The 1,150,868-nt window shown below is 44.7% G+C and overlaps 31 protein-coding genes, 9 long non-coding RNA genes, 48 other non-coding genes and 2 pseudogenes across 146 annotated transcripts; 54 read left to right on the plus strand and 36 right to left on the minus strand.

Annotated features, from left to right (window-relative positions):
- Nucleotides 1-26,101: 26,101 nt before the first annotated feature.
- Nucleotides 26,102-29,599, minus strand: LOC123609386 (annotated as a pseudogene).
- A 22,301-nt stretch (nucleotides 29,600-51,900) lies between these two features.
- On the plus strand, nucleotides 51,901-52,379 carry LOC123607913. The gene is made up of 2 exons (XR_006716972.1): nucleotides 51,901-51,969; nucleotides 52,336-52,379. It is a non-coding gene; the product is annotated as an uncharacterized LOC123607913 (long non-coding RNA).
- A 16,382-nt stretch (nucleotides 52,380-68,761) lies between these two features.
- LOC123609387 (olfactory receptor 2W1-like) lies at nucleotides 68,762-82,990 on the plus strand. Its single transcript, XM_045500400.1, has 3 exons — nucleotides 68,762-69,757; nucleotides 77,229-77,252; nucleotides 82,723-82,990. The coding sequence occupies exons 1-3, from the start codon at nucleotides 68,844-68,846 to the stop codon at nucleotides 82,988-82,990; spliced, it is 1,206 nt and encodes a 401-aa protein (XP_045356356.1). The 5' UTR covers nucleotides 68,762-68,843.
- A 45,181-nt stretch (nucleotides 82,991-128,171) lies between these two features.
- LOC123609669 (olfactory receptor 2W1) lies at nucleotides 128,172-129,268 on the plus strand. The gene has a single exon (XM_045500845.1). The coding sequence runs from the start codon at nucleotides 128,306-128,308 to the stop codon at nucleotides 129,266-129,268; it is 963 nt and encodes a 320-aa protein (XP_045356801.1). The 5' UTR covers nucleotides 128,172-128,305.
- A 54,813-nt stretch (nucleotides 129,269-184,081) lies between these two features.
- Nucleotides 184,082-185,084, plus strand: LOC123609670 (olfactory receptor 2W1-like). The gene has a single exon (XM_045500846.1). The coding sequence runs from the start codon at nucleotides 184,122-184,124 to the stop codon at nucleotides 185,082-185,084; it is 963 nt and encodes a 320-aa protein (XP_045356802.1). The 5' UTR covers nucleotides 184,082-184,121.
- Nucleotides 185,085-220,758: 35,674 nt separating this feature from the next.
- LOC123609671 (olfactory receptor 2W1-like) lies at nucleotides 220,759-221,844 on the plus strand. The gene has a single exon (XM_045500847.1). The coding sequence runs from the start codon at nucleotides 220,789-220,791 to the stop codon at nucleotides 221,749-221,751; it is 963 nt and encodes a 320-aa protein (XP_045356803.1). The 5' UTR covers nucleotides 220,759-220,788; the 3' UTR covers nucleotides 221,752-221,844.
- Nucleotides 221,845-277,906: 56,062 nt separating this feature from the next.
- Nucleotides 277,907-298,852, minus strand: LOC123607916. 5 transcript variants are annotated; one of them, XR_006716979.1, is made up of 4 exons: nucleotides 297,938-298,852; nucleotides 285,090-285,892; nucleotides 281,982-284,875; nucleotides 277,907-278,115 (listed from the first exon to the last, which is right to left on the minus strand). It is a non-coding gene; the product is annotated as an uncharacterized LOC123607916 (long non-coding RNA). The 5 variants fall into 5 exon arrangements; XR_006716981.1 differs by having other exon boundaries at nucleotides 284,741-284,875; nucleotides 297,921-298,852; XR_006716980.1 differs by lacking the exon at nucleotides 277,907-278,115 and having other exon boundaries at nucleotides 284,591-284,875; nucleotides 297,853-298,852.
- Nucleotides 279,766-290,279, plus strand: LOC123607914 (zinc finger protein 311-like). 4 transcript variants are annotated; one of them, XM_045497160.1, is made up of 7 exons: nucleotides 279,766-280,249; nucleotides 280,661-280,944; nucleotides 281,235-281,304; nucleotides 284,773-284,849; nucleotides 285,186-285,312; nucleotides 285,670-285,774; nucleotides 288,279-290,279. In XM_045497160.1, exons 2-7 carry the CDS (start codon nucleotides 280,936-280,938, stop codon nucleotides 289,661-289,663), a joined length of 1,773 nt encoding a protein of 590 aa, XP_045353116.1. In that variant the 5' UTR covers nucleotides 279,766-280,249; nucleotides 280,661-280,935; the 3' UTR covers nucleotides 289,664-290,279. The 4 variants fall into 4 exon arrangements, with proteins under 4 accessions (XP_045353116.1, XP_045353117.1, XP_045353115.1 ...); XM_045497161.1 differs by having other exon boundaries at nucleotides 280,827-280,944; XM_045497159.1 differs by lacking the exon at nucleotides 279,766-280,249 and having other exon boundaries at nucleotides 280,284-280,944.
- On the minus strand, nucleotides 298,298-298,379 carry TRNAL-AAG. Its single transcript has one exon. It is a non-coding gene; the product is annotated as a tRNA-Leu (tRNA).
- Nucleotides 298,850-304,687, plus strand: LOC123607915. Of its 5 annotated transcripts, none has more exons than XR_006716974.1 (6): nucleotides 298,850-299,073; nucleotides 300,398-300,507; nucleotides 301,484-301,648; nucleotides 301,999-302,153; nucleotides 302,270-302,466; nucleotides 302,941-304,687. It is a non-coding gene; the product is annotated as an uncharacterized LOC123607915 (long non-coding RNA). The 5 variants fall into 5 exon arrangements; XR_006716973.1 differs by having other exon boundaries at nucleotides 302,028-302,153; XR_006716977.1 differs by lacking the exon at nucleotides 302,941-304,687 and adding an exon at nucleotides 302,766-302,917 and having other exon boundaries at nucleotides 302,028-302,153.
- On the minus strand, nucleotides 302,338-302,409 carry TRNAE-CUC. The gene has a single exon. It is a non-coding gene; the product is annotated as a tRNA-Glu (tRNA).
- TRNAF-GAA lies at nucleotides 302,831-302,903 on the plus strand. The gene has a single exon. It is a non-coding gene; the product is annotated as a tRNA-Phe (tRNA).
- Nucleotides 304,688-313,602: 8,915 nt separating the features above from the next.
- TRNAM-CAU lies at nucleotides 313,603-313,675 on the plus strand. The gene has a single exon. It is a non-coding gene; the product is annotated as a tRNA-Met (tRNA).
- A 2,118-nt stretch (nucleotides 313,676-315,793) lies between these two features.
- On the minus strand, nucleotides 315,794-315,866 carry TRNAK-UUU. The gene has a single exon. It is a non-coding gene; the product is annotated as a tRNA-Lys (tRNA).
- Nucleotides 315,867-317,695: 1,829 nt separating this feature from the next.
- On the minus strand, nucleotides 317,696-317,768 carry TRNAM-CAU. The gene has a single exon. It is a non-coding gene; the product is annotated as a tRNA-Met (tRNA).
- Nucleotides 317,769-318,207: 439 nt separating this feature from the next.
- TRNAL-AAG lies at nucleotides 318,208-318,289 on the plus strand. Its single transcript has one exon. It is a non-coding gene; the product is annotated as a tRNA-Leu (tRNA).
- A 3,670-nt stretch (nucleotides 318,290-321,959) lies between these two features.
- Nucleotides 321,960-322,031, plus strand: TRNAQ-CUG. Its single transcript has one exon. It is a non-coding gene; the product is annotated as a tRNA-Gln (tRNA).
- A 283-nt stretch (nucleotides 322,032-322,314) lies between these two features.
- TRNAL-CAA lies at nucleotides 322,315-322,420 on the minus strand. Its single transcript has 2 exons — nucleotides 322,383-322,420; nucleotides 322,315-322,360 (listed from the first exon to the last, which is right to left on the minus strand). It is a non-coding gene; the product is annotated as a tRNA-Leu (tRNA).
- Nucleotides 322,421-329,230: 6,810 nt separating this feature from the next.
- LOC123607919 lies at nucleotides 329,231-333,066 on the minus strand. Of its 3 annotated transcripts, none has more exons than XR_006716983.1 (4): nucleotides 332,962-333,066; nucleotides 331,528-331,605; nucleotides 329,810-330,029; nucleotides 329,231-329,494 (listed from the first exon to the last, which is right to left on the minus strand). It is a non-coding gene; the product is annotated as an uncharacterized LOC123607919 (long non-coding RNA). The 3 variants fall into 3 exon arrangements; XR_006716985.1 differs by having other exon boundaries at nucleotides 329,781-330,029; XR_006716984.1 differs by lacking the exon at nucleotides 329,810-330,029.
- Nucleotides 332,727-349,620, plus strand: TRIM27 (tripartite motif containing 27). Its single transcript, XM_045497163.1, has 8 exons — nucleotides 332,727-333,259; nucleotides 334,278-334,373; nucleotides 336,752-336,982; nucleotides 342,930-342,952; nucleotides 344,745-344,860; nucleotides 344,992-345,024; nucleotides 346,560-346,586; nucleotides 348,035-349,620. The coding sequence occupies exons 1-8, from the start codon at nucleotides 332,840-332,842 to the stop codon at nucleotides 348,628-348,630; spliced, it is 1,542 nt and encodes a 513-aa protein (XP_045353119.1). The 5' UTR covers nucleotides 332,727-332,839; the 3' UTR covers nucleotides 348,631-349,620.
- Nucleotides 349,621-355,707: 6,087 nt separating this feature from the next.
- On the plus strand, nucleotides 355,708-355,813 carry TRNAL-CAA. Its single transcript has 2 exons — nucleotides 355,708-355,745; nucleotides 355,768-355,813. It is a non-coding gene; the product is annotated as a tRNA-Leu (tRNA).
- Nucleotides 355,814-360,220: 4,407 nt separating this feature from the next.
- Nucleotides 360,221-815,319, plus strand: LOC123609414 (zinc finger protein with KRAB and SCAN domains 4-like). 3 transcript variants are annotated; one of them, XM_045500449.1, is made up of 7 exons: nucleotides 360,221-362,988; nucleotides 363,203-363,498; nucleotides 808,514-808,741; nucleotides 810,341-810,488; nucleotides 811,550-811,632; nucleotides 812,661-812,784; nucleotides 813,694-815,319. In XM_045500449.1, exons 2-7 carry the CDS (start codon nucleotides 363,430-363,432, stop codon nucleotides 814,554-814,556), a joined length of 1,515 nt encoding a protein of 504 aa, XP_045356405.1. In that variant the 5' UTR covers nucleotides 360,221-362,988; nucleotides 363,203-363,429; the 3' UTR covers nucleotides 814,557-815,319. The 3 variants fall into 3 exon arrangements, with proteins under 3 accessions (XP_045356405.1, XP_045356406.1, XP_045356404.1); XM_045500450.1 differs by having other exon boundaries at nucleotides 360,221-362,955; XM_045500448.1 differs by lacking the exons at nucleotides 360,221-362,988; nucleotides 363,203-363,498 and having other exon boundaries at nucleotides 808,128-808,741.
- LOC123609522 lies at nucleotides 371,314-371,744 on the plus strand. Its single transcript, XR_006717790.1, has 2 exons — nucleotides 371,314-371,423; nucleotides 371,516-371,744. It is a non-coding gene; the product is annotated as an uncharacterized LOC123609522 (long non-coding RNA).
- Nucleotides 378,076-378,148, minus strand: TRNAR-CCG. Its single transcript has one exon. It is a non-coding gene; the product is annotated as a tRNA-Arg (tRNA).
- LOC123609540 lies at nucleotides 382,377-385,321 on the minus strand. Its single transcript, XR_006717813.1, has 2 exons — nucleotides 385,078-385,321; nucleotides 382,377-382,887 (listed from the first exon to the last, which is right to left on the minus strand). It is a non-coding gene; the product is annotated as an uncharacterized LOC123609540 (long non-coding RNA).
- On the plus strand, nucleotides 385,678-385,749 carry TRNAA-AGC. The gene has a single exon. It is a non-coding gene; the product is annotated as a tRNA-Ala (tRNA).
- Nucleotides 392,659-392,730, plus strand: TRNAA-AGC. Its single transcript has one exon. It is a non-coding gene; the product is annotated as a tRNA-Ala (tRNA).
- Nucleotides 396,505-396,576, plus strand: TRNAA-CGC. Its single transcript has one exon. It is a non-coding gene; the product is annotated as a tRNA-Ala (tRNA).
- TRNAA-AGC lies at nucleotides 400,279-400,350 on the plus strand. Its single transcript has one exon. It is a non-coding gene; the product is annotated as a tRNA-Ala (tRNA).
- TRNAF-GAA lies at nucleotides 406,336-406,408 on the plus strand. The gene has a single exon. It is a non-coding gene; the product is annotated as a tRNA-Phe (tRNA).
- Nucleotides 408,647-408,718, plus strand: TRNAA-UGC. The gene has a single exon. It is a non-coding gene; the product is annotated as a tRNA-Ala (tRNA).
- Nucleotides 418,307-418,379, minus strand: TRNAK-UUU. The gene has a single exon. It is a non-coding gene; the product is annotated as a tRNA-Lys (tRNA).
- TRNAR-CCG lies at nucleotides 422,670-422,742 on the plus strand. The gene has a single exon. It is a non-coding gene; the product is annotated as a tRNA-Arg (tRNA).
- On the plus strand, nucleotides 428,199-428,270 carry TRNAA-AGC. Its single transcript has one exon. It is a non-coding gene; the product is annotated as a tRNA-Ala (tRNA).
- Nucleotides 431,462-431,533, minus strand: TRNAA-CGC. The gene has a single exon. It is a non-coding gene; the product is annotated as a tRNA-Ala (tRNA).
- On the minus strand, nucleotides 433,989-434,060 carry TRNAA-UGC. The gene has a single exon. It is a non-coding gene; the product is annotated as a tRNA-Ala (tRNA).
- TRNAT-AGU lies at nucleotides 437,645-437,718 on the minus strand. Its single transcript has one exon. It is a non-coding gene; the product is annotated as a tRNA-Thr (tRNA).
- On the plus strand, nucleotides 438,646-438,718 carry TRNAF-GAA. Its single transcript has one exon. It is a non-coding gene; the product is annotated as a tRNA-Phe (tRNA).
- On the plus strand, nucleotides 439,150-439,222 carry TRNAF-GAA. Its single transcript has one exon. It is a non-coding gene; the product is annotated as a tRNA-Phe (tRNA).
- TRNAF-GAA lies at nucleotides 439,804-439,876 on the minus strand. Its single transcript has one exon. It is a non-coding gene; the product is annotated as a tRNA-Phe (tRNA).
- On the minus strand, nucleotides 450,140-450,211 carry TRNAA-AGC. Its single transcript has one exon. It is a non-coding gene; the product is annotated as a tRNA-Ala (tRNA).
- Nucleotides 452,171-452,242, plus strand: TRNAA-AGC. Its single transcript has one exon. It is a non-coding gene; the product is annotated as a tRNA-Ala (tRNA).
- On the minus strand, nucleotides 452,703-452,774 carry TRNAA-AGC. The gene has a single exon. It is a non-coding gene; the product is annotated as a tRNA-Ala (tRNA).
- On the plus strand, nucleotides 462,307-462,378 carry TRNAA-CGC. Its single transcript has one exon. It is a non-coding gene; the product is annotated as a tRNA-Ala (tRNA).
- TRNAK-UUU lies at nucleotides 466,921-466,993 on the minus strand. Its single transcript has one exon. It is a non-coding gene; the product is annotated as a tRNA-Lys (tRNA).
- On the plus strand, nucleotides 472,053-472,124 carry TRNAA-CGC. Its single transcript has one exon. It is a non-coding gene; the product is annotated as a tRNA-Ala (tRNA).
- TRNAA-AGC lies at nucleotides 486,829-486,900 on the plus strand. The gene has a single exon. It is a non-coding gene; the product is annotated as a tRNA-Ala (tRNA).
- Nucleotides 494,128-494,201, plus strand: TRNAT-CGU. Its single transcript has one exon. It is a non-coding gene; the product is annotated as a tRNA-Thr (tRNA).
- TRNAA-UGC lies at nucleotides 497,564-497,635 on the minus strand. The gene has a single exon. It is a non-coding gene; the product is annotated as a tRNA-Ala (tRNA).
- TRNAA-UGC lies at nucleotides 501,363-501,434 on the plus strand. Its single transcript has one exon. It is a non-coding gene; the product is annotated as a tRNA-Ala (tRNA).
- Nucleotides 503,655-503,726, minus strand: TRNAA-AGC. Its single transcript has one exon. It is a non-coding gene; the product is annotated as a tRNA-Ala (tRNA).
- Nucleotides 515,168-515,249, plus strand: TRNAS-GCU. Its single transcript has one exon. It is a non-coding gene; the product is annotated as a tRNA-Ser (tRNA).
- On the plus strand, nucleotides 520,347-538,776 carry ZBED9 (zinc finger BED-type containing 9). Of its 6 annotated transcripts, none has more exons than XM_045500414.1 (4): nucleotides 520,369-522,216; nucleotides 531,657-531,804; nucleotides 533,108-534,591; nucleotides 535,662-538,776. In XM_045500414.1, the coding sequence occupies exons 1-4, from the start codon at nucleotides 521,797-521,799 to the stop codon at nucleotides 537,576-537,578; spliced, it is 3,969 nt and encodes a 1,322-aa protein (XP_045356370.1). In that variant the 5' UTR covers nucleotides 520,369-521,796; the 3' UTR covers nucleotides 537,579-538,776. The 6 variants fall into 6 exon arrangements, with proteins under 6 accessions (XP_045356374.1, XP_045356373.1, XP_045356370.1 ...); XM_045500413.1 differs by having other exon boundaries at nucleotides 520,371-522,216; nucleotides 533,108-534,603; XM_045500415.1 differs by having other exon boundaries at nucleotides 520,372-522,216; nucleotides 533,108-533,142.
- Nucleotides 550,069-550,142, plus strand: TRNAT-UGU. Its single transcript has one exon. It is a non-coding gene; the product is annotated as a tRNA-Thr (tRNA).
- On the plus strand, nucleotides 559,808-559,880 carry TRNAR-UCG. The gene has a single exon. It is a non-coding gene; the product is annotated as a tRNA-Arg (tRNA).
- TRNAI-UAU lies at nucleotides 571,841-571,933 on the minus strand. The gene is given in 2 exon segments: nucleotides 571,841-571,876; nucleotides 571,896-571,933. It is a non-coding gene; the product is annotated as a tRNA-Ile (tRNA).
- Nucleotides 577,719-587,109, minus strand: LOC123609452 (epididymal secretory glutathione peroxidase-like). Of its 2 annotated transcripts, none has more exons than XM_045500521.1 (5): nucleotides 586,893-587,109; nucleotides 583,830-583,983; nucleotides 580,977-581,094; nucleotides 579,819-579,918; nucleotides 577,719-578,330 (listed from the first exon to the last, which is right to left on the minus strand). In XM_045500521.1, exons 1-5 carry the CDS (start codon nucleotides 587,097-587,099, stop codon nucleotides 578,067-578,069), a joined length of 843 nt encoding a protein of 280 aa, XP_045356477.1. In that variant the 5' UTR covers nucleotides 587,100-587,109; the 3' UTR covers nucleotides 577,719-578,066. The 2 variants fall into 2 exon arrangements, with proteins under 2 accessions (XP_045356477.1, XP_045356479.1); XM_045500523.1 differs by lacking the exon at nucleotides 586,893-587,109 and adding an exon at nucleotides 585,871-586,835.
- On the plus strand, nucleotides 598,381-615,472 carry GPX6 (glutathione peroxidase 6). 3 transcript variants are annotated; one of them, XM_045500530.1, is made up of 6 exons: nucleotides 598,381-598,615; nucleotides 599,255-599,440; nucleotides 607,034-607,187; nucleotides 612,686-612,803; nucleotides 613,292-613,391; nucleotides 614,543-615,472. In XM_045500530.1, the coding sequence occupies exons 2-6, from the start codon at nucleotides 599,405-599,407 to the stop codon at nucleotides 614,747-614,749; spliced, it is 615 nt and encodes a 204-aa protein (XP_045356486.1). In that variant the 5' UTR covers nucleotides 598,381-598,615; nucleotides 599,255-599,404; the 3' UTR covers nucleotides 614,750-615,472. The 3 variants fall into 3 exon arrangements, with proteins under 3 accessions (XP_045356486.1, XP_045356487.1, XP_045356484.1); XM_045500531.1 differs by having other exon boundaries at nucleotides 598,381-599,440; XM_045500528.1 differs by lacking the exons at nucleotides 598,381-598,615; nucleotides 599,255-599,440 and adding an exon at nucleotides 603,423-603,583.
- Nucleotides 626,359-626,432, plus strand: TRNAT-CGU. Its single transcript has one exon. It is a non-coding gene; the product is annotated as a tRNA-Thr (tRNA).
- Nucleotides 629,739-629,811, minus strand: TRNAM-CAU. Its single transcript has one exon. It is a non-coding gene; the product is annotated as a tRNA-Met (tRNA).
- On the plus strand, nucleotides 630,765-630,846 carry TRNAL-AAG. Its single transcript has one exon. It is a non-coding gene; the product is annotated as a tRNA-Leu (tRNA).
- Nucleotides 633,011-633,083, plus strand: TRNAM-CAU. The gene has a single exon. It is a non-coding gene; the product is annotated as a tRNA-Met (tRNA).
- Nucleotides 635,339-635,412, plus strand: TRNAT-UGU. The gene has a single exon. It is a non-coding gene; the product is annotated as a tRNA-Thr (tRNA).
- LOC123607891 (olfactory receptor 2B11-like) lies at nucleotides 641,825-642,769 on the plus strand. The gene has a single exon (XM_045497138.1). The coding sequence runs from the start codon at nucleotides 641,825-641,827 to the stop codon at nucleotides 642,767-642,769; it is 945 nt and encodes a 314-aa protein (XP_045353094.1).
- ZSCAN23 (zinc finger and SCAN domain containing 23) lies at nucleotides 646,295-671,627 on the plus strand. Of its 13 annotated transcripts, none has more exons than XM_045500479.1 (8): nucleotides 652,723-652,855; nucleotides 658,693-659,176; nucleotides 659,416-659,566; nucleotides 659,883-660,508; nucleotides 665,878-666,085; nucleotides 666,902-667,015; nucleotides 670,016-670,536; nucleotides 671,554-671,627. In XM_045500479.1, the coding sequence occupies exons 2-5, from the start codon at nucleotides 658,769-658,771 to the stop codon at nucleotides 665,926-665,928; spliced, it is 1,236 nt and encodes a 411-aa protein (XP_045356435.1). In that variant the 5' UTR covers nucleotides 652,723-652,855; nucleotides 658,693-658,768; the 3' UTR covers nucleotides 665,929-666,085; nucleotides 666,902-667,015; nucleotides 670,016-670,536; nucleotides 671,554-671,627. The 13 variants fall into 13 exon arrangements, 12 of the variants coding, with proteins under 12 accessions (XP_045356427.1, XP_045356431.1, XP_045356435.1 ...); XM_045500480.1 differs by having other exon boundaries at nucleotides 670,016-670,064; XM_045500477.1 differs by having other exon boundaries at nucleotides 670,016-671,627.
- ZSCAN12 (zinc finger and SCAN domain containing 12) lies at nucleotides 676,599-695,145 on the plus strand. Of its 3 annotated transcripts, XM_045500441.1 has the most exons (5): nucleotides 677,000-677,130; nucleotides 677,579-678,034; nucleotides 683,542-683,707; nucleotides 686,136-687,270; nucleotides 693,815-695,145. In XM_045500441.1, exons 2-5 carry the CDS (start codon nucleotides 677,624-677,626, stop codon nucleotides 693,978-693,980), a joined length of 1,878 nt encoding a protein of 625 aa, XP_045356397.1. In that variant the 5' UTR covers nucleotides 677,000-677,130; nucleotides 677,579-677,623; the 3' UTR covers nucleotides 693,981-695,145. The 3 variants fall into 3 exon arrangements, with proteins under 3 accessions (XP_045356396.1, XP_045356397.1, XP_045356395.1); XM_045500440.1 differs by lacking the exons at nucleotides 677,000-677,130; nucleotides 693,815-695,145 and adding an exon at nucleotides 676,599-676,705 and having other exon boundaries at nucleotides 686,136-688,031; XM_045500439.1 differs by lacking the exon at nucleotides 693,815-695,145 and having other exon boundaries at nucleotides 677,001-677,130; nucleotides 686,136-688,031.
- On the plus strand, nucleotides 700,593-711,296 carry LOC123609503 (annotated as a pseudogene).
- On the minus strand, nucleotides 712,340-725,655 carry LOC123609411 (zinc finger protein with KRAB and SCAN domains 4-like). The gene is given in 9 exon segments (XM_045500442.1): nucleotides 712,340-713,984; nucleotides 715,140-715,263; nucleotides 716,256-716,338; nucleotides 717,400-717,547; nucleotides 719,051-719,130; nucleotides 719,133-719,315; nucleotides 719,318-719,504; nucleotides 724,373-724,426; nucleotides 725,554-725,655. Coding segments are annotated over 9 exon segments (1,800 nt in total). The 5' UTR covers nucleotides 725,632-725,655; the 3' UTR covers nucleotides 712,340-713,121.
- Nucleotides 726,713-737,630, plus strand: ZSCAN31 (zinc finger and SCAN domain containing 31). 2 transcript variants are annotated; one of them, XM_045500433.1, is made up of 5 exons: nucleotides 726,713-727,216; nucleotides 733,721-733,833; nucleotides 733,958-734,417; nucleotides 735,319-735,469; nucleotides 735,962-737,630. In XM_045500433.1, the coding sequence occupies exons 1-5, from the start codon at nucleotides 726,713-726,715 to the stop codon at nucleotides 736,735-736,737; spliced, it is 2,004 nt and encodes a 667-aa protein (XP_045356389.1). In that variant the 3' UTR covers nucleotides 736,738-737,630. The 2 variants fall into 2 exon arrangements, with proteins under 2 accessions (XP_045356389.1, XP_045356390.1); XM_045500434.1 differs by lacking the exon at nucleotides 733,721-733,833 and having other exon boundaries at nucleotides 727,115-727,216.
- Nucleotides 742,498-778,904, plus strand: LOC123609455. Of its 4 annotated transcripts, XM_045500526.1 has the most exons (3): nucleotides 742,498-743,093; nucleotides 777,071-777,392; nucleotides 778,165-778,904. In XM_045500526.1, exons 2-3 carry the CDS (start codon nucleotides 777,298-777,300, stop codon nucleotides 778,763-778,765), a joined length of 696 nt encoding a protein of 231 aa, XP_045356482.1. In that variant the 5' UTR covers nucleotides 742,498-743,093; nucleotides 777,071-777,297; the 3' UTR covers nucleotides 778,766-778,904. The 4 variants fall into 4 exon arrangements, 1 of the variants encoding a protein (XP_045356482.1); XR_006717778.1 differs by lacking the exons at nucleotides 742,498-743,093; nucleotides 778,165-778,904 and adding an exon at nucleotides 777,601-777,949 and having other exon boundaries at nucleotides 776,694-777,392; XR_006717780.1 differs by lacking the exons at nucleotides 742,498-743,093; nucleotides 778,165-778,904 and adding an exon at nucleotides 777,612-777,949 and having other exon boundaries at nucleotides 776,694-777,392.
- On the minus strand, nucleotides 749,719-778,701 carry PGBD1 (piggyBac transposable element derived 1). Of its 4 annotated transcripts, none has more exons than XM_045500429.1 (6): nucleotides 778,588-778,701; nucleotides 774,568-774,961; nucleotides 773,070-773,226; nucleotides 754,989-755,085; nucleotides 749,897-751,537; nucleotides 749,719-749,854 (listed from the first exon to the last, which is right to left on the minus strand). In XM_045500429.1, exons 2-5 carry the CDS (start codon nucleotides 774,952-774,954, stop codon nucleotides 749,983-749,985), a joined length of 2,196 nt encoding a protein of 731 aa, XP_045356385.1. In that variant the 5' UTR covers nucleotides 774,955-774,961; nucleotides 778,588-778,701; the 3' UTR covers nucleotides 749,719-749,854; nucleotides 749,897-749,982. The 4 variants fall into 4 exon arrangements, with proteins under 4 accessions (XP_045356385.1, XP_045356384.1, XP_045356383.1 ...); XM_045500428.1 differs by having other exon boundaries at nucleotides 774,568-774,968; nucleotides 778,588-778,698; XM_045500427.1 differs by having other exon boundaries at nucleotides 774,568-774,968; nucleotides 778,460-778,631.
- Nucleotides 784,685-793,132, minus strand: ZSCAN26 (zinc finger and SCAN domain containing 26). 3 transcript variants are annotated; one of them, XM_045500453.1, is made up of 4 exons: nucleotides 793,051-793,132; nucleotides 789,974-790,453; nucleotides 789,534-789,651; nucleotides 784,685-786,001 (listed from the first exon to the last, which is right to left on the minus strand). In XM_045500453.1, exons 2-4 carry the CDS (start codon nucleotides 790,391-790,393, stop codon nucleotides 785,109-785,111), a joined length of 1,431 nt encoding a protein of 476 aa, XP_045356409.1. In that variant the 5' UTR covers nucleotides 790,394-790,453; nucleotides 793,051-793,132; the 3' UTR covers nucleotides 784,685-785,108. The 3 variants fall into 3 exon arrangements, with proteins under 3 accessions (XP_045356409.1, XP_045356408.1, XP_045356407.1); XM_045500452.1 differs by having other exon boundaries at nucleotides 792,869-793,118; XM_045500451.1 differs by having other exon boundaries at nucleotides 789,917-790,453; nucleotides 792,869-793,052.
- NKAPL (NFKB activating protein like) lies at nucleotides 800,885-802,426 on the minus strand. The gene has a single exon (XM_045500488.1). The coding sequence runs from the start codon at nucleotides 802,311-802,313 to the stop codon at nucleotides 801,105-801,107; it is 1,209 nt and encodes a 402-aa protein (XP_045356444.1). The 5' UTR covers nucleotides 802,314-802,426; the 3' UTR covers nucleotides 800,885-801,104.
- Nucleotides 805,488-806,911, minus strand: LOC123609539. The gene is made up of 2 exons (XR_006717812.1): nucleotides 806,555-806,911; nucleotides 805,488-806,077 (listed from the first exon to the last, which is right to left on the minus strand). It is a non-coding gene; the product is annotated as an uncharacterized LOC123609539 (long non-coding RNA).
- Nucleotides 815,320-834,388: 19,069 nt separating the features above from the next.
- On the minus strand, nucleotides 834,389-842,639 carry ZSCAN9 (zinc finger and SCAN domain containing 9). Its single transcript, XM_045500482.1, is given in 6 exon segments — nucleotides 834,389-834,609; nucleotides 834,611-835,110; nucleotides 836,635-836,733; nucleotides 840,207-840,354; nucleotides 840,533-841,039; nucleotides 842,534-842,639. Coding segments are annotated over 5 exon segments (1,266 nt in total). The 5' UTR covers nucleotides 840,950-841,039; nucleotides 842,534-842,639; the 3' UTR covers nucleotides 834,389-834,507.
- Nucleotides 842,640-850,692: 8,053 nt separating this feature from the next.
- Nucleotides 850,693-850,774, minus strand: TRNAS-GCU. The gene has a single exon. It is a non-coding gene; the product is annotated as a tRNA-Ser (tRNA).
- Nucleotides 850,775-864,172: 13,398 nt separating this feature from the next.
- Nucleotides 864,173-896,936, minus strand: LOC123609406 (zinc finger protein 883-like). Its single transcript, XM_045500432.1, has 5 exons — nucleotides 896,588-896,936; nucleotides 885,858-885,865; nucleotides 873,334-874,587; nucleotides 872,619-872,766; nucleotides 864,173-865,806 (listed from the first exon to the last, which is right to left on the minus strand). The coding sequence occupies exons 3-5, from the start codon at nucleotides 873,733-873,735 to the stop codon at nucleotides 864,218-864,220; spliced, it is 2,139 nt and encodes a 712-aa protein (XP_045356388.1). The 5' UTR covers nucleotides 873,736-874,587; nucleotides 885,858-885,865; nucleotides 896,588-896,936; the 3' UTR covers nucleotides 864,173-864,217.
- LOC123609536 lies at nucleotides 874,506-876,650 on the plus strand. The gene is made up of 2 exons (XR_006717809.1): nucleotides 874,506-874,597; nucleotides 874,952-876,650. It is a non-coding gene; the product is annotated as an uncharacterized LOC123609536 (long non-coding RNA).
- Nucleotides 883,944-904,627, minus strand: LOC123609454 (zinc finger protein with KRAB and SCAN domains 8-like). The gene is made up of 3 exons (XM_045500525.1): nucleotides 903,609-904,627; nucleotides 901,981-902,094; nucleotides 883,944-884,189 (listed from the first exon to the last, which is right to left on the minus strand). The coding sequence occupies exon 1, from the start codon at nucleotides 904,625-904,627 to the stop codon at nucleotides 903,818-903,820; it is 810 nt and encodes a 269-aa protein (XP_045356481.1). The 3' UTR covers nucleotides 883,944-884,189; nucleotides 901,981-902,094; nucleotides 903,609-903,817.
- ZKSCAN8 (zinc finger with KRAB and SCAN domains 8) lies at nucleotides 883,944-946,229 on the minus strand. 7 transcript variants are annotated; one of them, XR_006717772.1, is made up of 10 exons: nucleotides 927,255-927,317; nucleotides 926,595-927,103; nucleotides 925,855-925,993; nucleotides 922,921-923,012; nucleotides 922,508-922,631; nucleotides 920,179-921,919; nucleotides 912,406-912,553; nucleotides 903,609-904,685; nucleotides 901,988-902,094; nucleotides 883,944-884,189 (listed from the first exon to the last, which is right to left on the minus strand). XR_006717772.1 is itself a non-coding variant. In XM_045500446.1 (6 exons), the coding sequence occupies exons 2-6, from the start codon at nucleotides 927,009-927,011 to the stop codon at nucleotides 920,958-920,960; spliced, it is 1,734 nt and encodes a 577-aa protein (XP_045356402.1). In that variant the 5' UTR covers nucleotides 927,012-927,103; nucleotides 946,100-946,229; the 3' UTR covers nucleotides 915,651-920,957. The 7 variants fall into 7 exon arrangements, 5 of the variants coding, with proteins under 5 accessions (XP_045356402.1, XP_045356401.1, XP_045356400.1 ...); XR_006717773.1 differs by lacking the exon at nucleotides 883,944-884,189 and adding an exon at nucleotides 897,232-898,402 and having other exon boundaries at nucleotides 901,981-902,094; XM_045500446.1 differs by lacking the exons at nucleotides 883,944-884,189; nucleotides 901,988-902,094; nucleotides 903,609-904,685; nucleotides 912,406-912,553; nucleotides 927,255-927,317 and adding an exon at nucleotides 946,100-946,229 and having other exon boundaries at nucleotides 915,651-921,919.
- TRNAE-CUC lies at nucleotides 940,441-940,514 on the plus strand. The gene has a single exon. It is a non-coding gene; the product is annotated as a tRNA-Glu (tRNA).
- A 3,228-nt stretch (nucleotides 946,230-949,457) lies between the features above and the next one.
- ZSCAN16 (zinc finger and SCAN domain containing 16) lies at nucleotides 949,458-995,932 on the minus strand. 5 transcript variants are annotated; one of them, XM_045500466.1, is made up of 6 exons: nucleotides 994,370-995,932; nucleotides 993,369-993,487; nucleotides 979,321-979,776; nucleotides 979,045-979,192; nucleotides 968,785-969,721; nucleotides 951,308-951,781 (listed from the first exon to the last, which is right to left on the minus strand). In XM_045500466.1, the coding sequence occupies exons 2-6, from the start codon at nucleotides 993,375-993,377 to the stop codon at nucleotides 951,436-951,438; spliced, it is 1,896 nt and encodes a 631-aa protein (XP_045356422.1). In that variant the 5' UTR covers nucleotides 993,378-993,487; nucleotides 994,370-995,932; the 3' UTR covers nucleotides 951,308-951,435. The 5 variants fall into 5 exon arrangements, with proteins under 5 accessions (XP_045356419.1, XP_045356422.1, XP_045356420.1 ...); XM_045500463.1 differs by lacking the exons at nucleotides 968,785-969,721; nucleotides 979,045-979,192; nucleotides 979,321-979,776; nucleotides 993,369-993,487; nucleotides 994,370-995,932 and adding exons at nucleotides 958,953-959,091; nucleotides 960,528-961,159; nucleotides 961,331-961,419 and having other exon boundaries at nucleotides 949,458-951,956; XM_045500462.1 differs by lacking the exons at nucleotides 951,308-951,781; nucleotides 993,369-993,487; nucleotides 994,370-995,932 and adding an exon at nucleotides 981,274-981,495 and having other exon boundaries at nucleotides 968,300-969,721.
- Nucleotides 992,625-993,020, plus strand: LOC123609546. Its single transcript, XR_006717819.1, has 2 exons — nucleotides 992,625-992,735; nucleotides 992,982-993,020. It is a non-coding gene; the product is annotated as an uncharacterized LOC123609546 (long non-coding RNA).
- Nucleotides 995,933-997,290: 1,358 nt separating the features above from the next.
- ZNF165 (zinc finger protein 165) lies at nucleotides 997,291-1,004,042 on the minus strand. 3 transcript variants are annotated; one of them, XM_045500468.1, is made up of 4 exons: nucleotides 1,003,965-1,004,042; nucleotides 1,000,526-1,001,009; nucleotides 1,000,105-1,000,240; nucleotides 997,291-998,271 (listed from the first exon to the last, which is right to left on the minus strand). In XM_045500468.1, exons 2-4 carry the CDS (start codon nucleotides 1,000,934-1,000,936, stop codon nucleotides 997,367-997,369), a joined length of 1,452 nt encoding a protein of 483 aa, XP_045356424.1. In that variant the 5' UTR covers nucleotides 1,000,937-1,001,009; nucleotides 1,003,965-1,004,042; the 3' UTR covers nucleotides 997,291-997,366. The 3 variants fall into 3 exon arrangements, with proteins under 3 accessions (XP_045356424.1, XP_045356425.1, XP_045356423.1); XM_045500469.1 differs by lacking the exon at nucleotides 1,003,965-1,004,042 and adding an exon at nucleotides 1,003,234-1,003,648; XM_045500467.1 differs by lacking the exon at nucleotides 1,003,965-1,004,042 and adding an exon at nucleotides 1,003,142-1,003,648.
- A 17,674-nt stretch (nucleotides 1,004,043-1,021,716) lies between these two features.
- On the minus strand, nucleotides 1,021,717-1,023,100 carry LOC123609438 (olfactory receptor 1F12-like). Its single transcript, XM_045500505.1, has one exon. It carries the CDS (start codon nucleotides 1,022,761-1,022,763, stop codon nucleotides 1,021,822-1,021,824), a length of 942 nt encoding a protein of 313 aa, XP_045356461.1. The 5' UTR covers nucleotides 1,022,764-1,023,100; the 3' UTR covers nucleotides 1,021,717-1,021,821.
- Nucleotides 1,023,101-1,069,608: 46,508 nt separating this feature from the next.
- Nucleotides 1,069,609-1,070,708, plus strand: LOC123609450 (putative olfactory receptor 2B8). The gene has a single exon (XM_045500519.1). It carries the CDS (start codon nucleotides 1,069,609-1,069,611, stop codon nucleotides 1,070,539-1,070,541), a length of 933 nt encoding a protein of 310 aa, XP_045356475.1. The 3' UTR covers nucleotides 1,070,542-1,070,708.
- A 16,387-nt stretch (nucleotides 1,070,709-1,087,095) lies between these two features.
- Nucleotides 1,087,096-1,088,028, plus strand: LOC123609388 (putative olfactory receptor 2B8). The gene has a single exon (XM_045500401.1). It carries the CDS (start codon nucleotides 1,087,096-1,087,098, stop codon nucleotides 1,088,026-1,088,028), a length of 933 nt encoding a protein of 310 aa, XP_045356357.1.
- A 22,785-nt stretch (nucleotides 1,088,029-1,110,813) lies between these two features.
- On the plus strand, nucleotides 1,110,814-1,111,752 carry LOC123609447 (putative olfactory receptor 2B8). Its single transcript, XM_045500516.1, has one exon. The coding sequence runs from the start codon at nucleotides 1,110,814-1,110,816 to the stop codon at nucleotides 1,111,750-1,111,752; it is 939 nt and encodes a 312-aa protein (XP_045356472.1).
- A 21,022-nt stretch (nucleotides 1,111,753-1,132,774) lies between these two features.
- LOC123609389 (putative olfactory receptor 2B8) lies at nucleotides 1,132,775-1,133,716 on the plus strand. The gene has a single exon (XM_045500402.1). The coding sequence runs from the start codon at nucleotides 1,132,775-1,132,777 to the stop codon at nucleotides 1,133,714-1,133,716; it is 942 nt and encodes a 313-aa protein (XP_045356358.1).
- Nucleotides 1,133,717-1,145,763: 12,047 nt separating this feature from the next.
- On the plus strand, nucleotides 1,145,764-1,146,783 carry LOC123609445 (putative olfactory receptor 2B8). Its single transcript, XM_045500513.1, has one exon. It carries the CDS (start codon nucleotides 1,145,845-1,145,847, stop codon nucleotides 1,146,781-1,146,783), a length of 939 nt encoding a protein of 312 aa, XP_045356469.1. The 5' UTR covers nucleotides 1,145,764-1,145,844.
- Nucleotides 1,146,784-1,150,868: the final 4,085 nt, after the last annotated feature.

The following is a 1,150,868-nucleotide window of genomic DNA, read 5'->3' on the forward strand; positions in this document are numbered from 1 at the left end:
CTGGAGTGTTTCATTTGAGAAGAATGTGAATTACCACAGATCATAAACTGTGAAACATCAGGGATGGAGTGTCACCTGCACCAAGCTCCAGGCACTGGTGTTTATTGTCGATATGACTTTCTTCCCCTTATCTTTGTGAAGTGTCAGGAAAACCAACAAATACCAATGGTGAGAACACATACCAGCAATTAAGGTGTGACAACACCACTAAGGCTGGGAGAGAACAAGGCTTAGAGCCACTGGGATGCCAGATCTGTTCACTCTCATCTCACCAAGATAAATTTTAACATCAAGTGAAAAAGTTCAGATGGAATTAGAAGGCTCTATCAAAAATTATCCCATCACCTGCCTTCTAAAGTTTTTCCTGGTCATTTATAAGAATACTAGGTTCACATATGGTCTACATCCTATAAGGTCAAGTTAACAAGAATTAACTAATTCTTTAAATTGATCATTAGACTTCTGGGAAGATGGCAGAGGAAGAGGACCCTAAGTTTACCTCATTCCATAGATATAACTACAAAAGACTTACATCAGTGTAAAAAATGCAGAAAATGCCCCAAAGACTGGCAAAGAAACTCAACAATTAAAATGTAGGAGAGAGACTGAATCAAAGATGGTAGAGAGGGTGGAGATGCAGTTGGGAGGTAAAAGGACCCGCAGGATTGTCTGCAGAAGGGAAGAATGCCAGTGGCAAAGAGAGGGGAGAGAGACAGAAACAGGAAGAAATAGAAAAATTAAACAGACTGATTATCAGCAAAAAAATTGAATCAGTAATTGAAGTGCCTGCATGGTTCAGTCAGTTGAGTGTCTGACTTTGGCTCAGGTCGTGATCTCATGGTTCATGGGCTTAAGTCACATGTCAGGCTCTACACTGTCAGCATTTGGGTTCTCTAACTCCCTCTCTCTCTGCCCCTGCCCCACTTGTTCTCGCTCAAAAATAAAAATTAAAAAAAAATTTAATTGAATCAGTAATTAAAACACTACTTGTAAGACAGGAGTCCAGGACCAGAAATAATTTACAGCTGAATTTTACCCAACATTTAAGAAGATTTAATACCTATTCTTCTCAAAATATTACTAAAAATAGAAGAGGAAGGAAGGCTTCCAAATTCATTCTGAGTCCAGCATTACCCTGATACCAAACCCAGATAATGAAACTACCAAAAAAAGAGAACTACAGACCAATATCTTTTATGAACATAGATTTTAAAATCCTCAACAAAATATTAGCAAACCAAATCCAACAGTACATTTTCAAAATCATTCACCACAATCAAGTGGGATTTATTCCAGGGATGCAAGAGTGGTTCAATATTTGCAAATCAATCAACGTGATATTTCACATCAATTAGAGAAAGAATAGAAAACATATGATGATTTCAATAGATAAAGCATTTGACAAAGAACAACAGCTGTTCATGATGAAAACTCTCAACAAAGTAGTTCTAAAGGGAACATATCTCAACATAAGAATGGCCAATATGAGGGGCGCCTGGGTGGCGCAGTCGGTTAAGCGTCCGACTTCAGCCAGGTCACGATCTCGCGGTCCGTGAGTTCGAGCCCCGCGTCGGGCTCTGGGCTGATGGCTCAGAGCCTGGAGCCTGTTTCCGATTCTGTGTCTCCCTCTCTCTCTGCCCCTCCCCCGTTCATGCTCTGTCTCTCTCTGTCCCCCCAAAAATAAATAAACGTTGAAAAAAAAAAATTAAAAAAAAAAAAAAAAAAAAAAAAAAAAGAATGGCCAATATGAAAAACCTGCAGCTAACATCATACTCAATGGGGAAAATAGGAGCGCTTTCTCCTAAGGTCAGGAAGAAAACAAAGGTGTCCACTCTCACCACTTTTATTCAATATAGTACTGAAAGTGTGAGCCACAGCAATCAAACAACAAAAAGAAAGAAAAAGGCATCCAAATTGGTGAGGAAGTAGTAAAACCTTCTTAATTTTCATATGGTAAGGTCCTATATATAGAAAATATAATACAGCAGAAAGAGAAATTAAGAAACCAACCCCAGGGGCACCTGGGTGGCGCAGTCGGTTAAGCGTCCGACTTCAGCCAGGTCACGATCTCGCGGTCCGTGAGTTCGAGCCCCGCGTCGGGCTCTGGGCTGATGGCTCGGAGCCTGGAGCCTGTTTCCGATTCTGTGTCTCCCTCTCTCTCTGCCCCTCCCCCGTTCATGCTGTGTCTCTCTCTGTCCCAAAAATAAATAAACGTTGAAAAAAAAAATTAAAAAAAAAAAACATATTTAAAAAAAAAAAAAAAAAGAAACCAACCCCACTTATAGTTCACCAAAAATAATAAAACACCTAGGAATAAACCTAACCAAAGAGGTGAAAGATCTGTAGTCTGAAAACTATAAAATGATGTAAGAAACTGAAGATGACACAAAGAAATGGAAAGACATCCCATGTTCATGGATTGGAAAAAAAAAATATTTTAGCAATATCTATACCCCCTAAGCAATCTACACATTTAATGGAATCCCTATCAAAATACCAACAGCATTTTTCACAGAATTAGAGCAATCCTAAAATTTATAAGGCATGACAAAATATCCCAAATTAGCCAAAGAAATCTTGAAACAGAAAAGCAAACTTGAAATATCACAATTCCAGGCTTCAAGTTATGTTACAAAGCTGTAGTGATCAAAACAGTATAGTACTGGTACAAAAATAGACACATAGATCAATGGAACAGAATAGAAATCCCAGAAATAAGCCCACAACTGCATGGTCAACTAATCTTTGACAAATCAGGAATGAATATCTAGTAGGAAAAAGACAGTCTCTTCAACAAATGGTGTTGGCAAAACTGGGCGGCTGCATTAAAAAGAATGACACTGGACCACTTCGTCTCACCATACACAAAAATAAACTCCAAATGAATGAAAGACCTAAATGTGAGACATGAAACCATAAAAATCCTAGAAGAGAGCACAGAAAGTAATTTCTCTGACATCAGCGGTAACCATATTTTTCTAGACATGCCTCCTGAAGTAAGAGAAATAAAAGCAAAAATAACCTTTTGGGACTACATCAAAATAAAAATCTTCTCCACAGTGAATTAAACAATCAACAAAACTAAAAGGCAACCTACGGAATGGGAGAAGATATTTGTAAATGACATATGTGATAGAGTTATTATCTAAAATATATAAAGAACTTATACAACTCAATACCCAAAAAAACAAATAATCTAATTAGGAAATGACCAGAAGACATGAACAGACATTTCTCCAAATAAGACATACAGATGGCTGACAGACACATGAAGAGATGCTCAACAGCACTCTTCATCAGGAAAATGAAATCAGAACTACATTCAGATATCACCTCACACCTTTCAGAATGGCTAAAAAGAACACAGGAGACAACAAATGTTGGAGAGGATGTGGATAAAAAAGTATTGTTGGTGGGAATGCAAACTGGGTCAGCCACTATGGAAAACAGTATGGAGGTTACTCAAAAAAATTTAAAAAAAATATTTAACTACCTTATGTTCCAGTAATGGCACTACTGAGTATTTACCCAAAGATTAAAAAAAAAACACTAATTCAAAAGGATATAGACACCCCATGTTTATTGCAGCATTATTTACAATAGCCAAATTATTGAAACAGTCGAAGTTTCCATCAATATATGGATGGATAAAGAAGTTATGATGATTATTCAGCCATTAAAAATGATGAAATCTTGCCATTTGCAATGACATGGATGGAGCAAGAGAGTATAATGCTAAGCGAAATAAGCCAGTCATATAGAAAAATACCATATGATTTCACTCATATCTGGACTTTAAGAAACAAAAGAAATGAACAAAGGAAAAAAAAGAGACAAATCAAAAAAACAGATTCTTAACTATAGAGAACTGATGGTTACCAGAGGGGAGGTAAATGGGGGAATGTGCAAAATAGATGAAGGGGATTAAGAGTACGCTTATCTTGATATGCGCTGATTAATATATGGGATTATTGAATCACTATATTATATACTTGAAATTAATATAATATTATATGTTAACTATAATGCAATTAATGTTTAAAAATACACCTTTTGGGATGAGCACTAGGTGTTGTATGGAAACCAATTTGACAATAAATTTCATATAATAAAAAAAAAAAAAAAGAAAAGAAAAAAAAAATTAAAAAAAAAAATTAAAAAAAAAAAATAACACACTAAAAATAAATAAATAAATAAATAAATAAATAAAAATACAGAGATGGAGACAAACCATAAAAGACTCTTAAATACAAAAAACAAACTGAGGGTTGCTGGAAGGGAGGTGGGTAAGGGAGTGGGCTAAATGGGTGATGGGTATTAGGAGGGCAGTTGTTGGGATGAGCAATGGGGGTTATATAAAAGAGACGAATCACTGGGTTCTACTCCTGAAACCAATACTACACTGTATGATAACTAACTTGAATTTATGTATGTATATACATAAATGTATGTAAGTATGCATACATACAAACAAACAAATTGATTTTTTTTTGAGAGACAGAGCACAAGTTGGGGGAGGGGCAGAGAAAGAAGGAGACACAGAATCCAAAGCAGGCTCCAGGCTCTGAGCCCTCAGCACAGAGCCCAATGCAGGACTTGAACCCAAAAACCATGAGATCAGTACCTGAGCCAAAGTCGGACGCTTAACCAACTGAGCCACCCAGGCACCACAAACAAATTGATTCTTAATGTGATCTTCATTCCCCTGGTACAGGGATAAAGGTAAAAATGCCAGTGGCTTGTAGAAAGAGGAATCTTTTTGGGTTACATGACGGTAAAATGAAAGATCTGAATCTCCCCCAATTACAAAAAGAAAAGTTGGAGAATATTGAGTTTTCTTTCCCTTGTACATATTCAGAATTTGAAAATGAGTTTTGTGCATCTGACAAAATGAAAGGAAGATAGAGGACAGTAGTAGTCATTCATGGTGATGACCCATAATAATCACCCCCCAAAAATTTTATGTATAGCAGATCTGAGTTTGCTTCATGTACCTTTGCTGACACTTCTATCCAAATATCCACTTCTCCTACAGGGTCATTCCATTTTGGACTCATCAATTTTGTCTTTATCACAGACACTCATCTTCCTCCAGGAGGGAAAGGCTACAAGAAATGAAAAGGAGCAATACCAGATCTTTAGAAAGCTATATCCTCATAAGTTTCTCTGGCTAATCCTAAAAGTAGGATTTTCCTACTTTTACCTGTTGTCTCCTGAGAAGCATGAATATTCTCTGTTTTCACCTCTAGATTTCCTGTTCCTTACACCAATGTGGTTTCAGGAAGTCACATTTTCATTACCAGATGTGAGTTTCATCATAGGCTCCACCCCTCCAATGTTGTATAATCTCATCTGGGGTGCAGATAAGATACATCTGCCTGGAGTTGACATCCAATACTATATTTTTCTCATATTGGAAGGGTGAGATGCATCCTCCTGGCTATCAAGACGAATATGCTGCAGGCTACAGAACCCTGCACTACTTGGCATCACTGCCCATATGTTTGGCCATGCTCTCATATTGATGCCCTAGACTCAGATTCTGTCCTACTGTAAGAATACAATGGCCCTTAGGGCTTTTGTCTTCACACCCTTATTATCCTTGGGTCCCTCTTTCTAACTCTCATCTCCTATAGGTACATTGCATGTTGTCACTTGACCTTTCATTATATCAGCTACTAGAGGAAAGAAAATCTTCAGTGTTTATATTTTCCTACTGTGTCTCTCCCATTCTACCACAAGATGATAGATTATTGATAATGATAGATAAGTAGTAAACAATAGATAAATAGATGATTTATAGGTGATAATGGTATATAGATGATAAATATATAGATAGTGATTGATAGATGATAGATGGATGATAGATGATTGATAGACAATGATAGATAATTATTGATAGATAGAAGAAATCAATAGAGCATATTATAGACACAGATCTCTCTTCAACAAACAGACTTCCATTGCCAAGACCAGGCAGACTCCTTATTGTCTTCTATGTAAACATCACCCTCAGTATCAATACCCTCATCAATACATTGAGAAACAAGGATGTAAAACTGCCCATGAAGATAAAGCTTGAGAAAGGGTAAGTGTCCATTTTGAGAAACAATTTTAAATCTATGCACAATATATATCAACTGATTTAGAATGAAGATAGTTCTGGGAGTGACCAAATAAATAGGGCAGGTGATGGCATGCTTATGCATTAGTATAGTATTCCTGAGTTGATTGTCCCTCACCTACTCCCAGGGACTCTAAATTATCCACTGTTCAGTAAGGGACTCTACTTCTGGACATTGCAATGACCTGCATGTATAAAAACTTGCCTTTACTGTAAATACTGGATTTTTCTGTTTTGACTCTGCTGTCAAGACAAATTCTTTAAGCCTGAGTGAGGGATAGAAAAGCTATTGAGAAGACAGACATAATGTACAATAATCAAGTATTTCTAGATTTATATAAAGTTACTACCTCAGCTTGAACCCTATTTTCCCATATCTGTTTTCCTACTCAGTCTTTCATGACAGCACCCAATGTGCTCCTGCCTTTAGCCAAAGAAGAAATCACAAAGGAAATTACTTAGTATTTGAAGCAAAATAAAAATGAAAGTGAAAACTACTGAAATGTGTGGGATGCAGCTAAATCAGTGGTTAGAGAGAAATTGATAGTTTTAAATGCTTATGTTGTTTAAAAGGGAAATGTCTGATATCAGTGATCTAAACTTCTACCTTAAAAGGCTAAAGAAGGAAGATAAGATTAAATAAAAAATAGAATAAAGGAAATAATAAATATAAAAGCAGATTTGTGAAATACAAAACAAAACTATTAAAAATAACATATGATACCACAATTGGTACTTTGAAAAAGATCAATGCAGACAATCTCTAGCTAGACTGATTAAGAACAAAGTGGAGGAGATACAAACTACGGGATCAGAAATGAAAGGGATTAGTACAGATCTTATAGAGATTAAAAGGATAATAAGGGAATATTATGAGCAATTAATCTGACATCTAAGGTGAAATTCATAGATCCTTTGAAATATATTAATAACCAAAAGAGATTCAAAAAGATATTTAAAATCTTAATACTTTGATACTAGTGAAAGTAGTTTAAGTTTTAATTTAAAATGCTCCCACAGGGGCGCCTGGGTGGCTCAGTCGGTTGGGCGGCCAACTCCGGCCCGGGTCACGATCTCGCAGTCCATGAGTTTGAGCCCCGTGTCGGGCTCTGGGCTGATGGCTCAGAGCCTGGAGACTGCTTCCGATTCTGTGTCTCCCTCTCTCTCTGCCCCTCCCCCATTCATGCTCTGTCTCTCTCTGTCTCAAAAATAAATGAACATTAAAAAATTTTTTTTTAATTTAAAAAAAAAATAAAAATAAATAAAATGCTCCCACAAAGAGAACTATAGGTCTGTATGTCTACACTTGTGAATTCTATTAAACATTGAAGAAGAAATAATAACAATGCAAAATAAACTCTTTCAGAAAATAGAGAATTCTTGCCAAGTCATGTAATGAAGCCAGACTTAAACTGGTATACAAACCATTCCAAGACATCACAAGAAAAAAAAAAATACTGCTTAACATCACTCATTATGTTAGACAAAAAAAAAAATCTTACCCAAAGATTAGCTAATGAAGCCCAGCATAATACTAAAAGGACAGTGAGCCATGATCAACTTGGATTTTTTCCCAGGAGCCAAATTAGCTTAATTTATGAAAATCAATTGTGAAATTCGCCATTTAATAGAATAAAGAAGAAAAAAACACAAGATTACTTCAGGAAATGCAGAAAAATCAGTGGACAAAGTGTCACACAGTTTCATGATAAACACTCTCAATAAACCAAGAATAGAAAGAAACTTTCTGAACCTGATAGAGGACATCAATAAAATACAGCTAATAACATCATTATTGGTAAAAGACCGAATACTTTCCCCTTAAGATTGCAAACAAGGCAAGAATTTCTGCTCCCAGTTGTTAGTAACCCAGACATCATAGCAGGTGAAACAGGGAAAGATAAAGAAATAAAAGGCATAGCGATTGGAGAGATAGAAATAAAAGTCTTTATTTGTGGATGACATGATCATGTTCTTAGAAAAGTCTTTATTTGTGGATGACATGATCATGTTCTTAGAAAATGATCTATGTAAAAGCTACCAAAAATAAAATGTGCATTTATCACAGTCACAGGATACAATGTCAAATTTTTTAAAAAACTCAATTCCAGAGTAGGAGTTAAAATGGTGGAGCAGTAGGGGGACCCTAGGCTTGCCTCATCTCTCCAACACAGATAGATCAACATCAAATCATTTTGAATACTAGGAAATTGATCAGAGGATTAAGAGAACAATCTGCATAACTAGAGAGAGAAAAGGAGGCAGGTGGAAGGAAGGAAACCCTTTTCTCATAGAGGAGGAGAGAGGGGAAGAGAGAGCAGCGCATCATGTTCATGCCAGAAAAGCACTCCCCTGAAACCACTGGCTGGGGGATTGAGAGAAACAGACTATGGCAAGTTTTTTCAAACAGTGGAACTGAATTTGGGAAGTTTTAGGAGTCTGCACCATTCTTCAGAGTCAATCCGGGTGAGCAGCTGTGCTCCTAGGGAGAAGGAGGGTGGAGGCCTGGAGGTGGAGAGTGGACAGCATGGTGTGGGGATCCCCTGGGTTGTACTAGAAAAGAATGGTTCTGCTTCCTGCTATGCATTTGGAAGAGGTTATACTGCCTCTCCAAGGACAAAAAAAAAACTCTAAGGCGCCTTTGAGTAGTCGTTCAACGGCAGGAGACAGAAGCACATGCAGAAAGCATATAACCTGGTCGCAACTTTTCTCTGTGCTTCACCATAAAATCCTGGCCCCTGTACAGCCCTGTGATTGCTTTTCAGGGACAGGAAAGCACCAGACACAGCAATGCGAGCCTATTCTCTGAAGTAAAGGAGCAGGCCTGTGACTTGCCGGGTCCTTTAAATTTTGGAGTTTTGAATCCCAGCAATAAAACACAGGACACCTATCGTCCTGGGCATGTTGATATTGCAGGAAGAGAAAGGTTGAAGCAGAGATCTGATGGAAGCCTGAGACAGAGGGGGGAGATTATTCACTTGTCTGTGAGGATTCCCTGAACAGCAGTGGATGTAATGTCCCCTCCCAGGGATAAGAGAGCAGTGTGACACCATCTTCTTCTGACACAACACAACAGCCAGACTTCAATGAGCAACACAGCACCCTCATTAGAGGCTGGAGCCAATTATACCAAACCCCACCCCCTGTGCCCTGCATAGGCATTTCTACTAGGGAAGGCCTGACTGTGACCCACTACAGTGGGCATCTACCTCAGAGGACCAACACAAGCCCCCCCCCCCCCCGCCCCGGTCCACATGCACCAAGTCTACAGATCATGGAGTGCTCCAAAGCATCCGCTTCAGTTCTGATAGAAAGAATCAGGCTTCTTTCTTTCTTTCTCACTTTCTTTCTTTCTTTCTTTCTTTCTTTCTTTCTTTCTTTCTCTTTCCTCTTTTATTCTTTCTTTTTCTTGAGAATCAAGCTTAGTTTTTTTTTTCTGTGTGTTTGTTTTTTTGTCCTTTTTCCTTTTTTTTGATAAGTCCTTTTGTTAATCAGGCTTATTTTAACAAACAAAGCAAAGAATATCTAGTTAAAGGCCCAAACACTCCCCACTTCAAGCAAGGAGGAAACCTGCAGAGGACTGACCTGGGGGAAAGAGCAGCCAATCACAATAGAAGAGTGCACACAACATACATCAGAAACACTTCCTGAAGTGCCAGGCTCTGAACACTGTATGACCCCTTCCTAATACAGCATTACTCTCAGGTGCAGGAAACATAACAATCTTTCATAACATGCAAAAGACAGAACTCTAGACAAAATGACAAGACAGGGGAATTCTCCCCAAAAAAGAGATCAAGAAGAAACCACAGCCAGGGATTTGCTCAAAACAGATATATGCAATATATCTGAACAAGACTATAGAACAATAGTAATAAGAACACTAGCTGGGATTGTGAAAGGCATAGAAGACACCAGAGAAACCATTGCTGCAGAGATAAAAGACTTGAAAAATAGGCCCCCAAAAAAGTTATAATGGAGATGCAAAACTGATGGGATGTAATCACAATGAGAATGGAAGTATGCGAACAAATAGGTGACATAGAAGATAAAGTTATGGAAAATACTATAGCTGAAAGAAGAGAGAAAGAGAACTATTAAACACAAATATAGACTTAGAAAACTCCGTGATTCCATAAAATACAATAATATCCATATCCTAGGAGTCCCAGAAGAAGAAGAGCAGGAAAAAGGGGAAGAAGGTTTATTTTAACAAATTATAGCTGAAAACATTCCTAATATGGGGACAGAAACAAACATTCAAGTCCAAGAGGCACAGAGAACACTCCTCAAAATCAACAAAAATAGGTCAAAATCAAGATCAATATATTTCATAGTGAAATTTTTTAATGTAAAGATAAAGAGAGAATTCCTGAAGCAGCTAGGGACAAAAGGTCCTTAACCTACTAGGGTAGAGACATATGGTTAGTAGCAGACCTGTCCACAGAAACTTGGCAGACGAGAAGTGAGTAGCATGGTATATTGAACATACCAAACAGGAAAAAATATGCTGCCAAGAATTCTTTATCTATGAAAGCTGTCATTCAGAAGAGAAGGAGAGAGAGAGTTACCAAGACAACAAAAACTAAAGGAGTTCATGAATACTGAACCATATCTGCAAGAATTATTTAAAGGGAACCTTGGAGCACGAAACAGAGATGTAGATCAACAATATAGAAGGGAATAGACAATCTACAGGAACAGCTACTTTACTGGTAATACAATGGCACTAAATTCATATCTATCTATAATTACACTAAATGTAAATGGGCTACATGCTCCAATCAAAAGACAAAGGGTATCAGAATGGATTTTTTTTTAAAAAGACTGATTCACATGCTCTAAGAGATTTATTTTATACTCAAAGACACCTATACATTGAAAGTGATGGGGTGGATAACAATGTATCATGAAAATGGACTCCAAAAGAAAGCTGAAGTAGCCATACATATATCAGACAATCAAAGACTGTATTAAGAGATGAAGAAGGGCACTCTGTCATAATTAAGGGATTTATCCAACAAGAAGACCTAACAATTGTAAGTATTTATGTGCCTAACTTGGGAGCAGGCAAATATATAAATCAATTAATAACACACTTAAATAAATTCATTGATAATAGTACAATAATAGTAGGGAATTTACACTTACAGCAATAGACACATAACTGAGGCAGAAAATCAATAAGTAGACAATGGCTCTGAATGACACGCTGGACCAGATGGACTTAACAGATATATTCAGAACATTTCATCCTAAAGCAGCAGAATCATATTCTTGTTGATTGCATATGGAACATTCTCCAGAAGAGATCACATAGTGGGTCACAAAACATCCCTCAAATAGTACAAAAAGATGAGATCCTACCATGCATATTTTCAGACAACAATGCTATGAAATTTGAAGTCAACCACAAATACATAGAGTTTAAAGAACATCCTATTAAAGAAAGAATGGGTTAACCAGGAAATTACAGAATAAATTAAAAAATACTTGGAATCAAATGAATATGAAAACACAACAGTCCAAAACATTTGGGCTGCAGCAAAGGCTGTCATAAGAGGGAAGTATATATCAATCCAGGCCTTCCTAAAGAAGGAGGAAATGTCTCAAATACACAACCTAACATTACACCTAAAGGACAGGAAAAAGAACAGCAAATAAAGCCCAAAACAAGCAAAAATGGAAATAATAGAGATTAGAACAGAAATAAATGATATATAAATTTTAGAAAACAGTGGAACATATCATTAAAGAAGGAACTACTTCGTTAAAACAGTTTTGAAAATTGACAATCCCCTAGACTTATCAAAAAGAAAAAAGGGACCAAAATAAAATCACATAAAAAAGAGGAGAAATCACAACCAACACTACAGAAATACAAATGATAAGAGAATATTGCAAGCAATTATATGCCAGGAAAGTGGACAATATGGAAGAAATAGATAAATTCCTAGAAACATATAAACTACCAAAATAAAGCAATAGAAAATTTGAACAGACTGATAACCATCAAAGACATTGAATCACTAAACAAAAATCTCAAACAAGAAAAGTCCAGGGTCAGATGGCTTCCCAGAGGAATTCTAACAACCTTTAAGGAAGAGTTAAAGCCTATTCTTCTGAAACTGTTCCAAAACAAACACACAGGAAAGAGGAAGATGGCGGCGTAGGAGGACGCTGGGCTCACCGCGCGTCCTGCTGATCACTTAGATTCCACCTACACCTGCCTAAATAACCCAGAAAACCGCCAGAGGATTAGCAGAACGGAGTCGCAGGAGCCAAGCGCAGACGAGAGGCCCACGGAAGAGGGTAGGAAGGGCGGCGAGGCGGTGCGCGCTCCACGGACTGGCGGGAGGGAGCCGGGGCGGAGGGGCGGCTCGCCGGCCAAGCAGAGCCCCGGAGTCTGGCGGGCAAAAGCGGAGGGGCCTGACGGACTGTGTTCCGACAGCAAGCGCGACTTAGCGTCTGGGAGGTCATAAGTTAACAGCTCTGCTTGGAAAGCGGGAAGGCTGCAGGACAAAGGGAGGGAGAGCTGCTGAGCCCCCGGACAACAGAGCTCAGTATGGTGGGGAACAAAGGCGCTCGCCAGCGCCATCTCCACCGCCCATCCTCCAGCCAAAATCCCAAAGGGAACCAGTTCCTGCCAGGGAACTTGCTCGCTCCGCCCAAACACCCAACTCTGTGCTTCTGTGGAGCCAAACCTCCGGCAGCGGATCTGACTCCCTCCCGCTGCCACAGGGCCCCTCCCAAAGTGGATCACCTAAGGAGCAGCGAGCTAAGCCTGCCCCTCCTGCCCCTGTGCACCTTGCCTACCCACCCCAGCTAATACGCCAGATCCCCAGCATCACAAGCCTGGCAGTGTGCAAGTAGCCCAGACGGGCCACGCCACCCCACAGTGAATCCCGCCCCTAGGAGAGGGGAAGAGAAGGCACACACCAGTCTGACTGTGGCCCCAGCGGTGGGCCGGAGGCAGACATCAGGTCGGACTGCGGCCCCACCCACCAACTCCAGTTATACACCACAGCACAGGGGAAGTGCCCTGCAGGTCCTCACCACGCCAGGGACTATCCAAAATGACCAAGCAGAAGAATTCCGCTCAGAAGAATCTCCAGGAAATAACAACAGCTAATGAGCTGATCAAAAAGGATTTAAATAATATAACAGAAAGTGAATTTAGAATAATAGTCATAAAATTAATCGCTGGACTTGAAAACAGTATAGAGGACAGCAGAGAATCTCTTGCTACAGAGATCAAGGGACTAAGGAAAGGTCACGGGGAGCTGAAAAGCGCTTTAAACGAAATGCAAAACAAAATGGAAACGCCGACAGCTCGGATTGAAGAGGCAGAGGAGAGAATAGGTGAACTAGAAGATAAAGTTATGGAAAAAGAGGAAGCTGAGAGAAAGAGAGATAAAAAAAATCCAGGAGTATGAGGGGAAAATTAGAGAACTAAGTGATACACTAAAAAGAAATAATATACGCATAATTGGTATCCCAGAGGAGGAAGAGAGAGGGAAAGGTGCTGAAGGGGTACTTGAAGAAATTATAGCTGAGAATGTCCCTGAACTGGGGAAGGAAAAAGGCATTGAAATCCAAGAGGCACACAGAACTCCCTTCAGACATAACTTGAATCGATCTTCTGCAAGACATATCATACTGAAACTGGCAAAATACAAGGATAAAGAAAAAAATTCTGAAAGCAGCAAGGGATAAACGTGCCCTCACATATAAAGGGAGACCTATAAGACTTGTGACTGATCTCTATTTTGAAACTTGGCAGGCCAGAAAGAATTGGCACGATATCTTCAGTGTGCTAAACAGGAAAAATATGCAGCCGAGAATCCTTTATCCAGCAAGTCTGTCATTTAGAATAGAAGGAGAGATAAAGGTCTTCCCAAACAAACAGAAACTGAAGGAATTTGTCACCACTAAACCAGCCCTACAAGAGATCCTAAGGGGGGATCCTGTGAGACAAAGTACCAGAGACATCACTACAAGCATAAAACATACAGACATCACAATGACTCTAAACCCATATCTTTTTATAATAACACTGAATGTAAATGGATTAAATGCGCCAACCAAAAGACATAGGGTATCAGAATGGATAAAAAAACAAAACCCATCTATTTGCAGTCTACAAGAGACTCATTTTAGACCTGAGGACACCTTTAGATTGAGAGTGAGGGGATGGAGAACTATTTATCATGCTACTGGAAGCCAAAAGAAAGCTGGAGTAGCCATACTTATATCAGACAAACTAGACTTTAAATTAAAGGCTGTAACAAGAGATGAACAAGGGCATTGTATACTAATTACAGGGTCTATCCATCAGGAAGAGCTAACAATTATAAATGTCTATGCGCCGAATACCAGAACCCCCAAATATATAAAACAATTACTCACAAACATAAGCAACCTTATTGATAAGAATGTGGTAATTGCAGGGGACGTTAACACCCCACTTACAGAAATGGATAGATCATCTAGACACACGGTCAATAAAGAAACAAGGGCCCTGAATGATACACTGGATCAGATGGACTTGACAGATATATTTAGAACTCTGCATCCCAAAGCAACAGAATATACTTTCTTCTCGAGTGCACATGGAACATTCTCCAAGATAGATCATATACTGGCTCACAAAACAGCCCTTCATAAGTTTACCAGAATTGAAATTATACCATGCATACTTTCAGACCACAATGCTATGAAGCTTGAAATCAACCACAGGAAAAAGTCTGGAAAACCTCCAAAAGCATGGAGGTTAAAGAACACCCTACTAACGAATGAGTGGGTCAACCAGACAATTAGGGAAGAAATTAAAAAATATATGGAAACAAACGAAAATGAAAATACAACAATCCAAACGCTTTGGGACGCAGCGAAGGCAGTCCTGAGAGGAAAATACATTGCAATCCAGGCCTATCTCAAGAAACAAGAAAAATCCCAAATACAAAATCTAACAGCACACCTAAAGGAAATAGAAGCAGAACAGCAAAGGCAGCCTAAACCCAGCAGAAAAAGAGAAATAATAAAGATCAGAGCAGAAATAAACAATATAGAATCTAAAAAAAACTGTGGAGCAGATAAACGAAACCAAGAGTTGTTTTTTTTGAAAAAATAAACAAAATTGATAAACCTCTAGCCAAACTTCTCAAAAAGAAAAGGAAGATGACCCAAATAGATAAAATCATGAATGAAAATGGAATTATTACAACCAATCCCTCAGAGATACAAACACTTATCAGGGAATACTATGAAAAATTATGTGCCAACAAATTGGACAACCTGGAAGAAATGGACAAATTCCTGAACACCCACACTCTTCCAAAACTCAATCAGGAGGAAATAGAAAGCTTGAACAGACCCATAACCAGCGAAGAAATTGAATCAGTTATCAAAAATCTCCCAACAAATAAGAGTCCAGGACCAGATGGCTTCCCAGGGGAGTTCTACCAGACGTTTAAAGCAGAGATAATACCTATCCTTCTCAAGCTATTCCAAGAAATAGAAGGGGAAGGAAAACTTCCAGACTCATTCTATGAAGCCAGTATTACTTTGATTCCTAAACCAGACAGAGACCCAGTAAAAAAAGAGAACTACAGGCCAATATCCCTGATGAATATGGATGCAAAAATTCTCAATAAGATACTAGCAAATCGAATTCAATGGCATATAAAAAGAATTATTCACCATGATCAAGTGGGATTCATTCCTGGGATGCAGGGCTGGTTCAACATTCGCAAATCAATCAACGTGATACATCACATTAACAAAAAAAAAGAGAAGAACCATATGATCCTGTCAATCGATGCAGAAAAGGCCTTTGACAAAATCCAGCACCCTTTCTTAATAAAAACCCTTGAGAAAGTCGGGATAGAAGGAACATACTTAAAGATCATAAAAGCCATTTATGAAAAGCCCACAGCTAACATCATCCTCAACGGGGAAAAACTGAGAGCTTTTTCCCTGAGATCAGGAACACGACAGGGATGCCCACTCTCACTACTGTTGTTTAACATAGTGCTGGAAGTTCTAGCACCAGCAATCAGACAACAAAAGGAAATCAAAGGCATCAAAATTGGCAAAGATGAAGTCAAGCTTTCGCTCTTTGCAGATGACATGATATTATACATGGAAAATCCGATAGACTCCACCAGAAGTCTTCTAGAACTGATACATGAATTCAGCAAAGTTGCAGGATACAAAATCAATGTACAGAAATCAGTTGCATTCTTATACACTAACAATGAAGCAACAGAAAGACAAATAAAGAAACTGATCCCATTCACAATTGCACCAAGAAGCATAAAATACCTAGGAATAAATCTAACCAAAGATGTAAAAGATCTGTATGCTGAAAACTATAGAAAGCTTATGAAGGTAATTGAAGAAGATATAAAGAAATGGAAAGACATTCCCTGCTCATGGATTGGAAGAATAAATACTGTCAAAATGTCAATACTACCCAAAGCTATCTACACATTCAATGCAATACCAATCAAAATTGCGCCAGCATTCTTCTTGAAGCTAGAGCAAGCAATCCTAAAATTCATATGGAACCACAAAAGGCCCCGAATAGCCAAAGTAATTTTGAAGAAGAAGACCAAAGCAGGAGGCATCACAATCCCAGACTTTAGCCTCTACTACAAAGCTGTCATCATCAAGACAGCATGGTATTGGCACAAAAACAGACACAGAGACCAATGGAATAGAATAGAAACCCCAGAACTAGACCCACAAACGTATGGTCAACTCATCTTTGACAAAGCAGGAAAGAACATCCAATGGAAAAAAGACAGCCTCTTTAACAAATGGTGCTGGGAGAACTGGACAGCAACATGCAGAAGGTTGAAACTAGACCACTTTCTCACACCATTCACAAAAATAAACTCAAAATGGATAAAGGACCTGAATGTGAGACAGGAAACCATCAAAACCCTAGAGGAGAAAGCAGGAAAAGACCTCTCTGACCTCAGCCATAGCAATCTCTTACTTGACACATCCCCAAAGGCAAGGGAATTAAAAGCAAAAATGAATTCCTGGGACCTTATGAAGATAAAAACCTTCTGCACAGCAAAGGAAACAACCAACAAAACTAAAAGGCAACCAACGGAATGGGAACAGATATTTACAAATGACATATCGGACAAAGGGCTAGTATCCAAAATCTATAAAGAGCTCACCAAACTCCACAACCAAAAAACAAATAACCCAGTGAAGAAATGGGCAGAAAACATGAATAGACACTTCTCTAAAGAAGACATCCGGATGGCCAACAGGCACATGAAAAGATGTTCAGCGTCGCTCCTTATCAGGGAAATACAAATCAAAACCACACTCAGATATCACCTCACGCCAGTCAGAGTGGCCAAAATGAACAAATCAGGAGACTATAGATGCTGGAGAGGATGTGGAGAAATGGGAACCCTCTTGGACTGTTGGTGGGAATGCAAATTGGTGCAGCCGCTCTGGAAAGCAGTGTGGAGGTTCCTCAGAAAATTAAAAATAGACCTACCCTATGACCCAGCAATAGCACTGCTAGGAATTTACCCAAGGGATACAGGAGTACTGATGCATAGGGGCACTTGTACCCCAATGTTTATAGCAGCACTCTCAACAATAGCCAAATTGTGGAAAGAGCCTAAATGTCCATCAACTGATCAATGGATAAGGAATTGTGGTTTATATACACAATGGAATACTACGTGGCAATGAGAAAAAATGAAATATGGCCTTTTGTAGCAACGTGGGTGGAACTGGAGAGTGTGATGCTAAGTGAAATAAGCCATACAGAGAAAGACAGATACCATATGGTTTCACTCTTATGTGGATCCTGAGAAACTTAACAGAAACCATGGGGGAGGGGAAGGAAAAAAAAAAAGAGGTTAGAGTGGGAGAGAGCCAAAGCATAAGAGACTGTTAAAAACTGAGAACAAACTGAGATTTGAGGGGGGTGGGAGGGAGGGGAGGGTGGGTGATGGGTATTGAGGAGGGCACCTTTTGGGATGAGCACTGGGTGTTGTATGGAAACCAATTTGACAATAAATTTCATATATTAAAAAAAATTAAATTAAATTAAAAAAACACACAAACGAACAAACAAACAAAATAAAAACCAAGAAAAGGAAATGGAAAGAAAACTTCCAAACTCATTCTGTGAGACCAGCATTACCCTGATTCCCAAAACAGACAAAGACCCTACTAAAAACCAGAAACACAGACCAATAACCCTGATGATCATCAAAGCAAAAATTTTAAACAAGATTCTAGCAAATCAAATCCAAGAGTACATAAAAGAATTATTCGCCATGATCAAGTGGGATTTATCCTGGAGTGCAGGGGTAGTTCAATATCTGCAAATCAATAAATGTAAAATACCACATTAATAAAAGAAAGGATAAAATTCATATGATGATCTCAATAGATGCAGAAAAATCATTTGACAAAGTAGAGCATCCTTTCTTGTTAAAAATACTAAGTAAGTAGGGAAAGAAGGAACATACCTCAACATCATAAAAGCCATGTATAAAACACCCACAGTTAATATCATCCTCAATGGGGGAAAACTGAAGCTTTTCTCCTAAGGTCAAAAAATGACATTGATGTCCACCCTAACCACTGTTGTTCAACATAGAACTGGAAGTCCTCACCTCAGCAATCAGACAACACAAAGACATAAAAGTCATCCAAATCATCGAGGAGGAAGTCAAACTTTTCCTCTTTGCAGATGACATGATACTCTACTTGGAAAACCTGAAAGACTCTACCAAAAAATTGCTAGAACTGATACATGAATTCAGCAAAATCACAGGATATAAAATCAACATACAGAAATCCGTTCCATTTCTGTATACCAATAATGAAGCAGGATAAAGAGAAATCAAGGAATCAATCACATATAGAATTGCACCAAAAATCATAAAATCCCTAGGAATAAACCTAACCAAAGAGATCACAGATATGTTAAATGTCTATATTACCCAAAGCAATCTACACGTTCAATGCAATCTTTATCAAAATAACACCAACATTCTTCACAGAATGAGAACAAACTAATTTAAAATGTGTATGGGGGGCGCCTGGGTGGCGCAGTCAGTTAAGCGTCCGACTTCAGCCAGGTCACGACCTCGCGGTCCGTGAGTTCGAGCCCCGCGTCAGGCTCTGGGCTGATGGCTCAGAGCCTGGAGCCTGTTTCCGATTCTGTGTCTCCCTCTCTCTCTGCCCCTCCCCCATTCATGCTCTGTCTCTCTCTGTCCCAAAAATAAATACACGTTGAAAAATAAATAAATTAATTAATTAATTAATAAATAAATAAAATGTGTATGGAACCACAAAAGACCCTATATAGCCAAAGTAATGTTGGAAAGAAAAGTTAAGCAGGAGGCTTCAAGCTCTATTATAAAGCTGTAGTCATTAAGGCAATATGGTACCGGCACACAAAACAAAAAGATACATAGATCAATCAAACAGAATAGAGAACCTAGAAGTGGAGCCATAACTATAAAGTCGACTAATCTTTGACAAAGAAAGAAACAATACTCAATGGAAAAAAGACAGTCTCTTCAACAAATGGTGCTGATAAATCTCGACAGCAACATGCAGAAGAATGTACCTGAACCACTTTCATTCAGCATACAAAAAATAAATTCAAAGCGGAGGAAAGGCTTAAATGTGAGACTAGAAACCACCAACATTTAAGAGGAGAACACAGGCAGTAACATCTTTGAATTTGGCCACAGCAACCTCTTATTAGACATGTGCCACAGACAAGAAAAACAAAAGCAAAAATGAACTCTCGAGACCTCATCAAGACAAAAAGCTTCTTCACAGTAAAGGAAATGATCAACAACACTGAAAGGCAACCAAAGGAATGGGAGAAGATGTTCGCAAATGACATATAGGATGAAGAGCTAATATCCAAATATAAAAACCTCAAACTCAACACCCAGAAAACAAACAACTTAGCTAAGAAATAGGCAGAAGACATGATTGGACAATTTTCCAAAGAAGACATCCAGATGGCTAACAGACACATGAAAAAATTCTCAACATCACTCATCATCAGGGCAGTACAAATCAAAACCACAATGAGATAGCACCTGACACCTTTCAGAATGACTAAAATTAACAATTTTGTAAACAACAGATGTTGGCAAGGATGTGGAGAAAAGGGGAACCCTCCTACACTGTTGGTGGGTGCAAACTGATGCAGCCATTCTGGAAAACAGTATAGAGATTCCTCAAAAAGTTAAAGATAGAACGACCCTATGACCCAAGCATTGCAAAATTAAGTATTTATCCAAATGATACAGAAATACAAATATGAAGTGGTACATGCACCCAAATATTTATAGCAGTTGATATATAGTTCTATATCAACCATAGCCAAATTTTGAAGAGCCCAAATGTGCACTGAGTGATGAACGGATAAAGAAGTGGTGTATATATATACAATGGGATATCAGTTGGCCATCAAAAAGAATGAAATCTTGCCATTTTCAATGATATAATACACCACTGTGTATTATGCTATGCAAAATAAGTCAGTCAGAGAAAGACCAATAACATATGATTTCACTCATATGTGAAATTTAAGAACCAAAACGATTATCATATGGTGAGAGGAGAAAAAATAATATGACATAAAAACAGAGAGGGAGGCAAAACATAAAGGATTCTTAACTATAGCAAAAATACAAAGGGTTGCTGGAGGGGAGGTGGGTGAGAATGGGTTAAATGAGAGATGGGCATTAGAGAGGGTACTTGTCATAAGCACTGGGTGTCATATGTAGGTAACTAATTACTAAATTCTGCCCTTGAAACCAATACTACACTCTATGTCAACTAACTTGAATTTAAATAAAAGCTTGAAAGAAAAAAATAAAAATAAAATGATTAAACAAAATGAGATACTCAATTTTATTTCCATGCCACTCACAATGACATTTGGATACATTCGCATCCAAAAACATGGGATGAATTTTGCAAGATATGTACAAGATCTGTACAATACAAATTTCAAATGATTCTGAGAGAAATTAAGGTGTAAATAATTGGAGATATGAGCCTTGTTCATGGATCAGAAGATCCAATATTGCCAAGATGTCAATTCTTCCCAAATCGGTCAATAAATGCAATGCAATCCAAATCAAAATGCTAACAGGCTTCTTTTTAGAAATAACACACTGTATTTCACTAAGGTTAAAAACTTAACCTTTGAAAGACACGATTACAAAAATCATACCATAGCCTAAAAAAATATATTTACAAAACATCTATCTGATAAAGGACTTGTGTCAATAATATATAAATATATCACTTAAAAACTCAACAAGGAAGATGAATGACCCAATGAAAAAAAGATAAAATATTTTAACTAAAACTCCACAAAATAAGATATATCAAGTACATGAAAAGTTAGTGAACATCCCCAGTCGTCAAGGAAATGCAAATAAAAATGCAATAAAAAAGTAACCCTCATACCCTGTAGGTAAGAATGCAAACTGGCGCAGCCACTGCAGAAAACCCTACGGAGTTCCCTTAAAAAAAGACTTACCACATGAACCAGTAATTCCACTACTGGGTATTCACCCAAAGAAAATGAAAACACTAAATCAAAAAGATATATATGCAACCCTGTGTTTATTGGAGCTTTATTTATAGTAGCCAAAGTAAGAAAGCAACCAAAGTATCCATCAATAGATGAATGGATAAAGAATATGTGGTTGGTATAGATAGATTAGCATTATATAGATGATAGGTATAGACGATAGATATAGATACAGATACAGATGATATAGATAGATATAGATTATATAGATATAGATGATATATAGATATGTCACAATGGGAAATTGCTCAGCCATAAATAATAATGCAATTACCATTAAAAAAAAGAATGAGACTGCCATTTATGAGAACATGGGTGGACCTAGAGAGTATTATGATAACTGAAATAAGTCAGACAAAGACAAATACCATTTAATTTCATTAATATGTAGATACAAGAGACAAAATAAATGAACAAACTAAGGAAGAGAGAGAGAAACCATACGAACACACTCAGATACAGAGGACAAACTAGTTGTTGTCAGGGGGGAGGTAGGTGGGGATGGATTAAATAGATAAAAAAAAGATTAAGAGGTATAAACTTCCAGTTATAAAATAAATAAGCCATGGATATAAAAAGCACAGCATAAGAAATATGGTCAATAAGATTGTAATAACATTGTTTGGTGACGGATGATAACTACACTTATCTTAATGAGCATTGAATAATGTATAGAATTGTTGAATTATTATGCTGTACACCTGAAACTAATATAATACTGTATGTTCATTATACCTTAATTTTTTAAAACCCACAATGAGATACAACTATAAACCTACTAGAAAAGCTAACAGAATAAAGGTTGACAATACCAAGTGTTACAGATAATGTGGGCAGTTGGAACTCACGTATACTGCTCTTTGCAGTGATCATGGTACAGACCCTGTGAAAACATTCTGACAGTTTCTAATAAATGTGAACATATACTAAGGACATGATCCATCAATTCCACTACTACACATTTACCCAAGTTAAATGAAAATTACATGCACACACAAACACTTGTCTACTAGTTTTCATAATAGTATTACTCATATTAACCAAAAAGTAAATACTCCCAAAAGACTATTATCAGATATAGTGGATATAGTGTACATTATTCATACAATGGAATTCTAGCCATCACTTAAAAGGAAGGAGCTACTGATACATGCATAAATTTCAAAGACATTATGCCAAGTGAAAGAAGCCAAACTCAAAGATTACACACTGTATCATTACATTTATATGACATTCTAAAAAAAAAAAGTCAAGGGGCACCTGGGTGGCGCAGTCGGTTAAGCGTCCGACTTCAGCCAGGTCACGACCTCGCGGTCCGTGAGTTCGAGCCCCGCGTCAGGCTCTGGGCTGATGGCTCAGAGCCTGGAGCCTGTTTCCGATTCTGTGTCTCCCTCTCTCTCTGCCCCTCCCCCATTCATGCTCTGTCTCTCTCTGTCCCAAAAATAAGTAAACGTTGAAAAAAAAAAATTTAAAAAAAAAAGTCAAAACTATAGTGAAAGAAAACTGATCGCTGCTTAAGGCTGTAGATGGATGAAGAGAATTAATTGCAAAGAGCACAGTGTTCTTTTGGGAGTCATGGAAACGTTCTGTGTCTTCATTGTGTGATATTTACATAATTATACATTTGTCAAAACTCATTGAACTGTACATTTAAATGGATGGATTTTATTGTATGTAAATTACACTTCAATAGACTTGAAAAAAGACAGCCATTTATCTGCTGAAAGGCTGGAGTAGGGGAGGCTGTGTGGTTCAGTGGGTTGAGCGTCCAACTCCTGGTTTTGGCTCAGGTCACGATCTCGTGGTTTCATGAATTCACATCAGGCTCCGCACTGACACTGTGGAGCTGCTTGAGATTCTCTCTATCTCTCTCTGTCTTTCTCACTGCCTCTCCCCTTCTCATGCTGTCTTTGAAAATAAGTAACTGAAACTTTTTTTTTAATAACAGAAAGGCTGGAGCACTACATGAGGTATTCCAACTGGTAATATTTCCAGGGAGGCAGGAGGAGTCCATGTTTTCATATTTTATAAAGTTTGTGTGATATGTAAAGAGATCCCATCACATGACTTAATATTAAAATTATTATTTAATAAAAATTCTGTTACATGCATGAGCCTTGTTGTGGATGGGTTCAGGGATTCTACCTTCTATCAGTGATTCTGATATATATATCAGATATATATATATATATATATGTGTATGTGTATATATATATATATATATATATGTGTATGTGTATATATATATATATGTGTATGTGTATATATATATATATATATATGTGTATGTGTATATATATGTACATATACACACACACACACACATTTTTAAGGTCTTTTTAAAAGTAGAAAAAGAAAAGAAGTCTACCTGTGCTGTATTACTGGAGAGTCTCTCCCACCCATGACTCATCAGTATTATTATTTACCACTAAGAGTCATAAATTAAAGGATATGGGTCAATTTTCTTTTTAACATTAAAAGAAAGAATAATGATGTTTAAAAGAAAAGTTTTAACGTACCTTCAATATGTTATTAGTAAAGCCCAATCAAAACAAATTAAATACATATTGGTTTCTTTGGTTTTACTGAATAGTATCATCTTCCTACAGGAATTACAAATGGGTATTTATTTTTCAAGATTTATGGCCAAACTCCTTGTTTTCTTTTAAATTTCATTTATTTAGGGGTGCCTGGGTGGCTCAGTCAGTTGAGCGTTCAACTTTGGCTCAGGTCGTGATCTCTCAGTTCGTGAGTTCTAGCCCCACATCGGGCTCTGTGCTGACAGCTCAGAGCCTGGAGCCTGCTTCAGATTCTGTGTCCCCTTCTCTCTCCGCCCCACCCCTGCTTGTGCTCTGTCTCTCTCTGTCTTTCAAAAATTAATAAACATAAAAAAATTAATTTCATTTATTTATTTGTTTGTTTACTTATTTTAATATTTTTGACAAAGAGAGAGGGGGAGGAAAGGGGCAGAGAAAGAGAGAGAGAGAGAGAGAGAGAGAGAGACAGAGGATACAAAGCGGGCTCTGAACTGAGAGTGGAACCCCCAACATGGTGCTCAAACCCACAACTGTAAGTTCATGATCTGAGCTGAAATTGGACACCCCTTGTTTTAAACTTTTGAAAGCTACCCTAATTTATTAGCACTGTTCACAGTGACAAATTAAGTCATATAATGATACTTTATTTTTTTATCTTACATTGTTATTTCTCCCACCAGAAAATGAGTTCTATTCAGGAAAAAAGAGTGTTTTATTCATCTATTTTAGCAAAACCTCTGAAATCTAGAAGATATTTAGCTATTAAAGTAAATGAATAAATGAATGAGTAGATGAATAATTGGTTGGGTGGACAAATGAACTATTTTGAACAGATATATCTTTATATTGTTCAATGCAACAAGCATATAGACCCATAGAATAAAACACTATAATATAGTATCTTGAAAAAATATGCTTTAACTAAAGAATTGTCATACATCTTGTCACCATTTTGCTAAACTGAATGCCTGTCAATGACCAAAAACTCAATACATGTATATCTTTACCATAGTGCTCCATCTTTTTGTAGATATTATTGCTTAGTCCATAATTTAGCATATTATTATGTTTTATTTATTTTTAAAGTTTTTATTTATTTATTTTGAAAAAGAGAGAGACAGTGGGGGATGGACAGGAAGAGAGAATCCCAAGCAGTGCAGAGCCAGATGTAGGGCTTGCACTCATGAACCATGAGATCATGATTTAAGCCAAAGTCAAGAGTTCAATGCCTAATTGACCTGAGCCACCCAGGCTCCCCTTAACATATTATTTTTAAAAATAATCCCCTAGGGGTGACTGGGTGGCTCAGTCAGGTAAGCATCCAACTCTTGATTTCAGTTCAGGTTATGATCTCCCCATTTGGTGAATTCAAGCCTGCATTGGGCTCAGTGCTCTGTGGAGCCTGCTAGGGATTCGCTCTCTCCCTCTCTCTCCTTCTGTCCCTCCCCCACTTGTGCTTTCTCTCTTTCTCTCTCACATTGAATAAATAAACTTTTTAAAAAGTCCCTAATTTCTATGGACACTAAATATGGAATTATTAAAGATTGAAGTGTTACAAATCAAAAAAGTTACCTTTAGATAATATTTTAGAATTAGTCAATAAAATGTTTCCAAAGTTAGGACTGAACTTTCGTCTATGCTTGCTGGGTTGTAAATTAAAATAAGTATCAAAGAAAAGGGAAACCACCATCCAAGATGGACGAGACTGAACAAAAGTTGCAGGATAAAAATCGTGTTCTATCACATCTCCCACTCCCATCCCGCTAGTCTCCTTACATCTTTGTTTTTGAGAGTGTAGATTAGAGGGTTGAGGCTAGGTGTGACAACAGTATAAAAGAGGCCAATGAACTTGCCTTAATCTTGAGAACTTCCTGATGGTGGCTGCAGATGTATGTGCATGATTGGAATGAAAAAGAGGGACACAACTATAAAATGGGCTCGACATGTCTCAAAGACTCTCTGAAGTCTGACTGATGACTGCATTCTAAACACAGCCAGGGCAATGGCATCATATGAACTGAGAATAAGGATGAGTGGTATCAGAACGAAAATGGAGCTCATGATCAGGAGGGTCAGCTCGTTAGCACGGGCATCAACACACGATAATCAGAGCAGTGCTGGAACTTCACAGAAGAAATGGTCCACCTGGCGATGTCCACAGGGGGGGACCCAGAAGGTAAAGTAGGAATGAAGTGCTGAGGCGATAAAGCCACTGACCCAGGAAGCCATAGCAAACAGGTGGCTGAAGCAAGCGTTCATGACCATGGCATATTGCAGGTGTCTACAGACAGCTGCATAACGGTCATAGGACATGAACACCAGGAGGACGCACTCTGGTTCCCAATGCGAGGACAAAGTAAAGTTGAGTCATGCAACCAGCATAACAGATGGTCTTTTCTGGGCCCCAGAGATTGACCAGCAACTGAGGGATGGAGCTGGTGGTGTAGCAGAGATCCAGAAAAGAGAGGTTTGAGAGGAAGAAGTACATGGGAGTGTGGAGATGGGCGTCCAGGTATGACAAGACAATGATAAAGAGGTTGCCTATCAATGTCGTCAAGTAGAACATCAAGATAAGCACAAAGAGAATTACTTCCAGATGAGGCCAATGAGAAAAACCTAGTAAAGTAGCCTTCAGAACTTATATGATTTCCCATCATCATTCACTGTTTCCCAGTACCTGAAGAAAGAATCATAAACTCAAAGGCTGCTTACTCATTGTTAAACACTGGCCAGTAGACTGGGGGAAAAGTATGCCATTTCCAAAATGCTCTTGTTTCAGTAACATTTTTATAGTTTTTATGTTCATTCAGATGTTTCTCCCTGTTGTGGACACGATCAATAACTTCTCAAGTGAATGAGTTCATTTTATGAATCCCTAAGGTAGTATTGGATAAACAAAGATTGAAGATTATGTTCCATAGCCAAGAAGACAATTTTCATGAAAAATTACCTTTTTAACAAAAAACTTTCAATTTATCCCTCTTTTATGTATTTTCAGGCTACTTCCAATTTTGTGGTTTCAGAGAAAGGAATATCTCTACTCTTAAAAATCCTACATAAATGAGAAATTACCATGAGATGAAAATCAACTCAGTAACAACTTTAAAATGTTAATATTGGGTGAAAAAAATAAATTTCAATTGCATTATGATTATAGGAAGAACAAAATATTCTTATTCATTCATGTATGTTAGCAACTTATTTTTTGACAAAAAAGAAATAGCATCAACTGGAAGTATAAACAAAGGCACAGTGTGCACACACACACCCAAAAATGAGCATTCACACTATGAGCTAAGCCAAAGGTCTTAATCCTAATCGAGAAGTGAAATAACGTGGGGGATTTGGTGATGGAATGCTTCCGAACATAAATGAGACTACAAATAATTTTGAAAGACCAAAATGAAATTACAGAATTGAAGAAAATTGCAGAGGAAGCAAAAGAAAAAGGGAGGGTGTTTGGAGTAGGAAAGTGGACAGGAACCAGTGGTGCTTGGGACTGAATGTGTGTGAATCCCAACCTGTGAGGCATGGACAACAGCTGGAAACACTATTTCCACAAAAATTTCACATGCTCTAGAACAGCAGCTAAGACATTTGAACTCAAAGTTATAATTTATAATTATTCCACATTAGGTTTTCTATAATTTCAAATTGAGCTTCTGAATAGAAAACTCACTGATTTTTAATAGGAAAATATATATGAATATTGCATAAAATCCAGTCATTAGTTTACCTTGTGGCTGTTATTTTGTGAAAAATAAAGTTAAGAAACTCCACTGTGCATTAATAGTTTGGTTTTCATTTGCTTATTTTCTCTTGTGTGTTACCAATCTTTCATTGAAAAAATTAACACTTTACTATATAGTTGTTGCTAAAAGACATAGTCTCCCACATTTATATGTTCCCAGATAGCTTTGCCCTGCTATGTCTCCCCTCACTCTCTGACAGAAGACAGCAATCACAAATTCAGCCAGAACAGACCCGCATGCAGTCTTTTGAAGACTTTTACTAGCTCAAATATTGTAATCCTAGCACTTGAAAAAAATGCAAGGGATGTCTAATTGGTGAAGTTACAGCTGGAGAGATAGGAACACTGAATGTGGCCCAAGATTGTTAAGATCGATTCTCAAGTATATCTATACACCATTTTATATTATTCATAATGTAATTGTCATTAACCTCACAAGGAATGGGGGAAATTTTCCAAGGTATTTCTTTTTTATTTCCCTAAAATGAAAGATAATACACCACAAAATATTTTAACTCAAATGCCGTAGGTGTTTCCTCTGAGGTAGGCACAACTGTCTTGCATTACAAAGAAAGCTGCCTGAGTTCCTCACTACATTAATTAAAAGAAGGCAGCGGTTGTGTAACATTTCCTAAACTGCTATACCAGTCATTGTTCAGCATTCTCCTAGAAGTGAAGAGGAATAAGAGATAAGGAGCAAACTATCCATAATTCAAAAAAAGAGAAATTTAGAGATTTATGGCTTGATTTTCTTCTTAGTGGAAAAGAGGGACCTATCAAAGGCAGCTTTAGAATTGTGGAATAAAATATCTCTCTATGCCTTTAAATCAAACATTATAGGGAAAATGGGTGGCATAGCACTCTCTTCTCACCCCAGTGTCACTAACAGGCATTCTCCTAATTCCTTTCATGTCTGTGACTTTGAACTAAACCTAGCTCTTATGCAGTGCTCTCTCAGCTTTTCCATACTGACCTTCCTGTATTTGTCCACTCTCCCCACTGTTCTCTTTGTGGTCTATGCTTTACCATTTACAAACCAACAAGCTCTCTAGCTGTCATGCAACCTGAGAACATCGACCTAACTGTCTTCCTATACCAACTGTGCTAATGTTCAAAATATAACCATGGAAAGCAAAGTCTAAAACAAACTGTAGTTATCATCATCACAGAAAAGAAAGCCTGGGCTTGTCCAGAAGATGTGCTTTGAGCAGAATGCAGGAATGCGTTAGGGCATTTAAGGTATCAGGGTATGAAACCCTTATCCCAGAGCAAATAGGGCCTTTAAGGAAACAAAATGAATAATGTGACATTATTTCCTTGACTGAGACCATGGGGAAGACAAATTCCAAAATTGCAATTAATACCCTTCAAGTAACTGTCAGTTAGAATGGTGTGATGTTCACAAGATAAGACTCTTCATAGAAATGCCTTGAACATGATGTTGCCCTTTTACTGGGACGCCACAGAAGTTATCACCAACCAACCGGAAAAAGGTGCTTTGAATTGTATTGTCAATGAAAGGAATGGATTCTGGTGATTCACCTGATTTTTCCCCTGCTCCCCATGGCGGTAAAGCCCAAATTTACCAGACAACTGGCGAGAAGTAAGGGAGATTCAGGAGCCATGAAACAGAAAAGCTGGAATACATTAAAACTCACCTTTTCCTTATTAACCTGGTACTTACTCTTTGAGAGCCAACCTACACCATTTATGCCTTCCTGATTGTCTTTAAGATTCAATTACAAGTTCATGCCAACAAAAGTTGAGAAAATCTATGTAAGACCATTTAGAGCCCTAAATCCAGTCCTTCCCTCAGCTTAGAGGATAACTGCCATGTCTATTCTCAAGCCAACAGAACTCTGGTATTTCATTCTCTGGAGAGGTCTCTAAACTACAGGTTGCCAGGCACATACCTTAACTAAACCCTAAACCTAACCCTAACCCAAACTCATAATTCCTAATCCCTAATTGAAATCCTAACCTAAACCTAACGCCTAGAGATGTCTTTGAACTACAGGATACCAGACACATAGTATAACTCTGGGGTTAACACTAACACTTTCCTTAAACTTAGCCCTAAAACTTACCCTAACCCTATATATATGAGTGGGGAAATGTGGTATATATAGATAAAATGGAATATTACTCAACCATAAAATGAATAAAAGCTTGCCATTTTCAATGATGTGGATGGAGCTAGAGTATTATGCTGAGCGAAGTAAGTCAATCATAGAAACACAAATACCATATGATTTCACACATATGTGAAATTTAAGAAAAAAATGACCAAGCAATGAGAGAAAAAAGAGAGAGGTAACCCAAGAAGCAGACCCTTAACTATAGATAACAAACTGAGGGTTATCAGAGGAAAGGTGGGTGGGGAATGGGTTAAATGGTTGATGGAGATTAAGGAGGGCACTTTTTGTGATGAGCACCTGGCATTGTACAGAAGTGTTGAATCATTACATTCTACACTTGAAACTAGTATTCCACTATATGTTAACTAACTGGAATTTAAATAAAAATTTGAAAAATCAAAAATAATCCAAATAATCTCTCAAACCTTTTACACTGAACAAACAAGTTATCTCTACCATTTGTTTATTATTTCAAACATCATCCATTAACAACTTTCCTTGGCTTCCCATTAAAATCCCTGTGTCAGGAAGGAATTTTCATTTCCTGATAACTAATCACACTGTTAATGCTGTGGCCTGTTTTCTGTATTGCATGTCAACTCATCTGAGCCTAGCAGGAGTCATACACATTCATTTACAAGTCTTAGGTTTGCATCTCCCTTATCCCCTCCAAACTCTAGCAGTGTTTTAGTTCTACAATGAACCAAATTTATCTCACTTGCCTTTCACATTTGAACTCTGTCTGTGTGCATTTGGCTTTATACACTGGCTTCCAATTCTACACTGGTTCTTACATGCCCTCCCTAATAAAGATAGCAAACACTTCTAGTGCACTTAATAGGAGTTAGACTATTTTAAACACTTTACATATATTGACCCTTTTAATCCTCACTGCTACCCTATAAGGAAGGCTAGTCTAATTATCAACTTCTCAAGATGAGGAAATCAGGGTACAGAGAACTTAAGTCACTCATCCACTACCACCATGTGAGCAGTGGTGGCAGCATTTGAAACCAAGTATGCTGGCCCCAAAGTTAGAACTCATTGTGGCTTTGATGTAATATTAAAGATCAGCCAAACACGTTTTGCAAATATACGTGAAAGACAAACTATTGCTATACAAAGCCATGTTCCATTAATGTAAATCATTAGAGTCTCCTGTGATTTTATGGAGAAAATATGTAATATTCTGTTTGCATAAGGATAGAAAAGTGCAATATATTTTGTTATGTATGTTACATTAGGATTACACAATATTAATCTCAAAACTTATTTCATTTTAGAATTTAACCAATTTTATTAATATTTGAAAACTTCCAAACTCATTCTATAAGGTCAGCATTACTTTGATTCCAAAACCAGACAAAGACCCACTGAAAAGGAGAATTACAGACCAATATCCCTGATGAATATCAATTCACAAATTCTCAACAAGATACTAGCAAATCATTACCAACAATACATTAAAAGAATTATTCACCATGATCAATGGGATTTATTCCTGGAATGCAGGAATGTTTAAATATCTGCAATGAATCAATGTGATGTATCACATTAATAAATAAAGGTTAAGAACTACACAATCCTCTCAATAGATGCAGAAAAAGATTTGACAAAATACAGAGTCCTTTCTAGATAAAAACCCTCAAGAAAGTAGGGATAGAAGGAATATACCACAACATGATAAAAGTCATGTATGAAAGACTCACAGATAATGTCATTCTCAATGGGAAAAATCTTAAATCTTTTCCCATCAGGTCAGGAACACATTAAGGATATCCACTCTCACCACTGTTATTCAACATACTACTGGAAATCTTAGCCTCAGCCATCAGACAACAACAACAAAAGTAATAATGAAAGGCATCCAAATCAGCAAGGAAGAAGTAAAACTCACTCTTTGCAGATCACATGATACTCCACCTAGAAAACCTGAAAGACTCTACCAAAAACCTGCTCTAATGGATACATGAATACAGCAAAGTCACAGGATATAAAATCAACACAGACAAATCAGTTCCATTTTGATAAGCAGCAGAAAGAGAAATAAAGGAATTGATCCCATTTAAAATTACACCAGATCAGGAGCTCCTGGGTGGCTCAGTCAGTTAAGAGTCTGACACTTGGTTTTGGCTTAGGTCATGGTCTTGCGTTTTGTGGGTTCAAGTCCTGCATCAGGCTCTGTGCTGACAGTGCAGTCTGCTTGGGATTCTCCTTCTCATTCTCTCTCTGCCCCCCCCCCCTGCTATCTCTTTCTTGAAATGAAAAAATACATGCAAAAACAATTTAAAAATAAAAATAAAATTACACCAAAACCCATAAAATACCTAGTACTAAACCTATCAAAGAGGTCAAAGATATGTACTCTGAAAACTATGGAAAGTTTATGAAAGAAGTTGAAGAAGACACAAAGAAGTGGAAAAACAGTCCATAATCATGGATTGGAAGAAAAAATACTATTAAAATGTCAATACTACCCAAAGCAATCTACACATTCAATGCAATCCTTATCAAAATACCACCAGCATCCTTCACAGAGCTAGAACAAGCAAATCTAAAATTTGTATGGAACCAGAAAAGACCCAAGTAGCCAAAGTAATGTTGAGAAAGAAAACCAGAGTTAAAGGCATAACAATTCCAGACTTCAAGCTGTATTATAAAGCTGTAATCATCAAGGCAGTGTGATACTGGCACACAAAAAAAACGGACACGTAGATTAATGGAATAGAATAGATAACCCAGAAACGGACCCACAATGATGGAAAACTAATCTTCAACAAAGCAGGAAAAACTATCCAATGGGGAAAAAAAATCTCTTCATCAAATGGCATTGGGAAAACTGAACAGTGGCAGGCAGAAGAGTGAACCTGGACTCCTTGCTTACAGCCTACACCAAAATCAACTCAAAATGGATGAAAGACCTAAATGTGAGACAGGAAGCCATTAAAATCCTAAAGAAAACAGGCCACAACCTCTTTGACTTTGGTCATAGAAACTTCTTACTTGACATGTCTCCAGAGGCATGGAAACAAAAGCAAAAATAAACTATTGGGACTTCATTAAGATAAAAAGCTTCTGCACAGTGAAGGAAACAATCAACAAAACTAAAAGGTAATCAACGGAATGGGAGAAGATATTTGAAAATGACATATCAGATAAAGGTTTAGTATCCAATATCTGTAAAGAAGTTATAAAACTCAAATCCCAAAATAATAATAATAACAATAATAATAATAATCCAGTCAAGAAATGGGTAAAAGACATGAACAGACACTTTTCCAAAGAAGACATCCAGATGGTTTACAGATACATGAAAACATGCTCAACATCATTCACCGTCAAGGAACTACAAATCAAAACCACAATGATATACCACCTCACACCTGTCAGAATGGCTAAAATTAAGAAGTCATGCAACAACAGATGTTGGCGAGGATGTGGACAAAAGGGAACCCTCTTACACTGTTGGTGGGAATGCAAGCTGGTGCAGATACTCTGGAGAACAGTATGGAGGTGCCTCAAAAAGTCAAAAAAAAATTTATTTTAAATTAAAAGTAAAAATTACATTACTATGTACTTATCCAAAGGATACAAAAATGCTGTTTAAAGGGGGCACATGCACTGCAATGTTTATAGCAGCGCTATCAACGATAGCCAAATTGTGGAAAGAGCCCAAATATCTACCAACTGACAAATGGATAAAGAATATGAGGTATATACACACAATGGAATATTATTCAGCCATCAAAAGAATGAAATATTGTCATTTGCAACAATATAAGTGGAGCTAGAATGAATTGTGCTAAGCGAAATAAGTCAGAGAAAGAAAAATATAAGGTTTCACTCATATGTGGAACTTAAGAAACAAAACAGATGAATATATAAAAGGGAAGGAAAAATAGAGGAAAAACAGAGAGAGCATCAAAGCATAAGAGACTCTTATATACAGAGATCTAAGGTTTGCTGGAGGGCTTGGAGTGGCTAATTGGGTGACGGCATTAAGGAGGAGCACTTATTGGGTAAACACTGGGTGTTATATGTAAGTATGAATCACTAAATTCTATGCCTGAAACCATTATTATACTATAAGTTAACTAACATGGCTTTAAATTTTTAAAAATTATATAAATATTTTATATAGTTTTATATAAATCTATGACATTTATATAATGTTACAAAAACATTACATAATAACATATAAGCATTGTATAATAAATATTATACATAAATATTATATTGCATATAAATGTATATATAAACATTATATAAAAATATATACCTAAATATGTGCAATATATGCATATATTAAATATAAACATTACATAATGTAAATAATGTAAAGTATAATGTAAAGTTTATATATGTATATGAAATAAACTTTATATTATAATTACACTTGATCACCTGTAGAACAGTCACCTGTCCCATCCTTCTCTTTCCCTGATACCTTTCATAAATAAGCACCCACTCTGAAATATTTTGGCTGTTTCTTTTGACATTTAACTATTTCCAAATAATACACTCAAAATTCTAATTATTCTTTTGTTTAGATAATATCTACTAAATCCAACCTGAGCAGGCCTATAAACTTCTTTTCCTTTATGTATCCTGTAATTAATTAACAAGCACACTTACTCTCCTCAGTGACAACATCCTCCTGTACGTGGGTGCCATCTTGGAACCTTCCTCCCTTAGTCATCATCCTAAAATTATTTTCCATTTTTCTTCTGTAGCAGTCTGTGTGAGTAGATCCCATACCTTCTTCTTGTGAAGCATTCTCTTTTGGTGATTTTCTTTGCTGTGACAAATATAGGTTGTATTCCATGAATGTCTGGTTGAGAGAAGTGTTTTCCAATTGTGCACTGATCCTGGTTTCCTGATCAATAGGTTGCAGACAGAGCAATATGTTCTTGAGTTCAGCAAACCTGGTGACAGCTTGCCATTACTGCCAGTAACTCTCCTGCCAACATGACATCACCAAAGAGTCAGAGCAATATTCCAGTAATGGAACCCATAGACATACAGATCTACAACTTACCCTATAAAGAGTTCATAATTTAAGGAAATTTGATGTGCTACAGGAAAACACAGAAATACAAGACAAAAATCAGGAAAACAACATATGAACAAAATAAGAGTAGCAAACATATGTATCATTAAAAGAACCAAACAGAAATTCTGGAGCTGAAGAATACAATAAATGAAATAGCAATAGAGAGTATTTACATCAGATAGATAAAAGAGAAGGAAGAATCCATGATTTGGAAGATAAGAAGTTTGAAATTACTGAGTTAGAAAAAAATAAAGAAAAAATAATGAAAAAGAGTGAAGAATGCCAGTGATCTATGGGATGCCATCAAATGAAACAATGTACAAATTAGTGCAGTTCCAGAAAGATAAGAGAAGGAGAAGGGAGAAGAAAGCTTATTTAAAAAATAATGGCTGAGAAATTCTTAAACCTGGGAAGAGATTTGAATATGCATATTCATCAGGCTAATAGGTCACCCCATAATTTCAATACAAAATTATCTTCTTTAGTCACTGGGGTTACTCAGTCAGTTGAGCACCTTGTTCTTGATTTCAGCTTGGATCATGATCCCAGAATCATGGGATCAAGCCACAACTCAGGCTCTTCACTGGGCATGGAGTCTGCTTAAGGTTCTCTCCCTCTCTACTCCTGCCCCTCTGCCCCTCCTGTTCTCACTCTAAAATATTTCTTAAAGTTAAAAAATTATCTTCTCCTAAACACATTATAATAAAACTGTCCAAAATCGAAGACAAACAGAGAATCCAAAAAGCAAGGAAAAAAATGGTAACCTACAATGGAACCCGCATTAGGCTACCTGCAGATTTCTCAGCATAAAGTCTGTAGGCCAGGAGAGAACAGGATAATATTGTCAAAGTGATGAAAGAAAAAAAACAGCTAAAGAATACTCTGAATACTCTGTACACCAAAGTTATCCTTTAGAAATAAAGACTTAAAGACTTCCAGAAAAACAAAAGCTGAGGGAAATCATCACCACTAGACTTGCCTTCCAGATAAAAGTTATTCAAGCTGAAGTAAAACAACACTAATTAGTAACATGAAAACATGTGAACATATGCAGCACACTAGCAAAGGTAAATATAAATTAAAATTCAAAATACTCTAATAATGTAATATGGAGGAGTGTTATTAACCACTTAACTATAGTAGAAAGACTAAAAGACAAGACTATTAAAAATAACTATAGCTACTATAACTTTTTAATAAACAATACAAAAAGCAATAATTTTTGACATTACAGCACAACAGGAGAGAAAAGTGGTAAAGAGTTTTTTGCCATTGATGTTATCAGCATAGAGTGTTTTCTATAATATATACACATATATATTTATATAATATTTATGTACATATATATAATGATTTATGTAAGCTACCTAGTAACTGCAAAGCAAAAACCTATACTAGGTTTCCAATAAATCCAATAGATAAAGAGAGGGATTCAAAGCATATTGCTACGGAAAATCATCAATTCACAAAAGAAGGCAGCAAAAGAGGAAGAACGGAACAAGATAATTACAAAACAGTTGGAAAACAGTTAATGAGATGGCATTAGTAAGATATTACTGATCAATAGTTACTTTAAATTTAAATGAATTAAATTCTCCAATCAAAAGATACAGAATAGCTGCATGGATTTAAAAAACAAGATACAGATACAGAAATATGCTGCTCAGAAGAAACTCACTACAACTTCAAGGGAACACATACATTTGTGAGAGGATGGCAAAAGATGTTTCAAGCAAAAGATAACCAAAGAAAGCAGTATATACTGATATCACAAAAATATAAGCTTTAAGCTAAAAATTGTCAAAAGAGACAAAGAAGGTCATTATATAACGATAAATAATCAATTCATCAGAAATATACAAATTGTAATAGGTGTACATCAGAGCACCTAAATATATAAAGTTCATGCTAACAGAACTTAGAGAAGAAATTAAAGAACAATACAATAATATTGTGAAGTTTAATTTCCCATGCTCAGCAATGGTTAGATCATCAGACAGAGAATCAATAAAGAAACAGAAGATTTTAACACATTAGACCAAACGGACATAACTGATATACACAGAACATTCCATTCAGCAACAAGAAAACACACATTCTTCTCAAGTGGAGATGGAATATTTTCTAGGACAGATCATACAGTAGGACACAAAACAAGTCTCAACAAATTCAAGAAGATAGGAATAATATCAAGTATATTTACTGACCACAATGGTATAAAAATAGAAATCAATAACAGTAATAAAGCTGGAAAACTCACAACTACATGGAGATTAAACAACACATAGCTGGATCAAATGGATCCATTGGATTGAAGAAGATATCAAAGGGAAATTTAAAATTTATCCTAACACACAAAAAAGTGGATTTGTACATACCAAACCTTATGTAACAAGAGCAGTTCTGGGAAGTTTATAACAATAAATGTATAGATCAAGAAAAAAAGAAAAATCTTGAATAAAAACCCTAAATATATACCTCAAAGAACTAGAAAAAGAAAAACAAATTAAGCACAGAGTTAGCAGAAGGAAGGAAATAAAAATTAGAGCAGAAACAAATGAAATAGAGAAAATGAAAACAACATAAAAGATTATCAAAACTATGAGTTGGTTCTCTGAAAAGATAAAATGGACAAACCATTAGCTATATTAAGCAAGAAAGAGAGAGAGGATCCAAATAAAGAAAATTAAAAATGAAAAGGAGTCATTCAACTGATGCCATAAAAATATAAACAATCATAAGGGACTATTACAAACAACTATACACCAACAAACTGGACAAACTAGAAACATACAATCTCCAAAATTTAATCATGTGGAAACAGAAAATGTGAATGAGCCAGTAACATGATTAGAAGTCCTAGCCAAAGAAATAAGACTAGAAAAAAAATAAAAGGCATCCAAATCAGACAGGAAGAAGTAAAATTATCTCTTCTTGCAAATGACATTATGTATACAGAAAATCCTAAAGATTCCACCACAACTTTGTTTGGAACTAATAAACAAATTCAGTGAAGTTGCAGGATACAATCTCAACATACAATTATCACTTGCATTTCTATGCACCAACAGTGAATTATAGTAAAAAGCAAGAAAATGATCCCATATACAATAGCATCAAAAGCAATAAGATACTTGCAAATAAATTTAACCACTGTAAATCATTTTCACGCTGAAAACTCTTAAGACATTGATGAAAGAAATTGACAAAGACACAAATAAGTGGAAAAACATGTCTTGCTCATGGACCAAGAAAATAATAAAGTTAAAATGTCCATAATACCCAAAGCCATCTATAGATTTAATGCAATAACCCCCTAAATTCCAATGGCATTTTTCATAGAAACAGAAAAAACAATTCTAAAATTTGTATGAAAACCCAAAAGACCCAGAATAGCTAAAGCAATCCTAAGAAAGAAGAACAAACTATACTCATCTCATTCCCTTATTTCCAACTATATTATAAAGTTACATGGATTTGATTATTATTCAAAGTGAATCAGTATGTGTATGGAGTTATCTCGTACTACTCATACATTAAAAAAAGGCAAATTTGGTAGACGACTTACAAATTTGGAAGGCAAATATTCCCAATGTGAGTATGAAGCTCCAACACATTTTTAGATAATGCATGAGGCTGTCAGTATTGGATGGTGGGGTGGGTGGAACTGGAGCAAGAGAAGGCTCTACAATAGGTCCAGGCTGTGGTACAAGGAGAACCATCACATGACAGCTATGACTAGGGAGGCCATATTCTCCCAGTTTATGCATAATTTTCAATATTGTTCCTTTTTCTGCTCAGAAGTGGACTACTTTACCTAATAAATTATATGGTCACGCTGACTGTGTCCTAAGAAATTACAAGGCCCGCCAGAATCTGTGGAACAAGAAGGCTGTGTGGAGTCTCTGCCAAGCTCAAGCGGGGAGATGTGAGTGAATGCTGACAACAATTCTCTACGTGAAAAGGGGCTTCTAACTTACTGTTCATCTCTGCTCAAAGAAGCTGATTATTATACACCACAAAGTAACTAGATAACTCAATTTCCTACATTGAAATGAGTGTTACCCGATCTACCAAAATCATAAAGTTGGACGGACACTCCAGGGGACGTTTCATACTTAAATATGAATGTCACCCATAGGACCAGGCCTGAACAGAACAGAACATGTAATTCATTTGGGGATGGTGCTCCAACCCACTTTTAGACACAAGTGAAATGCATGTTCCAGGCTCAGACCCCTGTGTTGTCTTACAGATTTACTGCTTCTACCTCAACCACACACACAGGCTTAGGAGATATTCCCTGTGGTGTGAGAAGTTCTCTATTAAAAGTGGACATAGGATTGAAAGATCCAGACTTGGTTAAAATTGAGACAGCATTAAAGTAGACTGTTAACTGAATCTAAGGTTTAGCCTTGCCACCATTTCATTCTTCTTGAATACACACCTACCCACACTGCTCAAATTACAAAATAAAGCACAATATCATCAATACAGCAGAAACATCATGTTTACTCCTGCCCAATTACAGTAACCCTTCTCAGACATGATCACTATTATTAAATTCATTTTATCTTTATTTTATTTATTTATTATTTATTTATTTATTCTTTAATATTTAATACATATTAATGTATCCTTACACCATATAAAATAAGATGTTACAGGTACTTAAACTTGAAGTGCGTGGCAATATATGTATTTTTCTGCAGCTTGTCTTTTCAAGCCCTGTTACACAGAATAATTATGCATTAGAGATCATTGTGGTCATTATCTATGGAATGTGCAAAAACATATTGCCCCTTTTAGGACCTATTTCTCACAGAGGTTCCTACCAAATTCTGCACCCGCTGCCATTCTGGGGGAGTGAATGATGCTGATTACTGACAACATCTGAGAACTGAGGTGGCAGCAGCTCAGGGGAGCTCCAGCAACCCCACTGCTCAGGGTAGGGTCAACAAGGGTCAGGACACAGGGAGGGGTGACCTACACACTTGGCATTCAACAATAAATACTTCTTAATTGCTTCTTTCTTCCCTGAAAGAGATAACCCCAGAGATTACATCGCTGTGTGAACAGAAATGAAATATTGGAAACTTCAACAGCTGACTGAACAGGGGGACAAAATATCTCTTCAGGTCTCTCTTCTGAGTATGAAAGAGTCCATGGAGACCAAGAGAAAATGAGCTCCTCACTTCCAGTCCGTGCATTAAGCCAGCTCAATAATGAGATCCCAAGGGTCTGCCTTCCTACTTAGGAAGAAATGTATACTTTGAATATCTCCCTAACTACATGTCTAACTTCAAAAAGAGTTCTCTTTAGCCAGGTCCCCAGAGATGTCAACACCATTCTAGGAAAAACAATGAGCAAATTCAACAGGTCTACAATTTCTCAGAACACAATGGGACCACTATCAATAAATCAAACAAAAGTGCCTTGGCCATACCTCACTACCCTTCTAGATCACAACTGCCTTATGGGTAAATAAGATAGCGAATCAAGGATTAATTTTTAAAAACTCTTTAGTTTTCACTTAAAAGACAGTGAAAACACAAGAAAAGATGGAAGGGACCAAAATCCTGGAATGCTTTTTATTTTCAGTATGGTTGACATCCATATTATATTAGTTTTCAGGTGTACAACCTAGTGATTCAGCAATCATGTACATTATGAAATGCTTACCAAATAAATGTAGTCACTATCTGTCACCATACAATGTTATTACAATATTACTGACTATATTCCCTCTGCTGTATTTTTCATCTCTGTGACCTATGTATTTATAACTGGAAATTTGTGCCTCTTAATCCCCTCCTCCTATTTCACCCATTCCCCTACCTGCCCCTCTGGCAACAAACTACCAGTTTGTTCTCTAATATTTATAAGTCTCCTTCTGGTTTTGTTTGCTCATTTTGCTTTTTATATTGAAATCTTTCCATTCACAACAACATGATTGGACCTAGAGGGGAAGACACTAAATGAAATAAGTCAGACAAAGACAAATACCATATAATTTGACCTACATGCAGAATTCTATTTATATTACATTCATACATGCATCAACCATACAAGGCATTGCCTGAACACTTAAACACTCATATATTTTTTGTATCTACTGTGTCTTTTAAATGTAAAACAATGCACTTTTTACGGCTGAGTAATATTCCACTGTTTGTGTTTTTGCGTTTGTATGTATGTATATACACACATACATGCAACATCTTTATCCATTCATCTATCGATGGACACGTGGGCTGTTTCCACATCTTGCTTTTATAAACAATATTACAATAAACATAGGGACATATGTTAGTGTTTTTCTTCTCTCTTTTTGCACATGTGATGAGCAGTGAGTGATATATGGAATTGTTGAATATTGTACGTATGAAATTAATGTAACACTGTATATTAACTATCTAGACTTGATAAAATAAAAGTGTTTATGTTTTCTGTGGGTGTGTACCCAGTAGTGAAGTTACTGAATCATATTCTATTTCCATTTTTAACTTTTGAGGAACCTCCATAATGTTTTTGACAGTGGCTGCACCACTTTGCATTCCTACCAGCAGTTCATGACGATTCCTATTGCTCCACATCCTCACCAACACTTATTTCTTGGCTTTTTTATTTTAGCCATTCTGACAGCGGAAAGTGATTTCTTATTGTGGATTTAATTTGCATTTCCCTGATGGAAATTTGTCCAATGTTTTTGAACATCTTGACATGTGTCTGTTGGCCATCTGTATGTAATCTTGGAAGAATATCTATTCAGGTTCCCCACCATTAAAACAATGGTATTTTGCCATTTACAACATGGATGAACCTAAAAAGTATAATGTTGAGTGAACTAATTCAAACATCATATGATTTCACTCATAGGTGAAATTTGAGAAACAAAATAAATGAACAAAGAAAACAAGAGGAAAAAAGACTTCTAAATACAGAGAACAGACTGGTAGTTGGCAGAGAGAAGGTGGGTGGAGGGATCAATAAGATAGATACAGGAAATTAAGAATACACTTCTGTTGAAAAGCACTAAGAAATGTGCACAACTGTTAATTTATTATATTGTACACCTGAAACTGACAGAACACTGTATGTTAATTATGCTTTAATTTAAAAAGGAAAACAAAACCAAAAAAATAAAACCGTGAACTTTTGTGTTTTTTTTATTTTTTTTTTTAATTTACATCCAAATTAGTTAGCATATAGTGAAACAATGATTTCAGGAGTAGATTCCTTGGTGCCAGTTACCCATTTAGCCCATCCCACAATCCCTCCAGCGACCCTCAGTTTGTTCTCCATATTTATGAGTCTTTTCTGTTTTGTCCCCCTCCCTGTTTTATATTATTTTTGTTTCCCTTCCTTTATGTTCATCTGCTTTGTCTCTTAAAGTCCTCGTATGAGTGAAGTCATATGATTTTTGTCTTTCTCTGACTAATTTCGCTTAGCATGATACCCTCCAGTTCCATCCATGTGCTTGCAAATGACAAGATTTCATTCTTACCGATTGCTGAGTAATTCTCCATTGGATATATATACCAGGTTTTCTTTATCCATTCATCCATCGAGAGGCATTTGGGCTCTTCCCATACTTTGGCTATTGTTGCTAGTGCTGCTATAAACATGGGTGTGCATGTGTCCCTTCAAAGCAGCACACCTGTATCCCGTGGATAAATGCCTAGTAGTGCAATTGTTGGTCGTAGTTCTATTTTTAGTTTTTTGAGAAACCTCCATACTGTTTTCCAGAGTGGCTGCACCAGCATGCATTCCCACTGCATTCTCAATGCAAAAGAGATCCTCTTTCTCGGCATCCTCGCCAACATCTGTTGTTGCCTGAGTTGTTAATGTTAGCCATTCTGACAGGTGTAAGGTGGTATCTCATTGTGTTTTTGATTTGTATTTCCCTGATGATGAGTGATGTGGAGCATTTTTTCATCTGTCAGTTGGCCATCTGGATGTCTTCTTTGGAGAAGTGTCTATTCATGTCGTTTGCCCATTTCTTCACTGGATTATTTGTTTTTTGGGTGTTGTGTTTGAGAAGTTCTTTACAGATTTTGGATACTAACCCTTTATCTGATATGTCATTGGCAAATATCTTCTCGCATTCTGTCAGTTGCCTTTTAGCTTTGCTGATTGTTTCCTTCGCTGTGCAGAAGCTTTTTATTTTGATGAGGTCCCAATAGTTCATTTTTGCTTTTGTTTCCCTTGCCTCCAGAGACACGTTGAGTAAGAAGCTGTTGCGGGCAAGATCCAAGAGGTTTTTGCCTGCTTTCTCCTCAAGCATTTTGATGGCTTCCTGTCTTACATTGAGGTCTTTCATCCATTTTGAGTTCATTTTTGTGTGTGGTGTAGGAAGGTGGTCCAGGTTCATTTTTCTTCATGTCACTGTGCAGTTTTCCCAGCACCACTTGCTGAAGAAACTGTCTTTATTCCATTGGACATTCTTTCCTGCTTTGTCAAAGATTAGTTGGCCATACGTTTTTGGGTCCATTTCTGGGTTCTCTATTCTGTTCCATTGATCTGAGTGTCTCTTCTTGTACTGTACCATACTGTCTTGATGATTACAGCTTTGTAGTATAGCTTGTAGTCTGGTATTCTGATGCCTCCTGCTTTGGTTTTCTTTTTCAAGATTTCTTGGACACTCAGGTTCTTTTCTGGGTCCATACAAATTTTAAGATTATTTTTTCTAGCTCTGTGAAGAATGCTGGTGTTATGTTGATAGGGATTCCATTGAATATGTAGATTACTTAGGGTAGAATCAACATTTTAACAATATTTATTCTTCCTACCCAGGAGCATGGAATGTGTTTCCATTTGTGTCTTCTTCACTTCCTTTCATAAGCTTTCTATAGTTTTCAGCGTATAGATGTTTCACCTCTTTGGTTAGATTTATTCCTAGGTATTTTATGTTTTTTTTTTTTTGTGTGTGCAACTGTAAATGGAATCGATTCCTTGATTTCTCCTTCTGTCGCTTCATTGTTGGTGTAGAGAAATGCAACCAATTTATGTGCATTGAGTTTATATCCTGCAACTACGGTGAATACATGAATCAGTTCTAGCAGTTTTTTGGTGGAATCTTTTGGGTTTTCCATATAGAGTATCATGTCATCTGTGAACAGTGCAAGTTTGACCTCCTCCTGACCGATTTGGATGCCATTTATTTCTTTGTGTTGTCTGATTGCAGATGCTAAGACTTCCAATACTATGTTGAATAAGAGTGGCGAGAGTGGACATCCCTGCCTTGTTCCTGACCTTAGGGGGAAAGCTCTCAGATTTTCCCCATTCAGCATGGTATTAGCATTGGGTCATTCATATGTGGCTTTTATGATCTTGAGGAAAGCTCCTTCTATCCTTACTTTCTTGAGGGTTTTTATCAAGAAAAGATGCTGTATTTTGTCAAATGCTTTCTCTGCATCTATTGAGAAGATCATATGGTTCTTGTCCTTTCTTTTATTGATGTGATGAATCAAGTTGTTTTGTGGATATTGAATCAGCCTTATATCCCAGGTAAAAATCCCACTTGGTCATGGTAAATAATTTTTTATTGTGTTGTTGGATTCGGTTGGCTAATATCTTGTTGAGGAATTTTGCATCCATGTTCATCAGGGAAATTAGTCTATAGTTCTCCTTTTTAGTGGGGTCTCTCTGGTTTTGGAATCAAGGTAATGCTGGCTTCATAGAAAGAGTTTGGAAGTTTTCCTTCCATTTCTATTTTTTGGAACACCTTCAAGAGAATAGGTGTTAACTCTTCCTTAAATGTTTGGTAGAATTCCCGTGGAAAGCCATCTGGCCCTGGACTCTTGTTTTTTGGCAGATTTTTTATTACTAATTTGATTTCCATACTGGTTATGGTTCTGTTCAAATTTTCTATTTCTTCCTGTTTCAGTTTTGGTAGTGTATATATTTCTAGGAAGTTGTCCATTTCTTCCTTATTGCCATTTTATTGGCATATAATTGCTCATAATATTCTCTTATTATTGTTTTTATTTCTGTTGTGTTGGTTGTGATCTCTCCTCTTTCATTCTTGATTTTATTTATTTGGGTCCTTTCCTCTTTTTTTTTTTTTTTATCAAACTGGCTAGTGGTTTATGAATTTTGTTAATGCTTTCAAAGAACCAACTTCTGGTTTCATTGATCTGTTCTACTGTTTTTTTGGTTTTGATAGCATTAATTTCTGTTCTAATCTTTATTATTTCCTGTCTTCTGCTGGTTTTGGGTTTTATTTGCTGTTCCAGCAAATAAATTTGCTGTTTTATTTCCAGTTCCTTAAGGCATAAGGTTAGGTGTGTATCTAAGATCTCTCTTCCATCTTTAGGAAGGCCTGGATTGCTATGTACTTTTCTTTTATGACCCACTTTGCTGCATCCCAAAGGTTTTGGGTTGTGGTGTTATCATTTTCAATGACTTCCATATACTTTTTAATTTCCACTTTAACTGCTTGGCTGGCCCATTCATTCTTTAGTAGGATGTCTTCAGTATCTGAGTATTTGTTACCTTTCCAAATTTTTCTTGGAGTTGATTTCGAGTTTTATAGCATTGTGGTCTGAAAATATGCACAGTATGATCTCGATCATTTTGTACTTACTTAGGGCTGATTTGTGTCCCAGTATGTGGTTTCTTCTGGAGAATATTCCATGTGCACTGGAGAAGAATGTATATTCTGCTGCTTTAGGATGAAATATTCTGAATATATCTGTTAAGTCCATCTGGTCCAATGTGTCATTCAAAGCCATTGTTTCCTTGTTGATTTTTTGGTTAGATGATCTGTCCATTGTTGTGAGTGGGGTGTTGAAGTCTCCTAATATTATGGTATTACTATCAATGAGTTTCTTTATGTTTGTGATTAATTGATTTATCTATTTGTGTGCTCTCACATTAGGCACATAAATGTTTACAATTGTTAGGTCTTCCTGGTCTATAGACCACTTGATTATGATATAATGCCCTTCTACATCTCTTGATACTGTCTTTATTTTAAAGTCTGGATTGTCTTGGGGCGCCTGGGTGGCGCAGTTGGTTAAGCGTCCGACTTCAGCCAGGTCACGATCTCGCGGTCCGTGAGTTCGAGCCCCGCGTCGGGCTCTGGGCTGATGGCTCAGAGCCTGGAGCCTGTTTCCGATTCTGTGTCTCCCTCTCTCTCTGCCCCTCCCCCGTTCATGCTCTGTCTCTCTCTGTCCCAAAAATAAATAAATGTTGAAAAAAAAAATTTTAAAGTCTGGATTGTCTGATATACGTATAGCTACTCTGGCTTTCTTTTGTTGACCATTAGCATGATCGATGGTTCTTCATTCCCTTATTTTCAATCTGTAGGTGTCTTTTAGGTCTAAAGTGGGTCTGTTGTAAACAGCATATAGATGGGTCTTGTTTTCTTACCCATGCTGTTACCCTGTGTCTTTTGATTGGAGCATTGAGTCCATTGACATTTAGAGTGAGTACTGAAAGATATAAATTTATTGCCATTATGATGCTTGGAGAGGTCGAGTTTCTGGTGGTGTTCTCTGGTCCTTTCTAACCTTTTGTTTCTTTTGGTATTTATTTATTTATTTATTTATTGATTTATTTATTTATTTATTTATATTTTCATCTTTTCTCCCCTCAGAAAGTCCCCCTTAAAATTACTTGCAGGGCTGGTTTAGTGGTCACAAACTCCTTTAATTTTTGTTTGTCTGGGAAACTTTTTATCTCTCCTTCTCTTTTGAATGACAGGCTTGCTAGATAAAGAATTCCTGGCTGCATATTTTTCTGATTCAGCACACTGAATATATCCCACCACTCCTTTCCGGCCTGCCAAGTTTCTGTGGATAGGTCTGCTACAAACCTGATCTGTCTCCCCTTGTAGGTTAGGGAATTTTTTTCCCTTGCTGCTTTCATGATTGTCTCCTATCCTGAGTATTTTATGAATTTGACTATGATATGCCTTGCTGATGGTTGGTTTTTGTTGAATCTAATGGGAGTCCTCTGTGCTTCCTGGATTTTGATGTCTGTGTCTTTCCCCAGGTTAGGAAAGTTTTCTGCTATGATTTGCTCACATAACACTTCTACCCCTATTTCTCTCTCTTCCTCCTCTGGGGCCCCTGTGATTCTCATGTTGTTCCTTTTTATTTTTTTTATTATTTTTTTTTAATTTTTTTTTTCAACGTTTATTTATTTTTGGGACAGAGAGAGACAGAGCATGAATGGGGGAGGGGCAGAGAGAGAGGGAGACACAGAATCGGAAACAGGCTCCAGGCTCCGAGCCATCAGCCCAGAGCCCGACGCGGGGCTCGAACTCACGGAACGTGAGATCGTGACCTGGCTGAAGTCGGACGCTCAACCGACTGCGCCACCCAGGCGCCCCTGTGTTGTTCCTTTTTAATGAGTCACTGATTTCTTTAATTCTTAAATCGTGCTCTTTTGCCTTAATCTCCCTCTTCTTTTCTGCTTTGTCATTCTCTATAAGTTTGTCCTCTATATCGCTGATTCTCTGTTTCTCTATATCGCTGACATCCATCCATCCTTGTCGCCGCTGCATCCATCCATAATTGTGGCTCAGTTATAGCATTTTTCACTTCATTCTGTCTATATTTTACTTCTTTCATCTATGCAGAAAGGGATTCTAATCTATTTTCGACTCCAGCTAGTATTCTTATTATCGTGATTCTAAATTCTGGTTCAGACATCTTGCTTGTATTTGTGTTGGTTAAATCCCTGGCTGTCATTTCTTTGTGCTCTTTCTTTTGGGATGAATTCCTTCATTTAGTCATTTTGAAGGGAGAAAAGGAATTGATTAAGTAGAAAAATTAAAATTAAAAAAATAAAATTTCAATTTACCCTACCCTTTCAATTTGCCCTACCCTACCCTAGTTTTGTATAAATTATTCCATTGATGTACATTTTATCTGACACCTGATATTGCACACTTTTAAATATTGCTAACTGAAATATCATAAATGCTATCAAGCTGTGACCTTTGTTTTTATTTTCCTAATAACTAATAATTGAATATATCCTCATATACTTTCTGCTATGTGTAATTGTCTTTCTATGAAAAGCTCATTTGTATCTTCTGACAACGAGTCTATGTCATTGTTTCTCTGTTTCTCTCATTTTTTTAGGGGTCCTTATAATTGCTTTTAACTCTCTGTTGTTGTTTGTGTTCTCTGCAATATTTTCTCTCATGTTGTTACTTGCCATTTTACTTTAAAATGGGTCTGTTGGTGGCCACAATTCCTAAATTTAAACATGGAAGCAACTTTTAATTAAATTTTAAGAAATATTTTCCCCAAACTGAGAAAGATTATCCATATATTTTCCCTAAAAAATTTAATGTTGTACCCTAAATACACCTGGAATTAATTAATGTGTGGGGAGGAGTGTGGGCATCCAAATTTGTTTTTCCATCTATGTGACCAAATTTCAGTTTAATTCACTAAAATATTTTTTCTTTTCCATGGAAGCCTTTATATTTCTTAATTATATCAAACTCCTGCGTGCGTGTGTGTGTGTGTGTACATGTGAAGGTGCTGATATGTTTCTGGGTCTTCAGTTCTCCTCTACTGCTTAGTGAGTCTTTTCCTACAACAATGCCACCTACTGTCAGTTATTATATGTTTATTATAAATTTTTATATCCGGTATGGCAAAAAATTCCTCCTTGGTAATCTTCTTGCCATTTTTAAGTTAAAGAATAATTGATGTATATTAGTTTCACGTGCATACAAAATTATTTAATATTTGTAAATGTTGGGAGATGATGATCACAACAATAAGTTAGTGAACATCCATCCATCATGTCTAGTGAACATCCATCCATCATGTCTAGTGAACATCCATAGTTACAAATTAATTTCTATTTCTTGTGATGAGGATTTTTAAGATCTACTTCTGAGCAACTATCAAATATGCAATATAGTATTATTAACTACAGTCACAATTCTTTAACTCAGATTGCAATGAGTTAATTGTTATTTAACAGTTTTTAACCCTCTTTGCTTATTTCACCCAAACCCATGTTGGAAATCACCACTCTGTTTTCTGTGTCTGTGAGCTTTTTTTTTTTAAGATTTCCCACAGTGGTGTGGTCATATGGTATCGGTCCTTCTCTGTCTGACATATTTCACTTAGCATAACACCTTCAGTAACCATCCATGTTGTCACAAGTGGAGAAATTCCATTTTTAAATGGTGGAATAATTACATTTTTACATGTAATACCACATTTCCTTTATGAACACTTATGTCTTGGCTATATTGGTAAATAATGTTGCAATGAACATGGGATGCATATATCTCTTCAAATTAGTGTTTTAATTTTTTTCAGATAAATACCCCAAGTATTTTTCTAAGTAATCTCCATATGGTCTTCCATGGTGCTTCAGCAGTTTTACATTCCTACTAATAGTACGCAAGCATTCTGCACAGCTAGGAAGCAGGGTGTTCACTCACATGTTCCCAATTTCCCCAAAGTAGAAGTCACTGACTGAGAAAATCTCTTTTGTTGCTGAGCCCTTCCTGTATGGAATAGGTGTGACCTGAGGAGTAAAAGGAAGCTGTTCCTCAGGGTGTCAATCTTGAATTGGTCTCTGCTTTGATGGTGTGCTGGGACTTCTCTGCTGGACTGCCAGGGTGCACAAAGGCACTGTCATCTGTTGGTTGTGTCACAGTCAGTGTTCTTTGTGGGAAGATGGTAGAAAGTTCCTATTTTGCTATTTTGTTGATGTCCCACTTCTGATTCTAAGAATTTTAAATTTCAACTATATTTTTTCATTTGTGAGTTTCAATGCTCTAGTAAGTGATAACTTGTCTTTAAGAAACATAGTTGAAAGGCCCCTTTCCCATAAGGCCAGCAGAAACCTCTGCACGTGCCATGTCTCCTGACCATAGAGTTCTGAAAGTCTTCAGTTCTAGTGGAAATAGCATCAGTCTCATTTAACAAGCAGACCAGAGAACACCTAGTTAAACTTGCCACACTCTGATTAGGGTCCAAACAGTGTATACTGCAGGCAAGGAGTGCCTCTGCAGAGGACTGAGCAGAGAGATAAAGCAGCCAAAACACAGCAGCAGAGTTCATGTAGCACACACCAGAAATGCTCCCTGAAGTGCCAGGTTCAGGACACTATTTAACCTCTTCTTCACAAAGCCATTACTCTCAGGAGTTGGAAAGAGAACAGGCTTTTTAACACACAGAAGTATGCAGAGACCTAAACATATTGCCAATATGGAGGAATTCACCCCCAAGGAAAGAACAACAAAGGTCACAGAGATGTGATCAAAACAGATATAAATAATATGCCTGATGGAGAATTTAAAGCAGCAATTATAAGTATATTCTCTAGCTTGAGAAAAGGATGGAATATTTCAGAGAGACTATACCACAGAGATAAAAGAACTAAAAAAAAACAATCAAAAGTGAAAAATGGAATAACTGAGTTTCAAAACTTTCTTAGTGTAATGAGCACAAGGAGGGAAGAAGCAGAGGAATGAATAAGTGATATAGAAGATATAATTATGGAAGATAATGAAACTGAAAGGAAGGAAAGTAAAATATTAGATCATGGATGTAGACTTAGGGAACTCAGTGACTCCATAAACCATAATAACATTCATATCATAGGAGCCTCAGAAGAAGAAAAGAAAGTACAGGAGCAGAGATAAGTACCTTAACGTGGGGAAGGAAACAGACTGCCAAATTCAGAAGGCACAGGGAAGTCCCATCAAAATCAACAAAAGCAGGCAAACACCAAGATATATTTAAACTTTCAAAATATCGCAATGAAGAAAAAAATGCTAAATGCAGCAAGACAAAAGAATTCCATAACTTAGAAGGGAAGACCCATGAGGCTGGCTGAAGATCTCTCCACACAAACTTGGCAGATCAGAATGGAGTGGCTTGATATGTTCAGTGTGCCTAATGGGGAAAATGTGCAGCCACGAATATTCTATCCAGCAAAGCTATCATTCAGATCAGAAAATGACAAGTAATCCAGTTAAGAAATGGGCAGAGACTAGAATAGACATCTTTCCAAAGAAGACATCCAGGTGGATAACTGACACATAAAAAGATGCTCAACGTCACTCATCAGAGAAATACAAATCCAAACCACAATGAGATACCACCTCACAACTGTCAGAAGTGCTGAAATGAACAACATAGGAAACACCAGGTATTGGTGAGAATGCAAAGAAACCCACTTACACTGTTGGTGAGAATGCAAACTGGTGCAGTCCCTCTGGAACCATATAGAAGTTCCTCAAACAGTTAAAAGTAGAACTACCCTACAATACAATGCCTGTACTACTAGGTATTTACACAAAGGAATAAAAAAACCTGATTTGAATGGACACATGAACCCTGATGTTTATAGTAGCATAATTTGCAATAGCCAGACTATGGAATGAGGCCAAATGTCCATCAATTGACGAATGGGTAAAGAAAATGTGGTATATACATATATAATGCAGTATTAGTCATGAAAGAATGAAATATTGCCATTTACAATGATGTGGATGGAACTAGAGTGTATTATACTAGGCAAAATAAGTCAGCCACAAAAAGAGAAATATCGCATGGTTTCACTCATATGTGGAATTTAAGAAACAAAACAGATGTCTCTATGGGAAGGAAAATAAAAGAGAGAAGGAAGGAAACCATAAGAGACTTTCAACAATAGAGAACAAACTGAGGGTTGATGAAGGGAGGTGGGTGGAGGATGGGCTAAATGAGTGATGGGTATGAAGGAGGGCATTTGCTATGATGAGCACTGGGTGTTATATGCAAGAGATGGATCACTAAATTCTACTACTGAAACTAGTATTACACTATATGTCAACTATCTAGAATTTAAATAAAAATTAGAAAAAGAAAGAACGAAATCTTGCCACTTGCAATGATGTGGATAGAACTAGTGTGTTATGCTAAGCAAAATAATTCAGAGAAAGAGAAATACCATATCAGTCATATGTGGAATATAATCAACTTGATTAATGAAAATGGGGGAAAAAGAGAAAGGGAAATAATAAAAGAGACTCAATGATAGAGAACACACTGAGTGTTGCTTGAGGGGAGCTGGTGGAGGGTGGGGTTAAATGGGTGATTGGCATTAAAAAGGGCAGATGTGTGATGAGTACTAGATGTTGTATGTAAGTGATGAATCACTAAATCTTACACCTGAAACTATTACACTGTATGTTTATTAAGTTTAAATAAAAATTTGAAGGAAGAAACAAACATACAAAAATATAAATCAGGTGATATCATTTTAAACTGTCCACTGACTTCCAGTCACTTTAATGCATTTTTTATCCAATCTGATTTTTTATCTATCCCCATTTTTTATCCATTTAATGTTTTTTAACCTATTCTGATACTTTTTAGACAAACTAGATTTTAAAACAAAGACTTTAGCAAGAGCAAGAGATAATGATGGGTATTGTATCATTATTAATGGGTCTATCCATCAAAATCTAACAATTGTAAATATTTGTGCCCCCAAGTTGAAAAACCCAAATATATAAATCAATTAATAACAAAAATAAACTCATTGATAATAATACTATAGTAGTAGGGGACTTTAACAGTCCACTTATATCAACAGACACATGATCTAAGCAGAAAATCAATTGGAAACAATGGCTTTGAATGACACACTGTGCCAGATGGACTTAACAGGTATAATCAGAACATTTCATCCTAACGTGTCAGAATATACATTCTTCTTGAGTTTAAATGGAGCCTTCTGCAGGATAGATCACATACTGTGTAACAGTTAGGCCTCAGCAAGTATAAAAAATCAAGATCATACCATGCATATTTTCAGGTCACTTGAAGTCAAATACAAGAAAAAGTTTGGAAAGCCATCAAATATATGGAGATGAAAGAACATCCTCTTAAGAAATGGATGGATTCGGGGTGCCTGGGTGGCGCAGTCGGTTAAGCGTCCAACTTCAGCCAGGTCACGATCTCGCGGTCCGTGAGTTCGAGCCCCGCGTCGGGCTCTGGGCTGATGGCTCAGAGCCTGGAGCCTGTTTCCGATTCTGTGTCTCCCTCTCTCTCTGCCCCTCCCTCGTTCATGCTCTGTCTCTCTCTGTCCCAAAAATAAATAAACGTTGAAAAAAAAATTAAAAAAAAAAAAAAAAAGAAATGGATGGATTCAACAGGAAATTAAAGAAGAAATAAAAAACACACGGAAGCAAATGAAAATGAAAATGCAACAGTCCAAGCCCTTTGGGATACAGCAAAGACAGTCCTAAGAGGAAAGTACATTGCAAGTCAGAGCTATTTCAAGAAACAAGAATGGTCCCAATTACGCAACTTAAGCTTACACGTAAAAGACCTAGAAAGCAAACAGCAAAAGAACCTAAAGCCAGCAGATGAAGGGAAATAATGAAGAAACAAATTAGACCAGAAATAAACAATATAGAAACAGGGAAATGAAAAAAACAAAAACCCCAGAGGAACAGATCAATGAAACTAAGAGCTGGTTCTTTGAAAGAATACACAAAATTGATAACTCCCTAGCCAGACATGTAAAAAAGAAAAGAGAGAGGACCCAAATAGATAAAATCACAAATGACAGAGGGGTGCTTAAGTGGCTGTCAATTGAGCATCTGACTTCAGCTTGAGTCATCATCTTGCGGTCCGTGAGTTACAACCCTGCGTTGGGCTCTGTGCTGACGGCTCGGAGTCTGGATAATGCTTCAGATTCTGTTTTTCCCTCTCTCTCTTCCCCTCCCCCACTCACATTCTGTCTGTCTGTCTCTCTCTCTCAAAAATAAATAAACAGTAAAAATTTTTAAAAATTAAAAAAAAATCTCAAATGAAAGAGGAGAGATCTGACCAACCCCACAGAAATACAAACGATTATAAAAGAATTCACTCATATGTGGAATTTAGGAAACAAAACAAATGAACATATGGGGTGGGGAAAAAAAGTAAAAGGAAAGAAACAAACCATAAGAGACTCTTAACAATAGAAAAGATACCAGGCTTCCTAGAGGGAAGGAGGGTGAGGGATGGCCTAGATGGCGATGGGTATTAAGGAGGTCACTTGTTATGATGAACACTGGGTGTTGTATGTAAGTGATGAATTACTGAATTCTACTCCTGAAACCAATATTGCACTGTATGTTAACTAAAATTTAAATTTACAAAACCTAGTTTGTCTAATTATCCAGCCTTCTTTTTATATCCATTACCATGGATATGGTTCCTTTCCCCTCTCTTTCAATCTGGGAGTGTCTTTAGGTCTAAACAGCATTTCAATGGGCCTTGTTTTTTAATCTATTCTGATACCCTATGTCTTTTGATTGGAGCATTTAGTCCGTTCACATGCAGAGTAATTATTGATAGATCAGAATTTTATGCCATTGTATTACCTATAAAGTTGATGTTTCTGGAGATTTTCTATGTTCCTTCCTAGTGTTTATTGCCTTTTGGTCATAACTTCATAGTCAAAGGTTCCCCTTTTATATTTCTTGCATGCTGGTTTAGTGGTCACAAACTGCTTAGTTTTGTTTTGTTTTTCTGGGAAACTCCATCTCTCATTCTATTCTCAATGAGTACTGCTGAATAAAGTATTCTTGGCTGCATATTTCCCCCTTTCAGCATGTTGACTATATCATTCCACTTCCATCTGGCCTGTCAGGTTTCTGTGTAGAGGTCTGTAGCTAACCTGATTTGTCTTCCCTTTTAGGTTAATGATTTCTTTTCTCTTACTGCTTCCAGGATTCTTTCCTTTTCTCTGTATTTTGCAAACTTTCCTATGACATGTCTTGGTGTTGTCTGGCTTTTGTTGAATTTGATGGGAGCTCACTGTGCTTCCTGAATTTTGATCTGTTTTCATTCCTAGATTAGGGAAGTTTTCAGCTCTAATTTGCTCAAATAAACCTTCTGCTCCCTTTTCCTTCTCTTCTGAAAATCCTATGATAGAAATGATATTATGCTTTATTGAGGCAATGATTTCCATAAGTCTACATTTGTGATTTAACATTTTTCTTTCCCCCTTCTTTTCAGCTTCCTAGTTTTCTATAATTTTATCTTCTATATCACTAATTCATTTCTCTGCTTTGTCCATACTTGTTATTACAATCAGTCAGTTTTCCATATCTGTTATAGCATTTTTTATTTTGGCCTGACTAGTTTTTAGGTCTTTTGTCTCTGTTGTAAGGGATTTTGTAGTATCTTCTATGCTTTACTCACACCTAGATAATATCCTTATGATTGTTGTTTTAAATTCTGAGTCAGACATATTTCTTACATCTGTTTTGATTAGATCTCTGGCCATGATCTCTTTTTATTCTGTCTTTATCTATGAATTCTTTCATCCCATCATTTTGTCTAGGTCACTGTGTGTGTGTGTGTGTGTGTGTGTGTGTGTGTGTGTGTATGTATGTGTGTGTGTGAAAACCTGTTATGTTTCCTGCTCCTGAGACTAATGGTTATATTATGAAGAAGTCCTTTAGTATCCAGGTCCTGGTGCTTCAGGAAATGTTTCAGAGTGCACTCTGCTCTTGTGTTTTGGCTTCTCTTTCCCTTAGGTCAGTTCTGTGCCTGCAGGGTTTCTCCTTGCCTGCAGTGGGGAGTATTTCGCCTGGTCTGGTGTGTGATGTGTTTATTATGTATGCTTTGGTTTGCTTGTTAAAATAAGCTTAATTATATTCCCTCTACAGCCATAGCTTTACAGCACCCTAGAGTCAGTAGACTTGGTGAGTGGGAGGGGTTTGTGGTGGTATTCTGGGGGAGGGTCCTACTGTGGTGGTTTGCAGAGCAACTTGCCTTAGTAAAGATGTACCTGCAGGGCATGGGTTAGGGAGGCAATGCTTGTAAGTGTTCCCAGTCTCCATGGGGGGTTCTGTGTTACTCACTAAAGTCTGTCTGTGTTGATGGTCCAGGGGGAAAATGACATTGCCCTGCTTCTCATTCCTGGAATGGGGAATTCACACCCAACACCGTTCAAGAAACCTTTACAGAAGAGTAAACAGTCTCCTCTTTTGCATCCCCATCTTGAAAAGTCTATTTTTTCCTGATTAAAAGTTCATTGCGGGGAGGAGCCAAGATGGCAGAACAGCATGGACATTTTTTGTGTGTCTCACATCCATGATATACAGCCAGATCAACAGTAAACCATCCTAAACACCTAGAAAACTGATTGGAGGATTAACACAACCTGAGCCACAGAATTCAGCAGGTACACAGTGCAGAGAGGTGAACTTTGGGAGAGAGAAGATGGCGATGGGCAGGGAGCTGCTTTTGCAGGCAGAGAGTGGACAGAGACTGGGGGGAGGGGGAGAATACAGAAAAAAGCACCCCTTCCCAAAAGCAGTTGGAGAGAAAGTGGAAAACTGGAAACGGCCATAGGGACTAAATTAAAAAGGGAGAAAGGAGAGGGTTTAAATTCCATTAAGACTGTAAAAAAGGGGAGCACAAAGTCTGAAACTCCACAGCTCGATACGTGACAGTGCTCTGGTGGGAAGGGTGAATGCCCAGGAATAGAGTGGGTCCAGGAGGTTCTCAGGCCACACAGGGAAAAGCAGTTCCTCTGCTGGAAGGACATTTGGTAGAGAGTTTTGAGACCACCTGGTCCCAGCAGACACCAGAAAATGGCCACATTCGCTGGTGCTGGAACAAGGTCATTAAGGGTGAAGCTGAGTGCCAGATGTGTGTTGTGATTTTTCCATAATCCCTGAAAAGCTGCTACTACACTGTCTTGTGAACTTTTTCTGGGGCGGGCTGGCACCTGGCTGCAATCTTGGGCTCCAGCAGCAGCAGGGTCCAGCAAGTGTTCCTGGGTGGGGCGACATTTGGCCATTGCTCAGTGAGACCATCCCACAGAGGGGCGGAATGGGTCAAAGCCACTGTCCTTCGGAAGTAAGGGGCTGGGGAAAACAGCCGCATCTGAGACAAAACTTGGGAGAAAGGTACTACCTGGGGCCTGGTCACGAAGAGTGAAAAAGTGGGGAGTGGATGAAAGCTGAAAACAGAGGATGGGTGTGCGATTGTTGATCCAGGAGAACAGACTGGGTAGCTGGGTGGCGCCTTTTTCACCTTTCCTGCTCATGCGCATATGCACCTAAGACCACCACAACAATCCACCCCAGTAGGCTAGCAGCGCCATCTAGCGGAGAGTGGAGCCATTACACTGAGCCCTGTCCAACTGGGCTGACTTCATTCTTCAAGAACACAAGTCTCACCACTGGCTTAGTTTATGCACTATAAAGTGCTACATAGACTGACTTCTAGCGGAAAATGAAGCAATTTCAGTCCTACTACTAAATGTTAGCAGGTTCATCTATTAAATTTTCTTTTTTTTCTTTTTCTCTTTACACTTCTTTTCTTTTTCTTGAATACAGAAAGAGAAAAAATCATTTTTATTTTCAATTTTTATTACAAATATTTTTCTTTAATTTTTATTATTATATTTTTTACTTTTGTGTAATTTTTTTCAAATTAGATTTTACTTCCATCATTTTACTTTAGTCTACTTCAGTGTATTCACCTTTTAAAATTTTCAAACAATTTCCTTTTTTTCTTTTTCTTTTTTTCTATTTTTGTTCCTTCTCTTTTTCTTGAATGAAGAAAGAGAAAAACTTTATTTTTACTTTCAATTTCTTTTAAAAATATTTTTCTTTAATTTTCTTTACTATATTTTTTGTTTTTATGTAATTTTTTTCAAATTCTATTTTACTCCCATCATTTTATTTCAGTCTACTACAGTGTACTCACTTTTCAAATTTTCAAATGATTTCCTTTTTTTAAAATCTTTTCTTCTCTTTTTTGTTTCTTTTCTTTTTCTTGAATACAGAAAATGAAAAAATTCATTTGTTTTTAATTGTTATTAAAAATATTTTTCTTTAGTTTTTTTCTACTATATTCTTTACATTTGTGTATATTTCTTCAAATTCTATTTTACCCCCATCATCTCATTTTATTCAAATTCTCCAATGATTTCCTTTTTTTTCTCCCCCCCCTTTTGTTTCTCTAGCTGTCAAACCACATTCACCACCCAGACCAACACAACTAGGACCTAGCATCATTTATTCGATTTGTGTGTGTGTGTGTTTAATTTTTTTATTTTAATATTTTTTAAATTTTAATTTTTTTAATTTTAACTTTTCTACCTCATTAATTCCTTTTCTCCCTTCAAAATGACAAAACAAAGGAATTCACCCCAAAAGAAAGAGTTACAAAGAAACGACAGCCAGGGATTTAACCAACACAAATACAAGCAAGATGTCTGAACCAGAATTTAGAATCATGATAATAAGAATACTAGCTGGAGTCGAAAATAGATTAGAATCCCTTTCTGCATAGATGAAAGAAGTAAAATATAGACAGAATGAAGTGAAAAATGCTATAACTGAGCCACAATTATGGATGGATGCAGCAGCGACAAGGATGGATGGATGTCAGCGATATAGAGGACAAACTTATAGAGAATGACAAAGCAGAAAAGAAGAGGGAGATTAAGGCAAAAGAGCACGATTTAAGAATTAAAGAAATCAGTGACTCATTAAAAAGGAACAACATGAGAATCACAGGGACCCCAGAGGAGGAAGAGAGAGAAATAGGGGTAGAAGTGTTATGTGAGCAAATCATAGCAGAAAACTTTCCTAACCTGGGGAAAGACACAGACATCAAAATCCAGGAAGCACAGAGGACTCCCATTAGATTCAACAAAAACCAACCATCAGCAAGGCATATCATAGTCAAATTCATAAAATACTCAGGATAGGAGACAATCATGAAAGCAGCAAGGGAAAAAAATTCCCTAACCTACAAGGGGAGACAGATCAGGTTTGTAGCAGACCTATCCACAGAAACTTGGCAGGCCGGAAAGGAGTGGTGGGATATATTCAGTGTGCTGAATCAGAAAAATATGCAGCCAGGAATTCTTTATCCAGCAAGCCTGTCATTCAAAAGAGAAGGAGAGATAAAAAGTTTCCCAGACAAACAAAAATTAAAGGAGTTTGTGACCACTAAACCAGCCCTGCAAGAAATTTTAAGGGGGACTCTCTGAGGGGAGAAAAGATGAATAAATAAATAAATAAATCAATAAATAAATAAATAAATAAATAAATACCAAAAGAAACAAAAGGTTAGAAAGGACCAGAGAACACCACCAGAAACTCGAACTCTCCAAGCATCATAATGGCAATAAATTCATATCTTTCAGTACTCACTCTAAATGTCAATGGACTCAATGCTCCAATCAAAAGAAATAGGGTAACAGAATGGATAAGAAAACAAGACCCATCTATATGCTGTTTACAAGAGACCCACTTTAGACCTAAAGACACCTACAGATCAAAAATCCAAGAACACAGTAGAACGGATCAGTGAAAGCAGAAGCTGGTTCTTTGAAAGAATTAACATAATTGATAAACCACTAGCCAGTTTGATCAAAAAAGCAAACAAGGGAAAGGAAAGGACCCAAATAAATAAAATCAAGAATGAAAGAGGAGAGATCACAACCAACACAACAGAAATACAAACAAAAATAAGACAATATTATGAGCAATTATATGCCAATAAAATGGGCAATAAGAAAGAAATGGACAAATTCCTAGAAACATATACACTACGAAAACTGAAACAGGAAGAAATAGAAGATTTGAATAGACACATAACCAGTATGGAAATCGAATTAGTAATAAAAAATCTGCCAAAAAACAAGAGTCCAGGGCCAGATGACTTTCCACGGGAATTCTACCAAACATTTAAGGAAGGGTTAACTCCTATTCTCTTGAAGGTGTTCCAAAAAATAGAAATGGAAGGAAAACTTCCGAACTCTTTCTCTGAAGCCAACATTACCTTGATTCCAAAACCAGACACAGACCCCACTAAAAAGGAGAATTATAGACCAATATCTCTGATGAACATGGATGCAAAATTCCTCAACAAGATATTAGCCAACTGGATCCAAAAATACATTTTAAAAAAATTATTTACCATGACCAAGTGGGATTTACACCTGGGACACAGGGCTGATTCAATATTTGCAAAACAATGTGATTCATCATATCAATAAAAGAAAGGACAAGAACCATATGATCTTCTCAATAGATGCAGAGAAAGCATTTGACAAATACAGCATCCTTTCTTGATAAAAAAAAACGCTCAAGAAAGTAAGGGTAAAAGGAGCATACCTCAAGATCATATAAGCCATATATGAATGACCCAATGCTAATATCATCCTCAATGGGGAAAAACTGACAGCTTTCAGGAACAAGGTCAAGAACAAGACAGGGATGTCCACTCTCACCACTCTTATTCAACATAGTATTGGAAGTCTTAGCCTCAGAAATCAGACAACACAAAGAAATAAAAGGCATCCAAATCGTCCAGGAGGAGGTCAAACTTGCACTCTTCACAGATGACATGATACTCTATATGGAAAACCCAAAAGATTCCACCAAAAAACTGCAAGAACTGATTCATGAATTCAGCAAAGTTGCAGGATATAAACTCAATGCACAGAAATCGGTTGCATTCTTATACACCAACAATGAAGCAACACAAAGAGAAATCAAGGAATCGATCCCATTTACAGTTGCAACAAAAACCATAAAATACCTAGGAATAAATCTAACCAAAGAGGTGAAACATCTATACACTAAAAACTATAGAAAGCTTATGAAAGAAATTGAAGAAGACACAAAACAATGGAAAAGATTCCATGCTCCTGGGTAAGAACAAATATTGTTAATATGTCCACACTACCCAAAGCAATCTACATATTCAATGCAATCCCTATCAAAGTAACACCAGCATTCTTCACAGAGCTAGAACAAAGAATCCTAACATTTGTATGGCACCAGAAAAGACCCCGAATAACCAAAGCAATCTTGAAAAAGAAAACCAAAGCAGGAGGCATCACAATACCAGATTACAAGCTATACTACAAAGCTGTAATCATGAAGACAGTATGATACTGGCACAAGAAGAGACACTCAGATCAATGGAACAGAATAAAGAACCCAGAAATTGACCTAAAAACGCATGGCAACTAATCTTTGACAAAGCAGGAAAGAGTATCCAATGGAATAAAGACCGTCTCTTCAGCAAGTGGTGCTGGGAAAACTGGACTGTGACATGCAGAAGAATGAACCTGGACCACTTTCTTACACCATACACAAAAACAAACGCAAAGTGGATAAAAGACCTCAATGTAAGATAGGAAGCCATCAAAATCCTCAAGGAGAAATCAGGCAAAAACCTCTTTGATCTTGGCCCCAACAACTGCTTATTCAACATGTCTCCGGAGGCAAGGGAAACAAAAGCAAAAATGAACTACTTGAACTTCATCAAAACAAAAAGCTTCTGCACAGTGAAGGAAACAATCAGCAAAGCTAAAAGGCAACCGACAGAATGCGAGAAGAGGTTTGCCAATGACATATCAGATAAAGGGTTAGTATCCAAAATCTACAAAGAACTTATCAAACTCAACAGCCAAAAAACAAATAATCCAGTGAAGAAATGGCCAAACGACATGAATAGACACTTCTCCAAAGAAGACATCCAGATGGCCAACTGACAGATGAAAAAATGCTCCACATCACTCACCATCAGGGAAATACAAATCAAAACCACAATGAGATACCACCTCACACCTGTCATAATGGCTAACATTAACAACTCAGGCAACAACAGATGTTGGCGAGGATGCGGAGAAAGAGGATCTCTTTTGCATTATTGGTGGGAATGCAAGCTGGTGCAGCCACTCTGGAAAACAGTATGGAGGTTCCTCAAAAAACTAAAAATAGAACTACCCTATGACCCAGGAATTGCACTACTAGGCATTTATCCAAGGGATACAGGTGTGCTGTTTCGAAGGGACACATGCACCCTCATGTTTATAGTAGTACTATCAAAATAGCTTAAGTATGAAAAGAGCTCAAATGTCCATCGATGGGTGAATGGTTAAAGAAAATGTGGTGTGTGTGTGTGTGTGTGTGTGTGTGTGTGTACACACACATACACAATGGAGTATTACTCGGCAATCAAAAACAATGAAATCTTACCATTTGCAACTACATTGATGGAACTGGAGGGTATTATGCTAAGAGAAATGAGACAGTCAGAGAAAGACAAAAATCATATGACTTCACTCATATGAGGACTCTAAGACAAAAAAACAGATGAACATAAGGGAAGAGAAACAAAAATAATATAAAAACAGGGAGGGGGACAAAACAGAAGAGACTCATAAATATGGGGAACAAGCTGCGGGTCGCTGGAGGGGTTGTGGGAGGGGGGATGGGCTAAATGGGTAAAGAGCATTAAGGAATCTACTCCTGAAATCATTGTTTAACTATATGCTAACTAAATTGGATGTAAATTTTTAAAAAGTAAAAATAAAATTAAAATTAAACAATAACAAAAAAAGAAATCAGTTGCATTCTTATACATTAATAGTGAAGCAACAGAAAGACAAATAAAGAAACTGATCCCATTCACAACTGCGACAAGAATCATAAAATACCTAGGAATAAACCTAACCAAAGTTTTAAAAGATCTGTATGCTGAAAACTATAGAAAGTTTATGAAGGAAATTGAAGAAGATACACAGAAATGGAAAAACATTCTGTGCTGATAGATTGGAAGAATAAATATTGTCAAAATGTCATACTACCCAAAGCAATCTACACACTCAATGCAATCCCAATCAAAATTGCACCAGCATTCTTCTCGAAGCTAGAACAAGCAATCCTAAAATTTGTATGGAACCACAAAAGATCCCGAATAGCCAAAGCAATATTGAAGAAAAAAAAGCGGGAGGCATCACAATCCCACACTTTAGCCTCTACTACAAAGCTGTAATCATCAAGACAGTATGGAATTGGCACAAAAACAGACACATAGATCGATGGAATAGAATAGACTCCAGAATTGGACCCGCAAATGTACGGCCAACTAATCTTTGACAAAGCAGGAAAGAATATCTAATGTAAAAAAGACAGTGCCTTTAACAAATGGTGCTGGGAAAATTGGACAGCAACACGCAGAAGAATGAAACTAGACCACTTTCTTATACCATTCACAAAAATAAACTCAAAATGGATGAAGGACCTGAATGTGAGACAGGAAACTATCAAAACCCTAGAGGAGAAAGCAGGAAAAAACCTCTCTGACCTCAGCCGCAGCAATTTCTTACACGACATATCTCAAAAGGCAAGGAAATTAAAAGCAAAAAATGAACTATTGGGACCTCATGAAGAGAAAAAGCTTCTGCACTGCAAAGGAAACAATCAACAAAACTAAAAGGCAACCCATGGAATGGGAAAATATATTTGCAAACGACATATCAGATAAAGGGCTAGTATCCAAATATATAAAGAACTCACCAAACTGCAAACCCGAAAAACAAATAATCCAGTAGAGAAATGGGAAGAAAACATGAATAGACACTTTTCTAAAGACACCCAGATGGTCAAAAGGCACATGAAAAGATGCTCAACATCACTCCTCATCAGGGAGGATGAGATCAAACCACACTGAGATACCACCTCATGCCGGTCTGAGTGGCTAAAATGAACAAATCAGGAGACTATAGATGCTGAAGAGGATGTGGAGAAATAGGAACCCTCTTGCACTCTTTGTGGGAATGCAAACTGGTGCAGCCACTCTGAAAACAGTGTAGAGGTTCCTCAAAAAATTAGAAATAGATCTACCCTATGACTCAGCAATAGCACTGCTAGGAATTTACCCAAGGGATACAGGAGTGCTGATGCATAGGGGCACTGGTACCTCAATGTTTATAGCAGCACTTTCAACAATAGCCAAATTATGGAAAGAGCCTAAATGTCCATCAACTAACAAATGGATAAAGAAGATGTGGTTTGTATATGCAGTGGCACACTACTTGGCAATGAGAAAGAATGAAATATGGTCTTTTGTAGCAATGTGGATGGCACTGGAGAGTGTTATGCTAAGTGAAATAAGTCAGGCAGAGAAAGACAGTTACCATATGTTTTCACTCATATGTGGATCCTGAGAAACTCAACAGAAGGCCAGGGGGGAGGAGAAGGGTGGGTAGTTACAGACAGGGAAGGAGGCAAACCATAAGAGACTCTTAACAACTGAGAATAAACTGAGGGTTTTGGGTGGGTGGGGGAAGGGAAAATGGGTGATGGGCATTGAGGAGGGCACCTGTTGGGATGAGCACTGAGTGTTGTATGGAAACCAATTTGACAATAAATTTCATGTAAAAAAAAAAAAACTAGGTAATGCCTATATTCCTTCAACTTTATTGATGTCTTACCCACTAAAAAAAGTTCAATTAAATGTGTTAATTATTATCAATAGGATTTTCAATCTTCAATAGTGAATTTAATACATAAATAAATTTATCTCTGAAATTAATTTCCATGGAGGAAATCTAAAGAATAAAATAAATACAAGATGAAACCCAATGTCTGTAGGAAACCTTTCTTAAAATAGTTATTTGGATAAGCCTTTGACCATATTTCAAGATTTGTTAATTACCTCTGTGGGCACTAGTCCCCATGGTCTACACCATGTACACATCCTAGCCTTCATGTCCTACATAAACACTTCTTAGAGCACACATATACCAGAGAAGGGCGCTCCTTGTTTAACTGGGCAGAGATCCACCTACAAACGTGTCTCACAGGAGTCCTCACTAAAAGACTAGAAATATCCTATTAAAAACATTTAACAAACCAGATTCATGAACTTTTTCACCAGTCCCACATCTAGTTTTTCTCCAACATCCACATTAAATAAGACTTCACTGAATCTTCGCTCAGCTGTTGCATTTAAACTCAAATGTGGTTGTAAAGTTAATACAAGAAAGCGGTGACTCATCATACTTCATGGACTCAATAACTTCCAAACAAGAATCCTTCTGTTTACCTGTGAAATGAAGGCTCATCGCTATGGGAACAAGGGTATCTTTGGGCTACATAAGAACATGACAGCTGTGAATCCTTCCCTCCTGAAATGTAAATACATTCCAATTTTATTTCTAGTTATCTCTCCACATCATTACCTTCAAATTATGTTCAAATATGTGTGCTTCATTTGTCTTAACTTTTACAGAACAAACTAAATGTAAGTTCATGCTATGCTATTAGAAACTGAAATCCATACCATGGAAAATGAAAACGTATTTCAGTAAAAACATAGCACTCCTCTTTTTAAACATCTGTTTTTTCTACTTGTGCTCTCTCATTTTTAATATCACAATGACTTTTAAATTAAAATTACAATAAGAGCTAAAAGTTGAGACCATGGATTAAACCAATATGGAAAATGGTTACAAGCATAAATGAAAAGTCCTATATTTTGATTCACTACATTAAATTACATAAGGTGTAATTTCTGGCTTGACACTTTCAATAAGGAGAGCTTGGGCCTTATGTGACCCAAAGCTTAAACTGAACCAATAATGTTTTTCACCTGCTAAACCTACTTAATATATATTTTGGAAACTGTGTGTGCATCATGGATGCTCACTGCTTTCTTCAATGATATAGCACATATGCAATACCGTGTTACTTCTCAACTAACTAATTGAAGGCATTTAATAAACCATGGTGAGTCCAATGGATAGCAACCAGAAAAGCATGGTAATTAAACTTCATACAGTGTAACAGCTGACAACCATCTATTAAAAAAATATATAAAAAACAACATATAAAAAATTCTAATGAGCCAAACTAAATAATATTGTCTAGGGATGCACGATTGGGTAATCACACTATTAAAATACAAGGAGGTGATTACTATAAACATGAGGATAATGGATATTTTGGGGGACAAGCAAGGGTAATGATTGGGACAAGACACAAAGAAAAGCTCCTGGGGTTCTTGGAAAGGTTCTATTTCTTGACCTGCATGTTGGTTATAGGAATATTCACCTTAATTCAGTGAGTTTTTGCTTTTTTCTGTATCTATGTTTTACTTTATAATAAAACTGTTTTTTAAGAAGCCATGTTGAATTCACCCATTCCATATTATTTCCAGAATAAATAAAAACAGGCAGTGCCTTGGTGTTAAAGAGGCATCTCTGAGCTCAACATAAGGAGAAAGTATGAGCCCTTGTTAAAGGACAGTTAGGAAGCTATGAAAACAGGAATTGTGTGAATATTCAGTAGAAAACCTCCTTCATAAGACAAAAGACTAGATAATGGTTTCTGAGTCTATTTCAACTCTAAAATTCTATGGCCTTCTCATTCCCAACACTATCCCAACCTGATGTGGTCAAGAAAAGCCGACTGCATTTTGTAATCAAGGCATTTGGGAAGCTTAAGTCCCCTGTCCTCTTCTACCTAGGAGTTTATCAGTTTAGTATGTACATTGTTTGTGGGTACTTTTGTGTACATGCGTGTCTGTGCATTTAAAAACTATGCAAACAGAAAATTTTAAGCATTCCATTTTAGGTCTAGACCATCATGGTAAAATTACCAGTGGGAAAAATGAAGAGAGTAAAGAAAAAATAAAACAATAATAATTTGTGAGTAGGTGAATACAATGTTAAAATTTTAGAATTAAATGTGAACCAAGCACAGTTGCTAGTTTTTTCACAAATACTAGTCCTAATAACCTCCCTTTGTTGAATATCATTACTTTCGCTGAATATATAGAGAAGCTGGTGTACAAACACATTACATAACTGGGGCGCCTGAGTGGCTCAGTCGGTTAAGCGTCTGACTTCAGTTCAGGTCACGATCTCACAGTCTGTGAGTTCGAGCCCTGTGTAGGATTCTGTGCTGACAGCACAGGCCTGAAGCCTGCTTCGGATTCTGTGTCTCCCTCTCTCTCTGCCCCTCCCCTGCTCATTCTCTGTCTCTCTCTGTCTCAAAAATAAATTTTAAAAAAATTAAAAAAAAAACACGTTACCTAATTGTCCAAGGACTCATTACTTCCAAGTACTAAAGCTGGGATTTGACTGACACTAAGCTCTGAGTCTACATTCTGTGCAGTTAAGCCTTATGCTCAACTTAGGTGATATCCTACCATATACAAATGTCACATTCATTATTTAAACTAAATTTCCATTTCCTAGTGAGAAAAAATATATTCCTATTTCTTACCACTTGGTAATAACAGCTCCTTCATCATGATTATAACATTTTTAGGTTCTAACTAAAATGCTTGTAACAATGATATACTGTATATAATTTGCTTATTTTGTTTTAATATCTGCAAATAAAGATTATTTTTCCTTGGTTCCAAACACACTATGAATATAAAAACATTAGTTCTGAAGTTCACAGTCAGAAATTATCTACAGAAAAAATTATAAATCAAAAATTAAAAATTAAAATAAATTAGTGGGCTAATTCAGTCATTGAACATTCCAGCTATTTAATGATATGATAAAGTCTTCAAAGAGTGAAATGTATGTATACTTTATCCCTTTTCTATATTCTTTCAGAATTGAAGTGAATTTTTACCTATAGAGTTCTGAAGCAACCAGAGGATCAACTCATAATATTGGTAAATTCCATAGGAAAAAACAACTTGCTGATTATTTAATGAACTGCTTTTTGTTCAAGTTACCTATCTGCCAATCCTGCTGAATGGCCCGGTGAGTAGGAGCTAACACAGGTTGTTGATGTGTGTATGTAGTAACCAAATGTTTCTGGAATTAGTTCAATTTTTAACTCTGCAACAAATCAGTAAGTCTATTTAAGAGGTATAATAGCAGTAATGAAAGATATTCTAAGAAATACAAGGCCACTGTACATGTGAATAATGGTTAAAAAGAAGGATTTTTTTTTCTTGGCAACAAAAACACATTCACAAAAAAAAAGGACTAAATACTGAAAAAGTCCAAAATTGATACAGGAACAGCAGTGTCTGAAATGTTGAAGAGGAGGGAAATATTAGGAGGAGATTGATGGTGAGGGTGAAGATAATGTCTGGAATGCAGACATATGCAAGTGATTATGGAAAGTGACTCTACTACCAAATGGTGGAGTTTGTCACAATAAAATTGCTCATTTAATGTTTTACCTCAAACTCCTCTCCTTTGATAAGGGAAAAATTTGTCATGATCAAGTAATACTTACGTCATGATTTAAAGAAGGAACAACTCAAACTATGTTCCACTCCTAAATTATATCATTAAATTTATGGATTTATTGCTTACCCAGAAAACATGGAAACATAGGTATAATGGCATATTAAGCCTTTTCAATGATTTGCAATTCGGTGTGAATGGGTTTACCATATTATTTTTATATTTTTTTTAATTTTTAATGATCATTTATTTCTGAGAAAGAGAGAGACAGAGAGATAGCACAGGAGTGGGAGAAGGGCAGAAAGAGGGAGACACAGAATCTGAATCAGGCTCCAAGCTCTGACTTGTAATCACAGAGTCTGATGCAGGGCTTGAATTCTCAAGCTGTGAGATCATGACCTGAAGTCAGACACCTAACCCAGTGAGCCACCCAGGCACCCCTACCATATTATTTTCAGAACCACTCTGGTTATGATTACAGAGAGAGTCTTTGAGCACTGACACAGAGGTGTTAAGTGTTCTTCATGGGAGAAAGCACACAACAAGTGAATTTGGATACTCACGGAAAATTTGAGAGAGTTTAATTTCTACCTAAGGCAGACACTATTTTTTATTACCATGGTATTGTCTCCTAGACTTTCATAAAGAGCCATGGACACAAACAATGGAAGTTCAATAACAGATTTCATCCTGCTGGGGTTTTCTGATTGGCCCCAATTAGAACACATCATCTCTGGGATTGTCTTCATCTTCTATATTGTGACTCTGGTAGGAAACACAACCATCATCCTTGTATCTAACCTAGACAGCCAGCTCCATACTCCCATGTATTTCTTCCTATCCAATTTGTCTTTTCTGGATCTCTGTTATGCAACTAGCATCATCCCACAGATGTTGGTTAATCTATGGGGTCCAACAAAGTCTATTACCTATGGAGGATGTGTGCTCCAATTCTTCTTTGCCCTTGACTTGGGAGCTACAGAATGTCTTCTCTTGGCTGTGATGGCCTATGACCGCTATGCTGCTGTTTGTCAACCTCTTTACTACACAATAATAATGCACCCTCAGCTTTGCCAGAAGATGGTGCTCACCGCCTGGTTAGGTGGTCTTGGTAGTGCCTTCATTCTTTGCTCCTTGACTTTGAAGTTGCCAAGATGTGGGCACAGGGAGGTCGATAATTTTTTCTGTGAGATGCCAGCCTTGCTCAAGATGGCTTGTGTCTACTCAAAAGTAATGGAGGCCATCGTCTTTGCTCTTGGAGTGATATTACTTCTAGTACCTCTATCACTAATTCTCATCTCCTATGCAGTTATCACTCAAGCTGTCATGAGGATCAAGTCAGTGGCAAGGTGGCGTAAGGTTCTTAATACATGTGGTTCCCACCTCACAGTAGTAACTCTTTTTTATGGAACAATCATTTATATGTACATGAAGCCACAGAACAGCACATCCCAAGACGAGGGGAAATTCCTTACTTTCTTTTACACAATCGTCACACCCACCCTTAACCCTCTGATCTATACTTTAAGAAACAAAGATGTAAAAAGTGCAGTAAAGAGAATACTGTGGGTAGAAAAATGGTCATCAAATTTATGAGTTACATGGAAGAGAGATAAAGAAATAATATTGACTTTTACCAACAGAAGATGAATTTATGCTTTTATGCAAAGAGGATTTACTGGGTGTTTACCTTGTACCAAGGTACATACCTTGTAAATAAGTAGAAAGTGAGAGATACAGACATTTAAAGAAAATTCAATTTATATACTTGAAAAACCTTCAAGACTAATCTGTAACTACAGATAAATAAGAATATAATTATGAAAAGTGTTTAAGTACAGTAGTAAACATATGTACAAAATATTAAGAAAATATTTCACATGGAAATTTATTTTAATGTAGGATTACACTGGGCACTGATTTTTTTTCTTCCCAGACTTGCCACTTTTATGGGAAATAACCTTCACTTTCATCCACCTGACACTGCCAGTGGGGTCTTTGTGGTGTAGACCAACTGCCCACCAATACCTGTTCCACCTTCTTCCTTAAGTTCTAATTGGTCACAGGGCCGCCATCCTAAATATCACATTTCGGAGCCTGCCCTCCACCAACACAATGTTGGGAAAGCAAAGTGTGCAACCCCTGGGTTATCTTCTCAAATACGAAGCCATTTACTCTCATCCTTCCTCCTGTTCCTGCAGGCTGGACTGTGAATGTGGAGGGTTTCTCTTTTTGCCAAAAACCCTAAGAGAGAATGGAACAATAAGATGGAAACAGAACCATCCCATCAGTAGAGAAATGCTTCCAGACTATTACAAGAGAAAAATCTTCTAATTATCTTATATTAATGAAGTCACTTTATTTTGGGGTTTCTCTGTTAGAGAAACTTAACTTTTACCCTTCATGGCCTGATAAGGAGTTGTGGCTTTTTCTTATAAGGTAGTGTTGGTCCTTGGACGAGCATCAACAACATCACTTAGCAATTTATCAGAAAACACATGCTTAGGCCCACCTCAGACCTACTGAACAAAACACAGGATGGCCCCAGCAACTGATGTTTTTTAACAAACATGAGAGGTGATCAGGCTAAAGTTTGAGAACCACTATTACAGAGAATAGAGAGACATCGAGTCTCTAAACCAAAAATTAATGTTTTATAGGTTTTAATTAATTTCCTACCTATAGACGGGTCAAAGGAAGGGGTAATGTTTTCTCAATGTTCTTAGATAAAAGAAATGGAAGACATGAAATTTTGCCTAAATGAAATCATTACAAAGTGTTATTCTTTATTTCATACTATCTTCTTGCTCTTTGGTTTTATAATGTTCCTTCTTTTATTGAATCATTGTGACAGTAGATAGTAATTTTTTCAAAGGGGCTTGATGCTCTTATTTCAAAAAACAAAAATTTAGCATTCATGTTTTTCCCACATTTTTTAAACTTTATTTTATTGGCAAATATATTCAAGCTCTGAGGATATGTATGTTGAAGAAAAAAAATATTTCCCTTCTCTGTAAGTTGACCATTTCAGAGATAGGAAATCCTCTACATGTGAGAGTCCTCACATTTACTATGCCCTTGTTTTGTGATTTCAAGGTCAAGTAAGCCACTCCATCTATCTGGAGTATTTGGGTGGGGCTAGATGCATTGTAAGGGTTAGTGATGTTTTCTCTCCCATCCTTAAAACTTCTGGTTCCCAGGTTTCCACGGTGAAAACTCTACACCTTTATTTTAAAATTTTGATTACCTTTTAGGGTGTAACTTTAAAATTGCCAGGTGTGTAAGTCTTGCAACCCATGGAGCTTAAACCCTGTAGTTGTAAAAGTCAACAGGTTGGGTTCAGGGAGACTCCAAAGGCGGTGGGGCTACTCTTGGAGAGAAGGCAGGGAAAACAGCCTGAGGACATACATCTTGGAAACAGAGACTTGCAGAGAGTCTGGGGCACACTGTGGGGAGATTATTTGCTCCTTTTGGAGCATGCCCAAGAGAGGCAGCATTCCCAGAGAGACACCTCCAAGAACAAGGAAACTGACAGGAACCATTTCCTCCCCATGTCCCTCAGTATGAGCACAGGGCCATCTGTGGGATTGTGGGATTGTGCCTTCAGTCTCTACCTAACTTGCTTACAGAAATCCCAACCAACCCCATGCTCTGGTGGAACTGTCCTTCCCAGGCATATTTGCCTCACTCCTAGCATGGCAAACACCCTCCCCCAGAAGACTGGCCCAAACCCCTGTCGACACCATGTCTCCCATCATGAGAGTTTTACAGGGCATCAGTTCCAGCAAGAGTGGCAACAGGCTTCATTTCACAAGCAGATCAGAGGGTGGACAAAGCACACTTTAAAGACTCCCTGAAGTGCCCAGCCCTGAGGAACAAGGGACACAACACTGCAGGACACTACAAGACCTCATCTTCCTAAGTCCATTCCCTCAAGAACAGCACTCATAGCTGACTTTCCTAACACAGAAAAGCAAGCTCAGAGACTTAACAAAATGAGAATACAGAGGAATTTGTTCTAAATGAAAGGACAGGACAAGGCCATGACCAGACAGTCAAATGAAACAGATATAAGTAACATGCCTGATAGAGAATTTAGAGTAATGATCATAAGGATACACACTGGACTTGAGAAGAGTGTAAGACATGAATGAGGTCACAAACACAAGGTAAAGAATAACAGCAGAGATAAAGGGCTGAATAAATGAAAATGAGAAACACATTTGACCAAATGAACAGCAGGATGGAAGAAGCAGAGGAGCAAATTAATGACATAGAAGACAAAGTAATGGAAAGTAATAAAGTTCAACAAAATAGAGAAAAATAATTGTACAAAATAAGAATAGATATAGGTAACTAAGTGACTCCATCAAATGTAATAATATTTATATCATAAGAGTCCCTGAAGAAGAAAAGAGAGAAAAGGGAGCAGAAAATTTATTTAAAGAAATAATAGCTGAAAACTTCCCTAATCTAAGGAAGGAAACAGACATCCAGATCCAGGAGGCACAAAGAAACCCCAACAAAATCAACAACAGTAGATCTATACCAAGACATATCACAATTAAAGTGGCAAAATATAGTGATAAAGAAAAAACTTAAAAGCACCAATATAAAAGAAGATAGTTACATACAAAGGAATCCTCTAGGCTATCAAAGCATTTTCTAGGAGAAACTTTGCAAGCCAGTAGGGAGTGGCATGATATATTCAAAGTGCTCAGTGGGAAAAATCTAAAGCCAATGATATTCTATCCAGCAAGGCTAAGATGCAGAATAAAAGGAGAGATAAAGAGAGAGAGAAACCAAGAAATAGGCCCTTAACTATAAAGAACAAACTGATGGTGACCTGCTGATGTGGTAGGGGGAGATATGTAAAATAAGTCTCAGGGATTAAGGAGTGTACTTGCCATGAGGAGCACTGGCTGATGTATGGAATTGTTGAATCATTATATTATACATCTGAAACTAATGTAACACTGTATGTTAACCATATTGGAATTTAAAGTTTTAATAAAGAAAACCCTAAATCCCCAATTTAAAAAAGACTATTAGAAATAATAAATAGGTCATAGAGATTAAGGAGTGAACTTCTTGTAATGAGCATAGCATCTTATATGGGTGTTGAATCACTGTATTGTACACCTGAAACTAATACTACAATGTATGCTAACAACCTAAATGAAACATAAAAATTTTTCAAAATAAAGCAAAACTCATAGCCATTATTTAATAAAAATAAGAAATAATAAATGAATTCAGAAAATTTCAAGATAAAAAATTAATATACAGCAATTTGTTGTTTCTATGTATTAATAATGCTCTAGCACAAAGAGTGATTAAGAAAACAATGCCATTTACAATTACATCCTAAGAAAAAATTTCTAGAAATAAATTTAAATAAGGAGTTGAAAGACATATACTCTAAAAACTGTAAGACATTTGTGAAATAAATTAAAAGCAACACAAACAAATGGCAGTTATCCCATGCACATGGATGGGAAGAATCAATATTGTTCAAACATCCATAATCTAAAGTCATGTACACTTTTAATGTAATATCTATGAAATTATCGATGTAATTTCATAAAACTAGAACAAAGAATCTTTAAATTTATATGAAACTATGAGAAACCATGAATAGTCAAATAATCTTGAGAAAGAAAAACAAACCTGGAGGTATCATAATCCCAGGTTTCAAACTATACCACAAAGCTACAGTAATAAAAATAGTATGGTCCTTGGCACAAAACTAGACACATAGATAAATAGAATATGATAGAGAGCCTAGAAATAAACCCATGATTATATGGCCAAATAATCTACTGCAAAGGAGACAAGAATATACAATTGGGAAAAGACAATCTTCAATACATGGTGCTGGGAAAACTGGATAGCTACGTGGAAAAGAATGAAATGAGTCATTTTGTCATACCATATACAAAAAGAAAGACAAAATAGATTAAATTACTTAATATAAGACCTGAAACCACAAAACTGCTAAAAGAAAATATAGGCAGTTAACTCTCGGATATCAGCCTTAGCAGTATTTTTCTAGATCTACCTCCTCAGCCAAGGGCAACAGCAACAAAAATAAACAATTGTGACTAGACAGCTTTTTCCCAGTGAAGGAAACCATCAACAAAACAAAAAGACAACCTACTTAATGGTAGAAGATATTTGCAAATGATATATCCAATAAGTAGTTAATAACCAACATATTAAAAGAACTTACACAACTACACACACACACACACACACACACACACACACACACACCCATTTAAAAAATAGGCAGAATACCTGAGTAGACATTTTTCCAAAGAAGATACTCATGGCCAACAGACACGTAAAAGGATGCCCAATATCGCTCATCATCATGGAAATCAAAATCAAAATCACAATGAGATATCACCTCACAACTGTAAGAATGGCTAGTCTCAAGATAAGAAATAACAAGTGTTTCTAAGGATGTGGAGAAAAGGAAACCCTCATGTTCTGCTGATGGAAATATAAACTGGTGCAACTACTATAGAAAACAGTATAAAGATTCGTCAAAAAGTTAAAAATAGATATAATGGATGATCCTGTAAATCTACTTCTGGGTATTTATCTAAAGAAAACAAAAATACTAATTTGAAAATATATATGCACTCCTATGTTTATAGCAGCCTTACTTACAATAGCCAAATTATGAAAGCAATCCAAGTGTCCAGCAATAGATAAATGGAAAAGAAGGTATGGTACATATACACAATGGAATATTACTCAGCCATTTAAAAAAATGAAATCTTCTCATTCACAACATAGATGGAACTAGAGGGTGTTGTCATCAGTGAAATAAACCATGCACCCAAAAACAAATACCATATGTGTAATCTGAAAAACAAAACAAATGAATAAACAAACAAAAAATAAAAACAGGCTCCTAAATACAGAACAGACTGACAGTTGACAGAAGGCAGGGAGGTAAGGAGATGGGCAAAATGGGTGAAGAGGATTAAGAGATACAAGCTTCCAGTTATAAAATAAATAAGTCATGGCGCTGAAAAGCAGAGCATAGGGAATATAATCAAAAATATTGTAAAAACTTTTTTGGTGATAGATGAAAACTACATTTATCACACTGAGCAGTCAGGATGGCTCATGTCATTGCAAATGGCAAGACTTCATTTGTTTTGATGGCTGAGAAATATTCCATTATATATATGAAACCTTTCTCCATTACATCTCAAAAGCTTTAAGAAAGAAAAATAAATCATGCTTTATAGAACAAATGTGTCCTTTGTAGAGGACTAATCCCAGTGCTTCATCGATATATTTATATAATATTTCTATGAATATAATAAAATTATATAAGTAAAACAATAAAATAAAAGTGATCATTCAGAATGTAGGATGTTCCATACAACAATTTGCCTGGACTCTTTGAGAAGTCAATGTCATGAAAGAAAAAAGCAAGCAAATTGTTCCATATGCACAATATCCAACAGAAATAATCATGTAAAAACAAATGCAAGCCACATGTGTATTTAAGTTTTCTGGTAGTCACATTTAAAAAGGAAAATGGGAGGAGGAGTTAAGATGGCAGAGCAGGAGGGGGATCCTATGCTTGACTCGTCCCTCAAACACAGCTAGATAAATCATTCCAAATACCCAATAAATCAATCTGAATGCTGAGAGAACAAGATGCAGAACTAGTGCTAGAAAATAAGCCATGTCATGGAAGGTAAGACACGAGCAGAAGTGATTCTGGGGAGAAAAGGATTGGGTGTGGCAAAGGGGAGTAGGCCCTGATCACAGAGAGAGGAGAGAGGAGAGAGAGAGAAGTAGCATGCAGAGAATGGCACAAGGAAAACTCTTCCCCAAAACTGGTAAATGGGAAAAGAAGAGGGGCTGACTACCATAAGTTTTCATAATCAGTGGAGCTCAGAATCTGCAGTTTTAGAAGGCTGCACAGTCACCAGTTTCATACCTGGCGGGCTTAGTAGTGCTCCTGTGGCAAGCAGGACAGAGGTCCGGGAATGTACAGTGTGGTTTGAGGATCCCCTGCGTCATACTGGGAGACAAAGACCTCCTTCTTGGAGTGCCTTTGGGAGAGGTGGCATAGCCTTCCAGGGGACAGAAGAGCTGGCAGGCAGCAATGTGTTGTTCTATTCAATAGAATAGGAACAGAGACACCTGCTGAGGACAGCAAACCTTGGTTCTGGCTTTTTGCTGCACTTTACCATAAACTCTAAGCCCCTGCATGATCCTATGACTGCTTTTCTGGGACATGCAGGCACAAGCCACAGTGTGGCGAGACCCTCCCCAAATGCCAGTCTATGCTGCTCAGGTTCTCTAAAATTTGGAGTCTTGAAACCCAGACAAATGCCTGATGTAAAACAGAGGAGTACAGTGCCACCTGGTAAGCAGACAGCTTGGACACAGACAGGTGAAGGCAGGAATTTGACCAAAGCTGGGGACACAAGAAGAGAGATTGTTCACTCTTCTGTGAGGGTTTCCTGAACAGTGTTAGCACAAACTACCTCCTGGGTGGGGAGAGAATGAGAGAGCCAGGCAACACCATTTTCCCTCCACCCATCAACACTGAGAGACTTCAGTGAGCAACACAGCTCCCCCAGTGGAGGCTGGAACACACAAAGCTGCGCTCCCCTCATCCCGTGCCCTGCATGTGCATCTTTACTAGGGCAAGTCAGCCTAAGAACCAACAGAATTAGCATCTCCCCTAGAAGACCAGCAAAAACCCCTTGCTTGTACCAAGTCTGCTGATCATAGGGGGCGGCAAAGCTTCAGCTTTGGTGGGAATAGGATAGTCTTATTTTTAACAAGCAAACCAAAACACAAATAGTAAAAATGCCACACATTGGACCAGGTCCCAATGCTCCCCATTGCAGGCAAGGAAAAACTCTGCAGACAGAGGACTGACCTGAGGGAAAGAGCAGCCAAAACACAAGAGCAGAGTGCATACTCTAAAGCAAGTCCTGAAGCACCTGGACAGCAAGGGCCACTTCTTAATATAACTATTACTCTCAGGAGCAGGAAATATAACAGATTTTCTTGGCACACACACACACAAAAAGTGATCCAGACAAAATGACAAGATGGAGTAATTCACCCCTAAACAAAGAACAAGAAGAGATCATGGCCAGGGATCTACCCAAATAGATGTAATATGCCTGAACCAGATTTTAAAACAACAATCTTAAGGATAAAGCATAGAAGAATATATGGAGTCTCTTGCTTGAGAGATGAAAGAACTAAAAACTAGTCAGGTCCAAATAAAAAATATATATATACTATAAGCAAGATGCAAAACTGACTGCAGGTAGTGACCACAAGAAGCGATGAAACAGAGGAATGAATCCATGTAAAAAAGATAAAATTATGGAAAACAGTGAAACTGAAAAGAAGAGGAAAAGCATAGGATCATGAATGTAGACTTAGGGAACTCAGTGACTCCTTAAATCATAATAACATTTGCATTATAGGAGTCCCAGAAGATGAAGAGACATAAAAAGGGGAAGATGGTTTATTTGAGCAAATTATAGCTGAAAACTTCTCTAATATGAGGAAGGAAACAGACATCAAAATCCAAGAGGCACAGACAACTCTCCTCAAAATCAACAAAAGCAGGCCAACACCAAACTATAATGTAGTTAAATTTGCAAAATATCACAAAAAAAGTAAAAGTCCTAAATTCAGCAAGACAGAAGAAGTCCCTAACTTACAAGGGAAGACCTATGAGGCTGGCTGAAGATCTTTCCACAGAAACTTGGTAGGTCAGAATGGAGTGGCTTGATATGTTCAGTGTGTCTAATGGGGAAAATGTGCAGCCAAAAATACTCTATCCAGAAAGGCTATCATTCAGAACAGAAAATGACAAGTAATCCAGTTAAGAAATGGGCATAGGGGTGCCTTGGTGGCTCAGTTAGTTGGGCGTCCAACTTCGGCTCAGGTCATGATCTCGTGGTTCATAGGTTTGAGCCCCATGTCGGGCTCTGTGCTGATGGCTCAGAGCCTGGAGCCTGCTTCAGAATCTGTCTCCCTCTCTCTCTGCCCCTCTCCTTCTTGCACACACTTGCTCTCGCTCTCTCAAAAATAAATAAAAACATTTAAAAAAAAAGAAATGGGCAGAGACAAGAGTAGATATTTTTCCAAAGAAGATATGCAGATGGCTAACAGACAAATGAAAAGATGTTCAACATTACTCATCATCAGAGAAATACAAATCAAAATCATGATAAGATATCACCTCACACTTGTCAGAATGGCTAAAATTAACAATACAGGAAACAACAGATGTTGGCAAGGATGCAGAGAAAGGGGCGCCCTCTTTCACTGCTGGTCGGAATGTAAACTGCTGCAGCCACTCTGGACGGAGAATAGTACAGAGGTTCCTCAAAAAACTAAAAGTAGAATTACCCTATGACCCAGTAATTGCACTATTAGGTATTTACACAAAGGATACAAAATACAGAGCTAAAGGGGTACATGCACCCCAAAGTTTATAGCAGCATTATCAACAATAGTGAAACTATGAAGTGAGTCCAAATGTTCATCGACTGACGAATGAATAAAGAAGATGAGGTATATATATACAATGGAATATTACTCAGTCATCAGAAAATGAACTATTGCCATTTGCAATGATGTGGATGGAGCTAGAATGTATTATGCTAAGCAAAATAAGTCTCAGAGAAACACAAATACCATATGATTTCACTCATATGTAATTAAAAAAACAAAACAGATGAACACATGATAAGGGGGGAAGAGAATAACGGGACACAAACTACAAGAACCTCTTAAAAGTAGAGAACAAACTGAGGGTTGATGGAGGGAGGTGGGTGGGACATGGGCGAGATGGGTAATGGGTATAAAGAAGGGCACTTTTTATGATGAGCACTAGGTGTTGTAAGTGAATCACTGAATTCTACTTCTGAAACCAATATTGCAATGTATGTTAACTTACTGAAATATAAATTAAAAAACTACTGGAAGGCCTGAGTGACTTAGCCAGTTAAGCATCCAACTCTTGATTTCAGCTCAGGTCATGATCCCATGGTCATGGGATTGAGCCTCACATTGGGCTTACTGCAGAACCCGCTTGGAATTCTCTCTCTCCCCCCACCCCTTTCTCTCTCTCTGTCTCTCTCTCCCCTTCCTGTCTTGTTTTCTCTTTCTCTTTCTCTCTCTCTCTCTAAGTAAATAAACATTAAAAAAATATTGAAGTAAAAAAAAAATAGAACTACCACATAATCCAGCAATTGCACCTCTGGGTATTTATCTAAAGAAAGCAAAAACACTAATTTGAAGACATATATGCACCCCGTGTTCATTGCAGCATAATTTACCAATACAGCCAAGAAGTAAGTGTCCACTGATAAAGAAAATGTGGTATGACATGTTCCATAGATTATTATTCAGCCATAAGAAAGGATGAACTTTTACCACTTGTGAATACATGGTGGATCTTGGGGATGTTATGCTAAGTTCAATAAGTCAGACATAGAAGACAAATACCAGGGGCGCCTGGGTGGCGCAGTCGGTTAAGCGTCCGACTTCAGCCAGGTCACGATCTCGCGGTCCGTGAGTTCGAGCCCCGCGTCAGGCTCTGGGCTGATGGCTCAGAGCCTGGAGCCTGTTTCCGATTCTGTGTCTCCCTCTCTCTCTGCCCCTCCCCCGTTCATGCTCTGTCTCTCTCTGTCCCAAAAATAAATAAACGTTGAAAAAAAAAAATTAAAAAAAAAAAAAGAAGACAAATACCATATGACCACACCTATGTGTGAAATCTTAAATAAATAAATAAATAAATAAATAAATAACAAGCTTATATACACAGAGAACAGAGTAATGGTTGACAGAAGGGGGGGGGGTGAAGTAGGTGAAGGGGGTCAAAAATTGTTATAAAACAATTAACTCGTTGGGATCTAAGATCCAACATGGTGATGACTATACAGTAGTTAATACTGTACTGTATATTTGAACATTGCTCAAGAAGTTGATCTTAAAGGTCCTCATCCCAAGATATAAAAATTATTTTGTAACTATGTATGGTGATGGATATAAACTAGATTTATTGTGGCGATCACCATCTTGCAAGATATACAAACATTGAATTATTATGTTGTGCACCTGAAACTAATATATCTATTGTAGCTCAACTTAAAAAAAAAAGAGGAATGGCAAGACACTTCCAAAGAAGAATATTCAGGTAAAATCTCCTGCCCTACCAGATATCAAGATTTATAATAAACATATAATAAGTGACACTAGGTGGCACTGATGGAGGAAAATACTCACTGAGCAGTAGATCAGCTGCACCCTCATGCGCACACACACATATGCAGGACTTTGATATATTCAAGAGATATGATGGCATCACTGGGGAAAGAAAAAATATTTCAATAAATTAAACTGGAATTTGGTCACATATATGGAAAAAACAAATTTGGGTACCCACGCTCTACCATACATGTAAATTAATTCCAGAGGTATTTATGTTAAGACTTTAAGGCTTTTATAGAAAATTATACGTTAATATCTTTCTGACTTTGGAAAAGAGAAGAATTTCTTAAACATGTGTTTTCTAAATGTGATAGAATTTTCTAATTAGAAATTTTAAAAAATTCTGATCAGCAAAGACTTTTTTTATAGTAAAACACCAAGAAACAAACAGTAAATTGCAGGGTGCCCAAACAACAGGGAGTTAAAAGGAATTATAAGTACTCCTATAAATTAATAAGAAAAAAAGAGAAGCAGTGCCATAGTACACTTATCAGAATCTACAAATGGGTTTTTTATAGAAAGACAATTATACATAGCAGTAAGTATATAAAGATGTGGTCAATCTTAGTAGTTATTAGGGAAATGAAAATAAGGCCACAGCTAAATAGCATTTATAATCTTTCATTTGGCAATGATTTAAAAGTCCACAGGACCAGGCATTGGAGAAAATGTAGATCAATGGAATAATTGATACAAAGCTAGGGTAAGATAAATTGATAGAACCACTCTAGGGGAAAATGCCTTGTCAAATTTGCTTATTCCATAACTAGCAATTCTTGTCCTATGCATACATCCAAAAGACCTTCTTGCATACATGCCCCAAGAGCCATAAACAAAATTATTCATCCTAATGGTTTTCATATAAACAGCAAGTTGTAATCAGTAAAAATGGCAGTCAGCGAGTGAAGAAACAAAATAATTATAATATATTCACACAATAGAATATTATACAATAATGGTAATAAATGAACCACAGTTACACAAAAGATTTTGGATAATCTCAGTGACAAAAAGTTAGGTGAAAAAAGGAAAGTACCAAAAGCACATATAAGATATGACACCATTTGTGGAAGTTCAAATAAAGTAAAAAGTTTTTAATTTTTTAATGTTTATTTATTTTTGAGAGACAGAGAGTGTGTGCAAGTGGGGGAGGAGCAGAAAGAAAGGGAGACACAGAATCCAAAGCAGGCTCCAGGCTCTAAGCTGTCAGCACAGAGCCAGATGCAGGGCTCGAACCCATTACCTGAAATAAAGTCTGGTGCTTAACTGACTGAGCCACTCGGATGCCCCTCAAATAAACTAAATTTTAAAATACATGTTATTTAGGCATTTTTGTATGTATGTGAGTGTGTTAATATATAAATTATATTCCAAGACAAGTGTGTCATGAACACAAAATTCCAGATCTTGATTTCTCTGGGGGTCACATAGGAACTTGAGAGAGCATAAGGCAGAGAGGTTGCTTTAAGCCATTAGCAAATCACAGTTCTCGAGTTGAGTTGTAGGCTAAATATGTTCATAATATTAATTTTAATTCATTAAAAATGGAACAATGATATGGCTCATGAACCACAGAATTATGACTATTCCATAATTTTTTAAAAGAAAATATTTTCTTTCCTGCACACACCACACCTAGAGAGTTGCCTTATTTCTCTACCTTAATTGATGTCTTACCCACTGAAAAACACAAAGTTCAATTAAATGTGTTAATTTTTGGAGGTGGGCTAAGATGGAGAAGGAGTAGCACTATCTTAAGGTTGCCTCTTCCCCAGAACAGCTAGATAAATACCAAATCATTCTGAACACACAAGAAATCAATTGGAAATCTTTGGGAACAAAGCTGCCCATCTACAAACAGAAAAAAAATGGCACATGGAAAGTAAGAACTGTGGAGAGTTAATTTGTGGGACAAAAGAGCCATGGGCACTGAAGAGGGGAGGTATCCTTGATCATGGAGAGGTGAGATAGGCGTGAAGAAAAAAGACTGAAAACACGTGCAGGGGACTGCGCAGAAAACTTGATGGGAGTTAGAGGACAGGGCTTCAATACCTCCAGGTTTCCATAAACATCAGAGCACAGAGTCTGAAGTTTCTGAGGTCAGCATCTGGTGGTGCTCCAGCAAGGAAGAAGGGAAAAGGCCCAAGAATGGGCAGTGGTCTGAGGATCCCCAGGGTTGCACAGGGAGAAGCAATTGCCCTGCTTGGAGTGCATTTGGTAGACGTGATATACCTCACTGTAGGCAAAATCCCTGCTTTTGTAATGCCATAGAGCTGCACCTGCTTATGGATGGGGGTGCCATAGAGCTTCCCAGTCTGGGCACCAGTATAGGAACAAAGACACAGTCTGAGGGCAGCAAACCCTGGCACCCGTTATGTTTTGTGATTTACCATAAACTGGGAACCGCCTCTGCTGCACCATCACATGACAGCTTGCTGGGACAAGCCGGTACTGACAGCACAGCCAACCCTCCGCCAGGGTATCTGCATGGTTCCCAGCCAGGAGTCTGATGTTTGGAGTTTTGGAACACAAGCATAACTGAGATGAAATCTAGGAGGGTGGCATTACCTGGCAAGCAAACATCTGGAGACAGAAAGGGTAAATGTGGGGATCTGACAAAAACCAAGGACACAAGAGAGGTGATTAATCATGTGCACCTGAGGGCACAGACTTCTAGCTCCAGGGACTAGAGAGCAAGGCGAAGCCGTTTTCACCCCTAGCCCAAAAATGATTGACCCCAGTGAACTGAACAGTGCCCCAAGTGCAGAAGGAACCAGATTCACCAAGCCCCACCCCCTGTGACCTGCAGGCCCATCTCCACTAGGGAAAGTCCACCTAAGAATCAGAGCAGCAGGCCCCTCCCCCAGTAGATCAGCACAAATCCCTTCCATGCATTGTTTACTGAGTGCTGCAAAGCTTCAATTCTAGGGGAAAGAGGATTTAGCTCCCTTTGGTTTTTTATTTTTTGTTTGTTTCTTCTTTTATTTGTTTCAGTTTCTGTTTTAGTTTTTCTTTTTCTCTTGAATACAGAAAGAGCTACTTTTTTACTTTATTTTTTTTATTTTTAATCTTTTTTCTACCAAGCTTCTCTTAAAGCAGACAAAAACACACCTGAATGTAGTTTCTTTTATTTTTTAAATTTTTATTATATATATTTATATTATTTTTTACAAGAAGGGGGAATTCACCCCAAAAGAAAGAACAGTAAGAAGTCAATACAGGGAATGTGTGTAGAAATATATTTAAACAACAATTGTAATGATTCTAGCTTAGCATGAAAAAAGAACAGAAGACATTAGAGAATCCCTTACTGCAGAGATAAAATCTACTCACCCCAAAATATAAAATGCTGTCAAGATTCAAATCCAAAATGATGCCAAACAGAAAGGATGGACAGTGCAGAGGAATGAATTAGTGATATAGAAGATAAAATTATGAAAAATAATGAAGCTGAAGAGACAAAGCAAATGGATCACAAAGGTAGACTAAGTGAACTCAGTGACTTACTAAAATGGAATCATATTTGTATCATAGGAGTCCCAGAAGACAAAGACATAGAAAAATGAGGTTTATTTGAGCAAAATAGAGCTAAAAACTTCCTTAATATGGGGAAGAATATAGATATCAAAATCCAAAAAGCAGAGAACCCCCATTAAATTCAACAAGAGCGGCCAAGATGGTGGAACAGCATGGAAGGTTTTTTTGTTTTTGTTTTTGTTTTTCTTTTGCATCTCGCATCCCTGAAATGCAGCCAGATTAACACTAAACCAGCCTACATACCCAGAAAACCGATTTGAGGGTTAATACAACAATCTGTACAACGTGAACCACAGAATTCAGCAGGTACATGATGCAGAGAGGTGAACTGGGGGAGAGAGAAGCCACGGAGGGCAGGGAGCTGTTATTCCTTGTGGAGAGAGGACAGAGATGGGGGGAGAGTATGGTAAAAGCGCCCCGACCCCCAAAAGCAACTGGAGAAAGTGGAAAAGTGAAAACAGTCACAGGGACTGAACAAAAAAGGGAGAAAGGAGAAAGGAGAGGGTTTAAATTCCATTAAGACTATTAATAGGGGGAGTGCAGAGTCTGAAACTCTGCAGACTGATACTGGAAGTGCTCTGGTGGGAAGGGTGAATCCCCAGGAGCAGAGAGTGAGGTCCAGGGGGTCCTTGGGCCACACAGGGAGAAGCGGTTCCCTTGCTGGGAGGACATTTGGTAGGGGCTGTGCAGCCTCCCCAGGGGCAAAGGTCCCAGTGGACCCTGGAGAGCAACCACATTCACTGGTGCTGGAACAACGTTGTTAAGGGTGAAGCCTGGTGCCAGATGTGTGTTGTGATTTTCCACAATCTCTGAAATGCTGCTGCTACACAATCATGTGAACATTTTCTGGGGTGGGCTGGTACCTAGCTGCAGTCTCTGGACATTGGCAGCAGCACAGTCCCGCAAATGTTCCTGGGGGCATGCCGGCACCCAGCCATTTCTTGGTGACATCCTCCCCCAGAGGATCTGAGTGGGTCAAAGCCACAGTCCCTCTCAAGTGAGGGGTTGGGAAACACAGCCACATCTGAGATAAAACTCAGAAGGGGGGGTGCCGCCTGGCAGGCTGATGGCTTGGTCACAGACAGTGTGGAAGCACGGAGTGGACAGAAGTTGAGACAAAGGAGGGGTGTGCAATTGCTGATCAAGAAGAACAGAATTCCGATATTAGAAACTGGGTAGCTGGGTGACACCATTTTCACCCCTTCCGGGCATGCGCATACATGCCTACAAGTGCCACAACAATCCAACCCAGTAAACTACGCAGCACAATCTAGTGGAGAATGGAGCTGTTATACTAAGCCCCACCCAACTGGGACAACCTCACTCTTCAGGAACAGAAGTCTTACCGCCTGATTAGTTTATGGACAATAAAGTGCTTCATCGTTTGACTTCTAGGGGAAACCGATGTGATTTCTATTGTATTTTGGACGGTTCACTGGACCATCTATTAAATTTTTTTCTTTTTTGTTTCTTTTCTTTTTCTTGAATACAAAAAAAAAATATTTTTATTTTCAATATTTATTAAAAATATTTTTAATTTTTTCTATTTATTTTGTACTTTTTGTAAATTTTTAAAATTATATTTTACTTTTGTCACTTCATTTTATTTCTTTCATTGTATTCATTTTTTCAAATATTCAAACGTTTTACTTTATTTTTCCTTTTTTCTCTAATTAAGCTCCTTTCAATAACCAGAACAAAATACACCAATGATATAGCATCATTTGTTTGATTTTTTGTGTGTGTTGTTTTTAATTTTTTTATTTTAATTTTTTTTTAACCTTATTAATTCCTTTCTTCCTTTAATATGATGAAATGAAGGAATTCACTCCAAAAGAAAGAGGAGGAAGCAATGAAATTCAGGGACTTAAACAACAGAGATACAAGCAAGATGGCTGAACCAGAATTTAGAATTACGATAAGAATACTAGCCGGGTGTGAAAATAAACTAAACTCCCTTTCACTGGAGATTAAAAAAAAAAAAAAAAGTAAAAGCTAGTCTCGATGAAATAAAAAAAAATGCTATAACTGAGCTGCAATCTCATGTGGATCCCACCGCAACAAGGATGGATGAGGCAGAGAAGCAAATTAGAGATATACAGAACAAAATTATGGATAACTATGAAGCAGAAAAAAAGAGGGAGACTAAGGCAAAAGAGCACGATTTAAGAATTAGAGAACTCAGGAGAGACAAAGTTTCCCAGACAAACAAAACTTAAAAGAGTTTGTGACCACTAAGCCAGCCCTGCAAGAAATTTTAAGAGGGACTCTCTGAGGAGACAAAAGAAAAAAGAAAAAAAAAGCAACAAAGATTAGAAAGGACCAGAGAAAACCACCAGAAACTCCAACTCTACAAGCAACATAATGGCAATAAGTTCATATCTTTCAGTACTCACCATAAACATCAATGGACTCAATGCTCCAATCAAAAGACATAGGGTAACAGAATGGATAAGAAAACAAGATTCATCTATATGCTGTTTACAAGACACCCATTTTAGACCTAACCACAGCTTCAAATTGAAAGTAAGGGGATGGAGAACCATCTATCATGCTAATGGTCAACAAAAGAAAGCTGGAGTAGCCATACTTATAGCAGGATCCCAGAAGAGGAAAAGAGATAAATAGGGGTAGAAGGGTTATGTGAGCAAATCATAGCAGAAAATTTTCTCAACCTTGGGAAAGACACAGACATCAAAATCCAGGAAGCACAGAGGACTCCCATTAGATTCAAAAACTGACCATCAACAAACCATATCATAGTCAAATTCACAAAATACTCAGGCAAGGAAAGAATCATGAAAGGAGCAAGGGAAAAAAAGTCCCTAACCTACAAGGGAAGACAGAGCAGGTTTGCAGCAGATCTATCCACAGAAATTTGGCAGTCCAGAAAGGAGTCACACGATATATTCGGTGTGCTGAATCAGAAAAATATGCAGCCAAGAATTCTTTATCCAGCAAGGCTGTCATTCAAAATTGAAGGAGAGATAAAAGTTTTCCCAGACAAACAAAAATTAAAGGAGTTTGTGACCTCTAAACCACCCCTGCAAGAAATTTTAAGGGGAACTTTCTGACAGGAGAAATGATGAAAAAAAAAAAAAAAAAAAAAAAAAAAAATATATATATATATATATATATATATATGAAACATTAGATTAGAAAGATTAGAAAGGACCAGAGAAAACCACAAGAAACTCCAACTCTACAAGCAACATAATGGCAATAAATTCATATCTTTCAGTACTCACTCTAAATGTCAATAGACTCAATGCTCTAATCAAAAGACATAGGGTAACAGAATGGATAAGAAAACAAGATCCATCTATATGCTGTTTACAAGAGACCCACTTTAGACCTAGAGACACCTACAGATTGAAAATCAGGGGATGGAGAAACATCTATCATGCTAATGGTCAACAAAGAAAGCCGTGGTACCCATACTTATATCAGACAATCTAGACATTAAAATAAAGACTGTATCAAGAGATGCAGAAGGGCATTATATCATAATCAAGAGGTCTATAGACCAAGAAGACCTAACAATTGTAAACATTTATGCTCCAAATGTCGAGTGCCCAAATATATAAATCAATTAATCACAAACATAAAGAAACTCATTGATAACAATACCATAATAGTAGAAGACTTCAATACCCCACTTACAACAATGGACAGATCATCTAAACAGAAAATAAACACGGAAACAATGGCTTTGAATGACACACTAGACCAAATGGACTTAACAGATACATTCAGAACATTTCATCCTAAAGCAGCAGAATATACATTCTTCTCCAGTGCATATGGAACATTCTCCAGAATAGACCACATACTGGGACACAAATCAGCCATAAGTAAGTACAAAATGATTGAGATCATACTGTGCATATATTCAGACCATAACGCTATGAAACTCGAAATCAACCACAAGAAAAAACTTGGAAAGGTAACAATACTCAGATACTGAAGACATCCTACTATAGAATGAATGGGCTAAACAAGCAGTTAAAGAAGAAATTTAAAAGTATGTGGAAGTCAATGAAAATGATAACACCACAACCCAAAACCTCTGGGATGTAGCAAAGGCGGTCACGAGAGGAGAGTATATCGCAATCCAGACCTTCCTAAAGAAGGAAGAAAGATCTCAGATACACAACCTAACCTTACACATTAAGGATCTGGAAAAAGAACAGCAAATAAAACCCCAAATCAGCAGAAGACAGGAAATAATAAAGATTAGAGCAGAAAACAATGCTATCGAAACCAAAAAACCAGTAGAATAGATCCATGAAACCAGAAGCTGGTTCTTTTAAAGAGTTAACAAAATTTTGGGGCGCCTGGGTGGCGCAGTCGGTTAAGCGTCCGACTTCAGCCAGGTCACGATCTCGCGGTCCGTGAGTTCGAGCCCCGCGTCAGGCTCTGGGCTGATGGCTCAGAGCCTGGAGCCTGTTTCCGATTCTGTGTCTCCCTCTCTCTCTGCCCCTCCCCTGTTCATGCTCTGTCTCTCTGTGTCCCCAAAATAAATAAACGTTGGGAAAAAAAATTAAAAAAAAAAAGAGTTAACAAAATTTATAAACCATTAACCAGTTTTATCAAGAAGAAAAAGGAAAGGACCCAAATAAATAAAATCAAGAATGAAAGAGGAGAAGTCACAACCAACACAACAGAAATAAAAACAATAATAAGAGAATATTATGAGCAATTATATGCCAACAAATGGGCAATAAGGAAGAAATGGAAAAATGCCTAGGAACGTATATACTACCAAAACTGAAACAGGAAGATATAGAAAACTTGAACAGACCCATAACCAGTAAGGAAACAGAATTAGTCATCAAAACTCTGCCAAAAAACAAGAGTCCAGGGCCAGATGGCTTTCCAGAGGAATTCTACCAAACATTTAAGGAAGAGTTAACACCTATTCTCTTGAAACTATTCCAAAAAATAGAAATGGAAGGAAAACTTCCAAACTCTTTATATGAAGCCAGCATTACCTTGATTCCAAAAACAGAGAGAGACCCCACTAAAAAGGAGAACTATAGACCAATTTCCCTGATGAACATGGATGCAAAAATCCTCAACAAGATATTAACCAACTGGTTCCAACAATACATTAAAAAAATGATTCGCCACAACCAAGTGGGATTCATTCCTGGGCTACATGCCTGGTTCAACATTCGCAAATCAGTCAATGGGATACATCGCATTAATAAAAGAAAAGATAAGAACCATATGATCCTCCCAATAGATGCAGAGAAAGCATTTGACAAAATACAGCATCCTTTCTTGATTAAAAAAAACGCTCAAGAAAGTAAGGATACACGGCGCATACCTCAAGATCATAAATGCCATATATGAATGACCCAATGCTAATATCATCCTCAATGGGGAAAAACTGAGAGCTTCCCCCTAAGGTCAGGAACAAGACAGGGATGTCCACTCTCGCCACTCTTATTCAACATAGTATTGGAAGTCTTAGCCTCAGTAATCAGACAACACAAAGAAATAAAAGACATCCAAATAGGCCAGGAGGAGGTCAGACTTGCACTCTTCACAGATGACATGATGTTCTATATGGAAAACCCAAAAGATTCCACCAAAAAACTGCAAGAACTGATTCATGAATTCAGCAAAGATGCAGGATATAAACTCAATGCACAGAAATCGGTTGCATTCCTATACACCAACAATGAAGTGACACAAAGAGCAATCAAGGAATCTATACCATTTACAGTTGCACGAAAAACCATAAAATACCTAGGAATAAATCTAACCAAAGAGGTGAAACATCTATACACTAAAAACTATAGAAAGCTTATGAAAGAAATTGAAGAAGACACAAAACAATGGAAAAGACTCCATGCTCCTGGGTAAGAAGAACAAGTATTGTTAATATGTCCACACTACCCAAAGCAATCTACATATTCAATGCAATCCCTATCAAAGTAACACCAGCATTCTTCACGGAGCTAGAACAAATAATCCTAAAATTTTTATGGAACCAGAAAATACCCCAGATACCCAAAGCAATCTTGAAAAAGAAAACCAAAGCAGGAGGCATCACAATCCCAGACTTCAAGCTATACTACAAAGCTGTAATCATCAAGACAATATGCTACTGACACAAGAACAGACACTCAGATCAATGGAGCAGAAAAGAGAACCCAGAAATTAATCCACAATCATATGGCCAACTAATCTTTGACAAAGCAGGAAAGAATATCCAATGGAATAAAGACAGTCTCTTCAGCAAGTGGTGCTGGGAAAACTGGACAGTGACATGCAGAAAAATGAACCTGGACCACTTTCTTACACCACACACAAAAATAGACTCAAAATGGATGAAAGACCTAAACGTAAGACAGGAAGCCATGAAAATCCTCGAGGAGAAAGCAGGCAAAAATCTCTTTGACCCCAGCCCCAACAGCTTGTTACTCAGCACATCTCTGGAAGCAAATGAAACAAAAGCAAAATGAACTGCTGGGACCTCATCAAAATAAAAATCTTCTACACAGCAAAGGAAACCATCAGAAAAACTAAAAGGCAACCGACAGAATGGGAGAAGGTATTTACAAATGACATATCAGATAAAGGGTTAGTATCCAAAATCTACAAAGAAATTACCAAACTCAGCACCCAAAAAACAAATAATCCAGTGAAGAAATGGGCAAAAGACGTGAATAGACACTTCTCTAAAGAAGACATCCAGATGGCCAACCAACAGATGAAAAAATACTCCACATCACTCATCATCAGGGAACTACAAATCAAAACTACAATGAGATACCACCTTACACCTGTCACAGTGGCAAACATTAGCAACTCAGGCAACAACAGATGCTGGCGAGGATGTGGAGAAAGAGGATCTCTTTTGCATTCTTGGTGGGAATACAAGCTGGTGCAGCCACTGTGAAAAACAGTATGGAGGTTTCTCAAAAAACTAAAAATAGAACTGTCCTACGACCCAGCAATTGCACTACTAGCCACTTATCCAAGAGATAGAGGTGTGCTGCTTTGAAGGAACACATGCACCCCATGTTTATAGCAGCACTATCAACAGTAGCCAAAGTATGGAAACATCCCAAATGTCCACCGATGGATGAATGGATAAAAAAAAAGTGGTATATATATATATACAATGGAGTATTACTTGGCAATCAAAATGAATGAAATCTTGCCATTTGCAACTACATGGATAGAACTGGAGAGTATTAGGCTAAACGAAATTGGTCAGTCAGAGAAAGACAAATATCATATGACTTCACTCACATGAGGACGTTAAGAGACAAAACAGATGAACATAAGGGAAGGGAAACAAAAATAATGTAAAAACAGGGACGGTGACAAAACAAAAGAGACTCATAAATATGGAGAACAAACTGAGGGTTGCTGGAGGGGTTGGGGGAGGGGGAATGGGCTAAATGGGTACGGGGCATTAAGGAATCTACTGAAATTATTGCTTCACTATATGCTAATGTGGATGTAAATTTTAAAAAATAAAAAATAAACTTAAATTAAAAACAAAAACAAAAGAATATTCTAATGAGATTTGTAAAATATATTGAAAAAGTCTACAGCAGAGCTGGGAAGATGGCGGCGTAGGAGGACGCTGGGCTACCGCACGTCCTGCTGATCACTTAGATTCCACCCACACCTTCCTAAATAACCCAGAAAACCACCAGAAGACCTGCAGAACGGAGTCTCCAGAGCCAAGCGCAGTTGAGAGGCCCACGGAAGAGGGCAAGAAGGGCGGAGAGGCGGTGCTCACTACACAGACTGGCAGGAGGGAGCCAGGGCGGAGGGGCAGTCCGCAGGCAAAGCAGAGCCCCTGAGTCTGGCTGGCAAAAGCAGAGGGGCTGGACGGAGAGTGTTCTGACAGCAAGAGGGACTTATCATCTGGAAGGTTATAAGCTAACAGCTCTGCTCAGAGAACGGGAGGGCTGGAGGACAACGGGAGGGAGAGTTGTTGAACCCTGGACGACAGAGCTCAGCTTGGCGGGGAACAAAGGTGCTTGCCTGCACCATCTTCCTCGCCCATCCCCCACCCAAAATCCGAAAGGGAACCAGTACCTGCCAGGGAACTGGCTTGCACCACGCAAACACCCAATGCTGTGCTTCTGCGGATCCATCCCTCCGGCGGGTCTGACTCCCTCCCGGTGCCGCAGAGCCCCTCCTGAAGCAGATCTCAGAAGGAAAAGGGAGCTGAGCCTGCCCCTCCCACACCCATGCACCTTGCCAATCCACCCAGGTTAAAACGCCAGATCCCCAGCACCAAAAGCCTGGCAAGTGCAAGTAGCCAGTCGGGCCACGCCACCCCACATTGAATCCTGCCCCTAGGAGAGGGGAAGAGAAGGCACACACCAGTCTGACTGTGGCCCCAGCAGTGGGCTGGGGGCAGACATCAGGTCTGACTGCGGCCCCACCCACCAACGCAAGTTACTCAAGACAGCACAGGGGAAGTGCCCTGCAGTTCCGCACCACTCCAGTGATTATCCAAAATGACAAAACGGAAGAATTCCCCTCAAAAAAATGTCCAGGAAATAACAACAGCTAACAAACTGTTTTTCCCCATTGAGGATGATATTCTTTGTGGCTTTTCATAAATGGCTTTTATGATGTTTAAGTGTGTTCCTTCTACCCAGACTTTCTCGAGGGTTTTTATTATGAGAGGATGCTGAATTTTGTCAAATTCTTTTTCTGTGTCGATTGACAGGATCATATGGTTCTTATCTTTTCATTTATTAATGTGATGTATCCCATTGTTTGATTTGCGAATGTTGAACCAGCCCTGCATCCCAGGAATGAATCCCACTTGATCATGATGAATAATTCTTATATGCTGTTGAATTTGATTTGCTAGTATCTTGTTGAGAATGTTTGCATCCATATTCATCAGGGATATTGGCCCTTAGTTCTCTTTTTTTTTTGCTGGGTCTCTGTCTGGTTTAGGAATCAAAGTAATGCTGGCTTCATAGAATGAGTCTGGAAGTTTTCCTTCCCTTTTATTTTTTGGAACAGCTTGATAAGGAGAGGTATTATCTCTGCTTTAAATGTCTGGTAGACCTCCCCTGGGAAGCCATCTGGTCCAGGACTCTTATTTCTTGGGAGATTTTTGATAACCAGTTCAATTTCTTTGCTGGTTATTGGTCTATTCAAGTTTTCTTTTTCTTCCTGTTTGAGTTTTGGAATTGCATCGTGCTTAGGAATTTGTCCATTTCTTCCAGGTTGTCCAGTTTGTTGGCATAGAATTTTTCATTTTATTCCCTGATAATTGCTTGTATTTCTGAGGGATTAGTTGTAATAATTCAATTTTCATTCATGATTGTATCTATTTGGGTCATCTCCCTTGTCTTTTTGAGAAGCCTGGCTAGAGGTTTATCAATTTTGTTTATTTTTTCAAAAAATAAACCCTTGGATTCATTGATCTGCTCTACAGTTTTTTTTAGGTTCTATAGTGTTTATTTCTGCTCTGATCTGTATTATTTCTCTTCTTCTGCTGGGTTTGGGGTGTCTTTGCTGTTCTGCTTCTATTTCCTTTAGGTGTACTGTTAGATTTTGTATTTGGGACTGTTCTTATTTCTTGAGATAGGCCTGAATTGCAATGTATTTTCCTCTCAGGACTGCCTTCACTGCATCCCAAAGTGTTTGGATTGTTGGATTTTCATTTGTTTCCATGTATTTTTAAATTTCGTTTCTAATTGCCTGGTTGATTGATTCATTCTTTAGAAGAGTGTTCCTTAACCTCCATGCTTTTGGACATTTTCCAGACTTTTTCCTCCAGTTGATTTCAAGCCTCATAGCATTGTGGTCTGAAAGTATGCATGGTATGATCTCAATTCTTGTATACTTATGAAGGGCTGTTTTGTGACCCAGTATGTGATCTATCTTGGAGGATGTTCCATGTGCACTCAAGAAGAAAGTATATTCTGTTGCTTTGGGATGCAGAGTTCTAAATATACCTGTCAATTCCATGTGGTCCAATATATCATTCAGGGACCTTGTTTCTTTATTGATCCTGTGTCTGGATGATCTATCCATGTTGGAAATGGAGTATTAAAGTCCATTGCAATTACCACATTCTTATCAAAAAGGTTGCTTATGTTTGTGATTAACTGTTTTATATATTTGGGGGCTCCTGTATTCGGCGCATAGATATGTATAATTGTTAGCCCTTCCTGATGGATAGACCCTCAAATGATTATATAATGCCCTTCTTCATCTCTTGTTACAGCCTTTAATTTAAAATCTAGTTTGTCTGATATAAGCATGGCTACACCAGCGTTCTTTTGACTTCCAGTAGCATTATAGATAGTTCTCCATCCCCTCACTTTCGATCTGAAAGTGTCCTCAGGTCTAAAATGAGTCTCTTGTAGACAACAAATAGATGGGTCTTCTTTTTTTTCCTTCTGATACCCTATGTCTTTTGGTTGGAGCATTTAGGCCATTTATATTCAGTGTTATTATAGAAAGATATGGGTTTAGAGTCATTGTGATGTCTGTAGGTTTCATGCTTGTAGCGATGTCTCTGGTACTTTGCGGTTCTTGCAGCATTCCACTCACATAGTCCCCCTTAGGATCTGTTGTAGGGCTGGTTTAGTGGTGATGAATTCCATGAGTTTTTGTTTGTTTGGGAAGACCTTTATCTCTCTTTCTATTGTGAATGAAAGACTTGCTGGATAAAGGATTCTCAGCTGCATATTTTTTCTGTTCATCACATTGAAGATTTCCTACCATTCCTTTCTGGCCTGCCAAGTTTCACTAGAGATATCCGTCACGAGTCTTATCAGTCTCCCTTTATATGTTAGAGCGTGTTTATCCCTAGGTGCTTTCAGAATTTTCTCTTTATCCTTGCATTTCGCCAGTTTCACTATGATATGTCGCGCAGAAGATCAAGTTTTGTCTGAAGGGAGTTCTCTGTGCCTTCTGGATTTCAATGCCTGTTTCCTTCTGCAGATCAGGGAAGTTCTCAACTACGATTTGTTCAAGTACACCTTCAGCCCCTTTCTCTCTCTCTTCCACTTCTGGAATCCCTATTATACAGATATTGTTGCACTTGATTGCATCACTTAGTTCTCTAATTATGCCCTCATACTCCTGGATTTTTTTATCTCTCTTTTTCTCAGCTTCCTCTTTTTCCATAATTTTATCTTCTAATTCACCTATTCTCTCCTCAGCCTCTTCAATCTGAACTGTGGTCGCCTCCGTTTTATTTTGCAGCTCATTGAAAGCATTTTTTAGCTCCTCCTGACTGCTTCTTAGTCCCTTGATCTCTGTAGCAATATATTCTCTGCTGTCCTCTATACTGTTTTCAAGCCCAGCGATTAATTTTATGACTATTATTCTAAATTCTTGTTCCGTTATATTGCTTAAATCGTTTTTAATCATTTCTTTAGCTGTCACTACTTCCCGGACTTTCTTTTGAGGAGAATTCTTCCGTTTTGGCATTTTGGATAGTCCCTGGAGTGGTGCAGGACTGCAGGGCACTTCCCCTGTGCTGTCTGGAGTAACTAGTGTTGGTGGGCGGGGCTGCAATCAGACCCGATGTCTTTCCCCAACCCACGCTGGGGCCACAGTCAGATTGGTGTGTACCTTATCCTCCCCTCTCCCAGAGGCAGGACTCACTGTGGATTGGTGTGGCCCCTGTCTGGGCTACTCGCACACTGCCAGGCTTGTGGTGCTGCTTTGACGGGATCTGGCATATTAGCTGGGGTGGATCTGCAAGGTGCACAGGGGTGGGAGGGCCAGTGTCAGCTCGCTTTTGCTTTTGGTGGTCCCCTGTGGGAGGGTCCCTGTAGCACCAGGAGGGAGGCAGACCTGTTGGAGAGATGGATCCACAAAAGCACAGCATTGGGTGTTTGCGCAGTGCAAGCAAGCTCGGTGTCAGGAACTGGTTCCCTTTGGGATTTTGGCTGGGGGATGGGAGAGGCAGCGGGCACTGGCCAGTGCCTTTGTTCCCCACTGAGCTGAGCTTTGTCTTCCAGGGCTCAACATCTCTCCCTCTCCATGTCCTCTTGCCCTCCCGCTGTCTGAGCAGAGTGATTGACTTATAACATTCGAAATGTTAAGTTCCACTGGCTGTCAGAACTCACGCAGTCTGGCCCCTCCGCTTTTGTAAGTCAGACTCGAGGGCTCTGCCTTGCCGGAAGGCTGCCCCTCCACCACCCTGGCTCCCTCCCACCACTCCGTGTAGTGCGCACCACCTCTCCGCCCTTCCTACCCTCTTCTATGGGCCTCTTGTCTACGCTTGGCTCAGGAGACTCCATTCTGCCAGTCTTCTGGCGGTTTTCTGGGTTATTTAGGCAAATGTGGGTGGAATCTAAGTGATCAGCAGGACTCAGTGAGCCCAGCGTCCTCCTACAACGCCATCTTCTCTCCTGATCCACTACCTAAATGCTCCTCGACTTTTTTTTAATCTCTCTTTATCTCAGCTTCCTCTTTTTCCATAATTTTATCTTCTAATTCACCTATTCTCTCCTCTGCCTCTTCAATCCGAGCTGTGGTTGCCTCCCTTTTATTTTGCACCTCATTTATAACATTTTTAGCTCCTCATGACTATTTCTTAGTCCCTTGATCTCTGTAGCAATAGATTCTCTGGTGTCCTCTATACTTTTCAAGCCCAGCGATTAATTTTATGACTATTATTCTAAATTCTTGTTCCGTTATATTGCTTAAATCATTTTTGATCAATTTGTTAGCTGTTGCTACTTCCTGGAGTTTCTTTTGAGGAGACTTCTTCCGTTTTGTCATTTTGGGTAGTCCCTGGGGTGGCACCGAAGTGCTGCAGTCAGACCCGATGTCTGACCCCAGCCCATGCTGGGGCCACAGTCAGATTGGTGTGTACCTTATCTTCCCCTCTCCAAGGGGCTGGATTCACTGTGGATTGGTGCGGCCCCTGTCCAGGTTACTTGCACACTTCCAGGCTTGTGGTGCTGCTTTGATGGGATCTGGCATATTAGCCTGTGTGGATCTGCAAGGTGCACAGTGGCAGGAGGGGCAGGCTTAGCTCGCTTTGCTGTTGGTGGTCCCCCACAGGAGGGGTCCTGCAGCAGTGGGAGGGAGGCAGACTCGTCAGAGGGATGGATCCACAGAAGCACAGCATTGGGTGTTTTCACAGTGCAAGCAAGTCCAGTGATGGGAACTGGTTCTCTTTGGGAGTTTGGCTGGGGGATGGGAGAGGGAGATGATGCTGGCCAGCACCTTTGTTCCCCTGCCAAGCTGAGCTCTGTCTTCCCGGGCTCAACAACTCTCCTTCGCGGTGTCCTCTCACCCTCCCGCTCTCCGAGCAGAGCTGTTGACTTTTAACATTCCAGATGTTAAGTACCACTAGCTGTCAGAAATCACGGAGTCCGACCCTCCTTTTTTGCAAGCCAGAGTTCAGGGGCTCTGGCTTGCCAGGCTGGCTGCCCCTCCACTGCCTGGCTCCCTCCCGCCAGTCTGTGTAGTGCACACCGCCTCTCCACCCTTCCTACACTCTTCCGTGGGCCCCTTGTCTATGCTTGGCTCTAGAGAGTCCATTCTGCTAGTCTTCTGGTGGCTTTCTGGGTTATTTAGGCAGGGGTGGTTGGAATGTAAGTGATCAGCAGGACAAAGTGAGCCCAGAGCCCTCCTATGCCACCATCTTCCAAAAGACTCATTTTAGAACCACTATCCAAAAGTCTTGGAGCAGGAGAGGAGTGTCTCCAGAGGAGGACAAAGGCTCTGCCTCCTCCTCATTCTGCAACTTCAGATAGGAAAATTGTTTGGCCTGGGCTAAAATATCTGTGGACCCCAGGACTGCTGCAGGTCAACAATTCCTACTGGAGAAAAAAAAAATCTTCTAGTTAACATGGCAGATAGTAAGGGGACCCTACACTTGACTTGTCCCTCAAACACAACTGGATCAACATAAAAACATTTTGAACACCTAGGAAGTCAATCTGGGGATTAACAAACAATCTGCATAATTTGAGGAGAGAACGTGGCAGGTAGGTGGTGCAGAGAGGTGAATTGAAGGAGAGAATAGCTGTAGTGCCACAGAGGGGAGGAAGCCATTTTTCTGGAGAGGAGGAAAGACAAAGAGGTAGAGAGAGAAGCATATAGTGTTTGTGCAAAAAAGCACTCCCCCTGAAAGCAGCTAGAAAGAAAGACTGAAAAATTGCACAGGGGACTGCACAAGAAAACTGCTCCCAAAAACCATTAATGGGGGAAAAGGGGAGGATTACAATACTGCCATTTTTTTATAAACAGTGGAGCACAGAATCTGAAGTTTCAGAGGTCAGCCCCCAGTGGTGCTACATCAAGGAAGCAGGGCAGAGACACAGGAGTGGGCAGTGCAGTCTGAGGATCCCATGAGTATCACGGGAAGAAGTGGTTCCCCTGCTTCAAGTAAATTTGGCTGTGGTGATATGGCCTCTCCACAGGAAAAAGAGCCAAGGAGCACCATCAAGCCACACGTTCACTCGTCACTCATATAGGAACAAAGAAACGGGATGAGGGCAGCAAACCCTGGAACTGGCTGTGTGTTGTGACTTACCAAAAATTATGAGCCATTGCCACCATTCAATGGAGTGACTGTTTCCTGGAATAAGCTGGCCCTGGCCACAGAGTGGTGAGACCCTCCCTAGAAGATCACTGTGGGTCCATACCACAAGGGTCTCTGAAGTGTGGGGTTTTGAAACACAGCCATGCCTGAGATACAACTCTGGAGAGAGGAAGTGCCTGGTAGGTAGACAGCTGGGACACAGGGGGAAGATGGGTAACTGACAGAAGTGGGGGACACAGGAGGGATAAGTGATAGCATGTCTGTGAGGGCACCAACTTCCCATTCCAAAGACTAGAGAGTATGGGGCGCCTGGGTGGCTCAGTCGGGTAAGCTTCTGACTTCGGCTCAGGTCATGATCTCATGGTTTGTGAGTTCAAGCCCCGCGTCGGGCTCTGTGCTGACAGCTCAGAGCCTGGAGCCTGTTTCAGATTCTGTGTCTCCCTCTCTCTCTGACCCTCCCCCGTTCATGCTCTGTCTCTCTCTGTTTCAAAAATAAATAAACGTCAAAAAAATTTTTTTTTAAAAACCAAAGACCAGAGAGTAGGGTGAAGCCATTTTCACCATTAGCCCACCAACAATGATCTGGCCCCAGTGAGCTAAACAGCAACACCAAATGGAAAACAGCTGTTACACCAAACCCTGCCCCATCGTGCCCTCCAGTCACATCTCCATCAGAGTGAGTCAGCCTGAGAATCAGAGCAGCAGGCCCTTCCCCAAAAGAACAGCATAAATCCCTTACACCAGCTTGTCTACTGACTATAGACTACTCCAAAGTTTCAGCTCTAGGGGAAACTGGATCTAGCTTCATTTGGGTTCTTTTCCTTGTTCATTTGTTTGTTAGGTTTTTGTTGTTGTTGCTTCTGTTTTTTTTTTTTTTTTTTAGTTTTTGATTCTTAGTTACAGAATGAGCAAATTTTTATATTATTTTATTTTATTATTTTATTATTGTATTTTTAATGTTTTATTCTTTCTATTTTCTCTTTTTTCTATTAAGCCTCTTTTACCAAGCAGAACATAAGACACCTACAATCTAGCTTCCTTTATTTGATTTTTAAAATTTTTCCCTTTTTGAATTTATTTTATTTTCTACTCTCCCATTTATTCTTTTTCCTTTTTTTTTAAATTCTCAAGTTAGTTAACATACAGTGTAGTTTTGGCTTCAGGAAGAACCCAGCGATTCATCTCTTCCATATGACACCCAGTTTTGATCCCAAAAAGTGCCCTCCATAATGCCTACCACCCAGTTACCCCATCCCCCACCCACCTCCCCTCTAGCAACCTTCAGTTTGTTCTCTGTATTTAAGAGTCTCCTACAGTTTGCCTCCCTCTGTTTTTATCTTATTTTTTCCTCCCTTCCCCTATGTTCATCCGCTGAGTTTCTCAAATTCCACATATGTGGGAAATCATATATCTATCTTTCTCTGACTGACTTATTTCGTTTAGCATAATACCCTCTAGTTCCAACCATGTTGTTGCAAATGACGAGATTTCATTCTTTTTCATCACCGAGTGGTATTCGATTGTATATATATACCACATCTTCTTTATCCATTCATCATCAATCAATGGACATTTGGTCTCCTTCCATAATTTGGCTATTGCTGGTAGTGCTGCTATAAACATCAGGGTGCATGTGCCCCTATGAATCAGCACTCCTGTATCCTTTGAATAAATACCTAGTAGTTCAATGGCTGGGTCATAAGGTAGTTCTATTTTTAATTTTTTGAGGAACCTCAATACTTTTTTCCAGAGTGGCTGCACCAGTTTGCATTCCCACCAACAGTGCAAAAGGGTTCCTCTTTCACTGTGTCCTTGCCACATCTGTTGTTTTCTGAATTATTAATTTTAGCCATTCAAACAGGTGTGAGGTGGTATCTCATTGTGGTTTTTATTTGCATTTCCCTGATGATGAGTAATGTTGAGCATCTTTTCATGTGTCAGCCATCTGGATGTATTTTTTTATTTGTTTTTTTTATTTAAATTCAAGTTAGTTAACATATGCTCTAATAATGATTTCAGGAAAATAATTTAGTGCTTCATCACTTACATATAGCAACCACTGCTCATCCCAACAAGTGGTCTCCTTAATACCCATCACCCATTTAGCCCATCCCAACCAACACTCTGCCAGCAACCCTCAATTTGTTCTCTGTATTTAAGAGTCTTTTGTAGTTTGTCTACCTCTCTGTTTTTATCTTATTTTTTCTTCCCTTCCACTATGTTCATCTGTTTTGTTTCTTAAATTCCACATGAGTGAAATCACATGGCATTTCTATTTCTCTGACTGACTTATTTCGCTTAGCATAATACCCTATAGTTCCATCCATGTTGTGGCAAATGGTCAGATTTCACTCTTTTGATCTTTTAATATTCCATTGTGTGTGTGTATATATATATATATATATATATATATATATACCTCATCTTCTTTATCCATTAATCAGTCTGTGGACATTTGGGCTCTCTACATATTTTGACTATTGTTGTTAGGGCTGCTATAAACATTAAGATGCATGTGACGCTTCAAATCAGCACCCCTGCAACCTTTGGATATATATCTAGTAGTACAATTGATGGATCATAGGGTAGTTCTATTTTTTAACTTTTTAAGGAACCTCCATACTGTTTTCCAGAGTGGCTGCACCAGTTTACATTCCCACCAGCCGTGCAAAAGTGTTTCTCTTTCTCTGCATCCTCGCCAACATTTGTTGTTGCCTGAGTTATTAATTTTATCAATTCTGACAGGTGTGAAGTGGCATCTCACTGTTGTTTTGATTTGTATTTCCCTGATGATGAGTGATGCTGAGTATCTTTTCATGTGACTGTTAGCCATATGGATGTCTTCTTTGTAAAAGTGTTTATTCATGTCTTTTGCCCATTTCTCCACTGGATTATTAGTTTTTTGGATGTTGAGTTTGGTAAGTTCTTTAGAGATTTTGGGTACTAACCCTTTATCAGATATGGCATTTGTAAACACCTTCTCAGATTCTGTTGGTTGACTTTTAGTTTTCTTGCTTGTTTCCTTGGCTGTGCAGAAGCTTTTTATCTTGATGAAGTCCCAAATACTTCAGTTTTGCTTTTGTTTCCCTTGCCGCCAGAGACATGTTGTAGTAAGAAGTTGCTGCAGCCAAAGTCAAAGAGGTTGCCTGTTTTCCCCTCTAGGATTTTGATGGCTTCCTATCTTATGTTTAGGACTTTCATCCATTTTGAAATGGACTTTTCATCCATTATTTTTGGATGTGGTGTAAGAAAGTGTATGTGGTGTAAGAAAGTGGTCCAGGTTCATTCTTCTGCATGTCGCTATCTAGTTTTCACAGCACCATTTCCAAAGAGAGTGTCTCTTTTCCATTGGATACTGTTTCCTGCTTTGTCAAAGATTAGTTGACCATATATTTGTGTATCCATTCTGGGGTCTCTATTCTATTCCACTGACGTATGTGTCTGTTTTGTGCCAGTACCATACTGTCTTGATGATTATAGCTTTGTAATACAGCTTAAAGTCCAGAATTGTGATGCCTCCAGTTTTGGTTTTTCTTTTTCAACTTTACTTTGACTATTCGCAGTTTTTTCTGTTTCCCTGCAAATTTTAGTATTGTTTGTTCTAGCTCTGTGAAGAATGCTGGTGTCATTTTTATAGGGATTGCATTGAACATCTAGATTGGTTCGGGCTGTATCAACATTTTAACGTTTGTTCTTTCAATCCATGAACATGTAATGTTAGCCCATTTCTTCGTGTCTTCTAAATTTCTTTTATTTTTTCTATACTTTTCAGCATACATATCTTTTATCTCTTTGGTTAGGTTTATTCTCAGGTATTTAATGGTTTTTGGTGCAATTTTAAGTGGGAACAATTCCTTGATACCTCTTTCTGCTGTTTCATTATTGGTATACAGAAATGCAGCTGATTTCTGTACATTGATTTTATATCCTGAAACTTTGCTGAATTCATGTATCAGTTCTAGCATGTTTTGGTGGAGTCTTTCAGGTTTCCCATGTAGAGTATCATGTCATCTGTGAAGAGTGTGAGTTCTACTTCTTCCTTGCTCATTTGGATGCCTTTTTTTTTTTTTTTTTTTTTTTTTTTTTTTTGTCTGACTGCTGAGGCGAGGACTTCCAGTCCTATATTGAACAACAGTGGTGGCACATAGATGGATCCTGTTTTTTTTTTATCCATTCTGATTCCCCATGTCTTTTGATTGGGAATCTAGTCTATTTGCATTCAGAGTGACTGTTGAAAGATATTAATTCAGTGCCATCGTGTTATCTGTAGATTCCGTGTTTCTGGTTACATACTCTAGTTCCTTGTAGTCTTTGCAGCTTTCTGCTCAGAGAGTTCTCCCTTTAAATTTCTTGCAGGGCTGGTTTAGTGCTCATGAACTCCTTTACTTTTTGTTTGTCTGAGAAAGAATTTATCTCTCCTTCTATTCTGAATGACAGCCTTTCTGCATAAAGAATTCTTGGCTGCATATTTTTCCTATTCAGTACATTGAATATTTCCTGCTACTCCCTTGTGGCCTGCCAAGTTTCAGTGGTCTACTATTAACTTTATGTTTCTGCACTTTTTGGTTAAGGACCTTTTGCCCTAGCTCCTTTCAGAATTCTCTCTTTATCCTTGTATTTTGCCAGTTTCACTATGATATGTTGTAGTGTTGACCTGTTTTTGTTGATTTTGAAGGTAGTCCTCTGTGCCTCTTGGACTTGGATGCCTGTTTCCTTGCCCAGATTAGGGAAGCTCTCAGCTACAATTTGTTCAAATAAACCTTCTGCCCCTTTTTTTCACTCTTTTTCTTCTGGGGCTCCTATGATACAGATATTATTTCATTTCAAGGAATCACATAGTTCTCTAATTCTCCCTTGGTGATCTAGTAATTTCCTTTTCCTCTTTTCAGCTTCATTATTTTCTATAATTTTATCTTCTATTTCACCTATTCTCTCCTCTGTTTCTTCAATTCTTGCTGTGACTTTATCTAGCTTATTTTACATCTCAGCCAGAGCACTTTTTAAATTCATCCTGACTAGTTACAGGTCTTTGATCTCTGAAGCAATGGTTTCTCTGGTGTCTTCTATGTTTTTTCAAGTCCAGCTTGTAGTCTTATGACAGTTGTTCTAAATTCTTGTTCAGATATATTGTTTGTATTTGTTTTAAGCAAGTCTCTGTCTCTGGTTCCCTCCTGATTTTTCTTTTGGGAGAATTCCTGCATCTTGTCCTTTTAACTATGTTTCTATCTTTTGCATGTTTTAAAAGCATGATATGTGTCCTGCACCTGAAAATACCACTATATTAAAAAGGAATCATACACTGTATAGGTCTGACACTCCAGGAAGTGTTTCTTGTGTGTGCTGTGTGTACTCTTCTGTTGCATTTTGGCTGTTCTAACCCACTTGTCAGTCATAAGCAGAGCTCCTCCTTGCTTGCAGTGGTAGACTGCTTGGATCTTTAATTAGGTGTGTTTAGATTTGTTTGTTGAAGTGACCTTGGGGGAAAAGGGGGGGGGGGTGTGGAAGCCAGATCCCATAAATAGTGAAAAAAGAAAGGGGAGAAAAACAAGAACAGAGAATCAAAAAACTATAAGGCTGATTCCAAGCAAAGAGAAAGGAAAAGAAACAACAACAAAAGCAGAAGATAGGGGAAAAGAAGAAAAAGTATATAATTAAAAAGCCTGATCACAAAATAAAAATATATAATAAGAAATTACAGGGGAACCTGGGTGGCTTTGTTGGTTAGGTGTCTGACTTTGGCTCAGGTCATGATCTCACAGTTCGTGGGTTCAAGCCCCACGTCAGGCTCTGTGTTGACAGTTCAAAGCCTGGAACCTGCTTTGGATTCTGTCTCCTTCTCTCACTGCCCCTCCCTGTTTGTGCTTTTGCTCTCTCTCTCTCAAAAATAAATAAACATTTAAAAAAAAAATTTTAATGACCAAAAAACAAAATCAGATACTGTGAGTCTCATTCAAAAACAAAAAAAGAAGACGGCAGGGGGGAAAAAAGTTGTCTGTTTGTCCCTGGGGATGGTGGCTGTGCTAGTCTGGAGGAGAAGCCAGCTCTGTCAGTCAGTCTTCTTCCAGTAAATAAGAATTTGACAGTAACAGAGGGGCGAGGTTTGGTGTAAATGTGTCCTGCCTCCACTAGGGGCCACTGTCCTGCTCTCTAAAGTCCCACCATGTTGGTGTTAGGTGGGGGGGAGTCACCCCAATCTCTCCTCCCTGTACTGGGGATCTCAGCCCACACTGTTCATGGAACCTCACAGAATAGCAAAAACAGCTCACTCTTCTCCGCAATTCTTTTGAGTGTCCTCCCTTGCTGCTGGGCTGGGATTCAAAGCACCAAGTCTGAAAGGACCCAGCAAGGTGCAACTCCACTCCAGAGTAGAGACTCTCCACCCTGCTGAAGAAAGGCCTTTGGCTCTCACATGCAAGGTCTTTTGTCCCTGGGGAGGCAATAAACCCTCTTTCCAAAGCACACCATTTAGGAAAGGGATCGTTCTCTCCCAGTGCACCCAATCGCTATAGTACACTATGCAATCTGGGGCCATTTCCTTCCCCAGGAGCACATGCCACAGCTCCACCCCAGAGAATGTCATGCACTTCTAAAATCTGGGACTTTCAGCTCCAAAGGCTGTTCAGCTCCATATATATATATATATATATATATATATATATATATATATATATATGGAACACTCAGTACTTCTCCCTCCCCAGTCCATGGTTCAGAGAGATTTTCCTCTTGTTCTAGCTTGATGCTGCACTTTCACAACCCCTCTTTCTCTCCCTTTTCTCACCACAGAAAGGGTTCCTTCCCTCAGTAGTTCTGCCACTTTATCCCCCCCAATTCACATACACACACCTGAATCCTGTCGACCTGGCTCCTTCAAACTGTGGAGATCCTTCTTCGAATCTTCAGGTCTATTTCCTGGGTGTTCAAGTGATCTGACCTCAATACAGCTGTGTTTGAGGGACAAGGAAAATACAAGTCTCCCTTACTTCTACACCATCTTAACGCCCTTCAGATTTTTCAAAATTCTTTAATGTTCATTTTATCCTATTTTTTTCTTCCTCTAAAGTGAGAAGATGGAGGAATTCACCCCAAAAGAAAGAATAACAAGGGATGATGGCCATGGATTTGGTCAATGCAGATATAAGTAAGATCTCTGAAACAGAACTTAAAACAACGATTATAGGGATACCTGCTGGGCTTGAAAAACCATACAAGACTTTAGAGAGTCCGATTCTGCAGAGATAAAATAAATAGGATCTAATCAGGTCAAAATTAAAAATGCTATGACATAAATGCAAACACAAATTGAGGCCATAAAAATGAGGATGGATGAGATAGAGGAGCAAATTAGCAGATAAAATTATGGAAAATAGTGAAGCTGAAAGAAGAGGGAAACAAAGGTCAGGGATCATGAAGGCAGACTTAGAGTCTTAGTGATTTATTAAAATGTAATAACATTCATAGCGGCACCTGAGTGGTTCAGTGGTTGAGTGTCTGACTCGGTTTTGGCTCAGGTTATTATCTCAGAATTGTGGGATCGAGCCCCACATCGGGTGCCTACTTAAAATTTTTCTTTCTCCCTCTGCCCCTCTCCTGTGCATGGTCTCTCTCTCTCTCTCTCTCTCTCTCTCCCCCTAACATAATAAATAAATAAATAAATAAATAAATAAACAAACAAACAAACAAACAAACAAACAAAAGATGAAGAGAGACCAAAAGGGGCAGAAAGTTATTTGAGAAAATTATAAGTGAAAACTTCCCTTATCTGGGGAAGGACAAAAGCTTCAAAATCCAAGAAGCACAGAGAACACCCTTTAAAATCAACAAAGCCATCCATCTCCGAGACATATCATAGTCAGATTCACAAAATATATAGACAAGGAAAGAATTCTGAAGGCATCAAGGGGGAAAAACTACATAACCTAAAAAGAAAGAGAGATTCAGGTTCATAGCAGATCTGTCCATGGAAACTTGGCAGGCCAGAAAATGGTAGCAAGACATATTCAATGTGCTGAATTGGCGGGGGATGCATCCAAGAATACTCTATCCAGCAAGACTGTTATTCAATATAAAATGAGAGATAAAGTTTCCCAGACAAACAAAAACTAAAGTAAATGACCACTAAACCAGTCCTGCAAGAAAATTTAAGACAGACTCTTTGAGTGGGAAAAAAAAGAGCAAAGGAAACAAAGACTGGAAAGAACCAAAAAGCATCACTAAAACCACCAACTCTATAGGCAATGCATTGTCAATAAGTTCATATCTTTCAACAATCACTGTGAATGTAAAGGGACTAAATGGTCCAATCAAAAGACATAGAGTATCAGAATGTATAAAAAAAGGAGAGGAGTCAAGATGGTAGAGAAGTAGGGAAAACAAAACTTCCCTCATCCCTCAAACAGAAGTTTTGAGGTCAGAGCTACAGGAATTCCAGGAATCCAGGCTACAGAGTGCCAAAACATCTTCACAGGTGTATGGAGACAGCTTGATGTTTCAGAGGTGTGTGTTTGTGAACTGGAAGATATGAAATGAGCAGCGTAGTCACAGAGGAGGGGAACTGCTTCAGTGGAGAGACAAAAGGAAGAAAAGAGAGGCTGAGGAAGTGTGAGATTGTATTTGGACAAGAGAAAAGTTTCTCCAGACCACAGAGGGGGGGACAAAAAATATGGAGAGAGCCAATTTCTAACTTGTAAACAGGCTTAGGAGTGAAGATCAGAGTTTTCAGGGTTACAAAAATTTCTCTGGACCAGAGCCAGCTGTTCGTGCACATCTGGGAAAAGGGGAGCCAGCCTGGGGCTTGGTAGGGATCTTGGGGGCTCACTGATCAAGAGAGCAGCCCCCTCCCTTGAGCACTGAGGGAAGAGCGTATATTGTCCCTCCAAGGACAAAAGACCCTGCAAACGCCAGCCAGAGGCCCTTTGTCAGCTGGGTGGAGTAGTACTTCCCAGAACCAGCAGGATCTGGGAAGGATCCCTTAAGACATGGAGTTTTGAATCCCAGCCAAACACCTAGAGATGCAGGAGACTGTGGAGCAGGACAGACCTGCAACCCATGCTATCCTGTAAGGGTCGCCTAAACAGCATGGATTGGGACACCCCATCCAGGGAGGAGAGATTGCACTATCACCATTTTTGTCCCCATCACCAACATGGTGGGGCTTCAGGGAACAAGACAGCGACCGTCAGTGGAGGCGGGACCCACTTACACCAAACCTGTCAGTCCATGCCTGGTAAGGGCTTGTCTACCCGAGGAAGATTGACAATGACTGAATCTAAAAGCAACTCTTTCAGACCAGCATGTCCACAGGTTCCAAGGCACAAACAGACAGCTGTTGTACAGTTTTGCATTTTCTGATTGGATTTTTTGTCAATTCTTATTATACATATATTTTCTTTCTTTCTTTCTTTCTTTCTTTCTTTCTTTCTTTCTTCTGGTTGTTTGTTTAACTGGGCATTTTAATTCTATTCTTTTTATACCTTTTCTGTATCCTTTATTTTCCTCTCTCTCTCTCTCTCTCTCTCTCTCTCTCTCTGGATTAAGTCTTAGCATTTCTTTGATTCTCTGCCTGGACTTCTTTATCTGCTCTTGTCATTTCTCTCTTGTATGGGATAAGGATTCTTCCACTCTTTGCCCTTTTCATTTTTTCCAGAGTTACTTCAAAGAACAAATCAAGTCCAGGACCAGATGGCTTCCCAGGGGAGTTCTACCAGACGTTTAAAGCAGAGATAATACCTATCCTTCTCAAGCTATTCCAAGAAATAGAAAGGGAAGGAAAACTTCCAGACTCATTCTATGAAGCCAGTATTACTTTGATTCCTAAACCAGACAGAGACCCAGTAAAAAAAGAGAACTACCGGCCAATATCCCTGATGAATGTGGATGCAAAAATTCTCAATAAGATACTAGCAAATCGAATTCAACGGCATATAAAAAGAATTATTCACCATGATCAAGTGGGATTCATTCCTGGGATGCAGGGCTGGTTCAACATTCGCAAATCAATCAACGTGATACATCACATTAACAAAAAAAAAGAGAAGAACCATATGATCCTGTCAATCGATGCAGAAAAGGCCTTTGACAAAATCCAGCACCCTTTCTTAATAAAAACCCTTGAGAAAGTCGGGATAGAAGGAACATACTTAAAGATCATAAAAGCCATTTATGAAAAGCCCACAGCTAACATCATCCTCAACGGGGAAAAACTGAGAGCTTTTTCTCTGAGATCAGGAACACGACAGGGATGCCCACTCTCACCGCTGTTGTTTAACATAGTGCTGGAAGTTCTAGTATCAGCAATCAGACAACAAAAGGAAATCAAAGGCATCAAAATTGGCAAAGATGAAGTCAAGCTTTCGCTTTTTGCAGATGACATGATATTACATGGAAAATCCGATAGACTCCACCAAAAGTCTGCTAGAATTGATACATGAATTCAGCAAAGTTGCAGGATACAAAATCAATGTACAGAAATCAGTTGCATTCTTATACACTAACAATGAAGCAACAGAAAGACAAATAAGGGAACTGATCCCATTCACAATTGCACCAACAAGCATAAAATACCTAAGAATAAATCTAACCAAAGATGTAAAGGATCTGTATGCTGAAAACTATAGAAAGCTTATGAAGGAAATTGAAGAAGATTTAAAGAAATGGAAAGACATTCCCTGCTCATGGATTGGAAAAATAAATATTGTCAAAATGTCAATACTACCCAAAGCTATCTACACATTCAATGCAATCCCAATCAAAATTGCACCAGCATTCTTCTCGAAACTAGAACAAGCAATCCTAAAATTCATAAGGAACGACAAAAGGCCTCGAATAGCCAAAGGAATTTTGAAGAAGAAGACCAAAGCAGGAGGCATCAAATCCCAGACTTTAGCCTCTACGACAAAGCTGTCATCATCAAGACAGCATGGTATTGGCACAAAAACAGACACATAGACCAATGGAATAGAATAGAAACCCCAGAACTAGACCCACAAACGTATGGCCAACTCATCTTTGACAAAGCAGGAAAGAACATCCAATGGAAAAAAGACAGCCTCTTTAACAAATGGTGCTGGGAGAACTGGACAGCAACATGCAGAAGGTTGAAACTAGACTACTTTCTCACACCATTCACAAAAATAAACTCAAAATGGATAAAGGACCTGAATGTGAGACAGGAAACCATCAAAACCTTAGAGGAGAAAGCAGGAAAAGACCTCTCTGACCTCAGCCGTAGCAATCTCTTCCTCGACACATCCCCAAAGGCAAGGGAACTAAAAGCAAAAGTGAATTACTGGGACCTTATGAAGATAAAAAGCTGCACAGCAAAGGAAACAACCAACAAAACTAAAAGGCAACCAACGGAATGGGAAAAGATATTTGCAAATGACATATCGGACAAAGGGCTAGTATCCAAAATCTATAAAGAGCTCACCAAACTCCACACCCAAAAAACAAATAACCCAGTGAAGAAATGGGCAGAAAACATGAATAGACACTCTTCTAAAGAAGACATCCGGATGGCCAACAGGCACATGAAAAGATGTTCAGCGTCGCTCCTTATCAGGGAAATACAAATCAAAACCACACTCAGGTGTCACCTCACGCCAGTCAGAGTGGCCAAAATGAACAAATCAGGAGACTATAGATGCTGGAGAGGATGTGGAGAAACAGGAACCCTCTTGCACTGTTGGTGGGAATGCAAATTGGTGCAGCCGCTCTGGAAAGCAGTGTGGAGGTTCCTCAGAAAATTAAAAATAGACCTACCCTATGACCCAGCAATAGCACTGCTAGGAATTTATCCAAGGGATACAGGAGTACTGATGCATAGGGGCACTTGTACCCCAATGTTCATAGCAGCACTCTCAACAATAGCCAAATTATGGAAAGAGCCTAAATATCCATCAACTGATGAATGGATAAAGAAATTGTGGTTTATATACACAATGGAATACTACGTGGCAATGAGAAAAATGAAATATGGCCCTTTGTAGCAACGTGGATGGAACTGGAGAGTGTGATGCTAAGTGAAATAAGCCATACAGAGAAAGACAGATACCATATGGTTTCACTCTTATGTGGATCCTGAGAGACTTGGCGGGAACCCATGGGGGAGGGGGAGGAAAAAAGAAAGAAAATAAATAAAAAGGTTAGAGTGGGAGAGAGCCAAAGCATAAGAGACTCTTAAAAACTGAGAACGAACTGAGGGTTGATGGGGGGTGGGAGGGAGGAGAGGGTGGGTGATGGGTATTGAGGAGGGCACCTTTTGGGATGAGCACTGGGTGTTGTATGGAAACCAATTTGACAATAAATTTCATATATTAAAAAAAAAAAAAAAGAACAAATCAAAGCACACCTTGTGGAAGGTCCAAACCCTCACAACAAGTGGGAATAAAGCAACCACAGACATTAAACAGACTACACAAAACACACTCCAAATACACGTCCTGAAGTGCCAGGCCTTGAACAGTCTATGACCCCTTTTTAATATAGTAGTACTCACAGGTGCAGGACACATAACAGAAATAAACAATATAGAATCTTAAAAAAAAAAACAGCAGAGCAGATCAATGAAACCAAGAGTTTGTTTTTTGAAAAAATAAACAAAATTGATAAACCTCTAGCCAGGCTTCTCAAAAAGAAAAGGGAGATGACCCAAAGAGATAAAATCATGAATGAAAATGGAATTATTACAACCAATTCCTCAAAAACACAAGCAGTTATCAGGGAATACTATTAAAAATTATATGCCAACAAACTGGACAATCTGGAAGAAATGGACAAATTCCTAAGCATCCACACACTTCCAAAACTCAAACAGGAAGAAATAGAAAATTTGAACCAACCCATAACCAGTGAAGAAATTGAATCAATTATCAAAAATCTCCCAAAAAATAAGAGTCCAGGACCAGATGGCTTCCCTGGGGAATTCTACCAGACATTTAAAGCAGAGATAATACCTACCCATCTCAAGATGTTCCAAAAAATAGAAAGGGAAGGAAAACCCAGACTCATCCTATGAACCCAGCATTACTTTGATTCCTAAACCAGACAGACACCCAGCAGAAAAAGAGAACCACAGGCCAATATCCCTGATAAGCATGGATGCAAAAATTCTCAACAAGATACTAGCAAATAAAATTCAGCAGCATATAAGAAGAATTATTCACCATGATCAACTGGGATTCATTCCTGGGCTGCAGGACTGGTTCAAGATTCGCAAATCAATCAATGGGATGCATCACATTAATAAAAGAAAAGATAAGAACCATATGATCCTGTCAATAGATGCAGAAAAATCATTTGACGAAATTCAGCATCACTTCTTCATAAACACCCTTGAGAAAGTCGGGATAGAAGGAACATACTTAAACATCATAGAAGCCATTTATGAAAAGCCTACAGCTAATATCATCCTCAATGGGGAAAAACGGAGAGCTTTCCCCCAGGAATCAGGAACATGACAGGGATGTCCACTTTCACCACTGTTGTTTAACATAGTGTTGGAAGTTCTAGCATCAGCAATCAGACAACAAAAGGAAATCAAAGGCATCAAAATGGACAAAGATGAAGTCAAGCTTTCACTTTTTGCAGATGACATGATACTCTACATGGAAAACCTGATAGACTCCACCAAAAGTCTGCTAGAACTGATACATGAATTCAGAAAAGTCACAGGATACAAAATCAATGTACAGAAATCAGTTGCATTCTTATACACTAATAATGAAGCAACAGAAAGACAAATAAAGAAACTGATCTCATTCACAAGCACCAAGAAGCATACAATACCTAGGAATAAACCTAACCAAAGATTTAAAAGATCTGTATGCTGAAAACTATAGAAAGCTTATGAAGGATATTGAAGAAGATGTAAAGAAATGGAAAAACATTCCATGGTCATGGATTGGAAGAATAAATATTGTTAACACATCAATACTATCCAAAGTAATCTACACATTCAATGCAATCCCAATCAATGGGGAAAACCTGAGAGCTTTCTCCCTGAGATCAGGAACACGACAGGGATGCATTTCACCAGCATTCTTCTTGAAGCTAGAACAAGCAATCCTAAATATTGTAAGGAACCACAAAGGACCCCAAATAGCCAAAGTAATTTTGAAGAAGAAGACCAAAGTGGGAGGCATCACAATCCCAGGCTTTAGCCTCTACTACAAAGCTGTAATCATCAGGACAACATGATATTGGCACAAAAACAGACACATAGACCAATGGAATAGATTAGAAACCCCAGAATTAGACCCACAAAAGTATGGCCAACTAATTTTTGACAAAGCAGGAAAGAATATCCAGTAGGAAAAAAAGACAGTCTCTTTAACAAATGGTGCTGGGAGAACTGAACAGCAACATGCAGAAGGATGAAACTAGACCACTTTCTTACACCATTCATAAAAATAAACTCAAAATGGATAAAGGACCTGAATGTGAGACAGGAAACCATCAAAACCCTAGAGGAGAAAGCAGGAAAAAACCTCTCTGAGATCAATTGCAGCAATTTCTTACTTGACACATCCCCAAAGGCAAGGGAATTAAAAGCAAAAATGAACTATTGGGGCCTCATGAAGAGAAAAAGCTTCTGCACTGCAAAGGAAACAATCAACAAAACTAAAAGGCACCTGTCAGAATGGGAAAAGATATTTGCAAATGACATATCGGACAAAGGGCTAGTATCCAAAATCTATACAGAACTCACCAAACTCCACAACAGAAAAACAAATAGTCTAGTGAAGAAATGGGTGAAAACATGAATAGACACTTCTCTAAAGAAGACATCCAATGGCCAACAGGCACATGAAAAGATGCTCAATGTCGCTTCTCATCAGGGAAATACAAATCAAAACCACACTCAGATACCACCTCATGCTGTCAGAGTAGCTAAAATTAACATATCAAGAGACTATAGATGCTGGCGAGGCTGTGGAGAAACGGGAACACTCTTGCACTGTTGGTGAGAATGCAAACTGGTGCAGCCACTCTGAAAACAGTGTGGAGATTCCTCAAAAAATTAAAAATAGATCCACCCTATGACCCAGTAATAGCACTGCTAGGAATATACCCAAGGGATATAGGAGTGCTGATGCATAGGGGCACTTGTACCCCAATGTTTATAGCAGCACTTTCAACAATAGCCAAATTATGGAAAGAGTCTAAATGTTATCAAATGATGAATGGATAAAGAAATTCTGGTTTATATACACAATGGAATACTACGTGGCAATGAGAAAGAATGAAATATGGCCTTTTGTAGCAACGTGGATGGCACTGGACAGTGTTATGCTAAGTGAAATAAGTCATAAAAAGAAATACAGATACCATATGTTTTCACTCCTATGTGGATCCTGAGAAACTTAACAGAAGACCATGGGTGAGGGAAAGGAGAAAAAAAGGTTAGAGAGGGAGGGAGCCAAGACATAAGAGATTCTTAAAAACTGAGAACAAACTGGAGGTTGATGGTGGATGGGAGGGAGGGGAAAGTGGGTGATAGGTATTGATGAGGGCACCTGTTGGGATGAGCACTGGGTGTTGTATGGAAACCAATTTGACAACAAATTTCATATTAAAAAAAGAAGTTGTGATTTATATATACAATGGAATACTACTTGGCAATGAGAAAGAGTGAAATATGGCCTTTTGTAGAAACGTGGATGGAACTGGAGAGTGTTATGCTAAGTGAAATAAGTCATACAGAAAAAGACAGATACCATATGTTTTCACTCTTATGTGGATCCTGAGAAATTTAACAGAAGACCATGGGGGAGGGGAAGGGGGAAACAAAGTTACAGAGAGGGAAGGAGGCAAACAATAAGAGACTCATAAAAACTAAGAATAAACTGAGGGTTGATGAGGGTGGGAGGAAGGGGAAAGCAGGTGACAGGCATTGAGGAGGGCACCTGTTGGGATGAGCACTGGGTGTTGTATGGAAACCAATCTGACAATAAATTTCATATTAAAAAAAAGAAATAGCAATTCCTCTGCTATTTCCAAATAAATTCATTTTGCTAGCAAAGTAAAAAAAAATTAAATAATAAATAAAACAAGGAGTGTAACAAGAGATGAGGAAAGGCACGACATCATAATTAAGGAGTCCTTCCGTCAACAAGTACTAACAATTGTAAATATTTATGACCCTTATATATTATATATTATATAGATATAATATATGTAATATAAATATTTATATATTTGGAACACACAAATATACAAATCAATTGGTGACTAACATATAGAAACCCATTGATAATAATACAGTAATACTAAGGGACATTAATACTGCACTTATAGCAATGGGAAGATCATCTAAGCAAAAAATCAATAAGAACTCAAAGGCTCTGAATGACACACTGCACCAGATGAACTTAACAGATATTCAAAACATTTTATCCTAAAAGCAGAATACATTTTTCTTGAATGTACATGGAACATTCTCCAGAATAGATCACATACTGGGTAGAAATCAGCCCTCAACAGGTAAAGATTGATATCATGCCATGCATATTTTCAGATCACAATACAAAAAACCTAGAAAGCAATCACAAGAAAAATTTTGTTAGCACTCAAATACATGAAGGTAAAAAAAAATCCTACTAAATAATGAATGAAAATTAGAGAATAATTTTTTTAATACATGAAAGCCAATGAAAATGAAAACACAAGATCAAAACCTTTGAGATGCAGGCAAGGCAGTCCTAAGAGGAAAGTACATTGCAAGTCAGGCCTATCTCAAGAAGCAAGAAAGGTCTGAAATACACAACATTACATCTAAAGGAGCTAAAAAAGGAGCTGCAAATAAAGCCTACAGCCAACAGAAGGGAAATAATAAAGATTAGAGCAAAAATAAATGACTAGAAACAAACAAAAAAAAACAGAAGACACCAATGATACTAAATAATGGTACTTTGAAAGAATAAAGAAAATTGAGGGTCGCCTGGGTGGCTCAGTCAGTTAAGCGTCTGACTTTGGCTCAGGTCATGATGTCATAGTTTGTGAGTTCAAGCCCCACATTGGGTCTGTGCTGACAGCTCAGAGCCTGGAGCCTGTTTCAGATTCTCCCTCCCTCTCTCTCTCTGCCACTCCCCTGCTCATCCTCTTGTCTCTGTCCCTCTTTTTCTCTCTCTCTCTCAAAAATAAATAAATATTTAAAAATTAAAAAAAAAGTATGAAGAAAGTTGAAAAACCCCTAGTCAGACTTATCAGAAAGAGAGAGGATCCAAATAGACAAAATCACAAATGAAAGAGGAGAAATGACAACCAATCACACAGAATTCTCAGTGAATTATTGAGACATCATCAACATAAATAGCTTCTCCACAATGAAGGAAAGAATCAACAAAACTAAAAGGCAGCCTACAGAATGAGAGAATATATTTCCAAGTGACATGTCAGATAGAGTTAGTATCCAAAATCTACAAAGAACTTATCAAACTCAACACCAAAAAAACAAATAATCCAGTGAAGAAATGGGCAGAAGACATGAATAGACACTTTTCCATTAAATAGCTAACAGATGCATGAAAAGATTCTCAACATCATTCATCATTGGGGAAATACAAATCAAAACCACATTAAGATACTACCTCACACTGATCAGAATGGCTAAAATCCACAACTCAAGAAAAACAGGTGTTGGTGAGGATGCAGAGAAAGGGAAACACTTTTGCACTACTCGTGGGAATGCAAACTGGTGCAACCACTCTAAAAACAGTATGGAGGTTCCTCAAAAAACTAAAAACACAACTACCCTACAATGAGAAATTCTATTAGAGTATTTACCCAAAGGTTACAAAAATATGGATTCAATGGGCACATGCATCCCAATGTCTATAGTAGCATTATCAACAATAGGTAAACTATGGAAAGAGCCCAAATGTGGTAAAATGATAAAAAGATGTGGTATAAATATACAATGGAATGCCACTCAGTCATCAAAAAAATGGAATCTTGCCATTTGTAATTACATGGATAAAGCTAGAATGTGTTATGCTAAGTGAAATAAGCAGTCAGAGAAAACAAATACCATATGATTTCACTCATATGTGGAATTTGAGAAACAAAACATGATATGGGAAGCGGGCAGAGGAGAGAGGAAAACAAACCACAAGAGACTCTTAACGATAGAGAACAAACTGAGGGTTGATGGAGGGAGGCGGGTGGGAGATGGGCTAGATGGGTGATGGGTACTAAGGAGGGAACTTGTTGGAATGAGCACTGGGTGTCGTAGGTAAGTGGAATCACTGAATTCTACTCTTGAAACCAATAGCACACTGTATGTTAACTAACTAAAAGGTTTTTTAAAAAGAATCTTCGTATTTTGGGTTTTTTTTTCTCTTTTTTTCCATTCCCCTATGTTCATACACCTTTGATCACTACATCTTTGTAAGATAACTTGAAGTTTGTAATTCTGAGGCCTCCAGCTTTGCTTTTCTTTTTTGAGGGATGCTTTTGAGGGATACTGGGGTCTTTTTATGTTTTCATACAAATTTTAGGATTGTTTGTTCTAGCTTTGGGGGAGTGAATGATGCTGATTACTGACAACATCTGAGGACTGAGGTGGCAGAAGCATCGAGGGGATGGCCCAGCGGCCCCACTGCTCAGGGCGGGGTCTATAAGGGGCAGGACTTGGGGATGGGGATGACCTACTCACTTACCCTTCAACAATAAACAGTCCTTAATTGTCTCTTTCTTCTCTGAAAGAGGTGACCCCAGAGATTATATCACTGTGTGAACAGAAATGAAATATTGGAAACTTCAATAGCTGTGCTGAGCATGGGACAAACACCTCAGGACTCTCTCCTGAGCTTGACAGAGCCCATGGGAAACAGAGAAAATGAACTCCTTACTATCAGCCCCTGTACTCAGCCAGCTCAATAATGAGATCCCAAGGGTCTACCTTCCTACTTAGGAAGAAATGAATACTCTGAAAATCTCCTTGACTACATTTCTAACTTTAAATAACGAACACTGCTCTTTCACCAGGTCCACGGAGATATCGCACCATTCTGGGAGCAAGGATGAGCAAATATAACAGGTCTACAATTTCTCACAACATAGTGGGACCACCATCAATAAATTAAACCACAGTGCCATGGTCATTTCTCACTAGGCTTCTAGATCCTAACTGCCCTCAATAAGGGTAAATAAGGTAGTTATTCAGGGGTTAATGAGCAACTCTGTTTTTTTTGTTTTGTTTTGTTTTTTGTTTTTAACGCTTTATTCATTTTTGAGACAGAGAGAGACAGAGCATGAACGGGGGAGGGGCAGAGAGAGAGGGAGACACAGAATTGGAAGCAGGCTCCAGGCTCTGAGCCATCAGCCCAGAGCCCGACGCGGGGCTCAAACTCACGGACCGCCAGATCGTGACCTGAGCCAAAGTCGGCCGCCCAACCAACTGAGCCACCCGGGTGCCCCTATTTTTTTAAGTAGAGGACAGAGAAAAGGCAAGGAAAATACAAGTGATCAAAACTCTGGAATGCCTTTTTTTTAAGTATAGTTGATATATAATATTAGCTCCAGGTGTTCAACATAGTGCTTCAACAATCATATACATTATGAAATGATCACTATTTTAAGTGTATTCACCATCTGCTGCAATACAATGTTGTTACAATATTATTGAGTGTATTCCCTCCACTGTGCTTTTCATCTCTGCGACCTATATATTTTGTAACTGGAAGTTTATACCTCTTAATCCCCTTCTCCTCTTTCACCCATCCCCCTACCAGCCCTTCTGGCAACCACCAATTTGTTCTCTGTATTTGTAAGTCTATTTCTGGTTTTGTTTGGTCTATTGGTTTTGTAGATTGATATCTTGCCATTCACAACATGGATGGACGTGGAAGGTATAATGCTACATGAAAAAAGTCAGACAGAGAAAGGGAAATAACATATTATTTCACTTAGGTGCAGAATGCAGTTTTTATTGATTAGATTCATTCATCCATCAATCATAGAAAAAATTACATGAACATTTACACATCCATGTATTCTTTTATCTACTCTGCCTTCTAAATTAAAACCATACAGATATCACCCCATGCCAGTCAGAGTGGCTAAAATGAACAAATCAGGAGACTATGCTGAGAGGATGCTGGAGAGGATGTGGAGAAATGGGAACCCTCTTGCACTGTTGGTGGGAATACAAACTGGTGCAGCCGCTCTGAAAAACACTGTGGAGGTTCCTCAAAAAATTAAAAATAGACCTACCCTACGACCCAGCAATAGCACTGCTAGGAATTTACCCAAGGGATACAGGAGTGCTGATGCATAGGGGCACTTGTACCCCAATGTTCATAGCAGCACTCTCAACAATAGCCAAATTATGGAAAGAGCCTAAATGTCCATCAACTGACGAATGGACAAAGAAATTGTGGTTTATATACACAATGGAATACTACGTGGCAAGGAGAAAGAATGAAATATGGCCATTTGTAGCAATGTGGATGGAACTGGAGAGTGTTATGTTAAGTGAAATAAGTCATACAGAGAAAGACAGATACCATATGTTTTCACTCTTATGTGGATCCTGAGAAATTTAACAGAAGTCCATGGGGGAGGTGGGGGGAAAAAAAGAGGTTAGAGAGGGAGAGAGCCAAAGCATAAGAGACTCTTAAAAACTGAGAACAAACTGAGGGTTGATGGGGGGTGGGAGGGAGGGGAGGGTGGGTGATGGGTATTGAGGAGGGCACCTTTTGGGATGAGCACTGGGTGTTGTATGGAAACCAATTTGACAATAAATTTCATATTAAATAAATAAATAAATAAATAAATAAATAAATAAATAAAGTATAATATGAAGCTAAAAAATAAAAATAAATTAAAATAAATTAAAACCATGGACTTTTTAAATGGCTGAGTAATATTTAATTGTATCTTTGTACGTTCATACATATCTATACCATCTCTTCTTCATAAATTCATCTATTGATGGACACTTGGGCTGTTTCCATATCTTAACTATTGTAAAAAATGCTACAATAAACATAGGAGTGGACTTATGTTTTTGAATTAGTGTTTTTGTTTTCTTTTTTAGGCACTTGTGATGAGCACTAAGTGATGTATGAAATTGTTGAATCACTATATTCTACACCTGAAACTAATGTAACACTGTATGTCAACTATACTGGAATTAATGAAATAAAAAGTGTTTTTGTTTTCTTTGGGTAAATACCCAGTAGTGCAATTACTGAATCACATACTACTTCTATTTTTAACTTCTTGAAGAATCTTCATACTACTTTTCACGGTGGCTGCACCAGTTTGCATTCCCACCAGCAGTGCCTGAGGGTTTTCTCTACACTCTCACCAACACTTGTTACTTATTTTTTATTTTAGCCATTCTGACAGTTGTAAGGTGATATATTATTATGATTTTGATTTGCATTCCCCTGATGATGAGTGACGTTTCAGCATCTTTACATGTGTTTGTTTGCCATCTGTATGTCATCTTTGGGAAAATATCTATTCAAGTTCTCCACCATAAGAAATGGTATCTTGGCATTTGCAACAACATGGATGGACCTAGAGAGAACAACGCTAAGTGAAACAAGCCAAATACCATATGATTTTACTCATATATGTAATTTGAGAAATTAGTTTCCACATATGAAATTCCACAAATGAAAGTCAACTTCCTGGATTACTCAACTGATGACAATAGTTGAGAAAAGACATGGAAATAATTCTGTATGACTCGAACATTTTCTCTAAAACTCTATGCAGTGCTGCTGCTTTGCAATAATTGATGAAGAGTTCAAGACTCTTCACAGGCTAACCCTGGGCTTACTAACCACCTAATGCCACTTCTTGTGACTTAATATATACTCTGCTTAATTATTTCCCATTCTTCAGCAGTCAGCTGAAATACAATATCTCCATGAAACTGTGACCCCATAGATTCAAATAACCTCTCCAACTGCTTTGTATCCCAAATGGCATTTGTGTGTGCCACTAAAAGAACAATTCTCATTTTTCAGCTTTTATTATTATTATTTTAAAACATTTTTGTTTCCTGCCATATTGTGAGCTCTTCAAAGTTGGGATAGTATCCTCTTTACATCCCTTTTGGCTTCTAACACAGTGTAACTTATATCAAATGACCTTTCACATAAAGAATTACCATAATACTCTGGGATAAATACTGATTTTAGGGGCACCTGGCTGGCTCAGTCATCTAAGTGTCCAAATCTTGATTTCAGCTGAGGTCATGATCCCACAGTTAGTAGATCTGAGTCCCATGTCAGCCTCTCCACTGACAACATGAAGCCTGCTTGGGATTCTCTCTCTTCTCTCTCTCTCTCTCTCTGCCCCACCCCCACACTCACTTGATTGCTTTTTCTCTCTCTCTTAAAATAACCTTTTTTTAAAATACTGATTTTAACTAAATCATCAGTTAATTCATTGTCAATTCATACTCTTCTCCAGCTCTCTGTCCAGTGTTCTTCAACATTAGAAGCAAACTTATTACAATTATCCATTGTATACATTCTCTATCACATCTGCCAAGCAGGTTATATAACTCTCTCAATTCAATATAAACTAGATCATTCAACCAAGGGCAATGCAGAATCACTTTTTTAAATATTGTGAAAAAATGACACTTTCAGATATTTGGGGCCAAAGTAAATGTCTTTTTCTTCTAAGTGTTAGTCACAAACTGCAGGCTACTATGGAAATTCTGAAATAATCAGGAGAGTTTCTTTTGTGATTTTCTGATAATAATTACAGTGTGACATGATAGTAAATCCACTCTTCTGATATAATGCCAAAAAAGTGATTATTCTCTATTATTTTATTCTATGCAGTTGTTTATGCAATTTCTTCCTGTCATGATTGTTTTTATTCCATTCCCATAAGTTATTGCTGTTTTATAGCAAATGTATAACCACCAAATTCTAACAAGGTTGAAATTTCCTACAAATCTTTGATAATCATCTGATCCTTCGAATCATAGACATAATGCAAAGGATAGAGAGTGGACACTTATGAACTCTAGAGGCAAAACTTGATTTTATACGATAGCAAATATTCCAATGAAAAATTAAAGTATCTTTCAAACAAATTATAAAGACTCGATGATAAACGCAATATCATTTTTTTGCTTTATCCTTAACATCCACACTTAAGGATGAAGAATCATTGGGAAAATGCAAATCAAAATTCTGTGGGAAATGTCCATCAATGTAGTGTATATATACAATGGAATATTATTTGGCCATGATAAAGAATTAAATCTTGCCCTCTGCAATGAAGTAGTTGGATCTATAGAGTATTATGCTAACCAAAATAAATCAGTCAGAGAAAGACAAATACCACACAAATTTACTCATTTGTGGAATTTAAGAAATAAAACAAAGGAGAATAGTCAAAAAAAGAGTAAGAGAGAGGGAAACCAAGAAACAGATTCTTAACTATAGAGAAGAAACTGATGGTTACTAAAGGGGAGGTGCATGGGGGGTAATTACACAGGTGATAAGGATTAAGAGTACACTTACCTTGATGATCAGGGAATAATATATGGAATCGTTAAATCACGATATTGTACACCTGAAACTAATATTACACTGTATGGTAACTAACTGGAATTTCTATAAAAACATTAAAAAACGAAAAAAAATACACAATTATGAAAATTTATGCAAATGGTGCTGGGAGAACTGGACTGTGACATGCAGAAGAATGAAATTGGACCATTTTCTTACACCACACACAAAAATAAATGCAAAATGGATAAAAACCTAAATGTGAGACAGGAAACCATGAAAATCCTAGAGGAGAAAAGAGGCAACAACCTCTTTGACCTCAGCCACAGCAACTTCTTGACAAGTCTCAGAGGCAAGGGAAACAAAAGCAAAACCACAATGAGATACCACTTTGCAACTGTCAGAATGGCTAACATCAACAACTCAGGAAACAACAGATGTTGACAAGGATGCAGAGAAAGAGGAATCCTAGTGTACTACTGGTGGGAATGCAAACTGGTAGAGCCACTCTGGAAAACAGTATGGAGGTTCCCCAAAACATTAAAAATAGAAATACCCTATGACTCAGCAATCCCACTACTAGGTATTTATCCAAAGGATCAGGAGTGCTGATTCATAAGGGCATATGCACCCCAATGTTTATAGCAGCAATATCAACAATAACAAAGTATTGAAAGAGCCCAAGTTTCCATTAACTGATGGACAGCCATCGAAAAGAATGAAATCTTGTCATTTCCAACAATGTGAATGGAACTACAGTGTATTTTGCTAAGCAAAATAAGTCAGTCAGAGAAAGACAGATACCACATGATTTCACTCATATGTAGAATTTGAGAAATTTAACACGATCATAGGGGAAGGGAAGGAAAACAAGATAAAAATGAGAGGGAGGCAAAACATAAGAGACTCTTAAATACAGAGAATAAACTGAGGGTGGATGGGGATGAGGGGGCGGGGTTGGGGAAAATGAGTGATGGACATTGAGGAGGGCACTTGTTGTCATGAGCACTGGGTGTTATACATAAGGGACGAATCAGTGGATTCTTCTCCTGAAGCCAAAACTACACTGTATATTAACTAACTTGAGAAAGAAAATAAAAAGATGTTGTGTGTATATATATATACATTGAAATATTACTCGGCAATCAAAAAGAATTAAATCATGCCATTTACAGGAATGTAGATGGAACTTGAGGGTATTATACTAGGTAAAATTGGTCAGAGGAAGACAGATACCATATGATTTCACCCATATGTGGAATTTGAGAAATTTAGCAGATGAACATAGAGGAAGGCAAGGAAAAATAGATAAAAAACATAAGGAGGCAAACCAAAAGAGACTCTTAAGTACAGAGAACAAGTTGAGTGTTAAATGGGAGATGGTCATTAGGGAGGGCAAGTGTTGGGATCAGCACGGGGCATCATACATAAGAGATGAATCACTGGGTTCTACTCCTGAAGCCCAAACTACACTGTATGTTAACTAACATGGGAAAGAATGAATGAATGAATGAATGAATCTTATAGGTTAACATCTACTGTAATTCTAGTCTTTGAAATGCACATTTAGCAGGGAATTTTATCTGTAACGCATTTACTACCTAGAGAACAAAAATCTGAATATACAGTTCCTCATTCCCCTGTCCTAAAGCTTTCCTTCATGTTGGCATAACTTTTGCATCTATTCCATTTCTCCTAATGAAATATCAGGATATGGTCTAATTCTCCAACCTCTTCATGAACTGTTTTTTCTCTGCCACTTTACAGACATCAATCGGATGCAGGTCAATGGTTTAGGAAATCTTTCTTCGTGATCTGGGCTTTCAGGAAACACTGGGAAATTTTGCTCCCTTCTTAATCTGAATTAATGCTTTTAAAATGTGCCTCTAGGACTAAGGCCTATTTGCTGGGGTTTTTTCAGTCAGAATGAGTAGCAAGAATCTGTGACAGGTTTCATCACCTTACGTGAAGTCACGTGTTCAAGAAGGTGGAGTCCTCCTGTCCAGAATGAGTTTTTAACCTGCTTGGGAACAGCAGAATTCACAGAATTCACAGCCACGCTGCAGGAAAGACATGAGGGGGCAGCAGTGCTGGACAGCACGTGCTTAGCTTTTGCACACGTTGTGGGCTCCTCACTGGTCAAGAAGCAGCATATCGGGAGAACTGTCTCTGGATCATAGTAACGTCCATCTTCAACCTCTCTTGGAAAAGAGTGTGTCTGGGTTGGTAAAACAATTGGGGGAGGTAAGGGAAACTGAACTTAGGGTTATATGCACTGATTCCTCTGGTTTTCTTTCAGAATTCTTACAATAAATCAACATTGTAAATCTCTTCAGAGAAATTCTCCCTTTTAAGCTCTATTATGGAAGATTAAATCTATTCTCCACTAGAAGAGGAGGACATGAAACTCTTTCTTGGTGTGTGATTTCAGACATTTTGATCCAGCAGAAATGTAATGGGGAAATGTAGGTTAAATTGGAAATGAAGCACTGAAATACAGTATTTTATGCAAGAGGACTGTGCACATGGGAAGGAATCAGATCTGTCTCTAAATCTCATGGTGTGCATGAAAAATTATTTGAAGACTTCCAATGTCAGGGTTTTAATAGGCAGAAGGATTTTTCCCCTTTCTGAATTAATCTTTGAAAGGCATAGCGATAATGGAAATAGCTAAGGAATTAACAGCATGGCATTGACTTTCGTTTTCCAAAAATTTTCATTTTTGTTTTCATATAATTTTAACTGAGGTTCTGTCTTATTCAGAAGTCAGGAACTATTACACACACCAACTTGTCTGTTGATATAAATAAGTATTATTTATTCATCTCCCTGCTCAGACATTATAGACCTATAAAGATGTGTGGCAGTGTGCAACACATTTCAGAGAGTTATTTTTTTATCCAATTTAGTCAATGTCAGAATCCAGGCTTAAACCAGGATTCTTGAAAAACCAATTCTTTTTTATGTTTATTTTTGAGATAGAGACAGAGTGTAAGTGGGGGGAGGGCAAGAGAGAGACGAAGAGACAGAATCCAAAGCAGGTTACAGGCTCTGAACTGTCAGCACAGAGTCCAATGTGGGGTTTGAACCCATGAACCATGAGATCAGACACTTACCTGACTGAGCCACCCTGGTACCCCTTGAAAAGCTAATTCTGAGGGAATCTCCAACTGACTCTCTCAACTATCTTAGCCAGTATAATCAGTTGCTTCTAAACATTTCTACTTTTGAATCATGGCCACAGTTTGAGGTATTTTCTTCATAATATCCAGCAAACTATTTGAAATGGCATAATAAACAGATAGCATACTGTATATATTTGTATTATATCTACACACACACGCGCGAGTGCACACACACACACACACACAAAGGGAGACAGGGACACTAGTTTGATATTTACTTGTTAATTTTCAATAAGTATTTTCCCTTAGTTATTTTTTTTTTTTGAGAGAGAGAGAGCATGAAGGGGGAGTGGGGCAGAGAGAGAACGTCAAGCAGGCTCTATGCCCAGCACAGAGCCTGACGTGGGGTTTGAACCCAGATTCATGACCTGAGCCAAAATCAAGAGTCAAACACCTAACTGACTGAGCCACCCAGATGCCACTCTTATTTATTTTTTTTAATTTTTTTTAATGTTTATTTATTTTTGAGAGAAAGAGAGAGAGTGTGAGCAGAGTAGGGGCAAAGACAGAGGAAGACACAGAATCCGAAGCAGGCCCCAGGCTCTGAGCTGTCATCACAGAGCCTGATGCAGGGCTTGAACTCGAGAACTGTGAGATCATGACCTAAGCCAAAGTTGAAGCTTAACCAACTGACCCACCCAGGCACCCCCGTTATTTTTTAGTAGAAGCTTTCTGGATGTTACTATGGCTTCAGCAGTAAGAAGTTGTATTTTTATATTCAGTGATAGCACACTATGGAGAACTAGTGATAATCTGTTCAATTGTTAAAAATTTGGGCTGTTCTGATATCCTCATGCATGTCTACAGGAGGGAGCTCTACCTGTATCACACTACTGAATAAGGCTGAGCTCATTATTCCTTAGAATAGAAACTAATGTCTTAAATTACTTTTCACCAAACTGAATGTACCTATTATTTGTTACCATATAAATCACAGATATTTTCCACTTGTCTGCCACCTTCTCTCCTCCCATTAGGTAACTTCAAAAACACCAACGTAAGTTTTAATGTAAAAAAAAAAGTGCTAACTAATAACTTTAAGTGATTTTACACTGTTATTCATAGTATGATAATTGTTCTTTTGTTCAACAATTATGTATAAATATGTGGGAAAGTTAAATGGTAGATAGATACAGATAGACAGATACATAGATACACAGATATTGGATAGATAGGTATTGGGGGAATGTTTTAGGCAGCATGGAGAGCTATCAAGCACACTTTCTTAAAGATTGCAAAGTATCATTAGAAGCTGTTAAACTTTTACCTACATGGCACATTATAATTTCTCCTTATAACAATTGTACTAATATTTATAGAGATACGCTATGCTCTAAGCAGATTCATGACTAAGTTAATCTTGACCGCAAGCAGTTTTGTTTTTCTTATTTTCACAATAAGAAATCTGGGGCGCCTGGGTGGCTCATTCGGTTAGGCGGCCGAATTCAGCTCAGGTCATGATCTCGCGGTCCGTGAGTTCGAGCCCCGCATCGGGCTCTGTGCTGACAGCTCGGAGCCTGGAGCCTGTCTCAGATTCTGTGTCTCCCTCTCTCTGACCCTCCCCCCTTCATGCTCTGTCTCGCTCTGTCTCAAAAATAAATAAATGTTAAAAAAAAATTAAAAAAAAAAGAAAGAAAAAAGAAATCTGAGCCCAGAAGTGCTTGGTAAATTGTCTGGGAGAAAACTCTTAAGTAACTTGCAGAGACGTGAAGAAAAACTCTTCCTATGCTTTTAGGCTCTGGGATACACTGGCCATCTGCAGATACCCCTTTCATGACATACGATGTCAAACAAAAAAAAGATATATTCAGAGTAACCCTCTTTAAGCAAGAAACATTCAGAGCCGGACAAAAGAATGAGCAGGATTACAAAACAAGTAGAAATCCAGAAAAGGGGACGTGTTCCAAGGGCTTCTGATGGAAATGAGTTTACGTGTCGAACTGGGAGGAAGCCAGGAGTCCATGTGTGTAAAGTGACTTCTGAGATGAGAATGAGGCCTCGTGTATGTCCATCCAGGAATCTTAAAGGACTGGCGTGTTTCTTCAATGTAACAGAAAGGGGCCCGCAAATTGAAAAGCACATGGATGATGTGATTGATTTTATTGAATCTTGTGACAATGTAAACAACAACAAAAAAGACTGGATGAAAGGAGTGAAGACAGCAGCCAGAATCTAGAAAAGAGGCAATGGGGGTACCTGGGTGGCTCAGTTGGTTAGGCATCCAACATGGACTCAGGTCATCATCTCAGGGTTCGTGGTTTCAAGCCCCGTGTCTGGCTCTGTGCTGACAGCTCAGAGCCTGGAGCCTGCTTCAGATACTGTCTCTTCCTCTCTCTCTCTCTCTCTCTCTCTCTCTCTCTCAAAACTAAATAAACGTTTTAAAAAATGTTTAGAAAAGAGACAATAGTAGTTTAGAACACCATAGTGATTGTGGAAGCTTCTTAAAAGTGAGAGGGTAGTTAAAATACAACTTGCATTAAAATTTACCATTTCAGTGATAAGTTAGGTATTGGGATGAGAGACATAAAGGTGCCAAAGATAAAAGGCCATGTCTCCTACGTGAGAAATCGCTACACCAACGGTATTACTCACTAAGATATGAAAGAAGAGGAACACTCTTTTCCTCATTCTGACATTAGCAAAATAATTACATTTTATAGGCAAATTTCCTGACCAAAAAAATAATGTGTTCACTCTATCAAGCAAACAAGATGGGTAGAGAATCAGAGGGTCACATCACTTTAGAACCAGATCCTTTTCAACCTTGCAAATTTACATGTGACAAATTTTACCAAACTCTCCAAGGTCACCTAGATTAAAATATAATATTAAACCCAACACCATAAAAGTATCTACAACAAATACCAGATTACTTGGCTATAATATTTACTTTGACCCATTATTTTTGTAATAATTAACATAAATTCTTTCTCTTTTTTTAGTTCTGTATTTAGTTAAATTATGTGGTCTCTACTGATCAATTTCTCCTTCTCCTTCTTCTTCCTTATTCCTCCTCCTGTTCCACATCATCATCCCCATCCTCCTTTCCCTCCTTCTGCTTTTCTCATTCTAGGATTTAGACACTGAAGGACGATGGGCCAAAACAATCACACTTCTCTGCACGGTTTTATTCTGCTCGGCTTCTCGGACCATCCCAAACTGGAGATGGTCCTATCAGGAGTTGTCACTCTCTTCTACTTCATTACGTGGGTGGGTAACACAGCCATCATCCTTGCATCTCTCCTGGATTCCCATCTCCACACACCGATGTATTTTTTCCTCAGGAACTTATCTTTCCTGGATCTATGTTTCACAACCAGCATCATCCCTCAGATGCTCGTTAACTTGTGGGGACCTGACAAGACCATCAGCTATGTGGGCTGTGTCACTCAACTCTACGTTTATATGTGGTTGGGTTCCACTGAGTGCCTCCTCCTCGCTGTTATGTCCTATGATCGTTTCACAGCTATTTGTAAGCCCCTGCATTATTTGGTAATCATGAACCCACATCTCTGTCTCAAGATGATATTCACAGTCTGGAGCATTAGTTTGGCCAATTCTGTATTATTATGTACACTCACCCTGAATTTGCCTCGATGTGGAAACAACCTTCTGGACCATTTCTTGTGTGAGTTGCCAGCTATGGTCAAGATAGCATGTATAGACACCACAACAGTTGAAATGTCTGTTTTTGCTTTGGGCATTGTCATTGTCCTTACACCACTCGGCCTTATTCTTATATCCTATGGCTACATCGCCAAAGCTGTGCTGAGAATAAAGTCAAAAGAAGGCCAACAAAAAGCAATTAATACCTGTGGATCTCATCTCACTGTCGTGTCCATCTTCTATGGAACTATTATCTACATGTACCTGCAACCAGGTAACAGTGCCTCCAAAGACCAGGGAAAGTTCCTCACCCTCTTTTACACGATCGTCACTCCAAGTCTTAACCCACTCATTTATACCCTGCGGAACAAGGACATGAAGAATGCATTGAGGAAGCTGGTGAGAGTCGACTGTGAATCTACAAAATCAAAGAGGAACCAGAAATCGTAGAATCGTATTACCCTGGATAAGGCAATGAAATACATTTTATAATTCTCTTTATTTGCTTCATTCAAGTACAATTAACACACAGTGTTATATTAGTTTCAGGTGTACAATATGACTCAACAATTCTATACATTTATCAGCGCTCATCACGTGTAATCTTTTTAATCCCCTTTATCTATTTCACCCACCTCCTCACTCACCTCCCATCTAGAAATTACTAATTCCCTATATTTAAGAGTCTGTTTTTTAATCTCTTTCTTTTGTTTGTTTATTTGCTTTGATGCTTAAATTCCACATATGAGTGAAATCATATGGTATTTGTCTTTCTCCAACTTATTTCACTTAGCATTACATGCCCTAGCTCCAACCATGTTATTGCAAGTGGCAAGATTTTGTTCTTCTTATGGCTGATAAATATTCTATTCTGTTTGTTCTATCTTCTGTATCCATTCATCAATTGATGGGCACTTGGGTTGCTTCCATATAGTGACTATTATTAATAATGCTGCAGTAAACAGGGGTGCACATATCTTTTCAAATTAGTGTTTTAGTGGAATTACTGAATCATATGGTACTTCTATTTTTAGTTTTTCAAGGAAACTCCATAGTGTTTTCCACAGTGGCTGTACCAATTTGCATTCCTACCAACAGTGCATGAGGATAGTAATTCCTTTGACATCAGCCACAAAAACACTTTTTGAAATATGTCTCCTCTGACCAGAGAAACAAAAGCAACATTAAACATTAAACAAACATTAAACATTAAACAAAACTAAAAGAGTTTGCACAGCAAAGTAAACAATAAACAACACAAGAGGGCAAACTACTGAATGGGAGAAGATACATCTAAATGATATATTCAAAATGTATAAATAACTTATACAACTCAACACCAAAAAAAATCTGATTTAAAAATAGGCAGAGTACCCTAATATACCTTTTTCCAAACAAGACAGATAGATAGCCAACATACATGAAAAGATGCTCAACATCACTAAGCATCAGAGAAATGCAAATTAAAACCACAATATGAGATTACCTTACATCTGTCAGAATAAGTAAAATCAAAAATGCAAAAAATAGCAAGTGTTGGTAAGGATATGGAGAAAAACGAACCCTCGTGCATTGTTGGTGGGAATCTGTCTTCAATTTCTACTGAGGCAAGTAATCCCTAGATCATAGAGACAATTAATAGAACAGTTGGTGCATATGAATATTCTGTGGATGCAAACAATACTATACCCATCCTACTGAGCTCTTTTATGACTCTAACCATTTGCATATCTTGAGGGAAAACAGGAATTTTTATATTGTTTGCAATATAACACAAAGAGGCTCTAAATATAAACTTGAATGTATATGATTTATGCTAAAGACCGATAGGAACTGTTTTGTTTATCTGGTTTTGTATTTTCTATGCTAGTGCTTTCATCCTCAGAAATATAGACTTGAATGGGTGGCTTCACTTACTTTGTGGGGAGCATATAACATTGTAACGTACAAATAATGACTTTGTAAATCAAATCTCTTGAGATGCCATACAAACATTTATCAATATTCTGACTAAATCGGTCTTTGTTATTGAAGTTATTTCTCACAAGAAAGTGAGAAGAAACAACTTAAAGGGCTTAAAAGGTAATAAAACAGTCTTATTCATTACTTATTCATTCATGAAACATTTATTCCATGATTGTCTCAGTCTCAATGGATAAAGAATATGACTCTTACGAGTTTAGTTAGGATATGACTTAGCTCTATCTATAGAATCATGGAATTTATGTAAAGTTTGAGAAATGTAGATTTGTAAATTTGTCTGTAGTGGACTTTCATAAAATGAATAAATCGTTTTATTTCCATTTATCATAATACAGTAGTTAGCTTTTTATGGGAAAATTGGATGACTTTTTAATTGAATTTTGATATTTTCTGTGATCTGATACCTTTCTCTAAAAGACCCCATTATTTAATCATTGCAATCAATCACATATATAATATTTTCTTCTCTGTCACTTCACAATTCTCAAAATGTAAAGAGGAGGGATCACTGGATAATTTTTACTTTCCCACTCAGAATAACACAGAAATGCCTCACATAAAACATAATATGAGGTAGGATGCTGTCAATGTCCTTTCATATACACAAATCTCTTTCATAGGTGCTTCCATAAACAGTTCACAAGCCCACAAAAAGGTCCACAGAGAGGATATAAGTTCTATGGACCTGATGTACACAGTCTAGCCACCTCACTCAATACACTTATATTTGGGAAGTTTGTTCTTACTCTTCACAAGAATCTTTAATAATGTTAGGAGAAATATTGTCATTTGCTAACTTCAATAATAAATACATCAAAAACAGATGAGCAATGGACTCTTAGGAAAACATTACATTTTATACCTATAATTGTTTGTTTTTATGTGTATCTCTAGTTCTTTTTTTCCTTTGCTTAAGTTTCTTCTGCATTAGTCCTGCAAAATACACCAATATTTTAGATAATTAATCTCCCTTTATTTCCTTGAAAGAAGTGTATATACTCAGACCATTATGTTAAATTAGAATGAATCCCTAAAATATATTGAGCCCCTATAATATAATGAGTACTTCTATAAGCATTCAGGGAGATGCCTCTCCAGGAACTAAGAAACTGGCCAACATTTCCGTTGCCCCATCCTTCAGCATAGACACAGAGCCACCTATGGGAAACAGCACCACATGGGTGCTGGCTGCCTAACTTGCCTCACCAAGTCCCATCCCTCTGTGCTTTGGCAGGATGGTCCTTCTCAAACAAGCTGGCCTCAGCCCCAGTGTGGCAGGCCCCTCCCTCAGAGGTCCAGCATGAGCCACCACATCTCTTGACCAGAGAGATTTGCAGGGCCTCAGTTCTCATGGAGCTGGTGTCAAGTCTCATTTCATAAGCATACCAGATCCCACCACACCAGATCACCACATTCATGCCAGGGATCAAATGGTGCCCACGGGAGGCAAGGAGAGCCTCTGCAGATGACTGGCCTGAAGGTTAGAGCAACCAAAACACAACAGCAGAGCACACACAGCACATACTGAAGACACTTATCTAAATAAAGCCCCAGGCCCTGGGCTTCTACACAACCTCTTCTTTATAAGGACATTACTTTCAGTAGCAGGAGACATAATGATTTTTCTAACACAGAGAAGGAGGCAGAGACTTAGACAAAATGTCAAGATAGAGGAATTCATCCTAAATGAAATAACAAGATAAGGTCACAGCCAGTGATCTAAGTGAGACAGATATAAGTAACATGCCTGATAGAGAATTTAAAGCAACAATCATAATAGCCACTGGGATTGAGGAAAGAATGGAAGGCATCAGGAAGCCCCTTACCACATAGATAAAATAGTTAAAAAAAGAATCAATCAGAGAAGAAGAATGCAATAAATGAGATGGGAAACAGGTTTGATGAAATGAATAGCATCCTGGAAGAAGCAAAGTAATAAATAAGTGACAATAGAAAATAATGGAAAAAGAGTGAAGCTGAACAAAAGTGAGAAAGAATTATGGAACATGAGAATAGACCTAGAGAACTCAGTGATTTCATCAAAAGTAATGACATTTGTATTATAGGAGTCCCAGAAGAAGAGAGAGAAAAGGGGGCAGAAAGTGTAGTTTAAGAAATAAGAGCTGAAAATTTCCTTAATCTGTGGAAGAAAACAGACATCCAAATCCAGGAGGCACAGAGAACACTCATGAAAATCAACAAAAGCACGCCAATACCAAGATATATTCTAATTAAATTTGCAAAATATAGTGATAAAAGAAAAATCTTAAGATCAGCAAGATAAACGAACTCAAATTATAAGGGAAAACGCAGAAGGCTAGCTGGAAATTTCTCAACAGACACTTGAAAAACTAGAGGGAGTGGCAGATAATGACCCCACTAAAATGAATTACAGAGCAATACCCCTTATGAATCTGGGTGAAAAATTCTCAGCATGATACTAGCAATTCAAATTCAACAGTGCATTAAAAGAACCATTGACCACGAACAAGTGGGAATTATTCCTGTGTTGCAAGCCTGGTTCAATATTCGCAGATTAATCAACATAATGCATGATATTAATAAAAGAAAGGATAAAAACCATATAATTCTCCCAAAATGCAGAAAAAGCATTTGTCAAAATACAGCATCCTTTCTTGATTAAAAACTCAAGAAGTTAGGGATAGAAGGAACATACCTCAACATCTTGAAGGCCATATATGAAAGACCCACAGCTAATATTATCCTCAATGGTGAAAAACTGAGAGCTTTCCCCATAAGATCAGGAACATGACAGGGATGCCCTCTCTCACCACTGTTGTTCAACACAGTACTGGAAGCCCTAGTCTCAGTAATAAGAAATCAAAAGGAAATAAAAGGAATCCAAATTGGCAAGGAAGAAGGCAAATTTGCACTCTTCACAGATGATATGATACCCTACATGGAAAACTCAAAAGCCTACACCAAAAAATGGCAAGATCTGATACATAAATTCAGCAAAGTCATGGGATATAAAATAAACAGAGAAATCAGTTGATTTCTATACACCAATAATAAAGCAGCCAAAGAGAAATCAAGGAATCAATCCCATTTATAATTGCACCAAAAACCATAAGATGCCTACGAATAAATCTAACCAAAGGGATCAAAGATCTGTGCTCTGAAAACTATAGAAAGCCTATGAAAGAAATTGAAGAAAACAGAAAGAAATGGAACAACATTCCATGCTCATGGATTTGAAGAACAAATGTTGTTAAACTGTGGATACTACCCAAAACAACCTACACATTCAATGCAATCCCAATCAAAATGAATCAATATTCTTCTCAGAGCTAGAACAAATCTAAAATTTGTGTGTAACCACAAAGGACCCTGAATAGCCAAAGTAATGCTGAAAAAGAAAAGAAAGGTGGAGGCATCACAATTATGACTTCAAGCTCTATTACAAAGCTGTAATCATGAGGACAGTATGCTACGGGCACAAAAACAGACACATGGATCAATGGAACAGAATAGAGAGCCCAGAAGTGGATGCACAAATGTATGGCCAACTACTCTTCAAGAAAGCAGGAAAGAGTATCCAAAGGAAAAAGACATTCTCTTCCGCAAACCGTGCTGGGAAAATAGGACAGGGACTTTCTAGACCACTTTCTTTCACCCTACACAAAAATAAATTCAAAATGAATGAAAGGCCTAAATGTGGGGCAGAAAATCCTCAACATCCTATAGGAGAAAATGAGCCTCTTTGACTTCGGCCATAGAAACTTCATACAAGACACGTCTCCAGAGGCAAGGAAATAAAAGCAAAAGTGAATTATTGAGACATTGTCAACATAAATAGCTTCTCCACAATGAAGGAAACAATCAACAAAACTAAAAGGCAGTCTACAGAATGGGAGAAGATATTTGCAAGTGACATGTCAGATAAAGGGTTAGTATCCAAAATCTATAAAGAACTTATCAACACAATACACCCAAAAAACAAATAATCCAGTAAAGCAATGGGCAGAAGACATGAATAGACACTTTTTCAAAGACATCCAGATGGCTAACAGACACATGAAAAAATGTTCAACATCACTCATCATCAGGGAAATACAAATCAAAACCACAATGAGACACCACCTCACACCTGTAAGAATGGCTAAAATTAACAACACAAGAGACAACAGGTACTGGTGACGATGTGGAGAAAGGGGAACCCTCGTGCACTGTTGGTGGGAATGCAAACTGTTGCAGCCACTCTGGAAAACGGTATGGAGATTCCTCAATATACTAAAAATAAAACTGCCCCACAATCTAGAAATTGCACTACTGGGTAATTACCAAAGGATACAAAAATACTGATTTGAAAGGGTACATGCACCCCAGTGGTTATGGCAGCATTATCAACAATAGCCAAACTACGGAGACAGCACATATATCTATCCCCAGATGAATGGATAAAGAAGATGTGGGGTGCGTGCGTGTGTGTGTGTACACATTCCTCAGCCATCAAAAGGAATTAAATCTTGCCATTTGCAATGACGTGAATGGGGTTAGTATGTATTATGAGAAGTAAAGTCAGTCTATCAGACAAAGACAAATACCACATGATTTCACTCATCTATGGAATTTGAGAAACAAAACAGATGACCATATGGGAAGGGAAGAGAGGGAAACAAACCACAAGAGAGTCTTAATGATAGAGAACAAACTGAGGGTTGATGGAAGGAGGTGGGTGGGAGATGGGCTAGATGAGTGATGGGTATTAAAAAGGGTATTTGTTGTGATGAGCACTGGGTGTTTGTTGTAAGTGATGAATCACCGAATTCTACTCCTGAAACTAATATTGCACTTTATGTTAACTAATTTTTTTAAAAAAAACGCAAGCCTCTATAGTGTGTTTACTTTTCTCCCCCCCCCCCCACCCGCTTTCCCATATATTCATACTGCTTTGATCACAACAGCTTTGTAAGGTAACTTGGAGTCTGGAATTGTGAGGCCTCCAGCTTTGCTTTGCTTTTTTGAGGGCTGCTTCAGCTATCTGGGGTCTTTTTATGCTTCCATTCAAATGTTGGGATTGTTCCAGCGCTGGGGGAGTGAATGATGCTGATTACCTACAACATCTGAGGACTGAGGTGGCAGCAGCATTGAGGAGATAGCCCAGTGGCCCCACTGCAGGGTAGGGTCCACAAGGGGCAAAACTCAAGCAGGATGATGACCTACTCACTTAGCCTTCAACAATAAATAGTCCTTAATTGTCTCTTCCCTGAAATAGATGACCCCAGAGATTACATCACTGTGTGAACAGAAATAAATATTGGAAACTCCAATAGCTATACGGAGCATGGGGACAAAACACTCCCCAGGTCTTTCTTCTGAGTATGATAGAGTCCATGGGGATCAAGAGAAAATGAGCTCCTCACTGTCAGCCCCTGTACTCAGTCAGCTCAATAATGAGATCCCAAGGGTCTGCCTTCTACTTAGGAAGAAGTGAATACTTTTCCCTAACTACTTTTCTAACTTTAAACAACAAACACTTCTCTTTCAGCAGGTACACAGAGATATCACACCATTCTGGGAGAAAGGATGAGCAACAGGTCTACAATTTCTCACAACATAGTGGGACCTCCATCAATAAATCAAACCACAGTGCCATGGTCATTCCTCACTAAGCTTTTAGATCATAACTGCCCTATGAGGGTAAATAATGTGGTTATTCAGGCATTAATGAGCAACTCTGTTTATTTTTAACTGAGAGGAAAGATAAAAGGCAAGAAAAATACAAGTGACCAAAACTCTGGAATGTTTTTTTAAACCATAGTTGACATGTGATATTAGTTTCAGGTGTTCAACATAGTGATTCGACAATCATATACATTATTAAATGCTTACCATGCTAAGTGTAGTCACCATCTGCCACAATACAATGTTATTACAATATTATTGACTCTATTCCCTTTGCTGTACTTTTCAGTACATGTGACAGTACATGTGACATATTTATTTTTTTATCTTAATCCCCTTCTCTTCTTTCACCATCCCCCTACCAGCCCTTCTGGCAACCATCAGTTTGTTCTCTGTATTTATAACTCTTTTTTCTGGAATCATTTGTTCCTTTGGGTTTTTAGATTGAAATATTGCCATTCACAACAACATGGATGGACGTGGAGGGTATAATGCTACATGAAATAAGTCAGTCAGAGAAAGACAAACAACATATTATTTCACTTAAGTGCAGAATGCGATTTGTATTGATTAGATTAATTCATCCATCAATCATAGAATTACCTGAACTTTTACACATCCATGTATTTTTTTTATCTAGTCTGCCTCCTAAATCTAGGACCATACACTTTTTAATGGCTGAGTAATATTTCATGGCATGTATATATGTTCATACATATCTATACCACATCTTCCTTACCCACTCATCTATTGATAGACGCTTGGGCTATTTCCATCCTTGACTATTGTAAAAAAAAAAGTGCTGCATTAAATATAGGGGTGGACATATCTTTTTCAATTAGTATTTTTTTCCTTTTCTTTTTTTTTTTTTTGCATTTGTTGTGATGAGTACGGATGATGTATGGAATTGCTAAGTCACTACATTGTGCACCTGAAACTAATGTAATCCTGCATGTTAACTAGACTGGATTTAATGGGGAAAAAGTATCTTTGTTTTCTTTGGGTAAATACTCAGTAGTGCAATTACTGGATCATATGCTATTTCTATTTTTAACTTTTTGAGGAAACTTCATAATGTTTTCCACAGTGGCTGCCCCAGTTTGCATTCCCACCAGTGATGCATGAGGGTTCCACTTTCTCCACATTCTCATCAACACTTGTTATTTCTTATCTTTTTTTTATTTTAGCTATTATGTCAGTTGAAGGTGATATGTCATTGTAGATTTGATTTGCATTTCCCTGATGTTGAGTGATGTTTGACCATTTTTTACATGTGTCTCTGGCACATGTAAAGATCTGTATGTCATCTTTGGAAAAATATCTATTCAAGTTCTCCACCATAAAAAAAGAATGGTATCTTGCCATTTGCAACACCAGGATGGACCCAGAGAGAATAACGTTAAGTGAAACAAGTCTAATGCCATATGATTTCACTCATATGTGGAATTTAAGAAACAAAACAAATAAGAAAAAAAAGGAGACTAAAAAAAAAAAAGACTCTTAAGTACAGAAAACAAACAGGTGGTTGCCAGAAGGAAAGTGAGGGAGGGGATTGGTGAAATAGAAAAAGGAAATTAAGAGTACACTAATCCTGAAAAGCACTAAGAAATGTACAAATTGTTGGATTATTATATTGTACACCTGAAACTAATGTAACACTGTATGTTAATTATATTTTAATTAAAAAGGGAAACAAAACAAAAGATAAAATCATGGTCTGAGCTGAGATTGAGAGTCAGACACTTAACCAACTGAGGTACCCAGGAGGCCCTAAAACCATGAATTTTAAAGCAGGAAAAAAATAGACTTTTCAACAGACCTGTATCTTCTGTGTGTGAGTAAATATTTTGGTAGTGCCAAGATTGTATCTTAAATAAAGCACACACAACCTAATAGAAACTATCCTGAATTTTATCATCCAATTCTTATTTGCATCCAGCACCCCAAAAGTTTTGGTGTTTGCCCTTTGAAAAACAGTTCAATTTTTTAAATTTAAATGTTGTTGTAAAAAGGGCACTATTATACCTGCTAAATATTTTATATGTTGCAAGAAATCAGTATGGGGATGTGTTGAGTTCTGTGGTGGTCTTCCTATGAGATAAGAAACCTGAGTTTCTAGCAAGCAAAGATGTCGGGAAGTCAGTGGGGGTGGGGGGGGCATGTCAAAGACAAAATCTCAGGCCCCATTAACCAGATTAGTTGGTTACATTAAATTGAATGGGGGGAGGGCCCTTGGGTGGCTCAGTTGGTTAAGGGTTCAACTTCAGCTCAGGTCATGGTCTCACAATTTGTGAGTTCAAACCCCATGTTGGGCTCTGTGTTAACACCTCAGAGCCTGGAGCCTGCTTCAGATTCTGTGTCTCCCTCTCTCTGCCCTTCCCCTGCTTGCATTCTCTCTCTCTCTCTCAAAAATAAATAAACATTAAAAAATGTTTATAAAAAACAACTGAGTGGGGGAAATGAGATTTAAAAATATCATTTACCTTGTGGAATTCAAATTATTTTGTGGCCAAATCTAAATAGAAAAATCAACTAAATTTTTAAGTTTACTTTTGAAACTTTATCTCCTTTTAATACATACAGGGTTTTTTAAACATTCAAATTAGAAAGTGAAAATGAAAGTCCCACACCCTCAAACCCTAGTCTTATGTCCCAAAGACAACCATTGCCATTGTCTGCATAGGTACAGCATGTCCTGCGCATACACTACAAGAGGAAGCACACCACATATGGAGATCTGCAAGTTGGTTTTAATTACCTTATCATGATATTTGGTCATCTTCCTTATCACTGCTCATTAATCAACTTTATTCATTTCTAGGAGTTTACCTACATATATTTGCATGTTCCCATTGAAGATTTTGATCCGTCCCCATTTTTTCACATTATAAGCAACACCAAGCTCACGGTTTTGTACATCATGCAGGTATGTCTATAAAATTATTTCCTGGAAGTACAAATATTCATGATTAAAATCCTTGTGTGTTTCTGTATCTGATAGATGTTAAGAAATTGATCCTCATATGCTTACATCAATCACATTCTGGCATCTCTCCCAGAAAGCCTGTTTCCTCATGGTCTCTCAAGCCTAGCTTCTCCCCACTGCCTGCTCTAAAATACCTGCCAGGAGGACCCAAGAAAAACAGAGTCTAATCGTCTTAGCTTACAAATCAATTTTAAGAGAAATAGAACCCAGTTACACATGCTTGAGGGCTATTTATATTTCCTTTTCTGACAATAGCTTACACCTGACCCTTGCCCACATCTCCTACTGTTTACTGCTGGAATACACATAACTGGTTTGAAAAGTCTTGTTATTTATTAAGAAAAATTGGTCCATGGTTTCTTACATTTTGTAATTTTTTTCTTTTTGAAACAGCAGCATTAACTACAGATTGTATTTAACTGTTGCACAGGATCATATATTTTTAATGGGGAGGGAGGATGGCTATTTTTTTAATGCTTATTTACATTATTTACATTTGAGAAAGACAGAGCACATGAATGGGGGAGGGGGCAGACAGAGAGAGAAGGAGACACAGAATCCAAGGCAGGCTTCAGTCCCTGACCCGTCAGCACAGAGCCCAACCCAAGGCTCAAACTCACAGAGATCATGAACTGAGCCAAAGTCGGATGCCCATTGAGCCAACCAGGTACTCCCATTATCATACTTTTTCTATGACTTTCCCCTTAAAAATTTTTTCTCTGTTATTATTCTGATAACATCTGCAAAACAATATCTTTTAAATGCAGAAAGTTTGTGATTATTTCTGCTTCAGAAAAAGAAGTGTGTGAGTGTTAGCTATAAGTTTTAAATGAACTGTTTGAGGGTAAGGGAAAATATTTTTAAATGGTAAAGCAGACACATCAATGAGGTTGATTAATGTTGTGAGTTTAGTGTCCTTACCACGATATTAAATATTTGTGTCCTTCTTAAAGGCACCCACATGGTCCCAAACCTAGAGGTTTGACCACCCCCCTGAACCTGGTTTGAACATGTGACATGTTTTGGCAAAAAGAACTATAATAAATGTGATCCAACCACAGGTTTCAAGAGCACTTGCACACTTGGGGCCTCCTTTCTTGTTGTACCTAAACCCAGGGACCACCAGGGTTTGAATGAGCCCAAGCCAAGCTCAAGAGAGAGGACAAGGAGGGCCACAAATCTACATGCCTTCCAAAGTTCATCCTCCCAAAGGCAGCCCACACCCAATAGCTGGTCAAAGAGGGTATAAAAGACCAGACATTTCTGCCCAACACAAGTCTGATAGGACATTTTAGCACCAGATATTCCCATGGGGTAGGGCCAAGGCTATTACTGAGCCTACTTAACAGTGCAAATTCTCCCTCTGTCCAATTCTCTTCCCTTCCACAATTCCCAGGCCCTCCACGTGTCTTGTATACCAACTACACCTCAGAGTCAGCTTCCTGGATTACTCAGTTGCTGACAACAGTTGAGAAATGGCATGGAAACAATTCTGTATGACCCAGACATTTACTCTTAAACTCTATGCAGTGCTGCTGCTTTGAAATAATTGGTGAAGAGTTCAAGACCCCCCATGGGCTAACCCTAGACTTACTAACCAACCAATATCACTTCCTGTGACTTAATATATCCTTCACCTCTTTCTTTCCCATTCTTCAGCAGTCAGCTGAAATACCACACCTCCATGAAATTGTGATCCCATAGATTCAAATACTTTCTCAAAAATCCTTTGTATCCCATATAGAATTCTGTGTATGCCACTAAAAGAACAATTCTCATTTTTTAGCCTTTATTATTATTTTAAAACATTTTTGTTTCCTGCCATTTTGTGAGCTCTTCACAGTTGAGGCAGTATCTTCATTACATCCCCTTTGGCTTCTAATGAAGTGTAACATAAACCAGATGACCATTCAAATAAAGAATTGTCATAGTACTCTGGGATAAATACTGATTTTAGAGGCACTTGGGCGGCTCAGTCATTTGAGTGTCTTAATCTTGATTTCAGCTCAGGTCATGATCTCACAGTTAGTGGGTTCAAGCCCCATGTCAGCCTCTGTACTGACAGCACAGAGCCTGCTTCAGATTCTTTCTCCACCCCACCCCCCCATGCTTGCTCTTCGCTTGCTCTCTCTCTCAAAATAAATAAACATTTTTTTAAATACTGATTTTACCTGAATCATCAATTAATTCATTTTCGATTCATACACTTATCCATCTCTCCTTCCATCTAGTGTTCTTCCAACATTAGAAGCAAATTTGTATCATTCAATATGACATCTGCCAAGCAGGTTATATAACTCTCTCAATTCAATATAAACTAGATCATTCAACCAAGGGCAATGCAGAATCACTTTTTTAAATATTATGACAAAATGACACTTTCAGATATTTGGGGGGAAAGTCAATGTTTTTTCTGCTAAATGTTAGTCACAAACTGCGGGCTACAATGGAAAATTCTGAAATGATCAGGATGGTTTCTTTTATAGTGTCCTGATAATAATGATAGTGTGACATGTTAGTAAACCCACTCTTCTGATATAATGTCATAAAAGTGATTATTCTCTATTATTTTGTTCTATGCAATTGTTTATGCAATTTCCTCATGTCATGATTTTTAAAATTCCCTACCCATATGTTATTGCTCTTGTATCTTTACAGCAATGTAGAAACACCAAGTTCATTCCAACCAAGTTGAAATTTCCTATTAATCTCTGGTAATCACTGATCCTTAAATCATAGACATAATGCAAAGGATAGAAAATGGGTATTTATTGGGGCGCCTGGGTGGCGCAGTCGGTTAAGCGTCCGACTTCAGCCAGGTCACGATCTCGCGGTCCGTGAGTTCGAGCCCCGCGTCGGGCTCTGGGCTGATGGCTCAGAGCCTGGAGCCTGTTTCCGATTCTGTGTCTCCCTCTCTCTCTGCCCCTCCCCCGTTCATGCTCTGTCTCTCTCTGTCCCAAAAATAAATAAACGTTGAAAAAAAAAATTAAAAAAAAAAAAAAAGAAAATGGGTATTTATGAACTCTAGAGACCAAACTTGATTCTGTATGATAGCAAATATTCCAATTAAGTATTAAAATATCTTTCAATAAATAAATTGTAAACTAGATGATGAATGCAAGGTACAGTTTTTTTGAATTATCCTTAACATCCACACTTAAGGCTGTAATATCATTGGGAAAATGTAATCAAAATTCTGTGGAAAATGTCCATCCATCAGCTAATGAACAGATAAAGATGGGGTGTATATATATATATAGGAATATTATTTGGCCATGATAAAGAAGGAAATCTTGTCATCTGCAATGATGTAGATGGAGTTAGAGTATTATGCTAAGTGAAATACATCAGTCAGAGAAAGACAAATAACATATAAATTCACTCATATTTAAGAAACAAACATTTAATAAATGAAACAAAGGAGCATAATGAAGAGAGAGAGAGAGAGAGAGAGAGAGAGAGAGAAGCAAACCAACAAATAGACTCTTAACTATAGAGAGGAAACCGATGATTACAAGAGGAGATGTGGGTGGGAAGATGAGTAACACAGGTGATAGGTATTATGAGTACACTTATCTTTTTTTTTTCAATGTTTATTTATTTTTTTCAGGGGGACAGAGAGAGACAGAGCATGAACGGGGGAGGTGCAGAGAGAGAGGGAGACACAGAATCGGAAACAGGCTCCAGGCTCTGAGCCATCAGCCCAGAGCCCAACGCGGGGCTCGAACTCACGGACCGCGAGATCGTGACCTGGCTGAAGTCGGACGCTTAACCGACTGCGCCACCCAGGCGCCCCATGAGTACACTTATCTTGACAAGCACAGGGTAATATATGGGATTTTTGAATCACTATATTGTACACCTGAAATCACACTGTATGTTAACAGAGATTTCAATAAAAACGTTAAAAAGCTGGGGCACCTGGGTGGCGCAGTCGGTTAAGCGTCCGACTTCAGCCAGGTCACGATCTCGCGGTCCGTGAGTTCGAGCCCCGCGTCGGGCTCTGGGCTGATGGCTCAGAGCCTGGAGCCTGTTTCCGATTCTGTGTCTCCCTCTCTCTCTGCCCCTCCCCCGTTCATGCTCTGTCTCTCTCTGTCTCAAAAATAAATAAACGTTAAAAAAAAAAAGCAAAAAAAAAAAAAAAAACCCACATAATTAAGAAAATTTATGCATATAGTGCTGGGAGAACAGGAAAGCAATATGCAAAAGAAAAAACCTGGGCCACTTTCTTACATCATACACACAAAAAAATGCAGTGGATGAAAAACATAATTGTGAGACAGGAATCTATCAAAATCCTACAGGAGAAAATAGGAAACAACCTCTTTGACTTTGGCTGCAGCAACTTATTACATGACCTGTCTCCAAGGCAAGGGAAACAAAAGCAAAAATGAAGTATTAGGACCTCATCAAGACAAAAAGCTTCTGCACAGCCAAGGAAACAATCAACAAACTAAAAGGCAACCAAAAGAATGGGACAAGATATTTGCAAATGGCATATCTGATAAAGTGTCAGTATCCAAAATCTATAAAGAACTTACCGAACTCAACACCCAAAAAATAATCCAGTGAAGAAATGGGCAGAAGACATGAATAGAAACTTTTCCAAAGAAGACATCCAGATGGCTAACACACACATGAAAAGATACTCAACATCACTCATCATCATGCAAATACAAATCAAAACCATGAGATAACACCTCACATCTGTCAGAATGGCTAAAATTAACAACTCAGGAAACAACAGATGTTAGTGAGGATGTGGGAAAAGGAGGACACTTTTGCACTGTTGATGCGAATGCAAACTGGTGCAGCCATTCTGGAAAATACTATGGAGGTTCCTCAAAATATTAAAAATAGAACTACCCTATGACCAAGCAATTCTGCTACTAGGTGTTTACCCAAAGGACAAAATGTGCTGATTCAAATGGGCACATGTAACACAATGTTTACAGCAGCACTTTCAACAATAGCCCAATTAGGAAAAGAGCCCAAATGTCCATCAACTGATGAACGGATAAACGTGTGGTATATATATACAATGGAATATTACTCCGTGATCAAAAAGAATGATATCTTGCCATTTGCAACATCATGGATGGAGATAAAGAGTATTATGCTAAGCGAAATAAGTCAGCCAGAGAAAGACAAATATATGATTTCACTCATATATGAATTTACAAAACACAATAAATGAACATAGGTGAAGGGAAGGAAAAACAAGATAAAAATAAAGGGGGAGATAAACCATAAGAGACTCTTAACTCCAGAGAACAAACTGAGGTTGATGGAGGGGAGGTGAGTGGGGGGATGAGCTAAATGGATGATGCATATTAAGCAGTGCACTTGTTGGGATGGGCACTGGGTATTATATGTAAGTGATGAATCAATAAATTCTATTCTTTAAATCAATGCTACTAGTTAAGTATATATTAGATAACTTGAATTTAAATTAACAAAAAAACATTTACAAATATATCAAGAATAAAATTCTTAGAAATAAATTTAAATATGGAGAGAAAGGAGGAGCCAAGATGGCTGAAGAGCATGGAAGGTTTTTTTTGCATCTTTCATCCCTAAAATACAGCCGGATCAACACTCAACTATTCTGAACACCTAGAAAACTGATTTGAGGATTCACACAACAATCTGCACAACCTGAACCACAGAACTCAGAAGATATGCGGTACAGACAGGTGAACCAGGGGAGAGAGAAGCTGGGGGGGGGGGGCAGGGAACTGTTTTTGCTTGATGAGAGAGGACAAAGACAGGGAGGAGAGTACAAGAAAGCATCCCCCTGCAAAAAAGCAGCTGGAGAGAAAAGAAAAAGTACAACTTCTTACTCAACAAGTCTCTGGAGGCAAAGGAAACAAAAGCAAAAATGAACTATTCATCAAAATAAAAGCTTTTCACAGGGAAGGAAACAATCATCAAAACCAAAGGCAACTGATAGAATGGGAGAAGATATTTGCAAATACATGTAAGATAAAGGGTTAGTATCCAAAATCTACAAAGAACTTATCAAACTCAACACCCAAAAAATAAATAATCCAGTGAAAAAATGGGTAAATGACATGAAGAGACACTTCTCCAAAGAAGACATCCAGATGGCCAACCAGCACATCAAAAGATACTCAACATCACTCATCATCAGGGAAATACAAATCAAAACCACAATGAGATATCATCTCACACCTGTCAGAATGGCTAACATTAACAACTCAGGCAACAACAGATGTTGACAAGGATGAGGAGAAAGAGGATCCCTTTTGCACTGCTGGTGGGTATGCAAACTTGTGCAGCCACTCTGGCAAACAATATGGAAGTTCCTCAAAAATCTAAAAAGAGAACCAGCAATTGAACTAGTCGGTATTTACCCAAGAGACAAGAGATGAAAGTGTGCTGTTTCGAAGGGGCACGTGCACCCCAATGTTTATAGCAGCACTTTAGACAATAGCCAAAGTATGGAAAGAGCCCAAATTTCCATCAACAGATGAATGAACAAAGAAGATGTGATATATGTATGTATGTATATATATATATATATATATATATATATATATATATATATATCTCCAATGGAGTATTACTTGGCAATCAAAAGGAAAGAAATCTTGGCGTTTACAACCACATGGATGGAACTAGAGGGTATTATGCTAAGCGAAATTAGTCAGAGAAAGACAAATATCATGACTTCACTCATATGAGGACTTTAAGACAGAACAGATGAACACAAGGGAAGGGAAGCAAAAATAATATAAAAACAGGGAGGGGGACAAAACATAAGAGACTCTTAAATACAGAGAACAAACTGAGGGTTGCTGGAGGGGGTTGGGGTGGAGGGATGGGCTAAATGGGTAAGAGGCATTAAGGAAGACACCTGTTGGGATGAGCACTGGGTGTTATGCATAGGGGATGAATCAATGGACTCTACTCCTGAAACCATTATCGCACTATATGCTAACTAACTTGGGGATATAAGTAAGTAAGTAAGTAAGTAAGTAAGTAAATAAACAAACAAACAAACAAACAAAGAAGAAGATGTGGTGTGTGTGTGTGTGTGTGTATACATACAATTGAATGTTACTCAGTCACTTAAAATAAATGAAATCTTGTCATTTATAACATAGATGGACCTAGAGTGAATTATGCTAAATGAAATAAATCAGACAGTAAAAACCAAACACCATATGATATCACTTGTATGTGGAATCTAAAAAACAAAACACAATTAACAAAAAAATGAACAAGCAAAAAGAGGAAACAGACTCAAAAATACAGTGAATAATGTGACAGTTGCCACAGGACAGGGAGATGGGAAGATGGGCAAAATAGGTGAAGAGGTTTAAGAGGTAGAAGCTTTCAGTTATAAAATAATTAAGTCGTGGGGATGAAAAGTACAGCACAGGGAATATGGTCTAAAACATTGTAATAACTTTGTATGGTGATAGATTTAAGTACACTTATCATAGTGAGCGTTCCATAATGTAAATGATTGAATAATCACTATGCTATACACCAAAAACTAATAATATATATTGGCTACACTGCAATTTGAAAAAAATATTTAAAAAAAATCAAATGTATAAAACTATTTTAAAGATGCAATAGTCATGGCAAAAATGTAAAAGTCAGATCCCAGAGGCCACTGAGTTACTCCTGGAAAGAAGACAAGCGAGAAACCCAGAGGCAGACAGCACAGAAACAGAGGTCTGAAAACTTCCTGGGGTCACAGTGGGGAGATTATTCTCTCTTCTTGGACTGTTTCCCTGAGAATTCACAAAGATGCCGCCCTGGGTACAAAGGAGAATTCCAGCACAATTTCCTTCCCCCGCCCCTCGGCATACATATAGATCCAAGGGCAGTGGGCAGCACAGCCCCTAAACTGGCTGCCTAACTGACTTACACCAACTGCCAAGCCCCTGCACTGTGGCAGGACTCCCCTCCCCAGTAAAGCTTGCCTCAGTCCCAGGATGATGGGCTTCTTACCCAGAAGACCAGCACAAACACTGGCCCACAACACACCTCCTGACCAGAGAGCTCTGCAGGGCTACAATTCTACTGGAAGTAGTATCAGGTCTCATTTAACAAGCAGGCCAGAGCACACCTACTTAAAACTCACCACACTCTGGCCAAGAACCAAGTATTGCCCACTGTGGGTATGGAGAACCTCTGTAGACTGGCCTGAAGGATAGAGGAGCCAAAACACAACAGCGGAGTGAACACAACACACACTAGAGACACTCATTGAAGCAAAAACCCCTGGACACTACATAAATTGTTTCTTCATAAAGCCATTGCTCTCAGGAGCAGGAAACATACCTGGGTGTTCTAACACAGAGAAGACAGAGACCTAGACAAAATGTCAAAAAGGAGAAATTCATACCAAATGAAAGAATAAGATATGGCCACAGCCTGAGATCTAAGTGGAACAGACATAAGTAATACAATGGACAATTTAAAGCAACAATCATAAGGATACTTGCTGGGCTTGAGAAAATAATAGAAGACTGCAGGGAGGCCCTTACTGCAGAGATAAAGAGTTAAAAAGGAGTCCAAATGAAGAATACAATAACTGAGGTTCGAGACGTACTTCACGTAAAGAACACAAGACTGGGAGAAGCAGTGGGATGAATAAGTAACACAAAGACAAAATAATGGAAAACAATAAAGCTGAACAAAAGAGAGAAAAAGAATTATGGAATATGAAAATAGATTTTGGAAACTTGGTGAATCCATCAAATGGAATAATATTTGTATTATTGGAGTCCCAGAAGAGGAGAGAGAGAAAAGGGGACAGAAAATTTATTTGAGGATATAATAGCTGAAAACTTCGGTAATCTGGTAAGGAAGCAGACATCCAAACTGAGCAAGCACAGGGCACTCCAAACAAAATCAACAAAATCAGGCCAACTCGAAGATATATCATAGTAAAATTTGCAAAATATAGAGTTAAGGAAATAATATTAAAAGCATCAAGGGGAAATAGTCCCCAACTTATAAGAGAAAACAAATAAGATTAGCAGCAGACCTCTCCACAGAAAATTCACAAGCCAGAAAGCAGTAGCATGATATATTCAACAGGGTAAATGGGAAAAATAACAACAGCCAAGACTATTCTATCCAGCAAGGCTATTATTCAGAATATAAGGATAAATAAAGAGTTTTTCAGACAAACAAAAATTAAATGACCACTAAAACATCACTGCAAGAAACATTAAAGCAGACCCTTTGGGAAAGAAACACCAAATAAGACAAAGACTAGAAAAAAACAGAGAAAAGCTCCAGAAACAATGAAATAACAAGAATACAATAGCACTAAATTCACACCTATCAATAGTTACTCTGAATGTAAATGGATTAAATGTTCAATCAAAAAACATAAGGTCCCCGCCCATCCCCCCAGCCAAAATCCCAAAGAGAACCAGTTCCTGCCAGGGAACTTCCTCGCTCCGGGCAAACACCCAACTCTGTACTTCTGCGGAGGAGCCAAACCTCCGGCAGCGGATCTGACTCCCTCCCGCTGCCACAGGGCCCCTCCTGAAGTGGATCACCTAAGGAGCAGCGAGCTAAGCCTGCCCCTCCTGCCCCCGTGCACCTTGCCTACCCACCCCAGCTAATACGCCAGATCCCCAGCATCACAAGCCTGGCAGTGTGCAAGTAGCCCAGACGGGCCACACCACCCCACAGTGAATCCCGCCCCTAGGAGAGGGGAAGAGAAGGCACACACCAGTCTGACTGTGGCCCCAGCGATGGGCTGGGGGCAGACATCAGGTCGGACTGCGGCCACGCCCACCGACTCCAGTTATACACCACAGCACAGGGGAAGTGCCCCGCAGGTCCTCACCACGCCAGGGACTATCCAAAATGACCAAGCGGAAGAATTCCCCTCAGAAGAATCTCCAGGAAATAACAACAGCTAATGAGCTGATCAAAAAGGATTTAAATAATATAACAGAAAGTGAATTTAGAATAATAGTCATAAAATTAATCGCTGGGCTTGAAAACAGTATAGAGGACAGCAGAGAATCTCTTGCTACAGAGATCAAGGGACTAAGGAGCAGTCACGAGGAGCTGAAAAGCGCTTTAAACGAAATGCAAAACAAAATGGAAACGACGACGGCTCGGATTGAAGAGGCAGAAGAGAGAAAAAGGTGAACTAGAAGATAAAGTTATGGAAAAAGAGGAAGCTGAGAAAAAGAGAGATAAAAAAATCCAGGAGTATGAGGGAAAAATTAGAGACCTAAGTGATACGCTAAAAAGAAATAATATACGCATAATTGGTATCCCAGAGGAGGAAGAGAGAGGGAAAGGTGCTGAAGGGGTACTTGAAGAAATAATAGCTGAGAACTTCCCTGAACTGGGGAAGGAAAAAGGCATTGAAATCCAAGAGGCACAGAGAACTCCCTTCAGACGTAACTTGAATCGATCTTCTGCACGACATATCATAGTGAAACTGGCAAAATACAAGGATAAAGAGAAAATTCTGAAAGCAGCAAGGGGTAAACGTGCCCTCACATATAAAGGGAGACCTGTAAGACTTGTGACTGATCTCTCTTTTGAAACTTGGCAGGCCAGAAAGAATTGGCACGAGATTTTCAGTGTGCTAGACAGAAAAAATATGCAGCCGAGAATCCTTTATCCAGCAAGTCTGTCATTTAGAATAGAAGGAGAGATAAAGGTCTTCCCAAACAAACAAAAACTGAAGGAATTTGTCACCACTAAACCAGCCCTACAAGAGATCCTAAGGGGGACCCTGTGAGACAAAGTACCAGAGACAACAGTACAAGCATAAAACATACAGACATCACAATGACTCTTAACCCGTATCTTTCTATAATAACACTGAATGTAAATGGATGAAATGCGCCAACCAAAAGACATGGGGTATCAGAATGGATAAAAAAACAAGACCCATCTATTTGCTGTCTACAAGAGACTCATTTTAGACCTGAGGACACCTTTAGATTGAGAGTGAAGGGATGGAGAACTATTTATCATGCTACTGGAAGCCAAAAGAAAGCTGGAGTAGCCATACTTATATCAGACAAACTAGACTTTAAATTAAAGGCTGTAACAAGAGATGAAGAAGGACATTATATAATAGTTACAGGGTCTATTCATCAGGAAGAGCTAACAATTATAAATGTCTACGCGCCAAATACCGGAGCCCCCAAATATATAAAACAACTACTCATAAACATAAGCAACCTTATTGATAAGAATGTGGTAATTGCAGGGGACTTTAACACCCCACTTACAGAAATGGACAGATCATCTAGACACACGGTCAATAAAGAAACAAGGGCCCTGAATGAGACATTGGATCACATGGACTTGACAGATATATTTAGAACTCTGCATCCCAAAGCAACACAATATACTTTCTTCTCGAGTGCACATGGAACAATCTCCAAGATAGATCATATACTGGCTCACAAAACAGCCCTTCATAAGTTTACCAGAATTGAAATTATACCATGCATACTTTCAGACCACAATGCTATGAAGCTTGAAATCAACCACAGGAAAAAGTCTGGAAAACCTCCAAAAGCATGGAGGTTAAAGAACACCCTACTAACGAATGAGTGGGTCAACGAGGCAATTAGAGAAGAAATTTAAAAATATATGGAAACAAACGAAAATGAAAATACAACAATCCAAACGCTTTGGGAAGCAGCGAAGGCAGTCCTGAGAGGAAAATACATTGCAATCCAGGCCTATCTCAAGAAACAAGAAAAATCCCAAATACAAAATCTAACAGCACACCTAAAGGAAATAGAAGCAGAACAGAAAAGACACCCCAAACCCAGCAGAAGAAGAGAAATAATAAAGATCACAGCAGAAATAAACAATATAGAGTCTAAAAAAACTGTAGAGCAGATCAACGAAACCAAGAGTTGGTTTTTTGAAAAAATAAACAAAATTGACAAACCTCTAGCCAGGCTTCTCAAAAAGAAAAGGGAGATGACCCAAATAGATAAAATCATGAATGAAAATGGAATTATTACAACCAATCCCTCAGAGATACAAACAATTATCAGGGAATACTATGAAAAACTATATGCCAACAAATTGGACAACCTGGAAGAAATGGACAAATTCCTGAACACCCACACTCTTCCAAAACTCAATCAGGAGGAAATAGAAAGCTTGAACAGACCTATAACCAGCGAAGAAATTGAATCGGTTATCAAAAATCTCCCAACAAATAAGAGTCCAGGACCAGATGGCTTCCCAGGGGAGTTCTACCAGACGTTTAAAGCAGAGATAATACCTATCCTTCTCAAGCTATTCCAAAAAATAGAAAGGGAAGGAAAACTTCCAGACTCATTCTATGAAGCCAGTATTACTTTGATTCCTAAACCAGACAGAGACCCAGTAAAAAAAGAGAACTACCGGCCAATATCCCTGATGAATATGGATGCAAACATTCTCAATAAGATACTAGCAAATCGAATTCAACGGCATATAAAAAGAATTATTCACCATGATCAAGTGGGATTCATTCCTGGGATGCTGGGCTGGTTCAACATTCACAAATCAATCAACGTGATACATCACATTAACCAAAAAAAAAGAGAAGAACCATATTATCCTGTCAATCGATGCAGAAAAGGCCTTTGACAAAATCCAGCACCCTTTCTTAATAAAAACCCTTGAGAAAGTCGGGATAGAAGGAACATACTTAAAGATCATAAAAGCCATTTATGAAAAGCCCACAGCTAACATCATCCTCAACGGGGAAAAACTGAGAGCTTTTTCCCTGAGATCAGGAACACGACAGGGATGCCCACTCTCACCGCTGTTGTTTAACATAGTGCTGGAAGTTCTAGCATCAGCAATCAGACAACAAAAGGAAATCAAAGGCATCAAAATTGGCAAAGATGAAATCAAGCTTTCGCTTTTTGCAGATGACATGATATTATACATGGAAAATCCAATAGACTCCACCAAAAGTCTGCTAGAATTGATACATGAATTCAGCAAAGTTGCAGGATACAAAATCAATGTACAGAAATCGGTTGCATTCCTATACACTAACAATGAAGCAACAGAAAGACAAATAAAGAAACTGATCCCATTCACAATTGCACCAAGAAGCATAAAATACCTAGGAATAAATCTAACCAAAGATGTAAAAGATCTGTATGCTGAAAACTATAGAAAGCTTATGAAGGTAACTGAAGAAGATTTAAAGAAATGGAAAGACATTCCCTGCTCATGGATTGGAAAAATAAATATTGTCAAAATGTCAATACTACCCAAAGCTATCTACACATTCAATGCAATCCCAATCAAAATTGCACCAGCATTCTTCTCGAAACTAGAACAAGCAATCCTAAAATTCATATGGAACCACAAAAGGCCCCGAATAGCCTAAGGAATTTTGAAGAAGAAGACCAAAGCAGGAGGCATCACAATCCCAGACTTTAGCCTCTACTACAAAGCTGTCATCATCAAGACAGCATGGTATTGGCACAAAAACAGACACATAGACCAATGGAATAGATTAGAAACCCCAGAATTAGACCCACAAACGTATGGCCAACTCATCTTTGACAAAGCAGGAAAGAACATCCAATGGAAAAAGACAGCCTCTTTAACAAATGGTGCTGGGAGAACTGGACAGCAACATGCAGAAGGTTGAAACTAGACCACTTTCTCACACCATTCACAAAAATAAACTCAAAATGGATAAAGGACCTGAATGTGATACAGGAAACCATCAAAACCTTAGAGGAGAAACCAGGAAAAAACTTCTCAGACCTCAGCCGTAGCAATCTCTTACTCGACACATCCCCAAAGGCAAGGGAATTATAAGCAAAAGTGAACTACTGGGACCTTATGAAGATAAAAACCTTCTGCACAGCAAAGGAAACAACCAACAAAACTAAAAGGCAACCAACGGAATGGGAAAAGATATTTGCAAATGACATATCGGACAAAGGGCTAGTATCCAAAATCTATAAAGAGCTCACCAAACTCCACACCCGAAAAACAAATAACCCAGTGAAGAAATGGGCAGAAAACATGAATAGACACTTCTCTAAAGAAGACATCCAGATGGCCAACAGGCACATGAAAGATGTTCAGCGTCGCTCCTTATCAGGGAAATACAAATCAAAACCACACTCAGGTATCACCTCACACCAGTCAGAGTGGCCAAAATGAACAAATCAGGAGACTATAGATGCTGGCGAGGATGTGGAGAAACGGGAACCCTCTTGCACTGTTGGTGGGAATGCAAATTGGTGCAGCCGCTCTGGAAAGCAGTGTGGAGGTTCCTCAGAAAATTAAAAATAGACCTACCCTATGACCCAGCAATAGCACTGCTAGGAATTTATCCAAGGGATACAGGAGTACTGATGCATAGGGGCACTTGTACCCCAATGTTCATAGCAGCACTCTCAACAATAGCCAAATTATGGAAAGAGCCTAAATGTCCATCAACTGATGAATGGATAAAGAAATTGTGGTTTATATACACAATGGAATACTACGTGGCAATGAGAAAAAATGAAATATGGCCTTTTGTAGCAACGTGGATGGAACTAGAGAGTGTGATGCTAAGTGAAATAAGCCGTACAGAGAAAGACAGATACCATATGGTTTCACTCTTATGTGGATCCCGAGAAACTTAACAGGATCCCATGGGGGAGGGGGAGGAAAAAAGAAAAAAAAAGAGGTTAGAGTGGGAGAGAGCCAAAGCATAAGAGACTGTTAAAAACTGAGAACAAACTGAGGGTTGATGGGGGGTGGGAGGGAGGAGAGGGTGGGTGATGGGTATTGAGGAGGGCACCTTTTGGGATGAGCACTGGGTGTTGTATGGAAACCAATTTGACAATAAATTTCATATAATAAAAAAAAAAATAAGGTGTCAGAATTAATTAAAAAACAAGACCCATCCATATGCCGCCTACAAGAGAATCATTTTAGGTATAAAGAGACCTGCAGATTGAACATGAGGGGATAGAGCAACAGCTTTCATGGCATCAAAAGAAAGCCAGAGTAACCATACTCATATCAGAGTCACTGACTTTTAAACCAAAGACTGCAACAAGAGAAAGAGAGGGGCACTACATTATAATAAAGGGGACAATGTACCAAGATCTAACAGTTGTAAATATTTATGCTCCCAATGTGGGAGATTGCAAATATTAAACAATAATAACAAAGATGAAGAAACTCATTAACAAAAATACAATAATATTAAGGGACTTTAACATCCCATTTACAACAATGGACAGATCATCTGAGCAGAATATCAACAAGGAAACAATGGCTTTGAATGACACATTAGACCAGATGAACTTAACAAATGTATTCAAAACATTACATATTAAAGCAACAGGATACACATTCTTCTCGAGTGTACATGGGACAGTCTCCAAAATAGATCACATACTAGGTCACAAATCAGGCCTCAACAACTACAAAAAGATTGAGATCATACCATGCATATTTTCTTACCACAATTCTATGAAACTTGAATTCACCCACAAGAAAAACCACAAACACAGGGAGGTTAAGGAACATCCTACTAATGAATGAATGAGTTCACCAGAAAATGAAAGAAGAAATTTAAAGATACATGGAAACAAATGAAAATGAAAACATTATGGTCCAAAACCTTTGAGATGCAGCAAAAGCAGTCCTAAGAGGGAAGTATACAGCATCACAGGTCCATGTCAAGAAGCAAGAAAAATTTTAAATACACAACCTAAACTTACACATAAAGAGCTAGGAAAAAAAAAACAATAAATGAAGCCTAAAGCCAGCAGCAGAAGAAAAATAATAAAGGTTAGGGAAAAAATAAAAGATACAGAAACAAAAAACACAGAGTAAAACAGATTAATAAAACTGGGACCTGGTTCTTTCAAATCACTCTAGCCAGGCTTATCAAAAACAAAGAGAAAGGACCTAAATAAATAAAATCAAGCATGAAGAGAGATCACAACCAATATCACAGAAATACAAACAGTTATAAGAGAATACTCTGAAAAATTACATACCAACAATTTGGGCAATCTGGAAGAAATGGATAAATTCCAAGGAACATATAAATTACCAAAATGAAACAAGAAATAGAAATTTTGAACTCTCCAATTACCAGCAAAGAAATGACATTCAAGGCACCTGGGTGGCTCAGTCATTAAACATCTGACTTCAGCTCAGGTCATGATCTCACAGTTTATGAGCTAGAGACCCTCTTTGGATGACCTCATTCCCCCCATTGAGCAAAACAAGAGCCCCACTTTGGGTGAGCTTCTCTCTCTCTCTCTCTCTCTCTCTCTCTCTCTCTCTGTCTCTCCCTTCCTCCCTCCCTTGTGGAATTCTCTCTCTCTCTCTCCCTCCCTCTTTCTCTGCCCCTTGCTCACTTGTGCTCTCTCTCTCTCAGAAAAAAAAAAAGAAAAGAAAAAATTAAATCAGTAATCAACAATCTCCCAACAAAGAAGAGTCCAGGGGCTGATGGCTTCCCAGAGGAAATCTATACAACATTTAAAGAAGAATTAATACCTAATACTTGGGAACTGTTCCAAAAAATAGAAATGGAAGGAAAACATCCACTCATACTAGGAGGGCAGCAGTGCCTTGATTCCAAAACTAGACAATGGCCCCACTAAAAAGAGCATTACCGACCAACATCCCTGATGAACGTGGATTTAAAAATTCTCAACAAAATACTAGCAAATAAATCCAACCATACATTAAAGAATCATTCACCATGATCAAGTAGGACTTATTACTAGTTTGCAAAGCAGGCTCAATATTCATAAATCATTTCAACATGATACAGCACATTACTAAAAGAAAGGGAAACAACCATACGGCCTTTAAATAGATTCAGAAAAAGCATTTGACAAAATACAACATCTATTCATGATTTTAAAAATCCCTCAACAAAGTAGGGATAGAAGGAAACTTACCTCAACATCATTAGGGCAATATACAAAAGACCCACAACTAATATCACCCTCAGTGAGGAAAAACTGAGAGATTTTCCTCTATGGTCAGGAACAAGACAGGGCTGTCCACTCTCACCCTTGTTATTTAACATATTACTGGAAGTCCTAGCCTCAGCATAAGACAAAAGAAAAGAAAAGAAAAGAAAAAAGAAAAGAAAAGAAAAGAAAAGAAAAGAAAAGAAAAGAAAAGAAAAGACATCCAAATCTGCAAAGAAGTCAAACTTTCACTATTCACGAACCACATGATAATCTGTGTAGAAAACCAGAAAGATTCCACCAAAAAAAATTGCTAGAACTAATGCATGAACTCAGTAAAGTTGCAGGATATAAAATCAATGTACATAAATCTGTTGCACTTCTATACACCAGTAATAAAGCAGTCATAAGAGATATCAAGGAATCAATCCCATTTACAATTGTACCAAGAACCATAAGATACCTTGCAACAAACCTAATTAAGGAGGTAAAAGATATGTACTCTGAGAACTATAGAATACTGAGGAAATAAATTGAAAAGGATACAAAGAAATGGAAAAACATTCCCTGCTCGTGGATTTGAAGAATATTGTTAAAATGTTTTACTATCCAAAGGAATCTGCACATTCAATGCAATGCCTATCAAAATAACACTAGAATTCTTCACAGAGCTAGAACAAACAATACTGAAATTTATATGGAACCACAGAAGATAACAAATAGCCAAAGCATCTTGAAAAAGATAAACAAAGTTATAGGCATCAAAACAGTATGGCACTGGCACAAAAACAGACACAAACTTCAATGGAACAGAATCAAAAACCCAGAAATGGGTCCACAAATATATTATCAACTAATCTTCAACAAAGCAGAAAATAATATGCAATGGAAAAGACAATCTCTTCAACAGATACTGTTGGGAAAACTGGAGAGCAACATGCAGACGAAAGACACTGGACCACTTTCTTACACCACACACACACAAAAATTCAAAATGGATGATAGACCTAAATGTGAGACAGGAAACCATCCATATTCTAGTGGAGTAAACAGGCAGCAACCTGTTTGACATCAGCCAACGCAACTGCTCACTAGACACATCTTTAGAGACAAGGGAAACAAAAGCAACAATGAACTATTGTAACTCCATCAATATAAAAAGCTTCTGCACAGCAAAGGAAACAATAGACAAAACTAACACACAACCAACAGAATGGGAGAAGATATTTGCAAACAGCATACTTGATAAAGGGTTAGTATCCAAAATCTATAAAGAACTTATCAAACTCCAAAACCAAATAATCCAGTGAAGAAATGGACAGAAGACATGAATAGACACTTTTCCAAGGAAGACATCCAGATGGCTAACAGACACATGAAAAGATGCTCAATATCATTCATCATCAGTGAAATACAAATCTAAAACACAATGATATACCACTTCATACTTGTCAGAATGGCTAAAATTAAAAACACAGGAAACAACAGATTGTGGCGAGGACGTGACAAAGTGGAACGCTTTTAACACTGTTGATAGGAATGCAAACTGGTGGAGCCACTGTTTAAAATAGCATGGAGTTGCCACAAAAAGTTAAAAATAGAACTAGCCTACAATTCAGAAATGCACTATTAGTTATTGATCCAAAGGATACAAAAATACTGATTCCAGTGGGCACCAATTCATCTCTCAGGGGTTGAGAGAGTAGGGTGATGCCATTTTCCCCCTGCCCATCAGCACTGACAGAGCATCCCAGTGGAGGCTGGAGCAGCTTACAAGCCCCACCTTACTGAACCTGCTGGTGCATCTTTACAAGAGCAAGTAATCTGAGAATTAGCACAGCTGGTTCCTCTCCCCAGAAGACCAACAAAAAAAACCCACATGCACGAAGTCTACTGATCATAAGGTGCTACAAAGCCTAATTTCTAGGGAAAACAGGATCTACCCTTTTCTAAAAAGCAGACCAAAACACGTGTACTGAAAACTCACCACACAGTGGACCAGGTTCAAAAACTGCGCACTGCAGGCATGGAAAAACTCTGCAAAGGACTGGTCTGAGGGAAAGAGCAGCCAAAACACAACAGCAGAGTGCACACAACATACACCAAAAAAAAACTTCCTGAAGTTCCAAGCCCTAAACAGTATGACCTCTTCTTAATATAGCCATTACATTCAGGAGCAGGAAATGTAATATCTAGACAAAATGCCAAGATGGAGGAATTCATCCCAAAAAAAAGAACTAGAAGATATCACAGCCACGGATCTAATCAGAACAGATATAAATAATACATCAGAACTAGAATATAAAACAGCAATCATAAGGATACTAGCAAGGCTTCAGAAAAGTATAAAAGATGCTAGGGAATCTCTTTCTGCAGAGATAAAAGAACTAAAAACTATTCAGGCTGAAATTAAAAATGCTGTAACTGACATGCAGTGACATCAAGGATGCATGAAGCAGCAGAATGAATCAGTGATATAGAAGATCAAATTATGGAAAATAATGAAGCTGAACGGAAGAGGGAAAGAAATATGTTAGATCACAATGTAGACTAAGGGAACTTGGCAACTCCTTAAAGCACAATAACATTCAAATCATAGGACTCACAGAAGAGAGGAAAAAAGTCAGATTTATTTGAGGAAATTATAGCTGAAAACTTCCCTAATCTGGGTGAAGAAACAGCCATGCAGGGACATCTAGGTGATTCAGTCAGTTAAGCATCCAACTCTTGGTTCTGGCTCAGGTCATAATCTCATGGTTCATGGGTTTGAGCCCTGTGTCATTCTCCCCAGATGGCAGCACAGAGCCTGCTTGGGATTCTCTTTCTCTCCCTTTCTTTTTATACCCCTCCCCTGCTTGCACTTTCTGTCCCTATCTCTCCAAATAAAAAAATAAACGAATGAATGAATGAATGAATGGGCCATGAAAATCCAGGAAGCACAGGGAAAAACCACCAAATTCAACAAAAACCAGTCAACACCAAGGCATATTCTAGTACAATTTGAAAAATACAGAGATAAAGAAAGAATCCTGAAAACAGCAAGAAAAAGGAAACCCCTAACCTACAAGGGAAGACAACTCAGGCTATCTGTATATCTCTCCACAGGAACTAGGCAAGCCAAAAGGAAGTGACAAAATATATTCAATGTGCTGAAAGAAAAAAATATGCGGCCAAGAATCCTTTATCCAATAAGGCTGTCATTCAGATTAGAAGGAGATATAGTTTTCAAGACAAACAAAAAATAAAGGAGGTTGTGACCACTAAATCAGCCCTGCAAGAAACATTAAAGGGGACCCTTTAAGTGAGTAAGAAAGACCAAAAGCAACAAAGACTAGAAAAAGGAACAATGAATTGTAGCCGCACACCAAAGAAAAAGTTCTCACACACTTAGACTAAGCAGACATGCAGGGTTGCCTCTGCCAGCGAAGTAGCAGCAGCAGAAAACTGCACATAGTCTTTATTTCATGCTCGTCAGGTATAAACATCAAAGAATGTTAAAGCATAGGAAGAAAAAACAAAGAGTCTCCAGACATAGATCACACACATCTGGTGTTTATAGGAAAGCATGCAGGGAAGGTGTGCAGTTTCAAAGACTGATAGGCAATTACAGTGGGTCTGATTCCTAACTGGCTCCTAGGGGATCATGGGGCTAGGTTCTCATAATGCTATTGCGTCCAACAGCCTTGAGACCAGAACATTGCTAATGTTTCAGCAATTACCCAATTCACTTTCCCAGAGCTTACAATACACTCTCTAGAAATAACTCCACACAAAGTATCTCCAGAAACAGTGACTTTACTGGTGATACGATGGCACTAAATTCTTATCTACCAATAATTACTATGAATTTAAATGGACTAAATGTTCCAGTCAAAAGATATATGGTATGAAAATGGATAAAAAGAAAATAAGACTCACTTATGCTGCTTAAAAGAGACTCATTTTACACCTAAAGTCACCTGCACATTAAAACTGAGGGATGGAAAACTAACTATCATGCTAACGGACATCAAAAGAAATCCAGAATAGCCATACTTCTATCAGACAAACTGATTTTAAAACAAAGACTATAACAAGACATGAAGAAGGGCATTCTATCATAATTAAGGGGTCTACCCATCAAGATCTAACAATTGTTAATATTTATGCCCCCGTCTTGAGAGTGCCCAAATATATAAACCAATTACTAGAAAATATAAAGAAACTCATTGATAACAATACAATAATAATAGAAGACTTTAACATCACACTTACAGAAATGGACAGATCACCTAAGCAGGAAATCAATAAGGAAAAAATGGATCTGAAAGACACACTGCACCAAATGGACTTAACAGATATTCAGAACAATTTATCCCAAAGCAGCAGAATACACATTCTTTTGAGGGCACGTGGAACATTCTCCAGAATACATCGCATACTGGGTCACAAATCGGACCTCAACAAGTACAAAAAGATTAATATCCTACTATGCATATTTTCAGATCACAATGCTATGAAATTTAAAGTCAACCACAAGAAAAAATTTGGAAAACCTAAATACATGGAAGTTAAAGAACATCCTACTAAAAAATGAGTGGGTTAATCAAAATCTTACAGGAGAATAAAGGCAACAACCTCTTTTACCTAAGTTTCAGCAATCCTTATTAGACATATCTCTGGAAGCAAGGGAAATAAAAGCAAAAATGAGATACTGGGACCTCATCAAGATAAAAAGGTTCTGCACAGTGAAGGAAACAATCAACAAAACTAAGACAACCAATAGAATGGGAGAAGATATTTACAAATGACATCAGATAAAGGGTTAGTATCCAGAATCTATAAAGAAATTATCAAACTCAACACCCAAAAAAATAATAATAACCCAGTGAAGAAATGGTCAGAAGTCATAAATATACACTTCTCCAAAGAAAACATCCAAACGGCTAACAGACATCAACTCATCATTAGAGAAATGCAAGTCAAATGAAATATCACCTCACACTTGTCAGAATGGCTAAATTGAACAACTCAGGAAACAACAGATGTTGGCAAGGATGTAGAGAAAGGGGAACCCTTGCACTGTTGGTGGGAGTGCAGCCACTCTGGAAAACAGTGTGGAGTTTCCTCAAAAAATTAAAACTAGAACTATCCAACAACCCAGCAATTGCAGTGCTAGGAATGTATCCAGAGGATACAAAAATGCTGATTCGAAGGGGCCTGTGCAAACCAATGTTTACAGAAGCACTATTGTCAATAGACAAAGTACGGAAAGAGTCCAAATGTCCATCCACTGATGAATGGATAAAGAATATGTGGTGTGTGTGTGTGTGTGTGTGCGTATATACACACACACACATACACAATGGAATATTACTCAGTGATCAAAAAAAATGAAACCTTGCCATTTGCAATAACATGGTTAAAACTAGAGTGTATTATGCTAACCAAAATAAGTCAGGCAGAAAAGACACGTATCACATGATTTCACTCAAATGTGGAATTTAAGAAACACAACAGATGAACATAGGGGAAGGAAAGGAAAAATAAGATAAAAACAAAGAGGGAGGCAAACCATAAGAGAATCTTAACTCCAGAGAACAAACTGAGGGTTGCTGGAGGGGAGGTGTGTGAGGGGTGTGCTAAATGTGTGATAGGCCTTAAGGACAGCACTTATTGGGATGAGCACTGGTTGGTATATGTAAGTGATGAATCACTGGTTATACTCCTGAAACCAATACTACACTCTACATTAACTAATTTGATTTCAAATAAATAATTTTTTTAAAAAGAAGAAATTGGTTAACCAGGAAATTAAAGAAATTTAAAAAGCATATGGAAGCAAATGAATCTAAAACCTATGGGATGCAGCAATGGTGGTCATACATGGGAGGTACATAGCAACACAGGCCTACTTGAAGAAGCAAGAAATGTCTTGAATATACCACTTAACCTTACACCTAAAAGAGCTACAAATGGAACAGCAAATAAAGCCTAAATCCAGAAGTAGAATGGAAATAATAAAAACTAGAGTAAAAATAAATGATATAGTAACAAAAAAAAAAAGTAAAACAGATCAACAAAGCTAAGAGCTGGTTCTTTGAAAGACTCAATAAAATTGACAAACCCCTATCTAGACTTATCAAAAAAAAAGTAGAAAGAACATAAATAAATAAATTCATGAATGAAATAGGAGAGATCACAATGAACACCACAGAAATACAAACATTTATAAGAGAACACTATGGAAAATTACATACCAACAAACTGGGCAACCTGGAAGAAATGGATAAATTCCTAGATACATACAAACTACCAAAACTAAAAGAGAAAGAAATTAAAAATTGGAACAGACTCATAACCAGAGAGAAACTCAATCAGTAATCAAAAATCTGCCAACAAACAAAAGTCCAGAGTCGGATGGCTTCCCAGGGAAACTACCAAACATTTAGAGAAGAATTAATACCCTTTCTTCTCAAACTATTCCCAAAAACAGAAATGGAAGGAAAACTTCCAAACTCATTCTAAGAGGCCAGCATTACCTTGATTCCAAAACCAAAGACCCCACTAAAAAGGTGAATTACAGGTCAACATTCATGATGAACATGGATACAAATGTTTTCAACAAGATACTAGCATATCAAATCTAATAGTACATTAAAAGAATTACTTGCTCCCAAATGGGATTTATTCCTGGGCTGCAGAGCTGGTTCAACATTCACAAATCAATCAACATGATACACCACATTAATGAAAGAAATGATAACAACCATATGATCCTCTCAACAGATGCAGAAAAAGCATTTAACAAAATACAGCATCCATTCTTTTTATTAAGATTTTTTTTGAGAAAGAGAGAGGGACACAGAGGATCCAAAGCAGGCCTTGAACTGATGGCAAGGGGCTTGAACTCACGAGCTGTGTGATCATGACCTGACCCAAAGTTAGATGCTCAACTGACTGAGTCACCCAGTGCCCACAGCATCTGTTCTTGATAAAAACCCTCAACAAGTGTAAATATATGGAAAATAACTCAACATCATAAAGTCCATATATGAAAGACCCACAGTTAATATCATCATTAATGGGGAAAAACTGAGAGCTTTTCTTCTACAGTCAGGAACAAGAGAGAGATGTAGTAGTCCAACATACTACTGGAAGTCCTAGCCTCATCAATCGACAACAAAAAGAAAGAAAAGGCAACCAAATCACCAAGGAAGAAGTCAAACTTTCACCATTCATAGATAACATGATACACTGTAGAAAACCGAAAAGACTCTATCAACATATTACTAGAACTGTTACAGGATTTCAGGATAGTCATAGAATATTAAATCCATGTGCAAAATCTTTTGGATTTTTCATACACCAATAATGAAACAGCAGAAAGAGAAATAAATGAATCAATCCCATTTACAATTGCACCAAAAACCACAAGAAACCTAAAATAAACCTAACCAAAGAAGTAAAATATCTGTACTCTGAAACCTACAGAGAGCTTATGAAAGAAACTGAACAGAACACAAAGAAACGGAAAAACATTCCAGCTTATGGATTGGAAGAAGAAATATTGTTAAAATGTCTATACTACCCAAAGTAATCTACACATTTAATTCAATCCCTATTAAAATAACACCAGTGCTTATACAGAGCTAGAACAAACAATTCTAAAATTTGTGTGGAACCACAAAGGACCCCAAATGGCCAAAGCAATTCTAAAAACAAAAAGAAGAGAAAACCTGGAGGCATCACAATCTGGACTGCAAACTGAATGAAAAAAGCTGTAGTCGTCAACACGGTATGGTACTGGCACAAAAACAGACATATAGATCAATGGCAAGAAGAGAAAAACAAGAAATGGACCTATAACCATATGGTCAACTGATCTTCAAAAAAGCAGGAAAGAATATCCAATGGAAAAAAGACAGTTTCTTCAGCAAATGGTGCTCGGAAAACTGGACACCAACAGGCAGAAGACTGAAACTGGACCACTTCCTTACAGCATACACAAAAATAAATTCAAAATGGATGAAAGACCTAAAGGTGAGACAGGAAACCATCAAAATCCTGGAGAAGAACACAAGCAGTAACCTCTTTGACATCAGCCATAGTAACTTCTTACTAGACACGTCACTGGAGGCAAGGGCAACAAAAATGAACTAATGGGAGCTCATCGATATAAAAAGTCTCTGAACAGTGAAGGAAACAATCTATAAAACTAAAAGGCAACTAACAAAATAGGAAGATACATTGCAAATAGCATATCTGTTAAAGGATTAGTATCCAAAATCTATAAAGAATTCTCAAACTCAACACCCTAAAAATAACTAATCCAATTAAAAAGTGGGCACAAGAGATAAGCAGACACTTTTCCAGAGATGACATCCAGATGACTAACAGACACATGAAAAGGTGCTCAACATCACTCATCATCAGGGAAATATAAATCAATATGATGAGACACCATCTCACATCTGTAAGAATGGCTAAAATTAATACAGGTGACAACAGATGTTGGGGAGGATGTGGAGAAAGGGAAACCCCCTTGCATTGTTGGTGGGAAAGCAAACTGGTGCAACCACTCTGGAAAACAGTATGGAGGCTCCTCAAAAAGTTAAAAATGGGAGTGCCTGTGTGGCTCAAGTTGTTAAGCATCCAACTCTTGATCTCAGCTCAAGTCTTGATCTCAAAGTCATGAGTTCAAGCCATGCATTGGGCTCCACACTGGACATGGATAAAGAAGATATGATATATGATATATGATAGATTAGATATAGATATAGATATAGATATAGATATAGATATAGATATGAGAGAGAGAGGGAGGGGGGAGGGAGGGAGAGGGAGAGAGTATTACACAACTATTAAAAAGAATAAAATCTTGCCACTTGCAACAGCATGGATGCAGAAATGGAGCATAATACTAAGTGAAATAAGTCAGTCAGAGAAAGACAAATAGCATAGCATATGATCTCATTCATGAGAGGAACCTAAACAAAACAAAGGAACAAAGGGAATAAAAGAGAGACACAAACCAAAAGATAAAAGAAAGACTCTTAACAGAAAACAAACCGATCGGTGCCAGAGGGGAGCTGGGTGGGAAGACGGGTGAAATGTGCAAAGGGGATTATGAGGATATTTATCGTGATGAGCATGGAGTAATATATGGAATTGTTAAATCACTGTATTGTACCCCTGAACTATTATGGCACTGTTATAACTAATAAACAGAATGGTGACCATACTGTTTTTAAGACACCAAAAAATAAGTCAGAAAAAATATACATTATTATCAAAAGATTACTATATATCATCTCAGTGGGTGTGCACTGATATCATCATTCCTCTGGACTGGCACATAGTACTGGACATGCAATGTCCCTGCAGATTAAAACCGATTTTGGGGCGCCTGGGTGGCTCAGTCGGTTGAGCGTCCGACTTCAGCTCAGGTAATGATCTCGCGGTCTGTGAGTTCAAGCTCCACATCAGGCTCTGTGCTGACAGCTCAGAGCCTGGAGCCTGTTTCGGATTCTGTGTCTCCCTCTCTCTCTCTGCCCCTCCCCTGTTCATGCTCTGTCTCTCTCGGTCTCAAAGATAAAACATTAAAAAAATTAAAAAAAATAAAACCGATTTTGACCAACATAGACTTTTGCCTAATTGTAAAATAATTCCCCAAATTTATTTTTCTCCCTCTGAAGAAATACCTATTCAAGCATATTAATCACATCCACATTTTTCCGTTTACCTCTGTTTAGGGCCTTGAGAACTGACACAAGTAGACCCACTCAAAGGCCCTATGATTCCTTACAGAGCGACTGAACTCCAGATTATCTTCACTGACGATTTTTTATTTAAATTCCAGATAGTTAACATACAGTGCAATATTTGTCTCAGGTATAGAATTGAGTGATGGATCACTTACATACAACACACATTGCTCGCCACAACAACCGTCACTGATGAATTTTAAAACTGTATTTGATCCTTTCGCTCCAAGATAGGACTTCTCAGAGAGGCCTCCTCTGACCAGAGACAACCCAACCACGACACTCTCCATCCTCTATCAACACCATCTGCTCCCTGCCGCGCTTCCTTAGCACTCATCATAAATGATTTCACTGCACTTGGTGTTTATTTGTTCATTGTCTGTTTTCCCCAAATAAAATTAAGATCTGTGGAGGCAGCGACTTTTCTGAATTGTCTGTTTTGTTGATTGCTATACATCTATTGCTTGTCAAATGTAGGTGCTCAGTATTTGGTGAATTGATTCATTCAGTTAGAGTGGTAAATAAGAGAGAGAAAACATATTCTTTGGGAGGTTTTTTTTTAAAGTTTCTTCATTTTTGAAAGACAGAGAGAGACAGAACACAAGTGGGGCTGGCGCAGAGAGAGAGGGAGACAGAATCTAAAGTAGGCTCCAGCCTCTGTGCGGTCAGCATGGAGCCTGACGCAGAGCTTGAACTCACAAACCATGAGATTATGACCTGAGCTGAAGCTGGACGCCTAACCAACTGAGCTACCCAGGTGACCCTGGGAGTTTATGTTTTCATTATAGGAAGATACATGTTATGGTATGAATCTTTGTGTCCCCCAGAAATTCATGTGTTATGTTTTCACTCTTATGCGGATCCTGAGAAACTTAACAGAAGACCGTGGGGGAGGGGAAGGAAAAAAAAAAAAAAGAGGTTAGAGTGGAAGAGAGCCAAAGCATAAGAGACTCTTAAAAACTGAGAACAAACTGAGGGCTGATGGGGGGTGGGAGGGAGGGGAGGGTGGGTGATGGGTATTGAGGAGGGCACCTTTTGGGATGAGCACTGGGTGTTGTATGGAAACCAATTTGACAATAAATTTCATATATTGAAAAAAAATTTTTTAATGTAAAAAAAAAAAAGAAATTCATGTGTTGAAATCCTAACCCACAATGTGAAGGTGTTAAAACGTAAGGTCTTGGGGGCTGATTAGGTCATAAGTCTGGAGTCCTTGTGAATAAGATTAGTGCCCTCATAAACAGGACCCAGAGAGCTTCCTTAGCCTTCTGCCCCATGAGGACACAATAAGAAGACGGCCATCTACAAACCAGGAAGTGGACCTCACAAGACAACAAAACTGCTGGTGCCCTAGTTTTGCCCACCTGAGTCATAGCATTTTTGTGACAGTAGCCCAAAGAGACTAAGACAATACATTTTTTAAGTTTTTTAAAATATTAAATGTATTGTCAAATTGGGTTTCCATACAACACCCAGTGCTCATCCAAACAGGTGCCCTCCTCAATGCCCATCACCCACCCTTCCCTTCCTCCTACCCTCCATAAACCCTCAGTGTATTCTCAGTTTTTAAGAGTCTCTTATGGTTTGGCTCCCTCCCTCTCTAACTTTTTTTCCTTCCCCTCCCCCACGGTCTTCTGTTAAGTTTCTCAGGATCCACATAAGAGTGAAAACATATGGTATCTGTCTTTCTCTGTATGACTTATTTCACTTATCATAACACTCTCCAGATCCACCCATGTTGCTACAAAAAGCCATATTTCATTCTTTCTCATTGCCAAGTAGTATACCATTGTTTATATAAACCACAATTTCTTCATCCATTCATCAGTTGATGTACATTTAGGCTCTTTCCATAATTTGGCTATTGTTGAGAGTGCTGCTATGAACATTGGGGTACAAGTGCCCTTATGTATCACTACTCCTGTATCCCTTGGGTAAATTCCTAGCAGTGCTATTTCTGGGTCATAGGATAGATCTATTTTTAATTTTTTGAGGAACCTCAACACTGTTTTCCAGAGTGGCTGCACCAGTTTGCATTCCCACCAAAAGTGCAAAAGGGTTCCAGTTTTTATTTAAATTCCAGTGAGTTCACACACAGATTAATGTTAGTACATTAGTAGGTGTACAACATAGCCATTCAACACTTCCACATAACACCCGGTGTTATCTTTTTTCCTTTGTTTTATTTCTTAAATTCTGCATATGAGTGAAATTACATGGTATTTATTTTTTTCTCTGACAGACTTATTTCACCTAGCATTAGATTGTAAATGGCCCCTAGAGTAAATGGCTTAAAAAAAAAGCAAAAAAGGGGAGGGAACAAATAGAAAGTAGACAGAAAAGCTTATTGATTTAGTCAAATGACTTCAAAAGACATTATATTGTTCGTGTAAGGCAAAAGCACCTGCTTTATAATCTGAGTTTGTCCATTCCTTGACAACCAGCGAGAAATTTTTCAAAAGTTGAAGAATCCATATTTCTCTTATGTGTCCAGTGTAGCAAATCTATTGTTCTATAATCACAGAATAAGGAGCAAGGGACAAGGAAATCACTGTGTGGAAATGTAATATGCAAGTACATATATATATATATATATATATATATATATATATATATATATGTGGTAATTTCTATACATTTTTGTTTTTCATTTTCTGAACTCAAATTTAAAGAAGTTTTTTTTAAATAATAGGGGGAGCTATACAAAACTAAAGGAGAAGAGAACTCAAAAATGAAATTGAGATCTTTAGTCAAAGTGACTATTTTCAAGTATCTGTATGTTAAATTTTTAATAGATAAAACTGCCACTGACTGATTTTATATTTCTTTTTATCATCGTTATTAATAACAGTACTTATAAAGCATATATACCCAAATGTATACACTACATACATATATATGTGATATATATATACATAGTACTAAAGGAAGTGGCTGGAAGGGGGGAAAATGTTTACCAGATATTTTGTCAAATAGTGGTATGGGCTCTTCCAAAATTGGTAAAAGTCAGTGTTTTCATACCATCAGACCCTTTAATTGACTTAGTAATAGCTAATACTTATTGGAATGCTTACTATGTGTCAACAAATATTGTAATATTTTACATGTGTTAAATCTCATACTAATCCTTTAAAAATGTATTATTTACTATCCCCCTAATACATAGGTAAGAAATCTTAGGCACTTAAGAAAAGTTAAGTAATTTTCCCAAGTTCACACAAGCTCATAACTAGAACCAAAAAACTCTGGTTCTATCTCCTTCACACTGTACTATATCTTGAGCATGCTTACTATCATACAAAAGCAGACAGTAACATTGTTTTATTATTCAAAGATGAGAAATCATCACATTTAAATATGTATCATGAGTCAATTTGTGCTCATGTATTTTGTTAAAGTAATTATTAGTGGTATGTAATTTAATTTATTATCATAAACCAGCCCATAAAAATCTTCAGATTCATATGCGCTTCAGGGTCCTGGGTTTAGATAGTGACCTCAGACACAATGAAACTGTCATGGACACTGAAGTATGTGAGTTACTTATCATGGATATCAAGAAAAAGGCACATGAGAACTGAATAAAGATATAAATCTTGGATCTTCAACTTATTGTGTAGGGCTGTACAAATTTGCATCTTCTCTTCACCCATTACTGTTTCAACTTGGCTATCAGACATAATAGTGATAGGTAACTTAAGATATTTGTTCCAAGAAAATTATTTCCAAATCAACGTATGTGCTATTAATAGTAAGAGTATCTTATAGAATTTCTTTTTGATCAGGCATTTTTATTCTATTCTTTTTCCACCTTTTCTCCTTCTACTTCTTCTTTATTTTCCTTTCTCTTTCTCTGGTTTTTTGATTCTCTATTTGGTCTTCCTTTTTTCTCCTTTCACTTTTCTCTATTTATGGCATGAGGCTTCCCCCAACTTTTCTTTTTCTTTTTCCAGGGTTACTTCAACAAACAATACAAGTACACCTGGTTAAAGGTCCAAACACTCCACCACTACGAACAAGGAGGAGCTCTGCAGAGAATTGACCAGTGACATAGAGCAGCCAAAATGCAACAACAGAGTTCATGCAACATACACCAAAAAGTACCAGGTCCTGGACAGTGTGTGACACCTTTTAATATATTAGTAATTACAGGAACAGGACACAAAACAACCTATTAAAACATGCAAAAGACAGAAACTTATCCAAAATGACTAAACGGAAGAATTCTCCCCAAAAGAAAAAAAAGGAAGAAATCTCAGGCAGAAAATTGCTCAAAACAATATATAAACAATATATCTGAACAAGAATTTAGAATAACACTTATTAGACTAATAGCTGGGCTTTAAAAAAGCATAGAAGACACCAGAAAAACCCTTGCTACAGATATCAAAGACCTAAGAACTAGTCACAATGAATTAAGAAATTCTATAAGTGATATACAAAATAAACTAGACAAAGTGACAGCAAGGATGGAAGAAGCATAGGAGAGAATAGGTAAAATAGATGAAAAAAATTATGGAAAATGATGAAACCAAAAAAAGGAGGAAAAGAAAATTACAAGACCATGAGGGGAGAACTAGAATCTAAGTGATTCAGTGAAATTAAATGATAGCTATATCATAGAGTTCCAGGAGAAAAGGAGCGAGAAAAGAGGAAAGAAGGTTTATTTGAACAAATTATGGTTGAGAACTTCCCTAATCTGGAGAAGGAAACAGGCACCCAAGTCCAAGAGGCACAGGGAACTCTCTTGAAAAGCAACAAACCAGATTAACACCATGACACATCACAGACAAACTGTCAAAATACAAAGATAAAGACAGAATTCTGATAGTAGCCAGGGACAAATGGGACTTAATCTACAAGGGTAGACCCATTTGGGTAATAGCAGACCTGTTCACTGAAACTTGGCAGGTCACAAGGGAGTGGCAGGAAATATTCAATATGCTGAACAGGAAAAATATGCAGTCAAGAATCCTTTATCCAACAAGGCTCTCATTCAGAATAGAGATAAAGGCTTTCCTGGACAGACAAAAAATAAAGGAGTCCATGACCACTAAACAAGCACTGCAAGAGATACTAAGGGGGACTCTGTGAGTGGAAAGCAGCAAAGACTACAAAGGACCAGAGACATCACTGCAAACACAAAACCTACAAAGAACACAATGGCACTAAATCCATATATTTCACTAATAACTCTCAATGTAAATGGGCTAAATGCCCCAATTGAAAGTCATAGGGTATCAGAATGGATATAAAAAACACACACAAGATCCATCTATATGCTGTCTACAAGAGACTCATTTCAGACCTGAGGAACCTGCAGGTTGAAAGTGAGAGGATGGAGAACCATCTATCATGCTACTGGAAGTCAAAAGAAACCTGGGGTAGCCATACTTAGACAATCTAGATTTCAAAACAAAGATTGTAACAAGAGATGAAGAAGGGCATTATATCATAATTAAGAGATTTATCCATCAAGAATAGCTAACGATTATAAGTATGCCCCCAACATGATAGCACCCAAATGTATAAATCTACTAATCACAAACATAAGCAATCATATTAATGATAATAATACTATAATTGTAGGTAATTTTAATACTCCACTTACAGAGAGATTATCTAGACACAAAATCAAAAAGGAAACACTGGTTCTGAATGACATACTGGACCAAATGGACTTAATAGATGTATTCAGAAGCTTTCATCCTAAAGCAACAGGATACATATTTTTCTCAAGTGCACATGGAACATTCTCCAGAATAAATCACATACTGGGTCACAAAACAGCCCTCCAAAAGTACAAAAAGATTGAGATTATATCATACCATGCATATTTTCAGATCACAACACTATGAAACTTGAAATCAACCACAAGAAACAAATTTGGAGAGCCCCCAAATACATGGAGGTTAAAGAACATCAAATTAAAAAGTGAATGAGTTAATCAGGAAGTCAAAGAAGAAATTTAAAAATACATGGAGGCAAAAGAAAATGAAAACACAAGAGCCCAAACCCATTGGGATGCAATAAATGCAGTTCTAAGAGGAAAATACCTTGCAATTCATGCCTATTTCAAGAAGCAAGAAAGGTCCCAAACACAACCTAACCTTACACGTAAAGGAGCTAGAAAAACAGCAGCAGATTAAGCTGAAACCCAGCAGAAAGAGGAAAATAATAAAGATGAGAGCAGAAATAAATGATATAGAATAAAAAAAAACAGTAGAACAAATCAATAAGGCTAACAGCTGGTTTTTTGAAACACTAAACAAAATTGATAAACCCCTAGCTACACTTCTCAAAAAGGAAAGAGGACCCAAATAAATAAAATCTCGAAAGAAAAGGGAGAGATCACAACGAACACCACAGAAACACTATTAGAGAATACTCTAAAAAATATATGCCAAAAAAATTGGACAATTTGGAAGAAATGGACAAATTCCTAGACACTCACATACTACCAAAACTCAAACAGGGAAAAAAATAGAAAAAATTGAACAGGCATATAAGCAGAAAAGAAATTGAATCACTTCTCAAAAATCTCCCAACAAATAAGAATCCTGGGCCAGATGGATTCTCAGGGAAAATCTACCAGACATTTAAAGCAGAGTTAAAACCTATTCTGCTCAAACTGTTCAAAAAATAGTAATGGAAGGAAAGCTTCCATACTCATTCTATGAAGCCGGCATTACATTGATTCCAAAACCTGACAAAGACCCCACTAAAAAGGAGAATTACAGGCAAATAGCCCTGATGAACATAGATGCAAAAATTCTCACCAAGATACTAGCAAATAGAATTCAACAATACATTGAAAGAACTATTCACCATGACTAACAGGGATTCACTCTTGGCCTGCAGGGATGGTTTAATATTCACAAAACAATAAATGTGATATACCACTTAATAGGGAAAAAAAAGATAAGAACCATATGATCCTGTTAATAGATGCAGACAAAGCATTTGACAAAATACAGCATCTTTCTTAATAAAAAACCCTCAAGAAAGTCAGGATAGAAGGAACAGAACTTAACATCACAATAGCCGGGGAGGTCTGGAGGAAGATGTTGGTGTAAGAGGATGCTGGGCTCACCACGTACTGCTGATCACTTAGATTCCACCCACATCTGCCTAAATAACCCAGAAAAACACCAGAAGACTAGCAGAACAAACTCTCCAGAGCCAAGCATAGACAAGAGGCCCAGGGAGGAGGGTAGGAAGGGCAGAGAGGCAGTGCGCGCTACACGGACTGGCGGGAGGGAGCCAGGGTGGTGGAGGGGCAGCCCACCCAGCAAGGTGGAGCCCGCGAGTCTGACTTGCAAAAGCAGAGGAGCCAGATAGAGTGAGTTTTGACAGCCAGAGGGACTTATCATCTGGAATGTTATAAGTCAAAAGCTCTGCTCCGAGAGTGGGAGGCCTAGAGGACACCAGGAGGGAAAGTTGTTGAGCCCCGGAAGACAGAGCTCAGCTTGGCGGGGAACAAAGGCACTGGCCAGCGCCATCTCCCTCACCCATCTCCCAGCCAAAATCCCAAAGGGAAGCAGTTCCCGTCATGGAACCTGCTTGCACCGAGCAAACACCCAACGCTGTGCTTCTGTGGATCCATCCCTCCGACGGGTCTGCCTCCCTCCAGTGCCACAGGGCCCCTCCCACTGTGGACCACCAATGTCAAAGCTAGCTGAGTCTGCGTCTCCCGCCCGTGTGCACCTTGGGGATCCACCCTGGCTAATAGGCCAGATCCCATAGAAGCAGCACCACAAGCCTGGCAGTGTGCAAGCAGCCCAGACAGGGGCCACACCACTCCACAGTGAGTCCTGCCCCTGGGAGAGGGTAAGATAAGGTACACACCAGTCTGACTGTGGCCCCAGCAGTGGGCAGGGAACAAACACCAGGTATGACTGCGGCCCCGCCCACCAACACAAGTTACTCCAGACAGCACAGAGGAAGAGCCCTGCAGTTCTGCGCCACTCCAGGGACTATCCAAAATGATGAAGCAGAATTCTCCTCAAAAGAAACTCCAGGAAGTAGCAACAGCTAACGAATTTATCAAAAACGATTTAACCAATATAATGGAACATGAATTTAAAATAATAGTCAAAAAATTAATCACTGGGCTTGAAAAAAGTATAGAGGACAGCAGAGAATCTACTGCTACAGAGATCAAGGGAAAAAGAAAGTCAGGAGGCACTAAAAAATCCTATAAATGAGGTGCAAAATAAAATTGAGGCGACCACAGCTCGGATTAAAGAGGGAGAGGAGAAAATAGGTGAATTAGAAGATAAAATTATGAAAAAAGTGGAAGCTGACAAAAAGAGAGATTTAAAAAAATCCAGAAATATGAGAGGAGAATTAGAGAACTAAGTGATGCAATGAAACATAATAATACCCATATAATAGGAATTCCAGAGGAGGAAGAGAGAAAGGGGCTGAAGGTGTACTTGAACAAATCATAGCTGAGAACTTCCCTGATCTGGGGAAGGAAAAAGGTATTGCAATCCAAGAGGCACAGGGAACTCCCTTTAGACGTAACTTGAATTGATCTTCTGCACGACATATCATAGTGAAACTGGCAAAATACAAGGACAAAGAGAATTCTGAAAGCAGCTAGAGATAAACATGCTCTAACATATAAAGGGAGACTGATAAGACTCGTGACGGATCTCTCTACTGAAACTTGGCAAGCCAGAAAGGAATGGCAAAAAGCTTCAATGTGATGAACAGAAAAAAAAAATGTAGCCGAGAACCCTATATCCAGCAACCCTGTCATTCAAAATACAAGGAGAGATAAAGGTCTTCCCAAACAAACAAAAAATTAAGGAATTCATCACCACTAAACCATCCCTACAAGAGATCCTAAGGGGGATTCTGTGAGGGAAATGTTGCAAAGACTTCAAAGTTCCAGAGACAACACTACAAGCATGAAACCTACAGACATCACAATGACTCTAAACCCATATCTTTCTGTAATAACACTGAATGTAAATGGACTAAATGCTCCAACCAAAAGACATAGGGTATCAGAATGGATAAAAAAACAAGACCCATCTATTTGCTGTCTACAAGAGACTCATTTTAAACCTGAGGACATCTTCAGATTGAAAGTGAAGGGATGGAGAACTATCTACCATGCTACTGGAAATCAAAAGAAAGCAGGAGTAGCCATACTTATATCAGACAAACTAGACTTTAAATTAAAGGCTGTAACAAGAGATGACGAAGGGCATTATATAATAATACAGGGTCTATGCATCAGGAAGAGCAAACAATTATAAATGCCTATGCACCGAATACGGAAACACCCAAATATATAAAACAATTAATCACAAACATAAGCAACCTTATTGATAAGAATGTGGTAATTGCAGGGGACTTTACTACTCTACTTATAACAATGGGTAGATCATCTAGACACAGGATCAATACAGAAACAAGGGTCCTGAATGATACATTGGAAAGATGGACTTGACAGATATATTTAGAACTCTGCATCCCAAAGCAACAGAATATACTTTCTTCTCGAGTGCACATGGAATCTTCTCCAAGATAGATCACACACTGGGTCACAAAACAGCCCTTCATAAATATAAAAGAATTGAGAACATACCATGCATACTTTCAGACAACAATGCTATGAAACTTGAAATCAACCACAGGAAAATCTGGAAAAACTCCAAAAGCATGGAGGTTAAAGAACACACTACTAAAGAATGAATCGGTCAACCAGGCAAATAGAGAAGAAATTTTAAAATATATCAAAACGAATGAAACTGAAAATACAACAATCCAAATGCTTTGGGATACAGCGAAGGCAGTCCTGAGAGGAAAATACATTGCAATCCAGACCTAAGTCAAGAAACAAGAAAAATCCCAAATACAAAATCTAACAGCACACCTAAAGGAAATGGAAGCAAAACAGCAAAGACACCCCAAACCCAGCAGAAGAAGAGAAACAATAAAGATCTGAGCAGAAATACACAATACAGAATCTAAAAACCTGTGGAGCAGATCAATGAAATCAAAACTCTGTTTTTTGAAAAAATAAACAAAATTGATAAACCTCTAGCCAGGCTTCTCAAAAAGAAAAGGGAGATGACCCAAATAGATAAAATCATGAATGAAAATGGAATTATTACAACCAATCCCTCAGAAATACAAGAAATTATCAGGGAATACTATGAAAAATCATATACCAACAAACTAGACAACCTGGAAGAAATGGACAAATTCCTAAGCACCCACACACTTCCAAAACTCAAACATGAAGAAATAGAAAACTTGAGCAAACCCATAACTAGCAAAGAAATTGAATCAGTTATCAAAAATTTCCCAACAAATAAGAGTCCAGGACCAGATGGCTTCCCAGGGGAAATCTACCAGACATTTAAAGCAGAGATAATACCTATCCTTCTCAAGCTGTTCCAAAAAATAGAAAGGGAAGGAAAACGTCCAGACTCATTCTATGAAGCCAGCATTACTTTGATTCCCAAACCAGAGACCCAGTAAAAAAAGAGAACTACCGGCCAATATCCCTGATGAATATGGATGCAAAAATTCTCAACAAGATACTAGCAAATCGAATTCAACAGCATATGAAAAGAATTATTCACCATGATCAAGTGGGATTAATTCCTGGGCAGCAGGACTGGTTCAAGATTCGCAAATCAATCAATGGGATACATCACATTAATAAATGAAAAGATAAGAACCATATGATCCTTTCAATCCATGCAGAAAAAAACATTTGACAAAATTCAGCATCCTTTCTTAATAAAAACCCTCAACACACTCGGGATACAAGGAACATACTTAATCATAAGAGCCATTTATGAAAAGCCCAGAGCTAATATCATCCTCAATGGGGAAAAAATGAGAGCTTTCTCCCTGAGATCAGGAACACGACAGGGATGTCCATTCTCACCGCTGTTGTTTAATATAGTGTTGGAAGTTCTAGCATCAGCAATCAGACAACAAAAGGAAATCAAAGGCATCAAAATTGGCAATGATGAAGTCAAGCTTTCACTTTTTGCAGATGACATGACTCTATATATAGAAAACCCGATAGACTCCACCAAAAGTCTGCTAGAACTGATACATGAATTCAGCAAAGTTTCAGGATACAAAATCAATGTACAGAAATCAGTTGCATTCTTATACACAAATAATGAAGCAACAGAAAGACAAATAAAGAAATTGATCCCATTCACAATTGCACGAAGAAGCATAAAATACCTAGTAATAAATCTAACCAAAGATGTAAAAGATGTGTATGCTGAAAACTATAGAAAGCTTTTGAGGGAAATTGAAGAAGATATAAAGAAATGGAAAAACATTCTGTGCTCATGGATTGGAAGATTAAATATTGTCAAAATATCAATACTACCCAAAGCTATCTACACATTCAATGCACTCCCAATCAAAATTGCACCAGCATTCTTCTCTAAGCTAGAACAAGCAATCCTAAAATTCATATGGAACCACAAAAGGCCCCGAATAGCCAAAGGAATTTTGAAGAAGACCAAAGCAGGAGGCATCACAATCGCAAACTTTAGCCTCTACTACAAAGCTGTAATCATCAAGACAGCATGGTATTGGCACAAAAACAGACACATAGACCAATGGAATAGAATAGAAGCCCCAGAACCAGACCCACAAAAGTATGGCCAACTATTCTTTGACAAAGCAGGAAAGAATATCCAATGGAAAAAAAGACAATCTCTTTATTAAACGGTGCTGGGAGAACTGGACAGCAACATGCAAAAGGATGAAACTAGACCACTTTCTTACACCATTCACAGAAACAAACTCAAAATGGATAAAGGACCTGAATGTGGGACAGGAAACCATCAAAACCCAAGAGGAGAAAGCAGGAAAAAAACTCTCTGAGATCAATTGCAGCAATTTCTTACTTGACACATCCCCAAAGGCAAGGAAATGAAAAGCAAAAATTAACTATTGGGACCTCATGAAGATAAAAAGCTTGTGTACAGCAAAGGAAACAATCAACAAAACTAAAAGGCAACCGACATAATGAGAAAAGATATTTGCAAATGACACATAGGACAAAGGGCTAGTACCCAAAATCTATAAAGAGCTCACCAAACTCCACAACCAAAAAACAAATAATCCAGTGAAGAAATGGGCAGAAAACATGAATACACACTTCTCTAAACAAGACATCCACATGGCTAACAGGCACATGAAAAGATGCTCAACGTCACTCCTCATCAGGGAAATATAAATCAAAACCACACTCAGATATCATCTCACGCCAGTCAGAGTGGCCAAAATGAACAAATCAGGAGACTATAGATGCTGGCGAGGATGTGGAGAAATGGGAACCCTTGCACTGTTGGTGGGAATGTAAACTGGTGCAGCCGCTCTGGAAAACAGTGTGGAGGTTCCTCAAAAAAATTAAAAATAGATCTACCCTATGACCCAGTAATACCACTGCTAGGAATTTACCCAAGGGATGCAGAAGTGCTGATGCAGAGGGGCACTGGTACCCCAATGTTTATAGCAGCACTCTCAACAATAGCCAAATTATGGAAAGAGCCTAAATGTCCATCAACTGCTGAATGGGTAAAGAAATTGTGGTTTATATACACAATGGACTACTACGTGGCAATGAGAAAGAATGAAAAATGGCCTTTTGTAGCAACATGGGTGGAACTGGAGAGTGTGATGCTAAGTGAAATAAGCCATACAGAGAAAGACAGATACCATATGTTTTTACTCTTATGTGGATCCTGATAAGTCCATGGGGTAGGGGAAGAAAAAGAAAAAAAGAGGTTAGAGAGGGAGGGAGCCAAACCTTAAGAGACTCTTAAAAACTGAGAACAAACTAAGGGTTGATGGGGGGTGGGAGGCAGGAGAGGGTGGGTGATGGGTATTGAGGAGGGCACCTTTTGGGATGAGCACTAGGTGTTGTATGGAAACCAATTTGACAATAAACTTCATATATTGAAAAAAATATAAATAAATAAATAAATAAATAAATAAATAAATAAATAAATAAGTACAGACAGCAAACTGAGGATTGATGGGGTGTTAGGGGAAGGGGAAATGGGTGATGGGCATTGAGGAGGACACTTGTTGGAATAGCACAGGGTGTTATACATAAGAGATGAATCACTGGATTCTACTCCTGAAGCCAAACAACACTGTATGTTAACTAACTTGAGATTACATACATATGTACATACATACATACATCTTATAGATTAACATCTACTGTAATTCTAGTCTTTGAAATGCACATTTAGCAGGGAATTTTATCTGTAACGCATTTACTACCTAGAGAACAAAAATCTGAATATACAGTTCCTCATTCCCCTGTCCTAAAGCTTTCCTTCATGTTGGCATAACTTTTGCATCTATTCCGTTTCTCCTAATGAAATATCAGGATATGGTCTAATTCTCCAACCTCTTCATGAACTGTTTTTTCTCTGCCACTTTACAGACATCAATCGGATGCAGGTCAATGGTTTAGGAAATCTTTCTTCGTGATCTGGGCTTTCAGGAAACACTGGGAAATTTTGCTCCCTTCTTAATCTGAATTAATGCTTTTAAAATGTGCCTCTACGACTAAGGCCTATTTGCTGGGTTTTTTTCAGTCAGAATGAGTAGCAAGAATCTGTGACAGGTTTCATCACCTTACGTGAAGTCACGTGTTCAAGAAGGTGGAGTCCTCCTGTCCAGAATGAGTTTTTAACCTGCTTGGGGACAGCAGAATTCACAGAATTCACAGCCACGCTGCAGGAAAGACATGAAGGGGCAGCAGTGCTGGACAGCGCGTGCTTAGCTTTTGCACACGTTGTGGGCTCCTCACTGGTCAAGAAGCAGCATATCGGGAGAACTGTCTCTGGATCATAGTAACGTCCATCTTCAATCTCTCTTGGAAAAGAGTGTGTCTGGGTTGGTAAAACAATTGGGGGAGGTAAGGGAAACTGAACTTAGGGTTATATGCACTGATTCCTCTGGTTTTCTTTCCGAATTCTTATACAATAAATCAACATTGTAAATCTCTTCAGAGAAATTCTCCCTTTTAAGCTCTATTATGGAAGATTAAATCTATTCTCCACTAGAAGAGGAGGACATGAAACTCTTTCTTGGTGTGTGATTTCAGACATTTTGATCCAGCAGAAATGTAATGGGGAAATGTAGGTTAAATTGGAAATGAAGCACTGAAATACAATATTTTATGCAAGAGGACTGTGCACAAGGGAAGGAATCAGATCTGTCTCTAAATCTCATGGTGTGCATGAAAAATTATTTGAAGACTTCCAATGTCAGGGTTTTAATTGGCAGAAGGATGTTTCCCTTTCCTGAATTAATCTTTGAAGCCATAATGATAATGGAAGCAGCTAAGGAATTAACAACATGGCATTGACTTTCATTTTCAAAGACTTTTCATTTTTCCTTTCATATAATTTTAACTGAGGTTGTGTCTTATTCAGAAGTCAGGCACTATTACACACACCAACTTGTCTGTTGATATAAGTAAGTTTTTTTTTATTCATCTCCCTGCTCAGACATTATAGACCTATAAAGATGTGTGCCAGTGTGCAACACATTTCAGAGTTATAGTTTTCTTTTATGCAATTCAGTCAATGGCAGAATCCAGGCTCATATCATGATTCTTGAAAAGCTAATTTTTTTAACATTTATTTATTTTTGAGAGAGAGATAGAGCACGAGGTGGGGGGGTGGGAGGGGAAGAGAGAGATGAAGACACAGAATCCAAAGCAGGTTACAGGCTCTGAACTGTCAGCACAGAGCCCAGTGTGGGGCCCAAATCCACAAAACATGAGATCATGACCTGAGCCAAAGTCAGACGCTTAACTGACTGAACCACCAAGTGCCCCTTGAAAAGCTAATTCTGAGGGAATCAACAAATGACTCTCACAAAATAACTATGTTAGCCAGTATATTCAGTTGTTCTTCTAAACGTGTCTACTTTTGAATGTTGGCCACAATTTGAGGTATTTTCTTCATAATATCCAGGAAACAGATTTGAAAAAGCATAACAAATATCATACCGTATATATTTACACAATATCTACACACACACACACACACACACACACACACACACACACACAAAGGGAAATAAGGACACCAGTTTGATATTTACTTCTTAATATTCAATATGTATTTTCTCCTAATTATTTTTTTTAGATAGAGAGCATGAAGGGGGAGTGGAGCAGAGAGAGAGAGAATCTCAAGCAGGCCTCAACCCCAGCACAGAGCCTGATGTGGGCTTGACCACGGGATCAGGACCTGAGCCAAAATCAAAAGTCAGACACTTAACTGACTGAGCCACACAGGTGCCACTCTTAGTTAATTTTTTAAATGTTTATTTATTTTGGAGAGAGAGAGACAGAGTGTGAGTGGAGGAGGGGCTGAGAGAGAGAGAGGGAGACACAGAATCTAAAGCAGGCATCAGGCTCCAAGCTGTCATCACAGAGCCCAATGCAGGGCTTGAACTCAAGAACTGTCAGATCATGACCTGAGCTGAAGACCCAGGCTTAACTCACTGAACCACTCAGATGCCCCCTTATTTTTTAATAGAAGCTTTCTGGATGTTACCACGGCTATAGCAGTAAGAAATTGTATTTTTATACTCAGCGATAGGACACTATGGAGGATTACCAATAGTCTGTTCAATTGTTAAAAATTTGGGCTGTTCTGATATCCTCATGCATGTCTACAGGAGCTCTACCTGTATCACACTACTGAATAAGGCTGAGCTCATTATTCCTTAGAATATAAACTAATGTCTTAAATTACTTTTCATCGAACTGAATGTACCTGTTATTTGTTACTATATAAATCACAGATATTTTCCACTTGTCTGCCACCTTCTCTCCTTTTTAATGTAAAAAATAATGCTACCTAACAACTTCATGTGATTTTACACTGTTATTCATAGTGTGGTAATTTTTATTTTGTTTGGAAATTATGTATAAATATAATTTATAAATAATTATAGGTAGATGGTAGATAGATACAGATAGATACATAGATACACAGATACTTGGATAGACAGGTATTGATGGAACGTTTTAGGCAGCATGGAGAGAGTGGAGAGCAACAGACATCAGACACACTTTCTTAAAGATTACAAAGTACCATGGGAAGCTGTTAAGTTTTTACCAACATCATACAATTTCTTCTTATAACAATTGCAATAAGTAATATTTATGGAGATATGCTATGTTCCAAGTGTTGTTTTAAGCAGATTTATGATTCAGTTAATCTTGACCCATAGCAGCTTTGTTTTCTTTATTTTCACAATGAGAAGTCTGAGCCCTTCTGGGCTCGGTAGCAAACACCTAAATTACCTGAGAGACATGAAGAGAAACTCTCTACCTATGCTTTTAAACTCTCAGCAAGGGGCATCTGGGTGGCTCAGTCGGTTCAGCATCCGACTTTGGCTCAGGTCATGATCTCACAGCCCGTGAGTTCAAGCCCCGTGTCGTGCCCTGTGCTGACAGCCAGAGCCTGGAATCTACTTCTGCTTCTGTGTCTCCCTCTCTCTCTGCCCCTAGCCCACTTGCATTCTGTCTCTGTCTCTCTCAAAAAATAAACATTAAAAAAAAAATTTTAACTCTCAGCTATACTGGCCCTCTACAGATCCCCTTTTCATGATATAGGATATCAAACAAAAAAAGATAGGTTGAGAGTATCCCTCTTTAAGCAAGAAACATTCGGAGCTGGACAAAAGAATGAACAGGATTGCAGAAGTAGAAGTTCAGAAAAGAAGGGGAAGGGTTCCCAGGGCTTCCAATGGGAATGAATTTAACATGTCAAACTGGGAGGAAGCCAGGAGTCCATGTGTCATGTGTATAAAGCAACTTCTGAGATGAGCATGAGGCCTCGTGCAGATCCATGCAAGCATGGATTGGGGTATTTCTTCAATGAAACGGAAAGGGGCTAGCAAATTAAAAGAACATGGGTGATGCGACTGATTTTATTGAATCGTGTAACAATGTAAACAAAAAAAAAAAAAAAAAGGCTGGATGAAAGGAATGAAGACAGGGGCGCCTAGGTGGCTCAGTTGGTTAAGCGTCCGACTTCAGCTCAGGTCGTGATCTCGCGGTCCGTGAGTTCTAGCCCCGCGTCGGGCTCTGTGCTGACAGCTCAGAACCTGGAGCCTGCTTCTGATTCTGTGTTTCCCTCTCTCTCTGACTCTCCCCCCATTCATGCTCTGTCTCTCTCTGTCTCAAAAGTAAATAAACGTTAAAAAAAAATAAATCTAAAAAATCTAGAAAAGTCTAGAAAATCTAGAAAATCTAGAAAAGAGATAACCGTGATTTCGATTAGGGTAGTGACTATGGAAGCTTCTTGAAAGTGAGAATATACTTAAAATACAACTTGCATTAAAATTTACCATTTCGGCGATAAGTTAGGTATTGGGATGAGAGACATAAAGGTGCCAAGGATAAAAGGCCATGTCTCCTACATGAGAAAACGGGACATCAGTGGTGCTACTCACTAAGATACAAAAGAAGAGGAACACTATTTTCCTCATTCTGATATTGCAAAATAATTACATTTTATAGGTAAATTTGCTGACCAGAAAAATAATGTGTTCATTATATCAAGCGAACAAGATTGGTAGAGAATCAGAGGGTCACATCACTTTAGAAACAGATCCTTTCAAACTTGCAAATTTACGTATGAAAATTTTCAGACCTTGAGTTTAAGAGTAATATCTCCAAGCTCACCTAGATAAAAATATAATATTAAATCCAACACCATAAAATGATCTACAACAAATACCAGATTACTTGGCTTTAATATTTACTTTCACCCATTATTTTTTAATTATTAGCATAAATTCTTTCCCTTTAGTTATGTGGTCTGTACTGACAATTTCTCCTCCTCCACTCCTTCTCTTACTCCTCCTGCTCCTCCTCCTCATCGTCATCCCCATCCTCCTTCGAACCTCCTTCTGCTTTTCTCATTCTAGGATTTAGACACTGAAGGACGATGGGCCAAAACAATCACACTTCTCTGCACGGTTTTATTCTGCTCGGCTTCTCGGACCATCCCAAACTGGAGATGGTCCTATCAGGAGTTGTCACTCTCTTCTACTTCATTACGTGGGTGGGTAACACAGCCATCATCCTTGCATCTCTCCTGAATTCCCATCTCCACACACCGATGTATTTTTTCCTCAGGAACTTATCTTTCCTGGATCTATGTTTCACAACCAGCATCATCCCTCAGATGCTCGTTAACTTGTGGGGACCTGACAAGACCATCAGCTATGTGGGCTGTGTCACTCAACTCTACGTTTATATGTGGTTGGGTTCCACTGAGTGCCTCCTCCTTGCTGTTATGTCCTATGATCGTTTCACAGCTATTTGTAAGCCCCTGCATTATTTGGTAATCATGAACCCACATCTCTGTCTCAAGATGATAATCACAGTCTGGAGCATTAGTTTGGCCAATTCTGTATTATTATGTACACTCACCCTGAATTTGCCTCGATGTGGAAACAACCTTCTGGACCATTTCTTGTGTGAGTTGCCAGCTATGGTCAAGATAGCATGTATAGACACCACAACAGTTGAAATGTCTGTTTTTGCTTTGGGCATTGTCATTGTCCTTACACCACTCGGCCTTATTCTTATATCCTATGGCTACATCGCCAAAGCTGTGCTGAGAATAAAGTCAAAAGAAGGCCAACAAAAAGCAATTAATACCTGTGGATCTCATCTCACTGTCGTGTCCATCTTCTATGGAACTATTATCTACATGTACCTGCAACCAGGTAACAGTGCCTCCAAAGACCAGGGAAAGTTCCTCACCCTCTTTTACACGATCGTCACTCCAAGTCTTAACCCTCTCGTTTATACCCTGCGGAACAAGGACATGAAGAATGCATTGAGGAAGCTAGTGAGAGTTGACCGTGAATCTACAAAATCAAAGAGGGACCAAAAGTCATAGAATCGTATTACCCTGGATAAGACGATGAAAAACATTTTCTAATTGTCTTTTCTTGTTTTATTCAAGTGCAATAAACACACAGTGTTATATTAGTTTTAGGTATACAATGTGATTCAACAATTCTATACATTTATCAATGCTCATCACGTGTACTTTCAATCCCCTTTATCTATTTCACCCATCTCCTCACTCACTTCCCCTCTAGAAATTACTAATTCCCTATACTTAAGAGTCTATTTTTTATCTCTTTCTTTTCTTTGCTTGTTCATTTGCTTTGATGCCTAAATTCCACATATGAATGAAATCATATGGTCTTTTCTTTCTCTGACTGACTTATTTCACTTAGCATTACATGCTCTTACTCAACCATGTTATGGTGGATTTTGTGGCAAGATTTTGTTCTTTTCATGGCTGAGTAATATTCCATTATGCATATACCACACCTTCTTTATCCACTCATCTATCAATTGACACTTGGATTGCTTCCATATCTTGGCAGTAAACAGAGGGTGCCTATATCTTTTCAAATTAGTGTTTTTACTGGAATACTGGATCACATGGTGATTCTTTTTTTAATTTTTCAAGGAAACTCCATAGTGTTTTCCACAGTGGCTGTAGCAATTTGTATTCCCATCAACAGTGCATGAGGATAGTAATTCCTTCGACATCAGCCAGAGAAACATTTTTTGAAATATGTCTCCTCTGATAAGGACAACAAAAGGAAATTAAACTATTGAGGCTACAACAAAATTAAAAGGGTTTAAACAGCAAAGGAAAAAATCAACAAAACAAGAAGGCAAACTAGTGAGTGGAAGAAGAAATATTGAAAAGTTATATCCAAAATATATAAAGAATTTACACAACTCAACACCAAAAATCATCATCATCATCATCATCATCATCTGATTTTAAAATGGGCAGAGGGCTTGAATATGTGTTTTTCCAAAGAAGATGAATAGATAGGCAACACACATGAAAAGATGCTCGACATCACTAAGCATCAGAGAAATGCAAATTAAAACCACAATAAGAGATCACTTTACACTTGTCACAGTGGTTAAAATCAAAAATGCAAGAAATAACAAGTGTTGGTGAGAATGTGGAGAAAAAGGAACCCTAATGCACTGTTGGTGGGAATCTGTCTTTAATTTCTACTGAGGCAAGTAATTCCTAGGTCATAGAGAGAATTAACAGAATAGTTGGTGTATATGAACATTCTGTGGATGCAAACAATACTATACCCATCCTACTTAGCTCTTTTATGACTTTCATCATTGGCATATCTTCAGGGAAATTGGGACATTAGGAATTTTTATTTTTGTTTGTAACGTAACACCAAGAGGCTATAAATATAAATGTGAAGACATGTGATTTATTCTAAAGACCCATAGGAAGTGTTTTGTTTATCTAGTTTTTATTTTCTATGCTAATGCTTGCATCTTCAGAAATATAGACCTGAATTGATGATTTCATTTACTTTGTGTGGTGCATGTAACATCATAATGTACAAATATTGTACATCAAATATCTTTTGATGCCATACAAACATTTATCCTGAATAATAGGTCTTTGTTATTGAAGTTATTTCTTCTTTACCATGACACAAGGAAGTGAGAAGAAACTAATTAAAGCATTTAGAGGTAATAAAACTGTTTTATTCATTACTTATTCACTCATGAAACATTGATTCCACGCTGTCTCAATCTCAATGACTAGCTTGAGTTTAGTTAGGATTTGCCTTAGATATCTAGAGAATCATGGATTTGTGTAATTTTTGAGAAATGTAGATTCATACATTTTTATGTAGTGGAATTTCATAAAATGAATAACTTTTCATTTCCAATTATTGTGATATAGTAGTTAGCTTTTTATGGTGAAATATGATGACCTTTTAATTGGCCTTTGGTATTTTCTGTGATCTGAAACCTTTCTCTATAAGACCCTATCATTTAAGAATTATAATCAATCACATATATAATATTTTCTCCTCTGTCACCTCATAATTCTTGAAATGTGAAGAGGAGGAGTCACTGGATAATTTTTACTTTCCCACTCAGAACACAGAAATGCCTCACATAAAATATAACGTGATGTAGGATACTGTCAATGTCCTTTCACCCACATCAGTCTCCTTTACAGGTGCCTCCAGAAACAGTTCATCAGCCCACATAAAGTGTCAACAGAAAGAACATAAGTTCTGTGTCCCTGAGGTACACAGGTCTGGCCACCTCACCCATTATTCTTGTATTTTGAAAGTTTATTTTTAGTCTTGGCAAGAATCTTTAACTAATAACATTAGGATAAATATTAAGTCATTTGCTAACTTCAATATTAAGTACACCAAAAGTAGACTAGCAATGGACTCTTAGGAAAATATTATATCTTATACCCATAATTGTTTGTTTTTATGTGTACCTTTAGTTCTATTTTTCCTTTGGCTTAAGTTTCTCCTGCATTAGGGCTGCAAAATAAACCAATATTTTAAATAATTAATCTCCGTCTTATTTCTCTTGAAGAATTGCATCTTCTCAGACCATTATGCTAAGTTATAATAAATCCTTAAAATATATCGAGCCCCTATAAGTTAATCAGTACGTCTGTAAGAATTCAGGGAGACACCTCTCCAGGAACTAAGGAGCTGATCAGTGACATTTCCCTCCTCCTCCCCTCAGCATGAACACAGAGTCGCCTATGGGAAACAGAGCCACATGGGCACTGGCTGCCTAAATTGACTCACCAAGCTGCACCCCCCTGTACCCTGGCAGGATGGTCCTTCTCAGACAAGCTTGCCTCAGCCCCACTGTGGCAAGTCCCATCGCTCAGAAGTCCAGCACAAGCCACCACATCTCCCGACCAGAGAGTTCTGCAGGACCTGAGTTCTGGTGGAGCTGGTGTCAGGTCTCATTTAACAAGCCAACCAGAGCACGCCTAGTTAAACTCAGCACATTCAGACCAGGGACCAAACACTGTCCGTGGGAAGCAAGGACAGTCTCTGCAGGCAACTGGCCTGAAAGACAGAGCAGCCAAAACACAACAGCAGAGCACGTGAAGCACATGGTGGAGGCACCCCCTGAAGCTTCTACGTGACCTTTTCTTCCTGAGGCCATTACTCTCATGAGAAGGAGACATAAGAACTCTTCTAACACAGAGAAGAAGGCAGACTTAGAAAAAATCACATGAGAAAGAATGAAATCTGGCCATTTGTAGCAACGCGGGTGGAACTGGACAGTGTTATGCTAAGTGAAATAACTCGGGCAGAGAAAGACAGATACCATACGTTTTCACTCGTATGTGGATCCTGAGAAACTTAACAGAAGACCATGGGGAAGGAGAAGGGGGAAAAAAGTTACGAGAGGGAAGGAGGCAAACCATAAGAGACTCTTAAAAACTGAGAACAAACTGAGGGTTGATGGTGGGGGGAGGGGAGGGTGGGTGATGGGCACTGAGGAGGGCACCTGTTGAGATGAGCACTGGGTGTTGTATGGAAACCAATTTGACAATAAATTATATATTAAAAAAGAAAGAAAAAATGCAAATGAGAGAACAAGATAAGGTCACAGCCAGTGATCTAAGTGAGGCAGATGTAAGTAACAGGCCTAATGGAGAATTTAAAGCAACAATCATAAGGATATTCACTAGTTTTGAGAAAAGAATGGAAGACATCAGGGAGACCCCTACAGCAGAGATAAAAGAGCTTTAAAAAAGGAATCAATGAGAGAGGTAGAATGCAACAAATGAGATGGGAAACAGGCTTGATGAAATGAAGAGCAGGTGGAAGAAGCAGAGGAATGAACAAGTGATATGGAAGAGAAAATAATGGAAAAATAGTGAAGCTGAACAAAAGAGAGAAAGAATTATGGATCACAAGAATAGGCTTTCCCTGTAGGGAACTCACTGATTCCATCAAATGTAAGAACATTCATATTTTAGAAGTCCCAGAAGAATAAGAGAAAAGGTGGCAGAAAGTGTAGTTCAAGAAAGGAGAGCTGAAAGCTTTCCTAATCTGGGGAAGGAAACGGACATCTCAATCCAAGAGGCACAGAGAACTCCCATCAAAATCAACAAAAGCAGGCCAACAACAAGACATATTCTAATTAAGTTTTCAAAATACAGTAATAAAATAAAAAATCTTAATAGCAGAAAGATAAAAGAACTCAAATTACAAGGGAAACCCCATAAGGCCAGTAGCAAATTTCTCAACACACGCTTGGCAAGTCAGAAGGGAGTGGCATGATATATTCAAAACCATGAATGGGAAAAATATGCCACCAAGAATATCCTATCCAGCAAGGCTATCAGTCAAAATAGGAGAGATAAAGAGTTTCCCAATCAAAAACCAAAGGAGTTTGTTACCACTAAACCAGCCCTGCAAGAAATATTAAAGGGAACTCTTTGACTGGAAAGGACAGACCAAAAATGACAAAAGCAAGAAAGGATCAGAGAAAATCTCCAGAAACAATGACAAAAGAAATAATGAAATGCCAATAAATACCTACTTATCAATCATTACCTTGTATGTAAATGGACCAAAATGCTCCAATCAAAAGACATAGGTTTGTGGCACCTGGGTGGCTCAGTTAGTTAGGCATCTGACTTCAGTTCATGTCATAATCTCACGGCTCATGAGTTCAAGCCCCGCATCAGGCTCTGTGCTGACAGCTAAGAGCCTGGAGCCTGTTTCAGATTCTGTGTCTCCCTCACTCTCTGCCCCTGCCCCGCTTGTGCTCTCTCTCTTTTGGAAATAAACATTAAATTTTAAAAATTTAAAAAAGGAGGGGAGCCTGGGTGGCTCAGTCGGTTGGGTGTCCAACTTCAGCTTAGGTCATGATGTCAGGATTCGTGAGTTCGAACCCCGTGTTGGGCTCTGTGCTGACAGTTTGGATCCTGGAGTCTGCCTCAGATTCTGTGTCTCACTCTCTCTGTTCCTTCCCCACTCATGCTCTGTCTCTGTCTATCTCTCTCAAAAATAAATAAAGCTTTAAAAAATTTTTTAAAGTTAAAAAAAGAGAGATATATGTTGTCAGAATGGATGAAAAAATCAAGACCCATCTCTATGCTACCTACAGGAGACTCATTTTAGACCTAAGACACCTGCAGATTGGATATGAGTGGAGAAACATCTATTATGCAAACAGAAACCAAAAGAAACCAGAGTGGCAATACTTACATCAGACAAGACTTTTTTAATCTTGTATTGTTTTTATCCTGCTCTGGTATCATGGTAGTACTGCCTGCATGGAATAACTTTAAATATGTTCCCCCTCTTCCATTATTTGTAAGATTTTGATAAAGATTGTCATCAAACTTTTTTTAATGTGTGTTAGAAATCACCAATGAAATCATGTGGTCTTGTGCTTTTCTGTGCTGGGAGATTTTTAATTCCTAATTCAACTTTCATTCTTCTTATTGGTCTAAGATAATTTCCTATTTCTAGGCTTCAAGATCCTTGATTCAATCTTGGTAACCTCTGCATTTTTGGAAATTATCTGGGTTATTTTCTAAGTTATCTGATACTAATCTGTCATCACACTATGTATTTCTCTGGTTATCTGTTGTATTGTTTTCTCTTCCATTTCTCATTTTAATTTTCAAGTCTTCTCTCTTTTTTATTAATGTAGCTCAAGCATTGCCAATTCTGTTTGTTTTGTTTTGTTTTTTGAAAAACTGGTCATTACTTCCAAAGTTATCTTATTGTTTATTCTGGTCTCTATTTTATTTCTGATTTTTCTTTGTTATTTCCTTCCTCTACTGAATTTCAGCCAAGTTTTACTGTTTCTAGTTCCTTGTAGTGTGATGGTAAGTTGTTTATTTCAACTTTTTTCTTTTTTAAGTTTATTTTTATTTATTTTGAGAGAGAGACAGCAAGTGGGGGAGGGGCACAGAGAAAAGGAGGCAGAATCCCAGGCAGGCTCTGTACTATCAACACAGAGCCCAGTACAGAACTCAAACTCACAAACCATGAGGTCATGAACAGAGCTGAAATCCAGTCACCCACTTAACCAACTGAACTACACAGGCACCCCTGAACTGTTTTTCTTAACACAACTATTTATAGCAAAAACTTCACTCTAACATCTGCTTTTGCTGCATCCCATATGTTTTGGAATATTGTGCTTTCTTTTTATTTTGTTTTCATACACATTTTGCTTTGCCATTTGATTTCTTATTTGGCCCATTGTTTGTGCAGTAGTGTGTTGTTTCATATTTACATATTAAATATTTACGATTTATATTGTAGATTTTCAAGCTTGGTTTTATTATTGTACTTTAGTTTTGTACCATTGTGGCTAGAAGATATAGCTGGTATGATTTCATTCTTCTTAAATTTGTAATATTTGTTATGTCTTTTTTTATGCAATTTAACCAGGGAATTCTTGTGTGTGTGCTTGCAAAAAAATGTGTATTCTATTTTTCTTGGAAGGAATGTTTTATATGTATCTTTTAGAACCATGTATTCTGAAGTATGCTTCAAGTAAAAATGTTCTTATTTTAAAAAACGATAACTTTAGCTGAGAATACTCATTTAAAATAATGCGTACCAGAAGGGATGCGGGTGGTAGGATGGGTGAAATTGGTCAAAGGGATTAAGAGTACAGTTACCACGATGAGCACTATGTCATCATGTATTGAATTGTTGAATCACTATTTTATACACCTGAAACTAATAAAACACTGTATGTTAACTATATTGAAATTAACATAAAAACCTTAGGAGGGAGCCAAGATGGAAGAACAGCATGGAAGTTTTTTGTGTGTCTAACGTCCATGAAATACATCCAGACCAACAGTAAACCTTCCTGCACAACTAGAAAACTGATTTCAGGATTAACACAACAATCTGCACAACCTGAACCGCAGAATTCGGCAGGTACACAGTGCAGAGAGGTGAACTTGGGGAGTGAGAAGACGTGGAGGGCAGGGAGGTACTTTCGTGCAGTGAGAGGATGGAGATGGGGGGGGGAATACAGGAAAAGTACCCCTCCCCAAAAGAAGCTGAGAGAAAGTGGAAAATTGGAAACAGCCACAGGGACTAAACTAAAAAGGGAGCGAGGAGAAAGGAGAGGGTTTAAATTCCATTAAGACTGTAAACAAGGGGAGCAAACAGTCTGCAACTCCGCAGCTTGATACCTGGCAGTGCTCTGGTGGGAAGGGTGAATCCCCAGGAAAAGAGTGGGGTCCAGGAGGTTCTTGAGCCACAGAGGGAAAAGCAGTTCCACTGCTGGAAGCACATTTGGTAGAGACTGTTGAAGCCACCTGGTCCCAGCAGACCCCAGAAAATAGCTACATTCCCTTGTGCTGGAACAAGGTGGTTAAGGGTGAAGCCTGGTGCCAGATGTGTGTTTTAATTTTCCATAATCCCTGAAAAGCTGCTGCTACACTATCTCATGAACTTTTTCTGGGGCAGGATGGCACCTGGCCACAGTCTCGGGACATCAGCAGCATCACGGTCCCACAAGTGTTCGTGGGAGCAGCTGGCATTTGGCCATTGCTCAGTGAGACCCTCCACAGAGGGGTGGATCGGGTCAAAGCCAGTCCTTCAGAAGTCAGGGGCTGGGGAAAACAGCCACATCTGAGACAAAACTCAGGGGAGAGGTACTGCCTGGGGCTTAGCCACAGACAGTGAAAAAGCAGGGAATGGATGATAGCTGAAGACAAAGGACAGGTGCATGATTACTGATTGGGGAGAACAGAGTTCCGATACTAGAGACTGGGTAGCAGGGTGACGCCATTTTCACCATTCCAGCACATGCCCATAGGCACCTACGAACAACACAACAATCCATCCCAGTAGGCTAACAGCGCCATCTAGTGGAGAACGGAGCCATTACGCTAAGCCCCGCCCAACTGGGCCAACCTCGCTCTTCAAGAACACAAGTCTCACTGCCTGGTTAGTTTATGGATTATAAAGCGTTTCATAGACTGACTTCTAGGGGAAAACGAAATAATTTCAGTCGTATTTCAATCTGTTAGCAGGTCCATCTATTCAATTTTCTTTTTATTCTCTTTTTCACAACTTTTCTTTTTCTTGAACACAGAAAGAGAAAAATTCATTTTTATTTTCAATTTTTATTAAAAATATGTTTCTTTAATATTTTTTTACAATATTTTGTACTTTTGTGTAAATTTTTTCAAATTCTATTTTACTTCTATCATTTTATTTTAGTCTACTACACTGTATTCCGCTTTTCTAATTTTTGAATGATTTCATTTTTTTCTTTTCTTTTTTCTCTTCAGAAAAAGAAAAAAACTCATTTTTATTTTTAATTTTTATTAAAATATTTTTCATTAATTTTTTCTACTATATTGTTTACTTCTGTGTAGATTTTTTCAAATTCTATTTTACTTCCATTATTTCATTTTAGTCTACTTCAGTGTATTCATTTTTTCAAATTCTCAAATGATTTCCTTTTCCCCCCTCTTTTCTCTAATCTATCAAACATCTTTCAACACCCAGACCAAAACATACCTAGGATCTAGCATCATTTATTCATTTGCGTGTGTGTGTGTGAGTCTGTGTTTTAAATTTCTAATTTTAATATTTTTTAATTTTAATTTTTCTACCTCATTAATTCCTTTTCTCCCTTCAAAATGATGAAATGAAGGAATTCACTCCAAAAGACAGAGCATGAAGAAACGACAGCCAGGGATTTAACCAAAAGATACATGCAAGATGTCTGAACCAGAATTTAGAATCACGATAATAAGAATACTAGCAGGAGACGAAAATAGACTAGAATCCCTTTCTGCAGAGATAAAAGAAGTAAACACTAGTCAGCATGAAATAAACACTGCTACAACTGAGCTGCAATCATGGATGGATGCTGCAGCAGCAATGATGCATGAGGCACAACAGAGAATCAGCAATATAGAGGACAAACTTCTGGAGAATAATGAAGCAGATAAAAAGAGGGAGATTAAGGCAAAAGCACGATTTAAGAATTAGAGAAATCAGTGACTCATTAAAAAGGAACAACATCAGAATCATAGCAGTCCCAGAAGAGGAAGACAGAGAAATAGGGGTAGAAGAGCTATGTGAGCAAATCATAGCAGAAAACTTTCCTAACCTCGGGAAAGACACAGAGGTCAAAATCCAGGAAGCACAGAGGATCCACATTAGATTCAACAATAACCGATCATCAACACGGCATATCATAGTCAAATTCACAAAATACTCAAGCAAGAAGAGAATCATGAAAGCAGCAAGGGAAAAAAGTCCCTAACCTACAAGGGAAGACAGATCAGGTTTGCAGCAGACCTATCCACAGAAACTTGGCAGGCCAGAAAGGAGTGGCAGGATATATTCAATGTACTGAATAAGAAAAACATGCAGCCAAGGGGCGCCTGGGTGGCGCAGTCGGTTAAGCATCCGACTTCAGCCAGGTCACGATCTCGCGGTCCGTGGGTTCGAGCCCCGCGTCAGGCTCTGGGCTGATGGCTCAGAGCCTGGAGCCTGTTTCTGATTCTGTGTCTCCCTCTCTCTCTGCCCCTCCCCCGTTCATGCTCTGTCTCTCTCTGTCCCAAAAATAAAATAAAATAAAATAAAATAAAATAAAATAAAATAAAATAAACGTTGAAAAAAAAAAAGAAAAACATGCAGCCAAGAATTCTTTATCCACCAAGGCTGTCATTCAAAATAGAAGGAGAGATAAAAAGTGCCCCAGACAAACAAAAATTAAAGGAGTTTGTGACCACTAAACCAGCCCTGCAAGAAATTTTAAGGGGGACTCCCTGAGAGGAGAAAAGATGAATAAATAAACAAATAAATAAATACCCAAAGCAACAAAGATTAGAAAGGACCAGAGAACACCACCAGAAACTCCAACTCTAAAAGCATCATAATGGCAATAAATTCATATCTTTCAGTACTCACTCTAAACGTCAATGGACTCAATGCTCCAATCAAAAGACATACAGTAACAAAATGGATAAGAAAACAAGATCCATCTATATGCTGTTTACAAGAGACCCACTTTAGACCTAAAGACACCTTCAGATTGAAAGTAAGGGGATGGAGAACTATCTATCATGCTAACGGTCAACAAAAGAAAGCCACAGTAGCCATACTTATATCAGACAATCGAGACTTTAAAATAAAAACTGTATCAAGAGATGCATAAGGGAATTATATCATAATCAAGGGGTCTATCCACCAAAAAGACCTAACAATTGTAAACATATATGCGTGAAATGTGAGAGTATACAAATATAAAAATCAATTAATCACAAATATAAAGAAACTCATCAATAGTAATACCATAATAGTAGGAGACTTCAACACCCCACTCACAGCAAAGGACAGATCATCTAAACAGAATACCAACAAGGAAACAATGGTCTTGAATGACACACTGGACCAGATGGACTTCACAGATATATTCAGAACATTTCATCCTAAAGCAGCAGAGTACACATTCTTCTCCAGCGCACATGGAAGTTGTCCAGAAGAGACCACATACTGGGAAACAAATCAGCCCTCAGCAAGTACAAAAAGATCGAGATCATACCATGCATATTCTCATACCACAACGCTATGAAACTTGAAATCAATCACAAGAAAAAATTTGGAAAAGTAACAAATACTTGGAGACTGAAGGACATTCTACTAAGAATGAATGGGCTAACCAGAAATTAAAGAGGAAATTAAACAGTATATGGAAGCCAATGAAAATGATAACACCACAACCCAAAACCTCTGGGACGCAGAAAAGGCGGTCATAAGGGGAAAGTATATAGCAATCCAGGACTTCCTAAAGAAGGAAGAGAGATCTCAGATACACAACCTAACCTTACGCCTTAAGGAGCTGGAAAAGGAACAGCAAATAAAGCCCAAAACCAGCAGAAGACAGGAAATAATAAAGATAAGAGCAGAAATTAATGCTATTGAAACCAAAAAACAAAAACAAAAACACTAGAACAGATCAATGAAACCAGAAGCTGGTTCTTTGAAAGAATTAACAAAATTGATAAACCACTAGCCAGTTTGATCAAGAAGAAAAAGGAAAGGACCCAAATAAATACAATCAAGAATAAAAGAGGAGAGATCACAACAAACACAACAGAAATAAAAAACTATAACAAGAGAATATTATGAGCAATTAGATGCCAATAAAATGGGCAATCTGGAAGAAATGGACAAATTCCTGGAAATATACACCACCAAAACTGAAACAGGAAGAAATAAAAAATATAAACAGGCCCATAACCAGTATGCAAATTGAATTAGTAATCAAAAATATGCCATAAAACAAGAGTCTAGGGCCATATGGCTTTCCAGGGGAATTCCATCAAATGATTAAAGAGTTAACACCTATTCTCTTGAAGCTGTTCCAAAAAATAAAAATGGAAGGAAAATTTCCAAACTCTTTCTACAAAGCCAGCATTACCTTGATTCCAAAACCAAACATCCCGCTAAAAAGGAGAACTATAGACCAATTTCCCTGATGAAAATGGATGCAAAAATCCTCAACAAGATATTAGCTAACTGGCTCCAACAATACATTAAAAAAATTATTTACCACAACCAAGTGGGATTTATACCGGGGATGCAGGGCTACTTCAATATCTGAAAAACAATCAATGTGATTCATCACATCAATAAAAGAAAGGATAAGAACCATATGATCCTCTCAATAGATGCAGATAAAGCATTTAACAAAATACAGCATCCTTTCTTGATAAAAACCCTCAAGAAAGTAGGGATAGAAGGATCATACATCGAGATCATAAAAAGCCATATATGAAAGACCCAAAGCTAATATCATCCAAATGGGGAAAACTGAGAGCACTCTCCTAAGGTCAGGAACAAGACAGGGATGGCCACTCCCACCACTGTTATTCAACATAGTATTGTAAGCCCTAGCCTTTGCAATCAGACAACACAAAGAAATAAAAGGCATCCAAATTGGCCAGGAAGAGGTCAAACGTTCACTCTTCACAGATGACATGATACTGTATATGGAAAACCCTAAATATTCCATCAAAAAACCGCTGGAACTGATTCATGAATTCAGCAAAGTTTCAGGATATAAAATCAATGCACAGAAATCGGTTCCACGCCTATGCACCAACAATAAAGTAACAGAAAGAGAAATCAAGGAATAGATCCCATTTACAATTGCACCAAAAACCATAAAATACCTAGGAATACATCTAAACAAAGAGGTGAAAAATCCATACACTGAAAACTATAGAAAGCTTATGAAATAAATGGAAGAAGACACAAAGAAATGGAAAATGATTTCATGCTCCTGGATAGGAAGAACAAATATTTTTAAAATGTCAATACTACCCAAAGCAATCTACTTATTCAATGCAATCCCTAACAAAGTAACACCAGCATTCTTCACAGAGCTAGAACAAATAATCCTAAAATTTGTATGGAACCAGAAAAGACCCCAAATAGCCAAAGAGATCTTGGAAAAGAAAATCAAAGCAGAAGGCATCACAATCCTGGACTTCAGGCCATACTACAAAGCTGTAATCATCAAGACAGTATGGTGCTGGCACAAGAACAGACACTCAGACCAACAGAACAGAATAGAACCCGGAAATGGACCCACAAACGTATTGCAAACTAATCTTTGACAAAGCAGGAAAGAATATCCAATGGAATAGACAGTCTCTTCAGCAAGTGGTGCTGGAAAAACTAGACAGCCACATGAAGAAGAATGAACCTAGACCACTTTCTTACACCATACACAAAAATGAACTCAAAATGGATGAAAGACCTCAATGTAAGACAGGAAGACATCAAAATCCTCGAGGAGAAAGCAGGCAAAAACCTCTTTGACCTTGGCTGGAGCAACTTCTTACTCAACATGTCTACAGAGGCAAGGAAAACAAAAGCAAAAATGAGCTACTGTGACCTCATCAAAATAAAAAGCCTCTGCACAGCGAAGGAAACAATCAGCAAAACTAAAAGGCAGCCGACTGAATGGGAGAAGATATTTGCCAATGGCATATCAGATAAAGGGTTAGTATCCAAAATCTATAAAGAACTTCTCAAACTCAACACCCAAAAAACAAAGAATCCAGTGAAGAAATGGGCAAAAGACATGAATAGACACTTCTCCAAAGAAGACATCCAGATGGCCAACCGACACATGAAAAAATGCTCAACATCACACATCATCAGGGAAATACAAATCAAAACCACAATGAGATACCACCTTACACCTGTCAGAATGGCTAGCATTAACAACTCAGGCAACAACACATGTTGGCGAGGATGCGGAGCAAGAGGATCTCTTTTGCATTGTTGGTGGGAATGCAAGCTGGTACAGCCACTCTGGAAAACAGTATGGAGGTTCCTTAAAAAACTGAAAATAGAACTACCCTACCTCCCAGCAATCGCACTACTAGGCATTTATCCACAGGATACAGGTGTGCAGTTTTGAATGGACACAGGCACCCCCATGTTTACGCAGCACTATCAACAATAGCCAAAGTATGGAAAGAGCCCAAATGTCCATCAATGGATGAATGGATAAAGAAAAATACACACACACACACACACACACACACACACACACACACACACAATGGAGTATTACTCGGCAATCAAGAAGAATGTAATCTTGCCATTTGTAACTACACGCATGGAACTAGAGGGTATTATGCTAGGTGAAATTAGTCAGTCAGAGAAAGACAAAAATCATACGACTTCACTCATATGAGGACTTTAAGAGAAAAAACAGATGAACATAAGGGAAGGGAAACAAAAATAATATAAAAACAGGGAGGGGGACAAAACAAAAGAGACTAATAAATATGGAGAACATACTGAGAGTTACTTGAGGGGTTTGGGGAGAGGAGAGGGGCTAAATGGGTAAGGGGAACTAAGGAATCTATTCCTGAAATCATTGTTGCAGTATATGCTAACTAATTTGGATGCAAATTTTAAAAAATAAAAAATGAAATTAAAAAAAAGAAATTAAACATAAGATTGAAGAGGGTACCAGTTGGGATGAGCACTGGGTGTGTATGGAAACCAATTTAACAGCAAATTTCATATTTAAAAAAAAATTCCCCAAAATAAGATTCCTGGGCTAGGTGGCTTCCCAGGGGAATTCTAACAAATATTAAAAGAAGAGTTAATACCTATTCTCCTCAAACTGTCCCAAAAACTAGCAATGGAAGGAAAACTTCCAAACTCATTCTATGAAATTAGCATTACCTTGATCCCAAACCTGATAAAAACCCCACTGAGGAGAATTACAGACCAATATCCCTGACGAAACTGGATGCAAAAATTCTCAACAAGAAACTAGAAATTTAATCCAACAGTACATGAAAGAAGTATTCACCATGATCAAATGGGATTCATTACTGGGCTGCAGGTCTGGTTCAATATTCATAAATCAATCAACATGACACATTACACTAAGAGAAAAAAGGATAAGAACCATATGATCCTGTCAATAGATGCAAAAAAAGCATTTGACAAAAACAGCATCCTTTCTTGATAAAACCCCTAGAGAAAGTCGGGATAGAAGGAACATGTCTTAACATCATAAAAGCCACATAGGAAAAGTCCACAGTTAACATCATCCTCAATAAGGAAAAACTGAGAGCTTTCCCACTAAGACCAGGAACACAACAGAGATGTCCCTTCTCACTGCTGTTGTTCAACATAGCACTGGAAGACCGAGCCTCAGGAATCAGACAATAAAAAGAAATAAAAGGCCTCCAAATAAGCAAGAAAGAATTCAAACTTTCACTCTTCACAGATAACGATACTCTACATGGAAAACCCAAAGACTCCACCAAAAACTACTAGAGCTGATACATGAATTCAGCAACGTCACAGGATGTAAAATCAATGTACAAATATCAGTTGCATTTCTATACACCTATACTGAAGCAGCAAAGAGAGATATCAAGGAATCAATCCCATTTAAATCTCACCAAAGAGAGCTTCTGGGAAGATGGTGGAGTAGGAGAACGCTGGGCTCACCTCCTCCTGCTAATCACTTAGATCCCACCCACATCTGCCTAATTTAGCCAGAACACTGCCAGAAGACTAGCAGAACAGACTCTCTGGAGCCAAGCATAGGTGAGAGGCCCACGGAAGAGGGTAGGAAGGGCAGAGAGGCGGTGCATGCTACACGAACTGGCGGGAGGGAGCCAGGGCAGTGGAGAGACAGCCAGCCCACCCGGCAAGGCAGAGCCCCTGAGTCTGGCTTGCAAAAGCAGAGGGGCCAGACGGAGCATGTTCTGACAGCCAGTGGGACTTAACATCTGGAATGTTATAAGTCAATAGCTCTGCTCGGAGACTGGAAGGGCTAAAGGACACCGGGAGGGAGAGTTGTTGAGTGCTGGGAGACAGAACTCAGCTTAGCGGGGAACAACGGCGCTGACCAGCGCCATCTACCTCGCCCATCCCCCAGCCAAAATCCCAAAGGGAACCGGTTCCCGTCATGAACTTGCTTGCACCACGCAAACACCCAACGCTGTGCTTCTGCAGATCCATCCCTCCCACAGGTCTGCCTCCCTCCCGGTGCCACGGGGCCCCTCCCCCAGCAGACCACCAAAGGCAAAGCGAGCTGAGCCTGCGCCTCCCACCCCTGTGCACCTTGCAGATCCACCCTGGCTAATATGCCAGATCCCATCGAAGCAGCACCACAAGCCTGGCACTTTGCAAGTAACCCAGACAGGGGCCACCCCACTCCACAGTGAGTCCTGCCCCTAGGAGACAGGAAGATAAGGTACACACCAGTCTGCCTGTGGCCCAAGTGGTGGGCTGGGGGCAGACATCAGGTCTGACTATGGCCCCACCCACCAACGCAAGTCACTCCAGACAGCACAGAGGAAGAGCCCTGCAGTTCCACGCCACTCCAGGGACTATCCAAAATGATGAAGCAGAAGAATTCTCCTCAAAAGAAACTCCAGGAAGTAGCGACACCTAACGAACTAATCAAAGACGATTTAAGCAATATAGCAGAAAATGAACTTAAAATAATAGTCATAAAATTAATCGCTGGGCTTGAAAAAAGTACAGAGGACAGCACAGACTCTATTGCTACAGAGATCAAGGGACTAAGAAGCAGTCAGGAGGAGCTTAAAATTCTATATATGAGGTGCAAAATGAAATGGAGGTGACTACAGCTCGGATTGAAGAGGCAGAGGAGTGAACAGATGAATTAGAAGAGAAAATTATGGAAAAAGAGGAAGCTGAGAAAAAGAGAGATAAAAAAAATCCAGAAGTGTGAGGGGAGAATTATAGAACTAAGTAATGCAATCAAATGTAACAATATCCATATCATAGGAATGCCATAAGAGGAAGAGACAGAGAAACGGGCTGAAGGTGTACTTGAACAAATCATAGATGAGAATTTTCCTGATCCAGGGAAGGAAAAAGGCATTGAAATCCAAGAGGCACAGAGAACTCCCTTCAGACGTAAATTGAATCCATCTTCTGAGAGACATATCATAGTGAAACTGGCAAAATACAAGGATAAAGAGAAAATTCTGAAAGCACCTAGGAATAAACACACTCTAACATAAGACCCATATGACTAGTGGCAGACCTATGTACTGAAACTTGGCAGGACAGAAAGGAATGGCAGGAAATCTTCAATGTGATGAACAGAAAAAATATGCAGCCAAGAATCCTTTATCCAGCAAGTCTGTCATTCAGAATAGAAGGAGATAAAGGTCTTCCCAAATAAACAAAAACTGAAGGAATTCATCACCACTAAACCAGCCCCACAAGAAATCCTAAGGGGGATCCTGTGAGACAAAGTACCAGGGACATCACTACAAGCATGAAACCTACAGACATCACAATGACTCTAAACCCATATTTTTCAATAATAACACTGAATGTAAATGGACTAAATGCTCCAATCAAAATATATAGGGTATCAGAATGAATAAAAAAAAAAAAACAAGACCCATCTATTTGCTGTCTACAAGAGACTCATTTTAGACCTGAGGACACCTTCAGATTGAAAGTGTGGAGATGGAGAACTATTTATCATGCCACTGGAAGTCAAAAGAAAGCTGGAGTAGCCATACTTATATCAGACAAACTAGACTTTAAATTAAAGGCTGTAACAAGAGATGAAGAAGGGCATTATATAATAATTACAGGGTCTATCCATCAGGAAGAGCTAACAATTATAAATGTCTATGCGCTGAATACGGGAGCCCCAAATATATAAAACAGTTAATCACAAACATAGGCAACCTTATTGATAAGAATGTGGTAATTGCAGGGTACATTCAGACTCTACTTACAACAATGGATAGATCATCTAGACACAGGATCAATACAGAAACAAGGGCCCTGAATGGTACACTGGATCAGATGGACTTGACAGATATATTTAGAACTCTGCATCCCAAAGCAATACAATATACATTCTTCTCAAGTGCACATGAAACCTGCTCCAAGATAGATCACATACTGGGTCACAAAACAGCCCTTCATAAGTATACAAAAATTGAGATCATACCATGCATACTTTCAGACCACAATGCGATGAAGCTTGAAATCAACCACAAGAAAAAGCCTGGAAAACTTCCCAAAGCATGGAGGTTAAAGAATATCCTACTAAAGAATGAATGGGTCAACCAGGCAACTAGAGAACAAAGTGAAAAATATATGGAAATGAATGAAAATGAAAATCCAACAATCCAAACGCTTTGGGATGCAGCGAAGGCAGTCCTGAGAGGAAAATACATTGCAATCCAGGCCTATCTCAAGAAACAAAAAAAGTCCCAAATACAAAATCTAACACCACACCTAAAGGTAATAGAAGCAGAACAGCAAAGACACCCCCCAAACCTAGCAGAAGAAGAGAAATAATAAAGATCAGAGCAGAAATAAACAACATAGAATCTAAAAAAACTGTAGAGCACATCAATGAAACCAAGAGTTGATTTTTTTGAAAAAATAAACAAAATTGATAAACCTCTAGCCAGGCTTCTCAAAAAGAAAAGGAACGGGATAGAAGGAACATACTTAAAGATCATAAAAGCCATTTATGAGAAGCCCACAGCTAGCATCATCCTCAATGGGGAAAAACTGAGAGCTTTTTCCCTGAGATCAGGAACACGACAGAGATGCCCACTCTCACCGCTGTTGTTTAACATAGTGCTGGAAGTTCTAGCATCAGCAATCAGACAACAAAAGGAAATCAAAGGCATCAAAATTGGCAAAGATGAAGTCAAGCTTTCGCTTTTTGCAGATGACATGATATTATACATGGAAAATCCGATAGACTCCACCAAAAGTCTGCTAGAATTGATACATGAATTCAGCAAAGTCGCAGGATACAAAATCAATGTACAGAAATCAGTTGCATTCTTATACACTAACAATGAAGCAACAGAAAGACAAATAAAGAAACTGATCCCATTCACAATTGCACCAAGAAGCATAAAATACCTAGGAATAAATCTAACCAAAGATGTAAAGGATCTGTATGCTGAAAACTATAGAAAGCTTATGAAGGAAATGGAAGAAGATTTAAAGAAATGGAAAGACATTCCCTGCTCATGGATTGGAAAAATAAATATTGTCAAAATGTCAATACTACCCAAAGCGATCTACACATTCAATGCAATCCCAATCAAAATTGCACCAGCATTCTTCTCGAAACTAGAACAAGCAATCCTAAAATTCATATGGAACCACAAAAGGCCCCGAATAGCCAAAGGAATTTTGAAAAAGAAGACCAAAGCAGGAGGCATCACAATCCCAGACTTTAGCCTCTACTACAAAGCTGTCATCATCAAGACAGCATGGTATTGGCACAAAAACAGACACATAGACCAATGGAATAGAATAGAAACCCCAGAACTAGACCCACAAACGTATGGCCAACTCATCTTTGACAAAGCAGGAAAGAACATCCAATGGAAAAAAGACAGTCTCTTTAACAAATGGTGCTGGGAGAACTGGACAGCAACATGCAGAAGGTTGAAACTAGACCACTTCCTCACACCATTCACAAAAATAAACTCGAAATGGATAAAGGACCTGAATGTGAGACAGGAAACCATCAAAACCTTAGAGGAGAAAGCAGGAAAAGACCTCTCTGACCTCAGCCGTAGCAATCTCTTACTCGACACATCCCCAAAGGCAAGGGAATTAAAAGCAAAAGTGAACTACTGGGACCTTATGAAGATAAAAAGCTTCTGCACAGCAAAGGAAACAACCAACAAAACTAAAAGGCAACCAACGGAATGGGAAAAGATATTTGCAAATGACATATCGGACAAAGGGCTAGTATCCAGAATCTATAAAGAGCTCACCAAACTCCACACCCGAAAAACAAATAACCCAGTGAAGAAATGGGCAGAAAACATGAATAGACACTTCTCTAAAGAAGACATCCGGATGGCCAACAGGCACATGAAAAGATGTTCAGCGTCGCTCCTTATCAGGGAAATACAAATCAAAACCACACTCAGGTATCACCTCACGCCAGTCAGAGTGGCCAAAATGAACAAATCAGGAGACTATAGATGCTGGAGAGGATGTGGAGAAACGGGAACCCTCTTGCACTGTTGGTGGGAATGCAAATTGGTGCAGCCGCTCTGGAAAGCAGTGTGGAGGTTCCTCAGAAAATTAAAAATAGACCTACCCTATGACCCAGCAATAGCACTGCTAGGAATTTATCCAAGGGATACAGGAGTACTGATGCATAGGGGCACTTGTACCCCAATGTTCATAGCAGCACTCTCAACAATAGCCAAATTATGGAAAGAGCCTAAATGTCCATCAACTGATGAATGGATAAAGAAATTGTGGTTTATATACACAATGGAATACTACGTGGCAATGAGAAAAAATGAAATATGGCCTTTTGTAGCAACGTGGATGGAACTGGAGAGTGTGATGCTAAGTGAAATAAGCCGTACAGAGAAAGACAGATACCATATGGTTTCACTCTTATGTGGATCCTGAGAAACTTGGCAGGAACCCATGGGGGAGGGGGAGGAAAAAAGAAAAAAAAGAGGTTAGAGTGGGAGAGAGCCAAAGCTTAAGAGACTGTTAAAAACTGAGAACAAACTGAGGGTTGATGGGGGGTGGGAGGGAGGAGAGGGTGGGTGATGGGTATTGAGGAGGGCACCTTTTGGGATGAGCACTGGGTGTTGTATGGAAACCAATTTGACAATAAATTTCATATAATAAAAAAAAAAATAAAATAAAAATAAAAATAAATTAAAAAAAAAAAAAAAAAAAGAAAAGGAAGATGACCCAAATAGATAAAATCATGAATGAAAATGGAATTATTGCAACCAATCCCTCAGAAATACAAGCAATTATCAGGGAATACTTTGAAAAACTATATGCCAACAAACTAGACAACCTGGAAGAAATGGACAAATTCCTAAGCACCCACACACTTCCAAAACTCAAACAGGAAGAAATAGAAAGCTTGAACAGACCCATAACCAGCAAAGAAATTGAATCAGTTATCAAAAATCTCCCAACAGGAGGAGGGAAGATGGTGGCGTAGGAGGACTCTGGGCTCACCGCGCATCCTGCTGATCACTTAGATTCCACCTACACCTGCCTAAATAACCCAGAAAACCGCCAGAGGATTAGCAGAACGGAGTCGCCAGAGCCAAGCACAGACGAGAGGCCCACGGAAGAGGGTAGGAAGGGCGGCGAGGCGGTGCGCGCTCCACGGACTGGAGGGAGGGAGCCGGGGCGGAGGGGCGGCTCGCCGGCCAAGCAGAGCCCCGGAGTCTGGCTTGCAAAAGCGGAGGGGCCTAACGGACTGTGTTCCGACAGCAAGCGCGACTTAGCGTCTGGGAGGTCATAAGTTAACAGCTCTGCTCGGAAAGCGGGAAGGCTGGAGGACAAAGGGAGGGAGAGCTGCTGAGCCCCCGGACGACAGAGCTCAGTTTGGTGGGGAACAAAGGCGCTCGCCAGCGCCATCTCCCCGCCCATCCCTCAGCCAAAATCCCAAAGAGAACCAGTTCCTGCCAGGGAACTTGCTCGCTCTGCGCAAACACCCAACTCTGTGCTTCTGCGGAGCCAAACCTCCGGCAGCGGATCTGACTCCCTCCCGCTGCCACAGGGCCCCTCCTGAAGTGGATCACCTAAGGAGCAGCGAGCTAAGCCTGCCCCTCCTGCCCCCGTGCACCTTGCCTACCCACCCCAGCTAATACGCCAGATCCCCAGCACCAAAAGCCTGGCAGTGTGCAAGTAGCCCAGAAAGGCCACGCCACCCAGTGAATCCCACCCCTAGGAGAGGGGAAGAGAAGGAACACACCAGTCTGGCTGTGGCCCCAGCGGTGGGCTGGGGGCAGACATCAGGACTGACTGCGGCCCCGCCCACCAACTCCAGTTATACACCACAGCACAGGGGAAGTGCCGTGCAGGTCCTCACCACTCCAGGGACTATCCAAAATGACCAAACGGAAGAATTCCCCTCAGAAGAATCTCCAGGAAATAACAACAGCTAATGAGCTGATCAAAAAGGATTTAAATAATATAACAGAAAGTGAATTTAGAATAATAGTCATAAAATTAATCGCTGGGCTTGAAAACAGTATAGAGGACAGCAGAGAATCTCTTGCTACAGAGATCAAGGGACTAAGGAACAGTCACGAGGAGCTGAAAAGCGCTTTAAACAAAATGCAAAACAAAATGGAAACGACGACAGCTCGGAATAAATCTAACCAAAGATGTAAAAGATCTGTATGCTGAAATCTATAGAAAGCTTATGAAGGTAATTGAAGAAGATATAAAGAAATGGAAAGACATTCCCTGCTCAAGGATTGGAAGAATAAATACTGTCAAAATGTCAATACTACCCAAAGCTATCTACACATTCAATGCAATCCCAATCAAAATTGCGCCAGCATTCTTCTCGAAGCTAGAACAAGCAATCCTAAAATTCATATGGAACCACAAAAGGCCCCGAATAGCCAAAGGAATTTTGAAGAAGAAGACCAAAGCAGGAGGCATCACAATCCCAGACTTTAGCCTCTACTACAAAGCTGTCATCATCAAGACAGCATGGTATTGGCACAAAAACAGACACATAGACCAATGAAATAGAATAGAAACCCCAGAACTAGACCCACAAACGTATGGCCAACTCATCTTTGACAAAGCAGGAAAGAATATCCAATGGAAAAAAGACAGTCTCTTTAACAAATGGTGCTGGGAGAACTGGACAGCAACATGCAGAAGGTTGAAACTAGACCACTTTCTCACACCATTCACAAAAATAAACTCAAAATGGATAAAGGACCTGAATGTGAGACAGGAAACCATCAAAACCTTAGAGGAGAAAGCAGGAAAAGACGTCTCTGACCTCAGCCGTAGCAATCTCTTACTTGACACACCCCCAAAGGCAAGGGAATTAAAAGCAAAAGTGAATTACTGGGACCTTATGAAGATAAAAAGCTTCTGCACAGCAAAGGAAACAACCAACAAAACTAAAAGGCAACCAACGGAATGGGAAAAGATATTTGCAAATGACATATCGGACAAAGGGCTAGTATCCAGAATCTATAAAGAGCTCACCAAACTCCACACCCGAAAAACAAATAATCCAGTGAAGAAATGGGCAGAAAACATGAATAGACACTTCTCTAAAGAAGACATCCGGATGGCCAACAGGCACATGAAAAGATGTCCAACGTCGCTCCTTATCAGGGAAATAGAAATCAAAACCACACTCAGATATCACCTCACGCCAGTCAGAGTGGCCAAAATGAACAAATCAGGACACTATAGATGCTGGCGAGGATGTGGAGAAACGGGAACCCTCTTGCATTGTTGGTGGGAATGCAAATTGGTGCAGCCGCTCTGGAAAGCAGTGTGGAGGTTCCTCAGAAAATTAAAAATAGACCTACCCTATGACCCAGCAATAGCACTGCTAGGAATTTATCCAAGGGATACAGGAGTACTGATGCATAGGGGCACTTGTACCCCAATGTTTATAGCAGCACTCTCAACAATAGCCAAATTATGGAAAGTGCCTAAGTGTCCATCAACTGATGAATGGATAAAGAAATTGTGGTTTATATACACAATGGAATACTACGTGGCAATGAGAAAAAATGAAATATGGCCTTTTGTAGCAACGTGGATGGAACTGGAGAGTGTGATGCTAAGTGAAATAAGCCATACAGAAAAAGACAGATACCATATGGTTTCACTCTTATGTGGATCCTGAGAAACTTAACAGAAAACCTTGGGGGAGGGGAAGGAAAAAAAAAAGAGGTTAGAGTGGGAGAGAGCCAAAGCATAAGAGACTCTTAAAAACTGAGAACAAACTGAGGGTTGATGGGGGGTGGGAGGGAGGAGAGGGTGGGTGATGGGTATTGAGGAGGGCACCTTTTGGGATGAGCACTGGGTGTTGTATGGAAACCAATTTGACAATAAATTTCATATATTAAAAAAAAAACCTCCCAACAAATAAGAGTCCAGGACCAGTTGTCTTCCCAGGGGAATTCTACCATACATTTAAAACAGAGATAATACCTATCATTCTCAAGCTATTCCAAAAATTAGAAAGGGAAGGAAAACTTCCAGACTCATTCTATGAAGCCAGCATTACTTTGATTCCTAAACCAGACAGAGACCCAGCAAAAAAAGAGAACTACAGGCTAATATCCCTGATGAATATGGATTCAAAAATTCTCAACAAGATACTAGCGAATCGAATTCAACAGCATATAAAAAGAATTATTCACCATAATCAAATGGGATTCATTCCTGAGCTGCAGGGCTGGTTCAACATTCGCAAATCAATCAACGTGATACATCACATTAATAAGAGAAAAGAAAAGAATCATATGATCCTTTCAATCCATGCAGAAAAAACATTTGACAAAATTCAGCATCCTTTCTTAATAAAAACCCTCAAGACACTCGGGATAGAAGGAACATACTTATACATCATAAAAGCCCACAGTTAATATCATCCTCAGTGGGGAAAAACTGAGAGCCTTCTCCCTGAGATCACGAACACGACAGGGATGTCCAATCTCACCGCTGTTGTTTAACATTAAGTTCTATCATCAGCAATCAGACAACAAAAGGAAATCAAAGGCATCAAAATTGGCAAGGATTAAGTTAAGTTTTCACTTTTTGCAGATGACATGATATTATACATGGAAAACCCAACAGACTCCACCAAAAGGCTGCTAGAACTAATACATGAATTCAGCAAAGTCGCAGGATACAAAATTCATGTACAGAAACCAGTTGCATTCTTATACACCAATAATGAAGCAACAGAAGAAAAATAAAGAAACTGATCCCATTCACAATTACACCAAGAAGCATAAAATACCTAGGAATAAACCTAACCAAAGTTTAAAAGATCTGTATGCTGAAAACTATAGAAAGCTTATGAAGGAAAATGAAGAAGATATAAAGAAATGGAAAAACATTCCGTGTCCATGGATTGGAAGAATAAATATTGTTAACATGTCAATACTACCCAAAGCTATCTACACATTCAATGCAATCCATATCAAAATTGCACCAGCATTCTTCTCGAAGCTAGAACAAGCAATCCTAAAATTCATATGGAACCACAAAAGGCCCCGAATAGCCAAAGGAATTTTGAAGAAGAAGACCAAAGCAGGAGGCATCACAATCCCAGACTTTAGCCTCTACTACAAAGCTGTCATCATCAAGACAGCAGGGTGTTGGCACAAAAACAGACACATAGACCAATGGAATAGAATAGAAACCCCAGAATTAGACCCACAAATTTATGGCCAACTAATCTTTGACAAAGCAGGAAAGAATATCCAATGGAAAAAAGACAGTCTCTTTAACAAATGGTGCTGGGAGAACTGGACAGCAACATGCAGAAGAATGAAACTAGACCACTTTCTCACACCATTCACAAAAATAAACTCAAAATGGATAAAGGATCTGAATGTGAGACAGGAAACTGTCAAAACCCTAGAGGAGAAAGAAGGAAAAACCTCTCTGACCTCAGCTGCAGCAATTTCTTACTTGACACATCCCCAAAGGCAAAGAAATGAAAAGCAAAAATGAACTATTGGGACCTCATGAACATAACGACCTTATACACTGCAAAGGAAACAATCGACAAAACTAAAAGGCAACCAAAAGAATGTGAAAAGATATTTGCAAATGACATATCGGACAAAGGGCTAGTATTCCAAGTCTATAAAGAGCTCACCAAACTCCACACCCGAAAAACAAAGAATCCAGTGAAGAAATGGGCAGAAAACATGAATAGACACTTCTCTAAAGAAGACATCCAGATGGCCAACAGACACATGAAAAGATGCTCATGTCCCTCCTCATCAGGGAAATACAAATCAAATCCACACTCAGATATTACCTCACTCTAGTCAGAGTGGCTAAAATAAACAAATCAGGAGACTATAGATGCTGGTGAGGATGTGGAGAAACGGGAACCCTCTTGCATTGTTGGTGGGAATGCAAACTGGTGAAGCCACTCTAGAAAACATTGTGGAGGTTCCTCAAAAAGTTAAAAATAGATGTACCCTATGACCCAGCAATAGCACTGCTAGGAATTTACCCAAGGGATACAGGAGTGCTGATGCACAGGGGCACTTGTACCCCAATGTTTATAGCAGCACTTTCAACAATAGCCAAATTATGGAAAAAGCCTAAATGTCTATCAACTGATGAATGGATAAATAAATTGTGGTTTATATACACAATGGAATACCACGTGGCAATGAAAAAAAAATGAAATGTGGCCTTTTGTAGCAATATGGATGGAACTGGAGACCGTTATGCGAAGTGAAATAAGTCATACAGAGAAAGACAGACACCATATGTTTCACTCTTATGTGGATCCTGAGAAACTTACCAGAATACCATGGGGAAGGGGAAGAAAAATAAAGGTTAGAGAGGGAGGGAGCCAACACATAAGAGATTCTTAAAAACTGAGAACAAACTGAGGATTGATATGGAGTGGGAGGGAGGGGAGAGTGGGTGATGGGTATTGAGGAAGGCACTTGTTGGGATGAGCACTGGGTGTTGAATGGAAACCAATCTGACAATAAACTTCATATGTAAAAAAGAAAAAAAAGAGACTCATTTCAGACCTGAGGAACCTGCAGATTGAAGGTGAGAGGATGAAGAACCACCTATCATGCTAGTTGATGGCAAAATAAATCTGGGGTATACATACTTCTATCAGACAATCTAGATTTCAAAAAAAAAAGACTGTAACAAGAGAAAAAGGGCATTATATCATAATTAAGGTGTCTATCCATCAAGAAGAGCTAACAATTATAAATATGCCCCTAACATGATAGCACCCAAATATATAAATCAATTAACCACAAACATAAGCAATCTTATTGATGATAATAATACTGTAATTATAGGTGATTTTAATACTCCACTTATAGCAATAGACAGATTATCTAGGCAGAAAATCAATAAGGAAACACTGGCTCTGAATGACACACTGGACCAAATGGACTTAACAGATATGTTCAGAAGTTTTCATCCCAAAGCAGCAAAATACACATTCTTCTTGAGTGCACATGGAACATTCTCCAGAACAGATCACATACTGGGTCCCAAAACAGCCCTCAAAAAGTACAAAAAGATTGAGATCATACCATGGATACTTTCATATCCCAACACTATGAGACTTTCAACCACAAGAAAAAATTTGGAGAGCCCCCAAATACATGGAGGTTAAAGAACATCCGATTAAAGAATGAATGGGTTAATCAGTAAATCAAAGAAGAAATTAAAAATGCATGGAAGCAAATAAAAAATGAAAACACAACAGTTCAAACCTGTTGGGATGCAGCAAATGCAGTCCTAAGAGGAAAATACTTTGCAATGCATGTCTATTTCAAGAAGCAACAAAGGTCCCAAGCACAACCTAACCTTACACCTAAAGGAGCTAGAAAAGCAGCAGTAAATTAAGCTAAATCCAGCAGAAGAAGGAAAACAATAAATATGAGAGCAGAAATAAATGATATAGAATAAAAATAAAACAGTAGAACAGATCAATGAATCTAACAGCTGGTTTTTTGAAAGAATAAACAAAATTGATAAACCCCTAATCACACTTCTCAAGAAAGGAGGACCAAAAGAGATAAAATCATAATGAAACAGGAGAGATCACAACTACCACCACAGAAATATCAATAATTATTAGAGAATACTATAAAAATTATATGCCAACAGGAGCACCGGGGTGGTTCAGCCAGTTAAGCATCCGACTTCAGCTCAGGTCATGATCTCACAGCTCTTGAGTTCGAGCCCCACATTGGGATCTGGGCTGACAGCTCAGAGCCTGGAGCCTGCTTTGGAGTCTGTGTCTTCCTTTCTCTCTGCTCATCCCCCACTCACTCGTTCTCAAAAATAAATAAACAAAAAAAATTTTTTAATTATATGCCAACAAACTGAACCATTTGGGAGAAATTGACAAATTCGTAGACACTCACACACTACAAAAAGTCCAATGGGAAGAAATATAGAATTTGAACAGGCATATAACCAGTGAGAAATTGAATCAGTTATCAAAAATCTCCCCACAGGGGCGCCTGCGTGGCTCAGTCAGTTAAGCATCCAACTTTGGCTCAGGTAATGTTCTCATGGTCCATGGGTTCAAGCACTGTGTTGGCCTCTGTGCTGACAGCTCAGAGCCTGGAACCTGCTTAAGACTCTGTGTCTTCCTCTCTCTGCCTCTTCCCTTCTCACACTCTGTCTCTCTCTCTCTCCAGAAATAAAGAAACATTTAAAAAAAAATTTTAAGCTCCCAAAAAATAAGAGTCCTGGTCCAGATGGTTTCCCAGGGGAATTCTACCAGACAATTAAGCGAAGTTAACACCTATTCTTCTCAAACTGTTCCAAAAAATAGAAATGGAAGGAAATCTTCCATACTCATTTTATGAGGCCAGCATTATATTAATTACAAAACCAGACAAAGACCCCACCAAGAAGAATTCCAGACCAATATCCCTCATGATCCTGGATGTAATAATTCTCAAAAAGATACTAATAAATAAAATTCAGCAGTATATTGAAAGAATTATTCACCACGACCAACTGGGAATTGTTCCTGGATGCAGAGATGATTCAATATTTGCAAATCAATCAATGTGATACATCACATTAATAGAAGAAAGGATAAGAGCCATATGGTCCTGTCAATAGATGCAGAAAAATCATCTGACAAAATATAGCATCATTTCTTACTAAAAGCCCTCAAGTAGTCAGGATAGAAGGAATATACCTTAACATCATAAAAGGCATATATGAAAGGCCCACAGCTAATTTCATCCTCAAATGGGAAAAAACTGAGAGCTTTCACCCTGAGACAGCAAACATGACAAGGACGTCCCCTTTCATCACTGTTGATTAACATAGTGTTGGAGGTGCTAGCCTCAGCAATCAAACAACATGGAATAAAAGGCATCCAAACTGGCAAAGAAAAGTCAAGCTTTCACTTTTTGCAGGTGACATGGAAAACCCAAAAGACTCCATCAAAAAGCTTCTAGGATTGATACATGAATTCAGCAAAGTCACAAGATACAAAAATCAATGAACAGAAATCGGTTGCACTTCTATACACTGATAATGAAGCAAAAGAAAGAGAAATCAAGAAGTCAATCCTTTACAATTGTGCCAAGAACCATGACATACCAAAAAATAAACCTTACCAACGATTTAAAAGATCTGTATGTGAAAACGATAGAAAACCTATGAAAGAAATTGAAGAAGACACAAGGAAATGGAAAAACATTCCATGCTCTTAGATTGGAAGAACAAATATTGTTAAAATGTCAATACTACCCAAGCAGTGTACAATTCAATGCAATCCCAATCAAAATTGCACCAGCATTCTTCTCAAGGCTAGAACAAACAATCCTAAAATTTATGGAACTACAAAAGACACCAAATAGTCAAAGTAATGTTGAAAAAGAAAACCAAAGCGGGAGGCATCATAATCCCGGACTTTAGCCTCTACTACAAAGCTTTTATCATCAAGACAGTATGGTATTGGCACAAAAACAGACACACAAAACAATGTAACAGAATAGAGAAACCAGAATTGGACCCTCAAGTGTATGGACAACTAATCTTTGACAAAGCAGGAAAGAGTATCCAATGGAAAAAACGCTCTCTTTAGCAAATGGTGTGGGAGAACTGGACAGCAACATGAAGGTGAATGAAACTAAACCACTTTCTTACACCATACACAAAAATAAATTCAAAATGGATGAAATACATAAATGCAGGACAGGAAGCCATCAAAACCCTAGAGGAGAAAACAGGCAGCAACCTCTTTGACCTCAGTTGCAGCAACTTCTTACTCAACACGTCTCTGAAGGCAAGGGAAATAAAAGCAAAAATGAACAATTGGGACCTCATCAAGCTAAAAATCTTCTGCACAGTGAAGGGAACAATCAACAAAACTAAAAGGCAACAGATGGAATAGGAAAGGTTATTTGCAAGTGACATATCAGATAAAGGGTTAGTATCCAAAATCTATAAAGAGCTTACCAAACTCAACACCAAAAAAACAAATAATCCAGTGAAGAAATGGGCAGAAGACATGAATAGACACTTTTCTAAAGAAGACATCCAGATGGCCAACAGACACATGAAAAGATGCTCAAGGTCACTCATCATCAGGGAAATACAAACCAAAACCACACTGAGACAGAGTGGCTAAATTAACAACTCAGGAAACAACAGGTGCTTGGTGAACATGTGAAGAAACAGAAACCCTCTCGTACTGTTGGTGGGAATGTAAACTGGTGTCGCTGCTCTGGAAAACAGCGTGGAGGTTCCCCCAAAAATTAAAAATAGAACTACCCTACAGCCCATCAATTGCACTGATGGGAATTCACCTGACAGATTTTTTAAAATGCTGATTTGAAGGGGCACATGCACCCCAGTGTTTATAGCTGTGCTATCAATGAGAGCCAAATTATGGAGAGAGCCCAAATTTCCACCCATTGACATATGGATAAAGAAGATGTTGTTTAGGCATACAATGGAATACTACTTGGCAATGAGAAAGAATGAAACCCTGCCTTTAGCAACAACGTGGATGGAACTGGAGGGTATTATGCTAAATGAAATAAGTCAGTCAGAGAAAGACAGATATGTTTTCCCTCATATATGGAACTTAAGAAACTTAACAGAGGAACATGGGGGAAGGGAAGGGAAGGGGAAAAGAAGTTTCAAACAGAGAGGGAGGGAAGCAAACCATAAGAGACTCTTAAATACAGAGAACAAACTGAGGATTGATGCGGGAGGGGAAAATGGATGATGGGCATTGAGGAGGGCGCTTGTTAGGATGAGCACTGGGTGTTGTATATAAGCGATGAATCACAGGAATTTACCCCCGAAGTCAAGAGCACACTGCATACAATGTATGCTACCTAACTAGAGAATAAATTATGTTTAAAAGAGAGAGAGAGAGAGAGAGCGGCAAATCACAAGAGACTCAAGTACAGAAAACAATAAGAGAGTTGATGGGGGGTGGATGCGCACTGGGTGTTGTATGCAAGCGATGAATCACGGGAATCTACCCCCAAAGCCTAATTAGACAATGTTACTAACTAGACAATAAATTATGTAAAACAAAACAAACAAACAAACAAACAAAAAATAGAGAGTGAGGCAAATCATAAGAGACGCTTAACTACAGAGAACAATAAGAGAGTTGATGGGGGGTGGATAGTAGAGTGGGCTCATTGGGTGATGGGAATTAAGGAGGACACTTGGGATGAGCACTGGGTGTCATATGTAAGAGATGAATCACTGGGTTCTGCCCCTGAAGCCAAAACAACACTGTATGTTACATAACTTGACAATAAATAAATAATCTTATAAGTTAACATCTACTGTAATTCTAGTGTTTGAAATGCACATTTAGCAGCGAATTTTATCTGTAACACTTTTACTACCCAGAGAAAAAAATTCTGAATATACAGTATCTCATTTCAGTATCTTATAGCTTTCCTTCATATTGGCATAACTTTTCCATTTATTACATTTCTCCAAATGAAACATCGGGATATGGTCTAATTCTCCAACCTCTTCATGAACTGCTTTTTCTCCACCACGTAACAGGCATCAACTGGATGCAGGTCAATGGTTTAGGAAATCTTTCTTTGTGATCTGGACTTTCAGGCAACACTGGGAAATTTTGTTCACTTCTTAATCTGAATTAATGCTTTTATAATGTGCCTCTAGGACAAAGACCTATTTTCAGGGTTTTTTTATTTTTGTAACATTTGTTTATTATTGAGAGCCAGAGAGAGACAGAGCATGAGCATGGAAGGGGCCAAGAGATGGGGAGACACAGAATCTGAAGCAGGCTCCAGGCTCTGAGCTGTCAGCACAGAGCCTGACACGGGGTTCAAACCCACAAACCATGAGATCATGACCTGAGCCAAAGTCAGACGCTTAACTGACTGAGCCACCCAGGTGCCCCTGCAGGTTTTTTTCAGTCAGAATGAGTAGCAAGAATCTGTGACAGGTTTCATCACCTTACGTGAAGTCACGTGTTCAAGAAGGTGGAGTCCTCCTGTCCAGAATGAGTTTTTAACCTGCCTGGGGACAGCAGAATTCACAGAATTCACAGCCACGCTGCAGGAAAGACATGAGGGGGCAGCAGTGCTGGACAGCGCGTGCTTAGCTTTTGCACACGTTGTGGGCTCCTCACTGGTCAAGAAGCAGCATATCGGGAGAACTGTCTCTGGATCATAGTAACGTCCATCTTCAACCTCTCTTGGAAAAGAGTGTGTCTGGGTTGGTAAAACAATTGGGGGAGGTAAGGGAAACTGAACTTAGGGTTATATGCACTGATTCCTCTGGTTTTCTTTCCGAATTCTTATACAATAAATCAACATTGTAAATCTCTTCAGAGAAATTCTCCCTTTTAAGCTCTATTATGGAAGATTAAATCTATTCTCCACTAGAAGAGGAGGACATGAAACTCTTTCTTGGTGTGTGATTTCAGACATTTTGATCCAGCAGAAATGTAATGGGGAAATGTAGGTTAAATTGGAAATGAAGCACTGAAATACAATATTTTATGCAAGAGGACTGTGCACATGGGAAGGAATCAGATCTGTCTCTAAATCTCATGGTGTGCATGAAAAATTATTTGAAGACTTCCAATGTCAGGGTTTTAATTGGCAGAAGGATGTTTCCCTTTCCTGAATTAATCTTTGAAGCCATAATGATAATGGAAGCAGCTAAGGAATTAACAACATGGCATTGGCTTTCATTTTCAAAGACTTTTCATTTTTCCTTTCATATAATTTTAACTGAGGTTGTGTCTTATTCAGAAGTCAGGCACTATTACACACACCAACTTGTCTGTCGATGTAAATAAGTATTATTTATTCACCTCTCTGCTTAGACATTATAGACCTATAAAGATGTGTGACAGTGTGCAATATATTTCAGATTTATGTTTTTCTTTTATCCAACTAAGTCTGTGGGAGAATCCAAGCTTCAATCATGATTCTTGAAAAGCTAATTCTTTTTTGTTGTTGTTGTTTATTTATTTTTGAGAGAGAGAGAGCACGAGTCGGGGGAGGGTCAGAGAGAAAGGAAGACACAGAATCCAGGCAGGTTCCAGGCTCCAAGCTGTCAGCACAGAGCCTGATGTGGGACTTTAACCCACAAACCACGAGATGATGACCTAAGCCAAAGTCAGACGCTTAACTGACTGAGCCACCCAGGCACCCCTTGGAAAGTTAATTCGAGGGAATCACCAAATGATTCTCAAAATAACTATCTTAGCCAGTATAATCAGTTGCTTCTAAACATTTCTACTATTGAGTCATGGCCACAGTTTGAGATATTTTCTTCATAATATCCAGGAAACAGATTTGAAATAGCATAACAAACAAATAGCATACTATATATATTTATACTATATCTACAACCACACACAAAGGGACAAAGGGGCATCAGTTTGATATTTGTTAATTTTCAATATGTATTTTCTCTTGGTTATTTTTTGAGAGAGAAATCATGAAAGGAAGAGTGGGGCAGAGAGAGAGAGAATCTCAAGCAGGCTCCATGCCCAGGACAGAGCCTGATGTGGGGCTTGACCCCGGGATCATGACCAGGGTTAAATCAAGAGTCAGACCCTTAACTGACTAAACCACACAGATGCCACTCTTAGTTATTTTTTTATTTTTTTTTAATAACAGATACAGAATATGAGTGGAGTAGGGGCAGAGAGAGAGGGAGACACAGACTCTGAAGCAGACTCCAAGCTCCAAGCTGCCCGCACAGAGCCCGACGCAGGGCTTGAACTCAAGAACTGTGAGATCATGACCTGAGCCAAAGTCAGAGGCTTAACTGACTGACTCACCCAAGTGCTCCCATTATTTTTTAATAGAAGCTTTCTGGATGTTACTATGGCTTCAGACACTAAGAAGTTATATTTTTATATTCAGTGATACCACACTATGGAGGACTACCAATAATCTGTTCAATTGTTAAAAATTTGGGCTGTTCTGATATCCTCATGCATGTCTACAGGAGCTCTACCTGTATCACACTACTGAATAAGGCTGAGCTCATTATTCCTTAGAATAGAAACTAATGTCTTAAATTATTTTTCACCAAACTGAATGTACCTGTTATTTGTTACTATATAAACTATGGATCTTTTCCACTTGTCTGCCACCTTTTCTCCTCCCATTCAGGTAACTTCAAAAACACCAGCATACGATTTTTTTTTTCAACATTTATATTTATTTTTGGGACAGAGAGAGACAGAGCACGAACGGGGGAGGGGCAGAGAGAGAGGGAGACACAGAATCAGAAACAGGCTCCAGGCTCCGAGCCATCAGCCCAGAGCCCGACGCGGGGCTCGAACTCCTGGACCGCGAGATCGTGACCTGGCTGAAGTCGGCGCTTAACCGACTGTGCCACCCAGGCGCCCCAACATACGATTTTAATGTAAAAAAAATGCTAACTAAAAACTTTAAGTGATTTTACACTGTTATACATAGAATTATAGTTGTTATTTTCTTCAAAAATTTATGTATAAATATGTGAGAAAAGGCAAATGGTAGATAGATACAGATAGACGGATACATAGATACACAGATACTTGGAGAGAAAGGTATTGGGGGAATGTTTTAGGCAGCATGGAGAGAGCGGGGAGCAATAGACATCAGGCACACTTTCTTCAAGATTACAAACTATCATGGGAGGCTGTTAAACTTTTACCTACATGGTACATTATAATTTCTTCTTATAACGATTGTAGTAACTAATATTTATGGAGATGTGCTATGCTCTAAGCAGATTTATGATTCAGTTAATCCTGACCCCAAGGAGTGTTGTTTTCCTTATTTTCACAATGAGAAATCTGAGCGCAGAAGTGAAGGAAAACTCTTCCTATGCTTTTAGGCTTCAGGATACACTGGCTGTCTGCAGATCCCCCTATTCATGATATACGATATCAGACCAAAAATAGATAGGTTCACAGTAGCCCTCTTTAAGCACGAAACATCTGGGCTGGACAAGAGAATGTCCAGAAAAGAGGAAGGGTTCCCAGGGCTTCCAATGGGAATGAGTTTGACAGGTCGAACTGGGAGGAGGCCAGGAGTCCATGTGTGTAAAGTGACATCTGAGATGAGAATGAGGCCTCGTGTATGTCCATCCAGGAATCTTAAAGAATCAGAGTATTTCTTCAATGTAATGGAAAGGGGCCAACAAATTATAAGTACATCGATGATGTGATTGGTTTTACTGAATCTCGTGACAATGTAAACAAACAAACAAAAAAGTCTGGATGAAAGGAGTGAAGACAGCTGCCAGAGTCTAGAAAAGAGACAATGGGGGCACCTGGGTGGCTGAGTCGGGTGAGCATCCTACATGGGCTCAAGTCATGATCTCAGGGTTTGTGGGTTTGAGCCCGACATCTGGCTCTGTGCTGACACCCCAGAGCCTGGAGCCTGTTTCAGATACCATCTCTTCCTTGATCTCTGCCTCTCTTGGTTCATGCTCTGTCTCTGTCTCAAAAATAAATAAACATTTCAAAATTTTTTTAGAAAAGAGACAATAGTGGTTTAGAAAACCAGAGTGATTGTGGAAGCTTCTTTAAAGTGAGAGGATAGTTAAATCATAACTTGCATTAAAATTTACCATTTCAGTGATAAGTTAGGTATTGGGATGAGAGACATAAAGGTGCCAAGGATAAAAGGCCACGTCTCCTACATGAGAAAACGGGACACCAACGGTGCTACCACTAAGATATGAAAGAAGAGGAACACTTTTTTTCCTCATTCTGATATTGCAAAATAATTACATTTTATAGGTAAATTTGCTGACCAAAGAAAGAATGTGTTCACTATATCAAGCGAACAAGATTGGTAGAGAATCAGAGGGTCACATCACTTTAGAAACAGATCCTTTCAAACTTGCAAATTTACGTATGAAAATTTTCAGACCTTGAGTTTAAGAGTAATATCTCCAAGCTCACCTAGATAAAAATATAATATTAAATCCAACACCATAAAATGATCTACAACAAATACCAGATTACTTGGCTTTAATATTTACTTTCACCCATTATTTTTTAATTATTAGCATAAATTCTTTCCCTTTAGTTATGTGGTCTGTACTGACAATTTCTCCTCCTCCACCTCCTTCTCTTACTCCTCCTGCTCCTCCTCCTCATCGTCATCCCCATCCTCCTTCGAACCTCCTTCCGCTTTTCTCATTCTAGGATTTAGACACTGAAGGACGATGGGCCAAAACAATCACACTTCTCTGCACGGTTTTATTCTGCTCGGCTTCTCGGACCATCCCAAACTGGAGATGGTCCTATCAGGAGTTGTCACTCTCTTCTACTTCATTACGTGGGTGGGTAACACAGCCATCATCCTTGCATCTCTCCTGGATTCCCATCTCCACACACCGATGTATTTTTTCCTCAGGAACTTATCTTTCCTGGATCTATGTTTCACAACCAGCATCATCCCTCAGATGCTCGTTAACTTGTGGGGACCTGACAAGACCATCAGCTATGTGGGCTGTGTCACTCAACTCTACGTTTATATGTGGTTGGGTTCCACTGAGTGTCTCCTCCTCGCTGTTATGTCCTATGATCGTTTCACAGCTATTTGTAAGCCCCTGCATTATTTGGTAATCATGAACCCACATCTCTGTCTCAAGATGATAATCACAGTCTGGAGCATTAGTTTGGCTGTTTCTGTATTATTATGTACACTCACCCTGAATTTGCCTCGATGTGGAAACAACCTTCTGGACCATTTCTTGTGTGAGTTGCCAGCTATGATCAAGATAGCATGTATAGACACCACAACAGTTGAAATGTCTGTTTTTGCTTTGGGCATTGTCATTGTCCTTACACCACTCGGCCTTATTCTTATATCCTATGGCTACATCGCCAAAGCTGTGCTGAGAATAAAGTCAAAAGAAGGCCAACAAAAAGCAATTAATACCTGTGGATCTCATCTCACTGTCGTGTCCATCTTCTATGGAACTATTATCTACATGTACCTGCAACCAGGTAACAGTGCCTCCAAAGACCAGGGAAAGTTCCTCACCCTCTTTTACACGATCGTCACTCCAAGTCTTAACCCTCTCGTTTATACCCTGCGGAACAAGGACATGAAGAATGCATTGAGGAAGCTGGTGAGAGTTGACCGTGAATCTACAAAATCAAAGAGGGACCAAAAGTCATAGAATCGTATTACCCTGGATAAGACAATGAAAAACATTTTCTAATTGTCTTTCCTTGTTTTATTCAAGTGCAATAAACACACAGTGTTATATTAGTTTTAGGTATACAATGTGATTCAACAATTCTATACATTTATCAATGCTCATCACGTGTACTTTCAATCCCCTTTATCTATTTCACCCATCTCCTCACTCACCTCCCCTCTAGAATTCCCTATACTTAAGACTCTATTTTTTTATCTCTTTCTTTTCTTTGTTTGTTCATTTGCTTTGATGCCTAAATTCCACATATGAGTGAAATCATATGGTCTTTGTCTTTCTCTGACTGACTTATTTCACTTAGCATTACATGCTCTTACTCAACCATGTTATGGTGGATTTTGCAGCAAGATTTTGTTCTTTTTATGGCTGAGTAATATTCCATTGTGTTTAAATACCACATCTTGTTTATCCATTCATCTATCAATTGGCACTTTGGTGGCTTCCATATCTTGGCTATTGTGAATAATGCTGCAGTAAACAGAGGGTGCCTATATCTCTTCAAATTAGTGTTTTTACTGGAATTACTGGATCATACAGTAATTCTATTTTTAATTTTTCAAGGAAACACCATACTTTTTTCCACAGTGGCTGTGCTTGTTTGCATTCCCACCAACAGTGCATGAGGATAGTAATTCCTCCGACATCAGCCACAGAACACTTTTTGAAATATGTCTCCTCTGACCAGGGATACAAAAGCAAAGTTAAAGTATTGAGACTACAGCAACATTAAAAGGGTTTCCACAGCAAAGGAAACAATCAACAAAACAAGAAGGCAAACTAATGAATGGGAGAAGAAATATCCAAATGATATATCCAAAATATATAAAGAACTTACACAACTCAACACCAAAACAAACAATCTGATTTAAAAATGGGCAGAGAACCTGAATAAGTGTTTTTCCAAAGAAGATAAATAGATAGGCAACACACATGAAAATATGCTCAACATCACTAAGCATCAGAGAAATGCAAATTAAAACCACAATAAGAGATCAGTTTCCACCTGTGAGAATGGCTAAATTCAAAAATTCAAGAAATAACAAGTGTTGGTGAGGATGTGGAGAGAAACAAATCTTCATGCACTGTTGGTGAGAATCTGTTTTTAATTTCTACTGAGGCAAGAAATTCCTAGATCACAGAGACAATTAATAGAATAGTTGCTGTATATGAACGTTCTGTGGATGCAAACAATACTATACCCATCCTACTTAGCTCTTTTATGACTCTAATCATTGGCATATCTTCAGAGAAAAGGGTCATTAGAAATTTTTATTTTTGTTTGTAATATAACACGAAGAGGCTCTAAATATACACTTGAATGCATATTATTTATGCTAAAAACCCATAGGAACGGTTTTATCTAGTTTTTATTTTCTATGATAGTGCTTGCATCTTCAGAAATATAGACCTGAACAGATGGTTTCATTTACATTGTGGGGAGCATATAAAATCATAATGTATAAATAATGATTTTGGACGTCAAATCCCTTGTGATGTCATACAAACATTTATCAGTATCTTGAGTAAAGGGTCTTTGTTATTTATTTCTTCTTTATCATTATAAAAGGAAGTAAGAAGAAACAAATTAAAGGATTTAAAAGGTAATAAAACAGTATTATTCACTACTTATTCATTCATGAAAAATTTACTCCACGACTATCTCAATCTCAATGACTAGTGTGAGATTAGTTGGGATTTGACTTAGACCTATCTATAGAATCATGGAATTTATGTAAATTTTGACAAATGTAGATATGTAAATTTTCATGTAGTGAATTTCATAAAATGAATAAATCTTTTCACTTCCAATTATCATAATATATTAGCTAGCTTTTTATGGCAAAATGTGATGACTTTTTAATTGAACATTGATATTTTAAGTGATCTGATACCTTTCTCTAAAGACCCCATTATTTAGGGTGCCTGGGTGGTTCAGTCAGTTAAGCAGTTAAGCATCCGACTTCATCTCAGGTCATAATCTCACGGCTTGTGGACTGGAGGCCCACGTTTAGCTGTGTGCTGACATCTCAGAGCCTGGAGCCTGGTCCAGATTCTGTGTCTCCCTCTCTGCCCCTCCCCTGCTTGCACTCTGTCTCTCTATAAAAATTAACTAAACATTTAAAAAAATTTTAAGACCCCATTATTTAATAATTGTAATCAATCACATATATAATAATATTTTCTCCTCTGGGGGCACCTGGGTGGCTCAGTGGTTTGGTATCCGACTTTCATGGTTTGTGGGTTTGGGCCCCACATTGGGCTCTGTGCTGACAGGTCAGAGCCTCTAGCCTGCTTTAAATTCTGTGTCTCCCTCTCTCTCTGCCTCTTCCCTGCTTATGCTCTCTCTGTCTCTCTCACTCTCTCTCAAAAATAGATAAACATTAATTTTTTTAACTTAAATAATATTTTCTCCTCTGACACTTCATAATTATTGAAATGTGAAGAGGAGGAGTCACTAGATAATTCTTACTTTCCCACTCAGAACAACACAGAAATGCCTCACATAACATATAATGTGATGTAGGAAGTTGTCAATGTCCTTTCATCCACACAAATCTCCTTCACAGATGCCCCCAGAAACAGTTCACTAGCCCACATTAAGTGTCCACAGAGAGAACATAAGTTCTGTGGCCCTGATGTACACAGTCTGGCCACCTCACCCATTACTCTTGTATTTGCAAGGTTTGTTCTTACTCTTGGCAAGAATCTTTAACTAATAACATTAGGAGAAATATTAAGTCATTTGTTAACTTCAATAATAAGTACACCAAAAATAGACTAGCAATGGACTCTTAGGAAAACATTACATCTTATACCTATGATTGTTTGTTTTTATGTGTATGTCTAGTTCTAGGTTTCCTTTGGCTTAAGTTTCATCTGCATTAGGGCCACAAAATACACCAATATTTTAAATAATAATTAATCTCCCTCTTATTTCTCTGAAAGAAGTGTATATACTCAGACCATTATGTTAAATTATAATAAATCCTTAAAATATATCGAACCCCTGTAAGATAATCAGTACTTCTATAAGCATTCAGGAATACACCTCTTCAGGAACTAAGAAATTGGCCAGTGACATTTCCCTCCTCCTCCCCTCAGCATAAACACAGACACACCTATGGGAAACAGCACCACATGGGCTCTGGCTGCCTAACTCTCCTCACCAAGCTACGCCCCCACTGTGCTCTGGCAGGATGGTCCTTCTCAGACAAGCTTGCCTCATCCCCAATATCGCAGGCCCATCCCCCAGAAGCCCAGCACAAGCCACCACATCTCCTGACCAGAGAGTTATTTTTTTAATATTTATTTATTTTTGAGAGAGAGAGACAAAGTGTGAGTGGGGGAGGGTACAGAGAGAGAGGGAGACACATAATCAGAAGCAGGCTCCTGGCTCTGAGCTGTCAGCATAGAGCCCAAAGCGGGGCTCAATCCCATGAACCATGAGATCATGACATGAGCCAAAGTCAGATGCTTAACTGACTGAGCCACCCAGGCATCCCATAGAGATTCTGCATTGCCTCAGTTCTCGTGGAGCTGGTGTCAGGTCTCATTTCACAAGAATACCAGAGAACACCTAGTTAAACTCACCACATTCATTCCAGGGACCAAATGCTGCCCATAGAAGGCAAGGAGAGCCTCTGAAAGTGACTGGCCTGAAGGATAGAGCAGCCAAAACACAACAGCAGAGTACATGCAGCACACATTAGAGGCACTCCCTGAAGCTTCTACAGACCTCATCTTCATAAGGCCATTACTTTAAGGAGCAAGAGACATAATGGCTTCTCTAAAAGAGAAGAAGGCAGACTCTCAGACAAAATGCCAAGATGGAGGAATTCATCCCAAATGAAAGAACAAGATAAGGTCACAACCAGTGATCTAAGTGAAACCAATATAAGTAACATGCCTAATGGAGAATTTAAAGCAACAATCATAAGGATATTCACTAGTTTTGAGAAAAGAATGGAAGACATCAGGGAGACCCTTACCACATAAATAAAATAATTAAAAAAGAATCAATCAGAGAGGAAGAATGCAATGAATGAGATAGGAAACAGGCTTGATGAAATGAACAGCAGGCTGGAAGAAGCAGAAGAATGAATAAGTGATATAGAAGAGAAAATAATGGAAAATAGTGAAGCTGAACAAAAGAGAGAAAGAATTATGGATCACAAGAACAGACTTAAGGAACTCAGCGATCCCATCAAATGTAATAACATTCATATTATAGGAGTCCCAGAAGAAGAAGAGAGAGAAAGGGGGCAGAAAGTGTAGTTACAGAGCTGAAAACTTCCTTAAACTTGGCAAGGAAACAGACATTCAAATCCAGGAGGCACAGAGAATTCCCATCAAAATCAACAAAAGCAGGTCAACACCAAGATATATTCTAATTAAACTTTCTAAATATAGTGATAAAAGAAAAATCTTAAAAGCAGGAAGATAAAAGAACTCAAATTACAAGGGAAAACCCACAAAGCTAGCTGGAAACTTCTCAAAAGACACTTGACAATCCAGAAAAGAGTGGCATTATATATATTCAAAATCCTTAATTGAAAAAATCAGCCACTAAGAATACTCTATCCAGCAACGCTTTCATTCAGAATAAGAGAGAGAGAGTTTCCCGGACAAACAAAAAGTAAATGAGTTGGTGATCACTGAACAAGCCCTGCAATAAATATTAAAGGGGACTCTTTGAGTGGAAAGGAGAGATCAAAAGTGACAAAGGAAAGAAAGAATCAGAGAAAATATCCAGAAACAATGACAAAATAAGTAATAAAATGCCAATAAGTACCTATATATCAATCATTACTTTGAATGGAAATGGACTAAAATGCTCCAATCAAAAGACATAGGTTGTCAGAAAGAATGAAAAAAAAAAACAAAAAAAACAAAAAAAAACAAGACCCAACAACTGTATGCTGCCTATAGGAGATTTATTCTAGACCTAGAGAGAGTGGAGAAACATCTATTATGCAAATAGAAACCAAAAGAAAGCCACAGTGGCAATACTTAGATCAGACAAACTAGACTTTTTTGATCTTGTATTGTTTTTATCCTGCTTACCGGCTACATGGAATGATTTTGAATCTGTTCCCCCCTATTCCATTATTTGTAAGATTTTGATAAAGATTGTCATTAATTATTTTTAATGTTTGTTAGAAATGACCAATGAAATCATGTGGTCTTGTGCTTTTCTGTGCTGGGAGATTTTTGATTCCTAATTCAAATTTCATTCTATTATTGGTCTAAGATGATTTCCTATTTCTTGGCTTCATCCATGATTCAATCTTGATAACGTGCATTTTGAGAAACTATCTGCATTATTTTCTAAGTTATATGAATTGTCAGTATATAATTATTTATACTAATCTGTTATCACACTTTGTATTTCTGTGGTTATCTGTTGTATTGATTTCTCTTCCATTTCTCATTTGCGTCTTCTCTCTTTTTTCTTGGTTAATGTAGTTAAAGCACTGTCAATTTTGTTTATTTTTTGGAAAAACTGATCATCACTTTCAATGTTATCTTATTGTTTATTCTGTTCTTTATTTCTGATTTTTCTTTGTTATTTCCTTTCTCTACTAAGCTGCTTCTACCTTTTGGTTCCTTGTTGTGTGATAGTAACCTGTTTGTTTAAATTTCTCTTTTTTTAAAGTCTATTTTTATTTGTTTTGAGAGAGAGATAAAGAGGAAGTGGGGGAGTGGCAGAGAGAAAGAGGTATGCAGAATCCCAAGCAGACCACACGCTATCAGCGCAGAACCCAATACAGGGTTTAAATTCACAGTGAGATCATGACATGAGCCAAAATCAAGACTCAGCCATCTAACCAACTGAGCCACCCAGGCACCCCTGAACTTTTTTCTTAACACAAGCATTTATAGCAAAAACTTCACACTAACATCTGCTTTTGTTGCATCCCATATGTTTTGGAATATTGTTTTCTTTTTCTGTGGTTTTGAGACACATGTTGATTTGCCATTAGATTTCTTATTTGGCCCACTGCTTGTGCAGTACTGTGTTGTTTCATATTTATATACTAAATATTTAATATTTACATTGTATATTTTCCAGCTTTGTTTTATTATTGCTCTTTAGTTTTGTACGATTGTTCCTGGAAGATATTCTTAGTATGATTTCATTCTTCTTAAATTTGTAATATTTGTTATGTCTTTTTTTATGTGATTTAACTAGGGTATTCCTTTGTGTGTATTGAAAAAAATTGTGTATTCTATTTTTCTTAAATGGAATGTTTTATATGTATTTTTAGAACCATGTATTCTGAAGCATGCTTCAAGTAAAAAATATTTTTCAAAAAAACTAATAACTTTAGCTGAGGTTAATCATTTAAAATAACGCATACCAGAAAGGAGGCAGATGGGAGGATGGGTGAAATAGGTCAAGAGGGTTAAGAGTACACTTATCATGATACGCACTCTGTCTTAATGTATGGAATGGTTGAATCACTATATTGTACACCTAAAACTAATAAAATACTGTATGTTAACTATATTGGAATTAAAATAAAAAGCTTAAAGAGAAAGAAAGAAAGAAAGAAAGAAAGAAAGAAAGAAAGAAAGAAAGAAAGAAAGAAAATGAATATTAAAAACAGCTCCCCAGAATACACCACCACAGATACAAAATCTACAGATAACATGAAATCTACAGACAACACTGTGCCAATAAATTCATATCTTTCAGTACTCCCTCTAAATGTCAATGGAGTAAATGCTCCAATCAAAAGACAGAGGGTTACAGGATGGATAAGAAAACAAGATCCATCTATATGCTGTTTACAAGAGACCCATTATAGACCTAAAGACACCTTCAGATTGAAAGTAAGGGGACAGAGAACCATCTATCATGCTAATGGTTGCCAAAAGAAAGCTGGAGTAGCCATACTAACATCAGAAAACCTAGATTTTATTAAGTTTATTTATTTGTTTTGAGAGAGAGACAGAGCACACGAGTGGGGGAGATGCACAGAAAGGGAGAGAGAATATCAAGTAGGCTCTGTGCTGAGAAGCTCTGTGCTGGAGCTCAATCCCACAAACCATGAGATCATGACTGAGATGAAACCAAGTGTCGGACGCTTAATTGACTGAGCCACGCAGACGCCCCCAGACAATCTAGATTTTAAAATATACACTGTAACAAGAGATGAAGAAGGGCATTATATCATAATTAAGGGGTCTATCCACCAAGATGATCTAACAGTTGTAAACATTTATGCCCCCAACGTGGTGACACCTAAATATATAAATCAATGAATCATTAACAAAGGAACTCATTGATAATACCACAATAGTATGGGACTTTAAAATCCCTTATAGCAGTGGACAGATCATATAAACAGAAAATCAACAAGGAAAAAATGGCTTTGAATGACACACTGGACCAGATGGACTTCACAGATATGTTCAGAACATTTCATTCTAAAGCAGCATAATACACATTCTTCTGGAGTGCACATAGAACGTTCTCCAGAATATAACATATATTGGGACACATCAGCCCTCAAGAAGTACAAAAAGATTGAAATCATACTGTGCATATTTTCAGACCACAATGTTATGAAACTCAAAATCAACTACAAAAAAAAAATTGGAAATACAACAAACACTCAGAGACTAAACAACATCCTACTAAAGAATTAATGGGCTAGCCAGGAAGTTAAAGAGGAAATTAAAAATTACATAGAAGCAAATAAAAATGATAACACCACAGCCAAAAACCTCTAGGATTCGGTGAAGGCAGTCATAAGAGGGAAGTATATAGCAATCCAGGCCTTCCTAAAAACGGAAGATAGGACTTAGATACACAAGCTAACCTTACACCTTAATTAGCAGGGAAAAGAACATCAAATAAAACCCAAAACCAATGGAAGATGTGAAATAGTAAAGATTAGAGCAGAAATCCATGCTACTGAAACCAAAAATACAGTAGAACAGATCAATGAACCAGAAACTGGTTCTTTGAAACAATTAACAAAATTGATAAACCATTAGCCAATCTGATCAAAAAGAAAAAGGACTCAAATAAAATCAAAATGACACACAAGAGATCACAACCAACACTACAGAAATACAAACAATAAAAGAATATTATAAGCAATTATACACCAATAAATTGGGCAATCTGGAAGAAATGGACAAATTCCTAGAAACATATAAACTACCAAAACTGAAACAAAAAGAAATAGAAAATGTGAACAGACCCATAACCAGTAAAGAAACTGAACTAATAATCAAAAAATTTCCAAAATCAAGACACCAGGGCCCGATGGCTTCCCAGGGAAATTGTACCAAACATGTAAAGAAGAATTAACACTATTCTCTTGAAGTGTTCCAAAAAATAGAAATGGAAGGAAAACTTCCAAACAAATTCTACAAGACCAGCATTACCTTGATTCCAAAACCAAAGACCCCACTAAAAAGAACTGCAGACCAATTTCCCTGATGAATATGGATGCAAAAATGCTCAACAAGATACTAGCCAACTGGATCCAACAATACATTAAAAGAATTTTTCACCACGACCAAGTGAGATTTACACGTGGGCTGCAGGGGTGGTTCAATACCACGAAACAGTCAATGTGATACATTACATCAATAAAATAAACAACAGGAACCACATGATCCTCAATAGATGCAGAGAAAGCATTGGACAAAATACAGCATCCTTTTTTTTGGTTTTTTGAGACTAGTCCCCATTATCTGCCTGCTGTCTGTTTGGAATTAGGTCCGTGTGTCCACTCTTTTTGCTTTTCTCATATATATATTATATTATATGATATGATATGATATGATATGATATGATATTATATTATATTATATTATATTATATTATAAATTTATTGTCAAATTAGTTTCCATACAACACCCAGTGCTCATCCCAAAAGGTGCCCTCAATACCCATCACCCACCCTCCCCTCTCCCGCATCCCTCCATCAACCCTCCGTTTGTTCTCAGTATTTAAGAGTCTCTTATCGTTTGCCTCCCTCCCTTTTTTTTTCTTCCCCTCCCCCATGGTCTTCTGGTAAGTTTCTCAGGATCCACATAAAAGTGAAAACATATGGTATCTGTCTTTCTCTGGATGACTTATTTCACTTCACATAACACTCTCCAGTTCCATCCATGTTGCTACAAAAGGCCATATTTCATTCTTTCTCATTGCCACATAGTATTCCATTGTGTATATAAACCACAGCTTCTTTATCCATTCATTAGCTGATGGACATTTAGGCTCTTTCCATAATTTGGCTATTGTTGAGAGTGCTGCTATAAACATTGGGGTAAAAGTGCCCCTATGCAACAGCACTCCTGTATCCCTTGGGTAAATTCCTAGTAGTGCTATTACTGGGTCACAGGGTAGATCTCTTTCTAATTTTTTGAGGAACCTCCACACTGTTTTCCAGAGCGGCTGCACCAGTTTGCATTCCCACCAACAGTGCAAGAGGGTTCCCGTTTCTCCACATCCTCGCCAGCATCTATAGTCTCCTGATTTGTTCATTTTAGCCACTCTGACTGGTGTGAGGTATTATCTGAGTGTGGTTTTGATTTGTATTTCCCTGATGAGGAGTGACATTGAGCATCTTTTCACGTGCCTGTTGGCCATCTGAATGTCTTCTTTGGAAAAATGCTTGTTTATGTCTTCCGCCCATTTCTTCACTGGATTATTTGTTTTTCAGGTGTGGAGTTTGGTGAATTCTTTATAGATTTTGGATACTATCCCTTTGTCTGATATGTCACTTGCAAATATCTTTTCTCATTCTGTCGGTTGCCTTTTAGTTTTGTTGATTGTTTTCTTTGCAGTGCAGAAGCTTTTTATCTTCATGAGGTCCCAATAGTTCATTTTTGCTTTTCATTTCCTTGCCTTTGGGGATGTGTCAAGCAAGAAATTCATGCAGCTGAGGTCAGAGAGGTGTTTTCCTGCTTTCTCCTCTAGTGTTTTGATGATTTCCTGTCTCACACTCTGAACCTTCATCCATTTTGAGTTTATTTTTGTGAATAGTATAAGAAAGTGGTCTAGTTTCATCCATCTGCATGTTGCTCTCCAGTTCTCCCAGGACCATTGGTTAAAGAGACTGTCTTTTTTCCATTGGATATTCCTTCCTGCTTTGTCAAAGATGAGTAGGTCATACGTTTGTGGGTCCAATTCTGGGTTCTCTGTTCTATTCCATCGGTCTATGTGTCTGTTTTTGTGCCAAAACTGTACTGTCTTGATTATTACAGCTTAGTAGTAGAGCTAAAGTCTGGGATTGTGATGCCTCCTGCTTTGGTCTTCTTCTTCAATATTACTTCGGCTATTTGGGGTCTTTTGTGGCTCCATACAAATTTTAGGATTGCTTGTTCTAGCTTCAAGAAGAATGCTGGTGCAATTTTGATTGGGATTGCATTGAATGTATAGATTGCTTTGGGTAGTATTGACATTTTGACAATATTTATTCTTCCAATCCATGAGCATGGAATGTTTTTCCATTTCTTTGTACCTTCTTCAATGTCCTTCATAAGTTTTGTATAGTTTTCAGCATACGGATCTTTTACATCTTTGGTCAGGTTTATTCCTAGGTATTTTATGCTTCTTGGTGCAGTTGTGAATGGGATCGGTTTCTTTATTTCTCTTTCTTTTGCTTCATTATCGGTATATAAAAATGCAACCGATTTCTGTACATGAATTTTGTATCCTGAGACTTTGCTGAATTCATGTATCAGTTCTAGCAGACTTTTGGTGAGTCTGTCGGGTTTTTCATGTAGAGTATCACGTCATCTGCAAAAAGCGAAAGTTTGACTTCATCTTTGCCAATTTGGATGCCTTTTATTTCATTTTGTTGTCTGATTGCTGAGGCTAGGACTTCCAACACTATGTCAAACAACAGTGGTGAGAGTGGACATCCCTGTCGTGTTGCTGATCTCAGAAGGAAAGCTCTCAGTTTTTTCCCATCAAGGATAATATTACCTATGGGCTTTTTATAAATGGCTTTTACGATGTTTAAGTATGTTCCTTCTATCCCGACTTTCTCGAAGGTTTTTTTAAGAAAGGATACTGAATTTTGTCAAATGCTTTTTCTGCATCGATTGACAGGATCATACGGTTCTTATCTTTTCTTTTATTAATGTGATGTATGCCATTGACTGATTTGCGAATATTGAACCAGCCCTGCAGCCCAGGAATTAATCCCACTTGATCATGGTGAATAACATCCTTTCTTGATAAAAACCCTCAGGAATGTAGGGATAGAAGGATCATACCTCAAGATTATAAAATCCATATATGAAAGACCCACCGCTAATATCATCTCAATGGGGGGAAATTGAGAAATTTCCCCCAAGGCCAGGAAAAGACAGGCATGTCCACTCTCACCACTGTTATTCAACACAGTATTGGAAGTCTTAGCCTCAGCAATCAGACAACACAAAGGAATAAAAGGCATCCAAATTGGCCAGCAGGAAGTCAAACTTTCACTCTTCACAGATGACATGACACTCGATATGGAAACCCCAAAAGATTCCACCAAAACACTTCTAGAATGGATCCATGAATTCATCAAAGTCGCAGGATACAAAATCAATGCACAGAAATCAGATGCATTCCTATACACCAATAATGAAGCAACAGAAGGAGCAATCAAGGAATCGATCCCATTTACAATTGCACCAAAACCCATAAAATACCTAGAAATAAATCTAACCAAAGAGGTGAAAAATCTATGCACTGAAAACCATAGAAAGCTTATTAAAGATTTGAAGAAGACACAAAGAAATGGAAAAACATTCCACGCTCATGGATTGAAAGAACAATTGTTGTTAAACTGTGGATACTACCCAAAGCAATCTACATATTCAATGCAATCGCTATCAAAATAACACCATCATTCTTTACAGAGCTAGAACAAAGAATCCTAAAATTTGTATGGAACCACAAAAGACCCCAAATAGCCAAAGCAATCCTGAAAAAGAAAATCAAAGCTTGAGGCATCACAACCCCAAACTTCAAGATGTATTACAATGTTGTAACCCTCAAGACAGTATGGTACTAGCACAAAAACAGACACTCAGATCAATGGAACAGAATAGAGACCAGAAAAAGACCCACAAAAATATGGCCAACTAATCTTTGTCAAAGCAGGAAAGAACATTGAATGGAAAAAATGACAGTCTCTTCAGCAAATGGTGCTGGAAAAACTGGACAGTCTCATGCAGAAAAATGAACCTGGACCACTTTCTTACATTATACACAAAAATAAACTCAAAATGGATGAAAGACCTAAACATAAGACAGGAAGCCATCAAAATCCTAGAGGAGAAAGCAGGCAAAAACCTCTTTGACCTTGGCCGGAGCAACATCTTACTCAACACCTCTCCGGAAGCAATGGAAACTAAATGAAAAAAGCAAAAATGAACTATTTGGACCTCATCAAAACAAAAAGCTTCTGCACAACAAAAGAAACAATCAACAAAGCTAAAAGGCAACCAATGGAATGGGAGAAGATATTTGCAAATGACACATCAGATAGAGGATTAGTATCCAAAATTTATAAAGAACTTCTCAAACTCAACACCCAAAAAATAAATAATCCAGTGAAAAAATGGGCAAAAGACATGAATAGACACTTCTCCAAAGAAGACATCCAGATGCTTAACAGAAACATGAACAAACGCTCAGCATCAGTCATCATCAGGGAAATACAAATCCAAACCACAATGAGATACTACCTCACACCTGTCAGAGTGGCTAAAATTAACAATTCAGGCAACAACAGATGTTGACGAGGATGTGCAGAAAGAGGATCTCTTTTATACTGCTGGTGGGAATATAAACTGGTGCAGCCAATCTGGAAAAAAGTATGGAGGCTCCTCAAAAAATTAAAAATAGAACTATCCTACAACCCAGCAATTGCACTACTAGGTATTTATCCAAGGGATACAGGTGTGCTGTTTTGAAGGGGCACATGTACCCCAATGTTTATAGCAGTGCTATCAGCAATAGCCAAAGTATGGAAAGAGTCCAAATTTCCATCAACAGATGAATGCATAAAGAAGATGTGAGACACACAATGGAATACTACTTGGTGATTAAAAAGAATGAAATATTTCCATTTGCAATTACATGGATGGAAGTAGAGTATATTATGCTAAGCAAAATTAGTCAGAGAAAAACAAATATATGATTTTGCTCATATGAGGAATTTAAGATACAAAACAGATTAACACAAAGGAAGAGACGCAAAAATAATATAAAAACAAGGAGGGGACAAAACATAAGAGACTCTTAAATACAGAAAACAAACTGAGGGTTGCTGGAGGGGTTGTGGGTAGGGGGGTGGGCTACATGGGTAAGGGGCATTAAGGACGACACTTGTTGGGGTGATCAATGGGTGTTATACACAGGGGACGAATCACTGGAATCTACTCCTGAAATCATTATTGCACTATATGCTAACTAACTTGAATGTAAATTAAAATATAAACAAACAAAAGAATTCCCTATTTTCCTGTCACCTCTTCCACTAATTTACTAAATGTGGCTTCACTATCTTTATATTTTCTTTCACATGGGCTAAAACTATCCTGAACAAACAGTAAAAGTCACCCGTTGCATGGGAAGGGTGGGGAAACATTCCAAAAAGGGGCAATGCTGGATGTCAGTCTCTCACATGAAGCCAGAGGGTGCCCCAAAGTAAGCACATGATGAATCTGATTGACAAAATTAATTTTATGCTTCCTGACTCCAGTATTACAAATAAAAATGGAAGACCATACACATAACCAAGGTTCACAGCTCTTTATCAGTTTGGAAAAACAACATTGCATAATATAAGAACATCCAGCCCCAAACCTGAGTGCTAAGTTACTTAGCACTAATAAGTGCAACAAAGAAGGACTCCTCCAAAAAGTAATGAGTAAGTCTGATTTGGAGGAAATAGAAACGTATTCATGAAGTACATGGCACTTGAGCTGAACTTTTCTCTAAATCTGAATTTTGCAGACAATATCCAGGTAGAAAGACTGTTGCAAAGCCAGGGACATTAAAAAACCAGCATGGATGGTTTCTAGAACAAAGAGTATAAATAAATAGATCCAGGGAACGAAAGTGTGTTGCTACAGGGAGGCAAGATAGAACAATCAATCAATCAATCAATCAATAGGAAATGCCTGCTGTGTGGATGGCGCTATGCAAAAATCATCTCATGCGTTAGAATCTTGTATGGTTAACATTTGGGAAACATTGTTTTTGCTTTATCAAAGAAAGAAATATATTCAACAATATTCTTTCTACTAGAATCTTTCACTAATCAACTAGCTATGGCTGAAAATGAGTACAAATCAGAAAAAAGTAAATCAATGGCCTTTCAACACCACCGAACCCAAACATACATGTGAAACTCATTTTATGTAACTTGACATTATATAAATAGTCAGATTGACATGAATTTTCAGGTGTATCTACTTTTTGTTTCTGCAAAGAAAGACAAATATATCTGGTTAGTAGATATATTTCTTAGAAGCAATGTACCACAATAATCAAGCATCAGCATACTTAGATAAATGTCAATTAAATTACTTTAAGTACCAAATATTGAACATGTCAGAAATTTTGACAGACTGGAAATATAAAGATAAATTTTAAGAAAATTTTCTTCTAAATAATTCCCAACTTGTAGAAGACTTAAATATATGAAAAATCTGTTAATTTTTTCACTCTGGTCTCACATATATGTCAAAAGATAAATGAGGCTCTTCTCTTCTTAATAAATGATGAGTATGAAATCTAAAAATTTTTGAAATGGCAATATATTTGGTGTTCAACATGGAGACTGTAGTTGTCCTATGAATTCTTTCCTATGGAGTGATTTGCAAGAACTTCTCAGTTCCCTACTACAGACCCCTCAGTGATTCATCAAGTTAATTTTTTGTCATTAAGACAGTTCGGAAAGGAAGACACGTAGATATGTTATCACATATACTGAGCTTCCAATGAATAATAAAATGTAAATTGGGGGGAGGAGTTAAATGGAAGAGAAGTAGGGGAACCCTGGGCATCCCACCTCCCTCAAACACAGCTGTAATGGAGTCAGATCACTTGGAACACCCAGGAAACTGATCTGAGGACTGGCAGAAGGATCTCGACAGCTGGAGGGAAACAGCTTGGCATGTGTGAGGTGTGTGGATGTGAGATGGGGAAGAGAATACAGTGGAGTGAAGGAGGGGAGGGAAACTTTTCCAGGTTCCCTGGAAAAGGGAGAGAAAGAGAGGGGTTGAGATAGTGTGGCATCGAGTTAGCACAAGAGGAAAACCTGTCTTGACCACAGACTGGGGAGCAGGAAGTACTGAGTGTCCCATTTCTTTTTTGCAAACAAGAACTGGAGCTCAAACTCCGAAGTTTTGGAAGTGCATGACTTTCTCTGGAGCAGAGCTATGGCACGCACTCCTGGGGAGGAGGGAGCTGGCTCCAGAATGTATAGCGTGGTGTGACAATCTCCATGGAGCACTGGGAAAGAACAGTCTCCCACCTGGAGTATTTTGGAAGAGGGTTTATTGTCTCCCCAAGGACAAAAGACCCAGCAGGTGCCAGCCCAATGCCTTTCATCAGCAGGGTGGAGAGGCTCTAATCCAGAGCAGGAGAGCAGAGCTATGCCCTGCCAGGTCCTTTAGGACTTCCGGTTTTAATCCCAGCTGAGAACCAAGAAGGCACAGGATCACTGAGGCCCAGGACAAGCTGACCTCCCTCACTATTCTGTGAGGGCTGATTGAACAGCAAGGGTTGAGATTCCTGTTGTGAGGAGGAGAGATAGGGGTGTCGCCATTTTCTCCCCAACATCAACACGGTGGGACTTTAGAGACAACACAGCGGCCCCCAGTGGAGGCAGGACATGCTTACGTTGAATCCCTCCCCTCGGAGTCTGGCAACTGTTTTTTACTGGGGCAAGACTGAAGCTGACCCAAACCAGCCAGCCTCTATCCAGACCAGCCTGGTCACAACCCCCAGGCACCAGTAGACAACTCTCTTTTACCTCACTCTTGTTTTTTCCTTTTGGAATCAGGCTCATACTTTCTGATTTGTATTTTGTCATATCATTTTATCCTTTTTCTTTAATCAAGCTTTTTTATTCTTTTCTTTTTCCTTCTTTCCTCTTTTCTTCTGCTTTGCCTTTTTTTCATTTCTCTTTTCTGTGAATCAGCCTTATAGTTTTTTTATTCTGTTTGGTTTTTTTGGGTTCCCTTTCCTTTTTCTCTTTTTATGGGATTCAGTTTCTTATGCCCCCTTTTTTTTTCTCCCCAGGGTTACTTCAACAAACAAATCAGGCAAACCTAGTTAAGGTCCAAACACTCCATCACTGCAAGCAACGAGGGGCTTTGCAGAGGACTGACCAGTGGGAAAGAGCGGCCAAAATGCAACAGCAGAGGCACAGTACACCAGAAACACTTCCAGGAGTGCCAGTTCTGGACAGTGTATGACCTCTTTTTAATATAGTAGTACGCTCAGGTGAAGGACACATAACAAGATTTTGACACACAGAAAAGACACAAACTTAGCCAATATGACAAGATGGAGGAATTTTCCCCAAATGAAAATTCAGGAAGAAATCACAGCCAGAGCCTTCTTAAAAACAAATATAAACAGTATATCTGACCAAGAATTTAGAACTACAGCCATAAGTCTACTTGCTGGGCTTAAGAAAAGCTAGAAGGTGGGAATGCAAGCTGGTGCAGCCATTCTGGAAAACAGTATTGAGGTTCCTCAAAAAAAACTAAAAATAGAACTACCCTATGACCCAGCAATTGCACTACTAGGTATTTATCCAAGGGATACAGGTGTGCTGTTTCGAAGGGACACATGCACCTCCATGTTTATAGCAGCGCTATTGACAATAGCCAAAGTATGGAAAGAGCCCAAATGTCCATCGAAGGATGAATGGATAAAGAAGATGTGATATGTATGTGTGTGTGTGTATATATATATATATATATATATATATATATATATATATATACATATATATATACATACATATATATATATACATATACACAAACACACACACACACACACACACACACACACACACACATACACACACAACGGAGTATTACTCGGCAATCAAAAAGAATGAAATCTTGCCATTTGCCAATGAGAAAGAATGAAATATGGCCTTTTGTAGCAACGTGGATGGAACTGGAGAGTGTGATGCTAAGTGAAATAAGCCATACAGAGAAAGACAGATACCATATGGTTTCACTCTTATGTGGATCTTGAGAAACTTAACAGAAACCCTTGGGGGAGGGGAAGGAAAAAAAAAAAAAAGAGGTTAGAGTGGGAGAGAGCCAAAGCATAAGAGACTGTTAAAAACTGAGAACAAACTGAGGGTTGATGGGGGGTGGGAGGGAGGGGAGGGTGGGTGATGGGTATTGAGGAGGGCACCTTTTGGGATGAGCACTGGGTGTTGTATGGAAACCAATTTGACAATAAATTTCATATATTGAAAAAAAAAAAGAAATCTTGCCATTTGCAACTACATGGGTGGAACTGGAGGGTATTATGCTAAGTGAAATTAGTCAGTCAGAGAAAGACAAATATCATTATGACTTCATTCATATGAGGACTTTAAGAGACAAAACAGATGAACATAAGGGAAGGGAAACAAAAATAATATAAAAACAGGGAGGGGGACAAAACAGAAGAGACTTATAAATATGGAGAGCAAACAGAGGGTTACTGGAAGGGGAGTGGGCTAAATGAGTAAGGGGCACTAAGGAATCTACTCTTGAAATCATTGCTGCACTATATGCTAACTAATTGGGATGTAAATCTAAAAAAGTAATAAAATTATTTCAAAAAAGAAAAGAAAAGCTAGAAGATACCAGAGAAACCCTTGCTACAAAGATCAAAGACCTAAGAAATAGTCAGGACGAATTAAAAATGCTATAACTGAGATGCAAAATAAATTAGATATAGTGACAGCAAGTATTGAAGAAGCAGAGGAGAAAATAGGTGAAATAAAAGATAAGATCATGGAAAATAATGAAGCTGACAAGGGAAAAATAATACTAGATCACAAGAGGAGACTTAGAGAAATAAGTGAATCCAGGAAACAAAACAATATCCATATCATAGGCATCCCAGAAGAAGAGTGAGGAAAAGGGGCAGAAGGTTTATTTGTACAAATTATAGCTGAGAACGTACCTAATCTGGGGGAGGAAATGCATCCAAGTCCAAGAGGCCAAAGGAACTCCCTTCAAAATCATCAAAAACATATCACATATGATAGTGAAACTGGCAAAGTACAAATATAATGAGAATTGTATGATGAGAATTCTAAAAAGCAGCTAAGGACAAAAGAACCTTAACCTACAAGGGAGACACATAAGATTGGTAGCAGACGTATCCATTGATCTTGGAAGACCAGAAGGAAGTGGCAGGAAATATTCAATGTGCTGAATAGGAAAAACATGCAGCCAAGAATCTTTTACCCAGCAAGGCTGTCATTCAGAATAGAAGGAAAGATACAGACTCCCAAACAAAAACTAAAGGAGTTCATGACCACTAAACCAGCCCTGAAGAAAATTCTACAGAGAGGACGATCTGAGTGGAGAAAAAAAATAAAGGCCACGGCAGCAAAGACTACAAAGGATCAGAGAACATCACCAGAAACACGAAATCCACAGAGAACATAATGGCTATAAATTCATATCTTTCAATAAACCTCTGAATGTAAATGGACTGAATACCCCAATCAAAAGATACAGAGAGTCAGAACAGATTAAAAAAACAAACAAAAACAAAAAAACAAGATCTATCTATTTGCTGCCGACAAGAGACTCATTTTTGACCTGAGGACACCTGCAGATTGAAAATGAAGGGATAGAGAACCATCCATCACGCTAATGGGCATCAAAGAAAGCTGGGGTAGCCATACTTATATCAGACAAACTGGATATTATTTTTTTAATGTTTACTTATTTTGGAGAGAGAGAGAGAGACTCAGAGCACGAGTGGGGGAGGGGCAGAGAGAGAGAGGGAGACACAGAAGCCAAACCAGACTCCAGGCTCTGAGCTGTGAGCATAGAGCCCAACACGGGGCTTGAACCCACAAACCATGAGATTGTGACCTGAGCCGAAGTAGACAGCCCAGGCGCCCCGAGACAAACTGGATTTTAAAACAAAGATTGTGGGGCGCCTGGGTGGCGCAGTCAGTTAAGCGTCCGACTTCAGCCAGGTCACAATCTCGCAGTCCGTGAGTTCGAGCCCCGCGTCGGGCTCTGGGCTGATGGCTCAGAGCCTGGAGCCTGTTTCCGATTCTGTGTCTCCCTCTCTCTCTGCCCCTCCCCCATTCGTGCTCTGTCTCTCTCTGTCCCAAAAATAAATAAACATTGAAAAAAAAATTTAAAAAAAAAAAAAAAAAAAAAGATTGTAATGAGAGATGAAAAAGGGCATTATATCATAATTAAGGGGTTTATGCATCCAGAAGAGCTAACAATTGTAAATATTTACGCCCCCAACTTGAGAGATTTCAAATATAAATATCAATTAACCACAAAATTAAACTCATTGACAATAATACCATTATAGTAGAAAACTTTAACACCCCACTTACAACAATGGACAGATCACCTAAGCAGAAAATCAACAAGGAAATAATGCCTTTGAATGACACACTGACCGGATGGACTTAACAGATATATTCAGAATATTTCATCCTAAGAGGCAAAGTGCACATTCTTCTCGAGTGCACATGGAACATTCTCCAGAATACATTACATACTGGGTCACAAAGCAGCCCTCAACAGGTACAAAAAGATAGAGATCATACCATGCATATTTTCAGATCACAACACTATGAAGCTTGAAATCAACCACAAGAAAAAATTTGGAAAGCCCTCAAATATATAGAGGCTAAAGAACATCCTACTAAAGAATGAACAGGCAAACCACAAAAGTAAAGAAATTTAAAAATACATGAAAGCAAATGAAAATGAAAACCCAACAATCCAAACCCTTTGGGATGCAGCAAAGGCAATCCTAAGAGGAAAATACATTACAATTCCAGACTATCTCAAGAAGCAAGAAAGGTCCCAAATACACAACCTAGCCTTACACCTAAAGGAGTTAGAAAAGCAGCACCAAATAAAGCCCAAAGCCAGCAGAAGGGAAATAATGAAGATTAGAGCAGAAATAAATGATATAGGATCCAAAAAAATAAAGGTAGATCAATGAATATAAGAGCTGCTTTTTAATTTTTTTTAACATTTATTTATTATTGACAGACAGAGACAGAGCATGAGCATGGGAGGGGCAGAGAAAGAGGGGGAGACACAGAATCTGAAGCAGGCTTCAGGCTCTGAGCTGTCAGCACAGAGCCCAACACAGGGCTTGAACTCATGAACTGCGAGATTATGACCTGAGCTGAAGTTGGACGCTTAACTGACTGAGCCACCCAGGTGTCCCTAAGAGCTGCTTTTTAGAAATAATAAACAAAATTGATAAACCTCTAGCCAGAGTTCTCAAAAAGAAAAGAGAGAGGGCACAAACAGATAAAATCATGAATGAAAGAAGAGAAATCACAACCAACACCACCCAAATACAATTATAAGACAATTCTATGAAAAATTATATGCCAACAAACTAGACAATCTGGAAGAAATGGACAAATTCCCAGACACCCACACAATTCCAAAACTCAAACAGGAAGAACTAGAAAGTTTGAACAGACCATAACCAAAGAAGAAATTGAATCACTTATCAAAAACCCTCCAACAAATAAGAGTCCTGGGACAGATGGCTTCCCAGGGGAATTCTACTACACATTTAAAGCAGATTTAATACCTGTCCTTCTCAAGCTGTTCCAAAAAACAGAAATGGGAGGAAAGCTTCTGGACTCTTTCTATGAAGCAAGCATTACACTGATGCCCAAACCAGACAGAGACTCCACTAAAAAGGAGAATTATAGGCCAATATTCGTGATGAAAATGGATGCAAAAATTATCAACAAGATACTACCAAATCTAATTCAACAGTATATTAAATTAATTATTCACCATGACCAACTGGGATTCATTCCTGGGCTGAAGGGATGCTCAATATTTGTAAATCAACCAATGTAATATGTCACATTAATAGAGGAAAAAGTAAGAACCATATGATCCTGTCAATAGATGCAGAAAAAGCATTTGACAAAATACAGCATCCTTTCTTAATAAAGAAAAACCCTCGAGAAAGTCAGGATACAAGGAACATACTTAAACATCATAAAAGCCATTTATGTAAAGCCCACAGCTAATATCATCCTCAATGGGAAAAAACTGAGCGCTTTCACCCTGAGATCAGGAACACGACAGGGATGTCCACTGTCACCACTGTTGTTTAACATAGTGTTGGAAGTCCTACCTTCAGCAATCAGACAACAACATGGAATAAAAGGCATCCAAACTGGCAAAGAAGAAGTCAAACTTTCACTTTTCGCAGATGACATGATACTCTACATGGAAAACCCAAAACCAAAAAGCTACTAGGACTGATAGGTGAATTCAGCAAGATACAAACTCAATGAACAGAAATTAGTTGCATTTCTATATACCAATAATGAAGCAACAGAAAGAGAAATCAAGAAATCAATCCCATTTACAATTGCACCAAGAACTATAACATACCAAAGATAAGCCTAACCAAAGATTTAAAAGATCTGTACGTGAAAACTATAGAAAAACTATGAGAGAAGTTGAAGAAGACACAAAGAAATGAAAAAACATTCCATGCTGTTAGATTGGAAGAACAAATATTGCTAAAATGTTGATATTACCCAAAAGGTCTACCCATTCAATGAAATCCCAATCAAAATTGTACCAGATTCTTCTCAAAGCTAGAATAAACAATCCTAAAATTTGTATGGAACTACAAAATACATTGAATAGCCAAAGTAATATTGAAGAAGAAAACCAAAGTGGGAGGCATGACAATCCCAGACTTTAGCCTCTACTACAAAGCTGTGATCATCTAGACAATATGGTACTGTCTCAAAAACAGACACATAAAGCAATGAAACAGAATAAAGAACCCAGAATTGAACCCACAAATGTATGGCCAACTAATCTCTGACAAAGCAGGAAAGAGTATCCAACAGAAAAAAAGACAGTCTCTTTATCAAATGGTGGTTGGAGAAGTGTACAGCAACACACAGAAGAAAGAACCTGGACCATTTTCTTACACCATAACACAAAAATAAACCCAAAACGTATGAAAAACCTAAATGTAAGACAAGAAACCATCAAAACCCTAGAGGAGAAAACAGGCAGCAACCTCTTTGACCTCAGTTGTAGCAACTTCTTACTCGACAAGTCTCTGAAGGCAAGGGAAATAAAAGCAAAAATGAACAATTAGGACGTCATCAAGATAAAAAAGGCTTCTGCACTGCAAGAAACCATCAACAAAACTAAAAGGCAACCAATGGAATGGGAGAAGATATTTGCAAATGACATATCAGATAAAGGGTTACTATCCAAAATCTATAAAGAACTTACCAAACTCAACAGCCAAAAAACAAATAATCCAGTCAAGAAATGAACAGAAGACATAAATAGATGCTTTTCTAAAGAAGACATCCAGATGGCCAACAGACACATGAAAAGGTGCTCAACATCACTCATCATCAGGGAAATACAAATCAAGACCACAATGAGATACCACCTCACACCAGTCAGAGTGGCTAAAATGAACAACTCAGGAAACAACAGATGCTGGGAAGGATGTGGAGAAATAGGAATCCTCTTGCACTGTTGGTGAGAATGCAAACTGGTGCAGGCACTCTAGAAAACAGTATGGAGGTTTCTCAAAAAAATCAAAACTATAATCACTCTACAACCCAGCAATAGCACCACTAGGAATCTGTCCAAAGGATATAGGAGTGCTGATCCATAGGGGCACATGTATCCCAATGTGTATAGTAATGCTTTCAACAATAGCCAAATTATGGCAAGAGCCCAAATTTCCACCTACTGATGAAAGGATAAAGATGTGGTTTTTATATACAATGGTATACTACTTGACAATGAGAACAAATGAAATACTGCCATTTGCAACAACATGGATGGAACTGGAAGTATCATGCCCAGTGAAATAAGTCAGTCAGAGAGAGATATCATATGTTTTCACTCATATGTGGAACTTGAGAAACTTAACAGAAGACCATGGGAAGGGGAAGGGGAAAAATAATTTCAAACGGAGAGGGAGGCAAACCATAAGAGACTCTTAAATACAGATAACAAACTGAGGGTTGAAAAACAGGGGCCGGAGAGAGGGGGAAATGGCTGATGGGCATTGACGAGGGCACTTGATGTGATGAGCACTGGGCATTGTATGTAAGTGATGAACTACGGGAATCTACCCCCAAAGCCAAGAGCACACTGTATACACTGTATGTTAGCCAACGTGACAATAAATCAAATCTTTTTTTTTTCATTTTTTTTAACATTTATTCATTTATGAGAGACAGAGAGCACAAGCAGGGTAGAGACAGAGAGAGAGGGAGACACAGAATTGAAGCAGGCTCCAGGCTCCGAGATGTCAGCACAGAGCCCGATGAGGGGCCCAAACTCACAAGCTGTGAGATCATGACCTGAGATGAAGTCGGACGCTCAACCAACTGAGCCACCCAGGCGCCCTAATTCATATTTTTTAAAAATTCTAAATAAATTAAAAAGCACTTCCCCAAAACCAATGACTGGGGAGTCATGAGGAACTGACTATTGAAAGTTTTTGCACAGTGGAGCTGAAATTATGAGTTTTTGGAAGTCTGTACAATTTGCTGAAGTAGATCTGGGCAAATGGTGGTGTTCCCGGGGAGAAGTGGGGGTAAGCCCATGGACAGTGGACAGTGAGGTGTGGGGATCCCCTGAGTTTCACTGGGAGAGAATGTTCCCCTTCCTGGAGTGCATTTGGAAGAGATTATATTGCCTCTCCAAGGATAAAAGACCCCCTGGCAACATTGAGTGGTCATTCAATAGCAGGGGACAGAGGTGCACACAGGGGCAAATAATGTGGTCGCAGCTTTTCTTGTGCTTCACCACAAACCCCAGGAGCCTGCGTGGTTGTGCAACTGCTCTTCTGGGATAGAACAGTACCAGGCACAGTGCCCTTAGGCTCTCTTCCAGACGGGAACAGGTCTGCGCCTTGCCAGGTCCTTTAAGATTTGGAGTTTTGAATCCCAGTCATGCGCCAGAGAAAAAACACTGGAAGGCTGTCAATGGCTCAGGAACAGAATGGTTGAGAGCAGGGATCTTATGAAACCCTGGGACACAGGAAGAGAGATTGCTTGCTTGTCTGTGAAGGCTACCTGAGCAGTGGTGGGTGTGAGCTCCCTTATATGGAACAAGAGTGGGGTGATGCCATCTTCCCAATGCAACCCCATGCCCACCAGCACAGTTGGACTTCAACGAGCAACACAGCACCCCCAGTCAAGGCTGGGGCCACTTACTACAACCTCCACTCCCCTTGCACCCTGCAGGAGCACCTTTACTAGGGCCAACACAGTGGGCCTCTCCTCCATTGGACCAACACAAGCCCCCTCAAGGCATGAACCATGTCTACCAATCATAGAGTGCTCCAAAGCATCAGCTTCAGTTTTGGTGGAAATAGGACCAGGATTTGTGGGGTTTTGTTTTGGGGGGAATCAGGCTTAAAGGTTTTTTCAATTTTTTTAAGTTTATTTATTTGTTTTTGAGAGAGACAGAGACCATGTGAGTGGGGGAGAGGCAGAGAGAGAGATTCCCAACCAGGCTCTGTGCTGTCAGTGCAGAGCCCAATGCTGGGCTTAAACACACGAAACCATGAGATCATGACCTGAGAGTCAGAAGTTTAACTGACTGAGCCAGCCAGGTGCCCCATGGCTTATAGTTTTGTTTTTTATGTATCTTTTAATGTTTATTTATTATTGAGAGACAGAGAGACACAGAGCATGAGCAGGGGATGAGCAGAGAGAGAGGGAGACACAGAATCTGAAGCAGCCTCCAGGCTCTGAGCTGTCAGCACAGGGCCTGATGCGGGGCTTGAACTCACAAACTGTGAGATCATGACCTGAGCTGAAGTGGGACACTTAACTGACTGAGCCACCCAGGTGCCCCATATAGTTTTTTATTCATTTGTTTCTTCATTTCTATTTCTCGTTTTTTGGGATCAACCACCTCCTTCTCCCTGTCTCCCTCCTCCTCCCCCTCTCCTCCTCCTCCTCCCCCTCCTCCTCCTCCTCTTCTTCCTCTTCCTTTTCAGTTTCTTTTTCTTTGAAACCAGGCTTATAGTTTTTTGTTTGTCTGTTGGTTTGGGGTTTTTTGTTCCTTTTCCTTTTCTCTTTTTTTTTTTTTCCAGATTAGGTCTTTTTTTTTAAATCAGGCTTATTTTAACAAACAAATCAAAGCACATCTAGTTAAAGGTCCAAACACTCCCCACTGCAAGGAACTCTGTTGAGGACTGGTCTGGGGAAAAGAACAGCCAAACACAACAGCAGAGTTAAGCATACATCAGAAACACTTCCTGGGGGCGCCTGGGTGGCGCAGTCGGTTAAGCGTCCGACTTCAGCCAGGTCACGATCTCGCGGTCCGTGAGTTCGAGCCCCGCGTCGGGCTCTGGGCTGATGGCTCAGAGCCTGGAGCCTGTTTCCGATTCTGTGTCTCCCTCTCTCTCTGCCCCTCCCCCGTTCATGCTCTGTCTCTCTCTGTCCCAAAAATAAAATAAAAACGTTGAAAAAAAAATTTTTTTTAATAAAAATAAAAAAAAAAAGAAACACTTCCTGAAATACCAGGCCTTGGACAGTATATGGCCCCTTTCTAATATAGCAATACTCTCAGGAGCAGGAAACATAAACTAACACTCAACATAACATAACATAACATAACATAACATAACTCAAAAACAGAAACCCAGATAAAATGACAAGATGCAGCAATTCTCCCCCAAAGAAAGATCAAGAAGAAACAGCCAGGGATTTGCTCAAAACAGATATAAGCAATATATCTGAACAAGAATTTAGAACAATAGTCATAAGAATACTAGCGGGGTTTGAAAAAAAAAATAGAATACACCAGAGAAACCCTTGCTACAGAGATGAAAAAAAAAAAAACCTAAAAACTAGTCAGGACATAGTTAAAAAAACATGCTATAAGTGAGATGCAAAACTGACTGGATGTAATCACATTGAGGATGGAAGAAGCAAAGGATCAAATAGGAGATAGAGAAGATAAAATTAAGGAAAATAATAAAGCTGAAAAGGAGAGGTGGGGGGAAGCTATTAGATCATAATATAAACTTAGGGAACTCAGTGATACCATACAGCACAATAATATCCATACTATAGCAATCCCAGAAGAAGAAGAGCAGGAAAAGGGGACAGGAGGTTTATTTGAACAAATTATAGCTGAGAACGTCCTTAATCTGGGAAAGGAAACAGGCATTCAAGTCCAAAAGGCACAGAAAACTCCCTTCAAAATCAACAAAAACAGGTCAACACTAAGACATATCATAGCGAAACTTGCAAAATACAAAGATAAAAAGAGAATTCTAAAAAGTAGCTTGGGACAAAAGGCCCTTAAACCACAAGGGGACACATATAAGGTTAGCAGCAGACCTGTCCACTGAAACTTGGAAGGTCAAAGGGAGTGGCAGGAAACACTCAATGTGCTGAATAGGAAAAATACACAGCCAAGAATCCTTTATCCAGCAAGGCTGTCATTCAGAACAGAAGGAGAGATAGAGAGTTTCCAAGACAAGCAAAAACTAAAGGAGTTCATGATCACTAAACCAGCCCTTCAAGAATTATTAAAGGGGACCCCTTGAGTGGGAAAAAGAAACCAAAAACAACAAAAACTAAAAAGGAATAGAGACAATATATAGGAACAGCAAATGTGCATGTAATACAATGACATTAAATTCATATCTATCAATAATTACTCTGAATGTAAATGGACTAAATGCTCCAACCAAAAGACACAGGTTTTGGAATAGATTAAAAAAAAAAAAAAAAAAAAGGTCCATCCATACACTGCTTACAAAAGACTCATTTTAGACCCAAAGACACCACCAGATTGTAAGTGAGAGGGTGGAGAACCATTTATCATGCTAATGGACTTCAAACAAAAACTGGAGTAGCCATAGTTATATCAGACAAATTCGATTTTCAACCAAAGACTGTAATAAAAGATGAAAAAGGGCACTATATAAAGGGGGTCCATCTATAAAGAAGATTAACAATTGTAAATATTTATGCCTGCAATTTAGGAGCAGCCAAATATATTAATTAAAAACAAACTTAAAGAGAAGAAGGAAGATGGCGGCGTAGGAGGAGGCTGGGCTCACTGCATCCTGCTGATCACTTAGATTCCACCCACACCTGCCTAAATAACCCAGAAAACCACCAGAAGACTACCACAATGGACTCTCTGGAGCCAAGCATAGATGAGAGGCCCACAGAAGAGGGTAGGAAGGGTGGAGAGGCGGTGCGCGCTACACGGACTGACGGGAGGGAGCCAGGGCAGAGGGGCAGCCCACCGGCCAAGCAGAGACCCCAAGTCTGGCTTGCAAAAGCGGAGGGGCCAGATGGAGTGTGTTTGGACAGCAAGCGGGACTCAACATCTGGAAGGTTACACGCTAACAGCATTGCACGGAGAGCAGGAGGGCTGGAGGACAACACAAGGGAGAGTTGTTGAGCCCCGGACGACAGAGCTCAGCTTGGCGGGGAACAAAGGCACTCGCCAGCGCCATCTCCCTCGCCCATCCCCCCGCCAAAATCCCAAAGGGAACCAGTTCCTGTCAGGGAACTTCCTCGCTCCACGCGAACACCAAACACTGTGCTTCTGTGGATCCATCCCTCCGGTGGCAGGTCAAACTCCCTCCTGGTCCCCCAGGGCCCCTCCCGAAGCAGATCACTGAAGGAAAAGCGAGCTGAGCCTGCCCCTCCCACCCCTGTGCACCTTGCCGATCCACCCAAGCTAATACGCCAGATCCCCAGCACCACAAGCCTGGCAGTGTGCAAATAGCCCAGAAAGGGGCCACACCACTCCACAGTGAGTCCTGGCCCTGGGGGAGAGGAAGAGGAGGTACACACCAGTATGACCATGGCCCCAGCGGTGGGGTGGGGCAGACATCAGGTCTGACTGCGGCCCCGCGCACCAACGCAAGTTATTCAAGACAGCACAGGGGAAGTACCCTGCAGCTCCGAACCACTCCAGGGACTATCCAAAATGATGAAATGGAAGAATTCCCCTCAAAAGAATCTCCAGGAAATAACGACAGCTAACGAACTGATCAAAAAGGATTTAAACAACATAACAGAAAGTGAATTTAGAATAATAGTCATAAAATTAATCGCTGGGCTTGAACACAGTATAGAGGACAGCAGAAAATCTATTGCTACAGAGATCAAGGGACTAAGAAACAGCCAGGAGGAGCTAAAAAATGCTATCAATGAGCTGCAAAATAAAATGGAGACGACCACAGCTCGGATTGAAGAAGCAGAGGAGATTATAGGTGAACTAGAAGATAAAATTATGGAAAAAGAGGAAGCTGAGAAAAAGAAAGATAAAAAAAATCCAGGAGTATGAAGGGAAAATTAGAGAACTAAGTGATGAACTAAAGAGAAATAGTCTACGCATAATTGGTATTCCAGAGGAGAAAGAAAGAGTGAAAGGTGCTGAAGGTGTACTTGAAGAAATAATAGCTGAGAACTTCCCTGATCTGGGGAAGAAAAAAGGCATTGAAATCCAAGAGGCACAGAGAACTACCTTCAAACGTAACTTGAATCGATCTTCTGAGCGACATATCATAATGAAACTGGCAAAATACAAGGATAAAGAGAAAATTCTGAAAGCAGCCAGGGATAAACGTACTCTAACATATAAAGGGAGACCGATAAGAGACCGATCCGTGATGGATCTCTCTACTGAAACTTGGCAGGCCAGAAAGGAATGGCAGAGATCTTCAATGTGATGAACAGAAAAAATATGCAGCCGAGAATCCTTTATCCAGCAAGTCTGTCATTTAGAATAGAAGGAGAGATAAAGGTCTTCCCAAACAAACAAAAACTGAAGGGATGAAGGAATTCATCACGACTAAACCAGCCTACAAGAGATCCTAAGGGGGGATCCTGTGAGACAAAGTACCAGAGACATCATTACAAGCATGAAACCTACAGACATCACAATGACTCTAAACTCCTATCTTTCTACAATAACACTGAACATAAATGGACTAAATTCGCCAACCAAAAGACATAGGGTATCAGAATGGAAAAAAAACAAGACCCATCTATTTGCTGTCTACAAGAGACTCATTTTAGACCTGAGGACACCTTCAGATTGAAAGTGAGGAGATGGAGAACTATTTATCATGCTACTGGAAATAAAAAGAGAGGTGGAGTAGTCATATTTATATCAGACAAACTGGACTTTAAATTAAAGGCTGTAACAAGAGAAAGAAGAAGGGCATTATATAATAATTACAGGGCCTATACATCAGAAAGAGCTAACAATTATAAATGTCTATGCACTGAATACAGGAGCCCCAAATATATAAAACAGTTAATCAAAAACATAAGCAACCTTATTGAAAAGAATGTGGTAATTGCAGGGGACTTTCATACTCTACTTACAACAATGGATAGATCATCTAGACACAGGATCAATACAGAAACAAGGGCCCTGAATGATACACTGGATCAGATGGACGTGACAGATATATTTAGAACTCTGCATCCCAAAGCAATACAATATACTTTCTTCTCAAGTGCACATGGAACATTCTCCAAGATAGATCACATACTGGGTCACAAAACAGCCCTTCATAAGTTTACAAGAATTGAGATCATACCATGCATACTTTCAGACCACAATGCTATGAAGCTTGAAATCAGGCACAGGAAAAAGTCTGGAAAACCTCCAAAAGCATGGAGGTTAAAGAACACCCTACTAAAGAATGAGTGGGAAAACCAGGCAATTAGAGAAGAAATTAAAAAATATATGGAAACAAACGAAAATTAAAATACAACAATCCAAACACTTCAGGATGCAGCGAGGGCAGTCCTGAGAGGAAAACACATTGCAATCCAGGCCTAACTCAAGAAACAAGAAAAATCACAAATACAAAATCTAACACCACACCTAAATGAAATAGAAGCATGAAACAGCAACGACACCCCAAACCCAGCAGAAGAAGAGAAATAATAAAGATCAGAGCAGAAATAAACAATACAGAATCTAAAAACCTGTGGAGCAGATCAATGAAACCAAAAGTCTGTTTTTTGAAAAATAAACAAAATTGATAAACCTCTAGCCATCCTTCTCAAAAAGAAAAGGGAGATGACCCAAATAGATAAAATCATGAATGAAAATGGAATTATTGCAACCAATCCTTCAGAAATACAAGCAATTATCAGGGAATACTATGAAAAACTATATGCAAACAAACTGGACAACCTGGAAGAAATGGACAAATTCCTAAACTCCCACACACTTCCAAAACGCAATCAGGAGGAAATAAAAAGCTTGAACAGACCCATAACCAGCAAAGAAATTGAATCAGTCATCAAAAATCTCCCAACAAATAAAGACTCCAGGACCAGATGGCTTCCCAGGGGAGTTCTACCAGACGTTTAAAGCAGAGATAATACCTATCCTTCTCAAGCTATTGCAAAAAATAGAAAGGGAAGGAAAACTTCCAGACTCATTCTATGAAGCCAGTATTACTTTGATTCCCAAACCAGACAGAGACCCAGTAAAAAAAGAGAACTACAGGCCAATATCCCTGATGTATATGTATTCAAAAATTCTCAATAAGTTACTAACAAATCGAATTCAACAGCATATAAAAAAAATTATTCACCATGATCAAGTGGGATTCATTCCTGGGATGCAGGGCTGGTTCAACATTCGCAAATCAATCAACGTGATACATCACATTAATAAAAGAAAAGATAAGAACTATATGATCCTTTCAATCCATGCAGAAAAAGCATTTGACAAAATTCAGCAGCCTTTCTTCATAAAAACCCTTGAGACACTCGGGATACAAGGAACATACTTAAAAATCATAAAAGCCATTTATGAAAAGCCCACAGCTAACATCATCCTCAATGGGGAAAAACTGAGAGGTTTTTCCCTGAGATCAGGAACACGACAGGGATGCCCACTCTCACCACTGTTGTATAACATAGTGTTGGAAGTTCTAGCATCAGCAATCAGACAACAAAAGGAAATCAAAGGCATCCAAATTGGAAAAGATGAAGTCAAGCTTTCACTTTTTGCAGATGACATATTATACATGGAAAATCTGTTAGACTCCACCAAAAGTCTGCTAGAACTGATACATGAATTCAGCAAAGTAGCAGGATACAAAATCAATGTACAGAAATCAGTTGCATTCTTATACACGAATAATGAAGCAACAGAAAGACAAATAAAGAAACTGATCCCATTCACAATTGCACCAAGAAGCATAAAATACCTAGGAATAAATCCAACTAAAGATGTACAAGATCTGTATGCTGAAAACTATAGAAAGCTTATGAAGGAAATTGAAGAAGATATAAAGAAATGGAAAAATATTCCATGCTCATGGGTTGGAAGAATAAATATTGTCGAAATGTCAATACTACCCAAAGTATCTACACATTTAATGCAATCCCAATCAAAATTGCACCAGCATTCTTCTCAAAGCTAGAACAAGCAATCCTAAAATTCATATGGAACCACAAAAGGCCCCGAATAGCCAAAGGAATTTTGAAGAAGAAGACCAAAGTGGGAGGCATCACAATCTCAGACTTTAGCCTCGACTACAAAGCTGTAATCATCAAGACAGCATGGTATTGGCACAAAATCAGACACATAGACCAATGGAATAGAACAGAAACCCCAGAACTAGACCCACAAAAGTATGGCCAACTAATCTTTGAAAAAGCAGGAAAGAATATCCAATGGAAAAAGATAGTCTTTTTAACAAATGGTGCTGGGAGAACTGGACAGCAACATGCAGAAGGTTGAAACTAGACCACTTTCTTATACTATTCACAAAAATAAACTCAAAATGGATAAAGGACCTGAATGTGAGACAGGAAACCATCAAAACCCTAGAGGAGAAAACAGGAAAAGACCTCTCTGACCTCAGCTGTAGCAATTTCTTACTTGACACATCCCCAAAGGCAAGGGAATTAAAAGCAAAAATGAATATTGGGACCTCATGAAGATAAAACGCTTCTGCACAGCAAGGACACAATCAACAAAACTAAAAGGCAACCAACAGAATGGGAAAAGATATTTGCAAGTGACATATCGGACAAAGGGCTAGTATCCAAAATCTATAAAGAGCTCACCAAACTCCACACCCGAAAAACAAAGAATCCAGTGAAGAAATGGGCAGAAAACATGAATAGGCACTTCTCTAAAGACATCCGGATGGCCAACAGACACAAGAAAAGATGCTCAACGTCACTCCTCATCAGGGCAATACAAATCAAAACCACACTCAGTTATCACCTCATCCCAGTCAGAGTGGCCAAAATGAATAAATCAGGAGACTATAGATGCTGGAGAGGATGTGGAGAAACGGGAACCCTCTTGCACTGTTGGTGGGAATGCAAACTGGTGCAGCCGCTCTGGAAAACAGTGTGGAGGTTCCTCAAAAAATTAAAAATAGACCTACCCTATGACCCAGCAGTAGCACTGCTAGGAATTTACCCAAGGGATACAGGAGTACTGATGCATAGGGGCACTTTTACCCCAATGTTTATAGCAGCACTCTCAACAATAGCCAAATTGTGGAAAGAGCCTAAATGTCCATCAACTGATGAATGGATAAAGAAATTGTGGTTTATATACACAATGGAGTACTATGTGGCAATGAGAAAGAATGAAATATGGCCCTTTTTAGCAAAATGGATGGAACTGGAGAGTGTTATGCTAAGTGAAATAAGCCATACAGAGAAATACAGATACCGTATGTTTTCACTCTTATGTGGATCCCGAGAAACTTAACAGGAACCCATGGGGGTGGGGAAGGAAAAAAAAAAGAGAGAGAGAGGTTAGAGTGGGAGAGAGCCAAAGAATAAGAGACTCTTAAAAACTGAGAACAAACTGAGGGCTGATGGGGGGTGGGATGGAGGGGAGGGTGGGTGATGGGTATTGAAGAGGGCATCTTTTGGGATGAGCACTGGGTGTTGTATGGAAACCAATTTGACAATAAATTTCATATGTTTAAAAAAAACTTAAAGAAATTCATTGACAATAATATAATAATAGTAAGGCAGAGGTGCCTGGGTGTCTCAGCCACTTAAGTGCCTGAGTCTTGATTTTGGCTAAGGTCATGATCTCATGGTACATGAGATCAAGCCCCACGTCAAGATCTGCACTGACCGCATGGAGCCTACTTGAGATTCTCTCTCCCTCTCTTTCTGCCTCTCTCTCTCTCTCTCTCTCAGTTAAATAAATAAACTTAGAATTTTAAAAAATAGTAGGGAACATTAACACCCATCTTACAGCAATGGACAGATTATTTAAACAGAAGATCAACAAGGAAACAATGGCTCTGAATGACATACTGGACCTGATGGACTTAACAGATCTATTTAGAACATTCCACCCTAGGGGCGCCTGGGTGGCGCAGTCGGTTAAGCGTCCGACTTCAGCCAGGTCACGATCTTGCGGTCCGTGAGTTCGAGCCCCGCGTTGGGCTCTGGGCTGATGGCTCAGAGCCTGGAGCCTGTTTCCGATTCTGTGTCTCCCTCTCTCTGCCCCTCCCCCGTTCATGCTCTGTCTCTCTCTGTCCCAAAAATAAATAAACTTTGGAAAAAAAAAAAAGAATCTCTTAGAACATTCCACCCTAGAGCAACAGAATATACATTCTTCTCAAATACACATGGAAGATTCTCCAGAATAGATCACACACTGGGTCACAAATCAGGCCTCAACAAGTATAAATAGATTGATATCATACCATGCATATTTTCAGATCACAACACTATGAATGTTAAAGTAAACCAGAAGAAAAAAATTGGAAAGACCTCAAATACATGGAAGTTAAAGAACGTCCTACTGAAGAATCAATTGATTAACCAGGAAATTAAAAAGAAATTTAAAAACACATGGGGGGCGCCTGGGTGGCGCAGTCGGTTAAGCGTCCGACTTCAGCCAGGTCACGATCTCTCGGTCCGTGAGTTCGAGCCCCGCGTCGGGCTCTGGGCTGATGGCTCAGAGCCTGGAGCCTGTTTCCGATTCTGTGTCTCCCTCTCTCTCTGCCCCTCCCCCATTCATGCTCTGTCTCTCTCTGTCCCAAAAATAAATAAACGTTGAAAAAAAAAAATTAATTAAAAACACATGGAAGCAAGTGAAAATGATATCACAACAGTCCAAAGTCTTTGGGATGCAGCAAAGGCAGTCATAACAGGAAAGTATATACAATACAGGTCTTCCTCAAAAAGCAAGGAAAAGGGGCGCCTGGGTGGTTCAGTCAGTTAAGCGTCCGACTTCGGCTCAGGTCATGATCTCACGGTCCGTGAGTTCGAGCCCCGCATCGGGCTCTGTGCTGACAGCTCAGAGCCTGGAGCCTGCTTCAGATTCTGTGTCTCCCTCTCTCTCTGACCCTCTCCCATTCATGCTCTGTCTCTCTCTGTCTCAAAAATAAATGAACGTTAAAAAAAATTAAAAAAAAAAAAAGCAAGGAAATCCTCAAATACACAACCTAACCTTTCGCTTGAAGGAGCTGGAAAAAGAACATCAAATGAAGTCCAGCAGAAGAAAGGAAATAATAATTTAGAGCAGAAATAAATGATATAGAAATTTAAAAAAACAGTAGAATAGATCAATGAAACTAGAAGCTGATTCTTGAAAATAATTAACAAAATTGATAAGCCCTAGCCAGACTTATCAAAAATAAAAGAGAAAGGACTCAAATAAATAAAATCATGAATCAAATAGGAGAGATCACAATTGACACCAGATAAATACAATTATAAGAGAATATCATGAGCATTTACATGCCAATAAGTTGGGCAATCTGGAAGAAATGGACAAATTCCTAGAAACATACACTACCAAAACTGAAACAGAAATAGAAAATTTAAACAGACCCACAACCAAAAAATAAATTAAATCATTAATTAAAAAAAAACAACAACAAAGGGGGTTCCTGGGTGCTCAGTTGGTTGAGCAGCTCGCTCTTGATTTTGGCTCAGGTCATGATCTCACAGTTTGTGAATTCAAGCTCTACATCAGGCTTGGTGCTATGCGGAGGCTGCTAGGGTCTCTCTCTTTCTCTCTCTCTCTCTCTCTGCCCCTCCCCTGCTTGCTCTCTCTCTCTCTCTCTCTCTCTCAAAATAAATAAATAAACATTAAAGAAAATCTCCCAGGGCATCTGGGTGGCTCAATCAGTTAAGCATTCGACATCAGCTCAGGTCATGATCTCACAGGTTCATGAGTCTCAGCCCTGCCTCAGGCTTTGTGCTGACAGCTTAGAGCTTGGAGCCTGCTTCAGATTCTGTGTCTCCCTCTCTCTATGCACCTCCCCTGCTCACACTCTCTCTCTCTCTCTCTGTCTCTCTCTCTCTCAGTAATAAAACATTTAAAAAATTAAAGAAAATCTCCCAACAAAGAAGAGTCCAGGGCCTGATGGCTTCCCAGGAAATTCTACCAACCATTTAAAGAATAATTAATAATTATTATAATATATCTTTACTAATCAATACCTATTACTCTGAAACTGTTCCAAAAATAACAGAAATGGAAGGAAAACTTCAAAACTCACTCTACAAGGCCAGCATTACCTTGATTTCAAAACCAGACAAAGACCCCTCTAAAAAGAATTACAGACCAATATCCCTGATAAACCTGGATACAAAAATTCTCAACAAGACATTAGCAAATTGAATCCAACAGTATATTAAAAGAATTATTCACCATGATCAGGTGGGATTTATTCCTGGGATGCAGGGCTGGTTCAATATCCACAAATCAATCAACATGATATACCACATTAATGAAAGATAAGAACTATATGTTCCTCTCAACAGATGCGGAAAAAGCATTTGACAAAACATGGCATTGTTTTTTTGATAAAAACCCTCAAGAAAGTAGGCATAGAAGGAACATATCTTAACATCACATAGGCCATATATGAAAGACCCACAGCTAATACCATCCTCAATGGGGAAAAACTGAGAGCTTTCTCAGTAAGGTCAGAAACATGACAGGATGTCCACTCTTGTCACTGTTGTTCAACATAGTACTGGAAGTCCTAGCCTAAGAAATCCTACAAGAAAAAGAAATAAAAGGCATCCACATCAGTAAGGAAAAAGTCAAATGTTCACTCTTGGCAGACGACATGATACTCTATGTGGAAAACCAGAAAGACTCCACCAAAAAATTGCTAGAACTCATACATGAGTTCAGCAAAGTGACAGGATACAAAATCAATGTACAGAAATTGGTTACATTTATATACACCAATAATGGAGCAGCAGAAAAAGAAATCAAGGTATCAACCCATTTACAATTACACCAAAAACGCTAAGATATCTAGGAATAAACCTAGCCAAAAAAGGTAAATAATATGTAAATTTATGAAATAAATTGAAGAAACTCAAAGAAATGGAAAAACAGGGGCTCCTGGGTGGTTTACTCAGCTGAATGTCCAACTCTTGATTTTGGCTCAGATCATGATCCCAGGATCATAAGATCAAGCCCTGCGTCGGGCTCCATGCTGAGTGTGAAGCCTGCTTGGGACTCTCTCTCTCTGCCCCTCTCCCCCACTCACTTTATGAAAGAAAGAAAGAAAGAAAGAAAGAAAGAAAGAAAGAAAGAAAGAAAGAAAGAAAGAAAGAAAGAAAGAAAGAAAAAGAAAAACATCCCATGCTCATCGATTGGAAGAACAAACATTGTTAAAATGTCTATACTACCCAAAGCAATCTACACATTCAACTGAATCTCCACCAAAATACCACCAGCATTCTTCACAGAGCTGGAACAAACAATTCTAAAAAAACTGTATGGAACCAGAAAAGATCCTGAATAACCAAAGTAATGTTGAAAAAGAAAAGCAAAGTGAGAGGCATCACAACTCCAGACTTCAAGTTATCTTACAAAGCTGTAAGCATCAAGACAGTATGGTATTGGCACAAAAACAGACATACAGATCAATGGAACAGAATACAGAACCCCGAAATGGACCCACATCTATATGATCAACTCATCTTCAACAAAGCAGGAGAGACTATTCGATGGAAAAAAGACAGTCTCTTCAACAAATGAGTGTTGGGAAAACTGGAAAAACATGCAGAAGGATGAAACTAGACCACTTTCTTGTATCGTTCATAAAAATAAATTTTAAAATGAAGGACTTAAATGTGAGACAGGAAACCACCAAAATCCTAGAGGAGAAAACTGGCAACAACCTGTTTGACCTCAGCCACAGCAACTTCTTACTTGGCATGTCTCTGGAGGGAAGGGAAACAGAAGCAAAAATGAACTATTGGTACCTCAGCAAGATTAAAAAAGAAAAAGAAAAAAAGAAACCTGCACAGCGAAGGAAACAATCAATAAAAGAAATATGCAAATGACATATCAGATAAAGGGTTTCTGTTCTCTCCCTCCCCCCCCCCCCAAGTAGAAGCTGGGACAATCCCTCTACGTCTTCACCCAGAGGCTTAGATTTTTCCCTGTGCCAGAGTCCTAAGTAGGGGACCCCTGCCTAAGCTACCCTGACAAGCCCAGTAAGGGCCAGACCTTCCCAGGCCTCTTATGGGGAGAAGGGCTTTAGGGATGATGTCCTGGACAGAGGGCCCCTGCCCTATTCACTGCAAGTAGAAACCAGGTCCACATACAGGCTCTCCTGCCTACGGTCCATGAATAGTTCCAGGCTTTGGGGTTTAAGCAAGTTCTGAGGACTCAGGGACTGTGACCCAGGAAGCACCCAAACACTGACCCAAGCTGCAGACTCAAGAGACCGGCCTGCTTGTCCCGCTCTTGACTGATAGTGATGTCCAGAGAGAGCTTTGGGAGTGGGGGAGGGTAAAGACAGAACTATGAAGCCTGGAACTGCTGAGAACAGGAAGTTCGATCTCCATAGCAACTTTTAAGAATGAGGTGTGAAGGGGCACGTGGGTGGCTCAGTCAGTTAAGCTCCAACTTTGGCTCAGGTCATGATCTCACGGTTCGAGCCCTGTGTGGGGCTCTGTGCTGAGCCTGGAACCTGCTTCAGATTCCGTGTCTCTGTCTCTCTCTGCCCCTCCCCTGCTCATGCTCTTTGTCTCTCAAAAATAAATAAAACATTTAAAAATTAAAAAAAAAAAAAAAAAAAAAGAGCGAGGTGTGAATCACCCAAAACTGTGAATCACCCAAAAGCCAACACTGATAGTCTGCTAACATTTTCTGTTAAAGAGCCAGATAGCAAATATTTAGAGCACTGCAGGCCACCCTGCTGTAGCATGAGAGCAATGCATAAACAAATGAGCCTGGCTATGTTCCAGTGACATTTATGGGCACTGAAACTAGAATTTTCAGGGTGCCTGAGTGGCTCAGTCGGTTGAGCGTCCCACTCTCGGCTTCGGCTCAGGTCATGATCTCACGGTTGTGTGGGTTTGAACCCCAGGTCGGGCTCTGCACTGATAGCACTGCAGAGGCTGCTTGGGATTCTCTCTCCCTCTCTCTCTGCCCCTCCCCAACATGCACTGTCTCTGTCTCTCTCAAAATACATAAATAAACTTAAAAAAATTTTTAAGAGCTTTATCATTTTCACATGTCACAAAATACTGTAATTCCTTGGATTTTGCTCAACCATGTCTACGTCTTTAAGACGCAGAAACCATTCTCAGTTTGGAGACCATATAAAAACAAGCAATGTTCTTCCTGCCCTAGGGAATAGGGCGGCTAGTGTCCAGCTCACAGCAGAGTGGGGGTCCTTCAGGAACAGCGAAGGAGTGGTTTCCAGCCACTTGAGGACAACGCGATGTTCATTCGGGTCTGTTTTTAAATATTTAATGTACAACATCTAAAAATCAGTTCTCGCCGCCATCCTTTGGAAGACTTGCTCTAGCTTCTTTTCTACTAGACTTCCAGAACTCTCCTCACTGGCAGGAGGTTCACCGCCCTTGCGGGACCCAAGGAAATGGGATGGCATTTTCAGGCTGGATAACTGGAGAATCCGAGGCTGATGCCAAAATCTGCGGCAGCCCGCTCCACCCGTCCACCCGGATGTAGGCACAGCATCACGGGAGGAGGAGAGAGCTAGAATTAAAATCCCAGGAGAGATATGAAGGTGCCATCTCACTGGACTAGGGAGGGAAAATCCAGTTCTGTTCCATTTGAGCCGAGGACCATACACTCCTTCCTACAAACGCGGGCAGCTCCAAGAGCTGTATCAGCACAGTCAGCAGCGGGATTCGGGGAAGAACCTCAGCTGGGGGGCTTTGCCTCTACCCCCCCCCCCACCCCAGGACCACTACCCATTTCACGGTTGGCCTCCTCTCGCCGATTCTTCCCCAAGAAGATCAACCTGGGGGTGTGGGGGGAGCCAGCATCCCACATCCAGCCCGCCTCTGTCCAGGCAGCACGTCGGGGACCGCTCCTCAGGACAGGCCTCCCAGAGGGACCCGAATCTCCGTGAACACCCATCTGAGCCCCGGGGCGGGGGCTGCCCTGCGTGATCTGCCCACTGGCAGCGTGGCTCTGGACAGCCCTGCAACCCGAGGCTCCGCCTGGATGTCAGGCCGTGGGCCTGCAGGGACCAGCAGGAAGAGGGCCACGTCCACAGGTGCGCGTCACGAAGGAGCGCGTGGCCCCAGGGGAAGAAAAGTGGCAGCGAAAAGGCGAGCTGAGGCTCGGGTCGGAATCGGGACGGTGAGAACAGCCAGGTGCGGGCGGAGTCGGTCCTGGGGCGACAGGGCAGCGCCCACCTGCCCGCTGGGCGGTCTCCTCACCTGTCGGCCAAGAACCGTATTGGGACTGAGGGGCAGGGACGGAGGAAGAGCAGAGGAGGAGCGGCCGCACGCACCTGCCACAAGCACCTGCCTCTGGCCCCACGCACCTGCCGCCGGCCATACGCACCTACTGCCTGGCCTCACGCACCTGCTGCCTCCAGCGCTTCCCACCCGCACCACCTGCTGCACGCACGCACCTGCCACAGGCCACACAGCCCGGCCGCCGGCAGCTCCTCCCGCCGCTCCCCACCCCCACCCGAGGCGCCTGCCGCAGAAGTTCGCGCCCACGTCTCCATGGCAACGTGGGGCCAGCACTTCCAGGACCACCGGGCGGACCCTGCCAGGCGCTCCCGCACTACAGACCGAGCGGTGCACCGGCTGCGTCCTGCTTGCTGATTTGGGGCTGTCACCGCTCTGAGAACAGATTAGCTGGAGTCTGAAATTTGTCTTCTTCGGTGTGGGAAGAGAGAGAACAAAGAAAGAAAACAGAAGCACGACTTAATCACAATTACTTGAATGTCGCTCCAAATGCAGAGGTCTTGAAATGTTCACTCCTGCATCCCAAGCTCTGGGAACAGGTGCTGAAGAAACACTTGTAAAAGAATGAATTGAAATGGGTCTGAAACAAATTGCTGGAAAGCATCTTTGACTAATATCTGCATTTCCCTCTTCTCAGTGGCTTTATTTAAGAGAACCAGTGTTTCATACATTTAAATGTGCTCTCATTCTTAGGATTATGAAGATCCACAGCATACATTATAAGTAGGCTGTATTTTCCAAAATATTACATTTCCAGCATATGGTATTTTTCTATATTTTCATTATGTTCTGTTTCAGTGTGATCAGCAGCACAAACTTGAACAGAACATATTCCACGTATGTAATAAAGTTAAGCCCAAAAGATAAAAGTTTGAGGAAGTAGTAATACTTTATAGATTTTTCTTTCCCACACTAGAATATGAACTTCCTAACACATAAATTATGAGATATTCTATTTTTAGAAGGGGAAATAAAGAAATGTATTTCTAAGTGCCAATATAAACAAAAGAAATCCATAAAATCAAAGCTAAACAAATACTTACCAAAGCTCTGAGTTGAACTGTAAAAGTAATAAGGACAATTAAGAGAATTATTAGAAGGAAAATGAAAAAAGCCTGTGACAGTTGTTAAAATCAAAAACAAACTGGCCAACCTTGAAAATTCCCTGTGCAGATAAAACCAGTTTAGTCACACAAGCAATTACTAGCTTGGCCTGCATCATTTCTTGCTTACGCCTCTGGGAATATAAGCAAAACGTAAACTGTTTCCCAAGGTTGATGTCAGGTAACCACTAACCAATTACCTATCATTTAAGAAAATTATAATATTATAACCAATCCCTGTGAAAAATAATCACTGCTTTCTCACTATGTAGGCTGCTTCATAGCAATGTACCCCTGAGCCTCATTCCATGCTTTCGTTTAAGTGCTTCTGGTTTGTAACATGTCTTTTTAACAAACTTTTACTAATTTCTACTGTGGTGATTCATTGGTTTTACTTTGGCTATTTCTTTCCATTTTTTTAAGGTTTATTTATTTTTGAGAAAGAGAGACAGAGCACGAGCGGGGAGGGGCAGAGAAAGAGGGAGACACAGAATCCAAAGTAGGCTCCAGGCTCTGAGCTGTCAGCACAGAGCCCAATGCAGGGCTCGAACTCACAGACCGCAAGATAATGACCTGAGCCAAAGTCGGACGCTTAACTGACTGAGCCACCCAGGCGCCCCTACTTTGGCTATTTCTGAACTCTTGCCACAGTTAAAAAGAATGAGCTGAAGCTATATTTCATGAAGGATAAATCTAAAAACCATAAAGTTGAGTACAAAGTATATAGTTACCCCTATGAAGTATTCTTGCCAAAAACATTGAACCTAAATCAAATTCAGCCCTTCAAACTTAAAAGATATGTACAGAGTGAAACTATTTGTATAAACTTTGTAAAACATGTAAATTATACTATATGACATTTGTGGCTATGCACATATGTACTACAAATATACAAACGTGCATGGGAATAATATCAAAATCAGGATAGGAGTTTACCTGAGAAGGAAAGACGGAGTAACCATGAAGGAGCAGACAAAGGGATTTAATTGTATTTGTAATATTTATAACTTAAGCTGGATATTGTTCCTAATATTATTTTCTGTATGCCTGAAATACTTGCCAAAAGCCCCAAAAGGAAATGAATCTGATAATTTCAACAGATGGCAAATGAGCCACAGAATTACTTAACATCAATCAGGCTTCTATTTCTCCATCAAAGAGCATGACCTTGAAATTGGGAATGGTAAGACAAACATTAACATAAGGAAATTAAATATCAGACAGTAAAGGTATAACTATTTGCCTTGAATGAGTGCAAGTCTTCATACTGAGATAAAATCACTGGAAGGATCCTGAATGTCAGACAGATTGGCAAAGGCACCCCTGGAGGCCACTGTTAAGAAGTTTCACTGATGCGCGACTCAAAGGGGAGGAGCCAAGATAGCGGAACAGCATGGAAGCATTTTGTGTGTCTCACATCCATGAAATACAGCCAGACCAACACTACACCGTCCTATACACCTAGAAAAATGATTGGAAGATTAACACAACAAGGTGCACAACCTGAAGCACAGAATTCAGCAGGTACGTGACACAAAGAGCTGAACTTGGGGAGCAAGAAGCCATGAAAGGTAGGGAACCCCTTTTGTGGGCAGAGAGAGGATGGAGACTGCAGAGGGGGGGAGCATACAGGAAAAGCACCCCTTCCCAAAAGCAGCTGGAGAGAAAATGGAAAATTGGAAACAGCTGCAGGGACTAAAAGGGAGAAAGGAGAAAGGAGAGGGTTTAAATTCCATTAAGACTGTAACCAAGGGAGCGCAAAGGCTGCAACTCCGCAGCTCCATACCTGGTGGTGCTGTGGTGGGAAAGGTGAATCCCCAGGAACAGAGTGGGGTCCGGGAGGTTCTCGGGCCACATGGGGAAAAGCGGTTCCACTGCTGGAAGGACATTTGGTAGAGACTGTTGAAGCCACCTGGTCCCAGCAGACCTCACAAGGCGGCCACATTCACTGGTGCTGGGGCAAGGTCGTTGAGGGTGAAGCCTGGTGCCAGATGTGTGTGGTGATTTTCCATAATCCCTGAAATGCTGATGCTACACTGTCTTGTGAACTTTTTCTGGAGCAGGCTGGCACCTGGCCACAGTCTCGGGGCACCAGCAACAACAGGGTCCAGCAGGTGTACCTGCGTGCAGCTGACATTCGGCCATTGCTCAGTGAGAACCTCCCGCTGAGGGGCGGAACAGATCAAATCCACACTCCTTCGGAAGTAAGGGGCTGGGGAAAACAGCCACATCTGAGACAAAACTTGGGAGAGAGGTACTGCCTGGGGCCTGGTCACGGAGAGTGGAAAAGCGGGGAGTGGAGGAGAGCTGAAGATAGAGTACCGGTGTGCCATTGCTGATGCGGGAGAACAGACTGGGTAGCTGGGTGGCGCCATTTTCACCGCTCCCACGCATGCGCATATGCACCTACCAGCCCCTCAACAATCCACCCCAGTAGGCTAGCAGCGCCATCTAGTGGAGAGCAGAACTGTTACACCGAGCCCCACCCAACTGGGCCACCTTCACTCTTCAAAAACACAAACCTCACCGCCAGCTTAATTTATGGACTATAAAGAACTACATGGACTGACCTCTAGGGGAAAACAAAGCAATTTCAGTCCAACTTCAATCTGTTAGCAGGTTCATCTATTCAATTTTTTTCTTTTTTTTCTTTTTCATTTTTCTCTTTTACAATTCTTTTCTTTTTCATGAATACAGAAAAACACTCATTATTTTCAATTCTTATTAACAATATGTCTTTAATTTTTATTACTATATTTTTTACTTTTGTGTAAATTTTTTCAAATTCTACTTTACTTCCATCATTTTTTTAGTCTACTTCAGTGTACTCACCTTTCCAAATTTTCAAACAATTTCCTTTTGGTTCTTTCTTTTCCTTTTTTCTTTTTTCATTTCTTTTCTTTTCCTTGAATGCAGAAAGAGAAAAACTTCATTTTTACTTTCAATTTCTTTTCAAAATATTTTTATTTAATTTTTATTACTATATTTTTTGCTTTTATGTAATTTTTTTCAAATTCTATCGTACTCCCATCATTTTATTTGTCTACTACAGTGTATTCACTTTTTCAAATTTTCAAACGATTTTTTCTTTTCTTTTTTCTTTTTTCATCTTTTTTCTCTTTTTCATTTCTTTTCTTTCTTCTTACATACAGAAAACAAAAAAATTCATATTTATTTTTAATTTTTATTAAAAAATATTTCTATAATTTTTTCTACTATATTCTGTACTTTGTGTATATTTTTTCTTTTTTTTCCTTTAAATTTTTTTTTTTAATGTTTATTTATTTTTTGAGACAGAGAGAGACAGAGCATGAATGGGGGAGGGTCAGAGAGAGGGAGACACAGAATCTGAAACGGGCTCCAGGCTCTGAGCTGTCAGCACAGAGCCCGACGCAGTGCTCGAACTCACGGACCGCGAGATCATGACCTGAGCCGAAGTCGGCCGCTTAACCGACTGAGCCACCCAGGCGCCCCTGTGTATATTTTTTCAAATTCCATTTTACCCACATCATTTTAGTCTACTTTAGTGTATTAATTTTTTCAAATTTTCAAATGATTTCCTTCACCCCCCCCTTTTTTTTTCATTTCTCTAATCTGTCAAACCATTTTCAACACCCAGACCAAAACACACCTAGGATCTAGCATCATCTATTCAATTTTTGTCTGTGTGTGTTTTTAATTTTTAATTTTAATATTTTTTAATTTTAATTTTTTTAATTTCAATTTTTCTACCTCATTAATTCCTTTTCTCCCTTCAAAATGACAAAACGAAGGAATTCACCCCAAAAGAAAGAGCACAAAGAAACAACAGCCAGGGATTTAACCAACACAGATACAAGCAAGATGTCTGAACCAGAATTTAGAATCACAATAATAAGAATACTAGCTGGAGTCAAAAATAGATTAGAATCCCTTTCTGCAGAGATAAAAGAAGTAAAAAATAGCCAGAAGTAAATGAAAATGTTATAACTCAGCTGCAATCATGGATGGATGCAGCAGTGGCAAGGATGGACAAGGCAGAACAGAGAATCAGCAATATAGTGGACAAACTTATAGAGAATAACAAAGCAGAAAAAAGAGGGAGATTAAGGCAAAAGAGCATGATATAAGAATTAGAGAAATCAGTGATTCATTAAAAAGGAACAACATCAAAATCATAGGGGTCCCAGAGGAGGAAGAGAAGAGAAACAGGGGTAGAAGGGTTATGTGAGCAAGTCATAGCGGAAAACTTTCCTAACCTCAGGAAAGACACAGACATCAAAATCCAGGAAACATAGAGGACTCCCATTAGATTCAACAAAAACCGACCATCAACAAGGCATATCATAGTCAAATTCACAAAATACTCAGGCAAGGAGAGAATCATGAAAGCAGCAAGGGAAAAAAAGTCCCTAACCTACAAGGGAAGACAGATCAGGTTTGCAGCAGACCTACCCACAGAAACTTGGCAGTCCAGAAAGGAGTGGCAGGATATATTCAGTGTGCTGAATCAGAAAAATATGCAGCCAAGGATTCTTTATTCAGCAAGGCTGTCATGCAAAATATAAAGAGTGATAAAAGTTTCCCAGACAAACAAAAATTAAAGGAGTTTGTGACCACCAAGCCAGCCCTGCAAGAAATTTTGAAGGGGACTCTCTGAGGGGAGAAAACATGAAAAAAAAAAAAAACACACACACACACACACACACACACACACATATACCAAAAGCAACAAAAGATTAGAAAGGACCAGAGAACACCACCAGAAACTCCAAATCTACAAGTAGCATAATGGCAATAAATTCATATCTTTCAGTATTCACTCTAAACATCAATGGACTCAATTTGACAATAAACTTCATATATTGAAAAAAAATAAACATCAATGGACTCAATGCTCCAATCAAAAGACACAGGGTAACAGAATGGATAAGAAAACAAGATCCATCTGTATGCTGATTACAAGAGACCAACTTTAGACCTAAAGAAACCTACAGATTGAAAATAAGGGGATGGAGAACCATCTATCATGTTAATGGTCAACAAAAGAAAGCCACAGTAGCCATACTTATATCAGACAATCTAGACTTTAAAATAAAGACTGTATCAAGGGATGCAGAAGGTCATTATATCATAATCAAGGGGTCTATCCACCAAGAAGACCTAACAATTATAAACATTTACGTGCCAAATGTGGCAGTTCCCAAATATATAAATCAATTTATCACAAACATAAAGAAACTCATCGTAGTTGCCATTTGCAACTACATGCATGGAACTGGAGGGTGTTATGCTAAGTGAAATTAGTCAGTCAGAGAAAGACAAAAATCATGTGACTTTACTCATATGAGGACTTTAAGAGACAAAACAGATGAACATACGGGAAGGGAAACAAAAGTAATATAAAAACAAGGAGGGGACCAAACATAAGAGACTCATAAATATGGAGAACAAACTGAGGGTTGCTGAAGGGGTGGTGGGAGGGGGGATGGGCTAAATAGGTAAGGGGAATTAAGGAATCTACTCCTGAAATAATTGCTTCACTATATGCTAACTAATTTGGATGTAAATTTTAAAAAATAAAAAAGAAAGTTAAAAAAAAAAATAAGTTTCACTGATGCGCAAGACTGGCAAATATCCAAATTTTCAAAAAGTAAAAAAGGTGAACTGTGGAATTAACAGGCTGAAAAGTTTGAAATGAATCCCTGACAAAGTTGTCCTGATTATTTCAGATCATTTATGATCAGTTGGGTTAACCAAGAACAGATAGTGTATATAAACTCTATTTCAATTGCACTATGTTATTAGAGTCCTGTACTAAGGGTCTGCTGTAGAAGTAAAGTATCTTCACATCAGCAAAGGCTATGGCAAATGTACCCTGCGAATATATGTGAATTGGACGTTTAGGACTCTTAAGTAGATTACTATTGGGAAGAATGGACACTCAGCCTGGAGGTTAATAGGACTCTTAACTAGATTACTATCATCAGGAAGAATGGACACTCAGCCTGGAGTTAAACAGGACTCTTTTTTTTTTTTTTAACAGGACTCTTAACTAGATTACTATCATCAAGAAAAATGGACACTCTGCCTGGAGGTTAATAGGACTGTTAAGTAGAATACTATCATTAGGAAGAATGGACACTCAGCCTGGAGGTCAATAGGACTGTTAAATAGATTACTATAGGGAAGAATGGACACTCAGCCTGGAGGTTAAGTGACCACACAGAGCATCCTTCCTGCACCTCTTACTCAGTACCTTTGTACAGAAGGCCCTGAACTCAATCACAGAATTAGGGACTTCGTCTCTTTAGGAATAAGTCTAATCAAACTCAATTTCCTTTAGAGAAAGAGGATAAAATGTTACTAAATTGGAGGAATCAAGGAAATATTTTTGTATAATGATCTTTATTTAGCAATTATTATGAGCCAGGCATTTTCCTATACAATATATTGCATTTTCATCCTCACAATGAACTTGTGAGTGAAGTGTTTATTGTCACTACTTTATAGATGCAGTAATTGCAATGCTAAGGAGTTAAGTGGCTTGCCAAAAATATCAAGCTAGTGAGTAGCAAAGCCATTAATCAGGTCTTCTAAGATGGTACCATTTCTGCAATTTCACTTTTTAACCAGTATGTCAATTGTTTCTAACCTCCTTTGGCTTTGAATAAACAGAAGGTCTGATTGGGTGGGAGAGGCTGTGTTTACATTCAAAATAACCCAGGTTTGAGATCCAAGACTCTGGAGTCATGAGTTTCTTTTCTCTTCTTTATCCTCCTTTGTAGTTTTAAACATATTGTTGATCTCTTGGGCCTCAGTTTTCTTTTTCTTTTTTTTTATTTTTTTTTAATGTTTTATTTTACTTTTGAGAGAGAGAGAGAGAGAGAGGGTACAAGCAGGGGAGGGGCAGACAGAGAGAGACACAGAATCCAAAGCAGGTTCCAGGCTCTGAGCTGTCAGCACAGACCCTGATGCGGGGCCCAAACTCACGAACGGCAAGATCATGACCTGAGCCAAAGTCAGACACTTAACTGACTGAGCCACCCAGGCGCCCCTGTCCTCAGTTTTCTGAAGTGTGAAATGAAGGCATTGTACCCAGTGATCACTATGATATCATCCAGGCTTGCAAATCTATTATCCTAATCATGAAATTTGAGGCCAGACAATGTGTTAAATTATTTCAATACAGTATCTCAGTTAATCATCATGACAACTCCAAAAACTAGGCACTTACACTGGATCTATTTTGCAGATGAGGAAACTGAGGCATGAGGTATAATTGGTTGGGATGTCACACACACATACCAAGTGGATTAACCTGAATTCAATCCCATAATTAAATAAATTTGATTTCGGGGCGCCTGGGTGGCGCAGTCGGTTAAGCATCCGACTTCAGCCAGGTCACGATCTCGCGGTCCGTGAGTTCGAGCCCCGCGTCAGGCTCTGGGCTGATGGCTCAGAGCCTGGAGCCTGCTTCCGATTCTGTGTCTCCTTCTCTCTCTGCCCCTCCCCCCTTCACGCTCTGTCTCTCTCTGTCTCAAAAATAAATAAACGTTAAAAAATAAAATAAAATAAAAATAAATAAATAAATTTGATTTCATTTTAATATGCTTTAAGTGAAGCTAATTGTAACCATTCACAAAGATATGCAATCATTCACCCCACCAAAAGGAACCAAGACTCTTGGAGTAATGACTGATACCTTGGAGAAATGAAGCAGGAAATATACAAAATAAGCCTGAAGTATCTTGTCCTGCCAGAAAGTAAAAAAATTATCAAGGACTCTTAGAGTTAAATGAAAAGGACACAGGAGACAAAATAAAGGCACTCCCATCTGCCAAAGATGGAATGATCTGAACATCAAAAATAAAGACTGCAAATGATTAAAACTCCTTCAGTATTTTTTTAAAAAATTGATGCATTTGTGGCAGGGGGCCAAGATGGCAGAACAGCATGGAAGTTTCTTTTGCATCTCTCATCCCTGAAATGCAGCCAGATCAACACTAAACTATCCTGCACATAGAAAAGTGATGTGGAGATTAACACAATAATCTGCATAACCTGAACCACAGAATTTAGCAGGTACACAGTGTGGAGAGGTGAACTAGGGGAGAGAAAAGCCGCAGAGGGTAGGGAGCTGTTTTTGCTTGTGAAGATAGGACACAGACTAGGGGGAGAATACAGGAAAAGCACCCCCCCCCAAAGTAGCTGGAGAGAAAATGGAAAAGTGGAAACAGCTGCAGGGAATGAACTAAAAAGGGAGAAAGGAGAAAGGAGAGGGTTTAAATTCCATTAAGACTCTATAAACGGGAGAAGCGCAGAGTCTGAAATTCTGACGCTCGATACCTGGTGGTGCTCTGGTGGGAAGGGTGGATCCCCAGGAACAGAGTGCTATCGGAGAGGTCCTCAGGCCACAGGGGGAGAGGTGGTTCCACTGCTGGAAGGACACCTGGTAGAGGCTGTGTGGCCTCCCCATAGCCAAAGGCCCCAGTGGACCCCAGAGAACAACCATGTTCACTGGTGCTAGAACAAAGATGTTAAGGGGGAAGGCTGGTGCCAGATGTATGTTGTGATTGTCCACAATCCCTGAAACACTGCTGCTACACATTTGCATGATCTTTTTCTGGGGCGGGCTGACACCTGGCTTCAGTCTCTGGGCAACATCAGCACGATGGTCCTGCAAACGTTCCTGGGTATGGGCAGGCACCCAGCCATTGTTCAGTGAGACCCTCCCACAGAGGGTCAGAATGGGTCAAAGCTGCAGTTCATCAGAAGTGAGGGGTTGGGAACCAGCCCATCTGAGATAAAACTCGGGATGGAGGTGCCACCTGGCAACCTGATGGATTGGTCACTGACCGTGTAAAAGCAGAGTAGACAGAAGCCGGACACAAAGGAGGGGTGCGTGATTGCTGATCGGAGAGAACACAGTTCCGATACTAGAGACTGGGTAGCTGGGTGACGCCATTTTCATCCCTCCTGCACATGCGCATACACACCTACAAGCGCCACAACAATCCACCACAGTAAGCTAAACAGCGCCATCTAGTGGAGAACGGAGCTATTACAGCAAACCCTGCCATACTGGGCCAACAGCCCTCTTGGGGAACACCACAAGTCTCTCCACCTGCTTACTTTACAGACTATAAATTGCTTCATAGTTTGACAACTAGGGAAAACAGGATGTAATCTCAATCATCTTTCAGTCTGTTCACTGGTCCATCTATTCACTTTTGTTTCCTTTTTCTTTTCCTTTTTTATTCTTGATTATAGAAAAAGAACAAATTTATTTTTATTTTTATTTAATAAAAAAGATTTTTCTTTCATTTTTTTACCATATTTTTTCATCTTTTTCTAAGCTTTTAAAATTTTATTCTACTTTTATGATTTCATTTCATTCTAATTATAGTACTCATTTTTTTCAAATTTTCAAATGTTTTCCTTTTTTCTTTTCCTTTCTTTCCCTTTTTTCTCTATTGTAACAAGCTTCTTTCAACAACCAGACCCAAACACACCTACAATCTAGCATCATTTATTTCATTTTTTTTGTGTTGTTTTTAATTTTATTTTATTTTTTTTTACTTTAGTAATTCCTTTTCTTCTTTCAAAATGATGAAACGAAGGAATCCACCACAAAAGAAAGAACAGAAAGAAGTGACAGCCAGGGACTCATCACAGACAGCACGAGATGTTCTGAATCAGAATTTAGAATCACGAACTAGCTAGAGTTGAAAATAGATTAGAATTCCTTTCTGCAGAGATAAAAGAAGTAAAAGCTAGTCAGGATGAAATTAAAAATACTACAACTGAGCTGCAATCTGAATGGATGCCACAGTGGCAAGGATGGATGAGGCAGAGCAGCAAATCAGTGATATAGAGCACTAACTTATGGAGAATAATGAAGCAGAAAAACAGAGGGAGACTAAGGTAAAAGAGCATGATATAAGAATTAGAGAAATCAGTGACTCATTAAAAAGGAACAACATCAGAATCATAGGGGTCCCAGATGATGAAGAGAGAGAAAAGGTATAGAAGGTTTATGTGGGCATACATAGCAAAAAACTTTCCTAACCTGAGGAAAGACACAGACATCAAAATCCAGGAATCATGGAGAATTCCCATTAGATTTAACAAAAAAAAAAAAGAAAAGAAAAGAAAAGAAAAAAAACAACCATCAACAAGGCATATCACAGTAAAATTCACAAAATACTCAGGTAAGGAAAGAATCATGAAAGCAGCCAAGGGGAAAAGAGTCCTTAACTTACAAGGGAAGACAGATCAGGTTTGCAGCAGACCTATCCACAGAAACTTGGCTGGCCAGAAAGGAGTGGCAGGATATATTCAATGTGCTGAATCAGAAAAATATGCAGCCAAGAATTCTTTATCCAGCAAGCCTGTCATTCAAAATAGAAGGAGAGATAAAAAGTTTCAAATACAAACAAAAATTAAAGGAGTTTGTGACCACTAAACCATCCCTGCAAGAAATTTTAAGGGGGACTCTCTGAGAGGAGAAAATACACAAAGAAAAAAAAAGCAACAAAGCCTAGAAAGGACCAGAAAACATCACCAAAAACTCAAACTCTACAGGCAACATAATGGCAATAAATTCATATTTTTCAGTACTCACTCTAAATGTCAATGTACTAAGTGCTCCAATCAAAAGACATATGGTAACAGAATGGGTAAGAAAACAAGATCCACCTATATTCTGTTTACAAGAGACTTATTTTAGACCTAAAGACACCTTCAGATTGAAAGTAATAGGATGGAGAACCATCTATCATGCTAATGGTCACCAAAAGAAAGTTGGCATAGTCATACTTATGTCAGACAGCCTAGATTTTAAAATAAAGACTGTAACAAGAGATGAAGAAGGGCATTATATCATAATTAAGAGGTCTATCCACCAAGATCTAACAATTGTAAACATTTATGCTCCAAAAGTGGGAGTACCCAAATATATAAATCAATTAATAACAAACATAAAGAAACTCATCGATAATAATACCATAATCATAGGGGACTTCAACACCCCACTTACAACAATGGACAGATCGTCTAAACAGAATACCAACAAGGAAACAATGGCTTTGAATGACACTCTGAACCAGATGGGACTTCACAGATATATTCAGAACATTTCATCCTAAAGCAGCAGAGTACACATTCTTTTCCAGTGCACATGGAACATTCTCCACAATAGATCACATACTGGGACATAAATCAGCCCTCAACAAGTACAAAAAGATCGAGATCATACCATGCATATTTTCAGACCACAACGTTATGAAAATCAAAATCAACCACAAGAAAAAAATTGGAAAGGTAACAAATACTTGGAGACTAAAGACCATCCTACTAAAGAATGAATGGACTATCTACGAAGTTAAAGAGGAAATTTATGGGGCGCCTGGCTGGCTCAGTTGGTTAAGTGTCCGACTTCAGCTCAGGTCACGATCTCACGGTCCGTGAGTTTGAGCCCCGCGTCGGGCTCTGGGCTGATGGCTCAGAGCCTGGAGCCTGCTTCCAATTCTGTGTCTCCCACTCTCTCTGTCCCTTCCCCGTTCATGCTCTGTCTCTCTCTGTCTCAAAAATAAATAAACATTAAAAAAAATTTAAAAGGTCATGGAATCCAATGAAAATGATAACACCACAACACAAAACTTCCTGGACACAGGAAAGGTGCTCATAAGAGGAAAGTATATAGCAATCCAGGCCTTCCTAAAGAAGGAATAAAGACCTCAGATACACAACCTAACCTTATGCCTTAAAGAGCTGGAAAAAGAAAAAACAGCAAACAAACTCCAAAACCATCAGAAGACAAGAAATAATAAAGATTAGAGAAGAAATCAATGCTACTGAAACCAAAAAAAACAAAACAAAACAAAACAAAACAGTAGAACAGATCAATGAAACCAGAAGCTGGTTTTTTTAAAGAATTAACAAAATTGATAAACCCCTAGCCAGTTTGATCAAAAAGAAAATGGAAAGGACCCAAATAAAATCAAGAATGAAAGAAGAGAGATCACAACCAACACAGCAGAAATACAAACAATAATAAGAGAATATTATGAGCAATTATACGCCAATAAAATGGGCAATCTGGAAGAAATGGACAAGTTCCTAGAAACATACAAACTACCAAAACTGAAACAAGAAGAAATAGGAAATGTGAATAGACCCATAACCAGTAAAGAAATTAAATTAGTAACCAAAAATCTTCCAACAAACAAGAGTCCAGGGTTGGATGGCTTTCCAGGGGAATTCTACCAAACATTTAAATAGTTATCACCTATTTTTCTGAAGCTATTCCAAAAAATAGGAATGGAAGGAAAACTTCCAAACTAATTCTACAAAGCCAGCATTATCTTGATTCCAAAACTATACAAAGACCCCACTAAAAAGGAGAACTACAGACCAATTTCCGTGATGAATATGGATGCAAAAATCCTAAACAAGATACTAGCCATCCAGATCCAACAATACATTAAAAGAATTATTCACCACGACCAAGTGGGATTTATATCTGGGATGCAGGGCTGGTTCAATACCCACAAAACAATTAATGTGATATATGACATCAATAAAAGAAAGGACAAGAACCACAAGATCCTCTCAACAGATGCAGAGAAAGCATTGGACAAAATATAGCATCCTTTCTTGATAAAAAAAAATACCCTCAAGAAAGTAGAGATAGAAGAATCATACCTCAAGATCATAAAAGCCATATATGAAAGACCCAACACTAATATCATCCTCAGTGGGGAAAAACTGAGAGCTTCCCTCTAAGATCAGGAACATGACAGGCCTGTCCACTCTCACCACTGTTATTCAACACAGTATTGGAAGTCTTAGCCTAAGCAATCAGAAAACACAAAGGAATAAAAGACATCCAAATTGGCCAGCAGGAAGTCAAACTTTCACTCTTTGCAGATGACATGACACTCTATATGGAAAACCCAAAAGATTCCACGAAAAACTGCTAGAAGTAATCCATGAATTCATCAAAGTCGCAGGATACAAAATCAATGCACAGAAATCAGTTGCATTCTTATACACCAATAATGAAGCAACAGAAATGACTATCAAGGAATTGATCCCATTTACAATTGCACCAAAAATCATAAAATACCTAGGAATAAACCTAACCAAAGGGGTGAAAAGCTATACACTGAAAACTATAGAAAGCTTATGAAAGAAATTGAAGACACAAAAAAATGGAAAAACATTCCATGCTCATGGATTTGAAGAACAAATGTTAAACTGTCAATACTACCCAAAGCAATCTACATATTCAATGAAATCCCTATCAAAATAACACCAGCATTGTTCACAGAACTAAACCAAACAATCCTAAAATTTGTATGGAACCACAAAAGACCCTGAATAGCCAAAGCAATCTTGAAAAAGAAAACCAAAGCAGGAGGCATCACAATCCCAGACTTCAAGCTATACTACAAAGCTGTAATCATCAAGACATTATGGCACTGGCACAAAAACACTCAGATCAACGGGACAGAATAGAGAACCCAGAAATGGACCCACAAATGTATGGCCAACTAATCTCTGACAAAGCAGGAAAGAATACCCAGTGGAATAAAGACAGTTTCTTCTACAGATGGTGCTGGGAAAACTGGACAGCCACGTACAGAAAAATGAACCTGGACCACTTTCTTAAACCATACACAAAAATAAACTCAAAATGGATCAAAGTCCTATACATAAGACAGAAAGCTATCAAAATCTAGAGAAGAAAGCAGGCAAAAACATCTTTGAGCTCGATCGCAGCAACTTCTTACTCAACACATCTCTGGAGGCAAGGGTAACAAAAGCAAAAATGAACTATTGGGACCTCATCAAAATAAAAAGCTTCTCCACATCGAAGGAAACAATCAGCAAAACTAAAAGGCAACCAATGGAATGGGTGAAGATATTTGCATATGACATATCAGATAAAGGGTTAGTATTCAAAATCTGTAAAGAACATCTCAAACTCAACACCCATAAAATAAATAATCCAGTGAAGAAATGGGTAAAAGACATGAATAGACACTTCTCCAAAGAAGACATCCAGATGGTTAACAGACACATGAAAAAATGCTCAACATCACTCATCATCAGGCAAATACAAATCAAAACCACAATGAGATACCACCTGACACCTGTCAGAATGACTAATATTAACAACTCAGGCAACAACACATGTTGGCAAGGATGTGGAGAAAGAGGATCTCTTTTGCACTGCTGGTGAGAACACAAACTGGTGCAGCCACTCTGGAAAACAGTATGAAGTTTCCTCAAAAAACTAAAAATAGAACTACTTAGGTAGTTCTATTGCAATTGCACTCCTAGGTATTTATCCAAGGGATACAGGTGTGCTGATTCGAAGGGGCACATGCACTGCAATGTTTATAGCAGCACTATCAACAATAGCCAAAGTATGGAAGGAGCCCAAATGTCCATCAACTGATGACGGATAAAGAAGACGTGGTATATATGTACAACGGAGTATTATTAAGCAATCAAAAAGAATGAAATCCTGCCATTGGCAACTGCGTGGATGGAACTAGAGTGTATCATGCCAAGCGAAATTAGAGAAAGACAAATATCATATGAATTCACTCATATGAGGACTTTAAGACACAGAACAGATGAACACAAGGAAAGGGAAGCAAAAATAATATAAAAACAGGGAGGGGGACAAAACATAAGAGACTTAAATACAGAGAACAAACTGAGGGTTGCTGGAGGGGTTGTGGGAGGGGGGATGGGCTAAATGGGTAAGGGGCATTAAGGAAGACACTTGTTGGGATGAGCACTGGGTGTTATACATAGGGGATGAATCACTGAAATCTACTCCTGAATCCATTATTGCACTATATGCTAACTAATCTGGATGTAAATAATTAACTAATTAATTATGAAGAAAAAAAGGAGAAAAAAAAACCGATGCATTTGTAGTGATATTCAAAAAGAGAGAACCAAAAAAAAGTAGTTATCAATTGCTGCATAACAAAGTACCCCCAAAATTCAGAATCAAACATCAAATGTTTATTACCTCACACAGTTTCTGCAGATCAGGAATCTGAGAGCAGCTCAGCTGTTGGCTTTGAGTCTGTGACCCGGGCTGTAGTCATCTGATGGCTAGACTGGGGGCTGGAGGATGCACTTCTAAACTCATTCAAATGGCTGTTGGCGGGGGTTTCATTTCCTCACCACGTGGGCCACTCCTCGCAATGTGACAGCTGGCCTCCCTCAGAGTGAGTGATCTGAGAGAGAGGGAGAGAGAGATCAAGCTGGAAGCCACAGTCTCTTTTATAACTTAACAAAACATTAGAAGCAACATAACATCACTTCTGCCATATTCAACTGGTAAGACAAACCAGTTCTGGTACAATAGGCACGGGAGCTACACAGGAAAAGAATCCTGGAAGGGTTCACTGATAGCCATTTCAAAGGATGGCCAACACATGGTCATGGCACCTAGGGCAAACAACTATTTACTCTGAATACTAGCAGTTAAATTAAAAAGAAAGTATTTATTTTTATTCCTGTATGGTTATTTCAGCATAATCAAATCACCCTGAATTGATAGGCTGAGAGAAAATCCTTCTTTTTAAAGAAATTTCTGTTCATAAATGTGACAAGACCTCTGGACTTAGAAAAATCACAATTCTGCAACCCCTGATGAAATGGTTGATTTAGGCAAATATCGGTAGGTGAAACCACCAAACGAAAGATTGATAGGGAACTACACATGGACAGACACAACAATCAAGAGCTGCACTCAGTGAACAATCTTAGCATCACAGAGTGTGGAACAAGTCAGACATTATACACCTCCCAATATAAAGCAAAAAGAAGTACATAGCCCCACCTAAAAATAATTCTTACCCATAAAAGTAAACCAAACTTGAACCAAACTTTTAGAGCTAACAGGAAATACAAGGCTAGAGTAATAAATGAAGATGCAAATAGACAAAACCAGCAACATGTGAAACATTTAGGACAAATACCCAATTTGTTCAGGGGGCATGGAATAGAAAATGGAAGAAGGTACTATTCTAGATCTAAATTAAAAGAAAATTAAAAGAACCAAAAAAAAAAAAAAAAAAAAAAAGCATGTAGACTTTGGATCTTGATTAAAAAATAAGCATGCTTTACATATTTGGACAAGTTTAGCATGGACTCAGTATTTAGTGGAAACCAGGAACTTGTTAGGTGGGATAATGGCATTGTAGTTGTCAGAAAATGTCCATATTTTTTAAGAAATGCATTCTGAAAGAGAGGGAAACAAACCATAACAGACTCTTAGCCACAGAAAACAAAGAGTTGACGGAGGGAGGTGGGGGATGGGCTAGATGGAGATGGGCATTAAGAAGGGCACTTGTGATGAGCACTGGGTGTGTATGTAAGTAAGTGATGAATCACTGAATTCTACTCCTGAAACCAATACTAACTACACTGTATATTAACTAACTAGAATTTTAAAATTTGGGGGAGAAATGTATTCTGAAAAGCACAAAATTGAAAAAGCATCTTTGGGTTTTGCTTTAAAATATTTTCGCATGGAAAACGGCAGGGAAACAGACCAAACCAGAATCCGAATCTTATTTATTGTTAAGTCTGAGTGATGAGCCCATTCGGGTTCATTAGTCTTCTCCCAACGTTCTCCCAACTTCCAACTAGGCTTAAATTTTCACAAGGAAGTTTTTAAGTTTTGAAAAAGGGCATTCCATTATTTATCTCGTGATCTGGGTTCCTAATTAAGTGACTTTTTCACCTAGTTCTGTCTCCAAATTCCCGCGAAATCATCGCCGGCCACCGCCCAGGTCGCGGCCTCTGAACGCGCGTGGCTCGAGGACGCATGCGCGAGGGGCCCCGCGCGACTCGGAGCCGACTTCCCACCAGCGAGTGGCGCTTCCTAGAACGTCGCCGGAAGTGGTTCCGGAGGACCAGAAAGCGGAGTTAGCGCAGGTGCCCGGGTCTCTGGGCGCCTGGAGACACCTGGGCGAGGAGAGTGGTGCCTCCACCCCGCGCGGGGCGGGGACGCAGCGGCGGGCTTTCGAGCCGCCCCAGGGGCGGCCCCAGGGTTGTGGCCAGGTCGGCGAGTCTCTCCCACACACACCTGCCCCGCCCCGCCCCGCCCCGCCCCTGGTTCCTGTGGCCCCAGCTGCCCGGCGCTCGTCTTTGTCGCCCGCGCCCCTGCCTGTATTCACTCTCTGAGCCGCGGGCGCGGGTGTAGACGGGGATTCTGCGAGCACGGTGGGCAGAGCTCAGGTGTTAGCGGGGCACGTGGTGTGCGCATCCTAGCCCCGCGCGTCGCGGCGGGATGAAGAGCTGCTGAGCAGGCGAAGACGCAGCGAGTGCGGCGTCGGGATCCGGGGAGCACAGAGCCCCGGGGTGTGTCTTCTCGGGATACCTTAGGAAGCTGGGGGGGGGGGGGGGGGGGGCGGAGCGCCAGTGCAAAGGCCCTGCGGTGGGAGAGGGTGGACCTGGGAGGGGAGTCGTGGGACCGTGTAGATTACACCGCTTTGTGCGCCGCTGTGTATGAGTAAGGCGGACACTGGACACCAGGGGTTTTAGGCGGAGCGGAACTCAGCCGCCCAGGTTGTAGACAGGCCTCTCTGACTGCGGTACTGAGAAGAGACAGGCGGGAGACCCCGAGAGGCGATGCGGACCAGGCGGGAAGGGAGGAGGCTGGATTCCCGGGCACGCGACATCCCCAGCTGGCCTTCCCGTCCTGAACCCTCAGTGGCTCCCCCTCTTTGCGGTGTTCAGCTTCCTCCCTGTCCCTTGCCCTCGAATACGCAGGGAAACAAGGTACCAGATGACAGCGAGGCCAGTGCTGCTGACAGGCCCCGAGTCCAGGGCAGGTTTTGACGCATGAAGCCCAATAGCAGCTGCCCTGGGGGTCCGCGGGGGCCTCTGGCGGGCACCACCAACACGTGTGTCCCAGAAGGCCGCTGGCGTCCCCCAGGCCACGTCAAACCGTGACGTCCGGGCAAGGCCAGAACTGACGGCGGGAGCCTCGCCCAGCCAGCGAATGACCTGGCCAGCGGTGGAAGACCACAGAAAGCCAGGGAAGGATGCTGGGGGTGAGAAAAGGAGGGTCTGCAGCATGGGGGGGGGGGGGGGGGGGGGAGGGGGAGTAAGGTTTTCTGCTGTGAAGTATTGCGTTTCCTGGATGGCCTGGCGACCACCTAAGCTTTCCAGTAACAGACAGTAATGGGATGCCCTTTCTGTCTCTCCTCAGGGACGAGTCCCTGAATTCCTCGCCCCTCTTGATATTTCTGGGAGTTGACGTCCACGGACAAACCTTCATAGCTGGCCAGAGCTTTTTCCCCTCCCTCCTAACCTCCCGGAGTGTTTCCGTGCCTTGTGACAGGTGATGCTGTCAGACGGGAGTTCCGGACCACACCAGCGGGCCCCTGATGCCGAGCTCCTGCAGGAAGGAGGTGAGGCGCACAGGAGGCTGTGCCAGGGGCCCTGGCAGCTGAAACGGAGCAGGGGCATGGTGGGTAGGGTGCTTCCTGGGGCCTGGAAATCTCCTTATTGAGCATTTATTGGAAGTCTTCTATTTTTTCTATACTAGGCTTGGATCAGTATTGAGAGAAACTAAATTATTCAGTTTCTGCCCTCATCTTAAATCAAATTTGGAAAAAATAATAAAAGACTCTACAAAGCCGGAGATGCCTGGGTGGCTCAGTCAGTTAAATGTCCAACTCTTGATTTCAGCTCAGGTCATGTGTGATCTCATGGTTTGTGGGATCAAGCCCCACATCGGGCTCTGAGCTGACAGTACTATGGAGCCTGCTTGGGATTGACTCTTTCTCCCTCTCTCTCTGCCCCTCCCCTTCTGTCTCTGTCTCTCTCAAAATAAATAAACTTAAAAAAAAAGTTTTTTAAGGTACTTCAGAGCAGTTTATCAAGGAAATGGAATGCATTCAATCACTTGTTTTATGTACAACTTGACACATATGATAAATAGCATATATGTGTGCATAAAACTTAAATAATTTAGTAACTCCTACCCCACCCACCAGTTTTACCAACGTTTAAATTTTGAGTGTATGTAATTTTACTTCTGTAACCTTTTTGGAACCCTGAGATTTTAAAGGTATAGAATGAGTACCTGGAAACAACTGGCCAAGAAGGAGCAAAGGTCTTGTCGTGAAGCTTTGGGAAAATGAGAGTCTGGGTTTAGAAATGCTCTTTGATGGGACATGTGCAGAGGAAGGTGGACAAGACTGTATAGACGTGGCTGCTGGAAGTAAAACCCAGGGCCTGGCGTTTAGCAATTCTGGAGTCCTACAGGCAGACCCTGAATGGCACCGACCTTTGGACAGAGGACGAGGCACCAGGCACCTCAAAAGTAGGCTTTTAGTATTTATTATCTACAACGAAAAAAAAAGTATGTTATTGGCACTTCCAAATGAGAAATCCTGACATTTCTACTGTATAAGGAATCATAAGTGAATCAGTCTCATCCCAGATACTATCTGTGCCCAGCTTTAACAAATAATTTTGTTATGGACTGAACGTGTCCCCTCAAAATGCACATGTCCCTGAACCCCTGTGTGATGATATTGAGAGGTGGGTGGGGCCTTGGGAAGAAATGAGGTTTAGATAAAGTCATAAGGATGGCAATGAAGAGAGGAGGGGCCCAGAACTCTGTCTCTCCCATGTGAGAGGAGAGGGACGGAAGCCAGGAGGGGCCGACACCTGGGTCTGCACGTCCAGCCTCCAGAACTGAGAGAAGTGAGCCAGCCAGCCCGGGGTGTTTTGTTAGGGCAGCCTGAGCTGACCAAGGTAGTTTCAGGTCGTGAGCACACAGCCTGTGTCCCAGATTCATTTTTAACTTGAGGGCAGAAACTGACCTTTCAAAATCTAAAGCTAAAAAATAAAGCCTAAGAATCACTGTGGTGACCAGGGACTGGGGAGGGAGAGACACAGGCAGGTTGTGTGATGCATAGAGAGTTTAAGTTTTGCAGGATGAAAAAGTTGTGGAGATGACTCACATTGTGTGTTTTCAACACTGCTGAACCATACACTTAAGAATGCTTAAGATGGTAAATTTGGTCACATATTCTGTGCCACAGTTCAAAAAACTTTGGGGGCACCTGGCTGGCCCAGTTGGTGCAGCCACATGACTTGGACTCAGGGTCGTGAGTTCAAGCCTCCCATGGGGCACGGAATCTACTTTAAAAAAAAAAATAGCATGATGAACACTTTTTTAAAAGAAGAACCACTATGACTTAATGACTATCCCAATCTGTGAAGAAGATATAGTCAAAATCCAACGGGGACGTTTCTGGAGGGGACTTTGGGCCAAATAGGGCTGTGCTTTGTCAAAACTCAGCCAATGGTACACTTACGACTTGTGTATGTATGTGTATATAAATGTGTATGTAAATTTACTCAAAAACAAGAATGTAAACACATACTGAACCCCAGTTAATGATACATGGGAGAAAGTGTTTTGGGGTAAAGTTGCTCATGTCTTCGTTACTTTGAAACTCAGCAAAGACGAGTGGGCTAGTGAGACAGACAGAGGTTTATTGCAAACATTAATTGTGGAACATGAGTGGGGAGTATGTGGATGTTTACCACACAGTTCTTTCAGCTTTTCTGTATATTTGAAAACATTCACAATAAAATGTGGATTGAGGGGCAGCTGGGTGGCTCAGTCGGTTAAGTGTCTGACTCCAGCTCAGGTCATGATCTCACAGGTCATGGGTTTGAGCCCCAAGTCGGACTCTGTGCTGACAGCTCAGAGCCTGTCCCTGCCCCTCCCCCATTCACGTCCAATCTCTCTCTCTGTCTCTCAAAAATAAACATTAAAAAAAAGAAGAAAATAAATAAAATGTGGATTGAACAAAACACCGAGCTGGGAGGTTACATTTTTGATGTCATGAGGATCCTTGCAGAGCAGACCTGCCTCTGCTGTGAGCCCAATGGGTGTGGGACCATGTGCAACCAACAGTCACAGAATGCGTGGGCTTGTAGGTGAGACACGGAATAAGAGAGCAGGTACCATGAGGACTGAGACACAGCCCAGGTCTAAACCAAAGAACAATGTTCTTGGGAAATTTCTCTGGGAAGAAACCAGTTTGCTCCTAAATTGAAGTTTTGGCAAAATTGGAATGAAATTTTGGGGACCTAAGTCCACAGGGTGATCCTAGAGTCTTATCAGTTGGTGACCAATCTCCCTGGTATCTTCTGAAAGAGACTGCTCAGACTCGGATTGGGGATGTGTTGAAGAACTTTCTAGAAAGGTTAGTCACTGCAAACACAAGCTAAGGAAAGGTGGAGCTGGTCCCTGAGGAGTGAATTAGGGCTCCCTAGCCAGCTATGTGGGCCGGCCGAGGTGGAGGGCCGAAGTGCCCTACGGGCTGCCCCAGACACCTGGACACCACATGCTGCATACGCTGCGTGCACTGCAGCACGGTGAGGGGACGGTGGCTCCGTGCCAGGAGCTAATGGGAGACTCAGAGTTGGGACACGTGCTGCTTCTCTAATAAGAACAAGGGAAAATGGCCCGAGGTAGGCCAGCTAGTAAGTTACCTAAAGGAACAAGCTGTGGGCCAATCCCCATCCGTCCCCATCCCTACTCCTTCTGGAGGAAGTGACCTCAACACTCAGATCCTGGAAGGTCATCGAACCAGCCAGGAGTCAGTGATGTGGGCTTGGGGACAGGCGAGGTTATTCTAGGATGAAGAGCGACCACAGAAAACCACGTTGTAGGTGAGGGAGAGCAAGCATTTACCGTCAGCATGGCTGTGTGCCATGGCCTGCTGCCCAAACTGGAAACAGGCTGGAGAAATGAGGGGAAGGTGTGGTCTAGACTTGCACGTTAGGGAAGAGGAGGAAAGCACAGGGTCTCGTCAATACCGTGCCAAGTTGACTCATTTCTCTTCCCTCAGCCCTGCGGGCTCCTCAGCATCCTGCCTTTGCCAACGACGGAAGCCACGGAGACCGGCCAGGAGCAAATACCACACCGGTGAGTGGGGCCCAGGCGAGCCCTTCCTGGAAATACAGCACCACGTCCTGAATACGGCCTCGTTTTCACTCGCTCCCTGACCCACCCACCCCCCCCCCCCCCAGTCCAGGCATTCCACTCACAAGGAACATTTTGTTGGATGCCACACCATTCGTGGATTGTTCCCGGTCATGATTTTCGCTGTGCACAGCCTGTGCCCCCTTCCACCGCAACCCCAAATATATGTGGAACAGTAACCACCTTTCATTTCTAGAAACCTCCTGAGAATCCCTTCTTCTGCGTCTGTTTCCTGGGGACTGGGGTTTCCTCCGGGTCAGCGGGAGCATATCCTTGCAGGACGCGGTGACGTTTGAGGATGTGGCTGTGTGCTTCAGTAGCGGAGAGTGGCAGTGTCTGACCCGCGCCCAGAGGCACCTGTACACTGACGTGATGCTGGAGAACTATGGCAACATGCTGTCGGCTGGTGAGGACACCCCGTGCTTGGCTTAGTCCTTTCTCCTGTCCTTACTCTTTACTTGCTGTCTATTGACGTCTCCGGGCCTCCCAGTGAAAGTCAGGGCCCTCATTCTTGCCTCGCAGCCACAACGGGGAAAATACAACCAAGTGACTGCTTCCTGGGGTCTCCTCCTCTGCCCTTCTGAGCGTGACCTTTCTGAGGTCATCCCTACATGCTTGCTTACGCGTTGGCAGACCCCCCCAAGTACACCCTTTTCTCCCCCCTGCTCACACTCTCCTCTGCAGTGGGAGCAGAAGGGTCAAGGCCGGGTGTTGGGACAGAGGTGATCTGCTATGCACACTGACTTCCCTTCTCCATGAACAGGCCTTGCCTGCCCTAAGCCACCCCTCATCTCCCATCTGGAGCAAGGGGCCGTGCCCTGCGCTGAGGACCTGCAGGACTGGGGGTTCCTGACCTGCTCCTTCCCAGGTGAGTGACGGGGAAGCTCCAGTCACCAGCCGTGTGCCGTATGACAGCTGGTTCTAGTATGTTCTTAGTGCTGCGTCATCCATCCTCAATCTCCTGGAGGAAGTCCACTTAGAAAACCCTAATGGAGAGAAAACAAACAGCGGCAAATCGGACAATTATCCTGTCATTAATTGCTTCTGTGCACCCTAACAGGCCCCTCTGCAATGTGGTCCTCTGAAAGGCTCCAAGAATCGTCTCCCTTCTGTGGATCAGTTGCTCCAGTGCCCAGAGAGCCTCCAGCTTTCCTTCAGGACCTTCCCCATATTGGGCTTCTGACCCTCCCTTTCCCTGTCCCCCTCACACTTCAGCTCTGAGCCCTGAGGTGGATGCACACAATGCTCACCTGGGTGGTCTGGCCACAGACACAGGCAACACCTCCCTTAGGTGTCGTGGCCAGGATTTCAGCCCAGGTGCTCCCACTCCAGAGCTGCAGACTTCACCCCCGTCTGTCCGGTTCACTGTGGAGCGCCCCGAATGGAGCTAGGATTTCAGGCTAGATGCTCCCACTCCAGAGCTGCAGGCTGGTTTACTGTGGAGCACCCCCGAACTATTTTATGCGGAGCAGTGGCGTGATAAGACCTTATTCTTTGAAAAAAGATTTTGGAAGCAGAGTAGAACACAGATGGTGGGGCTGCAGTGAGCAACCCGGAATGACCTGATGACCCGGCCCTAGAAGCAGAGGGCACAGGTCAGGGCGGGGGTCATGGGAAGACTGACAGCAGGAGGAGTTAACCCCTGCTGGCTTCTGTAAACACACACCTACTATCGGACTACTCATACTACTGGTACCACTTGGGCATGTCAGCCCCCTGTGGGTCTGCCTGCCTCTGTCCCTCCGCCCCTCCCTCCCTGGCCCACTTTCCTTCCCAGTGGCTCAGTCCACGTGCCCACGCCTTCCCTCCCCTGAGCGGCTGGGGCTCTGGATATAAGTGCGAGCCCAGAGGCTAGGGAGGAGTCCAGGGAGCGCGGGCCCGGAGTCCAGGGAGGAGTCCAGGGAGCCGGGCCCAGACGCAAGGGAGGAGTCCAAGGAGCACGGTCCGGAGTCCAGAGAGCAGGCCAGGAGTCCAGGGAGCGCGGGCCCAGAGTCCAGGGAGGAATCCAGGGAGCCGGGCCCAGACACAAGGGAGGAGTCCAAGGAGCACGGTCCAGAGTCCAGAGAGCAGGCCAGGAGTCCAGGGAGGAGTCCAGGGAGCGCGGGCCCGCAGTCCAGGGAGGAGTCCAGGGAGCGCAGGCCCGGAGTCCAGGGAGGAGTCCAGGGAGCGCGGGCCCGCAGTCCAGGGAGGAGTCCAGGGAGCCGGGCCCAGACGCAAGGGAGGAGTCCAAGGAGCACGGTCCGGAGTCCAGAGAGCAGGCCAGGAGTCCAGGGAGCGCAGGCCCGCAGTCCAGGGAGAGCGGCCCGGAGTCCAGGGAGGAGTCCAGGGAGCGCGGGCCCGGAGTCCAGGGAGGAGTCCAGGGAGCCAGGCCCAGACGCAAGGGAGGAGTCCAAGGAGCACGGTCCGGAGTCCAGAGAGCAGGCCAGGAGTCCAGGGAGCGCGGGCCCAGAGTCCAGGGAGGAGTCCAGGGAGCGCGGGCTCGCAGTCCAGGGAGCGCGGGCCCGGAGTCCAGGGAGGAGTCCAGGGAGCGCTAGCCCAGAGTCCAGGGAGGAGTCCAGGGAGCGCAGGCCTGGAGTCCAGGGAGGAGTCCAGGGAGCGCGGGCCCGCAGTCCAGGGAGGAGTCCAGGGAGCGCTAGCCCAGAGTCCAGGGAGGAATCCAGGGAGCCGGGCCCAGACGCAAGGGAGGAGTCCAAGGAGCACGGTCCGGAGTCCAGAGAGCAGGCCAGAGTCCAGGGAGCGCGGGCCCAGAGTCCAGGGAGGAGTCCAGGGAGCGCGGGCCCGGAGTCCAGGGAGGAGTCCAGGGAGCGCTAGCCCAGAGTCCAGGGAGGAGTCCAGGGAGCGCAGGCCCGGAGTCCAGGGAGGAGTCCAGGGAGCGCTAGCCCAGAGTCCAGGGAGGAATCCAGGGAGCCGGGCCCAGACGCAAGGGAGGAGTCCAAGGAGCACGGTCCGGAGTCCAGAGAGCAGGCCAGGAGTCCAGGGAGGAGTCCAGGGAGCACGGGCCCGGAGTCCAGGGAGCGGGGGTCCGGCTTGGGTCAGCGCCGGCCCAGACCCCCCCCCTCCCCCGCCCTACCCCAGCAGCAGTCATACCGCAGACAGGCCCCACGGGGGTAACTTGCACAATGTCCGGGAGGGACAGGGTTGAAGGCTGCGTCGCCTGCCTGAGGTGGGCAGGCGTTTGGATTTGCCACTCGCTTCTCTGGAGAGTCTGGGGAGCGAGCAGTGTGCAAGGAGCGAGGTGTGCAAGGTTTATTCAGTGTGAACAGCGCGGTACTTGGGAACTTGCCACTACCGAACCCGCCCCAGCCTTTGGCGGTCAGATCACCCGGTCCTGACCCGGCTCCACTCGCCCCGGTGTTTGCTTCCTCTTTTCAGTGTCGGCGGACCACACGCGGCCTGAGAACGGGGACCGCCGCGGGCCGGAGGCGAAGCGTGTCCTGGAGCGCGGAGGGGTCTGGGTCCCGGGGCCTGGGTCCCCGAGGAGGTCGCCAGGAGCGGACGGGGGGGCTGGCCGGCCCGCAGCGCGCAGCGCCCGCCCAGCCCAGGGGCCCCGGCCGTGCGCCCAGTGCGGGAAGAGCTTCCGCGGCCGCTCGGACCTCGTCCTGCACCAGCGCGTGCACTCCGGGGAGAGGCCGCACGCGTGCGCCCAGTGCGGGAAGGCCTTCAGGACCGGCGGACAGCTGGCGGCGCACCTGCTCACGCACACCGGCCAGAAGCCTTTCGGCTGCGCGCAGTGCGGGAAGGCCTTCGGCAGCAGGGCGGCCGCGTGCCGGCACAGGAGGGAGCACGGCGGGGACAGGCCGCACGCGTGCGCGCAGTGCGGGAAGGCCTTCGGCAGCAGGGGCCGCCTGCGCCGGCACGCGCTGGTCCACAGCGCGGAGCGGCCGCACCGGTGCGGCGTGTGCGGGAAGGCCTTCGGCCTCAAGCACTGCCTGACCGCGCACGGCCGGACCCACACCGGGGAGAGGCCGTTCGGCTGCGCGCAGTGCGGCCGCGCCTTCCGCGGGAGCTCCGACCTGGCCAAGCACGCGCGCGTGCACTCAGCCGAGCGCCCGTATACGTGCGGCCAGTGCGGCCGGGCCTTCCGCCGCCGCTCGGACCTCCGCAAGCACGCGGGGGTGCACGCGCGCGCGGGGCCGGCCGGGTCCCGGGGGGCCACCGCCCCGGAGAAGCCCTTCCGGTGCGGCGAGTGCGGCAGGGCCTTCCGGCACGAGTGCCGGCGCCGCGCCCACGAGCGGGGACACCGCGGGGACAGGCCGTACCCGTGCGGGCTGTGCGGCAAGGCCTTCCAGGACCGGCACTGCCTCACCGTGCACCAGCGGGTCCACACCGGGGAGAAGCCATTCGCCTGCCCCCAGTGCGGGAAGGCCTTCAGCGGCAAGTCCAACCTGACCGCCCACCAGCGGGTCCACACCGGGGAGAAGCCGTTCGCCTGCGACGTGTGCGGGAAGGCCTTCCCCCAGAGCTCCGTGCTCACCCAGCACAGGCGGATCCACACGGGCGAGAGGCCCTACCCCTGCGGCCAGTGCGGCCTAGCTTTCCGCCAGCGCGCGGCCCTGCTCGGGCACCAGCGCGTCCACACCGGCGAGAGGCCCTACGAGTGCGAGCAGTGTGGGAAAGCGTTCCGCGTGAGCGCCAATCTGACCGGACACAAGAAAAGAATCCACCCGGCGCGCGGAACCCACGAGCTGGACGGCACTTTGGGGGCAGCCCTCGGCCCAGGATCGGCCTCGCACACCCTGTCGGCCGTCGGGGACTGACCACCAGCACCCGGGGTTCCGCACACTGGTGCCTCCCGGCTCTCGGGCCCCCCCCCCGACTGGGATCCCCAGAGCCCGTCCTGACCCGGCGGCTCAGGGACTCGCTTCCAGGGCGTTGCCCAGTAGCCCAAGGCTTTGCCGCGCGTCAACTCGCTTAACCACAGAACTGCCCTGTGGGATGAGGAAGCGAAGGCAGGAAAGGAGGACACTCGCTCAGGATCACTTCACCGGGCGGTTCTGCATCGACGCCCCCCCACCCCACCCCTCCACGCTCAGACTCGCCCGCACCACGTCTTAGATGCGAAGCCACAACTCAGCTCAGCGCCCACCGTGTTCTACCTGATGAAACAGTGACCATTTGTTAGCAAGGCTTTTCTGTGCTGTTGTAACTTAAGGGCTGAGTGGTACTTCCCCTGTGGGGTCAGGAGGGGGAAGGAAGGCAGATTTAGAAATCAGACGTAAGCAGGGTGCACTGCTCAAGTAACAGTTTACATGGGAAAGGGCACAAAGCCCATCTCACTTTCCTATAAATACATCAAGATGTCAACGTGTTCATTTCTTAAAGATTTGCTGTATTTATTTGTGATGGATGAAACGCTCTTTCAACTGTCTTAGACATTTGTGGCTATTTTTTCACATTTTTCAATATCTCTTTATACTTTTACCCTTCAAATGTCCCAAGTACTTTCTACAAACAGAATTAAGACCCACGGTGAATAAGGCTGTCAGAGACTGAAAATCCTAGAAGATGCTCATGTCAACATCATTCGCATAATGACCATAACTGAGAAGTAAATGTAGTTCTAAAGTTCCTCAGCTCCTGGGGCGGGCGGGGGGAGGGGACAAGATGAGCAATGGGCTCTCCAACATTTCTCAAAGGTGTTTTACACGTTAAAGTTTTTCAAGTGTATTTTTGAGAGAGACAGCGTGAGTGGGGGAGGGGCAGGGAGCGAGGGAGAGATCATCCCAAGCAGGCTCTGCACTGTCAGCACAGAGCCCAATGTGGGGCTCAAACCCATGAAACCGTGAGATCATGACCTGAGCCGAAACCAAGAGTCTGACACCTAGGTGACTGAGCCACCCAGGCGCCCCTAAGTTTTTTAAAAGACTGACTTTAGGAAAGGCTGGCTGGGGTGGCTTTTTTAATTAAAGACTTCTCAGTTTATGATATGCTAATATCTTTTCTAAACCTTGAAAGAACAATAAAAAAATTGCTTTCCAAAACTGACCACAGTCCTGTTTGAAGCATCTTAGTGGGCTCCTGTATCACAGAAAATGTTTTGGGAAATGGTTACAGGTTATCTAATACTGAAGGACAAAGTGTCCAAGAGATGCAATTTTCTAGTAACAATACGGTTTATCTTTAAAAAGGATGGATTGAAACATTGTTCCTTAGGCTCAGTTTCTACAAAAAAAATTCTTTTTATTTATGCGGCCATTTCTTACATCGTTTATTAGTGAAAGCCAAGATGAAAACATTAAAGACATAACTCAATGACATTGTCTCTATGGAGGAGAAAATTCTGGATACGTGGCTTCTGGGTGAGAAAACATGACCTAAGGACAGAATTCACGGTATGTCTGGAGCACTGGCAGTGGTTTTCCAATAATTTTTTGAGTCTGAGGACTGTTTGTTTGATGGCCAACAAATACCAGCAGACTCTCCCCCACATGTGCACACATGTTGTACTTTAATGCTCGATGGCAAAATATCATGCTTTCCTGGAAAATCTGAGGTTTTGTTTTTCAAGCAGGTACCTGCTCTTGGAAAATGCACATACATGTTCATAACATTTATTTCTGCACCCACACGCTACGGTGTAGAGTGGGATTTGGGGCTCAAAGTCCTCAGCCCAACTTGAGAACCTGACGGGGCAATCCTTCATCTCCCTTCTCCAATGAGTTTTAACAGAATCTGGCAACAGGACAAATCCCGTTTAAGTTCTGGACCGTCCTCGAGCGTGGACGTTTTGTGTTGTTGACTGGAGAGCTACATTTCAGACACCAGTTAACCACAGGGCATGGCCAGCCTGACAATCTGTTGTGAGAATTCAGAGGACTCTGTATGGATGAGCCCAAATAGAAGCCTTCCAGACTCACCCTCACCCATCCATCTTCAACATGACTATGTTTTCCTAGAATTCCGCTACGATCCTGACACCTGCTGGAAAGACTCTCAGTCCTGCAGTGAGAAGCTCCCATTACTGGCTTAAACTCCAGGAATCTCCTGGTGTTTCCTGAGCATTAAAATGAATATAGTGAAGAAACACTGAAGAAAGTTCAGATACTTTACCTTTGGGAAAAGTCTGTACATTTAAAAAAGGTCTGCCATAAGGTAGTAGGTTTGGCCTGAATGATGTGGAAGGAATTCAAAGGTGAGCAGCAAAGCTGAATAGCAAAACATGTTAGTGTTAAAACCCTAAGATTCTTGTAACTAATTCTGAGGAGTTACCAAAACTGCAGTTATTGATTTAGTTATAATTTACTTAAAAACTCACCAGGTAATAGTTTTCTAACCTAATTACATTCTAAATGCAAAATCTGAGAAAAATTTCACACTAAACATTGATATAACGAGATTGTTTTCACCTGATCTTCACAAAGGAAGTAGAGAATGCCCACTTCACTCATTTTTCAAAAGAAGTAAGATACAGTTTTCAGATTTAAAATCACCCATGTACAGAAATGTCTTTCTGTAGCTTTTTTTTTTTTTTTTTTTTTTTTTTAGAGAGAATGAGAATCTTAAGCAGGTTCCACATTGACATGGGGCTCATTCCCACAACCCTGGGATCATGACCTGAGTGAAAATCGAGTCAGATGTTCAATCAACTGAGCCTACTCCCAGGCACCCCCTCTTTCTGTAGCTTCTACGTGTGGGTGCAGTTCGATGCCCTGGGATCATTACAGAGCAATATTAACCCACTTCTCACAAGATACTCTTTCAAAATCTTCAAGACAAATCAAACACTTCTTTTTCCACCAGACAAAATGCCTGAAATTTCTTTAGTGCTTTCTCACGAAGTTTATTTTTAAATGTTCAAGAAACCTCAAAAGATTCCTGGAGTTCAAGCCAGGAAGCGGGGTTTCTCACTGTGGGACTGAGAGTCAGCAAAGGATCTTTCAAGCAGGTGGCAGGACCCTAGCAGAATTCTAGGAAGACACAGTCACGCTGAAGAGGGGTTTGGGAGGGTTAGGGTCTGGAAGTCTTAGCCTCCCCTTCTGTTCCATTGGTCGACTGCCTATCCTTACACCAATGCGAAACTGGTTAATTACCACAGCTTTATAATATCTTTTCATCTGGTAGACGAAGTCCTATTTCTTTTTCTTCAAGACCGATTTGACTGTTCTTGGCCAAGACTATACTTGTTCATGCATCGGAAGACTCGGTGTTATTAAAATGTCACTTCCCAAAATTGACCACCACATTCACTGCAACCTAAATAAAAATCCCAAGAGTGCATTTTTGTGGAAAATGGCAAACTGATTCTATAATTTATATTGCAATGTAATTCTTAGCCAAGAATTTGCCTTATGAAAGGCAAATTTTTATCCTTTTACAAGTAAATTTTGGATAATATTTGTATACCCTCAGGTCAAGAAAAGATTTCTCAAACAAGGGACCAAAAAGGTTACTTTCAAAGAAAAATTTCTGATAAATTCGACTAGATTAAAATGAATTTCTTTCATCAAATTCACCATAAAGAAAAGGAAAGTACAATTTTCTCAGGAATTGAAAAAACATTTTGAACTCACATACTTGGGCAAATAATTGTCATCCAAAATATTTTAGGGTTAGTCACATGAACTGCCATATTTAGAGGTTGAATAGTGGCAGTTTAATATGGGTTGACCTTATATAAAAACTCCTTTAAATCAGTAAGCAAAAGACAACCTCAAAACAGGCAGAAGGCACGAAGAAGCATTTCACAGGAACCAGAGTGATGACCACACACAAAGGATGTACGGTCTCCTAACCAGGGACCCTGAGCACAGTGACGGCTGTGAGACTCCGCTAGGTTGAGAAAGATAAAACGGACCTGACCGAGTTTTGGCAAGGACGCGGAGTTGTGGTACTCACTGGCCACGCTGAAAACGGATGCAGGCACACTGGGAAACAAGCAGGCTCTCCTGTAAAGCTGAACCATGCCCTCCGATTCTGTGGTTCCATTCCTAGGAACGCGCCTCGAGAGGGTCCTGCGCGTACGCACCGAGAGCCACGTGCAAGGATCTTCACAGCACATCTGCCCATAGTAGCAAAACCCCGGGAGCAACCCAGTGTTCACCAACGGTAAGTAGGAAAACAAACGTTGCCCGATTTAAGTAATGAGTATGTCACAGAGGTGAACGTGCCCACGAACACGGGTAGAGAGCGGACGTTCTTGTCGAACGGGAAAGGCAAGTCCCATAAGACAACATGCAGTTTGGTACCATTTTCACAAGGTTCAAAAACATGGAAAACAAAATAATACTCTGATTAGTGATCTATTCATAAGTGTAGATTATTTGTTTAAATAAAGGAATGATAAGGAGTCAGTGACAAAAGGAATCAGTGATAGGGTAAGAGAGAGGTTCATAGTTGGTGTGAACATCTTAGTAATGTTCTAGCCCGGGCCGGTCCGACAGAGACAATGTGCCAGATCTGTGCTCGCATTCCTAAAACTTACAATTGAGAAATAAATTCACAAAGCCAAGTTGTCCCAAACATACTTAAAAGTTTTCCAATAACAGAATGCAGAATTGTCTTTTAAATTTAACTTTTAAATAGTTAGAATTAAAAATTCAGTTCCTCAGTCACACTAGCCACATTTGAAGTGCTCCGTAGCCATAGGTGGCCAGTTGATACTGTGTTGGATGGTACAATTCTAGATTTTGAGTGACAAGTTCAAAAGTGCTCATTTTAATATTGCACTTCAAAATTTTTATACTTGGATATCTTTTCTAATGTATAAAATATAATAAAAAGAAAGCAAAAAAACCTAGAGGAGCAGTCTGGGGATCCCAGTTAGAAGTTCCAAAAGAACAATAAAAACAGACAGGAAATTATCAACATAATCACGTAAGAAAATTAGTTCCTAGAGAGAAAGCCCTGCCTAGCACACAATTCAATGAACAGCAAAACATCTACACCAAACACACCAATGAGAAATCACAAAATCCTGTGCATAAAAGAGAGACTTCCAGAGTTTTCAGGCAGGAAAAAAAAAAAAAGTTAAATACAAAGGAGAAGAAAATAAATTAGCTTGGGAATAAACAAGAATCGCACTTGAAGATGACAGACAATAGAGCAATGCCTTCAAAATCCTAATGGAACATGTTTTTAACTTCAATTTCTATACTCAAAGGATTAACCCACTAGGAGGTAAAACAGGTATCTTAAAGACAGGAAAGGTCTCAAAAACTTTACCTCACATGCTTATTTCATCATACACTCCGCCCAAACAAATCAATAAAATAAATCAATCAATCGAATAAATAAATATCCAAAAAGCAAACTTGCAAAAGGAAGCAGCCAAGGCAAACCACGGACCCCGGCAGCAGCCGATCCAGATCAGCGAGGCAGAGAAGGCTAAGAGAAAGATCTCCAGGGAAAAATAGTAACTGATGCATTGGCTACTTGGGAAAGAGTATTTAGGAGTGTCACTGTTATTTTGAAGAATTAGGGGGAAATATCCAATAGTGGCAGGAAACGAATCCAGTGAAAACATAAGGTAACTAACAAATCCAGTATGATCCAATTGCACGAGATGGCAAACATCAGATATCTCATCAATGGCGTCATCATTTCATACCTGTTTCAGTAGGAGAAAGTGCACAGTACAGAGAGGAAGGAAGACAGAAATCAGCCGTGGGATAGGTGCACAAATTCCAAAGCAGGAAGAGAAGACAAGTGTTTAAAAGGACAAGGATGGAAAGAGCAACAGGAGGATGATGAGTGTTTGGCTGACCCCTGACGGACTCCTCACATCCGGGTCCTTTTGCAGAACTGTAATCCCTGGATTTGAACTGCAGCTTGTACTTATGTGGTACAATCTAAACACTAACATGTAAAAGTGAAAGCACTAATTTCTCTTTTCTCTGCCGGTTGACAACATGCATCTATCAAGTCTGATAAAGACACAGATTAGCCTGTCGAAGCACAAGAGACGTAAGAGATGTAAGCTGGGCAAAACTCTACCTCCACTCTCTCAGGACCCTTACCTGGCCCGACATAGGGCAGGAACCAGACAAAAACACACAAACTGACCTCATGTAAGTTTTACACAACACATGAACCCTCCTAAGGAAACGAATATCAAACCAGTGGCAAAACTGAAATGCCTTTACATTAGGTTGGACAGAGAAGCAATTGTGGAAAGGAAACTAAAATAGGTGAGGCTGAAGGAAAAATTATTTTAAGGAGGTCTGTGCAGAATTCTCTCAACTTCAGCCTCCTGCCCTCCATGATAAGAATGCTACTTTTGGGTTGGGATATAAGGTGGACATCTTCCACATACGGGTTTTATCTCCTTTCCAGAAGAAAAAAGAGAGGGTCAGAACACCCTTCTTGCAGCTGTATTTGTAAGTGCCTTTAGCTCAAAATAATTCTCATGGCAAAGAATTATTCTACCACCCTACAGAGGCAAAGGACATTTTATTTCTCACCGTAACAGCAAGAGCCAGGCTCTCAGCCTCTACAGATTCCTCAAGCACCAGCTCCCACAGGGGTGACTCAGATGGGCTGAGACGGATGCCTGCACACACAGTGGGTAGCCACCCTGAGCACAGGGAGCTCAGTATGAACGTCTATCCTTTGCACAGATGGAGACACTATCTCTATCTTCCCAGGCCGTTCTTTATATGAGTATCCTTGAAAGACAGTCCAGGAGAAAGGGCAGTTACTGCTCTGGGGGATACTAAGAAATATATAGTTGGTCTTTGTCCCCATTTCCTGACATAGCTCCTAAATCCCTTGGAATTTCCTGGGTGCCAGGAGCCTCTTTTGTTCTAACATGGCCGTGTTGGTAGGTTTCAGAATGGGACTAGTCGCTAGAAAGACCAAGCCATAGTTAGAAGCCTAGAACTTTCAGCCCCAACCCCCATCCCCAAGCTTTCCGGGAGGGGAGAGGGGCTAGGGATTATAATCCATCATCCCTACATGATGAAACCTTCATAAAAACTCCTAAATGACAGAATTAGGAGCGCTTCCCAGCTGACGAAGGCCTGGAGGTGCTGGGAAGTGCCCCACCTGGCGAGGGCAGGGCAGCTCCGGATCCCCCCACCCCGTGCCCACCTTGCCCTGTGCATCTCTTCCACTTGGCTGTTTCTTACAGTTGTTTATAATAAACCAGTAAATGAAAGTCAGATGTGGGCCTGAGTTCTGAGCCATTTGAGCAAATGATCAAACCTGAGGAGGGAGTCTCGGGAACCCCTGATTTGTAGCTGGTCAGTCAGCTAGAAGGGAGGTCTGGGGCCTGCAAATGGCATCTAAAGCAGGGTACAGTCTTGTGGGCCTTATGGGTGTCTGCAGAAAATCGGAGATTGGTTGCTGGGGAGTGAAATCGGTACAGACACAATGCACGCAGAAACGGAGAGTCTGGTGAAAAACTGCCTCTTGTCCCAGCAGTAGCCACTGGGAACAGTGTGGTGTGTGTCCTTCCATCCAGCCTGAGCCCCTGCTATTCTCTAACTTCTCTGTTGTCCTAAATCCAGAACTTCAAAGTCCACATGCGAACTCTCTTTTTAGGTAGACATGTTACCACATTTTCGTAATGACTTATGTAATGCTTGTGAACCCCACTGGACTCTAAGCTTCATGGTGGAGGCGGAGGTTCTCTGAGCTCTTCTCCACATCCCCTCCCTAATACTAACCCTGTAGCTGATAGGAGGCAGAGGGAGGCCAGGGAAGGCATCCAGGAGAAAACAGCTTCCACACTAAGGACTAGAAGATGAAAAAGAGGCCTGTGTGCCTAAGATCTGCTCAGAGCAGGGAGCCCCCAAGCGGCGGCGACGTGCGGCGCAGCTGAGCAGAAGCAGAAAAGCACGCAGAGGGGTGGGGATCGCCTCTAGAAGTAGCACTCGGCGCTGGATGGCACCCGCCGCAGGGGGGCACTCGGCGATGGGGGCACCCGGCACTGGGGGTACCTGACGCTGGGGGGCACCTGCGGCTGCGGGGTACTCGCCACTAGGGAGCACCCGACGCTGGACGGTACCCGACGCTGGGACGCACCGGACGCTAGGGGGCACCTGGAGCTGGGAGGCACCCGGCGCTGGGACACACCTGTCGCCGGATCGCACCTGGCGCTGGCGGGTGTGTCCGCAGTCATGGGACCAGTACCCCCTCCGCGGGGGTCTCTTGTCGGATCTGCACAGGGTTCCAGACACGAGACAGCCGGCTGCCGGGGCCTCAGGAAGATCCGGGGCCATTCTGGACACATCTTATTCCTTCACAGGCGTCGGATGATGTGCCTCGAGATACAAAGGGATGCCGGAGTCTGTCGTACGGTCCTTCGTTCGTACTGAGGACCGCGAGAACAAAAGCACCTCCTGGCCGGGCTGCGGCTGTATCCGGAGTAAACACGAGTCAAAGGAGGAGAAAAAGGGGCCTGACTCAGGACGGGGCAACGGTCCACACTGTGCGTGAAGAAAAAGAAGCCCTGGCAGCGGTGGGATTCGAACCCACGCCCCCGAAGAGACTGGAGCCTTAATCCAGCGCCTTAGACCGCTCGGCCACGCTACCACTTCCGGCGCAGATGCTCCCTCCCGGCCCCCTAGAAGCGTGAACAGCAGCCGCCGGAGACTTCCGCCTCGCTAGGCCTCCGCCCTCTGACCGGCAGCCCGCCTCCCTCACTGCGGGCAGGGACCAGGCAGTCCCTGAGGAGCCGGGCGGCGGTGGCGTAGCAGTCTCTGTGTCGTCACAGAGCAGATCGGCTGCTAAACTGCGCCGCGTCTGCTCTGCGCAGGCGCGGGGCTGGCATGACCCGCACCTTTAACGAAGGCAGTTTAGTCCTTACGTGAGAATACGCTGAGGGCATTTTATGTCAGAAATAAGGTCGCAGTAAAGTTAGCAGCTGCAGTTTCTGTTTGATCTGCCTTTTAGCTTCAAAACTTTCACGGAGTGTGTTTGCGGACATTCCAAGGAAGCCTAGCCTTTGGTACCATTTCCCACACTCGTTCCTGGAACTCACCGCACGTTCCCGCGACTCCCGTCACTGCCGGAAGCCGCAGACGCGCGTGCTCTCGCGGGGATGCTTGTGCTCTCGCGCTAACGCGCGTCGTCTCGCGGGACATGCGCTGCAGGGGATGCGCGTACTCCCGCGGTCCTGGAGGCAGAGCTGTGGTGTCCTGGCGCGCAGGCTCTGGCGGAGCGGGTGGCGCCAGTCCCCTGGTGGGTGCCGGACCCTGGTTGTGGCCACATCCCCCCATCCTCCGAGGTCAGCATCCACGGCTCTCCGCTGTTCACACGGCCTCCGCCTCCTACAGAGGTCACCAGCTGCGCCTTACAGGGTCAAGCTGGAGCACCTCCCAAATAAGCGTGGCGGGCACACTTCACCTCCCCCACAGGAGCCCCGGGGCACCCCTGGAAACACTAGTTATTTTACCGGGGTTTGGCTGGACCGTCATCCTTGAGAGAGACCTGCGTAGACTCGGGTACGACCAGGCAGGTGTAAGGCGCTGAGGTTGGCTTGTGCAGCAATAACGCCCCTTGGAAATGTTGGCCTGATAACCTGCTGACAGAGTCCCAGCAGCCTTCCCAGGTGCGCCAGCGCCCACACCTACTGTCCTTGACAACGTGTATCCACCTGGACAGGAGTAGAATATTCCAGATGGCGGAATATTCACACTACGGATGACAGGACCCTCTCCGGCCAGACCCAGGAGCCCCATACTCCCAGCCAGGCACGGGGTGTCTTGTTTTAAGTTGTGGTTAAAAACACATCACGCACAACTGAGCATTTTAACCGTTTATAAGGGTAGAGCTCAGTGGCGTTAGGTACGTTCACATCCCGCTCCTTGCGTTCTCTGTCTCCTTTCCATTTTGTAAACAACCGGGGGATCACAACTTGCCCAGAGAGCCCCACCCGGTGCGGGGGTGCCATCCCATCGATGGGGCTGGGTCATGTTTGTCCCTCTTCCTTTCTCCTTTGAATGGAGAGAAGGCGGCGCATGAAACAGCCAGTGACTGTGGAAGGAGGCTGAGGATTTCCCTTGGGAAGCAGGTGGGAGAGGGAGGGCAGGTGGGTGATTGATCAACGAAGTGTTAGTGTGGCTTCAACAAACAAATGTATGTCACAAAGTGACTCACTAGTATGTCCTCATCCTTAGTTGCAATACTGTAGTAATTACCTGCAAAACTTCTTCAGGAAAATGACTAAGAAAAAAGATTATCAAGAGAGCAGAAGCAACATAGTCACCCTCCGAGCTAAAGCCTCACTTTCCCTGGTCCCACGATATATCCCAAGCTGCGAGCCCCCTTCCTCACCTGTGGTGTCTGCTGCCCTCACCTGGGCTCCCTGCCCAGTGCTCCCTGAATCCCTCGCCACGACAGCAGTGTCCTCTCCACCATCAGGACTGTGTACTCCCATGCGTTTTGGATCTCCTGACGCGATGGCCAGAGCTTGGTACAGACCCACCACTTTGTGACCATATTTAATGCTTAGAGACACAGAGCAAGAATACCATCCTGCTACATGTTCGTTGATTCAGTGCTTCACCAACTTCACCTTGATCCATCCAAAAACTGATTTCTCTCTCTAGTGTTTGCATTCCTGCATGATGAACTCAGAGGGGAAAACAGAAGGATGAAGTAAGCTGAGAGAGACTATATCAACAAGTGGACAACGACAGGCTACCCAGTCATTCAGCAAGTATTGACTGCTAGCTACAGAGGATAGTTTGCAGGGAGGGGGACAAAACATAAGAGACTCTTAAATACAGAGAACAAACTGAGGGTTGCTGGAGGGGTTGTGGGTGAGGGGTGGGCTAAATGAGTAAAGGGCATTAAGGAGGTCACTTGTTGGGAGGAGCATTGGGTGTTGTATGTAGGGGATGAATCACTGCATTCTACTCCTGAAATCATCATTGCACTATATGCTAACTAACTTGGATGTAAAACTTTAAAAAACATATATATATCTCATTAGAAATAAAAAAGTATAGTTTGTCAGCTTCCAGTATATACGAGGCTATTCTGTGTCGTTCTGCCTAATGTTTCACAGGAAATCAGCCCTCTAGGCCTGAAGGTAATTGCTTCCTGAGCAATCTTTTCACGTTCTCATATTTTGTCTTCTCTATATGTAGCAACAATCTTTGCTTCATTTCTTGTTATATTTATTTTTAGGGAGCAGTCTGGGTGGGAGCCCTGAATGTGCTTAATGTCTTTTTTTTTTTTTTTTTTTAACTTTTCCACATAAAGCTAATTAGATTAGGGACAAGGGACTCTTCTTTGAAAGCTATATGGTTTTTCTCCTGTTATAAGCTGTTACTTTTTCTCCATGGAGAAAAAAATTTCCCTAATCTGTATCTTAGCACAGTAGGTTCCGTTTGCTCTCCAGACTGCTACCTGTGGGTTTTGGGTTTGTATATATAATCAGTGCCAAGCATAGTGCCCAGGTCTATGGTAGACAAACTTATTGGACAACTTAATCTTACATATGTGTCAAACTTTATTAACTGAGGGAGGTATTGGCAGGATGACAAAGGACTGCCCCAGCTCACAGAGGTTTGGGGATTTCATGACTTTATATAGAGGGGAAGGAGCGGGAATGTGAAACTAATCAGAAAAAGAGAACTGCTTCATTTAACATGATCATTAAAACATCGTGTCCCCACCTGTTGGTACAGTGAGATCGGGGCACCACGACCTCGTGTGGCAGCAGAGAGGCCACTGTGCGTGGAGCTCGAGAAATGAGGAAACAAGCACTACAACGTGGCTGCGATCTAGACGAGCCGAGTAAGAAGACTGGTGCCGCAGCGGGACAGACGGGACTTCACCGTCGGCTTCCCCAGGTGTGCGTTCAGGGACGCGGCGACCCCTCGTGCGTCCGTCCCGGCAGTTCCTCAGGCAGCTGTTGCCACCGACGTCCAGGGGGACAGGGCGTCCCGGGGGGCAGGGCCGCGGCGGGGGACAGAGCGTACGGGGGAGGGGAGGCGTCCAGGGGGCCACAGGGCGTCCAGAGGGACAGGGCATCCAGGGGTCAGAGCCACGGCGGGGCTGGGTGTCCGGGGCTGGGGGCTGGGGCAGGGAGGGGCAGGACGGCTGCCAGGAAGGCTTGTCCGGGGCGACCCTGCTTGCATCAGCCGCCGCAGTCCTGGGCGCTCGAGGGGGTGGCGGGACACCCCCGCCTGGTGACTTCCAGACCCCTCCCGGCCTCCTGCCGTGGTCCAGGTGCTCAGCTCGTTCAAAGAGCCCCGCAGGTGACCGCTTCCCTCCGAGCTTCCTGGCTCCGGAGCCCTCCCGTGGGGTCGGGGCCGCGGGGCTCTGGGAACCGCGCGGCGCTGGCAGTGCAGCCGGGTGAGCGTTCTGTCATCGTTTTGTTTACACCACGGACTTACGTTGTCATTTTGCACGTGCAACACCAACACTTGTGGAGGGTTGCAAAGATGCCTCACGTGAAAATGAAAAGTTAGTTCTTGTAGAATTGAATGCCAAGTGTACTTGCTCCTGCCGGGCCGGTGCAGGCAGAAAAAAGATCATCTTCCCTGACCGGGAATCGAACCCGGGCCGCGGCGGTGAGAGCGCCGAATCCTAACCACTAGACCACCAGGGATGGTGCTAAGAGACGCTCGGAACAACCCTACAGGCTGGATGCACCTGCCTCCGGCCTGTGAGCCGCTGGGCGACCTCGACCTCGGGGTCTATACCTGCGCGGGGGCGCGCGGGGGGGGGGGGGGGATGATTATGTGAACCCCACCCGCAGGGGGGACGGGGCGCGTGTGGACCCCACCCGCAGAGGGGACGAGGGGCATGTGGACCCCGCCCGGGGTTCATGGCAGAGCTAAACCAGTCCTTAGGGCGGTCTTCATGGTAGCTACCTGGACTGCCTTCCGTGCCCCTCCTCAGAGATCGCGGAGGGATCCCACACGAAACCGTTCCTTTACCTTTGGTTTCCTCAACACGCTTCAGCATGCTGATACGTAAAGACTCCAGTGATAAAGTCGTCTATCTTACAAGAGGACCGAGTGGGCGGAGCCGAAATAGCTCAGTTGGGAGAGCGTTAGACTGAAGATCTAAAGGTCCCTGGTTCGATCCCGGGTTTCGGCAAAGAGATCTGCCTTTTTTTGGAGCCTGTAATAGTTAGAATATTGATTTTTGACCTCAGCAAGTGTGGCAATATCCGTTGAACCGAAAAAAAAAAGAAAAAGGGCGACTTTTTCTGAAAACGTGCAGACCAGGAGGATGGTGCGATAAGGACGCCCTAGGAGAGGCCGGAAGAGAACGTGTAACGGGAGGAGCCAAATGTGCTCAAGGAAAACCACTTCCCTCCCCTCTTCCCTGCGGCATCTGCTTCTCTGGCTGCAGCTCGGCTCCGCACAAACCCGCCCTCTCTTCCCGCCCGCGGACTCAATCTCAGCAACCGGAGCCCGAGGCAGGAGGCCCGAGGCGCTCCTTTCCGCGTCAAGACCCCCTCCCCCACCCCCAGCCCCATTCTCTGCCAAAGGCAGGGACTGCAGGTGTACAGGGGAAAGGGAAGTTTAATAGGAGGAATAGCAATTCCATTTTATTCTCCATTTCACGTCCCTTCCACAAATATTTATTGAGTGAGTGCGCTCCACGCAGCTCTGCAGAGCAAGAGAGGCAGGGAAGGAGAGCACAGGAAAGGTTCCCGGGACAGGGAACTGGCTGAGAATGCACCCCGCCGGGGCGGGGCGGGGAGCGCGGCAGAGGGAGCCCAGACGCTGCCTTAGCCTCCCTAGCCCTCATGCTGACCTGCCCGCTCTGAGCTGGGCCCAGTCTTTGCCTTGCTTCTCAGAGAACAAGATTTCCCTCATTTCCAAGGCAGATTAACACTCGTCTGAGCTTATGACCGCTCGGCCCATGCCATGCTGCCCTGGGTCTTGACCTCTCCCTTACCTGCCTCTTTTCACGGTAGGAATGCCTGAATCTCCATCTTCACACGCCAAACACACACTTGCCCTCCTGCCTTGCCCTCCGGATTCTTCCCGGACTCCCCTTCACCCACCACCACACTCGTTGGAAGAACAGCATTTGTCTCCGCTGCTTTGGTGCATCAGTCCCGCAGTAGCTGAGGTCTGCCCTCAGAGAACATTACCCTGCACTTGCCAGCCTTCAAATGCCTTGGTTCTTTTTTGGCCCTAAATTAATGGTGTGCAGGCTGCACACTGCTGGTGTCCCTCCCTGCCTCCAGCGCCTTCCCTTGGTCCTGGGACTTCCACTCCTGCCATCCTTCTCCCGGCTCTGTCTGCTCCGCTTCTGACTCTCCTCTTCCCCTCCAGTAAGGACCCCTAGAAATGGTTACTTTCCAGGTCCTGACCTCCATCATCTTTGAATTAAATTTTTAATTGTTAGACAACTGTACATTCACATGCAGTTATAAATAAGGCACAGAGATCCCAACCAGGCACCGTTTACCTGGTTGGCCCCAGTGGTGACATCTTGCAAAACTTGAGTGCAATGTCACTAGCAGGTTGCTGATATGATAAAGTCAAGATACAGAACATTTCCATCAGCACTGGGATGTCGACCTTTTACAGCCACATCCACTTTCCTCCTGCCTCCCACCCCCACATATGTGGCAATCACTAATCTTCTTTCCATATCTATAACTGTAATTTCAAGAATGGGACATAAATGGAATCACAGACCATGGAACCTCTTGAGATTGTCTTTTTGCACTCACTATGATAATTCTCCGGAGATTCATCCAGGTTGTTGAATGCATCAATGGTTTATTCCTTTTTCTTACTGAGTAGTATTCTCTGGTGTGAATTTACCACACTTTGTGTGGACTTCCTCCCACTGAAAGACATCTGGGTCATTTCCAGTTTGTTGCTATTATGAATAAAGCTATTATACACCTTTGTGTACAGGTTTTTGTGTAAATATCGGCCTGCATTCCTCTGGAGTAAATACTCAGGACTGCAACTTGGTACTTGCATGTTTGGTTTCTAAAGAAACTGCCAAACTGCTTTTCAGAGTGGCTGTGCCATCACCGGCCCACCAGACGTGTACACAGCCTCATCAGTCTTTGGTGTGGTCAGTTTTACTCTAGCCATTCTGACAGGTACAGAATGATGCCTCGCTGTGGTGGTAATTTGTCTTTCCCTCGCAGCTAATGATGTGGAAACTTTTTTCATCTGCTTATTTGCATTTATGTATCTTCTTTGGTGAAATATCTCTTTAGGTCTTTTGTCCAATCCAGTAAGAACATTTGTGCGCGGGTTTGTGTGTGAGAAGCCCCTGAAAACAACTTGAAGTTCGGGCTTGTTACCAACTGCCTTATTATATACTTGTCACAGCGTGTGAAAGGGCGGGCCTACGCCTGCCAACTCCATCTTGTTCTGTGTCCTTCACCTTGACCACGCCTCCTCCCCTTGAGTAACCGCCCCCCCTCACCTGCCTAACAGGACTGGGACCCTTCCCCAGCTAATCGGCTGAGGCCACAGCCATTACCTCACCAACTGCCCCTAGGCCCCAATAAAACCTTTGTCCTTTTGAAACTCGCCCTCTCTCCCCGGTATCTCACCGCTGTGTCGGTGTAGGTAGGGGATTGAGCTCGAGCTAGCTCCAACAAAGGCTCTTTTGCTTTTGCATGGGACTCGGCTCCCTGGCGATCTTTGGGGATCACGAATTCTGGGCATAACACGTGCAATTCTTATGCAGCTGTATTTACAAAATGTGATACAGCCTTACTGCTTTGGGAAAGGCCCAGGGCACGATGAAGAAATCCCCACGATAATAGGCTGGTCAGAAGAGTTTCCTCCAGTCCCAACTGACTGCACCACCCTCCCCTGCATCAAAACCTAAACATCAAGCATAGGATAGTGTTTAAAAAATAATAATAATAAGACAACAGGCCCCCAAAAGGAGTGGCTTATGCTAAGCACCATGTCACCAAAACAAGACTTAATTAGTTTTGGCTCTTCCAGAGATGGAATCTTAAACCAATCAATCAGGAATTTCCCGATCAGTGTAAGTGAGGTAGTCTGCCTGATAGACACCGCCCCCTCAACAAAAGAAGTTGGTAGCCAAAAAAAAAAAAAAAAAAAAAAAAAGGATTGTTCGGAGCAAGTGAACTTCCCATTGGGTAAGGGGCAGGAGAGTCTTAGGAGGATTACATCAATTCACTTTGTTGGGGGGCGGAGGGTGTTGAGAAGGCCCAAGTGACAAATTACCTCTTTGGTGCTGATCAGAAGATTCCCAATTGACCTGTTGAGACTTTCACTTCCAGAGGAGGCTGGAACTGCAGTCAAGTTCGGTGTTACGCCCAAGTTTGGTGACTTGGCCTATATAACACCATTTGGGGCCTGTGCTTTCTTTTGAACAATAAATATATATTTGGTCTTTATTGTGTTCCTGGCACTGAGCTCCCACACCTCTTGGAATTTCCTAAATTAGAACTACAAAGGTGTGCTTTGTTATGTTAATGAGGTGACTTTTGGATCCCCAGGGGACAGAGACTGGTTGCCAGGGAAACCAATCAGGAAATGCACCAGTTACTAGTTTAGCTCGAGAGAATCAGAGGAACGCCGGACAGGCCGATGGAGGGAAGGTAAAGGTGAGGCGGTAAAAGGAAGGATGACAGACCCACCTTGTGTAATAGCCAGTCTCCAAAGACTGACCTGAATGTGGCACATCTGTCACTGACCGCCCTGTGGGCCGGTCCCAGTGAACCTGGGCTGACCCCCTAGAATGTCATTGAAGTGGCCCTGTGACATTTCTGTAAGAAAGGGCAGTTAGTTAGTCTCTAAGAGGAAGCCTGGAGGCCAGCCTGGAGGAGGCTGTGCACAGCTGTGGGAAAGGTCAGAGTCCTGGCCAGGCAGCACTCCCCGAGGACCCCCATCACACTAGACGGGCGAGGCGGCTACAAAGTGGGTCACAGTTCACACTACTCCTTCATTATAGGACATTAACATACCAAAATCTCCTCCCTAAGGGAGCCAGGACAGGAACCCTTAACCAAATAAGGAGGAAAAGAAGCAACTAGCCCTGCTTCCAAGAAAGCCCTGTCCCAAGTAAGAACATTCCAGCCCCTCCTTAACCGCTGTCAGTAAAAAATACAAACCCAACCCCCGGGGCGCGCAGCTCGCTCTAGCATGTTCCCGCTCTCCCTCTCTCTCTCTCTCTATCTCTCACTCACCCTCTCACATCCCTAGAGTGTACTTTTTGAGGAGGGAGCAAAAGGCAAGCTGACAAGCTGCAAACAGCCCCCCCACCACTACCAACCAGGTGGGACATGTGTGATGTTCCTCGGGCTCTCCTGGATGCCCAAGAACAAAAAAAGGGGGAAAACAAAGGGTTAACTAGAGATCGCAGTCCTGCAGGACGGGAGTCTCCATCAGTTTACAAATGCCTTAGTAACTAACAAGAAAAGGCAATCTTATCCATTGTCTAATCTCCAGAAACCTATAGACTCTGTTTCCTAGAGCCCCAACATCACCCTCCCCTCCATAGTGATGTGGGAACAAAGGCAGAAGGAAATGGCAGGTAGAACTAAGTTTCCTTATAACCTGCAGCCCATTGACAAATACTTGAGAGTAAAACGTTTCTCCAGGAACCCCCTACTGTCTCAATGCTAATGCTTTGCTAGAGGGAAAACCACCACACCAGGACAATAGCTAGGCCTCCAGTGTCCTGTGAATCTTCTCTAGCACATGAAAATCTCACTTGAAACTTCCCCTGTACTTTACCTGCCTCAACACCATAGTGTATAACCAGTCTCTCTTCGTGGTCCTGGGCAACTCTTTCTGCCCACGGGTCCTGTCCCCATGCTTCAATAAAGTCATCTTTTTGCACCAAAGACATCGTCTTCAGGAATTTTTTCTTGGCCGTCAGCTCCAGACCCCACCATCACCGCAAAAACCTCATCACTCTTCACTTTAATAAACTTACCTGCTTGCGTCTCTCGTCCACTGCATTGTGTCTACTCTTGAATTCTCTCTCCTGAGGAGACCCAGAGCCTCAGCGATGTCTTTTGGACAGGCCAAGTGGAGGCCTCAGGGCCCAGGGTCTCCCCAGTTCCCCAACAACAGCTCCAGGCCTGAGGCCTGAGCCATAAGAACCCTTGCAGCTTCTCACTTGGTTTCCTGGAAAGCTCCCTCTCAGAACCCAGTAACCAGACTGTGGGAAAGCAGCCACGTGGCAAGGCCAAGGCGAGGCCCCCCAGGGAGCAGCTTCAGCTGAGTCCTAGTGTTATGGAACCAGGCTGGAACGCTGGTGGAAAACCCAAACAGCACTTGGAGATCTCGGTGGTTCGGAAATTTATTTAACACCGGCGGGCTCAAAGGAGACCATTTCTCCAAAGATCTGAGCCCCGAATGCAAGCGGGAAGGGTAATTTATAGTTGTCAGCCTCCATATCTGTGGAGGTTTTCTCAGACACAGCAAACAGGGCAAGAAGAACCCGGAAGAGGGGTCTCCAAGCCAGAGACCAGAGCTTGTTTTAGTCCCGTTGGCCATCTTTGGCGAAGTACTTTATTCATTTCTCCAACACTAGTAGATCTGAAGCACCAACTGCCCCTGCCAGTCAGGTGAGTGCGCCCTCGGGGACATCCCAGCCCAATCATGCCTGCTGGGGAGGACTGGAGTTCCTGCTCGCATCACATGAAACAATTGCCCAGTCAAGCCCACAGAATCAAGAAAGAGAATAAAATGGGGTTTGTTTTGTTTTGTTTTTGTTTTTAGAAATCGTAGCACATTGCCGCAAACTTAATTGGCTTCAAGCAGCACAAATGTTGGACTCCTGTCGCCCCGGAGTCTGGTGTGGTCCCACCATGCTGAAATCAAGGCTTTGGCCAGTGCATTTCTTTCTGAGAGGCTTTAGACACTGATGTCTTTGTTTTCTGCTGGCTGTAGGCTAATGGCCATTCGCGGCTTCTAAAGGCTCCTAAGAGCCATCAGAGGGGTCCTTCTCAAATCACACCCCTATGACCTACTCTCCGCTTCCCCTGCCACTTTTAAGGACTCTTGTGATCAAGGTCCTTGACCTTCATCACGTCCCCCAAGTCCCTTCTACCATGTGAAATTCACAGCTCCCAGGGATACGTGGATACCTTTGTTGGGGGGCGGGGGGGAGGCATTATTCTTCCTTCCACAAGCCTCTATGCTTTGGAACTCTTGTTTACACTTTTATAGATCATCAGAACACATTGTGAGCTGTGTCTTGACAACGTTCCAGACTTTAAACTTGACCTCAAAGACCATGCGGAGACCAAGAAGTGTCCTTCTGGCCAGAGAGGTCGGTGTAACTGGTATTTTTGCAGGCTGGTCCTGCCAGTACTGTGGGAGCTGGGCCGCAGCTGACACACAGGTGCCTTTATGCAAATTATGTGGCCCACATGGATGGATGAATTACAATAAAGTACCAAACAGGGGAAATGCCAACTCTTTTCAAGGACTCAGGGCTGGGGCCTCTGGGCTCAGCCCAACGTCAGCCCCTATTCACCTTCTCCACAATGGCTTGCAGGACACGTCAAGTGACAGGCCCTGAGTAGAGCACAGAAGAGGGAGAATCCATGGGACCAGGTCGCTGGAGGAACATGGCAAGTAAAACAGAACCGGGGGTTGAAAAGGACAGGAACATGATGATGCCATTCACCTGCCATCACAGCAGCTGGTCTCCTCCAAGGCGATGCTTTTCTTATGAAGATGTGAGATTGGAAAATCAGGGTCTAAACAGAACAACAGGCCCAGTCCACACAGGTGGAGAAATGCCATTGTTCACTGCCACATGGGAGTCCCCAAGGTCAGAAGACAAGTTTGGAAGTGAATGAAAGGAAGCCAACAGAGCTGATGAGGACGTGTTGCTGGGAATCATCTCCTTAACATACTTGAGAACTGGCTCAGAACTGAGGGGTCTCAGCAGGTGGGGAGGACAGAGCAGGAGATTGAGGAGAAAAAGGAGGGGAGAAAAGGATTAGAAGGCAATGACAGGAAGATATTTCAGGATAAAATCTAGGCTAGACTAATTGTCAAAGAGGGAAAGAAATATTCACAATTCCCTTAATCTGAGAACTGTAGTTTCTTCCCCCTTAAGAATCACAGCTTCAGTAAATTTGCCTGCATGATTCTGTCAGGAGCCACCTTCTATACTTCCACCTTCTCCAGGTACATATGAAACTTGTGAGAAAAAGTCCTACCCATGCTGTCTTCTCTTTCCCTGCAGAGAGGATACACCACAGCTTCCAAAACCTCGTTGAGCAAATGGGGCCCAGGTGTGCAAGCGGGATGCTGGTTCCCTCAGCCCTTCCTGCCCTCCAACTCTCCTCTCTCTGGGCTTTTCACTGCTGAAGGTATTCTCTCCCTCCTCCCCTAGTGTTTCTCAAATTTTTTCTAGTAGGATCCGTAATTAGAAACACTATTCACATCACAACCCTTACTTATTTGTAATGCATGCTGACATTTCGCAACCTATTCTTTCATCTAAATTGAAATTCTAGTTGCGATCCACTGAAGTGATTCATGGCCCACAAAGGCGTCACAACCTGCAATTTGAAAAACTCACCACCTTTGACCTTACACTTAAACTTCAAGTACCAACCCAAGATGTAAATTTCAATTATATCTTAAACTGACCACTTCTTGCCTTTCTGGCTCATTTTCTCTTGCCTCCTGGCAAATTATTTAACGTGTCTCTTTCCTCCTCACCTCTACACCTCCTTCCATATGCAGCCCGGGTTTCATGGGTAATCATTAGAATTACTAGCAAGGATAGCCTTCATTTCCTTTCCCCACTCCCAGCCCCTGGACAAATCAAAAACGCACCACCACTTTCTCCAGACTCTGACTATCTGTGGGTCAAGCACACCCCTGACTGTGCTCCTCTTTTTAACCCATTCTAAACCAGACTTCTTCCCCCACTCCACAGAAACCCTGTCATGTCTCCACAGACCCTATGCTGAGAAATCCAGTGGTCAATTCTCAATCTTCAGTTTGCCCACTTCTCAGGAGCATTTGGCCCAGTTGATATTTCCTCTTCACAGAAACACATTCTTCACTTTGCTTCCAGAATACCACACCCTCCCGGTTTTCCTTCTACTTAAACGCAGTTCCTTACTTCCTCATCTTCCCAACCGCTAAAATTTGGAGTTCCCCAGGGCTCTGATGTGAGTCCACATATGTTCTGTATGTACACCCGCTGCCTGCCTGAGCTCACCTGATGACGTGACGGCAAGAACCCTCTGCCCTGATGCTTCCCATACTTAGACCTCCAACCCCATTTCCCACCGAGTGTAGTCAGTCAGTGATGTGACTGATGTCTCCTCCACTGAATGTCTAAAAGGCATGTGCTCACAGATGCCTTGATCTGCTCTCCAGCCTACAGAGCTGCTCCTTCTGCATTTGTCCTCATCTTGATAAACACACAGCAGTAATTTGCTTTTCTTTTATTTGTTTGTTTATTTATCTTCAAAGACAGCAAGTTGGGGGAGGGCAGAGAGAGAGGGTCCATTTGCACTGTCAGCGCAGAGCCCGAAAACACAGCAGTAATCTGAACTTGTGAAATAAAACTTGATTTCAAATAAGTTATACTTTTAGTAAATAAATAAAAAAAGTCCCGTTTCACCTGTTTGGCTGCCCTTTCCTGTGAACATTTTCTTTCTTTCCAAAGCAGTGTTATTTCCCCTCAACACGAGTCTGTGTCTGCATGTGTGTGTGTAAACTTTTGTCACAATCTACATCACACCATCAAACAATGTTGGAGAAAGAGCATACAAATTTCTGTTTTATTGTGGTCCTTTTCGCTACTCTCACCCTCAAAGTGTTTCCAAATTAGAGGACATTCTCACACTTTGAAAGTGAAGGTTTTACAGGAAGCCAGCGGTTCGACATTTTTTCCTATGGCAGATGGCGCACAATAGCCGTCTGGGAGGCACGTGCCTCGGTCCCTTTCTATGAAGCTTCTGCACATTTTGAAGCAACCACACAATGACCATAAAGCTGCAAAAACCACAACAGCCTCAATATCACGAGGAAACAAACACAATTATTTTTTAGCAGTGCTGTGTACAAGGTGTGCAGAACACTTACCAGATAATATCTTTTCATTTGCTTTGGTAAAAAGTTTGTAGGCTAAATAGAATTTGTCAAAATTTACATCTGTGCTTTTTGCCAAATATACAGACAGGCGGGCAAGGTCTAGTTTGTATTTGACCAAGATACCAACAACCATTTGTTTTATGTATCTGGTAATTTCGTTCAATCTACGTACTGACCGAGAAGAAGGTTTTCAATGCCATGATGCAAATAAAAGGCATGGGGGCTGGGGGAAATCTTCTGTCTTGCTGCTGTATTTTGACGCATGGCTTAAAGTGATAGCACATTGCAGACAGCAAGGTCCTCTGTGGAATCAGCTCCAGGCTACGAGGGGCCAGCACGTGGTACTAACGTGTCCTCTCCAGTTCATGCCCCTGCTGCAACCTCTGATCGGGAAAGAGAGCAACCAATAAGATCATGCCTGTTTTTTCCTAGTATTAGACCCCATGCCATTTTCAACTGCTAGTGTCATTTGGGAGGTGAAAGGTCTTTGGTTAGAACGTCATCGGACTTGTGGACTCAGCGTCCCGTGCAGGCCCACACCTCCTCCTCCTCCCCCGTGGGGGGTTCCAGACCCGCTTCTCTAGTGAGGTTCTCCCTGTTTTGATTTCCTGGCTCAACCAGTTGTGCCTGCTTTTTCATTTTAGAGCTTTTCAGCGATGTCTGGGTCGCACTGGGGCTCATACGGCAATCGTTCTCGTTTTCATCACCAGATCTCTTAGAAAACGTGGTCACGCTATTCACAGTCTCAAGAATCACACCAGCATGAGAATGAACAAGTCACTGGGTGAAAGGCACAGCCCCGGGGCACCAGCCTGGCCTGGGGACCCATGGTGGCTGCACCCGTGCTGAGCACAGCAGAGGGTACAGACTTGCCTGGTCGCTGTGTTGCACGCCTGAAACGAGCACCTGTGTGGGTCAACTATGCTTCAATTAAAAGTACTTAAACTGCAGGATTTGATTCCAAGCACGCGAGTTAGGCTACAGGCAGAACACAGCTGCTCCAAAAATGCTCACTTGGCATATTGAAGTCATTCAGGGGGCGTGTCTCTAGAATCCCAAACTACAGCTTGCAGACGGGCAGGGGGACAGGGACTCAGGAGCGGGAGTCGGATGGACGACAGGGGCGGGGAGAGGGGGGGCAGGCACTCAGGTGCGGGAGTCGGACAGACGACAGGTGCGGGGGTAGGACAGAGACTCAGGAGCGGGAGTCGGACGGACGACGGGGGGGGGGGGGACAGGCACTCAGGTGCGGGAGTCGGACAGACGACGGGGGGGGGACAGGCACTCAGGTGCGGGAGTCGGACAGACGACAGGTGGGGGGGTGGGACAGGCACTCAGGTGCGGGAGTCGGACGGACGATGGGATGCGGGGGGCGGGAGGGGGGGACAGGGACTCAGGTGCGGGAGTCGGACGCGCCGCAGCCACCCCTCCCCGGACGCCTCAGCGTCTGGACCGCGCGGCCGGGGGTGGGGGGAGGCCGAGAACGGGCGGGACCTGGGGCTCCTCCTGACACTGGGGGTCGCAGTCGTGTGTGTGCAAGGTGGTCCCGCGGGCGGGCGGGGTCCCCGAGGGAGTTCGGGACAAGCTGGGGCGGGGGGCGCGCGTCCGGGTCCTGGGCCTCGGCCTCCGTGGGCCCGAGGGTTTGGCAGCTCCGGCCGGAGGGCGTCTCCTGCCCGGGGCGGGGGCGGCGCGAAGCTGGGCCACGTGCAATCTGGGTAAAACCGTGCGCCGAGGGCGCCTTGCCACCTGCCTCCTTAGCGCAGTAGGCAGCGCGTCAGTCTCATAATCTGAAGGTCCTGAGTTCGAACCTCAGAGGGGGCAGCTCACTTTTGCGCCCCGGCGGGTGGACCCGAGGTCCCGGGGCCAGAGACAGGGAGGGGGTCTCAGTTTTCCGGCTCCTGGTCCGTCTACACCCGCCACGACTTATCCTCACCTCTTCCCAAGAGCAGGATCTTGTGTCCGAGTCCCTCTGATCTCCGTTCTTCCTTGGGGCAGTGGCCTTTACCGGTGCCACTCAGTGTGTTGCAAACAAGACGGGACGAGGAAACGAAAACCTGACGTTCAGTTTTCCCGGCGAGGCCTGTGGCCTCCTCCCACATACAGCGCGGGTCCTGGCCGCGGCCTCCGGTGTAACCCGGCCCTGACTACTTTCCCGCCGACACGCACCGCGCTGGCCCGCGCTCCACAGACACGCGTGTCCGGCGTTGCCGGGAGCACCCCGCGCGGGGAAGACGCAAGGAAGGGTTCTTCCCCAGGACCTTCAGAGGGAGCGCAGCTCTGTCAATACCTTGATTTTGGACGCTAGCCTCCAAAACGTAATTAGTCACTTGATTTCTGCGAACAGAAAATGAAGCTCTAATTGTGTTAAGGCACGCAGCTGGTGGTGATTCGAGCCGGCAGCCCTAGAAAATTAACACACCACGCCTTCTCGGCCTCTGACCTCCCAACACATCAGAGCACCTGTGTTCTTTTCTTCACAGCACTTACCGCTGACCTGCCTCGTCCTTTTATTCAACACGCATACTATCACCCACCCGTGCCCTTACCCTGTACGCTCCACGAGGGTCCTCCCGATGTGTTTTGTCCACTCCCGTAGCTCCGGTGCGTATACCTCACTACCTGACCATGAGCCCTCGTCAAATAAATCCATGAGTTAATTAGCATTTTAACTCTTTCTGTCTTCCCTCCATATTCCCTACCACTCTCTTACTCCAGGCAATCAACATCTCAAATTTGGATCTTTGCAATACTGCGCACAGGGCACACACCTACTGAAATCCATCCTGCAGGCCACACCTCTCTGGCTTAGTGCTGGGAAAAGACAGGGCAAGACTTGGGTTGTTCCCGCAAAACGTCTGGGCCTCCGAGACTTTGTATTTTGGGAGAGCTCTCTCAACAGGCCGCCGGGATGCAGACTCAACACGGCACATCTCAGGGTCTTCAGGCCCCTCAGCCTCTGGTTCCAGAAGCCTGTATCCCCACAGCTTAACGGATGCACTTAAAGATTTGGGAGACACCAGAGGGCTGGATGGGCTGGATCTTCAGGCAGTTCCTTAGAGAATGATCCTTCTTGGTGCCATCGCTGTTCAGAATCTGTTCCTCTCCTCTGCAGACACAGAAACCATGTTAATTCACCCCAGGGTTTTTCAGGCCTGGAGGACAGACACACTGTAACCAAATGTCAGAGACGTTCCAAGCCAGGGTGTGAACGTATTTCAGCCACATTCGTAGTCGATTAGCATATTCTCATCTATGTAAAGCAGACTGCAGTGGAAATCAAGTACATTGGAAGATTGCTCCATGCATCAGTGATACAAATCAAGTATCAATGACTATGATATCAGGCAATGATGGTCTTGGCCCATGTGGTTGGCCCCAGGGCAGACATGGAAACCCTGAGTTCTGATCATAGCATGCTATTTTCTTAAGCAAGTTTACAATATTACAACACCTCTACAGAATAGTGTACGATACAAGGCTACATGACAGTTCTGTTTAATTTGTATCCTTGTTACCCTTACTGAACTTGAACTGAATATCCAAAAACCTTCCTCAGCCCTTCACTTACAAACCAACTCTTAAGGACACCCGTGCCTCACTCAGGAATCCTACAAACAGCCAACCACATCCTTTACAAAGTGGGTGTAGTAACTACTCCAGCCTTTTTTTTTTTTTTTTTCCACTTAAATGAGACTAATAGGCAAAGATTATGATCCTGGTGCTATGTTCACGTTTGTTCCGTTCACAAAGATCTCAACCAGCCGTCTACATTAGTACAAATCCCAGGTATTCCCACTATCTTTACTTTGTATGGGAGTCACTTACCCATTTTGTTAGCTGAAATATTTGACCCTTGGGGGTGTTGCAACCTACCTAATCTGTCCCTGTTTCTTCACAAAACAAGGCCTTCACAAAGGTGGGGATTGACACCAGCAGACACGCCCGAACAGGGACTTGAACCCTGGACCCTCAGATTAAAAGTCTGATGCTCTACCGACTGAGCTACTCGGGCCCCTGCTGCAAAGTGTTTCCTCCGTGTCCTAGTGTGAAATAAGTGTTTTGTCCAGAGTGCAAACGTCTTCCTTTTTGCTCATTCATTTATTTATTATTTCTAACCCTTCCCTTTAAATTCTGTCCATGTTCCTTTTCCTTATTCCCAACCCTATCTTCCGTCCTTTGAACATGGCTCCAGGCTATTTGTGGCCCCAGGTCACTGGGGAAAAGTAACTTACCAATTATCCACCAAAGACTGTCCTGTGGCTCATTTCTAGGTATGTGTTTATTCATGCCACCATTTAAAGCAGGTTTGCCGTGGTCTTCACAACTTCACCATGATAACATAAAGTGGAAAATGTTAATGGACTTAAATTAGAATAAAGGAATAGAGGCAGAAAATTAAGAAAAAAGTATGCTCACTGTACATAGAGCCCCCCACCCTACCCACGTCTCCAGTTCAGCCGACGGTAAAGGGACGGCACCTTTTCAAGGGGTAAGAGGACACTTCTCCCGGGAAGTGTTGTCTAAACAGAGAATCGGAGGGTTGGTATAAGACGCTGGACAAAAATGTGGCTCCCGCATCCCAGGAAGAGGGAAGAGCACAGCACCTTCAAAGAACTGAAAGCAGACCTGAGGTGCTGGCAGGCAGGGCGGGTAGATGGTGGGGGAAGAAGGCAGGGACACACCCGAGAGGACAGGTCCTGAGGTTATGGCAGGAGTGTAGACTGGAGACCTCACCCCTGCAGCAATGCCTAGGTACTGGGCATTTCAAGCAGGGAGAAACAACCTGATCAGAGATGATCCTGGAAAGCGTATGCTGGCTTCACATAAAGAATGGGCCAGAAGGGGGCAAGAGGTGATGGGGACCCACAGAGGCCATGCAGATTTGGCCTGGTGGCTCCGAGGCAGTAGCAGAACGGTGCAGAGCACGTCCTAGGCCCAGGACTCCAACATGTTGTTCACCTGACTGCATTGAGGTCTCCTGGCAAAGGGGTGGGACCTGTGGGAAGGGCAGAGGCCCAGCCCCAACATCACAGCACAGAGAGCACAAGGGTGGGCTTGAAAGCTGAGAGGGAATGGATTCACAGGGAAGGAAGGACACAGCTTTGCCTGGCACATAGTAGGCTGTCAGTAAACACCTGTTGAATATTTCCTACACAATAGGCTGAGAGGCTAAGGGCAAGATACTAAATTTCAATCGTGTTCATTTTGGTGTGAGTTGGGTGCTTATCTTGACTCTCGAAATATCACTTCAGTGTGTTCGCTTCTTGTCTCTCTGTGGGTGACTTAGAGTCCAGTAAACGTAAAAGAGCAGGAGAAGGGGACAAGGTGGTGAGACCGGGGGCGGAGTGGGTACGGATTCCTGTCTTGTGGGATGTCCCTGGTGACCTAAGCAATTCCAGAAGAATGGTGAGAGAGGACCAACCGGTAATTAATAACAAAGGATTGCACCCCACGGTACACCCCCCACCCCCCAACAGCCCTCCCTCCGCGCCTCCTCTCTGGGCCCCAGAGCCAGTAGGTTTCTTGACCCTGGTCTTTTTGTAACAAAAACAATTGCCAAGCCTATCTGAAAGGCATTTAAATCATGTCCTGGCTGTGTCTGAAATTGGTATAAAAAACAACCGTTAGAATTTTGGAGCATTTGGTTCTCGGTGGAAAGTCACTATTTTGTAACTGAGCGTCACGTGGCCCCGTTACACAGCAGTGAATTGTCCGTCAGTCTTACCAGGCGATTCCCGCGGTTGAAAAAGCACACTTGTGGGAGAAAGGGATGGAGAAGGAAGGCAGACTCGTCCCCCACCCCATCCCCCGCATTGTCGTGGGGTCGGGGAACAAAAGACGTGCCCCCTCTGAGGTTCGAACTCAGGACCTTCAGATTATGAGACTGACGCGCTGCCTACTGCGCTAAGGAGGCGCCTGCCCCCGCCTTTTGCGCACACTCTTACAAACACACCGCAGGACCCAGCTCCTGGGCGGCTCGGGGTCGCGGCTGCGCGGGACAGGGAGGGGCGGGGGTCACGCTGCGGCCGCCCCGGGGCACCTCGTCCGGGCGCGATCGGGGCTTGCGCTCCTTCCTTGGCTGCTGCTGCTGCTGCTGCTGCTGCTGCTGCTTCTCCGCAGCGGCTCCGGGGCCGGACCCGGACGGCGGGACTTGCTCGCTCCTGAGGCCGGGGGGCTCACTCTCTGACGGCGCCTGGCTCCCGCGCGGGTGAAGATCGGACAACGCCAGGAAGGCGAGTGCGCGGGTCGAGCGCGCGACCTGGGCCGGACGGAGGGGGCGAGGGGCACGCGGGAGGGCGGGACCTGCGCGACCTTGAGGTCGGGGAAGCGCGGGCAGCCCGAACCCTCAGGGCGGTAGCGTGGCCGAGCGGTCTAAGGCGCTGGATTAAGGCTCCAGTCTCTTCGGGGGCGTGGGTTCGAATCCCACCGCTGCCAGGATGCTTTTGCTGCTCTGTCCACGTACCTGCCCGCTTCTTCACTCCCCGCTCTCGCCAGAGTCCCCCAACAGGGCATCGGCCCCCAGTCCATGACGACAGTGAGCGAGCCGCACATCGGCTGTGCGGGCTGATGCCCCCCCGATCTCGAGTACCCAACGTGGGGCACACCGCCACGTTACTGCTTTATTTTAGAAATACTTGAGCGCCTTCTTCGTGCGCTGCGTCCTGGCGGGGGCTCCCTCCGCTCCTGCGCGGTCCACTTGCTTCTGCCCTCAAGGTCTCGGCTTGGAAGGCCCTTTCCCCAGGAAGCCTTCCTTGATCTGTCCCTCCAGAATTCCAGCCAGTCAACGAAGGCACGTGAGGAACGGGAGTGAGGTTCCCTGCGCCGGTGCCTAGGAGGGGGACAAGCATTAGACACTTAATGGCCCCTGGATGACACAACTTCCGCAGAGAATGAGCTGAGTGACATTCTAGATCTGCTAGCAGGACAAAGAATGGAATCGAACATACGACCGCACAAGGTACAGGGAAGGACGCGATTCCAACCTTTCAGGGGCTCACAGTGTCAGAGGAGAGACAAGGTGGGGAGGGACTTGTTAGAGCGAGTGCTTATGTGTCTCATGAATCGAATAAGCGGTTTCATGAATTTATGAATGAACTTTTAAAACCCCAATGTGGTAAACACAGTAAAGAAGCAACGCAGCGCGCTGGGGAGGACGCAGCAGGCCCGGGCGTGGCCAGCCTTTCCGCGGCCGGCTTCCCTCATCTGCGCCTGGCGTCTGGTGGCCCACTCTCGTAGGCACGCCCGGGGCTCTTGGTGGCACACTGTGGGCACTTGGTGGCCCGCTCCTGTGCGCACACCCCAGGCACGCTCCGCTGTCGCTCAGTCGGTCTCTTGGTATTTACCAGAACTTTCGGAAACTTTTGTGTAGTTGTCTGCTTTTCCTCATGTGTCATAAGCTTCGTCAGATACACAACCGCATTTCTCTTGCTTCCCCATGTCATGAAAACTAGGTACATGTTTGTGTTAAATTCCAAAGAATACATATATGAAAGAATAACTTGCTAGTTTGTGAGGAGAGCAGGGTATACAGAGCTGAGGACCCAGCTCTGGTAGGGCCATGTGTCCCGAAGGCCCGTTTCTACAGGACACCCCCGGTGAACTGGGTTGTGAGCGGCTGATTACACCACACTGACCTGATCCTTGGGGGTTCACTCTGCAAGCCATTCTTGTTTAGGTCACCAGGGACCAGCTTGCTTCTGGACTGTGGGGCCCAATCATCTCTCCCCTTCCCCAGGTAGTTCCCCTCTGTGTCTTCATGTGTTTGCATCTGCCCTGCAGTATTTGTTAGCCACGCACGGGCAATCCAAGGAAAGGGTGCAGCCTTTTAAATTCCACACTCAAAAATAAACCAACCCCTTGCCTTCTTTTCCAGGTCTTACCCACTGTCCTTTCCTAGGGAATAAATGTGCTAAGGTTGAAAAACCAGTCATTCCTACCCCTCCCCTTGCCTATCCTCAGAATATTCTGGCATCCTTTTAAAACCAGTGGACACTTTCTTTTTCTTTAAGAAATAAGGATGTAGCTCATCCAAAAAACAAAAACAAATAAATAAATAAATACAGGATGCCCCCTGAGCTGGGAAAAAAAAGACGGGAATTATTGGATCTAAACTAGCTTAGACCATCTTTTAAAGACAGGGGACTCATGAAGAGGGAGAGTTATATGTGTGGACACTTACAAGAACTTTACAGTCACCTGGCCACAAGTCCTTGGGTTTCACTGCTTCTCTCTACGCCATATTTAATAAGCAGCTATTTTGTGACAGGCGCCTTGCTTGGCTGGAGATCGAGCAACAGGATGAATTACAGAAAATGACTCAGGGAGTCCTTAGCAACTCAGCCTTGGGAGACTACCAGAGGCACATTGAGAACATGACCAATACTTAATATTTAGGTTGAGTAAAGAGTAATTGGTACCTGAATATTTCATGCTATATATATGATCTCTTTGTTATGTGTTGTTCGTACAGTAAATAATCATGGTATCTTAACAAAGTGAAGATTTTGAAAAATAAGTGAGTATGTCTAGCACGATCATGTCCTTCCTGTCTGTCACCAATGCCTGAGGACGCCTATGTAGGGGTCCACATGAACACTGGAGTGTCCACTGGGAGCCGTGACCTGGCCGGCACAAAAAACAAGCAAAACCAAACCAAACGTGCATCAGTCATCCCCTTTAGGCTTGTCAGATTTAGCCTATGGAGGAATGGGAAAGGAAACCCTCCCGAAAGTCTAACCCTGGGCTATGCCTCTGAGCAGTCATGCTGGCATCCTTTCGTCTACACTTTCAAGCAACAAGAATTGATGAGACTTCTATGCCCTCCTAGACTTGGGGCATCAAAGAGGAACGAGACCGGGTCCGACACGTAAGACATTTTGCAGTGGGAGGACACATGTTCAAATTCCGAGCCCATGATTACAGCTGAGCAGGGAGGTGCCAAGAAAGTCTAAGGTTGCTCCAAAGGCCTTGGCAGGTGTTTTGAATAAATAACTGAGGCTATAGAAAGGAGATGTTATATTTTTCTTTTCTCCCTTTTGAACTGTGAGATCAAAATCCAATTTATTTTTGCATGGATCAGAAATGAAGGCAAACTCAAAACCACCAGAAGTAAGAATATCCTTAGGACTCCGTGCTTCCCCTGACATCGAGGGTAAGAAACCTGGGGGTTCGGCCCAGTGGAAGGTCAGTGCAAGCCCCCTCCCACCACCTGCCCCCCATCTGCCTCTCTTGTATTTGGCTTTTCCATCGCCTTCAGGCTGGAAAGTGTAGGAATTTTTCCATTTGCCAGAAAATGCCTTCATAAATTTAAAAAAGAAAGAAAGAAAGAAAGAAAGAAAGAAAGAAAGAAAGAGAAAGAAATTAGGAGGAAGAGGCAGAGCTTTTGTTTAAAGTGGTGCTTGATTCCTCAAAAAACTACCCTAGACGCAGCAATAGCACCACTAGGTATTTATCCGAAGGATACAGGAGTGCTGATTTGAAGGGGCACATACAGACACCCCAATGTTTATAGCAGCACCATCAACAATAGCCAAAGGATGGAAAGAGTCCAAATGTCCATCAACTGATGAATGAATAAAGAAGACGTGGTTTATATGTACAATGGAATACTAGTTGGCAATGAGAAAGAATGAAATCCTGCCATTTGCAGCAACGTGGATGGAACTGGAGGGCATTATGCTGAGTGAAATAAGTCAGGCAGAGAAAGACAGATATCATATGTTTTCATTCATATGTGAAATTAAAGAAACAAAGCAGAGGAACATGGGGGAAGGGAAGGAAAAATAAGATAAAAACAGAGAGGGAGACCAACCATAAGAGACTCCTAAAGACAGAGAACAAACTGGGGTTACTGGAGAGCACGTGGGGGGAGGGGCTAGATGGGTGATGGGCATTAAGGAGGACATCTGTTGGGATGAGCACTGGGTGTGTATGTAAGGGATGAATTCCTGGGTTCTACTCATAAACTCTACGCTGGGTGCTAAGTAACTAGGATTTAAATCAAAACAAACAAAACTGGTGAAATGGTGTCTCATTTTCAATCGTTAGGACAAGGCCACAGGAGGAAGGTCTCAGATGGATGGTGCAGAAGGCATTTTTCACGTGGGGTTCCATGGTGTAATGGTTAGCACTCTGGACTCTGAATCCAGCGATCCGAGTTCAAATCTCGGTGGAACCTTCCTATTTCCGGTCCTTTTACATGACTTCACTCCCAGGCCTGGACTTTTGCGTTGCTGCGTGGCCAGCCCAGGCACTCAGGGAAGGCCGTGCCCACCGAACAAAAAGCACGCCGAGGGCAGCGAGGTCGCGGGGTCAGTAACCAGCACTGGGGAGTGGGTAAGGGGGTGGGCGGGAATGGGGGAAGTGGATGGGGGGGAGGGGATTGTAAGCGGACAGACTTCACGGGCCGCAGAAGGAAAGCACAGCTCAAACCGAGGACAAAAACGGGAAAAAAAAGCATGTGTCAGAAGTGGGATTCGAACCCACGCCTCCACACGGAGACCAGAACCCTCGAACCGAGGAAGCGAAGCTTGAGTCTGGCGCCTTAGACCACTCGGCCATCCTGACACCCGGGGGTGCGCTCTGCGCGCGAACAGACTCTTTCGTCGTCTCCAGCGCGCGCCCCGTGCGCGCCCCCGGGGTTCAGTGCGCTGTGGGGTGGGTCTCTGGAGGGGAGGAGCTGCGCCCCTTCCTCGGCGGGTCGGAAACTCCGAGCTCCGGTGCTTTGCTCCCCGCCGAGGCTGCGATTGGGGTCCCTCCCCGCGCTCTGCCCTCCCTGCCCCGCGGGTACCCCAGGGCGCAGGACGCTGGCACGCGGAACGACCCCAACTGGCCCTGGCGAAGCCGTTCGTCTACCAGCAGCGCAGAACGGGCGGAGCTCAGCGCGGGCGGGCGAGCGGGTGTAGACCCGGGGAGAACAGCGGCGGTCGGTGTAGACTGCAGCGGGGAGGGGCGGGGCGGGGAAGGTCCAGAACTGCCGGTGGCTTCGCGCGCGGACGCGGGAACCCGGCGCGGCAAGGAGACGCGCCGCTGGGCTCTGGCGCCCCCTGCCCGCAGATCCCAGAGCCCGGGGACAATCCTGTTCTCCCAGAGCCCCGGGGACGGTCCTGTCCTCCCAGAGCCCCGGGGACTTCCCTGTCCTCTCGGGGCTCCGGGGATGGTCCAGTTCTCCCAGAACCCCGGGGACGGTCCTGTCCTCCCAGAGCCCCGGGGACGGTCCTGTCCTCTCGGAGCCCCGGGGACGGTCCAGTTCTCCCAGAACCCTGGGGACTGTCCTGTCCTCCCAGAGCCCTGGGGGATGGTCCTCCCGGAGCCCCGGGGACTGTTCTCCTGAAGCCTGGGGACTTTCCTGTCTTCCCACAGTCCCCGGGGATGATCCTCCCAGAGCCGCGAGGACAGTCCTCTCGGGGCCGCGGGGACGATCCTCCCAAAGCCTGGGGACTGTCCTTCCAGAGCCCTGGGGACTGTCCTCTGCGTCCGCCTGGGGCCGGGGCTGGGCTGGGCTGTGCTGGCATCACGGAACAGACCCAGACCCTTGACCCTCAGAGGCCCCGCACCCACGCGGCCAGGTCCCCACATCAACCTTCCCCACCCCAGGGATTCCGCAGCTGGGCTCGTAGTCCTCACTTCAAACAGGAACCATCAGATGTCTGTGAAAATATTTCTGGAATAAAGACAAAACCAACAGGCAGGAGGTGGGACGAGAACTAAGGCGAAAGAAACACCTTCGGGAAACTGGATTTTAAAACCGTAACTAAGTCCCGAGTGACGTAGGAAACAACATTCACGAAACACGGCGAGAAGGGGAGGCGGGCAAAAAATTTAGTGCAGTGACTTCAAAGCAAGGTTGTGGAAAGCCCTGGAAGAGTGTGGTGCACGCGGAAAGCAGGAGAGGCTCCAGAAGGAAGTAGAAGGGTGTCTGCCAGCAGGTGTCAAAACCCTGGGTTGCTGAGGGAGGAAAGGAAAAGATGAAGGGAAGCAGATAAAAGGAAACACAAGGTTCTTTTCCAGAACGGAAGACTGAAATCGGAGATAAAAAGGGACCCGCGAATGGCCTGGGTCCGGCGGGAGGAGAGCCCACAGCACAGAGCAGCCTCGCTACGTACAGCAGCGTCCTCCTGTCCCACCACAGCCGGGCCTGGGCGGTGGCTGGACGTCACCCCCGATGCCTTGACTGTTACTGCTCTCACCGGCAGCCACAAAGGGGCTGAGGGGGCTGGAAACCATACACGAGACAGGAGATTTTAAATTTGGGGGGGGGGAGGGGCGCCTGGGTGGCGCAGTCGGTTGGGCGTCCGACTTCAGCCAGGTCACGATCTCGCGGTCCGTGGGTTCGAGCCCCGCGTCGGGCTCTGGGCTGATGGCTCAGAGCCTGGAGCCTGTTTCCGATTCTGTGTCTCCCTCTCTCTCTGCCCCTCCGCCGTTCATGCTCTGTCTCTCTCCGTCCCAAAAATAAATAAACGTTGAAAAAAAAAAAACTTTGTGGGGGAAAGTCTGAGGACACTTCTTGGGTTGTAACCCTTTGGTCTCTTGCCTGGCTCCCTAAAATCCCTCTCTTTTCAAAACTGTTACGTTGTCTCTACTGTATTATCTGCCTACAAAGTAACAGATGCTTGCAGTCAAAATAAAACACACATCGCAGAAAAATGAAGTTAGAAAGCAGACATCAGTCAGCATCTATGCCTCCTTCCAGTCCTGCTGACCGTCACTCCCTTCTTAATTGGGGTTAAATTTCCCTACGTATTTCTTTAGTGTGTGCACGTGTGTGCTATTGTCTTATGAAAAATTAATTCATTCCACACAATGTACCACAACTTCTTTCTAACATAGCAACTACCAGGGATGTCTTTCCATGTCGGTACACACATGCTTTTTAACGACAGAATAACATCGAGCATGCACCGTAATTTTTAAACTAATACATTTTTGATGATTTTTTTCTGTGCTGCTTTCTTTTTAACTATTTTGGTTCTCCCTTTCTCACTAGACAAAAAAAACACAAACAAACAGGCTAGATTTGAGTAGTAAAATAAACCTGAAAATAGCAAGATAAATGCTGGCTTAGAATGGAAGTGTTCGGACTCTGAGGAATGCACAAACTGTTATCTCCGAATGGAATATCTCAGGCTTCTTTTACTGTTAGAAGAGATTCCAGAGCCTGTTTATAAATGGACCAGTATCTCTCAAAATCAAAGTGTAAATTTCTGGAACAAAACTCACTCCTTTATGCAGGCAAAACCATCACTGAAGTTTGAAGTTTAGAATCGAATACCCATTTCTCTGTGCTGAAAGGGTGCTTCACATCCTTGAGAATTCATTCGTGTCCTTAACACGACTTTTTTTAATTTGCTTTGGATAAGGAAGGTGTGCACGTGGTACCAAACTCAAAAGCTACAGAGGACTTTTCACCCCAACGCAGAAAGGCCCCCAGATTCCTGGGAGTCTGATCACTTCTCTGCAGGGATTTTTGTGGGCCTGGCCAGCCCCCCACCGTGCTGTTTGCACCCCTCCTGGCCCCTCTACATCAGCCTGAGGGCAAAGGACAGAAGGCGAAGAGGGCCGTTCCTCGTGTGTCACTTTTACACGCTGCCCTGAGGTGCTCACCCAAGATGAGTGGTGGCAGTGCAGTACCGGACTTGGGACACTTGGAATACTTGTGTTTTCCTCATCTTGCGTTCACGGTCGTTGTGCAGTAGGGAATCTGGCCTCACCTAAGGAGAGGTCTGGCCCTCATCTTCTCCTGGAAGTAAGCTGTGGACGTAGGAGGTTCCCCTAGGGACAGCAGCCCCTGTGGTCCCCTCCCAGCACCTGCGACAGACAGACAGACAGACAGACAGACAGCGTGTGCCCCCAGACTCAGCGCGTGGCCCACACACTCCTTGGGTTCTCTGCACAGGCGCTCCTGGCTTCGGGATGCAGGACGGTGTTGCAAAATGAAGACACAAGGACAAGACAGGCCCAGGGAGGCTTTGGCCGCAGCCATGTGTCCCGTGCTATTTGGAGTGACTTCAGAGAGATGGGTGAAAGGCAGGAGGCTTCATAAAACTCTGAAATCGGGTCACAGACATTGCTAACTCAGGGCTGGTGGCAGAAACTGCCAGCAGCCATTTTCACCTTCCTCCTTCTTTGCCTAGGAACCCAGATGTTTATGTTGGGCCAGCAAATGTGCCCAGGAAACACTGCCCGTCCCAGCCTCCTTTTGCAGGTGCCCAAGACATTTCAGTGAAAGTTGCCGTGGAGAAGGGCGTTGGGAGTAGGATCCTCGAAGACCCTGTGATGATTTGTCCCAGTTTATCTGGGGCGATGTGATGCGGTGTTGGGGTCTGGGAGCAAATAGTCAAGAAAGAATCGTGAGCCATTTCAGTACAAAAAGGTGGTTTCATGAAAGCACGAGGACAGGACCCGTGGGCGGTTGTGGGGTTGTGAGGAGTCACAGGTTACACACCCTCAGGTTGGGAGGGGGTCAGGGACAGCGTAAGTCTGTAAGGAATTTGGGAGCAAGCTTCCCGGGGCCTTGAGGGGCTAGCTGCTGTTAGGTCACTGACTACAGTGGAGCGACACCTGGGTCCTGAGACCCTCCCGCTGTGTATCAGCGGCCATGAGCCTGGAGGACGATTGCAGGCATATACCTTGGGGGGGGGGGGGGGGTAAAGGAGGTTCCCAGGGGAATTTTATATGTCAAAGCGGATGTTGGCTGATGTCCAGCTAAGGTTGCCTTTTGCCTCCAGCAAAGTAGGAACCTGGGGGCCGCTGAGCTTCCAGAGGAAGGTGGCTGTTTCAAGTACTTGTCGATGGGCTGCAATTGTAAGGAAGTTTAATTTTTCTGCACGTCTTTTGCCTTTGTTCTCCACATCCTGGGACACTTCCTATTCGAATAATGCTTTGTGCAGATTTTTGTGTGAATGTAAGTCTTCATTTCTCTGAGATAAATTCGCAATAACAGACACATTTGAGACTCCAAACCGTAGCAGCCATTTGGTCCCCTCATAGGGGAGGCGCCCCCTGACTGCTCCGTATAAAATAACACCCCCAGGGGCGCCTGGGTGGCGCAGTCGGTTGAGCGTCCGACTTCAGCCAGGTCACGATCTCGCGGTCCGTGAGTTCGAGCCCCGCGTCGGGCTCTGGGCTGATGGCTCAGAGCCTGGAGCCTGTTTCCGATTCTGTGTCTCCCTCTCTCTGCCCCTCCCCCGTTCATGCTCTGTCTCTCTCTGTCCCAAAAATAAATAAACGTTGAAAAAAAAATTTTTTTTAATAACACCCCCATCACTGCTCCCTCCGTATCCTGACTCCTTTTTCATGGCATCTTCCACACGCTGCATTTATTTCTTGGTTTGCTTTTTGCCCACCTTTCTTTCTAGAAGGCAACTCTGAGCACAGAACTTTATTTTGTTCCCTGCAGTATCCTGGAGTCTGGAAGACAGTCAGGCACATCCTGGCCACTCAACAAATATTTGTTGAATGAATGAATGAATGAGCGAATGAGTGAATGAATGAATGAATCCCAGACATCTTTCCATATTCGTGTACTAAGATGTAACTCATTCCTTTGGGTACCTACATAGTATTCCGTGGCGGGTGTGCATTCAGTGACTTCCATCAACCCATCCCCTCACGAAGCCTATTTATGTCGGTTCCAATGTTTTACAAACCCAAACAATGTTCGAATTACAGTCCTTATACAATCCATCATCTCTGTGCAGAGGGGGCAGAAGTGGACTGGATGGTTCAAAGAGTATGTGTATTAAGATTTTTTTAGCCATTGCCAAATTGTTCTCAACGATGTTCTCCCAGCCTACACCCCGCGTTGTCCTAGAATGCCTCATTCTCACCAATACCCAGTATTGCAGTTTTCTAACCTTTACTAATCTCATAGATACAAAGCATCGCATTTTCTCTCATTGACTTTGAGTGAGCTGAACTTTTCCCATGTTTATTAACCAGTTGTTCCTCTTCCTACACTGTCTTCTCAGCGTTTTCTTTTTGTCTCTTCTTACTTATATTTGTGAAAGTATTTTGTCTCTCAAGGAAATTCATCCTTTGTGTTATTTGCTAAAAGTACTTTTTCCTAGTTTTCCTTCATTATTTGACTATTTGCTTGAGAGGAGGGGGAGGGGCAGAAAGGGAGACAGAATCCCAAGCAGGCTCTGCACTGTCAGCACAGAGCCCGCCCTTGGGACTCAAACCCACAGACTGGAAGGTCATGACCTGAGTTGAGATCAAGAGTCAGACACTTAACTGACCGAGCTACCCGGGGGCCCTGATTGCTCAGCTGCTTAAAGGTACTTTCCTGGGGGTGCCTGGATGGCTCAGTCGGTTAAGCGTCCGACTTCAGCTCAGGTCACCATCTCGCGGTCCGCGAGTTCGAGCCCCGCGTAGGGCTCTGGGCTGATGGCTCAGAGCCTGGAGCCTGCTTCCTATTCTGTGTCTCCCTCTCTCTGCCCCTCCCCCGTTCATGCTGTGTCTCTCTCTGTCTCAAAAATAAACAAACGTTAAAAAATAAATAAATAAAGGTACTTTCCTGTACAGAAGTCAGTCGATTTTTACTTTTATGTAACCAAATGTATCCATTTGATGGATGGCTTCTGGGTTTGTGGTCCTATTTAGAAAGACCTTCCTCTAGACAACATTTTTTTTTAATCTTTTTTTTTAAAAGAGCTTTTATTGATTTGTTTTTTAAAATTTAAATCTTTCACTGATCTCAAATATACTTTGGTGTAAGAAGATGAGATTTTTCCCCCAAACAGGATCATTTGTTGAAGGTAGGACACCAGTCTGAACTTTCCCTTTTATCCAAACTGAACTCTTCCTCTGATTTGGGTCCACAGGCCAGCTTCTATTCTGTCCCATTGATCTGGCCATCTATTCCTTAATTATCCTAGCCTTGTGTTTCTCCTGACTGGTCTTTATTTTTATTTTCCAGACTAACTTTGGTGTCACATGCTGAAGGCAGATAAGAGGAGCGGAGGAAGCAGAAATACCTTAGGCATCACCAGGCCCTACTCAGTTTGGAGCCCAGAGAAAGAGCAATCCAAGAAGGGAAGGGGTCAACCCTGTCAAATGCCTCAAAACCTGTAAGGTAAAGACTGAGGTGTCCTCTGGGTTTAGCTAGTATTAGGAGCTCATATTTAGCAGCTAGATTGAGTAAAGAGAGTAGGTAGGAATTTATTTTAAAATAAAATAGCTTAGGGGCACCCAGGTGGTTCAGTCTAATAAGCATCTGACTCTTGATTTCGTGCTTAGGTCAGGATCTCACAGTTCGTGAGTTTGAGCCCCCACATCTGGCTCTGTGCTGACTGGTCCTCCCCTGCTGGCTCCTGCTTGCGAGCATGCTCTCTCTCTCTCTCTGTCCCTCTTTCCCTCAAAATAGAGAAAAAAAGAAAAAGAAAATTGTTTATTAATAAAAACTGTATATTATTAGTTAGGGTTCGTTTTAGTTGCATATGCAGACAATCCAAGTAAGTGGCTTAAATAAGACAGTGGCTTTAGCGGACCAGGAAGCCTGCTGCAGACACTGTGCATTGTGTAAGGACCCAGGCTTAGTCGCCTTCCCACTGCACCCTCCTAGTCGGCTTCTGGTGTTCCAGATTGCTTCCTGGTCCAGGACAGCCGCTCAAGCTCCTATCGTCTCGTGCACATTCCAGGCTGGAAGAAGGAAGGACAAAGGTTAATCCCAGGGTCAGAGGGCAGTTTGTTAGGCTCTAAGGGGAAGCCTGGAGGCCAGCACGGAGGAGGCCATGCCCCGCTGTGGGGAGGGTCAGAGGCCTGTCTGCCCCACTCCCCGAGAAGCCCCAGGTGGCACGCCAGGACAGGAAGCTCCTGGTCAAATCAGGAAGGGAGCCCCCAAACCCTGCTTCCAAGAATCCCTGCCCCAAGCAAGGGATTCTCCACAGCCTCGTTAACAACTGTCAATAAAAGGCAGAAACCCAACCCCAGGGCGTGCAGCTAACAGGCTTGCACCCTGTGTCCTCTGGCTCTCTCCCTACAGGCAGCTCTCTCCATCCATCCCTGTCTCCGGCTCTCCCAACTCTGTCTTCAATAAACTTTCCTGCTGTGTTGCTCGGTCCACTGTGTTGCCTCTTCCCTTGAATTCTTTCTCCTGATGAGACCAAGAACCTTTGGTGACATCTTTGGGCGGGGCTGGGTTGAGGCCCCAGGGCCTGGAGTCGGCCCGGTTCACCTGATAACAACATATCCACAACCAGTTGGACAAGGTAACACTGCCTTCAGGAGGTACTTTCGCACTGGCAGCAAAGGGCCCAGGAAGTGTCTTTTATTGAGCACATTGCTATCTGGAATAAAACTGGAAGGAACGAATGGAGACTGGCTGTAAAATATTATTCTGTTCAGACAGAAAGGCATTCATTAAAATAAATATGTGTCCCAGAGCCCCAAACTGGAGACCAGGAGGTCAGTTTCTTCTGCAGAGATATTTTTACAATCTTTAGTTTTCAATACTTAAAAGTCATTAAAGTTTCGTATAAAACTCTAGATTCCTGCATTCTCTTGAGCTAAAACTTTGGCAGTATGCTGGGCCTGCATTTTCAACGGCAATCTTTGGTGAGATAGGAGAGTATCTCCTCTCTTGGAAGGGACATCTGTCCTACAGTTAGTCACTGTCCCCATTTTGCCTATTGGTTCCTGGTCTGGGCTGCCTAGTAAATTCCCCTCTTGCCTCTGGGCGCCTGGGTGGCTCAGTCCATTAGGCCTCTGACTCTTGATTTCCGCTCAGGTCATGGTCTTGTGGTTCATGGGACGGAGCCCCATGTCCGGTTCTGTGCTGAGCATGGGGCCTGCTTAAGATTGTCTCTCTCTGCCCACCCCCCCCAACTCACACTCTCTCTCCTTTCTTTCTCTCTCCAAATAAAATAATTTTTTTAAAAGTCTCCCTCTTGCCTCTAATAGGCATGTGTATTTGAACACTGGTCCCTTTACAACAGAATAAATAACAAATTATTTTCAGTCTGATTAGAGCAAGTCGAAATAGAGAGCATAGACAGTCTGGAGAGGACTCTCCTCTTTGAAGTACCTTAGGGTCTGGTATCAGTTTCCTATTTATGAAGTATGTTGGGCTGTGTGAGGGCTAAAGTCACTTCCTACTTTAAAAGTATGCTTAAGGGGTAAAATGGGGAAACATTGGGTGGGGGGATGAGAAAAGAAAGAAAGAAAAAAGTATGTCCTGCTTTAGAACTTTGATAGAGAGGTGAGGGTTCCATGCAAGGGAGGTGAAGTCTCCGCCTAGAAAATAGCCAAGTGCTCAGAATCTGAGGTTCTGCGTGAACGTGGGAGACTCACAGGGGAAGAGAGCCGTCAGTGTGCTGTTTGCTTAGGTTACACTCTGAGGAGGGGTAGGATCGGTGAGCAGGCCTGCAGAGGGCTGTGGTGGGCACCGCCTAAGCCCTAAGAAGCTGGGTTGGGGTTGTGGCTTCCTGAGAGGACAGTGAAGGTGTTAGTCTGCGGTGGAGGCCAGAGCGCTCCCTGGAACCTGGTGCCCAACGGTGTGGACAATGTCTGGGAGGCAAAAAAAAAAAAAAAAAAAAAAGGGTAGCTTTGAAGATTTGAGTGAGAAGTGACAGAATGAAAGGGGCATTTGGGGGCTTTTCTAAGGAGGAGTCCCATCCTGGCAGTGTCAGTAGGGAAATTACTGGAAATGCTCAGTCACCTGGCTACTAACTCACCTTAAAACGTCTACAATCTGACAGTGTTGAAATAACTTCGGTCAAGGTGTAACAACGGAAATTAAAATAAAGAGAGGCCTGTAGAGAGAGAAAGCAAGGCGAGACTGTCCGGATTGAATGAAACCAAGAGGATGAGGACAGTAGTGAGGAAAGAGCAAAGGAGACCAGGAAATCCCAAGGTGGGCGCACTTGTCCAGTGGTGACCAGGAAGGGGCAGGCTTGCGGGTTTCTAGCCGATTCTGTGCCCGGTGAGCACTTTTGGTGTAATGGATAAACACCCTTATGGCTAAAACACTAAACGGGGTGGGCTCCCTCCTTGTTGGGCTGTGGTGATCATTCCCATTTCTCCGGAGAGGATGCTGAGGCTCTGGCGGTAAACCCGCTGGCTTGGGAACAGTGGGAAGGAGCCGAGGGGCATGGGTCTGATTCTGTGTTACAGAAATGTTGCCAGCACACAGGTAAGACTTCTTTTCTGGAAACAAAATTGCGAGGGTTCCGGCTGCTCGCATGCTCCAGTCTCCTGGAAACGCCACAACTGTCCTCGCCAACCCCACCCCCCACCCCGGACCCCCACCCCCGCCCCCCACAACTAGGCTGAGGCCGAGGGCCGGGCAGGGACCCTGAGCAAAGCCCGGGTGAAGGTGGGGGGTTCCAGGCTCAGGGAGGGGAGGTCCAGGCCCGGGGAGGTGGAGTGGTCCAAACGTGGGGAGGTGGGTGGAGGTCCAGGCTCGGGGAGATGCGGGGGTGGGTGTCCAGGCCCGGGGAGGTGGAGGCGGGGTCCAGGCCTGGGGGGAGGGGGGTCCAGGCCCGGGTAGGTGTGTCCAGGCCCGGGAAGGTGGAGGGAGTTCCAAGCCCGGGGAGGTGGATGGGGAGGGAGGTGGATGGGGAGGGAGGTCCAGGCCCGGAGAGGTGTGTGGGGGCGATCCAGGCCCGGGGCCGCGGGAGGCGAGGCGCGCACGGACCCGGGGCGGTGAAGGCGCGCGGGATCCCGGCCCAAACCCCGCCCCCGGGCCGCCCCTTCCGCTCGCGCCGGGATCCGCTCGGACGCGGCCACGTAGTCCTGCGCGCCCCGAGCGCCGGCCGCGCGAGTCCGGCCCGCGGCGCCCCTCGGCGGCCCCCCCCCCCCGCCCCTCGCGCAGCCGCGGGACCCCCGCCCCACCCCCTTCCGGCCCCCCGGCCTCACGCCCGCTCGGCCCCGGGGGCGCGCCGCGGCGCAGGGAGGGCGCGGCGCAGGCGGGGGAGGCCCAGCGCGCGCGCGCCCCGGGGTCCCGGCCCGGGAGGCGCCGCCCGGAAGCGGGAGTGGGGCCGCGCCATGGCCTCCGGGAGCGTGGCCGAGTGCCTGCAGCAGGAGACCAGCTGCCCCGTGTGCCTGCAGTACTTCGCCGAGCCCATGATGCTCGACTGCGGCCACAACATCTGCTGCGCGTGCCTCACCCGCTGCTGGGGCGCGGCGGAGACCGACGTGTCGTGCCCGCAGTGCCGGGAGACCTTCCCGCAGCGCCACATGCGGCCCAACCGGCACCTGGCCAACGTGACCCAGCTGGTGAAGCAGCTGCGCACCGAGCGGCCGTCGGGGCCCGGCGGCGAGATGGGCGCGTGCGAGAAACACCGCGAGCCGCTCAAGCTGTACTGCGAGGAGGACCAGATGCCCATCTGCGTGGTGTGCGACCGCTCCCGTGAGCACCGCGGCCACAGCGTGCTGCCGCTCGAGGAGGCGGTGGAGGGCTTCAAGGTGAGGGCCGCGCGGCGCGCGGACAAAGGCGGGCGGGGGGCGGGGGCGGGGGGCTTCCTCCTCCCCGCCTAGAAAATGGCTGAGCCGGACGCGGGCGCCGCAGCCGTCATTTCCTCCGCGGAGCCCCGGCGCCCGCGTGCGGGGGAAGCCGGGGGTCTCCCCGTCCCCCCCCCACCCCCGGGCACTTCCCCGCGGAGACGCGCCCCCCCTCCCTGGACCGAGCGCAGGATGCGCGTCAGACCGCGGGCTCCGCACACGGATCGCTCGCGCGGAGCACACGCGCACGGTGACCGGCAGGTGCGCGTGCCTCCGTCTGCGCGCGTTTCCCCCGTCCCTGGCCTGGGCTCCGGCCTGTTCTGGAAGCTCACGGAAGGCAGCGGGGTCCTTTCCTGCTGGAGGCAGTTGGGAGCCCCGAGGCTCCGGAGTTAGCAGCTACTATGGAGGTTGAACGAAACAGCACGAGTGGGTGGCCCTTGTGAAGCGTCGAGCCAGCACGCTGGCACAGCCAAACAGCCACATGGAAACAGTGTTGAGTGTGACAGTTGTCAGGCTATGTGTGGGGAACGCATGTGCTGTTGTCCGTGTGTTTGAGGGCTGCGGGAAAGGCACACGAGCAATGGCCTGTGTGTGTGGGTGAAAGTGACTACGTTCATGCATAATTAGTCACTAGCCTTTACGGTGCTTTCAGGTACATTATTTTTCGCTGGCGATAACCTTCGAGGAGGCTGCGAAGGTAGTGGTCAGGGCATCTTCTCAGCGTGCGCCTCTGAAGAGCCCCCGCTTACCCCTAAGCCTCCACTCACCTTTCCGCTAAAGGATGCCTTCCTGGGATAGGCAGGCCCCCCGCAGGTTTAAGACACACACACTGACTGCCAAAGAGAGGAGTGACCCCCTGTGCCCTGGGTGCGGTCCCAGGACAGGCTCTAACCAGGGAATGTGGTCTCGTGTGGGTATTAGGCACAATGGCCATGCTGAGGTCTGCCTAATTTCCAACTGTGCCACTTTTTGCTTTTGCCAGGAGCAGATCCAGAACCAGCTGGACCATCTGAAAAGAGTGAAAGACTTAAAGAAGAGGCGTCGGGCACAGGGGGAGCAGGCCCGAGCTGAACTCTTGGTAAGGGAACTTGGAATTCACGGCTGATATCGCCACTGCTGCTCACGGTGTCTCTTGTGAGGCTGTTACCTCCCTTGACGTGTCCAGTCAAGTCATCCAGAACTTCTCGATGCAGATGAAACAACCCCACATGGCAGCTGGGGACTCACCTGGGGAACCCAGGGGTTCCCACATTTGGGAAGAGCTGAGGTTGGGACCCCTGGAGATCTGACCTATCAAAAGTGTAACCTGTTAGTTTTGTGTACATGGGGTTGATCCTTGACGGCACTGATACACGTGGAATTCTTGGCCATGGTTAGCTTCCTTTGGTGCCATTCTGCTGACAGTGGCTTACGAAGTGGCCTCAGCAACCGACTGACGTCCTAATTTGTGATCAAGATGTGTGTGTGTGTATTTTTTAACAGCCAAAACAAAATAAACTAAAAGTACAGACTTTTTTTTTTTTTTTTTTTTTAATATTTACTTATTTTTGAGACAGAGCACAAGCAGGGGAGGGTTACAGGGAGAGCGAGACATGGAATCAGAAGCAGGCTCCAGGCCCCAAGCTGTCAGAGCCCATTGTGGGCTCGGGGCTCGAACTCCCAAACGGTGAGATCATGACCTGAGCTGAAGTTGCTTAACCGACGGAGCAAACCAGGTGCCCCCATAGACTTTTATGATATATACTTCTATATCCACCATATAGGTGCTTGAGTAATTTTTTAAAACAGTAAATAAAATATTAGAAATTCCCTTGGGGTGCCTGGGTGGCTCCATCGGTTGAGCGTCCGACTTTGGCTCAGGTCATGATCTGTGCCGACAGCTTGGAGCCTGGAGCCTGCTTCAGATTCTGTGTCTCCCTCTCTCTTTGCCCGTCCCTGCTCATGCTGTGTCTCTCTTTCAAAAATACATAAAACAATTAAAAAAAAATTTTTTTTAAGAAATTCCCTAGAGGTGCTTACATCTGAAAGGCAAGTCTTAGACTAGTAGAGTCTGGCACCATCTTGTGAAATTTTGTCAGTCCTGGACAGGGAACTTGTTAGGATGCCTTCAGACACCGCCGTTTCCTCTGCCCACACAATCCTCTGAGACCTCAGCTCCCCTTGCTTGAAAATAGTTCTGATGGATGGAGAGGGTCCTAGTGAGCCTGAGTGGACTCAAGTCACCATGCACACAGCCATTGTGTCCCCTGGGGGACGGTTGTCAGAGGGGAGGAAGACCCATCTCTGAGAACCAGGACTCTTGCACATGCTTCTTGGCCCTGACACTAGCCAGTTGGGTAGATGGAGAGAGTGATACGCCCTCCCTGGACCGGTCTGCTCCTCTGTGAAATGGGTAGGCTGGCCTCGTGGTTTTTCAGCAAGGCTGGTACTGCTCTCTCCTCCCCTCCAGTGCTGTGTGGTTTGGTTGTCACTTGAGGAACTGAGTGACTGGGGAGGGGAGGGCAGAGATCCTGAATGTCCTGCAACGGGACAACAGGGTCATGCCAGGCAAACTTGTCCCCCCGCCAGAGTGCCAGTAACAACCCCTTTGAGAAGCACTGAGTCAGTTGCTCTTTAAGGTCTCTTTCAGCTTTAATTTTCCATTTCTAAGGTTACATTGTATCCTTTATATCTTTAAAAAACTCAGTGTAGCTAAGGAGAGGTGTGACCTTGTGGGAAGGATTTAAAACAAGCGTGTGAGCATCACTGTCCCACAGTGAGTGCTTAGGAATGGCGGTTAGTCGGATGCTTCACGAAGGGATAACCTCAAGAGTCTAGCTTAGAAAGCTTCTGTAAAGGGCCAGATACTAAGTATTTTTGGCTCTGTGGGCCGCATCATGTCTGTCACAACTGCTTAACTCTTGTAACTTGACAACAGCTAAGTACAGTATGTGAACGACGGGTGTGGTTGTGTCCCAATAAAACTTTATTCCACAGGAGTAAACAAAGGGAGTTGAGCACAGAGCTTTAAGGGAGGCCTGTCATTGGGAGGTGGGGTAGAGAAGGGAGGGCGGACTGGCTTTGGCAAACAGGTCTGCACCAGGAGGGAACACACCCAGAGCCAGGGAGGGGGTAGTTGATGAACACCCCTGAAGGACAGAAGGAAGGTACGGGTGACATGGGAAGGGCTTCAGTGACGTGGCCAGGGTCATGATGCAAGGAGTAAGTGTTCCAGTCCGTCCCCCGTACCTGACCCGTCACTTCCTGGCAGTCTTTCATGCCTCCCAGCCCCCTGCCAGGCAGGTATGTTCTCCTCTCTTACCTTCTGTGGCTTCTCCGTCACTGCGCGTGCTCCGCGAGAACACTGGGATGGGATGATGGGGGGGGGGGGGGGGCGCTGACAGTCCAGGACAAACACAAAGGGCGCTAGAAGAGAGCCTTCCCTCTCCTCAGTGCCCCTGCCTGTCCCCTGCGCAGAGCCTGACCCAGATGGAGAGGGAGAAGATTGTCTGGGAGTTTGAGCAGCTCTATCACTCCTTGAAGGAGCATGAGTACCGCCTCCTGGCCCGTCTGGAGGAGCTGGACCTGGCCATCTACAACAGCATCAATGGCGCCATCACCCAGTTCTCCTGCAACATCTCCCACTTGAGTGGCCTGATTGCCCAGCTGGAGGAGAAGCAGCAGCAGCCCACCAGGGAGCTACTGCAGGTAAGCGTCAGCGCACCTGTCCACACGGCCCGCAGGGAGCTCAGTGGGTAAGGGTCCTTCGTGGACAAGTGCTGTGATCACAGGCAAGGTTCTTGGCTTCTCTGGGCCTCAGTGACGCGATCGCCTGGTGTAAGGAGGGGTTGGGCCCACATGCCATGTGAAGACCACCCCCGTGCAGTATCTCGTCATTTTCACATGCACACACGTGTGAGCACAGCCAGCAAACGGTCAGCACTGGAGCCGGGGTCATTGGCCCGAGCCGCCCTGGGAGTCAAGCCTGGGGTAGGGCGGCCCCCCAGCCCAGCCAGACCAGGACAGAGCTGGTGTTCACTCCGTGCGTGTGGGTAGTCTGCTCTGGGCCAGGCACTGGTCCAGGCACGGGGTGAATGGTGCAGGGGCTCTCCTGAAATTCATCTCGTGTGGAGGTCGGACAACAACGGAGTGAACAGCGATACAAGAGATGTTGATAAATGCCGTTAAAAGGGAGATGGTGGCCCAGGTCAAGGGTCAGCAAAGTGCTCCCCTCCTGTTTTTCTGTGGCCTGCAGGCCCATTGTGGTTTTTACACTTGTAAGTGATTGGAGACCATCAGAATTTTACTTTGTGGCACGTGAAATTATGTAAACTTCTAACTGTGTCGTGTGCGTGTCGTTGGCACGAAGCCCCACAGCGCATCGTTGCTTTTCACTGCCAGAGCAGAGGGTGTACCTGTGAGACCCACACGGCTCGCAAAAGCAGAACAACGTGCTGTGTGGCCTTTGAGAGCTAGTGTCAGACTCCTGCTTTAGGATAAGAAGGCCTAGCCTCGAACCTTAATGAGCACCGGTATTTCATGGCCAGGGAGCAAAGGAGGACTTTGCAGAGGGAACACGCGGCCAGCGTGTGTGGCAGAACGTGACCAGGAGGAGGGAGGGGGACAGCAGGGTCCCACGCAGTCGAGGGCTGACATCCACCTGGTTTAAAGCCGTGGGCACCACAGATGCTCTTCTGTAGGAACACTGGACAGTGTGGGGCAGGACCCACGTAGGGGACAGTGGTCACTGGCAGGGTGAGGGACACCACAGGGGCGGGTGAGTATGTCGAGGAGTAAGACCATAAGGAGAGGCAGGAAAGTACTTGGAGGTGGGGTGGGGTCGTGGGGCTTTGCGGGGAGGGGATGCTTAAAGAAACGAGGTAAACAGAAGCAGAGTCTGCTGTAAGGATGCGGGTCGGGAACATCACTGAGGCTGTAAATCACTGCTGTCTGCCTGAGAGGGAGGGCAGAAGGGAAAGAGGACCGACGTGTGCATAGGAGTTAGTTCAGGAAGATCTTTGCGGGGACAGGAGGGTGAGGGGAGGATGCAGGCAGGGTGAGGCTGGGCAGGCGACCCTGGTGTCTCTTGTTCTCTTGACTTTGGAAAGCAGGATCCTCTATTGTTACCGAGCAGGAGTTTGGGAAAATGTGGGCTTTGGAGAATGGGGGGAAGGTTTTAAATAATTGTTTCAGAGTCTAGGAAGACCAGGTGCTTTGTGAGACGTGGGAGGGTCACTCGGTCGGGGAACGTCAGTTTATACTGGGGCCAGTCTGCCGTGTCGTGTGACGTTCTTTGAGACCAGACTGCTGGGGTACAGGCCCAGGGGAAGCTGGAATTTGCATGTATCCAGGATTAGGGCTTTATTAGGTGGAGTGGAGAGGTTTTTTTCGTTTTATTGGGAGAGAATTTACGTAAGTTCATCATTTCAACCATTTCTTTTTTTTTGTTTTTTTGTTTTTTATTTTTCATGTGTATTTATTTTTGAGAGAGCGACAGAGTTTGAGTGGAGGACAGGCAGAGAGAGAGAAACACAGAATCTGAAGCAGGGTCCAGGCTGTGAGCTGTGAGCACAGAGCCCGACACAGGGCTCGAACCGTGAGATCATGACCTGAGCTTCACAGAGTCACCCAGGTGCCCCCATTTCAACCACTTCCGAGTGTAGGACTCATGGGGGCACCTGGGTGGCTCAGTTGGTCAAGGATCTGACTCTTGGTTTCAGCTCAGATCATGATCTCAGGGTCATAGGATCAAGCCCTGCATCAGGCTGAGTGTGGAGCCTGCTTGGGATTCCCCCTCCCTCCCTCCCTCTCTCTCTCTCTCTTTCTTTCTCTCCCCTCCTCCTCCTCCTCCACTGCTTGCGCTCTCTCAAAAAAAAAAACTGTACATTCAGCAGTTTTTCGTAAACTCACAGTGTTGTTGGATCGTCACAACTCTGTAGTTCGGGAAGGCTTTCATCATCTCAGAGGGAAACCTTGTATCCATCCGTTGAACGGCCACTCACTCGGCTCTACCCACTGGCGACCGCTAGTCGGCTACATGTCTCGCGGCTTTGCCTGTTAGACTCCGGCGCCTGGAGGCCTTTTGTCTGACTCCTTTCACTTGCACACCTTGTTCTCGGTTCAGCTGTGTCACCGCTGCATTTGCTTTCGCGGCTGGGTAACGTTCCGCTGTGTGGACACGCAGCGTGTTATGTTTCCTCGTGCGGTATTCCGTTCGTGAGTTGGCGGACGTTTGGCGATTGGGAATGGCGCTCTGAACGGCAGCGCCTGACTCGCTTCCCGCCTGGTTGCATCGTGTGATCAGGGGCCACGTTCCGGTCTGAGTGGACGTGCTGCCAAAGCGAGCGCTCGGGGTTTTAAAAGTTATCATTACTTCTTAAGGCGGATGATTCTTGCGAGGACATTTTTGAAAGGATGGATCTGTTGAAGAAAAGGGCCGTGGACATGGAGGAGAGGGACAGGGTCTTGATCACGACCAGAGTGGCTACGGTGGACAGCATGGGAAAAGTGGGCTGAATCTTACTTCACAGGGAACTATTAGAAGCATTCCCCCTGAGGTCAGGCACAGGACAAGATGCCCGCTGTTGCCTGCCTCTACTTAACATTGTGTTGGAGGCTTTTGTTTGTTTTCTCACAATTTTTAAAATGTTTTGTTTATTTATTTTATTAACTTTTTTTATGTTTATTTTTGAGAGAGAGAGACAGACACAGTGTGAGTAGAGGAGGGGCAGAGAGGGAGACACAGAATCCGAAGCAGGCTCCAGGCTCCAAGCCATCAGCACAGAGCCCGACGCGGGGCTCGAACACACTGACCACGAGGTCATGACCTGAGCTGAAGTTGGACGCCCCACCGACTGAGCCACCCAGGCGCCCCTAAAATGTTTTATTTTAATGTTCATTTATTTTTGATAGAGACAGCACAAGCGGGGGAGGGGCAGAAAGAGAGAAGGAGACACAGAATCTGACCGTCTCCAGGCTCTCAGCTGTCAGCACAGAGCCTGATGCAGGGCTCGAACTCCCAAACTGTGAGAACATGACCTGAACGGAAACAGCCAGGTGCTCCCAGAGTAGCAAAATTTTCCTAATTCGATATGCTGTTAGCAAAGATGTGGGAGAGAGAACTCCTGTGCTGGTGGGAAGACCAAGTGTTTGGCAGTATTTAACAAAGTATGTGTGCAATTAGACCTGTACCAAGGGTCCTTGCAGGAATTTACCTAAGTATGAAAATAGGTACAAAAATGCATACACACAAAGTTACACGATGTAACATTGTAATAGCAAAGTGCTGGGAAAAACCCACCTTCCAGACTGAGATTGGTTGAATCAATTCTGCGTGTGTACACGCGGTGGGATAGTAGGCAGCTGTACGGAAGAGGAAGGAAGATACCCATGAGACCCATGCACTGATGCAGTGTGTCCGGGAATGTGTTAAGTGGAAAAGTGCAACATGCAGCATATGCTACTTTCTGTGGCAGAAAAAAGATAATTGAAAATCATGTATCTGCTTATTTTTGCAGAGGAAACCATGGAAGGATAAACAGGTGGGGGAAATGGATGGAAAGGGATAGGGTGAAAAGTGACGGAGACTCTGGCCAAGTCCGAGTTTTTAGCACCAAAATAAATAAGAACAGTGATGGATTAGAGCCTGTTAAAGTAAGAATATATGAGTCCACACTACTAATAAATAGGAGGAAACTACTCTTTCCAGGTGAATGTCGATTAAGTGACATGGGAGGAATTTTGGGGCGCCTGGGTGGCTCAGTTGGTTGAGTGTCCGACTCCATCTCAGGTCATGATCTCAGGTTTGTGAGCGTGGGCCCCGCGTCCCGCTCGCTGCTGTCAGCACAGAGCCCACTTCAGATCCTCTGTTTCTCTCTCTCCCCCTCCCCCACTTGCACTCTTTCTCTCAAAAATAAACAAACATGTCAAAAATAAAATGAACTTTGAAACTAGAAAAGGACCAGTTAACCACCATCATAGAAGTTAATTCAGACTGTCGTTATCAGTGGATGTTAAATCTAAGGGAGGAAGTTTGAGAAAGATTGGAATAGTAACACAATTTCAAAGTATCACTTTCACATTGCTTACTAGTTACAAGAGGAAACACAGTACCTAGCCAGTGATCAAAATATCGCCAGTAAGGGGCCAGGGAATATCATGTGTCTTTAGGAGGATGCACCTGTATACACTCCTCAAGGGGATACAGCCTGGGTTTAATCACGAGGGGAGTGTCTGAAAGACTACAAAGGACAGGCGACATTCTGGCGTAACAACCAGTGTCAGTGTCGTGAAAGCAATGCTGGGGAGCCACTCCAGATGGAAGGTAGTGTCAGGATAGCTGAATGCGGCGAATGGTCCTGGGTTACTAGGGGGAGGGGACTAGCTGTGAGGAACTTTGTTAAGATGAACAGTTGGGGCGCCTGGGTGGCTCAGTTGAGTGTCTGACTTCGGCTCAGGTCATGATCTCCTGGTTCCTGGGTTCGAGCCCTGCGTCGGGCTCTGTGCTGACAGCTCGGAGCCTGGAGCTGCTTCGGATTCTGTGCCTCCCTCTCTCTCTCTGCCCCTCCCCACTTGCACCTTCTCTCTCAAAATAAATCAATAAACTTAAAAAAAAAAAAAAAAAGATGATTGGGGGTGCCTGGGTGGCTCAGTTGGTTAAGCGTCTGCCTTAGGCTCAGGTCATGATCTCACGGTTCGTGGGTTCAAGCCCCGCGTTGGGCTCTGTGCTACCAGCATGGAGCCTGGAGCCTGCTTCAGATGCTGTGTCTCCCTCTCTCTCTGCCCCTCCCCGGCTCATTCTCTCTGTCTCTCTCTCAAAAATAAATAATAAAGATTAAAAAAAAAAAAAAGATGATTGGTTAAAGAAGAATATGGACTGTGGGTTAGATAATTGTTGCATCCATGTTCATTTTCTTGGGCTTGATTACTGCGATTGTGTAAGAAAACATGCTTGTCCTTAGGAAGTACACACAGAAGTATGAAGGGGTAAAGGGTATAATGTAAAGAGTGATCTCAGATGGTTCTGAACATAAATGCGTTCATAGTGATTTGGTGACAAGTGTACATGAGCTATGTACTAGCAGTTGTTCTGTGTATTTTTTTTTTTTAACTTTTTTTTTTCAACGTTTCTTTATTTTTGGGACAGAGAGAGACAGAGCATGAACGGGGGAGGGGCAGAGAGAGAGAGAGGGAGACACAGAATCAGAAACAGGCTCCAGGCTCTGAGCCATCAGCCCACAGCCCGACGCGGGGCTCGAACTCACAGACCGCGAGATCGTGACCTGTCTGAAGTCGGACGCTTAACCGACTGCGCCACCCAGGCGCCCCTGTGTATTTGAAATTATGTGACGATAAAAAGTCGAAGCAAGTTGGACAAGTGAACAGTTGGGGTGCATGGGTGGGGTACTTGACTTGGGAAATTTGATCAAGATGTCCTTGGCCGGTGGGGCGGGAGCCGGACAAAGGAAATGCTGGGACAGCAAATGGTGTGCCTCCTGGTTTCCTTGGCCCGATTTTTAGCCTCTTGACTGGGTTGTGTCCACGTCTCCCTGGCTTCTCACGGGAGGGCCAGCCCATGGTTGGGTTTTCAACAGACATCCCTGAAAGAAAAGCGAAGTTACAACTCCTCACACTTACCTTCTCCTTTCTCTCGTAGGACATCGGGGACACGTTGAGCAGGTACAGTGTTCTCTCCCCCCAGTGTCCAGTCGAGTGCAGGATGGCGTGTCCCTCACACCCCTGAGCCCCGAAAGGAGCCCAGAGCCTCGGAAGGATATCTTCCCCAAGTGACGTGTCCTGCCCGTCTCTGGACTGAGTCACTGTGTGCAGAGAGCCACACGGACCATGGATCTTCTCAGTAAAACTCAGGAATTACTGACAAATTGTGAGGGTGAAGGATGGAATGGTGCTTGTGGTTTGTGAGGACGCGTCTGGGGACCTAGTGAAGGCTCCCAGGGGTCCAGTCGCTTCTTACGGGTTGCAGAGTCCTGTCCCCGCCACCCCTCCTGGTTCCATAATGGGGAGAAGAGAGTGGCTCAGGGTTACATAATTACTGCCCCGTTCCGGGGATCCCGGCCTCATCCTCATTACTCCTGGGCTGTGTCCGTAATGGGGAGTGAGGGAGAGCTCCCTGGATGCCAGGCCAGGAACGAGCAGGGGCACCCCCGTGTGGGCAGGTGTTTGCAGGGCAGACAGTGAGGGCCAGTGGGCTGGGCCTCGGGGACACACTGTTTGGTGCAGGGGCAGAGACTGACTTTGAAGGAGCCGGACGATGAAGCTGCTTGACATGCTGAACGGTGAAAACCTCTGGGGGGCTGCAGCTGGGCCGTGAGGGAGCACTCCCCAGGGGCCCCGAGGGAGCACTTTGGAGCCGCATGAGGGAGCAGTCAGGAGCTGTGAGGGAGCACTCGAGGGGCCCCGAGGGAGCACCCCAAGAGCTGGGGCAGGGCCTCGTGCGTCCGTGGAGTGACTTGGCTGGGAGGCCATGTGGATAGAATTATGTTGGTAAAATTGCGGGTTTTGAGGAGATGGATTAGAACGCGTCCAGTCCCAGCCACGTGGCCCCGGTGATTACGGCCCTTACTTGTTGCTTGTGCTGTTTGGTGCCACAGTCCATCCTGGCCCAACCTAGGGAGAGCAGGTCCTTCAGAGCCCAGCACCTCGTGACGTTCGTGTTTGGGTTTGGCCATGGGAAGTAGGGAACCCAATATCTCATTGGCTCAGGGCTTAAACATGATACAGCGTGTGTCGCCGTGTAAGAGACGTGCCGGTAGGTGGCCCGGGGCTCGTCTGCTGGTTTCCTTGCCTTCGCTCTTCTGTGGTGCCCAAGTTGTGGTCCTGGATCTTACAGTCTCAGGTGGTTGCTGGAGCGCTAGCCAGCCACACTCCTCTTAAAGCAGGCTTCTCAATGGGCACAAGACCCTTCTTCCGTCTCATTGGTCAGAACTCAGCCACAAGGTCACATCTAGACCGGGCAGCCAGGAACCCAGGAAAGCTCGGAAGATGGGAGAAGGGGTATCTGGGAGGCAGTTGGCAATCGGTTTTCACCATAGACCCCCCCCCCCCCGCCAACCCCCGCAAGCAGGGAGCAGAGTGGGCACCTCTCCGAAGATGTTCTCCCCGTGTTTGGGAACCTGAGGGCACTGGGTCATCGTCCACCGTGAAGCTCAGGTCTTGGATGGAGTCTGGTGCTTTCTGGCAAGGCAGCCTTGTGTTCAGTTCAAGTGAACCTTCCTGAGGACAGGCCATTTGAAGATCCCTGAGCTACGTGCTGTGGGGGGTTTGGAATGAGCCAGATGTTTCTTCTGCTCTTGTCGAGAGGATCACAGCCTAGGAGGGGAGCAGGGAAAGAGTTGTGGTGGCTGCTTTTAAAGACCGTTTGCCAATGTAACCCAGGCTTTGTCTGGGATCCTGAAGTTGTGGGGTTGGGGGACGTATTTACTCATTGTTTTGTTTTGTTTTTTTAACTTAGAGCCGAAAGAATCCGGATCCCTGAACCTTGGATCACACCTCCAGATCTGCAAGAGAAAATCCACATTTTTGCACAAAAATGTCTGTTCTTGACAGAGAGTCTGAAGCAGTTCACAGGTAATGCAAGCAGAGAGATCCTCTGGGGGAAATGGATTCATGCTCTGAACATCTGCATATTGCCTGAGGGGAAGATCGATATTCCAGCCAGCTGTGGGATATACACTGAATGTCTTCTTTTCTCCCCTTAGAAAAAATGCAGTCGGATATGGAGAAAATCCAAGGTAAATATGTACATTTACAGGGCTTTTGATGTTGTAGTTTCCTGGGAAGATGAACATCTACTTAAAAAAAATGTTGTTTTAATGTTTGTTTATTTTTGAGAGAATGAGAGACAGAGCACAAGCAGGGGTGGGCAGAGAGAGAGGGAGACGCAGAATCTGAAGCAGGCTCCAGTTTCTGACCTGTCAGCACAGAGCCCCACACGGGGCTTGAACTCACAGACCAGAGATCATGACCTGAGCCCAAGTCGGATGCTTAACCGACCGAGCCACCCAGGTGTCCCATTTAATAATTTTTTTTTTTTTTAATTTGAGAAAAAGAATGAACAGAAACTATGCCAGTTGTACTTGATGTGAGCCGGTATTTAACATTATAACTTCTGCCCGTGGGCACTGCTGCTGACCACGACGGGGGGGTCACATGGCACCTGCAGGGCAATGGCGGGAACAGGGTTTCAGGAGTCAGGCCACCCAGGGCCCAGCTCTGGCGCTTAGGAAGGATTCCACACTGTAGTTTCCTTGTCTGTAATGTGAGGAAAATAGTTCTCACGTCACAAGGCTGTAGAACTAAGTTAGTTACCATTTCTAAAGCCTTTAGAATGGGGCCTGACACATGATAAATCCTGTATTTTTGTTTACTAGATAAAGTGTTTTAGGTATTTAAGAGAAGCCCCTTTAAATGTAAAATTTTCTGGTCACGAGCCACATTCAGTTAGGAGCTGAGTTTATCCTAAATGCTAAAGTTCCTAGGTGGTCTTGTGGGATCCGAAACCCTTATATGGAAGTAAACCCTTTTCTTGTTTATTACAGCTTACAGATCCCCATAGTCTCTGGTGGTTTCCTGTATGACGTATGCTAAGACCTTGTTTGCATTTTATCTTTTCAGATACACACTCTTTTGGCATCTTAGCAACACTTAGGTAGGGGACACCCAGTGTCTTCCACAAGCAGACAGATAGGGAGAAACTCTACCAGAGACTGGAGGATCCCAGAAGTGGTCAGTTCAGTGGTCAGTGCAGACCTGACCTTCCTTGCTGTGGCTCTCCTGCCACTTAAAAGGCTCGTGAGAGCTCATTTGTGAACTTGCTTTGTCCACTGTGAACTGCCTTTCAAGTGAGCGGTCCTGTTCTCCCAGTATGGTGGCGGCTGTCACGCAGCCCCTAGAGCAGAGGCGGCTTGTGGAAGCCAAGAATTCTGCACTGTTTGAACATGGAACCGAGTTTCCCCCTGCAGAGCCAGCTGGCCCACTTTGGGGTGGGGTCCTTGATCTTGGCTCAGTGTGGCCCCATTTGCTACCAGCCTCAGGCACATGGTTATCCTTCCCACCCACAGTTCCCAGCCCCCCTTCCCCTCGGATTCTTGCTTGAACGATGGAGTCACGTGCCCTGTAGAGAACTCTGTGCATGATGGCAGCAGGGATTCTGGGCTGTGTAATGAGGCCACGGCTTCATGGTGACGGTGACCAGAGCCCCTTCCGTTAGGCATTTCTTGGAAATACTCACATGACGTCCATAACTTTTTCTCTCTTGTTCTTTCAGAATTGAGAGAGGCTCAGTTATACTCAGGTAGGTGATGGAGACCAAACTGTATGGAAACAGTAAAAACCCTAAAGCCCAAACTACTGTCGTGAATGATTTGAGAAATTGCCTAAATTTGGGCTCTTCGGGTTATGTGTGTAAAAGTGATAAACACAACCAGATAAAAACCATTGTCTCTATGTGTTTGCAACGTGTTTGCTTCCTAAAATGCCCCAAAGCTGAAGCCAGTGGAGGAAGTGGAGGCCAGGAGCTTGAGAAGCCTCTCCCCCTTCCCACCGTGCCCTGTGGCTCTGCGGCCCAGCCTCGGGACCGCCGTGGGCTTCCGCTTAGTGAGCCCGGCTTTTGTTCTCAGCTGGGGGTCCAGGAATGTCGGGTCCTCCCATCTTTGGGCGGGAACTGAACAAAGCCCCCTCCCCATCACCGGCACTGTCACCCAAGGGTCAGGGGACTGGGTCCCAAGGACCCAGACGCACTGCATCATGGGTGTGTGCTGTCTGCAGTCATGTGCACCCCCCCCCCCCCCTCAGGAAGACAGGTGCTCTGAGCACAGCAGGTCTACGTTCGTTGCTGTTGGCCACTGTGATCCGTATTCCACTGTTTCAGCAGGTTCTAAGCGCATGCCTCGCGTGTGTCCTGCCCTGTCTGACACCACGCAGGGTGCCGTAGAGGGAACAAAAGAGCAGGAGACACTGTTCTGCCCTGGAGTTTAGTGTCTGCTGGGAGGAGGTTCAAGGCACACCCACGGCATGGCAGACAGATGAGTGTGCACAGATTGTTGAACCACGAACCCAGTGTGGGCCCAGGTCATCTCCCCGGTTGCCCATCATGAAGCTTTCATGGGAGTCCTTCAGCCTGCCTGGGCTGTGGTTTGGAGTTTTCCTCCCGAGCAGGATTTGACAGGCGTGTAAGAGCCCCTGGCGGTTCAAAGCGGGAAGTCCCCACACGGCAAGGTGCACCCAGGGATTTGGCATGGGCGAGAAATCATGTCGGGCCTAAGGGAGGGAGAGGGTGATGGCACGGCTGGCTGACAACAACGTTTTGATGAAGATGTGGGTCTTGCACCGGACGTTAAAAAGAGATGACTGGGGTTTTTTGCACGGTTGAGTAAGGATACAAAAGAGTGATTGGAAAGGCGGGCAAATTGGTAACAGGATTGCAGTCCCTTATTCACATACCTCGGATCCCAAAAGCTGTCTGGGAGATTCAGCCGATAATGGGTAATGTGGCTTAAGATGTAGAAGAAAGGGAATGGAGGTAAAACCTCGGCACTTTCGACATATCTGGGCTTGGAAAGGTGATGAGCTAATCCAGAGTCATTTGGGGGATGTTGAGTGCAGGATGAATTTGAGGTGAAGGCAGCCTACAGGGGGCGCTCGTCTTCTCCCCTTGGGGAGCTGGGGGAGAGGCCAGGAGCCCTCCAGGCGCTCTGCGGGCCCGTGGCTCACCTGCCCCTCGCCTCCCCTCTGTCTATGCAGTGGACGTGACTCTGGACCCGGACACGGCCTACCCCAGCCTCATCCTCTCCGATAACCTCCGGCAAGTGCGATACAGCTACCTGCAACAGGACCTCCCTGACAACCCCGAGCGCTTCAATCTGTTCCCCTGTGTCTTGGGCTCTCCGTGCTTCATCGCTGGGAGGCACTACTGGGAGGTGGAGGTGGGAGACAAAGCCAAGTGGACCATCGGCGTCTGCGAAGACTCGGTGTGCAGAAAAGGTGGCGTGACCTCGGCCCCCCAGAATGGATTCTGGGCCGTGTCCTTGTGGTACGGGAAAGAGTACTGGGCTCTCACCTCCCCAATGACTGCCCTCCCCCTACGGACCCCTCTCCAGCGGGTGGGGGTTTTCTTGGACTATGACGCTGGCGAGGTGTCCTTCTACAACGTGACTGAGCGGTGTCACACTTTCACTTTCTCTCATGCTACCTTCTGCGGGCCCGTGCGGCCCTACTTCAGCCTGAGCTACTCGGGGGGGAAGAGCGCGGCCCCACTCATCATCTGCCCCATGAGCGGGATCGATGGGTTTTCCGGCCATGTTGGCGACCATACTCATTCCATGGAGACTTCCCCTTGAGGAGGTGAACTCAGGCCACCGGGGCTGGCGGCCGTGATCCCACCCCGCGCGGCAGGCGGCTTGCTGCCTCGCCGCTTCCGTTGTCTCAGCCGGACGCCCTTAGGCTCCCCAGGTCCTGCAGCGGGACGCGGGGTGTCCACGTTCTCCACCCTCTCCCCCTTCCCGTGCAAATTGTGAGATGTGTTGACACGTGCCAGAGTGCCCAGAAACAAAAGCCGGACGTCCACCTCCGTTCAGCCCGTCCTGGAGGGGAGAGAGTGTGGACGGCCCTTGGAGAGCCGCTGGGGACACTTCACCGGGGCTCCGCCCGGCACCCTCTGTTTTGGCCCCACAAAGCGGTCACGGATATTTGCTGTTTTCTGGGCTGCGGCTCCTTTTTAAGAACCTGGAGAGGAACCACAGGGCCCTGCCAGCATGGCTCCCTCGATCCCGGGTTCTCCTTGGGGAGTCGTACCTCTACCCCGTTCCCATTCTGCCGTAGTTTTATTAACTCCATTAAAGAGGCCTCTGTGTGTTTTGATTAGTTACAGTTATTTTACAGTAACGGTGGGAAATGGCGCCACCTCTGTTATGAGAGAATGTTCTAATCAATGTGCTCTTTGCCTCTGTCTGTTCCGAGGGCTTTGTCTGCTCCCTCCATTCTGACCGGTGCACATCGTCCAGGATAATTTCCTGCCAACACTATCCACTGTCCCCAGATCCCCCTCACACTCCCATTTGTGGACTGACGGTCAGTCATACCCCATCCCTGGAGTGGTTCTGAGGCACTATTCCAGGGATTCATTGACTTTTTGCCTCCTTTTCTCCATTTCCTGTGGGGAATGACCTTTCTCGTATGTGTACCATTGAGGGGCAGCTCTATCCCCACAGCCGTCGGGTCACGAGGCTAAACAGATCACTTCAGCAGGCCCCCACGATGGCTCTTCGTCCTCCTTTCCTTTGGGTATATGCCCCTCTGTTTGAAAATAAAGTGACCATGGATGTTGTTTACATTGTTGTTGCTTTCCGGGTCTTGGTAGGAGTGGGTACAGATGTTGGGGTGGGGTTGAAGGGGTTGGCTCTCGGTGAGTTCCCTATGGGTCCGAGTCCTGGTCTGGCCAGTGTTTTACTTCCACCTGGATGATAAAACAAGTTTGGGTGCCACGTCCCTGCTTCCTAACGGTGCCGAGAGAGCAGTGTCAGCTGTTCACTCTTGTAAGTTCACCAGGAAAGGGTTCTCGAGTCCTTCTCTTTCAAGTTTATTTATTTTGAAAGAGAATGTAAGCAGGGGAGGGGCAGAGAGGAAAGACAATCTCAAGCGGGCTCCGCACTGTCAGTGCAGAGCCCAGTGTGGGGCTTGAGTTCACGAACCGTGAGATCATGACCCAAGCCAATACCAAGAGTCGGACGCTTAACTGACTGAGCCACCCAGGTGTCCTTCCCAAGTCCTTTTTATAGCTGGCGGTGGGATAATGCAGCAATGCTTGGCATAGATCAGAGGGCCCAGAACTTGCTTCCCGGCCCAGAACCACCAACCTAAGCCCTTGGGGGTACAAAGGTCACCACGTACTGAGGAGGAAAGATCTGGCTGAGAGAATAGCTTTGTTCCAGGGACTTGGGTCATTTCTGCTTCTGGACACGGCCTCGAGAAGACAAGCCCTTATGGTCTGTACTCAGTCCTGTTCCCAGCGTTGTTTGGGAAATCCTATAACTAGGGCCTACAGAGAGGGGCTTCGACGAGGGTGTAGGGTATGTATGTGGAGCACCACGAACTAGACAGACCAATGCACAGATAGTTCTTGAATGTTCCTAACAACCCTACAAAGTGGGTACTATTGCCCTTACTGTACAGATGCAGAAACCGAAGCACGGGGTGAATGGCTTACCCCAGACACAGCTGGGAAGCCGTGGAACCGGGACTCACACTAAGATGGAATGCTCGGCCGCACGCACCTGATCGCGGCCCTCTGCACATGTGGATTCTGCTTCCCCGCGTGGGAAACAGAGCGTTGAACAGAGGCCTTAGTGGCGCTGGTCCGTCGACCCGGGGCACCTGCCTTCGGCAGGAAGGGTCTGCAGCTGGGAAGCTGGGTGGGGTCCCCACCAAAATTGCATTCCAGTGTCACTTAATTTAGCCCACTGGGGCAGGGAGGAGGAATACAGGCCCGCCAAGAGGGCACCTGTGGGTATCCAAGAAAGAGTGTATCTGGGGTGGACTGTGGTCCTCACAGCCAGTGCTGGGGCCGTCTGAGGGGCTCGCCGTGGGTCTCATTGGTCCCCAGTAGACCCAGAGCTCCAGGAGCAGCGTCGTGATGCGTTTTTGTTAGCAGCAGCAGCAGCCAGAGCAGTGCTAAGTCTGTCAGATTCAACAAAGCTACTTCCCATGTGAATGCAGATGTGCCCCAAGAGTCAACGATCCTAACCATGCTGGGTGAGGAGTGTCTGAAGACCAGATACCTTACGATTGATTCCCATCTTGTAATGTGAACAAAAGGACCATGGGAGGATACCACAGAGGTGGAGGCTTAGGTTGATATGTTATTAGTTACCTTCCTTTCCTTGTGGTGGGTTCATACGTATTTAAAAATTACTTAAATTTTTACTTAAACAACAACAACAATCCTGCCATTTTGGATAAGCTTGAATGAATCTGCAGATGAGTCTAAATGTACTCATCTGCAGAAAGGTGAGCAAAGCTTGAATTCAGTGAATCAGGATTCGGGGCCCGGTAGCATCCTTTTGGCTCCTATCTGGTTCTTTCCTCAGAACATCCCAAGTTAACACATTAGGATTCCAACAGCCCAGTCTTTAGAGCTTTTGCTGCTCCAGGGTGTTACTGTGTCTGCCTTCAGCTGCTGCTTTTTTCTTTTTTTAAAAAAAAATATTTACTCTATGTTTATTTGAGCGAGAATGAGGGAGAGAGCATGCGAGCAGGAGAGGGGGCAGAGGGAGAGAGTCAAGCAGGCTCCACACTCCACGCAGAGCCCAACATGGGGCTTGATCCCACAACCCTGGGATCATGACCCCGTCAGAAATCAAGTGTCAGTCGCTCTACCCGCCGAGCCCCCCCGGGTGCTCCTCTAAGGTTCTGTGATCCTGGCCTGGCAGTCCGAGAAGAGCATCTTCCCCAAGAGCAGACAGGCCTGCAAGAGCCCAGTTTGGAGAATAAAAGGAAAGTGTGCCCGGCCCCTGCCCTCCAGGATGTGCAGTTGAGAAGATGAGACATACTTGGGGTGGTTACTACCTAACACTTAAAGGAGCCATGGAATTGAAAGCAAACCTCTGTCCTCACAGTAAATGAGCCACTTGTCAGGGCAGTTATCTGTGGTCCACACCCAAGACGCGACGGAAATCACACATCTCTTCCCAGCAAAGAAAAAAACGGAAAAGGTTCTTTCTTCGTGTACTAATGGTGGGTGCATTGCCTCTTCACAAACGAAGGACAGAGATTCTTTGATTCAAACGGCACAATCACCCAGTGTTGGGTACCCCGGCTGAACTGGACTCCCCAGGAAGATACAAGAGAACGTGGCTTCTGTAATAAAGTCAGTTAAGAGGAGAAAAAATAACACGACCAAGAAGTAGAAAGCAACAAAAGCTGATTTGTGGGCGAGGGGACCGAGCGCCGCAGACCTCCCTGTGCAGCCCTGGGGTCCGAGGTGGCTGAAATCCTAGGGCTCCTCTTCCTAGTGGCCCCTTTTCTGGAGGCGGACGGGCTGCTATTCACTAGCTGAGGGCTGCAAGACAATTCTACCTGACCATGCAATCAGATCACTAAAGCTGTGCGCCTCCTTCAGCCCAGGAGTCCCCCCTCCACGCGGCCTCGGTGAGGAACAGCAAGGAAGCCAAGCCAGTGGAGGTGACTGGGGACCTTTGCTAGGGTGTTCATGGAGTAGCTGGATTTCAAACCGCAAACTATAATGGTATTGGCCCAGTTACATTTCCTTGCTCTCCATTGGAGAGAAAAGTGGCTTATTTGCTGGCTTAATTTTACATTGGAAGTCTGAAGTATAGCCAAGGCATGTGAAGGTAACTTTTTGAGGTATACTCCTCTCTCCCTGATTCCTCATTCAGAACACACAGGATTTGTCTGGATAATAGTGGGGGGACAACTGCCAAACCCACTTTGGGGTTTGGGATGCACAACAAGAATGTAACAGAAAAAGAAGATAATTTATTTTAGGGTAGAGATTTCACATTTTTCAACCTACACATTAAAAAAAAAAACAAAAAAACTGGAGCAAAATATGCCAAAGTATTAACAGATGCTTTTAATGAGGTTATAGGTGATTCTCATCCCCACCCCCCATATTGAACTCTTCACTATGGAAACCTTTAAGCACACACAAAAAGTGAGGAAAATACACACTGAACTCCCCATGATACCTCCTAGCTTCAACAACTATCAATTTACGGCCAATCCCATTTCCAATATAGCCTCTTCTGCATTCCTACCCCCATCCCTGTTACTTTAAAGTAATTCTCGGACATGATAATCAGAGAATCAGATGTGTTTCCCAGCGTCACATAAAACACTCATTTTGAGAATGGGAATTAAATTCCGTTTTTCAAATTGGTATAGACCACCACCATCAGCTTTTCTTTTTAGTTCCCTCCACCCTTTAAAATTTTCAGGTCTTTTGAAGTCCCTCTTGTGGAAGATGTTTTCATTAAAATTTAGGGGGGCACCTGGGTGGCTCAGTCAGTTAAGCATCCCACTTCGGCTCAGGTCATGATCTCCTGGTTTGTGAGTTCGAGCCCCACATCAGGCTCTGTGCTGACAGCTCGGAGCCTGGAGCCTGCTTCGGATTCTGCGTCTCTCCATCTCTCGGCCCCTCAGCTGCTCATGCTCTGTGTCTCTCTGTCTCTCAATACTAAATAAACGTTAAAAAAGATTTTAAAAATAAAAAAAAAAATATTTAGGATGGGGGAGTCCTATTGCATAATAATTATTAGTAAATAGTAAAAATAGTTACATGTTTAATTATACCTCACCTTATTCCAGAAAGGACTTCAAGCCATTTAAAAACCAAAATCAAGGTAGCAGCAGTTTAACATGCCATAAAAGGAAGAGAGATAAGGATGGGACAAAAGTGACCAGAAATAACAGTAAATGTATAGCATGATAAAAAGGACCTTAAATATGGACCAGAGTTCGATTTTTAAAGATTGATAAGGGAACCCTGTTAATTGTATGACTCATAGTTTCTATGAAAATTGGCTGAATGTTTAAGGGACTTAATGAGATTAAAAGGTAAAATATAGTGAAAGAGAGGAATTTCTGCCTGGGTTCTTGATAAATAGAAACTGTCACAAGGGTTTATGTTTCTTAGAGTGAGTTTTGCAAATCAATACGGAGAGATGAACACTTCAGTTTGTTAAGCAATGTGAGAACCCTTCAAACACGAACCTTGAACCTCACTCAGAGTTGCAGAATGATGTCCTGTCACCTTTCACCCGTTAAAATGTTTGGTTGTTTAATCAACCCTTTGTTGGCCAGGTTTGCGATATCCAGATGGCTTCAAATTTTCTGGTGGCGGCTGGACAGCATGTATCAAAAACTTTTAAGACTGGATAAACTTTAATCTAGGGACTCCACTTCTAGAAATGTAAGGAAATAATTATGGATATTTGAAAATATTCATCTACACAGGAATGTTCCTTGAAGCGTTTGCTGACGAGAGTGAAAAATTAGAAATAACCCAACGTTGGACAGCACCGGTTTGACGTGGGGTGTCTGCAGTACCTTGCAATTAGGAAACCAGTAACAATCCCAGCTTTTTAAGAGGTTACAACTGCCACGCCTAGCACGTCTAGAATCACTTGTGGGATGACTTCCTTCCCGCGGAACTACAGCTTCTTAAAGTACAGCGAACCTCACACCTTGCAGAGAGGGAAATTAGGAAACCATGTGCTTCTCACTCCCATTTTCTCTTTCACTGTCAAAAACAGGTGTGAAACCAAGAGAGTCTGGGAATCTAAAACAGGGCCTATTAAACCTCAAATTAGTTCTTCTTCGTGAAGAAAAGAGTAACCTGTGCCTCCCAGAAAGAAAAACGTGTGTGGGTTAATACAGAAAATAACCCATCGGGACAAAATGTACTGAACACTCTCAAATCTGTCCCTACTCCCTGAGCTTAGCCCGAAGCGGAGCTGCAGAAACAAGGGTCAGATCCATTTATTGGGCCCCTACTTTGCACTCGGGCACCGTCCTGGACCCGCATCGGGCCTGCCAGGGTTTCTCCGCACAGTTTACCACACCCCCAGGGTCTCTCAGTCCAGCTGCTGGAAAGGGTTTTCGAGCTTGTGGTCCAGGCCCGGAGCTCAGATTACTCCGAGCAAAGCGGAGAAAGCGGGAAAGCCTGCGTGCGGAGGCGTGGCGCTGTTGTCCCCCACCTGGCCGCAGACGCGTGGGGCTCAGATCCCAGCATCCGGGAGCAGCCCGAGGGCGGGGAGGGGCTCCTGCACCCACACTGTCACCCACACCTGCACCGGCTCCCGAACCAACACTCTCATCTGCACCCGTACAGGCACCCGCACCTGCAGCCGTTCAGGTACCCACACCTGCACCCGCACAGGCATCCGCACCAACACTCTCACCCGCACAGACACCCGCACTGTTACTTACACCTGCACCCGCACCTGCGCCCTCACCCGCACAGGTACTTACACCTACACCCGCACAGGCACCCGCACCTGCACAGGTGGGCGCAGGCACTTTCGGAGCCCAACAAACTCCCCGGCGCGTGCGAGCACTGTTGGGGAGGAAGAGGCCGCGCCACGGAACTGAGGTGTTTTGTACGTTGGTTGTTGTTCCTCCCTCTCCTGAAAAGAAAACCAGCAGCGCGCCCGGAGGCTGGGACCGGGCCGGGGGCTCGGGACGCCCGCGCTCCGGCCGGCCGGCGCCCCAGCCGCGTTTACAAGAACAGCTCCTCTCCTCCCGCCCGCTTCCTCTCCCGGCCACAGGTGGCTCTCTGCTCTTCCAGCTGCTGCGGGCACCTCTGACGTCAGCGCTGCCTCCGGCACAAGCGTGTGCGTCACAGACGCGCCCGGCCTGGACATCTACTTCAGGAGAAAATCTCTCCCCTTCCGCAGGGTGTCAGGATGGCCGAGTGGTCTAAGGCGCCAGACTCAAGCTTCGCTTCCCCGCGCTGGGGATTCTGGTCTCCGAATGGAGGCGTGGGTTCGAATCCCACTTCTGACACATCCTTTTTCTCCTCCTGTAATTTTCTACGCAACGGCCTCGACCTGGGAATTATGCATGGAGCTCTCAGAGACCTACAGTATTAAAAATTGACTTAAAATTTTCTCACAGAGGCCGTTAAAACACCGAGAATAGCCAAGGCGAAAGTATCGCGATACTTCTTGAAAGCCGAGTGATTTGGGAGCGGAGATCGCCAGACGTTGGAGCCGCTGAGGCATCGCGATAGATTGGGAAACCGCGAGATTTGGTCCGCGTAGCTGCCGGCGCTGCGGCGCGGGGAGGAGGGCCGGGATGGTGGGGGTGTGTCCTCTTACCCGGTCCGCACCCGGCGCTGCCCGGCGCGCGAGGCCCGCGGACTGCCGCCCGTGCAGCCGTACGCGGGTGCTTCGTGCTGCCCTGCGCTTTCCAGTCGTGGAGCTAGTCTCACGGGTGGACGACGCGTGCGCCCGCGGTCAGGGCTGTGTGCCCTAGGTGCCCTGGGCGCCGCGGCAGCCACACCGCGCTCCTGCATCCCCACTCTGTCCGTACTTGCACGCGTGCCTGCACCTGTGTTCCCGCGGAAACGCGGTCACCGCGCACACTCTCGCGTCCCACTTCACGGACTGCGTGTGAAGTCCGCCCGCTCACGATCGCGGTGCTGCGGGTCTCTGCGTGACACGACCCGTCCTGCTGCCTCTACCGTCCATCCAACAAGTGTTTAATGAATGCCTACTGTGTGCCAGGGGATGCAGCCCTGGTTGGGCCAGTGAAAATACAACATAGGATGGGACAGGGTGGGATAGGATGGGTGGGGCTAGGATAGGATAGCATAGGGTAGGGTTGGTAGGGTAGGGTGGGGTGGAGTGGGGTAGGGTAGGGTTAGGTAGCGTGCCATAGGATAGGGTAGAGTAGGGTGGGGTAGGACAGGAGAAGATAATTTAGAAATAATAAAATTAATTTCTGCCCTTGTGCTTATATTACAGTTAAATGACTTTTGGTTTTGCCTCAGGGACACATTCCAGCCTTGCCATATCACTCAGGATAAGAAGTAAGTCCTGAATGTTGAGGTTAAATGTTTAGTGCCAGGTCTAGAGGATTCATGTCTGAATGGCCATGTGTGTTCCTGTCATTGTGACCACTCATGACTGGACTCATCACAGTATTGATTTTATGCTCATCAGTCAAAATGTGAGAGGCGGTGCAGCTGTAAAGAAAGCTGTTTTTGTGCAACAATAGGATTCCCAGGACATGTCATCATGGACAGGATCCAGCGTTCCCATTTGGAGGGCCATGTTCTGAATGCAGATAGCGGGAACCACATGGTTCAAGCACTACAAGACAGGCTCACTCCCTGCAGTATGACATTAACTGTGGTCAAGAGAAATAGGTAATGAAATATAAAAGCTTAAGCGGGGTGGGAAATGAAACTAATTCTGGCAAGGTGTCTCCTGATTAAATACATACACATACAGCACATCATGTGTCTTACGCACGTATAACCACTGCCCTCATACAATTATTTTTTGCAGGAGGAGACAAATGGATTTCTAAAGACTTTGGAAGAATTTGTAATTTCTGATAGAAAACTGGGTGACTTAGAAAAGGACAGGAAGATAATGTGAGGGGGAGGAGATAGTAGCTGGAAATCTCTAGAAGGAAAAAAAATGATGCTGTTCTCATAAATGACGTTTTATATGCCTAGTATATTGGATCTTAAGTTTGATTTTAGTATGATTACGTGCACCTTCACAGAGCTGCTGGGTGAGTGTGTCTACTGGGTTCCAGGTGTAGACATGAGAAGAAGGAGGAGAGAAAGCCCTTCTTCTAGTTTCAGATCTAAACCATGCTCTTTAGTCTACATTTGCCAGCCACAAGTTGGTATTTTGTTTCTGCCTTTGGTGTATACCCCGTTTCCAAATTGTGAAAAGATTGTGTTCTTAAAAGAAGGTAAAATGGTAACTCTCATACAAATAAAAATGAGTATGTGTCAGTGTAACAACCAGTAAGAAAATTTGAAGTACTACATATTTATAAGCAATCTGGAATGCTGAAGTAAATTTATGAATAGATTTACTTTTTTTTTACCTGTCAATTTCTAGGGCGATGATCTCCTGCATTCCACTGGACACGATTCATTTGCATTTCTGTGAATGAAAATCATTTGCACTGTTAGCGGTTTGCCACAACTGGAAGAGTTGTAAGGTAGCTGCAAATATATGACAATCTCTGTTATGAACTGAATGTGCCCCTCCAAAATCCATATGTTGAAACCCTACCTCCTAACGTCATGGCATTAGGAGGTGGGATCTGTGGAGGTAATTAGGATTAAGAAGTCATAAGGGTAGAACCCTCCAGAATGGGATTAGGGTCTTGGTAAAGAATCCTGAGAAACCTGCTTCCTCACTGTGCTCTTCAGCCACGCGTGGACACAATGGAAAGACTGCCTTCCAAACACAGGAAGGGGCCCTCACCAGAACCCAGCCTCTCGGACCACCCTGATGTGGGACTTTACACCTTCTGGAACCAGAAGATACAAACTTTGGTTAGACAGACCACCTGGTTTGTGACATTTTGCTACAGGAGCCGTGCTAAGACAGGAGTTCTACTCAAGTATCTTGGAAACTTTGTCTCGTCCATTTCAAACTCCTTTCAAAATAGAACACATCCTGCCTTAGCTGGCTAGTACACTCGCGTGGAATTGGGTTTTACAGCTGCATTTATTAAAGTGGAAATAGGCCTTTATTCACCACATCTCAGCAAGCACCTCCAATCTGCAATAATTCTGTAGACAACCAATGTAATTATTTTTAAGATTTTATGTTTAAGGAATCTCTATATCCATTTTGGGGCTTGAATTTTACAACCCCAAGATCAAGAATCTCATGTTCTACCAACCGAGCCAGCCAGGCACCCCAATGTCCTTCTTTTTTGTATGCAATAATAGATGTTCACTGAGCAATTCTACAAAATTTACATTATGTTACATGCAAGTGCTTTATATATGTTTTTCAGGTAGCTTTGTTTCCATTTACACAAGGTAGCCATGTTGTCAGGTGCCCTAGGGAGACCCCAAACCCAGAGGCCTCTGCCCAGCTGGTCCCAGGGATGTTGCTGGAGGATCCGAGTCTTGTCGCAACAAATAATTTAAGGACAGACCAGACACAATGGTTGAACGATGCGAGTAGGAATGTTTATTAAACTGAGCACACCCTCAAGATGTCAGAGCGGGTGAGCTCAAGGAAAGCCGTATGCCTCAGGTTGGGGTTTTGATCTCTTACTGACAGTTGTTGGCTGGGGGGTGGAGTATTTATTACTGGGGGAGGGGGTTTGGGGCAGCTTTCCCCACCTGTTCTCCCTTAGTCGGTCAGGGTTTGCAGCCTCCTTTGTCTTGGGTGCGTCTGGTTTGATCTGGCTTCTTGTGGATTTGTTGTGGCGTGCTGCCAGACCAGTCTTGGACTTCCCCACAGCCGGGCACCACTACCCCTTGGCTGGCCTCCAGGCACCCTGTTAGAGCCTAACCTACTGCCTACTCTAACCGTGAAAACAAGAAAGAAAAGAACAGGAGAGGAAATGCCTAGGACTTTCATCTAATTCAATTATTCAAGGTTTGAAGTCTTTTTTAATTACTTAGTTAATTTTTGAGAGAGAGAAAGCATGAATCAGGGAGGGGCAGAGGGAGAGAGAGAATCCCGAGCAGGCCCCGCACTGTCAGAGCAGAGCCCAACTCAGGGCTCGAACCCACAAACCATGAAATCATGACTAAGCCTAAGTAGGAAGCTCAACTGACAGAGCCACCCAGGTGCTTGAAGTATTAGCTCCACACTAGATGAACTTGAGCTAACAATTTCCTCCATGAAACTTCTGTTTCTCGATTCCTTCCCTCCTGTCCCCTTCCTTTTTCTGCCAGACCCCTGTTAACTCTGGAATCCTGGATGGCCTCTTGCACACTTCAGCTCCTCAAAACTATCTTCCCCAACAAGAAAAATAAAGAGCAGATTAAATAAAGGAAAGGAGATTCAAAATTCCTTGCAAAGGAATGGGTATGGAGGAGGATGTGTTTTCTTATCCAGAATCCGTCTTATATGTCTGGATCTACTCTACTCCCTGTGATGTTCCAGTTTCTGATTCTTGCACGGAATGAGAATTATTCTCAGAAAAGCTTTCACAAAACTTAAAGAATCTCCCACTTGTCATACCCCTCCGTTTGCAAAGTAAAATGGCATTTAATCTACGAGGTAGGACACAGGGAATGCCTGTTAAATGTCTTTTCTTCAGAAACCTCCAAAGAGCCCCTTCCTCCCAATGTTAATGTGACTCCTTGAGAAAACGTAAGATAAACTCCTTGAGACAAGGAACCCAGGATGCAGTTGTACTACAGTGTGACGAGTGCTGGAGGAGCTCGAAGAGAAAGCTTTCTTGAAGTGCTGTGTAAGTGAAGACCTCAGTATAAGGCAGGCAAAGCCTGAAAAGGATCTCGGGGAGTCCGATTTTAGCAGAGGGAACAACATGTACAAAGGCCCAGAGGGACCCAAAGTACTTCAAAATGGTATTTGTGAAGCGTTTGCTGCAAGGATGTGGTGGGGGAAAGAGTTGGGGAGATTAACAGGGACCAAATCATAAAAGAAATCTCTACACCCACTGTGGGGCTCAAACTCACAACCCCGAGATCAAGAGTCCCACTCTCTACTGACCAAGCCAGCCAGGTGCCCCAGAAGGCTTAATTTTGTAGTCTGGACTTCGCAATACTGAGGAGCTCAGTCTCCATGCTGGGGCTGGGTGGGGTCATCTATGTCTATAGTCTGTTATCAGTTGAAAGAATCTGAAAGTGGAATTAGAAGTAAAGTAAATATGTAGTTCCTGAGCTGGAGAAACGTGTTAGAGAGCAGAGTTTGATCTGGACAGCTCAAGGAAGATGTCCTTACATGTTATGAAGGGAATGGGTATAAGATGGGTATTCCTTCCTTTCAGATCAAGAGATTATCATCAGGAAAGGAATCAGAATGAAGCATGAGTTTGAACGGCAGCAAAATATACTTTTTTTGGCATAAGGATTACTTTGAGAAATAGCAGACACAGGAGAAGCCCAGAAAAGAGTACAAGTTACCCTTTTGTAAGGATGTCTTGCTCTCTGTGAGGAAGAGAAGGTCTACCCCGAGTCACAAGAAACAAGAAGGCAGTAACAAACCTTACTCCTGTTCATACCTTTCCTGGTTAGCTCCCACACCTGGTCTCCCTTGCACGCTCTTTGTTCTGTCCTTAGCTGAAGGTGAGATTCCAGCCTGAATTCTCAGCCACCTCTGAGAGTCACTCATTTTTCCCTAGGTCTCTCCCACGTGTACATGAGATATACACATTAATAAACTTGTGTTTCCCCCTCCTTAATCTGTCTTTTGTTACCGGGACGCCAGCCAAGAAGTTAGAAGGGTTGAGGGAAAATTGTGTTTTCCTCCTTTACAAGTGTCAAAATTCTACACGAGCGTTTTCTGGGCGTGTCATCCATATTCATGTACTGGACACTAGGGGAAGCAATGAACATTTATTCGGGTTTCAGAGCCCACGCGAGCCTGGAGAGGGTGTGGAATACGAGATAGACCATCAAGGTGTCAGACTGCAGAACCCGCCCATCGTGGGGCTGGGACAGCACGGCGTCTGGGCACAACTGGAGATTTCTGGCGACAAGCTAAGGTTCTCCCAGCTTCCTGCCTTATTTCCAGCATCAGGGTGCATGCCTCTTCCCAGCACAAAGAAGGGGGTCTGCAGGCGCTCTGGGCCGTGTTGGTGGGAGAAGCAAACAAGCCTGGAAGGACGGGCGCACGGTTGACAGCTGCGAGGCCTGGGGGCGCTCTGGGTGCAGCAAACGCAGACGACGGCACCACCGAGAGCGGGAGGCCGCCCGCGTCCTAGAGAGCCCTCCGAACCTCTAGGTTTTCCCTTGCCGGCTGCTCTAGGACCCACCTCGGCCAGACCGGGGCCGCTGATATTTACTTCCGGCTCCGCGGCGCGCGGCCCGGCTTCCGGTGGGAGGGGCTCTGCCGGCTAGAGGGGAGGGGATCCGGCGTGGAGGGGGCGGACGGAGCGGTGCAGAGGCCTGATTGGGGCCTCGCGGGCGCGCCCTTCCGCTCCGAAAGTCGCGTCCAGGCGGGCCACCGCCCCCTCCTCCAGGCGGGCCGCCCCCCCTACCCTCCAGGAAGCCCTTTCCCCCCACTTCTCCAGGCCATCTCCCCCACCCCTCCCGGTAGGCCCCTCCGCCCTGCTCCAGGCCATCTTCCCCCCTCCTCCAGGCAGGCCACCCCCTCCTCTTCCAGGCGAGCTGCTCTCCCCCGGCTCTAGGCAGGCCATCCTCTCCTCCTCCAGGCAGGCCGCTCCCTACCTTCCAGGCAGGCCACACCCCGTCCTCCAGGCGGGCCGCTCCCCCGCTGCTCCAGGCAGGCCACCCCCTCCTCCTCCAGGCGGGCCGCCGTCCGCCCCCCCCCCCCCCACCCCCCAGCTCCAGGCAGGCCACCCCCTCCAGTGGGGCTCCCGAGTCTATCGGTTGTGTCGCACGGAAGACGCGTGAACCCGAGACCTTCCTGTTTCCCCCGGAGAACAGGGGCCCGGAGTTACTTGGAATTACTGATCATCTGTCTTCTGAGCTCCCAACCTGTAGGGCTGTGACGTCACGGACGTGGGGGGAGGGGGAGGGCCTAGGCCCGGGTCCCCTCGACCCTCCCCACACGGTCCCCGTCGGGGAAGAGAACTGCCCGCCTCCAGCACACCCTGCAGGAACGCGGACGCGGGTGTGGCCACAGGCTGGCCGACCCCGGACCAAAGCCGTCTGCACCCGGAGGGGCCCCAGCGCTGACCTCCCCCCTCTCCCCTCATTGTAACAGTAAATGTCACACCCGGGGTGGAGATCACCGCCAGGGCCCCCGCCTCCGCGCCCTCGCTCTTCACCCCTCTCCCGCCCACCTGTCCTGGGGTGAGCCCACCGTCCGTCCCGCCGCCTCCGGGATGCGGGGCAGCAGCCCCAACTCAGCCGAGCCCGACGCTCCTGGTGGGCCGCGCGGGTCAGCTCCTGCTGCGGGGCGAGCCTAGGGCCCCGCTGGGCAGCGGGAGCGCGTCAGAACCTGAGGGTGTACCTGTGCTGTTGTTGCGTAGACGGGGAGCTCAGCCCCTACACGGAGGTAGGCGTGCAGAGGGTCAGTCCCAAAGCGCAGGTGAGCAAATCCCTGGGGGGTCACAGAGGGAGGGCAGCTAGTTCACCGGGGGCAGGAACAGCAAGAATCTCAGTGTGGGGAGTTCCAGCGTGTGGTCCCTCGTCTCTGACAAGCTTTCTTTGCTTAGGACAGCTCCTCTGGAAATGTTTTTGGTAGCATGCAAGTAATTTTAGCATTTATTTTCTAACTATTTCCGCGGTGTTTCCTGAGTTAGCATGTATCTGGCTGGCATCGAGCTCGCCCCGTTCGGAGCGTTTCCTGCTTCCTCGCAGCTGGAAAGAACCTCGAGGGAAATCTCTCAAGGAGAGTGTAACGGGCCCTGTGTGGGGGTGTCTCAGTGCAGCAGAGCATGAAATGAAGCCAAGCGCGGCTGGCGCTTTGACCCCAAGTTCCAGAGGAGCCCGTGGGGTTTGTGACCCTGAAGGTGAAGGATGAACATGTATGGAAACGAGAATCCAGCATCGGAAGGAAGGAACCTCATTCAGGCAGTTTTGCTACCAAGAGGCGCCTGGGCCCCTGCGAGCTGAGCCGCCAGTGGCTGAGCCCAGAAACACACACCAAGGAGCAGATCCTGGGGCTGCTGGTGCTGGAGCAGTTCCTGACCACCCTGCCCGCGGAGCTCTAGGCCTGGGTGCGGGGACAGCACCCGAAGAGCGGAGAGGAGGCGGTGACTGTTCTGTAAGGTCTGGAGCAGGAGCTGGACTGCATGAGGCCGGCCAGCAGGTGGGGGAGAATGTGAGCTATCCTGGGGGGGAAGGGCAGGGGGTTAGTCTCTGCTCTGGGGGAGGCATCTACCCAGCAGTTGCAGGGTGAGCAGGTTTCAGATTTCTCTAGACAAATGCAGGGCTGCTAGCTTCAGGTTTTGTTCTTGTCCTGCCAGTGTTTTCTGGGATTTTTCTCTAACCTCCCAAGATTCTTCACTCCAACCAAAGCCCTCCGAAGACAGTCGCAGAGTGCAGCGTTGCTTGGGCAAATACCTAGCTGCCAAAAGGAATACAGAAAGTGACCTTTTCAGCCTAGAAATGAACCTTTCTGTTGCAAGTTCAGCTTTCTGAATAGAGGGTTCTGGTGCCCAGTAATGCCTAGAATGTGTGCAGGGACAGAGGCTCAGATCTGGTGCAGTTAGGAGGGACAGTGTGTGCAGCCAGAAGATCAGTCACACAAACAAACCCTCACTAGGACTTCTACACAGAGAAACCAGGCATGGATGGTGGCTTGCGTTTCTTGCTGTTGTTGGGTTTTTTTTTTTTTTTCTTTTGAAGTTTATTTTGAAAGAGAGAGAGAGAGAGAGAGAGAGAGAGAGAGAATCCTAAGCAGGCTCCAAGCCCCACGCTGTCAGCACAGAGCCCATGTGGGGCTCAAACCCATGAACTATGAGATCATGGACTGAGCTGAAGTCAGATGCTTAAGCCACTGAGCCACCCAGGTGCCCCTATTTTTATTTTATTTTTTTAAGGTTTATTTATTTATTTTGAGAAAGAGAGAGAGAGAGGGAGAGCGAGCATGTGCCAGTGGGGGAAGGGCAGAGAGAGAGGGAGAGAGGATCCCAAGCAGTCTCCTCCCACTGTTAGTGCTGAGCCTGATGTGGGCCTCGAGCCCACGAACTGTGAGATCATGACCTGAGCTGAAGTCAAGAGTGGGATGCTTAATGGACTGAGCCACCCAGACGCCCCACGTAATTTTTTTTTTAATCTAAGTTTTGTAGTTTTCTTCATATAGATGTTGCACATAGTGTATTAGATTTATACTGAAGTATTTCATTATTTTGGTGTCAATGTCAATGGTATTGTGTTTTTAATTTCAAATTCCAGTGGTTCGTTGCTGATATACAGGAAAGCAAGTGACCTTCGTTTATGGACCTCGATCTGTCGACCTTGCTATCCGTAGTCACCTTTTAGTTCCTGGAGTAGATTTCTTTTTCTTGACTTTCTGAGACTTTGTGTATGGATTATCGTGTCCTCTGTGAACAAAGACAGTTTTATTCCTTTCTTCCCAACCTCTATACCTTTCATGTCCTTTTCTTGTCTTGTTGCATTAGTTAGGACGGCATTGAATGGGAGTGTAACAGGGGACGTCCTTGCCTTCTTCCCGATCTTAGTGGGAAAGCTCCTAGCTTCTCACCAGTATGTAGATGGAAGCTGTAGGGTGTTTAAAAATGTTAGTTATCATCCTGAGAAAGTTCCCTTCTCTTCCTAGTTTGCTGAGAGTGGTTATCATGGAGGAGTGTTGGGTTTTTTCAAATGCTTTTTCTGTCCATCTTCTCTAGCCTGTTGGTGTGATCAATTATACTGATTCATCTTCAAATGTTAGACCAGCCTTGTATACCTGGAAAGAAGCCTATTTGGTGATGGTGTACAGTTCTTTTTATACGCTAATGGGTTTGGTTTGCTGGTGTTTTGTTGAGAATTTTTGCATTTGTGTTCACGAAAGACATTGTAGTTTTCCTTTCTATAATGTCTTCATCGATTGTGGTATTAGGGTGATGCTAGCCTCTTGGAATGAATTAGGAAGTATACCCTCTGCTTCTGTCTTCTGGAGGAGAGTGTGGGGAATTGGTGCCATTTATTCCTAAAACTTTCGCTAGAATTCACCAGTGAAACTGTCTGGGCCAAGTGCTTTCTTTTTGGAAGGTTATTAATTATTGATTCACTTTCTTTAATAGTTATAGGCCTGTTCAGGTGATCTTTCTCCTCGTGTGAGGTTAGGTGGATTGTGTCCTGGGATTGGATCAGGCTTCTGGTGCCTCCCATCCTGGGAGTTCATTCCCTGCCATCTCCTTCCTGTGTTTTGGCCATGGGATCCCTCTGCAGCCCATATACCTAACTGGTTTCAGGTTCCACTGTTCACGTGCAGTCCTTTGAGACGCAACCCAGGAGCTCCTCCACGCGAGGCGGCGGCGGGGGGCCGGGGTGGGGGGTACCTGCGGGGCAAGCTGAGGGCAGTGCGAGTGTCCTCGGCTGCAAGCATGTGCCAGCTGCAGGGTTCCAACTGGTTCTGTTCCTCATCTTTGTTCAGTAGAGCTGCGGCATACAATGCAGAGTTTAATGGGTTAAGTCGTGTATTAACAATTCCCAGCTGAGCGTCCGACTCTTGATTTCGGCTCAGGTCATGATCCCAGGGTCATGGAATCGAGCCCCTCGTCAGGCTCTGTGCTGAGTGTGGAGCCTGCTTAAGATTCTCCCATTCCCTCTGCCCCCTCCCCCGCTTGAGCTCTCTCAAAAGCCAAAAACATTACAGATAATCCCAGTGTGGGGGTGCCTGGCTCCCTCAGGTGGTAGAACACATGACTCTTCATCTCGAGGTCATGAGTTCGCACGCCATGTCGGTGTAGAATCTACTTAAAAAAATGCACGCGATTGTTCTTACAATAACCATGTGGTAAATAAAAAATACATTTAAAAAAATCTCAGTGTAAACATCAACAAGTCCGTCTCTTGTCCAGGCAAATTACTTGCATTATCACGAATCCTGCTTTGATGTTCTTGCTGACCACGTGGTCACGTGCTCCCTCTCTCTCATTCTGCTGTTTGTTGACATTGCTACTTTCTTTACCCTTTTCCAACCTGACAACCAAGCACAAGCTTCAGGGGAAGACGGTTGAAAGCAAACTTGCTAAATTTTCTCACAACTCAAGAGAATAGCTCCCTTTTAATCTAAACCAGCTCCTTTTTCCAAATTCTCTATTTCTGTCCGTGATGTTCTTGGTCCTCCAGGCTCCCAACCCAGAGGCTTTCCTTAACTCAGTTCAGTCCAACAGATGTCTGTTCAACTTTGTTGAATGTTTGAGACCCTGTGCTTCAGGAGAGGGTGATCATGACTGAGTCCCTGCCCTCCTAGCCCTGGTTTGTAGTTAGACTGGCATGGGATGCCAGCTATGAATTTTCGTCCCAGATCAGCAAAATGGTTGAGGGGCAAAAATAAGTCAACAAATAGTGGGTTAAGAATCTAAGATCTTCAGTGGCTTCAAGTTTGGAGCTATTGCAAAGGCTACCACTAGGAATATCCGTTTGGTGTGCGTGTATATGCGCCTCTGGCTGTGCACCTGATGGTGGGAGGGCTGGTCCCTGATCATAGTAGTACTTGTTGAATAATCTTCCAAAATGGTTCTATTACCAGCAGATGCTTCTACTTTCTCTACAGCCTTATCACTACTCGGTTTGGTCAATCTTTTTACCTTTAGCCACTCCCATGGGTATCTAGTATTATCTCTTTATAGTTATCACACATGTTTCCTTGATGACCAATGAGGATGAGCACATTTTCATGTATCTACTGGCCCTTTGGATGTCTCTCCTTGTAGCATGTGTATCTGGCTCTTTTGCCCATTTTTTTCTGTTAGATTATTTGTCCACAGCTTTTTTAAGTGTCATATACATCATTTAACTCTTTTGTTTGTCTCTGAAAACCGTAAGGGCTGATAAGTTTTTATTAGTCTGTCTTATTATTTTTTCCAAGAGTAAGATTTCCAGTTTCTAAACCTGTTTTGACAGTAGCCAGGTCAAAGGAGAGAGTTTTATGTTCTGGGTCTTCTGGGCTCTCAGGAAAGTGCCAAGAAATGCCTGTACAAGAGCTGTGTTCGGCACGGTGACCTCAGGGCTTGGCGGGGGAAGAGGCGTGAGGGTACTTGCTCCTGTAGAGAAGAGAGAGTGTTGCCATCTTCATAGGGGTCACTGCTATCTGAAGACTCTGGCATGTGAACTAGAGGGAGGGAACATTGGTTGTTAGTGTAGAAAAGTAGATAAAAAGCCCTTCGAGCCAGGGACGGCTTCAAGGAAGATAGATTTTTGAAGAAAATGCACTGTAGCTAACCAAGGCTTTGGGAGAGTGGCCAGTGTAATAACAGCACAAAATCACTATCCCACTCTTTAATCACCCTTCCTGTTCTCAGAGATCACTCTAGCTTTGTCTCTGAACGTGATTCCTGTACATGTTGCTGTCAGAGATGAGATGCCCCAGGGACCCAGGCTTCCTCAACAGCTGTCTCACCTTCCCCATGTTACAGAAACGAGTCTCCTTTTGACCCTACTCATTTTGTGATTTGTGTATGTCCAAGAGTTTGAACCTAGGAAAGACCGAAAGCAAGGATTTCCAGCCATAAGGTGCAGGAAGGGGTAGTTCCATCTCCAAAGGAAAAGTTGAGAAAAAAGGCTGATTTGGGAAAATACGATCACTGGGTTTTGAACAGGGAGAAGGAAACGGAACGTCCTAGTGAAACTGAGCTTTTGACCTCCGCCAAAGTACAAAACTTGAGCTTAAGCAACATTAGGGCTATTTGTGAATATATAGGCAAGAAAGATTAAGCTGTAAGATTTGCAAGCCAGTCAAGTCAACGTAAAGGGAAGGGTAGTGGGGTACGGGCTGCCAGAACACAGCAAGAGACAAGAGACATAAAAGGGAAACCAGTCCTCTGGTTAGAAGCAGGACAGTCACTTCCTGGGAGCTTGTAAATCTCATCTGGGCCTTGTAGCCAGTGGGTCAGTAAGTTCTACCTGACTCCCTTCAAATGTTTACACTCATCTCTGCCTCCTTCGATCTCGAATCACCACCTCCTTGGAGCCCTCCTACATTGTTCATGTGGCCTTGGAACCAGTCTCCCTGTCTCCAGCCCTACCCCCATCCACCTGTTGTGTGGGGGTCCACCTTCCACACCATCACCACAGCGACGGTCGTAAAACCCAGAGCCAATATCATGTACCGCCTCAGCATCTGCCGACGGCTCAAGACTCTTCATGTCCAGCCTCCTCTTCCAGCCTCGTTGCCTTTCCCTTTCCTACTCAGTCTGTACATCTGTTGTCCCAAAGGACCATTTCCAGAATGCCCTGGTAACTCTGTGCATACGTTCCATCTGGAAGGTTCTTACGTCCCATGTCTAACCATCCGTACTCATGTTTTAAGACAGCCCACTCAGACTGTGCTTCATGGAGCTTTGCGGTCGATTGTCTCAGAGTTAGATCCCTCAAGGGCTCTAACCCTCCCCTTCGTCACAGCACCCGCCATATTGCATTGTACCTGCATACTTACCTGTGTGTCTCGTCCCTCCCAGAGCATCTTCTTGTTTGCTCAGGTACACAGCAAGGAACAGTGCAGGCTTGGTGCAAGCCACTATTCAGGTGTAATACAAATAATTGTGGCATCCTAAAAACCAAGAGAGTTTCTAGAAATATCGAGTAACATTTCTTAATCTTTTCTAATGTTTTGCTTACACCACCAGGCGGGTCGTGTGAGGATTCAGCCAACTGCTGGGTGGTGTTGGACAAACACACACCAGGGCACCAGAGAGTGAATCCTCCTTAAATTGTGTACCCTGAGTGCCTCACTTGCCTCACCCCTGCTCTGATCCTGATATGAGTTGAATTTCTGAAGGATGAATGAGAATTGAGAAAGCAGAGAAAACAAATATGGAAAGGCACAGTCGAGGGGGTTGCGATGCTTTCCTGAAGCTGGAAGTCTCTGAATGTGACTAGAAAGAGGGGGGAGAGAGATGAAGCACCAGAGAGGCTGAGTAAGGGCTGAGCTGGGGGCGCCCGGCTGCTCAGTCGGGAGAGCACGCGACTCTTGATCTGCAGGTGTGAGTTCAGGCCCCACGTTGGGCCCAGAGCTTCCTGAAAGAAGAATTGCATTGTAAGGGCCAAGCTAGAGTCTTGTCAGATGATTAAAAGCTAGAGTCTTGTCAGCCAGCAAAGCAGGCTGGAGATAGGATGGCAATTGATATTCTGTGTCTGAGTTGGTAGTGACAGGTAGGGCTTGTGGCAAACACAAAAAGACATGCTCCATTCACGATCAACGTCACCCCCCCCCCCCCAAAAAAAAGACAAACAGAAAAAAAAAAGCACCCACTGGTATGTGGGCCAGAGCTTCCCTGAAGCCTTCCACAATTATGTGCCTGGTGTTCGCCCTCGGTGCCTCTGAAGGCCGGTCACAGGGGACCCTGTTCCTGGTGTTTGCCCTCGGTGCCTCTGAAGGCCGGTCACAGGGGACCCTGTGCCTGGTGTTTGTCCTCGGTGCCTCTGAAGGCCGGTCACAGGGGACCCTGTGCCTGGTGTTTGTCCTCGGTGCCTCTGAAGGCCGGTCACAGGGGACCCTGTGCCTGGTGTTTGTCCTCGGTGCCTCTGAAGGCCGGTCACAGGGGACCCTTGAGGTTTTATACGAAGTCCTCCATTGCGTCCTTTCCTCTCCCTGACATGTTCTCATGTCTAAGAAGGTTTGCACAATCATGGAAGCTTTACCACTCTCCTCGTGTTCACAGTGGCCTCTCTGCGGCGTGGATTTGCTCATGTGAAACACACAGGAGCATGCATGTGCCTCGTGAGCCAGTGTCTGGAGAGTGCCGTTGGGTCCTCACAGTCGTCACAGTACCGGCCCCCGGGGGCGGGGGGGGGGCGGGGGGGGGCATCATGACCCTGCCCACACGGGACGATTTGTTACCACACTAACAAATTTATTAAGCGCAAAGTACTTGTTAATGTAACTATTCTGTTCTATATAAAACTATAACACGGTGTTGAATTTCTCAAGGTTACCTCTCTCCAGGAGATACAGTCAATGTGCGCAACTTCTTTGTGAAATGGCCTTTTTTCACCTTTTTCACTTTACTGCGCTTCTTTTATTTATTTATTTTTTAATGTTTATTTGTGAGAGAGTGGGAGTGGGGGAGGGGCAGAGGGACAGGGAGAAACAGAATCCCACGCAGGCTGCATGCGGTCAGCACAGAGCCTGCCACGGGGCTCAAACCCACACACCGTGAGAAATGACCTGGGCTGAAGTGGGACGGACGCTCCAGTGACTGAGCCACCCAGGCTCCCCGGGCTGCTGCTTTTAAAAGGAGCTAAGGGGGGCGCCTGGGTGGCTCAGTCGGTTGGGCGCCGACTTCGGCTCAGGTCATGATCTCGTGGCCCATGAGTTCGAGCCCCGCGTCGCACTCTGTGCTCAGAGCCTGGAGCCTGTTTCAGATTCTGTGTCTCCCTGTCTCTCTGACCTTCCCCCATCCATGCTCTGTCTCTCTCTCTCTGTCTCAAAAAATGAATAAACGTTAAAAAAAAATTTAAGAGAAGCTAAGAAATATGAATCTCTCTTCCAAAAGGGAATCAACTTTTAATTAAAAGGAAACTGCAGAGCAAGTCACATGAAACAAAACACTTTGTTTCTTCAAGCAGTAAATCGGCCGCCTCTGTGCTCACATTCGGAGCATTGCCACCTTCTCGTCTGTTTATTTGGGGCATGTTTTGGTTGTCACAGTGACTGGGCTGTGCCACTTAGGTTTTGGGGGGGGGGGGTCCGGAAATTCTTCCTGTTGCGGTATCTTATCTGCCACGTATTGTGTATTGTACCGGCACTTGAACAGAGGAAGAATTTCTCCACCCAAAAGGCTGCCTCTGGTCCCTTTGGAAAACACTGAAGTAAAGAACGGGGCGTCTTTCCAACGCAGGGAGACAAAGGTTTGTTCCTTAAACTAAGGTCAAGTTACAAGCAAGCTTAACTGTGCTCTCTTCTTTACCAAAAGTGACGCGCTGCTTTGAATGCCACAGAGTGGGACGAATCCGTTAGAGACGACACGACACACACCACGAGGCTCACGTGGCTCCGATGCCGTGGCGGCCGTGTAAGTGAACCCCAGTGTCAGCCCGTCGGTGCCTCCTCACTTTGCTGCTGCTCTGGTCCGCGGCCCTCCTCAGCTGCTGGGGGCCTTCCTGGCTGCCTCCGTCCTCACGCCGCCCGAGTCAACCCAGTTGTGCTTCAGTAAAGTCTTAAAATGTTTAGTATGCCTCCGTTTGTCTGTTGTCCGGCGCGAAGAGAAGATCACGTGTGTCCTGCACCTGAAATGCAGACCCGTTGTGTCTGCAGAGAGATCACAGCTTGTAATAAGTGTGGAAAGTCACAGCCTCGGTGCTGGTCGTTGTCCCTCGTGGGAGCGTTGTCAGTCAGCCGTCGCTGACGTTGGTTTTCTCTTCGATGAAACTCAAGCCGAAATGAATTTACTGAGGCAGCTTTTCACTTGTTTTCCAGGCAAAGCCGCCTCCTTGTTTCACCCCCGCATTTTCAGACGGCACAACTCCTGGTGTGAGACTTCGGCTGCAGAGCCCCCCGCAGCGGTGAAACTAAAGATGGTCTGGATGCCCTCCAAACTCATACGCTACACAGAGCTTTGCTTAGAGCCCATCGTCCTGTCACCCCTGTGAGCCTTTCCTGGGGTCCCCTACGACCAGGCCCCGTGCTCCGCTGGCCTGGGGACAGAGAAGCATGTGGACACGGGCAAACGGGGGAGGGTGAGTCTCTTCGCTCTGCCTGCGGGCGCGTGGGGACCGTGTGAAGGTCCTCGGGGAGACCGCTGCAGAAATAGCCCTCCTGCACTCCCCACCTGTTGTGCTGTCTGTGCACGAGGGTGCAAGATGCCGCTGCCAGTCTCTCACACACACCCTGACCCGCAAGCCCCTTCTGCACCCTCCGGTGTCCCCCGTAGCACCCTGTGGATGTTACCGTCATAAGTTCCCTGGGCTCTGTTCCTCTGTAGGTCAACGTCCTTGAAGAAGGAGTCCTGTCTTTCATTCATCTGCAAATTCTCAGCGCTGAGCATATGACCCGGAAAATGGTACCGATACACGTTCACGTTTCCTGCCCTGCGTCTAACTGGTCCTGAGGTTTACTCTCTCCTGGTGCTTGGATCTGTCTCCTCCCCGCACCCCCTCCCCCGGCAGGGGGGGTCACAAGATCCCTGTTTAGCTCCAATTTCAATGTCGATTCCTCTCAGCTCCCGTACCTCATTGTCCCCAGCTCATTGGCACACTGAGCTGTCGTCCCCTTAGACACCTGTTCCAAATCTTTGGAAATTTATTCTAACCTGCTTGTTTGAAATACGACCCTCCCAGCTTAACTATCATTTCATTCAGTACAAACTTATTACAAATAAAACTTCCCCTCCCACAGCAAAGCTCAGTCTAGTTCACTCAGGGTAGACTCAGTGTTGTCTAAGTAGCAAAATGCAGTTACGTGTAATATTTTATTTACAATACTCTGTGTGGACATTGGAAAGACAAATATTGGACAATACTTGAAGTCATCTTATATGATGAAAATCTCCAAAAGGGCAGAAGGCCGGGCCCTTAGTTTTTACCCCAAGTGACCTTTGTTTTGAATGCTTTTTGTTCTGTGTAATCTGAGACTACTTTGCAACCAGTTATTTTGAATAGGATTTGATATGTTTTAGTTAAATATAAAGCTGTTGGTCGGAAGTACACCTTTTTTTATTATAATCATTAACATCTGACGTATCAAAGCAAAAGAAAAAGCATTTTAAATATCAGAACTGAAAAGCACGTGACCAAGAATAAAAACCCTTAAACTAAGTATATCTAATTTTGTGGAAACTTGTCGCATGGTCTGCTTTTTTCTCCTTTCCTTACAGATGCATGAAAACATCATCACATGCATTTTTGGTGTTTATATTGAAAAACCAGTGTCCTCTGCTGATAGAGCCTTTCACCTTTCTTCTGTCTCGCCCCTTCCTCATTCTCTTTATGTATGTATGTATCTACCTACCTACCTACCTACCTACCTACTTAGCAGCCTCTGGAACCCAACATGGCACTTAAACCCACAATCCCAAGATCAAGAGTCACACACTTTCCCACTGAGCCAGCCAGGGGCCCCTCTTTATCCTTTAGAAGAATAGACCTCTCGGCAGAATGAAAATTTAGAAAAACTATGAATTGGGGTGGACAGGGCTTTAGAACAACCCATGGATTTTGAAAGAAATAGTAGTCATTCTCTCTGGAGGCCATCAGTGTTCCCAGCATTCAACCCCAGATCAGTTCTCTATATTTCCTTGGGTCTTTACACAGAGCAACTTGCCTGTAAATTAATCCAGTGGACTTGGGCAAAGCCACGTGGTTGTTGAGTGAGCGTAAACAAAGTAGGCGAGCTCAGGCAGTGGAAGACTCCTGGGAAAACCACAGTACAAGCGTCCAAACTTGATCTCCCTCTGGGTCATTAGGCCAGATTTCTTTCTTTCTCTTTCTCTTTTTCTTGCTTTCTTTCTTTGTTTCTTCCTTCCTTCCTTCCTTCCTTCCTTCCTTCCTTCCTTCCCTCCTTCCCTTCCTCCCTTCTTCCCTTCCTCCCTTCCTTCTAGTTTATTTATTTTGAGGGTGAGAGTGCAAACCAGGGACAGGCAGAGAGCGAGGGAGACAGACAGAATCCCAAGCAGGCTCCACGCCATCAGTGCAGAGCCTGACATGGGGCTTGAACTCATGAGCTGAGAGATCATGACCCGAGCCGAAATCAAGAATTGGGATGCTGAAACCACTGAGCCACCCAGGTGCCCCCAGGCCAGGCTTCTTTAGTAGAGAATTCAGCTAAGTCCTTTGTGCTGGGATCATTCAATTTTTTAAATACATTTGATGTGGAATTTATTGAAATGGGACAGTACTCCTATTTTAACTCCATTTCACCCAATTTTATTATGGACATCCCCCTTTCATGGAACATGAGATGAGAAAGAGATTGGCTCACCACTTCAAACAGCATGCTCTTCCTCAATATGATAAAGAGCATCTATAAAAAACCCACTGTGAACATCATCCTCAATGTTGAAAGACTGAAAAAGCGTTCTCCCTAAGATCAGGGATGAGACAAGGATGCCTTCCTCAACACTATGCTATCCAACATTGTACTGAATGTTCTAGCCAGAGCAATTAGACAAGAAAAATCAATCTAAGGTGTCCAAAGTGGAAAGGAAAAAATAATACTGCCTCTATTCACAGGTGACATGATCACAAAGAATCAACAGGAGGTAATAAGTGAACTCAGAAAAGTTGAAGAGTACAAGATCAACACACAAAAATCAGTTCTGTTTCTGTACACTAGCATTGAACAGGATTCCCTAAAGAAAACTAAGAAAGCAATCCCAGTTATAATAGCATTAAAGAATAAAATACCCGGGAATGAATTCAACCAAGGAGGTGAAAGATATGCACATTGAATTCTATAAAACATTCCTGAAATTAGGATCCAAAGAGGATGTCCTGTGTTCCTAAATAGGAAGACAATATTGTTAAGATGTTAATACTACCCAAGTGATCTACAGATCAATATAATCTCTATCAAAATTCCAACAGCTTTTTTTTTTTTACAGAAAAGAAAAAGCTATTCCTCAAATTCATATTAAATTTCAACGTGAATTGCTGAAGCAATCTTGAAAAAGAAGAACAAAGGTGGAGGACTCACACTTCCTGATTTCAAGGCTCAGTAAAGGCTAAGGCAACCAATACATTACCAGTATGTGGTACTGGCATAAGGACAGACATACAGACCAATGGAACGGGATTGAGAATCCAGACTAAAAACCAAATAATCCAAGTAAGAAATGGGCAGAAGACATGAACAGACACTTCTCCAGAGACATCCAGATGGCTAACAGACACATGAAAAGATGCTCAACACCACTCATCATCAGGGAAATACAAATCAAAGCCACAATGAAACACCACCTTATACCTATCAGAATGGCTGACATTAACAACGCAGGCAACAACAGATGTTGGCGAGGATGTGGAGAAACAGGATCTCTTTTGCATTGTTGGTGGGAATGAAAGCTGGTGCAGCTGGAAAACAGTATGGAGGTTCCTCAAAAAGTTAGAAATAGAACTACCCTAGGATCCAGTAATCACACTACTGGGTATCTACCAAAAAAATACAAAACCCCTAAATCAAAGGGATATTTGCACCCCTATATTTGTTGCAGCATTATTATAGCCAAAGTATGGAAGCAGCCCAATGTCTGCCAATAGATGAATGGATAGAGGATATGTCATATGTATGCACAATGGAATATTACTCAGCCATCAAAAACAATGAAATCTTGCCATTTGCAAGGACCTGGATGGAGCTACAATGTATTACACTAAGTGAAAAATAGCATATGATTTTACTCATATGTGGAATTTAAGAAATAAAACAAATGAACAAAGGCAAAAAAGAGGGAGAGAGAGAGAGAAACCAAGAAACAGACTCTTAATGTAGAGAACAAACTGATGGTTACCAGAGGGGACGTGGGTGATGGCGATCAAGAGTACACTTATGATGAGCACCAAGTAATATATAGAATTGTTGAATCACTAAGCTGTAGACCTGAAACTAATGTAACACTACATGTTAACTATGCTGCAATTAAAATAAAAATGTTAATTAAAAAAGAACTGAGAGTCTAGGGGCACCTAGGTGGCTCAGTCGGTTGAGCGTCCGACTTCGGCTCAGGTCATGATCTCACGGTTTGCGCCTCCCCTGCTCTGCCCCTCCCCGCTTGTGCTTCACCCCCCACCCCGCCTCTCTCTCAAAAATAAACATTAAAAAAAAAAAAGAAAGAACTGAGAGTCCAGGATCAAACCTCTAGGTTTATGGCCAAGTGATTTTTTTAGGATGAATATTTACATATGTATATATTTTAATGTTTATTTATTTTTGAGAGAGAGAATGTGAGTGGGGAGGAGCAGAGAGAGGGAGACACAAAATCCAAAGCAGGCCCCGGGCTCTGAGCTCTCAGCACATAGCCCAACGCAGGGCTCAAACTCATGAACCGTGAGCCGAATTCCGACACTTAACCTACTGAGCCACCCAGGCACCCATTATTTTTTCAATTGTGAATTTAAAGCCCATAAAATTTACCATCTTAACTGTTACTGCTGTTCAGTAGAGTTAAGTATACCCATATTGTTGTGGAACAGATCACCGGAACTCTTTTTATCTTGCATAATTGAAACTCTACAACCATTAAACAACTCCTCTTTCCCCCCCCCACAGAATGGTAACTGCCATTCTATTTTCTGTTTCTATGAATTTGACTATCTTATTTCTTTTTTTACGTTTATTTATTTATTTTGAGAGAGACAGAGAGAGCATAGGAGGGGCAGACAAATAAAGAGGCAGAGAGAGAGAATCCCAAGCAGGCTCCATGCTGTCAGCACTGAGCCCAACCTGGGGCTCAAACTCACCAATCTCATGACCTGAGCCAAAATCAAGAGTCAGACGCTCAATCGACTGAGCCACCCAGGTGCCCCCTGCATTTGACTATTTTAAATACTTTATGTAAGTGGAATGATACGACATTTGTCTTTTTTGGTGACTAGCTTATTTCACTTAACAAAGCATCCTCAAGGTTGATGTATGTCTAGCCTGTGACAGGATTCCCTTCCTAAGACTAGGTGATACTCCACTGTAAGTATCACATTTTGTTTATTCATTTATCCTTCCAAGGACACTTGGGTTTCTTTCACCTCCTGGCTGTTGTGAATAGTGCAAACATCTCTTTGACACCCTGCGTTCGCTTCTCCTGGATATACACCCAGGACTGGAATTGCTGGATGATATTTTTAATGCTTCTGTTTTTAAGTGTTTTGAGGAAACTCCGGGCTGTTCAGACCCATTTGCGGCATTTGTTCACCTGTTGAAACTGAAGCCATCTCGGCTACACTAGCAGGAGTTGATCTGGAGGACAGTTGGGTCTGGGATAAAAGCCTTTGGTGGCTTCTCTCTGAGATCATTGTTTGGGAGATGGTGGAGTTATGTGCCTGGCAGCTAATGACAATCTGGAGAACCCCGATTTCAAACCACGTTTGGAGCCACGGTCATAGGGAACCCTAGTCAGAGATCTTGTTCCCAGAAATGCAACTCAACCTTACCCCTTTTCATTGATACTTTAGTGAACCCCTCCTCCTCCCCCAACGAAACTGTTCAGTAATGTCAGCTTGGGGAAGACCAGGAACATGTTCCTGGATGTCCCTCCAGGAACATCCCGCCTGAGGAAGCCCCGTCCCTACCCTTGATCTCAGCCTGACGCTCATCCCTTCCCAGGGCTTGCAGTAGTTGTGGTCACTGTGTTTCTGTTCACCTGATGCCACGTGTTGGGTCTACTGGAAAGAAAGCTCCGAGGACGCACCCGCTCCCTCCGCCTGGTTCTTTCTGAGGCACCTGTCACCCAGCAAACATCTGCAACTGTCACCCCAGAGGACACTGCCCTGTCAGCCCGCGGACACCCGCCGGTTAAAGGAGGAGGAAAAGTCTACCCGCCGGGCTTGAAGCATCACCCGCGGACGAAAACAGCGACCACGAAGGGACTCGAACCCTCAATCTTCTGATCCGGAATCAGACGCCTTATCCATTAGGCCACGCGGCCAGCTGACAGGCCGCCCCCGCCACGTTCGACACAAAGAGTAAGTGGCGCGGTGGGGAGGGGTCCTTGCGGACGCGAGCTCTGAGGATGCTGCGGGGGAGGGGGGGGGGAGCGCACGACCGCAGGGCGCACACCTGACCGCGGGGACCGCGGGGATGCGGCGGCTTGATGGCGCGGACGGGTGCGGCCGTCACCTGCCGGGACCCGCCCGGGGCGCGGCCTGGGGGCCCCCAGGAAGGCCGGCCGCTGGGTTTCCGCGCGCTCCGGAGAAAGGAGCGGGCCTCGGGGACTGGCGCGCGTGGCTGGTCCTGGGCGCGCGATGTCCCCGCTCCGTCTGCGGCCTCATCCACGGTCAGGGCTCGGGAGGAAGCTCGCGGTCACCGGGAGGGAAGGGGGGAAGGGTCTCCCGCCGGCGTCTCCCGGCTCTCCGGTTTCTCCGCCGCGTCTCCCCTGCAGGTGGGCGCGGTGCCCCTGGTCGCCCAGGCCTTCAGTCACCATCTTGGGCGCGCCCACTGTGGGGGCCGGACCTGGGGACGCGACCCGCGGCAGGTGCGCGGCGGGGCGGAGGTGGGGGGGGGGGGTGGTGGCCCGAGGGGGCTCGGGCCCCTCGCTGTCACTAGCACGCGGCGCTGTAGAAACGCAGACACCACACCCCGTTCGTTTCAGGAAGGGGGTGAGGGGACGAAAAGGTGACCCCCTTCGGGCCTCAGTCTGGACACGGAACGGACCAGTAGGTGGACAGGAGGGACACACACGTCTTTCGTGTCAGTTTGGGGTCACCTGGGAGCCTTCACAGGGAGAGGAGGAAACCGCGGAACCTGAGTGTTTCTAGGCCGGGTTCGACGAAAAGGGGGCCAGGTGGGGTGGGAGGACAGGCAGAAGGCAGGAGGTCGGTGGGCAAGTTGGGGAAACTCAGCCAGGCCCGCTTGTTGGGCTCCTTCCTGAGTCCCTCTGGCTCCTCAGGTGAGGGCGCTCCTCTCGGCACAGAGAAGGCGCCTCTCACTCGATGGGGTCTTTACCTGTTTGGAGGGTGGGGGTCAGAGTGACCTTCCTGCTTCTGCCATTTTCTCAAACTCCTTCAGCTGAAGATCCCAACATGCCAGGATGCCTCATTTTGGGGTAAGGCCCTGAACCCCACGGTGCGAAAGAGTTACAGTTCCTGTTCACCAAGCATTGTCACTCTAAAATATGTATTTCTGCAAGGGGTGGGGGCCCTCAGTCAGTTACTCTGGGAGCAGGGCCACAAGAAAATAATTTCCGCGACTCTCAAGATCTAACCACAGAACTCCAAACCAGTCCAGTGCTCGGCCGACTGAACTGCTTCAGTTACTAAGAACATCGTATGGACGCTTTGCGCAAGTAAGGTGATCTTTGTGTCGATGGGCTTCCGAGCGGGCTAGTCATGATCAGGGAAAGCTGGCCGAGCCCTGGGGAAGGCCGCATAGACCGAGAAGAAGGAATGCATCCTTTGTTTTCATACGCCGAAGTAATAGTTGGGCCCATTTGCCACAAACCGCCCTGAAAAAAATCTTCACACGTTCTCTCTAAATCTACTGGACCCTAACTTCTGTCTCTCTTCCTTTCCCCTCCTTTGCCTCATTAACAAATTTCCCATCCCCCATCCATAATTAGAAATCAACGTATTTGCAGGACCTTGGTGTTTACACTCTACAGAGGGGGAAAAGGAGGAACGAAAAGAGAAAAAAAAAGGGAAAACATTCCTACATAATAGTATTTACATCTATAGTATCTTTCTTTCTGTCTGATCCCAATTTGATAAGTCACATGGCTGCACAAATTTCCGGCTTTTTTTGGCCATGACGTACCCATTAGTCCTTAGGTAGGCAGGGGAACGCTGCTTTCCCCCAAAACAGAAACCTGGTTTCAAGTCAGAGCTTTACTCTGAAGGGGTGATGGGGGGGGCAGGTTGGGGACAGACTATAGCCCTGCCAGTTCTGTTATGGCCCAAATGGCAGAGACGAAACCATCTGACACAATATTCTAAGACCGAGGACGTGCTAGAATTCATGATTCTAGTAAAAATCTTTGGGTCAAAGAGTGAGAATACAGACGGAAGGAATCTTACCACCCCTGGCAAACAAATTTACAAATTTGAAGGTGGACTGCAGATCCCAGCTGGAAATAAGTTTTGCATGACAATTAGGTAGCAGTCTTTGGAAACAGGTGGTGGCTGTCCAGAGGAGATAACATTACATTTCGGAAGTCTAAACTCTTCAGGGGATTCGTCTGGATTTTTATCTAGACATTACATACATCATCCCTTCCCCAATTTTGTATTTTTTATTTCTTTCTTCCTTCCATTATTCTTGTACTTGGTTAGACTAGACCGACCACAGTTTTCCTTAAATATGATGTTGGCTTTGGATGCATATGGATGATCTTGTTTCCATTAAGAAAACATTTGCTGTTTAGTTTCAGGATACAGTAGAAGCATAGAAGAAATCTTCTCCAACCTGCCTGGGATAGCTTTAGGTTTCTGATTTTTTTTTTCCTTTTTAGTCACCGTGCTGCACATCACATGCCAGGACTTACTGATCTTATAACTGGAAGTTTATATCTTTCTCTCCCTTCACCCATTTGGCTCCCATTCTGGCAACTACTGATCTGTTCTCTGCATGTATGAGGCTTTTCATTTGTTTTGTGTTGTTTTAGATTCTACATGTAAATGAGATCATACGGTATTTGTGTCGCTGTGTCTGACTTACTCTACTTGGCATAATGCCCTCGAGGCCCATCCATGTTGTCACAATGGCAGGATTTTATTCTTTCTTTATGGCTGAGCAATACTGCATTCTGTGTGTGTGTGTGTGTGTGTGTGTGTTTGTGTGTAACACATTTTCTTTATCCATTCATCCATCGATGGACACATAGGTTTTTTCCCATATCTTGTATTATTGTAAATATTGCTGCAGTAAACATAGGGGGCGCAGATATCTTTTCTATTAGTGTTTGTGCTTTCTTGGACACATACCCAGAAGTGGAATGGCTGGGTCACAGGGTAGTTCTATTTTTAATATTTTGAGGAACCTCCATACTGCTTTCCAGAGTAGCTGCACTAATGTGGGTTTTGAATTTTTCCAAATTCCTTTTGTTACCTGTTGGGATCACGTCATTTTTTTTCTCCTTCAAGCTCTTAATTCATCTTAGTAATTGTTTTTTTCCCCCTGATGATAAATCATGCTTGTGTTCCTGGAAAAATAATTTGTTTGGGTCAACATGGTGTTTGTGTTAACATGCCTGTATTTTATTCATAATTTTTGCAACAGTACACATGAATGAGATTGGTCTTTGATTTCCTTTTCATTCAGCTTTGGAAAGTTTTGGAGTAAGGGTTACCCTAGCTACCGTAAATGAATTGAAAACCTTACATTTCTTTTTCTTACATTTTTTTTAGTACACTGCAAAAAAGCTTAAACGGTATTAGAAGTGTGCATAACATTGTTCCAAAGCCTGCCCTCGTTTTAGGTGACCACACTGCTTTTCCTTCACCAGCTCCTCAAGGATTTCTGAAAACCGTTTAGTATGTCCTGAACATGTCTGGGGTTCTGTGCAGGATTTGGAGCTGTCTGAGGCTCCTGCCAGAATGAGCTGGGGATATTTAGGATCAGCTCAGTTTCCCTGAAAACACGCAATTTCAAACTTATTTTCTTTCTGGGTTACAGAACTGTCCAAGAAGAAATTGTTTCATGTTGGACTACCTCAGCTTTGAGAAAGTCCATCTCTAGCAGGAAAAGACAGTCACAACTGAGGTCAGGATGCTGACATTCAAATTGGCCTCAGGACCTTATCTTGCTAAGCCGTACTGGGCACCAGGAAGGGGTGTGGTCCTAATGGTACTAATACTGTCTTCTCTAACACAGTCTAACAATTAGTGTATCTCGGCCACAAATAACTCTTAACAGCAGGCTAGGTTAGAAGGCAAAGGTGTTGTGAGCAGGACTGAAGCTTGTAGAGGGAAGCCCCAGCCGGGTCCGAGCCCAACACCTTAGCCATGTGGTCATCACAGCGTCCGATGTCTCAATTCCTTATGTATCTATATCAATCATAACATTTTGCTTCAACATCACAATGTTTTAGGTAAACAGGTGTGATTTTTAAAATTCATTGAGAGGGGCAGATCCATGTGTTATGAGACCTAAAGCTCATATATAATATCAGGGATCACCTTTAAGAAAAAAAAAATTGTACTTAAAACGATGAATACAAAGTCAACGGTGAAAGTAAATATTTATTTAGAATAAGAGCATAAATAGAAACAGATCACAAACTTTAAAGAACTGATGGATTCCACAATCACAGAGTTAGCTTACTGATATACCTCTATAATATGTTTCTCCTACACTGCTTCGCTGCATTATTTTTATTACCTTTCATATAACAACAATTGTGTCATATTATTTTCTATAGGGGGAAGTAGATAACTCAGCCTTTCCTCTAACATGGCTGGATTATTTTGTAAGACATAATTTGGAAAAGGATGTTTTCAGCCTCACAACTGATTGTTAGCAAGGCCAAGCACACTTATTTGTCGAATTGTCGTTCACACTGGGAAGTCCTTGAAGCTTTTTCACAGTGAACTGCCCTTCCCACTCTCCCACGCAGCATGGGAAGAGAGGGAAGTCCTTGGTGAGTGAGGGCTGAGGTACCAGAAGCTCCCAGGAGCCTGACAGCCAAGACCTCCAACTCTTGCTGCTTCGAGATCATGGCTCATCCTGGCTTTTCTGGTGTTTAAAAAATGATTAAAGAAGACGAGTTAGGTGATACAAACAAACTTCAGTGCTTCATGAAGTGGACAGTCTCCTTTCAGAGAACTGCAAAATGGGGTTAAAGGTAGAGGAAGCTTTTATAGCATAAAGAATGAAGAACAAGGAGGAGAAAACAAGACATTCCTGATTGGCTGGGGCCGCGTGGACCTTGTCTGGAGAGAGAAGGCTCAGTTGACTGGGCGCTGGGCAGTGGCAGACTGGATACTCTGCGGTTCTGGTCAAGCAGATCATTCACAGGGACACGGAAGTTACCTATGTTTTGCAGACGTTTACAGACGTGCCTCCCCCCCCAGCCTCCCACCACCAGGAGTGGCTCCAACTTGGGCCTGGAAAGCTATTTCAACAAGTGTTTACGTAAGAAGGACATAATAGAGAAGTCACTTGGAAGAATTCCAGGACGACCCGAATCCCCTCAGTACCTTAATATTTGCTGATACTTGTAGAGATGCAGAAAAAGAGTCCAAATAAATACAATCAGGAATAAAAATACCTGTGGGGGGATGGGCTAAATGGGCAAGGGGCATTAAGAAGGACACTTGTTGGGACGAGCACTGGGTGTTACATGCAGGGGATGAATCACTGGGTTCTACTCCTGAAATCAGAATTGCACTACATGCTAACTAACTTGGATGTAAATTTAAAAAATAAATAAATAAATTTTTTTTTTTTAAATTTTTATTTATTTTTGGGACAGAGAGAGACAGAGCATGAACGGGGGAGGGGCAGAGAGAGAGGGAGACACAGAATCGGAAACAGGCTCCAGGCTCTGAGCCATCAGCCCAGAGCCCGACGCGGGGCTCGAACTCACGGACCGCGAGATCGTGACCTGGCTGAAGTCGGACGCTCAACCGACTGCGCCACCCAGGCGCCCCAATAAATTTTTAAAAAGAACTAAAAATACCTAATTATCTGGACAGGGATTTGTAAGAATTCCCTTCTCTCTTCCCTTCACGTGGAGCTGGAGTAATGGAGGCACAGGTATGGGTAATCATTTCAGCCTAGTTTCCTCCTTCCAGCCTTTGCAAGGACCTTTCCATGAGCAACTTCTACGTGGGGTTGGCTCTCTCAAGCTGAGGAAATTTCTCTTACAGTAAAACAAAAAGACACAGAAATGGAAAGCGAATAAATTCAGAGATGATTCCAGGTAGTTCAACAGCCAACTAATAGGAATTCTAAACAAGAGAAGAAAGGGAATGAGAAAAAAGAAGAAAAGAAGAAGGAAGAACAAAAGGGAGAAGATTATCAAAGAAATATTTTTTTTCTTTGGACAGAATTCTTTTTCTTTTGATGTGGACAAAGACGCCCCCATCAGTCAAGCTATGTGTGTGTGTTTCTAAGTGCACGCTATCTTCTCAAGCCCACCAAGACTCTAATTCCTGTCCATTCACTCTCCTTGTCAAAAGGTCCCATCCTTCCCATCCGTCGCCTCTGCTGGTTTAGGCCTTGAACACTGCTCCGCCCAACAACCGCCGGACAACCTCCTTCTGTAGAGCAGGCCAGAGCAGGGTTGAACGGCAACCGTGGCTCTCCCTCGTCCCCCAGTTCTGTTCGGATTTGTTGTTAGCCGGCAGGTGCGAGTACCCCGGGCCAGCCATAAATGTAGAGTCTCCAGGGCCAAGCCCGATTTCGTAGCTTTACGCCTGGAGGAGAAAGATAATTTGCATGTCCACGGATAGAACCTGAATCTCGGCTCCTGCAATAAAATATGCTTAGATGCTTACATTCAGAAACTTCGTGTTTTGTTTTGTTTTGTTTCCTGAGAACCCTGCAAAGCATACCCACTTATCTATACTTGTCTCTCCTCATCCTCTGCCCCAGGTCCCCAGCTCAACACGCTGAAGACACGCGAGCTCCCGGGGTCGGTATTCCCCGCTGCCCCGGCGGCCCCGGCCGAGGCAGGTGCACCCCCACCCCAGGACCCACGTCGCGGCAGCGCAGACACACGGTTGGCTTCCCTGCCTCGCTCGGGAAAGACGCCCACGTGTGGTGACCGAGCAAGCAAGTGCAGGGGAGGGGGGGGGGGGAGGAGCCGTTCTCCGGAAGCGCAGACTTAGGGGCCTTGGAGGGGAAGCAAATTCACCAAACATAGGGACAGGCACGCTCGGCGAACACGTTCGCCGGGCTGTGCAGAGACGTCTTTCTTACCAAGAGTGGCAGCGCTCTTCGCGGTAGGGGCCCCCGTCCAAACCCTTCGTGCAGCTCGTGACCGGGAAGGTCAAGAGCCCCCCGAGTCGGCAGCGCCTCGAGTGTCCCCAGCGGGAAATAATCCACCCGCGGGGCGGCGCACCAGGACCCACACGGCGGAAGCGTGCACACCGCCGGTCCAAGGGCCGATTCAGGAAGCCGGGTGTGCAGACCGAGCCCCCTGGACGCGCCGGCCCCGCGCTCCTCGCAGTCGGTGCGGCTCGGGCCCGACAGGGCGCTGCGCTCCGCCCGCTCTGCCCGCGTCCCCGGCTCATCTCCGGGCCCCTCGGGTCCTGGGGGGGTCCTGGTCCCCTCATTGCTCCTCCCCCTCGGCCCTAGGCCGCCTCTCCGGACACACGGCTCCTCCCAGACCTCCGCCTGGGCGCGCAGTGAGGTCCCACACAGGACCGCCGTGCGGCCCGGGTTCTCCTCCCAGCGCGTCCTCGGGGCAGTCTGGTACTGGGCCCGCGCACCCGCCTCGGCGCCGCGAAGGGTTGTGAGCCGCCACCGAAACACGCAGCGAACATTCATAGGCGCATTTCCGGGCCTCTCTGTGTGCGAGGGGGTGTAGCTCAGTGGTAGAGCGCGTGCTTAGCATGCACGAGGCCCCGGGTTCAATCCCCGGCACCTCCACTTTTGAAGACGCAGGTTTTGCTCCAACAGCTCTCCGGCCGCCTCACCATTCATTAAAACGTGTTTGCGCCTCTCTCTTGTCTCTTTGTTTTCTTGCAGTCCTCCGAACTCACATGAAAAACAACGAGAACCACCCGACCCCACTCTGCTTGCGGTGCGCGCGCATCTCTGCTCCGGGACTGGGCGTGGCCGAGTCCGCAGCCACCTGCTGGCGGCTTCTCCACCCGAGAACCACCGCAGCAGCGACGACCCGGCGCACCTGCAGCGGCTTCACCTCGCGGTACCGTCGGAGAGCAAGACGCACGCAGGCGCAGCGCACTGGACCCTGTCCTTCCATGCCCTCCTTCTCCGAGCTGCTGGGGCGGACGAAATTGTGCATTCCCAAGACCCGCTCCCAGTCACAGCCCTCCTTCCTCCTTCCGCCCTCTCCTCCCATCCCCTCTCTCTGCTGTCACACCTTTAAAGTCATTCCTGACTTTGAAGAAACTTCTCAAGTATCACGTAAACTTATCACCTAGACAGAAATTCTGTATTGTGTTAAATAAACTCTATCCTTATCTGACTGCCTTGAAGAAACACCTGCTTGGCTGATACTGATAGATGAGTTGAGGGGAATCAGAAAATAAAGAGACAGCCCCATCCCCTTTCTTAGCACCCCCGGTTCCATCCCACATTTTGAAGGGCTTTGTACATTCAACGTGTGAACACCTCAGCACACACTTCTAAGCTTCAAACACTCCACTTGGCAAAGAGCCAGTCCAGGGCCACCTCCTAGGCCTAGAAGCATGCATGCTGATGGCATGGTCTGCCCTCAGAAGGATGGCCTCCGAAAGGGGGCGGGGTTGGGTGACGTCTGTTCAGGCCCTGGAAGAGGGGAGGGTCTGGGCTGTTTTGATAGAGAATTCTGGGAGCCCCCATACATGGAGTGTGGACCCAATATCCACAGGAAGAGACATGGCCAGGAGGGGCCCCAGGACATAATCATCTCTTGCCCATGGTTAAACATGAAACCGAGTGGATGCCCCAGAGTTTAAGGGGATATTTGTGTTTAATCAGACTTTTCCAATGTAGGTCTAAGGTTAACGTTACAGGCTATCTTTTCCAAATTAACCAGTTTCCTGACTCATGTATGTGTGTGTCCTGTAGCGTCTCTTTTGAAAATACAACTTGTACCTGAACCACAGAACCGTGTGCTTAACATTAGATTGTGATAATACCTGCAAAATTAGAAGGTTATGTAGGGGACGCAAAAGATTTCCTCAACCCTCTCAGGGTCCCTGGCTGGGTCTGAACATTAAAAAGACAAAGGCAGATTAACAGGAGAAAAACATACAAATGTACTTAAGTTTTACATGACACCGTGACACGAGAGCCTTCCGAAGGAATGGATGACCCAAGGAAACAGATGTGAGTATGTTTGGGTTGGGTTGGGTGCGCAGTGGTCACCCGTGGAGGGATGTGATAGGTTAAGGAGGCTGAGGTAATCTGGCAAATTGGGGGAAACTTAGCAAGGTTGTTTTTCAGGGGTGTCCCTTTGTCTTTGGAAATAAGGATGCTTCTTTCAGTCACAGGGCGGGCATCTCTCACAGGTCACCTTTTATGACCTGTTTCAGGGAAGAAGGGCGATAGAGGGAGGCCAGAGTGACCTTTTGCTGTTTTCTCAGATCCCTTCAGCTTAAAATATGTAATATGCCGAAGTGCCATATGTTGGAGTAGCATGTCCTGAACTCCATCGGTAATAGGATAGAATTTGTCAGGGAAGAAATAATCTAAACTTTATAGAGTTCTCCAGCGATGTTATACAGTAAAGGTTTGTGAGGATTTTGTGGCATAGGTTGTATTACCTTAGGACTGTTAAATCAATTAAACAGAGAGGCCAGTAGATGAGGGGGCTCTAATGCCTGCTTAAGCAGATTAAAACTAAGCCTGTATATGCTCGAAGGTTCAGAAATAGAAACAATAAGGACAACAAATCACAAACAGCCAACGAGGCTTTAAGCTCTAGCCAGTCGAACGACTTCCTTTCTTGTCTTCTGCTCTGTGTTTGTACCTGCTGTCAGAGGGGCATCTCTAACCACCACAAGCTTGCCCCTAGCAGATCCGAGTTGATTTTTGCTCAAATAAACTAAAAAATTTTCATACGCCTCAGTTTATCTTTTAATAGGTAGAATTTTAGGGTAAAGAAAGCTCTTCTGAAAATGTTGATTTTAAAAAAAACATGAATTTCATTTGTACTGCTTTCTTAGGCTGGAGAATGAAGACAATGAAATGTACGTTTTACTGGGAGAACCTTAAGATTCATCAGAGCTTTAGCATTGTTGTTGTTTGGGGAAGGAGCTTATGATAAATAGACATAGAAAAGATTCGGCCACCCAAGGAGCTTCTTGGGTGTACTTTTCTAAAAATAAAGTGAAGAGCTTGGAGGAATCTGTCCTTGACCTTGTGAGCACTTTCAGGTAATGTGCACATCCATGTTCTGGAGAATGGCGTGGGCACCACCAAATGGCCATCTTGGGAACATCAGAGTCCTTTGCTGTGCATGAGAGTTCTCAGATGGCAATAGCTTTCTTTAATGGTAGATTGTGGTTTTTGATTATGTCCTTCTGGATTCTCAAAATCACACCAAGAAACCGTTTTTACAATGTGGATAGTAGTTTTCTTTTTTTTTTTTTTTAATGTTTATCTATTTTTGAGACAGAGAGAGACAGAGCATGAACGGGGGAGGGTCAGAGAGAGAGGGAGACACAGAATCTGAAACAGGCTCCAGGCTCTGAGCAGTCAGCACAGAGCCCGACGTGGGACTTGAACTCACAAACCGTGAGATCATGACCTGAGCCGAAGTTGGAAGCTTACCCGACTGAGCTACCCAGGGGCCCCTGGATAGTAGTTTTCTAGGGCATTTCCTCTAGCTTCAAAAGTCTAACTCCCCAACATGCTTCAACGCTCATAATTGAGCTTTTTTTCAGATGTGCATTTTCCTCTAATAAATCATTAACATTTTCCAATTTTTAATTAAGTTTCCCAAGACAGTTAAAAATCTCTGTGTTTCTATAGTGGTGAGCGTAGCATAATGTACAGAGTTGTCGAATTATTTGTTGTGCACCTGAAACTAACATAACAGTGTGTGCAAACCATACATCAACTTAAAAAGACATATGTTTCCATATCGTAGCATTTCCAAATCACAGTCTGAAGTCACATGTCCTGTCGGGATAGATGTGAACTCTTAAACCTTTAGCAGGTTAGAACATTAGTCCAGCCATCTGAGTGGATGTTGGGCAAAGGGGTAGGTAGCCTCTTTCGCCCAGTTTGAACAAGTTACAGCACATCCAGCACAAAGTACACCTTGAATCTTTAAGGATATGAATCACAATTGTGCAGGGGGGCTATTAGCACACGGCAGTCAGGACATATCCCCCTTTCTCTGTCTGACAAAGAGATCAGTGGGGCTCCTCAGTAGACTCCTATTAGATAATTCTGGTCACCTCAGTCTCCTTCACCAGCTTGTAAACACACTCATGCCTGACCTCACTTTTGCCTCTGAAAAGCTTTGGCCGTCAGCACCGTCGACAGCCCCCTTGGCATGGGTCCTAATAGGATTCTATGTCAGAACTTCCCCTTTTGTATATCTTTGCTCATACGACCCACGTTTTCGTAGCTTACAGACACTGGTGAATCAGAGGAAGGTTTTTCTCTCAGTGCATCCCTCCCCCTCTCCTCTGAACTGTGTGTAGTTCTAAGCTTTCCCCTGGGACAGCCACCAAGTACACTGTCCTCGCCATGGAGCCCGGGGGCTGCAGCCCAGAGGATAACTGAGGAGACCAGCAAATGCACCAGCGGGAGACCAACAATTAGCTTTCCCCTAGCGTGGGACTCAAGCTCACCACCCCGAGACCAAGAGTCTTCTGCCCCACCAACTGACCCTTGCGCAGCAAGGCGGTTCCTCGCCTCCTTTGAACCATGCCTCAGGCCACAAGCCTAGAGGACCAGCTGGGATTTAAATCAGAATCAGCTCGTAGTGGTTTACAGGAAAATTGAAAGGCAACAGGACTCTTGTCATCTATGATTTTTTTTTTTTTTTGACTTTTTGGTTAAAACAGCTGCATAGAACCAAGTAAACTATACAGAATCAACGATTTGCTCTTTCTCAAACTATTTCACCCTCTACTCTCATTCCTGACTTTCAGCAAATGCCCAGAGAAACAGGCCCCGGATTTCTGTCCTCCGTATTATCAAAGTCTTACTTGTTCCATATCATGACTTCATTTCTCATAACTCCAGAGTCCCCTACAGCCAAGAGAATCAAAGTAAAGCGGAATGGGAGGGGCGCTTTAGAATACAGGAGGATTGTGACACCAAAAAATGGGACAAGAAATATTACGCTGAGAAGTGTCTGTCAATTCTTATTTTACTGAGCGCTTTTAGTATATTTGTATTAGTTTTTTTCTTAAAGCTTATTTATTTTTGAGAGAGAGAGAGAGAGAGAGAGAGAGCCAGAGCGTGAGTTGGGGAGGGGCTGATAGGGAGACAGAGACACAGAATCCAAAGCAGGCTCCAGGCTCTGAGCTGTCAGTACAGAGCCTGACATGGGACTTGAACCCACGCGCTGTGAGATCATGACCTGAGCCAAAGTCAGACACTTAACCAACTGAGCCACCCAGGCACCCTGTTTGTGTTAGTTTATTAGAGCTGCTGTAACAAATTACCACAAACTTGGTAGCTTAAAACAACAGGAATTTATTCTCTCACAGTTATCTAGGCTGGAAGTACAAAATCAGGTGTCAGCTGGGTTATGCTCCCTCTGAGCCTCCTTTGCCTCATCTTCCTTTCCGGCAGCTCCCGGTACCCCCTCCACTTCCAGTCTCTGCCTGCATCGTGGCAGGGCCTCCTTTTCTCTGTGTGTCTCTGTCTCTGACATGTTTTCCTCTTCCTAGAAGGACATGAGTCAGAGGATTTAGGGCTCGTCGTATTTCAATATGATCTCCTCCTAACTAAATGCATCTACAAAGACGCTATTTCTAAATAAGGTCACATTTTCAGGTTCCAAATGGACACGAACTTTTGGAGGACACTATTCAATCCAGTAAAATATTAAACATACGTTGTCTTTTGTCAAATGCTTTTTCTGAACCTATAGAGATAATCATGTATGTTTTTTCCCTCCTTTTCTCTATCAACATGATGGTCTGTATTAGTGTTGTTAAAGATAAGCCAGAGCTGATTAGTAGCTATAATAGCAGGAAAAACAGACTTTATTCAGGAACATTGTAATAGGGGGAAAGAGGCCTCAGTATAGAACTCTCGATTCCAAATACAGTGTTTGGCAAGTGGGAATTTATAGCCAAGAGTGGGGTGGGGGTTCATCAGTGGTTAGGAAGTTCCCAAGAGGAAACATCAGGGGTAAGGAGGGATTGGGGCTGAATGGTCCTAACAGGATTCTTGCTGGAAGTGGGCCACAGTGACCCTATGTCACCTGGGGGATGGCGGAGGATAAGGGGCCCAATTAGACATGGAAGGTGATCGGATACGGAGGACGGGGGACACCTAGCTAACCCAACTAAGGACTCTTACAGAAACTGGACAACACAGAGATGAAAATCAAAGACCCAAAGCCAAAGCCTCGTTGAAAAGGAGAGCAAGGGGCCCTGCCTAGACTTGTGTGGAGAAGGGAATCTTTGCCGGTATCTTTCTTAGTAATGAGTGCTCTGTGCATTTCTGGAACAGCCCCCAGTTAGACATCCTGTATTATGTGAGATAGGCTTATAGTTTTAATTTTTGGTGCAAACTGAAAAAAGTGGTTAATATTATACTCACTCTATGCACCGAATAGGAAGTTTTTCTTCTTTTTCTATGCTTTGAGGAATCTAAGTAGCATCATGACTTTCTGATATTTAACAGTTTGGTAGAATTTGCTTGTGAATGTATTTTTGCCTGATGCCCTTTTGGGGGGCGTGCCTGTTCGACTACTTTCTCTCTTTTTCTAGAGTAATAGCCTGCTTGCCTCCCGTCTGTACAAGGATTAACTTGGATATGATATTTACAAAATCCACTTCATCTAAGTTTTTAAATCATTTGCTGAACTGTGCTACGATGCTTCTCACGCCTTTAAAAGCCCTCTTGTTTTGATGGGGACTTGGCTGCGGTCCTGATTTTCTCTTTTCTTAATTAGGTTAGCTGGAAGTTTGACTCTTCTGTTGCCTTTTCAAATATCTAGGTTATTAGTTCCACTTTTTAAAAGTCGTTATTTTCTGCATTCGTCTTTATCAGCGCTCCCTTCTTTTAGTTTATTCCGAGTCTTCTGGTTTATCACGCTGTTCGTCTTCCAACGTCCTAAGCCGAGACTTTGGTGGCTTATTCACTGTTGCCAGCGTCCTTCTAGCCTCTAATTGGAGAGGCTGGAGAACCACACCGTCTCTACCCAAAGAGCCACGTCCGCACCGTCAGCCTCGCAGGTGCACTCCTGGGGCTGGAGGGAGGGGCGCGGCGCCTGCCGCCCGGGCGGGGGGGGGGGGGGGTGAGGCGGGGGAGGGCGGCAGGTGCACCGCCCGCGCGGTCTCCCGGGAGGACCGGCCCCGGGGCGGCGTCTGCGCGCCCCCCGCCTTTTGCACCTGCCCTCCTCGGTCGCCTCCCTGCGCACGACTTCCGGCAGCCGGGAGAGCGGGAAAACGAGAGCGCGGACGCCCGGGAGAACGCGTTTGCCGCGGCCTCGCGGGGCGGATCCGGGGCTCCCACGGGCTCTGGCCCGCAGCGCGCTTCGCTCGTCTCTCCGCGGAGCGAGCCTCCGTCCCGGCTGTGAGGTTGCGGAGCCGCCGCATCAGGCGCCGCGGACCGGCCCAGGCAGCCTCCGGGAACCCATCGCCCGCGCCTGCGCTGCCCTTGAATAGCCTCCCGGGAGGACGCTGTTCCTGCGGGGGTGTAGCTCAGTGGTAGAGCGCGTGCTTAGCATGCACGAGGCCCCGGGTTCAATCCCCGGCACCTCCACTTTTGCTCCGGGTCCCTCCTCACCCATACGGTGGGCGCGGGGACCCCGCCTCCATTTTGCAGCTGTATTAACCGCGCGGGAAAGGAGAGGCGAGGACGGAGAGGCCGACTGGGGGAAGGGCGCGGGCTCTCACACGGTCTTCCTAGCCCCCCTGCTTCCGGCCGCGGTGGCCGCGCCCACAGCCCTCGGCGCGGGTGCAGCGCCGCCCGCAGGCGTCCGCGCAGGGTCCCCGCGCCCCAACACGGGTGCCAGCCGAGTTCCGCCTGCACCCCTAGCGACCCGGCCCGAGGCAGGTGCGCCCCCATCAGTGCGGTCCTCGCACCAACCGTGGTGGCCCCTGCGAGCTGATGAGAAACGCAGAACGTCCGCCCCCGCGCAGACCCGCTCAACCACGACCTGGATCCCCAAGCGATTCCTTTGGGAATCGCCGGGTTGGGTGATTTGGGAAGCTTTGGGAAGCGCCGGGTTGGGTGCTGGGACGTGGCTCAGGAGGGTATACATTTTAAGTGCATGCCTGTATTCTAATCTTTTCCCGATTTCCTATTCCAATGTAGGAGATACAGTTGCAAAAATGTACTTCTATTGTCGAACCATTTGTGCGGCCTGATAATGGACCTTGTTCTCTCCCATGGTAATATAATACTAATATTTTCTGAATCAACATACATAATTGAATTCGAGGTGAAGTTTCTTTTTCCTTTTAATAAACATTTGCAAGTTTTGCAATCAACACTGTGCTAACTTCCAATATGTGCCGGGAACTTTGTGTCCGTCTTTGTGCTCAGCAACATTTAAAATAGCATAGTATCTTGTAATCATTTCCATACTCAGAGCTGCCTCGTCCTCATCAAATCTTTAAGAGCTTTGGTATTAATACCAAAATTAATAATTTGGCTAATGCCAAAGTCCCCTTTCGTGTACTAAGCCCTGCGATAGATTTTGAAGATCCCTAACCCTTAGCTACCACAATGGAAGTGCGGGCTGACGGACCGCTCAGGTATCGGGACTCCTGGTTCCCCGAACAAACATAATGTCAAAAGTTTCCCTGTGAAGTGACGAGGAAATTTTTTCTTTTTCTGTTTCGTTACGTTATTTTTTGCGATTAGGGAATTTTCAAAGGAGAAATAAGTTCCGAGGATAATTCTTTCTCAAGTTAAGGTGTCTCGGCTTTGGGATTTACCTCTCCATAAAAGATTCCGAAGTAGTGCTCAGGAGCCAGACTTCCTTAAAGCGAACGATCGTTCTCTTTCTGTTCTGCTGTCATGTTTTCCCTCCTCTTGTTTTCAAGGTACAGTTTTACAGTGTCTTTCTGCCACTCGTACCCACCGTGTCAGGAGACTGTGGGAATTCACGAAGTCACAAAAAGAAACAAGACAAAACACGAGAAAGAATATCTTGAATTACCACGACTGCCTTTCTGTATTATATTAGGGCTCAGCCCAAATGTGGGGGCGGGGGGAAGGGGAAAAAAAGGAAAAGGGAAAATAATGCTTCCTTCCTTCCAACCATAGACTTCTCCATGGAAACCCACCTCTGGGATTTAAGGGAGAAGAGAATATAGTGAAAAGGTCAAGAGCTTAGTATGAGAACGCTTTAGAAAATATTGGATGGAAAATTTTAAATTATCAAAATAAATAAAATAAAAATAAAACATTATAAAAATAAAACAATAAAAACAAATAACGTGCTGCCTGAGCTGTCTGAGGTACTTCTTTGAGAGCAAGCTGTGTCTAACTTTGACTCAGAATAAGACTGACTCATTTTAAAGTACACTGTAGATGAATTTTGGAACTTCAACCTTGTTTTATTTGGGTGTTCTATCTCAACAAACTTATCTTTTGTTTAGCTTTCTCAGGGAGAAATTACAGATTAAGGAACTCTTAGAGGAAAGGCGACTTGGCCATGTGTGGGACCATCTGTGAACGTGCAGGAGGCAGCAGTTGGGTAGGACCATGGGCTGCACAGGAATGTGGGAGCAGACATGATCCCTTAGGCCGTGTAGACACTCTCACTGAAAGGGCAGTGCTTCAGTTTTTTCACAGGCACATTTAATTGGAGAAAAAGGATGAGTTAATCATTTACTACCTAGTGTAGAAAGTTTCTTCACATTCAGTCAAGATAGGAGACTTATTAGAGCAGTATAACTAATCTTCCTTGTCCATGTTACCAAGGTGAGACATTGTAAACACACACGGATCCTAAGTGTGGACTGGAATTCTGGAGCACAAAAGCTCCCCACATAAAAAACCCACTCCTGCTGGCCTGCCACCTTTTTAAAAATGGCACCCAAACAGTTACAATGTTTCCACCTGTCCTAGATGCACTGGAAATATGCTTCATGTGTCTTCAGGGTCTGAGTTCTACTTTATGAGATAAATGGTTATTTCACTAGAAGAATCATGTTTGAAACATCCTACTATCTCCCCCGGAATAGATATTTTCAATCATGCGGTGGATGGAGAGTCTGAATGTTGTCAAAGGACACTGATTAACAATTATGCCGTTCAGTGTACCTTGGGGCAAACAGAAAAAAGAACCCCAGCCTCTTTGTGAATCACTTGTAGTACTCTTGCTGATGTCTAGGTTTCTCCAGGAGCGATTTAAGGGATAATTATGGATGATCCTGGGAGTTTTCACAATTGTGTTTCCACACCATCGAACAGCCTAGATAATATTCCAGCCATCCTCTTACACACACACACACACACACACATGCACATACCACCACGTACCAGAGCTTGCAGAGTTCGGTGGGGGGCACTTCTCAAGCACTCGAGTCCAGTGCAACCTGCCACTTGTGTTTCCTTCTGTCTATTCTAGCAGCCCCACGAACCAGCCAAGAGAGAAATTCTGCCAAACCAATAATGTCCTTTCAATTTCAAGAGGCTCAGTGACACACTTACTTAAAAAGATGTAAAACGAAGAAGAGGGAATACCAACTAGGAGCCTGGTGTCAGGAAATGAGTCTTTCTGGGTCTCCCATGGAAGTTTCAAGGCCGCAGGGCTAACCAGTGTGAATCGTAGGGTTCAGGGTCAGTCTGGGAAGAAGTCTCCCCCTCAGAATCCCGCCCCCAGAACCATCAGTAAACGAGTTCCTGAGTCCACATCTCCCAGGACACTCAGCTCTCCTTCTGCTATTATACTTGTTCTGCTCACGCCCACCCACCCCCACAGTCAGGTCTGGGCACTGGGCGGGGTTCGCCGTGCTGCACCCCCAGGCCCACCTGAGAGACGGATCCCTTACCTTCCACGTGCCCCGAACCACACCCACCCCTTCCTCTCCACGCCCCACCCCCCATTCTCCGGAAGATCAAGGACCACACATCTCTGGGTTGAAAGACGGGTCCCTTCGCGCGTCTCCGTCTGGGTCTCGCTCTGTAAACCCAGTAGGTCCCTATCCCTGTGCGGCCACCGAAGCGTTATTACCCTGGACGCCCCCTCCGGCCTGCTCGGTTGCCCTCAGGCTGTGATAAATCCGACTCTGAAACTCCGAAAGGCCTGTGGTATGGATTCCCACCCGGGTTTTCCCAAGAAAATCATGCCCTGCCCTGCCCTTCCCCGTGGAGCGGACAGCAAACAGCAAGACGCGTTCAAGCCAGGGAAGAGCCGGCCACTTTTCTGACAAGCGCTTCCAATATTCTGTGCCCCCCTTTCGAGCTCTGTTTGCTAAAAGGCTAGTCCCTCCGCCCCCAGCCCCCCCCCCCGCCCCCGTCCCCCCACACCTGCGGCTCCTCCACCCCATGGAGACAGGTGCGGGGGACCTGCGGCGGCCGGGGGGTGTAGCTCAGTGGGAGAGCGCGTGTTTCGCATGCACGAGGCCCCGGGTTCGACCCCCGGCACCTCCAGCCGCCCCCCACCCCATCCTCAGGAGGTGCAGGTTGCACTATCCTACCTTCTGCTTCTTTACTCCCTGGCAGAATGCTCACCAGAAAACCAACACGTGACCCAAGACGTTGATTTTTACTGTTTAGACCCCACGAGCCTCAAAGCCACAAGAGGCGCGCAGTCGGTGCCCTCCGGCAGGTGTAACGCGTCACTGCGCACGCACGGGCTGAACGCACAGGTGTGCGGCCCGGGGCAGGGGGGGCGCATCCAGCTGTGGCAGCGGCCCCGCTGCTCACCCTGCGGCCGCATCTCCCCACCCCTGCCCCCAGGCCCCGCTGGCCTCCCCCCTCCGCCTCCCTCCTGTAAGGACCCCTGTGATCGGCTGGGCCTACCGCACAATCCAGGGCAAGTTCCGCGTTTCAAGACCCGTCTGTGCTCACACCGGCAAAGACGTTGCTTCCCTCCGCGGGAACGACGCCTGGGCTCGCTGGGAGCCGGGGTTCCGCCTACGACCCCTCCGCTCGACACAAGAAGCCTGCCCCCATAGTAACAAAGTTGTCAGTTCGCCCCGATTCCCACCACTGTTGAGAGCAGGGCAGACGGAAAAAGGAGAAGAAAACCAGAGGCCTGAGGCAAAGTAGTTCCTTTGTTTGTGTGAAGTTTTTAGGAGGAACCACAGGTCTTGTCTCCGACTCCTCCACTTCTGTTCTGTCTCCATCACCCGAAGGTTGACGCAGGTGCTAAGTGGGTGGCCGCTGCAGTCACAGGACAGCACAAAGAGGCCAGAGTCCTGCCAAACATTTAAAAAAAAAAAAAAAATCTGCTTTAAATGACTCAGTAGCCTGCATGGGCCCGACTGCTGGCTCTAACCGTCCGATTTCCTTCCCTCCAATCAGTCCCTTCTTTTAAAATCCCTGCTTACGGACAGCTGGGTGGCCTAGTTGGTTAAATGCTCGACTTTTGACTTGGGCTCAGGTCATGATCTCACGGTTCATGGGTTCAGGCCCCGCATCAGACAGCACGGAGCCTGCTTGGGGTTTTCTCCCTCTCTCTCTCTCTCTGCCCCTCCCCCACTCGCTCTGTTTCTCTCAAAATAAATAAAATAAAAAATAATAAAGTAAAATCTCTACATAAAAGTATACCCAGAAATGTCAGTTAACACCCACCATGCTACTGTGAAGAGGCGGCAGAAAAATACTTTTTGTTTGCGTCAAAATGGAAATTAGCCAAAACAAGAAGACATAGTTGGCAGGTGTCTAAGGCATTCTCGCTGCTGCAAAAGAACAGCCATTTCTTCTACTGCTTCTTGTCCAGACTTCTACTCTGCGTTTTCCAGGCACTGCTCAAAGTTTCTAGTCCACTGATGGCCCCACCAAAGGGCTGTTATGGTTTCAATCCCAAACTACCCGCTCCCATCACTGCCGCTGAATAATAGAGGGAGGAGTGTTGGGTCTCACAGCCTCACTCTCTCTTCCCAGCCAGGCAGGCCCTGCTCCCTTCCCGGCTCTGGAGAAAGAAATTCATCCCTTTCAGATGTCCTTAGATGAGTAACTCACAAGCAAGGAGTGTGAAATCGAAACAGAGCAAAACACCTGCTAAATTCTAACATTCTAAGTTGGCAAATTCACAACTTTGTCTCTGCTTAGCAGTCTTTTCAATACGATGGGAACCACCTGAGAAACACATAGTGTCCAAATGTTGGGATCATTTCAGAGCACCACGTTGCCTGTCCCTCAACAACCAATACATCCCTATCTATCTATCTATCATCTATCTATCTATCTATCTATCTATCATCTATCTATCTATCTATCTATCTATCTATCTATCTATCATCTATCTATCCTATTGAGAGACAAAGGGAGAAAGAGATTATTCTTTTCTAAACTATTTCAAAACCTTTTTGGATGCTGTGTCTTTTTATCCACAATCCTTTTATTGTAAACCTCCGTCATAATCTTTTTATTATACACTTCAGCATGTATTTCTTAAGAGCAAGGACATTTCCTTACCACAGCACAAATTTTGAAGTCAGGAAATTTAACACTGGTTAAATAGTATTGTCTAATATGCAGTCTTATTAGCTTTAATTTTGCTAATAAATTCCTTTATAGAAATTTCTGTCCCAAACTTGGGTCCATTACAGCATCATGTATGAATTTACCCTTTAGTCTTTTTTAAATCTGGAATGGTTTCTCACACTTCTTGTTTTTCATGAGATCAACATGTTCCCCAGTTAATGTTGTGATTAGACTAGATTTGGGTTGTGAATATTTGGGGGGAATGTCACAGGAATGATGTCTCTCTGCATCACACCAGGCTTATTAGTCATGTTTGCTTTGATCACTTTGTTAAGGTTGTGTTTACCAGGTTTCTTCCCCTTAAGATGATCATTCTCCCCCTTGTAATTAATAAACCTGTAAGGAAATACTCTGAGACTATATAAATATTCTGATCATCATCAAAATTTTACCTATGCTTTTAACTGACTTATGAATTTTGCCTGACTCTATTATTGTTCTGATGGTGGCAAAGTGGTGATTTTCTAACCTTGTTATTAATTCTATTATTACTTCACACCCCACTGTAAGGAAAACTTTCCCTTCTTCCATATTGATTTAACTATCCAAGAATTATAATCACTTGTCATTATTCATGCTGGAAGTGTCTCTGATTTGACCAGAGAGAGGCCCTTCAAGTTGGCCTCTGGATCCTTTTGAACTGCCCCCTTCATTTCTAAGCACCTACATTATAGCACAGAAAGATATCTCAGGTTCATCTTGTACTTTCCCTGGTCCAGTCCTAGAGTCAGTGATTTCTAAAAGTATCTGGTTCCTTTGAGTGGGGAATGGTATTTAAAAAGCAAGATAGTGGGCTAGCATTGCTTTTTGTTACAGAAGTATCATGTCTTCTAGGCCCTGTTAGCAGACAGATCTGGGGGGAAATGACAGATTTATATACAGTTTCATACTGATGGCTCTAATTCCTGTCCAGTGTCAACAGGACTATGCCTTCCTTTCTTCCTTCTGTAACGAGAGAGGCTTGATTTCCAACACCAAATATGTATTCACTTTTCCAATCACACAAATTCACACACACACATAAAAATAAATAAAATCCACACAAAATATCACAATTGCTATACTCTTACACACTACAAAAAATAATAATGATAACCCTGCTACATAAAGGTTAAGATTCACTTTTTCTGTCTTTACAATTAAAACAAAATACGTGTAAAACATTTCCTTGGATCTGTTCTTCCTCTGTGTGGTTATGCTATGTTCAATTTGTTTCTGTTTGTATTGAGCTTTAGAGTCTTTGGACACACACTTGAGGGAGTCTTAATTTTTTTTTATTTTTTTTTTTTTACTATATAAAGCATTGATGTATCCAAGAGTCAAAGGATACCGAAAGTAATACTGGGAAACCCCGCAAGAGAACGTCGTGTCCCAGGATGCACCCAGGTGGTGGACTGGAAGAGCTGCGGGCAGTGGGATCCCAGGGGGAGTGGACTCTGGCAAGGGCTGCTCATGAGCTGACCGTGAACAAGGAACTGAAACGCCTTTTTTCCGGGGCAGCCGAGCCTCAGAGGGGATGTAGTGTGTGGAGTATAGAGAGGACGGAACTAAACATAAAGGCTTGGATGATTAACCCTGAGACTCAGGCAACTGCAGTTACAGTAGGGTCATGAAAGGGCTTCAGGGCCTAAGTGGGAGCGAGGGGGTGTAGCTCAGTGGTAGAGCGCGTGCTTAGCATGCACGAGGTCCTGGGTTCAATCCCCAGCACCTCCAGTTTTGTTCTACCGCTGCTCCAAATATCTCCGTGAAACTACTTGCTGCCGCCCTCATCTTAACCCCTTTGGGAAGCAGGGAGGGAGGTGGCCGAGCCGATTCACTGAGGTTATTTGCTGTTGATTCTGTTATTACCCAGTCTGCAAGCACTCTCAGCGATCACCAGCACCTGGGCCCCATCAGTGTGCTACAGGAGCCAGAGGGTAGTGTTGTCAGGTGAGCCTGGGAGACCCCAGGCCCTGAGCCCTGACCCAGCCATGGAAAAGATGTCGCATTCAAGGGGAGACACCACAGTAGAGGAGGGGTACGAGCAGGAACGTTTCTTGAGATGTGAGAGCGTGTGAGCCCAAGGGGTCGGGGTTTCTGTTACTAACAGTTGTTAACAAGGGGGTGGAGAACCCACTACTTGGGGCGGGGATTCTTACAAGTAGGGTTTGGGGGCTCCCTTCCTTATTTGACCAGGGGCTTTCTGTCCTGGCTCTGCCACCTGTGATGGGGCTTCTCTGGAGTGAGGCCGGATAGGCCTCTGACCCTCCCCACGGCTAGCCATGGCCTCCTCCAGGCTGGCCTCCAGGCTTCTTAGGGCCTAAATAACCTCGTCTAACAACAGCAGTCCTTCCAACCGTGCGGCGTCTGGTTGTGGGACCTGGAAGCACTCGGCATGGGGTCTGTGCGGCCCAAGGGAAGAGCCATGTGGGTCTGGATCAGAGTTAAGCACTCCTGCTGTCCTGTGGGTCTACAGTCCTACCTCCTGCCCAACCCGGATGACTTATACAAGCCAAGTCTACACGGCTTGGAAACTTGCACGCAAACCTTCCTAGGTTCACGGCCAGCGGTTGATGGCTGATGTGCAGGTGGCCACCGCTTCTGTCAGAGACTCTCACACTCTGGGGCTTAGTGACAGAAAAGCCGTTAAACTGCAAAGGATGATAAGTGTGGACACGACAGTGGTCCCCTGTGCTGAAATCGGGGCGCCCCGGGGCGTTTCCGTCTGTAAAGGCAGACACCGAGGTCCTGGGGCCAGGACCAGTCAGGGGACGCTCAGTTCTTTGTTCCCGCAGAAGTTAGGAGCTCTTCTCCCCACCGCAACACCATATATGTTTTTCGGCCTCAATCTCCTGAGTCTCCAGGGCCACCCTCTGTCTCTGGAACTTTCCAGAGTTCCGGATTCTGATGTCAAGGCGCCTCAACAGAAGCCCACAGGAGGACACGCCATCCCGTCTTAGAAAATCAGTCACCTGGGGCGCCTGGGTGGCTCAGTCGGTTAAGCCTCCGACTTCGGCTCAGGTCACGATCTCGCGGTCCGTGAGTTCGAGCCCCGCGTCGGGCTCTGTGCTGGCAGCTCGGAGCCTGGAGCCTATTTCAGATTCTGTGTCTCCCTCTCTCTTTGACCTTCCCCCATTCATGCTCTGTCTCTCCCTCTCTCAAAAATAAATAAATGTTAAAAAAAAAAGAAAAGAAAAAAGAAAATCAGTCACCGAAGGAAAAAGCAGGCGAGGTTCCAAGCATCCAGAGAGCAGAAAGGCAGCCTCCTTCTCCCTCTAGAGAAGCCAAGAGACCAGCGACCTTCCAGAAAACTCCCTCACCTTTTCCTACCCGTCTACGCAGGGTGGTCACCCACCTTCAGCTGACTCACCCGCACCGCCCGCGTGCTGGCCCGAGGACGGGGTGGCGGCCGCGAGCATCAGCCCTGTTGGGGCCCCGGGCTCCCCAAGGCCGAGCCCCGCTCTTCGGACGCCTGCTGAGGCAAGGGCCGGCTGTGAGAAGGAAAGGAGCGCGTCGCAAACGCCAGAAGCGTTTCTTCAGGAGAAAGTCGGGTTCCAATACGCTTCTGAGGGTTGGAAATAAGCGGGCCAACAAACGAGAACATGCTTACCTTTTGCACGTCAGGCAAAACCTTACAAAGCACGACGCTTGCAGCGTCTGGGCTGTGCCGATCCCAGGGGCGCGCGCGGGACCTGCCCCCACCGCGTCCGCGTACTCCCGGACTCCCCGCAGCTCCCGAACTGCGACCACACGTCGGTCAGCCTCGCGCGGCCTCAGAGCGCGCAACCTGTCCGGCCAGAGGCCCAAGGAGAGGTGAGGCTCCGAAGCCACCAAGGTCCGAGGCAAAATGGGCCACATCCCCTCCGGGACAAGCCCGCGTCCCTTGAGAGAGAAGGCGCGCCTCTGCGGCCTCACACCGGCAGGAAGCTGCGGAGAGATGCGGGCGTCCACTAGCCGCTGCACCTGCCCGCAGATGCTGTTCCTTCCCAGGATGCTTTTCCTTGCGCTCCTCCCCTTCGGCCCTGCCCAGCGCCCGGCCCCTCCCTGCCTCGACCCTCCGCCCCCGCGGTGTGCACTCCAAGCCTTCCCCGCAGTCCAGCGCATCCCCGCGTCCCTACCCGCCCGCTTCGGTCTCCGTGCTGACTCCCGTCCACATCACTTTGTGCTTTTCTTCCTTCCCCGCGCTCCCACTTCAGGCCGAGCCCGGGCCTGGTTGGGGCGACGTGCGGGGCTGCGGGTAAACCCTGAGCAGGTAATGTTTTCTGTGCTGGGGAGAAGCAATCGGTAAGAGGGCCAAAATAGTTTGGGAGATTATCATCCCAAACCTTACGTCCAAATGTTACACTCCTACCAACTCTTGGCTAAAGGCAAAAAAAAAAAAAAAAAAAAAAAAAAAAGCCTGGACGGGGAGACTGGCGTTTGAGGACCCATGCAGACACGTAGGGTTTTTTTTTTTTAATTTTTTTTTTCAACATTTATTTATTTTTGGGACAGAGAGAGAGACAGAGCATGAACGGGGGAGGGGCAGAGAGAGAGGGAGACACAGAATCGGAAGCAGGCTCCAGGCTCTGAGCCATCAGCCCAGAGCCCGACGCGGGGCTCGAACTCACGGACCGCGAGATCAGACACGTAGGGTTTTATTGAAATTCACTCCTTCACTGTATTTCCTGGTTCCAGAGAAAACTGTTCCCGAAATTCTGAAAACCGCGGAGACCGTTGACAGCAGTGCGGGTCCTGGCGCTGTGAGTTGTTGGGGAGCTTCTAGTGCTCACAGAGGGCAGCAGCCCGGAGCCCGCAGGTTGAAAAGCACCGGGGAGACAGGAGGTACTGGAGGCAAGGAGGTTCGCAAGGACATCTTTCCTTCTTTCTTCTTCTCTTGTTACACAAATCGAGGCTTCATTATAAAGTAAGATGCATAAACCTTAATGAACGAGCTTGATGGGCTGCGACTATGCAGACGTCCCGGTAACCAGCACCCCCGGTAACCAGCACCGCGGCAACCAGCACCCCAGGAACCAGCACCCCGGCAAAGACCCAAGACCCTTAAGCTCCCGGAGCTTCCCCCTCTTACCACGATCCGCTCTGCTTTCTGACCTCCACCACCAGAGATGTGTTTTTCTCCTGTTCTGAAATAGAAATAGAATCATACGATACGTACCCATTTGAGTATTTCACTCCAGTTTTAAAACAATTAGATTCGTCCATAGTGATGGTCGTGGAAGTTTTCGTTGCCCCCTAGGCGTTCCTTCGGACATCACGAGATAACACCACAAGGTATTGATTCCCTTCACTGCCGGAGCACATTTGGAGGGCGCCGGGTGTTGGCGGAACGTCTAACGTGGCCACGAGCACTCCTGCCCATGTTCATGTCGTTCTAGTGTAGGTGAAAAATTGTCCCTTTTCCCCTTCTGGATTCTATGCTGGTCCAGTAATTAACGTAAGACTTCTAAGATAATTAGGAATGCTTCTAAACTCTACATTTGTACTCTTAATTCAAGTTCTTCTCTCAGTTTCTCAAATAACTGGGTTTATGCTAATGTTCTGTGATTTAAAACAGGTGTGGGACATGTGAGTCGTGCACTGACAGAAAATGACAGAAAATGTAGTTTTAGCGTTCATGAGCAAACGCAACAGCACTTAACAACATAAATTAATGTAAGACAAATTACAGGGGAAAACCAAATTTAATTCTTTATATATGAGAGCCCCATAGAAACATGAAACTCGAAGGAGTGACAAGACAAAGGGGTTTGGGCTTGGGGTAGTAAACGTGGAGAAGTAACGAGGTTCGTTTATCCGACTTTCTCTGCCCTAAATCCCCTGTCTCTGGTGCTGGGATGCTTTGTGCCCTCTTGGTACAGGGGACACTCATCTGCTTTCGGGGACCAAGGAGAATCAGAGTGCCCTCACACCAGCTGTTTCTCAAGTCCCTTTAGTTCAAAGTAATCAAGATGCCAACATGGCAGATTTCGGGGTGGCAGTTCTGCACCCCTCCACAAGGGAAATACTCATGCGTTTCTCTTTGGCACACGCACAGGTGTGGTCTCGGGGCCACAGGTCATATGCATATTTAGTTCCAGCCAATATTTCTGGGGGCGCCTGGCTGGCTCAGTTGGTGAAGCCCACGACTCTTGATCTCAGGGTTGTGACCTTGGGCCCCGCTTTGGGTGTAGAGATTAGAAATGAAATCTTTAAAAAATTTTTTTCAAATAGTTTCCCGGCGCGGGTGTGCGTGTGGCTGGAAAGCCTGGTCAGAGATGCCTGAGACTTGTAGCTGCTTTGCACCCTCAGCAGAACCTGATGCTGGTGAGGAGGAGTATTTCACTGTTTTTAAATTTGAATCTCCCTGCTAGCAAAAGACGTTGAGCACCTTTTAAATCGCCTGCTGGCTAGATGGGGATCCTCTTTTGTGAAGTGCATCTTAATTTGCTCTTTCTTTTCGAGGTTTTAGTCTTTTTCTTAGTGTTTTGCAGAAGTGCTTCACATATGCCAGGTAAGAGCATTTGTAATTTGTAAGTATTGAAATGCCTTCTGAGACTGTGGCTCATCTCTTCCTAACGCGGAGAGGGCTTGACAAGCTTTCAAAGAAGGGGAAAGAAGAAACGAAGGGGAGAGACGTTGAGGACACAGGAGAGAGTTCCATCCGGCGATCTCTGTGGTTTTTCCGTGCAGGAAAAATGCCCTGGGCCTTTGGCGGGGCGGGGGCCCTGGGAGGGACTGATGGGGAGAGTGGTCCTCGAGCAGAAGCGCCGAGCAGAAGCGCCGTTATCTGGCCTGCCTTCCTCTTACACTTCTAGCACGGGGTCCCGTCCAGAGGTTGAGGGCACGGCGGCGTTTGACACGGTGGAGTTTCTGTCCTTGAAGACTCCTCAGAAATGTGGCTCATGTTTCCGGAGGGTGAGGGCATTTCTGCGGTGAGAGGTGTGGCTCAGGGGGGCTCCGCCCTTTCCTAGTGAGCGGGTTGGTACCCACGCTCTCGCGTCTACCTGTCTGTCTCCGGCACTCCAGTACTCCTCTCCTTTGAACAACTCGTCTTGCAGGCTGTGGCGCAAGGGAGGGCCTCATCGGCCTCAACCTGCGCCCTGGGTCCGCGCCCGGGGTCTCTCCCTGGGTCTCTGCCCGGGGTCTCCGTCCAGGGTCTCTCCCTGGGGTCTTTCCCTGGGTCTCCGCCCAAGGTGTCTGCCCAAGGTCTCCCCTTGGGTCCCCGCCCAACGTCTCTACCTGAGTCCCCGCCTGGGGTCTCCCTCGGCCGCCCGCAGTGTCCGCTCCGGGAAGCCAGGGAGGAAACACCGGCTCGTCCGGATTTCCTGAACCCCGAGCAAGAAGCCAGTCACCACCCCACGTGCCCACTAGCCCTGTTCCTGCTGCTCGGCCCCTGAGGAGCAAGACAGAGAAAGGACCGGAGAAGACTCGGTAATTCCGTGTTGAATTCCCTGCATCCCCGAGAGGCGTTCGCGTCGTGGGGAACCCCAGGCGACCACACAGGGAGCACCTGCTGACCCGTTTCTACCCGCCCCTCCTCCTCCAGCTCACCCGCTGCCTCCGAAGGCCTTCTCCTCGCGCAGGGTTTCTGGGAGCCCTCCCCCCCCCCCCAACTCTCGGGGAAGCGGATGCCTGCGAGCAAAGTGGGAGCGGACCCGTTGGGTGTGGGGGGGTACTCTGGCCCCGCGATGCAGACTTTACCAATTGGAGAATGACTAAAGAAGGAACCTTCCAGCAGCCGAAATAGCTCAGCTGGGAGAGCGTTAGACTGAAGATCTAAAGGTCCCTGGTTCGACCCCGGGTTTCGGCAGCTTGGCTTTTGCCCCCGCACGTGGGGGAGGGCGGGGGCGCGTTTTTGTCACACTCTCTTGGTTCCTATTCACTGAGGTCTTGGATGAAACGTTAACCGACATAGCGAATATTTCATTTAAAGTTTTACACCCTAAGAAATTCCAATATGTTACATGCCATTACCCTTACAACTCATTTCTGTCTTGATGGGTGTGTGTGTGTGATGTTTTTAATCCACACAACAATTGCAGGGGGGAATCTGCAGAGAAAAAACCCCTGCAATGTTGTAGTAGAATGTGTGTGGTGTGTGCTCGTGTATGTGCAAGGACAATTCTGCAACCAGAAAACGAGAGCATCCATTATTATGTGGATATACGTGTGCATAAAGAACTTATACAACGCAACACCGAAAAACCAAATAATCCAATTAAAAAAATGGGCAGAAGACATGAAGAGACTCTTCTCCAAGGAAGACATCCAGATGGCCAACCGACACATGAAAAAATGCTCAACATCACTCATCATCAGGGAAACACAAATCAAAACCACAATGAGATACCCCCTTACCCCTATGAGAATGGCTAACATTAACAACTCAGGCCACAACAGATGTGGCGAGGATGTGGAGAAAGAGGAACCCTCTCGCACTGCTGGTGGGAAAGCAAACTGGGGCAGCCACTCCGGAAAACAGTATGGAGACTCCTCAAAAAATCAGAAATAGAACTACCCTACGACCCAGGAATTGCACGGCAAAGTCAGTTGGAGAGAGACAAATACCATATGATTTCACTCAAGTGTGGAATATAAGAAAACAAAACAAATGAACAAAGTGGGGGGGGGGAGACAAACCAAGAAACAGACTCTTGACTACAGAGAAGAACTTGATGGTCCCCAGAGGGGAGGTGGGTGGGGGGCCGGGTAGAACAGGTGAAGGGGATTAAGAGCACAGCTGTCCTGATGAGCAGTGAGTAATGCATAGAACTGCCATATCCCTATATTGTACCCCTGAAACTGATTTAACACTGCATTATCAACCATACTGGAAATAAAAGAAAATAAAGGAAATAAAAGTTCCATGGGCCAAGTGAGAGAACTAGTCTGCCAGACAAATCTTATTCCTCCAATTTCAGAAAGGACTCAGTCATTTTAGGAATATTGGCAAAAGCTCATACATGGGGAAACCAGAATGCGAAACACTTAACCACTAGAAATCTGGTACCAGGAAATGGGATTTCTCAGCATCTTCTCATGTAGTTCAAAGAACACAGTCTTAACCAGGATAAGTCCCAGGGTTCAAGAAATGTCCAGGAGTGAACGCTAGTGAGCACACTCTTCGGTCTTTATCTGGCTTCTCATTCTTGGGTCTCCCAGTGACTCACAAACCCAAGGCTTGAAGCCCAGGTGATCCTGAGTTGGCCGTGTAGCATCCTCACAAGTGCGCTGCATGTATCTCGAATTTAATGTGAGCAAAGCTAGCTCATGTTCCTCGTGTTCCCATCCTCCCCCCTCCCTCCATCTCCAAAAGAATTTTTATAACCTGTTTTCTGCATTTCTTCTGTTTGATAATGGCATGATGTTTCCTATAAATAAATAGATAATTTTTCCCTTGACCCTTAAATCTTGTGTCTCTTTACCTTTGGTCTCACTCTCACAATCCAACATTTCTCTCCATCCCCAAAGCTGTTTCCTTCATGCCTAATGAATGCCCTTTGAAAAAGAGATTTTGGACAATTGGCAGGGCCTCCTAAGTTTGAAGAGAAACGGCCCTTTAAGTGAAATGCTGAATGCATCACTCTAGGGTTTCCTTTTAGGGTCGTGATGCCTTTTCCCTATTAAATCTGATACTTAATATTCCAATGGAGCAAACAAGAAATATTATGAACCATTTTAGGCCGGAAAATGCTGACTTTCCAAAGCCTTGTGTCTCAGGGTAAGACATATCTGAAGGAAAGCGACAGAGCTGAAAACTGGGGCTTGATTACTTCCTTGGCAGGAATGGGAGAAGGAAACTGCAAACACGTGTTGAAGCCACAGGAGACACTTCTTGGCTATCACGGACACGTTTCCAGTGTCTTCCTTTCCATCTCAAGTTCTACACTCTGAAGAATCACTGCCCCTCTTTGGTTCCTGAAGGTCTCCTGCTCAAAGCAGCCGCGGGAGCCCCGTTAACACTGAACCGCCCCAACAGGCAGGAATCAAGGGCCTCAGAAAACAAAACTTATCTCCAGATAATCGTTAGCAACGAGCTCTCCCGGAGGGGGGTGTAGCTCAGTGGTAGAGCGCATGCTTTGCATGTATGAGGCCCCGGGTTCGATCCCCGGCACCTCCAAGCTATAGCTTTTTTTTTTTTTTTAATTCTTCAAGAAATACTGATCTAGCACTCCTAACTTTTTGTTCCACTCCTGCACATATGGAGGGAAAAACCTAATGGGTTGTCTTGAATTCTCCCTCATCTCTTGCTGTGAGCCCCCACACCACCCAGGGGGACGGGACCCTAACAACATCCCTTGAACCCGAACAAAAGCGCGCACACAAGGTAGCGGTTCACCGTGGTTCCCACCGTGTACTATTATTAAAGAGAGGGAAATACAACAACGGAGAAGAAACAGCGTCGCCCTACCTACATTTTCTTTGGTTCTTTCTGTTTTCTGGGCCAAACGCAGAATGAGAGCAGCATTACTCCTCTGGCTGCTCTACAGGACCCCCAGCACTTGCGGACCCCAAGCCCTCCGGGGTGAGCGAGCGGAAGGATGCTGGACGACTGGGGGGGGCGGGGGGAGATGGCCAGGGACCTCAATAGGGGCCTTCCAAACATGAAAGAAATAAACGTGGAGCAACGCATTCTCAATCGATATTCCATAATATCTGCTTCCCTACATTTCTTCACTCACCCCGTTTTCACCGTTGTTTTCAATCTCGAAACAAAACATTGCCTGGAGACCTCCGTTAACATCAAATGAAGGCCCTCACGTGAGGAAGTAGGAAAGGCTTTTCCGTCACAATGGGAAAGAGATGCAAAGGTGACAAGAACACAGGTGTGGGCCGCTTCTGCGGGTGAAGGGCGGCCACTTCCTCTGAACTTTCGCCTCTGCTCTGTGTGGCCAGGGAACACCTAGGAGTTCCTGACCCACTGGTGACACCTGCATTAGTCGCTAGGGTCACCGTAACAGAATACCACAGACCCGAGCAACAGAAATTTCTTTTCTCACAGTTCTGGGGGCCAAGATCAAGGTGCCGCAGGGCTTGTTTCTGGTGAGCCCTTTTCAGGAGGCAACAGACAGCGGCCTTCTCCGTTTGCTGTCCCATCGCGTGGCTTTTCCTTCGTGTGCACACGCCTTGTGTCTCTTCCTCTTCCTATGAGAGGCACCCTTATCTCGCTGAACCTTTATCACCTCCCTAAAGACTCATCTTCAGATACAGTCGCTCTGTGCGGTTAGGACATCAACATATGGATTTGGAGATGGGGAGGGGGGACACACAATTCAGTCCCTAACGGCACCTTTTCAGGAATTTCGATGCAGGACGGTTTCAAAACTGCTGCTCTCTGTGGACCTATTTCCTGATGGATCATTTATCTTTGAGAGGGAATTCAATTTGTTTCCAGTCTGTAAGTAACTTTCCGCCAGGCTGGGATGTCCTTCTTTCCAGATTCCGTTCTCCAGTGACCAAATCTACAGCGGGCACTCCCGAGGGGGGCTGCCTGGAGTCTGCCTGGCTGCTGATTGGTGGTGCTCCCTGGGGCCAATTACTTGTTCCAGGATGCCGTTTTCGAGGGGGGTAATGTGGTCATTCCGTGTATTCTGTTTAATCTGAGTGCTTTCTCTAGCACTTAAGCACATGGAGTGTGGGGTGTTGGTGAGAAAGGACCTGGAGAGGGCAGGTGGAATCAGGGTGCTGTTGAGCAGACTTCCAGATTCCAGGTCCAATCCCCCGGACAGTAATTGAGGTGACTTTGTGGGTCCCATCACACAGCCCCTGAGTTTTCTGTGGATGAGCTCCAATGGGCGCCGGGAGACCTGGTCTACCAAAATGCCAGGGGTTCCATCAAACTATTTGGGGGTCTCAGAAAGCCAAACTTGGAGGACTTCTAGCCCTATGGCAAACACCGAAATGTCCTCTCCGTCCCAACTCATTTGGCCAGTCCTCTCGTCTGGGATCAAACTGCTAAAAACTCTACTATGAGTGAATTGTGATTAAAATATCTCCTTCCAGTATGGCTGCTTCTGCAGCGGGCCAGACTTGTTGGCTCGCAGGCCACTCCTCCCTCCAGGGAAGAAATCCTGCGCCTCCCCCTCCCCCTGCTGCCCTCACGTCTGTACCTTGTCCACTAAGCCTAAGTCTCTGCTTGTCCCCCTTAACTCTTACAAGGGCTTCTGTTACGAGGGGGCCGTGACAGGCCCCCCCCCCGTGCCCCCAAGAATCGGACACGGGCAACGCCGGGCCCCTGCGGCAGCGGGGGTGAGATTCTGAGACAGACACCTGCATTCCCGAGGCTTGCTTACATGACAGATGTCACCGCTCACGTCCAGTCCCGAGCCGTCGGCCCTTGGACCCAGCCGACACCGCACACCTGTTCACACAAGGTGCCCGCCGACCGGCACCAGTTACTGCCTTAGGGTCCGCGCCACGGCTTCTACCTCAACACTCACCGTCCAGGAAACACTCGTTCCTCCCGCTGCCCGACGTGCGGACGCCGGCAGACCCGGCTCCCACCTGCAGCTCCTCTCGGGCCGTCACCGCGCAGGCATCAGACCCAGCCGACCCGCCGGCCCGGCCGGGCGCACCGACCCCACCGACCCCGCTGACCCCGCCAGGCGCGCAGACCCCGCGGACCCCGCTGACCCCGCCGGGCGCGCCGACCGCGCCGACCCCACCGACCCCGCTGACCCCGCCGGACGCGCAGACCCCGCGGACCCCGCTGACCCCGCGGGGCGCGCAGACCCCGCCGGGCGCACCGACCGCGCCGACCCCACCGACTCCGCTGACCCCGCCGACCTCACCGACCCCGCGGACCCCGCCGGGCGCACCGACCCCACCGACCCCGCGGACCCCGCCGGGCGCACCGACCCCACCGACCCCGCGGACCCCGCTGGGCGCACCACCGCACCGACCCCACCGACCCCGCGGACCCCGCCGGGCGCACCGACCGCGCCGACCCCACCGACCCCGCGGACCCCGCCGACCTCACCGACCCCGCGGACCCCGCCGGGCGCGCCGACCCCGCGGACCCCGCTGACCCCGCCGGGCGCGCCGACCCCGCGGACCCCGCTGACCCCGCCGGGCGCGCCGACCGCGCCGACCCCACCGACCCCGCTGACCCCGCCGGGCGCGCAGACCCCGCGGACCCCGCTGACCCCGCCGGGCGCACCGACCCCACCGACCCCACCGACCCCGCGGACCCCGCCGACCTCACCGACCCCGTGGACCCCGCCGGGCGCGCCGACCGCGCCGACCCCACCGACCCCGCTGACCCCGCCGGGCGCGCAGACCCCGCGGACCCCGCTGACCCCGCCGGGCGCGCAGACCCCGTGGACCCCGCCGGGCGCACCGACCGCGCCGACCCCACCGATTCCGCTGACCCCGCCGACCTCACCGACCCCGCGGACCCCGCCGGACGCGCAGACCCTGCGGACCCCGCTGACCCCGCCGGGCGCACCGACCCCACCGACCCCACCGACCCCGCGGACCCCGCCGACCTCACCGACCCCGCGGACCCCGCCGGGCGCGCCGACCGCGCCGACCCCACCGACCCCGCGGACCCCGCCGGACGCGCAGACCCTGCGGACCCCGCTGACCCCGCCGGGCGCACCGACCCCACCGACCCCACCGACCCCGCGGACCCCGCCGACCTCACCGACCCCGCGGACCCCGCCGGACGCGCAGACCCCGCGGACCCCGCTGATCCCGCCGGGCGCGCCGACCGCGCCGACCCCACCGACCCCGCGGACCCCACCGGGCGCACCGACCCCGCGGACCCCGCTGGGCGCACCCACCGCACCGACTGCGCGGACCCGCCGACCCCACCGACCCCGCCGACCGCACCGGGCGACTGACCCCGCCGACTCCGCCGCGCGCCTCCTCTCCGGTGCGACGCCGCGACCGTCCGGGGAACACGCGCGCTCGGCTCCCTTCGGGACCGGGAACCGATCTTCTCCCCCCGCACCCCCACCCCGGCCTCTCGCGCCCACTCGCGCGACCCTCCGCTCGCCTTTGTCACCCCCGCCCGCCCGCTTCCGGTGCCCCCGGGGCCCCCTCGCCTACTTCTCGCGCCGAGCGCCCATTCCCCGCCCCCCCAGCCCGGCCTCAGTCCGCGGCGGCGTCTCCAGGCCTCGGCCTGACAAACCCTCTGGTTTTCAGAACCAGCTGCGGCTTTTAAACAGTGTGGGTCCCCGGCCCCCCGACCCCACAGGACCCGGGATCCCCACAAACCCAGTGACTGTCGCACCGCATTCTGGGCGAGGCGGGAAGGGCGCGCGCCCTTGGCTCGGGTTCCCGAAGCAGGTGCGGCCGCCCGGGACGCCCCCCGCCCCCCTCCGGCGCCCTCCCTCCGTCTCGCCCTCCGCGCGTCTCGGAGTCGCGCCCCCTACACGAACCCGAACCCGGGCGGGACCCGCGACGGCGGCCGGACGGCCGGTGACCCCCCCTGCGGTCCGCAGGCAGCGCCGGGAGCGGTGACTCCCTTCTTCCCGCTTCCCGCGGGGCCCCTCGTGCGGAGCGCTCCCGCGGGTCGCGACCTCCGTGGTCGGTGGGTCGGTGCTTTGCAGACACAGACACGGCTTCCTGTGCCAGGGGCGACCGCCCCCGAACCCGGATTTCTCCACTTCAGTCGTTTCGCCACACTTGTTTTTCCTCTTCCCCCCAAATGGAAACACACAAATTACTATTTTTTCTGATTTCAGAATAAGTTGCATATTGTCAGGTCTTCTTTCTAATAGTTAAAATTCTGAAATGTTAGCGTTAATAGCGTACTATGACGTAACACCCAGCTGCACTTGAATTCCACCAATCATTAAAAACAGGTCCTTCTGAGCGACTTTCCCCGCCCGCGTCAGGGTCATGCGCGGCAGGTGGCCGTCTTGTTCTCTGTGTCCTTCCATCTGGGATGGCTCCTCAACCCTTCCTTCCTTTCCTGACGCCGGCGGTTGTGAGGAACTCAAGCCAGTCGTCGAGTAGACCCTTCAGTTTGGGCTTATCTGGTGTTTCCTCATGATTGGGTTCGGGTTACACACTTTGGCAAAAATACAAACGATGTTCGTTCTCAGTGTATCACATAAGGGTTTTTCATTTATTAGTGGCGTTAAGTAAATGTAATGTTTCCCTTCATTCAGTTAGTTTGTAAAATGGGCAGAAATATTTGAGGTCAAACAAGCACTTCATTCCTCACCAAAGTTTTATCCGTCACTTTAAAAAAATATTTACTTATTTTTGAGAGAGAGAGAAAGAAAGAGACGGAGTGTGAGCGGCAGAGAGGCAGAGAGAGAGGGAGACACAGAATCCGAAGCAGCTCCAGGCTCTGAGCTGTCAGCACAGAGCCCAGCACAGGGCTTGAACCAAGAGCTGTGAGATCATGACCTGAGCTGAAGTCAGACCCTGAACCCACTGAGCCACCCAGGTGCCCCCTTTATAAATTTTCTATGGTAATCAATCTTTACCATGATGGTGGCACAATGGTGATACGTTAGATCTATTCTTTACATGTATTCTTTCACATTTATTTCTTTTTAAATTGATATATAATTGACCTATCAAACTATATTAGTTTCAGGTGCACAACATAATGATCTGATGTTGGTATACACTGCAAAATGATCATCGCAGGAAGTCTAGTTATTATAGCCATCGCCACACATAGCTACAGTTTTTTTCTTGTGATGAGGATTTTTAGGATCTACTGTTAGTAAGTTTCATATGTGCAATACAGTCTTGTTACCTGCAGGCTTCCTGAATTACATATAACAGGGCATGAGTGTGCTCTTTGCCTTGCACACAATGTTTACATCTTTAGAAGATGCTCCATTGAGAAACCGTCCAATGCCTCTACAAACACGGGCATTCCAATAGCACTGTGCGTACACAGTCCAGCTACTGTAACAGATACTCAATAAACAGTTCCTATGGTGTTCATGGGGCAAACAGGAAAAACAAAGCCCACGTCCTTAATCTAAATATCGTGAATCCAACCAACATCCAGATTCTTCCGGGTGTAATGCAAAGACACATCACTCAGTAAATCTGGACACTTTCCTAACTGTGCTTTTATGCGACCAGAGAGCTCAGTACATTTCTTGTCCTGCCACCACCAGCATTTTACACACATGCACACACACTCACACGTCAGAACTCGAAGATCTTTGTGTTTGATACCTTTCTAGATTCTTCCTCGGTGAACTCCATCCCTGCTTTCTTATCATCCTGTTTTAACAGCTCTGTAAGTCAGATGAGGGAATTTCTGCCAGACGAATCAGTTTCTGTCATTTTCTGTTCTTTTTTTCTTTTTAAAAAATTTTTTTTAACGTTTTTATTTATTTTTGAGACAGAGAGAGACAGAGCATGAACGGGGGAGGGGCAGAGAGAGAGGGAGACACAGAACCGGAAACAGGCTCCAGGCTCCGAGCCATCAGCCCAGAGCCCGACGCGGGGCTCGAACTCACGGACCGCGAGATCGTGACCTGGCTGAAGTCGGACGCTCAACCGACTGCGCCACCCAGGCGCCCCAGTTTCTGTCATTTTCAAAATAGACTCAATAGTATTTTTACAAATATGCTCAGTAAGCTGAGCCTCCAACTCTTGATTTCAGCTCAGGTCGTGACCCCAGGGTCGTGGGGCGGAGCCCAGGGTCAGGCTCTGCCCTGAGCATGGAGCCTGCTTAAGATTCTCTCTCTCCTGCCCCTCCCCCTCAAATTATGTATATATATATAGCTGTGGTACACACCAGGAATATTATTCAGCCATAAAAAAGGAAATCCTGCCATTTGTGATAACATGGATGGACCTTGCAGGCATTGTGTTAAGTGAAATAAGTCAGAGAAAGACAAATACTGTATGGTGTTACTTATATGTGGAATAAGAAGTAAAGCACCCAAGACACTAACAGAAAGAGATCAGACTTACGGCACCAGAGGCAGGGAGTGGGGGGTGGAGAATGGGGGAATTTGATGAATGTGGTCAAGAGGTAAAATCTTCTGCGGTGCCTAGGTGGCTCAGTCAGTTGAGCAGCCAACTTCGGCTCAGGACATGATCTCACAGTTCCTGGGCCCGAGCCCCACGTTGGGCTCTGTGCTGACAGCTCGGAGCCTGGAGCCTGCTTTAGATTCTGTCTCGCTCCCTCTTTACTCCTCCACCTCACAGGCTCTCTCTCTCTCTCAAAAACCAATAAATATTAAAAAAAAAAACAACTTTTTTTTTAAAAAAGGAAAAAACTTCCAGTTACTAATAAATAAGTACTGGGATATAATAAGTCATTTATAGTCAACTCTGCTGTATGGTATTTTCGAAAGTCATTAAGACGTGATGGGTATTGAGGAGGGCACGTGTTGGGATGAGCACTGGGTGTTGTTTGGAAATCAATTTGACAATAAATTTCATATTTAAAAAAGTCATTAAGACTATAAATCCTAAGAGTTCTTATCACAAAGAGAAACACATATTTTCTTTTTTTTTTTGTATCTATGACATGATGAATGTTAACTAAAGTCATTGCGATAATCATTTCACAATACATGTAACTCAAGTTGTTACGCTGTATGCGTTAAGCGTGTACCGTGCTCTATGTCACGTACATCTCAATAAAACTGGATAAAAAAACTGGGTTTTGGGAGTGCCTGGGTGGCTCAGTTGGTTGTGTGTCTGACTTCAGCTCAGGTCCTGATCTCACAGTTCCTGGGTCCAAGCCCTGCGTTGGTCTCTGTGCTGACAGCTCGGAACCGGAGGCTGCTTTGGATTCTGTGACTCCCTCTGTCTCTGCTCCTCCCCCGCTCACGCTCTGTCTCTTAAAAATAAATAAACATTAAAAAAATAAGAAAAAAGAAAACTGGGTTCTGTTGGCCAATAGTAGTTTTGAGTTCTTCTTTATGCTTGATCATTTCCTGTTCAGTTGTTGTATCAATTATTCTGAGAGAGGTTTTGAAGTTTTCAACTATAATTGTGGATTTGTCTATTTTTCTTTTCTTTTTTTAAAAAAAATTTTAATGTTTATTTATTTTTGATACAGAGAGAGACAGGGCACGAACAGGGGAGGGGCAGAGAGAGAGGGAGACACAGAATCGGAAGCAGGTTCCAGGCTCCGAGCGGTCAGCACAGATCCCGATGTGGGGCTCGAACTCACAGTCCATTAGATCATGACCTGAGCGGAAGTAGGAAGCTCAACAGACTGAGCCACGCAGGCGCCCCTCTATTTTTCTTTTCAATTCTAGCAGTTCTTAGTTTTTTCTTCGCATATTTCACAGCTCTGTGGTTTGGTGCGTGCGTATCAGGGATGACTCTGCCATCTTGGTAAACGTACAATTTTTACCATTATATCATGCCCTTTTTTGTCTCCGTTAATGATCTTTGTCCTGAGGCTTACTTTACTGATGACATAGTTACTCCGGCTGTCCCTCATGACATATCTGTTTTCCCCTCGTAATTTCAGCCTGTCTCTGTATTCATATTTGTCGTGAGCTTCCCGCAGACAGCAGGGTCATGTTTTCTAATCCACCCTCTTAATATCTGTGTTTTGATTGGTGTACCTAGACTATTTATATCTAATGCAATTATTGATACATTAGGGCTTAAGTCTGGCATTTTATTTTTTTGCTTCTGCTTGGTTCTGCGATTTTCGCTTTTTGTTCCTTTTTTTGCTTTTTTATGGACTACTTTCGGATTCCATATTCCTTTATGTGTAGCTTTTGGACTGTCTCTCTTCGCATAGATTCTCAGCAGCTGCTCCAGGACGTACATCATGTGGATTTGCCTTCCCACAGACACCTCGTGTCACCATTTTGCCCGAACTGTAGTAACCTTCCCTCCCTCCTTGTCACTCTACCCTTCCTCATTTGTAATGTACGTGTCTTGGCAATTTCTTTTACATACATTAGAACCACGTCAGACAATGTTATACCTTTTCCTTCAAACTGTCAAACACTAACTTAGAAAGCTCCAGATGATGAAAATTTATTATATTTGCCATGTCTCTTGCTTACAATGTATTTTCTTCCTTCCTGATGCCCAACATTGCTTTCTTTATCATTTTCTGTCTGTTTGGAGAATTTCCTGGAGCCACTGTTTTAGGGTAGTTCTGCTGCGAGCAATTATCTTAGTTTTCCTTGATCTGGAGTATCTTGTTTCCCCTTCATTCCTGAAGCATATTTTCTCTGGATATAGTATTTTGCTTTAGACAGTCCTTTTCTTTCAGCGCTTGAAAAAGTGCCATCTTGGGATGCCTGTGGCTTGTCGGTTGAGTGTGTCCAACTCTTTTTTTCAGCTCAGGTCATGATCCCAGGGTTGTGGGATCAAGCCCCACATCAAGATCTGCAGTGAGCGGGGAGCCTGCTGGAGAGTCTCTCTCTCCTCTCTCTCTGACCCTCCCCTGCTTGCACACTCCGTTGCATACTCTGCCTTTAAAACTAAAAAAAAAAAAAAAAAAAAATGCCACTCTTTCTGGCCTCTATGGTTTCTGATGAAATTGCCACTGTCATTCAAATTATTTTTGTTTCAATTTTTTTTCTTGTTTTTAGAGTTCAGAAGTTTTGGTTGCTCTTCTTTCAGTCACCTGATGACTCTTCTCTAAAATCCCCATAAAAGTGTGAATCTCCAGGCCAGCAATCTCCATAGAGGTGGCGCCTACAAATCAGTGAGTAGACGAAGTTCCAGTCAATGTGCAAGCGGAACCCTTCTCTCTTACACCCTGTGGGTGCTCAGGCCAAAACAAGAGTGGTTACGCCTGAACAGGGACTTGAACCCTGGACCCTCAGATTAAAAGTCTGATGCTCTGCCAGCTGAGCTATCCAGGCTCACGCACCACTTCCTCTCCCTGCGTGTCTAATATTGGTTTGCACATTGGGGCACTCCCTATCGTTTCGGGTCCTGGTTCTCAAATAACATCCTTTGAATTCTTCTCACTGGGAAAAAGTGCCCTTAGAGACACGTTACAATCTCCGGGACCTTTTCCTCTTCTTCTCTCCTCTCTGTCCCCCACCCCCCAGTTGTTCAGAACCAAAGATGCACCGTCTCCTCCAGGAAGCCGGCAGGTTTCAGAGCGGAGGCTCTGGGTTCTAGCCAAGCACCGGCACCTGAATGTTTCCCATTTGCACGCACGCTGCTCACACGGCCCCCGTTTGCACCCTTACACGTCGGAGGGGCCGACCGTGAAGGAGGAAGAGCTTGAAGGCGCATGACAATGTTCCACAAGGGACCCCTCCCTCTGCTGTTGGATGGGACCGCCGCCCCCGCGCGGGGCGAGCAGTCCCAGGGCTGAGAGAGCGGGGACAGCCGCGGAGCGCTGTCGGGTCGGCCTGAAGGCAGCGCCTCCCCCCTTTGGTGGTCGCGGCCCAAAGATTTCAGAAATAGTAGTGCTGACAGAGCGACCTCGTCCTGCCTCGTTCCTCCCCCAAACACCCACAGACAAGGGCGGTAATCAGTCCCGACACGCGCTCAACCGCTGAGTGTCTGCGACGGTGCACCTGAGTGGGGGCGGGGGGGGGGGTGTCTCAGCAAGCAGGGGGCCTGGGCGTCATCCTCCGCACCTGGGGCCTTCCTTCAGGACCAAAGTCCTCCTTCCTGTCGTTCCTGTGATTTTCCCCTTCCTCCTCCTCCCCCTCCTTCCCTCCCCGTCCTCCTCCTCCACTTTTCCCTGTCTCCTCCTCCCTCCTGTCCTCCCCCTCCTCCCCTTCCTCTCTCCTCCCCCTCCTCCTCCCCCCTTCCCCCTCCTCCTCCCCCCTCCCTCCCCCTCCTCCCCGCTCCTCCTCTCCCTCTCCCTCCCCTCCCTCCCCCTCCTCCCTCCCCCTCCTCCCTCCCCCTCATCCTCCCTCCTGTCCTCCCCCTCCCCCTCCTCTTCCCCCTCCCCCTCCTCCTCCTCCCTCCCCTCCTCCTCCACCCTCCCCCTCCTGTCCTCCCCCTCCCCCTCCTCCTCCCTCCCCCTCCTCCTCCTTCTCCCTCCCTCCCCCTCCCCCTCCTCCTCCCTCCCCCTCCTCTTCCTCCCTCCCCCTCCTCCTCCCCCCTCCCTCCCCCTCCTCCCCGCTCCTCTTCTCCCTCTCCCTCCCCCTCCCTCCCCCTCCTCCCTCCCCCTCCTCCCTCCCCCTCCTCCTCCTCCCTCCCCCTCATCCTCCTCCCTCCCCCTCATCCTCCCTCCTGTCCTCCCCCTCCCCCTCCTCTTCCTCCCTCCCCCTCCTCCTCCTCCCTCCCCTCCTCCTCCTCCCTCCCCTTCCTTCTCCCTCCTGTCCTCCCCCTCCCCCTCCTCCTCCCTCCCCCTCCTCCTCCTTCTCCCTCCCTCCCCCTCCCCCTCCTCCTCCCTCCCCCTCCTCCTCCTCCCTCCCCCTCCTCCCTCCCCCTCCTCCTCCTCCCTCCCCCTCCTCCCTCCCCCTCCTCCTCCTCCCTCCCCCTCCTCCTCCTCCCTCCCTCCGCCTCCTCCTCCTACCCTTTTCCTCCTCTCCTCCTCCCTCCTGTCCTCCCCCTCTTCTCCTTCCTCTTTCCTCCCCCTCCTCCCTCTCCTCCTCCTCCCCCTCTGTCCTCCTCCCTCCTCTCCTTCTCCCCCTCCCTCCTCCTCACTCCTCCCCCTCTTCTTCCTCCTCCTCCTCCTCTCCTCCCTCCAAATTCACCATCTCTTCCTGCTTCAGTCTTCTCTCACTGTCTGCTGCTCCTATTGAAAGTAAAGGTGTATCCAAGGGCCTTGGGACCCCTGAACTGTGGTGAAGCCAGCACAGGGAGTGTTGGATTGAGGAGAGGACAGAGATACAGCTTACTGAGGATCCCTCCAGCAGGAGGCAATAACAAGCCAGCTCCACGTAAACCAGCACTTGTACCTTTGGTTCCAGTCTCAGCCTTATTAAAGAGCAAGGCGGAAAGAGAAAAGGCATCAGAGAAAGAGAAAGAGAAATGAGAAAGGTTCAGACAGGGTAGCCACAGGCGACTTCCTCTCCCTGTTTCCCCAGCTGTGTCTGCACCAGCGAGCAAGCAGGTGGCAGGTAGCATAGAAAACCTGGCATTTCTTTATCCCTTCCTTCATCGTCGGCCCGCTGCGCACGCAGCACGTGGGGCCAGTGCCCAGGTCTCCGGGGCTACAGACGTTCTTCCTGCGGGAGTGAGCAAACGTATGGTTGGAATCACAACTCACAGGAAATGCTGCGCTTTCCGAATTCAGAACTTAAGAATAGGCCCTAAATTAAGTGGCCGACATGACCAAATCGGGAGATTCTTGTTCTAAAGGTGTGAATTCGTATTTGATCCAGGGTTTGGCAGGCCCTCTGATTTAGTAAAAATAAAAATAAAAAGGAAGGAAGAACCCTTTTCCAAAACTACAGAAGCCTCTTCTGAGTAGGGACACCCTCTGCCACCCACGTCCTCGAGCAAAATATCCAGACAGATCAGCAGGAATAGGGCTTCCACACTCTCCAGTCCTCCTTGGATTCCTCACAAAAGAGTTCATGGAAAATATTTAAGATTTTGAGGGAAATGCTGCCTGGAGCACATCGGATGAAACTCTCAGGGGGAGAAGCACTGAATGGCTGTGGGGGGAAATTGCATCATCCCTAGAAAGAAAAGTTTATGGTTTCCAAAAGCTACCTACGGGCTGTTTAGTGTCATTTTTAAAACATCTGTGCCAGTCTTCGTGGCCTGAGGTCGCCGCCTTCTCCGCAAGAAAGAAATGTGGACGGTTTTGCCCAGTCCACCAGCCTTACTCTGCTGCTTATGCGGATTGTGAGTTTGTTCCTCCCCCAAACTGAACAACAATAAAAAATACCAGTTTTTAAATATTTGGTGGCGTTTTGAGGTCTCTGTCTGCTATTCCTTGAGCACAAAATCCACAAGGGAGAATTAGAGGAACAGCAGCCCAGACCCTTCCCAGCCTGCGAAGGAGCTTGAGTTCAGGAACTTTGGTGCCGGCCTCCTTCCCGCAAGTGAAGTGGTTCCGTTCCTTCTGCCGGTGCCCTGAGCCTCCCCGAACGGGGATCCAAGGGACCGTCATCCAGTCTTCTCACTGAACCCATCTCCAGAAAGAAAGGCGTTCAACTGAGTCAGATGCATAGGAAACATCTGGAAGCATCTCCTTGGTCCAACCACACCCACCTGGGCCAGGCCTTAACGCTTGGCCTCCTCTGGTCTCAGAAATGGCGACTCATCCTGGCAAGTTCGGAAAGACAGAACATCCCATCCCGAGCATGGCCTAAAGTGGTTCTTCAGCGTGACCTAACCCTGCCTGCCCAGGGGATCCAGCAACTGACCGGCAGGTGCAGAGGCGAGAGCACTAGTGGAGGAAAGACGGTGCTGGGCACAGGAAAAGAAAGAGCAGTGTGGTCTGTCTGGACTCTTCCAGAAACCCAGAGGATAAGGGTCGGGGAGGATCTGTCATTGCTTCACTTTGGGAGGTGGTGGTGGCTGTGGGGGGTTCTTACCGTCCTACCCCGACAACTGGGCCGCGAACATTTCACACGAGGTGGCCCCCGGTGGTTCCGGGGGGCGCCGGGAACGGGGCAGCCCTTGGGCCGTTAGGGTCCAGGAGGCCGACGCCCGTGCTCGCGGTTTGCGCCCTACCCCCTCCCCACCTTGGAGCACTTCGGGAGTCAGCACAAGGCACCTGAGCCAGCCTCCGACGGAGATCGGGGACCAGCACCCCGCCCCACTGGGGGCGACCCCTGCCCTTGAGGGTCCAGGGTCAGGTTGTTAACGCCGCCGGCACGAATGAGTTGTGGTAAAGTGTCTCCAGCGCGCGAAAGTAGGACGCGGTGGCCGCCTTTCCCCGGAGGAAGCCCGAAGGGCGGGGCCGACCAAACCCGGGCGCTCCCCCACCCTGGGGTCAGCGACCCTGGGGCTCTTATTTCTCCCCTCGCAAATCCTCCCCCCCCCACGCGTGGTCTTTGCCAGCGACTGAGGCAGAGACCTTGGAGGAATCACGTCACTCTGTCCCCCTCCTGCACCTGTTCTAAGTAATGGTTGTTAGGGATCCCGGATTGGGTTTTGTTCCTTTTTTGGGGGGAGGGGAGGGGGGTTTTGAAGGCTGATAATTAAGTCCTCCTCCAGCTACAAAATTAAATCTTAGAAGAGAAACATCTCAGCTTGTGGGTTTGGAAACCCTCCCCCCATGGGCTGGCCGCGTGGCCTAATGGATAAGGCGTCTGATTCCGGATCAGAAGATTGAGGGTTCGAGTCCCTTCGTGGTCGCTGCTTTCTTGCTGGACAAGAAACTGTAACTCTTTCATTTGACTCGCAATGGGACGGACCCCTGAGAAGTTAAAGTTAGTCTTTATAAGCTTTTTGTAAAGTGTTCGGAAACCTAAAGAAGTCTTTTGGAAACTGGCAAGCCTGTGTGCCAGTGAGTCACCAACAGCCTGCATTTTGCTAGTGGCCTCTAATCAGCAAAGATAGCAGTAAAGCACTAGTGAATGAATAGTCACCAACATTGTCGCGCCCTGGATCTCCCGGCTTAAAGCCCCTCACTAGAACTGGCTGATAGTGGCCCAGAAAAGGAGGCGAGGGGTGGAAAAGCCAACTGTTAATGCTTCTCTGGAAAGCCGGGTTTCAAAGGGCTTCTATGCAAGAGTAAGAAATACCAGGGGTCGGGGATACCGAGGCCAGAAGAGGCCCTTGAAATCTGAACACTCATAGTGAGTGTCTGTCTGTTACTTCTCAGACGGAACTATCCGGGCTCAGGGATCCAACTTTCCCTGAGAATGGAGTCAAAGCCAGGAAGTCAATTTTTCTCTAATCTTTCCATTATTTGTCTTTATTACAAGTGCACAGTGTTGGTATTTTCCATCTTGTGATTTGTGGGGAAAGGTGTGAAGGACAGGACTTGATGTTGACCAAAACCAGCGTCATCTTACCAAAACTGGGTTCTGAACCAGGGATCAAGTCAGCCCCAGGCCGTCCCTTCTGATCTAATCTCAGGGGGATCAATATGTCAACTGCTTCTTCGACTGTTCACATGATTTGTAACTTTCACTTTGGGACGACTTCCTATCCCTTAAGCATTGCCGTTTTCCACCACCCACTCACGCACTTACCACTCACCCAGAAAGATTTGGGATCCAGGTTTTGGTGGTGCTGAATGGAAGGGTGGGGGAGGGAGCCAGAAGAAAAGAGAGAGGTAGGGGAGCTCCGTTGGAACATCTCTGCTTCTCTGTTTAGTGTCTGTTTCGTGACTCAAAATTAGACTCAACAACTATGTCTGTTAGGCGCTTTATTTTTCCTCTCCTTTCATCTTTCCCTCTCTGTTCCATGCTTCAATGTTACTGAAAAATAGAACTCAAGGTGAACTTGTAAGTGTTGGGTAGGTGTTTGCTTCTTGATGGAAATACGGTGAGTTCTCCCCCCCCTTTTTTTTTCTGTCTTATCTTGTCTTCCTTTTAGCAAAACAGCCGTCCTGTGTGGTAGCAAAGACTACAGAGTAGGACCTAGGACCAGGCGGCTGCAAAGACAAGGAACATTTGATCATTGCTTTTCTTGTGAGGTGAGCAGGGGAGTCATGAGAACATGAGTGAAAAAGTACAAGAAAGGTTTGGTTACATGGCAGAGAACACATATGGAGATACTGGGGTCGTATGTCGGTACTGAAGCCCAGAGAAATCAGCCTGTGCCAGACATCCTTCATAAAGTATCGGTGTCGTTTTGGGGCAGTTTTGAAAAACCTAACAATTGGCAAGAGAAAGTTCACTAATTTTGAAATCGTTAAGCTAGAGCCTCTCTGGCATTTCTGATTCAAGAAACTTCCCACTCCAATATGAGATTTGTACACAGTAGCTCAAATATATTTACATTAAAACACCTAGGGGGGACTGGCTCACCCAGTGGGTGGGGAATGCAACTCACGATCTTGGGGTTGTGAGTTCAAGCCCTGCATTGGGCATGGAGTCTACGAGAAAAAGTGTATTTAAATTAAAAAGCATTTGCCCATTATATGTAATAATTAATTACATACAATTATTTATATAATTAACTTAGCTGGGTTTTTGTTCTCTTTTGAGCTAAGGAATTTGTAACAGAAAGCATCACAATTATTTTTCTGCTAACTAACGATGTGGGACACAGCAAATACAGCTCATTACTTTTGGGATTTTTCTCTACAAAGTGTTGGAAAAACATTTGGTGGAGTCCAGCACTTGCTTCGAAGATGCCAAAGACAATATTTTTTAAAAGTTCTCTCTTTTTAAACATATTTATTTTTGAGAGACAGAGAGAGCAAGAACAGGAGAGGGGCAGAGAGAGAGGGAGACACAGAATCCGAAGCAGGCTCTAGGCTCCCAGCTGTCAGCACAGAGCCCGACGCGGGGCTTGAACTCGTGAACAGTGAGATCATGACCTGAGCCACCCTTAAAAGTTCTCCTTTAACATCAACAATGATAAGTCATGCTGGTCATATATACCCTTAATATGTGATGAAAAATATAGATAGATAGATCTATAAATATATAAATATCTATACCTTGTGGTCTTCCTCCCCAGAACTCAGCGCCCCAGCCTAATCATGACCAAAAGAGCAGACAATTCCAGCAGAGAGCATCTTACCGAATGCCTCACCAGAGTTCCTCTAAAGTATCAAAGTCATTGTGATGGCCAATCTTGTGTGTCCACTTGACTCGGCTAAGGGATGCCGGGAGAAGTGCTAAAACATTATTTCTGGGTGTGTCTGAGAGTGTTTCCGGGAGAGGTTAGCATTTGATTCAGTAGACTGAGTGAACAGACCTGCCCCCACCAATGAGGGCCCAAGAGGAACAAAAGGGCAAAGGAGAGGAGACTGTCTCTCGCTTGAGCTGGGAAATCTACATTTCAATCCACATGTTGAAAATCTACATTTTCAGACATCCTGAGCTCCTGGTTGGAAGGCTTTCCAACTGGGACTGATGATGCCACTGGGTTTTCTGATTCTCCAGCATGTAGATGTCAGATTATAGGACTTCTCAGCCTCCACAACTACATGAGCCAATTCCCACATGAAATCTCTTCTTACATATATCTTGTTACAATAAAATAAAATGAGAATACCCTCAAAAATCCCCCAAGCAAACAAAACCCTGCAAACCACATAAGTGAACCCAAATCTAGCTTATTTCATGAATACAAGTAAAACTTAATGGAGGTTATTTGCTGTAAATGTCTCTAGTAATCATAAAAGAAGCTTGTCATCTTCCTAAAATGGTGTGAGATCATCACTTTTAACCATCTCCTGCTGTCTTGAACCCCCCCGATGTAATAACCGGTCATTTTAAAGGTTAAACAACGTCCTCATTTTCACTCCATAAGCCATCTTGTGATGTCATGCCCCTGAGCTTCTTATCAGTGTTGGAACTGAAGACTGAGTTCAGGAACTGTTTCTGGTGCACAGTAAACCCTTACTAAATACGACTTCACTGCTCTGGCTTTGATTTTTACTGTTTCTGGATTTTTGACAATCTCTATGTATCCCACTGGCTTTGTTTCTCTGGAGAGCCCTGATTAATACAGTCATCAAAACCAAGAAAAATCTAAGAAACTGTCACTGAAAAAAAAAAACAACAACAACAACCCTGAAGACACATACAAGTAAATGTAATGTGTATTGTGGATCGGACAAAGGCTATTAGGCTAAAAACTAAGGAAATCTGAATAGACTACGGAATTCATTTAATAAAATATATCAATTGGTTTATTAATTTAGCAAATATATCATCTTAATGTTAGAGAATCATAAGCGACACTGGATGCTGGGATAGAAGAAATCTCTAACATTCTCAAGGGTTTTTTCTTGAAAATCTATTACTGTTCTAAAATTAAACGCCATTTACAAAATAAAATGACTTCTGTCGGGACATACAAGAGAAGAAAGTGTTTAAAAGGGTTTAGAGCAAAGATTCCTCCGCAGGGTGAATGCGCGCGCGTAACCGAGCTCTGTCCCCCTCAGCGCCCACACTGACACGAGGGTGACTTGGGGCGCGGGTGCCCCTGATTTCTGTGCAGGTGTCCTTCCATCCAGCGCGGGGTAAAACAAAACGGCAATTGTGTGGGTGGAAAAGCGCCAGAGCGCCCCGCCCCAGAGGAGGCTGGGCTCAGCCCTCCGCCTACAAGAGTTTCGGGAGGTCGGGAGGTCGTGGGAAGCGAAAGAAGGCGCACGAGGCTAGCAGTGGATCAGCTCAGGGCCCGTGCGCACCTGGCAACGCTCGGGAGCCCGGCGGTGTCTAATCTTCGTTCAAACCATTCCGTTTCCTCACTGCTGAACCCCGCCCCCACCTCCGTTCGTCCTTGTGTTTGAAACCCAAACGCGCTAAAAACCCGTCGCTGCCAGTGAGATGCGCGAGCAGAAAACCGGGTTACAACGCGTTTCTAGACTCGGCGCTGCTTCCACGTGGGGTGCGTACATCGTGGCGCCCCCAAATCCCAGGACCCCGGCTCCTGGAGCGGATCCTCCACTCCGTGGAAATGCGCGGCCTCCGTGCCCTGCGACACAGGCCGCGGGACACTCTCAGGGTCCCAGGACCTTCGGCAAAACCAGCCGAAGGGACTTCCCTTCTCCGAACCTCCCTCCTCGGGGCCTGGAGACCGCGTGGCGGGACCGGGCCTCGGTCATTTTCTACCTGCACATGCTCCCGGTCTCCCCCCACCCCCAGGCCTATCCCCCAACCACCCCTCCTCAGTCTTCCCCCTCCTCCTCCCCCTCCTCCTCCTCATCTTCTTCCTCCTCCCCCCATCTTCCTCCTTCCCCTCCTCCTCCCCTCCTCTTCCTCCCGCTCCCCTCCCCCTCCTCTCCCCTCCTCCCCTTCCCCCTCCCTCCTCCCCCTCCTCCCTCCTCCCCCTCCTCCCCCTCCTCCCCCTCTTCCTCCTCCTCCTCTTCGCGGCCTCTTCTCTCCTCCATCATCTCCCCTGCGCTCGCCCTGCTCCAGCCCTCCGCGGGTCCGCTCCTCAGCTCGGTCCAGGTCGAAGCCCTGGGCCTCCCCAGGGCGGTAACAACGTGACCTCTGCGGGCACCTGTCCGCTCCTCCCCGTCCCCTCTCCGGCCAGAGGGTTTAGGATTTTCTCCAAAACTCGCATCTGCGTTAACATTTGCACCGAATTTTGCGTAAAGGTGGGAAGTGACGACTGCGCGCCTCGGGGACTGAGGACAGTCGGGGGCGCGCGGGCCTCGGAGGGGTCACAGAGGGCGCGTCTGTGTCACAGTGTGCGCAGAAAGCTTGTGCAGCGGACGCGGTCGGGGCAGGGCCGTGTCCTCTCGTGTGTTGCCCTCAAAACCAGAGCCACCGCGGCGCCCGAACAGAGGCGCCGTCGCGTCTCCAAAGCCGGTGCTGAACGTGGCCAACACACACCCTTGTCGCGTGTGGCGGGTCGCGTGCTGTGAATGAATTCCCTCTTGTCCCAAGTCCACACCAGAGCCGATCGTCTCCAGGGTGCCCACGGGGCGCGTCCTTGTGTCCCCGCGCTACCTTTTGTCTGTCCGGTGGCTTCGTGGGCAGAGAAGGACGTTTTCTGAGAAGGGGGATCTGAAGGTTCAGCAGGCCGCCTCGGGAGGAAGGTGGGGGCCTTCGGTTCCGGACGCGTTTCTCCCCGGGCGCAGCGGCGAGGCAGGATTCGGTCCGAAGATTTCGGAGATGGGAGGACCTGCCAAGCGATGCAGACGGTGCAGTGGCCATTCCCGAAACCCCTGCCCCCGAGGGGGTGTAGCTCAGCGGGAGAGCGCGTGCTTAGCATGCACGAGGCCCCGGGTTCGATCCCCGGCACCTCCAAGCGTTCGGGGCGGGTTAGCTCGGCCCCGTACCTTTCCGTCTCCGCAAAGTGCGCGCTTTAGTTGTTCCTTGATCTCCCGACCAGACTGCTTCGCACAGTACAGAATCCACCCGAAGGGAGAGCACGGGACCGCTTTCCTTATTACTAAGATTTATTCGTAATTATTACTAAGAAGTGGGAAGAAGAAAGACGAGGAGGCCTTTGGAGAAACTATCTCAGACCCCCCCCCCCCCCCGTTTCCCTCAGCTGTGCTTGTCTCAGTGGACACACTGCTGGCCCAGGAGACACCTGTCCTGCCGGTCGTCGGTCCCCACTCGCCCCTGCACCCCCGCCCACCCCCCAGAATCTTGATCGGGCAGCAAAAGGTCGGCCGGTCAGCAGCCCCGGGCGCTGGGACCCCAGCTCGTTCCTGTGGCGGGTGTTTAGGCTTGCGTCCAGGGGAGGGCGCCTCGGGTGCCTCGGAGGCCCCCTGAACCCGCAGCGGGAACGTTACCCCCAGAGGCAGCGAGCCGCCCCCAGAGCCCTGACAGCAGGGGCAAAGGGGGCTACGCGTTCCCGTGGGGCACCCGGGGTTGAGCCCACTTTTCGCAGGAGGACGGGAACCTGCGGGTGGGAACAGAGACGAGGCGCCCCCCCCCCCCCCCCCGCACCGCAGCCTGCGCTCTGGTGGAGATGCGGGTGCAGAGACCACCCCGCGGCCCCTCTGCCCCTTTTTTCCTCTCCGAGTCCTGCGCCGCCGCCCCCTCTTTTCCGCGCTCGCCCCGGTGCCGCCTCCTCGGGCAGCTCCGCTCCCTTCAGCTCCCGCGGCCGCGCTTTCCCCGGCTGGCGGTTCTGGAATCTTCGCGGTGGACAAAGAGGTCTGGGGAGGCGCTTCGATCCTATGGACGCCCCCCTACACCCGCCGCCCGTTGGGGGGGGGGTCAGCGCGCACCGGAGCCGTCCGGGGACAAGGGGATGCGCGCCTTCGCCAAGTCCCCCCCTCCCCCCCCCCCCCCCCCCCGCACGGTCCCCAGGGGGTCGGCAGCCGCTGAGTCCTGCTCCAACATCTTGTCTCCGATCCACAGGTCACCTGGGGCGACGGGGTTATTCACCGCCTTCCTCCTCAAGGTCGTCTCCCTCTGGGCGCGCGCTCCGGCCACTTCCCAGCGACGACGGAGCCTCCCAGGCGATTCCGGGCAGAGGAGCGCAGGGGTGAACCGGAGAGCGACACGCGGTCAATGGAGAGAGTCAGGAAGGTACAGGTTCCGCACGGGGACAAGAGAGCCCAATGGAAAGTGACAGGAGAACCGACCATCCGGGATCCCTTCCAACAACAGCAGGGAAGCCGCTATGGTGATGGAGGTTGGAATATTTGTCCACAACCCCGGGGGGGGGGGGGGCTGTTGTGACTGTGAACCTGCGAGAAGAGGTCCTTGCTCTGCTTCCAGAGCGCCTCCCTGGTGCCTCGCTGTGGGTCTCCGGAAGGTGAGGCCCAGGCCCGGGTCCCGACCCGATGTGACAGCATACACATACTGGTTTTTATGTGGGATCTGTACCCTCTTTCCATCTGGGTCTAAGTTCCCTGAGGCAACGTTTCAGGTTCTGCCCTTTTGTGCCCTTCTTGTAGCATTTCCTTCCCCGGGTGACAGCGAGAAGCTTTGGCGGTGCAAAGGCCCTGGGGTACTGATGCGGGAAATCTGTGATACAGCCAGACTGCCCCGAGGAGGAGCTGCACGTTTGGGGTTCCAACCTGAGTTGAGGTGGGCCATGCACGTCCGGGTCTGCGGCTTCTAGGTTCTGGGGTCAGCTACTCCCTCCCCCTGGAAAAAGTGTATCCCAAATAGGGATGCCCTCATGAATTACATGGCCCGAGGGGGACTTACTGTCTGTCTTGACTTTTATTTAGCAGCTGCCGAGAGCTTCCCTGAGGCCGTTCCAGGGCTCCACACCAATCGCAGCGAGGCCAAGGCCATAAAGAGCAGGAGCAGGATGGTGGCCGGAGAACCGCCCGTGGCAAAAGGGAGGAAGGTGGTCCCAGCGGTTTCCCCTGCTGGTTCCTGCGCCCAGTCGGGAGTCAGGAGGAAGAATCACAAGGGACGCTCCCTCGCTCAGCCTTTGCTCAGCAGCGTGTCGCCAACACGCCTGGATGACCACAGCCCAGCGATGGCCCTGGCAGGGAGTTCTGTGGCCTCGCTGGTACAGGGTCCGTCTGCGGCGCGAGCCCAGGAGGAAACCCAGCTGGGGGGGGGGGTGATGGGTCCCTGCTCCCTCTCGTGATCCTGGAGGAGCGATGAGGAACGTGCTTTTAGTTTTTCCAAAGGAGGGGATTTAGGCACCGTCTTTCAGATTTCTCGACGCCCCGGTCGAAAACACAAAAGGAGCAGGCGAAGGCTGGTGCGCTCACCCACGGGGCTCGCGCGGAAACGGGCGCCTCGCAGCGATGCTCCCGGTTGCGCCGTCCGCGCCGTCTCTGTACCAAGTGTTGGTCTGTGTGAACACAGGATCTTTGTACACCCGCCCCATCCCACCAAGACCCCGGCGGCCCCGTCTCCGCGGGACTCTGGGTGTGGTGTTCCGGGAGGTGTTAATCCACCTAAAGATTTAAGAACAAAATGTCCGGGTCCCCGAGACTTAGCTCCAGGAGGCGTTTTGGTTGAGGGGGTGGTGGGGTTAGTTGGGGTCTTCGAGGGTGTGTTCTGGGTACACTTGCGAGGGTCGCGCCGATTCGGAATAAAATGTAGAATAACCGAGCCGCCAACCCCAGGACCTGTCCCTTACGGTCTCGCCCCGGCTCCCCAATTACGGCGTAAACTCCCGCAGGGCTGGTAGGCGCCCGCTGCCCACCCCGCGGGAGCCTGGCGGGGTTCGCACCGCCGCGGTCCTGGCGTCCCCGGAAGCGGGGGCGCGGTGGGGGGCACCCCGGGCGCGGGGGGGAAGCAGAGGAGCCCGGCCCCCGCGCCTTGGACCGCAGGGTGCTCCTCCAACCTAGGAAACGTCACAGCTGCATTCTTTCCCTTTCCTGCCCTGCTCTTCTGGGGTTCTGCCGGGTGAGACCCGCGGTCGACGTCCCCGTGGATGTGGCTGCCCCGTGGGGCTTCAGGCGGCCTTGCGGCCGTGCCTTCTCCCGCGTTTCTTCGAGAACGCCCGCGTCCCGGGCGGCACCAAATCCCACGCAGCGGGAACGACGTAATAGTGGAGGCAAAAGCACGGGTGGAGGAGCCGGGGGTCGAACCCGGGGCCTCGTACATGCGAAGCACGCGCTCTACCACTGAGCTACACCCCCAGCCGCAGGGGGCGGCATCACCTGTAAACTGAAAACCGCAGCCGCGGCTCACGTTGTATTTCCGTCGGAGAAAGTAGACGCGCCCAGCTCGGCGAGCTCAGGCGGCACCTGCCGTAACGAGGTCCGCAGCGCAGCGGGGTCTCAGCCTCTCAATGAGGCTCGGAGTTGCGGCCTCTGGAGTTGTTTCCTGTTTCCTCCGCATTATTTCCAGCTTCTGTAGGGAAAGGGCGCCGCCTAACGACCGCCAGCGTGTCCCTCCTCTTGTCACCGCCTGGGGGCTCAGCTGGCTTCTGAGAAGCAGGGCGCTGAGGCGGCGAGAGCACGATACAGCCCTGACGTGTACGATCCAGCGACTTCTACTCTGTCCTCATCTAGGCACGCAACTTCCGAGGTTCCTTCGAGGATCCAGACGAGTTGAACAAGAATTTAAGGATGAAAGGCAAGGGAGAAATCTGGAACGAGGAACGAGGTCCAATCACAGGGCTCGGGCTCTTCCTAGAGCAAATACTTACACCTCGGGAGCCCTGCAGCTCGAATTGTGCAGATAGTGACGCCTTCTGCACAAAATAGTAACTATAGGAGGAGGGGAGACAGTTCTGTTCTTTTTGTCCTTGTTGTGACCGGTTTGTTGATTTGCTTTTGCTTTGGGCACGGATGTGGAGCAGTAAGGGGGAAACGAATGGTTTGAGTTTGGATAGGCATATTTCAAGGATCTACAGGATAGCCCCTTGAGGGTGTCTCTTAAACACATTACAAGCGGAGTCTGGAATTCTCTAGACATCTCTGGCCCTGAATTTCGGACATTCATGTGTCTGGGAGGAGAGTGCCGGTTAGGAGTGGGTAGAGTAAGGACTTAAAGTTGTCCATTAAGACCAGAAGATACAGGGGGACACCTGGGCACCTGGGTGGCTCAGTGGGTTGAGCATCGGCTCTTGATTTCGGCTCAAGCCATGATCAGGGTCGCGGAATCAAGTCCCAAGTTGAGTTCTGCACTGATAGCACAGGGCCTGCTTGGAATCCTCCCTCTCTCTCTCTCTCTCTCCCTCTGCCCCCTCTCTAAATAAATAAACTTAAAACATTTTTAAAAGACTAGTAAAGAACTTATTGGTATTTGTGGAAAAAAATGAGATTGCTCCTAGACTGATCTCATCTGTAAAACATTTATACTCCTCATCACGGCCTTACATTTTCCTGAGAACGCCAGTAAAAGTCCCACTCCTGCCATCAGCTTCCGGATAAGGTGGTGATGTCTTCTTTGCCTATCGTTGCCAGTCTGGGGCGATTTTAGTTATACAATGCTGTGTATCAAACTCCTCAAAATTGAGTGACTTTAAACAGACATCTATCACATTTGCTCACAATTCCCTGGGTCAGAAATTTTGGCTGGGCCTTCCTCTGGCCCAGAGGAATAGCCAGCTGGGGTATCCTCTGCTCTTCACGGAGCTTGTAGCAAGGCTGGCCTCACAGGTGCCAGGGGGCACCACCCTGTGCGGTTTTCTGTTCCCTTCTCTCTTCACGGCTCTAGCTCGGGCTCCCTCATAGCACGGTGATCCTTCATGGACGCCTTGCAGGGCGGCTTCCCGGAGTGGCCACTTTGAGAGAAGCAATCACAGAACGTGCAGGTCACTTAGGCCATCAGTTCCACCAGTCCCCAAAGGACACTCTTTGAGTAGAAATACTGTCCACGGGGCCGGTTTATTGACAGGGAGGGTCTCCTGCCTCCACAGCACACCTCGGGCTCCTCCACCTTCTTTAGACTCAGTGGGATGGGAAGATGGGAAGGACACAAGGACGTGGTTGACTTCTTAGAAGACCAGAGCTCTCCATTCCCCGGATTTATCGGAAAGCGAAGCATTCTCTGCTGCAGAGGAAGAACATTACTTTGTCTCCAAAATGAACGCAGGTTGAGTTGGGATTTTCCTTACTCTGTCATTTTCCAGGCTCTTACTGAAGAAACAAACAAAAGTCCTTGTTGGGATTCATGTGATGAAGTTTCACCAATAGTGGTTTGTCCAAGGCTTTGGTTTGCCGGCCAAAGTACTTTTCCAGAGACAGTTGGAATCCTGCTCGCGTCACCCTAATTTTTCCCATGCCTCGGTCTTTAGGATTAGCTGTTCAGGCTAAAGAAATTGGGTTCCTCCCTCTCTCCCTCTCCCTCTCCTCTTCCTCACCCCCCCCCCACTCTCTCCCCTTCTCCCCTCCTCTCTTCCCTTCTCTCTCCCCCTCTCTTCCTCTTTCTTACCTCCTTTTGTAAAATGATACTCTGTGTGACAAAGCTGGTTATGTTGGCTGCATTCGGGGTTGTTGAATAAGTCTCTTTATTCCCCCTTTCTTCCTTCTGATGTTGCGCCAATCATGTTTACTTTCCGTGTGAGCAGAAAAAACAAAAAAAGTAACAAAAGGCAGAAAAGCAGATTTGGTTGGTGACTGGGGATAGGAAAAAGGGAGGTGCCCCTGGAGGTGCTGGGCATCGAACCCAGGACCTCATACATGCAAAGCATGTGCTCTACCACTGAGCTACACCCCCAGGCGAGAGCTGCTTGTTTTGTGATATATTAGGAAATACAGCTATTTTCTGTATTCTTGGGCAAGGCTGTGTGTGTGTGTGTGTGTGTGTGTGTGTGTGTGTGTGTATGCACGCACGCCAGAAAATGCATTCTGTTAACTCCACTAATTGTATTTCTAAATCGGAATTTGTTTTTTGGCTATACTCAAGAACAGTAAATTCTAAATCCAAATTGATACTATTCCTGCTCCTAAGTTCTTCCCTGTCAGGGTCAGTCTTCTCTAAGATCTTACCGTCCTAATAGCCTGTATTTTGTTTTGTTTTTGAGAACCGCTACCACAGAAAGTCTCCAGTTGGAAGTTTCACTTGACTTCATTCTCTTTTTCTCCACGTTTTTTTCCTCCTCCATAGATCATTGTACCTAATCTTCACTGACCATCTTGTCTGCACCCACCCACCTCTTCAAGGGTCTGTACTCATTCTCCTCCCTCACCCTCTACATGGAACCTTACCTTTCTCACCAGCCATTTTCAAGACCGGGATTTCATGCTCTGGAAAATCAAGGAAGCACTTTGACACCCTACGTGCAAAATGAAAATCATTATCACTTATTTCCAATCCTGCTGCTTCCCTCCATTCCGTATCTTGAGAAATGGTCTTAACCCCACGGCTCTCTGGCAAGTCTAGAAAAGAGAAGGAAAGAGGGAGGGAGGGAGGAGGGAGGAGGAGAGAGGGAGGCTGGGAAGGGGAGAGAGAGAGGAAGAAAACGTTTATGGGTTCACCTTCTGTCATACTCCTGCCTGCCTCTCCAACCCCAAGAAACCGGTCATCTAATCCTGTCACTATACATTAGTTTGCTTCTAAAGGTTTACACAAATTGAATCACATATTTACTTTTTTGATTTTCTTTCACTCATCATAATTATTCTGAGATGCATCCATGTCGTACATATCAATAGTTTATTCCACTTTATGCCGAGGAATATTCCATGGTATGAATAGACCACAATTTATCAGTTCACCCATGGAAAGGCATTTGGGTTCCCTCCCATTATTGGTTCTTACAAGCATATGAATACTTGTGTACCAGAATTTGTATGGACATAATAGTTTTATTTTTTTCTTTTGGATACATACTTAGGATGTGAGTGGCTGCATCACGGGGAAGGTAGATCTTCAACTTTTTAAGAAACTGACAAAGTGTCTCAGAGTAGTGCTGTTTTCCTTTGCCACTAACAGGATATGAGAGTTTCCTTTCCTCCGCATTCTTGCCAACATTCGGTATGCCTGGCATTTTTAAATTTTAGCAAGTCATAAGTGCAAGGGTATATCATTACGGTTTTAATTCATGTTTTGCTTAATGACCGATGTGGAACACCTTTTGTTTATTTGCAATCCTTATTGCTTCTTTGGAGAAGCATCTGCCTAAATACTTTGTCTGTTTTAAAATTGTGTTTTCTTTTTGTTGGCTGTTTAGAGCGCTTTACACATTCTAGATACAAATCCTTTATAAGATATAAAGGTGCAAACGTGGTTTGCAAAGGTTGTCCCCCAGTCTGTGACTGGCCTTGCTGTTCTCTTAAACAGTTTTGCACAGAGCAGGATTTAAAGTTTTTTGATGAGGTTGAATTTATCAAACTTTTATGCGTTTGCTGCTGTGTCTACAAAATATTTGTCTGACCCAGGGTCACAAAGACTTTCTTCTATGGAAGGGACCTCACAAAATGTTTTCTTTGGTTTCCTTAATTTTCTGAGATGCGTCTGGATTAGCCAAGTTGCAGAAGAGCAGAAAGGTTTTCGGAGGAAACCCTACGCCTCTTTTCTGTCTTCCGCCTGCACCCACCTTCCCACCTGCCAGGAATTGGATGCAATGTTAATACGGGCGGAAGACAAGAGATCCCCCAGATTTCTGGATAGGTGCATGTATTGGACGATTAGTTTGCAACACTCGAAGAATCTGAAATCTCCTAAATTGGAAGTAGAAGACAATCTAAGTATTGCAAAACCAATTATCAGGAAGCCCTCCTCTAGGCGGCCGAAATAGCTCAGCTGGGAGAGCGTTAGACTGAAGATCTAAAGGTCCCCGGGTTTCGGCAGGCGCAGCCTTTTGTTGATCCTAACACAGACGACTCCAGTAACCCCAAGATCCACCCTGGCCATCTTGAAACTCCATAATAATGACACCTTAAAACTTATATTTTGTTAACTGATGTAGGAAAAAAAGTTGAACAATAAAATTCATGCTGATAATTCACAATGTTAATTCTACTTAATTAGAATGACATTAAGAAAGCAAGCGAAAAATACATTGACACGTGGAGAGGGAAGGAAGAAAGGAAAAAAGTTTATATTTTATTGCCACTTTTAATGGTATTTTCCCTCTCCTTAAAAAAATGTATTTAGGGGCGCCTGGGTGGCGCAGTCGGTTAAGCGTCCGACTTCAGCCAGGTCACGATCTCGCGGTCCGTGAGTTCGAACCCCGCGTCGGGCTCTGGGCTGATGGCTCGGAGCCTGGAGCCTGTTTCCGATTCTGTGTCTCCCTCTCTCTCTGCCCCTCCCCCGTTCATGCTCTGTCTCTCTCTGTCCCAAAAATAAATAAACGTTGAAAAAAAATTTTAAAAAAATGTATTATTTATTTCTCTATTTGTTTTCTGAACGATGGGTACAGTCAAGAGGAAGAATCCATGTCGGGGAGAAAGCCACACACTACTGCCCCTGGGATGACCACATATTATCCTCCGGACCCTTATCTCAAAAGCACGAAGGCGCGGCCTGTGCACAGCAGAAGCGGTTCTGGATTTCTGTCAGAGCACAGCACATATGAGCCCTGGTTTTATGCCCGCCGAGGCTGGGGGCAATTCTGATGGCTGGAGTACAGCAGGTGGAGAAGACACGCTCAGGGCCAGGCTGGCAGCGCGGATGGGCTTCCTGTCCGTTGTCTCCTTGCACTGGGCCCGACATTCAATCGACACTCACGGTCCGCTTTCACACACGTCTTGGATTCAGTACACCCACCTCCACAGCCACCCCAGGGTCCCCAGGGGTTGAATTATCATACAGTTATAGTTATAATTATGACACAGTTATACAATAGACTATAAATATAATTGTAACATAGTTATATGGTAGACCATAAATATGTTATAATTATAGCACGGTTGAATTAGAACCTCAAGGGCACTGGCCACCACCACATTAAGATTCATGCCCCCAGTCTGTATTCCCTCCCCGGACTTCGGCTAATCCGTGCACAGCTCTTGATACGAAATCAGGATTGGAATACACTGCATGGTGCTTGCGTTCACGAAAAGGCACCCCGAGAAAACAGAGTAGCAGGCTAAGATCGTCGCACAGCTCTTTGCTTTCTTACACTCCTGCGTTGTGTGGCTGTTTCTGAAGTCTGTTCCATTTTGTTTCCAAAGTCTTGGGATTCTCCTTGTCCGAAGTCTGGGGCTGCGGGGAGATGGTCGGGAAGTGTGTGTGTGTGGGGGGGGGGGGGAGGGGGCGGAGGGGGGGCCTATGGTAGAAAAAAAAGCTGCAGAAATCGCAGTGTAAGGGCAAGGGCCAGCACCCCCCAGCGGAAGGGGCAAACCCACAGACACTCCAGGCCCCGCTGGGACTCGAACCCAGGATCTCCTGTTTACTAGACAGGCGCTTTGACCAGCTAAGCCACGGGGCCCCGCTGCCGGCCAGCCTGGGTCTCTCACCAATAGGGTGTTGCCCAGCAGGTGTCCAGGGCGGGCCTCACCCCTTCCTGGGCTTGAGTCCCCTCGGCCTTTGACCCACTCAGAGCCACCCGGACCACCTGGACCCGCACACGGGCTCGTCGGTCTTCCTGCTGCTTTGCGCTGCTCAGCTCACCGCTGAGGGTCGGCAGGGGACTGGGGCAGGGGCCGGGAGGGGCTCCGCGGGGATGTCCTCCCGCAGCACGGGGACCCTGGAGGGGAGACCGCGGGGGGGGGGGTCCCAGTACACCCGTTTTATCAGGGGACCAGGCCCGCGACGCCGCATCGGGGCCTCACACCCTCTCCCTGTCCCTCTGCCTCTGCCCCGGGGATGTCTCAGCCCCTCGGGGGAGTGGGCGCCCAGTCCCCGGGCCCCCCGCGTGCCTGCGCACCAGGCGTCCCGCAGGCCGCGGATCCCTGCTCTGCTCCTGGGATCCTGGCCGCGGCCACCCGACCTGCGCTCGGCGGGGCTGCAGGGACCCGGTGCGCGGAGAGGCCCCGGGATCAGGCACGTGGGGGAGGCGGGGACCTCCAGGCACCCAGGCACGGAGCCCGGCGGGGCGGGGGCGAGGCGGGAGGATGCCAGAAGCGGGGCCTCCACCCCAGGGCAGACCCTCCCCTCCCACACGGCAGTCTGTGAGCAGGGGCTGTCACCAAGTGAGGAGCGCGGGGAGGTGGGCGCCGGCTTGTCCTCTCCGTCCTCCTCCTCGTCCTCCGCGCCCCTCCTGTCCCCTCCTCACTGACCACCCCGCCGGGACAAAGATATTGGGCAACTGGACAGTCGCACTTAAGGAATCCAAAAACACCCAAAGACACCCAAAAAACGTGAACACAGTCCAAGTACTGGCGAAAAAAAGACAAGAAAACACTCCTAACAAGGAGCCGAAATAGCTCAGCTGGGAGAGCGTTAGACTGAAGATCTAAAGGTCCCTGGTTCGATCCCGGGTTTCGGCAGGCGCAGTTTTGGTTCCCGTGAATGAGCCACGTGGGTGGGTGTGTTCCAGTAACACGTCACACGTGGACGCGGGGATCCGAATTTCTTACACGTGCCACGTGTCGCCAAGCGCTGTTCTCCTTTTACCTTTCCGCCTCTTACGACAGTAATGGGTGCTCGCTGGGGTCGCACCTGCACGCGGTGCGCGTTGTTCACTGCGTGAGCCGCGCTGGGGCTCCCCTCCTCCTGTTCCCTCCTCACCGACCACCCTGCCAAGAGTCCGAGCACCGAGCACGGAGGAAGACCGCAGACTCCGAGTCTTTCTGGGTGGACAAAGATATTGGGCAACTGCACAGTCGCACTTAAGGAATCTAAAAACACCCCCCCAAAAACCGACAGTTCAACAGTCTAAGTATGGGGGGGGGGCGGGGGGAGAGGCCTCTCTCAAGGAGCCGGAATAGCTCAGCTGGGAGAGCGTTAGGCTGAAGATCTGAAGGTCCCTGGTTGGATCCTGGGTTTCGGCAGGTGCTGTTTTGGTTCCCGTGAACAAGGTGTTCATGCAGATGACTGAGCCACTGAAAAGGGCCGATTGCACAGAGGCTGTGCTGTCACTCAGGAACAGGGTCGCGATCGCAGCGCACTTTTGTTGTTCCCAGCTTGGTCACAGGAAGGAACAGGGACACGGGACCCTGACAAAGTGCGGACGACGTGTCGCTGTCACTGTGATGTAAGGAGGGGAGGGGAGGGGAGGCAGAGGGGGTAGAGGAGGGGGGCCGAGGGGAGCGGAGGGAGAAGGGAGGGAAGGGGAGGAGAGCGGAAGGGAGCAGAGAGGAGGGAGGGGAGGGAGCGGAGGCGAGCGGAGGGGAGCGGAGGGGAGCGAAGGGAGGGCTCCCCAGCCCGGCTCACGCAGTGGACAACGCGCGCCGCGTGCAGGTGCGACCCCAGCGAGCACCCATTACTGTCGTAAGAGGCGGAAAGGTAAAAGGAGAACAGCGCTTGGCGACACGTGGCACGTGTAAGAAATTCGGATCTCCGCGTCCACGTGTGACGTGTTACCGGAACACACCCACCCACGTGGCTCATTCACGGGAACCAAAACTGCACCTGCCGAAACCCGGGATCGAACCAGGGACCTTTAGATCTTCAGTCTAACGCTCTCCCAGCTGAGCTATTTCGGCTCCTTGTTAGGAGTGTTTTCTTGTCTTTTTTTTCGCCAGTACTTGGACTGTGTTCACGTTTTTTGGGTGTCTTTGGGTGTTTTTGGATTCCTTAAGTGCGACTGTCCAGTTGCCCAATATCTTTGTCCCGGCGGGGTGGTCAGTGAGGAGGGGACAGGAGGGGGTGGGGATGAGGGAAACCCCGGAGGCCTTCCCCCTCCTCTGTGTCCTGTGAAGTGTCCCAGGCACCACTCAGAGAATAAACGAAACCGAAGGAAATACATCTTGTCTCTCATTTTTCTCTTCTTTCCGTTGTTTCATGATCTCCAAGAATGCTGAGAAATTTCTGTGATCAGGAACGCTAACTCGGAACTCCAGTTAAACAAAATGTCACCCCCAAAGATAATTCCATTCTTTGTTGGTAGAAATAATAAGTGTACTCAAATATTACTATCCTTTAATGTCATGCTTAAAAGTCGTTATATAAGTATCTATAGCCTTGATTTTGCCATGTGACCTGCAAATTCTACCATATCTACTTTTTGGCCATCTACACAAAGTTTGCCAACTCCGGGTCTAGAGGACTCTCTTCTCTGAGTCCTTGAGGAATGTGTTGGTGAGGAGAAAACAGCATCCTTCGTAAAAGTGTCTGCAGGGTCTACTCTGTGCAGGCCCGGAGGGACAGATGGACGCTACAATTGCAATGGCTCCCGGGCCCAGTTGGGACGATGGGATACAGGAGTGGCTGTGTCTACTGCAGCAAGGCATCCTGGGTCCGGAAATAGCTATGGGGCAGACTCAGGGATCCAAATAGGCCTGCAGTGAAATAGACCTGATTCTACTGTTCACATGACCTCTATAAGCCCCCCCCCCCAACCATAGACCACAGCGACATTTTAGTGTGTTCCAATACCTAATGTCAGCTCAGAATCGTGTTCAGTCATCTCCAAACATTCTTACAATTGCCTCGGTGAGTGGACTTCCTTTGGGAAAGACTCGAAAAGTAATACTTACCGTGGACATTTTTAGCTGTGTGCCAAGCTCCCTGCTCAAGGGGGGCCAGCCTCCTCTCGGTTCGAGGAGATCTGGGTCGGGTTCCGGACGTGTGAGATGTTAAGTTAGGAAACGCCAGTCAGGAGCCATCAGAGTTCTCTCCACTTGCGGAAATAATATTTGCGAAGGATACTGCGGTCCTGGGAGAATTCCAAATACAAGAACCACGGGCAAGGACTTAAAAGATGCAGAGGGAGGTGACTCTTAGCACTTGGCCGTCCCGCTGCCTGTCTGGCCTGTGCAGAGAGCAGAGTCATGGTGAGAAATGGCAGCACAGTATCGTGAGCCGAACGACGTGGTCGCTTCCACGCCCGGTAGGATTTCCCTCCTGGAGCAAATGTCGCGGCCACTCCTACTTCATGGGCACCTACTGCCGCGGAAAGTATTTCACTCTTTGCGCCGATGGAAACTGGCCACTGCTCCGCGCTGACTTCTGTCTCTCCAAAATTCTGTGTTGAAGCCCCAACCCACTGAGTCCCAACCTCAGACTGTGTGCATAGAGATGATGAAGGTAAGATAGGTCGTATGAGTGCGGGCTGGTCCGGTATGACTCAGGTAAGGACCGTGTCCTTCCAAGAAGAGGAGATGAGGACGCAGACAGCACGCACACCGAGGAGACACGTGAGGACGTGGTGACAGGGCTGCTTCCAGGAGAGAGGCGCCAGAAGAAACCAAACGTGCTGACGCCCTGACGTTGGACATGTGGCCTCCAGAACTGTGAGGAAATGAATTTCTGGTGTTGAAGCCACCGGATCTCTGGTGTTTTGCTCCGGCAGCCCTGGCAGAGTAACACAGCCATCAGGCACGGTTCGCCTCCGACGGGCAGGGCCGGTGAGATATTTCCAGTCTCGCCTAGGAGCACAGGGCATGCCTAGCCTTTAACGATCGAGTCCTGGGACACCGCTCCCCTCTCCATTGTGCAGGATATCGTGCTGGTCCGTTATATTGATAATAACACGCTTCTTGGACCTGGTTTTGAGTCCTTGATTACAAGCAGCCGCCAGTGTAGACTCCTTGGTTAATACGTGCAGGCCGCAGTGCGAAAGCACAGCCCACAGGAGTTCGGGAGCCTGTCATCTCTGTGACCTATCGACCATGTTGACATAACCCTTCAGGGGTGACCAACAAGCTGTTGCTTCTGGCTCGTCCCACTAGGAAAGAAGTAAAATGTCCAGTGAGCCTCCTTAAATTTCGGAGACAATACAGAGTCATTTGTACTTGAAAAGCTACCAGATTTGGGTTTTTTTTTTTTTTTTGTTAAACCAGTTGTTTTTAAATTGAGGTATAATTGGCATATGACATTCTATCAGTTTCAGATGTATAGCATAATGGGTATCTGTATGCTTTGTAAAATGACCAGCACAGTTGCTCGTGTTGTATACTGTTACAAAATGGTTTTTTTTTCTTATGATGAGAAGATGTAACCTCTTAGCAACTTTCAAATATGCAGGAAGGTATTACCAACCATAGTCACCGTGCTGTGCCTTACATCCCTAGGACCTATTTATTTGATGAATGGGAATCACTCCTTTCACCCATTTCGCCCCCCACCCCTGCTTCTGGCAACTACCAGCCCCCTCTCTGTGTCTAGGAAAGCCACCTATTTTGTGTGAAGCCCGGAACAAAGGAAGTCTGTAGCAGCTCCAGGCTGTATGAAGGCCACAGTGACAGCTGACCTCTGTGACCCAACAAAGCAGAGTGTCTGTGGAAGACGCAGGTGGTATTTGGAGTTTATGCATTTTTCTACAAGTGAGTCACAGGACGCACCTTTGGGATTTGGAGGAAAGACTATGGCATCCTCTGCAAATTGTTATCCTCTTTAATAAAATAGTTTGTAGCTTGCTACTGGGTCCAGGAGAGCTTGGATTCTCGAGCACAAGTCACCAAGTTACAGTGGGACCGGGGCTTCCAGTCATGACGGAGGTCTCTCTAGTCCACACGGCTGTAACGCTGGGCATGGACAGCATCAGTTCATCACAAGTAGAAGCAGAGTATCTGAGCAGGGTCGACAACCACGGACCACAGGCAGAGAAAACAGCTATGTTCCCTTGGCTCTTACACCTGGGACATTTTCTGTACGTTTTCAGCCCACACCCTCAGCCTCATGGGGTGTTTCCCACAACTGAAGAAGGAAAAAGACCAGCCGGGCTTCCAGATGGTTCTGCTGCACCACACGACAGCCAGCAGGTTCCAGCGTACTTGACGGCCAGTGGGGACGGCGGATCTTCCCAGGGAGCATTGCTTCACTCAGGCGCCTGCCGGCTCTGCCTGCAAGGACAGAGGTGATACAGAGTCCGCGCTAATTACTGAGAGCAGCTCACAGTTTGGCTGGATGATTACAGAGAGGCTTGGAGGGAAAATTATCGGGGACGTGGTGACAAAGAGGTCTGGGGAGGAGGCCGAGGGTTAGATTTCTCCAAAAGTACAAAGTCTAAGGGCATTTCTTCCCCAAGTGAATGCTCTCCAAAAAGCACTGTCCTCAGAGGGGAATCTGAATGGGCAGGTGGACAAGATGACCCATTCTGCTAAGTCTGTAAGCTTCTCCTGTCCTTGCCACCACTGTCCTTGTTCAAGGAGCTGGGAGGTCACTATGGGCTCAGCAAAATAGATCTGGTTCGAGCCTCTTCTGAGTGACCAAACTCACAACATCACAAACCCTGAGTCTTCACATGTTATCATTCCACGGAGGAACCAGTTACCCACCTCGTGTCGGGTTCGTTACACCTGACCAAGTTCACACTACAGGGTCGGCGTATGTTGTCACTGGAATAGAAACTGACCCTGGGTGGAGATTTGCCTTTGCCTCTCACAATGCTCTGGCCAAACCACCACCCATGAATTTGCTGAGTGTCCTGTGATTGCACAGCATTCTTTCTGAGATAAGAAACAATTTCAGGAGCAGATGGAGCATGGCGGTGGGCTAGCGTTCTGGAGTTCGCCATCTCTCTGAAGCAGCTGGCCTACTGGAATGGTGGACTGCCCTTCCAAGTACTTGGTTATGGTACGGGCGAGGTGACAACAGTTTTCTGGGAGCTGGGGTAATGACATCCAGGATATGCTAGGTGCTCTGAACCAGTACGTAGCACTGTCTCTCTCTCATCGGGATTCGTGGTTGCAGGAGTCAGGGAGAGGAGATGGGACTCAGTCCTTCTGCTCTTATGGCTAATGGCCAAGGGACCATTTTGCTTCCTGTCTATGCCATTGACGACCTGCATTCTGACTCCAGAGCCTTTAAATGTTTTTCCAGCGCTCTCTATGTGATCGGAACTTCTGTATAACAGGCACGACCTTATTTAGAGAGTTAAAAACAGTAGGGGTGGGGGGTTAGTGAGGGATGCAGAGGAGAACCTGACGGCATGAAATCCCCAAGTTCCCTATGTCGGAGCTCTGAAGAATTCACCTCAGGAACCGGTGAAGGAGGACGTGGTCTGTTAAGTTGTGTACAAAGAGCGGAGGGATGAGAATGTTTTCGGACAAAAACAGTATTTTTCCTACATCCAGTAAGGAGGAGAGACCTATTTTGGTTGCACCAGAACACTGTGGATTCACCAACCCCCGGACTCCCACCCCCACGTTTCTCACCTTTGGAAGCATTGAGTGATTAGTTCTCTTCTGTGGAGGACCCCACTTTACTTGTTTAGAAAGCGTCACGACCCGTTGCTTGCTCCTTCTGGTGACTGTACAGGATAATTTCTAGCTGAAGACAGAAGGGTGGGGACGGAGGGGGAAGGGACTGTCACCGGGAAGGGTTGTTTCTCCTTGGCCTGCAGCTAGTGCATTGACCCAGGCACAGTTGAAAAAATAATGCCCTTTAAGAGATAACTGACTGAGAATCTCATCTGTTACTTTTTCTTTCTCTTTCTGTTTTCTCTTTCATGCCTCTGCAAGATATTGCCAGTGGAATCGAGTCCTCAGGCTTGATGTAACTCTGTCGTGCCCAGTTCCAGATCTTTCTCTTTTGTTTCCTTCAATCAAATATTCCTTGGGAAGACAGACATCATCAGTAACGACGAGGCCCATGGCGTTGAGATGGGTCAGGAGCAAAGGCAACCCATGCAGGGTATGAACCGAACTCTGATATAAACAGGGCAAAGTGAGTAAATTAATTCAATGAGAGGAAAGTGAGGAAAGGCTGTCCGTGTGTGGTTTAAGAGACGGAAGGGGAAGGGCAGGAATGCCCTCGACCGCTGAACTACACTGCCTCATAATCCGAGAAGTTCAGAGACATACCTGTCTCTGCTGACATCCATTAGTTGTTACTGGTTCCCCATGAAATGAGTGTAGACGTGGAAATAAGGACTTAAAAATGTTGGGGAATCTTTTGATGGCTTTGACCCCCACGTGCATACCCAGAGGACCTGGCTCACCTAACAGTGTGTGGGTCTAATGGGGGCTGTCCGCCTGCTCAGTGAATAGAACAAAGAGAGGGAAACAGACTGGTACAGGGGAGCAAAACTTCACCTCTACCCATCCGAGGTTCTCAACTGGGACTCTAACCAAAAGGTAGATGAATAAGAGAAAAACGGAGTTTATTAACGTGTGAAGTATATATCGTGTGGGATTAACCTCAACAAACAGTTGCTGAAAACATCAGTTTAGAACTTCTTGGCATCTTCTACAGAGAGCAGGAAATTTTCAGAGAAACAACAGGACCAACAGGACTGAGGAAGACAGTTTTAGGCGATAAGGGCAGCAAGGCGGAAAGTAAAGACATGGCAGGAAACTAATGGGGAAAAGGTCTGTTTGCAGCTTCGCCTGGTGCCTCTCCAGGCTGGTACATGTCCGTCTCCTGTAAACAGAGACTTTAGATCCTGACTTCAGGCAGGAAGGGGAAGGGTAGAGAGAGATTTTCTTGTGTCTGCTGCTGCTTAACTGCCTTCTGGTCAAAGTAGTTTTTATGTCAAAGTGGCATATTTTAGGTGACATATTTTGGTTTACTTCACTAGTCACGTGTAGTGGGACCATATTGTGACACATGATATTTTAGGGTTAACCTGTCAACTAACCCAAAAGCATATGAAAACCTGAGAAATTATGGTTTTTTGTATCTTGTTATATTTAAGTGTTTAGGTCTATTTGAAAAAATTTCTAGTTTAGGGGAGTCTGGGTGGCTCAGTTGGTTGAGCATCTGACTTTGGCTCAGGTCATGATCTCACGGTTCATGGTTTGAGCCCCACGTTGAGCTCTGCACTGACAGTGCAGCACCTGCTTGGGATTCTCTGCCCCCTCCCTCGCTTGGGTTTTCTCTCCCCCTCTCTCTCAAAAATAATAATTAAACATTTTTTAAAAACTTTTAAAATTTTACAGTTTAACATCAGTAGCTAATTGGAATTTTAAAATTATACATACATATGTTTAAAATTTTTTAATGTTTATTTATTTTTGAGGGAGAGAGAGACAGTGTGTGAATGGGGGAGGGGCAGAGAGAGAGGGAGACACAGAATTCGTAGCAGGCTCCAAATTATATATTTTTTAAAATTTAATTTATTGAAGACTAAATTAGGTTCGTTTGATGGTTTTCTTTTTCTTTTTTTTTTTTTTTTGTCAAAAAAGTGGTAGTATCTCAATATGATGAGGATAGAAATGATTGCAAAAAATGCAGACCAAAACTGGTCCTTCTGGTTTTAGGTGGACATGTGATCTTTCATAGGTTAAGTTTGGTTTTTTTTTTTTTTTAATTTTTTTTTTTCAACGTTTTATTTATTTTTGGGACAGAGAGAGAGACAGACAGAGCATGAACGGGGGAGGGGCAGAGAGAGAGGGAGACACAGAATCGGAAACAGGCTCCAGGCTCTGAGCCATCAGCCCAGAGCCTGACGTGGGGCTCGAACTCACGGACCGCGAGATCGTGACCTGGCTGAAGTCGGACACTTAACCGACTGCGCCACCCAGGCGCCCCAGGTTAAGTTTGGTTTTGTAGTTTTCATTGATGGTGAGGTGCTAATGGGGTTATTTGCAGAAACGTGTTGGCTAATCAAGGAACAAAGCCATTAGAACTTAAGTTATGTTAACACCAAAACATAAAATAAATTCAAAATAAAAAGAGCTCTTTGAAAAGAAGACTGAATTAAAAAGCTATGGGAGCAGATGTTCGATATTTTACATAAGAACGTTAGTGATCCAGGCTACTTGTATAAAATGCTACTTTATTAAAAACTGTAATTACCAAGACATTAGCGAAATGTTACATCAAAGATATTGACCTAGAAATGTCGAATGAATACATGGCAAAATAAAATAAAATGATTTAGTATCCATAATAAGGAATACCAAGAAGGAAGTTATTGATGTCAGTGAATGAAATTGGTTTTCAGATCTGAATCTTTATGACCTTGGTTGTCATCTGCTTTCCACTTTTATTTTTAAGTTATTGATTATTTTCTCAAATTTTTATTTAAATTCTAGTCAACGTTTTTAGTATTCTAATCTCAGTAGTGAACGTATCCTTCATTTAAGAATGCTTCATACTGTTCTTTCCTGGAGCCCTGAAAAGTTAGACATTCCAGACAGGGACAAAACTCTACCAGTAATGGTAGGTTCGCTGCAAGACTGTTTGGCAGGAGGGAGAATTGAAAGGCTCAGTTCATTGTGCAAATGGCCAGTGATGTTCAACCATTTTCCCCATGTCACCAGTGAAACCAAGATGGCCTAATGCCAAGTAGTTTCTCATAACAACATGCACACCACAGTGACACACACACACACACGCGCACACAAACACACACACTATAGAGATTCTTCTGGGTCTTTTCACTGTGCCTATCATTGGCCATCACCCTACATGCACACGCACATAACATTCAAGGTAGGAATGAATGAAAAAGGGTGTTGCTGAGTAGCATACTGGAATCCCCCCACACACACTTCTTGAGGTTTTTCCAATTACACTTTAGATTTTTATTTTTTAATTTCTAAATGAAATCACAATCAGAATAGATCAGGCAACATGGCACAGTGCAAGGATGTATGATGGCCCCATTTGGATCACCAAGTTTTGGTAACAAGCTCTTTATTAGAAAGGGGGACGTATCACAAAGTCTGGGAGACAAGCCGATTTTGATGGCACTCTCATGATTGTGTGTGTGTGTGTGTGTGTATTCAAGCATCTCGAGTGGAGAAACCTGAGCCAGAGACCAACTTCTGCCATGAAGGTGGAGACAATGACCTAAGAGATGAGAGGAACAGGGGAGAGAGACAGGGATAGGATATTAGGAAGACGTGAGGATCACAGGAGGAATGTTCCAGGAAGAACGTGTAAGCGGCAACTGACGTCTCCATCAGAAGAAAACAAAGTATTTCATACAATTCATTTATACTGTAGATTTCGAGAACGTGGTCTTGCTAAAGTTTAAGAATCATTGTCGTAAGGAAATTATCTTCTCAGGACTCCGCAGTAGATACAAACATATAAGTCATTTAGAATTTTCTTTAGTATTCCTTCGATTATTTATAACAATTTGAGAAACCCACAGCATTTACAGACTGTAGTGTGGCATAAAAACACTTCTGTCTTATGAATAACTACACATTTCTAATATGTACAGAATTAAAATTAATGAAGACATTTGGAGGAATCAATAAATGCACGTGATCTTAGGACCGATGTTTGGCTGAATCGCCGCTGTGCGGGATGGGCGGACTCAGCGGCCTCAGGTCTCGGGAAGAGTGGACAGCACGTCTTCTGCGGCTTGGATGTGGAGGATGTTGCGTGCAACCCGGAGGCATGGGATTGCTTGGGGGCCCTTCTTGCAGGAAAGGAGCGTTTACTTTGGGTGGAGCATGTCTGCTAGAGCCGATGTGAGTTAGTACACAGAAAACTGGTGATTTCGCGTGACTCTCCAATGTCGCCCGAACTTACGGGGCCCCGGGGGGCGGGGCAAGAGACACAAGGTTCCCACAGTGTTGAAGAGGAGCCTTCATAGCACCTCTCGATTCATACAGTGGTTTGGTTTCCTGAGAGTGGCTCATTATCTGCGACAAACCCTGAATTGGCGCACAGCAAACCAAGCACCTCTTTCGTGATCAACGATAGAAGCTCTTGGGCCACCTGCCTGGCTCAGTCGGTACAGCCTGGGCTGCTTGATCCCCAGGTTGTAAGTTCAATCCCCACCTTGGGTGTAGAGATAACTTCAAAACTAAGTTAGCTGCTCTTTCCCTCAAATCTCTTGCTTCGCATTCAAGTCTCTCCGTGCAATATTTTCTCCTGGTTTAGGTCAGGCATAAAGACTATTCTACTTTATAAACTGGGTTGGATGATCGCATTCATATGGATTCACCAAAGTTACTATGTTATCAGGACCGTGGATTGAAAAATTGTGGAGAAAGGTCCAGTCGCCCCACAAGCAAAAGCCATTGCCCTAAATCGGAGGAGAAGGTGAGTGGCTTCTCTGATTCTCCTGTAAGTGTTCATGGCGCCTGCCGTCCGTCTTCTCTTACAGCCTTTCCAGGAGGCCGTGCTCTGCCAGCTACGCGGAGTCTGAGCTCAGGACCAGTGCGAGGGGGATGTTTCCCCCACTCTGGCCCCTTCTCTTGTTTTGGAATCCAAACAGGGCAGGGAGAGCAGCGAGTGCTTGCCATGAGTGGCTACCTTCGGTGTCCTTGAACATCTCGCTCTCGGTCTTTCAGGGGAAGGAGCGGCCTAGGCTGGCCTCCCCCCGGTCTGTCACCGACATGTCATCAGGGCCAGCCGCAGTCCCTGACCAGGGCCCAGCAGATTATGCAGCCAGCCGGGCCACCTTCCAGCACTGGGCAATCCCGTGTTCTTTGTTGCAGAGCAGAAACCTTCCTCTGAAGGTACCGAAGGAGGTTGACTTTTTCAGATTTTCTAGGCTTTTAATTTTAAACTTTCCCTCAAATCCAGGAAAACCCTGTTGACTTGGCTCCTGATGTTCGAGGTGCAGGAAAGTCTAGGTGGGTATGGTTTCACTGTCTTAGCAGATGCCCTTTCCGGTCAGAGGGTTTCCTGCTTTTGGAACTCTGACTTTCCCAACTTAGTGATGGCGGAGTGAAGACCTTGGAGAATGCAGCGCTGGTTGCCGAGGGTGGGGGGAGGATGAAAAGGCTGACTTTGAGTGAACGGGCTCGAATTTCTACCTTGTGTTCCAAAGTGGCTAGAAGGTCGCCGAGATAGCATCCTCCTCCTAGGAGGACGGAGACTTGCAGACAGAAACCTGGATTTTTTTTCACTCCAGGATCAAAAGATCCCTCCTCGAGATGTAGGAGCCTGGGGAATGGAGGTGCCGGGGATTGAGCCCGGGGCCTCGTGCATGCTAAGCACGCGCTCTACCACTGAGCTACACCCCCAGTGTGGGGGCGCTTCTTTCAGAAGCATTTTCATCGCAGCCATCTACCCGCTGGGCGTCCTGAGGACACGAAGCTTTGAGCGCCGACATCCTTACACACGACTCCTTATTTCGGAACCCCCTAGACGGCGTCTCTTGTGCAGCTGCGTGAGGATGAAGGTGATGGTGCTCGAGTGAAAGACACCCTTCCCGAGACCCGCTCATGCTCCTCAGCCCGCCCCGACCTTGGGGCCCCTCAAAGCTTCATGAGAAGACGGCAATGAGGAGCCGGGTCATAGGTCTGCCAGCACAGAAGCACAGAAACAGTGCTGCCCTAGTGACAACGAGGAGGGCTAGTCTCCTATCTTAATGTCTCTTTTTTGAAGATTTATTTATTCGAATTCAAGTAAGTTAACATACGGTGTAGTCTTGGCTTCAGGAATGGAACCCAAGAATTCATCACTTACACACAACACCCAGTGCTGGTCCCAACAAGCGCCCTCCTCAATGCCCATCTCCATCTGGCCCATCCCCCACCCACCTCCCTCCCTCATCCCTCAGTTTGTTCTCTATCTTTAAGAGTCTTATGGTTTGTCTCCTTCTCTGTTTTTATCTTATTTTTCCTTCCCTTTCCCTATGTTCATCTGTTGTATTTCTTCAATTCCACGGGTGAAATCATATGATATTTGTCTTTCTCTGACTTTTTTATATGTATACATACCATCTTTATGCGTGTCTTTATCCATTCATCAGTCCATGGACATTTGGGCTCTTTCCATAATTTGGCTCTATCTTAATTTCTTAATACAGATCCCCACTAGCAGGAACCAAGGCTGCTGGAGGAAGTTGCTGTCGCCCCAGGGCTGGGGCAGGGGAATCACAAGAGGACCCTAGACCATGTCTCTGTGCCAGAATGTAAGAAAGTGCTCAAAAGACGACGGTAGGCTCAAAAGGACACGGGGCCTCTAGAGAAATGTTGGAAGCACTGAGTATTAAAATGGAAAATGAACAATGAAGGAATGTAATCTAATGGATACAATAAGAAAACCTGAGTCTATACTGGTAAGAAAGAGAGAGAAGAGAAAGCTTTCTTTATAATGGTTTGTGCGTTACTACGTGTGGAACCACGGATCCTCATGTGTCTTCAGTGGAAGTGGCCCTGAGTTCAAGTGACGACCCACCTACACTCTGGGCTTGAACAACTTCACTATGAGTTTCGGTGTGTTCTGTAAGAAGGGGCTTATAAAGAGCAAATTCATTTCTTTCCTTCCTTCAAGTTCCCCTGGAGAGCATTTTCTTCTGAAAGAGGCTCTATGTACACAGGAGTGTGTTTTCTAGTCTACTTTCCTGTCTTCTGTCCTTCCGGCTCTCAGAACGAGATGCAGCGTCTAGACAGAGTGAGGACCCCACCTCCCTAGACACAGATGTTTGGCACAGCAATTTAGGGAAGAAGTGACAGACACACTCTGCTCCTCGTTTCACACCAATATTGTGAAGTACTTACTCCACATTGTCTCCCAACCTGGACCTCACTTCCCTGAGTGGCCCTCACCTTACTGGTTTGTCCTGTTTTTCTTTTCTTTTGTTTTGTTCTGTTCTGTTTTGTTTTGTTTGTTTTTAGCGCTTGATCCTATACAGGTACTGTTTTTGTATATCCCCCGCACCACTTTTCTTCTGAGAGCTCTGCAGATAGGAAGGAAGGAAACTGAAGAACCAAGAGAACGTTCCATCCTGAAACTCTCCTTGGTGGTGGACAGGAACTTTCACTCAGGAAGTCGGCTGCCCGCAGTCCTCTGAGGGTCAGTTATGAGGCTAATTGTGTTAAGGGCTTTGCAGGTTGGAATGCAATGTGTCCTCTCTCGAGTGCGTCTGAAACAGCAGGGTTGTATGCAGTGGGTCCTGAGTTGTCAGCTTAAATCTTGGTGCACCTGCAGATAATAGGGGCCACCAGTATGGTGGACACCACAGGATTCCACCAGGAGGGGGTGTAGCTCAGTGGTAGAGCGCGTGCTTAGCATGCACGAGGCCCTGGGTTCGATCCCCAGCACCTCCATGCTTCCTTCCTGCAGGTTCACTTTTGACCGAACTCCACACTGATCTGAATGCCAGGACAGGCATACCACTGACACAAGAATAGCCGTGTTGTCTTTACCTAGTGCAGGTATAATTACCGCAGTGTTGAAGCAGTCAGTTTGGAGGAACCAAGCCCTTAGGAATTGAAATGACTAAGTATTAAATTATCAACCATGAAAAGGAAAGATAGAAAAGAGTAAGAATCCTGGGACAAATTGCACCAAATTTCTTCTCTTTCTCTTTCTCACTATCCTCAAGTGAATACACCGAGAAGAAACTTTCCCTTTTTTCCTATTCCCTGCTCTTCCCTATCCTTCCACACTGTGCGCCCGGCATGAAAATGCCACCAGGGAAAGAAAGAGTGAGATATCAGGTTGGAACTCCTTCCGGAGTCAAACCCATGGAGTTCGTTCAAAATCTTACCCTCTCGGATGGCCATGTGGAGGTGCTGGGGATCGAACCCAGGGCCTCGCGCATGCTAAGCGCGCGCTCTACCACTGAGCTACACCCCCTTCTGGTAGGGTGCTATGGTGTCCACCATACTGGTGGCGCCTATTATCTGCAGTTGCGCCAAGAATTAAGCTGACAACTCAGGACCTACTGCATACAACCCTGCTGTGTCAGACGCACTAGAGAGGAGAGGTTGCACTACTATAAAATGGGGTTACATAGGGAATATGTGTAGAGCTCAAGGAGATTTCCCAGGGGTACCTGTCAATGACCTCACACACTGATTAAAAAGTCAGTGAAAACTGTAAGGGAGCACTGCTAATGTGACCAAACTTTTGGCAGTGTGGATGAGCCTCACTCGGCCAGCTGGAGTGCTTGTTGATGGGAAGGAAATATGGAATAGAGGTGGAGCGGACGGCTATGACGACCAATACTCGGCAGACACAAGGACTAGAAGGGCCAGAAGCACACCCTCTCTCCTGGCCTTCCTGGATTTGCAGCCTTATCAGTCCAAGTCTCTGCCTCTGGGGTTCCGTGTTCAAATTTCCCTCTTCCTATGAGGACACCAGTCCTATTGGGCTAGCACCCACCTAATGGCCTCATCTGCACCTGATTACATCTGCAAAGACCCTATTTCCAAATGAAGTGACATTCTGAGGTCCCAGGACGCCCATGAATTTGGAGGAAGAGGAACTTTCAACTGAGTACAACTACCCCATAACATAAGACTAGTCACTGTAGTTATCTTTATGACCCAGAATTTGAGTAACAGGATACCAGGGAGTATTTGTTAGGACACATAGAAACATCACCAAAAGATGGCTGACTGGGATTTTGTGTTTTCTTCGTGTGGAAGTTAAATATGGTTTAAAGAGGTGTGTGAGGGTGCCAGGTAAGCTGCGACATTGTTTAAGAAACAGGGCTTCCCTTCATCAAAACTCACCCAATATTAAAACAAAACAAAACAAAACCCAAACAAAGAAACCTTTTTTAGTTTAGAGAGAATGTGTCACTGAACCCCAAGTTCATCTGCCCCTGGTTTGAAAAGCTAATACGTAAGAGACAAGATTTGACTGGAAAGGGATATGACCTTTATTCAGGAGCCCAGCAACCTGGGGAGAAGGCGGACTCTTGTCCAAAAGCCACCTCCAAGGTTTCTGCCTGGCCCAGGGATGGGGTTTTTAAGGGGACTTAGTTAATCAGTTAAGGGATGCAGTGATCTGTGGCAATTCTTGATCGTGCACAGTTTTGATGGCGACAGCTACAGACATTATCTCAGGGCTCAAGGTTGTGCAAGAGGGTTTGCTTCCTTGGTGCCCAGGGTGGTGCAGGAGAGCCTGGTGATGGGTAGGAGGCTCCGTTCTTTTTAGGAAAGAATTCATGATCTTGTATCAAGATACAAGGAAAGGTTTAAGTTCATCAATGACATGGGCTAAGGCTACTTGCTCAAAGTTAAAGACGATTTGGTTGGTTGGAGGAGCTGAGGCGGCTTCACGAGAAGCAGGAGTTAAAAAAGAGAGAAGAAAGAGGAAAAGGAGAAGCAAATGGAAGAGGAAGAAAAGGGAGAACTTCCAATCCAAATGGTGATTCTTTAGCACCGAGAGAAGGAATGGCAACACTAGATTTAGAAGAAGCTGGATTGTGCTGCTTAAGTTCTAGTGGTGGAGGCTTCGACAGTACTTAAATTATTGCAGCACGTTCGAGGTCTGAAGCCATCATTCCTCAGCCCCTAAAGGAGAATTATAAACCCAGACCAGAGAAATTGGTGATTAGTGAAATTTTGAAAAAAATATATTATGCACTCATTGTGTCCCTCCAAGAAGAACAAAAAACAGCAGCTGTGCACCCATTACCTTCCACTCATTGTGTTAGAGTGGGCAGTTAATTAGGCTCTAAGAGGAAGCCTGGAGGCCAGCACGGAGGAGGCTGTGCCCAGTCGTGGGGAGGGTCAGAGGCCTGTCCTGCCGCACTCCCCGGAAGCCCCAGCACACCAGACGGGCCCCAGATGGTGGAGCCAGGACAGGAAGCCCCTGAGCAAGTATGGAGGACAAGGCACGCGATCCTGCTTCCAAGAAATCCCCACCCCCAGGTAATGAATATTCCTCCTGCTTGTTAACAACTGTCAATAACAGATAGAAACTCCAACCCCGGGGTGCTTGGGCTCTCACTAGCTCACCTATCTCCAGAGTGTACCTTTTGCTTTAATAAACTTTCCCATCTGTGTGGCTTGTTGACCGTGATGCGTGTCTGTCCTTGAATTCATTCCCCTGACAAGGCTCAGAACCTTTGAGGACTCCTTCGGGTTGGGCTGGGTGGAGGCCCCAGGACCAGGGGGCTCCCCAGTTCACGCCGCAACAATTCAATCAAAGTCTTGTCTCTGCTACTTATATTGAAACAATTATTGGGTTAATCACTTGACTTAAAGTGTGAATGAAGTAGTCTCTGACCTCAAGGGGTTGGGAGTACAAAAGATTAGAAGGCAATTACATCAAAACCCACAAGAATTCTTGGTAACCTACTCTCCGGTCTTACCAGCTGTAGTGTGAAGCCATTTCATAACTACAAAGTTGAGAGAAAAGAGACCACTGGAAATAGGAGACATTTTTGTTTTGTATATGGTGGTGCTGAAGTTCTTCTTTCCCAGGAGGTATTTCCTGGGCTTTATTGATTGCAGGTGGAGAAGGCAGGCATGGTATAGAAAATAAAGCCACAAGTCAACCGTAGACAGATGACACTTGAACGTGGGTGTGGACAAGATGGTCAGGAGAGACTGGATTGGAACTGGTTTGTAGCACGAGAGAAAGAAACTGTGGAGAGGAAGAGAAAGTTCCATCTTGGGAGTTTTGTGGGTGTGGCTTGAAAATAATATAAAAAGAGGTTTTAGGCCAGTGAACGGGTGTCTGGGAGAGACTGGCCAGGCAGGTAAGGTTGTAAGAGCAGGATGGTATCATACAGTCTAGAATTTGTTATCCTTTCTTTATGGATCTAGGTTGAGGTTATAGATATAGTGGGTTTAACACAACGGACTTAAAAAAAATAACATCTTTTTGTTAAAGTCTTATTAAATCCAGTTGATTTTTTATTTTTTTTTAAGTAAGCTCTATACCCAAACATGGGGCTTGAACTCATGACCCCAAGATCAAGAGTCACATGCTCTACCAGCTGAGCCAGCCAGATACCCCAATGGAATGGGCTTTTGGTTTAAAAAGTGAGGGTTTCGAAGAACCACAGAAAATAAGTGAAATATACATATATCTTGCAGGATGCTACAAAAAAACCTGCCACTGTCAAAGATGGTTCAATGGGAGGCTGTGTTTCTGTCATATGTGAAAGTTCTGGCTTCGGTTCCTGATGGATCTAGGACGGCTGTGTCTTCCCCTGACTCTGGAAATAGGGAATTGTCTTCTTTCTCCCCCTGTCTTGTCACAAGATCCAGTGGGTTGTTCCTACAGGGCAATAGGCACAACATAAGAAAGAAATGAGTGTAAAGCCACAAGTAGCCACCAGATTAATCAGCTTTTCCAACCAGAGCTACCATTTTGCAATATTGCTGAAGAGAAAGGAACATAGAAATGAGAGAGGAAAAAGAACTTCTGAACTTCCTGTGGGTCCTTGCTGTTACTATTTTAATTTTTTTTTTACATTTTTATTTATTTTTGAGAGAGAGACAGGGCATGAGTGGGGGGGGGGGAGAAAGAGGGAGACACAGAATCTGAAGCAGGCTCCAGGCTCCAAGCTGTCAGCACAGAGCCTGACGTGGGGCTGGAACCGACTGAGCCACCCAGGTGCCCCCTTGCTGTTACTATTTTAATCTATACAAACTTCATTGCAGACTTGATCGCTGGGGTCAGACATCTCGACCCTGAGTTGGTCATCCATATTAGTGACTTAGGTGGGCATTACTGGCAGGAAGCATGACACTTCTTTTCACTGTAGAGCCTACTACATCTAAGTAACAATTTATAGAGGTTTCAGAAGGCTCTAATCTCTGAGTCGGGAACTCTGTAGATATCTCTTATCCTAAGGATGAGGATCCTAAGGATCCTAAGGCCCTCCATGAAAAGGAGGGCCCTTGGAGACTAGGTGGTAAGAAGGGCTCAAAATTATCCATTGGTATCAGAAGATAAGGGTATTGATCCAATTTCAATTGTGAGCTCTTAATTTTCTAGTTGGAATTAAACATTTTATCCATTAAGCTACATTGTTAATTCATGCCCAAGTTTCTCGATGCTAACACACAGCCTAAAGCCACATAACGGTGTCAAGAATTTTCTGTTTCTTGCTTCTAATGCAGAGACAAATTAACCTAAAAACAACAAAAACCTAGGAGAAATCCTGTTCATGCCTCCATACTTACTAGCATAATACACAGTAAAACCTTGGATTGCGAGTAACTTGTTCTGTGAATGTTCTGCAAGGTAAGCAAACATTTCTAATATGTTTTAACTTGATAAACAAGCGATGTCCTGGAGTCTGAGTCGTCTGTGACACCAAATGTCACGTGATCACAACTGAGCCAATGGCGTGCTCTCTCTCTCTCTCTCTGGGATTGTGGGTGATCATCTCCCAGGCTCAGATGCTGGGTCTCAGGCTGCTGTGTTTGGCAGAAATCAGTGATTTTTCAGCACGTTGGAAGGTGCCCGTAACTGGCACTAGTGTATTTTTTGTTACTTCCAAACACCTATGGACAATCCTTTGCTTTTCCATCCAAGAGTGAGCTTAGGAATCCTTTGCTTCATTTTAGGTCAGGCTGCCTGCAGATGCCTTTCCTCTGCTGCCTTATTGCCAGTTACATTAAATACAGTCTGTGACGAGTATTTTAATTATTTAAATTTAAGTATTATATTATTAATACTGTGCTGTAGTCAACATCCGTGCAAGCATATACAATGGCCCCCGTGCAGGAAAAGGTTCCGTTGAACCAAGAGATGGCAGTGATTTTGTTACTGATAGTGAAAGTCGTCCTATGCAATAATCCTCCTCTCTTGTCTCCCTCACACCAGCCACCAAGGTTTTCAAAGGCAAGTGCAGGTCAATTTGTTTTTCTTTATATTTTGTATTTTCTTTGTTATTTTGTATTATATTACAGTATTGTAATTTAACACCGTAATCATTTTTATATGAATATCTTTGGGTTGTGGAACGAATCATCTGAGTTTCCGTTATTTCTTATGGGGAAATTCGCTTTGATATGCAAGTGCTTTGGATTACAAGCATGTTTCCAGGACGACCTATGCTCAGAAACCCAGGTTTTACTGTAAGTCTGGTCAAGCCACCTAGAGGTCTTTTAAGTGAATCCCTCACTCCCTAAATCCAACATGGCTGCAAATCCTGTGTCAGTCTACACTCTTCCTTGTTCTCAAATCTGTCTTTCCATGTTCACGCCTACATCCACCCTTTTGTTCACCCGTCTAAATCTTGTAAGAGTCTCTAAAGAGGATTAGTGGGTTGCCTACATTGGAACAATGGTGTTCTCATTCTATTGCAACTCTGGCTTTGCCCCCTCAAAGTCTTGACTTCAGAAGCCAGTTGAGAAGAGATGAGGCTGTATGGACAGAGATGCCCACACTATAAACACCATAGTGAGTTTCCTAAGAGAAAGCCAGGTTTCAATTAGCTTCTTCTAAGACTTAGAAATGTGTAGGGGAAAGGAAAGAGTAGCTTGAACAGGGCCTGAAATCCTGAAGTCTCGCACCAAAGACTAAACCTTCACCAACAGAGCCATACCACTCCCTAGGCAAAGAGATCATTGATGTCTAGTCAAGTGGATTTTTGCCTTGTACTTTTTCTTTATTCCAGGTTTTCATGTGGATTTTGCCCCCACTTATACCAGAGACGTTCAAGCCTGAATGCTGCAGCCAACACGCTCCCCACACAGGGACACGTGGGGTTTCAGGAAAGCTGGCTTCGTGTGGTTCTTGCAGGAGCTACCTGTAACAGAGGCTCCTGCAAGGAGGTCCCCCCCACCAGCCCGCGCATGCTCACAGTGTTCTCCAGCAGCAGCAGCAGCAGCACGAGCAGCCTGGCACTGCCCAAGCCACGACAGCTCTGGACTCTACAAGTCGGGTCTTCCTGTGGGACAAACGTCGTCATCACCTTCTCTTTCCCGGAGAAAGGGGACATTGCCCATTGTTTTGTATTCAGAAGATGGGGAGAAGGATGCGGTGGGCCACCTGTAGATACGTCTCCTTTTGGATGATGGCACTTTTCCAGTAAGTTAACTGAATGCAATTTCTGGGTGCTTGACCTTCCAGGCTAATGGTTCCCAAACTGGCCGATTACCAGAATCACTGGGGAGACTTCAAAGTCACGGAAACTACTGATGGGTTTCCTTAACGGTGTCCAGCGCTTCATCCACAACTCAGGGCTCTGCGTTCTTTCAACGTTTATTTATTTTTGGGACAGAGAGAGACAGAGCATGAACGGGGGAGGGGCAGAGAGAGAGGGAGACACAGAATCGGAAACAGGCTCCAGGCTCTGAGCCATCAGCCCAGAGCCTGACGCGGGGCTCGAACTCACGGACCGCGAGATCGTGACCTGGCTGAAGTCGGACGCTTAACCGACTGCGCCACCCAGGCGCCCCGAGGGGCTCTGCGTTCTATGTGATGAAGCTGAAGACTTCTCTAGGCCTCTGGAGGTTTTCCAAGGTCTTAGATTTTGCAAAGGTTTTGTAAAACCTAGTGTCCCAGCTCACATATTTGCCTCTCTGTGCTTTCTTTATTTAGGTGAGAATCTGTCCAAACAAGGCTCTGTGATAAATTGTAGCCTTTTCTTCCTTTCCTCTTCCTTCGTCTTTGTATGGGGGTCTCCTGAACTAGAGCTGAAGCATCCACTAACTGGGTCTACACCAGGGATTACTAGAGCAGTGACTGTGAAACACACTGTTCTCCACCTATGACCAAGTTTTGTGACCAATTCAGTCCTCTTCTGTCTCATCTCCCCCACAGTAGCCTAGATTTTGAGATCTGCATTTACATCACTCATCTCGCCATGCTTTGTCTCTCTCCAAGGTTCTTACTTTATTCCACTTGTATCTTTTCTCCAACCTGGATGTAATTTCCCTGAGGTGACACACTGCTAATCTTCTATCTGCCCCTCTGTACTATCTTACCGGTTATCAAAAACCAGAAAATTAAAATTAAATTAAAAACCACCAAATCGATAAAATCCCATTTAGTATGAGTTTATTGTGCATACATAATAGCTCATGAACTGGGAGCTTTCAGATGTAAAGCTGATACAAAGCTCAAGGCATGACATCACAGGATGGCTTATAACGTGAAAGTGGGGAAGCTCTTTAATTTTTTAAAATGCTTATTTATTCTTGAGAAAGAGAGACAGAGGGAGGGGCAGACACAGAATCCGAAACAGGCTCCAGGCTCCAAGCTGTCAGCACAGAGCCTGAGCAGGGCTCGAACTCACTAACGGTGGGATCATGACCTGAGCTGAAGTCTGACCCAGTGCCCCAATGAAGCTGTTTAATTTTTATAGGGATTGGGTATTGCAGTGATTTCCAGATGGCAGGGATTGGTTAGAAGTGATTATCTTACACCATTTTTAAGCAGATGACTTGGTTCTTTTCAGGCATTTACAAGGGACAACCCACATTACACGTGTGTTCATGAGATAGGCTGCATTCACCGTGGCTTATGTGGCTTAGGCGGTCCTGTCTGCTCAGGCAATTTTCAAGTCTGGTCTCTATTTTGTATTTAATTTTAACAGGGTCTTCCTTGCTTAGAAGTCACAACAGAAGTTGAAAGAAAAGGAACTGGAGACAGAGGTGAATATTCCACCTGGGACTCCCCCTGGTACCTGAGCTGACCTCGGAGTCGGCTGCACTCAGGGGATCTTAGCCGCGGGATCTTTGGTCTAGCATTCAGATACCCCTCTCACTGCAGAGGCGCAAAAAAGATTCGGGCTAAGATTTTGTGAACTAGTGAAGCTAAATACAGCAAACCTTGTTCTACCAACTGTGAGATCCTAGGATAACCCGGTAGGCAGGGCAACCATCCATTGTAGAGGGTTTGCTGGAGTGTGGGGTGTACCCTGGTGCCCAGCTCGGGCTCACCTGCAGGAGAGGCTGGGTGTGTTCCTGGATTCCTTCAACACAGCTTCCCTCTTTCCCCTTCGAGGTTGTGCACGTCCAAGCAGCATCAGCACAAGGAAGACCAGAAGGAATGAGCAGGAAGAAAGACCACGCTCACTCGGGGGTCTCTGGAAAGGAGAGGAATAAGGGTGCCATCGCCCCCACGAAGAGGCTCATGCCCCCGCCCATGGCGCAGCTCACCAATGAACCGGAGAGAAAAACAAAGACCAAAGAAGAGGACGGCCCTCGCACAATGTTTGTTAAATTTCCTTCTGGGTTCTCAGTTGCACTTGTGTGAAGCTTGAGGCGCAGAAGACGTGCGCACTGATCGTCCCCTCCTTTTCCTTAGTCCAGATCAATCACCAAACGTGACAGGGTATGGACCCCAACTTCTGAGAGAGGGAGCGAGGGAAGGATTTCTCAAGGAACGCGGTGCTCGCTGAACTGTTCTGAACACGGAAACTATCAGTATCCGTGAAGGTGGAGGTGTGGCCGAAATACCCGGGGAGAGCCCGGGAATGAAGGTCTACAAGTCCCAGATCTCCCATTTGGAAGGTCAGGTGTCTCCTTACGTGTCGCCTGATTGCAAACATCCAGACGCGCTCGTGTCTCTGGTAAATCTTGCAGAGAATCAAGGAGGGGGGGGGGGGGGGGGGCGGGGCCCTTCAATTACACTTAACGTCCTCGGGTCTTTAAACGCAGATCCACCGAAGGACATCCGTCAGCACTCCACGGGGCTCAAGTCGGTAAGCAGGCCGCCGAGCGAACGGCCTCTTCCTCGGTCTTTCCCGGACAGACCACTCCCGCTTGCTCTTCGGGGTCCAGGAGCCCCCCCCCCCCACCCCCAAGCACCCAGGGCACCACTTGGAGGTCTCCCCGCGTTCCTAGATTTTGTTCTTTCGAATATCTGCACCCACAGCAGGCTTTCCGCTGGGTCAGCGGGTGTCCCAGGGAAGGACTTTGCCGGCTTCGCTCGGTGCCCCAACTTTGCTCGGCTGCCCCCTGCCTGCCCTGCGCCCCGGTTCTTCCCTCCAGCGCGGGACGAAGTCACTTCAGTTAAAGTGGAGGCAGTTCTGAGGCTGTTGTTCGTACAACCCCTTGTGGACCTGACCCTCGGGAGGGGGACCCACAGCGACGGCGGAGCGGACGTGGACGTCTCCCAGCGCGCGGCGCCAGAACACGCAGGCGCACCTGCGGCCGCAGCGGCGCGGGGCGCGTCCGTCTGAACGTCGGCGCTGCGGTCCGGGTGGGAGACGCGAGCTTTCCCGGCGGAGGCCACGCAGACCCTGCCCTGAGGAGCGGGCCCGAGCAGGTACCCGGGTGGGGGTGGGCGGCTCTCGGGTCGGCAGGGGCGCTCTTCCGACCAAGCCGCTAAATGCTCTCCAGTTTGGCGAGTTTGGAAGCAGCGAAGTTTAGCCCAGTAGACTCTGCAGGCCGGTTCTTAGATGGTAAAAAAAAGGAAACATAAAAGTGCTATTTTATGAAGCAGGAGAGAGGGACGCAGGCCGGGGGGTGTAGCTCAGCGGTAGAGCGCGTGCTTCGCATGTACGAGGCCCCGGGTTCAATCCCCGGCACCTCCAGCCCGCGTTTTCTCCGGGATCAGGGAATCTGCAGGCTTGTTTTTATTGTCACGCACCACCCCCGCCCCGCGCCCGCAGCAGGTGAGAGAAGGAACCCCGCCCACCATCCGGCCTCCTCCACGGTCTAATTACGACGGCGTCCGGAAAGGGCAGGACGCGCACAGGACAGGGAAGACGAAAGCTGAACCCGCGTTCAGGTCCCGTTCTGTGGCAGCAGGGGGTCTGACCCCACACCGCGACCCCAGGCCTCTGCGCGCCCCGCGCGCGCACCCCTGCGCGACCACCGCCCGTCACCGCATGGCTGGGGTGTGGGGGCCGGAGCCCAAATCTGCTGGGGGGCGACCCGGAAAACACCCCGCGACCCAACCGCTGCGCTGGGGGCCGCGGACTCGGGAGAAGCCCCACTTAGGAATGGGGGGGGGGGATTTCCTCAGGCCTCGTCCGGGGGGTGGGGTTCCCTCGGGTCTCGGCTCCGGGCGGGGGGGTTCCTTGGGCCTCGCGCCGGAAACCCCCGAGCTGCGCACGCGCACAGCTGGCATAAAATCCTCGCGTGTCCGCGAGCAACCCTTCCACGCCGCTTCCACCCGCGCACGGGGTTCTCGCTCCTCAGGTGCGAGTCCCTGTCGGGGTGACCTGCTTGACCCGAACCGCGGTCCCTGCCCTCCCGCCCCAGACCAAGTCCCCGCGGCCCCGGCCCATCCGAGAGTTTCCACCTGTCGCTGTCCTGGAAGTCTCCTGCCTTCTGCCCCACTTGGCGGTCTTCTGGAAGGTCACCGCGCACTCGTGACGGATTCAGTAAGTTTGCATCACCTCAACCGGCGTCAACCGTTTCTAGCACTTGTTTCTAGAACGCTAAGGAAAGTCATAAAGGGGAACACCCGTGTTAAGGTCCCAGCAAGGATCGGAGAGAGAGAGGAAGCCCAGAGGGGCAGTGTGTGTGTGTGTGCGTGTGCGTGTGTGTGTGAGTGCGTGTGTGAGTGTGTGTGTGCGTGTGCGTGCGTGTGTGCGTGTGTGTGTGCGTGTGTGTGTGCGTGCGTGTGAGTGCGTGCGTGTGTGTGTGCGTGTGCGTGTGTGTGTGTGTGCGTGTGTGTGCGAGTGCGTGTGTGCGCGTGCGTGTGTGCGTGTGAGTGCGTGTGAGTGTGTGAGTGTGTGTGCGTGTTCGTGCATGCGTGTGTGTGTCTGTGTGAGTGTGTGTGTGTGTGCGTGTGCGAGTGCGTGCGTGTGTGTGTGCGTGTGCGTGTGTGTGCGTGTGTGAGTGTGCGTGTGTGCGTGTGCGTGTGTGTGTGAGTGCGTGTGTGAGTGCGTGTGTGTGCGTGCGTGTGTGCGTGTGTGAGTGCATGTGTGTGTGAGTGTGTGTGTGTGAGTGTGTGTGTGCGTGTTCGTGCAGGCGTGTGTGTGTCTGTGTGAGTGTGTGTGCGTGTGTGTGAGTGCGTGTGTGAGTGTGTGTGTGCGTGCGTGCGCGTGTGTGTGAGTGTGTGTGTGAGTGTGTATGTGAGTGTGTGCGTGTGTGTGTGTGCGTGTGCGTGCGTGTGTGTGTGTGAGTGTGTGCGTGTGTGTGTGTGCGTGCGTGTGTCTGTGTGAGTGTGTGTGAGTGTGTGTGAGTGTGCAAGAGTGGTTGTGGGCACACGGAGGGAAGGGTGGGAATAGATAGATGTGTAAGTCCCCTGTGTTTCCTGAAACAAACAAGGTGTGGGTAACAATTACAGAATTCCTTCATTTCTAAACATGATTCCACCGTTGGGTGGATGTGTCACAATGAGTTACATTTTCATTTTCTTTCGGGTGCTAGTCGGTGTCTCACAGGGCAGGAATTCTGCAAAACCTGAGTCTCAACACAAGCTTTGCTGTCCCCTGAGTACAAACAAAATCTCCCCTCTCCCAGGCTACAGGGCCAGGAGGGGTGAGGCTGGGCCACTCACAGGCAAATGGAACAGACACGGGCTCAGGGGGCCCTGTTGTTACAGCAGCTGTCACCTGTGTGTCCGTCACTGCCACCGCCTAGAGCACAGGCGTCCCAGGCGCCCAGACCCTCCCAGCTCAGAAACACTCTTCGGAGGCTGTGTCTTTGTCAGGGCGCGAGGGCTGCTCTCAGATTCCTTTTCAAGTGACCTGGCTGTTGTCTTCAATGTTCCTTCTGGTGATTCGTGGCAGAGACGAGAGCTGGCACTCGGCGTTTTCCCCTCCAGGAGCACCTATGTGCTTCCTGTGACTTTCGTGACCCCCGGGGTTAAGTAGGGAGGCTCTTAGGGCCTCAGGCTCGGCACCGGGGCAGAGCCGTGACAGCGCCTGCAGCGCTGGGACCCCCGCCAGTGTCGTCTCCGAGGGAATCCACGTGCTGGGCGCGTTTTTGGGGAAGTGGCTGACAGCTGGGGCCCCCCACACGGCCAGGCCACGCGACGCAGATGGCCCTCCAGGTCCGTCAGTCCCGGCGGGGTCAACCTCCGTGGTTCCGCGGGTTTCCACGCCGTCATAGCGGGGTCCCTGACGCCCCACTGCTCCCGGCTCCCACAGGCCTGCTAGAAAATGCGCAAGAAAGGGTACAAAGGGAAAAACTCAGTTGTCTCTGGAAGTCTGGGTCCACATGGGAAGAGAAGACCGAAAATCTTCATCCACTAACGGAAACGGGGCGGGGTGGGGGGGGGGACGACCACGTATCTGGCAGTCCTGGAACGCGATGGACTCGAACCGGGTAAGAAACACCACCTGCGGGCGATGGCCGCGTCCGCTGAGAGCTGGCGTCCCGAACCGGGTTTCCACCTGTAAGGGGAAGGCAGAATGGTGACGCTGAAGTGACGGAGCCCTGAGCGCTGGACCGGGGGGTTAGGAATTTCTGGAAAACAGAAGAACGGCTGCTTGAAGCTGGTTTTGGAGCCTGGGGTTCGCTGTTCCTGCTTCAAGGGTCTTTCTGCGGCAGTCGGCTGGCGCCGGGTCCCACTGATCCGTCGAGAAAGCGTTTCCGTTCCATCGGGGAGCCGGGCGTGGGGCGCAGGGAGAGGGCCCGGGGCGCGGGGGAGCCGGGCGTGGGGGCCGGGGCGCGGGGAACCGGGAGCCAGGCGTGGGGCGCGGGGAGCGGGGTCCAGGGCGCGGGGTTGACGTGAGGGCCTGTGCGGGCGGCGCGGCCACAGCCGGACCCGCGGGCGCCCGGGGGACGCTCTCTGCCTTAGGCCACCGAGTGTCGTAGCCCCGCGGGGCCGCACAGAAAGATTTACTACTGAGAAGCTCCCCGGACTGATAATCTAGCAGAGATCCGGGGAGCCCCGACTCCGAGACCATGGGACCCCGGAACCCGGTAGACGTGGACCGCGAAATTAGGAAGGCTTCCTGGGGGAGGAGGCGGAAGGAGAGAGGGGTGAGGCGTGGGTGACGCGACAGAGGGCGGAGGCGAGGTGAGGCTGCCACCCGGTGACCTGGGGACACCGGGTCTGGGGGGCCTCGACCCAGCCGGACCCGAAGATGCCCGGGAAGGTTCTGGGTCTCAGGAGAAGGAATCCAGCACAGACGCGACCCAAGCAGGAACGTTTACTGAAGTGGATAGTACAGTCTGCAGCTGTGAGAGCAGGGGTGTGTGTGTGTGTATGTGAGTGTGTGTGTGAGTGTGAGTGTGCGCGTGTGTGTGTGAGAGTGCGTGTGTGTGTGAGAGTGTGTGTGTGAGTGTGTGTGTGCGTGTGTGTGTGAGTGTGTGAGAGAGTGTGTGTGCGTGTGTGAGTGTGTGTGTGTGAGTGTGTGTGCGTGTGTGTGAGTGTGCGTGTGTGTGTGAGTGTGTGTGTGTGTGTGTGAGTGTGTGTGTGTGTGTGTGTGCGTGTGTGACAGAGCGCGCCATCCCCGAGGGGTTGGGTTCCCCTCCCCCAAGTTTCACCGCCGGTTGGGAACCGGGGGACAGAATGTTCAGGACTCGGGGCTGGTCTCCCACGTTTCCTCGTCTCTTGCTCAGAGCCTCCCGTGCTGGCGCCGCCCCCCGGGGCCCGTCCGTGAGACGGGGCTTCTCGGGGAGCGCGGCCCGGACGCGCCTCTGACCCCCGCTCCCGCTCCCCCCCCCCCCCCCCCCCCCCCCCCCCCCCCCCCGCGGCTGGGCACGGCCTCCTCCGCGCCGGCCTCCAGGCTTCCTCTTCGAGCCTACGGAACCGCCACCCGACAAGGCGCGGAGGGTTTGCGTGCGCATCTGTACACGGGAGGAGGATGTGGCTCGGTGGGTGGGAGGCCCGGCCGGCTCCGCATCTTTTCTCTGCCCTCCAGGTACGAGGACCTGGCGGACCCTTCTGTCCCACGAGAAAATCCACCCGTTTTTACCCAAACTGTGGGATTTGAGGGGGATTTGAGGTCGTCGGGGGCGGGGAGATCCTTTCCAAACCCACTCCCGCCTTGGTAAAGGGGACCCCATCCTCCTCAGAGGAGGCACCACTCCCCGCCTTGGTGCAGGGGCCCTCATCCGCCCCAGTCGGAGCACCACTCCCCCGCCTGGATCCAATCTGCTTGACACGGGAGGGGAGAACTGTTCAAACACTTTTTGGATGTGAGAATTCAGGGGAAAAAGGTCAACCTCTCCGCCCGAACAGGGACTTGAACCCTGGACCCTCAGATTAAAAGTCTGATGCTCTACCAGCTGAGCTACCCGGGCTCCCGTACCGGGACTCCTCTGACCGCCTAGGAAAGGTCAGGGCAGTTGCCTGATGTTGACCGTTTTTTGTTGTTGACAACGTGTCGAAAGCAGCCGCTTGCACGCGGAACTCAGGTGCCCCGTGTGGGATAAATCGGGTCCCCTTCATTAAGGCGAGGGGTGGCGCCCCCTCTGGGGCGGATGAGGTCCCCTTTACGAAGCTGTAGGAAAAGCACCTCTCCCGCTGGTTGGTACGTTGTGGTATTTCCTCCAGAAGTGAAGAGGAACTCCTGAATTCCTTCTGATAAGATGCTTCATATTTCATATTCTTCTACAATCTTTTTTCTTTCTGATATCTAAAGGCTGATACATTTTTTTCTGTGAATGATCTAAGATTGTCTTCTAACCAAATCATTCACTCATAAAATGGGTGTGTTGAGATTGGAAAGAGGTTTCTGACTTTCTGCCAGTACATATTCCCTCCATAACTTCCTGCAGGCAGAAACCCATATTTAAAATTTCCACAACCCTCGGAATCCCTTAATATTCCAGAAATTACTTTGTAATCCACTGGGGAGAGAAATTCTTGGGTACACACACACACACACACACACACACACACACACACACACATTCAGAAGGTTGATAATATACTTTTTAAAACTATTCGAGCATGTATTTGCTTTAAAAACAAAATGTGTAACAGTAAAAAGATAAGATATATATTTGAAAAGAGATTCAGATATATGTACTTTCAACAAGGGAAGTTATAAACAAGGTGAAATTCACATCTGAAAGGACACTTAGACATACATTTGAAAAGATAGCAACTCACAGTATATATCTTGGGGCAGTTGAAATAAAGGAAGTTTCCAAAGGAATTTTTATAGGTTAAAGTAGACTTACGGGTTCTGGGTTGGGGGTGGGGGGCGGTCAGGATAATGTTAAGCTAAGGTTCCCTTTTGCCCCCAGCAAAGTGCCATCATCGAGGCAGCTGAACTCCTAGAGGGAGGTCACTCTGCCAGTTTCAAGGACTTGCCAATGGCTGTAGGCAGTAAGGGAATTTAATTTTTCATTTGCCTTAGTTTCCCCCATCACCATGACCAGCACTTAAACCCCTTTCCTTAGTTCTTGGGCGGCCAGGAGTGTCCGAGGAATATCACACATGTCCCATCTGGGGTGAGGGGGGGGGGAACAGGTGCTATAACCTGTACTTTGCCCTCAGCTTGCCCCACGCTCCCTCATCAAAGCCAGTGAGTTGTAATCTTCCATTATGGGTAAAGATGGTCCATTTAATAATTGAAGAGACAGAATTTGGGTAGTTACCTGGAGAAAAAATTGATTCCATATTCCACAGCGTATAGGAGAATGAATTCCAAATAGTGTTTCCAGTTGTGATTCAAAAATCCAAAATTATTTAAAGAAAAATATTGACAAATTTTATTTCAAGAGAGCATCTGAAAGACTGGTCAGAGTATAGTAGTTTTTCTTCAGTATATTTACTCTTTTCCTACTTTCCAAATTTTATACAATAAATATGTACTATTAGAATAATCATGGAGTCAAACAAAACAAAACCTTCTGTAGGACAGAGTGAAAACCCACAAGCAAAGTCAAAGAGAAATCTCAGACTGGGAAAATAGAATTCATATCACAAAAAGGATAGTTTCCACACATCACTAAGTGTAGGCTTGATTAGGGTGTGAGAGAAAACATGCACAAAATCTCAGTGACTTCACAATAAAAGCTTATTTCTGGCACATTACATCCCCTCCCCCCCACCCATCCGTGGGTGGCTGATGGCTCTCCTCACCAGCATTCTCAATCTGGGATTGAGAATTAGGATGATAAAGCAGTGTAGGGGAGGAAAAACATCTTTTTCTCCTACCCAGTTTAAATTCACCACCTGGGGCCCTGCAAATTAAACTGACCTAAAACACGAACAAGGGGAACGTGAGCAGACGTGGGCTAAGGCACACAGCCTGTGTTATGTGGCACTATTTCATGATGGAGCTAAAACGTGGGCTGATCCAGCATCTTAGCAGAGAAGAACACATCTGTAGAGAAGTGACAAAATAGAGGAGAAGGGTTTGGGACTTTCCTGCAGCAAACTGCGGGAAGGTCTGTTGGTGCACATGCATTGCAGCACCAACCTTCTACTTCTCCACGGCCAGAAAACTTCCTCAGGAGGGGGAATTTGTGACAGCCCTCGTTTCTCAGAAGTGTCTGCTTTTACTCAGATAAAGGAAGTTGTGGGAACGTCTTTTCAAATCTGCTGATTCTCATTTACCTCCAACTAAAAAATAATCGTTTTGCCAAAATGGCATATTCTGGGGTGGCAGACTTCAGCTTCTATCTAGAATAGTGTCCGTTGCTATTTCAGAGGGAAAGTGAGCTATGAAGAATTAGGCACCTGCTTTTAAAGTTCAAGAGAGAAGCCACATGCATCCATTTACTCATTTGGGTGGAAAAAAAAATGGTCACACCTAACTTCAAGGGAGCCGAGAAACATGTTCCGAACGTACACCCAGAAAAGGAGAAGAGACGTATTTGGGAAAATACCAATTACTACGCCCCCTTACATATAAAAGGAGCCTATGTATCAATTAGAAAGATATCCAAGATTTAGCAGAAAATTTGGCGAAGAATATAAAAAGATGGTTCACAGAAGGGAGATAGAAATGGGTCTTAAATATATGAATGTATGAAAAGATGCCCAAACTTATCGGAACAGAATTGGACACCAGAGCTAATCCAATTATGCACCAAATGGGTTGGTTATGAGTTGGTATTTAATAAAACCGAGTAATGGATATGCGGAAATTCATTATAACATCCTTTTTGTTCTTATCTATGTCAAAATGTTCTTCAGTAGAAAGGAAAGGAAAATTACACTAATTAATTCACACAAAAAGAAACAGAAAGTCTACATAAATGCATATATATTACAGAAATTAAATCAATAAACAATGACCTTTCAAAACAGAAAGTACCAGAGCCAGATGGGTTCATTGGGGAATCATACCAAACATTTAAGGAAGAAGTTATGCCAATTCTCAACAATTTCTTCCAATAGATAGAAGCATCAGGAATACTTACTAATTCATTTTATGAGGCCAGCATCACCCTAATAGAAAAACCAGACAAAGGCATTCCTATAAAGGAAAGTTAAGATCAATAGCTTTCATGAACATAAATGCAAAAATCCTTTAAAAAAATAGCAAATCAGGAGCACCTGGGTGACTCAGTCGGTTGCGAATCCAACTTTGGCTCAGGTCCTGATCTCACGGATCGGTAAGTTCAAGCCCCGCATTGGGCTATGTGCTGACAGCTCAGAGTCTGGAGCCTGCTTCGGATTCTGTGTCTCCCTCTCTCTGCCCCTCCCCCGCTCATGCTCTGTCTCTCTGTGTCAAAAATAAATTAAATAAATAAATAAATAATAGCTAATCAAATCCAACAATGTGCAAAAAAGAGTTAAACATGATGCCCACGTGGGGTTTACTGCAGGTATGCAAAGCTAGTTGGACGTTTGAAAATCAGATGACCTAATCCACCACACCAACAGGCTAAAGATAAATCACATGACCATATCAATAGATGCAGAAAAGCATTTGATAAAAGTCCAACTCTCGTTTATGATAAAAATTCTCAGCAAACTCAGAATAGAAGGGGAAATCTTCAGCTTGATAAAGAGTATGTATCTACAAAAATCCCGTAGCTAACGTTATTCTTAACCATGAGAAACTCGAAGTTTCTGGCTAAAGTCAAGAGTAAGGCAAGGAGGTCCCCCTCAGCACTCCCCAATATCCGTGAAGTACCAGCTCACAGAGTGAGACGAAAAAGTGAAATCAAGTGTGTAGGGAAGGAAGGCCTGCATTGGTCCATCATTACCCCCCAAGCGTGTTAGGGCTCCCTTTCAGTGTTGCGCCTGGTAGGAGTTTTGACAAATGGATAATGGCACCATCACAGCATCACTCGGAGTGGTTTCTGGCTCCAAGAAACGAGTTTCCTCATCCCACGCGCCCCCAGCACTAGGTGGCGCTGGTGTTCTGGGTCTGGGCCATTCCACCCAGTAGGCGTGTCCTGGCGTCTCCTTACTGCTGTCACTTGCACCTCCCTGACGACACAGGTGGGACATCCTTCCCGGTGCTTATCTGGACTCCGCATGTCTCCTTTGGTGAGTGTTAATGTATTGGGCCTGTTTGGTTTGCTTTGGTTTTAATCAGAGGTTTGTTTTCTCACTGCTGAGTTTGGGACACCGGTCCGCTATCAAATCCGTGCCTTGGAAGTATTCCTCCCGGTCTACGGCTTGTCTGGTGAAGTCCCACTAGTCAGTTACCCTTTTTATGGATCCTGCGCCTTCGCTGCTGCCACAGTTTCTTCTGAACAGTCGCTGTTCTCTCCCGTCTAACTTCCGAGGTGACAGGAGACCCTGGAGGGTGGCTGCCGCGGGGTCTGCGGTAGTTCAGGGGGTCTGGTGCGGGTCCCCCTCTTGCGTGCAGCCCTGCGGGGTCTCAGCTGGACGCGATCAAACAGAAGCTGGCACACGGTCAAGAAAAGAGGGAAGCAAGGAATCGCCGGCTTCTCAAATGGAAGACTCTTCACGAAGTCCAGGTTCGCGGTGTCCGCCGCGGTGACAGCCGGAGCCGAGCCGTGGCCTCCGGGGACGAAGATGTGGGCAGGATTTCCACGTTTCCATCTACCCGGACAGGCGTTTCTCTGAGCGGGATCAGGTCGGGGGCGGCACCTCCCCAGATTCATTCACCTTTCCAACATGTGGGTCGCGTTTTCCATAAGTCCTTGGCTGGTGGAGGGTTCTCGCCAGGGTCCCCGAGGACCCCCGCGTGCGCCCTGCCCGGTGCTCGGTGAGGCCGGCGGGATGGGAAGCAGGCGTCCGCAGCTCTGCTCGCTGCAGCCTAGAGCTGGAAGCTGGCGCCGCGTGCGGGATGCAGGCCCTTGGTGACACCCAAGGAGGCTGCGGATGGGATTCTTCCTCGCCGACAGCCGCGCGCAGGCCCAACGCCGAATAACCCGCGCTTTTAACAGGACAGGGAGGCTGCCCAGCCGGTGCCCTGCGCCAGGGGATGTAGCTCAGTGGTAGAGCGCATGCTTCGCATGTATGAGGCCCCGGGTTCGATCCCCGGCATCTCCACGGTAGCATTTTATCCCCATCCTTCCCCAGTTCAGCCTCTGCTCTAGAATCGCCAGAGAAAACAGTTTTTTTTTTTTTTTTTTTTTTGGCCCGTTCTCATTTTTGCTGTTGCCATTCTCTTTAGGTCGAGCTATTTCCCGTCTGCCTATTTATTTTACTGCCATTTCATTAACTACCCACAGTAACTAACATTCCCTGCTTTCTGAAAACTCCCCTGGGGTGCAAAGCCAGAGGGGCCATCTTAAAAGTAAGTTCATCCTATGAAAGCGTCCAGGAGGAGGGAATACAGGTGCGTATGACAGAATGATTTAGCTCCATTCAGTGAGGTCCCATCCATTCCACTTACCCCCGGAAAATAATCAGTAAACGCAAAATAGCTTTTAGTAATTATTTCAGGGGAGGGAGGGGGGAGGATTCCTGGTGTTGAGGTGGGAATTGGGTGTCAGTATTCAAGGGTCCACCCGAGGGCCATTAGAATAATTTCTTCATATGCTGTCCTTTCCATTTCATTTCTGTTTGGTTCTTTGGCTTTACTTAAGGATTCTGGGCAGGGGAGGCTGGTCAGTGCAGGAGGTTGCGGAAGGCAGTAAGGTTAGAAATAGCCCACGGGTGGGAAGAAACCCATAAAAGATTGCCTGACAGCCCTGGAGGCCCAAGTGGCGCTGCCATCTGGCATCTCTCACCAAATGGATTTTTAGGCATATGTGATTTCCGATGGCACTTACGTTCATTCCTTGATTCAACTCGGTGCTTTGAACTATTGATAATAAATAGCAACAATCTACCGTTTCTGTGAACATTTAAAAATACGGTAAACTGATACTATGCATTCGCCTGCCCTTATTATAAGGAAATCCAATAGTTTACTTATTGAGGCTTTGTCGGGTGGCTTTTGTTTATTACTGTGTAACCGCACTATGAATCAGTGGATGGAACCGGAAGGAGAGGAAGAGGATTTATAAGCCGGATTTGCAGCTCTCTCATAAGCACCGTACTGGGGGCTTGTAGGAGACACACTGGGACACAGCAGAGGGCCGGATCGATTCTTCTTGAGGAGGTGGGTCAGGCAAAGCTTCACAAGAGCAGAGACTGGTGATGGGTATTAGAGAACCAGTGCGAGGTTCACAGCGGGAAATGAGGATCATAGAGTTACTGTAGTCGTAACAAACATCGTGTGCACGGCATGAAGCCATGGCAGAAGACGTTGGAAGACTTGGGTCGCTATGTGAGGCTGGATCACAGGATTCAGTAGGGAAATGTGGGAGATGTAGGACTGTGTGATTCAGCGAGATTTTGGACTCTATCAGTCAGTGTTCTTGGTTGCAAAAAGCAAAGACTGCATATGGTTCACTTAAGTGGGGAAGAATATCTGCTTGGCCCGGTTTAGATCCATGCCAGCAGCCTTGAAAGCAAGCATCTGACTCTAAAACTGTCAGATTCCCTGAACATAACAAAGAAGCACGCACGCACACACACACACACACACACACACACACACACACCACATTTCCAATGACCACGTCCCCATGTATGGATGCCTTCCCAAAGGATCCAGCAGGCAATGCGGAGACAACGAAGCCTTATAAACAAGACATGGCCACAATCGGATTTTAATTTTACAAAGTTAATTCTGTAATGTGAAAATGGATTGGGAATGGAGGTGAGAGAAGATGAAAACAATTCAGTCATTATTGCAAAAGTCCTGAGAGCCTGGGGAACTGCACTGAGAGGTGACCTTCAGGACATCAAAACCTGTGCTGAGACCATTCCTGAGGAACCCAGGAGTGAGAAGGCCAGAGGCTGGTGTGCTCCCAGTGACCTGGACAGTGGGCACAGCTGACTGTCTCAAAGATTGAGGTCCCGCAGGGGATCCGTCTCTGGGACGGAGCTAAATTCTAAGAGCCTTGTCTGTTTGCATCTTTCAATATCTTAATTAATCATGCCTTCTTACCCATTGTTGTCACTTCCAATGGAATCTTTTCGACTGTGGGGAACAGTTAATTGACTTAGAAACCATTTGACCGCTTAACCCACTGTCTCTCATTCTTGCTATCCCAGTTCACCACTCAAGACAAGAACCCCCCAATTCTCTACCCCATCTGGTACCTTCCAGGATAGACATACCCTCTGTCCTTCCAGTTTAATGACTTAAACGTGCAGTCTGTCTCCCCTGAATACTTCGACTCCACTCTTTATAACTCAAGTTTCCATGTTTAACAACCCATCTAGCCAAACCTTCTTGCTCTAACTTAAACTGGCTCACCCTAATGACATTGCTGCTTCAAGCAGACCCAGCACATCCTTCAACTTCAGAATCAGGAGGGGTTGGGACCTTCCTGAGGCCACATTTCCAATTTCCGAACCATTACATTTCTATCTGCGTTAAAACAACAACACTCTGGCCCTTGGGAGCTATGGTCTATCCATTATCTCATTTTCTCATCAAGAAGATTCTTCCTAGTTGAATGGATACTGAGACTGGAGCCTCACTTCTTCCACTGGGTCTTGGTGATGTCAGCGCCCAGGTAGACAGGTCACCAGATCAACAGCTTCTGGCTCCTTCCGTCTCTGTTTTCCCAATCACCTTTGCTTCTACTGTCTTTAGCAGCTCACTTCTGTGGCCATCCTCTGCACCTGAGCAGGAATCAAGATTATGCTAAAATATTAAGTCCAGGGGCACACCTGGGTGGTGCAGTCAGCTAAGCACCTGACTCTTGATTTGGGGTCAGGTCATGATCTCAGGGTCCTGAGATCGAGTCTTATGCCGGGCTCTGCATTGAGCATGGAACCCACTTGGGATTCTCTCTCTCTCTCTCTCTCTCTCTCTCTCTCTCTCTCTCTCTCCCCCCCTCTCTGTCTCAAAATAAGTAAATAAACATTAAAAAAAAGACCAATAGGACTGTCCCAGCCAGTGTAAAAAATATATACTAAGTCCATGTGGAATATAGTGATTTTTTAGGAACATGACCTCTGGAAACATAATGCTAAGGTTTAGATCCCAGCTGCCCTGCTACTGTGGGATCTGAGGCAGACCATTTAACTGATTTAAGCCTCAGTTCCATCATCTGTAAAATGGGGTGAATAATGATGCCAACTCACAGGGCTGAGTAAATATTAAATAAGATAATATATTTAATGTACTTAGCGTGATAACTGACTCATGGGAAAGAAACTCAGTGAATATTAAATCTCTAGTATGAGGATTAAGTGAGTTAAATCTTGTAAAAGTCCTTGTGATGATGCCCTGGAGTAATGTGTGTGCTCAAGAGTGTTAACTGCTATTATTAACAGTACTGAGCTCTGCGTTAGTCCCTGAGAGCTGCCGTGAGGGTAGTGTCTTCAAACAACACACGTTTACTATTTCATATTTCTAAGGATCAGAAGTCTGAAGTGGGTCCCATGGGGCTAATACCAGGCTGTCATCAGGGCTGTGTTCCTTCTGGAGGCTTCAAGGAAGGGTCAGTTCTCCGGGCTTTTCCACCTCTTAGAGGTGCCAGTGTTCCTTGGCTTGTGGCTTCTCCCTCGCTCTTCAAAGAATCTTCCAATCGGTGTCTGAGTCTGATCCTCCTGACTCCCTCTTTCCCTTACAAGGACCCTTCTGGTGACACTGGGTACAAGGACCCTTCTGGTGACACTGGGTACCATTATTCTGGTGACCAGAATAATCTCTCCATTTCAAGATGCTCAAGTCAGTCCATCTTCAAAGTCCCATTTACTGTGTCAAGTAGTATTCACAGGTTTGGAAAGTAGGTCACGGATGTCGTATGGGACCATTACGCCAGGCACTGCACTAGCTTACAACCCAGTTCTAATCTACTTCCTGGCAATTTCATCCCGTTACTTCCACAACTTCTGTTTTTCTACTGAATTGAAGCTCCCAGTTCCCTAGCTTTTCTTTCTCCCTGTGAATCTTCACTTCCTACAATTTCCTCTTTCCCTATGGCTATAGAAGGAATGTTTGTGACTGCCCAAGATTCACAGATTGAAACCTGGTCCTCCGCGTGATGGTGTTTGGAGGTGGAGCCCTCGGGAGGTGCTTAGGTCTTGAGGGTGGAGTCTTCATGACAGGATTAGTGACCTTGTAGAGGAGGCCTCAGAGCTGTCCCGTCCCTTTCACCCTGTGAGGGCACAGCAGATCCCGAATCTGCCTGCACCTTGATCTTGAGCTTCCCAGCCTCTAGGACTGTGAGAAATGCATTTCTGTTGCTTGTACACCAGCCGATCTGCAGTATTCTGTTACAGCAGCCTGCACACTCTAAGCCACACTCCCAGCCTAGAGTCTTTGACCCTCCCCTTCAAGCACATTTTGACAATGACAGCAGACTCCTTGGTTTCCTATGAGCACCCTCCCTCAGAAGTCTAACTGTAGATGACTCCAAACACACCTTCTTATTGTTTGCACAAAGATGGCTGCGTACAGCTGGAGAACATGCCATCAGGAAAGTTAGTGCCCCTCTGAGAATTGAGTGGGTCGTCAGTGCATGGTCCCCAAGGCCGGACCCAGAGTCTCCCCTGTGTCCCCACCCAGCATGAGGCCTGGGGAGCTCGGCTGCTGTTGCGTCCCCCCACCCCCGCCCCCACTCAGAACAAAAACAAAGAAGCCAGACCCTCTTCTGTACGGGTCCGAGAGGCAGTCCATACCTCCGTCCCCTCCTGTGTAAGGATTCAAGCTGGCGTCCTCTTCAGAGAGGAGAGAAGGAGCAAAGATCAATGGCATCATTGTGAATTTTGTCCCTTTGGGTCCGAATAGGACGTTGGGGACTTCAGTCCAAATTTCTATCTTTGAGGCAGAGAGAGAGGTGACTTCTGTTACCTTTGCCAATGCCACTCTTCGTCTGTAGTTCCCTAGTAAGATTTACAGTAGTTGCTTCAGTTCCTTGAAACATCTAACCCTACTTTCTGTCCCTTCTGCTAATTTTGCCTCCTACTTTAAACATAAAAATGCAATCAACTGAAGGTTCACATAACTTCCTTCACTACCTTAAAAAACGTGCGTATCCATCCTTTTTAAATTGCTGTCTGCTAAAATGAAAGAAATATCCCTTGTCTCAGTGCTACTCAAGCTTGACTATCCACACAAAATCACCTGTGAATTTTGTTAAAATGAAAATTCCAGGGGCACCTGGGCAGCTGTTGGTTAAGTGTCCGACTTCAGCGCAGGTCATGATCTCGTGGTTCATGGTTGGTGAGTTTGAGCCCCGCGTTGGGTTCTGTGCTGATGGCTCAGAGCCTGGAGCCTGCTTCAGATTCTGTGTCTCCCTCTGTCTCTATTCTTCCCCCCACTCCAGCTCTCTCTCTCTCTAAAACAAATAAACATTAAAAAAAAGAAAGAAAATTCCATGGGTCTGGGGCGAGATCTGAGATTCTACATTTATAACCAGCTCCCAGTGATGTCAGTGCTGATGAGGAAGCATAAGGCAGCCTGAGGGCCAAGCAAAAGCTAAGAATGCCCTCCCCCCTACCCCAGGTGGGATATTCTTCAGGGTCTCCTGGCTGCCCTAGGACAAAGGAAAGGACAGAACACTATGGTTGAACCGACAGAGACAGCAGGACCTGAGTCTCCATCAGTTCACAAATATCTTCGTAAATTACAAGAAAAGGGTGATCTCTTGAGTAGCTTCATCTCCAGGAACTTCCTACTGTCCTAACGTTGATGCTTTGCTAGAGGGAAAAACAACCTTTGCTTGACAACAGCTCGACCTCCAGTAATCTGTGAGTCTTCTATTAGCATATGGAAATCCCTTTAAGAAACCTCCTCTTGACTTTTTCTCCCCCAACTCCACAGCATATAAAGAGTCACCCCTCAGCTCTTTCTGCCCATGGGTCCTGTTCCCGTGTTTTAATAAAACCACCTCTTTGCACCAAAGATATCTTCAAGAATTCTTTCTTGGCTGTCGGCTCCAGACCCCACCGTTACCCCCAAACCCTATCAAATGTCACTGGTCTCCATACTACACTTTTAGTGGCAAGAACTGAACCCCCCCAGGTCTAGTCCTCCAGCTGTTCAAGCCATCGTGTCCTGCGTTTGCAGGGACCCTGTTCTGTCAATCGCTCTTTCTTTTCTCTTACATCTCTCCCTCTCCACTGCCTTCTTCTCATTATTATCTAAAATGGCTCGGGGTGCCTGGGTGGCTTGGTCGGTTAAGCGTCCGACTTGGGCTCAGGTCATTATCTCACGGTCCGTGAGTTCGAGCCCCGCGTCGGGCTCTGTGCTGACAGCTCAGAGCCTGGAGCCTGTTTCAGATTCTGTGTCTCCCTCTCTCTGACCCTCCCCTGTTCATGCTTTGTCTCTCTCTGTCTCAAAAATAAATAAACGTTAAAAAAATTAAAAAAATAAAAATAAAATGGCTCAAGTTTCTCCCCTAGCTGCATGTTCTCTTCTGGTCCCCACTCTTCCTCTTCTCTGGACGCCAGCTCTATTTCTTGAATTGCCAGTCTTTGCACGCTGTCTCTATCCCTCATCTCACTCCCCCTTCTCAGCCCTCAAATATGGCCTTGACCCCTAGAACTCCAGTGAATTGGCTACCAGAGTCACCAATGAGGCCTTTGTCTCTAAATCTAATGGACATATTTTGGCGAAGGTTGGACCTAGATGATCTTTCTTCCTACACTACACATCCTTCCTAAGCATTCTTGTATACTAGATGGCTCCAACGCCCTCAATAAGCTGACACTTCTCAAAATATATCTTTAGTCTAGCACATCTCCGCTTAGCTGCCCATGGATGCCGTGCCCTGTTTTGCCCACACGTATCTAATCAATCACCCAGGACTCCCAGTGCTACTCTCCATTACCTCTCAAAACCATATGCTACGTCCCTGCTCATTCACTCTAGTATGCATCTCCAGCCATTCTTCAAACTCCTAAACACCCACAGATCAACTTCCCTTCCCTCCTTGCACTGGGCTTTGTTAGCAAGGTCCTTAATCGAGGTTAAAACTAACCCTGCCAATGCCTGGGAAGCCAAAATTTTCCAAAGAAAAACACCTAACCATGCTCATGGGAGTCATTTTAAGTTCACAGAAACAAATATTAAATGGGTAGACACTGCTGCCTGGTGATCCCAATATTGTCCCCTAGTCATTTGCTTTCCCTGTCTTAATAGTTGCTATTTTTCATTGTGGCACAACAAGAAATATCTTCCGTGTTCGTCCCAGGTTCCTAGCACAGAGCTTCTAAAACCCTTGTACTCTCCCAAATGATCGGAACGTCTTTTGTTACCCATAAGGAGCCCCTGAATTTATGCTAATGTGGTAGGTTAGAAAGGGACCCCTCCATGGCCTTGGATTCGCTGGTCCCAGAGCAACTGAGTGGTTACAGTGTTGCAATGTTCAGCCTCAACCCCTGGCCTCTGGGAAGACAGGGTCTGAAGAGTAACCACTATAAAAACTATTGAACGACAAGAGTTGATGACCGTCCGTCTTGGTGAAGCATCCACATGCTGGGGGGGCGGTGCACCCACTTCCATGGGGCCAGATGCTCCCATGCTCAGGGCCCTCCCAGACCTTGCCCCATGTGTCTTTTCATCTGGCTGTTCACCTGTGTCTTTTATTGTATCTTTTATAGGACTTGGTCAAGTAGATACCTGACATCAAGTACTAACCTGGTAAGTAGAGTTCTGTGAGCTACTTCGGCAAGTTAATTGAATCTGAGGAGGCAATTGTGTGAACCTCCAGTCTATATGCAGTCAGTCAGAAACACAGGTAACACCCTGGACTTGTGATTGGCATCTGAATTGAGGCCATCTTTTTTTTTGTTTTTTTTTAATGTTTATTTAATTTTGAGGGGGAGAGTGTGTGTGTGCAAGGGGGGGAGGGGTGGGAAGAGAGACAGGGAGAATCCCAAACTGTCAGCACAGAGCCTGATGAGGGGCTCAATCCCACAAACCTGTGAGATCATGACCTGAGCCGAAACCAAGAGTCAGACGCTCCACCAACTGAGCCACCCAGGGGCCGTCTGGTGGGACTGAGCCCTTAACCTATGGAATCTGATAGTGTCTCCAGGTGCATAGGGTCAGATCTGAATTAACTTTGTAGGACACCCAGTCAGTGTCCGCTGATAATGGAGAATTGCTTGGTGTTGTTGGGGTGGGGAGGGGAACACATCAGACTCACTGTTACCTGACACTGGGTTTATCTCGGGGGAGGGGCGCATCAGCCAAAAGACCCAACCAAGCCAAAGAGTAGGGAAAGGAAGGGTTTTATTTGCAAGAAATAAAGGAGAACACCAGGGATATTTCTCAAAGCAGTGTCTCCTCAAAAATAAAACTGGGAAGTTTTAGCCTAAGAGTGCATCCATATTCATGAAGGGGCTTTCACAATGGGGACTTCCGCATGGAACTGGGACAGAAGTCATGTTAAGGTGACAGACCAACTTCTTTATTTCCCCCATTTTCCAGCCCCTGACAACCACTTTTCTGCCCTGTTTTTTATGAGTTTGACTTTCGCCCACCCTGATTCCACATAGAAGTGACACCTTGCCATATTTATCTTCTCTGTCTGGCTTATTTCATGTAACATAATGCCCTGAAGGTCCACCAATGTTGTCACAAATGGTAGAATTTTCTTTCTCGTGGCTGGATAGTACTGCACTGAATATATATGCCACATCTTCTTTACCCATTCGTTTGTTGGTGGACACTTAGGTTGTTTCCATATATTACGATTGCAATTAATGATGCAGTGAACATGGGTGAATAGATATCTCTTCGATATCTATCTTAATTTCTTTTGAATATTAAAAGGTGATTCTAATAGCCAAATTCCAGTGTGTGTGTGCAGGGAATTTCCCCACACCAATAAGCAATGCTCTGTGTGTCAGCTGAGTGTCCTAGCGTTCAGCTGTATTCTGACGCTCTCTACCTGGAAATAGAATTGGATCCCATAGGTTAAGGGCTCCGTCCGACACAACTGCCTCTCCTCTCCCCTCCTCTGCTTCAGATGCCAGTCACAAGTCCAGGACACCATCTGTACTTCTCACTGACTGACTATAAATCAGAGGTTTCCATGACCCTCCCTCCTTGGGTTTGATTAATTTCCCAGAACAGATCACACTGCTCAGAGAAACAGTTTACTTACTGGATTAAGAGGGTATAACTCAGAACGCCAGATGGAAGAACTGCTTAGGGAAAGGGCATGGAGTTTCTCTGCCCTCCAAGTGTGCCACTCACCCCCAGTCTCTACGTGATCACCAACCCAGAAGCTTTGTTCCAAATCCTGTTCTTTAGGGTTTCGGTGCAGAGAAATCTCCGTGCTTAGGCACGACTACGCAGGCATGATCGATAAAATCGTTGCCCATTGGTAGTTGATTTGACCTTCAGCCCATCTCCCCTTCCTGAAAGTTAGAGAGGTGGGGCTCGAAGTTCCAACCTTTGCTGCCGCCGGGCTGGTTCTCCTGGCACCCAGCCCCCAACGGCAGAAGCCGTCACTATTAACATAACAAAACACATCTTTGCCTCTCTAATGACCTAGGAAATTCTGTGGGTTTTAGGAGCTGTGTGCCAGCAACAGGATGAAAACCAAATACAAATTTTCTCTTATTATAAAGCACAATATCACAGACATACACACGCGGAAGTGGAGTTGCTGGATCATATAGTAGCTCTGTTTCTAATTTTTGAGGAGCTCTATATTTTTAGTGGTGGCTGCTCAAATTCCCACCAACAGTGTAGACGGGTCCACTTTTCTCCACATCCTTGCCTACAGCCCTGACTTTTTGCCAATAGCCATTGGAACAGGTGTGAGGTGATATCTCATTGTGGTATTTATTTGCATTTCTCTGATGATAAGTGCCGTTGAACACTTTTTCATGTACCTGTTGGCCATTTGTAGGTCTTCTTTGGAAAAGTGTCTATTCAGTTCCTCTGCTCATTTTTAAATTGGATTGTTCGATTTTGCTATTGAGTTGTATGAGTTCTTTATATATTTTGGATAGTAAACCCTTATCGGATAACTAACCAGATACATGATTTGCAAATATTTTTGCTTATTTTATAGGTTATCTTTTCATTTGTTAATGATTCTCTCTGTTGTGCGGAAGCTTTTTAGTTTGATGTCGTCCTGCTTCTGTATTTTTGTTTTTATGTCTCTGCTTTTGCTGTCAAATCCAAAAAATCGTTGTTGAGACCAGTGTCAAGGAGCTTACCCTGTGTGTTTTTTTCTAGGAGTTTTATGGTTTAGGTCTTATACTTAAGTGTGTAACCCACTTTGAGTTAATATTTGTGTATAGAGTACGATGGGGGTCCAGGTTCATTTTGCATGTGTCTGTCCAGTTTTCCCAGCACCATTGATTGAAGAGACTATCGTTTCCCTATAGTATATTCTTGGGTCCTTTGTCATAATTCATTGGCCATATACGCAAGGGCTTATTTCTGAGCTATTTTGTTCCATTGATCTATGTGTCTGTTTTCACGACAGTATCATACTGTTGGTTCCTACAGCCTTGTGGTGCGGTTTAAAGCCAGGAATTGTGAAACTTCCAGCTCTGTTCTTTCTGGGATTGTTTGGCTCTTCCATTTCTTTTGTGATTCCATACAAATTTCAGGATTTTTTTTTCTTTTACTATAAAAAATGTCATTGGGATTTTGATAGGGATTACATTGAACCTGTAAATTGCTTTGGGTAGTATGGGTACATTTTAACAACATTAATTCTTCTAATCCATGTACATGGATATATATCTTTCCATTTTCTTAATGTCTTCTTCAATTGCTTTCATCAATGTCTTATAGTTTTTAGTATATAGATCTTTACTTCCTTGGTTATGTTTATTCCTAGGTATTTTATTCTTTTTAATACAGCTATAAATAGGATTGTTTTCTTTCTTTTTTCATGTAAAAAATTTTTTTAAAGTTTTTATTTAAATTCCAGTTAGTTAATATACAGTGTAATATTAGTTTCAGGAGTACAATTTAGTGATTCAACACTTCCATACATCACCCAGTGCTCATCACAAGTGCCCTCCTTAATCCCCATCACCTAGTTCACCCTTCCCCCCACCTTCCCTCTGCTGACCACCAGTGTGTTCTCTGTAGTTAAGAGTCTGTTTCTTGGTTTGCCTCTCTCTCTTTTTTCCCTTTGCTCATTTGTTTCTTACATTCCATATATGAGTGAAATCATATGGCGTTTGTCTTTCTTTGACTTATTTCACTTAGCATAATACTCTCTAGCTCCATCTATGTTGTAAATGACAAGATTTCATCCTTTTTTATGGCTGAGTAATATTCTATTGTTTATATATACCACATCTTCTTTAAAATGGGATTGTTGGGGCGCCTGGGTGGCTCAGTTGGTTGAGCATCCAACTTCGGCTCAGGTCATGATCTCATGGTTTGTGAGTTCGAGCCCGGTGGGGCTCTCTCAAGCCCGCGTGGGGTGGGGCTCTGTGCTGACAGCTCAGAGCCCGGAGTCTGCTTCAGATTCTGTCTCCTTCTCTCTCTGCCCCTCCCCACTTGTGCTCTGTCTCTCAAAAAATAAATAAATGTAAAAAAAAATTTTTAATGGGATTGTTAATTTCTCTCAGATCATTTGTTATTAGAAACACGACTGATTCTTGTACATTGATTTTATATGCTGCAAGTTTACTGACTTGTTTATTAGTTTTCCTACATTTTGGTGGAGTCTTTAGGGTTTTCTATACATAGTGTCACGTCACCTGCAAATAGTGAGTGTTTTACTTCTTCTTTTCCAATTTGTATGCCTTTTATTTTCTCTTTTATTTTTTTATGTTTATTTATTTATTTAGAGAGAGAGCATGAGCGAGCACAAGTGGGGGAGGGGCAGAGAAAATCCCAGCAGGCTCTGCACTGTCAGCCCGGAGCCTGGCGTGGGGCTCAGTCTCACGACTGTGAGATCATGACCCGGGCAGAAATCAAGAGTCAGACATTCAGCCGACTGAGTCACCCAGGGCCCCTGATGCCTTTTATTTCTTCTTCTTGCCTGACTGCAGGAGCTAGGACTTCCAGCACCATGTTGGATTAAAGTCCAGAGTGTGTTTCCTCCCTGTACTTACCACCTGTCTTTCCAAACTCGGGGGCAGTAGTTGCTGATTTTTCAGCCTGTTTTGCTTTTTACTGGTTAGCAGGATGGAGTGGTAACTTCCAAAGTCCTTACCTATGGAATCAGAAACTGGAAGTCTGTTGGCTGGGGTTTTTATTTATGTTTTTGCCTCTGTGTTTGTTAGTGAAATTGTCCTATAATTTTTCTTTCTTAAGTTTTCTCCATTGAGTTTTGGTGGCAATATTATACTTCTCTCCTAGAATAACTTATAAAGCTTTTCTGTTTGCTGGAATATTTTGTATAACAGAGGTTATCATTTCCTTTCAGATTTCATATCCCGTGCCAATAAAATAATATCAGACTAGAAAATATATTTTATGGAAATGTTGCTCAAACTCTCGATTCAGCTTTTTAAATGGCTGTATGTTGAATCAGATTTTCTGTAACTTCTTGGGTTGGTTTTGATAACTGGTACATTTTTATACATTTTCCATTTCTCTGTTGGAATTGAGGGGACTGAAAGCGAATTTCATGATTTCTCCCATTTGAAATCTCCTAAGTGGCCACTGAAATATTCTGTTGGTTTATTTATGCAAGCATCCATCTGTCTATCCATTCACTCACTCACTCTTTAAAAAAAAATGACTCAGATATTACTTGGGCCAGTAATCCGATTACTGTAGGATTAGGGATAGCAGTGTCTTGGCCAACCTTCAGGAAGGCACGCAATGATGCCTACCTCCAGGTTACACAGTAGATAACTAATAGTCACCGCAGGCCTTAAACACATTTTCTCTTTAGTAAATAATAATTGCTTACAAAAAAATAATTTTTATCCTTTCCTTTAAGATAGCAGACTATTATCAGGAACCACACTCCCGGGAAATCGAGTTGCAAGGCTAAACGAAGACGCGTGATTGCCCTCTCGTGTTTCTCTTTTTATCCTGAGAAAACTGGTCTTTTTGCGGACTGGCTAGTGTGTGTGTCCACTAGAGGGTCCGGTACCTTCCTTGAAAACCATCACTGGCCCTGGGGAAGGGAAGGGCCATTGAACTCGAGACGACTCAGTTTTGCGCAGACTGTGTGGGCCCACCACCCCCAGTGCGGGAACACACGCTAGCCACCCCCCCACCTCCCCACCTGAAGGAGGAGCCACCTTCCTCCAGCGGGGAGGAAGGGTGTGGAGTGTGGGGCGCGGGCTGGGGGCTCCCCCAGCCGGGAGGAAGGGCGCGGGGCGCGGGCCAGGGGTCTAGCTGCGCGCAGCCGGCCGCTCCGAGCCGCTCACACGTCCGCGCCTCTGCGCGCGGCAGCCTCAGCTCTGCGCTCCTTTCTCCCCGCATCCCCTCCGTCCTTCCAGATTTGCTCTTGGGTCACCGGGTGAGCGCACTCGGGCGCCAAGCCTCGGCTCGCAACCCTTGGGGAGAAAGGGGCCCCGATGGCCGAGAACCACGTCTGTGTAGCAAATAAAGCCCCACGGAAGCCCTCCACGGTATCGCCTCTCTCACCTCCTTCCAGGCCCTTTGTTTCAAAGACGCAGAACCCCCAGTCTCCGAATTTGGGTTGCATTCTTTGGATAAAATGGGGGCCACGAGCCGAGGGCAGCACTCTACATCTCGGCCCTTTGGCTCCCCAAGTCGAGGGGAGAGGAAGCAGATCGTTCTTGTGACAGAGTTCCCTCCACCGGCCCCAGTTTTCCAAGGAAAGGTGGGGGGCTGTTTCTGGATCCCGGGAATAGGGTACAGGGCGATTGCTGGAGCCCGGGGACGGGGTGCAGGGCTATTTCTGGATCCTGGGATGGGGTGCAAGGCTGTTTCTGGATCCGGGGAATGGGGTGCAGGGAGGTTCCTGGAGCACGGGGACGGGGTGCAGGGAGGTTTCTGAAGCCCGGGAATGGGGTGCAAGGCTGGGTCTGGATCCCGAGAACGGGGTGCAGGGAAGTTCCTGGAGCCCGGGGACCGGATGCAGGGCGGTTTCTGGAGCCCGGGACAGGGTGCAGAGCGATTTCTGGATCCCGGGAATGGGGAGCAGGGCGATTTCTAGATCCCGGGATGGGGTGCAGGGCGATCTGGAGCCCAGGACGGGGTGCAGGGAGGTTTCTGGAGCCCGGAACGGGGTGCAGAGCAATTTCTGGATCCCGGGATGGGGTGCAGGGCGTTTTTGGAGCCCGGGGATGGGGTGCAGGGAGGTTTCTGAAGCCTGGGACAGGATGCAGAGCGCTTTCTGAAGTCCAGGAATGGGGTGCAGGGCGGTTCCTGGATCCCCAGACGCGGTGCAGGGCGGTTTCTGGAGCCCGGGGATGGGATGCAGTGAGGTTTCTGAAGCCCGGGAATGAGGTGCACGGCTGTTTCTGGAGCCCGGGGGTGGGGTGCAGAAGTGGGGGGAGAATTGGGGGCAGTTTGGAGGGTCCCGTTGGCAAAGCGGTTTTTCTTTCCCTGAAGCACCTGTCCTTTGGCCCACGCGCCTCCAGAGGGAAGAGCGAGGCACTGACGGGGGGAAGCTGTGGGAGCGTGTTTCTTACAGGTTCCCCATACGCGTGTCCCCGCGGTTACTGCGGGGACGGCTTGCAGGTCAGGGTTCCTGGGCAGTGGGTTTCCGTAGACAGAGATGGAAACCCGAGTTCCCCGAACCACACACGCATGTAGAGTGTGAAGGGAGTAAATTTGCATCGTTCTGTGAAGACAGTTTGGAAAAGCCGGTTCTCTCGCGGTGGGGATGTAGCTCAGTGGTAGAGCGCATGCTTAGCATGCATGAGGTCCCGGGTTCGATCCCCAGCATCTCCAGCCTTTTGTCCCCTCGCAGGGGACACGGCTTCCTTCTTGCTTCCGGCCCGGGTCCATCCCCGCAGAAGCCGATTAATCTTACCCCCCTCCCATCCCCCGCGGCAGCGGTGTGCGGGGCTGTCCACGGAACCCCGCCACCGTCTCCACTGCGTGCCTGGCCGCGCTTGCCCACAAAGCGAATCAGGAGCGGCTCCCCCCTCCCTCCCCCGCCCATGCAGGAAGAAAGCCTTGGTGACTTGGTGACGTTTGTCCGTGAAAAGTCTGCACCAGAAGGTTTGCGGATGAATCCGTTATCTTCGCTGAGTTTCCAGGCCGTGGCCGCCAGAGGCTCCCCGGGGTGGGGGTGGGGTGCGGACGCGCGACAGGGAGGAGGGTCCCTCCCCCAGGTGGGGCGGTGCGGACGCGCGACAGGGAGGGGTGTCCCTCCCCGGGGTGGGGGTGCGGACGCGCGTGGGAGGCCCTCCCCCCTCCTCCCCAGCCCGACCTCTCGCCCCCGGGTGCGACCCCGGGAGGGCTGGGTCCGGGTGTGCTCTGCGCGGACCGGGTGTGCAGGTTGCAGACTCAACCCGGAGAATCTATGCCCGTAGACGCGGCGCCTGCGGGTGAGGACCGTCCACCGCCGGGTCTGCCGGGTCTCCGAACGCGGCGTCCTGTCCCTCGTGCCTCGGCCTCCACCTCTCCACCTGGGACCCTCTGTCACCTCTGCCAGCAGGGGGTTTAGGGAACGGTTTTCTGTGGCTTCGCTCCCCCCACCCCCAGGCAGGCCTCCCTAGAGTCTCAGGGACCGCAGACACGACCCTGAACGTCCCAGATTCCTAGCAGTGCAGGAGCCCGGCCTAAACTGTGACCATGACCAGCATCCTTTATGTCAGACCTTAATATCCCCGTCTGTCACCATGGCTGGCCCCCTGACTCCAATGGTGTCTACTGAAATTCTCTCCGAATACCCTCAAAGGTGGGATGAGGGATAAGGCATGTCATCTGCAGGTTTTTTCCTTTCTCAGTTAGGCTAAAGTAATCTAGAGACGCCACTGGCCACTCAGATAGTCGCAGATATCTGAGCAGTCCCCAGGCTGGCCACGTCAGGGGCAGCTGGAGGCCACCAATCGGATGGAACTGAAGTTCTGCACGTTCAGTTCCATTAAGTAGAGAGAAGAGGGCTCTCTCTCCCTCTCCCCCACCCTCCTTCCCTCTCTCTCCCCCTCCCTTTGTCTCCCTCTTCCACACATCTCTGTCACTCTCTCCCTCTCCCCTCCTCTCTCTCTCCTCTCTCCCTCTTTCCTCTCTTTTTTTCTCCTTCTTTCCCTCTTCCCCCCTCCACCTCTGTCTCTGTCTCTCCCCTCTCCCCCTCTCTCCCCCTGAGGTCCCTAGTTTGCAAAGCTGGTCATTGGGAAGAAAGGAGATCATCTAATAATTGAGGGCCATCTGGGACAGAAGGCATATACCCTAAACTCTGCTCCCCCAGATTTAAATTTGGAGGTATCTCTCAGTGATCTAAGAGACTCTGATATAGACTCACAAGTTTCCTGAAATAAAATTACTCCTGGAATGTGGGGATTGATATTGGTAACTTGGGGCTATGTCTTCATAAAGGAGGGCTTGTTTTAATGTGTCATGTGATTCTGGCTCCCTGATAGGAAGATAATAATGTCTTTAACAATATTTCAAGAGATGACTATTTTAATCACATAAAGCCAGATCTCATTTTTTTTGTAGTTTTTTTTTTGTTTGTTTTGTTTTTGGCCCAAAGAATATTAAGAGGAGCAAAGATAGAAAGCAATGCAGCTATTTTCTAAGAACACAGAAAGGAGCAGAGCTGACATCTGGGGAAAATGCGATTTGCTGATCTTTATTCCTTAGCATGGAAAAAGCTAAGGACTCCTTTTATTTAGGAACAATGAAATTTCTCTGAGCCCACACTGAGTTTGACTCCATTTAGCCGTCTCTACAGTCTTGTGGCTAGAGAAAATTAGACGCGAACCTAGGTCGTTTCATGAAAAAGAAATACACCTTATTCTTTTCATTTCAAGGAGAATGAGACGTAGCCGACCTGCGCGGTAGTACTGGGCCATCCTCGCACGGTTTAATCTTAAATTGCGACCATGGGCCTCTTGGTAATTGAAAATAAGATATGTCCAGGTATGTAGATAGCACAGAAGGCTAATCTCTTTTCTCTCCTGCCTGTATTGGGTCTTCAGGTATGAAGAGAGGACAAACCAGATGAGGAGACAAGCCAACTGCAGTTCTCATGCAGACATTTCCATAGAACCAGACTGCATTCCGGGCACCAGGATGTCAGCAGAATGCAGCAAATCTGGGAGAGCTTGAACACTCAGCCTGGGGTCAGGTTTAAGAGCTAGGAGTTCCTTGAGCCCGAAGGTCTTGCTGGGCTCCTGGGAGCTATACAGGTGTTTTCTCTTAGCAATTGAACATCTTACTTGGTGAGCTAGTCCGTGTTCTCCAGAGAAATAGACCAGTGCTGTGTGTGTGTGTGTGTGTGTGTGTGTGTGTGTGTGTGTGTGTGTAGAGACAGAGAGACAGAGACAGAGACAGAGACAGAGACAGAGAGAGGGAGAGACTTATTTTAAGGAACTGGCTCACTCAGCTGTGGAAGCCGGCAAGTCTGAAGTCTGCAGGGCAGGCTGAAAAGTCTGGCAAGAGTTGACGGGGCAGTCTTGAGTGCAGAGGCAATCCAGAAGCCGAATGTGTCCTCCTTGGGGGAACTACTCTTAAGGCCATCAGGTGTTTGGATGAAGCCTACCCACCTTATGGAGGGTAATCTGCTTTACTCAAGGTCTACTAATATAAATGTTAATCGCGTCTAAAAGAAATATGTTCACAGCCACAACGAGACTGGGTTCTGACCGGACGGCCGGGCACCACAGCCTAGCCGAGTTGACACATAAAATTAAACTGTCACACTTTGTTCTTAGGTCCTGGCATTCTCTTGTGTCAAATTTTATCTAACAAAAGTCTGCCAATTCTCCAGGGAAGCAATGATCCCTACCTTTGTGAAGAAATAGGAATCACTTTGAGGAAGAATGGCGTGTGTTCTAGGAAAGCCACAGTGTGGTGGCCCACGGATACATTGTTTTGTATCTAAATGGAGCCACTTAGGGACAAAGACCATTTCTCTACCCTTTGCTACTTTCCTTGGGCATTGGATTCATAGACTTGGAAGTCTAGAAATGGCAGCAACACTTGATTACGGAAGAGGCTCTATTACGTGTGAAGCAACCAGGCTCATGCTCGGAGTTTGCAGGTGCGCTGGCCTCCAGCTCCACTTCCGTATTCTTCTTCTAATGTGATCATGTGCAAGTTTATGCAAAACATTCTGTTATTAAAATTAATTATGAGATACTTAAGATATTAACACAGAGAATGTTACAATAGACCTCATAAACTCATTATCCAAATCTTTCTTCTTCTAGGAAAATGATGGACCCCTACCTTTTCGTTTCCCTTCCTCTCTCCATGTGGACCCTTGCAGTCTACACCTTACACTAGAAGTCTGTTGTACTGACCCCCTAACAGCCCACTCTGCCCTCTGCACTGCCTGCCCCTCTCCTGTCTTCTTCAAAGTGCCTTTTCCTGCACCCCCACGTATCCTGGTGCGGATTGCCCGCCACCTCCGTCCCAGATCTCACTCACCCATGCTCCCCACATTCCCCACTCTTTCGCCTCCCCCCTCAACCCCCCTTGGAGGCTCTGGCCTCTGTGTGCTCCTCACTCAGCCTTTGCTTTTGCTCCCCTTGTAATGGCCCCTTACCTGGTTACCCCCATTTGATCCTTCTCCCCCAAGCCTCCATGGTATCTCTGTTCTTAACTTTTCCTTCCCAGGCTGAAGCTGTCCCCTTCCCAACACATCAGGGGTTCCAATTCTGAGTGCCCCATATTTCTTTCCATGTCTCCCCACCTCTGGTTGTTTTCTGGAACTTTGGACCTGATCACTGATCAGACACATATTTCTGTTTGTGCTTGCCTGACTGCCTTCCTTTCTTTCTCTCTCCCTCCCTACCTCCCTCCCTCCTTCTTTCCTCCCCTCCCTACCTTCCTCCCACCCTTTCCCTCCTTCCTCCTCCCTTCCTTTCATTTTCCTTCCTTTCTCCTTTCCTCTATCCCTCCCTCCTCCCTCCCTTCCCTTCCTCCTTCCCTCCCTTCATTCCCTCTCTCATTCCTCCCTCCTCCTCCCTCCCTCTTCCCTTCCTTCTTTCCTTCCTTCCTTCCCCGCCTACTTCCCTCCTTCCCTTCCTTCCTCCCTTCCCTTCCTTCCTCCCTTCCCTTCCTTCCTTTATTCCTTCCCTCCCTTCCTCTTCCTTGCTTCTTTCCTTCCTTTCTCCTTCCTTTTTTACTTTCCTTTTCTTTTTGCTTTTGAACTTGAATTTTTGTCCAGCTTTTTAGTTAGGACATAGGAACCTCTTGCACTTTCCTCCCATTCCCCCTTATTCAGTAGTTCCCTTTTAAAATAAATTTATTTCAGTTAAGTTTGGGGCAAAACACAGGAAAAAACTTAGTTCTTCCTCAGAGGAGGATGCCTAGGACAGCCATAACCAAATAACACAAACTATGTGGCTGAAACAATAGAAGTCTATTACCTGGCAGTTCTAGAGGCTACACATCCAAGATCAAGGTGCAGGCGGGGTCTTTTCTCCTGCTCTATGCTCCCCCCACCCCCAGCTTCTAGTGGTTTGCTGGAATCCTCCTTGTCTTGTGGATGCATCACCCAGATGCTGGTGTTCATGTTCACACGTGTGCATGTCTGCCTCCAAATCTCCCCTTGTACAAGGACAGGAATATATATGGATCCATAGTACATATATAATATATCAGAGAGCCCCACCCTACTCCAGGGTGACTTTATCTTCACCAGTTATATCCCATTCTGCAGGCCTGGGGGTTAGAATGTCAACATACGGATGTTTAGGGGGACGTAGTTCCACTGATGACACCCGTTAGCTAGTGGTACATCAACTCACCCTGTTCTCAACAGAGAAAGCACTCAGAGGGTCATGAGAAATCACTGCAATCACGAAAAATCTCCAGGCTCCAGTATCCGTGCTCCCTTATGTAGCTATTTTGCGTCTAATGTTAGTCAAGCGATTTTACATCAAATGGGCCCATAGTCTCGTGGTGTTTGCTGTTTCAGTTCACTCACAGTCCTTTCCCTGTGCAAGTCCACTTCTGGGGGACCCTCGCTGGAATAGGTTCCCCGGCTTCTGCCTCTTTTTGCTTTCATGATAATTTTATTTAAAGTGCCTTCCAGACCTTCCCACCACTGGAGCTTGGTCAGGTTTATTTCATTGCACCTCAGCACAGATTCCTATTTTGGTTAAATGCCTGGGATTAACTTGAAAGTATTACAGATGTCTTTAAGTGCTACCTGTATCATTTATACACACACATAGTTTTTTTTTTTTTCTAGAAGAAAAATCTAGTAAAGAGCAATGACCAAGAAAATGTACTGAGCCATGTACATAGGGAGTACTATGTACTTAACTATGTTACCGGCCCTGTTAGGCATTCATCTGTTATCTTGTATTTCTTTTATTGTAACACTTACAATGTTTAGTGACATTTCTCCTTTCCTTTCCTACCATCTGTGGCCATCTTGTACCTAGTTGTATCCACAGAAGTCATTTCAGCACCTGACACATGCTAGGTTCTCAGTAGTACAACTCTTGTTGGCCATACTTCACTGAAAATGTTGACATTCCAATTGAACTTTTTAAAAATTATTTTTTTATTTTTTATTTTAGAAAGGGGGGCACAAACAGGGAAGGGGCAGAGAGAGAGAGAGAGAGAGAGAAAGAGAGGATCCCAAGCAGGTTCCATGCTCAGCACAGAGCTCATGTGTGTGTGTGTGGGGGGCAGAGGGGGCTCAAACCCACGACCCTGGATCATGACCTGAGCCTAAATCAAGACTCTGATGCTCAACGACTGAGCCACCCAGCTGCCCCCCAATTGCACTTTTGTGACTGAAATTTATTCAGTCCTTATCATAAACAATGCAGCTAATTAGAATTCAGAAATGCCGGGGTCCCTGGCCCAATTATGACTTGGGGTGCTGGTTTCCACACTCAGTAAATCCACAGTATCTGGAGTACACAGTAAACACTGTCCTAGCCACAGAAGTTTGCTAACAGACTAAGTTGAAAAGCGATCATCTGGTTCGCAGACATGTGTTTACACTCTCTACCAAAACACTGTGAGTGGAATAGAAAATGGCAAGGCCAGAACATTTGATTCAAGAAAGGAATTTAAAACGACTTTGCGATTCGAGGGCCTCCTCATGCAGAATTCCTTCTAGCCTCGCTTGGATGGATACAGAATTCAGGAGTCCTCGGTCTTGCATTTTAACCGGGCAGCGGGAGCTGGGCGGACGTGCAGCGTCACCTTCTAAACCAGCGACTTCACTCCCCTCCCTGGTAGCACTTTCTTCTAATTAAAGGCAGAAAACCTGGGTGCAGTCCTTGACAGTTTAAGAATGAATGCTTGGTTGCGTGATGTTTATTTACACAGTCAGCTGATGCTTGTTTAGCCGCCACGAGCTGAGAGTCCACGAGGAAAGTACAGAAGGGCAGCCTCTGGAAACACCAAAGCGAAGAGGAATTTCCTCCGCCGCCGCCGCCGCAAGCTTCGCTTCCCCCTGTGCACCTGCCGCGGCCGGCGGGGCGCTGGTGGGCTCGGGCCCGCGAGGGCGGGGCTGCGGGGCTGCGGCACCGGGCGGGGACCCCGGAGCAGCCGCCTTGCTCCGTCTGCTACTTGCTCGGGCAGAGCCGCCCGGATCCTTTAGGCGCCCGGCTGGTTTCGGTTCGGCTCGGCTGTCCGAGCGCAGCGCGCGGTCCTCTGCGCGCCGGGATGGAAGCCGCACCCACCTGCTTCGCGGGAGGAGCCGGCCCCTCACCCGGCCTCTCCCCGGAAGGTTCCCGAAGACCGCGATCGGTGTGACGTCACGCGGACGAGCCCCTTCCCGCGCACAACACTCCGCTCGGCGCCCGCCTTTCCCGCCGCGAGGCTGGTCCAGGCTTTTTCCCCGGCACGGGGAGGGTGCGCGCATGCGTGCTGTCGTGCAGGTTCCAGTCCAAGCTCCCGGGTGTCCCGCGCGAGCCCCCGCCCGTGCGAACGCGACCTCCTCCGCTAGGGCCAGCGCGGGAACCTGGCGGAAGTGGCTTTCCCCCTAATGCACCGCGATTTGATCACCAAAGTCCCTCCGCCCGCCGCGCAGCTGGCTCTGTGGCTTAGTTGGCTAAAGCGCCTGTCTCGTAAACAGGAGATCCTGGGTTCGACTCCCAGCGGGGCCTGCGAAGCTTTTTTGTTTCGGCCGTTTACTCCAAATTTTTAGTCTGAAATCATCTCTAATCTCAGTCTCAAATCTACTGTTTGGAGCTCCAATCTGGTTTACAGTCCTGCGTGCGGGAGCCTTTCCAATAGTTCCTGATTTCTCAGGAAGGGATTAATGACTTGTTGCTGAATACTGCGCTTGTTGGGGGAAGGAGGTCCAACTCTGACATGTTGCGGATGTCAGTCCTCCTCCCCGCACGATGCCCTTTTTAGCAAAAATCTTTGATTATGTGCTGAGCTCGTTTGTCGTTCTCTTTCATCTTTGACCTGTGGGCTTTCTTTTTCTGACACGGCCATTTTCGAAGAGTACAGAGCAGTTATGTGGTAACATACTGCATAATTTGGGTTAGTCTGCGGCCTCTTCACAGTTAATTTAGGCTCTGTATTTTGGGCAGGAATACAACTGATGTTGTGTCTTTTTCAGTGCATCACATCAGTGGACCTAGAATGTCAACTGTCCCGTATTGTGCCGTTCTTGCTGATGTTAATGTTGGTCACTTGCTTATGATGATGTCTTCCAGATTTCTCCGTAACTACTTTTTTTTTTTTTTTGCAATTAATAAGTATCTTTTGAGGACATGCTTTGAGACTGTGTAAAGGTACTGTTCTCATTCAACTTTTACCTACTTAGTTTATCACTCGATTCTTCCCTAAATCAATTATTAATGCAATGATTTCCAAATGGTGATTTTCTAAACCCGTCATTCTTTCTATATTTATAATTTGACTTCTTAGTATAAGAAGAAGACGATTTCTTTCTTCTTCATTGACTTATTTATTTGTACGGATTCACAGGTTGTTATTGTATCCAATAGGTTATAGCCCATTACTATCAGTATTTATTTTGATATTTCTTAACCTGAAGCACAATTCAGAGTTGAGTGTAGTAAACAGGAAGCACTCTAAATGTCTTAAGCAGGAAGGATTTAAAAACAGGAAACTGGATTAGTATAAAGTCAGCAGAAGTGATTGAGAGACAGACTTCAGACTGGACCTTCAAGTAAGAGTCCAAGAAATATCCGCAAGACTGTGTTTGTGCTTTCCCCTGATTACAAGGATACACATATCTATAGAACTGCTGTACAAGGGAAGCTAGTGATAACATTGCTGAGCTCGTGGACATGCCACCATGTCTGCGAACCATGAGCTTAAGCTTAGGAGACCGCCTTGTCTAGAACCCTTCCCAAACTCAGGAGCTGTGACTGCACATTGGAACATGGATGATGGCATTGGCTCTGTCACCGCTCTCTCTCCTGTTCTACAGAGGCTGGGCTTGTAACATTGCTACAGAGAAAGCATGTGTCCACAGTCTGGCTTGCCAGCAGAAAATGGCCAAAATGAGCAGGATAATATCCTGTTTTGTAAACCTCGGAGAAGTGTGCCTAATAGTTGTTTTAATATCATTTGTATCAAGATCCCTAGGTGCAAGGGGGGTATGGGACATATCCTTTGTAGCTTTCCAAGCCCTCCAGTAAAGACTGTCAACCAGAAGAAAGTAGGAATGCATGCTGAATGCCAATACGTATCCAACAAAGGTACACTCTCCTTTTATCCCTGGGGTGTGAAGACAGTAACAATAGCACTGCCTCCTGGGCGCATTTAGAATTGTGTCAGCTTTCTAGGGCTGCCGTCACAAAGCCCCACAGACACGATGGCTTAAATAACAGGAATTTTTTTTCTCACAGTTCTTGAGGAAAGTAGTCTGCAATCGGGTGTTGGTTGGGTCGTTCTCCAAAGCCTTTCCCCTTGGCTTGTGGATGGCAACCACAAGTGTCTTTATATTAAATATGACCAGGCAAGTGAATCAATATTTTTATTTATGTAGGGGTTTTTTTTTTTTGGTGTCTTAAATAGGCTTTCCCTATAGAAAGTTCAAGAACATTAATTTTTACTTTATTTAAAGACCAGTCTCTGTTTCTTAGCCTCGCCATATCAATTTTTTCGCTTCTGTATTAGAAAATGTTAAATAAATTACAATTGCTGAATCTTCACACATAAAAGATGAACTTAATCCTTGCTCAGGCAATGGGGGAAATGCAAACAGAAGTACAGACTTTGGCCAAACGAAGCAAGAGGCATCATCATTATAGGATTTGGTGGGGAGGGGGGGCGAGTTTAAGTTTTAAATATAATAATATAGTATAATATAATCGAAACAGTGTTTTATAGAATCAAAGCAAAGCAGGACTGTATATAAAGTGGCAGCATCAGGCAGGCCTGAGAATTGGACTCACATCCTGTTTTCTTAAAACTACAGAGTTAGAGGGGCATCTGGGTGGCTCAGTCTGCTGAGCGACCGACTCTTGAGTTCAGCTCAGGCCATGATCCCAGGGTTGTGGGATGAGGCCCCATGCTGAGTGTGGAGCCTGCTTAGGACTCTCTCTCTCCTTCTGCTTCTCTGCCCCCACTGGCATGTGCTTGCTCTCTCTCTAAAAAAAGGAATAAAGAAAACTATACAGTTATAATAAATTTTAGAAGATGTTCCTGAAAATCCTTACTGAAACTCTGGAAAGTGGTTGGAAATAGAGTCTAAGTTTCTATGTCAAAGTCATAGCAAAATTTTTGTCAAAGCCAAAGTCATTTAAGCCACATCAGTTAGATAATAAAGATACTCTATTGTTACTGACATGATTTCCAAGAACAAATTTTCTTAGCCTATGTTTTTAGAGGACACTGTTGGCCTATGTCCCTGATGATAATTGGTAATAGCAGTTTTTTCTGGTTTACAAAAAGAACCAAGGAGAAGCTAATAAAACCCTTTGCTCTCTGCATGGATTTCTAACCAAGTCTCTCTTTCCTCTTGTACCTGAAGACTGTTCTTGGCCTACAATTTCTCCTTGTTACATTCTCAGCCTCCAGCAACCAACTCATTAGAAATTAGTCATGTGTTTACCCCATTTATACCAGTGGTGGACTTCCTAGTCAGCGGCTGGCTTTAGATGTGATCTCCTCTAAAACAGAAAGAATGAGACGTAAAGGGTTTCTTTGGTTATGAACGGTAGAGGCACTTATGACAAAGTTCAAAAAGTTGCTGACAAAGCAAAGTTGCAGAAGTGGAAATAACCAGTCCATCGTCTCAGCTTAATCTCTCCTTACCCTCGCCTCTGCTCCTTGTTCAAGGGGAACAGAACATCAGTCTGTGCCCTTGGCAGAGCAAGTCGAGTATTTTCTTCAGCAGCATATTTGGCTTTCCAGCCAGAGTGAAACCTGACTTAGTTGCTTCCAGTTTAAATTGCTCAAACGTGTCAAAAGGGCTAAAAGCCACAGACGTCTGGTTCAAGATGTAGCATTTTAAAAAGGTGTGCCACAAGCGGCAAGAGACTGGAGATGCTGGGGATCGAACCCAGGACCTCATACATGCAAAGCATGCGCTCTACCACTGAGCTACATCCCCAGAACTGTAGAGTTTATGGGGCACAAAAATACCTTTCTTTATGAATATACATTCAGTTTTCCGTAAAATGTATTTCGCTATACTTTGTTGTGCAAGAATTACATGAATTTTACAGGTCTTGAATGTCAGAAAGAAAATGTTTGTAAGTCAATATCACTAAAGGCTTTAGATTCACCTTAATCTGCCCAGGCCCAGCTCAAAACAAGCAGGTGGAAATTTGGGTTTTATCCTAACAATGACCAAGAATATGTCATTCAGATCATGAGGCTTTTGGAAAGGCTGGCATGAGAAAAACTAGACCCACAGATGGCTACAGCAACCCCCTGGGAAATGTCGTGATGGACGGACAAAGTCCTGGGTACAGGACGGAGACAGAGTCATCTTGCAGGGTCCACTCAATCTCAGGTTCTAGGCTTGGAATTGTCCACAGTGTGTGTAAATCTCGGCCCAAGAAGGAAGAGCCCACTCCGTAGACTGGGTGAGTAAACCTGTATCCTGTGGAATAAAAAGTATAAGAAAGACGCTGAAGATTCAAACATAAATGCAGGTTTTCATACTTTAGAAAGGGTTTTAGCGTGAGGCAACGGCTCTCAAAGCATGGTCTTTGTATCCGCAGCATCATCATCACCTGGGATCTTGCTAAAAGTGCAAATTCTTAGGCCCCATCTCGCTGAGTCCAGAACTTGAGGCATGGGGGCCCAGCAACCCTTGTCCTGACAAGACCCGGAGGTGATGCTGATACACGCAAAAACTCAGGAACAGAGTTTTTGAACAGTCTGCTGTGCAGAATGCTACCTCCCTACATCATTTTCCAACAACACTGCAGGACTAAGGTGCGTCCAACATTTAAAGATTAAACAATTTAACATAAGGCCTGAGTTTTTATAAATACTTGTGTGTAAGGGAAATCTCAGTTTTGAATTTATGTTTTTAATACACTGTGAAAGTAGTGTGGATATTTACAAATGTTAATTTTTAAAGCTTAATGAATTGTGCACTGACGTACAAACCATATCAGACCCTTCTCTCGAGGTTGGAAAGACCTTGAACATCAGATCATCTGTCCCCTGGCCATTCGAAGAGAAGAGGAAGATAAAGACGAGCGAAGGCAGATTAAGAACGGCAAAAGGCCGAAAGAAAGCGCGTCTACAGGTGTAGACGTCCCGTGCGTGGACAGACCAGGGATGAACCGAGGACCTCAGGCCTGCATCGCACGTCACGTGGGAGGGAGCGAGGGCAGGAGGGCAGACCGCCCTGTCCAGGACTGGACTCAAGCATCCAATCGCGGTGCCGACCGGCACCCAGGGCAATTATGCCCAAAATGATAAAAACTCCTGTTCCGGGGCAACAGTTGCACCCCATGATCCCACCACGGACGGGATTCAGGGGCGTAGAGGTTAGCACCTCCCCCGCCGGTCAGCGCAGTCCGCGGGCTGAGCCTCCAAACCCCCCGAGGCCGAATCGCTAAGAATCTGGCCACGTTGACCGTCCGGGGACCACGCAGGAGTCGTGGCACACGAGTCTCGTTCCCTCCTCACTAGACCGGCCGCCGGCCCCCTCGCTACGGCCCCTGGCCCTGCCCCAGGCTGGGGGAGAGCGGCCCGCGGCTCCGCCCGCCACCTGCGCACCTGCGCCCGGCGGCTCGCGCGCGCCGCCCTCCTGTCCCCGGCAGCGGGTGTCTCAGGCTCCTTCTCCCGCACCGAACCTTCATTCTGGCTAAAATCCCACCGGCGCAAACCTGCAAATGAGTCAGGGGGCGGGGCGGAGGCTTTCCCGGGGTCCCGGAGGAGGGGGCTGGTGGTGGTGGTGTGCACGGGGTGGTGGTGTGCACGGAGTGTGCATGGGGTGGTGGTGTGCATGGGTGGTGGTGTGCACGCGACGGTGGTAGTGTGCACGAGGTAGTGATGTGCACGCGCTGGTGTGCACGGGGTGGTGGTGTGCACGGGGTGGTAGTGTGCACGGGGTGGTGGTGTGCACGGAGTGTGCACGGGGTGGTGGTGTGCACGGAGTGGTGGTGTGCACGGAGTGTGCACGGGGTGGTGGTGTGCACGGAGTGTGCATGGGGTGGTGGTGTGCACGGGGTGGTGGTGTGCACGGAGTGTGCATGGGGTGGTGGTGTGCACGGGGTGGTGGTGTCCACGCGACGGTGGTGCGCACGCGACGGTGGTGCTGCGCACAGGTTGGTCTGCACAGGAACCACTCCCCCGGCGGGGTCTGCAGGTGGGTGGCGGGCAGGTGAGGTCCCGGACCAAGAGAAGCTTGGGGACAGCTGGCGGCTGGCGCGAACTGCAGTCGGCAGAGCGAAGGGACACCACGCGCTTCCGCAGGGAAGTCGGGTCCTTTGCGCACGTCGGTCGGGAAGTGGTTGGCACGGCTCTCCTGGAGGCTTGCGGTGAGACGTCGAGGCTCGCCGAGGGCCTCGCGTCCTGCGGGGGTAGAACCGTGGGCTTCATTGCTTGTTTTTAGACACTTCTGTTAATGTTTGTGTCTCCCTTCCCGGTTCCAATTTACCTTTCCTTCTCTGGCTGTACGTCCACTGTCCTTCCCTCCCCAACTCGGCCGTGCCCGGGTGCGTTTTCGGGACGCGCAGGGCACCATCGCCGCTGTGGGCATTTTCTGGGAGAGTTCCAGGGCTTCGGGGTCACCGGGAGCAGCCGGACTGGTCGCAGAGCCCGGCTCGCTCCAAACACCGAGGAGCCGCCCGCCCGCGGCAGTGAAGCCGGTAAAGGCCAAGGAATCTGCCAGAAGGAAAGGCCTGAGGGAAGGCGAGGAAGTGTGAGGCAGACCGGGGCACGGGCTGAAAAGGTGACCTGGCTACGAACGCAGGGAGCGACCCCGGGGAGTCCCCGCCGAGCCCCGCGTAAGGCAGAGGCCGGGTGGTGGGCCGCGCGGCGAGAACCTGAAGGCCGAAATCGCAGCCCTGGGAGCGGGCGGCAAGGGCCGTGCTGCGCTGGCTGACGAGCAGGACGGATGCAGGTGTCTGGGCGGGGAACCCCCCGGGGGTCGGCCCCCGCGAGCCCAGAGCACCCCCACCCAGCGGCCGCCCGGGTCTCGTTTCTCCCGCGCATCTCTGCAGAGGATGCGCTAGGCGAAACCCACAGTGCGTTTCAGAGCCGCACCTGCCCAGACCCTGGGCGGACCGCTGCGGGGGCTCACCTGGGGCGTCCACGCGCCACCTGCGCGCAGAACTTCGGCCGAAATCGAGAAGCGTCGCCGCCCACCGCTGCGAGCGCAAGCGGGCCTTTGTTCAGGGGTCCGGTGTCTCTCAAGGGTGCGCGGTACGCTTGCCCGTCCGGTGTGGGCCGGAGCGCCGCCCCGCTGCCCTGAACGAGCTACGCGCGTACTTCGCAATCCGCCCCTCCCCCGCGCACTTCACCGCACGGTTCTCTGCGCTGCGACACGAACCCCGGACAGAGGTCACCTCTCCGGCATCCCTCGCCACCCTTTACTGAGGGGCTGCTGCGTGCCAGGCTCGGTGCTGTCGGCTGGAGGTAGGGTGATGGGGAAGGACACTCAGGGCTCTGCCCTTCTGACATCACCCTAGGGGGAAGCAGGCAAACGTAACCAAACAACACAGATCTGCAAATATAAAACGCGCATTAAAGGGGAGCGCGGGGCACTCTGATGTGTTAGGAAATAAGCGCTCGTTAGATCCGCCTGATGGTGATTCTGTGAATGAGGGAGGACCTGGGTCAGCAACGAAGGAGAAGGGAGCGGTTTTCGTGGTGGGGATGTAGCTCAGTGGTAGAGCGCATGCTTTGCATGTATGAGGCCCCGGGTTCGATCCCCGGCATCTCCACTTTACAGCCGCTCCAAGTCGCTTCTTATTTAGCCCTTGGCAGGCCCCTCTTCAAATATTGAAGTGACTCAGAGAAAGGAGTCCGGAATTCTTACTGGACTAAGAATTAAATTGGCTTGACGCAGGTTACCAGGGTGTAAAAGAGGCTTAATAGGGAGACTGAGAAGCACTTTAGACAGAAGATGAATTCGTGAGGAAATGACAGGACGGAGCAAACAGACGTTTTGGGGACTTTGATTAGTAAGGGATTTTAAGCGGAATTTGGGCTGAGGTAGATTTACTGAAAAAGTAATGGGCTTATACAGCTGTCTCAATTTTACAACCCGAGTCTCTGGTGATAAGGATGTCTTTTCCTTCTTAGTACAGGAAACTCCCTTTCGTATGGAAAGTTTATTTCCTGCTTCCAGGGCACAGAGGAGGGTGTGATGTCCTTGAACCTGCTGTTTGCCAAGTAGCTGCAATCAAAAGTAATTAATATGCCGTTGGGGCGCCTAGGTGTCCGTTGGGGACTCTGGATTTCAGCGCAGGTCATGATCTCTGAGTTAGTGGAGCCTCCCCTGGGGCTCTGCGCTGATGGGGTGGAGCCTGCTCGGGATTCTCTTTCTCCCTCTCTCTATGCCCCTCCCCCACATGCATGTGCGTGCGCTCTCTCTCTCAAAATAAATAAATAAAACGTTTAAAAAAATAATTCCTATGCCACTGAGGTCCATTTGGGGACATCCATTTTGGAGATAAAGCCCCATATCGGGCTCCGCGCAGGCATCGCAGAGCCTGCTTGGGATTCTCTCCCTCCCTCTCTCTCTCTGCCCCTTCCCCACTTGTGCTGTCTCTGTCTCCCTCAAAATAAATACATAAAACTTAAAAAACCCATCTTCTGGCGTTCCCGATACTTACTGTAATGTGTTACTGGCTCCATCTGCTTGGAGAAAGCAGTCATCTTTTAACGCCAGTATTTCATTGGTGGGGTTTGGCGTGTTCTGTTTTGCAGCAGTAGCAGGCACGTGATGTGTAACCGTCTCACTTCTAGCCTCACGGGATGAATCGTTGGTTTCAGGTGATGTCCACCTGTTCCATCCGTTCTAGGTTTCCCCGTCCAATTTCTCCTCATGGTTGTAGCCACCATCGATGGTCGCAACCTGGATGCATCGCAGCAATATCAGTAGTAAAATGTTGACTGTGGTTTTCATTCTTCCTCCTGCATTTATTAGCTGTGATTCTTCGATGGAGAAGATCTTTCCCTTACCAACGATATGTATCTCCTAAAAACATTCCACATTATCCATAAATGTTTGATTCTCTCCCTTCATTTGTCAGCGTTCAAGAGAATGAGCTGTCGTCCAAAAGCCTCCAAAGAACTAGTCTGTGTGTGTGTGTGTGTGTTGATTTTACAACCAGTTTGTCTAAATTCTCTATTTGTAGAGAAAGGTGATTTCCAGATGTATAATACTACCAAGACCTAGAAAGATAACTTTGTCTCTATTCAATGCCGAATCCTCTATTCTTCCCATCTCTGAAGGCCTTGATTTATACCTTCATCACAGCGTCGAATAGTAGTGAAGTTAACGGACATCCGTGCCTAATCGTAAACAACTTTAAATCTGTTTGACCACAAAATACCTTAAAGAGACTAAAATAGTGATACAGATTGTAAAAATCTCTGAACAACACATATTACCCAGAATTATTTTCCAGGATGAAAAATAATCCCTAGAAATGAATCAGTTTAACAGTGATGGCAGTCCCCCCCCCCCCTCGTCTTATACTATGTATTCAACTATTATTTCACACTAGCTGTGGCCTGGGCAAATCAGTTGTCATGTTGGAATTGGTTAAGCGATGCAGGTGTTACTTGTGGGATGCTTGTCTGGGGCAGTGGAAGCGGTCCTTTAGTCAAATTTATGTCTACAATGAGCCTGACAGGTCATTTACTTTGATTGAAGTTTTCTGGAACAAGAGCTGTTTACATCTGCTGCACAGGGTCCAGGGCGCGTGTGGGACAGGAATCGGGAGTCCAGGGCGCGGGTGGGACAGAAAGTGGGACAGAAAGTGGGGGTTCAGAGCGCGTGTGGGACAGAAATCGGGGGTCCAGGGCACGTGTGGGGCAGGAATCGGGGGTCCTGATCGCAGGGCGCGCGGGTGGAAAACGGAAGAGGGTACCGGGTCTAGCGGGGGAAACGCCAGGCAGGTGTTCTGACCACGAGCACGACCCCTCAAAACTGCTGGAGGTGCCGGGGATTGAACCCGGGACCTCGTACATGCTAAGCACGCGCTCTACCACTGAGCTACACCCCCGACTGTGAGCGCGCCACTTTGGATTCCTGTCGTGATTTATAATCATTACTTCCTGGTCTCCTAAAGATTTGGTAACCTGCAGGGAGCGCGCGGTGCGAGCTGCCTCGTTTGCGAAACAGGCTGAGAAGCGGTTTCAAAACACAAAACAAACAAACAAAAAACCTCAAAAGCACAAAATGAGATTCCAAACGAAGAAGGAAGCTGAAGAGAGACGGTCAGCCTTCTCTCGCTCTTCCCAGCTTCATCTCCAGTGCTCTGCATTCCTTCCCCCACTCCCGCCCCCAGAGGCCGCAGCTGGTGCGGCGCAGCGGGGGGCGGGGGGCGGGGGACAGCCCGGGGAGGGGGAGGGAGGCGCGCGCGCCGCGGAGGCGTGTGGGCGGGGGAGCCCAGGGGGCGCGTAGCGCCTCCCGCCTCCGGGGGTCCGAGACCCTCAAATCCTCCCCATTTCCGGGAGCCAGAAGCCTCCGCTGAAGGCGGGGAGGTGGTGGCAGGGACCGTCCCCGCGGGGTCACCCTGTCCTGGATGGACCCCGAGGACAAGCTGGGAACCTGGGTGGCAGGTACCCCTGCCCTGGGGCCAGCGGAGGGCGGCAGGGGTGCTGCTGGGGGGGAAGGGTTGAGCTGGCCCAGCAGCCCTGACTTCCTCCTCCCCACTACCCCCCTCCACGAGCAGCCCCCCCCAGCTGTGAAGAATTCGGGGTTCCTCGGATGGTTTGGGGGACCGCTCCTCACGCTGTAGAGTTGGCCGGGTCCGGCCCCACCCCCAGTCGCTGATTTCCCTGGAGTCTTTCTCTGCCTCTGAAACAATTTCAAACTTATTAAAAAGTTGAAAAAAATAAAAATAGTACAAAATTGCCCCTATTCCCTTGACCTGGATTTGGCTATTGCTAATATTTTACTCCATTTGCTTTGTGGTTTGACCGCTCTTTCTCTCATTAGGGAGTATCACATGTTCAGTTACCCTTAAACCCTTGACCTCATGACCTCAGGACTGTGGTGAACGGGAGAATTTAACCCTAACAGACAGCTGTATTTAATCTACGGTTTGCATTTGACCCAACTGACCCGATCGCCCCTCCTACAGCATCTGGTCTGGGGATGGTATTGCATTTAGTTGGCCTTTTTAGTTTTCTTTAATCTGGAACATTTTCACAGATTTGGAGGGGGGGGGGTTATGACATTAACATGCCATTTGAAGCATGTCCTTTTTTTTATTGTTTGTTTGTTTGTTTCTTTTTTTTTTTTTTTAATAGAATGTCTTTCACTTTGCGTCTGACTGTTTTCTTATGACCACATTCAGGGCATGCATTTCCCACCAGAGTACTGCAGAGCTGATGTGGGGATACTTATCGTGGATAATGTGGGGGTAATTACCTGGAGACTGTGCCTTCCATGGATCACCTGGTTTGTGGGGCAGCAACCTAAGACCCCAAACATCCCGCTCTTCAACAAAATGTTGAGAGATGATGCCAAAGTGTTGGTCCAGAATACAGCAAAAGTAGTTAAGAAATGGAACAAAGTCAGCCGTGACAGACGAACCTCACCACAGGTCATTTGCACCTCCTCCCGTCAGGGGGTGGAGTCTAATGTATTCCTCTGAACCTTGAATCTGAGCTGCTCTGACCAGTGGAATACAATGAGGTAATGTTGTGGCACTCTCAAGCCTGGTCTCAAGAAACCTTGTAGCATCAGCCTTCACTTTCCTGGAACACTGCTATCATTGTGTAAGAAAGCTGGGCCACCATCTAGAAAGAGCACAGTAAGGAAACCTGATAAACCAGAAACAGTCCCTGCCTACTGCTGGATATGGTTGGGGCTGTCCTGGAGCCGTCAGTCTCCAGCTGACCTGCAAATTGGCTGCAGAGAGACTAGTCCAGCTGACCCCACAAACAGAAGAGATGATACAGCCCATGTGAGCTCTGCCCATATTACCAACCCCTAGATTTCTGAGAAAATGAGTGGGTGTTGCTTTAAGCCCCTGAGTTTTGGGGTAGTTTATTACACGGCCACAGAAAATGGATAAAAGAACATAGTAGAGATGTAGGATCAAATAAGAAATTCTGAGCATATATAATTATAGCCCAGGAATAGAAGAAGAGAAAAATGTAGGTGAGGTCATATTCGAAGACATAAGAGATTAGAATTTCCCAGAACTGGAGAGAAACTTTTTATACATAGATTCAGAAAGCTCAGTGTATCACAAACAAGGAAAAGTAAATAACCATAACTTCACACCTCACACTGAAAGTGTGTTACCAAAGAGAAGGTCTGAAATCAGCCAGAGAAAATGGACGGATCTACTGCAAAGGAGGAACAGTTACAATGTTAACAAGAACCTTAATTTCCATAACAAACCAGGGAAAAAGGAAATCTATTTTAGAAGGATAGAAATAAAATAATTGTCAATCTAGACTTGTGTGCTCATCAAACTAACCTTCAAGAATGGGAGCTTTTTAAAAAAAAAAGTTTTTAAAGTTTATTTATTTATTTGGAGAGAGACAGAGACAGCATGAGTGTGGAAGGGGCAGAGGGGGGGGGGGGGAAGAGAATCCCAAGCAGGCTCTGTGCTGCCAGCATAGAACCTGACACGGGGCTTGAACTCACCAAACCATGAGATCATGACACGAGCTGACACCCCGAAACCGAGTTGGATGCTTAACTGCCACCCAGACGCCCCAAGAATGGAAGCTTTTTAACACCATTTACAAATAAAAACAGGGAGTTTAAAACCAGACTGTCACAGCTGACTTTGTTCCGCGTCCTTAACTATTTTTGCTGTATTCTGGACCAACATTTTGGAGTCATCTCTCAATGTAGTAATTCTTTCTTAGGCTGTAGCTAACATGCTGTTTAGCCTTGACCTATCAGGAATTTTTAGCTTCAACTATTGCATCTTATTTCTTGAGTTCTAAATTATTATATCATTCTACTCATTCTTCTGGCATACTGTCTCCTTAATTTGTTGATGTATATCCCACATCGCTGTTCTTTATCTTGTATCTTAAAATTTCAACATCTGCTGCCGTTTAGGTCTAAATATGTCACGTTTTGTATCTGCGGATCCATAAGCATAGTGGTTTATCTTCTTGCGTCTGTGGTCATCCTTACTGTTGGGAGGGTTGTGTGATCTTACTATGAATGAGTCCTACAGGCCTAACTTGGGGAAATTTTCTCTCACAGAGACATGTTATCAAAACATTGGAACTTACGTGAAGTTAGAACGATATAATCAATGTCCATATACATCTCAACCTGGTTCAACAATGATTAACATACACCATTCTTATTTTATCATCCTTTTTTTTCTGAAGCATTTTAAGCTACTTTCAAGCATCATGCATTTGATCTTTAAATATTTCTGTATATAATCATTTAAAAAACAATAGATAGGGGCCCCTGGGTGGCGCAGTCGGTTAAGCGTCTGACTTCAGCCAGGTCACGATCTCGCGGTCCGTGAGTTCGAGCCCCGCGTCGGGCTCTGGGCTGATGGCTCAGAGCCTGGAGCCTGTTTCCGATTCTGTGTCTCCCTCTCTCTCTGCCCCTCCCCCGTTCATGCTCTGTCTCTCTCTGTCCCAAAAATAAATAAACGTTGAAAAAAAAAATAGATAATAGAGAATAGGTAATAGATAATAGATAATAGATAATAGTCATTTAAAAAACAAAATTCCAACAAAATTCACATCTAAACAATTTAACAAGATTCTTCATACTATCTAATACCCAGTCCATGGTGAATTTTCTCGGTTTTGTGAACATGCCTTTTTTGTTGCTGTTGATTTGTTTCATTCGTAATCTGAAGAAGGTCCACACATTGCTTTTGGTTGAGAAAATCTCTTAAAATTCTCAAGATTAAAGGGGTCTCTTTTATTTTTTTTTTATGCTGTTCACTTGTTTATGCAACTGGGTTATCTGTCCCATAGAATTTCTTATGTTCTAAGTGTGGTTGATTTCACCGTTGCGGTAGCACCTAATGTGTTTTTCTTATTCTCCATATCTCTTGTAAACTGGTAGTTAGACAGTGAAGCTTTGGTAGACTCATATTCAGTTGTTTTAGGCTAGAATACATTATGGGTTTTGCGGTGGATTTCCTATAGTATCACATCAGGTGGCATATAACCTAGGTTCTCCCACTTCCAATTACGCTAAGGCTGTTTGGTGGGTTCAGATCCACACCTTATGGGATCACCTTATGGGTGGGTTCAGATCCACCTAATGGCTTATTCAACCACTGATTATTACTACCTAGATTCATTATGCATTGCGGGTTATAAAATGGTGATTTTTAAAAAGCATTTCTTTTGCATTTTTTATCTGTTAATATTCTACCAAGAGTCACCTTTCTTAATCACTTATTGGTTATCTTTACAAAGGCAAGGTAAATGGTAGGTTAGTTATTAAAACAACCTCAAAATGATATACTTCAGAGAAAAAGAAAAATACTAGAATGATAGTCTGGAATGCAACAATAAATAGAGAACAAACAAAATGTGAGCATGTAGGAAAATTTGAACAATAATTACCTGAATAAAATAATAGTAGTATCTAATTTGTAACCATAAAAAATGGCGAGCAGGGGCATAACCAGAGAGGAGGAGGAGGAGGGCATTCCAAATATCCGCGTCTCCACTAAAGCAACGATTAGGTGGCAAAAAACCAGAAACAACTTTTGCAGAACTCTGGAATCTAATAAAAATAGCAACCAGAGAATGCTGCCTGGAGACAGAAGCTGCTTATGTTAGGCTACAAAACAAGTTTCAGCAAATTTAAAGTGATTCCAATCATACAAAGTGTATTTTCCAACCACTATCGAATGAAACCAGAAATCAAATAACAAAGCAAAAACTGGAAAATACGCCAACATGTGGAGTTAAAAACATACTTGTAAACAGCTACTGGGTCAAAGAGGTGGTCATCAGGGAGATGGACAAAATACTTGGCTGGAAGAAAATAAAGACAAAACGCCAAGTTTTATGGTTTTATGGGACACATTTATAGCTGTAAATGCCTGCATTAGGAGAGAAGAAAGATCTCAATAAGTAACATAACTTTCTACCCTAAGGAGCCAGAGAAAGAAAAGCAACTTAACTCAGTGGAAATGGAGGGAAGGAAAAGATAAAGATTCGAGCAGAGATAAATGAAATGGAGAGCACAAAAACGATAGAATCAATGAAACCAAAAATTGCTTTCTGAAAAGATAACAGAATTGGCAAATCTTTAGCTAGTGAATAAAAAAGAAAGACAAAAGACTCAAATGACTCAAGCCGAAAGTAAGGTGAGGATATTAATGCTGATCTTACAGAAATAAAAGGATTATAAGAGGGTACTATGAGCAATTATGCACCAACAAATCAGAAAACCTAAATAAAATGGACAATTCTGAGAAACACACAATCCCCCAAGACTGGATCGTGAAGAAATAGAAAATCTGAGTCGATCCAGAAGTTAGAACTCTGGACAATGCTAGTGAGAATGTAAAATGGTGTGGCAGCTGTGGAAAATGGTGATTCCTCAGTAAGTTAATAAACAAGAAGTGACCGTAGGACCTAGCAATCCCATTCCTGGGTGATACCCAAAAGGTTGAAAACAAGTGTTCAAACAAAAACTTGTCCACAAATCTACATGGCAGCACTATTCACAATAGCAAAAAAAGTGAAAATAACGCAAGTGTCCATAGACTGATAAATGAGTGAACAAAGGTGGTATATCCATAGGGTGGAGTATTATTCAGTCATCAAAAAGGAAGGCTACAACATGGACGGACCTTGAAAACATTATGCTGAGTGAAAGTAGCCAGACGCAAAAGGCCACATTCTGTGTGATTCCGTTTATAGGAGATATCCAGAATAAGTGAATCCATAGAAAAAACAAAAGGCAGATTAGTGATTTCCAGATGCTGGGGGTGAGTGCAGGTTTGAGGAATGACTACTTAATGGGTACAAGATTTCCTTTGGGGTGATTGGGGTGATGAAAATGTTTGGATAGTGGTAATGGCTGCACAACGTTGTGAAGGGACTAAATGCCATTGGATTGTACACTTTAATTAAAACAGTGAATTTTATGTTAGGTGAGCTTTACCACAATTTTTTAAAAAGTGGAAGAAGAGGGACTAAAGTGTTTTGAAAGACTTTATGTTTTTTAAAAAGATCAAGGGGGGGGTGCCTTGACTTCAGTTCAGGTCATGATCTCACAGTTCGTGGGTTCAGGCCCCGCATCGGGCTCTGTGCTCATAGTACGGAGCCTGCTTGGGGGTCTGTCTTCTCTCTCTGTCCCTTCCCTGCTTGCCCTCTATCTCTCTCTCAAATAATTTTTTTAAAAGATCAAGATCTTTTTCTTTATATTTTGTTAAGATAATTATATATGTTACTTCAAATATTCACTAGAACAATGGAAATGGAATGATTACATTCCAAACAAATGGAGAAAAAAAGTTGTAAAAAATTAATAAGCCACCAAATAAATAAAAGAGAGGGAAAAAAAACTCATACAATATCTGTTGAAGCAAAATAATGACAGGAGAAAAACGTTTTAAAAGTGCAAATAAATCAGTAGTCATTTTAAGCAGAAATTACCTCCAGCTGCTAGTTAAGTGACAGTTAAATTGTATCTAACAAGACTTAACTTATACTATTTATGGGAGTTTTGACTAAAGCTGACCAGCTTCTTTCACTCAGTCATATGCATTTAAAGTTGCTCCTTGTGTTTCCACGGCTTAATGGCTCATTTTGGGGGACACTGAATAGTATTCCATTGTCTGGATGAACCAGTTCACTTATCCATTCGCCTACTGAGGGATGGTTGCCTCCAAGTTTGGCAATTTCAAATAAAGCTGCTGAAACATCCACGTGAAAGATTTTGTGGGAGCTCAAGTTTGTCACTCATATGGGTAAATGCCAAGGAGCGCGACTGCTCCCTCATAGGATAAACCTGTGTTGAGTGTTATAAGAAATTAACAAGCTGTCTCCCAGAGCGGCTGCAGCCTTTTGTATCCCCACCAGCAACGAATCAGAGTTCCTGTTGCCCCACATGCACACCAGCATCTGGCGTTGTCAATGTTCTGGACTTTGGCCATTCTAATAGCTCTGTAGCGGCACCTCGTTGTTTAAATGTGCAATTCCCTAATGACATAGGATGTTGAGCATCTCTTTTTTTAAGTTTATTTATTTATCTTGAAAGAAAGAGAGTGCGAGCATGCACAGGGGAGGGGCAGAGAGGGAGAAAGAGAATCCCTAGCAGGCTCTGGACAAACCCTGAGATCATGACCTGACTGAGATCAAGAGTTGGTCATTCAACCTACTGAGCCACCAAGGTGCCCTGATGCTGAGCATCTTTTAATGCTTTCCTTGCCATCTGTACATCTTTGGTCAAGTGTCCAGATCTTTTCCCTATCTTTGTAAACAGGTTGTTTGTTCTCTTGTTTGTGAGTTTTAAGAGTTCTTTGTATATTTTGTGTACCAGTCCTTTATCAGATACGCGTTTTTCAGATATTTTTTGTGGCTTGTCTGTGGCTTGTCTTCTCATTTTCCTGATACTGCCTTTAGCAGAGCATATGTTTTTAAATTTTAATAAAGTACCACTTATTGGTTATTTCGTCCAACAATCATGCTTTTGGCGTTGCATCCAAGAACCCATTGCCAGAGTTGACGCCACCTAGATTTTCTCCTGTGTTGTCTGCTAGCAGTTTTATCGTGATAAAGTAGCTTCCTTGGGGACCGACTTGTTAGGAGAACAAAGAGCTCCTCCTTGCAAAGGAAGCTCTTCTACCTTGCATTTTGGTGCTTGGCGGTGCTTTTATTAAAAATCCAGATTTTTAAATTCATTCATTCATTCACTCATGCATTCATTCAAGAATAGCTATTGTGTACTACATTTCAGAATGGCTACTTCTCCCCTCTCCTAGCCACAGGCCAGAGGGTATTTTTTCTTGGCCTTCAAAGTGGGAGCCTGGTGGAGCTCCTGGAGGTAAAACTCGGGAAAGCAGAGGGCTCTCCCAGGACAGAGCCTCCTTGCAGTGTTCACCCCTCAAGCTACTCTACACTGAGCCTCCAGCAATTCGTTAATTACGGTTTAATTTTCCTGCCCTGGTATTGATTTCTGCTGCCACCTCCTGGCTTCTGCTCTGGAAAATTGTGATCATTTACCTGTCTCTCCAGTTTGGGGGCAGCAGTTAGTTCTGTGACCTCAGTTCTCTGATGGGTCTAAGAAGGGTTGTTTCAGCTCTTTCCTTGTCGTGAGGATGGGAGTGACGCCTTCCAAGCTCTCTACATGTTGATCGGAAACCGAAAGTCCTATCTCCGTCTATATTTACATAATTAATACATGTTTGAGACTAAAGTAAAAAGTAAAACCTTACAAAAATGATATGGAAAGTGCTGGAGCCCCGTAGCTGCAGCCCTGGATATAACAACTTTTGACAGTCGGTATATATTCTTCCAGGCATTTTTCATGTCAATGCCCATCATGGTTTTTCCAAAGTTGCAAAGGGCCTGTGGCATTTTTTTTTCAGTTTTCTACCATATTTAAAATAAAATACAAAAGGAATATTCTAAAAGTTGGGATATAGTTGAAATAATTATATTTAAACATGAACTCTGTTAACATCAAATAAATATACAATAATTGTATGTATAATGTACTCTGGAGATACCAAGAAAAGTCTATATTTGAGTCTTCATAAAACTGAGGCTGAGGCTAAGCGGCCTCACTGATATTATCTAAAACTCTATTAATTTATCTTCCTATTTACTTAAAATAATAATGATAACAAAACTACACATACTATAGTCGGAGTTACCTCCCTCCTATCCCTACTTGATAGTTGGGTTTTAGGAAGGGAAAAAGGATGTATGTTTTTAAATTTTAATAGGTCTTATAAAATTATCCTTTAATGTGTTTGTGCCAAGTTACAATTTCACAGCAGTATTTCAAAACATGCTTTCCGAAACTCTGGCCCAGATTTGTTACTATGAATTTTGTAAATACTTGTCAGTCTAATGGAGGGGAGGATATATTACTATTTTAATTAGCATATCTTTAAATATATGTGAAGGGAAGCTTCTTTTATTATGTTTGTCGTCTGAATTGTTTCTACTTCTGTGGATTGCCTGCACATACTGTTGATTCGTGTTTTCTCTGCTGGTTGTCTTTTCTGAGGGATAATAATGATAATGCAAAGCATTTACATAGTGATTGCAGTGTCAGGTGTTACATTTTTTTTAATGTTTATTTATTTTTGAGTGGGGGGGAGAGAGAGAGCATGAGCAGGGAAGGGGCAGAGAGAGAGAGGGAGACACAGAATTGGAAGCAGGCTCCAGGCTCTGAGCTGTCAGCACACAGCCTAACATGGGCTCGAACTCACCAATGGTGAGATCATGACTTGAGCTGAAGTCAGCCGCTTGACCACCGACTGAGCCACCCAGGCGCCCCCAGTGTCAGGCATTTTAAAGCACTTTACATATTCATTCTACACGCTGATGTGCTGGGTGTAAAATGATGAATAATGAAATATGATCCCTGCCCTCTGGGGAGTATGGCGGGAGACCTGTGTAAAAGACAAATCTTGGTTAATCTAACAGGTAAATTTTCTCTTGAAAAGTTGTCTTGAGAAGTAGTTTTGAAGTCACTGGTATAAAATCAGGTTTCCTTGGAACTGTGAACAGGACAATGAGAAGGGATGCTTCGAACAACAAAACGGGAGTCCTGACTCGAGGCTGAAGGAAAATCATAACAGCCGACCTCATTCGAAAAAGTAACACGATTGTTTGACTCACTAAATGAACAAGTCCTCAGTCCTCTAACCCGTGGATTCCCATGATGGGCGGTGCATGCAAAGGTGAGTTTATAAACTCGTTAAGGGACCCTGGGAGGGAGACCAGAGCTCAGAACACAAGTAGAGGTTTCATAGGAAGGAAAATGCAACGGCATCTTGGCAAGTAAGAATCTTCTCTCTTCCATTTCTCTCCAAAATCCTGCACGAAATATAGAAAAAACTAACGTAGTCTAGTGAGTGAAAGGAGTTTCTGAATGCTGGTTTACCTGAGGCGGCCAAGGTGGGCTTCCTCCGGGGGAGAAGGGTGGTGATGGAGTTGGCTAGGTGGCCTGCACCGAGTGTCACGGAGAGCGGGATGGAGCCCGGGCCTCCCCACCTGCGGCTCCCCGGGGCTCCGACCTCCCCACCTGCGGCTCTCGGGGCGCGGGCCTCCCCACCTGCGGCTCCCCTGGGCTCCGATCTCCCCACCTGGGGCTCCCCGGGGAGGGGGGGGAGGGCCTCCCCACCTGCGGCTCCCCGGGGCTCCGATCTCCCCACCTGGGGCTCCCCGGGGAGGGGGGGGGAAGGGCCTCCCCACCTGCGGCTCCCCGGGCCCCGACCTCCCCACCTGCGGCTCCCGGGGTGGAGGGGGGAGGGCCTCCCCACCTGCGACTCTCCGGGGCTCCGACCTCCCCACCTGCGGCTCTCGGGGCGCGGGCCTCCCCACCTGCGGCTCCCCTGGGCTCCGATCTCCCCACCTGGGGCTCCCCGGGGAGGGGGGGGGAAGGGCCTCCCCACCTGCGGCTCCCCGGGGCCCCGACCTCCCCACCTGCGGCTCCCGGGGTGGAGGGGGGAGGGCCTCCCCACCTGCGGCTCCCCGGGGCTCCGACCTCCCCACCTGCGGCTCCCGGGGCGCGGGCCTCCCCACCTGCGGCTCCCCTGGGCTCCGACCTCCCCACCTGGGGCTCCCCGGGGGGGGGGGGGAAGGGCCTCCCCACCTGCGGCTCCCCGGGCCCCGACCTCCCCACCTGCGACTCTCCGGGGCCCCGACCTCCCCACCTGCGGCTCCCGGGGTGGAGGGGGGAGGGCCTCCCCACCTGCGGCTCCCCGGGGCTCCGACCTCCCCACCTGGGGCTCCCCGGGGAGTGGGGGGGAAGGGCCTCCCCACCTGCGGCTCCCCGGGCCCCGACCTCCCCACCTGCGACTCTCCGGGGCGCGGGCTTCCCCACCTGGGGCTCCCGGGGCCCGAAGAGCGGTGGCGGCCGCGCCAGGTCAGCCCTGCGTAGGTTCCGCTCTGCTCTGGCGCCCACGCCGTCTCCGCCGGGCGCCCTCGTGCAGCCTTGTTTGCAGCCCAGTTCTCCCCGGTCTCTGTTCGCGCCAAGGCCCAGAGAAGCGAACCGGAGGGAAATGCAGGTGTGCCCCCCGCGGTCTGACGCATTGCAGGGGCGAGTACCAGAGATCCCGGCCTTTCCCGGAGTCCGGGCGCTCCCGGGGCGCTGGCCACGTGCGGGCAGCAGGTGTCCGCGCGTCACACGGCGGCGCGCCGGCTGTGCCTGCTCAAAGAGAGGGACCCGAAAACGCCTGTCCGGGGTCCGGCGGGGAGGGTGGAGGCGGCGTGGGGGGAGAGCAAACGCGCGGAGGCGTCACCGCGGCACCCACCGCGGGGCGAAGAGTCCGGCCGCGCGGAGCGGGCACCGGACGAGGTGGCCGAGTGGTTAAGGCGATGGACTGCTAATCCATTGTGCTCTGCACGCGTGGGTTCGAATCCCACCCTCGTCGGGAGGTTTTCTTTGAACCCCAGCCGGGGTGCACACCGGGGGGCTCCGTGAGAGCGTCCGGGGTCTGCCGGGTAACGCTTGGTCCGCAGCACCTGTCAGAGTGGGGTCACTGGATCCAGCATCTGAGATGCGGACCTTCTGGAGAGAAGAAAGATGGTTATACTCACCGCGGAGTCCCTAGGTCTTTTGAAGAATGGTCCACTGAGGGATATAGAAAAACACTTGCCTGACTTAAATGATAAAGTCACCCACAAAGATGTGCAAATGATTGCTTGTATTGTACTTTGCATGAAATTTTCAGCTATAGATGTATTTTAATTATGCTGCAATTTTCAACATGTTTAAAGTGTCGCCTCAAAAAAAAAAAAAAAAAATCTCTGGGGCCCCTGGGTGGCTCAGTCGATTAAGCGACCAACTCTTGATTTCAGGTCAGGTCATGCTTACCCGATCATGGGAGTGAGTGTGGAGCCTGCTTAAGATTCTTTCTTTTCCTCTCTCCCTGCCTGTCCCCTGCTTGTGCTCTCTCTCTGTCTCTAAAATTAAAATAACTTTAAAAACAAAGTGTCCATTGCCCCCAACATGTAATTTCGATGGTGTGCACCTGTAAATACTGCAGCATACATTTTAAGAAATGAGTTTGCTGGTCCTAGGTTATGTGCGTTGGAAATATTCATGCATATTGCCAAATTGCCCACCAAAGGAATTTCATTCCTCTACACTCCAAACCTATAATCTTGCTCCCCTCCCCCTCCCCAACAGAGCATCTTGTCAGCTTGGGTTCTCTGTTCACTTAGTAGGTGAAGGGGGTATTGCAATACAATTTAATTTCCATTTCCCTTATCATGACAAAACACTTCTTACATTTATAAAAGCAGAATTATTTTTGTTTCAATTCATTTGAATTTTTGTTTTTATTTTTTTAAGCTGAGAGCAATATTTGACATATGATCTCCGGACTGCTTCAGCTGCAGAATTCTGGGCCTCACTCAATCTATTAAATTATGATCTCAGGGAGTGTGTGCTTTGGAGTCTGTGATTTAATAAAGCATCAGATGTTTCTTCTGTTGACCCGAAAACCTTGTATCTGCCTTAGGTATCTACATGTTATATCTAATCACCCAGAATTCTCTTTATTTCTGTAAATGTTCAGCCCGGGAAAGCTGTTCTGGTCTTTTATCTTCCCAGCCACATCTCTCCTATCTTGTACAGATTTTAAAATCTGTTTTCATATCATCAGAAAATTGGCTACTGTTAGTTGATTCATTCTACCCTGGTCACACCTCTACACAGCCGACTACAGCTTGTTTTCTCTGGATAAGAAATATTCCCAGGATGTGTCTGTAAGTTCTTTGAGGGAACTATCAAAGAAAACTTGCACCAGATGGGGTTAAACAGGCAAGGAAGACTTCATTTAGACCATTGAAGTAGCACAGGGAGACTGACCTCCCCTTGGAACACGATGAGGGCAGCTGGGCCTTCATGGCCAATGGGCAGGGAGAGGGAGTCGCTGGATGGAAAATTGCTAAAACAAGACAAAACAGAATAAAAGCACGCAACCAAAAAAGACCTGATTGAATATTTAGTGGAGCAAAAGGAACCTGATTGGATATCAAGGGTAGGGGGTTTCCCACCTAAGCTGGTTTAGCAGGCTTCATGCCCAAACAGGACTCAATAGGATTCTTTATTAGGACTGGGCCTGACAGGCCAAGGAGGGAGCCCTTGTCAATACCCATAGGGATTCCCTCCGCTTCCTGAAGGCATAGGAGAGCCACGGAACACATGAGGTACCAGCACAAGTGTCCACACTCTCTCCCAGCCTCCGTCATGTGCCTGGCTGGCTCTGCTCCGGTGGCAGCTGCTCCGTGGCCTTCTCTCCAGTCCTGGGTCAGCTGGGTGCAGGCACCCCTCCCCCCAGGCCTTCCGTGACCTTCATTTAGAGGCTTGGAATAAATCTGAATTATTGGATCTGAACTAGGACAGGTGGGACCTTGATGCTGGATATGATCATAATGATTACATCGTTAAGTTCCTCTTCAATAGTTAAGAAGTGGTTCTTCCTTCTGTTCCTTCACTCCATCTGTTCCATCAAGTTCCAGGAGGGCAGTTGGAAGTCCAGGGTCTATTTGCAGTATGGACTTTGTGTCGGTTAGGATGTCAGTGCTGCGTGGCCGAGAAAACCGCAGGCTGCAGGTGGACTTGGCTGGGAGAAGGACCGTGGATATAGACTTCCCACACGGGCAGGGCTGTCGGGCCATCTCAGGAGAGAGTCAACACTGTGGGGGAGACCTCTTCACACTAGCACCCACAAGGTGGAAAGAAGACACCACCTGTTGCTATGGCAACACCCCAACAGAAAAGGTTGATTCCCTCTGCAATCAGCCTGATCACAGCCCCGGTAAGCGGAGGTGCCTCTTATGACATAGAAGAGAGTCATCTTTACAAAACACACACACCTGTCGCTTCCTAATGTAGCTCTTGTCCTGCTGAAGGAAATCCTTCCTTCCTGAGACCCTGTTTCTCTCATCATCCTAAAGGTAAAACGAGGGGCGTCTCGGTGGCTCAGCCGGTTAAGAGTGGGACTCTTGATTTTGGCTCAGGTCATGTTCTCACCATTGTGACACCCAGGCTCAGCCTGGAGCCTGCTTGAGACTCTTTCTCCCTCTCTCTCTGTCCCTCCCCAGCGTGTGTGTGCGTAAAATAAAAAAAAAAAATAAAAATAAACAAAGGTAAATTGAGTGTCAGGACTTCCTAGTTTTGATCTTTACCTCCAGTTTGTTCCTGTCTACACAGTGACAGTAGTGTTCCGGAGGCACACACTTGTCCCTGAGCCTCAGCTCCCTGTGGTTCAGTTGCACCGATGCTGGTGTGAGGACAGCCCACCCTGGGCCGCCTGTGATGGACTGGAAGCTTTTCCTGCAACCTCCATGCTGCCTTCCAAGCATTGGGGGCAGGTGGCAGGAATGAGGAGGAGGGAGAGGTGAGAAGTAACCTAGGCAGGGGTGGTGCTTGGAGTCCCCCGGGGGGGTGGGGTGGACTGAGCGCTCTGGGGACATGTGTGTCCTTGGAGATGTTGAAGGTGCTGGGCACCCCAGGAGGGTCTCCAGGTGAACTTTAGAAAGTGGAACTTACTTCCCAGGGTCTTATGTTTGTTTGGTGAGAGTAGGGAAACTGAACACCACTGAGAGTGCAGACACCATCCCACCAACTACAAAATATAAAAGGTTCTTCTCGAGAGGAGCCATTGAGCAAAACTCGATCTCAGATTGCAGATTCAACATCCAGAAAGCTACCTGTTATACCAGGGACCAACCAAAAGGGCGAACACAGCCATCTGTAGTCTCGGCTAAATATCCGCTGGGCAATAACTGTGAGCTCCGACCCAGAAGTAGGTCAGACTTTGGGGCGCCTGGGTGGCGCAGTCGGTTAAGCGTCCGACTCCAGCCAGGTCACGATCTCGCGGTCCGTGAGTTCGAGCCCCGCGTCGGGCTCTGGGCTGATGGCTCAGAGCCTGGAGCCTGTTTCTGATTCTGTGTCTCCCTCTCTCTCTGCCCCTCCCCCATTCATGCTCTGTCTCTCTCTGTCCCAAAAATAAATAAACGTTGAAAAAAAAAAGAAGTAGGTCAGACTTCCAAGAGGCCAGGCCGAGCACGAAATCTGACGCCGTGGTGTCGTTGAAGAGGCGAGGAGCAAAATGTACCTCAAGGCAGTCGGAGCACTTTCCTGCGTGCCTCCGTTGGTATCCAGATTTTGTGAGGTCTGAAGCTTACACCTTTTAGGGGGTCCTGCTTAAGAAAAGGAATAGACATTATCTGTACAGAATTAGACACAGCCACTCTAAGGCCTAGATGATGTAACAGGATAAGTTGCGGTAGAAGGAGGCAACAGTCTTCACTAGTTTCCATTATAATATCTTTCTGCAACTTTTACAAAAAAAACATACGTCATACAGGACTATCCCTTCCAGGCCTTGGATAGGGTGCATGCAAACGGGGGGTGGGGGGTCATGATAAATACTCTTCTGAAGGGATGTTTCACAATATCTTTCAAAATAATCTTTCCACAATTTTTCTTTACGCACAAAAGAATTAAAAATAAAATATGTTCAAAATGTTCAGTGTAATATTTTGCAATATCAAAATGTGAAAATGTGCCCATCTGCTTAATGGAAATAATATCCAGCTGCTAAAAAAGACTGGGACAGATGGAGGTGCCCACATGTTGGCTTGGCAGTTTTGGGAGAGGATTTAATTTAAAACAAACAAATCCCAGGGACACCTGGGTGGCTCAGTCGGTTACGTGTCCAACTTCAGTTCAGGTCATGATCTCACAGTTGGTGGGTTCGAGCCCCACATCAGGCTCTGTGCTGACAGCTCAGAGCCCGGAACCTACGTCATCAGATTCTGTGTCTCGCTCTGCCCGTACCCCAACTCATGCTCTGTTTCTGTCTCAAAAATAAATAAACATTAAAAAATTAAAAAAAATGAAACAAATCCCAGCAATTTCTGACTTGTGATATATAGCATGATCTAATTCTGGTTAAGTCTTAGTGTGTGTTTATATATTCATTTTAAAATAGGTTTGAGGAATATGTACTAAATTCTTGGCATGAATATTTCTGAGATATGGAACGAGGGATGAAGGAGCTTTTCATTTTTTGCATGTTCACTTTTGTTACACACACACACACACACACACACACACATAGTTTGTTTACAGGTGTATGCCACTTTAGATGTTAAAAGTGAAAATGTACCAAAAAATTAAAGCTCCTACGTAGAGGACTTAAAAGTCATGTTTACTTCATATTAGCTGCCTACTGTGCTCAGCACGACCATGATCAAAGTATACAGAAAGTGAAAGGGACAGAAGCCAGAATCTTTGACTGCAAAGGATTAACGGTTGGTTAGGGGAAAACCACAAAAGATAAACGCAACACGTTAATAGTGGCTAGGAAACTGGGGGTGGGGGTGAGGTGGGGCTCCATCTCGATCCTTTGAAGGTCTGATGACGAGGGCACATAAGCAAACATTTTACATACAATTTCATTGGGTTTAGGGACTCGTTCAAGACCATTTACAGAACCCAAGGGTAAGCATTTTTAATTTAGAGCTTTCCAAAAGAAATGTTGATTCTTCAAAACCTCTTGCATCAGAAATGCCAAAATGTGAGTCATCACTAGGGACCAAAGTAGAAGGAAACAGAATGGGGAAAGGACGCCATTCGGCAGTTCAACAAACGCTCTTGGGGTGGGATCTACCCTTCTCTGAGCGCTCTCAGCATAGCCGAGGGGCCATCGGGGTGGGGAGAAGGAAGAGGAATCTGGGCGGGGGCCTGAGACGCCTCTAGTGCTCTCAGGCCTCCTGCTCGGCGCTTTCCGCGGGGGCCTGGGGAAGCGGGCACCTGCCGGCACCGTCCTGTGGAGCGCGCACTGTCGGCTGCGGACCTGCGGGGCGCGCACCTGCGGGCACCAGCCTTCGGGGCGCGCACACGCCAGCACCGGACCTGTGGGGCGCGCACCTGCCGGCCGCGGGCCTGGAGGGCGCGCACCTGCCGTCACCGGCCTGCAGAGCGTGCGGCCCCGAGCAGCTCGCAGCGCGCAGGAAGCTCTCGGGCCCTCCCGCCTCTTGCCGGCGCTCTGGAAGCGCACCGGGTCGCGCAGGTGCGCCTCTGGGGCGGGTTTCCCGGCGGCAGCGGTACGGCTCGCCAAGCCGGCGCCGCCGCGTCACCGGGAGAGGCGCACGCTGTGAGTTGCGGGTCTCCCACCCGTAAAATGGAGGGAGGACACCCGCTCTCGCAGTCCTTTTCCGAGCCTGACTGGCGGCTGCTAGAACAGGCCGGGCAAAGGCTGCAAAACCGCGGCCGCGGCGGCCGCCGTCCGTCCCGCTGGTCTGTTCAGAACCGCCGGTCGGAGCGCCAAGCAAGCCCCGGGCAGCCTCTGCACCGCGACGCGCTCCCCCGCGGAAGATCGCGGAGCCGGGGCTCCCGCGCGCTCGCCTCCGGGGCGCAGCGGTCCGCCGCCACGACCACCGAGAGCTCGCACCGCCCGCAGTCCTAGAGCGGACCGGAAGTGCGCGCCGGGCCGGCGGGGAGGCGCGTTTCGCGGCGGGAGCGCGGGGCAGCCCCGCCGGCCGGGACGGCGGCCCTCGGAGGCGCGGACTGCGGCCGCGGGGAGGCGGCGTGTGCGCGGCGACAGGCGGCTCCGTGCGCCGCGCGCCGCGCGCAGCCCCGGCCCGTCCCTGCTCCCGGCCGGCTCGGCCCCTGCGCGCGGGGCCACGGCGGCCTCGGCTTTGCGCCTCGCAGGTAGCGGGCGGCGCGGCGAGCGGCCCTGCGACCCCTTAGCGGCTGAGAGCCCGCCGCTTCCGGGGCGGGCCGGGCCGCTTCCCTGCGGACGGAGGCGCTCGGGTGGCCGCCCCGTGGGGCCACGGAAGCCAGTCCCCTCTCTCCGCGTCTGTCTTCTGTGTTTGACGGGGTTCCTCCGTGCAGAACTTCCCTGACTGAGGAGCGGGCGGGACGCCCCGCACCTGCCCAGACCGCAGGTGGCGTCCAGCATGGCCGCGGCCTGCGCGCGCGTCCCAGCCTCGGCTAGCCCAGCGTCAGAGGCGCACGGGGACATCATCCAAGTGAAGGTTAAGGAAGAAGACCATGTTTGGGATCAGGAATCCTGCCTGCAGAAGACTCTGTGTCACACCAGGGAACTCTGTCGCCAGCGCTTCAGACACTTCTGCTACCAGGAGACGCCTGGACCCCGCGAGGCGCTGCGCCGGCTCCGGGAGCTGTGCCGCCAGTGGCTGCGGCCCGAGACGCACAGCAAGGAGCAGATCCTGGAGCTGCTGGTGCTGGAGCAGTTCCTGACCATCCTGCCCGAGGAGCTCCAGGCCTGGGTGCGGGAGCACCACCCGGAGAGCGGGGACGAGGTGGTGACCGTGCTGGAGGATCTGGAGCGGGAGCTGGACGAGCCTAGACAGCAGGTGAGACATTGGAGGCGCCTCTTCTGTGCAGAAGTTGAGGGCGTGGGTCCAAGCTGGAGTACGTGCCATCAACTCCACACTGGTGGCGGCACATTCCGGTTTGGGGCGTTATTTTTTGATCACCGGTGTAGATGAATAGATTCAGGCTTATGGGATAACAGTTTGCACGTAAGTGACAGCTAATCCACAGAAGTAGATGATGTAACCACATGGGAAACCTCGATCTATTGCTTATCAGTAGAAAATACACTTTATTTAGTGGCTGTGAGATTAAACTCTTCTGATGCCCACTGCTTTCACCATATACGAAAGCAAATCCGTATCAGGATATCAGGATATAAGGAACACCTTCTGGGAAAGACAAATAGAGAAGTGGCCACACTTAGTAGAAAGATCAGGAAGAAGGGAATGATGAGATTTGGGTTCCATAATGGGCCCTGTCACTAATTAGCTGTGTAACCTTTGGCGTATCGAACCTTCTCTGGGCTTTAATGTCTTCGTTTGTACAACAAAGAGATTAATTCCATCATTTTCTAGATGGTTTTCAGTACTTGGAGTTGTTGGTATGTGAAACGTATTGAGTGCAGTATTTGGTCTCACCCTTACGCTAGAGGTTATTTTTAAGGGAGCATACATGCCTTCTAGGACAGTAATTTTAGAACATTACGGATATTACCAGTCACATTTCTATAATGATACTATCCATCATAGTATCTGAACTCCTTAAATATGAACATTTTATGTATACAGTCTGATCCATTAGGACATGTTTTTCTGGAATGCAGATCTTTCATATGAGATTGATAAATAAGGAAATGAGACCATGTACCATTGAAATCGTTCTGGCACGTACATGAACTTTACCAGCAAGTTGATGTTTTGGGCCGCCAAGTGAGAGCAGCTGAATGCCAGGTGTGTGATTATAGCGGATGCAGCAAACTGTGAAGACGGGCAGTACTGTACCAAACGCCCATTTGCCCATTCACCTCCACATCCTTCCTCTCGGCCAGTCTCTGGTTTGGAAATGCTTCCTTGCATGGTTCCCTCCCAACTTGGTGCATTTTTTGTTAAACTTTTTTGTATTCCAGAAAATGAGGAAGCAGAGGGGTTTACAAGTGCCACAGAAGCACGCTGGTGATAAAATCTCTGCTAGCGAACATAAAAGAACAGCTTTAAGAATTGAAGAGAAGCTCAAAATTACAAGACGCTTTAAAAAAAATGGAAGAATCTGTGACATTGTGCAGCTGCTGTAAAGGAGTCAACGTTGCATACTGCTAGAGACAGTGAAAGAACTGGGAAGTGAAAGAAAGTTCTCTAGCTGGAACATCTGCCAGTGCTACAAAGTTTGTTTGGACGGGGTGTAAGGAAATGGAAAACTGGAACATTGGTTAAGTGTGTGGATTGAACACCAAACAAAGAAGGAATCAGAGGCATGCTTTCTCAAAGGGAAGTCTTCGCAATATATGAAGACCTTCAGGAAAAAGCTACAAGTGTCTTCACTTAGTGGAAGCAGTGGCTGGTTTAGTGACTTCTAGAACGGCTGTGTCTTCCAGTGCTAAGCTCCCTGGTGAACTGTGAATGCGGATAGAAGAAGCTGTACGGTTCTCCCAGGGTTAAGAAATCTGATTGAGGGGCGCCTGGGTGGCGCAGTCGGTTAAGTGTCCGACTTCAGCCAGGTCACGATCTCGCGGTCCGTGAGTTCGAGCCCCGCGTCAGGCTCTGGGCTGATGGCTCAGAGCCTGGAGCCTGTTTCCGATTCTGTGTCTCCCTCTCTCTCTGCCCCTCCCCCGTTCATGCTCTGTCTCTCTCTGTACCAAAAATAAATAAACGTTGAAAAAAAAAAAAAAAACATTGAAAAAAAAAAAAAAGAAATCTGATTGATGAAGAAGGCTATAACCTGGATCAGATTTTAATTTTGATGAAACCAGGCTGCACTGGAAGCACATTCCCTCAAGGGTCTGTATCTCTAAGGAGGAAACACACAACACACACGAGGGCTTGAGGCCACACAAGATCGTGTGATGTGATGCGGGGTGCAAATCCCAGTGGAGATGTAAAGCCGAGGACTGCTGTGAGTCCTCACGTTCTCTACGCATGAGCTTTGAAAGGAGTCGGAAAGACTAGCCTGCTGTAGTTGTAACAAGAGAGGCTGGGTAACAGGCAGATATTTATTGGTCTTTTAGGTGATTTTTTTTCTACGTGACTTAAAAAGGTAACTGCAGGAGGAAAAAATTATCTTCCAAAAGTCTTAGCATACACCAATCCCTCCTCCAACAGCTGCTACCCTTTCATCAGATACTGAAGTTCTCTTTTCTCTCCTAGTACAACTTCTTTACTCCAGCCCCTTGATTGGGGTGTGATTGCAGCCTTTGAAGCTTATTACTTAAGGAGAACATTCAAGGTGTTTATTGCACCTACAGCGGGTGAAATGCACACACAGTTTTCACATTCTGGAGTCAATTGCACATTAAACCTGCCACTGATATTACTGTGGAGGCCTGGCATGATGGTTCAGGTAGGACGGAGGGGGAGCGGACGGCTCACTTCTGTCACCTGAGGTTCAGGTAGGATACAGGGGGAGTGGACAGAAGATGATGAATGACTGCCAGGCAGAGTGCCACAGGATTGTGCTTCATGCATAAAGTCCCATTTGGAACCATATAAGCAGCTCCTTTACAAAAGAAGGGAAATGTTTAAGCAGCAGAAACTGCATCTGTAAGTCAATGTCAAAGAAGTAAACACACGATTGACGAGCCAGAACCAAATCATGGTTTTCTAAAATCACTGCATTTCTTGGAAGATGTGCAAATGCTTCTCCTCCTGAACTTCCGATGACAGAGTCTCTACTCCTCCTTCCCCTTTCCTGAGCCCACTTTGTGGCACAGTAGCATCACCTCACAGAGGTACAGTGCTATACGGGATGTAATCCTCCTTTATAGTATCTTTCTGACTAGGCTTGTATATTACTAGGGCCATGGTTTTATTAGCACTCTGGTGACAAAGTTGTGTATATCTTAAGTAGTCTATCCTGTAACTTTATTTTCTCCATAAATCCTATCACTTTTGTGTTTAGTTTTGTAGAAAGCATGTATTTTCGTCTTCCCTCCAGCCAGCACACCTCTTCCTTTTGTTTCAAAGAAACAATATAGTTTTCTTTTTTTTTTTTTCCTGCAGATGTGCCTGTTTCTTTAGAATGTCCCTCTTCTACTTTGTTGAGAAACATGGCCGTTGGTAGGACTTGGTGTTTGGTCAGTTCTGGGTAATGTTCGTATTTGATAGATTTTCATATGACTCAGGGTTATAGAGCTCTCCCGAGTCTTGTGGAGTACTAAGTTTGCATAGATGTTTCTCATTTTTCTTGTTTCTGTGTGATTTCTGGAAGAAGGGGAAATGCCACTGTTGCAGACATGCTTAGCTGCCCTCTCGGAACGCAGGCAGCCCTGCTTTCAGAAAGTGTGGGCTCTAGCTCTTCACCTTACGCCACGTTGTTTTTACAAAAGACCCGCATCAGCACAGTAACCGCTCTTTTTCGTAAAAATGAAAATACTCTGTGGATCCTTCGGGTCAGTAAACACAGGAACTAGTGTAGTTCTTTTGTCAGGGCAGCATGGCCTATATGAACTTACAGAAAGTGGGGATACTGTTCACTCTATGCCCTTTCCCTGCCTCAACAGTTTTCACAGGAACGCCCTACTTTTGTGTAGCAGGGGAAACCTATATCCCCCCCCGACACACACACACACACTTGCTTCTTCCATAAAAAGCGTTGATTTCGTTCATGTTGGCCATGTACCTACCTACTTTTCCAGCTTTGCTCCTACTGGAGTTGGCTATGCAACACAGGCCTGGCCGGGAGAAGTAGGCACAGTTTCTGGCAGTTTCTGTGAAAGCTTGTACTTTCCTTGTAAGATGGGGCAGGTGCGTTTATTCTTTGCCCACCGCCTGTCGTGAGCATAGCTGGTGTCCAGGCCTGCACAATGGTGGGCACGAGCAAGAACCCCAGGGTGGTGAGGACAGCTGCCCTCCTCGACACCTCTTGTCATGTGACAAAAAGAACACCCCCTCCCCCCATTTTTTAAAGCCAGTATGAGTTAAGTGTCTAATTGGGAAATATATGCATTTCTAATGACTGTGGCCGCATTATACCACGATTTTACAACCAGAACTTTCGTATTAGAAAATTTTAAAAATCAAATCCAGGAATCATAGAGTGAAAGACAAATGACAGTCATAACGGGTTTGAGGTTAATTTCATTTCTGTAATTCGTTACTGCCGCCCGGAGTCACCCTTTAAAGTCCGGTGGTGGACGTCCTTCCGGGACCTGGCGAGTCCCTCCGCTGCATAGACAGAAGGGTGTGCGCGGGCGCGGTGGGGGAGGAGCGGCCGCAGCCGCAGGTCTTCGGGTCCGTGTTTTAGTTGCTGTAAGAGTCTTTGCAGAACTGATAGGATTATTGAACTATAAGCAGCAGGTTCCCCTGTCCCCCGGCTGGCATATCGTCTTCACTCCACGACTCTGTTTCTCCCAGTTATGTAAAGATTCGGGCAAATTGAAACGTAGCCTATTTATTATACAAACCAATCTACATAGGATGTCTTTTTCTTTTAATCCAGATTTTTCTTTTTCTCTTTTCTTATTTTAGAGAGAGCGAGCACAAGTGAGGGAGAGGGACAGAGAGAGGGAGAGAATCTAAAGCAGGCTCCACACCCACCGAGGAGCCCCAGGTGGGACTGATCCCATGATCCTGGGATCCTGACCTGAGCTGATATCAAGAGTCAGCTCAACCCACTCAGCCAGCAAGTGCCCCCACATAGGATGTCTTATTCTTAAGATCAGAGAAGGGAAGGGGCACCTGGGTGGCTCAGTTGAATAGCCCACTCTTGATCTTGGCTCAGGTCATGACCTCGCGGTCCGTGGGTTCAATCCCAGCGGCGGGTGCTGTGCTAACAGCTCAGAGCCTGGAGCCTGCTTCAGGTTCTGTGTCTCCCTCTCTCTGCCTCTACCCTGCTTGTGCTCTCTTTCTCTCCCAAAAAATAAACATTAAATTAAATTAAATTAAATTAATGAAATTTTTTTTAAAAACGTGAACTTCATTCATACTGTGAGCATGAAAGAATCACTGGAAAAACTTGAAAAGAAGGAAATAGTCTTACTGGATACTAACCTACCGTAAAGCATCTTTAGATGACATCATGGTACTGATACATGAGTAGATGGATCAATAAAGCAATAGAAAGTACAAAAGTAGACCCAAGCACATATGAAAATTGTACAATACATTTGCCATCTCAAATCACCGTAAGGAAAAATGGGCTTTTAAATAAATGTTGGGATAGGGGCGCCTGGGTGGCTCAGTCGGTTAAGCATCTGACTTTTGGCTCAGGTCATGATCTCATAGTTCGTGAGTTCAAGCCCTGCATCAGGCTCTGTGCTGACAGCTCAGAGCCTGGAGCCTGCTTCAGATTCTGTGTCTCCCCCCCTCCCCTTCTGTCTCTGCCCCTCCCCCTCTCATGCTCGGTCTCCCTATCTCAAAAATAAATAAACGTTAAAAAAAAATCAAATAAATGTTGGGATAAAGGGACATAGCCATTTTGAAAAGGCACATTAAATCTATGCCTCATACCATATATCAGAAACAATAACCTTTAAATGTGTCAGAGATCAATACATAAAATTTTAAATACCCAACTACTAGGATAAAGTGTGAATGATGTATTTTATTATCTGGGCATACAGAATTACTCCAAACCCAGAAATAATATCAAGAAATTTTTCTTTATGAAATAATTTAAAAATGCAGGACAGAAAACCCACACAGAAATAAAAATGATAAATTTTAGTGAAAATATTTGTAAGATTTATCATAGATAAAAGCTAATCCTTTTGGCAAATGCAATAAAAATGATCAAGAGACATGAGCAGTTTTCATAAACAGATAAATGAATGACTTTTAACTGTACAAAAAGATGCTCCACTTCAATCATAAAATTGCAAGTCAAAACTACATTGAAGTACTTTTGTCACCTGTCAGATGGCAAAATTTCAAAAGCTTGGCAACACAGTGTGGTGGCCTGACTGGAAGATAGGTCCTGTCATATGTCGCTGGTACACGTACAAGATGGCACCTTTCCTTTGGGGGTGGGGCAGATTTGGGCACCATCTAACGCCTACTTGTGCATCTAACGCCTGTTTGTACCCTTTGACCCACCCAGCAATACCCTTTCTGGGAATTTGCTTTGAATATACGCATCTACAAAGAAGAGACGACATAGACATAGTTTTTCATTGCAGCTATTTGTAAAAGCAAAATGTTGTAAGCAACCTAAATGCTGATCCATGTACAGCGACTGAATAAACTGTGGCGCATGAATGTAACGTGGGACCACGTACATAAAATTGAAGAGGGTATCTATGAACTGGTATGAGATGACCTCTGGAGAATATTCTCCTAGCAAGTGAAAAAAGGAAGGTGTGTAGTATACAAAAGTATAGACACATTTGCATTAAGTTTGTATATATTATGTATATATGTATATAAGTGCCAATATTGGTGTATATGTATGTATATATGTGTTTTACATATTTTTGCAAAAATAAACTGAGGGTAAACCATCACCAACAAAAATGGTTTCTTATGGGAGTGAAGGGGGAGTAGAATATAAGCAATATTTCTCTGAATACGTGTTTTGATTTTTGGGGGCATCTGGGTGGCTCAGTCGGTTAAGTGTTGGATGCTTGGTTTTGGCTCAGGTCATGATCTTGTGGTTTGTGGGATTGAGCCCCACGTTGCTCTCTGAGCCGATGGCACAGAGCCTGCTTGGGATTCTCTCTCTCCTCTCTCTGCCCCTCCCCTCTCCCAAAATTAATTAATTAATTAAAAACTTTTAAAAACTGTATGTTTTCATCTTTTGTACCATTTAAATGCTTCAAATATTTATTTATTTTTTCACTTGGATACTTTATTGGGACTTTTACTTTCCTGTCATAACTTCTGCATTTGGGAATGCTATGGAAATTTTGTATTGTTACAATTTTTCAAAGAAAAGATACATTGGCTTCTAGAGTAAAGATACATATAGCTTTTTTTTTTTTTTTCTTTTCTAAATTGGCTTAGAAAAAAGTGTTTTTTTCATGACACTTAACAGAAAGGCAGAAACTTGGGAGTCCCAGTACCGGCTGTTCAGAAATATCTCCTAGAGAAAAAAATTCAAAAGCAATGTTTCAAATACTTAAAAAGCAATGTTAAGGGGCACCTGGGTGGCTCAGTCAGTTAAGCATCTGACTTCAGCTCAGGTCATGATCTCACAGTCTGTGATTTTGAGCTCTGCATCCGGCTGTGTACTTACAGCTCAGAGCCTGGAGCCTGTTTCGGATTCTGTGTCTCCCTCTCTCCCTACCCCTCCCTCGCTCGCTCTCAAAAATAAAAAATAAAACAAAAACAATAAAAAAAAAATAAAAAGCAATGTTAAATTCAAAGTGATTAAACACAGAAACAGATGAACTCAACTGTATATCAAATTATTATTAATAACAGAGCAAAAAAACAAGTAACTTGGACACAGTACTCTGACTATATGCTCTTAGTGGAATACTTACTGTCTGTGTACATATAAAGCTGCAAAGATATTGATTTCACATAGTAGGTATGTCGTTGGAAATGTGCTACAACCCGAAGCATTGTAAATTCTGATACTGTTCTGTGTTTATTGTAGGTGAGGGCAAATGAGTAAATATATACATCATATTGAACTAAGTTTTTGTTTCACCGTGGGAGAAGGTATATGTTAAAATGGAATATAGAAAGGTGAAATAAATCTTACTGTGTTGAAATTGGATTGAATTCATGATATTCTGTAAATATGTTTACCAGCTCTATCCATGAAAGTGCCTGGAGGGGACGAGGCATCATTAACAATGAGCCAACCTCCTACTCAGTCTTTGTTACTAATACCGTTGCTCCAAAATGAATCAAGACTTCTTGGGAAAACCATTGAAACTAGTCCTGATACAGGGAAAAGACAATGTGGTCATGTGTTTATTTTTCTGGAAAAATGGATGTGACCTACCAGGGTCATGTTCAGACAATGCCTGATCAAAGGGGCCCCAGGGGCCAGATGGGAGACAGTTGGCGACCAGCATGAGTAAGGAAGGAATAGATTACAAAATAAGTCTATAGTGATATTCAAAATGATAGAAAGCTCTTTATGGGAAATTGCTAGCTAATAAATGTAGAAGAAATTATAAAGGCAGGCAGCAGCCCCCAGTATAAAAATTGATTCAAGCAAAAATCATCAGTGAATGCTAAAAACATTGGGGAATAGGCTATTGATGTACATGCACGCTCTTACCCCATTGCTGACTTAGTAATTACAGTGGGAAAATGAGTGCATAGATCTGGTGATCACGGCCTTAACTAACTGATCAAATTTAGCATTATCGATAATGAAATAACTTGATAGCATGTGCCCTGTGACATGACACCATAAGTACACATCACTTACGTAGTATTCTTCCAAAAATTACTCACCAGAATCTGTTTGTGAGGAAATAAGACAAATCTCTGACATTCTATAAGATAACTGGGTCTGACTTTTCAAAATTGAATGTCATAAAAAAGATTCCTGTCTTTTTTAGATGAGAGGAAGCAAAAGGTATAATGTATAAATATTGTTTCATGGACTTAAAACCATAAAACATATTTTGGGGACAGTTAGGGAAATTTAGTTACAAACCATACATGAGATGGTTAGTGTAAGGAGCAGATGATGTTTTCTTTTTCCCCATGCATAACACTGGGCCAGTTTTCCACATTGACTCTAAAACAACTGTCAGATTCCTTTCTGGGTGCAATAGTCCCAATCAGATAATTTGCATAACCCCCACCCCAAATATTTATTTTTAATTGCTTACACTGAAACCCATTTACAACTTTCTTTTAATTGTCACAACTTAGGATTCCTTTAATGTTTGTGTTGTTATTCCCCAAAACCAAAACCACAGGGATGAGTACCGACTTCTGTCCAATGGAGAGAGTTTCTGTTGCATGGCTCTGCTTTATTAGTCCCAGCATTTTTTTGATATCTCTTCTTATTCTGTTTGGCATTCGTCTTAAGAATTCAGCAAAGGGGCGCCTGGCTGGCTCAGTCAGTTAAGCATCCGACTTCCACTCAGGTCATGATCTTGCAATTCATGAGTTCAAGTTGAACACGGGCCGGAGCCTGGAGCCTGCTTCGGATTCTGTGTCTCCCTTGCTCTCTGCCCCTCCCCCACTCGTGCACGTGCTTTCCCTCTCTCAAAAATAAATAAACATTGAAAAGAAAATTCAATGAAGACTTTTTTTCTTCTCACATTCTATTTCTGTACAAGAATGTTCTGAGGTTTAGCTATGCTTTGTGCAGTGATCACCTATATTCATTTCCAGATGTATCGATTTGTCCCCAGGTCCCACAGGACACAAATGGGCCTGAAACTCCTATGGAGGAAATGAGTCCCTTGGATGCGGCACAGGAGTGCCTGGGTACCCAGCTCCCATCTATGGAAGACAGAATGGAATGTGCATCTCCAGAGCCACGCCCACTGCAAGATAATGGTGAGGTCCAGAAGGAGGATGACGTTTGGGAGCGGGAAGGGTCTCCTTGCTGAAAAGCTATGAAATCTCATCCATTGCAACCTTACTGAATTCATCTGAGGGAAGGTCAGCCAGTGTTGTGTGATGCTATTAAAGGAGTTAAGCGGCCAGGTAATAATGTAAGAAATCACTGAATACAAGATTTTTGATGGATATTTTGCAATGGAATTACGTCCCTGTGGATAAATCAGAGGATAAATCAGTAGGGATGCTGAGCACTCGTCCGTGTGCCCATTGGTTTGATTTCTAAAGCCTCTGCCCCAGTTTTTGTCACACACGATGTTTAAGACTTGGATTGCTACTCAGAAATTCTACTGAAGAAAATGGAATTTCTGGTCTATGCCCCTTAGCATTTCAAGGACTGTTAATAGGATAAGGTGTAGTGGAGGCAAGAGCACAGGCTGACTGTTCTGGAGCAACGTCTTTTCCAGAATCTCCAGTATAATCAACACGTTCTACGTCTTGTGAAGTCCTAACAACTCCCCAGTTATCCTGCACCTACTAATACCCTCCTTGCTTCTGGAGCTCATGTTCTGGTTCTCATTCACATTGCCCTATATTCCCTTCTTCCCCCAAGTTCATCCTGCTTCACCCTCCTTTCCTACTCATGGCTCCACAGTGTGACACAAAATGTATTCGCGTGGAAAGAAGTGCTATCCAAATGGTGTTCTTTTCAGTCGCATTTCGAGACATTGAAACATAATCCCCAAATGTTGCTGTAACAGTTAACTTGACTTAATAGGAAAAAACGTGGTATAGTCTGGGGCTTTTTAAAAAAAGATCTATTCCTGGGGCACCTGACTGGCTCAGTCAGTAGAGCACAAAACTCTTTGATCTCGGGATTGTGAGTTCAAGCCCCACGTAGTGTGTAGAGATTACTTAAAAAATGAAGTTTTAAAAAAAAATCTGTTACTGTATTGCTGAGGCTTCTCTAGCCAAAACAAATCATCTTTTATTGTTAATAAATAAATAATAACATCAATTTGCTTCTTGTTTTACATAAAACAGTACTTTAAGGCTAATCCCAGATACTGCTCTGGAAAGTCACATCTCTTTACTAGATCAGAACTTTTTGTTCCTAGCTTGGGTTCTTCATTTACCTTCCATTTCTCCAAGGCTGGGCTCCCTAACCAAACCTGTGTTCCCCCAACTTGTGTGCCCACGCCTCTGTTTCTACCCCAAGCTCTAGTGACTGCTTGGGCAGTGTATATGTTTCAAATGATATTCCCAAATATTCTAACTGATTTTTTTCTCTATATTTTAGGGTCATTTTTGTGGCTTTCCATGATGTCTCGAAGGGTGGGTGATGATAACCCCAGTAGCTTAGACACTAATGAACCAGAAATGGAACCAGAAAACATGAGAGAGAAGTTCTTCAGGAACTTAGCGGTGTTGCTGGAAAACAAAAGTAATAATACCAAGATATTTTCTAAAGCAAAGTACTGTCAGTTAATACGGGAAGTGAAAGAGGCTAAAGCAAAGGCAAGAAAGGAGTCTGTTGACTACCGTCGCTTAGCGAGGTTTGATGTGATCCTTGTGCAAGGCAGTGAGAAGCTGATTGAGGCTATAAATGGGGATACAGATAAAGTTCGGTATTACTTACACAGTGAGGAGTTATTTGACATTCTGCACAACACACATCTCAGCATTGGGCATGGAGGACGTACCCGCATGGAAAAGGAGCTGCAAGCAAAATACAAAAACATCACAAAAGAAGTGATAATGCTGTACCTGACCCTCTGCGGACCATGCCAACAGAAACATTCGAAACTCAAAAAAGTTATAACATCAAAACCAATTAAGGAAGTTAATTCAAGATGCCAGGTGGACCTTATAGACATGCAATTGAATCCTGATGGGGAGTATAAGTTTATTATGCATTATCAAGACCTTCGTACAAAGTTGAGTTTTTTGCGGTCACTAAAATCCAAAAGGCCTAAGGAAGTGGCACATGCTCTTTTAGATATTTTTACCATTATTGGAGCTCCCAGTGTCCTACAATCTGACAATGGGAGGGAATTTTCAAGCCAGATTGTCTACGAACTCAGTAATATTTGGCCAGAGTTGAAAATTGTCCATGGGAAGCCTCAGCCCTGTCAAAGCCAAAGTTCTATGAACCAAACTAATGATGATATCCAAAATAGGATTATCTCCTGGATGCAAACTAACAATTCATCACACTGGGCTGAGTTTTTGTGGTTCATTCAGATGATCCAAAATCAGCCCTATCACAGAGGTATGCAACCAAATCCATTTGAAGGCACATTTAGCTCTGAAGCTAAACCAGGCCTCTGTCACCCTCAGTTAACCGAAGAACTCATTGCCAGCCCAAATCCAGAAAGTGAATTTGAACCAGCTGACAAAGAATTAGAGAATCCACCAGGAGCACAGTATGAAGAAAATGTTGAGACTGGAACCGATAGTAGTGATATTGAAGAGAATCTTTCTGTTACTCCTACGGTGGCCATGAAAAACCCTCCTGAAAGCAGATTAAAATTTTTATCCTGTGTAGTTTGTGAAAAAGAATGCTCAGGTACTAATAGTTGCATATCATGTGATGGAAGCGTCCATGCAGTCTGCGGGGTGCCCTCCCCACATGGGACTGCGGGCTACCATCACAGAATAACGTGCAGTCTTTGCTACGAGACCACCACAATGAAAAGGAAACATGATGAGATCCAAAGAAGTTTGACCGGTCAACCTTCCAAAATGCTAAAGCCTTCAGAGACACCATTTTCATCAGACAAAGTAGGGGATTGGGTAAGAGTTTGAGTATCTGTTGTAGATGAAAGCAGGGGAAGAGCTTCATTACTCTTCACTGTGTTCATGATGAGTGAGAATGTTTGGCAGGGTATATACTAAATAAAGCACAGGGTGGTCAACTTGGATTTGTTTTCTCCAGAGAAAAGCCCATTACTTCTAATTCCTATCTCCCCCCCCCACCACCACCACCCTTTTATCAGGTTGGAAGTTATAACCTTGAATGCTGCTTTATTTGTTGTGTGGGGTGATGACAGTCTCATTCTGTCCTGGTGTGAGGAATTCCTTGGGGGGATAAGGAAGCTAAGATCTAGGGGGTAAGTGGTGTGTGTGAGGGTGTGTTTCTACAGGAGGATGAACATGGGAAAAGCTGAACTTAATGTTACTTTGGGTGGGGAGCTGAGCCAAGAAAGGGCATCTTGGGTCAAGTGAAGTAATTGGGAAGGACAAGAGATGACAAGTTGGATTGCGAGATATGGGTTTGTGTTGAGAAAAAGTTCAGTTTTCAGATATAAATGGAGAACATGAGATAAGGCAAAAGAGCTTTATTTTAAATCCATAGGTTTTATAGAGTTAATGTGTGTTCAGCTTTGAGTTTTGAAATATGGGGGCTACACCTGATTTGGGCCAGTGGTACTGGAGTGTGATCTTCGGATCAGTGCTGGTCTGCAAACTTTATACCAGTCCACAGTGGGGTAAGTGTACTAATCAAGAGTATTTAGAAACTAGCCACAATTTGACATTGCTGTAGTGCCCAGCACGTGATTACTGCACTTGCGTTTCCGAGTAGAATGCTGGCAGGTATGGATGTTGACTCCCAGGGCAAGTTGTGTGCTGGCATTGTATAGCACTCAAGCACAGTTAACAGTACGTGATGTGTTATGGCTAGTTTGTCTGCTGTAACTCAGAAAAAATGTAAGCATTTATTTATCTTTATAACTTCATTTTAAAACCATTTTTAAATTTTTAATCAAACCTAGTTTTTAATTTGTTTAACATTATTAGACAAAGGAGGAAAGTAACATTTGTGTTTATTTATTTTTAATCCTGATTTTCAGATGGCAAAACGAGCTTCACTGGACTTGTTTGTCAAGAAAAAACATAGCCTTTCTGAATCTGGGGGCAGGAGTAGAAGAAACGGTAAAGGTGGAAGTCGGCCTGAGGAAGTGAAAGGCAGAAGAGTTCACACAGGTTTCACCCGGAAATATGACCCCTCGTACATCGAGTTTGGGTTTATAGCTGTAATTGATGGTGAGGTGCTGAAACCACAGTGTATTATTTGTGGAGATATCCTGGCTAATGAAGCAATGAAACCATCAAAACTTAAGCGGCATTTATATTCAAAACATAAAGAAATGAGTTCACAACCAAAAGAATTCTTTGAGAGGAAGAGTAGTGAATTAAAGAGCCCACCAAAGCAGGTGCTCGGTGTTTCTCACATAAACATTAGCGCCCTGCGGGCTTCCTACAAGGTGGCGCTGCCTGTGGCCAAGTCCAAGACGCCCTACACGATTGCGGAGACCCTGGTGAAAGACTGCATCAAGGAGGTCTGCCTGGAGATGCTGGGAGAGTCGGCTGCCAAGAAGGTGGCTCAGGTGCCCCTGTCCAATGACACCATCGCCCGGCGCATTCAGGAGCTGGCCAGTGACATGGAAGACCAGCTCATAGAGCAAATAAAAGAAGCAAAGTACTTCTCGCTGCAGCTGGACGAGTGCAGAGATATCGCTAACATGATTGTTCTCTTGGTGTACGTGCGGTTTGAACACGATGATGACATAAAGGAAGAGTTCTTCTTTTCAGCCTCTTTGCCAACAAACACAACTAGCTCAGAACTGTGTGAAGCTGTGAAGAATTATGTCGTCAACAAGTGTGGTCTGGAATTTCAGTTTTGTGTAGGCCTGTGTTCTGATGGCGCGGCTTCGATGACAGGGAGACGGTCCGAGGTGGTGGCCCAGATTAAGGAACTTGCGCCGGAGTGTAAAATAACACATTGCTTCATTCATCGAGAGGGTCTGGCCATGAAAAAGATATCAGCTGAACTAAATAGTGTGCTTACTGACACAGTGAAAATTGTGAATTATGTAAAATCTAATGCATTAAATTCGAGGTTGTTCTCTTTGTTGTGCGACAATATGGAAGCGGATCACAAGCAGCTGTTACTGCACGCGGAGATGCGGTGGTTATCACGGGGGAAAGTTCTATCAAGAATGTTCGAAATACGAAATGAACTCTTAGTGTTTCTGCAAAGCAAGAAGCCAGTTTGGTCCCAACTTTTCAAAGACGTGAATTGGACAGCCAGACTTGCTTATTTATCTGATATCTTCAGTATTTTTAATGATCTTAACGTTTCCATGCAAGGGAAGAATGCAACATGTTTCTCAATGGCTGATAAGATTGAAGGACAAAAACAAAAGTTAGAAGCTTGGAGAAACAGAGTTTCTGTGAATTGTTATGACATGTTCCATAATTTAACAACAATTATCCATGAAGTAGGTAATGACCTTGATATCGTCTATCTGCGAAAAGTTATCAATGAACATCTTACAAATTTGTTAGATTGTTTTGAATTGTATTTTCCATCGAAAGAAGATCCACGCATAGGGAACTCCTGGATCCAAAATCCATTCCTCTCATCAAAAGATAACTTAAATTTAACTGTCACCCTGCAGGATAACTTGCTGAAGCTGGCTGCTGATGAAGGACTGAAAATGAATTTTGAAAATACAGCATCACTTCCTTCATTTTGGATAAAAGTTAAAAATGAGTATCCTGAGCTTGCTGAGGTTGCTTTAAAATCCCTTCTTCTGTTCCCCTCAACGTCCCTGTGCGAGACCGGGTTCTCGACTTTAAGTGTCATTAAGACAAAGCACAGAAACAGTTTGAATATACATTATCCCCTGAGAGTAGCACTGTCATCCATCCAGCCCAGGTTAGACAAACTAACAAGCAAGAAGCAAGCTCACTTATCACATTAAAAACCTTAAGGTATTCAGTCGAAGTGTGCATACACGCATTACGGAATACGAAAGTTATTAAAATAGCAATTCTCTATATAAATTGTACACTTTCAGTTACATGTACAGTTTTTATAATTCTTTTCCTGATATATTTCTTATATTTATTAAAATGCAATTTTAAATCTGTTGTTTCTAATATTAAAAAATTTTGGTCTTGTATTTTGTATGTCTTTGTTATTGTTGTATTTCATTAGGATATGAAGATTGTAGGATGACTTCAGGATGGCAGTGATTTGTCTGAAATGGCAGATTAGATCAGTGAGGGGAAGTGAATTTAAGGCTGGAATTGGAATCGGAATGTCCTGGGTGCTCAGGTGGGAAGCTAATGTTAAGTTTCCTTTGTTGGTGCATGTTTACGCACAGTGTTTACGTGGTGAGGACAGGGAAACACTTATCATGTAATGGTGTCATGGCTTTGGATTCATATTCATGAATTCTGACCTCATAGCAGTGGGGGATTGGGTCATAGTGACGAGTTTAGGTCAGGTACAGAGTTTTAGATTTTGCTTGAGCTGATTGCTGTTCAGGTTCTCTGGGACAGAGCCAGGTATGGCGAGCTCTTCAGGTAGATTTATAACCTCTACTGTGCGGAGATGATTCAGAAAAATGGCACACATATCTGCTCTCCTGTCTGCACTCACTCGGAATTATAGAAAACAGACTGTTAGCACATGGCAGTTTCTTTAGGGTCAAAACATGCCAAGATCCTTGAGGAAAATGAGTCTTTTCCTAGCAGAAAAGCAACATAACAGTAAGTGCTTATTTTCAAAGAAATGTAACATTGAAAGTTGAAGACGGGAAAGATATGTAGTCATACGAAATGTCACTAATATTTTATTGATTAAAAAGTTTCATTGGAATGGATCCCAAAAATGTTAGAAAGCGGAGGAGACATTTTTCACATTCAATTCAGAACCTTCAGTAGGATTATATTTTATTGTGCGTGTTTGATAAAATCTTACAGCTTCTCAAAAAAAGTGGTCTTGGTGGATAGATATACGCGACAATGGTTTAATTTCTTCCACCTACATTTTATGTGTCCTGTCTCCTATCTGACTATATTTTGGAACTAAGGGACTTACATTTAAAAATTTTACCATTTGTTTTATTGATTGAATAAAGTATTGTGCTTCCAATTTTCAAAATTAAAAAGCAATATATGTGTGGTGATTTTATATTTATTTCTATAAATACGTCAAGTGTCTGGGAGAAAATAAACTGATGGACATAAAGAATACATTTTAAAAGAGAACTAAGTCCTCTTACTTTATCTGTAAGAAATATAAAGTAGTAGATATTTGAGAACAGAATTAGAATCATCTGGGCAGAACTTTTGGTGTGGATTTTGGCCTTCTTGGATATTTTCTTTACTGGCTGCCTGTTTCTCCTGCAAATGATACACAGGAGGCTGGATTCCTTTACCTGTACCCTTTTGCACATTGTGGGAAATTTGACTTTCTTCTGTTTCCTCCTCCCTGTGTGTTTTATTATCTTACTGTACGTTTTTTTTCAATTCAACAGCTTTATTGAGGTACAGTTTACATGAAAACATGAATTGGGTGACTAGTGACTGTAAGTCATGTGATCTTTTTCTTCCTATTTTCTGCTTGTTGTGCAGTGAGTTCACATGTCTGTAGACATGCCAGGAAGCACCTGCTTTGATTTTGCCAGGAAGTCACTTGTAAGTGATCCCTTCAGGACGAAGGGCCTTGCATTTCACTCCCAGATTGGGCGTCGGGTTAGGCCGAGGATGTGCTCATGGGCCCTGTGGCTGCCTAAGCAGGAGGAAGAGGCTGGAGAGCAGTGGTTATTCCTGCAGATCAGCTCACGGTCCCACACTTTGGAGTGACAAAGGGATGCAAGTTCCCTGTGGGTCGGCTGACACCAAGGAGTGGAAGTCTGAGCCCTCAGCTAGTGTCCCGCTCAGGACAGTGGTCCTGCAGCGGGAGAGCCCTCCAGCAAAGGCTGATGACATTTACAGCTGCTGGGGGTTGAAAGAGGTGAAGGAAGTTAAGCTGAAGGTTGATTCTCTTTCTGTACATATATTTGTGGACAAGGACCCCGCAAATGCCCTGAAAAATATCTCCCATGATCCCATGAGAAAGCTAGAATTCCAGGGTCTAATCAGAGAGCAGGTTACCAGTTGACTGTGTGTGTGTGTGTGTGTGTGTGTGTGCATACTTCGACATCTTTCCACGAACCTGGCCTCCTAGCAAGGTTTATTGCCATGAGTAGGGCTGAGTTTGGGGGAAGCAGCAGGTCAGAAGAGGGATATGCAGTTGGAGGCTTTGCAGACTTTATGCCCCGATTCAGAGGACCTCCTCCCCATCAGCCCTGGTGGTGACAAGCCCGAGAAAGAAGGAAGTGAGGAAGAAACCCAGGGCAGGGCTTTGTGCAGGGGGGAGGAGGAGGGAGGGAGAAACTGACTGGTATTAGTGATGCAGTGCGGCCCTGGGCCTCCCTCCTGGGCTGGCCGGCTCCCAGGATTTTTCAGACACTGAGAAGGATTGAGTCGGGTTGGGAGGCGCCGGGCTCTGTGGTGTTGCTGTGTCCCTCCTGCAGGGGGACCGCTAGGACCCTGCAGACCGGATGAGGAAACCAGCCCAGTTTGTACCCTTCCTGAGCACTCCTAAGTAATAACTTCCAGAATGTCTTTTCTGGTTTCACACCAAGATAGAAAGATTATTATGAAAGCTCCAAACACCATAGGATTAGGCATTATTATGATGAAATAAAACATGCATTTACTGGCTCAAAGAACATACTATGTTTTATATTCCGCTATACTTGTGTTACACTGAATACAACCAATTATTACTATTATTTATTATTGATACAACTGTGGTTTTAATTAATTAAGCCTTGGGTTCATTAAAAAACGTAAAACGGAAAGAGCACGAGGCCGTTATGCACTGTATGACTTCTAGGAGTGTGATTATGATGTGCTTTATCTTAGTAAACACAAGTTAATTTCTGACTGAAATCTCTTTTGCCTCTTTAGGAGGGAAATTTTTTCCAAATTACCATTTCCCATCTGAAAGATCTGTCATAGTTAACTCGAGGAACCGAGAGTGAACTCTGGGCAGAGCACAAGGGCGTGTGGGGTGCTATCGGTCAGGAAGGAGGCCGGAGGTGAGGAGGCCGCAGAACAGAAGCCGGTTCTCGAGGATAAACCCAGGTAAGGAGCATAGCCTTCATCCGGGAGACACGGGGAAGCAGTGAAGGGATCGTAAATAGAAGGTGACCCGAATTACAGTTCGGCAAGATTTCTGTGCCTACGACGTGGGAAGGAAAGTGCAGACTGAGAGGCAAGGAGGCCACGAGGCCTGTGTGATCGATCCTGGAGATAGTGGTGTGGATGGGGACATGTCAGTAAGGAGGAAAGCAAGGGGACGTATTGAAAGGTTTACAGTCCTACTGAATATACCAGTACAGGTGTTATGCAATATAACAGGTATCTGTATACACAAGAGCTAAGCGTCAGACTGGCTAAGAACATTAAAACTCGTTATAAAGCTATAGTGTGTGAGACATGGTGTTATGAAGACAGAGACAGACAAATAAACCACTGCAGTGTAATAGGGACCCCAGAAGCATATGGAAACCTGATACAACAGGACTGTTGCTGCTCAGTGGAGAAAAGAAAAAAATGACTATCCATTTGGGAACATATGGAATTGGACCCCTGCATTCTAAATGCGTTAGAGACTTAAATGTGAAACACAAAGCTGTAAAACTTTTTAAATAAGTTATTATTCAGTACATTTGAAGATGTCCACGCCCTGAAGCCTTACCACGTCCACCGTTGGTTATGTGTCGAGCCCTGGAGGAGCCGTGCATCTGAATGGTTATGACATCAGAGTGTATAAGAGCCCAAGAGGGAAACAACCCAAATGTCCATTCACAGAATACGACGTACTATGTTACTCAACAGCTAGATTACAGTAGTAAAATCACATCATCACTGAGAGAATTTGGGAGATGTGATGAAATATATATATATGTCAAAATCCATCAAAATTATGTAATTAAAATGGGTGCATTTTATTGTATGGATGGTATACCTCAATAAAGTTTACTGGAAAAGGCAAGTGACCTGGGGGCGCCTGGGTGGCTTAGTCAGTTGAGTGTCTGACTCTTGATCTCAGCTCAGGTCTTGATCTCAGGGTCTTGAGTTCAAGCACCACGTTGGGTTCTATGCTGAGCATGAAACCTACTCATGTGTGGAATTTAAGAAACAAAACAGATAAGCTTGGGGGAAGGGAAGGAAAAATAAGATACAAACAGGGAGGCAGACTGTTAACAGGGAGGCTCTTAAGTACAGAGAACAAACTGAGGGTTGCTGGGGGGGGGGGGGGGGGGGGGGGGCTAGATGGGTGATGGGCATTGAGGAGGGCACTTGTAGGGATGAGCGCTGAGTGTTGTATGTAAGTGATGAATCACTGAGTTCTACTTCTGAAGCCAAGACCACACTGTGTGTTAACTAACTTGGATTTAAATTAAAACAAAATAAGTGACTTATAATTACACACATCAACATGGGTTAAATTTAGAACATAATATTGAAAGAGAAAACAAAGTTGCAGGAGAATACTGAGGTATTGTTCCATTTATGTCAAAAAAAGCTTAATGGGGGCGCCTGGGTGGCGCAGTCGGTTGAGCGTCCGACTTCAGCCAGGTCACGATCTCGCGGTCCGGGAGTTCGAGCCCCGCGTCGGGCTCTGGGCTGATGGCTCAGAGCCTGGAGCCTGTTTCCGATTCTGCGTCTCCCTCTCTCTCTGCCCCTCCCCCGTTCATACTCTGTCTCTCTCTGTCCCAAAAATAAATAAACGTTGAAAAAAAAAAAAAAAAGCTTAATGATGTTTTTTAAAATATGAAAACCTCAACAGCACAAATGAGAGATATGAGGTGTGAGGTGGTAAAAATGTAAAGAAAAGAGAATGCTACAAAATATGAAAACGGAGTTTCTGTCGGAGGTGCCCTGTGTCGGGTGGGGGAAGGAGGAGGGCAGGGGCTCAGGGAGGACCACTTTGGTCATGATTTGTTTCTCAACATGGGTGGTGAATAAAACAGTGTTCAGCATACTGGTTTTTTTTTTAAATACCTTGTATTGAGTTATGAATATTCTTTGATATCTTTTCAAAGTTTAAGGTACAAAATAGTTGCTAGAATGTAAATCTGACAAAAGTGATGCTGAAGACAGGATGAAAAGATTTTTTTTTTTTTAATTTTTTTTTTCAACGTTTATTTATTTTTGGGACAGAGAGAGACAGAGCATGAACGGGGGAGGGGCAGAGAGAGAGGGAGACACAGAATCGGAAACAGGCTCCAGGCTCTGAGCCATCAGCCCAGAGCCTGACGCGGGGCTCGAACTCACGGACCGCGAGATCGTGACCTGGCTGAAGTCGGACGCTTAACCAACTGCGCCACCCAGGCGCCCCAGGATGAAAAGATTTTAAAAAGGAAAATTATGAAAGAACTGACATTATGAAGGAAAGACCGAGAATCTCCAACATCTATTTATAAGAGAATAGAGAAGGGGCAGTGAGGGATCTTTGCAGAAATGAAGCACAAGAATATTCTAGAATTGAGAACGGCCTGAGCCCTCAAAATCAAGCTACAAAACAGCCCAAAGCCAGATAAATAAAACTAAATTTATACATAGATCCATCATAATGGGAAAAATATATTAAAAGCAACGAGGGACTTAAAAATAACAAATAAATAAAATTGACTTACAGTAGGTTTTTCGACAGCCATGACAGAAGCCAGAAAATGTTGAAAACGTTTTCAAAGAGCTGAAAAAAAATAACTGTCAAGCTAAGATAGATGCAAGCCACTGGTCACTGTGGTGTTCAAGAATGAGAGAGGATTACCAAAAAAAAAAAAGAAAAGAAAAAAGAAAAGAAAAGAAAGAAAAAAGAAAAGAATGAGAGAGGATTACCAAAAAAAAAAAAAAAAAAAAAAGAAAAAAGAAAAGAAAAGAAAGAAAAAAGAAAAGAATGAGAGAGGAGTACAAACATTTTCACAAATGTCAGGAGAGACATGATACCAACAAACTTTCAGTTAAAAAAAAAAAAAAGCTGTTAAAGACATAAGTAAGAAAGAATAAAATTTAACCATGAAGGAAAATCTAAGCTCAACAAGGAATGATAAGCAAAGAAAAGAATAAACATCTGGGAAATCTAGATAAACATTTACTGTAAGATAATATTAGCAAGAATGTGAACTTATTAGGGTTAAAACGCCAAGAAGGAACTTGAAATGCTAAATAACAGGTAAGTTGGGCAGAGCAGAGTGCTGAGAATTGTTTTTTAACATATATAAGGAACAGACCCAGTTTGCTTTAACTTCTGTCCAACAAATACAATTTCCTACAGACAAGATATTTCAATGAAAGTCCTAATGGCAATTACCATTAAAATCTTTGAATTTGATAGGAGAGCTTCTTGTTCATCTGAGCAAATAAACTAGCAAGAAATTTAAATTTATGATGGAGATATGCATGTATCTAACCTAGTCTGACTGTAACCCATCTATAAGAGTTTTCTGTACTTGTGTAGTAACTGGCATGTTAATATACCCAATCTTTCTTCACTACAGGGAATACCGACTTTATCTTATTAATAGCACTGAGTCAACCCTCACCCTTTCTTTCTGAGATTTCTGTGTCGTTACGAATAACTCCTACTGATCTCTCTGACTTTGCCCTCACTCCTGTTCAGTCCATTCTCAACAGCCAGAGAGATATTCTCAAAGTGTAGATTAAATTATATCACTCTGCTCAACACCCTCCCGTGTTTCCCATCTCATTCCAAATAAAACACAAAGCTTACAGCAGCTTGGACTGCCTTATACAATCCACCCCTGTCTGCCCTGGTTTCCTATTCTCTCCTTATAAATTTTTCTGTTTCCCACTAGAATATGGTAGCCATGAGTGGATTTTTTTAACGTTTATTTAGAGAGGGAGAGAGAGCAGGGAAGTGACGGAGAGAGAGGGAAACACAGAATCTGAAGCTCAGTTGAGCTATCAGCACAGAGCCCGACATGGGGCTCGAACTCAAGAGGTCATGACCTGAGCCAGAGTCAGACACTCAACCCAATGAGCCACCCAGTCACCCCGAGAGAATGGGGTTTTTAATCTCTTTTGTTTATTGCTATATCCCCATGACCTAGAAAAATACCTAGCACATGGTATTGTTCAATAAATATTTGGTGAATAAATGAACACGTAGATGTCAATGTAGGGACTCAGGATTGTATTAATACTTTGCATTGTAACAAATGCCAATATTCCACTTATGATAATTTGCCTTATATTTTTCATGCACAAATTGCCTTCATAAGTCAAGGGAAGATTGTATCATAAAAATGATGTTTCACAAGAGGAAGTAACAACTACCTCTGGGATAGGAAGCTAATACTTTGGAACAAATGAAGACCTTTATTTTAGTACTTTCACCAAAATATAAATCCCAGATATGTTATTGTTTAAATGTACTTTTTAAATGTTAGGATAAATTTAGATGGTAATTATGTAAATAGTGGGAGGGAAAGTCATCAAAGAATGACTCCCAGGAAAGTTACTATAAAGAAGGAAGCATTGGATCTAACCCATTGAAAATTTATAGTTCTATGTTGAAACAAGTATTAATAAATATAAAAAAATTAGTAATTGGGAAAACATTTTGAATACGTAGTACATAGATACACTTGCTCTATTATATGTTTGATGGTGATCTTTTGAATAAATGAGAAAAGTGTTGAACAGAGTAAAAGAAAAAAGAAATGGGTCAAGGACCCAGTGGCTTAAAGTAAGACATTTGCTCCTCACAGGTCTGTTGTTTGGTGCCGTTCTGCTGGGCTCAGCTGGGGTCGGCGGGGCTTTTGCTGTGCTATGTCTATGTCTCCACATGTCTTCTCATTCCAGACCAGCAGCCACCACGTGTGCCCTTCTGCTGGTATGATGCAGATGGGCTGGAGAGCTTGGCCATGACTTTGAAAGCCCAGCTCAGAACCACACACCCCCTTCCACCCACATCCACTGGTCAAATCAAGTCCTATTGCTAAACCCAGTGTCAGTGGATTGGGAAAGTATACCTCGTTTTTAGGGAGGACACCGCAAGGGCAAAAAAACAAAAACATTAAAAAAAAAAAACCAGAATATTCAGCTAAAAGTCTTTTAAATCATAAACACATTTTTTTTTTTTTAATGTAGCAAGATAAAGTGGCCTCGGGATTATTTCAGTAACCCAGAAATGTGGTCAGGGAGCCAGGTTTTCTGTGTTCTGTCCTTTCCTGTCTGTTGGTCTTTGTCCTGATGTTTGTTGTCAGAGGTCACAGCTGGCTTTCCCAGCTCACTCGCAGAAAAACAGCTAAGTAGGAAAGAACCTTCTCTGGAAACTCTTTCACCAGTAAGAAAAAGTCTTTTCCACAACCTCCAGTGGTTTCCCCTTCAACTAAACAGCGTAACTGGGTCACGTAACTACCCTATCCGTCTCTTTATTTAAGGGGAAGAGGATTGCCATGGCTGGCTTAGAAAAATCCGGATTCATTCCCTATACCAGGGCACTGCCATGCAACAGCAATCCGTCACCCAGATGACGGAGAATGGCAGAGAGAGGCAACCCTCCACGTCCGCCAATACTGGTCAACATGTCAAACACTTTCTGGATGCTGGCTGGACGGAGAAATTCTTAGGGCTTACAGCCTCTCAAGACAACAATTTAGAAATAAGCATGGAAACGTTAAAAAACTTGGCAACATTTTACCAACAACTAGAATTGTTAGAAAATTATGTAACCTATGCCCCAAATCTAATTGTGAGATTAATATGCTAGGAGAGTTTATATTACTCTACACGAAAGGAAATCATCCAGGAGCCAACTTCACAGGAACTGTTTAGTCAAGTAATGCTTCTTTGATACATTTAGATTCTAAGCAGTCTTTTTTTTTTTTTTATACGTTTATTTATTTTTGAGACAGAGAGACAAAGCATGAACAGGGGGAGGGTCAGAGAGAGGGAGACACAGAATCTGAAACAGGCTCCAGGCCCTGAGCTGTCAGCACAGAGCCCAACGCGGGGCTCGAACTCACGGACCGCGAGATCATGACCTGAGCCGATGTCGGCTGCTTAACCGACTAAGCCACCCAGGCGCCCCTAAGCAGTCTTAATAATAAAAATTTATATGTATTTTCTTCCATGGGAAACTGGTCAAAATACTGTATTAACTGAAAAAAGATTATAAAACAGTTTATGTAGTACAATCCTAAATTGGACATTGTATTTCATGTGTATTAAGAAATCTGAAGAGTTATTTCCTCAAAACTTTAACGGCAGATATCAAGACAGGGAATAGATTTTGCAAAATCATTCAGTCATGAATGCATCTAGGAATATACATTTGTAAGCTTAAAAGTACTCTAATTCAACTTTGGTTAAAATGAAATTTATTTTCAAAATTATAATCACAGTAGAATTTAATTTAAAAATCTTGAAAGAAGAAGGTGATGGTTTATTCAAGTGCTTTTGAAAATACAAAAAATCATTTTGTTATAAAGAAAGGGGAGAAGATTGGAAAATATTTCCATTCCAATTGCTACAAAAATATAGACCATTTGCCAGGTGGAATTAAGGTCATATTAAGGTTTTATGTATATATAATTTAATACATATTAAGTACATTAATGCATATTTATATAATTTATGTGTATAAATATAACCATCTTCTCATCAACAAATTGAATTACTGGCTAATATATTTGCTGAGATGACCAAGAAGCTCTCCTATTAAATTCAAGGATTTTAATAGTAATTGCCTAAATTTTTTTTTTTTTTTTAATTTTTTTCAACGTTTATTTATTTTTGGGACAGAGAGAGACAGAGCATGAACGGGGGAGGGGCAGAGAGAGAGGGAGACACAGAATCGGAAACAGGCTCCAGGCTCTGAGCCATCAGTCCAGAGCCCGACGCGGGGCTCGAACTCACGGACCGCGAGATCGTGACCTGGCTGAAGTCGGACGCTTAACCGACTGCGCCACCCAGGCGCCCCAGTAATTGCCTAAATTTAGGACTTGTTAATAAAATATTTTGTCATAGGAAACTGTATTTATTAAAGATGTATGTTTAAAAAATTGAGTTTGTTCTTTAAAGTTATAAATTATGTTTTTTCCAACAAATTTCCATGCCAATCCTGGTTAATTAACCCACTATAAACTTACTGATCTTGTTATACTTAATTTCACAGATAAGTAAAGCCAGAAATTCTCTATGGGTTAGGAAAAGTATACTGTCCAAACCTTTTATAGAAATACAGATCTCTCCTCTTTTCAAGGAGAAGGAAGTTTTCTTCGTGTTGAAGGATAATCAACTGAAAACAACAGGTATAGAAATGAAGCCTTACATTATTTCACAAGGAACATACCTGTAATTGTACATAGTAGCGGTTTCTTTAGAAAATTTAAAAATACCTGATTTTTACAAAGATACTTCTATAATATGTTCGTACAAATTTTCCCTAATCCCCATGTGGCCTATCTTTGACCTCGGTACAGCTATTGATGTTATTTCAGTGATTTAGGATCAAGACACAGGGAAGGTCTGTGTAGGAGGAACAGACAAAAAAAGATAACCTTTTTTGACTTGATAAGTTTGAGGCATTTGTTGGGAAAATCAGAGTTCCAACAAAAGGCTAAACTACAAATTTGGAGTTGGATGAAAGGTTTTGACCAGCATGAAACTCAGTAAGATTATCTAAAGGCGAATGAATGGAATGGTAGGAGAAATTCCTAGGACCAAGTTCTTGGAATGCTGTATGTAAGAGGTAGGAAAAGGCGCTCAACAAGACGTGGGGAAGGAATCCTAAGAAGTAAGGAGAGAACTGGGGATAAGATTTTAACGGGAGCCAAGGAATGAGAGAGAGGCATGCAAGTGATTGTCAACTCTACAAAATGTTGGTAAAATGAAAGTTGCTGAGAAGAACTCTTGGTGAAACAGGAGTCTGAAGGGAGCCTTTACAGACAGTCACCTCTGCACCATGGCCAGCCTGCTGCTGGGAAGTCTTTGCCTTCCCCTGCCCTGCCCTCGTCCAGCTGTGTGCTTGGGCCAGTGCTGTCACCTGATGCAGATGCCCTGACCTGGCCAGGCTGACGTGACCCGGCTCCTGGCTGCCTCTTCACGGATTTTTGGATGTGGTGGAAAGGAAAGGATCAGGACACATCCTGGCTGTTGGTTTAAGCCCAGTCATAAACCTCGAGACCTTCTCTCTCACATAAAGATGGCTATTGTCCAGTAAAAGAGAATAAAGCTTGAAAGACACAAAACTAAACATTTTCAACACAAATAGGGAGGAGAGGAGCAAACGAAGAAAATTTTAAAAGAAAAAAGAACATTCCTGGGTTTTGAAAGTGAGAGATAATACTGGATTTTTGTCGTTGTGGTAGATGATTATTTAGAAGTATTTGCTGCCTCTTCCTGGGGTTAAAGATGATTACTCCCAGGGGCAAGGTTACTTCCTGGGGTACCATGATTACTCCCCCTCCCCCCCATCTTTAATTGCCTCATTCACTTCACCCTGGATAATGGAATGTGAGCAGAATCGACAGGTTACTTTTGAGCAGCAGCAAACAAACAGTCCTTGATTTGGCCTTTTTTACTCCTCTGTCAAGAGAACATCAGTGCATCAGGTAGAGATGACCCCACCGCCCTGGGCTGGGTCACGATGGACAGAGGGCATGAGCAAGAACTAGACTGCTGCTTTTGTAGTCCCTAGGATTCCTGGGCTTCTGTGTTGCGCACACTTGGAAACTGCTGTACTAACAATGTGGTTGGATGAGCGTCAGAAAAGGAGCTTAGGTCTTGACCCTGGTGTTTGCCTGAGTGAACCTGAACAAGTCCCTTACTTCATTGATGTTGAATGTAAAATAGGGACAATAATGTGCCCAGCACCTTGGGGTTGCCATTCGAGTTCAAGGGGGAAATGCATTCATTCATTCATTCATTCATTCATTCATTCTCAAGTCAGCACACAGTTTGGTTTTGGCTGCAGGAGTAGAACCCAGTGATTCATCTCTTACATACAACACCCCCGCGCTCCTCGATGCCCATCCCCCATTGTCCCCACCCCCATCGACCTTCAGTTTGTTCTCTGTATGCAAGAGTCTCTTACGGTTTGCCTCCAAAAGGGGAAATAAATTTGAAAGCTTTCAGTAAATTGTAAAGTGCTATAGAAACGTGAGACATTTACAGTATCATTTTCACTTGAAGTCTGGACTCAGTACGCGGTCTGTGGCCTCATTTCAGCTCCTGGTTCAGCCACCGCAAGCCACACAAAGTGCCTGCATATGAATGAAACCAGCACGGAAAGTCCTGTCTCTCAAAACAAAACACAAGGTGGGGCGGGGGGAAGAGGTGAATTAAAAGGTACTTATCGAATCCGGTACTTTGTTTGGCTCCGTGGCTTAGCTGGTTAAAGCGCCTGTCTTGTAAACAGGAGATCCTGGGTTCGAATCCCAGCGGGGCCTAGCTCCAGCCTTTTAGCTGGGGAGGGGGCGCGCGGCGCTGGGGCCACCTCCTGGGGCTGAGTCCACCCTTAAGAACAAGAAAGAGCTACCACCGTTTTTGAGGATTTTCTGGGACAAGGGTTTTTCTGACTCGGGCAGAGATTCGATAAACCGGGAACCGGTGATTGACGATTAAAAGCGGGGCGTCTTCGGGGCTCTGCTGGCGCATCCGCTTGGACAAAAGAGCGCGCTGAGCGTCCTGCAGAGGTCGTGAGGACGCGGCTCCTCCCCCCCGGGGCCGCCGCACACACGCGGTTTGGCTGCGTTGTGCGCATGAGCCGGTTTCTCGGCCGCGTTTGCGGAATGAATGCACGAGGCTTGAATGAGTGAGGAATGGAGTCTCAGGGCGTCCTCCCCTATTTCCTACCCGGTCCGAGGAAAGTCTCTCCCTCTACCGCCCCTCCCTTCCCCCCTTGTCTCCTGGTGTCCTTCCCCCGCTCTGCCCGCACCCCTCCCCCAGCCCGCCTACTGTCCTCAGTGTCCTTCCCCCACCCACGACTCCATCCACGCCCCTCGCCTAGCCCTCTGCCCTGGGATGGAGGCCTTTAGTCTCGACCTGGGTCCCCCAGGGGGCCGGGAGCGGGGGTGAGGGGAGAGCGTGAGAGCGCAAGGTCAGCTGAGGGGGGGTACCCGCACCCCTCCTCCCAAAAGTCGCAAGAACAATATTGTAGTAACAACATATTTCGGTTTTTAGTCTCCCAATGTAAGGGTGAATGAAAAGCAGCAAATCAGAATACTTAGTCCAGTACGATTTTCTTTCTGTACGTTTAGAAACCCAAAACTATTGCGTGTGGGTGCGCATGTATTTAGCCAAGCAGAAAACATGCGCGGAAAGAAGGGCAACCATTACGGGGTACTGGCAACTTCTGCAGAACGAGACGGGGCCGCGTCCTCCACAGACTTCCACTGCAGCGTGAGGCTCTCCGCGGCAGTATAAGCAGGGGTTCCCGTAGAAACCCCGAGGCTTTTTCAACATTTACTTACTTACTTACTTAACTTACTTACCAGAAGACCGAGTTTTGGGCCTGTAAGGAAGGATGTCCTCTCAAGTACGAGAAGATTGGACACCTGTCGACAGAAGACTCAGTGACTGTCCTTAACTTGCTCCAGGGACTGACAGCTTTGGGACCGAGGCGCACAGTCGTCTACTGGGAAGGTGGGATTGTCCACTCCCAATCGGCAGGTCTCACCCATGGCCAGCTTGAAGGAAGACACACTGGGGACAACGTGAATTTCGAATGTATCGCACTCCATCTTGCCACTGCCTGTCACGACTGATGCCAACTGACAAAAATATTTTAAACCTAAAGATAAGCTCTTTTTAGAAATAAGTTTGTTGGTAGTTATGGTGTGAGCCTGTGTGCAGACATGACTTCAACTGGTCTGAAAACGGGGTGTGCGTGAATATCGGCACACTTCTGCTGAACCTGGAATGGACGTGGTCACTGAAAAATGTACGTGTCGATGGCACATTCCCTTCTCTCTATGAATTGACGATACTCCACATGCGCTGAGCCCAATGAACTGGGCAGCCGATATAATACTTTTGGGTTAATTAAGAAAATATGGAGCATCAATTTTTCCAGCACCCCCCTGCCCCAGGCATTGATTTTGGGCACCATGCGTGGACTAGAAGAAGGAGGAGTAATACTTGGGTGTTACCAACCGGCTGTCTGGGTAGCATCCAAGCTGGTGTGATGTCAAAGGCACCGTATTGGTCTCTGAAGCTGTGGCCTGGTCTTGGAGGAAGCAGTCTGAGGAAAAGATGTCAGATAAACCACAAGTGCCTCAGAACAAAACTTGTGATAGCTTCATCTACGTCATCAATGAGAGTATCCATATGTATATATTAAAAGACAGAGGGGCGCCTGGGTGGCTCCATCGGTTGAGCATCTGAACGCCAGCTCAGGTCATGAACTCATAGTTCGTTGGTTTGAGCCCCACCTCAGGCTCTGTGCTGACAGCTAAGAGCCTGGAACCTGCATTCGGACTCTGTGTCTCCCTCTCTCTCTGCCCCTCCCCCATCCATGTTCTGTCTCTCTCTCTCTCTCTCTCCTTCAAAAATAAATAAACATGGGGCGCCTGGGTGGCGCAGTCGGTTAAGCGTCGACTTCAGCCAGGTCACGATCTCGCGGTCCGTGGGTTCGAGCCCCGCATCAGGCTCTGGGCTGATGGCTCAGAGCCTGGAACCTGTTTCCGATTCTGTGTCTCCCTCTCTCTCTGCCCCTCCCCCGTTCATGCTCTGTCTCTCTCTGTCCCAAAAATAAATAAACGTTGAAAAAAAAATTAAAAAAAAAATAAATAAATAAATAAATAAACATTAAAGTGATGTGTGATATATCTTAATTTCTATGTATTTTATTATATATGAATAAGATGATTTTAAACAGTAATAGATAGTGACATGTAGGCTTTAAATGTTAAAATTAACGTTTAATTAATTAATCTTAATTAATAAGATTAATACTATTAATCTTATCAAGCATATTTTAAGACTGAGTTTTTACTACTTTGATTTTAACACCAATTTGAATGTTATGAAGAACAAATGATTTGCATATTGACAAGAGTACGTCAGGAAAAAAATGTGCTGAAGAACTACTCTTTTTAAAATGAAGACTAGGGGCGCCTGGGTGGCGCAGTCGGTTAAGCATCCGACTTCAGCCAGGTCACGATCTCGCGGTCCGTGAGTTCGAGCCCCGCGTAGGGCTCTGGGATGATGGCTCAGAGCCTGGAGCCTGTTTCCGATTCTGTGTCTCCCTCTCTCTCTGCCCCTCCCCCGTTCATGCCCTGTCTCTCTCTGTCCCAAAAATAAATAAACATTGAAAAAAAAAAATTTAAAATGAAGACTATTTTATATGGGGTCCCTGGGTGGCTCAATCGGTCGGTCGCCTGACTTTGGCTCAGGTCATGATCTTGCGGTCCGTGAGTTTGGGCTCCACGTCAGGCTCTGTGCTGACATGCTCAGAGCCTGGAGCCTGCTTCAGATTCTGTGTCTTTCTCTCTCTCTGCCCCTCCCTTGCTAGTTCTTCTGGATTTTCTACACAGATGATCATGTCATCTGAGAACACAGGCAGCTTTATTTTTCCTTCCCAATCTGTATACCTTTTATTTGCTTTACTTGTCTTATTGCATTAGCAAGGACTTCTAGTTCAATGTTGAGAAGGAGTAGTGAGGACATCCCTGCCTTGTACCTGATCTTCATGGCGAAGCTTCCTCTTTCTTACCACAAGTGTGATGTTATCTGTGGGTTTCTTGGATATATTCCTTATAAGGGTGAGAAAGTTCCCCTCTATTCATAGTTTACTGAGAATGGGTGTTGTATTTTGCCAAAGGGTTCCCTCTTTTTCTGCCCTTTGTGGTTTTAATTGAGCATTTTATATGATTCCATTTTCTCTCCTTTCTTAGCGTATTGACTATGCTTCTTTTTGTTTACAAACTTGTTTTTAGTGGTTGCCCCAGAGTTTGCAATATATATTTACAGCTAATGTCCATTTTCAAATAATGCAGTACTTGTCATGGGTAACGTGAGTACCTTATAATAACAAAACATTCCTGGTACCCTCCTCATGTCCCTTGTATCATTCCTGCCATTCACTTATCAATAAGCAAACATAAGCATATATATATACATGAGATATATAAAGGAGCATACATAACTGAATACATTGTTGCTATTGTTATTTTGAACCAAACAGTTATTTGTTAGATTAAGAATAAGAAAAACAAAAGTTTTTATTTTACCCTGATGTGTTCTTTTTTTTTTTTTTTTTTAATTTTTTTTTTCAACGTTTATTTATTTTTGGGACAGAGAGAGACAGAGCATGAATGGGGGAGGGGCAGAGAGAGAGGGAGACACAGAATCGGAAACAGGCTCCAGGCTCTGAGCCATCAGCCCAGAGCCTGACGCGGGGCTCGAACTCCCGGACCGCGAGATCGTGACCTGGCTGAGGTCGGACGCTCAATCGACTGCGCCACCCAGGCGCCCCTAACGTGTTCCTTCTTGAATGCGCTCCCTTTTCTAGTGTAGATCTGAGTTTCTGACCTATATTGTTATTCTTCTTCTCTTTAAAAAAAAACTCGTTTAACAATTCTTGCAAAACAGGTCTACTGGCCACAAATTTGTTTAATTTTTGTTTATCTGAGAATGTCTTCATTTCTCCTTCACTTTTGAAGAATAAGTTTGTAGATTACAGAATTCTAGTTTGGTGAGGTTTTTTCCTCTCAGCGTGTTGAGTATTTCTTGTTTGTATAGTTTCTGAGGAGAAATCGGATATAATTCTTATCTTTGTTCCTCTGTCGATAAGATGCATTTTCCTCTGACTTCTTTCAGAATTTTTTCTTATTTTCCCTTCCTTCCTTCCTTCCTTCCTTCCTTCCTTCCTTCCTTCCTTCTTCCTTCCTTCTTTCTGTAGTTTTAAGATGATATGTGTAGAGGGATGCCTAGGTGGCTCAGTCGGTTGAGCCTTGACTTCAGCTCAGGTCATGATCTTATGGTCCCTGAGTTTGAGCCCAGTGTGAGGCTCTGTGCTAACACCTCAGAACCTGGAGCCTGCTTCGGATTCTGTGTGCCCTCTTTCTCTTATGCTGTCTCTCTCTCTCTCTCAAAAATAAACATTACAATTTTGTTTAAAAAAGATAAGATGTGGGCGCCTGGGTGGCGCAGTCGGTTGAGCGTCCGACTTCAGCCAGGTCGCGATCTCGCGGTCCGTGAGTTCGAGCCCCGCGTCGGGCTCTGGGCTGATGGCTCAGAGCCTGGAGCCTGTTTCCGATTCTGTGTCTCCCTCTCTCTCTGCCCCTCCCCCGTTCATGCTCTGTCTCTCTCTGTCCCAAAAATAAATAAACGTTGAAAAAAAAAAATTAAAAAAAAAAAAAAAGAATTCTGTGCCACCAAGCCAATTACCTCAGACTGAATTCCCTTCTGTCTTTCTGAACGACCAATTTTTATCTGAGAAAGTAATTGCTTTAATTACACAAAGTGCACAAGAATATTGGCAGCGGTAGGTTGAAACTGATGTCCTCAAAGAGACTGGCGCGTGACCCGGAACGTGGGCTCCTTTAGCCCTCTACCGTGTTGGAGACGTGCACACAAGAAGTAGTTTTACTTCTAAAAGATGCAAGAATGTGTTTTGTAAGAACGCAGAGTTGACAACCTACTCCTCACATCCCCCACTATAAATACTGGTCAGGGGCTTCAATTCTTTCAAACTGGGGCAATTAATTGAAATATGCATTTGGATTGTCCACTCAATTCCTACCTATGCAAGGTCACTTCCCCATCCTTCCAAATCAACCGCCACCTAAGCAGCTTTCTCAGCTCCTACTATGGGCCAGCTTCCAGCTCAGACTGCTGCTGTGAGCTCTGTGACCTGTGCTGTGTGCTCTGAGACAGCAGCACGGCAGGGACTGGGCCCTCAGAGGAACATTCAGTGTAGCGAGAGGATCCATCCTCGAGGGAGTGAGTAGAACTTCCAGTGCCCTCAGCGACACTGGCATTCCCACGGTGTGGAAATCAAGTCCCGTGTTTAACAGTTGCTTTGCTGGGCTGTGGAAGGTTGTCGCTCGTCTACCTTTTTGTCTAGTTTGTCCTGTTTCATCCTTGTCCCTTTTCAACTTGTCCATTGCTCCTTTATGTAATTACAGAAGGATGCAAATCACATGTGCTGCTTGCAGCAGTATTTGCGGTGAAGCTCAACATTCCTGTAGTGACCCAGCAAGCCCACTCCCAAGTAGGTACCTGTCCTGCCGTCATGCAGCTGAAAGCAAGTGGTCTCCCCCACCCCCTGCATTTGGCTTAAATCACAAGACTGATAATGCTATACGTGCACCAGGAAGCTATGAAAATGTTTACTCACATTATGAGGCTTTCTGGGGAGAGCAGACAAGGCTCCCAGGCAGGTCCAAAAATGGCTTGAGAGAGCAGGAGGGGTGGAGCTGGGCAAAGGTTCCCGAGTGGGAGCCGGGGCTAGTGTGGTTTGACCTTCCCACTGGAGCCAAGAGAGGGAGCTTCTGCACTTTCTTATGAGCTGGTTTGGATGTGAGGGAGTGATGGGTCTTGAAAGCAATCAGCAAACTTCAGCAACAGTCAAACTCCTAGCTACAATACCCAAGAGGAATTTGTGCACAGGTCCACCCACAAAACACATTTACAAGAGTGTCCTTAATAGCCCTGTGCATGATATCCCCAAACTGGAAACAACCCAAACGTCCATCATGAACAGAACGGACCGATAAATTGTGACATATTCATGCAATTCAACAAAAAAGAACATTGTTAGCTGCAACAACAGGAGAAGCCAGGCATAAAAGAGCACATCCTGTATAATTCTACTTACATAAGTGATTAAAATGTGCAATACTGAAAAGTGATGTCAGAAGTTGAGAGAGTGGTGACCCTTATGAAGAGAGTGGTTACGAGGTGCACGAGGAGAGCTTCTGGTGAGGTTCTATTTCTTGACATAGCCCAAGGGACAAAACTGAGTTCTGGGTTTCCTTTGATGGAAATAGTGGCAATAAATTGGAACAAAAGATCTGGGTGAAGATTCAGAGATATGTTCTCTTTGTAAACATTCAGTGATCTGTATACATGTATGTTGTTGTGGTTTTTTTGGATTAAGCAATTTATTTAGCTCACAATAATCTTAAGAATCAGATAATCCGACTTCAGTGTCTACGCTCTTAATTGGTACACTACTCTGGTAACATGAATATAAAAAACATATTACATGTAATTTACCACTTTTTAAAATTATTTATCAATTTTTTAAATTTACATCCAAGTTTGTTAACATATAGTGCAACAATGATTGCAGGAGTAGATTCCTTAGTGCCCCATCCCCATTTAGCCCATCCCCCTCCCACAACCCCTCCCGGAACCCTCAGTTTGTTCTCCATATTTAGGAGTCTCTTCTGTTTTGTCCCCCTCCCTGTTTTTATATTATTTTTGTTTCCTTTCCCTTATGTTCATCTGTTTTGTCTCTTAAAGTCCTCATATGAGTGAAGTCATATGATTTTTGTCTTTCTCTGGCTGACTAATTTCACTTAGCATAACACCCTCCAGTTCCATCCACCTCGTTGCAAATGGCAAGATTTTATTCTTTTTTATTGCCGAGTAATACTCCATTGTATATATATATACCACATCTTCTTTATCCATTCATCCATCGATGGACCTTTGGACTCTTTCCATACTTTGGCTATGTTGATAGTGCTGCTATAAACATGGAGGTGCATGTGTCCCTTTGAAACAGCACACCTGTATCCCTTGGATAAATCCCTAGTAGTGCAATTGCTGGGTCATAGGGTAGTTCTATTTTTAGTTTTTTGAGGAGCCTCCATACTGTTTTCCAGAGTGGCTGCCCCAGTTTGCATTCCCACCAGCAGTGCAAAAGGATTCCTCTCTCTCCGCATCCTCGCCAACATCTGTCGTTGCCTGAGTTGTTCATGTTAGCCAGTCTGACAGGTGTGAGGTGCTATCTCATTGTGGTTTTGATTTGTAGTTCCCTGATGATGAGTGATGTTGAGCATTTTTTCATGTGTCGGTTGGCCATCTGGATGTCTTCTTTGGAGAAGTGTCTATTCATGTCTTTTGGCCATTTCTTCACTGGATTCTTTGTTTTTTGGGTGTTGAGTTTGAGAAGTTCTTTATAGATTTTGGATACTAACCCTTTCTCTGATATGTCATTGGCAAATATCTTCTCCCATTCTTTCGGTTGCCTTTTAGTTTTGCTGATTGTTTCCTTCGCGGTGCAGAAGCTTTTTATTTTGATGAGGTCCCAATAGTTCCTTTTTGCTTTTGTTTCCCTTGCCTCTGGAGACATGTTGAGTAAGAAGTTGCTGCAGGCAGGATCGAAGAGGTTTTTACATGTATGTTTGAGCACTTTCCCACAGGCTTTTTATACTTCAATTAAAAAAGAAAAGCCATGGGGCGCCTGGGTGGCGCAGTCGGTTAAGCGTCCGACTTCAGCCAGGTCACGATCTCGCGGTCTGGGAGTTCGAGCCCCGCGTCGGGCTCTGGGCTGATGGCTCAGAGCCTGAAGCCTGTTTCCGATTCTGTGTCTCCCTCTCTCTCTGCCCCTCCCCCGTTCATGCTCTGTCTCTCTCTGTCCCAAAAATAAATAAATGTTGAAAAAAAAATTAAAAAAAAAAAGCCACTAATTAAGAAAGAATATTTCCATTTTATCTCTCTCTCTCACTCTGAAATAACCAGTATAATAATACTTGTGATAATCATTCTCTTGCTTTTATATACTACTACACATGTATCCATAAAAAAACAGATTATTTAGTATGTTTAGTTTGTAGTTTCTATACATGAAACCATGCTATATTTGTTTTGGGGTATTTCCTTATTACTGAAATATTATCATGTGACTATCTTGTTTTGTGTGGTATCTAGATTTTTCTTTGTTGCATGCAATTGCTTTTGTAAATTTTTATAGCTATCAGGAAAATGTGTTAAAATTCTTTTGCTAGTTATAATAGTTTATTTTTGTTTGTTTAGTTGATCTTTTACACAAGCACACAATCTGTTAAAAAAAGGGGGGGGGGAGAGACTTTGTTTCTTCCTTTCTAGTCATTACACCTTTTTAATTTACATGCTTTTTCTGTTTGTACTAAGGTGCACATAACTTTTCTCTTTTAATATCTGGATGTGCTGAATCATAAAAACTTCTTTTAATGCTAGATTGACTTTCAATTTTTGGTATAAGCCCACGCTTGTCACAATTTTTAAGCACTGTTGGATCTAGTTTGCTTTTTTTTTTTTTTTTTTTCCTTAAGGGATATTTGCCTTTACCTCCATGAATGAGATTCGCCGGTGATTTTCCTTTCTCACCCATCTTGGCCTGGCTTTGACATCAGGATGAGGTCGGTCGTGTAAAATGAGATGGAAAGCTTCCCTCTGTGACTATGTAAGTGTTTGTGTCCAGTTGAAATTATTCTCCTTAAAATATTTTGTAGAACCTGCAGATGAAAATATCTGGGTTTGGGGTTTTCTCTGCGGGGAAAAATGGACTATTTATTCAGTTTGTTGAATGATTTGGGGCTATTCCGCTGTGTGGCTCCAAACAGGACGGACGTTTCTCGGTCGTGCACGGTGTCTGGGACCTTCTGGGGCCTCCTACAAAGGTCGGGGGAGGCTCTGGCGTCTCCATCCTGCACGGCTTCCAGGAGAGCAGGCCGAGGAGGCCCTGGATCCCGCCCTACCTGAGGCTGTCCCAGCGGGGTTGGGGCTGAGCTGAGCCGTCGCAGGAGGGGCTCTCTGTCCCACTCCTGGTGATTTTCCTTTACTCCCAGGGCGTCTCCGTTCTGACCTCTCAAGGTGACCTGGGAGCCTGTGGCCCTGATCACAGAGGGACTTTCAGTCCTTTTCTCCCGTCTTTACAGTTGGAAGCAGCTGGCTGAGCTGCACGAGGGAGGTGCGGGGTCCGGGTGAAGGCAGAGGCGAGGAGGGAGTCACGGCTTGTCAGCAGGTGGATTATGCAGCGTTTGTGAATGTCAACCGCGCTCGCTGCCTCCGAACCGGGGTTAACCGAGAGGGCGCCATCACTTTAGAGAGCAACGCACGGACAAGCCAGTCTGGATTCGCAACACTTGTTGTAGCTTTTGCGACAAAGAGGCTGTGGGACCACGTGGCCTAATGGATAAGGCGTCTGACTTCGGATCAGAAGATTGAGGGTTCGAATCCCTTCGTGGTTGCTGTTCCCTTTTTCACTCTCACATCTCTGCCCGACCCTCCAGTCGCTGGGCTGGAAGGACATGCGACAGTGCGTCTCAGGTGCACAGTGGTGCGGGGAAGCGCGCGAGCCCCCCCCCCCCCCCCCCCCCCCCACCGTGCCGGGCAGGTGCACGGGGTCGGGGAAGCGCAGCGGGGCTCGGAGGCTGAGGAGCTCTGCTCTCCCGACCCTGGAGCACGGGTCCCTGGAGGTCACTTAGGTCTGTGACGACCGTCCTCCCCCTTCCCTTCCCGGTGGCGCGCGGCCGCGCTCAGTGACTTAAGAGCAGACGCACCGAAAACCTGTTATCTTGCGCGACTTGTCTCTTAAGTCAGTTTAAATGTTGCCTCTTTCGAAAGGAGGACGCCTCACACCTTAGATCCGAGGTGGTGACTCCCGCTGAGTCGGACTGACGCCCCCCTCCCCCCATGGCCGCTGGACCACCTGCAGATCTGCGCACCTGGGCTCGGCAGGTGCACCTGTCCCGGTGCCCTGGACCCAGCGCGGAGACCCCCGACCTGCAGGGGAGGGGAGCCCAGCGAACCGGGACCAACAGGGAGCAGCTACCGCGGAAGTGAAAAGAATCTGGGCAAATACACCCGAGTGTTTAGACGAAGTGGACGAAATGTTGGAACAGCATGACGTGTCAAGGGAGGTTCGAGAAGGAATATCAAATGTGAATATTCTTAAACGATGAAATATTTTGAATTAGTTGTCAAAAGTCCTACCTAGAAAATCCCGTGTCCCGAGGCTTACCGAGGACTTCTTTAAACTATTCAAAGAAGAAATCAATCTGACCAGACAGAGCTCTTCTGAGGCAGAGCAGGGCCTGGGCCCGGGTCCCCTCGACCCTCCCCACACGGTCCCCGTCGGGGAGGAGAACTGCCCGCCTCCAGCACACCCTGCAGGAACGCGGACGCGGGTGTGGCCACAGGCTGGCCGACCGGTCTGCACCCGGAGGGTCCCCAGCGCTGACCTCCCCCCCCCTCCCCTCATTGTAACAGTAAATGTCACACCCGGGGTGGAGATCACCGCCAGGGCCCCCGCCTCCGCGCCCTCGCTCTTCACCCCTCTCCCGCCCACCTGTCCTGGGGTGAGCCCACCGTCCGTCCCGCCGCCTCCGGGATGCGGGGCAGCAGCCCCAACTCAGCCGAGCCCGACGCTCCTGGTGGGCCGCGCGGGTCAGCTCCTGCTGCGGGGCGAGCCCAGGGCCCGGGGAGGGGACACTTCCACGGTGTAGGGAAGGAGACCCACAATTACGTTTGCAGAAAGCCATAATGAGATTGTCTTCCAGGTAATGTACGTTTTATTTTATTTAGTTGATGTACATCTTAAATGGCTTTATAAGGTATAGTTTGCTTAGAATCAACTGCATATATTTAAATATGAGTTTGACATGGGTATAGCTCAAGAAGCCATCACTACAATAAAGGTAATGAACACAGGCCACACCTCCAAAAGTGTCCATCAGTGCCCTTTTGTAACCCCTGTCCCCTCCCACACCCACTGCTTCCTGTCAGTATGTTTGTAGTTTTATGAAACATTATAACTTGTAGTTATCTGGAATTTATGTAAATGAAATCCTACAATATGGGCTCTCTTTACTTTCACTCACATCATTATTTTGAGACTCATCCATGATGCTTGTATCAATAATTCACTTCTTTTTATTGCTGGATAGTATTCTGTTCTATGGACATACCACATCTGCCTGTTGGTGAATATCTCCAGTTACGAATAAAGCTGCTATGAACAGTTGTATGTAAGCCTTTGTGTGGATATAGTCTTTCCGTTTTCCTGAATAAATACCTAGCAGTGGAGTGGCTGGGCCATATGGTAGGTCCATATTTAGCGTTTTAAAAAGAAACTGCCCAACCAAGGCTGGTATTACCTTCATACCTAACCTGATGGGGACATTATGAGAAAGGAAGACCATCAGTCAGTCTCCCTCTTGAACACAGATACAAATTATAATGAAAGTTAAGGAACTGAACACAGTCATGTTTAAAATTGTAAGTGATCTTGGTCTTAAGTTTATACCAACATTACAAGGTTAGTTTATCATTAAAAATTAAATCATTCCTGGGAATGCAAACTGGTGCAGCCACTCTGGAAAACAGTATGGAGGTTCCTCAAAAAACTAAAAATAGAACTACCCTATGACCCAGCAATGGCACTACTAGGGATTTATCCAAGGGATACAGGTGTGCTGTTTCGAATGGACACATGCACCCCCATGTTTATAGCAGCTCTATCAACAATAGCCAAAGTATGGAAAGAGCCCAAGTGTCCATCGATGGATAAATGGGTAAAGAAGATGTGGTATATATATACAATGCAGTATTACTCGGCAATCAAAAAGAATGAAATCTTGCCATTTGCGACTAGGGTATTATGCTAAGTGAAATTAGTCAGAGAAAGACAAATATCATATGACTTCACTCATTTGAGGACTTCAAGAGACAAAACAGATGAACATAAGGGAAGGGAAACAAAAATAATATAAAAACAGGGAGGGGGACAAAACATAAGAGACTCTTAAATACAGAGAACAAACCGAGGGCTGCTGGAGGGGTTGTGGGAGGGGGAAGGGCTAAATGGGTAAGGGGCTTAAGGAATCTACTCCTGAAATCATTGTTTCACTATATGCTAACTAATTTGGATGTAAATTTTAAAAATCAGTCAATCATTCCAATTTGCACATTAAGAATGAAATAACCGGGGCGCCTGGGTGGCGCAGTCGGTTAAGCGTCCGACTTCAGCCAGGTCACGATCTCACGGTCCGTGAGTTCGAGCCCCGCGTCGGGCTCTGGGCTGATGGCTCAGAGCCTGGAGCCTGTTTCCGATTCTGTGTCTCCCTCTCTCTCTGCCCCTCCCCTGTTCATGCTCTGTCTCTCTCTGTCCCAAAAATAAATAAACGTTGAAAAAAAAAAATTTAAAAAAAAAAAAAATTAAAAAAAAAAAAAAAATAAATAAATAAAAATAAAATAAAAATAAAAAAAAAAAAGAATGAAATAACCCCCCTCCCCCCCAAAAAGAATGAAATAAACCCTGCGATCACCTCAATAGAGACACAAAAAAGTACTTGATAAAATTCAGCATTCAGTCATGATCAAAACTCCAAGCAGCCTAGCAATAGAAGGTAACTTCTCTAACCTAGCATCTTTAAGAAAGTATAGTCAACATCACCTTAAATGTGAAATATCGAATGTATGTAGAATAATGCGAACATTCTGTTTGAGCTTGGTAACTAATCAAGGATACCAGCTATAATCATTTCTATTGAAGATTATGGATTTCTGTGTGCCTCATTCATCGCCTTGGGCAGTCATGCCCACACAAGGAATAAAAGGTTAAATGACTGGGAAGGAAGGAAGAAAAGCGTCGTTATCCTCAGACGATGTGATGATATATGAAGGTAAGTTGTCAGATTATATAGATCTATTACAATATACCAGCTCGTAAGATCTAACCGATGTTAACGTACCGGGCCTGAATACACAAAGACATTGACTGTAAGCGTATGTTACACACGGTGATAAAACAGGGGGTTGGAGAATACAACCTTGCTCCCCTCACTTACAATAAGCCCTTTCCTTTTTACTCCACAGCAGCCTGCGAATCCAATAGACAACTTTTATTTATTACAGTTTTCATTGTTTATTTTTTACCTGTTGGTGAAGGCTGCATTTAGGGGCTCTGAGAGAGTGATACAAGGCAAACCAGGAGCAGCTGACGTGGCTGAGACCCTCCTGCTCTGTGTGCCTGCTGGACCCAGTCCCTTCTGTCCCCCTGTCTCCTCTGGGCGCTTTCTGGAGCTGAAGTCCAGATACAGCTGATTCTGGGCCCAGCTGGGGCTGGTGGGTCGGGAGGCTTTGAAGGCTTTTTTTGAAGACGGAAACCATTTCTCTCTCTAGAATTCTGAGCTCTTCTTGGGGCTTCTAATCTGAGAATAATCGAGCAAGGACACCAAATTGGGCCTCAAAAACCCCAGAGCCCCTCAGAACAGTCATGCAGAGATCTCCCTCTGCCGTTGCCCACAGACACTCCGGCCTTCAGTCCCACACCACTGCATGATAATAGCTCCTGCCTCGTGAGATGAAACATTAATATGTTGTTCCAAAGTACGCCCTGGGTTGTTTTAGACCAGTCTGGGAACACACAGGAGGGGACTTGACTGTCAGGAAAGGGGAAGTTTATGTACTCACAGATCCCCGGAAACAGAAGCCATGGCCTGTCACAAAGGGGAGAGGGGAAGCGCCAGGTCAGTCAAGAGGCAGAGAAGGGGGAGGGGGATGTGGGCTAGAGACTTTACTGTGGTCTCTGTGGGAAGGAGTGTGTGAGACAGGGAGACAGGCTTAAGCACCGGGCAGTTTGGATCAGTTTGGGGGCTGTCCCTGGCTATCTGGTGTCTGGCCCTGGGGTGATGAGGGCAGGATAGTGGGCCAGAGCATAAGGGTTGGTTTGCGCAGAAAAGGCATGGGGTTGTTTCCTACCTCTGGGAATTGATTAGCCCGCAGGGACAAGGACAGTCTTTCTCTAGGGTTGCCAAGGTCCCAAGATGTCAAAGCATCAGGAAATACAGAAAATTAAAAATACGATTAACACACATATATAAAGCACTGAGCATGAGGCATGACGTTTGGCCTGTCCACAATAAATTATATTTATCATTTACATTATGTATTTTAAGCTCAGAGGGGATAAAGTGATGTGTATGCCACATCGTGTGGTTAATAGCAATGGAAGGAACCCAATTTCTGTATTCCTACTTTAGGGCTCTAGCTATGTCATCCGGCCCCTCACCTGTTGTTACTCGTTCCTAACCATCTATGACATTAACCTTTGCTCCCCTTGTAGAAGTTATCTCTTGAGTGGTAAGGAAACTCTTTATGGGCCCGATTTCACTGTTCAGATCGAGTAAAGACTCTGCTTTCCCAGATCTCTGAAGCTCTGGTAAGCTTGTGAGTACCTTCAGAGCATGCCTTCTGTGTGAGAAGAGCAACTAGTCCAGATCCTACAGAAAACATGGTAGGCTTACTTCAGAACTCCCAGCTGAAAGTATGGCCTATCCCTATTGCAACCAGGTTAAGAGTAAAAAAAATTGAGGCTGAAAGAGCTTTGCCTACTCACAGGGCCTTAGCTGCCCTGTGCCAGTAGACTACCACTGGAACACTCAGATCCTAGAGTTCTCAGCCTCTCGTGACCCAGGTGTCCACTCCGGCTCACATCCTGGTGAAGACAGAGTCCGTGGGGCCAGAAGGTGTTGTGGGAGTCTAGGCTTGGAAGATAGGAAGGGGAGAAGGCAGAGAAGGGGAGAATGAGGAAAGATAGGAGAAGAAGGGGGGTAAGAAGATGACAGAAAGAAGCATGCAGGAAGAGAAGAACATCGACATCCACAAGCGGCCTTCCACGTGCCAGCCATCTTCAAACACATCACATTTAATCCTCACTAATCATCAGGGGGTTATTAGTGTGCCCATTAGATCAATATGGGAGTCAACACAGAGAGAAAATAAACAATATGTGTCAGTTGGTTTTCCTAAAAATCCCAAGTGTTCCAAAACCACTAATAATAATAATAATATCTAATGATAAAGACTTCTGGAAGACGGGAAGAGAGTAATGCATGAAGGCAGAACACAGAGCTGGAGTACAAGAGAAAGGGAGGGAAGAAAGGCGATGCGGGGAATTCAGGAGCACAGACCTCTGGGATCAGGAGGCGTTCCGAAGCCAGCGTCACATAATTTCCCTGAGTGGGGCTTCTGGGTGGCTCTGTGTGTTAAGTATCTAACTTTTGATTTCAGCTCAGGTCATGATCCCACAGTCATGGGATTGAGCCCCCAAGTCAGGCTCTGCACTGAGTGTGGAGCCTGCTTAAGATTCTCTGTCTCCCTCCCCCACTCGCATGTGAGCACTCTCTCTCTAAGATAAAAATTTTAATGCCCCTGAGCTAGGGGTGATCTCGTGTAGACCTCAGCCTCTTCAAGGAAGAGACCATTTATTAACTAAACCAAGATTGGTGTATTTTAAATTCCACACACCCCTCCTGTTATTTGGGATGAAAAAATGAACAATTCAATAGTCTCTGCCGTGAGAAGCTTGATGTCAAGGATGTCAACAAGCAGAAGTCCTGCCTTTGCAGCTCTGATCCTGCCATGATGGCCCCACAGACTGGCTGTGGTGTGTGTGTGGACATGCTTTGTAAAAAGCTCACAGCAGAAAGGAACCGGGGAGAGATAAACGCACCGTAGCAGGAAAGTGGTACAATATTACCTTGGACTGAAGAAAACAATGCCATTTAACACCCATTTGCTTCGGTCTTCTCCAACAAGGAAAAATCATATTATTTTTTAAAATATTAACTCATTTTATCATCACACAATCTTTTTTTTAAAATTTCTTTAGTAATCTTTATGCCCAATGTGGGGTTCAAACAACCCCCAGATCCGGAGTCACATGTTGTACAAAGTGAGCCAGCTGGGAGCCCCAGAAAAATCATATTTAAAGTGGGAAAAGAAAAGGATTGAAGAGGAATATGAGGCTAAATTGTGAACGAATGCTAGGGAACCTTTTTTTACCTACTTGTAGTTTTTAAGGCTATACACCCACTGAAATAGTATCTCAGGGTATTAAAAACACCATTAATCCGCTGTAATTCTGTAAGTATTATCTACAAGAAGTCCTAGAGGTATTAAAATATCCTGAATTTATAAAGAGGCTAAATGCAACTTTGAAGTCTAAAAGGCAACCTTAATGTAGAGATTCTGTGGCTTTGTACGCTTATTTCTTTTTTCAGCAGGACACGCTGTGAAGGCCTGTGGAGTGTGGTAATCACTGAGGAAAGGCTTAGGTTTACAAAGGACGACCCATAAGACAAACGTAAGTCAAGCCCAAGTAGATTCCTGGCTCTGGGGTCTAGGCTCTCTGTGGACGTTTCTTGCTACATTTGAACTGATTTGGTGGAACATATAATATGTGTGCTGATTACATTTGCATGTGATTGCTAATCAGTTGTGATCAGTTATGATCACTGATCAACTTGACATCCCCAATTGCTATTGACCAGAGGGTGCATTAAACTTGGGAGAAATCAATTGTCCAGCACAATATTGGAGATTAACAGCACCTCATAAAAACAAGGTTCATGCGTTTTAGTTGACCATAAGCTACACTTTTTTTAAGCTACACTTATTTTTTAAGTAATGCCAAAAATAAAAGCAACTTTGGGGCGCCTGGGTGGCGCAGTGGGTTGAGCGTCCGACTTCAGCCAGGTCACGATCTCGCGGTCCGTGAGTTCGAGCCCCGCGTCGGGCTCTGGGCTGATGGCTCAGAGTCTGGAGCCTGTTTCCCATTCTGTGTCTCCCTCTCTCTCTGCCCCTCCCCCGTTCATGCTCTGTCTCTCTCTGTCCCAAAAATAAATAAATGTTGAAAAAAAAATTAAAAATAAAATAAAATAAAAGCAACTTTGACAAATAATGCATTTCCAGAGTACTTAAGGAATTCCCACAAATAATAAACAAACCAGAAAAAACAGAAAAAAAATGGGGAAAACTATTGAGTAGTCACTTCCCCGCAAAGAAAGATGTCTGAAAAATCAGGAAACATATGAAAAGGTGACAAACTTCAAGTCAGCAGAAAAGTGGAAATTAAAACTTCAATAAGATACTACTGAATGGAAGACATTTAAAAAGAGTGAAAATATTAAGTGTTTGCAAGTATACAGAACAACTGTAACTCTCCTATAATCGTGGACTGTGTCCCCCCAAATTCTTATGCTGAAGCCCTAACCCCCAATATGATGGTATTAGAAGGTGGTGCCCTTGGGATGTTGTTGAGATTATATCATGAAGGTGGAGCTGTCCCATGATGGGATGGGAGCCTTTATAAAAAGAGGAAGAAACACCAGAGTTTCCTCGCCACCGTGTGGGGATGTACCAAGAAGACAGACACCTGCCAGCTAAGAAGACAGCCCTGCCCACGCTGACATCCTGATCATGGACATCCCAGCCTCCAGAACTGTGAGGAATAAACATCTTAGTCAAGTTGATTAAGACACCTACCTTGTTAGGGTATGTTAACACATGTAACAGAGGCATAGTCCTATAATCAGAGGGCCGGTACTAGAATTCTTTCTCTTGCACTGTTCTTCCTAAAATGTTATAATTAAAATCAGAGTATTCTATGGTACTGGAGGCAAATAAGTGTACGAAAATCAATTGTATCCGTATACACAAGTAATAGGCAATTGTAAAAAGAAATAAGATGCATTGATTGTCATAGGACAAATTGCATAAAATGTGTCATATTTAATAATAAATCCAAAAAAATAAATAATATTTAATGAACCTAAGGGAAATGATGTCTATGAGGTCCATTAGACCTCTATGGAAAAAGCTATGAAAATTTAGTGAGAGAGTTTAAGACCCAAATAAATAGAGATACATACCAAGTCTATGGAATGAAATAGCCAGTACTATAGAGATGTCACATCTCCCAAATTGATCCATAGATTCAAAGCAATTCCAAAATCCTAACTAATTTATATTTAGAAATTGATGAACTCAGTTCTAAAATGTATGTAGAAGTGTAAATGGGCAATTAACTAAGATACGAGTGAGATAAGGAACAAAATGAGAGGATTTATCCATCTGATATTAAGACTCATTCAAAGTTTCAACAGTAATTAGAAGAAGCATGGCATTGGCCAGGATCAATAAATAGAGAAATCAAACATAACAACTTGTGCTCATGTGGACGCCGGATAGAGAAAGTGAATACAGATGGGGGGTGGAATGAATTTAGATAAATAATTCTAGAAAAAATGAACACACATGTATTGACCTGTACTTCATCATATAGAAAAAAAAAAAAACCTGTTTAAGACTTACATGTAAAAAAAATATATATACATATTTTATAAAATTATAAAAAAGAATATATTTGTAAACTTGGGGTAGTGAAGAATTTCATAAACATGCACAACATGACAACAATGAGGAAAAAGATTGGCAAATTTGTCAACATTAATTTTTTCAAGTTTATTTATTTATTTTTAAAGAGAGAGAGAGTCGGGGCGCCTGGGTGGCTCAGTTAGTTAAGCGTCCCACTTCAGCTAAGTTCATGATCTCATGGTCTGTGGGTTCCGAGCCCCGCATCAGGCTCTGTGCTGACAGCTCAGAGCCTGGAGCCTGCTTCGGATTCTGTCTCCCTCTCTCTCTGCCCCTCACTCACACTCTGTCTCTCTCCTTCTCTCAAAAAATAAATAAACATTTAAAAAAGAGTGAGGGGCGTCTGGGTGGCTCAGTCAGTTGGGTGTCCGACTTCAGCTCGGGTCATGATCTCGAGGTTTGTGAGTTCAAGCCCTGCATTGGGCTCTGTGCTGACAGTGCAGAGCCTGCTTGGAATTCTCTCCCTCCATCCCTCTCCCACTCATTCTCGCTTTCCCTCTCTCTCAAAGATAAAATAAACATTTTTAAAAAGCTAGCATGAAGGTTAAAAGACACAAGTAGTAAAAAAAAAAATGTTAAACTACAATAATTATTAAAAAAAAAAAAAAAAGAAAGAAAGAGTGTGAAGAAAGGGGGGAGGGGCAGAGAGACAAGAGAGAATCCCAGGCAGGCTCCACACTGTCAGCTCAGAGCCGATGCGGGGCTCCATCCCACGAACTGAACCATGAGATTATGACCTGAGCTGATATCAAGAGTCAGGTGCTTAACCGACTGAGCCACCCCGGTGCCCCAGATCTTTGGTTTGTTTTTTTTTTTTTTTTTCAATGTTTATTTATTTTTGGGACAGAGAGAGACAGAGCATGAACGGGGGAGGGGCAGAGAGAGAGGGAGACAGAATCGGAAACAGGCTCCAGGCTCTGAGCCATCAGCCCAGAGCCCGACGCGGGGCTCGAACTCCCAGACCGCGAGATCGTGACCTGGCTGAAGTCGGACGCTTAACTGACTGCGCCACCCAGGCGCCCCAACCAGATCTTTGTTTTTAATCCAGTATGACAATCTCTGCCATCTGATTGGGTTGTTTAATCCATTCACAATTAGTGTTATTTTTGATATGGTGGTATTTATATCTGCCCTTTTACTTTTGTTTCCTCTGTGTTGTTCTTGGCAAATACATTACATTTCTCTATGTGATAGAGGTCCAACAATACATTTTATATATATATATATATATATATATATATATATATATATATGAGTTCTTGGTATCTCTGAACTACTTCAATATGCAAATTTGTCTCAATGTGGACATCAGCCCCTTGTCTCCTTATCATGGGTGATAAAGCAAACCAGTACACTTATGAGACATACAGGCAACACTGGCAAGAATATGGCTAGTCTGTTTGCAAAAGCAGGCAAGGAATGTGGACATTGCCTACTCCTTCATATGTCTCCTCACTCTTGAGGTTCAGAAATTCTGACTTTCAACTCTGAGTTCGGTGCAAGGACCCAAGGAGACGGCTTACTCATGGAATAAACGTAAATAGCCCGGGGTCCCCAACGATTTTGGAGTCTCTCACCTGCGGCAAGAGCAGAGAGGACCCGACGCTTAGGACAATGAGAAGACCCCCCAAAGTAATAATCTAACTTATCTGAGGCTCTTATTCTGTGTTAAATGCTTTTATCAGTCATCTACATCTTTGTAACAAACCTCACCCAAATTTATTGGCTTAAAACAGTAATTGTTTTTGTTTTTGTTTTTTGGCAACTCTGCAGGCCCACAATCTGGACTTTGCTCGTGGCCACTGCGTGCCTGCAGTCATCGGACAGCGTGACTAGGACCAGATGGTCCAAAATGTTCCCACCCACATGTGGGGGGAGTCCACTGGACTGGCTGGGATCCAGCGCCCCTCTCTCCACGTGACCGTGCACCCTCTAGGAGGTGAGCTGGAATTTCTTCACAAGGTGGGCCTCAGGGTCCCAAGAGTGGCAAAAACCTGTTGGGGCCTCATCTTGGGGCCCCTGCAAAGTCATTTCCACAGCATTGTACTGGTCAGTGTCAATCACAAGATCAGCTCACAACCAGGAGGGAGGGAAACAGACCCCACCTCTTGACGGAAGTAGCTGCAAAATCACATTGCGAAGGGACATGCCTGGAGGTGGGAGGAATTTGTGGCCGTTTTTAATGGATAATTTATTATGTCCTTTTAACACTGAAAACAACTCTGTGAACAACCTCTATGCTACGTCCGTTGTCCGTGTTGGTAAGTGAACTATCTTCTATCCCTTCGTTGCCCAGCGTCCGTCTAAGCTGCTGTGAGCCTGGCTGTGAACCTACACGTGCAGGGCGGGCCGCTCAGTGTGGGCCGCCGCTGTGGACACTCCAAACCGTCGCGGCGCCCGGAGAACTGACGCGTGTGCACGGGGACCGTCACACACACCCCGGGAAGCTGGGGACTCTGTGTCCAGGATGCCTCCGGTAACGGTTCAGACCCAGACGGTGAGGTGGGGCCGCACGCGGGTTTCCCGCGCAGCTCGGAGGCGGTGATGGGTCCGTTGGTTTTCCGGGGCTGAGCACCTGCGTCGTCCGCGCCAGCCGCAGGCCCCGCGGGCCCGCGTGGCGAGCGTCCCACCCAAGCCCAGAGCCGCGGAGAAACTAAGGTAAGGGAACGGGTGCAAAGACAGATTTTCCACGGAAATACTTATTAAAAAAACAACCTGATTTCCTGCAGTTAACAAATCAGATACAGGAGTACGTTTCAGTGGTTTTATAATTTCTGTGCGCACGTGGAGCCTGGGCCTGAGTCTCTGGCGACTGTAGGCAGGTGTCCTGGCGACCGCCGGGAGGAGGCGGCTGCAAAAACGCGGGTGCTGGAACTGCAGGAGGCCCCCGGGGGATGAGGTCACAGCGGCTCGACAGCAACCCCCCCCCCCCAAGGGTCTCCCCACCGCTCCCCTGAATTCGCAGGGGCGGCCGCAGCGGGCGCGGTAAAAGTGCTCCAGGTGAGGCTCGAACTCACAACCTCGGCATCGCCCACCGGCCACTGTCTTATAAGTACCGCGCGCTAACCGATTGCGCCACTGGAGCCGTGCGGGAGTGGGGCCGCGGAGGTGGTGTTAATATATGCTTCCGGCCGAAGGCGGCGCCCGCTGCGGAAGCGGGTCGTGCGAGCGAGGCCTCCAGCCGCGGGCGGAAGCCCGGTCCCGGATCCCCGGGGCCGCCGTCGCCGCGGAAGCTGGAGGCTGCGGGTCGCGGTTCCCCGCTCTCGTCCCCGCGGCTTCCCTACACCCAAGCTGGGATTGGAAAGCACTTGAACGACAGGTCACATCGGTCCAAACGGCCACGTGCGACGCAGACTCCGTACCCTCGGAGGAGCCCCCCCTCCCTCCCGCTCCGCCCCCAGGAGCGAATTCCAGGAGCTGCGTTTCCAGCTGGGGGTTCCCGCGGGCCTTGCTCCCGCGCCCGGACACCTGCCCTCCCGACCCCTCGCCCCTGTGCTCTAACCCCACGATGTTAAGACACTTTCCTACCCCGAAACCTTCGGAGAGCTAATATTTCCTTCAGGAAGAACACTGTTTTGCAAATACACAGCTGCAGCCCGGGCTAAAGAGATGCAGGAAACAATGTGATAATTCCGCGAGAATTTTTCTAAGGTCTCACACACAAACCCATTGTTTCCATGTGTTGTAGCTCATTTCAGACTTTGTTCTCTGAAGGTTTTCCTTGGAGTATTTTTGGATTGGGCAAGGCTGTAACTACATACACACGCACACACACACACACACACACGCTCATACATACCCACATACATGCTATATAATATATGCATTTATGTATTTTTTAATTGGAAAAATTATTTCTGCACTTCTAATACATAGTATTGTGCAGGAAACAGTCTTGCATACATATCTTCAGTAACTGCCACACGCTCTGTTTAGAGGCAAAGCACCATGGGTAAAGCTGACCATCCGTCCAGAGCTCTCTACTTATGGGATCTCGCTTTCCAATTTTACATTAATTTTTAAAAGTCAGAAGTGTTATCTCCAAAAAACGTGAAAAGAACTGTAAAAAAGTAATCGCTTTATTCAATATTACAGTTGTAGAAATGAGTGTATTTTCTTTAAGAAATGAAAAACAGGAGAACCTGGCTGGCTCAGGTCACGATCTCAGGGTTTGTAAGTTCGAGCCCCAACATCAGCTCTGTGCTGACAGCTCAGAGTCTGGAGCCTGCTTCAGATTCTGTGTCTCCCTCTCTCTGCTCCTCCCCTGCTCCCACTCTGTCTCTCTCTCAAAAATAAATAAATGTTGAAAAAAAATTAGAAGTGAAAAACTAAAAAGGGGATGCCACTTAACCTGGTTGGGACATCAGTATGGGCCAGCAGGAAGTAGTACTGTGATGAGTTTGGTCTCTGTGACACCAAGAGGACATTCCAGCTCAGGCTGGAACATGCTCCGGTGTTCTCAGTGGACAAAGGGTTCACTTCACTGCTGCTTTCCACTCTTTTCCACATTTCACACCAGAAGGTTGGAACGGCCTTTAAAACTTTGTTAACAGGAGCCAATCCGATGTCCACTGATTTCTTCTCAAAAGGCATTTTAACTCATCAGATAGCCCAGCAGTTTCTTTCTCATGAACACTCTAGCCATGACAAAACTCAACAGGACACAGACGAATCCAATGAGTTAGAAGAAGACATCTCCTGAGGGTGGGAATGTTTGGTGCATTTGATCCGTCCAGGATTGTGAAACCTGAGTCCGTCATTGTAAACAGGAATCTGGATGCGAGTCCTTCCACAACATATTGTCCATTCACCCCGTAGGCCAGGAAAGCTACGGGTCTCTGACACCCATGTTCATCTGTCATACGGCCAACACTTGGAGGTTCAGCAATAACACCATAAATTATTCTTCCGGTGATGAGGAAGGAAGAACCACCAGAGCGTACACAGTCATGGCCAACAGCATGTGCACCCAGGGTGGCGTCTTCAGCTTCAGCGGTGCAGCGGGGGGGGGGGGGAATGCAGATTTGAGCTCTCAGAACAGGACTCAGTACAAAGTCTCCATGTTGGTGGTGGCAGGGGCGGCTCCTGACCTGCCGTATTATTTTGTTTTTATTTAGCACTATAACATAAACTATTTCCCGTGATGGGCAAGCTAAAGGAAGCACTTCTAGAGTCCTTGCTATTGGGTTGGACCTGTTACTCCACGTTATTACACATTTGCACAATGTTCAGTCCATCCACTGATGTACCACAGTTTAATCAATGCTGCCGGATGTCTTTCCCTGTTTTCTGATGAAGAGAATCTTTGGTGCTGAGGTACATTTTACAGTGTAAGGACCAGCGCTCCAGAGCACAGACTGTCTTTCCTTCTGATCCCTTGTCTTTTCCTGGGAAGAGCCCAGCCTGAGCTAAAGAGCTAGCTCAGGACTTGGTCCTGGGGAAGGGCCAAACGTCTGACCAACCCATTGTCCCCCTCTTGTCTCTGACCCCAAAACCATAAACATTGTCTTCTGAGTGGGAATGTGGCCTTCCTAGCTGAAAAGTCAGTCTCTGACCCTTCCCAAAGGATCCATGTCCTTAACTCTAAACAAATGTAGATGTTCTCTGAGCCAGGTTTGGGGATAAGACGATAGTGTTGGGATGTACAGAAAGTGTAATGAGTCAAGGGTAAGATTTTATTATGGTGTTCAGATGATTTTTTTAAACTAATGATTCCAAAAAAGGTCATACTAAATCTCATTTTCCACATATTTCTTTAAAGAGTCACAGGGTGTAAATTAATGTTTTCTAACAAAGATACCGCATCAGGTGCCATGGTTTCAATTAGGGCTGTTCCTCGGCGTAGATCGTGGTAGGTAGTCCACTGTCATTTTCCAGACTCTTTCTTTTACTCTTCGTAGGGAACAAACTGGTGCATTAAGTGGAGATACTATAGGGAGCCCAATTGTGCATCCATTTTGGTCCATCTGTCACGGTCCCTGGGAGGATGGTTTCCATTCACCTGAAATGGCTTCATTTACTGGCCCAGCTGGGAACTGGGGAGTCAGCCTCAGGCCTTCCTCTCGGCTTCTCCTCCTGTGGTAGTTCCTTAGACCACATGCCAAGAAGTCAATGTAGTGGTTACGCCAACTCCCACAAATACCGTTCTAATTGTACATTTGGGGACAGGAGAAATTTCCGCCCCATGGATCCATGGCCTTAGTGGATGAACCAGCCCTGGGCCAGGACTCCATTTGCTGCCTGGACCCTGTAGCCTCCATTCTAACCAGGGGCCATGATGACACAGTGGGCCTTCTAGTATCAATGTCAAGTTGGACCTTATTTAAAACAGTCCTTGAAATGTAAGGGTGTTTCTCTTTCTCGAGTTTATGGCTGCTGAGTGAATGGTCACAAGTCCCTTTAGGGAAGGAATGGGGAAATTATATTCTCTATATTTGTGGTGCTGTTGCAGGGTCCTACTTCCTCAGGACTTGGCTTTTCCTCTGGTTCAAGATCAGAGCTGAGCAAGGTATGCTGATTTTGTTTTTAATTGGGGCTGCTGCCCTCAGTCTACTGGTTATGTATTCTAGGTTCTTCTGATGATGCAGACAATGATACCTCGTTGGCTGTTCATCTCCCTTGCTTCTAGGGAGGCCGTGTTCTATTAATCATCTCCGACGCTCTACAGAGTTGCCTGCCCCCCCCCCCCCCCCACAGATTCTGATGTATGAGTGCCGCCATCTCTGGCCCGAATCATTTCAGGATCCTATAATCCGCATCGTTAACAGCGAGGCCACTTCTGTAGCAGAATCTCTCATCAACCACGCTCACCACACACTTCTCCGTGATCCTGCACATTGTTTTTTATGTTTTCAAACTCTGCAATACTTTGTCTTCAGTGACTTTCCAGCATTACTTTTCGGAGCTTTTGACCCCTCCCTTCTGTCATTAGACACAATAGTCCTGGCATTTCTACCACATTTGATGAGGGCCATTTCTTTGTCCACACAGGAGAATCCTAACGGTGTGTTGGTTCTTGCCAGTGTGTAAAACCTCTGCGTTTGGTGAAAATGCTCCAATATCCATGAACTCTCTTTCAGCTAACTTTGTGTTTCATGCCCCTTGATCAGGAACCCTTGGAATCTAATTCTTTTGGGGCGGATATCGAATGGGTGTTTGGCAGAGCACCAGCCTCTGCATTATCACCAAGCAAGAAGGACGCGCTTACCCTGAATAAGGAGGGCTGGGGGTCTTGGAAAGTCTGGGGATTTAGATGTTCTAATGCATCCAACCAGATGTATCCATCCAATGCCTCAAGGTTCTCTTCTTTTCCAATCCAGGCCATGTGACTTGAGCATAGGAGATAATCTGCTTTGAGGATTTAACCTTCTTTGGAGTCCTACTATTCCTACGATCAAGTCTTGAACCTGAACCCTTGCCTTTTGTGCTCTTGAGTTGCAGGACATGAGAAGTTCTTTATCTCCTCTTGGGGAGGCACTCTGGTTTTCCCAGTTAGCCTTTATCTGGTGAGAGGTCACCCTCAGCCTTTAAGCAGCTCCCTCCAAAGCATCAATTTCTTCTCAGAACAACCTTAAAATTGCCTTAAAATGATGTCACCTCAAAAGTACCCCTCTCTCACATTTCTCAAGTGCCTGATCCGTCCCATTCACCAGCACATAGAGCTACCCGTGTGACCGCCTTGTGCGTGTCTGGTGAGAGTTGTACAAACTGCGCCTGCTGGTCTGTATTCTGGCTGTTTGTGCTCCCCCCACCCCCCCACTGCCAGCCAGATAGCAGACAGTTCGGCGTCAAAACTCTCATCTATCATCTCTCTATCTATCTGTACATATACACATCTATATATGTATATATATGGGGCACCTAGGTGACTCAGTCTGTTGAGCATCCGACTTCGGCTCAGGTCACGATCTCATGGTTTGTGAGTTTGAGCCCTGCATCGGGCTCAGAGCCCGGAGCCTGCTTCGGATTCTGTGTCTCCCTCTCTCTGCACCTCCGCTGCTCCCACTCTGTCTTGCTCTGTCTCAAAAGCAAGTAAAGACTAGAAAAAAACTTTATTAACTCTCATTGTAGCATCTTATTTCTCAGATCCCCTTTGGTTACCTGTAGGGACTCAAAGATGGAGATCTGCATTCAGAGTTTACTGGAACACTACTTCAGGGTCAACACAAAGGCATCAGACCCTTGGGGGTCTCTGCAGCTAGGACGGGCCCTTCGGAGCTGTCCCAAGTTGGGAAGTCAGGTCTTGCCTTTTATACCCTCCGCTGACTGTAATTGGATACAAGCTGCCCCTGGAGAGGGGACGTGGCTTTGACCCGAGAAACTCCTAATCAGGGGTGACAGTTCAGAGCCACCAGGTGACAACCTTCCAAGGACCTGGGAGGACAGTTCCTTCTAGGCAAGGGGTTAAGGTAATTTGGGAAACACACCATCTCTGGCAGTTATAGCGGGAAAGAAGAGAGAGATGAGACAAGTGTGAGCACAGGACAAGGTACAAAAACCACCACAGTGATGGCAGGTGCTGCAGAAAACATTTTGTTGGGACAGGACAGGGCTGGCTGTGATGCTGAGGAACGTAGGGTGGAGAGAGGGAAGCCCATCCTTCCAAGGGTGCCTGGCCCGGCTGTCGTGGCCTGAGTGCACTAGAGGTCAGACCCTAGGAAAGTTTCTGTAGGATCTAAGTGAGAGGGAGGCTCTGGAGATGCCCCTCCCTTCATGCGAGGCAGTCCCCTGCTCCCACGCCACCCCGGGGCTCCTAAGCCAGAATGACAGGTCGGTGTGCACGTGGGACGGTGGGCGTCACGGGTGAACGATGATCTGAAAAGACTCGGGAGCTGACAATGCGTGTTTGTCCCTAGGGGAGGGAAACTGTCATGAGATACCACCCCACTGTCCTTTCTACACCTGTCGGGTGGAGACAGCAGGGGCAACGTGGTGTCTAGGAACGCACTTCTCCGGGATACTGTGGCAGACTGACCCATCCTCACGGAAGGCCGATTTTCCCTTGACGGATAGGAGCGATGCCACCTGTAACAGGCGTCTGAGGATGTAGGGTTTCCAGTGTTTTGTGCTTCTCCCACGTCCGTACTCTTACAAGGAGAAATAGCAGCAGCCTTCTGAGCATCAATCTACTCGGTAGGGAGGGGGAACTTCGGCAGGGTAGAGTGATTGAGTCGAGTGGAGGCCATTTAGGAAGACAGCGTAGTGAAATACGGAATTTTTTAAAAACAGGTCTTCAGGTAAGAAGCAGGATGGCTCCCGCCCCACACGCGGGCTTCCTGTTTCGTTTTTAGCTGCTTCAGGTACTCCAGGATGTCCGATCTGACGGTGCTGATGGGAGCCCGGTGGAACCAGCGCGTGACAGGGACCCCGTTGGGCCCCACCAGGAACTTCTCAAAGTTCCAGCGGATGTCGTGGACCTTTACCGGCTCCCAGGGTATGTGTCTGAAAGAGCCCAGCACCTCAGAGGGGTGAGGGCAGGAGAGCTGGAGCAGAGAAGGAACAGAGAAACAACATCATTCCTGCTACTTTCGCCCACGGGGAATCCGCCCCTCCCATGCCTAGATACTCTGATTTCCTGTGATTCTCAACAACTCTGATTGCCACCATGCCAACCATCAAGACAGCTGTCGGGGGGCGCCTGGGTGGTTCAGTTGGTTAAGCGTCTGACTTCAGCTCAGGTCATGATCTCGCGGTCTGTGGGTTTGAGCCCCGCGTCTGGCTCTGGGCTGATGGCTCAGAACCTGGAGCCTGTTTCGGATTCTGTGTCTCCCTCTTTCTCTGACCCTCCCCTGTTCATGCTCTCTCTCTCTCTCTCTCTCTCTCTGTCTCAAAAATAAATAAATGTTTAAAAAAAAATTTTTTTTTAAGATGGCTGTCAGTATTACAGGAAGAGTCTGTTCCCCCCTCCTGCTCCCCGGTGACCCTGTGATCACACAGCCATGCTGCTATGGATAAGACACGTCACCTCTGTGGCTGTCAGTTTCCTGTTCTGCAAAGTGAATGGCTTAGATTAGAATGTGCTTCTCCAGGTCTCAGGGTTCCTGGGCCAGAAGCATCTCACAAATATCTTTGGGACCAACATGGAGTTCCAACATTTTGTTTCATCAAATAACAAAAACTTTCAGAAACATCATCACTTCATCATTTAATTTAAAAAAGATTACTGTAGGGCGCCTGGGTGGCGCAGTCGGTTAAGCGTCCGACTTCAGCCAGGTCATGATCTCGCGGTCCGTGAGTTCGAGCCCCGCGTCAGGCTCTGGGCTGATGGCTCGGAGCCTGGAGCCTGTTTCCGATTCTGTGTCTCCCTCTCTCTCTGCCCCTCCCCCGTTCATGCTCTGTCTCTCTCTGTCCCAAAAATAAATAAAAAAACGTTGAAAAATAAAATAAAAAAAAATAAAAATAAAAAAGATTACTGTAAGAATAAATTCTATATACGTCCTAATCTGAGACTAACGGGAAACCCTGTAAGTCAGTTGAGTTTCCGAAACCCTCCTTCCACTGTCTTTTTTTCTCCCATTTGCTGAGAGTGTATAAAATTCGCGATGTGAGCCGGCGCTGCCTAAAAGTGGCCTCCAGTTCTCTGTACCTAAAAGTCAGCGTTTTATCAAAGGCACTTATTAACCTGTTGATTTCTACATCTCCCTCTCCAATACTAACCCATCAAGGAGTAGGGACTGTGTCTTCTTTTTATCCGTATTGTTTAGGAAACTGCCTGAGACTCCGCAAATATACCTTAAATGAATGAATTCACCACGCAGGCTGGTCCTTGGAAACGCTGTCATTCTACACAGCGCTCCCCATCACCAAAGCCAGAGCCTCATAAATGGACAAATGAAACCCCGATCCCTCTGCTGAGCTGGAGATCTCTTGCAAAGATCTCATCCCGTTTGCGGGCATGAGACCCTTTTCCACCACATCGGTTGTAAGGAAGGGAAGAGGGAAGAAGAGGTTTGGGTCAGTAACTCACTCACCTTCAAGAAGCTGAAGACTTTCTGTTCTGTTTTGCCATTCACATCCCCTTTCTCAAAAAGCTGGAAATTCGGTACATATCCTCTCCCTGGACGCACATACCTGCAATGACTCACAGTTGCCAGAGAGCTCCAGAGTGTAGGAGAGAAGGCTGTGGGGGGCCCCGGGGCTGGGGGTCATGGGAAGGGCAGGAAGAAGGGCAGATACAGAAAACAGGGCCCGGGGAAATAAGGCCATTCTTTTTATTATTATTATTATTATTATTATTCAATATATGAAATTTATTGTCAAATTGGTTTCCATACAACACCCAGTGCTCATCCCAAAAGGTGCCCTCCTCAATACCCATCACCCACCCTCTCCTGCCTCCCACCCCCCATCAACCCTCAGTTTGTTCTCAGTTTTTAAGAGTCTCTTATGCTTTGGCTCTCTCCCACTCTAACCTCTTTTCTTTTTCCTTCCCCTCCCCCAAGGGTTTCTGTTAAGTTTCTCAAGATCCACAGAAGAGTGAAACCATATGGTATCTGTCTTTCTCTGTATGGCTTATTTCACTTAGCATCACACTCTCCAGTTCCATCCATGTTGCTACAAAGGGCCATATTTCATTCTTTTTCATTGCCACATAGTACTCTATTGTGTATGTAAACCACAATTTCTTTTTTTTTCCTTCAATATATGAAATTTATTGTCAAACTGGTTTCCATACAACACCCAGTGCTCCTCCCAACAGGTGCCCTCCTCAATGCCCATCACCCACCCTCCCTTCCCTCCCACCCCATCAGCCCTCAGTTTGTTCTCAGTTTTTAAGAGTCTCTTATGCTTTGGCTCTCTCCCACTCTAACCTCTTTTTTTTTTTAATAAGGCCATTCTTCACGTCAGGCTCCCTGATTCACGTAACTTGTCTCTGTTCCACAACCTGAGCCTGTGCCCCTGCACTGCTTCTGTTCCAGCTCCTTCTATGGTCCTGCTCCTCTGCGGTCCGTCCAGACCTCACTCCCAGGGAGAAGGAGAGTGTCCAGACACCGCCAGACCCACGTCAGGGGAGCACAAAGTTGATGGCGGTGTAACCCACCCCCCACCCAGGAAGCCTCGTGTGAGCATGCCCCGCAGACTGAAGGAAGGTGGGCAGAGGCCTCCTGTGGGCCCAAGCAGGCACTCACTTCAGCCCCGGAAGGATCTCCGAGTTCTCTCCTGGTTCCTGGTTCCCAAACTGGTTGCAGGGAAAGCCCAGCACGACCAGGCCCCAGGGCTTCAGCTCGTCCCGAAGCGCGTTCAGTTCTGTGGCAAGAGAAGAGACCGTCTGGTGGCCTGGCCGGAGACTCTGCCTTGTGCAGAGAAAGATCTATGGAGGCACCCATTTTACAGAGAAGGACACAGAGGCTCAGGGAAGGAAAAGTCTGCAGCTGGAAAGACCTTTAGTGACAGGGCTGGAGTTACGTGCTGGAGCTCCAGACACGCATTCAAAAGTCCTTTATTATAGGGTAATATTTCCCCAATCTGTGGCACATCAGGATCAGCAGAGGGCCCTTCCTGAAAAGCAGGGCTGCCCAGGTCCCATTCCAGAGAATTCTCTGGCCCTTCTTCTGAGTTGGCCCCCAGTCATCTTTACTCTTCAAAACCTCACCAGGTTACTATGGATTGTGACAGGTGTGACTGCTTATGGACAGTGCATGCAGGGGTTACTTAATGGGTTCGCTTTCAGTCTGGCAGGATGAAAAAGTTCTGGAGGTTTGTCTCCAGATCTGTGAGTGTGAACACACTTAACACTACTGGTCAGTACAACTTGGAAATGGTTACAAGTGTAAATTTTATGTTATATCTTTTGTTAACCACAACTAAAAAAAAAAAATGTTTGCCTTCCCTGGTTGGTTAATTGCAGGACTGAATCTTCCTTTCTTTCTTTCTTTTTTAATTTTGATGTTTATTTTTGAGAGACAGAGAGACATAGAGTGTGAGCACGGGAGGGGCAGAGAGAGAGGGAGACACAGAATCCGAAGTAGGCTCCAGGCTCTGAGCTGTCAGCACAGAGCCCGATGCAGAGCTTGAGCCCATGAGCCAAGAGATCATGACCTGAGCCAAAGTCAAGAGGCTCAACCGACTGAGCCACCCAGCTGCCCCAATCTTTCCTTCCTTCCTTCCTTCCTTCCTTTCTTTCTTTCTTTCTTTCTTTCTTTCTTTTTCTTTCAGAAAAAGACACAGATGACGACAATGGGCTTCTCTCCTCTGTACAGACTGGGTCCCCTGGGTGGAGCAGGAAATAGACCTGATGGGCAGAGAGAGCCAGAGAAACTCCAAGCCCAGCTTCCCGGTGTTCTTCAACATCCTCAGGATGTTCTACGTCAGTCCTCTGACATGCCGGAACACACGAGCCTGCACCTGCCTCCTTCCACTGTCTTCCCATCCTTTGCTCAGATTTTTGTCATCAGCTTCTTTGTTGACCCTTTCTGGGCTAGATGGCTTCAGTGCCCAGGCAGACACTAGCCGGTCCCACGAAGATTCTCCACAACCAACTGGTCAACAGGAGCCTCCTCTTAGTCCTTTTCTTTCCTCCCTCCCTCCTTCCTTCCTTTCTTCTTTCCTTCCCTTCTCTTTCTTCTTTTCTTTTTCTTTACGAACTAGAGATTGGCTTCCTGATTCCATACGGTTCCCAGTACCTATCCCCACATCCTTCTTACCTGTCTTCAGTCATCGTACGTGATCGCTTGCTCTGGGAAAGAGACAATAAATTAGGAATCCCATCTTCCAGTCCTTGGGAAACTATTCCTTAGTTGCCTTGTCTGTTCTGTACAGAGTGGGAACTGAATACATGAATTTTTAAAGTCACCGTAAACTGGTAAAATGAATTATGGTCCAATAGAGTGTCATTCAGTCTTTAAAAAGAATGAGGAGGTGGCCTGAACTCTAAAGTACTTTAGTGGGATGCCTGGTTGGCTCAGTCAGTAGAGTGGGTGACTCTCAATCTCAGGCTTGTGCGTTCAAGCCCCACATTGGACATGGGGCCTACTTAAAATAAATAAATAAATAGATAGTTTATTAAAACAAAAAGCAAAGTGACAAGCAGTATTTACATTATGTTACAATGGGGGGGGCAGAAAAACGAATTTGCGGATTCTGTAAACATAATACCGGTCATCTAGAGAGAGGGGGACAAGGAGCTGGAAAGACTTCTTCTCACTCTAGACTTGATTCCTATAATTTGTGAGCCTTGTGAACATGTTACCTGTTCAAAACACAACATAATCAAAAACAACAAAAAAATGACACCCTTATTACTTGAAACATAAGCAGTGCCTCTATTTCTGGTTAAAATCCATCCTGTTCATTATCCACCGGCTTCGAAACCACACGGCCGAAGATACGAGAAAGACGAGATCGCTCCCTGAGTAACGTACAGAGACGGGGAAACCACGTCCGGGAGACCCTGAGGTGCAGCCGGACCCCTCGCCTCTACCCGCCCCTGCTGGGCCCGCTCTCCGGACAGACACAGCTGCGGCCCATCCCCGCCGCCTCTGTCTTTGCAAGTCACCCTGGAAAAGTCTCAAAAACATCAATCTGTCTCGTATTTACCAAGACTTCTGGAATCTGCGCCGAGGCCCCGAGTCCTCAGATATATGTTATTCTCCCGGAAATCTCAGGAGCAAAGCGGAGGCAGGATGTAGGGAAGGGCTCAGCAAACTTTGTGTAAAGACAGTGGACACCTTAGACTCTGCCAGCCGGATGGCCTCCATTCCTATTATCATCAACTACTCAACTCGGCCTTGAGGCGTAAATCAGCCACGGGCAGCATGGAAGCACGTGGGCATGGCTGTGTCGCGATAAAACTTTGTTCACAGAAGCAGGCTGACCAGATTTGACCCGTGGGCCGTTGCTTGCTGGCTCCTGACATGAGGGAATGAAGTCACTGGGTCGTGAGGATCTACTTCAAGGCGGAATGAGAATGTAGTTCTACTTATGATTTAGAACATGCTGAGCAGGAAACTGTAATCCCAAGGACAGTGGCTCCGAATTCTTACCAGGATACTGAGCCGTCAGACCGCGGTAGGTGGCCACGTTGACGAAAAGGACGTGCTTGCCCGCGTACTGCTTGAACTGAATGGGTTCCTTTCCATTAAGAGTGAGGGCGTCATATTCGCGGATGGAGCCTTTCACATCTTTGTAGCAATCCATCTGGAAGAGTTGTAAAAGGATAATATTGGGGCGCCTGGGTGGCTCAGTCGGTTGAGCGTCCGACTTCGGCTCAGGTCGCGATCTCACTGTCAATGAGTTCGAGCCCCGCATCAGGCTCTGGGCTGATGGCTCAGAGCCTGGAGCCTGTTTCCGATTCTGTGTCTCCCCCTCTCTCTGCCCTCCCCCGTTCATGCTCTGTCTCTCTCTGTCTCAAAAATAAATAAAACGTTAAAAAAAAATTTTTTTAAAGGATAATATGAGTAACGGTTCCTAACACCTGTGAAATCTGTCGGCGCACTCAAACGGTAACGGCCGCACTAACCGAAAACAAACCAGCAAACAAACAGGGCTTTTCTGAGGCGTTCACGACACGATGGCAACTTATGTCCTGTGACCGGACAGCCAATGGTGTTTGAGCAGCAGGCAGTCATGTCCCCTCCCGTTATCCTGGCAGAGGTAGGGCGCCGGGAAACGTGCCAGGATGAGATGAACAGAGCAGAGATTCATGAAGTAAGGGAGGCCAAAGAGAAGAGCCCGCTGCCCTTTGCGCTTCTGTGGAAATGAGGCTTCTTGCTGGTTCTGGACTGAAGGTGTCCCGTCTAGACTCTCCCACAAACGGCAGGTGTGGGATGGCTTATGTATCTGAGGACGGCCTGGTCACTTCTGTAACTTTCCCGAGGCCTCCGGACGGCTTGCTCCACGCATCAGCGTGGTGTGGAAGGAACTCCGGCCCGGGGATCCAAAGCCAGCTCTGCTCCCCAGTTCCCTGTGAACTTGACCCTCAGTTCCCCTGCGGGTAAGACGAAGACATCCATCCAGAGTCCCATCAGCTCTTCAAGCGGCCTTCCAGGTTTTACCTTCTAGAAGCTAACGTCAGCCCTGCTTGGGATACTTCTGTCCCTCACGTCTCTCTTGCTCGTGTGACGGTTTTCCAAGCCACCACCGTGACGCTCCTTCTGTAGCTCCCAGCAGAGGACAGCGAGAGCCCAAGACCATCTGCTGGTGCCGCGAACGTCTGTCCAGCAGCACCTGCTCTCACATAATCAGCCCCCCACCGCATGGTGCTCTAGGAGTCGAATTCTCGCCTTCATCACTGGCTCCGTCTGTCCTGTTCCTCCCCGGATCTTCTGAGCATACTTGAGCAGGATTCTATGTGACACAAATAAGTTCCATATAACAGAAATACTTTGTACGTGACATTCTCGCTGCCTGATTTTAGGTTAAATTCCTCCACAAGGCAGATCTCGCCTTCTTCCTCCCCCACTCTATTCTTGTAGAGTCCACGAGGGACCCAAAGGGTCTGGACTCCACTGTGCTCATCAGCACAGCCTCACAGAATCCAGGGAGTGTGCAAAGGAAGCTACCAAGCCTCATGGTGAGACAAAGGCAGAGAGGAACCGGTCAGAGAAAGGGGAGAAGGACGAAACGCGATAAGGAAGGCCCAGATTTAAACTAGGATTAACCCAGACTCCCTGGAAATCCAAGGGACTAGAAAGGATTTTAGCCAGCCAGCCAGCCAGCCAGCACCGGTCCTGATGCCACACAAACAAAACCGGACTTCCTCCAGCCTTCTTGGCCAGCTGCTGCTCTCGCTAGCACACCGGGCTGCGGGCCTCAGTCCCCGCCCCTGGTCAGAAGGCTGCCTCCTCTAAGCAGGCCTCTGAGCTTTCCCCTAAGTGCACAGAGACACACACGCCGGCAAAACTGAGAATGTTGCGTGAAAGCATCGGTCTCCATGTCCACGGTGCCGGTGCCAAGCTGAACATTTTTCACGATTTGTCCTCTTCCCCCTTTGCTACCGCAGTGAAAATTAATGACAATCATGTTGGGTACCAGGGTGTGGGGATTCAGAGACTCTGGACCCGGAGAGCCCTTTGTGGTACTTACTGCTGATGCTCGGTGCTGCTTCCAACGTATCCAAGTCCACATGACAGGTCTCCTATACCTCCAGACTCAGCTTTTCATTAAGCAAACGCTACAGCCCAGGGCCCAGGGCCTTCATACCCAACCAGGCAGCACGCAGTGACGGAAAAGCACATCAAGTCTCAAAAGTAGAGCGTTCTCTGGTCAGTTTCAGAGCAGTAGCAAGATCTTTCCAGAGCTGCCTCTTACTGAGCGCATCGCACGTGTCATAATTGCTGTTCAGCCACCCACAAGGGAGACACTGTCACCCGCGACTTCATAATGGGATGGCAGAGGCTGACAGAGGTGAAGGGTGACCACAGGTGATCGCCCCGCTACGGACGAGAGTTTGCTCGCCTCTCACTTCATGATCCCATTCTGCCTCCAAGTCACCTAGATCCCAGCCATCCATCCCTGAGCTGTCCTCCCACCGCCACACACACACACACACACGTTGCCTCAATAAGGCAACGGAGCCATGAAATGGGACTAGACTGAGGCCAGAATCCAAGACTTGATTCCAAATGCAGTTGCTTCAGTCCTCCAGTTATTTCTGCACGTGATTTAGGCTTCTCTGGTAGCTCTGTGACTTTATCCATCTGTAAAACTTCCACATTGATTCATTCCTCCTCTTCGTGGGCATCCCACTGAGACGACTTAGCCCACGGTCTCCCCCAAACCCTGCCGCCCACTGTGATGCCCGCGCCAGCCTTGCCTGGGGCCCAGCTGAGGCCGATACTGACGTGGCTGGAAGGGTATCCAGGCGACCCTAAATGGAGATGGAGAGGAGCAAGGACCACAGGAAGGAGCCTCTTCCCTACCCAGATTCGGCTCAAGGAACACCGTTTATAGGACTGAAGAAGAGGCAAGAAGAAAAGAAAGGTTAATGGAAAGCACAAGAAGAAAGCAAGCGGAGGCGGGAGTCTTGCAAGAATGACGCAGGACAGAAGGACAGAAGGGTGACTCTACCTTGGAGCCCCGCCCCGCCCCCTCTGGAGTTCACTCACCTTCACCTTCTCTGGGGGCTTGGGATTCGTGCATGTGACGCCGACTAGCAGAAGAGGGAAGAGGGAGGAGGCCGGTAACTGTGCCGTCATGCCTAGGTGTGAGGTTCCGGTCTCGGGGGCTGGGATCTCCCGCACCCTGGCAGCCTTTTGACACACTCGCCAAGCCCGCGCAGGCCCGTCGCAAGCCGGCAAGGGTTTCTGGGGCATTAAGCGGGGATGTAGAATTTATTTTTCAACGTTTATTTATTTTGGGGACAGAGAGAGACAGAGCATGAACGGGGGAGGGGCAGAGAGAGAGGGAGACACAGAATCGGAAACAGGCTCCAGGCTCCGAGCCATCAGCCCAGAGCCCGACGCGGGGCTCGAACTCACGGACCTCCAGGCTCTGAGCCATCAGCCCAGAGCCCGACGCGGGGCTCGAACTCACGGACCGCGAGATCGTGACCTGGCTGAAGTCGGAGGCTCAAACGACTGCGCCACCCAGGCACCCCTCGGGGATGTAGAATTTAAATCACATCCTCACCCACACACACCCCCACGTGCACTAGTGCTCACCAGTGCTATGAGGGCCTGGGACTCATATAAATTCTGGCAGAATTCCGAAAAGGTGAGGGCAAGGGCCCATGCTCCTTGGAGATTACCGTCTGCTTTAGCTGGGTGGAGGGTAGTGTCCAGATGCAGAGAGAGCCTCCCCAGCCTTGCAGGAAAGTCACTGGAAACAGGACCACACAGACCCCACATACCACTCGGGGTATCATGATTTGCGGACCACCGAGGGCCTCTCTAAGAGAGGTGGGAGGAAACTGGCCCCGAGGGAGGAAAACTGTTTGCATGAATGTGAAGGAAGCACATTGATATCTCGTGACACACCTGCCTTCAAGCGCTCCCAAATCAGTAAGAAAAAACAAGCAGCCCAACAGACACATGGGCGCCAGGTGGCATCTGTGCTGGGATACAACGTTCTCCTTCACCCATAATCAAAGACATACAAATAGATAAGAAAAGATGCATTCTGTGTTTATCAGATTGGCCACAGTTAAAAGGCGCGGGGGCACCCGCCTGGCTGTCGTCGGTCTGGTATGGGGGGGGGGGGTTGCACACCAGACGGGGGAGGGAGCCGCCAGCGGCTGCCGGTTTTCTGGAGGAGAATCTACCATTCTGAATGTGCTCCTTTTAAAAGTGCTCTTAATCTCCTAGAAGCCCCAGGGCCGGAGAAGGAAAATGGTAATGAGGCACGAATAAAAACGCTTTGCCTCTCAGCCAGCAGCGCTTGGTCTATCGAGTTCCCAACTGCTCAGTCGTCTCTGCTAAAATTGGGACTGGGTGAGGGATACAGGCCTGGATATCGCTGGATACCCCGCTTCAGTAACATATTTAACCCCACCCCACCTCCCCGGAGGCCTCCCGGCCTCCTTGTCCCTCGCGTGTACAATACTGTGCACCTCTGGACCCCAGGTGCTGAGGCCCGAGTGAATCACACTCCTCAATTCACAACCGCTTGTCCTTGCAAAGCCCCTCTTGTTCTGTAGATGATTTACAGCCTTGATTTCCAAACCACATTCTCCCCACCCCCACTCCCCCACCGTCCCCATGGCTAAAATATGTTTCCTATTCCTGTGGTTTGTAATCCTGGAAAAACTTGCACATTCCTCATCAGATTACTAGCCCCTTAAAGCTTAAAAAAAACCACTCACTCCCCCCCCCCTCCGCCCCCCGCCTTTGGACATCAGAATCAAGTGGTTGAGTTCATCAAACTCTTACATTCATGGCACTTTATCATCAGGCTGTGCACTGATTGTCTTATTATATTAATTTAAAATGTTTTTTTCTTGTCTCCAATCCACCCCTATTTTCCGGCTCTCGGGAGGATGGGCAAGGAAACGATCGATCGATCGTGCAGAGTGGCAGGTCGGGGCCCCAGACGACAGGAAGCCAAATGACTGAGACAAGGTGAAGGTTCGTGCAGGTTGGCTTTGAATCCCAAGTCGAGGGCGAGTGTCTGGGCTGGCTCTCGAGGACTAACAGGGAGACGTCGGGCCCTCCGGATTCCCCCCACACCTCTCTTCCCACAGCCTTCCCCACAGAGGGTCTGTGGGCAGCTCTCTCTTCTACCCACCCCTCCCCACCCCCAGGGGGAAGTCCCTCTCGGCCAGCCTGTCGCCACCCCCCCTCCAGGTCCACACAAAGGGCAGCCTCCGCCTCCAAGTCTGATGGGGCTCAGTTCTTTGAGTCTGGGCATTCCTGAGCTCTCTTGGAAAACAGACGCTTTTGTTATCCCAGATTCCTCATCTCTCCTCCGAGGCCTCTAATCTGCTGGGGGATGGGGGGGGGGGGGAGCCCAAAACAATGACCTCTGACCCAGCCCCAAAGCTCCCACAGCCCGGTTTCCTGCCATGTGAACCTCCGGACAGCAGACCTGACACCTGCCCCTGGCGGCCTCTGTCTCAGCTCAAGAACGATGGACATTAAAATATACAGCCTCAAAAATGTTTTTGTTACTTACCAACGTTTTCCATTCCTTTATCCTCCCCAAGCTGTGTGACTTTGGGCAAGTTACCCTGTGTGCCTCTGGTCTTTGTTTATGAAGTTGGGAGAATAATACAAAGTTTACAGGGCTAATTAAAAAAAAAAAAAAATAGAGGAGATGATTCATTCAAAGTCTAAACATGACCTGGCCAAGGTAAACATCCAGTGTTGACTCAACTAAGAAACTGATGCACAAGTAGAAAACCCAGTTTACCCAAAGTCGTGGGAAATTGCTAACTGCTCCTCCGTTGCTGTTATCAATTCCTTGCTCTCTTCACTATTTTCTCCTTGCTCAATGACTCGAGAGCAGAAGAGGTTTCATCATAATCTCTGACTCAGTGGTGGGACTAAGTGGCCTAAAATCGCCACTGTTTGAGAATTCTGTCCCGGAGGAGAGAAATTTCCAGGGCTTGGGCTCCACGGTGGGGGGGCACTTCCTGTCACCATGGCGTCCGGTCCACCTGCGCGTTCCAGCACCCCTGCCTCCTCCCCTTCCATCCACTGGAGCTGCTTATCCAGTCCCTGTTGTTGCCTTTCCGGAAGGTGCAAATAACCCCCCCTCTTGTCTCCTCTCTTCCAGGTTCTTCACTTCCTGCGGACCCCTGCCTGGCGACCCCCTCCACCGATAAAGAAACAGTAGGGTCAACCAGTTGAGCACAGCATCAAACCCAGCCTCTCCAGCGTGTACCACGCCTATCTGGACAGGCTCCCAGCCTCCTTCCCAGCACCCCCTCCCGCGATTCCCTGACTTCACACCAGCCGAATCCATCCAGTCTCTAAAACACACCTCTTTGCACTTATATTCTTGAACTTGGAGGTCAATTATTCTGAGTACTTTGGGATTCTACGCACCCCCCCCCCCCAATTATCTCTATGTTTCTTCCCACCTAGAGGACAAGGATGCAATTTTATCAGATTTTACCAAACAAGATTTTAGGTGGAAACGTTTGTAACCTGAGCCATAGAGTTAAGGCTGGAAACCTGTCCAGACCTAAACAGAACCATAAACTCTTCTCACTTTCTGCCTTTAAAAATCCTACACTTGCCAGTAATCCATGAAATTTAATACACAATGATGAAGTTTTAAGGTGATGGTGGGGTGGTCCAGAGCCAACGGCCAAGAAAGAATTCTTGAAGACATCTTTGGTGCAAAAAGGTGATTTTATTAAAGCACAGGGACAGGACCCATGGGCAGGAAGAGCTGTCCTGACAGATAACTGATTATGTACCCTCAGGTTGGGAAGGGGTCAGGGGTAGAGTAAGTCTGTAAGGAATTTTGGAAGCAGGGTTTCCAGGACCTTGAGGGGCTGGTGTTGCTAGGCAAATGCCACTTATCACCGTTTAGTAAAACCTCAGTCATGAGACCCTTCAGATGTAGGGTGGGGTTGCATATGCTTGGAGTATGTTTGCCAGCATGTATCTCAGGGCGGTTAAGACAAAGGAAGTAGACTTGCAGGACCCTGGGGGGGTCAGGGTAATGTTAAGCCAAGGTTCCCTTTGCCCCCAGCGAAGTGTCATCATTGAGGCAGCTGACCCCGTAGAGGGAGGTCATTCTATCAGTTTTAAGAACTTGTTGATGGGCTGTAGGCAGTAAGGGAATTTAATTTTTCATTTGCCTTAGTTTCCCACGTCACCATGGCAAGCACTTAAACCCCTTTCTTTTGTTCTTGGACAGCCAGGAGTGTTCAAGGAAACACATGTCCCACCTGGGGGGGGGGGGTGCGGGGGGAGGCTATAACCTGTACTTTGCCCTCAGCTCACCCCACACAGGGTGGCAGAAATCACTATGTCTCAACCACTGCCTACTTTTCCCATTCAGACTCCAACTTTTCCTTGAGCTAGGACTCCTTGGAGGAGAACTTTCTTGCCCAAGGTGACACAGCTAATGAGCAGCAGTTAAATAAAACCTCCGGACTCCCCATCCTCACTTCTGTTACTGACTTGATCCTGCCTGAAAACCGACAGCAAGTTTCTTGTGTTTTAATTAAAAGTAACAGGAGTTTGGTTCCTTTGGTTATAAAGGAAACAGGTTCAGCTTTTGCTGAGATGCTGTCCACCTCTTCATCCCAGATTCAAACCCAGCCTCTGCAACCCAGACCTGACATAGAGATTTTGGTCCCCATTTAGTTTTACTTGAATATTTTCCCTGAATTAGATCATCTCTGCTGGCATCTGGGATCCCCGTTCAGACCTCCAGGATTTTCTTTACTCTGGGTGTTAAGTGTGAGGCATACGACTTATCCCTAAATCTGCAACTTTAAAATAATATTGCATATGTTTATGTAATATTTGTAGTTCACCAATGTCCTTCACATCAGTGATTCCATTTAGCCCTCCCAGTAAGCCGGTTAGGCAGATAGGACACGCATTCCTTGCTCGAATTTGCAATGGAAAAGTGAGGTTCAGACAGGGGACATGACTTGGGCAGTGTCAGAATAGTGTAGACCTAGACCAAAAGTTTGAGTTTTCATTTCAAAACCATTTGTGTCTCCACTCTTAGCTCAATTCCCCATAAAACATGTTTGGGAATGGAGGAAAGTCCCAGAGAGACCACAGTCCTTTTGCATTTAATTTTCATCCACACGTGTTCTTAACCTGCTGACTTCCTTTCCCAAACTTGCTGAGGTCTGGGACTCTCCCCTGGTCTGGGCTGACTGTGGCCCCAAGACTTCCCTAGAGCCAGGCGGCCTGGCACACAGCCGTGTCACTGACCCCAGCTTTCTGCTCCAGGGAGAGCTCTGCTGCTTGGAGGTGAGGGTGGGAGGCAGTGAGAGGAAGGGTGTGTGCTCCCCAAGGCGGTGTTCTTGTCTCTTACTCCAGCTCTAATGGGCTGGGGGAGGGCGTGGGAGAGAGCTCCGTGTCCTGGCACAACTACCGGAACCTGAGGAACCCACACGGTTGGAAACCAGAGCCCTCCCACCTGCAGATTCTGCAGTCTGTGCCTCAGGCCCTTGCTCCCAGGGAAAGAATAAATATGCTAAATAAAAGATGCCTTTTGTCAACAAACATGCCCTGCGGCCATCGCCAATGACATCCCAGATCTGTGAGGCTTTGAGAAAATACCTCCCTAGACCTCAGTTTACCTATTTATAAATCAAAAAATCACCTAAGTCCTTTCTAAGGCCGACATTCTCAGTTTTTTTTTGTCTCAGCTTTTGAGAGAGATTCTGAGCTCCTCTGAAGCTGAGTTGATCAGTTGTTACCCCTAGGCGATTGGGAAGCAAAAGTAAGAATCAAGAAATTCTGTGGATTTTGAGTTCTCCTGTGGCATATGGGTTTCCCAGGCCACAGCTGTATATGGGAGAGCCGGATGCTCAGTAAAGTAGAAAGACTGGCCGGTCCAAGCCACCAGGCCAGGGCCAGACACAGCTACAACCCTACCCCCACAACTGTCTATCCACGTTGCAATCAGATCGGATGCAGAACAGATTCGAGGTTGAGCCCACTTGGCTTCTCTATCACCCCTTCGCCTCTGGCACCCTATGAAGGGTCTGAGGGCGCCAGGATAACACGAGGATTTGACCTAGAAAACCCCTGCAGTCACCCCAGGGACACCCAGGGACAAGGTTGGCTCTCTTTCTGCCTAAGATCAAGAGAGGCAGGACGTATTTACAGATGCAGTGATACGATGTTTGGAGTTTGCATCAAAATCATTCCGTGTGTCTGTGCAAGGGGGGAGGGCTGGGGGCACATGTGGATGTCGATGAAATTGGCCGGGAAATGTGCTGATCACGGCTGAAGCAAGTAGGAGGTATATGAGGTCAATGATACTCTTCGCCCTGCTGCCTGCGTGTGTTTGAGAGTTTCCATAGAAAATATTTAATCAAAGGTAACAAGCTGGGAAGGGGGCTTCTTAAAACTAATGGATAGAAAAGGAATAGCACAGTTAGAGGGTAAATAAAAGAGATAAATGGAGAGGGAAGGGGAAGGAAGAAAGAAGACAAATAGTGGGATTTTTGTGAGCAGTCACTAAGTCCTTACTCTGTGCCAGGCATTTCTAGGTATAAATTCTTACTAATGTTTATTTTAAAAGTCATCGTTATTATGTTCTTTTACAAAGAAGAAACTAATACGCATACAAATTAAAATTGCTCAAAATTGCATAGCTAGAAAGAACTCAAAGCCAGGTCTGTTTAAGCCCTAAATCCCAACTTTTGTCCCTGGACACAACAGGCAGGGAGAGAAAGAGACAGCAGCCGTAGACAGCGAAGGGTATAGAGTGTAGAAATGGAAACAAATGGGAGACAGAACGAGGCTCAGTGAGTTAGGCATCAGGGACCAGGTTGACAAGAAGCCTTTTTGAAGCCATTCCGGATGGGTGGGCGGTAGGGGCTGGTCCCTCTCCCCCGCCCCAGACTCTGGGGAGGAGGGTTAATCTTGCATCAGGATAAGTTAATAGAAATCTGTGATGCCATCTGGAGCTTGCTGTGAAGGAAACATGAATTCCATAGTTCCATCTCCGACTGGTGCAGGCACCCAGGAGAACCCACGACCTCCCAGACATTTGTGACTAGCCTTGCCACAAACTTCCTGTGTGTGTGTGTGTGTGTGTGTGTGTGTGTGTGTGTGTGTGTATTCAAGCTAAATTATAGCAGAAAGGGAACAGGTAGGGAGGGATGCCTGATTGGCTGTCAGGTTAAGCGTCCGACTTTGGCTCACGTGGTGATCTCCTGGTCTGTGAGTTCGAGCCCCGTGTTGGGCTCTGTGCTGACAACTCAGAGCCTGGAGCCTGCTTTGCATCCTGTGTCTCCCTGTCTCTGCCCCTCCACCACTCACACTCTATCAAAAATAAATAAACATTAAAAAATATTTTTTAAAGTTCAATTGCCTGGGTGGGTAAACTGAAATGGGCACCAATCTCAAAATGGCAATTCATATAAACTTAGGCTGACTTTTGGTTGACATTAAGGCCAAAGTGAATAATAAAACATAAAAATGAGTGACCTGATAGCGTTCCAAGGATATTAGAGAAAATAATGCTACCTTGGACTATACTGATGAGTGCATAGTATTCCAAAAAATGTGCTTTATATTGATCGAATCAGACCTGAAATAGCGTTTCTACCTGCGGACAGAACAAATAAAAATGTGAATTAATAAATCAGAGCATGTTCTAAGGAAGAGCGTCAGGATGTACGCTGGCTTCCGGTAGGTATTTGTTGAATTACGAGGCAGGTAGTTAGACGTGCGTGAGGAGGGATAAAGCAGGTGCAGACCACAACCTCCGAGCCACCTCCAAGGAATAACAGGACAGGAAAGGCCTAACCGCAGAGCCGGCTCAGAAGCCACAGCGGGGGCGGGGCGTGGGGGGGGGGGGGGCGAGCTCCAAGAGCTGAGCATGCGCACAAACGGTACAATTTGCCCTTCCGGTCAGAGCAAAAGCTCGTTAGAAATCCGTAAAGACGCAATGCGTGAATAAATACAGTTAGAACAATGCATCAGGGGCAGGCGCATGCTCCAAGCCAAAGTGTGATGGACCCACCAGCTGCCGGTCAAGCAAGTCAATCCAAGCCCAATCTGCTCGTACACAAAGCAAATTTAAGAGGATGCGGCTAGAGCTTCCGGGGCCGGTCCCACTCTCGCTCCGCAGTGGCCCGCTTTCTCTGTTGCGTGAACGGTACGTGGCAGCCCTATGAACTATGCCCCCACGCTGGTGTCGCGTCTCCATCCTTCCATGCGTCTGGGTCAAGAACCGAGCGAGCCGGTAACGCAGAGAAACTAGATGAACTCATGAAGGGAGGAAGAAATGATCGGTCATCTGTCTGCCTCGATTTGGGCCCCCACAGGCCCTTTACGATGCAGCAGGCAGAGTGAACGTTGTAAAAATACGCGGTTAAATCTGACACGGCGTTTTCCCGCTTGCGGGTCCCGAGGCTGCTCAGCGAACGTACAGAATCCAGACGACCACGAGGCGCCCCGGAGTCGGGGCCCTCGCATCCTCCAGCCGCTCCGGTCTGTTCTGGGTCTTGCCAGCCACCTCCACCCGGCGCTGCCTCTCCCTAAGTCTTGCCGTGTCCCAGGTCTCACCTCCCGGGTCCCCTGGAGGGAGGGACCCCCTCTGACTCCTCCTGGTTACGCTGTGTGATCTCATCTGTGGTCTTCTTTCCGGGGCTTCTCAAATTCTGCAACTTTCTTGTTTATTCAATGAAACAAGCATACGTCGCTTTAAGGTCTACCTACCCGTGAGGTGTAAACCTCACTCTGTCCAGCTTGTCTAAAAGTCACCTGCTTTTATTCATCCGGAGCTTAATGAACACTCGTCGGATGAGTAGGTAGACCTCTAGAGGTCTTAGAGGAATAGCTCGTAGATCCGGTTGGACGCACAGAAGCCATTTTACAGATCTGTTGAAAACTGTGGACTCCTCACTCTCTAGAAAAACGACGCTGCGCACTACGGTTATGACACCAAGGGGTTCCCGATCCCTCAATACTCTTGCTGGCTGTAGCGATGTTAGGTTTGCTGAAAATAGCAGGAACACAAAATCTTTTCCTCTAAGGACATGAGTTTCATCCAGAAACTGAGAGTGGATGTTCTGGCCAAATATTTTTTCCAGTTCCCAATTTATTCGGAGCCTTTGAAACAAATACAGCTATCCCTAGAAGCTCACAGTGTCTCTCTGGTCCCGAGCTAGTGTGTTCAGGCTACAGCTTGAAAAACTGGAAGTCCGCGGCTGTGCCTGTCGGAGGCCCTACCTGCCCCCACCGAAGGAGACACACACACACATAGGCCTTCTGAGCTCTGACAGCTAGTGCACAGAAGTAACATTCCGTGCTTGTACGTGTGCTGTGGCATCGAAGTGTGGTGCCCAGGACAGTTCCGTAACTGGTGACCTCGTACAAGCAAAGCTTGTGTAAAAAGCCTCTGTATGCTCATCTATGCATATGCTAGGGCTTCCTGGGGACCTAGAGCAATCAAGGCTCAGCATGCTAAGAACAAGGAGACAACAGTTCGAAAGCATGTCTTTGCTAGAAATCTAAGAAGTAGAATCACACGCACAGCAGATGCGTGGAAATACGTTGTAGGTCAGCAGGCATGCACGAGCAGGCTTTTCTGGTTGATCCTGTTACTCTGCTCTACGAGATCTGTATACTTTCAAATTTCAAATTTCATTTCATTTCAAATTTATAGTTGGTTTATAGCCCAGCATATGGTCAATTTTTGTAAATATTCCACGTGTGCTTTAAAATAATATGTATTCTGCAGTTGTTAGGTGTTCTATATATGTCTGCTAGGTCTAATTTGGTAACTGTGCTGATTAAATCTCATATGCCATTATTCATGTTTTTCCTGCTTTTTCTGTTACTAAAAGGAGTATGTTAGAGTTTTCCACTATATGCAGATTTGTATATTTCTCTGTAGAGTTCTGTCAGTTTTTAATAACTTTTTTTTTTTCTAGCAGGCTTCACACCCAGCACAGAGCCCAGTTCAGGGCTTGAACTCACAACACCGAGATCAAGACCAGGGCTGAGATTGAGAGTCAGATGCTTAGCCAACTGAGCCACCCAGGTGACCCAGTTTCTGCCAATTTTTAATTTATGTATCGTTAGTTATGCTATCAGGTGCTTACAAACTTACAGTAATTATATCTTCCTGGCGAATTATCTGCTTAATCAGTATGAAAAAATTTTCTAAATCCTTTGTTATCCATTTTGCCTTAGAGTCTACCTTGTCTGTAAACAACATAGCGAATTTTATTTTGGTTTATTTATGCTTAGTAACTCCTACCCTTTACTTTCAAGCATTAATTTATCTTTCTGTGTTAGGTGTCTATTTTGTCTCTTCTGTTCTATATCCCATATTCTCTCATTCTAGTTTTCTTTTGAACTATTTGGTATATGTTTATTCCCCCTCCCCCACTCCCATAAGGTTGATGATTATATACACTTTGAACATTCTTTGAGATTACGAAATGCATCCGGGATATATCAGATTCTATTAATAAATAGTTAATCTGCTTCATTTTACCCTCTTTCTCGGCAATGTAAAGACCTTAGAATTTTATAACACTATATCCAATCTCTTGAATTATATAATTATATGGTATATTACTGTTGTGATTAAACATAGGTAGACATTACCTATCTAAATATATAAAGAAAAAGATGTTGTTCACATTGTCAATCTTCATAATACATTCACCATGATGGTTAATTTCATGTGTCAACTTGATTGGGCCATGGGGTGCCCATATATTTTGGGTGAATATTATTTCTGAGTGTGTCTGTGAGGGTGTTTCCAGATGAGAGTGACATATATACATATTTTTTAATTTTTTAAATTTTACTTAAATCCAAGTTAGTTGACATATAGTGTAATAATGGTTTCATGAGTAAAATTTAGTGATTCATCACTCAGATGAAAGTAACATTTATTTATTTATTTTGAGAGACAGAGATAGCGTGAGTGGGGGAGGGGCAGAGAGACAGAGGGAGAGAGAGAATCCCAAGCAGGCTCTACACTGTCAGCACAGAGCCCAACGCGGGGCTCGAACCCACAAAACCGTGAGATCACGACCTGAGCCAAAACCAACAGCCGGATGGTCAACCGACTGAGCCACCCAGGTGCCCCGGGAGTAACACTTAAATTGGCAGCATGAGGAAAACAGATTGCTCTCCACAACGTGGGTGGGCCTCATCCTATCTGTTGAAAGTCTAAACATAAAAAAAAAAAAAAAAAAAAAGGGCTGAGTAAGAAAGAATTCTTTCTCTCTGCCTGTCTTCGAGCTGGAGCACCAGTCTTCTGCCTTCAGACTCAGACTAGAACTACATCAGCTGTCCTGGTTCTCAGCCAGCTGATAGCCGATCTTGGGACTTCCCAGCCTCCACAGTTACATGAGCCGATTCCTTATAAGAAATCGCCCTCCCTCCCTCTCTGTCTCTCTACCTATACATATATACACAAACATAAATACACCTACATTGATACAGATATCTATATATTTATTTTTTAGATATCTACATATTTAATAGGAGATAAATGTGGATATAAATAGGGATATATCTATATATTTATCTGTTTTATACATATCTCAAAGTGGCTTTGGAATTGGATAATGTGTGGAGACTCGAAGAATCTTGAGGTCCATGATAGAAAAAGCCCAAAATGCCTTACGTCACTGTTGCAGAAACAGAGATATGAAAGGCTGCTTGTGGTAAGGGCTCAGAAGGAGGAACATGTCAACAGCAACCGGAAGAAGGTTCGTGACCCCTTCCTGGCGCTGCTCCAACCTCTGCTCCCATTGTCGCATCTGTCCTGTCTTCTTAGCAAAACCTCCCTGCTTCCCTCCCCTAAGAATGCGTGTGATTGTATTTAGTGCCCACTCAGATCATCCGGGGTAATCCCTTTATCCCAAGATCCTTAACTTGATCACATCTGCAAAATCCGCCAGATAAGATAACGTCTGGGTTCCGGGGATTAACACCTGAAATCTTTGGGGGCCGTTACTTCAGTTACCACAGGGTCCGGATTTGGGATCAGAACATACTTGAGTGTGAGTCCCAGCTCGACATATTACTCGGCCGGCCTGGAACTTGGGGAGCTATTTGTTTTTACTCTGTATTTATATCCTTACTTATAACACGGAGAAAGTATTAACCTTATGGTTATTCTGGTGATGCTTTCATAAGAAAATCTACCTAAATATTCCTGATACTCAGTAAACAGGGAGTTGATGCAGACTGAGTCTCCTCCCCTTCTGTTCCTCGTACTCTGTTCCCTCCTTCCCCTACCCCCCTGATGTCCCCTCCCCCCTCACCGCTGCTCTGTTTCTCCTATCTTCTCCCATTCTGGTTCTGGCGCCCCTTCTGAGGCCTGCGTTTCTACTTTGCTCCTGCAGGTTGTGTCCAGAGAGAGGACGAGTTGCCCCAACATAGGCTGGGAGCTGCACAGACCTCCCAGGCCAGAACTTGGTGTGAACCATTGGTGGAGAGTCCCCTGGAAGAGGTGACACTTCCCAGCTTCCCTTCGTGGCCCCTGACTTGACCTGATGGCACAGGGACAGAGACCAGTGCTTGCTTTTCGGGTAAGGCCACCCGAGGCCAGAGGGGCAATCGCTCCACTTTCTGGGCCTCTGAAAGCCCATATATGAATTCAAGAAGCTAAAATATTCAAGCATTAAAATTTTAGAGGTTTCCGAGTCAATACTTTCTCTTTCCAGTCTTCCCAAGGTGAAATCTGGTCAAATTAAATCACCAAGAGGTCTGGTGGCCTCCTCTTAAAAGACGTGGAAATATGGGGGCACCTGAGTGGCTCAGTCTGCTGAGCATCCCACTCTTGATTTAGGCTCAGGTCATAATCTCACGGTTTGTGGGTTCGAACCACGCGATGGGCTCCTTGCTGACAGCTCAGAGCCTGCTTGGGATTCTCTCTCTGTCGCCCTTCCTCTGCCCCTCCCCTGCTTTCTCTCTTCCTCAAAATAAACAAACAAGGAAACAACCCAAAAGATGTGGAGAAATGAAAAGATACAAAGTGTCAAAGGCAGTGAAGATGTTCATCTCATAGGCCCAGATCCCTGCCCAGGTGACAGGCTTTGGCTTGAAGTGTCCCTTCCTTCCCAGGGAGGAGGAAGGCCAGACTCACAGAGGCTCTGGGACATCGCCTTGCTGGGGGGTGGCTGGGTCTGTGGAGGACGAGTTGGTTAACTCTTGTGGCTCCAGCGCCCACAGTGGTGCGTGGTCTCCAGCGCCCACAGTGGTGCGTGGACACGGGGGCACTTCCTGGAACATGTGGGTGGGAGTAGTGGACATTGGCTTCACCTGGGAAAGGGCACGTTCCCCCGCACATGTTGTTTCCTTTGTCTCACTGAACACAAGAATGATCTCTCGGAGCAGATGAGGGTGGGGTCTCTGGCAATGGTGGCAGGGCCCCCGAGGACACAGTTTCAGGACCAGCGGCCCTCCTGAAGGCCACAGCCAGCCTGGATCTGAGGCATCCTCAAGGGTAAGGCTGTAGTAGTCATGAGCTTGGACAGAAATGTAACAGCAAAATCATCACTCTTCTCAAAATCCAAATACGTATTGTTAGTGCATTTAAAGAAGTCAAAGAAGTTTTAAAATCAAACAAAAAGTTAGATTTGAAGCCAAGTAACATTTTTTTTCTTTTTTTTTTTTTTTGAGAGAGAGCAGGAGTGAGTGGGGGAGGGGCAGAGAGAGAGGAAGAGAGAGAGAATCCCAAGCAGGCTCCATGATATCAGCGAGCAGCCCAACGTGGGACTTGATCCCATGAACCGTGCAATCATGACCTGAACCCAAATCAAGAGTCTGACACTTAACCGACTGAGCCACCCAGATGCCCCGTGGCAGTCCTTTTATAAAAAACGCCAGTCACATTGGATCAGGGGCCCACCTTACTCTAGTATGACCTCAGCTTGTCACACTGGCAGCAATCCTATCTTCAAATAAGGCCACATTCCGAGGTCCAGGGGGTTAGGGCTTCAATATATCTTTTGGGGGAACATGATTCAGCCCATAACACCCTATGATCTGGGGCAGATCACTGATCCCCTTAGGACCCCTCCCTATGATCTGGAGCAGATCATTGCCCCCCACCCCCACCCCAGGACCCCTCCCGATGTCCTGTAAACTGCTCAGTCCTGACTGGGTCACAGAAACAGCGACTGAGACAAACTGATCTGAGTCTCACCCTTTTCTGCCCTAGGCTTTAGCAGACCTGATCTTGGGTCCAGTTCAAGGCCTGGTCAAGCTCTTTAGGACCTGAATAGTATCTCAGGCCTCAGAGAGTTACCTCTGAAGTCTTATTTGATAGAATTGTGTCCCATTATTTTTGATAAAAATATGTAACTAATCTATCAAGAAACCTTTCAGGAACGATCCCGAAGTACCGGCCCAGGTTTTACCTAAGAGGTCAAGAATCAACACCCTGATAGGTGGGCTTGGGGTGATGGAGCACGTTCAATCTGCCAGAAACGTAGTATTTACAGAGTGAAGGATAGGCCCGGAAATCGGGCCGATGTCAAATCTGGAGTGCTCCATAGAATTTCAAATTAAAGGTGTAGGAATTAGGGAGGAACCAAAGCATTTTCAACATAAGAGTGGTGTCAACGAAGTTGATCTCCAGAAGATCATACAACAGAGGCGGAGCGTGGAGGAAGACGGACACAGAAGACTCTGGAAGGAAGGAGACAAGGGACGGACCAAAGCAAAATTCCTGGAAGCAGGTCAGGATGCAGGCTCCGAAGGAGGAGAGAAGGGAACCGGAGCCCTGACGTTCATTCCGGTGGACCGGAGACAGGTGCATCCTGGTGTGCGCCCCACACCTTCACTTCTGCTTGCTGGAAGCCCCAACCCAAGGCGCTCGAAAGTTCACGAGGAATGTTGGAACGAGACCTGGGCAGCTGGGGTTTGGGGCCATCGGCCCTACTGCTGATCTGTGATGAAGGGTCCTCACCACTCAAGGGCGGGGTACTGTATGATGAGCAAATGTCCACATAAGAGATGGTGGGGATTCGGTCACAACTGATGGTCCATAAGGGAGACGACCAAGGGGCCCACAACAGGAACCCCGGGTTTGCTCCCATCTCACCATGGCCCGCTGGTGACCTCCCTCCAGCCTCAGTTCCTCAAGCAGGAAGAGGAGTGTGTGAATGGCTGTTTGCCCGTGTCAGGCGCTGGGCTCAGTCCTGTATCGTTATCAGCACTGCTGAAGCCTAGCGGGTAGACACTATTAATTATGCCCATATTACAGATGAGAAAACTAAGGTTCAGAGACCTGAGCCTTTTCTGCGTCAAGGAGCTGGTCAGTGGTGCACAGGGGTCTTGAACTCAATGGTCTCCGGCACCTCGTAGTCACCTCATAGTCTGCGGTTGGGCCATTATTTGGGGGCTGAGAGCGGGGAGAGGCCGGAGAGCCTGGGAGTGCGTGTAGGTCTGCGCACCACCTCCCCCCCCCCCCCCCAGGGGGCCTTCTGCTCAGCTGCTGCAAATGTCCTGGGGACCTGCAGGCTGGAACAGGGATCAGCGACCAGGCCAGTTTACAGGCCCCTGAGAAGAGCCGGGAGATCTGAGCCGACGGGAAGCCTGTCTTTCCAGAGAGTTCGCCAGCCTCGGGGTCAGGCGCAGAGGCGCGCGCGGGTGATCCTGGCAGAGGCGGAGCGGAAAGGGCTTATAGCCGAGAAGGAAGGACTTAGCACCTCCATTCACAGGGGTCTTTAGCCGAGCCGAGCCGGCGGGCAAACCGGCGGCAGCAGGTGGGAGAGCGGGTGGGGGCGCCTCTCCACCCAGTCACACGCCTTGCAGCGCCCCCGCCCGGTGTCCGTTAGGGCCTTGCAATGACAGGTGTTTCGGAGGAAGCGGGCAGGTGCTTTACAGAGAGAGACCCCAGGCCAGGGCCGCTCCGGACTCACAGTGTAGGTCGTTCTCTCCTGCGACCGCCCTGCAGGTGTGACCCCCCGCCCCCGGCTGCGCCACCTACGCGAACGAGGTCCTCTCCGGGGGACACGCGGGCCCCACGGCCGGACTGCGTCATTAGGAAACACAGTGCGCCGTGACTACTGATGGAGGTTTGGGACACGGGACCGAGAGGTACCGTCCTCCAGGACTGCGCTTCTCAAACTTTACTCCGCACACGAACCACGTGACGCTCGTTTTTGAAAAAGCAGATTCTGATTCAGAGGCGGCAGCTTCACTTCCAGAATGCGGGGAGCACCTAGGGGCGGCCGGTCACTTGGAGAGGGTGGGGACGGCACTTCCCGGTCCCAGAGAGCGGCCTCCGCCGCCACCCGCCCGGACACGTGCGCCGGAACGGGTGCAAGACGTCTCCCGGATGCACCCGGGCTAGCGGAGGGCGGTAGGCGCGAGGGAGGGGCGAGCGGGCAGGGGGAGCGGGGAAGGGGAGGGGAGGAGGAGCGTGCAGAGGCAGCGGGGAGGGGACAGGGAGAGTGGGGAGGGGAGAGGGGAGGGGGCAGGTGCGTGCGCGTGCGTGCGTGTGTGTGTGTGCGCGCGCGCGCGTGCACGCCGCCCTGCGATTGGAGGGCGCGTCTTCGCCCCGCTCCCGCCGGGCGCTCAAAAGGGGCCGACGCTCCGGGGCAGCGCAGAGCCTCCTGGGCGAGCGCGCACCGGCCATGGCCTCGCCGCTCTGGGCTTCGTGCCTCTTCCCCCTGTTCCTGGGAGGCCTCGCTCAGCCGGCCCCGAAACCGCAGACCATGAGGGTGAGTGTCCCGTTGGGGACCTAGCGGACCGCAGCGCCCGACGACTCACCTGGCCCGCGGGGCCTCGTCCGAGGCCGAGGTGTCCGGAGCCCTGCTGAGCGGCCCCCTGCCGGGCGGTGGTGCCACCGCAGGTGGGACCCAGGCTGTCTGGGTGCCGCGCCCCTGGTCTGGAGCTCGTGGGAAAGGAGCTAGCTGATGCCGGGATGCACTCTGGGGCGTCAGGGTCAGGGAACAGGGGCTTTTTTTTTTTTTTTCGGGGAATAATAAAACACACAAGGCCAGTATTTGTTGGCCCAATGTAGTTTTAGGGGACGTGGGCTGGTGAGCAGCGGTTGGGGGTGGGCTGGGGGACAAAGCTTGTACCAGAGGAGGAGGATTTGCTCTCAGGTCGCAAAGCACCTGATACCCCGAAGTCCCCACACTGGAGGTCACCAGCCACCCTGTAAAACATGTGTGTACGAGCCTTAGGACGCAGGGTGGGGACTCCGTAGGTGCCTTGAGGTACCGACAGGTTTGAACTTTAAAACCAGACAAATTCATTCAAAAACAGCCTCACTTGTGGCCTTAAACCAGTTACGTCCCTTTTTCTTGGCCTCCCCCTCCTCTGTAGAAGGTGGAGAATACCGTGGTAAAGTGCAGGGACCCCCAGACAACAACCAGGTGGGAGGCCCCCCATGAACAGTCAAGAAAGAAGTCTTGAGACGTTTTCAGTGCAGAAAGGTGGTTTCATTATAGCACAGGGACAGGAGCCTGGGACAGGAAGAGCTGCACTGGGGTTGTGAGGAGTGACTGGTTACAGGAGGTTGGGGGACAGCATAAGGGAAGGAATTTGGAAGCAAGGCTTCCAAGACCTTGAGGGGCAAGCTGCTGTTACGATAAGGTTAGTTATTACTGTTTAGTAAGACCTCAGTCCTGAGACTGATCGTATGTTTGGTGACGATTGCTAACGTATATGTAGGGGGGTGTTTGTGGTTAGTGAAGTCACACTGACCAGAGCAAAGCTGCAGTGGTAAAACGTGCGAGGAAGTCTCGCAGGAGCTGTAGGCGTGTTACGGTCTACATGCCTCGGGAGCCCTGCCTGGAGACTGCGAGCCACAGCAAAACGCGGCCTTTGTTCGTTCTCCCATTGCCCGCAAAGTTTCCGATTCCGCAGGTCTCGGGAGAAGCCAGGAACTTCCATTGCTATTATGTCCCCAGGTGATACTTGTCTAGGTCCGCAACCCACTTTGAGCGCTCTGCCACTGGTCCCTGTGATGTGTAAGATGATGCATATAAAATGCCCAAAGACTGGTAGCTGTTGTCAGAGCATTTCCCCTCTCCGAGAGGACGAGACGCAACCTGTGGGAGGCATCCGGTCTGTGCCAGCCACTACCGCCTGGTTGGGCGGACTGGCAGCGGTAGAAAGCCATCCTCTGAATAAACGGCTGCATTTAGAGTATCCTGATCCCTTCAGACTGGAGCAGAACTCACCTTGGAGTTGGGAAGGTCCACCCTTCAAGTGTACGGCTTTCTCGGGGTTCTGTGTCCCACTTACGGGGTGATATCCACGTGAGAGACAAAAGCCGGGAGTTGTTGAGCCCAGAGGCAAGGTCGCATGAAGGCAAGAGGTGCACACATCACAGCTCTTGGAACGATTTCAGTGTGTGTGTGTGTGTGTGTGTGTGTGTGTGTGTTTTACTGTTTATTTTTGAGAGACGGAGAGCATGAGCAGGGGAGGAGCAGAGAGAGAGGGAGACAGATTCCGAAGCAGGCTCCAGGCTCTGAGCTGTCAGCACAGAGCCCGACGTGGGGCTGGAACCCACAAATTGTGAGATCATGACCTGAGCTGAAGTCGGTCGCTTAACCCACTGAGCCACCCAGGCGCCCCTCCATGTGATGTTTTAAGTTAAGTAGCGAAAAAGGCAACTAGTAGGAAGGGTTTGCGTGGAGCCAAGGCAGGGGCACAGGAACACAGGCGCACGGATGACAGCATCTTAGGGGCGTTCGGAGGCCAGCGTTCCCAGACGTTTGGATCAACGTGTGTGCTCCGGTGTGGACGAACGGGCGGACACCTAGAGAAGGCACCTGCCCAGGGTCACCTCCTCCTCCAGGACAGTGAGGAAGCAGCTACAGACTCAAGAAGTGGACAGCATGTGGCCTTTCCCTGCGGAAGCTCGTCCATAGGCGGTCCCCTTACTGCTCCAAGCCGTCCTTTATGGACCAGATCCCTGGAGGCTCCCGCTCCATCGTTCTAGAATCCTCTGACTTCTGTGCAGTCTCCGGGGGTCTGCCATCTCCTCAGACAAGAGCAGTCCAGCCTGTCACCCGGCCCGGTCTGCCTGGAACACGGCTGCTTGTGGGTGGGCAGCTCCTTCCCCTGTGTCCCATTTCATCCAGGGGCAGTCACGGCTGTCCACAAAGGGGACAAGAAAGATGAGTTCTGTACCAGTGAGCACCGCACTGGCAAAGCTCTGGGCACGGCCTCCATGGGACCCAGATGGAGAACACGTTATTGGCCCAGCTCTGGGGGAAGGAAATCACAGTTTAAGAACGTATCGATGAAAAATGGATGTAAAACCGCAGAGATCTCTTAAGCAAACTCTAGAAGGGCTGGGATGACTGGAGCATGGTGTTAGAGTGCAGTGTCAGAGCACGGGGGACACTCGTACTGATCTTCCAGGGACGGCTAGAGCATCACATGTGCGCGCGCACACACACACACACACACACACACATGTTCGCGTGCACATACATACATGTGTGCATGCATGCAGACATACACACGTGCATTCGCATGCATGCACGCACACACGTGCACATAAACGCACACGTGTGTGCCTACACATATGTGCATGCACATATATACACATGCACACACAAACATACACACATGCACATACAGGCACTTTTTAAAAAAATATTTTATTTTTAAATAATCTCTACACCTGAGGCCCCTGGGTGACTCAGTCGGTTAAGCCTCTAACTTCAGCTCAGGTCCTGATCTCATGGCTCATGAGTTCAAGCCCCACGTCGGGCTCTGTGCTGACAGCTCAGAGCCTGGAGCCTGCTTCAGATTCTGTTTCTCCCTCTCTCTCTGCCCCTCCCCCACTCATGCTCTGTCTCTCTCTCTCTCTCTTTCCTTCAAAAGTAAGTAAACATTTTTTAAAAATTAAATAATCTCTACACCAAATGTGGGGCTCAAACTCACACCCCCAAGATCAAGAGTCATGTGCTCTACCAACGAAGCCGGACAGCCACCCCCCCCAAAAAAAGGAATGTCACTTACAAGACACACATTCTAGTGGCGGCCTCGCCATAACTAAAAATATTGCTGGAAAAAGTGTCCTCAGTTCTTAGACTTCCACGGTACTACATGAAAGACCATCAAGCACTTTGCAAAAGTCCACGGGTGTTGGGGATCATTGTTTATGTCAATACCATCTCATTATGGTTGTTTTTGTTACATTCCAGATGGATTGCTATACGGGGGTGACAGGCACCATCTACGAGTACGGTGCCCTCACGCTCAGTGACGGGGACTACATCCAGTTCAAGCAGTACGCGGGCAAGGTCGTCCTCTTCGTCAACGTGGCCTCCTACTGTGGCTTGACAGCTCAGTATCCTGGTAAGAACGCGTGTTTCAATTCTTTTGGAACCAGCTTTGTCAGATGGCCACATCCTAATTCCAGAGGTTTTCCCAATTTGCCATTGGGGGAGGGGGTGGTGATCACATGCGTCCGTCCCCCTCAGTCCTGCCACCACTCTACTCCTTGGGGGCCAACACAATTATCTCCAGATCTGAGAAATAAGATTCTCCCGAAGATGCAGAGGCCAGGAACGTACCTGTCACCAAACGCGGTGGTTTGTTCCTCGACGCCCTGAGGTAGAACATTTACTGTGGGGAACCATGGGGCTCCTCAGTAAGAAGGTGCTGGAAAGAACTTATTTGAGAATCTGGGCTTGTGTTGGGTGCTCTGGGGCAGAATTCAAGGGGTGGAAGCTTTGCCCTGAACTGGATGCTGTCAGGAAGTGAAGAAGCGGGGACAGTTCTGTGACAATGATTAAGATACACGTTCATAGGGGCGCCTGAGGGGCTCAGTCGGTTAAGCATCCAACTTGGGCTCAGGTCATGATCTCGCGGTCCGTGAGTTCGAGCCCCGCATTGGGCTCTGTGCTGACAACTTGGAGCCTGGAGCCTGTTTCGGATTCTGTGTCTCCCTTTCTCTCTGCCCCTCCTCTGCTCATGCTCTGTCTCTCTCTGTCTCAAAAATAAAATAAAACATTAAAAAAAATTTTTTTTAAAAAGATACACCTTCATAGGGGCGCCTGGGGGGGCTCAGTCGGTTAAGTGTCCGACTTCAGCTCAGGTCATGATCTCACTGTTCACGAGTTCAAGCCCTGTGTCGGGCTCTGTACTGACAGCTCAGGGCCTGGAGCCTGCTTCAGATTGTGTGTGTGTGTGTGTGTGTGTGTGTGTGTGTGTGTGTGTGTCTCCCTCTCTCTGCCCCTCCCCCACTCATGCTCTGTCCTTCTCTCTCAAAAATATACAAACATTAAAAAAAAATTTTGTCTCAGTAGATCCTATCTACGAGGTAGGAGGATAAAATAAGGCTAAAACTGTAGCCAGTGAAGAAGCAGAAGTCCTTTACATTGACAAGAATAGTCAAATTTGGGGCATTTTTGCGATTTGGACCGGGTTCATGTTTTGTCTGTGTGCCAATGTGATTATGGAGTGGTCTTGTTTTGTCTTAATTCCTCGTGGTCCCGTGTTGTGCGACACTGATGTCCTGTGTAACTGTACCAGGGAAACGCCAAGCCGTGGCTGGACTCCCAGGCCAGAGCCTGGCTTTCAGGGGCCACCTCTGTCTTCCTTGCCCGCTGGTGACAACAGCAGAGAGGACTGATCTCTGATCTTTTAGAACACACTCGGGTTCCACGGCACTGCCACAGGACAGAAGAGGGAGATGTGGTTTTGTAAGCGATGATCTTTGGGGTGGTGGCCGTTTGGGAAGATGCTGTATCTCTCCAAACCTGGCCCAACCTTCTGCCATGCCTGAGGTGGATTCTTTCTTTCCGTGAACTCCTGGGGAAGACTCTGGGTTCCCTGTTGGTCCAGACGTGGTTATTTAAAGTTTTAGATGGGGGTGCCTGGGTGGCGCAGTCGGTTAAGCGTCCGACTTCAGCCAGGTCACGATCTCGCGGTCCGTGAGTTCGAGCCCCGCGTCGGGCTCTGGGCTGATGGCTCAGAGCCTGGAGCCTGTTTCTGATTCTGTGTCTCCCTCTCTCTCTGCCCCTCCCCCGTTCATGCTCTGTCTCTCTCTGTCCCAAAAATAAATAAACGTTGAAAAAAAAATTAAAAAAAAATAAAGTTTTAGATGGATTGCAGTAGAGATAAATGCAGTTTCTGACACACCAAGAATTTTTCTGCCTTTTTAAAATGCCTGTTTTCACAGTTAATTCAAAAGGTTAAGTGCACCAAACGCTACAAAGAACGGAATCAAAATAATACACGAACAGCTTTTAAGAAGAATGTCCCACATGTTGACATGTCCACATTGGTATCTATTCAACTGATCAAAAACAAATTTCCTGGGCGCCCAGCCTGGGCGGCTTAGTCGGTTGGTTAAGCGTCCCACTCTTGATTTCGGCTCAGGTCGCAATCCCGTGGTGTGTGAGATTGAGCCCCCATGCTGTCAGTGTGGAGCCTGCTTGGGATTCTCTCTCTTTCCCTCTCTCTACCCCTTCCCTGCTCTCTCTTTCTCTCTCTCTCTCTCTCTCAAAATAAATAAATTTTAAAAAATTTTTAAATAGAAAGTCCCATCAATTTGTCCTTTTTTCTTTTTATTCCCATCAATTTGTCTTAATGGAACTTCAATAATAAGAAATTCAAGAACTTTCTCTTTTTTTTTTTAAGTTTTAATTTAAGTAATCTCTATACCCCATGTGGGGCTTGAACTCACAACCCCAAGATCAAGAGTCTCACACACTTCTGACTGAGCGAGCCAGGTGCCGCCAGGAATTTTCTCTTTTAACACCACTTAAGTTTAAGTACATTGCAACCTCATCTCTAAGATACGTGGTTCACTACATTTTGATATTTTTATTTTATTTTTTAATGTTTATTTTGAGAAAGAGAGAGAGAGAGAGAGAGAGTGCAAGTGGGGAGGGGCAGAGAGAGGGAGACACAGAACCCAAAGCAGGCTCCAGGCTCTGAGCTGTCGGCACAGAGCCCGACTCAGGGCTTGAACTCACAAAGCATGAGATCATGACCTGAGCTGAAGGCAGATCCTTAACTGACTGAGCCACCAGGCGCCCCTAAATTTTGATATTTTAAAATTAATACTTAGCAGGTGCTATGGTCTGAATGTTTGTGTCCCCCCAAAATCATATGTTGAAATCCTAATGCCCAATATGATGGTGATAGGAGATGGGGCCTTCAGGAGGTACTGAGGTCATGAGAGTGGAGCCCCCATGGAGGGATTAGACCCCACAGAACGCCCAGCCCTTGCACCATGGGGGGACACGGAGAAGGTCACGAGGGTGGGACCCCCATGGAGGGATTAGACCCCACGGAACGCCCAGCCCTTGCACCGTGGGGGGACACGGAGAAGGTCACGAGGGTGGGGCCCCCATGGAGGGATTAGACCCCACGGAACGCCCAGCCCTTGCACCGTGGGGGGACACAGGGAGAAGCTGGGCAGTGTGCAGTCTGGTAGAGTAGAGAGTCTTCGCCAGAACCTACCACAACGGCACCATGACTTCCGGCTTCCAGTTTTCAGTACTGTGAGCAATACACTGTTATTGTTCCTCAGCCTCTAGGTCTATGGTATTTTGTTACAGCAGCCTACAAGGGCTAACACGGAGGGGGCTGCTTGATTTAGGCAAAATTATATGAATTTCATAATTATATATAATATATATTATAATTATACGTATATAATTATATAATGTACATAATTAAATATAATATTTAAAATAAATTATATAGTTATATGTAACATAAAAGTATATTATATATATTATAATTAGTTAATTTTCAAAGAACCACCAAAAAAATGGTTCACATTCACCAAGGGACTCTAAAGGCTTTTTAAATTTAATGGTGAAATTGTGTATAAAAAGATACTCTCAAAAGCACAGATTATGGAAAGATCTTACATTTAAAATAGTTTGGGGGGGTCACTTTATATTTATTATTTTTTTACGTACAATTGGCCCTAGGAAAAACCCTGAAAAGCTACAGACTAAATTTTTACTTAATTTTTACAACACCTCAGGATCTAATTATAAGAGCCTAAATAACAGTTTAATATCACTTAGCAAGTAGCAGTTTTCTCCCTTCAAACAGTTAAATTGGAAACAATATAGTAAGTTTAAAAGTAATGACGTTTAGTGGTGCCTGGCTGGCTCAGTTGGTAGAGCCTGTGACCTTGATCTCAGGGTCATGAGTTCAAGCCTCACACTGGGCATGAAGCCTACTTAAATTAAAAAAGCAAAAACAGGGGTGCCTGGGTGGCTCAGTCGGTTAAGCGTCCAACTTCGGCTCAGGTCATGATCTCTCAGACTGTGAGTTCGAGCCCCGTGTCGGGCTCTGTGCTGACAGCTCAGAGCCTGGAGCCTGTTTCAGATTCTGTGTCTCCCTCTTTCTGACCCTCCCTCGTTCATACTCTGTCTCTCTCTGTCTCAAAAATAAATAAACGTTAAAAAATTAAAAAAAAAAAGATTAAAAAAAAAAAAAAGCAAAAACAAAGTTGTGATATATAAACAGCAATTCCGTGGAATGAGAATCTGCTTTTAAGTGTTCAGTTTTAATTTAAATTTGTTCTGAAAAGGGACTGTATTCGCAACATTCAAAATGTAAAAGATACAAAAGGCTTTAACAGTGCAAACGTCCACATTTCTTTCTTTTTGGAAAACCACTGTCGTCCGTTTAGGGTGTAGACTTTCATAAACCTCTAATGTCTATGCAGGCAGATACCTCTCTCCTGTAGAAATACACAAATACACACATGCAGTCCCGCACCTTGCTTTTTCACATAATCAAGCATCTTGGATGTTATTGTGTGTCAGTGCGTGATGAGTGTCCTCATTTATGCGAAGGCATAGTTTCCACGCTGTTGCTGCGATATAATTTATTAAACTGGCGCATGAAAATCGTAAAGAGCGTCTCATTCAAACTTTACCCCAGATGGGGAAATTGAGAGAGTTAAAGGAATCCGCCGAAGCATTAGAGCCAGGATCGGCTAGGTGTTTCTGCCACAGGAAGGGACTGTTCTTGAGGGTTAAAGACAAAGGTGAGTACGGACGGTCGCTGAAGAAACATACGCAAACAGGAAGGCACTGTCACTTAAGAAGAGGTTTTTGGGGGAGGCAGCCGCGGCAGAGCCCAGAGCGGAGTCTGCGTGGACTGACTGGCACTGGTAATGCGGACCGAATACGTGGGGACTGAGAGTGGCTGAAGATGAGATGCTGGCAGGCTCTGGACACAAGTCAGCAGCTTCTGGCAGCAGGCGAGCACAGGAGTTTGTGGTCTGGAATCCCCGTGAGCGTTCCAAGGAAGCAGAGTAAACAAGAGGGGAGAGAATGCTCTGGAACCAGGCTCTGAATTGCTGCGCCCAGGTGACAGGACCCGAGAGTGCTCCTGGGAGGAGGCCTGGGCATCAGGTGTGTGGTCGTGGGGCATCGTGGGGGGTGGGTAGCTTGTCCATTTTGTTTGCCTTTGCCTTGGAAATTTTTGGCCAGTCAGTCAGTCTACCACTAAGGAAGGTGGCAGTGGCATTTAAAGCTTACTTCCACTCAGAATCACACAGGCCCCCGGCCCTGCCCCTTTCCTCACCCCTGCCCCACAGGGCTAACCGACCTGTGCTTTCTAACAAGCACCCCCACTGGATGACGCAGCAGAGCCACTTACGGGAACCACCACACAAGAACAATGGCCGCTGTTTGGGTCTGGTTCTGGAAACTCTGTTCCGGCTTCCTGCCCTGCCTCCTCAGTCTCTGTCACCTTGAACTTCTCGCTCATAGGCCTCAGTTTATTCATATGATCAATGGGTCCATCCAGTGGTCTTTCCCTGTGCAGGGTGGCCTGCAGGCCAGTCTGCCCATGCTGCTGTCTTCCCACAGAACTGAACGCACTTCAGGACGAGCTGAAGCACTATGGCGTGGTCGTGCTGGGCTTTCCCTGCAACCAGTTTGGAAAACAAGAACCAGGAAAGAACTCAGAGATCCTTTCCGGGCTCAAGTGAGTGCCTGCTGGGACCCTGCAGAGACCCTGCCAGGATTTCCCTTCCTCCTTCTGCCTGGAGGCCGGCTTCCTCTGGAAACTTCCAGGGTGGGTGGTGGATCGTTGGGTCCAAGAACATCATTGTGAAGCTTTGCGTGCAAACTTGCCTGCTGGCCGTGCTCAAGCGTTCGCTCTGCCTTGAGCTCCTTGATAATGACACGAGGGGAATGTCCAATGGAAAAGTGCGGGACGACGGCAGGAATGTGGGCAATAAAAATGAATCGGGATCCTGACCTTAAAATATGCCTTCCAGTTTTCTTGGAAGTCTCTACTGGCTCCATAAAGCATGATGTCCTGACTCCCCGAGACCTCTCTTTCCTCACCTTCCCTGTCTTCCGTGTCTCCCTCTTTATCCTGACTTCCTTTTGTGGTAGAGTTAGGGTGGCCTTCACCATCCCTCCTTGTCCTAACTTGCGCCCTCTTGGGAACACGCTGGCTCATTGCAGGTATGTGCGTCCAGGTGGCGGCTTCGTCCCCAGTTTTCAGCTCTTTGAGAAAGGGGACGTGAATGGAGAAAACGAACAGAAGGTCTTTACCTTCCTGAAGGTGAGTGCCCACACACCTGGCAGGCGTTGGTCATAGGCAGAGATGCCCCGAAAGCATGGGGCTCGTTTTGGATCGAGGGTGGACTCCTCGGAAAGAAATGCCTAGATAAGTTCAAGAATCATGGCAATGTCCACGGTGAGGCTCGAGCTTCAACTACAGGAAATGTAACCTGTGACAGTCCTGATGTGGACCAGCGCCCCTTACTGAAGGGTAGCGATTCACTCTTCGGCGGTCGTTTATGGAATCCCCATAGGTGTGAGGATCTCTGCCCGCTGGGAGCCCAAAAGTACTAATGAGGCCCAGCCCTTCCCTGGAGGCTCCAGTCAGGGAGACGGACATGGGATTCATAACGTAGAGTGCGTATGGCAACTTGTCTTAGCGTCACCGAGTCTTAGAACCACCCAGGTTCTCTTAGGCCACAGGTGCCCACATGCTGGTCTGCCAAACAAGTCTGGTCCCCGTTGAAATTTTCACCCATCCATTGCAGACTGAAGAAAAAAAAAAAAAAGGCAATGTGGGGAGTTTTTCGCAAAGCTCAGCTCCTTGAATCTAAAAGACCATCATTTATTCTGATATTAAATTATTTGTCAAATCCTATAAAGTTTGCCATTTCTCTTGCTCAAAAATGGTGATGCTATTGATTTTTCTTCGACCTAATCCTTTAAAAGTCTGCTAATTTTAAATTTTACAGTTAGGTAGACTCTTGATTTTTCTTATTGTCAAAATAAATGTTGGTTATTCTACATTCATCTCCGGAAAATAGTTATTAAACCTTTACCACCCTATGAAGCCCCAAACTCTGGGAACCACAACTCTAAACCGAACCATTTCTTTTTTCGGGTAAGAAAACCAAAGCTATAGAAATGGTAGGACTTAGCAAAGAAACCAGAAGCTATTATTTTACTGAAGCACCATGATACAATCATGGGAGAGGCAGACTGGGAAGGGAGGAGTATTTTCTGTCATACTCTCTAGCTCTTGGTTGTTGTATTGGTGATGTTGCGTTAAAATGTGTGGTTCACTGGGGGCACGTCGGGGGTTCACATGTTGACACGTGGATGGTGAGTACTCTAGGGTTCCAGATAAAACTGGACCTTACAGAAGCACGGGGTGAAAAAAACTATTTTCTATTTTTCATGTGTCTGTTCCAGAACTCCTGCCCTCCGACCTCTGATCTTTTGGGCTCACCAGACCAGCTGTTCTGGGAGCCCATGAAGGTCCATGACATCCGCTGGAACTTTGAGAAGTTCCTGGTGGGGCCCAATGGGGTCCCTGTCATGCGCTGGTTCCACAAGGCTCCCATCAGCACCGTCAGATCGGACATCCTGGAGTACCTGAAGCAGCTAAAAACCAAGTAGAAAGGCCCAGAGGCCGTCAGAAATAGCCACCTGCCTCCCGCAGGACATGGTTGAACACCGGGTCCACGTTTGCTCCACAGGCCTTCCTACCCAGCGTCCCTGTGACCCCGCCATCCTGGACGTGCATGCGTGTTGGTGTGCGTGTGCTCGTGCGTGTGCTTGAGAACAAGGCAACGAAAACCTATCTCCCCAACTCTCTGCTCCCTGAATATCAGGTTTTTTCCACTGCATTGCAAAGGAAAAGCAGATTTCCGGGTAGATGGCTCAGACTACCAAATATCCCCGAAAAAGGTGATCCCCGGGAGTTCTGGCGTCTGTCCTTCCCCATCCTGGAGGTTTGAAGAAAGCAGGAACTGGCAGCAGGACCCTCAAGACCCCCTTCATAACCTCTCCTGTCCTTGAAGATAGCCCTGGGGTGGAAGCTCTTCCTCTCCCAAGTGAGGCCTTCTGTCCCCCACACCCTGCACACTCCTACAGGGCCTCTGAAGTCCGGGCGAGGGTGGAAACCTGGGGTCCCTGAAGGAAGGCAACTCCCTGCTGGGGGCCCCCGGCCCCTCTGGGTTGGACCTACCCAAGCTCCCTTGGCCCCTGTCCCTTAGTGGTTCCAGGGCAGGGATGTCCCTTCATTCTGAAGCTGGGGCTTTGTCCTCACCCTGAGCCTCCCCCCGCCACGCACATACCTCTTCTCCTCACTGACTCAAATAAAGGAAATTCTGCAGCAGAGTCGGTTTCCCGAGGTGTCTCCCCGCTCCCGGATTACATCCCTGCACCCTCAGTATTTTGTGTTTCCCACATGCACTCTGGATGCTTCCCTGGCCCATCCAGACACCAGGTGGGGCTGGCGGCTGTAACCGTGGACACTGACCTTGCAGAGGCAGCCGCCCCCTCCCACTGGGGTCCCCTGGGGGCCCCCATGTGAGGTAGCCCTGCTTCTCTCCAAAGACACAAACATTCTGTCTGTAAAATTCCTGCTCACAGTTAAAAATCTAAAAACACAGAAAAACGGAAGAAAAGTGAAACAAAGTGCCCCCCTACTCAGGGGCAAAGAACGTGCTGGGATGCCCCGTCCAGCGGCTGCCTTCTCACCGGGGTTCAGTCCTTTCTGTGAGCACAGACTGCAGAACACCAGAAACTAGGAGAGGCCTGTACGAGGAAGTGAAGCAAAATAGCTCTTTTTCTTTTCCCTTTCAGAAATTACTTTGAACAAATTTCAAATTTTTTTTGCACTTTATTTTTTTGCACTTAAAATGTAGAGGGAATTTAAGTGTCAGTGGTGAGACATGACCGTCGGCTGTGCGCCGGGACGGAAGCAATCCCTGACTTAACCTCTGTGTAGCACGTGCAAAGTGGCAAAGCCAGCGATGGCAGGGGAAGAGATTCAGACCTGGGGACTCCAGCTTCCAGAAGGAACAGGTGCTCTGGGAGCCCAGGAACGCAGGCGTTCACGCGGTCCTCGGGGAAGACCCGGCCTCCTGGAGGAACTGCCGCGGAGACTCTTGGGGTCTGGCCTCCAGGACCGGGCTGCGTGTGACCTCAGAGGAAAATGTTTTCCCCACATTTGGGTGTTTTGTCTTGCACTCAAAATCCAGTCAGGAAAACAAAGCCTGGCCGTCTGTGGCGTCCCCTCGGGACGTGAGACCCCCAGAGGCCTCGCCAAGCAGGGAGGGAGGGAGGAGGGGCTGCAGGGCCGCTCCGGTCACGGTCACGGTGGGAGATGTGTTCCTCGTGGAGTGTCTCCTGAGAACCCCCAGGGACCGTAGCAAAGCCTCGGAAGCTTCCACACCTGTTACTACTTTCCGATGAGGATCATCAGGGGCCAGGAAGTGGGTGCAGGAGGCGGGGGCCGCTCGAGGTTCCAGTTCAGCGTAAAGCAGAGAACTGCTGTGTGAGAGTGAGCGCTCCGGGCAGCAAGTCCCCGGTCCGTGGGAGAGTCCCGAAGCCAAGAAGGAAGAGGGCTCGGCTTCCCCGAGTGGTTATGCTGAGCGTCTGCGACAGGCTCCATCCTGAAAAATGCAGGTTCCCTCCGTGATGCCTCCCCGCAGGGCTGACCCTGCAGGGAATCCTTGATGCACCCCCCCAGGGCTGACCCTGCAGGGAATCCTTGATGCCTCCCCCCAGGGCTGACCCTGCAGGGAATCCTTGATGCCCCCCCCCAGGGCTGACCCTGTAGGGAATCCTTGATGCCCCCCCCCAGGGCTGACCCTGCAGGGAATCCTTGATGCACCCCCCCAGGGCTGACCCTGCAGGGAATCCTTGATGCACCCCCCCAGGGCTGACCCTGCAGGGAATCCTTGATGCCCCCCCCAGGGCTGACCCTGCAGGGAATCCTTGATGTCCCCCCCCCCACCCCAGGGCTGACCCTGCAGGGAATCCTTGATGCCCCCCCCCCAGGGCTGACCCTGCAGGGAATCCTTGATGCCTCCCCCCAGGGCTGACCCTGCAGGGAATCCTTGATGCCCCCCCCCAGGGCTGACCCTGTAGGGAATCCTTGATGCACCCCCCCAGGGCTGACCCTGCAGGGAATCCTTGATGCCCCCCCCCAGGGCTGACCCTGCAGGGAATCCTTGATGCCTCCCCCCAGGGCTGACCCTGCAGGGAATCCTTGATGCCCCCCCCCCCAGGGCTGACCCTGCAGGGAATCCTTGATGCCCCCCCCCAGGGCTGACCCTGCAGGGAATCCTTGATGCCTCCCCCCAGGGCTGACCCTGCAGGGAATCCTTGATGCCCCCCCCCCAGGGCTGACCCTGCAGGGAATCCTTGATGCCCCCCCCCCAGGGCTGACCCTGCAGGGAATCCTTGATGCCTCCCCCCAGGGCTGACCCTGCAGGGAATCCTTGATGCCCCCCTCAGGGCTGACCCTGCAGGGAATCCTTGATGCCTCCCCCCAGGGCTGACCCTGCAGGGAATCCTTGATGCCCCCCCCCCCCCAGGGCTGACCCTGCAGGGAACAGAAAGGCTGATCTGAGTCCGGAGAAGCAGGGGGAACTTCCTGGCGCTGGGAGGTGGGGGAACTGGGGCAGGTCTGGGGGCAGATGTTGCAGACGAAGGTGGCAATGATGAGGAGAATGTAGAAGTCTTTATAAAGGGGGGATCCGGAGATAAAGTGCCCACTTCTCCCCTCCTCACCGACCCCTGTGACAGATCTTGGTCCCCCGGGAAAGCCACACACAGAACCTTCTGGGAGCGGGCGGGCTGCGCAGGATTGCTCAGGTCCGTTAAGGAAGTTGGAACCTTACTGTTGCCGTCTCGGTGCTCATCATGACCTCACTGGCTCTATTATTGCTGCGGAGTTTTTTCTTCCAACCAGAAGTTCCCACAAACTACCATGCAAATTAGATACACTCGGTGCGGTGTTTTCACAGGCATCTACCCCACCAGCCACCTAACAGGTGTCTGAAATGACTATTGCTCTGCGGATCACAAAACCTTTGAGGACAGTCCCCAGGCGGGATGGGGGGTGGGGTGCGGTTTCCAAAGTCCAGGGAACCAGGACTCAGACCCTCTAACCGCCTACTCCCAGAGTTGAGATGCGGCCACTCCCGGAGGCCAGACCCCAGCACACTGTCCCTCCGGCAGTTACCACGTAGAAACCGGGCCTCCCTGAGGACTGCGTGAACGTCGGCGTTCCTGGGCTTTGGGAGCACCTGTTTGTTCTGGAAGCTGGAGTCCCCAAACCTGAGAAAGGGAGGGCCAGGGTCCATGCCAGAGCACATCGGATCTCATTCTGTGACCCCCACAAATACCCCTTGACTTGGCTTCGGTTCCCAGGAAGCAGACTGAGACTGAGATGTGGACACATGTCGCTTACTGAGTGGTCTCAGAAGAAGGGACCAGTGATGCAGGATGGGGCAGAGGAAGAAGGAAGATTACTCGGGATTTCTGCTGGAGATTACCTCGGGATAAAGCCCGCTATCATCATTCCACCTTGAAGGAAGAGGGATGGTCTTTTGTAACTCAGGTCAGTCAACCATTGGCTGTGGGGTCGCCCCAGCCCCAAGGTGAGCCCTCCAGGTGAGGTGACTCCTCTGGCTGGAAGGGGCAGCTGGGAGCCACAGGCGGGGGCAGGGGCACCATCCTGCCAAAGCAGACCTGGGTAAGGCCATGGAGACTGCCCACTACCCTCCACAGTTCCTTACCCAGAGGGACCCCCGAGAGTCTCCACCCACCCACGTGTTCCCCTCCTCGCCCCCCATCCGTAGGGAGTTCATCCTCTCGGCGATGTGTCCTGACCAGGACCAGTAGCAACAGCATCACCCGAGAACTTGTTAGAAACACAGTTCTGAGGGGCGTCTGGGGGCTCAGTCGGTTGAGCGTCCGACTTCAGCCCAGGTCATGATCTCGCGGTGCCTGAGTTGGAGCCCCGCATCGGGCTCTGTGTTGTCAGCACAGAGCCTGCTTCACATCCTCTGTCCTCCTCTCTCTGCCCCTCCCCCGTCTCAAAAATGAATACACATTAAAAATATTTGACAAAGAAATGCAGTTTTTAGCTCGCTCCCAGACTGACTGAATCAGAAACTCTGGGGGTGAGAACAGCAGTGTGTGCTTTAAAAGGCCTTCCGGGCGGGGCGCCTGGGTGGCGCAGTCGGTTGAGCGTCCGACTTCAGCCAGGTCACGATCTCGCGGTCCGTGAGTTCGAGCCCCGCGTCGGGCTCTGGGCTGATGGCTCAGAGCCTGGAGCCTGTTTCCGATTCTGTGTCTCCCTCTCTCTCTGCCCCTCCCCCGTTCATGCTCTGTCTCTCTCTGTCCCAAAAATAAATAAACGTTGAAAAAAAAATTAAAAAAATAAAAAATAAAAGGCCTTCCGGGCGATCCTAGTATATGCTGCCCCGGGGAGTGGAGGCTGTGCACAAAATGCTGGCGTCTTGACACACGATGAAAGAGTGGCCCCTGCACTTCGCGTGGTCGCCCACTGTGCTCAGCCTCAGCCCCACTGCCTCCCCCGTCCAGCCGGTCGGCGCTCCTAAGACCCAGGGTTGACATGGACCGTCCAGCCATCCCCCGGCTGTCAGTGCCCTCGGTGTCTGACCTCTGTGGTCTCCACTGGGCCCAAATTCAAGGTGTATCATCCCACACACCTCCTCCTTGACCAGACCTGGGTCAGGCTCCTCCGATCCCCCTTCTCAACTAGGACTCGACGTTGGCCAGGCTTTGCCAAGAATCCTGCGACGTCTCAGCAGTGCTTGGCCCACTTCCCCTCACCCCGCGTGTCAGCTGTAAGTGCCCACACGTCCCTGCTGTGTGCGGAGCGGAGTTCGGTCTGGCTCCCCTATTTCCAAACTTTGGGCTCCGTTGCAGACGTCTTAGATAAAGTCTTCTGTCCGCTTGAACAAGTCGAAACAATTTTCCTTTATCTTCCCAAAGACTTGATTTGGAGCCCAGGAAAAGTCTCACCTTCCCTTCTCCCGTCACCACCCCGCCTGCCAGCCCACCTCACCCGCTGCTCTGACTACAGAATTTTCCCTTGCTTTCCTCAAATTTCAGGTCAGAAACATTATTTTCTTTGAATCTGGGAAGTTCCCGATAGAGATTCTGTTCCCCTTCCCCCCTGCCCAAATGTTCCTTGCGAAATCACACCGACTACCCACCCTTTTGTTCTTCTAAAAGGAAAGAGCAACGTACGTCGAATTCTTTCAGACGCCGTTTGGCCTCAGAAATGTAGTGGCCTCGACACTGTGCAAACCATTTCGTCACCTCAGAGCGACACCTAGGGCAGACGTACAGCTCATACCAATTCTTAGTTTTCGGGTTTTTTTGTTTTTTAAAAAATTCTTATAACATTTATTCATTTTTGAGAGAGACAGAGCATGAGCAGGGGAGTACGGAGAGAGAGGGAGACGCAGAATCGGAAGCAGACTCCAGGCTCTGAGCTGTCAGCCCAGAGCCCGACGCGGGGCTTGAACCCATGAGCCATGAGATCGTAATCTGAAGTCGGACGCCCAACCAACGGAGCCACCCAGGCACCCCGCCAATTTTTAGATTATAATTTCAGAGGGACTACGGAAAAGATGACTGAGGATCTTTTCTTTGTTCAGCTCTTTTCTCTCTTTCCAATTTCTTTGCTTCCGGCAGGCAAATCTGTAGGAATTGAAATTGAGTATCACCCCACAAGTTAGTTTTGAAGAACCTGATATGCTGACACCTTGAGCTTCACACGGTAACCCCGCCAGCCTGGGCCTGGAGCTCTGTCTTCACCTCTGGGACCTCAGGACCGTTCGTGTACAGGACACTGTTAGTCTGCCCAGAAATACAGAATGCTCAGTTGGTGGGTCATGAAATATGAGTTTGCTGTACTCTTTGATAATACGTGACACGGAAAGTGGGAAAGCAAATTGGATGGATAAAGCCTATCTAGGGAGTAATTAAGGCAGTAGCTCATGAGATAAAGGCAAAACTTCATAGGATGTGGGAAGCATAGATAATAAGTCGCTGGTGAGACAGGCGGAATTCCTAATTGTGTTAAATTGTGTTGAATTGTGTTAAATATAGATTCCAAGGACATTAGTAACTTGGAAGATAAACTAAATGGAATACACGGATTATATGATGGAACAAAGAGGATTGTTACTTAGAAAGGAGTAGAAATGGTAATCAAAACTAAATGATACTCAGCAGGGCGATTTTTCTATCTATTCCCTTAATTAGGGAAAACTGAGTCTCAGACAGTGACTTCCCACCAAAGGAGAGAAAATAATTTACGACCTTAATGGTCTGTTTAAAATTCTAATATAAAATTGGGGGTGCCTGGGTGACGGAGTCAGTTAAGTGTCTGACTCTTGATTTCGGCTCAGGTCATGATCTCGTGGTTTGTAGGTTTGAGCCCCACGTCGGGCTCTGTGCTGACAGTGTGGAGCCTGCTTGGGATTCTCTCTCTCTCTCTTTCTTTCAAAATAAATAAGAACTTTAAAAATAATAAAATTCTAATATAAAATAAAATAAATTGTGATCAATCACTGTGTTCTAAGGGTATCTCCTGGCTTCAACATATATTCCTAATTTGCAAAGTTATGTAGAAGCCATGCCTCTATGTCTGCTATCAAGTTCTGAAATCAGCCACTTTATGCCAGTACATTTTCACGGACCATGTCTAAAAACCCTAGCCAAAATGTGAGCTAACTTTAAACTTTCTACTTGTCTTCTCTCAGTGCAAAGAGGATGAGTAGTTGATGTGAGCCTGGCATTAGCCACATGGAGCGTAAGACCTGGGGACACAAGACTGTGGCAGGCGCTCCATAACTGGATTATTCATCAGGAACCAAAGCTCACACCCGTCCTGCATTTTAAGAGGTACCGTCCGTCAGGGGACAGAAGGTAGCAAGAACGCGAGGACAAAACACTTGCCTTGAAGTTTTGAGGTGCCACGGGGCTGCGGCTCATTCTGCCCTTCATGGTCCCAGCCAGGAGGTCACCCGATGTCTACAACTCCCTCCATGCCAAGAAGGACAAACTTGGGACGCTACATAGCATCATTTAGGATTGTTTTTCATAATTTGGGGGGCAAATTCAACTATCCCTCGTGGGAAACTTGATCCAGAATGTTTTTGTCCAGGCAAAACCTCAGGTTTGTATCTACTTAAACTACAAGGTTCTTTAGAGACAATATCAGATTAAAACTAGAATTGTATCTTTGGAATAGCTGGCTTATTGATGGGTTACCTGCATTAATAGCAAAAACTCTCAGTGACATCAAATTATGATTTCACAGCAGCAGGCGCCACTTGGAACACTCTACTAATGCTGTGATTGCCGTGGTGAGTTAGGAAAAGATCCCTATTTGCGCCTCAACAGCCGTGACTGCATATTCCCTTATGAATACATGCGTGAGGAGGGAATGGATGACGGAGCATCATCTCGGGTACTTACCCGGTTTCTGGATTGTGGTGTTAACAAGGAGAAAAGACTAGGAAAGACTGGATGTGCTCAGGTGTCTGTGAGATGATAAGGTGGAAATGTCTCATAGGCAGCTGTCTACGATCCTATGAAATTCTACAGAGGTCTTTGTGAGAAAGATATTTAGAAGCCATCAGCCTATTTTGGGTAGTTGGGAGATGTGAATGTATGGAATAGTATGAATATTCTCTCCAGGAAAAGTAGGACAGTGAAGGATGCGACCTAGAAAACACCAACATCAAAAGGGTGATTCTCCCACTCGCCCCAGATTTTCAGGTCAGAAACACATTTTATTCAAGTCTCTGGGAAGTTCTTGGCCAGAATGAGAGATTCCATTACTCCTAGAATTTCTCTAAAAGGCACACAGTAGGTCTACTCAAAAATCTCAATTGCAGTTTTTCCCAGCATTTTAAAATTTCAAAACCATGGATTTAAAAATACTAAAAGTTATAAGTGGAGTTACAAAGATTTTTGCCTTTCAATACTTATGCTCAAAAAAATAAAGCAGCAATTTTCATTCCGCAGAAATTCATCAGAGATACAGGTAGAAAGACACAATTAATAATTGGCTTTAATTTACCATTCTCACTCCAAGAAATATCAATGGACAAAGAAATAAGCAATAAGAAACTTTAAAAATAATCAACAAAACTAACCCGATAAATACAATCAAATTATTTCCTAAAGATGGAGAATACACCATTTTAAAATTACCCATGGAATTTCATAACTTGACGATATATTGGTCAGTAAGAAACTGTCAAAATATTTTCTTAATTTAGAAAATAATGTACTAGAAAATAAGGGTAAAAATAAGAATCAAAATATAATTTAAAAATATAAATATTGTTGCTTCAAAAAATCAAATTCTTAAAATATCTCAGAGAAAATCAAAACCAAAACCGAAGGCTATGCACAACAGAATGAGAAGACAACATATATCATTACCAGTAGGGTGTAACTAAAGCATGTCAGTGGGAACAATTCATAACCTCAGATGCATTTTTTAAATTTTTTTTTTAACATTTATTCATTTTTGAGAGAGTGTAAGCAGGTGGGGGAGCAGAGAGAGAGGGAGATGCAGAATCAGAAACAGGCTCTGGGTTCTGAGCTGTCAGCACAGAGCCCGACACGGGGCTCGAACTCGCGGACCGGACCGCAAGATCGGGACCTGAGCCGAAGTCAGATGCTTAACTGACTAAGCCACCCAGGCGCCCCTCAGATGCATTTTTTAAAGAATAAGATGAAAAATGACTGAATTACTGTTTAGTATACCACTTAAAAAGTAAATAAAAGACCACAAAACCTACCAAATGAAAATGGAAGAAAGAAGTTAAAAAAGAAAAGCTGTTTACATGCTAGGAGAGCTAAAAAAAGTCTTCTTGACAAATGAAACCAAAATACAACCCAGTGGAAGGTCTAATCAAAGGAAAATATAAAATCAGAATTCAAAATTAGTAATGACAGTGTAGATATATGAATAGATGAGAGATAGTTTAAGCAAAAATCAAATATTATTTACAACTTTATACCTCTGTATCTGATGCTAAGAGTAATGAATGACTGAGTTTAGGACAATATAAATGGCCAACACTGATGTGATAATAATAATGAGCAACATTGACTGAAGGCTTGCCTGTGCCAGGAGGACAATAGACACAGTGGATTAGTCTTTTAGTGTCGTTGTCTCTCAACAAATACACCGAGAATCACAGACAGTAGGACGTGCCCAACTTACACATTCTGCTGGAACGTTAACCAGAGAAGCAAATGAACAGGGCGTCAGGCCTCTTTTCCACTCTGAGAAGCACTCACTCCCTTAGGCAACTTCCTTCAAATTGCCAAGGATCAGATCACTCCCGTGGTCAGCTGAAAATAATTCCAGGGCATAAGAAATGGAAAGCTGCCTGATCCGCTGGTCAGGGCCACCAAAACCTGATATAAGTAGCACCCAAAAGAAAACCAAGTGAGAACAATTCAACTCTAACATCTAAAGATCAACATCCCAAATAAAATATAACTAAGAATCCAGCAAGAATAGTTAACTCAACAGCACCAAACAAAACTCACTCCAGGAGTCAAGGATTTTTTTTTTTTTTTTTTTTTAATGGCAAAACTCATTTTACAAATGCAGACTGTGGTCTCATGACTTCTGGCTAAATAGAGCGGCCAGAACCTCTCTCCTACCTCCATGACCGTAATAGACACTTCAGGTCCCTCAAGTGTTTGGTGAGTAATGTCTATGTTCCCTCAGTTTGTGAATCTCAAAATAGTTTGCCGAGATTCAAAAAACAACCAAAACAAAACTTCCAAGTAAAGTGAAAAGATAAATGAGGAACTGACCCAAAAGTAATATTCACGGTTCATCGCGCACACGCGCCCCACACACGCGCGCGCACACACGCGATTCTTTCGGAGCTATTTCCCAGGTGGACAAGACACACCAGGCGGCCCCGTGCGCATCACCCACTCCCTTTGGCACAGGCGTCGGGAGTCCCACGGCCTGCAACCCGCACAGTCCGAGGCGACGCGTGTGCTTAGACCGCCCCTTGAGCCCACCCACTGGAGGCCAGGTGCCGAGCCCCCGGATTGGATCTTCCGCCTGAACTCTGCCCCCGGGACACGGGGCTGGGGGTGCGGAGGGGGACCCGGCCGGGGAATAAAATCCGGCCCCGAACCCCCGCGCGGTCCGGGTGGGCCCCCGACTCTACCCCCATCGCCGTTCCGGCCTCCCCGCCGCCCCCAGTCCCGGCCCCTCCAGGTCTCCCCCCCCACCTCGCAGACCCTCGGGTCCCAGGCCCCGCCCCGCCCCGCCCCGCCCCGCCCTGACGCCGCGCCTCCCGCGCGCGCAACGCAACAGGGCGCCTTCCGGGTCCAGGGTGCAACCGAGGAGGTGAGGGTCACCGCGGGGCTGCGACCTCGAGGGTGGAGGGTGGTCACCGCAGGGGTGCGACCTCGGGAGGGGGGCAGGGATGACCTGGGGGAGGGCGAGTCACTGCAGGGGGGCGACCTGCAGGGGGCGGGGGTGACCTGGGAGGGGCAGGTCACCTCAGGGGGCGACCTCGGGGTGGGGGGTCGCCTGAGGGCGCCGCGGGTTCGAGCGGAGCAGGCCTGCCATGCTTGGCGAGCTGATTTTCAGACTGTCGCCGAGAGCAACCGAGGGGACCGGAGATGCGGGAAAACCAGCCGACAAACGGCTTTTTCCTCGTGGATGCTTCAAAACTTGACCACGTGGCTCGCACTCCGCACCCCTCCCGAGAGGCGCCCCCTGCAGAGTCGTTCCCGCAGATGTTGGCTGAGCCCTGGAACAGGGCCGGGGGCCCCCTGACCCCGGCCTCCTCCGCTCGCCCGGGGACGCGCGGCTCTTCGTGTCCCGGATCCGGAGGCTGCAGGCGCCTCGGGCAGGTACGCGGGTGCCCGGGCCCAGCCGCTCTGTGCAAATCCCGCGGTCATCTTTAAGTTGTAAATAGTCCTTCCTGTCACGGTCTTCACCACGGATTGCGTGGCCTCGACTCTCTGTGGCACTCTTCCTCCGGGTAATAGAAAAACCCTTGGTCCGCCCCTGCGGCCTCCTGGTGCTTCTGGTGTTCTGCCCCCAGCGCGTCCTGCGGGAGAGAAGCCTCCCTCCGCACCTGCCTGTCTTCCGGAGACGACCGCGATGCGAGCTCGCTTCCACCCTGGCCAAGGGACACGAGGCCTCAGCGCGGCGCCGGCTCCCGGGTGGCTCTATGGCTTAGCTGGTTAAAGCGCCTGTCTCGTAAACAGGAGATCCTGGGTTCGACTCCCAGTAGGGCCTGGCGTTTTCTGAAACCCACTCTTCCTGAGAATCGTTTTACGTTGGCCAGGCCCCTCGAGTCAGACCTACTCACCCCCCAGACTCTCACCAATCTCCCAGCGGTGGAACCCGAGCTGTTCGGTTGCAGCTTGCTCGAGCTCCTTGCTCCTGAAAAGTGGATTCTTAGGGAGATGACAGTTCAGATGCGACCCACTGCCGAGGAAGGATGCTTTTCCTAGTAGAAGGGTCTTTAAGCACCTGCGTGGTGTTACAGTTTAAAGCAGGCAGACACGGAGAAATGCGTAATGTCTCTAGATTCTAGCAATCTCCAGCTCTATTTATAATGATTTCATAAAATAAGAGAAATTCATGAACCATGAATCCTGTGTTCACTACAAAGAAAACTTGGGGTGTTTGGGGGGGGGTAGAATAAACAGTTAAGATCCCTTGTTAATCCTCTTAAGGAAACTTTAGGAATAATGATCAACTGGAAGTTAAAATGTCCGGGACCCAAGAATTCCCAGGGGAGGACAGAGTTACTGTGGGAAAAGAGCAGGTTGGGGGACACCTAGGGCCACTTCGTTTGAAACGAAGTTTGTAAGATTGAACCCTGCGTGTGGGCTCTGTGCTGACAGCTTGGAGCCTGCTTGGAATTCTCTCTCTCTCTCTCTCTCTCTCTCTCTCTCTCTCTCCCTGCCCCTCCCCCGCTCTCTCTCCCTCCCTCTCAAAATAAAGAAACCTTAAAAATAAAGAAGACATCCAGATGGCTGACACATGAAAAGATAACTCCTAAAAAAAAACCCAAACAACTCAATTATTTTATTTTTTTAATCATGATAACTGTAGTACTCTTTAATCCCTACTCCCTATCTCCCCCAGCCCCCCACCTACCTCCCCTCCAGTAACCACCAGTTTGTTCTCTATAGTTAGGAGTCTGTTTCTTGGTTTCTCTTTCTCTCTCTCTCTTGTTTTCCTTTGCCTATTTCGTCTCTTAAATTCCACATGTGAGTGGTCATATGGTATTTGTCTTTCTCTGTCTGACTGACTTTTTGCTCAGCATTATACTCTCTAGCTCCATCCATCTTGTTGCAAATGGCAAGATTTCATTCTTTTTAAGGCTGAGTAATATTCCACTGTATATTCTATGCCACATCTTCTTTATCCATTCATGTATCCATGGACACTTGGGATGTTTCCATAATTTGGCTATTGTAGATAATGCTGCAATAAACATCCAGGTGCGTGTATACCTTAGAATTAGTGTTTTTATATTTTGGGGGGGTAAGTATCTAGTGGTGTGATTCCTGGATCATAGGTTAGTTTTATTTTTAATTATTTGAGGAAACTCCATTCAGTTTTCCACAGCAGCTGCACCACTTTGCATTCCCACCAACACTGCAAGAGGGGTCCTTTTTGTCCACATCCTCACCAACACTAATTATTTCTTGTGTTTTTGATGTTAGCCATTTTGTGTGAGGTGATAGTTCATTGTGGGTTTTATTTGTATTTCCCTGATGATGAGTGATGTTGAGCATATTTTCATGTGTCTATTAGCCATCTGAAGTCTTCTTTTTTTTATGTTTAAGGTTTATTTATTTATTCTGAGAGGGAGGAAGAGAGAGCGGGCAAGAGGCAGAGAGAAGTTTCCAAGCAGGCTCCAAGCTGTCAGCACAGAGCTCACATGCGGGGTTCAATCTCACAAACTTCGAGATCATTACATGAGCCAAAATCGAGAGTCAGAGGCTTAACTGGCTGATCCACCCTGGCACCCCTGGCCATCTGTATGGCTTCTTTGGAGAAATGTCTGTTCATGTCTTCTACCCATTTTTTATTGGGTCATTTGTTTTTTGGGTGTTGAGTTGTATCAGTTCTTTATAGATTTTGGATACTAACCCTTTATCTGATGTGTCATTTGCAAATATCTTCTCCCGTTTTGTCGGTTGCCTTTCAGTGTTGTTGACTGTTTCCTTTGCTGTGCAGAAGCTTTGCATTTTGATGTAATCCCAAACCACTCAATTTTTTAAATGTGCAAATATCCGAACACGCAACGCAACCGAGATAGAGTCAGCAAATAAGCATATGGAAAGGTGTTCAGCACCGGCTGCCCTATCGGGGGATTGCAGACTGAAACAGCACTGGAATACCACTAGGTGGCTACTGCTATGGCCAAACTCCAGTACACGAACGACACCAACTGTTGGTGACCACGTGGAGCAACAGGAGCTCTGATTCGTTGCCGGTGCGGATGCAAAATGGGGCAGCCACCCTGGAAGAGAGCCTGGCAGTTTCTTACAAAATGAGAGTCTCACTGTGTGACGCAGCAGTAACGCCTCTCAGCACTTCACCCTTGTCCACGCTGAATGGATTCTGAGAAAAGCCCATGTAGACCTGGGATAGAAATGGTGATTTCTTTACCGTTTCCTCCTCAAACCGCCTTCCAGGAGGCGCGGGGACTTGAGACCAACTGAATGAAGTCTTTTACGGAAAAGGGTGATCTGGAGCCTGGCGACCTCGGGGAGGAAGGGCCTCCTGCCCCAAGCCTGTCATCCGTGGAGCGCACACTCTGCGTGGCATCCACAGGACACTCACCCGGGTCTTGAGTGTGAGACGGGCAGACACTCTGCCAACTGGGACAGAAGGCGGGCCACCTGGAAGGACGCTTAACTCCCAAGATGTCAGAGTGAGGGAGCCGGCTGAGCGTCCTGCCTGGCCGGGAACATGTGCTGCCTTCAGGGGGAAGGAAGCCCAACTCCCATGGTGGAGACCGGGCGGGAGGGGATTTTTCCCAGGCCTGGAGAGCCGGCCCAACACGAAAATCCAAAAGGGACCGGGGAACTTCATTTTGAACTCGCCCAGGACTGGTGCCTCCTTCTTCCCTCAAGGGCTTGCCTTTGCAGGGGGAGTGTCTCCCACGGTTATCTACGCCTGTCCCACCGCTGCATTTGGGGGAGCAGCTAGCCTGTGAACTTGGCACATTTGCAAACGGGGAGGAATTGTGTCCAGAATCGCTCCCACACCCTTCGTAACTGGGCTACTTAGACGAGTTGACGCGGAAATGAGTTGAGATCTGGGGAGACTGGGCCGGGGTGCGTGTTTTGTCCTGGGGGACCCGTGGAAGGCTTTGGGGAGCAGGGGGCAGGTTGTTAGGTGCCATAGCGTCTCCCCGCCCCCTCCCCGGGATCGCCGCTTCCCAACCTCCAAGCCTGTGAGCACGGCATCCTGCACGGCAAAAGGGGCGAGGAGGACGGGAGTGAGTCACGGGTCTTGAGGCGCGGTAGTGGCCCGGCTTCTTGGTCCACAAGGCGTGGGGAGGGGACAAAAGTCGCGTGCCTTCTCTGAGGCTCGAACTCAGGACCTTCAGATTATGAGACTGACGCGCTGCCCGCTGCGCTAAGAAGGCACCTGCCCCGCGGGCCTCTCGGCCTCTCCATCCGGTCCAGCCCCGGACCCGGGAGGTCCTGCCCGCTGTCGTGCGGCCCTCCGCGGACGCTGTGTCCCCGGCAGGTCACAGTGACCGACCCGAGTCCCCGGGGTTTACCCTCGAGGAAAGAAACGGCCCCGAGCGGCGCCGCCGCAGGGCTGATTTCACCCCAGCCCCACGTCGGCCCCGCGTGGGGCCAGGGCGCGCACCCTCCCCACCCCCCGACCCCCGCGGGACCTCCGGACCGCGGGCCCCGCGCCTGCCCCGCACACCCGCCCCCTGCCCCCGGGCGGCCGCGACCCCCGTCCCCGACGTCCAGGCAGCAGGTGCGGCGGGACCTCCGAGGACGGGGAAGGAGCCGCGGGGTCGGCCCCGGAAGACCACCGGCCACGCGGACCGCGTCCTGACTCAGTGCAGGCCTCCCACGTGCCATCTGGCAGCCCAGGAAACGACTCGCTCGGTTTTCCTGCGAGTAGAAGTTCCTGATTGGAAGGGCTTCGTGGAAGGGCTTCGTGATGTGTGAAACGGGATGACGTCTAACAGGAGTGTTTACGCCCCCGAACCCTGGACACACGGCGGCGGCCGCGGATGCTCGGGAGGGACGCGGGTAGTGACAGTGAGCTCCCCTGGGACGTGCTCTTTGAAGCCACTTACCTGAAGTGACACACGTCTCTCCGTCACTTCTGTGCGCACGTTTGTGTCCACGGTGTAGATGGGCAGTGGCCGAGGCCTGGGCGGGAGGGGGGCGGGGGTGCACGCTGCGGCGCTGGGGCTCTAAGCGGCGCCCGCCCTCCGTGCGGACCCCGCGGGGTGTGCGGTGCTCTGGCCCCGGGGGTCGTGGGAGGGGGAGAACCCCGGGGAAGGATCGCGGGGCGGAGAGGGGGGGAGGGAGGTTTCTCATCACCCGCAGGATCCACGAGCGGCAGGCGTGCGGTAGCGTGGCCGAGCGGTCTAAGGCGCTGGATTAAGGCTCCAGTCTCTTCGGGGGCGTGGGTTCGAATCCCACCGCTGCCAGCCTTTATATTGTGAGCAGACCTTAGAAAAAGTCTGGCTGCCAACTATTTATATGTAATGTAAGGTCATGAGGTTCACACGGAAGTGAGACCTCCACCAGCCACACCGAGCTCCCTAAACGGCAGGTGCGCGGTACCAGGGGAGCGGTCGTGAGACCCGACCTGGGGTGGCACTTTTGTTGAGTCTGGCCTCCCCCAGATGTTACTAAACTGTCTTCCTATAGCGCCTGGGAAGGTCCTGGTTCCCCGCCAGCCTGTCGCGCAGTGTGAGCATCACAACTGCCACGAATGTCCTGCTAGTCCCCTGATACTGTCGTGGGTTCCTTACACATATGAAGCCATCTAATATTCTCAATAATGCACGAGGAGATTTACATTAGAGATGCAAGGAGAGAAGGAGACTAAAGTTAAGACCAGGAAACCCCGTGCCTGTAGGTGGTTTCAGGACTAGTGACTGTAGTAGACTGAAAAATACCCCTTCCTCCCCATTCCTGGAAGCTGCAAATATCACCTTATATGGCAAAAAGTTGAAATGGGGAAATTATCCTGGATGGTTCAGGCGGACCTTAACTGCCTCACAACTGTCCAAGAGAGAGGGGGAAAGAAAAAGGGTATGGATACGAGGCCGAGACAAGCCACTGGGACCTTGTCAGCGCCTTGATTTCCCCCCAGTAACACTGACGTTGGGACTTGTGGCCTCCAGCGCTGGGAGGAAATACCTGTAGCTTCAAGCTGCTGAGCCGGTGGTAACCTGTCACAGGAGCCTGGGACTCTAAATCAGTGTGTGTAAATGCTAAGCAACACCAGCCCAGACAATTGTTTTTGTTAGCTTCTTTGATTGCCAGCCCGACAGGTGCAAAGTAGGGTTTCCCTGCAGTTCTGTAGCTGCATTTTTGCATTTCTCTTAAGAATATTACTTATTATAATCTTATAAATCTTATAATTATTAAAAGATTAATAATATCTCCAAGTTTCACAGCCATTTGTTTTTCCTTTTTCATGAACTCAGTGTCTATACCCTTTGGACGTCTTTCCTGTGAGTTGGAATGTACTTGCTGAGGTATAGAAGTTACTTACATTAGGAAAATTAACTTCACAACACAACTTACACATTTCCCCACCATTTGTTCATTTGATTTTTCACTCCGTTTATGCAATTTCTTTGAGGGGATGACAGAGTATCTAAGCAGAATATGGCTTTAATATAGTGAGTTATGTCACTTTCATTGTTTCTGAATGTTTTGCAAAAATTAGTTTTCTACACCAAAATTATAAAAATGTCTCCCTTGGCAGTGCTAATAATTATATTTCTGGTCCCCCCCCCACTTCTAAAATTTATATCTACTTGGAATCTATTTTATTATTGCAGGTGGTGTATTGATGTAAGCTGTGTTTTCCCAAATAACTACTCAACACCATAGCTGAACAATCCCTCCTGCTCTGTTTACTTAGTTACCACTGTTATCATACTCTAATGTATATATTTGCCGCTCCCTCCTTTGGACTTTTTATTTGCTATACCAATCACTGTCACTACCCGCGTCCCTCCCGAGCATCCGCGGCCGCCGCCGTGTGTCCAGGGTTCGGGGGCGTAAACACTCCTGTTAGACGTCATCCCGTTTCACACATCACGAAGCCCTTCCACGAAGCCCTTCCAATCAGGAACTTCTACTCGCAGGAAAACCGAGCGAGTCGTTTCCTGGGCTGCCAGATGGCACGTGGGAGGCCTGCACTGAGTCAGGACGCGGTCCGCGTGGCCGGTGGTCTTCCGGGGCCGACCCCGCGGCTCCTTCCCCGTCCTCGGAGGTCCCGCCGCACCTGCTGCCTGGACGTCGGGGACGGGGGTCGCGGCCGCCCGGGGGCAGGGGGCGGGTGTGCGGGGCAGGCGCGGGGCCCGCGGTCCGGAGGTCCCGCGGGGGTCGGGGGGTGGGGAGGGTGCGCGCCCTGGCCCCACGCGGGGCCGACGTGGGGCTGGGGTGAAATCAGCCCTGCGGCGGCGCCGCTCGGGGCCGTTTCTTTCCTCGAGGGTAAACCCCGGGGACTCGGATCGGTCGCTGTGACCTGCCGGGGACACAGCGTCCGCGGAGGGCCGCACGACAGCGGGCAGGACCTCCCGGGTCCGGGGCTGGACCGGATGGAGAGGCCGAGAGGCCCGCGGGGCAGGTGCCTTCTTAGCGCAGCGGGCAGCGCGTCAGTCTCATAATCTGAAGGTCCTGAGTTCGAGCCTCAGAGAAGGCACGCGACTTTTGTCCCCTCCCCACGCCTTGTGGACCAAGAAGCCGGGCCACTACCGCGCCTCAAGACCCGTGACTCACTCCCGTCCTCCTCGCCCCTTTTGCCGTGCAGGATGCCGTGCTCACAGGCTTGGAGGTTGGGAAGCGGCGATCCCGGGGAGGGGGCGGGGAGACGCTATGGCACCTAACAACCTGCCCCCTGCTCCCCAAAGCCTTCCACGGGTCCCCCAGGGCAAAACACGCACCCCGGCCCAGTCTCCCCAGATCTCAACTCATTTCCGCGTCAACTCGTCTAAGTAGCCCAGTTACGAAGGGTGTGGGAGCGATTCTGGACACAATTCCTCCCCGTTTGCAAACGTGCGAAGTTCACAGGCTAGCTGCTCCCCCAAATGCAGCGGTGGGACAGGCGTAGATAACCGTGGGAGACACTCCCCCTGCAAAGGCAAGCCCTTGAGGGAAGAAGGAGGCACCAGTCCTGGGCGAGTTCAAAATGAAGGTCCCCGGTCCCTTTTGGGTCCATTTCCGGGCTGTCTTCTGTTCCATTCTATTTTTCCCACCACCGCACTGTCTTGATCACTAGGGCTTTCTAGTAAATCCGAGGTCAGGTAGTGACAATCCTCGAAATCTGTTCTTCTTCAGTTTCGTGTGGGTTATTCGGAGCCATTTGTCTCAACTTTAGAATCGGTTTGTCAATATTCTAAGTAACTTGCTGGAGTTTGGATTGGGATTTCCTTGAACCTATCAATCAGGCTGTGTTAAGTCTCGGGTCTGCGGTCCGGGTAGACGGCAGGGAAGTGTTTTCAAGGTCTGCAGGTGGAAGTCACAGGGGATCCCTCCCCACCCCTGCCTCCCCCCCAGGAGAGCTGCACTCGGGGTTGTGCTTGCCTGACTGGCAGGGGGGGGGGGGGGGGGAGGGGAAGGAAGGGAGGGAGAGAAGTTTGGGGAGGGAGGGAGAAAAACAAAGACCCGGAGTCTAGGGCCAGGATCCTTTGGAATTCGGTGCGGATGTCACGCGGGGCAGACTCCACACGCGGTCTGGGCGCGTCCTCCCACGCCGGTTCTGCCTCCCGGTCTCCCGCCCTCCGCCCCTCACCTCCGGGTGTCCAGGACCCCTGCCCGCAGACATCCCCCCAGTCCCAGACCCCACCCCGGTCAGTCGCGGAGCCTTTCCGGGGGCGCAGCGAGACCAGGTGCCGGCTTGTGCGCCTGGCTCTCGGCGCCCTGGGTACGACCTTGGGGAGGGGGTGCGGGCCATCCCTGGGGTGCGACCTCGGGTGCGGGGTGCGGGTCACCGAGAGGGATGCGACCTCGGGGGGGGGGGCGGGGGGCGGGTCACTGCAGGGAGGTGCGACCTCGAGGGCGTGGGTCAGGTCACCGTGGGGTGCGACGTCGGGGAGGCGGGGGGAGGGGGCGGGTCACGGCTGGGTGCGACTTGGGGGGCGGGAAGGGCGGGTCACCGCGAGGGATGCGACCTCGAGGGGGAGTCGGAGAGCGGGTCACGGGTTGGTGCGACCTCGGGGGTTGGGGCGGATCACCGCGGGGGATGCGACTTCGGGGGGGGGGTGCTAGAGGGGAGAAGGCGTCCCCGTCGCCAGCTGCAGACGCGCCTCCCTCTCAGGCGGCCCGGGCTGCGCGGGGTGGGCGGAGCAGCGTTCGCGGGCACCGTAAAGCCCCAGGAGGGCCGACCCGGACCCAGGAACCCGCTGGGGCGCCGGGGGCCTCTCCGCCTCCCCTTCGCCGCCAGCGGGGCACCTGCGCGGGTCCCGGCAGCGCCCTCCGCGCGGGCGTCGTGGATTGGAGACGCGGCATGCCTCGCTTGGCCGAGGTCCACACCCCGGCATCCCGCTCCCAGCTCCTGACCCTCCCTGCAAGTGACTGCTTGCGCAGTGCAGGTGCCGGGTGCCCGGGCGGCGCTGCGAGAGTCCTGCGTGAAGCTCCTTTGTTGGAGACCCCAACTTCGCACATTCGAAGGTGGAGTCCCCGTTACAGAAGAGGCGCAGCCCCCGCAAGGTGTGATTTTGGAAGACGTCCTCCCGCTCGGGGGTTACGGGGGATGGCGTCGACTTACTGAGGGCTAGCCTCGGCCTGAGAGAGGTGCTGTGGGTTATCCTTGGACCGAACGAAGCGCTGGGAGGCCTAACAGGGCAGAGGCGCGGAGCGTGTCCGCTTCCCACCGGGTCCCGCACCTGCGCCTGCTGGGGCGGGAGCGTTTAGTCTGAGAGCGAGGACAGACCCAGCACCGACCCCGCCGTGCGCGCAGGCCCCATGGCTTAGTTGGTTAAAGCGCCTGTCTTGTAAACAGGAGATCCTGGGTTCGAGTCCCAGTGGGGCCTTGGCTTTTCTCTTGTTGATGCACTAACCCCTTCTGCTCCTTGTTCTGCACTGTATTCAGTGTTTCTATAAATTCTGACACAATCGCTCAGAAAGCACTTGTGACTGTGAAATTCTCACTCTCAAGGGAAAGTGATGTTCCTTTATGATCAAAGTGATAACCACTGTAAGAGAGGGAATCTATAGAAAGGGACCTCCGGTGACTCTCAGAGGCGAGAAACACAGAAATCGGCAGCTCCCTACTTTGCTGAAGCTCCTCCGTGTCCTCGCTTTTTGGGGGGGAGGGACGTGGCGAGGGAGGGGGGGGAGACAATATAAATGTTCCCAACTCTTAAAACCTTTTTTCCGAACTCCCACAGAATTTATTAGTGATTCTAGAAAACCCAGCATGGTATGTTTTACATGTGATTTTCCAAATACTACTAAATTATAAAATAGTAATTTATATTTTCTTATGTGTCTTCAGTCTTCAAGGGAGGCTTTTAGTCCCCAAGGAACTAAATAAATTGGCCCCACGGGAAACTGAACTTCAGTTCTGCAGTTTAAAACGCAGAACGATCCTACAACACAGTGATTGCCAAGCTGGGTATGCACTGGAGTCACCTAGGGAACTTGTTAAAACAGTTTCTTGGGACTCATCCCCAGAGGTTTTAATTTGGTGAAGGACCCAGCTGTGTGTACTTTTAGCAATTACCTTTGCAAAACTCCAGCTTAAAATATTACAGACAGAGCTGAACCCAGAGGGAGGTGGGTGTATGCCCTTCGCATTTTCGTGCTGGTTCATGAACATCCACTTACCCTCCTATCATCAAGTTCGAATTGTGGGATGTCTACAATATTCCAGGTGTTTCCAGACCCACCCTCTCTTAACCCAGCAATCCTGTCGAACACATGTAATAAATAGCTCTTTGTCAATGAGAAAACAGCCTCGATAATGTTCACAGACCCATAGTTAAGGACAAAGTTCAATGTCAAACCCAAGCCTGTCTGTCTGATTCTAGAACCCATGCTTTTCTCATGATACATGTCTTCTATTTTATTAGAGTCAATAATGAAGTCTTTGGTCACAGAGCTGAACAAAGTTAAGTGACTTGGACTGATCTCAAACCTAGTCCAATGGGTTTGGGAGCAGGAGATAACTCTGGTGTTTGTTTGTTTGAGAAAATTCGTGCCCAGTGAACGACTGCTCGACTCATGTTTGAATCATGGAAGAGGAAAATGTAAAACAAAACTTCAGGAAAGGATGTAAGAAGTTCTCCATGAGGAATGAGCAGGACCTGTGAACAAACCAGACCTGTCTCCTAGGATCTATCTTCTTTTGCCCTGGACAAGCTCTCCTCATCCCCTGCTTCTTTTGATTTAAACATAGTGTATTAGTCAGCTGGGGCTGCTGTAACAAAATATCACAGACTGGGTGGTTTAAACAACAGAAGTTTATCTTCTCGTAGTTCTGGAAGCTAAAAGTCCAAGATCAAGGTGCCATCAGAGTGGTTTCCTGGTGAGGCCTCTCCTCCGCCGTGTAGACATCAGCCTTCGTGCTGAATCCTCACATGGCTTTTCAAGGGGAGAGAGAGACAGTGAGACGCTGTGATAGATCTGCTAGCTCTTTCCCTTCTTATCAGGACACCAGTCTTATTAAGTAAGGGCACCACCCTTGTGACCTCAGTTCATCTTAATTCCTTAAAGACCCTGTCCCCAAATATAGGCACATTAGGGGTTAGGGCTTCAACATATGAGTTATGAGTTGGAAGGGCGGGGGTGGGGGGACACAATTCAGCCCGTAACAAGCGGGAGAGGGGGAACTGTCTGGCTGAGCTCTGAGTAACAACTTCGCCATGACGGCATCTAAGAGCTGCTAAAGTGTTACCTGCTGAAAAGGGAGCTTTGTGAAGTGAAGGAAGTGAAGAGAAAGTGAAGAAAGTGTTGAGAAAAAAAAAGTGTTGTCATATAGTTAGCAAGGAGTTGGCCTTTAAAACACTTTTTAAATTGCTTTTTCTGTTCTGCCTGGTCCTGAGGAGTGACCTGGTCTGACATATTCTCCCATATCATAATGGACATAGCTGGAAATTGTCCCAGCCTTTGTAGGAAATAAAAGGAAGACTTAATTTGATTAACACCGTCCTGAAGCCAGCTGAGAAAGACATGAGCCTTGTCTCCAAGGAACCTCCAATGTGGTTGAAAAGACCAAATAAACACATATCCTAAACACTACAGACATAAGGAAACCAATGCTTACTCATGACATTTGCAAAGAATTCACTTGGGGTCTGAATTCTGGAAATGTGTGAGCCTTGGGTACGTTGGACAAATTACACCTTTTTAAGCTTCAAGTTCCTCAGCTATAAAATTAGGACATTAGGGGCGCCTGGGTGGCTCAGTTGGTTAAGTGTCCACCTTTGGCTCAGGTCATGATCTCTTGGTTTGTGAGTTCAAGCCCTGCGTTGGGCTCTGGGCTGACAGCTCAGAGCCTGAAGCCTGCTTCGGATTCTGTGTCTCCGTCTCTCTCTCTCTCTCTCTCTCTCTCTCTGTCCCTCCCCTGCTTGTACTCTGTCTCTCTCTCTCTCTCTCTCTCTCTCTCTCAAAAGAAAATAAACATTAAAAAAATAAAATAAAATGAGAACATTCATAGTGCCCATCTCAAGGAGTTGTTAGGAGCATTGTATGAGAACATTCGTGTAAAGTGTCTAGGATATATTAAGCTACTATCATCATCATCATCATTAATGCAATATACGCTTTCTGCAAATTGTTGGGGTCAATCCTACTCCCCCTTGCTATTATGATGGGACTAATGAGTGGAGGCAGTGATGCCCTCTATGATCATAACCCAGACTGTAAATGAAAGATGGATGCTGTTTCTCCAGGGAGATTCACTTGCCAGGGATGTGCCCCACCCCGCCCCAGGGGCCACTGGCATAATGGGTGAGAACTGGCTTTATATGCCTTTGAACCAGACTTGGAACCCAGGCCTCAGGAAACACATTCACCCTACCTGCCGCATCAAGACCCTTAGTGGCTCTTACTGAAGCCGAATCGTGCTTGCTTCCCTCTCCCAGGACTTTTGGGATCCAACACTTTTGCCATCTTTCTCCTGGCTAAAAGCTTCTATAGCTAAAGACACCTGCTTAATACAAGTTCAAATGAGAAGAGGTATGCTCTGGTGATGTCCCTTTCTAGTCACACCAGCCAAGAGGGAAATGGGTATTGTTCAGTTTTATTTTGTTTTGAGCCAGAAAGTGAAGGTTCCAAACTGTGAACAGGATCAAGCATGGGGAGGCGACCCCATGAGCTAAATGAATTCTCATTCTGCCAGACCAATGGCTAGCGCGTGTCCACTTCAGTCCAGAATTATGTGCGAAAGATCCCATTGTCTAGGAGACAGGAGGAAGAGAGCAGGTGTCACTAAAAATCAGTTCTCTAAAGGCCAATACTCTGAAGATAAATGTGAAGATCAAACGTTGTGAACAATGACCAATAAGCCAAAGTATTGAGGATTTTTGGTGGGGGAGGGGATGCTGTGGGATCTTGTTTTATTCTTTTCCTCTGCCATTTCATATGCAGATGTAGGCACTTCCTGGCAAATGTAGTTTATTATGTTCTCTGTTTTGTGTTTTTAATTTATTTTTGACAGAGAGAGAGAGAGAAAGACAGAGCATGAGTAAGGGGGGCAGAGAGAGAGGGAGACAGAATCTGAAGCAGGCTCCAGGCTCTGCGCTGTCAGCCCAGAGCCCAACATGGGGCTTGAACCAACGAACAGCGAGATCATGACCTGAGACAAAGTTGCCCACTTAACCGACTGAGCCACCCTGGGTGCCCCTGTCCTCTGTTTTCGGAGACATGTTCCCTTACCACTGCCTCTGCCCTGATATCTGTCCTTGGTGATGAAATAGCAGCAACAAAGCGTCCTAACCGTAGATTCAGGTGGCCGTGTGACACTTCGTGAATGGGAAGTTGGTCAAGTTGACACAGAAGTGACTTGAGAAGCAGAATTCATCCTCTGGACCCTGGGGACCCATTGTTACAGGCCAGGCTTCAAATTTACCTTTTTTTAGGATGCCTTTTTTGGTTAAATCACACACTCCTATCAATCCTCACAGACAAGCCCCGTCCTGTTCACTGCATTTCCATTCTCTCAGCACCTCGGACTAACACGTCAGATTCCTCTCCACTGCTTCCTCTGTCTTGCACACATACCCGGCTCCTGATCATTTCCTAGCTGACACTCTCAGCCTCTCTCCCTGGACTCCTGCAGCAAATTTCCAACCGACCCCCCAGTTTCCAGTCTCGTCCCCTCCATCCCTCATTCTGCGGCCCTGGTAAATGTTCGGAGTGCCGCTCCTGTCATTTCACAGCCCTTCCGAAAAAAGTCCTGGTTTGCTCAGACCCCTTAACCTCCTAGTCAAGATTTTCCGTATCCTGGACTCGAGTTATTTCTACAACTGGTTGTCCACTGCGCCAGTCTATGCATCCTAGGCTGCAGCATCGGTGCGCGCTTCCAGTTTTCAAAACAAATGCGTCTCTCTCTAATGCCCTTTGCCACCACTTAGAGATCTCAACATCCCCTTCCATCCCTTTTCATTTAATTTTCATTTATGTTCAAAGTTAAGAAAAAAGAATACTATGAGCTCGCATCGAAAAACCTTCCTCACCGCTCCTCACTCTTGATTCCTGTTCGCCTGAGGTAACACATTTTTAATAATTTTGGTGCTTTCTTCTATTCGCCCATATTTCCTAATAACCAGCTTTCATTCTATTTGGATTTTTTCACTTTACGCATGACTTGTTTATTATTTGCTATGAAAAATGAGAAACTTGAACCCTTACATAACAAAGAGAGAGTGAAAGGAAGAGCAAATGAGAGAGAGAAGACAGAGAGAGAGCGCCCTATGCCTCACCCTCCGAGCATTCACACATCACACTGTTTAGTTACAGCAGCATCGAGGGTTTACGCTTTCGTGACTGTGTAAACGTTAGTAATGATGGAATCTTGTAACGAACCACAGCGGCTTGAGGCTTTCCTCTCAGTTCTATCGCAGATGGTACAAAATTCCTTTTTTTTGTTTGTTTGTTTTTATTTTTTTCATTTTTGGAGCTATGCTGTTCGAGCCTTGCTGTACTCTAACACGTTCCCAAGACGTCCCACTACTGTTGTTATGGGATTGCCCCTCATCCTAGGCTCTCTGTCTCCTGGGGTCGTCCTATTGTTTTGTTCTCTCCCTTATTTTGAAGGTACATAGCTTCCAATAACTCCCTAAGAAGTGGTGCCCGGGAAATGGCATTTGGGGTTTTGTTCATGCCTTCAAATGTCTTCTTCTAACTTCATACTTGATTGCTCGGTTGTGAATAGAATTCTAGGTTAGAAATCATTTCCTTGAGAATTTTAAAATCATCGCCCTTCCCTTCTCACTTCCATGGTTGCTGTTAGGAAGTTCAGTTCCATTTTTTATTTTATTTTATTGTACTTCATATGCATATTTTCCCCTCTGGAAGTCTTTGGGATCCTGTCATCCTGATTTATCTGGATGCCACCTATATCCTCATTCCAATTCTCGGAGTCCCGCTCTTTCCTCCTCAGTGCCCTGACTTACGAGAGCCCTGCAGAAACTTTCAGCCCACTTTCTGGTACCATTTTCTGTTTCAGTCAAGGTCCCTGGTCGTAAACAAAGATAATGATTCTGATAAGTTAAGCAGAAAGGAGATATTGGAAGAGTGGTAGTTTACAGCGTCAACGCAAAAGGAGAAGAACCAAACTTGATCGACAAGCAGAAATGAAGGGAAGCAAGACACAGCCAAGATCCCACTCCAGAAAGACGATGAAGGATATATCCTTTAATGCTGTCACATGGGACATCAGTCAGGGAGGCACCTGCTCTGACAGTCCATTTCCTCCTCCCCATTCTTTTGCATCATTTTACCAAGATTCAAAACCTGTGTAGAAGAGTCTGACTGACCACATGTAGATCACACGTACCCTTTAGCTCAAGGTTGCTGGGAGAAGAATACACTGCCCACCTCCCAATGGCTTCTTTAATCATACAGAAGAGCCACAACCACTAATGTCCACTAACCTATCACACAGTGCTTTGATTTAGGAAAGAGATAGATAGATAGATAGATAGATAGATATAGATACATAGATATAGATAGATATAGATATAGATAGATATAGATATAGATGATATAGATATAGATTTGAAAGCACTTTCTCTACTGAAAGGGCTTTTCAAATGTTACTTTATAATGTTAATTATAATTATGATATTCATTAATGTTGTGATTTATATTGAGCATGTCCCCCACCTGTCTCGCATAAAAGTATATTTTTTCTCATGTCTTCAAAACTTCTGCTAACCTGGGGTTTTAAAATCAACCTTATCTTCCTTGATCTTAGCAGGTGTCTCCCATCAAAATTCAATGAAGCACATGAATGAAAGTTTTCCAGAAGATTTAATTCTTATGGGTTTTACCAAATACCCTTGGTTGGATCTCCCTCTCTTCTTTGCCCTCCTGATTTCCTACACGTTGACACTGTTGGGAAATATTGCTATTATTCTGGTTTCTCAACTAGATTCCCAACTCCAAAGTCCTATGTATTTCTTCCTCACAAACCTCTCCTTTTTGGACCTCTGTTTCACCACCACGACTGTACCCCAAATGCTGTTCAACTTGGGAGGCTCCAACAAGGACATCACTTATATAGGCTGTATGGTGCAGGCCTATATATTTCATTGGCTGGGCTGTACTGAATGTGTCCTGCTTGGCATCATGGCCTTAGACCGCTATGTGGCTGTGTGTAAGCCTCTGAGGTACTCTGTAATCATGGACCACAAGCACTGCCAGCAGCTCTCCAGCTCAGCCTGGCTCATTGGTCTGGCAAATTCACTGCTGCAGTCGACGCTCACAGTCCAGCTGCCCCTGTGTGGGAATCAGGAGCTAGATCACTTCTTTTGTGAGCTGCCCGGGCTTATTAAGATGGCTTGCACGGACACCACAATCAATGAGGTCACTTTAGCAGTGGTGGCCACCTTTCTGATAGTGGGACCCCTCTCCATGATTCTTGTCTCTTACAGTTGTATTGCCCGAGCTGTATTTCGAATCCCTTCTGCTGACAGGAGACTGAAGGCCTTCAACACTTGTTCATCACACTTACTGGTGGTGTCTTTATTTTATGGCCCCGGCATCTACATCTACACGCAGCCCTCAGGAGACAGCCCTCAAGACCTTACCAAAGCTCTGACACTGTTTTACTGTGTTATTACTCCTATGGCCAACCCATTCATCTACACCTTGAGGAACAGGGATGTTAAAGGAGCTTTGAGGAGATTTCTGAGGAGTGCCATTTTGTCCAAAAGAATATGAGAAAATGATGCTTTACTCTGAATTGAAAAGCTCAACACTAAACTGAAATATATCCTCCTTTAAATATATGTTTCTCCAGAATTGTGCTCAAAAGCCAACTCAAGAAAACCTTCTTGTGCTATATTTATCTACACCACTTTTAACACCAGTTATGTTGGTTTATTTCCAACACCAGCCAATTCTCTGACACCAATGGGGTGGCCTACAATTCGATTCAATTCTGATACCAACTACCCAGAGTTAGCATAGACTCCACAACTTAAGGGCTCAGTCCCACAAAAACAGCCTCCACCTTAGATGTCAATCAGAAGTCCAGGCCACCTATACTTATGACCCACAAACTAAGTCAAGGATTTCTACAACCTCCTCAGGTTTGATAATTGGCCAGAACAGTATATAAAACTCAAGGAAACACTTTTCTTACTTTTACCAGTTTGTTACTAAAAAAACAAAACAAAACAAAACCACCTAGGAAGTGCTGAATGCAAGAGGTGCATGTGGTGAGGCTTGGCAGGGAGGGGTGGTGGGTAGGGTGTCCGTTCATTCTCAGAGCATGACACCTCCCAGCACCTCAATGTGTTTACCAACCTTGAAACTCTCTAAACCCCATTGTTTAGGGGGTTTTATGAAAACTCCATTACACAAGCACGATTGATTAAATTATTGGTGAGTGATTCAATCTCCAGCCTCTTCCCCTCTGGGGAATCCAGGGAAGGGGCCAGAAATTCCAACCCTCCAATAGAGGTTGTTCCCTCTGGCAACCAGCCCCTTCATCCTGAGGCCATGAATCACGTTATTAGGATAAACTCAAGTATGACTGGAAGGGCTTGTTATGAATAATAAAAGATGCTCCCATCACCCCTATCACTCAGGAAAACACAAGTTCTGTGTCAGGAACTGGGGACAAAGACCAAATATATATTTCTTTTTCTCACACTTTGCTTATGAAAATAAGCACCTTCAGAAAAAACACATTTACAACAGGTGTTGTTAAGTGCAACAAATTAAATGTGAATCAAAAAGTTGGTATGGTAACTACTTAATTTGGGTCTATTCTTCATAGTATAAATTATAACAAATTATATTTGAATCAAAAAGTTAACATTTTAAAAAGCTTTTCATTAAAAATAATATACTTTCTGTTACATTTTAGAAGGGAATTGAATTTATGACAATTGAATAAATGGAATGTAAGACCAAACAAGATGAATAGAAATGATAAAGATGTATGTCACAAAATAAACATAAAAAGTAAAGTTGTGGTTTTGAAAGTGTAGCCAATATTATATTTTTTCTATGCAAAATGTAATAATTATATAATATACATATTACCCTGCAATCACTAGATAAGCAACAGCTAATAGATAAATATACAGATAGTTTATGTATGGGGAAACATAGGGCAATATACCATTATGTGACAAAACTTGGTCTTACAAACAAATTTTTAAAAATGCAGACAAGGTTGCAAACTGACATGGGTTTCTGGCTCCTTCTGCTAATACAAGCTGGGAAATGTGATAGGTATATGAAAGAAGTTGATGGGTTTTAGAAAATAATATTTTTTAAATGTGAGAAATAGTTGGAATATGTAAATTAGCTTAGTGCTGTTATCTGGAGGGCAACAGGACCCTAGAGAAAGAGCTTTGAGGGCCAAGACTAGAGGATAATCTTGGGAAAACCTTCTCGCTCCCATGTGACATGAGGGGATCCTTGTCCTCATTTTGGAAAAGCTAAGATGTCTGTTGTTCTTTGAAATCTGAGGTGGTTACAGCCTTTTGGAAAGCAATCTAACAGGACCTGTTATTATTAAAAATATATATGTTCTTCTACCCAGCAATTTTACTAGAAATAAAATCATCTGTGAGGAGGGCATGCATAAGAATAAATGCTGCAGGGGCACCTGGGTGGCTCAGTTGGTTAAGAGCCAACTTCGGCTCAGGTCATGATCTCGTGGTTCATGAGTTTGAGCCCGGAGTCAGGCTCTGTGCTGACAGCTCAGAGCCTGGAACCCGCTTCAGATTCTGTGTCTTCCTCCCTCTCTGCTCCTTCCCCACTTGTGCTCTGTCTCTCTCTGTCTCTCAAAATAAATCAACATTTAAAAATTAAAAAAAAAAGAATCAATATTGCAGACTTGTTCATTATAACAACAACAACAACAAAAAGAAATATTTTTTAGGGGGATCCTGGGTGGCTCCGTTAGTTAAGTGTCCAAGCCTTGATATCAGCTGGGGTTGTGATCTCACAGTTGTGGGATCGAGCCCTGAGTTGAGCTCCGCATTGACAGTGGGAAGCCTGCTTGAGATTCTCTCTCTCCCTCTCTCTGCCCCTTTCCTGCGCACTTTATCTCTCTTTAGAAATAAAGAAACGTCAAAACAAAAAGAAATATATTTTAGTATGCTATTGATAGTAAATTAGCTATTAAAATAAATGCCTTAAGACCATTAAAAATAATGCTTAAAAATTATTCCAGATGACTTGGAAGGATCTATCTGGCTGTAGGGGCTCTTTACACATGATAACTGCCTGATATGTGTACTGTTATTCTTATTTTACAGATAAGGAAATGAGGTACACAGAGATTTAGTAACTGGATCCTCTAGGGACCAAGGGCAGGCTGTCCCAAGATGGGCCTCCTAGGTGTGAAGGCTATTTTGAGTTAAAAAGCAATAGAAACCCAGCAGATTCTGGAAAAGCTCTTTACCGCCCCCACAATTACCTAAAAAGAATTTAGGTAAGAAGAGCTGCTCCAGGAAGAGCGGTAACCATGGACAACCACACTATGGTATGAAGTAGGCATGGGGGACAGAGAGGAACCCGGCAAGGCTTCTTTGATCAGGGTCCTCCTCTATTTCCCATTGTTTCTGAGCGGTCGTGAAAACGTTTGTTTACCAGACACTTAACTCTTTTTCATCTGGTGAACTGCATTCCTTCCCTTGGAGTCTCAGACTCCGACCCCTTCTCTTTAGTTGAGAATGACATATGTGCCTCATTTTGCCAGTCTTTGGAATTTCATGTCTGCGTGGCTTCCCCTCACGTATACTATTAAATTTGATGTTCTCCCTTCAATCCGTCAATTTGATTCTTGTTGGGCTAGAAGGATCTTTAGGGCAACAGGTATTCTTGCTCCTCCACAATCCATAGCACAAAACTAACCGACCGGTGAAACACCACAGTGCCCGTCTGTAATTGCACATGAACATGTGTCTGCATATATGATCACACGAGCCGGGAGGAAAATGCGGAAAGGGACAAGGGGAAGTGTAGACTTCGGGATGGCAGAGGTGGAGAGAGGAAGAGGAAAACCGTGGGGGGTGGGGGGGAGTGGAAGAAGAACAAAATCAGTATCTCCAGACTGACGGTCATTTCTGGGCCAGCCAGCCAGGTGCTGACCCGTCAGAGCCCCGGTTCTGCCAATTCCGAGGCCACGCGGGACCACCTGGGACAAAACGCAGCGGCTTCCGGCCGGCGGGAGCCACAGAGACGAGAACTCCTAGAGCGGTACGGCGCACTTCCGGGTTATAGGCCGGCCGGAAGTGGGGTTTCTGGGCTTCCGGGTGAGTGAGCCGGACTTAGCTCACCGACTTAGCTCCGGACCCGCCGCGCCGAGGGTAAGACCCCGCATGCAGGAGACGGGTCTCCTGGTGACCCACGAGGGCCCGCCCCGGCGGCTCCCCTCCCCAGGGCTGTCCGGAGTGTCAGAGGGGAGCCCCGCATCCGGCGCTGTGCTGTTTGCAAAGCAGGCCGAGCCTGCCTGGGATTCCCTCTCCCCTTTCCCTGTCTCTCCCCAACTTGTGTGTGCTCTCCCTCTTTCTCAAGAAAAATAAAAGAACTTGAAAAAAATTTTAATAAAATTGAAAAGGGTTTAATTGGAGTAGAGTGAGCACAGGAAAGACTGGTAGGAAAAGGATTATTCCCTTAATTTCGAAAATAGTCAGAAATTTCCATTAGAAAAAAAAAATTCCATTACCAAGAATGTCAACTCCTCAAATCATCTACATCAATCATTGTTAGCCTGGGGCGCCTGGGTGGCTTGGTCGGTTAAGCGTCCGACTTGGGCTCCGGTCATGATCTCACAGTCCGTGAGTTGAGGCCCCACGTCGGGCTCTGTGCTGACAGCTCAGAACCTGGATGGAGCCTGTTTCCGATTCTGTGTCTCCCTCTCTCTCTGCTCCTCCCCTGTTCATGCTCCGTCTCTCTCTGTCTCAAAAATAAATAAACGTTAAAAAAAAAAAATTAAAAAAAAAATCATTGTTAGCCAAACTTCAAAAATCTTTTCTGTTCTCTTTTTCTCAAAGTGTTCTGGGCAGCCTTTAATGTAGATTAAATTGTAGATTCTCCTTTTTAACTGGTGGCAATTTTTCATCTTAGCACTTTCCTACATTTTGTGAAGGGGAATCTCCTTGCAGCAGAGAGCCGTCTTCGCGGACCCCTCCCCTCGCCCCCAGCTGAGAGAAAATGGCTACAGATCTTATCCAAGATGGACAACAGGAAGGACCTGCCATGGGAAAGGTGGAGGAAGATCACTTTTACCTACAAGAAACTGACTTGCAGCTGAACAGCCAGTCCAGATCTTCCACCAGCGCTTCAGGCTCTTCCCTTACCAGGAGACCCCTGGACCCCGCGAAGCTCTTCGAAGGCTCCGCGAGCTGGGCCGCCAGTGGCTGAGCCCAGAAACACACAGCAAGGAGCAGATCCTGGAGCTGCTGGTGCTGGAGCAGTTCCTGACCATCCTGCCCGCCGAGCTCCAGGCCTGGGTGCGGGGACAGCACCCGGAGAGCGGGGACGAGGTGGTGACCGTGCTGGAGGATCTGGAGCGGTTGCTGGACGAGCCCGGAGAGCAGGTGGGAAGAGAGGCATGTTCTGTGGTGACAAAGTGCAGCATTTACCGGTTAGGTCAGTAGGAGAGCTGTGAGGGCAGCCATGAGCTTCTGTCCCTGTCCTGCATCACTGTTTCCGTCTGTTCCTTTTCCTGCCTCATCTCTCCTTCTAAGCCTGTTGAGTCCTTTCTCCCTGTCCTGGCTCCATGGGAAGTACTTCCCAAGGTTTTACATCTAGTTCTCAGGGCACTTTCTTCCCAAGCCCCATGGTCCCTAATTGTCCCCAGGGCGCATTCCATGCAGATGGACAGGAAGTGCTCTGGGAGGAAGTGACATCCCTGGGAGCCGGCTGCCAGTCACCATGTGATCAGCTCCAGCAGGTGGAGACCGCCCCCCCCCCCCCCCAGCATGACCTTGGAGCCCCATTCCCTAGAGGGAGGTGAGAAAGAGGAGGATCTGTCTGGCAAGGCGGATCAGGGTAGCTGGGCTCCTGCTTGGCCAATCACAGCCATTCTTTGCAGTTTAATCAGGAGTAGTATCCAAGAAGACTGATGGCCATGCATGATTTCACCCAAAATCCTCCCTGGCTCATCTGCCTTTCTATTTGCAAAGTATAACCGGTATTGTTGACCTTTTAAGCAAAAGATTTTTATTTCCTTATTTACTTCCTTACTTTAACATACCCATCTTTGCTTTTCATTAAAAAAGCGTGGAATTATCACATCATTCAGTGGCTTCTTATATTATCTCTCCATTGTGATCTTTACAGAGGCCTCCTCAGTGTCTTGCCCTATCCTGTCTTTTTAAGTTTTCTCTACCCATTAGGATAGAGCCACCTTTTAAACCTTTCACTTTGACTGCACTGCTCCTATCTTCTTCCACATTAAATTCCCTCCTGTTTTCATGCCCATACCTTCCCCTGCGTGTTACTGCAGTCTACTTTCAATCCTTTTTCCCTCCCACATTCTCTCCATGTCAGGAAGAACTTCATACACAGCATGTCAGATGTGCTTCCCACTAACAAAGTTTCCTGATCCCCTTTTTACGTCCTGATCCCCTTCACAATCTCCAGAAAATAGGAATAAAGTGACCAGAACAGCCAAGAAATCAGACCTTTTCCGGTATTTCCTCTGAGTTGAGATAGAATCTTCATCTTGATGAATTTGGTGGGACATTTATCTCCCTCAGGCCAAATTTCAGTAAAACTGTTTTTCCATATCTTAGTTAATATAAGGGAATTATCAATTTACACTGAATCTGCAAGGAGTGCCCTATTTGGGGGAAGATTAAGAGGAAGTTTTCTTTCCAAGCAATAGAATGAATACACTTTTGCCTTTCTGCTATAATTGAATTTGATTGCAGTTTAAAGTGCTCTTTATACACTTAGACTTTTTTCTTAAGTTTATTTATGTATTTTGAGAGAGAGAGAGCAAGCACAAGCTGGGGAGGAACAGAGAGAAAATCCCAAGCAGTCTCTGTGCTGTTAGTGCAGAGCCTGACTCGGGGCTTGATCCCACAAACCACGAGATCATGAGTTGAAATGAAGAGTCTGATGCTTAACCAACAGAGCCACCCAGGCACCTCCTATAAACTTAGACTTTTAACAAACATTTTAATAATCTGTGCCCTTTGGTAAATATTGTTCTCAGTCCTACCTTGGTAAGTACCACTTAGGTTATTTATTCCAGGATGTGTCCGTTTCACCTTTCCTCTCTAGTACTTTCCTTCCTTAACTGAGCTGAAGAGATATTTATTGATTGTTGGGGGAACATGACTACAAAAGAGAAAAATGGTCCCTTGGGGTGTAATAGTCCATCAGCTCAAACAGGTGACATTTCCATTTTGTTTACTTTTATAGATGTCTAAAGTTTTCCATAACAAAAAGTTTGGAAAGAAAGTGACATTGGAACGATCCACGTCCTAGTTTAGATAGTGAGACCAAGTGCTTGCTTCGGCAGCACATATACTAAAATAGATAGTGAGACCAAGCCCAAGGCTGGGACATTGGCTGGGAGGCAGGAAGTGTCCAAAGGAATGGAATCACAGAAGATGATACTCTGTGGAATCTGCAGAGGCAGGACCAGTTTCCAGGGGACCCATCTTGGAGACCTTCATGAATGCAAGGACAGGTCTGGCAGGCATCAAGGAAATTCAGAGGAAGGAGAGCCACACAGATGTGATCAGTGTGGGAAAAGCTTCATGCACAGCATCAGTCTTCTTGGATGTCAGAGAATCCACACGGGGGAAAAGCCCTTTCAACGTGAAGAGTGTGGGAGAACCTTTAGTCAAAACAAAGCTTTTTAAGTGCCCCCTGATTCACATGGGTGAAAAAACGATATTAGTGTGATCAGTGTGGGAAAAGTTTTAGTCAAGACTCAGTCCTTCTTAGATGTCAGAGAAATCACACCGGGGAGGAAGCTTATGAGGAGCGAACGTGGTAAAACCTTCAGTAACAGCACAGGACTCGCTCATTGGAGATGCCGTTCCTTAAACCAGCACACTGACTGTGGGAGGGTTTTCAGTGAGTTCAAACCTCACCAAACATGAGCGAGTTCATATAGGAGAAAAACCCTAGGAATGTGATGAATGTGGGAAAGCCTTTAGTGGAAGTTCTGACCTGAACAGACATCACAGAATCCACTCTGGAGAGAAACCCTATGAATGTGATGAATGTGGGAAGGCCTTCCGTTTGATCATGTGGCAATTTTGTTAATTTTTTTTTTGAGGAACCTCCGTAGTGTTTTCCACAGTGGTGGTACCAATTTACATGCCCGCTGGTAGCGTACAGGATTCCTCTTTCTCCACATCCTCATCAGCACTTGTTATTTCTTGATTTCTTGTCTTTTTTATTTTAGCCATTCTGACAGGTGTGAAGTGATACTGTGGTTTTGATTTGCATTTTCCTGATGATTTGTGATGTTGAGCATCTTTTCACGTGTCTGTTAGCCATCTGAATGTCTTCGATGGAAAAGTGTCTATTCAGGTCCTGTGCCCATTTTTTAATCGGATTATTTGGGCCTTTTTGGTGCTGAGTTACAGAAATTCCTTATATATTTTGTATGTTAACCCTTTATTGGATATATCATTTGCAAATATCTTCTTCCATTCGGTAGATTGCCTTGTTATTTTGTTGATGCTTTCCTTTGCTGTGCAAAAGCTGTTTATTTTGATGTAGTCTAAATAATTCAATTTTGCTTTTGTTTCCCTTGCCAGAGGAGACATATCCAGAAAAATGATTCTACGGTCAATGTCAAAGAAATTACTGCCTATGTTTTCTCCTAGGAGTTTTATGGTTTTAGGTCTCACATTTAGATCTTTAATCTGTTAGTTTATTTTTGTGTATGGTGTAAGAAAGTGGTCCAGTTCCATTCTTTTGCACGTAGCTATTCAGTTTTCCAAGCACCATTCATTGAAGAGACTGTCTTTTACCCCATTGGATGTTCTTAACTCCTTTGTCGAAGATTAATTGACCACATGTGTGTGGGTTTATATGTGGGTTTTCCATTCGGTTCCATTGAACAGTACCACACTGTTCTGATTATGACCACTTTATAGTGTATCTTGAAATCTGGATTGTAATACCTCCAGCTTTGCTCCTTTTCAGGATCGCTTTGATTACTCAAGGTCTTGTGGTTCCATACAAATTTTAGTATTATTTGTTCTAGTTCTGTGAAAAATGGTTTTAGTATTTTGTTAGAGATTGCATTTAATCAGTAGATTGCATTGGGTAGTGTGCATGTTTTAACAATATTGGTTCTTGCAGTTAATGAGCATGGAATATCTTTGTTTCTGTTATCTTTAACTTTTTCAATTATTCATAATATACTATGAATCCATTTTTAACAAGGATTTAATCATTGGGGTTATGATTGCATACGAAATACCTAATGACCTGTCATATTAACACAATTTGAATGTTTAAGAACATACAGTCTGGGAGGCTACGTGAAAACAGGCACTCTGAGTGCAAAGTAATACAGCCCTTACAAAGACCCCTCCCTTTCCCTCTCCTCACTTCTCATTTCTGTTTCTTCATTGATCATTGATCATTGCAGCATTGTTTGTTAAAATATTGGAAACAATCCAAATACCCATCCCTCAAAGACTAGTTGAAAAAGCCACACGATGGAGTACTATGCCACTGTAAAAAAAACAAAAAAAAAAAAAATATTTCAATGAACAAATTTAGAATAATTTCCAGGTTTTTTAATAAGTGATAAAGCAAGGTATAAAAGAGTGTATATAATATAATTTATGGAGGTAAAGAAGGCAGGTGCTTATTTTTGCAAGAGAAAGGAGAGGAGAGAAGGAAGGAAAGAGGAAGGAAGGAAGGACAGGATAAATTAAAACTAATGAAAATGGGGCATGAGTATATAGCTGACCCTTGAACAAGGCAGGGATTGGCGTTCTGACCCCTGTGCAGTCAAAAATCATGTGTAACTTTCCGGGCACCTAGGTGGCTCAATCGCTTAAGCAGCCAGCTCTTGATTTCAGCTCACCGTTTGTGAGATGGGGCCCCACATTGAATTCCGTGCCTGCTTGGGACTCTCTCTCTCTCTCAAAATAAATAAACTTTAAAAATTGTATAAAAAATGAGATAAAATCCTGAAGGAAAAAAATTATATATATACTCACTGATATGGCCTAGAAGCAATGATATATCCTACTACCCATGGCTTATTGGCTGGTTTCTGTATACCATTCTCCACTGAAAGGAACCAGAGCTTCATGCTTTATGGAACAATGGTGGATTCTAGGTCTAGGGCAGGTAATATATAAAGTGAACCTGGAATATCTCGTGCAATTAAGTGCACAAAAATGATTTCTTTTTTTTTTTTTTTAATTTTTTTTCCACGTTTTTACAAAAATGATTTCTTTGCAGGAATGGCAACAAATGCAGAGGGAACGTGCGTCAGTTTCCTCATCTGTTAAATGGGGATAACTGTATCTAACTTACAGGGTTGCAATGCAGAATGAATAAGTTAATATGGGCTAAACACTATGTTGGCTGTTGTCCCATTGCCCCCGCGGGGCAGAATACACCTCCCAGCGCCTCACTCCACCTGTGGAGCCGATTCGGCGGGGCGACCATAGAGGCGTGAGACCTCCGGGCTTGCTAGAAGGAAAGCGGCCGGAACGCCGTCCCGGAGGTGGCGCGCGTGACGCACTTCCGGCCTTTGTAGCCGGTCGCTGTGCGGGCTGTGGTTGTCAAGGACGGGGAGGCGGTGGGGCCTGGCGGGGTGGCCTCTCCTCCCGCGGATGCTCGGTGAGCTTCGGAGTCGGGCCGCGCCGGTGTGTGAGCTTTGTCACCGGGCCGGGTGCGGGAGGCGGGGGCGTCCTGGCCGGACCCGAGCTCGGGCGCCGCGGGCCGTCTCCGTCCCCAGAGTAGGATGAGGGGACAGGTGCCGACGGAGGAGCGTTCCTCTCGGCCTCTCGGGGTCTGGTTCACCACCCACAGGGGCGCTCGCGATTTGCTCATGTTTGTTAAGCGAATATTTCAGCAGCAGGTAGTACGTTCTGGGCAGGCGTTGTTCAAAGCACTTTCCAGGTAGTAGCGTATGTAGGTAGGCTCCGAGTACGGACCAGCCCTCTCCTGCCCCCTTTTCTAACATCGAGAAGGAAAGTGAGGCCCGCCCACTCGACCCAACTCATACCAGCTGGTAAGGGGTGTAGTTAGGGTTCAGATGCAGGCCGTTTTCTTAAACCTGCTGTGCGGACTCTGTTCTCTTTTCTGTATTAGTTTCACGGCCACAGCCCAGGGGTTACTTACCTCGTTTGAATCTGGTCCTCCCCACTTTCAGGCCTCAGGAGTCCTGGGCTTCCGGTTAGGATTTAAGAGTAGAGAAAAGTGTTATCTGAACACACGGATGTCTTCCAGAGTATGTCTGCAAGGTTGGTGAAACAGCTACTTTAGTGGTGTGTTAACACGTGCTTCCCCGCCCACTTACCCTTGCTGTGCTTTGGGCAATAGGAAGGAAACCTTACAGTCTTGGCCCCAAGGGTAGGTAGCAGGTATTGATTAAGCCACCTGAAGCCAAAAATTGTACAGTATTTCTTTAAAAGGTGGAAGTTTATTGTGTGCCAGGCTTTGTGCCGAACCATTTTGTATGCATTGTCTCCTGTAATACTCTTGACAACTTTGCAAAGGAACTGTCCTCATTTTGTACACGAGATTGAGGATCAGAAAAACCGGTCAAGTAACTTGCTCAAGATCACGTTGTTAGTAAGTCAGAATTCATAACTAAGTCCGCTACCTTATACCACTTTCTACTTATTGCAGATGAATAGGAAAGGTTGTGTTTGTGTGTGAGTGTGTGTGTGCACACATTAAAGATGCACAGACGACAAAAAGATACATTCTAATCTTTTAAAAAAATTTTTTTAATGTTTCTATTTATTTTTGAGACAGAGGCAGAGCATGAACAGGGGAGGGGCAGAGAGAGAGAGGGAGACACAGAATCCGAAGCGGGCTCCAGGCTCTGAGCTGTCAGCACAGAGCCCCACGCGGGGCCCGAACCCACAAACCGCAAGATCGTGACTTGAGCCAAAGTCGGACGCTCAACCGACTGAGCCCCCCAGGCACCCCTGATACAGTCTAATCTTTAACGGTGTCTACTTCTGGGGAGTAGAGCTTGGTGAAGGAATTGGCTATTCTGTACTTCTGGGATTTTGTTTTAATGTGAGAGCTAACTGCAAGATAGAGACTGGGGGCAAAATGATAGAAGAGCTGGAAGGAAGAAGAGGGTGGGCTGGAATGCATGAGGAAGACCTCAAAGGATGTGAGATTCAAATCAAGGTGCAGAGGTTGGGTAGGGTTGGAACAAGGGCAGCTGGCAAGACCACGGACATGGAGCAGGGATGAGGAAAGCCTGACTAAAGAACAGTGAGAAGAGAAGCCGGAGTGGAGCGGGCAGGTTTTGCATGTGGAATATGGGAAAACAAGAGGGGCCCAACAGTTGAAGCTAGAGACCTGACTGGTCTCGAGCCGAGCTTGAGTGTTTCGGGGGCCTTAGATGGTGATGTCAGGGGGGAGGGTTTGGGGGTGCGTACAGTAAGTAGTCGGGGGCCTTAGATGGTGACCTCAGCGGGGAGAGTCTGTGGCTGCATCCAGTAAGTAGAGGGGGCCTTAGATGGTGATGTCAGGGGGGAGGGTTTGGGGGTGCGTATGATAAAGACATACTTGGTTGCATGCTGCTTGATCTTCAGCAGCATGTATTTCTTTGGTAAAGAGCATTCCTCCCTGAGATCAGTGGTAGATTTGGGAGTATCAAGCTTGCTGAGACTCTAGGAGAAACCAGCTTTAAAATGCACATGTGGTTCTTTTAAGTGTGAGAGATTATTATGCTCATTCTCTACCTGGCATGTACTGACGGTGTCCCAACAAAGGGTGGTACACATTCGTGCTACTTCGAATTATGAGTTTGATCTTTCTCAAGTTGCTTGTGAGAAATAACGGATACATTTATAACCATTCTGTTTTTCACTGTCAGGACAATATTCCCTAAGGTACATGAGATTTTCAGCACTTAACAACAAAACAGGATTTGTGTTAGGTGATTTTGCCCCGCTGTAGGCTCATGTTTACGGTAAGTGAGGCTAAGCTGTGATGTGTGGTCGGTTAGGTGGACCCAGTGCATTTTCAGCCTATGATATTTTCAACTCATGGTGGGTTCATCAGGACGTAGCCCCACGGTAAGTCAAGGAAGGTGTGTACAATGGGGTGGTGAACCTAAGTGAGAAAAATAGCTGTAGGTTTGTGAGCAGGAGGGCAGCACTGGGTTCAAAAAGCAGCAAAGATGTGCCGGTGCGAGGCCATCAGACAGAAATGAAATCAGGGGAGGAAAGCGAAAGGGAGCCTATACAGAGAAGAGAGGGAAATCGATCTTCGTGAAACTGAGTAAAGATTTGAAACACCACAGAGCGGAGATGACTTTCTGTGAGCAGAACTCAAAGCTTCAGCTGCATTTTCTGTGAATAGAAAATCTTTGACTTAAAGCCAAAGCAGACGGGCAGCAAATAGGAAAGAGACCTTTTTCAGGGCCTAGAAGATTGACAAAACAAGAGGGCATGAGTTGCCGTTTAATCCTTTGAACCTGTGTTCGGTTAACTGAGTGACATCAGAGCGCGTGTCCTTCATTTACCTGTTTGATACTTGCACCCCAAACTTCCACACCCTAGAATAGACCCTGCAGACCACGCTTGCAGCCACAATCATCGCTCCCTCAAAGACTAGATAGCTTCTGTCTCTGCTTCCACTGTTCCCATAGTCTGTTATCACGGCAGCCGGTTATACTTTCATATTAAGTGTAAGTAACATTTCGTCGCCACCCCCCACCCCACTGGAAACCTCAGTGGCTTTCCACATGTCTTAGACGAGAAGGCAGGGCTCTCACATGGCGTTTCATAATCTCCCGACCTGACTCTGTCACTGTACCCTTTGTTCTCTCTGCTGTCACCACATTGTTCAACTGGTTGTTGCTTGAAGAACCCAGCTGTGCTCCGGCCTCCAAGGACTCGGTTCCCTTTGCGTGGAACCATCCTTCTCCAGGGAGTCCTGTGACCGCCACTCACTTCTCGAGTCTCTGCTCAGACGTTACCTTCTCCGCAAGGCCTTCCCTGATGCCCCACATGAAATGGAGACCTTTCTCCCCATCTCCTTCACCTTGAGTTTTCTCTGTAGCGTCTGCTGCTGTTTGGCGTATTACCGTCTGTCCCTGTTGGCCCCTTCCATCTTCCTTCCCACGTAGAGGAGAACGAGTGGTGTAGTGCTCAAGACTGAATTCTGAAGTTAGATTTGTGGGGTTCAAGAGGCGGCTTCCCCACCTAGGCCTGCGAAACTTGTTTCACGAAGATTTAAAGTCTTTGTGCCTCCATTTTCTCATCTATGATACTGGGTAATAACAAAAGCTTACTTGAGGTTGTTTGAGGATGAAATGAGGTAATATATGTAAAGCGTCTAGTACAATGCCCGGTACCTCAAAAACAATATACGTCAGCTGTTACTGATATTGTTATTAGAATGTAAATCCCATGGAAGTAGAGACTTTGTTTTTTTTGCAGCTTATCTCTAGTGCATAGAACGGTACCTGGAATATGGCAGGCTCTAAGTAAATGTTGGCTGGATGCATGGGTGGTGTGTGAGAGGTTTGGACAGAAAAAGATAACGTGGTACTCAAAGTGATGGTGAGTCAGCGCCAGGCAAAGCTGGGGAGGGAATTTGAGCTCAGGGATCCTGTCTTTGGAGGAAAAAACCCTCTCCACTTCTCCTGGAGTGGTGACTATAAGAGTTAGTGAAGCCAGAAATGTTAGGAATTTGTGGAAAGGATAATATTTGCAGATTACCCAGAACGATGCTTCCCTGCCCGGGTAGTCTTTCTCTTCTTGATAAGTATGCCTAATACTGGCGATGCAGGTTTAACTTCTCTTGTACTCGTAAGTGATCCACGTTCAGTTGTAATTAAATACCCTCTCCTTAGTTTTTCTTTTTATTTTGTGATGGATTCCAATACCTAAGAACAGTGTTGGGTTATATTTACAATGAATTATAATAATTTTACTTAAATTTGGCAACTTTTTAAAGCTGTAGGTCATGACTCACGTGGATCATGAAGTCCATGTGGGCTGTGACCAGGGTTTTTTGTTTTGGGGTTTAAAAACAACAACCGGGATTTAGAAAAAGAATAATACATATCACATAAATAAGGGTGCTTAGTGTTTTGTGAAGTTATCATTTCAGTTATGTGTGTGCGTGTCTCATATACATTCATGTACACACACATGCATATACGTGTTCTGGGTCTCAGTATAAAATAGCCCTTACTGCGGGTCCTGGTCAAAAAAGTTTGAAAGCCTCTGCCCAAAAGTGATCCTTTGAAGTCACTAGGCTACATAATATTCTTTCAGAAAATTGCTTTCATTAATTACTATTCTGGTTTAGATTCTTTCATAGCTTTATGTGGTCATAGACATTCGTGTCTTTATGAGCACTGGTTTTATTTTACGCATTGCTGTCCACTGTCCATCCTCAAAGTCTCAAAGATAAACAATTTCCAGGAAATTAAAGGACAAGAAACAGCTCAGACCCTACCCCTGTTTTAAAATATCAGAACCAGAGGCTTGGATCAGTCGATTGAATGTCCACCTCAGTAGGCTCAGGTCACGATCCCAGGGTTGTGGGATCGAGCCCTGCGTTGGGCTGCGTACTGAGTGTGGAGTCTGCTTCAGATTCTCCCTGGTCCTCTGCCCCTCCACCGTGTGCACACGTGTGCTCTCTCTTTCTCTCTCTCAAATTAAAAAAAAAAATTCTAAAATATCAGAACCAATATTTCTTTCATTTTGATATCTCTTGACTACTTTCTGATTCTTTTGCCATGGTGTTTTGATTGCTAGGATTCATTTATTCCTTCAATAAGATTTATAAGAAAAATAACAATAGTAGTAATTCACAATACTTTAGGATTTACCAAGCTGCCAGCTTCTCGTGCTCTGTATCCATGATCTTATTTTATCTTCATATCCCCTAGAAAGATGGGCCCGCACAGATTGTACCTGGCAGATCGGGTCTCAGCCCAAATACAGAACTCTTTCCTCCACACCTCACCCGACTGGACAGACTTGGCCTCTCCTCCCCAGTACATTTCTTTTGCTCCTCATTCTGTCCTTTTATCTTTACTTCTCCCTTCTCCATTTTGTTTCCCTTTTCTCCTTGACTCTTAGTGTCCTCTGTGACCACTTGGCACCATGATGCTCGTTTACCTCCATTCAGCATGACACTTAACGCCACGTCTAGGATCTTGCCATTCAAAAGGAAACTCAGTTTATTCTAACTGAGTTACTTGAGCTGATTCATTGAGGATGATCAAAATGGTCCCTTCAATAAAACCATTTTGGGTGGGGGGGGGCGGTTCTGGGGAACGTGTTCTGTTTCTGTTTTCCTTCCCCTGTGTCACCTGCCTCAGGATTTGCAAAGTCCTTACTGTTAGTCATGCGTTCTCTGCTCTTCACTAGACAGTGACTGCTTTTGCTATAAATACCCCAGTGCCCGCGAGCAGAAAAGATTTTCTACATTTTAATGTGTTTTTTTCTCTGCAAATTATGTTTTAGATTTTAGGATTTTCAGAAGAAAAGATCAAAGGGAGTCATCAAGGATAGATTCTTTTTCTGAATAGTGAAGCCTAAAATGGCCACAGCCTCAGTCCCTCAGACTCCAGAGATGCAGGAAGGACGTCTGGCAGTAAAGGTAGAAGAGGAAGAGGGGGATTGTGCCTCTGGGCAGGAATCTGGCCCGTGGAGAGATCACCCGCATAGCAGAGAGATCTTCCGTAGACGCTTCAGGCAGTTCTGCTACCAGGAGACCCCTGGACCCCGCGAAGCTCTTCGAAGGCTCCGCGAGCTGTGCCGCCAGTGGCTGAGCCCAGAAACGCACAGCAAGGAGCAGATCCTGGAGCTGCTGGTGCTGGAGCAGTTCCTGACCATCCTGCCCGAGGAGCTCCAGGCCTGGGTGCGGGGGCAGCACCCGGAGAGCGGGGAGCAGGCGGTGACCGTGCTGGAGGATCTGGAGCGGGAGCTGGACGAGCCGGGAGAACAGGTGGGAGAGGGCAGGACAGAGGTCGGTAGCTGTAAGAACGAGTGTGGGGTTTCTGTGTAGCAAGAGGAAGAGGACGAGGATTTCTTTGTGCCTGATGTGGTCTATTGTGGGTGCCCCATCCTTCTGCCTGTTTCTTCCTGCCAGTTTCTTGGTCCTTCTTTTCCCGTGCAGTGGGCCTGAGGAGGCCTCCTTACGATGTCTTCTCTGACATTTGGTTTCTGACCGTCCTTAATTTCCAGCAGGTTCCAGCCTGTGCCCGTGAGCAGGAAGAGTTGGTGAAGGAGGAGGCAGGTCGGGGAGCAGCCCAGGACTCATCAAGCGGCCAGCCCCCAACCTTGGAAGGGCCGCGTCAGTGCAGGTCGCGGGAGGTGTGCCTGCTTCGGGAGATCGGTGAGGACTGGAACTTCCTCAGAGGCCTCCCTCGCTCCCTCACCGTCCATCTGCTCAGCGTCTGCTGTGTGTCAGGCGTTGTGCTTGGTCCTGGGGACAGTGTGACCGGCAAGGAGGTTTGCGGCCTGGTGGGGGGAAGACAGTCCCCTGACAGTTACAGTTCAGTGTGTCTTCTCCCTGAGGTCCGGGCATGCTTGTCTAGGTGGGGGAAGTACACAGAACCGTGCTTATGTGTCCCCTGCCACCCACCCTCCTGGTTGCTTTTTTCTTTTCCGTTTGGAGACATGACATTCATGTGACCCATTTCTCGTTTCAGGGGATGAGGCTGGGGCTTGGAGTGTGCAGTCAGCCCCGAAGAGGGAGCTCTGTGAAGAAAAGAAACGTCTTGTGGAAGTTCCTGAGAAACTGAACGGTGACACTCTTCTGGGGCCTGAGTGTGCAGACACATGTGACCAGGAGGGCAGGTGGGAGAGGCAGCGGGCCAGCTCCTCGGCAGAGAGACCCTACGTCTGCGGTGAGTGTGGGAAGAGCTTCACCCAGAACTCCATCCTGATCGAGCACCAGAGGACACACACCGGGGAGAAGCCCTACGGGTGTGATGAGTGCGGACGGGCCTTCAGCCAGCGCTCGGGTCTGTTCCAGCACCAGAGACTCCACACCGGGGAGAAGCGCTACCAGTGTGGCATCTGTGGCAAAGCGTTCAGCCAGAACGCAGGGCTCTTCCATCACCTCCGGATCCACACGGGGGAGAAGCCCTTTCAGTGTAGCCAGTGCAGGAAGAGCTTCAGCCGACGTTCTGTCCTCATTAAGCATCAGCGAATTCACACTGGAGAAAGGCCTTATGAATGTGAAGACTGTGGCAAGAACTTTATTTATCACTGCAACCTCGTCCAGCATCGGAAGGTCCACCCTGGGGTGGGTGCCGCTAGCCCCCTGGAGCGGGTGGGGCAGAGGCTCCCGTTGTCGGACCCTAGTGGAGGTGGTGGGGCAGGCTCTCACTTTGTCCCTGAAGCAGAGTCCTAGGAAGAGAATCGTTCGGTCCTCTGGAGTGCAGACTGTGGAAGGTGTCTGTGTTTTTATGCTGAGAGAAGCATAATATGTTAAGTCCATCAGTCAGCTTCTCTGGGGTCTGTGACATCCGTGTTTGCAGTAGTGAACAATGTTGTGGTGACTTCATCAACTGGTCCCACACCTGTCTGTGCAGAAAGTTCTCCAGGTGTGCTCTAGGAAAACTCCTTCGTCCGAGTTCTAAGAAACTTTTTTTAAAAAGTTTTAAAAAATTACATGCTACCTGAATACACAATTATGTTAAAAGTAGTTTGAGTATTTAAAAATTAATTTAAAAATAATGGCAGTAAAACTTGCAACTTAAACGATTTGATTGTTTTCTCATAAGATATGATAATTTGCTTTTTAACCTACAAAAGGGGACAGATAAATCCTCCCATAGATACACAGAAGGCTTCTCCCTGTTAAGAACTCTGTAGAGTTCCACTGACTCCGCCTTCAGTGAGGAACCAAGGACCCAAGTGAGGACACATCAATGTGTTACTGTTGCTCGAGATTTCAGATTTGTGTAGACCAAGAAACTTGTCTAAAAATCTGGTATCTCACTTCTGATCTTCATTACGAAAATATAGGCCTCTTTGCATTTTTCCTGTGATTTATAAGCATTTTTGGATTTTGCTTTATTTATTTAACCCTTAGTTATACAAAATCTCAAACATATACAGAGGTTGAAAAGTATGATCAGCCTTCCACGTTGATTGTTTTTTATAAGCTCCATGCTTCTCAGCATTACCTATTAATTACCACCAAGGTCATGCTTAAAAACACTTCTTTCCCTTAACACTGATTGAACGTTTACCAAGCTTTATACTAAGCCTAGGACACAAAGAAAGGGGAATCTATGGTGATGACAATCCAGATTAGAATACCAAATACACTGCAGGTCACTTAACCATGATAGAAACATCATAAGGGACCCTACAGATCACTTCTGTGCCCCTCATATGATACAGAAACAGAGGCTGGAGGTGACTGCGGACCTTTCAGCTGGTTCACCGAGCTGGAGCTGGAACCCTGTCTCCTGATTCCTAGTGTTCTTTCTAAGCATCTGGAAGCATTTTATCACCACGTAGAAATGACTAGTGTAAGGAACTTCCAGGATTTAGAAGGCACTGAGGTTAGAAGGAACTTCCGGGATTTAGAAGGCACTGAGGTTAGAAGGAACTTCCGGGATTTAGAAGGCACTGAGGTTAGAAGGAACTTCCGGGATTTAGAAGGCACTGAGGTTAGAAGGAACTTCCGGGATTTAGAAGGCACTGAGGTTAGAAGGAACTTCCGGGATTTAGAAGGCACTGAGGTTAGAAGGAACTTCCGGGATTTAGAAGGCACTGAGGTTAGAAGGAACTTCCGGGATTTAGAAGGCACTGAGGTTAGAAGGAACTTCCGGGATTTAGAAGGCACTGAGGTTAGAAGGAACTTCCGGGATTTAGAAGGCACTGAGGTTAGAAGGAACTTCCGGGATTTAGAAGGCACTGAGGTTAGAAGGAACTTCCGGGATTTAGAAGGCACTGAGGTTAGAAGGAACTTCCGGGATTTAGAAGGCACTGAGGTTAGAAGGAACTTCCGGGATTTAGAAGGCACTGAGGTTAGAAGGAACTTCCGGGATTTAGAAGGCACTGAGGTTAGAAGGAACTTCCGGGATTTAGAAGGCACTGAGGTTAGAAGGAACTTCCGGGATTTAGAAGGCACTGAGGTTAGAAGGAACTTCCGGGATTTAGAAGGCACTGAGGTTAGAAGGAACTTCCGGGATTTAGAAGGCACTGAGGTTAGAAGGAACTTCCGGGATTTAGAAGGCACTGAGGCACAGCTCAATAAAGCCTCCTGTCTGTGCATGTTGCTCTGTTTGGTTTACAGCCGAGTTCCAGGAAGGACTCCTTCCACTGATCCCTCATTTGGGGCATTTTATTTATTTATTTTTAATGTTTATTTATTTTTGAGACAGACACAAAACGCAAGCAGGGGAGGGGCAGAGAGAGAGGGAGACACAGAATCCAAAGCAGGCTCCAGGCTCTGAGCTGTCAGCACAGAGCCCGACGCGGGGCATGAACCCACAAACCGCGAGATCATGACCTGAGCCGAAGTCAGACGCTTACCAACTGAGCCACTCATGTGCCCCTTATTTATTTTTGTAGTGAATGATTTTTTTTTTTTAACTTTTAATTTACTTAGAGGGACTTTTCAAGAAGATAATTCATTCTTCGTCTGATTCAAGGATGAAAGCAACATTAAAAAGGGAGCCTATCTTTTCCCTCATAGGTAGCCATTTTTCTAGTATCTTACATATCTTCAGTGTTTCTTCATGAAAATACAAGAAAACGTGAACATATATAACCTTATTTCCTTTCTTCCATGGAAAGATGGTGTATATTTACACTCTTCAACCCCCTTGCTGTGTTCATGAAACAATACAATCTTTAGAGAGACAGCCAGCTTCCTCTCTGTTTACACGTGGACAGTATCTCATTTGCTGGTGCTCCATACTTTAACACACTGGTGTAAATGCACAACCACTACTTTGAAATGTTACAAATTATTTCATTCTCCTCCCAAATGTACTTCAAGTCAAACTTTAAAAGCTAACAACTTCCACGTGAGCTGGAAAACAGGGTTTCGGCAACTAGAGGTGGACATAATTCTTCTACAGAGAAATGCGGAGTGATGGGGATGGTTTCAGTCTCGTGTATTTGGCCCTGTTAGGTATTCTCAGCATTTCAAACCATTAGTGTCGCCGCTTATGGGTAATTGTAGGTCTTCTCAAAAATCTTAAATTTTCTCCAGATTGTATTTTACTGTATCTTGAGGTTTAACTATTTCCAAAGGAAATACATATAGATCTTAAAGTGAAGAAAAATATAGTAGACTTAAGTTTGAAATAAAATCAACTTCTCAAGTAAACATATATTCCATTCAGTAATATGAGACATACACTCTAATAATCTGAGTTTGTAACCATCACAGATACCTCTGCATATGCCAAAACAGCATGTTTGGATAATTCCATTATATCAGCTCTTAAAAGATTTAAAATATGAACAGATCAGGATTTTAAAGGATATAGTTCTAATGGATTGTTTTTACAGCTGCAATTGAAGATTGAATGTTTGGTTTGTTTTGTGCTTGTTTTTGTTTTTTTGTTTTCACAGCTTTTCAAAAATTCTAAATTTCCTCAATAACTGATAAAAATGCCAAGAAAGAAAAGATGTTATCTGTGCTGTAGAGGCATATACCACTCGAGTGCAGTGATGGTTAACATGATTAAAACTACTGACAGTTCACCAAACTAACTTGCCTTGTTTTCTGATACGGATTATTCTTCTGATTATTTTATCTGGGATGCACATTTGTCATTAGTTGACTTAACCGCTAGACAGGGGCATGTAGGCCCTGGCCTTTCCTGTGATTACTCCAGCCTTCCTGGCAGGGTGCTCTTAGGTGTTGTCTCCCTTTACATTTCTGAATTAGCCTCACTTCTCTTTTCTTTTTCTGCCCTGGCTCTTTTCACTCAACCCATCGAGTCTCTGGCATTGATCTCCTTCCAGCTGCTCTGTAAACCGTAACCATCTCTCCTTATGCCTTTGAAAAGCCCCAGTCTGAAAGACTAGTCAGTTTTATGGCTGAGCAAGGCGTAAGAAGTAGTGATTCCAATCCAGTTAAAAAGACTTACTGGTTCGAGGGATGCCTGGCTGTGTCACTCAGAAGAGTGTGTGACTCTTGATCACGGGGTCATGATTTTGAGCCCCACGTTGGGTGTAGAGATTACTAAAAATATAAAAAAGCCTTACTGGTTCTTGAGGGATAGTACAGCACCCCTCTGAGCATTGTTAGGACAGTGGACACTGTATGTCAAGAAATGACTTGGGGCGCCTGGGTGGCGCAGTCGATTAAGCGTCCGACTTCAGCCAGGTCACGATCTCGCGGTCCGTGAGTTCGAGCCCCGCGTCGGGCTCTGGGCTGATGGCTCAGAGCCTGGAGCCTGTTTCCGATTCTGTGTCTCCCTCTCTCTCTGCCCCTCCCCCGTTCATGCTCTGTCTCTCTCTGTCCCCAAAATAAATAAACGTTGAAAAAAAAAAAAACATTTAAAAAGAAATGACTGCGAATTTTGCAACTGAAAGCTATCTAGAGCTGTAGGTAAGAGCCCTGAAGACTCTCTTTCACTATAATTTTTATTTGAGGAACCAAATCTTCAAGGAGAACCAAGTCTCTGTCCAGACTTCTATTTTCTCTATCTGACAATATTTTTCCTTTAAAAAACAATTTATAGTGGAAGATTGTTTGACATTTTTCCAATAAGACAAAAAACACCTCTGAGAGAATTTTAAAACAATGGCATATCTAAAGTCAAAATTATAAAATATGAAGTATCTTCTCAGGAGCAGTTTTGAAATCTATGTACCAGTATACATGTGTGTCACTGGTTAAATGTTGAGTTAGAAGTTGAGAGAGAACGTAAAAGTTGAGAGGAAAGTAGATTATTTGTAGAAGGAGCTGGAAGATAGCGGAAAGTATCTGCGATAGAGGAAACAGGGTGAGGAAGGCCCAGCTAAGACAGGCTCAAGAGCCATGAGTGTGCAGCGGTGGGGGCCAGATGCAGAGGTCACAGAACACTTCGTTAAAGCATAATGGAATCATTGAAAGTATTTTGTTGTGCTATAGGAGTTTCTTAACAAAAAATCAGAAAATATTAGCTTTAAGAAGAAATTTTGAGTTGAGCAATTTCATACCTGCATGAGAAAAGTGAAGTCCAAAGTGGTTAAACACTCGTTGTAATCTATTTTTTAATCACATTAAAAATTTTAAAGTTAAAAATCTTAAAAATTTTTAAAACAAAACTGCGAACAAAGATCATTGTGAATTATATAAGCTTTCACAGGCACTTGGACTTGGAGGCTCAGAACCTTTTAGGCCTCTGCAAACAGCAACAGCAGCAACAAAACAGGATGGAAAAAGGAAAAGGAAGAACGAAATGTGAGAACATAAAAAGGAACCAGGCAAACTTACATGCTAAAGCTGGATTAGGCCAACAAGTGGTGACCAAAGAGAAGGAAAAAATAAAAAGAGACGTTGTTACCAAGAAACGTGCTTTGTCCACAAATAATACCTATTAGCCCTCCGGCTCTCAATGGGTCCGTGTGTCTTAGCAGTGAAAAGAGTCCCACTGCTCTTCACTCCTCACTCTTCTCCGTGCTCTACGTAACAAAGAGGAGGCAAGCACAGTGTGTAAATCACTGATTTCTTTTTTTTAGGTCTCTCTGGACTCACACCCAGTTTTCCATGCCAACGTCTCAGCTCTATGATGAAGCCGCTGCTTCTGAATATATACCTGTGTTAGAATCACCTGGGTTGTTTGAACTGCAGTTTCCTGGGCACTACCACAGACTGGCTGAATGTTTGTGAGGGCAGGACCTGGGAATCCGCATTTCAGCTAGCGTATCGGTGGTTGTCAGACTTGAGGTGACTATATATAATGTATTGCCCAACCTAGGACACTTCTGAGAATGAAAGGGATTGCTGTTAATAATTACAGCCAGCCAAGAGGCATAAATCAGGATGTATGGTCTTCCTACTTAAGACTTTTCCTGCTGAGGAGATAGAAGAAGAAGAGACAGAAAGAATACAATGGTCTCATGAAAGCTAAGGTAGAGCATCTATGAAGGAGGCTGGGGGATGTTTAGGTGTAGCCACCTAGACCAAAGTAGCCACCGTCTGCCTGGTTTGAAATAATCCCCGTTAACACATTTATTGGATTAGGTAAGAAGGGGTGGGTATGCCTATGAAAACAACATCCACCCAGAAAAGCCCCCCCCCCCCAAAAAAAAACCCACAAACAACAACAAAACGCTTAAAATAGCTAGTTAGCTAAGATGAGCCTGTTGAGACTATGGCTTACCAGACAAGAGAGATGACGTTCCAGAAGCATAGGAGCATTTCAGTGGTACAGGATCGATGGACCAGTATGGGCTGTTCACCTCTAACATACAGAGGAGGCGTGGGAATATAGCGCGCCAGATCACAACCTCGCAGGAATAAGGCAGAGGGCAAGCCGTTTGAAGCAAGTGGCTAGGATGAATGAGGTCCAGATATTGTGCCAAGTTTCCTAAGTTATCATAATTGATGCACATTCTTCACGGGCTGTGCAACCAGAGCGCTCTTGACACCGCAGGGTACCAAACACAAGCAGACCAGGCACCGCATTCCGCAGTTGCCCCGAGGCCATTCACAGCGGGGACCGGGCATGTGGCTTCCCCTCACTTTCTGCTAATTCTGCAGAGTCAGGGATCTGTAAGTGGTTAGGTTACTCAAAAGGACCGGAGTCACATGCACAAAGATTGAGACGGTGGACAGCAAGCCAGCACCTGCCCCTCTTAATGCCGCTTTGCTCAGGTGGGTGTCGATTATTGCTTCGGACCCTGGGGGCCGAGTGGACAATGGGTATCACGGGACCAGGGTACTAGGGAACGGAGGACTGCGTCGCATTCCCTCAGTGTAACAGAGAGACGGGCCCAGGCTGAGTGGCTGCTGGACACCCGGTGGACCCGCCTGCGCTGTGCAGAGGCCACCGAGGGCCCCTGCGGTGGGAGCCGGCCAACCACTGAGATGCGGGACCTCTGTGCTTCCTAGAGGGGCGGTGAGGAGCGGGTGGAGGCGTGCCCGGGCGTCGTGACGTACTTCCGGTCTCGTGTGAGCCACAGCTAGCGCGAGCCTTTTCCGGCGGGAGGCGCCCGCGAGGCTTGGTGGCCGCTCCCCGAGACGCAGGCTCGTCTGTGTCGCCGCCCGCGGACGTGGACGCGAGCGCTGCGCGGCCCACCCGCTTCGGGGCTCCGGGCGCTGGTGCGTCTTTACGGCCGGCGGTGGTTTTCTGTTCCCCTCCGGAGTCCTGTTTTCATCGAGGCCTTCGTGGCGGTGGTCATGACCTTGCACGCCTGTGCCGGGAGGGTTCGTCCCGGAGGACGTACGGTGACGGGGTCTCAGGACTTAGAAAACGGAGGAAAGTGTGATTTCCTCGGCTCAGAGAACGTTGAGAAGTGAGCGCGTCCTTCGAGCGGACGTGGGCTGCCGGTCGCGTAGTGCGGGTCCCCAGGTGCTTTTAAGACCCCTCCAGCTCACAGTGCCGTGGGGAAGAGGGGAACACCCCTGCGATACCGCGCGGATGCCCGGAGCCGGGGGTGGGGGCACCTCCCGGAGGGGCGGAGAGCTGAGCTTTGGAAACGGACGACCGGAGGCAGCCGAGGGAAGGTGGGTGTGCTGTGGCCGGGGCAGAGAGGATGAGCAGGTGACAGCTGCGATACCCCAGGGAACTTGGACTTGAAAAGGCAGTGTGCCTCTCCGTCCTTTCCGTGTGACGGCTCCCGCACAGAATGCACGTGATGTGTGTGCGCACACTGCCTCGCAGAAGGGAGCAGGCCCCGGCTACGCTGCCCCGAGTCCGCGCGGCCACCTCGTAGCCCAGGTGGTCAGTGTGCTGGCGCTGCCCCGGGAGGCGGACTCCGCAGAGATGGGAGTCCCTGTCTTCACGCACGGGAGTAGCGTCATCTTACTAGGCTTCTAGAAATTCCAGGAGCGGGGTGGCAAATGCATTGGAAGGGGGTAGGACTGGAAGCAAGAGAGAGGAGAGATGCGCAGTCGTCACGGAAAGAGCCGGTACTGTAAGTTGGTGAAAGCCAGGTGCTGGCCGTGGAAGTGATGAGGGTGGAGGGGATTGTGTGGAAGACGCGGATTTAACTCCACTTGATGTCTAAGGGAGAAAGACTGTTGAAAAGGTGCTTGAGCACAATCCCCGGCACGTAGTACGTATTACAAGCTTTATTTTTAATATAGTTAGGGATAATTAGGTTTTTGGATTGGATAGATGGTAAGGGGAATGAATGTGTCATTTTTTTTTTTTAATTTTTTTTCAACGTTTATTTATTTTTGGGACAGAGAGAGACAGAGCATGAACGGGGGAGGGGCAGAGAGGGAGGGAGACCAGAACCGGAAACAGGCTCCAGGCTCTGAGCCATCAGCCCAGAGCCCGACGCGGGGCTCCAACTCACGGACCGCGAGATCGTGACCTGGCTGAAGTCGGACGCTCAACCAACTGCGCCACCCAGGCACCCCTGAATGTGTCATTTTTAAAGAAATGGGTAGGGCCGCCTGAATGGCTCAGTCGTTAAGTGTCCAGCTCTTGGTTTCGGCTCAAGATCTTGTGGTTTGTGGGAGCCCTAGTTGGGCTCTGTGCTGACAGTGCCGGAGCAAAATAAAGTTAAAAAAAAAAAAAAAAAAAAAAGAAATGAGTAATTTTGGAAGAGCCATTGATTATGAGGGGAAAATGATGAGTTAATTTTTGGTGGTGTTGAGGTGCTTTTAAGACCTAGGACTGGAAGAGTCTTACACCATTGGACTATAATGGTCTTGATCTCCAAAGTAAGACTGGGAAAAGAGAATAGATTTAGGAGTTGTTAGGTGAAAGCATCTCAGTTCTCAGATGCTACTGAATGGACGAGATTGCCCAGAATGAATGTGGAATGAGAAGGCCGGATCCCAGCTTAGGGTAACCGGACATTTCTTGGCAAGCTGAAGAAGAGCCATAAAGTGGACTTAAGAATGAGCTTTTGACAAGCCCTTATAGAAGCTTGAGCACCAAGTGTTGGTCTAAGCACTTTACAAAAGCCAGCTCGGGGCGCCTGGGTGGCGCAGTCGGTTAAGCGTCCGACTTCAGCCAGGTCACGATCTCGCGGTCCGTGAGTTCCAGCCCTGCGTCAGGCTCTGGGCTGGTGGCTCAGAGCCTGGAGCCTGTTTCCAATTCTCTGTCTCCCTCTCTCTCCGCCCCTCCCCCATTCATGCTCTGTCTCTCTCTGTCCCAAAAATAAATAAACGTTGAAAAAAAAAAATAAAAAAAAGAAAAAAGAAAAAAAGCCAGCTCATGGGAAAACAGCCAGAAGATTGCAGTTCCTTAGAAGATTGGGAGTGGTTAGAGTGTTAGGGACTGCGGGGGGCATCTGGTAAGTAAAGGACTGAAAAATACTCACTGGGTTTGTATACAAGGGGGACTTTGGTTAATTGACTTGGGACCCCTAACTCAAATGTGGGACACCCCGACTGACATGCACACTGTTCTTTTCTAAAACTAAAAATGCCTTTGAAAGAATCTAGCATAATTCTTGGCACAGAGAGGTTGATTTATAAATATGATTGACTAAATCTGTGACACGCAATTCAAGTAAGCAAAGCTGTTTGCATTGTTTTTGTTATCGGGATATTTCACGTTATCTGAATATTTCACTTCAGTTTCTAGATCCAAAAGCTACTAGTATTGTTCTTTAGTCCTAAAGTAACCGAATTGTCTATAAGTCAATTTTAGGACATTTTTCTAATGACATTTTGTGCTTGTCTTATCTTTTACAGGGCCTCTTTACCTTCAAATCATTGACTTGACCACAGCGATTCACTCTGAGTAAATATGTTCTTAGTTTGGAGTTGATCTCTGTTGACAGTGATGTGTTATGCCTTATCACCAGCTTTATTAAGCCCCTGCTACTGTTGTGGTGAACTGTTTTGCCCAGGAATGATTCAGTCCAACCCTTTTGGGCTGCAGAAGAACAGAAAGGATGTCAAATAGTTAAAGCATCTAGCCTGCACAGAAATGGTGCTTCTGACAGTTCTTCGGACAAAACTCATGACAGTTCTGTTAGGAGGATTCCCTTGGGCCTCGGGAGTCCAGCGCCAGGCAGGCTCTCCGCCGCCAGTGGCTGCGGCCCGAGATGCACAGCAAGGAGCAGATCCTGGAGCTGCTGGTGCTGGAGCAGCTCATGACCGTCCTGCCCGCGGAGCTCCAGGCCTGGGTGTGGGGCAGCATCCAGTGTATAGGGAGGAGGCTGTTACTGGACTGGGGGCTTGTTGAGGAAGCTGGACCATCCAGGAGGAAGGTGAGATAAGGAAGAAACAATCTATTACCAGAGGCAGGTATTCTCTCCAGAGAGAGAGCAGAGACTTGAAGTTTCTCCTCTCAAGTGTAGTGAGAGGAAATGGCTAAGATGCATTGGCCAGAGTTGTGTTCCCCTCCCTGTCCATTTATTCCCTGTCCTTGTAGGTCAAAGGAAACTCTGCTTTCTGTCCTCCTCTTCTGTTCCCCAATTAATACTGGGTTCTAAGCTCTAGAACCCTAGCAGATATCACCCTGGTCAAATTTCTCTGATTGTCCCTGGGTCCTTTGTCCTCCTGTGGGGACAGGAAGGGCAAACGAGGGCCCTAAGGGCAAATGGCTTGCCTGGCAGCAGCATTAAGACTCACGGGGTGGGGAGGGCAGGGCAGCTCCAGCCAGAAACAGGGCAGCTCAGATCTGAATCTACTGAGGAGAAAGAGGAGATCCTACGGGGGAAAAGATCAGAAATGTCTTTTGCGTTTTTCCAAATGAACCTCATCACTAAACCTTTTGCCTACCTTTCATTTGATGTCTTCTTTCATTTTTACCTTGTCCCTCTAAGCACATTGTTTAAACCGTGATTGTCATTCTCCCTTCACTACTTTGCACTAACATTGTTGAAAATCCTGCTTCTATTGAAGGGTTGTTTCTCCCTTCTAACTGAATACTGCCAGCTTCCCTGCGCCTGACCTTTTATGCCAAAGGCAGGACAACATATTTCTACATTGAAGCCAATAGAAAATGACTCAAAGGCTACATACAATAGAAAAGTTATTAAATGTGCATTTTCAAAGACTTCGTGTAGAAAACAAAACTTATTTAGTATTTTTATGTGCTCATTGGACAAGCACACATATATGCCCAAACTGTAATCATACTGAACATACCAACTGACAGTACTTTTAAATTTAGTATTACATTATGGACATATTTCCCAAGAGTTACATGTAATGTATACATATGGCTGACATAAGTTCCATTGTACAGATATCAAATTGTTTTTCATTTTTACTTTAATCAGGTCTTTATTAAAAATTAGCTGTCCAGAATGATTTGACATTTATGGAACAAATAAACTGAAGCTTATGCAGCAGGCTTCTTGTCTTACATGGTGGGTTTCTCTTCTGCACACTTCTCAGCTGCTGGTCTCCTATATTTGTGACATGAGTCTAGGCATTTGACAGCTTTCTTGTTTCTGGTATAAAAAGAAGTATAAACTCATCTAATTCCTTTCCTCCTCCTGAAATCAATCATTTTCCCAAGGACCCCAGATTCTGTTTAGTGAGAAATGGTATTTTAAAACCAAAAATAAGGTGCTAGGAATGCTCATATTGTTATTGGACATTGTTCCTAGGCCTTTCAGTGCTCAGAGCTAGGAAGAATTTAAGATAAAGTATGTATTGTGAATTCATACTGACAGTTCGAGTTCAAATTCAGGGCCTTAATCTTTCATCTGCATCTCCTTTTGGAGACTTCTCAAAGACACCGGGAATGATAGAGTATCAAATACTCATCTGTTTTATCCCACAGTATCTCAGTGGCCTCAAAAAAAATGTTAACATTACCATCAAATATGGTTTTTATAAACAGCTTAATGGTGGTGCCTGATTTTTCCATTCTTTTGTCCTTAAGTTCTATATCATTGGGTTTATACAAAAAAATTACTCTTCGAAGGACATTGGAAATAATTTCTCTTTTGTGTGGTTATGTCACCAGCAGGTACACATTTAAATTCAGTTTGTTTCATTTCTGTTTCAATGTTTAGGGATTGCTTTTTTTATTTTATTTTTTATTTAAATTTTTTTTTTTCATTTTTTAAATTATGTGAAATACAAAATTTTATACATGAAATCTATAAAATGTGTTCAAGGAAATTCTCCTTTTCCTCCTCCTGTTCCCTCTCTCATATAGGTAATCTTTTTTGCTCTTTAATGGTTTATCCCTTTATCATTTATTATAGGCACATGTGTACATGCACACCCTTCCCTTTTAAAAATAACACACTATAGGGGTGCCTAGTGGCTCAGTCAGTTAAGCATCTGACTTTGGCTCAGGTCATGATCTCACAGTTGGTGAGTTCAAACCCTGCATCTGGCTCTGAGCTGACAGCTCAGCCTGGAGCCTGCTTCGGATTCTGTGTCTTCCTCTCTCTCTGCCTCTCCTCTGCTTGCTGTCTCTCTCTCTCTCTCTCTCTCTCTCTCTCTCTCTCTCTCTCTCTCAAAAATAAATAAACATTAAAAAATTTTTTTAAATAATAAAAAAATTAAAGTAACACACTATAGTTTAAGTCATAAACTCAATACACATCTGTCTTACATGAAACATTTTTTCTTCCCTCTAGCATGTAGTTTGAATGAGACTTGTTCAGTGAGCAAGTAACTGAGTAAGGTATGTGTGAATGAGGGAATTAGGCTGAAATTTTCAATCTCTTCTTTCAAGTGATTTGGTCAAACTGGAAAATGAGAAGGTGTTTCCAAAGTAGAAGAAATCTGAAGAAATAACATGCCAACAGGGACACACTGCTAGATTTGATGGCAATATTCTTAAGTGCCTGAATTATGTAGAAGTCCTAAAATACCAGAGAACCCTAGAAATAGATCTATGATTGCATAAGTGATGAATGTGGAATGAGTTTCAGAGCTCCATCCTTATCGAGCGTCCAAGATACACAGGAGAAATGCCATGAAAATGAGAAGTGTGGAAAAGCTTTTAGTCCAAGAGTGCTGGCTTCATTGAAGATAAGAGAATTCCCACTGAATTCGACCCACAAATATGGAGAATATGGAAAAGCTCTCAGTGCAGACACTGGACTAGTTCATCGTAGAGAACCCATGCTGGAGAGAGACCCTATAATAAAAGTGACAAGTATGGTAAAGCCTTGGACGGTCAGCCCTTAACCAGGACCAGAGACTTCACACCAAGGAGAGGGGTTACCATCTCAAGTGTGGGAAAGGTTACAGTCAGAACACAGAGATTTTTCACTGTATCAGAGTCTGTGTTGGAGAGAAACTCTTCGTTTAATCAATGTAGTAAGAATTTTCCTGGATATTTCATTCCTTATTAAATACCAGAAAACTCGAGTGTGAGAAGTTGAAAAATGTGAATGGAAAAGCCTGTGAACAGTAGCATCTCATCTAACATTAAAAATTTTAGGGGAGCCTGGGTGGCTCAGTTAAGTGTCTGTATTTCAGCTCAGGTCATGATCTTCGGGTTGTGATATTGAGGCCGATGTCAGGCTCTACACTCGGCATGGAGCCTGCTTAAGATTCTCTTGCCCATCTGCCCTGCTTGCGCTCGCTCGCTCTCTGTAAACAAAACAAAACAAACTCTTAAAGTATCCAGCATCTGAAATCAGCAAGGCAGAATTTCTCCATACCAGACCTCTGGGTGGTCTTTGATGGGAACTGGCCTTTCAGAATGTCCCTCAAAACCTTGTCAGATTCAACAGAACAAGCCATATACTTTTCCTTAACCGTCTCCTCAAGCAAGGTGCCTGGGTGGTTCAGTCAGTTGAATGTCCAGCTTCAGCTCAGGTCATGATCTCGCAGTTCGTGAGTTTGAGCCCTGTGTCCAGCTCTGTGCTGACAACTCAGAGCCTGGATCCTGCTTCAGATTCTGTGTCTCTCTGTCTGCCCCTCCCCAACTTGCACTCTCTCAAAAATAAATATTGAAAAAAAAATTTTTTTTAAGTCTCCTCAAGCAGCTACATTATTTTAGTGATTCAAAGGGCTGCTTATGGACCACCAGTTCAGATTTCCAGATGTTTTAATTAGTTCTTAAATACAGTTCTTACAAAAGCTTGGACTGTTAAATTATTTTAGTGAAAATTTAAGTTATGTATAAAATACAAATAGGAATGTTATCAGATGGTTAATTATTTTAAATGCTGCAGTTACGATTTGCCAAGTCAAAAAACTTGTTCAGCATCTTTTTAGTAATGACATGGTGAGTTCTTGCGCCTTCCGTTCCTATCTAGGGTATGATGTGTGACATGTAGCCCCCAGTTAAGACTCCAGACAAGAAAGATGCATCTTTATTTATTTTTTAAAGTTTACTTTTTTTTTATTTTGAGAGAAAGAGTGTGCACACGTGAGCAGAGAAGTGGCAAGAGAGGATCCCAAGCAGGCTCCACAGTCAGCAGGGAGCCCAATATGGAGATTGAACTCACGAACCGTGAGATCATGACCTGAGCTGAAACCAAGAGTTTGGACACTCAACCGACTGAGCCACCCAGGAGCCCCAGGTGCATCTTTTTTTCAAAAAAAGGTGTGTTGATTTGTATTAGGAAAACAGAAAAGACCCAAGTTAGTGTTCAAGGGAGAATAAGCAAACTCAAATGCCCAGAAAAGGCAGGTAATAAAAATAAAGGAAGCAATCCTAGAGTCACAAAGAAAAAAACCATTATTTTACATTGCATTAAGTTCAGGGAAATTGTTAGGATTCTCTTTATTTTGAATTCTACAGGAGAAAGATGATCAGGTTAATTATTCATTGCGACCACCATAAACGATCTTTTCCTACTCTTGAGTACAGTTGACCCTTGGACAACATGCAGTTAGGGGTACTGATCCCCTATACAAAAATTTCAGTATAACTTGACCCCCAAACACTTAATCATCAAGAGCCTACTATTGACCAGAAGACTTGCTGATAACCTGAAGAGTTGAACACATATTTTGTATGCTATATGCATCACATACTGTATACAAAGAAAGTGGTTTTTTTTGTTTGTTTTTAAAATTTTTTTTAAAGTAATCCCTACCCCCAGTGTAGAGCTCAAACTCAGGACCCCAAGATCAAGAGTCACACTACGTGTGAAAATTTGTGGAAAAAAGCTGAGGTTCTGAATGATGTTACCTTCCTCTAGATTTACTTTCGCTTCTACAGGCACTTAAGAATATAGTTGGGAGCACCTGGGTGGCTCAGTGGGTTAAGCATCTGACTCTTGATTTTGGCTCAGGTCATGATCTCACAGTTTGTGAGTTCAAGCCCCACATCAGACTCTGGGCTGACTGTGCGGAGCCTGCTTGGGGTTCTCTGTCTCCCTCCCTCCTTCCCTGCTTCACCTCTGCTCATGCTTTCTCAGAGTAAATAAACTTAAACAAGCAAACAAAAAAATGAAACAGTGGCTTAGAATAACCATCCCATGAGATTTTTGGCCAGGAATTTGGTGAGGTCTCAGTTGGAAGTTTCTTCCATTTCGTGTGGCATCTTACAGTGGCACTTGGTGGTGTTTATCTGGCAGCTGGGTTTGTTGGAAAATCCAAGCTGCACTGCCAGGCACACCCCATGCCTTGGGGCGAGAACAGCTAGAAGGACGGTCTTGGGGCCTCCTTATGTGATCTTTGCAGTAGGGCCATCGGACTCTTTCTGTGGTGGCTCAGGACTCCAGGAGCAATTGTTCCAAAAAACAGTGAAAGCTGCTGCTGTCCTTAAGGGCTCAGGCTGGGAAACTAAAACAGCATCAGTTTTGCTGTATTTTATTTGAGCTGTCCTCAAGCCCACTCAAGACTCAAGGGGAAATGACATAGACTCCACAGCTAAACAGGAAAAGCATGGAAAAATTTGTAGTCATCTTTAATTTTCCAAAATACCCTTATCCACCCAGATATAAAGCCTGGGGAAAAAATAATAAAGTTCTTTTTGGATTCTCTATATAATTGTTTAATTTTTTTTTCTCCTTTCTTGCCTCCTTTTTAACTTCCCTAAAGACACCCAGCATGACTCTGAGCTAATCAAGTGTATCTACGCTCATTTTTTATGTACAAAGTAACAAAGTGATCTGACATTACTTTCTCTTTTCATTTTAGAAGTAGTTAGAAGGCTTATCAAAATATCACAGGAGACGGCATTTTTTAAATGTTGGAATCACCTGGTTTATAAATTGTCCAAATGTTAGTAATAAACTAACGTCTATTCTGTGCCCCTACATCCCTGGGTTTCCCGCGTGTACGAGACCAGAACTCTGCTCCTCGGCTTCCCGTGTCTTGCCCCTCGACGCGCAGGTGCTTTCTCCTGGCACTTGCACCGGTGACGAGACTCGCAGCGCGCAGGTCGTGCCTGGGGTGGCACCCACGCGGCGGAGCCTACAGAATCGGACGAAGTCACAGAAGGGAAGACGACGGGCCAAGACGTCCCACGAGCAGAGACGCCAAGTCCCCAACAAAACACTGGCAAGTTGACGCTAAAAATCTATAAAAAGAATTACACACATTACAAAGTGGCACCGATTCCAGGTGTGCCAGGCCTCGCTCACCGTGGGGCGGGGCAGCGGGGACGGCGGGCGGGACCGGCAGGGCCGAGACCTGCAACATCAGCCAGCTCCCCGGCCACCTGCCGCGACCCGTGGGGCCTCCGGTTGTGGCGGAAGTGCGCTCGCGCCCACCGGGCCAACTCTCGCGACCTCGTGGGGCAGCGCGGGATCCGCCCGGAGAGTGCCCGCCCCTTCCTGAGGCTGGAGCGGAAGTGCGCGCGCTCCCGCCCGGCTCGCTTCCGGCCTTTGTGGGGCGCTGTGGGCTGTCCGGGCCCCCGGCGGCTTGGACCGCGTGACCCGTGGTCTCCCCGGGAGGGACCCGGCTGCCGGCCTCGGGAGCTGCAGGTGAGCGCGCTGCTGCTCTCCCCTGCCCTTCCCCGCCGGCCCGAGAAGCCGCAGGGGCGGGGGGCAGCCTCCGGGAGCGGCGTCCGCCGCCCTTTCACCTGCTGCGGGGCTGCCGCGCCGGTTTCGTGGTTTCCGCCACACGCCTGCCGGTTAAAAGAGGCCGTCTCAGTGTTTTGTTATTACTTGTTTGCTCTGAACGTTGGTTGTGTTCCATTTGGTCGTCCTTTATTCTAGGGCTAAATGGAAGTGTTGCCTTTGTGAAGTCCTTAAACCCTTAGCACCTTTTACTGAATCTTTCTCTTTAATGTGTTAAGTCTTTCGTATTCAGTTTCCGTGAGTGTCGTGAATTACCCTGGGGGTGGCTTGCAAAGCGCAGAAGTAAATTGTTAGAATTTGCAGGTTTCGCTTATGGTGTAGCTTGTGTTAAAAGCGACGGCTTCTCCCTCAGGTCCACCCTTGCTGGAAGCACCGCTAGAGCTTCTGCACGGCCGCGATGGCGTCGGCCTGGGCTGCGCCGGCCCACGAGGAACAGGGTGCGCTTCTGGAAGTAAAGGTGGAGGAGGAGGAGGGGTACAGGAATACCACCAGACGGGATCAGAACCTGCAGAAGAACAACACCCACAGCAGGGAGGTCTTCCGACAGTACTTCAGACACTTCTGTTACCAGGAGACGCCTGGACCCCGCGAGGCGCTGCGCCGGCTCCGCGAGCTGTGCCGCCAGTGGCTGAGCCCAGAAACGCACACCAAGGAGCAGATCCTGGAGCTGCTGGTGCTGGAGCAGTTCCTGACCATCCTGCCCGAGGAGCTCCAGGCCTGGGTGCGGGGGCAGCACCCGGAGAGCGGGGACGAGGTGGTGACCGTGCTGGAGGATCTGGAACGGGAGCTGGACGAGCCTGGAGAGCAGGTGAGAAAATGAGAGATGGTTTGTGATTGAGATAAGGTAAGTTACGGATTTGTAGGCCAGAGCGAAGGACAGCATTATTCCACCAAGTCATGGAAATTTGGTTAATGTAGACCTAACTTATTTATATCTTTTTTATGGGAGGATCCTGTATTTCTGTAATGAGCTTATGGTTTCTAGTTGATGAAATGCTACTCAGAAACATTAGAAAGAAGATTTATTTCATTATTATTTTTTTAATTTACATCCAAGTTAGCATATAGTGCAACAGTGATTTCAGGAGTAGATTCCTTAGTGCCCCTTACCCATTTAGCCCCTCCCCCCTCCCACAACCCCTCTCATAACCCTCAGTTTGTTCTCCATATTTATGAGTCTCTTCTGTTTTGTCCCCCTCCCTGTTATATTATTTTTGCTTCTCTTCCCTTATGTTCATCTGTTTTGTCTCTTAAAGTCTTTATGTGAGTGAAGTCATATGATACTTGTCTTTCTGTGACTAATTTAGCTTAGCATAATACCCTCCAGTTCCATCCACGTAGTTGCAAATGTCAAGATTTCATTCTTTTTGATTGCCGAGTGATACTCCATTGTGTATACACACACACACACACACACACACACACCATATCTTCTTTATCCATTCATCTGTTGATGGACATCTGGGCTCTTTCCATACTTTGGCTATTGTCGATAGTGCTGCTATAAACATGGGGATGCATGTGTCCCTTCGAAACAGCCCACCTGTATCCCTTGGTAAATACCTAGTAGTGCAATTGCTGGGTCATAGGGTAGTTCTACTTTTAATTTTTTTTTTTTCAACGTTTTTTATTTATTTTTGGGACAGAGAGAGATAGAGCATGAACGGGGGAGGGGCAGAGAGAGAGGGAGACACAGAATCGGAAACAGGCTCCAGGCTCCGAGCCATCAGCCCAGAGCCCGACGCGGGGCTCGAACTCACGGACCGCGAGATCGTGACCTGGCTGAAGTCGGACGCTTAACCGACTGCGCCACCCAGGCGCCCCTACTTTTAATTTTTTGAGGAACCTCCATACTGTTTTCCAGAGTGGCTGCACCAGCTTGCATTTCCACCAGCAGCGCAAAAGGGTTCCTCTTTCTCCACATCCTCGCCAACATCTGTTGTTGCCTGACTAGCATTACTGTTACTGTTAGCCATTCTGACAGGTGTCAGGTGGTATCTCATTGTGGTTTTGGTTTGTAGTTCCCTGATGATGAGTGATGTTGAGCCTTTTTTCACGTGTCAGCCATCTGGATGTCTTCTTTAGAAATAAGATTTCTGGGGCGCCTGGGTGACGCAGTCGGTTAAGCGTCCGACTTCAGCCAGGTCACGATCTCGCGGTCCGTGGGTTCGAGCCCCGCGTCGGGCTCTGGGCTGATGGCTCGGAGCCTGGAGCCTGTTTCCGATTCTGTGTCTCCCTCTCTCTCTGCCCCTCCCCCGTTCATGCTCTGTCTCTCTCTGTCCCAAAAATAAATAAACGTTGAAAAAAAAAATTAAAAAAAAAAAAAAAAAAAAAAAGATTTCTAAGACAAAACGTTAAGTGAGCGTAACGGGGTGCGCAGCAGTCTCTTGGAAGGGACATCGCTTCTGTTGCAGGATACAAGTAATTAAGAAATATGGTCTTGGGGCGCCTGGGTGGCGCAGTCGGTTAAGCGTCCGACTTCAGCCAGGTCACGATCTCGCGGTCCGTGAGTTCGAGCCCCGCGTCGGGCTCTGGGCTGACAGCTCAGAGCCTGGAGCCTGTTTCCGATTCTGTGTCTCCCTCTCTCTCTGCCCCTCCCCCGTTCATGCTCTGTCTCTCTCTGTCCCAAAAATAAATAAACGTTAAAAAAAAAAAAAATTAAAAAAAAAATTAAAAAAAAAAAAAAAAAGAAATATGGTCTTGCAGGTATATCCACTGCTCTGCATCCATTAAAGGATTAAAAGATGGAGAAATCAAGGTCACCATCTTGGAGGAATGTGAGGTCAGAGCAGAGAGGAAGGTTCAGAGAGCAGGGACGAGATTCCTGGAGTAGTAGAGCCCAGTTAGGTCCGACACATGGGTAGTGAGTAGAAGGGTTGAGAACAGAGTCCAGGACCTTGAGTATCACCTGTGGAGTGTAGAGTCTGTTCTGTAGGACACAAGCTTCTAACCTTTTCTCTTTACGTGAACTTCTCTAACACCAGGATCTAACCAAATTATGTAGAATTCTGTTCTATTTTGTTCCAACATTGATAAAAGACAGCGGTTCTCAACCAGTGGCAATTTTCTGCCCTAAAGGGCATTTGGTGATGTCTTGGCACATTTTTGGTTGTCATAGTGGGGGGAGGTGCTACTGGCATCGAGCGGCTAAAGGGTAAGGATGTTTTGGAATATCTTATAACGTATAGGATGGCGTCTTATAACAGGGATTTTTCTGACCCAACATGTCAATAGAATCAAGACTCAGAAGTCTTGGTATGAAGAGTATAAAACAGGGAAGTAATAAAGCAAGAAGTGCAACTCAGCATTGGCAAGGGGGAGAAACATGTGGCAGAGTTTGAAGATCTGAGTTTGAAGTTGAGTCAAGACGGTGAGGCTATGAAGGATGAGGCATGTCTTAGGTAAGTATTAATTGGAAACGATGATAGATTAGATGGATAAAAAAGGGAAAACTAGGGGCGCCTGGGTGGCGCAGTCGGTTAAGCGTCCGACTTCAGCCAGGTCACGATCTCGCAGTCCGTGAGTTCGAGCCCCGCGTCAGGCTCTGGGCTGATGGCTCAGAGCCTGGAGCCTGTTTCCGATTCTGTGTCTCCCTCTCTCTCTGCCCCTCCCCCGTTCATGCTCTGTCTCTCTCTGTCCCAAAAATAAATAAACGTTGAAAAAAAAAAAAAAAAAAAAAAAAAAAAAAAAAAAAGGGAAAACTCTCTACGGAGCAATCTATTCTAGGCTAAGCGCGGGGGATTTCAAGCTTGAGAGACTAGTGTAATTGAGGTGCTCCTAACAGAGTTCAAGGCTATCGGGGATGGTGGATCGGGGGAAAGTTCATTCGTTCAGAAGACGTTTATTGAATGTTTAATAAGCACCAGGCACCATTCGAGGCACTGGAAACGCAGCAGTGCACAAAGCACAGAAGTTGCCTCTGTCTTGTAAACAGATTCTAGTCTAATGAGAGTAGTAACCAGGTGGTGCCAGGTGGAGATAAATCCTATATGAAAACAGCAATGAAGTGGAAAAAAGGTAAACATTGAATGAAGCAGAGACTGTGTGATTTTTGACAGACTGGTGAGGGAAGGCCTTCCAGATGGGGTGACATTTAGAGCAGAGATCAGGCTGTGCCGTCGCCTAGGCTGAGGACATTCAGCCAGAGGAAATAGTGGGCAGGTGAGAATGTGCTTATCGTGGTAGAGATGCAGGAGATGAAATCAGGTAGTTATAACGAGATCAAATCATGGGGGCACTTACAGGCCATTGTAAGGACTTTGGATTTTATTCTGAGATGGAAAGTCATTGGAGGGTTTTGAACAGAAGAGAGGCTTAATCTGACCTAAATGTTATTTATTTATTTTTATTTTTTAATGTTTATTTATTTTTGAGAGAAAGAGCATGAGGAGGACGAGGGCAGAGGGAGAGGGAGACACAGAATCCGAAGCAGGCTCCAGGCTCCGAGCTGTCGGCACAGAGCCCCACGCGGGGCTCGAACCCACGAACCGTGAGATTATGACCCTGAGCCGAAGTCGGACGCTTAACCGACTGAGCCACCCAGGCGCCCTATGACCTAAATTTTAAAAATAATCACTCCAGCCGCTCTGTTGGAAGAGTCCTAGATTAGGGTTGGTGGTGGGAGGGCAGGAGGCCCAGGGTCAAAGGTCGAAGCAGGGAAGCCCAATCAGCACTAATCCAGGCAGGAGGTACCAGTGGCTTGAACTGTGACAGTAGCAGTGGAAGCAGCGAGATGCAGTTGGATCTTGAGGGGATTTGTTTGAACATCGCATTGTGTCACATGGGTTTGTCATTCAAGGAGATGATAAAGGCGGGGAAAGAAGAAGGTTTGGAGTAGGGGCGGGAATCTAGAGTTACTAGGTTTTGGACGTGTTGAATTGTAGATTCCTCTTAGAACCCAATTGGAAAAGTTGGGCAAGCAACTCCACCCAGCAGAGGGATGTGTGCTGGGAATAACAAAATTGGAGCTTGTCATAATATGGGTGATATTTAAAGCTGTGGGACAAAAGGATCGACAGGACGGCGGAAACTGAGAGGGAGTGGCCAGGGAGATGGGAAGAGAACCAGAAGAAAGAATGGCACTCCCAAGTGTGGGCAGAAGTAATTTGGTTTTAAACATGTTGTCTTTGTACTGCCCTTTCCCTCAAAGCATGCTGGGGTGGCTGATGGAATTTCATCCTGATTTCTGAGGCCTCACCAGAGATCCAGGGACAGAAGGAAGGCACAGCTCACTGTACCAGCCTTTTTCTCCTTCCAAATTTGAGGTCTGAAAACCTTTTTCTGTCTGCCTCTGAGAGCATCCTACTGACTTTGGCGCTTATTCTGGGGTCAGAAGTTACAGAACGAAGCTGTGTTGGAAGTAGAGGCAGCGTGTGGTGATTTCTTACTCCCAGAATGTAGCCGTTGCAGGATTGGGGGGTAACTTGAGGGTCTGTTATATGCGGGTGCCCCCGCAATGTGCCTCATGCACAGTCTGAGTCATGCACGATCTGAGAAACCACCCAGGGACATGGAGCTCCTGAACCAAGAAGCAACTAAGTGGCCCCCGAATCGCTGCCTTTCATACCACGCTGGGGAAATACGATTTATTTTTAAATACAAGAGGGAGTGATTCCGTGGAGGAGTGGAAGCCAGAGTGAGTGAGTTTAGGGAGCAGAGGTCAGAGGTGCAGGAAGGGATGGGGTTGAAGGCAAGAGTTGAGGTTACAAGGTACGGGCCTTGATGAAGCAAAGGCCTCTTCCTCTAAGTGGAAGGGAGTAAGTGTGTGTGGGGTGATGAAGAAAAGAGTGGGTGATCTCTGGTGTGACCATGACCTTGGACAAGGAGAGAACAAGGTCATCTCCTGGAAGGAAGTGGGGGAGGAGCCTCAGAAGAGCAGAGACTGTAGGGAACAGCTTCCTCCTCCCATCCCCTTTCTTTCCTCCCTCTTTCTCCCCTCTGCCTTTTTGCCTCCTTTCTCCATCATTTCTCTTCACTTACCCCGTCCTTTTCTTCTTTTTCTCTTCTGTTAATTTCCCCCAAGTTCTTTTCTTGTGCCCGTTGCTTCCCTTTACCTTCTCTTCCTTCTCTCCTTCCTATTTTCTTCCTCTCGCATCTCCGCTTTGAGCAAAGGACAAAGACGTGACGGTGGCACAGCCAGCATTTTTTAGCGGTTCAGAACAGAAGGGCGGGGCTCCTGGAGGAGGTGGCTTGTATACAGGCCTTGAAGAATGAGGCGCGTTACAGCAGGCTGATGTCTGGAAGGAAGAGCAGGTGCCGGAGAGCCGGGTGTCACTGCCTCGGATCGGATCCTATACCGTTGTTTCCTGTTGGCAGGATGAGTGTGTCCACCGTGTTCCTGTCCACACTGAGCAACAGGACACGCTCTTGCAGGAGACGGCCCTTGTGGGAACAGGACGGGAGCCCGGCATGTCCCTCCCATCCGGGGTTGCCCGGCTGAAGCATGAATCTCCAGGACCTGGAGCCCAGCCGGAGGAGCAAGGTAAGGAAGACGGAGCAGCTTGGGAGGAAGGGAAGACAGGCAGGCACAGGACCGGGGGCCTCTTTAGTTCCGTGTACTGTTTCTCCTCGTCACGGTCAGGACGACCTCTCGTGCACGGACTCTCAGCTGGTTCGGTTTGTCACGCTTCAACTCTCGTTTTCTCTTCATGTTAATGTTTTGTTCTCCACTCCTGCAGTATTTTATGAGATCACTTAATTGAGTCCTTCTGATAGTTACTTTCCTTCATCCTGACTTCCCTGCTATTTCTGGCCTTTATCCTGTCAGATGGTGCTACTGTCCTCCTGCCTTCAGTAACCAGGTTTTGGCCCAGGATGTCTGCAGTTTTCAGATGGTTCAGGAGAAAGCATATATATGTGCACTCTTAGGAAAAGGAGGAACACAGCAAATGTGGCGGAATGTTAAGTTGGTGAATGTGCGAAAGACCCCATATTCCTTATCTCTGTGGTCTCTACTTTTAATTTTTAAAAATGGGTAAAAATTCATATAGTTCAAAGATAAAAATTTAAAGTTACCCAGTGACAAGTTTTCCTTCCACTCATTCCCTCGGCCATCTGGTCTTCTCCCTGCCCTGAGATGAGTTGTCACTGTTCTGTTTCTTGTATGTGCTTCCCTAGAGATCTTTTTTATATGTATACATTTTCCACATTCAAGCAAATACATTTTCTTCTCTTTATTACTAAGATGGTAAAGGTTTGCGTTTTTAAAAAAAAAAATTTGGGGGCGCCTGGGTGGCGCAGTCGGTTAAGCGTCCGACTTCAGCCAGGTCACGATCTCGCGGTCCGCGAGTTCGAGCCCCGCGTCGGGCTCTGGACTGATGGCTCAGGGCCTGGAGCCTGTTTCCGATTCTGTGTCTCCCTCTTTCTCTGCCCCTCCCCCGTTCATGCTCTGTCTCTCTCGGTCCCAAAAATAAATAAACGTTGAAAAAAAAAATTTTTTTTTATTTTATTTATTTATTATTATTATTTTGTTTAAATGTTTATTTTTTGAGACAATGTGAGAGGCAGAGTGCAAGCAGCAGAGGGGCAGACAGAGGGAGACACAGAATCTGAAGCGGGCTCCAGGCTCTGAGCTGTCAGCACAGAGTCCGACGTGGGGCTCAAACTCACGGACAGTGAGATCATGACCTGAGCCTAAGTCGGACGCTTAACCGACTAAGCCACCCAGGCGCCCCTAAAAAAATTTTTAAATAGAGCATGCATGCACGCCCATGAGTGGGGGAAGGGCAGCAGGGGAGAGAGTCCCAAGCAGGCTCTACACTCAGAGCAAAGCCCGACTCTGGACTCTATCTTAAAACCGTGAGATCATGACCTGAGCCGAAATCAAGAGTCAGATGGATGCCACCCAGGCGCCCCATATTTTTTATTTCCTAACAGCACCTTAATATTAAAATGTATGGATGGGGGTGCCTGGGTGGCTTAGTCAGTTGAACATCTGACTTCGGCTCAGGTCATGATCTTACGGTTTGTGGGTTTGAGCCCTGCATCAGGCTCTGTGCTGACAGCTTGCTCAGAGCCTGCAGCCTGCTTCAGATTCTGTGTCTCCTTCTCTCTCTCTCTCTGCCCCTCCCCGGCTCATGCTCTGTCTCTCTCTGTCTCTCAAAAATAAATGTTAAAAAAAAAAAAATTTTAATGTATGGATGAACCACACAATTAACTTGTCCATTCCCCAGTTGTCCGCAGTGATTTGCTCTAACAGGTAGTGCTGTGGTGAGCGTGTGTGAGTACTTCAGTATAAATTCCCATGTGTGGAATTACTAGCCCCAAGATTAAATACAGTTGTCATTTTGATGGATATTGGCAATTTGGTCTGTATGAAGCCCGGGTCAGTTTACACTCCCACTGGCGATGTGTGATACCCATTTCATGAACAGTGTTCTACTGATGGGCGGAGGTGATGGGTGCAAATTGTACCTCAATACTCTTTCCCTTATTTTGAGGTGGGCATCTTTTTTTTTTTTTTTTTTTTTTTATAACATTTATTTTTGGGACAGAGAGAGAGCATGAACGGGGGAGGGGCAGAGAGAGAGGGAGAGACACAGAATCGGAAACAGGCTCCAGGCTCTGAGCCATCAGCCCAGAGCCCGACGCGGGGCTCGAACTCCCGGACCGCGAGATCGTGACCTGGCTGAAGTCGGCCGCTTAACCGACTGCGCCACCCAGGCGCCCCGAGGTGGGCATCTTTAAGAGCTGTTGTATTTCCTTTCCTGGAAACAACTTCTCCTTTGCCCAGTTTTTATTGGATTGTTGGTCTTTTCCATAACAATTTTTGGAGTGTTTTATGTGTTAGGTCTGTTCTGTGTTTTAATACCATTGTACAGTCCTGCAGAAACTCTGGGTTCTTAATATGTTTTTCACCTGAATAACGAGTGTCTGATGAGGTGCAAACTAGTAACTATGATCCGTTGCAGTTTCAGGTGTTGAGACTGGAAATAAGTTCAGGAATTTAACGCTAAAGCAAGAAGTGTCTGGAGAAGGGGCACCGCAGGGGAATATGTGCAGCGGATTTGAAAGTGACATGTCCCAGCCGGCTACGTGCAGAGAAGCGTACGGACCCGAAGCAGAAACAGAAGAGTCTTCTGAACACTCCAGGGAAGGTGAACCGTCTGCGGGTGATGAGAACAGACTCCGTCCGACTGAACAGCAGAGGGTCTGTCCAGGAGAAAAACCTCACGAGCGCGAGGAGTGTGCAAAAGCCTTCAGTCAGCACTCGAACCTCTTAGAACATCAGAGGGTCCACACCGGAGACAGGCCCTACAAATGTGAGGAATGTGGGAAAACGTTCCGTGGGAGAACCGTGCTGATTCGGCACAAAATAATACACACCGGAGAGAAACCATATAAATGTAATGAGTGTGGCAAAGCCTTTGGCCGCTGGTCAGCTCTCAACCAACATCAGAGGCTCCACACAGGAGAGAAACACTACCACTGTAACGAATGCGGCAAAGCTTTTAGCCAGAAAGCGGGCCTCTTTCACCATCTCAAGATCCACACGAGAGACAAACCATACCACTGTGCTCAGTGCAATAAAAGTTTTAGTCGGCGTTCAGTACTCACTCAACACCAAGGAGTTCACACTGGGGCAAAGCCCTATGAATGCAGCGAGTGCGGGAAAGCCTTCGTTTATAACTCCTCCCTGGTTTCCCACCAGGAGATCCACCACAAAGAAAAGTGCCATCAGTGTAAGGAGTGTGGGAAATCCTTCAGTCAGAGTGGCCTTGTTCAGCATCAGAGAATCCACACTGGGGAGAAACCTCACAAGTGTGACGTATGTGCAAAAGCATTTATTCAGAGGACAAGCCTTGTAGAACATCAGCGAGTTCACACTGGAGAGAGACCTTACAAGTGTGATACGTGTGAGAAGGCCTTCACTCAGAGATCAGTTCTCACGGAACACCAGAGAACCCACACCGGAGAGAGGCCGTACAAGTGTGACGACTGTGGGAACGCCTTCCGAGGCATCACCAGCCTCATTCAGCATCACAGGATCCACACTGGGGAGAAACCCTACCGATGCGACCAGTGCGGCAAAGCCTTCAGACAGAGGTCAGATCTTAGCAAACACCAGAGAATCCATAGTAGAGGTGCTCCCTCTAACGAGTGTGGGGAGTCGTTCAGGCAGCCCTCAGCTCGTAGGCAGCAGCGGACTGTCCACGAAGGGGAGGAGTCTGTTTCTGGGATGACCACGGGGACGCTGTGTCCTAGAGTACAGGCTGGAGAGGAATACTAGCTGGGGAGTGATTCCAACGGCAGTCACCGCTGCTACAAGGACACCTCAGACGTCTTGTAAAGGGTTCGCCGTGTGCCGCGCGTGACATCAGCTGGTGTGTAGGACAAAGAGCGTAACACGAAAGTCCTCTTCTCGCCAGTTTACGGTGGAGCCTGGGGTCCGTCAGGTCACGTGTGAGCTTAGATCGGACTGCAGGACGGCAGAAGTGATCTGAGCTGCGTGTCCGTGAGGTGGCGGGTGGCGGCCAGTGCTGTCCGTTCTGAAGGACGGATCACCAATGCCTGAGTGGGTCAGCCAAGATTGTATTGAAGATCGGGGTTCAGTGGGCAGATTTGGAAGGCGGGGTGGGAACCAGGAGTAAAGCCCATGTAGGGGGAGGCGAGGACGCTCAGGGCTTGTGGTCCCAGTGGCAGCCTGAGGTGGGGCATCTGTTCAGGTGGGCGGTGGCAGAGATACCCTGGGAACGGCTTGGGCCGGGCTGGGAGGGCGCGGACGGTACCTCTTACAAAAGGCACAAAGCACTTTTCTTAATTCCTAAGATCTGCCTGTAAATTAAAATCCTTCTCTGTTTTAAAAGGGTACGCCTGCTTCTGGAGAGGGTGACCTAGCTACGGTGTCACAGGGAGGGGCCGGCAGTAGGTCTCTGACTTGTCCTGTCCCTTGCTCTCGTGGTTCTCCCCTTCAGGGCACGTCAGAGTCCCCTGTGGAGTTTGGTTAAGATGCCTGCGACCCCCTCACATCCTGCTTCGTGAAGTCTGGGGCGGGGGCCGAGAATCCCCATTGTCCAAGCTCCACAGTCAACCTGATTCTAAAATTCGAGGAACACTGCATTGAATCGCAGCTGCCTTCATGGTCGCCTGTGAGGTGGGGAAGCGTGAACACGGGCGGCCACTGAACACAGGCCACTGCAGATTCTTAGCTTGGGGAAAGCTCTGAGGGACGGGAGTGAACAGGGAAATTAGACAGCCATCCAGCATCAGGGGCTTCGGGATGGCCTTTCCACCTCTTCCAACTTAAGTCTTAGGAAATCGGAGACTGACCTACATTGTGAGGCACCAAGGGGTCACCAGAGCACAAGGCTGTGTGTTAGTTAGGGGAGAGTGCTGGTGTTCTGGTTTGCTCCTAACCTCTGTTTTTTCCCAGCTTATGTTCTGAATTCCCTAATAGTTGCTCTTCAAAACTGGTTTACAATTTTTTGGTTTGTAGACCTTCTTGAGCACATCAAAGAGCCAAAGGTTAGTGACTCTATCCCTCGAGGCTTGTGCAGAAACATCAACCAAAAGCTAGTTGACCGGACTCCCGTATCACTGAGTGAGCAGTTCTGTTGTAGATGAGGGCCTGTGACTCAGTCGTGGACAACAGGCACGCACACGTGGCTCCTGCTCAGTTTATCTTTTCTTTTTTTTCTTTTAATGTTTATTTATTTGGAGAGGGAGTGAGAGAGAGGACCCTGCACTGACAGTGCAGAGCCCGAGGAGGGGCTTGAATCCACAGCCCTGGGATCATGACCTGAGCTGAAATCCAGAGTCAGATGCTTAACTGAGTCACCCAGGCACCCGGTTTATCTTTTTATTTACAGAGATTATTTTTAATCTTCATTGACGTGTCCTCTGATTTCCTTCCCTTTGTACCTTGCCGCAACAGGCCCTACAACTTCTGGGACTGCCCCCACCCCCCTTCCCCCAGATCATCCCACACAACTCCGGGATCCTCTTCTCCCCACACCTCTAGCTCCTTAGTGGGCCTGAAGTGGTGAGACGCACAAGGGACAGGGGAGAAACGAGGGTAGTTAGCGTCTTTACGCCTAACTGCCGTTCTGTCCAGCTGCCATGTCTATCCTGTTTCCTCCCCACTACTGTATGTACTCTGCCCCCCTTTCCCGACGGCCCCCATCTCTTGCCCCTGTATCCATCACCCTATCCAGAACATAGTATCATCACTGGTTGGAACCAGAAGTCCCTGGAGAAATTGATATGTTCTAGCTTCTAAGCTGTAAGTGTGAGCACATTTGCATAATAATAATAATAATAATAATAATAATGTATTAGTACTATAATTTAGGTACATTGTGTGTCAGATTTGCTTTTGGGATTGGAATTTCCGTGACTAAGGGAAAACATCCTGAGTTCACAATAGAGGAAAGCAAATGAACATTTGAAAAACAGCTCACTCTCAAGTTGAGGACCCTTGAGATGTTATATCCTAAGACCAACATTGGAGCTGCACACAGAAGGCGTCGAGGCAGCTGGGGTTGGGTACCTCCTTTTTTACCTCCAGAAAACTGAGTTTGTTTCCCTGAGTGAGGCTGGGGGCTCTCAGCCGGGTGTGTTCCCGTTCTCTTCCCAGCTTCCCCTGCCATGCGTCTCTCACTCTTGCAAGCTCTTTGATGGAGGGGATGTTGCTTAGAGATGAGAACCCAAATGAGAATGTCCTTCAGATGCTTGTCACCTTGCCTGATTTCAGACATGTTATCCGGACTGAAGTTACTCTTCATAGTAACCTCAAACCTCTAATCTTACTGCTCACTGTAACACGACTCTTAATTTAAACTTGCTTTCGGCTCTCAGTGCTGTTATCTGTGGGTTCCACCCTTCATCTGCTGCTAAACACATCCTCTCAGGGCAGACATGTTCCTCCATTTGCCTCTAACACCTTTATTTGCTTAATATGAATGAACCCTAGACAAAGATCCAGAATAGTGGGATATGCCTATCATATAGGATACAGTTCATAACTTGGTTAAAAATAAAGGGGGAGGTTTTGTTCTGGTCGTTTCTTATGCTTAAATGTAGTTGCACTACCAAGAAAAGGTGAGTGACCTGGCGTTTCCAGGTAGACATCAAAGGGGCTCAAACTATCCAGGATAAGAAAATAGAGTAGAACAATTGGAGCTAAATGGGCAACACAGGAGTAGAAGACCCTGAGGGGCGAGTGGAGGACGTGACCGAGGTTAGACACAGAATTGGGGAGTGCGGTGCACAGAGAATGCCTCACAGTGAAGTCCACAGTACGTCGTTCTGAATGAAAGGTAGACGTAGAACAGCGACAGGCTCTAGGGTCGTTTGAATAGCTTATCTTCGCAGATTTTGAAACCATCAACAACAGGTGGCAGGATGGAAAGGAAAAAGGACACTGAAGCAAGTCCAAGGTAGAAATGTCAGTCCAGAGTAGTGACATAACAGCCAGCTTGAGCAATTGGTGTAACACTCAAATGATGAATCGCGAAGCGGTGGCTTGGAAATAACATCAAGGATAAGAGATTGACTGGCTTCTCTTTTCTGGTTGATTCAAGGTAAACAAGATATTCAGTGTTTAAGACAAAAAGCTCCTGTAGGGTTTGGGGGAGAATCAAATTGCTAAAGCAGTGAAAAGTGAAGGAGGCTCAGGATGAAAAGTAACGTGACAAACAGGAGCTCCAGGGGGTGTAATAGGGGTTGCAAAGGGAAGAAAGATGGGCCTCCTCCAAAAGAAACCTCAGTTGTAGGAACAGGCTCCTGGAATTTTGGGTATGAGATAAAGCTAATGCAGACAAAGTGGGACTGAGCAGGGCTCCAAATTGAGAAATGTCCACTGTGTGTTGAGGGCAGAGGCGGAGAGCACGAAGGTACCAGAACGTGGAGCAGCTCTGCACTCCCGTACCCTGAATGGAAGTAGCTTCTTGTTACATCCCATAGATGATCTGTTCCAGAACTCTTACAGTCAGAGTCCTTATTGGCCATCTTTTGGAGTCAAGAAAAGGATTTGTTAGTAACATGTAACATTAACAGCTTATTAAGGGCCAGGCATTACTAAAGTGCTTTACACGGTTTTATTTTTAGCCGTGAATTGGAGGAGTTGAAGCTGCCTCAGGTCACAAAGTTAGAATGTGGTGGGGCCGAGATTTGAAGGCCAGCGGCCCAGTTCCAGAGCCCATGCTTCCTTGTCTAGTTCAGTCGAAGGAACCCTGTGTTGCAGTCATAATCAAGTAATTATCTGGAAAATCTATCACTATGCTGGAAGATACTTCAGAAACCCCAGAGTCCTGGGTCCAAACACCCAAGGCTAATAATACCACCACCACCCTCTCTGCATACCAACTCTTGCATGAGGTTTGGTCAGCATAACATGAGCCCTAATTCTTGTTGCCTCACGAGGAGGGTGCCCGCAGGAGACATTTCCGCTAAAAATGGGCTCTTTAGAGAAAGGGATCCCCCTCCTGGCTTCGAGCTGAAATTCACTCTCCTTTCTGGCAGAATAGATTTTTGGCAGTCTCCATTGATGCACATCAGAAAGCTATCCCGTTTGGGGTCTACCCAGTAGCCCAAATGGATCTTCTGTGTAGCTAGTACCACTTCTAGGATGAAAGAAAACATCAGTATTATATAAAGTAGTTCTTTCAGGTGCCTGTCCTGTCCCCACAGCCCAGAAGTTGAGCAGCAGATGCTTGTTCAACTCGGTGACAATCATGTGATAACCTTTATTTTCAACGTCCATCCTTTCGCACTGGAAAGTTCTGTCACAGCTGCTCTAGCAGTTCCTTTTACTGGAATTTCTGTAGATCCTGCCATTCCGAATGCTGGGTATAACTGGTAAGGAGTCCTTGCACATTTTTTACACATGTATTCTGTAAATCTATGGAGAGTACATATGAATATATTTTATAAAAATGTGTGTTGTGTACGTTTTATACATACAATAAGATTTTGACAAAGCCAACCGTGATGAGTATTTTCAGCTTCTCAGTTGATCAGCTCCTTAGCTCACGTAAGACCACCGTTGAAAGCCAGGAGTGTTCCCTCGATTTCATGGAAGCCATGGATTCTCACCCATGGGTCTGAACGCCCATCAGCCAAGGCTCGTCTTCCACCCGTCTCAGTTGAAGGTGGTCTTTGGGTAGGTCTTTAGCCTAAAAGGCCTGGTCCTGGATGTCCCAAGGGCTTTCTAAGTGAAGGTTACTAGTAACCAGTAACCTAACTGTACTAGTTAGGTAACTACTAGAAGGTAACTAGTAACAACCAAGGGTTAGGTGTTTATTGGTTCCTCTCTAAGCCTGATACGCATATTTTACTTTTTGAGCTAGTGCTTCGGTGTGCCTACTTCACTGAGATACTTAGGAGCAGGTATCTCATCATTTCATACCCGCTAAAAGTGGCAGCTTACAGTTTCCTGTAAATTCCAGCTGAGTGAGTTTGGGCAAGCGGTTTACTAGCCTTGTGTCTCACTTTCCCCTTGGGGAACACGGCAATAGAACCACCATCTCCTGGGGCAGTTAGGTGGGCTGAGTGGGTTACACGCGAAGCACTTGCACGGCGCTTAGCGCCTCTGAGGTGCTGTACGGCCGTTTGCGGTGTTCGGTCACCGGGAGCGCCCGCCGCAGAGGTCACCTGTCCCCGCGCGCAGTTCCCCCAGGACTGGTGCCAGGTGCGCCACCCGGTCCCGCAGTCACTGTCCTCCGTGGGGACAGGCCTCCCCGTGGTTACCGGAGATGACGCAGCCCAGGCTCGCGCCCTTTGTATTCGGGGGTGGGGGAAGGCGGCTCTGGCTCGGTCGTGCGGGGAGCCGTGGGCCCCGCCGGGATGCTCTGCGGGGCAGGGACTCGGCCAGGCAACCACCGAGAGGAGAAAGCCTCCAGATTCCTAGAGGAGACCGGCGGCGCCGCGGCTGGGGCCCCGCAGCTGACCGGGAAGCGCGCGCTCCGCCAGCCTCGGCGCGCACCTGCATCGGGAGAGGGGGCGGTGCCCCTGCGCGCGCCGGGCTGGCTCCGCCTCTGACCCGGCATCTGGGACTGCGGGGGCGGGGGACGGGGGACGGGGGACGGGGGGCTTCGGTCAGACCTCAGGGTTCCAGGGGAAGTCAAGGATGGCCTCCGAGTTTTGAACTGTATTAGGATACCTTGGCTGTGGGATAGTGGGAGTGGCTGGGGAGGTGATGTGACTCACGACTAGAAGCCACTTCCCGGTTATGTGATTTAGCAAACGATTTGGTCCCTCTGTGCCACAGTATCATTCAGCTGTCAGTGGAATTATAAGTGTCTACTTAAATGAGTAAATTTGTAGTCACTTTTAAATAAATATTAGCTGTTACTATTTTCTCATTTCTCATGTCATCCTCTTATCATTGACTTGGGATTCTCTGGGAAGAACCGAAGGGAAGAGCGTCATGGTCTTTCAAGCTTTATTGACTAATATTTAGGAAGTAAAAGATTTTAGCATAGGATGCTAGCTGATAATTTGCAAAGCCACTCCCACTCTTCTAATGTATTTAGCTTCCTAACAAAGTTCCTTTTTCTTTCAGTGCATTGTCTGAGTAGTGAGTTCTTGAGTAAAAAAAGAGCTTAACAAAGTTTAGAGGTTTTGTTAACAATGTTATTTTGTGTCCCAGGAAGAAGACCGACTACAAGGAAATACTTCTGAAAAACCAGCGTGAACCTCAAGCTGGAGTGAATCTTCTCCTGAGTGCTCTCATTCCAGAATGGCGTTCCTCCTGTGGGAAGGTCCCTAACGTGACCGACGGCCGAGGGAGAGGGCTGTGCCTGGGACCACGCTGACACAGAAGTCACGGATATCCCTTCAGACTTTTAAGTTGCTACTACCCAAGATGGCTGCCTGCCCCCCACCCCGGGGCTGCCAGAAGACTCCGAGAACTTTGCCTGCAGGTGCTGAGATCAGAGACAGACCAAGGAGCAGGTGCTGATGTAGGTCCTGACACGTACCTCGGGAGCTGCACAGTTAGGCAGGGATAATACCCAGAGTGTGGAGAAGAGGCATCACTTGTGCTGGAGGAGTTGGAGACAGCTTGGCGGGAAAGCCGTCAGGTGGAAAGGGTCGGGATAATCGCTTGTGTTATGGCTTGACTAGTGAGAGCCTTCTGGAATGGCACAGACAGCAGTAAAGCCCAACTGCAGGCTCCACCATATGTCTCTGAAGCCAAAACCCAGCGCCTCCCTCGGGGCTTTAATTCCCCCTGGTATTTGTGCACACCGGGAAACTCCCGATGTTGGGTTGCTGTTTGGGTGTTTTTACTGAGTGTTTAACTTCAAATGCAGTTTTCCAAGACCAGCTTCATCCTATTGGCTCTAGGGTCCAGGCTAAAGGACAGAACAAGATATGGCAGAGAAAGTACTTTGGAATCCGAGGCTTCACATGCAGCCTGTTAAGACCCAATTTTAGTTTGACTTTCGTCATTATTGCCTTTTGAAACAGAAAGCCAGTGAGAAAGGGTGTCTGCAGAGAGAAGAGATCCTTGAAAAGCAGCTTCTTGGGTCTCTCATTAGTTCCTGTCCTTTCCCTTGAAAACTTGCCCCTGTCTCCTTGTTGTCTGCCCAGTTCTTTAGGTGGAAACTCAGCTATGTTTGTGAGCAGTTTTGTTGTTTGGTTTGACCTATTCAGCTACTTTACTTCAAAGTGCTGCTTTCTTATGTTTTAGTCCTGAACATTACTGGAAAAATTCTTTTTCCCCACTTTAGTTTTTCCATATCAAAATAGTATGTAATTTTGAAACATTTTCCCATATCAAAACAGTGTGCATTTTATAACCGAAACCTAGCTATTGCTTCAAGTTAACTTTTGTCATATCCCACTATTCATTGATTCACTCAACCAATATTTGTAGAGCATTTATTTGTCTGTAGTAGTGGCCTAGGTGCATTTCAGTTGGTATAAATGATCCTTTTAAGTAGTCCTAACAAATTAAAATTTCTCTTGATTTCATTATATTCTATTTTTTATCTCTGGATTCAAACTGATCTCTTCTTAAGTTTTTTGATTATACCTTCCTGGTTCTTTGTCACATTTTGTGGGAAAATCCTCCTTGCTCTTCCAAACTTTCGGCCCAGCTGTCTCTTCTCACTCAAAGTGGAACCTCACGTGCCTTTTTGGGCACTTTGCCAACCTGAGATGACAGTTTAGACACATAAAGGCGTGTGCTTTAAGTCAAACTGGGTTTTACCTTTGTCACTGTTCTTCATTTTTAGTCTCATTATCTCAGCAGAAGAGATAACTGACATTTGAATTATCTGTGCGTTTTTTTAGATGGTTATAATCTAATTTAGATTATCTAATCTAATTTAGATGGTTATAATAAAAATAAGGACTTGTTTCCAATTCTGCACATGCGAAATGCTGTGGTGGGATCTCTCTAGAACTGCAACATCTATGCAGTAAGCGGCGTAGCAGCTTTGGTAACTGGTGAGTCCTTACTCCGCATCAGGGAATACAGATGCCGCAGGGAACCTCCTTGAGGGCAACAGGTTTGGAAAGGCTTTTCTTTGTCGCGGGTCCCTCCTTTCCTGCCAGGGGATCCACCACAAGGAAAAGTGCTCCGTGCTGGAGTGTGGGCATGCTTTCATGTATCGTGGCCTTATTTTGCATCAGAGAATCCACATAAACGAGAGACTGCGTAGATGTGGTGACTGTGAGGAGGCCTTCATTCAGCACAGAACCTCAACGAACTGTACGTGAAGGACACGGGAACACCTTGACCCAGAAGTCGGACCGACCGCACCAGAGAGTCTACGCAGGAGGGAGGTCTTGTCAGCGGGATGAATGTGGGCGTGCTTTGCGTGGAATCACCGGCTTTATCATTGAGCAGCGGAGAATTCGCACTAAAGAGAAACCCAGACCGTGTGAGGAGCATGGAAGTCTCCAGGGTGGTTCCACCTTGGGAAACATCAGTGAATCCGTAGGAGAGAGGTTCTTATAAATGGCAGGAGCACAGGAAGTTGTATGGGCAGAGACCAAATAACGACAGAATCTCCACAGGATTGAAAAATCCATTTAATGTAAGTGCACAGGTTCCATTCCCCATGGAATGGGTATTCTTAACTGCCCAATTTGGCCAATAAAAACGGTCAGCGGATGCCTCAGGTCAAGAAAAGGAAAGGTCAGCAGTTCTTTCTTGCTATCTAGAGGAGTCTGTAGATGTGAGCAACAGGAATTTTGAAATGAGCTGCTCACCTGCATGCCAGGACTGGGGACACTGTCTCCTGCGTGACAGTGCACACTGGGGACATGTTTCTCCCAGGTCTGCTCTTCTCAGAGCTTCATTCAACAAGAGCAGATTACTGTCTACTGTGGTCATTTTATTTGACTTGTTTATGGGCTGAGTAGGTTTGTGTCTGTACCCCAGGACACACAAATCACATTTATAAAGTTTCAGTACATGTAATGAAGAACCACGTTCTTCATTAATTTGTTGGATGCTCCCCTAAATTTGGGACTGCTTCTGTGCTCTCCAGCATAAGGCCATGCAAGTATCCTTCAGAGTATATATTTTCCAGCTTTGGTTTAATTGTTGTTGTTGTTGTTGTTGTTTTTAAGATAGTGAAATTGAGGGGCGCCTGGGTGGCGCAGTCGGTTAAGCGGCCGACTTCAGCCAGGTCACGATCTCGCGGTCATGGAGTTCGAGCCCCGCGTCAGGCCCTGGGCTGATGGCTCAGAGCCTGGAGCCTGTTTCCAATTCTGTGTCTCCCTCTCTCTCTGCCCCTCCCCCGTTCATGCTCTGTCTCTCTCTGTCCCAAAAATAAATAAACGTTGAAAAAAAAATTTTTTTTAAAAAGATAGTGAAATTGAGAAATAATGATGAAGATATTTCCCCTTATAGATAATACATTATATAATGTGAAGGCTAATACTTTATGTAACTTGCTTATTATCCTTTTCAGTTCTAAAACAAACTAAAAGGGGAAAGGATGTTTAGAAGCTTTTCAGCAAGTTGTTAATATAGCCCAATCTCTATGAGAGAGAATGAGGCTTATGTATTTTATACTAGGTTACCAAATACAGGAATACTTAGGAATATAGGAACTTAGGAATTCCTAAATATAGGAATAAATATAGATTTTAAAACTTTGCAATGATTATTTCAGAATTCTGAGTGTATTTGCTGTACATCCCTATTTTTTTTTTTTTTGCATAGGTATTACAGTCCATTTAGAAGATGGACTGCATTCTATAAAAGGTCTTTTTAGCATCTATAGAAATCACATTTTTTTAAAATTATTTTTTAACTTCATTATTATATTATGTGCAAGGATTTTCTAATATTGAACCAACATTGCATTCCTGAAATAAGTCCTGCTTGGTCATGGTGTATTCTTTTCTTAATGTGTTAATGAGTTTGACTGCTAATATTTTATTGACTCCATTTTCTTCAATGTTTATATGAAATTGGTCTGTCATTTTTTTTGCACTATATTTTTCAGGTTTAGGTTTCAACATTTTATAAATTTTTAAAAACTGTTTTATTTATTTTTGAGAGAGAGAGAGAGACGGAGTGCAAGCAGGGGAGGGGCAGAGAGAAAGGGGAAGAATTCAAAGCAGGCTCTAGACTCCCAGCTGTCAGCACAGAGCCGGACGCGGGGCTTGAACCCACAAGCCATGAGACTTGACCTGAGCTGAAGCCAGATGCTTAACCAAGTGAGCCACCCAGGCACCCCTAGGTTTCAATATTTTAACTGCATTTTAAAAGTAATTACATTTTTGTTCATTGTTAATACTCTAGAACAATTTATAGAGCATTGGAATTAGCTAGTCTCTGGAGTTTGAATTCTGATGTGAAACCATCTGGGCTGAGTGCTTCTCTGTGGGATAGTTCCTTGGTAACCTTCTCTGTTTCTTCTATTAAAAAATAGTCTGTTTGGAGGGCACCTGGGCGGCTCAGTCAGTTGGGCAGCTGACTTCAGCTCAGGTCATGATCTTGTGGTTCGTGGGTTTGAGCCCCACATCAGGCTCTGTGGCACAGAGCCTGGAGCCTGCTTTAGATCCTGTGTCTCCCTCTCTCTCTGCCCTCCCCCACTCGTTCTCTGTGTGTCTCTCTCAAAAATGAATAAATGTTAAAAATAAATAAATAAAAAGCCCTTTTGGGCTTTCTATTTATAATGGGGGTCAATTTTGGTGATCTAATATTTGCCTAGAAAATTAACCATTTCATCTATATTTTAAAATTTATTTGCTCCAAATCTGCAATATAATCAGTTATGACTTTTTAAACAGCTTTATTGAGGGAAACTGATGTACAGTAAACTGCAAAGGTATACAGTTGCACATATGTTTTAACATGTACACACCTGTGAAATGATCACCGCAATCAATATAACGAACAGATCACCCAAAAAAGTTGCCTTGTGTGTTTTGGTAATTCCTCCCTTCCACACTTCCCTGCACCCTGCCGTCATCTCCAGACAATCTCTGCTAGAAATTCCTATAAATTATTATAAATTTGCATTTTTTAGAATTATGGATGGATGGAATACAGTATGTTCCTTCCTTTTTTAGGCTTCTTTCATTCAGCATAATCATTTTGATATTCATCCATGTTGTTGCATATATCAATAATCCATTCTTTTTATTGTTGAGTATTTCATTGTATGGATACACCAGTTTGTTTATACAGTTACCCTTTGATGGACATTTGGGTTATTTCCATTTGGGGGCTCCTAAAATGAAGTTGGTATAAACATTTGTGTACAAGTCTTTGTATAGACATATGCTTTCATTTGTTTTCAGTAAATACCTAGGAGTGGGATGGTTGGATCTACGTGATGAGAATATTTTTAACTTTTAAAGAAACTCAAATTGTTTTTTTAGTGTCTGTCCTCTTTCACACCTGCACCAGCAGCGCACGAACTTTCCTTCACTACACATTCTTCTAATACTTGGTAAGGTCGGTCTTTCATTTCACACGTTCTAATAGGTGTGCAGTAGCACCTTATTGTAATGGTGATTTGCATTTCCTAATGACTAATGATATTGAGCATCTTTTCATGGGAGCATTTGTCATTCCTATAAAGCCTTTTCCTGAAGTATCTGTTCAAGTTTTTGCCCATTTTCCCCCTTCTCTAAGAAGTACCATTTTGTCAGTCAGCTTTGATAGGTGTATTGTGCTGGGTCAGCCATTTGTTAAATGCAAAAGCGAGGTAGAAAAATATGACCTTCTAACCTCTAGGGAACTTACTAATTGGGAAGACAGAACTTTATACCCCAAGAATACCTATGGAGCTACCGCCATCACATAGAAATGACCAACTACCCCTCACTCCATACATCCCTTCATGATACAGTTTTCTTCGCTGGTCTGTAGGTATGAAAGAAATCCATGCTCTGGAGCCTTGACAGTTTATTCATAGTTTCATTCTACTGGGGCACCTGCGTGGCTCAATCAGTTGAGCATCTGACTCTTGATTTCAGCTCAGGTCATGATCTCACGGTTTGTGGGATTGAGCCCCACGTTGGGCTCTGCACTGAGCACATAGCCTTCTTGGGAATCTCTCTCTCCTCTCTCTCTGCCCCTCCCCTGCTTATGCACTCTCTGTCTCTGTCTCTCTCTCAAAATAAATAAACTTTAAAAAATAGTTTCATTCCACTGCTTTTACCCTACAAGGGCAATGCTGTCAGCCATAACAGAGGGGTAGAGTGGTGACACATCATTAGACTTCATGCTAAAAATGAAGTAACTTAGGGGCGCCTAGGTGGCTCAGTCGAAGTGCCTTACTATTGGTTTCAGCTCAAGTCATGATCTTATGGTTCATGAGTTTGAGCCCTGCATTGGGCTCTGTGCTGACAGCAAGGAGCCTGCTTGGGATTCTCTCTCTCCCTCTCTCTCTCTCTCCCTGCCCCTCCCCCACTCTCTCAAATAAACTTAAAACAATTTTTTTTTTTTTAAATGAGGTAACTTAGATTTAATATGGACTACTAGAATCTGAAAGGTCAGGAAAAAAGGGCTGCTTGGACTGCTTCAGTGGAGTTGCCACGAGATGTTGGGGGGGGGGGGGAAGACTATATGAAGAAGGTCTTTTATGAGTGTTTTCAAATGTCTTCTCAACCAGAGTGATTTTGTCCCCTGGGAGTCATTTGACCATATCAAGAGACTTGTTTCACAGCTGGCAGGAAGGTGGGGGGTCAGTGTTGGGGGAGGTGAGTTAGTGGTTGGGAGGGGAGAGGAAGGAGATACTGGAATCTAGTGGGTGGTCAGGGATACTGCTGATCCTACAATGCACAGGACAGCCCCTCACAACAAAATTATTCAGCCCAAAATGTAAATAGTGCTGAAGTTGAGAGATTTGTTGAAAAGAAGAAAACTGGCAAGAAATGGAAGTAGGAAACACATGTTTTCTTGGTTTAAATTCTGGAACGTTTCTGAGCTTGCTTTTTTTTTTTTTTTTTTTAATGTTTATTTTATTTTTGCGAGAGAGAGTAGGGGAGAGGGGCAGAGAGACAGGAACACAGAGGATTCAAAGCTGACTCTGCGAAGATAGCAGAGAGCCCAATGTGGGGCTGGAACTCACTAACCTGAGATCATGACCTAAGCAAAAGTCAGATGCTTAACTGATTGAGCTACCCAGACACCCCAAGACTAGCTTTTTAAATGTACTACCTGATTCCTTAGGCTGTATTCTCTCAACCAGGAAATGAAACGCTGAAATCGTCATCCTTTGACTCATGTCCCCACCAGTATTGAATTTAATACCCTACAAAGTTTTTCTGTGGGAAGTTTGTTTTCTCAGCAGGGTATATTAACAGAAAGAAGGGGGGAGAAAGGAGAAAGAACCAGGAGGAGGAAGAAGAATCAACGGGGCTGCCCACTCATATTCCCTACGAGCAAGGCACTTCTTGTGGATCTTGCATGTTCATTGGCTGGTCCGATCAAAGGCGGGACAGATAAGTAGCAGGCCGGTAGGGGTAAGGCGCTATTTTTATCTAGCAAGTACTCACGAAGCACTTACTTGCTAAAGGACCATACAGAACAAGCCTGGTCAAGTGGGCAAACAACCCTATAAGGAAAGCGTCTGAACCTTACAGACGGAGTTGAGCCCCCACAGTCCGCGGGAGGAAGGGGTGCAGAGCGCCAGCTTCGGCAAGGAAAGGGAAAGCGAGCCTGGAGAACCGCACCCCGTGGCCCGCTAGGCCCAGCCAGCCGCTCCCTACAACGTCCTCAGGACAACCATCGAGTTAGGGACCTTCATGCCATCCTAGAGCGGCCCGGAAGCGCATCCGGCAGACGCAAAGCGCGGCGGCTCCCGCGGTGGCCGGAAGTGCGCTGCGGGAGCTCTTCTCGGTTGCCGTCTTCTGCAGGTAGGGCTGGGAGTCCCGGGAGGACGTGGATTTGGGGGTCGGGCCCGGGGAGGCCTCCATCGTCCTTCCCTCCTGGCCCCTCCCCGACGGCCCCGCGCTGAAGTCGGCCCGGGGCGGGACCGCGCGTGGTGGCTGGGGAGCCGCGGCAGGGCCTTTGGGAGGCTTCGGCCACGGGTGGAGGGTCCGGGCCCCGCTCCGTGGCCTGCGGGACTCAAGGGTCACCTCAAGGAGGCCTGTCCTACGTGCATCCCGACTGCTCTTCATACAGCTCCTACTGCTTCATGTCCTCTATAACCCGCTCTTCGTTTTCGTCTGTTGCTTATTGCCTCACAGCCAACTCACTCCCACCCCGACATGGGTCCGAGCCCCCGACGGCAGAGATTCGTGTCTGTTTTTAACTCGTGAGTAAGAAATGTAAATTGCCCAGAACCGTGCCTGGCAGGAGTTAACAACTGTACGTGTCGACTGTTATTATTTTGTTCAGGCAGCATCTGGGGCGCCTAAAACAGGCCTGGGACAATGAATGAATGAATGAATGAATGAATGAATGAGGTTCTTGCCAGAACCTTATGACAAAGAATGGAAACAGATTTTCTGTGATTAGTTAAGCTGTGTCAGTAAATGCTTCTGAGTAGGGCACTGAGCTGGACGCTGGAGGTAGAGATTCTTAGCAGAGAGAGGCTTTTAGGGCAACAGGGAAAAAAGGGGAGCTAATTGTATGTATGTATGTATAACATAAATAGCAAAGAACCACATGGCTAGCAGTGACAGAAAGTGCTAATGTAATCATTTTTGCCTCTCACCAGTAGGCACTCTGGGTTGTTTTATTATACTGATTTTTACCCAGCATCCAATTTCAGCATCACAAACATCAGTGGCCAAATGACTTGAGGTTACATTGGATTTTTCAGGGAATACAGAGCTAAAAAACACAGCACTCTGTTCCCTGGAAATAATGCAGGTAGAAATTAAATTTGTGAAATGAAAAGGAAAATGGAGTGTTTGTGATCTCATTGAGAATGCTTTAGCTCACATGCTTCACTTTTAGGTTGTTTTTGTTTGCTGGGAATTTTTGCTGGTTGGTTGTTTCGGGTTTTGTAGGAGTCGTTGGGACTTACTTGGATATCAGATCTGGGATATTTGCTATTGGACTTGGAATGAGACAAATGGGATTAACAATTTTCTGTTTTCTGACATTTTAGCTACTCCATTTTCATGTTCTTCACATTTTTAGTGTTACTAGCAAAAGATGGAATTCAACATACTTAGAGTCCTTAATCACTTAACACATCTTTTGGGGAAGGTACAAAACATTAATTATACAGGATTATTGCTAGGACATAACCTTTTCTATTAACAGAAATCCAGTCACTCTGAGGCATCCACTGAATAACTTGAGGGTTTAAAAGATGTATGTACCAACTAAATTGTACATATTCAAATAAGGAAGTATAATTTAGCCGGAGAATCAGTCATTAATATCATTTAAAATTTACATCTCCAAAAATGTATATATTTGGGGGCCTGGATAGCAACGTGTTTTACTTTCTAACTCGGTATGGGTAAAACCTCCCCTAGAAGATGGCTTTTGGGGCAGAAGACATAATCCTTGTTGGTGCCCCTTGTAGTCTTGTTTATTTGGTGTGTCTAAGTCTGACTGTACATGCATATCTATCTCGTATGGAGCACCCTTTGTGCATTTTCTTTTTAGATTCATTTGTTGCCTTTCAGTTTTACGGTGACAAAACTTTGCATGTGTAACTATTTTTTAAAAATTCTATTTCCGGGGCGCCTGGGTGGCTCAGTCGGTTAAGCGGCCGACTTCGGCTCAGGTCATGATCTTGAGGTCCGTGAGTTCAAACCCTGCATCGGGCTCTGTGCTGACAGCTCAGAGCCTGGAGCCTGCTTCTGTTTCTGTGTTTCCCTCTCTCTCTGCCCCCCCCCCCCCATTCATGCTCTGTCTCTCTCTGCCTTTCAAAAATGAATACATGTTAAAAAATTTTTTTTTAATTCTATTTCCCTCAAAATGCATGCCTGTGTAGGTATAGGAGGCCAGCACTCACAATGACACCTTTTAACTCTTGCCCTGCTTTTACTCCTTGAAGGGCAGCCATCTTGCTCACTTAGTAACTATCTGCCTTTTTCACCCCCCTTTTCCCCTTTATTCCCTCCTCCATCTAGTTTTCCTAAATGATAGTCCTCCGTGCAATCTACAGCTACTTTCTTCCTTTCAGTTAATTGGCCAAAGTAGTGAAAGGCATATGAATTTTGGAGTTAGAGACCTATGTTTAAGTAAAAAAACTTTAGTTTCTTCCTTTTTTCTTGCATATATCACTGAACTATTCTGAACTTCAGTTTCCTCATTTGTAAACAGATTATAATACCTAAATTGGCCACTTGTAGGAATTAAAGCATCAATATAAGCATCATAAATGTAAGCCCAGCACAGTACCTGGCATACAGAGGATAGTCACTAAATACTAGTACTTGTCTCTTCACCTACTTTTCTCCCCATTAGATGTCTAGTAGCACCCAACCTTTACCAATGACCATTTCTTTACATGCTTATCTAAAGGCCATTTAAGTCAAATCTTTGGCTCCCTACTCTCTAAAATAACCCAAACTTTCCAGATTCCCCTTTTAAGTAGGTTGGATTACGCCCTCCCCCCTCTTTTTAAAGTTTATTTATTCATTTTTGAGAGAGAGAGAGAGAGAGAGAGCGCGCGCACATGACCCGGGGAGGGGGAGAGAGAGAGAGGGAGACAGAGAATGCCAAGCAGGCTCTGAGCTGTCAGTGCAGAATCCAACATGGGGCTCAAACTCCCCAAACCACAAGATCGTGCCCTGAGCCGAATTCGGCCACTTAACCGACTGAGCCACTCAGGTGCCCCAGATTACAGCCCCTTTAAGTGCTCTTTTAGGAACTAGAAGTTCCTCCCACATAATAGAGCGTATCCAGTGGTAGATAGAAATGTTTCTTAAAAACACTGCATATCCCAGTGCAGTCTCTGTCAAAACACTAACAGCATTTTCCACAGAGCTAGAATAAATAGTTCTAAAATTTGTATGGAATCACAAAGGATGCTGAAAAGCCATAACAAACTTGAAAAAAAAAAAAGCTGGAGGCGTCACAATTCTGGACTTCAAGTTATATAAACAAAGCTATAGTAATCAAAACAGTATGGTATTGGCACAAAAATAGACACATAGACCAATAGAACAGAATAGAAAATCTAGAAATGAAGCCACAGCTGTATGGTCAGTTAATCTTTAACAAAGCAGGAAAGACTATCCAGTGGGAAAAAGTCTATTCAACAAATAGTGCTGGGAACACTGGACAGCAACATGCAAAAGAATGAAACCAGACCACTTTCTTACATCATACACAAAAATAAATTCAAAATGGATTAAAGACCTGGGGCTCCTGGATGGCTCAGTTGAGTGTCCAACTTCGTCTCAGGTCATGATCCCATGGTTCGTGAGTTTGAGCCACATGTCAGGCTCTGTGCTGACAGTTCAGAGCCTGGAGCCTGCCTTGGGTTTGGTGTCTCCCTCTTTCTTCTGCTCCCTCACTTGGACTCACTCTCTCTCTCTCTCAAAAATAAACTTAAAAAAATTTTTTTTGATTAAAAAAATGGATTAAAGACCTAAAATGTGAGACAGGAAACCATCAGAATCCTAGAAGAGAACACAGGCAGTAACCTCTTTAACATAAGCTGTAGCAACTTCTTTCTAGATATGTTTCCTGAGGCAAGGGAAACAAAAGCAAAAATAAACTATGGACACTTAAAAGAAAAAGCTTCTGCACGGCAAAGCAAACAGTCAATGAAACTAAAAGGGAACCTATGGAATGGGATAATATATTTGCAAATGACATATCTGATAAAGGGTTAGTATCCAAAATACATAGAGAACTTTTAAAACCCAACACCCAAAAAATAAATAAGCCAGTTTAAAAAATGGGCAGAAGACATGAGTAGGGAAAAAAAAAAAAAAAAAGGTGCCTGGGTGGCTCAGTTGGTTAAGCGTCTAACTCTTGATCTCAGCTCAGGTCTTGATTTCAGAGTCATGAGTTCAAGACCTGCCTTGGGCTTCACACTGGGCATGGAGCCTACTTTAAAGAAAAAGTGGGGTGGGGAGACATGAATAGACATTTATCCAAAGAAGACATACAGATGGCCAACAGACACATGAAAACATGTTCATCGTCCCTTACCGTCAGGGAAATGAAAATCAAAACTACAGTGAGCTATCACCTCACATCTGTCAGAATGGCTAAAGTCAACAACACAAGAAACAACAGATGTTGGCAACAATGTGGAGAAAAGGGAACCCTCTTGCCCTGCTGGTGGGAATGCAAACTGGTGCAGCCACTCTGGAAAACAGTGTGGAGGTTCCTCAAAAAGTTCAAAATAGAACTACCTGGACCATGCAGCAATTTGCTGGAAGGTATTTATCCAAAGAATATAAAAATGCTAATTCAAAGGGATACATGCACCCTGATGTTTATAGCAGCATTATATACAGTAGCCAAATTTTGGAAATAGCCCAAGTGTCCATCGACTGAAGAATGGATAAAGATGTAGTATGTATATGTGTGTGTGTGTGTGTGTGTGTGTGTGTGTGTGTGTGTGTATATATATATGTTACTCAACCATAAAAAAGAATGAAGTCTTGCCATTTGCAATGATGGATGGAGCTGGAGAGGATTATACTAAGTGAAATAAGTCAGAGAAAGACAAATATATGATTTCATTCATGTGGAATTTAAGAAACAAAACAAACGAGCAAAGAGGGAAAAGAGAGGCAAACCAAGAAATAGACTCAACTGTAGAAAACAAACTGATGGTCACCAGAGGGGAGCTGGGTGGGGGGGATGGGCTAAATGGGTGATGGGGGTTAAGGAGGGCACTTTGTTGTGATGAGCACTGGGTGTTGTATGGAAATGTTGAATCATAATATTGTACACCTAAAACTAATATTACACTGTGTTAACCAACTGGAATTTAAATAAAAACTTTCAAAAAAAAAAGGACATTGGCAGATTCCTATAGGTTAATCACAGAACAGACTCTTAGGGTTTTGGAGCAAAGCCATGCCATTCTTTTCAAATAGTTATTCTCTTTCTGAGAAACAGCTATTGGCTTGCTACTGGACCTTACTAGAGAATAAATGTTTGGCCACAGACCACTAAGTTGTCATGTAACCTGATCTGTTCATCATGAATTGGATGTTATCCGATATACCAAGCCTTAAAATTGGGCACACACAGCAGCTTCATTATTAAATGGAAGTTGTATACATATGGTCAGGCTTGAGCAGTCTTGCGGACAAATGTAAGTTGCATGAGGAAGTGACCCAAGTACTCAAGACCTTTACTCTTGTTGCATTACTTCTCTATTTGCCTGAACCTATAGCCTCATGAGGAGTTCTCTATGACCCGTTGAAGGAGTAAGAAAACAACTTGGGCCTGGTTTACGGATGAATCTGCATGACATCTACAAAAGTAGACCATTGCAGCACTATAGGCCTGCTCTGGGATGGACAGTCTAGAACAGTGATAAAAGGAAGTCCCCCAGGAGACCTAACTTCAAGCAGTGCCCCTGGTTGTTTATTTTGTTTAGGAGAGAGATGGCCAGAAGTAGGAGTCTAACAATTTTGGGTTGTGGTTCTTGGTTTGGCTGAAATGTTCAAGGAACCATTAGAAGGAGGTCTGGGGAAAACTGAATAGACCTCTCCAAATGAGCAAGAACACGAAGTTACACATGTACCGTTAAGTGTTTCCCCAAAGGGTGACCTCAGCAGAGGATTTTAATAATTGGGTGGGTAGGGTGACCTGTGTCATTGTTGTCAGCCTCTTTCCGTAGATACTCCTGTCGTTGCTTAATGGGATCCTGAACAAAGTGGCCATGGATGCAGGGACTGAGCTTACGCATGGGCTTACTTCCACTCACCAAGGCCAACCTTGTTAGAGCCGCTGCTGAGTAATCTATGTGTCAACAACAGAAACCGACACTAAACTCTCAGGATGCATCATTTCTCGGTGTGATCAGCCAGCTACTTAAGTACACTCAACTGCTTCCACCATGGAAGGAAAGTGTTTTGTTCACACTGGAATAGACACTTACTCTGGATGTGGATTTGCCTTCCTGGCCTGCAGTGCTTCTGCCGAAGCTGCCTTCTGTGCACTTACAGAATGTCTTATCCACCATCATGGTATTCCACACAGTGTCACTTCTTTTCTTTTTTCTTCTTTTTTAATTTTTTTTTAATGTTTGTTTATTTTTGAGAGAGAGACAGAGTGTGAGTGGGGGAGGAGCAGAGAGAGAGGGAGACACAGAATCCGAAGCAGAATCCAGGCTCTGAGCTGTCAGCACAGAGCCCGATTCGGGGCTTGAACTCATGAACTGCGAGATCATGACCTGAGCTGAAGCCAGATGCTTACCGACTGAGCCCCCCAGGTGCCCCACACAGCGTCACTTCTGACCTGGGAACCCATTTCATAGCAAGTGAAGTGGACACTGGGACTGTGTTCATGGATCTCCCTGGTCTTACCATAGTCCTCATCATCCTGAAGCACGGGGCCTGATAAAACAGTAAAATGGCATTTTAAAGCCTCAATTATGGCTCAGCTAAGTGGACATGCTTTGCAGAATTGGTATTGTTTTCCAGGATGCGATATATGCTCTAAATCAACATCTAATATATGATTCTATTTCTCCCATGGGGGGGTCAAAAAGTCCAGAAATCAAGGGGTGGAAATAGAAGATACTTCACCTACCAGAAATGCACTAGCAAAATTTTTATTTCTGATACTGACCTTAGTTTCTGCTGGTCTAGGGAGGAATGCTCGCCTAGACGACACCACCTGGCCCCACAAGGATTCCATTGACTGGAAGTCGAGACTGATAGCTGGCCACTTTGGGCTCCACAGTGCCCCTGAATCAACAAAGTGTCACTAGACTGGCTGGGGTGACTGATCACCCCAAGGGGAAAGTGGGTTGGTACTAGACAATGAGGAATAAGGAGGAATCCAGGAGTTTCTGGGCATATTTTAGTGCTATACCACCTGTGGTTAATGTCAGTGGATGACTGCGACGACCCAGCACGGGCCTCAGTCTCTTTGGGAATGAAGGCTTGGGTCACTCCACGAGGCAGAGAACCACAAGCAGCTGAGGTGATTGCTGGGTCAATGGGAACATGGAATGGATAGTGAAAGAAGGTTGTTACAAATAACAGTTAAGACCATGTGACTAGTTGTAAAAAAAAAAAAAGCACGGTGGTAGTTACGACTGTTTCTTGTTTTGCTATGAACGTTTATGTGTATCAACCAGATTTTTTGTTGTCTCTCCTTATTTAACATCTGTTAGTCGTAACATGTCGATATAAAGTTAAGTTTATACCTCCGTATTTGGGTTATGGGGTTTCAAAAGGAGTGAATCAGGTAGGAGATGAATGAACATCAGCAAAGACAAAAAAAAAAAAAAAAAAAAAAGTAGGGGAGGGGCAAGGAGAGGGAGAGGGACTTTGTATTGTTTCTTGAGGACAGAGTGTGGTGAGGGTTCCATGAGGATTCCAGTATCGTTTAGACGGAAGTGCAGTTTCGTAACTGTCTTTATTAGGCGACTAAGTATGGTTAAGGAAATGGGTATTGGTACCACGTTGACAGGGGTGGATTTTGATGGCTTATGTTGTGTCAGCTTGGCCAAGCTAAACTACACTCCCCAGAATCTTCTTTCGAGTATGTTGCAATTAGGATGGGCTGCAAAGATGGTCCCTTGAGAGTTCCCGGGCAGGCAGGAGGCCGCAGCCACTAGGTGGCACACAGGTGCTGTTGCTGAGCCGCTGGCTCACCCGGTTGGTCTCAGGTACCTGGATCTTCCTTCTGGTTGACTCCTGACCCAGCCCTGTGTGTTCAACTCCACACAGGCTCACTTTCCACAGGAGACCTTTGTCACAAATGCCAAACGAACAGACACAGGCATTTGCTGGCTTGTGATCTTCCCTTCCTGACTACCTGCTTGTGGGCTTTGGAGCCTCATGAAGGCTGTTTAGCCAGCCCCCCAAAGGCATAAGCCTGTTGATAGATACACAGATGGTAGTTAGGTAGCTAGACAGATACCCTCTGTTCTCTGGTTGAACCCTGACTGGTACGGGGAAAATAAGACTCTGAACCCAGAGTCTTTGGCCCACGTTCCGTATAAGGTGTTCTTTTTCTTTTCTGGTCATTAAAATTTCTTTCTTTGAACACTCAAACCTGGGTTCTTTTTCAGTTTCTTTGTTTCACTTCTACAGCAGGCAAAGTTTTACCAGTGATTTTCAAAAATGAGTATAAGCAGATCACCTGGGATCCTGTTAAATGTAGATTCAGTATCTGTAGGTCTGGATCTTAATTTTTAGTAAGTTCCCAGGTGACACTTGTATTATCTTTATTCATTTTCTACTGCCATCTTAACAGATTACCACAAACTCAGTGGTTTAAAACAACCTAAATTTATTCTCTCAGAAGTCCCAGTTAACCCAGCTGGTTTCTCTACTCCGGGTTTCACAAGGGCCAGAATCAACGTGTCAGCCAGTTGGGTTCTTCCTGGTAGGCACCTGGAAAGAATCTGATTCCAAGTTCATTGGTGGACTTCAATTCGGAACTGGGTTCCCCAAATCCTGATAGAAGAAAGCAAAGAAGATCTGAATGAATGGAGACACACTGTGTTCATGGATTAAAAGACACAACACAGTAGGGATCTGTCCTCCCTACACTGATAATAAATCAGGTTTGATACAGATCCTATCAAATCTTAGCAAGGAGTTTTCGTAGATACAGATAAGCTTCTTCTAAAATTTATATGGAAAGCCAAGGGACCTGGGAAAAACTAAAATATGAAACAGAATAAAGTAGGAGGAATCAATGAGCCTGATGTAAGCTTACCATCCACAGTGGTGCAAACAGTTCAGTGCTGTGGACCACAGGTCCACACAGAAATGCCCAACTGATTCTTTGCAAAGGTGCAGAAGCAATTCAGGGGAGAAAGAATAGCTTTTCAGAAAATGGTGCTGGCACGAGTGGATGTCCGTAGGTCAAACAGAACAAAAACAGCCTAAATCTCACACCCTATACAAAAATCAGCTCAAAATGAATCACGGATGAAAATATAAGACCAAAACCTATAAAGCTTTTAGAAGAAAGCATAGGAAATAATCAGGACCTAGATTTAGGCAAAGATTCTTAGAATTGGTATCAAAGGCATGGTGATTAAAGGAACAATAATTTTTTCTTCACCAAAATTTAAAAGTGTTGTTCTGTGACTCTTTCCACCATCTTGGAGCCTGTGGATCCAGGACTCCTGAAACGACAAATATGTCTGGAAGGCTGTGGTCCAAAGCCATTTTTGCTGGCTACAAGTGCGGTCTCCGGAACCAGAGGGAGCACACAGCTCTTCTTAAAATTGAAGGTGTTTATGCTTCAGTACTAAATTCTGTCTAGGCAAGAGATGTGCTTATGTGTACAAAGCAAAGAACACCACAGTGATTCCTGGTGGCAAACAGAATAAAACCAGGGTAATCTGGGTAAAAGTAACTTGTGCTTAGAGAAACAGTGGTATGGGTCGTGACAAATTCCAAAGCAGCCTTCCTCCTAAGGCCACAGGCCACAAAACCTGTGTGATGCTGTACCTCTCACGGATTTAAAGTAACTGAAAAGTAAGAGCACCTGGGTGGCTCAGTCGGTTGGGCATCCAACTGTGGCTTAGGTCATGATCTCACAGTTTGTGAGTTCGAGCTCCTTGTTGGGCTCTGTGCTGACAGCTCAGAGCCTGGAGCTTGCTTCAGATTCTGTGTCTCCTTCTCTTTCTGCCCCTCCCCTGCTCAAACTCTCTCTCTCTCTCTCAAAAATAAATAAATAAATAAAAATACTACAGTTGACTCTTGAACAATGTGGGGCTTGGGAAAGCAACCCCTGTCCAGTTGAAAATCTGCACATAACTTTTGACTCCCCCAAAACTTAATTACTAATAGCTTGTTGCCCAGAAGACAACAATAAAGTCAATTAACATGTATTTTTTGCTATATATAATTATATACTATTTTCTTACATTAAAGTAAATAGAGAAAAGAAAATGTTACTAATAGTAAGGAAAAGAAAATATACTGACAGTACTGTATTTATCGAAAAAAATCTGCAAATAAGTGGACCTGTGCAGTTCAAACCACTGTTGTTCAAGGGTCACTGTTCTTCTGTAATGCTGACTTGCAAAAATTTTTCTCACAAAATTTGACTATCACGAGGGGAAAAAAGGACAGTCTACAAAGTGTGCTTCAGAAAAGTGATAGGGGTGCCTGGGTGGCTTAGTTGAGTGTCTGACTCTTGATTTCAGCTCAGGTCATGATCCCAGGGTCATGGGATCAAGCCCCGTGTTGGACTACGTGCTGAGCATGGTGCCTGCTATGTCCCTCTCCCGTGCTCACACTCTCTCTTTCTAAAATTAAAAAAAAAATTGTTTTTTTTAATATTTAAGGAAAGTAGATAGCCTTATGAATTAACTTCATGGCTAAAATTCTCATCGTGAATAATTAAGGAGATGGTACCACATTGGTGACATGGAAATTAATATTTAAGACCAAGACGGTCCCACATTAATAATGGAATTTTGAAGCCTAACTAATACTTTAAATATTTGGTATGAATCTACCGACCTAAAGGAAGTTTGAACTTAGGAGGCGTAGGTCGTGACTCGGTCTACTATCCTTTTCGGTGGAGTGGGCTATGGGCAGGATAGTGTCTGTAGCTTTAGAGAGCACTGGGCCCAAGAGAACGAAAAGGTGAGAATCAAGATGCTGAGCATTAGAGAATTTATCATTTTATTTTGATTTGATTAATTTTCATACAGTCCGCATAGGACTATTTTCTCTGCAAAGAGTAGTGATATTAAAGAATGGAATCCCAAGAGTGGCACACATTCACAGTGATTTAATGATGAAGAGACTGTTTGAGGTATTTACATGAAAATTCCTAGTCTGGTCAAGAAATTGGATTCCTTCTATCACAGTAACCCCACACGCACCCCACTGCCAATCCTCTGATTGGCAAAAAATGCAGTAGATTAACTCAGAGTCTAGAGCCTCCGAATTAGACACAAGCTCCACCAGGTTTCATGAGAAGTCCCTCACAAATCGAGATGGTATCGTGATGCAGATCTACGAAGGTCATTTCAGTGTTACGTTTAATGTTTATTACCACCTGTGTTTAAGGCACACTGGGAGGCATAAGATGTCACAAATCTGACTGTGGAGGACCCATTATATGGAAAATGAACAGTCACAGCAGCAGCCCCCACATCAGAGCCATCTCGCCAGGAGACGTCAAGTGCTGGCTGGAGGTGGTTAGCCAGTCCGGAGGCCCATTTCAGTCCAGTAGGTGAGAACAATCATTTCATATCCTACCTCTTCCAGACAACTCTCCCAGAGCCTCCTATCAAACAAGCTGTTTCCCAGCCACCTTCTAGAATGTAGAAGACAATGCATCCCTCCAGACTCGGCCTTCCAACACAAGATGGCATGTAGCGGTCAGTAGAGCCTCAGCCCAGTTCTGTGAGGAATGAACAAATCTGGCATGCACGACGTGGCTCACTGAGATAGAACTTTCTTTCCAACATGGCTCCTCCGGTGTTGAACAAGGTATGAAGTTCGGGTGAAGCCTTTCCCACATGTGTCACACTGATAGGGTTTCTCACCAGTGTGGATTTTCTGATGTTCGAGAAGGCTTCTACTCCGAGTGAAACTCCTGTCACACTCGTTACATGTGTGAGGCGCGGGAGCCTCAACGTTTTCCCACCGGCTTTCCACCCTCCCCTGACTCTCCCAGGTCTCTGCACATTCACGATCCTGCACATTTTGATCGCCGTGGATCCTCTGGTGTCTGAGGAGATGTGAATTCCGCCGAAAAGCTTTGCCACACATGTTGCACTGGTACGGCTTCTCCCCTGTGTGGATTTTGTGATGTTCAAGGAGGCTGCAACTCTGGCTGAAGGTTTTCCCACACTCCTCACACTCGTAGGGCTTCTCCCCAGTGTGGGTTCTCTGGTGTTTGATGAGGTTTGAGCTGTGACTGAACACCTTGCCACATTCCTCACACTCATAGGGTTTCTCCCCAGTGTGGACTCTCTGATGGATGATGAGGGCAGAGCTCCCGATGAAGGTCTTGCCACAGTCTTCACATTCATAGGGTTTCTCCCCGGTGTGGATTCTCCTGTGTTTAGTCAGGCCCGAACTCTGAGCAAAACTCTTTCCGCATTCATGACAGTAGTGCCTCCTACTTCCTGTGGCAGTTTTCCGCTTTCTCGGGAACCTGCCCTCCTGTTCGCCAGCTTCAGTGCCTTCGGGAATCTGGGCAGTGTCTTCACGCAGGGGGCGTGGTATTCCCCCAGACTCTTGTACTGGCCGGACCTCGTCCACAGGCAGGGCCCGGAACTCGGCCTCTGTTTCACCACCTGAAATAACAAGTGGCCACACGTGGTCAGTGATGCCCTGCCACACAGGAAAGCTGGGACTGCAGTTCCACATACGCGGGGGTGAGGGTTTCCGTACAAGAACGAGGATGGGGACGAAGGGGAGAACGGGTGCTGGGGAGGAAGGAGACTGAGAACGGGCCTGGGGTCACTGGAAGCAGGGTGATGGGGGGTGGAGGAGGGTGGGAAGGACCGTGCTGGGGACACTCGCAGAGGCTCTAAGCCCTGAGGGCGAAGGCAGGGCCCTGCACTGGGGCTGGACTCGAGGAGGGCTGGGCAGATGGCAGCGGTAAGCAGGCACGCGTGAGGACTTGGAAGTGTTCCGTGCGACACAAGGGGAGCAGGCACGCAGAAAGCGATCGTCAGTCAGGGACGGTCCTCTTGGCTCTTATCCCAGACGAAGGCAGACGCCCCCACACGACGGGCTTCGGTGCTGACAGGTCTGAGCCAGAGCTCCTGCTGCACCATGGTCGAGCTGCACGACTCAAGACAGGTCAGGCTGTCCCGTGTGTCCTGCACCCCGATCTCTAGCTCACTTCTCGCTCTCACCCTGCAGTCCCACGGCCCATGTCCTGAGGACACCCCAGCTCTTGTCCTGTGTCGGAACTAGCAACAGGGAGGGGACCGACGGTGACAGCCCTACTATGAGCCAGGCCTGTGCTCGGGGCTCTACCTGCCGTGTCCCACTTAACCCGGCCAGGAGGCAGCAGGAAAGGGAAGGGAGCCGGCCGGGAGGGTTAAAGATCGGGCCACGCACGTGGTTAGTAGCTGGGTTCAGAAACGGTGGCTCTGAACGCAGACAGAATTCAGACAGCGTCTTACAGCCCAGTAGGTTCTAACCGACAAAGGAAGCCACGAAGGCCTACGACGAACCAGCCCCCGTCAGTCTTTTTTTTTTTTTAATTTTTTTTTTTTCAACGTTTATTTATTTTTGGGACAGAGAGAGACAGAGCATGAACGGGGGAGGGGCAGAGAGAGAGGGAGACACAGAATCGGAAACAGGCTCCAGGCTCTGAGCCATCAGCCCAGAGCCCGACGCGGGGCTCGAACTCACGGACCGTGAGATCGTGACCTGGCTGAAGTCGGACGCTTAACCGACTGCGCCACCCAGGCACCCCCAGCCCCCGTCAGTCTTACCCGGGGAGGTCAGGCCGCCGGGGTTCTCCCGCCCTTCGTCTCCGTGGAAGCTCCCCCGAGAGGAATGCAGCTGCGCCCAGCCAGAGGAGACAGCCAGGGCCACGTCTTCCGTTTTCAGCAAGCCCTGAAACGGCACACAGGCCTCCTAGTTCCTCTTACCCAGAGTCCCTCCCGGAGCCGATGCTGTGCAGAGGGGCTCAGGCGGTGAGGGGACAGTCCCTGAAGGCGCCGCAGGCCAAGCCGGCGCGGCACCTAACGCCACTTCTCCCGGTCTTAAGTGACGGCTTCATCAACAAAACCACTGCGGAAGTAGAGTGACAGCACGTGAGGACAGGTGTCTCCACACAAGTGCTCCAGACACCGCTGTCTTCACACAAATACCCCGGACGCCCGCGTCTCCACACAGATAAGCCGGACACCCTGGTCGCCACACAAATAATCCGGACACCAGGGTAGAAGGCAAAGAGATTTGGAAAACGAAGGCCACGCCACCGCAAGGACCGGAACTGACCCCCGCTAGCGATGGTGGCTCATTTGTATTAACAGTTATTCAGATACAGGGAAACGTGGGTCTGAAGTGAGGAAAGTCAGGGAAGCCAGTGGACACCACAGAGCCTCCAGGGCGGGAAGGACCGGGTAAGAAGTTCAATCCAGTTTAAGTACAGACTGTTGCGGTCGTGTGACCAGTTGAGACACGTGGGCATGCCGTATCCGTCCCGGCAAGCTTAGGGACCACGTGGTTACCGCCCCCCCCCCCCCCCCCCCCCGGTAACAGGGCAGGAAAGCAAAAGAAAACCTTCGGAACAAAAGCACCGTCGCAACAAAAGCTTCAGTTTGCTTTTGCAGAATCACCCTTACTGATGAAGAAGACCCCACTGAAGAAGGGGCTGGCCAAGGACACGGAGTAGGGGTCTGGGAAACAGCACCCAAGCTAGTCATGAAATAGGACGAGGCTCCCAACTAGGCACCAGGAAGTCAGACGGCGACAGACGACACTAGCATACACGAGAAAGTTGACATGCCATCTGGCGTTTGGCTGGAGGATGTAGACGGGGAGGGGGCGACCCTCCCAGGATGCACCTCGGTAGCGAAGGGCAGGGAGGGGCTCCGGCTCACCTGGGGCTCTGGGGGCAGCCTGGCCGCCACCACTGCGTCTCCTCTGCAGCGCCCTCCCGGGGCAAGCCCAGGACCCTGGAGAACTAGGAAGGAAAGAAGCTCTGGATGAGACGTCCCTGGCACTCAGCCTCCCTGGCCTGCGGAATCCAAGCTCAAACACTGGGCCTGGAACTTCGCACAGAGCGTGTCTCCCCAAAGGCCCGATCCCTACCCGCTCCGGTCCCGGGGCCTAGAGACCTGTGCTGTGCCCTGCCGACACACAAGATCTATGCAAAAACGGCAGGATCCTTGGAAGGGATGGTGAGTTTCAACCACATAAAACAAGCTTTTCATCTGAAGATACTCTGGGTTTTGCTTGCGAAGGGGAGAAAAGTAAGGTTTCGGTTAAAATGCCTTTAGGGGTCAGTAAGGGCTTTCTGCTTTGGTTTGGAAGAACTAGAGTCAAAATAAAGCTGGGACCAGAAGGCAGAAATGGGCATCTGCTTGTACAGAACTTTTGTTCAGCGTCCAGAAGAACCCGAGGTCTCCCTGGAGGAGGCAAACTTTACATGGAGCGCAAAACAGCTGGTTTAGCTAGAGCCGGTGTTGGAAGTCAGGACTGCGTGTTGGCCGGCGTCTCAGTGCTGTGTGTCTTGGGACACGTTCAGGGCACTTGAGAAGACACCGCAGGACATACAGCCAGCCCTGCGGAGTAAATCCTGCTATTTTCCTAAGAGACCCAGGGTTTAGACATTTATACTCTAATCCGCGGTAGTCCTGTAGTCTGTGGGATATTCCGACGGGCTTTACAGAGTCTGTTCGTTTTCTTCTTGGCACTTACCACTACTGGAAGCTGTACTGTTGTGTGTATGTGCTGTCTTCCCCACTCGAATGTAAACCCCAGTGCCACCAGGAAGGACTCTGTCTCACCAGCGGCCGGTCCTCAGCACCAACCACACTGGCTACCACGTAGGAGGCATAATTACGTGTTAAATGAATGGGGAACCGATTCTTTCCAAACCACCGTTTCAAATTTCCCCTTCAGTCTCAAAGTAGAGTCCGTCAGTGATGGCCAAATAACGTCGCGGGCAGCGTCCCTATCAGATGATCGTCAGTGAAGCTGGACGAAGCCTGCAGGTTCACGCGCCCAGAAGAGAACACTCACCTGTGCCTGGTAAGGCCCGTGATCCCAGAGATTCATGCTTGAGCAGAGCCCTCACCGGCTGGAACGGGGCACTCCGTGATCCGCGGGAAGGTGTCAGTGCTGCCATCTCGCAACACACAAGCCCTTGGCCCTGGCCACCACCTGGGACCTAGAGGGTATTCATTCCTTTTCATTATTTGTCAGACATTTCTGGAGCACTTCCCATGTGCCTCACAGTTTCCAGGGGCACGAAGAACACTAACTCAGGTAACACAGACAGCCTTGAGGTGGGTACCGTTACCGTGATCATTTCACCGATGAGGAAGCGAAGGCACACAGAGCGTAAGCAGTTTTCCCAAGGTCACCCAGCTGATAAGTGGCGGTGCTAGGATGGGCGCTCAGGCAGAGGGACCCCAGAGCCCATGCTCTTGGCCATTACCAGGTGCTCCCGCGTTGCATACGTTGTGCTTTTACAAAGACTTTTGGGAACCGGTGCTGGCTCTCAAAATACGCCTATCTTATCTGACAGGTGAGGGTAATAATTTCTCGTTTATAGGGTTTTGTTACTGGTTTTGAGAACCAAGAAAGAAGATCACAGAATGTGAAATCACCTAACGCAGGACACACGGTCTATCCCCACTGAAAGGTGGCTTCCGTGCATTTATGGGCAAATTGCACTTGTCAAGTTCCTTTCTCACGTGCAGCTCAGAACTCCCCACCTCTTCTGTCATGACTGAGGAGGCTGAAGCTGAGAGACTTGAAACGCCTTCACTGTGAAGGGCTCGCGGGCAGTGGGCCCCAGTGCAGACCCGGATCTCCTGGTCAGTGGTTAGGAGGCTCTGGCTGCAGTCCCCTGAAGGAACATTAACCGGTGCATAGAGGACACCACCTTACAACAGACTGGGAAAGCAAGAAGAGGCGGGGAGGTCAAGCTGTTTTCCACCACGGGTGTTCTCTAGCCTGGGGTCCTTGGACTCCTCCCATGTGGTCCATGAACTTGGAATAGGAAAGGAGGAGTTTCATTGTTACCAGCCTCTAAGGGAACGTGGCCTTTCCTTCTATTATAAATTGAAGCAGCGATCATGTGGCATAAGCCACCGCACTTCGCCACCAATAGAAATTGCAGATGTTTTGGGGCGCCTGGGTGGCTCAGTTCGAGCCCCGCATCGGGCTCTGTTCTGACACCTTAGAGCCTGGATGGAGGCTGCTTTGGATTCTGTGTCTCCCTCTCTCTCTCTGCCCCTTCCCCGCTCATGCTCTGTCTCTCTCAAAAATAAACACTTAAAATTTTTTAAAAAGAAAAATTGCAGATGTTTTCACACCACATTACAGCACAACGAACAGTGTCAAAGTCACTCATGCTTCTAACGACTTTGAAACTGCACCCGGGCTATTGGGCCTGTGCCCAGGTCTTACTGATTAGTGCAACATTTTTAAAAAACGCACGCATAACGTCACTAATTTGTTTAATGCTTTGCTGGCTGTATTTCAACATAATCGAGTTCTTCTGTGATCCTTCATGTATCTAAAAATTCTGTTAGGAGGAGGGGCCCAGGGACTCCACCCGAGTGGCAGAGAGACAGACAGACAGACACGGAGAAGTTCCGATGTTGACGGCACGCCCCGCCCTCGGCCCGAGACTTGGGTTAGAAACCGGGCTCGGGGCCTCTACCTGCGGTGTCGGCGCCTCCAGCTGTCTCTGCAGGTGCTCCAGGAGCACCACCACCTCGTCCCCGCTCTCCGGGTGCTGTCCCGCACCCAGGCCTGGAGCTCGGCGGGCAGGATGGTCAGGAACTGCTCCAGCACCAGCAGCTCCAGGATCTGCTCCTTGCTGTGTATATCCGGGCTCAGCCACTGGCGGCACAGCTCGCGGAGCCGGCGCAGCGCCTCGCGGGGCCCCTCGGCCTCAGGGTAGCGGAAGCCCCGGAAGCGCCGGCCGAGTCTTCAGGACCCCGATGGGGGCTGGCGTCCCGCACGGGGGCAGAGGCCTCTCCGGCTTCCGTCTTCACCACCAGAGGCCCCATGTGGTTCTCTGTGGGCTGGGCGTCCCAGGCTGTGCTCTCCGCCGATTCTCCAGCCATCCTGGATCTGGCTCTAGTGGGCCGCCGCGCTCCTGCAGGAGGATCCTGCCGGTGGAAAATCACTATTAACCAGCGACAGTGCTGGCAGCCCCCTCGCTCAGGCCCGGGGGCCCAGACATTGCCAGGGGGCAGCTGCGGGTTCTTCTAGCTCCCTCCTCTGCAGCACCTGAAACCATAATCCCACAACAGGCTCCTAGGGATCCTAGGGGGTAGGCCTGAAACCCTCCACCCCCCATCTCAAGACTAGTCAGGAAAGAAACAGTGACTGCTCAGATCATCCCATTTGCAGCCTGCTCTGTGGGTGGCCTAGTTCTAAGACCCCACGGAGTCCTGCCCAGGTCCCAGGATTTGAATGTGATGATGTAGCTCGTAGCTCTCATGCCTGGACTGAGCACAAGGAACTGAATTCCACCAACTTCCACGAGCTTGTAAGCAGACCCCACCCCAGAAACGCCCTGCCAGCACCCTGAATTTGGCCTTGGAAGACTGTAAGATGAGGAGTCTGCTGAGCCTGCCTGGCTTCTGACCTACGGGATGGGGAATATCTGGTCATTTTAAGCAGATAGATTGTGTAGATTGTCACACAGCAGCGGAAAGTGAATACCAGCTCCTTTTCTGCCATTAAGGCCGCACATTTGGGGGAAGAGATTAGGAAAAGGCAGGCCCTGAATCAAAAGCAACAGGACTGGATTTAAGCCCTGGACACCTGCCAGCCAGTTCTCTCTGATGTTAGTCCTGCCCAAACAACAAGCATGAAACTGACCCAAATTCAGCTGAAAGTAGGGCTTCCCTAGGCCCCTCCCAGCTTTGGGCTGGAGATCTTTAGTGTCTGTGAGAAACATCAAAGCGGTGGAAAGCACCACCGAGTGCTGCAGAGTGGCTGCACCTCGTCCTTAGCAATCCTCACCCTGCCATTCTTCCTCCCCTTCAAGCTGAACTTCTTGAAAGGAAACATCCAGGGGCGCCTGGGTCGCGCAGTCGGTTAAGCGTCCGACTTCAGCCAGGTCACGATCTCGCGGTCCGTGAGTTCGAGCCCCGCGTCGGGCTCTGGGCTGATGGCTCAGAGCCTGGAGCCTGTTTCCGATTCTGTGTCTCCCTCTCTCTCTGCCCCTCCCCCGTTCATGCTCTGTCTCTCTCTGTCCCAAAAATAAATAAACGTTGAAAAAAAAAATTTAATAAAAAAAAAAAAAAAAAGAAAGGAAACATCCAGACTCCGACTGCAGTGCCGGCCTCCCGCTGGCCTTCGGCACACTGTCAGCAGCAAGCCACCAGGGGTGACCACTGAGAGCTCCTGTGCCAGAGGTGCGCCCCCATCTGGCCTTTTCCGTGGCTGCTTCTCAAGAAGCTGATGCTGCTGTCCACTTCCGGAAACAGTCTTGTCCCCGATCCCGGGCCCCACTCCTGCTTTTCTCCTTCCCATTTCTTTCCAGCCCCCATTTACAGCCTGGTCAGGTGAACTCTCCTGCCAGACAGCCATGCTCGTGATCTTGGCTCCACTGCTTCCTTACTGAGTGGCCGTGGCAAAGTAGTCCACATCTCTGCCTCACCTCCCCCACCGTACCAGGGATACTGTGAGCATTAAGTATGTGCTTACAGTTCTTATGACACTGCCTGGCTGGTGGTAAATAGCACGTAAATGTCAGCTAATAGCGTATAGTTCACTGGCCTTTCTCCATTCTGTTCTTCACCCTTTCCTTTCTCCACATTCTTCCCCAGGACTGTCTTTAACCACCTGCAAGGTTTTAACTCTCACTTCTAGGCTAAAGACTCCTAATCCCTATTCTGAACTTCCTCCCAGGCAGTTCTGGCTGGAAATCCTACAAATAAACCCAATTCAGACCATGCTGGTTTTCTTCCCCCCCCTACTCTGCTCCTTCCCCAGTCTGGCATTCACTAGAAACAGCAGCACCACCTGCCAGGTTTTCCCTCATCTATTCTACCCTTGGGATGTCTCCAGAGCTGTCCCTTCTTGTCTGCTCTTGCCCTTGTCCTGGCCCAGGCCCTCAGCACTGTCTCTAGCCTTTTCTGCTTTCAATGCCTCTCTTCCTCCCCACCTTCCCCCCAAGGGACCTCTTCTAAAATACATACTTAATCAAGTCCCTCCTCTGCCATTCCTTTTTTTTTTTTTTTTTTTTTAATGTTTGTTTATTCTTGAGAGAGAGGGAGAGAGAGAATCCCAAGCAGGCTCCAGGCTCTGAGCTGTCAGCACAGAGCCCGATATGGGGCTCAAACTCATGAACAGTGAGATCATGACCTAAGCCAAAGTCGGACACTTAACCCACTGAGCCACCCAGGTGCCCCTTTCTGCTGCCATTCTTACCCAAGTTAAGCACTTGTTTCTTCTCACACCCACTACTCATCCTCTGTCCCCATGAATTGGTAAATAAACTCTGGTCCTGCAGGCTGAGAACTGCTAAATGCACCCAGCCAAGGAGCCAGTGGAGCTTAGGTAGGGCTCGCCATCCAAGGCCCTCAGATGGTGTCCAGGCAACGGAGGTATTGGCTTTTCAGTGGGCACAAAGTTTGCCCAAATCTGTAGGAGCCAGCTGCTGCCCTGACAGCTTAACGTAGTATTTGTTTCCAGGATGTCACATCTCTGCAGGCCAGCCACGCCAGCTCTGAAGCTGGAATGCCCCCTCCCTAGCACTTTTTCCACCCTCTTAGGCAGAATGAGGTCTCCTCCCCTGACACTTCCTACCTTCCTCAGGAAAACCAAACGAGAGCTTATGGAAAGCACACCGGAGTACTCAAATTCGTATGAAAAACAACAGTCCTTGTGCATCTTTGTTCTCTATTTAAAATTCTGCCAAACCTGATGGACTGTGAGCCTCCTGCCAACAGCTCTGTCTTTAGCTTACCCATGTTTGTGTTCCTAGGTCCTGACACGTCGTAAGTGAACTGATGAATGAATGCAAAAGCATTAGAGACGAAGGGTGCCTGCTTGGCTCAGTGAGTACACCATTTGACTTTTGACCTTGGGGTTGTGAGTTCAAGCCCCCCCAAGTTGGGTGAGGAGCCTACTTTTTTTTTATGCTTTTTTTTTTTTTCAACTTTTATTTATTTTTTTGGGACAGAGAGAGACAGAGCATGAACGGGGGAGGGGCAGAGAGAGAGGGAGACACAGAATCGGAAACAGGCTCCAGGCTCTGAGCCATCAGCCCAGAGCCCGACGCGGGGCTCGAACTCACGGACCGCGAGATCGTGACCTGGCTGAAGTCGGACGGAGCCTACTTTTTAAAAAAAAAAAAAAGCACTAGGTAATTAGTTATTTCTGTAAACCATGGATTCTCCACTTGGACACCACTGACATTTTGGTGGGATTAACTGTGTGTCTTGGAGGCTGGGGGTGCTTCCCAGTAGAATAGGATGTTCAGCAACCCCCCCTCCTCTACTCACTAAATGCCAGTAGCTCCATCCACCCCCAGTTATGACAATCGAAAAAATGTCTCCAGACATTGCTGAATTTTACCTTGGGAGCTAAAGGGCCATAGTTTAGAAACACTGCATTCACAGAATGTGCTTAGTCTCAGTTTGGGGGTAACTTGGGACCAGAGGAGGGACTCCCCTGGCAGGTGAGTCAGGGCAAAGCTGCCCCCAGGGAACAGAGGCAGGCACTGTAGGGACCCAGGTGTCCCCTGGTTGGACACCGGCAGCAGAAGGGTGTGCAAACAGGCTGGGGGGTCGTGTCCCCTGTAGACAGTCCCAAAGAGGAGCCAAGGGAAGGGTGACCACTGCTCTGACACTGGGGAGTGTCAGATGTCAGGAGGGTCACAGGAGAGCCACCTCACAGGACAGCAGGCATTAACCATAACTAGTGCCAGCACCAGGCTGCGTAAACTACCACTCCTCGTGGTTAGAACACGGGCATGAGGGTCACATCCCACCTCTGCCACTTGTTTGCTGAGTGACGCTGGACATGTTGCCTATGAACTTCTCGGTGCCTCGGTCTCCCTGTCTCTAAAAGGGAGATAACAAAAGGGTCTGCTTCGTGCAGTTACACATGTGATCTCTGTAAAGCACTTAAGAACGCTGTCTGATACACAGGAGCATTTATTGGAATAAATGGAAGAGGGTGGGATTATAGATCCGTCCCCTCCAATTTTAGCACAGACAGGTACGAAAACTCTTCCCCCACCTTTCCTGCCACTCCCCCGCCCCATGAGTGCACTGATCCAGGAAAGGGAGGAGGGAAGAGTGGAAGGGAGAGCCCTATCAGGCTCTGCACTGACAGTGCGGGGCCTGCTTGGAATTCTCTCTTCTCTCTGCCCCTCCCCTGCTCACTGTCTCAAAACAAATAAACATCAAAAAAAAAAAAAAAAAAAGAGAGAGAGAGAGGAGGAGGGAAAGAAAAATGTCATAGATTAAAAAGGACTGAATAGACAAATCAGCCAAATGCAAACGGTAAATTGTATTTGGACCCTATAGGGGAAAAAAATAAAACCAGCTGTAAAAAGGTCGTTTCAGGAGTGCCTGGCTGGCTCAGTCAGTAGAGCATGCAACTCTTAACCCTGGGGTTGTGAGTTTGAGCCCCACGTTAGGTGTAGAGATTACTTAAAAATAAAATCTTAGGGACGCCTGGGTGGCTCAGTCGGTTGAGCATCCAACTTTGGCTCAGGTCATGATCTCACAGTTCATGAGTTCCAGCCCCGAGTTGGGCTCTGTGCTGACAGCTCAGAGCCTGGAGCCTGCTTCAGATTCTGTGCCTCCCTCTCTCTTCCCCTCCCCTGCTCATGCTCTGTCTCTCAAAAATAAACAATAAAAAAATAAAAATAAAATAAAATCTTAAAAGACATATTTCAAACAATCAGGAAAATTTGAATACAATATGAAGGAATTACCGGCAATTTTGTTGAGTGTGATAATGCTACGATTACATTAAAAATCCTATTTGTTAGAAATTAACATTGAAGTACTGTAGTTGTATTTATGGGTGAACAGAGATGATCGCTGGAATTTTCCTTAAAGTACTGAAAGAAAGAGGGAAACAAGGGAAGGAAGGATGGTGGGGGGGGGGGGCAAGGGAAAGAAAGAGAGAGGAAGGAGGCGATAGAGGTAGGAAAGAAAATGGCCAAAACAGGGGCTCCTGGGTGGTTCGATTGGTTAAGCTTCCGACTCTTGTTCTTGGCTCACGTCAAGATCTCACGGTTTGTTTAAGTTTGAGCTCCCTGTCGGGCTGTGCACTGATGCACTGATGGTGCAGAGCCTGGTTGGGATTCCCTCTCTCCCTTTCTGCCCCTCCCCTGCTCACACTCTGTCAAAATAAACTTCAACAAGAAAAAAGAAAATGGACACAGATAGTAGTTGTTAAAGCTCAGTGATGGGCATACTGGGGTTCATGGTAGTGTTCTCTCTACATTGATCTAGGTTAGACGTTCCCCCACCCCCCATTTAAAAATTAACATCCTACCTTCCTTTTTCCCTTCCTGAGCAATACAGTCTAGAAGCATTTAGGTGGGGTCACACGAGGTGAGCGGGCCTCGGCCAGCCACCTGGGAGCCCGAGTGGTGTGAGGAGGGCGTCCCCAGAGCTAGGGGGAGGCACGTGTGACAGGAAGATCAGCACTGATTCATCACTCCCATCAGTCTCACATTCCCCATCCAGGTTTCACCACCGGTGGTATTTGGGGTCTAAGCCCAAATGCACAGAGTGAGAAGGCACTGCATTGGGGGACCTGCTATAAACAGGAAGTGTGATCAAATAAGTACATATCTTGAAGATAAGGAGAGCAGAATTTCTCATTATCACGGAAGAGAGTTACAAATATGGAAAAAAATCTAGTGTAAGTCCTGTTATTAGGACTGGAGTTACAGGGGTTGGTATGAGCTCAGTTTCCCAAACTAATAGTAACAAACCTACAAGTAGAAACACTAAGTTACAGACAAATACATCAGGCTGGCACGTAGGGCTCTCCTGGCGGCTTGCAAACTGGGAGATCTGCAGCTCGGGGACAGGACCCGTGACCTCTAACACTGGGGTCCGAAACCTTCACTGTTAAACCATTCCTGCTGCTAGTGAATCCAGGCGCCCCGAGGAAGGGGCACTCCCAAATTTTAAAGCCTTGGGGGAGTCTCAGCATCACAACACACACACATACCAGCTTGGGTCTTTGCTTAGGGACAGGCTCTTCTTGAGAGTATTTTATTTTCCTTTCTAAAATAGAGAAATCGTTCATCACGAAGAAAACTGACAGATGGCCCTAAAACTTAAACGTAAGAAAAGCCAAGATCACTCATGAAAGAGAACAGGCCGTCATAATGAGAAGTAACAATAGCAATGATAACAGCAAATCTTTGAATCGTTCTTACTCTGTGCCTGGTGCGTGTTACGCATCTTAACTCGCTGAAGCCTCACAACAACCCCACGACTTAGGTGATATCATTTTCCCCGGTTTACAAAGCAGTCAGGTGAGGCACAGAGAGGTCAAGGGACCGGCCAAAAGCCACAAAGCCAATACGTGGGGGATGAATCGAACCAGGCGGCCCGACCGCACAGAGACTGAGGAGCCGGGCACTGACCTCGTCTTCGAATGGAGCGCGACCTGGCCCCCATCGTCGCGGCGGGTGTGTGTGCGTGCGTGCGTGTGTGTGTGTGACCCGGAGTCCCGATTGCACACACTGCGAGGCTGCGGCACCTACCCGGAGGCGGGCGCTGCCTCCCCGGGGTCCCCTCGCGGGAGGAGGCGGCTCCTCGGCAACCCCAACCGGACCGGGGGAGCCGGCTCGCCGCACCCCAACAGTTCCGAAAGTAGCGCCCCCGGGGCGGGGCGGGGCGGGGCGTGGCTGCGGCTGCGCGAAGGACTTTTGGGCCTCTCTAGCCGCCGCCGGCCGCCACTCGGTGGTCCCAGCCACCAGAGCTCCCCGCGCCTGACGTCCGCGTGCGCTGCGTGGTCCCCGCCACCTGCGAGCCAGGCGCGTGGCTGTCAGCGTGCACTCGGTGGTCCTGGCCGCCTGTGCTCCTGGAAGTAGTCTCCTCACTGGTCCCCCTTCGTCTCAGATGCTTCCCATCCTGCGACCACAGCCACAGTAACACGTGCTCCCATCACCTAACTTCTGCTGAGGGACCAGTACAAGTCCCATCCTGCGCCATCCAGCAGTGGTCACACACAGTCCTGTCGTGCTTCTCCTCCCGCTTCTCCCCGTGCTCCTCCCCTGGTCCTCGTCCGATGCTCGCCGCGCTCCTCCGTGATCCTCCGATGCTCTCCGCGCTCCTCCCTGATTCTCCCCGGATGCTCCCCGCGCTACGCCAGCTCTCCTATGCCTTCTGGGCCGCCTATTCGGCTTAGTACGGATGTCTGTGTTCTAAGTACACAGCGGTCACTACAGCCTGGTCGATTTACAAACATTTATTTCATTTCGGCTACACATCAGCTTTATGTAGTCACTTGTTCACGTGTCCGCGTCTCCTCCTCGACTCCGAGAATCCAGACGACGGTCAAGAGTAAATCAATCACCCCCACAACCACCATCTCCTGTGGTGCGGCCAACACCGAGAGAGCCCCGGGTGGCGAGCGCTGGAACTGGCGGAACTGCTGCGTAGCCGAGGCCGCCCAAACGGGAGGGCTGGCGGGGCTCGCGGGAGCCGGAGCTGGGCGGCGGGGTGGCCACCGAGACGCAGCGACCTGCGGGGTCCTAGAGAGGCCAGGAAAGCTCCTGGAAGACCGCGGGGCTCAGGCGGCTGACGAACTTCCGGCCTTCACGGCCGCTTGGTTGCCAGGGCGCCGCTACCCGCCGCGGCCCTGGAGCCTCCCTGGACCCGAGGTGAGTTTCGGATCCCTCGTCCCTCGCTCCTCGCCCCGGGCTCCCGGAAGACGGTCCCGCCCCGTCGGGCGGTGGGAGAGACCCCCGCAGGGGGCGGGGAAGAGGCGCTCGGCGGCGGGTCCTGCTCCCCGGGGAAGGCCGGACTCCCCGGTACCCGCCCCCTGTGCGTCGCCAGTGGTAGCATTATTGCATCTGTTTTTTCTCTAAATATTTCCAAAGACCTCACAAGCGTCATGACTTGTCATTCCTAGTTTAAAAATTGAGGGTTTTTTTTTTTTTTTTTTTAATTTTTTTTTTTCAACGTTTGTTTATTTTTGGGACAGAGAGAGACAGAGCATGAACGGGGGAGGGGCAGAGAGAGAGGGAGACACAGAATCAGAAACAGGCTCCAGGCTCTGAGCCATCAGCCCAGAGCCCGACGCGGGGCTCGAACTCACGGACCGCGAGATCGTGACCTGGCTGAAGTCGGACGCTTAACCGACTGCGCCACCCAGGCGCCCCTAAAAATTGAGGTTTTATGGAAGCAAATCACTAACGCACCTGACTAGATGTAAGAGCATTCCCTAAGATCACCTAACACCTAGTCCCTAGTCGTCCTACGGATGTCTTTTCCAACTGATGTGCACCAACTGGGAGCCAGCTACAGACTATTCATTGCAAGCAGTTGTCTTTTAACATTTAAAAACGAGTCCTGCCTTTCCCCTCGCTTCTCCCCGTCCGTTGAAGGGAGGAGTTGACAGACCTCCAGGAGGAGAGCACCGTCGTTTCTGGATTTACCTGCGGTTCCTCTACTCGTCGTTGCAGTTGGTCGTGCTTTGGGTTGTATTTTACAACACAAGTGGTTTACGATTTTTGTGATCTCTCTGTTGCTAATGCGCTGAAGCTAATCAGCAAAATGCTCTTTTATGCTTTTTCCTCCCGTGTTTTTAGTTCAGCTAAGGAACAGGAGGACGCATGTGTTTGCTGCCTGGCACATCATTGACACTTAGTATCTGTGAGTTCTTCAGTGGGTTATAGGTAATTCTAGGAGCTGACTATTAGGGGTGGCTCAGTAGGTTGAACGTCTGACTCTTGATTGCGGCTCAGGTCATGATCTCATGGTTTGTGGAATCGAGCCCCAAGTCAGGCTCTGTGCTGACAGTGTGGAGCCTGCTTGGGATTCTACCCCACTCACTCTCTGTCTCTCTCTGTCTCTCTTTCTCTCTCTCTCTCTCAAAATAAGTAAATAAACTTAAAAAAAGAAAGAAAGAAACTGAATACTGGATTTAGGATGAGCTCACTTACTTCCTCCAGGAGTCTGCCTGAACACACCTCCAAAATCATGCCTTGTGGTTCACCAAGTTGTAATTCTCTCCCCTTGAGCTATAAACTCTGTAAACCCAGCTCTTAGCACAGCTCCAGAAGCGTCTGTCCAAAGACAAGCATTTTTGTGCAGTAAAAATTAAGCTGTGTTGCCTTTCAGTTGTATTTTTCAGAGTTAAATAAACTTGAAGAATACGTCATTCGGGCGGAAGTCTTCTGGATCCCATGCGACGGCCTCCCTCCCCACTCTTCTTTCGCCTCTGGGCTTCTCGGCTCGCACTTTGGCTCCACCGTCATTCCTTAAGCTCATTCGCCATCCAGTGGCAGAGCTTCTTAAAACATAAATCCAGCCTCTTCACTTCCCTCCGTAAAAGCCTACCGGGACTTTTGCGCTTCAAATGAAACCCACGCTCCTGGCCCTGCACCCTCTGGCTTGTCCTGCCGGCCTAATTCTTTGCCGCTCTTCACTCTTCTGTCTGTATCCGCTCCAGCCTTTCGTGTGTGTGACCACATGGGCCTCGAACGGTGTCACGTGCTCTTCCTGTCCCCCATCTCTGCTTTTTGCGTGGCTCACTTCCTTTTTGCTGTTAAGGGCTCAGCTGACACGTTTACCTCCCACCCACCTGTCTTAACAGGTCCTCCATTTATTTGGTAACTCAGTGGTTGGTTTTCCTCACAGTACCTACCACAACTGTCACTGTATCATTTGCCTCCTCACTTTTACCATCGTTGCTCTTACTTTCGTTTTGTCTTTCAGAAGCCCCCGCAAAACAGGGGCGGGCTCTGTCTTCTTGACGATTATATCTCTGGTGCCTCGCTGAGTGGCCTGATGCATTGTAGGTGCTCAGGGAATGTTTACGGAGTAAAACGAGTGAGGAAATGGCAACATCGGTCTAGAACACAGGAATCGACATCAGAAGAAATCAAATAGGAAAACTTTGAAACTGTGAGTGTGTAACAAAAACGGCACCAAATCTATCCACTATATTTTAGAAATGCAAGTTGTCAAAACTCAGTGTCTTGCAGTTGTAGGACAGAAGTTCCTGGTAAAACTGAGGTCCCCCTTTCCTTGCTGGCTGCCAGCAGGACACTGGTCTCAGCTTCCTTTACACGTGGCCCCTTCCTCCAGCAACCAGCCAGCAAATGTGCATCAAATCCTCCTCATGCTTCAAATCTCTGGCTTCCTCATCTGCTACCAGCCAGAGAATAGTCTACATTTAAAGAGATCATAAGGGAGCACCAGGGCGGCCCAGACGGTTGAGTGTCTGACTCTTGATTTCAGCTCAGGTCATGATCCCCACCCCACCCTCCGTTGGGCTACACATGGAGCCTGCTTGAGATTCTCTCTCCCTGTGTCCCCTCCCCTACTCATGCTCTCTCTCTCTCTCTCTCTCTTTCTGTCCCTAAAATAAAATTTAAACATTTTTAAAAAGTCGTAGAAGTAGTGTAGCCCCACCCAGAGATCTGTCTTCCGCTCATAAGGTCCACTAATTAGTAACCTTAATTATGTTGCTGCGTGAACTGGAGAGACTCCCTGGCCCTTAGCTTTCAGCTCGTAATCCCAAGGATGTCACCAAAGGGTCTTGGTCACATAAAGAATTCAATGACGGGGGCACCTGGGTGGCTCAGTTAAGCATCCGACTTCAGCTAATGTCATGGTCTTGTGGTTTGTGGGTTAAGCCCCACGTTGAGCTCTGTGCTGACAGCTCAGAGCCTGGAGCCTGCTTCAGATTCTGTGTCTCCCTCTCTCTCTGCCCTCCCCCACTTGTGCTCTGTCTCTCTCTCTCTCTCTCTCAAAAATAAGTAAACATTAAAAAAATTTTTTTAACTCATTACATTTGGTTCATCAGATGTGTATCAGCTACCTGTTTCCTCCTAGGAAGACAGATGACACCAAATTGTATTAATTGAATCAGGGCACTTAATTGAATAAATCAGGTAAGTAAAACATTGAAGAAAGTTCCATCCATGATTTTATGGCAAATGTAGACTTGTACATCTTCTAGGCATTTTGTCACAAGAGGTGTTTGGGATCTGTAGCAAGTTGGGATGTGATCGGGAGTGGAGAGAGACCTGGGAGCACCAGATAATGCTGACAGATCCCTGGGCGGGTGGGGGGGGGGGAGCTTGGGGAGAAGGGAAAGAGGGTGTTTCCCGTCCTTCTTCCCTTCCCGTTCCTTGCCACGTCTTGATGAAATGAAAAGGGAAAATTCATTTCTTGGTCCACAAACCTCCATGAGTAAAGACAGGTTCAGGGCGGCATAAGAGCAGGAGGTAAGATCTCACCCGGCAGCTGTGGGGAGAACAGGCAGAGGCTGCCCGCCGGTGGCTTTGGGTGTGTGGAGGGTTTGCCTGCGCCGCTCCGGGGTTCTTGGCAGCATTAAGCATGATCACAGAACAGTTGTTGCCTGTAATGGAACCCCGTGGTAAGCCACACTTTTTTTTTTTTTTTTTTAATTTTTTTTTTTCAACGTTTATTTATTTTTGGGACAGAGAGAGACAGAGCATGAACGGGGGAGGGGCAGAGAGAGAGGGAGACACAGAACCGGAAACAGGCTCCAGGCTCTGAGCCATCAGCCCAGAGCCTGACGCGGGGCTCGAACTCACGGACCGCGAGATCGTCACCTGGCTGAAGTCGGACGCTTAACCGACTGCGCCACCCAGGCGCCCCTTGCCACACTTTTAATAATCATGAAGTTAAATGCAAACCCATAGTTAGGACTTCTCAGACTTACAGTCTTCTTGGACTGAAGACTCAAAAAACCTGATACTCGGTACTGCAGTAAAGAGTGAAAACAATGCAGTTGGCCGTGGACATTGGCAAAGCACAAGCTCCAGTCTCTGTGACTCTCCCGTTTTCTCAACACCATAACGTTGTTCATGTAGGTATCACACGAGCGTCTGTCTCCCCCACCGTAAGCGCCATAAAGGCAAGGACCAAGCCTGTTTCCTCTCACCACTCTGACCTGAGCACTACGCCAGGCATCTGGTCAGCACATGTATTTGAATGAACGGGATAAATGCATTTTCCCGCAATAAAGTACAACTGGAAAACTTGTAAATTCTCTCACACATTGATAATTCTATTTTTTAACGTTTATTTTTGAGAGCGAGAGAGAGGCAGCAAGTCGGGGATGGGCGAAGAGAGAGGGAGACACAGAATCCGAAGCAGGCTCCAGGCTGTGAGCTGTCAGCACAGAGCCCGACACGGGGCTCGAACTCACAAACTGCAAGATCATGACCTGAGCCGAAGTCGGACGTTTAACTGAGCCCCCCAGGCACCCCAGTAATTCTGTTAACACTGGGCTGAGGCCATGTATAAAACTCAAATGCTACCATTAAAGTAAACTGTCAGGGGGCGCCTGGGTGGCGCAGTCGGTTAAGCGTCCGACTTCAGCCAGGTCACGATCTCGCGGTCCGTGAGTTCGATTCTGTGTCTCCCTCTCTCTCTGCCCCTCCCCCGTTCATGCTCTGTCTCTCTCTGTCCCAAAAATAAATAAACGTTGGAAGAAAAAAATAAAATAAAATAAATAAAGTAAACTGTCAGTGTAACTACCATTCGGCCTCCCAGCTTACAGTCCACAACCCTGCAACATATTCTCACGATTTCCTTCCTGAATCTTCCTCAGTATTTCTAAACACAGATCTAATGCTGTGACAGTGGCATGAAAGCCTCACTGCCCCTCAGTTTTCCGTCGGATAGAGTCTAAACATCTCAGCCTGGAGTTCAAGGCTGTTTTCTGTTCCCACCTTACCTCTTCCCACACGTTTTCTGCCCACACCCTGTAATCTGTAGTCCAGCCACCAGCACCCACACCGGTCCCTAGATCTTCTGTGCCCTGTAACCTTAGAGAGCTTTGGTCCTGTTGGGTCTCCTCCCGTTGCCCTTTCTTTGCCCGACAAATTCCTGTTTGTTATTTTAAGCCTAATTCAAATGCATTTGCCCGTAAGCCACATGTTTTCACTGCTCCGTACCCAGTCAGAATGATCTTTTCCTACTCTTTGCTTTCTGGATATTTGGTTAAATCCTCTGTTATAGCACTCATCACTTGATTTTTTTTTTCACATTTATTTTTGAGAGACAGAGACAGAGCGTGAGCAGGGGAGGGGCAGAGAGGGAGGGAATCACAGAATCAGAAGCAGATTCCAGGCTCTGAGCTGTCAGCACAGAGCCTGATGAGGGGCTCGAACCCACGCGTCGTGAGATTGTGACCTGAGCCGAAGTTGGACGCTTACCCGACTGAGCCACCCCAGCGCCCCCATCATTTGATTTTATAGCAAGTCCTGTGTGTCTGTTCTTTACCTGATGCTACTGTGTATTGACTGTCTAGCAGGTTTTTAAATCACTGTTTATTTTTGTTTGTTTTCTTGCAATAAGAATTTCAAATGATACAAAAATCAGGAAAGGTAGAGAGTATTCTGTGGAAAGTAGATTTCCCTTACTCTTGTTCTGCAACTGCCTGGTTCCCTCCCCAGTGGCCAAGGCCGTGTCTCAGTTTTTCGTGGCCATAACAACATGGTGTAACAACCGTAAAACTTGGCGGCCTGAAGAATCTGTGGCGGGGCGCCTGGGTGGCTCAGGTGAGCGTCCGACTTCAGCTCAGGTCATGATTTCGTGGGTTCGCGAGTTGGAGCTTCGGATTCTGTGTCTCCCTCGCTCTCCCTGCCCCTCCCCCGCTCCTACCCTGTCTCTCAAAAATAAACATTAAAGGGGCGCCTGGGTGGCGCAGTCGGTTAAGCGTCCGACTTCAGCCACGTCACGATCTCGCGGTCCGGGAGTTCGAGCCCCGCGTCAGGCTCTGGGCTGATGGCTCGGAGCCTGGAGCCTGTTTCCGATTCTGTGTCTCCCTCTCTCTCTGCCCCTCCCCCGTTCATGCTCTGTCTCTCTCTGTCCCAAAAATAAATAAACGTTGAAAAAAAAAAAATTAAAAAAAAAAAAAAAGAATCTGTGGGGTGCAGCTGATTGGGCAGGGCTTACCCGCGTATCTGCAGCGAGCTGGGGGGCCGCCGGGCGGCTCGGCAGACGCGTCCAGGCTCACACGTCTGGAGGCCAGCTGCCTGTCAGCTGAGCCGGGAGTGTCATCGGAGGAGGGGGGGGGGCAGTGGGTCCTCCTCCTCACGGTCGTGGAGAGCGAGCCCGGGGGCTGTGTCACACAAGTTCTTCCCCAACCTTTGGTTGTGTCGCGTTTGCTGATGGCACAGTGGCCAGATCCAGTCACGTGGTTGAGCACAGACTCCCAGTGGGAAGGCGCTGGAAAGAGTGAGGAGGCCGGGCGGTTATGTGCCACATGCTTTTCTCCAGATTCTGGACAGAGGTAAGTAAAAGCCTAGATGTACTGTCGTGAACATAAACGGTAGCACGATGCTCGTTGTTCCCGAACTTTCCTTTTTCTCCCGGCACTTTGTCACTTCCATGAACACGTAATGTTTTATCGTCAGGTGTGTGCTCTTCAAGAGCAGGCCAGGGAGCCTTGCATCCGCTTCCCTCGCCCGGGCTGGGGCGAGCCTTCTGAGCAGGATGGCTTCGGCGGAGGAGCAGCCCGGACTTAGAGCCGTGAAGGTGGAGGAGGACCGTGTCTGGGACCAGGAGACCTTCCTTCGAGAGAGCGGCATTTCTACTCAGGAGGCCTCCCGCCAACTTTTCAGGCACTTTTGCTACCAAGAGTCCCCCGGGCCCCGCGAGGCGCTCCGCCGACTCCGCGAGCTGTGCCGCCAGTGGCTGCGGCCCGAGACGCACAGCAAGGAGCAGATCCTGGAGCTGCTGGTGCTGGAGCAGTTCCTGACCATCCTGCCCGAGGAGCTCCAGGCCTGGGTGCGGGGACAGCACCCGGAGAGCGGGGACGAGGTGGTGACGGCGCTGGAGGGTCTGGAGAGGGAGTTCAGTGAGCCTGAGAACCAGGTGAGAGTAGGAAGATGGGCTCCCAGATGCCGCGTACCGAGTGACCCGGGCCAGCTGGCTGCAGCCAGTTCTCGGTTGCTGTGTAACCAACTACCCCCAAGCGTGATGGCTTAAACAACCCCAGCACTACCTCACGGACTCTGTGCGTCAGGACCTAGGGAGCTGCTTAGGAGGGTCTCTCACGGGGTTGCAGTGAAGATTTGTTTTCTTAACTTGGATTGTCTTTTTACCAGTCCTCTGAGGCTGGGGTGACCTAACCCACTCTCCTGAGGTGGAGAGGGAAACTGAGGCACAGAGCAACAGGGCCTTACAGTGAGTCAGGGCCACAGGCCCCCCATTAATCCCGCCACCCAGAACCCAGACACGGTGAGGCGAGGTGTAGCGCCGGGGTCGCTGGAGTGGGTGGCCGCAGGGCTGGGGCCTATCCCAGCCCCGTGCACAGGGGAGCCCCCCTCCGGCTTGCCTGGGGCTGGTGGATCCACTTCTGAGACTGCTCCCCCCGTGGGTGCTGGTGGGCGCCCCAGTTCCTCACTGGTGTTGGCCGGAGGGCTTAGTTCTTTGCCGTGTGGGTTTCTGCCTCGGCTGAGTGTCCTCACGCATCAGCTGTCTTCCCCGAGAGAGAGACAGACAGACAGACAGACAGAGAGAAAAGGAGCATGAGGATAGAGCCACAGTGCTTTGTATGACTTAGTCTCAGCAGAAATTGTAGACCGTTGCTTCTGAGTCACTAAGTACAGCTCACACTCAAGGGGAGGGAATCAGGCAGGAGTAGGGATTGAACTCTGGGCCTGTCCCCATGCCATCCCTCTACACAATGGTTCGGGCGGTTCCTTCCATAGTATGTTAGCCTGGGCTCCCGTGTCCCTCTCTTACGAACCCAAATATACCTACCTGCCTCCAGGCCCCAGACGAGGCCCCTGGCCACTCAGAAGTGCTGTCAGAGGATGGGGTGCATGTGAAGGCCAAGCAGGAATCAAGAGCCATCCAGCTTCAGGCCACGGTGACACAGCTCAAGTGTGAATCTCTTGGTCCCCACAAATTTGGGGAACAAGGTAAGGACTTTGATGGCTCCACCTGGGATCTCTGGTGGCCCCGTGTAGGGTAGCGGTTAAGACCGTGGACTCTGGGGTCAGAGTGCCTGTGTTGTAACTTAAGCACGGCCACTCAGCAGCTCTGTGACATTGGGCAGGCCAGGTGGCCATCCGGCACCTCTGGTGGACGCATCCGTGGGCTGGAGATCATCACAGTCCTGGAGTCGTTTGGGGATGTGCGGAGTCAGTGTGTGTGAAAGAGGTGGAACCGCGCCTGCTTACACACCTCCTTTCGGGAGCCTCGCCCTCTCCGGGGCCCCTGCGGCCATCGCAGCCGTGCTCCTGAGCCCGCTGTGGTCGCAGGTTCCTCCGGAGCCCTCGTCTTCCTCGCTCCGCCAGTTCTGTGCTCTTAGAACGCGTGTGCTTGGACAGGGCCTTCCGCTGCCCCGTCCCGTGGCTGCGCTGCCCCTGAAGGACAGAGACGTGACGTTGTCCGTGCACTTACCGTTCCAGGTGCTGACGTTGCACCAGAAGGCCAGGCGTCGGCCGCGCGGCAAGAAGTTTTGAAGGAAATGGAACGTTTGGGAGACAGCCGACTCCAAAGAGACGCTCCCCTGGCCTCGCAGTGCCGGGAAGCGTGGAAGCGGGAGAGCAGGGCGGGGAAGCCGAGGGGACGCGCCGCCGGAGAGCGAGCGCACAGGTGCGGCGAGTGCGGGAAAGGCTTCGCTCAGCGCTCGGTCCTCGCTCAGCACCAGAGAACCCACAGCGGGGAGAAGCCCTACGAGTGCGAGGAGTGCGGGAGGGCCTTCAGCCAGCGCTCCGGCCTGGCCGAGCATCAGCGGAGCCACACCGGGGAGAAGCCCTACGTGTGCGGCGAGTGCGGGAGGGCCTTCGGTGCCAGCAACGGCCTCATCAGACACAGGAGGATCCACACGGGGGAGAAGCCCTACGGCTGTGAGGAGTGCGGGCGAGCCTTCCGCCTGAGCGCGTACCTCGTTCAGCACCAGCGGATCCACACGGGGGAGAAGCGCTACCGCTGCGGCGAGTGCGGGAAGGCCTTCAGCCAGAACGCGGGGCTCTTCCAGCACCTCCGCGTCCACACGGGGGAGAGGCCCTTCCAGTGCGGCCAGTGCGGCAAGCGCTTTAGCCGGCGGACCCTGCTCGCCAAGCACCAGAGGAGCCACACGGGGGAGAGACCGTTCGCGTGTGACGAGTGCGGGAAGGCCTTCGGCCACCACTGCAACCTCATCAGGCATTTTAGAATCCATACCGTTGCCAAACCGGACTAATTCCCCGGACCCCCGGACCCCCGGACTCCTAGAGGGGCCGTCTTGGAAAGTCGGCTTTTCACGTGGCTCATTTGGTTTTGGCCAAATTTACGGTGCTCCGGAACGAGTCGCTCGTCTGCAGACTCGGTGCCGGGGTCTCGTGGTGAACGGCCGTGGTTGTGGGCGGTTCCGGGCACCCCCCTTCTTCCCTATCCTTTGGTTCGTTTCTAATGATTTCCCTCAAGAGAGACCGAAATCACCTGGAAATAAATGGCTGCGGAGGGGCTGTTCTTGGGTGATACTGAATACTGAACAACTCTGAAAAACTGGTTTCTGTGTATGTGTATACGTTTTAAAGATTGGGTGAATCCAGGCGCGCCGGGGGCCTCAGTATACTCTTTGAAGATTAGGTAAATCCAGGGGTGCCTGGGTGGCTCCGTCGGTTAAGCGTCCGACTTCGGCTCAGGTCATGATCTCGCGGTTCGTGAGTTCGAGCCCCGCGTCGGGCTCTGAGCTGATAGCTCAGAGCCTGGAGCCTGCTTCGGATTCTGTGTCTCCCTCTGTCTGCCCCTCTGCTGCTTGCACTCTGTCTCTCGCATTGTCTCAAAAGTAAATAAACATTAAAAAAAAAAAGACTAACTCAACACAAACCTTGAAACACTTAAGCCAGCTCTCAAAAACTGTGCATTGTGATTCAGAAAAGAAACGATACCATCTAATGAATACAGGTGGCATTGTGAGCATGCTGGGACTCCCTAGGATGTTAAATGCCCCTGCGGACATTCTCATTATACTGGTCTCCACAGTCAAAATCTGAGGCAGAATTTCTAAAATGAGGAAGTAAAAGTTCAGCTTTAAAGTATACTGTGCTAAACCTTTGTTTTTGAAGTTTATTACTAAAAAATTAGAATGTGTGTATGTGTGTGTGGCTTCCCTTATAGCTCTTACAGCTTAGGGACGGGGGGGTGGGGGTGGCTCTTTAAGTTTCCTTGACTGTTTCATTTGTGAGTAGAACAATTGGCTAAATTCAGATTATCCTAGAATAATGCTTATCAAATTTTAGAGTATCTACAAATCGCCTGGGATCTTAAAATACAGACTCTAATTCCAAAGGTCGGAGCGGAGCCCAGCAATCTGCATTTCCAGCACGCTCCCGGCGCGGCTGCTGGTTCCCAGAGCACCAAGGCCACGAGGCTCTTCGGAAATGCCAAGGGGCGCCAGGCCGGTGCGGTTTCCCTCCCGCCCCCTCCGTCCTGCGGCCTCCGTGGTCGGCAGCGTGTAGTCCCCAGAGCTGTGCTCCCGCGCAAGAGGGCGGAGGGGGAGGCGGTGCCTGGCACAGGCAAATCCAGCCCGACCTTCCCCCGGGGAGTCTGAGAGACGCCCTCCATGTTCGCCTAGACAAAGCTCCGGTCCTCGTCCTTCGTGCCTGAGCTGTGCCTGAGCTCCGGGGGTGAAGGCCCAGGGGCTGCCCCGCGCCCACGAGCACACCGCAGACCTGCCTGCCCTCACCCCCGGCCCTCCCGGGGACCCTGGGCATCCAGGACCCAGGGGCCGGGTCCCCGCTGAGGTGTCTGTACCTGCCCCTCCCACATAGCGCCCTGAACTGGAGCCTGCCCCTCTGGGTTCCCACCCCAGGGCTCCGCACGTTCCCGTCTCCTTCCCTCCTTCCCTTCTCTATTCGGGAAGGCAAAGAAAAGCCCACAGAGGAGAAAGCAGCCACAGGAAGCCAGAGGGGCAAAGGAGAAAAGCAGGGGGTGGGGGAGAGGAGGCCTTCTGAGGGGTGCAGGGGGAGAGTCTGGAAGAAAGGCCTAATTAAGGGCGAGCCTGCAGCAGGGAGAAAATGGAAGGGAGAATCTGGGAATGTTTTCATTTTATTTTTCAGGTTCTGTTTCAGTAATCTGGTCCAAGTGTTGCCCAGTAAACTGGGGAGACTCTGGGCCCTGGAGTCTCGACCCAGCCTGTCCCAAAGATGTTTATTTTAAACAGGAGGTTTTCGGTCTGATCAGAAGAATTCAAGGACACAGCAAATGAGCGACACAAGGGGGAAAGTTTATTTAAAAAGTACGCTCTTGAGGGGCGCCTGGGGGGCTCAGTTGGTTTAGCGTCCAACTTGAGCTCGGGTCACGACCTCGCAGTTCATGAGTCGGAGACCCACATCGGGCTCTGTGCTGACAGCTCGGAGCCTGCTTAAGATTCTCTCTCTCTTTCTCTCTCTCTCTCTCCGCCCCCCCCCCCCCCCCCCCCGCATGCTCTGTGTCCCTAGGGCTTGTGTTTTTTATTGACAGTTGTTAAGGGGGTGGAATATCCATTATTTGGAGCAGGAATTTCTTGGAAGCAGGATTTTTTGGTTGTTTGTTTGTTTTGGGCCTTTTCTTCATTATTTGGTCAGGGGTTTCCGGCCTACCTTGTCAGTAATCTTGGGCCTGTGCTTTGTTCTGGAATGCTGCCAGGACAGGTCTCTGACCCTCTCCATAGCTGGCCCTGACTTCCCTTTTGCTAACCTCCAGGCATTCCTAAACAACTGCTACTCTAAGTTTCATTAATATTTGTGGAAAAAACATGGGGTGCCTGGGTGGCTCGGTTGAGTGTCCGACTTCAGCTCAGGTCATGATCTCACGGTTCATGAGTTTGGGCCCCGCGTCGGGCTCTGTGCTAACAGCTCAGAGCCTGGAACCTGCTTCAGATTCTGTGTCTCCTTCTCTCTCTGCTCCTCCTCCGTTTGCGCTCTCTCAAAAATAAATAAACATTAAAATTTTTTTTTAAATATATTTGTGGAAAAAACATTTAAAGACCCAATTTCCAAATATCTCCCTTTTATTAAAACAAATCTAATCATAAGATAGCATTATAATTTATGGATCTATTGCTTACTTATTTTCCATTTTCCAGTTAGAACATGGCCCGTTTTATCCAAAGATACCAAATGCTACGGCAGCAAACAAACCAAGCGAAGCCCAGAGTGACTCTATGAGTGTTGGTTCCTCCTGAAAGTTGAGGCTTTACTGACTGAACCAAACGGCTTCCTAGTTTCTGAGCGCTTGGTCTTCTAGCCGGTTTTCTGTAATGCTGCGCACAAGACGCTAATCCAGACATGTCGAAAAGAGCTCCCCTTGGGACATCGGAGACTCTGGTTTTCCTTATATTTTCCCGTTGGTGAGGACTTGCAGGTATAGGCGCATATGTGTTGTCCGTAAAGCCTGCCAGAGTTCCCTGGGGGTGGGAGGTGGTTTTCCAGGAGTTTTGGAGCACAGTTCTCTGTTCCTTTTAGTTTTATTTTTTTATTTTATTTAAAATTTTTTTAACTTTTTTTTTTTAATTTTTTTTTTCAACGTTTATTTATTTTTGGGACAGAGAGAGACAGAGCATGAACGGGGGAGGGGCAGAGAGAGAGGGAGACACAGAATCGGAAACAGGCTCCAGGCTCTGGGCCATCAGCCCAGAGCCCGACGCGGGGCTCGAACTTCACGGACCGCGAGATCGTGACCTGGCTGAGGTCGGACGCTTAACCGACTGCGCCACCCAGGCGCCCCTAACGTTTATTTTTGAGAGAGAGACAGAGTGCACGCGGAGGAGGAGCAGAGAGAGAGGGAGACACAGAATCGGAAGCAGGCTCCAGGCTCTGAGCCGTCAGCACAGAGCCCGAGGCGGGGCTCGAACTCAGGAACTGTGAGATCGTGACCTGAGCCGAAGTCAGATGCTCAAGGCACTGAGCCACCCAGGTGCCCCTAATTTGTTTTATTTTTAGACTAAGGCTTGAATAAGATCTAAGGATATTAAACGGGGTAGATAGGGTGCTGCCTGTGAATGTCACTTCTAAACAGCCATAATACACTCTCATGTGACTCAGTTTCTCCCAGCAAGGCCTAAGGCCGTCTAGGGGGCTCAGAGCACTGGACAATCAGTCCTTATGGATGAGTCCCCGGATAAACCAATCATGAATTACCTTACGAGACAGGAAATTCCTATGGGAGAGCTAAATCTCAAAGGAATTCCTCAGATACGCCCGCTAGGCTTTCAGTCACCTGAAAGCACCATTTGGCCAGAAGAAGCAAGTGTCCCTTCATCTGAGCTGTGATTCAGTCTCTCACTTTTCTAACCCGAAAATTTTATTCGAGCCTTATAGTAATAACATCAATTAGTATAATGCTAAATTAAGACAACCAACCCATAAACTTCCCCCTCTAGGTTATCCCCACTTAGAGAACATTACCTGTAATCTTTGACCGCTCAAACAACAAGCCCATCAACTCAAATTGAGGAGGTCTGGAGAGCGGGAGAACACACCAGATACACCTTCGAGGGGCCGCGAAGTCAGAGGTATAAAGGGCCCGTGCTGGTACCCGCTGTGATTTCCCGAGCACCCCCACGGTTTTCAGGTAAGTTGCTCTGAGCTCCTACCGGCTACACCAAGAAATGTTGGGCGCAGAATGAACAAACCTTTTAAAATTTCTTTACATAAAGGAAGAGTTTTGTTTTGTTTTAATTTTTTCAACGTTTATTTATTTTCGGGACAGAGAGAGACAGAGCATGAACGGGGGAGGGGCAGAGAGAGAGGGAGACACAGAATCGGAAACAGGCTCCAGGCTCTGAGCCATCAGCCCAGAGCCTGACGCGGGGCTCGAACTCACGGACCGCGAGATCGTGACCTGGCTGAAGTCGGACGCTTAACCGACTGCGCCACCCAGGCGCCCCCAAAAGGAAGAGTTTTTAATTGGAACCCAAGTTAGGACAGCTGCCGGGGATACACAGTCTTCAAAAAGGGCTCCGGTAAGGGAGTGTTTGGTGTTGCGTGTATACGTTTTTACGTAAAAAGTTGCAAGTCCTCGCGGAGCTTATGGAACTGTTTTAGTATCTGCAGGGCAGCATGGCTTTAAACTTACTGCAACCAGGGATGGTGATTCCTTTTTCTTTTGTGTTCAGAATGCTTTTTGGTAACTTTCACCAGGCAGAGGTACGACGTGTGTTCCGGGCAGAAAGAGAGCCCCTGCTTTGAGGTTTTGCCCAGGTGTTCTGACTTTGGCAAATGTTAAAGTATAGCTTCCCTGAGAGTCCAGGAGCAGGGCCCACAAACATGAGAAGCTGAAAATTTCCTTTATCATGGGAGGTGAGGGAGTCCCTCGGTGCAATCTGGGAAGAGGGTACGCCTCCAGCACCGGGACGAGGTGGAGCAAAGGCCCTAAGGGGTGGAATGAAGATAGCTTTCCATTGGGTTTGTGTAATGATCCTCACCTTCCCGCAGAAGGGGCGGCCATGGGCATTCACCACGGGCCTTTATAACCGCGTAAACTGAGCCCCGCATCGGCTTCATGTTGTACTTGATTGAGGTTCATATTTGAGGCTGACTGACGCCCCCATCTAGTGTTCCCCATCAAGTGCCTGGAAACTTTGTGCACCTGGAAAGTCGCCTTTTCCTTCCTCATCTAGAAGGAGTAGGTGGTGCCTCACACACAGGGATCAGTGTAATTGCTGGGAGACTCGCAGCGTCCGGGGCCCACGGCCTTCGCGCGCACGGGAGAACACGGCGCTGAGCGTGGGGACAGGTCCGACGGCCGGCGAGCGGCAGGTAGGGGACGGGGAGGGGACGCGCGGGGCAGGTGGGGGGCTGGGGGGCGCTGGGGTCCGGCGGCGGGCGCAGAGAAGTCCGCTAGTTTGTCAGCACAGCAGGTGTTCGTTACTCCGCAGCTGTGTGCCCGCGGACGAGCTCCTCGCGTCTCTGTGCCGCTGTGGCAAGGCTGAAGGCTGGGGGAGGCGGGAGGGCGCATCTCAGGAGGCAAGGCGGCAGGTGAGAAGTGGGATGGGGCCGGGAACTGGAAGGCTAGGGCCAGCCTGGCTTCCCACGGGAGGTCCGCTTTGGGGGAGTGGGGAGCGGGGCACTTCTTACTCCTCCGCGGGCCGCCCGCGAGGAGGCCAAAGAGCAGACACGGCCTCCGAGCAGCCTAGAGAGGCGGCGGAAGTGGCCGGGCGTGCGCCGGAAGGGGGTCCGCGCGGCCTCGCCTGCCCGGCTCCGGAGCCTCGGTGGTAGCCCCGCCGCGGCCGGGTGAGCGCGGGCCTCGGCCGCGGGGTGATGGCACAGAGCGGTGGGGTGCGCGCCCGCGGGTCGCGTCGGCATGACGCGGTGCCTCCCTGGGCTCCGAGCCGTGTCTGGGAGGAGCGCTAATCCCCTCAGGCGGCCGGGCCGGACTTTCGTCCCTACGGCCCTCCTAGAGCGGAGGGCGCGCGTTGCGGGCTGCTCCCCGTGGGCTGGCGTGGAGGTCGTGTCCCCTGGTCGCTGCTGGGGACGACATCGCCGGCCGGACTCGCGCATGGCCGAGAGTGACGAGCTTGCCGTTCGCGTCTACCGCTTGAGGTTTTCCTCGAGGGTGTCCCAGCCCATGTCTGTGAGTGCTGCTACTTACATGTGGCGGCGTGTTTACACGGTGTAATATTCTGTGTGTGTGTGCATGCTGTGTACCTACCAGACGTACATGTGCGTGGTCACTGCGCTCGGGCGTCCTCACTGCTTTATAGAACACACCTCCTTTATCACGCACTTCGGTATGTGATCTCCTTCAATTAAACGATGATGGTAAAAGTGTACTTTATTATGCCTACGCTCCCATGCTTCCCGCTTTGTGTTTTGGATACTGACCCTTTACGGGATATGTCGTTTGTAAATCTCTTGCATTCATTGTTTTGTCTCTTAGATGGTTTCCTTTGCTGCACCGGAGCCTTTTATCTCCACGTGCTCCCACTAGTTTATTTTTGCTTTAGTTCCCCTTGTCTCGGGAGACACCTCGAGAAATATTTTGCTGCCACCAAGGTTGAGAAATTACTGCCTATGCTCTTAACCTAGGATTTTTATGGTTTCAGATCATATATTTACGTCCTTAATTTATCTTGGGGGCATATTTTCATCTGTGGTGAACAAAGGTCGTCTGGTTTTATTCTTTTGCATGGAGCTGTCCAGTCCCAACACCATTTGTGAGGAGACTTTTTTCCATTGTATATTTTTGCCTCCTTTGTCGAAGTTTAATTGACCATATAATCTTGGATTTCTTTCCTGGATCTCTATTCTGTTCCAGTGCTTTATATGTCTGTTTTTGTGCCGGCACCATACTGTTTCAATTAGTACAGTTAGGGAGAATAGCTTGAAATCTGGGATCGTGACACCTCCAGGTTTGTTTTTTCAACGTTTTGGCTATATGGGGTCTTCTGTGGTTCCTATACAAATTTTAGGATTATTTGTTCTGGTTCTGTGAAAAATGCTGTTGGTGTTTTCATAGTGGTTGCATTAAGTCGGTATATTGCACTGGGTAATATAGATCTTTTAAAAGTAATTGTTCTCCCGCCCCAGGAGCGTTCATGTTTTATTTATTTTTGAGAGAACACGTGTGTGCAAGGAGGGGAGGGGCAGACAGGGAGGGAGACACAGAATCAGAAGCAGGATCCAGGATCCCAGCTGTCAGTCCAGTGCCAGATGTGGGGCTCCAACCCACAGACCATGAGATCATGACCTGAGCTGGTGCTTAATTGAGCTGCCCAGGCTTCTGGGGAGCATGGACTGTTTGACTGTGTCATTGTCAGTTTATTTCACCAGTGTTCTTATAGTTTTCAAAGTACAGCTCTTTTACCTCCTTGGTTAAGTTTGTTCCCAGGTATTTGATTGTTTTTGGTGTAATTGTAAATAGGGTTGTTCTAATTTCCTTCTACTGCTACTTCATTTTAAGTGTATTGATTTTTGTTTTCTGCAACCTTACTGAATTCATTTATCAGTTCTAGTTTTCTGGTGGTGTCTTTAGGATTTACTCCATGTAGTGTCATGTCATCTGCAAATAGTGAAAGTTTTCCTTTTTCCTTACCAATTTGGATGCCTTTTATTTCTTTTTCTGGTCTGATTGCTGCCGCTAGGACTTTGAATGCTATGGTGAAAAAAGTGGTGAGAGTGGGCATCTTTGTCTTGTTCCTGATCTGAGGAGAAAAGCTCCCCCCCCCCCCCCCCCCCACCGTTGAGTTTGATGTTAGCTGTGGCTTTTTCATATATAGCCTCTATTATGTTGAGGTATGTTCCCTCTAAACCTTCTTTGTTGAGGGTTTACACTATGGATGTCGTACTTTGCCAAATGCTCCTTCATCTATTGAAATGGGTCATATGGTTTTTACCCTTTGTCTTGTTGATGTGAGGTAGCATGTTGATTTGCAAATGTCAAACCACATTTGCATCTGAGGGATAAATCCCACTTCATTGTGATGCATACTTTCTAAAATATCTTCTTGGAATCAAATTTGCTAATATTTTGAAGATTTTTGTGTCTGTGCTCATCTGAGATATTGGCCTGTAGTTTTTCTTTTTTGGTTAGTGGTGTCTTTGTCTGGTTTTGGTATCTGGGTAATGCTGGCCTCATAGAATGAATTTGAAAGCTTTCCTTCCTCTCTCTTTTTTTTTTTTTTTTTTTTTTTTTTTTTTGCAATTGTTTGGGAGAGTAGATGTTAACGCTTCTTTAAATGTTTGGTAGAATTCACCTGTGAAAAAAAGTGAAAAGTCCTTGACTTTTTTTTCTTGGGAGCTGATTACCAGCAATGAAATTTGAGTCTGTAATCATTCTGTTCAAATTTTCTATTTCTTCTTGATACAGCTTTGGGATGTTACATGTTTTTAGGAGTTCATGCATTTCTTCTAGGTTGTCCAACTTGGCATGTAATTTTTCATCATATTCTCTTAATCCTTTGTATTACTGTGGTATCGGGTGTCAGCTATCTTTTTTCCGATTGTGTTTGAGTCACTTTAGGAGTCTGGTTTAAGGTTTATCGATTTTAGTTGATCATTTCAAAGAAACCATCTCCTGGTTTCATTGATCTGTTTTGTTTTTTTTTATAATTTTTTTTTTTTTTTTTTTTTTATTAAGTAGTCTTCATGTTCAGTGCAGAGCCCAACACAGGGCCTGAACTCACAACCCTGAGATCAGTCCCTGAGCTGAGATCGAGTCGGATGCCTAGCCCACTGACCCACCTAGGTGCCCCTGCTGTAATCTTTCTTACCTTTCTTCTACTGATGTTGGAATTGGCTTTTTTTTTTTCTTCTTCTTCTTTTGGCCCCCTTAGGTGTAAGGTTAAATGGTTTTTGAGATTTTACTTTTTGTTGTAGGCTTGTATTGCTATAAAAAACCGCTTGTGCATTTCAAAGATTTTTGTCCTAAATGTTTTTATTTTCATTTGTTTCCATGCTTTTAAAAAAAATTTCCTCCATGATTGCTTGTGTGACCCATTCATTGTTGAGTAGCATGTTATTTAACCTTCTTTTATAGGTGTTCTTTCCAGATTTTTTTCATGGTTGATTTCTAGTTCCTCAGCATTGTGATGGGGGTGCAGGAAATGCATAGTATGACTTTGGTCTATTTGAATTTGTTGAAATTTGTGATCTATCTCGAATAGTGTTCTGTGTGCACTTGAGAATAAGTGCATTCTGCTGTTTTAGGATGGAATGTTGTAAATGTATTTGTTAGATCCATCTGATCCAATGTGTCGTTCAAAGCCACTTTTTCCTTCATGTTCTGTTTGGATGATCCATTCGTGTATAGGGAGTAATAAAGTCCCCTATTAGTATATTACTATGGCTACTTCTTTTATGTTTGTTACTAGCTTCTCTGTTTTGGTGATTATGATTATATAGTGTCCTTTCTTCTTGTAACAATCTGTATTTTAACACCTATCCCTTTGAGTTAGTGTTCTTGTATTTGGGGGGTAAACACCCCATAGTGCAATCCTTGAATCATAGGGCAATTCTGTTTTTAATATTTTGAGGAACCACGGTACTTGTTTTTCATAATGGCTGCACCAACTTGCATTCCCAGCAACAGCGCAAGAGGGTTCCTTTTTCTCCGCTTCGGCAAGGACACTTATTTTTTGTGTTAATTTCTTGTTAATTTTAACCATTTTGAAAGGTGTTAGGTCATACCCCGTTGTACTTTTGATTTGCATTTCCCTGATGGTGAGTGATGTTGAGCCTCTTTTCATGTGACTGTTGACCATCTCGATGTCTTTTTTGGAGAAATGCCTGTTCATGCCTTCGGTCTCTGTTTCATGGTGTTTGTTTTGGTCTTCTGCTTATTAGAGTATTTGTTTTGTTGGTCTTGAGTTGTAGAAGTTCTTTATATATTTTTGGATAGGTCATTTGCAAATATCTTCTCCAATTTAGTAGGTTGCCTTTAAGTTTTGTTTTCTTTGTGGTGCCGAAGCTTTTAATTTTGATGTAGTCCCAATAGTTTGTTTTTGCTTTTATTTCCCTTGCTCTGGAGAACAATGCTGCTATGGTCAGTGTCCGAGAAATGACTGCCTGTGTGCTCCTTTAAGATTTTTAGGGTTTTAGGTCTCACGTTTAGGTCTTTAATCCATTTTTGAGTTTATTTTTGTGTATGGTCCTCCAGGGGCACCTGGCTGGCTCAGTTGGTAGAGTATATGGCTCTTGATTGTGAGTTTGAGCTCCACGTTGGGTGTAGAGGTTACTTAAAAATAAAATCATGGGGCACCTGGGTGGCTCAGCTGGTTGAGTACCCTAATCTTTTAAAAAAAATTTTTTTTTTAATTTTATTTTTCAGAGGCAGAGACAGAGCACATGTGGGGGAGGGGCAGAGAGAGAGGGAGACACAGAATCCAAAGCAGGCTCCAGGCTCTGAGCTGTCAGCAGAGCCAGATGCGGGGCCTGAACTCACAAACCATGAGATCATGACCTGAGCTGCAGTCGGATGCTCAACTGACTGAGCCACCCAGGCACCCCAAGTACCCTACTCTTGATTTAGGCTCAGGTTAGGACTCCACAGTTGTGGGATCAAGCCCCACATTGGGTTCTGCACTAAGTGTGGAGCCTGCTTGAGATTCTCTCTCTCCCTCTGCCCTTCTTTCATGCACACTCTCACTCTAAAATAATAAAATGAAAAGAAAACCTTTAAATGGGGCGCCTGGGTGGCGCAGTCGGTAAAGCGTCCGGCTTCAGCCAGGTCACGATCTCGCGGTCCGTGAGTTCGAGCCCCGCGTCAGGCTCTGGGCTGATGGCTCAGAGCCTGGAGCCTGTTTCCCATTCTGTGTCTCCCTCTCTCTCTGTCCCTCCCCCGTTCATGCTCTGTCTCTCTCTGTCCCAAAAATAAATAAACGTTGAAAAAAAAAAAAAAAATTTAAAAAATATTTTAAGTAACGTCTACACCCAACATGGGGCTTGAACTCACAACTCCAGGATCAAGAGCAATACGCTCTATCAACCTAAGCCAGCCAGGCATCCCCAAAATAAAATTTAATTTCTTTAATTTTAAAAAAATTTACATCCAACTTAGCATATATCACAACAGTGATTTCAGGAGTAGATTCCTTAGATTGCTTTAGCTATTTGAGGTCTTTTATTTAGAAAATCTTAGGTTTTTTTTTCTAGTTCTGGAAAATGCTATTCATATTTTGGTAAGGATTGCATGAAATCTATAGATTGCTTTGGATATTTATAGATGTTTTAACAGTATTTGTTCTTCCAACCCATAAGCATGGAGTATCTTCCATTTGTGTAGTCTTCAATTTCTTTCATCAATGTTCTATAATTTGCAGAGTACAGGTCGTTCACTTCCTTGGTTAAATTTGTTACCTACGTAGTATTTTTGGTGCAACTGTAAATAGGACTATTTCTTCTAGCTCATTGTAAGTGTATAGAAATGCAGTAGATTTCTGTGTATTGATTTTTGTATGTTGCTTCCTTACATATTATCAGTTCTAGTAGGTTTTGGTGGAGTCTTTAGGGTTTTTGATACATAGTGGCATGTCCTGTGCAAACAGTGAGTGTTTTACTAATTCCTTACCAGTATGGATACCATGGATACGTCTTATTTATGTCATCTAGTTGTTCTGGCTAGGACTTCTCAGTGCTATTTTGAATAAAAGGGGTGATAGCAGACCTCCTTGTCTTGCTCCTGATCTGAGGAGAAAAGCTCTGTTTTTCACATTATGTTGGCTATGGATTTTTCATATAAGGCCTTAATTATGCTGAGATATATTCCCTCTAGACCTGCTTTGCAGAGGGTTATCATGAATCAGCCAATGTACTTTGTCAAATGCTTTTTCTACATCTGTTGAAACAGTCACCTGGTTTTTATCCTTTCTTTTATCGTGATGTATCACATTGTTTTGTGAATACTTAACCACACTTGCACCCTGGGAATTAATCCTGCTTGATAGTAGTGTATGATTTTTTAAAATCTGTTGGATTCAGTTTGCTAATATTTTCTTGAGGATTTTTGTGTCTGTGTTCATCAGATATTGGCCCTTAGTTCTTTTTTTTTTTTTTTTTTTGGTGGTGTCTTTATCTGGTTTTGGCATCAGGGTAATGCTGGCCTCATAAAATTAATTTGGAAGTTTTCTTCCTATTCTATTTTTGGAATATTTTGGGAAGAGTGGGTATTAATTCTTCTTTAAATGTCTGGTAGAATTTTCCTGTGAAGAACTTTCCTGTGAAGTTGTGTGGCCCTGGACTTTTGTTTTCTGGGAGTTTTTTGATTACTTATTTAATTTCATTTCCGGTGACTGGTCTGTTCAAATTTTCTATTCTTTTGCTTTGGGAGGCTAGGCTTCTAGGAATTTGTCCATTTCTTCTAAGTTGTCCAGTTTATTGGCACATATGTTTTCCCCAACTGATTTTAACAGGGGCTTTGTCAGCTTTACTCCTAACTTCTTTTCCTGATGGTGCTGTCGTTACCTGATTTGCTTCATATTTCATCATTTTTCTGTTTTCCAAAGGCACTGCTTCACTTCCAGTTTTTCCTCTGTAGCACTCTTCTTCAGCATGCTTGCCTGGCCCTTCTCTCCTATGCACCATCTGATACAGTTTTATACTAAAGCTGAGGTCTTCAGCCTCTTATCACCTAAGGTTTTAAGATCATCTGTACATCATGAGCCCCGCCTTAATTTTTCAATTGTAGATTCAGCATCAGTCTTTGGTTATTATGGCATTGCCTGAATTAAAAAAATAAAAATAAAACCTCCACAAAGAATTAAAGAGACACAATTTCCTTCTTTCAGTGCACAAATTAATCCAAGTTATTTCCCACATGTTTCACACCAAAATTAGTCATAGAAAAAGGTGTAGCACTCAGTCAATACAATTTTTTAAATTACTTCTTTGAAACTTTACATAGGTCATATATACGACTTTTTAAAATGTTAATTTCATTACATCAGGTTTGCTTTGGAAGGGTACAATGTGATATATACCTGTGATTTTATCTTGTTAATACTAGCATTATGCTCATTTTATCTGCCTTAATCTGATAGATTAGCATTGTTCTCCAAGTAGAAATGTGCAACATATCTCCGAAAATCCAAGAGGTCTAGAGAGGTATCTGGGTTACAGGCTCTGTGTAGCTGCCATGCATTGTTCATGGCTACGTCAATTATGTAGCTCACTAAAATTGAGTACCATTTTTTGCTTCTTATTCTCACCCTGTATTTGGAAATGATTTCATCCATTTTAGCTACACCTTCCTTGCATTCATCATACAATTTCACTATAGACGGTTGAGCTATCTGATGGATCTCCTCATCATCGGCACAACAACTTAGCTCACGGGCCGGTTCTATGCCTACGGCATTGGAGCACAGACTGATGATGCCATCTCCATTCCAACGACACAAAATTATCTCCTCGTTTTCTTCGACTTGGAAATCGAAATACCCCTTCTTCATTTTTTTCATATGTTCTACGTTCATAAGGGGACATTTTTCAGTCCTGTTCTCACGAATTGTTCCTGTTGCCCTCACTCCTTTCTTCTTCAGGGCTGACACCAATTTGACACTTGTAAAGAAGCTATCAAAACACAGGTGATAGGGATATTGGCCTCTCTCTAAAAGGACATCAGCAAAATGCATCACTAGATTTCCACCTAAACCAAGGTTAAGATCCTTATCCACCATCACAGATGATTCTTCTTGATGGGGCTCAAACCAAACCAGATACCCCTGTGTGGTTGTGCCACACCAAATTTTATAGCCAATTCTAATAGGTTTCCCATTCAGGAATTGGTCACTATCAAAGCATTCACACATTGTCTTATCAAAATAATAGTGTTCTTCAAGGGGAGCATAGAGGAGGAAATTTCTATTCATTTGCTTTATGAGAGGCCTCAACTTTGTAAACTTATCTTTTGGATCTAGGTGGTTGTTATCTGCAAAATGTAGGTATGAGAAAATCAATTCAAATCTGTCCCTTCTAATTGCATCCTTGACTAGGTTCTGATCGGTATCAGAGATTTCCCAATACAGTCCCCTTCTGGGACGCCTCACAAATCCACTCAAAAGCAAGATCCCAAACAGACACCTTATTTCCTGAACTGTGACTTCCAAGTTGACATTTTTCTGAGATGCATAGTTATTGGTTTCATTGACAATCAAGCTGAATGTTTCGTCATCAAAAAATAATTCAAAGAGTTCTACTGGGTTCAACTTTTCACTTTTGAGATTCAAAAGTCCAGAATCCAGTGCTGACCAGCTTGGAAAGTTGGGTTTAAGATCTCTTTTGGTCCAATTCTTCTCTGGGACGTTTGATATCTTTAGCCTTTTTGGAGCAGGGTGGGCCTCAGGCTTGTTCTCTTCTTCTACATCTGAGTCACCAGAAAATGCAAGGCCTTGGAGCAGTTCACTCACTCGAGCTTTGTCCTTTTTTCTCCCTTTTCGGGTAATGTCTCCTGCAGCGTATTCCAAGGAGGAGATGTGCATTCGGGCCCACAAGTCACCTGGGTGACGGTCCTTCAGGGTGTTCATATGTACAACTGTCCTGTCGGTACAGATTGAGGTACCAGGTGGCTGGGGAATACAATCTCTGGAAATGAAAAAATTACCATATTATAAAAATCCTTAGTCTTCCTCACCATGACATCATGAATCTGGTGACACCTAAGTATTCTGCAAAGACTACCCCCTTCTCACTCCTAGGACTTTGGCCAGACCTAACACTGGGGGCCTCCCTCCCGGTAGCTGTTGAGTCTGAAACAAGGAACTGGGCAGCTGAGGGCAGTGCCTCCCCCATCTTCAGGAGCGAGTGGCAAACATCCCATGTTCCTTTGGGCCCAAGTTGAATCACCCCAGCCTCTACAGTGGGAGATGGAACGAGTCCTCTGCTTCAGGGCTTCCCTGTCCAGTTGAGCTTCCGTCAGTAACGAAGCTGAGGTTTTCCAGAATCCTTTTACTCCTGTAGCTCTACCAATTGACTCTAAACCTGGACCAGGAAGGAGGTTATTTACTGGGCTCCTTCACACCTCTCACAGGATTTCTGAACACGGAAGGATCTACATTCATCTGGTGGACATTCTGCTCTGGGGAGAAACTCAAACTTCCTGTCTTCGAACTGATTTTTATGGGGTTACAAGGAAGCAAGCTAAAGTTACCAAGATGAAACCAACAGGACATTAAACAGTCTAGTTCTAAAAGACTGAAGGGCAAAAAGCAGTGAAGGGAATAGAATTCACACTACATGTATTGACTCATTTCCTTAAAGCCTTTTTATCATCCGAGGTGTCTCCAGTGTGCTTGTCTGGCCCATTCGACACACCACCCATCCTAAGGTTCCCAAATACTCTCAACTGCAGGGACCCTCCTCAGCCCTGTTGTCATGCTCAATCGCTGCCCTCCCATCTCACTAACTCCTCCCTTCCCTCCCTACTTGTGGACCTCATGATCCATCACAGCAGCCCCTCTCAGGCCAGGATCATCAACCCCCTGCTGTGGTGTCCCTCCTCTAGCCCCAGACCAGCAAAACTTCACCCAGTGGAGACCCTGGCTGGTTCTTCTCAATCCACACCCCAGAGCGAGCAGGGCCGCAGATATCCCACGAGGGACACTGACGCTCCTTCCCTCTTGCCCCTTTATCCCCTTTCCCCACACTCCACACCTTGGTATCCGCAAACAGAGCCTTGTTTCCTACTCCAAAGAGGACCATTTCTCAGGCAGAAACCTGCTCATTGAGACGGTCTGCCTTCCATGGATCCTGTAACTCCTCCCAGTCTTCTCCAACCCTGTCTGGGCACAGGCACATTCACTTCTCTGTCTGCTTCCTCTCCATCTCCTCTGCATCTAGCAAATTCCTGCCTGGTGCCCGAGTCTTGTTTCAGAGGTCAGTGCTCTGGGACGCCTCCTCCAGCATCCCAGGTCTCGGCCGGGTGCCTCTCCATACCCACAGCACAGGCACATGTCCCGCTGCACTGTGGTTCTGTCTGCTCCGCTGTGCCCTCACATGACCCACTGCAGGTGGGGGTCTCTGTCACACAGGCCTCTGAATACAAGTGATAAAATGCTTCCTGAATGAGTGGAAGAAAAAAATATCTAAGTTGGAAACTTCTAAAGATGTGCCTGGAAAATGGTCTTGTCAACCAAACTCTCTTGACCTCTCCTATCAGTTCATCCTGGATTCTCCAAACCAAGTTCTTGATGCATACCTCTGTCTAGTTCACCTTGACCTGTGACACCCAGAGAAAGCTTCCCTAATTATCTGCTTCATGACAGTGGCAGAGTCGGGGACTTTCCTGCCAATGCCCCTTGCCCTCTTCCCTTTAGCCAGTCAGAGACCCCGTTCTGGGGGCAGCAGTGCGTCCAGGTAAAGGCATGAATTGGTCTAAGCCAGGCATAGTTATGCCATTCCCCTTTCCTTGGTACCCCCCGTCCCCAGCCTCTCATAGCCAGAGGTGGTCACAGAAGTCCATTTCTGCCCGTGAGGAACGGGGGAGGGTGGGGGGAGACCTCTCCTTTCGTGGTGCCGGGAACAAACAAGGGTGAAGATGCCCTCCTACCTCCTCTCTGTACTCGAGCTGCAGGGACCATCATGGTCCTCGGTCAGAAACCAGCACACTGAGGATGGCAGAACAAGAGACCAAGAGCCTGGATCCTTCGGTTTGAGAACTGAGTAATGACAAACGCTGGAAGGGTGTGAACCCTCTACTGAGCCGAGTACAGGTGGGGTGTTCTTCTCAGAAGTCAAGTCAGCAATACTGAGCTAACTTTAGTAAAGCACACCCTACGACTCGGAATTCTGTTCCTAGGTGTTTGTCCCGAAGAAGTTCTCGCACGGGGGGCACGTAGAGGCTGTTCCGTGCAGCAGTGTCCCTGCTGATGGGGACCTGGAAGCAGCTGGGTGACCATCTCTGGGGAAGCTGACAGGCCATAGATGTACGTTACAGATAGTATGTGGCAGCTGTAGGTAAAGGAGTAGATGGGTGCAGATAGCTCCTAAAACATTATGCTGAGTGACAGAATATTCACAATACTATTTAAGTAGTTTAAAACATTCACATCAAAGTGCATATTTTTTACAAACAAATATTGATAATGGGTACACATTATGGCCCTAAATGGTAGAAGGAAAGGAGAGTTAGTAGTGGGGAAAAGTGGGAAAGAAAGTGTGTAAGTGTGTGTGTGTGGCTGGGCAGGGGTAGTGGTGGGGAGATGCTGAGTCAGTCAGTTTCTGTTCACTGAAGTGAAACGTCTGACAGGCACAATATATTCCTATTTTGCAGTTAGAATGGTCACAAAACGTTTCTCGTAGAGCTTGGCTCGGACCTCAAAAGCTTTATGAAAAATTTCACTTCTCTTAAGCTTTAAGACATTTCCATTTTCACTAAGATTTAGCCCCATTTCCCGGAGATGAGCAAGTGTCCCCCCACCCCAGGCTTCAAGCTAATTGTCCCATGATGTTTTCTTCCTCCTCTGTGCATCTCGGAGGAGCCAATGGCCTCACCCAAATCCAGCCCCCTGCCTTTGATCAGGTCCTTCCCTCTCTGCTTTAGGAGTATCTGTGCTACATCTCCCTCCCTTCCCTTTCCCCTTTCCTCCACATCCAAGGCTTATTAAGTACCTACTACTATCTTTAATTTCCGCTTCATCAGCTACTTTCCTGGTAGTTCTTGTTCAGGACTCTCCCAGTGCTCTTCGTTTCTTCACTGCCATGATAGCCCTCACTCTTGTCTGAATTCTCTTCCTTTTCTGGCTTTTCTTCTCTGTAGCTCCACCAAGACAGAAGGGAACCCAGGGAAAGGTGGCCAGGCAGGGTAAACAGAGTCAGGATAGGATTCCTGGGGGCAACTGTGTACCAACCGAAGGTTTTGTATAATGAGGACACTGACCGGTCCCCTTCCTGGCCCGGGGCCTCCTACCATTCCTGAAGTGAGAGTAGTTCTCTTCTGTATTCTTCCAGGGAAGCAGCTTTGACCAACTAGGTTCTCTGGTCATTCCAATTTGTTCTTACAGCTGCAGGATCAGTTCCACTTCACATGGACACTCACCTGTTGGGTGCTCCTGAGGCCTCAGCACCTTGCTGTATTTCTTCGAAAGTTTCTTGCTTTGCGTTAAACAATCCATCTTTACTTACAGCTTCTTCAGCTAAAATAAGAATATAAATGTCATCATCTGCATTTTTCCCCCTCAATTCAGTATCCAGAGGGAATAGGATTTTCAAATTAAAATCATCGTCAGGTGCCCCAGAAGTGCCGTCACAGCCAGTCCTACAAAGTGTGGCACAGCATGGGAAGATAATAAGAAACGTCAGTTAGCTGGAGAGAATGTCTAACAAGGCAAAGCAAATTTAGAGAAAATTCTACATGGACAATAGTATTCTCAGAGAGTGAAGAGAACTTCCTCCACTATGAAGAAGGGATCAGGCAGAGGAGTTTGTGAGGCCTCCAGACATGAAGAGCTGTCTGAAGACGACAATTACATGGAACCCTTTATAGGGAAGAAAATGGGAAGCAAAGCAGGACTCGTGAGAAATGATCAGAGAAGATAACAAGAATCATTAAGCTGACTGATGGGGAGGGATGCAAAATGGTAAAGACGGAGAAGTGTGCAGGCAGAGGGCAGAAGCGGAAGGGAAAGCAAGGGTCTGGAGGGAATGTGGGCTCCCCAGGGCCAGGTCAGAGTTAATGATGGGACAGGGGAGCAGCCCAAGGCTGTCACTCCTTATCAGATGGAAGTCGGTAACCTTCTGAGCTGAGTTCCCATAGAGGAGCTCTCTCTCCTCTGAGCCGGACTCAGAAGTGGCCATTCTGGGAAATCGGCAAAGGACAGCCTCTTGGGGTCTTCACTGTGGTAAGGACAGGGGTCCAGTTGTGAAGGGTGGTGGCTTCCACACTGTAGACCAGTGGTCCCAAGACAAGGACCATCCTTGCCTCTCTCCTGGGCTGTGGGGGTCGGCAGCAGTCCAGAGGGTTCTCTGGCTGGGAGGTCCCTTGTTCTGATCTCTGCCTTCACGTTATAAGGACACCAGTCACCAGCCCTGGGGCCCTCCCAGATCCTGTACAACCTCATCTTCACTTGCTTATACCCACAGAGTGTCTTTCAAAATCAGACCACACTCCTAGGTACCTATAGTTAGGGACGCAGATCTTTCAGGGGGACACAGTTCAACCCACACCATCAGTTACATTGATTGAAAATCCTGTAAGTTTTACTTCCTATACAATTCTTTTCATAAGAGTCAATTAAGAACAGAAGACTCTGGGTTCAACAGGATCAGGAACCAGTTAGAATCCGCAGTAAGGGACCAAGTGAGGAGAGGACTCCACAGGCACATGTTTTGAGAAAACTGAGGTAGCAACACAGGACTTAAATTTTAACTAAATGACTAGGAAAATGATTGAACCACCGTGAGATCAAGGAAAAAAAGGGTCATCTGTGGTAATGTGAAGTTTTGCTAAGGACAGAATTCCCATTACCATCGTAACTGTGAGGTCTGTGCAGGAACACCAAGAAGATAAAGGAGTGGGAGGAGGAACCTCCCAAAATAAAGCCTCAAAGGAGTGGAGGCACGGTCTGCGACCAAGCATCTCCCTGCCCTTTCTCCCTCCCTCCCTCCAGACGTAGGTGTGCCTCCTCCACACGGTACAGAATGAGGCAACAGCCAGTCATTGAAACGAGCCCCTGCGCGAGGCATGCGTGGTCTGCTCTCGTCACAAGGGGAACGCAGGGGGCTGGTGCCGCCCCCAGAAGCTCCCACAGGTGAGGACTGCTACCCACGTGCCCGTGAGCTGGGAGGAGACAGGAGTCCCGCGTGAGACCTGACAGCCTTGACGAGCGCCTTTTGTGGGGGCCCGGCCTGCACACCTTCCGCTGTATATTGAACGTCCACCATGGCTGTGTCCACTTTGCCAGGAAGCCTACCATTCTAAAACTGCAGGGTCTGCCATCCACACAACTGAGTGCTCATGAACTGGTCAAGTGCTTTACGGTGATGCACTTGTACATATCAGAGGAGGGAGAAGCTAGTGCTAAAGGAGAAATTAAGCTGAGAACAGATACAAGGCCAGGGGCAAACGGGAAAGTAGAAAAGAGGAAGAGTTGTGGTGACAGGGAAATAAAGACACCCCCCCCCCCCCCCCCCGACACAAATACAAGTGACATTAGACGTGAGGTAAAAATGTTAGGAATGTGCCACATAGGAGCTGATTCCAGAACGACCGACAATAAGTGGGGCACCTGGGGCGGGGGTGGGGGGGCTCAGCCAGTTAAGCGTCCGACTCTTGATCTTGGTGTGGGTCATAGGATCCAGCCCCGGGTCGGGCTCTGTGCTGGGCCTGGAGCCTGCTTGAAATCGTCCCTCTCCCCGACTCTTACACGCTCTCTCACATAAAAGGAAGCTACCCTACCCGTGAAACTAATGTAACATTGCATGTTAACTACACTGGAGGTAAAATTAAAATAAATAAAAAATTTCAAAGTCATGTAAAGTCAGGGGCACCTGGCTGGCTCAGTTGATAAGAGTATGTGACTCTTAAGGTCATGAGTTCAGAGCCTACTTAAAATAAAAATTCTAAAATAAAGGCACATAAAGCCAAACAGACCTTTGTTGATTGATTGCTTAATCAATGACCCATTAATTAACTTGCCCAGGTCCCACCGTTGGCAGACAGCAGAGCTGGAATTCAGACCTCCACCTATCCTTCTTCTTGTCTTTCTGGAATGTTTTCCTCCTGTCCTAGAGCCTGGGGACAGAATGCTTCTCTCATCTGAAGGATGCCAGGAATGAAAGTGGGCTGTGGGCTGCACGTGGCTCTCCCAGACCCTCCGTTCACATCACCTTTAGGCCATCGTGCTGTCTGGTCTTGACCCTGATGGACAATCCTAAGGCCTTGGCTGCTGGGGCAACCACACCACTGAGGCAGGCACAACTCCAGCCTGCTCAGTTGAGAGAGTGAAGGATTCCAGTTTGGAGGCTAAGGCCTAAACCACTGCCCTTTAACGAAGGCAGGGATCACACCATTCAAATGCCGATAGATTGTACCACAATGTGAAACCCTTGACCACTATCTCCTCCTAACTGCTCTGCTGCCTCAGCATCTAAGTTCAAGATAACAGAAAATTGGGTTCCTTGGATAATGCAAGAGGCAATTTTGCAACTCACCCGGAGCTAAGAAGAGGCACCAGAATACTACAAAATCAGTTACTGCCTAATGAGATTCTGTGGTCAAGTTCTGTATTTAAGGTTCACACCTGAATACTGACAGTAAGAAGAGGTGTGTCTAAAAATTCTCAGAGGAGGCACAGTTCCCTCTTTCAACCATCTGACCATCGTTTGGGTGCACGGGAGGGAAGGAAGGGTGGAATTTTCTGGTAAAGACGGCTAAGAACTATGTGAGTATGGGGGCTATGTCATCTGACAATGAGGCCATAGAATTGGCAGGCAGAGAAAAGGACACAGGCAAGAAAGAACTGAAGGCCACGAACCAGTCCTATGTGGCCCCCAAAGGAATGAAGAGACAAACTCAGCAGAAGCCAGAACACTCATCAGCATCAGCTATTAACTGAGCTTCGACTATATGCACAGCAGTGGGCCTGGAGCAAAGGAGGTACAAGCTAAGGAGTTTGCCCTCGGTGGGTTGGGTTTACAGACTGACCAGAGAAAGAGAATGCAGACAAACTGGGTTTGCTGGCAAAAGAACGGGGTTAGACTGCTGGGAAGATGGCACTCACCTCGTTTCTCGGACACAACTACCTAACGCTCACCATAGTGTAAATGCCCCAGAAAGCAACCCGAAGGCTGGCAGAACAGAGCCACAACTCAATGTAAAGAAGAGGACACATCAAAGAAGATAGAAAGGGTGAAGATACAGTGAGGAGCTAATACCCACAGGACTCTCCCCGGGGTGGGGGCATCTGCAGGCACAGGGAGGGTAGACAGACAATCACAGGGCTGCCCATGTGGGAAGATGAAGCCTCATAACATTTGGCTTTGAAAACCAGAGGGGCCGAATTTCAAGATTCTTACAACGAGCAGAACTTAAAATCTGGAATTTTAAAAATCACCGGGCTTGGGGCACTTAAGTGGCTCAGTCGGTGGGTTCATCATCCAACTTCAGCTTGGGTCATGATCTCATGGTTTGTGGGTTCAAGTCCTGCGTCAAGCTCTCTGCTGTCAGTGCTGAGCTGGTTTCTGATCCTCTGTCTCCATCTCTCTCTCTGCCCCTGCCCCACTTGTATGCCTGCCTTCTCTCTTTCAGAAACAAACATTTAAGAAAAAAATCACCGGACTCCGCCCTGGGAAAGAATGGAGGCCAAGAGAAAACTAAGTCCCTGCCCTTAAAGAGACGACACAACAGCCCGTGGAGATTCAGCATAGAAGCGGCAGTTGGAAAAACTCCTGGGGCCTACGGGAGGCAGAGTTCTTTGCTAAGCTCGGAGCGTGTCTGCAGGGACAGAACCCTGGAAGACCACCCCCAGGGACAAAGGAGCCAGCAGGTGCCACTTCTCTCCCCAGCCCCCAGGATAGACACATGGAGACCTGCGGGAGCTAGTGCAGCAGCAACAGTCACTACCTAACTTACTTACACCTCACCCTGCACTTTGGGGGATCTCACCCCTCCAACCAGGCCTGCCCCAGCACTGTGGGTACCCTCCCCAGAGGACCGTCGAGAACCTTGCTACCACCACCTCTCCCCAACTCGCAAATGGGACGGATCCGCCTCTTCCAACCCAGCTGGCCTCAGTCCCCATTCACAGAGGGCTGTGCAGAAAACCTTAGTAAAGCTGCACCTCGGGGATCCAGCCCTCCACTACCCCTGTGGCCAGAGCCCATCCAAACCGGGGCCACAGGCATGGCAGCATGCAAGCAGCCCACAAGCAGCCCACATGAGCCACCGCCACTCCAGAGTGACTCCTGCTCCAGGGAGAGGAGGAGAGAGTCCTACGTACCACTCCAGGTATAGCCCCAGCAGTGGGCCGGGGGCAGAGAGCTGGTCTGGTCCGACTGCAGGTCCCACCACCAACGAAAAGCTTCTCAGGCGACAACACAGGGAAAGTGCCCAACAGTTTCCTGCTACTGCATCTCTGGCAAGCACCTGGTCTGACTCCATTCGTGCTCGATGCAGTCGCGAGCTGCTTCACTAACACCACAGGGATCCCAGAAGGAGTAGGGAGAGAGAAGAGGGAAGAAAATTTACTTGAAGAAATAATAGCTGCAGACGTCTAAATGCAGGGAAGGAAAAAGAAATCCAGATCCAGGAGGCAAGAGATCCGCCCCAAAAACTCAACCAAGGAGGTCCACATCAAGACACATGATAAATAAAACGGCAAAAGGTCACGATAAGGAGAGTTTTAAAAGCAAGAGGGTCAGCTGGGAAGATGGCACAGGAGACGGACCTTACGCTCGCCACGCCCCACGTGAACAACTAGAGAATATCCACATCAGTGTATATAACCTGGAAGTTACCTGAAGACTGACAGAACAAACTCACAACTAAAGACCAAGAAGAGGGCACGCTGAAGAAGGCAGGAAGGGCAAGGATGCGGTCTGAGAGAGAAACAGACCAGACCATGGCCGTCCGTGGTGGGGAGGGAGCTGGTGGCAAGATGATGGGCAAAAACAGGCCTTCACACAGGGAGTCCACAAAAGAGAGGGCAAATTCCCATAACATCTGCCTCTGAAAGTGAGAGGGGCCAAATTTCTTGAGTTCTTATAACCAGTGGGACTCACATCCTGGAATTTTAAAAATTGGCGGGCTCAGTTCTGGGAGAGCCCGAAGGTATTAAGACGAGTCCCCACCCTTAGCGTGACAAACAGCCCATGCAGGTACAGCGTGGAACGAACAGTCTGAAAAATGGCAGGGGCAGACAGGAGAGTGGTTTGCTCAACTCGGAACATGGCATGGAGAGACCGGGGTCGTAGGGAGACCCCTCCAGGAACAAAGGAGTTGGCAGGTGTCACTTATCTCCCTCACCCCCAGCATAAAAAGCAGCCACCTGAGGAACCAGCTCAGCTCCAACACTCTAAACATGACTTCCTTCCACCAAGCCCCCACCCCTGCACGTGGTCAGAGGTGCCCTTTCTAGTCCTCCTCAGATTAGTCTCTGCACCCAGGGCCTCGGCCCGCAGAAGAGCTGCACAAACCCTGCCAACACATCTCCTGACAGTGCACTTTGTAGGACCTCAGTTCCGGCAGCGACCAGGGCAGGTCACCTTTCACAAGTGACCTTTCACACCCCTTATTAAAACACACCCCACTCCCACTAGGGACTAAACACTGCACAGAAGAGGCAAAGAGAAGCTCTGCAGACAACTGGCTCATGGAAAAACAGGCCAAGATTCAAAAGCAGAACACACACAAGAGACATAGAAAACCCTCCCTGGAGCACCAGGCCTAGGAACAGGGGACACTGCAGGGCAGGGCACTACAGGACCTCTTCTTCATAAGGCTCTTATCCTTAGGAGCAAGAGAAGTAGCTAACTTTCCTATCACACAGAAACACAGAGAACTGGAAAAAATGAGGAGAGAGAGAAATACGTCCCGAACAAAAGAACAAGACCAATCCACAGCAAGAGACCTAAGTGAAATGGATATAAGTAATATGCCTGATAGAGATTTTAATAATCCTAAAGATACTCACTGAACTTGAAAAAAAAAGTGGAGGACATCAGTGAGACCCTTAACAGAATGGCAAAAAAGAACCAATCAGAGATCAAGAACACAATTCATGAAATTAAAAATACACTTGAAGGACAAATAATCCAGTGAAGAAATGGGCAAAAGACACGAACAGACACTTCCCCAAAGAAGATATCCAGATAGCTAATAGACACATGGAAAAAATGCTCAACGTCACTCATCATCAGGGAAATACAAATCAAAACCACAATGAGATACCACCTCACACCTGTCGGAATGGCTAACATTAACAACTCAGGCAACAACAGATGTTGGCGAGGATGCGGAGAAACAGGAACCCTTTTGCACTGCTGGTGGGAATGCAAGCTGGTGCAGCCCCTCTGGAAAACAGTATGGAGGTTCTCAAAAAATTAAAAATAGAACTACCCTACGACTCAGCAATTGCACTACTAGGTATTTATACAAGGGATACAAGTGTGCTGTTTCGAAGGGACACAGGCACCCCAATGTTTATAGCAGCGATGTCGACAATAGCCAAAGTATGGAAAGAGCCCAAATGTTCAACAGATGAATGGATAAAGACGATGTGGTATATATAATGCAGTATTACCCAGCAATCAAAAAGAATGAAATCTTGCCATTTGCAATAACATGGATAGAACTAGAGGGTATCATGCTAAGCGAAATTAGAGAAAGACAAATACCATATGACTTCACTCATGTGGAATTTAAGACACAAACAGATGAACATAAGGGGAAGGGAAGCAACGTAATATAAAAACAGGGAGGGGGACAAAACATAAGAGACTCTTAAATATAGAGAACAGGGTTGTTGGAGGGGTTGTGGGAGGGGAGATGGGCTAAATGGGTAAGGGGCACTAAGGAATCTACTCCTGAAATCATTGTTGCACTTTAAGCTAACTAACTTGGATGTAAATTTAAAATTAATTAATTTTTAAAAAATAAGCACATTGTGAGGAAAAAAATACACTTGAAGGAATAAATAGCAGGCTAGTCGAAAAAGAGGAATGAATTAACAAACTGTAAGACAGAATAATGGGAAGTAACCAAACTGAGAAACGGAGAAGCAAATTATGCAAATTAAGAATCCTTAAGGAATTCAGTGGTTCTACCAAGACTAACGTTCATATTACAGGGATTCTCAGAAGAAGAGAGAGAAAGGAGGGAGGGCTGCCTGGGTGGTTCAGGCAGTTGAGAATCCAACTCTTGATTGCAGCTCAGGTCATGACCTCATGGTATGCAGGCCTGAGCCCCTTGTGGGGCTCCGTGCTGACAGTGGGGAACCTGCTTGGGATTCTCTGTCTCTGCCCCTCCCTCTCCCCTGCTCATGCTCTCTTAAATAAGTAAACGTTTAAAAAAAGGAGGGGGGGGGGAAATTGACTTGAAAAATAACTGAGGGGTGTCTCAGTGTCTCAGTCAGCTAACCACCCAACTCTTGATTTCGGCTTGGATCATGATCTCATGGTCGTGGGATCAAGCCTTGCATTGGGCTCCATGCTGGGCATGGAGACTGCTTGGGATTCTTTCTCTCCCTATCCCTCTGCCCCTCCCCAACTCGTTCTCTCAAAAAAAAAAAAAAAAAAAAAGCTGTAAACATCTCTAATTTGGAGAAGGAAACATATCCAGATAGATTCAGGAGGCACAGAGATCCTCCCAAGAATTTAACTCAAGGAGGTCGACACCAAGACACATAGTAATTAAAACGGCAAAAAGTAAAAAAAATTAAAAAGGCAAAAAGTAGTGACAAAGAAAAAAATCTTAAAAGCATCAAGAGAAGAGAGTTGCATACAAGGGAAACCTGATAAGGCTATCAGATTTTTCAGCAGAAATTAGCAGGCCAGAAGGGAGTGGCCTGATATTCAAAGTGCTGAACGGGAAAAATCTGCAGCCAAGAAAACTCTTATCCAGTGAGGCTATCATTCAGAATAGAAGGATAGATATAGAGTTTCTCACAAACAAAAACTAAAGGAGTCCATGACCACTAAAAAAGTCCTGTAGGAAGTATTAAAAGGGATTCTGAGTGGAAAGGAAAGACCATAAGAGTACGAAAAGTAAAAAAAAAAAAAAAAAGAAAAGAAGTAAAAACGAGTATATCTGTAAAAATCAGTCAAGAAAGAGATTAGTAAAATATGACACAATATACCTAAAACTTGAATGGTGGGAGGGGGAGAGGAATAAAGAATGAGTTCAAAACTAAGTGACCATCATCTTTAAATGCAGACTGGTATATGCAGAAGAGGTTATACACAATCCTAATGGTAACCACAAATCAAAAGCCAGTCACAGGTATGCAAAGAATAAAAGAAAGAAATCCAAATATACAAGAAAGAAAGCCAACAAGCCATGAAAGAGGGCAAGAGGAGAAAGGACGAAGAAAATCTATAGAAACAATCACAAAAAAGTAAAAAATGGCAATACTCGTCTATCAATAATTATGTTGAATGTAAATGGACTAAACAAATCCAATCAAAAGACATAAGGTGACATAGTAGATAAAAAAACAAGACCCATCTGTATGCTGCCTATAAGCGCCTACTAAAGGCGGCTGCAGATTGAAATTGAGGGGATGGAGGAACACTTATGAATAAAGCCAGAGTAGCAATACTTATATCGGACAAACTAGACTTTAAAACAAAGACTGTAAAAAGAGACAAAGAAGAGCACTATATAGTCAGAAAGGGCAAAATCCAACAAGAAGATGTAACAATTGTAAGTATTTATGCACGCAACATGGCAGCATCCAAATACATAAAACAGTTAATAACAAACATAAAGGACATAAATGACAGTAATAATAGTGGGAGGGGGTTAACACCCTTTGTGCATTAATGCACTGATCATCCAAACACAAAATCATCACGGAAAAACTGGCTTTGATGGACCAGATGGATTTAACAGATATATTCAGAACATTCCATCCTAAAACGCCAGAATACACATTCTCTTCTTTTTCTTTTTTTTAGTGTTTATTTATTTATTTTTGAGAGAGAGAGAGAGACAGAGTTAGCAAGCAGGGGAGGGGCAGGGAGAGAGGGAGATAGAATCCCAAGCAGGCTTCAGGCTGCCAGCACAGAACCCGATGCAGGGCTTGAACTCACAAACCGTGAGATCATGACCTGAGCCGAAACCAAGAGTTGAATGCTTAACCGACTGAGCCACCCAGGCGCAACACACATTCTTTTCAATTACACACAGAACATTATTCCAGAATAGATCACATATTAGGCCACAAAACAAATCTCAAAAGATTCAAAAAGATCAAAGTCATACCATGCATCTTTTCTAACAACAGTACTATATTACTAGAAATCAGGGCCCCTGGGTGGCTCAGTTGGCTAAGCACCTGATTCTTGACCTCAGTTCAGGTCTTAATCTGAGGGTTGTGAGTTTGAGCCCTGCACTGGGCTCCATGCTGGAAGTGAAGCCTAAAGAAAGAAAATAAAAGGGGCGCCTGGGTGGCTCAGTCGGTTGAGCATCCGACTCTGGCTCAGGTCATGATCTCGCAGTCTGTGAGTTCAAGCCCCGCGTCGGGCTCTGTGCTGACAGCTCAGGGCCTGGAGTCTGCTTCAGATTCTGTGCCTCCCTCTCTCTCTGCCCCTCCCCCACTGATGCTCTCTCTCTTTCTCTGTCAAAAATAAATATTAAAAAAAAAAATTTTTTTAAAAAGAAAAGAAAAGAAAATTAAATAAAGGAAGGAAGGAAGGAAAACAAGAAATCAACCACAAGGAAGAATCTGGAAAGACCACAAATAACATGGAGGTTAAATAACATGCTACTAAACAATGAATGGGTCAACCAGGAAACAAAAGAAATCAACAAGTACATGGAAACAAACGAAAATGACAATACAACAGTCCAAAACCTTGGGGATGCAATAAAAGTGATTCTAAGGGGAAGTTTATAGCAATACAGGTCTACCTCAAGAAGCGAGAAAAATCTCAAACTACCTAACCTTACACCTGAATGAGTTAGAAAAAGAACAAAACCCAAAACCACCAGAAGAAAGTAAATAATAAAGATTAGAGCAGAAATAAATGATATACAAACTAAAAACACAATAGAACAGATCTGAGGGGCACCTGGGTGGCTCAGTCAGTTAAGCATCTGACTTCAGCTCAGGTCATGATCTCACAATTCATGGGTTTGAGCCTTGTGTCAGGCAGGCTCTGTGCTGACAGCTCAGAGTCTGGAGCCGGCTTCAGATTCTGTGTCTCCCTCTCTCTCTCTGCCTCCCCCATCCATACTCTGGCTCTCACTCTCAAAAATAAACATTAAAAAACAAAACAAAAACAGATCAATGAAACCAGGAGCTGGTTCTTTGAAAAGATCAACCAGATTCATAAACCTCTAGTCAGATTCATTAAAAACAAAAACAGACTCAAAATCACAAATGAAAGAGTATAAATAACAATCAACACCACTGAAACACAAACCTAATAGAATATTATGAAAAACTGTATGCCAACAAATTAGACAACCTAGAAGAAATGGATAAATTCATAGAAACAAAGAAACTACCAAAGCAGAATCAGGAAGAAACAGAAAGTTTGAACAGACTAATTACCAACAAGAAGATTAAATTAGCAATCAAGAAACTCCCAACAAGCAAAGTCCAGGACCAGATGCCTTCACAGTCAAATTCTACCAAATATTTAAAGAAGAGTTAGCACCTATTCTTCTCAAATGATTCCAAAAAGTAGAAGAGGAAGGAAGGCTTCCAAATTAGTTCTATGAGGCCAGCATTACCCTGATTTAAAAAAAAAAAAAAAAAAAAAGATAAAGACACTACCAAAAAAGAACTACAGGCCAATATCTCTGATGAACAGATGCAAAAATCCTCAACAAAATATTAGCAAACCTAAGCCAACAATACATTAAAAACATCATTCACCACAATAAAGTGGGATTTATTCCAAGGATGCAACAGTGATTTGATTCAATATTTGCAAATCCATCAATGTGATGTATCAATAAAAGGATAAAAACCATATCATTTCTTTCTGTTTTTAAGTTTATGTATTTATTTGAGAGAGACAGAGCATGAGTGGGGAAGGCGCAGAGAGAGAGAGGGAGAGAGAATCTCAAGCAAGCTCCACACTGACAGCACACAGAGCTCTGTGCGGGGCTCAAACTCACAAAATCGGGAGATCGTGATCTGAGCCAAAACCCAGAGTTGGACACTTAACTGTGTCACCCAGGTGCCCCCATACAATCATTTCAATAGAAACTAAAAAAAGAAAAAATATTTGGCAAAGTACAATATCTATTCATGATACAAACACTCAACAAAGAAGGTTTAGAGGAAACAAACCTCAACATAATAAGGGCAATATATGAAAAACCCACAGCTAATATCAGTCTCAAAGGGGAAAAACTGAGAGCTTTTCTCCTAAGGTGAGGAACAAGACAAGGATGTCCACTCTCACAACTTTTATTCAACATAGTACTGGAAGTCCTAGCCACAGCAATCAGAGAAGGAGGAGGAATAAAGGACATCCAAACTCGTAAGGAAGCAGGAAAACTTTCACTATTTGCAGATGATATGATACCATGTAGGGAAAACCCAAAAGACTCAACCAAGAAACTACTAGAATTAATAATTCAGTAAGGTCACAGGTTACAAAATCAATGTACACAAATCCACTGTATTTCTATATAATGACGAAACAGCAGAAAGAGAAATTAAGAAAATAATCCCATTTACAATTCCACCAAAATAGTGAAATATCTAGGAATAAACTTAACCAAGGAGGTTGTAAAACACTGAGGAAAGAAACTGAAGATGACACAAATGAAAGACTCACGGATTGGAAGTACAAATATAATTAAAATGTCCATATTATCCAAAGCAATTTACAGCAGCATTTTTTACAGAACTAGAACAAACAATCCTAAAAAATTGTATGGAACCATAAAAGATCCCCAAATAGCCAAAGCAATCTTGAAAAAGGAAAAAAGAAAGCTGAAGGTATTACAATTCCAGATTTCAAGTTATATTACAAAGCAGTAATAATCAGGGAGCCTGGGTGGTTCAGTCAGTCGAGTGTTTGACTCTTGATTTGGGCTTAGGTCACAATTTTCCAGTTGGTGGGACTGAGCCCTGCGTCAGGCTCCATGCTGACAGCATGCAGCCTGCTTGGGATTCTCTCTCCCTCTCTCTCTGTACCTTCCCCACTTGCACTCCCTCACTCTCAAAATAGATAAATAAACTTAAAAAAAAAAAAAAAACCAAACCAGCAGTAATCAAAACAGTATGATATTGGCACAAAAACAGACATAGATCAATGGAATAGAGTAGAAAGCCCAGAAATAAACCCATGATTATATGGTCAATTAATCTTTGACAAAGGAAGCAGGAATATGCAATGGGAGAAACAGTCTTCTCAACAAATGGTGGTGGGAAAACCAGACAGCTCCATGTGAAAGAATTAAACTGCACCACTTTCTTACACCATACACAAAAATAAACCCCAAATAAATTAAGGACCTAAATGTGAGACACGAAACCATAAAATTCTAGACAAGAGCATAGGCAGTAATTTCTCTGACATGGCTGTAGCAAAATCTTCCTACATAGGTCTCTTGAGGCAAGGAAAATAAAAGCAAGATAAACTATTGGGACTATGTTGAGATAAAGCTGCACAGCAAAGGAAATAACAAAACTAAAAGACAACCTACTGAATGGGAGAGGACATTTGTAAATAGCATGTCCAATAACGGATTAAAATCCAAAAAATACAAAGAACTTACACAACTCAACACCAACAAATAATCCAATAAATGGATAGAAAACATGAACAGACATTTCTCCAAAGAAGATATGCACATGGCCAACAGACACATGAAACGATGCTTAACATCACTTATCATCAGGAAATGCAAATCAAAACTACAATGAGGTATCACCTGACACCTGTGAAAATAGCTAAACTCAAAAACATAAGAAACAACTAGTGTTGGTGAAAATATGGACAGAAAGGAATCCTCCTACATTGTTGGTGGCAAATGCACTGGTACAGGCACTGTGGAAAACAGTATGGCGGTTCCTTAAAAAATAAAAAATAGGGGGCGCCTGGGTGGCGCAGTCGGTTAAGCGTCCGACTTCAGCCAGGTCACGATCTCGCGGTCCGTGAGTTCGAGCCCCGCGTCGGGCTCTGGGCTGATGGCTCAGAGCCTGGAGCCTGTTTCCGATTCTGTGTCTCCCCCTCTCTCTGCCCCTCCCCCGTTCATGCTCTGTCTCTCTCTGTCTCAAAAAAATAAATAAACGTTAAAAAAAAAAAAAAATAAAAATAAAAATAAAAAATAAAAAATAAAAAATAGAACTACCCTCTGATCCAGTAATCGCACTACTGAGTATTTACCCAAAGAATATGAAAACGCTCATTCAAAAGGATATATGCACCCCTGTTTATAGCAGCATTGTCTACAATAGCCAAACTATGGAAACAGCCCAAGTGTCCACTGATAGATGAATGGATAAAGATGTGGTACGCATACAGAAGTATACACACACACACACACGAATGGAGTCACACCAACACAGACACACACACAGACACAGTCACACCAACACAGAATATTACTCAGTCATAAAAAGGATGAAATCTTGCCATTTGCAGTGACATGGATGGAGCTAGATAGTGTTATGCTAAGCAAAATAAGACAGAGAAAGACAAATACCATACGACTTCATTCATGTGGAATAGAAGAAACAAAACGAAGGGAAAAAAAGAGAAAAACCAAAAAAGACTCTTAACTACATAGAACAGGGTGGCTCAGTCAGTTAAGTGTCCGACTCTTGATTTCAGCTCAGGTTATGATCTCAGGGTTTGTGGGATTGAGCCCTGCATAGGGCTCCATGCTGACAGGATGGAACCTGTTTGGGATTCTCTGTCCTCTGCCCCTTTCCCCGCTTGAGCTCTCGCTTGCTTGCTCTCTCTCTGAAAATAAAACATTAAAAAAAAAAAAACTACATAGAACAACAGACGTTTACCAGAGGGCAGGTGGGTGGGGGAATGGGTGAAATCAGTGACCAGGATTAAGAGTAACATTTACCGTGGTGAGCACTAATACACAAAATTGTTGAATCACTGTATTATATACCTCAAACTGATATAAGACTGTATGTTAACTACACTGGAATTAAAAGAAAAGAAAAAAAAGAACTAGGTTACAGCTGCAGCTGTGTGACCTTGGGCCTGTCAGTCTTGCTAAGCCTCCCATTCCTTATCTGTGCCACGGGGAAAACATAGTCCACTTTACAGGGCTGGTGAAGATCAAATGAATGAACACAAAAGCTCTTTGTAAAACTGCAAGACCCCCCTGAGGTCATGTATTATTAATTTTCAGATCAGCTTAATACCAGCTACACAAAACTAAATGAAGAAGACATGATCATTCTAACCCAGAATTTATCCAAGACTGTAGCATCACTTTTTTTTGCTCCAGACACAATGGATCACCATAGCATCTTTTCGCTGGTGTTGTTTTGTATCTAGAGGAACTAATAAAGCTTGCTGGAAAAACAGGCTTGTCCCTGATGCACTGTTGCGACCTTACCCCCAACTCCCCCCAACAACACATACATGCCAAACCCTTCGACTAAAAAAGCACAATGTGTTGGGGCGCCTGGGTGGCGCAGTCGGTTAAGCGTCCGACTTCAGCCAGGTCACGATCTCGCGGTCCGTGAGTTCGAGCCCCGTGTCAGGCTCTGGGCTGATGGCTCAGAGCCTGGAACCTGTTTCCGATTCTGTGTCTCCCTCTCTCTCTGCCCCTCCCCCGTTCATGCTCTGTCTCTCTCTGTCCCATAAACGTTGAAAAAAAAAAAAAAAATTTAAAAAAGCACAATGTGAAACAGGTCTGCTGACAGAGAAGGGGCCATTTTGAGAAGGGGAGGATGGGAAAGAAAATGGAAAGGGGCAAACATAAAATGCAGTGAGGAAAGAAAACAAAGACAATGGAAAATCTGAGATAGCAAAGGTCAAATCAGACTTTGTGTTTGCTCCTTATCATCCTCCTCAGGTGGAAGAGCATTAGGGTTAAGCCCGAGAAAGAGGCAGAGGGATGTTTTCACATATGGGAAAGTTCAATACAAACACCACACTGATCTACTGCTGTGCATCCCTGCTCAAGACAGAACAGGAGGATGCAGGCTTTAGGTGCGGTCTATCGGGTGATACCTCAAGGTCCCTTCTACTTCTCCAACATGCAAACACTCAACAATGCGTCTGACACTAAGACTATCACAAATGAGCATTGAGAGACTGGGAAAAATACAGTACTCGTGAGTTTTCATTTAATTCTAGTGTCCCATGACAGATGAGAATACCCCCCCCCCCCACACACACACACACTACAATTGCTGTAAATCATATTTTTGATTTAAAAAAAAAAAAAGGCTGGGGCACCTCGGTGCCTCAGTTGGTTGAATGTCCAACTTCAGCTCAGGTCATGAGATGTTTGTGGGTTCGTGCCCCGCATAGGGCTCTGTGCTGACAGCTCAGAGCCTGGAGCCTGCTTGGGATTCTGTCTCCCTCTCTCTGCCCCTCCCCCACTCACACTCTCTCTGTCAAAAATAAAACATTATAAAAAAATTTTTTTAAAAAGGCTTCTATGGCACCCAACTTTTTAATGACAGTCCAAATTTTAATGCCACAAAACGTTCCCACGTGACTTCCCCATTTCTCCCACACACTCTTTTGTAAACAAACCCTACCCTCCAGCCACACTGGTTAACTTACTATCCCTTGAAAATCCCAGCACAGGAGGAAGAAACGCCACTAGTCTGGGAAACTGGTCTAAGTCATGTACTGTCAGGTAACCTGGAGAAATGTGCTGGGTTTATAACTGATAGGTAGGCCTTTAGCTAGAGTCTTTAAATATTCGGAAGGAGCTAAAAGGATATATATTAAAAAAAAAAAAAAAAAAGTCTTTGAAAATGACAAAGCATGCTTCCGGAAGGCCCAGAGAGCGTTCTCATCTGGATAACACCTACCACAGCAGTGGCGCCTCCCTCTGGGGACACAGAAAACCACAAGAGGCCACTGTCCTGCCCACAATGCGGCTGGGGTCCGGTTTGTGAGCCACGTCATGCTGTTTTTAAGCATTCGCTTGCACGAAAGAATCTTACATCCTATGATCACTGTTACCTATTTGTCAATTACCATCCTCACCATTCTGACAACTGCCCACCTCTGTTCGTTACCCCTCTCTCCTCTCCAGTCAAAACAAAATTGCTTTCAGTAGGTGTATATTCATCATCTCATAGGTAAGTAGGAATGTCTGCTCACTGTGGGGCTCCCCACTACCTCTCAACTTCTTCAGATAAACAAACTATTCTGGGGCTTCACGCAATGCTGGTTTCTCACAGCTGCAGAAATATGACAGAACCATCAGCCAAGTAAGCAGGGAAGTATCAAGTCCTATTCATGCTACATGATATGAGTAAACACCATAAGTAATATGAGCCGTATACATTTCATCTCCCTCTAGTGATTTATTATATGAACCGTTTATTCATTCTACACTTACTCTCAAAATATCAGTATTCACAGATCACCAACATAGCAAATTTGGTAAATCATGGTAAACCGTGACTGGGGTAAACCACGAACCCTCTGAAATCATATGCATAATTTTGCATGTACCTACATTTTCCAGGGAAGAGAGTCAAGTTTTCAGTAACTTCCGGGGAAAAACTAGTAGCACCCCTCATGAGAAGGTTAAAAAACACTGCACTGTGGAATTCTAAGGTCTCTTCTTTGAACTTTCTGTGTACTTCTGTCTGTTATCAATCCATCTGCAGACCTCAAACATTGTGCCAGATGCCTGCACAGAGCTCAACAATAAGCAACAGTTGGGATGGTTTCCTGGAGGTGAAGCCTGGGTATGGAAAGTGGGGGGACCCTGCACACAGAAGAATGCACTTCAACGGAGAACAGAGAGAACCTGTTTAAGCCCACAGCTGCATTTAAAATGACTCCAGGTTAGACGCAGGGAGGATACTGAAGACAATGTTATTGTGGGGAAAAAGGTAAATTTGTGGAAAGCTGCCAAGTAAATCTTGAAAACACCCACAAGTGTAGAATTAGACATGTAGAGCAAAGGTAAGTAGCAGAGAGACCTCTGGTCAGAAGGTCAGGTGACTTGAATTCTAGATGTTGCTCTCCCTCTGATGACCCTGGGCAAGTCATTAAACAGCCTGACTTTTGGTTTTCCCAACTATTGGGAGGGGAATTGGACAAGATCTCAGGATCCTAACATTTTACAATTCCAAATGTTTTTAGAAGCTTGCTTAGATACAGGGTAGGGAAAAAATACAGACAGACAGATACACACACACACATATATAGACGTAAATATAGATACAGATATATACCCACCTATACATAAAAACTGAAAGACACAGATAAACAAGCGCCTGTCAGTGTCTGCTCCCAATTTCCGTATTATACACGCACTGGCACTCACCACTCACTTCTCCGGGGTTCTCTTGGCAGAGCTCTGGAGGTTCACACTTCAAGGCAGTTACCCTGGGCAGGAGCTGGAGGTTCGGACATTCTGAAGAGGCTCCCTGATACTCTGTCACCAGCGAGTGCATGTCCTGTCCCCGAGTATAGACAGAAGCCTGGGGATAAAAGATTTACCTTGAAAATGCATCCTGGTGGGAACAGGACTGAACAGCAGTTAGGGACATCTTCAAGGAAATACCAGACAAGCCCCATTTAATCTTTCAACGCAGCAGTAAATAAGAGAGTAGCAGACCGAGATGTCCACCCGTTTGGTAAAGAGGGACTGCACACCTACGGAGACTCGGACTGTGTTCTACGTGCTGGGGATACGCGGCAAACGAGGACAGTGCAGACCAAGGATGCCCGCCCAGAAAGAAAACCAAACAAACCCAGGTGGATGCTCACACTGGCGGGTGGAGACTATCACAGGACAGCTCCCACAGGCTACTTAGGGGACTACCAAGGGGAAAGTGGTAACTTTAGGAAACAGAAATCTGACAGACACCACCTTAAGCTCATCAGTAATGCAACAACCCATCCCCATGTGCCTCCCTGATGTGAGGCACTAAGGCAAACATATCTTCTGTGGCATTCTAGGCAAAAGAACAACACGGACCTTATCAAGAGAAAACGTAAGACAAATATCAATGTCGTGGCAGACAAGGAAAGACCAAGTGGGGGACCTGGCTGGCTCAGTTGGTTAAGCGACCCACTCTGCATGTCAGCTCAGGTCATGACCTCACAGTTCGTGAGTGCCAGCCCTGCATTGGGCTCTGGGCTGACAGTGCAGAGCCTGCTTGGGATTCTCTGTCTCCTTCCCTCTCAGCCCCTCTCCTGCTTACACACACACTCTCTCTCTCAAAATAAATAAACTTTAAAAAAACAAAAAAAAGAGACGAAGTCACTGTTCCAGATTCAAGGAGACTAAAGAGGCAATTAAATGCAACATAGGTTGCTGGACTGTGTCCTGGATCGGAGTAAAACTGCCACAGAGAACACTACGGAGGTGACCTGGCAGAACGCGAACAAGGACTACCGTGCAGATGGTAGTCCATGATAATTTTAATTTCCCAAAAGTTGATCTTTGTATTCCAGTTATACAAAAGAACGCCCTCATTCATCAGAAATACACACTGAACACTGAAGTGTTCAGAGATAAAGAAGTGTAGTATCTGCAAATAACTCTCAAATGGTCGAAAAAATACTGCATGAGTGTGTCAGTGTGTGTGACACGCAGAGAGAGAGGAAAGGGGGTGGCTTGCACAAGAAAAGGCACATCATGACACAGTGTCAACAGCTAGGGAGTCTGGGTGAGCAGCAGACAGTTCTCTGTACTACTTTCCCAGATACTTCTGTAAGTTATAAATTATTTTTAATAATTAAAAAAAAAGTTAAAAATTAATAGACAAACGTTCCCCACTTCTCCTCCCATGCCACCGTACACATCCTCTTCCAACCTGCTGTCCTGTGTCTTTCTCCAGACCCTCCAGCGCCGTCACCACCTCGTCCCCGCTCTCCGGATGGTGCTCCCGCACCCAGGCCTGGAGCTCGGCGGGCAGGACGGTCAGGAACTGCTCCAGCACCAGCAGCTCCAGGATCTGCTCCTTGCTGTGCGTCTCGGGCCGCAGCCACTGGCAGCAGAGTTCGTGGAGTTGGGCCAGAGCCTGGCGGGGCCCAGTCACATCCCGGTAGGAGAACTGCCGGAAGCGCAGGCGGCACAGCTCCTGGGCGTGGCAGCTGCTTTCCCAAGAGCTGCACACCTGCTCCCAGGGGGAGTCCTCCTCCTTCACTGTCACACGGCTGTCTGCACCTTCAGGTGCAGGGCCTGGCGCAGCTTCATCCATGGTGAGCCTAAAGACTTAAAGGAAAAGGTTCACTTAGCCCAGGTTCACACTTCAGAATGTTTTCCAAACGAACGTCTGAGGCATACGAATGGATCAGTAACAGCACAAAAGCAGACATTCAGATCTGTGGCACAGAAGAGACAACCCAGAAACGGACCCACAAACCTCTGGCCAACGTATCTTTGACAAAGAATATCCAATGGAATAAAGACAGCCTCTTCAGCAAGTGGTACTGGGAAAACTGAATGGTGACACGCAGAAGAATGAACCTGGACCACTTTCTTACACCAGACACAAAAATAAATTCAAAATGGAGGAAAGACCTAAACGTAGGACAGGAAGCCATCAAAATCCTCGAGGAGAAAGCAGGCAAAAACGTCTTTGACCTTGGCCGCAGCAACTTCTTACTCAACACATCTCTGGGGGCGCCTGGGTGGCGCAGTCGGTTAAGCGTCCGACTTCAGCCAGGTCACGATCTCGCGCTCCGTGAGTTCGAGCCCTGCGTCGGGCTCTGGGCTGATGGCTCAGAGCCTGGAGCCTGTTTCCGATTCTGTGTCTCCCTCTCTCTCTGCCCCTCCCCCGTTCATGCTCTGTCTCTCTCTGTCCCAAAAATAAATAAACGTTGAGAACAAACAAACAAACAAAAAACAAAAAAACAAAAAAACACGTCTCTGGAGGCAAGGGAAACAAAAGCAAAAATGAACTACTGGGACCTCATCAAAATAAAAAGCTTCTGCACAGCAAAGGAAACAATCAGCAAAACTAAAAGGCCACCGACAGAATGGGAGAAGATATTTGCAAATGACGTATCAGATAAAGGGTTAGTATCCAAAATCTATAAAGAACTTATCAAAGTTAACACCCCGAAAAACAAATAATCCAGTGAAGAAATGGGCAAAAGACATGGACACACACTTTTCCAAAGAAGACATCCAGATGGCCGACACATGAAAAAATGCTCAACATCACTCATCGTCAAGGAAATACAAATCAAAACCACAATGAGATATCACCTCACACCTGTCAGAATGGCTAACATTAACAACTCAGGCAACAGGTGTTGGCAAGGATGCAGAGAAAGGGCAACCCTTTTGCACTGCTGATGGGAATGCAAACTTGTGCAGCCACTCTGGAAAACAGTATGGAGGTTCCTCAAAAAATTAAAAATAGTACTACCCTACGACCCAGCAATTGCACCACTAGGTATTTATCCAAAGGATATTAAAATGCTGATTTGAAGGAGCACACCCACCCCGATGTTTATAGCAGTGTTATCGACAATAGCCAAATTATGGAAAGAGCCCAGATGTCCATCAACTGATGAATGGATAAAGAATACGATGGAGTATTATTACTTGGCGATCAAAAAGAATGAAATCTTGTCATTTGCAAGATTGGACTGAAGGGTATTATGCTAAGTGAAATTAGAGAAAGACAGATATCATATGATTTCACTCATGTCAAATTTAAGACACAAAACAGACGAACACAGGGGAAGGGAAGCAAAAGTAATATAAAAACAGGGAGCGGGACAAAACATAAGAAACTCTGTTTTTTAAATGTTATTTTATTTTTTAAAATTTACATCCAAGTTAGTTAGCATAAACATAAGAAACTCTTAAATACAGAGAACAAACAGGGTTGCCGGAGGGGTTTTGGGTGGGGGGGTGGGCTAAATGCACAAGGGGCATTAAGGAGGACACTTGTTGGGATGAGCACTGGGTGTTATATGTAGGACATGAATTACTGGATTCTATTTCTGAAATTATTACTGCACTATATGCTAACTACCTTGGATGTAAACTTAAAAAAAGAAAAATAATTTTAAAAATGGATCAGTAAATTCGAAGAGCTTCCAAATTCTATGAAACATACTTGTATTTTTGTCCCCACTGTAAGTCATGCTCAGAAGCTGAGCCTGCTTGCCTATACTACCAGTGAAGTTAATGAGAAGTATATCCTGACCCCTGAGGGGGGTTGATCCAGGAGGTAAGGGATGTGAGGGAAGCAGAGTAAACAAGAAGATGCTTGAGCAGCCTACACTCCAGCTGGAGAGAAGAGAACTTCATCCGTGGAGGAATCCTAACATACTCTCTCATCTGTGTATTTCCCACAGAATATTCCACCTTAAATGCAGGGGAGGTAGACTGTTTACAAAGTCTCCTGTCCTCTAAAACTTCGTATGATGAGATTCTGTCACTTCTGTCATCAAAAGGTGGAGTCTACTTGTCCTTCCCTTGAATCTATGCTGGCCTGTGACTTGCTTTGGCCAAGAGAATACGGGAATAATCGTTCTGCAAGAGGAAGTGCTTACAGCTCTTGGCACACTGCCACGAGACTGCCATGCATAGGTCATGTGGATTGGAACCCAGGTGCCCCCAACTAAAGCCCAGCGGGGCCTTGTTCCCAGCTGATTCACCACCTGAGTGCAACCACAGGTAAGTCCAGCCATAGAAGTGCCCAGTCAACCCACAAAATCAATGAAAAGTAATAAGCTGAGGTGGTTTTGAGCCACAAACTTTGGTGTTTTAATTTTTAATTTTTTTAATGTTAAGAATAGACCATTGAAACACATCCTTCAAGTTCTTCTCTCTCTCTCTCTCTCCTTACTTTCTCCTTGTATGATCTCATTAATCACAATTTCAGTTCTATTCCAGGAACACTCAAATCTCTGGCTGACTCCACCTGCCTTTTACATTCCAGACTCACGTCTTGACATGACAGTAGGATGCCTCCAGCTTCCAGCCTCTCCTGGGTCGTAATTTCAGCACATCCCAAACTGAAATCAAAGTGCCCTCAAAGCTGAACTCACTGTTTCCCCCATATTTCCATTGGCATCACCACCATCCTCCATGCATTCAGGCTTAAAACCAGCCCCTGTACAATATTATTCTGAGTCCAGTCAATTCTTCCTCCAAAACGCCTCTAACAGCCATTACTTCCCTTTTATTCCCCTATTACCATTCACATGGCAATAAAATTTGCAATACAGTAATTTTCTGTGTCGTATCCCTGCCCCACAGTCCACTCTATTATGGGTTAATATTTCCTAAAGCACAGTTGGGACCTTGTTCAACGCATCTCCCCCACCAAAGAGTTTCAACTGCTCCTTCTGAACTAAATTCACACTCCCCAGGACCTGCCCTTCCCTGGGCTTTTACTGGTTTGTCTGTCACTGGATAGACATCTGAGCACGTCTTTATCCTGCAGGAATGTTAACCCCGGAATGAAAGACAGCCCGGGCCCCCTAGACAGCCCTCGCCTTCGCAAACTCCGCATCCCGGCCACGCTGACTGCTCAATTTCTATCCGCCCGCCTTCTCCTTCGCGGCCAGGACTGCCCTTCCAGGAGGGCCGATTTCCCAAGTCCCAGCGCAAACACCTCCCTGAAGCTCAAGTCCACACAGGGAAAACCGGAGAGCGAGCCCGACCAGCCACGTCCACCCGGTCCCCCTTCGCCGGACGCCCGAGGACAGGGGCTCCCGTCCACACGGTCCAGCGCCCACCTGGTGCCCGGTCGGCGCGGCGGGTGCAGAATGCTCCGAGGGCTCCCGCAGCCCAGCACACGCCCCCACCCACCCCCCGAGGTGGCCTCAGGCACCCCGGAGGCACTCGGCTGCCGCTCAATACGTACTTGTCCGACTACCGGTCAGTCCACCAAAAGCCCAAGGACCGCGCTCAACGAAGACGTCACGGTCTGCACGAGCGCGAGCCTCCCAGCAGCCCAGAGGCCGAGTCTCCACAGCTCTTTCTTCCGCCCCACGGGCAGTCGAGTCTCGGCTTTTCTAGGATCGCGGTCCCGGCCTCTCTAGGATGGCGGCCGCGCTTCTCTCTGGTGCGCCGGGAGGACCCCGTCGCTCCTTCCGCCCCGCGCAGGCGCGTCCCGACGCCCCGCGCCCACCCTCCTCTCTGTAAATCTTTTCAATTAAAAACGAGACGGCAAAGGCAAAACTGAGACTGTTTAGGATCTTCTCAGGCTGCTGGTTAGACAGATAAATGAACAATTACAAAATAAGAAGGACAAGTTCTTAAAATTTAAGTATGCAGATTATAGAAACTCAAGTTGCATGGAGACTGTAAGATGAAAAGTGCACCATCCCTAAGGTCAACCATTGTTAATATTTTGTGTGTGTTTTCCCAGGACGCCACCAGCCACATAGTAGCACTCAATAAATATTTATTGAGTGAATATGGACCTATAGGATCACCATAGGGTTTTGCACCTCAGCTTTTTCGGTTAAGATGGCTGGGAGATCTTTCCATAAGCTTATTGATTAACAGCTAAATAATATTCCATTGTATGGATGCACCATAATTTACCTAACTACCCCTGTTTTATGTGTACATGTATACACATATGCGTGTGTGTATATGTAGGGGTGTGTGTGTGTGTGTGTGTGTGTGTGTATACAGTAAGTAATGGTGCAGAGAACATTCAGTATCTTTACATGCTTATAATCCCAGGTTAAATGCTACACATTGGAATTGACCCGTTAAAGAGCATGTGCTTTTAACATTTTATATACAGATCCCCTGGTTAATTTTTAAGGGCACTGCTGTTTAAAGTAAAAGAAAAATCTAACAGAAAAATCCAGAAAAATGTGAACACGGCTGTTCACAAAATCAGAATTATAACTGACCAATTAACATATAAAAAGATGTTCAACTTTGACAGCAAAAATATTTGGTAAAACCACTTAAAAGGTACCAGCTTGGCAAATCAAAAGAGTAATTCCCAGGGTTGATGTGGGTATGAAAAATGTGGGCATTTTCACAGACTGCTAACACGAGGTGTAGATTAGTATAACCTTTCTGGAGGACTACCTGGCAAATGAATCAAAAGCCTTAGAAAATATGCCTATCAGGTGCTTGGATAGCTCAGTGGGTTAAGCATCTCTTGATCTCAGCTCAGGTCTTGATCTGAGGGTTCAGAAACCCAGTCAAACTAACTTAAAAGAAACCTTTAACAGAAGGAAACAAGGGTATTCCCTGGGCTCCAGGACCAGCTGGGAGCACAGTGGACCTCAGAAGCTTAGAGCCAGACCTGCTTCTCCTGTCTCTGAGCCTTCATAGGATCCTAGCTTCAGGACTTGCCTTCTTTATTTCTTGCTGGGCTGGTTTGTTTCTATTTAGTTTTTATGTGATCATAAAAATGGTTCGAGCTCTAGATTAGTTTCTTATCCAAATGCCTAACAGAGACCAACCAGAATCTGATCCAGTATCAAACTTCTGGGGGTATCCAAATGACCACACCTGGCTTACAGGTCCCCTCTTGGTCCAATCCTCAGTGGTCAGAGAAGGATCACGTGGCAAGCTGCCAACTCAGGATTATGGCAGATCTGGACTAGAATGGACTGGGAAGATAAGCAAATTGATTGTACTTTTCTTTTACAAAGAAAAATTGTTCATGATATTAAGTCCAGTGAGAAAAGTTAAGTGTTTCTATGCTTCAGTATCTCAAAATACATTATTAAGAGATTATATCTGGACCATGAACAGGATGATTTGCTTTCTTTATATTTTTCACAGTTTTTACAATTTATGTGAATTTCTATCATAAGTAAACATGAGTTAATTTATTAAGAATTTATGAAGATACAACATGGACAATTATGATATATTAAAAATCGAGCAGAGGGGCGCCTGGGTGGCTCAGTGGGTTGAGCGTCCAACTCCTGATTTCGGCTCAGGTCGTAATCTCATGGTGGATGAGTTCGAGCTCCACATCAGTCACCATGCTGACAGCACGGAGCCTGCTTGGGATTCTCTCACTCTGTCTCAAAATAAATAAACTTTAAAAAATACAAAAATTAAATTGAGCAGAAACTATCAATAATCACAATTAGTTTGTACATATATACACATACACACACACTGAATAGTGATTATTTTGATAGGTGAAAGGGTGATTTATTTTTCCCTTTCCTATTATTTCATGCTAGTTTTATAACAGCACATTTATTAATAACATTATGTTTTTTAAACCAGAAAGTAAGCAGGAAATGAAGACACACAAGGACTTTCATTCCACTACTGTTTGAATATTACAGGATACTATCCCAACAGAAATGCTGATCGGTAGAATTTGTTTTTCAGATTTGTTTTAGAGAGCTGTAATACAGCTCATACTTTCTGGGTTCCTGCAGTCTAAACAGACTTCCAACTTTGCTTTAAGAGTGTCTAAGATGTGTTACATTGTGGGGTGCCTGGGTGGTTCAGTGGGTAAGCGTCCAACTTCAGCTCATGCCATGATCTCATGGTTTGTGAGTTTGAGCCCCGCATGAGGCTCTGTGCTGACAGCTCAGAGCCTGGAGCCTGCTTCGGGTTCTGTGTCTCCCTCTCTGTTTCTCCCCCACTTGCTCTCTCTCTCTCTCAAAAATAAATAAACATTAAAAAAAAATTTTAAAGATGTGTTGCATTGTAAGCAAAACTTTCATCAATACCTGTTATAACATCTGCCCTTTGTTCAATGTTTCTGTATTTAATTTTTAAAAATTTTTAAATGTTTATTTCATTTTTGAGAGCATACGTGTGAATCAGGGAAGGGCAGAGAGAGAGGGAGACAGAGGATACCAAACAGGCTCCATGTTGACAGCAGAGAGCCCAATATGGGGCTCGAACCCACGAATCGTTTGATCATCACCTGAGCTGAAGTCAGACACTTAACCGACTGAGCCACCCAGGTGCCCAATGTTTCTGCAATTTTCAAGAATAGATGAGGAAAGCAGATTATTAAAAGATACCTGTATTGGGCACCTGGGTGGCTCAGTCAGTTGAGCGTCCAACTCTTGGTCTCAGCTCGGGTCATGATCCCAAGGTCATGGGATGAAGCCCCGGTTCGGCTCCATGCTCAGTGTGGGATTCTCTCTCTCTTCCTCTGCCCCTCTCCCCAGCTTGCTCTCTAAAACAAATCTGAAAAACAAATAAAAAATAAAACCTACCTGTATTCTACATTCGTGTCTAGGCGGTTATGGGTGTGCCCCGGGGGTACCTATGAGAACACCATTTTTCCCCTGGGACCGTGAGAGGAATGAGCTCACTTCAGATGCCAGTGAATTTAGAACCTTTATAAATTTATACTGCGTGTACTATAGTATCACCAGAAAAAAACACAGAAGTAAAATTTCCAGATATTTAAGGGTAGATCATTCTTCATACTTCATACATTCTTGTCATTGTCACTGCTTTTTCATGGGAATAATGACAACATTCTCTGTTCTTTCCTTCTTAAACTGAACAGAATCAAACAGACTTAAACCAGGACATGGAGCTGAGTGCTTATGTACTAACCTCAGCACAGCCCTCAAAACACACAGGGGAACATCCCTGATATCAACTCAATTTTACCCATAAAGGCAGAGAAAAAGACTTCCTGAGGGATGGCATAGGATTGTGTTTCCATGAAATACCAAAGTGCCTGAAAAATTGCACTGTTTTTGGGGCGCCTGGGTAGCTTGGTCAGTTGGGCATCCAACTTGGGCTCAGGTCATGATCTCACAGCTCATGGGTCTGAGCCCCGCATCAGGCTCTGTGCTGCCAGCTCAGAGCCTGGAGTCTGCTTCAGATTCTGAGTCTCCCTGTCTCTCTGCTCCTCCCCTGCTCACACTGTCACTCTCTCTCTCTCAAAAATAAACATTAAGGGGTGCCTGGGTGGCTCAGTCGGTTAAGTGGCCAACTTCAACTCAGGTCATGATCTTGCGGTCTGAGAGTTCAAGCCCCGTGTCGGGCTCTGTGCTGATAGCTCACTGCCTGGAGCCTGCTTCTGTTTCTGTGTCTCCCTCTCTCTCTGCCCCTCACCATTCGCACTTTGTCTCTCTCTGCCTTTCAAAAATGAATACATGTTAAAAAAATAAAAATAAACATTAAAAAAATTTCTTTAATAAAAACAAGTTGCACTGCTTTGGGGGCCCTGTGTGGCTCAGTCAGTTAAGCGTCTGACTCTTGGTCAGTTCAGGTCACAGTCTCATGGTTCATGAGCTCAAGCCCCATGTCCGGCTCTGCACTGCTTGGGATTCTCTCTGCCCCTCCTCTGCACATGCTCTCTCTCTCTCTCAAAATATAAATAAATTTTTAAAACGTTGCACTGCTTCTCCCACAGATTCTGTCCTCCCCCAGGACATGGTACGTGTCCCCCAGGACATTGCTCTCAGTTGGCCTGCATACAGCCGGATGCAGGACGAAAGGAAGTGGGTCAAAGACTGCCAAGTGCCTGTTCTGGCCTTCATGCTACCCTTTCTTCTTAGTGACAGAAGGCTGATTTTCAGCTGGGCACCCTGCAACCCAGAACAAGACACTCTCCAGACTCCCTTTCCTAAGTTTTGGCGTGCGACATATGTACTTACAGGACGCTTTTTGCAGAAGGCTGGCTTAACTGTGAGGGATCTGTTGTCCCACCTGTCTGCATCTCGCGTGTGATGACTGGAGCTTCGGCACCACCAAGGACCATGTGACCACCTCAAGGGCTGATGGTGTGCACTAGCATGTTGGAACAGAAAAGCAGAGGGAGGGTCCCTAGCGGTGTCATGGAACCACTTTATCAGTCCTGGACTGCTTATCTCCAGATTATTCTGAGAGAAAAACAAGCTTTCATGAAATCACTCCTACTTTTTTTCCGTAATCTATATGCAGCTGAACTAGATAGATCCTCAGCCACACACGAGGCCTCACTCCTGTGGCAGACTAAGAAGTCTTCCCCAGACACTACACCCTAAGCAGCTACTGCCGATCAGCAAGCAGTGATGATGCTTCACGAGTGGACTCCCTGAAGCTTACTATTCTTATCATTTCCGTGACATTTTGGTATTCACAGTACAAAGATCATGATCTCCTCCCAGCTGACTTTATGGTTTGCTTCCAAAGGATTCCAGAACAAGCAACATTTTAAAACTGCATTATCAGGGGCGCCTGGGTGGCGCAGTCGGTTGGGCGTCCGACTTCAGCCGGGTCACGATCTCGCGGTCCGGGAGTTCGAGCCCCGCATCGGGCTCTGGGCTGATGGCTCGGAGCCTGGAGGCTGTTTCCGATTCTGTGTCTCCCTCTCTCTCTGCCCCTCCCCCGCTCATGCTCTGTCTCTCTCTGTCCCAAAAATAAATGAACGTTGAAAAAAAAAAAAAAGTTTAAAAAAAAAAAAAAACTGCATTATCAGGGCGCCTGGGTGGCTCAATCGGTTAAGCGCAAGACTTCAGCTCAGGTCACGATCTCATGGTCCGTGTGTTTGAGCCCCATGTCGGGCTCTGTGCTGACAGCTCAGTGCCTGGAGCCTGCTTTGCATTCTCTGTTTCCCTCTCTCTCTGCCCCTCCCCTGCTCACGCTCTGTCTCTCTCTCAGAAACAAACATTAAAAAAAAAATTTTTTAACTGCATCATCAGTATTAAGGGAAAACGGTCTAATTTCTTTCCCCATTTCCTAAACAGTGTCTATGGAGGACCCACTATCCTGACACTGAAGTTTGTATCAAGTAAGACAGTTACTACCTGGATTCACTCAGCACTATTCATTCACATGACTTATAAAATCTCTCCCACAGTTTAACCTGGATTTCTAACCTGAATGAGTGAAGTATTGTAGCAAGACTAGGGGTGGGAAATGGTAAAATTAGGTCATCTTTGCTTTCTAAAATGCTTCTGCAGATGGTGGGGGGGGGGGGGGATGCCAGTAGGGGGTGATTAGTAAAACCACTGGGGGAAAATGTCCACCATTAAACCTGCACTTTAAGACACCTTTAAGAGTGGTATATTTCCAAATGTCATTAGTTTTATTTTACAGGCATTGTTGCTGCACCAGATGTAAAATTATCAACCTGCTCTTGTTCTGTTTAAGCCTATAAATCTGTGGATATGTGACTTGCTGCTGACTTCAAAGCCCTAACTCAATCATGAGGCTCTCTACTACCTGGAGATGCACAATCAAGCATTTACCATGTTAAAGGCTCAGAGAAGTCCTGCAGTAAAGAATGCTCTTGTTCCCATGGTACCCTCTAGGGTCAGATCTCTATGGGCCAAGGCTGAGCACAAGTGGATGCGCACAGCCTCCCGTGTGGCACCCCCCCCCCCCCCGAGTTCTGTGAGGCTAGAATTGGCCGCACTGACTCTTCCTGACGTGCTGTCTGCTTGTCGACATCCTGTCTGTGATGGTCTCCGCAGAGAGGACGCCCCGTCAAGCCATACTGTCTTTGTGGTGATATCTCTGATGCTGAAAAAGCCCCGACCTCTGCCTGAAGGCTTCTCCGCATTTGTTACACTCATAGGGTTTTTCTTCCTTGTGGATCCTCACGTGCTGAGCCAGGTGGGAGTTTAGGCGGAAGGCTTTCTGGCAAATGTCACACTTGAACGGCTTCTCTCCGGTGTGAATCCTATGGTGTCGAATGAGGTCTGAAGTCAGACTGAAGGCTTTCCCACACTCGTTACAGCGATGGCTTCCGGAGTGGCTGTGGGTCCTCTGGTGGTGGGTGAGGAGAAGGGCCTGGCTGAAGGTTTTCCCACACTCCTGGCACTCACAGGGCTCCTCCTGACTGTGGATCCTCTGGTGCCGGTTGAGGTGGGAGCTGCGTCGGAAGGTCTTCCCACAGTGGATGCACAGGTAAGGCTTCTCTCCAGTGTGGATCCGGAGGTGTTCCAAGAGGCCTGTGTTCTGGCTAAAGACCTTCCCGCACTCTTTGCACTGGTGAGGCTTCTCGCCAAGATGGATTTTCTGGTGTCTGACAAGGTGTGAACTCCTCTGAAAGGCTTTCCCACACTCGTGACACTGATGACCTTTCTCTCGAGAGCGGATTTTCTGACGTCCAGTAAGACCAGCACTGGGGCGCGCCGCAGACTTCCCTCGCGTGTGCGCGCCTTCGTGTGTGACCAGGTCCGAGTGGTGGGTGAAGCCCTCCCCACGTTCTGAGCATTTATACTCGGGCTTCTCCTTGGGCTCGACCCGCTGCCTTTCCAAGTGAGATTCCTCAGAACGAGGCTCTACGGGTTCAGATACTGTCCTGGCTGATTCCACTCCTCCACAAGAGTCTGTCTCTGCAAATACCTTCCTGTTCTCAACCCTGGTCTTCTCACCTGAAACATTAAACATATATCACCAATTACTTGGTTTTTGATGCTTTGGGAAAGGAACTTGCATTTAGGAGGAATAAATTTAAATTTTTTTTTTTTTAACGTTTATTCATTTTTGAGACAAAGAGAGACAGAGCATGAATGGGGGAAGGTCAGAGAGAGAGGGAGACACAGAATCTGAAACAGGCTCCAGGCTCTGAGCTGTCAGCACAGAGCCCGATGCAGGGCTCGAACTCATGGACCACGAGATCATGACCTGAGCCGAAGTCGGACGCCCAACCGACGGAGCCACCCAGGCGCCCCTAGGAGGAATAAATTTAAAGCAAGCCGTGTATGCTGGTAGAAATGCTGTGGTTGTGTGTGTCTGCACAGGACATACGTGCAAGGGGACACAAGAAACTGTTAACTGTGGCTGCTCGCGGGAGGTTGGGGATTGTGGTAGGAGGCAGCTTATCCCCATTGGTTTGAACTTTATATGTGATATGCACAGCACACAGTTAGCAAACAAGGAAACAGTCTTAAAAGGCTTGCCTACACGTTCTTCAAAATGGTTTGTCAGCTGGAGTATAAAAAAATGAGGTCAGGGCACCTGGGTGGCTCAGTTGGTCGAGCGTCCAACTTCGGCTCAGGTCATGATCTCGCAGTTCATGAGTTCGAGCCCCGCATCGAGCTTTGTGCTGACAGCTCAGAGCCTGGAGCCTGCTTCAGATTCTGGGTCTCCCTCTCTCCGCCCCTCCCTGCTCACGGTCTCTCTCCCTCCCCCTCTCTCTCTCAAAAATAAATAAACATTTAAAAAAAAATTTTTTTAAAGTGAGGTCAACTGAGGGGCGCCTGGGTGGCGCAGTCGGTTAAGCGTCCGACTTCAGCCAGGTCACGATCTCGCGGTCCGTGAGTTCGAGCCCCGCGTCGGGCTCTGGGCTGATGGCTCAGAGCCTGGAGCCTGTTTCCGATTCTGTGTCTCCCTCTCTCTCTGCCCCTCCCCCGTTCATGCTCTGTCTCTCTCTGTCCCAAAAATAAATAAACGTTGAAAATTCTAAAAAAAAAAAAAATAAATAAAGTGAGGTCAACTGAGGACCTTGGGGCTCACAAGGGAAAGCACCGGAAATGAAGAAATGTGGACACAGTGCCCACTGTATCACTGTTTAGCTGTGTAATCTTAGAAAGGTGATTTAAACCCTCTGGGCTCAGTGTCCTCCAGTGAATCAAAACCACTGGACCACAAGACCTTGAGGGTGACACGAAGTTGACAAAAGTGTCTTGGACTTTCCCGATACGCTTGGACAGCAGCAGCTGCCTTCCTGTGCAGTTCGACAAGACAGGGGACCTCGGTGCTGGGATGATTAGCTCACGTTTCTGGTACGTGAAAGACCGTAAGCAATGTCTGCCGATAACACCCAAGCTCAGGCCCGCAGGCACAGGCGGGTGAAGAGGACAGGAGTGAGAACAAAGATGCAAAGCGAGAACGACAGGCAGGAGCCATTGTAAGCAGCAGGAATAACCAGCCAATGCGAGCTCATCAGTGTGGGCCACAGAAAGCAGCAGGCAGTGTAAGGTGAGAGCATGCGAGGGTCAGTGTAATGTGGACGACTGGGGAGGAGCCGCCAGAGACCGCGGGTCCCGTGTGGGGCAGGAAGACTCAGCGGGACAAGCCACTTTGTGTGTGTAGGCCCTCTGCAGGAGGGAGGCCGCCCACAGGGGAGGGAGGGGTTACAGGAAGACAAGAGCGATCCTTTACCAGCCATGATGTAAGGACATAAGCACTAAAAAGAGGGGAATGTCTTGAAACCAGAAAATAACTTGAACTTTGAGTGTAAAATAGCATTTTCAGCAGACCCAGAGGGCAAGGAACAGCGTCAAGGATCTACTGTGACTGCATTTACTTGTTGCATTTCAAATAGTGCCCATGATGGATGACAGGGCCTAAATTCATTTCCGCAAGGCTGTTCACAAAAGTCAGGCCCCTCTCTTTCAGCTACTTTGCTCGGCAAATTTCCATTAGGCGGACCTTTGAACAGACTCAGAAATTGAACAGGGGAGGTGGAAAGAAGGGAAAAGAAGGTTTAGAATCACAACCAGCCATTCATCACACATTTACTGAGGGTCTGTTCGACCCAGGAGCCATAGCAGACTCAGGACACAAAACGATGTCCTGCCCTTTTCTGGCAGGAGAAAAAAAGACATGAACCAGCAACAATACGACGTGGTCAAATGGGAGAAATCTTGGAGCTCTAGGAACACGGGTCCTTTTGCACAGAAAAGTCGCCCAGGTTTGGAGGACCTTGGGAAGGTTGAGAAAGGGAGGTCTAAGGCCCTGAAGGAGGAGTACGAATTAGGGAAAGCGAGGACAAATTACTCCAGACAGAAGAAACGTGGCAGGAGAAACTCAGAGGGGACAAACAGCAAGGAGCAAGTGGGAAACCGAATGTAGCTCAGCATGAAGGGGACCCACGGTGTGATAGGGTCACAGGGGGAAGGACAGTCCTGATTTGTCCAGGACTCAGGGGACATGCAGTGTGATGGGGCCACGGGGGGACAGACCATCCTCATTCGTCCAGGACTAAGGGGACCCATGGTGTGATGGGACCACAGGGGGACGGACCGTCCTGATTCATCTGGACTAGGGACCCGTGGTGTGAGGGGGCCACAGGGGAACAGACTCTGGGGTTTCCCAGGACATGGAACCGTCAGCGCTAAAAGTCTCAAGCAAACTGGTAAAGTCAAGCTCATAGATGGGAGGCTGAGAAGGCAACAGACACCACCGCCAGGGAGGCCTCTCTCACTGCCTGCTGGAAGTCACTGCAGGTGGTAGGTTTCTTCTTGGTTTTATTTCTTCCTCTTGATCATGGAATTTTTCAAATGATAAAAAAAACATATGTAGAAAGAATAGCATAACTCAGCTCACTGAAGGGTTTTAGGGACGGGAACAGCGTTAATGAATCTAACAGTGGAAATGATGGAGAAGGAGCAGGAGGGAAGAATCCCAGCGAAGCACGGAGATGACACAAGTAGCAGGAAGCAGGACTGTAAGGCCGGACAGAGGGGGAGAAACGTAAGCAACAGAAACAAGAAAGGCGGATTTCAACGACGAAGACAATAGAGTAAAAACTAACCTAGGTGACATTTGGAAATAAAAGTGATAATTATACAGTAATTTGAAGGAGACAAGAAAAAAATGAGCAACGGAGCACGGGCTGGGTGAGAAACCAGCCATCCTTTCTTTATTCACCCCTGCAGTGAAGGAGGGAAGGAGAAGGCCAGGGCAGGAGAAGTCCTGTTTTGGCTGAACACAAACACCACGGAAAGGATGGGGGGAGATGTGGGGGGACGAGAGTCCTCCAGTCCTGACTGTGGCGGTGACTGCATCACGGACTGTCTTCCTGTCTGAGGAGACAAACGGACCAAACTCTCAGAGTGAACTCCACCACGTGGACACCACACCTCAACAGAGCCACCTCAAGACAAACATGGCAGCGGGGCCTCGGAAGGGACGCCGATGCCCACCTCTCGCCCGCCCCGAGACGCAGCTGCTTCTTACCCTTGTCTCCTTCAGGCTCCAGAACTCCACGCTCCGGCGGGGTGCGCTGCCCCCGCACTGCTTCCACCGGGGCTGCCGCCCCCGCCAGCATCATCTGCTCTTCAGCCTGGCCTGGGTCCTAGGGACATGCGGGGACATGCAGGGACAGTTAGGGACCTGTGGGCTGAGGAGGAAAGTGCTGTTCAGAGAGCCACTCCCACGTGAGAAGAAGAAGGAGAAAGCCCAGGGGACAAAGAAGAGGCTGGGGAAGCGGCACGGCCGGTCCCTCCCAGGGGACAGCAGGTGACGCCGTGGGACGAGCCGATGGCTCTGAGCACCGGACAGGAAAGAACCCGAACAGGAGCTCCGCAGGCCCTCCCGGGGTGCCCAGCTCATGCCCTCGCCTCCGGCCCCAGGTCCCAACTCCTGCTTTCCTGCAAAAGGGCACATCTGGTCCTCACCGCCTGCTTTCCCGCGTCTCCAAGCTCTGGCTGCAAATCCTCCAGAACCACCACCACCTCGTCCCCGCTCTCCGGGTGGTGCTCCCGCACCCGAGCCTGGAGCTCGGCGGGCAGGATGGTCAGGAACTGCTCCAGCACCAGCAGCTCCAGGATCTGCTCCTTGCTGTGCGTCTCGGGCCGCAGCCACTGGCGGCACAGCTCGCGGAGCCGGCGCAGCGCCTCCCGGGGCCCTGTGGTCTCCTCATAGCGCAACTGCCTGAACTGTTTGCACAACGGCTCCTGCCCCAGGCCTGTGCCGTCTCCTGGCAGCCGGACTCCCTGTTCCCCAGTAGAGTGGGGATCCCCCTTCATGGTCCGAAGCACCTCCTTCTTCAGATTCAGAGGAGCTGGGGAACGGGCGCCGAGCGGTGCTGTCGCCATCCCCAGTGTCAGCGTGTTTGCTCTCTGTGCTTCAGAAAACTTCCTTTTGATGGTCTCCTCCTGAAAATGTAAAACCAAGAATCACGGAAACAACAACAGTAGTAGGAACAATAAAAACAACAGCAACACGCCTTGGTTGGGCTTATACATTTGCAATAATCGCTATCAAATTTTCTTTCTCTGAAACAACCATTCCTAAAAATGGAACACACATACAGAATGAGAAAACCCTGTTCTACAGAAGATTGCCGGCTGACAGAGCAGGAATAACACATCTGAAAAATCACCATTTTGCAGCTTGATGAAATAACCAACTGAATCAAGGACCACATGGGCAAAGGCACTGGGCAAAAGAACTGGGTAAAAGGGCATTCTCACGGTCTCAAAGAACCATCATGCTAACTGTGTATTAATTACAAAGGGAAATAAATGGAGATGTCTGGCAGCCACAAACCTAATCAAATGATCAAGCCTGGCAACAACAACAGACAACTACTGACCTTCTGCCTTATCACTTATGCAGCATTTTCACTAAATATTCAACATGAATCTAATAATGAGGAGACTTTTTTTTTTTTTTTTAATTTTTTTTTTTCAACGTTCATTTATTTATTTTTTGGGACAGAGAGAGACAGAGCACGAACGGGGGAGGGGCAGAGAGAGAGGGAGACACAGAATCGGAAACAGGCTCCAGGCTCTGAGCCATCAGCCCAGAGCCCGACGCGGGGCTCGAACTCCCGGACCGCGAGATCGTGACCCGGCTGAAGTCGGACGCCCAACCGACTGCGCCACCCAGGCGCCCCGAGGAGACTTTCTGATAAATCCCAAAGGAATCTTATCTACAACAGACACGGACTCCTCAAAACAGTCGATTTCACATAAATAAAAAGTATTGTTCTGGATTACACAGACATCTAAATGAATTGTGAAAAATGGCTCCTGGGTTTAAAAAGAGCTAGGGGCGCCTGGGTGGCGCAGTCGGTTAAGCGTCCGACTTCAGCCAGGTCACGATCTCGCGGTCCGTGAGTTCGAGCCCCGCGTCGGGCTCTGGGCTGATGGCACAGAGCCTGGAGCCTGTTTCCGATTCTGTGTCTCCCTCTCTCTCTGCCCCTCCCCCGTTCGTGCTCTGTCTCTCTCTGTCCCAAAAAAAAAATAAATAAACGTTGAAAAAATAAATAAATAAAAAGAGCTATAAAACCCAGTTAGGCTCCAAATACAGCTTGCTGTTATATAGTCCAAGATGTGTGCGTGGTAAGTCCCAGCTAACACATACATATATGTTTTTTTCTTTTGGTCAAAAAACGGACCTAAGATACAAAAAGTCAAATCCAGAGCACCTGGGTGGCTCAGTCGGTTAAGTGTCCGACTTTGGCTTAGGTTGTGATTCCCCAGTCCGTGGGTTCGAGCCCCACTTCTCGCTCTGTGCTGACAGCTCAGAGCCTGGAGCCTGCTTCGGATTCTGTGTCTCCTTCTCTCTCTGCCCCTCCCCCACTTGAATTTGGTCTCTTTCTCTCTCAAAAAAGAAAAAAAAAATTAAAATTTTCTTATGACTAGTGAACTTTCAGTTCCTCAGACTTTGAATGCTCTCCTGTTCCTGGGTCCTCCCACGTCTTACTCCTTCCTGGAACACTCTTCATCGTCCAATTTTCTCATTTGTGCCCACACACCCTTCATGTCTCAGCATAATGAAACTATAAGCCAGCACAACTGTTGCATGTACTCTTTTTTTAAATTTTTTAATGTTTTATTTATTTTGGGGACAGACAGAGACAGAGCATGAGCAGAGGAGGGGCAGAGGGAGGGAGACACAGAATCCGAAGCAGGGTCCAGCCTCTGAGCTGTCAGCATAGAGCCCGACGCGGGGCTTGAACTTACGAACCGCGAGATCATGACCTGAGCCGAAGTCAGACGCTTAGCCGGCTGAGCCACCCAGGCGCCCCATAACTGTTGTATGTACTTTACGAAAGTTATGCATTTAATCCTCACACAACTGCATCAAGACACGAGTGCAAATTTCACTCTACAGAGCAAGGTACCGGGACACGGACAGCTAAACAACTGACACAAGGTCCCAAAGCTCAAGCTCAGATCTTTCCTTCAGTAGCCCTTGCAGCCGCAGGCCAAACCCTTGGACTGATCGTTGCCTCCTTTCTCACAATGCACGTCTGCTCCAACAGCAAAGCCTGCTGGCTCCACCTTCCAGGTAGGTCAGCAATCTGGCCGCTACTGACCACTTTTCTGGTTCAAGAGCCCCTCGGGTCTCATCTCATCGTGAGTCCCCAACTACAGATGCCCCCCAAAACCTCCACACCACCCCGCACACTGAGCCCCGCCCACGGTGGCCTGGTGGCCTGGCTACTCCTCCGGTGCGTCAAGCAGGCGGTTCCCTCTGCCTGAAAGCTCGTCCCCCAAAGGCCACATCGGTCTCACCATGTCCTTCAGGTTTCTGCTCCAGTACCAGCCTCCGGGGCTTACCTTCGATAGGGATTTAATACTGCGCTCAGGGGACGACGCCTGTGCAGCCGACGCTGTGCCCAGTTCAGCGGACATCTCCCGCCCGGCTCCTTCGTCGCCGAGCGTTTCCCTGCACCCGGGGCCCCACTGCCCCCCAGTCTCGGCCGCAGGCCCTCCCAAGCCCCAGCACTGACGCTACGCACCCGACAGCTGACGAGCAGGCGCAGCCACGCTCGCTCCGGCACCGTCTGCGCTACGCGCCGAGCGCCAACACCCGCTCCCCAGCGCGACGTCGCTTCCGCTCTAGGCACGCGGAGGACCGCGGCTCGATGGTGTCCGGCTCAACCCGCCCTACCGCGGCGTGCAGGTGCGCGCGCGGGCTTTTCTCTTTTTTAAGCCGGACTTAATTTCCTTCAAATAAAAACAGGCTAGCCCAGTTCAGTGTTTCCCTGACGAGCCGTCGTTTCCACTTTGCTGCTTCATAAATTAAACATGGTCACATACTTTTCTATGTCTCCCCGATTTAAACAGTCGTTAAACACATGGCCAAAAAAAAAAAAAAAAAAAAAAAAAAAAAGTCAACGCATGGGGTTTTTCCCCTTTTTTCATAGTAGCAAAGATCTGAAGATTAAATTGAACAATGAAAATGTATTTGAACTGGAATATTTAAGGTAATGAAATTTAAGTCTATTACTGTAAAAGGATAATCTACAATACTTTGCAATGAATGTAGGTTTCAGGGGAAAAAGCATTAGATATCACTTTACCGAAAATTCTACAGAAGAATACAGAATGTTCCCTCTTGTTCATTTTACCAAAAACTGTATTTAGAGTCTTTGAATGAGATAAGTCCTTTTAAAAATCTAAACAAACGTTTGATTAATTAATAGTTTTGAAAAATCATTAAATATCATACTAATTGTTTTATGACAGGTAATTTATTCAGTGTCTTCAGCATTGAAATGATCAGAACCAAAGAAAAAAAAAAAAAAACACCTTTCACTGTGACAAGGAGAGTTACCCTTTCCTCCTTGGGTGCCAGAAGCTTGGAAGTATCTTTTAAAGTAGCAATGAAACATGTTCACTTTAAAACTTCCTAAGGCAAACAAATCCAATGAATGCAAATATTTTACTAATTAGAACTTAACATTTTTTCTTGAACAGAAAACTCATGTCTGATTTTCTCTCTTTCTAAAGAAGGGCTTATATATTTTACACCAATTATATAAGGGATAACTATAAAATTTAATTTAAAAAGGAAGTAAATAGGAGTGCCTGGGTGGCTCAGTCACTTGAGAGCCCAGCTCTTGATTTCAGCTCAGATCATGATCTCACGGTTTGTGGGATCAAGTCCCATGTCACGCTCTGTGCTGGCAGCATGGAGCCTACTTGTGATTCTCTCTCTCCCTCTGTCTCTCTGCCCCTCCCCCTCTCATATTCTCTCAATAAATAAACAAACAAACAAATAAATAAAAGTTTTAAAAAAGGAAGTAAAGATCTTAATTCATTTACTGCCCCTTTCAAACTCCCTACGATGACTGGCTTCTTAAATGTCACTCATAGTATCAAGGCTCAGATTATTGGCATTGTATTGAATATTCCATGAAAACCAAAACCAGTAATGCAGGTTAACAAAGTATTTTTACAAAATTCAAGGTGCGCATTTTTAATTTAAGTAGTCTGTATCTTTTGGAAGGGGTAGATGTAGATGAGAATAAATAAAAATGCTACTTTTACCAGGATAGTCTACATGTTGCTAATAACAAAAATCAATTTTCATACTTGAGATTTTCATTTTCCAGAATTATCCTTAGTTTTGTTTTTTTTTAATATTTTTTTAATGTTACTATTTGTTTTTGAGACAGACAGAGACAGAGCAGGGGAGGGGCAGAGAGAGGGGGAGACAGAGAATCTGAAGCAGGCTCCAGGCTGTGAGCTGTCAGCACAGAGCCCGACGTGGGGCTCGAACTCACGCACCGCGAGATCGTGACCTGAGCTGAAGTCGGACGCCCAACCAACTGAGCCACCCAGGCACCCCCAGAATTATCCTTATTTTTGTAAACAAAATGGTGGTCTGTATGTTTTCATCAGGTCCATTCCTAAGATATTCAAAATAAAAGTTTCCTTTTCTATATGATCACTAGAGGCACAATTGCATTACAAGTCATGCTACCATGCTATAGCATAAGATTAGCAGTTATCTTTTTGTAATGATGCTTTCTGCATTTCTCTCTGCTTCCACCCGTACGGCAAGATATTACTATTCTGAAATTTTTAAAGTTTATTTATTTATTTTGGGAGAGGGAGAGTGCAAGCAGGGAGAGAGAGGGAGAGAAGGAGAATCCCAAGCAGGTTCTGTGCTGCCAACGAGGAGCCTGACACAGGGCTTGCTAAAATCGAGTCAGATGTTTAACCAACTGAGCCACCGAGGTGCCCCATCATTATTCTGAATTTTAAATAGAAAATTATGTGACCAGTGAGTGGTACAAACAACCAAAAACCTACAACTGAGTCCAATAAATTTAATTCATAGTTTAATATTAGGAAATCTATAATTCTTTTCAACGTGTATTCATTTTTGAGAGACAGAGAGAGAGCGCGCATGCTCAAGAGAGAGAGTCGGGGAGAGGCAGAGAGAGAGGGAGACAGAGGAATCAAAGCTGGCTCCGCACTGATAACTAAGAGCCTGACACAGGGTTTGAAGCCATGAACCTCGAGATTGTGACCTGTGCCAAAGTTGGACACTTAACAGACTGAGCCACCCAGGCGCCTGGAGATCTAGAACTTTAAACCATCTTATTACTAGGCAAATAAAGAAAAATCCTATGATCCCTAAATGCTAATAAGTCATTTAATAAAATTTGACATGCATTTCTGATTAAAAGGGGAAACTCCTAATAAAATAGGAATAGATGGATACTACCTTTATGTGCCAAAACCATATACATCTCAAAAACAAAAAAACAAAAAAACAAAAAAAAAACAAAAAAAAAAAAACCCTCCCTCAAGACTGACTGTGAAATCTTACAAGGATTCGCATAAAAATGCCCCTGAAGGGGCGCCTGGGTGGCGCAGTCGGTTGAGCGTCCGACTTCAGCCAGGTCACGATCTCGCGGTCCGGGAGTTCGAGCCCCGCGTCGGGCTCTGGGCTGATGGCTCAGAGCCTGGAGCCTGTTTCCGATTCTGTGTCTCCCTCTCTCTCTGCCCCTCCCCCGTTCATGCTCTGTCTCTCTCTGTCCCAAAAATAAATAAACGTTGAAAAAAAAATTTTTTTAAAAAATAAAAAAAAAAATGCCCCTGAATTTGTTAAGAATAAAAAGACAGCTATTTGCCAAATTAATAATTTCTTACTCCCTACGTTGCTTATAGCTATAGGTAGAAAATATCTCCTCTTGTGCTAAAGAAGAAGGAGAAGGTGAAGAAAAGGAGAAAATCTACCGCGAAATTCTCATTAGAACCCCTTATTCCAGTGGAGGAGTTTTTGTATGTCGTGAAACACTATTTTACATAATCCCCCAAAGTCATAAAATAATGGCTCATGGTAAAATTAATGACGTCTCACAAAATTTATGGATTGTAATTAAACAGGAGTAGCCAATCTAATTTGCTTTCTTGGGCTGTTTCTCAGTACTGAATAAAACTAAGTGTAGGGGTGCCTGGGTGGCTCAGTCGGGTGAGCATCTGACTCTTGATTTCAGCTCAGGTTATGATCCCAGGGTCATGGGATTGATCCCCAAGTCAGACTTCAGGTGGATCTGGAGCCCGCTTAAGATTCGCCCTCTCTGGGGTGCCTGGGTGGCTCAGTCGGTTAAGTGTCCGACTTCAGCTCAGGTCATGATCTCATGGTCCGTGGGTTCAAGCCCCGCGTCGGGCTCTGTGCTGACAGCTCAGAGCCTGGAGCCTGCTTCAGATTCTGTGTCTCCCTCTCTCTCTGCCCCTCCCCTGTTCATGCTCTGTCTCTGTCTCAAAAAAATAAACATTAAAAAAAATTTTTTAAAAAAAGATTCTCCCTCTCTCTCCCTCTGCCCCTCTCCCCTCTCTCTCTTAAATAAATAAATAAATAAAGTAATAAAGTAATGATAATAATAATAAAATAAAAACCCTCAGTGTAACTCTGGTGGTTAATTCAAGCTATTTGATCTGTTCAACTGGCTCCTTGAATAGAGTTTAGTAAACAATGATTCTGATGGTTTTTGAAGCCTAAATATGACACGAATTTTTTGTTCTGTTTTTCTTCTATTCCACAACCCATAACCATGTACTCTGGGCAACACTACTTAAAAAGGAAAAAAAGTGGGGCGCCTGGGTGGCGCAGTCGGTTAAGCGTCCGACTTCAGCCAGGTCACGATCTCGCGGTCCGGGAGTTCGAGCCCCGCGTCGGGCTCTGGGCTGATGGCTCAGAGCCTGGAGCCTGTTTCCGATTCTGTGTCTCCCTCTCTCTCTGCCCCTCCCCACTCATGCTCTGTCTCTCTCTGTCCCAAAAATAAATAAACGTTGAAAAAAAAAATTTAAAAAGGAAAAAAAGTTCTACTGCCTTTTATTAGCTCCCCTGAGACAACATGATCTGTAATCAAATTATAAATCTCACAGTCTTGTTTTAAGGCAGATATATTGGCAGGACCCTAATAACAACATTAACCAGGAAGTCAATCCTACTGACGGCACGGAATACTGTCATGGGAACTCTGCTGTGAGCATTGCACTGTGTGTTGCATTGTGTGTATTTTATCATTTTGGCAAAACCCTCTAATTCTGCCTTGCCTTCTCAGAAGGCACAGCTCCTCAGCTGCATCTTTCTGCCAAGTGAAAAAGACAAAGATATTTAATTGGCTAGTATTAGGAAATCTTTGGGCCTTAAAGAACAATATGATCAAGTGTTTCCCAGAAAAGCTATTCAGAAGGCAGACAAGAGGGGAAATATTTCCAAGACATGTGAGAGAGAATTTATTATTTGAAGAATTCTTATGATTAATCAGAAAAGACCAACAAGCCGGTAGGAAAATGGACAAAGCCTATGTGAGTACTTCACACACACACACCAAAAAAATTATAGGACTCATATATATACGTATATATACATGTATACATACATGTGTGTATATATATATATATATATATATATGAAAAGATGCTCAACTTTTCTCTTAAATGAACATAAAAAAAATAAAATGCCACTTTTCACCCATCAGATTGGCAAAGATCAAAAGGTTTAGAAGTACGATATTGTTGATGATATAGGTGTGAGAACTGGTAAATTTTATTTGGAAAGCAACGTTGCAATCCTATTAAAATGTAAAAACACATAGAACTTACACGTGACATTCTTAAACTTTTCCTGAACACCCTTTTTAAAATTTTTTTACAAAATGTTTATTTATTTTTGAGAGAGAGAGTGAGACAGAGCGTGAGTGGGGGAGGGCCAGAGAGAGGGCGACAGAATTGGAAGCAGGCTCCAGACTCTGAGCTGTCAGCACAGAGCCCAACGCGGGGCTGGAACCACGAACCGTGAGAACATGACCTGAGCCGAAGTCCGACGCCCAACCGACTGAGTCACTCAGGTGCCCCTCCTCAACACTCCTTCAAAAATGTCCCCCAATTACTGTCTCTAGTCCTTTATTTTCTTCACGGCATACTGCAATTAATACATATTGTCTGTTAGTTTTTTAAAGGCCTGTCTCCTCCAGTAGAATGTAAAATTCTGTGATGGCAAAGATCAAACTTAATTTGCTCTCTGGTTTACAGCCAGCACCTGGCATAGTCCCTAGTATATAAAAAGCACCTATTAGGGGCACCTGCGTGGCTCAGACGGTTAGGCATCTAACTCTTGGTTTCAGCTCAGGTCATGATCTCAAAAGTTCATGAGTTCAAGCCTTGCATCAGGCTCTGCACTGACAGCACAAAGCCTGCATGGGATTGTCTCTGCCCCGCCCCAGTGCTCTCTCTCAAAATAAGTAACTTAAAAAAAGAAGACACTATACACATTTAAAAAAAGAAAATCACTTAATAAATATTTTCCTTTTGATCCAAGAACTCTACTTCTAGGTGGCCATATCCACAAAGATTTTCACTACGCTACTGTGTAATTGCAAAATATAGGAAACATCTTAAACATCCAATAAAATATGGTCCTTTCACTCAATATATTATAAAGTCATTAATTAAAAAGAATAAGGTAGATTTATATGCACTGATTACAACATCTCCAAGATATATTAAGTGAAAATGCAAGGTGTAAGTCCATGCATGTAATGCTGTATGGTTTGTTTCTAAAAATAGAAATATACATATGTAACACTGGTTTTTAGTAGTGTTGCCCAACCCTCTTTGGGGAAATTCTCAAGGTAGTGTGGTCCGGCGTCAATGTCATCTACTAGGACGAAAGTGCCCTTCCACATCACACTGCCTGTGAGATTCTAGAACCCCTTCACCTTCAGTTCTGTGGGGCTTAGTAGGGTCTTGAGCCTTGAAAAGGGAGTTTACTCTTTTTTTCTTCTCCTTCTCCTCGCTTCTACTTCCCCTTCTTTTTAAGAGATAGTGCATGAGCCGGGGAGAGGGGAAGAAAGAGAGGGAGAGAGAATCCCAAGCCTGACATGGGGCTGACATGGGGCCCAAGTCCTGGGATCATGACCTGAGCTGAAATCAAGAGGTGGAGGGGCGCCTGGGTGGCACAGTCGGTTAAGCGTCCGACTTCAGCCAGGTCACGATCTTGCGGTCCGTGAGTTCGAGCCCCGCGTCAGGCTCTGGGCTGATGGCTCAGAGGCTCAGAGCCTGGAGCCTGTTTCCGATTCTGTGTCTCCCTCTCTCTCTGCCCCTCCCCCGTTCATGCTCTGTCTCTCTCTGTCCCAAAAATAAATAAACGTTGAAAAAAAAAAAATCAAGAGGTGGAGCGGATGCTAACTGAACTAACTGAACCACCCAGGTGCGCCACAGGGCCCCCTTTTCAAATGAGGTAGTTTGCCTAGTGATGAAATGAAATCTTAAAATTCAGGCAGATGTCACTGGATAAAAACAAAGGTTTATGATAGACCATGAGTGGAGCTCACTCTAAAGTCTTCTCCAGTACTGGTGCTAGCCAGGTTCTCAATGTCAACTCTGTTGTCCATGAGGTCCCTCCTGATCTGATCTCCTTTTCATGAGCTCCACCAACTGCATTCTTCTTTATACCTGCTCATTTCTTTCCTTGTCCTCTTAGTCTAAGGTGGCAGCTAATCCACTCTTTGGAAGACCCCAAGCACCATGGACCTTCATCTTTTCTTCTTTATATCTATTTTATGGATAAACCCTATGTCCCTCCAATCAGGTATTCCCCAATATTCAAAACCAAGCTTCAGCAAAATTTTGGCTTTCAGCACACGTATTGGTTTTTAGAAATCATTCACAACTATATTTGGCATTTTTTTGGTTGCCTATCTGCCTTCCAGTTCTTCCCCATGTATGTAGCCTATAAACTGACTATACCTACAGCTCCAGGAGTGGGCCTATTTCCATGGCAACAGTACATTTTTTTGAGAGTGGGCATGTAACTTACGCTAATCCAATTAGGGTGAATCTCAGGATTCTTATTTGGAATGCCAAGACAGAAATGTTCTTTCTTCAGAGGTGGACCAGGAAGTATATAATCAAATCCAGGACCTTTGGCAGCCTTTTTGTTATTTAAGGGAAACTAGCCTAAGGAGGAAAATGACCCATGATGAAGAAGAAAGCCAGAGTCGCATAAAGCCACACACGACACCCATTCTCCTGGAGGACTTTGCAATTTCGTGAGCCAGTAAATCTTTACTTTTTAACACCAGCTGTTAAATGCAACCAGAAGTCTACATTCAATTGAATCCTCTCTTCTTTCTGGGGTTCTTCTGGTCTACCTTGGGGCAAATGAAGGGCTCCATAAGGCCCTTCAAGAGAGAGAGAAATCAGAGCAACAGGGAAAATAACCTTCAGGTTAATATCTCCAGCCTCTATCCTGAAATATGCTTGCATAGACACAGAACTTGTGAACAGACATAAAAGACATCAAAAAGATTTCTTTGGGGAGAAGAATTAGCAACTAGGGTGAAAGACCTTTTATTAACTTCTACTACAGCATTTGAATATTTTTTAAACTATGTGCACATATTAAGTTAAAAATAAATACAGATCTCAGCAGCTTTTTCTTGAAGGACTTTCTAACATCATAGATACAGTAGCACCGTTAAGTCTTTTCATATTGTTTTGATTACATAAAATTGTTGTTCAAGTCCCACTGTACAACACAAGGTCCTTACTTGTCATCTTTCCCTCTTGTCTTTCTGTACACCATCTCTCGGAAACTGGCTAGCATCTTATTCTCTCTCTTTCGTCTTTCTTCTTGGTTAAAGGATGCAAGAGCTCTCTTCTCATCAGCACTGTAGATCTGGTTCTCTTTACGCAGTCGTACAGCCTCCATTCTACGATGCCTGCTACCACTCATGACATAACCTGAGCATTCAAATGAAGCAATCTCTTCACTTGTCAGCCCAATTTCACCTCTTCGTGGGATTCGCTTTCCAGCTTTCACATACTCAGCCATTGCTGCACCTTCACCTGGGAGCAGAGCATGGCCATAGTTCAAAGGTTTCTCATCTTGAGAGATATGTATTACAGGTGCTTCTGGGCCTATTAGATCCATGGTATCTGTAATCTTTGACTGCTCAATCCAGGTACCTTCTGGCAACTCCCCTTCTGAATCTTTAAAGCTTGAGTCACTGGATTCTTTCTTAGTCTTCTTCTTCTTTTTCTTGGTTCTTTTTGCCCTGTGTTTCTTCTTCTTTTCCTTCTTCTTGGCTTTTTTGGCCCTCTTTTTATCATCAGAACTAGAATTAATGTCGGAGTCTGAATTACTCTCACTATTATCAGAATGTTTCCTATGTTTCGTTTTAGACTTTTTCTTTCTTTTTTTCTTGCTTTTTGAACGACTGGTATTCCCGTTTTCTTCGGAGCTGGAATCTGAACTGCTGGTCTCCTGACTCTTTACCTCTTCATCCTCCACTGGGGTATGTTCATCAGAATCCGGCTCAGGAAACTTTGGAGAGAGCCCCCACACCTCAGGAGCTCCCAGCTCCCCAATCCTCTCTCTCTCTTTCAGCCACCTCTGACGATAGCTCTCCTCCTTCTCCTTCTCATACTCTTTGGCCCACTGCAGGTCGCCCGCATAGTGGTGGTGATGGAAGCGGTATCCGCCAGAGTGGACGGAAGAGGACGAGAAAGCGGAGTTGCGGGGCCCCGAAGGCTGTGCCCGAGACTCAGATCGGCCCAGCGGACTCGGGTCGCCAACGCCCGACACCCCCCACGAAGGCCTGAGGCCCTCGCGGCCGCGGGAGTGAGAGCGGGAGCGGCCTCCGCAAGGGAAGCGTCTGGCCAGCGCGGACGGCGGGCTCCCCACAGAGCTGCGTCGCCGCCTCCGAGAGCCGGCGGCGTCCTCGGGAGAGCGGGACTGGGACACCGGGGCCATGAGCCACGCCTCCACCGGCAACCAAACGGCCAACGCCGAGCGGTGGCCACGGAGACTGCGTACGGCCGGCACTTAACGCCCACGCAGGCGCCACAGCAACGGTGTCCACGCAGGCGCGTCAGCAACGGTGCCCGCAAGGCTTCCGCTTCCGGTGGGTTGGTAGGCGAAGGCGTGGCGCGCGGGCGAGGGCGGAAGGCGTTCGGCCGTAAGGTTTCTGTGGGGCATTTGGTGGAGATGCGCTGCTCCTCTCGTGGTTCCGATTTGCCTGCACTGCCCTTGGCCCTCAGGGACACAAATAGAGGAATTTGCGCCAGTGACCCTTATACTGTTCAAACGTCTCCTACTCCTCTTGGGTATTCGCCTTTAACCATCTTGATACCCTTCAAGTCTCCATGCTCCCCTCGGTCCTCTTTATCGTCACCCCTTGGTGGGAGCCCCTTACTTCTCGTGCTCCTTTTGTTGATCCCTTAGAAAGGAACCTGTCCACCAGTTTCATGGCGGAAGCACGTTTATTGACTTCAAAACCCCACTTGTTCCTACTGGAAGCAAGCACCAGAACTTTTGGAATCAAAAAGTTTAAGCTCAGCCTCTGAGCCAAGTGAAGACCAGAGGCATGATTTTAATTCTTAAAATCCACAAACGTTTCTACCCCTGAAATGCAGGGAAGCATCCAACCCAGTCTTGTAGATGTCTCCTAATTTGGTTAATTTCTTCAGGAATTTTGTGGTTGGGAACCAGTTTATGCATACACTGTGTTCACTGTCTGAAATGGCTAGCATTTCATGCAAGATCATTTCCCTCTTAGCTTAAAAGGTACATAGGCATTACCATCACCTTGGTTGTCTGTAGTTAAGTTGACCTCAGTTATTTAACAGACTTGGAAAGTGACAGAAAAACTAAATCAGAATTTAGGTATAAGTGCTTTCCTGATGCTAAGACTCTAAATGAGGTGGGAAATTAAATCGAATAGGATAAAATTAGATTTTTATATATTTATCAGCAAGATGCATGGAAGTTGGCAAACTGCACACTCTCAAACTTGATATCAGTATTCCCATCGCCTATCACTTCCTGTGCAGATATACTAGGTATCTCCATGCCAGCACGAAGGCATTGACCCCGTGCCGCTTCATCTGTGAGATGACTGCAGGAATAGGACTATATCCTGGAAAGCCCTTCCAAGCTAGCTGCTGACTCCTTCCTCCTGGCCGTCTACGTGAAAAAGTTCAGACACTGGGCTCCTACCCTGGAGTATTACAGTGGCTACAAGACCTCTGATCTTCACCCGTTGATCAACCAGTTGAACATCCTGCTGATTTTGTGTCCTTGCAATAAGCTGGAGACTCTGCATTCCAAGTATTCTCACCAGATCTTCTTTGAAGTCACCAAAATCTCTCCCTTGGACGTTTTGAAGCTGAAGGAGATTTTGAACTATGCTAATTCTGAGGCTGAGAATTCACTCCAGCAGCAGCCAACAGGGCCAGGCAGGCATTTAAATAGGCTATATTTATTCTATCATTGAATTTGTCTTTTGATCACATTTCTCCATTTTTATTCTGTTTGTCTTCCCAAACTGATAAAATTGTAAATACTTACGTTTTTTAATGAAAGAAAATAAAGTATTATAGTATTTGATTAGAAACTGAATAAAAGTTAACTTTGTTAAAATATATAATTAACTACATTTTTGTAACACAGGTCTTCTAACAGGAAGAATAAATTTTTTTAAATATTTTTAATGTTTATTTATTTTTGAGAGAGAGAGAGAGGGAGACAGAGTGTGAGCGGGGGAGGGGCAGAGAGAGGGAGACACAGAATCTGAAGCAGGCTCCAGGCTGCAAGCTATCAGCACAGAGTGTGATGCGGGACTCGAACCCACGAACTGTGTGATCATGACCCGAGCCAAAGTTGGATGTTTAACTGACTGAGCTACCCAGGCGCCCCCCAAAACTTTTAACACTTACTTATTTTTGAGAGACAGAGAGAGACAGAGCATGAGCAGAGGAGGGACTGAGAGAGAGAGAGAGAGACAGACAGAATCCAAAGGAGGCGCCAGGCTGTCAGCACAGAGCCTGACACGGGGCTCAAACTCTCCAACTGTGAGATCATGACCTGATCTGAAGTTGGACACTTAACTGACTGAGACACCCAGGCACCCTAAGAGTAAAAAAATTTTTTTTGAGGAATAATATTTTGCTAAATTACAGTTCTACCATTGTAGAGTGAAAGCAGCTATAGACAATATGTAAATGAACATGAATGTGTTCTAATAAAACTCCTTATAGACACTGAAATTTGAATTTCTTTAATTTTCACATATCACAAACTTTTATTCTTCTTCTGATTTTCCCCCCTATAATTTAAAAATATAAAATTTCTTGCTAAGGCCATACAAAAACAGGCAGGGGAACAATTTGGTCTGTAGGCAGTAGTTTGTTGACCTCTGATTTAGTAGAGAAAGCAGTGGTGTAAAAAATATGACAATAGGAATAAAAATAAATGCCTACCATAACTTTTGGTGGTGAGAGTCTCTTATTTTCTTAATTTTACTTATAGATGAGCAAATATCCATTCAGATAGAGCACAGAAATGTATTGAAAGATCTTTCTCAAAATTTCTCAAAATTGTTTTACATAAATTTCCCCCAAATATTAAAAAAAACTTTCAAACCTACAGAAAAGTTAAACACCGGCATATCCTTTACCTAGATTCACTAATTGTTAAGATTGTGTTTCTTACTCACTAAAAGTTAGACATTATGATGCTTCACCCATAAATACTCCACTAATCAATGTCTAAGAAGGACATTCTCCTTCACAACCACAATGCCATCATTATTCTAAAGAAATTTAATATTATCATTAAATATCAGGTAGTGTTATCTAATATGCAGGATATGTTCAAAATTCCTCAATTGTTCCAATAATGTCTTTAAATTTTTTTGATGTTTGTTTATTTTTGAGAGAAAGAGAGCCAACAGAGCACAAATGGGGGAGGGCACGGAGTCTGAGACACAGAATCCAAAGCAGGCTCCAGCCCCACTGTGGGGCTTCAACCCACAAACCGGGAGATCATAACCTGAGCCGAAGTGAGCCGGTTGACCGACCAAGCCACCCAAGCACCCCTCAATAATGTCTTTAAAATGGGATTAAAATTCAGTCAAGTTTCCTTAAATGCATTTGATTGTGATTACTTATTAGTCTGTTTAATCTAGAATAGTTTCTCTACCTACACGTCTACATCCACTTTTTAAATATTACTTGACACAGTTTTGCTGAGTCCAGGGTGATTGGTTTGTAAAATGTCCGACAGTTTGAATTTATCTGATAACGTCCTCATGATTAGATTCAGGGTAATTCTGTTTGGCAGATCACAGGGGTGGAATATAATTCTTATGGTATCTCAGCAGTAAGCATATAACATTAGTTTGTCACAGTCTATACTTATTACTAAGAAATTCCTAACACACAAGTTATATAGAACTCTGAGAACAAGCTGGAATTAAACATCCCTCCAAATTACATTTGCTTATGGCCTTTACAAATATGCGGGTCACCTTTACTCACCAAGCAACAAAAGCAGTCATTCACTAATGACACTTACATGACCTGACAGTCCCCTCCAGCTGCTCATATTTGCATTTCCACACAGTGCTCTGATTTACATTTTACAGTGTTTTTACAGGAGTTATCTCACGGATATGCTCCAGATTACTGAAATGTATGTTGGGAAGAGGAAACAAACACTTGTATTATGACTACAACCTATGGGGCGCCTGGGTGGCGCAGTCGGTTAAGCGTCCGACTTCAGCCAGGTCACGATCTCGCGGTCCGGGAGTTTGAGCCCCGCGTCGGGCTCTGGGCTGATGGCTCAGAGCCTGGAGCCTGTTTCCGATTCTGTGTCTCCCTCTCTCTCTGCCCCTCCCCATTCATGCTCTGTCTCTCTCTGTCCCAAAAATAAATAAACGTTGAAAAAAAAAATTATTAAAAAAAAAAAAAAAAGACATCAGGTTTTGGGGCGCCTGGGTGGCGCAGTCGGTTAAGCGTCCGACTTCAGCCAGGTCACGATCTCGCGGTCCGTGAGTTCGAGCCCTGCGTCAGGCTCTGGGCTGATGGCTCAGAGCCTGGAGCCTGTTTCCGATTCTGTGTCTTCCTCTCTCTCTGCCCCTCCCCTGTTCATGCTGTCTCTCTCTGTCCCAAAAATAAATAAACGTTGAAAAGAAAAAAATTTATGACTACAACCTATGTTTCTTACCCTGATAAAAGCAGGAGCAATGGGACTAAATGAAGAACAGCTGACCCTTGAACAACATGGGTTTGAACTGCAGGGGTCCACTGGTACACGGCTTTTTTAAGAGTTGACAGCAAAAGGCATAAGGCATTTACTTTCAAATGCGCACCCCAGTCTACACAGGAACCAATGTAAGACTGGAGCAGTGGTTGCACCTGCTGCCCTTGAGTGCCAGGGGCCCCGGGGTGAGCAGCTGCCAGGCCCTAGGACTGAGCAGGGGTGGAGGTAGCTGAGTGTGCCCACCGGGTAATCATGCCCAGGCTAGGAGATTAATAGAAGAGATAGACTGAGGAATTAAAACTCAGGAAGGTACTGGGGCGCCTGGGTGGCGCAGTCGGTTGAGCGTCCGACTTCAGCCAGGTCACGATCTCGCGGTCCGGGAGTTCGAACCCCGTGTCGGGCTCTGGGCTGATGGCTCAGAGCCTGGAGCCTGTTTCCGATTCTGTGTCTCCCTCTCTCTCTGCCCCTCCCCCGTTCATGCTCTGTCTCTCTCTGTCCCAAAAATAAATAAACGTTGAAAAAAAAAATTAAAAAAAAAAAAAAAACTCAAGAAGGTACTACCATGATATTTTTTCACTTAAAAAACATCTACCAAACTTACATTCTGAGTAGAAAGCAGACTCACTGACATCTCAGTCCAGCAAAATAACTGCTGTCACTTCTGGCTTAAAATCTAGCCTCCTTTGGCTCAAAGGAATCTCAGGGCTTCCTACCGTTTTAGGGTAGGCCTAGCTTATTACAGGTTAGCCATTATTCTAAGAGCTTTACATAAAAAACCTCACCCACTGCTTACATCCCTATCTACTATTACTATCCTCAGTTATAGATTCAGAAAGTCAGGCACAGAGAGGTTATATAGTTAACTGCGGTCACTCAGCTAGTAAATGGTAAATAAAGCCAGGATTAGGAGCCCAGGTAATGTGGCTTGAGAGTGTGTAGCTTTCACTGTGCTACAGTGTGAATGGGAACTGGAAGGAACAAGAAGAGAGCGACCAGGAGTGAACAGGGTCCCCTGGCCAAAGACACGGGAGTGGCTGGAAGCAGGGAGCAGCACAAGCCTGGCTGCCCGAGGGGAGGCCACAGAAATGGAAAGTGGTAACTGGTGGGGGCCGTTGGGGATCTCGGGTTGCTTTTGCAGGAAGGATCCCAATGGCGCTGGTGGCGGTTCACGCGGACAAGGTGTTAAGGATGCATGGAAGTGAGGACGACGTCAGAGGCGGGGAGGGCCTTCCCGCCGGCAGGCCTCGCAGGAGAGGCGGAGCTGGTCAGGCTCAGGTGCAGCCCCTGCTCTCCGAGCCTGGCCCAGTGACGTCCGCGGCCGCGGAGGAAAGCCTCAGGCCAGGACTCTGAGGGCCCAGCGGGCCCGCGTTCGCTGCAACGTGAGGCGTCGGCTTCAGCCAAGCATAAGCCACAGCCCCCGTCCTCTCTCGCGGTCTCGCCGGCGGCGGCCCGAGAGCCGAAGGGTTAACGGGCCGCCACCAAGAGACGCGTCCTAGAGGGCCCAGGAAGTGGCTCGGCCCGGCTTCCGGCCCCGCGCTCCTGCCCTCCCGCGCCGAGGGCGCCCGCGGATTCCGGCCCGCGGTGTGGAGACTGGCTGCGGGGCCCGGGGCGGGCGCGGAGGACGGCTCCGGCCGCGGGGGGCCGAGGGAGCGACTTACGCACCAGAGGAACCGCCCCGAGAAGCGCAGCCGTCCGCCAGCGCCAGGGCCGGGATGGCCGGGGAATCGAAGGCGAGCGCGACCTTGGATGCCGGCACTGCAGAGGAGCGGCCGGGGTTCCTGACGGGCATCCTGACCGTGAAGGTGGAGGAGGAGGAGGAGGACGTCCCCAAGGCCGCGCCCGGCAGCCCGGCCCCCGGCCCCGAGCGCTCGCGCCGGCGCTTCCGGGGCTTCCGCTACCCTGAGGCCGAGGGGCCCCGCGAGGCGCTGCGCCGGCTCCGCGAGCTGTGCCGCCAGTGGCTGAGCCCGGATATACACAGCAAGGAGCAGATCCTGGAGCTGCTGGTGCTGGAGCAGTTCCTGACCATCCTGCCCGCCGAGCTCCAGGCCTGGGTGCGGGGACAGCACCCGGAGAGCGGGGACGAGGTGGTGGTGCTCCTGGAGCACCTGCAGAGACAGCTGGAGGCGCCGACACCGCAGGTAGAGGCCCCGAGCCCGGTTTCTAACCCAAGTCTCGGGCCGAGGGCGGGGCGTGCCGTCAACATTGGAACTTTTCCGCGTCTGTCTGTCTGTCTGTCTCTCTGCCACTCGGGTGGAGTCCCTGGGCCCCTCCTCGTAACAGAATTTTTAGATACATGAAGGATCACAGAAGAACTCGATTATGTTGAAATACAGCCAGCAAAGCATTAAACAAACTAGTGACGTTATGCGTGCGTTTTTTAAAAATGTTGCACTCCCTCCCCCGTTCATGCTCTGTCTCTCTCTGTCCCAAAAATAAATAAACGTTGAAAAAAAAAATTAAAAAAAATAAAATAAAAATGTTGCACTAATCAGTAAGACCTGGGCACAGGCCCAATAGCCCGGGTGCAGTTTCAATCGTTAGAAGCATGAGTGACTTTGACACTGTTCGTTGTGCTGTAATGTGGTGTGAAAACATCTGCAATTTTTCTTTTTAAAAAAATTTAAGTGTTTATTTTTGAGAGAGACAGCATGAGCGGGGAAGGGGCAGAGAGAGAGAGGGAGACACAGAATCCAAAGCAGCCTCCATCCAGGCTCTAAGGTGTCAGAACAGAGCCCGATGCGGGGCTCGAACTGAGCCACCCAGGCGCCCCAAAACATCTGCAATTTCTATTGGTGGCGAAGTGCGGTGGCTTATGCCACATGATTGCTGCTTCAATTTATAATAGAAGGAAAGGCCACGTTCCCTTAGAGGCTGGTAACAATGAAACTCCTCCTTTCCTATTCCAAGTTCATGGACCACATGGCAGGAGTCCAAGGACCCCAGGCTAGAGAACACCCGTGGTGGAAAACAGCTTGACCTCCCCGCCTCTTCTTGCTTTCCCAGTCTGTTGTAAGGAGGTGTCCTCTATGCACCGGTTAATGTTCCTTCAGGGGACTGCAGCCAGAGCCTCCTAACCACTGACCAGGAGATCCGGGTCTGCACTGGGGCCCACTGCCCGCGAGCCCTTCACAGTGAAGGCGTTTCAAGTCTGTCAGCTTCAGCCTCCTCAGTCATGACAGAAGAGGTGGGGAGTTCTGAGCTGCACGTGAGAAATGAACTTGACAAGTGCAGTTTGCCCATAAATGCACGGAAGCCACCTTTTAGTGGGGATAGACCGTGTGTCCTGCGTTAGGTGATTTCACATTCTGTGATCTTCTTTCTTGGTTCTCAAAACCAGTAACAAAACCCTATAAACGAGAAATTATTACCCTCAGCTGTCAGATAAGATAGGAGTATTTTGAGAGCCAGCACCGGTTCCCAAAAGTCTTTGTAAAAGCACAACGTATACAACGCGGGAGCACCTGGTAATGGCCAAGAGCACGGGCTCTGGGGTCCCTCTGCCTGAGCGCCCATCCTAGCACCGCCACTTATCAGCTGGGTGACCTTGGGAAAACTGCTTACGCTCTGTGTGCCTTCGCTTCCTCATCGGTGAAATGATCACGGTAACGGTACCCACCTCAAGGTTGTTGTCTGTGTTACCGGAGTTAGTGTTCTTCGTGCCCCTGGAAACTGTGAGGCACATGGGAAGTGCTCCAGAAATGTCTGACAAATAATGAAAAGGAATGAATACCCTCTAGGTCCCAGGTGGTGGCCAGGGCCAAGAGCTTGTCTGTTGCCAGATGGCAGCACTGACACCTTCCCGCGGATCACGGAGTGCCCCGTTCCAGCCGGTGAGGGCTCTGCTCAAGCATGAATCTCTGGGATCACGGGCCTTACCAGGCACAGGTGAGTGTTCTCTTCTGGGCGCGTGAACCTGCAGGCTTCGTCCAGCTTCACTGACGATCATCTGATAGGGGCGCTGCCCGCGACGTTATTTGGCCATCACTGACGGACTCTACTTTGAGACTGAAAGGGAAATTTGAAACGGTGGTTTGGAAAGAATCGGTTCCCCATTCATTTAACACGTAATTATGCCTCCTACGTGGTAGCCAGTGTGGTTGGTGCTGAGGACCGGCCGCTGGTGAGACAGAGTCCTTCCTGGTGGCACTGGGGTTTACATTCGAGTGGGGAAGACAGCACATACACACAACAGTACAGCTTCCAGTAGTGGTAAGTGCCAAGAAGAAAACGAACAGACTCTGTAAAGCCCGTCGGAATATTCCACAGACTACAGGACTACCGCGGATTAGAGTATAAATGTCTAAACCCTGGGTCTCTTAGGAAAATAGCAGGATTTACTCCACAGGGCTGGCTGTATGTCCTGCGGTGTCTTCTCACGTGCCCTGAACGTGTCCCAAGACACACAGCACTGAGACGCCGGCCACCACGCAGTCCTGACTTCCAACACCGGCTCTAGCTAAACCAGCTGTTTTGCGCTCCATGTAAAGTTTGCCTCCTCCAGGGAGACCTCGGGTTCTTCTGGACGCTGAACAAAAGTTCTGTACAAGCAGATGCCCATTTCTGCCTTCTGGTCCCAGCTTTATTTTGACTCTAGTTCTTCCAAACCAAAGCAGAAAGCCCTTACTGACCCCTAAAGGCATTTTAACCGAAACCTTACTTTTCTCCCCTTCGCAAGCAAAACCCAGAGTATCTTCAGATGAAAAGCTTGTTTTATGTGGTTGAAACTCACCATCCCTTCCAAGGATCCTGCCGTTTTTGCATAGATCTTGTGTGTCGGCAGGGCACAGCACAGGTCTCTAGGCCCCGGGACCGGAGCGGGTAGGGATCGGGCCTTTGGGGAGACACGCTCTGTACGAAGTTCCAGGCCCAGTGTTTGAGCTTGGATTCCGCAGGCCAGGGAGGCTGAGTGCCAGGGACGTCTCATCCAGAGCTTCTTTCCTTCCTAGTTCTCCAGGGTCCTGGGCTTGCCCTGGGAGGGCGCTGCAGAGGAGACGCAGTGGTGGCGGCCAGGCTGCCCCCAGAGCCCCAGGTGAGCCGGAGCCCCTCCCTGCCCTTCGCTACCGGGGTGCATCCTGGGAGGGTCGCCCCCTCCCCGTCTACATCCTCCAGCCAAACGCCAGATGGGATGTCAACTTTCTCGTGTATGCTAGTGTCGTCTGTCGCCGTCTGACTTCCTGGTGCCTAGTTGGGAGCCTCGTCCTATTTCATGACTAGCTTGGGTGCTGTTTCCCAGACCCCTACTCCGTGTCCTTGGCCAGCCCCTTCTTCAGTGGGGTCTTCTTCATCAGTAAGGGTGATTCTGCAAAAGCAAACTGAAGCTTTTGTTGCGACGGTGCTTTTGTTCCGAAGGTTTTCTTTTGCTTTCCTGCCCTGTTACCGGGGGGGGGGGGGGGGGGGGGGGGGGGGGGGTAACCACGTGGTCCCTAAGCTTGCCGGGACGGATACGGCATGCCCACGTGTCTCAACTAGTCACACGACCGCAACAGTCTATACTTAAACTGGATTGAACTTCTTACCCGGTCCTTCCCGCCCTGGAGGCTCTGTGGTGTCCATTGGCTTCCCTGACTTTCCTCACTTCAGACCCACGTGTCCCTGTATCTGAATAACTGTTAATACAAATGAGCCACCATCGCTAGCGGGGGTCAGTTCCGGTCCTTGCGGTGGCGTGGCCTTCGTTTTCCAAATCTCTTTGCCTTCTACCCTGGTGTCCGGATTATCTGTGTGGCGACCAGGGTGTCCGGCTTCTCTGTGTGGAGACGCGGGCGTCCGGGGTATTTGTGTGGAGACACGGGCGACTGGCGTATTTGTGTGAAGACAGCGGTGTCTGGAGCACTTGTGTGGAGACACCTGTCCTCACGTGCTGTCACTCTACTTCCGCAGTGGTTTTGTTGATGAAGCCGTCACTTAAGACCGGGAGAAGTGGCGTTAGGTGCCGTGCCGGCTTGGCCTGCGGAGCCTTCAGGGACTGTCCCCTCACCGCCTGAGCCCCTCTGCGCAGCATCGGCTCCGGGAGGGACTCTGGGTAAGAGGAACTAGGAGGCCTGTGTGCCGTTTCAGGGCTTGCTGAAAACGGAAGACGTGGCCCTGGCTGTCTCCTCTGGCTGGGCGCAGCTGGATTCCTCTCGGGGGAGCTTCCACGGAGACGAAGGGCGGGAGAACCCCGGCGGCCTGACCTCCCCGGGTAAGACTGACGGGGGCTGGTTCGTCGTAGGCCTTCGTGGCTTCCTTTGTCGGTTAGAACCTACTGGGCTGTAAGACGCTGTCTGAATTCTGTCTGTGTTCAGAGCCACCGTTTCTGAACCCAGCTACTAACCACGTGCGTGACCCGATCTTTAACCCTCCCGGCCGGCTCCCTTCCCTTTCCTGCTGCCTCCTGGCCGGGTTAAGTGGGACACGGCAGGTAGAGCCCCGAGCACAGGCCTGGCTCATAGTAGGGCTGTCACCGTTGGTCCCCTCCCTGTTGCTAGTTCCAACACAGGACAAGAGCTGGGGTGTCCTCAGGACATGGGCCGTGGGACTGTAGGGTGAGAGCGAGAAGTGAGCTAGAGATCGGGGTGCAGGACACACGGGACAGCCTGACCCATCTGAGCTCGTGCAGCTCGACCATGGTGCAGCAGGAGCTCTGGCTCAGACCTGTCAGCACCGAAGCCCGTCGTGTGGGGGCGTCTGCCTTCGTCTGGGATAAGAGCCAAGAGGACCGTCCCTGACTGACGATCGCTTTCTGCGTGCCTGCTCCCCTTGTGTCGCACGGAACACTTCCAAGTCCTCACGCGTGCCTGCTTACCGCTGCCATCTGCCCAGCCCTCCTCGAGTCCACCCCAGTGCAGGGCCCTGCCTTCACCCTCAGGGCTTAGAGCCTCTGCGAGTGTCCCCAGCACGGTCCTTCCCACCCTCCTCCACCCCCCATCACCCTGCTTCCAGTGACCCCAGGCCCGTTCTCAGTCTCCTTCCTCCCCAGCACCCGTTCTCCCCTTCGTCCCCATCCTCGTTCTTGTACGGAAACCCTCACCCCCGCGTATGTGGAACTGCAGTCACAGCTTTCCTGCGTGGCAGGGCATCACTGACCACGTGTGGCCACTTGTTATTTCAGGTGGTGAAGCAGAGGCCGAGATCCGGGCCCTGCCTGTGGACGAGGTCCGGCCAGTACAAGAGTCTGGGGGAATACCACGCCCCCTGCGTGAAGACACTGCCCAGATTCCCGAAGGCACTGAAGCTGGCGAACAGGAGGGCAGGTTCCCGAGAAAGCGGAAAACTGCCACAGGAAGTAGGAGGCACTACTGTCATGAATGCGGAAAGAGTTTTGCTCAGAGTTCGGGCCTGACTAAACACAGGAGAATCCACACCGGGGAGAAACCCTATGAATGTGAAGACTGTGGCAAGACCTTCATCGGGAGCTCTGCCCTCGTCATCCATCAGAGAGTCCACACTGGGGAGAAACCCTATGAGTGTGAGGAATGTGGCAAGGTGTTCAGTCACAGCTCAAACCTCATCAAACACCAGAGAACCCATACTGGGGAGAAGCCCTACGAGTGTGAGGAGTGTGGGAAAACCTTCAGCCAGAGTTGCAGCCTCCTTGAACATCACAAAATCCACACAGGGGAGAAGCCGTACCAGTGCAACATGTGTGGCAAAGCTTTTCGGCGGAATTCACATCTCCTCAGACACCAGAGGATCCACGGCGATCAAAATGTGCAGGATCGTGAATGTGCAGAGACCTGGGAGAGTCAGGGGAGGGTGGAAAGCCGGTGGGAAAACGTTGAGGCTCCCGCGCCTCACACATGTAACGAGTGTGACAGGAGTTTCACTCGGAGTAGAAGCCTTCTCGAACATCAGAAAATCCACACTGGTGAGAAACCCTATCAGTGTGACACATGTGGGAAAGGCTTCACCCGAACTTCATACCTTGTTCAACACCGGAGGAGCCATGTTGGAAAGAAAGTTCTATCTCAGTGAGCCACGTCGTGCATGCCAGATTTGTTCATTCCTCACAGAACTGGGCTGAGGCTCTACTGACCGCTACATGCCATCTTGTGTTGGAAGGCCGAGTCTGGAGGGATGCATTGTCTTCTACATTCTAGAAGGTGGCTGGGAAACAGCTTGTTTGATAGGAGGCTCTGGGAGAGTTGTCTGGAAGAGGTAGGATATGAAATGATTGTTCTCACCTACTGGACTGAAATGGGCCTCCAGACTGGCTAACCACCTCCAGCCAGCACTTGACGTCTCCTGGCGAGATGGCTCTGATGTGGGGGCTGCTGCTCTGACCATTTTGCCTATAACGAATGTTTCACCAGTTGGTCAGATCTGTGCCATATTATACTCCCCACTGTGCCTTGTGTGTAGGTGCTATAAACGTTTATTTAGTACACCAGTGAGGTGACCTCCATAACTCTGAAAATCTGATGTGGTCTAGATTTCTGAGGACTTTCTAAGGCTATTTGTGTTTGTGTCTAATTCTCTGAGGTTCTAGATTCTGGGTCGGTCTAATGTATTTATTACCAAATACATAGGGTTGTCAGATTTGGGGTGGGAGAATCCCTATTTCTTCACCAGCATAGTACTTGTAAGAATGCCTTAAGCAGCTTCTAATTAGATTTGTGAGATTGCTCCAGCCATGTAACTCCATTCTTTGGTCCGTATTATATTTGTTCACATTATTTTGCTCCTTTTATGGGATAAACCTTTCACATTCTGATAAATAAATGAATTGATCAAGTCAGATCCAAATGATGATGAATTTTGATAGAAATCCTGTGATGTTGAACAGCTTGTTTCTCACCTCTTAGTTATCTTGGGCCTAACAAAGTGCTAAGATAGCATCTGTATGCCTCGCTCCCAATTCAGAGCCAAGTTGCACCACAGCTTATACCAGCTAAGCTTCCTCCGAGTTAGAGGAGTCATGCCAGGTATTTATAACAAATTTCACTCATGTTTTCAGAACTGGTGTGTTGGTTGGGGATAGGAAGATAGGGTCAGAGGCAGCCAATGAGGATGGGAACCCAAGTGTAGACAGAGAAAATGTATCTGTTCAGAATCACATTGGGAATCCTACTCCACAATATCCAAAGTATCAACATGTGAAGCCACAATAAGAATTTTGTGATATCTCTTGTTTTCACCCAAATCACCTTCTACAGAGTTCTTCAAAGACTTAACATCTTCCTGATGCCACCAGCATCCAGCTTTACCAAGCTGTGCCAAAAATGGTTTCCATTTCTCATGGATCTCAGACCATGTTTTGTTGAGTCACCAACGTGGTATTCTCTGGGTTCGTGCTCTGAAGCACCGCAAACTGACTAGAGATGCTGCAGACCGTGGGGCTCTCCCTGTATCACTTCTCTGAAGTCTTTCATTGTCTTCATTTCTGCTCATTGGAGTCTAATTTAGAACTTCTGTAGCTTTCCTGGGGCGCCTGGGTGGCTCAGTTGGTTGGGCATCCAACTTCAGCTCAGGTCACGATCTCGCAGTCTGTGAGTTCGAGCCCCACATCGGGCTCTGTGCTGACAGCTCGGACCCTGGAGCCTGCTTTGGATTCTGTGTCTCCCTCTCTCTCTGTCCCTCCCCCACTCATGGTCTGTCTCTTTCACTCTCAAAAATGAATAAATGTTAAAAAAAAAATTAAAAAAAAAAAAAAGAACTTCTGTAGCTTTCCAAAATTCTGTGGACTTTCTCCATTTAATCTGTTTGAGCCTTTTAAAATTTCCTTAAATTAACCTTTTGTTACTTTTGCAAAGCTAGCCATTTCCTTTTCTCTATTTTTTCTAAATTTTTCCTAATAGCCTTGATCTTAAACACTGTTCATTTTCCTTTGGTATTTGTTTGTGTCATGGAGATAAATGTATGTGAAAGCTTCTGATAAACTAGACAGTGTACATGTGTAAGTCATAGGGATTGACAAGGGACCACTGTGCCTCCTTTCATTCTTTCCGCTCCTTCCCAGCCTAAAATATTTTTCTGTGGAGGAGGACATATTGTAGGAAAATACTTTCAAGTGCCTACTGTGTCCAATAATAAAGAAAGCACATGCATACATACATACATACCTAGGCTTGGGGTTTCAGTATACTAAAGTTGGTAAGACATGTACATAAATCAGTGCCATGAGAAATGCCTTGTGAATGGTGAGCTGAAGGGTGTGGAATCTCAGAGAGGAAAAGGTTACTTCTGGCTGTGAGCTGTTATTATCACATGGATAGGGTAATGTTTGACAGAGCTAGAAAGACTGAGTTTGTCAGATTTAGTAAATAGGGCGAGTTTAAAGTAGGTACATTGTAGGGGCCAGAGCAAGGAGCTTAACTTTTATTCAGTAAGTACCAGAGACCCACTGACGTGATCAAAATATCTGTCTGGCAGTATTGTGTAATTTCAACTGAAAAAATTACCCTGTTGATAGTCTTTTGGACACCTTGCTTTTGTATAAAGCAAAGATATGTTTATAAAGTGAATTATAAAGTGGCTTCAACACTAGCCTATTGAAAAAAACGTATTCAAAAAATTATTTCTAGGGGCGCCTGGGTGGCGCAGTCGGTTAAGCGTCCGACTTCAGCCAGGTCACGATCTCGCGGTCCGGGAGTTCGAGCCCCGCGTCGGGCTCTGGGCTGATGGCTCAGAGCCTGGAGCCTGTTTCCGAATCTGTGTCTCCCTCTCTCTCTGCCCCTCCCCCGTTCATGCTCTGTCTCTCTCTGTCCCAAAAATGGATAAACGTTGAAAAAAAAAAATTATTTCTAGATGAAATTAGATCCAGTAAAATATGTTGCTTAGTTAAGCTATAACCAATATTTAAAGGAGAATAAAATGCTACTTTTTGTGCTTTTTAAAATTGTTTTTATGAATTTTAGTGTCGATTGGTCAGCCACTCTACTTAATTCCTCCATCTGCTGCAATGCAGTCTTCCGTTTTCTTTTTTCTCCCTTTGCATGAGTTAAGGGGCTGGTTAAGACATATTTTTTTCCACTTGGGTAGAATGAATAGTTATTATGAAAAGAGCTTTTGATGAATAGTCCTCCTAGACATGTTCTTAATTTTGGTAAAGAAGCATATAACCCTATGAAATACTATTTCTCTGCTTTCTCCTTTAGAAGGAAAAAAGGTGCAGCTTACCCACGGGGTTGTGAGGATCACCTATACAAACAAGTGCTCGGAGGTTGTAGTTCCGGGTGGTTCCATAGGAGACTTTGAACTCACCTGTTCCCACACATTGAGTCCAGCTACAAGGGAACAATTTCCTCTTAAAAAACAAAGGCGGGCTGAGTGACAACTACACATGGGCAAACCAGAAGAAAAACATGCTGAAGCACATAGAAGAGTCCGGGACGGAATCCCCTCGTGAAGCCCACTCCTGGCACAGTGACGTACAACTGGGAAGGAACTCAAAACCTGGAGCTTCTTTGTGAGGAGCACTGGGTTCAAACTCACATTAGGCCTAACAACTTTTAAGACATACACTTGAGAGACAACTCCCCAAAACATACATCTGAAAACCGACAAGGGCCTGTGTTCCAAGACCCACAAGACTGAAGTGATCTGAGAAACTGCTCTTCTAGGACTCACGTGCTCAGACTCACCCATCCAAGGGCCCAGAGGCAGCTGATAGCACCCAGATTGAAAGTGAAGGAGGCTCACTTGCTTATATTAAAACATTGGCCACAGGGGCAATCATCTAACTCGATACATATCTAGGAGCCTGCTGGAACATTCCAGAGAGGGAAACAGGCACCATCTTTGTATTCTTCCTTAACTGTGCTTCAGAGCACAGTATCTCTCATAAGGGAGCTTTTACATGCATCTGGTGTCCTGATTTTTGTGGCTGCCACTCGGGATTCCTTTGGATCACCTGTCTCTGAAGGCCGGGGAGCTTACATTCCTGGTCTCATGGGACTGTAGTATTTGGTGTCACCCAAAAAGGAGCCCATACCCAGTCTGGTGCCCCAATTTGTATGGCTACAAGAAAAGAAGAAAGAAACAGAGAGGAACCACAAAAACAGCCAGAAAACAATAAAATGGCAATAAGCATATACCTATCCATAATTACCTTAAGTCCATGTAAACGGACTAAATTCTCCAATCAAAAGACACAGAGTGGCTGAACAGATAAAAAGACAATACCTATCTGTATACTGACTACAAGATACTCACTATAGATGTAAGGACACACAAAACTGAAAGTTAAGGGATGGAAAAACATTTCATGCAAATGGAAATCAAAAGAAAGTTGGAGTAGTTCTACTTCTAGCAGATAAAATAGACTTTACAACAAAGACTAATAAGAGATAAAGAGGGGCATTACATAATGATAAAAGGGTCAGTCCAACAAGAAGATGTAACACTAAATATTTAGGCAACCAGCATAGGAGCACCTAAGTATATAAAGCAAATATTAACAGGAATAAAGGGACAAATAGTAGTGCAATAATAGTAGGGACTTAGATTGATGGACAGATCATCCAGACAGAAAATAAGGAAACACCAACCTAATAGGAAATGTTAGACCAGACAGAGTTAACAGATATTTACAGAACATTCCATCCGAAGGCAACAGAGTACACATTCTTCTGAAGAACACATGGAACATTTTCCAAGATAGATCATATGTCACAAAACAAGTCAACAAATTTAAAATGACTGAATCATGTATCTTCCAACCACACTAGTATGAAATTAATTACATGAAGAAAACTGAAAAATTCATTAATCTGTGGAGATTAAACAACATGCTACTGAACAACTAATGGGTCAAGGAAGAAATCAAAGGAAATATCAAAAGATAGTTGAAACAAATGAAAATAGAAATGTAACATACTATAATTGAGGTAATGCAGCAAAAAGCAGTTCCAAGAAGTTCATAGTGATAAGTGCCTACCTCAAAAAACAAAAAGTGTCAAACAATCTAACTTTACACATCAAGAAACTAGAAAAAGAACAAATGAAGCCCAAAGTCAGTAGAGGAAAATAATAAAGATTACAGCAGAAATAAATGAAATAGAGACTAAAAAGATAGAAAGAAAATCAATGAAACTAAAAGCTCTTTCTTTGAAAAGATAAACTTGACAAACATTTGGTTACACTTACCCAAAAAGAGAGAGAGGACTCAAAAAATCAGAAAATGAAAGAGATGTTACAACTGATACCACAGATATACAAAGGATCCTAAGAGACTGCTATGAACAGTTATACACCAACAACTTGGACAACCTAGAAGGAACGGGTAAATTCCTAGAAACATATAACCTACCAAGACTGAATCCTGATGAAAGAGAAAATCTGAACAAAACAGTTACTATGAAGGAGATTGAGTCAGTAATCAAAAACTTCCCAACAAACTAAAAGTCCAAGACCAGATGGCTTTACTGGTGAATTCTACCAAATATTCAAAGAAGAATAACAATCTTAAATTCTTCCAGAAAAGAAAAGGGGAAAGAATTTCACACTCCTTTTATGAAGTCAGCATTACCCTAACATCAAAACCAGACAAAGATGGCATAATAAAAGAAATCAGGCCAATGTCCCTATTGACTATAAATGCAAAAATCCTCAAACAAAATATAAACAAGCCAAATTCGACAATACATAAACAGAATTGTATATGTGATCAAGTGGCATTTATTCCAGGGATGCATGGATGGTTCAACATCTGCAAATTAGTTAACGTGATACATCACCACATCACATAACAAAATGAAGGAGCAAAATCATATGATCATCTCAATAGTTGCAGAAAAAACATCTGACCAAATTTAACATGTTTTACAATAAAAACTCTCAAGGTGGGTGTAAAGGGAATTTAACATAATGAATTCCATATATGAAAAGCCCACAGCAAACCTCATACTCAAAAGTGAAAAGCTGGAAGCTTTCCCTCTAAGATCAGGAACAAGACAAGACTGCCCACTCACCACTTTTATTTAACATAGTATTGAAAGTCCCAGCCAGAACAATTAGGCATGAAAAAGGGGAAAAAAAGGCATCCAAATTGGAAACGAAGAAGTGAAACTGTCATGATTTACAGATAATACATGGATATACATAGAAAGCACTATACATTTAAAAAAAAATTTTTTTTAATGTTTTATTTATTCTTGAGGGAGAGACAGAGCATGAGCGGGGATGGGGTACAGAGAGAAGGAGACACATTATCCGAAGCAGGCTCCAGGATCTGAGCTGTCAGCACAGAGCCTGACGCGGGGCTCGAACCCACGAACCGTGAGATCATGACCTGAGCCGAAGTCGGATGCTCAACCAACTGAGCCACCCAGGCACCCCAGGACTATACATTTCTATGTATACATGATATACATAGAAAACGCTAAAGACTACACACACATATACACATATATACACATACACGCACACAAAACTGAAATAAATTACAGAATACAGAATCAATACACAAAAATCTATTGTGTTTCTATACACTAATAACTATCAGAGAAATTAAGAGAACAATCTTACAATTACACCAAAAAGATTTACATACCCAGGAATAAACTTAAGGAAGTAAAAGATCTATATTCTGAAAACTATAAGACATTAGTGAAAAAAAAATTGAAGAAGATACAAATAAATGGAAAGATATCCAATGTTAATAAATTAGAAGATTTAATCTTGTTAAAATGTCCATACTACCCAAAGCAATCTACAGATTCAATGAAATCCCTATTAAAATTCCAATGGCGGTGGAACTTAAGCAGCTCAGTTGTTAAGAATCCAACTTCACCTCAGGTCATGAACTTACGGTTGGTGAGTTCGAGCCCCACGCTGGGCTCTGTGCTGACAACTCAGCTTTGGATTCTGTGTCTCCCTCTTTCTCTGACCCCCCCCCCCACTCTCTCTCTCTCTCTCTCTCTCTCTCTCTCTCAAGAATAAATAAACATTAAAAATTGTTTTAAAAAAATTCCAATAGCATTTTTCACAGAAATAAACAATTTAAAAATTTGTATGGAACCATCAAAGACCCTGAATAGTCAAAGCCATCTTGAAAAAAGAACAAAGCTGGAGTCATCATGCTCCCTGCCTTCTAACTATATTACAAAACTGTAGTAATTAAGAGTAAGGCATTGGTGTAAAAACAGGCATGTACATCAATGAAACAAAATAGTCCAGAAATAAGCCCACACACATACGGTCAATTAACTTATGACAAAGGAGCCAAGAATGTACAATGAGGCAAGGTCAGTCTCTTCAATAAATGGTGTTGGGAAAATTGGATGGTTACATGCAAAATAATGAATCTGGATCACTTTAAGTGGATTAAAGATTTGAATGTGAGACTTGAAACATAAAATTCCTTAAAGGAAACACAGGCAGTAATCTCATTGATGTAGGTCTTGAATCTTTTTTGAATCTCACACCAAAAGCAACAGCAACAAAAGTAAACAAGCGGGGCTGCATCAAACTAAAAAGCTTCTGCTCAGCAAAGGAGACCACCAACAAAATGAAAAGGCAACCTATGGAATGGAAGAAGGTATCTGCAGATAACATATCTGATGAAGGTCTAATATCCAAAATACATAAATAACTCATACTAGTCAATAGCAAAACAAACAAAGAAAACCCATCAACAATCCAACTACTAAAAGATCTGAATAGCCATTTTTTCCAAAGAAGACACAGACGGTCAACAGGCACACGAAAAGATGCTCTACATCATTAATCATCACGGAAATGCAAATCAAAACCATAATGAGATATCCCCTCACACCTGTCTGAATGGCTATTATCAAAAAAGACAAATTAATGCTGGCAAGGATGTGGAGAAAAGGGAACCCTCATGCACTGTTTATGGGAATGTAAATCGGTGCAGCCACTATGGAGACAGTATGGAGGTTCCTGAAAAAATTAAAGATCTAACTACCATATAATCCAGCAATTCCATGTCAGTATGTATTAAACAACAACAAAAGACAAACCCAAAAGCGACAAACGCCACTTAAAAATATATATGTACTTCCATGTTCACTACAACATTATTTGTGATAGTCAAGATATGGAAACAATGTAAGTGTCCACTTATGGATGAATGGGTAACGAAACTGTAGTATATATACACGATGGGATATGACATGACAGTGATTTAGAAGGACTCTCTATCTCCCCACTCCTCTTGGTTTAGCAACCCGTCTCTGTTGGTATCACATCCTGCTGTTAGGCAGCATTAATTGGTGGCTGATTGCTCTATTCTATATTTCAGCAATGCCTTTTGCCATAAATTATTTAAGTGTGATCCAATTAAATTTGAAGCCCTTTGTAGGGATACTTTTTGAGGCCAATATGTGTAAGGTTTCTTTCTGAGCCCAAGAGGACTCTCCTTACTTGTCTTTTTCCCTGGTTTTCCTTGGTAAACTAGCCAGCCTAAGAATTATCATTTAGCTTTCATGGTTAGCTTACTTTAAATTGCTTACTACCAAAATCGACATTGTTTTGGAGAGTACCTTTAGGCTTGGCCTTTCCCATAATCTGTTCCAACTATAGTCCATTCCATTGGGGAGAGTCTCAAAGCCCTCTGCTCTTATACCCACCCCCTCCCCAGGGCAAAATCTCTGAGTCCCTGCTCCAGAATTGAGGACAGGGACAGTGACCTACTCCTTTCAGTGACACTTCTGCATTATGATTAGGGTGTTGGGCCAGGCAGTAGCCTCTAGTCTTCCCAGCATGGAACCTCTGTCCTATGCGTGGAACTTGTGTGAGGGCTTTCTGGGCTCCAGTATTCTTAGCCTGCCGTGTCTGAAGTAGAGCCTCTGCCCTATGAATGGGAGCCAGGTGGAGGAAAAAGCTCGACTTAATTGGCTTCACTTGCCTGGAATTTAGTCTCTGAAAAATAAAACTTTGATGTCTTGTCCCTCTTAGGGTGGTACCTTAGCCTTTGCTTGGTACCCCATCTTTTTGGACATATCCACCCAGATTGGAGTTTCCCTCATGCTGAGCCAGTGGTTAGAGATAGGATAGAAAGTAGTTCATGGCACAAGTGCCATAGATTGTGTTGGGGCACCTGGGTGGCTCAGTCAGTTAAGCATCCAACTCGGTTTGGGCTCAGGTCATGATCTCATGGTTTGTGAGTTTAAGCCCCACATTGGGCTCCGTGCTGACAGTGTAGAGCCTGCTAAGGATTCTCTCTTCCTCTCTCTGCCCCTCCCCTGCTCACTCTCTCTGTCGCTCCCTTAAAAATAAGGAAACTTTAAAAAGAAAAAGTGCCATAGATTGTGTTCTTACCGAAATTTAGTAGATTTTCTTGAATAAATGTTTCCTCATTTGCTGTATGCTCTTAGGACAATTTCCAGAGACCGTATGAGGTAGTTTTCACAAGTTATGATTGTTTCACCCTGAGTGGGTCCAGGAGCCCCTCATGCTGCCAATTCAGAAGTTATTTTAAGATTTAAATTTGTAACAATTTATTCCTAGTTTAATAATGGGTATTAAGGGGCACCTGGGTGGCTCAGTCGGTTAAGCGGCCGACGTCGGCTCAGGGCATGATCTCGCGGTCCGTGAGTTCGAGCCTCACGTCGGGCTCTGTGCTGACAGCTCAGAGCCCGGAGCCTGTTTCGGATTCTGTGTCTCCCTCTCTCTGACCCTCCCCTGTTCATGCTCTGTCTCTCTCTGTCTCAAAAATAAATAAACGTTAAAAAAAAAAAAATTTTTTTTTTAAATAATGGGTATTAAATCTCTGTCAGTCATAGCCCATCCTTCTTTTAATATGCTGTGGGTCTTTTTGGCTAGTATTTACTTAGGATTACTAAATTAATATTTATGAGTAAATTTCAGTGGCAGTTTTCTCTATGCTAGCGTTGACAGGTCTTAATATCAATGTAATACCTACTGTATAAAAAGAACTTGGCTTAAACTTACACAGTGAGGTATGTCAATTACTTCTCAAGAACACTGAAAACAAAACCCCAATTTGGAATAACTTCCTTTTCTTTCTCTATGCTCCAGAAAAGTTTACATAAAACCAGCTTCATGTTCCTTAGAATGTTTACAGGTTTTCCTGTGTAATTCAGTGAACCTGGTGCTGTCTTAGGGGTAGAACTGTGACGGGTTTTGCGTTTGTTCTGTTATTGGTCTATGGCAGAGACTGCTCACTGTGCACCCAGCGTCCACTTTCCCTTTCCTCCTCACGCCCACGATCCTGATTTTATCTAGGCGCAGTGCCACTACAGGATATTTTGCAGTCTCCCTAGCAGCCAGCTGTGGCCCAGAGACTGCGTTTAAGTCAGTGGGGCACTTGTGGAAGTGCCCTGCGGCACTTGCTGAGAAGTGCCCACGGAGAGTTGACTCAGCTAGGGCTGGGCGTTTATTTTTCCTTCTGCTTTTCTTCCTCCTTTACTCTTATACCGCAGATGTGATTGCTGGAGATCTAGCAGCCTCACTGGATCTCTAAGTTGATCTTGAGAAATGTCACCAGACACCATGGTGGTTTAACAGAAAAAGATGAGCCTATATCCCTGAAAACAAAACATATGCAGATATCTTGGCACAGATGGTTAGATAGATAGATAGATAGATAGGTAGGTAGACAGACAGATCGATCAATCTCCTATATGATACAGGGGAGCTGCCATAGCAGTCCCAAACTGTCTGTCTCTATACTTCTTTTACAAAAAAGATAAATGAAATTTTATTTAAGCCGCTATTACTTGGACTATTTTATCATTTTCAGTCAAACTTAATTCTAAGAAATATGCAGTCTCTTTAAACTTTCTATCTTTTCAGGAGTGAATTTTAGTAATTTATAATTTTATAGAAAATCACCATATGTTAACATGGCCAACCGACACAAGTAAATGATAAAGTATAACAAAAGAAAATTTAAACAGCTGAGCTCAAAAGAAAGAAGAGGAGATTTTCCAGGTGCCAGAAACAAGGAGGGAACTTGCAGGTACCATGCAAGGCTGTGGAATGGTGCTACGGGAACTTACAGAGCTACCGTACCTGGACGCCGGCCATCAGTAAGGCAGTGAATGAGCTATTTCTGAATAACACATTCCCTCAAACCTCAGTGGCTTGAAACAGCACTTATTATATTTCACAATTTCTGTAGTTCAGTAACTCAAGAATACATTAAGTGGGTAATTCTAGCTCAGGGTCTTGCGTGAGGTTGCAGGCAAGGTATCAGCCACGGCTGCTGTCATCCTCGACTGGGACTGGAGGATTCCTAGCCGGCACGGCGGGCCAGCAGCAGGGCTCAGTGCTACCTGGGCCTCTCCACCCAGCTCACTTCCCCCAGGCAACCACCGAGGGGCAGTTGGATGCCCCCACCACAGTCTAGCTGTGAGAAGCCAGTGGCTACACTCAGCTCACACAGAATGTCCGGTTCCTGGTTCTGAGTGTGAGGAGCCTGGAAGCTACCACTCTGACCTAACATGGAAAGAGCTGCACAGACTGAAAAGTCAGTAACGCTTCCTGGATGAGAAGAGAGGGCAGGATACAGCAAACTGCCCAGACTGGAGACAATCAGATGAATCCAGGGACGGAAGGTCTAGGAAACAGAAACCTAAGTGTAAAAACCAGTGTGACACCAGTGTGGGGGCAGGAAAACTTGAATTTAAAAAAAACATTTTTTTTTACACTTATTTACTTTTGAGAGACAGACACAGCACAAGTGGGGGAGGGGCAGAGAGACAGAGACACAGAATCCGAAGCAGGCTCCAGGCTCTGAGCTGTCAGCGCAGAGCGCAATGCAGGGCTCAAACTCACAAACCATGAGATCATGACCGGAGCCAAAGTAGGACGCTTAACCGACTGAGCCACCCAGGCGCTCCTGGAAAACCTGAATATTAATGGTGGAATTGCTGGAGCTCAATGAAGGCAACTCTGAGAGTTTCAACGTCCAGGGAGGCCTGGAGTCAAGGCCTCCAGTCATAGCGATGCCTGCACAACACTGTGTTCTACCTCCAGGAGCTCAACCAGGTTCCCACAGTAAATACTGGAGAAAAATCCCCTTTTGCTTCCAGCTGGAGGAGAGCAAAAGCAACTATTTTTTTTTTTTTCCAACGTTTATTTATTTTTGGGACAGAGAGAGACAGAGCATGAACGGGGGAGGTGCAGAGAGAGAGAGAGACACAGAATCGGAAACAGGCTCCAGGCTCTGAGCCATCAGCCCAGAGCCTGACGCGGGGCTCGAACTCACGGACCGCGAGATCGTGACCTGGCTGAAGTCGGGCGCTTAACCGACTGCGCCACCCAGGCGCCCCGCAACTATTTTTAAATAAACAGAGCACTCTGTTCTTTTTAATCAGGCCTGCTTTCAGGGGAGACCAGTTAACTAGAGCCTAACCATCTGGGGTATTATCAGATCTTAACTGGGTTGGGGGAAGAGAAATACCCAATTTAACTCGCTCTAGCCTTCCTTGTGGGAGAAGGGAAATAACAACTCTAACTACCGCATCCCATCTAAGAGGAGAACACTGAGAGATACCTGTGAAGTTCAGTCCAGACAGACTCACTGAGACCTAATCAAAGGACTTTAGCGTTAAAAAGCCAAATTCGGGGTGCCTGTGTGGCTCGGTTGGTTGAGCAACCGACTTTGGCTCAGGTCATGATCTCACAGTTCGTGGGTTCGAGCCCCGCGTTGGGCTCTGTGCTGACAGCTCAGAGTCTGGAGCCTGCTTCGGATTCTGGGTCTCCCTCTCACTCTGCCCCTCCCCCACTCATGCTCTATCTCTGTCTCAGAAATAAATAAACATTAAACAAAATTAAAATAAAAATAAATAAAAATAAAAAGCCAAATTCAACTGAGTAAATTTTAAAGATCTTGCTGGCTTCAGCAATTCATGAATTGCGCAGCAGCGCACCCATCAGATGGAAGCATGGAGAGGAGCTGTAAAAATGAAGGACTTGAAGGAAGAAAGGTCTGGGAACAAGGGAGCTACTCTGGGCAGAAAAAGCAGGTTGGTTATTGAACGGTCACTTTCCTTTAGGGGATGACGGGCATCTACCAGGCATATTACCTAACTAGTGCTGACCAGGTGATTCCTGATTGACTAGTTTACTTGATATTCCATTTCCAGGAGAGCCGGAACTGTATTTAAGTTACATCTCAGTTTGGTGACGTGGGACTTAGCCTAAGTGACTGCATTTGGGGCCTGTTTTGTTTTTAATAACAGAATGCTTCCCACACATCACAACCACATTGCTCGAGGCCATTTTATAGCACTTCCTGGGGCGCCTGTGTGGCTCAGTTGGCTAAGCGTCCAACTTCAGCTCAGGCCATGATCTCGCGGTTCATGGGTTTGAGCCCCGCGTTGGGCTCTGTGCTGACAGCTCAGAGCCTGGAGCCTGCTTTGGATTCTGTGTCTCCAGTCTCTCTCTGCCCTTCCCCTGCTTGCGTGCTGTCTCTCTTTCAAAAATAAGCATTAAAAAATATATATATATATATACATTTACAGCACTTCCTTTTTACTCAGTACATCTTGTCTAGCTTTCAAGAAAAAAATTACAAGGCATACCAAATAGCAAAAAACGCAGTTTGAAAAGGCAAGCAAGCATCAGAACAAGACACGGCAGGAATTTTGGAATGGTTAGACCACAAATTTAAAATAACTATGATAAATATGCTAAGGGCTCTAACAGATAAAGCAGACAGTGTGCAAGAACAGATAGGCAATGTCAGCAGAGAGATGGAAATCCTAGGAAAGAACCCGAAAGTGCTAGAGATGAAAAACACCGTTAACATAAATGAAGAGTGCTTTTGATGGGCTTCTTAGAAAACTGGGCACATGTGAGGGAAAAAAAAAATCTCTGAACCAGAGGATAAATTCAGCTCACACTCAAGGAGAATGGGATTAGACTCTACCTCTGGAAGGGAGGGGTGTCAGGGAATTTGTGGATACATGTTAAAACACAACAAAAAGAGACAAAAAGAAACTAGAAATGAGACTCCCTACAAGAAGCGAGAACAACTGTGCTGCTGACTTAAGAGGACTTATCTCCTGAGCCTCTGGATGGAAGTTTAAAGCCCAAGAAGGAAGTTTAAAGCCCATTAGAGAAGAGGGGAGGTGAGAAAGTGTAATCACAATTCACAGTACCTCCGCTTTTCAGGAATCTGAAATTCCAAAAATTAATATATTCAGAAATCAGTATCTATGGTCTTGGGTCCAGGAAACCCTCGAGTTATTTAGCAGAAGTAAATACAGAACAAGCTCGTAGCAACAATTCCATAACCTCCAACACAGGGTGCTGCCACAGATCAAAAGAATCCCTCCTGGGGATGAGCAATGGCAGAAAATACAAACCAGAGTAAGCATTTACCCTGGAAAAAGGCTATAGAAATGAATAGCAGAGTCTGCTCCCTAAGAGCTTCAGATAACATGATAATCTGAAGGAAATGGTAAAATGTATTTTACCAGGAGACAGTTCTGAAAAAGAATCATATAAAACACCAGGAAACGAAATATAAAGGCATTGAGATGAAAATCACAGGGGCGCCTGGGTGGCGCAGTCGGTTAAGCGCCCGACTTCAGCCAGGTCACGATCTCGCGGTCTGTGAGTTCGAGCCCCGCGTCAGGCTCTGGGCTGATGGCTCAGAGCCTGGAGCCTGTTTCCGATTCTGTGTCTCCCTCTCTCTCTGCCCCTCCCCCGTTCATGCTCTGTCTCTCTCTGTCCCAAAAATAAATAAACGTTGAAAAAAAAAATTAAAAAAAAAAATAAAAAAAAAGAAAATCACATATAGTAAACAGCACATTAAATACAGCTCATGGAGAATACGTAAACTATATGACTGATCTGAAGACATATATCACAGAGAGATCAGCAAGACACAATGGGAAGGAGGAACCTGGCAGACAGTGGGAGAACGCCCAATGCATACATGTGACGGGAGAGCCAGGAGGAGGTATTTCCTGAGAGAGAATTTGGATGGAGATGTTGACTGAGAATTGCCCGACTTGATTGATGGAAGCCATAAATCTCAAGTTGGAAGAAGCACTTCAGAGTGCTGAAAGAGAAAAACTGTAAGCCTTCTACACAGACTGAGTGAACGAGGGCTCTCTCACTGCAAATACATGGAAACCAACATTCAAGGGGGAGAGTGGAAAGAAAACATGTTCACACAAAGCCGAAGGGAACTCACCACCGCTAAACCACCAAAAGACATGCTTCAGTGAGAAGAGAAATGAATCTCCAAGGAAGCCTCAGTGAGTCAAATCAACTTGTTAAAACACACACATGAAAACCTAATTAGTCATTGACTATTAAAAACCCAGTAACAGCAATAATTATAATGACAAGGTCAATTTGGGGTCAAGCATAACTAGAATACTAATCCACAGTGGGGTGGACTGCTGGAGCAGGTTCACAGGAGGTATTCAGGTTTTGCGTACTATCACGGAGAAGGGCACAGATAGAGATCAGTTTCGTAATCTCACAAGTCAAGTGGGCATATTAAAATTTTACGCATAACCAGTAAAAATAAAGACTGAAAATGTGAAATTTTCAAACATGTAAATGGGGGAAAAAAGAAGAAAATACAAACTAAGCAGCATAAAGCAGGAACTGAGAAAATTTTTTTAAAAATCATGGAAAACAGAAAAGACAAAATTGGGTGGTAGAAATAAACTGACAATGAGAATAGACAAAATCGGATTACACTGAGGAGTTAAAAGACAAGACTGAACACAGGAAATTTTATAGAGTTACTAAAATCAATTAAAATAAAAACTCTAGTTAGTAGGAAAACATACGTAATAAAAGTATAAAAATAGGAAAGCAAGAAATTATAAAATCAGGATTCAAGATGATGTTCCTTTAATTGGGAAATTGAGGTACGGGATGAGGGGTACCAAGTGACCAGATAACACAGGTGTTTTTCAAGGTCTTAACTTCTGTTTTGTTTGTGTTTAATGGCATGTTAATGAGTGCTAAGTACTAAATTAACTACCTAAGTTACCAAACTAATAAAGTAGTTAGTCATTCGTGGACCATGACTCCTATCAAGCATTATAATTAATCTAATTCTGTACACAGGTTATCCGAAGGAAACAATTTTTTTCAAAAGGATGGGAAAAAGTAAAAATAAAAAGGATGGGAAAAAGATACTAGGCTAATATTCTCTGAAAGATTTTGGACCAGGGCGCCTGGGTAGCTCAGTTGGTTGAGCATTCAACTTTGGCTCAGGTCATGATGGAGTCCCACATTGGGCTCTCTACTGTCAGTGTGGAGCCTGCTTGGGATTCTCTCTCTTTCCCTCTCTCTCTGCCCTCCCCCACTCACACACACACGCACACGTACTCTCTCACTCTCTCAAAGGTAAATATTAAAAAATGATTTTGGACCAGCTGCATTAGTATCAGCAATATAAGCTTATTAGAGAGAAGCTGTCTCTCTCCTTCCATCCCCCCTACCCACCCCCCCACCCCCCCCCCCCGGCCACAAAGGGGTCATGCTGGCTGCATCTTGCTCTGTGCTCATGTGACCCAGAGCTCATGTGACAGAGCAAGATGCAGCCAGCAGACAAGCCAAAAGGAGGCTCAGAAGGGACGGCACCCTGCAAGCATCCCCATCCTGAACTTCCAGCCTCCCCCCCCCCCCCACCTCGCCGCATAGTGATGGCAGCCCCGGCCGACTGCGACAGGCACACGCGAGCAGAGGACAAAAGAGATCGGGATGGGAGCATTCCTAGATGGATTCAGTTGACAGACTGTCGCAGATTTATGTTCCACACGAACTAAATGCTGAACCGCATGTGCGGGAAACGAGGAATTGTACTCCAGACGCAAGTCTTTACTTTTTTCTCAGCTCCCTGATGCAAATATTGATCTACTTAAAAAAAAAAAAAAAAAGTTTATTTTTGAGAGAGAGAGAACCACAGCGTGAACAGGGGAGAGGCAGAGAGAGGGAGACGCAGACTCTGAAGCAGGCTCCAGGCTCAGAGGTGTCAGCACAGAGCCCAACTCAGGGCTCAAACTCACAGACCACAAACGAGGTCATGACCTGAGCTAAAGTCAGATGCTCAACCGATTGAGCCACCCAGGTGCCCCTTATTTTTTTTTCTTAAATGCTTTTATTTATTTTGAGAGACAGAGCAGGAGAGGGGCAGAGAGAGGAGAGACAGAATCTCAAGCAGGCCCTTCACTGTCGGCACAGAGCCTGGTGTGGGATTCAAACCCATGAACCGTGAGGTCATGACCTGAGCCAACATCGGACACTCAACTGACTGAGCCGCCCAGGCGCCCCAGTATTGATCTACTTTTAAACCCATGTGACAGCAGTCTGTAATACATCTTTTTTTTTTTTTAATTGAGGTAAAAGAGAAAGTCCCACAAAAACCTTAACTTACAAGGAAGTCTCTCCCTGCCGTCCAGCCCTCCTTTTCTGTATCACGTTCGCATTTAGGAATCACGTCACCTTCTACTTATCTGACGTGTACTTTATGGACCCGTGTCCTTCCGTACCACTGCCGTCCGCTGCTCCTCAGAAGAGTCCTGCAAAGGGGCGGGAACAGGCCCTGAGAGCCTGGGCGCAGTCACAGATGCCAGTGGTCCTGTGCCCTGGCCTTCACCCGGCCAGTGCGCCCATCCCCACTGCCACGAGGGCAGCCCGCGATCGGTGAGTGCCGGCACACGAGGTAAGTTTTGTTCGAGAGGCCCTTCCTCCAAATTAGGCTAAAGCTGGACTGAGACCACATCCTGCTCGGCCCTTTCCTTCTCCGTGTCCCGTTTCCCCCGCTGTTACTTCTCCGAGTGACCCCCCCCCACCCCACCCCCGGAACCTGAATCCCTGCCCAGGCTCCGCTTCTCAAAAATCCAATCCAGGAGACTTATCCAAGGCCCCACCTTCCAGGATCCACTGAGACTCCATCCCAGGGGCCCTGGCTCCTGGTCCTCAACCTCCCCGCTGCACCACGTGGTTTGCAGACCTAACAAGGGATGGGGACAGGCTACTTTCACAGTTGAATCTTTGAGTCTGAACTCACACAAGACCGCAGACTCTATGACAACTGACATAATCAGCAGGAGCGAATCCTCACACCATGTCTGTATTTCACGCTAACATTTCTACCAAATGATCCCAGGGCCTACCTTCAAGCCTACTATGATGTGGAAACTCACCTTGGGCTTCTCAGAAGTAGAACCTTCCATGACAGAGTGAGGGAAATGGCTCAAGCTGGTGCTTCGTGGAATCTGCATTAGGTAGTTTCTCTCCCTGTGATGGGAAACTGTTCGTACGAGTTTTGACTTAAAATCCAACTTCCCAAGAAACAAGAAGAAAGGAGAGGGAGACTTGGGCTGAGAAGGGGCTCAGTCAGAAGAGCCACTTAAGGACCTCAGCCTGACCGACCTCTACATTGGAAGTCTTCCTCCAGCTCCCCCAGAGGAAGTAGAGAAGGTGTCCATAGACAGAATGCGCCCCGAGTCATAACCGTGGAAGCTGGTGCTGAGGACACGGGGGTCACTACTGTGCTCCACTTCGGTCTGAAATTCTCCCTTGGAGGTAAAGGACAGAATCCCCAATTCCAGGGCCGGCTGCCCTGGCCAACTGAGGGCACTGCTCCTGTGCCTGGGGGACGTCCGCTCTAGCGGATCGAAGGAGAGAGATGGGGCTGCAGCCTCGGTGGAGAAATCATAAGAGGGAATAAGGGAGCCGCAAGCCTCGGGTCTGTTCCGCCCTGACCAGGGGAGCCTCGTCTCCCCACAAGGACACGTCCCCGGGAAGGCAGCTCCCTGGAAGGAAGACACTCAAGGCCACACAGCTGTCCTCTGAGCTGCTGCCGAACCGCTGCACCAGCTGTGGAACCGTAGGAAAACCCCAACATGTTCAGGGGGGGAATCTTTCTCCGGACCGAGCCAAGCGACAGAAAAGGACTCAGGAGATCTAAGAGGGTTGTTTTAAAAGCACATTACAGGGGCGCCTGGGTGGCGCAGTCGGTTGAGTGTCCGACTTCAGCCGGGTCGCGATCTCGCGGTCCGTGAGTTCGAGCCCCGCGTCGGGCTCTGGGCTGATGGCTCAGAGCCTGGAGCCTGTTTCCGATTCTGTGTCTCCCTCTCTCTCTGCCCCTCCCCCGTTCATGCTCTGTCTCTCTCTGTCCCAAAAATAAATAAACATTGAAAAAAAAAAATTAAAAAAAATAAAAAATAAAAGCACATTACATGGCTCATGATCCAATTCCCTGGCATGACCCTGGACTCGGGATACAAGTGACCTGTGGTGCTGACGATGGACAGGCACGAAGGGGGTTCCGGGTGACCAGAGACTGCCAACATGGAGCACAACACCCCAACAGACTGAGGATAAAGTCCGAAGCCAGGGTTTAACTACGTGATGTTAGATGTCACCACTAGGGAACCCAATTAAGAGCATGTGAAAACTACCGTTTTCAGGAGCTCAAATTATTCCCCAGTAAAGGCCCAGGTTTTCAACCTTGACTCCCAGCCTGGACTTGAGTCTTCCCGTCTGCATCCATACAAGGGACGAGGACAGTGCAGTGTCCCCGCCCCTCGAGGGTAGGTAGACCCTGCAGACGGTGGCCCCTGTTCCAAGGGCACACTGCGCGCATCAGGGGAAGCGGTGGGGTGGACAAGGAGTGGGTGCAGAGGAACGGGCCCTGGGGACACTGAAGACCCACGTATCATAAAACATCAGCAGGGCTCTATGTGACCTTATGGAATTAAACAGGGACGCGCGTGTTTCAGGCACATTGGCCTGGCAGTGCCATTTATTCCACTCCTAGGAAGGTTCAGCAGCTGCCATCCGAGTAAACAAGAAGGGTGAGTACAGGGCGAAGCAGGGTGGGGAGGGGGAGAACCAGGGCGCGGAAGCAGCAGGTGCAAACACCCAAAGCTTCCTCTTCGGATTTGCCCAGACCACGGCTCACGGCTCAGCGTCGGCTCCGAAACGCGAGGAGGGGGCGAGAAGACGACGCTTCCTGGCCTCCCCCTCCCCGGGGGCCGGGCCCGGGACCAGGGACAGGCGCGCCCCAGAGTCACCGCGGCGCGGCGGCCGCGTGAGTCTTCTGGTGGCGGATGAGGTTGCACTGGCGGGTGAAGTCCTTCCCGCAGCGGGCGCAGCGGTGCGGCCGCTCCCCCCGTGTGGCTGCGCTCGTGCTCCAGGAGGAAGGAGCGCCGGCCGTAGCTCTTCCCGCACTGGGCGCAGCGGTGCGGCCGCTCCGGCCGGTGGCTGCGCTGGTGCTGGATGAGGCCGGCGCTCTGGCTGAAGGCCTTCCCGCACTCCCGGCAGCGGTACCGCCGGTGCGCGTCGTGGATGCCGCGGTGATTGAACAGCCCCGAGCTGCGGCTGAACGCCTTCCCGCACTCGCCGCACGCGTAGGGCCTCTCGCCCGTGTGCACCCTGCGGTGGCGGGTGAGGCCCGAATTCTGGGCAAAGGTCTTGCCGCACTCGTCACAGGTGTGCCATCCCCGCCCCGGGGGGCCGCCCCGGCGCCCCTCTGCCCAGCCCTGTCCAGGCCCGGGCCCCCCGCGTGCCTCCTCCCAGGTCTGTGCGGAAAGGACTTCCCCGCGGGACTCCGCTATCTTAGGACAGCCTTTCCTCGGCACCACTTCTCTGTCCTCAGCCATGCTCGTTCCATCTGAAACACAAGAGACCAGGCAAGCGTCACCTGCTCCGACCCCACGGGAGGGTCCCTGCGCGCATGAAACCGCAGACTGCTTCCACCTGGTGTGACCCCAGGTCACAGAGCAGAGAGGAGCTTGGAAACAGAAGGGCCAGTGCGGAAGCCTTCCTCCAAGTGACAGGGAAGGCTGCCCTCCGGCAGAATGTGGCTCAGTCCTTCCTGACGGGGCAGGGGCCTGGAGAGGATTCCTTAGGCTTCTTCATGGGGAGGGCAGCTCAACGTCAGGGTGCCTTCTCCTAGTTTTCCCCTAGAACCCCTCCCCGATTTGGGTGCGGAGCCTCAAAGAGACCATGTACTCATTCATTCCTTTATGGAACAAGTGCTCCCACTCTTCTGGGGGCATCGGACAGTAAGTACTACAACCGTCAGATCCGCGACATCCCAGGTGTGTCCCAGCACGTCCCAGGTATGACCTGGCCTGTCCCAGTGGGCTCCAGCACAAGGCCCTTACTGGCTCCACACTCTGCCTGGAAAGCTCGAGGCTCAGACCACAGCTGGCGTTTGCTCAGTTCCCACCTTCTTGGTTCCTGTACTCAGGGCTGCGGTTGGCCTGCCACACCCATGGCGCCCTCGATGCCCCCGCCTCGCTCCAGTCCCGGCCTGGTGCACAGCACCGACCACCGTCTGACACGCTGCGTCGCCACCCCCGTCTGTGTGCCATGTGTTTCCCCCATCCCACAGTCTAATCTCCATGACAGTGGGATCTTTTTGTTTTATTCCTTGGGTCACGGCTGGCACAGGGCAGTTATTCAATAAATATTTGCTGAATGAATAAAAACAAAGGACTGACACCGAGCCTGCTGCTGTGGCCTCAAATGACCGGCCCAGGCGTGGGCACGGGAGGCACACGGCACCCGATGGAACTGGCCCACACCGGACACTTGTCCAACCAACCCAATCGGACTTGAAGGAATTGAAGGCAGGAATGGAGACACACAGACCCAAAGTGTCTAGACAGCAGAGCACAGCCCAGTGGAATCTTCAGGATGTCTCAGGTTCCCTGGGCATGACTGCTGGGGGAAGCCATCGAGACTACGAGACAGCCAACCGACCCATGAGCTGCATCTGGACAATCGAAAGCTCCTCACCCCCTCCCCTGAACTTGAAACGTGAGCTCTAGCTGCTGCCCCAAGGACAGTGACCACCTGGACAGCACGCATGACTGCAGTCAGGTAAAGCCTCTACATCAACTTGTAAAATGTGTGGGCGGGTGCCGAGATCTACGCATTTTGCCATGCCCAGGACAAGCCTCCTTTGCTTAGTAAAACTGCCATCTACCCCCTTTCTCTGGTCTCTTCCTGCCCCCCACATAAGGGGCAGCCTCAGGTGACACCTGGGAAGCTCCCAAGGACCTTGTGAACCAACAGATTTCCACCTTGCAACCCAGAAAAGTCTCAGGAAAACACCCACCAACCCCCGTCCTTTTGCCAAAACATCCGGCTTTTTCTCTCCCATCTAATTGTACTGTCGCTCACGCACCAGAACAGGCGCCTTGTAGGGCTCCTCTGTTGTCAGACCACGGTTCTCCTGCTCCTTTTAGCTGGGGGAGGACAACAGGTGTGGAAAACAGAAATGTGTCTGCAGAGAAGAAATGGACCACAAATGGGATCAGTACTGCCCTTCTGCCCAAACTTCGTATTTATAGTTGAGATATACAAGGAAACCGGGTAGAATGAAAGCAAAGACATGTCTCACCTTTTTCATAATTAGCACTTACACAGCCCTCCATGACTTACAAGGCACTGTCACATGTGGTATCACCCTAACGCATCTCTTTATTTGGGGTTATTATACAACCTCTTTAACAAACTGCATGACAAAAGGTAGACCTGTAGCTAGACAGACTCTACACGTACATAGAAAAAGTCTGGAAAATACACAACAATTTAACAAGTGTGGCTACTCCTGGGGAATAAAATTCGGAGAACTTTCATGTTTTACTATATACAAACTCCTATATTATTTGGATTTTTTACTATCAGCATGAATTCTGAAAGAAAAGCAAACTCAGTACTATACAGTAACCTTAAATGCAGCTTAATTTAAAAAGATTGAAGAGCTGGACGTTGGTTTTTGGTCCTTGTAATCTCAAACACTTACTATGTTGCTTAACAAAACGGGCTTTTCCTACATGTACAACATATACCTGCGCTGACAGTCGTTGAAGAGAACTTTTTGATTTGTAGATGTCCTCTGTGTACTCTCCTATGGCCATGGCAAATGCTTAATGAATGACTGGATGAAGGGATGGATGGAGGAGAGGATGGAAGGATGGGTGGAGGGAGAGAGGGAGGGAGGGAGGGAAGGAAGGAAGGAAGGAAGGAAGGAAGGACGGACAAAGGGGTGGATGGAAGGAAGGGAGGGAGAAAGGAAGGAAGAGGGGATGGATGGATGGGAGGAAGGAGAGAGGGAGAGAGGGAGGGAAGGAGGGAGGGAGGGAGGGAGGGAAGGAAGGAAGGAAGGAAGGAAGGAAGGAAGGAAGGAAGGATAAAGGGGTGGATGGAAGGAAGGGAGGGAGGGAGAAAGGAAGGAAGAGGGGATGGATGGATGAGAGGAAGGAGGGGTGGAAGGAGAGAGGGAGGGAGGGAGGGAGGGAAGAAAGGAAGGAAGGAAGGAAGGAAGGAAGGAAGGATAAAGGGGTGGATGGAAGGAAGGGAGGGAGGGAGAAAGGAAGGAAGGGGGATGGATGGATGGGAGGAAGGAGGGGTGGAAGGAGAGAGGGAGGGAGGGAGGGAGGGAGGGAGGGAAGGAAGGAAGGAAGGAAGGAAGGAAGGAAGGATAAAGGGGTGGATGGAAGGAAGGGAGGGAGGGAGAAAGGAAGGAAGGGGGATGGATGGATGGGAGGAAGGAGGGGTGGAAGGAGAGAGGGAGGGAGGGAGGGAGGGAGGGAGGGAAGGAAGGAAGGAAGGAAGGAAGGAAGGAAGGAAGGACAAAGGGATGGATGCAGGGATGGATGGATGGATAGATGGATGGGAGGATGGGAGAGAGGGATGAAGGGATGGAGAGACGGATGGAAGGATGGGTGGAAGGAGAGAGGGAGGGAGGGAGGGAGGGAAGGAGGGAAGGAAGGAAGGAAGGAAGGAAGGAAGGAAGGAAGGATAAAGGGGTGGATGGAAGGGAGGGAGGGAGGGAGAAAGGAAGGAAGGGGATGGATGGATGGGAGGAAGGAGGGGTGGAAGGAAGGACGGACAGACGAAGGGATGGATGCAGGGATGGATGGATGGATGGATGGGAGGATGGGAGAGAGGGATGAAGGGATGGAGAGACGGATGGAGGAATGGCTGGATGAGAGGATGGACTTACTCAGATGTGCTTCCTGAAGGTAGAAGAAAGGGAAACACGCCTGGAAAATAAAAAGCCCAAGTTCATGGAGAGGAGAAAGAAACAAAGAAATTGACTGGGAAGATGCTCATAAAAGAGGAAAATGAAATCAGAGGAATTTAATCTGATGCGGTCACCGGAGCCAGAGGAAGGTCTGCAGAGCACATCTACTAAGAAAAAAAGAATCTTTTAAAATGAAGAGATATGTTCCAAGTGGCAGAAATCCAGGATAACTACATGACTGCTAGGGTAGACGAAACAGAGGCAGGAAGCAGAGAGGCAAGAGAAGTTGTGGCTTTGATGAAGTGAAAATGCAAACAGCAGACGCCACTGCAGACTGACTGTTACAAAGTTAACAAATAGTCCGGCAGAGGCTACGCTGTCCTGGTGAGAAATCGGACAGAAGCCGAGCCAGCTGTGACAGGGAGAGCTCGAACAGGACGACAGCTGGCACAGCCCCAAGCGCCCAGGCCTGCACCCGCCACTGAATTACACACCAGGAAATGCCAGGCTGATTCCACTGGACTCCCCGTCCAGTCTGCCACCCACTGCGCGTTCCCCACCCCTTCCTCACCCCTTTATACTGCAAACGTAAGCCCAAATGGGCAAGGGGGGCCTGGAAGAACAGCTACCACATACTAAGCAGAATGCCTGCCAAGTGCTTTTCATCAGTTGTCTGTTCTGTGCTCGCAACTACCTTCTATGGTACATACTTGTTAGACTGAATTGTGTTGTCTTCCTCCCCCTAGAGTCACATGTTGAAGCCCTAACTATATTTAAAAATGGGGCCTTTTAGGAAATTAATTAGGGTAATTAAGAGTGGGGTCCTAAATGGGGCGCCTGGGTGGCGCAGTCGGTTAAGCGTCGGACTTCAGCTCAGGTCATGATCTCACGGTTCGTGGGTTCGAGCCCCACGTCAGGCACCGTGCTGACAGCTCGGAGCCTGGAGCCTGCTTCAGATTCTGTGTCTTCCTCTCTCTCTCTCTCTGCCCCTCCCCTGCTCACACTCTGTCAATCTCTCTCTCAAAAAGTAGATAAACATTAAAAAAAAAAAAAAAAAGAGTGGGGCCCTAATCTAATAGGACTAATGTCCTTATAAGAGGTAACAGCATCAGAACTTTCTTTCTCTCTTCCAACAGGAACGTATACACAGAAAGGCATGTGTGAGAACAAAGCGAGAAGGTGGCCGTCAACAACCCAGGAAGGCAGGTCTCACCAGAAACCAAGCCTGCTCGTATCTTGATCTTGGAGATCCAGCCTCAAGAACTGTGATCAAATGAATTTCTGTTTCAGCCACCCAGTGTGTGTCATTCTATTACGACAGCCCAAGCAAACTAAGGCAATGCTATTATCAACCCCATTTTGGAGATGAGGGAACTGAGACCAAATGGTTAAATAAACCTGCCCACGTACAAGCAGCTTCTAAAACGCAAAGCCATGATTTGAATGTATCATACCCATTCTCTAAAGCTGCCCTCCACGGTGATTCCTGAAAGTTTTCCTAAGGTACCATGTGCCAGAATACCAGAGAGATGACAGGATAGTTCACAGGGGAAGCCTGAACGCAGGGAAGGGGACAAAGTGAGGACGCTGGGCCCTCAGCAGCTGTAGCGCTGACCTTACCTGGTAAAGGGACTTCTGAGCCCCTGGTTCCCCAGGTCTGGACTTTTCATTTGTTTTTGCTTGACAAGAGGGGATGTGTTCAACACCAGAAAAGTCCTATCCCTCACCTGTCTCTCCAGTAGGGCGGGACTCTTGGGCAGTGTCACGAGGGAGCTGGGGCTCCTCGGGCTGGGACTGAAGGCTCAGTGATGTCTGCTCGCCTAGAGGCACCGTCTCTCTAGAGCAGACTTCTCGTCCCTGTCCGTAGGCTACCATCTGGAAACAGAGGGGTGACATTTGACTTCTGAAGAAGTTAACTGTCTAAAGAAACCCCTCCCAGAAAGCAGCAGGAAGCAGAGTCAGGGTCAGAGTCAGTCAAGGGGATACAAAACAAGGGATCCAAGGGCCCTTGATGACACACGTACACTTCTTCCCTGCAAATCTCCCTTCCTACCTCAAGTTGTGGCTCATCGAGCTCCTTCTCCAGATCCTCCAGCAGAATCACAGCCTCTTCCCCGCTCTCTGGACAGTGCTCCTGCACCCAGGCCTGGAGCTCCTTGGGCAGGATGGTCAGGAACTGCTCCAGCACCAGCAGCTCCAGGATCTGCTCCTTCGTGCTGGCATGAGGCCTCAACCACTGGCGGCACAGCTCGCGGAGCTGGGTGAGGGCCTCCCTGGGTCCAGGAGTTTCCTGGTAACACAGCTGTCGAAAGCGCGTTCGGAAGACTTCCCTCGCCAGGGGACTGCTACGTTTCAGTCTGGATTCCTGCATCTGGAGGCGACTTTCCGTCTCCACCTTCACGGTCAGTTCTTCCCAAGCCTCAGGACCATGTACATCCATGGGCAAAACCTCCTTTGAGTCTGTATTCATCCTGACTTTGAACAGTTTACAAAGCACCCTCCAGCTGGAGTCGTGTTTTAGAAGCACCTTGAGAGGTTCCCTCTTGAGCAGTAAAAATCACTGTTTATATAGAAGAATGACAACAGCTAGAGATGGGCACTGATACCATAAGCAACTGTCATAGACCCCAAGCCTCTTCACTGAAAGTAAAGTCATTCGGTGACCAAAGGATGGGAATAATGGAAAACATAAGGTCATAATGTGCAAAAATCACAGGCTTTCAAGTTACCCAGAACTGGATTCTATTATGGTTCTAACATTTACCAGTTTACTGATTGAGTGACTTTCAGCCAATTTCTTATCGTCCTTCAATCTCAGTTTCTCGATGTAAAGAAATAGCAATAAAAATACCTTACAGAGCTCATGGAGAAAAGAGGGACCACACAATTCACTCGGAATTGTTAAAAAGTTCAGACTCATTTTTTCAAAGTCAAATCAGAGAAAGAACAGATGAAAATACTGCTCTTATCTTTGATAAATGAATGAGCTAACTCTCATTGGACTCTTTGCTAGAGTTTCAAAACAATCTTGAAAACAACCATTCCATTTCAGGTTGTTGTCCTTTGAGCTAAATTCATCGAAAACTTTATTAAACTGAGAGTAACAGCGCTGCGCTGCAGTCCACAACATGCTTTCGGATACCAGACCACATTTAAGGCTCACGTCACCCTCTGAGGTTTGGTGACAACCACGATTTGAGATTGCCTAAGGTCAAACCCTCTGTGAGGACAGTCCTCAGGAGCACAGAGGCCCTGGGGGAAGCGGTCTGCTTCCAGCCAGGCTGCGCCTCTCAGTCACCTGTAAGTGCCGCCCCGCAACTGAGTTCCAGCTGGACAGGCGCGGCGGGGAGGGGGGGGGGCGGGGAGAGGGAGGGGGGGGGGCGGGGAGAGGGAGGGGGGGAGGGGAAGGAAGCCGGGGGGGGGGGGGTGGTGGACAGGACGTCCAGGGAATGGAATCCTGGGTGGATGGAGATCCGGGGAGGGACGGGGATCTGGGGTGGAGGGGGGTCCAGATGGGAATCGGGGACGGCTGCGGAGCCAGGGTGTATGGAAACCCGGGGTGTATGGGGATCCCAGGACGGAGGGGAATCCGGAGACGGAGGAGGATCCAGGAACAGATGCGGATCTCGGGACGGAGGGGTATGCGGGGACGGATGCGGATCCGGGGTTCGGGCGGGAGGGAGGCAGGGCTCCCAACGCCGCAGGTGCGCTCCAGGGCGCGAGGATCGCGAGGCTAAAGGAAGCGGAAGGGCAACGGGCACGTTCGGCGCCTGAAAGCCAGTCCGCTCCAAGCCCCTTCACCGGCCTCGGAACCGAAAGGAGAGGGGGTGACATCTTACACCCGTGCGTGCCTCCCCCGCCGCCGAGGCCGGCCGCCCAGGCCGTTCCCGCCGAGTCCAGCCTGCGGCCGTCATCCCAGTGGCGGCCCTCGAGCCTCGCGGCCTTCCCAGGCCCTGCCCGCGCGACGTCCCCTCCCCGGGCGGAGGCCCGCCTTCCGCAAGCCGCCCCCCGCCCCCCCCAGCCACGCCCGCCCGGGTTCCCGGCGCCGACTCACGGGAGCTGGACGCTGCAGGGAGACGGAGAGCGCCGACGCGGCGTCTGCGGGAGCGCGCCGGCCGGAACAATGCGCCGCACCGAGGGGGCTGCCGGCCGCGGGGGGCGCTCGGGGCCGAGGCACTTCCGGGCCGCTCTAGGATCCCGCGTCTCGCCGCCCGCCGCCCGCCGCCGGCCTCCCCGCGACTCACGTGGCTCGAGCTGCGGCCGCAGGTGCGCCCCGCGCAGGTTTTAAACTGAAGCGCAGGAATCCTAGGTCATTAATTTGACGACACTTATTTTTAAAACTTTTTTTTTTTTTTTAAAGAATATATTACCTGTGGTTTTTAAAAAACCTCAGCAACGCCAAAATTAACCAAGTAAAAAGGTGAAATCCCATACTGTCAGTAAGGTCCCCCTACCCTGGGATCGCCGCTGTCATGGTTCGCTGGGAATTTGCGTGTATACTTCCGATCTTTCTCACATGCAGCTGCATAGACAAACATTAAGCTATTTTACATTTAGGTTTTTTTTTTATCACTTATTTTAACGTTTTCACTTCAGGTATCTTAGACCTCTTTATTGGTCGTGTAGGTCCGACTCATTTGGTGGCTGAGTACATCAAGCACAGAGACTGCAATTTATTTGTCCAGGCCCCTATACATTGATAGACTTTCCTCCTTCCTTCCTTCCTTCCTTCCTTCCTTCCTTCCTTCCTTCCTTCCTTCCTTCCTTCCTACCTTTTTTCCTTCTGCTTTCCTTCTTCCTTCCTCCTTTCCTTCCTTCCTTTTCATTTTTGCTACAGAGGTTTTTTTGGATTTTTAGTGGTAATACAAAATCTGTCCAAAATAAATTGGCTTTATTTGTACAAAAGAGTATAATTATTAGTACAGCTAGTCATCCATCAATTTTATCATGCCAACCAGAATGATAGTATTGCATAAATTATGTTTGTTTTGTTTTTAACAGAACCTCATTATTTAATAAATATTTTTAATGTTTATTTTAGAGAGAGAGCATGTGTGCCAGCCCGGGGGGGGGGGGGGGGGCGGGGCAGAGAGAGGGGGACAGAGAAGATGAGGTAGGCTCTGTACTGACAGCAGAGAACCTGAGGTGGGGCTTGAACTCACGAACCTTGAGGTCATGACCTGAGCAGAAGTCAGACACTTAGCCACCCAGGCGCCCCCAAAACCTCATTGTTTATTTTAATTACAGCAGTAGGAAAGTATCTTGAATGTTAATGTGAATTCTGTGATGCGTTTTAACTCCAAAACTATAGCTCTATATATTTCTTCCATTGGTCTCCTCAACCTAGCCATCTAAGGTCATTAAATAAACACAAGCTTCATCCTTTATGTTGACTTCTTCTGAATGTCCAATAAGTCTGTTATCATTAAGAGCAGCAGCATGAAGCAAATCTGCTCAAAATCCTGATCACTCTCTTCAACACACCTCACTTCCAGAGCCCTCAGTACAAACTTTTCCAACAAACTATATAATGGCCACAAATTCCCAGCTTCCCTTTAACTGGAATACAGTTCAAATACGTTATTCTTGGGGCACGTGGGTGACTCAGCGGGTTAAGCATCAGACTCTTGATTTCAGCTTAGGTCATGATTTCACAGTTCATGGGATTGAGCCCCTTGACAATGAAGCACCACAGAGCCTGCTTGAGATGCTATCTCCCTCTTCCTCTGTCCCCTTCCTGCTCATGCTCTCTCTCTCTCTCTCAAAATAAATAAACATTTTTTAAAAAACCCACGATTCAGCTCAGACAAGAAGAAATGCTAACTACAAGAACATTGAGCATTACCCGAATTTGGAAACAGGTATATTGGAATATTGACTCTTCTGTGGGTTATGTCATAAGATTAAAAAAAAAAAATGAAGAAGGAGGAGGGAGAAGAACAAGAAGAAGATGGAGAAGAGGATTTGGAGAACTGTTAACAAAGAGATTGAGGGAACTAGCTGGTATGAGGATTAAAATGTATCAAGTATAACAATATTGATGTCCCATATGAACCTTCCCTAACCCAAGATAGTTTCAGTAAGTATGTGGGCAAGCTCATCTGCTCTATGGATGTCACCAATCAATTCTGAACCCTGGGTATGATGTAACATTCCATTTGGAACAGCCAGTCACCTGTTGATTCCATTGGACTCTCTCTATAATGGAGAGAACAAAACTGCTTCAAAGAGATACATTTTGTTTTGGATTTCCATTGGCTTTCCATGCCCACCATCTTGGTATTGACTTGATGAAAGCTCTGCTCACACCAGCCCTAACTTAGTTGGGCATTGAAATGTTTTCCCCCGAGTCTACTTTCTAAGTTTATTTATTAATTTCTGAGTGGGGGGGGGGGCAGAGAGAGAGAGAGAGAGAGAGAGAAAGAATCCCAAGCAGGATCCTAGCTGTCAGCATAGAGGCTGATGTGGGGCTCGAACTCATGAACCGGGAGATCATGACCTGAACCCAAACCAAGAGTCAGGCACCTAACCCACTGAGCCACCCAGATGCACCCCACCCCCAGATCTATACTTTCAGCTAGGTTCTTGTGAATCCTTCTTTCCTGTCCTTTAATGCTACCTTGGGCAGACCCCATAGCTTTCTGGTCAATTTTAAGTATTAAAGATCCTATCCAGAGGTGTCTGGCTGGCTCAGTAGGTAGAGCGTGTGACTCTTGATTTGGAGGTTGTGAGTTTGAGCCCCACCTTGGGTGTAGAGATTACTTAAAAATAAAATATTTAAAAAAATATAAAGATCCCATTCAATTTATTTTTTTTTAATTTTAATGTTTATTTATTTTTGAGAAAGAAAGAGACAGAGTGTGAGCGGGGGAGGGGCAGAGAGAAGGAGACACAGAATCTGAAGCAGTCTTCAGGCTCTGAGCTGTCAGCACAGAGCCCCACGCAGGGCTTGAATTCACAAACCCGAAGATCATGACCTGAGCCAAAGTCAGACGCTTAATCAACTGAGCCACCCAAGTGCCCCCCATTCAATTCATTTTTAGCTTGAAAATTTATTATCTACTGAATACGTTACGTAGCAACAGATTCAGAATACAAGAAGTATAAAAGGGCAAATGTTGAAAAGTCTCCCTCTGGAGGGCACTTGCGATGAGCACTGGGTGTTATAGGTAAGTGATGAATAACTAAATTCTACTCCTGAAACTAATATTATATGGTAACTAACTAGAACTTAAATAAAAATGTGAAACATTAAAAAAAAATCTCCCTGTGATTTTTTTCTTCTGTTGAGTTTGATAATGATATCGTAGATCCATAGGAAAATGTCCTTATATTTTAGAGATGGGTACCGAAGTATTCAAAGGTGTAATGATGTCTATAATTTACTTCGAAATACTTCAGCAGAGGAAGAAAAAGCAAATATGGCAAAATGAACAATTATAAATGTAGGTGCGTATATGGTGTTCATTATACATAAACACATAAATCCTTGGGAGTAACTGTTTCCAAATTCAGATTTTCTGAAGACTGTGTTTGCCCCAGATGACCGATGGCTTAGGACGAAACACCTTCAGCGGTTTCTCCTTCGCCCAGTAAGGGCAGGCAGGTGTCCAGCCTCAGAGCCAGGGTCACCACGCCGCCCAGTCCCGTGGGGGCCTGGGCCTCCGGACGCACGGAGCCCAGAAGTAAACGCGGCCCCGTCCGGGAGGTGGGCGCAGCGGTGGGCTCCCGCCGACCAGGCAGAGACACACTGCCCCCTCACCCCCCAGCCAGCGCCCCCACCACACACACACACACACACACACACACACACACACACACCAGGCGTTCTGCCCGTCCCCCCGCGTGCAGCCCTCCACATCACTGTGGACAAAGCCCATCCCATGGGTCGTGTGGCCAGAACCCCTGCCGCAGGGGGAGGGGGTGCCCATCGAGATGCTGGAAGCTCGGCAGGGGAGAACCAGCCTCCAATTGCAGCTGACGCCGTCCCGCCGGGTGTACGGCCGCGCCCCCTGCTGGACGGAGGCCGCCCCCCACCCCCGCCCCGTCTCAGCCTGTCTCTGTCTCAAAATAAAAATCGAAACAAAATTAAAAAAAAAAAAAAACTACAACTCTCTAACAATATCTAAGAGTGATGCCACCCCAAATCTTCACCAAATTTTTTACCTTTGCAAAGCTGATAGGCAAAAAATGGTATATTATTGGTGTCAACTAGCATTTTAATTAGGAAAAAATGAGACATTAATATTCATGTGCATTTCCTTTCTGTGAACTTTCTGTTTACACCCTTTCCCTTTTTCCTACTTGTGCTCGTTTTTCTCTTGACTCGTATAATCATCATATACTAAGGAAATTAGACCTTTGTGATAATTTGTAATATTTCCATTCTACTTTCTTTATGGGGGCTTTAGTTTACAGCAATTTTTAATTTTTTAGCTAAATTTACTAATTTTATATGTTTTCTGTGATAAGAAAGGCCTTCTTTGTGCGATGACTATAACAGAAAATTCTCATGTAGTTTTTTTTTCTAGTACTTTCACAGTTTTACTTTTTTCCTACTTAAATTTTGAACCACGTGGAAATGATCCAGTTGTAAGACATGAAGTGTGGACTACACTCTACTTTTTTTTTTCTTCAGATTTTTACACAGATGTCCCAGTACCATTTCTTGAATGATTTATCTTTTCTCTAGTAACCTGAGATGACATTTTTATCAAATGCTTAAATATTGATATTGCCTACTTCTGGATTTTCTATCCTGTTTATACTACAGTACTTTGTTCATTGTAGCTTGCAATATGTTTCAAAATCCCAGAGGCTTGCGTTTTCCTTGTTACTCTTTTCTGAATGTTCCTGGCTATTAATGCTTGTTTACTTTCACATAAACTTGAGAAGCAATTACCCAGTTTGAAAACAAAATTCTATGTTAATTTTTATTGGCATTATATTAAATACCTAGACTCACGTGTAGAGAAATTGATTTTCCTCTTTCTCCATGTCTTTGGTCAGTCAACAATATATGAAGCTTTTTCTTTTAATGTTTATTTATTTTGAGTTTTATTGGCATTATATTAAATACCTAGACTCACGTGTAGAGAAATTGATTTTCCTCTTTCTCCATGTCTTTGGTCAGTCAACAATATATGAAGCTTTTTCTTTTAATGTTTATTTATTTTGAGAGAGACAGAGCAGGAGACGGGCAGAAAGACAGAGAGAAACAGAGAGGATTCCCTTGTGGGGCTCGAGCCCAAGAGCTGAGATCATGACCCGAGGTGAGATCAGAGTCTGACGTTCAACCGACTGAGCCACCCGGGCCCCTTGAGATCTAGTTATTAAGTGGCGATCATCAGTAACCCTCCAGTTTGCCCTCCCAAAGGCAATTCCCTCTCCCACCGGACGTGTGTGACAGCGACTTCAAGCCGGACCCCAGGCCACCTGGTCCTCCGCCTGTCTCCGCCTCCACCTGCGCTCCAGTCTCTGCTGGGCCCAAACCCCCTCCGGCGCGTGTCCTGAGCGGACGTCCTGAGTAGGCGCCACCGACGGGAGCAGCGCCGCAAGGGTCACAAACCAGGACCCGGGTGCACGCTGCGGCCTTGGCGTCCGGTCTCCGCATGCGCGGCGCTGACTCAGCCTCAGGGAGCGACAACCTCGTCTCGGAGCCCGGAGCTGCCTCCTCGAGTGGGGGGGGGGGGGGGGCTCCCTGGCCGGGGACTCCCGGACCCCCGACCCCGGCCTGCCAGCGCTCCATCAGGGTTGCCAGACCAAAGTGCACCAAGTGGGCCACTCATCGGAAACAGGCCCACCTGCGGCCCACCTGCGGCAGGGGTGGAAAGGGGCTTCTTGCCTCCCACCACGCCCGGCCCCGCTGCCCTCTGATGACAGTGCCCTGTCCCCAGAGAATCCTCCCGGAAACAGGCACCGACCAGCTCCCGCCACTCCTTCCGTCCCCCAGGCTCCTCGGAGCCCTGCTCCAGGGACTCAGATCCCAACAAAGGCCATTCCTCCCCCACCCCCACCCCCCCTTGTTGGAACGCATTTCTCGTTCCTCTGGGGTCTCCCGTCGCTGCATTGATTCGATAAACGGATTTTGTCGTTTTACAGGTTTGTCCCTGATGGTTTGGGTGGATGTCTTTCGTGCCACATTAGCTCGCCCTGTGGGTCCTAGGACATGGCCCACAGTAGGGGTTGGAGACACTAAACCAGGCAAAGCCTCGAAGGCTCAGGATAAACCTTCATCATGCTGATGTTGGAAGGATGGGAGAGATGTGGGTCCTGGGGAGAAGAGATGGGCACCAAGAAACCAGGTCTCAACCGCGTTTTGAAACAAAACAGAAGTAGCTGTGGCACAAATTAGGTTTGCCTGCAGGTCTTGAGAACGTGCGTTACTGGGCCCCAGCCCTGGGGTTTGTATTTCTAGCAGCTTTCCCGGGGATGACGATGCTATTGCTTGGGGGAGACGCACTGGAAACCACAACAATGCCAGGTGAGTGCTTTGAATCCGGTGATCCGATCCAGACCTCTGACCTAGACATCTAAAAACTTCATTCTAATAAAACAGTCAAAGGAGTTCTACCCTCAAATCACACAAAGGTTCAACCTCATCAATCCCTAAATTCCATTAAATCTTATTTAGTCCACTTGATAAACGGCCCGTGGTTACCTGCAAATTCTGTGATAAACCAAGGCCACCAAGCGTATGAGAGCTCGGGATTCCTAAACATTTCCTTCTCACTGTGTGTGGTTGTGTCTCCATTTAGATGATGTGATAATGCTTGTTGAAATAACAACCCTCCCCCTCACCCCCTTATAGGGCTGCACAAGCCTGAGTGGTCTGGTGTGCTTTCCACTTTGCTGGTGGTGAGTGTAGATCAGTACAACCCCCATGGAGGAAAAATAGCAATATCTCACAAACGCGCACACCGTGCAGCCCAGCACAGCCTTGCTAGACAATTATACACGGCTGCAGATACACACACGTGCAAAATGGTGTATCTATTCAGATATAGATACAGGACTGCTTTTTACAGGCATCATCATACTGTCTTGCACGACGTTCTTTTTCATTCAATGATATATCTTGACAGCTTAATATTACACATGCATACTTTGCTTCTGGAAGGATACACGAGGGCTAATAGCATCCTGCTGGTGGGGATGGTAAATGGTGACAAAACTCGCTGTATAGCTTTTTATACTTTTTGTATCATGTGGCTGTAGAACTTCTCAAAAATGGAAATAATAGGGGTGCCCAGCTGGCTCAGTGGGTAGAGCATACAGCCCTGAGGTTGTGAGTTCAAGCCCCACGTTGGGCGTAGAACTTCCTTAAGTCAATTAATTAAAAAGATAAAAATAAAGAAAAAGCATGTGTCTTGGCAAAAATGGAAATAATTAAATGAAGAAATATGAAACTACACAAGACTAACATTTTCCTTTGCTCCCCTCAGGAAGATATCTTTAGCCCTAACTGGGAATGTGACTTTTAAATTTTTTTTTTTCAACGTTTATTTATTTTTGGGACAGAGAGAGACAGAGCATGAACGGGGGAGGGGCAGAGAGAGAGGGAGACACAGAATCGGAAACAGGCTCCAGGCTCTGAGCCATCAGCCCAGAGCCCGACGCGGGGCTCGAACCCACGGACCGCGAGATCGTGACCTGGCTGAAGTCGGACGCTTAACCGACTGCGCCACCCAGGCGCCCCTGGGAATGTGACTTCTAGTTTGGTCATACCTCTAAGAATTCACATCCCTCCTTGTCAAAGACAGGAATCCTTAGGAAATAACGGTTGCTTTTAAAGTTAGTATAAGTAACAGATGAAAACTGCAGTACAGATAACATTAGTTTGAAAATGCCTTAAATAAGCCGTGACTTCCAGCATTACAGTGTTACTCGGCAGACAATTTTATCAGTTCCTCTTTGTTAGGCAACATGTTTCTCTGGTGCTCAATTATTCAGTCGTTTCCTTCGTGGGGAATCCTTTCTAAGCAGAACTTGCCAGGGAATGAAAATTCGGTGGGGGGCTGCAACGTGAATCCACTCACTCAACTGACAAAGTAGGTTCCAGCAGGAGCAGAGCTACTGAAAAGGCAGGGAAGGAGGGGTGCGGCGGGATTAGAGGGAATTACTCCACTGGGTGGAGAGTAAGGAATTAACTCAGCAAAAGAGGACACTTACGCATCGCTTGGGAAGGGCGACACTACCGGAAGGAAAGCCGGCCGACGAGGGTGGGATTCGAACCCACGCGTGCAGAGCACAATGGATTAGCAGTCCATCGCCTTAACCACTCGGCCACCTCGTCGCACGGGAACCCAGGCTGGTCTATTTCTTCCTCCCCGCTGCGCTCCATGATTTCCCCCAATGCGTCCGGCCGCCCTGCCCTGGCTTGCTCGCCACACCCGGTCCGAGTCAAGTGTCTGAAAGGACACAGACCCCACGGCCCCGGCGCGGGGGGCAAACACCCGCCGGCAGGTGGAACCAGGCCTGGGCGCTGACCTACAAGGGCGAGAATGGGCTCCGGAAAGAAGCGGGCAGGCGACAGCGTGCGGGGAGGTCCCTGCGGGAGGCCCATCCGGCGGGGCGCCAGGCGCGCTCACCTGTCGCGGTCCGTCCTGCGGGGCGGGGGTGCAGGTGTGGCTCCGTCCCGAGCATCTCTGACTGCGGCCCCCACTTCTCATCTGCACCCCCCCCCCCTCCCGCACTCTTGAGGGTCTGGTGCTTACTTAGTGCAGAGCTTTGGGGGAAGATGTGCTTTTTCCGCCAAAATGGTGGCGCTTCCTTCCCTCCCTGTGCAGTCTCTTAGCTCCGTTCTCAGCTGTGTTGCGGGGAGTGGTTTTCTCTCCCCCGCGGTCTCCGAATTTCAGAATCCCTCCGGTCAGCACGAAACTACCACCTGGGCTACCGCATCCACGCCGCTAAATGCGACCGTCGTTCCCGTTCCTCTGCGGGGACACTCGCTCTTCAGAGAGTCAAGGGCAACCCCATTCCCACCAGCAACTTCAGAACGATTCCCAGGGGAGGGGGGAGCGGCATGGACACCACCCTCCCTCAGCTGGAGGGCAGGGAGTCGTGTGTGCGTTCTGACCATCCCCGTCCAGCAATGCCGGAGTAAGCAAACAGGAACTGTAGTTAAATGCAGGATGAAATGTCCTACTTTTAATTCAAACTCTGAGCATCAGAGTCAAGATACCTAGAAAGGATATTTTCAATTAATTAAACCTCTTGGGTTGATAATCCTAGGTTTTTTTTTAAACCATAAGGTTGTGATGAATATTAGTTACTATCAATAAAAAGCTTAGAAAATTATCTTGCAAACAGTAATTGTTGTGTAAGTCTTTGACACTGTAAGTTGTTTTTGGACTAATAAATAAGCTAATAATTAATTACATGAAATGGTATTCAACAAGAAAAAGAAAACCCGGTAGAAAAAAAAAAAATTAAAAAACCCCACCAGGTATGGTCAATGCACAGAAGAAAATCAGATGGTTAATGAACGTAACTGAAGTGCACCAGCTAACTTGTACATGGGGATAGGACGCTTAAAACCTCATTCTCAAGGGGCGCCTGGGTGGCGCAGTCGGTTAAGCGTCCGACTTCAGCTCGGGTCACGATCTCGCGGTCCGTGAGTTCGAGCCCCGCGTCGGGCTCTGGGCTGATGGCTCAGAGCCTGGAGCCTGCTTCCGATTCTGTGTCTCCCTCTCTCTCTGCCCCTCCCCCGTTCATGCTCTGTCTCTCTCTGTCCCAAAAATAAATAAACGTTGAGAAAAAAATTAAAAAAAAAAAACAAAACCTCATTCTCCCTCCCCTACTCCCACTGCAGATTTCTGAAATACTGCCCATGCAGGTGTTAACGGGTCCAACCACCCTGAAGGACAATTGCATAAGACCTATTAAAATTTACAAAGTTCATACCCTTCCTTAACCCAACAGTCAGCCCACTAGTAGAGAATTCTGCTAGAGAAATACCAACACTAGTGTGAAAAAATACACACACACACACACACACTACATACATTTTAGTGGAGGGCTACTTCTGATAGTTAAATATTAGAGACTGCCCAATGCCTAACAAATGGAATAGTTTTATGATCAAGCATAACATTGGAGGAGTCTGTGGTCATTAATAAGAACAACACAGAGCTACATGTAGTAACTGACAAATATTTTCCCAATTACTTTTTCTTAAGGCAAATTGTAGAACCATATGTATAGCATTTTCATATTGTTTTGGTACTGTGTTTCATTTTAGGTGATAAAATGAGTTTAGATATTTATTATTATTTTTAAAAGGGGGTTTTATTTAATTTTTTAAAATTTATTTATTTTGACAGAGAGGACTCACAAGCACATGCATGAGCGGGGAAGGCGCAAAGAGAGAGAGAGAATCCCAAGCAGGCTCCACTGTGCCAGCACAGAGCCCCATGTGGGGCTTGAACTCATGAACTGAACCTTGAGATCATAACCCGAGCTGAAGCAAAGAGTTGGATGCTTAACCTACTGAGCCACCCAGGTGTCCCCAGATATTTATTATTTTTTAAAGTAATCTCTACACCCAACGTGGGGCTGCACCTTACAACCTGGAAATCAAGAGTCACACGGTCTACTGACTGGGCCAGCCAAGCACCCCTGGTTTAGATATTTAATATCAGTGAGGGCCATTCAGCTGCAGCATCAATTTTATCAAGGTCCCAAACTTCGACTTTCCACCTTACCCTCACAGAAGTATTTACACCTACACCTACGTATCTATTAAGCATCACACAACAATTGTGCATTTCTTTTTAATGAGTTAGCTGAAGAGTTTTTAACATACCCCAATATTTTCAAAATTTACTTGGCATTTATTTTTATTTTTTTTATTTTTTCAACGTTTATTTATTTTTGGGACAGAGAGAGACAGAGCATGAACGGGGGAGGGGCAGAGAGAGAGGGAGACACAGAATCGGAAACAGGCTCCAGGCTCTGAGCCATCAGCCCAGAGCCTGACGCGGGGCTCGAACTCACGGACCGCGAGATCATGACCTGGCTGAAGTCGGATGCTTAACCGACTGCGCCACCCAGGCGCCCCAGCATTTATTTTTTATATACTGGGCACGAACCTTTTGCCGTTTCTGAAAAGTCTCTGACATGAAAATTAAAAAAAAAAAAAAGTCCTGAAGGATGTATGTCAATTGTTAACAGCTGAGTTTTTCAACGTTCTTTATTAAAGGTGTTTCAAGATTTCACTTTTTCTTTAACCATATGTTACTTAACAATTTCATTATTTTAAAGAAGGATCTACACCCAACCTGGGGCTTGAACTCACAACCCTGAGATCAAGAGCCGGATGCTCTACTGGCTGAGCCACCGAGGCACCCCAGTGATTTCATTTTAAAAGGTAAAGATAAATTTAAACGAAGTATTTAAAGGCTGAAGCATGGTGAAGAGCGCCAAATGCTGCTCAGAAATGAAGATACGAAGAAATGGCCACTGGGTTTACCAACGATCTTTATATATGATAGGAAGGAGTTTCATCTTAACATCTTACAGATCAAGCTGGTGGATGCCACTTGTAAGAGGTTGGGTCCTATAGATGTCTTCAGGACAGTGGGAAACAGCCTTCTCACTATATTTGACAGCACAGTGAATTGTGCTCCTGCCTGGGCTGTCTTCCCACCAGGATCCTAAACCCATTTCTTGTTTCTCACCCAACCACAGAGGATGGGGCTCCACTTCCCCATCTCTTCTCAGTGGGGATCCGAGTTGCAGTTTTCATTTCCTCAGGGGAAGCATTTGATCTTCGGGAAGGTGTTTGATCACTACCTGCTCTCAAACAGGGTCCCGGTGGGATTTCCACCAGGCACCCTGTGTTAACCCTGTGTCTCCACCCTTTTCCCCCATAACCATCCTTCAGATGGTCTCAGGTCCTCTGTGCCTGTTATTCTGGTTTTTCTCTCCTCCCCTACGTGTGTAGATAACGCTCAATCACTGAGCAGTGTGGGGACTCACGGTTCAAGCTTGGGACGTGTGTTTGATGGTGATCCTGTTTAATTAATATTGTGTAGTTGCAGGAGGAGGAGAGACTGCCGCAAATCCACCGAACGAACTCGAACTGCGAGCGTGATGAAATCACAGCACCTGCCGTCCACGCCTCTGTTCTCTCAACAACTATTTAACAAATGTCCTTTCTCTTCCCGTGCAAAGCGTACACTGTCAGGGGGAAGACAGACGTTTAAACAAAGAACGCACGTAAGTACATGACCACAAATTTCGTTAGGGGACAGGAAAAATGTACAGAGTGGCATGAGAACAATCACATGGGGGAATTCACGTTCACTGGGAGATTAGGGAATGTGGCTCTGAACAGACACCCTTTAGGTGCGTAGGTGAAATTTAGTATAAAATTAGGGCAGTGTCGGGACAGGCAGGGGCAAGTGAAGTGAGGGGTATTCCGGGCAGAGTGAGAGGTGTGTGTAGGGGAGAGGGGTCGTGGTCAGGAAGCTTGGGAGAAGGCCAGTGTGAGCCAGACCCAGTAAGCAGTGGAGACAGTGGGGAAAGCGAGGCCACTGGGGACAGTGTGGCCAAGTCATGTGACCAAGGCATTGACTATGTTCAGGATTTGAAATTCTACTCCAACTACAATGGGAACGTGTTGAAGCCTCACAAGCAGAGGACGAATACAGTCTGTTTAATATTTCTGAAAGACCACATCCAAGATAGATTTATATATCCAAGATACACCTGCAGCTGACTCAGATGCACACTGGCAGGGCCTGCAGGGCGACCACTCCAGGTTTGATGCTGAGAGCTTTCCCCTTTGAGCTCCCCTTTGAGTTCCTCCTCCCTGGGGTGCCCTCAGCCCCAGGCAAAACCTGGGCAAAGGGCAAAGAGTTTGCTGAAGAATTTAGCTTTTTAAAAGACTGTAAAAATTATCAGATTTATATCCATAATGAGTGGTTGACTCTCTGGTCAAGATTTTAATTACCAAGGGTAAAGATTCTGGAACTTGTGTGTGTGTGTGTGTGTGTGTGTGTGTGTGTGTGTGTGAGATATCTAATTCACCAGGAGATCGTTTGATTCTTGGTTTGTTTTCCAGCTTTAATGACTCTGTTCTTTCTTTTTTTCTTTAATTTAAAAAATTTTTTTAATGTTTATTTATTTTGGGGACAGAGAGAAACAGAGCATGAACGGGGGAGGGGCAGAGAGAGAGGGAGACACAGAATCGGAAACAGGCTCCAGGCTCTGAGCCATCAGCCCAGAGCCCGACGCGGGGCTCGAACTCACAGACCGCGAGACTCACGGACCGCGAGATCGTGACCAGGCTGAAGTCGGACGCTTAACCGACTGCGCCACCCAGGCGCCCCTCTCTCTCACAACTTTATAAATAAATAAATAATTTAAAAAGGCCATTCTAAGAAAATTATCACACTGATCAAAATAAAAAAGAATAAAACAAAGACATCTGAAGAAGCCACTTTCCCTCCTACTAGACATGCTCACTAAATACGCAGTGCTGATATTTAAAAGCCCCACCTCTCTTCTCTTACACGTTGGAATCTTTATGGATAAAATAAATCATGATACCTGGATTTTCCTTACAGCATAGTAGGAAAACGGTAAAGACAGAGGGGGCTGGGAGGGAGGGGGCGGGAGAGGCACTTGGAGGCTTTATAGGTTTCCTTGTTTTGTGTGTAAAAATTTCTATAATAAACGTAGGGGTGCGGCTGACCGGGTCATGAGAGCAGGCGACTCTTGATTTAGGGGTTCTGAGGTCGAGCCCCACGTTGGGGGTAGAGTTTACTAATTAAAAAAAAAAAAAAAGGAAAAAACTTTAACATTTTCCGTAAGAAAATATTTTGACCACATGGCAAAATACGCCAGATGCGGTCCCCGCACCCGAGGCACTAGACTCCGGAGGGGACACCGGACGAGCTGGGGTGGGGAAGCTTCGTCCCCCCGTTGGCGGAAATTCCCGCGCACGACCGAGCCCAGCACGTGGGACGCGGGCGCGCCGGCGCAGGTGCACGGAAGTGCTCGCCCCCCGCGGGCCGCGCCTCTGCCCCGCGACCACCAGGTGCCGCCTCAGAGCCCCAGCTCCGCGCCTTCCCGGGAAAGCGCAGAGGCCGCGGGAGCGCGAACTGCGGGCGGTGCCGCCAAACCCGCTCCCCCGGGCAGGCGGGGGGGGGGGGGGGCCTCCCCGCAGGCTGCCGAAGCCCCGCACCGCCGCGTGGTGACGACCCCCCAGCACCCCTCCCTAACCCCAGGCCGCAGGGCGCCCGCCAGGTGTGCGCCCTCCCCCGGGTCCCTCCGCGCGGCCAGGGGTGCGCCCTCCCCACCTCCCCCCGGGTTCCTCCCCCCACCTCCCCCCGCCCTCCGGGTTCCTCCCCCCACCCCCCGGGTTCCTCCCCGACCAGGTGTGCGCCCTCCCCGGGTCCCTCCGCGCGGCCAGAGGTGCGCCCTCCCCACCTCCCCCCGCCCCCCGGGTTCCTCCCCCCACCTCCCCCCGCCCCCCGGGTTCCTCCCCCCTCCCCCCCCCCCCCCGGGTTCCTCCCCGACCAGGGGTGCGCCCTCCCCGGGTCCCTCCGCGCGGCCAGAAGTGCGCCCTCCCCACCTCCCCCCGTCCCCCGGGTTCCTCCCCCCGCCCCCCCGGGTTCCTCCCCCACCAGGTGTGAGCCCTCCCCCGGGTCCGTCCCCGCCGCTTCCCAGACTAACAGCCGCCTGCGAGTTTGAGAGGCTGGTGGGGGGCGGGGCTCGCGGCCGCAAAATCGCTCCGAGAGCAGAAGCGCCTCTCGTCCAAGCGGAAAGCCACGGATGGGGGTCGCTAGCGCACAGGGGAGGCCCGCCTCGCTCTCGGGGCTCCGCCTGGGGAGGTCGCCCTGCCCCCCTCCCCCCCCCCCCGCCGAAACTTCCCCACGTGCTGACGACCTGGGGGTGGGGGGCGGCCACACGGCCCGAAGCCGGGACGAAAACCGGTTGCATGCCCGGTTCCGCGCTGGGGGCGCAGGGCCGGCAACCTGCTGGATGCGAGAAAAGATTTACAAATCACATGTCTGACGGGGACCAATACCCCCAATACCCGCAGGCTTCGTTTACCGCTCGTCACAGACACTGCCTTTCTCCCCCCAAAGTGAAGGGGGTGACAACCGAGCATCCAGCGGGCTATTGGCGCCATGTTTTCAACATTCGCTCACTTAGTTTTGGTAATTCTCACAACGTTTTCAACCTTTTGATTTCATCCTGTTCAGTATTATTTGTTATGGTGATCTGTGGTCAGTGGTTACAGAGTGTGGAAAGCTCAGATGATGGTTAGCACATTTTAACAACAGAGGATCTTTAAATTAAGGCATCTATGTGGTTTTTGTAGACACAATGCTATTGCACACTTAATAGACTTCAGTATAGTGCAAACACAACTTTTATACGACTGGGAAACGAAAACATTCATTTGACTCACTTTACTGCAGTGGTCCGGAACTAAAGCTGCAGTGTCTCTGGGGTATGTGCCTGTGTATAAAGAACCCATGCAACTCGATTGAAAAAGAAAAAGAAAAAGAAAAATCCAAACTGATTTTAAAAATTTAAAGATGGGCAGAGGATCTGAATAGACATTTTCCCAAAGATGTAAAGATGGCAAACAGGTACATAAAAAAAAGTGCTCAACAGGGGCGCCTGGGTGGCTCAGTCGGTTGACCCGCTGACTTTGGCTCAGGTCATGATCTCGCGGCCCCTGAGTTCAAGCCCCGCGTTGGGCTCTGTGCTGACAGCTCTGAGGCTGGAGCCTGTTTCGGATTCTGTGTCTCCCTCTCTCTGACCCTCCCCCATTCATGCTGTCTCTGTCTCAAAAATAAATAAATGTTAAAAAAAAAAAAAAAGTGCTCAACATCACTCACCATCAGGGAAATGTAAATCCAACCCAACCTTGTTAGGATAGTTATTATCAAAAAGACAAGAGATAACAAGGGTCTGGCAGAACGTGGAGGAAAGGGATCCCTTGTTCACTGTTGGTGGGAATGTAAATTGGAATGGCTGCTATGGAAAACAGCACAGAAGTTCCTCAACAAAATAAAAATAGAACTACCACATATCCAGAAATCCCACTTTCAAAGGCAAAGAAAACACGAGCTCAGAAAGAGATCTGCACCCACATGCTCATGGCTGCATTACACACAGTAGCGAAGACACGGGCACAACCAGTGTCCATCAGGGGATGGTTGGATGAGGAAACTGGTATATAAATACAACGGAATACTGTTTAGCCATAAAAAAAGAATGACATCTGGTCATTTGCCTGGATGGACACTGAAGGCATTATGCTAAGTGAAATACGTCAGACACAGAAAGACAAATACCATATGATCTCACTGATATGTGGAATCTAAAAGAACAACGAACCAAACTCAGACACAGAGAACAGACTGGTGGTCACCGGAGGCGGGAGGCGGGAGGGGTGAAATGGGTGAAGGTGGTCAGAAGATACAAACTTGCAGTTATAAAATAAATAAGGGAGGAGGCTGTAATGTATCCCATGGTGACTATGGCTAATGATACTGTATTGCACATTTGAGAGTTGCTGAGAGATCTTAAATGTTTTCATTCAATGAAAAAAATTGTAACTATACATGGTGATGGATGTTAACTACACTTACTGTGGTGATTGCTTCAGGATATATACAAATACCAAATTATTATATTGTAGACCTGAAACATATATGTCAATTATATCTCAACTTTTTAAAAGTTGAGCTTATGGCGATTCACATTTGAGTGGCGTCTGAAGGCCTGACACCTTTGGTAACTTTTGATGCTCCTCCAGATGTCAATTCTTTTTTTTTTAACGTGTATTTATATTTGAGACAGACAGAGACAGAGCATGAACAGGGGAGAGGCAGAGAGAGAGGGAGACACAGAATCTGAAACGGGCTCAGGCTCTGAGCTGTCAGCACGGAGCCCGACGCAGGGCTCGAATTCACGGACCGTGAGATCATGACCTGAGCCAAAGTCGGACGCTTAACCGACTGAGTCACCCAGGCGCCCCCAGATGTCAATTGTTTTAAGAACACATTGTATTTGCAAGGATAGGGGAACATGGAGATCATATTATCGGCCTGTAACAGAAGTGATTTCTATTCCCTACAGAAGTGAGATGTAAAAACTACAAAAAGAGACAGGGGAGGGGCATCTGGGTGGTTTAGTTGGTTGAGCACCCGACTCTTGACTTCGGTTCAGGTCACGATATCACAGTTTGTGAGATGGAGCCCTGCATCAGGCTCTGTGCTGACAGCATGGGGCCTGCTTGGGATTCTCTCTCTGCCCCTCCCCCACCCGAGATAGCTTTCTCTCTCTCTCTGTCTCTAAGTAATAAACTTTAAACAAAGAGAGAGAGAGAAACAGGAGAAACATTCTCAATGACCAGGGAAGTGTGAAGAGTCTTAGTTTTGGAGGATCAAAGGGTGTAGAGCAGAAAAGTGACATAATGACAAATTAGAAGACCAAACACCCTAAGGGAGACTTATATTCTTACCATAGTTGGGCCAGTTTTTCATTATTGAAAGGGAACTATGTTGCCTATAAACACCGTAAATCCAGTAGGAAGTCAGGAGCAGTGGTCTGAGACACGCCACAAATCAAGCTTCTGTTCTCTGAATGAAATAAAATAAAAATAAAATAATTCTTCCCAATAAAGCACTTTTCATCTTGGAAGAATGCCCATTTCGCATCTGCTAAACATTTTTTTGCATCATTTTCCTTTATATGGTTGGCACTGGGTCGGCACTTAAGAAAGGCTTGAGAAAGGAGTGAGGGTGTTTTGTTTTGATCTCTTCCAGCTCTAAACCTGCATTATTTAATGCTTATGTCTAGTGAGGTGAATGGCCGCTAGAAGAATTTCAGTGTCTGTGAGGTAAGTGGTGTGTGAGTTCATCTTAAAGGAGTCCTGAGTCTGAAAGAAGCTTGCCAATCATCCAGTAGAAAATGTAGATGCTACAAGAAAACACTTCAGTGCAAACTGGCCTCTGTTGGAAAGAAGAAATCCAATGAGAAAACCTTCCTTACATGAGAAGTTTCGAGTGTCTGGTAGAGTTGTCGAAACAACCCCGGACATACAGACTAGTACTGTCACCATGTGCGTTCCAGCCTTTCCTATACTGAGACATCTGTCACTTACCTCCCTCCTTCCACAAGTTGTCCTGGCTTATCACATACTCTCTACACTTCTCCAATAAAAACCAATACTTGATATTCACTCTTTGGGTTTGTTCTGGTGTGGGTATGGTTTTTATTTCAACCTTCACTTAGAAAAAATTATAGGAACAACATGAGTGCTATATCCCTTTTACTGAGATTTGCCTATTATTAATGCTTGACACTTGGTTTTCTTCTTCACGTATACCTGACTGCTGTCATTCGCTAACCCACTAAACTTCCTAAAGATGTGTTGTGGTATCAAGAACCTTCATCCCTGAACACTTCAACATGCACATTCTAAAAACAGACATTCTGCCTTGGGACCACAAAACAATGCCTGACTCAAACTGAACACTGATACAATACTATTATTGAATGAATAGTCCATGTTCCCATTATGCCAACTGTCCCAATAATGTTCTTCACATAAATTTTATTCCAGTCTGGGATCCAACCTGGGCTCACGCATTGAGCTCACGTTACATTTCTTAATCTCCTTTAATCTAAAACAATTCCCCAATGTTTGTCTCTCAAACATAGATATTTTTGAAGAACACAGGGCAGTTGGTCTGTTGAACACTCTGCCCCAAACTTGGGTTTGCCTAATGTTTCCTCACGACTAGATTCAGGTTATGCATTTTTTTTTTTTTTTTTTTGCCAAAAATACCACAGAAGTGATGTGTCCTCAGTGAAGCAATGATATCAGAAGCCATATATCAGTTCATCCCATTACTAGCTGTTGTTGGATTACTTAAGGTGTTGTTAACCAGATTTCTCCCACAGCAAAGGCATCACTTTCCCCTGGATTATGTTTTCGAACTTAGGCCTATAGCTCCTTAGGCAGGATGGTCAAGAACCACTTAATATACCAGGAGCTCCAGGATCAGTGCCTGGTTGTGTGTCTCCAGCCTCAGCCACTGGTAACGAACTCCGAGCTTTCCAAGGCCCAGAAACCTCCTTTCCTTCCTTCCTTCAATATTTATGGAGCAACAAATACATGTCAGGTACTGCTTGAAGTGCAGAGATAGGCTGAGAATAAAACAGAGTCCTGCTCTCAGCCATTCTTAGCTCCAGAAGTCCTGGCAGGCTCCCTCTGCTGGGCCTCATCACGGGCTCTCCTGAGATGTGAGAGTAAGCAGTAACAGAAAAAACCAACACAGACTTTGATAAGAACCCAACTCTGGTCCTCTGTGTCTGTTTAAAATTTTTTTTTTTTTTCAACGTTTATTTATTTTTGGGACAGAGAGAGACAGAGCATGAACGGGGGAGGGGCAGAGAGAGAGGGAGACACAGAATCGGAAACAGGCTCCAGGCTCTGAGCCATCAGCCCAGAGCCCGACGCGGGGCTCGAACTCCCGGACCGCGAGATCGTGACCTGGCTGAAGTCGGACGCTTAATCGACTGCGCCACCCAGGCGCCCCCTCTGTGTCTATTTAGAATGTTTGTATTCCTGTCTACGGTTGTTCTCAAGTCAAGATTAACAAAACCTGATGTATTTCTTGGAGAGAAAGGGGTAGAGTGTATGTGGGTTGAAAGCCAGTTCAAAATAACAGCTTTTATCAAAGACAAAGATGCTATTCAGAGATACATTCAAAAACATTATAAACCAGTCAGGATGGACTTCCAAAATCATGTTCAAGAAGGCAGGGAAGAGAAACCACAGAAATGCAACACAGGGAACAAGAAAAAAAATAGCAGACTTAAGCCTTAAAATACCAATAATGACATTAAGTAGAAAACGCTTCAGTTCAATCCACCAATCCTAAAACAACAGTTGGTGGAATAAATTAAAAACCCGTCACCCAAATATGTGCCATCTGTAAGAAACGCTCTTCAAATTTAATGATACAGGTAAATGGAAAGTAAAAGGTTGGGAAAACAGACGTGATGCAAACATCAAAGGAAAGGAGAAGCAGGATTATTCTCTTGCTGGCTGTCTAGATTTAAGAAAGTGTTGAAGGGGCGCCTGGGTGGCGCAGTCGGTTGGGCGTCCGACTTCAGCCAGGTCACGATCTCGCGGTCCGTCAGTTCGAGCCCCGCGTCGGGCTCTGGGCTGATGGCTCAGAGCCTGGAGCCTGTTTCCGATTCTGTGTCTCCCTCTCTCTCTGCCCCTCCCCCGTTCATGCTCTGTCTCTCTCTGTCCCAAAAATAAATAAACGTTGAAAAAAAAAATTATAAAAAAAAAAAAAAAAGACATCAGGTTTTGGGGCGCCTGGGTGGCGCAGTCGGTTAAGCGTCCGACTTCAGCCAGGTCACGATCTCGCGGTCCATGGGTTCGAGCCCCGAGTCGGGCTCTGGGCTGATGGCTCAGAGCCTGGAGCCTGTTTCCGATTCTGTGTCTCCCTCTCTCTCTGCCCCTCGCCCGTTCATGCTCTGTCTCTCTCTGTCCCAAAAATAAATAAACGTTGAAAAAAAAAAAAGTGTTGAAGACAACGTTAATAATGCAGATTAAACTTTAAAATGTGTCACATCTGTAGCTGTTCCATTACGGACAGCACAAAAAAATGAGAAAATACTCTCCAGTATTTGAAAACTATTATGAGGTTCAGCACAGAAGTCCCTCATGTCATTGCCCGAGGGACACAGGTAGTTCCGAAAGAGGTTTTCAGTTGTGTAAATACAACTTGTAGGAGGGCGAAAATGCTGGAATGAAAAGTTTGATTTTCCCTCTTCCCTTCTGTCCTCGGTTGTAAGCTCAAGGAGCGTGCTCACAATGAGAAGAGTATGCCCTTGGCTTTGGTCAGAATGTGCCCCCACCCCTGATTTTGAGCTACTGGAGGCCAAAACACGATGCTCTCCACGTCACTCAGACTATAGCACATCCTTGGGGTGCCTGGGTGGCTCAGTGGGTTGAGCAGCGTCCAACTTCGGCTCAGGTCATGATCTCATGGTTTGTGAGTTCAAGTCCCACATTGGGCTCTGTGCTGTCACCTGCGGAGCCTGGAGCCTGCTTCAGATCCTCTGCCCCCTTCTCTCTTTGCCCCTCCCCTGCTCGTGCTCTCCCTCAAAAATGAATAAACGTTAAAAAAAAAAACAACTATATAACACATCCTTTCTTCATCAGGAAATGCTAATTATAGGGGTGGAGATCAGGAAGGGTCTGCAGGCCACCCACTTGTGGCTAAGGGTGTGGTTAGGGAGGGAAGGAAACAAGACAACTCACCTCACACATTCCACACATTCCAAACTTGGACATTGTAGTGTCCCGGGGGCCGGTACTCAGAGTAGTAATTTCAACGCCGGGCTAGGCTAAAGCTAGTGAGGAATTAGAATGGGTTGAAAACACACTACATGAAAACTTGTGAATTCAGTAGAAAATATAATTTTTTTTTAAATTTTTTTTTAACATTTTATTTATTTTTGAGACAGAGCATGAATGGGGGAGGGGCAGAGAGAGAGGGAGACACAGAATCGGAAACAGGCTCCAGGCTCTGAGCCATCAGCCCAGAGCCTGACGCGGGGCTCGAACTCACGGACCGCGAGATTGTGACCTGGCTGAAGTCGGATGCTTAACCGACTGCGCCACCCAGGCGCCCCTCTGGTTTTCTTTAAATAATGAAGTTCAAGAAACATTTGACCTCAGTTAAGAAAAGGAGTCGTGAACTCTCCCCGCAGTTTTCACCTCACACCTGGGCGGGGTGTCGGGGTGCAGCGGACTCTCTGGTACTGGGTCGGGGCCCCCAGGGGGATTCCCCGCACTCACTCGGCCGGCCGGGCTCAGCTCCCTGTGGCCCCTCAGGTGCTGGAGCAGCGTGGCTCTCTGCCTGTAGGCCTTCCCACACTCCTCACACGCGTAGGGCTTCTCCTCCGAGTGGACTCTCTTATGTTTCTCGAGATCTGACTTCCAACTGAAGGCGCGCCCACATTCCGGGCACTGAAAAGGCTTCTCGCCCGTGTGGATTCTGACATGGTGACTGAGACCCGTCTTCTGGCTGAAGGCTTTGCCACACTCTTTACACTGATAGGGCTTTACCTTGTTGTGAATCGCCTGGTGTTCGATAAGATGCTCGCCCCTGGTGAAGGCCTTCCCACACTCAGGGCACTGGTGGGTTTTATCCCCAGTGTGGATTCTTGTGTGGTTCCGCAAGCCGGTCGACCGAGTGAAGGTCTTCCCACACTCGCCACACTTGTGTGTTCCTGGCTCGGGGGGGTTCCCGTGCTTCCCTCCCAACCTGTGCTTATTAAGGCCCGAGCGTTGGCTGAAGGCTTCGCCACACTCACCGCATTTATAGGGCTTCTCCCCGGTGTGGCTTCTTTGGTGTATGACCAGGGTTGAGCTCACGCTAAAGCTTTTGCCACACTCAGCACACTCATAGGGTTTCTCCCCCGAGTGGATTCTGTGATGTATTATGAGCTCTGAGGTCCGGCTAAAGGCGCGTCCACACACAGGACATTCAAAAGGTTTCTCTCCAGTGTGGATTCTCTGGTGTTGGTTAAGTCCTGCATACTGAGTGAAGGCTTTTCCACACACTTTGCATTCATAGGGTTTTTCTTCACTGTGAATTCGCTGATGCTCGATCAGATGTGAGCGTTGCCGGAAGGTTTTCCCACACTCGTTACATTCATAAGGCTTCTCCTTGTGGAATCGCTGATGTTCAGTTAGGTCTGAACTATGGCAGAAGGCTTGTCCACAGTCTGTACACTCAAAAGGTTTCTCTCCAGTGTGGACACTTTGATGCTTTGTAAGAACTGATCTCCGACTAAAATACCGGCCACATTTACTACATCGATAGGGCTTTTCTCCAGTGTGGCTTTTGAGATGTTGGAGGAGGCCTGCTTTCCGACTGAAACCTTTGCCACACTCTTGACAGTGATAAGGCTCTTCCTTGCCACGAAGCTCCTGGTGCTGGTTAAGCTCTGACTGTCTGATGAAGGCCTCTCCACGCTCTGTGTGTGAGCGTGCTGTCTCCCCACTGTGGGTCCTCCTGTGCGTGTGAAGGCCTCTTGTCCAGGTGAAGGTTTTCCTGCATTCTTCACAGGCAGAGACTTTTCTGCCTGGGGCACCCCCGTCCTGCCTTTCCAAAGTTCCACTGGGCTCCCTGTCCCCTGTGTATTTGGCATGCTGAGATGAAGTTCCATCCTGTCCATCAGACCCCTTCCCACAAGGCTCTGTTTCTTCACAGAGTTCCTGCTTCACGTCTAACATCACGTTGTCAGTCCTCACTCCACCATCTGGAACAACAGACCACACAACTTGAGGAGAAAAGAGAACTCAAAAGCAATGTGAGAGATAGACAGCTGGAAAGGTTAGTCTTGATTTTAGGTTGATGTTAACAGAAGATATCGCATCATCTCTTATGTTAGTCGTGGTACAGGTGTGGAACTGAGAAAGAACAAAGCATGGCTGAGTTACCAGCAGCGTGTGGCAAAGGTGACAGGCCGTCACTTCTGTAGTGACATAAGACTGTAAGTCCCATCTTGCCGATGGACTCTCCACTAACACCCTTCCTTGCTGGCTTGCTGGCTTTGATGAAGAGAGCCACCACCACCATACAGAGAAGCCATGTGGCAAGAGTGGCCTTGGCCAGCAGCCGGCAAGGGACTGAGATAGAGAAGTCCCTGTCTGACAGAGAAGGGAGTCCTGCCGGCATCGATGTAAGGCTGGAAATAGATCCTTCCCCAGTCACAACTCAGATGAGACCTCAGCCCTAGCACCTTGACCACAACCTTGTAAGAGACCCAGAAGCACGGGGCCAGCTGAGCCAACCCAGACTCTTGACCCACAGACATTGTGAGATAAAACGTGTATGGTTTTAAGCCACTAACTTTGTGGTACCCTTGTTAAGCAGCAGTTGATAACTATGTACAACTAGCACAAAAAAACACAAAGCTTCCTCAGTATAAGAACTACTACAACTAAAAAGAAAAGAGTGGAGGGGCGCCTGGCTGGCTCAGCTGGAAGAGCACGAGACCCTTGATCTCAGGGTTGAGGTCAAGCCCCATGTTGGATGCAGAGGTTACTTAAAAATAAAGTCCAAAAAATAAAAATAAAAAAAAGAGTAAAGAAACCACACGTTGAAAAGCATATACACGCACGTGCACACACACATATGTATCTATGCACATATGAATGTTTGTACTTATGTTCATATATTCATATATTCATATGTGTATAGAGGACACGTAGAACAAAAAACATAAGCAAATTATGTTAAAGTCAAACATAATTGTCCTAACAGCCATATCAATAAATGCAAATGGCTTAACTCATTAAAAAACACTAGATTTGCTCACAGAGCAAAACTGAACTCTATTTTATATATGTGTGTGTGTGTGTGTGTGTGTATTTATTTTTTAAGTTTATTTATTTTTGAGACAGAGAGAGAGAGAGAGCGCGCTGGGGAGAGGCAGAGAGAGAGGGAGACACAAAATTTGAAGCAGGCTCCAGGCTCTGAGCTGTCAGCACAGAGCCCAACACGGGGCTCAAACCCACAAACCACGAGATCATGACCTAAGTCAAAGTCGGACACTCAGCCAACTGAGCCACCCAAGTGCCCCTATTTATTTTTATCTTTTTAAGTTTATTTATTTGAGAGAGACAGAGACAGTGGGGGGGGGGGGCGCAGAGAGAGAGAGAGAGAGAGAGAGAGAGAGAATCCCAAGCAGGCTTTGTGCTGTCAGTGCAGAGCCCGATGTGGGGGCTCCATCCCACAAACCATGTATCATGTATCATGATCTGAGCCGAAACCAAGAGTTGGAAGCTTAACGGACAGAGTTACCCAGGCACCCCTATTTTATTCATTTTGAGAGAGAGAGCGTGCACAGGGAGGGGAAGACAGGTAGAGAGAGGGAGTCCCAAGTAGGCTCCCCACTGTCAGTACAGAACCTGATGGGGGGATCAAACTCACAAACCAGCAGATCATGGCCTGAGCCGAAATTAAGAGTCAGACGCTTAACCGACTGAGCCCCCCAGGCTCCCCTCAACTCTATGTGTATAGTCAAGAGACACATATACAGCAAAATATGTGAATAAGGATAAATTAAGCAAATGCAAATAAAAAGAAAGAAAGAATCAAGATTTTGAAAGAGGAGATGCAGGCCAAAAGCATGAAATGAGACAAAGAAGAACACTTAAAAATGCTAAAATAAAGAATACAATTTGCAATGCAGATGTAACACATATGAATAATTATACAGAAAATAACAGAGTGGCAACTTTCCTAAAGCAGAAACTATAGGTGATATAAAAAAACAGACAGGGGCACCTGGCAGGCTTGGCCGGTAGAGCATGCAACACTTGAGCTCAGGGTTATGAGTTCGAGCCCCACGTTGGATGTAGAGATTACTTAAAAATAAAATCTTTTTTTTTTTTTTTTAATTTTTTTTTTTCAACGTTTATTCATTTTTGGGACAGAGAGAGACAGAGCATGAACGGGGGAGGGGCAGAGAGAGAGGGAGACACAGAATCGGAAACAGGCTCCAGGCTCTGAGCCATCAGCCCAGAGCCCGACGCGGGGCTCGAACTCACGGACAGCGAGATCGTGACCTGGCTGAAGTCGGACGCTTAATCGACTGCGCCACCCAGGCGCCCCAAAAAAATAAAATCTTAAAAGAAGCACATGGGTGGTTCAGTCAGTTAAGCATCTGACTTTGGCTCAGGTCATGATCTTGTGATCCATGAGTTCGAGCCCTGTGTTGAACTCTGTGCTGACAGCTCAGAGCCTGGAGCCGGCTTCTGATTCTGTGTCTCCCTCTCTCTCTCTGCCCCTCCGCCACTCGCACTCTCTCTCACAAAGAAACATTAAAAAAATTTTTTTGAATAAATAAAAATAAAATCTTAAAAAAAATTTAAGGAACAGACATAACAAAGAATAGGCTTTACTTGTCCTCTCTATGTCTCAAAAACACCAAATGGACAAAAAATTAAGATACAGAAGATTTACAAAGTGAAGTCAATAATCCTATAGATATATATGTATTTCAAGTTCTATATCCTGAATGCAGAACAACTTTTCATATGTGCAGTGGACATTAATGAAAACTACCTATGGGGACATAAAAAAACCACAATAAATTGTAAAAATTATGAATTAACACAAACATTCTCTGATCACAATGCAATAAGTTAAAACAAAATCAGAAAACAAGCTCTTCCATCTGAAAATTCTGAACTCAAACAACTAGGACGCATGGATGGCTCAGTAGGTTAAGCGTTTGACACTTGACTTTGGCTCAGGTCATGATCTCACAGTTCCGTGAGTTGGAGTCCCATGTCAGGGACAGTGTGGAGCCTACTTAAGATTCTGTCTCCCCCTTGAGGTGCCTGGGTGGCTCAGTCGGTTAAGCGGCCGACTTCGGCTCAGGTCATGATCTTGCAGCCTGTGAGTTCGAGCCCAGTGTCAGGCTCTGTGCTGACGGCTCAGACCCTGGAGCCTGCTTTGGATTCTGTGTCTCCCTCTCTCTGTGCCCCTCCCCTGTTCATGCTCTGTCTCTCTCTCTGTCAAAAATAAACATTTAAAAAAAATTTAGGGGCGCCTGGGTGGCGCAGTCGGTTAAGCGTCCGACTTCAGCCAGGTCACGATCTCGCAGTCCGTGAGTTCGAGCCCCGCGTCGGGCTCTGGGCTGATGGCTCAGAGCCTGGAGCCTGTTTCCGATTCTGTGTCTCCCTCTCTCTCTGCCCCTCCCCCATTCATGCTCTGTCTCTCTCTGTCCCAAAAATAAATAAACGTTGAAAAAAAAAAAATTAAAAAAAAAAAAAAAAATTAAAAAAAAAAAATTTTTTTTAACGTTTATTTATTTTTGAGATAGAGAGAGACAGAGGATGAATGGGGGAGGGACAGAGAGAGAGGGAGACACAGAATCGGAAGCAGGCTCCAGGCTCTGAGCCATCAGCCCAGAGCCCGATGCGGGGCTCGAACTCATGGACTGCGAGATCGTGACCTGAGCTGAAGTCGGACGCTTAACCTACTGAGCCACCCAGGCGCCCCCCAAAAAAAATTAAAAAAAAAAAAAAAAAAAAAGATTCTGTCTCCCTCTCTCTCTGCCCTTCCCCTGCTCGCTCGCTCTCTCTCTCAAAAGTAAATAAACAAACATTTGAAAGAAAAAACAACTGTTATTTCAAAGGCAAAATATAAACACACATTTCAGATTTTATAGAAAATAACAATGAGAACACTACATTTCACAACATTTGGAATTCATCTAGAGCAGTGTTCAATGAAATATTCATGCCATCAAATATTTATATTAGTAAATAGGAGAATGAAAATATATAAATCAACCCACATCAAAAGTTAGAAAACAACAACAACAAAGACAACTACATAAACCAAGACAGCCTGCTCACTCATGCACTTTATTGGCTTTTCTCCCTTTAGTGTCTCCATTCCCACTCCTGTGCTTCTCGGGATCACCTGATACTGTCACAACCTTAAGTAAATAAGTGAGCGAGTGAATGAATAAACCAACCAACCAACCAGCCAGCCAGCCAGCCAAAGGAGAACATAAGAAATGAATTAAAAAAAATAAATGCAGACACCAAATACAATAGAGAAAAGTAATGGAACATTGTAATGGTAAAACAATTGAATACATCAATATAAATTCATGCGTGTTAGGAAAAAATATGTATTATGTAGCTCTGCCCACGAAATGTCCTAGAAGCAGTGTTACCCACATGATAAAGAACACTCCTCACACCCAGATCTTATTCTCCATTTAAAAAACCAAGGCTCCTTCAGCAATGGTTGACAGCAGATCTGGGTACAGGGAAGATACAAGGTGAGCCTGAAACAATTTATTTTGTTCAAAAAGTAAAAGCAGGCATTCAAAATTAACAGAGCCAAAATTAACAGAGATGGGAGCAAGACTGAAGACATCCACGTAAGCCAAAGATGTGTGGAAGAAAGGGAGGACTGAAATGTGGTGGGTTGAAACATGCTGACTCAACACAAATGCCTATGTCCATAATGATACCAACACAGGAAAAAACCTAAAATCTCATGTCACCATTTAAGGTGCCTAATAAACCACTTCCTGAATTTGAAAACTGGTCAATAAAAGGGGGAAACTAAGCATCAATCATGACTGCCTAGAAGGAAGTGACCAAACAGACATATCGGATGAAGGAAAGCTTTACTATGAAGAATGCCAGTTAATAACAGAGAAGGAATGAAAGAATTACAAATTCATCCTGTAACTCTTAATAAAATGGTTGACCCATATGAGGTTTATCAAACATTTGTAATTTGTTGACAGGGAACTGGCTATTCGCAAAGTGGCAAGGTGACACCTCACAGTTAGCTATTAGGGGCAAAACCAGCTATTTCCTGTCATCATGCTAAGCCGGTGATTTAAATAGCGGGTCACCCAGGTATTAATGTCTCTTGTTACCTAATATTAATTCTAGCCCAAAATGTTTAACTCAAATCCTTCAAGCCTTTAGATGCAACTGCCAGTTTATAGCAAATACAAGGTACGTGGGCAGCAAAGTAAATGATACACTGAGGAAGCAATTAAAAAACTCCAGAGGCTGGGAAACTGGCCTGGGCTCATCAAAAACTCTGGGTTATGGGGAAAAAATGGGAGTGGAATTGTTTTTTTTTTTTTTTTTTTTTTTTTTCCCAACCTTTATTTATTTTTGGGACAGAGAGAGACAGAGCATGAACGGGGGAGGGGCAGAGAGAGAGGGAGACACAGAATCGGAAACAGGCTCCAGGCTCTGAGCCATCAGCCCAGAGCCCGACGCGGGGCTCGAACTCACGGACCGCGAGATCGTGACCTGGCTGAAGTCGGACGCTTAAGGACTGCGCCACCCAGGCGCCCCAAGGAGTGGAATTGTTTTAATGTAGCAAAGAATTAAGAGGCATTAACAACCCCGGATTCTACCCAGAGTTGGACAAATCGGCTTTAAATACATTTTCGAAAAAACTGAGCCAATCTGAATTTGAACTGAATTTAGGTAACATGAAGATGTACCGATGGGGGAAAGGAAAGATCATTAGCTGAACAAAATAGATCAGAAAATAGCAGAGTATGAGTTCCCTTTGGTAAAAGGTATGTGTGTGTATGCACATGCGTGTACGCACACCCGCATATAAATACACACGCACATAAAAAGCTACACAGATATAGAATAAAAAATCAGTTGTAATAATCTCTGGGTGACAGAACATGGTGCTTTATTCTCTTATTTTGCTACTATGTACTTTCTAACTTTGTACAATGCATATATACTTCTCTGGTAATAATAAAAGGTAACTTTCAAAACAGTTAATATAGGGGCGCCTGGGTGGCGCGGTCGGTTAAGCGTCCGACTTCAGCCAGGTCACGATCTCGCGGTCCGGGAGTTCGAGCCCCGCGTCGGGCTCTGGGCTGATGGCTCAGAGCCTGGAGCCTGTTTCCGATTCTGTGTCTCCCTCTCTCTGACCCTCCCCCGTTCATGCTCTGTCTCTCTCTGTCCCAAAAATAAATAAACGTTAAAAAAAAAAAATTAAAAAAAAAAAAAAAAAAAAAAAAACAGTTAATATAGTTTTACAGGGTTAATATCCTATCAGTATCAACTGAAAAATGTAGGCATCAAAATTCTTTAAATAACATTTCTACTAGACCATATGCAGAAAATTCAAAGATAGATATACATATTTTTTAACGATTATTTAAGAGAGAGGCAGAGCATGAGCAGGGGAGGAGCAGAGAGGGAGACACAGAATCCAAGGCAGGCTCCAGGCTCTGAGTGATCAGCATAGAGCCTGATGTGGGGCTTGAACTCATAAACCACGAGATCATGACCTAACCTGAAGTCGGATGCTTAACCAACTGAGTCACCTAGGTGCCCTGCAAATACAGATATTTAAAACCAACCATACCACTGAGGCTGTTCTGATATGACTTACTGCCTTTTAATCATTATTACCTAAAATGTTGCCTTCATCATGTTCTTTAATAACCCTCATCACAAGGAATGAGCATGTCATACTCCACACAAAAAAATTCAACTCAGAGTTCATTTCCGGCCAAATTCCCTAGAGAAAGTATTGCCTCACCTCCTTCCTCTGATGGTTGGGGCTCAGGTCCTTTGCCCTTGAACTGGATTGCTGGGGGCTGAACCCATGTGTATGAAGATTCTTCATCCAGCGTCTGAAGGGTCACTCTCTGCAAAAGGATTTCCTGTTCCAGAACACAGGCTGAAACCTGGAGACAAGCAGTAGTGATTAAACCCTAAGGACACTGAAAATTTAAGAGACTAAACTGGTTTGGAAGGACTCCTTGAGGAATCCACAAGAAATATCCCCGAGACACTAGGAAAAAGAAAATTGAAAACAGGGCCTTATTTACCTTCTGGGGCACTGAGAAATAGCTAGAAAAGTAAGCAAAGCAAAATCCGATCAAGACTTGTTTCTGTCATTTCACTATTGCCTGTGTGTCCCTGGCCAAGTTACACAACCTCTCTGACCTTAGTTTCCATGTGTGCAAACTGCGAATGATTTCACCTCCTTCTTTGTGGCTGAGAGTTGAGAGACCTCTAAAGTAAGGAGCATGATGCTCCTCCTAGTGTCTGAAAGATAAAATGTCTTCCTTATCTTTACTCACCATCTCTGAATCTGCAGTTCCCTCCCTCTCCCTCTGCTCAGGGATGGCTTAGCAAGACGCTCGGTCCCCTGCTGAATGCTGGTTCTGCCCTTGCTCCCTCAGAGCTCCACAACTGAGGAAGTTTTGTTCCCAGTCACCCACAACCATATCAGACCAGTGCCTTCCTACTTGTACATTTCTTTTTCCGTCCAGATCCTCCAGCACCGTCACCACCTCGTCCCCGCTCTCCGGATGGTGCTCCCGCACCCAGGCCTGGAGCTCCGCGGGCAGGACGGTCAGGAACTGCTCCAGCACCAGCAGCTCCAGGATCTGCTCCTTGCTGTGCGTCTCGGGCCGCAGCCACTGGCGGCACAGCTCACGGAGTCGGCGCAGTGCCTCCCTGGGTCCAGGCGTCTCCTGGTAGCAAAAGTGTCTGAAGCGCTGTCTGAAGATCTCCCAGGCAGGGGGCTGGTTGTCCGGCACCTGACTCCCGGGGTTGTCCTCCTCCAGCTCCACCTTCACCACCGCAGGCCCCTGCTGACCCCATTCAGGGTGGAACTGGCCGGCAGACTTTCTTGCGTCCACAGCCATCCTGCCTGGCTTCTGCTGGCGTGTCACCTGGAGGCTGCTGAGGGCGCTCTAGGGCACAGAACTAAATAGGGGGTAAACGGCAGATCCTGTGAAGAACCACGCAAGACCTGTGACCACAGTAACTATTTTTATTCATTCGGTAAATCCACAAAAATGCACTAATAGAGGCAGAGCCTGTGCAGAAAGCATTGCAGGCATTCGAACTGCGTCAGTGCACAGAGCCCTGGCATCCTGGAGCGTCCACTCCACGCGGGGCAGTCAGCAATCACAACTACCAGCGGAACCCCTCGCGTAGGGTGGTGTCGCGTCACTGGAGGAGGGGCGCGCAGGCCGAGGAAGCCTCCGAATCCGGCGCCCCGGCCTCAGGGAACACTTCCAAGCCTCGTGAGGTGGCACAGGGTCGTCCGTCCGCGCGCAGATGCGCCCACCCAGAGGGAGAGAAGCGCTGAGGAACCGCGGTCACAACAGCAGTGACCTTCGTTCGTGCTGGCTTGGCAACGACGAGCGCGGAGCCCTACTCCCTGCTCGCATCGAGGGGCCCCCACTCTGGGTCGCCCTCGCGGCTCACTCAGCTCGCCGAGGGTCCGCAGGGCCGCTCCCGCCGGGGTCCGAGCCCGAACCCTGGACCCCAAGGCGAGGGACACACTAGGCCGCTCAACCAGCTCCGCCGCAGCGTGCGGGGCCCAGCCCCCGGCTCCCGGAAACGGCCGCCGGGCTCCCGGAAGCGCCCCGCCCGCGGCTCTGGAGGCCACGCCCCCTGGCGCGCGCGGCCGCGTCCCACTTCCGGCGTCTCCCGGAATACACGCAACAGGATCAGGAAAGCACAACATGCCGTCAACAAAATGAAGTCGTCTACATTGAGGTACACTTCTATTTAAGTTGCCTTAAATATTAGAAAATAACTGTAACCCAGTGTTTGGGATAAGAATGCTTACTTTCTAGGAACATCGTGTATAGACGAGGGAAAATAATTTGTTGAGCCTGAGGCCCATTTGTCTGGTAAAAACAGGTTATCCATGCTGTGTGGTAATTTACTAAAAACAAATGACAACAACAAAAACTTGACCTCACTGTGTATGTGAATAGATGCTCTAATCAGCTGATACAGCCTTGGGAGGGCGGTAACATCGGTCCAACCCACTCCAACCCATCTAAGGTGACCTTGCTTCAAGCCTGCGCACTCCTTGCTTGCTGACCTAAGTCCTTTGGTCCGTAGCAGAAATAACCAACTTCCCTTGAGATTTGCGGACCATTTGCCTTGAGGAGTGAAGGACCAGACCTTCCCAGAGGATAAAGCCTGACCGGATTGGAAAACGGCGCGAGTCTGTTCAGGGTCACGTCCACCTGTGACTACCCGCCAGCCCAGCAGTTCCTCCCGCATGCAGCTCCCTCCCTTACCCCGCGTGGCTTCCCCTTCAATGCCTCCAGCTCCCCGGGGGGGGGGGGGAGGGGGGGCAGGGAAGCCGGTCCATCCCCAGCAGCTCCAGGATCCAGGATCCGCTCTTCTCTTCGGTATGCAGTGTGCACGTCTGGCTTCGGCCACTGACGGCGGTTCCTGGAGCCCGTTAGGTCTTCGCGGGGCCCAGAGGCCTCCTCAGCAGAAGCGCCGGAAACGCAAGAGTGCGGACAGGACGCACCTTCCTAGACAGTGTCGACAGCTCCCCAGAATGTTCTCTTCCCGGTTCACTACGTGCAAACCCTCCTGCTCTCAGGGAGTGTGGACGGCAGGAGTCAGGGTTACACCAAATTTTAGACAACTCGGGCTGTGAAGGCTCCAGACAAAACTCACTGGACTCGGGGCAGAGTCGGAGTCAGGGCGAAGGCTCTTCTGGACTCTGGGGGTGGGGGGAGGGGATCAGAACGTATTGTAAACACAACAAAATGACCCGGGCAGCGGAGAACTTGGATAAGCCTGTTAACACGATAGCGGTGATAAGCCGACCCGAACAATTTAGGGACACAGTGCGCCCAGGCTGCGGAGGCAGGTCTTTGCGGCGCTCACAGCCCCCGGGGCTACGAGTAATGCCACGCTCGCCCGGGCGTGAGCGGCGTGAGCGCCCGCCCCCGGGGCCGGCCGGGCAGGCCAAGCGGAGGGTCGCCCCACGCCCCTCACCTCGCCTCCAGCCCCAGCCCTCTGGCCGATCGCCTCTCCGCGCCCCGCCGCACCGCGAGCCCACGCCGACGCGCAACTAGATGCCGTCGAGTGGTCCGCGGAACTGGATCCCGAGAGGCTACTTCCGGGTTTGCATAGGTACCGGGAGGTCTGGGCGTCTCTATGACTTGCCCTCCGGGGCCGGTGTGGTCACGACACCCCCGCCCGCCTCCGGCTCTCGGAGCCGCCTGGCCGCTCGCCACCTGCCTCCCCACCTACCCAGTCTGTGCGGGAGGGTAGGCTTGTGCCCTTCCCGTGGCCCCAGCACCGAGACGGCTTGCTGCCATGCTCTCCCCCTCCGCGGGACGCGTTTACGTGGACAGGAGCACCGCGCACAACCCGACTGCACTGCATGGCGCCCTCGGAAGAATCGCGTGGGACGCCGGCGGCGTTGACTGCGCCCTGCGCCTCTCCTGTGGTGGCTTCACGCTCCCACTGCTGTCGCGAAGCGACCTGGTACATGGGGTTCACTTCTGGGATCGGTTGATTTGAGCAGAGACCTCCCTTCCCATTCTCGCACGGCCGGATGGGCCTTGGCTCATCAGCCAAAGGCCCTAAAAGTTAAAAACATCCCCAAGAAGGCATTTTGCCTCAAAACTGTAACGTGGAGATCCTGCCTGAGTTCCCACCCTGGCAGCCTGCTTTGCAGGTCGTAGACTTAGCAACCCGCGCAATTGCCTGAGCTGATTCCTTACAAAAACACATGTTCATACTCTATTTCTCTGGAGTACCTGAACTGATAAAATTCATGCTTAAAGTCCTACCAATGCCCTTGCCCATTTTCTTTGTATACCTTCCCAGTTCTTCCAGGCAGGATTGTTCTCTTGATTTGTGTTCATTTGTCTTTCCCATTAGATGGTAAATTCATCAAATATGAACCCATGTTTTACTTACTTAGTAGTAAAGTACTACTTGTAGTAGTACATACCCTTAAACAGTTCTTTTTTTTTTTTTTTTTTTTTAACGTTTATTTATTTTTGGGACAGAGAGAGACAGAGCATGAACGGGGGAGGGGCAGAGAGAGAGGGAGACACAGAATCGGAAACAGGCTCCAGGCTCTGAGCCATCAGCCCAGAGCCTGACGCGGGGCTCGAACTCACCGACCGCGAGATCGTGACCTGGCTGAAGTCGGACGCTTAACCGACTGCGCCACCCAGGCGCCTCTGTACATACCCTTAAAATACATGACATATACGTGTGCAATGACCACTCTCTCAACAAGTAACATGTTGGGAAATGTGTGTTATCCACGTCCCTGTGCAGAGAGCTCTTCTATCTACTTGTGAATATGTTTGGCCACAAAGGTCAAATTACTGACATTTACAGTCCCTATTTATTACTTTCACTTAAGCTAAATCAAGCAGTAATCCTATTTTTAGGGGTGCCTGGGTGGCTCAGTCTGTTTAGCCACCTACTCTTCGTGTAGGCTCAGGTCATGATATCACAGTTCATGGGATCCACCGCAGAGTCTGGCTCTGTGCTGATGGTGGATGATAGGATTCTCTCTCTCCCTCTCTCTACGCCTCCCTGATCTCTCAAAAATAAACTTAAAAAAAAAAAAGAAGAAGAAGAAGAAGAAGAACCCTGGGGTGCCTGGGCGGCTCAGTCAGTTGACCATCACACTCTTGATTTTGGCTCAGGTCATGATCTTGCGGTTTGTGGGTTTGAGCCCTGTGTTGGGCTCTGCGCTGACAGTGCGGAGTCTGCTCCTGTCTCTCTGCCCTCCCCAACTTGCTCGCATGCTCTCTCTCTCTCTCTCTCAATAAATAAATTTAAAATAAATAAATAATCCTAGTTTTAAAATTTCCTCAACTTCTGGTCACCCCCCCTTTTTTTTTTTTTTGCAAACAACCAATCAAAAAGATCAAACTTCACATTGTTTCTATTTTCTCTGCCATTAAACATAAACCTCTTCTTAAGTTGTCATTCTCCAGATAAGCAAATTCTTGTCTCCAGGGCCCAGATGCATCATGAGCTAGAGGGTGATGATGCCAATGAACTAGAAAGCATATCAAGAGAGATCTGGCCCAATGATGCCAGGTCTTAATTTTTCAAAATAAGATGGAAATCCAGGCTTTTACATAAAATCTCTAACATTTTAAAGTTGGCAGCTAATTCAATTCTTAAAAACAATGAAAGGGCTACAAAAATGTCTGCCAAATGTACCTGAACCTTTGGCTACCATTTTTCATCTCTGGCATAATTCCTACTGCCAGAAAGCTCAGTGCATCAGCACATTTCATGGGAGAACTCATTGAATCGGCTGAAAATTCCTCAAATGTACAGGAATTGTGTGAAAGCCTAGATTTTCAATTTCGAGGTGTCTAACTTCAGGGAGATTTAATGTCTCCACTTCTCTCTTATTTTTAAAATATTTATTGACTGTTCCCGCTGGCCTGTAGACTTCAACCTCTCAAGTATTTCCTATCTAGACCTTGAAACAGAGCAAAACAATAGAAGTACTTTGATGGCAGTAAGTATGAACAATTAGCACGTCCAACGTTTTCTTGGCATTTATTCATACCATCCCCATACAAATATTAATATAGTGAAATACCCAATTTATATATACTCTCTATAAGCTTTCTAATTTCTTTTTTTAAATCTTTTTTAATGTTTATTTATTTGTGAGAGAGACAGAGAGCGAACAGGGGAGGGGCAGAGAGAGAGGGAGACACAGAATCTGAAGCAGGCTCCAGGCTCCAAGCTGTCAGCCCAGAGCCCGACACGGGGCACAAACCCAGGAACTGTGAGATCATGTCCTGAGCTGAAGTCAGATGCTTAACCGACTGAGCCACCCAGGTGCCCCATAAACTTTCTAATTTCTTAAGTCCTGGTAGTGAAAAGTATATTTCATTCAAAGTAGAAGACGACACCAATGCTTCTCAGACTGTTTATTTCAAGGCTGAAAAAATAAACTAATGCATAATGAGAACATCAGCGTCCAGATGATTACAGTAGACAGTGACCTCAGCTTGAAACATCTACCATTTTTTAGCATAAGAAAGTCAGAAGGGGGAGGTCCACCTGGCTTGCTCAGTTGGTTAAGCCTCTGACTCTGGTTTCAACTCAGGTCATGATCTCACGGTTGGTGAGTTCGAGCCCCCCATTGGTCTCTGTGCTGACAGCCCGGAGCCTGCTTGGGATTCTCTCTGTCTCTCGGCCCCTCCCCCACTCTCTCTTTCACTCAAAATAAACTTAAAAAAAAAAAGAAAAGTCAGGAGGATGCCGGAGAAGGATTAGAGGCCCTGGCACCTGATGTCCCTTCAGTCCCACTACAATATGTGAGCACATCCACCTGGAGTGCTGGATGGCCAAAGGTGATTCTGGGACTTTTCCCCCAGAGATAAACTGGAAGAGAAATGTGTATCACCGAGATTTAAAAAGGAAAAAAGAGGACGTATGAATGAAGTGCGGAGTTGAGGATGCAAATATACATTGTAACTCCTTCCTAAAAACTGCCTTTCCCCTAAGCTGACAAAGTGCACGGCAAGGCGTAAAATTTCATGAGCTGCTGTGATGTGTTTGAGCCTCACAGGGACCCTTAGGCCTAAGTGGGCTCTCCTGCTCTGGCCGGATCTGCCTCCCACCCAGCAGGAAATGCTCCCCACCCGGCTGGTTCGACGTTAGACTAGCTGCCCTCCACCTCAGCCTCAACCTACCAGGTTTCACCTCCTCACCTGTGCACATTATTCAAACACGCCAGTCACATCCTCCCAAGAAATCTGGGCCACCTCGTCCTCTTGTTACTGCAAAGCCTGCATCCCCAAGTCCCAGTTTGTTCCTCGTGCTCCCCTGTGGCCCTGGATGTCATGCTGAGAGTGTACCTCCGTCCGGCACCAGGTGTCACCTGTTTGTCCCTCCTCAGAACGTGAGGGCAGGTGGCCCCCCACCCCTGGCACCAACAGGGTGAAGGGGAGATGAACAAAAGGGCAAATTACCTCACTGAGCAGTCATTTGAAAACTTCTCCCTAGTTCACCCCTCATTTATGTAACTTTAAAAACAGCATCACATCCCCACGCAGCCTGCTAAGTTCTCTGCAGGGAACACACATGACATCTTTGTGGTCCTCTGCCCACAACACGCGAGTCTCTGGGTCGTCGGGATGGGGTATGGGATGACAGTGACTTCAGGAAGCAGAAGGGCAGACGGACCACAAGGGAGGAGACTGCAGGAGCAGGAGGCAGGGCAGCATTCCCTGCAGAGTCAGGCAGGATGCGAGCAGTCTGTTCCCCTGATGCCGCCAGATCTTTCAACTGGATGTGTGACATCAGACTGTCTCACGGCCTAGAATAACAACGGAATGGACGCACCACATCCTGATGTCCCGAACTTCCCACACAGCGATAGGGTCTGTATTCAGCATAGCTTTCTAGAGTGGTTCAGTAAGGCCTGATGCATGATTAAAGGCTTTCTTACAGTTAGGACACAAACGCAGACTTCTGCCCTCTGTGGATCCCCTGATGATGAACAAGGCTTGACCTCTGAATGAAGGCTCGTCCACACTCCTCACACTGATGGGGCTTCTCCCCATTGTGGATCCTCAGGTGTGGAGTAGGGCTGGTGCCCCCTCGGGAAGCTCTCCCCCATTCCTTACACAGCTAGGGTCTCTCTCCTGTGTGGCTTCTCTGATGCTCCGTGAGTCCCGACCCCTGACTGAAGGCCCTCCCACATCCATGACATCTGAAGGGCTTCTCTGGCGTGGACCCTCAGATGTCCCATAAGGTGTGAGCTTTGCCTAAGTGATTTACTGCACTCTTTACGCCCAGAGGGTCTCTTCCCAGTATGGATTCTCCGATGACGAACCAGGCCTGTGTCTTGACCGAAGGCCTTCCCCCATTCATTATACCGATATCGTTTTATTTTATTATGAACTTCCTGGTGTGAAAGAAGGGCTGATTTATAACTGACAGCATTCCCACACTGGTTACGTTGATAGGGTTTTTCCTGAGTATGGATTCTCCAGGGGCAAACCACCCCTGAGCTCTGAGCAAAGGCCTTCCCACACTCCTTACATTTGTGTTGTTTTACTCTTATGGGGTCGACCTTTTGCTGTCCTGATTTGCCCTCACATTGAGGTTTCTCCACATCTTGCATCCTAGAAAACATCCAATGTACTCCTTTCCGCGGAACTTGGCTTTGGAGCAAATTCACCACTCACAGTCCTGGTTCAGCCTTCTGCTGGAAGAGCAAGCCAATGATCTAAATGTCCCATGTCCCATATAAAGGGTTTTGATGAAAGATTAGGATAGATCATCGAGAGCCATCATCCTAATGGTTTTTGACACTCACTGCACCTATGAGTCACAGAGAATGAAGATAAATAAATAAAGGCCCTCAGGGCCCTGGCCCAGATCTAAACTCAAAATGGCGGAACGAAATGAAAATTCCCCAAGAATCTTCCAAAAGTGCCCACCAAACACACCCTCCAGTATTTACCCCTGGTACAGTCGTCCCACACAGGATGTGGGCTGGCCCGTGACCCACTTTATTCAACAGAATGTGGTGCAAGTAACGCTGTGTCAGCTCAGGGACGAAGACTTTACCACCGTGCGTCCGCGTCCTTGAGATCCTGAGCTGCCCTGTAAGAAGGTCAGTCACCCTCTGGAGAGATGGCGGGAGAGCCCGTGAGAACCTGAGGCCCAGACATCACAGTGTCTCTAGAGGCCTAGTTGTCTGCCTCCCGATAAGGCAGGAGACAAGGGAGCAAGGTATTTTGGGCAGCACAGCCCAGGAGGGCCCTGGATAACACAAACTGGTGTCACGTGCAACAGAAGACACCCTCAGAAGTGTGGGGGACAATTCATGGTCGTTCCTTTCAGCCACTACGTTTTGGGGGCGGTTTGGTAACGGAAATAGACAGCTGAAATGCCAGTCCATCAGCCAGTTTTCAGTGATGCTCACGGCAACACCATGAATTGGGTAATAGATTTAGGAACTGAAACCTAAAAATTAAGTAAGTGGCCCAGGATCACATGGCAGGTGAGTGGTAAAGTCTGGCCTGGAACACAGGTCTACAGGAATCCAAAGCCTGTGCCTTTTGTTTTTATGATGAAGGAATAGATACGCCTGGGAAAAACTTCAACAGTACAAAAGGCATAAAAGTAAAATGTCCAAATCCTCATTTGTCTTTCTGCATCACCCTGCGTGCTCCCTGCACTCACTCTGCAGGCAACCACCGCAGCCTCGCTGCCCTGTGATGGATCTACCATGGCGATTCAGTGCCTGTCATTGGCGCCTGCACTTACGGGAAGTTTTTCTGCCAGGAATTGCACACAAGTGTCAGACTTTTATATAAAGACACCCACTGATGCACTGTGCGTAATAAAAATACTACAAACAGCTTAGATGTATATCAGCAGAAGACTAGTAAATTAATTATACGTATGCAACACAAAACTAAAGACTTATTAAATGAATAAAGTAGTTCTATTGATAAGAGTAGTATTATTTAGGGGCACCTGGGCGGCTCGGCCAGTTGAACGTTGGACTTCGGCTCAGGTCATGATCTCACGGTTTTGTGAGTTTGAGCCCCACATCAGGCTCTCTGCTGTCAGCACAGAGCCTGCTTTGGATCCTCTGTCTCCCTCTCTCTCTGCCCCTACCCTGCCTATGCTCTCTCTTTCAAAAAAGACAAATAAACTTTTTAAAAAGTTGGTGAGCATATTAAAAAAATAAAATAAACTAAAATGGATTTGTCTTAATCAAGGAGGCATGGGAAGGACTATCATGAAGAAGTTTCGATCTCCACAGATCCCTAGGAACAGCAGGTGTGGCACCTCGTGCAGGCCACGTAGGAAGGCAGGAGGCAGGAGAGGGGAGAGTGTGGACTAGAGCTTTACTGGAGTTTTCCAGAGAAGGAATAGGCAAGGTAGGATAGGTTGCTGAATGAGCTCAGAATCACATAGTTTGAATGATTCTACAGGGATGTTCTGCAGTTATCCACCACCTTGCCCCGGGGGGGATTTACAGCAGGAGAAATAGGGGACTGGTGTGCGAGAGTCTGATAAAGGAGCTTGATAAAGGAGCCGGCTGGGGAGCCGACTCTGGATTTTCTGGTTCAAATATGAAAAGGGTACTTGCAGGGAGTTCTCCACTGTCTCTAGGAATCAGCTAGCTCTCCCAGGGGCACCAGGATCAAGGTCCTAAATGCCAGAACATCAAGAATATAGAAAATAAGAAAATACAGTCCATACAGGATAATACCATTTGACCTGGGGGGCCTGGGTGGCTCAGTGGGTTAAATGTCCGACTTTCGCTCAGGTCATGATCTCATGGTCAATGGGTTCGAGGCCCACAGAACTCTGTGCTGACAGCTCAGAGCCTGGAGCCTGCTTTGGATTCTGTGTCTCCCTCTCTCTCTGCCCCACTTCTGCTCATGCTCTGTCTCCCTCTCTTTCTCTGTCCCTCAAAAATAAATAAACATTAAAATAATAATAACAAAAATAATCCCACTTGACCTAAAAGAGGGACAGGGGCTTGAGAGGCATGGAAAGATTTTAGAAATACGTATATATTAGAGAATGTTGGAATGGAACTTTTATTTTCATTATATGTCCTTCTCTACTACAATTTTTGAAATATAAACTATTGTTCTATAATAATAGCCCTTTTAATAATTAATTTAAAAATATAATACTAGAATCTATTGTAGTAAATGTATGGTAGATTTGGGCATCTATTTTTTTAATGTTCATTTATTTTTGAGGGAGAGCTAGAAGGGGAGGAGAAGAGAGGGAGACACAGAATCCTAAGCAGGCTCCAGGATCTGAGCTGTCAGCACAGAACCTTATGTGGGGTTCGAACCCACTAACAGTGAGATCGTGACCTGATCCAAAGTCAGACGCTCAACCGTGAGCCACCCAGGCGCCCGATGGGCATCTATATTTTTAAATAGTCCTTGGTGATTGGATTCATAGAACTGAAAAGTGCTATCTTAAGCAGAACATAAAATAAAATAAAATAAAATAAAATAAAATAAAATAAATACAAAACCAAAATTCAACAATTTTGAATATCTTAATTCAAAATTAAATCAGCTCTGGATATGCTCACTTTGTAAATAACCTTTTGGTGTTAAATTTATTCTACCCCCAGACACCACTTTTCTTGCCAGAAATACAGCTCCCAGGCGGATGCGATCTACTCAGTGCTTCAAAACCCCACCAGGATTCACATTTTGAGGCTTTGTTCTTTTGCACAAGACTGTGTTCCCAAGGATCACAATTCGGCTGGACGGTCAGGAGCTGATCTGCAAGGCTCACAGGTCCCACGTCCTTGTTTGTAGAGCTGGGCTTGAACCTAAGGACATACAGGTAGAGCTGGGTTTACAAGACCATCACAGATATCGGGCAATAGCTAAAACCTCAAAATCTGATTTAAAAAAATCTGCTACGGGGGCGCGTGGCTGCTCAGTGGAGCCCGCGATCTCGGGTTCGAAGTTCAAACTCCTCGCTGGTTGTAGAGATTACTAAAAAATAACATGTTGTAAACAATTCCTATGGATACAGGAAGCAGAATAACGAGATCTGTGTCATAATCAATTCACACAAAACACATAAGCAGTAGAGCTTCAAAGAGAAAACAAAAGGACAACGCTTTAGCCCAGCAACAAGGGCCGGAAATCCCCTCGCTTACACAGGCCCCCTCTCTTTGCTGGCAGACCCTTGGTGTCTAATCAAGGAACGATGGATTAACCTTTCCCCACCTGTTGCGTGCTGTCTCCTAACTCTCCAACACGGTCACCGCCTGCTCCCGGCTCTCCGGGTGCTGTCCTCGCACCCAGGCCTGGAGCTCGGCGGGCAGGATGGTCAGGAACTGCTCTAGCTCCAGCAGCCTCAGGATCTGCTCCTTGGTGTGTGTTTCTGGGCTCAGCCCCTGGCGGCACAGCTCGCGGAGCCGGCGCAGCGCCTCACGGGGCCCAGGCGTCTCCTGGTAACGGAAGAGCCTGAAGCGCTGGTGTAAGACCGCCTGATGAAGGTGCACCTCCCCCAGCCATCCAGGCTTCTGCTCCCAGGAAGGGTCCTTCTCTTCCTCCACCTTCACTACACTCAGAGCCTCCTGTTCCTCCTTGGTGTGGACCTCAGGAGTATGTGTCTATTTCTGGGCTCTCCATTCCACTCTGTTCATCTATTTGTGTATTGTTTTTGCCAATATCATGTGTCTTGATTTCTGTAGATTTATAACTGGTCTTGAAGTCAGGGAGTGTCAGTCCTCTGCTGTTCTCCTTCAATGCTGAGTTAGCTATTCTGGGTCTGTGGCCTCTCTGTATAGACTTTAGAATCAATTTGTTGGAGGGGCGCCTGGATGGCTTAGTTGGTTAAGTGTCCGACCCTTCATTTCAGCTCAGGTCATGATCTCATGGTCCTGGGATGTAGCCCGGCATTGGGCTTTGTGCTGATAGTGTGGAGCCTGCTTGGGATTCTCTCTCTCCCTCTCTCTCTGCACCTACCCCGCTAATGCTTGCGCGCTCTCTCTCTCTCTCAAAATAAATAAACATTAAAAAAACCAATTTGTTGGTATCTACAAAAGAACTCACTGGGATTTTACTGGGATTACATTGTATCTATAATTTAATTGGGAGGAATGACAATCATGACAACAGAGTCTTCTATCCATGTACATGAAATATCTCCTACTGTATTTAGATCTTTGATTTCTTTCATCAGAGTTTTATAGTTTTCCTCATGGAGATCTTGTACACATTTTGTTAGATTTATACCAAATTATGTATTTGTCTTTTTGGTGCTAAGGTAAATGTGAATTTCAAAATCCTATTGTTCATTGCTATTATATAAGAAAGCAATTGACTTTTCTGTATTAAGCTGAATCCTGCAACCTTGCTATAATCACTTATTAGGTCCAGGAAGGGTTTTTATTTTTATTTTTGTATTCTTTAGGATATTCGACAGAGACAATCGTGTTATGGCAAACAGCCAGTTTTATTTCTTCCTTCCCAAACTACATTACTTTCATTTCTTTTTCTCATTTGTTGCGTTACATAAGTCTTCCAGTATGGTGTTAAGTGGGAATGGTGAGAAGGGACATCTTTATCCTCTTCCTCATCTAAATAGGAAAGCATTTGTTTTTTTTTTTTTACCATTAAATATAATGTTAGCTGTAGGTTTTTGTAGATGTTAACAAGTTGAGAAAGTTCCCTCTCTATCCCTAGTTTGCTGAGAGTTTTTATAATGAATATGTTAGATTTTGTCAGATGCTTTTTCTGCATCTGTTGATATATGACATTTCTTCTTTAGCCTATTGATGAGATAATTACATTAACTGATTTTCAAATAGTGAACCAGATTTGCATACCAAGAATAAATTTCACTTGGATATAGTATACAGTTCTTCCTATACATTGTTGGAATCAATTTACTCATATTCTAGTAAAGATTTTTCAATCTATCTATGAAATATATATTGGTCTGCAGTTTTCCCATCTTGTAATAACTTTGTCTGGTTTTGGTATTGGGATAATACTGGCCTCATAAAATGAATTAGGAAGTATTCCTCTATGCTTTCATTATCTTTAAGAGATAGTACAGCATTGGGGTGCCTGGATAGCTCAGTTGGTTAAGCGTCCCACTCTTGATTTCAGCTGAGGTCATGATCTCACGGTTTATGTGTTTGAGCCTTGCATTGGGCTCTGTGCTAACAGTGCAGAACCTGCTTGGAATTCTCTCTCTCCCTCTCTCTGTCCCTCCCCTGCTCGCTCTCTTTCTAAAATAAATAAATGTAAAAAAATGATATAGTACAGCATTCACATAATTTTTATTTAAATATTTAGTAGAACTCACCAGTGAACCTATCTGTACCTGGTACTTTGGGAAGATTAATTATTGTTTTAATTTCTTTAATAGATATAGGCCAACTCAGATTGTCCATTTCTCCTTGTGTGAGTTTTGGTAATTGTGTTTGTGATTTTGTGACTTGTAATAAAAACCATATATTTGGTCTTCCTCCCCATTCAGTGTTGAGAGTGACAAAGAGATCTTTTGTTATGTTAATAGGGTGAATTTTAGGAAGCACCTCAGGGTGGGGGCTTGGTTGTCAGAAGGGCCAACCATGTGATTAGAAGGTTGGAACTGTAAGTAAACCACCCCACCCCCCACCCCCCCAGCAAGGGGTGGCTGGAGATTGAGTTCAATCACCAATGGACAATGATTTAATCAATCATGTCTATGTAATGAAGCTTCCACAAAAACCCAAAAGAAGGGGGTTAGGAGAGCTTCCTGGTTGGTGAACACAGATTTGGGAAGAGTGGTATGCTCAGAGAGGGTATGGCAGTCGTGCACCATTCTTCAATCCCTTACCCTGTGCATCTGTTCCTGAATTCTATCCTTTTATAATTAACCAGTATTCTAGTAAGTAAACTGGTTCCCTGAGTTTTGGAGCCATTTTAGCAAATTAATCAAACCAAAGGATGGGGTCATTGGTCCCTCCCATCTATAGTTCGTTGTCTGAAGCTCAGGTAACAGCCTAGGACTTGTGATTGGCATCTTAGGTGGGGAGAGGGGGCAGTCTTGCAGGACTGAGCCCTTAACACAGAAGATCTGATGCTATCTCCAGGTAGATAGTATCAGAATTAAGTTGAATTGCATGACACCCACCCGATATCTGAGACCTGCTTGGTGGTGTGGGAAAAAAAGACCCACACATTGTAATTGAAATGAGAATTGTAGTGTCCTTCAAAAAATTGGTATGATTCATCTAGGTTAAAAAATTGTGGGCATAGAGTTGTTCGTGATATTCCTTTTTTTAATATCTATGGAATCCACGGTGATATGAAAATTTGTGTCTTCTTTCTCTCTTTTCCTTAGCTAACTTGGCTAGAAGTTTATCAGTTTTATTGATCTTAAAAAAAATTAAAAACAAACAGCTTTTGGTTTCACTGATTTTTTTCTATTGATTTCCTGTTTTCAGCTTCACTGATATCTGCTCCAATTTTTATTTCTTTTTCTTCTGCTCATTTTGGACTTAATTTGCTCTTCTTCTAATTTCCTAAAATGGAAGCTTACATTTTTGATTTTAGACATTTTTTCTATTCTAATATATACATTCAATGGTATAAATTTTCCTCTAAACAATGTTTCTGCTTCATCCCACAAATTTTGAGAAGTATTCATTTAGTTCAAAACATTTTTATATTTCTCTTGAGACTTATTTGACCCATGTTTTATTTAGAAGCATGTTGTTTAACTTCCACATATTTTGGGATTTTCCACTTATCTTTCTGTTACTGATTTCTTTTAAATCCGTTGTGGTCTGAGAGCGTACTTAGTATGATTTGTATTCTTTTAAGTTTGTCAAGGTGTATTTTATGGCCATCAGAATGTGGCCAATGTTGGTGAATGTTCCATGGGTGCTTGAGAGAAATGAGTATTCTGCTGTTGTTGGATAAAGTATTCTACAGATATCAACTACAACCAACTGAATGACACTGTTATTCAATCCGACTATGTCCTTACTCGTTTTGTGCCTACTGGATTTTTCCATTACTGAAAAAGGGATGTTAAGGCCTCCAAATCTAAGAGTGGATTCATCTATTTCTCCTTGCATTTGTACCAGTTTTTGCCTTATGTATTTTGACACTCTATTGCTTGGTGCAGATACATAAAATATTGTAATGTCTTCATGGAAAACTGACTACTTTGTTATTATGTAATGTCCCTCTTTATCCCCAGTAAATTTTCTTGCTCTAAAGCTGGCTTTGTCTAAGATTAATATAGTTACTACAACTTCCTTTTAAATTTTTTTATTATTTTGTAATTTACATCTAAGTTAGTTAGCATACAGTGCTATAATGATTTCAGGAGTAGATTCCAGTGATTCACCCCCTATGTATCACCCTGTGCTCATCCCGACAGGTGTCCTCCCTAATGCCCCTTGCCCACTTAGCCCATCCCCCCTCCCACAACCCCTCCAGCAACCCTCAGTTTGTTCTCTGTATTTAAGAGTCTCTTACGTTTTGTCCCCCTCCCTGTTTTTATATTATTTTTGCTTCCCTTCCCTTATGTTCATCTGCTTTGTATCTTAAACTCCTCATATGCATGAAGTCATATGAGATCTGTCTTTCTCTGACTGGCTAATTTCGCTTAGCATAATACCCTTTAGTTCCATTCACACTTTCTTTCTTTCTTTCTTTCTTGCTTGCTTGCTTTCTTGCTTTCTTTCTTTTTTTAAAGTTTATTTTATTTTGAGAGAGAGAAAGAGAAAGCACAAGCGGGGGAGGGGCAGAGAGAGAATCCCAAGCAGGCTCAGGGTTTCAATCTCACGAATCGAATCATGAGATCATGACCTGAGCCAAATCAAGAGTGGGATGCTTAACTGACTGAGCCACCCAAGCACCTCTACTCTACCTTTTTTGTTTTTGTTTTGTTATTTTTGAGAGACAGAGAGAGACAGAGTGTGAGCAGGGGAGGGGCAGAGAGAGAGGGAGACACAGAATCTGAAGCAGGCTCCAGGCTCCGAGCTGTCAGCACAGAACCAGACATGGGGCTCAAACCCACAAACCAGCTGTAAGATCATGACCTGAGCCAAAGTTGGACGCTTAACTGACTGAGCCCCCAGGCAGCCCTCCACCTTTTGTATGATGAGTGTTAGCATGGTGTATCTTTTTTCATCTCTTTAATCTGTGTCTTTACATTTAAAGAGTGGTTCTCGTAGAGAACTTAAAAGTTGGGTCTTGATTTCTTTTTTTAATTAAAAAAATTTTTTAATGTTTATTTATTTTTGACATTGAGAGAGAGAGAGAGAGAGAGAGAGAGAGAGCATGAGTCGGGGAAGGACAGAGAGAGAGGGAGACTCAGAATCCGAAGCACGCCCCAGGCTGTCAGCACAGAGCCCTACGTGAGTCTCGAACTCACGAACCGTGAGATCATGACCTAAGCCAAAGTCGGATGCTTGACCGACTGAGCCACCCAGGCACCCCTCTTTCCTTTGTTTTTAATTCACTGTCTTTCTCTCTTTTTTTTAATGATCTAGGAGGTTCCCCCCACCTGCCTTTTTTTTTTTTTAATTTAAATTTTATTTAACCAGCCTCTGTCTTTCAATTGGTATATTTAGACCACTGCTGTTTAAAAAAAAATTTTTTTTTTTTCAACGTTTATTTATTTTTGGGACAGAGTGAGACAGAGCATGAACGGGGGAGGGGCAGAGAGAGAGGGAGACACAGAATCGGAAACAGGCTCCAGGCTCTGAGCCATCAGCCCAGAGCCCGACGCGGGGCTCGAACTCCCGGACCGCGAGATCGTGACCTGGCTGAAGTCGGACGCTTAACCGACTGCGCCACCCAGGCGCCCCAGACCACTGCTGTTTAAAGTGATTACTGAAGGGCACCTAGCTGGTTTAGTTGGAGGAACATGTGTCTCTTGATCTCAGAGTCATGAGTTCAAGCCCCACATTGGGTGTAGAGATTACTTAAAAATAAATAAAACTTTAAAAAAATGAAGTGATTATTGGTGCCCCTGGGTGGCTCAGTTGGTTAAGCGTCCAACTTCAGTTCAGGTCCTGATCTCACAGTTTGTGAGTTTGAGCCCCGCATTGGGCTCTGTGCTGACAGCTCAGAGCCTAGAGCCTGCTTCCAGTTCTGTGTCTCCCTCTCTCTCTGCCCCTCCCTCACTCACACTCTGTCTCTGTCTCTGAAAAATGAATAAATGTTAAAAAAAATTTTTTAAATGAAGTGATTATTGATATAGTTCAGTTATTACCTATAATTTTTGTTACTGTTTTCTATTCATGGCTCTTTTTTTTTTTCTTCTTCCACTCTTTCTGCCTTCTGAGGCTTTAATTGAGCATTTTATCTGATTTCATTCCTCTCCCTTAGCATATGAATTATACTTTGCCTTTTGCCTCAAAGTTCTTATTCTTTTCCCTCCTTTTAATTCTTTTCTCCTTGCATTTCAGTTTGGCAAGTTTCTATCGGTGACATTTCTTCAACCTCTCTGGTTCTTTGGCCTCCTCCAGTCTATTGATGAGTCCTTCAAAGCATTCTTCATTTGTTAGGGTGTTTATTATTATTATTTCCTTTTCATTAATTCTTAAAGTTTCCATCTGTTTACATTACCAGTCTGTTCTTGCATGTTGTTTACTTTTCCCATCAGAGCCTTTAGCATATGAATCATAGTTCTTTTAAATTCCTGGTCTGGTAATTCCAACATCTCTGCTGAATCTTAGTTTTGATTACTGCTACCTTACTTTAAATTTTAAATTGTGATTATTATTATTTTTTTTTAGTAATCTCTACAACGTAGGGCTCAAACTCATGACCCTGAGATCAAGAGTCACATGCACTATCGACTGAGCCAGTCAGGTGCCCCTGCTTTTTTACCTTTTAGTGTGCCTTCTTTTGTTGTTGTTTTTTGAAAACCAGACATAATAAATTAGGTAAAAAGAACTGAGGTAAATAGGTCTTTAGATAAATAGTGCGGGATTTTATGTGTTTGTAGGTAGAATTTGGGTATTTATTGTTTGCTATAGCTGTAGGTATCAGAGCTAAAGTTTGGTCTGGTATCTGTGTTTTTGCCTTACCTTTTGCTTCTGGGTTTCCCTCTGGACTTCTTAAATAGAACTAAGCTGCGCAATTGTTCCAATTATTTCCCTTGTTATATAGGATCCCTATTAATGTGGCGATAGGGTGAGGGGAGAGCAGCATCCTAGAGTCCTGAGATTAGGTTTCAGTCTTTCAGGGAGTCTGTGGCTTGGACTGTGATATTCACAAGTGCTTCTCAGTTTTTGTTCCCTTTCCTTCCTTACATGAGACAGGAAGGACAGAACAGGCTGGGGCTTGCTCCTCCCCTGCATGGGAAGGTAAGACCAGGCCTGGGTATTCCCTTCCCCTACATGGAATGAATAGATTTTAATATGTTTTATCGAGATATAATTCACAGGACATAAAATTCATCCTCTTAATGTAATATTCAGTGATTTTTAGTATATTTACAAATTTGAGGTACCATCATCACTGTCTAATTCTAGAACATTTTCATCACCCCAAAATAAATCCACACCATTAGTAGTGTCTAATGACTGTCCAGTCTATTGATGAGTCCTTCAAAGCATTCTTCATTTGTTATGGTGTTTTTTAGTATTATTTCCTTTTCATTAATTTTTAAAGTTTCCATCTCTGTTTACATTACCAGTCACTTCCCATACCTCTCATCCCTGGCAACCATGAATCTACTTTCTGTCTCTGTGCATTTTCCTATTTGGGACATTTTGTAAAATAGAATTATACACTATGTGGCCTTTTTTTGTCTTCCTTCATTTAGTGTAATGTTTTCAAGGTTCATCCATGTTACAGCATGTATAAATACTTCATTCCTTTTTATGGTTGAATAATGTACCATTGTATGATTATAGCACAATTGTTTATTCATTTATTAATCAACAGAAATGGATTGTTTCTACTTTTTGGTTATTATGAATAGTTCTACTGTGAACATTTATGTACAGTTTTTTTTTAAATTTATTTTTTAAATTTACATCCAAATTAGTTAGCATATAGTACAACAATGATTTCAGGAGATTCCTTAGTGCCCCTTACCCATTTAGCCCATCCCCCCTCCCACAACCCCTCCAGTAACCCTCAGTTTGTTCTCCATATTTATGAGTCTCGTCTGTTTTGTCCCCCTCCCTGTTTTTATATTATTTTTGTTTCCCTTCCCTTATGGTCATCTGTTTTGTCTCTTTTTTTTTTTTTTTTAAATTTTTTTTTTTTTCAACGTTTATTTATTTTTGGGACAGAGAGAGACAGAGCATGAACGGGGGAGGGGCAGAGAGAGAGGGAGACACAGAATCGGAAACAGGCTCCAGGCTCTGAGCCATCAGCCCAGAGCCTGACGCGGGGCTCGAACCCACGGACCGCGAGATCGTGACCTGGCTGAAGTCGGACGCTTAACCGACTGCGCCACCCAGGCGCCCCTGTTTTGTCTCTTAAAGTCCTCATATGAGTGAAGTCATACGATTTTTGTCTTTCTCTGACTAATTTCACTTAGCATAATACACTCCAGTTCCATCCACGTAGTTGCAAATGGCAAGATTTCATTATTTTTGATTGCCGAGTAATACCCCATTGTGTATATATACCACATCTTTTTTATCCATTCATCCATCGATGGACATTTGGGCTCTTTCCATACTTTGACTATTGTTGATACTGGTGCTATAAACATTGGGGTGCATGTGCTCCTTCGAAACAGCACACCTATATCCCGTGGGTAAATACCTAGTAGTGCAATGGCTGGGTCATAGGGTAGTTCTATTTTTAGTTTTTTGAGGAACCTCCATACTGTTTTCCAGAGTGGCTGCACCAACTTGCATTCCCATATGTACAGGTTTTTTTTAATGTTTTTATTTATTTTTGAGGCAGAGAGAGACAGAGCATAAGCAGGGGAGGGGCAGAGAGAGAGGGAGACACAGAATCTGAAGCAGGCTCCAGGCTCTGAGCTGTCAGCACAGAGCCCGACTCGGGGCTCGAACTCACAGACTGTGAAATCATGACCTGAGCTGAAGTCAGACACTTAACGGACTGAGCCACCCAGGCGCCCCCATATGTACAGTTTTTATTTGAACACATGTTTTCAAATTTTTAAAAAATATATAACTAGGAGGGGAATTGCTGGGTTATATGGTAACTCTATGTTTAACTTTCTGAGGAACTTCTAAACGATTTTCCAAGGTGGCTACACCATTTTATATTTTCACCAGCAATGCAGGAGGGTTCTAATTTCTCTCCATCCCTGTGAACACCTGTTCCTATCTTTATTATAGCTACCTTACTGGGTGTGAAGCGGTATCTCATGGCTTTGATTTGAATTTTCCTAATGTAGAATGACGTGCATCTTTTCATGGACTTATTGTCCATTTGCATATCTTCTTGGAAGAAATATCTATTCAAAGCCTTTGACCATTTTAAAATTGGGTTGTCAGTCTTTTTGTTGCTGAGTTGTAAGAGTTCTTTATGTATCCTGGGTACTAGACCCTTATCAGATATATGACTTGCCAATATTTTCTTCTGTTCCATGGGAGGTCTTTTCACTTTGTTGATAGTGTTCTTTGAAGCAAAAAAGGTTTATAATTTGATGAAGTCCAATTTCTCTTTTTAATTTTGTTTCTTGAGTTTCTGGTGTTACTGAAGAAATCACTGCCTTAACCCAAGGTCATATTTACACCAGATTTCTTCTAAATGTTTTAAAGTTTTAGCTCTCACCTTTACATCTTTGATCCATTTTAACTTAAATTTTTAAGCGTTTTAAAAATTGATTTTTGAGAGGGTTAGGGTGGAGCAGAGACAGGAGAATCCCGAGCAGGCACAGAGCCTGATGTGGGGCTCAAACTCATGAACCAGGAGACTGTGACCGGAGCCAAGATCGACAGTCAGAGGCTTCACCAACGGAGCCAGCCAGGTGTCCCTCCCAGGTGTGTTTCTACTACCAATTGCTTCTCTTGGATTTGTGTCATTTGTCGTCTCATGCTCCTAATTTTTAAAATTTGTTTTTGCAAAATTGCTTGTAGAAATAGTTTCAGACCTAAGAGAATATTACATTCTTATAGAGACGACCTCCCCGTACCTGTGGGCACTGGCATTATGGAATCACTTAAATCCATTGTAGAGATTAGGATTCAAAGCAGAGCAGTGGCCCCTGTGAGAGCCTATGTGTGGTTCGTGTACTTTTAGAGGACAGTCTTTGGGGTCCCACACACCAGAGTGAGGGCATTTACCTGCACTACCTCCTACGTTGGCAGTCGCCAGAATCTAACTTTGGTGACTTTTTTTTCTGTGACCCTATCAAGAGTTTGACTCACCCTCTCAGTTACCCTTTCCAGAATCAGAAGATGCCCAAAGAAAGGATCATCTCCTTAAATATACATACTCTTTCACTCTAATCTTTTATTCTCAAATTAGCTCTTTAATGTGTTTGGATAGATTTTCTTAAAAAGCATTTTGCCCAGCGTCCCCACTTCTCAGTGGGAGAACTGGTCCATAGGACTCTGTCCACCATTACCCCAAGCAGAATTCCGGGTGCATGTTCTTGCGGGCTGAATAGCTATTAAGTGATTTCCATTCCAACTCCTATTTTAACATTCTAACCTAAGAGAACATTTACATATCACTAATTTGATTACTCTTCAAAAAGAAGAATATACCACAGGTAATATTTCCCAAGAAACTATGGACTCGGAGGTTGGAACTGACCTGCTGTAACTCTCAGAGGCAGGCAGTTTATCTCATTCTGTAAATTTAAATCAGACAACTCCAGGATGTCACTCAGCAATTTACGTCTATGTCCTTTCTACAATGTGGCTGAGGAAATACTGCTTTCGTAAGTCCCCGGTCTTCAGGAGCAGCTGGGTGGAGGAAGAGGGAAGTGCCTGTAAGAAAAGTCTTTCATCTGGGACTCAGTTTTCTCAAACAGCAAAACTTCTGGGAGGCGCTAACTTATATCCCACATTCACTTGTTCAAAAATAACTGTTCCAGCCGCATCCTCTCATCTCTGTTAAGGTCGCTCTGTTCTTCCACGCCAAAACACTTGGGTCATTCTTGCCTCTTCTTTCGATCTTATCCATGAGCAAAATCCCTGTGGCCTGGTCTTCAATGTGTAACCAGGATCCATCACTTCTCACCACCTCTGCTGAGCACCTGTGTCCAAGGCACTGTAGGTTCCTGCCTAGATTACCTCATTGGTTCCTAACTGTTCTCTTAGTTCCCACTCCTGTCCCTTTATATGCTTCACAAGGCAGCTAGAGGAATCCTTTCAAAGCCTAAGACCGATTACGCCACATCTTTGCTTGAAATCCAGCCATAAGCTTTCCGTTTCACTCAGGGTAAAACCCAAAGGTCATTTCTATAGGCCATCCCCCTTCACCTGTGTCCTCCTCTCTTCTTGCTGTCTCACCGGCCGTGCTGTTTCTCCAGTATGTCAGCACCTTTGCACCTGCTACACTCCCTTTCTGGGATGTTCTTAGAAAAGTATTTTGTTTCCCCTTTACACACAGCATGGTCTGGTATGTAGCTTTTAGGATCACACTGCATTTTAAGTAGCAGTATCAGTTCGCATCACCAGACCCTGAGGAGTCAGGCATTATTTTTGAAGTTGAGGTTTCTTTATTTCTATCTTGGAGATCTGCCTCACCCCACGGCGCCACCAGATGAGAAAGTACCTGCATTGTTTGGAAGTCTGCAGCTCCCAAAACCCATGTGGGACAGGTGACATCACCATCAGGTTAAGATGCCAGATAGATCCGTTAGTTCACACGGAAAAAGAACAATTACGTGCTAGTGCAATTTATACTGTGCATAACCTGTGGGCCAGCAGTTTCATTCCTGTGTACGCTCCCCAGAAAAACACTCCCAAAGGTGTTGAGAGCAAAGCTGGTGAACACCCTAAATGGCTTTCACTTAGTCATTAGAGCAAATGACTTAGGTAACCACCTCACAGCAGAGGATTCGACCTGCCTAGTGAATTGTTATTCATAATTCATTGGCTTCAAAGAGCAGAAGGGCATAGAATGAGATAGAACACAACGATTTACGGGTGACTGGAAGGAACTGGGAGAAATGGGACTGGGATGGGGGGTAGAGATAAAATAAAATGTATAAAAACAAAAGGCCACACACAGACCAATGGTTATGAGATTCCATGAAGTGAGTTCACACCGAATCCACACTGAATAATAACCACTCTCATTTGTGGACAGGCCTGGGAAGGCGGGAGATCCGACGACAAACTGTGACAGCTCCCTCTTCAGGCTGACTTGCTACCAACCCACAAGCAGAACCCTTCACTGAGCACATGCTCAAGCCTTCTCCGTATGGGTCACTGTTCCTTCCATATATTAGACACACAAAGTGAACAAGGTAAATTTGGTCTGTTGTTTACAAATCACAAGTTCACATGGCCCACCCATGTGTGTTCATCTACTGTTTCTGCCCAAACGCATAGGAAATTCTGTGAAACGACTTACCAAACCACAGATACTTGCAGCATTTCCCAGATACTAACACTCTAAAAATAAAAGGGAGTAAGCCTGGTAGAAATGCATCACAGGAATTAATGTCAAAATCATTCTTAGAAAAACTATTTTAATTAGCGTCATGAATTCCAAGCCAAAAATAAATGTAATAATGTTTCAATCATCAAAGGTTGTGAATAAAGACTTTCCCCCCATTCTCTACCTTTACTACAGAAAATGAAAGCTAACTGTGCCAAAGAAAGTTAAGTAGCCATAGAGATCTGTCACAGATGTTTTAATTCACCTTTCCCCATGAAGTGACCTGACAAAGTCTCTAACAAACACTTGTCTTAATTGCATAAAATGCTCAAATGATTGTATGCAGTGGGATTTTTAAAGTTTTTATTTAGTAATCTCTAGGCCCGATATGGGGCTCAAACTCATGACCCTGAGATCAAGAGTTGCATGCTCTTCCTACTTAACTGTGATGCTTGATGTTGAAAAAGTCCTGTACTATACCTTTACCATATATTTGACAATTGAAGTTTATTTTTGTTGTGTATCCTTTGATGTCTGAAGAAAGTTCATACCCGCCCCAGGCAGAAGACTTCTCTCCAGTACAGACTGATGTTTGGTAAGATCTGAACTTTGACTGAAGGCTTTCCCCTTTCACTTACACTCAAAGAGGAATCTCTGATCCACTGTAAGAACTGAGCTAACGCTGAAAGGTCCCCAGAGCAGTCACACATATAGGGCTTTGCTCCAGCGTGTATTTACTGGTGGAGAAGGCTGATCTCAGTGAAGGCCTTCCCACATTTTTCCATTTATGGGTTTTCTGGCAAGAACCTCCACCTACGCACTCGCGTCCAAGATGAATTTGCTTCTGTTTGATGAGAGCTGAGCTCACACGAACATTTATAGCACTGAAGATATCCTCACGGGTCCTCTGGCACCTGACAAGACCCTCCCAGTATCCGCAGGCTTTGCCACAGTCTTCACTCTCGTGGGACTCTTCTTTAGGTGGCTTCTCTGCTGTGCAGTACCACGGGACCTGGGTTTGCACGGAAGGTCCTTCCGGGCTGAGAATCCCCATAGGGTTTCCTCAAGTCTGCTGGGGCTCAGTCAGGACTGCTGGGGCTCCAGGGCTTGTTTTCTCAGGGAGAGGCATTTCTGGAGCACTCACGTTAGACTGAGCAGCTGCTGCCTTTATCGCAGCTGAAGCTGAAATTGTGCGCAAGGTGAAGGGAGAATTTCCCACTCCCAGGGCACGGACAGAAGTGAACTTCAGGGCAGGTTCTCCCAAGTGTCTTTACCAGAGGGATACTTATCAGATGCTTATCAGTGAGACTTATCCCTTTATCAGAGTGATACTGTCCTTGGCTTGAAGCAGTGCAAGCTGTGATTCCTCACAGGGGCTCCTCCCTCACTTGGCTGAACTATTCAGAAGCCCCTGGACTTGTGGAGGCCCTGGGGAATGTTCCCATTTAGTCCTCTGTGCTAGACTTTTGCAAAACTCTGCAGGGAGAGAGACTCCTTGTCTAAGGCCAGGAGTCACCCTCTGAAAGAACAGGTTGATCATGAAATAGGCACCCTTTCCTTAGACGGGGAAAAGGAGTCAAATGTAACAAATGAGAGCAGCCTAGGAGAGAAGTCACCCAGAAGAGGGCTTTTCATATGCGAAAGTCCTAAGTAAGACTGTACACGTGTTTTTCATTAATTTCTGCTCTTTCCCTTTGCTTTCTTTGGGCTATTTTCCTGTGCTTTTTTAAAAGTGCTCAAATATGGATGTTTAAGAGCACTTTTTTCAGCCTTTCTTCTAAGTATAGCGCCTATATATTTAAAAAAAATTTTTTTTTTTCAACGTTTATTTATTTTTGGGACAGAGAGAGACAGAGCATGAACGGGGGAGGGGCAGAGAGAGAGGGAGACACAGAATCAGAAATAGGCTCCAGGCTCCGAGCCATCAGCCCAGAGCTGGACGCGGGGCTCAAACTCACAGACCGCGAGATCGTGACCTGGCTGAAGTCGGACGCTTAACCGACTGCGCCACCCAGGCGCCCCTAAAAATTTTTTTAATGTTTTTATTTATTTTTGAGAGAGAGAGAGACAGAGCATGAGCAGGGGAGGGGCAGAGAGAGCCAGAGACACGGAATCTGAAACAAGCTCCAGGATCTGAGCTGTCAGCACAGAGCCCGACGCGGGGCTCGAACTCACGGGCTGTGAGATCATGACCTGAGCTGAAGTCGGACGCTTAACGGACTGAGCCACCCAGGCGCCCCTAGCATCTATATTTTTAAATGAAATAATTTACCGAAGGAGCTTGAAAAGGTACCTGGAACGGAGAAGGTCCCAATAAGTGGAAGTTACTACTACTAGTAGTATTCTCACTAACATAAAATAGAAGTAAAACGGAAGGAAGGGACTAGGGAGGAGACGCAGCACTTCTTCAAGTCACCTGTGAACGTGACCACATAGAAAGGAGCAGACTAAAGAGGCCATCACATCAGCAAAGCATTTTACTATCTAATGGAGAGATTACAAAGATCTCAAAGCTGGAAGGGATGTCAAAATATTTGACATGTCTCCTTTATTTTTAAGGATATAGAAACTGAGGCTCAGCTAGGTGGCGTTAGTCTAGCCTAATATGGTTACTTAGAGGTAGAAACAGGTTGGAACCAAGGGCTTTCGAATCTCACCTTCAAAGTTTTTACCAGCATAACACACTGGCTCCTTGAAGCCCACGACGGCATAAGAACAACCTTCATGCTGAAACTTTCACGTCACAGCTTAGTAGTTAAGAGAACAGGTTGTCACCTTACACCCTGGTTTCAATCCCCGGCTTGACCATTTCCTGGCCAAATGACCAAGTTATTTAATGTCTCTGTTCCTCAACTTCTGCAGCTGTAAAATGGTAGTGGTATGTATCTCATACCAGTGTTTGTTATTGACAAATACACACATAAGGCACTCAGAAAAAGCCCCGACATAGAAGGCATTCCATAAACATTGGCCCTCTCGATGGTAGATTTTATCAATTTTTTTTGGTTCCTCATTGCCATCTTTGTAAGGATTATATTCCCCCACCCTATCGTTAAGCTTGGCTATTTGACCTGCCTTGGCTAATGAAACGTAAATGCAAATGATATATGCTTCCCCTGTAGAAGCCACTGTGTGTTCCCACCACCGCTTTTCTTTTACTCCTCAAGCCTGGGTCCTGGAGTGGAGAGAACGTGTTGCAGATCTGCAAGTGAGCCACAGCTGACACACAACATAAGCAAGACTAAGTCCTGTACCGTGAGCAACAGATGTGGGGTGGTAGCTGGGGGTGGGGGGAGGTGCTGGTTACATAACAAAAGTCTAGTTGATCATAATGACACTAAGTAAGTCCACTTGCACACTCTCATACCATTTCATGCACCAGCTGCCAGGTGTTGGTGGTCAGTTAACACAGACAAAATGAAAGTCAGAGGTGCACCTGGGTGGCTCAGCCGGTTGAGCGTCCAACTCTTGGTTTTGGCTCAGGTCATGATCTCACGGTTCATAGGTTCGAGCCCCGCATCGGGTTCCGTGCTGAGAGAGAGGAGCCTGCTTGGCATTCTTTCTCTCTCTCCCTCTCCCTGCCCCTCCTGTGTTCTCTCTCTCTCAAAATTAACAAATAAACATTAAAAAAAAAAAAAAAACAACAAGTAACAGCTAAGCCTTGGATCCCTGCTACGGCATTAACGAGACGCTCAACACGAGAAAGTGCTGGCGCCTGCAGTGTTCCATTCTTACTCATCTGACAGCGTCAGGCAAGGGGCAGGAGAATCAGCACGGCTGTGGGGACTGTCTCACTGCCAAGAGAGCACTCCTGGGGGCCAGGAGGAAGGGGGGCGGGGGAGAGCCGGGAGTGGAAAAGTACCGAATACAGAGTCAGAGTGGGGAAAAGTGTGCTCAAGTTTCCTCTACCCCAGTGAGAGAGTCTTGGCAGAGCTGCTTGGGCAAGGTCCCCAATACCAGGCCTCCAGGTGGAGGTGTGGCCTGCAGCACGAGGATGCCTACAAGCCCTGCCATCCTTGACTGCAACACAGAGACTGCACACGGTGGCTGGGCCTGGGAGTCCAGTGTGGGAGGGTGGCTCTGCCCCACGAGGGGCAAACAAGCTGGACGCCTCGGGTAAGACGATTTGCTCCACAGAATACCTAAATGTAATGTAAAGTTACAATCATTAGGAAAATGTGGTACCGACCCGAGGAAATACGAATAAACCAATGGAACGTAACAGAGGAACCAGAAACAGACCTATGCATATAGGACAATTGATATATGACACATTAGCCTTGTACGGCAGTGGGAAAAGACAGTCTTTCCTGTAAGTAATGCAGGATCAGCTGGATATGCATATGGGAAAAGAATGAAATCTGACCCTCACTCATACACAAAAATCAGTCTCAGCCGAGTCACTACACTGTACACCTGAAACGAATAGAACACTGTACGTTAACTACGATGAAGCAAAAAATGTTTATTTATTTTGAGAGAGAGACGGTGGGGGGCAGGGGAGGGGCAGAGAGAGAGAGAGGGAGGGAGAGAGAGAATCTCAAGCAGGCTCCACACTGTCACATGCGGGGCTCGAACTCACGACCACAAGATCACAACCTGAGCCGGTATCAGGAGTCAGACGCTTAACCGACTGAGCCACCCAGGTGCCCCCAGACACATACTTTTAAACATGCTTTTCCCGAAGTCCCTTCCTTTGTCCCTTTTCCTGGGGCCGAAGAACTCACTCTTCCTCTAAGATTTCACCCTCCTGAGGCCTTTTCAATGGTTCCACGAGTGGTTCTTACACCTTCGGTGCAAAGTAGCCTGTACAAACCCAGTGGCTTTCTCGCTGTATTTACTGTTTTCTGTCTGCACCTTTCTCCCCAAGTAGACTGGGAGGCCCCTGAAGACTGGGGTGCTTTTTCCAGTTACCTTTGTATTCCTAGTACCTGGCACAAGGCCCAACCCACAGCAGGTGACCATCCACACTGTACTTTGAGCTCACAAGGAATAACCATGTTACACAGATCCTGCCCTCCTACCACTACATTCTTCAGTAGAAGAAATGTGTTTCTCCAGAGTGTCTGCCCCCTTCAAAGTCTTCAAGACACGCACCACTTACTGCTTAGGATTCAGTTGCGCTGGTTTGGGGTGGGGTATGGCATCACTTCAGTGCTGATCTCAGAAGAGTATTCTCCACCCAGAAGAGTCTGTCTGCAAACCTCCATCCTAGGGACAAACCGAGACAGTTGGGGCCAAAGAAGTCAATGCTAAAAACACTGACGAGAACAGAACACAAATGGCATGGCAGGGAACTTTCTCTGGGACAGAGCAAGGAGAAACCAGTCTTCCTCAACTGTCAAAAGGCAGAAAGAAGCAGGACAAAGGAATTCACACCTCGACCCAATGTCGTAGACAATTTCCTGGTGTTTTGTTGAGGCCCTTCATTCCTGCCTGTAAGTATGTGCCTTACTCTCTCCAGCACGCCCCATGCCTCGGTGAGGTTCTGTCTCCTCAGTGTGCGCTCCAAAACCGGGACCTTTTCTGCCTTCAGCCCCCACGTCCATACTGAAACTTACCTGGGCAGAGTGGGAAGCACGCCTTCAATACCAGACTTCACGCTGTGTGTTTCCACATGCAACCCTGACCTCAGTGCCTGACCGCACAAGTCAGCTCAAAGCTTCATGGAGTCCAGTGTGTCTGTGGGCTGTCTTGCCTCAGATGCTCATGAGAAATCATGGAAACTATGTATCTCTTTACAACACAGAGTCCTGCTGCAGACCAAATCAATCTGCAATTTCTATGGCTTTGGTGTTCATCTTGAACCTCGTGTGGTTTCGTTTCAGGGTTCACAAGAATTTCCTGGCCTGCCACCCAGGGGTCAGAAATCACTATTAATTTTTAAGTCCAGATCTCTTCCATGAGCTTCATACATGCATGTGTCACCTTTGGGTGTAGGTCTGGGGACGGGATTAGAAAGTTAGGGTACATTCTGATGAACAGTTCTACTGGGATTTCCAGATATGACAAAGACATTTTCCAGACTGAACTCATTAACTTTGTACCACTTCCCAAATCCGAGCTCTCCCGGTTGATATGAGGCATCGAACTTCAAGGAGTCACTCAAACAGACCCTTGAAAGTCATCCTCAAACCAATGCCATCCTCAACTCAACAACAGTTCCCAAGCTTGCCCAGTCTCGTACCTCTTGAGTCTGCAAATCCCTCACCACACTTGAGAAACACCAAATCCAAGGGATCGGAGCACCTGACACTTTTAGAGAGGCTTTTTGTTTTTGTTTGTTTTGCTTCAGGAAGCTCAGTCAAGTTTAGGGACTTCCTGGCTCAGGAAGTCAAGAGTCCTGGGGTTTTGCTGACTAAGCAAGAATGACCCTGACAAAGTATCTATTAGATTTCTACCTAAAACAAAGGCAGTGTCCCCTCTGCCAAGGAGGTTACTAACCCATCGAATCACCCCTGAGAGCCTGGAGGTACGGCAAAGGCAAAGAAAGGAAGACCAACCAGTTCCTATTTCCAGATACAGTGAGGATATGTGGTTCCCGTCCCACCAATCAACACTACTTCCAATTTCGAACTTAATAGGTTTTACCTATAATACAACAACAACAATAATAACAGAAGGTTTGCACATGAGAAAAATAAAAATGTTTGAAATACTGAAATCTGCTCTTACTAAACCAAAACAAACTACATTACAGTAGACACGTATTTAAAGGGCCTTACCTTGTGAGTTGTGAAAGCGCATTCTCAGAAGTCGACGTGATTTCAGAGCTTTAACTAGTCATTTTGGAGCACTTTTCACGAACTTCTCACTTCTTCAATATTCTAAAGGACAAGCATCAATTAAAACATCAACTTCTTCCATGCCCTTCTCTTAGTGTTAACTCCTGATACAAAAAAAAAAGGCCTTTGGAATATCTTCGCCACATAAATCAATGATGACACTTTCCTTTGGCGTGTATTTTCTGGTGCTTAGTAAGATTAGAACTCCCACGGAAAGCTTTCCCACACGCATCACACTCATACGGTTTCTCTCCAGTGTGGATTCTCTGGTGATGAATTAGGGTTGAGATCTGGCTGAAGGCTTTCCTGCATTCTCCACACGCGTACGGCTTTTCTCCAGAGTGAATCCTCTGGTGGTTAACTAGGGCGGAGTTCACATAGAAGGCCTTCCCACACTCCTTGCACTCATACGGCTTCTCTCCTGTGTGGATTCTCTGATGTTTGATGAGGGCGGAGCTCACGCTGAAGGCTTTCCCACACTCGTCACACTCATAGGGCTTTTCACCAGAGTGGATTCTCTGATGTTTGATAAGGTCTGAGCTCACACTAAATGCTTTGCCACACTCATTACATTCATACGGTTTCTCCCCATTGTGGATTCTCTGATGTATGATCAGGTGTGCCCTCACGCTGAAGCCTTTCCTACACTCATTACAGGTATAGGGCTTCTCGCCAGTGTGGATTCTCTCATGCACAGTGAGAGTGGAGCGCACGCTGAAGGCTTTTCCGCAGTGACCACACTCGTAGGGCTTCTCACCAGTGTGGATTCTCCGATGTCGAACGAGGCCTGAGCTCTGGGCAAACTTCTTCCCGCATTCACTACAGGTATACCGTCTCCCTTCCGTGGGCCTGTCCTCCCGCCTTTGAACCTGGTTCACATACTGAGAGGTTTTCTCGCGCCCAGAAACCTGTAATGTACTCCCATTCCGTAAGCTGGCAACCTGCTGGTGTGGGTCCATCCTTACAGAATTCTTCCCTTCAGAATAGACACCTTATTCGTGCCTCTGGCCTGGACTTCTGAAACAATAACACATAGAGGTTTCAATGTAACTTATTCCTTGTTGCTAAAGCAATAGGATGTGACACAGACTTAACTAGAAGCCTCAAACATGCTTGACAAACCCAGGCCACACCAATCAAATGTCTGTAAAGTAACATATCACAAAACTATTAGAACGAACACCTGACTCAAACGTCTATTTAAAAATTACCCTTTATGATGGTATCTACAGCACAGAATCTGGAATATAAGTGACTACAAAATAATACTTAGTTCCCACTTAAAAAGACTTTTCATCTCTTTCATTAAGTCGGGAAACAAGACAGGAATTGAAGAGATTTGTAGATAGTAGAGCAGATGAAGGACCATACAAATGCAGAAGGGAAAAGAACCAGAACGTCAACTGATAACAAGTTTGGAAGAGTGACAGCAGCCTCACTGACAGCTGTGTTTTTCCACTCGCGCAGAAGTCCACGCTACTTGGCTGGAAGAGAAACATGGGGATAAAAGCTCTGGCCGTTGCTACCACCACCGCTGCTGCCGCTGATGTTGCCGTGACAGCACCTTGGCAACAGCGATGCTTCGTATCCCGTGCAAGTGTGACAGAGCGGACCCCTCCCCTCTCCAAAGAATGGGGCTCCTTCAGACTCGTGTGTGGGCAGCGTGGTGCCCTCTCTTATCTTCTGGGAAGAAAACTTGATAAAACTTTTGCTGCAAACTGAAACTACACCAATTATCTCTTCTCTGCCTCTTTCCACTTTGCAAATTGTTTTACGTCTCAACAATAATCAACTGATGATGTGCACCCTTGATGAGATGAGAATGGCACTTAACCTCTGGGGTCATCCTCCCCCAAACCTATCACCTCAGTATAGTAATGAGAAAAAATCAGTCAACTCCCAACTGAGTGGCATTCGACCAAAAAACTCCTCAAAGCTGTCAAGGTCATGGAGGCACCTGGGTGGCTCAGTCATTTAAGTGTCAGTTAGTTAGGCCTGAAGTATATGGGGACGCTCTGTACTATCTTCGCAATCTTTCTGTAACTCAATGTCCAGAGTGCACAGAAACTATTCTGAAAATTTTCCTTAAAAATCTGTCTATGCAGGGCATCTGGCTGGCTCAGTCGGAAGAGCATGGGACTCCTGATCTTCAGGTTGTGAGTTCGAGTCCCATATTGGTTGTATAGATTACTTAAAATAAACTTTAAAAATGTGTTTATGTATCACAAAGAAATAGAAAGATATTTCATGTTCATGGATTGGAAGAGTAAATATTTTTAAAATGTCTACTTACTCAAAGCAATCTACACATTTAATGCAATCCCTACCAAAATACCAATATCATTGTTCACAGAACTAGTATAAACAATCCTAAAATTTGTGTGGATCCACAAAAGACCCCGAATAGCCAAAGCAATCTTGAAAAGCAAAGCAAAGCTGGAAGCATCACAATTCTGGACTTCAAGTTATATTACAACGCTGTAGTGATCAAGAAAGTAGACACATAGATCAATGGAGCAGAATAGAAATCCCAGAAATGAACCCACAACTATATGATCAATTAATCTTCAACAAAGCAGGAAAAAATATTCAGTGGAAAATAGAATGTTTCTTCAACAAATGCTTGGGAAAACTGCGCAGCAACATGCAAAAAAAAAAAAAAAAAGAAAGAAACTGGACCACTTTCTGACACCATACACCAGAATAAATTCAAAATGGATTAAAGACCTCAATGTGAGACAGGAAATGGTTAAAATCCTAGTAAAGAAATAAGCAGTAACCTCTTTGATATCAGCCATAGCAATTTCTTCCTAGGTATGTCTCCGGAGGCAAGGGAAACAAAAGCAAAACTATAGGGGCTTATAGTTCCTATAGAACTATAGGGACCTCATCAAAATAAAAAGCTTCTGCACAGCAAAGGAAACAATCAGCAAAACTAAAAGGCAGCCGATGGAATGGGAGAAGATATTTCCAAATGACATATCAGATAAAGGGTTAGTATCCTAAGTACATAAAGAACTTAAACTCAACATCCAAAAAACAAATAATCCAATTAAAAAATGGGCAGAGGGGCGCGTGGGTGGCTCAGTAGGTTACGTCTCCAACTTCAGCTCAGGTCATGATCTCTCAGTTTGTGAGTTCAAGCCCCACGTCTGGCTCTGTGCTGACAACTCAGAGCCTGGATCCTTCTTCGGATTCTGTGTCTCCATTCCCCTCTGCCCCTCCCCTGCTCATGCTCTGTCTGTCTCTCTCAAAAGATAAACATTAAAAAATTTTTTTTTAAATGGGCAGAAAACATGAACAGACCCTTCTCCAAAGAAGACATACAGATGGCAAACAGACACATGAAAAGATGCTCAACACCACTCATCATCAGGGAAATACAAATCAAAACCATGATGAGGGAGCCTGGGTGGCTCAGTCGGTTAAGCGTCTGATTTCAACTCAGGTCATGATCTCGTGGTCTGTGGGTTTGAGCCCCACATCAGGCTCTGTGCTGAGAGCTCGGAGCCTGGAGCCTGCCTTTGATTCTGTGTCTCTGTCACTCTCTGCCCTTCCCCTGATCACACTCTGTCTCTCTCTCAAAAAAAGAAACATTATGGGGTGCCTGGTGGCTCAGTGGATTAAGCATCCGACTTCGGCTCAGGTCATGATCTCGCGGTCCATGGGTTTGAGCCCCACATTGGGCTCTGTGCTGACAGCTCAGAGCCTGGAGCCTGTTTCAGATTCTGTGTCTCCCTCTTTCTCTGACCCTCCCCTGTTCATGCTCTCTGTCTCAAAAATAAGTAAATGTTAAAAAAATTTTTTATTAAAATAAAAAATAAAAAAACAAAACATTAAAACAAACCACCATGATGAAATACCACTTCTGACCTGTCAGAATGGCTATAATTAATAACACAAGAAACAGCAGGCATTGGTGAAGATGTGGAGAAAGAGGAACCCTCATGCACTGCTGGTGGGAATGCAAACTGATGCAGCCACTCTGGAAAAGTGTCTAGGTTCCTCAAAAAGTTAAAAATAGAACTACCTTAGACCCAGCAACTACACTACTATGTATTTATCCAAAGAGTACAAAAATACAAATTCAAAAGGATACATGCACCCCTACATTTATTGCAGCATTATTGACAATTGCCAGGGTATGGAAGCAGCCCAAGTGTCAATGATGTGGATGGAACTAGAGTGTATTATGCTAAGCAAAATAAGACAGAGAAAGACAAATACCATACGATTTCAGGCCTACGTGGAATTTAAGAAACAAATGAACAAAGGGGAAAACAAAGAGAGACAAATCAAGAAACTGATTCTTAATTACAGAGAACAAACCGATAGTTACCAGATGAAAGGGAGTGGGAGGATGGGTTAAATAGGTGATGGGGATAAAGGAGCGCATTTGTCATGATGAGCACACAGAGTACTGTATAGAACTGTCGAGTCATTGTATTATACATCTGAAACTATTGTTAACACTGTATGTTAATTAACTTGAATTTAAAAACTTAAAAGTTTGGGACGCCTGCGTGGCTCAGTTGAGCATCCGACTTCGGGTCGGGTCATGATCTCATGGTTCGTGTGTTTGAGCCCCACATCCGGCTCTGTGCTGACAGCTCAGAGCCTGGAGCCTGCTCAGATTCTGTGTCTCCCTCTCTCTGCCTCTCCCCCACTTGTGCTCTGTCTCTCTCTCTCTCTCTCTCTCTCAAAAATAAATAAGCATTAAAAAAATTTTTTTAAGTATGCCTATGTTTTTGACTAGATAATATACAATTGAAAAGTCAGGACGCCTAGGTGGCTCAGTGGTTAAGCATCTGACTTTGGCTCAGGTCATGATCTCATGGTTCATGCCCCTCTCTCTCAAAGAAAGAAAAAAAAAGTAAAGAGAAATCAAAATCCTCTGAAAAGATATATAGAGGGGCACTTGGATGGCTCAGTCCGTTAAGTGTCCAACTTTGGCTCAGGTCATGATCTCGTGGTTCACAAGTTTGACCCCCGTAGGGTTCTCTGCTGTTAGCAGGAAGCCCACTTGGGATCCTCTGTACCTGCCTCTCTGCGCCGCCCCCACTCTTGTGCACTTGTGTGTTCTCTCCCAAAAAATAAACAAACATTAAAGAAAAAAAAAAAAAACGACACATAGAAATAAGTCTTGTTTCCATTCCACCCTGATCGCCCTCGCTTTACCACTTCCACAGGTAATTTTTATTAGTTTCTTGTATCTGTGAATGTTTCCTCATACAAACGTGTCTTTTCTGAACCTCTGATTTCCTTGCTCCTGTTGTGGGGTGGGGTGTGGAAGTTCCCCACAAGTCAGGCACAGGCCCACTGGCACGAGGACACTACCCTCCATGGCTGGGCTGAATCATTTCTCAGTGATGTTCTATCACGTTTCTCTGAACAGTCGCTCCTTAGCAACAGTGAAGAAGGCTCACTCAGGGCAGGGGTCACATGCACATAACTCCTGCCCAGAACCCAGGACACATGGTTACCCACGGAAGCCTGTGGCCTAAGCTGCTCAGCTCTTATTAAGGAAATATGAAGAATCCCTAGTCCTACCCAAACCCCTTTAGGTCTGCAGCTCGCTCAAACTGGAATGATCCTATCCTGCCGCTGCCTCAATGGGCTTCCTCATACCGGAGAGCTACGGGTCTGTACAAAATACCTTTCTGGGCTGTCATCAGATACCTCTGGGTTGACACTTTTACCTTTGAAGAAATCTGTGAGAAGGACATGCGCCCTCATCTTTTAAGCAGAGAGTCTGGGAGGGGGCAGAAAAATGCAACATACAATAGTAAAAGAGGGGCGCCTAAGGGGCTCAGTCGGTTAAGCGTCTGACTTCGGCTCAGGTCATGATCTCACAGTTTATGAGTTCGAGCCCCGCATCGGGTTCTATGCTGACAGCTCAGAACCTGGAGCCTGCTTCAGATTCTGTGTCATCCTCTCTCTCTCTCTGTCCCCTACCCCTCTCATGCTCTGCTGGCTCCCAAAAATAAATAAAAATGTAAAATAGCAAAAGAAAGGAATCTTCATGAGTAGCTCATTTAGCTTTTTTCTTTGAGGCAAAAAGATCTCAGGAACATCTCAATAAAACTGCCAGGTGTCCCTGAGTGGCGCGCGCGCGCGCGCGCACACACACACACACACACACACACACACACACACACACACGAGGTAGGGGAGGATACAGGGGCCAGGACGGGGCGGTCCCCTCCCCCAGAGTCTCTGTTATTCCGCAAGCCTGAGCGGCAGGAGGGGGAAGGGGAGGGGCAGGGCAAGGGAGCAAAGGAGGAGCGGCAGGGGCGCGAGAAAGCAGGCGGAGGCCAGGGTGGTGGTCAGCCGAGACCAGGGAGCGAGCAGGCCCCCAGCTCCGAAACCAGACCCCACACCTGCACTTCCGACGTGAGTACGGCGCCGGAAGGGGCGGAGCCGTCGACTTCCGCAGATCCCTGCTGCCCTCGCTTGGCGGCCGCTCTAGGGCCCCGGAGGCTTCTTGCTCAGTGGTCCCTGAGCTGGCCAACAAACAAGGTTTTTACTTCAAACCAGGTATTTTGCACCTTTTATCGCCTTTAATTCCGCAAATAAAACGTTATGCTCCTCCTCTCATGTGTAAGAAAACTGAAAAGCAGATAAATGTTTTGGTTGGACAACTAATAAAGCAGACGGAGTCAGAGAAAGACAAATACCACATATGATTTCACCCACATGTGGAATTCAGGAAACAAAACAGATGAACACAGGGGAAGGGAAGGGAAAAGAAAGTAAGATAGGGGCGCTTGGGTGTTTTCGTCGGTTAACCATCCAACTCTTGTTTTCGGGTCAGCTCATGATCTCCTGGTTTGTGGGATTGAGGCTGGCAACTGGTTCTGCAGTGACAGCATGGAGCCTGTTTGGAATTCTCTCTCTATCTCCCTCTGCTGCTCCCCTGCCCATGCTCTCTCTCTCTCTCTCTCACTCTCAAAATAAACAAAAAAGCCCCCAAAACTTAAAAAGATAGGATAAAAACTGAGAGGGAGACAAACCACGAGAGACTTTTTTTTTTAATTTTTTAATGTTTATTTTTGAGAGAGACAGAGCACAAGCGGGGGAGGGACAGAGAGAGAGAGAGAGAGAGAGAGAGAGAGAGAGAATGAATCTGAAGCAAGCTCCAGGCTCTGAGCTGTCAGCACAGAGCCAGATGTGGGGCTCAAACCCACGAACTGTGAGATCATAACCTGAGCTGAAGTCAGACACCTAACCAACTGAGCGAACCAGGCTCCCCCATGAGAGACTCTTGAATAATGAGAACTGAGGGTTGCTAGAGGGGTTTGGGGAGCGGGGGATGGGCTAAATGGGTGATGGGCATTAAGGAGGACACTTGTGATGAGCACTGGGTTGCATGTAAGTGATGAATCAGTAAATTCTACTCCTGAAACCAATACTATACTATATGTTAGCTAACTTCAACTTAAATAAAATCTTAAAAAAAGTAAAATAAGCAAATAAATAAAAAGCAGAAAGCTTAAAAAAAAAAAAAAAGGAGACAGATGAAATTTGAACCCAGATCGATTGCAGTCCTAAAATCCCTGCACTTTGCACTCAGAAACTACTTAATTTGTAAATTTAATACTATTCCAATAAAAAATACCAACTTTTTTGTAAATAGATTTTAACGTTCACATAGACAAGTATTAAGTAAACAAGCAAGACTCCCTGGGACAACTCTGAAAAGGAGGGCAATGAAGGAGCACTTTTCCTAAGTGATCATAAACATATTACAAAGCCTCAGTGAGGCAGCGTGATAGTGGTGAGACAGACAAATGGCACAGAATAGAAAGTCCAGAAATAGATGCAATCAGAGGGAGAAATTTAGCATAGAAAAAAGGTACTAAATCAGTAAGAAAAAGACGAGTAGACTCCTCAATAAATGTATGGTGAGAACTAGGTAATCATCTGGAAAAATGTTAAATCGGATTCCTTCCTCAGTCTATATACAGGTCAATATTCCAAATAAATCAAAGTTTTATTTATTTATTTTAAAACTTTTTTTTATTTTTTTAATGTGTATTTATTTTTGACAGAGAGAGAGAGAGAGAGAGAGAGAGAGAGAGAGAGACCAAGCATAAGCGGGGGAGGGGCAGAGAGAGAGAGGGAGACACAGAATCCGAAGCAGGTTCCAGGCTCTGAGCTGTCAGCACAGAGCCCAACGTGGGGCTTGAACTCAAAGACTGCGAGATCATGACCTGAGCCGAAGTCGGATGCTCAAACGACTGAGCCACCTGGGCGCCCCTAAATCAAAGTTTCAGATGTTATAAATGAAAACTATAAATGTACCAGAGGAAAATGTGGGAGAAGTCTTTAATAACCTCAGAGTAGGAAGGCCTTTCTAATTATAAGCCCAAATCCAGAGGCTATAAATGAAAAGATTGATAAATCTGAAATCAATACAAAGAATCAAAATTCCTGCAAGGTAAAATAACAAAACCACCTTAAGCAGAGTCAAAGACACATAAAAAAAAACAGAATACAGCTTGTCTCAGACAACAGGCAGCAAAGACAGAATTCTTTATCAATAACATACTGTGGAAATGGCAGGTGAGCCGGTGCCCTCTTGTTCTACCCTCACTTTGAAGCAGATTCTGCTGAGGGTTCATAACAGCACACCTACATTGATATGTTATATTAACTTAAAAAAAAAAAGAGTCTTCTCAGGTGCCTTATTGTAGAATTTTCAGAAAACTACAGAATGTCAAAGTTTAATACTTACAACCCTCTCGTGGGATAAAGGGTTCCTATAGTTGAGATTTTAATGGTGCGTTCCTGGGTAGGAGATGGAGACAGTGATTCTCCCTCCCTTGGCTCCCAGGGCTGATATTTCTTGCTAGATTACTTCTTGACTGTGCAAGAGCTGGGACCTGAAAAAAAAAAAAATTAAACACATGAAATTATGAATGTATCACTGTATAAACAAATGAATCATTAGAGCAGACCAGTTAAGAGAGGTATGGAGAAAAATAATGACAATATCTAGATACAACTTTTGTTATCAGGTACCGTTCCGGTAATCATGATAACAATTCTAGGCAGGTGCTTTTGTCATCCTCATTTACATATGAGGAAATAGAGGCACAGAGAGATTAAGTGATTTGGCCACATCACAGGTTTAGACCTATAGGCCCCCAAAATGGAAAAAAAACATCCCTAAGAGACTAAACGTTTACGATGACTTAACAAATACTTCTCCCTTCCCTTCCTGCTGTCTGGTTTCATCCAACTCAGCCACCTTCTCATTGATCCGCGCCCCCCCTCCCCCCGCCCCCCGCCACGCCCGTCCCTCTCCCAGATCTGGCACTCCTTAGGCCTAAAGGTCAGGAACTGGCCTCAGCCAGTGTCAACTGAGCTGGAGCCGGCCCAGAACAAGGAGTTTTCTAGTCACAGAATTCTTGAAAGCAGAGAAAACAGCTCCTCTAATGCTGCCACGCACTAGAGTCTGCGATTCAGTAAGCTTCCTCTTACGGGTCTCCTCTTCGTTGCCCTTCTTTTGTAAAAGAAACACTATCTTAAAGAAAAAGCAAAGACTGCCATAGCTGTCACACTAACTAGCGAGGGGCGGGAGAAAAAACGCAGTGTCAAGCAGGGGGCTGAACTGCTAGGTCGCGTGTCCGATCCCTGGCTGGGCAGCCGGTGGGGCCGGTGCCCCGACTCGCCCCTGCCGCAGGGCACTGCAGGCCAGGCAGGGACAGCGCCGCAGGCCGCGCGGGTGGGAAAGCGGCTGCCGAGAGCCGGGCACCGGCCCCACGGGCCAAGCTGCAGCCCAAGTGTATCCGCACGCACCAGGAAACGTCCCGGGCACCCGGGTGGAAGAGGAAGCCTGCCCCAAGTGCGTATTTCCAGTCCTCCGCCGTTTCCCCATCTGTTCGGAAAGGCGGGCCGAGGGTCGGCTGGGGGCTACACCACAGCTACCAGGGGTGCACGTGGTCACGGCGGCTCCATAAATCTCGGGAGGCCGTGGGAAAGACCGGGCCGCACTGGGGCGTCGGGTCCGCGGCCGGCCAGGCTCCCGCGTGCTTCCCTCGGACGCGGGACTCGCGTCTGCAGGTGAGCCCGAGCAGCGTAATCGCTGCCACAGCCGCCCGCGGGCCGGAAGTGCCGGCACTTCCGGGGCGGCCCGCTCGACACTTGCGGGCGGGTCCTCCACCAGCCCAATCCTGGAGCGCCGCCGCGCCGGGTGGTCCGCGGAGGCCGATCCGAGACCCCTTCGCTCACAGAGGTGCTTTCCCTTTGCTGATTCTGTCCAGTGTAGAACCGACGACTCTGGAATCTTGGAATTTGAAGACACCGCGGCCGGGAAAGGCAGAATCTCCAGGGGGACCCTGAAGGATCCCCCAAACCGCCACGCGGGAGTGCAGGCGCTCAGGGATTTATCTTTGACGATCAGAAGTCCAGAGCCGCTCCTTGTGTTGAAGATTAGGGAACAGGCCCAGGAGGGCGGGGCTTTCAAAACTTGACTGGGACACCAACTGGCCTTAATGGGAGAATTTAACCCAAGACACCGAGTCAGTATACTTGTATGGACATACAAACTGATGAAAGGAGTTAAGTCCTAGAATAAAACATTACAGTTGGAGGCTCAAAGTACGGATCCACCCCCTGGCGGGGTAACAATTAAGAACATACAAGAACAAGGGTCAGACCTGAGCGCATAAGCAGTCAGAAAAGAAATGGGCAAAGCATCAGGAAGCCAGGATTCTCTCCTACCTGCACCACAAACCTTAATGGGCGACCCAGTGGTCGCCGGGCCTTTGTGGACCTCCGTTTGCAGAATGGGTTGGGAAATGATCTCAAAGGTCACTTCCAAGCCTAGCATTCTATAGACTATGAATAATTAAACACAACAGAGCAATGCAGTGATTTCTTTGGTGAACTACACATTGAAACCGATTTTCTAACTTGAGTTGATACTTTTTAAACCTGTTTAAGTGCCATTGAGCTACTTAATGATGATGAGAAAGATGAATGTTCTTAAAAGGTTTTTTAAAACTAATTTAGGAAATCACATTTTTTTCTACATATTTGCCTTCTTAGGTGAGAGTAATACTCCGTTAAAAACTTAAGTGGGTATGTTTTACTTGGCAAACTCTGACTGCATTCTGGCTTGATTTCCTTGGAGTAGTTAATCCTGCCTAGCCGCTGCCAAAGGGACTGTTGAAGGTTATGTGTTGTCTCCAAAGCTACGTCTTTTATATGTTACCGGCCCCCTGCTAAAGGGATAGCGCCCTAAGTATTATCTTTGATTCTATAAAACGAAACCAGACTGTAGTCCTGTAACACCTGGTACTTGGTATAATGAGGGAGGCAGATCTGACCCTGAAAGCAACCTTAGAACATCATTATCAACCATTTTATGGTTTACCATCACCCTGATGTGTATACTGCTGTGAACTCCAAACATTAAGGCTTTTTCTTTTCTAATCTTACATACTCTAAAATATATAGAACAGGATTCTTTTAAACCTTGCCATAGCTAATTTTTCTAATTGCAACGCTAGTATTCCTATCTCTTCTTTCTCCTATATACCTTACATATGGCCAGCCCAGGGCTTCTCAACTTTGGCCCAATTAAACATATGAAGCCAGATAATTTTTGTTGTTGTGGGGGCTGTGTGTGCATGCAAGGTGTTTCCAGTATCCTTAACCTCTACCTGCCAGATGCCAGTAGCATCCCACCTGTCCACCGATGATAGAACCAAAGCTATCTCCAGACATTGCCAATTTTCTCCGGTTGAAAACCACTGGTTTAACGTCAGATACAAAAGTCTATTCTGCAGCACTTTTGCAATAATAACTTTAACACAGTAATCTTTAGAGTTTACTATTCCCATTTTCTTCCTTAAAGAATAAATTTGGCCAAATGGAGAGCTTCTTATTTCAGTTTTCACATATATTCCCCTGAAGTTGGATTTTTTAGTCTTAGGTACAGGCAATTATAGAACTCCATAAATAATCCACACAACGATTCAACAAGCATTTATTAAACACCTACTGTGTGCTCAGCACTGTACTAGGCACTAGGGGGTGCAGAGATACAAATGTAAAAGTTGTTATTCCTGCCCTCAAGGAGCTTACAATTTAATTTCGAAAATAAATACAAATGTGAAACTACAATACAGAGAGCTAGAAAATAATTACAAAGCAACATATTAGTAAGTGCATGGACCACAGTACAAACTCAAAGGGTAAGTGCTGAGGCAGCACAGAACAAGGGAGGTCTCAGTGTGAGGTGAAGTCAGGGAGAGCCCACTCGAAGATATGAAGAAGCTAGGCTTTGAAGATACGGATGCGTAAGAAGTAGGGCCAAAAAAAAAAAAAAAAACAATCCAAACAAAAGAAATTGCATGAGAAAGGCACGGAGGCAAGGGCTTGTAAGACAGCAGTGGAAGGCCACGGAAGTTTGAACAAGAAGAGTCAAGGTGAATATGCCAGGGAATTAGGCTGAGGCAGGTGAAACATGAAGGGCAAAACACGGAGAACCTGGAACACCACTGCTGGGACAGCAATCATCTGCTGAGTGTTTCTGACCGAAAATGAATTTTGAGGAGGATCACCTTCGAAGCGTTACTGAAGGGGGTCTTGAAAGCAAGGACACTAGAAAGAAAGAATTACAACAGCTGGGGCCTCAGATGGCACGGCTCTGCAGAAGGCTGCAGGGGATGGCAGAAATGTAAAAGATCCAGCCTCAAGGAGAAAACGGAGAACTGGAATGACTCAGCAAGATTTGAGACACGTACAGTGAAGAGCAGAAAAAGACTAAAGGACAACTCCAAGACAGGGCAGGGCACCTGAGGAGCTCAGGACACAACCTCAGGGTCATGATTTTGAGCCCTACCCTGAGCATGGAGCCTACTTTAAAAAATAAAAATAAAAAAAGAAATACGAAGGGCAGGGAGTCTATTCAGGGTCAAGAAGCTAAGCAATAATGCCTATTTAAAAGGAAAATGTAGGCTGGGGGACAAGAGTGAGGAGTTCTGTTCCCAAATATCAAATTATGTAGGTAACTGACCCATAGGGTGGGAAATAATTAAAGTACTGAAATACAGAAGGTAAGTGTAAATAATCGAAACATAAATAGAAGCAAATACAGAAAAAATACTGGATAAAACCAAGACATGGAGATTATTTTCAGTGGAGAAAAAAGACTAATAAAGAAAAGCTAAAAATTAGGAGGAAAATGATCAAAAAAGATCCCACAAGCCAAAGAAAAGAATTCCTGAGACGCAGGGTCCCTACTCAACAGTGCGAAATATAGGTGAAGGACAAGGGGCGCCTGGGAGTGGCTCAGTCAGTGAAGCGTCCAACTCTTGCTTTCGGCTCAGGTCACGATCTCAAGTTTCTTGAGTTTGAGGCCCACATTGGGCTCCCTGCTGACAGTGCACAGCCTGCTTGGGATTCTCTCTCTCTGCCCCTCTCCTGCTCATATGCTCGCTTTCTCTCTCTCAAAAACAAAACAAAGCAGGACAAGAACTTAGAAAAGGCACTGATGTTTGTCCATAGGACACCTCAGTGGCCTGCTGAGTACATAAGCCAGTAAGAAGTTTTAAGGATATATTAATGAGAAAATGGGGTTGAACAATGGATGACATGTTTGAAAGGTCATGAATGACAAGAAAAACAGAATGGCAGCTGGATATGGGCAGTGAAGTGGAAGGTTTTCCACGTTTTACGCTGTAGGTAAACTTAACTACTGTCATCCCAACGGACCATATGCCTGGCTGGGCGCATGGGTATTTTTCATTTCCCCCCACAATTCTACTTCCTTGGGGGCAGTTTAGAGAAATGTCCTCGAATCTGTACCTTATTGCTTTATCCTGCCAGTTACTCTTTTAAACATGCTTTACTTGAACAATTTAGCTTTCTAATACTACAAAGCATCAAAAGTATCAGCATTTAAAGATACAATCATCAACCAAAATGACATTTTCAATCAACCGCACTACACAGTGCTGTACCCCTGTGCATTCCCTTCCCCAGTAGCTACCTATCCTATGGCCAGGGACACTGGATTTTCCAATGGCTGGCCAGGGCCAATGTGCTCATTAGAGACCATACAGCACAGTGGTCAGCAGCACAGCCTCCAGAATCTGACACTGTTGGGCGGAGCCCCTGCTCTGTCATTTCCCAGCTACATGACCTTGGTCAACTCACTCACTTCTCTAAGCTTATTTCCTCATCTATGAAATGCAAGATATAATGTGTGTCATAACCATGAGAAACACTTAGCATAGAGCTTGGCACACAGTACGTACTTAATAAATGTCAGCCATTACTATTTCGAGTCTCGGAACCAAGAGTAAAGCCAACTGCTGTGTATGGCAATCATCCACCACATTCTAGCACTGCCACTTGCTCAACGGAGTAAACCTTTGAAGCCTAAGACGCCTCTCCTAGGCCTATGTTGGATGGCAGCAGAGTGACAGAAGAACCACTTTATCATGCCAGGTCCTAAAACGAGAAGATCACGACGGGAGAAGGTATTGGTGAACAGTTCGTTTCAGATCAAGAGCATAAAAATGGAATCTGCAGGCTATACAGGAACTGAGCACACGTCACTCACAGTTAAGAGCTCAAAATAAGGTCGTAAAGATGGAGCAACCACATTCTGGCGCACAGTGATTAGCGGAGACCAAGAACGGACTTCTGTGTGTGCCCCAGACAAACAACAGCCTTTTCTACCTTCTCACACCATGTGGCTACTTCTGGATGCGGCTGAACCGGCTTCAATAGTTCCTTCAGGTCACAGTCTGTCCTTATTCTTTCCAGCAGAACACTGACCTTTCAGGGCACATCTTTCCTCTGAATTCTGCCAGATGCTTAGTAATTATGGATTTAATGCATAGCATGGCTACACATGACTGTAGTAAAGAGACGTTAGCCGGTGTGCCTACAGTCATTTCAACACGTTACTCTAAGAGCCCTCACTGGACAAGTGCTCCCCTCAACCGCCTGGGAGACCGTGCACGTGTGCACGTATCTTCCCTCGGACAGTGACTCCATCCTGTAAGACCCGCATGTGGGCAGCACTGGCCTCAGGCAGAGTTCGTGTCTTACAGAGGGTACACAGAGAACAAGGATCTAGAGTCCAGATTTATTCCTGGTGTCTTGAAATTTCAAGTACAAGAGAATGAGGAATGGAATTCCCCTCAAGTGCAAGGGAATCTATAGTCCAAAAAAAAAAAGGAGAGTAAGAAAATAAAGGATAATGGAAAGCACTATTTTGAAAAAGTTAACCAAGGAGGGGTGCCTGGGTGGCTCAGTCGGCTAATTGTCTGACTTCTGATTTCAGCTCAGGTCATAATCTCATAGTTCAGGAGTTCAAGTCCTGCATTGGGCTCTGCATTGGCAGTGCTGAGCCTGCTTGGGATTCTCTCTCTCTCAAAATAAATAAACTTAAAAAAAAAAAAGAAAATAGAAACAGTTAACCAAGGAAACCAAGCATGACCTATGACGGGTGGGTATCAATGGCTCAATGAAATAGGCATAACAACCTTGATGTTGTCAGTGGTCAGGGTGGGCCATAGCGGGATACAGAAGGGATTTTATAGGGAAGGAATTTATGATATAAAAGTTGGACCTTTACAATGAAAGATTTTACGACTGGTTTTTAAAAACACCAATCTTAAAATAACACGATTAGTAAGTGCTGTCCCTGTTCAGAACAGTCAGTGTGAAGTTGTGTAAATTCTCCTGGCGTTTTCTTCAGAATGTGTAGCATATTCTTCGGCATAGGATTAATGGAATCAATTCCCGTTTTGAAAGCTGACTTTGGAAAAAAAGCCAAAAATGACTCAACTCCAAGTCTGGTGAACAAGTGGGTAATGGTCAAAAACAAGATACTACTCAAGACTAGAAGTCTTCCAAATGTTGGGAGGAGTGATAGCGCTACGGCAACCACCCGGACCGCCAAATTTAAAGGGCAGGCCATGTTCGGATGCACAGGTTCTGGTGTGCTGCTTAAAACAGCCTTGTTACTTTATACAATATCCCCTGGTATATGGAAAGCCTCAAAGGAGAAAGACAGTGCCCGGTAACGAGTTAATATTGTGTTTCCGCTAGCTTACAGACGAATTCAGAACAGTGAGGAACTGTGGGGTGAGGTATTCGACAGATCACTGCTGTGCATTTATAAAGCTAATGGCGAGAGACAGATGGAGAATGAAGGGTGAGGTGCTAAGGCCATCTAAGGAAGGGGGACGAAGGCAATGACAGCAGTGACAGACCATCCAGTCAGGGGTTTGTGCAGACTGACAGGAACCTGAGAGGGCAGGACTGTAATGGGCCAGAAGGGATGAGTGCACGTTCCTCGTAAGGATTTTAGGTCTTCAAGCACCTGTCTCCCCTTTCGCCCACGCGATGCTATAACTGGAACAGTGTCCACACCTCTGTGCACCACGGCATACAGGGGGAAGGTGGAAGAGAGAGCCGGAAGTCACCCAAAGGTACAACCACCCAAGCTCGAGAGCAGCCAGGCTGAGTCTCCACTCACCTCCTTCTCTGCTTCACTCCCACAAACATCACTTCTTTTGCTGACACAGGTGCTGGGGGTGGGGGTGGTGGAGGACACGTATGGATGCTCAGTGACTCAGAGGAGTCAGTGAAGGTGATATATGAAGAAAAATGCTGGAGTGCTGTTAAAAATATAGCATTCTGAGTTTGCGTGGGAATACGGTTTTCCACTATCAGGAACGTTGGAATAAAATAACACGCACACTTAAGCATAAATACATTATGTGTCTGTAAAAATTTCCCTAGAACTAGGTTCTTAGAAAGCTAAATACAAATACAAGTCTCACAGGGAGGCTGCTTCAAACTCTAAAGTAGCTTCTCAGATCAGATCAGGATGACAAGTGCGCCTGCCGGGGAATCAGTGGGGGAAGGAGATCACAGGAGATGGGGAGAAGCAGAGGAACCGGGAGGAGCCTCTCTCACACCTACGGCTACTCACCCGAAAGACACAATTAAGTGCCTCCACCACCAGCCACTTGCTCAGATGCTATTGTGTTTCTAAAGGATGCATTAGGCCACCAGGAGCTCCGCTCCATCAGACACCTCCTAAGACAGTCAAGCTGATCCACCTGCATCAAGGAACCGGCCCAAACTACCGAAGAGCTACTCAAACTCTGCCACCGCTATCGATTCTGATCCTACGTTAAGGTTGTAGTGATGACAAAGTTTCTGGCTTTTTACTTGCACTGAAAGACCTCTCACCAGCACGTGGATTCTCTAATTCTGCATAATGCCCATACTAGGACTGTAGTTTTTCCCCTAAACTCCTGCGGATTCAGATTTTTCTCCACTGTGGATTCTCTGATGCCGAATGAGACTTGACCTCTGAATAAAGGCTTTCCCACACTCATTACATTGATAGGGCTTCTCCCCTGTGTGAATTCTCAGATGCTGTATGAGGCCAGTGTTCCCATTGAAGGCTTTCCCACATTCTTTACATTTATAGGGTCTTTCTCCAGTGTGGATTCTCTGGTGTTCAATCAGGCCTGACTTCTGACTGAAGGCCCTCCCACACTCATTGCATTTGTAGGGTTTCTCCCCAGTGTGGCTTCTCTGATGGCCAATGAGGTGTGAGCTCCGCCTGAAGGTTTTCCCACACTCCTCACACTCATAGGGCTTCTCCCCTGTGTGGATTCTCTGATGTCCAATGAGGTGAGAGCTATGACTGAAAGCTTTCCCACACTCATTACATTCATAGGGTCTCTCCCCACTGTGGATTCTCTGGTGCAGAATGAGGCCTGCACTCTGACTGAAAGCCTTCCCACACTGATTGCACTGATATGGCTTCTCCCCAGTATGAATCCTCTGGTGCAGGATCAGGCCTGTGTTTTGACTGAAGGCTTTACCACACTCCTTACAGTGATAGCGTTTTACTTTGTTGTGGATATCCTGATGGGAAAGAAGGGCTGACCTATAACTGAAGGCTTTCCCACACACGTTACATTGATAGGGTTTCTCCCCAGTGTGGATTCTCCAGTGGCGAACAAGGCCTGAGCTCTGGGCAAAGCTCTTCCCACATTCGTCACATTTATGCCGTCTCTCCTGGGTGGGATTTCCCCGCTGCCTCTCTAATCTGCCCAGAAGATCTCGGGCTTCTCCACGCTCATGACCCCCGATAACATCCCCGTTGCATTTGGCAGCTGTCTCTCCATGTGGTTGGATTCCAGTAGATATTACCTGTTTCGAAGCTAATTCCCTGTTCTCACTCCTGGTCTCACCACCTGAAATTAAAATGTGATAAACATCAAGCCAATGTCACTTTCTATTCTCCATGTTAGAAAGGAATAGAATATAAGGGAAAAGGAAAACACACATGGAAAAACTACCAGCAATCCCACAGCTTCCATCTGTCTCCAAGCTGCTATCATAATACAGGGAGAGGAGAACAGGGCCAAGCAGAAGTACCACAAGCCAAATGGGGAAGAAGTGCCATGAACAAGGAGGGTTGTTGGGAGGCACGAAGGCAGGGAAGGGACCACCTGAGGGGCAGCTGGGGAGTGGGTAGGAATACAGACGTAGTGAATGACCTAACAGGACAGAAATGGGAAAAGCCCTGGCACTGACAGGGAGGAGCACGACAGGCCCGAAAGTCCCACAGGGCTGGGAGCAGAGGACTCCCACTGGCAGACAGAACAGTACCCACAGGAAGCCCTGGATCAGAGAATAAAAGTCCATGGGCCAGCACTGTTTCTCTCTGTTAGTTCCTGAGTTTAAACTTAAGAATGTCTTTCAGACAACTCACAGCTACCATCACATAACAAACAAACAAAAAAACCTTAAATGATGACAATAACCAGAGCTCTCCTTACCCAGGGAGAACATGTTTCTGTAATTTTCTGGCCTGTCATCTCTATGCAGATCCTTCTGTGATGGATCAAGAAGCCACTCCTCTCGAATTAGGGACACAGCCATGTCTTCGATCTTCTCCAAAGTCTGAAACAGAACAAAATCCCCATGTGGGACTGGCACTGTTCCATGGCTCAAACCCAGACTGTCAGAGGTCCGCCAGTGCTGGGGAGGATCAAGGGGTGGGAACAGACTGTGTAAAGGGATCTAACTAAGCGGGGGACAAAGAGGAAAACGCACCAGATTTGGTGGGGGAAATCAAGAATCATGCAGAAACATCTGGGGCAAGTTCCGGGTGAGTACAGCTACAGAGAGCCTGGGCACGTGGCAGATGCCACCGGTGCTGTGAAGCAGATCTAGAAGCAGTACAACTCACCTGCAGCCCTGCTGTGAGAAGTGTGGCCGTCATCTCCTGGTTCCCAGGACTTCCTTTCTGGGAAGAGGCAGGACTCTCACAAGAAGAGATGGCTGAGAGGAGGAAGAAGCGAGGGGTGAGACCACCCTGTCCCACAGTTGCAGGAGCCAGCACTAACCCATTCCAAAGCTGTCTGCATTTCACAAGATATGCATGTCAGAGATTTTGCACAAGAAGTGCTGAGCGGCCCCTGGCTGCCTCAGTACGTGGAGCATGTGGCTCCAGATCTCGGGGTCATGAGTTTGAGTATAGAGTATAGAGACTGCTTAAATAAACATTTAAAACATTAAAATGAAACATAAAATGAAATAATATAAAATATAAAAAATCAAATCAAATCAAATGTGGTATCTTGGGCTCTGGGTCCACACTAATGGCTGCCCACAGGACATCTGCACTTTGATGTCCCACTCAGCCTGAAATTCCGTGTCGAAAATAGAGTGCTGGTTTCCTAACAGGAACTGCTTTTCAATTTCTTCTCTCCCACCAAAACTACGTTCTATCCTTGTGCTTGTGTACAGCATTTCTTCAGGTCTTCATCTCTTGGCAAATGGAATATGAGAGCCAACAGAACCAATCTACCTCTATTAACTCTATTACCTTCCTGAAATGTCCACCATGACTGCCACTCTCTGCTTCCCATAGGTATCAGACAGTGCAACACCAATAAACAGACTACTGTGTTTTGGGTAATATGCTTTAGAACTTTAGACAAGAATTATGTAACTAACTGAAACTGTTCCTATGTTTCTTCTTTAGGAATGTTAAAAACCCATTTATATAGAACTACTATAAAACACATAAATGAAAAAAGAAACGCAGAGTAAATACAAGATGACACTAGAATGGTCTTATTCTGCAAGAAGTTCTCAAAAAAACGATAGGGAAGTGTCAAAAGGACACAGGAGCCAGACTGAAGGGGGCCTCCTCTGAACAAATCTGAGACAATTAAAGCATCAAAATAAACACAATAATAAAATAAAGATAACTAAAGATACTTTATTTCTGGAATAAAGTAAGAATTTAGGAGTCCATACTGACATATAAAATAAAATGGGGAGGGAACACTCTCTATTACAAGAAAGTGTAGAAGGAATGACATAGTTAGAAAATCATCATTTTGTAAGTCTTAGTAATCACCGATTCAATCAAGAAGCAACAATGAATATTAAAACTAGTATTTTAGCAACAAAAGTTTGATGTGGACCAAATACTGACACAGACTCAAGAGTACTTCCCCCACAAATTACTTATTTATCATAAAGGGAAAAATAGTAACCACAATGATTACCTTAGCAAAAATAAGCCTTTTTAAAAAAAAAACATGTATTTATTTTGAGAGAGAGAGAGAAAGAGTGTGCGCCAGTGGGAAAGCAGCAGAGAGGAGGAGAGAGAATCCCAGGCAGACTCTGCTGTCAGCGCAGAGCCCGATGCGGGACTCAAATTCATTAACTGTGAGATCATAACCTGAGCCGAGATCAAGAGTTGGACATTTAACCCACTGGGCCACCAGGCACCCCAAACCTAACCAAGAATAACCTTAACCAAGTCATCAAAGGTACCAACACCAATCACAGGACAATTTCCTGTTGTAATGCTGAGAAGGATACAACAGTACTTTTGGGGAGTTCCTGACACATATGCACAACTTGAATTTACTCGTAAGGAAACATCACACGAACCCAAATTTTACAGCTATTCTATAAAATAACCAACCTGTACTCTCAAAAATGTCAAGGTCATGAAGGGCAAAGAAAGGCCAAGAAACTATTTTGAATTAAAGGAGTCTATAGAGACAGAACAACTGACTGCAAAATGGAATCTTGGATTAGATTCTGGAAGATTACTGGGACAACTGACAAAACATGTATATGAACTATGGACCAGATTAGTACAGGATCAGCATTACACTTCCTAATTGTGATGCATTTATTGTGGCTATCAACGAAAATGCTCTTGCTTGAAGAATCATATACTGAAATAATTTTAAATAAAGTGGCATGATGATACCAGCAAAACGCCTCAAAACGCCTATGTTGTTAATACATTGAGGTAACATGGGTCAGTCAGTGGGCTGAATGTCCAACTCTTGATTTCAGCTCAGGTCATGATCCCAGGGTCATGGGATCAAGCCCCATGTCCAGGTTCGAGGTGTGGAGCTGGCCTGAGATTCTACTTCTCCCTCTGACCCTGCCCTGCTCACGCTCTCACGTGTACATGCATTTGCTAGCACATCCTCCCCTCCCCACCACTTGTTAAGCACCCAACTCTGGTTTCTGGTTTTGGGTCAGGTCATGATCCTGTTAGTGGGATCAAGTGAGATTCTCTCTCTCTACCCCTCCCACCTCCCAACATGCACATGCTCTCTCCCTCTCTCTCTCTCTCTCTCTCAAAATACATATATAAATTAAAAAACAACAAAAAAAAAAACAAACAACATTAGGAAGGCATCTGGATGGCTCAGTTGGTTGAGCATCCAACCTCAGCTCAGGTCATGCTCTCACAGCTCATGAGTTTGAGTCCCATCTCAGGCTCTCTGCTGTCAGCTGCAGAGCCTGCTTCAGATCCTCTGTCCCCCTTTCTCTCTCTGCACCTCCCCTGCTCACTTTCTTTCTCTCAAGAATAAATACATTTAAAAATTAAATTAAATTAAAATTTAAAAAAATATACTGGGATAACAGAAATGTGTGAATATATAAGAATCCCCAAATTCTTTGATTTGTTCTTGAACTTACCAATGGGACTGACAGTCTATATTTGAGGCCTGGATAAACACTTAAACTCAGATCTTAGGACTGGTCTGTACACAAAAATTCTAGTTCCTGGTTCTCCAGGAACTCAACAGGTACTTTCTTTTCTATTCCTCCCTCTCATCAATGAAATCTGGTTCCTTACCTTTCTCTTGTGACCCTTGGGACACCGGAGATTTGTGCTGCGTTGCCGTGGGTCGGAGCGGAGTATTTGGAAGCCCTGGTGTAGACTCTGAATGTACGACCTCCTCCCAGAGTCCATGTCCAAGTGCACGGGCTGGGACCTGGAAACAACAGGGCAGCTGCATTACAGGAAATTCCTCTGTGAGAGGAAGTGAACAACGTAAAACAATCAAGAAGAGCTCATCTCTAGGGACACATGCTTGGGAAAAGAGGAAGCAGAATCTCGCTTACTTCCTAGAGGCAGTAAGAACACAAATGTGTTGATTAGCGCAGAAAGGCATCATTTCTGACGCCCTTCCTACCATTTTGCACTCCCAAGGCATGGGAAGCCTGATAAACAGAAACTTGGAGCAGTTGTTCAACAGAAAAAACTTTGGGGAACAAACCAGGAAACCTTGGTTCTGGTCTCAGATCAACCTTTAATTATGAGTGTCCAAAGTCACTGAAGTAATTCAAGCTCCCTGCATACCAGTTTCCCACTTGGCAAAGATCATGGCAAGGATGTTGAGGATAAAAAACGTACACACATCCTTTACAAAAATAAAAAGGACTCTACGAATATGAGCCACACCGCACTAGAACTATTTTTATCCTCGCAGACAGAAATCGACACCCAGCATTCATTCCACTGCTGCGGTGCTGGTGTCTATCACCCAGCTTCCACACACCGTGGGCACAGCACGCACACATCCGTCTACTTACTGGCCGTCCTAATATATCAATCTGTCTTTCTAAATCCTCCAGCAGGGTCACCACCTCCTCTCCATTCTCTAGCTGATGTTCCTTAACCAGAGTCTGAAGCTCCTCAGGCAGGATGGTCAAGAACTGTTCTAGCACTAATAACTCCAAGATCTGCTCCTTGGTGTTCAAATCTGGCCTTAGCCACTGATGGCAGAGTGCGCGGAGTTGGATCAGAGCTTCTCGGGGTCCTAATGTCTCCTGGTAGCATAACTTCCTGAAGCGCAGACGGAATAACTCCTGGCCAGGAGGGTTATTTTCATGCAGACTAGATTCCTGGTCCCAGCCATGATCTTCCTCTACCTTGACAATTACAAGGTCTTCTTCAGGAGCTTGGTCTGGTGGGGATGAGGCTGACAACTTTCTTGATTCTGCTGCCATTTAGGGCTGGAAAAACTCAGGAGGCTCGTTTCCACTACCTTCTCTATCTTCTTAAGAAGAACCTTCCAAGGGCCTCTTCTCTAAGGGCAATTCTTGGAGAAGAGAAATCGTCAAACAATATTAAAGCAAATCAAAGGTCATAGTCATTTACTAAGACATCTTAACAAGTTCCTACCACAACACAGACTTCAGGGCTTGGTCATTTAAGTGATCCTCTCCACTGTCCCAGAAGTAACACCTTACCTCCTTAGCTTTCTGCCATGCCAAATCCATCTGGGGAATATTCCCTTCCTTCTGCTTCCTCTCCTTGGGGATGGGGAATATGGCAAAACAAAGTTAGGAAACCACGTAGACTAGGTCTAATTGAAGTTCTGCATTTAACCTCAGCTGGTCTTCACTGATGCTGATTTAACCTTCAGTATTTGCAACTCTAGCTATACTGTTTCTACACACTTCAACTCTCAACCTATCCCTTGTGCCCAACAGACCTACCTACCTACCTTCCCTCCTACCTTCCTTCCTTCCTTCCTTTCCTTCCTTCCTTCTCTTTCTTTTCTTTCTTTCTTTCTTTCTTTCTTTCTTTCTTTCTTTCTTTCTTTCTTTCTTTCCTTCTTTCTTTCTTTTCTTCCTTTCTTTCCCTTCTTTCCTTCCTTCCTTCTTTCTTTCTTGACAGAGAGAGAGGAGTCGGGGAGGGGGAAGAGAGAGAGAGAGAGAGAGAGAGAGAGAGAGAGGGAGGGAGGGAGGAAGAGAAGCGGGGCTCATCCAAAGTGGGGCTCAAGCTCACCTGAAGCAGGGCTCAAGCTCACCCAATGTGGCACTCGAACTATGAGATCATGACCTGAACTTAAGGATTGAACCACCCAGGCACCCCAACAGACATACATTTCTACACAATCTAGCTCAAGCTATTGTCCAGAATTCCTAACACCAAAGTCTTCTCCACCTAATGTCCATTATCCTTCTGTGCTCTCCATCTTCCCTCCTATGTCAAAGCCAACTACTTCTCCCGTGGACCTTATCTCACTCTACAACTCTTTGGAGCACTGGTTGCTACCTTTCCAGGAACCTAAATGCCCCATCTACACACACTAACAACCTCCAGAATGTTTTATAAATAGAATCATACAGTAGGTATCCTTCTGAGTCTGGCATCTTTCACTTGGCATAATACATATGAGGTCATCAATGTTGTGTGTACCAGTAGTTCATTCCTTATGGAGATGTATGTTTATCTGTTCCCTAGTTGAGAGGTATCTCAACTCATTTTCAGTATTTGACGATTACAAATAAAGGCACGATGAACATCTGCATTTGAGGTTTGTGTAAACATGTTCTCATTTCACTTGGGTAAATATCTAAAGTAAAACTGACGGATCACATGGCAGGTGTATGTCGAACTTTATAAGAAACTGTAAAACTTTTTTTTTTTTTAATGTTTATTTTTGAGAGAGCATGAGCAGGGGACGGGTGAAGAGAGAGGGGAGGACAGAGGATCCAAAGCAGGCTCCATGCTGACAGCAGAGTCCAAAACTGTTTTCTAAAGTGCCTATAACACTTTGCATTCCACTGGCTGTATGTGAGAACTGGTTCTCTCTATCCTAACAAGCAGCATTTGATATGGTTTTATTTTTAATTTTAGATATTAAAAAAAAATTTTTTTTTTCAACGTTTATTTATTTTTGGGACAGAGAGAGACAGAGCATGAACGGGGGAGGGGCAGAGAGAGAGGAAGACACAGAATCGGAAACAGGCTCCAGGCTCTGAGCCATCAGCCCAGAGCCTGACGCGGGGCTCGAACTCACGGACCGCGAGATCGTGACCTGGCTGAAGTCGGACGCCTAACCGACTGCGCCACCCAGGCGCCCCTAATTTTAGATATTTTAACAAGTATGTAATGGTATCTCATTATGGTTTAATTAATTAGTTTATTTTTTAACCACTCCCTGATATCTCACTATGGTCTTTTTTTTTTTTTTTTTTTTTTTTAATGTTTATTTTTGAGAGAAAGCGAGCACACGCCACAGATTCTGAAGCAGGCTCCAGGCTCTGAGCTGTTAGCACAGAGCCTGATGTGGGGCTCGAACCCATGAACCACGAGATCATGACCTGAGCTGAAGTTGGTTGCTTAACTGACTGAGCCACCCAAATGCCTATTCACTATGGTCTAAATTTGCATCTTCCTTCTAATTCTGTAGAGCATCCTTTCACCTGTTGGTCTACCACCCATATTATCTTCTCTGGTGAAGTTATCTGCTCAAAACTTTTGCCTGTTTTAAAAATAAACCTCTTTATTATTGAGTTTTGAGAATTCCTTACATATCTTGGACACAAGACCATTATGATATATATGATGTGCAAATATTTCCTCCTCTTCATTCCTTTAACAGTGCCTTTCCAAGAACACAAATCCATAACTTTTCTGAAGTCTAATTTGTCATTTTTTTTCTTTTAGGGATTGTGCTTTTGGTGTCATACCTAAGAAATTTTTGCTTAACTCACAGTCGCAAAGATTTTCTCCTGTTTTCTTCTAAAACTTCTATAGTTTTAGGTTTTACCATAGGTCTATGATCCATCTTGACTTAATTTTTTTAAGTAATCTCCGCACCCAACATGGGGCTCAAAATCATGACCCCGAGACCAAGAATCACACACTCCACCTACTGAGCCAGCCAGGTATCCCAAATTTTGAGTTAATTTTTGTATAGAATTTGAGTTGTGGATGGAGTTTAATTTTTTGGAACACAGCTACCAAATTGTTCCAGCACCTTCAAAAAGATTACCCCTTTACCGACTGAATCATCTTTACATTTTTGTCAAAAATCAATTGACCACGTATGTGTGGGTTTATTTCTGTAATCTCTATTCTGGTCCATTGACCTATATGTTTACCCTTTTCCCCAAACAAAATTGTCTTGATTATTGCAGCTTTAAAATATTAAAACCAAATATTAAGAGTCCTGCAACTTTGTTGCAATATTTTCAAAATTGTTTTGACTTTAAGTTTATTTATTTTGAGAGAGACAGAGACAGTGTGAGTGGGGTTGGGGCAGAGAGAGAGGGAGAGAGAATCCCAAGCAGGCTCCACACTGTTAGCAGAGAGCTTGATGCAGGGCTCGAACCCACCAAACTGTGAGATCATGAGCTGAGCCAAAACCAAGAGTCAGACGCTTAACCCACTCAGCCACCCAGGAGCCTCTGTTTTTTCTAATTCTATGGTCTTTTGATACAAATTCCTACCAACCCTCTCTCCCGGAACTGGATTTGTGCTGGATCTATACAGCTCACTGACATTTTAATATCCATTCTATAAACACACTCTATCTCTCCATTTAAGTCTTCTCCAATTTCTTTCATTAGTGCCCCAAATACCTATTCTTAAAGGAATAGACAGAATATTTTCTCCTTTAAAATCTTTTCTTCAAGCACCTGGCTGCCTCAGGCAGAAAAGCACAGAACTCTTGATCTCAGAGTCATGAGGTCAAGTGCCACGTTGGGTGTAGAGCTTACTTTAAGTGAGTAATTTTCCTACAGTTATGTATTATTAGTTGCAAAGGAGTTTTGACTTCCTAACTTAATTGTATGTTCTCTATAAGTAAAGATCTGTATCTTTGACTTTATTGATAGAATCAAAGATCATTCAAGGGCTATTATTTGTAATATCTAACACGGAAGGTATCTGTCTTTGTTTAAGAGCAAGGTTTAGATACAAAACTACACACCTGAAGACTTTATTAAAGGGTCCTATTTCTTTGTGGGTATGTCTGTGGCCTTTAGCTTTGGTAACAGACATCACTTCTTGCCTGTACTTGCAGTGGTTAAGTGGTCTTCCTGCCTTTGGCTATTCTTTTCTCTCATTCATGTTCCCCACAGCTGCCTGTTGTGGGCTGAACTGCGTCCTCCCAAAAGACATGCTAAGGTCCTAACCTCTGATACCTGTGAATGTGACCTTATTTGGAAATAGGGTCTTTGCAGATGTAATTAAGTTAAGATCAGGTTATACTGGAGTAGAGTAAGCCCTTAATACAACATGACTGGTGTTCTTTTAGGAAAGTAAGAGACACAGAGACTGAGATATACAGAGAGAGAGCCATGTGAAGACACAGACAAAGAAGAGAGCTGTGAGACCACAGACGCAGAGGTAAGGAGTTATGCAGCCACAAGCCAAGGAATGCCTATAACGACTAGAAAGTCGGTGAACGTGGCTCTGCCAACATTTTTTTTTTTAAGTTTTTTTTTTTTTTCTGTTTATTTTATTTTTGAGAGAGAGGGCACAAGTGGGGAAGGGACAGAGAGGGGAGGGGACAGAGGATCCGAAGCAGGCTCTGCTCTGACAGCAGAGAGCGCAATGTGGGGCTTGAACCCATGAACCACGAAATCATGACCTGAGCCAAAGTCAGACGTTTCACCAACTTAGCGCCCCCAGGCGCCCCTGCCAACATCTTGACTTTGGACTTTTAGCCTCCATAACTATGAAAGAATAAATTTCTGCTGTGCTAAGCCACCCAGCTTGTGCTACTTTGTTATAATATGTTACCGTATAAAATTAACACCTTTCTAGAAAGACTTTTAATAAATGTGTAATATAACTCATCACTTTAAATTTTTTTTTTTTTTTTTAACGTTTATTTATTTTTGAGACAGAGAGAGGCAGAGCATGAACGGGGGAGGGTCAGAGAGAGAGGGAGACACAGAATCGGAAGCAGGCTCCAGGCTCTGGGCCATCATCAGCCCAGAGCCCGACGCGGGGCTCGAACTCACGGACCGTGAGATCGTGACCTGAGCTGAAGTCAGATGCTTAACCGACTGAGCCACCCAGGCGCCCCCTTTTTTTTTTTTTTTTTAATTTTTTTTTTTTTTAACGTTTATTTATTTTTGAGACAGAGAGAGGCAGAGCATGAACGGGGGAGGGTCAGAGAGAGAGGGAGACACAGAATCGGAAGCAGTATAACTCATCACTTTAAAATCTTTTGAAAGGGAACCCACCTCTTCAGCATGATATGCAATGGCCTTTATGGTATGTAAACCTGCTTACCTTTATCTACTATAAGCTCACCTTCACATACCTATTCCAAATGTGGCTTTCTTTTAAAAAAAAAAATTTTTTTTTTAATGTTTATTTTATTTATTTTTGAGAGACAGAGAGAGACAGCACAAGTGGGACAGGGCAGAGAGAGAGAGAGAGGGAGACCCAGAATATGAAGCAGGCTCCAGGCTCTGAGCTGTCAGCACAGAGCCCGACGCGGGGCTCGAACTCACGAGCCGTGAGATTATGACCTGAGCCAAAGTCGGACGCTCAACCAACTGAGCCACCCAGGCACCCCCAAATGTGGCTTTCTTTAAGCTCCACTCTATTACAGAGCTCTTTATTCTAGTTCAGTGGTTTTCAACCAGGCCAATTTTGCCCCCCTCTCCCAGGGACACTTGGCAATCTCTGAAAACATTTCTGGTTGTTAAAACTGAAGGGAAGGGATGCTACTGGTACCCAGTAGGTAGAAGCCCAAGATGCTACTAAACATCTTACAATGCATAACACAGACCCCCAACAAAGGATGATCTGTCAATGCCAAGGTTCATAAACCCCGGTCTAGCTGAAACCATTCACTCTAACTTAAAAGTCTCAGCTTACCTCCTATTTTTTTCATGAGGTGTCTGTCACTCCCACTCTGACGTGCCCCAACCCACAAGCAGATTAAGGTGCTCATTCTTGCCAAGACATTTTTCACATGGTCCAAACAGAGGATTGATCACATTGTGTAGGTACTGTAAATGTGTGCCCATGGCCACGGTTTTATTGCAAATGTTTGTTTGTGGCAGTCACCTTCTTCTCTGTCCCTCTTATAAAACAAGGAAGTTTTATTACATATTTGTATTCCAGAAAGATCACAAAGGCAGCACTACAGACAACGAAAAGGAGCATAAATGAAGGCAGTATATCCAAAACAGCTGGCAAGAGATGAACATGATAAAACCACACCTATAATCCTCAAAGAAAGAGGAGAGACAGGCCCTTAGGAGGAAAATCAGATTACATCTACTTCTTGACAGGAGTCTTGAAAGCAGTGCCTCTTTCAGGAGTTTTTTTTAGGGGGCAGGGGGAAGAATGGGGTAGGGGTAGTTCAGTCTCTACAATCAAATGAAAACACAGAGCTTTTCCATAGAAAAAGCCCCATAGGCACAAAAGTCTACATTCAACTTCAGCACAGTTCACAGACCTGATGCCCAAGCAAGGACTCCAGGGCCACTAAGAACCTTACTTAGAGGGATGCCCGGCTGGCTCAGTGGGAAGGGTTTGCGACTCCTGGTCTCAGGGTGCTGAGTCTGAGCCCCATGTTGGGGGGTAAAGATTACTAAAAAATGTATCAGGGCGCCTGGGTGGCTCAGTTGGTTAGGCAGCTGACTCTTGATTTCAGCTCCGGTCATGATCCCACAGTTTGTGAGTTCAAGCCCTGTGTCGGGCTCTGTGCTGACAGTACAGAACCTGCTTGGGATTCTGTCTCTGCCCCTCCCCAGATCGCGCACACTCTCTCCTTCTCTTTCTTAAAAAAAAAAAATTACATATACATATATATGTATATATACATATATACACACATACACACATACGCACACGTATGTATGTATATATGTATATATATATATATAAACTTAAAAAAACAAAAAACCACCCTTAGAGAGCATGGACAGAAAAGGAAAAAAGTTGGAAAATTATCTTTAAAATTCGATATGGTTGAGGGGTGCCTGGGTGGCTCAGTCAGTTAAGTGTCTGACTTCGGCTCAGGTTGTGATCTCACGGATTGTGGGTTTGAGCCCTGTGTCAGGCTCTGTGATGACAGCTCAGAGCCTGGAGCCTGTTTTGGATTCTGTCTCCTTCACTCTCTGCCCCTCCCCCACTTGTGCTCTGTCTCTCAAAAATAAATGAATGTAAAAAAAATTTTTTTTTAATTAGGTAAGGATGAGAACAATAGTTTGGTGAGTAAACTACCAATACCAAGAACAGAGAAGTAAGAGATAGGGTTAAATATAGTGTCTAACATCAGAGAGTTTAATTCATGAAGATTTTTATAGAGAAGAGGGGTATTTCCTGGCATAGTGAGGGTTGAAGAAAAAATGAATCTGGGCAAGAGGTTGAGATTTTGTGGAGAATTTGAGACAAGGCGTAATCATTTTTGTTTTGAACAGCGAGGATTAATATCCATGGTCTTAAAATAATTTTTATATTTATTTATTAATGTTTACTTATCTTTGAGAGAGAGAGAGCGAGCGAGTGTGAGTGGGTGAGGGACAGAGAGAGGGAGACAGAATCCGAAGCAGGCTCCAGGCTCCAAGCTGCCAGCACAAAGCCCAATACGGGCTTGAACCCATGAACTGTGAGATCGTGACCTGAGTGAAGTCGGGCGGTTGACCGACTGAGCCACCCAGGTGCCCCACATCTTAAAATAATTTTTAAAAATTTAGGAAAAGTCAATTAAGAGGCGCCTGGGTGGCTCAGTTGGTTTAAGCCTTAGACTTAACCACGTCATGATCTTGCAGTTTATGAGTTTGAGCCCCACATCAGGCTCTGTGCTGACAGCTTGGAGCCTAGACCCTGCTTTGGATTCTGTGTCTTCCTCTCTCTCTACCCCTCCCTGCTCGTGCTCTCCCTCTCTCTCTCTCTCTCAAAAACAAATAAACATTAAAAAAATTAAAAAGAACTTTATATTAAGATATTAAAGTAAATATAACATATTAACATCATAGTAAATAACACTTAATAAAGTCTCAATAGTGAAACCCAGAGAAGTCATCTAATTATCAGGTCTGTTCATAATTTACACCAAATCAGCCAACCAGTCTTGTCCTTTCCCCACCCTGATTATTTTTTTTTTAGTACCTAATTTTCCACTTTTTAGTCTCTTTCCTCTCCAAGTTTTTGACAATTACAACCTATAATTGGACTTCAATATTTGGACTACAATATTAGTCTAGTATGTGCCTGCCTCTCAGTTTCACGTAAGCACTTTAGGGGTGAAGACTGCTTCTTACATCCTCTTTTCAGAATACCCGGCCGGGGAGCCTGGGTGGCTCAGTTGGTTGGGCGTCTGACTTCGGCTCAGGTCATGATCTCACGGTTTGTGGGTTCGAACCCCGTGTCGGGCTCTGTGCTGACAGCTCGGAGCCTGGAGCCTGCTTGGGATTCTGTGTCTCCCTCCCTCTCTACCCCTCCCCCACTCATGCTCGGTCTCTCTCTGTCTCTCAAAAATAAAAACATTAAAAAAAAAGAATACCTGGTCAAGGGGTACCTGGGTGGCTCAGTCAAGCATCGGACTCTTGATTTTGGCTCAGGTTCACGGGTTTGAGCCTCACATGGGGCTCCACGTTGACAGAACAGAGCCTGCTTGGGATTCTCTCTCTGCCCCTTCCCCACTCTCTCAAAATAAAATGAACTTAAAAAAAAAAAAAAAAGAATACTTGCTCGAGTTTATTGATTTAGGAAGTTAAAATAGTCAACATGGGGGCGCCTGGGTGGCGCAGTCGGTTAAGCATCTGACTTCAGCCAGGTCACGATCTCACGGTCCGTGAGTTCGAGCCCCGCGTCAGGCTCTGGGCTGATGGCTCAGAGCCTGGAGCCTGTTTCCGATTCTGTGTCTCCCTCTCTCTCTGACCCTCCCCCGTTCATGCTCTGTCTCTCTCTGTCCCAAAAATAAATAAACGTTGAAAAAATAAATAAATAAATAAAAAAAATAAAATAGTCAACATGTACAATCTCCTGATCTCAAATGCTACATAATCCTGTGAACTACTAAAGACACAACTCAGATTTAAAAGCATTATTCTCTTAATAGATGAAAAGGAATGCTTTTCTTCCTTCAAACTAATGAGGTCTACTTGGGGATGCTTGAGAACCGAAAACAGAACAAGAAAGAGACTGCCCAGGCTTTAAAGGTCAAGAGAAAAACAGGTGAAGCCAAAACTGTGCTTTACAGTTATCAAAGTGAGGAAGCCAGTTTTTTTTTTTTTTAATTTTTTTTTTTCCAACGTTTTTTATTTATTTTTTGGGGGACAGAGAGAGACAGAGCATGAACGGGGGAGGGGCAGAGAGAGAGGGAGACACAGAATCGGAAACAGGCTCCAGGCTCTGAGCCATCAGCCCAGAGCCCGACGCGGGGCTCGAACTCACGGACCGCGAGATCGTGACCTGGCTGAAGTCGGACGCTCAACCGACTGCGCCACCCAGGCGCCCCAAGCCAGTTTTAACATCTGCTACATTTCACACTTCACCACAAATTCAAAATACTTACGATTTGTTAAAACGATTCCTGCATAAATATACTTAACTGAACTAATCAAACAACAGGAATATGGGCTGTTTTGAGAGGTGGTAGCGGCGGTCTTACTGTTGCCTGACAAAAAAAACCACTCGCGAGTGCCCTGAGTTTTAGAAACGGGGCCCCTCCAAAAAGGGTTCCCAGGCATCTACTTTAGTCGGCCTTGAGGAACAAAGTAAGTACTCTGAGTAAGGGTGAATTCTCTATTACCCCAGAGATGTGACAAATGTGTCTTTTGTGCAGTTATCTCAACGCGCCACCGTGTTCTGCATACACTACGAACAGCAGATTGCCTTAACAGCAAACATAGGTTTCCAAGGATAATTCGGGGCTTCCAAAAACAAAGTACAGCTTGAAAAAAAATTTTTTTTTTTTTTTTTTTTTTTTTTTTGTATCGTGAAGGAAATGCAAAATTGCTGAGTAAAAACAATTCGGATCGTGGGAACAGTTGCATAGAAGATAACGTGGGGCCGGTTTCCCATTTTAAGAACAACGGCACCCCAAAAAGAGGAACGGGATGAAGAAAGCGAGAGTTTGGGGACGCGCCCCCTGCGGACCCTGATGCCCGGCCCTGGCCCCTCGGTCCCCGGTTCCCGCCGCGTCCGCGTCCCCCGCGGACCCTCAGGCCCGGCCCCTTGGTCCCCGGTCCCCGCCGCGTCCGCGCCTCCTGCGGACCCGCAGGCCCGGCCCCGACCCGGTCTGTCCCCGGTTCCCGCCGAGTCCGCGCCCCCTGCGGCCCCTCAGGCCTGGCCCCGGCGGCGGCCTACTCTGGCCCACAAAGCCCTCCCCTCCCCCGCCCGGAGCCCCGGCCCGTTACTCACCGCGAGTTCCGGGGGCGGCCCGGGGCGGGGAAGGGAGGCTGCAGAGGACGGACGGACGGACTCGCAGGAAGGGCGGGGGGCAAACCGGGGCGAGAGCTGTGGTCGGACGCGGGCCCGCCGGCCTCTAACTTCCAAACCCGCGAAGGCACAACCTCGACCGACGCGCATCTTGTCGGGAGGCACTTCCGGAGGCTCTCTAGGAACCTGGAGGTCTGGAAGCTCTATGGCCGGCCGGCTAGGGGGACCGGCGCCCCGCCCTCCGCAGGCCCCGGGCTCGTCCGCCGGTGCGCGCTTAGCGGCCCCCGGCGGGAGTGGGGACGTGGGTGCGAGCTCGGGTCCTGGCGGTGCTGGCGACTGGGCGCGGAAAGACCCCCGCACTCGGCTGTCCTCCGAGCCTCCTGTACAGACTGCCGATCGTTTGAGGAATTCCTCCCCATCACGGTTCACAGCCTTTTGAATCCCCTATGGCGCTTAATAATAGTACACCTTGTACTGTTGTGTTCACACAACCATTGTAAGGGCGGCTGGGTGGCTCAGTCCGATGCGTGTCAGACTCTTGGTCCCGGCTGGGGTCATGATCCCAGGGTTGGGGGCATCGAGCCCCACGTCAAGCTCCACAACCGGCTCCGTGCTGAGTGTGGAGCCTGCTTAGTTAGGATTCTGTCTCCCTCTGCCCTTCTCCCCTACTCTCTCTCTCGCTCTCGCTCGCTCTCTACTCTCAGAAAGAAAGAAAGAGAGAGAGAAAGAGAAAGAAAGAAAGACCAACCATTGTGATTGAGAATAAATTTCCTCTGAATCTTTGTATCTGTTCAGCCCTTTTCTATCTTACTGAATTGCAATCTCTTAAAGCCAGCTTTGTAGCTTAGCTTTTCAAATACCAAACCCGGGAGGGAAGCTTCACTAGTGGACTTTTGTTTTAATACCACACATCTACGTTCCCATCTACATTCATTCTTTTCTTGACTGAGAGAAAGCCAATCTCACAGTAGATTAGTAGGGGCTTTATTCCAGTCATTGTCTTACTGAGACACTATTTCAGATTCTTCTGAACAACTGCTTGCATGCTTATTAGCTCCCAGGGGTCCTATGCAAAAATGGAAAGAGTACACGTGCTTGCAAGCAGTGCTCCAAATCCTTGCCCTCTCAGGGTATCTACCATCTGTCCTTGTAAACGTTAAGATTCACTGACTTCCACATAGGTGTAAATCTTAATTTACACGTCGCCTTAATGCATTATGTGTCTATCATATTTGATCAGAAGTATTGCCTGCAGGCCTGTGTTTCACTGTTTTTCCGGTTCTTCCTGTTTTGGGATCTCCTTGAGGTCACTTGAGATTACAGAAGGCTGACATCAGTCACCTACTGCAGTGTTGGTGCACACTTTAATACCATTGTATTAAAGATTTAGCTTTTCAGACTAACTAGGATTTGGGGGTGGGGGTTGAGGAAAATGTCTTATTTGTGTTGTTTAGGTCCCCCTCCTCTTATGATTCCTTCAACATCTTTCCTAACTACCCACTTATTCTGAGTTCTCAGGTGCCCCTCCAATCTTCACCTTAACTTCCCCTCTTTAGCTGCTCCTACTGATACCCACCGCCAATGTTTCTATCCGGTCTCCAGCCTGAACCAGAAAATATTCTGTCCACCCATCAGGACTAAATCTTAGTAGTTTTATTTGTTTTTAGGGCTTTTTTGTTTTCATCTAATCATCACAATGAAACAAATAAGAATAAGCACTGAGAAGTCACACTGTTTCTAGACTCCTTCAAAACACTTATTTTTGTTGTTTATTTTATAGTTCTTGCCTCCCAGATGGGGTGGTGACTGGAAGTAACTGGCAACAGACTAGGAACTCTGCCCTTGGTTTTTGTTTTTAAGTTTATTTATTTATTTTGAGAGAAGGAGAGAGAGAGAGAGAGAGGGTGGGGCAGAGAGAAAGGGAGAGAGAGAGAATCCTAAGCAGGCTCCATGCCATCAGCGCAAAGCCCAACGTGGAGCTCAATCACATTGAGATCGACTTGAGTTTAATCAAGAGTCAGCCGCTTAACTGACTGAGCCACCCAGGCGGTCCACATAGGTAGTTTAGAAGTAAAATAGTATCATGACCTAAGGAAAGATTTCTCGAAAGGCACTAATGATAACAGAAAATATTGCTAAATTTGACTTCATCAAAATTTAAACCTGCTCAAGAAAAAGCACCATTAAGAAAGTGAGAAGAGGGGCGCCTGGGTGGCGCAGTCGGTTAAGCGTCCGACTTCAGCCAGGTCACGATCTCGCGGTCCGTGAGTTCGAGCCCCGCGTCGGGCTCTGGGCTGATGGCTCAGAGCCTGGAGCCTGTTTCCGATTCTGTGTCTCCCTCTCTCTCTGCCCCTCCCCCGTTCATGCTCTGTCTCTCTCTGTCCCAAAAATAAATAAACATTAAAAAAAAATTAAAAAAAAAAAAAAAAAAGAAAGTGAGAAGAGAGGCTACAGCCTGGAAAACGTGTAATACACATTTCTGGCAACTAGTATACAGAGTATGCAAAGGACACTCACAACTCAATCATAAGACAAACTAACATAAGTAGGTAAAAGATCTGAGCGGATACTGTACAAAAGAAGATATTTGAATGGCCAATGAGTACATGAAAAGGTACCCAATGTCATATAGGGAAATATAACAAAAATCACAACAAAACATTAAAACCACTACATATCCGTTAGAATGGCTAAAATTAAAATGTCTAACAGCACCAAGTACTGGTGAGGATATGAAGCGATTGGGACTGTTATTCAATGCTAGTGGGAGTTAAAATGGTATGCTAATTTCAACAACTGGCAATTTTTAATGAAGTTAAATAATGCCTACATTCTGATCCAGTAGTCTCACTTCTAGACATTTACCTAAGACATATGAAAACACAAGTCCACAGCAGCTCTATTCATAATAGGTCCAAACTGGAAAAACCCAAATGTTCATCAATAGGAGAATAGAGAGTGAAATAGTGTAATGTTCATGCAATATATACTACTCAGAAATAAAAAGAAGCTACTAATAGATGAATAATGAGGATGAATCTTGAAAAATATGTTGGTGGGGCACCTGGGCGGCTCAGTTGGTTAAGCGTTTGACTTTGGCTCAGGTCATGATCTCATGGTCTGTGAGTTCAAGCTCCCCAGTGGGCTCTGTGCTGACAGCTCAGAGCCTGGAGCCTGCTTCAGATTCTCTGTCTCCCTCTCTCTCTGCCCCTTCCCTATTTGCATGCTCTCTCTCTTTCTCAAAATAAATAAATAAACTTAAAAATAATTTATTATGTTGGGGGCGCCTGGCTGGCTCAGTTGGTAGAGCATGCAACTCTCAATCTCAAGGGTTGTGAGTTCAAGCCTCACGTTGGGCATGGAGCCTACTTAAAAAAAAAAAAAAGTTAACAAAACTAAATAGTACGCTTAGTTTTATGGTGTGAAAAACACCAGGCCTCACTCCTCCATTCCCTACCAATGTCTATTCCCTAGAGATATCCAGTTAACTCTTTCCTTTTACTTTTCATATTAACCTCTATATTTATAATGTACTAACACTGCTATTTCTTGATTTTTCACTTAGAAATATTCTTTATTATGCATTAACTTCCCACTATGGAAAAAAAGCATTTAATTTTTTTAGTTTATTTATTTTGAGAGAGAGAGAGAGAGAGCGAGCAGGGGACAGGCAGAGAGAGAGAGGGAGAGAGACAATCCCAAGCAGGTTTCGTACTATGAGCAGAGCCCAGTGCAGGGCTTGAGATCTCACCACAAACGGTGAGATCATGACCTAAGCCCAAACCAAGAGTCAGATGCTTAACCAACTGAGCCATACCCTAAACAAGCATTTCATTTTTTAGACCACTACTAGAACTAGCCACACCAGGGATTAGAGGACACACAAACTTCCTGAGTTGCTAAGTCCAACAACAACAGCAGCCCCACCAAGGCACACAAATGTTAGACTGCAGTTACTTGTACTTTCCCCACTTCTATAAGCAGGGGACAAATTTCTATTAATGTTACCAGATGGAGAAACATTTCCAAACTTAGCGTCAGCTGCTCGCTGCTGGAAAATCTGTGCTCAGAGGCAAGTGATTGTGGGAAAGGAAAGTTTACTTTAGTCAAGAAGCCGGTACCCTGGGTGGACTAGCTCCCAGGTAGTAAAGAGGGTGGTACCTCGGTGGTAAAGAGGGTGGACAAATCTTTCAAAGACCATCTTCCCTGTCCAGGTGAGGCCAGAGAATTTTTTTTAAATGTTAATTTATTTTTGAGACAGAGAGACAGAGCATGAGCTGGGGAGGGGAAGAGAGAGAGAGACACACACACAGTCTGAAGCAGGGTCCGGGCTCTGAGCTGTCAGTACAGAGCCCGACATGGGGCTCGAACCCACAACCCGTGAGATCATGCCGAAGTCATACACTTAACAGACTGACCCTCCCAGGTGCCCCATAGTCCAGAGAATTTTAAAGGGGAAGGCATGGGAAAGGGAGGGGGCTACACACAGGAGAAGCAGGTGCCCAGGTGGTAGTCATATGTGGACATGACCCTGAACAGACTCTCTGGCAAAGCCAAAGCTCTTTTCCAATGCGGTCAGGCCATATCCTCTGGGAAAGTCTGGTCCTTCACTCCTCAAGGCCAGTGGTCTGCAAATCTCAAGGAAAGTAGGTTATTTCTGCCACAGACACAGGGACTTAGGTCAGCAAGCAAGGAGTGCATAAAATTGAAGCAAATTCACCCTTGAGATCAGTTGGAGTGTTGTTACAATAACACTCCAAATATTTTCCACACCTGGAACCTCAAAGGTGTTCCCAGATTCTCCTCAGTTGCTCTGAATTTTAGTTTCAGAAGCATCACTTCATATGTAGTATATGGACTAGCATAGTAATTTTCTAAAATTTTGGTCTCAGGGTGCCTGGGTAGCTCAGTTAGTTAAGCCCCCAACTCTTGATTTCCGTTGAGGTCATGATCTCACAGGTCCCTGGGATCAAGTCCCACATCTGTGCTGTCAGTGCAGAGTGCTGAGCTTGTCAGCCTGCTTGGGATTCTCTCTCCCTGCCCCTCCCCCACTTGCTGTCTCTCTCTGTCTTTCTCTGTCTCTGTGTGTGTGTGTCTCTGTGTGTGTGTGTGTGTCTCTCTCTCTCAGAATAAACTTAAAAAAATAACAAAATTTTGGTTTCATGATTCCTTTTATATTCTTAAAAACTAATGAGGACCCCAAAGAGCTTATTTTTATGTGGCTCATATCCATCAAGATTTGCTGTATTTGAAATTAAAACTGAGGAATTAAAAAATATTTGAAATAACAATAACATTTCCATTACATGCTAACTTTAATATATTTTATGGAATCTAACAATATCTTTTAAAACAAAAAGTTAGTGAAAGGAGTGGAATTACTTCACATTTTTGCTAGTCTCTTTGAAGTCTGGTTTAATAGGTGGCTGGATTCTCACACTTGCTTCCTCACTCAGTATCACTGGAGAAGGTCAAACCTCAGGACCGACAATTGTAAAGGGCAAGAGTGGGTCATTCATTTAAGAACCGCATTTGAGGAAGTTTGGAGATGTTCCCTAGCTGGCCGCTGGGGCTTGCGTCCTCTGCCCACAGCTAGATACTCACTTTCTAAAACAACTGGAAAGGCTCCTACCAAGAGACTGAACGAAGCATAGCAAAACTTGAGATGATTCAGGACATTTACAATGGAACAAAGAGGAGGCAAAATAAAGATAGCATTCTCTAAAAGTGAAGTACACTGAAGCCCGCCACCCTAGAGGAAGGTTCCTGTTTTGGTAATTGTGTAGGTCCTTGGCCTGTCTGCCTGCTCTCTGCTCACTCACCCTACAGGAAGGCCTGCCTGTAGCCTGCTCGTGTGGGACCTAGATTGAGACTCTCCACCGGGTAAGACCAGCTGCAGAAGCAGCCTCCTCCCACTGCAGTGGAAGTTCACACCACCTACAGTAACCAGCACGTGACTCACTCCCAGATACAAGCGATACCGCGATATCACGCGTCAGAAGACACCTAATGAACATCAAGAGCAGAGCACGAAGGAGAAGGGGCAGAGGTATCTGACCCCAGAGCACGGACAGACAACCCAGGGAACAGAAAAATGGATTAACTGTAATGAGGCAGGGGAGGAAAAACTTTCTCTCTTCCCTTCTTGGTTCTTTGGTTGGCCTAATAAATCAACATGAGACAGTTTAACAGGAGGACAAAATTTTAGGGTTGTTCATACAGGAGCTCATAAAACTACAAGACTCAAAGAAGTGACCAAAGCTGACTAAACTTCTTTGTTTGCCTTTTGTTTTTTATTATATTTTAAAATATTAAAATAACAAAATATGATAAAAGTGAGAATCTACATGTATATAAAGCAAACACAAAAATATTAAGTAAGTAAGTAAATAACTAAACAAATAAAAGCTGACATTTCCTCTACCCCCAAATGCTACTACCTAGAATGTTGGGAAACAATTCTCCAAGGATTTCTCACATTTCTCTAAGTCTTCTGACAAATTTTCTTTCAGTTCAGCTTTTCAAAGATGTATCTCCTTTTGGAGCAGATTTATTTCCTAACAAGGATAATAAAGATTGTTAGAAATAACCCATCAACCGGATCAAAGGTGGGAGGCAGAGACTCACAGCACAGTGAAGCAAGGCTTTAATCAATGTTCTTATGAGAGTGGGTGTCTGATGGACAGGCACACTCGGGGCAGTTACAGCAGACAATTTATCTCCTAGTGTGCAAGTCCGTCCCCTGGTTCCTCGTTGGCTGAGTACTACAGAGGTTACAGCCTTATCCTGACATCATCTATGCCCATGTAAGGCAAAGAGTAGTCTGATTGGAACACATGTGCATTTCCTGAGCTGACCAGAGACTTTCAGTCCCTCCTATTGACAGACACTTAGATTTTTTCCTTTCTTTCTGCCATTAGCAATCCTATCTGCCTTACTGCCCTCTAGAATGTCCCTCTCCTTAGCCCATAATCACTGTGAGTCTCCCGAGTCCTCTCAAGTCCAGGAGTTGCCTCATGGTTTCCTATCATTCTTTTTTTTTAATTTTTTTTTTTTCAACGTTTATTTATTTTTGGGACAGAGAGAGACAGAGCATGAATGGGGGAGGGGCAGAGAGAGAGGGAGACACAGAATCGGAAACAGGCTCCAGGCTCTGAGCCATCAGCCCAGAGCCCGACGCGGGGCTCGAACTCACGGACCGCGAGATCGTGACCTGGCTGAAGTCGGATGCTTAACCAACTGAGCCACCCAGGCGCCCCAGATTTGAGTTTTTAAAAATCACTATCAGTGATTCTACTTTTTTTTTTAAATTTTTTTTTTCAACGTTTATTTATTTTTGGGACAGAGAGAGACAGAGCATGAACGGGGAAGGGGCAGAGAGAGAGGGAGACACAGAATCGGAAACAGGCTCCAGGCTCTGAGCCATCAGCCCAGAGCCCGACGCGGGGCTCGAACTCACGGACCGCGAGATCGTGACCTGGCTGAAGTCGGACGCTTAACCGACTGCGCCACCCAGGCGCCCCATCCTATCATTCTAAACACTAGTCTGTTATTCTCATAACAGGTCTCTCTTCTCAGGGTTTTATTAATCTATTTATCACATTCTATTTTGTATTACTTGTTATTCTTGTACATGCTCTTAACCAGAGTATAAGCTTCCTCATCTAGTATTTATTCCGAGATCTCTCTCTCCCACTTCCGGTATGCAGTGGCCCTTAAAATATGCAGATGTGCCATACATTTCAGACAGGAAAAATGGTTTGACTTGTTTTGTCAAGTGGCTAAATTTAGTCAATATGATTCACCTTCTCCTTTCTTCTCTATTAATTCCTTTCCCTGAGATCTGTCCTTATTCACCCAGGTAATATTTCTCAAGAGCTCACCTGTGCCAGGTGCCAAGTTTGGTGAGACTGCTGAGATGAGCAGCTATAGGTCGCTCACAATGACCACAACCTTTTTCCATTCTTCATGGTTTTCTCTTACTCCAGTCTTGTCTTGCACTTTACTTTTATGGGAGAGCCAAAATAACTTCCAAGCTACCCTTCCAGGTTTTTGGCTGAGGTCCCCCCAACAGCCAATAAAAATGTGAACAGGAGAAAAATAGGTTTAGTAATGAAAGGGCGGACCTACGCCGTCCGACTCCATCTTGTTCTGTGTCCTCCACCTTGAATGACTGTGTCCCCGACATGCCCCCTTTCCGGGAAAATCGCAGAAACCTCAGACCACGCCTCCTCCCCTTGAGTAACCTCCCGATCACCCATGCAAACTTCCTGATCAAAACACGCCGGCGACCTGCGTAACAGGACTCCCACCCTTCCCCAGCCAATTGGCTGAGGCCACAGCCATTACCTCACCAACTGCCCCTAGACCCCTATAAAACCTTTGTGCTTTTGAAACTGCCTCTCTCTCGGGTATCTCACCGCTGCGTCCGTGCAGGTAGGGGATTGAGTTCGAGCTAGCTCGAATAAAGGCTCTTTGCTTTTGCATCGGACTCGGCTCCCTGGTGGTCTTTGGGAATCACGAATTCTGGGCATAACAGTAACGGGTTTACCTCCTGTATACATGGGGAGACCCAGGAAAACGGCATCACTCCTTGAAATGGCGCAAGTCACCACCTTAAATATAATGTCCACCTGTCGGCAAATGAAGATTATGGGGGCTTTCAGGTGAAGCACAGTAAAGATGGATGAGATTGTTACCATATTTGTTGTTACTTTGTCGACAAGAAGTTTCTAGAGTTTTAGAGTTCTTCCTTCTCTTCCTGGGGAGACACCCTTACAAATGGACATTCCCTTAAAAAATGCAAATGTTTCTTACAAAAGGGTAACTTTTACTTGTTTTTCTGAGCTCCTGTCCCTTTTTTGTTTCGTTTTGTTTTGTTTTTAAATAATCAGCCTAAAATAACCCTAACAGGCATATTTAAGGGGCGGCAAAATTTGCTCACCTTCTCTCTTCCTCCAGATGAGAGGTTGCGGGGATGGCGGGCAGAGGGCTGTCCCCACAGTCACTGTCGGGCCTCCTGAGCAATCCTGGAGGTTTGCCCAGGCCCGAGGCCCAGCGACTTTCGGGGAACGTCCCTACCGCCGGGATATAGCCTTCGGGAGCCCCCCCCCACACCCTCCTCCTCCGCCTGCACCTGGGGCCCCAGGGCTCTTTCGGGCCGGAACCCCAGTGTTTGTGCCGTCGAGGAAGAGCGGACCGGTTTTCCAGAGCTCTCGCGTTTGCGAGCCACTTCCGGTTGCGAGCGGCTCCGGAGCGGAGGGCGGCAAGGGGCCGCGGGGCCGCGGGCTGGTGTGGATCTCCGGCCCGGGCTGTGGCTGGGTGTTGGGGGGGGGCCGTGCGGAGCGAGGTCGTGGTGAACAGGACGGGTATTAAAACACACCCGGGAGCAGCAGCAACGCAGGGAACGAACTGGGGCCGGGAGCGCCGAGCAGGATGCTGACCGCCTCCCTAGCGCTCGGGGCCACGGCCCGCGGGCTCCCGGCGCCCGGCGTCCATGGAGACCACGCCGAGGGTCCCTGCACCCGGCGGTTCTCCTGTAGGACTCCCCTGCTGCACCTCGGTAGCAGCTCCCGGGAGACTTGTTCCCACAACTCCTGGTGCAGCTCCAGCCACTGCTGCTGCTCCGTTTTCGTTCTGTGCGCCATTTAGTCCTCATGGACCTTCCCTTGCTCACGCGGTCTCAAAATAAGTAAATAAACATTAAAAAAAAATCACTGTGCCATAGTGGCACATTTTGGAGCAGCCTGCCCTTGTCCCCTGTGGAACACAGTATGTGCTCAAAAAATATTTGTTGATTATTAAACAAATCAATAATAGGTAAAGTCTTTGGCATCATAGAGTGGTTTGGAACCTGGAGAATGGGAGGTACCCGAGAGCGAGAAGCTTTTGATGAGGCTGTCCAATAAATAGGAATATAATGTGATGCACCCACGTAAAGTTTTCTAGTAACCACAGTAAAAAAAGACTGGTGAAACTAATTTCAGTAATACATTTTATTTAAACCAGTATACCCAAAATATTAACATCTAATAATATAAAAATTAACCAAATATCTTACATTTTCATACTAAAATCTTTGAAAGCTGTATTCCTACTTATTGCACATCTCAATTCAGGTATTATATTTTCATTGAAAATACTTGATCTATACTGAGATTATACAAAATTTAAAATGCTAAAAGTAGATTCACATATCCAAATATACTTTAAATATATCTAAAGGCTTTCCAATAACTGAATTATGTTTTAAAATTTAATTAAAATCAAATAAAATTAAGATTGCAGTTCCTTAGTTGCATAGCATATGCACTTGGTGGCTACTACAGCAGACAGTGAAGATCTCAATCAGAAAGTCTACTCATGATAGGCCAGGGGGTAAAGGAGAGGGTAGCACCACACGTATGCCAGGGAGGGAAGTGTGCATTCTTAAATGCAGTGTAAGCTCTTCACGCAAGTCACACTGGAGGGCAGATTCCTCTGGTCCTCAACACGGAGGTATGGCTTTCTAAAGCAGACTAATTCTTTAGCATGATTGCTGTTTAGATTTTAGGTTCTGCGGGAATCATTTTTTAGGGGTGGGAAAAGGGTCTAGCAATGCTGGTCACATGTACCATCTCTAAGTAGAATCTTACTGTGTCTGATTAAGAACAGTCCTGGAAATCAGATTATTTTCCTACAGATCAGCTGTTCTCAACTGGGGGCAATCTGACCCCTCAAGGGGGCATTTGCTCACCCACCTAAGTTTTTTTTTTGCTTGTCACAAGTAGGGGGTGCTAGTAGCATCCTGTGGGTGGAAGCCAGGGAAAATCCTACAGTGCAGGGGACAGGGTACCACAGGGAACTGTCTTGCTGAAAACGTCACTACAAGCCTCAGAAACCTTGCTCTAGAGAATCTGGGTAAGAAAGACTGAGAACCTTAGTATAAGCAACTCTCCTGTGGGATCAGTAATGGGAGAGCAGCTTGTTTTGTTCAAGTAGTTCAAAGTTTCTAGTTGTGTTTTCATTATTGGACTTTCTGATTATAGATAATTTCATGCTCAGGAAGAGAATGGAGACCTGGTCGATAAATGGTATGCGCTGTGCTCCTACGACTCAATGTACCTTCGTATGGCTTGTATTGTACCACCCAGGTTCAAATGTGACCAATGCCAGTATTAGATTACTCGCCGCTCTCTTGTGCCTATCACCATCTCCTATTTGATATTTGTTCTTTTCCCTACACCCTTGCTTTTTATTCTCTTCCTTCCATCCCTCTCCTGATCTTATTTCTCCCTTTTCACTGATGCCCATCCATTCCTCCTGGAACCCCACCTCCCCTGCACTTGTCCATTTCCTCCCCTCAAAGCTGCTGGCTCCTCAAAGTCCCCAGTTCACCACCACCCCCATCTGTGGCCGAGAGAGCTGCCCCCCCCCCCACCTCCGCTTAGGGGCCTTGGACAATCACAGCTGTTTTGTCAGTTCACAAAAGCTTCAGACTACCATCCTTACCACTTTCAAAAAAAAAACAACAAAACCCATAAACAAAATAAAATACAATCATTCTGTCTCGAAAAAGATGGGAGGAGCAACGCACATGCTTCTGAGGTAACCGAGAACCTGGGCTCCTCTAGATCAGGTGCTGTGCATGGAGGGTAGCGGGTGGCTCCACAGGGACCCAGTGGTTCTGATTAGTGTCTAGCAGATAACTTCTCTTCTGCTAACTTTGGGCTTGAACACAGCTCTTCTTCCAACTGGTTGCACCCTCACCATCTTTCTCTTCAGGCTTCTGCACACTTACTGGGACAATGCGTTTCTTCATGGTACCAGCAACTCAGATCTCCTCTAACCTCCCGCTCCTGTGCCTTACGCCTGGGTTATCCCAGGGTCTGCTGGCCTTTCTTCTCTTGCTGCAGCACTCTAGGCTGTCTCTGGCCCCTTACATTTGTCTCTCCTGGACTCTTATGGTCCCTCTGTCAGGATCAGGTGGTGGACACTGCAGTGGCAATTTGGAATCAACACCAAACCTAGAAAAGGGTAGCATGGTGTCAGTGCTCCAAACTAGTCTTCACTCAGCCTTTAAAGGTATCCAACTCTAAGACTAGGACAATTCTTTGTACTAACAGGTATTCACAGCTATCTGAATAGAATGTTCTAGCATATAGAGGATAAAGGAAAACCAGTCTGTCATGTCTTTACCAATTTTAAGAGCCCTAATCTTGTGGCAGCCAGGATCATCTTTCTTCCCACTGCAGAAGCCTCTCTAAATTCAAGGTCAGGATCTGCCGACAACTCCCGTGCACGTGTCTCAGCAAGACAAAAGGTAAAGGGGGAAGTTTCACTCAGTAAGCATTTAACTTTATTTTCAAAATAAGACATTTTTAATACTAGAGATTTAATGCTTTACTTTTCTCTTAGGACCATTAAAAAATCTTTTGTCTCAAATGCCTAAAATATTGCCCAGATGATTATTATAAAAACAAGTAGGAGTGTGAAGCTTGAGGTTTTAAAATTTTCTACCAAGTATGTTCAAAAGACATAAAAGCCCAGTTTATCTTTATGGAGCTACAAGGAATGGCCTAAGATTCATCTCCCAGTGGGAGTAGAGACCCAAAACTGACTGTGGTGGTTTAACTAGTCGAGCACAATACAAAAGCAAGGATGTCTGACTGTGTCTTCAGGAAGAGATTCGGTCACTGCCTGGTTGTTCTGGTAAGGCTATTCCTAAAACCAGTGGGCATGGCAGTTGAATGGTGGAACTCTGAATGCGCTGGGCCTCTGGCCACAATTTCTGTCATGTCATTAAAATTCTCAAATTAGGGATGTAAAACTGTTGCAAGTACATGAACTGCTAATATATTTCCAAGCCAAAAAGAAAAAAAATGATTATAATTTAGCCTTTTAATTTAGATTAGGTTACTGTATTTACTTTAACAGTCTTCAATCCTCCAATTATAATATACTCTTTCGCTAAGGCTGAAAAGGTGCTATAAAGTTATTACTAAATTACTTTCTTAGGGTGTTTGCATTTTACCTGTTGCTACTGCAGCCTCCTCAGGTATCTCTTTTACTACCTTCCTGAACTCAGAATCACAGGACTTCAAAGCTGGAAGATACCTTACCAGTGATTGATTAGGACAGCAATGTCCTTTAGAACTTTCTGCAGATAAAAATGGTCTATATCTGTGTTGTCCAATCCAGGTGCTACTAGCCACACGTGGCTGTTGAGTACTTAAAATGTCACTAACGAACAGAATTTTCTATTTTATTTCAGTTAATTTAAGTTTATACAGCCATGTGTGGGTGACTGGCTACTATACTGGACAATACAGTTCTAGACCGATCCCTCCCATGTCCTTCAGTTTACAGTGACGGGAGACTCAGGAGTGATTTATCCACATTATAGATCCCTAATACACCATCACCCCCCTCCTTCCCAATAGCTCCTACTTATCACTTAACTGCTTTCCTTTCCACTGGAATGTCTTCCTTAGCCTGCTATCTTTCCTGATGGTTTCCTCTTTTTCAGCAACGGCAAACAAATTCCACAAAATGATTGTACTCCCTACTTTAAGATAAAAATGAGATTAATATTTAAGCCATTCTAGCAGTAGTGGTGGAAAACAAATAGTATTGTTTTAGTTATTAATTTCAAAAGCAGCTTTAACTTAACACAATATATCTGGTAGGTTTCTGCTGTGTCATCTGCATGCTACGGAATGGGAAACGAAGGCAGAGAAAAATGTGAATGTTTAGGGGCACACAAGAGGCTCAGTTGGTTGAGTGTGTGATTCTTGATTTCGGCTCAGGTCGTGATCTCATGGTTCGTGAGTTCGAGTCCTACGTCGGGCTCTGCGCTGACAGCACAGAACCTGCTTGGGAGTCTCTCTCTCTGCCCCTTCACACTTGTGTGCGCCTGCTTGGGATCTCTGTTTCTCTCAAAGTAAATAAATAAACTTAAAAAGAAAGTGAATGTTTGCCCAAAGTTGTACACTGAATGGTCAAGTAACAGGGAGAGCTGAGAAGTAGCATTCGCTGCCTTTCCACCAAGAAAATGGCTATTCTGGGCTGCAAGTCAGCAGTATGTCAACAGACAAGGCTTTCTGAAATAACTCTTAACTCTTCCCAAGAAACTGAACTAATTTAGAAATAAAAGGAAACTTTCTCAGGTAGATTCTCCGGTGCCGGAGAAATGTTTAATGACGACTGAAGCTTTGCCTGCGTTCAGGTTCCTCAGTGTCTAAGGCGGATTCTCTGGGAACTAATGAGGCCTGAGGAGCTAAGAACGGTTCCTTCACCATCTTAGTAGAGCTTATTTGCCGTATGAATTCTCTGATGTCTGATAAGGGCCGAACTCACGCGGAAGGGCCTCCCGCACTCCTCACATTCATAGGGTTTTTCACCCGTGTGGATTCTCTGGTGCTGAATAAGACCCGTGCGCCCACTAAAATCTTTCCCGCATTCTTCACATTTATAAGGTTTCACTCCAGTGTGTACTCTGTGATGTCCGAGGAGATGGGAGCGCTGAATGAAGGCCTTCCCACATTCGTCGCACTTGTAGGGTTTCTCTCCAGTGTGAGTCCTCCTGTGTTTGCTGAGGTCTGAGCTGTGACTGAAACTCTTCCCGCAGTCCTCGCACGTGTAGCGCCTTCTTTCCCTCTGCGGCCACTCCACTCTGCCCTTGCTTTCAGTAGCATCTCTGGGTTCAGGAGGCAGAGGAATGTCTTTGTTAAGTCTGTCATTTACCTTGCCAAGGAACTGTGTGTCCTTGGGCGTATCTTCCTTCTGGGACAACACTTCATTCTTAGTGCTGGTTTCATCACCTGTAACCAAACACAAAGGTGTCCTAATCTAAGTCTGAGAAGGAACACATGAACGCTCTAAATGTGTTATAAAAGTCACATACAATGCACAAACCAGAGATCTGGCACCATCAAATCATACCGACGACATAAGGAAGAAATTAAGAGGCGAGCGGGGAAGCCGGTGGCAGGGTTATTTGGGAAGAGATTAAGAAGAGAGAAGGCAGTGATGTGGATTGAAGGGTCACCTGGCAATCTCATGCACAGGCAGAGCGCTGAGCGGTAAATGAGGACTACGGATATGCTGGGGATAACGAAGACGGCCAGACAGGGGGTCAGAGAACAGACGGGGAGGGAGCTGAGAGTTTGGGAGAAACACGTCAGGGCCTGAAACATAGGTGGTTAAGTGGGAGAAGATAGTGGGATTAGGGATCTGAACTGAATGTAGTGAGTAGGAACCATCAGAGAAAGGAACCGTATTAAGGATAATGATCAGTTAAAAGCAGGTTGAGAGCATGCAGGGCAGGATAAATAGAGGAAGTGACAATGGATGGTCTGGTGTGTGTCCACACTCTCATCTCCAGTGCCAGCCCTGAAACGTGATTTGCATCAAAATCACATGGATGGCTTCTTAAACCAGAATACTAGGCTTCCCACTCAGCTTTGATAAAGCTGGAGTAGAGCTCAAAAATTTGCATTTCTAACAAGTTTCCTGGTGGGAGAGATACTACGGATTCAGGGACCTCATTTTGAGAACCAACGGCCTAGGTATTTTTCAAGGTCCAACTCAAATACTCTCTCCTCCAGGAAGTCTTCCCTAAGTCTCCCAAATTGGCTCTTTTCCCTCTTCCTGATCACTATGTCCTCAACCTCATGCTTTGCATACAATAGCACACAATAGCAAGTACGCAGTAAATATCTGAGTTGAACTTTGCAAGAAAATAGCTGTTTTGATGATTTGGAGGGGGTAGAAAGTGTCACCTATTCAGTCATGCTGTGACTACCATCTCAATGAACCTAGGAATCCTAACAATGCAGCTGTCATTTAGTTAGTCCTCAGGGGCTCACTTGGCCTGAAGGAAGCAGCAGCAACAGCTCCCAGGGCATCTCAGTGCCTGGGTTGGGCTGGAAACTCTGGCTCATGTGGCTCACTGATGCCAAGTCACAAAGCCCACACTTCACTGTCCTCACCGTGTCCCCCTTGCTCCCAATCATCCTCAGAACCAGGCAGCAGACTTTCTCAAAGTTTGGATATTTGCTCGAAGATAATACTGTTTTGGAATGTAAATGCCATGTTATCCTTGGCTAGAAATTACAAGGACTAAATTAGAGCCAGAAGATCAAGATTCCAGTCCTGGAACTGATCAATGTTTAAATTCTGGCAGGTGATAACTATTTTGGTTTCCTTCTCACCTCTGTGCCTTCTTTACCCATTGTTTGATCAGATGAGGGAAGATAGGATAAAGCATTTGTAAAAGTATAACGTGTGACAGAAGTATTGCTAGGTTAGCAGGGTAAGAGTGATCAAGCAAATCATGGAAATCAGAGACACCTCCTACCATGAAAAGAAGTGTTCTGAAACATCAACATTAGCCTCAACAGCTTCTTTACATATAGCTGTCACCAGGGGCTGGCTTTCCTGGGGCTTACTGATGAATATTAACAACAACAACAACAAAAGACACAGAGTTTGCCCTAAATGGTCAGTTCACCATCTTCAGTGTAATCTACCAGTCCTCAGGATAGGTCTCTCCCCCACGGCTTTGGGAGAAATCTGGAGAAAAATCTCATCAAGACTTCAAAAGGTTTTTTTGTTGTTTTTTTTTAATACAAGGTCAGCTTTTTTTGGTCAGCAACTGAAATTATAATCCTCTCCCTTAGATCTGCAACTGAACAATATAAAGAATATCGTATGGACATTGTCAAATGTGAGCTTTTTCATCTCATGGACCTCAGTCTACTTCGTGGTCAGCTGGAATTCAGGGTCTTGTTTATGTATCTCTTCTCAGTGCTAGTGTCGGGCTAATAGGATTCCAAGAGACCTTTTTTCAGAATGGACAAAATGAAAAACACTGGGTTCTGACATCTTCTGCCAGGACTTTCCTTCCAATGTTATTTTGGCACGTGTAATACCCAGAGTCCCTATCAGTTACAATTTGAGAGTCACCCAGCCCTGCTGGTCACTGAGAGGAGATGTCCACCAAGCTCATTTGATCACCATGCGTACAGCTTGCTTGACAGTCTGGGGAGAAAGAACAAGGTTAAATGCTGAGTGAAACTGGGACAAACTGTCATTTCCTGCCAATGGAGAGTCAGTGCTGTAAGTTAATAGCATGCCCAGTACTTCAAAATGAAATACTTTAAAAATGTGTTACAAAGAGGGGCACCTGGGTGGCTCAGTCGGTTAAGTGTCCCACTTCAGCTCAGGTCACGATCTCACAGTTCATGGGTTCGAGCCCTGCATGGGGCTCTGTGCTGACAGCTTGGAGCCTGGAGCCTGCTTTGGATTCTGTGTCTCCCTCTCTGTCGACCCCTCTCCTGCTCACGCTGTTTCTCTCAAAAATAAATAAACATTAAAAAAAAGTCTGTTTAACAATAAATTATTTTTAAAAGATAGTGGCTTTTGGGTATGTTATTGTGATGACCTTTAACAACCATTCTGGACCAGCAGGCAGGAGGCCCAGCGTCTGACTATAATCTCAGCTCTGCCTATAACTCTGGAGACTCAGACAAGTCACAACCACTGTGGTGTATTTCTTCACCAGTAAAATGAGGATTTGGACCAGATGTTACATGCTTTTAATAAAGTTGAAAGACATGTCTTAAAATGTATTATGATTTCTGCAGGGTTTTTTTTGTTTTGTTTTGGTGGGTTTTGTTAGTTTTTTGCTTCTCAGTTTTGGGAAGTGTGGTGGTGGGGACACAGATAAAATTGTACATGGCCCTTGGTGCTGTATCTTAGAAAAAAAAGTCCTACTTACACTGTTCAGTGCAGACAAACAGGATTCTGTAAGAATTCTCAGACCTCATAGAATAGCTAGATTTCATAAAGCACCTTTCAGTAGATTATACTAAGGGAAGACAATTTCTATTTTCCCTTGACAAGTTATTTTGATAGTAGCATGTATGTAAGCCTCTACAATTTTAGGTTTAGGAACTGTATTTTTCTGAATTTATAACACGTAGAGTGAAAGTAGTCCAGAGATATCATTAAAAAAACAAAGGCTGACCATCTAGAACTTAAAGTTTTGCAGACTATCCATCATAAGCAACAATTCTGTGTTCTATACTGAGAATTTAGCATGTTGACATGTTAAAATATTCTCGTGACCTATCTGTTAAATTTGTTTTGAAGATTTTAAAAAATGTTTTTTAATTTATTTTGAGAGAGAGGGAGGGAGGGAGAAAGGAGTGGGGGAGGGGCAGAGAGAGAAGGAGAGAATCCCAAGCAGGCTCCTTGCTGTCCGTGCAGAGCCCAACGCGGGGCTCAACCTCACCCTGAGATCCTGACCTGAGCTGAAGCTGGATGCTTAACTGACTGAGCCACCCAGGCACACCAGTTTTTTTTTTTTTCCCCCCCTAATTTATTTACTTATTTAGGGGGAGAGAGAGAGGGAATCCCAAGCATGATCCATGCTGTCAGCTCAGAGCCTGACTCGGGCCTCGATCCCACGAACTATGAAAGCATGACCTGACATGAAATCCAGAGTCAGGAGCTTAACCCACAGAGCCGCCCAGGTGACCTCTCACCAGTTCGTAACTTGTGTCTCGGCACTGGCTACAGCTGAAGATGCCACCCTCTTCTGTGTCTCTCACTTCTCTGACAGTCCTGATCTGTCTCCTTTACAGAATCCTCTTCTTCCACCCCAAATTCACATGGTGGCATGCCTCAAAAATGGTGCCTCTCTTCTCTTCACTTGGTACATTCTTCTTGGTCAATGTCACCTACAGCCATGTCTTCTATCATCTACTCAGGGGCAATTCCCAAATCTCTTTCCTCCTCCCACATCTTCCTCCTGTATCTAGAATCATATGTTAAATTGTGCTGCCTACAGAATTGTATTTGGATGTTTCAGAGACAGCAAACTCGTATGTATAAAAACCGAGCCTACTCTAAATCTTCACACATAGATACATCCACCTTCTGATTTTTCGCTCACTCGCTGACACCATTATCTGCCAGCTGCCCAAGTCGTAAACTTTGGTTTTATTATAACAGTCCCCCACCACCAATATCCAGTCAGATATGTTCACTAATAAATGAATAATATGGATCTCTTGAATTTCCTCTTTCCTCTCTCCAGCCTTAGTCTACCACGCTGTATATCTGAAAGTGGTCTCCCCTCACCCTGCCCTGTGTTTATATCTTTTCTCCTTACTATAGTTGTGCGCTCATTCACTTACAGGCTTTGGAAAATAGAGAAGAATATGTCACTTGTGATTTCATTAGCTTCAAATAATCTTTGACTACATTTGGAGATATCATTCCAATATTTTCCTTTGTAACTTTAAAAAAAAGTAGAATCACTGATAGTGATTTTTAAAAACTCAAATCTGGGGCGCCTGGGTGGCTCAGTTGGTTAAGCATCCGACTTCAGCTCAGGTCATGATCTCAGGGTTTGTGAGTCTGAGCCCCGCGTCAGGCTCTGTGCTGATAGCTTGGAGCCTGGAGCCTGCCTCGGATTCTCTGTCTCCTCTCTCTGCCCCTCCCCAACTGGTGCTCTATGTCTCTCAAAAAATAAATACATGTAAAAAAAATTAAAAATAAATAAATAAATAAAAACTCAAATCTGTGTCACCCACTCCTCTATTTAATGTAACAGACCTCCATCTCTGAGAGGATGAAGTTCTGTTCCTCAGCATGGTATCCAGGAACTTTCACCATTGGCCTTGCATTTCTCCCTTCTACAAAATTCTCATCAAAATCAAAAACACCTCACAGCAACTGTTGTTCTTAGAATGCTGCTTCCCCACCCCCCACACTGTTCTCTCTGCCTGGGATGCTTCCCTTCCCACCCATGTGACCATCTCAGCTCAAGCAAACCCACTCTGATACTCCTGCAGGCCAACCACAGGGACAGCTGTCCTGTTTTGGGCAGGTTATAGCATAATTGCTCACTTCTCTGTTTCTTGAAGAGGAGTCTCACCCTTGTATTCCTAACATCTAGCATGGCCCCTGGCATATCGCAGCTGCTCAACAACGTTTATAAAAGAAGAATGAACAGAAGAGGAAGTCTCGGTCTCACCTTCAAAGCTAACCAACATCCAACACTACACTCGAAAGCACTAAGAGACTCTTTTAAGTTATACATAATTGAATGCCATCTTTCCAGGTATCAGCTAGAAAGATCTTCACTTAAAATCATTTTTCAGATTAGACAAATCACCTGGCAGGGAGCCTAGAGAATGAGAAAACCATACTGGTAAAATTTATAGCAGCAAGAATGAATCCATAACAGACTGGAGTATAAATACTGCCCCAGGTGGGAAGAGCCTCTTGAGAAAGGACAGAGAGCATTGGGAAAAAAAAAAAAAAAAAACCTCCAGTGTTTGGACAAAACTGGGACTTAAAGTTTGTTTACTTTTGGGTGCCAGGGAGGCTCAGTTGGTTGAGCGTCTCTCTTTTTTTTTTTAATTTTAATTTTTTTTTTTAACGTTTATTTATTTTAGACACAGAGAGAGACAGAGCATGAACGGGGGGGAGGGTCAGAGAGAGAGGGAGACACAGAATCAGAAGCAGGCTCCAGGTTCTGAGCTGTCAGCACAGAGCCCAATGTGGGGCTTGAACTCACGGACCAGGAGATCATGACCTGAGCCGAAGTCGGACGCTCAACCGACTGAGCCACCCAGGCACCCCGAGCGTCTGACTCTTGATTTCAGCTCAGGTCATGATCTCCCGGTCCCTGGGTCTGAGCCTCACATCGGGCTCCATGCTGACAGTGCAGATCCTGCTTGGGATTCTGTCTCCTTCTCTCTCTGCTCCTCCCCCACTTGCTCAATGCTCCCTCTCTCAAAATGAATAAATAAACTTAAAAAAAAAAAGTAATTAAGGGACACCTGGGTGGCTCAGTCGGTTGAGCGTCCGACTTCGGCTCAGGTCATGATCTTGCGGTCCATGAGTTCGAGCCCCGCGTAGGGCTCTGTGCTGACGGCTCGGAGCCTGGAGCCTGCCTTGAATTCTGTGTCTGCCTCTCTCTCAGCCCCTCCCCCACTCATGCTCTGTCTCTGTCAAAAATAAATAAAAACATTAAAAATAAACATAGGAGGAAGAGATGCCAATAGTACACATGCACACAGAAAAGGCCATGTAAAGACACAGCAAGTCTGTGAGTCAAGGAGGGAGGCCTCACCAGAAACCAGGCCTGCTGACACCTTGATCTTGGACTTCCAGAACGGTGAGAAAATAAATTTCTGTGTGTAAGTCACACAAAAATGGTGGTATTCTGTTTCAGGAGCCCTACTAGACTAATACAGAGTGTCATACAAATTCTCCTGCTCAAAATGTAAATTTAAGAGAATTCAGAACTAGAATAACAACAGATATTTAACATAATATTTATTATTAAAGCGTTTGTTTATTTTAAGAGAGAGAGAGAGAGCGTGAGCGAGCATGAGCAGGGGACAGGGGCAGAGAGAGAGAATCCCAAACAGGCTCTGAGCCCTGAGCAGTGCTTGATCCCATGAACTATGAGATCATGACCTGAGCTAAAATCAAGAGTTGGACGCTTAACTGACCTAGGCACCCAGGTGCCCCAGAAATGTAAGGCGTTATTAACTTGAATGAGTATTTAAATTCCATCCCCCATCCACTGGGCCAAGTAGCAGCTTTTAAGTCTAATGAGAAAGTAAATTTTCATAATTCTTTCCACGATAAGGCAACACTAGGAAGGGAGGTAAAATCTTCAGAGTGAGGTGGAGGATAAACAGGAAAACTCGAAAAGGAGAAGATCAGAGTGAGAAAGTTCCTGTCCAACACAAGGAACCACATCTTCCCTCACACAAAGTTTTGCTCCTTACCATTCCTCTGGGGATCCCCAGATTCCTGCTCCTCGTGGATCTTCTCGGGATGGAGCCCGACAGTCAGTGACTCATGGGGCCTTCCCAAGGGGGCCAACTTGTCCAAGAGCGTGTCCTGTCTTTCTGAATTGGCTGGGACCTGGAGACAATGAAACATTGACTGGGCTGGTAAAAGGCAGATTTTGTGAAAGAACTTAAAGACCTTTAGAGAAAAGATCAAAAGAAGCATTTGCCAGGGACAGGAACACACAAGGGAAAAATTCTCATTCAATTGCAAATGGCAACAAATGACTAATCTCTGTACTTCAGGCCACTGGAGGGTGAAATTCTCACAAGGACCCGCAGAAGTGCATGATCACAATCTTGGGATTTGGAAAGAATCTTAAAAATCATCCAGCCCAACCTCCACCGAACAGGGGCACTTCTCTAACTCCTTTGTCCAATATGATAGCCACAAGCACAACATGCTTACTGAACACTTGAAATGTAGTTAGCAGGAACTGAGATATGCAAAGGGTAAAATACACAATGAATTTTGAAAGTAATACAAAAAAGAATGTAAAATAGCTCATTTTTTATAGTACCTACATGATTACTTTGGGATAAGTATATATATTATTAAACATAAGATTACATATATATAGGGGCGCCTGGGTGGCGCAGTCGGTTGGGCGTCCGACTTCAGCCAGGTCACGATCTCGCGGTCCGTGAGTTCGAGCCCCGCGTCGGGCTCTGGGCTGATGGCTCAGAGCCTGGAGCCTGTTTCCGATTCTGTGTCTCCCTCTCTCTCTGCCCCTCCCCCGTTCATGCTCTCTCTCTGTCCCAAAAATAAATAAATGTTGAAAAAAAAAAAAGATTACATATATAAGTGTATATATATATGTGTATGTGTGTATATATACACACACACATATATATATATACACGGTTTTTTAGTATTTATTTTTGAGAAAGAGACAGAGTGTGAGCCGGGGAGGGGGCAGAGAGACGGAGACAGAATCTGAAGCAGGCTCCGATGCTCTAAAATCACCAACCAGGTTATTATGACCTGAGCCAAAGTCGGATGCTTAACTGAATGAGCCACCCGGCGTCCCGCTTTGGGTTAAATACATTTAATTTCACTTGGTTTCATTTTTTAAAATGTAACTACTAGAAAACTTTACACATGTGGCTCACAGTATAATTCTCTTGGACAGTGCTGTTCTGTAACATTCTTGACATCTACTTGAACCCCCCTTAACTATTTTCCTATGAAAAGAGAGGGTTTTCTCATTAAAAAAAAAAAAAAAATTTATTACCAGGGAGGCCATTTCTTAATAGTTAGCTGTGAATTTTGGAGACTTCTTTACCTCTGATACCTATTTGCCTTTCAAACTGATTTGGAATCCGTCCCCAGCGTCTTTACTGAACTACACTTGAGTTATTCGACATCGGCAGCCAGGTCCCTCCCTAAGCCTTGTTCTCCTCTAGGATAACATATGCAATACCTTCAGGTGTCCTTTCCCATGCCTTTTCTGCTTTGGCTCGGTGCATACACCCTCATCTCTCACAGCCTGGGCACTGTCCCCTTCCCACCTGCTTCTGAGGCTCATCCAGCTCTCTCTCCAGGTCCTCCAGCACGCTCACCGCCTCCTCCCCAGTGTTTGGATGGTGCGCCTGCACCCACTGCTGCAGGTCCCTGGGAAGAATGCTCAGGAACTGCTCCAGCACCAGCAGGTCTAAAATCTGCTCCTTGGTGTGGCACTCCGGCCTCAGCCACCGGCGGCACAGCTCCCACAGCCGGGTGAGAGCCTCCCTGGGCCCGGGTGCATCCCGATAGCAGAGCCTCCTGAAGTGCTGCCGGAACACTTCCCTCTTGCGGGGGCTGTAGTTTTGTGGGCCGGGGTCCCGTCCCCGGTAACGCTCTTCCGCCTTCACTACCCCAGGTCCTCTTTGTCCCTCGGGTTCCAGGGCTGCGGCCATTCTGGGCTGTGCTGGAGGATAATCGTCTCTGGGGCGGATTCAAGGCCGGTCTCTGGGAAGCTTGTTTCGGAGAGAAAGTTGGAGGCGGAGAAACGACGGAAGGTGCAGCGAGCGCAAAGCCACGCTACCCCGGGCGGCCGGCGCCCTCGAAGGCTGCGCGGACGCGCACCGAGCGGGGCTGTCCTCTCTCCGGGGCTCTGGGGCAGCGGACGCTGCTTACGCAGCCCGGAGCCACAGGTGCTCACCTGCACGAAGGTCGCGCTGCTCACCGGGTTGCGTACAGGTTACCCGGGAGCACGCACGGCGGCTGCACAAGCCGCCGCGAAACACACGCCGCTCGGGGCTCCGCGGCTGTGGGGACCCGCCCGGCCCCGGCCCCTTCCCCGCACAGGACCCAGGAGCCAGGGCGGACTCACCTCGCCCGCGCACACGCACAAGGACCACCGCCGCGATCTCCCGGGGGCCCGGAACAAAGGCTGGAACCCGGCCGGCCAATGGCGTCGGCCACGGGCACTTCCGGCCGCTCTAGGCAGCCGTGCCTCTGTGGCGGCGGCCGCACCTCCCTGCCCGCTTTCCGGGGAGGACCTGGCGGACCAGCGGGCCCTGGGAGGGGCCCGCGGCGCGTCCTGCCAGTGCTTTTTAGGTTCACTTATTAAATACGTGGTATGAAAAAACAATGCATTCACATCGTTCAGTATTTAAGAAGAGTGTTCTCCAGCATTTAGTTTGACAGTGTTTTTCGGGACACGCGCACGGGTGGGTAGACGCTTCCGGCCGGTGCACGTTCCCCTCGCTTGTCTCCTACCAACTAATACTGGAGATTGTTCATAAAGGGCTTCCTGCAGCCTCCGGCTTGCTTTTTTCTTTTCCTTTCCTTTCCTTTCCTTTCCTTTCCTTTCCTTTCCTTTCCTTTCCTTTCCTTTCCTTTCCTTTCTTTTCTTTTTTCTTTTCTTTTCTTTTCCTCCTCTATTTAAGCAATTGCATGGTACTCAATTGGTCGTATGTGCCGTCGTTTATTAATAATTACCCCGTTGATAGTCATGTAGGTTGTTTCCAATCTTTTCTTTTACAAACGCTGCTGCAATAAGTTACTGTAAACATACTTATGTCTCATGTGTAAGGTTATTTCCATAGTATATATTCCTAGAAGTAGAATTAGTGGAGTATAGAGGAAGGGTATTCGTACTTTTGTAACTGGTAACATTACCAGTCATGAAACCTACCAAAGATGTTCTGGTTTACCTATATTTGGCCATATAACCTTGTAAAATATTTCGATGTTTGCTAATCTCTTGGGTTAGAAATGCATCGTTGTTGGTTTTTTTTTCCCCCCTCTTTCCCTTTCTTATACAAACCCTGATTATTCACCTACTATGCCTGGCACTGTTCTGGAAGCTGTCACTATAACAGAAGATAATGCCCTTGCCTTCACGGATTTTATAATTTAGTGTGTGTGTGCTTGTACATATGAGGTAGGGAGGCAGGCAATAAAAAAAATGAGAAAAACGTGTAATGTATTAGATGGTGGATGTTACTGCCAAGGAGAAAATAAAGGAAATAGGAAGTTTGGAGGGAGAAACAAGTAATGCAGTTTTTTTTTTTTAATTTTTTTTTCAACGTTTTATTTAGTTTTGGGACAGAGAGAGACAGAGCATGAACGGGGGAGGGGCAGAGAGAGAGGGAGACACAGAGTCGGAAACAGGCTCCAGGCTCTGAGCCATCAGCCCAGAGCCCGACGCGGGGCTCGAACTCACGGACCGCGAGATCGTGACCTGGCTGAAGTCGGACGCTTAACCGACTGCGCCACCCAGGCGCCCCAGTAATGCAGTTTTAAGTCGGGTGGACATGGAGGACCTCCCTAGTACATTGGCATTTAAGCAAAGATTGAGGGAGATGGGTGAGTGTGTCATCAGGGTAAATCTGTTTCAGGGAGAGGATAGCAAATGCTCAGGCTGGAGTGGAGTGTGTTTGAAATATTCTAGGCACAGGGAGGAGGCTTATGTGTCCAAAACAAAGGGAAGAAAAGGGTGTTGGGAGTAGAGAGAGGGAGAGAAATGAGGGTCTTGGTTGAGTTCAAGGATCTTGCTTTTTACTCTTGGGAAGCCATTCAGAATTTCTGAGAAGAGGAGTAACATGTTCAGATACAGTTACTGAAAAGACTACCGTGTTAAAAATAAACTTGTAAGTGAAGGGGATTGGACGAGGGCAGAAGCAGGGATATCCGTTCAAAAGCTATTACTACCTTGGAGTGGGGATGGTTCTGAGCATGGCATAAAACCCTAAAGACATATAACTGAAAACTCATAAAGGAAAAGACGAATGTAACTGGCGATGTTAAAATTTGCAATTTCAAATGAAGAAAATAAAAACTAAGCCAGAGTAACATATGCCAGCCATCTAAAAGACACAGGATTGATTCTCCTAAAACACACAGACCTCTTACACACACACACACACACACACACACACACACACACAGAAAAATATCAACAAGCCAATAGAAAAATTGGCAAACTTAAGTAGACATTTATAGAACACAAATATTAATAGACAATAATATGAAAAGGAGCTCAAGTTCACAAAGAATTTAAATTAAAACAATAACAAACTTTTCTTAAATTGTTCAAATTACTAAAGACAGAAAGATTAGTCATATTCAGTATTGGAAAGTATGTGAAAATATAGGCATTCTTACTTTGTATATTTTTGGAAAGCAAGACTTTTTAAAATTACTACGTCCATACCTCCTGATGCAGCAACTGAGTTTCTTGGAATTATTCATGTAGAAATATTTACACAAATGTTCAAATATACACTAAGAAACATTGTTTATTTGAAGTGGGAAACCCAAATGTCCACATTTGGGAATTTAAATTTTTATATGCCCAATCTTTTTAAAGGCTAAAAACTCAAAGATACCAAAGGCATATTGAGTAAAAAAAGTAAGTTACAAAACAGTATATAATACTATTTTTACAGAATAATTGTGTTCTCAGTGATTATCACTTCAGGTAAACTTACAGGGAACCTGATTTTATACATTATATATTTCTGTAAAACGTAACTTTTTTATTAAAAAATTTTTTAAATTATATTTTATTAAACATTTTTTTAATGTTTATTTATTTTTGAGAGAATGAGAGAGAGCATGAGCAAGGGAGGGGCAGAGAGAGAGGGAGACACAGAATCCGAAGCAGGGTCCAGGCTCTGAGCTGTCAGCACAGGACTCGAATTCATGAACTGGGAGATCATGACCTGAGCTGAAGTCAGAGGCTTAACTGACTGAGCCACCTTGGTGCCCCAAAATGTAACATTTTAACAAAAGATTTTATTTTTAAGTAATCTCTACACCCAACATGGGGCTTGAACTCATGACCCTGAGATCAAGAGTTGTAGCTCCACCAACAAAGCCAGGCAGGCATCCCTATAAACTGTAACTTTCTACACAAACTTACTACTGCTGGCATAACCAGGAAAGAATTATTTTAAAACATCACTCGTTCTTCACAACCTACAACTTTCCTGTTTGGGGAATGTCACCGATATCCCTTTTATGAAATTCTTTGGCTGGCAGGTCATCTGGTAAAAGGGTGTAATTCCTTTAAGATGAAGAACAGAGCCAATTTCCCTTTGCTTTGAAGGCAGATACAAGTGATGAAATACACTAGGGTGGGACATTTAGGAGATGCAGAAATGAGCAAATTCAAACTACAGAGGAAGCTCCACTATCCCCTGCTGCCCCCTTCAGTGAGTTTCTCCCTCCTTATCTAATGTATCAAATTCTCTCACTGGGTTCCAAACACAAACCCTGCTTCAGGTCCTGAACTTTTTTTTTTTTTAAACTTCTGTCTTCCAAATTTACCACCGCACCTCCCCCGTCCCCCGAAAAAAAAAAAAAAAAAAACACCTCACAAAAACACTAGTAGACGGTTTTTTAAAAAATATTTTATTTATTATTTAATTAAATGGTTTTATTTAGTTTTGAGAGAAACAGAAAGCGAGCAGGGAGGGGCAGGGAGACAGGATCTGAAGCTGGCTCTGAGCTGACGGGAGAGAGCCCAATGCAGGGCTCGAACCCACGTACGGTGAGATCATGACCTGAGACAAAGTTGGATGCTTAACAACTGAGCCACCCAGGTGCCCCACAAGTACACTATTTCAAAATAACAGTATCTTATGGGTGTATATTTTCACTTGTTTTCATTATTTAAAAAGGGAGAAAATAAATGAACAAAATGATGTGGTAAAGAAAATTCTTGAGACATCTGCACAAACAGGTGGTTTTATTATAGCAGGGAGACTGGACCTGTGGGCAGGTAGAGCCACCCGGGGATTGTGAAGACAGATTGATGATCTACTTGGGAGTTCCGGGAGGTAAAGACAAAGGAAGTTTCCAAAGGGATTTTCATATGTTAAAGAAGACTCAAAGGATCCAGCAGGTCAAGTTTTTCCCTCTAGTGAGAGGCATTAACATTGAAACAGTAGGGAGTTCCTGGAGAAATGTTACACCCCGCCTGCCTCAAGTATTTGTCAATGGCTGCAGGCTATAAGGAAATTTAATTTTATCTACATTTCCTTTTTGCCTTTGTTCCTCACATCACTGAGCATTCAAGGAATTAGAAAAAGAAGCCCCCAAGTAAAAGTTTAGAAAAATAAAAAGAATTAGAAAATAGAAAAAGTGACATTAATAGATTCAAAAATGAACTATTTGTAAGCAAGCCCATTAAAAACAAAAAACCTATAGTAAATCCAATTGAGAGAAAAAATTTAAAAATTGTAAATGACAAATAGCAGATGAAGAAGAAAGTATGCTATCAAAATTTTAAAAATCTTAATGATGGGGATTTTCTGGGAAAGAACCTTTAGTTCCAAAATTTATTCAAGAAGAAAAATCAGGGTGCCTGGGTAGCTGCTAGTTAAGCATCCGACTCTTTTCGACTCAGGTCATGATCTCACAGTTCTTGAGTTCAAGCCCTGAATCAGGCTCTGTGCTGACAGTGTGGAGCCTGCTTGGCATTCTCAGTCTCTCTCTGCCCCTCCCCCACTCATGTGCACGGCTCTCTCTCTCTCTCTCAAAATAAATAAACTTAAAAAAAAAAAAAGTAGTGTTAAAATCTAGGAGCACCTTGTTGGCTCAGTCAGTGGAGCATATGACTCTTGATCTCAGTGATGCAGTTTTGAGCCCCACGGTGGGTGTAGGGATTACTTAAAAAAAAAAAAAAAAAAGTAGAAAAACCTAAATAAACCAATCCTAAAGGAAATAATTGAAAAAGCTACCAAAGAATCATCTCCAGAAAGGCTCAATTCTGTAATATTTTAATTTTTAAAAAGTATTTACCACATGTGTATGATGAATTCTAATGTTTTCACCTGGAATATACAGAGTAGAAAGGTGAGAATCACTCCCTTTTCATGACCTAAATACACTGTTGATATTGTTATTTCCAATTTTTAATATTTTAAGACTGTTTTACATATTATGTTTTGAAAATACTTGTATAGGCTGTTTAACATTTAAACATAATAAAAACTTTTCATTTTATTATAAGCCCTTCGTAAGAATAAATCATGTCTACATACTGTTTAAGATAATAAATCGTACCTTACAGAAGAGTTGGGATGCTGACATGAGATACAAGATGCTGGACACAACTGGTGTTCCAACAAATAACAGCCATGATTGTCACAGTTTGCAAAGGACTTTTCATTTTGCCACATCATTTATTTAGTATAAAACGGATACTGCTATCTCACAACGCACTTTTTCCTTTTCAGGAGGAATGGGCAAATCACCCGCTTCCCAGAGAGGCCAAGAATGTCTTCCTTCTCCTGGGGAGAGTCCTTCTGCTTGGCTGGCTTTGCTAAGAAGCCGTAGAACATGGCTTTTCCATAGGACACAGGTGTCCTGTGTCCCGTCACCCAGAGGCCCACACAGGGCCCGGGTCGCGGTACAAACCGCAGTGAGCTGAGATTGGGTACGGGTCTTTCATTATCAGGGATTTGACCTCCAAGGCATAGAAATGAAGGGTGGATTAATACTGAGGGCTTCAGGGGCGCCTGTGTGGCGCAGTCGGTTAAGCGTCCGACTTCAGCCAGGTCACGATCTCGCGGTCCGTGAGTTCGAGCCCCGCGTCGGGCTCTGGGCTGATGGCTCAGAGCCTGGAGCCTGCTTCCGATTCTGTGTCTCCCTCTCTCTCTGCCCCTCCCCCGTTCATGCTCTGTCTCTCTCTGTCCCAAAAATAAATAAACGTTGAAAAAAAAAAATTAAAAAAAAAAAAAAATACTGAGGGCTTCAGCCTCCAGGTCTTCCACGTTTTCCCTGCCTTTGCTTCCACTTGTTTGCGGTTGGTTTTTCTCGTGTCTCTGACCTTTCTCTTTCCCTGTTCATCCCTGACCCTCCCTTATTCGTAGCTTTTTCTTCCCACTCTCCCATTTGGGCCTCATTCCACGGCCTTGCCGCCCCTGTGGCTTCGGATCTTGAGCTTCTCTCCCTCAGCTGCACCTCTGCTTTGGGCCCTGAGCCTGTTCACTCCAACGTTAGTGTTGACTCCCATCAGCATGCTGTTTTCATCTCACAGGAAGAACTAGTCTCCACAGGTCTGGCTAGAAGCCATCACAGTTGACTTTCCATAAGTACCTGTGGCTTATTTCTAAGGAAAATTTTACCGTGGCTTTCCTCCACCTTCAGGTGCTCAAGTATACATTTTTAAATTTATTTATTTAAGGAGGCTTCATGCCCAGCGCAGTGCCCAAGAAGGGGCTTGAACTCCCTACCCTGAGATCAAGACCTGAGCGGAGATCAGGAGTCAGATGTCTAACTGACTAAGCCACCCAGGTGCTCCTGAAATCTTTTATAGTAAATCTTCAAGCTTTTGTTAGCAGAAAGCCTTTTCTTCAGAGAAAATCTTCTTGGGGGCCAGCGCCTAAAGCTAAAGTGCAGTGTTTTGGTGGCAAGGTGGTCCTGAGAAGCCCGGAGAGCAGGGCAGGGCTCACACAGGTAGGGGGAGCAGGGGGTGGTCAGGGAGCACAGGTCGCTGTGTGATAGTGGACTGTGTCCATCCGCAGTGGGTGATAATCTGCTCCAGTCAACTCCTGCCTCGTGGGAAGGTGGCATCTAGTATTGCCACATCATGTGTTTTTGTAAGAGAATCTGGAAAGTCAGATTCGATGTGAAATCTCCAGATTTTTAAAAGGTGAAATAATTTCACGTTATCACAAAACATACTATGTGGGAAAAACGCACATGCAGGCCACATACAGAGCCCTGGCCTGTTTGACATCTCTGGTGGAAGATATGAAAGGTCACCGGATGTGTGTGATCAACCCTCCTGCTCCATCCCATGGAACCTTCCTACCCACCCAAACGTTTATCCCAAATTACAAAGTGGTTTTTGTATTTATGTTTTTAGTGTAGACAACCGATAGGCTGAGGTCTTTTATCAAGCTAACCAAAAATTCAGGATTTTTAAAAATGTAAATCAAGTAACTCTAAACTCACACTTCAGACAAGATCATCACTCCAACTCCAAAGAAAATAGGGAGGAAAGGAGGCAGGGGAGGGAATAGCAGCATCTCCACCATCCTGGGGACATATCTAACGGATTATAGAGATCTCCTGAGCCCCTGCTTCGAGGAGGAAAGTCTGAGGATGTGGAACGAGCCCCTCCAAGGTCCCAGGTCATCAGACGACATGCTTGTTTGGCAAGCTGTCAGGTGATTGCCTCTTTCAGCCTCCAGAAGTATTTTCAAATGACAGCGGAAACCGCAATGGCGATCACAGAATTCCCTACTTCTCCATCACGGAGACGTCCCTATCTGACGTTCTGCAGGAAAGTGCGGATGGATAATTCTGCACCATTGCTGACATCACCAGGGCTTCTCTACAATGTGGATTCGCTGATGTACCAGGAGGTGCGAGCTCCGCCGGAAAGCTTTCCCGCACACGTCACACTCATAGGGCTTCTCCCCAGTGTGGATCCTTCGATGTCCCAGAAGATGGGAGCTATAACTGAACGCCTTCCCGCACACGTCACACTCATAGGGCCTCTCTCCACTGTGGATTCGCTGGTGCCCAACCAGGGCTGAGCTGTGACTGAAGGCCTTTCCACACTCATCACATTCATAGGGCTTCTCCCCACTGTGGATCCTGTGGTGATGGAAGAGGCCTGAGCTCTGGCTGAAGCTTTTCCCACACTCGCTGCACTGGTACGGCTTCTCCCCAGTGTGCACGCGCTGGTGCTGAATCAGGTGCGAGCTCAGACAGAAAGCCTTTCCACAGACGTGACACTGGTAGGGCTTCTCTCCCGTGTGGGTCCTCTGGTGCCGAACGAGGCCGGAGCTGTAGTGAAAGGCTTTCCCACACTCACCGCACTGGAAAGGTTTTTCTCCAGTGTGGGTCCTTTGATGCTGAACAAGGTGTGAACTGTAATAAAAGGCTTTTCCACACTCATCACACTGATACGGTTTTAATCGGTTATGTATTCTCTGATGGTCAATAAGTTGGGAACTCTGGATGAAGGTTTTGCCGCACACGTTACATGAATAGGGTCTGTCTCCAGTGTGGATTCTCTTATGTCTAATGAGGCTTGAGTTTTGAGTGAATCTTCTCCCACACTCGTCACACTTATATCTTCTCTCGGTTGAAGAATTTCTCTGATATCTCTTTGTCTGTCTTTCATGTTCTTGGGTTTCTTCACAATGAGGGACTTTTCCATTGATTTGACCGGGTGACTTCTTTGGAGACTCTGTATCTATGGTAAGCTCCTGCTTTTGAATCGATTCTCCTTTCTCAATTCCGATTACGTCATCTGAAACAAAAGGAGATATTTCGAACATCACTGAAACATACAGGAAGTAAAATTAAACACATCTACTACAAGTACACAGCTTCACTATACCAACACAATTGTTCCACACCATGTGAGGAAGACAGTGGGGGAAGGCAAAGGAAGAGGGACCAGCAGTGGCTGCACTGGCCACGCATGGCTTGTGCAGACGGAGATGGTCAGTGGGGCGTAAGTCAACAGGACAGGATCTGAGAGGACGGTGGGTTCCGAGGGAAGGCCAAAGTGGGGTCGAGATGGACGAAGGCACAGGGCTGTGAGAGGAGGAAAGCTGCCAGGGGGCCGGTGCTGATGTGGAGCTGAGAAGCAGCTCCATGCAGGGGGCCCTGAAGGCCCCTGGAGTACTGAAAAATGAGGGGTCAGAGCACAGAAAAGTATCCTATTTCCAAATACGCAGAACAAGCATGTCCGGACATATGGGGCACAATAGGATATTACCATGTGGGGACAGACAGAAACTGATGTGGCCCCAAAGACATGACTACTCTTCTTGCAAAGAAAAACCTGGGAGTCTGCCCTGATGAACATGGATGCAAAAATCCTCAAAAGATATTAGCCAACCGGATCCAACAATACATTAAAAAAAAGTATTCGCCATGACCAAGCGGGATTTATACCTGGGATGCAGGGCTGGTTCAATATCCTCAAAACAATTAACGTGACTCGTCACATCAATAAAAGAAATGACAAGAACCATATGATCCTCTCAATACATGCAGAGAAAGCATTTGACAAAACACAGCATCCTTTCTGGATAAAAACCCTCAAGAAAGTAGGGATAGAAGGATCATACCTCGAGATCATAAAAGCCATATATGAAGGACCCAATGTTAATATCATCCAAATGGGGAAAAACTGAGAGCTCTCCCCTAAGGTCAGGAACAAAACAGGGATGTCCACTCTCGCCACTGTTATTCAACATAGTATTGGGAGTCTTCGCCTCTGCAATCAGACAACACAAAGAAATAAAACACATCCAAATCGGCCAGGAGGAGGTCAAACTTTCACTCTTCGCAGATGACATGATACTCTATATGGAAAACCCAAAAGATTCCACCAAAAAACTGCAAGAACTGATTCATGAATTCAGCAAAGTTGCAGAATATAAAATCAATGCACAGAAATCAGTTGCATTCCTATACATCGACAATGAAGTAACAGAAAGAGAAATCAAGGAATCGATCCCATTTACATTTGCACCAAAAACCATAAAATACCTAAGAATAAATCTAACCAAAGAGGTGAAAAATCTATACACTGAAAACTAGAGAAAGCTGATGAAAGAAATTGAAGAAGACACAAGGAAATGGAAAAAGATTCCATGCTCCTGGATAGGAAGAACAAATATTGTTAAAATGTCGACACTACCCAAAGCAATCTACATATTCAACGCGATCCCTATCAAAGTAACACCAGCATTCTTCACAGAGCTAGAACAAATAATCCTAAAATTTGTATGGAACCAGAAAAGACCCCGAATAGCCAAAGCGATCTTGAAAAATAAAACCAAAGCAGGAAGCATCATAATCCCAGACTTCAAGTTCTACTACAAAGCTGTAATCATCAAGACAGGATGGTACTGGCACAAGAACAGACCCTCAGATCAATGCAACAGAATAGAGAACCCAGAAATGGACCCACAAACGTATGGCCAACTAATCTTTGACAAAGCAGGAAAGAGTATCCAATGGAATAAAGACAGTCTCTTCAGCAAGTGGTGCTGGGAAAACTGGACGATGACATGCAGAAGAATGAACCTGGACCACTTTCTTACCCCAGACACAAAAATAAACTCAAAGTGGATGAAAGACCTCAATGGAAGACAGGAAGCCATCAAAATCCTCGAGGAGAAAGCAGGCAAAAACCTCTTGGATCTTGGCCACATTAAATTCTTACTCAACATGTCTCCAGAGGCAAGAGAAACAAAAGCAAAAATGAACTATTGGGACCTCATCAAAATAAAAACCTTCTGCACAGCGAAGGAAACAATCAGCAAAACTAAAAGGCAACCGACAGAATGGGAGAAGATATTTGCAAATGACATACCAGATAAAGAGTTAGTATACAAAATCTATAAAGAGCTCATCAAACTCAACACCCAAAAAGCAAATAATCCAGTGAAGAAAAGGGCAAAAGACACGAATACACGCTTCTCCAAAGAAGACATCCAGATGGCCAACCGACACATGAAAAAATGCTCAACATCACTCATCATCAGGGAACTACAAATCAAAACCACAAGGAGATACCACCTTACACCCGTCAGAATGGCTAACATTAACAAATCAGGCAACAACAGATGTTGGCGAGGATGTGGAGAAAGAATATCTTTTGCACTGTTGATCGGATTGCAAACTGGTGCAGCCACTCTGGAAAACAGTATAGAGGTTACTCAAAATATTTAAAATAGAACTACCCTAAGACCCAGCAATTGCACTACTAGGTATTTATCCAAGGGATACAGGTGTGCTGTTTCGAAGGGACACACGCATTCCAATGTTTACAGCAGCACTATCAACAATAGCCAAAGTATGGAAAGAGCCCAAATGTCCTTCGATGGATGAATGGATAAAGAAAATGTGGTATGTATATACAATGGAGTATTACTCGGCAATCAAAAAGAATGAAATCTTGCCATTTGCGACTACATGGACGGAACTGGAGGGTATTATGCTAAGTGAAATGAGTCAGTCAGAGAAAGACAAAAAAATCATATGACTTCACTCATATGAGGACTTTAAGAGACAAATCAGATGAACATAAGGGAAGGGAAATAAAAATAATATAAAAACAGGGAGGGGGACAAAACAAAAGAGACTCATAAATATGGAGAACAAACTGAGGGTTCCTGGAGGGTTGTGGGAGGGGGGATGGGCTAAATGGGTAAGGGGCATTAAGGAACCTACTGAAATCATTGCTTCACTTATACTAACTAATTTGGGTGTAAATTTAAAAAAAATAAAAAATGAAGTTAAATTAAAAAAAAACAAAACAAAAAGAAAACCCAAAAACCTGGGAGTCTGTCAATCCTGAAGCTCCGCTCTGTGGGTCATTTGAGACGCCCCAGGTGAATAGTCACCAACACAGAGAAGGGTCTTTTAACAGACCTAGACTCTCCCACCATCCTGACCCAGGGAAGGCATGCTCCCATAACTGCCCTGCCTGTGTCTCCTACAGACGTGCCTCGAGCAGCATCCCAATGACCACACTCCTCCAGGGTGGGAGATGTGGCCACTTCCTCAGTGGTTGAGTTTCTGGAAAACAGTGAGACTGTCCCACTCAAGGCAGATTCTCTGTGAAAGTAACCCCATTTTAGGACCCAGAGTGAAGGGCAGACCTAACCCTAGGCAGAGGCACTAGCCAAATGTGCCCAAATGGGTCAGCTAAGGAGACTCTGGGAGCAGGGTGGGAAGGAGCCAAGGTCTAACAGTAGATGTGAGATCTCTCACTGGCCTCCTGCTGAGGAGGGTGACAGCCGTCATGGGGGTCAGGGCATCCATGTATGAAGGGCAAAAACCCAGCGATGAGGTGGAGCAGAGAAGCAAGCTGCCCAGAGTGATAGGAGCCTTTTCCCGGGCCTCCTTTTAGGACCAGGGCCTGCGATCATTACTCACCAGACCACCCTGCCACACGGGTGACAAAACAAAAATCTCATGTCACTGGTTATATGTGGTTATCGTAAAGTTTTGGGGCACTTTAAAACCTTATGTTACATCTACCTTAGATACATCTGTGTGCAGAATTCAAAGGAAAATTACACAAAGTTCACATTTATGCAAGAACATGGTCTTTTAAAGCCATAAGCAAATATAAAATGTACTCTAGGTGAGATCCAAAACATCACTGCACATGTAATAGAACTAAAATTCGTATCAGCATGAGAAGAAAACTTATGGATTATTATTAAAAAGCAGAGCATAGGTGGGGCACCTGAGTGGCTCAGTCAGTTAAGCATCTAATTTCAACTCAGGTCATGATCTCACAGTTCATGAGTTTGAGTCTTGCATCGGGCTCTGTGCTGACTGCTCAGAGCCTGGAACCTGCTTTGGATTGTGTGTCTCCCTCTCTCTCTGCCCCACCCCTGCTTACGTTCTCTTTCTGTCTCTCAAAAATGAATAAACGCCAAAACAAAAAAAGAAGGAAAAGAAAAAGCATAGTACAGAAACATAATTTCTAACCCACTAAAAAAGGTTGGGGAAAATGGTGTGCTTTTTAGTCAGGACAACACAGCGACTTCACACTTGAGCTTCACATACATGGAATGATAAAAATAAAAATTACTCTAAAACAAGTCTGTGCTAAAAAGACAAGACAAACATCTCTGTGGACCAGAAAGGGAACAAAACCACAGAATGGTAGCTACAGTTGAAGCCATGGGCCAGGTTCTAGCTCACAGCTCATGCCAGAGTCTGGGTGGGACACAGACACACACACAAGCACGTGGACAGCACAGCGGCCAACAACCCTGTGGGGACACCTGTGATGACACTGATGGTCTGTGTTTCCCCGCACGACACTGGAGCCCCGGTTCTGGGGTGGGAGTGGGGCACAGGTAATGAGAGAATTGCTAAGGAAGGGGAGAGCGTGAAGCAGATCGGAAGGAACTCAAAATGAACCCAGACATGAAAATTTCAAAACGTGAATGGAATGCTAGGAAAGATGATTAACAAAGTCATCACTTGGAACATGAATTCAACCCAGATGAAATTATTCTCATCAAAAATCCTGAAAAGATTAAAGATCCCTAAAACAGATAACTGATGTCATAGTATCCACATCACATAAACACAGAGTTAGGAAATAAAATCAGCAAAAATGGAACAAGAGTAGACAGTATAAAAACTGGATAGAGATTTTTTTTTTCTTTTTAATTTTTTTTCAATGTTTATTTATTTTTGAGACAGAGAGAGACAGAGCATGAATGGGGGAGGTTCAGAGAGAGGGGGAGACACAGAATCCGAAGAAGGCTCCAGGCTCTGAGCTGTCAGCACAGAGCCCGACGCGGGGCTTGAACTCACGGACCGTGAGATCGTGACCTGAGCCGAAGTCGGACGCTCAACCGACTTAGCCACCCAGGCGCCCCTGGATAGAGATTTTAAAAGTGGATAAACCAGAGTCCGAGAGAATAAACTGGAACTTAACAGGACTCCCCTGGGATGTACCACAGAGACAAAGACATAATATATGTGAAACAGCAGTTAAGCAAAATGAACAGATGGTAAATAGGTCCTAACCAGTGTGTTCTGGGAGTTCCAGAAGAAAATACGTAAGGAATAAAACAAAAACAAAAACCCACATTATTTAAAGAACTGATAGCTGAGAATTTTCCAGAACTGAAGAAGAACAAGGGTCCTTAGAGCAACAGGGCATTTATGGGCAAAGGAAGATGAGTAAAAATAAAACCCTAACAGGACACACTTTTTAGTGACACTTCATCTTATACAGGTTAAGAGTAAATGTAACCTCTACTAATAAGAAAAGATGGAATTCCTAAAAATGTTACAAAAGCATTCGACTGACAGGAGCCTTTTACTAGCAAATTACAGCAGTTAGAAGAGTAGCTACTAGAAGCGGCAGGACCAGCAGGACCTTCAAAACCTGAGGAAAAAACCCGTCATTCCGAATTTTACTCTAGCTAAACTGGGATTAGAAAGGGAGGGCAAAATTAGGGTGTTTTCAGATAAGCAAAGACTAAGTCTACACACAAAGCGCCTGAAGTAGTTATTAAAGAACGAACTTCAGGAAGACCGAACCCACAGGAAAGGCATATGAGAGAATGTTGCCTCGATAACTGATATGTCAGGAAATCTCATAAACTTCCTATGAAAAAAACTGATTTCGCATTTTATTTTTAAAGTTGACTTTTGTTTATTTTGGAGATAGAGGGTGAGTGGCGGGAGGGGCAGAGAGAGAGGGAGGCAGATTCCCAAGCAGGCTTGATGTGGGGCTGGAACTCAGGAACCGTGAGATGATGACCCGAGTCGAAATCAAGATTTGGCCGTTTAGCCGACTGAGCCACCCAGGTGCCCCTGATTTCACATTTTAAAACGACACTGGTTTTGGGGTGCCTGGGTGGCTCAGTCGGTTAAATGTCCGACTTCATTTCGGCTCGGGTCATGATCTCACGGTTCATGAGTTCAAGCCCTGTGTCAGGGTCGGCACTGACAGTGTGGAGCCTGCTGGAGATTCTCTCACTCTCTGCCCCTCCCCCACGCTCTCTCTTTCTCTCAAAATCAATAAGCAAACACTAAAAACAAGTCACGTGCTCTCAATGTATAATTAATCCCATGGGAGGTTTTCCAAAGTGGTCTAAGGGATGTACACCGATACTGACTTCGTTGCTATCAGACTTCTTTACAGAGACTTAAAGACATGGTCTATTCAAGAAACTGTACTCCTTAACAGAACTTAGAATTCAGGTGACTACCGCCATTTACTTTCCAGGAGCTGTGTGATCAGATGGCCCACACTATCCCAACATCTACAGTGGCTGTACTGAAGTGTGCAGTTTTGTATTGTTTTAAAAATTATTCTGGGGGCGCCTGGGTGGCACAGTCGGTTAAGCGTCCGACTTCAGCCAGGTCATGATCTCGCGGTCCGTGAGTTCGAGCCCCGCGTCGGGCTCTGGGCTGATGGCTCAGAGCCTGGAGCCTGTTTCCGATTCTGTGTCTCCCTCTCTCTCTGCCCCTCCCCCGTTCATGCTCTGTCTCTCTCTGTCCCAAAAATAAATAAACGTTGAAAAAAAAAAATTAAAAAAAAAAAAATTATTCTGACTTCACATGCCATTTGTAGATTGTACGTACCACACTTAAGAGTTTAAATTACCAAATTTTGAAACTGCCCAAGGACTTAAAAGTTCTGAATATCGAACTTTAATTTCCCCACAGAATAAAACCTAAACTCATCTGTTGAGTATATAAGCCCTTCGTGATCCACTGGGTTCTTGACTTTAGCTGGCTACACATGCAAATCACCTGGAGGGTTGGAAAAAAAAAAAAAAAAAAAGTCCATGCTCGGGCCTCACCGCAGTCCAACTGAAAGCCCATTTCTGAGGGTGGGGCCCAGGCACTTACATATTTTTAAAGTCATCCAGATGCACAGTGAACGTTAAAAATGTCTCTGCCTACCTTTTCAGTTTCATTTCCTCTAACTTTCCATCTTCCTCATTTTTATACCCCAACAGTACTCAGGAATTAAGAACACGGGTCCTGGAGACAGACTATATTTAAATCACACATCTGCCATTTACTGGCATGATAGTCTGGTGTCATTTTAGGATACAAGCTGCTGGCCCTTCCTACCCAAAAGTCTCCAAGAGCAGCAGTGATCCGCAGGCCTGAATCATTAATCGTAATGATCAGCTTATATCTTCAAGAAAAGGACAGGCTCTGTTCAGTTTACAAGAATTTGTTACACATATGGGTAAGATGCTCATTAATTGGCTAATACAATAAAGTTTTGACCTTCACGCAGCAAGCTTCAGTTCTTTAGGAAAACCCTATGTCAAACACCTTAATTTGGAAAACATGAATTTCATACACTCCTCCTACCTATATGTAAGAAGTACCCTGCATCCTTTAAAAGTCTTCCCTCAAATTTACCCAAGGGATACAGGAGTGCTGATGCATAGGGGCACTTGTACCCCAATGTTCACAGCAGCACTCTCAACAATAGCCAAATTATGGAAAGAGCCTAAATGTCCATCAACTGATGAATGGATAAAGAAATTGTGGTTTATATACACAATGGAGTACTATGTGGCAATGAGAAAGAATGAATTATGGTCCTTTGTAGCAACGTGGATGGAACTGGAGAGTGTGATGCTAAGTGAAATAAGCCATACAGAGAAAGACAGATACCATATGGTTTCACTCTTATGTGGATCCTGAGAAACTTAACAGGAACCCATGGGGGAGGGGGAGGAAAAAAGAAAAAAAAAAAAAAAAAAGAGGTTAGAGTGGGAGAGAGCCAAAGCATAAGAGACTATTAAAAACTGAGAACAAACTGAGGGTTGATGGGGGGTGGGAGGGAGGAGAGGGTGGGTGATGGGTATTGAGGAGGGCACCTTTTGGGATGAGCACTGGGTGTTGTATGGAAACCAATTTGACAATAAATTTCATATAATAAAAAAATAAAAAAATAAAAATAAATAAATAAATAAACATAAAAAAATTAAAAAAAATAAATAAATAAAAATAAAAGTCTTCCCTCAGCATAACAAAGAAGACAACAACAGAGAAAGCATAACTCATGTTGTGTAGACACTATTTCTAACAATGACACTCCATTTTCCCTTGGGAAGAGCGGGCGTCACTTCCACCCATCAGATGTACGAATGCTCCAACTCTGAACCCTGGATTCCTTGTTCCAGCCAGGAGAGGAGTGAGAGCGACTCTGTTGTCTTTCCAGCACCTCCCAGGGCTTTAGGACAAGTGACCTCTCTTCATCCCTCCCTTCCTTCCATCACCATTCAAAACTGCCCTACTTTTGGCCTTCACAATGTTGACTTAAGCTACAGCAAGTCTTCAAAGTGGTCTTTCTTCTCCTTCTCCAATCGGGCTAATGTCCAGCTTACGCAGCACCTGTTAGTTCCTAATCAAAAACCAAAAAAGAGAGCAAGCGGGCGAGGAATACACAATTTCTCAGGCTCTCACTTTGTTCTGACCACCTTGTTGGCACTGCTCCCCTCAGCCAAGGAGCGGATCTCTGATCCTGTGTTATCCCTCTGCTTGGACTTCATCGCTCACCTTTACTGAGCATTTCCTAGGGCTGGGATTCTCGCAGGACCCAGAGGTGGCTCTCACACACAGTAAAGTTAAAGATGTATGGACTCCTTACCTGGGCCCACACAGCCCTGTGTTCTGGCCCCTGACGGCCTCCTCTCTGCTCTTCTGTCTCTTCATGCTCCAGTCACTCTGGCCTTCTTTCAAACCCATTTCTTTCCCACTTGGTTTTGCACATGCTGTTAGGCCTGCCTTGCTTTTCCGTCTATGGCTAGTTTCTACTTTTAGGATTTAGCTCCCATATTACTTCCTCAAAAAGGCTTTCTCTACCTTCTTCCCCCATATGCAGTCTGTTATGGTACATTCACTTGTGTGTTTATTTAATGCCTCTGTCACCAGACTATTGTAAGATCCGTGAAAGCCAGAATCACGTCTGCTTTGTTCACTATACCTACCGCCTTGCATGGTGCCCAGCACGTAATAAGTATTCGACATGTATTTATTGAATGATGAACGATTCTAAGGTCTCCAGGGGAGCCATATGCACCAAGTGTCAACACTAACCACAGTCCTGTTGGTGTTGAGGGTCCTGAGATTCACCCTTAAGCTGGATCTCCGTGGGTTGAGGCTGGAGATATGTTGCTTCCTTAGCTGGATCCAGAGGCACCGATGTCTCAGAAAGCACTTCCTGTGCACAGGTCTGGGTTGAAACCTGAGAACAAGCAGGCTCGTCTGGGCATCTGAAGGGCCCACAGTGTACATGATCCCAAGAGCCCACAAAGGATCAGCCTGATGCCCGCGCCCAACCATCCCCGCACTGAGCACAGGCCCTTTTTCTACCTGCTGGCCTGGTTCATCCAGTTCCTTCTCCAGATCCTCCAGCACGGCCACGGCCTGCTCCCCGCTCTCCGGGTGATGCTCCCGCACCCAGGTCTGGAGCTCCTCGGGCAGGATGGTCAGGAACTGCTCCAGCACCACCAAGTCCAACATCTGCTCCTTGGTGCGTATCTCAGGCCTTAACCACTCACAGCAGAACACCCAGAGCTGGCTCAAGGCCTCACGGGGCCCAGGGGTCTCCTTGTAGCAGAACTGTCGGAAGCGCTGGCGGAATACCTCCTGGTGGTTTGGGCTGCTCCACTGTGGGCCAGTCGTCTGAACCTTGGCAGGCCATTTTTTGTTGTTTACTCCGAAGAGTCCCTCTGACTCCTCAGGAGGCCGTGGAAGGAGTACTCCAGCCATTCCAGCTCCGATGGTCGGGGGGTGGGCAACAAGTGTGTTACCTTTCAGGACACACTCCTGAGGTTACAAAAACCACTGTTAAGAAGATAGACACACATAGACACACATGCACACACACACACACGCTCATTGATTAAACACATGACTCACTAAGTCTAAAGTTTCTGTTCAGAAGAGAAAGAAGGCTCCGCCCAAAATTAAAGAGAATTGAAAAAATATGTTTAAAATAATTCAAACCTTTTTCCAAACATAAGGAATGTTTGTCAAACAGCATTTTTGATAATACTGAGAATATTGTTGGATCTCTGCTTTCCAAAAATAACGCCAAAATAATTGGTAATACCAAGCTGAATTTATTGCTATGAGTGCTAGCACTACCTCGGCAGAGTCTTAGTAAATCTCCCAGGGAGGAAGGCAAAGTCAGGATTTTTATGAGGTTTCGGGAGTGTAAGGCACATCTCTTGAGGCAGGATAAAGATTGGGCAAGGATCATGACACGACAGTTTAGAGGTGGATACAACAAGGTGAAAGTTTTGAGTTGAGGGTTTCAAAAAGTCTGGATCTTTTCCATTGAAAGCTGAGAGTCTGATACTCATTTAAGTGGATTTTTTGAGGGGTCATTTCTTGAAGTAAATACTATTATTTGCGACTTTATCTTATAGGGCAAGAATTTCCTGGAATAGTAATGTCATGTTGATAAAGACAGTGGAATGAAAAGTGTCACATCTAGTGAAGACAAGTGAATAGTAAAATCACCTTAATGCAGGCAGTAGGCTGTGTGGGTGCAGACGGTTTGTTTTCCACGTGGTGGCAGGGCCTGTGCGTTTAAGTGAATGTGGACTAATTCACGGGCACGGTGGGCAGTGGTGAAGGACCTGGCCTTGAATCCTGTCGTGTTCTCTTATGCGTATGGCTTAATCTCTCTAAACCTGTATTTCGCCCTCTGTAAACATATCTTACTTTTTTTTAACGTATTATTTTGGAATACCTTTAAAGAAAATTTCCCAAAATGGAACAGAAAAGTCCCTGCACCTTCACCCGGCTTCCCCTAGTTAACATCTTACACAACCACGGCCCGGTAACAACAGGACAACGTGGGTAGGGTGGTTCGGAGCGCGTACGGCCGGCAGTAACTCGGAGCCTGGCCCCCGGTGAGTCCTCGGTGAGGGCCGCAGTCCCGGCGGTGAGCGGGTCCTCTCTCGGGAGCCCCGCCCCGCTCTCTGGGCACAGGGCTCAGGCCCACAAGGAGGCCGTCTGTCGCCTGCCGAACACCCTTCCCACCTCCCCCGCCCTAACGATGGATTTAGGGGGTTCTCCGTTGTAGGGATCATTCAGAATAAAGGACACAAGGGACTTCTAGGGAGTTGACACCTTCCGAAGAGGAAGATCCCGCGGGGAGCTGAGCAGCCGGACCGCAAACACGTTTCCCGTCACCCGGCCGCCCGGCCCCGCCGGCACCGCGTCCACGAGCAACCGCAGCGGTCCCCTCAGGCCAGGGTGGTCCTCACAGACCCTGCCGGGCAGGGGGACTCTTCCCTACCCCCCCTTGCCGACCTGGGAGTCCCCGGTCGCGGTACGGCGCTCTCCGGACGCGAGTCTTAACCGGGCCGGGGGAAGGCGGCCGTGCCGCAGGCAGATGTGCGCCCGCGAATCCCACCCGGCCGGCGTCGCTTCCGGCGGCCCCCGACCGTCCGCGCACGCCTGCGGCGGCGGCGACCACTCCCGACGCTGAGGCGGGGAGCAGTCGAGCCGGGATGTTGCGGGGCCGGGACGTGAGGGGGCGGGGCTTCGGGGCATGAGGGGCGGGGCGCCGGGACGTGAGGGGCGGGGCGTCGGGGCGCGAGGGGGCGGGACGTGAGGTGCTGGTGCACGAAGGGGCGGGGCGCCGGGAGGTGACAGAGTGGATCCTGCAGGCAGGGCGCGGCCCTCAGGCACTTGCAGGGGCGGGGAGCCGGCAGCCCGCCCGGGAGGTTGGGGCCTGTGGGAATTTGCTTCGTGACCCTCCCGGTGTTAAGGGGATCGAGCGCCGCCGCCTCGCCCTCCCAGGAGCCTGCCTCCCCGGCCGCGTCCTCTGCTCTCCGAGCCGAGTGCTGTGAACGTTGACACACCTCCCAGGCAGACACTTGGCTCAGCAGCAGGACGGCCGTCGGAGGGGAAGCTGAGGGGCTTCCTCAGCGTGCGGAGCGCTGTCGTGCGTCTTGCTCGCGGCGTGGGGACCTGCTCGAGCCGCCCGGTGTGGCCTGCACGCGAGGGACTCCGCTCCGCGCTGGGTTCCCTACCGTGTGGCCGCGCTCGGTGCCGCACAGCCGGAGACCCCTGTGCTCGCGTTAAAGAGACGTGATTTCTGGACTTACTGTACGTACTGACATTTCAAGATAAAACCGCCACAGGGCCCTTTGAAGTGTGTTGGGTAGAACTGAATGCCCAGACGGTGTAGTGTTGCTGCGAGCTGCTCAGTACCAGTTATGTGCCGGGAAGACAGCGTTACACGAGGGCTCTCGGCCTAAGCTTGGTCGGCCCAGTGCTCAACAGCTTCTGGTAGGGGGTCGGAATCCCGAGTTCTCCGACTATTAGTTAAATTAAACTCACTGCCTCTACAAACTGGAGGTGATAGTCCTTCATACCGCATTGCTATTACAACTCTTAGTAACTTGACGTTTTTATACGGGCCGCAGTAAAAATCGCTTAGGAACTGAATTTCTTACCTCTAGGTAAGAATCCTTACTGCCCTGTTCTAGGCAGCGAGCTCCTTGAGGCTATGCTCATTTTTGTGTTACTGAGCTTCTGCCGAAGGGGAGTTCATTTGTTCCAGGGGTTTTAACCCCTGGGTGACTGGTACAGAGAATGAATGACACAGACACTACAAAAGGGTTAAGAAAATCGGAATCCCAGGCAGAAAACAGGGTGCCGGAAAAATTTAACAGATGTTGGGCTGCAGCTAATACAAAAAGCTTCCACTTTGGAGGTTAAGTTGGTGGGTGGAATGGGAGGCAGAGAAGCACCTAGGTGCTTTTGCTAAAGGACTAGCAGAGAACCTGCCTAAAAGGGAACAAATGAATAGGACTTCAGTGTTGAGCAGGCAAACATACATGATCTGTGACAACGCAGTCGCCCTTGTAAGAACTGAGATATATTGAAAACATGGTTATGATTGAACTGAAGACTGATGGCATTAACAGGGGGGCTGGTGTTGAGGGTATTCCAGAGCTTGAGATGTGTGAGAATGAGCACCTGCCCTGGTGGGGAAAGAGGTTGGAGAAGGAAAGCACATCTCCTCTGGCTTTCTCTCTCAGCAATTCTAAATCCTCTGTGCCTGAGCCAGTTGCTGCAAGACAGAGAACTGTTAGCTGGGATTTGATTGCTTTTCTTTGATTTTGCTTTCTTCCTTTTAAATTCTGTTCTCTTTCTTATCCGGTACCCAGTCTGTCCTCACCGAAGACTTTCTCTTCCTGGGGCAGAAGTATTATTTCTGGAAGATTATCAGCATCTAGATGACAGGGATATATCTTAATCTTCCTTTTTATTATCTGCTGAGTTTGTATGCAAATGCTTAACAAATAGTTTTTTAGTTGGTTGGTTGATATTAAAGCCTGAAAAACTTGAGGACATTGTGGAGGGAAAAGGTAGGAAAAGCTATCTGTATAGCTTTACAAAAGCATTACCTAAGCCTGAGAACAAGATTTTATTTTGTGGTGTTGTAATGAAGTCTTATACAAAACTAGGGTATGTGACAATTGTATCTGGGAAATGTTAAGTTTTCTCTGCATTAGGAATTCTCCCAAAAGATTCAGAAGAATATTTCTGAACCACAGATCCATTCAAGATCATGATGGCTAAGGAGTTAAAGGGGTTAGTAACCTTGACCCCTAAGATACCGTCTCCAAAAGCCAACTAACCCCTATTAATAAAAGAAGGGGGCCAGACTAGGGTGCAAGAATCCTGGCAACAATGGAGTAAGTCTATTGACCAGAACTTCTGCCAGGGCGCTAGGTAGTAATGTTAGTGGGAAATGAATGCCTGGGCCCCTGAGTAAACTCCAGGAACTTTGCCATTAGTGGCTGTGGTTCAAGATACACATTAAGGAGCAGATTCTAAAGGTGCTGCTGCTTAAGTAGTTCTTGACCATCCTGTCCAAAGAGCTCCAAGCCTGTGTGCACAAGAAGCATCCACAGTGTGGAGGAAATGGATGTACTAGGAAGTTTTAGGGAAGGAGTTTGACGTTCTAGACACTGGATAAGAAAAGAGCTATAATCTGGGTAGGACAGTTGAGGATGGTGGTGAGGGAACAGGGGTGCAAAACTGGAACGAGTAGATCATTGCTGAGCTGAAACCTCTGTGGTTCCAAGTCTGTCTCTTACTCTTTGCTATCTGCTTTCCTGTACTTGGGCTTCAGGTTCCTGGGTCTGCTGTTCGGTGTTCCTTGGTTACACTACTTGTGATGTATTTTCTGAAGTTCTATTTCCAATTCCCAGTGTGGTTCCCTCACAAGCTCAACTGGATCCAATTTTCTCCAGGTCCTACCTTATTGCCTTAGACAAGAAATGTCTTTTAAAGAGAATAGTGGACCACAAGTCTTAGAGTTTCCAACTCTGGCTTATGGAAAGCCAACTATGCCACGAATCTCAGAGATTCAGTGTGCTACCAGAAAGGGCTAAGAGCAGAATTCACCTTTGGCCAGAGCATCTCTCCAGAGTACTTCTGACACCCATTTTTTATTTGTCAAAGGTGTAGTCAGGAAGTAAAACAATGGATACTTTTATTCTGGCCTGGGGTGGTCAGTGAAGGTTTCATGGGAGTCATTGAACTTTATTTTTTTATTTTTTATTTTTTTAATTTTTTTTTTCAACATTTATTTATTTATTTTTGGGACAGAGAGAGAAAGAGCATGAACGGGGGAGGTGCAGAGAGAGAGGGAGACACAGAATCGGAAACAGGCTCCAGGTTCTGAGCCATCAGCCCAGAGCCCGACGCGGGGCTCGAACTCACAGACCGCGAGATCGTGACCTGGTTGAAGTCGGACGCTCAACCGACTGCGCCACCCAGGCGCGCCGGAGTCATTGAACTTTAAATGGACAGTAGGTGGGCCTTAGAACAGGGAAGGAGAATCATCTAGGGAGCAAGAACTTAGAAAATTGAGTGATCTGTGTATGTCCTCCATAAAACTTACTAAAATGTAACTGAAACACTTGAGTAAACTCCTCAGCCTTAATGAGACTTATTGAATCAGCAGAGAATAGTAATAGCTTATTGAAATGTGGAAACTGGACTCTCTCATTGGCTTAATAACTTCTCACACTCCAGTGTTAAGGTATTTGTGACTCTGTTAAATGAGAAATGGAGACATGGATGCTTGAAGTCCCTTGTGCTGACTTGAAATGTTGAGGATCTCCTGTATTTAGTACATTCCCAAATCACCGTAGATCTGGCTCTATCCCCCTTAGTAGAAACTCTGGCCATGGCTTGTTTCAGCACCATCTTCAGTACCGAATGAAACTTTCCCCTGGTTTTTATTTAACTGTTCATTCTTCTTTTCTCACATTTCTATTGGAGCATATTATTATTTTAAAAATTTATTTATTGATTTTTTAAAATTTAAATTCAAGTTAGTTAACATACAGTGTAGTCTTGCCTTCAGGAATAGAAGTCAGTGATTCATCTCTTACATATGACACCCAATGCTCACCCCAGAAATGCCCTCCTTAGTGCCCATCACCCACTTAACCCATCCCCCAACCCTCTTCCTCCAGCAATCCTGTTTGTTCTCTGTATTTAAGAGTCTCTTATGGTTTGCCTCCTTCTGTTTTTATTTTTCCTTCCCTTCTCCTATGTTCATCTGTTGTGTTTCTCAGATTCCACGAGTGAAATCATGATATTTGTCTTTCTCTTATTTCGCGTAGAATACCCTCTAGCTCCATCCACGTTGTTGCAAATGCAAGACTTCATTCTTTTTCATCGCCTGGTAGTATTCCATTGTGTATATATATACACCACATCTTCTTTATCCATTCATCAGTTGATGGGCATTTGGGCTCTTTCCATAATTTGGCTATTGTTGATAATGCTGCTATAAACATTGGGGTGCATGTTTCCCTCTGAACCAGCACTCCTGTATCCTTTGGATAAATAACTACAGTACAACTACTGGGTCGTAGGGTAGTTCTAGTTTTAATCTTTTGAGGAACCTCCATTCTGTTTTCCAGGGTGGCTGCACCAGTTTGCATTCCCACCAATAGTGCAAAAGGGTTCCCCTTTCTCCATATCCTCACCAACACCTATTGTTTCCTGAGTTGTTAATTTTAGCCATTCTGATGGGTGTGAGGTGATATCTCATTTTGGTTTTGATTTGTATTTCCCTGATGATGGGTGATGTTGAGCATTTTTTCATGTGTCAGTTGGCCATCTGGATGTCTTCTTTGGGAAATTGTCTATTCATGTCTTCTGCCCATTTCCTCACTGGACTAGGTTTTTTGGGTGTTGAGTTTGGTAAGTTCTTTAAAGTTTATTTATTTTGAGAGAGAGAGAGAGAGAGAGCGCATGTGTGCACTAGCATGAGTAAGGGAGGGACAGAGAGGGAGAGAGAATCCCTAGCAGGCTCTACACTGTCAGTGTGGAGCCCAATGTGGCTCTTGAACTCATGAACCTTGAGATCACGACCTGAGCTGAAACCAAGAGCCAGATGCTTAACCAACCGAGCCACCTAGGTGACCCTATTGGAGCATATTATTATCAATGGCTGTTGTCCCCACTTTTTCCAGTTCATGGTCTCTCCCTCCTCAGTCCCTCTAATAATGTTTCACTGATTCTTGGTGATGGATTTACTCTAACACTTCATAGCTCTCGTTAATTCTCTTCTATTTGTGTTCATTCAACTTCCAATTCCACGTTTTCCTTTGATTCTCTTCTCATTCTTTTCTCATCCTTATAATGGGTAGAATAATCTAGTAAAGAAATAGGACTTGGGGTCAGAATATCTGGTACTGGGGTCTGTGACTTAGCAGACATTTTAGGGACAGTGCACCAGCAGACAATGCTCTTTATTCTTTCTGTAAAGATTCCTAGTGTGGTCATTTCCTCTCCACGTTTATTGCTATGTAACAAATTACCCCAAAATGTACCATCTTAACACAAACCCCTGATTTCTGTGGGTCAGGAATTTGAAGGGGCTTAGCAGAATGTTCTGGTTCAGGGTGTTCTCGAGAGGTGAGGATTCTCAAAGGGTATTCTCAGAAGGTGCCTAGATGGCTCAGTTGGTTGAGCGTCTGACTTTGGCTCAGGTCGTGACCTCATGGTTCGTGAGTCTGAGCCCTGCATGGGGCTCACTGCTGTCAGCATGGAGCCCGCTTTGGATCCTGGGATCCTCTGTCTCCCTCTCTCTTACCCACTCACCTTTTCTCTCAAAAATAAAGAAACATTAAAAAAAAAAAAAAAAAAAGAGGTGGCGGTCAAGGTGTTGGCTGGGCTGCAGTTATCTGAAGAAATCTAAGGATTTGCTTTCAAGTTGCTTCCCTCACATGACTACTGGCAGCATGTCTCAGTTCTTCAACATGTGGACCTCTCCATGGGGTTGCCCGAGCGTCCTCACAGTATGGCAGCTGGTTTCTCCCAAAATGAGTGATCTAAGAGCAAGCCCGAGGAGGCTGCAGCGCCCCCTGTGGTCTAGTTTCATGCCGCCACTTCCACCATATTCTGATTTTTTGGGCGCATGACACGGGATTCAGTCAAGACTCAAGGGGAGGGAAATTAGGCTCCATCTTTTATTTATTTTATTTTATTTATTTTTTTTTTTCAACGTTTATTCATTTTGGGGACAGAGAGAGACAGAGCATGAACGGGGGAGGGGCAGAGAGAGAGGGAGACACAGAATTGGAAACAGGCTCCAGGCTCTGAGCCATCAGCCCAGAGCCTGATGTGGGGCTCGAACTCGCGGACCGCGAGATCGTGACCTGGCTGAAGTCGGACGCTTAACCGACTGCGCCACCCAGGCGCCCCAGGCTCCATCTTTTAGATGGAGTTGTGCCAAAGAATTTGTGGTTATATTCTAAATCACTGCAGGTGAGTTTCTTAACCTCTATGAACTTCTGTTTCTTCACCTCTAAATGAGGGACGGAAATAAGATGTACCTTAGAGGAATGAATTATGAGGTGAAATGAAGATATCTTTCAAAAGTGCTTTATATATGGTATAACTCTTTAATGCTCTCATAATTTTACTGTCATTACTGCCAAAAATCTGTTGTTCTCATCTGTGTCCTGGATCTCTGCTGTGTGTTATCTCCCATGAACTGACCTGGTTACCTGTGCTTGATTTAGGTTAACCCATGGTACCCAGTCTGGGACATGATTAAATCATCCTTTGCTCTTCCCCTTAGGTGTCTCTCTCAGATAATAAGTTCTGTCTGTGCAATCTTTTTACTTTAGGTGACAGAAATAGTACCAATAAGAAGTTTGCTCTAAAGAAGCAAATATTTAGAGAAATACATCCACCTAGGCAGTACCAGCTAAATAATGTGAGGCCCCTTGTTCAAAAAGCAGGAAAAACATATTGTTAAAGATATTAAGGGGGCACCTGGGTGGCTTGGTCGGTTAAGCGTCCAACTTCGGCTCAGGTCATGATCTCACGGTCCGTGAGTTCGAGCCCCACGTCGGGCTCTGGGCTGACGGCTCAGAGCCTGGAGCCTGTTTCAGATTCTGTGTCTCCTTCTCTCTCTGCTCCTCCCCTGTTCATGCTGTCTCTCTCTGTCTCAAAAATAAATAAACGTTAAAAAAAAAAAAAAATAAAATAAAAAAATAAAAAAAAAAGATATTAAATATAAAACCTTTTTGTCTTTCACCATCTGCTGTCTTGTAACTCACCAGTTGTTTTTTTTTTTTTTTAATTTAATGTTATTTTAAGTAAATAAAAATTAAAATTTTGAGTTTTGCTGTTCACCTTAATATTGTACAATGTCAGTTTTATTTAGTTTTAAAATTTTCATTTCATTTCATCTAATTTCATTTTGGCTCCATGGCCAACATGGGGCTTAAACTCAATGACCCCAAGATTAAGAGATGTGGGGCACCTAGCTGGTTCAGTCAGTAGAGCATGTGACTCTTGATCTCAGGGTCGTGGGTTCGAGCCCCACGTTGGGGGTAGAGATTACTTAAAAAAAAGTACCGCGCTCTACCAACAGAGCCAGCCAGGCCCCTCCATCCCCCACCCCAGTACAATGCCAGTTTTAAATGCAAGTATAAAAGCATCTGGAATTGTCAAATCACACACAATATCTTGTAGCTCCCATGTGCATATGTATTTCAGATCTGTAGCAACACCGTACAAAGGTGACTCCTCGCTTCCTTACAGGCACACATTCTACCAGAACTCTACCTTTAGCTTTGTTTGTTTATTTTTGAGAGACACAGAGTGTGAGTGGGGGAGGGGCAGAGAGAGGAGGCACAGAATCTGAAGCAGGTTCCAGGCTCTGAGCTGTCAGCAAAGAGCCCAGTGTGGGGCTCAAACTCACAAACCGTGAGATTATGACCTGAGCTGAAGTTGGAGGCTTAACTGACTGAGCCCCCCAGGGATCCCTCTACCTTTAGCTTTTGATGAGTAAGGGGGAAGAAAAAGAAAGGGTCATCGGGTTGCTCTCTTCCCTTTTGCTTCCTGCCATCATTTCCAGTAAGCGGCTGCCTAGCCCAGGGAAGTAACACAAATAAGAACGTGGTGGGGTTTCTTGTTCCTGTTTCTTAGACCCTGCCATTTGCCAGCATTCTGAATTATAAACAAATTATGGTTCCAGCAAGAAAGTATGGTCTCACCTGTCTGCCAGCACCCCAGCTACTCAGCTGTACATGTAACAGCTTACTCTGTAAATGTAGGGGCAAAGTATCCCTCCTTCTACAGACGTTCTTTGGCTAGTCTAATAATTAAATTGACATAAGATAGACAAACAGGAGAAAAATTTAATTATGTGCATGTAGGAATCCCAAAGATGAGACCCCTGGGCAATTGAGGTTTATGTGCCATCCCGAGTCAAGGAATGGGCCAGGGACCTGGGACTTCAAAGGGTAGGAGGGTAATTCACAGGGCACTAAGAGCAGATGTTGGTAATCAGACGTTTGCCATGGCATGCAGTTAAGTCTTTCAGATGAAAAAGTTACGTCTGGTAATAGCTCCTTTTCCGGTACAGGCCCCCTATCTAAATTAGCTTAGGTAGTTAATGGAGAGGTAAATGATTTTCCTGGTCTTCTGGGTCTTGATTGCCTTTGGCTCAAAAAAATCCACATGCCAAGTGGCGCACTTTGGGGCAGCCTATTCTGCCCCCCTTCGTAGTCACTTTGAATCTCACTAACTCCCATGAATCATGGGTCCACTGGAATTTTGTGTTCTTGGGGGATTACAAACGCTACACCTGCATGGGAAGGCAAGACATACGCTCTGCGTAGGTGTATGCATTATTGTTCTGCTTTACTTATAGAACATGAGTTCAAAGGTAAAATTTGGAATCTCAAGACTGTGACAACATAGCATATTAAACCAAGCTAAGGACTTTCCGGAAGTAGGACCCTTCTAGGTGCTAGGGCCCTGTGTGACTACATAGCATATTTTTTTTTTTTTTTTAATTTTTTTTTTTTTCAATGTTTATTTATTTTTGGGACAGAGAGAGACAGAGCATGAACGGGGGAGGGGCAGAGAGAGAGGGAGACACAGAATCGGAAACAGGCTCCAGGCTCTGAGCCATCAGCCCAGAGCCCGACGCGGGGCTCGAACTCCCGGACCGCGAGATCGTGACCTGGCTGAAGTCGGACGCTTAACCGACTGCGCCACCCAGGCGCCCCACAACATAGCATATTAAACCAAGCTAAGGACTTTCCGGAAGTAGGACCCTTCTAGGTGCTAGGGCCCTGTGTGACTACATAGGTATCACACCTTTGAAGCAAGCACTGCATATCTGGGAGACTCCACGGGGAGACTTACAGGGAAGGCAGTTGTGAAGAAGTCTTCCAACATACAGGTGATAAATGTAGGAGAAGTTTCTCCTGGAACACAGGACAAAAACCTTGTAACTATGCTGAGTGTGAGAAAGCCTTTATTCAGCTTTCCCCCCTTTCTGAACATCAGAGAACCCACTTGGGGAAGAAACTGTATCACTGCAGTAAGTGGGAGAAAACCTTTATTCAATGCTTTCATCTTGCTGGTCACTTGAAAATCCATGCTAGAGTGAAGCCCTATAAACGTAAAAAATGTAGGGCATGTGGGTGGCTCAGTCCGTTCAGCATTCAACTCTGGATTTTGGCTTAGGTCATGATCTCAAGGTTTGTGAGTTTGAGCCCTGTGTTGGGCTTTGTGCTGACAGCGGGGAGCCTGCTTGGGATTCTCTCTCTTTGCCCCTCCCTGATCACTCTCTCTCTCAAAAATAAATAAACTTAAAAAGAAATGTAAAGACGGGTGCCTGGGTAGTTCAGTTGGTTTCAGCTCAGGTCATCATCTCGCAGTTCATGAATTTGAGCCCCACGTGGGGCTCAGTACTGACAGCTCAGAGCCTGGAGCCTGCTTCAGATTCTGTGTCTCCTTCTCTCTCTCGGCCCCTCCCCCGCTCATGCTCTGTCTCTCAAAAAAAAAAAAAAAAAAAAAATGTTAAAAAGAAATGTAAAGAATGTGAGAAAGCTTCCAGTGCAAGCACTGGCCTTATTCAGTATTAGAGAAACCCTATGAATGTAATAAATGTGGGAGAGCTTTTCAGGTGAGTTCAGCTCTGGTAACGTCTCAGACTACCCCTGTGCATAAGAAGCTCTAATAATGGGCTATATATTCAGGCAATTTCATTAAGAATTCAGGTCTCTTTCAACAGATAATAGGTTTGGAAAAGGACGCTACGGAAAGAAGCATGAGAAAAGCTTCAAGGTCTTTTCCTCTTGACATGGCAATTTTTCCCAATGTCAGACCCTTGTATGGAGATAAATAACTACTAGTGCAATTGCTGGGTAGTTCTATTTTTAATTTTTTGAGGAACTTCCATACTGTTTTCCAGAGTGACTGCGCCAATTTACATTCCCTCCAACAGTGCATGAGGATTCTTTTCTCCACATCCTCACCAACACTTATTATTTCTTGTCTTTTTTTTTTTTTTCTTGTCCTTTTGACACCAGTCATTCTCACTGGCATGAGGTAATATCCCATTGTGGTTTTGACTTGCAATTCTCTGATAATTTGTATCTCTTGGTCATCTGTATGTCTTCTTTGGAAAAATGTATGTTTGCCTCCTCTGCCTGTGTTTTATTTTTTATGGTAGGCTCTGTGCCCAATGTGGGGCTTGAACTTAAGACCCTGAGATCAACAGTCACATGCTCTACCAACTGAGTCAGCCAGGCACCCCATCTGCGTTTTAATATTTTCTCCCATTCTGTAGGTACAGAATTATGGGACGAAGTGGGCAAGGAAAGAGACAAATAGAGCGACAATCAAAGAGAGTTGGATTGAATAATGAGAGTAACAATGGGTGTCAAAAGTAGATGATGATGAAAATAAGCAGTAAGTTTGGGGATCGCAGTTGAAAGTGACAAAGAAAAATAATTTGTTTTCTTTTTTTCTTTAAAGTTTATTTACTTATTGGCAGGGTGGGGGGAGCAGGTGCACACAAGCAGCGGAGGGGCAGAGAGAAAGTGACAGAATCCCCTCACTGACTGTGCAGAGCCCAATGCAGGGCTTGAACTCACAAACCGTGAGATCATCACCTGAGCCGAATTTGGACACTTTACCAACTGAGCCACCTAGGTGCCCTGAAAAATTTGTTTTTAATTGATGGTCAGGATAAATTCAAATGTACTAGAGGGAACAGGGCCAATAAGGAGATAATACTAAAAAGAGAAATCTAAGATATTTTAGAATCTTTTTTAACTAAAGACAGCAGGGACCAAGGGAAAAACCAAACAAACAGGGTTTGATGAGTCTGAAAGATGAGGCAGATGATGTAGCTGCCATCACAGGAAACAGAAAAGAGGTACAAAATGGCTTCAAAGGATGTGGGAAATTCAGAAAAGGTCATTTTATTTTATTTTTTTTTAATTTTTTTTTTCAACGTTTATTTATTTTTGGGACAGACAGAGACAGAGCATGAACGGGGGAGGGGCAGAGAGAGAGGGAGACACAGAATTGGAAGCAGGCTCCAGGCTCTGAGCCATCAGCCCAGAGCCCGACGCGGGGCTCGAACTCACGGACCGCGAGATCGTGACCTGGCTGAAGTCGGACGCTCAACCGACTGCGCCACCCAGGCGCCCCCAGAAAAGGTCATTTTAATACAAAAGAGTGAGTTCTGCTTTACAGAGCAAGTACTAAATGTACAGTAGAGGTTAGGCTATGATTACATATGATGAAAACATAAATAGCTTTAAGTAAAGATAAACTTTATGAGAGCAGTCTGAAAAGGTTGTTCAATGAGGTTAGGAATGCTGTACAGCTTCCTAACGAGTCAGATAATAGGGACGACAGCGTTATGTTATTCCGTATCACGTCCTCTGCTAGTGCTGTCCAACTGGAATGCTGTACTTGAGAGGACAGATATTCAGTTGGATTCAGCACCGTGTTTCTGTCTCAGGTGTTCCGAATTGCTTTTCAATCTAGATAGCTGGCACAGCTTTCAGCCACCCTCTCTCAAGATGGATCCTGACGCTTACCTTGTTCATGAATGGCCTGGAAGTCTACATGTTTCTTGGCCTAGAATAGCTGGTGGCTTCTGTGCTGCCTGGTGAGGAAATTCTGAACACACTCCTATTCCACCTGTCCTGGCTACAACCTGGAAACAATTAAGATATGGTTGGGTTTGTGAAAGACTCAATGAGTGAACCAGAATTAATACCTGATTATAAAGACACCTCAGGGAACAACTCTCTAGGCACAGAATAGAGAAACATGCACACACAGTCTGTTCCACCTTCAAGAAGAAGCCAGGAAAGATCAGGGGCCTGGATGGCTCAGTTGGTTAAGAGTTCAACTTCGGCTCAGGTCATGATCTCCCCGGTTCGTGCATTTGAGTCCTCTTGTGGAACTCTGTGCCGACCAGCCTGGAGCCTGCTTCGGATTCTGCGTCCCCACGCCCTACCCACTCGGGCTGTCTCGAAAAAATGAATAAACGTTGAAAGAAAGAAAGGAAGGAAGGAAGGGAGAAAGAAAGAAAGAAAGGAAGGGAGAAAGAAAGAAAGGAAGAAAGAAAGAAAAAGAGAGAAAGAAAGAAAGAGAGAGAGAGAGAAAGAAAGAAAGAGAAAGAAAGAAAGAAAGAAAGGAAGGGAGAAAGAAAGAAAGGAAGGGAGAAAGAAAGAAAGGAAGAAAAAGAAAGAAAGAAAGAGAAAGAAAGAAAGAGAGAAAGAAAGAAAGAAAAAGAAAGAAAGAGAAAGAAAGAAAGGAAGAAAGAAAGAAAGAGAAAGAAAGAAAGAAAGAGAAAGAAAGAAAGAGAAAGAAAGAGAAAGAAAGAAAGAAAGAAAGAAAGAGAAAGAAAGAAAGAAAGAAAGAAAGAAAGAAAGAGAAAGAAAGAAGCCAGAAAGGATCAAGGTAAGTAACGCAGACACCAGTACATGTAGCCTGGTCGAGGGGGCCTGCAGCTCCGCAACCCTGCTCCCACGGCTGTACAGATGCTTGTCTCCCCGGTTGGCTATTCATTTACTTAATCACGCCTGCCGACCTGTTTCGTGGAGCTCTCTCTGCAAAGCCCCCACGGGATCGCCGCCTCCTCCCTGCTCTCTGGCTGATGCTCTAACACCCGGGCCTGGAGCTCCGCAGGCATGATGGTCAGGATCTGCTCCTCGGCGGGACATCCGCCACTGCCGCCAGAGGTCCTAGAGTTGGGGCGGAGGCCTCCCAGGGTGCAGGCGTCCCCAGGTAACAGAAACGCCCAAAGTCAGGAGCAGCAGTGGCTACGTCCTGGTTGTTGGGGGTTCTTCCGGCACCGCACACATTCTTGGCTCCAAGCGCGGTCCTGCTCTTTCAGGGTCGGGAGCCAAGGCTGCAGCCACTACGGGCTGTCACCGAGGCAACACGTATTACGGCACAGGCCGGAGTATGTGGGAGACTGGCTTTGGGGGTGTTTTTCGGGCTACTCCTGAGGCAAGACGAGTCATTAACGTACACAAATGCGAAAGGCTGCTGAAGGCTTTACTGGGGTTAAAGCTCACCCATCATCTGGAAACCCACCGAGTGAAGCACGGAAATACGAATTCCGAAGGCATACGGGCGATGCCGGTGAATTCTGACGTCAAACCTGTAATGCGGAGAGAACGTGAAGCTTGACGCCAGACGGACTGAAATGAAAATAGCAAACCGAGCACGCTGGGCTCTTCCAGTTCAAGCAAATGCGCGGGCGAGACTTCAGGTCACGACCAGAAAACGACCACACCGAGTGCGGGTCTGAGTGCCCGTGGGGACACGCTCCAGGGCCGCCCCGGGAGCCGCAGCCTCGCACAGCCGGCGCCAGAGGGGAGGCGACACCGGCAGAGGGCGTCCTCGCTCCCTCCCGGGCCTGCCGGGGCGGCGCACCTGCTGCTCCCAAACCGGCGTCTTCCCGGCGCCGCCGCCTTCATCTCGGAACTCCGTTCCTAAACCTCGGCAGCAGCCGGAGAGACGTGAGGCCCGGGCGCTGCGGACATGAGCCGGGGCCGCCGGGCCGGCCCTCGGGGAGCGCACCGGCCTCACCGCCACCACGCCATCCGGCCGGAAGCGGCGTAGCCACCGAGGGCGGAAGCCGCCGGCTTCCGGCCTCTCTGGGAGACGCTCCTCTCGGTGGTGGCTTCGCGCGGCCGGAGGAAACCTCGCGCGGCCCCGAGGGTCGCAGCCCCCCTCTCGGCCTCTCTGGGACACGTTCCTCCCGGTGGTGGCCTCGCGCGGCCCCGAGGGGCGGCGCCGCGAATTTGAGGGGCTTGTGGTCGTTGTCCTTCTGGAAGGTTGAAGATGCTCGCGCCCCTGTCCCCTACTTTAAAGCTTCGGGTGCCCCGTCCCGTGGTGATACTGTCAGTCACGTGATCAAGGTTAGGGGCTGAGACCGAGCCCCGCAACGGCGCGTGTGTTTGCGCCCCGGTTCCCGCACGCCGGGAGCTTTGGGGCAGGACGCTCCCCGGCTCCGTTTCCTCCAGCCCGGAGCGGGGGAGAGGTACAGCGCTTGTCACGCCGTGGGCTGCGCTACACAGCACCTGCAGAAAAGAAGCTCTGCGTTCAGTAGTCAAAACAAAACACCCCAGTCCAGGTATTGGGTTACTGAGATCCCATCAGGACATTTCTAATTCAAGGTAATTGAGAAACAAATGCTAAGTCATTTGTTACGAAGCCTATTTATTCGTGGAAGATTTTGTACATTAGATTATCATAATTCTACAAAGGACGTGGTTTGCTAGAGTTTTCACATAAAGACCTTATGCATGCAGTGGGATGTTAAAGCCTTATATCGTTTTTATCCCATTAGGGAAAATGTGCCTCGTCAAGCAGGTAAAAGAAGTCTAGCCAGATTTGCCTTTGTGTCCTGAAATCACTGGTGGAGTTCCTACTTGTTGGATTCTTGTCTCCACTCTCTGATGCCAACTCTCTCTACCCGGTCTTTTCTGGAGAGAAGAGCAGCCAGTGCGGATTCCCTCAGCCCTCTTCCACAATTGTCAGTAGCCGGAGACCCTCCTTATGTCAAGAGAGCTGCCCAGAACTGCAGTCTTGGTACGTTCACCCCAGGGAGGTGCCCCGACAACCCCCCTCCCCCGCCTCCCCGCCCCGCATATGGGGCAGGAAGATCCTAGATATGTTACTGTCTCCTCCAAACTCAAGTTTCAGTTCAATTTGACCACCTTTCCCTACCCCAGCTCCTGCCCAATTTATTTCTCCTCTCCTGTCTTGTTTGAATCTCTGGATTCTGGCCTCTTGCCTCGGAGGCTCTCCTGGTTTACCTTCTGGCAAGACCTCTGGACACAGATTTTGGTCTACAGATTGCAATGCTACCATTGTGTAGGTCCTCTTGTTTGGCATGACTTTCTTTCTTTTTTTTATTTTTTATTTTGAGAGAGAAAAGCACAAGTGGGGCAGGAGGAAAGAGAGAGGGAGAGAGAATACCAAGCAGGCTCCACACTGCCATCACAGAGCCCAACGTGGGGCTTCAACTCACAAACTGAGATGATGGCCCAAGCCAAAACGAAGACTGTCTCCTAACCAACTGACCCACCCAGGTGCCCCTGGCGTGACTAATTCAGTTTTGTTGTGCCTTTATTTAAAGGAATGTTCTGAAAGCGTTGTTGTGTATTGCTCAGGCTATTTCCACTTCAGGGCTTAGCCCACCTCCTCTTGTGGCGGATCATTAACTAGTGTTGATGATCAGCCTCTTTACCTGAATCTTCTCCCCTCCACACAGTAATCACGGTTACTTCCCAATAGAGTCCCTTTTTCCTCCACCCCCACTGCCATAGACTAACCTACTTATCAGCCTCCAAATTCTGCCCTTCTGGTTTGACTTTAGCAGTCAGTGGGGCAAGAGGCAAATCCTGTTTCACAGAAAGCACACACACAGTGAAGATCATATGCAGGACAGCAAATCAGAGAACGAGAGAAAAGAGACACTGGTCTTTCAGTCATTTGTCTCACTCAGTATTTTTTATTCAATGTTTTTCATGTTTTGCTCTTTCTTTAGCACTTCCATAAAAATTTAAGTTCTTTACATTATCAGGTTTTCCCTCTTGTGAATTCTTTGGTGTTGACGAAGGTGTGAACTCTGACTGAAGGCTCTCCCACACTCACTGCATTCATAGGGTTTCTCTCCAGTGTGGATTCTCAGGTGTCGAATGAGGTGTGAGCTCACTCTGAAGGTTTTCCCACACTCACTACATTCATAGGGTTTCTCTCTGGTGTGAATTCTCTGATGCAGGATGAGATGTGAGTTCAGGCTGAATGCTCGTCCACATTCTTTGCATTCAAAGGGTCTTTCCCCAGTGTGAATTCTCTGGTGCCTAATAAGATCTGAGCTGCCCCCAAAGGCTTTCCCACACTCATTACATTCATAGGGCCTCTCTCCAGTGTGGATTCTCTGATGCCTAATAAGCTTTGAGCTGTGTCTGAAAGCTTTCCCACATTCATTACACTGGTGGGTTTTCTCCCCACTAAAAATTGCTGCATGTTTAATAAGGTTTGGGCTCTTGAGAGATTTTCCATATTGGTGAATTTTTTCTCCAGCATAAATTCTTTGATGCTTAATAAAATCTGAATTCCATTTGAAACTTTGGTCATAGGTACTATGTTTATGAGATTTCTGGTGTGTAAATTCACTTGAATTCAGGTTTAAGCTTCTGTCACATCCATCATGGCTTATTTCACCTGTAAGTGTATTTTTGTGGGTAAGGATTTTACTAAAACTTCCATCCTGAGCAGATGATGGTCTCTGAGACCCCCCTGATTCTTTTTCCCATTGCCTCTTTAACCTGTCAGTAGACCTGCAGATGTCTTGAGGCTCAGCAGATCCTTCTGACACGAATTCTGAAATTCTTCCTGATAGAATTCTCTGTGATTCCATTTTTTCATAAATGTCCAACTTTGGCATGGATCCACTGTTTTCACTCTCATTATCTAAAATAACGCAAAGAGAAAGTGGTAAACATCTATTGGCGGAGTTGGAAGAAACACTCCACACTATTACATATTGGTACTTCACTTGGTTACTCTAAAAATGTGACTTTTCAGGGGGGCCTGGGTGGTTCAGTCGGTTGAGCATCTGACTCTTGGTTTTGGCTCAGGTCATGATCTCATGGTTGGTGAGTCTGAGCCCTCCATCGGGCTCTGTGCTGACAGCGCAGAGCCTACTTGGGATTCTCTCTCTCTGCCCTTCCCTCACTCGTGTGTGTGTGTGGTCTCTCTCTCAAAATAAATAAACTTAAAACAATTAAAAATTCAGCTGTGGCCTTTCAAATGAAAGGGCTGAAGGGCACAAGGGAGAAAAACTGGTAAAAGAAGGTAGAATGCATGCAGAGGGGAAAACCTCCATCCATCTATCCATCCACCCATTTCTTCATCTTCCATGGCTAACGCAATTCTGTAACCACTTTCTGCTACATATCTCCTGAATACATCCCCTTCTTTACATTTCTGCTACCATGTTCCTTATCACTACTTTTTATCTAGGGGATTGTCACAGCCTCCTGCTGTTTTGACTCTGAGCTGCTAATCACTTTGAATATCCTCACCAGATTAGCTGTCCTTAAAACCCTGTCACCTCCTATACCTTACTCAGAAACTTTCACCCTCTTTCCTCCACAACTTACATGAATTCTTCCGCCTGGTTGCCAGAATCCATTTATGATCTAGTCCTCACAATTCCTGCCTGTGGCTCACAAATTTATACTGTGCTTATGACTCTGTATTATGCATCTTGTCTTTGTTGTTGGGTTTGTTTTGTCTAGAATATGCTATGATAGGAAAGGTGGTTAGGCAGTGCTGGTCTTAGCATGGGGGAAATGTTGTGATTTTGGATTGGATGGATGGAAATGTTTCCAGAACAAACGTGAAAGCAGAATTTAGGTATTTTTTAAAAAATGGACTGTAATTTACTCTTTATTTTTGAGACCACTCATACCTAAAGTGATACTGAATCCATGAACTTCTTAAACAGATGAGTTTTAGGAGTGCCTGGGTGGCTCGGTCAGTTAAGCATCAGACTGTTGATCTCGGCTCAAGTCATGATTTCACAGTTTGTGAGTTCAAGTCCCATGTCAGGCTCTGCCCTGACAGTGCGGAGCCTGCCTGGGATTCTGTCTCCCTCTCTCTCTACCTCTCCCCCCACTTGCTCTCTTTATCTCAAAAATAAATAAAAATAAACTTAAAAAAATTTTTAAACAGAGGAGTTTTAGAACAGTGATGAGTATTCCATGGAGGTGGTCACCAGAAATATGGCCAACTTCCTATAAAAACGTGAAAGCTTTGTAAGACCAAAAGTACAATAAAAAAGATAAGAGTGTAGATCTTGTATGCATCTGAATTATATTCCATTTCTGAGTGTATCATTATGTATCTGCTTCTCTATCATTATATATGCTTCTCTACTAACATGTTTTATTTCTCTTGATGCGTTTCTTCCTCTTATTCTTTTGTTTCTTTACTCATTCTCTGACATTTTCTCATTCATTTTTCTTTTCTTTAATTTACTCATAAAAGTATCCTGTGTTTTGGAAATATTCTGGATAAAGTACAAATAGGAGAATGTTAATATGCTTGATAAGGAACCAAATTCTGGGTGGTGTGTGTGTGTGTGTTTAATTGGCCAATGGCATACAGGGAAAGAGTTCTGTACTTCTCATGGGGTAATAAAGGAAAAGACCACCTGTAGTGACTGAGACTATTCTGAGAAGGCAAATTCACAGCCCCACTCCTTCAGTGACAGGAAATGTGTGTAATACTACTCCTTACCATAGTCCAGCACAAAGGATGCTGAAGAATCATGAAGGGACTTGGGGTCCACTGGCTGAAACTGGGCACTGAGTGCTGGTCCAGGAGGCACCACCTTTCCCCTGAATATTTCTTGCCCATGTGCAAGGACTGGAACCTGAGAAAAATAAAGTATATTTGGGCTTGTGAGAGAATCTCTGTTGGAACTGAACATCTTCCAAACACAAAGAGAACCTCCCACAGGAACACAAAACTGCAGAAGGATGGATTAAGTACGACTCAACTGTGAAATGTGGCACAGCACCAGCTGGAGTGGAAAGGAGACATAAATGCTGAAGGAAGAGCCCCTGCAGGTCTCACTGGGGTGTTCAATCTCAGACCCTTTCCTCCCACTGTGTGATCCAGCTCTCTGGAGGCCTTAGATCTCCTGTCCCCTGCGTACCTGGACTACTGAGTCCTCAGCGCCTCTCTCCAGATCCTCCAGTACTGTCACTGCCTCCTCCCCACTCTCCGGGCGGTGCTCCCTCACCCAGGCCTGGAGCTCGGCGGGCAGGATGGTCAGGAACTGCTCCAGCACCAGCAGCTCCAGGATCTGCTCCTTGCTGTGCGTCTCGGGCCGCAGCCACTGATGGCAGAGCTCCCGGAGCCGGCTCAGGGCCTCACGGGGTCCAGGGGAATCCTGGTAGCAGAACTGCCTGAAAAGCTGTCGGCAGAGCTCCTGCCTGAGGGCATCGCTTCTCTGGAAGCAAGTGTCCTGCCTCCAGACGAAATCTTCCTCTTCTATCTTCACTATCAGAAGTCCTGCATTCTCCTGAAGGTTCTGAGCTGTAGTTTTCTGAGGTTCTGTCGTCATCCTGGGATGAAATGTATTCCCAGAAAATCCACTTCTGCTTTGCGCGGCGTCTTATTTAGTTTTGAGAGCTCTTCTAAAATAAAAACAAAAGTATCTGTTTATTTATAAAATAGCTATTACCGTCTATGAAGATTAAAGATCACATCGCAGAAATTGTCATTTCCCATCATACAGAAGTGTACTGGGCATTTAGCATATGTACAACCACTGAAATACCTGCTCTGTGGAGTACAACAGTCCCATGATTTCTACCTCACAGTAGCCAAAATTTAAATTTAAAAACAAAATAAAGTAGAAACAATAAACATAAAACTTACAACTTTAAGCTGATGCTACATGTTAACACGCCACATGCAATTAGATTATATGTAAGTCAGAAAGACAAAAAAGGATCAGCACAGTACAATGACAAAGTGCTTCATGAAGTTGGGAGATTCAAGAGAGCCTAGTCGTTTGTAATGGATGGGAAAGCTTAATTCAGAAACTAACTTCTGAAGAATGGAAAGGATTTTGAAAGGATGTGGGAGAGAGAAAAATAGGAAATTACAAGCAAGGAAATGGCCTGAACAAGTGGCTAATGGTAGGATCACGGAAGCGGGAAAGCAAAAAGTTCAGCAAGTTTGTATAAGGATATCACAGAGGCAAAGGCCCTCCTGTAGAAGGCCTCAAATGTCAAGATTCGGAATTCAGAATTTACTTTTTAGACACTGGGGAGCTAAGGGAGGCTTCTGAGCACAAAGACCTGAAAAATACTGTTTATGGAGATTAATTAATATGTTGTTCATTTCTGGGATAGACTGTAATATGGAAAGAGAAACAGAGGCCACACTTGTGCTCATACAAGTGTAAGGAAAATACAAGCTTGGAATGATAATTATCAATTCAAAATCTGGAACTAGGATTACTTATAAATCTGTTAAATAATAAGGACAAATTTTTCTTTCTTTTTTTTAAGATTCTAAGTAACCTCTGCACTGAATGCAGGGCTTGAACTCACAAACCTGAGACCAAGAGTTGCATGCTCCATCGACTGAGCCAGCTGGGCACCCCAGGGCAAGTTGTCTTGAGAGCCAGAGGCTAACCACGTCTTTTATTTTTTAAATTTATGTTCGTTATTATTTTTTGTTTATTTTGTTAAACTTTCTTTAAATCCAAGTTAGTCAACAGGCTGTTTCAATCAATGTTAACTATTTCCTTCCCCAAAGGTCTCAAATAGGTTTGTTTTATCCCAACAGTTCCTTCTCTACCTTCCTAGTTCCTGGCTCAGTCCATATCGTGGACAATAAAATTAAATACAATAAGCCTGCATCATGGCTTGCTTATCCATCTTCCATGAGTCTTGTTATTAAATACCAGTTCCTCAAGTCAGCACACGGGAATGGTCTCTGAACTGGGACTGGTTTCTGAACTGAAAAACTGAGTAACAGGAATTTAGCTGTGAAGCAATAGACTACGAGAGCAGAATGCAAATATCAATCTTTCAGATCCTCTACTAAACGTTTCACCAAGTTGACTGCTGATTGTTGCATTGACATGTACTTTATTAAGAATCTGAACACAAGCAAAGCTCTGGGCTAGAAGTTGTACAGCAATGATTTCCAAGAAAGTCTGAGTTAGTTCCCAGCTGAGCTCATTGCCTAATCATCATGTGGGAACTTTGTTAGAAACAGATCCTGGGATGCTGTCTGGGTTAGTATGGGTATACCTGGAAAACCTGTATTCTGATGTACAGCCATAAGGAATTAAATGGTGTGTGAGTTTGCAAAACAGTTGGAAAGAAATGACAATAAACACACGTGGGTTAAAAACATTTACATAACTAGATGTGTTTTACATGACACACACTGAAATGATGAAAGATGTTGAAAACCGAAGTACTAAACAAGCTGTATGGGAGAGGCATCAAATATCCTAACGGTTTCGAGGCAGGGAGCCCATGTGTGTGTTTATGTGCAAAGGGTAGCAAATATTTCCTAGAGCTGGTGGGGCTTAAACTGGACAATAAAAGATGAAAAAAATTCAAAAGGAAGGGGCAGGAGAAAAGTTTAGGAAGTGGGAATGAACAGCAGATTGATGGCGATCCCAGCTCACTCTAATATTTGGAGTGACTAAGAACTCTGCTCCCTCTAATAAACAATTTGTCATCCCTGCTCTGAGCCCCTACAGTTCCTAACACAGAACACCTGTGAATACAACACTCATCACCTGGTATCATTTTTAGCTTTGGCTGTTTCTCTTCATCAACTGGCTGGAACTCCAGGAGGTTAAGGACCACGCGCTATTTTCTAAGTTCTCACATTTGTCGATGGGGAGGGAAAGCCTGAGAAGCCTCTAGACGGTCTCAGAAGAGAGAAGGAGTAACTGCCAGGAAAGTCGGAGCTCGGTGAGGAGCAGGCGCCTGCGTGTGCAGGAGCAGGACCTGGGCACTCGGCTGGAGGACGGGGCGTGGAGGGGGGGCTTGGCTGGAGGGCGTTGGAGCTAGGCTGGAGGACGAGGGGGACCAGCAGGGGCCGCGGGAGCAGGGCGGGGAGGGATTCTCGCCCGGATGCTGGCGGCTGTCCTGCCCCGGAGGTTCTACGGGACGGCCTCTGACGGTCCCCACTGCTTGCCGGACACACGGGAAACAACAAACATCCACAGTATGGATACACTTCACTAGGACGCGGGGCCGTCCCCGCTCTTCCTCCCGCGAGATGTCGGGGCGGGCTCCCGGGCAGCTCTTCCCGGCGGAAAGCTGCCATCCTGAGGCCGCCGCCGAGCTGGTCATTCCAGCCAATGACCCAGCCCCGCCCGCGGCGGTGACGTCACGCGCGGCGCGGGTAACCATGGAAACCACCTCCCCTCGGGAGGCAGGCGGGCGCAATGTCCTCCGAACGCCGACCATGGTTCCCCCTCTCCTCGGGATTCCTCCGCGGTCCCGGCTCCAGGTCGCCGCGGGACTGCTGCAATCCCGAAGGGACAGTGGTAGCGACCGGGTGCTTGCAGGGGGCAAAGGGTCAGACCCTCGGGTCCTCAAAGCCGGACTCACCTCTCCTACAGGATGGTTCCGATCGGACACTTCCGGTGGGAGGACGGCGCTGCGCCGTCTCTCAAAGCTTCCGTCCTCGGGACGTGGAGTCTGCGCAGAAGGCGGCCTGGCTTTGGACTGCGATTCCCAGAAGCCCCGGCGTCTCCTCCGCGCTGAGTCCGTTTCCCCTGCGGCCTGGCGGAGGTCCTCGAGTTCTCAGAGCTCCGGGGTGAGGTCCTTGCACCCGTTTGTAGCGGGAAACGCGGCCCTGCTGCTCCCGCTGGCCTCGCGCGGACTTAAGTCGGGGGAAGTGGAACCGAAGCCCACGCACCAGGGGCGCCGCCCAGACTTCACGCTCGCGAAGCCTCCCTGGGCTTAAGGAGTGCAGGTTTACAAACGGTGGCTGATGATAACCCTGGCTCACGCGGGGTGTGCATGCCCTGAAATGTGAACTTAAAAAAAAAAGAAAAAAAATTATTTTGAGACAGAGTGCGAGTGGGGGAGGGGTAGAGAGGGAGACAGAATCCCAAGTAGGCCCCACGCTGATAGCGCAGAGCGCGAGGTGGAGCTCGAACTCAGGAACCATAAGATCATGCATGACTTGAGTGGAAATCAAGAGTTGGATGCCCAACTGACTGAGCCACCCAGGTGCCCCTAAGAAATGAACTTTCTTTTTTATTTTTAAAGTTTATTTATTTTGAGAGCATGGGGGAGGGGCAGAAAGGGAGAGAGAGAATCCCAAAGAGGCTCTGCACTGTCAGCACACAGCTGGTTGTGGGGCTCGAACCCACGAACCGTGAGATAATGGCCTGAACCATGAGATTATGACCTGAGCCGATTCTGACGCTTAACTGAGCCACCCAGGTGCCCCAAAAAGGTGAACTTTCTTGAATCCCTGGGCCAAAGTGTGAGAACTAGAACTTTGATGGTAACTTACATTTACTGCTGCTGTTTCTCTTGTATCTCTTCTCATCTGTGGTGTTAACAAAAATTCAATCGAGTAGGTTTGAAGATCTAATCATCTTTATGAAGCCATTGTAAGCAGAGAGGAGCCTTGACCAGTGATAGAAAAATAGCAGGTTTTTGTCGGAAGGAGGGCGGGGCAAGGAAGTTATTAGCAAAAGAAAAAGCATTATCTCAAGGCAAGATCACCTTCACTTGGGAGGTGGGGGATGAGCAGGGGTCTAATCTTGCAGGTTACCTCATCTTCTTTGGGGTGGGGGAAGGGAATGGAGAGAGCCCATGTGACAGATTATCTTATTAGTGCTGACCAGAAAATTCTTGATTGATTTGCCTAAAATTTCACTTCTAGAGAGATTGCAACTGTAATGTAGTCCTGGTTTGCTGTCCTGGAGACAATTAACTCCATCTTGGGCCTCTGGTTTTCTTTTTAATACATTTTGTATTTATTCTCTTTCTTTTTGAAAAGGTAGTTCTGTTAGATGAGTATGCATGGCCAAACTGGTTTAATTTTCGTTGTTTTTTTAAAATCTAAAAGGCATCATGTCATCAGATAATCTTATGGTATTTGCTTTTTTCACTCCACAGTAGGTTACTAAAGTTGATCCCTGTTAAAATTCATTTTCATTACTGTATAGCAATCCAGTTGTGAATATAGCATTGCATCCATTCTCCTAAAAATGGGCTGATATACTATTCCCTCTCTTCTGGGTTATGGCAGTAAACCTCTTAAGTGTTCCTTCTGCTTCTACCTGTGTTCCCACAGTCTATTACCTTTTTTTTTTTTTTTTTTTTTAATGTTTGTTTTTGAGAGAGAGGGAGACACAGAATCCAAAGCAGGATTTGCTGAGCTGTCAGCACAGAGCCCGACTTGGGGCTCAAACCCATGAACCGTGAGATCATGACCTGAGCTGAAGTAGGACACTCAGCCATTGAGCCACCAAGGTGCCCCTATTCCTTTTCTTTTTTAAATGTTTTATTTATTTTTGAGAGAGAAAGAGTGCACTCGTGCTTGTGCACAAGTTGGGGAGGGGTAGAGACAGGGGAACAGGGGATCCGAAGCAGGTTCTGTGCTGACAGCAGAGAGCCCAACGCAGGACTGGAACTCATGAACCGTGAGATAATTACCTGAGCAGAAGTCAGATGCTTAACCGGCTGAGCCACCCAGGTGCCCTACTCATAGTCTGTTCTTAATAGAGCAGTCATAGTGATACTATTGTAGCACAAGTTGTAGCTACTGAAGGGTAGCAGAACACACCTCCCCTTTGGTACATTGATTTCAAATATGCCCCTTTGGTATATTGATTAGTTTGAGCTGTAGGCTCTTAAAAAACAGCAAATGTGGAAAGAAGTTTTCTCCAGATTTCCCTTATCTGCCTACGGACAGATCCTCCAGAACAGACTGCATTGTCATAAACAACCTCCCTGGGAGTTTCATCAACCAGGGAAGATTGACTCGTATGGTCAGAAAGAAGTTGATACCTCACCCTGACAAACTTGTCACAAATGCTCATACTTCCCATCTATTCTAAGGGCTCCATTCATCTTCCCTAAAAGTCATTTACTCTCCCCTGAAAAGCTTACATCTTCCATCCCCTTTCCCTGTTAAGATGCAAATTCTAATGTTGCTTTCTCGGTTCCTCCTTTTTCTCTTGGTATTTCCTATATACTCATGTTAATGAACTTCTATTTATTTTTCTTTTTAAATTGTCTTTTATTACAGGGGCTTCAACTAAGAACTTAGAATGGTAGAGGGAAAATTATTTTTCAACCCCTAAACTAGCCCTCAGCTGAAAACTTTTTAATAGCTTCCCATTTCAGTCAAGACAAAACCCAAAGTACTTAAAATGGCCTATAAGACCCCATATGACCTATACTCAAATCTATTACTCTCCCTTGCTCATTATGCTCTGTCATCTCTGGTGAACTTCTTTGCTCTTCCTCATTGATAACTTTTTGAAAAAGAATCAAGCCACTAAATAGTTTTACTAGTAAATTCTATCAAGGAGTTAAAGACTAAATAATACCATTTCATCACCATCTATTAAAAATAGCAGAGGGAACACTTCCTAACTTTCTGTTACACCTAATACCCTAATACCAAAACCAGATAAAGACATTATAAGAAAAAAAACCCCACAGACTAAGATTTCTCATGAACATAGTTGCAAAAATCCTCAACAAAATATTAACAAATCCAATAGTGTATAACAAGAATTCTATACAACAACCAAGTGGGATTTATTCCAGACATACAAGAGTGATTCAACATTTGAAAATCAATCAATATAATAAACAGGCTAAAGAAGCAAAATCATGATCATTTTGATGCAGAGAAAGCACTTCATAGAATTCACCCGTTTGTGATACAAACTCTCAATAAACTAGTAGTAGATGGGAACTTCTCTACTTGATAAAGAACATCTACAAAAAATATCCCCCACACCCCACCCAGCAAACCACAGCTAGTTCCATACTTATGAATGAGAAGCTGAATCTTTTCCTCTTAAGATTAGAAATGGACAAAGCTGTCCTCTCTCACTACTCCTTTTCCACACCACAGTGGAAGTCCTAACTAGGACAGTAAGATAAAAAAATAAATAAATAAAAGGTGTACAGAAAGGAAAAGAATAGGTCTATTCATGTATAACATAAACTTTCTATGTAGAAAACCCCAAAGACTCTAAAAAACAAAACAAAAGTCGCCTGGAACATGCAATTACAGTAGTGTTACAGGATACAAGATCAATATCTGAGAGTCAGTTGCTTTCCTGGATACCAGGAATGAGAAATTGAAATTTGAAATTAGAACAAATTACCTTTTATTTTTTAAGTTTATATACTTATTTTGAGAGAGATCATGAGTAGGTGGGTGAGGGGCAGAAAGAGGGAGAGAGAATGCCGAACAGGGGAATTCAATGCAGTGCTCGATCCCATGAACTGGGAGTTCATGACTTGAGCTGAAATCAAGAGTCAGATGCTTAACCAAATGAGCCACCCAGGCTCCTTAAAAGAAATTATCTTTTATAATGGCACCAAACCAAACCAAACAACAAAACAACACTTAAGTATAAACTTGACAAAATAGGTATAGGATTTGTATGCAGAAAATTATAAAACATTGATGAAATAATTCAAAGACCCAAACATATGGGGAGATTCTGTGTTAATGTATTGGAAGCCTCCATATTGTTAAGATGTCAATTCTTCCCACCGTGATCTGTTGATTCAACATAAATGAATCAAAAATCACAGCAAGCTATTTTGTAGATACAAACTAATTCTAATATTCATATGGGAAGGGAAAAACCTAGAATAACCAATACAATACTGAGAAAAGGACAAAGTTGGGGGATTCACACTATAATTTCAAGATTTGCTATACAACTTTAGTAGTCAAGATGGCATGGAATTGGAAAAACAATAGACACATAGATCAGTGGAACAGAATAGAGGCCAGAAATCAACTCAAACAAATACAGTCAGCTGATAATTTGACAAAGGTGTAAAGGCAATTCAATGGAGAAAGGATAACTCTTTCAGCAAATGGTGTTGGAACAATGAGATGTTTATATGCAAGAAAATCATGTACCTTTCACAGACTTAACTCAAAATGGCTCATAGACCTAAATGTAAAATCCAAAATTATAAAAGTTCTAGAAGAAACCTTAGAGGAATTCTACATGACCTTGAGTTTGGTGGTTATATTGTAGACACAACAACCCAAACTGTGATCCATGAAAAAAATAAATTGTAATTTATTAAATATAAAAATATTTTCTCTATGAAATACACAAGAATGAAAACAAGCCACAGATTGGAAGAAAATATATTCAAACACATTTCTACAAAAAGACATATCCAAAATATGCAAGTAACTTTTAAGATTCAACAATAAGAAAACTAACAATTTAATTTAAAAAATGGCCAAAGTATATGAACAGATACTTCATCAAAGAAGATTTGCAGATGGAAAATCCATGTCTATGGATTGAAAAACATATGCAAAAATACTCAACATCGTTTGGCAGTAGGAAAATGCAAATCAACACAAGGAAATACCACTACATTCATACATACGTATCAGTGACTAAAATTTTCAGAGTTGACAATAGCATGTTTATTTGAAAGTTGCTAAGAGAGTGGATCTTAAAACTTCTCATAAGAAAAGAGGATTTGCACCTATGTCTGGTGATGGGTGTTAACTAGATTTATTGAGTGATCATTTTGCATTATATACAAATATAAAATCGTTATGTTGCACACTTGAAACTAATATGTTATATGTCAATTATACCTCAATAAAATCCCCCCAAATTGACAATACCAATTGTTGGTGAGGATGCAGACCAACAGGAACTCTCATTGATTGCTGATGGGAATGCAAAAGGGTACAGGCACTTTGGAAGATGGTTTGGCGGTTCTTTACAAAGCTAGACATAGTCTTACCATAAATCCAGCAATCACAGTCTTAGATATTTACCCAAATTTGAAAATATATATTTACTGAACAAAAACCTGCAGGTGAATATTTCTAGCAGCTTTTTATTAATTGCCAAAAAGTGTAAGCAACTCAGGTGTCCTTCAATTGGTAAATAAATTAACAAATTGTGATACACCCATACACTGAAATATTATTCAGCAATAATGAACTATCAAACCACATGAAAACATGGATGAATCAAATACATATTGCTAAGTTAAAGAAGCCATTCTAAAAAGGATACAAACTGTATGATTCCATTTATATGACACTCTGGAAAAGACAGAACAAAGATAGTAAGCAGATCAGTAGTTGCTAGGGTTCTGGGGTCAAGGAAGGCTAAGGAAGTGAAGCACAGGGGATTTTTTATGGCAGTAAAATTATTCTGTATGCTACTGTACTGGTGAATACATGACATTATTTGTCAAACCCCACTGAACATTAGAAGATCCAAAAAAAAAAAAAAAAGAACCTCGATGTATGCAAATTAAAAACACTTTTTAGGAGGTTGAAGGATCCCAAGATGGAATGCAGAATGTGACTGACTAACCATACTAACCATATTATAAATGCATAGAACAACCTCCCTGTAGGGATACAGCTGAAAGATACTGATGTAAATAACATTGGAAATTAGTAGAGTCTGTAAGGATAAATACAAAAGGAACTGTACTTAACAGTACTCTAGTTGATAAAGTTGTTTCACATGGGAGTCTGGCTTAACAGTTCTGAAACCATTACATATGTATGGTAGATTTGAATGATTAAATAAATGGAGGGCAGATGGTGGGAGGTAGGTATCTCACTGTTGGAGTAGGAGGTGACAGGCCAGGATAAAAAGGTAGAGTCAATATAAAGTTATGATTATCTTAATATAGATACACATGGTAATAGAGATAGGTAAGTAAGTATATATGCAGAGGTTAGTATACACATATTTTCTTGCTCTGTCAGATGAGATGGCCTAGAAGCAATTACACTTCAGTAGCAACCAGCACACCTTGTGCCCAGATCTTGTTTTCTAACATGATTCTGTAATTGATAAATGGCTTATTCTAGGGCTGAGAGGAAATAGATGAGTCCAGAGCATCTTATGGTTTCAGAAATAACTAGTTCAAAAACAAACACAAAACAAACAGTTAAAACCAAAATGATGAGTTACATCAAAGTTACTCAGGAGCCAAGTGAACTTCCAATGGCAAAACCTGCATAATTTGAGCAGAAAGCTAAGTGGTTTTGGATTATAAGCCAAAAGATAAATATCCATGAGCACATACTGATACAAATGATTGGATAAATAAACAAATGGCAGAAGATAAGCAAATGTCTTGTGAAGAATAATTAATTTATGCAGATACTCTGCCCTCTTTAAATGTGGTTGTGTGTAAAGACTTCCTGCCCATAAGCACAGTAGGAAAAGGGAGGAAGAGTACCTCGACAGTGGAGAAACTTGACAAACACTACTTAAGCCATCTGATCAAAGTTAATACCAACCGTGATATGTCATGTTGATACTATGTGCCCTTGAAAGAATGTGGTGAGGATGGCACTTTACCTCTGTGGTCTTCCTTCCAAAACACCATAGCTCCATTCTAATCATAAAAAAAAAAAAAAACAAAAAACCCACATGATATAAATCCCAGTAGATGGACATTCTACAAAACACCTGCGCAGTACTCCTCAAAAGTGTAAAAACAAGGAAAGTCTGAGAAACTGTCACAACCAAGAGGAGCCTGAAGAGCCTAATGTGGTATCCTGGATGGGGTCCTGAAACAATAAAAAATGTTATACAAAAACTCAGGGACCTGAGTCAAGTATAGGCTTTATTTAATAATAATGTGTTAGCATTGATTCATCAACTACAACAAATGTACCATACTCTGTAAGATGCTAGTAATAAGGGAATCTGATATACAGGAAGTCTTTGTAATTCTTCTGTAAATCTAAAACTATTCTGAAATAAAAAATTTAAATAAAAAATGTGCTCTTTGTTTTAATATTCCTTTTTTTTTAAAGCAATTTTATTTCTCTCAAGACATTTGAGGTTTATATTTTCCATTGCCATCTCAAATTTTAAGCCTGGGGATTATTCATCATTACTTAAACAGGAATTTTATGAATAAATAAAATCCCATGTCAGTGATATCAGGAAGATTCTCATAGAAACTGTAACAAAGATTCAAGTTTGGAAAAGTCAAGGACTATGAAATGTCCTTATTCAGAAACAGCTAAATCATAGGAAGGACAATTATCAGCAATCTTTCCCCCAGATTTCAAATTAACAACCATCATTAGTGAGAGTTCCTATGGAAAAGGCTATGAAAGTGATTAGTATGAATAAATTGGTATAGTTTTGTGGAGTGCTATTTGATAATATATATTCAATTTGTCCATTGACCCAGCAATTACATTTGGGGGAAATTCCTGCAGATATATTTGAACATTTTAAACATATTGCATGTATAAGATAATTCATTGCAGCATTTATGACAAAAAATGGAAACAAGCCAAAAGTCCATCAGTAAGGGACTGGTAAGAGACAGTCCATACAGTGAACTACTGTGGAGTGACTCCCTTTTTTAATTTTTAAATTTAAATTTTATTTTAATTAATTTATTTTTAAATTTACATCCAAGTTAGTTAGCATATAGTGCAAAAGTGATTTCAGGAGTAGGTTCCTTAATGCCCCTTACCCAGTAACCCTGCACCCCTCCCACAACCCCTCCATCAACCCTGTTTTCATTCTATTTAAGAGTCTCATGTTTTGTCCCCTCCCTGTTTTTATATTATTTTTGCTTCCCTTCCCTTATGTTCATCTGTTTTGTACCTTAAATTCCTCATATGAGTGAAGTCATGATATTTGTCTTTCTCTTACTAATTTCGCTTAGCATCATACCCTTCAGTTCCATCCATGTAGTTGCACATGGCAAGATTTCATTCTTTTTGATTGCCAAGTAATGCTCCATAGTATATATTTGCCACTTCTTTATCCGTTCATCCACTGATGGACATTTAGGCTTTTTCCATACTTTGGCTATTGTTGATAGTGCTGCTGTGAACATTGGGGTGCATGTGCCCCTTTGAACAGCACACCTGTATCCCTTGGATAAATACCTGGTAGTGCAATTGCTGGGTCTTAGGGTAGTTCTATTTTAAATATTTTGAGTAACCTCTATACTGTTTTCCAGAGTGGCTGCACCAGTTTGCAATCCGATCAACAGTGCAAAAGATATTCTTTCTCCACATGCTCGCCAACATCTGTTGTTGCCTGAGTTGTTAATGTTAGCCATTCTGACAGGTGTGAGGTGGTATCTCATTGTGGTTTTGATTTGTAGTTCCCTGATGATGAGTGATGTTGAGCATTTTTTCATGTGTCTGTTAGCCACCGGATGTCTTCTTTGGAGAAGCGTGTATTCATGTCTTTTGCCCTTTTCTTCACTGGATTATTTGTTCTTTGGGTGTTGAGTTTGATGAGTTCTTTATAGATTTAGTATACTAAAACTTTATCTGGTATGTCATTTGCAAATATCTTCTCCCATTCTGTCGGTTGCCTTTTAGTTTTGTTGATTGTTTCCTTCGCTGTGCAGAAGTTTTTATTTTGATGAGGTCCCAGTAGTTCCTTTTTGCTTTTGTTTCCCTTGCCTCTGGAGACATGTTGAGTAAGAATTTGCTGTGGCCAAGATCCAAGAGGTTTTTGCCTGCTTTCTCCTCAAGGATTTTGATGGCTTCCTGTCTTCCATTGAGGTCTTTCCTCCATTTTGAGTTTATTTTTGTGTCTGGTGTAAGAAAGTGGTCCAGGTTCATTCTTCTGCATGTCGCTGTCCAGTTTTCCCAGCACCACTTGCTGAAGAGACTGTCTTTATTCCATTGGATAGTCTGTCCTGCTTTGTCAAAGATTAGTTGGCCATACGTTTGTGGGTCGATTTCTGGGTTCTTTATTCTGTTCCACTGATCTGAGGGTCTGTTCTTGTGCCAGTACCATACTGTCTTGATGATTACAACTTTCTAGTAGAGCTTGAAGTCTGGGATTGTGATGCGTCCTGCTTTGGTTTTATTTTTCAAGATCGCTTTGGCTATTCGGGGTCTTTTCTGGTTCCATACAAATTTTAGGATTATTTGTTCTAGCTCTGTGAAGAATGCTGGTGTTACTTTGATAGGGATCGCGTTGAATATGTAGGTTGCTTTGGGTAGTGTCGACATTTTAACAGTGTTTCTTCTTCGAATCCAGGAGGATGGAATATTTTTCCATTTTTTGGTGTCTTCTTCAATTTCTTTCATAAGCTTTCTATAATTTTAAGCATATAGATTATTCACCTCTTTGGTTAGGTTTATTCCTAGGTATTTTATGGTTTTGGTGCAGTTGTAAATGGGATCAATTCCTTGATTTCTCTTTCTGTTGCTTCATTATTGGTGCATAGGAATGCAACCACTTTCCCTGCATTGATTTTATATCCTGTGACTTTGCTGAATTCATGGATCAGTTCTAGAAGTTTTTTGGTGGAATCTTTTGGGTTTCCATATAGAGTGTCATGTCATCTGTGAAGAGTGAAAGTTTGACTTCCTCCTGGCCGATTTGGATGCCTTTTATTCCTTTGTGTTGTCTGATTGTTGAGGCTAACTAAGCCTTCCAATACTATGTTGAATAACAGTGGCGAGAGTGGACATACCTGTCATGTTCCTTCCCTCTCAGTTTTTCCCCACTGAGGATTGTATTAGCGTTGGGTCTTTCATATATGGCTTTTTTGATCTCAAGGTATGATCCTTCTGTCCCTACTTTCTTGAGGGTTTTTTTTTTTTTTTAATCAAAAAACGATGCTGTATTTTGTCAAATGCTTTCTCTGCATCTATTGAGAGGATCATGTTGTTCTTGTCCTTTCTTTTATTGGTGTTTTGTATCACATTGGTTGATTTGTGGATATTGAACCAGCTCTGCATCCCAGGTGTAAATCTCACTTGGTCATGGTGAATAATTCTTTTAATGTATTGTTGGATCTGGTTGACTAGTATCTTGTTGAGGATTTTTGCATCCATGTTCATCAGGGAAATTGGTCTATAGTTCCCCTTCTTAATGGGGTTTGTCTGGTTTTGGGACCAAGGTAACGCTGGCCTTGTAGAATGAGTTTGGAAGTTTTCATTCCATTTCTATTTTTGAACAGCTTCAAAAGAATTGGTGTTAACTCTGTAAACATTTGGTAGAATTCCCCTGGAAAGCGATCTGGCACTGGGCTCTTATTTTTTGGGAGATTTTTTATTACTAATTCAATTTCTTTGCTGGTTATGGGTCTGTTCAAATTTTCTACTTCTTCCTGTTTCAGTTTTGGTAGTTTATGTTTCTAAGAATTTGTCCATGTCTTCCAGATTGCCCACTTTATCAGCGTATAGTTTCTCATAATATTCTCTTATCTGTTTTTATTTCTGCTGTGTTGGTTGTGATCTCTCTTCTTTCGTTCTTGATTTTATTTATTTGGGTTCTTTCCTTTTTCTTTTTGATCAAACTGGCTAGTGGTTTATCAATTTTGTTAATTCTTTCAAAGAATCAGCTCTTGGTTTCATTGATCTGTTCTTTTTTTTTTTTTTTTTTTTTTGGTTTTGGTAGCATTAATTTCTGCTCTAATCTTTATTATTTTCTGCCTTCTGCTGGTTTTGGATTTTATTTGCTGTTTTTTCCCATCTCTTTAAGGTGTATGGTTAGGTTGTGTATCTGAGACCTTCCTTCTTAGGAAGGCCTGGATTGCTATATACTTCCTTCTTATGACCACCTTTGCTGCGTCCCAGAGGTTTTGGGCTGTGGTGTTATCATTTTCATGGGCTTCCATGTACTTTTTAATTTCCTCTTTAACTTCTTGGTTAGCCCATTCATTATTTGGTAGGATGTTCTTTAGTCTGGAAGTATTTATTATCTTTCCATTTTTTTTTTCTTGTGGTTGATTTCAAGTTTCATAGTGTTGTGGTCTGAAAATATGCACGGTATGATCTCGATCTTTTTGTACTTGTTGAGGGCTGATTTGTGTCCTGGTATGTGATCTATTCTGGAGAACGTTCCATGTGCACTGGAGAAGAATGTGTATTCTACTACTTTAGGATGAAATGTTCTGAGTATATCTGTTAAGTCTATCTGGTCCAGTGTGTCATTCAAAGCCATTGTTTCCTTGTTGATTTTCTGTTTAGATGATATGTGCTTTGCTGTAATTGTGGGTGAAGTCCCTTACTATTATGGTATTATTATCAATGAGTTTCTTTGTGTGTGTGATTAATTGATTTATATTTGGGTGCTACCATGTTTGGACCATAAATGTTTACAATTGTTAGATCTTCTTGGTGGACAGACCCTTTATGATATAATGCCCTTCTTGATCTCTTGTTACAGTCTTTATTTTAAAATCTAGGTTGTCTGCTATAAAAGTATGGCTACTCCGGCTTTCTGTTGGTGACCATTAGCATGATAGATGGTTCTCCACCCCCTTACTTTCAATCTGAAGGTGTCTTTAGGTCTAAAATCTGTCTCTTATAAACAGATATCAATGGATCTTGTTTTCTTATCCATTCTGTTACCCTATGTCTTTTAATTGGAGAGCTTAGTCCATTGATGTTTAGAGTGAGTACTGAAAGATATAAATTTATTGCCATGATGTTGCCTGTAGTGTTTGAGTTTCTGGGGGTGTTCTCCAGTCTTTTCTAGTCTTTGTTGCTTTTTTTTTTTTTCTGTCTTTTCTCCCCTCAGGGAGTCTCCCTTAAAATTTCTTGCAGGGCTAGTTTAGTGGTCACAAACTCCTTTAATTTTTATTTGTCTGGGAAACTTTTTATCTCTCCTTCTACTTTGAATGACAGCCTTGCTGGATAAAGAATTCTTGGCTGCATATTTTTCTGATTCAGCACACTGAATATATCCTGCCATTCCTTTCTGGCCTGCCAAGTTTCTGTAGATAGGTCTGCTGCAAACCTGATCTGTCTTCCCTTGTAGGTTAGGGACTTTTTTCCCCTTGCTGCTTTCATGATTCTCTCCTTGCCTGAGTGTTTTGTGAATTTGACTATGATATGCCTTGTTGATGATTGGTTTTTGTTGAATCTGATGGGAGTCCTCTGTGCTTCCTGGATTTTGATGTCTGTGTCTTTCCCCAGGTTAGGAAAGTTTTATGCTATGATTTGCTCACATAACCCTTCTACCCCTGTTTCTGTCTCTTCCTCTTCTGGGACCCCTATGATTCTGCTGTTCCTTTTTAATGAGTCACCGATTTCTCTAATTCTTTATTATTTATTTATTTGTTTGTTTTTATTTTTATTTTTAAATTTATTTTATATTTTTTTCTAATTCTAAAATCGTCCTATTTTGCCTTAATCTCCCTCTTTTCTTCTGCTTCATTATTCTCTATAAGTTTGTCCTCTATATCTCTGATTCTCTGATCTGCCTTGTCCATCCTTGCCACCGCTGCATCCATCCGTGATTGCAGCTCAGTTATAGCATTTTAAATTTCATTCCTGCTATTTTTTACTTCTTTTATCTCTGCAGAAAGAGATTCTAATCTATTTTCAACTCCAGCTAGTATTCTTATTATCGTGATTCTAAATTCTGGCTCAGACATCTTGCTTGTAACTGTGTTGGTTAAATCCCTGGCTGTCGTTTCTTTGTGCTCTTGCTTTTGGGGTGAATTATTTCATTTTGTCATTTTGAAGGGAGAAAAGGAATTAATGAGGTAGAAAAATTGAAATAAAAAAAAGAAAATTAAAAAAGTGTTAAAATTAAAAATTAAAACACGCACACACACACAAATCAAATAGATGATGGTAGATCCTAGGTGTGTTTTCATCTGGGTGTTGAAAGTGGTTTGAGAGATTAGAGAAAATAAAGAGGGGGGGAAGACATAAAAAGGAAATCATTTGAGAATTTGAAAAAATGAATACACTGAAGTAGACTAAAATGAGATGATGGGGGTAAAATAGAATTTGAGAAAATATATACAAAAGTAAAGAATTTAGAAAGAAAAAAATTAAAGAAATATATTTTTAATAAAAATTAAAAATAAATACGAATTTTTTCTTTTCCTGTATTTAAGAAAAAAGAAAAGAAATGAAAAATAGAAAAAAGATAAAAAAAGAAAAAAGAAAAGAAAAAATAGAAATCATTTGAAAATTTGAAAAAGTGAATACACTGTAGTAGACTAAAGTGATGGAAGTAAAATACAATTTGAAAAAATTTACATAAAAGCAAAAAACATAGTAATAAAAATTAAATAAAAATATTTCATAGAGATTGAAAGTAGAAATGAAGTTTTTCTCTTTCTGCATTCAAGAAAAAGAAAAGAAATGAAAAAGAGAAAAAAGAAAGAAAAAAAGGAAATTGCTTGAAAATTTGAAAAGGTGAATACACAGAAGTTGACTAAAATAAAATGATGGAAGTAAAGTAGAATTTGAAAAAATTTACACAAAAGTAAAAAATATAGTAATGGAAATAAAATAAAAATATTTTTTTTATTATTTTTTTAAAAAATTTTTTTCAACGTTTATTTATTTTTGGGATAGAGAGAGACAGAGCATGAACGGGGGAGGGGCAGAGAGAGAGGGAGACACAGAATCGGAAACAGGCTCTAGGCTCTGAGCCATCAGCCCAGAGCCTGATGCGGGGCTCGAACTCCCGGACCACGAGATCGTGACCTGGCTGAAGTCGGACGCTTAACCGACTGCGCCACCCAGGCGCCCCAATAAAAATATTTTTAATAAAAATGAATTTTTTCTCTTTATTCAAGAAAAAGAAAAGAATTATAAAAGAGAAAAAGAAAAAAAAATTGAGTAGATAAACATGCTAACAGATTGAGGTAGGACTGAAATGGCTTCGTTTTTAATTCTGTAAGTCAGTCCATGTAGGTCTTTATAGTCCATAAATTAAGCCGGTGGTGAGGTTTGTGTTCTTGAAGAGCAAAGTTGGCTCAGTTGGGTGGGGCTCAGTGTAACAGCTCCACTCTCCCCTAGATGGCGCTGCTAGCCTACTGGGGTGGATTGCCATGGTGCTTGTAGGTGTCTATACGCCTGCGCGGTAGCGGTGAAAATGGCATCACTCACCTACCTGGTCTGTTCTCCCGGATCAGCAATCGCGCACCTGTCCTCCGTCTTCAGCCCTCGTCCACTCCCCGCCTTTTCACTCTACGTAAACAGGCCCTAGGCAGTACCTCTCTCCTGAGTTTTGTCTCAGATGTGGCTGTTTTCCTCGGCCCCTTACCTCCGAAGGACTGCGGCTTTGACCTGTTCCGCCCCTCTGCGGGAGGGTCTCATCGAGCAATGGCTGAATGAGCAATGGCCGGCTGCACCCAGGAACGCCCGCTGGACCCTGCTGCTGCTGGTGCCCTGAGACTGTGGCCAGGTGCCAGCCCGCCACAGAAAAAGTTCCCGAGATAGTGTAGCAGCAGCGTTTCAGGGACTATGGAAAATCACAGCACACATCTGGCACCAGGCTTCACCCTTAACGACCTTGCCCCAGCACCAGCGAATGTGGCCACCTTCCAGGGTCTGCTGGGGCCAGGTGGCCTCAACATTCTCTACCAAATGTCCTTCCAGCAGTGGAACCACTTTTCCCCGTGTGGCCCAAGAACCTCCTGGACCCCATTCTGCTCCTGGGGATTCTTCCTTCCCACCAGAGCACCGCCAGGTATCTAGCCGCGGAGTTTCACACTCTGTGCCCCACCCTGTTTATAAAGTCTTGATGGAATTTAAACCCTTTCCTTTTCCTTTCTCCCTTTTTAGTTTAGTCCCTGCGGCTGTTTCCAATTTTCCACTTTCTCTCCAGGTGACTTCCCATATTCTCCCCGTGCCCCCCCCCCCCCCCCCCCACGTCCCATCTCCATCCTCTCTCTGCCCACAAAACCAGCTCCCTGCCTGCTGCGGCTTCTCGCTTCCCAAGTTCACCTCTCCGCGCCGTGTACCTGCTGAATTCTGTGGTTCAGGTTGTGCAGATTGTTGTGTTAATCCTCAAGTCAGTTTTCTAGGTGTGCAGGATGTTTCAGTGTTGGTCTGGCTGTACTTCATGGATGTGAGACATGCAAAAAAACTTCCATGCTGTTCCACCATCTTGCTCCCCCTTCACTTCTCATTTTTATCTACCAAATTTACTAAGGAAGAAAGAGTATGTTGGGGCTTCTATTTACTCAAATCTTTTCTATTATCTGGCAATAAAATTCATTCCTCTGCTTCCATATATTTTAAAATTTCTTCTTGAACTGTCTAGTTGACCCATTTATTCTTTAGTAGGATGTTCTTTAACCTCCATGCATTTGCATGTTTTCCAATTTTTTTCTTGTGGTTGATTTCAAGCCTCATAGCGTTGTGTTCTGAAAATATGCATGGTATGATATCAATTCTTTTATATTTATTGAGGGCTGTTTTGTGACCCAGGATGTGATCTATCTTGGAGAATATTACATGTGCACTTGAGAATAATGTGTATTCTGCTGTTTTTGGATGAAAAGTTCTGAATATATCTGTCAAGTCCATCTGGTCCAGTATAACATTCAGGGCCTTTGTTTCTTTATTGATTTTATGCTTAGATGATCTGTCTATTTCTCTAAGTGAAGTATTAAAGTCGCCTGCAATTACCATATTCTTATAAATAAGATTGCTTATGTTTGTGATTAATTGATTTGTATATTTGGGTGCATGCAAATTGGGGGCATAAGCATTTATAATTGTTAACTTTTCTTGATGGATAGACCCCATAATTATGATATAATGCCTTTCTTTATCTCTTGTTAGTTTCAAATCTAATTTTCTGATATAAGTATGGCTACTCCAGCTTTCTTTTGACTTTCAGTAGCATGATAGTTCTCCATCCCCTCACTTTCAATCTGAAGGTGTCCTCAGGTGTAAAATGAGTCTCTTATAGACAGCAAATACATGGGTCTTGGGTTTTTTTTTTTTTTAATCCATTCTGATACCCTATGTCTTTTGGTTGGAGCATTTAGTCCATTTACATTCAGTGTTATTGTTGAAAAGTATGGGTTTAGAGTCATTGTGATGTCTGTAGGTTTCATGCTTGTAGTGGTGTCTCTGATACTTTGTGGTCCTTGCAACATTTCAATAAATGTTTGAACTGCAACAAACTTTACAGTTATGATTTGAAACAATTGAAGTGCAGTCTCCTAGGTGAGTCAGTTGGTTAAGTGTCCAGCTGGCTCAGGTCAAGATCTTGCAGTTCATGGGTTCAAGCCCTGCATCAGGCTCTGTGGTGACAGCTCGGAGCCTGGAGCCTGCTTCGGATTCTGTGTCTCCCTCTCTCTCTGCCCCTCCCCTCCCTTGTACTCTATCTCTCTCTCAAAAATAAACATAAAAAAGAAAAAAATGATTAAGCATTTTATTTATTTTTCTTACTAACTTTAAAGAGATGTTTTGGATAGTATGACTTAATATATATGGGACATATGGCATATGGGCTCTAGGTGATAACACGGACACACAAAACAATCTGTTACATAAGCTATGAGTTCCAAATCACAGATCACAGAGGCGTATGCTCTGAATTGCTGGTGTGGTTGCTTCTCCCATAGACACCTCTAAATAACAGCACAGACTTTAAGTTTAAAAATGGTTAATAGTCTTCCAGGCAATTCTCTGCAGACCATCAGGAAGGTTTATATAGATTTCAGAAGGATGATATAAATGCTGCTTTTCACACAAGGGATAAAGATAGGTTATAGGGAATTCATATGATACAATTACAAAATGTGACTAAATATAAAAAAACATTAGGGTAAGAAATAACAACCCATCCCTCATTCCTCACAATCCCTCATGTGGACACTTCACCCATTCAGATTAGTTTATTCAGTACATTTACTCACTCACACACACCATGCTCCTTCTTACCTACAAGGCTTCCTTAATGGATTTGGCATATTCTCATTGTTTCTATGTAAAAATAAAATTGATTTCTATTTCTTTGCAACTAGGACCCAGACCAAGTGTGGCTTGTCTTGAACTTTACCTGACCTCTTACACCCTCATCAATATCTTTTCTCTTTAACCTCTCATTGCAGTTATGATTTAAAACCTTTATTATATAGTAATTTTATTCTCTACTGTTTTTCATGCACAACAATGTGGTTACATCCCTCCTGCCTACTCTACGAAGACAGGCCTGGGGGGAGGTGCTCCATTCTGCACTCCCCATGTATGTTTCCGTGTTGATCTGAGCCATCTGGAAGTTCTTAATGATGTAATTGAATGTTGATTTCATATTTTTACTGTGATTTTCAGGGACTTTATTGTCCGCATGTTTGCCAACAACAGTAATACCTTTGGGAGCTCAAATAGATAAATCCTGTGATTAGGTAACAAATTTAGGTCGTTGCCAACTTTAGTTAGGTATTTGATAACAGCTTTGTAACTGTGACTGGAATATCAATGATCTCATGAGGACTTGCCTCCTGTTTAATGCCTTTCAATCAGTACAAATTACTGGGAGAAGATTTTGGTCTGGCTTACAGCCTTCTTTAATGCCCCCTTTAGCTCGTTGTTCCTTAGACTGTATATGAAGGGGTTCAACATAGGGACTACAACCATGAAGACTACTGATGCAGCTGAGTCTTTTTCAGTTGAATGGTTGGATGAGGGACTCATATAGACCCCTGTGATTGTTCCATAGAAAAGAATGACCAAGGCAAGATGAGATCCACAGGTGGAGAAAGCTTTGAGTTTTCCTTGGGTGGAAGGGATTTTCATCACAGCAGAGATGATGAGGCTGTAGGATGCCAGGATACACCCCGAAGGTACCACAAAAATAAGCCCCACTGCAGCCAGAACTATGAACTGATTGAGACTGGTGTTGGAACAGGAGAGGGGGAGGAGAGAGTTGATATCACAGAAGAAATGGTGGATCATGTTGTTAGAGCAGAAGTGCAGACGGGCGAGCATAAGAGTGTGCAAGAGGGGATTCAAAGTGGCAAGGATCCATGGCACAGCCACCAGAGAGGCACAAAGGCACTGGGTCATGATGGTGGAGTAACGCAAAGGATGACAGATGGCCACAAAACGGTCATATGCCATCACTGTGAGAAGGAAATTGTCCATGTTGGCAAACATCATACAGAAATACATCTGAGCCAGGCAGCCAGGATAGGAGATGGTCTGAGTCTGTGCCTGGATGTTCAGCAGCATCTTGGGAACTGTAGATGAAGGCAGGCAGAGGTCTACTGCAGACAGATTGGCAAGGAAGAAATACATGGGTGTGTGGAGGCGGTGGTCTGAGACAATAGCCAGCAAGATGAGCAAGTTTCCAAGCAGCCCTGTTAAGTAGAGGCACAGGAAAAGTGCAAAGAGGATAGCCTGCCACTCTGGCCATCTTGAAAAGGCCAAGAGGAGAAATTCGGAGACACTGGTTTGGTTTCCTTGTTCCATTGCTTGGGTATCTCTGCATGAAGACCCAGAAGATGAAATATTTTTGACATCAAAAAAAATTTCCCTTTTTAGTTTTTGTCTACTCCCCTAGTCCCGTTTACTAAATATTTTCTCTTTAGGCCATCCTGCCTCCTCTCTGGTAGTCTCCCCCAAGCTTCACTGATCATGGATATGTTCTTCCATTTTATCAGTTGACTTTTTATTTATCCTCCCTTGCCAGGTGCTGCCTGGACGCCTGCTGTGTGTTGGAAAACATCAGTGAGTCTGACACACTAAGTAACTCTGTGTTGAACTTTGAGATTTAATGAGAAATATTTTCCAGATATTTATCCAACACCCTATGAACCATCCCTCTTGAAAACTAGTCAGGCATAAACACTTAGGATTTATAAGAAGAAGATAAACCATCTTATCTTTTAAAATTTTTTTTTCAACGTTTATTTATTTTGGGGACAGAGAGAGACAGAGCATGAACGGGGGAGGGGCAGAGAGAGAGGGAGACACAGAATCGGAAACAGGCTCCAGGCTCTGAGCCATCAGCCCAGAGCCCGACGCGGGGCTCGAACTCACGGACCGCGAGATCGTGACCTGGCTGAAGTCGGACGCTTAACCGACTGCGCCACCCAGGCGCCCCAAACCATCTTATCTTTTTAAGATTCAAAAGAAAAATATGGTAACATGGTTGACAAATGTAAAAAGTTAAGCCTCCTAAAAATAGTTTACATGAAGGCTATGAGCAACATAGGAAAATATTTACAAGTAACGTAAAAGTTCTATAACACATGTAGTATAACTACATAACATAAGTGGATAAAACTAAAAGATAACAGAGAAAAAGTTATGTCAAAATACAGGGCAGGTTTAAAAGAGTCCTTTTAATGGTTTTGTATTATTTTAACCATAGCTACAAAAAAAGGGGTTCGTTTGTAAGGTATCATGATTACTTTGGGTCCTGTTTGTCTTGGAGTTGTAGAACACACAACGTAATGGGAGGATTCCCGAAACTTGGATCAGGATGTGGACAAAAAATACTATCCTGGACACCAATTAAGAAGACAAACACTGGGGGGTTCCTGGATGGTTCAGTTGGTTGAGCATCCAGCTCTTGATTTTGGCTCAGGTCACGATCTCATAGTTTGTGAGATGGAGCCCCGTGTCACGCTCTGTGCTATGGCACAGAGTCCCACTTGGGAATCTCTTCTTCCTTTCTCTCTGCCCTTTCTCCCACCCCTCACAGGTGTGCACATGCTCTCTCTCTCAAATTAAATAAATAAATAAATAAATAAATAAATAAATAAGAAGACCAGCAGTCACATACACAGAAGAGATAGTTGCACAGAAATGGAGGGGCTCCCTGGGAGACAGAAAAGGTCTTGTAGTGTGTGGGCTCTGGTTGGCCCAGCTGGAACCAGACCCAATCATTTCAAGGCTGGGACACTTAGCCACTGCAAATCTTAGTTTTCCCCTGTATAATAATAGCACCTGCCTTAGTCCTAAGAGGAAAATATATTGCCACCCAGGCCTATCTTGAGAAGCAAGATAAATCCCAAATACAAAACCTAACCTCACACCTAAAGGAACTAGAAGCAGAGCAGCAAAGAAACTCCAAAGTCAGCAGAAGAAGAGAAATAATAAAGATTAGAGCAGAAATAAGCAATATAGAATCCACCTCCCCCCCCCCCCCCTCCAGTAGAACAGATCAGATTCTTTAAAAAAATTTTTTTAGGGGCGCCTGGGTGGCGCAGTCGGTTAAGCGTCCGACTTCAGCCAGGTCACGATCTCTCAGTCCGGGAGTTCGAGCCCCGCGTCAGGCTCTGGGCTGATGGCTCAGAGCCTGGAGCCTGTTTCCGATTCTGTGTCTCCCTCTCTCTCTGCCCCTCCCCCGTTCATGCTCTGTCTCTCTCTGTCCCAAAAATAAATAAACGTTGAAAAAAAAAAATTAAAAAAAAAAAATTTTTTTTAATGTGTATTTTTGAGAGAGAGACAGAATGTGAGCAGGGAAGGGGCAAAGAGGGAGACACAGAATTCAAAGCAGGCTCCAGCCTTGGAGCTGTCAGCACAGAGCCTGATGCGGGGCTCAAACCCACGAACCGTGAGATCATGACTTGAGCCAAAGTCGGACGCTTAACTGACTGAGCCATCCAGGCACCCTGCAGATCAATGATTCTAAGAACTGTTTTTTTTTTTTGAAAAAATAAACAAAATTGATAGACCCCTAGCCAGACTTCTCAAAAACAAAAGAGAGAGAACCCAAATAGATAAATTCACGAATGAAAGAGGAGAGATCACAGCCAACACCACAGAAAACACCACTATGAAAAATTCTATGCTAATAAACTGGACAACCTTGAAGAAATGGACAAATTCCTAGACACCCACACACTATCAAAACTCAAATGGGTAGAAATAGAAACTTTGAACAAACGCATAATCGTGAAGAAATTGAATCAGTTATCAAAAATCTCCCAACAAATAAGAGTCCCGGACCAGATGGCTTCCCAGGGGAATTCTACTAGACATTTAAAGCAGAGTTAATACCTATTCTTCTCAAGCTGTTCCAAAAAATAGAATCAGAAGGACAGCCTCCGGACTTATTCTATGAAGCCGGCATTACCTTTATTCCCAAACCAGATAGAGAACCTACAAAAAAGGAGAATTACAGGTCAATATCCCTGATGAACATGGATGCAAAAATTATCAACAAGATACTAGCAAATCGAATTCAACAGTGCATTAAAAGAGTTGTTGACCATGATCAAGTGGGATTCATTCCTTGGCTGCAGGGCTGGTTCAATATTTGCAAATCAATTGGTGTGATACATCACATTAATATAAGAAAGGATAAGAACCATATGATCCTGTCAATAGATGCAGAAAAAGCATTTGACAAAATTCAGCATCCTTTCTTAATAAAAACCCTCAAGAAAGTTGGGATAGAAAGAACATACCTTAACATCATAAAAGCCATATATGAAAAGCCATATATAAAAAGTTTTTCAATGGGGAAAAACTGAGAACTTTCCCCCTGAGATCAGGAACACAACAGGGATGTCCACTCTCACCGCTGCTGTTTAACATAGTGTTGGAAGCCCTAGCCTCAGCAATCAGACAACAAAATGTAATAAAAGGCATCTAAACTGGCAAAGAAGAAGTCAAACTCACTTTTCGCAGATGACATGATACTCTACATGGAAAACCTGAAAGACTCCACCAAAAAACTGCTAGAACTGATACATAAACTCAGTGAAGTTGCAGGATACAAAATCAATGTACAGAAATCGGTTGCATTTCTACACACCAATGATGAAGGAACAGAAAGAGAAATCAAGAAATCGATCCCATTCACAAATGCACCAAGAACCATAAACTACCTAGTAATAAACCTAACAAAAACGTAAAAGGTCTGTATGCTTAAAACCATACAAAACTTATGAAGGAAATTGAAGAAGACAGGAAGAAATGGAAAAACATTCCAGGCTCATGGATCGGAAGAACAAATATTGTTAAAATGTCTATATTACCCTAAGTAATCTGCACATTCAATGAAATACCAATCAAGATTGCACCAACATTCTTCTCAGAGCTAGAACAAACAATCCCCAAATTTGTGTGGAACCACAAAAGACCCTGAATAGCCAAAGTAATGTTGAAAAAGAAAACCGAAGTGGAAGGCATCACAATCTCAGACTTTAGCCTCTACTACGTAGCTGTTATCATCAAGATAGTATGGTATTGGCACAACAACAAGCAATAGAACAATGGAATAAAATAGAAAACACAGAATTGGACCCACAAATATATGGCCAACTAATCTTTGGCAAAGCAGGAAAGAGTAACCAATGGAAAAAAGTCTCTTTAGCAAACAGTGCCAGGAGAACTGGACAGCAGCATACAGAAGAATGAACCTGGACTGCTTTCTTACACCATACACACAAACTCAAAATGGACGAAAGACCTAAATGTGAGACAGGAAACCATCAAAACCCTAGAGGAGAAAACAGGCAAAAACCTCTCTGACCTCAGCTGACACATCTATGAAGGCAAGGGAAACAAAAGCAGAAATGAATTATTGGGACCTTATCAAGATAAAAACTTCTGCACTGCAAAGGAAACAATCAACAAAACTGAAAGGCAACCGATGGAATAGGAGAAGATATTTGTAAATGATAGATAAAGGGTTAGTATCCAAATTCTATAGAAACTCACTAAACTCGACACCCAAAAAACAAGTAATCCAGTGAAGAAATGGGCAGCAGACATGAATAGACACTCCTCCAAAGAAGACATCCAGATGACCAACAGACACATGAAAAGATGTTCAACATTGCTCATCATCTGGGAAATACAAGCCAAAATCACATTTGGATACCACCTCACACCGGCCAGAGTGGCTAAAATTAACAACTCAGGAAACAACAAATGTTGTCCTGGATGTGCAGAAATGGGAACCCTCTCGCAGTGTTGGTGGGAATGCAAACTGGTGCAGCTGCTCTGGAAAACAGCGTGTAAGTTCCTCAAAAAATTAAAAATAAGTTACCCTACCACCTAGCAAGAGCACTACTAGGAATTTATCCCAAGGATACAGGAGTACTGATGCAAAAGGGCACATGCACTCCAATGTTTATAGCAGTGCTATTAACAATAGCCAAATTATGGAAAGAGCCCAAATGTCCATCAACTGATGAATGGATAAAGGAGATGTGGTTTATATACAGAATGGAATACTACTTAGCAATTGGAAGGAATGAAATCCTGCCATTTGCAACAAAATGGATGGAACTGGAGGGTATTATGCTAAGTGAAATAAGTCAGTCAAAGACAGATATCCTATGTTTTCACTCATATGTGGAACTTGAGAAACTTAACAGAAGACCATGGGGGAAGCGAAGGGGAAAAATAGTTTCAAACAGAGAGGGAGGCAAACTGTAAGAGACTCTTAAATACAGAGAACAAAGTGAGGTTTGATTGGGGGTGGGGTAGAGGGGAAAATGGGTGATGGGCATTGAGGAGGGCACTTGTTGGGATGAGCACTGGGTGCTGTTATGTAAATGATGAATCATGGGAATTAACTCCTGAAGCCAAGAGCACACTGTATACACTGTATGTCAGCTAACTTGACAATAATATATATCAAAAAAATGAACGAAAATAATAGCACCTGCCTTAACAGTTTTGTGAAACTGAAATGAGTTAATGTGTGCAAAACTCTCAGCAAGTAACGGTTACTCAATAAATGCAAACTCTTGGTGATCAGGCCAGAACTGGGTAGGTCACGTTTCTTCCTTAGTCTCCACAGTGGCTGTTTTAAATTTTCCCTTCTTTTTTTAAAAAAAAATTTTTTTTTCAACGTTTATTTATTTTTGGGACAGAGAGAGACAGAGCGTGAACGGGGGAGGGGCAGAGAGAGAGGGAGACACAGAATCGGAAACAGGCTCCAGGCTCCGAGCCATCAGCCCAGAGCCCGACGCGGGGCTTGAACTCACGGACCGCGAGATCGTGACCTGGCTGAAGTCGGACGCTTAACCGACTGCGCCACCCAGGCGCCCCTTAAATTTTCCCTTCTTGAATGTCCAGCTTGTGCCTTCACATCACTTCCCCTATTTTCACAGAGAAAATAGAACCAGGGTTTAATGGATGTGTCCAACTTTCTGCTATCAGTACAAGACACTTACCTGTGCCTCCACTCATCCTTCCTTCTTTCCTTTCGTTGTGCCCCACTCCTCCAGAGCCTCAGCTGCTCCTTTTTTTAAAAATAGGTAAACTCTACCACTAACGTGGGGCTCCGACCCACAACTCCAAGATCAAGAGTTGCATGCTCTTTGGACTGAGCCAGCCAGTCACCACCAGCTGCTCCTTTCTGTAACTTAAATGTTTTCCTGCTCTGTTGGATCTTGATTTTCAGCTGACGTCTCTCCTTCCTTTGGCTTCCCTTTCCAGATACATGTCTACCTCTGGCCATCCTCCTGATTCTTTCCCCACTGCCCAACCCCTCACAGACTTCATTTCCTCACACCCCGATGCCAATTTGCTGTTGCCCCAGCCACTCCAATGAATTGCTATTTGGAGTCTTGAAAAACCCAATGTTCACTTCTCAGTCCTTATGTTTTTAGAATTCTTAGAATTCTTCCCTTGAGAAACTCTTTTTCTTGGGTTTATTTTCAGATTTCCTCACATCTGTCTAGCCATTCCTTTTCAATTGCCTTTGCAAAATGCACTTCCTTTGACAGCCGGTTAAATGTTGACATTTCTCTGTTTTTTTGGTTTGTTTTTATTGTTGTTTTGTCTTATGCTTTCTTTCTTTCAATGTTTATTTGAGAGGAAGAGCACTAGTGGGGGCAAAGGGCAGAGAGAGAAGGGGACAGAGGATCTGAAGCAGGCTCCACGCTGGCAGCAGACAACTTGATGTGGGGCTTGAACTCACAAACCATGAGGTCATGACCCCAGCTTAACCAACTGAGCCACCCAGGTGCTCCTTATGCTTTCCTTTCTTTTCATCCTACACATGTTCCTGAATGATTCTATTCACTCCCATGGCTTTCATACTATCTGTATGCCAATCTCTCCTCAATTATTTCTCTAGACTCATTCCTGGTGCTGTCTGGATGTTTCTACTTGGATGTCACAGACATCTTATGCTACTACTTCCCAAACTGTATCCATCACATTCTCCTCCCTGCTCAAAGACCGTTCATCCCTCCGTGTGCCCTTTATCAATGAACAGCACCACAATGTATCCAGTTGTTCAAGAGAAGAAAACTTGGGAGTCAGCCCAGACTACTCCCTCTCCTTTACCTCTTTACCTGCACATCCAGTCAATAATTAAACCCCAGTGATGTTATTTTTTGGGAGTCAGAATATTATTATTAAACAAATAGATTCTTAAAATCTACCATGAAAAAAATAATAAAATTTATCACCATGAAAGCAACTGTTTTAGGCATTGAGAACAATGAATAAAAGAGACATGGTCTCTACCCTTGAGGAGCTTTAAATCAAAGCCAGAAACTTTAGAGTTATCCTTGACTCATCCAGTTCATGACCAAGCCCTGTTGATTCTGACTTTTCTCACACCCATACTGCTTTTCTTTGTTCCTGATTGTAATGACTATGTCAGACCCTCATCATGTCTTGTGTGGATACTTGCAATAACCCTCGAATTGGTCTTCCTTCCTACAGTTTTCCCCCTTTCAGTCCTCCTTCATACTTATTAAAGAATTATCACTCTAAAACAAGAATTTCCTCCTTCCCTTAAAAATTTCCAATGGTTTCAATTGCCTTTAACCCAAATTCCCAGTTATCATGGCACACAAGTTTCTTCATTACCCCTTTCTTACCTGTCTAGTCTTATCTCTTGCTGTGACTAATTTCCCACCCTTAGAAGTTCCTGACACAACTGAAACTTTATGATTCTCTGGCTTTTCTCACTTTGAAATACTCTGACCACCATACCTAAAGCTTCTCTTAAGACATTCTCTACTGCATTGCCCTGAGGCCATATAGCATTTAAGAATACATACATAGGTAGATACAAATATTTATAATTTTTTTCTTGTTTTGCTTTCATGGCTCTTCCTTGCTTACAAGTTATTTTGGAGAGCACATGGACTAATGAGAACATGGGGCAAGAATGAATCTTATTCATCTTTGCATAGGGAAGCCCAGTTTTATGAACAACGATTTATATTTGCCTGTGAATACAAACTGATTTTTTAGGCGCGATGAACTGCATGCCAGAGGATGCAAGACAATACCAACTGGGATTCTATTCTTGCTTCTACACCTCGCCCTGTTGTTCTGTATGTTAGCTGAAGTGGTGGAGAGTCTGGTGGAAGAAACAAGAAAATGGAGGAAATCTGTTGGACTACTTTTCCAGTGACCAAATAACAGAAGCGTGAAAGTGAGTGGAAGAGAAAGGCATTCTACACACTAATGCGAATGAGTCCTGGGTTCTCTGGATCCAAAGTGCCATGACTTTCTCCACTTTGCACATAAGTTTTCGAATGCCTCTCTCTCTGCCTTGACAGTTATTACTAGTGTATAGGTCTTTCATTTCTACCTAAAGAGAAACCCCAAAGAGAAAATGGCCCCTGTAATTTCTTCTCTTCTTCCATCAAAGTTTCTGCCCTGTCACTTCAGTAGCTTTGGAGGTGGTGGGGGAATGGCCAGGTGAAGTGACTTAGTTCTTGGACATAGGAGATATAAAAATTTAGAACTGGGCTATTGCTACTTTATGCTATGTGGACTGAATAACAAAGGAAGCCTGTTTGCAGAGAGGGAAGAATAAAGTAGATTTTCAGAAAAAGGGGGAGAGTCACATAGTACTTGCTTTACTTCAACTTTGACTTATTTCTTAATTGCTTTTACCATCTAAAAGGATGTCCCCTATTTATTTTCCCTTTCACCTTTGCACCTTCCATACCTAGCAATTCTTCCTAAACTCAGTTCTGAAGACACAGATTCCTGCTTTTTTGTTCCTACCTTGGGCCAAGTTCATACCCATTGGCATTTTGGTCCTCATTTATCCAACCCTTTGCAGGTAGATATTTTTTTAGGATTCTTTCATTTTGACCCAAGCCTATTGTTAACTGTTATCCTAAGCTCTTTGTATGATTCTGATAAAGAACTGATCTGAATATTGAAACATTCATTTATAGAAAATATACGAAAGAATATTCCAGAAAATAGATATTCTGGAGGGAGCAGAAAGAGCTTTTCAACAATATATAGGAGACATAAAGAAGGAGTTATGGGCATGTGAAAATATACTCTGGATGCATAACCATAGATTTTATTGATTTCATCCATGCATGAAGGTGGGGCAGTGGTGATAATGTTGAAGACCCCATCCCTCCCCGCTTTGATAGGACCAAATGTTTTCACTCTTGGAAACATCATAAAACGATGAAAAGTACATGAAATCAGCTGAGTAAATCCTATAATTTTGTAAAAATAATACAATTTTCATAAAAATAGAAAAACTATGAAGACAAGGCTTACCACTATCAAATACTCTATGCCACACTACATGTTTCATAGTTTGCTAATCCTCATAACACCTCTATAATATGGTCACATATCCTCATTATGTAGACACTGAGTGTTAGCAGAGCCAGTATCTGAGTTAATTGATTTGAAATCTAGTCAACTTTTCACTAAGCCACTACTAAATCTCAGATTTTACACCTTCACAGGGAGGGCTTCCATTCATTCATTCATTCATTCATTCATTCATTCATTCATTCCACAAATAGTATTAGTCACTACTGTATGTTAGACAATGCTTGGTGACCTTGAGTAGAACCTGAACTTGTTTTACTTATCTAAATAAAGACATGCTGGGGCGCCTGGGTGGCGCAGTCGGTTAAGCGTCCGACTTCAGCCAGGTCACGATCTTGTGGTCCGTGAGTTCGAGCCCCGCGTCAGGCTCTGGGCTGATGGCTCAGAGCCTGGAGCCTGTTTCTGATTCTGTGTCTCCCTCTCTCTCTGCCCCTCCCCCGTTCACGCTCTGTCTCTCTCTGTCCCAAAAATAAATAAACGTTGAAAAAAAAAAAAAATAAAGACATGCTTCCTCCATTTTTCTCAGATCTGCTCACTTTCCACAACACTTACCAGATGCTCACATCAGGAATCTTCTGAGAAGAGACTTTAGCTTACAAGTCAAAAGGTAATGGGAAAAATGAGGGAAAAAAAAAAAAAAAAGAATGTTGTCCCTTCTCCGGGATGTACAAGGATGAGGGATGGGATGCTTCTTGGGGAAGGTGTATCTGGTGTAATGAGGGCTGGAATGACCTCAGGACTCCCCAGCACTGGAGTTTATAGCTTCTTTGCATGCCTGGGAACCCAATCTTGCCAAGCTTTCTCAATTCGAGTAACAATTACTTTATCCCCTTTGTGGGTTTCCCAATTGCAACCCTAGGGATAATGTACCTGGCAGATAATCCTCCAGGGAGATTCAAGGAATTAAAAGATCTGGAAGTTGTTCACAGGCTCCCAGGAAGGGTTCTAACACGCATCTCCTCCCCCTTCCAAGAGGCCCCCAAACATCAAATATCGAACATTACACCAATAACAAATAATCTTTTCTAGCGTGAGTTGACTTATTCTCTGAATATAGGATTTGTCTTCCCTGACTGTACTACTCTGTCAACAACACCACCTCTGGGTTTCCAAATGCTTGATTTATCAATGTTGCCTGAGATAAGAAGGTCCATTTTTTTGGCAAAGGAGGTGAGACAATGGGCACATGGTCATTTTGTCATGTACCCTAACCCCACAAAGTGTTCAGCCTGATACAGCAGTGAAATGCCTCCTAAAGCCTCAGCTCATATGTCAGTTTGGGGATACCACCCAGAAGTTTTGGGATTCTAAACTCAAGGATGCTGTATGTGCATGGAAAAATGACCATGTGTGGTAGTGTGTCCCCAGTGCCAACCTATGTGTCTAGATGCCAAAGGGTGTGTAACTGTTAGCTTTTTCTTATTTATGTCACACTTATGTGGGTCAGCAATTTGGGCTAGGCTCAGATGGGTCGTTCTTCTGGCTTTGGTTAGGCTCATTCTAATCCCTGCAGTTAGCTACTGGGTTCATTTACGGCTTACTGTTCCAGAATGTCCATAGCTGGTATGACTCCTATGTGCTTGAGGTGATCTCTCATCTCCCAGAAGGATAGCTTGAGTTGTTCTATGATGTAGGCAGAGAGAGGGGTGGGGGAGAGAGTAGAACCACGAAAAGCCTCTGAAGTCTAGGTTTAAAGTGGCACCATGTCACTTCTGCATTCTGTTGGCCAATGCAAGCCATGAGACCAACACAGTTTCAAAGAACGGGGAAAGGCTCTCCCTCTTGGTGGAGGAGCTTCAGAGCCACATTGCAAAAAGGTATAGATTCAGGGAGGAGTGCAAAACTGTGGGCAGTTTTGCAATCAACCAAGGGTGGAAGTACTATATCTATATATATCTGTATCTATATATCTCTATCTCTATCTATCTATCTATCTATCTATCTATCTATCTATCTCTATATATATTTTAACATTCCTCCAAACGATATGCTTTTGGAATTTGTCTTTTTCATCCCTGTGCCTGTAGGGCAGCCAGATTTGATTCTAAGGAAGAGAATGTTTCCATCAGGGAACACAGGAGTGGTTTCAGTGCACTCGAAGCTATGACTACCTCATGGCCACTCTGGGCCCCTCATGCCAGTGGGCCAGCAAGCAAAGAAAGGGATTATTGTACTGGTGGAGGATGACTGACCTTGGTTATCACACAGATGATGATGTAGATCATGTGGACGCTGAGCATAAGGGAAGGAAGGAGTATGTCTGGTGCGCGGGGGGCGATGTGCAATCACAGCAACCCTGACCATACAAGACTGAGGCACGTAATGATGCAGATGCCTCAAGGATAAATGTCTGGACCACCCTTCCAGGCAAACAACACAGGCTAGCTAAATCGGCAGCTGAGGAGAAAGGAGATCTATTTTTGACCAAAAGCTTCTAAACAGCTTACAGCATTGGGATTGTAGCAGTTTTATTAAATCTCTCTCTCTCTCTCTTTTTTTTTTTTTTGTTTAGATTTTAAGTAATCTCTACACCCAACATGGGGCTCGAACCCACAACCCCAAGACCAAGAGTCACATGCTACACCGAGCGAGCCAGCCTGGCACCCCACTAAATCTCTTGTATTGAGATTTTACAGAGATTGTGCTATCAGCCACCCTGCAGGGGACTCTGTGTTTGCTTGGACACAAAGGGATCTTAATGTTCCAGGAATCTCTTGAGCACCACCTCAGACCACTGGGGCCTCTCGTTCTTCTTATTTCAACCACGGCTGAAGTAGTTAGTTCTGTGAGCTCTGTTTGTATTCGGTGCCACCTGCCAATCCCTCAGCTTGGGCTTCTGCTTGCGCTATAGCTTCTCTGATGCTCCGACTAAGTCACTGGTAGAGGAGGAGGAGACAGCTTAGTGATCGTGGGGCAGGTAGTGCCCAGGGAGGGAAAATTTGGCCAACGGGGAAGGGGAGCTGATGGTAAATATTTCTCCTTGGGATGTCTCCTAGTGTGTACTTTAGGGGGACACGTGGCTGGGCACCCAGTTACACACACTGGTGGCAAACTTTATGACAAGCCTGCTTTTCTTCCCTTTTCTGTTGCCCTTCTTTTACTACTGATGCTGCATCTGTATCACATTCTGCACTAAGTACTTATGCATAAACCTTTATTTTTATCATTATATTTTATTTAAAATTTTTAATGTTTATTTATTTTTGAGAGAGCGAGCGAGACAGAATGAGGGCAGGGAGGGGCAGAGAGGGAAGGAGACACAGAATCGGAAGCAGGCTCTGAGCCGCCAGCACAGAACCTGAGGCGGGGCTCGAACTCACGAAGCGTGAGATCCTGACCTGAGCTGAAGTCAGACGCTTAACCAACCGAGACACACAGGTGCTCCTATGATTATTTTATTTAGAATTAAGTTAGTTAACATATAGTGTAGTAATGTCTTCATGAGTAGAATTTAGTGATTCATCACTTACATACAACACCCAGTGCTCATCCCAACAAGTCCCCTCCTTAATGCCCATCACCCATCTAGCCCATCCCCCCACCCACCTTCCACCAGCAACCCTCACTTTGTTCTCTGTATTTAAGAGTCTCTTATGGTTTGCGCCCCTCTCTCTTTTTATCTTATTTTTCCTTCCTTCCCCTATGTTCATCTTAAATTCCATGTATGAGCGAAATCATAAATTTGTCTTTCTCCAAGTGACTTATTTCACTTAGTATAATACTCTCTAGTTCCACCCACAATGTTGCAAATGTCAAGATTTCATTCTCTTTGATGGTTGAGTAATTTTCCATTGTATGTAGGAGTGCATGGGTGGCTCAGTTGGTTAAGTGTCTGACTTCGGCTCAGGTCATGATCTCACAGCTTGTGGGTTTGAGCCCTGCATCAGGCTCTGTGCTGACAGCTCGGAGCCTGGAGTCTGCTTCGGATTCTGTGTGTGTATGTGTGTCTCTCTCTGCCCCTCCCCTGCTTGCACTCTGTCTCTGTCTCTCAAAAATAAAATAAACATTATATATATATATATATATATATATATATATATATATATATATATACGCACACCACATCTTCTTTATCCATTCATCAGTAGAAGGACATTTGGGCTCTTTCCGTAATTTGGGATTGTTGACAGTGCTGTAAACATTAGGGTGCATGCGCCCCTTGGAATAAACATTTTTGTATCCTTTGGATAAATACTTACTAGTGCAACTGCTGGGTCATAGGCTAGTTCTATTTTTTTTTAATTTTATTTTTTATTTTTTAAAATTTACATCCAAGTTAGTTAGCATCTAGCATCTAGCATCTAGCAACAATGATTTCAGAAGTAGATTCCTTAGTGCCCCTTACCCATTTAGCCCCTCCCCCCTCCCACAACCCCTCCCGTAACCCTCAGTTTGTTCTCCATATTTATGAGTCTCTTCTGTTTTGTCCCCCTCCCTGTTTTTATATTATTTTTTCCCTTCCCTTATGTTCATCTGTTTTGTCTCTTGAAGCTCTCATATGAGTGAAGTCATATGATTTTTGTCTTTCTCAGACTAATTTCACTTAGCGTAATACCCTCCAGTTCCATCCACATAGTTGCAAATGGCAAGATTTCATTCTTTTTGATTGCCGAGTAATACTCCACTATATAGATATACCACATCTTCTTTATTCATTCATCCATCGATGGACATTTGGGCTCTTTCCATACTTTGGCTATTGTTGATAGTACTTCCATAAACATGGGGGTGCATGTGTCCCTTTGAAACAGCACACCTGTATCCCTTGGATAAATGCCTAGTAGTGCAATTGCTGGGTTGTAGGGTAGTTCTATTTTTAGTTTTCTGAGGAACCTACAGACTGTTTTCCAGAGTGGCTGCACCAGCTTGCATTGCCACCAACAAAGCAAAAGAGATCCTCTTTTTCTGCATCCTCGCCAACATCTGTTGTTGCCTGAGTTTTAATGTTAGCCATTCTGACAGGTGTAAGGTGGTATCTCATTGTGGCTTTGATTTGTATTTCCCTGATGATGAGTGATGTTGAGCATCTTTTCATGTGTCTGTTGGCCATTTGGATGTCTTCTTTGGAAAAAAGTCTATCCGTGTCCTCTACCCATTTCTTTACTGGATTATTAGTTTTTCAGGTGTTGAGTTTGGCAAGTTCTTTGTAGATTTTGAATACTAACCCTTTATCTGATATGTCATTTGCAAATATTTTCTCCTATTCTGTCAGTTGCCTTTTAGTTTTGCTGATCATTTACTTTGCTGTTCAGAAGCTTTTTGTCTTGATGAAGTCCCAATAGTTCATGTTTGCTGTTATTTCCCTTGCCTCTGGAGACATGTCAAGTAAGAAGTTGCTGTGGCCAACGGGAAAGAGGACATTGCCTGTTTTCCCCTGTAGGATTTGATGGTTTCCTGTCTCACATTTAGGTCTTTCCTCCATTTTGAGTTGATTTTTGTGTCTGGTGTAAGAAAGTGGTCCAGGTTGATTCTTCTGCATACCACCGTCCAGTTTTCCCAGCACCATTTGCTAAAGAGACTTTTTTCCATTGAATACTCTTTTCTGGTTTGCCTAAGATTAGTTGGCCACACATTTGGGGGTCCATTTCTGGGTTCTCTATTCTGTTCCATTGGTCTATGTGTCTGTTTTTGTGCCAACACCATGCTGTCTTGAGGACTTCAGCTTCATAGTATGGCATGAAGTCTGGAATTGTGATGCACCCAGCTTTGCTTTTCTTTTTTTAACATTACTTTGGCTATTTGGGGTCTTTTGTGGTTCCATACAAATTTTAGACTTATTTGTTCTCACTCTGTGAAAAATGCTGTTGTTATTTATTTAAAAAAAATTTTAAGGTTTATTCATTTTTCAGAGTCCGAGACAAAGTGTGAGTGGGGGAGGGGAAGAGAGAGAGGGGGACATAGAATCTGAAGCAGATTCCAGGGTCTGAGTTGTCAGCACAGAGCCTGACGCAGGCCCCAAACTCTTGGACTGCGAGATCATGACCTGAGCTGACGTCAGACCCTTAACTGACTGAGCCACCCAGGCATCCCTAATGCTGGTGTTATTTTGAAAGGGATTGCATTGAATGTGTAGATTGCTTCGGATAGTATAGACATTTTAACAATATTTGTTCTTGTAATCCATGAGCATGGAATGTTTTTCCATTTCTTTGTGTTTTCTTCAATTTCCTTCATAAGCTTTCTATGATTTTCAGCATACAGATCTTTTACCTCTTTGGTTAGGCTTATTCCTAGGTATCTTATCGTTTTTGGTGCAATTGTAAATGAGATCGATTCCTTGATTTCCCTTTCTTCCACCTCATTATTGGTGTATAGAAATACAACTGATTTCTGTATGTTGATTTTATATGCTGCGATTTTGCTGAAGTCATGTGTCAACTCTAGCAGTTTTTTTGTGGAGTCTTTTGGGTTTTCTGTATTGAGTATCATGTTGTATGTGAAGAGTGAATGTTTGACTTCTTTGCCAATTTGAATGCCTTTTATTTGTTTTTGTCTGATTGCTTAGGCTAGGGCTTCCAGTACTATGTTGAACAAGACTGGTGAGAGTAGACATCCCTGTCGTGTTCTTGATCCTAGGGGGAAAACTCTCAGTTTGAGAAAATGATATTAGCTGTGGGTCTTTCGTATAAGGCCATCGTGATGTTGAAGTATGCTCTTCCTATCCCTACTTTCTTTAGGGTTTTTATCAAGAAACAATGCTATAATTTGGCAAGTGCTTTTTCTTCATCTATTGACAGGATCATGTGGTTATTTTTAAAAAAATTTTAAGTTTACTTATTTATTTTTGAGAGAGAGAGAGAGAGAGAGAGAGAGAGAGAGAGAATGAGCAGGGGAGGGAGAGAGACAGAGACAGAGAGAGAATGAATGAATCCGAAGCAGGCTTTCCACAGTCAATGTGCAGAGCCCGATGCAGGGCTCAGACTCATGAAACTGTGAGATCATGGCCTGAACTGAAATCAAGAGTCAGGCACTCAACTGACTGAGCCACCCAAGCACCACAGGATCATGTGGTTCTTATCCTTTCTTTTATTAATATGATGTATCACACTGATTGATTTACAGATAGTGAACCAGCCCTGCAGCCCAGGAATCAATCCCACTTAATCATGGTGAATACTTTTTTAAATGTATTGTTGGGTCTGGTTTGCTAATATCTTGTTGCAAAGTTTTGAGTCCCTGTTCCTCAGGGAAATTGGTCTGTAGTTTTCCTTTTGAGTGGGGTCTTTGTCTGGTTTTGGAATCAAGGTAATGCTGGCCTCATAGAATGAGTTTGGAAGTTTTCCTTCCATTTCTATTTTTTTTGGAAGGTCTTCAAAAGAATAGGTGTTAACTCTTCTTTAAATGTTTTGTAGAATTCCCTTGGGAAGCTGTTTGGCCCTGGGCTTTTGTTTGTTGGGAGAGTTTTGATTACCGATTCAATTTCTTTACTGGGTCTGTTCTTTTCTTTTACATGGGTCTGTTCAAATTTTCTATTTCTTCCTGTTTCAGTTCTTGTAGCTTACATGTTTCTAAGAACTTGTCCATTTTTTCTAGATTTGTGTACATACCTTTGTTTTAAGTTCTGTTTTCTGCGAAAGCCTCTGCTAAGACACAGAGTCTGGGGGCCTGTTAAAATGGTCTTGATTTTAAATAGGAATTTTGGAGTTATTGCATATCAAAGACACTTATAGCCATAATAATGGAGATCTCATGGGGAGAGATTTTAGAGAAAGAAGATCACCTGAGACCAAGGTGTGGGGCACTTCAACATTTAGTGATAGGGTCAGAATCTAAACATGTGTGGGAGGAAAATCCAGAGAAGTTAGTGGAAACCTCTTTCAGGGATAAGATGCAAAAACAAAAGACCCTGACAATGTAGTGGCTTAAAGAAGGTTATTTGGCTGCCTCCACCTTTGCCTCTGTCTCCGTCTCTCTCTCAGCCTCCCTCTCAGGCAGTGGTGTAGGTGGGCAACAGCTGCAGGACATCTCTGCTCCATTTTGTTCTAAGTGGCTCCCAGTATTTGATTTGTGAAGACCAAAGTGAGATGTCAGGCTGCACCTAGATGCAGGCCGATTTTGGAAGGCGAAGCATCAGGCAGGAGTTTTTAAAGTGTGTTAAATACATCTCTTTTGGGGCGCCTGGGTGGCTCAGTCGGTTGAGTGTCCGACGTTGGCTTGGGTCATGATCTAACGGTTTGTGAGTTTGAGGCCCACATTGGGCTCTGTGCTGACAGCTCAGAGCCTGGAGCCTACTTTGGATTCTGTGTCTCCCTCTCTCTCTCTCTCTTTCTGCCCCTCCCCTGCTCATGCTCTGTCTGTCTCTCTCTCTCAAAAAATAAATAATAAAACATAAAAAAAAAATACATCTCTTTCAGGGGAGGTTGGGAAGATGGCATTTCCGTCTGCTCCCTCTGCGTTGCTGTTTAAGAATTGTCTCTGCTACTACGTCCTGTTGAGGCGAGCCCAGTAACGCAAGCCCCGTTGGCCACCAGAGCCAGGCTATGAGGGAATGTGTCTTCTGGGCAAGAGCCACAAAATCCGGGGTTCCAGATGTGTGCACAAGCTCCTTTCAAGAGATCCACAGGTGGCCTGGGGGTGGTGCACAGCGAAGATGGTGCGTGTCAGCTTGCAGTTGGCCCCTAGGTGGGTGTTCATTTAGAATCCTATCCCCCACCCCACCAGAGGATGCAGCTATTAAGATTGAAAATTGGTTTCTTTCAGGGAATAACTAGGTGTTTCAGTTTGCTGCCTTGGGGGGATAGCCAGTTGGGAACTGCTTCTGTTTGCTCCAGTCCTGTGGGACCCAGGCATGTAAACCCACCAGGGTTCTAATACCACACGGGCTTGGAGGGGCGTGGGTGCCTCCTCTCCTCCCCACAGAGCCTTCCCTGCTGGCAGGGGGGAGGTGTGACCACATTACTCGTGGCTGCGGATGACATTTGTGCTTCTCTACCAGGCTGCCATGAAATCACATCAGCTTGAACACGGCAGGGTGGATGGGAAAGGGGCCACAGACTTTCTGGAATACAGTGGTTAGTGTCTAAAAGTTTTTTGCTTTTCTAAGCTGCTCCACTCCTGTCCTTTGGCTAGGGGAGGACATCTTTCTTTAAATTTTTAAAAATATTTTTATTTATTTTTGAGACAGAGAGAGACAGAGCATGAGCAGGGAAGGGGCAGAGAGAGGGGGAGACACAGAATCTGAAGCAGGCTCCAGGCTCTGAGCTGTCAGCACAGAGCCTGACGCAGGGCTCGAACTCACGGAATGTGAGATCATGACCTGAGCTGAAGTCGGACTCTCAACCGACTGAACCACCCAGGCGCTCCAGGACATCTTTCTTGATGCCTTTCTTTGGACTATGCCCACTGGTGTTTCTGGGATGCCGGCTTCTCCTGCACCCAGTCTTGTTCGAGGAGAGGGAAGATGGAAACTCAGGGAACTCACCAGAGTGTTGTTGTTCTTTAGGTCCTGAGGCCTGTAGCCTGTCTGTCTCCTCCTTCACAGTCTTGTTATGACTGTGTTATATACGGTGTCCAAGGCTCTACTTTTCAAAGCACATATTGTGCCATTGTAAACAAGATCCGTAACAAGGGCTAAAAAGCTCTCCTATTGGGCTGTCTGATACTTGCCTCCATGCATGAGGGTAGCCAGCTCTGGCCCAGGTGTGCTGCCACAGGTGGAAGGCAATCCTGGGGCTGGTGGGCACCTTTGCTAAGTTCCTGCAAATGAAAAGGACAATCATTTCCAGAGTTCTCAGCTCATTAGACCTAATGATGGAGGTGGAGAAGTGAACTAAGGGTGCTATTGGGCCTCTATTTCTGATGGTATTTAGTTGAAAATTCTAGTCCAGAGTTCTGTTTCTTCAGGTTTCTTAGCTAGAGTACCATCTGTTGGTATTCTGTGTCAGATAGTCATATTTCTCCTACCACAAACACTTTGGGATCATTTAAATCTATTGGCTTAATAATTCCAATTTATTTTATTTAATTTTTACATTTATTTTTTGTTGCAGGAGTAGAATTTTTTAATGTTCATTTTTCTTTAAAGTTTATTTATTTGTTTTGAGAGAGACAGCATGAGCTAGAGGAGGCAGAGAGAGAGGGAGAGAGAGAATCCCAAGCAGGCTCTGCACTGCCAGCTGCAGAACCCAATGTGGGGCTTGAACTCATGAGCCATGAGATCATGACCTGAGCTCAAACTAAGAGTTGGTTGTTTAACTGACTGAGCCACTCAGGTGCCCCTTAAATGTTTATCTTTGAGAGAGAGAGAGAGAGAGAGAGAGAGAGAGAGAGAGAGAGCACGCATGAGCAAGAGAGAGGCAGAGAGAGAGAGGGATGGAAGATCTGAGGAAGGCTCTTTGCCGACAGCAGAGAGCCTGATTTGGGGCTGTAAGCACGAGCTGTGAGATCATGCCCTGGGCCAATGTTGGACACTTAACTGACCGAGCCACGCAGGTGCCCCAGTTTCAGGAGTAGAATCCAGTGATTCATCACTTACATACAACAGCCAGTGCTCATCACGAGTACCCTCTTTAATGCCCATCCCCCATCTAGCCCATCCCCCATCTGCCTCCACTCCATCAATGCTTCGTTTGTTCTCTGTCTTTTAACCTCTTGTGGTTTGTTTCTGTCATTTTTCTTTTTTTACAAGTGCAGTTTATTTTATTTTATTTTCTAAATATGAAATTTACTGTCAAATTGGTTTCTATACAACACCCAGTGCTCATCCCAAAAGGTGCCCTTCTCAATACCCATTATGCACCCTCCCTCCCCTCCCACCCTCCATCAACCCTCAGTTTCGTTCTTAGTTTTTAAGAGTCTCTTATGTTTTGGCTCCCTCCCTCTAACCTCTTTTTTTTTCTTCCCCTCCCCCATGGTCTTCTGTTAAATTTCGCAGGATCCACATAAGAGTGAAAACATATGGTATCTGTCGTTCTCTCAATGATTTACTTCACTTAGCATCACACTCTCCAGTTCCATCCACGTTGCTACAAAGGGCCATATTTCATTCTTTCTCCTTGCCACGTAGTATTCCATTGTGTATATAAACCACAATTTCTTTATCCATTCATCAGTTGATGGACATTTAGGCCCTTTTCATAATTTGGCTATTGTTGAGAGTGCTGCTATAAACATTGGGGTACAAGTGCCCCTATGCATCAGCACTCCTGTATCCCTTGGGTAAATTCCTAGCAATGCTATTGCTGGGTCATAGAATAGATCTGTTTTTAATTTTTTGAGGAACCTCCACACTGTTTTCCAGAGTGGCTGCACCAGTTTGCATTCCCACCAACAGTGCAAGAGGGTTCCCGTTTCTCCACATCCTCGCCAGCATCTATAGTCTCCTGATTTGTTCATTTTAGCCACTCTGACTGGTGTGAGGTATTATCTGAGTGTGGTTTTGATTTGTATTTCCCTGATGAGGAGCGACGTTGAGCATCTTTTCATGTGCCTGTTGGCCATCTGGATGTCTTCTTTAGAGAAGTGTCTATTCATGTTTTCTGCCCCTTTCTTCACTGGGTTATTTGTTTTTCGGGTGTGGAGTTTGGTGAGTTCTTTATAGATTCTGGATACTAGCCCTTTGTCCGATATGTCATTTGCAAATATTTTTTCCCATTCCGTTGGTTGCCTTTTAGTTTTGTTGATTGTTTCTTTGACAGTGCAGAAGCTTTTTATCTTGATGAGGTCCCAATAGTTCATTTTTGCTTTTAATTCCCTTGCCTCTGGGGATGTGTCAAGTAAGAAATTACTGCAGCTGAGGTCAGAGAGGTTTTTACCTGCTTTCTCCTCTAAGATTTTGATGGTTTCCTGTCTCACATTCAGGTCCTTTATCCATTTTGAGTTTATTTTTGTGAATGGTGTGAGAAAGTGGTCTAGTTTCAACCTTCTGCATGTTGCTGTCCAGTTCTCCCAGCACCATTTGTTAAAGAGGCTGTCTTTTTTCCATTGGATGTTCTTTCCTGCTTTGTCAAAGATGAGTTGACCATACGTTTGTGGGTCTAGTTCTGGGGTTTCTATTCTATTCCATTGGTCTATGTGTCTGTTTTTGTGCCAATACCATGCTGTCTTGATGATTACAGCTTTGTAGTTGAGGCTAAAGTCTGGGATTGTGATGCCTCCTACTTTGGTCCTCTTCTTCAAAATTACTTTCTATTCGGGGTCTTCTGTGGTTCCATACAAATTTTAGGATTGCTTGTTCTAGCTTCGAGAAGAATGCTGGTGCAATTTTGATTGGGATTGCATTGAATGTGTAGATAGCTTTGGGTAGTATTGACATTTTAGCAGTATTTATTCTTCCAATCCATGAGCACAGAATGTTTTTCCATTTCTTTATATCTTCTTCAATTTCCTTCATAAACTTTCTATAGTTTTGAGCATACAGATCGTTTACATCTCTGGTCAGGTTTATTCCTAGGTACTTTATGATTCTTGGTGCAATTGTGAATGGGATCAGTTTCTTTATTTATCTTTCTGTTGCTTCATTATTAGTGTATAAGAATGTAACTGATTTCTGTGCATTGATTTTGTATCCTGCGACTTTGTTGAATTCATGTATCAGTTCTAGCAGACTTTTGATGGAGTCTATTGGATTTTCCATGTATAGTGTCATGTCATCTGCAAAAAGTGAAAGCTTGACTTCATCATTGCCAATTTGGATGCCTTTGATTTCCTTTTGTTGTCTGATTGCTGATGCTAGCACTTCCAACACTATGTTAAACAACAGTGGTGAGAGTGGACATCCCTGTCGTGTTCCTGATATCAGGGGGAAAGCTCTGTTTTTCCCCATTGAGGATGACATTTGCTGTGGGCTTTTCATAAATGGCTTTTATGATGTTTAAGTATGTTCCTTCTATCCCGAGTGTCTCGAGTGTTTTTATTAAGAAAGGCTGCTGAATTTTGTCAAATGCTTTTTCTGCATCAATTGACAGGATCAATGGTTCTTATCTTTTCTTTTATTAATGTGATGTATCACATTGATTACCAAATGTTGAACTAGCCCTGTAGCCCAGGAATATTCATTCGAGGGTTTTTATTAAGAAAGGATGCTGAATTTTGTCAAATGTTTTTCCTGCATTGATAGACAGGATCCTATGGTTCTTATCTTTTCTTCTATTGATGTGATGTATCACACTGATTGATTTGCGAATGTGGAACCAGCACTGCAGCCCAGGAATGAATGCCACTTGATCATGGTGTATAATTCTTTTTATATGCTGTTGAATTCGATTTGCTAGTATCTTATTGAGAATTTTTGCATCCATATTCATCAGGGATATTGGCCTGTAGTTCTCTTTTTTTTTGCTGGGTCTCTGTCTGGTTTAGGAATCAAAGTAATGCTGGCTTCATAGAATGAGTCTGGAAGTTTTCCTTCCCTTTCTACTTTTGGAACAGCTTGAGAAGGATAGGTATTATCTCTGGTTTAAATGTCTGGTAGAATTCCCCAGGGAAGCCATCTGGTCCTGGACTCTTATTTGTTGGGAGATTTTTGATAACTGATTCAATTTCTTTGCTGGTTATGAGTCTGTTCAAGTTTTCTATTTATACCCATTTGAGTTTTGGAAGTGTGTGGGTGCTTAGGAATTTGTCCATTTCTTCCAGGTTGTCCAGTTTGTTGGCATATAGTTTTTCATAGTATTCCCTGATAATTGCTTGTATCTCTGAGGGATTGGTTGTAATGATTCCATTTTACATTTATGGTTTTATCTATTTGGGTCCTCTCCCTTTTCTTTTTGAGAAGCCTGGCTAGAGGTTTATCAATTTTGTTTATTTTTTCAAAAAACCAACTCTTGGTTTCGTTGATCTGCTCTACAGGTTTTTTTAGATTCTATATTGTTTATTTCTGCTCTGATCTTTATTATTTCTCTTCTTCTGCTGGGTTTAGGGTGTCTTTGCTGTTCTGCTTCTGTTTCCTTTAGGTGTGCTGTTAGATTTTGTATTTGGGATTTTTCTTGTTTCTGGAGATAGGCCTGGGTTGCAATGTATTTTCCTCTCAGCATCCCTTTGCTTCATCCTAAAGCGTTTGGATTGTTGTAGTTTCATTTTTGTTTGTTTCCATATACTTTTGAACTTCTTCTCTAATTGCCTGGTTGACCCATTCATTCTTTACTAGGGTGTTTTTTAACCTCCATGCTTTTGGAGGTTTTCCAGACTTTTTCCTGTGGTTGATTTCAAGCTTCATAGCATTGTGGTCTGAAAGTATGCATGGTATGATCTCAATTCTTGTATACTTATGAAAGGCTGTTATGTGACCCAGTATGTGATCTATCTTGGAGAATGTTCCATGTGCACTCAAGAAGAAAGTATATCCTGCTGCTTTGGGATGCAGAGTTCTAAATATATCTGTCAAGTCCATCTGATCCAATGTATCCTTCAGGGCCCTTGTTTCTTTATTGATCCTGTGTCTAGATGATCTGTCCATTGTTGTAAGTGGAGTATTAAAGTCCCTGCAATTACCACATTCTTATCAATAAGGTTGCTTATGTTTATGAGTAATATTTTATATATTTGGGGGCTCCTGTATTCGGCGCATAGACATTATAATTGTTAGCTCCTCCTGACAAATAGGCCCTGTAATTATTATATAATGCCCTTCTTCATCTCTTGTTACAGCCTTTAATTTAAAATCTAGTTTGTCTGATATATGTAAGGCTACTCTAGCTTTCTTTTGACTTTCAGTAGCATGATAGATAGTTCTGCATCCCCTCACTTTCAATCTGAAGGTGTCCTCAGCTCTAAAATGAGTCTCTTGTAGACAGCAAATAGATGGGTCTCGTTTTTTTTTTTTTTAATCCATTCTCATACCCTATGTCTTTTGGTTGGTGCATTTAGTCCATTTACATTAAATGTTATAGAAAGATATGGGTTTAGAGTCATTGTGATGTCTGTAGGTTTCATGCTTGTAGTAATGTCTCTGATACTTTGTGGTCCTTGCAACATTTCACTCACAGAGTCCCCCTTAGGATCTGTTGTAGGGCTGGTTTAGTGGTGATGAATTCCTTCAGTTTTTGTTTGTTTGGGAAGACCTTTATCTCTCCTTCTATTCTAAATGACAGACTTGCTGGATAAAGGATTCTCGGCTGCATATTTTTTCTGTTCATCACATTGAAGATTTCCTGCCATTCCTTCCTGGCCTGCCAAGTTTCAGTAGATAGATCCGTCACTAGTCTTCTCGGTCTCCCTTTATATATTAGGGCGTGTTTATCCCTCGCTGCTTTCAGAATTTTCTCTTTATCCTTGTATTTTGCCAGTTTCACTATGATGTGTCATGCAGATCGATTCAAGTTACATCTGAAGGGAGTTCTCTGTGTCTCTTGGATTTCAATGCCTTTTTCCTTCCCCAGATCAGGGAAATTCTCAGGTATGATTTGTTCAAGTATACCTTTAGCCCCTTTCTCTCTCTCTTCCTCTTCTGGAATTCCTATTATATGGATATTGTTCCGTTTCATTGCGTCACTTAGTTCTCTGATTCTCTCCTCATACTCCTGGATTTTTTTATGTCTCTTTTTCTCAGCTTCCTCTTTTTCCATAATTTTATCTTCTAATTTACCTATTCTCTCCTCTGCCTCTTCAATCCGAGCTGTGGTTGCCTCCGTTTTATTTTGCACCTCATTGATAGCATTTTTTAGCTCCTCCTGACTGTTTCTTAGTCCCTCGATCTCTGTAGTAATAGATTCTCTGCCATCCTATATACTTTTTTTCAAGACCAGCAATTAATTTCATGACTATTATTCTAAATTCTTGTTCCGTTATATTACTTAAATAGTGTTTGATCAATTTTCTAGTTGTCGCTACTTCCTGGAGTTTCTTTTGAGGATAATTCTTCTGTTTCATCATTTTGTATTCAAAATTCATCTTCCCTGGAGTGGCGCATCACTTCCCCTGTGCTGTCTGGAGTAACTTGTGTTGGTGGGCAGGGCCACAGTCAGACTGGATGTCTGCCCACAGCCCATTGCTGGGGCCACAGTCAGACTGGTGTGTACCTTATCTTCCCCTCTCCCAGGGGCAGGACTCACTGTGGAGTGGTATGGTCCCTGTCTGGGCTACTCGCACACTGCCAGGCTTGTGGTGTGGTGCTGCTTTGATGGATCTGGCGTATTAGCAGGGGTGGATCCGCAAGGTGCACAGGGGCAGGAGGGGTAGGCTCAGCTTGCTTTGCCATCAGTGGTCCCCTGCGGGAGGGACCTTGCAGCACCAGGAGGGCGGGAGGTGGACCCGTCAGAGGGATGGATCCACAGAAGCAAAGTATTGGGTGTTTGAGTGGTGCAAGCAAGTTCCGTGATAGGAACTGGTTCCCTTTGGGATTTTGGCTGGGGGATGGGCAAGGGAGATGGCCCTGGCCAGCGCCTTTGTTCCCCACCAAGCTGAGCTCTGTCTTCCAGGGCTCAACACCTCTCCCTCCCAGTGTCCTCTCGCCCTCACCCTCTCAGAGCAGAGCCGTCAACTTTAACATTCCACAAGTTAAATCCCGCTGGCTGCCAGAACTCAGTGAGTCCGGCCCCTCCACTTCTGCAAGCCAGACTTCGGGGGCTCTGCCTTGCCAGCGGGCTGCCCCTCCACCACTCAGCTCCCTCCCACCAATCCCTGTTTCGCGCACTGCCTTTCCGCCCTTACTCCCCTCTTTCGTGGGCCTCTTGTCTACGCTTGGCTCCTGAGAGTCCTTTCTGCTAGTCGTCTGGCAGTTTTCTGGGTTATTTAGGCAGATGTGGGTGGAATCTAAGTGATCAGCAGGATGCGGTGAGCCCAGCGTCCTCCTACACCACCATCTGCTCCTGAATCCCACAAGTTCAGATGTGTCTTTTTTCTTAATTGGTTTCACCCTCCTGTATGTTCTTCTTTTTTGTTTCTTAAATTCCACTTATGAGTGTAATCATATGATATTTGTCTTTCTCTGACTTATTTTGCTTAGCATAATACACTCTAGTTCCATCCACATGGTTGCAAATGGCAAGACGCCATTCTTTTTGATGGCTGAGTAACATTGTAGATATATATCTAATATCTTCTTTTTTTTCTAGTCATTTTAAAATTTAAATCCTAGTTAGTTAACGTACAGTGCAATATTGGCTTTAGGAGTAGAATTCAGTGATTCCTCACTTACATACACACCCAGTGCTCATCACAAGTGCCCTCTTTAATGCCCATCACCTGTCTAGCTCATCCCTCATTCATCTCCCCTCCAGCAACCCTCAGTCTGCCATATTTAAGTCTCTTATGGTTTGTTGCCCTCTCTCTCTTTTCCCCCTCCCATATGTTCATCTGTTTTGATTTTTAAATTCCACACATCAGTGAAATAATATATTTGTCTTTCTATGACTGACTTATTTCACTTAGCACACTCTAGCTCCTTCCATGTGGTTGGAAATGGGAAATTCCATTATTTTTGATGGCCGAGTCATATTCCATTGTGTGTATATACCACTTCTTCCTTATCCACTCATCAGTTAATGGACAAGGGCTCTCTTCATAATTTGGCTATTGTTGATAATGCTTTTATAAACATGGGGGTGTATGTACCCCTTCAAATCTGTATTTTTGTAGTCGGTGGGTAAATAACTAGTAGTGCAATTGCTGGGTCATAGGGTAGTTCTATTTTTACATTTTTGAGGAATCTCCATACTGTTCTCCAGAGTGGCTATACCAGTTCATTTTCCCACCAACAGCGTTAGAGGGTTCCCCTTTCTCCACATCCTCACTAGCATCTGTTGTTTTCTGAGTTGTTATTTTTAGCCATTCTGACATGTGTGAGGTGGTACCTCGTTGTGGTTTCGATTTGTATTTTGCTGATGATGAGTGATGTTGAACATATTTTTCATGTGTCTGTTAGCCATCTGGATGTCTCTTTTGGAGAAATGTCTGTTCATGTCTTCTGCCCATTTCCTAACTGGATTATTTATGTTTAGGGAGTTGAGTTTCATAAGTTCTTTTTAGATTTTGGAAACTAGCCTTTTATCCAATAAGTCATTTCCAAACATCTCCTCCCATTCTGTAGGCTGCCTTTTAGTTTTGTGTGCAGAGGCTGTTTATCTTAAGCCTCATTTTTGCTTTTGTTTCCCTTGCCCCGGAGACATGTCTGGTAGGGGGTTGCTATGGCCTACGTCAAAGAGGTTGTTGCCTGTGTTCTCCTCTAGGATTTTGATGGTTTCTTGTCTCACATTTAGGTCTTTCATCCATCTTGAATTTTTTTGTGTATGGTGTAAGAAAGTGGTCCAGTCTCATTCTTCTGTATGCCACTTCTGTATGCCAATTTTCCCAACACCATTCGTTAAAGAGACTGTCTTTTTTCCATTGGGTACTCTTTCCTGCTTTGTTGACAATTATTTGGCCATATGTTGTGGATCCATTTCTGGGTTCTCTATTCCGTTCTATTGATCTGTGTGTCAGTTTTGTGCCAGGATTATACTATCTTGATAATTACAGCTTTGTAATACTACTTCAAGTCTGGAATTGTGATGACTCCAGCTTTGGATATATTTTCAAATATATTATATTATATTATATTAATTATATTATATTTTATAATTTAACTTTATTTCTTAATTTTTTAAGATTTACACCCAAATGACTTAGTATATAGTGAAGCAATGATTTCAGGAGTAAATTCCTTAATGCCCCTTACCCATGTAGCCCATCCCCCTTCCCACAACCCTTCCAGCAACCCTCTGTTTGTTCTCCATATTTATGAGTCTCTTCTGTTTTGTCCCCCTCCCTGTTTTTATATTTTTGTTTCCCTTCCTTTATGTTCATCTGTTTTGTCTCTTAAAGTCTTCATATTGAGTGAAGTCATATGATTTTTGTCTTTCTTGGACTAACTAATTTCACTTAGCATAATACCTTCCAGTTCCATCCACGTAGTTGCAAATGGCAAGATTTCATTCTTTTTGATTGCCGAGTAACACTCCATTGTATATATATACCACATTTTCTTTATCAATTCATCCATTGATGGACATTTGGGCTCTTTCCATACTTTGGCTATTGTTGATAGTACTTCCATAAACATGGGGGTGCATGTGTCCCTTTGAAACAGCACACCTGTATCCCTTGGATAAATGCCTAGTAGCACAATTGCTGGGTCGTAGGGTAGTTCTATTTAGTTTTCTGAGGAACCTCCATACTGTTTTCCAGAGTGGCTGCACCAGCTTGCATTCCCACCAACAATGCAAAAGAGATCCTCTTTCTCCACATCCTTGCCAACATCTGTTGTTGCCTGATTTGTTAATGTTAGCCATTCTGACAGGTGTAAGGTGGTATCTCATTGTGGCTTTGATTTGTATTTCCCTGATGATGAGTGATGTTGAGCATTTTTTCATGTGTCGGTTGGCCATCTGGATGTCTTCTTTGAAGAAGTGTCTATTCATGCCTTTTGCCCATTTCTTCACTGGATTATTTGTTTTTTGGGTGTTGAGTTTGATAAGTTCTTTGTAGATTTTGGATACTAACCCTTTCTCTGATATGTCATTTGCAAATATCTTTTCCCATTCTGTCGGTTGCCTCTTAGTTTTGCTGATTGTTTCCTTTGCTGTGCAGAAGCTTTTTATTTTGATGAGGTCCCAGTAGTTCATTTTTGCTTTTGTTTCCCTTGCCGCCAGAGACTTGTTGAGTAAGAAGTTGCTGTGGGCAAGATCAAAGAGGTTTTTGCCTGCTTTCTCCTCGAGGATTTTGATGACTTCCTGTCTTACACTGAGGTCTTTCATCCACTTTGAGTTGATTTTTGTGTATGGTGTAAGAAAGTGGTCTAGGTTCATTCTTCTGCATGTTGCTGTCCAGTTTCCCCAGCACCACTTGCTGAAGAGACTTTTTCCATTGTATATTCTTTCCTGCTTTGTCAGAGATTAGTTGGCCATACATTTGTGGGTCCATTTCTGGATTCTCTATTCTGTTCCATTGAACTGAGTGTCTGTTTTTGTGCCAGTGTCATACTGTCTTGATGAGGACAGCTTTGTAGTAGAGTGTGAAGTCTGGGATTGTGATGCGTCCAGCTTTGGTTTTCTTTTTCAAGATCGCTTTGGCTATTCGGGGTCTTTTCTGGTTCCATACAAATTTTAGGATTATTTGTTCTATCTCTGTGAAGAATGCTTGTGTTACCTTGATCGGGATTGCATTGAATATGTAGATTGCTTTGGGTAGTATTGACATTTTAATGATATTTGTTCTTCCTATCCAGGAGCATGGAATCTTTTTCCATTTCTTTGTATCTTCTTCAATTTCTTTCATCAGCTTTCTATATTTTTCACTGTATAGATTTTTCACCTCTTTGGTTAGATTTATTCCTAGGTATTTTATGGTTTTTGGTGCAAGTGTAAATGGGATGGCTTCCTTGATTTCTCTTTCTGTCGCTTCATTGATGGTGTATAGGAATGCAACCGATTTCTGTGCATTGATTTTATATCCTGCAACTTTGCTGAATTCATGAATCAATTCTAGCAGGTTTTGGTGGAAACTTTAGGGTTTTCCATATAAAGTATGACGTCATCTGCGAAGAGTGAAAGTTTGACCTCTTCCTGGCTGATTTGAATGCGTTTTATTTCTTTGTGTTGTCTGATTGCAGAGGCAAAGACTCCCAATATTATGTTGAGTAACAGTGGCGAGAGTGGACATCGCTGTCTTGTTCCTGACCTTAGAGGGAAAGCTCTCAATTTCCCCCCATTGAGGATGATATTAGCATTGGGTCGTTCATATATGGCTTTTATGATCTTGCGGTATGATCCTTCTATCCCTACTTCCTTGAGGGTTTTTATCAAGAAAGGATGTTGTATTTTGTCAAATGCTTTCTCTGCATCTATTGAGAGGTTCTTGTCCTTTCTTTTATTGATGTGATGAATCACATTGATTGTTTCGAGGATATTGAACCAGCCCTGCATCCCAGGTATAAATCCCACTTGGTCGTGGTGAATAATTCTTTTAATGTATTGTTGGGTCTGGTTGGCTAATATCTTGTTGAGGATTTTTGCATCCATGTTCATCAGGGAAATTGGTCTATAGTTCTCCTTTTTAGTGGGGTCTCTGTCTGGTTTTAGAATCAGGGTAATGCTGGCTTCATAGAAGGAGTTTGGACGTTTTCCTTCCATTTCTATTTTTTGGAGCAGTTTCAAGAGAATAGGTGTTAACTCTTCCTTAAATGTTTGATAGAATTCCCCTGGAAAGACATCTGGCCCTGGACTCTTGCTTTTTGGCAGATTTTTGATTACTAATTCGATTTCCTTACCAGTCATGGGTCTGTTCAAATTTTCTATTTCTTCTTGTTTCAGTTTTGGTAGTGTATATGTTTCTAGGGATTTGTCCATTTTTTCCAGGTTGCCCATTTTATTGGCATATAATTGCTCATAACATTCTCTTATTATTGTTTTTATTTCTGCTGTGTTGGTTGTGATTTCTCCTCTTTCATTCTTGATTTTACTTATTTGAGTCCTTTCCTTTTTCTTCTTGGTCAAACTGGCTAGTGGTTTGTCAATTTTGTTAATTCTTTCAAAGAACCAGGTTCTGGTTTCATTGATCTGTTCTACTGTTTTTTTTGTTTGTTTGTTTGTTTGTTTGTTTCGATAGCATTAATTTCTGCTCTAATCTTTATTATTTCCTGTCTTCTGCTGGTTTTGGGTTTTGTTTGCTGTACTTTTTCCAGCTCCTTAAGGCGTAAGGTTAGGTTGTGTATCTGAGATCTTTCTTCCTTGTTTAGGAAGGCTTGGATTGCTACATACTTTCCTCTTGTGACTGACTGCCTTTGCTGCATCCCAGAAGTTTTGGGTTGTGGTGTTATCATTTTCATTGACTTCCATGTACTTTTTAATTTCTTCTTTAACTGCTTGGGTAGCACATTTATTCTTTAATAGGATGTTCTTCAGTCTCCAAGTATTTGTTACCTTTCCAAATTTTTTCTTGTGGTTGATTTCGAGTTTCATAGCATTTTCATCTGAAAATATGCATGGTATGATCTTGATCTTTTTGTACTTACTTAGGGCTGATTTGTGTCCCAGTATATGGTCTATTCTGGAGAACATTCCATGTGCACTGGAGAAGAATGTGTACTCTGCTGCTTTAGGATGAAATGTGCTGAATATATCTGTTAGGTCCGTCTGGTCCAGTGTGTCATTCAAAGACATTGTTTTCTTGTTGGTATTCTGTTTAGATGATCTGTTCATTGTTGTGAGTGGGGTGTTGAAGTCTCCTACTATTATGGTATTACTATCGATGAATTTCTTTATGTTTGTGATTCATTTATTTATATATTGTGTGCTTGCACATTTAGCACATAAATGTTTACAATTGTTAGGCCTTCTTGGTCTATAGACCCCTTGATTATGATATAATGCCCTTCTGCATCTCTTGATACAGTCTTTATTTTAAAGTCTAGATTGTCTGCTATAAGTATGGCTACTCCAGCTTTCTTTTGTTGACCATTAGCATGATAGATGGTTCTCCATCCCCTTATTTTCAATCTGAAGGTGTCTTTAGGTCTAAAGTGGGTCTCTTGTAAGCAGGATATAGCTGGGTCTTGTTTTCTTATCCATTCTGTTACCCTATGTGTTTTGATTGGAGCATTGAGTCCATTGACGTTTGGAGTGACTTTTGAAAGATATGGATTTATTGTCATTATGATGCTTGTAGAGTTGGAGTTTCTGGTGGTGTTCTCTGGTCCTTTCTAATCTTTTGTTGCTTTTGGTATATATATATATATATATAGATATAGATATAGATATAGATATAGATATAGATATATAGATATATAGATATCTATCTATCTATATATCTATATATATATATATATATATATTCATCTTTTCTCCCCTCAGAGAGTCCCCCTTAAATTTTCTTGCAGGGCTGATTTAGTGGTCACAAAGTCCTTTAATTTTTGTTTGTCTGGGAAACTTTTTATCTCTCCTATTCTGAATGACAGCCTTGCTGGATAAAGAATTCTTGGCTGCATATTTTTCTGATTCAGCACACTGAATATATCCCACCACTTCTTTCTGGCCTGCCAAGTTTCTGTGGATAGATCTGTTGCAAACCTGATCTGTCTTCCCTTGTAGGTTAGGGATTTTTTTCCCCTTGCTGCTTTCATGATTCTCTTCTTGCCTGAGTGTTTTGTGAATTTGACTATGATATGCCTTGTTGATGGTCGGTTTTTATTGAATCTGATGGGAGTTTTCTGTACTCCCTGGATTTTGATGTCTGTGTCTTTCCCCAGGTTAGGAAAGTTTTCTGCTGTGATTTGCTCACATAACCCTCCTACCCTTATTTCTCTCTCTTCCTCCTCTGGGACCCCTATAATTCTGATGTTGTTCCTTTTTGATTAGTCACTGATTTCTCTAATTTTTAAATGTGCTCTTTTGCCTTAATCTCCCTCTTTTTATCTGCTTCATTATTCTCTATAAGTTTGTCCTTTATATCACTGATTCTCTGTCCTGCCTCGTCCATCCTTGCCACCGCAGCATCCATCCGTGATTGCAGCTCAGTTATAGCGTTTTTACATTTCATTCTGACTAGCTTTTACTTCTTTTATCTCTGCAAAAAGGGATTCTAGTCTCTTTTTGACCACAGCTCATATTCTTATTATTGTGATTCTAAATTCTGGTTCAAACCTCTTGCTTGTATTTGTGTTGGTTAGATCCCTGACTGTCATTTCTTTGTGCTCTTTCTTTTGGGGTGACTTCCTTCGTTTTGTCATTTTGGATGGAGAAAAGGAACTAATGATGTAGAAAAATTGAAATTAAAAAAATTAAAATTAAAAAAATATTAAAAGTAAAAATTAAAAACACACCCACTGAAAAAATCGAATAGATGATTCTAGACACTAGGTGTGTTTTGGGCTGTGTGTAGAAAGTGGTTTGACAGATTAGAGAAACAAACAAACAAAGAAACAAAAAAGGTGTAGGAGAGGAAAAAAGAAGGAAATCGTTTGAGAATTTGAAAAAATGAAGACACTAAAGTAGAGAATATAGTAGAAAAAAGTATAGAAAAATATTTTTAATAATAATTTAAGAGAAATATGAATTTTTTCATTTTCTGTATGTAAGAAAAAGGAAAAGAAATGAAAAGGGAAAAAAGATAAAAAAGAAAAAGAAAAGAAAAAATAAATCATTTGAAAATTTGAAAAAGTGAATACATTGTAGTAGACTGAAATAAGATGATGGGATTACGATAGAATTGGAAAAAATTTACATAAAAGCAAAAAATATAGTAATAAAAATTAAATAAAAATATTTTTAAAATAAATTGAAATGAAAATGAAGTTTTTCTCTTTCTGCATTCAAGAAAAAGTAAAGAAATGAAAAAGAAAAAAGAAAAAGAAAGAAAAAAGGAAATTGGTTGAAAATTTGAAAAAGTGAGTACATTGAAGTAGACTAAAATAAGATGATGGAAGTAAAGTAGAATTTGAAAAAAATTTACAAAAAGTAAAAAGTATAGAAACAAAAATTAAAGACAGATATTTTTAATAAAACTTGAAAATAAAAATGTTTTCTTTCTGTATTCAAGAAAAAGAAAAGAATTGTAAAAGAGAAAAAGGAAAAAGAGAGAGAAAAAAATTGAATGATGAACCTGCTCACAGACTGAAGTAGGAGTGAAATTGCTTCGTTTCCCCTAAAGGTCAGTCCATGTAGCTCTTTATAGCCCATAAATTAAGCTGGCGGTGAGGTTTGTGTTCTTGAAGAGTGAAGTTGGCCCAGTTGGGCAGGGCTCGGTGTAACAGCTCCGCTCTCCCCTAGATGGCGCTGCCAGCCTACTGGGGTGGATTGTTGCAGTCCTGGTTGGTGCTCATGCGCATGTGCAGAGCGGTGAAAACTGGCGCTACCCAGCCACCCGGTCTGTTCTCCCGAATCAGCAGTCTCGCACCTGACCTCAGTCTTCAGCTCTCATCCACTCCCTGCGTGTTCACTCTCCGTGACCAGGTCCCAGGCAGTACCCCTCCCGAGTTTTGTCTCAGATGCGGCTGTTTTCCCCCGCCCCTTACTTCTGAAGGACTGCGGCCTTGACCCGTTCTGCCCCTCTGCGGGAGGGTCTCATTGAGCAATGGCCAAATGAGCAATGGCGGAATGGCGGCTGCACCCAGGAACGCCCGCTGGACTCTGCTGTTGCTGGTGCCCCGAGGCTGTGGCCAGGTGCCAGCCTGCCCCTGAAAAAGATCACAAGACAGTGTAGCATCAGCATTTCACGGATTATGGAAAATCACAACACACATCTGGCACCAGGCTTCACCCTCAACAACCTTGCCCCAGCACCAGTGAATGTGACTGCCTTCGGGGGTCTGCTGGGACCAGGTGGCTTCAATAGTCTGTACCAAATGTCTTTCCAGCGGTGGAACCGCTTTTCCCCATGGCCCGAGAACCTTCCGGACGCCACTCTGTTCCTGGGGATTCACCTTTCCCACCAGAGCACTGCCAGGTATGGAGCTGCGGAATTGCAGCCTTTGCGCTCCCTTTGTTTACAGTCTTAATGGAATTTAAACCCTCTCCTTTCTCCTTTCTCCCTTTTTAGTTTAGTCCCTGCAGCCATTCCCAATTTTCCACTCTCCTCCAGCTGCTTTTGGGGAGGGGTGCTTTTCCCGTATTCTCCGCCCCCACCCCCCGCAGTCTCCATCCTCTCTCTGCTCGCAAAAGCACCTCCCTTCCTGCGCCTTCTCGTTCCCCAAGTTCACTTCTCCCTGCCACGTACCTGCTGAATTCTGTGGTTCAGGTTGTGCAGATTGTTGTGTTAATCCTCCAGTCAGTTTTCTAGGAGTGTAGGATCGTTTAGTGTTGGTCTGGCTGTATTTCATGGACTCGAGGCACACAAAAAGCTTCCATGCTGTTCTGCCATCTTGGCCCCTCCCCCTGATATCTTTTTCAACATGACTTTGACTATTTGGGGTCTTTTGTTATTCCATACAAATTTTAGAATGGATTGTTCTAGCCCTGTGGAAAATGCTGGTGTTATTTTGATAGGGATTGCACTGAATGTGTAGATTGCTTTGGGTAGTATCAACATTTTTTTTTTTAAATTTTTTAATGTTTATTTTATTTTTGAGACAGAGAGAGACAGAGCATGAACGGGGGAGGGTCAGAGAGAGAGGGAGACACAGAATCTGAAGCAGGCTCCTGGCTCTGAGCTGTCAGCACAGAGCCCGATGTGGGGCTCGAACTCACGGACCGCGAGATCATGACCGGAGCCGAAGTCGGCCGCTCAACCGACTGAGCCGCCCAGGCGCCCCTCAACATTTTAACCATATTTGTTCCTTCAATCCATGAGCATAGAATGTTTTCCTTAAAAATGTTTAAAAATGTTTATTTATTTCTGAGAGGAGAGACAGAGTGTGAATGGGGCAGGGACATAGAGAGAGAGACACACAGAATTTGAAGCAGGCTCCAGGCTCCAGGCTGTCAGCACAGAGCCCAATGCGGGGCTCAAACTCAGGAACCATGAGATCATGATCTGGCCTGAAATTGATGCTTAACCAACTGTGCCACCTAGGTGCCCCAGGAGCATAGAATATTTTCCCTTTTCTTTGTGTCTTCTTCAATTTATTCATAAGCAGTCTATAATTTTCAGCATGCAGATATTTTACCTCTTTGGTTACATTTATTCCTGTTTTCTTATGGTTTTTGATGTAATTGTAAATGGAATCAATTCCTTGATTTCCCTTTCTGCTGCTTCCTTATTGGTGTATAGAAAAGCAGCTGATTTCTGTATGTTGATTTTATACCCTGAGACTTGCTGAACTCATGTACAGCTCTAGCAGTTTTTTGGTGGGGTCTTTTGGGTTCTCCATGTAGAGTATCATGTCATGTGTGAAGAGTGAGAGTTTGACTTATCCTTTGCCAATTTGTATACTTTTTATTTCTTTTTGTTGTGTGATTGCTGAGGCTAGGACTTCCAGTACTATGTTGAACAACAGTGGTGAGAGTGGGCATCCCTGTGGTGTTCCTGACCTTAGGGGGAAAGCTCTCAGTTTGTCCCCATTGAGGATATTAGCTGTGGGCCTTTTCATATATGGCTTTTTTGATGTTGAGGTATGTTCCTCGTACCATGAATTTCTTGAGGGTTTTGTCAAGAAAGATTATGTATTTTGTCAAATGCTTTTCCTTCAACTATTGAAAGGAGCATATGGTTCTTATCCTTTCTTTTATTAATGTGGAGTATCATGTTGATTGATCTGTGAATTTTGAACCAACCCTGAAGCTGAGGAATCAATCCCGCTTGATCATGGTGAATAATTCTTTTAATGTACTAATGGATTAGATTTGCTACTATCTTGTTGAGAATTTTTGCATCTGTTTCTTCAGGGATATTGGCCTGCGATTCTCCTTTTTAGTGGGGTCTTTGTCTGGTTTTGGAATCAAGGTAGTGCTGGCTTCATAAAATGAGTTTGGGGGTTTTCCTTCCATTTCTATTTTTTTGGAACAGTTTGAGAAGAATAGTATTATCTCTTCTTTAAATGTCTGGTAGAGTTCCCCTGGGAAGTCATCTGGCCCAGGACTCTTATTTGTTGGGAGATTTTTGAATAACTGATTCGATTTCTTTGCTGGTTATTGGTTTGTTCAAATTTACTATTTATTCCTGTTTGAGTTTTGGTAGTGTGTATCTAGGAATTTGTCTATTTCTTCCAGATTGTCCAGTTTGTTGTCATATAATTTTTCATAGTATTCTCTAAAATCGTTTGTATTCCTGTGCTGTTGGTTGTGATCTCTCCTCTTTCATTTGTGATTTTATCTATCTGGGTCCTCTTTCTTTTCTTTTTGAGAAGTCTGGCTAGGGATTTATTAATTTTGTTTATCCTTTAAAAAATGAGCCCGTAGTTTTATTGATCTGTTCTACTGTTTTTTAAAAAATTCTTTATCATTTATTTCTGCTCTACTCTTTATTATTTACCTTCTTCTGCTGGCTTGAGCTTTATGTGCTGCTCCTTTTCTAGCTCCTTTACATGTAATATTAGGTTGTGTATTTGGGACCTTTCTTGCTTCTTGAGATAAGCTTGAATTGCAATGTATTTTCCTCATTGGACTGCCTTTGCTGCATCCCAAGGGGTTTGGTCTTTCGTTTTCATTTTCATTTGCTTCCACGGATTTTTAATTTCTTCTTTAATTTCCTAGCTAACCCATTCATTCTTTAGTAAGATGTTCTTTAACCTCCATGTATTTGAGGGCTTCGTAAGTTTTTGTTGTGGTTGATTTCATGTTTCATGGCATTGTGATCTGAAAATATGCATGGCATCATCTTAATCTTTTTGTACCTTTTGAGGTCTGATTTGTGACCCAATACGTGATATATTCTGGAGAATGTTCCATGTGCACTCGAGAAGAATGTGTATTTTTCTGCTTTAGGATGAAATGTTCTGCATATATCTGTTAAGTCCATCTGGTCCTGTGTGTCATTCAGGGTTGTTTCATTGTTGGTTTTCTGCTTACATGATCTGTCCATTTTTGTCAGTGGTGTATTAAAGCCACCTACTATTATGGCATTATTACCAATAAATTTGTGTATGTTTATTATGAATTGCTTTATACATTTGGTGTTTCACGTTGGGGGCATATTTACAATTGTTAGCTCTTGTTGATGGATAGACCCCTTAATTATATTATGCCCTACTTCATGTCTTGCTATAGTCTTTGTTTTGAAATCTAGTTTGTTGATATAAGTATGGCTACCCTGGCTTTGTTTTGACGTCCATTAGCATGGTAGCTGGTTCTTCATCCCCTCACTTTCAATCTGCAGGTGTCCTCAGGTCTAAAGTGAGTCTCTTGTAGGGATTATATGGATGGATATTGTGTTTTTTTATCCATTCTGATACCCTATGTCTTTTGATTGGGGCATTTAGTTTATTTACATTCAGAGTGATTATTGAAAGATATGAATTTAGTGCCATTGTGATATCTGTAGATTTCATGTTTGTGGTGATGTTCTCTGGTCCTTTGTAGTCTTTGCTGCTTTCCATGCACAGAATACCCCCTAGAATCTCTTGCAGGGGTGGTTTGGTGGTCATGAACTCCTTTAGTTTTTATTTGTCTGGGAAAGTCTTTATCTCTCCATCTGTTCTGAATGACAGCCTTGCTGGATAAAGGATTGTGAGCTGCATATTTTTCCTATTCAGCACATTGAATATATCCTGCCACTCCCATCTGGCCTGCCACGTTTCCGTAGACAGGTCTGCTACTAACCTTATGTGTCTACCCTTGTCAGTTGAGGACCTTTTGTCCCTAGCTGCTTACAGAATTCTCTCTTTATTGTTGTATTTTGCCAGTTTTACTATGCTATGTCATGGTTTTGACCTGTTTTTGTTGATTTTGAAGGGAATTCTCTGTGCCTCTTGGACTTGGATGCCTGTTTCCTTCCCAAGATTAGGGAAGTTCTCAACTACAGTTTGTTCAAATAAACCTTCTGCCCCTTTTTCTTGCTGTCTTCTTTTGGGACCTCTATAATAATGATATTGTTTCATTTCATGGAATCAGTTTGTTCTCTAATTCTCCCCTCCTGGTCTAGTAGTTCCCTTTCCCACTTTTTTCAGCTTCATTATCTTCCACAAGTTTATCTTCGATTTTGCCTATTCTCTCCTCTGCTCCTTCAATCCTCACCATCATTGTATCTAGTTTATTGTGCATCTCAGTTATAGTATTTTAAAATTCATTCTGACTAGTTCTTACGCCTTGATCTCTGAAGCAAGAGTTTCTCTGGTGTCTTCTATGCTTTTTTCAAGTGCAGCTGTTAGTCTTATGACTCTTATTCTAAATTCTTGTTGAGATATATTGTTTATATCTGTTACTAGCTGTTCTCTTGCTGTGGTTTCTTCATGATCTTTTTTCTTTTTTGGGGGGGGAGTACCTCTGTTCTGTCATTTTGGCTAAGTTTCTGTCTTTTGCATGTTTTAAAAGCTTGTTTTGTGTCCCCCACCTGAGAGTACTACTACATTAAAAAGGGTCTTGCACTGTCCAGGGCCTAGCATTCCAGGAAGTGTTTCTGGTGTATGTTGTGTACACTCTTTTGTTGCATTTTGGCTACTGTTTTCCAGTCATCTGCAGAGCTCCTCCCTGCTGCAGTGGGGAGTGCTGGGACCTTTAACTAGGTGTGCTTCGATTTGTTTGTTGAAGTAAGCCTGGAACAAAGAAAGGGCAGGGTGGAGCTTGATCCCATAAAAAGAGAAAAAGTAAAAGGGAGACAGGAAAACCAAACAGAGAATTTAAAAACTATAAGTCTAATTCCATAGAAAGAGAGAGATAAATAAACAAGAAGAAAGCAGAAAGATGGAAAAGAATGGACAAAGAAAGCCTAATTAAAAAAAATATATATGATAAGAATTGCAAAAAAACAAATCAGAAACCACGAGCCTTATCCCAAAAGAAAAAAAGAAGAGGGAGGAAACAAAAGAAGCAAAAGAGTTGTGTGTTGGTGTCTGGGGCTGGGGCCATGCTGGTCTGGAGGAGAGGTCGGCTGCATTGGTTCAGTCAGTCTGGCTCCAGTAAATAAGCAGTTACCAGGCACGGAGGTGCCGGGTTTGGTGTAAGAGGGTCCCACCTCCACCGGGGCCCCTGTGCTGCTCTCAGAAGTCCTACTGTGCTAGTGTTGAGGGGAAAATCATGTCACCCCAGTCTCTCTTACCCAGAGCAGGGATCTCAACCCTTGCTGTTCAGGCAGCCCTCACAGAATAGCCCTCACGTGTTGGCCTGCCCACAGTCTTCCTGTGCCTTCTTCAAGGCTCTTGGCTGGGATTCAAAACCTGATGTCTTTTTTTTTTTTTTTTTTTTTAAATTTTTTTTTCAACGTTTATTTATTTTTGGGACAGAGAGAGACAGAGCATGAACGGGGGAGGGGCAGAGAGAGGGAGACACAGAATCGGAAACAGGCTCCAGGCTCTGAGCCATCAGCCCAGAGCCCGACTCGGGGCTCGAACCCATGGACCGCGAGATCGTGACCTGGCTGAAGTCGGACGCTTAACCGACTGCGCCACCCAGGCGCCCCAAAACCTGATGTCTTTTTTTTTTTTTTTTTTTTAATTTTTTTTTCAACGTTTATTTATTTTTGGGACAGAGAGAGACAGAGCATGAACGGGGGAGGGGCAGAGAGAGAGGGAGACACAGAATCCGAAACAGGCTCCAGGCTCTGAGCCATCAGCCCAGAGCCCGAGGCGGGGCTCGAATTCACGGACCGCGAGATCGTGACCTGGCTGAAGACGGACGCTTAACCGACTGCGCCACCCAGGCGCCCCTACCAAAACCTGATGTCTTAAAGGACCCCCAGCACCGCCTGTATCTACTCCCTGCTCCGGAGTAGAGCCTCTACACCCTGCTGATGAAAGGCCTTAGACTGGCACTTGTAGGGTCATTTGTCCTTGGGGAAGCAATAAACCCACTTCCAGAAGTGCACCACGGAGATAGCTACACCATGCTATGCACTCTGGGGCCAGCTGCGTCTTCCCCAGGAGCACATGCCACCGCTCAAATTCAGAGGAAGTTGCCACTTCATGTTTATTATTTTGAGGGAGAGAGAGACAGTGTGTGAATGGGGGAGGGGTAGAGAGAGGGAGACGCAGAATCCGAAGCAGGCTCCAGGCTCTGAGCTGTCAGCACAGAGCCCGACGTGGGGCTCGAACCCGCGGACCGCAAGATCGTGACCTGAGCCTCAGTTGGTCGCTTATCCACCTGAGCCCCCCAGGTGCCTCAAGAGTTGCCACTTCGAAAGCCTCAAGCTCCAAAGGCAGTTTGCAAAAATCTGTGGCACAGAGAGCTTTTCCTCTTGTGCTAATTTGATGCTGCACTTTCACAACCCCTCTCTCTTTCTTTCCCTTTGTCTCTCCATAGAAAGGGTTCCCTCTCCTTCATAGCTCCACCATTTTATTTCCCCCAACACACATACATGCGCCCCGCACCTGCCAAGTTGCCTCCCTCCAGCTGCGGAGAGCCTTCTGCCATTCCACAGATCGATTTCCTGGGTGCTCCAAGACCTCAATTCAGCTCTGTGTGAGGGATGAGGAAGGTCCAGGTCCCCCTACTTCGCCACCATCTTAACACCCTCCAGAAAGGTTTAGCCGTAGTTTTATTCATATTGTTCTAGAGAACTCTTTTCTCCTAACACTATTTGCCCAGTTTGCTGATAATGGGCATTAGGATTGTTTGCAGATTTCGGTTAATATGGACAGTGGTGCAGTTGAGCTTTCTTATATGTGTGTCTTCAGATGGGTGACCAAGCATTGCTCTAGATGTGTGGCATCTGGAAGTGTCAGTGTGGGTCAGTGTCTCTAGATAATGTCACACTGTTATCAAAGTGATTTGAGCAGGGAGACTGGCAGCAGTGAGTGAGGCCAGGGAAGGAAAGTGTGATTAGCAGGTCTGTAATTCCCTCCATCTTCGGGACACCCAGAGTACAGTGTCTTTGCCACTTTTCCCCATAACTCTCGGGATGGGATCTAACTGGTATGGGAATAGCTGAGAAAGTTGAAATCTAAGAATGTTTTTTAGCAGGAGGGAGAGTATCTCTTAAGGCTGAACATGGTAAATTAAACTTAAAGTACGGATCTATGAGAAAGAGCCACAAACCACCCATCAACTTCTTTCCATTTTTCTTAATGATTATTTTAACTCTCCTGGTAAAGCCAAAATCGTTTGGAACTTAAATGCAAAGACTAGTTGAATTTAAATAAACCATGTACATTTTAATGAAGAGAGATCGTTTTTTTAAATTGAGTACATCATTAAAACCTATGGATATAAACTGTACAGTGTTTTAGAGGATTTGAGTTTTTTCCCCTTAGCCACATTAGAAGTTTGGTAGAATTAGGTTGCTCTCCTTTATATTCAAGCTAAAGATTAGAATGTGCCAAAAAAAACCCCCCAAGATTAGAATGTGCCTAATTATTAGCACTGTGATCCCATATAACTTGGTTATGAATGAAATTAATGAGGAATTCATTCACGTATTAACATTTCAAATTAAGTAACTTAATGGAATCTTCCTTACATCTTTATATGTAAATATTTTGGATAGTTGTAAGGGAAAAATCTTAAGTGCTTTGCAAAACATCTAGGTCATTCACAGATGGGAGCTAAGGTAGCTGGGAAGGCCTAGGGAATTATTGTCTTCTGACAGATATGTGAACTAATAGGAGACACAGATTAGGTCTCCTCTGACATTGTCTTCCATAGTCATTCTCCCTGAGGATTGCCATCTCTCTACAGCTCAGTGACATGGGCTCATTAAGAGTGTGGGGCACCTGTTCCCCAGAGATGTCAGCAGGGGAAGGGACTTGGTTCTCTGTGCCAGCCCAGCCCCAGCTCAGAGTCACAGCACCCTCTCACCTGCTCATAAGGGTCTCAGTGTCACACAGGCAGGTCATTGTATTTGGGAAACCATACTGAGAGTTTGTGACTGCCTTCATCTTCTCCCTCCTTGAGGCAAAGTGCAGATCTCTGGTACCACGTGGGGATCTGTGAAGTCATCCTGAGAAAGTGTCCTTTTGCTTAAGAAAAACATATGGATGACCCAGTGCTGGTATAGTCAACCTTTGCATTTACTGCAGACACTGATTCTACATGGCCAAATTATAATTTCCAGTAGTATATTTAGGCAGTAACTTGGAAATGAGGCAGGGAAATAGCTTAGATCCCACAGAGAAGGTCAATTAAGGTGAATGAAAAGGAACAAGGCTCTGTGTTGCTTTTAGAATTGGGAAGTTAAATTATTTTCCATTGCAATTGTTCTTAAAATAAAAAGGATGTATTGGTTTGCATATGTGATGAATTGTTTAAAGGAACAGACTATGAAAATTCACCAAAGAGAAGAACTAAAATTAATTATTTAGTATAGACATCAATACGTCGTTCCTAGACATTTCCTTCTATGTAGTACATTCATTACACCTCTGTAGGCACATGTGGGAATTAATCTAAATATGCATGTGCAGTGGTAATAAAATATGCTCTTTATGCATATGTGTGAAACTATTAGACTATATGTTTCCATGCTATCCCTTGGTTCCTTATTGGCTGTGAAATGACATAATATTTGTTGGGTAATTAGAAACTCGCAAATGCTCATTTTCTCCATTATTGCCAAAATATCTAAAATATGTTGGGAGTTTTGAAAATGCTATCTTGAAAATTACAACAGGGAAGTTCCATCTTGTGAATATTGTGTCAGTGCATCTTGTTTTTAACTTTATTGTTAACAAGAAGTGATGATCTTTCATGTGAATACATACACCAATATGAAGAAGACAAATGTAGGAAATCTGAATGTTTACTTAATTGGTGAGTTAAGCCAATGACAAGTTGTGTGTGTGTATGCATGTGTGTGTGATTGCACTGAGGTCATGTGTAAAGTACACTAGGTTCTGTCCCTCTATCCTTGCACACAATCATGAATGCTGTGTGACCATGCATGAACCTTGAATCTTGTATGAATGCTGTTGGTGACCTGCTAGACGCTCTTTACTTTACCTACTAGGGCTCCAATCACAACCCTATTTGTTATGAATGTGGGCTCCAAGGTTCACAGCCATTCCCTTCTTGAGAGAATTGCCCTCAGCTGAAAGGGAGCTATGGCGCCAGGTGATCTGGAGAGCATGGTGGGGGCAGCTCACAGCTAGTGACAGACTTATGGGATGTACAATAGGTGCCAACGCCAAGGCAGGATTGAATCTGATTCAATTCATGCTCCAGAGCTGTGCTGCCCAATACAGTAGGATGTACCCACAGAAAGCTATTTAAATTTAAATTCTTTAAAATTAAATAAAACGTAAAATTTAGTTTCTTAGCTAGGGCACTTTAAATGCTCATGTAGTGATAGGTGGATAGTAGCTATCGTATTGGACAATGAAGACAGAGTATTTCTACCATCACAGATGGATGGTTCTACTGGAGAGTTCTGTTCAGCATCTCATGGGATGAGGCTCCTGCTCTGTTCCACTGGAGACCACATCCTTGCTTAGGAACATTCTCTGCTGTTTTCCTTCCCTCACCCCGTTTATCCCAAGAGCATTCCCTGAATAAACAACATGCAGTGGAAATCCTACTTCATCGTCTTCTTCCATAGAACCTGCCCTACAGCCCTGTCAGTGTTCATCACATGTGTCATTTCCTATGTAGTGATGGCTGCATTCCCCTCATTTGCTCGTCCTCCATCGTCATTGGCAGCCTGTTCTCATATGTCTGAGGTCCGCTCAGACCCATGAGACAGAAGCATCAAGAAAGCAATAGCGATTCAGTCGTAGTGCTGAGGCTGCGGAAATCTTGCCTGCTCTTTTTCAGGATTCATTCAGAAACTGGATAGGGTAGCGTCTGTATGTCAAATATATCAGTGAATGTTATATAGTTGAAATGTCTTAAATAGAGACATTATCTTGAGATCTTTTGTGTCTAAAATGTGTAGTGTTCATACTGAGCATCTGTTTGTGTGGAAATATGGATTCTTGCACTAAAATTTTTAGTTTTGTGTCAGCATTGATCACTTATATTAATCACTTTATCTCCTTATGTGTGTCAGTGGTAAGCATTTAACCTCTTTCATTATATGCCTATCTTCTTAATTTTTATTGTAAAATTGTGTTCTTGTGAGATATCATTTTTCATATCCTTTTTTGGATGTATATTATTATATATAAAGCCATCTTTTCTTTTAGAATCTTTTTTTACCTAATAATATGCTTTTTTTCAAGTATTTAATTTTTGTATGTGAAGTTAAAATTTAGATGTGATTTTTATAACTAGACATTGTTGTTTCATATTGTATCATGACAGTTGCATCCACATTTGTTTCTATATGTATATGTATGTGTATATACGTATATATATTAAACACACACGTACACACACACACACACACACAAATCCATACACACATATAATCCCATAAAGCAGCAAATCATTTTACAAGTTCATCTCACCACAGTTTTATTTTTTCTCAACTGCCTTCTTAGTCTTTATTGATATAACATTAAAATATATCATTATTTTATTCTAATATTGCATTGTTATATTGTTGTTTTACTTGGATGAGTTAGCATTTTATGTTTGCCCTCCTTCACTTTGGTGGGTGCTTCCACTAATAGGCACATTGAAAATTTTGTCTGTAATTGATATCACATAAATATATCTATCGATATCTATATAGATATCTATCTATCTATATCTATATCTATGTCTCCCTATATCTATGTCTATATCTATATTTGTACGTGTCTGCATGACACTAAACCATTGTGTGTTTCTATTGGTCTTCTGAGCAGGTGTGAGTCCGGTGATATTCCCTTGTGTTGCAGATTTGACTGTCTCAAACACCTGTGTAATTAATTCTATTAAGAAATTTTTTGTGCATAGATTTTGTTTATCATTGATAAACAAATATCACTGATAACACTGATCACATCTTTATAGGAAAGGGAGGTATAAAATAGGGTGAAATATCACATCCTTTTTCACATTTGATGAACATTTATCTTATGCCAGTTTTGTACCAATTTCTTTCACCCATCAGTGTGCCTCCCTGCGGTCATGCTTCGGATTTAAAACGTCTTCGAAGAATAAAAAATGTACCGTATTACCAATGATTTGAACATGATAGAACTGAAATGTTCATTTTCTGATTCCTTATGGCCAGCGTATAACTAGTCGTCTTCTTCGGTGGTAAGCATTGGATGAAAAGGGTCATCAACTAGCCTTATATTTGGCAATGTATTTGGTCCAGTGTCACTAACTCTGCAAGGTAGCTTCCAGAAAGGTGACAATTAACCTAATATGGACGGACATCTGAGATCGTGTATCATCCCAAAATAACGTTTCGTTTATGCCTTTCCTTGTATACATTAAGTGTCGCATTATAGTGCTTTGATCTGTCATTGCTTTTGAGAAGGTTTCTGTCCTTATATCCGTGTGTGTATCTATTTACTTATTTTATCATAGGAAGTGATGTAAAGCATTACAGTCTGTCAAAATTATATGGTTGGATAACTTTTAAAAGTTTATTCTGATTAGAATGTTGATACTGAATAATCCTACATCTTTCAGGAATTTTACAGAGTCTAGTTGGTGTAATGTGCAAAACAGAAATCTGAAGAAGGAAGAGGAAAATGTTGGGCACTGGATTTTGGAGTTCTGATTCCAACAGACTCTGTACAGCCACTGAAATTTTGGAGTTTTATTAATTGGTATGGTAATTTTAAGCATCTTTAGGACAAAAGTTAAGCACTGTAATTGAATGGTGCTATTTTCTGGTTCTCTCTGGTTATTTATTTTATTGCCATAGGGGAAAAAACCCCAATGTGTGTTTATATGCAGATCTAGTACTGGTATTTTGAATGTAGTTGAATTTCTTTGTATAAGTATATTGTAGGTCATCAATTCCTATATCTGGATGTATTTGGACATTATGTTGTATTATAAAGTACTGCATGTGAGGTGTGTGCAAATCTAGTTGTGTGGAATTATGAGATACATATTTAAAATAATGAATCTCCCTCTGTATGCATCTCTTTCCTATTCTTTCTGATTGTTCTCTCTCTTTTTCATTGATCCCCATTTTCTCTAAAATGTAGCTACATTTTCATGGTAGTTTCAGTCCTATTATGATGAGATTTAGAGAACTTTTATACCTATGACTGACACAAACACAAGGTTCATTATTTGATTTTTCATATATGAAATATTAATGATTTACTTTTTTGATAATGTGGAACTAAATTGGTATGAGCTATGGCAATTTCAATGAGTACACCATTTATTCAAATAGTTAGTGATAAAATTCTCTGGCTATGTCTTTTAACATGATAAGTCCACCCCCTGCCTCCTTTTTATTTTTTAGAACATTTCTTTAAAAATGGCTAAATACTTGGTCTTGACAGGAAACACGTGGTAAGAAAGGATGGACCCGAAAAATGGCAGTTCTTTCACGGGCTTTATCCTGCTGGGTTTCTCTGACCGGCCTCAGCTGGAGCGAGTCCTCTTTGTGGTTCTTCTGATCTTCTATCTGCTCACCCTGCTGGGAAACACAAGCATCATTGCGTTGTCCCGCCTGGACCCACACCTGCAGACTCCCATGTACTTTTTCCTCTCCAACCTAAGCTTTCTGGACCTGTGTTACACGACCAGCACTGTTCCTCAGCTGCTGGTTCATCTCAGGGGAGCAGACAAGTCTATCTCCTTCGCTGGCTGTGTAGCTCAGCTGTTTGTCTCTCTAGGGTTGGGATCCACAGAATGCATTCTGTTGGGGGTGATGGCATTTGACCGCTACGCAGCCGTCTGCAGATCCCTGCACTACACAGTGATCATGCACCCCCGTCTCTGTGCCCTGATGGCTTCTGCATCGTGGTTCACTGGTTTTGCCAACTCCTCATTGGAGACGGTGCTCATTTTTCTCATACCGCTTTGTGGGAGAAATAAAATAGAGCACTTCTTTTGTGAGGTTCCCCCATTGCTCAAGCTTGCCTGTGTTGACACCACTGTGTATGAGTCCGAGATCTTATTTTTCAGTATGATCTTTCTTTTCATACCTGTGGCATTAATCACATTCTCCTATGGTCGGATAGTCAGGGCAGTGTTAAGAATAAAGTCAGCCGCAGGACAGAGGAAAGTGTTTGGGACATGTGGGTCCCACCTCACCGTGGTCTCCCTGTTCTATGGCACAGCCATCTATGCTTACCTGCAGCCCAGCAACAACCATTCCCAGGATCAGGGCAAGTTCATTTCTCTCTTCTACACCATCGTCACCCCCATGGTCAACCCTGTCATATATACCTTGCAGAACAAGGATGTGATGGGCGCAATGGAGAAGGTGTTCCGTCGGGGCTCCATATGACTGGGGGGAAGAGCCTTTGATGGAGGCTCAAATGTCAGAGGCTTTAAGATTTTGTGTCCTTCATGTGTCGTCCAACATTCTCCTGATGACTCTCAAGGGAATTTCCTTACCTCGTTCATTTTTTTAAAGTAACATTTTTTTTTTTTAAAAAACTTTAAAAAAAAAGTTTGTTTATTGAGAGAGAGCAAGAGTAAGTGGGACAGAGAGGGTGAGAGAGAGAGAGAATCAGCAGAGAGAAACAGAAACAATTCCAAGAAGGCGCTGCACTGTTCGCAGTAAACCTGATGCAGGGCTCAAACTCACAAAGTGTGAGGTCATGATCAGAGCCAAAATCAAGTGTTGGATGCTGAACCAATTGAGCTAACCCAGTTCTCCCCTATACCTCATTCTTTTATGCAATGAATGTTCCAAGCTCGTGGATTCATTGCAACCTCCGGAGAGGCTGGTTTAGCGTCCCAGTGCATCTCCATCATATTAATTAAAAAATCCTTTTCTTATTTCTTCCTCTTTTGGGAGTACCATTCTAATTGCAAAAAGACATTTATGTACATATGATAAAGGCGTGCACAAAATGAGAATAGGAACCACAAAAACAGTGTAAGAAATATTAACATTTTAGCACTTTCTAGCAATTTCCGGAGGCATATCATTTATTCTTGCATTTGATCATGGCTCTGTTAGAAGGTCTGTAAGTTGACTGTGTCACAGCTTCTTCACAGAATTGGTGGGCAACCACGGGATAGATGAAATTTAGCTCAGAGGAAATCCTGGGAACACCAATCCTGACACAGTCATTCAGATATTAGGCCCCAGTGTGACCGTACCTGTGTGACAGTAATTTTACATAGACTTCATGTCATAGGGGCGATGGCATGATGCACTCATCCCAGGGACAATGGGAGCATCAGGTAGCAATACAGCAGGCGGTGCTTATGTGTAATGTGTGTAATGCTGTGCAATGTGAGGTGTGCACCTCGCTTGAATTTATGATGAGCCACCTCATTCATTAAAAATGACTTTTGAATGGGCACCTGAGTGGCTCAGTCGGTCGGGTGTCTGACTTCAGCTCAGGTCATTATCTCATGGTTCGTGGGTTCAAGCCCTGCTTGGGCTTTGTTCTGGCAGCTCAGAGCCTATAGCCTGCTTCAGATTCTGTGTCTTCCTCTCAATCTGCCCCTCCCCCGCTCTTGCTCGCTCTCTCTCTCTCTCTCAAAGATGAATAAATATTTTAAAAAATGACTTTTGAGGACAATTGAACGACACAAGTCCTATTTTATATCCTTTTTTTCCCCTATAGTAATGCAGCAAATGTTTCAAGGGTAAAATATATTTAGATCCTTTCTTCATACCAATTTACAAATTGTTTGATAGAGGCCTGAAGTGATTAAGGCTTTTGTATGTCACATCTGCCAAAGATTCCATACAATTTGAACGCAGGGATATATTATAAAAATATGAAAAATGACCTCCATTTTCCAGGAAATCCCATGTTCTATGGTGCTTGTTTAGATTCACCAGGAGAAAATTTAAGGAATGAATAAAATGTATATTAAGTATTAAAAATCCCAATATGTCTAAGCTTTACATATAGCCATCGCATTATGAAATAACATACAGTTCTGAATGATGAATAATAAATATAAACATCTCATAGCAAGTGAATGTGACATTGTAGCCTTTAGATCTTAACTAAAGCTCAGTTTGCATATAAATATGTTTTGTGTTATGGATCTGGGTTTTTGTATATATTTCTTGTCATGAGCAGTACATTTTCTCATGGAGGTTGAAGTTTTGACTATGCCACCGTAAAAGAAATGTTTATGTTTTTCTTGGTAGGTTTTCCCGGTGTGTAGCTCAGTGCAGGTAAATGTATTTGTGTCTTTGGACACATATTCGTAACAATCACACTGTTCCCTCTTCTGACAGCTAACCGGCATTATCCTGGGTCTTGGACCCCCTGAGGGTCTCATGCTCATGACCGGTAATCTTGCAACATAGACAGCATTAGGCAGGTTGGAAATGAGAGCTTAGTGGAGATTATCACATGGTCATAGTTCTGTCTGGATCCCTAAAGGCATCACAGTATTCACGTTTGAAATCAACACTTGGGATATATTTTGATGCCGTATATGTGGTAATGCTGAATGAATACCAGTACAGAAACAGTTTTGTAATAATGTTTATCCCCAATGGTGACAAATTTCCTTCTCTCCATTATGTTTCCACTACATTCTGACAGTTATACCAGTCACTCTAAAATCCCTCAAAGGAACTGTCCATGGTGTGGTGTAAAAACCCTCAAGGTCTCTCGAAACCACACAACACAACCTTATGTTCTGGCTGAGCAACTACTTCTCAGTGATTAAGGACACAGAACCCTGTGGAAACAGATGTATTTCCTCTAAGTGAATGTTTGATAGTATTTGAATGTTCATGTTACATAGGAATAAATTACAGATAGTAAAGATCCGTAGGGTCCATGCTAAATAAAAAAGGAATCACTTAAGAGACCAAACAGATTGAATGTTGTTCTGTAACATTTTTCTAATGTTGGGAATGTGCCTCCCCATGGTCTCCATGCTTTGTGTATTACAGGCTGCTGGGTTGTGTAAATTGCCACCAATATTATTTGAACCATTTCCTTTATTTTTTTTATTAAAAAAAATTTTTTTAACGTTTTTTCATTTACTTTTTGAGAGACAGAGACAAAGAATGAGCTGGGAAGGGGACAGAGAGAGAGGGGGAGTCACAGATTCCAAAGCAGGCTTCAGGCTCGGAGCTGTCAGCACAGAGCCTGACGCGGGGTTTGAACCCATGAACCATGAGTCATGACCTGAGCTGATCGGCCGCCCAACCCACTGAGCCACCCAGGCGCCCCTGAACCATTTCCTTTAAATGGTCACCAATAACTCTGGCATGGCTACAGGGATTGTACCCAAGATTTGGCTAAATTATTTTATTCCATCTGTCTCTGGCGCTTGGAGCTTCGGACTGTCGTTTTGCTCTAGAGAAGGTCATGGATTCTTCCAGGTCTTTTGCCTCTGAGGAACACAGTACACACCGTAGCTCGGGTACCCAAAGTGACCCAAGTGTCAGTCCGACTGACATGAAACACAATTCTTTTTTTTAAAGTTTATTTATTTTTGAGAGAGACAGGGAGAGGGAGAGAGAGAATCCCAAGCAGGATATGTGCTGTCAGGGCAGAGGCCACATGGGACTCCATCTCACGACATGAGATCGTTACCTGAGCCAAAAATCTCGAGTCAGACGCTTACCCAACTGAGCCAACCGGGTGCACCTGGGATATACTTCTTAACCAGAAGATTTACTACTAATTAGCAAATATACAAAATAACGAAGGCGCATGCAGTATCCCGGAAGCCCTAGACCGGCCAGACATAGCTTTGGGGTCCCCCTCACTGCAATGGACAACGTTTTGTTTTGTCATATGTGGGGCTCTATTGTGTGGTCCAAGTCAGCACAGAGAAGTTATGGGGTTCCTCAGTTCATGGGTCCCTCCCTTCATAGCCCTGTCCTGGCCTTAGGACTGTCACACGTTAGCATAATGGCAGGGTGTGCGGTGTAGGGTGGCTGCACTCTGAACACGCCCTCTGCATCCTGCTAAACTCACTCCTGGATCAGCCATCAGAGTGCAGTCACTGTAAGTGACTCCTGTAAGTCCCTCCTGTACCTCCTAGTCTGCACCTTTCGCAGCTACTGTTGGCCAGAGTCCTGCTCTGACCAGGCTCACAGAGGAGGCAGGAACAGGTCACAGACCCCTGCCAACTCCACCCTTCACAGGTGACTGCTTTTTGGATGCTTGTTTTGTGATACGGGTGAGAGCCTTCTTTCACCGCAGTGGTGGTGTGGCATGTTTGAGCCCTGATGGTGCAGACTGGGAACCACCGTGTGTGGACTCGTGGTTCGCAGGGGAAAGGGGGGCTGCATGTAGATGCGGAAAGGAGAGGGTGAATGACTGGAGATCAGAGGGTTCAGAGGAAGGGGTCCCTGAGGTGGCCTTAAGGACAGGACACTGGCTTAAGGGAGGAGACATTCCCTTCTTTCCCCCAGGGTTCTCCCAGCTGTTTGGAATTAAAGGGACAAGACAGAGTAACAGGAGGAAAAAAAAAAATCCAAAGTTGTAGTACCTGAAGGAATCTTGCCCCACTCAGCCCCATGGAACAAACTAGACCCTATTTTAATGTTATTAGAGAGACACACAAGGTAAACATTTAGAAATGCCTTCTTTCAGTCTCTGCATTGAAATTTGGATCCCAATGAGAGGGTTGTGCTTGCAGTTGGTATAACGAAAGAATACTCTATTTAGTAACTTTGCAGGGAGATTTTTTATTAAGCAGCAATAAAAATGTGAGCTTAGGAGAGTAAGTTTAAAAGAAAGAAATATAGAAACGATAAAAGAAATGAATGATATCTCTGGTGTTTATTTTTTCTTATATATACTAAGATATGACAGATGCATAACATTCAGCAAACTTAGGAAGTACAAATGTGAAAATATACATAATGAAATTATTGCCACCATTGTGTCAGCTAACATCTGCATCACATCACATAATTACCATTTCTTCTTCATGGTGAGAACATTTGAGATATACTCTCTAGGCCACCTTCAAGTTGAGAATATAATAATATTAACTGTAATCACCATGCTGTACGTTAGATGCTCAGGAAGTATTCCTCTTCAAACTGGAAGTTTGATCTCTTTGCCCAACATCTCCCACTTCTCCTATCCCTTAGCCCCTTGTTTTTTTTTTTTCCCTTTACCCCTTGTAACCACCTTTCTTTTTTTTTCTTTGTTTTTTTTTTTTTTTTAATTTTTTTTTCAACGTTTATTTATTTTTGGGACAGAGAGAGACAGAGCATGAACGGGGGAGGGGCAGAGAGAGAGGGAGACACAGAATCGGAAACAGGCTCCAGGCTCCGAGCCATCAGCCCAGAGCCCGACGCGGGGCTCGAACTCACCGACCGCGAGATCGTGACCTGGCTGACGTCGGACGCTTAACCGACTGCGCCACCCAGGCGCCCCGTAACCACCTTTCTACTGTCTGAATCTATACACCTCTTCTGGTTTCCACAAATATGTGAAATCACATAGTTGTTGTCTTTCTCTTCTGACTTCTTTCATTTAGCATAATGCACACAAGGTCCATCCATGTTGTCACAAAAGGCAGGATTTCCTTCTTTCTCGTGGCTGAATAATAATCATTTGATATGTATGCCACATCTTTTTAAAATTTATTATTTAAATTCACATTTGTTAACATATGGTGTATTATTGATTTCAGGAGTACAACCCAGTAATTCATCACTTACATTTGACACCCAGTGCTCATCACAAGTGCCCTCATTCTGCCCATCACCCATTGAGCCTATCCCCCCACCTTCCTCTCCTCCAATAACTCTCAGTTTTAACTCTGTATTTAAGAGCCTCTTACAGTTTGCCTCTCTCTCTGGTTTTATTTTTCCTTTCCTTCCCCTATTTTCATTTGTTGCATTTCTTAAATTCCATACATGAGTGTAATCATATGATATTTGTCCTTCTCTGCATGACCTACTTTGCTTAGCATAATACACTTTAGTTCCATTCAGGTTGTTGCAAATGGCAAGATTTCATTCTTTTTCATCACCTTGTAGTAAGTATTCCATTGTAGCAATATATGACATCTGTATCCATTCATCTGTCAGTGGGCATTTGGGCTCTTTTCATAATTTGGCTATTGTTGATAATGCTGCTATAAACATTGGGGTGCACAGGCCCTCTTCGAATCATCATTTTTGTATCTTTTGGATACATACCTAGTAATGCAATGGTTGGGGCGTAAGGTCCATTTTTAATTTTTTTGAGGAACCTACATACTGTTTTTGAGTGGCTGCACCAGTTTGTATTCCCACCAATAGTGTAACAGGTTCCCTCTCTCCCCATTCTTGTCAACAACTGTTGTTTTCTGAGTTTTTCATTCTAGCCATTCTGACAGGGGTGAGGTGGTATCTCATTGTGGTTTGGATTTGTATTTCCTTGATGTGATGTTGAGCATCTTTTCATGTGTCTATTAGTTATCTGATTGTCTTCTTTGGAAAGGTGTCTATTCAGGTCTTCTGCCAATTTCTTTCCTGGATTATTTGTTTCTTGGGTTTATTATTTGAGTTTGATAAGTTCTTTAGAGATTTTGTATACTATCCCTTTATCTGATATGTCATGTGAAAATATCCCTTCCAGTTGTCAGAAGCTTTTTAATTTTGTTTACTGTTTCCTTTGCTGTGCAGAAGCGTTTTATCTTGATGAGGCCCCAATAGTTCATTTTTGCTTTTGTTTTCCTTGACTCCAGAGACGTGTCTAGTAAGAAGTTCCAGCCGAGTTCAAAGGGGTTGCTGTTTGTGTTCCCCTCTAGGATTTTGATGGTCCCTGTCTTACATTTTGGTGTTTCATCCATTCTGAGTTTATTTTTTAGCATGGTGTAAGAAAGTGTTCCAGGGTCATTCTTCTGCATGTCACTGTCCAGTTTTCCCAACACCATTTGTTGAAGAGAATGTCTTTTTTCCATTGGATATTCTTTCCTGCTTTGTCAAATATTAGTTGGCCATACACTTGTGGGTCCATTTCTGGTTTTCTGTTTTGTCCCACTGATCTACATTTCTGTTCATTATGGCAGTACCATACTGTACTCACGACTACAACTTTGTAATATAGCTTGAGTCTATAATCACGATACCTCCAGCTTTGCTTTTCTTTCTCAGGATTGCTTTGACACATCTGAGTCTTTATGGTTCCATAGCAATTTTAGCATTGTTCTAGCTCTGTGAAAAAGGCTGGTGATATATTTATAGGGGTTGCATTAAATGTGTATGTTGCTTTTGGTGGTGTGGATATTTAACAATATTTGTTCTTCCAGTCTATGAGCATGAAACGTTGTTCCCTTTCTTTGTGTCTTGCTTTCATTTCTTTCGTAGGTGTTCTACAGTTTTCAGGGTACAGATCTTTTACCTCTTTAGTTAGGTTTACTCCTAGGTTATCTTATGGTTTTTGGTGCAATTGTAAATGGGATCCATTCCTTGATTTCTTTTTCTGCTACTTCCTTATTGGTGTGTAGAAATGCAACAGATTCTTGTATGTTGATTTTCTATGCTGTGACTTTCCTGAATTCAGGATTAGTTCCACTAGCTTTTGTTGGAGTGTTTTTCAGGTTTCTACATAGAATATCATGTCATCTGCAAATGGTGAACGTTTGACTCCTCCCTTGCTGATCTGTATACCCTTTATTTCTTTTTGTTGTATGTTGCTGAGGCTAAAAGTTCCTGTCCTGTGTTAACTTGTAATGGTGGGACTGAGTATCCTTGTCTTATTCCTGTCTGTAGAAGAAAGGCTCTCAGTTTTACCCCATAAAGGATGATATTAGCTGTGGGTCTTTCATATATGGCCTTCATAATGTTGAGGTATGTCCCATCTATTCCTATGTGGTTGATGGTTTTTATTAAGAATGGATGCTGGTGCTTTCAACAATAGGTAAACTATGGAAAGAGCCTAAATGTCCATCAACTGAGGAATGGATAAAGATGTGGTTTATATATACAATGGAATACTACTTGGCAATGAGAAAGAATGAAATCCTGACATTTGCAGCAACATGGATGGAACTAGAGGGTATTATGCTAAGTGAAATAAGTCAGCCAGAGAAAGGCAGATACCATATGTTTTCACTCCTATGTGGAAGTTGAGAAACTTAACAGAAGACCATGGGGGAAGGGAAGGGGAAAAATAGTTACAGAGAGGGAGAGAGACAAACCACAAGAGACTCTTAGCGAAAGAGAACAGACTGAGGGTCTATGGAGGGAGGTGGGTGGGAGATGGGCTAGATGGGTGATGGGTACTAAGGAGGGCACTTGTTGTGATGAGCACTGGGTGTTGTATGAAAGTGATGAATCACTAAATTCTATTACTGAAACCAGTATTGCACTGTATGTTCACTAACTAAAATTTAAATTAAAAAAATGTGGATGCATGTAGGAAGTATAAAGCTAAGTGAAATAAAGACAGAGAAAAACATATAACATTTGATTTCACTCATATGTGGAATTTAATAAACAAAACAAAAGAACAAAATAAAAAGAGGCAAATCAAAAGAAACCCGACTCTTAAATATTAAGAATAAACTGATAGTTCCCAAGGGGTAGGTGGGTGGGGGGAGGGTGAAATAGGTGAAGGGGATTGAGTACACTTACCATGAGGAACACTGAGTAATGTATAGAATTGTTGAATAGTAACCTTGTATACCTGAAAGTCATACCACACTGTATGTTAATTACTGGAATTAAGATTTGCATGTAAAAGTACATAAAATAAATATAGTTTTCCTCCTCCCCCATCAAAAAAAGGATGGATGCTGTATTTTGTCAAATGTCTTTTCTGCCTCGGTTGACGGGATCATATGGTTCCTATCCTTCCTTTGATTAGTGTAGTATATCATGTTGATTGACATGTGAATAGTGGATGGCTATGCAAATAGTGAACCAGCCCTGCAGCCCAGGAATAAATCACACTTGATCTTGGTGAATAATTCCTTTAATTTACTGTTGAATTCATTTTGCTATATCTCTCTGGTTGAGAATTTTTGCATCCAGGTCATCAGGGATACTGGCCTGTTATTCTCCTTCTTAGGGGGCAGGGGGTTCTTTGTCTGCTTTTGGAATCAAGGTAATGCTGGCTTCATGGGATGAGATTGGAAGCCCCCCTTGCATTTCTGTTTTTTGCAACAGTTTGAGAAGAATAGGTATTAACTGTTCCTTAAATGTCTGGTAGAATTCCCCTGGGAGGCCATCTGACCCAGGACTCTTGTTTGTTGGGAGATTTGTGATTACGAATTCCATTTCTTTGCTGGTTATGGTCTGTTAAAATTTTCTATGTGTTCCCGTTTCTGTTTGGTAGTTTGTGAGTTTCTGGAAATTTGTCAGTATCTTCCAGATGGTCAGTTTACTGGCATATAGTTTTTCATAGTATTCTCTTATAATTGTTTGTATTTCAACAAAGTTGTTTCTGATCACTACTCTTTAATTCATGATTTATTTATTTGGTTCCTCTCTCTTCTTTTTGATAAGTCTGGCTGGAGGTTTATCATTTTGTTTATTCTTCCAAAGAACCATCTCTTAGTTTCAATGAACTGGTCTATTGTGTTTTGTTTGTTTCGATATCATTTATTTCTGCTCTAATCTTTATTATTTCCCTTCTTCTGCTGGCCTAAAGCTTTATGCTCTTCATTTTATTTTTAAAAATTTCTTTAGGGGCGCCTGGGTGGCGCAGTCGGTTAAGCGTCCAACTTCAGCCAGGTCACGATCTCGCAGTCCGTGAGTTCGAGCCCCGCGTCGGGCTCTGGGCTGATGGCTCAGAGCCTGGAGCCTGTTTCCGATTCTGTGTCTCTCTCTCTCTCTGCCCCTCCCCCGTTCATGCTCTGTCTCTCTCTGTCCCAAAAATAAATAAACGTTGAAAAAAAAAATTAAAAAAAATTTCTTTAATGTTTATTTATTTTTGAGACAGAGCATGAACGGGGGAGGGTCAGAGAGAGAGGGAGACACAGAATCTGAAGCAGGCTCCAGGCTCTGAGCGGTCAGCACAGAGCCCGATGCAGGGCTCGAACTCACGGACCGCGAGATCATGACCTGAACCGAAGGCGGATGCTTAACGACTGAGCCACCCAGGCACCCCTATGTTCTTCATTTTCTAGCTTCTTTAGGTGCAAGGTTAGATTGTGTTTTGAGACCTTTCTTGCCTCCTGAGTGAGGCCTGAGGAGAAAAGCATAATAGCAGGTCTGTAATTCCCTCCCTCTTCAGGACACCCAGAGTGTCAGTTCTCCATATAACTATCAGGAGGGCATCTACCTGGTATGTGAATACCTGAGAAAATCCAAGTCTAAGAATATTTCTAGCAGGAGGTAGTTTATCTCCTCAGGCAGAACATGATAAACGAAACTGGAAATTATGGATCTTTGAGAAATAGCCACAAAGTACCCATCAATTTTCTTACATTTTTCTTATTGATTACTTGTAAGTCTCCTGATAAACTCAAAATGAATATGAGCTTAAATCCAAAGACTAGATGAATTTAAGTTTTTTTTAAACATTTATTTATTTTTGAGACAGAGAGAGACAGAGCATGAATGAGGGAGTGTCAGAGGGAGAGGGAGACACAGAATCTGAAACAGGCTCCAGGCTCTGAGCTGTCAGCACAGAACCTGACGCGGGGCTTGAACTCACAGACAACGAGATCATGACCGAAGTCAGACGCTTAACTGACTGAACCACCCAGATGCCCAAGACTACCTGAATTTAAATAAACCATGTACACATATTAACAACACAGGTAATTTTTAAATTATGAGGACACCATTAAATCCAATGGCTATCAACTGTAAAATGTTTTAGAGGATTTGAGTTTTTTCCCCCTAGCCACATTAGAAGATAGGTAGAATTTGGTGGCCTTCCTTTATATTCATGTTAAAGATTAGAATGTGCCTAATTATTAGCTCTGTGATTCTGTATAATTGGTCATAAATGAAATTAAATGAAGAATATATTTACATATTTAGATTTGAAATTAAGCAAGTGAATGGATTCTTCCTTACATGTTTATATGTAAATATATTGGGCAATTGTGAGGAAAAAAAATCTTAAGTGGTTTATAAAACATCTGGGTCATTCACAAGTGGGAGCTAAGGTAGCTGGGCAGGTCTAGGGAGTTATTGTCCTCTGGCAGACATGTGAACTAATAGAAGAGAAAGATTAGGTCTCCTCTGGCATTGTCCTACATAGTCATTGTCCCTGAGGATTGCCATGTCTGGGCACCTCAGTGACATGGGCTCATTAAGAGTGTGGGGCATCCATTCCCCAGAGACATCAACAGGGGAAGGGATTTGTTTCTCTGTGCCAGCCCAGCCACAACTCAGAGTCATGGCAACCTCTGGCCTGCTTGTAAGGGTCTTACTGTCACACAGGCAGGTCACTGTCCTTGGGACACCATACGGAGGGTCTGTGACTGCCTTCATCTTTTACCTTTGAAAGGCAAAGTGTAGATCTCTGGTGCCACGTGAAGACCTATGAAGTCATTCTGAGAAGGTGTCCTTTTCCTTAAGAAAAAGTTATGGATGACCCAGTGCTGGTATAGTCAACCTTTGCATCTACTGCAGACACTGATTCTACATGTCCATGTTCCTATCCCCAAAGTTGTATTTAGGCAGTGACTTGGAATGGAGGTAAGGAAATAACTTTGAATCCACAGGGAAGGTGAATAAAGATGAGTGAAATATAAGTTGGTCTCTGTGTTGCTCTAGGTATCGGCAAGCTAGTTTATTTCCAGTTGTAATTGTTCTCAAAAGAAACAACAACAAAAAAAGCTAAATGGTTTGCCTGTGGCCAATTGTCTAATGCATCAGACTGTGGAAGTTCACAAAATTTAAGAACTAAATGTAATTGTTCATGATGGATGCCTCTAGTCATTGGTAGACATTTGATTCTTTTGTAGTACATGCATCACACCACTCTATGCACATGTGGAAAATCATTAAATATGCATGTTTAGTGGGAATAACATTTGCCTTCAGTAATAGGTTAATAGAGAATGCATACGTGTAAAACTATCAGACTGTATGCCTCCATGCTTTCCCTTTGTTCCATGTTGTCTGTGAAATTAGATAATACTTCCTCTCTATGCTGAAAAATTATTGTCAGCATTTATTGTCTTAAATATTTATTTTCTCCATTACCAGTTACCAAAATATCTAAAATATGTATGGAGTTTTTTTTTTTTTTTTAATTTTTTTTTCAACGTTTATTTATTTTTTTTGGGACAGAGAGAGACAGAGCATGAACGGGGGAGGGGCAGAGAGAGAGGGAGACACAGAATCGGAAACAGGCTCCAGGCTCCGAGCCATCAGCCCAGAGCCTGACGCGGGGCTCGAACTCACGGACCGCGAGATCGTGACCTGGCTGAAGTCGGACGCTTAACCGACTGCGCCACCCAGGCGCCCCTGTATGGAGTTTTTAAATGGTATGTTGAAAATTACATCAGAGAAGTTCCATTTGGTGTATATTCTGTCCATGCATCTTTATTTTGACTTTATTGTTAACAAGAAAACCAATCCTTCAAGTGCATACAAATAGCAAAATGATGAAGAGAACAGTAGTGAAAAACCTGAATGTTTTACTTGAGTGATGAATTAGGGAAATGACACAGCGTGTTGTGTGTGTGTGTGTGTGTGTATGTGTTTTTTTTGTGTGTGTATGTGTAATTGCCCTAAGGTGATGTGTAAAGTACAGTAGGTTCCATCCTTCTATCCTTGCACACGATCATGTATGAACGCTGTTGGTGACCTGCCCAGATGCTCTTTACCTGCTGGGGCTCCAATCCAAACCCGAGTTGGTATGAGTGTGGGCTCCAAGGTTCACAGCCATTCCCTTCGTGACACAATTGTCCTCAGCTGAAAGGGAGCCATATAGCCAGGCAGTCTGGGAAAACAGGTTGGGGCAGCTCACAGCTAGTGACAGACTTATGGGATGTACAGAAGGTGCCAAGACAGGACTAAATCTGATGCAATCCATGCTACAGAGCCGTTCTGTTCAATACAGTAATAAGTGTCCACAGGAAGCTATTTCAATTCAAATTGATTAAAATTAAATAAAACATAAAGTTCAGTTTCTTAGCTAGGGTTTATTTATTTATTTATTTATTTATTTATTTATTTATTTATATTTAAATGTTTGTAATGTTTATTCTTCACTTGATCTTAGCCAAAAGGCCGAGAAGCGATGTAATGTTTATTCTTGAGAGAGAGAGAGAGAGAGAGCGCACAGGGGAGGGACAGAGAGAGAGGGAGACATGGAATCCAAAGCAGGTTCCAGGCTCTGAGCTGCCAGAACTGAACCTGATGTAGGGCTCGAACCCACGAACCATGAGATCATGACCTGAGCCCAAGTTGGATGCTTAACTGACTGAGCTACCCAGGCACCCTGAGATTCATAGCTAGAGCATTTTAAATGCTCAGGCATGACAGGTGGAGAGTGGGCATAGTATTGGACAGTGAGGACAGAGTATTTCTACCATCATAGATGGATGGTTCTGCTGGAGAGTTCTGGCCAGCTTCTCATGGGATCAGGCTCCTGCTCTGTTCCACTGGAGACCACATCTTTGCTTAGCAACATTCTCTGCTGTTTTCCTTCCCTCACCCCGTTTATCCCGAGAGCATTCCCTGAATAAACAACACGCCATGGAAATCCTACTTCATTGTCTTCTTCCACAGAACCTACCCTACAACCCTGTCAGTGTTCATCACATCTGTCATTTTCTACGTAGTGATGGCTATACCCCTCATTTGGTCGTCCTCCCTCATCATCCGGGGCCTGTTCTCATATGTCTGAGGTCAGCTCAGACCCATGAGACAGAAGCATCAAGCAAGCAACAGCGATTCAGTCGTAGCACTGAGGCTGCGGAAATCTTGCCCGCACTTTTTCAGGTTTCATTCAGGAACAAGATAGGGCAGCATGTGTATGTCAAATATATCAGTGAATGTTATATGTTTGAAACACCTTAAATGGAGTCATTGTACTGAGGTCTTTTGTCTTTAAACTGTGTAGTATGCATACTGAGCATCTGGTTTTGTGGACATATGTATTCTTCCACCAAAACGTTTAGAGTTACATGTAGCATTGAACACTTGGGGTAATTGCTCTATTACCTTAGGTCTGTCAGTAGTAAGCATTTAACGTCTTTCATTTGATGCCTGTTTTCTCGTTATTGTAAATTGAGTTCTTGTGAGGTGTCATTTCAATTATATACTTTTTTTGATGGTAATTATTACATAGAATACCACTTGTTTTGTTTTGCAGAATCTGTTTTTATTTTAACTAATAATTTTTTCTCTTTCTATACATAACACATGTCCTTTTCTAGTATTTATTTTTTGTATGCAAAGTAATAATTTATGTGTAATTTTTAGAAATGGATTTTCCTGTATATCATTTCATGACAGCTGCAGTCTGCATTCATATGTTTATATTAATTATACATATTATATATATGTGTGTGTGTATACACACACACACACACACGTATATATATTAAAACCCACACATTAACCCCTGTAAAGCAGCAAGAAATTTGTACAAGTTCATTTCACCAACTCTTTATCTTTTCTCAACTGTCTTCCTAGTCCTTATCGAAATGACAGTGTTAAAATATATCATTTTTTATTCTAATGGTGCAACACTATATTGGTGTTTTGTTTGGATGAGTTAGCATTTTATGTTTGCCCTCCTTCACTTTGGTGAGTGTTTCCTTTATCAGGCACATTAAAGAGTTTGTCAGTGGGGGCTCTTGGTGGTTCAGTTTGTTAGGCCTCTGACTCTTGATTTCAGCTCAGGTCATGGTCTCAGAGGTGTGAGGTCAGGCTCTGTGCTGATAGTGAGGAGCTTGCTTGGGATTCTCTCTCTCTGTCTCTACATCTCTCCCTCTCCATCTCACTCTGTCCCTCCCCTGCTTGTTCTCTCTCTCTCTCTCTCTCTCTCTCTGTCTCTCTCTCACAAAATAATAATAATAAATATACTTAAAAATTAAAGAAATAAAAATTTGTCAGCAATGTGTTTCAGATGTATGTATGTATATTTGTGCACGTGTGCAAGAGAACGAACCACGGTTTGTTTTTATTTGCTCTTCTGAGAAGGTGTGAGTGTGGGGATATTCCCTGTTGTTGCACATTTAGACTGTCCCTGATACCTTTGTAATTAATTCTATTCAGAAACTGTTGGCACATAGATTTTGTTTTGTTGATACCCTGGTCACATCTTTATAGGAAATCAAAGGAGGTATAAAACAGTGTGAATTGCTGCATCCTTTATTCCATTTCTATGAACATTTATTTTATGCCAGTTTTGTACCCGTTTCTCTCACACATTGGTTTGAAAGAAACTTGCCTTCATATTTTAAAACTCTTGGAAGAGTCAGAAATGTACTGGGGGATGCCTACCCTTCTGAATATGAAAGAACTGAAATACTCGTGCCCTGATGCCCTTTTGTTGGTATGTTACTATGCTCATTCAGTACTGCGCAGTTGGGTGGAAAAGGTCATCAGACGAGCCTTAGAGCCTTAGAGCTGGCATAGCTTTAAGTTTGATCTAGTGTGACTATCTCTGCAAGCTAGATTCCAGAATGGTGATCTTTAATATAATATACATGGGTGTTGGAGAGTTTGTATAATACCAATATATCCTTTCCTTTATGCCTTTCCTTGTACTATGATAAGTTTTGCATTATAGCTCTTTGAGCTGTCATTGCTTTGAGAATGTATCTGTCTTTATATATTTACCCAAGTAATTATTTTATCATTGGAAATAATGCAAAGGATTACACTTTGTACATAGATTACACATTTGGATAATGATTTAAAATGTTCTGATTAGAATGGTGATGTGGAGTAATCCTACCTCTTTCAGGAATTTTTTGAATGCTAAATGGAGTAATGTGTGAAACAGAATTCGGCAGAAGGAAGAGGAAAGTGCTAACCACTGTATTTTAGAATTCTGATTCCAAAGGACTCTGCTTAGCCAATGAATTTTCAGAGTTCCTGTTAAATTGGTATGGTAATTTTAAGCATCTTGCAAAAGTTAAAAACTGTTTGAATGGTGGTGTTGTCAGGTTCTCTCTGATTGAGTATTTAATTGTTTGACTACCATACACACAAAAAGAAACCTGATATATGTTTGTATGCAGAACTAGTAGCGATGTGTTGAATGTAACTGAATTCTTTGTAGAAGTAAATTCCAGGGCATAGATTCCTATAACTGAATTTATTTTAGAGATCATGTTGTATCATAATCTGTGACATGTGTGGTGTGCATTCCAGGTGTGTGGAATTATGAGATACATATGAAAGGTAATGAGTCTGGAGTACCTGGGTTGCTCAGTCGGTTGAGGGTCTGACTTCGGCTCTGGTCAAGATCTCGCTGTTCAAGCTCCATGTCTGACTCTGTGATGACAGCTGGAAGCTTGGAGCCAGCCTCAGATTCCGTGTCTTCGTTTGTCTCTTCTCCTCCTCTGCCTGGACTCTGTCTTTATCTCCCTCTCAAAGATAAATAAACATCAGAAAAAGACTTTTAAAGATGCTGAATCTCCCTCTGTCTGCATCTCTTTCCTATTCTTTCTGATTTTCCTTCGTCTTTTTCCTCATCCCCATTTTCTCTGAAATGCACACATATATTTGTAGCACTTTAAGCCTACAAAAGACCTTTTGTAACTATGACTGATGCAGACACAGGCCCATTATGTGATTTATCTTACATTAAATGTTAATGATTTACTTTTTGTGGTAATGTGGAACTAAATTGGAACTAATTGATCAATTTCATGAGTACATCATTTATTCAAATAGTTACTTATAAAATGTCATGTCCTGTCTTATAACATGATAAATCCACTTCCTGCCAACTTTTTTTTTTGAAGATTTCTTTTAAAAATGGCTAAATACTTGTTCTTGACAGGAAACACGTGGTAAGAAAGGATGGACCCGAAAAATGGCAGTTCTTTCACGGGCTTTATCCTGCTGGGTTTCTCTGACCGGCCTCAGCTGGAGCGAGTCCTCTTTGTGGTTCTTCTGATCTTCTATCTGCTCACCCTGCTGGGAAACACAAGCATCATTGCGTTGTCCCGCCTGGACCCACACCTGCAGACTCCCATGTACTTTTTCCTGTCCAACCTAAGCTTTCTGGACCTGTGTTACACGACCAGCACTGTTCCTCAGCTGCTGGTTCATCTCAGGGGAGCAGACAAGTCTATCTCCTTCGCTGGCTGTGTAGCTCAGCTGTTTGTCTCTCTAGGGTTGGGAGGCACAGAATGCATTCTGTTGGGGGTGATGGCATTTGACCGCTACGCAGCCGTCTGCAGACCCCTGCACTACACAGAGATCATGCACCCCCGTCGCTGTGCCCTGATGGCTTCTGCATCATGGTTCCTTGGTTTTGCCAACTCCTCATTGGAGACGGTGCTCATTTTTCTCATACCGCTTTGTGGGAGAAATAAAATAGAGCACTTCTTTTGTGAGGTTCCCCCATTGCTCAAGCTTGCCTGTGTTGACACCACTGTGTATGAGTCCGAGATCTTATTTTTCAGTATGATCTTTCTTTTCATACCTGTGGCATTAATCACATTCTCCTATGGTCGGATAGTCAGGGCAGTGTTAAGAATAAAGTCAGCCGCAGGACAGAGGAAAGTGTTTGGGACATGTGGGTCTCACCTCACGGTGGTCTCCCTGTTCTATGGCTCGGCCATCTATGCTTATGTCCAGCCCAGCAACAACTACTCCCAGGATCAGGGCAAGTTCATTTCTCTCTTCTACACCATCGTCACCCCCATGGCCAACCCCTTCATATATACCCTGCGGAACAAGGATGTGATGGGAGCAATGAGGAAGGTTTTCTGTAGGGGCTCCGTATGACTGGGGGGAAGAGCCTTCATGGAAGACTTTGAATGTCAGAGGCTTTAAGATTTTGTGTCCTCCACATTTCCTCCAACATATCCCCTGACGACTCTCAAGAGAATTACCTTACCTCTTTGTTTTAAGCAACTGGGTGTTCAAACTCTGAATTCATGGATTCAACAGTGCAAGAGAGTTCCCATTTCTATATATCCTTGACAACACTTGTTTTTCGTGTGTTGTTGATTTTAGCCTTTCTGACATGGATGAAGTGATATATCATTGTGTTTTTGATTTGTATTTAACTGATAATCAGTGATGTTGAGCATCTTTTGAAGTGTTTTTTTGCCATCTGGATGTCTTTTTGGAGAATATCTATTCATGTAGATGTCCATTTTTTAATTAGATTATTCATGTCCATTTTTTAATTAGAAAATTCATGTCCATTTTTTAATTAGATTATTTGTATTTTGAATGTATAACACCTTTATAAATTTCTTTTTTTAATTTTATTTTTAATTTTTTAAAATTCACATTGAAATTAGTTAGCATATAGTGCAACAATGATTTCAGGAGTAGATTTCTTACCATTTAGCCCATTCTCTCTCCCACACCCCCTCCAGTAACCCTCTGTCCTCCATATTTATGAGTTTCTTATATGTCTTCCTCCCTGTTTTTATATTATTTTTGTTTCCTTTCCCTTATGTTCATCTGTTTTGTCTCTTGAAGTCCTCATATGAGTGAAGTCATATGATATTTGTCATCTCTGACTGACTGATTTTGCTTAGCATAATACCCTCCGATTACATCCACGTACTTGCAAATGGCAAGATTTCATTCTTTTTGATTGCCGAGTAATACTCCATCATATATATATACCACATCTTCTTTATCCATTCATCCATCAGTGGAAATTTGGGCTCTTTCCATACTTTGGCTATTGTTGATAGTGCTGCTATAAACATGGCGGTGCATGTATCCCTTTGAAAAAACACACCTGTATCCCTTGGAGAAATACCAGAAGATTTTTATTTTGATGAGTTCTTGATAGTTCTTTTTCGCTTGTGTTTCCCTTGCCTCTGGAGATGTATTGAGTGAGAAGTTGCTGCTGCCTAAGTGAAAGAGGTTTTTATCTGCTTTCTCCTCTAGGATTTTGATGGCTTCCTGTCTTACAGTTAGGTCCTTCATCCATTTTGAGTTTATTTTTGTGTATGGCGTAAGAAAGAGGTCCAGGTTCATTTTTCTGCATGTCGCTGTCCAGTTGTCACAGCACCATCTCCTGAAGAGACTGTCTTTATTCCACTGGATATCTTTTCCTGCTTTGTCAAAGATTCATTGGCCATATAATTGTGGGTCCATCTCTGGCTTCCTTTCTGTTCCATTGATCTGAATGTCTGTTTTTGTGTCAGTACCATACCGTCTTGATGATTACAGTTTTGTAATACATCTTATGTTTTTTTCCAGGAATGCTTTGCATGGTTTATTCATTCCCCAAAACAAGCCTGTGAGGCAGGTGCCATTAATTAGGGGATGATTGCTCTTTTGGCTTTGTAACAAGTAGGACGTTGGAGCACTGTAGAGGGAGGAATCAAATCCCACATTCTAAGCCAGTTTGGAATTCTGCATTTGTCTTGTCTTTGACTACTTGTTTTCACTAAATTTCTCTGAGCTTTGTTATCTTCATTGAAGATCTCTATTGTAATCCTTTTATCAAAAATCATATTGTACCCAGGCACCTGGGTGGCTCATTCAGTTACGCTGTAATCCATTTTGAAATCCTGGATTGTGATGCCTCCAGCTTCGGTTTTCTTTTTCAAGATTGTTTTCGGAATTTGGGGTGTTTTCTGGTTCCACACAAATTTTAGGATTGTTTGTTCTAGCTCTGTGAAGAATCCTGGTGTTGTTTTGATAGGGATTTCCTTGAATATGTAGATTGCTTTGGGGAGTATTGATGTTTTAACCATCTTTGTTCTTCCATTCCAGGAGCATGGAATATTTTTCCATTTCTTTGTTCTTCAATTTCTTAAGCTTTGTATAGTTTTCAGTGTATAGATTTTTCACCTCATGGTTAGGTGCACTTCTAGGTATTTAATGGTTTTTTGTGCACTTGTCAATGGGATCGATTCCTGATTTCTCTTTCTGCTCCTTCATTATTGGTATATAGGAATACAGCCGATTGCTGTGCAGTGATTTTATATCCTGTGACTTTGCTGAATTCACGGATCAGTTCTAGCAGTTTTTCAGTAGAATATGTTGTGTTTTCCACATAGAGTATTATGTCATTGCTAAGAGTGAAAGTTTGACTTCCTCCTGGCCTTTTTGGATGCGTTTTATTCCCTTGTGGCTTCTGATTGCTGAGGCCAAAACTTCCAATAGCATGTTGAATAACAGTGGTGAGAGTGGACATCCCTGTCGTGTTCCTGAACTTAGGGGGAAAGCTCTTTCTTTTTCCCCATTGAGAATGATATTAGCAGTGAGTCTTTCATATATGGCTTTTTGAATCTTGAGGTATGAATTTTCTATCCCTACTTTCTTGAGGGTTTTTATCAAGAAAGTGTGCCATATTTTGTCAAATGGTTTCTCTGTGTCTTTCGAGACGATCATGTGGTTTTTGTCCTTTCTTTTATTTATTTCACGTATAACATTGATTGATTTGTGGCTGTTGAAACAGCCCTGCATCCCAGGTATAAATCCCACTTGGTGTGGTGAATAATTCGTTTAATGCATTGTCTGATTTGGTTGGCTGGTATCTTGTTGAGGACTTTTGCATCCATATTTATCAGGGAAATTGTTCTGTAATTCTCCTTTTGTGTGGGTTCTTTGTCTGGTTTTAGAATCAAGGTAATGCTGGCTGCACAGAATCAGTTTGTAAGGTTTCCTTCCATTTCTATTTTTGGTATGGCTTCAAAAGAATAGGTGTTAACTCTTCTTTAAATATCTAGTAGAATTCCCCTAAAGCCAACCGGCCCTGGACTCTTGTTTTTTGGGAGACTTTTGATTACTAATTCGTTGTCTTTACTGGTTATGGGTGTGTTCAAATTTTCTGTTTCTTCCTTTTCCAGTTTTGATAGTTTATATGTTTCTGGGAATTTGTCCTTTTCTTCCAGATTGCCGATTTCATTGGTATATAATTGCTCAGAATATTCTCTTATTATTGATTGTATTTCTGCTGTGTTGGTTGTGATCTGTCCTCTGTGATTCTTGATTGTATTTATTTGGGTCCTTTACTTTTTCATCAAACTGGATATGGGTTTATCAGTTTTGTTAATTCTGTCAAAGAACCATCTTCTGGTTTCATCAATCTATTCTACTGATTTTTTTTTTGTTTTTTTTTTTTTTGATAGCATTGATTTGTGCTCTTGTTTTTAGTATTTCCTATTATCTGCTGTTTTTTGGTTTTATTTGCTCTTCTTTTTCCAGCTCTTTAAGGAGTCAGGTTAGGTGTGTATCTGAGACCTTTCTTCCTTCTTTGGGAAGGTTTACATTGGTATATAGTTTCCTCTTATGAATATTTTTTCTGCATCCCAGAGGTTCTGGGCTGTGGTGTTATCATTTTCATTGGCTTCCATGTACTTTTCAACTTCCTCTTTAACTTCTTGGTTAGCCCATTCATTCTTTAGTAGAATGTTCTTTACTGTCCAACTGTTTGTTATGTTTCCACAGTTTTTCTTGTGGTTGATTTGAGTTTCATAGTGTGGTGGTCTGAACATATGCACGGTATCATCTTGATCTTTTTGTAGTTTTTGAGGGCTGATTTGTGTCCCGTTATGTGATCTATTCTGGAGAATGTTTCATGTGCACTTGAGAAGAATGTGTATTCTGGTACGTTAGGATGAAATATTCTGAAGATATCTGTTACACCATCCGGTGTAGTGTGTCATTTATAACTATTGTTTCCTTGTTGATTTTCTGTCTAGATGATCTTTGCATTGCTGTTATTGGGGTGCTGAAGTCCCTTACTATTATGGTGTTATTAACAATGAGTATTTTTGTGTTGTGATTAATTGCTTTATATATTTGAGTGCTTTCACATTTGGAGCATAAATGCTTACAGTTGTGAGATCTTCTTGGTGGATAGATCCCTTAATTATGATATAATGCCCTTCTTCATCTCTTGTTACAGTCTTTAGTTTAAAATCTAGATTGTCTAATATAAGTATGGCTACTCTGGCTTTCTTTTTGTGACCATTAGTGTGATAGATGCTTCTCCATCCCCTTACTTTCAATATTAAGGTGTCTTTAGGTCTAAAATGGGTCTTTTGTAAATATATATAAATGGATCTTCTTCTCTTATCCATTCTGTTACCCCGTGTCTTTTGATTGGAATGTTTGTCCAGTGACGTTTATAGTGAGTCCTGAAAGTTATGAATTTATTGCTGTTATGGTGCCTGCGGAGTTGGAGTTTCTGGTGGTGTTCTCTGTTCCTTTTAGTCTTTGTTGCCTTTGGTCTTCTTGGTTTTTGTTCTGTTTTCTTTTGTTTTGTTTTGTTTGTTTGTTTGTTTGCTCTTTTCTTCTCTTAGAGCATCGCCCTGAAAATTTCTTGCAGGGCTGTTTTAGTGGTCACAAACTCCTTCGTTTGTTTGGCAGGGAAACTTCTTGGCTGCATGTTTTTCTGATTCATCACGTTGAATATATCCTGGCACTCCTGCTGGCCACCAAGTTTCTGTGGTTAGGTCTGCTATGACATGATTTGTCTTCCATTGTAGGTTAACGACTTTTTTTTCCTTTATGCTTTCATGAATCTTTCTTTGCCTGAGTTTTTTGTAAATTTGAATTGATATACATTGTTGATGGTCAGTTTTTGTTGAATCTAATGGGAGTTCTCTGTGCTTCCTGGATTTTGATGTCTTTGTCTTTCCCCAGGTTAGGAAAGTTTTCTGCTATGATTTGCTCACGTAACTTCCTATCCCTTTTTCTCTCTCTTCATCATCTGGGAGTGCTATTATTCTGATGTTATTCCTTTTCAATGAGTCACTGGGTCTCTAAATCTCACTTCATTCTCTTTTGCCTTAGACTCTCTCTTTTTTTTCTTCATTTTTCTTAATAAGCTTGTCCCCTATATCAGTGATTCGCTGCTCTGATTCATCTATCCTTGTTGCCATGGCATCCATTCAAGAGTGCAGCTCATTTATATCATGTTTTGTTTCATCCTGACTAGGTTTTACTTCTTTTATCTCCACAGAAAGGGATTCTAATCCATTTTCACCCCCAGCTAGTATTCTTTGTATCATGCCTCTAAATTCTGGTTCATACATCTTGCTTGTATCTGTGTTGATTAAGTTCCTGGCTGTCATTCTTCCTGTTCTTTCTTTTGGGGTGAATTCCTTCATTTCATCTTTTTGAAGGAAGAAATGGAATTAATGATGTAAAAAAATAAAAATAAAAATAAAAAACCACAAAAAAATTCAAATAAAAGATGCTATATCCTAAGTGTGTTTTGGTCAGGTGTTGAAAGAAGCTTGATAGATTAGTGAAAACAGGGAAAGAGAGGAAAAGAAAAAAAAAGGAAAAAAAAAGTTTGACAATTTCAAGAAATGAATACAATGATATAGGATAAAATGAAATAAAGTAAAATGGAATTGAAAAAATTTTCAAAAGTAAAAACTATAGTAGAAAAAAATAAAGAAAAATCTTTCTAATAAAAATGTAAAATAAAAATAAATTTTTTCTCCTTTATTCAAGAATTTGAAAAGAAAAGAAAAAGAAATAAATGGAATAGATGGACCAGTGAACAGCATTAAATACGATTGAAATTACATCCACTTTCCCCTATAAATTAAATTATGAAGCAGTTTATAGGTCATAAACTAAGCAGGTAGAGATATTGGTGGTGTTCCTGAAGAGTGAGGTTGGCCCAGTTGGTCACCGTTTAGTGTAATGACATTGTTCTCCACTAGATGGCACTGCTTAGCTTACTGGGGTGGATTGCTTTGGTGCCTGTAGGTGTGGAGGTTTATGCGCAGGAGAGGTGAAAATGATGTCACCCAACTACCCAGTCTTTAGTATCAGAATCTGTACTCTCCCTGACCAGCAATCAAGTCTCCTCCTTGTCTCCAGCTTCTGCCCACTCCCTGCTTCTACACTGTCCATGACCAAGCTGTCAGGCTGCCAGGTGGCACCTCCCCCTGAGTTTTATCTCGGATGTGGCTGTGTTTCCCAAACCCTCACTTTTGAGGGACTACAGCTGTCACCTATTCCAACCCTCTGGGGGAAGGTCTCACCAAGCAATTGCCGGCCGGCACCCTGGAATGTTTTTGAGACCGTGCTGTTGCTGATGCCTGGAGACCATCTGGGTGCCTACCCACCCCAGAAAAAGTTTACATGATCTTGTAGCAGCAATGTTTCAGGGATTATGGAAAATCACAACACACATCTGGTGCCAGGCTTCATCCTTAATGACCTTGTTCCAGCACCAGCAAATGTGGTTGTTCTCCAGGGTCCTATGGGACCTTTGCTGTCAGGTGGCCACGCAGCCTCTACCCCATGTCCTCCCAGCAGGGGAACCGCCTCTCCCCATGTGACCAGAGGACCCCTTGGACTCGCTTTCTGCTCCTGGGGTCACTCTTCCCACCAGAGCACAGCCAGGTATTGAGCTGTGGAGTTTCAGACTCTTCGTTCCCTTGTTTATAAATTCTTAATGGAATTTAACCCCTCTCCTTTCTCCTTTTTCCCTTTTTTGTTCAGTCCCTTATGCCTGTTTCCACACTTACACTTTCTCTCCAGCCCAGCTGCTTCAAGTGTGTGTGGGGGTGCTTTTCCTGTACTCTCCCTGCCCCCTGTCCTTTCCCTACAAGCAAAAACAGCTCCCTGACCTCTGTAGCTTCTCTCTCCTCCAGTTCACCTCTCTGCTCTGTGTGCCTGTTTAGTTTGTGGTTTAGGATTTGCATATTGTTGTGTTAATCCTCAAATAAGTTTTCTAGATGTGCAAGATGGATTAGTGTTTATCTGGCTGCATATCAGGGATGAGAGATGCAAAAAAAAAAAAAAGCCTTCTGTCCTGTTGCAATCTTGGCTCCTCCATATTTTTTTTAATTTTTGATTTATTTTTGATTTATTTCATTAGAATTTTTTTGTTAAAAAATTTTTAAATGTTTATTTAGTTTTTAAGAGAGAGATAGAGCACAAGTGGTGGAGGGGCAGGGAGAGGGGGAGACACAGAATGGGAAGTAGACTCCTGGCTCTGATGTGTCAGCACAGAGTCTGACATGGAGCTCGAACCCACAGACTGGGAGATCATGGCCTGAGCCGAAGTCGGACGCTCAACTGACCGAGCCACCCAGAAGCCCCAGTAGTAGAATGTTTTGAAATGTTCATTTTTCTTTAAAATTTATTTATTTATTTTGAGAGAGAGAGAGAGAGAGAGAGAGAGAGAGAGAGAGAGAGACAACATGCATAGAGGAGGCAGAGAGGGAGAGAGAGAGTCTCAAGCAGGCTTTGCACTGTGAGCTGTGGAACCCAATGTGGGACTTGAACTCATGATCCGTGAGATCATGACCTGAGCTGAAATCAAGAGTTGGTCACTTAACCCACTGTGCCATTCAGGTGCCCTTAAGTGTTTATTTTGAAAGAGAGAGAGTGTGCGTGAGAAGGAGGCAGAAAGAGAGAGGGATGGAAGATCTGAAGGAGTCTCTTTGCCAAGAGCAGAGAGCCTGATTTGGACCTGGAACCATGAGCTGAGTGGATGTTGGACACTTAACTGACTGTGCCACGCAGGCACCCCTGTTTCAGAAGTAGAATCCAGTGATTCATTACTTACATACAACACCCAGTGCTCATCACAAGTACCCTCCTTAATGCCCATCCCCCATCTAGCCCATCCCCCATCTGCCTCCATCCCATCAACCTTTAGTTTGTTCTCCTTTAGCCTCTTGTGGTTTGTTTCTTTTTTCTTAATTGTTTTCACCCTCCCATATATTCCTTTTTTTTGTTTCTTAAAGTCCCCCTATGAGTGTACTCATATGATATGTGTCTTTTTCTGAGTGACTGACTTATTTCGCTTAGCATAATACACTCTAGTTCCATCCACGTGGTTGCAAATGGCAAGACACCATTCTTTTTGATTGTTGAGTAACATTTTATATATCTATATATCTATATATCTATATATATAAGAGATATAGATAAATAGATATCATCTAAGAAGAGATATAGATATATGGATATCTATATCTATATATATCTATATATCTTCTTTTTTTCTATTCATTTTTAAATTTAAATTCTAATTAGTTAACATACAATGCAATATTGATTTTAGGAGTAGAATTCAGTGATTCATCACTTACATACACGCTCAGTGCTCATCACAAGTACCCTCCCTAATGCCCATCAGCCATCTAGCCCATCCCACACCCACCTCCCCTCTCAGTTTGTTCTCATATTTAAGTCTCTTATGATTTGTTGCCCTCTCTCTTTTAACCCCCTTCCTTATGTTCATCTGTTTTGATTCTTAAATTCCACATATGAATGAAATCGTATGGTGTTTGTCTTTTTACGGCTGACTTATTTTGCTTAGCACACTCTAGCTCCTTTCATGTGGTTGCAAATGGCAAGATTCCTCTATTTTTGACGGCTGAGTAATATTTCATTGTGTGTGTGTGTGTGTGTGTGTGTGTATACCACTTATTATCCATTCATCAGTTAACGGACACTTAGGCTCTCTCCATAATTTGGCTATTGTTGATAATGCTACTATAAACCTGTGGGTGTATGTACCCCTTCAAATCTGTATTTTTGTATCCCATGGGTAAATAACTAGTAGTGCAATTGCTGGGTCATAGGGTAGTTCTCCTTTTAGATTTTTGAGGAACCACCATACTGTTCTCTAGAGTGGCTATACCAGTTTGGATTCCCACCAACAGTGTAAGAGCGTTCCCTTTTATACACATTTCACTAACATCTGTTGTTTTCTGAATTGTTATTTTTAGCCATTCTGACATGTGTGAGGTGGTATCTCATTGTGGTTTTGATTTGTATTTCACTGATGATGAGTGATGTTGAGCATATTTTCATGTGTCTGTTAGCCATCTGGATGTCTTGTTTGGAGAAATGCCTGTTCATGTCTTCTGCCCATTTCTTAAGTGGATTATTTACCTTAAGGTGTTGAGTTTGATACGTTCTTTTTAGATTTTGGAAACTAGCCTTTTATCAATATATCATTTGCAAACATCTCCAATTCTGTAGGCTGCCTTTTAGTTTTGTATGTAAAGGATGTTTATGTTGAAGAAGTCCCATTTTGGCTTTTGTTTCCCTTGCCTCTGGAGACATGTCTAGTAGGAAGTTGTGATGGCCAGGTCAAAGAGGTTGTTGCCTGTGTTCTCCCCTAGGATTTGTCTCACATTTAGGTCTTTCATCCCTTTTGGATTTAATTTTCTGTATGGTGTAAGAAAGTGGTCCAGTTTCTTTCTTCTATATGCCACTTCTGTATGCCAGTTTTCCTAACACCATTTGTGAAAGAGACTGTCTTTTTTCCTTTGGATACTTTTTCCTGCTTTGTTGAGGATTACTCAGCGATGAGTATGTAATGTTTTCATTTAAAAATGTTTTAAGTCTTTATTTATTTTTGAGAGAAGGAGAGACAGAGTGTGAGTGGGGCAGGGGCAGAGAGAGAGAGGGAGATGCAGAATTTGAAGCAAGCTCCAGGCTCTAAGCTGTCAGTGCAGAGCCCAATGTGGGGCTGAAACTCATGAACCATGAGTTCATGACCTGGGCTGATGTCGGATGCTTAGTTGACTGAACCACCCAGTGCCCCATGAGCATGGAATGTTTTTCTAATTCTTTGTGTCTTCTTCAATGTATTCATAAGTGCTCTATAATTTTCAGCATGTGGATCTTTTATCTTTTTGGTTACGTTTATTCCTGTTTCTTGTGGTTTTTGGTGTAATTATAAATGAGATAAATTCATTGATTTCCCCTTCTGCTGCCTCATTATTGGTGTATAGAAACGCAACTGATTCCTGTATGTTGATTTTATATCCTGCGACTTTGCCAAATTCATGAATCAGTCCTAACAGTTTTTTGGTGGAGTCTTTTGAGTTTTCCATGTAAAGTATCATGTCATCTGTGAAGAGTGAGAGTTTGACTTATTCTTTGCCAGTGTGTATACTTTTTATTTCCTTCTGCTGTCTGATTGCTGAGGCTAGGAGTTCCAGTACTATGGAAAAGAATAGTGATGAGAGTGGACATTCCTGTGGTGTTCCTGATCAGGGGGAAATCTATGTTTGTCCCCATTGAGGATGATATTGGTTGTGGGTCTTTCATATATGGCTTTTATGATGTTGAGGTATGTTCCTTCTATCCTGATTTTCTTGAGTGTTTTAAACAAGAAAGGATGCTATGTTTTGTCAAATGCTTTTTCGGCATCGATTGACAGGATCATATGGTTCTTTTCTTTTCCTTTATTAATGTGATGTATCTTATTGATTGATTTGCAAATATTGAATCAGCCCTGCAGCCCAGGAATGAATCCTACTAGATCAGGGTGGATAAATCTTTTTATATGCTGTTGAATTCGATTTGCTAGTATGTTGTTGAGAATTTTTGCATCCATATTCATCAGGGATATTGGCGTGTCGTTCTATTTTTCTGCTGGGTCTCTGTCTGGTTTGTGAATCAAAGTAATGCTGGCTTCATAGAATGAGCCTGGAAGTTTTCCTTCCCTTTCTATTTTTTGGAACAGCTTGAGAAGGATAAGTATTATCTCTGCTTTAAATGTCTGGTAGAATTCCCCAGGGAAGCCATCTGGTCCTGAACTCTTATTTGTTGGGAGATTTTTGATAACTGATTCAATTTCTTTGCGGTTATGGGTCTGTTCAAATTTTCTGCTTCTTCCCATTTGAGTTTGGAAGTGTGTGGGTGCTTAGGAATTTGTCCATTTCTTCCAGGTTGTCCAGTTTGTAGGCATATAATCTTTCATAGTATTCCCTGATAATTGCTTGTGTTTCTGAGCGATTGGATGCAATAATTCCATTCTCATTCATGATTTTACCATTTGGGTCCTCTTCCTTTTCTTTTTGAGAATCCTGGCTAGAGGTTTATCAATTTTGTTTATTTTTTCAGAAAAACAACTCTGGTTTCATTGATCTGCTCTACAGTTTTTGTTAGATTCTATATTGTTTATTTCTGCTCTGATCTTTATTATTTCTCTTCTTCTGCTGGGTTTGGGGTGTCTTTGCTGTTCTGCTTCTATTTCCTTTAGGTGTGCTGTTAGGTTTTGTATTTGGGATTTTTCTTGATTCCTGAGATAGGCCTGGATTGCAATATATCTTCCTCTCAGGACTGCCTTCGCTGCATCCCAAAGCGTTTGGAATGTTGCATTTTCATTTTCATTTGTTTTCATATATCTTTTTTTTTTTCAACGTTTATTTATTTTTGGGACAGAGAGAGACAGAGCATGAACGGGGGAGGGGCAGAGAGAGAGGGAGACACAGAATCGGAAACAGGCTCCAGGCTCTGAGCCATCAGCCCAGAGCCCGACGCGGGGCTCGAACTCATGGACCGCGAGGTCGTGACCTGGCTGAAGTTGGACGCTTAACCGACTGCGCCACCCAGGCGCCCCATGTTTTCATATATCTTTTAATTTCTTCTCTAATTGCTTGGTTGTCCCATTCATACTTTAGTAGAATGTTCTTTCCCCTCCATGCTTTTGGAGGTTTTCCAGACTTTTTCCTGTGGTTGATTTCAAGTTTCATAGCATTGTGGTCTGAAAGTGTGCGTGGTATGATCTCAATTTTTTTGTACTTATGAAGGGCTGTCTTGTGACACAGTATGTGATCTATCTTGGAGAATGTTCCATGTGCACTTGAGAAGAAAGTATATTCTGTTGCTTTGGGATGCAGAGTTCTAAATATATCTGTCAAGTCCATCTGATGCAATGTATCATTCAGGGCCCTTGTTTCTTTATTGATTCTCTGTCTAGATGATCTATCCAATGTTGTAAGTGGAGTATTAAAGTCCCCTGCAATTACCACATTCTTATCAATAAGGTTGATTATGTTTGTGATTAATTGTTTTATATATTTGGGGGCCTCCGTATTCGGCATATAGACATTTATAATTGTTAGCTCTTCCTGATGGATAGACCCTGGAATTATTGTATAATGCCCTTCTTCATCTCTTGTTATAGCCTTTAATTTAAAGTCTAGTTTGTCTGGTATAAGTAAGGCTACTCCAGCTTTCTTTTGACTTCCAGTAGTGTGACAGATAGTTCTGCATCCCCTCACTTTCAATCTGATGGTGTCCTCAGGTTTAAAATGAGTCTCTTGTAGACAGCAAATAGATGGGTCTTGTTTTTTTTTTTAAATCCATTCTGATACCCTACATATTTTGGTTGGAGCATTTAGTCCATTTACATTCAGTGTTATTATAGAAAGATATGAGTTTAGAGTCATTGTGATGTCTGTAGGTTTCATGCTTGTAGCGATGCCTCTGATACTTTGTGGTCCTTGCAACATTTCACTCACAGAGTCCCCCTTAGGATCTGTTGTAGGGCTGGTTTAGTGGTGATGAATTCCTTCGGTTTTTGTTTGTTAGAGAAAACCATCTCTCCTTCTATTCTGAATGACAGACCTGCTGGGTAAAGAATTCTTGGCTGCATATTTTTTCCATTCATCAATTGAAGATTTCCTGCCATTCCCTTCCGGCCTGTCAAGTTTCAGTAGCTAGGTCTGCTACTACTCTTGTGTGTCTACCTTTGTATGGTAGGGTGTGTTTATCCCTAGCTGCTTTCAGAATTTTCTCTTTGTCCTTGTATTTTGCCAGTTTCACTATGATATGTCGTGCAGAAGATTGATTCAACTTACATCTGAAAGGAGTTCTCTGTGCCTCTTGCATTTTAATGCCCATTTCCTTCCTCACATAGGGGAAGTTCTCAGGTATGATTTGTTCAAGTATACCTTTAACCCCTTTGCCTCTCTCTTCTCCTTCTGGAATTCCTATGATATGGATATTGTTCCGTTTTACTGCGTCACTTAGTTCTCTAATTCTCCCCTTGTACTCTTGGAGTTTTTTATTTCTTTTTCTCAGCTTCCTCTTTTTCCATAATTTTGCCTTCTAATTCACCTATTCTCCCCTCTGCCTCTTGAATATGTGCCCCTCGCCTCCATTTTATTTTGCACCTCATTTATAGAATTTTTTAATTCCTCATGATTATTTTTTAGTCCCTTGGTCTATGTAGCAATAAATTCTCTGCTGTCTCTATGCTGTTTTCAAGCCCAGCGATTAATTTTATGACTATTACTCTAAATTCTTTTCTTTTAATTTTTTAAAAATGTTTTTATTTATTTTAGAGGCAGAGAGAGACAGAGTATGAGCACGGGAGGGGCAGAGAGAGAGGGAGACACAGAATCTGAAGCAGGCTCCAGGCTCTGAGCTGTCAGCACAGAGCCTGATGAGGGGCTTGAACTCACAGAGTGCGAGATCATGACCTGAGCTGAAGTTGGACGCTCAACCGACTGAGCCATCCAGGCGCCCCTGTTATTCTAAATTCTTGTTCCTTTATTTTCCTTAAATCGGTTTTGATCAATTCATTAGCTGTCGCTACTTCCTGGAGTTTCTTTTGAGGAGAATTCTTCTGTTTCATCATTTTGGCTAGTTTTTTGTCCTTTATGTGTCTTAAAAGCTTGTTGTGTGCTCTGCACCTGTGAGCACTGCTCTATTAAAAGAGGGCCATACAGTGTCCAGGGCCTGGCCCTTCAGGATGCGTTTTTTAGAGATTGTTACTTGCTCTGTGTTGTTGTGACTTTGGTTTTTATTACCCTGCTCATAGTGGTATTTTGGATCCTCCACAAAGTGTGCTTTGATTTGTTCCTTGGAGTAGCCCTGTAAAGGAAAACAGATAGACAAACCGGGGCCAAAAACACTCAAACACATAAAGAAATAACAGAAACAAACAAACGAAAACAAAAAACTAAGGAGTAAAACAAAAACCCCCAAACACCGACTACACATACAGAAGGGGTGGAGGCGGTGCTGTTGGAAGAGCAGATACCAAGAGAGGAATGACCAGAGGAGGGGGAAGAAGAAAAAATAAGCATTGACTAGGCAGAGAGACTAAGAGGCTTAATGCAGAGAGAGAGAAAGGAGTGTAAAGAAGGAGGTGTAGAACATGTATCAAGAGAATGGATTAAATATGTCTGTTTAGAGAAACCAGTAACCAGAGTAACCAGCCTAGGGGAGGGAAGAGATAAGGAGGAGAAATGGGGGGAAGAATATCTATCTATCTATCTATCTATCTATCTATCTATCTATATCTATATCTATATCTATATCTATATCTATATCATCTATGCAGATATCAAGAATTGACCTAGAGTGAATCTGGGCAAGGCTGCTGCGCTTGTGGGGAGGAGCTGTCCGCAGGGTCTGTGCCTCTCTGGTGGATAGACAGTTTCCCAGTGCAAAGGGGTGTGGTTTGGGGCAACTGGACCCACCTCCACTCTGGGCCCAGGGAGTGGTGCCTGAGTCCATGCCTTAGTGGTGTTGTTGGTGGTAGGGGGGAATGGTGCTCCCCCAGTCTCTTCTCCATGGAGCCAGACCTGGTGGACTCTGTTTGAGTCGCCCTCACTGTGCTGCGGGTGCAGACAGGATTTAGAGTCCTTCTGTGTGAACTCTGGCACTGGGGGAGCGCCTCTCAGTATGGCCGATATGTGGTCCCAGCTGGCTTTGTCTGCGCTGCTTGCACTTCAGGGAGGACCGCCTTCTTCTACTGGTGACTGAGCCGCCCCCATCGCCGCTGAGCCCTGGGGGGTGGCAGACACAGGCTGACACAGGCAGGCTTTGTCTTTTCCCCCAGCACTCCAGGGAGACGGCTGCCTTTTCCTTTTCTTTCTCTTGTCCAGATGCAGTCCTACACTTCCCTGGCCACTCTTTCTTTTCCTTTTGTCTCTCTGCAGAAGGGGGTCCCTCCCCTCCATACCCACTCGGCCTTTTTTTTTTTTTATCTCCTCTTGTTCGCATCCACCCACCCATCTTTTCTCCAGCTTTCCCATTTTCTTCTTGGTAGATTCAGCCTCTTTTCCTCCCAGGTTCTGGTGTTCAAAGTCCTTTGTCCTCTACACTTCTTTGTTTGAGAGATGCAGGAAGTATGGATCCCCCTACTTCTCTGCCATGTTGCAGATCTTGTAGTTTGTGAGTTTCTAGGAGTTTTTCAATGTCTTCCAGATGGCCAGTTTGTTGGCAAATCGGTTTTCATAGTATTCTCTTGTAATTGTATTTCTACAAAGCTGGTTATGATCTCTCCTCTTTTCTTCATGATTTATTTATTTGGTTCCTCTCTCTTCTTTTTGAGAAGTCTGGCTACAGGTTTATCAATTTTGTTTATTCTTCCAAAGAACCAGCTCTTAGTTTCAAGGAACTGGTCTACTGTGTTTTTTGTTTCTATATCCTTTACTTCTGATCTAATGTTTCCTATATCCCTTCTTCTGCTTGCCTTAGGCTTCATGCAGTTCCTTTGCTAGCTTCTTTAGGTGAAAGGTTAGATTATGTATTTGGGGCCTTTCTTCCTGTCGAGTGTGGCCTGGGAACAGGCAGATCTGTCATTCTCTCCCTCCTCAGGACATCCAGAATGTCAGTTCTCCCCATTACAATCAGGATGGGATCTACCTGGTATGTGAATACCTGAGAACATCCAAGTCTAAGAAAGTTTTAGCAAGACGTAGTTTATCTGCTTAGGCAGAACATGGTAAATGAAACTGGAAGTTATGGATCTTTGAGAAATGGCCACAAAGTACCCATCAATTTTCTTCCATTTTTCTTATTGAGTATTTGTAAGTCTCCTGATAAACTCAAAATCAATTTGAGCTTAAATGCAAATACTAGCTGAATTTAAATAAACCATGTACACATATTAACAATGCAGGTAATTTTTTAAATTATTTGAGGACATCATTAAAACCAATGGTTATAAAATGTACAGTGTTTTACAGAATTTGAGTTTTTTCCCCCAACCACATTAGAAGTTTGATAGAATTTGGTGGCCCTTTTTTATATTCATGCTAAAGATTAGAATGTGCCTAATTATTAGCTCTGTGATCCTGTATAATTGGTTATGAATGAAATTAAATGAAAAATGTATTTACATATTTTACATTTAAAATTAAGCAAGTGAATGGATTCTTCCTTACATATTTATATGTATATGTTTTGGGCAGTTGTGAGGAAGAAAATCTTAAGTGTATTGTAAAACATGTAGGTCATTCACAGATGGGAACTAAGTTAGCTGGGGAGGTCTAGGGAGTTACTTGTCCTCTGTCAGATATGTGACCAATAGAAAAGACAGATTAGGTCTCCTCTGGCATTGTCCTCCATAGTCATTATCCCTGAGGATTGCCATGTCTGGGCAGCTCAGTGACATGGGCTCATTAAGAGTGCGGGGCATCCGTTCCCCAGAGATGTCATCAGGGGAAGGGACTTGATTCTCTGTGCAAGCCCAGCCAGAGTTCAGAATCAAGGCACCCTCTCACATGCTTGTAAGGGTCTCACTGTCGCACAGACAGGTCATTGTAGTCAGGACACTATACTTCGAGTCTGTGACTGCCTTCATCCTCTACCTCCGAGACGCAAAGTGCAGATCTCTGGTGCCACATGAAGACCTGTGAAGTCATCCTGAGAAGGTGTCCTTTTCCTTAAAAAAAGTTATGGATGAGCCAGTGTTGGTATAGTCAACCTTTGCATTTACTGCAGACATGGTTCTACATGTCCATGTTCCTATCTCCAGAACTGTATTTAGGCAGTAACTTGGAGAGGAGTTAGGGAAACAGCTTTGAATACACAAGGAAGGTGAATACAGGTGAGTGAAACATAACTTGGTCTCTGTGTTGCTGTAGGAATCGGCAAGTTAATTTCCAGTTGCAATTGTTCTTGCAAATTGCAAGACAATTTTTTTTTAGCAAAAAAACGCTAAATGGTTTGCATATGGTCAATTGTCTAATGCAACAGACTGTGGAAGTTCACAAAATTTAAGAACTAAATATAATTGTTCATTATTGATACCACCAAGTCATTCCTAGACATTTGATTCTATTGTAGTACATGCATCGCCCCACTCTGTGCACATGTAGAAAATAATCAGATATGCATGTTTAGTGGGAATAACATTTGCCTTCAGTAACAGGTTAGTAGAGAATCCATATGTGTAAAACTATCAGATTGTATGCCTCCATGCTTTCCCTTTGTTCCATATTGTCTGTGAAATTAGATAATATTTCCTCTCTATGCTAATATCATATCAATATTTATTAATTTAAATATTTATTTTCTCCCTTACCAGTTACCAATATATGTAAAATATGTATGGAATTTTTAAGTGCTATGTTGAAAATTACATCAGGGAAGTTCCATTTGGTGTATATTCTGTCCTTGAATCTTTAGTTTGATTTTATTGTTAACAAGAAAGCTGATCCTTCAAGTGCGTATAAGTAACCAAATGATGAGGAAAAAAGTAGCAAAAAACCTGAATGTTTTACTTGACACAGTGTGTTGTGTGTGTGTATGTGTGTGTGTGTGTGTGTGTGTGGGGCACGTGTGTTTCCCTGTGTGTGGTTGCACTTAGGTGATGCATAAAGGACACGAGTTTCCATCCTTCTATCCTTGCACAGGATCATGAATGGACTCTCAAATGAACGCTGTTGGTGACCTGCTCAGATGCTCTTTTACCTGCTGGGGCTCCAATCCAAACCCTAGTTGGTATGAGTGTGGGCTCCAAGGTTCACAGCCATTCCCTTCTTGAGAGAATTGTCCTCAGCTGAAAGGGAGCCATATAGCCAGGCAGTCTGGGGAAACAGGTTGGGGCAGCTCACAGCCAGTGACAGACTATGGGAGGTCCAAAATGTGCCAATGCCAAGGTAGGCCTGAATCTGATGCAATTCATGCTCCAGAGTCATGTTGTCCAATTCAGTAGTAAGCACACACAGGAAGCTATTTAAATTTAAATTTATTAAAATTAAGTAAAGTGTAGCATTCAGTTTCTTAGCTAGGATATTTTATTTTAATTTATTTACTTAAATAATTTTTAAAATGTTTATTCTTGAAAGAGAGAGAGACAGACAGATAGACAAGAGTGTATGCAGGGGAGGGACAGAGAGGAGATACAGAACCGAAGCAAGCTCCATTCTCTAAGCTGTCAACACCGAGCCCGATGTTGGGCTCTAACCCACAAATCATGAGGTCATGCCATGAGCCAAAGTTGGATGCTTCATGACTGAGCTTCCCAGGCACCACGATTTCTTGGATAGGACATTTTAAATGCTCAGGTATGACAGGTAGAGAGTGGGTGTAGTATTGGGCAGTGAAGACAGAGTATTTCTACCATCACAGATGGATGGTTCTGCTGGAGAGTTCTGGCCAGCTTCTCATGGGATCAGGCTCCTGCTCTGTTCCACTGGAGACCACATCCTTGCTTAGCAACATTCTCTGCTGTTTTCCTTCCCTCACCCCGTTTATCCCGAGAGCATTCCCTGAATAAACAACACGCCCTGGAAATCCTACTCCATTGTCTTCTTCCACAGAACCTGCCCTATAGCCCTGTCAGTGTTCATCACATCTGTCTAGTGATGGCTCCATTCCCCTTATTTGCTCATCCTCCCTCATCATCGAGGGCCTGTTCTCATATGTCTGAGGTCAGCTCAGACCCATGAGACAGAAGCATGAAGAAAGCAACAGCGATTCAGTCGTAGCACTGAGGCTGCACAAATCTTGCCCCCACTTTTTCAGGATTCATTCAGAAACCAGATAGGGCAGCGTGTGTATGTCAAACACATCAGTGAATGTTATATGTTTGAAACACCTTAAATGGAGTCATTGTACTGAGGTCTTTTGTCTTTAAACTGTGTAGTATGCATACTGAGCATCTGGTTTTGTGGACATATGTATTCTTCCACCAAAACGTTTAGAGTTACATGTAGCATTGAACACTTGGGGTAATTGCTCTATTACCTTATGTCTGTCAGTAGTAAGCATTTAACGTCTTTCATTTGATGCCTGTTTTCTCATTATTGTAAATTGAGTTCTTCTGAGATGTTCTTTCAATTATATACTTTTTTGATGGTAATTATTGTATAGAATGCCACTTTTTTTTTTGCAAAATCTGTTTTTATTTTATTTTATTAAAAAAAAATTTTTTTTTTCAACGTTTATTTATTTTTGGGACAGAGAGAGACAGAGCATTAACGGGGGAGGGGCAGAGAGAGAGGGAGACACAGAATCGGAAACAGGCTCCAGGCTCTGAGCCATCAGCCCAGAGCCTGACGCGGGGCTGGAACTCACGGACCGCGAGATCGTGACCTGGCTGAAGTCGGACGCTTAACCGACTGCGCCACCCAGGCGCCCCTGTTTTTATTTTAACTAATATTTTTTTCTCTCTTTCTATATATAACATGTCCTTTTAAAGTATTTTTTGTGTGCAAAATAATAATTTGTGTGTAATTTTTATTTTATTTTATTTTTATTTTTTATTTTTTTTAATTTAAAAAAAATTTTTTTTCAACATTTATTTATTTTTTGGGACAGAGAGAGACAGAGCATGAATGGGGGAGCGGCAGAGAGAGAGGGAGACACAGAATCGGAAACAGGCTCCAGGCTCTGAGCCATCAGCCCAGAGCCTGACGCGGGGCTCGAACTCACGGACCGGGAGATCGTTACCTGGCTGAAGTCGGACGCTTAACCGACTGCGCCACCCAGGCGCCCCTGTGTGTAATTTTTAGAACTGGATTTCCTGTATCAGATTATTTCATGAGAGCTGCTTTCTACATTCTGCATGTAGGTCATATATATAAATATATATTTATATAAATATAATTTATATTTAAATATAAATTAATATAAATATATTAAAACCCATCCATACACATATAATATTGTGAAGCAGCAAGAAATTTGTACAAGTTCATTTCACCACCTCTTTATCTTTTCTCAACTGTCTTCCTAGTCCTTATCCATATGGACTATTAAAATATATCATTATTTTATTCTAATGGTGCAGTATTATATTGGTATTTTGTTTGGCTGAGTTAGCATTTTCTGTTTGCTCTCCTTCACTTTCACGAGTGTTTCCTTTATCAGGAAAATTAAATAGTTTGTCAGCTGGGCTCTTTGTGGCTAAGTTGGTTAAGCCTCCGACACTTGATTTTGGCTCAGGTAATGGTCTCAGAGGTGTGAGGTTGGGCTCCGTGCTGACAGTGAGGAGCTTGCTTGGGATTATCTTTCTGGGTCTCTCCATCTCTCCCTCTACATCTCACTCTGTCCCTCCCCTGCTTGTGCTCACTCTCTCTCACACAAAATAATAAATAAACTGAAAAAATTAAAGCAATAAAAATGTGTCAGCAATGTGTTTCAGATGTATGTATGTATATTTGTGCACGTGTGCATGAGAACGAACCATGGTTTGTTTTTATTTGCTCTTCTGAGAACGTGTGAGTGCGGGGATATTCCCCGTTGTTGCACATTTAGACTGTTCCTGATACATTTATAATTAATTCTATTAAGAAATTGTTGGTGCATAGATTTTGTTTTGTGGATACCACTGGTCACATCTTCATAGGAAATCAAAGGAGGTATAAAAGTGTGAATTACCGCATCCTTTATTCCATTGCTATCAACATTTATTTTATGCCAGATTTGTACCCGTTTCTTTCACACATTGGTTTGAAAGAAACTTGCTTCATATATTAAATCTCTTGGAAGAGTTAAAAGTGTGCTGGATGCCTACCCTTCTGAATATGATAGAACTGAAATACTCGTGTCCTGATGCCTCTTTCGTTGGTATGTTACTATGCTCATTCAGTACTGCGCAGCTGGATGGAAATGGTCATCAGACAAGCCTTAGAGCTGGCATTGTGTTTGATCTAGAGTGACTGTCTCCGCAGGCTACCTTCCAGAATGGTGATCATTCATATAATATAGATGGGTGTTGGAGAGTTTGTATACTACCAATATATCCTTTCCTTTAGGCCTTTCCTTGTACTACGTTAAGGTTAGCATTATAGCTCTGCGACTTGTCATGGCTTTGAGAATGTATCTGTGTTTATCTCTATATATTTAACCAAGTAATTATTTTATCCTAGGAAGTGATGCAAATCATTACATTTTGTACATAGATTACCCATTTGGATAATGCTTTAAAAAGTTCTGATTAGAATGGTGATATGGAGTAATCCTACCTCTTTGAGGAATTTTATAAAGGTTGGTGTAATTACTCTAATGGAGTAATGTGTGAAACACAAATCTGCAGAAGGAAGAGTTAAGTGTTGGTCCCTGGATTTCAGAGTTCTGATTCCAAAGGACTCTGCACAGCCGATGAATTTTCAGAGTTCCTGTTAAATTGGCATGGTAATTTTAAGCATCTTTGGGGTTAACGTTAAGCACTGTTTGAATGGTGTTGTTGTCAGGTTTTCTCTCATTGAGTATTTGTTTTACTTCCACACACACACAAAGAAACCTGATATTTGTTTGTATGCAGAACTAGCAGCGATGTGTTGAATGTAACTGAATTCTTTGTAGAAATATATTCTAGGTCATAAATTCCTGTAACTGAATTTATTTTCGAGATCATGTTGTATCATGACCTGTGCCATGTGTGGTGTGTGTATTCCAGTTGTGTGCAATTATGAGATACATATGAAAAATAATGAATCTGGGGTGCCTGGGTGGCTCAGTCGGTGAAGGGTCTGACTTCGGCTCTGGTCAAGATCTCACTGTTTGTGAGTTCAAGCTCCATGTTGGGCTCTGTGCTGACAGCTAGGAGCCTGGAGCCTGGTTCAGTTCTGTGTCTTCTTCTCTCCCCCATTTCCCCACTTGCACTCTGCCTTTGTCTCTCTCTCAAAGATAAATAAACATTAGAAAAAATTTAAAAAATGCTGACTATCACTCTGTGTACATCAATTTCCTATTCTTTCTGATTTCCCTCCCTCTTTTCCCTTATCCCCATTTTCTCTGAAATGCACACATATTTTTATTTTATTTAATTTATTTTATTGATTTTACATTCTCTTTTTTATTTTTTTGAATTTATATCCAAATTAGTTAGCATATAGTGCAACAATGATTTCAGGAGTAGATTCCTTAAGCCCCTTACCCATTTAGCCCTTCCCCCTCCCACAATCCCTCCAGCAACCCTGTTTGTTCTCTGTATTTAAGAGTCTCTTATGTTTTGTCCCCCTCCCTGTTTTTATATTATTTTTGCTTCCCTTCCCTTATGTTCATCTGTTTTGTCTCTTAAAGTCCTCATATGAGTGAAGTCATAGGATTTTTGTCTTTCTCTGACTAATTTCACTTAGCATAATACCCCCCAGTTCCATCCACGTAGTTGCAAATGGCATGATTTCTTTTTTTTTGATTGCTGAGTAATACTCCATTGTGTGTGTGTGTGTGTGTGTGTGTATATATATATACACACACACACAATTCTTTACCCATTCATCATTGGTGGACATATGGGCTCTTTCCATACTTTGGCTATTGTTGATAGTGCTGCTATAAACATGGGGTGCACACACATATTTTTATAGTACTTTCAACCTACTAGGCTGAGAATGAATTACATTTTCTACCTATGACTGATGCAGACACAGGTCAATTATTTGATTTTTCTTACATTAAATATTATAATTTTCTTTTGTGACAATATAGAATTAATTGGTATGACCTATGACAATTTCATGAGTTCATGATTTATTCAAAGAGTTACTTGTACAATGCCATGCCCTGTCTTATAACATGCTAAATTCACATCCTGCCAACATTTTATTGCTTTGAAGATTTCTCTTAAAAATTGCTAAATGCTTGATCTTGACAGGAATCAGGTGGTACAAAAGGATGGACCCGAAAAATGGCAGTTCTTTCACGGGCTTTATCCTGCTGGGTTTCTCTGACCGGCCTCAGCTGGAGCGAGTCCTCTTTGTGGTTCTTCTGATCTTCTATCTGCTCACCCTGCTGGGAAACACAAGCATCATTGCGTTGTCCCGCCTGGACCCACACCTGCAGACTCCCATGTACTTTTTCCTGTCCAACCTAAGCTTTCTGGACCTGTGTTACACGACCAGCACTGTTCCTCAGCTGCTGGTTCATCTCAGGGGAGCAGACAAGTCTATCTCCTTCGCTGGCTGTGTAGCTCAGCTGTTCGTCGCTCTAGGGTTGGGATGCACAGAATGCATTCTGTTGGGGGTGATGGCAATTGACCGCTACGCAGCCGTCTGCAGGCCCCTGCACTACACAGTGATCATGCACCCCCGTCTCTGTGCCCTGATGGCCTCTGCATCATGGTTCACGGGTTTTGCCTACTCCTCATTGCAGACGGTGCTCATCTTTCTTGTACCACTTTGTGGGAAGAATAAAATAGACCACTTCTTTTGTGAGGTTCCCCCATTGCTCAAGCTTGCCTGTGTTGACACCACTGTGTATGAGTCTGAGATCTTATTTTTCAGTATGGTCTTTCTTTTCATACCTGTGGCATTAATCACATTCTCCTATGGTCAGATCATCAGAGCAGTGTTAGGAATAAAGTCAGCCGCAGGACAGAGGAAAGTGTTTGGGACATGTGGGTCCCACCTCACCGTGGTCTCCCTGTTCTATGGCACGGCCATCTATGCTTACCTGCAGCCCAGCAACAACCATTCCCAGGATCAGGGCAAGTTCATTTCTCTCTTCTACACCATTGTCACCCCCACAGTCAACCCCTTCATATATACCCTGCGGAACAAAGATGTGACGGGTGCAATGAAGAAGGTGTTCTGTTGGGACTATGACTCCAGATGACTGGGGTGAAGACTCTTTGATGGAACACTTTGAAAGTCAGAGGCTTTATGATTGTGTGTCCTTTACGTGTCGTCCAACATTTCCCCTGACAACTCTCAAGGGAATTTCCTTACCTCAGTCTTCTTTTTAAGTAACATTTTCTGTTTTAAAACTTTAAAAAAAAAAGTTTATTTATTGAGAGAGAGAAAGAGAGAGAGAGAGAGAGAGAGAGAGAGAGAGAGAGAGAGGAAGAGAGAGTGGAGGAGGAACAGAGACAGAGGGAGAGAAAGAGAGAATCCCAGTCAGGGTCTGCATTGTTAGTAGAAAACCTGATGCAGGGCTTAAACTCATGAAGTGTGAGATCATGATCAGAGCCAAAATCAAGTGTTGAATGCTGAACAAATTGAGCTAACCCAGTTTCCCCCTTACCTCATTTTTTTATGCAATGAATGTTCAAAATCCAAGCTCACGGATTCATTGCAACCTCCAGAGAGGCTGATTTAGTGTTCCAGTGCATCTCCATCATATTAATATTTTAAAAATCTGCACAGGTTTTTCTTATTTTATCCCCTTTTGGGTGTACTATTCTAATTGCCAAAGACATTTAGGTCCATAGCATAAAAGGCGTAGTTAAAATAAGAATAGGAACCGCTAAAACAGTGTAAGAAATATTAACATTTTAGCACATTCTAGCAATTTCCGGAGGCATATCACTTATTCTTGCATTTGATCATGGCTCTGTTAGAAGGCTATAAGTTGACTGTATCACAGCTTCTTGACAGAATTGGTGGGGAACCACGGGATAGATGAAATTTAGGTCAGAGAAAATCCTGGGAACACCAATCTTGACACAGTCATTCAGATATTAGGCCCCAGTGTGACCGTACCTGTGTGACAGTAATTTTACATAGACTTCATGTCATAGGGGGCGATGGCATGATGCACTCATCCCAGGGACAATGGGAGCATCAGGTAGCAATACAGCAGGCGGTGCTTATGTGTAATGTGTGTAATGCTGTGCAATGTGAGGTGTGCACCTTGCTTGAATTTATGATGAGTCACCTCATTCATTAAAAATGACTTTTGAATGGGCACCTGAGTGGCTCAGTCGGTTGGGTGTCTGACTTCTGTTCAGGTCATTATCTCATGGTTCGTGGGTTCAAGCCCTGCTTGGGCTTTGTTCTGGCAGCTCAGCCTGGAGCCTGCTTCAGATTGTGTCTCCCTCCCCTGCGCATATGATCTCTCTCTCTCAAAAATGAATAAACATTAAAAAAATGAGTTTTCAGGATCCACATAAGAGTGAAACCATATGGTATCTGTCTTTCTCTGTATGGTTTCACTCTTATGTGGATCCTGAGAAACCTAACAGGAACCCATGGGGGAGGGGGAGGAAAAAAGGAAAAAAAAAAAAAAAGAGGTTAGAGTGGGAGAGAGCCAAAGCATAAGAGACTGTTAAAAACTGAGAACAAACTGAGGGTTGATGGGGGGTGGGAGGGAGGAGAGGGTGGGTGATGGGTATTGAGGAGGGCACCTTTTGGGATGAGCACTGGGTGTTTTATGGAAACCAATTTGACAATAAATCTCATATATTATTAAAAAAAAATGAGTTTTGAACACATCGAATGACAAAAGTACTGTTTTATATTCTACTTTTTTTAAAAACCTACAGTAATGCAGCAAATGTTTCAAAGGTAAAATATATTTAGATCCTTTCTTCATACCAATTTACAAATTGATCCAGGCATGAAGTGATTAAGGCTTTTGTATCTCACATCTGCCAAAGATTCCATACAATTTGAATGCAGGGATATATTATAAAAATATGAAAAATGACCTCCATTTTCCAGGAAATCCCATGTTCTTTGGAGCTTGTTTAGATTCACCAGGAGAAAATTTAAGGAATGAATAAAATGTATATTAAGTGTTAAAAATCTCAATATGTCTAAGCTTTACATATAGCCATTGCATTATGAAGTAACATACAGTTCTGAATGATGAATAATAAATATAAACATCTCATAACAAGTGAATGTGACATTGTAGCCTTTAGATCTTAATTAAAGCTCAGTTTGCATATAAATATGTTTTGTGTTATGGATCTGAGTTTTTGTACATATTATTGTCATGAACAGTACATTTTTTGTGGTTCCAAACAAATTTTAGGATTGTTTGCTCTAGCCTTGAGGAAAATGCTGGTGCAATTGTGATTGGGATTGCACTGAATGTGTAGATTGCTTTAGGTAGTATTGACATTTTAACAATATTTATTCTTCCAATCCATAAGCATGGAACGTTTTTCCATTTCTTTTTATCTTCTTCAATAACTTGGTTATTGTTGATATGCTGCCATATAAACATTGGGGTGCATGTGTCCCCCTCGAATCAGCATTTTTGTATCTTTTGGATACATACCTAGTAATGCAATGGCTGGGACATAAGGTCTATTTTTAATTTTTTTGAGGAACCTACATACTGTTTTCGAGTGGCTGCACCAGTTTGTATTCCCACCAATAGTGTAACAGGGTCGCCTTTCTCCCCATTTTTGTCAACAACTGTTGTTTTCGGAGTTGTTCACTTTAGCCATTCTGACAGGGGTGAGGTGGTATCTCATTGTGGTTTGGATTTGTATTTCCTTGATGAGATGTTGAGCATCTTTTCATGTGTCTATTAGTCATCTGATTGTCTTCTTTGGAAAGGTGTCTATTCAGGTCTTCTGCCAATTTCTTTCCTGGATTATTTGTTTCTTGGGTTTATTATTTGAGTTTGATAAGTTCTTTAGAGATTTTGTATACTATCCCTTTATCTGATATGTCATGTGAAAATATCCCTTCCAGTTGTCAGAAGCTTTTTAATTTTGTTTACTGTTTCCTTTGCTGTGCAGAAGCGTTTTATCTTGATGAGGCCCCAATAGTTCATTTTTGCTTTTGTTTTCCTTGACTCCAGAGACGTGTCTAGTAAGAAGTTCCAGCCGAGTTCAAAGGGGTTGCTGTTTGTGTTCCCCTCTAGGATTTTGATGGTCCCTGTCTTACATTTTGGTGTTTCATCCATTCTGAGTTTATTTTTTAGCATGGTGTAAGAAAGTGTTCCAGGGTCATTCTTCTGCATGTCACTGTCCAGTTTTCCCAACACCATTTGTTGAAGAGAATGTCTTTTTTCCATTGGATATTCTTTCCTGCTTTGTCAAATATTAGTTGGCCATACACTTGTGGGTCCATTTCTGGTTTTCTGTTTTGTCCCACTGATCTACATTTCTGTTCATTATGGCAGTACCATACTGTACTCACGACTACAACTTTGTAATATAGCTTGAGTCTATAATCACGATACCTCCAGCTTTGCTTTTCTTTCTCAGGATTGCTTTGACACATCTGAGTCTTTATGGTTCCATAGCAATTTTAGCATTGTTCTAGCTCTGTGAAAAAGGCTGGTGATATATTTATAGGGGTTGCATTAAATGTGTATGTTGCTTTTGGTGGTGTGGATATTTAACAATATTTGCTCTTCCAGTCTATGAGCATGAAACGTTGTTCCCTTTCTTTGTGTCCTGCTTTCATTTCTTTCGTAGGTGTTCTACAGTTTTCAGGGTACAGATCTTTTACCTCTTTAGTTAGGTTTATTCCTAGGTTATCTTATGGTTTTTGGTGCAATTGTAAATGGGATCCATTCCTTGATTTCTTTTTCTGCTACTTCCTTATTGGTGTGTAGAGATGCAACAGATTCTTGTATGTTGATTTTCTATGCTGTGACTTTCCTGAATTCAGGATTAGTTCCACTAGCTTTTGTTGGAGTGTTTTTCAGGTTTCTACATAGAATATCATGTCATCTGCAAATAGTGAATGTTTGACTCCTCCCTTGCTGATCTGTATACCCTTTATTTCTTTTTGTTGTATGTTGCTGAGGCTAAAAGTTCCTGTCCTGTGTTAACTTGTAATGGTGGGACTGAGTATCCTTGTCTTATTCCTGTCTGTAGAAGAAAGGCTCTCAGTTTTACCCCATAAAGGATGATATTAGCTGTGGGTCTTTCATATATGGCCTTCATAATGTTGAGGTATGTCCCATCTATTCCTATGTGGTTGATGGTTTTTATTAAGAATGGATGCTGGTGCTTTCAACAATAGGTAAACTATGGAAAGAGCCTAAATGTCCATCAACTGAGGAATGGATAAAGAAGATATGGTGTATATATACAATGGAATACTACTTGGCAATGAGAAAGAATGAAATCCTGATATTTGCCACAACGTGGATGGAACTGGAGTGTATTATCCTAAGTGAAATAAGTCAGTCAGAGAAAGATATATGTTTTCACTCCTATGTGGAAGTTGAGAAACTTAACAGAAGACCATGGGGGAAGGGAATGGGAAAAAATAGGTACAAATAAAGAGATATGGAGGCAAACTGTGAGAGACTCTTAAATACAGAGAACAAACTGAGGGTAATGGGGGGGGATGGTTGGGGGAGAGAGGAAAATTGGTGATGGGCATTGAGGAGGGCACTTGTGGGATAAGCAGTGGGTAAGTGATGAATCACGGGAATCTATCCCCCATATCAAGAGCACACTACACACAGTATATTAGCCAACTTGACAATAGATTATATTAAACAGAAGATGTGGGTATATATATATATATATATGCGCCATGGAATATTACTCAGCCATCAAAAAGAGTAAAATCTTGCCATTTGCAATGATGTGGATAGAGCTAGAATGTATTCTGCTAAGTGAAATAAGTCAATCAGAGAAAGACAAATACCATATGATATTACTCATATGTGGAATTTAAGACACAAAACAGATGAACATATGGGAAGTGTTGGGAGAGAGAAGACGGGAAATTAATCACAAGACACTCTTAATGATAGGGAACAAACTGAGGGTTGGTGGAGAGAGTTGGGTGGGAGATGGGCTAGATGGGTGATGGGTACTAAGGAGGGCACTTGTTGTGATGAGCACTGTTGTATGAAAGTGATGAATCACTAAATTCTATTACTGAAACCAGTATTGCACTGTATGTTCACTAACTAAAATTTAAATTAAAAAAATGTGGATGCATGTAGGAAGTATAAAGCTAAGTGAAATAAAGACAGAGAAAAACATATAACATTTGATTTCACTCATATGTGGAATTTAATAAACAAAACAAAAGAACAAAATAAAAAGAGGCAAATCAAAAGAAACCCGACTCTTAAATATTAAGAATAAACTGATAGTTCCCAAGGGGTAGGTGGGTGGGGGGAGGGTGAAATAGGTGAAGGGGATTGAGTACACTTACCATGAGGAACACTGAGTAATGTATAGAATTGTTGAATAGTAACCTTGTATACCTGAAAGTCATACCACACTGTATGTTAATTACTGGAATTAAGATTTGCATGTAAAAGTACATAAAATAAATATAGTTTTCCTCCTCCCCCATCAAAAAAAGGATGGATGCTGTATTTTGTCAAATGTCTTTTCTGCCTCGGTTGACGGGATCATATGGTTCCTATCCTTCCTTTGATTAGTGTAGTATATCATGTTGATTGACATGTGAATAGTGGATGGCTATGCAAATAGTGAACCAGCCCTGCAGCCCAGGAATAAATCACACTTGATCTTGGTGAATAATTCCTTTAATTTACTGTTGAATTCGTTTTGCTATATCTCTCTGGTTGAGAATTTTTGCATCCAGGTCATCAGGGATACTGGCCTGTTATTCTCCTTCTTAGGGGGAAGGGGGCTCTTTGTCTGCTTTTGGAATCAAGGTAATGCTGGCTTCATGGGATGAGATTGGAAGCCCCCTTGCATTTCTGTTTTTTGCAACAGTTTGAGAAGAATAGGTATTAACTGTTCCTTAAATGTCTGGTAGAATTCCCCTGGGAGGCCATCTGACCCAGGACTCTTGTTTGTTGGGAGATTTGTGATTATGAATTCCATTTCTTTGCTGGTTATGGTCTGTTAAAATTTTCTATGTGTTCCCATTTCTGTTTTGGTAGTTTGTGAGTTTCTAGGAATTTGTCAGTATCTTCCTGAAGGCCAGTTTGTTGGCATATCATTTTTTATAGCATTCTCTTATAATTGTATTTCTACAATGTTGGTTGTGATCTCTCATCTTTAATTCATGATTTATTTATTTGGTTCCTCTGTCTTCTTTTTGATAAGTCTGGCTTGAGGTTTATCAATTTTGTTTATTCTTCCAAATAACCAGCTCTTAGTTTCAGTGAGCTGGTCTACTGTGTTTTCTTTGTTTCTTTCGATATCATTTATTTCTGCTCTAATCTTTATTATTTCCCTTCTGCTGGCCTTAGGATTTTTTAAATTTTAACATTTTTATTTTTAAATATATATTAATTTACATTCAAGTTAGTTATCCTATAGTGCAACAATGATTTCACGAGTCGATTCCTTAATGCCCCTTACCCATTTAGCCCATCCCCCTCCCGAAATCCTCCAGTAACCCTCTGTTTGTTCTCCATATTTAAGTGTCTCTTATGTTATGTCCCCCTCCCTGTTTTTATATTATTTTTGCTTCCTTTCCCTTATGTTCATCTGTTTTGTATCTTAAAGTACTCATATGAGTGAAATTATATGATATTCGTGTTTCACTGACTGACTACTTTCACTTAGAATAATACCATCTAGTTGCATCCACATAGGTGTAAATGGCAAAATTTCATTCTTTTTGATGGCTGAGTAGTACTCCATTGTGTGTGTGTATGTGTGTGTGTATATATATATACACACATACACACACACACCACATCTTCTTTATTCATTCTTCCATCGATGGACATTTGGACTCTTTCCATACTTTGGCTATTGTTGATAGCTCTGCTATGAACATTGGGGTGCATGTGTCCCTTTGAAACAGCATACCTGTATGCCTTGGGTAAATACCTAATAGAGCAATTGCTGGGTCATAGGGTAGTTCAATTTCAATTTTTTGAAGAACCTCCATACTGTTTTCCAGAGTAGCTGCACCAGTTTGCATTCCCACCAGCAATGCAACAGAAATCCCCTTTCTCCACATCCTTGCTAACATCTGTCATTGCCTGAGTTGTTAATGTTAACCATTCTGACAGGCGTGAGGTGGTATCTCATTGTGGTTTTGATTTGTATCTCCCTGATGATGAGTGTTGTTGAATATTTTCTAATGTGTCAATTGACCATCTGGATGTCTTCTTTGAAGAAGTGTCTATTCATATCTGTTGCTCATTTCTTCACTGTATTATTTGTTTTTTGGGCGTTGAGTTTGATAAGTTCTTTACAGAACTTTGGATACTAACCCTTTATCTGATATGTCGTTTCTTCCTCCATTCCCTTGGTTGCCTTTTAGTTTTGCTGATTGTTTCCTTCGCTGTGCAGAAGGTTTTTATTTTGATGAGGTCCCAGTAGTTCATTTTTGTTTTTGTTTCCCTAGCCTACAGAGATGTGTTGGGTAAGAATTTGCTGTGGCCAAGGTCGAGGAGGTTTTTACTGCTTTCCCTCTAGGATTTTGATGGCTTCCTGTCTTACATTTAGGACTTTCCTCCATTTTGAGTTTATTTTTGTGTGTGGTGTAAGAAAGTGGTCCAGGTTCATTTTTCTGCATGTTGCTGTCCAGTTTTCCCAGCACCACTTGCTGAAGAGACTGTCTTTATTCCATTGGATATTCTTCCCTGCTTTGTCAAACATTAGTTGGCCATACATTGTGGGTCCATTTCTGGGTTCTTTATTCTGATCCATTGATCTGAGTGTCTGTTTTTGTGCCAGTACCGTACTGTCTTGAAAATTAAAGCTTTGGGGGCGCCTGGGTGGCGCAGTCGGTTAAGCGTCCGACTTCAGCCAGGTCACGATCTCGCGGTCCGTGAGTTTGAGCCCCGTGTCGGGCTCTGGGCTGATGGCTCGGAGCCTGGAGCCTGTTTCCGATTCTGTGTCTCCCTCTCTCTCTGCCCCTCCCCCGTTCGTGCTCTGTCTCTCTCTGTCCCAAAAAAAGTAAATAAACGTTGAAAAAAAAAATTAAAAAAAAAAAAAAGAAAATTAAAGCTTTGTAATCAGCTTGAAGTCTGGGATTGTGATGCCTCCAGTTTTGGTTTTCTTTTCAAGATTGCTTTGGCTATTCCGGGCCTTTTCTGGTTCCATACAAATTTTAGAATTGTTTTTTCTAGCTCTGTGAAGAATGCTGTTGTTATTTTGATAGGTATTGCATCGAATATATAGATAGCTTTGGGTAGTATTGACATTTTAGCAATATTTTTTCTTCTTATCCAGGAGTATGGAATATTTTTCCATTTTTTGGTGTCTTCTTGAATTTCTTTCATAATCTTTCCATAGTTTTCAGCAAATGGATTTTTCACCTCTTTGGTTAGGCTTATTCCTAGGTATTTTATGGTTTTTGGTGCAATTGTAAATGGGATCGATTCCTTGATTTCTCTTTCTGTCACTTCATTGATGGTGTATAGGAATGCAACCGATTTCTGTGCATTGATTTTATATCCTGCAACTTTGCTGAATTCATGGGTCAGTTGTAGCAGTTTTTTGGTGGAATCTTTTGGGTTTTCCATATAAAGTATCATGTCACCTGCAAAGAGTGAAAGTTTGATCTCCATCTGGCCAACTTGGATGCCTTTTATTTCTTTGTGTTGTCTGATTGCTGAGGCTAAGACTTCCAATACTCTGTTGAATAACAGTGGTGAGAGTGGACATCTCTGTCTTGTTCCTGCCCTTAGGGAGAAAGCTTTCAGTTTTCCCCCATTGAGGATATTAGCATTGGGTCCTTCATATATGGCTTTTATGATCTCAAGGTATGCTCCTTCTATCCCTACTTTCTTGAGGGTTTTTGTCACGAAAGGATGCTGTATTTTGTCAAATGCTTGCTTGGCATCCATTGAGAGGATCATATGGTTCTTGTCCTTTCTTTTATTGATGTGATGAATCACACTGATCGTTTTGTGGATATTGAACTAGCCTGCATCCCAGGTATAAATCCCACTTGGTCGTGGTGAATAATTTTTTTAATGTATTGTTGGATCCACTTGGCTCCTATCTTGTTGAGGATTTTTGCGTCCATGTTCATCAGGGAAATTTGTCTATACTTGTCCTTTTTAGTGGGGTCTTTGTCTGGTTGTGGAATTAAGGTAATGCTGGCTTCATAGAAAGAGTTTGGACGTTTTCCTTCAATTTCTATTTTTTGGTACAGTTTCAAGAGAATAGGTGTTAACTCTTCCTTAAATATTTGGTATAATTCTCCTGGAAAGCCATCTGGCCCTGGACTCTTGTTTTTTTGGGAGTTTTTGATTAATAATTCGATTTCTTTACTGGTTATGTGTCTGTTCAAATTTTCTGTTTCTTCCTGTGTCAGTTTTGGTGGTTTATATGTTTGTAGGAATTTGTCCACTACTTCTAGATTGCCCATTTTATTGGCATATAATTGTTCATAATATTCTCTTATTATTGTTTTTATTTCTGTTGTGTTGGTTGTGATCTCTCCCCTTTCATTCTTGACTTTATTTGTTTGGGTCATTTCCTTTTTCTTCTTTTTTTTATTTTTTTATTTTTTCTTATTAAAAAATTTTTTTTTTCAACGTTTATTTATTTTTGGGACAGAGAGAGACAGAGCATGAACGGGGGAGGGGCAGAGAGAGAGGGAGACACAGAATGGGAAACAGGCTCCAGGCTCCGAGCCATCAGCCCAGAGCCCGACGCGGGGCTCGAACTCACGGACCGCGAGATCGTGACCTGGCTGAAGTCGGACGCTTAACCGACTGCACCACCCAGGTGCCCCTCCTTTTTCTTCTTGATCAAACTGGCTATAGGTTGATCAATTTTGTTAATTCTTTCAAAGAACCAACTTCTGGTGTCATTGATCTGTTCTATGGTTTTTTTTCTTTTGGTTTCAATAGCATCTGTTTCTGCTCTAATCTTTATTATTTCCCGTCTTCTGCTGGTTTAGGGTTAGTGTTCTTTTTCCAGCTCTTTAACGTGTAAGATTAGGTTGTGTATCTGAGACCTGTCTTCCTTCTTTAGGAAGGCCTTGTTTCCTATATACTTCCCTCTTATGTCTGCCTTCCTCTGTTCCAGAGGTTTTGAGCTGTGGTGTTATCATTTTCATTGTCTTCCGTGTACTTGTTAATTTCCTCTTTAACTTCTTGGTTAGCCCATTCATTCTTTAGTAGGATGTTCTTTAGTCTCTAAGTGTTTGTTATCTTTCCAAATTTGTTCTTGTGGTTGATTTCAAGTTTCACAGTGTTGTGGTCTGAAAATACACACGGTATGATCTTGATCTTTTTATACTAGTTGATGACTGATTTGTGTTTTAGTATGGGATCTATACTGGAGAGCTTTCCATGTGCACTAGAGAAGAATGTATATTCCACTGCTTTAGGATGAAATGTTCTGAATATATCTCTCTAGTCCATCTCTTCCAATGTGTCATTCAAAGCTATTGTTTTCTTGTTGATTTTCTGTTTATATGATCTGTCCATTGTTGTAAGAGGGGTGTTGAAGTCCCCTACTATTATGTTATTATTATCAATGAGTTTCTTTATGTTTGTGATTAACTGATATATATTTTTGGGTGCTATCATATTTGGAGCATAACTATTTACAATTGTTAAGTCTTCTTGGTGGATAGACCCCTTAATTATGATATATGTCCTACTTCATTTTTTGTTGCAGTCTTTATTTTAATGTATAGATTGTCTGATGTAAGTATGGTTACTCCAGCTTTCTTTTGTTGACCATTAGCATGATAGATGGTTCTCCATCCCCTTACCTTTAATCTGAATGTGTCTTTAGGTCTAAAGTGGGTCTCTTGTAAACAGCATATAGATGGATCTTGTTTTCTTATCCATAATGTTTCCCTCCGTCTTTTGAATGAAGCATTTAGTCCATTGACATTTAGAGTGAGTACTGAAAGGTATGAATTTATTGTCATTATGTTGCTTGTAGAGTTGGAGTTTATGGTGGTGTTCTCTGGTACTTTCTAGTCTTTGTTGCTTTTGGCCTCCCACCCCCTCCATCTTTTCTCCCCTCAGAGAGTCCCCCTGAAAGTTTCTTGCAGGGCTGGTTTAGTGATCATGAATTCCTTTAATTTTTGTTTGTCTGGGAAACTTTTTATCTCTCCTTCTATTTTGAATGACAGCCTTGCTGGATAAAGAATTCTTGGCTGCATATTTTTCTGATTCAGCACACTGAATATATCCTGCCACTCATTTCTGGCCTGTCAAGTTTCTGTGGATCCATCTTCTGCAAACATGATCTGTGTTCCCTTGCAGGTTAAGGACTTTTTTTGTTTCCCTTGCTGCTTTCATGATTCTCTCCTTGCCTGGGTATTTTGTGAACTTTACTATGGTATGCCTTGTTGATGCTCGGTTTTTGTTGCATCTAATAGGAGTCCTCTGTGCTTCCTGGATTTTGGTGACTGTGTCTTTCCTCAGGTTAGGAAAGTTTTTTGCTATGATTTGGGGAAGGGTTATCACATAACCCTTCCACCCCTTTTTTTTCTCTCTTCATTTTCTGGGACCCCTATGATTTTGATGTTCCTTTTTAATGAGTCACTGATTTTATAATTCTTAAATTGTGCTCTTTTGCCGTAGTCTTCCTCTTTTTTTCTGCTTCATTATTCTCCATAAGTTTATCCTCTATCTTGGTGATACTCTGGTCTGACTAATCCATCCTTACCGCCTTGGCATCTATTCAAGACTGCAGCTCAGTTAGAGCATTTTTGATTTCATCCTGACTAGCTTTTACGTCTTTTTACCTATGCAGAGAGGGATTCTAATCTGTTTTCAACCCTAGCTAGTATTCTTACTATTGTGATTCTAAATTGTGGTTCAGACATCTTGCTTGTACCTGTGTTGATTAAGTTCCTGGCTGTCGTTTCTTCCTGCTCTTTCACTTGGGGTGAATTCTTCCCCCCCCCCGTCATTTTGAAGGGAGAAAAGGAACTAGTAAGGTAAAGAAAAATTAAAATTAAAATTAAAAATTAAAAACAACACACACAGACACAAAAATCCAATAAATGATGCTAGATCCTATGTGTGTTTTGGTCTGGTTGTTGAAAGGAACATGATAGATTAGAGAAAAAGGGGAAGGAAGAAAAAGGAAAACATTTGAAAATTTGGAAAAATGAATACAATGAAATAGAATAAAAGGAAATGATGGAAGTAAAATAGAATTTGAAAAATTTACAAAAATGTACAAAATATAGTAGAAAAAGCTAAGTAAAATGTTTTTAATAAAACTTCAAAATAAAAATAAAATTTTCTGTTTCTGTGTTCAAGAAAAAGAAATCAAAAAGAGAAAAAAAAGGAAGAAAATTGAATAGATGGACCAGCCAATAGACTGAAATACGATTGAAATTATATCGTTTTCCCCTAGAAGTCAGACTATGAAGTAATTTATAGTCCATAAACTAAGCTGGCAGAGATATTTGTGTTCCTGAAGAGGGAGGTTGCTCAAATTGGATGGGGTTTATTGTAATGGCTCTGTTCTCCACTAGATGGTGCTACTTAGCTGACTGGGGTGGATTCTTTTGGCACCTGTAGGTACCTATGCGCATGCATGGGAGGGGTGAAAATGGCATCACCCAGCTACCCAGCCTCTGGTATCGGAACTCTGTTCTCCTGGATCAGCAATCACACACCCGTCCTTTGTCTCCGGCTTCCATCCACTCCCGGCTTCTACACTGTCCGTGAACAAGCTGTCAGGCTGCCAGGTGACACCTCCCTCTTGAGTTTTATCTTGACCTGCTCAGATCCTCTCTGGGAGGGGCTTGCTGAGCAATGGTCGGGTGCTGGCCCACCCCCAAGAATGTTTGTGAGACCGCGCTGCTGCCAATGCCCAGAGACTGCCTCTGGGTACCAGACCACCCCAGAAAATGTTCCCGTGATTGTGTAGCAGCAGCGTTTCAGGGATTATGAAAAATCACAACACACATCTGGCACCAGGCTTCACCCTTAAGGACCTTGTTCTAGTACCAGCAAATGTGGTTGTTCTCCCAGAGTCCACTGGGACCAGGTGGCTGCACAGCCTCTAAACGAATGTCCTTCCAGCTGGGGGACTGCTTCTCCCCATGTGGCTCAGACCCGACTCTGCTCCTGGGGATTCGCCCTTCCCACGAGAGCACCTCCAGGTATCGAGCTGTGGAGTTTCAGACTCTGTGCCCCACCGTGTTTATAGAGTCTTAATGGAATTTAAACCGTCTCCTTTCTCCTTTCTCCCTTTTTAGTTCAGTTGCTTGGCTGTTTCCACTTTCTCTCCAGCTGCTTTGGGGGGTGTTTTTCCTGCACTCTGCCCTCACCTCTGTCCTCTCTCCACACACAAAAACGGCTCCCTGCCCTTCGCAGCTTCTCTCTTCCCCAGTTCACTTCTCTGCGTTGTGTACCTGCCAAGTTCTGTGGTTCAGGTGGTGCAGATTGTTGTGTTAATCCTCAAATCAGTTTTTCAGGTGTGTAGTTGATTTAATGTTGATCTGGCTGCATTTCAGAGACGCGAGATGCCAAAAAAACCTTCCATGCTGTTCTTCCATTTGGCTCCTGGCCTTAGGTTTTATGCTGTTCTTTTTCTAGCTTCTTTAGGTACAAAGTTAGATTGTGTATTTGGGACTTTTCTTCCTCTTGAGTGAGGCCTGAGAAGAAAAGCATAATAGCAGGGTTGTAATTCTTTCCCTCCTCAGGATGCCCAGAGTGTCAGTTCTCCACATAACTATCAGGATGGGATCCTCCTGGAATGTGAATAACTGAGAAAATCCAAGTCTAAGAATCTTTGTAGAAGGAGATGGTTTATCCCCTTAGGCAGAATATGCTAAAGGAAACTGGAAGTTACGGACCTTTGAGAAACAGCAACAAAGTACCCATCAACTTCCCTCCATTTTTCTTATTGGTTATTAGTAAGTCTCCTGATGAACTCATAATCAATTTGAACTTAAATACAAAGACTAGTTTAATTTAAATAAACCATGTACATTTTATTAACAACAAGATAATATTTTAAATTATTTGAGGACACCATTAAAACCAATGGCTATAAACTGTACAGTGTTTCAAAGGATTTGAGGTTTTTCTCCCCCAGCCACATTAGAAGTTTGGTAGAATTTGGTGGCCCTCATTTATATTCACACCAAAGACTAGAATGTGCCTAATTATTAGCTCTGTGATTCCATAAAATTGGTTATGAATGAAATTAAATGAAGAACGTATTTACATATTTACATTTAATATTAAGCAAGTGAATGCATTCTTTTTTTTCACTTTAGCAATAATTTATTACAGCCAGCATGAGTTACTTGGTAAATATGCTCTCATATGGTTTTATTTTTTATTTATTTAGTTTTTAATGAAATTTATTGTCAAATTGGTTTCCATACAACACCCAGTGCCCATCCCAACAGGTGTCCTCCTCAATACCCATCACCCACCCTCTCCTCCCTCCCACCCCCCATCAACCCTCAGTTGATTCTCAGTTTTTAAGAGTCTCTTATGCTTTGGCTCTCTCCCTCTCTAACTTCTTTTTTTTCTTCCCCTCCCCCATAGACTTCTGTTAAGTTCCTCAGGATCCACATAAGAGTGAAAACATATGGTATCTGTCCTTCTTTGTATGATTTATTTCACTTAGTATAACACTCTCCGGTTCCATCCATGTTGCTACAAAAGGCCATATTTCATTCTTTCTCATTGCCACATAGTATTCCATTGTGTATGTAAACCACGATTTCTTTATCCATTCATCAGCTGATGAACATTTAGGCTCTTTCCATAATTTGGCTGTTGTTGAGAGTGCTGCTATAAACATTGGGGTACAAGTACCCCTATGCATCAGTACTCCTGTATCCCTTGGGCAAATTCCTAGCAGTGCTACTGCTGGGTCATAGGGTAGGTCTATTTTTAATTTTGTGAGGAACCTCCACACTGTTTTCCAGAGTGGCTGCACCAATTTGCATTCCCACCAACAGTGCAAGAGGGTTCCCATTTCTCCACATCCTCTCCAGCATCTATAGTCTCTTGATTTGTTCATTTTAGCCGCTCTGACTGGCGTGAGGTGATATGAGTGTGGTTTTGATTTGTATTTCCCTGATGAGGAGCGACGTTGAGCATCTTTTCATGTGCCTGTTGGCCATCTGGATGTCTTCTTTAGAGAAGTGTCTATTCATGTTTTCTGCCCCTTTCTTCACTGGGTTATTTGTTTTTCGGGTGTGGAGTTTGGTGAGCTCTTTATAGATTTTGGATACTAGCCTTTTGTCCGAGATGTCATTTGCAAATATCTTTTCCCATTCCGTTGGTTGCCTTTTATTTTGTTGGTTGTTTCCTTTGCTGTGCAGAAGCTTTTTAGGTATGTATCTTTTTGTAATGCTTATGTATTTATTTTTGAGAGAGAGTGTGTGACTGGGGGAAGGGCAGAGAGAGAGGAAGACAGCATCCCAAGCAGGCTCCACACTGTGTGCAGAACCCAATGTGGGGCTCAAACTCACAAACTGTGAGATCATGACCTGAGCCCAAATCAAGAGTTGGACGCCTAACTGACTGAGCCACCCAGAAGCCCCTCATTATTTTATTCTTATGGTGTGTTTATGAGATGGAAACATGGTTTGTTTCTATTCCCTTTTCTGACCAGGTGTGAGTTAGGGGATATTCAGGTTGTATATATAGAGAAAATGTTATTAGGTAAAAATAAACAGAATATACAAAACAAAAAAATGCCATTCTCTATACTAATTACCATCAAAAAAGAACATAATTGAAGTGACATCTCAAAAAATACTATTTGACAGTAATAAGTGAGAGAACAGGCATCCAATATGAGAGGTTGTTGCACATTGAGACTGTATCAAATACCATTTTAATTCACCGTATTAGGAATGATTTTGTGCTAGACTTCAAAAGTCTTAGGGGCATTAAAAATGTCCCCATTAAATGGATAAAGAAATTGTGGTTTATATACACAATGGAGTACTATGTGGCAATGAGAAAGAATGAAATATGGCCCTTTGTAGCAATGTGGATGGAACTGGAGAGTGTGATGCTAAGTGAAATAAGCCATACAGAGAAAGACAGATACCATATGTTTTCACTCTTAAGTGGATCCTGAGAAATTTAACAGAAACCCATGGGGGAGGGGAAGGAAAAAACAACAACAACAAAAAAAGAGGTTAGAGTGGGAGAGAGCCAAAGCATAAGAGACTCTTAAAAACTGAGAACAAACTGAGGGTTGATGGGGGGTGGGAGGGAGGGGAGGGGGGAATGATGGGTATTGAGGAGGGCACCTTTTGGGATGAGCACTGGGTGTTGTATGGAAACCAATTTGACAATAAATTAAAAAAATAAAAAAATAAATGGATCCATATAAAACAAAAAAAATGTCCCCATTAAACTGGTACTTTTAAGCATCTGTGGGTCAAAAGGGAAGCACTGTCATTCAACGGTCGTGTTTTCAGGGTCTCTCTGATTGATTTTTACTTGTTTTACTACCATAACAGCAACAGCAACAACAAGGAAGAAGAAGAAAAACCTGGTGTAGCTTTCACAAATACAATCCTTTAGTTACAGAGGCAATGTTGCCGAAATGTTTATTTGCAGAACTAGTAGTGAGATTTTGAATGTAACTGAATTCTTCGAATAAGTGTATTCTAGGTCAGAAATCCTTATATCTGAATGCATTTTGGAGGTTCTGTTGTACTATATTTTAAAACACGTCAGATGTGTGCAAACCCAGTGGTGTGGAATCATGAGGTACGTATTTCTAAGAACGTGTCTCCCTCTCTGCTCCTCTTTCTGATGGCTCTACCTCTTTTCCCTCATCCCCCTTTCCTCTAAACACTACATCTTCTAGCTTGATTTCAGGAATAGAATTTCATGATTCATCACCTACTTACAACTTATAACCCAGCGCTCATCCCATGTCCCCTCCTTTATGCCCATCACCCGTCTAGCCATCCCCTGCCCACCTCCCATTCCGGCAACCCTCAGGTTGCTCTCTGTATTTTAAGTCACGTATGGTTTACCTCCCTCTCTGTTTTTATCTTAGTTTTCCTTCCCTTCCCCTATGTTCATCCGTTGTGTTCCTTAAATTCCACATATGAGTGAAATCATAGTATTTTTCTTTGACCAGCTTATTGTGCTTAGCATAAGGCCTTCTATTTCTGTCCGTGTTCTTGCATATGGCAAGATTTCATTCTTGTTGATCTCCGAGTAATATTCCATTGTATATATATATCCCACATCTCCTTTATCCATTCATCAGTTGGTGGACATTTGGGCTCTCTCTACACTTTGGTTATTGTCGATAGTGCTGCTATACACATTGGGGTATGTGCCCCTTGGAATCAGCACTTTTGGAGAGCATTTGGATAAATGCCCTCATAAGGTAATTCTATTTTTAATTTTTTGAGGAATCTCCAATTGTTTTCCAGAGTGGCTGCAAACAGTTTGCATTTCCTCCAGCGGTGCAAAAGAGTTCCTCTTCCTCCACATCCTCGCCAACATCTGTTGTTGCCTGAGTTGTTAATTTTAGCCATTCTCATGGTCGTGATATGTATCTCATTGTGGATTGGATTTGTACTTCCCTGATGATGTGTGATGTTGAGCATCTTTTCATGTGTCTCTGAGCCATATGGATGTCTTCCTTGGAAAAGCGTCTATTCCTGTCTTCTGCCCGTTTCTTCACTGATCATTTGATTTTGGAGTGTTGAGTTTCCTACGTTCTTTATAGATTTTGGATACTAACCCTTTATCTGATCCGTCATTTGCAAATATCTTCTCCCATTCCATCTGTTGCCTTTTAGTTTTGCTGATTGTTTCCTTTGCTGTGCAGGACCTTTTTGTCTTGATGAGGTCCCAATAGTTCATTTTTGCTTTGGTTTCCCTTGCCTCTGGAGACATGTCCAGAAAGAAGTTGCTGTGGCCAAGATCAGAGAGGTTTTGCCTGCTTTCTCCTCGAGGATTTTGATGGCTTCCTGTCTTAAGCATAGGTCTTTCATCCATTTAGAGTTCATTTTTGTGTATGGTGTAAGAAAGTGGTCCAGTTTCATTTTTCTGCATGTCTAGTTTTCCCAACACCATTTGCTGAAGAGACTGTCTTTATTCCATTGCATCTTCTTTCCCACTTTGTCAAAGATTAGGTGGCCATACCTAATGGTTTGTGGGTCCCTTTCTGGGTTCTCTCTTCTGTTCCGTGGATATATGTGTTTGTATTCATGCCAGTGCCATACTATCTTGTTGAATACAGTTTGGTAATACAGCTCAAGGTCCAGAATTGTGATGCTTCCACTTTTGGGTTTTTTTTTTCAACATGACTCTGGCAATTCAGGGTGTTTGTGGTTCTATACAAATTTTAGAATTTTTTGTTCTAGTTCTTTCAGGAATACTGGTGTTATTTGAGAGGGATTGCATTAAATGTGTAGGTTTCTTTGGATAGTATCGACATTTTAGTGATATTTGTTCTTCTTACCCAGGAGCCTAGAATGTTTTTCCATTTCTTTGTGTCTTCTTCAATTTTGTTCATAAGCTTCCTACAGTTTTCAGCATATAGATCTTTCACCTCTTTGGCTAGGTTTATTCCTAGGTATTTTAAGGGGTTTGGTGCAATCGTAAATAACATTTACTTCTTTATTTCTCTTTCTGCTCCTTCATTATTGGTGTATAGAAATGCGACCAATTTCTGTACATTGATTTTATATCCTGTGACTTTGCTGAACTCATGTATCAGTTCTAGCCATTTTTTGGTGGAATCTGTTGGGTTTTCCCTGTAGACTATCATGTCATCTGCGATGAGTAAACTCTTGACGTCCTCCTTGCCTATTTGAATGCCCTTTATTTCTTTTTGTTGTCTGATTGCTGAGGCTAGGACTTCCAACACTATGCTGAATAAGAGTGGAGAGAGTGGACATCCCCACCGTGTTCCTGACCTTAGGGGAAAAGCCCTCAGTTTCTCCCCATTGGGGATCATATTAACTGTGGGTTTTTTGCATATGGCCTCTATGATCTTGAGGTCTATTCCTTCTATCCTCACTTTCTTTTTCTGCATGTATTGTGAGGATCATAGGGTTCTTTTCCTTCTTGTATTAATGTGATGTATCACATTGATTTATTTGTGGACAGTGAACCAGCCCTGCATCCCAGGTATAAATCCCATGTGATAGTGGTGCAGAATTCTTTTAATGTATTGTTGGATCCAGTTTGTTGGTATTTTTGAGATTTTGCATCCATGTTCATCAGGGAAATTTGTCTTTAATTCTCCTTTTTAGTGGGGCCTTTATCTGGTTTTGGAATCAAGGTACTGCTTACCTCATAGAATGAGTTTGGAAGTTTTCCTTCCATTTCTATTTTTTGGGGCAGCTTCAAAAAAGTAGGTGTTAACTCTTCCTTAAATGTTTGCTAGAATTCCCTAGGAAAGCCATCCTACCCTAGACTTGTTTGGGAAGATTTTTGATTACTGATTCAATTGTTTTACAGATTATGGGTGTGTTCACATTTTCTATTTCCTCCTGGTTCAGTTTTGGTAGTTGATAAGGTTCCTAGGAATTTGTCCATTTCTTCCAGATTTCCCATTTTATTGGGGTATAATTGCTCATCATATTCTCTTATTATTGTTTGTATTTATGCTGTGTTGGTTGTGACCTCTCCTCTTTCATTCATGATTTAGTTGAGTCCTTTCCTTTTTTTTTTTCCCTCAGTCTGTCTAGGGGCTTATTGATTTCATTAATTCTTTCACATAACGAGGTCCTCATCTCATTGATCTGTTCTACTGGTTTTCTTATTTTGATATCATTGATTTCTGCCCTCATCTTTATTATTTCCTGTCTTCTGGTGGTTTGAGGCTTTATTTTCTGTTCTTCTTCCAACTCGTTTAGGTGTAAGATTAGGTTGTGTATTTGAGGCCTTTCTTCCTTCTTTAGGAAGGCCTAGATTGCTGTATACTCCCTCTTATGACCACCCTTGCTACATCCCAGAGGATTGGACAGTCATGTTTTCACCTTCATTGTGTACCATATACTTTTTAATTTCCTCCTTAAATTCTTGGTTACCCCTTTCATTCTTTAGTAGGATGTTCTTTAATCCCCAAGTATGCTTGGTCTTTGCAAATTTTTCCTTCTGGTTGGTTTCAAGTTTCATAGCATTGTACTTCAAAAATATGTATGGTATGATCTTGATATTTTTGTGCTTGTTGAGGGCTGATGTGACCCAGCATATGATCCATTCCAGAGAATGATTCATGTGAACTGGAGACGAATGCATATTCGGCTGCTGTAGGATGAAATGTTCTGAACGTATCTGTTAACTCCATCTGGTCCAGTGTGTCACTCAAAGCCATTGTTTCCTTGTTGACGTTATGCTTAGATGATCTGTCCTTTGCTGTAATTGGGGTACTGAAACCCCCTAGTATTATGACATTATTATCAATGAGTTTCTTTTTGTTTGTGATTAAGTGATTTATATATTTGGGTGTCTAATGTTGGGGGCATAAATATTTACAATCGTTAGGTCTTCGTGATGGATAGACCCCTTAATTATAATATAATGCCCCTCTTTCATCACTTGTGACAGTCTTTGTTTTAAAATCTAGTTTGTCTGATATAACTATGGCTATCCCAGCTTTCTTTTGACATCCAGTAGCATGATAGATGGTTCTCCATCCCCTTCCTTTCAATTCGTAGGTGTCTTTAGATGTAAAATGAGTCTTTGTAAGCAGCATATGATGGGACTTGTTTTCTTATCCATTCTGATACCCTAAGTCTTTTCATTGGAGAATTCACTCCATTTACATTTAGTGAGATGTATGTACATTTTACAGTACTAGTAAGCAAAGACTGAAAGACCGTATTTCCTATGACTGATACAAACACAGGTCCATTATTTGATTTTTTTTATCTTAAAAACTAATGATTTACTTTTTGTGACAATGTGGAACTAAATTGATAAAACTATGGAAATTTCATGGGTACATCATTTATTCAAATAGTTTTGATAAAATGTCATGGCCATGTCTTTTTATATGATGAATATACCCCCACCAACAGTTTTTTTTTTTTTAGATATTGTATAAATTGCTAAATGCTTGGTCTTGACAGGAAACATGTAGTAAGAAAGAATGGACCAGAAAAATGGAAGTTCTCTCACTGGCTTTATCCTGCTGGGTTTCTCTGACCGGCCTCAGCTGGAGCGAGTCCTCTTTGTGGTTCTTCTGATCTTCTATCTGCTCACCCTGCTGGGAAACACAAGCATCATTGCATTGTCCCGCCTGGACCCACACCTGCAGACTCCCATGTACTTTTTCCTCTCCAACCTAAGCTTTCTGGACCTGTGTTACACGACCAGCACTGTTCCTCAGCTGCTGGTACATCTCAGGGGAGCAGACAAGTCTGTCTCCTTCGCTGTCTGTGTAGCTCAACTGTTTGTCTATCTAAGGTTGGGAGGCACAGAATGTTTTCTGTTGGGGGTGATGGCATTTGACCACTACGCAGCCATCTGTATGCCCCTGCACTTCACAGTGATCATGCGCCCCCGTCTCTGTGCCCTGATGGCTTCTGCATCATGGCTCATTGGTTTTGTCAACTCCTCATTGCAGATGGTGCTCCCCTTCCTTGTACCACTATGTGGGAGAAATAAAATAGACCACTTCTTTTGTGAGGTCACCCCACTGCTCAAGCTTGCCTGTGTTGACACCACTGTGAATGAGTCTGAGCTCTTCTCTGTCAGTGTGATCATTGTCCTCATACTTATGGCAGTAATCACATTCTCCTATGTTCAGATTGTCAGGGCAATGTTAAGAATAAAGTCAGTTTTGGGGCAGAGGAAAGCTTTTGGGACATGTGGGTCCCACCTCACCGTGGTCTCCCTGTTCTATGGCACAGGCATCTACATTTACCTTCAGCCCAGCAACAACTACTCCCAGGATCAGGGCAACTTCATTTCTCTCTTCTACACCATCGTCACCCCTATGGTCAACCCCTTTATATATACCCTGCGGAACAAGGATGTGACAGGAGCAATGAGGAAGGTGTGTGTAGGGGCTATGACTCCAGATGACTGAGGGGAAGACCCTTTCATGGAATACTTTGAATGCCAGAGTCTTTATGATTTCTGTGTCCTCAACATTTCCCCTGACAACTCTCAAGGGAACTTTCTTAATTTCTTCTTTTATGCAAGTGAGTGTTCAAATTCTAAGTTCATGGATGCAGTGCAGCCTTCAGAGATGCTGAGTTAGTGTACCTAGACCATCTGCAGCATATTAATAGTGTAAAACGTTCCACATGATTTTCTTAGTTCACCCCCATTTGGGAACACTGTTCCGTTTCTAATTGCAAGACAGTGACACACACACCATGAAAGCATACCAATATAAGAATAAAAACCACCAGAACACGGTATTCAATATTTATATTGCAGCAGATTCTAGGAATTGCTGGAGGCTATTGCTTCTTCTCGCAGTCAGATCACTGCTCTATTACAACGTCTGTGGCCTGACTGGATCACATCTTTTTCCGCAAAGTAGGAGGACAACTGTGGGAAAAACAAATTTTAGCTGAGAGAAAACATGCCAACTTCGATCCTGATAGAGCTATTCAGATATCAAGCCATGGTGTAATGTTGCCATTGTGATACTGTTTTCGTTTTGAAACACAATTCTTTGTTTTTCAAAAAAATTTTATCTTTAGAATTGCTTTTTATTATTTTAGTTTTCAATTAAATTTTTATTGTTAAAATTATTAATGGAATAATATTTATTTTTATTGTTTTATTAATTTTTTATTGTTTTATTTATTAATTATTGTTAAAATTATTAATGGAATGCCATTAGAATTAACCTACAGTGTTATATTCCTTTCTGGTGTACAATATAGTGATTCCACATTTCCATCATCACATGTACTCTCTTTAATCTCCATCACCTATTTAAACCCATCCCCCCAGGCCCTCCCCTGTGGCACCAGTGACCCCAAAGATGGGAAGGGAGATTCTCAGTTACATTCGTCCCTACCTTCGTAGCCCTGTCCTGGCCTTAGGGCTGTCACACGTTAGCATAATGGCAGGGTGTGCAGTGTAGGGTGGCTGCACTCTGAACACGCCCTCTGCATCCTGCTAAACTCACTCCTGGATCAGTCATCAGAGTGCAGTCACCCCCGTAAGACCCTCCTGTACCTCCTAGTCTGCACATTTCGCAGCTACTGTTGGCCAGAGTCCTGCTCTGACCAGGCTCACGGAGGAGGCAGGAGCAGGTCACAGACCCCTGGCAACTCCCCACTTTGCAGGCGACTGCTTTTTGGATGCTTGTTTTGTGGCACAGGTGAGATTTCTTTCACTTTGTGGTGTTATGGCATGTTTGAGATCTGATGGTGCAGACTGGGAACCACTTTGCATGGATACGTGGTTCACCGGGAAGGGGGGCTGGGTGTAAATGCAGAAAAGAGAGGGTAAATGACTGGAGGTCAGAGGATCAGGGGAAGGGGTCCCTGAGGTGACCTTAGGGACCAGACACTGGTTTTGGTTAGGAGACATTTCCTTTCTTCCCCAAGGTTCTTCTAGCTGTTTTGGAATTAAAGTGACATGAGGAAGTAAAAGGAGAAAAACACCCAGAATTTTAGTACCTGATGGAATCTTGAACCACTCAAGAGCTCCATGGAACAGACTCACCCCATTTTGATGTCATTATACATACACACAAGGTAAACATTTAGAAATGCCATCTTTCAGTGTCTGCATTGAAATTTGGATCACAAATGAGAGGGCTGAGTTTGTAGATGGGATAATGAAAGAACATGTTCATTTAGCAACTTTGTAGGGAGATTTTTGTATTAAATAGCTATAAAAATATGACCTTAGGAGAGGAAGTTTAAGTGTGATAAAAGAAATGAATGATATCTCTTGTGGTTATTTATTTTTTCTTAGATAAACTAAGATACGACAGATGCAGAACACTCAGCAAACTTAAGAAGTACAAATGTGAATATATATATATATATATATATATATATATATATATATATATAATGAAATTATTGCCACCATTGTGTTAGCTAACACCTCTATCACATTACGTTATTACCTGCCATAGACTCTAAGTCTAAAGTTCTCTTTTGGCTGGCAAAAGAGAGGATGCAGAATTAAAAGGAGAGATGGCTAATGTCTGGGGAAAAGGACAAGAGCCCTGAATAAGGGTCCTTGGCCCATGTTTGTTCAGATCAGAAGGCTTACAAATGTGATGGGCATGTACAAAGAGACAAAGGAACTGTGAACACTAACTTGAGGACGTGAGGGGGAAAAGGGGGTCTTGAAGATGCACGCTGTTTGGGGTTTGGGTCAATATAAAACAAAATCCAGGCACCAGGCAGATAGATAGATGGTTGTTAACAGCAGACAGGAGGCGCCGTGCCTGTTTATCTTTGCCAGCCTAGGGGATGAGACAAATAGGGGGAATAACCTCAGGGTTGACAAGACACCTTTTCTTTTGTCAGCCGTCTCCATTCCAGGCTGCTTTGCCTGCAGCGCAGCGGTCCATAGTCCAATTCACCAATTTACCTAACCTGGCCCTATTTTCCTTTGAAAGCAGCTTTCTGCTGTAGTACTAAACTTGGGGTGCTTTCACCCTGAATATCTAATCTTGTTATTCTGTGTATTGTGCACCTTTGTTCCGATTCCATTTCAGGCCATTGCTTCTCTCTCTACTTTTGGGGGTTCGGCACTCTATTTGGGGGTGCCTTTGTACCTCCCTATATTTGGCATCTTTGTGCCTCCCTATTCTTAGAGTGCCAATCTGTTTTCCCCAAACTCAGGTGTGAGCATTTTATGACTTTGTGTTTCTTTATGCCTTGTTAACCCATCGGTGTAGCCCCGGGGGATTCCTAATTTTATCCCCCACAATTACCATTTGTTCTTCATGGTGAGAACATTTGAGATATACTCTTCTAGCCACTTTCAAGTTGATAATACAATAATATTAATCATAATCACCATGCTGGACATTAGATGCTCAGGACTTATTCATCTTATGACTGGTGTTTGTACCTTTTGTCCAACATCTCCCACTTCCCATACCCTGTAGTCTCTGGTAACCACCATTCTACTGCCTGTATATACAAGCTATGCTTTCCTGGTTTCCACAAATATGTGAGATCACACAGTCCTTGTCTTTCTCTTCTGACTGGTTTCACTCAGGATAATGCCCTCAAGACCCATCCATTTTGTTGCAAAAGGCAGGATTTCCTTCTTTCTCTTGGCTGAATAATAATCCTTTAGATATATATGCCACATCTTCTTTGTTTAATTTATTATTTAAGTTCATGTTAGTTACCTTATCGTGTAGTATTGATTTCAGGAGTAGAACCCACTTACATATGATACATCACTTACGTATGATACCCAGTACTCATCCTGACAAGTGCCGTATTATGCCCATCACCCATTGAGCCCATCTCTCCACGCACCTCCCCGCCAGTAACTCTCAGTTTTAACTCTGTATTTAAGAGTCTCTTGTGGTTTGTCTCCTTCTCTGTTTTTATCTTATTTTTCCTTCCCTTCCCCTGTGTTCATCTGTTGTGTTTCTTAAATTCCACACATGAGTATAATCATGTATTTGTCTTTCTCTGCATGACTTATTTTTAGCATGATACACTCTAGTTCTATCCACATTTGTTGTTGCAAATGGAAAGATTTCATTCTTTTCTATCTCGAGTAGTATTCCCTTGTAACAATATACAACATCTTCTTTATCACTTCATCTGTCGGTGGGCATTTGGGCTCTTTTTGTAATTTGGCTATTGTGCATAATGCTGCTATAAACATTGGGGTGCACGTGCCCCTTCAAATCAACATTTTTGTATCTTTTGCATATATACCCAGTAGTGCAATTGCTGGGTCATAGTGTAGTACTATTTTTAATTTTTTGAGGAACATACATATTGTTTTCCAGAGTGGTTGTGCCAGTTTGTATTTCTACCAACAGTGCAAGAGGGTTCCCTTTCTCCCTGTCCTCAACAACATCTATTATTTTCTGAGTTGTTCATTTTAGCCATTCTGACAGGCGTGAGGTGGTATCTCATTGTGGTTTGGATTTGTATTTCCTTGATGTGATGTTGAGCATCTTTTCATGTGTCTGTTAGTCATCTGGATGTCTTCTTTGGCAAAGTGTCTATTCAGGTCTTCTGCCAACTTCTTCCCTGGTTTATTTGTTTTTTGGGGGGTTTATTACTTGAGTTTCATAAGTTCTTTAGAGATTTTAGATACTATCCCTTTATCTGATATGTTTTGCAAGTATCTCTCCCATTTGTTGGATGCCTTTTAATTTTGTTGATTGTTTCCTTCACTCTCCAGAAGCTTTTTATCCTGATGAGGTCCCAATAGTTTGTTTTTGCTTTTGTTTCCCTTGACTCCGAGGCATGTCTAGTAAGAAGTTGCTGAGGTCAAGGTCAAAGAGGTTTTTGCCTGCTTTCTCCCAGAGGATTTTGATGGCTTCCTGTCTTACATTGAGGTCTTTCATCCATTTTGAGTTGATTTTTGTGTCTGGTGTAAGGAAGTGGTCCAGGTTCATCCTTCTGCATGTCACCGTCCAGTTTGCCCAGCACCATTTGCTGAAGAGACTGCCTTTTTCCCATTGGATATTCTTTCTTGCATTGTCAAAGATTAGTTGGCCATACTCTTGTGGGTCCACTTCTGGGTTTTCTATTCTGTTACGTTGATCTACGTGTCTGTTTATTATGCCAGTACCATACTGCCTTGGTGACTACAGCTTTGTAATAGAGTTTGATTCTGGAATCACGATACCTCCAGCTTTGCTTTTCTTTCTCAGGATTGCTTTGGCACATTTGAGTCTTTATGGTTCCATAGCAATTTTAGGATTGTTGGTCTAGCTCTGTGAAAAATGTTGGTGATATTTTGATAGGGTTGCATTAAATGTTAGGTTGCTTTGGGTGGTATAGATATTTAGCAATATTTGTTCTTCTAATCCAGGAGCTTGGAAGGTTGATCGCTTTCTTTGTGTCCCCTTTAGTGTCTTTCATAAGTGTTCTATAGTTTTCAAGGTACAGATCTTTTACCTCTTTAGTTAAGTTAATTTCTAGGTGAAATTATGGTTTTTTTGTGCAATTGTAAATAGGATCCATTCCTTGATTTATTTTTCTGCTGCTTCATTATTGGTGTATGAAAATGCAACAGATGTTTGTATGTTCATTTTATACCCTGTGACTTTGCTGAATTCATGTATTAATTCCAGTGGGTTTTTGGTCGAGTCTTTCAGGTTTTGACATAGAGCATCATGTCATCTGCAAATAGGGAAAGTTTGACTCCTTCCTTGCCGATTTGTATGCCCTTTATTTCTTTTTGATGTATGTGGTTGATGCTAAAACTTCCTGTCCTATGTTAACTAGTATTGGTGAGACTGGGCATCCTTGTCTTATTCCTGAGTGTAGAAGAAAAGCTCTCAGTTTTACCCCATAGAGGATGATATTACCTGTGGGTCTTTCATATACGGTCTTTATGATGTTGAGGTATGTCCCATCTATTCCCATGTGGTTGAGGGTGTTTACCAAGAATGGATGCTGCATTTTGTCAAATGCTTTTTATGCATCTCTTGACAGGATCTTATGCTTCTTATCCTTTCTTGATTAATGTAGTATATCATGTTGATTGCTAAGTGAATAGTGGATTGATATGTGAATATTGAATCAGCCCTGCAGCTCAGGAATAAATCACACTTGGTTGTGATGAATAATTCCTTTATTGTGCTGTTGAATTTGATTTGCTATGTCTTGTTGAGCATTTTTGCATCCATGTTCATCAGGGACTGGCCTATAATTCTCCTTTTTAGTGGGATAATTGTCTGATTTTGGTATCAAGGTAATGCTGGATTCATAGGATGAGATTGGAAGCTTTCCTTCCATTTTTGTTTTTTTGCAAAAGTTTGAGATGAATAGGTATTAACTCTTCCTTAAATGTTGGGTAGAATTCCTGTGGGAGGCCATCTGACCCAGGACTCTTGTTTGTTGGGAGACTTGTGGTTACTAATTCCATTTTTTTGTTTTTTGTTTTTTGTTTTTTTTGTTTTTTTTGCTGGTTACGGGTATGTTCACATTTTCTACGTCTTACTGTTTTTGTTTTGGTAGTTTGTGAGTTTCTAGAAATTTGTCAATATCTTCTAGATGGCCTGTTTGTTGGCGTATAATTTTTCAAAGTGTTCCCTTATAATTGTTTGTATTTCTTTGATGTTTGTTGTGATCTGTCCTCTTTCATTCATGATTTTATTTATTTGGTTCCTCTCTCTCCTTTTTGAGAAGTCTGGCTAGAAGTTTATCAATTTTGTTTATTCTTCCAAAGAACCAGCTCTCAGTTTCGTTGGTCTGTTCTACTGTTTTTTTGTTGTTTGTTTCTATATAGTTTATTTTTGCTCTAATCTTTATTATTTCCCTTCCTCTGCTGCTCTTAGGCTTTATTTGCTGTTCCTTTTCTAGCTCCTTTAGGTGTAACATTAGATTGCATATTTGGGACCTTTCTTGCTTCTCGAGTGAGGCCTGGGGAGAAGAGCATTAATAGCAGATCTGTAATTCCCTCCCACTCCAGGACACCCAGAGGGTGTTGTCTTTGTCAGTTATCCCCCCTTAACTTTGAAGATGGAATCTATTGGGTATGGAAATAACAGATAATTCAAATCTAAGCATGTTTCTAACAGGAGGTAGTTTATCTCTTTAGGCTGAAAATGATAAAGGAAACTAAGTTATAGATCTTTGAGAAATAGCCACAAAGTACCCATCTACTGCCTTCCATGTCTCTTGTTGTTTATTTAGAAGTCTCCTGATAAACTCAGAATCAATTTGAACTTAAATGCAAAGACTAGCTGAGTTTAAATAAACCATATGCATTTCATTAAAAACACAGGTAATTTTTAAAATTGTTAAAACCTATAGCTATAGACTCAATAGTGGTTTAGAAGATTTGAGATTTTTTTCCCCTTTAACCACAATAGAAGTTTGGTAGAATTTTGTTGCCCTCTTTTATATTCGTGCTAAAAGTTAGAATGTGCCTAGTTAATAGCTTTGTGATCCATATAATTTGGTATGAATGAAATTAAATGAGGAATTTATTTACATATTTACATTTGGAATTAAGTAAGTGAATGGATTCTTCCTTATGTATTTATATGTAAATATTTTGGGCAGTTGTGAGGAAAAAATCTTAAGTGTTTTGTAAAACTACTAGGTCATTCACAGATGGGAGCTAAGGTAGCTGGGAGGGCTAGCGAGATACTTGTCCTCTGTGAGATATGTGAACTAATAGAAGAGACAGATTAGGTCTCCTCTGACTTTGTCCTCCATAGTCATTGTCCCTGAGGATTGCCATGTCTGGGCAGCTCAGTGACAAGGGCTCATTAAGAGTGTGGGGCATCCGTTCCCCAGAGATGTCAGCAGGGGAAGGGACTTGGTTCTGTGTGCCAGCCCAGCCCCAGCTCAGAGTCACAGCACCCTCTCGCCTGCTCATAAGGGTCTCGCAGTCACATGGGCAGGTCATTGTATTCAGGAACGATACTGAGAGTTTGTGACTGCCTTCATCTTCTACCTCTGAGAGCCAACATGCAGATCTCTGGTACCACATGAGGATCTGTGAAGTCATCCTGCGAAGGTGTCCTTTTCCTTAAGAAAAAGTTATGGATAAGCCAGGCTGGTACAGTCAGCCTTTGCATTTACTGCAGATACTGATTCTCCATGTCCATGTTCCCATCCCCAGAACTGTATTTAGGCAGTAACTTGGAATGGATTTAGGGAGATAGCTTTGAATCCACAGGGAGAGTAAATAAAGGTGAGTGAAATATAATTTGGTCTCTGTGTTACTCTAGGAATTGTCAAGTTAATTTATTTCCAGTTACTATTGTTCTTGAAACACAAAAGATAAATAGTTTGCATATATGATCAATTGCCTAAAGTAACAAACTGTGGAAGTTCACCAAATATAAGAATTAAATGTAATTGTTCATTATGAATGCCAGCAAGTCATTCCTAGACATTTGATTCTATGTAGTACATGCATCGCACCTGTGTATACACATGTGGAATATAATTAAATATGGCTGTGTACTGGGAATAAAATATTCCCTTCAAAAATAGAATAATACAGTATGCATATATGTAAAACTATTAGATATATGCATCTATGTTTTTCCATTGTTCCATGTTGTCTGTGTAATTAGATTATATTTCCTCTCTATGCTAAAAATTATTGTCAGTATTTGTCATCTTAAATGTTTAATTTCTCCCTTAACAGTTACCAAAATATCTAAAATATGCATGGAGTTTTAAAATTGCTATGTTGAAAATTACAACAGGGAAGTTTTCTGAATATTTTCATTTTGTGAATATCATGTCAATGCATCTATGTTTTGACTTTATTGTTAGCAAGAAAAGCTGATCCTTTTTTTTTTTTTCAACGTTTATTTATTTTTGGGACAGAGAGAGACAGAGCATGAACGGGGAGGGGCAGAGAGAGAGGGAGACACAGAATCGGAAACAGGCTCCAGGCTCTGAGCCATCAGCCCAGAGCCTGACGCGGGGCTCGAACTCACGGACCGCGAGATCGTGACCTGGCTGAAGTCGGACGCTTAACCGACTGCGCCACCCAGGCGCCCCAAGAAAAGCTGATCCTTTTAAGTGAGTACAAATAGCAATATGATGAAGAAAAAGGTAGTAAGAAACCTGAATGTTTACTTAATTGATGAATTAGAGAAATGAAAAGTTGGGTGTGCATGTGTATGTGTGTGTGTGTGTGTGTGTGTGTGTGTGTGTGATTGCACAGTGGTGTGTAAAGTACACTAGGTCCCATCCTTCTATCCTTGCACACGATCATGAACGGACTCTTGTATGGATGCTGTTGGTGACCTGCCCAGACGTTCTTTACCTGCTGGGGCTCCAATCCAAACCCTAGTTGGTATGACTGTGGGCTCCAAGTTTCACAGCCATTCCCTTCGTGACAGAATTGCCCTCAGCTGAAAGGGAGCCACATTGCCAGGCGGTCTGGGGAACATGGTGGGGGCAGCTCACAGACAGTGACACACTATGGGATGTACAAAAGGTCCCAACGCCAAGGCAGGACTGAATCTGATGCAATCCATGCTCCAGAGTCATGCTGTCCAATACTTTAGTAAGTAGCCACATGAAGCTAATTCAGTTTAAATTCATTAAAATTAAATAGAGTTTAAAATCCAGTTTCTCGGGGCGCCTGGGTGGCGCAGTCGGTTGAGCGTCCGACTTCAGCCAGGTCACGATCTCGCGGTCCGTGAGTTCAAGCCCCGCGTCGGGCTCTGGGCTGATGGCTCAGAGCCTGGAGCCTGTTTCCGATTCTGTGTCTCCCTCTCTCTCTGCCCCTCCCCCGTTCATGCTCTGTATCTCTCTGTCCCAAAAATAAATAAACGTTGAAAAAAAAAATCCAGTTTCTTGTGGCACCTGGGTGACTCTGTTAGTAAGCGTCTGTCTTTGCCTGAAGTATGATCTCACATTTCATGAGTTTGAGGGCTACTGTGGGGGTCTGTGCTGACAATTCAGAGCCTGGAGCCTACGTTGGATTCTGTGTATCCCTCTCTCTACCTCTCTCCCACTCACACTCTTTCTCTCTTGAAAATCAAAGATGATAAAATAAGATATAATAAAATAAAATTCAGTTTCTTAGCTAGGACATTTAAAATTTTTTAATGTTTATTTTTTAGAGAGAGAAAGAGAGAGCATGAATAGGGTAGGGCGGAGAGAGAGACACACACACACAGAATCTGAAGCAGGCTCCGATGAAGGGCTCGAAACTTGTGAACTGTGAAATCATGACCTGAGCCAAAATTGGACACTTAACTGACTGAGTCACCCAGGCACCCCTTAGATAGGACATTTTAAATGCTCAAGTATGACAGGTGGAGAGTGGGCAAAGTATTGGACAAGAGGAGAGAGTATTTCTACCTTCACAGATGGATGCTTCTATTGGAGAGTTCTGGCCAGCATCTCATGGGATCAGGCTCCTGCTCTGTTCCACTGGAGACCACATCCTTGCTTAGGAACATTCTCTGCTGTTTTCCTTCCCTCACCCCGTTTATCCTGACAGCATTCCCTGAATAAACAACTTGCAATGGAAACCCTACCTCATCATCTTCTTCCATGGTACCTACCCTACAGCCTTGTCAGTGTTCATCACATCTGTCATTTCCTATGTAGCGATGACTGTATCCCTCGTTTTCTCGTCCTCCCTCGTCATCAGGGGCCTGTTCTCATATGTCTGAGGTCAGCTCAGATCCATGGGACAGAAGCATCATGAAAGCGACAATAGCGATTCAGTTGTAGCACTGAGGCTGCGCAAATCTTGCCCCCATGTTTTCAGGATTTATTCAGGAACTGGATACGGCAGAGTGTGTAGGTCAAATATATCGGTGAATGTTTTATATTTGAAATATCTTGGGGTGCCTGGGTGGCGCAGTCGGTTAAGCGTCCGACTTCAGCCAGGTCACGATCTCGCGGTCCGGGAGTTCGAGCCCCGCGTCAGGCTCTGGGCTGATGGCTCAGAGCCTGGAGCCTGTTTCCGATTCTGTGTCTCCCTCTCTCTCTGCCCCTCCCCCGTTCATGCTCTGTTTCTCTCTGTCCCAAAAATAAATAAACGTTGAAAAAAAAATTTTTTTAAAAAAAGAAATTGTTGGCGCATAGATTTTGTTTTGTGGATACCACTGCTCAATCTTAATAGGAAATCAAAGAGGCATAAAAAGTGCAAAATACTACACTTTTTATTCAGTTTTTATGCCAGTTTTGTACCAATTTTGTTCACACATCAATGGGTCTAGCCCCAAACTTGGTTCAGATTTTAAAACTCTTGGAAGAATTAAAAATGTACTGGATGTCTACCCTTCTGAATACGATAGAACTGAAATACTCATGTCCTGATGCCTCTTCCGTTGGTATGTTACTATGCTCATTCAGTACTGTGCAGCTGGATGGAAATGGTCATCAGATGAGCCTTAGAGCCTTAGAGCTGGCATTGTGTTTGATCTAGTGTGACTAACTCTGCAAGCTAGCTTCCGGAATGGTGATCTTTAATATAATAAAGTTGGGTGTTGGGGATTTTGTACAATACCAATATATCCTTTCCTTTAGGCCTTTCCTTGTACTACGTTAAGTTTTGCATTATAGCTCTTTGACTTGTCATGGCTTTGAGAATGTATCTGTGTTTATCTCTATATATTTACCCAAGTAATTATTTTATCATAGGAAATGATGCAAAGCATTACATTTTGTACATAGGTTACACGTTTGGATAACGCTTTAAAATGTTCTGATTAGAATGTTGATAGGGAGTAATCCTACTTCTTTCAGGAATTTTATGAACTCTAGCTGGTAATGTGTGAAACAGGTATCTGCAGAAGGAAGAGGAAAATGTTGGCCATTGGATTTTAGAGTCTGATTCCAAAGGAGTCTGCACAGCCACTGAATTTTTGGAGTCCCTGTGAAATTGGAATGGTAATTTTCAGCATCTTTCGGGCCAAAGTTAAACACTGTTTGAATGGTGGTGGTGTCAATATCTCTGACTGAGTATTTAATTGTTTTACTACCCCCCCCCCAAACCCGATGTATGTTTATATGCAGAACTAATAGTGATAGGCTGATGGTAATTGAATTCTTTGTACATATATTCCAAGTCATAAATTTCTATAACTGAATATAATTTCGAGGTCATGTTGTATTATCATCTCTGACGTATGGTGTGTGCATTTCAGTTGTGTGGAATGATGAGATACATATGAAAGATAATGAATCTCCCTCTGTCTTTATCTCTTTCCTATTCTTTCTGATTTCCCTTCCTCTTTTCCCTCATCCCCATTTCTCTGAAATGTACAAATATTTTTGTAGTACTTTAAGCCTACTAAACTGAGACTGAAAGACCTTCTGTACCTATGACTGATGCAGACACAGGTCCATTATTTGATTTTTCTTACATTAAATATTAATGATTTACTTTTTATGGTAATGTGGAACTAAATTGGAAGTAATTGATCAATTTCATGGGTGCATCAATTATTCAAATGGTTACTTAAAATGTCATGACCTGTGTTATAACATGATAAATTCACCTCCTGCCAGCTTTTTATTTTTTTGAAGATTTCTTTTAAAAATTGCTAAATGCTTGATCTTGACAGGAAACACGTGGTAAGAAAGGATGGACCCGAAAAATGGCAGTTCTTCCACGGGCTTTATCCTGCTGGGTTTCTCTGACCGGCCTCAGCTGGAGCGAGTCCTCTTTGTGGTTCTTCTGATCTTCTATCTGCTCACCCTGCTGGGAAACACAAGCATCATTGCGTTGTCCCGCCTGGACCCACACCTGCAGACTCCCATGTACTTTTTCCTCTCCAACCTAAGCTTTCTGGACCTGTGTTACACGACCAGCACTGTTCCTCAGCTGCTGGTTCATCTCAGGGGAGCAGACAAGTCTATCTCCTTCGCTGGCTGTGTAGCTCAGCTGTTTGTCTCTCTAGGGTTGGGATGCACAGAATGCATTCTGTTGGGGGTGATGGCGTTTGATTGCTACGCAGCCGTCTGCAGGCCCCTGCACTACACAGTGATCATGCACCCCCGTCTCTGTGCCCTGATGGCTTCTGCATCGTGGTTCATTGGTTTCACCAACTCCTCATTGCAGACGGTGCTCATCTTTCTTGTACCACTTTGTGGGAGAAATAAAATAGATCACTTCTTTTGTGAGATCCCCCCACTGCTCAAGCTTGCCTGTGTTGACACCACTGTGAATGAATCTGAGGCCTTCTTTGCCAGTATGATCATTCTCCTCATACCTGTGGCACTAATCACATTCTCCTATGGTCGGATTGTCAGGGTGGTCTTAGCAATAAAGTCAGCTTCAGGGCAGAGGAAAGCATTTGGGACATGTGGGTCCCACCTCACGGTGGTCTCCCTGTTCTATGGCTCGGCCATCTATGCTTACCTCCAGCCCAGCAACAACCATTCCCAGGATCAGGGCAAGTTCGTTTCTCTTTTCTACACCATTGTCACCCCCATGGCCAACCCCTTCATATATACCCTGCGGAACAAGGATGTGATGGGAGCAATGAAAAAAGTGTTCTGTAGGAGCTTTGACTCCAGATGACTGGGATGAGGACCATTTGATGGAAGACCCTGAATGTTAGAGGCTTTAAAATTTTGTGTCCTGCAGGTGTCATGCAACATTTCCCCTGATGACTCTTCAAGAGAATTTCCTTACCTCATTCTTTTATGCAAGTGAGAGTTCAAGTACTGAATTCATGATTCATTGTAACTTCCGGAGATGCTGATTTACTGTTCCTATAGCATCTACATCATATTAGTATTTCAAAAACCCCCACAAATGTTTCTTATTTTACCCCTTTGGGAGTACTATTGCATTTCTAATTGCAAAAAGCCATCTACACACACAGGAAAAAACCACAGCAAAATAAGAATATGAACCATTGTATAAAAATCAGAAATATTAATATGTTAAATTTGTTTTTGTGTTTATTTATTTATTTTCAGAGAGAGAGAGAGAGCAGGAGCAGGAGAGGGGCAGAGAGAGTGGGAGAGAGAGAATCCCAAGCAGGCTCCATGCTGCCAGCACAGAGCCCAACGTGGGGCTCAAACTTGCAAACTGCGGAATCATGACCAGAGCTGAAAGCAAGAATTAGATTCCTAACTGATTGAGCCTCCCAGGTTTCCAAGAAATATTAATATTTTATTATTTTTTAGCAATTGCAGGAGGCGTATCACTTTTTCTTGCATTTCAGTCATGGCTCTGATAGAAGGTCCATAAGTTGACTGTATCACCATTTTTTTCACAGAAGGATGTGGGCAACAGTGTAAAAAACTTTTAGGTCAAACAAAAACCTACTAACGTCAATGCTCATAAAGCCATTCAGATATCAGGCCCCAGTGTGACCTCACAGGTATGACAATGGTTTTATGTAGCCTTCATGTCACGGAGGGGGAGGGCGTGATGCATATCTGCCAGTGACACTGGGAACTTGAGCTGGTAACACACCAGGTGGTGCTCACGTGTCATTATGTGCAAAGTCAGAGACGCACCAATGTGAGGTGTGCACGTTGGTGAGATTCAATGTGTGAGCCAACCCATTCATTAGAAATGACATTTGGGGACATTATCATAGAGGAACAATGCATGACCCAAGTTCTATTTTATATTCTACACATTTTATGTATAGTAATGCAGGAAAAGTTTTAAAGGGTAAAATATACTTAGATTCTCTCTTCATACCATTTTACAAGTTCTTTTATCCAGGCTTCAAGTGATCAAGGCTTTTATATCTCACACCATCCAAGGTCCCCATATATTTGAATGCAGTGATATATCCAAAAAAAAAGGGAAATGAATACTGTTTCCCAGGAAATCCCATGTTCTATGCAGATTGCTCGGATGCACCAGGAGGAAACTCAAACAAAAAATAAAATTTGTATGTTTATTATTAAAAATCTCCATATGTCTTCTCTTTGCAAGCAGCCATCTCATTATGAAATAACTGTTATACAATTCTGAATGATGAGTAAGAAATAGAAACATCCCATAACAAGTGAATGTGACATTGTAGTCTTTATTTTATTTTTTTAATTTCTTAATTTTTAAAAAAATTTACATCCAAGTCAGTTAGCATATAGTGCAGTAATGATTTAAGGCGTAGAATCCAGTGATTCATCCCAAACATATAACACCCAGTGCTCATGCCAACAAGTGTCCTCCTTAATGACCCTTGCCCAATTAGCCAATCCCCCCACCAAAACCCCTCCAGCAACTTCAGTTTGTTCTCTGTATTTAAGAGTCTCTTATGTTTTGTCCCCCTCAACGTTTTCATATTATTTTTGCTTCCTTTCCTTACATTTACCTGTTTTGTATCTTAAATTCCAAATATGAGTGAAGTCGTATATTGTCTTTCTCTGACTGCTAATTTTGCTTAGCATAATACACTCTAGTTCCCTTCACATTGTCGCAAATGGCAAGATTTCATGTTTTTTTTGATTGCCGTGTTACTCCATTGTGTATATATATACCACATCTTCATCCATTCATCCATCGGTGGACATTTGGGCTCTTTCCATACTTTGGCTATTGTCGATAGCACTGCTATGAACATTGGGGTGCATATACTCCTTTGCAACAACATACTTGTATCCTTTGGATAAATAGCTAGTAGCGTAATTGCTGGGTCATAAAGTAGTCTATTTTTAAATTTTTTGAGGAACCTCCATACTGTTTTCTACAGAGGCTACCCCAGTTTGCATTTCCATCAGCAGTGCAAAAGAGTTCCCCTTTCTCCACATCTTTGCCAATGTCTGTTGTTTCCTGCGTCGTTAATGGTAGCCATCTGGCAGGTGTGAGGTGGTATCCCCTTATGGTTTTGATTTGTATTCCCCTGATGATGAATGATGTTGAGCATCTTTTCAATGTCTGTTAGCCATCTGGATATCTTCTTTGGAAAAGTGTCTGTTCATATCTTTTGCCCATGTCTTCACTGGATTATTTATTTTTGGATGTTGAGTTTGATAAGTTCCTTATAGATTTTGGAGACTAATCTTTATCTGATATGTCATTTGCAAATATCTTCTCCCATTCCATCAGTTGCCTTCTCGTTTTGCACTGTGCAGAAGCTTTTTATTTTGATGAGAACCCAATAATTCATTTTTGCTTTGGTTTCCCTAGCTTACGGAGATGTGTTGAGTAAGAAGTGGTTGCGGCTGAGGTCAAAGTGGTTTTTGTCTGTCTTCTCTTCTAGGATTTTGATGGTTTCCTGTCTTAAATTCAGGTATTTCATCCATTTTGAGTTTATTTTTGTGTCTGGTGTAAGAAAGTGGTCCAGGTTCATTCTTCTCTATGTCGCTGTCCAGCTTTCCCAGCACCACTTGCTGAAGAGACTGTCTTTATTCCATTGGATAGTCTTTCCTCCTTTGTCAAAGATTAGTTGTCCATTCGTTTTTGGGTGTATTTCTGGGTTCTCTATTCTGTTCCATTGATCTGTTTGTTTTTGTTCCACTACCATACTGTCTTGATGATTACAGCTTTGTAATACATCTTGAAGTCTTGGATTGTGATGCCTCCGGTTTTGGTTTTCTTTTTTCAGGATTGCTTTGGCTATTTGGGGTGTTTTGTGATTACATACAAATTTCAGGATTGTTTGTTCTAGCTCTGTGAAGAATGCTGGTGTTATTTTGATAGGGATTGCATTGAATGTCTAGATTGCTTTGGGTAGTATCACCATTTTAACAACATTTGTTCTTCTAATCCATGAGCATGGAATGTTTTGCCCCCTTTTTCGTGTCTTCTTCAATTTCTTTCAAAAGCTTTCTTATGGTTTATAGTGTATAGATATTTCATCTGTTTACTTCAGTTTAATCCTAGGTGTTTTGTGGGTTTTGGTGCAATTGTAAATGGGATTGATTCCTTGATTTCTCTTTCTGTTGCTTCATTATTGGTGTATAGAAATACCACTGATTTCTGTGCATTGATTTTATATCCTGTGACTTTGCTGAAATCATGGATCAGTTCTAGCAGTTTTTTGGTGGAAGCTTTTGGGTTTTCCATCTAGTGTATCATGTCATCTGTGAAGAGTGAAAGTTTGACTTCCTCCTCACCAATGTGGTTGCCTTTTATTTTTATTTTTTACATTTATTTATTTTTGAGAGACAGAGTGAGACAGAGAGTGAGCAGGGGAGGGGCAGAGAGAGAAGGAGACAGAATCAGAAGAAGGCTCCAGGTTTTGAGCTGTCAGCACAGAGCCTGATGTGGGGCTCGAAACCATGAACGATGAGATCATGACCTGAGCTGAAGTTGGACACTTATCCAACTGAGCCACCCAGATGCCCCTGGTTGCCTTTTATTTCTTTGTGTTGTCTGATTGCTGAGGCTAAGACTTCCAAAACTATGTTGAATAACAGTGTCAAGAGTGGACATCCCTGTCATATTCCTGACCTTAGGGGGAAAGTTCTCATTTTTTCCCCATTGAGGATGATAGTAGCAGTGGGTCTTCCATCTATGACTTTTATGGTTTTGAGGTATGATCCTTCTGTCCCTACTTTCTTGAGGGTTTTTATCAAGAAAGGATTCCGTATTTTGTCAAATACTTTCTCTGCATCTATTGAGAGGATCAAGAGGTTCTTGTCCTCTCTTTTATTGCTGTGATGTATCACATTGACTGTTGCATATATTGAACC

Source organism: Leopardus geoffroyi, chromosome B2 (assembly GCF_018350155.1).
Source record: "Leopardus geoffroyi isolate Oge1 chromosome B2, O.geoffroyi_Oge1_pat1.0, whole genome shotgun sequence".
NCBI classification, from domain to species: Eukaryota; Metazoa; Chordata; class Mammalia; order Carnivora; family Felidae; genus Leopardus; species Leopardus geoffroyi.

Bases quoted from the DNA above. Each gene is read 5' to 3' on its own strand.
- LOC123609387 (XM_045500400.1), top strand. From the start codon at position 68,844: ATGGACACAAACAATGGAAGTTCAATAACAGATTTCATCCTGCTGGGG. The intron at 69,758-77,228 runs GTGGGTAGAAAA...TACTCTCAGGAG, and splicing joins AGTGCAGTAAAGAGAATACT to CAGGAAATATAACAGATTTT. The intron at 77,253-82,722 runs GCACACACACAC...ACCTCACTGTAG, and splicing joins AAATATAACAGATTTTCTTG to GCAAAATCCCTGCTTTTGTA.
- LOC123609669 (XM_045500845.1), top strand. From the start codon at position 128,306: ATGGGCCAAAACAATCACACTTCTCTGCACGGTTTTATTCTGCTCGGC.
- LOC123609670 (XM_045500846.1), top strand. From the start codon at position 184,122: ATGGGCCAAAACAATCACACTTCTCTGCACGGTTTTATTCTGCTCGGC.
- LOC123609671 (XM_045500847.1), top strand. From the start codon at position 220,789: ATGGGCCAAAACAATCACACTTCTCTGCACGGTTTTATTCTGCTCGGC.
- LOC123607914 (XM_045497160.1), top strand. The intron at 281,305-284,772 runs GTGAGGCGCACA...CTCTTCCCTCAG, and splicing joins CGAGCTCCTGCAGGAAGGAG to CCCTGCGGGCTCCTCAGCAT. The intron at 285,313-285,669 runs GTGAGGACACCC...CTCCATGAACAG, and splicing joins TGGCAACATGCTGTCGGCTG to GCCTTGCCTGCCCTAAGCCA.
- TRIM27 (XM_045497163.1), top strand. From the start codon at position 332,840: ATGGCCTCCGGGAGCGTGGCCGAGTGCCTGCAGCAGGAGACCAGCTGC. The intron at 342,953-344,744 runs GTACAGTGTTCT...TTTTTAACTTAG, and splicing joins ATCGGGGACACGTTGAGCAG to AGCCGAAAGAATCCGGATCC. The intron at 344,861-344,991 runs GTAATGCAAGCA...TTCTCCCCTTAG, and splicing joins GAGTCTGAAGCAGTTCACAG to AAAAAATGCAGTCGGATATG.
- ZBED9 (XM_045500413.1), top strand. From the start codon at position 521,797: ATGGCCGCGGCCTGCGCGCGCGTCCCAGCCTCGGCTAGCCCAGCGTCA. The intron at 522,217-531,656 runs GTGAGACATTGG...ATTTGTCCCCAG, and splicing joins TGGACGAGCCTAGACAGCAG to GTCCCACAGGACACAAATGG. The intron at 531,805-533,107 runs GTGAGGTCCAGA...TCTATATTTTAG, and splicing joins ACGCCCACTGCAAGATAATG to GGTCATTTTTGTGGCTTTCC.
- LOC123609452 (XM_045500521.1), bottom strand. From the start codon at position 587,099: ATGCCCCAGAAACCCTTGCCGGCTTGCGACGGGCCTGCGCGGGCTTGG. The intron at 583,984-586,892 runs GTGAGTGAACTC...CAACTCTTCCAG, and splicing joins AGCCCCCAGAGAAGGTGAAG to ATGGATTGCTACAAAGATGT. The intron at 579,919-580,976 runs GTGAGTGCCTGC...GAGTCATTGCAG, and splicing joins GAGATCCTTCCGGGGCTGAA to GTATGTGCGTCCAGGGAGAG.
- GPX6 (XM_045500528.1), top strand. From the start codon at position 603,497: ATGGCCTCGCCGCTCTGGGCTTCGTGCCTCTTCCCCCTGTTCCTGGGA. The intron at 607,188-612,685 runs GTAAGAACGCGT...GTCTTCCCACAG, and splicing joins CTTGACAGCTCAGTATCCTG to AACTGAACGCACTTCAGGAC. The intron at 613,392-614,542 runs GTGAGTGCCCAC...TGTCTGTTCCAG, and splicing joins AGGTCTTTACCTTCCTGAAG to AACTCCTGCCCTCCGACCTC.
- LOC123607891 (XM_045497138.1), top strand. From the start codon at position 641,825: ATGAAGCACATGAATGAAAGTTTTCCAGAAGATTTAATTCTTATGGGT.
- ZSCAN23 (XM_045500471.1), top strand. From the start codon at position 658,769: ATGGCCACAGCCTCAGTCCCTCAGACTCCAGAGATGCAGGAAGGACGT. The intron at 659,177-659,415 runs GTGGGAGAGGGC...CTTAATTTCCAG, and splicing joins TGGACGAGCCGGGAGAACAG to CAGGTTCCAGCCTGTGCCCG. The intron at 659,567-659,882 runs GTGAGGACTGGA...TTCTCGTTTCAG, and splicing joins GTGCCTGCTTCGGGAGATCG to GGGATGAGGCTGGGGCTTGG.
- ZSCAN12 (XM_045500440.1), top strand. From the start codon at position 677,624: ATGGCGTCGGCCTGGGCTGCGCCGGCCCACGAGGAACAGGGTGCGCTT. The intron at 678,035-683,541 runs GTGAGAAAATGA...TCCTGTTGGCAG, and splicing joins TGGACGAGCCTGGAGAGCAG to GATGAGTGTGTCCACCGTGT. The intron at 683,708-686,135 runs GTAAGGAAGACG...GATCCGTTGCAG, and splicing joins AGCCCAGCCGGAGGAGCAAG to TTTCAGGTGTTGAGACTGGA.
- ZSCAN31 (XM_045500433.1), top strand. From the start codon at position 726,713: ATGCCTTCTGGGCCGCCTATTCGGCTTAGTACGGATGTCTGTGTTCTA. The intron at 727,217-733,720 runs GTGAGTTTCGGA...CTGATGGCACAG, and splicing joins GGAGCCTCCCTGGACCCGAG to TGGCCAGATCCAGTCACGTG. The intron at 733,834-733,957 runs GTAAGTAAAAGC...TTTTATCGTCAG, and splicing joins TCTCCAGATTCTGGACAGAG to GTGTGTGCTCTTCAAGAGCA.
- PGBD1 (XM_045500429.1), bottom strand. From the start codon at position 774,954: ATGGATGAAGCTGCGCCAGGCCCTGCACCTGAAGGTGCAGACAGCCGT. The intron at 755,086-773,069 runs GTGAGTGCCAGT...TTCTTATTTTAG, and splicing joins GAACCCCGGAGAAGTGAGTG to CTGAAGAAGCTGTAAGTAAA. The intron at 751,538-754,988 runs GTGAGTGTCCAT...TTTCATTTCCAG, and splicing joins GCCTCAGGAGCACCCAACAG to AGATTGTATTCCCCAGCCAC.
- LOC123609455 (XM_045500526.1), top strand. From the start codon at position 777,298: ATGCATAGGTCATGTGGATTGGAACCCAGGTGCCCCCAACTAAAGCCC. The intron at 777,393-778,164 runs GTAAGTCCAGCC...TTTATCCTGCAG, and splicing joins CCACCTGAGTGCAACCACAG to GAATGTTAACCCCGGAATGA.
- ZSCAN26 (XM_045500451.1), bottom strand. From the start codon at position 792,943: ATGTCCGCTGAACTGGGCACAGCGTCGGCTGCACAGGCGTCGTCCCCT. The intron at 790,454-792,868 runs GTAAGCCCCGGA...TTACATTTTCAG, and splicing joins GTATTAAATCCCTATCGAAG to GAGGAGACCATCAAAAGGAA. The intron at 786,002-789,533 runs GTAAGAAGCAGC...TTAATGTTTCAG, and splicing joins GGAGCCTGAAGGAGACAAGG to GTGAGAAGACCAGGGTTGAG.
- NKAPL (XM_045500488.1), bottom strand. From the start codon at position 802,313: ATGGCCCCGGTGTCCCAGTCCCGCTCTCCCGAGGACGCCGCCGGCTCT.
- LOC123609414 (XM_045500448.1), top strand. From the start codon at position 808,316: ATGGCCGGGGAATCGAAGGCGAGCGCGACCTTGGATGCCGGCACTGCA. The intron at 808,742-810,340 runs GTAGAGGCCCCG...AATACCCTCTAG, and splicing joins TGGAGGCGCCGACACCGCAG to GTCCCAGGTGGTGGCCAGGG. The intron at 810,489-811,549 runs GTGAGTGTTCTC...TTTCCTTCCTAG, and splicing joins ACGGGCCTTACCAGGCACAG to TTCTCCAGGGTCCTGGGCTT.
- LOC123609406 (XM_045500432.1), bottom strand. From the start codon at position 873,735: ATGGCTGTGGACGCAAGAAAGTCTGCCGGCCAGTTCCACCCTGAATGG. The intron at 872,767-873,333 runs GTAGGAAGGCAC...GCTTGTCTCCAG, and splicing joins ACGGAAAAAGAAATGTACAA to GTTTCAGCCTGTGTTCTGGA. The intron at 865,807-872,618 runs GTGAGGCAATAC...CTGTTGTTCCAG, and splicing joins CCAACCATCAGAGGAAGGAG to ATGGTGGAGTGAGGACTGAC.
- LOC123609454 (XM_045500525.1), bottom strand. From the start codon at position 904,627: ATGGACCCACACCAGCAGGTTGCCAGCTTACGGAATGGGAGTACATTA.
- ZKSCAN8 (XM_045500446.1), bottom strand. From the start codon at position 927,011: ATGGCAGCAGAATCAAGAAAGTTGTCAGCCTCATCCCCACCAGACCAA. The intron at 923,013-925,854 runs GTAAGGAACCAG...TCCTCCTCTCAG, and splicing joins CCAAGGGTCACAAGAGAAAG to CCATCTCTTCTTGTGAGAGT. The intron at 921,920-922,507 runs GTAAGGAGAGCT...TTTTAATTTCAG, and splicing joins CAGAAACATGTTCTCCCTGG to GTGGTGAGACCAGGAGTGAG.
- ZSCAN16 (XM_045500466.1), bottom strand. The intron at 979,193-979,320 runs GTAGAAAAAGGG...GCTTGTTCTCAG, and splicing joins TGGATGAACCAGGCCAGCAG to GTTTCAACCCAGACCTGTGC. The intron at 951,782-968,784 runs GTGATGTCAGCA...GAGGGAAAGAAG, and splicing joins CACATTGTAGAGAAGCCCTG to GCGCTACACGTGCGAGGACT.
- ZNF165 (XM_045500468.1), bottom strand. From the start codon at position 1,000,936: ATGACGACAGAACCTCAGAAAACTACAGCTCAGAACCTTCAGGAGAAT. The intron at 1,000,241-1,000,525 runs GTACGCAGGGGA...TATTTTTCTCAG, and splicing joins CTGAGGACTCAGTAGTCCAG to GTTCCAGTCCTTGCACATGG. The intron at 998,272-1,000,104 runs GTAAGGAGTAGT...GCGTTATTTTAG, and splicing joins ATCCTTTGTGCTGGACTATG to ATAATGAGAGTGAAAACAGT.
- LOC123609438 (XM_045500505.1), bottom strand. From the start codon at position 1,022,763: ATGGAACAAGGAAACCAAACCAGTGTCTCCGAATTTCTCCTCTTGGCC.
- LOC123609450 (XM_045500519.1), top strand. From the start codon at position 1,069,609: ATGGACCCGAAAAATGGCAGTTCTTTCACGGGCTTTATCCTGCTGGGT.
- LOC123609388 (XM_045500401.1), top strand. From the start codon at position 1,087,096: ATGGACCCGAAAAATGGCAGTTCTTTCACGGGCTTTATCCTGCTGGGT.
- LOC123609447 (XM_045500516.1), top strand. From the start codon at position 1,110,814: ATGGACCCGAAAAATGGCAGTTCTTTCACGGGCTTTATCCTGCTGGGT.
- LOC123609389 (XM_045500402.1), top strand. From the start codon at position 1,132,775: ATGGACCAGAAAAATGGAAGTTCTCTCACTGGCTTTATCCTGCTGGGT.
- LOC123609445 (XM_045500513.1), top strand. From the start codon at position 1,145,845: ATGGACCCGAAAAATGGCAGTTCTTCCACGGGCTTTATCCTGCTGGGT.